This window comes from Botryllus schlosseri, chromosome 14, assembly GCF_051294905.1.
Source record: "Botryllus schlosseri isolate E-star chromosome 14, Bs_hap1, whole genome shotgun sequence".
Taxonomy (NCBI): domain Eukaryota; kingdom Metazoa; phylum Chordata; class Ascidiacea; order Stolidobranchia; family Styelidae; genus Botryllus; species Botryllus schlosseri.
In genome coordinates, this window is record NC_137249.1 from 1,379,397 (window position 1) to 2,395,385 (window position 1,015,989).

General features: G+C 39.3%; 43 protein-coding genes, 8 long non-coding RNA genes, 1 other non-coding gene and 1 pseudogene across 77 annotated transcripts; 30 read left to right on the forward strand and 23 right to left on the reverse strand.

Moving 5' to 3' along the window:
• Positions 1-351: 351 nt before the first annotated feature.
• On the reverse strand, positions 352-73,606 carry LOC145456101 (uncharacterized). 4 transcript variants are annotated; one of them, XM_080334144.1, is made up of 75 exons: positions 69,265-73,606; positions 63,174-63,341; positions 62,688-62,850; positions 59,834-59,966; positions 57,890-58,156; positions 56,924-56,997; positions 56,395-56,508; positions 55,489-55,651; positions 55,288-55,426; positions 54,797-54,951; positions 54,092-54,198; positions 53,597-53,789; positions 52,200-52,392; positions 51,482-51,655; positions 50,927-51,162; positions 49,698-49,736; positions 48,478-48,616; positions 47,604-47,711; positions 47,395-47,496; positions 46,400-46,575; positions 45,479-45,569; positions 44,899-45,058; positions 43,959-44,100; positions 43,654-43,739; positions 42,857-43,026; positions 41,842-41,981; positions 41,314-41,707; positions 40,349-40,483; positions 39,434-39,594; positions 38,366-38,582; positions 37,419-37,600; positions 36,557-36,719; positions 36,313-36,502; positions 35,623-35,771; positions 34,505-34,682; positions 33,829-34,021; positions 32,802-32,891; positions 31,945-32,123; positions 31,075-31,256; positions 30,041-30,168; positions 29,719-29,906; positions 27,515-27,671; positions 27,050-27,170; positions 26,664-26,821; positions 26,491-26,607; positions 25,562-25,692; positions 24,490-24,700; positions 23,729-23,873; positions 23,265-23,383; positions 23,093-23,122; positions 22,212-22,553; positions 21,109-21,213; positions 20,635-20,683; positions 19,349-19,535; positions 18,466-18,664; positions 15,987-16,202; positions 15,208-15,421; positions 14,294-14,386; positions 13,658-13,760; positions 13,005-13,152; positions 12,590-12,688; positions 11,679-11,920; positions 10,028-10,268; positions 9,430-9,525; positions 8,722-9,190; positions 8,290-8,420; positions 8,101-8,162; positions 7,662-7,800; positions 7,009-7,113; positions 5,951-6,411; positions 4,791-4,990; positions 3,986-4,134; positions 2,818-3,039; positions 1,259-1,413; positions 352-1,183 (listed from the first exon to the last, which is right to left on the reverse strand). In XM_080334144.1, the coding sequence occupies exons 1-74, from the start codon at positions 69,591-69,593 to the stop codon at positions 1,274-1,276; spliced, it is 12,291 nt and encodes a 4,096-aa protein (XP_080190270.1). In that variant the 5' UTR covers positions 69,594-73,606; the 3' UTR covers positions 352-1,183; positions 1,259-1,273. The 4 variants fall into 4 exon arrangements, with proteins under 4 accessions (XP_080190270.1, XP_080190269.1, XP_080190268.1 ...); XM_080334143.1 differs by having other exon boundaries at positions 352-1,189; positions 1,255-1,413; XM_080334142.1 differs by having other exon boundaries at positions 352-1,189; positions 69,265-73,605.
• Positions 64,552-67,814, forward strand: LOC145456102 (uncharacterized). Its single transcript, XM_080334146.1, has 3 exons — positions 64,552-65,376; positions 65,448-65,638; positions 66,286-67,814. Exons 1-3 carry the CDS (start codon positions 65,159-65,161, stop codon positions 66,606-66,608), a joined length of 732 nt encoding a protein of 243 aa, XP_080190272.1. The 5' UTR covers positions 64,552-65,158; the 3' UTR covers positions 66,609-67,814.
• A 20,025-nt stretch (positions 73,607-93,631) lies between the features above and the next one.
• LOC145455625 (inosine triphosphate pyrophosphatase-like) lies at positions 93,632-99,501 on the reverse strand. The gene is made up of 5 exons (XM_080333606.1): positions 99,215-99,501; positions 97,695-97,833; positions 96,362-96,512; positions 95,292-95,368; positions 93,632-94,224 (listed from the first exon to the last, which is right to left on the reverse strand). Exons 1-5 carry the CDS (start codon positions 99,327-99,329, stop codon positions 94,125-94,127), a joined length of 582 nt encoding a protein of 193 aa, XP_080189732.1. The 5' UTR covers positions 99,330-99,501; the 3' UTR covers positions 93,632-94,124.
• Positions 99,502-104,855: 5,354 nt separating this feature from the next.
• LOC145455627 (uncharacterized) lies at positions 104,856-108,635 on the forward strand. Its single transcript, XR_013920381.1, has 3 exons — positions 104,856-106,089; positions 107,386-107,571; positions 108,457-108,635. It is a non-coding gene; the product is annotated as an uncharacterized LOC145455627 (long non-coding RNA).
• Positions 108,636-115,883: 7,248 nt separating this feature from the next.
• On the reverse strand, positions 115,884-156,010 carry LOC145455544 (serine/threonine-protein kinase B-raf-like). 5 transcript variants are annotated; one of them, XM_080333524.1, is made up of 20 exons: positions 154,014-156,009; positions 153,209-153,310; positions 148,118-148,226; positions 146,979-147,065; positions 146,171-146,247; positions 144,359-144,471; positions 141,147-141,264; positions 139,606-139,763; positions 136,602-136,683; positions 134,736-134,816; positions 131,540-131,564; positions 130,733-130,966; positions 126,626-126,738; positions 125,122-125,321; positions 123,300-123,476; positions 121,824-121,870; positions 119,583-119,710; positions 118,542-118,664; positions 118,170-118,304; positions 115,884-117,025 (listed from the first exon to the last, which is right to left on the reverse strand). In XM_080333524.1, exons 1-20 carry the CDS (start codon positions 154,107-154,109, stop codon positions 116,864-116,866), a joined length of 2,367 nt encoding a protein of 788 aa, XP_080189650.1. In that variant the 5' UTR covers positions 154,110-156,009; the 3' UTR covers positions 115,884-116,863. The 5 variants fall into 5 exon arrangements, with proteins under 5 accessions (XP_080189650.1, XP_080189652.1, XP_080189651.1 ...); XM_080333526.1 differs by lacking the exon at positions 130,733-130,966 and adding an exon at positions 128,144-128,164 and having other exon boundaries at positions 154,014-156,007; XM_080333525.1 differs by lacking the exon at positions 134,736-134,816 and having other exon boundaries at positions 154,014-156,010.
• LOC145455553 (uncharacterized) lies at positions 138,218-139,763 on the forward strand. The gene is made up of 2 exons (XR_013920363.1): positions 138,218-138,916; positions 139,051-139,763. It is a non-coding gene; the product is annotated as an uncharacterized LOC145455553 (long non-coding RNA).
• Positions 149,068-231,842, forward strand: LOC145455547 (sterile alpha motif domain-containing protein 3-like). Of its 2 annotated transcripts, none has more exons than XM_080333532.1 (14): positions 149,068-149,081; positions 223,130-223,369; positions 223,424-223,477; positions 224,027-224,104; positions 225,000-225,113; positions 225,768-225,839; positions 225,896-226,049; positions 226,676-226,772; positions 228,074-228,244; positions 228,684-228,890; positions 229,156-229,297; positions 230,191-230,264; positions 230,685-230,978; positions 231,033-231,842. In XM_080333532.1, the coding sequence occupies exons 2-13, from the start codon at positions 223,141-223,143 to the stop codon at positions 230,940-230,942; spliced, it is 1,650 nt and encodes a 549-aa protein (XP_080189658.1). In that variant the 5' UTR covers positions 149,068-149,081; positions 223,130-223,140; the 3' UTR covers positions 230,943-230,978; positions 231,033-231,842. The 2 variants fall into 2 exon arrangements, with proteins under 2 accessions (XP_080189658.1, XP_080189659.1); XM_080333533.1 differs by having other exon boundaries at positions 225,771-225,839.
• LOC145455549 (DNA repair protein complementing XP-A cells homolog) lies at positions 157,093-160,664 on the forward strand. Its single transcript, XM_080333535.1, has 3 exons — positions 157,093-157,521; positions 158,461-158,546; positions 158,634-160,664. Exons 1-3 carry the CDS (start codon positions 157,377-157,379, stop codon positions 159,201-159,203), a joined length of 801 nt encoding a protein of 266 aa, XP_080189661.1. The 5' UTR covers positions 157,093-157,376; the 3' UTR covers positions 159,204-160,664.
• On the forward strand, positions 160,690-216,635 carry LOC145455545 (sodium/mannose cotransporter SLC5A10-like). Of its 4 annotated transcripts, XR_013920362.1 has the most exons (17): positions 160,690-160,825; positions 160,891-160,962; positions 161,712-161,816; positions 162,725-162,784; positions 162,969-163,073; positions 163,282-163,387; positions 164,127-164,207; positions 164,946-165,154; positions 165,525-165,660; positions 166,474-166,581; positions 167,500-167,650; positions 168,700-168,868; positions 169,655-169,870; positions 170,122-170,284; positions 170,428-170,565; positions 170,968-172,159; positions 216,167-216,635. XR_013920362.1 is itself a non-coding variant. In XM_080333530.1 (16 exons), the coding sequence occupies exons 1-16, from the start codon at positions 160,691-160,693 to the stop codon at positions 171,162-171,164; spliced, it is 2,124 nt and encodes a 707-aa protein (XP_080189656.1). In that variant the 5' UTR covers position 160,690; the 3' UTR covers positions 171,165-172,376. The 4 variants fall into 4 exon arrangements, 3 of the variants coding, with proteins under 3 accessions (XP_080189656.1, XP_080189655.1, XP_080189657.1); XM_080333530.1 differs by lacking the exon at positions 216,167-216,635 and having other exon boundaries at positions 162,725-162,788; positions 163,000-163,073; positions 170,968-172,376; XM_080333529.1 differs by lacking the exon at positions 216,167-216,635 and having other exon boundaries at positions 170,968-172,376.
• On the forward strand, positions 173,757-177,396 carry LOC145455551 (uncharacterized). Its single transcript, XM_080333537.1, has 2 exons — positions 173,757-174,275; positions 174,939-177,396. Exons 1-2 carry the CDS (start codon positions 174,228-174,230, stop codon positions 175,314-175,316), a joined length of 426 nt encoding a protein of 141 aa, XP_080189663.1. The 5' UTR covers positions 173,757-174,227; the 3' UTR covers positions 175,317-177,396.
• On the reverse strand, positions 183,108-194,297 carry LOC145455548 (uncharacterized). The gene is made up of 4 exons (XM_080333534.1): positions 193,909-194,297; positions 188,001-188,158; positions 185,567-185,795; positions 183,108-183,849 (listed from the first exon to the last, which is right to left on the reverse strand). The coding sequence occupies exons 1-4, from the start codon at positions 194,233-194,235 to the stop codon at positions 183,400-183,402; spliced, it is 1,164 nt and encodes a 387-aa protein (XP_080189660.1). The 5' UTR covers positions 194,236-194,297; the 3' UTR covers positions 183,108-183,399.
• LOC145455541 (heat shock 70 kDa protein 12A-like) lies at positions 206,062-234,618 on the forward strand. Its single transcript, XM_080333522.1, has 17 exons — positions 206,062-206,113; positions 207,013-207,218; positions 207,301-207,452; positions 207,881-208,057; positions 208,695-208,991; positions 210,853-210,991; positions 211,122-211,190; positions 211,715-211,835; positions 211,955-212,071; positions 212,309-212,413; positions 212,573-212,689; positions 213,575-213,811; positions 215,140-215,268; positions 216,772-216,948; positions 217,590-217,881; positions 232,237-232,373; positions 232,982-234,618. Exons 2-17 carry the CDS (start codon positions 207,091-207,093, stop codon positions 233,258-233,260), a joined length of 2,673 nt encoding a protein of 890 aa, XP_080189648.1. The 5' UTR covers positions 206,062-206,113; positions 207,013-207,090; the 3' UTR covers positions 233,261-234,618.
• A 2,210-nt stretch (positions 234,619-236,828) lies between these two features.
• Positions 236,829-242,543, forward strand: LOC145455550 (uncharacterized). The gene is made up of 4 exons (XM_080333536.1): positions 236,829-238,489; positions 239,504-239,595; positions 240,748-240,873; positions 241,782-242,543. Exons 1-4 carry the CDS (start codon positions 238,235-238,237, stop codon positions 242,095-242,097), a joined length of 789 nt encoding a protein of 262 aa, XP_080189662.1. The 5' UTR covers positions 236,829-238,234; the 3' UTR covers positions 242,098-242,543.
• Positions 242,544-249,596: 7,053 nt separating this feature from the next.
• On the reverse strand, positions 249,597-334,260 carry LOC145455540 (voltage-dependent calcium channel subunit alpha-2/delta-3-like). Of its 2 annotated transcripts, XM_080333520.1 has the most exons (28): positions 334,034-334,251; positions 330,161-330,239; positions 329,957-330,091; positions 328,973-329,099; positions 327,643-327,759; positions 326,772-326,970; positions 318,161-318,311; positions 272,072-272,146; positions 270,476-270,565; positions 269,436-269,552; positions 266,383-266,511; positions 264,998-265,093; positions 264,047-264,180; positions 262,934-263,062; positions 261,784-261,901; positions 261,208-261,384; positions 259,851-260,073; positions 258,326-258,413; positions 258,107-258,217; positions 256,991-257,151; positions 256,362-256,438; positions 255,662-255,742; positions 255,355-255,519; positions 254,588-254,640; positions 254,070-254,177; positions 252,877-252,966; positions 251,659-252,085; positions 249,597-251,376 (listed from the first exon to the last, which is right to left on the reverse strand). In XM_080333520.1, exons 1-27 carry the CDS (start codon positions 334,117-334,119, stop codon positions 251,926-251,928), a joined length of 3,276 nt encoding a protein of 1,091 aa, XP_080189646.1. In that variant the 5' UTR covers positions 334,120-334,251; the 3' UTR covers positions 249,597-251,376; positions 251,659-251,925. The 2 variants fall into 2 exon arrangements, with proteins under 2 accessions (XP_080189646.1, XP_080189647.1); XM_080333521.1 differs by lacking the exons at positions 249,597-251,376; positions 251,659-252,085; positions 252,877-252,966 and having other exon boundaries at positions 255,355-255,427; positions 255,492-255,519; positions 334,034-334,260.
• On the reverse strand, positions 261,959-262,048 carry Trnai-uau (transfer RNA isoleucine (anticodon UAU)). Its single transcript is given in 2 exon segments — positions 261,959-261,994; positions 262,011-262,048. It is a non-coding gene; the product is annotated as a tRNA-Ile (tRNA).
• On the forward strand, positions 301,819-313,033 carry LOC145455543 (uncharacterized). Its single transcript, XM_080333523.1, has 5 exons — positions 301,819-304,703; positions 307,557-308,295; positions 309,140-309,282; positions 309,824-309,942; positions 310,798-313,033. The coding sequence occupies exons 1-5, from the start codon at positions 303,950-303,952 to the stop codon at positions 311,425-311,427; spliced, it is 2,385 nt and encodes a 794-aa protein (XP_080189649.1). The 5' UTR covers positions 301,819-303,949; the 3' UTR covers positions 311,428-313,033.
• LOC145456300 (uncharacterized) lies at positions 319,732-325,726 on the forward strand. Of its 2 annotated transcripts, none has more exons than XR_013920564.1 (7): positions 319,732-320,232; positions 321,362-321,748; positions 322,098-322,290; positions 322,676-322,794; positions 323,351-323,544; positions 324,114-324,212; positions 324,567-325,726. It is a non-coding gene; the product is annotated as an uncharacterized LOC145456300 (long non-coding RNA). The 2 variants fall into 2 exon arrangements; XR_013920565.1 differs by having other exon boundaries at positions 321,693-321,748.
• Positions 334,261-341,963: 7,703 nt separating the features above from the next.
• LOC145456279 (major facilitator superfamily domain-containing protein 8-like) lies at positions 341,964-344,401 on the forward strand. The gene is made up of 2 exons (XM_080334359.1): positions 341,964-342,405; positions 342,556-344,401. Exon 2 carries the CDS (start codon positions 342,580-342,582, stop codon positions 343,969-343,971), a length of 1,392 nt encoding a protein of 463 aa, XP_080190485.1. The 5' UTR covers positions 341,964-342,405; positions 342,556-342,579; the 3' UTR covers positions 343,972-344,401.
• Positions 344,402-349,643: 5,242 nt separating this feature from the next.
• LOC145456405 (plexin-B2-like) lies at positions 349,644-391,730 on the forward strand. 2 transcript variants are annotated; one of them, XM_080334520.1, is made up of 44 exons: positions 349,644-350,048; positions 350,153-350,357; positions 352,138-352,352; positions 352,465-352,696; positions 355,875-356,076; positions 356,882-357,036; positions 357,803-357,904; positions 358,034-358,204; positions 359,142-359,267; positions 360,469-360,569; positions 362,728-362,851; positions 363,332-363,485; positions 364,154-364,247; positions 367,620-367,749; positions 368,115-368,278; positions 368,660-368,717; positions 368,903-368,986; positions 369,189-369,347; positions 369,878-370,029; positions 370,672-370,776; positions 371,335-371,472; positions 371,645-371,780; positions 372,435-372,544; positions 373,648-373,737; positions 374,271-374,361; positions 374,743-374,955; positions 375,887-376,016; positions 377,918-378,119; positions 378,572-378,767; positions 379,096-379,286; positions 380,094-380,165; positions 380,957-381,023; positions 382,016-382,162; positions 383,526-383,555; positions 384,694-384,774; positions 384,904-384,982; positions 385,298-385,452; positions 385,519-385,611; positions 386,638-386,742; positions 386,896-387,053; positions 388,913-389,060; positions 389,657-389,797; positions 389,859-389,933; positions 390,441-391,730. In XM_080334520.1, exons 1-44 carry the CDS (start codon positions 349,876-349,878, stop codon positions 390,540-390,542), a joined length of 5,856 nt encoding a protein of 1,951 aa, XP_080190646.1. In that variant the 5' UTR covers positions 349,644-349,875; the 3' UTR covers positions 390,543-391,730. The 2 variants fall into 2 exon arrangements, with proteins under 2 accessions (XP_080190646.1, XP_080190647.1); XM_080334521.1 differs by lacking the exon at positions 383,526-383,555.
• A 2,195-nt stretch (positions 391,731-393,925) lies between these two features.
• Positions 393,926-401,384, reverse strand: LOC145456406 (exodeoxyribonuclease-like). Its single transcript, XM_080334522.1, has 7 exons — positions 401,176-401,384; positions 401,065-401,115; positions 400,969-401,001; positions 400,454-400,636; positions 398,017-398,167; positions 396,936-397,097; positions 393,926-394,409 (listed from the first exon to the last, which is right to left on the reverse strand). The coding sequence occupies exons 1-7, from the start codon at positions 401,182-401,184 to the stop codon at positions 394,054-394,056; spliced, it is 945 nt and encodes a 314-aa protein (XP_080190648.1). The 5' UTR covers positions 401,185-401,384; the 3' UTR covers positions 393,926-394,053.
• A 585-nt stretch (positions 401,385-401,969) lies between these two features.
• LOC145455727 (mediator of RNA polymerase II transcription subunit 23-like) lies at positions 401,970-406,851 on the forward strand. The gene has a single exon (XM_080333706.1). It carries the CDS (start codon positions 402,177-402,179, stop codon positions 406,329-406,331), a length of 4,155 nt encoding a protein of 1,384 aa, XP_080189832.1. The 5' UTR covers positions 401,970-402,176; the 3' UTR covers positions 406,332-406,851.
• A 39-nt stretch (positions 406,852-406,890) lies between these two features.
• On the forward strand, positions 406,891-476,572 carry LOC145455724 (intermembrane lipid transfer protein VPS13D-like). Of its 2 annotated transcripts, none has more exons than XM_080333699.1 (88): positions 406,891-407,031; positions 407,711-407,840; positions 408,209-408,313; positions 409,550-409,676; positions 409,849-409,962; positions 410,422-410,547; positions 411,487-411,667; positions 412,036-412,165; positions 412,571-412,739; positions 413,241-413,440; positions 413,656-413,789; positions 414,342-414,549; positions 416,176-416,309; positions 416,780-416,838; positions 417,169-417,346; positions 417,440-417,582; positions 417,798-417,933; positions 418,060-418,212; positions 418,601-418,716; positions 419,103-419,297; positions 420,155-420,370; positions 420,551-420,669; positions 421,212-421,345; positions 421,686-421,768; positions 422,360-423,242; positions 424,018-424,160; positions 424,321-424,426; positions 426,235-426,373; positions 426,571-426,753; positions 427,742-427,882; positions 427,946-428,057; positions 428,949-429,090; positions 429,693-429,781; positions 429,853-429,966; positions 430,540-430,673; positions 430,736-430,950; positions 431,687-431,808; positions 432,366-432,494; positions 432,619-432,743; positions 432,798-432,943; positions 433,363-433,489; positions 433,921-434,062; positions 434,373-434,526; positions 434,783-434,886; positions 435,036-435,157; positions 436,007-436,097; positions 436,158-436,355; positions 436,979-437,097; positions 437,284-437,413; positions 438,186-438,298; positions 439,368-439,563; positions 441,053-441,262; positions 441,970-442,112; positions 442,882-443,015; positions 443,822-444,006; positions 451,764-452,002; positions 452,706-452,825; positions 453,240-453,487; positions 453,660-453,793; positions 454,711-454,823; positions 455,545-455,703; positions 456,056-456,212; positions 456,395-456,438; positions 456,591-456,792; positions 457,433-457,597; positions 458,548-458,671; positions 458,790-458,950; positions 459,819-459,926; positions 460,128-460,344; positions 460,820-460,981; positions 461,094-461,236; positions 461,349-461,454; positions 461,771-461,872; positions 462,449-462,650; positions 462,877-463,051; positions 463,450-463,613; positions 463,745-464,015; positions 464,595-464,734; positions 465,199-465,340; positions 465,402-465,539; positions 465,934-466,056; positions 466,205-466,381; positions 467,399-467,521; positions 468,039-468,177; positions 468,709-468,818; positions 469,256-469,390; positions 469,566-469,715; positions 475,627-476,572. In XM_080333699.1, the coding sequence occupies exons 1-88, from the start codon at positions 406,935-406,937 to the stop codon at positions 475,852-475,854; spliced, it is 13,599 nt and encodes a 4,532-aa protein (XP_080189825.1). In that variant the 5' UTR covers positions 406,891-406,934; the 3' UTR covers positions 475,855-476,572. The 2 variants fall into 2 exon arrangements, with proteins under 2 accessions (XP_080189825.1, XP_080189826.1); XM_080333700.1 differs by having other exon boundaries at positions 432,619-432,661; positions 432,824-432,943.
• Positions 476,573-477,723: 1,151 nt separating this feature from the next.
• LOC145455729 (ficolin-1-like) lies at positions 477,724-483,307 on the forward strand. The gene is made up of 6 exons (XM_080333709.1): positions 477,724-478,121; positions 478,175-478,233; positions 478,298-478,369; positions 478,534-478,630; positions 482,483-482,582; positions 482,693-483,307. Exons 1-6 carry the CDS (start codon positions 478,070-478,072, stop codon positions 483,006-483,008), a joined length of 696 nt encoding a protein of 231 aa, XP_080189835.1. The 5' UTR covers positions 477,724-478,069; the 3' UTR covers positions 483,009-483,307.
• A 1,855-nt stretch (positions 483,308-485,162) lies between these two features.
• LOC145455728 (fibrinogen-like protein A) lies at positions 485,163-574,375 on the forward strand. 2 transcript variants are annotated; one of them, XM_080333707.1, is made up of 6 exons: positions 485,163-487,908; positions 487,962-488,020; positions 488,083-488,151; positions 488,310-488,406; positions 488,906-489,005; positions 573,754-574,375. In XM_080333707.1, exons 1-6 carry the CDS (start codon positions 487,848-487,850, stop codon positions 574,073-574,075), a joined length of 708 nt encoding a protein of 235 aa, XP_080189833.1. In that variant the 5' UTR covers positions 485,163-487,847; the 3' UTR covers positions 574,076-574,375. The 2 variants fall into 2 exon arrangements, with proteins under 2 accessions (XP_080189833.1, XP_080189834.1); XM_080333708.1 differs by lacking the exon at positions 573,754-574,375 and adding an exon at positions 489,249-492,121.
• LOC145455725 (patatin-like phospholipase domain-containing protein 6) lies at positions 492,591-522,988 on the reverse strand. 4 transcript variants are annotated; one of them, XM_080333704.1, is made up of 35 exons: positions 522,823-522,988; positions 522,004-522,069; positions 519,008-519,095; positions 517,941-518,032; positions 517,422-517,549; positions 515,626-515,760; positions 514,628-514,796; positions 514,107-514,237; positions 513,982-514,048; positions 513,776-513,856; positions 513,192-513,343; positions 513,030-513,099; positions 512,820-512,890; positions 512,238-512,322; positions 512,061-512,162; positions 511,088-511,198; positions 510,346-510,471; positions 509,639-509,772; positions 509,447-509,578; positions 508,808-508,931; positions 508,652-508,750; positions 508,202-508,340; positions 507,368-507,563; positions 506,410-506,578; positions 505,451-505,633; positions 504,299-504,461; positions 503,749-503,978; positions 503,200-503,269; positions 500,683-500,799; positions 500,194-500,345; positions 499,182-499,318; positions 498,268-498,436; positions 498,119-498,200; positions 493,478-493,566; positions 492,591-493,060 (listed from the first exon to the last, which is right to left on the reverse strand). In XM_080333704.1, exons 2-35 carry the CDS (start codon positions 522,067-522,069, stop codon positions 492,896-492,898), a joined length of 4,224 nt encoding a protein of 1,407 aa, XP_080189830.1. In that variant the 5' UTR covers positions 522,823-522,988; the 3' UTR covers positions 492,591-492,895. The 4 variants fall into 4 exon arrangements, with proteins under 4 accessions (XP_080189830.1, XP_080189827.1, XP_080189829.1 ...); XM_080333701.1 differs by having other exon boundaries at positions 512,820-512,893; XM_080333703.1 differs by lacking the exon at positions 500,683-500,799 and adding an exon at positions 502,617-502,733 and having other exon boundaries at positions 512,820-512,893.
• On the reverse strand, positions 527,071-530,387 carry LOC145456568 (cytosolic acyl coenzyme A thioester hydrolase-like). The gene is made up of 2 exons (XM_080334706.1): positions 529,888-530,387; positions 527,071-528,912 (listed from the first exon to the last, which is right to left on the reverse strand). Exons 1-2 carry the CDS (start codon positions 530,030-530,032, stop codon positions 527,846-527,848), a joined length of 1,212 nt encoding a protein of 403 aa, XP_080190832.1. The 5' UTR covers positions 530,033-530,387; the 3' UTR covers positions 527,071-527,845.
• Positions 530,393-532,196, forward strand: LOC145456569 (uncharacterized). The gene is made up of 2 exons (XR_013920649.1): positions 530,393-530,827; positions 531,398-532,196. It is a non-coding gene; the product is annotated as an uncharacterized LOC145456569 (long non-coding RNA).
• Positions 531,736-538,745, reverse strand: LOC145456567 (CAAX prenyl protease 1 homolog). The gene is made up of 2 exons (XM_080334705.1): positions 538,609-538,745; positions 531,736-533,769 (listed from the first exon to the last, which is right to left on the reverse strand). The coding sequence occupies exon 2, from the start codon at positions 533,725-533,727 to the stop codon at positions 532,348-532,350; it is 1,380 nt and encodes a 459-aa protein (XP_080190831.1). The 5' UTR covers positions 533,728-533,769; positions 538,609-538,745; the 3' UTR covers positions 531,736-532,347.
• On the forward strand, positions 538,945-542,764 carry LOC145456565 (serine/threonine-protein kinase Nek11-like). Its single transcript, XM_080334703.1, has one exon. The coding sequence runs from the start codon at positions 539,395-539,397 to the stop codon at positions 541,198-541,200; it is 1,806 nt and encodes a 601-aa protein (XP_080190829.1). The 5' UTR covers positions 538,945-539,394; the 3' UTR covers positions 541,201-542,764.
• On the forward strand, positions 542,853-558,330 carry LOC145456566 (TBC1 domain family member whacked-like). The gene is made up of 10 exons (XM_080334704.1): positions 542,853-542,994; positions 544,445-544,644; positions 546,034-546,133; positions 546,710-546,817; positions 548,887-549,108; positions 549,837-549,902; positions 551,677-551,866; positions 554,812-554,966; positions 555,214-555,408; positions 556,111-558,330. Exons 1-10 carry the CDS (start codon positions 542,959-542,961, stop codon positions 556,510-556,512), a joined length of 1,674 nt encoding a protein of 557 aa, XP_080190830.1. The 5' UTR covers positions 542,853-542,958; the 3' UTR covers positions 556,513-558,330.
• On the forward strand, positions 569,288-571,057 carry LOC145456342 (ficolin-1-like). Of its 2 annotated transcripts, none has more exons than XM_080334412.1 (5): positions 569,288-569,399; positions 569,458-569,519; positions 569,582-569,650; positions 570,044-570,140; positions 570,893-571,057. In XM_080334412.1, the coding sequence occupies exons 1-5, from the start codon at positions 569,336-569,338 to the stop codon at positions 571,039-571,041; spliced, it is 441 nt and encodes a 146-aa protein (XP_080190538.1). In that variant the 5' UTR covers positions 569,288-569,335; the 3' UTR covers positions 571,042-571,057. The 2 variants fall into 2 exon arrangements, with proteins under 2 accessions (XP_080190538.1, XP_080190539.1); XM_080334413.1 differs by having other exon boundaries at positions 569,323-569,399; positions 569,461-569,519.
• Positions 574,376-577,354: 2,979 nt separating the features above from the next.
• On the reverse strand, positions 577,355-607,238 carry LOC145455939 (phosphatidylinositol 4,5-bisphosphate 3-kinase catalytic subunit beta isoform-like). The gene is made up of 24 exons (XM_080333971.1): positions 606,586-607,238; positions 605,327-605,458; positions 602,391-602,510; positions 601,232-601,408; positions 599,898-600,035; positions 598,639-598,764; positions 597,818-597,899; positions 597,385-597,551; positions 597,226-597,321; positions 594,339-594,491; positions 593,157-593,296; positions 592,390-592,483; positions 591,642-591,763; positions 590,419-590,562; positions 587,241-587,379; positions 587,036-587,181; positions 586,456-586,565; positions 585,288-585,418; positions 584,166-584,287; positions 583,987-584,104; positions 582,771-582,926; positions 582,605-582,706; positions 581,676-581,836; positions 577,355-579,163 (listed from the first exon to the last, which is right to left on the reverse strand). The coding sequence occupies exons 1-23, from the start codon at positions 606,781-606,783 to the stop codon at positions 581,681-581,683; spliced, it is 3,069 nt and encodes a 1,022-aa protein (XP_080190097.1). The 5' UTR covers positions 606,784-607,238; the 3' UTR covers positions 577,355-579,163; positions 581,676-581,680.
• Positions 578,408-664,445, forward strand: LOC145456158 (uncharacterized). Its single transcript, XR_013920512.1, has 2 exons — positions 578,408-578,531; positions 664,063-664,445. It is a non-coding gene; the product is annotated as an uncharacterized LOC145456158 (long non-coding RNA).
• Positions 632,880-634,029, reverse strand: LOC145455940 (mitogen-activated protein kinase 14 pseudogene; annotated as a pseudogene).
• LOC145456156 (phosphatidylinositol 4,5-bisphosphate 3-kinase catalytic subunit beta isoform-like) lies at positions 664,416-697,360 on the reverse strand. 2 transcript variants are annotated; one of them, XM_080334218.1, is made up of 26 exons: positions 697,125-697,360; positions 694,733-694,896; positions 693,493-693,624; positions 690,819-690,924; positions 689,917-690,128; positions 686,340-686,516; positions 685,250-685,387; positions 684,034-684,159; positions 683,213-683,294; positions 682,763-682,929; positions 682,604-682,699; positions 681,332-681,484; positions 679,313-679,452; positions 678,548-678,641; positions 677,799-677,920; positions 676,450-676,593; positions 673,262-673,400; positions 673,057-673,202; positions 672,477-672,586; positions 671,286-671,416; positions 670,134-670,255; positions 669,955-670,072; positions 668,766-668,921; positions 668,600-668,701; positions 667,656-667,816; positions 664,416-664,685 (listed from the first exon to the last, which is right to left on the reverse strand). In XM_080334218.1, the coding sequence occupies exons 2-25, from the start codon at positions 694,883-694,885 to the stop codon at positions 667,661-667,663; spliced, it is 3,222 nt and encodes a 1,073-aa protein (XP_080190344.1). In that variant the 5' UTR covers positions 694,886-694,896; positions 697,125-697,360; the 3' UTR covers positions 664,416-664,685; positions 667,656-667,660. The 2 variants fall into 2 exon arrangements, with proteins under 2 accessions (XP_080190344.1, XP_080190343.1); XM_080334217.1 differs by having other exon boundaries at positions 697,120-697,360.
• LOC145456159 (uncharacterized) lies at positions 668,380-713,388 on the forward strand. Its single transcript, XR_013920513.1, has 2 exons — positions 668,380-668,452; positions 711,512-713,388. It is a non-coding gene; the product is annotated as an uncharacterized LOC145456159 (long non-coding RNA).
• LOC145456157 (ER degradation-enhancing alpha-mannosidase-like protein 1) lies at positions 700,002-713,388 on the forward strand. Its single transcript, XM_080334219.1, has 13 exons — positions 700,002-700,396; positions 700,872-700,924; positions 701,280-701,456; positions 703,334-703,505; positions 703,845-704,028; positions 704,966-705,057; positions 705,115-705,197; positions 705,935-706,055; positions 706,957-707,127; positions 707,395-707,565; positions 708,763-708,927; positions 709,481-709,614; positions 710,562-713,388. Exons 1-12 carry the CDS (start codon positions 700,142-700,144, stop codon positions 709,565-709,567), a joined length of 1,731 nt encoding a protein of 576 aa, XP_080190345.1. The 5' UTR covers positions 700,002-700,141; the 3' UTR covers positions 709,568-709,614; positions 710,562-713,388.
• Positions 713,389-714,271: 883 nt separating this feature from the next.
• Positions 714,272-732,269, reverse strand: LOC145455304 (transmembrane protein 164-like). The gene is made up of 5 exons (XM_080333260.1): positions 731,874-732,269; positions 724,054-724,189; positions 720,392-720,450; positions 718,139-718,385; positions 714,272-716,101 (listed from the first exon to the last, which is right to left on the reverse strand). Exons 1-5 carry the CDS (start codon positions 732,182-732,184, stop codon positions 715,769-715,771), a joined length of 1,086 nt encoding a protein of 361 aa, XP_080189386.1. The 5' UTR covers positions 732,185-732,269; the 3' UTR covers positions 714,272-715,768.
• A 5,053-nt stretch (positions 732,270-737,322) lies between these two features.
• LOC145455679 (uronyl 2-sulfotransferase-like) lies at positions 737,323-739,820 on the reverse strand. The gene has a single exon (XM_080333654.1). The coding sequence runs from the start codon at positions 739,816-739,818 to the stop codon at positions 738,778-738,780; it is 1,041 nt and encodes a 346-aa protein (XP_080189780.1). The 5' UTR covers positions 739,819-739,820; the 3' UTR covers positions 737,323-738,777.
• A 1,283-nt stretch (positions 739,821-741,103) lies between these two features.
• On the reverse strand, positions 741,104-741,817 carry LOC145455962 (uronyl 2-sulfotransferase-like). The gene has a single exon (XM_080333993.1). The coding sequence runs from the start codon at positions 741,815-741,817 to the stop codon at positions 741,104-741,106; it is 714 nt and encodes a 237-aa protein (XP_080190119.1).
• Positions 741,818-748,133: 6,316 nt separating this feature from the next.
• LOC145456114 (UDP-glucose:glycoprotein glucosyltransferase 1-like) lies at positions 748,134-777,919 on the forward strand. 2 transcript variants are annotated; one of them, XM_080334168.1, is made up of 32 exons: positions 748,134-748,396; positions 750,724-750,952; positions 751,856-752,003; positions 752,714-752,881; positions 753,000-753,065; positions 753,974-754,161; positions 755,881-755,966; positions 756,623-756,683; positions 757,104-757,195; positions 759,634-759,784; positions 760,710-760,920; positions 761,684-761,814; positions 761,937-762,043; positions 763,307-763,439; positions 764,062-764,248; positions 764,850-764,934; positions 765,003-765,114; positions 765,845-765,976; positions 766,548-766,751; positions 767,558-767,699; positions 768,172-768,374; positions 769,326-769,445; positions 769,502-769,730; positions 770,236-770,404; positions 770,922-771,006; positions 771,505-771,602; positions 772,696-772,891; positions 773,316-773,425; positions 775,597-775,972; positions 776,703-776,792; positions 777,324-777,465; positions 777,522-777,919. In XM_080334168.1, the coding sequence occupies exons 1-32, from the start codon at positions 748,269-748,271 to the stop codon at positions 777,542-777,544; spliced, it is 4,602 nt and encodes a 1,533-aa protein (XP_080190294.1). In that variant the 5' UTR covers positions 748,134-748,268; the 3' UTR covers positions 777,545-777,919. The 2 variants fall into 2 exon arrangements, with proteins under 2 accessions (XP_080190294.1, XP_080190293.1); XM_080334167.1 differs by having other exon boundaries at positions 777,324-777,919.
• On the forward strand, positions 774,035-774,304 carry LOC145456118 (uncharacterized). Its single transcript, XR_013920503.1, has 2 exons — positions 774,035-774,092; positions 774,146-774,304. It is a non-coding gene; the product is annotated as an uncharacterized LOC145456118 (long non-coding RNA).
• Positions 777,920-777,998: 79 nt separating the features above from the next.
• Positions 777,999-782,734, reverse strand: LOC145456115 (ER membrane protein complex subunit 1-like). The gene is made up of 2 exons (XM_080334169.1): positions 779,981-782,734; positions 777,999-779,102 (listed from the first exon to the last, which is right to left on the reverse strand). Exons 1-2 carry the CDS (start codon positions 782,664-782,666, stop codon positions 778,882-778,884), a joined length of 2,907 nt encoding a protein of 968 aa, XP_080190295.1. The 5' UTR covers positions 782,667-782,734; the 3' UTR covers positions 777,999-778,881.
• Positions 782,735-784,738: 2,004 nt separating this feature from the next.
• Positions 784,739-789,417, forward strand: LOC145456117 (uncharacterized). Its single transcript, XM_080334171.1, has one exon. The coding sequence runs from the start codon at positions 784,974-784,976 to the stop codon at positions 786,702-786,704; it is 1,731 nt and encodes a 576-aa protein (XP_080190297.1). The 5' UTR covers positions 784,739-784,973; the 3' UTR covers positions 786,705-789,417.
• A 299-nt stretch (positions 789,418-789,716) lies between these two features.
• Positions 789,717-797,018, reverse strand: LOC145456113 (mitogen-activated protein kinase kinase kinase 4-like). Its single transcript, XM_080334166.1, has 2 exons — positions 792,206-797,018; positions 789,717-791,345 (listed from the first exon to the last, which is right to left on the reverse strand). The coding sequence occupies exons 1-2, from the start codon at positions 797,015-797,017 to the stop codon at positions 791,154-791,156; spliced, it is 5,004 nt and encodes a 1,667-aa protein (XP_080190292.1). The 5' UTR covers position 797,018; the 3' UTR covers positions 789,717-791,153.
• A 93-nt stretch (positions 797,019-797,111) lies between these two features.
• Positions 797,112-801,654, reverse strand: LOC145456116 (putative RNA-binding protein 19). Its single transcript, XM_080334170.1, has one exon. The coding sequence runs from the start codon at positions 800,554-800,556 to the stop codon at positions 798,271-798,273; it is 2,286 nt and encodes a 761-aa protein (XP_080190296.1). The 5' UTR covers positions 800,557-801,654; the 3' UTR covers positions 797,112-798,270.
• Positions 801,655-809,208: 7,554 nt separating this feature from the next.
• Positions 809,209-814,266, reverse strand: LOC145456138 (uncharacterized). Of its 2 annotated transcripts, XM_080334201.1 has the most exons (7): positions 814,161-814,266; positions 813,645-813,871; positions 812,434-812,557; positions 811,834-811,996; positions 810,539-810,644; positions 810,354-810,474; positions 809,209-809,833 (listed from the first exon to the last, which is right to left on the reverse strand). In XM_080334201.1, the coding sequence occupies exons 2-7, from the start codon at positions 813,849-813,851 to the stop codon at positions 809,532-809,534; spliced, it is 1,023 nt and encodes a 340-aa protein (XP_080190327.1). In that variant the 5' UTR covers positions 813,852-813,871; positions 814,161-814,266; the 3' UTR covers positions 809,209-809,531. The 2 variants fall into 2 exon arrangements, with proteins under 2 accessions (XP_080190327.1, XP_080190328.1); XM_080334202.1 differs by lacking the exons at positions 813,645-813,871; positions 814,161-814,266 and adding an exon at positions 812,910-813,523.
• An 8,337-nt stretch (positions 814,267-822,603) lies between these two features.
• On the reverse strand, positions 822,604-844,070 carry LOC145455047 (hephaestin-like protein). Its single transcript, XM_080333003.1, is given in 22 exon segments — positions 822,604-822,851; positions 823,393-823,528; positions 823,669-823,848; positions 825,572-825,698; positions 825,945-826,070; positions 827,193-827,320; positions 827,388-827,565; positions 828,122-828,260; positions 829,578-829,713; positions 830,726-830,887; positions 831,063-831,193; positions 831,281-831,360; positions 832,195-832,390; positions 832,927-833,098; positions 834,932-835,058; positions 836,171-836,368; positions 836,788-836,894; positions 840,684-840,799; positions 841,259-841,449; positions 842,596-842,666; positions 842,669-842,742; positions 843,683-844,070. Coding segments are annotated over 22 exon segments (3,108 nt in total). The 5' UTR covers positions 843,853-844,070; the 3' UTR covers positions 822,604-822,688.
• A 1,015-nt stretch (positions 844,071-845,085) lies between these two features.
• LOC145455048 (32 kDa beta-galactoside-binding lectin-like) lies at positions 845,086-869,436 on the forward strand. Its single transcript, XM_080333004.1, has 8 exons — positions 845,086-845,230; positions 846,116-846,204; positions 847,245-847,446; positions 849,418-849,546; positions 850,260-850,289; positions 851,077-851,162; positions 851,999-852,170; positions 869,155-869,436. Exons 1-8 carry the CDS (start codon positions 845,204-845,206, stop codon positions 869,296-869,298), a joined length of 879 nt encoding a protein of 292 aa, XP_080189130.1. The 5' UTR covers positions 845,086-845,203; the 3' UTR covers positions 869,299-869,436.
• On the reverse strand, positions 860,293-861,182 carry LOC145455019 (uncharacterized). The gene is made up of 2 exons (XR_013920263.1): positions 860,601-861,182; positions 860,293-860,505 (listed from the first exon to the last, which is right to left on the reverse strand). It is a non-coding gene; the product is annotated as an uncharacterized LOC145455019 (long non-coding RNA).
• Positions 869,437-890,642: 21,206 nt separating the features above from the next.
• LOC145456165 (ephrin type-A receptor 4-A-like) lies at positions 890,643-919,643 on the forward strand. Its single transcript, XM_080334227.1, has 20 exons — positions 890,643-892,872; positions 892,934-893,004; positions 899,475-899,635; positions 899,843-899,963; positions 900,315-900,425; positions 900,958-901,132; positions 902,202-902,306; positions 910,675-910,830; positions 911,016-911,124; positions 911,189-911,333; positions 912,213-912,294; positions 912,838-913,058; positions 913,614-913,914; positions 913,974-914,111; positions 914,835-915,127; positions 915,250-915,477; positions 916,163-916,312; positions 917,170-917,357; positions 917,845-917,997; positions 918,402-919,643. Exons 1-20 carry the CDS (start codon positions 892,800-892,802, stop codon positions 918,517-918,519), a joined length of 3,099 nt encoding a protein of 1,032 aa, XP_080190353.1. The 5' UTR covers positions 890,643-892,799; the 3' UTR covers positions 918,520-919,643.
• A 1,775-nt stretch (positions 919,644-921,418) lies between these two features.
• On the reverse strand, positions 921,419-981,659 carry LOC145455963 (ephrin type-B receptor 3-like; the record flags this gene model as incomplete). Its single annotated transcript, XM_080333994.1, has 20 exons — positions 921,419-922,253; positions 922,603-922,956; positions 923,214-923,395; positions 923,617-923,766; positions 923,983-924,192; positions 924,733-924,980; positions 925,784-925,968; positions 926,634-926,827; positions 927,556-927,812; positions 930,674-930,767; positions 930,825-930,969; positions 931,856-931,964; positions 935,493-935,648; positions 947,224-947,338; positions 949,571-949,729; positions 950,943-951,053; positions 951,826-951,949; positions 954,762-954,919; positions 957,936-958,000; positions 981,527-981,659. Coding segments are annotated over 20 exons (3,366 nt in total), but the record flags the coding sequence as incomplete, so codon positions are not given.
• Positions 981,660-988,715: 7,056 nt separating this feature from the next.
• On the forward strand, positions 988,716-1,007,207 carry LOC145455276 (uncharacterized). 3 transcript variants are annotated; one of them, XM_080333224.1, is made up of 2 exons: positions 988,716-989,029; positions 990,636-991,878. In XM_080333224.1, the coding sequence occupies exons 1-2, from the start codon at positions 989,007-989,009 to the stop codon at positions 991,564-991,566; spliced, it is 954 nt and encodes a 317-aa protein (XP_080189350.1). In that variant the 5' UTR covers positions 988,716-989,006; the 3' UTR covers positions 991,567-991,878. The 3 variants fall into 3 exon arrangements, with proteins under 3 accessions (XP_080189350.1, XP_080189349.1, XP_080189348.1); XM_080333223.1 differs by lacking the exon at positions 990,636-991,878 and adding an exon at positions 1,004,877-1,007,207 and having other exon boundaries at positions 988,856-989,029; XM_080333222.1 differs by lacking the exons at positions 988,716-989,029; positions 990,636-991,878 and adding exons at positions 1,002,323-1,002,916; positions 1,004,877-1,007,207.
• The last annotated feature ends 8,782 nt before the right edge of the window (positions 1,007,208-1,015,989 follow it).

The following is a 1,015,989-nucleotide window of genomic DNA, read 5'->3' on the forward strand; positions in this document are numbered from 1 at the left end:
GAAGATTCATCCTTATAACGTCCTGCAGGAGGTTATTAGACAGCTGTATAGCGAAATTGGTAAGAAAAAAAGCATATTAACTGAAAGGGTCAATTTGACCCCACCTCACCATTCGTGTAATGGTTCCTCACCTTAGTGGTGTAAGGTTAAGCCTACCCAGCTTAGTATTGCTATAAGCCTGGATGAAGGCCCTACTGACAGACATAATGCCTGCTTCTGTCGCTGTCGACTGTATAAACTACATGCTGAAATCACTAAACATGCACATCGAAATGATCTTTCAACAGTGCAGAATAATGTTCACTGATTAACCTATGATAACACACGACTGATTTCGGCTCTGACAATGAGTAATATCGAAATCATTATTTTTGAATCAACGAAATGAAAGTAGGCTACTAAAGCATAATGAAAGCAATGACCTAGTAAATTACATCTGGTCGATTACAAAGTACATCATTCAGTTAGATGATATATTGCAAAGGTTAAAAAAGTGAGGAACATACACTACAGAGATAGGATTACTTCAAATACTAACAGCATACCACATAAAAACGAAATGTGAATTTGTAGGGTGGTTCAACCATGCTCCAGTTGATATGGAGAGATCACTTCAATTCGCATTGATATTATCATATATAGTTGAATATCTGTTGTGTATTTATCCCAAAATAAACAGCACACATTCATGCATTCGAAACAAATCTGTAGCATGTAAGGAGGTGCATTATTCTAAAATGATGAAACATTTTAATTATAATGCTAAAATTAATCAAATGATCGTTAGAACTGTGAGCTAATATAGACAAAATTATACTTGGAATGTTACATCTATATGCATTGGATCTACCGTAGATATGGTTTCACACATCATAAAAATCAGGAACATGATAGTCAAAGCAAGGACAGCTTCCATTTGAGACTGCTCAAGGTGCAATAAGCAGCCTATATCAATCTTTGCTAGTCACTTTTGGCACAAAATCGGACATACCTTATAGAACAAACGATTATTGGACATACCCACAATCAAACACCCGACATACAGGAAAATACGAAACTTCAAAAAATATGCATAATCAAGGAAATATTGCTTTGTGTTGGTGAGCTACTGTCAAACTGTATTTTGCGATACTTCTCCAGTGAGCTTCGGCAGTAATACCGGTACTGAATTTCATTGATGGAACTGAGCCTGTGGAAATAATTTTGTGTTTCACAACAAACATAACACACTGATTTGTCAATATTGAGACATACCAACCCAGTGTCGTCTTGCTCAAGAATCGTCGATGCTATATTTTATTTTGAACTTTCTAAACCAGACAAAGTCATTACTCTTCATGAACATAGTTGCGCTTTTTGCTTCAAACTTTACGCGGAATGAGGCTTTTTCACCGTGATAAACATCGAGCAAATCTGAAAATAAATGGGATCGAATCATTATTGGAACAATCATATACTGATTTTCAATCTTCCATTATGGTTTCAAATAAGCAAAAATTCAGAAAAAAATTGATTTAGAATATGATTCACCAACCATAAACAGCAATTCAGTTACTGGTAAATACATCGTTTGGCCAGAATGGTGGTTACAAAAGTTTGTGCAATTCATAGTATACATTAATCAGAAGTAGTCAGTAACAAAGTACTTCTACTTGTTCCAAGTACTCAAGTAGATTTTACCTACTTGTCATAATACTCGTGTGTTTACTCATGTTTTCTCCCCACTTCTGCTAAACCTTTTTCAGGATAAACTACTTACTTTTCAGACTATGGACTTTTTGAAGTAGACAATAGATTTGAGCAATGCTTGAGCAGGGCTGTAATGACTCGAGCCGCGACTTTTTGGTGACTCGACTCGAGTCATATTTTCAAATGCGTAAAATGACTTGGCTTGACTTGTGTTCGAGTCATTTTGCATGACTCGAACCAAGTCATATGATTCGAGACTAGGACGGCCAAGACAGACATATCAACGTAATTGCGAAGAATAGTAAAGTCACCACATGATTGGTATTTCGTCCATCAGTCCTGATACTTGAAAATAGGGAAGAAACTGTTAAGACTGAAGAAAATTACGATATTCTGAATGTGAGCCATTCTATATCACTCGAGCAGAGTTAAAAAAAGTTGGTCAAACCGGACTGAACTGAAAACTGAACAGTGAACATAATGACTTGGACTCGAGTCAAAACACTATCACCCGGACTCGACCCTCTGCTAGCTGACTTAGACTTGACTCGGTGGTGAGTTGAAAATGACTCGAGTTAACTCGAGTCAAAACTATAAAAGTGAGATCGACTTGTGACTCGGAACCTTGTGACTTGGTTACAACCCTGGGCTTGAGTCACTTCCATGACCGAGTCTGTTTATCGAGTATAATTTCGAAAATTACAATAATTTTTAGTGTATTTTGTCATTCTGCATTCATCATGAAGCTGTACCCTGCAATTTCGATCAACTGGGAAAAAACGCGAGCCATCGACCAGATCTACATGAAGTACTTTTGATAAGTTGAAATCTACTTGGGAAGAAATTTATGGTGGTAATTTACTTCTACTTGAGTAGCAATGCTGACTACCCTGTTGACCCCCTCTGAAATTCATTGTGAATAGATACATTCATATTGCTATGAACCCATATATTTACGACAGACACTCGTCAGGGGTAATCGTCAGCAACAAGTAGACAATCGGAAAGAACATTGGATATCAACAATCGTATCACCAAATATGACGTTACAGGCATGGAAATTGAAATACCATAATCAAGGCGAACAGACGGCTTAAACTCCATGTACTATACATAATAATTACTTACTCTCAGCCGATTTCTCTATCCCAGCTCCAGATAACAAAAACAGTGAGTCTGTGATGTCGGTCCGGAAATCTACGAATTCAAAAGTGATTTCTGACGGGCCGTCCTCTTTGTCAGAAACAAATTGCCATTCACAATCCCCGTTACCACCGTCGTGAAAGGGGTAGTTTTTACTCGTGATATAGCCACTGGAAGGGCCGGAGATGTAGGATGGCCCACCGCAACCTGGAATAGGAATCATAAGTTGTCAAACACGTAAGGCTTTATTTGAATATATATATGATTAGGGCTGGGCACAATGAGTATTAATTATAATGATCGCAGTCGATCAGTGAGAGTTTTTTTTACTACTGATATGATACGCTCCTTGCCACTAACAGTTAATTTATCAACTAAAATTATGCTCTACATCAGTGGTTCTCAAACTGAGGGACATGAAAGCAGATGAGAGGGCGCGAAGCCGCCTAAGAGAAATTATGTTTCATGAACTCGGAACGAGTTTAATTTTGGCTGAAACTTCCAAGTTTCAACAATGGCAATAATCCTCATTCTATTTCGTTAAATGTAATAATTGCATCCTACCATCAACACACTGACGCTAGATTTTGACTGATACCGAACCTTACACTAATCAGAAGATGTCCCTGAAAGAATTGTAACTGGTAAACGCGTGTAACTGCCGTTGGTTTTTGATTTAGGTTATGGTCAGGTACATTTGAGGGTTAGGCACCAAAATCGCTAAGATATCTATTGCACATGATAATGTTTAAGAAATTATTAAACTCTGCTCCTCGCGAATTTAATTAGCCAAAATTGTTGCTCTGTGTTCGTCCGAATTCCGTATTTGAGAGGTGTATCGACACTCGACAGCCATAACACCTTCCATGCCACCAAACAATGCATTGGGATTGCTAACATTCTAGCTGCTCTCTTATATATGTTTTGATATGAAGATAGGGGGTTGCGCTAAATTTGTCCCTATCATCAACGGGAGCGTGTCGAAAAAGTCTGAGAACCACGGGTTTACATACTATTTTTCACCTTGGAAGCCATTAACTGTCGATTAGTCGTATCACAGTATATGGAACATGTAGTACAATGGTATGTAAGTTAGTGGAAATGACATATATGTGAAGTGGTAATCAAGAAAGCAGACATATGGTATATTCACCTGATAAGCAGTTCATCTCGTCTGATCTGTCATCACAGTTCCAAAAACCATCGCACACATGATGCGGCGAGACGCAGCTACCATCTCCACACCTATGTCGATTTTCACATAAGCCTACAGGCTCGGTTTGATGATTCACTTCAAGGTATCTGCAGATAGTAAGCTAGTGATAATGACATGTGTATAATACATGAAAGCAATGATAGATTAGTTCGATGAGTCGTGAGTCCAGCTTATTACGTTGACTGCTCAGTTTCAAGTTGAAGTCTTGTTAAAACCACTTTTTAGACTCTGTTAGGTGATATCGAATGGTTCGCACTTAAAATGTACTAATTTTCCTTACTTTTAACAGTTTCTGGTCGCATTTTCAAGTACCAGTACCAATAAGCGAAATACTAATAGTGTGGTTGCTTTACTGCTCTTTGAAATTACAATGAAATGTCGGTCTTGGTTGTCTAAGACTCGACTCATATGACTTGGTCCAAGTCGAGTCAATACACAGATCGACTCGAGTCGGTACAGTCATTTCCGTATTTTGTGAAAATGACTCGAGTCAAGTCGAGTCATCAGATAATCGCGACTCGAGTCATTACAACCCTGATGTGTATGTATATCATGAGTCGGTGTATATGCCGCAAAAACATCAAAAACAAAAATATTTAATGTCCTAGTCCAAAAAAAAAAAACTAAAAGATAGTATGTTATGTTAGTTTTGTGACAGTTCTTCAGCATGATATGAATGCTACCGGCCTCGATGGTAAACAGTGCTACAATTATTATTATTATTATTCGGACATATCCTTACCTGATTTCTGACAGGTACAGCTGTCCCAGAGGAGGAAGAATTCTGACGGTCAAGGTTCCTCCAGCTTTCGACGTGTAATGCAAATCCTTCATGCCGGGATTCAGGAATTCCCTCGTCCCGATTTCGCTGTCGACAATTTGGATTCTGTTTCCACCCTCTACTGAATTGAACTCCTTGACTTGCAACGAAACCGCTTCGTCCTAAACAAAGGAAAATCGTCATCAATATGCGACTGAAACCGATTTAGCACTTGAAAGCAGTCTTGTACAAGCATTTGCATCGATATTTGAATATACTGTTGAAGGTACAAAGCTTCAATATACACATATTATAATAAATATTAAATTCATATTAAAATAAAACCGAATATTTTCGGCCGAGACTCGTTAAGGGTAATCGTCAGCAGCTAGTAGAGATTTAAAGAGACTATTGGAGTTACAGAACTTCAGCATAGAATTGAATAATATGGTCATATTGAAGTAAACCTGAATATTTTCAGCTGACACTCGTCAGGGGTAATAATCAGCAACAAGTAGAGAATTGAAAAAAAAACATTGTATGATACAAAGGCTTAATTCAATAGCAAAATATTATTCAATAGTAGAGATTTATAGAGAACTTTGTAATTTGTATAGAAACAGTCACATCACGAAATATGACGTCAAGAGCATAGAAAATTGGCCCCCATTATTCGATTTTTTTAAGCAGGTGACATCACATTTGGTGATATGCCTGCTGAGTTGATATCCAAAGCTATGTTGATTTCTCTACTAGTTGCTGACGATTACCCCTGACGAGTGTCAGCCGTAAATATTGGGTTTATTTCAGCATGAATTTAATATTCAATTGGAAATCATATCAACATGTAATTAAATAGTATATTCATATTGAAATGAACCCGAATATTTTCGGCTGACACTCGTCAGGGGTAATCGTCAGCAACTAGTAGAGAATTGGAAAGAACATTGTTGATGTTGCTGACGATTACCCCTGACGAGTGTCAGCCGAAAATATTCGGGTTCATTTCAATATGAATATACTATTTAATTGTATATTGAAGTTCTGTACCTCCAAGAAGCTCTTCAAATATCAACATGTCATCCAAAACAGATAGATTCAAATATCGATCCATATAAACTATTTTGCAATTTTTTACTCACCTCCGGTGCTTTGATCGTCCAAATACACATTTTTCTTTTCGAACCTTCCGCCACGTTAACTCGAATCGTACCATGACCCGTTCCGCCCCTCCAAGACTTCTCATTATCTTCATCGTAGATGAGAGACTCTGCATCATCGCGATCCCTAGAATCCACGATGATGCTTTTCGGATTTCTATTCTCAATACTATCCATCCCTGCGACGTTATTCGACGCTAGGCTCGATAAATTATAAGCTTTCGCGATTCTCGAAGGTAAATCCACTCCGTATTCTTCTAAGACTTGGTAGTATTGATGGAACGGATCTTTTTCTGGTTCGTAGTCGCATCCAGACGCACAGTTGATTTCGTCGGCGTAATTTGACGGGCAGTCTATTATTCCGTCGCACTGCTTGTGTTTCGGAATGCACTTTTGCGTCAGGGAAGATGATTTGTCGTAGCATGGGAATTCGCCGGGGCAGTCTGAAACCCAACATCAATTCTATATTATCATGTCATACATAATACATGCAGATTTGGTTTAGACTATTTCTACGTCTGCTTGCCCGTTTTCAGACAAAACTAAGCCTAGAATACTACTAATCCCAACCAATTGCAACCAAATTTATAAATAATATCTGTAATCATTGAATGCAGGGTGCGATCAGACCAGTTGACCCTACCAAGAGTCATATTTTCATTTCATCCGCCAATGTTAATTTCTTCACGGTTGGACGAATCAATGAATATTCCTCTCTCCCTCTTATTTTTATGTGGTTATGGGCTACTCCTACCTCTATTTGATAGTTCTCTAGGCCAAACTAGGCTTGTATTACTTAATTTTGTACTTGGAATACTAATTTGTAAATTGCTACTTCTACTTAATGCAAGTGGATATTTAGGACGTTACTTGTACTTCTACTTGAGACCAACGAAGACTACTTTGACCATCTCTGATTATATATATTGTTATATCATATACTTAAAGAGATGTCTTAATGATTGGAAATGTGTACAGAATCCTTTTCATTTCGAAATAACTTGATAATGAGTTAGTGCAGATGTGTACTAACATCTTACCTTCGTTTAATGTGGTCTTCACCCAGCTTGCCACGTGTGATACGTCCATAAACAAATCAACACCAAGCGGCACTCCAATGACCAAACCGTGTGCTGAAACACCGCCTGAATTTGAAGATAGACATTAGTTTACCGGGACGGATATTTAAAGATGATGAAACTGCTTGGGAAAATTGTTTTCCAATATATTTTGATATTCATAACTTTGCTGCAACTTTGCTGCAGTGTCTTTTCATGGTATTGCAATCTTTAAAAGATTTGGAATGAAAATATATATCACGACAGATACAGGTCTTAAAAGATTTAGTAATGTAATAAAAGGCGAGATTTATTAAAATATGTCAGTTATTAATAGGAATTCATGGTATAACAGGGTGAGCATGGATCCAGATTTGAATCACGACATTAATCATGGATTTAGATTTAAAGATACTTTTGGGGTACAGAAATTCAGTGTACAATTGAATAATATATTCATACCAAAATAAACTCGAATATTTTCAGCTGAAACTAGTCGCTGACTAATACCCCTGACAAGTGACAATACCCCAAAATTATTCGGATTAATTTTATTATGATTATATTATTCATTTGGATTTGCTGTAGAAATTATTGAATACATGTTTGTTACCAGCAACTAAAAATACACATACCCAAAATGTCATTTTCAGCGGAGATCTGAAATAGGCGGCCCTGCTGTCGATTACGATAGAAATTCATCCAACTATACAATCCAGTCAAGTACCATTTTTCGTCCCAGCTTTTGCACATCACCACTGAGCCTCCGTCATACTAAAATATGAGAGGTAAAATGGGTTGACCTCGTTGGGCAGCAGTAATAATAGTCACTGAAAATATTTGCATGTATTATATTGTTTTAACGAATACGTAACCTATATTTCATAAAACTTATACTCTAATGTCAGGGATATCCCTGTCTAATGTGCAATCCATGTGTTCATGTGTGTAGCTATAATTTTAATTCTAGTATAATTCGGAATACACTGTGTAGCTATAATCTAATTATAATCTAATTTAGGAAGCTGAAAAGCTTCTAGTTGCTTGGCTCTGTTTATAAGCCCAAATACTAACCATGAAAGGTGAGTCCCGAACCCTCTGATATCCTCCGATTAGAAGTGGGTGCAAAGATGAATCTGAAACATAAGCAGAGAAGATTTAGAAACAGCATTACGATTGGTTATTTAACCATGACAGCTCCAATCAATTCATCACTTTACGTTTGCAGTAGGAAACCAGAAAAAATGAATTCGAGTCGCATACTTTCTCGGTATATTTCAAGGCACTCGCTTGGTTGCCCATATCTCTGCATCCCACATAAGAGTTGAGTGCTTGAGTGATCACCGTACACAAGGTGAATTGACCTTCTGGACAGCGTTAGGTCTTCAGGAAATCTGAAATTGGATAAGGGTGGTAGTTTGAATCAGATATACACTAGGGCTGTTCAAATATACATTTTCTTTCATACTGGTTACTTTATAAAATTGTTAGATTGCTTAAAAACAATGAATACCAAATTTGGCTTAATTCAAACCAGTAGAAGAATTGTTAAATTAATGTGAATAAATTTTACCGGCTACCCCACGGAATGGTTAGGCCGTTAAAAATTGATGCACAGCAAATTTGGCTCAAATCCAAAAATTTTGCATTTGAAATGTCGTTAATGAATAACTGGTTTGAAATTTGTACACTTACTGAGATTCAGAATTAGTGTGAAACGAATATCCAACAGCGTAACAAGTTGTCTTTTGCTTGAAATTCTCCTTAAAAGCTACACGTTCGGAAGCCGGCTTGAAAAAATTATTTTTAAAAGTCGATTTCGAGTGTGCAGTTTTGCCGGAATGGAGAGGATTAGCCAGACACGCCCGCGAAGAATCTTCCTGTTCATCCTCCTTAATTTCTCTGTCAATTTTCACCAAAGCGATATCGTAATTAGTCCGTGTGGTGTCACAGTTGACAGTGGCGTTATTGAATAGAAACGTTTCGTTCCATTTTGAGGAGTTGCAAAGTTCCAAGTCTTCCAAGACAGCGTAGCGCGGATGTGGAACAAGTTTTAAAACGTGGTAGATTTGCTTTGAAGATTTTGCGTTTTTCGGAGGCGTGATGACGTAGTATTCAAAAGCGGTCTTGGAGTGATCGACAAATTCCTCTTTGACGAATTCATCTGAAAATAATTGCTGTATTTTGAAGCTGAATTACTCACACGGCGTAGGCTACGTAGGTGTATGCTACACTGATTGGAGAACACTCAAGTTTTTAACAGATATGGAAAAACAATTGCGAAAAATCCCTTATAAGCATTGATGATTACTTTGTACTCCCAATATTTTGTTATTTGATTCTAATTTCAATCATTAGATAAAATATTGCATTGACTATAAACAACGAAAATAGAGGTCAAACCTTTATATAAGTCTCGGAGTTCATTGCGGTCAGGTATCTCCTCGGTGAAAGGGCTATCATATCGTAACGTGTTGCTGGGATTATCAGTTTCTTCCACTGTTGAAAATAATAAATAATAATATACTAGAAGAGCTTCTTGGAGGTACAGAACTTCAATACGGTATACAATTGAATAATATTGATATTGGAATAAACACAAAAATTTTTAACAGACACTTGTCAGAGCTAACCGTCAGCAACTGGTATAGTGAATTGAAAAGACCATTGTACATCAACAATCGTATCAATGATATTTCCTGATATGATTGTTGATATACAATGTGCTTTTGAATTCACTACTAGTTGCTGACGATTACCCCTGACAAGTGCCAACTGAAAATATTCAGGAAGTTGCAGGCACAGATATTAGTTTGAAAGCAATAAAATGTTATACTGAGAGCATGGAAGGATAGAAACAATTTCAAGTTATCCAATCACACTGTCTTCATTACAAAATATACAAATTCCAAGTTTTCTCTGTAATCATTGCATTAAGCAGATTTTTGAGTACTGCATCACATTCAAAACAGGAATACTCAAAATTTCAATCAGTAAGTACCTGTACTAGGTTCATTAAATACGACATCTCGAGGCGGATCCTTTTCGCGTAGGAACTCTCTCAGGTTCGTTTCGTCAAATTCCGGATCCAAGATACAATGCGAGGGAATTAGCAACCAGTTCTCGTAAATGAAGGTCGCCGAACACAGGAAGATATATTCCGTTTCGCCAGACGGGTCATGCCCAGGAGCATGGATGTACAGGCCAGCCATAAAAGGCATCGATTCAGGGGGTATGTTATGCTGAAATTGAAATATTGATATTTTTAACATCATACTGAATCTTTCAGGTAGCATAAAGTAAATGATACAAGTGATTACCAAAGGAATCAATAAAAACATTACTTACGAATTATTTCGTTTAAGAAGCTGTACCCAAATGTTAGTCCTACCTGATATTCTGCACACATTCACATTAAATAAACATCAGGTTCTAACTTGACACTACCTTGCCTCTAAAATTATAATTATATGGCGGCATACATATGAGTGTTATGCAAGAAATTTGAGATGATAAAAAAGGAAGCTGTTTTTTGCCATTCACTCGAAACGGAAGCTCGCAACATCTGTAATAGATGGATTGCAGGCAATTGGCATACATATAAAAAACTACGAGAAGCATTATTCATTATGGCATAATTTAATGTTCAGTTCATCTTCTTCTCCTATGATCCCACACCAATTATCATTTCACAATTCTTTACTCAACATTTGAATCTGTCGCCATAGCCATTATACACCATATTCGCGTGAGCTGTAGCTAGTATAAAAATCGTCGGGAGCGTTAGCCATAAAGTTTGGCAATAGTACAATGTGACATAAGGAGAGAGAGAGAGAGAGAGAGAGAGTCTTTATTTTTCGAGATAGACATGACAAGGCTGGGTGTTATATGTTCATTAAAATGTGTTTCTCAATTTTGGTGCCATATATGTAGCGATCATACGAATGGTGTCTTTGGAAGCGTTATACGTTATTATTACATTCGTCACCATCTATCTGGGTGGAAATGGATTTTCGGCACTCGTTCGTATCAAATCAATAACACGGATTTTTAAAGCTCGACCGCGTATTTCAAGAAATCATCATTGGTTTTTACCTTTAAATGCAGCTACAAAATTATCTTGGACATAATAAAAGTCTTCCCAATTTTAGCATACATAGTACAATGTTATTTTCAGGAAAGGTCATTTTGTTGCTTTTATCACTAGACTACAGTTAATATTTGCACAAGACAGATGACGGTTGCATGATAATTTAGCTAACTTTAAACTAAAACTTTAGGGGGTCCTCGGGGCACATGACAGTACATAGGGGGTCCGCGATAACAAAAAGGTTGAGAACCATTGTTCTAAAAAGTGAAATAGATGTAATGGTCAGTAATTGTGATTACTTTTCCATACAATCGCTATCGTAATAAGGTAATAACTACTTCAATATTTTACTGTAATCATAATCACCCCATATCTGCAATCCCCACGCTTTCTACTTCTATTTGAAGTAATTTTAGATGGCTTTAGGAATTTCCACGTACACATGTATTTGAGCAGCATGATATAGCAATACACGTGATGAGCTGACAATATTTACATATGCACCAATGAAAAAATTGAACCAGTACACAGCACAACATGACTAATATACATTCCCGCATACCATATCGGTTCTCTGCGTTATTTCTTCATCATCCGGCAGCACCGAATCGCATTTCGTGTGATCAAACTTTTCGTTCTTGAATTGGTGAGTATCAGATCCGCAAGACGACTCGTCGTGACCGCCAAAACAGTCGTACACCCCGTCGCATATGATATCTCTCAAGCTGGATATCTGTCTTGTCGGACTGCATTTGTGTAAGTTGTTGCAAATCAGGTACTCAGTCGTGTTGAAATTGAATTCCTCTGAAGCAATTGAGGAAAATGTGTTACAAAAAACTGTGAGCTAAGTACACTCCCTTAAAATCAGCAGTCCGATGCTGTCCAGAAGCAAGAGTTATATCAAGAAGACAAAATTTACATAGAACCAATGTTCCCTCTAATTTTTGACGAGTCTGCGCACACTCACCAACTCACTGCGCAGACCCTTGGACAACAGTGCGTAACGACTAAAAACAGGTCATAACTTCTGATTTTTTGTGCACAACTTAGATTTTCTGTGCGTAGAGACCGCGTCAGCACTGCGCATTTGCGCACATGCGCAGGTTAGAGGGAACATTGCATACAATTACAAGTTACAAATCTTTTATACGCTCTCAATTGAAGCATAATCAATACCCGAAAGACATCGGAGGTGGTAAATTAGTTATCGTTGGTACTCCAGTAGAAGTAGAGTAAATTCCTACTCAAGTACAAGAAGAAGTAGAAAAGTAAGTAGAAAATAAGTAACTATATTAGTTTAGAATCCGAAAAGCGTTTAGAAGAAGTAAAGTAGTCTATTAATAATTCATTAGTTTTATTACCAATAAAATAAAAATAGTGAGCGCCAAATGTATTATCCCTAGATTATAGTACCGTACACAAATGCAAGGGCAGCGAGTTTTAATAAGTGCAACAAAATCATATGTTCTTTACCTTGACAAAATCTCGATAGCGGAAAGATGCATCCTTCTTCGTCAGATCCGTCGCTGCAGTCATAATGACCGTCGCACAAAACCTCATCGGACACACACACTGGGAAAAAGAATAGGCAAAATGGAATAGTCTATATCCATTACAATTCTCTATTATTTACAGGCTATAGTTCTAAGAATTGTACCAACTACTGGATTTTCAAAATGCGCGACTAGAACTTGAACTACTCACTTTTCAAGACACGAAACTATAACTATAACTAGAGCTAACATCCTTTAAAAAACCCGCAACTTACTAACTAAAACACAATATACTAGATTAAATTCTGTAGTAATTTCTTAATTTTTATTTAATCAGAGTTATCGGCTTTCCCCATGAATATCACCCCAAAACCAAGCCCTGGTACAAGTCATACCTGGTAATTGCTTGTTGGTTTCCGGAATATTGCACTTGAAATAACCTTCCGGACATCTTTCATTCTCACAAGCTCCATGCGTAACCACAACATTGTCGATAGCGATATCCGATTGGTATTCCTCACCCCGAATTCCCTCAAATACAAGCTGAAACGCCATTAAGATATTGAGCGAAGTCGAGTGAAGAAATACTACAAATTGTACAATAGAAAAGGCACTTAGAGGTACAGATCTTCAATATACAATTGAATAGTATATTGATATTGAAACGAGCCCGAATATTTTCGGCTAACACTCGTCAGGGGTAATCGTCAGCAACTAGTAGAGAATGGGAGAGAACATTGAGATACGATTGTTGATATACAGTGTTCTTTCCAATTCTCTACAAGTTGCTGACGATTACCCCTGTCAGCCGAAAATATTCTGGTTCATTTCAATATGAATTTATTCAAGAGTATATTATTTACAAACGCAGATGTTGATTCAAAGTCTAGCCAAATACTACAGGAATACTACAAATCGTATAATATGAGATACTCTTGGAGGTACAATTGAATAATGTATTTGAATGCGAGCTGAAAATATTCAGACTTGGCATATTTCATAACGAATATATTTATCAATCGTAAAATTTAGATTTACAAATGCAGACCTGGAAATGATTATTGGGGGTGAAAGTAACGTTGGCTTCAAGCCACGGCTCATCGGACTGTTCTCCAGACCGGCTCCATAAAACGTATTGTTGCCAATCAGGCCTGTGAAAAGAGAAAATGCACTGATCTCATGTGGTAAGAATAAACAAAATCATTGATCACAACCTTGGAAAACAGTCATCTATTATAAAGTCCAACTGATTATAATATCGGTTCGTTGACAATATTGAGTCCATATCACAATTTGTAAGGAATGCCGTATCGGCCATTTCAGGTGAAAAATATCGTTAATTTTCGTGACGTCACAACATGGCAGTAAGAAGTCAGAGAAATATAATCTGCGACTGTCTGACTGGGAATATTGATCTATTTCACATATCTTACACGCGTCCAGATGTAAGCTTTCTAGTTTATTTCACATCCAAGCTCAGCAATGGCTGTAAAACTATTCAAATAATGATCTGATGTTTTTGAAATGCGTCTTTAGCTAAATGCCGTATCCTTTGAATAACGGCTGAATATATCAGGGTTAGCAGTGAAGGTGATCAATTGTATCGGTATCTGTTAAGCATCTAATCTTATGTGAAGAGATCAAGCAGTTTAAACCCAAATTGGAACACAAACGGATTAATTACCTTGTACTGATGTTTCCATATGCAATTTTCATTCTTGAAGGATCCAAGCCAGCTCCGAACTTAGACACGATCGGTCGCAGTTTTAAAACATTTCTGAAAATATCAAGGCCATGTGAATATAGCAACCAAGTTTGCTTGAGATTATTTGACAAAGTAATTCCTGTGATTCGAATGTGATATTATCAGGAAAGATGAGGTGTCAGGTAATCCTGAATCATGGGTAACGTCAGACTCTGGAGTACACCATAGACAAAATCAATTAAGTGAGTTATATTCAGAGGTGGGCAGTAGGGTTGTTCCAGAATAAAAAAAATAAATTCCCAGATTCCGGGGATTCACTGATTGTTAGGTTGCCTATGAAAACGCCGCACACCAATTTGACTCGATATCAACTGGTAGACGTGAACATACAGGAGTTTGAAAATTATTAATTTATTATAAAAAAAATTAAAATTTGTTGAAAAAAGTTATGTTCAGTTGTCTAAAAGAACGGTGCTTACCCATTTTTGCTCACTTGCAACCAGTAGAAGCGAAGTGATTGTAGTTGAAAATTTTGGATTCGAAAAATAGTCTGGACTGTGGGGTAATCCCAGAATTATGAATGAAAAACTCAAATAACTTCGCTTCTATGGGTTGGACTTGCGTCAAATTTGTTTTGCATCGTTTTTCTAAGCAACTCAACAATTTCATGTGGTTGAAAGTGAAATTTGAAAAACAAAATTTCAATTTTTTTTATAATAAATTCAAAATTTTCAAACTCATGTGCGTTCACTCCCACACATGGAATCGAGCAAAATTTGGCATGCAGCGTTATTTTAGGCAACCTAACAATTCAATCAGTGAATCCCCACAATCCAGTAAAAAACCTAATATACAGCACAACTTTAACACAGTCATATAGCCTAAAAACAAACCTTTCATCGACAAATTCTTCATCAGTATCTCCTGCAACCCCATCCTCAGACACCAAGACGTAAACAGCCAACGACCCGACCGATTGGCCTTTCATGCTATAAGCAAACGACAGGCAAATCTCTTCTCTCGGTTTCGAACGGAACACAGGACTCATCAATCTGGCTCGATCGCCCGGCATACGGGGCATGGAAGCTTCGATAAAGAGGTAATATCCTAAATATAGTAGAGATTATTGTTTCTAATACTATGCTTGATGATTGCATTCTCAAAGAAACAAAAGTTTTATATATTCTACGTAAAGCTACACATATATGTCATTGATTTGCTTCTTATGTAATGGAGAACATTTGGATCATTTCTGCATATTATTACTTTCTGAAAAAAATGATTTACTGATGCTTGCAGCTTCTCCATATTATAGCAGAATAAGAATCACTGAATTCACAAAAACTGTGAAATTGAATTAAGCTCCAAATTGCCAAAACCAAGCTTAACTTGATTTGCACTATCACTATGCAGGTCTCCTGTAGCATGTTCAGGAAAACCAGTATTAATTATAATTAGATTACCAAGTACATTTCGGTGTAATTTACAACTAGAATTATCTAGTTTTCCAAGTCTGGATACAAGTATAAATGATTTTAATATTATGTTTCTTTCATTTGTGAGATAAAATGATAATGAGAGCTAAAATAAAAATTTGTAAGCTGCAAAATATGCTATAAACCAACTTATTTTCCCATGAAAGACCGGAATTTTCCTGAAAGAGGGTACGAACCGTCTTTTGAGATAGACGCGTCGTGCGGCGGCCCCGTTTTTTCAGAAATAGTCGAAAACATATTTTTAGTCCAGATAAAATCCACGTCGTCAGATCTGTCATGACTGAATCCGCAAAGGTCCGCTTCCTCGTCGTCAAAGTCGCAGGAGAACATGGTCTTATCGCCGCCTCGTTTCACAATGTCTTCACCGATTGTCATGATGAGAGCTCTAAAACCTGATAAAAAAATTTAAAGCATACTAATCGGAAATTTGAAGAAACGACACTTTTCATTTGAATCATTCTTTAGACCAGTGGTTCTCAACCGCCGGACCGCGACGACATTCCTGCCGGTCCGCCATGTATATTAGAATTTTTACCGTAATTTCAAAATGAAATGTTGAAGGCGACAAACACAATAGAGAAACGAGCTGACTCATCGCTAAACAGCGCAGTTTTCGCGATAATTCGTTTTTGATTGATTCATTTTGTACAGGACCGTCACTGTGGCACCCCAGAATCATTTTGCAAATGAGCATAAATCAGAATGTATTTTTTTGAAACATTTTCCAACACTTTTCAATTTCTTTTCGCGCATTGCGCGATTCAATGTCACCGAATGCCTTGTTTATGGGTGCCCTTCTCCGCGAAATACGCAAGATATATAGAAATAGACATTGCGGCGTCAGTCATTACCGCGCCACGACGAACCAACTCATAATAAAGATTAGGCTAAGATGGGACTCTGAAAGTAGTGCCAAAAATTCGGCAGCGAGAAAACCGATTCAGTCATGAATGATCGAAACTTTTTGCTATTGTCGCGATTAAGCAACATAAACTCTTTGCTTGCACTGAGTAGAATCAATGTGCACACAAGTGCAGGTGAAAACATCCACCCAACAATCGGGTCCGGGAGCAAATCCCCCGGAAGTTTGGCTTATCGCCCTGTGGGAGCCCGAGACCAACGTTTTTTTTGGGGTGGGCTCACGAAGTAATTTTTCAGCCCGGATTTGCGTATGGCCGGTATAGCTGTTGTAAGGTGTTTTTCTGCTGCACGTATGGTATTCGTAGTTACAAGAGTAGCCTGCCTCTGGTGACAGTGGGCAATGAGCAAGGTAGCAAGACAAGGTGCTTGCTTCTACTCCAATTAAAATGCTTCTTCTCTTGGTATTGTCAATTACAAGAATATTATTCGCGTTGGGGTGGTCGGTTAAACCCACTGCGTTCGGCACGAAAGACTGTAAACGACACTCGGTGGTAGCACGTTTATCTTGACTAGACAATTTTACCCCGACTCAGCAGACTCACTGCCATAAAATCACACGGATGCCATCCAAAAGCGAATTAATAACGATCAAAACCCTCTAAATGTCACTCTCTAGCACCATATAGTTGAAAAAACGGTTGCATACTTTACATTTTGGCTTCATTTCAATTTTGAAAGTTCACCGGTCCGCCAGACATTTTTTGAAATTTTACCGGTCCGGGAGGTGAAAAAGGTTGAGAACCACTGCTTTAGACTATTGTCAGAATTTTCTAAGCGACACAAAATTTGATGTAAATCAAGCCAAAGACCGTGAAGATATAATGTAGTACAAATATTAAATATTAATTTCCAAGAATTCAAGATGTTTCGGAGTATAAACTTGGTACTTAGCATTACATTGGCAATGAAAATCGCTGTCACAAACAATCTCAACTTGTAACTATTGGTAATTTATCTGGTCAACTCTTGAAGGTAATCTGAAAGTACTCATCAACTACGCAAGTCAGGTATCAGATTAACTAAGCAATTGTGGCCCGCATTATTATTTTTATGCCGCACCAAGTGTTTGACACTTGAGTTATTTACATCTTTTCCGTTCAAAAGGGTAACCATTTAAACACAAAATAAGAATGTTACAAATGAGAAATCATAACATTCTGACAAGAAGCGAAGTTATTGCAATAGAAAAATTTGGATTTGAATAAAATGGTATTTACGGTGGCTAACTCATTAATTATTTATTATAAAATCATGGAATCGGACATTTGTCTACTGCAATAACTTCGCTTCTAGTGGTTGGAATTGAGCCTAATTTGCTGTGCATCATCTCTACTGATAGCCTAACAATTTTATGAGGTTGACAGAAACATTTTGTAAATTTTTGTTTTCGAATGATAAATTAAAAACTTTCTACTGCAAGAAAATCGCTTCTACTGGTTGGAATCGAGCCAAAGTTGGTGTGCAGCGTTGTTTTCACCAGCCTAACAATTTTATCAAGTTGCCAGTGAAATCTGAAGGAAAAGCTATTTTTTGAACAGCTCTAATGTATGGTATATCATGAGTCGGTGTATACGCCGCAAAAACATAACTGACCAAAAATATTCTACGCTCTATTCCTATTTCTTCCCTGAACCTATTACATGCAGTGTTACTGAGTCGATATGCGAATAATACACGAATAAAACGTTGAGGTAGGAAGGGAAATGGTTCGTCGTTTCAATTTGTAATACGTACCGTTGTGTTGAATCAATTTATCCGTAAGAAATCGAACCACCATGACGGACCCTTTGGAAACAACAGGTTCGGGAAGCTTATCTCCGCAAAACACTCCGATTGGTTCAGTACTGATTTCTTCATCGTACACCGACACGTTGTCGTAGCTGCATTCGTTTGCAATCATTTCTACCGACATACGAATGAAACTCAGCACAATCTGAAATTGGATAAGTCCATGTTCAATGTCAATGTTAAACTTGGCTTCGGGAAAACCAGAAATTAGATAAGAACCATTCAACAAATTAGATTAGAATTAGATTTCTTCGATTATTGTAATTAGGGCTGGGCAAAATCGAGTACCTGAGTGATTCGATTCTGAATCACGTAAAATGCTTCGAGTCGAGTCGAGTGTTCGAGTATCACTCATTATGACGCCACAACAGAATGTACTATGTCAAAGTTCAAATATGCCCCTTTTATGCCACCACGAAGAACATAATGCCTGTTATCCGTCACATTAACGATACTTCGGTATTTTTTCGTTCATACCGATTTCATTGCACTTCTTGACAATGTTGTGGGATGATCATGACTTCGGAAATGTGTTATTTCCAGTAACGTTCGTAGCTTTGTACTATGTCTCTTATGCTGCGACACGGCCAATCAAGGTTTCGAGACTTCAACACAGTGGAAAATAGTATCAAAACTATAATTCTCGTTAGCAAATTAACTTTCAGTTGCGAGGAGCGTATAATTTCAGTACTCGAAAAAATCGTCTTTTGCTACTCGACTCGAATCATCACAATTAATACTCGATTCAGATTCGAGTACTCGAATCATTGTGCCCAGCCCTAATTGTAATAAGACAACGAGTTAATTCAAGTCTGAGTATATTCAATACCTTCTGTGAGCTTGACGCTTTCAGCACATACATACAATCTTCATTTCCCTCATAACGCAGAGGATGATTCGGTGACTGAATGTAGAATTCGTCGTCTTCCGTTTTGCCCGTCGCGTTTTCGCAACTGCTTGTGATGCTGATCTCCATACCCCCGGAAACTTCTGCCCCTTCTAGGATGCGATGCGAGCTGGAATACATTTGATTGAATATCATTATTTTCATCCAGTGCGTATGCCTCATATTTACATCGCCTAGGCCCAGGTGGGAGTCAGTGAGTATTCTGACACGACGTTATGTAAAAAATTTCATAATTCTAAAAATATCACACACACACTTGGAATATTGGCGTGACCTCCTAAATACACACAGTCAATTCAGACAGAACCGCCTAATCATGGCGTTACCACAATATGCGAGCTCGTGGATAATTCTATGGTATTATCAAATCATTTTGTAAACATAATATAGTTAGGCAGGCAGGCACGGTTGTAACCAAGTCACAAGGCTCCGAGTCACAAGTGAATCTCACTTTTTTAGTTTTGACTCGAGTCAAGTCGAGTCATTTTCATTTCGCCACCGAGTCAAGTCCGAGTCCAAGTCAGTGAGCAGCGGGCCGAGTGTTATTGTGACTCGAGTCGGAGTCCAAGTCATTGTTTTGACTGCTCAATTTCCAGTTAAAGTCTCGTTAAACCCACTAAATATAACTGTGTTTGGTGATATCGAATGGTTCGCATTTATAATATACTAATTCCCATAACTTTTAGCGGTTTCTGGTCGCATTTTCAAGTACCAGTACCAATAGACAAAATACCAATAGTGTGGTTACTTTGCTGTTGTTCAAAATTACAATGAAATGTCGGTTTTGGCCGTTTGAGTATCGAGTTATATGACTTGGTTCGAGTCATGCGCAATGACTCGAGTCCAAGTCGAGTCAATACACAGATTGACTCGAGTCGACTCGAATCATTTCCGTATTTTGAGAAAATGACTCGAGTCAAGTCAAGTCATCCGAAAATCGTGACTCGAGTCATTACAACCCTGGAAACAGGTCATTATGAATGTCTGACTCACAAAGAAATGCGAGAGAAACTAACCACAAAACGAGGTTGCATTATCTGTAGGCCTATACCTGAAATACAGAATCACAATACCCACAATTCCTTTCCACACCATATCATACGATACCCAATTGGCATGATATAAATTTTCCAAATTTACAAATATAACTGTTTCATGGTACATAGCTTGAAGATTAGTTTCATCACAATGCACAAAATTATTCTTACTTTGATGTAGTCGTGGTCGATTTTGTTGGAATCGCGTCAAGGACTGGTTCTGAAGGGAAAATGTAATAGGTCTAATATTTGAACAGCTTCTTTGAGTTACAGATCTTCAATATACAATTTAGTAGTATATTGATATGGAAATAAACCTGAATATTTTCGGCTGACACTCATCAGGGGTAATCATCAGCAACTAGTAGAGAATTGGAAAGAACATTGTAGATCAACAATCGTATCACAAAATATGACGTCTGTGGATCGAAGAACTCGCAAACCTCATTAAATGACTTCCTGATTACGTAGCCAGCAAAGCCAACCCAATATATACATCGGTCAGCTACTTTGTTACTACAGGAATACTGTCAAGTCACACTATTATTTCATGGTGTAATATTATCGAAATCAAAACATCATATCAATATATCTACCTTCGTGATCACAAATTCGAATGTACCAAGCACAATTAATAACACTTACGAATATGTTCTGAATCATCTAATTTCAGTGTAGCATTGAAACCAACTGAAGCTCCATCGGTGTTGAAATAGATTAACAATTCATCAGGGACTGTGATTCTTCTCGCTGTAACAAAATTTAAAATGATTAATGATCGTAGACTTATGTTGCATTGGAAACACACTGCTCAAAACTAGAAAATATATCTGGTTGATACATTGATGGCTACTTCACACAGTTATTATAGCAATTCCAGACATAAAAGCGACACAATGTTGTCCCAAATTGCTTTCTATTATTCAAAATTCTTTACTGACCACATCTGCTGCTGAAGCAGTATATTATGTTAGCTAGGGCCGTACAAAAATAACTTTTCTTTTTATCAATTTTATTGGCTGTTTGGTTAAAATGTCAGGCTGCCTAAGAAAAAACGGTGAGTGCCAATTTCGCCTCAATTCTAACCTGTAGAAGCATTGCTATATAAGAAAAAGATTTTGATTAATTTATTCAATAAAAATCATTATAAAATTTTTAAAATTAAACTGGCTACCCCATGAAATTGTTAGGTTGTTTGCAAAATCGATGCACGACAAATTTGGTTCAATTTCAACCTGCAGACTCGAAGTTATGGATGTTCGAAATCTGGGATTTCCAAGCATAGAATTTACGGTGGGTAGATGTATGATGAATAATTAAAGAATTTGCCTCCGTAAATACTATTTTTTACAAGTCCAAAATTTTGTACTCGAATAACTTCACTTCTAACGGTGGGAATTCAGCCAAATTTGTTGTGTATCGTTTTTTCAGACAACTTAACAATTTCATGGGATAGCCAACAATGTTGGAAATTTTTTTATATTTATCTCTAATAAATAAATTCAAAACCTTTTTCTTATGTAGGAATACTTCTACAGATCGGAATTGAGCCAAAATCCGTGGGCAGCAATTTTTTATGCGATCTAACGATATTATCAAGTAGCCCGTAAAAATTCACAAAAAAAAGTTTTTTTGAACAGCCCCAATATATATACACATGTAAACATACACATAAACTACATATATACATGCATACATACGTAGACTTGGATGGAATATATTATTAGCATTAAGTTAACAATACTTACTTAAAATACTCCTTGGAGCCATGTCAATACGAATCATATCATCATCATTCCCCGCCATAAATGAATAAGCAATGATGCCATCGGTATAAGGACTTAATTCCACGTCCAAGGTGATGTTGTGTCCCACTTCTTGTGGTTTTATCGTCCAAAAGCATCTTCGAATGTCATATTCTATTCCCTCTTGCTTCTCGATGAAATAGGATATCCTCCTCTCCGTGGAATTCAGAGTGATGCTGAAATTGCAGTCCGCGTCTGGCTTGGCTTGGTCAAAAGAGGTGATGTAATCGTATTCGTATTCAAAATCAATGCCTGATCCGATATCCATATAAAAGTAACTTGGATCTGAAAAATATGGAAATTTACAGCAACAAATCGACTATGGGGATGGCGAGCATGAAAATAACACACAGTGATTAATAAAGTAGACGATTTTGGAGTTATTAATACAAATTTCTCTCGATTCCAGGCAATTATAAAGATCAAGACATTCTTCTTCTCGTGCACACATGCATTTATAATATTTCGGCACAGCTACATGATAGAATTTGTCACCATAAAAACTATTTTCTTCTGCATTAAACATGTTCTACTCTGTAAATTCACTTCTACAGGTTGGAATTGAGTCAAATTTGTTTTACAGCGTTTTTTTAGGCAACCTAACAAATTCATAAGGTCGTCAATGAAAGTTTACTACTTAACTACGATACTATAGTTGGTAATTTGGTAACTGCAGTAACTTGAACCTGCCTTGAAGATCGCTTTTTTAGCATTCACTGCACTAAAGAATCCCAGCATTATTCAAATTCGCTATTATCACCCAGTATTTAGATCATTTCCGACCGAAAAACGGTCACAATCATTGCAAAGCAATAAAAAGTTACCTGTGCCAACTGATCTCCGGTTTCTTGAAGCTGAAAAATATAAATACCAGGTATACAGACAGAATATCGAAAAACAAAATTTGGAGCCGTTTAATATCAATCAAGAGCATTGTAAGTGTTTCAATCAGATTTATGAATCAGTTAGAAATTAAAGAAAAAGAGATGTACTTACCACCAGCAATATTTGAATCAAATGATAAGTCCGATATCACAAACAAGTCTTCGTCTTCCAGCTGACCGCTTGTCACAGCAGGTGCCGCGCTGGAGCTTGTGGGCACATTGGCCTTAGAGCTACAACATAAATCAAAACCATTGTCTCGATTTACGGAAAAACCTGGAAAAAACCTCATCACTACTACCTCACAAGTATTGAGGGAAAATATTGCCATCGAAAATGCAACGTCTTATTTGATTGACTCTATGTTCACAAGCTACTGTTTTTGCATGGGCCTGGGAGGCTCGGCTTTTATGACTCTGTTATGAGCCTCCCATCTATACCTTACTTATCTGTATGTGATATTTCATGCGATTGCATCTTTGTTATGTATGAAAGTGATTTGCTCTCTTGACAAATAAAGATTCACCATCTACATACATCTCTAAGATAGATTTCAATGAATTTCAATACAAGCCTACCTTGTAGCAGGCTGACCACTAGTGGTAGTCAGCCATGGCAATACTGGAAACCCGGTCACAGTGACAGAGGGTTTTGTTGCGGGGATTGGTTCCGGTGTAGAAGTTGTGCTGTAGATCACATCAGTTGGTGGAGCCATTTTCGATCCTGAAGCAAACAAATTCAGTATTTTGATTTTCTTGTTGTAATATGGTAAATGGGTTAGCATTACAGAGATAATATTTTACATCTCGTACACCATTATGTTAGAGTTTATTTGTTAAATAAGAGAAAATAATACAGTGAAATCTTGCCCAGCAATGCTACCATTAGTTCATCAAGTCTGCTGACCACATTATACTGACATATTGGCCTACATGTTGTGAAAAGTTTTATGCAATAATATGCAGGGTTGTAACCAAGTAACAAAGCTCCGAGTCACAAGTCAATCGCACTTTTATAGTTTTGACTCGAGTCAAAACAGTGAAATGTTCGTCTTTGCGGTCCGAGTCTCGAGTCATATGACTTGGTTCGAGTCCAAGTCGAGTTAATACACGGATTGACTCGAGTCGAGTCAAGTCATTTCCGTAATTTGAGAAAATAACTCGAGTCAAGTCGAGCCATCATAAAATCATGACTCAAGTCGGACTCGAGTCATTACAACCCTGATAATATGCATATCAATGTATTCGAAAGCAATATGCATATTACATAACATAATTTGAAAAAAGAACTTTTTTTTCTTCACATTTTACTGGCCAGAACAGTTCTGGTTTAAACTCACCTTCTTTTGCCTGCAAATTAAGGTCAATCTCCACCCAAGTATTCCCAGTCCAAAACTCCCACGTTTTGAAGCAATGATCCGGGGTTTCGTGAACGCACGCCGTTCTCATCCCGACATTTGGATCCACGACGTGATTGGTCAAAGGTCTAATCGTCCAATATCCCATCCTTGGCACGTAAGACAGCTTATGAGTAACTTGCCGAGGTGGATGCTGAAAAAACATTTAATGAAGTATGCTGAGTAGAGCTACTAGGGTAACTATTCCTAATAAGGCTTGAATTAGTATTACAGCTGAATAGTTTTTCCGAATCAGACTAGAATTACAATATACCACTGACTAATCAGGGTTGTAATGACTCGAGTCACGATTTTCTGATGACTCGACGTGACTCTAGCCACTTTCTCAAAACACGGAAATGACTCGACTCGAGTCAATCTGTGCATTGACTCGACTTGGACTCGAGTCATTGCGCACGACTCGAACCAAGTCATTTGACTTGAAATTCAGATGGCCAAAACCGACATTTCATTGTAATTTCAAAGAATAGTAAAGTAACAGTCCTATTGGGATTTCGTCTATTGGTACTGGTACTTAAAAATGCGACCAGAAACGGCTAAAAGTGAGGAAAATTAGTATATTACATATGTGAACAATTCGATATCACCAAATAGAGTTATAAAAAGTGGGTTTAACAAGACTTTAACCGGAAACTGAGCAGTCAACATAATGACTTGGATTCGGACTCGAGTCATAATACCATGAATCAAACTCGACGTTCTGCTCGCTGACTTGGACTTGACTCGGTGGTGAATTGAAAATGACTCGACTTGACTCGAGTCAAAACTATAAAAGTGAGATTGACTTGTGACTCGGAGCCTTGGGACTTGGTTACAGCTACTCCAAGTCGTTTTGACACCTTCCTATATTTTCATTGTATCGCAGTTTCTTGGTGTTGTTAAATGATGATAATATCAATATACTGATACTGATACCCTGTGAATAATATATTCAATTCATATTCAAATGCGCAAGTTTGGAAGCATGAGATCGAGACATCAGAGTGACTCTTACTTGAAGATAATATGGCCAGCCTCCAGCTCCAACACCGGCATAGACAAACATGCCCAAGTAGCTGTAAGACAGAACTTGCAGATAACTACCGATTTGTCCTCTCACGCTTATCTGGATAGGGTGTCCGGCACCTGAAAAAATGATGGTTTATTAAGAATAATATAAAATTGTCACATTCCTTGACATAAGTATGTATATTAGGGATGCTTTTTTTCAAATTTTACTGGCTACTTGATAAATTGTTAGGCTACCTAAGAAAACGCTGCACACCAATTTTGGCTCAATTCCAACCAGTGGAAGCAAAGTTATTATAGTAGAAAATTTTGGATAAATATCTATTTTTTTCAAATTAACTGGCCACCCAATGAAATTATCGGGGTTAAAACAAATTTGTCTCAATTCCAACCAGTTAAAGCGAAATTAATGGAGTACAAAATTTTGGATTTGGAAAGAATAGTATTTATGGTGGCAAATTCTTTCATTATTTATTATCTACCCACCGTAAATACTATGATTTGAAACCATAAATTTTGAACTCATAATACTTCGCTTCTACGGGTTGGAATTGAGCCAGATTTGTTGAGCGTCGTTTTTTTTATCAAATAAATCCAAAATTCTCTACTATAATAACTTCACATCCACTGGTTGGAATTGCGGCGTTTTTTAGGTAACGTAACGATTTTATCAAGTAGCCAGTGAAATTTGAAGATAAGTCAATATTGAACTGGCAAATATACAATTGAATAAAATATTCATATTGAAATGACACCAATCTCGTCAGAGGTGATCGTAAACAACTAGTGACTCTGATAAGTGTTACCTAAACATATTCGGTTTATTTCAATATAAATATATTATATAATTGTATATTGAAATTCTGTAACTGCAAGAGTAGGGTGTATGTATGTAAAATGTAAATTTAGACAAACCTTCATATGGCGCAATGTTCCCAGATATTTCCCAGTTACCAACAAAGCCCTTTTCATTTGTAGTTTCATCCGACTTGAACACAATATACAACGCGCCGGTCCTGGCATTGATGGATTCTAGAAATATCAAAAAATTGAGAAAGAAATTCTTGGTAAAATATAAGGGAATTTACTTGGTTTACTAATTCCCGAATGTTCCCTCAAAATGGCATTGTCCCATCTCGTGTTACCGGTGAAAATTGTAATCTTATCGAAGTGATCTTCCGTTTCAAACTCCTCAAAACGCAAGTGAATAACTTGACCCAGGTTGGCGAGAATTACATATGTGCATCTGGCGAAATAGTAAGTATAGCAACTGTTTTGTGATACAGGTATTGAATAAAGATTTCTGTTGTACCTTCGCAACACACACAAAAAAACTTCTTTGAGTTGAATGTACATAATTATTAAAATTTATGAAAGCATTATACAGTATATGCAAACATGGTGAAGCTGTATTTGTAGTTGTTTCAAGGTTGAACAGTGATGTTTATTGTCTTGAAAACTAATTCACACTTACGATACATCATGACCGTATTGATTCGGCCATCCTGGACTTGCAAAGCTTCCCGATTTTGAGCCATAGTATCTCCCACCACAAGTCCCAACAACATTTTTACTTCGGTCTGGGACAGTATAGTCTGTAGAAGTGAATTGAAAACAGACACACTTAAATCACTTAATTTAACCATAATATCTTTTTCAGTTATACAGTTAAATCATTTTCTTCATTATTTCTCATATTTATTATCATAACAAAGTTAATTCGCTCAATTGATTCATTGCACTTTGAGATTGAAGGATTTCAATTTATCCATGGTATATATATTCAATATATTGATATTTTCCATTCCATGATATTTCAGTAGTGTATGGTGACATAAAAACTTATGCGTAACATTTCTATCATAATACTGACTACGCGGGATAAGAAATGTGGAAAAGGGATTTGATGAAAGGATAATTCTATGAAATTTTCTCTTACTAGATCCAGTGTGTTCATTGATCCATCCGATGTAGGACAAAATCCTTGAAAACACATCTGGTTTGTCCTTATTTGCGCAACCTATACTCCAACTTGTTACGCCCACAAGAAACCAAGTATCGTTAGATTTGCACATTAGTGGGCCACCGCTGTCACCCTGTACATTGTAAAAATAGAAATAACATTTAAATGTGCTAGCATAATCCTACAGATAATTATGCAGGCAGATATATTTCAGATATAAAATTCAATGTAATCGTTCATTTATTCATTCATTTATATATTTGAAGAGTTTCTTCGAGGTATAGAACTTCAATATATAATTGAATAGTATATTCATAACGAAATGAACCTGAATATTTTCGGCTGACACTCGTCAGGGGTAATCGACAGCTACTAGTAGAGAATCGGAAAAATCATATGTATATCAACAATCGTATCGCAAATATGTCGCCACCAGCATGAAATTTCGAATAAGAGAGCGTTCAATGCAGTGGCGTATCCAGGGGGGGGGGTTTAGGGGGTCGGAACCCCCCCCTTTTCAAAATCATAAAAATTGATGTCAAATATAGCCTCTAATATTTGCTAATTTATTAGTTTAACATATTCGTTTTTACGTATGAAAAGGCGAATATGGCGTCTTAATGTTATTTAAGGGGACTAACACCCCTACAAAATATTGGAATTATGCGCCGAATTAGTCGAAAGGATAAAATAGGTCATTATAATTCGCTAATTCCATACGAATTCTGCGCTTGTTCAGCTACATTTCAGCTGTGGCAATTGCCGACGTTCTCAACTTTCTTCCCTCGATTTCTCTCTCGCCTTGCTAAAACGAGAGACGCATTTTAGGAAAATCTAATCTAATTGGCCGACGCGATACGTAATTGGAAAGACGAAGTTGTCGGCAATCAACATCGCTCGCGAATTCGCTGCACCTGCTCGCCATGAAATCCTAATTAAGAATTGCACGCGGCGTGTTGATTGATCAGCGAGACGCAGACACGACGGCACCAGTACGACAATGCTGTTCTCAAATCCACATTGTATTCGCGATTATTGGCGAGAAATGGCCTAGGATTGACATTCACATTTCAAAATACAAGCCTAGCAATCCACGTTCTCGATTGTTAGGTGGCTTGCTGTCGTCCAAATACAGGCCTATGTTGTCGCTGAACGGGAGAATTGAGTAGGCCTAGTAGTAAAGTTAACCTAATTATATCGGCTGACAAGTTTCTCTGTCGATCAAGTTATTATCCCAGTGTGTACTCTGTATTAGTTGACTGACTTGCGTGCTTGCAATTAAGGTCTAATTATCTTCGCGCGTACTACACGCTCAGCCGTACGGCTAGTAAAGCCATCGAAAAGCACACATTCGTGTACGACGTACACTGTTCACACCACACCTCTCTGTGGCAATCGCCCTCGTTTATGCTACCGCCCTATTCCGCGCTTGTTCGTCCGCTGCGATACTACCGACCGTGCGCATAATATCGTCAAAACCCAACAAAATCGCGCATCTCTGACCGGAACTAGGCGCTTGAAGACGGGCGGCGTTTGCCGGCTCATGACTAAATGTGAGCATTTACGAATTTCTTTCAATCATACCGTAAAAGAAACGCAATTTTCAGGCAATGTCCGTATCGTATTCGTACATCTCCCACTCACCGCAAATCTGTTTATTATTAAACTATAATATATTAAATATTCCCCATGGTGTGGAGACGAGTGATCGTAATGATGACGTCACAATAGCCAATTTCGTAACGCAAAACCCCCCCCTTTTTCGCGCTCTGGATACGCGCCTGGTTCAATGTACTATTTTTAGAAGGTACACGAACTCCTGTAGGCGCAGACTTGGTATTTTGATAAAACTCGACTCCAAGGCCCCCAAATCAAAGTGTGAACGACCTATCTCGATAATTTGTCGCGCAAGCAGGATTATCCAAGAGTAATTTGCCAATAGCAATGGCATATATGTATGTTACCAATTCAAACTATCACAAGAATGCGACACTGCAAAACAAGTACTCACAATAAATGACCGAAGTCTATTAATGAAACATCCCTATTCCCTGGATCAATCAATAGATCAAATTGTCAAACGTGTACCGCACTAGTATGATATCTATATACTACCATCTATGCATGTAATATATATAATATCTATCCACTAGTATGCTAAGTTGCTATGCTATACTTACATGACAAATTCCGATCCCACCAGTATTAGGATAGCCAGCACAGACCATTCTATCGGTAATTGAATTTCGATAAGATCCAGTATCACATTCACTACTGGAAATAATCGGAGTCGCCGCTTCATTCAGAACGCCTTCTCCTGGTACTCCCTCCATTTCATAACCAAAACCAGCAATATGGCAATCCGTACCTGAAAAACAATACATAGAATGTATGAATATTGATTTTATGAATAATTGAATGAGGAAGTAAAGTGACAGAATAGAAGGCAAGCTGAATATGAAGCATGGACTATTCACTACTCCGTAAAAATGTGGAATTTACCTGGGGGAAATTCCTGGAGACCTTCAGGCACGCAGATTGGAGAAATGAAAGTGGAGAAGTGGGCTGGCGGTGTGATTTCAATCATTGCAATATCGTAATCGGGAATGTCTGCTCGTTTATTGTACATGCTGTAAATGAAGCATCCATTAGATATTTTCTTGTGATGTATAAACATTTGAGATGTAAAAGCAACTTCGAAGCGACTCATTTCTAGTTGGACCGTCGGTTTTGGTCTTCCATTTGAGTAGCACTGCCAACCATGATCTAAATCAGTGGCTCTCAAACGCCAGCTTTCATGCCAATGATATATAGATATACATAGATCGTTCATTAAATTCGTCTCACCAAGAAAACTTGAATATTTCAAATAATACGACCTGATGGTCATCAAGCCAATCCTTTCACCTAATAATTAACAACTTTATATCCGAATTGCAAAATGCAAAAAGTTGGACACCTCTCCATTAATTAGAGAAATGAAACACCAAATTTAAATTTATTTAAAAATTTGGAATATGTTTTTCAGCACCATGGTGTAATATAGACTTAATGGTCTATTAGGACGTTGTTTACGTTGCAATGCTGTAAGTATCACACCAAACTGTTTAAAAGTCATAGCATACAACTTGTTTAAGATAGTTTTATGTCAATGTTAAGAAGACTTTTTGAACATAATCTCTTGAATTTCAACAGTACAATTTAGAGACATTTAGTAGTATAATAGGTTTAAGAAACAGCAAAGTCACATTTTTTTCAAAAGAAACCGAACAATCACAATCAATTTAGTTGTTTTTAACATGACTTCACCTTGCAGATACTTCAATAGAACCACTCAGAACTTATGTAATATGAAAAAGGCAGCAGCTAATTTAAGATGAAGCTTCCAATGTTTGCTTTTGAGTTGTATACGTTTGTCGTAACTGCATTATCTGTTTGTTTTGATTTTTGATGGCTAACCGGTACCCAAGCTAACACGAAAACAACTGTTTTAAACTATATATGTTCAAACCCAACACAATCGAGAATATTCCTACTCGTGAACAAGCAGCCTTTTAATTGAATGTTTTGTCGTTTGCTTTTCCACTTCTCTCGTGGCCACAGCTCCAAGAAGAACCGTGAAATCAGACGGTCGATTGTCGTCGAAGCAATGAGCCGCCGTAATGATGTGTCGGTCCGAAATCAAAGTTCCACCGCAATTGTGCTTTACTCCTTTGAACTGTAAAGATACGTTATACAATTGAGTAATATATTCAAATTGAAATAAACTTGAATATTTTCGGCTGACACTCGTCAGGGGTAAGCGTCAGCTACTAGTGGAAAATAGGAAAGAACATTGTATATCGACAATCGTATCACCATATATGACATCACAGGCATGAAATTTTGAGTATACAAGGTTAACAGATGGTGAGTTTGTGCCAACAAAACTAGTGTGTATAATCTAAATCAGCACATTGAGCTTAAGCAATCTGTTCGCTTCGACAAGATAGCATAATGGTGGGGCATCTGGCTTTTGATCGATAGGTCGTTGGTTCAATACCCGTCGGGTCATACCAAAGACCTGATCAGTAAAAAATGGTATCTGTGGCTTCCCAACTTGGCGCTCAGCTCTGGGGTAGCATGGAGGGGTGGTGCAAGGCTTAGAAATCCTTAGAAGACTATATCTGCACCTTCCATGTCCAGCGGCATATGTGCAGCATGTACTCTTGGTATGCATATGCACAGATCGTGTATATGTATATCGTGAATTGGTGTATATGCCACAAAACAACAATAAAAAAATATATAATGTCATATTCCTATTCCTAGATAGGAAATCAAACATTAGGCATTGGAAAATGAATGATATCATTTTACATATATACAAAATTAACTTATGAAAACTATTCTTTGAGTATACTGACCATCATAGAAGCTATCCAAGGCCACATTCCTTTCTTTGACTTGCCGCCCCCTACAACTCTCAACATTGGCGAAAGCCCTCCATATTGAGATAGGAACGGGTTGGCATCCATGGAACGAACGCCGCATTGATAAGATACACAATTGGGAATCCACATTTCTCTTGATTTGCATTGTCTCTCTGCAAGCGAATCGTGAATTCAGAAGTGGTCAGTAGCAAAGTACTCCTATTTTTGTAAGTATTCACACACTACTTACTCAAGTATATATGATTTTAGGGTCAAAAGTAAGTGTAAGTGTAATGTCACAAAGACAAAATTCTTTCTATATTTCGAATTCGGTTAAACATATTTACTGGCGTTCACTCCTGATGAGAGCCAGTCGAAAAGCTTCAAATGGAATAAATTTGGCAATATGAACGTACTGTTTGCTGCAATATTGAAGTTCTGTACTTCCAAAAGCCTAAATGTCTGAATTCGTTTTGAATAGGTCATCGTCACGATTAATATTGAAACTGTCATGACAACCGAGAGAAACAGCTCCTTTTTCATTGATGAACATATTTGTTTTACCTAACACATCCTGCAATTTCATAAGTTCGATTACATAATAAAAATATGTGACGCCTGAACCAAATCTACTTTTGAAATTACTCACTTGAATACCTTTGAGACCTCTCACCTTTTACTTCTACTAAAAGCAATGTAGCATGTCTTATAGATCGCTTCTTCTAATTGCTATAGAATAAAATTTACGGTATGACTTCTATATCTACACGAGTAGCAATTCTGACTACTTAGACCATCTCTGAGCATGATGATAGTTTGTGCGGCACAAAAGCTATGAAGTCCCAAATTACCTGTAATTTTAGTTGGAATATTGCTTGCATTTGCCCCGACTGGCCCAAACGGCATCGTCGTTTGTATTAACGACTGGATTAAAGTTGTGCCTGAAAATAATAAGACAAGGTATCATAGATGAGTGGCACATCTTTGACTGCAGAAATGATCATTACTAGGGCTTGACACATTGATTCGAGTGTTCGAATCTGAATTGAGTATTAATTCTAATTATTGGAGTCGAGTGGCGAGAACTGTTTTTTCCATTAGTGAAATCATAAGATCCTTGCCTTAATCTCAGGGTTGTAACCAAGTCACAAGGCTCCGAGTCACAAGTCTATCCCACTTTTATAGTTTTGACTCGAGTCAAGTTGAGTCATTTTCAATTCACCCCCGAGTCAAGACCGAGTCAAATTCATCGAGCAGAGGTTCGAGTCCGAGTCATGGTCTTATGACTCGAGTCCGAGTTCAAGTCATTGTGATGACTGCTCAATTTCTAATTAATATCTAGTTAAACCCACTTTTATAACTCTGTTTGGTGATATCTAATGGGTTGCGTTTATAATATACTAATTTTCCTAACTTTTAACAGTTTCTGGTCGCTTTTTCAAGTACCAGTACCAATAGACGAAGTCCCAATATGGTGGTTACTTTACTATTATTCGAAATCAAATCAAATGTCCGTCCGAGTCTCGAGTCATGCGCAATGACTCAAGTTCCAGTCGAGTCAATACACAGATTGACTCGAGTCGAGTCGAGTCATTTCCGTATTTTGAGAAAATGACTCGGGTGAAGTCGAATCATCAGAAAATCGTGACTCCAGTCGAGTCATGACCCGAGTCATTACAACCCTGCTTACTCTTTAATGCGATGGAGAACTTGTATTATATTCTTTGTGGAGATATATATTTGAACTGTCCGTATCACTCATACTGTCGTGACACCATAATGAGCAATACTCCAATACTCAACTCATAGCCGAATACTAGATTCAGTATTAAATCACTCAGATGCCCAGCCTTAATCATTACTACAGGCTTCACATACCGGTAATTAGGGGATCTGCTACCAGTCGGTAAGGTGTCACTGAGTCGTATGACGGCGGCAATTCCGCTTTGATCAACGGCCTTTCTGCGTGTAAATCGTTGAATTGCTTGCAAAGTGCATCCGCGACACGCCCGTCAATGTCGTCGGCACATATCGGAGTGAAGGGTCCATCACGGTACTTCACTTCAGCAATCTGTTGATAGAAATGGTCATTTCTAAACGTATATATATCACATAATTGGTATGAGTGCCACAAAGAAAACAAAGTCAGATCTACGCCACATAATGATACTTTGGTATTTTATAGACCACATCTATGTCATTGCGATTAAAGATAATGTAGCAACTGATCACGGCTGCACAGATATGTCATTTCCACTAACATGCGTACCTTTGTACTTATTGTTACCAATAAAGTGATATGACATCCACGTTTGGAAAAAATATAGAAACTTGATTAATTCTTGTTTATAATATAACTTGTGATGGAAAAGAGGATATAATTCAGTATTCGAAAGATCACCTCTCACCAATTGTCTCAGATCACAACAATTGATACTCAGGTTGGATCCAAGTACCTACAAATTATACCCAGCCCTAATATAAGAGTGTAAAATATCCCTAGGCCAAGTTCTTGTATCTTAATGTTCTATAAAAAGAGACGAAGCGTTCATACTTTCAATCCGTCTTTCTCCACAATACGAGCGCAGTTTCTCTCATCCGATCCATCGGAACATCCGATAATTCCATCACAAAAGTAATTGGAGAACAAGCAGTGACGGTCTGGACAAACCAGCGAGCAATGGCCTTTCTCCACCATCTTGTAGGACATCTCAACTTGGCTCATAGCCAGGCTGAAGAACATGAGAGATAGAAAGGTGTTATTTTCAAGCACTGATTGGAGCAAACCTGTTACCGTATCATCAAATCAATAATTGAAACTTTTATATCTGGAGTAATAAGCAAATGGCTTGAATATAGCTGAACATTAATGCTAGAGCCATTGGAGGTATAAGACATCACAGTATGGTATTAGGGAGTCTGTGAACTATAATCTGATGTTATAGGACGAGGATATTGATGTTTCTTATAGCTTGCAGCCTTTATAGTTTATTTCATATCCAATCATAGCAATGGCTGTAAAGCAGTTCAAATAAATTCTCTGAAGTTTTGGAAATGCGCGAAGAAGGTGATAAGAGTTATCAGTTTAACTACTCAAAAATCCTATATCAGTCGTGTTCTAATTAATACCATACTGCATATGCGATGTATCTCAAAGTAATATTATATACTCAAAGTTATTGTGTGTTAAGATAATTTGCTCAGATTTCGCAAAATTAACACAGTTATGATGTAGAACACATTATCATGCATTTATATTTTCCAAATCAAACCAATCCTCAGGTCATAAAAGTGCATCTGGATACCATATTGATGTATAATTATTAAGCAGAGTCTAAATTATTTGGTCAAATGTACCTCACAAATCACTTTTTCTCATTGATAGCAGCATAATATATTCATATTCAAATGAACCTGAATATTTTTGGCTGACACTCGTCAGGGGCAATTGTCAGCAAGTATATCGATGACATTGTATCAGATATGATCATACAATGTTCTTTCCAATTCTCTACTAGTTGCTAACGATTACCCCTGACGAGTGTTCAAACGAAAACATTCAGGTTCATTTCAATATGAATATACTAATCAATTGTATATTTGAGTTCTGTACCTCAAAAAAGCTCTCTTTTGCTAGTGGCATATATAAAGAGGTAATAAATGAAACAACACCTTGAATATGTGATAACCACCGTGACATTATGGCTTTCGATGAGATAATCAACTTCTGTGCTGAAGTCATCAGTTGTGAAGACAAGTGAGCCGTTCGTAAAGGAAGCTGAATTTTCGAGTCTTCTGGCGAACCCTTCATAGACTGTCATCTGAATCAAACACATTTCTGCATCACAGTGCAAAAATACGGTGTGAAAAGCGGTTGACAATCAGACGTACAATAGCAGTCAGCGCTGCTACTAAGTAGGAGTGGTGGTGATAATGTAAATTTCAGTATTGTCGAATCATTGCACATTTTGATTTGAGTCAAGTCAAGTCAATCGATTTTTGAAGGTGCCTTGATTCAAGTCAAGTCATAATTCAAGTCAAGTTGTGTTTTCGAAGTAGAAGGTGTTGTATTTTGCTAGCTGTTTGAAATAATTTTGAATCGCAGAACGAAATTAGAAAAACCAGAAATTATATTAGAATTAGAATAAGAGCATGGAAACCTTTCAAAAATTTGATTACAATTCAAATTAAAGCATATAACCTTTCACAAATTAGATTCAAATTAGATTACCGACATTTCACTCTAGTTAGTTTAAATTGACAACAAGAATTATCTAATTGTCCAAGTATGTTACTGACCGCCTCTGTTCAAAATAGAATGATAATAATAGAGTGATTTTTCATAGCATGGTATGTACTTACAGTTATTGATGCAGTAGTTGGCAATCTCTTCATAGCTTGCACAGTTAAAAGAACGTGCTTTCCAGATTGCCCGTGAATACGGAAAGTGCACGTGTGCCGTTGAATTTTCTGCATCCTGTCGAACGTGTGGTTTGTATCGAAATAATCCGCCACATTCCCACAAGACGAAGGACATCCGATTTCATCAGACCTTGAAACAGAGAAGTATTCGAAAATGCATTGTCGTAACAATGCCATTACGTACCAGTCTCCACAATCATCTATTCCGTCACAAAGGAACTCCGGACGAACGCAATTCTCATTCTTGCATTTGACTTGGTTGTAACATTGATTGCCAACTATTTTGCTGCACTCCGCCGTGTCCAGTGATAACTCATTTACCCAAGTCGCATTCAAGCCATGGAATTCTGTGCATAGCAATACATGATACTGTTATTTTGACTGGGAATCTATCTATCTACAAACTACTTGATTTTAAAAATGTGTAACTAGAACTAGTACTAGGAGTAAACACTTTTAAAAACTTTCTACTAGAACTAGAACTAACCCCTTCATCCGCAACTAACTAACTAAAACGTAACTAACTAAATTCAATATTACAAATTTCTTAATTGTAAATGAGCTAAGCTAAGAGTAATTGGAGATCGGCAGTTCAAAAGCATGGGTTTCAAGTTTGAAATGAAAGGGGCTTCGACCCCAAAATATCACCCCCTGGCCGCCCTACTGTTAGTAGCGATGACTTTGAGCTAGCAATGGCTGAAAGAACATCCCGCAACGGAACACCGGTACCATGATTCACACCAAACTTCAGGAAATCAAATTTCTACTTGAATGCGCAACTAGAGCTAGAACTACTCACTTTTTAAGATCCGCAATTACAACTAGAACTAGAACTACTTGAAAAACAGTAGTTTCCGCCCGTCAACAAACTAAATTGGTATTTTGTACAAGTCTGATGCCGGTTGTTGATTTTACAGCAAAATGATCACACTATATACAATATTACTGATATAGGTAGATTTGTAAAACATTTGTGGACATGGAATCACTGAAATTTGTGTTATTGCTTTATATGTTAATAGTTAAAAATATCGCGATGCACTTACCAAGGTAGAAAGGTTGTCCCACTACGACGGGCAGAGTGTCATCAATTTGCGCGGCATATGTCAGCCAAGGCCTTATCTGAGAAGTTGACAGATGTGGCAACTGGTGTTTTGCGAGAGTGAGAATTCGCCTTCCTGCTTCATTCCTTACATCGACAGATAACTCGCCATAATCAGATCTTTGCCTGAAGATACCAAATTAACAGCTTCTTGGAGGTACAGAACTTCAAAATACAATTGAATAGTATATTCATATTGAAATGGATCCGAATATTTTCGGCTGACACTCGTCAGGGGTAATCGTCAGCCGAAAATATTCGGGTCCATTTCAATATGAATGAATATACTATTCAATTGTAGAAACCAAATGATAAGGAAAGCGAACTTAGTACCAATATTCGTGGTTGTAATCAAGTCACAAGGTTCCTAGTCACAAGTGAATCTTACTTTTAGAGTTCAGATTCGAGTCAATTCGAGTCTTTTTCAATTCACGAAGTCTTTTAGCAAAGGGTCGAGTCAAAGTCATAGTGCTGAGACTCGAGTCCGAGTTCAAGTCGTAGTGTTCACTGTTCATGATCGAGTTTAAGTCAGGTTCCACTCACTTTTTTTGAAACTCTTGTGTGATATTGAAGGCCTCTCATTCAAAATAAACATTTTTCTCACTCGTAAGATATTTATTTAAACAGATAAAAGACAGTCTCTGGGACTAATTTTCAAGTATCAGTCCTGATAGACGAGACTCACTACTTGGGTACAGATCGATTCAGTACGCAAATTGACCGAAGCCGAGTCAAATTAAAAAAAATTACTCCAGTCATTACAATCCTGCCTATATTCATTACAGAAAAACACAAGATGGAAATTCAGAATAGGTTTTTCGTATGTGACGATATTTTCATCCTGTTACTAATTATTATGAATCAAATCAATTTTAGTCATGACAAACTTACCTGTAATCTATTGTGAGACAAATAACAGGATAGAATTGGCTCAGTTTTGGCAGCAGCGGACTTTTCAACACTGGCTTGCTAGTGATATCCGTATCATTAACGAGAGTACGTTTCTGTCCGCTTATCACGCCGCTTGAATGTTTACGTTCCTTCACAATATCCGGAGAAAACATTCTCTTTTCATACAGTGTTTCGAATATGACTTGTTCCGCTGGATCTGGAACGAAAAATACTGAACTTTAACGATGATAATCCCATGTAGCGGATAGCAGATTTTTCGAGCCGGTATATTTGCAGGAAAGTATTCAAATGTGGAGGAGACGGGTATTCATTTTGGCACAAATATGCAATAGGGTCGTTCAAAACTAACCTTTTTCCTGAATTCCGAGGATTCACTGATTAAATTGTTACGTGGCGTAAAAAAACACAGGAAACCAAATTTGGATCGATTTCAACTGATAGATGAGAACACACAGCAGACTGAAAATTTGAGATTTATTTAAAAAAAAGATTTTAAATTTTACTCTCTATCGAGCCAAATTTGCTATGTAGCGTTTCTTAGGCAACCTAACAATTAGATCAGTGAATCCAAGAAATCCGAAAAAAAAAAGTTATTTTTGAACAACCCTAATATGCAAAGTTCAAAATGACAAGGGACCTGGGATAGTAGTTCAGGTTCAATTAACTTTAGGCAGTCATTTATGATAATAACATTGATCGGATCTATTCAAGTCTTTTAAATAATCTCGTTTAAACAACGAATTTATGAATTACCAGAAATAATCCTAATAATAAGTTGTGTTACATTTTAAAGACACATTGCTGATCTGACTTGGTTTTGTCTGCCCATGTCAAAGAGAATCCCAGGAATGGCGATAAACAACGTAAGATGTCAAAATACATCAGATATACCCAGCTTTATACTCCTGGTGACACCGGAAAGTAATTTTTCATATTTCCATGCAAAGTCCGAATCAGAATATTACAGGAAATTTGAATGTGTGGATGGTATGTAAGCAATAGGGAGAAATTTGCTCATTAAAATGTGCCATGGCTAAACAATCTTACTCTCAGTTATTGAAAACGAGCATTCTTCTTCCAACACAACGTCAAATGAGCATTTGTAATTTGTCTTTTGTCCACACGGTTCATACTGAATCTCCACATCGTCAACACCAATGCTGCCCTCGTAACCACCGCTTCGCGATGCAGTGAACACAATGTCATACCTGAAAATGATTACCATCTTTATGTAGGTGCACTTCATCAAAATCAACTCAACGACCCAATACATTACAAAAAATATTTTGTTAATGAAATGCAATTGGTAAAAGGTATCGCTAAAATAAAGTGTGTTGCCATGTTAGCAAGAGTCAAATCAGAAAATGAAGAAGAATCTTTGACTATATAGCAGTGATTATCAACACCAATCCGCATATCCGTGAAATAGATTATATATCGATTGCAAAATGCAAAAATTTGGATGCTTGTTTGTTAATTACAGAAATCAAACGTAAAATTTTGAATTGATGCCGAAATTTAGACGTATTTTTCTGCATCATACGGTAATTTAGAGTTCATGGTTCTGAATTTAGCGTACATCACAATGCTGCAAGTATTGTAAAATATGGTTTAAAAGTAGACTACAGGTCGTTTGAGATAGTTTCATGTTAAAATTGAGAATACGTTTTGGACAACATTTGTTACATTTTGACAGGACAATTTAGTAACAATCGGCAATATGACGGGGTTAGAAAAGTCGACGTTCTTTCAAAAGAAACTAAATATTCACAATCAAATTAGTGGTTTTTAACATGACTTCAACTGGCAGAATCTTCAATGTAACCACTTAAAATACGTGGAATATCAAAAACGCAGCCGCGAATTCAAAGTGAAGTTTCCAAAATTTGCTTATGTGTTGCATACATTAGTCGTAATTACATTTCGGGTCTATATGATGCAAAGGTAATTGCTCATGCTTACTTGGTAGCAGGAAATGGAATGTCCACTGAGGCGTCCTTCCACATTTCGCCTTGTGGACCATTTTTCACCCAAATTTCATAATCGTCGTTGATCGATATGTTGACCTTGCCCACGTCTGATCCGACCATAAAATATCTGAAAATAGGTCATTGCTTTGTTTAAAGCAAAACAGTGTTTTTCAAACTCGATAAAATCCATAACGCAGCATTCCAGATTTGTGTAATATCCGAAAATTATGAAGCAAAAAGCAGGTTCAATATTTGCCATAGATCAGTAAAAACTCAGATTTCAATGCTAAGTAATGAGAATGTCATATTTACGAGTAACATAAACCAAAATTTTCAGTTTACACAAAAATTACAACTCAAATGCATTTATGCTATCAAACATTCATAACCTGTGTTGTACAGTTCATTTAAAAAATCTCTTGGAGGTAAAGAACTTCTGTATAGAATTGAATGGTATATTTATATTGAAACAAACCTGAATATTTCTGACTGACACTCGTCAGGGGTAATTGTGAGCAACTAGTAGACAATTGAATTTAATGCTATTTTCAAGTCTCGATTATTCGAATATATTTCAATATGAATATACTATTCAACAGTATTTTATATTCATCCTGGAAAGTCATTGAAAGTCAATAACACCGTTTCAGTTTGAGAACATTAGACAAATCCTGCACATGCAGATGTATTTTTTCATTAAAAACTTGCAATGTATAAAAATTACCATTCCTAGTTTAGATAGGCCTACTTGAAGATCTTCTTGGAGGTACATAACCTCAATATACAATTGAATGGTATACTCATATTGAAATGAACCCGAATATTGTCGGCTGACACTCGTCAGCAACTAGTAGAGAATTGAGCATTGTATATAAACAATCGTATCATAAAATATGACGATATATTATTGATATATATTCAGACTACTTACAGTTAAGAAATGTGCACTGAACCCACCTGAATTTTAAACACCAAGATTTTGAAATCAAAGATAGCGGGGTAACTTTCTCGTGATCGAAAAGCTTTTGCGACGGCGCAAGCGTAAAAACTTTCGGGTCTAAAAACTCAAATTCTTCTTCAACAAAAAACTGTTCGTCTTTCGGAAGAAAAACCGGTATCTTGAACGTGTCGCTGTTGCGGTATTCGTTTTCGATAAAGTGAGAAAAGTCCAGGAGTATGTAACTGTTTGGAAGCTTTTTAAGCCATTGCAACGGATCGTTGTCTATGACGTATTGCGGGAAGTCAAAAGAGCAATCATAGGATGCCGCACCAAAGTACCGTGACCGATGGAATCCAAATGGCTCTTTATCTAAACTTTCACTCCATCTGCGACGTACAAATCCGATATTTCCTAAATAAAGAAAATTACTCGTTTTACCATATCATTTTATTGCTTGGATAGCGTGTGTAGATTGGATTGGACATGAGCATGCAAAAGACAAGCCCACAGCTATAAATTTTATCGCATTTTCTGATATGAAGTACCTTCACACTCTTTAAAGTTCCCGATATCTCTCGCATACTCGTCAGATCCGATGAATTCGCAATGGTCCTCCCCCTTGCCGGCTCCGTCCGCAATATTGCGGAATGGCCCACTCAAAGCTTCGCTCAAATATAGCTTGTACCTACGAGAGAACGTCAAAAGACTTCAATTATCATTTTTTAATTTGACAGTATGAAAATTTATTTAAAATATTATTAGTCAAAGGTAGATTCAAGCGTTATATAAAAAAAGTGACATTCTTGAAGGAAATACATGCAGATTCTGCCAAAGTATTTGAACAGAATATTGGAGGTACAGATCTTCAATGCACAATTGAATAATAGATATTGAAACACACTCGAATATTTCCGGGTGACACTCATCAGGGGTAACCGTCAGCAGTAGATTATTGGAATGTTATTTTAATATGAATACACTATACGGCTGTAGATTCTACTGGATAAATATTAGACTATGTCTCTTAAATGTTCATTGCATCACCTTTTTATGCAATTTTCTGTAAGTTTAATTCAGTATACAGCTGCTGCAGCCTGCATGCCTTTTATTCTTGGCCAGGGGTGCCCAAAGTGGGAGATATTGCCCATTGGCGGACCATTTTGAGAGATGGGAAGGGGGAGGCGAAAAAAGTGCAGAAGTAGAAGCAGTACAAAATGAAACTACTTGAATACTATGGAAAAGTAGAAGAACAACCTTCCTGATAATCTCTAGTCTTTAGGGGGGTGATAAATACATGTTGAGCTTGATAAGGGGGCGATGAGTCAAAAAAGTTTGGAAACCACTGTTCTAGGCAAAGGTGTGTGTATGATTGAATGTGTACTCCAATTCTTTAAGACTCCTTCCTATATTTTCATTGTATCGTGATCTTGAGATACATCGAAATGATGAAATTAGTAATAAACTGAGCTGCAGTGAACGATGTCATCTGCGCATAAACACGAATACAAGGTACAAAATAGTAACTCAACATATGATAACAGAAATGAAACTCAAACTTACCATGATCTGCTGCACAGCGTCACGCCAACGAAATTCACTCCGTTTTTACCATATTTCGTGTTTGAAATATCACGCACGAGTTTGGTGCCGTTGCAATCCGTACATCCCGGAAAGTCGTCGAATGGAAAATCGTAATAAAACCATTCCGGTCCGAGAACACTTGACAAATCCTGTGTACATAAATTTCTCTTTTCATCAAGAACTTAATGAATTGTATAATACATTCATTTTGAAATACACCCTAATATTTTTGGCTGACACTCGTCATTGGTAATCGTCAGCAACAAGTTGAAGATTGGAAAGAACTTGGCATATTAGGGAATTCCCAAAAAGGCACAGAAATGAAAGAAGGAACGGGATTTTCGTGATATGATTGTGGATATGCAAAGTTCTTTCTAATTCTCCAAGAAGCTCTTCAAAATAGTTGGCGTCAAAAATTTGTAATTTGATGACAATTATAATGGAATGGCCCAAAAGTACACCACTAGTGCATCAGGAGTCTGTAAATACTTCTTGTCACAGCCCTTGAAAATTGCGTTGAATTCTAATGATCCGAATATCTCGAGAACATGTCATTTTGAGAACAATTATAAGTTTTGTAATTTAATACGAACACTTGACTGATTAAAGTTGCATTACAGAGGCTTCCACAATGAAAAAGAATTTTCAATATCGCACAAATGGTTCCAATATTGACAGATGATGGTATGTTAATATACCTACCGGTACTAACATGAGCGAATTGAAGATATTATTCAATTTTAAACTTGCAGTGTACAAAGACTGCCCGTGCTAACCTGAGTTGTCGGTCTCTGTAAGACGGGCTCTTCAATTTTCGATCCTGGGAGTACAATGTTTCCAGATACCTTCTTCCAGTTCTCACCTACATACATCATAATATATAGTTACCAAGCAAAAAAGTATTGAATATGCACTGTTCTGGTAGCTCCTGTAGCTCTTCACATCTACTAGTTGGAATTGAGCCAAATTTGGTGTGGAACGGATTTTAAACCAACGAAAAGTTTTATCAAATAACTGCAAAAACTCGATTAAAAAATTCAAACAGCCCTTCTAACCAGGACCAATTCTGATTTTGACTTACCCAACTGATAACCGCACATCGCATCATCCAAGCTAGCAAAATCGCATTTTCGCGGGACTTCGCATAATCCAAACTCAATCGAGATATCATCAATGGCAATATCGCTTCTATAATCTGCACCTCGCACTCCGTCGATAGCCAGCTTGAAAGAGAAAATTGTATTTTGTATTTTGAGCAGACTTGGACAACTGGAAAATTTTCAGCTTTTCCATATCACATTAGAATTAGAACTACAGACTCTTTTTTCCATATTAGACTATGATTAGAATTAGAACTACACAGTTTTTTTCCAAATTAGATGAGAAAGAGAATTACTAAATTCAAAAATCTTCATAGAGGGAGAGAGAGAGAGAGAGAGCCTTCATTTTCATCCAACCGAAATACATAACAAGCAGGCAGCAATATGGGTGGTACAGAAAATACTCATGTGCAGTATTTGGTATCAGATAGGAATGATAGATACGACCTTGAAGGTCAACTAATCTGATGACACAAGTACACTTGTCTCTACAAAGACTGGTTGTAACAAATGTTAGCTTGAAAATCTAAAAATAGTACATTGAACGCTCTCGTATTCGACATTTCGTGCTGGTGACGTCATATTTTGTGTTACGATTGTTGATATACGCTGTTCTTTTGAATTCCCTACTAGTTGCTGACGATTACCCCTGACGAGGGTCAGCCAAAAATATTTGGGATCATTTCAATATGAATATACTATCTAATTGTATATTGAAGTTCTGTACCTCCAAGAAGCTGTTTAAAAAGGAAATAAAAAAATTAAAAGACGGTAGCAAATCAATGAAGTAATGTCTGGCCAGGTAGGGCAACATTGTTAGTATGACGTAAGAGGTAAGAATCATTTCACGAATTAGATTTGAATTGCATTACCGGCATTTCGCGCTAATTAGTCTGATCTTGGGTTTTGGTACAAGGTTACCTGATATAGAGAGTGCTCATCGACCGACACCTGCACTTTGTTCCAAATGGCGCCTTGGTCGCCAGACTTTGACCATAACATGGATTCAAGACCGCTATTGTGGTCGCGTTGCATCAAGTTGATTTGACCGGTGGTTTCTCCGTGCATGTAATAGTAGAAACTGAACACAAAGTGAGATACCTGATGTAGAATTACACTAGATTACCATCATTTTACATCAATACCAAACTATGTTGAACTTAGGCAGCTTGATAAATTGCCAGGAGCAATGAGTCCTTGGGTACAAGCCACAGGCTTATGTAATATTCTGAAAGCATGTTATGTAAAATGTCATCAGAAGTACTCAATACTTGAGTACAAGACACAGGTTTATAGAATATCGTGATAGCGTGGGCAAAGGGCATAAAGAACAAACTTAGGGTTGTTCCAAAGAACATTTTTTCAATTATTACTGGCTAATTGATAAAATAGTCGGGTTTTTTAAGAATCCCACTACACATACAACAGATCCCTTCTAGAGAATAGTAGTCTATATGAAAGAATTGTATATTCCGGATGATAATTTGTGATGGGTACTTACGTCACGCAGACAGGCTTATCGAGAAACACAGACACCAGCTTTGCCGTGTCTCCTTCGTTGTGCGGAGTTGCCTCGAGATACAGGTATGATCCTAAGAAGGAGAATATAAAATATTAAATGGATTTGTGGTGGATTATACTATTATTACAAATAAAAATTATTCTTCAAATCTTTGAACAGTTAACTCGTTTCTAATTTGAGACTAGAGTTTTGTAAACAGACAATGAATAGTTATGAAACCAATGTACTTATGAGAAACACATGCACACCAAGTCTTCACAAGAGGAATGACAATTCTATCAACTTGATTAGTTCTATCAACTACCAGCATGGTTAGAAGCATTTCTCAATGTCCCTACCCACAATTCTCTAAAAAATGATCTAGAAGTTCTCCAAGATAGTCGCTAAGTCAGCGACAAATTATTTCTACGTTTTCCGGGGTGTTAAACTAGGGTTATCATATTTTGAGATCTGAAAAGGGGGAAACTTTTCAAAAATTTGAAAAGCTATAATACCGGAGGACAAAACGGGTGATTTGTTTACTTTTTCGAGTAATAGTATTGGGTTGACTGTTTTTCTTTTGTTTTTCAGTCAACGCTGGAGTTCATTACGTCGGAGTCCAGTTTTTGCAATTATTTAAACATCTTTTTTAGAAAAAGAGGACAAATTCCGAAAGAAAGACATTTAGGGGTATGGTAACCCTAGTTAAATAGGTATTTTCTCTCTATATATCTCCATCCACTCAAAATAGCTGTGATCTGCTTGAAAAATTGCTACTTCTTTCATTGCCTTACTAGCCAGTGTAGCATCAGTAACTGCAAATACCATTTCTACCAAGTAACTTGGTCATTTCTAGTATTCATTCCCAAGTCATTCCCACAATATCTCGTAATTGTGAAAATAGTGATAAATCAAATTTACCGTTCACAGTAAGCTTGGTGTGGTCCATCAATGGTCCAGTATGATTAGACGGAGTTTTCCCGCTATGTATGATCCAGTCAAAATCGTCACGTTCCCTGTCCTGCTTCCAGAGACATAAATCTTTCGATTCAAAATTGCAAAATTCTTTCCGAGCTAAACATGTCTTTTCATCAGAACTGTAAAAATAAGTCAAAATTTTGTCAAAATTGTCGACGTTCTTTCTCCATTCTTGGCAAGCTACTTACTAAGGACAGACACTTTCTACCCGAGAATGTAGGAAAGTATCTTTCGTTGTAATACAACAATTATTTCTACCATAATGTGTGGTGTGACTACTGGATTTCGTCATATTTCGTTAAAATAAAGTTTTTCCATGTAAAAATTTGTCAGTTTTCAAGTGAACAAAGTTTTTTCAGGCCAAACTACTTCGTAAGGACAGACAGTTCCAACCAGAAATGAAGATAACTAGTATTCTAATATTATCTGGGAAAACATCTATTTACATACATGAGGTCAAAATTTTGTCAAAATAAGTTTTTTAAGGTTAAAATATGTCAAAATTTTGATTTTTTAGATCAAAATCTTTCTTTTATAGGTAAAAAAAATCGACATAGCGATCAGTAATAAATTGATTTTACATCATCCAAATAATCAAACAGATATGGCTCTTGCTTCAAGCTCAAAAGATTTTAAAACACACTATTATTACAACCCATCAAAATCTATCAATCAGTATGTAACTCATCGACAGATTGAACACCATCACTAAAAATAATTTTGAAATTACACATTTTCGCCGCCACCTTGAAATTTTGAAATCTTTGCTGTATCGTCTTAAGCTACCCAATTGAGATATTTACTAAATTATTAATCACATCGAGTGATATCGAAATAGTATTTTATCAGTCTTCCTACTTCGCATTGTAACAGAAATGGTTTAGTACTGCTAGGACTGATTCTTGAGTATAATATATTTTGATCTCAGTTTCACTTACCCATCAGCACAGTCCAATCTTCCATTACAGGTGCCTTGTAAGGGTATACATTTGCCTGTATCATGACATTTGAACTCTGAGGAGTTTTTTGAAGTGCACATACTGTATGAAAGAAAGATCCAATTCAGATGGTTGAGTTATCTTTTAAAGTATTTGATAAAGTAAAGATTATGCATAATTCCGGGCGAATTATATGGAAGATGACATACTTTGATTTTCCAATCTCTGCGCACATCGACATTTCCTCATCCTCTCCATCAGGACAATCGTGGTTGCCATCACACGCAAATCTCTTGTCAACACATTTCTTCTCGTTGCTGTGGAAGAAGATGAACAGACTGATGAAGGTACATAACTACAATTTACAGTTATATAGTATATTCATATTGAAATAAACCCAAATATTTTCAGTAGAGAATATGTAGTCAGTAGAGATTTGAAAAGAACATTGTATATAAACAATCGTTTACATAAAATATACAATGTTCTTTAGCATGACTATTTTCGGAATCGACAGCAACTAGCAGAGAATTGGAAAGAACATTGTATATAAACAATCGTTTACATAAAATATACAATGTTCATTCCAATTCTCTGCTAGTTGCTGCCGATTGCGAAAATAGTCATGCTTATTTCAATATGAGTATACTAGTCAATCATAGAAGATGAATGTATTCATTTTGTCAATTGTTTCACAAACTGATGCAATTTTTAAATGAGTCATTTGGGGCACAAAACTTCAAAATAAGGCGAAACAATAACTTCATAACTTGTACACAATGTGAACTTATTGTTTCTCCTAATTACCCAATAGGAATGCGAAATGACAATCTGTTTAAGCAATATGCGGGGATTAGAAAGGGCAGACCAATATGAAAATAGTAAGATGGTCAATTAAGGCTAAATGATGTTTGTTTGAAAAATATTAAGCATCTTGCATGACGGGACTGATCAGCAATTGAAGGATGTAACTTATTGTACTAGTGACAAATTCATCAAAGATTCAATATTAATTACAACCAGAACTATTACATAACGGATGAGAATTGACATTTATGGTGTATATGTAGTCAGATGTGGTACCTCTTATAACAGACTAATTCCCACGGTTCGCAATCACTGGAACAAACTGCCCTTTTCATTGTAACAGGGATGCACACACCATTGCACTTCACTGACCCATGGCATGGGAAGGACAGACGACTTGAGTCCCTCATCAAAGCTGTAAATAAAGAGATTTTGACGTGAATTAGATATGCATAACAATGACTCATTTACAACCAAACGTAACAATATATATTATACACAAATAATGTTTTGCAATGCTGTATTATACCCAAATACAAAGATATATCTAATATCTATATTAATCAGTTAATACATGATCAGATTATTCATCACACCATGCGACAAGCAATTTCCCCAATCTCAAACCAGACGGAGCATCAGTTGCCCTCACAATCTGTTAAAGAGATGGTTGCTTCTGTTAGCTACTGATATTTAATTACAAATTATCAAGTAATCAAGTAATCAAATTACCAGTAAAGTGTTTTAATGAAGATACAGGAGATTTAGGATGTTAATAACAAGCAACTACATTAAGTGTCAATAAAATCAGTTATATGCACCAATATTATGAGCTATGCAAACATGCAGGTATCAAGAATTCATGACAATCATAATTGATAGATTTAGCAACGCTTATTGAACGTAATAGAAATCCATTTTGAAAGCAAGAAGGGTGTTAAGGAACGGGAAAACCTTTGGAGATAAAATGTGCAAAAAATACATATTTGGTATTTTTCCAAGTCACGGTCTCAAGAGTCGACAGACTAGGACTACTTAAAGTTCGGCTTCCCATATTTTGAGATTCGTAAATGAGGACACTTTTCACAGGCTGCAAAAGTTACTGTAGCAGACGAGAAAACGGGTAATTTTCAAATTAATGCAGATGATGTCATTGGGTTGACTAAAAAATAAGAAGTCATTTTTCCAACTCGACTCTGAAATAACCGTTTATAGCTTATATTAGGCGAGTGGACTTGAAAAAAGGTAATTTTTCGAACTCGATTCCCGCAATACCGGTCGAATTTGACCCACACTTTGCGTAATTCGTGGTCTTTTTGGGTATTTCAAGGTAAAAAAACAGGACAATTTGACATTTGGACGAAGGGAGGACATTTTTCGAAAAAGGAGGACGTATGGTAGCCCTAGTTAAGTTTTAGAAGCAAACCACCGAATTAGATATCTTCGCGACATTTCAATGTCTCATACAATGTGGGATGTTAATCACAGCGACTTACACAATATCAGATCCAACGTAGTTATTCCCATACCATATCCTGAAATATATTTTCAAAACAATATGTCTTTGATAATTTAATTTAGACCAATGTTTCAATATTATTGAAGTCGGGCAGGGGAGTTGACATAGTTAAGTTCGTGTCTTGGCAGAGGCATGTTTCCAAGTGTTGGATGTTTATCTGGGTTTTGTCTCCAGTGCGTTGCTGTTCTTATGGCGCCTTTACAACAAAGCCCCGAAAGGGAACCGGTGACGGACGAATATAAGAAGACAAGGAATAGGACATAGTATATTTTTGTCCTTGATGTTTTTGCGGCATATACGCCGACTCATTATATACATACACAGACACAATATGTGCATATGCATGGTGTGCATGTCGCTGGGCAAGAAAGGTGCAGATATAGTCTTGTAAGGCTTTCCAATTCTTGCACCACCCCACCATGCTATATACCCCGGAAATGCTGATAGCCAAGCGGTGAAGCCATGGATACCAGTGCTACCAATCAGGTCTTTGGACTGAACTGACCAGGGATTGAACCCACGACCTACCAGTCAACAAGACGGACAATCCACCATTACACTATGTTGTTGTGGGTGAGGGAGGAAAGTATCAAAAAAGAATATGAAAATAAAACACTGCTACACCGGGCATTACATTCGGAGTAGGAATAAGGGTTGTAATGTCTCAAGTCAAGTCGCAATTTTTGGGTGACTCGACTTGACTGGAAACATTTTCTTAAGTATGGGAAATGACTCGACTTGACTTGAGTCAACTCAACGCATGTCTGTACCAAGTAATATGACTCGAGACATATCGGGCCAGAAAATGTCATTTATCTGATTGAATAAACCCGTTCAGAGAAAAGATGGGCAAAATAGTCAAGCACTCAAGGAGAGGTAGAAGTATCGGTGTATATTTCTACAAGTATAAGCACAAGTAGAAGCAGCGATTTCCGAGTAAGTAAAAAATAAGGATTGTAGGTCTAGTTTTGCTTAAAAAACTGTGCAGTAGAATTGGAAGTAATCCAAATTGATAATCACTTGAGGAAGTAGTTCAAGTAGGCAAAACCTGCTTGAGTACTCTGAAAAGTAGAAACACTCTGGTTTTATCTAAATTGAAAACTTGAGGCATATTATCACTCAATTTGCCAAATACATGATACGGGCATGATTGTGTAAATGGAAGCCTCATTTTAGAAAAATGTTTAATCTACACAAACAGCATACCCTTTTCCAAAGCTTCAGGATCAAAGGTTGTTATCGATGTGATTGCAGGTACCATTGCGTTTTCGTATAGCGTCTCTGGTTCCGTTAAATCTATTTCTTCTTTTGAACGTTTCGGGAGAGTCAAAAATGAAGTGGTTTCTTCATCAAACCATACTAACACAGGACCGGCAACCACCAACGCGTACATATTTTGGGATGGCACACTATACAGTACTTTGTGCTCATTTCCATTTATTCTGCAAGGAAAAGGGAGTTTTATTAATGTTCAAACTACAATACATCGTGATCAAGCTCTCCTTTGCTGGAGTGCTACTGGATTTTCAAAATGCGCAACTAGAACAAGAACTAGAACTAAAGACCCTTAAGATTCCGCAACTAAAACACAACTAAATAATAACTGATAATACGAATTCCTGAATAGCAAATAGAGCTAGAATTAGAACTAGAACTACAACTACAACTAGAAATACTCAAGAAAACAATAGTTAGTTGACAGATTACCAACTACATTGGTAGTATTTTCAAGTCTGGCTACGCTATCATTGAATTACTTACGTGAGTCTGTTCATGGCGCCAGATCGTCCATCAATCCAGAAGAGACTCTTTGTCTTTTCACAGACTGACAAGCTATACGGTTCTGATTCGTCTTGTCTGAAAACCACTATCCTCCCAGAACCATCGAGGTTACTGCGCTCTATTTGTCCTTGCAGATCACCCCAGAAAAGTAACCTTTTGCAATGAATAACTCTTACAACATTTTGAATGTGGTAATCACAATAAGTCCAATCCTTTTCGTCACACTGTCAAGTTGATTTGAATTGATCTCCCAACTTATACAAATAGTTAGCCAGTATAATATGCATTTTAATATTACATTCATACTAAGAATGTATGAAGATGGGAGATGGAGTGAAAACTTTTTAAATTGCGGTAACTTGCAATAAAATTAGGTCAAGTACCATCAATGTGATATATGTGTTAAAACATCATAACTGGTTGTCTTTTTATGCCAGATATTTTGAAATAAATCACTTGCTGACAGTTTTTCCTTGGAAAGTGTCAGCTCGTAAAGTATGGGGTTTTCATATATTCGCAGTATGAATGGATTATTATATTGCATAAAATATTGACCAACTATTTGCATAAGCTAGGAAAATAACTTAAACTATATCGAATATATAAAATGTATATCAAAGTTCTGTGCACTAAAATATCTCTTTAATACTTGATACATCGGTAAATAAGGTTCCTATATCATTTTAAGATCGTTTACCTATCAACAACGGCAACTGCCACTGAAACCGGGGTCTCCATGTCCCCAGTCACGAGATTTCTGTTGACAAGGTGATCTCTAAGCCCTGGTCGGTTAGCCATAGATACCACTCCAATTGATCTGCTTCCAATATCCGTCCAGTATATCGTTTCACCGTAGGGATCGATAGCTAATCCAACAGGCTGCAGTAGACCTGAATATGAACGAAAAGGATGCATCTAGCTGTTACATTCCCAAGTAAGGTAAACATATGAATTAGTATTTATGTGGGCTAAATGAAGGGATCCTCCGGATTTAGGTCAGTTTTGTATCATAATAGAAATATTTTAACATGAATATCACTATAAGAAGTAATTAGAATCTGAAATGTGCTTTACGTATATTTCAAATTTTGTTGAATGAATCTCAGCACATGTGGATGAAATCTGATTAGTGCGGTATTGCTCACATCAAAACATGTTTGACCGCAACATGATAGTTACTCATCACCACCCAAGGTAGGATGACTGCAAAACAGAAATTTTAGTTTCACTTGTAGGAAAATCCAGATTATGATGCATCAATGCATTTCTCATAATCAAAATGGTTACATATTTTCGAGTCCAGTGCAATGTTATTAGGTAAATAGAAGGATTTGGAGTGGCACCTGTACACCACACGTACGCATTAATTGTTGCAAATGGAACTAGTGAATAATCTACCCTATATATAATCAGTATTGCCTTATTATATTGTCGGGTCACATTTTCGCAAGAAATTGGTTTCTTGTTTTATTTATATGACGAAAAGAATGCAACATTTGACACAGAAAAATAAAAGCAAATGTCTCAAGGCCTTGATTAATAAAGTACATTCAAGAGCTTCTTGGAGGTACAGAATTTCAATATAAAAATATATAGTATATTCATTAAAATGAACCCGAATATTTCCGACTGACACTCGTCAGGGGTAATCTTCAACAACTAGTAGAGAATTGGAAAGAACATTTTATATCAACAATTGTATCACAAAATATGACGTCACCGGCATGAAATTTCGAATAATCGGGGTCGGAGAGAGCGCTTAAGCTCAATGTACTATTTTGAGATGGTACACAAACTCCTTCTGCAAGCACAGGCTTGGTTGGTGTATTTTGATAAAAGTCAATTCCAAGACACCTAAATGAGAGTGTAAGCGACCTCTCTCGACAACACGGAATCTGTAATCCCGATAGTTTTTCGCACAAACAAGAGTATCCAACAAATATTCTCCAATGGCAGAGTTTATGACCTTTGCCTGTTCTAAATCGAGCTTCAGAGGATGAGTCAAGGGTGAGCCCAAACGTCTCAAAGCCTTGATTAACAAAGTCCATTCAGTGCAAAACTGGAATCTTCTATATATCCAAGTAAAATACTAACCTGACACAAGCGTTATAGTTTCCTTCTGATTAGTTAAATCCGTCATCTTGATTTCCCTTGAATTTCTACTAATCCATATCACCAGCTTTTGCCATCCAAATGTTCCGCCACTGGAGAAAACGTTCCATTTCGGTTCGACCCATCGACTGTGGTAAAGGGAATTGACAACACCACCAGCAACTGGGAGCAATCTCTGAAAGTTGCAAGTTCAAATTAGCTTGAGTCAAGTTTAAAGTGACTTTAAAGAGCTATTTGAAGTAACTATTTCTATGTCTACGGACACTGCTAGTGTAATGGTGGAGCGTATGCATATGCACAGATCGTGTGCCTGATTTCCAAGACTACTCCAAGTTGTATCGACACCTTCCTATTGTATCGCAATTTGTGTGGTGTATTGAACTGATAAAAATTGTTAATAAACCGAACCGTATATCATGAGTCACTGTATATGCCGCAAAAACATCAAAAACAAAAGTACACTGCGTCTGTGATTACCTCAACTTTTTTCATTCCGTCCTCGTCTTTTGTAGCTAGTGCTGCGTAAATACCATCTCCTCCAGAGATGATTAAAAATGATTCATTGTAAAGATCAGATGGCGATTCTATAATAGATATAGTATTTGATAATACGATAATAATATTAATAGCGAGTCACAATATAGAGCAGGGCTACTTGAAAGGTCCAGTCACAAAAGTTAAAGATTTAATTACGTCCGTTATAACTCTCTGGAAATAATTTACAGTTATACAAATGTAATACGGTATAACGATATACAAAATCTGGAGAAGAGGTATTAGCGAAATTGCAAATGTATTTGTTGTTCTGTTAGTCACAGCTAGTGGGAGAATTGGCATCTTTTAGTTCTTGCTAGTTGCTTATAAAGTGTTGAGAGTTAATCAAAAGCAATGGAGAAGGTTTTTACTGGTCACACACATGCGAAATCTATTTATGATAAAGTTCAAGTTTGAAAACTTGGACTCACGGCTGTAAGGAGACTCAAACATACTGAGAATTTTTACGGCTAATTTGCGAATAGCAGGAATATTATTTGGGATTTGGTGTTGTCACATACCTAAGTAACTACTGAGACAGAAAAGGCATGGATTCAACTCTGAAAAGGTACACCTTGAGACCAGTTTCGCAGCCCTGACTTGGAGCACCATGCAGCAAAAATCAACACTAACACATAAGAAGCTTACTTGTGGAAAACTTTACGTTCCTTTCGCCTGGACTTGTGACATTCCTACTGACGGCCATTACTATCAGTTCATAATCAGTGTCTGGTCTCAAATCTCCCATCACAAACGAATAAAATGGCCGGATGGTTATTTCAGTGGGTCTAGTTGCGTCGACCCTGAAAGAGCAAAAAAATATATGACTTTTTTACTAATAGTAGATGGAGAGACACTGTTATGCACAGAACTTCAGCATAAAGTTGAATAATACATTCATATTGAAATGAACCCGAATATTTTCAGCTGACACTCGTCAGGGGTAATCGTCAGTGACTAGTAGTGAAATGAAAAGAAAATTGCATACCGGTATCGACAATCGATACAATATATTATTTAATCATATTAGATCATAAAAACACTTGCTCACAATCAAGGAAAGGCAGATGCTCCAAACAATTTGAGCTACCAAAAATGGTATGAGCAAACCTCGCACGATTCATGAATGAAATCAGTACCTGGTTACTTTTTTTCCATATGCAGATATCGCCAAAATTTTGAATCCGTCATAAATAGTTTTAGCTGGCATCTGCCAGCGAATCGCAACAGCGGTCCAGTTGGTGACAGCCACATCCACGCGAATTGGATCAACGGGTGCTGAACATTCGATTCTTATTTTGAAGATATGTACAGATATACAATATTGTGTTTGAACTTACGGACAACAACGGAGGTATTTCGAATTTCGCTGGAGAGCAGCTGCGGTCCTCTCGCCACAACCGATAATGTGTATTCTTGACCGGGGCTCACATTAGCAAGGTATTGCTCCGTTGAAAGTCTTGTCACTCTTATCAAGCGAGCTGTCTTTGGAACAGTGTTCATCTGCAGCATCAAAAATGTTTCGTTCATGAAAGCTTATATATTGTTGAGGTTGAATTCAGTCTCTATTGGAATTCTAGTTTCTTTTGTTTTTAGTCGAGTATTCGAGCATCACTTATTACGACGTCTTCACAGTATGAATGATGTCAAAATTTCAAATATGTACCGTTTATGCGACCACAATAATATAATACCAGTTTCACATCACAATAAACATTATTTGGTATTTTTTAGACCATACCTATTTGATAGCACTCTGTGACAATGCTGTAGGTCGGTCATGACTTAACAGATATGTCATTTTCATTTTCACTACAGTGGGTAACTTTGTACTACATTGTCGTATGTTCCGGTACGGCCTATCGAGATCTACAGCCTTCCTCATTGGACAATAGTGTGCGACAATGATGTATTTGTGTATATATATATCTGTCATATTTTGAGATACGATTGTTGATATACAATGTTCTTTCTAATTCTCTACTAGTTGCTGACGATTGTCCCTGGCGAGTGTCAGCCGACAATATTCGGGTTCATTTCAATATGAATATACTATTCAATCGAATCATTGTTCACAGCCTAAAGGTATAAGTTAGTCTCAGGTATTGGATACAAAATTTACTATACTACAGCAACACTTGAATTACATCGTTGTAGTGTAGGCAACTAAGCTAATGTAGAGACTACTTATCCAGGCAATATATGTAAAATAGCTTAAAAATTGAGCTGAATAGTAACCAGCTTACCATATAAAACTTGCTGTTTGAGCTTCGGTTCCATTCCACAAAGACAACGGCTCTATTTGAATCACAGTGTGTTGGCTTTAGACTCAAACCAACTTTTGATCCACGATGAATTTTCTGCAATCGATACGGTCATAAATAATATTGTAAGAAAATACTACAACGATGAATTGCCTTCGAACCTAACTTTGCCTATGGATACTGGACATGTCTTCACTTGCGTTCACTATAGTTTATAATACATTTGGTCATCTGATGTATTGGCAATGATTAATGAATTAATTTACAAGATCAGAAACCATCAGAAGGGCCTCATTTTCCTTCACTGAATTCCACATCCTAAACAAGATCTTAGTAATGATATATCTGGTCACAAAGACTGCAGAGTCACTGCAATTGAAGAAGTTAGTAGCATTATCGAATTAATCACACTGTGCCCGCACTGAAAATAAAACTCTGTAGAGCCAAGGAAGTGCCTTATTATCCCCAAATCGATATCATTTTACCTATATAATGTAGAACAATATTTTACCAGTAGCTGTTTTTGAAGGGAGCATGGTTCGACCAACTTCACCCGGGCTGACAGGTTGGATACTGGCTCAGGGCCTGTTAAAGAAAGGAAAGATTCTGTAACATGACTTCAAGAATGGTATAATCAAAGCATAGTCGACTATAATAAAAGAAGCACAATAGAATGTTGTCGGAAATCGCATAATGTCTGGTTTAGAATCATTTGTGATGCACAGGCATTCGAAATTGACGATATGAATTTACAAATGCGAAAATGACACACTACACCGATTCCACCAGTAGATAAAAATAAAAAAATTTGTATTAGGAAATCCGCAGAAATGTAGGATATAAATTTTCGAGAAACAACTTCAGCATTCAAAACCAGACAGAAGCCATGAACAAATGGATTCTATTGCCTATGCCGCAATATTGGTTGGTCGCGCTAGGGCTGTAGTTCTATATCGCATAGAAGCAGGGTTGTAACCAAGACGCAAGGGTTGCAAGTCAAAAGTCAATCTTACTTTTACGGTTTGACTCGAGTCAAGTTAAGTCAAGTTAAGTTAAGTCCAATGCAGAGGGTTGAGTGGAAATCATACTGTCGAGACTTGAGTTTGATAAGAAGTTATTGTGTTCCATGTTCAGTTTCAATTTCAAATCATGCTTAATCCACTTTTTACAACACTGCTTGGGTAATATCTCATGTCTCACATTCATAATATGCCTATTTTTCTCACTCTTACCAGTTTCAGGCCATATTTTGCAAGTACCTGTACCGGACAAAATACCAGTAATGCGGAAACTTTAATATCTTTTGTAGTCACAAGGAAATGCCTGTCTCAGATCATGTTACTTTGCGAGTCAACACACAAACTTACTGAAATCGAGTCGAGTCACCAAAAAATCATGACTGGAGTCATAAGAACCCTACATAAAACTCTACATTAAACTGTATGCCTGTATCATATAGTTACCGACTCTCACTTACTGGTGGCTGTAATAACAGTTACAGATCTTGCAGCATTGTTCTTTGTTGCTGGCACCATCGTCAGTTTGTATATTGTCGCAGGCCGTAAATTCGTTATCTTGATCATGGTTTGATTTTCTTCCTTTGCTATACTCTGAGAACCGTCTCGAGGAAGCCAGGTTACTCTGAACCTAGATGCCGCTGCTGCAGCCTCTCCTGTCCACTCCAGATGGATTTCACCGGGCGTCGTGTAGATTACATCAGGCCGCATCACGCGTGGAACCTGAGCTAAGAAGTGCAAGGAAATTATTTGTTAATTGAGCTGGTTTTTTACATAATTTGTAATAAAAAGGATTGTGGCTGCAGGCTACTACAGAAGTAACCTCGTAAATTTCTACTTCCTATATGTAGAAGTTGAGATTTATGAGTGTTCCAGGCATAATTTTGCCTAAAAAAACTGGCAGCTGTTAAGTAGAAGTAGAAGTCTAAAAACACAACTACTTGAGTAAGTAGTGCAAGCAGACAAGTACTTACTTCATTACTGACCGCTAGGGTGATTCAAAAACACCATTTTTCCGGATCTCGGGATTCATTGGTTACATTGTTAGGTTACCTAAAACATGCTGCACACCAAATTTGGCTCGGTTCCAACCCGTAGATGTGGCTGGACAGGAATTGAAAAATTTTGAATTTATTGAAAAAATAAAAGAATTTCTAATTTAACTGTCAACCCCATGAAATGGTGAAGTTGTCTAAAAGAACGATGCTTAACAAGTTTTGCTCCTTTCCAACTGATAGATGCGAAGTTATTGCAATTCAAAATTTTGGATTCGCAAAAATAGCCTGAACGGTAGGTGATCCCAGAATTATGAATGAAAAACTGAAACAATTTCGTTTCTACGGGTTGGAAAGAGTAGCAGAATTTGTTAAGCATCGTTCTTTTGGACAATTTAACAATTTCGTGGGGTTGACAATAATATTAGAATTTATTCTTTTATACTACATTCAAAATCTTCAAACAACTGTGCGCTCACATCTACAAGTTGGGATCGAGTCAAATCTGGTGTGCAGCGTTATTTTAGGCAACCTAACAATGTGATCCGTGAATCCCGGGAACCCGGGAAAAAAGTTATTTTTGAACAAACCTACTGACCACCTCTGGGTTAATGTGCAAACTTATCAATGTCATTTTTTTCATATAGCCTCTAATCGTGTGACCTAGGTACCAGAGTACAGAATGATTCAATTCTGAACAGAGTATTTGGCTTCAATTCGAATAGTCAAGTATCACATTATTCAAGTGTGTAGCTTTTATGCGATCACGAATAATATAATGTCTTTTCTACATCACGATAAAGATACAAGTTTTATTATTTCGAAGAGTAGGCCCACTCTACCGGTTGGTATTTTTTCGACCATACCTATTTGATTGCACTTTGTGACAACGCTGTGGTTTGTTCACGCCTTCACAAAAATGAAGCTGCCACGTATACGTACGTGCCGGCAAAGGGTATCGAAACTATGATTCTCGTTGATAATATAAGTCTGCGTGAAAAGGTTCGTCTAATTTCAGTACTTGAAATATCGTCAATCGCTACTAGAGTGTATTTCAGCCTGTGCAGCGGCCCAAAATATGGATCATCATCATCATCATTGGTTTATTAGCAATTTTTATCAGTTCAATACACCACAAAAATGCGATACAATGAAAATATAGGAAGTGTCGAGGCGACTTGGAGTAGGCTATGGAATTAGGCACCCACCTTGGCCTAGGCGACGTAAAGAGGAGGCATGCACAGTGCACACTGAATGAAAAGTAAATAAGATAGTATAGAAAAAAGCAAGCGACAAGAAATGGGGTGGTATGGCATGAAACGCGAGATCCATAAGTCAGATCGTGGTCTGGAGATCTTGACGATGGACAGTTGAGGATTGAGCAATGATGCCCTTTTACGAATGGCCTACCTGGCAATGTCTTTTTCTTGATGTTGTAGAGCCCAGAGTTGAATCCGTTCAGTAGTTCTTCGCACATCATCGACATGATTGCGTCGGTTGATTGTACCAAATCGGCAGCTGCTTTAACGTAAAGGCCGTGATTCTGCATGGAATATTCAACTGACGCGTTTATAAATAGCAGGGGCCATTTTATTGTAATGTTGGTCGCTGGCAAGTAGCATGTTGCCGATCTGAACTTTAATTATAATTACAGAAAAATCCCAACCCACATATAGCAATGTTATAAGATGTTCATTGGTCAATTATTCATGGTCAATTGGTCATGGTCACACAATTGAATCACAATTGAAACGCGAGGGCCAAAGGGTTACGCGCAGTTAAAGAAATGACGCAGCTGGAATTATATTGATATCATTATGCACCACAGCACCTCAATGTTGCTTCGTTTAAAAATCCACCCTGGACTCGATGAGAATGCCAAATTACGATCAAATTACGACTTGATTTTGAAGAGCTTAGCTCACCCTGATTACCGTCGATGTCCGCGTGCATTCAGCCTCGTGGATTTTGAACAAAACATTAATGTAATCATCACCGATAAGATAGCGTAATAGTGAGGCGTCCGGCTTCTTGATCGGCGGGTTCAATCCTCCGACGGGTCAGACCAAAGACCTGATTAGTAACCAGTGCCGTAACAGCACTTCGTCAGCCCCCCCCCAAAAAAAAACTTTGGTCGTGGGCCCCCCATAGGGTTATAGACCGAACTTCTGGGTGGCTTCGCCCCGCAGACCCCCCTCCGGCGATACCCTGTTTACCGCTATTTATCATATGCGTTGGGAGTTTGTTCAGTGAATCAGCTTTTGTCGCCTAAGCGCGCGAAGCGCGGGTAATTTCTAGAATTCATGACTGAATCGGTCAGTATGATCGAGAATTGCATATATATTGTTATCAATTTTTATCTTCTCTCCGCTCACGTAATCAGATTTGCCGGTAGACCTGAGTGAGGTGTGTTTGAAAAGGTAGGACCACTCAATAATAATTAAACATCTTCGCGCGTATACCCGTTGGCAGGAACGAAACAGCACCTCGTCAGGCCCCCAAAAACGTGGGTCTTGGGTTCCCATAGGGTGATGAAACGACCCCTCCATCACGTTGTTCGCGTTTGTCACGAAATCATCTGTACTGTATTGTGAGCCAGCGCGAAGCGCGAAAATTTTCGATAATTTATGATAAAATCGGTCAATCAGATCGGCGATTGCATATATATTATGCTATCCATTTATTGTCCTTTCTACTCACGTAATTAGATTTACCGCTAGAGCTGAGTGAAGTGTCTTGAAAACGGGAGGGCCCGTAAATAATAATTAAACATCTTCGAGCGGGCGGACCCGTTGATATGACTTCGTTACATGATGTTATTTCGTGACTTCCAGTCTGCTATATCAAAAAATATAGAATCGCCGAAACGTAGGCTTCTAAACTAAGAGACGCACACGATTTCAAATTGGTATTTCTTCACTGGCATAAAAATTTTCCCAGCGTGATGGTATTTGTCTTGTGAGGTTCAGATTGCAAAGACAGGAACATTCGGCGCCAGTCATTTAGGCGCCTATGGACGATTAAACCTACATGTATTTTGTATATATAACGAAGTCTTTGGTCAGCATAAGGGCATAGACCCTTTCGGCCAAGGTTTTCTCGCTGCCGATCGTTCTGGCACACTTCTTGGAGTCGCATGTTATACGACCTAAAGCTTGATTGTATGTCTTGGTGGGTCGTGGCGCGGTAATGGCCCAATACCCAATAATAAAGAGAAATGGCTACTTGAATTCACGCGCAGCGCGAAAAATTTTTGAAAAAATCGCATAAATTTTCAAAAAATACTCAATGATTTATGCTAATTCACGAAATAATTTTGGGCCCCTTTCGAGCTCGCCCCCCCCCCTTAATGGGGGGGGGGAAGGGGGGGTTTGGGTGCGGCAGTTAGGGTGCTGTTAGTAACACTGGTATCCATGACTTCCCCGGCTGACGCTCAGCATTATCGGGATAGCATGGAGGCGTGGTGCAACACTTAAAAGCCTTACAAGGCTATATCTGCGCCTTCCTTGTCCAATGTCCAGCGGCATATCACGTCATGCACTCCTGGCATTCATACGGGTATGCACAGATCGTGTGTAAGTATATCATGAGCAATGAGCATGAGTCGGTGTATACGCCGCAAAAACTTGCAAGAACAAAAATAAATAACGTTCTCTTCAAGTAGGTGTCCGATTTCAAAGACGTTATGACTATTTGACACCTTCCTTGTCTTTTTATAGTATCGCAATCTTGTGGTGTTACACCAAATTGTTAAAAATGAACTGAACTTAACTTTATCTACAGCTGTCCAATGTGATACATTAGAAAGGTATGCTATACCGTTACCAACAATAGAGACCGAGCTAGCGCAACGCGGGCTATCGCTCGAAGACGCCCACGACCGCCCACGCTGGAGGCGCTTAATAAGGGCCCAAAACTGATTATCTTGATGTTCATTTGTTTCCTGTTTTCTTTTGCCCTTTTATTTAATTGAAAGCCGATATATATATATACCGTTTCTAACTGCATCAGATTTGTACGTAATATCCTTATTATCAGCAATTCTTTTTATCGTATCTTCACGATGTACTAGGTACCGTACGAATCTTTGACTTCATATTTGCATCTTACCACTGATGCGAGTCGGTCGAGCACCATAAATGCCAAAATCAATCTACCAATATTGCATGTCGAAAAATCATACTTTAATTACAATCCAAATGTATAGCTACTATCATCAACAAGAACGTTTGCGGACGAATAAGGTATCAAAAATGCCACTTACAGTTCCTGCATGCCGAGCTATGTCGCTCACAAATGCTGGATTGGCTTTGTCATACCCAACTACAATGATAGTAGCAGCCTTTTCCCTCAACGAATCAATGTTCTGCTTGACGTGTGCCTCCTTGCCAGCCTCCGAGCCTCCGACGAAAAGCAGAACGAAATTTCTGGGGAAAGAATGATTCAGTATCAGTATCAGTATATTAATATTTTCATCAGATCAATACCACTAGATTGCGATACAATGAAAAGATATGAAGGTGTCGAAACGACTTGGAGTATAGTCTTTGAAATCAGACACCCATCTATAGGCCTAGGCAATGTAAAGAATAGCCATTAGCCAGGAACGATTGCACGAATGCAAGCGCACTGCACAGCACACCGCACAGTGTACACTGAATGAAAGCAATAGAAGATTGCAGTTGCAAAGTATTGCCGCTAGGCAGCAGTTTCTTCGTCGCGATAATAGTGAAATTATTATCGTCCTTACCGTTTGTTCTCCCTGAATTTGACCCGCTGCAGAGCTGTGCTGAGAGCCAAGGCAACGTTGCGTTTAGCTGGAGGACCGGACGGTGAAAAGGAATTGACCAGGTCCCGCAGTTCGCTGTGTCGCTTCCAACTGCTTTTGTACTTTACTTGATCAATTTTCATTCCATATCTGACCTCGGAGGAATAGTGGGGATGAATAACTACTAGCTAGAACAGCGGTTCTTAACCAGTGTGTCATTTGGAATGCTCAAGGCTGGCGAGGGAAAATGAGGTAGTCAGTCATACATATCGCATGATTACGGCAACAAAAGACAGCATGGTAACACAACCACACAAACTGTTGTTTAGTCACAATTGCCGGATTGAAAATATTAGGCTCTTACAGGTCTCCCCTGAGCCCTGACACAATTTTCTTGCGCTATAACCGAGGTTCATGCATATCAGGATTCGCGTGTCACAGTCATTGGCAAAGGCTACTTTCTGCACACTCGATTATAGTGTGGATCTCGCAAGCGGTACGTGCAGAGATATGCAGCTCTACGACTTTGTTTTGTAGACAAGGGCGAAAGAGTTCTGGTATAGTAGCATTTCTTCCGATTATAGTTCAACACCTATCATTATTGCTACTAGTAGGCCTACATTATCATTTCAAATTATAATTTTCGAACATGTTACACGTGTAACGCCCTGGCAAGCACATTGTTCGGTAATTTAATGCTTGATTAGTATCGGTAATTTTTCGCGCCCTGTGGTTAGAGATCGGGGGATTCTCGTCCAGAGTTGCTGATTGCTGTGTTGTTGATATATTTTGGTCTTGAGTAAACTTGATGAGTGGTAATTGCAATTGGAGGTGATTCCGAACGTATAGATAATATAGACGTTCCGGTCGAGTCGACAACGCTACATCAGCGACGCTACACATGTAGGCTACTTCAGGACATTATAGCATAAACCATAAATTATTACTTATTCGGCGATGTTTTATCCAGTGATGGGTTGCCGCGAACTAATAGTTCGGAATTATGTTTGCCTTGAATACGGGCTGTGAGGTCGAAAAGGCGCACTGACCACGGACAACGGCAATATTTGAGACTGAAAGGTATTTTAGCTGGTAATATTAAAGGGGCACTGCGCTCTAAAAATGGTGTGGTCTCAAACTGAAGGTAAAAACGAACAAAAACTTTTGGCCGCAGCCATTTCCTTCAGAACGCCACCGTAATGGAGCTGCAATTTATTGAAATTTCTACAAGACCAGCTTCCGCGGCTGCTTAACCCGTTACATGGCACGATATCTTCACCGTCGCACTTGCTCGACGCGATAAGGCAGTCACGCAGAGAACGAATTTTAGATAGTTGTCAGCCGATGTTATGAAGGAAATGTGTCTAAGGCCCGTATTCAAGAAACCTCACTCAGTGCTCAAACTCACTTTGCGTCAAAATTGCGTAACAATCGGTATTCAGAGAGAGCAACTCAAGAATGAGTTTGAGCACGGCTGGAGTCGGACTTCGCGGTCTGTCGAGCTCGACCTCGAGCTGTTTGGTATTCAGAGACGATGCGCGGCAGCTGGCGAGCTGAGAATTTGGCAGTCGAGTGCGCGTTTTCCGAGTCAGGCCGGGGGCAGTCTCAAGGCTTTACTCGAACACTTTGCACTGACTTTTCGACTTTTCTGGTAGTATGCTGCGGGATGATGGGCTGTGCACATAGATTAATCGTATTTATGATCTTAATGGTAAACTATACCGGTATAGAACATTGTAAAGTCCACAGAGTTCGATCATTTTCATGTAATATCTGGCTTTAATAAGCTGTATAATGGTGTACTGTATATCAATGAAATGCTAGTTGTGAAGTATGGCAGCGATGTGGTAGTATTCATACAAGCCTTGCTTTTTCGCAGTTTTCTCGATGTGTCTGCCACATGATAATGTTTAGGTAAAGCAAACTGTAATATTGGATTTCAACAAAAACATTTTTCCAGTTACAGTATGTCAAAATTGAGGTTTAGTTTGGCTGACAAGAGCCGTCTTATGACTCTTGTAAGCGCAAAGCTGGATATACTTGAGGATAAAAGAAATGATGGAAATTCTATCCAAAGGAAAAATGCTGCATGGGAAGATCTTGCCGTTCAATACAATTCCTTCCCGGATGCTCAAAAGGTATCATCCAAGCAGCTTAAAAAATGTTGGACAAACATGAAGGCGAGGTAAGATTTTTGATGAAATTCTAGGAATATGCCGAGGTCAGTTCTAATGCGTAGCATATGCATTTCAACAGATCGAAAGAAGATATTACAGAGGAACGTGCCCACCTGGCTGCAACTGGCGGAGGTCCTCCAACCAAGGCAGTACCAGAGATGTCACAGATAATCCATAGCATGATACCAGAACAATTCGAGCCACTCCAGAACGATTTTGATTCTGATAAAGTGATGTTTGTGGACCTTTCCGTTGCATCGACATCTTCAGGTACGGTATGCCATAATAATGGACACTTCATTGATAAAAGCACCATATCAAGCACTGATCCCCACAATTAGTAGTCAACGGTATTCGCTGTTGACATTTGAGCATATCATTGACTCTGGTTATGTAGGTTTTGCTGCGTGTTGGGTTACCGCTTAGCTGCGACTCCTCTACATACCAAATTTGTGCCATACCTTCAAAATCGCTCCGTATAATAACTGTAAAGCCATATATTCGCAAACCCGAAAGCTAACACTGACCAGAATTAGCAATGCGCATTGATTGATAGTCATGAGGACCATAGCCAGTCAATGGTGATCGGTAGGGCAAGTTTTTGCAACTTTTTTTACACCTTCTGGCAGCTTCCTACATACTCAGAAGTTATCTAGGATGCTGTTTTAAGCTGTTTGAAGGGAACTTATCGTGCAACTTTTCTCCATTTTTTTCATTCAACTTTTTGCAAATTTTTCGATTTTTCATGAAACTTTATTATATTATATTATATATTATATAATATATATTATATTATTATTATACAGATACATGACTAACATTCTGAGCAAAGCTTTATAAGCATATATAAGATATTTAGAATTTATACGCATTTGCTATGCAATGAGGGCATTCTATATCATATGTCCCTATTTCAGATGTAACTTTCACGACTCCGGCTTCAAGGCCGGTGGTGAAAGAAACTGAAAAAACTGGGATGCCAAGAAAGAAGCCAAAAAGAGCTGAAGTTAACAACTTCATATCGGATGCCATGTTCTTGGAGCATGAGCTGAAAGTGGAAAAGATTAAATTGGAAATTGACTGCTTGCAACAGCAAAGGCTCTTAGTAGAGAAGCAACGGTCCCTTGCTGATCTGCAGTCGTTACTTGTGACCAAGCAGCTGTTGATAGCAGATGCAAGGCAAAAGCTTGAAGGCTTGCCTTCTCCATACCCAGTAGAAACTGGTCTACCTACTTTATAAAAGCTTTCAATTTAGGATTCATTGCTTCTGCTTGCAGCACCGTGATGCAAATTTTTTGTGCTATTCCCATTTACCTGCGCATTATTGATGTTACTATGCTTGTACTTGCAGCAATTTGACATGAATGCTTTTCTTGTGCCATACCCATTTAACTGTGCATTATTGATAGTTAATATGCCTCTAATTGCAGCACCGTGACATCAATACGTTTCTTTTGCTATGCCCGTCTAACTGCATAAGCCTTGACTTGACACACCGCACCGTGATATTTATGCTTTTTTCGCTATGCCTATGTAACTGTGGATTATTGATAGTTACTATGCTTGTACTTGCAGCAATGTGACATGAATGCTTTCCTTGTGCCATACCTATTTAACTGTGGATTATTGATAGTCACTATGCTTGTACTTGCAGCAATGTGACATGAATGCTTTCCTTGTGCCATACCCATTTAACTGTGGATTATTGATAGTTACTATGCTTGTACTTGCAGCAATGTGACATGAATGCTTTCCTTGTGCCATACCTATTTAACTGTGGATTATTGATAGTTACTATGCTTGTACTTGCAGCAATGTGACATGAATGCTTTCCTTGTGCCATACCCATTTAACTGTGGATTATTGATAGTTACTATGCTTGTACTTGCAGCAATGTGACATGAATGCTTTCCTTGTGCCATACACATTTAACTGTGGAATATTGATAGTTACTATGCTTGTACTTGCAGCAATGTGACATGAATGCTTTTCTTGTGCCATACCATTTTAACCGTGCATGATTATTGATAGTTACTATGCTTGTACTTGCAGCAATGTGACATGAATGCTTTCCTTGTGCCATACACATTTAATTGTGGAATATTGAAAGTTACTATGCTTGTACTTGCAGCAATGTGACATGAATGCTTTTCTTGTGCCATACCATTTTAACCGTGCATGATTGATAGTTACTATGCCTCTAATTGCAGCACCGTGACATCAATACGTTTCTTTTGCTATGCCCGTTTAACTGCATAAGCTTTGACTTGCAACACCGCACCGTGATATTTATGCTTTTCTCGCTATGCCCATGTAACCGTGGATTATTGATAGTTACTGTTCCACTTCTTTTCTTTCTACACTGTACCATTTCGTTTGGTTCCATACAAGTGTTACCGCAGTTTCTTTATTTCTGATAAAAAAAATAAATTTCATTCGTAAAGTGGGTTTCTACGATCCGTCGTCTCCGAGCTAGGCCTCTCAGGGAGCCTTGTACATCTCTCGGTGCCTCTACAACTTCTTGTGGGATGACAGGGACATCAGTTTCATTGTTGATGATGCACCTAAATTTGAAGGGAGTTAAGCGCTTGATATTAAAAAAATCAAGAAATATATTACCTGTGCTTTCTGGCATAGTTGTATAACACTGCTGTTAACATCAATCACAGTCATGGATGTGTCGCCCGTAGACCCAGTGATAAGCAGGGGAACACGCTCTTCTACACTCCAAAAGTCCTCTCTATAGCTATTCTGGAGGATATTAGAACCTTGTTCAGCAGCTGTTTGTCGTAAAATCGTGTGGCCTCATTGGCTGCGACTTCAACTTGTGGGAATTTGATGTATGCTGAAGCTGAGCTTTTATGAGCTATGGCCATACTGTCCAGCTTCACCAATCCACCAACCAACGGTGAGCTGGGAGACATGTTCCAGTTCCCCAGCAGCAACTTGAAAGCTTCCTGTGGCGTAAAAGCGCAAAACAACAAGGAACTTCATCAACGGGGGCAGGGGCAGGCCTTTGTTGGATGGGCTGGTAATGTTATGTAGGATCTCCATAATCCACTAACACCGGCTTTCGTTAGCATATAGCGATCAGAACACAGTTCCTCAGTGATGTATTCCACGGGATTATCAAAATCTGTAAGGTACTTCCGTACTTAATGCAGCCTGTTTCCATTCACTTGCATGTAATATTCTAACATATCTATGTCAATAGCTATTTTATCTGAAAGGAATGAAACACGTACCGTATACCTATCTTTCGTAACAGTTCATACCAAGCGAGCGCACAGCGCACAGTTGCGCACGATGCCAGACGTGTCGAGTAAGACTCGAAACTGAGCAAAGCTGGAAAATGTCTTTGAATACCAAGGAGCTACTCCAATGGAGTTGAACTCCGCCTTTACTCCGTCGAGCAAGCCTTGAGTTTGAGTTCGAGGCGTCTCTTTGAATACGGGCCTAAGTTTCGTTCTCTGCGTGACTGCCTTATCGCGTCGAGCAAGTGCGACGATGAAGACATCGTGCCATGTAACGGGTTAAGCAGCCGCGGCAGCTGGTCTTGTAGAAATTTCAATAAATTGCAGCTCCATTACGGTGGCGTTCCGAAGGAAATGGCTGCGGCCAAAAATTTTTGTTCGTTTTTACCTTCAATTTGAGACCACATCATTTTTAGAGCGCAGTGCCCCTTTAAGCAATTTATATGCGCTCAACTGAACGGTAGAATGAGTACCGAAACCGAATTCCTGGCTTATTGAAAATTCTTATATCACAGATAGGGACTTTTTGTAGTGATTGCAGTGCAGTTGAACACAGAAATCGTCGAATGGAACGGAATATTTCAGCCCTGATGTTGCAACCGAAACGATCAACACTGTTCAGATAACGGTATCACAACTTACGTTATAAACGCAATTTTCGGCTGACTCCTGAGGATGTTAATTCTCCTCGTGATTTCGCTGAGAAGTCTCTGATTATATCTCAGATACTGCCTCTTCACGGCAGTGTCTATCAAGAACGTGATGTCATAGTTCCTCTTGTTTTGAAAACACGCATCGATTTTCCACCTCCTCGCAAAAAATTGTTTGTTATCGGATGATGTTTTCACGTTCGGGGATATTGATCCGCATATTGTTCGCGTTGACGTGAAAATAACAAGGAGCGATAATAATCCTTTTGCAGTCTTTGGAATGTGAAGATATTTTCCACATTTGGCACTATTATTAGCCATGTGGATTATAGTGGAATCTACTCAGCGAGAATCGTAATTATCTTAGGTGTTAGGTTACGTTGTAATAAAGGAGTCGATTAATGAACACATATACATCTGCAGGTAGCATTTTCCTGTCACCAGCTCTCAAATAGGAGGGTACTTTGATCGTTAAGGTCGTGACATGAACTTATTCAAAACGACGCATACATAATTGAAAGCATTCGGTAAAAGCAACCAAATGAATTGATAATAAGCACCTAACTGCAAGATTATAGGGCGCGCTACCTGGCATTGTGCAATTTCATAACTATATGCGATGTTTAGGACGGAATATCATAGTCAGACTTGGACAACGAGATAATTCTATTTGTATAATTAGACTAATTAAAGCGAAATGCCGGTAATCGAATTATAATCTCATTTTTGAATTGTTTCTACGCTCTAATTTCAATTCTAATCCAATTTCTGGTTTTCCTGAAACTGCTACTGGAGAACCGTATAGTGCGAAACGAGCCAAGCTCAGTGTACAGACATTTGGCATTCTCATGCTAATGACGATGAACTGTGATTTGATACGAACTGAACCTCATTCAATGTCCACGTTTTCGCGAATTCAGTAATTCTAATTCCAATCTAACTTGGAAAAACCTGCGTAGCTATAATTCGAATCTAATTTGGAAAAAAACTGTGTAGCTAAAATTCTATTCAAATTTGGAAAAAACTGCATGGCTGTAATTCGAATTCGAATCTAATTCAGAAAAGCTAAAAATTATCTGTCATTGTTGAGGTCACTTAAGTAGCAATTTCTATGATGTATATATAATGTTTGCAGCTGTCTCAAAAATGACAATATTATTACGGTGGCGATGTTTCGATGCAATTATTGTTTATGAAGCCCTCGCGAAATACTGAAATTTAAAGCACATATAGCTTTTACGGATGCGGAAGAGTTATGTAATTTTAAATCTCAATTATGTCGATCTTTACGATATTATCTTAACCGCATTTTAGTATCTTACTGGTTTCTTACTGATTATAACACGCCCATGCGTTAAATAGTAATCATTGTAAACGTAAATAAATATAGGTATATGAACAAGCCGAACGTGTCATCGAATGGTATCGTTTTCGAGGCTCCAATCGAAGAAACCTTCATTCCGATTTTAACAAGCCGGTACTGGCTCTGGTCAGGTGTAATTTTGTCCCTTCAAAGTTTGTGAAACCGCCGTTTGCGGTAACACAAAATTGAGGCTTAGTCATGCGAGAATTTATTCTGTGGTGAGCAAGGGCATAAGCTAAATATGACGCAGTAAGAAGAATATCGCGGTGCAACTAATATCAAAACGCTACGTTTCAAATTCTCTGTGATATAGACATGCAATCAGACTTGACCACTAGATAATTCTAGTTGGATAATTGAACTAACTATAGAGCGAAATACCGGTAATATAATTCTAATCTAATTTATGAAATCTTTGCACTAATTATAATCTAATTCGTGAAATATTTCTACGCTCTCATTTTAATTCTGATCTAATTTATGATTTTCATGTAAATGCTACGGAAGAACTGTAGAGTGCGAAACGAGTCAAGCTTGTTTGTTTGTTATCATCGTGCTAATAAGCATGAACTGTGATTTGATATTACCGGAACTTCATTCAATGTCCAATTGGTAAGTTTTCGCAAAATCAGTCATTCTAATTCTAACATAATTCAGAAAAACGGTGTAGCTATAATTCTAATTCTAATATAGTTCAGAGAAACTTTGTAGCCATAATTCTACTTTCAATCTAATTTGGAAAAAAACTTTGCAACTGTAATTCTAATTCTAATCTAATTTGGAAAAGTTAAAAAAAATTCTAGTTCTCTAAATCTGCCGACGATACCTTGTTCTCTGACTAAGACATCTCAGAAAAGGTGTAACTACTTTCTTTTAAAGCTGGGTATTGACTTGCTACTGGAATTGTCGATAAACCTTGATCGTGGCTTTCTAGTTTGATATATATATGTTGTCTCCGTTAGCTAATCCACGCGACTTTCTCATTAGCGTCAATCCCACATTACGCAGTTATAATCGTGTACGTATAATCGTATCACGATTGTCTCTATATGTAATATTATTGCTAATCCCCGCTATTTAGGATTTCAGGATTGTAACGGAAATATTGACGAATCGACCACTACAATCGAATTTGAAATTTTGGCGTGCGTAAAGAAGCCGATTAGTACGTTACACCTACACGTTTTCATAACCACGTTTCGAAATTTCGTGACGTGGACTTGGTCGAGAGTCTTTTCCCCGGTTTCGACCAGATCCCAGCCAAACATTCCGAAAAATTCCTGCAGTTTTAGCGGCACTGATTTGTATAGTATGATAGCATCTACCAGACTTGGACAACTGAATAATTCTGGTTATCTAATAAGACTATTAATAATCGAATTTAAATGAATTTCTGGTTTTTCTGAAAATGCTGGAGGAGGACTGCATGGTGCGAAACGAGTCAAGCTTGGTGTAGCGAACAGATATTTGCCATTTTCATGATAATGAGAATGATATCCGATTCGATATGAAGTGAACTCGAATTTTGTTGCATTTTTTTTAAATTCAGACTTTGATTTAATTTCCAAGTTCTTGCGGATTAATTTATTATAATTCCAATCTGTGCAATTGAATAATATATTCATATTGAAACGGACCCGGGTATTTTCGGCTGACACTCGCCAGGGGTAATCGTCAGTAACTGGTAGAGAATTGGTAAAATCATTGCATATCACATTGTATACAATGTTCTTACCAATTCTCAGCCGATAATATTCGGGTGCATTTTAATATCAATATATTATTCAACTGAATATTGAAGTTCTGTACCTCCACGAAGCTCTTCAAATTCTAATCTAACGTTGAAAAAGCTGTGTAGCTATAATTCTAATTCTAATTTTCATTCTAACCTAATTTCTGGTTTTCCTGAAAATGCTACAAGAGCACTGTATCGTGCGAAACAATCCAAGTTTGCTGTACAGTGTACAGACATTCGCGATTCTCGTGCTTATGAGAATGGGACTCTGATTTGATACGAACTCATGAATTTGATTCAATTTCAAAGTTTTCGCGAATTCACTAATTCTAATTCTAATCTAATTTGGAAATACCTGTGTAGCTATAATTCGTATTCTAATCCTAATCTAATTTGGAAATGCTAAACATTTTCTAGTTGTGCGACTTTGGCGTCGACCAACAATCTAACTTCCATCACACATCAAAATTCGGTATAGTCATTGTCGCTATCAGAAGAAAATTTCATGATGTAACTCAAACCGCCCAAAATTACGCATTACTCATTTAAATCGACGTGGTGATGCGAGTTCAATCCGTCAAGCATAATCGAAATAGTCTGGCGACAATCGCGCAAGGAAAATCATCGACCCTACTTTGAAGCTTTGCACTTTGAAACATCACGTCGTTCGGAATAAGCCAGCGGTCGGCGTCATGACTACCTTCAATTGTGTTAATGAGAAGTTTATAAATATATACGAAGTTTACATGCGAGTTCTTTAACCCCGCAGTATACCGCGACTTCGAACTTCAAGTTTTTCAAATCTAGAGATCATGACATCAATCTCAACATGTAGATTTACGAGCAAAACGTGTTGGACGCAGACGAGCAATCGTCGAAACAACAACCTTGCCAATTACGCTTCCGACTTTTCGACGCGTATATTTGTTTGTGACGTCAAATTCGTTGATTGATTAGAAAACTCTGATCGGCCGGACATTGACAGCACAATTGGACCAGAATTTTTTTAGCTTTCAGAAATTAGACTGGAATTAGAATTACAGCTACACATTTTGTTTTTAAATTACTGAATTCGCAAAAACTTCGAAATTAAATTCAACTCGTATCAAATCATTATTGATTATCATAAGCATGAGAATAACATTTGTCTGTACACCAAGCCAGGCTCGTTTCGCACTATACGGTTCTCATGCAGCATTTTCAAGAAAATCAGAAAATAGAGCATATAAACGTAGAGCGTATAGTTTCACTACTCGGCTTGAATCATTACAATTAACACTTAATCCGCGTTCCAGTAATCGAATCATTGCGCCCAGCCCTAATTCAAGTAATAATCTTTCCCACGACAGAAGCGCGATTCAACTGGCCGTCAAATTGTAAGTATAGACGTTGTCATACCTTTGAATGTCTGGCAAATTTGTTCGATGTCATATGCGCAAAACGCTTGACTTAATTTGCATATGAAATGCGGAAATGCGAGGTTTATACGGCCATTGAAAATGATGAATGAATATCCATTTCCTATCGCGAGTAGCTGAACTATTTCAGAACTCAGCTGTTCACAATACATCTGATCTATTGTACTATATCAGTGCTGACAATCACCGAATCACGGAATTACATCCATGATTCTGTTGAGTTTTAGTGTAATCGCGTGATTTTTCTTTAAACTCGTCAGGAAACTTAACAATCCACACTTTTTGTGATCTAAAAGTACCAATAAGTTCCGATCACTTTGAAATAAAATTATATTCGTGTTGCGTATGCAATGCATCAATGTTATTGATCATACCTTTCACACTGTGACCAAACACTTTAATTCTAGTTGTGTGACTAAACTAATGAAAACGGAAGTCCGGTTATCCAATTCTAATATAATTTGTGAAGTGTTTATATTCTCTCATTTTAATTCTAATGTAATTTCCAGTGTTGGGATGACTCGAGTCATGACTTTACTCGAGTCAAACTCGAGTAACCTTTTTCGTATGACTTGACTTGACTCGAGTCACTTTGCTAAAATGACTTGACTTGACTTGACTCGGCGCATCAGAAATGTGGATTGACTCGTGACTCGGAGCAAAATTCACGAGTCAATTTCAAGTCATCAAGTAATCGGTGTCGATAAAAATCACCGTGTCTTCCATATGCTGGGATTGTTCGCGAAACGCTGGTGTAGCCTTCGAGAGCGACCAATCATTCAATGATCGTGTGTTTCACTGAGCCTCCATTGTTCTCACAGCTTACAGCTTACGTTGTCGTAAACTAGTAGTGAAGTAATTTAATAGCATAATATTTATTTCTGTTTTCTGTTCTTATACCTTAGCCAAACCTCTTGTTTTATTGAAATTGAATTCGAATATCGTTCATATACTCCTCGAAGATTGGCGGAGGTTCGAATTGTATCATATCAATATGTATATGGGTAATGTATTGCATCTTAGCAATTCGTTTCTCTTGGCTGGTAACTATAAAATGAGGCTATGCAATTGACAGCTCTACGTATATGTGAGCGATACAGCGCCTAACTTGCGTGTATATTTAACTCTATATTCGTTCATCGGTTCAGAATCAATGACCACATCAATCTGTATATCAGACAGCTAGCATGACGTAATCATGCCTCATACTTCGAAAAGGCAACTCGACTGGAACTGTGACTTGACTCGTGACTTGACTTGACTTGACTCGACTTGGCTCGAGTCACCTTCGAAAATCGATTGACTTGACTTGACTCGAGTCAAAATATGCAATGACTCGAAATGACTCGTGACTCGAAGGTAGTGACTTGATCCCAACACTGGTTAATTTCTGGTTTTCCTGAAAATGCTACAGGAGAACTGTATCGTGCGAAACGAGCCAAGTTCGGCGTACAGACGTATGTCATATGCTTATGACATCGAACTCTGATTTGATATGAGCTGGACTTGATTTGACTTCCAGGTTTACGCGAATTAAGTAATTAAAAAAAAATTGTGTAGCAATAATTATAATTCTAATCTAATTTGGAAAAGCTGAAAAATAATTGTTCAACTCTCGTACATACACGACGGAAATGAATCTGGAACTGTACAAGTGATTTATAGCATTACGGTAGAGTGCTAAATAAACTTCAAATCTATTGAATATTTTCAAAGTATCCGCCACAGGTACTGAAAGTGAAAACCGTATTATATCGCTATGCAAAATCGATAATATACACATCAGCTATAGTAATCATCTTCATTATCTCTACACAATATTCTATAACAGCTCATTGTCGATGTAACCGCAAATCCCATTCATGTTGCTGACCCGACACATGGCTACAACGTCTATGCGTACCATCAACATTGAATTCCTTTCACTATAATTGCAACATGAATTTCACAGGTTGGATACCATTAGCCTACAAAGCTGAACGACAAGTTGCACCGCCATGGAAACTGACACCACAATGACAACTATGCCGACGTTATCTAAATCGTTTTGTCGCGACAAATTCCCAACATCAATGAGAAATTCCTGGAATCGGCTAAAACATTTCGAAGTGGGAGAGTTGTTCAAAAACAACCTTGAAAAATTTTGAATTTATTATAAAAAAAATTAAAATTTCCAAATCATATTTTACTGTCAACCCCGTGGAATTGTCGAATAGTCTAATAAAACGATACACAGCAATTCTGGCTCAATTCCAATCGGTTGAAGCGAAGATAGTGGAGTTGAAAATCATGGATTTGAGAAAATTATAGAATTTACTGTGGATAATCCTAGAACTAATAATGAAAAACACCGTAACTTCACTTGCACGGGCTGGAATTGCGTCAAATTTGTTTTGCATCGTTTTTTTTTTAGGCAACTTAACAATTTCATGGGTTAGCATTTGAAGAAAAAAATTTAATATTTTTTCATAATAAATTCAAAATTTTCTAACTGTAACAGCTTCACTTCTACTCGATGGAATTGAGCCAAATTTGGTGCGCAACGTTTTTGTCAGCCAACCTACCAATTTTAGCTAGTGGCCGCAGAAATATGAAAAATAAGTTACTTTTGAAAAACCCTAAAACACAGCCTAAAAAATTAACCCGTCTCAATTGTTCTAGAACTAGAATTATAGCTACACAATTTATTCCAGATTAGACTAGAATTAAATATAGCTACACAATTTATTCCAAATTAGACTAGAATTAGGATTATAGCTACATATACTTTTCCAAATTAGATTAGAATTGGAATTATAGCTACTCAATTTATTCCAATTAGACTCGAACTAGAATTATAATTACATATAGGCCTACTACCCATATTATAATGAACACAATACCTAGCGACGACTCGGGCCATATATTGCCACAATGCTGAAGTACATATTGACGTTTTAAACGTCGCCAAATGTATAATTCGAGGCAATCAAATGATATAATAATCCCATAAGATCAATATCTTCCGTCGCTTTGCCAACAATTTCAACGAGGACTTGCAAGGGAATATAAGCTTACGCCTTAACGGTCCAGGCCAGACCGGACAATGTATTCGGCGTCTGAGTATTGATACGCTGATATTGAGCAGTGTAAAGCGGGTTTCTGTACTTGCTACCGATATTACCCCTTTAACAAGTTATACTGCAGTAGCTAACACCCCAATCGCACGGATTTGGTTTTTCTGAAACAATAAACGGATGAAATCAAGATTGACCCCGTAATACACCTGCTACATTTTTTACATCAGAAAACGATATCAATTTCATTGATATCTTGAATAAGTATCATTCGCTGATTATCTACATGTAGTGTATTTCGCTCTTGATATTGTGTGATTGCGGGTCAAGCTCACAGCAAATGGTCCCTAAATATTCACAAACGGAAAGCTGGATATTTGGAGCAAACTTTTGTAACAATAAGGCAAGTAAAATTTTTGAGATTGTCAAGGTGCATGTTAGTTTAGTGTTGATTTTTTTATGCTGCCAACGCCATGCATAGAGTGGTCTGCAGTTGAAATGCAATAAATTTCAACCAAAGATGTTATAATAAAGCGAAAATTGTAATATATGAAAAAGGTTCACAGTGCAGAACCTATCAAGGTTCGTTTGTGAACGTGAACCTCTAAATCTTCAAAGTTCACGTACAGAACGCGAACGTGAACCTCACGTTCACACCATTCCTATAATTACTACATAGAAACACATTTCACAAATTATGTTACAATTACAATAACAACATGTCACAAATGAGACTATTATTAGATTACTGGCATTTCGCTCTAATTAGTCTAATTAGAATCTGGTTGTCCAAGTCTGCCTTCAGGTAGCCTATTTCTAGTCTGGATATCCCTGACCAAATATATTCCCAACTTGTTACTCGTGGATATCAATGGTGACTATCGGTAATATAGCTCGCAAGTTTAAAATAAGGCAAAGAAGCGATGTTATGAAAGAATTTCAATCCCAGTATCGCGTGGCGGGTTTATACTATAATCTCGTTTAGCGATTGTAGCTGTTTATTAGATGTTACAATAATTCCATGTAAGCCGATAAAGATAAGTTCCATATCCGCATGGTACGACGCTATCCCTCCGAAGTGACGGTAGGCCCATGAGAGGACCATATCTCACAATGTATACAAAAGGGGGCTTCAGTAATCCATAGCATATGGTGACACCACTCGCAATCAAAATTTTCTTGGCCGCCTTCCAGCAGAAATTATCATGTATGCGTTCAACTCGCACTCTATGATGCAATAGTCGTTGGCATCTGTGAACACTGAACAAACATGATATAACAAATCGTCTGCATCACATTATCAAATTTCTGGAACTGCATGGCAGACAACGCGGCTATATATTATGTTATAAAACTCGCTGCTTTGAACCCCAAGGCATGAGAATAAGATCAAATAGGATATAGCAACTTCAAAGAACATAGTTAACACCCGGAAGATCTAGCCTGCAATATATATAGTGTAACAGCTATCCCAGCAGGGTGCCAGTAATCTTCCCGCGCAGCACTGCGCCTAACCTCATTTCCCACGACCTTAATCTCGTATCGATAAAGTAGTCTGCGGAGCACGTGCTTTGAGAGATCGCCAGATCGCCATTGTAGCGCCGTAGCGGGCGTGCTCGCTCTTAAGTCACAGAGTCGTATACAGGCAATTAGATACATCTAACTTTGTTCTTTCTATATTCGTTAATATATTGCAGTATGATTTGAACCTGGTAAATCTACAAGTTTCTGACCACTAATTACTACTATTTGGCTGTTCTGTGCTAGTAAAGAAAGCTCCTTGGATCTGCGTGTGTGATCAGGATTGTAAGTGTACTCAGAGCGGTCATTAGTCAGTGACTAGTGCGTACAACAGGAACTGTAAGCAGTAGCGTCGACTCCAATCAAGCACTATACCAGCGTGTCTTGCAACAAGTCGTTGCAGCGACCACTACAGTCAGAAACTTGTAGATTTACCAGGTTCAAATCATACTTAATACAACCAAATACAATGATAAGTCACAGAGTCGTATACAGGCAATTAGATACATCTAACTTTGTTCTTTCTATATTCGTTAATATATTGCAGTATGATTTGAACCTGGTAAATCTACAAGTTTCTGACCACTAATTACTACTATTTGGCTGTTCTGTGCTAGTAAAGAAAGCTCCTTGGATCTGCGTGTGTGATCAGGATTGCAAGTGTACTCAGAGCGGTCATTAGTCAGTGACTAGTGCGTACAACAGGAACTGTAAGCAGTAGCGTCGACTCCAATCAAGCACTATACCAGCGTGTCTTGCAACAAGTCGTTGCAGCGACCGCTACATATAGCCTCGTGTTTCTCCCAACTTGTATATCTGCTGCTACCAAGCAGACTTGAACGAGCGAACTGTCGGTAATCTGATTCGAATCTAATTTATGAAATGCTTCTATTTCTCATTTCTAGTTGTCCTTACAATGATACAGGAGAGCTGTGATACCTGTGCAATTATATTTCTAATCTAATTTTTAACAGCTGAACATTTGATATTATAACGCAGCGATCTGGATATATGCGGAAAAATTTTGCTCGATATTCGGGGCGCTAAATCAGGTTTTACGCTCAAACAGACATTTCCGAAGAAATCAATGGATATCAGGATACAGAACGGTAAATCTCGATCGCAAAATATCAAGTAGTCAAAAAGAGAGTTGTCATCTATATATATATACATAAGTTTGAAAGGAGATCCTTATCTGCGGACGAATGTCTTACGGCAAAACGCCGCATGACTGTCTCGGCAACACGTTGACGTATCATCACTCACAACAGCAAACACACCAATAATGTCACCTATATAAAGAGTATAGATGGGTGAGGAAATAAAATCAGAGATACAGCAGCACTGGCAAATGTAGTTTCTCGTCATACAACAAAGAATGGTCACTGGTCAGCAACGGAGTATTCCTATTCGAGTTCCTCAACAGGGCTTACAGACTTGACAGACTTACTTGGACTAATCAGAGCGAAACTTAGATTAATTTGCGAAATCTTTATTGCTCTCATTCTCATTCTAAACTAATTTCTGGTATTAATGTAAATGCTACCGGAGAACTTGCGAAACGAGCAGAGTTTGCAGTACAGACATTTACCATTCTCGTGTTCATCAGAATGAACTGTGAATTGATACGTCCACGTTTACGCGAATTAAGTAATTCTAATTCTAGTCTAATTCAGAAAAAACTGTAGGTATAGTTGAAATTTTAATCTAGTTTGAAAATAACTGTGTAGTAGGTTTGTCAAAAATAACTTTTTCTTTCGGATTCCAGGGATTCACTGATTAAATTCAAGGGTTGTCTGAAAAAAGGCTGCGCGCCAAATTTGGCTCAATTACAACCAGCCGAGGCCGCGGCAGAGTCAATTGATATTTTTGAACTTAAATTGACTTTCAAATTTTACTGTCGACTACATGAAATTGTTAAGTTGTGTAATTTGGAAAAAACTTTGCAGCCGTCATTCTAATTCCAATCTAATTTGGAAAAGCTGAAAATTTTCTAGTTGTCCAAATCGGCCTACGTGCACTACTTTCACGAGTGGTTCTAATTCTAGGCTACTTCTACCTAACAGTTTTCAGTTTGTTTGGTAAAACTAGACCTGGAATACCTAATTTTTTATTTACCTACTTGCACGTGTAAGCTATCAGAAATACGTCAGTATTCCTGGTCGAGCAGTCGCAGTTATCAGCAGGGTTGTAATGACTCGAGTCGAAATTTTTTATTGAGTCAACTTGACTCGAGTCATTTTCTCAAAAATGGTAATTGTCTCGACTCGACTTGGGTCAATTTGTGTATTGACTCGATTTGTACTCGAGCCATTGCGCATGACTAGGACCAAGTCATATGACTAGACACTTTATATGACTTAGTCAAGTCTAGTATATGAGGACCTGTATTACAATTGAAAAAATAGACCCAGAAACTGTCTTTTATCCGTTTGAATGAACCAGGGTTGTGATCAAGTCACAAGGTTCCGAGTCACAAGACAATCTCACTTTTATAGTTTTGACTCGGGTCAAGTCAAGTCATGTTCAATTCACCACCGAGTCAAGTCAAAGTCAGTTAGTAGAGGGTCGAGTCCGAGTCATTATGTTCACTCTTCTGTTTTCAGTTCAATCTGGTCAAACCCACTTTTCTCAACTCTGCTCGAGTAATATAAAATGGCACGCATTCATAACATAGTTATTTTCCTCAATGTCACTCACTTCCAGGTCTTATTTTCCAAGTGTCAAGACTGATAAACGAAATCCCACTAATGTGGTGACTTTTCTATTCTTCGAAGCTACAATGAAATGTCTGTCCACGAATTTCACAGAAGTGAGTTAGTCCTAACTTGAACTCGATACTGAACAAAAATACTATGTCTCGGACTCGACCCGTTGCTCCTTGACTTGAACTCGGACTTGACTCGGTGGTGAATTGAAAATGACTTGACTCGACTCGAGTCAAAATCATGACATTCAAATTGACTCGGAACCTTGTGACTTGGTTACAACCCTGGTTATCAGACATCAGGGGTGGATTGCACAGATTCCGATCAATCCGTGATCGCCGATTAAACGTCGGTAATCGGCTGGCTTGCGTTGCACAGATGACGATCAGCCACTAATCGGCGACATGTTTTCCGCCGAGTGAGGTGTCTTGGAAAGTTAACCGGCTGTGTGCTTCGCGGTTGAGGCTGCGGTCGGGGCTGGCAAGACAGTAGTGCTTGGTACTGTGGTGGTTTATGGGGATGATGTCGCGTGCAGTTGTGGTGTCACCTGAAAACATTTTACTCTGGTACTACTACAACTGTTTGCGCGCATTATGTGCGTGGGCTTGCCTACCACAGCTGATGGTACCGGTATGATCCGCGATAAGATAACTCACAGTGGAATCCGCATATGTGCATTGTGCAACACAGCCCCGAGGTGACCTTGCTAACTGATAACATTATCCTCTATTAGGGCGATCGGCGAGTACTTTTCAATCAGCATCGGTGCAATCCACCCTTATAATTGCTTGGATGTAGCAAATTATATTTACACTTAAGTAAAGACGTTACGTCTCATTGTACTTTAGTACCATAAATGACTTCTTTAACCACATCTGCATTAAGTCGGCAGGCTACAGCTACGCACCTGACAATTTGTTTATCATTGAGGTTCTAAGTACTATTAGCAACGACTAAAATCTAAAAATATCGCCAGAAACCACGCCATCAAATCGTTTAGACAAAAACTTGTGGCAAGATCGTGCTTTGATGATGCGAGTATTCATTATCAGCATGGCTCTCTCTTCAGGTAATCTCGAGAACGGTCATCGGACATATCTTAATGGGCTTCGCCATTTTAGCATCGATGAATCGTATCATAGACCCCGATCGGAGAAAGTCAAACTTGGCCGCTAGCAAGCCAACGGAGCGCAAAGTATATTCGTCTCTTTTCCGATCTTGAACTAGGACTCTAGCTGTTGAATTATACTAATTAGAGCGAAATATTGGTAATCTAACTCTAATCTAATTTGTGAAATGTTTCTATGCTTTCATTTTAATTCTAATCTAATTTCTGCTTTTCCTGAAAATGCCACGCAGGTGCGGTCAACTTCTCCAGTCGGCGGGCCGGATATAGGAAAAGGAAGAACCTAGTGGGTCGGATTCCTAATCGATACAGTAATCGTGTATTGTCCACCTAAACAAGGAATAAATCGTATATAATTTTGAGTTGAAAGCATAGAGGCCAAAAACAGTATTTAATGAATTTATCAACGTAATATACTTCAAGAGCTGTTGAGAAGGCAATGAGATCTGCGGTCAACAAGATCTTAGAAATCTGACGTAGGCCGAGGTGGATGTTAGATTAAAAGGATCGCTACTGATGCGTGTCGTTAGACATCCTCCTATCTATTCATGACATCGCATTGTGTCTTATCGCATTGTACATTGTGTGTGACTTGTTCAGATGAAAAATATAACTCAACGATTTACGATTTACGTAGAAACCATTGGTAAAGACTGCACGTGAGCATCAGTTAGATTGGAGCTCAGCTTTGTCAGTTCATTTTCATGGCCGAAAATGTTTGCTCGCAAACGCATGTAGACTCGAAAGGAACAAGTAGTTTCATGGCCACCTTTCTCGGCTCGCGGGTCACGATATCATGTATGAATACTAGTCAGCCCTCACCATTTACCGGACCACGACCTGACATATCGATCCCGCCTTCCGTCACTTGCCACCTGATTTTATCGCTTGCCACTTTATATTATCTTCTTTAACTTTCATTCAGTGTGCAAGCCTCCTCTTTACATCGCCTAGGCCCAGGATGGGTGTCTGATCTTAAGACTATTCCTATTCGTTTCGGCATCTTCCTATCATTCATTGTATTGCCGTCTTGTGATGTTTTGACGTGATGAAATTTTATGAATAAACTTGAACTTGAACTGGAAATTCTCTGCGGGACGCTTAAAATCGCTTCGCGGGACTGCGGAAACGAGCCACGCTTGCTGTGCAGACATTTGCTATTCTCATGCTGATGATAATGCACTCTGATTTGTAATAAACTGATGAACTTCATTCAATGTCCAAGTTTTCGCGAATTCAGTAATTCTATGTCTAATCCTGAAAAGCTCAAACTTTTCTAGTGGTCCAAACTCCGAACCTGCTTGAAGCCCAATGCGTAAAATATAGGCGTCCGCAATGTGAAAGTTGCAATTTGATTTCGAAAACGTGCAATCCAACGCACCCGCGCACGTGCGTCACTGCTATAGCGATGCAAATTTTATGCGATGTGAAGTCACTAAGGCTGGGCAAAATCGACCTAACTGATTCAATTCCGAATCAACTATTAAGCTTCAGTCGAATATTTCAGTATCGCTCATTTACAACGCCACAACAGTATGAATGATGTGGAAAATTTCAGATATATTCCGTTTGTGCGACCACAAAGAATATAATGCCAGTTCTACGTCGCATTAATAATAATTTGGTATTATCCAACCATACCTGGCTACGTCAATGCACTTTGTGACAATGCTGTGGGTTGATCACGACTTCACAGATATGTCATTGCTTTGTACTACGTATGATGCGATACAACATATCGAGGTCTACGCAGCTTTCCACAGTGGAAAATATAGTATCGAAACTATAATTCTCGTTGATTAATTTAACTCTTAGCAGCAGCGCATCATTTCAGTACAACTCTCACAACACGACTCGGCTAATTAGAATTAATGCTCGATTTAAATCGGAGAACTCAAATCATTCTGCCAAGCCTACCAATCGCTGTACACTTGGAGGCAATAAAATTAAATAATTGCAGTTTTGAGTTGACCCGCGCCTTCCTCGCATCGTGCTCGTTGAAAACAGTAACGCAATAATCAGCAGTTTCAGTCACAGAACGCGCGAGTAATACCAAAATAAACAAACTACCGCATTCGTGAAAAGACATGACGAATATAGATCGTAAAATAAAAAATCGACAGCGCATGTAAATTTTCGAACTCGCATTTTTATGTAACAGGACACCTTCCTATAAAATAACTCATATCGATCAAATTTCGACATGGTATTGACTGCCATTGAAACTTGATTATCGCAATTCGAAAGTCAACAAGGGATTCATATATAATAGTTATACTTTCATGCTTTCATTTCAGCAAAACATCACAGTAGTAACCGATTGTGATCGACAATGGAGAACCTGACCTATAACAATAATCTTGCGACCTAACCTGTTACGTAGCCTACGTCAACGCATCTACATAATTCAGGAAATGACCGGATTCGATTTATTCTCCATTTATCGTTGATATCGCTACACCCCGCTCACATATTAGAAATTAGGACATCAAGATGTAGGATGAATGACAAATCAATCAGATTATTCCATGTAAGTGTATTCAGAAATATCACTATGATAAGGCCTCTATTCTGAACCCGACCCCCGTCCCACCCCTATTGTTGAACCTACCATGCGGAATTGGACAGCTGTATAAGATAATTCTAATTGTCTAATAAGTAGAGCGAGATTTTGCAACTTTTGCAACTCTTCTTTACAGCTTCCTAGATACTCAGAATCTACGTACTATGATGTTTTATGCTGTTTGGAGGGCTTTTATAGTGTAACTTGTTGCAACTTTTATCTATTTTTGATACCAATTTTTACTGCAACTTTTATCAAATATTGTGTAAAATCTAAAGCAGTGATTTAGAACATGCTATAAACTATTTCTAGTATGGTTCTGCTGTTCTCTTTGATTTGGATAACAAATAGCTGTCTGATGGGTTAGCTGCATCTCACTGTTATCTATGACACAATGGCTTTCAAGCCTTAAGTTCAATTATCCCTGCCAAGCACGACCGTGGCCGAACAATGTGTAAATAGATCGCTGTATTAATTCTGTCGTTTAAATTTGAGATAGTTTCCCATTTCACGAACGCCCAGGCGAGACCGCCGAAAATTACATTTTCACTGGGTCACCTTTTCAGGCGATTGTTAACGTCGCCAAGAGTGAGTTTTTCTGCAACGCCTTGAGTCAAGTTTGCAGACGTAAGGAGTGTCGGGTCTGACATTTGAGTTGTTTTCGGGGAGGGGGTCATCGCTATGCTGTTTGGGGCTTTTTTGGAGAAAATTATTCCCGCATTGTGTATTGCGGGAAAATGTAATTTTTGGCGGGCTCGCCAGAATGTCCGTGAAATGGAAAAGTAGGAAAGTTGAAAGCTCTAAGGAATTAGGTTGTACTACGGAACCTTTCGAGTGTCTCATACCCTACTAATTCAACATAAACTATACTGCAACTTTTGTTAAAATTGAGTACAACTTTCTCGCGATTTTAGTGCAACAAAAACTTCCCCTACTAATAAAAGTAATTTGAGAGAATCATCGGTAATCTTATTCTGATCTATTTTTTTGAAATGTTTCGACGCTCTCATTTTAATTCTGATACGATTTCTGGTTTTCCTGAATATGCAACAGGAGATCTGTATGGTGCGAAACAAGCCAAGCTCAGTATGAGAATGAACTATATGACTTGATATGTACTGAGCATGGTTTTTGTTCTTTTTCTTTCTTTTCGCGTATTCAGTAATTCTAATCTAAGCTGTGACAATGTGTAGCTATAATTCTAATTCTGATCTAATTCGTAAACCATGAAAATGTTGTAGCCGTCCAAATCTGCTACCACGCGCAGCTTACTTACGTAATGAAGACATAGCCACGAGTTTCTGAATGGGCGATTGAAATATGCAAGTCTTAACGACAAGCGGGATTGAAGTTTATGTGATAAAATTCCAATCGATAAAACTATCACTTGATTGATAGCTCAGTTTTTATGAAGACAACAAATTATCTTCATACTTCACAAACACTGTAGTCGCGCGCTGAAAACTTTCACAAAGTCATACTCAGCATATTTCTCCTGTGTAAAGCTGTAATGTGTTTACACTTACGATAGCCCGACTATTGTGTAGTCGAAAATACGACTTTTCTGACATTATACGCTCACGCATTCGATAATCTAGACTCGCGTTACTTGCGCGAATAAATCACCGCGAAACGATGTTTTGTATTGATGAGCACCGCGAAAATTACCGAAATATCAAGTCACGAATAATCGCAGCTCTAAACGATTGCGTTCGTCGTGCGGTGAGGTCGCGCTATCAAAATATTTACAAACAGGGTTCTTGAATAACTACATTTTAGATTACAGAAAAGATAGGTATCGTATAGCTGTTTGCGGAAAACCATGTTTGAGGAATGGGATACGTTTATGGTGGAAATTAAATACATATTTTGATATATTTGGTAAATACAAATATGTTTTCCTTTATAATCTCGAGATTTAACTGCTGCGGAACAAAAAAAAATTCTTCAGTATTTAAATATGGAGTAGTTCTCAACACATTTCAGTTGATATAATCCCCAATCAATCAAACATCCATCGAAATATTTGCATTAATATGCGATTCCAGACTCCGTAAATATTTTTCAACTCCCATTCGACATTCTATATTTTGCGCATTTATGAATTTGATCGCGTACCGTGTCTCGACCTCGCGCAAAACAACTCAGAAATCTGCACTTACTGTCGCACAAGTTATTGGCAACTTTCCAAAGCATATGCTTACTTGCATCACCTGCCATTGTTCGCCACGATGCATAAAACTATATCCCCAAGACGGCCCATACCTGCCAACTGTGCAACAAATGAACTCGCCATTTAGAAAGCTCCGTAAATTGAGCCTATAATATAGAATGACATCTAATAAAAACCGTTTTATTCAAATGCGTGTTTTCATGTCACTTTACGACATAAAGCAGCAAATTGGATATCATGAACGCTACTCGAAAATGACTATCGACCATATATAATAAACCATATCCTACATTATTTCAAGAAAGCAATATAAATCAGTAAGTTGAAAAATAACATATATATGGATACATGCGATAATCATCTAAAACTCATTTCAATACCGCTAATAGCAGACATTGAGGCTACAGAAAATCCCTCAATCGTGATCATTTCAAATACACGTATACGTAACGAGATTATAGCTGTACTGTTTCATATCTGGCCAGTGACCACATCACATACTGCATGACACTAATTCAACCCAATAATAGTTGTAATTCAACAAATCTAAGTGAAATGAAACTGCAAATTCTTGACAATATTGATTATAAATTACGGCCTATATCTCGGGCTAAATTGGCCTAACTGTAATCTTTGGAGAGTCGTTTAAAACGCCGATCATGAAGATGGAATAGGGTTATCAACTTGAAATGATTGAAAGCAGTGTGTGCAATTGTTTGTGATAGAAAATTCCAATGGTCATAATATTGAGTATCGATTTAGAACGCGATTTGTATTAACAGTGCATGTAGCTGTAAAAACTACGCATTAAGGAAAGTATCTATCCACAATGAAACAAGAGTGTCTCATTTGCCCAATGTTTTATTAGAATGTCTCTCTACGGATAATGCTACTAATGAAAGGGGCTTAACGAACTACTGCTTGACAAGTTTATTGTATCCGAATTGCCTCTGGCATACGGCTCAAATGAGCGATAATTGACGGTGAAGTGTAATTTCACCGGGTGAAGACCCTTTATCAAGTTTCTCAAACTGCCGCATTGCAGTTGTAAAAAGATCAACACCAAATAGTTGATACCTGCTACGGGTCTTGACAAGGGTATACAATCGACCGAGTGCATAAATCCGAATTGAGTATTAATGATAGTACTGAGATAATAGTTTCGATACTTTCACCTCTCCTCCACGTTAGTGGAAATGATATATTTGCAAAACAAAATTTGTATTACAAAGATATGCACGTTAGTGGAAACAGCATGTCCGTGAAGTATAGAATAGATCAACCCACATCATCGTCTCAAGCTCCAATGATATTGGTAAGGTCGAAGAAACAACAAATTCTCTTTATCGTGATGCCTTCTATAGCTGGAATTATTTTGTGGTTTCATAACTGTGAACTTTCCAAATCATCCATACTGTAATGAGCTCATAATGAGTGATGCTCGAGTTACAGTTTTTCTCAGCGGTGCAACTGTTGCAGTGCAACTAATCAATCACAAATCAGATTGTTGAGAGACCGGATTTAGGTGGCATTTTGCTGTGTAGACCAAAACCATAAATGAGCGCTATTAGCGCTAAGATAATGCCTTGATTAGCTAGGGAGTAACATCGCAATCTTAAAATGCTAAGTTTTAAGGCAAGAGTAGGCCTATATCTCTAAATGGTGCGCAATGAATAGGAGTTACTTCCGAGACGGGTCCGATCACAACGATGCTTTGCGAGTTCGCAAGGGCATTGGGATACTACGACATAGGAAAAGCAAAGGACATACTTTAGTTTTGTCCTTGATGTTTTTGCGGCATATACACCAACTCATGATACACATACACACGATCTGTACATATGCATATCATGAGTAGGGCTGGGCAAAATCGAGTACCTGAGTGATTCGATTCTGAATCACGCAATGTGCTTCGAGTCGAGTCGAGTAATAGAGTATCACTCGCTATGACGTCATAACAGAATGTAATATGACAAAGTTCAAATATATACCTTTTATGCGACCGCGAAGAATATAATGCCCGTTATCCATCACATTAAAGATACTTTAGTATTTTTCCGACCATACCGATTTCATTGTACTTGGTGACAATGTTGCGGGACGATCATGACTTCGGAAATGTGCTATTTCCAGTAACGTTCGTGGCTTTGTACGATATGTTTCGTATGCTACAATACGGCCAATCAAGGTTTCAAGGCTTCAACAGTGAAAATTAGTATCGAAACTATAATTCTCGTTGATAAATTAACTTTGGGTGGCGAAGAGCGCATAATTTCAGTACTCGAAAAATCGTATTTTACTACTCGACTCGAATCATCAAAATTATTACTCGATTCAGATTCGAGTACTCGAATCATTGTGCCCAGCCCTAATCATGAGTGCGTGTTGTGCATGTGCATGTGCATTAGGGTACGAGCTAAGTGGCGGGAATTCGGAACAATGTTGGTTTTCTAATGAACACTACACAGACGTCGTTCCACGTGCAATCGTCACGTTTTTAGTGTTATTGACATAAAATACAAATCGGAATAATCAATCGAACACCTACAGTTTCGTCAGCACAATTCCGTACCCGGCTTCATAAACGAACCATGCTGGCGTGGTGATAATCTCATTGCATCACAATCTTGTTGGGATATACTTGTGGTTAATATACTGAACTGAGGAGATACGTATTTTCTCACGCAAATTGGTGTGTACTGTTTGGCGAATTAAAACCCTTTTATGTTCGTGGACTCTTACAAGCAGACTCGAAAGACCATTAGCATTAGCGAAAAAACGTAGTTTGTATTTGTATTTGTTCTTTACCGGAACGTTCAATATCTATAAATCAACAGAACTAATTGTATATTGACACCGTACTTGTCACTCTCCTAAGAGCTTTCGATTCCTGACGGCAATACTTATAGAATAAAACGGCACGTAGGCTAAGTTCGACGGCATTAAACAAAGTCTATATTAGAGCCAATTACGCGATTGTACTTCCGACAGGACTCGTTACAACGGAATTTATCGAACCTTGCCAAAAGCAATCAACTCAATTCCGTAAACAAATATGAGCAAAGAATTTTCGCTTCTATTGATGATATAATCTAAGATCAAGTTGGTTCTCGCACCTGCCCAGTTAATGAGCTTCGTTTGTGCACAGCTAATTCGGCGAAAATCAAAAACTATCCAAACGATGGCAATTGAACTTTAATCATTGCGATCCAACAATGCGGTTCTCTCATCTGCACCAGAAGGATAGAAATGGAAGCACAATAATGAACCTGGATTCATCATATATAGGCCTATGCAGACTGATTGAGCCAAGAATGACAGCATCAAAGTTAAAAAAAAAATCCTTAACATAGGCAACTGAATTCCCAGTTATTGGAAACCATTCTTATCTTCTCCGATACCGCGGTATCCAAGATTCCAGTCCCGCATAACTTGCAGCTTTCGTCTGCAAAATAGGAAAATGAAATTGTGCCGCGAGGGGGCATTGTCGGTACCGCGTTGACGACTGGCGCGAAAATCGAGTGCCTTACACACTAGCAGCTAGCACACAGTAAAAAAGTAATATAATATGAAAATGACAGTCGATAGTCAGCTGTCTGTGAAAGCAATTAGTGAATATATATACAATACGCCTAATTCTTTCATTTGAGCTCGATAAGCAGCGATCTTGAATCTTTATGGCATTAGGTAACTACACGAAAATCGCCGTGCTACTTGATTGGTATTCTCCATCTGAAAACGACTATTTTGAAAGAGGTTCGAAGTTATAGCTGCGTAGGCAAGCAAAAATTTGCAAGCCGGCGTACGCACCATTTTCAATCGACGTGCCAAATCATCATTCGTGCAGACGCCAGCGCGATCGTTTTCAGCAGGTGTGAACGAGGTAATTATGTATTCAAATTTTCGCCCTTCGCCTTTCATTCACCGAACGCGTGGTGTCGTGTGTAGGATCTCATTAACGAAAGCAAGAATGCGACTGTTCGAAAGCTTGAGATAATCGAGACGACGATAATCGACTACTATATCCATTTGACAGCCCAGTCTCTAGCGGTAGTGATTGTAGCCTTTTATTCATGATGCGTCAAATTATGATTCTCAAGCCCTGGCGGTGACCGGACCTCGATCTGACATATCGACCTCGCCTACCGACGTATGTGATATACCAGTCCACCACCTGTCCTTGACTACTTTTCATCCGGTGCACATTGCGCTGCCTGTCATTTACATGCTCCAGGTCAGGGAGACTCGACTATTACAAATATAAGGTCCAGTTAAAAATGATTAAAATTAAATTTGCTTAGGTACATTATGATTGTCATGAAATAACGTACAGTCATACAAATGGAATATACCGTATAAAATATACAAGTCCCGGTGAAGAGAAATCTATTTATTGCTGTTAGTCACAGTTAGTGGGAGAATCGGCACTATTTATTTCGTGCTAAACGGTAGACAGCCGGAGATCATTAAGCCAGCTTATCCGGGCGAATGCTAATCGTGTGATTAAAACTGTTAATACTGTGGCGCATAAAGTTTGATGAGATTTCGCGCGAGGTCTGTCCCGAGTCCTCTGCCGTTACTTTTGCTCCAGCGAAGTATTTTGCCACGTTGAACGGTTTCTAATCAGATTCGTATTTTCCATGGAAGCTAACTTTATGATCTCCGCCCTGAATCTTGGTTCCAATGTGTTCAGAGAAAGTCGAAGGCGGTGAAGGTTTCCATTGGTCATACAGATGCGAAATCTACTCTTCACCATGTTCACGTTTGAAAAATCAGACAGGAACATGTCCTGGAAGAGTCATATTCAGTCCCTAGAAACTAAATTATCACCGAAGTGTGGCCTGTTCTACAGCCTTGGGCGCTTCATGCCAGCATGGGTTGTTCTGATACTCTTTAAATCCTTAATCCAATCGAAGTTACATTATGGCATCCTCTGTTGGGGGGCTGCCAGTAAAACTGCACTCAAGCCACTGCAGAAACTACAGCATAAAGTGGGAATAATGACCCGTCTCCAATCTTTGGTTTCCAGATCAGTGCTACGAACCATCTACTTCTCTCTTTTCCACTCTCATCTGCAATATGGAATCGTAGTATGGGGAAATGCATGCACAACATTTTTGTGCAGAATTCGAACCCTGCAAAACCGTGCGATACGGCTGATCTCATCTGTACCTTTACGTACCAATTTATCGCCTTACTACCGTATGCATCAAATTTTGCGAGTTGATGAACTATATCGCTTCGAAGTATCAAAAGTTGTTCACAAATATTTTTCCAATAGTCTGCCTACTGTGTTTGATGACTTTTTCATACCTCCTAAACATGTCCATTCCCATTACACGAGATCCTCGTCTAAAGGAAACATCTACTTACCCCCACCCAATAGCAACCTAACTAAGAGATCTATCGACTACTCGGGACCTATCATCTGGAATGCATTACCACCACATATCCGTGAATTGCCTTATAATAGATTCAAAAAAGCCCTATTTGATCACCTCTTGTCGTTACACTAACACTGTTGCCCTACCTCGCCCAGACATTGCTTCATTGATCATTTGCCACCATTGTTTAATTTTTTTTTCTATTTTCCTTTAACTAAACATTTCTTTACAGCCAGACTGTTCAGAGTCAAGTGTACCTGTTTGATGCTGGTGTGATCAGACTAGATGACCTTCACGGTCTTATCGATCATTCCTATCTAATACCGAATACTGTGCACGCATATTTTCTGTACCACCATCACTGCCGTTTGTTATGTATTTTGGTTCGATGAAATAAAGACTCTCTCCCTCCGAATCATAGCTAGGGCCCCAAAGGGTCCTGGCTGCCCATCCAATAAGTCGCTGCTGAAGAGATTCGGCGTCCTAAACATAGAAGATATGCGGAAACTAGAAATCGCCAAGTTTATGTATCAGTTTCACTGCGGTCGTTGCCCCGAATATTTCAATGACTTCTTTACCTCTGAATCAAAAGCGCACAAGTACAACACACGCGCGTCCACGTCGTCCAAATATCATATGATCGACCGAAAAGATCATCGCCCCATCGAATATGCCGGACCTGATGTGTGGAACAGTATCCCGCCGGCCATCCGACAGTCGACGAGCATGTCCACATTCAAGTCGAAATACAAGCAATTACTACTAAATAAATACAGTCCATCCTCAAGATTACCGGACCACGACTGACCTATCGATCTCGCTTCCCATGACATGCCGCCCTATTTCTTGTCGTATTCTTTTTCTATACTATCTTCTTTACTTTCATTTACTGTGCATGCCTCCTCTTTACATCGCCTAGGCCAAGGTGGGTGTCAGATTCCATAGACTACTCCTTGTCGCTTCGACATCTTCCTGTCTTTTCATTGTATCGCATTTTTGTGGTGTATTGAACTGATAAAATTGCTAATAAACCAATGATGATGATGATGAATAAAACGCTGCATTGTTTTTGAAAATCAACAATAACGGATAAGTTCTAAGTGATTACCGGGATAGGAGCGTCCGAATTCGATACTGAAAAAGTACGCCGGTGAAGTAGCCCTGCTCCACGCCCCGATGGGTGTCTGATTGAAAGACACCACGTCAAGTCGTTCCCGCGCCTTCTTTTCATTATATCGCGGATTTGTGTTTTGATTGCATTCGGATGACTGACTGAATGAACAAACGGCACGAGAACAAAACAAGACCAACGACCTTTCTCCGAATTATAAATGAATTATTAGGCAGTACAGCCGCGAGAAACACATATCTTGAACCGCAAATCCGGCATCTATTCACTAGCTGAGTTGGAAAACTAGAAAACTCTCAGCATTTCCAAACTGGATTAGAATTAGAATTCGCAAAAGAAATACAACAAAAATCAAGCAGCTTTCGCATCAGATCAGACTTCATTGTAATAAGCATTATAATTAGCATTTTCGTGCAAACCAGAAATTACATTAGAATTAAAATGAGAACATAGGAACATTTCACAAATTAGATTAGAATTGAATTGCTGGAATTTGGCAATAATATGACTACTAATCGTCCAATTTGTTCACTAGCAGATCTGAATTTGATAGCACTTCAATTTCAAATACGCATAAAAATAGAAGTTCGCCCGCCATTCCAAGTCTTTCACAAGCGGCCGAGTCCCGTTCGTAGTCCGAGAGAGCTCTTACAGACGAGGCGGTGGGCGTGATCTATCACGCGCCTGCGTCTTCATCGAAATGCGTAGCTAGGAGCTGAAGTGCACGTGCTCTATGTGAAATTGAGTTCTTTGTGTCTGGTGTCATCTCGGCAAACCTGCCAGAAACGAGAAGCGATCTGGTTCAGTTGCCGAAAACCAGGGTTGTATGTAACCGGGGCAGAAGTCGATTTTACTCCCGAAATTTTGACTCGAGTCAACTTCCGAGTCATAGTGGTCCCGAGTATTTAGATCTTTGTCAAATGGAAGTTGCACGATAAAGGGAATGTGGTCATCAAAAAGTAGACATCTTTGGTACTCAGGTAAATAATCCCGTTTGCGCAAAAAATTATCCAGACGATAGATTTGGAGTCATCAGAAGGGGGCGCTCACACTTTCATCAGTGTGCCTTGGAGTCGACCTTTATCAAAATACATCAGCCCAAGCTTTGTCCACAGATGGAGTTTGCGTACCATCGTAAATAGTACATTGAATGCTCTCGAATTTGAAATTTCATTCCATGATGGTCACGTCATATTTTGTGACAAGATTGTTGATATACAATGTTCTTTCCAATTCTCTACTAGTTGCAGACGATTACCCCTGACGAGTGTCAGCCAAAAATATTCGGGTTCATTTAAATATGACTATACTATTAACTTAGATGTAGAAGTAAAGTCATAAAATTCTTCCCAAGCACAGCTAGAGAATTTCCTAGTAAGCAGAAAGATAAATATTCAATGCGTAAAAACATAACCACTTGTTCCAGTAACTAGCAAGTACGTAAAAGCTTCCGAATACAGCAATAACACAGAAATACTTCTCAACCGACCACCTGTTAGTAAATATCAATTGAAGTGCTTCATTTATGTGCCTTGTAGTCGACTTTTATCAAAATTCACTAGTTTGTAGCAACAAGAGTTCATGTATGATCTAAAAATGGTACTTTAAGCTTATAAGATCTCTTCACCCCGACAATTTGAAATGTCATGCCATATTTTGCGATATGAATGTTGATATATGATGTTCTTTCCCATTCTCTACTAGTTTCCGACGATTACCCCTGACTAGTGTCAGCCGATAATATTCGGTTTCAATTCACCATGAATATACCATTCAATTGTATATTGAAGTTCTGTACAGTCCATGAATCTCTCCAATTCACAATAAAAATCTGTCAACATACGTTTCTTCGTGTCCGAGCGGCTGAAATACAGGATCCCATCCAAAATCTCGTTTCCCTCTTGGTTCAACTATGGTGCCCTAAAAGTAACGAGTGCATTAGAATTGTTAAAATTTTGATTTTTTCCGGATTCCGTGGATTCACCGATTAAATTGTTAGATTGCAAACGCACAGGAGTTTGAAAACTTTGAATTTAGCATAAAACAAAATTGAAAATTTATTTTCAAATTCTACTGTCTACCCCATGAAACTACCGAGTAGTCTGCAAAAACGATCCCGAACAAATTTGACTCAACCTTGTTGGGTTACATAATTCAAGCCGACACACCAAATTTGGCTCAATTCCCACCAGTGGCCGCATTGCTACAGGAGAAGAAAGTTTCTATTTATTAAATAAAAATAAATAACAAAAAATTTGAATATTTTCTGTTCACCCCATTAGAGTGTTAGGATGTCTATGGAAACGATGTTCACCAAATTTGGTTCAATTCCAAACAGTGGAAGCGGAGTTATTGCCGTCGAAAAATTTGGATTTGAATAAAATAGTATTTACGGTGAGCAACGCTATAATAAATAATTAAAGAATTGGTCACCGTAAATACTATTTTTCCATAATCCAAATTTTTCGACGGCAATAACTCCGCTGCCACTGGTCCAAATTGAACCAAATTTGGTGAACATCGTTTCTATAGACAACCTAACACTCTAATGGGGTGAACAGAAAATTTTCAAATTTTTTGTTATTTATTTTTATATAATAAATAGAAACTTTCTTCTCCTGTAGCAATGCGGCTACTGGTGGGAATTGAACCAAATTTGGTGTGTGGGCTTAAATTAGGTAACCTGACAATTTTATCAAGTAGCCAGTACGATTTGAGAAAAAATTCATTTTTGAAGAACCCTAGTGATGCGCCCACAGCAGTGTTAGACTTCACTTAGAGTCAAATACCCAATTCATAGTTGAATCAGTCAGGTAATCAATTCCCAGCTCTAATCCCTCTGCTTGCTTGCCGAGCAGTTTGAAGCTAGCTACTGTTCAACTTTCTGCCATTCCTACTGGTCGTGATACTTACTTCACAGTTCCCCGTGAATAGCATAACTGGATCCTCTGGATTTCCAGATGCGTTATAAGCGAATGTGCATCTAGCGTAGCCTGTCTTGTCATCCCACCCAGCAAGCATTTTATGCAGACCTTCGGGTTTGAGTTCTTGCAGAAACCATTTTCTGAAAAAAAAATTCCTGAATGCTTTATCACTGAAATCAATGCAGTTATTGGTACAGAATAAATCTACAAGTGGTCATTAACGACGTTTGGAGTAGTTTTGCCCACTTCCACCAAAATAGTTTTTAGCCCAAACTACATGTACCTGAGTAAAAATTTGCAACTCTACTTCTACTTGGTACATGCTGTGACTACCTTGACAACCTCTGCGAAAATCAAGCAGAATTAAATAATCAAGTTGGCTCTCTTTACAAGATAAGTTACTTCTGCAGTTTTTAAGCCTAGAACTGGCTGCCTGGCATAACATATGGCAAAATTAGCTATTTTATACCAAAGGGTATAGGAGCCCAAATTCATGTAGATGCTGGGTGCCATATTTTGAGATTCGAAAAAGAGGTCACTTTTTATAAATCACAGCATTTTTAATGTCGGACGAGAAAACAGGTAACGGATGTTGACTGAATATAGGTCATTTTTCCAACTCAACTCGAATTACCAAAAAGGTGAACATTTGGGCGTCTTCGGAGGACGTACGGTAATCCTATGATAGAAGTATTTTATTTCATATTCGGCGGCAGGGTTGTAATGACTCGACTTGTGCGTCACGATTTTCCAATGACTTCACTCGAGTCAATCTATGTATTGACACGATGGGAATCGAGCAAATGCGCATGACTCGAACCCATATGACTCGAGACTCAGATGGCCAAGACCGACATTTCATTGTAATTTCGAAGAATAGTATTAGTAACCACACTATCGGGATTTCGTCTATTGGCACTGGTACTTGAAAATGCGACCAGAAACTCCTAAAGGCGAGGAAAATTAGTACCGGTATATTACAAATCCGAATCATTCGATATCACCAGAGTTATAAAAAGTGGGTTTAACAAAACTTTAATTGGAAACTGAGCAGTCAGCACAATGACTTGGACTCGGACTCGAGTCATAATACCATGACTCGGACTCAACGTTCTGCTCGATGACTTGGACTTGACTCGGTACTGAATTGTAAATGACTCGAGTCAATACTATGAAAGTGGGATTGTCTTGTGACTTAAAGGCTTGTGACTCATTGCAACCCTGTTCGGTGCCACAAACCTGACCATTTTGTGAAATTCAATTTTTTTTACTCAGCCCTGAATTCAGACGTCTAAAAAGATTCGTATTACAAAATTACGTACATGTAAGGACCTGGAAGACCGTTCATCGCATTAAAACATAGACAGGTGTCCTCAACGATGACGGGACTTTTCAATCTCCTAGCCGCTTCTTTGCACTTTTCACGGGACACATCATCTGCTGTCCCTTGATACTCAGGCACTGGAAAATACAAATATGGAGGTGCAGAACTTAAATATAAAATTGAATGATACATTCATGTTGAATTAAACCCGGGAGACACTCGTTAGTGGTGATTGTCAGCAACTACTAGAGAATTGTTATCATGATTTGAAATGGAAATAAAAGAAAAGAATGGAAATAATTCATGATAAACATGAATCTGAGTGACTCAAATCAATTCATCACAATCGATAGGCATTTTATCAGCAATCCGCCAATATAGGTAGGTTCTACACCAATACCAATAAAACCATTACCGAAAATGCCAATACTGAGAATGGTCATTACCGAGAATGGCAAATGCCAAGAATCTAACATACGGTACTGGGACGGACGTTGTCCTGGTGTTTATACCGAAATACATTGTTCACGCCATTTTAATATTTGATCAATGGGGAGTCTTGCGAAACATTACTCAATTCCATGAAGCGAAAACCCGATAAGGCATTCGTGATACGTTGTGTGAAATAGAGATAAGAAATAAATCTTTCAATCTCTCGTAGCTATAACATATTATGCGTGCAATACAACGTATACACATTCAATTCGCTTCAATTCAATCATGATCGGAAAGATATTACGTCGTCGTACGTTGATTCAATAAATTTACAAGTAGTGGAGACAGAAACAAAAGAAGTTGTCCGTGTGATCGTCGAATACGCGTGTGCTATAGACAGGCTTCATGGTAAGTCAGCCAACGAGCCGTCCACAGGCGTGGACGCTGGTCCGTCGAAGAGAAGGTATACGCAACGAATGGTAAACGTAACCTTCTGGAGTCAGATTACACAAGTATAACATCATACAACATTCGCTCTGCATTAAATGGTTCATGGCCAATGGCCATTCTCGGTAATGGTTTTCTCAGTATTGACCGGACACCGCCAATATAGGCTATATATTATAACAATCACAGAAAACTTTTGAAAATCGCACTACTTCGTGACGACAGTAACGGTAATCATTCCTAACGGGTGTATCTATCTGGTCACCGAGTGAGATAGTGTAATGGTAATGGTGAGGCGTCCAGCTTCTTGATCGGCAGGTCAAGGGTCCGATCCCTAGCTGGCTTTTTGGTAAGAAATTACCCGAGAATGACAGAAATGTTTTAGGATACTTAGCTACTCTGCCATATGACTCTGAGTACGGTAATTTTTCAAATCACTCGTATTCAAGCTGTACTCAACAAAGTTTTGGTCTACTTTTGGATGAATCTACTTCTAAACATTCGAGTAAGATTAATGAAACTTCTACAAAACTCGATACTAACTGTCGTTTAGGCACAACTTCAGTATTTTCTGCCCGGGGGCTATAGACAGGGTTATAGCTTCGATACGAAGCTGGTTCAGAGTATATGACTTACGATCAACTGCTTTATGTACAAGCTGGATGCTTTTGTTGCCCTTCAACATCGCCGCAACCTCTTCAAGCTTTTTTTTATTTCCAGTCACAAACGTGATTGTTTTTTTACCGTTCATTATTGCCGTACCATAAAATCTAATGTTTTGATATTCGCGCCGATCTTAGATGTGAATTGAGTATCGTAGGGAGCACAGTTGGCGATCACGTGAAACATATACGGGGTTTCATCTTGCCAGGGATTAAAACACTAATCGTCAGATTAGGCCTATAAGTACAGATAACTACGGTAAACCGGTTTACCTTAGTTATCTATAATATTAGGTTGCCATACGTCCGGAATATCACCGTTCAAACTGCGTCCGGGAGGTAATTCTAAAATATGCATAAATGTCCGGATTTGAAGGCTTGAAATAGCATCTATTTTTCCGTAAATCAACAAAAACGATATTATTTTTGGGGAGATTTACACCACTTGAAATTTTTCTTCGCGCTGCGCGCGATTTAGGGTTACATTCGTTGATCCTGCAATGTGAACTACCGCCCTTACAAAACATACAATCATAAATAAACAATTTAACCATCATTTACTGAAATAAGTCTACTTGTAATCGCAATTATAGTAGAACGGTACATTCCCAGAGTCGGTTAAGGCAGTTTAGATGACTCCGAATCTGGGGGTATTCTGTCTTTCTTATGGGGTTCGCGAAGATGTTGAACGTAATCAGCGTCCAAAAAAGGCCATGACTAAGTCCGGGCAAAGGTGCCGACCGTTTTTCAGTAAATCATCAGCTTGTCCTTGATGTTTCTCGGCATATAAACCGACCCATGATACACATACACACGATCTGTGCATAATGTATAAATGCATATGCATGATATGAGTGCCTGATGTTGTAGGGAGGTTTGTCGGGTCCGGTAACCTGCGATTATCGAATGTGACTATGGAACGGAAACTCCCGTTTTCCAATTGTTAGGTCACGCTCGACCAATCGCAGCGCAACAATTTGCCGTAAGTTAGATGGCATATCGTACTTAAAGATCAGGGATAGATATCCCTGTTATAGATACTCGATTTTAATAACGAAATTACTACCCTAATCAGTTAGTGGTAATCTTGATACCTGCTACAGTGTTGAATGACATCATTAAGATATAACATAACATAACATCATAGCAATTTACAACGTTGTAAATTGCTATGATAACATCGTTGGGTTATATTTTTCATCTGAACAAGTCACACACAATATACAATGCGATTCGCAAAAACCGGTATCGGTCTATGTGGAGTTTGATTGTGTTGAAGACCGAGACGAGCGACTAGCTTTCGGCTTGTATATATTGATAATTGTTGTGATTCGTATACTCTTTTTTATTCAAGCCATCGTGCATCATGTAATTATTGCTTTTCTAATCATTATAGTTTCCAATTCCTCTGTTACTTAAATCGCTACTGTTACTGTCACTATTCTATTTGACGCCGAGATTCAAGTTAGTAAAAGCCAACGAAACAATAAGAGTCTTCTGTTTACTGGTACGACAATTTTACTAACTTAAATTATATCCCGCTGCTTGGAGAGAGAGAGAGAGAGTCTTTATTTTCATCCAACCAAATTACATGACACATGGCAGTGGTGGTGGTACAGAAAATATGCATGCGCAGTATTCGGTATTAGATAGGAATGATCGATAAGACCATGAAGGTCATCTAGTCTGATCACACCAGCATCAAACATCGCCTGTAGTAATGTCCGGAGAGAAGTATATTAAAGTTCCAACGTTGGACGTTCTACCAGACTCTGCATATATAGTGCAGTGGTCGGGAACCTATGGCTCGCGAGCCATATATGACTCTTTTGGGTATAAGATGTGGCTCTTTGAGAAATTTTTAATTTTGTACTAAATTTATCAATATTGCAGCAACTTGTTAATAAATTTTCATGGTGGCGAGAATAATTATTCTCGTGTCAGCACAAACTTATCTTTGAGATGTCAAGACAGTGAGGTATGCAGGGTTAGGGGCTCGCGCCGCCTTCTTTTCAAAATCTCACAATTTAAGTTGCTGTCGCACCGGCGACTAACACCACTCGCGAATTCGATCTACCAAACATCGCGCGCCTAGCAATCTTGGATTGCACGATACCTTGATTGTTGAAAGAGAGTAGCAGACATGGTGACACTTGTAGCACAATGAAGTTTTCAAATAAAAAATGTCTTCCTGATCTACACCGTGAAATAAAATGCCTTTGAAGTGGCATTCACAATTACAAATTCAAATTAAAAACAACGCTATACCTATCCTTTTTCTTGACTGGTTTGTTATTAACTTTTTAGCATCGCCATAAAAATGGAGGATAGTATACTTGATTTCGTCATTTCAAGTGTTTATATAATGAATTGTCATTTGTAAGTTACATGTTAACGTTACACCGAATATTTTAGGAGTCAATAAATACTTAGATTTAGGGAATCAGCGCGACAATTACGTTTGATTAATTTAAGTGATTATAAATTCTAAGGTATTTGCGTTGAGTTGGCTCGCCGGTGCCTCATCTGAGTCTCCAGTCCTTTCGCGCTTTATTTTCGAACAATAAATACGAAAATTCCGTGATTTTCGGAACAAAAATGTTCAGAATCTAGTCATTCATAAACATCGATAGAAGATACCATTGAATGGTTCACAATTTTCCTTCACTTATCCCTGAAGACATCTGAGGCACTGCCTCACTTGCCTCCCCTAACCCCACGCCCCTGACGTATCACACGGTGGGTATGATATGTACTGCTGTAGTGACGATGTTTGGCTCCACCTACGCATATGGGCAGAAAAATATGGCAAACACTACGAATCCCATATATTAGTGCTACCAATACGTCACGGATGTTTATTGTGACGTAACAGTTGATTGACATGTATGGCTCTTTGGTAGTTACAATTGAAAATATTGGGCCAATATGGCTCTTCGGGCGAAAAAGGTTCCCGACCACTGATATAGTGTAAAGATCTTCTCTCATTGGGAGCGGATGTTGAAGAGTTTAATCGAAGCTATATTGCTATAACTGCTCCTTCAACTGATGTAAACAAGCTCGCTACATTCAGCACCGTAACTGCCGCACCCCAAGCCCCCCAATTGGGGGGGGGCGAGCTCGAAGGGGGCCCAAAATTATTTCGTGAATTAGCATAAATCAAAGAGTATTTTTTGAAAATTTATGCATATTTTACAAATAGCCGTTTATCTTTATTATTGGGTATTGGGCCATTTCCGCGCCACGACCCACCAAGACATACAATCAAGTTTATGGCCATATAGCATGCGACTTCAAGAAGTGTGCCAGAACGATCGGCAGCGAGAAAACCTTGGCCGAAAAGGTCTATGCCCTTATGCTGACCGAAGACTTCGTTATATATACAAAATACATATAGGTTAAATTGTCCATAGGCGCCTAAATGACTGCCGCCGAATGTTCCTGCCTTTGCAATCTGAACCTCACAAGACAAATACCATCCCGCTGGGAAAAATTTTATGCCAGTGAAGAAATACCAATTTGAAATCGTGTGCGTCTCTTTCTCTTAGTTTAGAAGCCTACGTTTGAGCGATTCTATATTTTTTGATATAGCAGACTGGAAGTCACGAAATAACATCATGTAACGAAGTCATATCAACGGGTCTGGCCGCCCGAAGATGTTTAATTATTATTTACGGGCCCTCCCGTTTTCAAGACACTTCACTCAGCTCAGCTCTACCGGTGAATCTAATTACGTGAGTGGAGAGGACATAAATTGATAGCATAATATATATGCAATCGCCGATCTCATTGATCGATTTTATCATAAATTATCGAAAATTTTCGCGACTCGCGCTGGCTCACAATACAGTACAGATGATTTCGTGACAAACGCAAACAACGTGATGGAGGGGTCGTTTCATCACCCTATGGGAGCCCAAGACCCACGTTTTTGGGGGCCTGACGAGCTGCTGTTTCGTTCCTGCCAACGGGTATACGCGCGAAGATGTTTAATTATTATTGAGTGGTCCTACCTTTTCAACACACCTCACTCCCCAGCAAACACAAAACCGTAAAAGGATCATCCGGGATCATCTCGATTAGGTTCTGATTTTCTAAGTGTCGAGGGAATGTCTAAAATACGTAGTAGGATGGTCTTGTGGTTATATTCAATCAGAATAAATTCATACTCGGTGTTGTTCCATCTCATGCATTAGGCTTCGTTATATCCGGTAGTTAACCTAATAATGCAAATTTTCTATCTCTCGCGGGTACGACTAAAATACGTAGAAAGGATGACTTTGTCGGTACATTCAATCACGATGAATTCTATCCGGTTTTGTTCGATCTCATGCGGTAGCTTCGTTCTATCCATTAGAAAACAATGTTCTCCCTTCGTTTTATTGCGTGAGGATGTCACCGGTGTTGTATATTCGTGTTGTTGCTCTATGGTCGAATAGTTTTGTTTTCGTCTGATATATATGATCTTCATTATATATATATTCGCTATTTCGGTAATCTCGCATGTTCAACGAGTATGGTAATAGTTTTATTCAGAGAATAACTAAATAAGTGATATGTTGTACGTTTAGGAATATGATTATCGATGCGTGACTTCTAGAATATTTCGGCGATTCAAATTTTACGTCATCGCGCCATACAAAGATTTGAAGCGCAACAGGTCGCAGCCAGGCATAGTTCGCTCTTTCTGTGTGGTAAATGCCGTAGATATATAGGAATTGTGACTGACTGAGGTAGCGGGTTAAAGGTATATATGCAGTAGCATATAGCTTATGGGGTATTTCGAATTGCCTGTAGTATATGACGCCTAGAGCTGTTTGACTTTCTGCAAAACAGGTGTAGACAACTATAGAAAAGTTTCAGCTTTTCCAGGTTAGAATTAGAGCTAAACCGTTTTTCCGAATTAGATTACAATTATATTGCTGGCATTTCGCTCTAATTTAGTGAAATTAGACCACTAAAATTCGCTTCAAACATCTGAATTACCGGTACCTATACCTACGGTATATCATAATATTTATGCTTGAATTTTCTAGGTATATAAGTCATATAGATACATTCCTGTAGAACACTGATTCATGATTTTATAAAAGTTGGTGCAAGAATGGACATTTTCAACTTGATGTTGATTAATGGAGCAAAATTTGATATTTGAGTGCAATTATACCTCGAATTCAGTGACAAGATTATTAATCGTTGAAACCAAACGCAGCTTGATTATGTTGGCCCAGAGAATTTGGCTAGCCAGACCATATTGATGGAATATGGTCACAGTAAGATAATATTTTGAGCTATTTTACATGAACTTTCCAACATTTGATTTGATATGTCCACTAAAACAGTTGTTATTCTGCTTTCGAATAAGACCTTAATTGCTGGTTTCAATGGTAACTGTGTTTGTCGAAGGCTGCAAAGGTAATTTCTTTTCCTTGTTAGATGTTTATTTGTTTGTTTGTGGTGTTCATGGTGGTGGTTCGACTACACTGGTCATTTTACACCAGGCCGGTTCTTATTATTATTATTCCGTATCTGCCCGATTACCAGTGAAATCGGCACATAGTGAATTCGGCCGCACAAACTCGGCACTTGGTGAATTCGGCCGTGGTAGATCTCGTAGCAGTACCGGTCACCATGATTGGTTACTGGAATGTTTGCCGGTGAACTTGGCACTTTGAGTGGTTGTCAATGTTGTACGGCGGTCAGGGCATGCGTAGATCACACAGTCACGGCGTGATTAGATCACAGATTGCGTAATTGCGGGAAATAACGCGACGCTCTTCACTTGGTGAACTCGGCCCTTGGAGGAATTGGCACTAGAACACCTTCGCATTAGAAATGCATTTAGTATGAATGAACAGTATAAAAAAGGAAATTTAAACGTGTCGTGGCTCGTGGTAGATCTCGTAATCTTGGGATCCTTCAACCGTGTTATCGAGACACCCTAATCCCAGAGTGGAATCGTCTCTCCAAAGGCAAAAAATAATTTATTTTGACGTGATCATGCGAAACATTTGTTGATGAGGAACACTGGCTTGTCGTGATCGATAAACGAAGAAGCGCCGCTTGATGTTCCACAGTTTTGATCTCACATACAACGCCAAGATCCATCTTCTCAAAACTTACACGACACAGGCCCGTGACTCACGCCATCGATTCCAAGCAGACCGCGCGTGGTCGGTATATGAGCGCTGTGTTATTTCCCGTGGCTACGCAATCCGTGATCTAATCACGCCGTGACTGCGCGATCTACGAATGCCCTGACCTCCTTACAAGATTGACGAATCACTTGATAATACTATTATTAGTTTGATAATTCATATTAATAGCTGTAAATACACTTCATTTCAAAATTTCCCGAGAGCCGAATTCACCAAGTGCCGAGTTTGTGCGGCCGAATTCACCAAGTGCCGGGTGCATCGGCAACCATCTGCCCACTTACAGCACGGCCCACTCCTAGGCTTTTTAAGACATGGCTATGCGAATCAGATGGCGAGGAGGAGCCTAGATAAACGGCCAACACTTCGGTAGGAATTATGGAGTCGACGTGTCACGCTCGAACCCGCAATTCATTGGTGTTTAGCTATAATGGAACGTACCACTACGTTTCCTCGCCATACCTTGTAAAATGAGACCGTAGCATTTGGCATTTCGTGTGGCAATTGACTTTTGTGTGGAAAATTGTGTTCGTTTTAGAACTTATCCGAAACTTTTATTCCGCCATAGATTGTATATGATAAAACAATATCGGAATTGATCCTAGAAGAATTCCAAAGCAACTCACCACAAAGGAGGATTTAAAGAAGTTTGATGGAAAATTGAATGAAAGCAAAAGCCTTTGCAAGAGATGTGGTATGTTGAATCTGTTTTGGTATTTTTAAATAGGCCTACTTTGTTGTGCCGATAGCAGACAGTATATATAAACGTAAGATGTGGAAGCTATCAAGGTGTTTTTAGAAACTCAGTCAGTCAAAGTGGACGATCGTATTGCTTGGATTATATTTAGGCTTATTTTAGCATCTTTGAGATGCAACTCTAAACGTGGACGGTCATGAACAGTAGGGCTCTTCAAAAATGACTTTTTTTCTCAAATCGTACTGGCTACTTGATAAAATTGTTAGGTTACCTAATTTAAGCCTACAAACAAAATATGGTTCAAATCCAGCCAGTATCCGCTTTGCTACAAGAGTAGAAAGTTCCTATTTATTATATAAAAATGAATAATAAAAAATTTGAAGATTTTCTGTTAACCCCATGAAAGTGTTAGGCTGTCTATAGAAACGATGCTCACCAAATTTGGTTCAATTCCAACCAGTGGAAGCGGAGTTATTGCTGTCGAAAAATTTGGATTTTAATAAAATAGTACTTACGGTGAGCACAACTTTAATAAGTAAACAAAGAATCGGTCACCGTAAATACTATTTTATTCAAATCCAAATTTTTCGACGGCAATATCTCCGCTTCCACTGGTTGGAATTGAACCAAATTTGGTGAGCATCGTTTCTATAGACAGCCTAACACTTTCATGGGGTGAACAGAAAATTTTCAAATTTTTATTACCTATTTATTTTTATATAATAAATAGAAACTTCTCCTGTAGCAAAGCGGTTACTGGCTGGAATTGAACCAAATTTTGTGTTTAGGCTTAAATTAGGTAACCTAACAATATTATCAAGTAGCCAGAACGATTTGAGAAAAAAAGTCATATTTTAAGAGCCCTAATGTCCATGTGAGAGAAACGTTTTAGGGTAGGCCTACTCATATGTCTCGCAGCGTTCTCTACATAATTGTCAATTGCGATACAAACTGTTTGCTTGTATTGCTAAAGCCATCCAACTTCGAATTGTAAAATGTTGGGAGTCTTGATATCAAATTTTTGAAAGGTGCACTTTGAGAAGATTTCGGAATCTGTCAAATTATACAAAAATTTAGCAAATTCTTTGACATATTTCATCTATTTGGGACTCGATCAACGTAAAAGAATTGGTAATCATTTTATACAATGTATTGTATTTGTAGTTGAAGTATAGTAATAATTCTTATGGTTACCGCACTTGTAACGATTCACGGCCATAACTGGAATAATTAGAATGATGTAACTTTCAAATTGTCATGCATTTTGCAACAACATTGTTCTCAATTTTCAAGGTGCTGACCATTCGAGGAAGAATCACCCACCGGGAATTCACGATCCGTAAACGCGGCCGACTGTTTCTCTCCTCAAGCGGAAGCGACAGAGAAGAGGAACGAAGAGAAAAAAGGAGCAGAAATAGCAAGAGTGTGACAAGTCGCGTCCGTTGGCTTTAATGCGTATTTCCATCCGCGAAGTAGTAGGTGGGAAAACTAATGGGCGTTTGGTTAGGGCTTATATAAGGTTGACTCCAGCGCTGTATTTGCTAAATGTTGCTATGAAATAGGGGTGGTGTCATTTGGTATCAATATTGACTATTGAAAGACCATTTGTTAGTGGTCATGGATTTGTTCGGCCAGTATGCAGTAATTTCTGATGGTCACTTCCCGGGCTTCTGTTCTCTAACCCCTCATGATTGTTATTCTGCTTCTAGTAAGACTGTCGATTCTAATGTTTTATCGTATCATTTGTCGGAGGTTTCGCTCGCTTTATTTACAACGTTTTGCTCTCTGCTAGGTCAATTACTGGCTGAGTATCACTACAGCCTAAGAAACTGCACTAATTCTCATTTTAATGTCTTGCTGGTTATCTTGCTGTCAATTCTAATAATTTATTAATGTCTATACCAGTGCCGCCACTCGAATGTTTTGTTCTCTGTACACAATATTGTTAGGTCTTCAGCTTTCCAGGCAGAGTATCATTCCACTTTCTAGACTTGAGTATATATCTCTCCAACTAGCTGCCAAATAACTGATTCATTTGGATTGTTGAATTGATCATTTTGGACAGAATGTGAAGAAATTTTAGTCAAGAGTTCTTTTTGTGTTAGTGGCTGTTTTCAAAGAGTGCTGAAGTAGTCATCGTTGATCTTGATAATCAAGTAGAAGTGACGATTGAAGTCAGTTCTCTAGTCATATAATATTAAAAAATATAATAATAAAACTTGAGTGGAAATAGTTCAGAATCGAATCCATTTTAGTAAGTATGGGTGAAAAAAATGTAGGAGTCATTCGTTAGTCGCTACCTCTGCCATTTTCGCAGTACGAATGTCTTGGCTATTAATCATCATTTTCATTTTATTTCTGCAGGGTGTTGAAAAAAAAAGGCTGCATGCTGGTTATTTACCTGGCTCATCAGAAGATGAAACCTGATGATAAGGACTGTTTTCACTTTCTTTCTAAAGACATTTGTTCGTTTGTTCGTTTTATTTTTTACAACGGCATTATTGCCAATTCGTTTGAAATTAAATTATCACAAATGTGATTAATATGTAGTAAATAATGTGGTGTGTGTACGCAGCCGTGATCAGGTTAAGCCCATAGTGGTAGAAAACAGGTTATTATATCAGGATCTTCTTCTTTTAACGTAGGATCTACATTCTACTCACCATGTTTAAAGGCTGTAGCATCTGCATAATATTTACATTATTGAAGGACATGGAAAAGACGTTGAATTGAGTCGACACAAAATCCCCCTTTCTACGACCTGCCGAGATCTAATATCTACTATATCGGCTCGGCTTTTCTACATCTTTGGTCTGTACTGTGTTTGCTGGGTCAGCTCTACCGGCAAATCCGATTACCTGAGCAAAGAGAAGATAAAAAATGATAACAATACAATTCCCCATCACACTGATCACACTGGTCACATTGGTCACACTGGTCACGGCACCCCACTTAGCCTTAGATGATGAGCAAGAGAGGAGGTGAGTATCATCAACATCAGCGAACAGTGTGATATTCAATGAGGATGACTTGGAAATGTCGTTGACATATAAGGTGAAGAGGACCGGCCCAAGCACTGATAATATAAAAGGATAAGTAAAAAAAGGTGGCATATGTCGGGGAGGGCTCTTCAAAAATGACTTTTTTTCCCAAATCGTACTGGCTACTTGATAAAATTGTTAGGTTACCTAATTTAAGCCTATACACACAAAATTTGGTTCAATTCCAGCCAGTAACCACTTTGCTACAGGAGAAGAAAGTTTCTATTTATTATATAAAAATAAATGATGAAAAATTTGAAAATTTTCTGTTCACCCCATGAAAGTGTTAGGCTGTCTATAGAAACGATGCTCACCAAATTTGGTTCAATTCCAACCAGTGGAAGCGGAGTTATTGCCGTCGAAAAATTTGGATTTGAATAAAATAGTATTTACGGTGACCGATTCTTTGTTTATTTATTATAGTTCTGCTCAACATTTTTACAGCCTGACTGTATATAGAGTCAAGTGTACCTGTTTGATGCTGGTGTGATCAGACTAACTTAAGACCATATCAACTATACATTGCTCGATTCGACAGATCTCAGCCATATCCGGTTCTGTAGGTATGTCACCGATAACCTCACGTAACATGTCTCGTTTATCGGTAACTACTTGTTTAGCAATAGGTAATGGAGACGGATAATTTGCCGGAAGAATTCCCAGCTCCTTGCAAACATACCACGCAAGCATCGCTGCTTCGCAATCATTACAGATGAGAACTTCAAGAGTCACCTTTCTACCGCCGTATTCCATCTTCAAAACAGCATATCCTACGCATTTCATCGGTTGCAAATTTGCAGCGAGGACAGCGTCGCAAGGCGGCTTGGAATAATCAGCACGTTTCAATCCGATCGACATGATCCACTCTTCGCACGCGATTGAAATTCCCGCTCCACTGTCAGGCAACACGGCATGCCGTCCCAAATTACGATCTCGAACATCATACACAGTAATGAATACCGATGGTGGTGCTCTTCCAACGACACGCCCCGATAGATTGTAGCATGTTATCACCATATTCTTCGGCAAGTTTGTTGCTTGACACATTCGAGAGAAATGTCCACTCTTTCTACAAGAGAAGCATATTGCCTCTTCTGCGGGGCATCTAGCGGCTTCTGCATGAGGTAGCCCACAATTCCGACATGTGTTCGCCTCTTTGCTCGCTGGTTTCCTGCTCCTTATGACTTTGCTTACAGTATGCCCATTCCATTCTGAACTTGCAGTCGCCAAGGCTTGGTCACCTATGGATGCCGATTCCATACTCCGACATATGTCCACAGCTTCCTTCAAACTGGGAAAGGATTTGGTTTGCATCAGACGTTTCCTCACTTCTCCTGATATGACGCCTGAAATAATGCGTGTTGTCAAAGGCGTTTCAAAACAATGCTTGCAAAGTTCGGAATTATTGGCAATCTTCCTCAGATCCATATAAAATGAGTCAAAGCTTTCGCCAGCTCATTGTTTGCGTTCTTCAAACTCCACTCTATCAAGAGCAACATTCCGCTGATCTCTCAAGTATTTATAGATTCGTTCTAGAATATCTTTGACCGTTAGATCGGTTTGTTCGGAGTATTGTGGATAAATTACGTGGATAAGTGTGTCCAGTAATTTTGGGGAAAAGAATCCTTTAAGGTGGGATACTTGTTCGCCGTTCGGTAAACTCGTCAGTCTCATAACTGTTGCATAATCCGCCCATAATTGCTCCCATCCTCGAAAATCTTTTATGTCAATATCTGCCTCAAGTCTTGGTGGTTTATTCGGAGACACGTGACTGGATGTTTTCTCCAAACGTTCCGAGTTAAGCTTAAGTTGCCCCAAAAGAGATGCAATGACATCTTTGTGATCAGCTTCCATGCGCTGCAACACCTCTTTGTGGTGATCTTCCAATCTCTTCAACTCATCTTCCCTTTGTTTTTCGCGTTACTCTGATTCCCCAATCAAGTGTTCGAGCAGTTCCTCCACTTGTTTTCCTCTCGTAGCCATCTATGATAATTTGTGTGGCCTTTCTTTTAGATAGATCCTGCCTACAACGCCATGTAAGGTACTAACTTAAGACTTTTATTCATGCGAATAGAACAGAAGGTCCTGACGTGCAGGGCAACAGAAAACGAAGGACTATCGTCGTTTACTCGACGCAGTACAATTCAGTAATTGTAATCAAGTAATAATAATGTCCAATCACGATACACATCACAGACTAGTTGAGCTTCACGGTCGTATCGTTCATTCCTATCTGATACCGAATACTGTGCAGTGTGCAGTCTGTGCATGCATTATTTTCTGTATCGCCATCGTTGCGCCTGTTTTCATGTATTTTGGTTGGATAAGACTCTCTCCCTTTCTTCCTACATTGGCATTTTCGTATGTCTATTTTGTCCTTGTTTCTTGGTGTGACGAATATAAACCTATACCTTCTATCTATATTAGAGTTACCATATTTCAGCAACCCAAATTCCGGACACTCTTTAGCGCCCACTAGTGGATTTCAAACTGAGTTATGACGTCACACTAGCAAAGCTTTGCTCATAGACCAGAGGTGGTCACGGTCCGGTTCAGGAGTATGTGGCGGTGTGTTGTGTAACTGGGACCGAAAGCACATGTTTTTAGCCCCCTCCCGCCCAAATAAACAATGATTTTGAGCCTACACTATAGGGCAATCGATGCAACTTCTAGGCCGGGAGGGGGTGATTGCTATAAGAATCTGGTTTCTATATGTATCTAGTCGTTAAATTATTTGAACGAATTCTGTCAATAATATTGGTCGTTCCATATATTAATGTATAGATAAGCCTACTACCCGTTTGGAACCACTATCTTTGAACAAAGCATTTGAACGGCTTTAACGATCTCTAGGAATACACCGTTCTCCTACAATTGTGATTACAATTAGGCTTATTCCAGTAAATGAAGATTGTTTTTATTTATATTTTATGACAGTTTTTACGAGGTTGGTAGTCTCCATATTAAAATCAATAAATGTGATAGTAAATCGCGCGCAGCGCGAAGAAAAATATCATACATCAGCATATATATTCCCAAAAAATATTGTTTTTATGCTGATTTACGAAAAAAATTATGAGCCTACGTCAAAATTCCGGACATTTGGCATATTTTAGAAATTCCTCCCGGACGCTAGTTTGAACAGTGAAATTCCGGACATGTCCGGGAAATTCCGGACATATGGCAACCCTAATCTATATGCCGGCCATTGCCGGGCCTCAAGTGTGGAACAGTAGGCCTATCCCGCCGGCTATCCGACAGTAGAGCACGTACGTCGTACTTTGTACAATTGTACGTAACATAACATCGCACCTGAATGTACAATGCGATAACATGAACACTTGAACAGATAGGATATCGGGGGAAGAGAAGCCCAGATAAACCTCCGACGGAATCGAACCCGGTCCGTCTGCTGGGTAGGCGTTTACCGTAACCACTACACTACACTATCACGGTTACATCGCCCACTGAAAGAATACGGGGCCACGATCTAACATACCGACACACTCCACACTCATTTTCATCACTAGTCTTTTAATGTTATCATATAGTTCGATCGTTTCATCCAGTGCGAATGTCTCCTCTTTATATTGCTTAGGCCCTGGTGGGTGTCCGATTCCAAGGACTACTCCGAGTAGGGTTGCATTTAAAACAAACGGTGTTTTAAAACACTTTGTTTAAAACATGTTTTAAACTAAAGCCTTGATAAAAAAATTGTTTTTTTTTCAAGTTGTAAAGTTATGCCATGATTGTGTAAATACAATTACCATCCGATATAGCCGACGTATATTGGTTGGAACCCTCAAAATGGTTTCAACACTTTACGCGATTATGCGTTAATAACAAATATTTGGGATCGTAAAATTTCTATTTGATGTATCTTTATTTTCGGAAAATAGCGGCATTACTACACTTTCTTTTATGCTTCAACATGCATGTTCTGCATACAAACAACTGAAAGTAATTAAAATTCAAAGTATGATACTCGGAATTGAACGTGAAATACAAATACCACTTCTAAAAAGCGGAAAATATATTTCATGTCTTTTGTCCAGAAAGCTTCAAAAGTGATCTGCTAAAACAGGTGTAACGTTAAAAAAGCCGGATTTTCCGGATTAGCAAGACACGTCATGGGCTGCTAGATTACGATATGATATGCAATTGCTAGAATGCGAAACGGTATAGTTTCAAACGTTATGTTGGGCCAGCATATTTACTGTGATGAAATATTTGTTATGGGCGACAATGCTGTGTGAGCGGAACCAAGCAATCCGGTATCTATAAATAATGTTCACTGATACTTTCGTGAAACCATATTCGTCACTCCATAACTAGTGTGCGCAAGGCGCAACAAAATTTCCGGGCTTTACTTGACTATTTATGAATAATAAATGTTGGCACCCCGTGAAAACAGCCCCGAAATTCCTCAGGCTATCTTTCGTATTGGGGGATTAAACTACTTCTACTTGACAAACTGAAAATAGCGAAAAGTAAGTAAGTAGATCAGAAAATCTTACGAAGTAGAAGTAAAAGTAGAGAAAATCACATCTACTTGAGTAAGTACCAGAAGTAGAGGAAAACTACTTGAGTACTTCCAAAAAGTAGAAGTACTTCGTTACTGACCACCTCTGCTGAGTTCACATCTAATCATTAGCCTGCGCGCATTGCGGTCGCTGTCCCACAAACTTCTACGATTTCATCTCGAGCGGGATAGTGGTTATATGTTCGCATATTTTCCGTGGTGACCGGAGTCGCGATTATATTTATTCGTATCGCATATTTTCTTCTATGAATATTTGCGGAATAAAATACTACAAAAAAAAAAAATAGGGTTACCATATTTTGGAATCGGGAAAGGAGAACACTGTTTTAAAATTTTCAGACTTAAAACACTGGAGTGAAATCCGGAAAAATTGTAACTTTTCCACTACATTGTCGTTGGTTGACTAAAAAAAGGTCAACTTTCCGGCTCACACTTTACGTTGGTTGACTACAAAAAGGTCGTCGCGTTACGTTCGAATCACGAATTTCTATTTCGCGTCATTTATGCACATTTTCACTAGAATCTATCCACTCTTAGCTCTAACAGTTGTAAAGGAGGACGAATATCATATCTCTCTCTCAAAAGCGCAGTACTAGGCCTACAACACATCGCTCTATCAAATATGCCGGACGTCAAATGTGGAACAGCATCTTGCGGCTAACCAACATTCACCGAGCATGTCCAGATTGCCCAGGGCCCACATTCAAGTCGATTTAATAATAAGTCTTTACTGAACGAATACTAGTCAGCCCTGAAGATTAACCGACCTCAATCTGACGTATCGATCTCGCCTATCGACACACGCATCATTCATTTTCATCAACATTCGTTTCAAGTTATCGTTACTTCATTCCGTTCAGTCCACAATCTGTGCAAGTGCATGTCTTTATTTACATCGCCCCTGGTGGTTGCATGATTACGAATACTTCTCCAAGTCGTTTCGACACCTTCGCATCTTTGCTTTGAGCTGTATCGCAATATTGCGGAGTTTTGAAATGACAAACATAATAATAAGTTGATACTGATACACTAAAACCCAACAACTGGCACCCAAACCCGCTCGAGAACCGTGGCTCGGCCACAAAAGTGCTCAACACACGTAAAGCATAATAATCTATTTTTTTTTTCGCTTGCCTAATGATGCAACTGTAAAATCGAAAGTGCTCTCCACAATGAACAAGAAAGGGAAAGCATGCGATAAGACAGAAAGAACAATAGCCAATCAACGGAAAGCGGAAGACACGTAAAGAAAAAAGATTAATACTACAAAGTCTCATGTCGTCGGATAAATATAATCATCATGAAAACATGTACCACCCGTCGTCAGCTAAATCGTTATCAAATAATCGAAGATTTTAGCCTGTCGGTAGTAGAGATGAAATAGTTGAAATAGGCAGAGTCACGATAAGCTTTGGTGGGGCGTAAACTCCAAGATGCCATGATTACATTGCGCGAGTGGATAAGATCCGTGTGGGTCTGTAAAATATCTATCTCATGATTATATGACATTGAAACCCACACGGTGAGATCTATTCTCGGCAGAGGTCAATGGTAGGGCTCGAAACATTAGAATCAATACTCAATTCAGATGCGAGAACTCAGATTATTGTGCTCAGCCTTAGTCAATAGAAAATAATTTCATACAGGAGTACCCGGTTTGTCCTGGCTCACAACACGTCAGTATTGAGTTACAAGCTACCGGCGATGACTAGAAGGCCGATCATTCCGGAAAAGGCAAAAAAACATCCATCAGTACTACGTGCCGAGAGATTTAGATATGAATCCAATCAGCCTTTAAAAGCATGGTGTCGCGTCATCAGGAAAAGGCTCAGGAAACGTCGCAAGAAACGCCAACAAAGCGAATTAGCCATCGCAATAGAAACTTGAATCAGTTCAGAAAAATTATCCAAAAAACGATTCTGTTTCGCATACAACACATTTTCGACCTTGCATAGAACAACGCACCATGGATAGTATGGCGGGGTGGCGATTCGCATTGAAAACCGGGGGTGGCGACTCGTACTTTCAGACCCCCCTCGGGGCCGCGATTCGTAATGGGTTCTTATGGACGCGGTCGTGATTCGTACTTTTGGGTATAGGCTGGGGCGGCGACTCGTATTGAAAACTCGGGGTGACCATTCGCATGAATCTACGATTACTTTAAAATGTATCAAGCGGTGAGTCGCAGTAAATAAAAACTAGACCGGTATGTTTGAGGGCTGACATAAAAAGAACATCTTCTCGCGAATCCGAGTTAAGTGACAAAAAACCTCATTTGCTCATTTTACAGTAAAGTCGTTTTGGACTAAATTTTTGGTTAATAATGGTTTCCATGGCAATAAAAAAAAACGGGATTTAACTTTTATAATTATACGACACATGGACTCATGATTACGGCCGGGCAAAATGGAGGATCTGAGTGACTCGATTCTGACTCGAGCATTAGCCTTCAAGTCGAGGATCGCTCATTATCACATCACAACCGTACGAATAACGTGGAGAGTTAGACGTACTTTCAATGCGACCACATTATATTAAAGATATGCTAATTTTTTATGATCATACGAGGGTTGTAACCAAGTCACTAGGCTCCGAGTCACAAGTCAATCTCACTTTTATAGTTTTGAGTCATTTACAACTCACCACCGAGTCAAGTCCGAGTCCGAGTCAGCGAGCAGAGGGTCGAGTCCCGAGTTGACTGCTCGTTTTCCAGTTAAAGTCTTGTAAACCCACTTTTTAAAGCTTTGTTCGGTGATATCGAATGGTTCACATTTATAATATATTAATTTTCCTCGCTTTTAGCAGTTTCTGGTCACATTTTCAAGTACCAGTACCAACAGACGAAATCCAAATAGTGTGGTGACTTTATTTTTCTTCGAAATTACAATGAAATGTCGGTCTCGGCCGTCTGAGTCTCGAGTCACATGACTTGGTTCGATTGACTGAATCGAGTTAGTCATTTCCGTATTTTGAAAAAATGACTCGAGTCAAGTCGAGTCATCAGAAAATCGTGACTCGAGTCCTTACAACCCTGGATCACACCAATTTCATTGCAGTACTCAAATCATAATGCCCGGCCCTACTCATTATGCAAGCTTCAAAACCGGCAGAAAAGACCAAACGGCGTACGACACCATACCGTCGAACTTCATTATAGATCCGAGATATATAAAAAAATATAAACAATTCATGGGCTGACTAAAGTGTACGGTACGTGGGAAACGGGATTTTTAGGCGAAAGCGTGAAAAAGTCGTCCCCGGGACAGCCCGACCGATTCAAACTGGGCTCCGACTGGCTGCGACAGATCTTTGGTAGCGTGCGTTGCAGTGTCTCCAGCAGTCCCACAATCTAAATGAAACAGATCACGGTATCGTATTCATTCATTCACTATTTTCAGTAGTTCTAGTTTTAGTTGCAGATTTTCAAAATTGACAAGTTCAAGTTTTGCCTGCGTATTGGAAACGGATTTAGTTTTAGATTAACGTGAATCGTGACACCGATGTTTGGTCGTGTGATGTTCTTACATCCATTGTTAGCTCACAGCCACCACTACTAACATTGGCGTAGTTATAGGGTAGGTTTTTGGTGTCGAAACCCTCTCATTTAAAACTCATTATGACGACTCCTTATGAAATGCCGACTGTAGGCCTATCCTCAATATAGCTTATTTCCAGTTCAGAAATGCGTATTAGCAGTTACTGGTTAGTTGTGTTTTAGTAAGATATTTTCCGATTTTCAAGGGTCATTTGTCCTAGTTCTAATTGCGAGTTTTGAAAAGTGAGTTGTTCTGGTTCTAGTTGAAAGTTCTAGTTTCATTTGCGAGTTCTGAAAGTTCTAGTTCTAGTTGCGAGTTGAGAGTTTTGAAAAGTGAGTAGTTCTAGTTGCAAGTTTCGAAAAGTGAGTTGTTCTAGTTCCAGTCGAAAATTCTAGTTCTAGTTGAGAGTTTTTAAAATTGAGTAGTTCTAGTTCTAGTTGCGAGTTTTAGAAAGTGAGTGGTTCTAGTTCTAGTTATGAATTTCGAATGTCGTAGTTCTAGTTGAACAATTTTAAAAAGTGAGTAATTCTAGTTTTGAAAGCTCTAGTTCTAGTTGCAAGTTTTGAAAGTTCTAGTTCTAGTTGCGAGTTTTGGAAAGTGAGTGGTTCTAGTTCTAGTCGAAAGTTCTAGTTCTAGTTGAGAGTTTTTAAAAGTGAGTAATTCTAGTTTTGAAAGCTTTAGTTCTAGTAGCAAGTTTTGAAAGTTCTAGTTCTAGTTGCGAGTTTTGGAAAGTGAGTAGTTCTAGTTCTAGTCGAAAGTTCTAGTTCTAGTTGCAAGTTTTGTAAAGTGAGTGGTTCTAGTTCTAGTTGAGAGTTTTTAAAAGTGAGTCGTTCAAGTTCTAGTTGAGAGTTTTGAAAGTTCTAGTTCCAGTTGCGAGTTTTGAAAATCCAGAAGTTTGCACAAGTCAGGTGGACAGGGCCAAACCAATCCGACATTGATCTTGCCCGGGGCTCTTACCTGCTGGAACAGGGGCCTGTCTTCTTTACCCTTTTTGCAGCAATCGATAATGAGTTTCCGGAAAGCCTTTGGCGTGTCGGTCCTCAGGTAGGCCAGTTTCGGCGATAAGATGCCGCAGCCCACTTGAAAAAGGATCTGAAAAAAAGACAGACTATTGGGCATACGCTTGTGACCCCGGGTGGCAGACTTGGACACCGAAAAAACTGCCAACTTTAGAATTGAATTACAGCTACACATTTTTTTCCAAATTAGCATAGAATTAGAGCTATACAGTGTTCCCAAAGTAGATTCGAATTACTGAACTCGCGAAAACCTGGACATTAATTAATTCCAACCCTGCTTGTACAAAAGCCGTAGCCAAACAAAGCCTACCATGTCTCTGTTTCCAATATGCTGATACGGCAGCTTCCCGCTCGATAATTCAAATAATACGATTCCAAATGCATAGACATCCGACTTGAAAGAATATGGATTCCCGCCCTGCATTCTGATGATCTGAAATTATGCAAATGATTAATTTAAAATATAATATAATAAAGAATTTTCATACAGTTATAAATTTTCAAGTCGGCGAAGACATGTATGGCACAATACAGCAAATAATATTCAAGAAAACAGCACAAGACAATTCTTACACCAAAAATGCATTCACGACCCCTGAAAGAATCAAAATTTCATCGGTGAAACAGGTTGATTTGCACAGGCCTACGTGCAAAAGGTTATCTTTTAGGACACTTTTACTCAAATAATTTGAAGCAAAACTACATATTTTTCGTACTTTGGATTTGACAAAGTAGAAAGCAGTTTTGTGATAAGTAGACATCACTGTTACTGGCGTTCAAAATTTTGGATTTGGAATTATTATTATTATTCGAAATTTCGTGCCGGTGACGTTATTTTTTGCGATACGATTGTTGATGTACAATGTTCCTTTCAATTCTCTACTAGTCGATGACGTTTACCCCTGACGAGTGTCAGCCGAAAATATTCGGGTTCATTTCAGCATGACTATACTATTCAGTTGTATATTGAAGTTCTGTAGCTCCAAGAAGCTCTTCAAATACTAGTATTTACGGGGGGGTAGGTGCATAATAAATTTTGAAGAATTTCCAACTGTAAATACTATTTTTATCAAATCCAAGACTTTGAACACCAATAGCTCAGCTTCCACAGGTTGGAATTGAGTCAAATCTTGTGTGCGGCGTTTTTAGCCGGTAAAATTTGAAACAAAAGTTATTTTTGATTGACCCCTAATGTATGGCATTACAACTGCTCGATCAGCAAAGCACACTATCTTGACTCCCTCTGAATATAGCATTGTAAATTTGATCCCAATTCATTATTCAATGCAATTCCACACCACCTAGCCATAGACACGACATCGCAGAATAAAATGAACGCCGTGCGCCCTACCTCAGGCGCCATCCACAGTATGGAACCCGTCGGTTGCATGAGCTGTTCCGAGCCCGACCACCTCGATTTGACGGTGGCCAGACCAAAGTCACCAATCTTCACAGCAAAATCTTCCAATAAGAAAATGTCTTGAGGAGGTCCATGAAGGAAAACAGCGCCACGCTGTGAGTTAGCTTGCAAAAACGCATGGCGGAACCAATGCAGCAGTTAAATAATAATATGGCAGCATAGTGTCCTATATATGGTATCGACACAGGCAAATCTCACGCCTCAGTGAAATTGTATCACGTCACAATTTCCATTTAGCTACAGGCAATTTGACGGTCATTTTTGACCAGCTTGCCGAGCATTAAATTTGGTAAAACGGGTATCAATCGAAAGCTGACTCTACAGTCTGCACTGATGACGAAAATATAAATTTTATTCCGCTCGTGGCCCTGTAACTCCCACAATCAGCCTCGAATTTTTCATTGTTATGGAGATTGGCATTGAGACGCAACAATGCTGTCTGGCAAAACGAGAGATTGGCATTGGGACGCAACAATGCTGTCTGGCGAAACGAGAGAGTTTCACCAAATTTAATGCTCGGCAAGCCAGTCAAAAATGCCCGTCACATTGCCTGTAGCTAAATGGAAATTGTGACGTGATACAATTTCACTGAGGCGTGAGATTTGCCTGTGTCGACACCATATAGGACACTATGATGGCAGAGTTCGACAACTAGAATATTTTCAGTCTTTCTAAATAGGATTAGAATTAGAATTATAGATTTTATAGAGTTTTTTCCAAATTAGATATTTGAATTACTGAATTTGCGAAAAACTTCAAAATCGAAATAAACACAACAAAAATTAAGACAAGTTCATATCAAATCCGAGTTCATTGTCATAAACATGACAATGTCTGTGCACGAAGTTTGGTTCATTTCACACTACACAGTTCTCGCGTACGATTTTCAGAAAATCCGGAAATTGGATTTGAATGAATATTTGAGTATAGAAACATTTCACAAATTACATTACTGGCAGGGTTGTAATGACTCGATTTTCTGATGACTCGACTTGACTCGAGACATGTTTTCAAAATACAGGAATGACTCGACTCGAGTCACGATTTTCCGATGACTCGACTTGACTCGAGTCATGTTTTCAAAATACAGAAATGACTCGACTCGAGTCAATCTGCGTATTGACTCGACTTGGACTCGAGCCATTGCGCATGACTTGGACTCGAGCCATTGCGCATGACTCGAACCAAGTCATTGACTCGAGACTCAGACAGCCACGACCGACATTTCATTGTAATTCCGAAGCCAACACACTATTGGGATTTCGTCTGTTGGTACTGTGATGCCTGAATATGCGACCAGAAACTGCTAGAGTGAAGAAAATTAGCATATTATAAATGCGAAACATTCGATATCACCAAACAGAGTTATAAAAAGTGGGTTTTTCAAGACTTTAACTGGAAACTGAGCAGTCTATACACAATGACTTGGACTCGAGTCATAATTCCATGACTCGGACGCGACCCTCTGCTCGCTGACTTCAACTCGGACTTGACTCGGTGGTGAATTGAAATGACTCGACTTGACTCGAGGCAAATGTATCAAAGTGAGATAGACTTGTGACTCGGAGTCTTGTGACTTGGTTACAACCCTGATTACTGGCATTTCGTTCTAATTAGTCTAATTAGCAGGGTTGTAACCAAGTCGCAACCTTCCGAGTCACAAGTCAATCTCGCTTTTATAGTTTTGACTCGATCCAGGTCGAGTCATTTTTAATCCACTACTGAGTCAAGTCCGAGTCATTGTGTCCACTGTTCAGTTGTGGTTTTGATCCGGTTCAACCACTTTTTTTAACTTTGCTCGAGCGACATAAAATAGCTTGCGATCAAAAATCGTAATTTTCCCCTGTCCCAACAATTTCTGGCCCTATTTTCCAAGTATCAGGACTGATCGACGAAAAACAAATAATGCGGTGCCTTTACTATTCTTCGGAGTTACAATGAAATCTCTGTCTTGGCCGTCCTAGCCTCGAGTCATGCGACTTGGTTCGAGTCAGTACACAAATTGACTCGCGTCGAGTCATCTTAAGCATTTCAAAAAATGACTCGAGTCAAGTCGAGTCACCAAAATCGCGACTTGAGTCATTATAACTCCGATTAGCTCTAAAATACGATATCAAGACACATCAGAATCGCCATATTTCGTAGAATAGTAAAATCTTTTTCAAAGGATACTGTTCGACTTCATGTCTCGGTGGATGATGTTTTTCGCGTGCAAATAGCTGAGAAACAAAAATAACCAGAGGTTACCATCAATGCGTTTATGTCATCCTCTAACTAGGAAGGGAAAAACCAGTGCGGCATAGTGGAATGGGCACTTAGATTCGAATACTTGAATTTGAAACCAATATTAATTGTTATGATTTGAATTTGTGGTCACATGAAAGATACATAAGGTGCAGGAGGCCAAGATGAGACACTTTCCTGGTATTTCAACGCCACTCAAAGAGTAATGCCTTCTGAGGATTAATTTTGGTTCCAGTGGAAAGCCTGTGATCTGCACTATTTATAACCATGTCTTGAGTTATGTCTAACAGCATACCGGCCCTAAAGAATCCTTGCTCAAATACCGCAACTTACCCCCAGGTGAGGGTAAGATGAGACACGCCGTGTTCAAGATGAAACAACAAGCAATTTTTGGCTCATTAACACACCAATTCATCCCAAATGATGAATCAACTAGCGACATTGTGAATAAAATATAATAGTCATGAAATAATTCGCTTTTAAAAAGAATTTGTACATCACATACGAATTTGAATGGCGTCGAAAATCAATTATCCACGGGATCCAGCAACAATAAGAGTTTCGTTATTATTCTGTCTTGTAATGTCACATCTGGTAAACTACTAAATAAATAATCTATTACGTGCCTTGAACAGTAAATTCTGGATGTTACGAGCCTTTCAATGGAGAAGCCCTCCGATACCCATGTCTCATCTTACCTCCGCGCCTCAATTATTGTATAAACTTGAATAAAAAATTTTCTGCGTATTACTTTTTAGTGGTGAATGCACGATCAGACTGGTAACATTGCACTCTGCAACAGGGGTGTCAAACTCAAATTATGTCGCGGGCCGAATTCATTAGGGTCGGAGGAGGCTGGGATATTAGGGTTAGGGAAAAGGGGATGTTGGGGTTGGGGTAGGGGGAATATAAGGGTTGGATGTGGGTTAGGGTATCTCAAGATTAGGATTGGGGGATATTATGGTCAGGACAGGGTGGCATATTAGGGTTGGATATCGTGTCCCTCACCCCAACCCTAATCTTGGGATACCCTAACCCACATCCAACCCTAATATCCTTCATTCCTCTTCCCTAATACCCCCTCCCCCAACCATAATATTGGGATTCCCTGACCCTAACTTTGACGACTCTAACCCACATCGAAGCCTAGCATCTCCATTCCCCAACCTTAATATCCGTCTATTCGAATGCAAAAAAAATATTTTGATGTTTATAAAATTTTCTCGTGTCCATGGGGAAACATTTTCGGGTGTCATGGGGTGCACTGTTTCAATCTCGGGCGCATATCGAAGAAGCGCCAAAATTGTTCTATTAAAAATTTGCAAGTCTCGTCTTGGCCTCCTCTCCCCTGTTTGAACTCGAACTGGCAAAATGAGCGGCGATCGAGCAAGCGAATCTACGTACTCCATTCCTTGAGCAATCTGCCGCGCCGTCTCGACAAGTTGGACCATTTCGAATTTGGTTTCGATGACGTGCAGATGCCGGTAGAGACTGGAGCCCTCGCACCACTGCGTCACGATACACAACTGCTTCTTTATGGTGTAGCCCATAAATAGAAGGATATTGACGTGCCGCGTCTTCCTGTAAGAGCGAGCAAAATTAGCCGAGCCACAATGTCGAGTAAAAAATCCACAAATAGTCAGAGGCAGGGTTATCATGACTCGTTATTTCAAGACCGATAATTGAAAAATAGACCCAGAAACTGTCTTTTTTCTGTTTCAATGAACATGTGCAGAGTGAGAAAAATGAGTATTATTTATTATGAATCCGAGGCCTTTGATAACACCTGAACTAGACTCGAACTCGATACAAAATAGTAAACAGTAAAATTATTTTCTTTTCATAAATCCACAATTATCTTGACTCATAACAATGCTTTTACTGGTTGGAATTCAGCCAACTTTGCGAAGAATCAGTTAGTTAACGTCGACAATTCAAATCAAGTAGCCAGCAGCATTTAAAAAACAAAGTTCTTTTGAACAGCCCTGATGACCATTTTTCAAATTTTGAGCTGCATTTTTTGAGAATTTTTCTTAGGCCATATCCTGTCTATGTTTATCAAATTGTTTCAAAGAAAACCATGGCCAAGATAAGGGGTGGGCAAACTTTCGAGCTTGCGGGCCGCATTCAACATCTGAATCCATTCGCGTGCCGCACTATATAAAATTGGGATTATACACCAAAACGCAATATTGGTATTTGATTATTATAGTGATGACATGTAGATGCTTATTTAAAACAAATCAAACATTACTTTGATGATATCATACAAGCGTGAGAAAATGTGGCCCTGGTCGACCTCAATAACCAATTTGTCAAAACTATAGAGATGAAAGTCGCTTGTCCTGATTCTTAGAACAGGATTGAAATTTAAATTCTGCCAGCAGCAATCTGTTCGTAGATTTACCGATTCCACTTTCGGTACAGTTCCAGGACACACAATGCTGACAACATCATAATCCTGTTAGCTTCAAACACGTTTCTACTATGTGTAGATAGAATATAAATACCCTAATTATACGCATACAGAGAACGAATCTACGTAAGACACGCGCGAATCGTTTTTATAAGCACATCACTGAAATAATTAAAACTGGAGTGGCCAATCTGAAATCACACTCGTGATCCGAATTATGTCAATCTTGTTTATGATTTGTGATGTTTAGCAGATGAAACATTTTAAACTGCGTGTACCTTGAACATAAAAGAAACAGGAAGTATATACGGTACCCTAGAATTGTATGTATATCGCGCGCAGCGCGCAAAAAATTCAGTCGAGCTCAGCATCGCGCCCCTTTCAGATGCTTTCACGACCCCCATGGAGGGCGCACCCCTACGTTTGACATTCTGTCTTAGAATTATTATGGTGAAATATACTAAAAAAAGTTTAATCAAGTCCCTGCATTAATTTTTAATGAGTTTCTTTAGACTCTCGCGTGCCGCACAGAACGGTGTTGAGGGCCGCATGCGGCCCGTAGTTTGCCCACCCCTGGCCAAGATAATAAAAACTTCACACAAAGTTAACGTTCTAATAATATGTAATGAGCAAAATTGATAGAAGGTACTTTGATACCACAGCGATGATATAAAGTATGTTGAAATTCACATATAATTTATAAATGGAAATATGAAATAATACAAAAATAAAAATTTAAAAAATACAGGAAAAAGTATAAGAAAAATAACTACAAATAAATTAAAATATAAAAAAAACCATGATCCTTACTTTAAAACTGCGACCTCGTTCCTGAAGGCCTCCAGCTGCGATTGCGTCGGATTGGTGACGTTCAATTTTTTGACGGCCACAACCCCGTGCCACCGGCACCGAAACACCGTCCCGTACGAGCCAGACCCGATCTTGTCCCCCCACTCGATCTCTTCCTCTGGTACCTCCCAATCATCATTGGAGTCCCGCAATGGGTTGGGCTGCGGAAACCGATATTGGATCAAATTGGTACTCAAATCCAGGGTTGCAATGACTCGGATCATGAGTTTTTGGCGACTCGACGTAATTGAATTGAAAATGACTCGACTTGACTCGAGTCAAAACTATAGAATTCAAATTGACTTGCGACTTGGTTAATGATTACAACCCTGCTTTAATCTGAATCGAGTATTAATTCTAATGAGATGACGATTTATCAAGTACAAGTCGAGTCAATACATAAACTGCCCGAAGTCGAGAAGAGTCATTTTTCATGTTTCACAAAATGACTCGAGTCACGTCGAGTCACCAAAAATCGCGACTCGACTCATTACAACTCTGTGAAGCACAAGCAGTAGTAAAAATTCCAAGTAGCCTACCGTAATTTTCCAAGTATAGTACGCCCCCATGTATAATACGCACCCTTAAAATGGCATGCAAATTCTGGGTACCCATGTATAGTACGCACCCTGCATTCGCAGTACATGAATAGCTGTGTTTTAGTACACAATGGTGTTCTGTTTTGCGATGTCACTGTCGAACAATCATGACATAACCATCGCCAATCATTATGCAATTAACGGCATTGTCTCTAAACGATAGTAGAGAGCAGCCAAAGCCTGCGAGGCTGGCGACGCGATAGTTCGGGCCAGCGACACGACGTCTTGCGCACGAGTCCTATTACAGATGAGATTGCTAATCATTATACAAGTAACGGTATAGCCTCTGTACGAGAGTAGATAGCAGCCAAAGCCTGCGAGGCCGGCGACGCGACATCTTGCGCACGAGGTCAGATGCGATTGCTCAGGCCAACGGTTATGTCGTGCACACCACGCCTGTTGCAGGTGCGACTGATTACGCGAGCGATTATATTTTGCGCACATGGCCTGTCGATGAATCAGTGTGGATTGCCGATCAATGAATGACCTAATTTCAATCGGGTGCAAACGGCAAACCAACTCAGCAAGAGAATGCGTGCTCTGCAGACGACTCTCGTTAATTGGCGACACGCTTTTTGCTAATTGGTAGCGCGTTACACTGATAATACGAATTACTGGGCACGATGGCTGAAAGTGATGCGCGATTGGAAACAAACATGAAGAAAGGTGTGATTTCAAGTTTTTTATCGAGGGAGATTGTTTTCAAGCGTGTAGTTTCCATGTACAATACGCACCCGCGATTTTAGGGCAAAAAATCGTGAAAATTTTGCGGATTATACACGGAAAATTACTGTAATTGCATTTACCACCCATTTTCAACAACACTAGCTTGTACACATCTAATATGAAACGACGGAATAACCCACTGATGTGTTCGGGTTCCTTGGTCGTAGTTCCACTCCTGACGTGCTGTAAGTCCCAAGCGGACCCGCCGAGTGAGTCGTGTGTGATGGCGGAGTTATGGATATCGTTGACCTTCCTGCGATAAGAACGATCACAGTTTATAACATGCACGATACGCAACGCATCAATTTGTAGACCGATTTGTTGGCGCCGATTGAGCTACAGAAGTATAATCAAGGTAATTACAATACGAGCGAATCGGAAATTGACAATTGTACCGTGATGAGCCTATAAAATCAAGTTACCAAACGCAATTAAATGGGTAATGGAATTTAAAAAGCTGGGTTCTCAGGGGCCTAACAACAGACTCAGACGTCCAGATCATTCTAAATGCCGGTAATCTAATTCTAACTTGAATTCAAATGAAATTTTGGGTTTTCCTGAGATTACTACAGGAAAACTGTATACAGCGAAACGTGAACAGACATTTTCTATTCTCGTGCTTATGATAATGACCTCTATTCGAATTTGTAGAAAACAAATGCAATAATAAAATACGAAAAATTTCTAGTTGTCAACTCTATCTCAACACAACATAGGCAAATCATGGCTATCACCGCCGTGATATGTTACCCGAATGTGAGGTCGAGAGGGCCTCCCACATAGGCGTACATTAGGGCTGTTCAAAAAAAAGCTTCTTTCCCTGAATCTTGCCGGCTAGGTGATGAAATCGTCAAGCTGTCTTAAAAAACTACGCACAGGAAATTTGAATTTATTCCAACCAATAATCGCAGATTTCTTGCAGTTCGAAAATTTTCAATTTACTAAAAAATGCAAAATTTTTTTTCTTCAGATTTTTCTGTCAGCCCCATGAAATTGTTGCGCCGTCTTCAAAAACGATGCAAAGCAAATTTGACTCAATTCCAACCCGTAGAAGCAGAGTTATTTGAGCTTTTCGATGATAATTCTTGGAGTAACCACCGGTCAAGGATAATCCCAGAATTATCAAAGAAAAACTCTGCATCTACGGGTTGGAATTGAGTCAAATTTGTTTTGCATCGTTTTTGAAGACAACGCAACAATTTTATGGGATTGACAGAAAATTTTGAAATAAAATTTTCTGCATTTTTTAGTAAATTCAAAATTTTCAAACTGTAAGAAATCCGCGATTATTGGTTGGAATGAATTCAAATTTGATGTGCGTCGTTTTTAAAGGCGATCTAACGATTTAATCACCTAGCCGGCAAGATTCAGGAAAAAAAGTTTGTTTTGAACAGCCCCAGCGTACACTGAACCACCGTACACAGTCTCAGAACAGACATTTACCGCATTGCCAGTCTAACAACAAATACCACGGTAGGCCTCAAGATTCTTCACTGAACCCACAATCATTACAAGTTGGACGACCAATTACACCCATGCAGTGCAATTACAAGACAATCAAAGTGATACCGTCGAAAGTGCAGGCTCCCAATCTGTGCGATGTACCAGCTGTGTCACAAGTCACTACAGCAACACATCTACGACAAAGTCCTACTCACTAAACACCAACATACAGATAACTACGCACAATCAGAAGCCTCCAGTCAGAAAACGATGGGTGTAGAGTACAGATTATACACGAAGCGTTAGACTCCAAAGGCTGGTTAGTGATGACATGTCCAGGAGAGAATAGATATACAGTCGACCATACATGGCCAAAATTCATTGACTATCCAGTAGGGCTAGGGACTATGATGTGAGTATGCGATTCTGAATCGAGCATTAATACTAACGAGTCGCGAGCGATGATTCTTTCAAGCACTAAAATTATGCGCTCCATACCGCTAAGATTATCAACAAAAATTCCAGTGCCGATAGTATTTACCACGGTAGAAGCCTTTACACCTCGATTAATAGTATCACAGCATGTATCACAGTAGGGTTGCTATTGATTAAATTGTCGGGCTGTATAAAAAAAGCGATGCACTCCAAATTTGGCTCGATTTTAACTGGCAGATGTGACCGCACGGGAGTTTGAAAATTTTGAATTTATTATGAAAATTTTTTGAAAAAATTTCGAATTTTACGGTCAACCCCACGAAATTGTCGAGTTATCTACTAAAACGATGCAAAACAAATTTGACGGAATTCCAACCCATACGAGCGAAGTTATTTTAGTTCCCACCATCCAGGCTATTTTTACAAATCCAAAACTTTCAACTTCTACTGGTTCGAAGTTGGCAAAAATTGTTAAGCATCGTTCTTTTAGACAACTCAACAACTTCATGGGGTTCACAGTGAAATTTTTCAAATTTTTTTTTATGATAAATTCAAAATTTTCGAACTCCTGTGCGTTCACATCTACCAGTTGGGATTGAGCAATTTTTTAGGCGACCTAACAATGTAATCAGTGAATCCCCGGAATCTGAAAAAAAGTTTTTTTTTTTTAAATAACTCTATCCCACAGCATTGTCACAAAATGCAATGAAATGAGTATGATAAAAAAATACAATTTTTTTTTCAATGTGATGGAGAACAGGCATTCTTATGGGTCTTATCCTTTGTGGTGGTAAAAAAGGCACATACTTGAACATTCAATATCTCTCATACTGTTATGACGTCATCATGAGCGATACAGAAAGATTCAACTCTAAGACTAATACCTGATTCAGAATCGAACAACTCAAACACTCAAATTTGCACAGTCCTATTATCCAGCACAAGACTCCAACGCAATACACCGATCCTTGTGACATAACCCTGAACAGCGCCACAATGAGCAGCCGCTAATTGAAGCGACCTCATCACACCAGCCACAGACTGAGACGGAAACTAACGGATTTTGTGATGCGGCTCGCGTATTTCTCAAAAACACAGCCAGTCAAATCAGTGCTGCCCCAGTTCTGAGGTTGAATATGCAAAATACTTCAATTTCATACAGCTGGGGTTCCTATCCTGTTTTACACCATGGACCCGTTTGAAAATTTTGAAAAATCGATGACCCCATTCAAAAAAATAAATTTGATAAAAATTAAGAAACAATATTTTAAACAAAACTAGTTTCTACAGCAACCGGTAGTTATTAAATATCCAGTTAATGCGATGGTTGAGTTCATTTCTGCTGACAATAAATTGAAATGAACTGAACAGGAATTTTGTTGCATTTCTTAAGCTACTAATTCTGAAATAAATTTACTGCAATTTCAAAGATTTTGCAATTTCAGCAATTCAAATCAAAATTTGGAAATAAAACTGTACAGTTATCCGTTGTCATTCTAATTTTAACATGATTATAATTGCAGTCTAATTCCATTATAATGTAGCAAGGGCTGTAATGCATACCCTCAGAATTTTCCGATATTTACAAATATTGTTCTTCTTTTAATTCTAAAAAAATTGAAAAATTTCCAATGGTTCAAAAGATAATGCGAGTCAAAATTCTTTTGTAACTAGGTAGCGCTGCATGCAAAAATCTTCAAAATCAATAATTTTTGCTTTATCGATGGTGGAATGGTGGGGAGCCGATTAAAATGTCTAATTACACAGTTCTGGGGCCAAGGAATTGGAAAAAATCAACTTTTTGCTCGAAACTCGATGAAAAAAAGTGACCGATGAAAAAAAATTGGGGGGTGGGGGCAGACTTGAAAATCCATGCGGTGTTCCGTTTCCACAAAAAAACTATTGCAAAATATACTTTGAAGCAGTATGGTTATTAAAGAATTGGATTTTTGAAGTGAAATCTATTCCTTCATGAAATCTTCAAAATAAAAAATTGTCTTTGGAATAATTCATGGCTTATAATAGTATTTACGGTGAACAGCTGATTTCTGCTACTCACCGTAAATACTATTATTTTAAGCAAAAAATAATGTTAAAGACAATTTTTTAAATCTTGGACAATTCTGAGGGAGCGCATTACAAATGTCAAAAAATTTACCAAATTATAATGGAATGAGTCTGCAATCTAATTTTGACAGCAGATAATTTTCAGTTGCTCAACACTGGCCACAGCATTTTTGCTCAACTTGTGTTTTTTGAGAAAACCGCGTCACCAAAACCCATCGGTTTAGAATCGACCACTACGAATTACAGAATCTACTTTTTCTCTACAATCCTTGCATCCAAGACTCATTCTACGACGTTCTAACCTTCGTCCGAGTCGGACCGAGTCCGCTGGGATTGATTAACAGGAGCGGACTGCTTTCGGGGTCGATGGGTGGGGGTTGGGGTGGCGGAACCATTTTGATTATAGGACACCATCAGACGGTGCCCCGATTCGGAATAAATGGGCCTACGCCCAGATCTACTGGGCCTTGGCGAGGAGTGAGTCTTGTGCGGGTGGGAGTTGGAGCTGGTGGTACTTCCTTTGAGGGTGTCAGTATCTGCCCATAAGAAACGCTCTAGGTTAGAAAAGCACTATTTGAAGAGTCTCTTTGAGGTAAAGAACTTCAACTACATTTGAATAAGATATTCATATTGAAATCAAAACAAATATGATCGTCTGAACCCAGGAAAATCATCAGCGACTAGCAGAGAATTGGAAAGAAGATTGTCTATCCACATTAATCGACAATTATCAACATATTATTCGAATTTTCTGTGACGTCATATTTTGTTCCTTTGAATTCTCTACTAGCTGCTGATGATGATTACCCCCGACGAGTGTCAGCCGAAAATATTCCCGTATTTATCAAGAATGGACGGCTAGGTACACAAGTAGAGTGACATACAATGTCTCTACATCATGACCTTTGTTCATGTTACATTGTTACGTCTGCAAATGCAACAAGAAGTGAAAATTTGGGAACTTACATTAAAACATATATTTATATAAGGAAATGTTTTCATAAATGCTGCGTACAATGAATGCACAATTATAAGAGATAGGATTTGTTGCAATCCCTATAATAACAGTTTGATTATTTTTACACGATAAGTTCATACTGAACACTTACCCCCAATGCCACTGTCCGCGTAATCCTGAAACACGGAAAATTTTCATTAATTCCTACATAGCTGGAGTTATAAAATTAGAATAACAACATTAAGACGATGTACTACAGCAAATCGTATCAACCAGTAGGTTACAGAGAGATAACTGCAACCACCTGGGACCATGAGATAATACTGGTGAGGAATTTTATGGCATTTTCTATCGGCTGGTTTACGGCAGAATTTTGATGCCGTAACCTATATTGAGTAGGCATTTCGGGGGAATGGAAACCACTTGCACGCACAATAGGGCTGTTCAGAAACAATTTTTTGTGGCTACCTGATAAAATTGTTACGTTACGCTGAACATCGAATGTGGCCCAATTACACCCTATAGAAGCATTACTATTATTGGATAACGTTCCAGATTTATTAAATAAAAATATATTTCTTTTCAAATTTGAGTGGCTATCCCATAAAATTGTTAGGTTGTTTAAAAAACGACATAGCCTTTATCACAATTGACTCAATTCCAATCAATCAATTATAGCACTGCCTACCGTAAACACTATTATATCAAATCCAAAATTTTGAACTACAATATCTTTGCTTATACTGATTGGAATCTAGTCAAATTTGCAATGCATCGTATTTTTAGACAACTTAACAATTTAATTGGGTTGTTAGTAAAATTTGAAAAAAAAATATTCATAACTCTAATAGCTTCACTATTGGAATTAAGCCAAATTTAGTGTGTGGTTTAGCCGAGGTAGCAATTTTATCGAATACCCAGTAAAATTTGAAGAACAAAAGCTATTTCAAATGACACTAAGGCGCAGCTTGTAAAACCACACAAAGTTATTTCTCGGAAGCTCTGGCATTTACAGACTTACAGAGCTGGTGGCGAGGATATTCCAATGGGAGAAAACAAGAGGTGAGGTAACAATGAACTGTGCTGCTTATGAAAGACTTCCGGGAAATGAGTCAACACTGAATTACCGGGATTAAAACCCAATGCCATTGCTGCGTCATTTCATAGACATGACAACACCATCTCCTAGGTGCAAATGCGGTTATTCGCAACTGGAGTTCTCAGTAAATCATAGAACCACATAACAACAGCCAGCATAATACAACCTCCTATTGTCAAAACTCATGGTATGCATATGCATGCGTATGCATATCACGAGTCGGTGTATAGGTTATGTCGAAAAAACATCGAGGACAAAAATATACTACGTCCTATTCCTAAAATACCTACAACTACGCATTCAAAATCCTGCATCAAAGTACTGATTTCAGGAATGTAACGCCATTAGGGCTCTGCAAAAATACTTGTTTTATCAAATGTGACTGGCTATTTGACAAAACTGTTAGGCTACCGTACCTAAAAAAAAAAACGTACACCAATTTTTGGCTGAATTCCGAGAGAAAAAAGATTTGAATTCACTTGGTTAAAATAAATATTTAAATTTTATCAAATTTCACTGGCTACCCCATGAAATTGTTAGGTTGTCTGAAAAAACGATGGACAAATTAGGCTCAATTCCAACCCGTAGAAGTGAAGTTGACAACATAGGATTTAGTATTTACAATGGGTAGATCTGCCACCGTAAATTTTTTTTTTTCAAATGCATCAACTTCGCTTTCACGGGTTGGAATTGAGCCAAATTTGTTGTGCATCGATTTTTCATACAGTAGCCAGTAAAATTTGAATTTTCTTATTAATTATAATTTGTTATTAAATATGTCCAAAACGTTTTTCTTACATAGCAATGCTTCTATAAGTTGGAATTGGACCAAAATTGGTGTGCGGTGATTTTTTAGGTAACCTAACAATTTTATTATGTAGTCAGTACAATTTGAAAAAAAGATATTTTTGAACAGCGCTAGCTAGCATACAACTAATATTGCGGTGCCTCGAAATTCAGACTGAATGATCGCCCAGTGAATGGTCCCTCAATTAAAAGTTATTGCATGCAACACAAGCCAAGGTTCCCACTTACCACGAGTAGACATTGTGATCACGATGGTGTCAAGGCAATGAAACAGTCACAAACAAACTATCAACAGAGACAATTGTTTGATTTTGCACTAGGGAGTGTCGGGCGTGAAAATTAGCCCGAGTCTTTCCAAGTCCGTCTTAGTAGCATCAGATTATTCTCATTATGCGAGCTTATTACGCAGTGGACTTGCGGTTAAGGTTGATTCTTGCTACGGCCGTAGCACAGCATGCATATTTCTCGGCGGATTGCGGCCTGATATAGAGTGCTTCATTTCATGCAAGTTTACGTCACCAATAATTTGGGTAACACAACAAAATCTGCCTACTGGGGCTGGAAAAAATCAAGTACTTCAGTATCACTCGTTATGGCATCATAACAGTATAAATTACATGGAAAGTTCAAAATATGTATATTTTATACGATCACAAAGCAATTATTACCAGTTCTACACACGCATTACAGATGATCTCGTATTTTTTTTAACCGTACCTATTTCGATGCACTTTGGGACAATGCTGTTGCTTGACTGGGTTTTCACAGGTATGTCATTTCTACAAACGGCCACAGATTTGCACTACATGTTTCGTGAGCTGCAACAGCGTTGTAACGACTCGAGTCATGACTTGACTCAAGTCATTTTTTCCACTGCGAAAACTGACTCGACTCAAGTTTTGCATCGACTCAACTTGAACTCGAGTCATTGTGCATGACTCGAACCAAGTCATGTGACTCGAGACTAGGAAGGTCAAGGCAGGCACTTCATTGTAACTTCGAAGAATAGTAAAGTCACCATATTATTGGTACTACGCCTATCAGTCCCGATACTTGGAAAATAGGGTCAGAAACTGTCAAGACAGAGGAAAATGACGACATCATGAATGCCAACCACTCTATATCACTCGGGCAGAGTTGATAAAAGTGGCTTGAACCTGATTGAACTGACAACTGAACAGTAGGGCTGTTAAAATTATCCTTAATGTGATGCAGAACTGCTGTTACATTGTTTGTGGTCGCATAAAAGGTATATATTTCAACTTTCCACGTCATTCACACTGTTGCGACGCCAAAATGAGTGATGCTCAAATGCTCAACTTAGCATCGAATCACTCAGCGCCAGTAGCCACACATCTTCACCCATATAAAATACAATCCCAAGCGAATGCTGCAGTAACTCGGAACTAGCAATTGCTCGGCACCGATTGGAGTACCTTACCTGATTGGGAGTCGTCCTGTATATATTCAGGTGAGGCTGTGACGATGACCGTGCGCGGTTATATGATGCCGATGGTTCATCCTTGAAAAGTTCCAAATTACAGGCGTTGAATTAAGGCCTCGTTTTACAGACAGCGCAAAGGTTGCAGTTGTGCTGATATCAATGAAAACTAGCTCTGGTAATTGGGACGATTGGAAGAAGCTGAATAGTATTTGGCAATGTAACGGCAATGTTAATCAGGGCTTCTCAACTGCCGGAGCACGGTCCGTATATGCACAGACAGACTCTTAAGTATGTAATTATTTTGGATTGGTGACTGGCGATTGAACACCAGACACAACAACTAATTTTATAGGATATACGGGACAGATCAGTAACCAGGGTTGCAAATAAATGACTAAATATAGTTATACCGTATTACATATGTACTGTAAATTATTCTACGGGAGTTGTAATGGACATTTGAAGCAAGCTTTAAACTTTCGTAAGTGGACCTTTGCTGAAACTAATCGAGCAGTATGATGCAAAGGTTTAAGCATGATCTGTTTCCTCCTAGCTGTTTTACTAGCGGGGGGATGACATTTTCACATTATTATGTCACCCATTTGTTCACGAAGGAACACCAGCAACACATACAATCCCTTTACGCCGTCCGTAAAATTTTCCTGAGCAATTCGATTAAAACGCAATCGTGCAAAGAGCGGCAATCACATGAGTTGTGTTAGTAGGCAGGGCGCGTTTGGCACTTTGAATCAAACATGTCGCTAGTCTGCGAATAATCAGGCAGAAACGGAAAACATTGCATTTGCGAGAGCAGCCGTCAGTTGAAAAGCATGCTAGTGGAAAATACTAAAATCTTTCGGGAGCACAGGGCCGTCTCTTTCAAGGCGACACGGGAGTCTGTGTATTTAAAGTGACCCTTGCAGGCACAAAACTTTAATATGCAGTTGAAAAATATATTCATATGGATATAAACCTAAATATTTTTGGCTGACACTGGTAAGCGTTAATTGTCAGCAACTAGTAGAGAATTGGAAAAAACATTGTGTATCATCAATCGTACCAGCAAATATGACATTAACAGCTTGTAATCTCAAATAATCAAAGCGAACAGATATACGGTTACCATACATCCTCCTTTATAGGAGGATTTGTCCTCCGTTTTCAGGAAATCGAAAATATGCTCCGAGGATGCCCAAATGTCCCTTGTTTTGGCAATCTGTCCCCTAAAGGTTTGACGGCCAGGTGACTGGACAGGCAAAACCAAAAAAACGACATAAATGACACAAAATCTGGAATCTGGAAATTGGAGCGGGTCTTTCGAGAGCCGAGTTGGAAAAATTATCTATTTTTTTAGTCAACACAATAGCATTTCATTTAACGACCTTCAAATAACCCATGTTCTTTTTCAATATTATAAATTATGATTCGTAATAAGTGTCCTCTCAAAATATGGCAACTCTGACAGGTATCTCAAGCTCAATGCACTATATGTTCATTGAGATTCAGCTATCTCTTCGGCTCGATTATTCAAAAATTCCATGCCTGTGAAGCCATATTTAGTGATACGCTTGTTGATATACAATGTTCTTTCCAATTCTCTACTAGTTGCTGACAATTTCCCCTGACGAGTGTAAGCCGAAAATATTCAGGTTCCTTTCAATATCATTCAGTCTGTGTATGTAGGCAATCTTGCAGCTCACAGACACTACCAGACGAACATAGCTATACACAAACCAATCTACCAAACACTCATTAACACAAGCATATAACGAGACACCATTACGCCTTGTGCATCTCCACTTGACAAAGACCATGCCCACACACATTTACATGGCCTGACACGAAACAAAGCAGGATACTCACGAAAGGTATGGGCATCGGCATGGAGCCCTCCGTCGGTGTCTTGGGTGAGTCCGGTGATGGCGTGGGGGCCCTTATTTGCTCCCTGATAATCAAGCGTACAGGCTTTAAAAGTCCGTCTGGTATTGCATAGTCAGGGTTGCAATCAGGGGCGTAGACAGGGGGGTAGAATTGAAGAACGTTCTACCCCCTTCCAGGCTCGATTCTATCCCGAAAATCCCAAGTCAACGCTACTGTTGTAACAACATTTCTTCACGTTATCGCCTAATTTCAATTTGCTGCGCGCGACGCCGATTGCCGACGCTGATTACATGCCTTTTTCTCGAGGATCTCTCGTCTATGGAAGCGCGTCTATGCAAGCGTGAAAGGGGCATTGTGACATTTTTCTCTTGGCGAGGGTTAGCGATCAGCTTTATCCCTTTATTCTGAATGCAGTCGTCGAGCAATAATAACATTTGTCACGCGTTGTTTTCTCATCAACAGTTCATTGTAAACGATAACGAACATTAATAACATGAAAATAACAACTTATAACTGAATGAAATCATGTTTTAAAGCAATCGCATCCGATTCTTGCTTTGCCGAACTCAAGCCTGTTCCCCAAAACAGCGTGAAGACACAATACATTCGATTCGCATTTTATTTTTGACGCCATTGTTGTGCACTGTCTTGACCTCAATGACCATCTATACGTCATACCAGATTATGCCTTTCGTGATCGGTATCCCACCGGGACTCATTCAGCTTTCAATAGCCGCGCCGAAACTTATTTGAGATTCCCTCGCTTTGCGAATAAGTCATTATTCACATGCCGGTACAATTAGTATATGCGCCATGTTCGAAATGAATGGAATTAAAACGCCGAGAAGACGTTACTCTTACACGCGAATTGAATCATGTCAAAATTCATGAAGATACAACAGATTCTGCGCTGTATAGATTGTTCGTCATGAAATGTTGTTCTGGTATTGTATCAAGGTCGATTACTTATTTGAATACAAATAAGATCTCCTGCACTGTCACGGGATGAGCGCGTGCGCATCGTAACATGATCCCCGTGCAAGTTGTTGATTGCTAACACAGATCCCGTGCAAGCTGTTGATTGCTAACTCGCTTTCAGTAATTAGATCCGCCAATTAGTTACGCTTTCGAAAGCGTAGCGTACGGAATACAGAAGTCGCTATCGCTAAAGGTATGACGCCTAGAGGCTCATTCTGCCCCCTTTATTCAGTTCTACCCCCTTTTTATCTCGGCTGGCTACGCCCCTGGTTGCAATGTCTCGATTTGACTAGAGTCATTTTCTTATAAATACACTATGACTTGGACTCGAGTCTTAAACACTATGACTCAGACCTGACGCGGCGGTGAATTGAAAATGAGTTGACTTGATTCGAGTCAAACTATAACTTCACTTTCATATGACTTTTATAGTTCTTACTCGAGTCCAGTCGAGTCATTTTCAATTCAGCACCGAATCAAGTCCAGGTCAGGGAGCAAGGGGTCAAGTCCGACTCATAGTGTTTAAAGGGGCACTGCGCTCTAAAAACGATGTGGTCTCAAATTGAAGGTAAAAACGAACAAATAGTTTTGGCCGCGGCCATTTCCTTCAGAACGCCACCATAATGGAGCTGCAATTTATTGAAATTTCTACAAGACCAGCTGCCGCGGCTGCTTAACCCGTTACATGGCACGATATCTTCACCGGCGCACTTGCTCGACGCGATTAGGCAGTCAAGCGGAGAACGAATTTTAGATAGTTGTCAGCCGATGTTATGAAGGAAATGTGTCTGAGTTTCGTTCTCTGTGTGACTGCCTTATCGCGTCGAGCAAGTGCGACGGTGAAGACATCGTGCCATGTAACGGGTTAAGAGCCGCGGCAGCTGGTCTTGTAGAAATTTCGATAAATTGCAGCTCCATTACGGTGGCGTTCTGAAGGAAATGGCGGCGGCCAAAAATTTTTGTTCGTTTTTACCTTCAATTTGAGACCACATCATTTTTAGAGCGCAGTGCCCCTTTAAGACTCCGAGTCCAAGTCATAGTGTTAAGGCTAGAGTATGAGTCCGAGTCATAGTGTTAAGACTTGAGTTTGAGTCCAAGTCATAGTGTCAAGACTCGGGTCTGAGTCCAAGTCATAGCATTAATACTCGAGTCTGAGTCCAAGTCATAGTGTTACGGCTAGAGTCTGAGTCCAAGTCATAGTGTTAAGGCTAGAGTCTGAGTCCGAGTCATGATGTTAAGACTTGAGTTGAGTCCGAGTCATAATGTTAAGACTTGAGTTGAGTCCAAGTCATAGTTTCAAGACTCGAGTCTGAGCCTAAGTCATAGCAATAATACTCAAGTCTGAGTCCAGCTCATAGTGTTAAGGCTAGACTAAGACTAAGACTCGGGTCTAAGTCCAAGTCATAGTGTTAAGGCTAGAGTCTGAGCCTGAGTCATAATGTTAAGACTAGAGTTGAATCCAAGTCATAGTGTCAAGACTCGAGTCTGAGCCTAAATCATAGTGTCAAGACTCGAGTCTGAGTGCAAGCCATAGTGTTTACTGTTCAGTATCGAGTTCAAATCAGGTTCAACTTACTTCTGAGAAACTCTTGAGTGATATCGAAGGTCTCAGATTCATTTCTCATTTATCTCACTCTAAACATGTTTATTCAAACAGAAAAAAGACAGTTTCTGGGACTATCTTTCAATTGCCGGTGCTGATATGCGAGAATTGGATAAGTCGTGTGCAATGACTCGAGTACAAGTCGAGTCAACACACAAATTGACTCAAGTCGAGTCATTCTCCATTTTTAAGAAAATGACTCGAAGCGAGTCAAGTCCATGACAAATTGCGACTCAAGTCATTACAACAGAGGCTGATACCGATATTTCTTTCAAGTGTGATATAGACTCGATATTGACGACGCTGACTCTAGTTATTTCTATCAAGGTACTGGTGTCATCAATGACCGTACTTCGCTCGAAAAATTTCGAGTACCGTAATAATTAAAAACAAAATTTTCCGTACGTGATTTTCTGAATCTGGTCTTTCGTGATGCAAAACTCCGGAGCATTATGGATGCACCGCGTGTGGAACTTATTGCTGCACATCTTACATAACATCCCGTGAAAGAGAATTCCCCGGCAGTGGTCGCAGTATGTCAACGTGAAAAAGGTCTTTCTCGTCTGCAATATGCAATTTCCGACATTTCTTCGACTAAGAATGCGCAGATCAAAACAGATCGTTCAGAAATACCTTTTTTTCAAATTTTACAGGCTAGTTGATAAAATTGTTAGCTTGCCTAAAAACGCACACTGCATAAAATTTTTTTGCTGTAGCAGTGCATTCAATAGAGTGGGTACTTTGGGATTAATTGAATAAAAATCATAATATTAACTGCCTACCCCATGAAAATGTCGGGTTTTCTGAAAAATGATGCATAACAAATTTGTCTCAATCTGAGAATAAAATTTTCGATTTGACAACAGTGCTCAATGGCTCATGGTAGTAAATTTTAATATTATCAAACGCAGATTTACTTACCGGAAATGCCAATTTTTCAAATGCATAATTGATATTCATCGTTTTTAAACAGTCTAACAATTTCGTTTTGATTTTGAAAGTTTTTCTTAAAAATTTCAAAATATTCTTCCGACTATCCAGTAAAATTTGTTAAACAGCAATTTTTGAACAAGCCTACCATACATATCTGGTGAAACCATCATTTCCACAGGTAGGGTGGCTAAATTTTAAAAAATAAGTAAATTGATTGTAAATTGAAAGTTTCTGTACATTTTCAAGATAAACTCGTTACTTTTGCAGCTTATAAGCTCAAAAATAGCGTTCCAGTCCAAGCGGTTATCGAGATATGGCGGTAAAATTAGCTATTTTCGGCTCGTTTGATGGAATTGTACAGTAGGGTTGCTCAAGAATAATTTTCAAATTTTACTGGCTAGGCCTACTTGATAAAATTGTAAGGTTACCTAAAAAACGGTGCACGCCAAACTTGGCTCGATTCCTACCAGTGGAAGTTGACGCAGGGCCAATTGAAATTTTTTAATTTATAATAAAAAAATTGATTTTTTTTCATATCTTACTGTAAACCTCATGAGATTGTTGAGTTGTCTACAAAAACGAAGCAAAACAAATTTGACGAAATTCAAACCCGTAGAAGCGAAGTTTATTCGAGTTTTTCATTCATAATTCTCAGTTTTCCCACGTCAATGCTATTTATGCAAATCCAAAACTTTCAGCCGCAAAAAAATGACCTAAAAGTGTAATGTATCGTTCTTTTAGATAACTTGACCATTTTATGGGGTTGAAAGTGAAATTTAAAATTTTTATTTTTTATAAAAAATTCAAAAATTTCAACTGGCTTTGCAGTGCTTTTTTTTGGGCAACTTAACAATTCAATCAGTGAATTCCCGGAATCCGGAAAAAAAGCTATGTTTAAACAATCCTATTGCACAGCCACAAGAGGATGCCAGAATCCAAAATTGTCATAGTCGTTTGATATTGGGACCATTTTTCACCGCACCACTCTATTAAAAATGGAGCAAAGTACTCACAAAACTATGTTCAGCTTGCAGTAGTCGCGTTTTTTCTTTGAACGTTTTATTATCCGTCTTCAACTCAAGCTGCATCCCCGCAAACTTTGACGAGTCCATCTCCCAATCGATGGATTTACTAGGACAAAGAAAACATATTGATAACGTGATAAAAGAAGTGGAAGTTCAAATAATACTTTTATGTGACTAAAAAGAATATAAAGCCTGCTCTACATCACATTCAAGATAATTTGGTATTTTTATTGACCATGTTTACTTCATCGCGCTCCGTGACAATGCTATGGGTTGATCACGACTTCACAAATATAATTTTCATTGATAAATTTACTTCATGAGCCGACGATCGCATATTTGAAGCAGTGCTTTAAAAAATTCATCTCTCGCTACTCGACATCCAGATTTCAAAATTTCACCTCAGCCGTAGGCATTGCAATACAGTTTAAGACCCAAGTAAACTATAGTGCACAGCAAATTGCATGAAACTATAGCTAGGGCACGGTAATCCCGGTTAAGCTTCAAAATTAAAACTATATTGAATCTATATTCAAACTATATGAATAGTTAAACATTTCATATCTTAAAAACTATTGCGGTTTTGTTCCGTGGATGAATCATGGATGTATATCATTGAGTTATAAATGGTAGTATGGACTCAAGGCAGTACTAGTATATTGATATATATGGCGTGTTTGTTTAGTAAGGGAATGGTTAGAATTGATAACAGCTGTTTAAATGCAGGCATCCGAAATCAGGAAACCACATCCTCCCCTAAACTTCTACCATGAACTCACAAATACCACTTATATTTGGTATGTACAAAGAGTTGAAAAAAAGTTTAATATCAGGTATCATTGGGGATGCCAGGACACGTAGATATTGTGTGGATCTGTGCAGGCATACAAAACTTCGACAACATGAAGAACATCTCATTCACAAGCTTCTAGAAGTGCATCAAGGACAAGGTGAACAGAATTATCTGCTGAAATCAAGATAAAATTACAACAAAAACCAGGAGGGCTGTCCACTCGTTTCAAAACCAATGATGATAGATTGGGTGACATGAGCCAATTTACCAGGTATAGAACAAGATGAATTGAAGCGATGAAATTGACCAAGGTTTGCCAAGTGGAATCATCAATAATTGAACGTCATTGAAAGCGAATAAGGCACATTAGAAACAACTGATCGATGATGAGTATACTTCATTTAGCAGAGTCCATCAATTGACATTTCGAATAATGGCAAGAAAGACGGAATCGGTCTCATCTAAGCCCTGCATTGAAGCAACAGAATGCAGATATGTAAAATGTACAAACTAGACTGACTTTCGACTGACCAAGGGTTTTTGGAGTAGTTCTAGAACTAGTTCCGGATTTTGAAATGTGAGTCGGTCTAGTTGTAGTTGGCTAGTTGCAGATGTTGAAAATTGGGTAGCTCTAGTGCTAGTAGTGGATTTTGAAAACAGAAGTTCTAGTTATAGTGGCGGATAACAAAAGTGATTAGTTATTATACTAGTATCGGTCGCACATTTTGACAAGCGAGTAATTCTAGTTCTAGTTGCGCATTTTGAAAATTGAGTAGTTCTAGTTGCAGTTTTTGAAAACTGATTTTGAAAATTGAGTAGCTCTAGTTCTAGTCGCGGATTTCGAAAAGTCTGACATCGCTAACAAAATGACATTGCAAAAGAATGTCTTACTTTCCTACCATCAAAAATAACAGTAAAATCGTAAGATACATTAATTCACGAGATCACATTTAACGTCAAGCCAACACCGTTTTTGAGACATTTGTCTGATTTATATCAATTTCATCCGCAAAACAATCAATTCATGTCCGTGACATCATAGATCAACTACAACAGTATCTATCCACTTGAGAATTTATATAGGGCATGTTGACCAAGTCAAAAACACAAAAGATATTATACTAGGTCCTTTCGTTGTTTCATTGTTTGCCGCTCTAGCGTGCAAAGCAGACGATTCCAGCTAGAGCGTTACAGAATCTGTATTATACAATTATAGAAATCACAGTTGCGCGTATTATTATTCCTCCATTGCAATCTTCCGAAATGAAAGCATTAGAGGTTGCAATATGCAAATCATTCTCTCTAATGAGAGTCGTATTACCAGGGCCGGACACAATGGTGCGAGTATTCAAATCTGGATCTAGTATTAATTCTAATGATCGAGCCAAGTAACGAGAGATGCTTTTTTTCGAGCACCGAAATTATACCTTGTTTGCCACGAAAAGTTGATTTATTAACGAAAATTAAAATTTCGATGCTATTTTCCACTGCGGATAGCTGTAAATGTCAATAGCTCGTTCATATCGCAACATACGAAACATGTAGTGCAAAGCTATGCCTTTACTGGAAATGGCATATCTGTGAAGTCGTGATAAAACGCACAGCATTGTCACTAAGTGCAATTATAGATGAAATCGGCATTGCTCTAGACAATCGCAACGACGCAGCACAATGACCGTAACAATGGCCCTTGCGTGGTTGCGATTGTTCAGAACAATGCCGATTTACAGACTTTGAGGTGTATTTCAAGGGGGTTCCGTCGCCCTGATTAGATTTTAATGTATATTTTCGGAATCAGTGCGACAGTAGCTTTCAAATAAGATCAAGTTTATTGAATTTAAGCACGCGGGTCGTGAGCTATGGAATTAGCAATTGTGTTCCGTTCAGATTGCTGAGTAGTTATTTCCTCCGGGTGTCGCGTATCTATCCGTACGTTAGTTATCTATAGTGCAATCGAATAGGTATGGTCAAAAATACCAAATGTTTAATGTGATATACAACTGGTATACATTGTTGCCATATAGAAGGTACTTCTCGGTTTTGCGCAGGCCTACATGTTACAAGTAAATTATGCTAGAGGGCACACGAGTCAGTTTTAAAATCAAATATATCAAAAATATGCATTGACAAGTCCTTATACACATATATTTCACAAAAAAAATCACATTGATCAGAAATATCCATTGAATGAGTCCCTTATCGCCTACCTGAGGATGGAAAATTTCAATTTACTGGTTAGACAGCATAATCACTTCCCGTTAAAGACTAAGTTCCCATAGTACGGAATGGATTTCCATGTCAACGCAATTAGCCTTTACACACACCGCAAATATTTGCATAGCCTTGATATCACAATGGTCTTTTTCACAAGCGAGCCGCTCGCGTAACCAATTAATCTCATGCTTACTTTTCTGGAAAGGTATAGACGCTGCATTGGTGCGCTTTGTCTCTTAGATCCTTCAGTCTCGCCGATTTGGACAGCACTTGAGACTTGAGCGATTTACCGTGAACAGCCCCAATCTAAACCGAGAACATTCATTAGAATGATTACAGCGCTATTCAGAAATGTGTGCATTGGCCGCGGTCGGTCTTCATTGAAATATCGAAGACCAAAGTACGGCCTGAAAATGTGGAAAGGGTCCAGTGCTATCTTTGACGCGTGCGGGTTGATTTCAATGTACGAAATAGGGTGATTATTGTCACATGAGTGACAAATCAAGTAAATGCAGTTTCTAACGTATGCCATTGGAGTTAAACAATCTGGGAGTCTTAGTACTACGGCATATTCAGTGGGGTTGTTCAAAAATATCCATTTTCTTCATTTTGTTCTGCATCGTTTTTTCAAGACAACTTAACAATTTCATGGGTTAGACAGTAAAATATGAAGCAAATTTTTTTCAGTTATTTTTTACTAAATTTTAAATTCTTTAAATCTAATAGCTTCGCTTCTACGCATTGGAATTGCGCCAAATTTGATGTGGTCAACTGAGCAGAAGCAAATTTGAGTGTTAAAATTGTGATATTTGCAGCTGGACATTCAGAAATGCTTCTTTTTATAGTTTGAGAGACTGCCACACTTGAAGACTTCATTAAGCCCTGGTATCTGGAAACTACTTAATTATGAGCAGGCACGTCCTTCATAAAAATGAAGAGTGCTCATATGACTGAATTTGCCTTGCATTGCGTTTCGTCACTGCAGTTTCACGTTTTCAACGCGACAAAGAAACACGCGTTACTCACGTGCGGGAACTTGTTTTATTTATTTTTGTCACAGTCGCCGTTAGGGTTATTTGTAGACGCCATAATTAAAATCGTACGCTCCACCGCGTTCGGGTATTTCAAGAATCTCTCCAAACAACGAGTGCTTATATTATTACTTGTTGAAGAAAATTTCACATCTTGATGTCGTTCTCGTTACAGTTCTTAAATTTTATTGGCTCCCCATGAAATTATTAGGATGCCTGAATAAAAACGATGCACAATAAATTTGGCTCAATTCCAACCGGTAGAAGCGAAGTTATTGAAGCACAAAATTCGGATTTGGGGAAAAATAGTGTTTACGGTGGCAAATTCTTTCGTTTTAATCATAGATCTGCCCACCGTAAATACTATGATTTGAAAGTTTTAACATGAATAATTTCGCTTCTACTGGTTCGAATTGAGCCAAATTTGTTGCGCGCCGTTTATCCAGACAATCCAACAATTTCATGGGGAGCCAGCACAATTTGAAAACTTTATATAGTTAATTTTAATAAAGAAATCCAAAATTTTTTGGGGGCCTTGAAGCAACGTCTCCATCGGTTGATATTGAGACAAAATTGGTGTGTAACCCAACAATTTAATCAAGTAGCCAGTAATATTGTTAAAAAAATAGTTATTTTTGAACAGCCCTAGTGAACATATGTTCAGATACACAACAATGTGTTGATATCATATCAATAAACGCCTTTGCAAATTCGGAATAGCTGTCAGCCGTACCGCAAAACAAATTGACGTAGCTGGACAAATATACCACCGTACAATATTTCAACTTTACGATCAGTAGCAAAACAAGCGATTTTAAAACAACGTATCATTGCTTTACAGACTAAGAGGCTGCGGTATTGCTACCGTAATTATGTTTGTTACGGCCTGCAAGATACTACCCACCAAGTACACGTTGCCCTTTATGACCGAATAGTAAAAAGACATGACCGACAGAAAACACACAAACGCTTACTGTAGTTTTCCCGTTAGGGAGAAATATGTGAATAAGTCCCACAGTTCTGCTGCCATTGGGCTGTCCGCTTGATACCTCTGTAAAATTATACATATTGATACCGTAGCAACATGGTAACATAAAAAGTGCAGCAACACAAAATTTACAAAGAAACAAGAAAGGAATTGAAAATATATGATTTGATGAACACAAGTCTACCACTATCTGTTTTATGAGAGAGATTTGCATGAAGTATCACCACCAAATATGGGTGTGGTAGCTTACAAATACCCCTTTTTTTAAGACACCATTCTTTTTAACTCATCTTTTATCGGATCGATACAGTCAAATTGGTGTTTGGGTCTTTTGGGCGATTTGAAATAATACAGCTGGTAGTTCTAACCAATTTAATCGAAGAATTTCACACCATAAATACTATTTTGTTCAAATCCAAAATTTTGCACTCCTTCTGCCGGTTGAAATTGAGCCAGATTTGTCATGCAGTTAACTTCAGTTATACAACAATTTCAGAAAAAAAAATCTTTTCAAATAAATTCAATTTTTTTTAAACTGTAACAGCTGCGCTTCCACGGGTTGCGATTGAGCGAAATCCGGTGTAGCGTTTATTTTAGCTTACCTATCATTTTATCAACTAGCCAATAAAATGTGAAGACAAAAGATATTTTTGAACAACTCTAAAGAACAGAAATGATTATTCATAACTTCATCTGCATGTTATGCAGGAAATCGGAAATGATGAATGAATGAAAATGATCGGAGAAAAGGTCTAATTTGGAATGATAAAATCTCAAATTACAAATCAGCGCACCTGATCCAATGACAGATGGGAAGAATATCGAGTCCGGGACCGTGCTATGCAGCGGGTTAGTCTCACTGGCTGCTTGCCCACCGCCACCTGGCAGAAGAGAAAGAGAAGTCCACACCAGCCAATAATAAAAACTTGCTTAAAAACAATCGAGTTTGGAGAATCCCTATTTAATACCATAGAAAGAAAAGCTATTCACCACAATAATTCAGTTCTCGCAGTTGGCTGTACAGAAAAATGTTTTAGAAGCGATTTAGGCACTGTAAAAAATATCATATATTTTATAAAATAAATTGCTTTAAGGGAAGGTGACCAGAACCTAAATGAATCATATCAATTATAACCAGACTTCAACTACATAAGACTAACTCAAGCAAAATTCCGGCAATCAAATTCAATTCTAATGTGTGAAATACATTTATGCTCGAATTTTAATTCTAATCTAATATCAAGTGTTCCCGAAAATGTTACTAGAGAACGCTTGAAAAATTTTGAAAAAAAAAAACTATGTGGGTTACAATTCTAATTCCGATTCTAGTCTGATTTTGAAAAAAACTGTGCAGCTAATTTAAATTCTGATATGCAAAGAGCTGGTTCGTGGACAAAACTCGAAGATAGCTTTCAATACAACAGCCATTGCAGTAAAACATTTATCAAGACACGAATACCCAACTCTTGAAATGAGGCACCAGAAAACTCTTTTGAGTTTTAAATAAGTGTTCTACTGCAATATATGTTGTCTTGAACTCTGATATAATTTGGAAAAACTGAAAATTTTCTAGCCGTTCAACTAGAATTACAACGACAGGTAACAGGTAGCGTTATTGAAATATATGAGCGAAAAATTTCAACTGGATGAAATTTCATCTGTGCTTTTGTGCGTGAACGATTGCCAGAACTGGAGTCCTACATTTAAATAGCTTGTTGACATCTGCATAATTTAGCATCAACAGCAATTCCCTCTCCATCAAACAAAGGACAAATCAGTAATTAGGCCTATCCTTATTCTCATGGCCGAAGTCATCAAAACTCAAATAAGCATCACTGGGACATATCCCGCTACAGCGGCTTATATCGAATATAGATATCCAGAATTCTGCATCCCAAACCAACATTGAGTTAGTAAATTTAGCATCTCTCACCATTTCTTTCGTTAACCGGCTGAGTCTTGCTTATTTCTTCCAAAACATCCACGAGGTTGTGATGTCGTGTCTGCAAGTCCGCTAGTTTGTCGGTGAGATCCCGGTATTCCTGTGAATAAGAGTGTTACAACAATAACATAGGAATCAGAAATAAATTCCTCATTGAAAAAATATGGAAAATGTTGCTATAAATTCTCATATTGTAACATCAGGGGATAGATTATCAATAGTCTATAGAAGTTGTTTTAGGTCAATTACCAAGTATAATATTAATTCAATAACACTAGCCTTGCTAGCCAGCAGTCACAGCTAGAAATAGTAATATTTCCCATGGGAAATACTGATAGTTCTCTAAACCTACAGTAATATATTTGACATCACTTCATCCGATACCATTGTTCCTAGTTCCAAAATCATAATCAATTACACATTAGTCGTTTATTGAATGTCACTATATCGTACCGCATATATTTCCACCAAATACTGGAGAAATCGCACGAGGAGTTGCTCCCCGTGACATTCGCGTCAGGAAGTAGTAGCGAATTCAATCACCAATCTGGGACTAAAATATATCCAGTGGTTTCAATGAGCTGACGTCATAACTGCTATCATGCAGTGACTCCAAACGTGATTATGTCATTTATAGATCAAAACGAAGAAATTTTTTTCAGAATGCAGTACATTTCAAGAAAGCATATGGACTTTTAGGAGTTCATTCCACTACATAATATGTGCGTCATAAAATATATTTATTACCAACATTTTTCCTATTCATGCATTCTCACTGCTGGTAGGCTACTTGAAATTAGGCCTACCGTACTTCTAATTGAGTTTGCCACTCAAATAGCCAACGAATCATGTTAACTGTCACTTCAATAGGCTAATACTGGGATTGACCTGAAATTTCCGTATCTGTGATACAAACAGCAACAGTTCTATGAATTTCATGCGAGTCAGTAGCCTAGTCAGAAGGCCTTGATTCCAACAGTGCCTATACCACTTCACCGCTCCTTAAGCCGGTGTTTCTCAAAGGCCCATCAGCCAGACACATCAGAATTCTATATCTCAATCCCAAAATGCAAGAAATTTGATGCACGTCCATTAATTAGAGAAACAAAACATCAAGTTCTAAATTATTTAGAAGTGCGGAACGTATTTTTTGTGTGGTGTCGCGATGGAGAGTTCATGGTGCAAGTGTTATACTGTTTAATATTAGACTACAATTTGTCTTTGACAAGTCGTAAGTGAAAGCTACAGACCTTTAAACACACTTCGTCGAATTCCGCCAGTGCAATTAGGAGACATTTAGCATTATAAAACAGGCTATAGCAAATAACAAAGCCACATTTCTTATAAAGGATACCGAACAATCACCCAATCATAGTTTAGTTATTAACTAGACTTCCCGAAACTGCAGAAACTTCAATAGAACCATATACAAACATGTATGTAACGAGTGTCAGCCGAAAATATTCGGGTTCATTTCAATATGAATATACTATTTAATTGTATATTGAAGTTCTGTACCTCCAAGAAGCTCTTCAAACATGTAGTACCGTATCAAAAATGCATCATAATATGAGGTTTCCAGCATTACAACCAAGTTTCATCCATTTTTCGTAATATAATTGAGGTAAATTTTGGTTTTTGACAGTACACCGACCGACAACATTTGTTATGAAGTTTTACAGTGTTCAGCAAAACCGAATCGACTTGATTATCCAGGAACTATCATCTGAAACAGTATGCTGGCACCAGCTTGTTATTGAAGCCACAGTTTAATTGATTACACTACATGGGCATCAAGCCATCCCTCCTATTATGTTCCAGAGAAAGCTAAGTTCATAATATTGATAGCAGATTATAACCATCCAACATCAGTCAAAAGCTAATGCCTCTCAACATTGACCTGTCGGCAATGATCTTTGATTAAAATAGGCCTACGCAATAGTTTCCTGATCCTCATGACAGCCGTGAACGACAGTAACATCACACATTTACCTTAGAATAGCTAATATCTGTATTTTGTAGTATCCACCCGTCACCTTTTCTAAGGAATCTCAAAGAAGCAGGATTACCGTGGTTTATTTATACGTAAATGTGAACTTTGACTTTTTAAAGTGACTTACATTTCATCTTCTGTGATTGTGGTGACATTTTTATCTAACGATGTCCCATATGATATGTAAACAATGGATCATGCAATGACTGATAAAAGTCTAGATAATGTGAATAAATTAGTCTCGGTACGTCACAGATATAAAAAATGGAAAATATTGCAACAATACACCTGACCTAACACAACGTTCGATAACGGTATGACTTGAACCAAAATCTCGACCGCCTTATATTCATCATCATCATTACTACAATCAAAGCACAATCTCAAAGTCAAGAAGATATGGAACGATTACGATTGCAGCATTAATACTTTGATTTTGATTGTTTCCACTCAAAATATTGTTTCAGGTTGAATATGAAGTGAGATCAGTAGCAGTGTAAAAATATTACACCATCACAAGCAAAGTGCAACAATGTAACATGTAATGTAATGATAGACTATCTTATATAAAAATTACTATCCAGTTGTATGTTGAAATCATGTACCTCCGAGAAGCACTTCAAATTAATATTCGAACAGGAATATTTTCCGGTTCATTTCGATATGAATACACTATTCAATTGTGTATTCAATATTGTATTTCTGTACCTCCAAGAAGCTCTTCAAATTAATTTTTGGACAACAACAAAACTTGACATTTGAAAAGATCAGCCATCATTATTTGACTTCATATTACAATCACAATACAAATTATTCCAGATGAAATTGATGCTGAACTCTATTACCATTAGGGACTACGTTTGTCGCCATTAAGATTTTGTTTTAAGTTTGTATATTCTAGCTTTAGCATGACTACAATGACCAAGTTTGGTCAGAAAAAAAATGGATCAGACAATACTCTTCACAAGGCCAGCGAGCAATGTTAGCTGAAGTCTTACGCACACAGACACAATAGTAAACAAGGTTATCATTCATGTAATGACTCAAGCGTGAATCACGATATCATCAATTAAAGAATGTTCAAGTTATCTGGAATACGACACCAAAATATCATTTCCCCACATCCCCAGCTTAATAGTCACCAGTCAGCATGTTAGAATGATATATATATATTAATATAGATTGTGTTTGCACTGCTCTCAAACTCATTTACAGGTCGGCAATGATTTCATCAGTTTGTTTGTCTATGCATAAGAGCTTTTTTGACCAAAGCATTACAGCACAATTAGTGTATCAGTAAACCGAGCCTGCGCGACACCATCCAGAATAACATATGCTATTTTCCAATTAGTGAGGAAATCATGTCCATCAACAGATTTTGAGCTGGTCTAATGGAGATAGTTTTTGCACAATATTGACATAGTTGTTGAATTCCTTATCATGCTCAAGTACGAAAGCTCATTGTTGTTCAACGTGCATGCACAAAGAAATTCCAAGTCTATGGCCTACTTTAGTAGTCCAACATCACACAAAAGTTACTACAAAATGCAGTAGATTTGGAACGATGTCTAGTGGTTAGTAATCCACACTCCACACATATCAAGTGTCACGGAATCTTTTCACCAGCGCTTTGCATACTGTCACTACACTATGATGGTATATATAGCTATAAGCTATTAATAACTTTTGTCCGAAGACAATGTATCATTGGCGTCTACCTACAGCATGCAGAGAACCATCACACTTTCCAGACATGCAATGATAGCAAAATTGATGATTTAGTCTGCAATGTTAGCATACAAAACGTCGGGACTGCGAATAGGTTGTTTTCGCTTGGAAACTGTATATTTATACCTATCGCTTGAACATACATCAATAAGTTACCACAGAAAATAGGTAACATCATCTACAATCTATATTTATAACACTACATTCCATATGGAGTATGGATGCAACATAGCAGTACATACTATCAAATTTCTGCTCTTCTAAAGTGTGAATTAGTGTATAGGATTCAGAATGAAGTGAACTCCCATTGCATAGTATTAGTATTGCATAGTATTGCATAGTACTGCAATTTGTAGAGAACAGTAGTAAACTTCATATACAAGCAGATGTTGAATAGTTAGTTACGTAAGCCAAACTAAAGTAGAATCAATTACATGAGATAGATTTGAGTTTAACGTCATCCAAAACCAGTAACCTCCATACTGATAGTCAATATTCTGACCAGCTGCTCAATCAAATTAGGATTGCCTGCAAACCATTGCAGTGGGTACGTCCAAGAGTGAAACGTATATGACTTTGCCATTAGCCTACTTCCTGAAAATGCTTAGATGCGTCAGGCTATTTATGGTAGTAGTTAGCCCCTTTATAACCAGAGTAGAGTTTGGTTAAACTTAACCACATGTAGCAGCTCTTAATACTGTCTGGTCTGTAATACGCAGAAAGCTTAACCCGCAACATTTAAGAGCATTTTTTAATGATATTGGGTATCGCAGAGTAGCATTTTCATTGCCAACGGTGTGGTGAGATAAGTTTTGAAATCAATAGAATACAATCCAATATTGAAATAAACCCGAAAGTTTTAGGCTTTTAGTCCTCAACCAGTCTCTTAAATAGAGTAAAGCAAATATACAAGGAGTTTCAAATAGATAATAGTGCTAATAATGTTCATATGAATTACTTGAATACGCCATGAAGTGTTTTTTATCATCTATAGACATATTGCAACAGACAATCAGAAGCATAACCAGACAATCAACTCATCAAGACACTCAAGTTTTGCAGCGAGACAAAATACAAATTTCCGATATGAATAGTGTTTCACAGCAAAATAATTAATGTATATCAATTTCAGTTTCATTAAACATTATGATTCCAACAATTACTTGTATGGTATAGCCTATAGGGCTGTGCAGTGTGCAACCCCCCCGAGTCCACAATGGTAAATCGACAATTTTAATCATAATTCTCACGGCATATTATTCTGGCAAGACTTTATCGATGAATTACTTTTTCCTATCAAGTTTGATGCAAGTAGTTTCAATAATTTTCCTGCGAAAAAAAAAACACATGCAGATTCTTACTTGGAGGTAGATCATGGGCGGATTTGAGATTCCGCCAAATTTATCGTTGAGACGAATAATAGAATCTTTAGTCAGCCGAATAACTTCATTGAGGTTATCAAGCTGCAAAAAGTGACTCGTAAAATTTCTACAAATTCATAATAAACAAGATATTGTTTGATGATTATTGTGGGACTTAATTATTAGGGTATAACATGGGACATAATTTGTGGCAAATACAGAATCAAGTGGAAATGGAAATCATAACCAGTAATTTGATAGAAATAACAATTCAATAAAAAGTGGGACTTAATCATTTGGTATGGTTCTGCCGTATTGCAAGTTGAAGAGGTAATGGGCTTACTGAAATATGTAGGGGCATTGGGGCAATATTATTTCATTGGAAAATATTTTCACGTATGCGTCTCTCAAATGTCGAATTCTGAAACGATATAACTCTATCATAAAAAAGAAAATCAAAATTCCTAGAAATCAAAATTACAATTTTCAAGAAAAATCGTACTCGATTCAAATTAGATTAGAAAAATCCATCAAACCGCAATAGGCTATCATAGGATAGGACAGTATATTTTTGTCCTTGATGTTTTTGCGGTATATACACCAACTCATGATACACATACACACAATCTGTGCATATTCATACCACGAGTGCAGTCATTAAGGCTTATTAAGTCTTGCACCACCCATCCATGCTACCCCTGTAATGCTGAGCGCCAACCGGGGATCCACAGATACCAGACGCCATACATAAGAATAACCTTGAATACTTTCAAATCAATTCTTAGATCAAAATGTCAATACTCACATCTTCCTGGATTACACGGATATCTGTAGATTTCCTTCCCTGTTGGGGAAATGTTGGCTGTGTCAGGGCAGACATCCTTTTGAAAGAGCCAACCATGTACGAGGGTTAAGGCAAACCAAACGATTGTATGGAACTGCCAGCAGCCTATGCTATGAGCCTGTCATTTGTGCCTAAGATACAAATTGGTTAGATTGATAGCAGGAATTATCAGAGAGATGTGGCATAGGTTATTTCATTAGCCTATGGATTCATTCTAGAATACTTGGTACTTAGAATCATAAAGTACAGATTCCTAGTGCATCTTAGACAGGATGAACTTGAAAAGTCCTAGGCCTTTCAATGGATCCAGGTGGAATATCAGTCTATCAGTCGAGTAATGAAATTATGCGCTTTTTGCCACTAAGAGATAACTTATCAATCAAAATTATAGTCTCAATACTAATTTCCACAGTTGAAACCTTGGAACCTCGATTGGTTGTATCTCAGCATACGAAATATCTAGTACAAAGCTAAGGACATTGATGAAAAACATAGATCTTTGAAGTCCTGATCAAACGGCAGCATTGTCACAATCACATAGTGCAACAAAATATAATGCGCGTGGTCCAAGTAATGCCAAATTATCTTTAATGCAATGTAGAACTGAACTGGAATTATATTCTTTGTGTTAGCATAAATCAGGGGTACCATACGTCCTTTTTCAGGTTTTTGCAAACGTCCTACGAGGACGGCTAATTGTCTTTCTTTTCGGGATTTTGTCTACTTTTTCAAATTTTGTCCTCTTTTTTGAGAATTTTTGTTCAATAGGCTATAGGGCAAATTCGACTGAGATACAGTAAATCAGCTCTGAAGTAACGCTCCGGCAGCTATTTCGGGAGCTGAGCTGGAAAGTTGACCTTTTTTTTAGTTAACAGACCACGAAGTGTGGAAAATTGACCATTTTTTCAAGATTTCACTCAGGTATTATAAGTTTGCGAATTTTGAAAAAGTGTCTTACTTTCCCGATTCCAAAATATGGTAACCCTAGCATAAATGGAACAAAATTGAGCTTTCCCCATTTTTCGTACTATTGCGGTGTGTCTGTGTCATAATAAAGTATTAATGGTGATAGTCAAAACTTGCTTAAAATGTGCGAAATTTGCCTAGGTCATTCCATTATGTTCAATGGCGGATTTACAAATTAGGATCATTTTTATAGACTATCATACCAAGAAAAGCTCAATTACTATTCTCCTGTCCCTCCTCTGTGGCTGGTAGGCTACAAAAGGTTTCAATGCAATACCCCTATGCCCTATCGGCCCTATGGAATCTCGGTTAAATTTTTGAAGTAAATCCTGCGTGATGAGAGCTTTTCTGCAGTGCAGAGAATAATTAAAAAAAAAGTTCTGCGCGCCGTTGCCACCAATTCCACTCTGGATGCAATATCTTACATGTATATCGGTATATAGGCTCTGTTTTAACTGACTCTATGACTATATAATGATGTCCATTTTTCCAAGTTTACAACGATATACCAGTAGACTACTTCATAAGCTTATCTACATATATTATGAACTTTTCACGGCCTATGTTCATATGATGTTAAAAAACCTAAAATTTATAAGTTGCATAATTAGCTATCGTTGGAATTCCATCAACGAACCATTTTATGACTATACTGGAAAAGTTGTTCTCATGGGCTGCATACACCAACTGCTCACTGAGCGTGGGCATACCACTTTAGCTATTAATTCTGAAGTTTAATTGATCTGAAATTCTCAACCCCTTCGAGAATTCCTGTACGTCGTGAATTTGCGCGGTATAAGAGACGGCTGGCAATCGAAATCAATTTCAAATCAAGTTAACAAGTTTGAATCGACCTGATAGTTAAGCGTATTTTTTAAAATCTTTCATGCGTTCCTGTGAACATGTCACGCGAAAATTACGTACCTTTCATAACAAACTACTTAGTACTTATTCAATATCTGCATACCTCGCCTTCCCCAGCTGTACGCACTTACGTTCTGACAAGCCATATAAAACTCGAAGGACGAGCCGTCGGCTCTTTCACGCCCGGCTACAAAACTTTCCTTTCTGTGGCGTTGGTGCGGCTGCGATTCGCGTATCGAGAAATATTCGATAAATATTAATAGGATTTTTCAACAAGAGTAAATTTGTCCATCCGAAAGACTATTTCCACGCGGAGGTTATTCAAAGCTGCATGAATGTAGTCGATTTTCTGGCAACAAGTATAGTCATCACCAAGTCTCTCTATCTCTATCTCTCTCTGCACGAATTTCTATCGCCCCGTAGTGAATATTTTTCACACTTGTAGCACGGCACACTTCTAGGCTTTTGTAAGACACCGCTTATTCAGATGAGATGTCGAGGAGGAGCCTAGATAAACCTACAACACTTAGGTAGGAATTCTGGAGTCGACCTCGGTCGGACTCGAACCCACAACGCATTGGTGTCGTAGCTGTGGATTAATCCATCATCATCATCATCGGTTTATTAGCAATTTTATCAGTTCAATACACCACTACGCTATCTCTTCACCTACTCAACCCGAATGAATTGATATCTTTGTAAATTTTGGATACCTGGCTTATCGAACGCCTTGAAATCTTGTGTTGATTGATCAGTAGAGAGAAGCAGATATGGCACCTGTATGACAATGATTCTCAAATCCATATTGCCTTCGTCATTATTGACGAAAATTGGCTTTGAGATGACATTGATATTGTTAAAATACTTTTATTAATTACTATTTATTCCTTGCATATGTGGATGAATGGGCAAAATTAATAATATATCGATTCAGCAATCCGGCCCGCCGACTGGAGAAGTTGCCCGCCCCGGGCCTAGGCCAAGGTAGGTGTCTGATTCCAAAGACTACTTCAAGTCCTTTCGACACCTTCCTATCTTTTCATTGCATTGCAAGTTTGTGGTAAAAAATTGCTAATAAACCGAACCGAACTAAACTTCGATTCATCCGTATGTAAAGACAGTGGATTCGACGTATGCTGGATCGCCGGATGGCGCTATTAAATGAAAACACAACAATCATCGATCGTGTCAATCATGGATATTGTGCATTTGTGCTGGTGCAGCCTACATCTTAGATAACTAACCTATAATGCATCGGTGATTATTTAGATTATAAGGGGTAAACTCACGTTCAGACTTGCTCACTTGAGCAACTAAAATATTTTCAGAATTATAGCTACACAGTTTCTTTTCCATGTTAGATCATTCCTGAATTTGCAGAGTGACAGACAGACGCGGAGTGACGATGTACATGTCCCAGTGCATATATTTTACAGATTAGATTTACCGATAGGCAATAACGCCAATAACTATAATAATACCATAATACATATTATGTCAGATATCGCACAATCCACAACAGGCTCGGACACAAAAGCGAACACATTATCTGCATCCGTTAAAGCAAGGATCGAGAGGAATAGACAGAAAGCGCTACTTCTGAAACAGTCTCGGCTGGTGGAAAAGAATTCAAGTGAAAGTAATTATTATAGTCATAAACTTGTCTGTTATTATACCATAGACCAGAGGTGGCCGACGATATGGTCTTGAGTGGCCCACCCTGTAATATTTGAAACAAGTTGTCCATATCATTTTATGTGAACTTGTAAGCTCAACCTGCAATTTGATCAGGCCGATCGCGAAATTTGGGATATTGATGACTAATAAAATAGTTCTGACCCGACAATATATGCAAGCACAAACATTAGTAGAATCGGAGAAATTTGTGTTTTTCATTAATAAGTCTGGGATTACCGACCGTCCAGGCTATTTTTCAATTCCAAAATTTGCAACTGCAATATTTTCGGAATTCAGAATAAAAACTATTTTTGAATAAGTCTGATGCACCCTGATTTCTCATTACATAGGAATGACTCATTACGTTGACTCATTTCCAGCTAATCAGTCTCATATTAATTTTTCATTCATTTGCAATTTCATTTCTATACTCTATCACAGGCCTTTTATCAAGACGTAAACCCGTGCGAAAAGCATCGCTTTCCCAACATCGCCTATAACGTGATGTTTGGTCGGGTCAAAATTTGTCACTGTAAATACTATTATGTAAAAAGTCGCTGAAATTCCAATTTCGTATTGCAAGGTTTCTACTAGTCGCAACTGACCCAAATTTGGTGTGTAACATTTTTTAGTCAACCTGACACAATCCTATCTTTTGATTGAATCGCAATCTTGTGGTGTTTTGCAAGAAAAATTAGTAACGATGAACCGCAGTTATAACTGATATGAACATAATTACCATATGTTAACATTTTCATCCACTCGAGACGCACAAAATCTGCAATGCAGCACACAAGACAAAGTGCATCATAACGGATAGGAGGATGTTAAACAACCATGACAGGCCCACGTTTGGCTTACTTTTGGTGATTAATATTTGATTCCGACCCTACAATTTCAGAAAATGTAGCTGGGTATGCTCACAAACTGGTTGACAGCGGCGGAGGATTTTTCATTGAAGAAGATGGGAATGAGCCCCCAAAAAATGTGAGGAAAAATGCTTAAACAATGATAATACAGGCTACTTGGCAAATTGATTTTTACAATGTCACGATTTTGAACTGATTTATTTAGAAGCACAAAAAAGTGGAAGAACCATCTCCTGCAATACCGGGAGATGAGTTACTCTGCGTCGACTGTGGATCATGGTTTCGAGAATCATACCTCCTCAAAACCTTCGAATATTCGTGCTGCGATAAGTGCAAAAACATGGAGGAAAAACATAAACTAATCACGAAATCCGACGCGAAAGAGAAATATCAATTAACCGACGTTGATTTGGAGAAACGGGATCCGATATTGAAATACTTTTCGCGTAAAAATCCTCACAATCCGCGATGGGGCGAAATGAAATTGTACTTGCAACTTCAAGTTGAGAAGAAAGCTGTAGATATTTTTGGTTCGCTCGAAGAAATCGAGGCGAAGCGTGAAGCCAAAACTGTAAAAAAAGAAGTGACGAGAAGGAAAAAGTATCAAAAACAAATGAATCAGTTGAGGAAAGAGGTTCGCAGCAGTCTGTACACGAAACAAATTGGCGGACACGAGCACGAATTTGGACCGGAATCGTGCAAAGACGAAGAGGAAGACTTGTGGTCCAAAACGTGCAAGACGTGTGGACATGAAGTGGTGTACGAAAAAATGTGATGGGTTATTGTTAGGGCAAGTTTTTGTTGCAGTTGAATCCGTGGAAAGTTGCATTTATTTTCCACAAAAGTTGCATTTATTTTTTCACAAAAGTTGCACTAAAAGACCACATTTTGGTCGAAAAAAAAGGTCAACTTCCCAGTTCCACACCCAAGATACAGTTTTCCATCCACATTCTCCATCGGTTGACTAAAATAAAAAGGGTCAACTTTCCGGCTCAGCTCCCGAAATACCTGTTAACTTCAGTGCTGATTTCCGGTATTTCAGTCGAATTTGGCAGTGTATTTCACCAAAATTCTTAAAAAACGATGACATAATCATGCGATCTATTTACATATACTGCCAAATATTTCCAGTAAAAAGTTGATTGCATGAAAAATCGAAAAAACTTTCATGAAAAAGTTGCTAAAAGTTGCATGAAAAAAAATGGACAAAAGTTGCAAAAAGTTGTACATGCCTTCAAACAGCTTAAAACAGCATTCTACGCAACTTCTGAGTATTTAGGAAGCTGTAAAAAAAGTTGCAAAAACTTGCCCTAGTTATTGTGGATTGGGGTTGATCAAAATCGTGTACCTCTCATTATGACGTAATAACATTATGGAAGAAACGGAAAGTTCAAATATGTACCTTTTATGCGACCACAAAAGATACATTGCCAGGTTAACATCACTTTGGTGTTTTTTTGACCATACCTATTTCATTGCATGTGAGTAACTTTGTACATATTATGTCATGGTACAACAATCGAGGTTTCAAGGTTTCTACAATGGAAAATTTTATCTAAACTATATTTTTCGTGGATGAATCGACCCTTAGCGGCATGGACTGCATAATTTCAGTACTCAACTCTTATCATTAGAAATTTTACTCAAATTATTCACTCAAGCCCTATTGTTGATGAATTCTGATTTGTTCAAAGGTAGACATTTTCCCCCCTAATTGAAAGTCAGCTGCTATCAGATAATTGCAGAGTGCACATGTACACCCACCACTGCAGATATATTGCTGAGACATACTTATTCTCAATCATTGAAAATGCAATTGAGAACTAGCAATTCTACAGGAATCAATCAGCGCTACGGAAATAACACAGATCCCAGATCGAATTTGATCATTGTTCGTGTATCCCTCCTTAATATCTGTAAAACCATGGCATTACAGTTTTACGGAGATAGAATAGTGTGTTAATGCTTGCGTATTTTTTGTACCTTTGGATTACTGATGTTTCAATTGCCGCACCGCATTGGTGGTCAACAAAATATTGAGTAAAAATCTTGTACTAATAATAGATGAAATCACACATGCTCATGGATTGGCTGAATTAGCTTCCCAAACATTTACCAATGAGTTTCAGTTTCTGTGTAAAATGATCATCTGTGGAAGCCAGATACTGAGTTTGTGATGAGACCTAAATTTTCTATTTTCCAAATCATGACCTCACCCTATACTGTGTTTGACAGATGTATAGGACATAGACAGTTACAGATATGACCACCGTCGTGACCCCAACAACGTTTAATATTTCCGACATTGAAGATGCGTTTTACGGTGAAAAATTGGATGGACTCGACATAACCGTTATTGTCATATATTTCATCAGTGTTTTAGCTGTTGGAATATGGGTGAGTAGAACTATGTCCAATTTTCAACTCTCACATGTAAGGTTTCAATCAATCTTGTTTTGTAGTCTATGTATTCGACAAACCGGAGCACGATCGGTGGTTATTTTCTGGCTGGACGCTCGATATCATGGTGGCCAGTAAGTTAACTTTTAACTGTCGACTCTGCTTAATTCGGACACCGGACAGCCTGGAAAACCGCTTTATGAAGCAAAAATGCTCAGGAATGGAACAAAAGTGAAAATTACACGTAAAAAAGTCTGGTTAATACAGACACAGGCTCGCAGTTCCTATTTTTAAGTTAGGCCTATGGCCAGAGTTGTAACCAAGTCACAAGGTTCCGAGTCACAAGTCACTCTCACTTTGACAGTTTTGACTCTAATCGTTTTCAATCCACCATCGAGTCAAGTCCTTGTCCAAGTTATTGTGTTCACTGTTCAGTTTTGAGTTCAACCCACTTTTTTCAACTCTACTCAAATGATATAGAATGGTTCGCATTCATAATATCGTAATTTTCCTCAGTCTTCACAGTTTCTGGCCCTATTTTCCAAGAATCAGGACTGATAGACGAAATACCGATCATGTAGTGACTTTTACTATTCTTCAAATTTACAATGAAATGTCGGTCTTCGCCGTCCTAGTGTCGACTCATATGACTTGGTTTGAGTCGTGCACAATGACTCGAGTCGAGTCATTTTACTTATTTGAAAAAATGACTCGAGTCATTACACTTTACAACCCTGCTATTTGAACCCTATATGCGTGTGTTAACACTCTTACACAGTAACACGGTATACAGTATTTGGTGTCGAATGGCCGAATTAAGCAGAGTCGACTGTAGTTGGTAAATCGTTTTCCAGTTACAATCTACTACACTTTTGCTGTCCAGGTAGGGGCGTCACTTTTTTCCAGTAACGTCGGAAGTGGCCATTTTGTGGGCCTTGCCGGGTCTGGGGCTGCCAGTGGAATAGCAGTAGGATCGTATGAATGGAATGTAAGAAAGTAACTTTTTTCCATATTTTTTAAGTTTAGATCGATATAGCATGATTTGCTGACTTACTTCTTAAGAGAGGTGGTCACGGTCAGTATTCAAGTGCTTTTACTTTTGAAGTAGGTTTTTCTACTTGCAATAATGACTCAATAGGTTTTGATTTTTGGTTACCGTACTTCTACTTTCATATTTAGGCTACACTAGACATTAGGGTTGTTCAAAAATAACTTTTTCCTGGGATTCACTGATTCATTGGCTGCCTAAAAAAACACGCTGCTCACCAAATTGGGCGCGATTCCAACTGGTAGATGTGAACGCACAAAAGTTTGAAAATTTTGAATTTATTATGAAAAAAGAAAAAACATGAAGTTTCAAATTTTAATGTCGATCCCATGAAATTGTTAGGTTGTCTTGAAGAACGGTGCTTACCAATTTTTGCTCATTTCCAACCAGTAGAAGAGTGATTGCAGTTGAAAATTTGTGATTCGCAAAAATAACCTGAACTATAGGTAATCCCGGAATCATGACTGAAAAACTCAAATAACTTTGCTTCTACAGGCTGTAATTGAGCCAAATTTGGTGAACAGTGTTAACTTAGCCAACCTCATAACTTTATTAATAAATATCCAGTAAGATTTGCAGAAAAAAGTTATTTTTGAACAACCCTAATGAGCATGCAACTTTTGAGAATGTGGATTAAGGTTAGGTTGCATTTAGAGTTGGGTCTTGGGTAAAGTTTAGTTTTGGGGTTAGGGTTGGAGTCACGGTTTATTTAGGGATTTTAAAGTCACATACTCAATTGTTGCATGCGAAACTATCGCTTTTCATTGTGTCACAAGCTCAAATTGTGGGCAAGATGCAACTATTTTATTATTTACTTGATATCATATGCTTGTTGCGTATATTTTCAGGCGATGTTCATCGTTTTAGTACTGGCGTGGGTGTTTCTACCAGTTTACATTGCATCAGCTGTAAGTTCTATTATATTAGTTTTTTCTATAAATTGGATGAACGTAAACTCGCGACCAGATTTAGACTACTAGATAATTAGAATTACAATTATTGAATTCACAAAAACTAGGAAATTGAATTAAATTCCTGATTAGAAAGACAACTTAACATGGTAACTTCCTTACATTTATCACACATTTACAGGTAGTGACGATGCCAGAGTATTTGAGGAAACGCTTCGGCGGCCAGAGATTACGCATATGCATCGCGACCGTAACTCTGTTTTTGTACATTTTCACCAAAATTTCTGTAAGTACTTGCTTCATTAGCAAAATATTACTACTAATTTTCGCCTTAGGGCATTCATTGTATCTGTCATTAGATAACACTGGTAAGGCAAATTGGATATCACATTTTATTTTATGTGTAGCGTCTTGCTGCACGCTAACTAACATATGTAGCGATTGGATTATTTGGTCATCATTTTCATGGATAACGTAGTCCATTTCATCTTTAGGTTGACTTGTACGCGGGAGGCATCTTTATTCACGAAGCTCTGAAATGGGAGTTGTATCCTAGCGTTATATTGCTATTGGCGGTCACTGGCTTCTATACGATCGGAGGTAAAATTGGATGTGAAAATACGTTTGGGTGTATCTTATATGACACGAAATAGTTGATGGTCAGTAGTTCTGAATCAGGGGTCGCCAACTCAAAACAGGTCACACAGTTAGCAACCACGTTTTTAAAACTTTATGTCAGTATAACGCTCTGCTCTCTAACATGGGCGCATAGTTAGCACAAAAGAAATAATATATTATTAAAGAAACACAAATTCATTCTATTTTGAACTACGAGCTGTGCAGTGTCCACGATACCTGACAACACTTTGAATCGACATCGGAGTTAGCTAGCCACGGTTGGTGTTGGAAATATATCTCCCCGTTGAGCTTGATCTTGTGGGTAAGCCCCAAGTCGTTTTCTAAGCGTCTCGGTCTTGGTAATGTCTGGGCCATTGCGCGTCAAGGTAATATGCACAATAGCACATCCATATCAGCTAATTCTTCCCCCATGGAATGCTATTACCATCGCTGAAGCTGTATCAGCTAGTGAGGAATAGTGATGTTGGGCACAAGAGAATATCCTAATTTGAACATTAACAACATTATTTGTTATTGAATTCAATTTCAGCATTCCAAAGTGCTTTACCAAGCGTTCGTCTGAAATCTCAAATCAGGTCGCGAACCGCAAAATATGACTTTGTGGGCCGCTTGTTGGTGACCCCTGTTTTAAATATTTAATATTGTTGTTGTTGAAGACCAGGCCTCTTATTAGCATTCAAGGTCGTCGTCCTTATTATAGGTGGTCTGGCAGCTGTCATCTATACGGATACCCTACAAACCTTCATAATTGTGCTGGGCGCCTTCATTCTCATGGTAGTAGGTGAGAATTACGTTTTTCGCTCTACCTCGTAGTCAATTTTAGGTAGGGTTGTAACCAAGTCACAAGGTTCCGAGTCACAAGTCAACCTCTCTTTTATAGTTTTGAGTCGAGTCAAGTCGAGTCATTTTCAATTCACCACCGAGTCAAGTCCGAGTCCAAGTCGGGTAGTAACAGGGTCGAGTCCGAGTCATAGAGTTTTTACTCGAGTCCGTGTCCAAGTCATTATGCTCGCTGTTCAGTTTTCAGTTCAATCCAGTTCAATTTAACATTCATTTTACTATTCTCGAGTGATATAGAATGGCTCGCATTCATGATATCGTAATTTTCCTCAGTCCTAACAGTTTCTGGCCATATTTTCCAAGTATCAGGTCTGGTAGACGACATCCTGATAATGTGGTAACTATACTATTCTTTGAAAATACAATGAAATGTCGGTCTTGGCCTCCTAGTCTCAAGTCATATGACTTGGTTCGAGTCATGCGATACAAAAAGTCAATACAAAAAGTGACTCGAGTTGCGTCATTTTTTATCACCCAAAAAGAGCTGTAAAACCGTAAGTTGAACAGGAGTGAAATCAAAAATGAACATGAACTTGGACTCGGACTTGACTCGGTGGTGAATTGAAAATGACTCGGGTCAAATCTATAAAAGTAGAATTGACTTGTGACTTGGTTACAACCCTGCCCGCAGGCTGCTGTAATGCCATTGAAATCGGTGACATAAGCAATGTTTTGATAGGTTTTGTGAATATTGGCGGCTATCCGGGATTGGTTGTGAAATACATGAATGCGACTCCGACATACACTTTGATTGGTCAACCGCATTGTGGTGTTCCACGTGACGATTCATTTCATGTGTTTCGTGAGGTAAATGATGAAGATTTTCCGTGGACTGGAGTTGTGATCGGAATGCCATTGCTGTCGATATGGTACTGGTGCAGTGATCAGGTTGGTAAATTATATATTTAATATAATGCATTTATATTAAGAACTTCCTGGAGGTTCAGAACTTCAATATAAAATTGAGTAGTATATTCATATTCAAATGAATATTTTTGGCTGACACTATTCAGGGGTTATCGTCAGCAACTAGTAGTGAAATGGAAAGAACATTGTATATTGTCTATTATCGTTGATATACAATAATCTCTCCAATCCTCTACTAGTTGTTGACGATTACCGATGACGAGAGTCAGCTGAAAACATTCAGGTTCATTTCAATATGAATATACTACTCAATTGTATATTGAAGTTCTGTACCTCCAAGCCCTTTTAATAAATATTTATTGCATTTTTCTGTTATTAACATAATTGTCAGGTCATCGTCCAAAGAACTCTAGCCTCGAAGAATCTAACGCACGCCAAAGGCGGCGCAGTCCTGTGCAGTTATCTCAAGGTCCTACCGATGTTCATGATGGTCATGGTCGGGATGATGAGTCGGGCTAATTTCCCAGGTGAGAGTTGCAAATAAGATATGTTCTCTTTGGTTGGTGTTTGGGAGACCTATTCACTGAGTGTCAGTTGTTGGACAACAATTGAACATGTTGCATCTACGTAGTTAGTATACATAAGTATAGTTAGAGTATAGTAGTTTTCAAATGTTTTTGAAATTGCTACAATGGAGAATAAATTTACGGTACTACTTTTGTTTCTACTTGAGTAGCCAGTATAAACGCTGACTGCTTTGACCGCTTCTGTCAGGGTTGTAACCAAGTCACAAGGCTCTGAGTCACAAGTCAATCTCACTTTTATAGTCTTGACTGAGTCAAGTCGAGTCATTTTCAATTCACCACCGAGTCAAGTCCGAGTCCAAGTCATCGAGCAGAGCGTCGAGTCCGAGTCATGGTATCATGACTCGAGTCAGAGTCCAAGTCACTGTGTTGACTGCTCAGTTTCCAGTTGAACTATTGCTAAACCCACTTTTTATAACTCTGTTTGGTGATATCGAATGGTTCGCATTTATAATATACTCATTTTCCTCACTTTTAGCAGTTTCTGGTCTCATTTTCAAGTGCCAGTACCAATCGACGAAATCTCAACAGTGTGGTTGCTTTACTATTCTTCTAAATTACAATGAAATGTCGGTCTGGGCCGTCTGAGTCTCGAGTCTAAGTCGAGTCGCTGCATAGATTGCCTCGAGTCGAGTCACTTCCGCATTTTGAGAAAACGACTCGCGTCAAGTCGAGTCATCACAAAATTGTGACTTGAGTCATGACTCGACTCATTACAACCGTGGCTTCTGTCTGCAATCGTGACGATTGTTTCAGATCAAGTCGGATGCGTCGTGCCCGAAGTCTGTTCCAAGGTTTGCGGAAATCCTGCTTCCTGCTCAGACATCGCATATCCGAAGATGGTGATGGAGTATTTGCCTTCTGGTGAGTCATTGACTGCAGATTTGGACAACTAGTTGTCTAGTTAGACTTATTGGAGCGGAATTCCAGTAATATAGTTCTAATCTAATTTGTGAAATGCTTATATGCTCTCATTTTAATTCTAATCTAATTTCTGGATTTCCTGAAAATGCTACAGGAGTACCGTATAGTTATTTGCCATTCTCATGCTTAGGATAATGAACTATGATTTGATATGAACTTAACTTGATTTTTGTTGTGTTTCTTTCTAATTTGGAATTGAGTTCAATGCCAAGTTATTGCAGATTCAGTCGTTCTAATTGTAGTCTAATTTGTAAACGATGTGTAGTCTCATTCTAATTGTGATCTAATTTAGAAAAATGTGTAGCTATCATTCTGATTGTAGGCTAATCTAATTTGGAAAATATTTGTAGCTATCATTCTTTTTGTTATCTAATTTGAAAAAAAACTACCGTAGCTATTATTCTGATTCTTGTTTATTTAGAAAAAATCTGTGTAGCTATCTTTCAAATTGTAATCTAATTTGAAAAAAAGAACACCAAGTAGCTATCATTCTAATTCTAATGTAATTTGGAAAGAAAAAACTGTAGCTACCATTCTGATTGTAATCTAATTTGGAAAAAAACTGTTACTGTTGTTCTAATTCTAGTCTAATGTTACAAAAAGGGTATCTACCATTCCAATTGTAATCTAATTGAAAAAAAAAACTAGCTACCATTCTGATTGTAATCTAATGTAGAAAAAAACTGTAGTTATCATTCTAATTCTAGTGGAATTTGCAAAAAACTGTGTAGGCATATGCTAATTCTAATTTTAATATAATTCGGTAAAACTCGAAATTCCCTAGTTACCCAACTCCGATTGCTTGGACATTGAAGATTCTTTCTCTTGGTATCTATCGCTGATTTTTTTATTGGACAGGCGCGCGCGGGCTGATGATGTCCGTAGTACTGGCTGCTCTCATGAGCTCGCTGACATCGATATTCAATTCGAGCTCGACATTATTTACGATTGACTTGTGGAAAAAGGCCAGGCCGGAAGCTTCTGAAAGAGAACTAATGGTCGTCGGAAGGTGTGTGCCGTTTCTCAATCTTCATCATTCCTTTGGTAGTGGTAACAGATTTAACTGTAAAATATATGCGGGTTAGCAGAGAAAACTTGGTCCAATAGATAATTCTAGTTGTCTGATTAAAGCGAAATGCTGATAATCTAATTTGTGAAATGTTTCTATGCTTCAATTTCAATTCTAATCAAATTTCTGCATTTCCTGGAAATGCTACTGAAGAACTGTATCATGTGTAATGAGCCAAGCTTGCTGTACAGACGCTGGCTGTTCTCATGCTTATGAGACTGAACTCATATTTAATATGTAGTGAACTTGATTCAATTTCCATGTTTTCGCAAATTCAGTAATTCTAATTTATATCAATTTGGAGAAATTGTGTAGTTATGTAATTTGGAAAAGACTATGCGGCTATAATACTAATCTAATTTGGCATGAACTATGATTTGACGTGAACTGAAGTTGATGCAATTTCCATGTTTTCGCAAATTCAGTAATTCTAATTTATATCAATTTGGAGAAATTGTCTAGTTATGTAATTTGGAAAAGACTATGCGGCTATAATACTAATCTAATTTGGCATGAACTATGATTTGACGTGAACTGAAGTTGATGCAATTTCCAAGTTTTCGCAAATTCAGTAATTCTAATTCTTATCAATTTGGTAAAAATTATGTAGTTATGTAATTTGGAAAAACCTACTGGAGTACTCGTTGAGTAGAAGCTGAAGTGCTCCGTTACTGACCGCCTCTGCTGGTTAATTTACCGGTAAATGACGAGTGCCAAACAATGTTCCCTCTAATTTTTGACGATTCTGCGCACACTCACCAACTCACTGCACAGACCCTTGGACAACAGTGCGTAACGACTAAAAAAAGGTCATCACTTCGGATTTTTTGTGCACAACTTAGATTTTCTGTGTGCAGAGACCGTGTCAGCACTGCGCATTTGCGCACGTGCGCAGCTTAGAGGGAACATTGGTGCCAAAGTTACTCCCATTACACTATCACCTGAGGTCAATACCAAGAGTTTAAAATCAACATTTGCTATCAACACAGAATATTCATTGCCGGCCTCGTGGTTTTGAGCGTTTTGTGGATTCCGGTGATTCAGATTCAGGAGGGCGGCCAGCTTTTCACGTACATCCAGAAAATCAGCTCCTATTTTCAACCCCCGATCGCGGTGTGCTTTCTGCTGGCCATTTTCTGGAGAAGAACATCGGAACAGGTAACAGATGACTATCATCTATTAGTTTGAGTCGAATTTGAGTCATAACACGTTGTCACCGTGTACAGTTGGGATCTTCAAAAGTGACTGTTTTTTTCTCAAATCGTACTGGCTACTTGAGAAAATTGTTAGGTTGCCTAATTTAGCCTACACACCAAATTTGGTTCAATTCCAACCAGGGAAGCGGAGTTATTGCCATCGAAAAATTTGGATTTGAATAAAATAGTATTTACGGTGGGCACTTTAATAAATAATTAAAGAATTGGTCACCATAAATACCATTTTATTCAAATCCACTTCCACTAGTTGGAATTGAGTCAAATTTTTTTGCATTGTCTTTGAAGACAGCTCGACAATTTCATAGGGTTGACTGACAAATTTGAAATTATTTTCTCAATTTTCCCTAATAAATTGAAAATTGTAATTGGATCTGCGGACCTTATACTTGTTAGAATCGAACCAAATTTGGTGTGCAGCGTTTTTAGGGTAACCTGACAATTTAATCACTGAATGGCTGGAATTCAAGAAATTAAGTTATTTTTGAACAGCCCTACTGCGCACTGGTAACACGGTCTCTGCGAACTAAAAATCTGAGTTGCGCACAAAAAATCTGAAGTGATGACCTTTTTTTTAGTAGTTACGCACTGTAGTCTGAGCAAGGGTCTGCGCAGTGAGTTGATGAGTGTGCGCAGACTCGTCAACACTTTCAGGGAACATTGGACACAAGTCATTACAACCCTGCTCCCCTGTCTGCGTTTATGTCATTATCATTTATCTTCTGTGTAGGGTGCTTTCTGGGGTGTGGTTGTGGGAATGCTGATCGGCACAATCAAAATGATTTTGGATTTCACAAATCCACCTCCATCATGTGGCGAACAGGATCTGAGACCCGCCGTTATCAGGAATGTTCACTATCTGCACTTTGCTATCATTCTTGCACTTATCAGTGCTGTCGTGATGATCTGTGTCAGTCTATTATCGCCTGCACTGCCAGAATCAGAGGTATGTAATTTTAAGTAATAGTGGTTACTTGTCGTTTTTAAGAGACTCTTTGGGGTACAGAACTTCAACATATGATTGAATTATACATTCAATTGTCATTATGAATACATTATTCAACTGTAAACTTATTTTTAAACCAAATTATCCGCACAAAATACACTTCAACATGTGATGTGTAGCTATAATGCTAATTTTAATGTAGTTTGGAGGAGGTGAATGCTTTCTACTTGTCAATGTTTAATGTTTCACAGTACGGCGGCTTGACTTGGTGGACTAGGCATGACCCGTTAGCGCCGAGCAAAAAGACAGAGAAAACGTGTCTGGTTTCCAATGATGAGATCAGTATGCGGTATGATGATCTTGAGACGAATCAGGGCAGGTCTGAAGGTGAAAATGTGAACTATAATGACAATGGTGAGCACAAATATTATTCACTTATGATATACAATGTCCTTTCAAGAAGCTCCTTATGTACTCGATTTTACCCAGTATTGTTACGTACTATGTATTGTCCTTGATGTAATAACAAATTACCGAATCGAAATTCATTTTATCAGATCTCGGGCGGCCTGATGTAGTTCCTAGGTTTCATCTTCCTGTGGATACAATCAATTACAACAAATCACAGGACACTGTGGGGTTTAGCGAACCCAGGCCTTCCAATACTGGTACAAATACGGAAGCCGAACAAAATGGTATGACCATCTGAAGACATTTATGATATTGTGCGATAAAATTTACCGTGGTATATGATTAACCTTGAACTGGAGTTGGCTAATTAGAGCGAAATGACGGTAATCTAATTTGTAAAATTTTCTATGTTCTAATTTATTTCTAATATAAATTATGGTTTCCTGAATATTGTACAGGAAAACTGTATAGTGCGAAACAAGCCAAGCTTGGTGTACAGACATTTGCTTCTTGATTCTTGTTATATTTCTTTCTAATGTAATTCAATTTCCGTTTTTTTGTGTATTCTGTAATTCTAATTCCGCTGAAATGTGAATCTTGCTTTCATTACATTGTTGTCACACGCTGCAATGACTCTCGCAAACATTACGATACTAAGCACTGTTAATGTACACCGTGTTCTACAGAACAAATGCCTTTGTGGAGGAAAGTATTTGGTTTCATATGCGGGCTGGAATATTCGGGGAAGTCCCGGGTAGGTGAGCTTGATCAGCAAACATCGATACAGACTTTGGAGGAAGATCCGTTTTGGAGGAAGGTCGTCAATTGCAACATGGTTGTGTGTATTTCTTTTGCTCTTACTATGTATATCGTATTTAGGTGATGATTAAGGTGTTTACTATATGATATAGTATCTTACTATGATTTAGTCAAGTAGCTTTTTATTTACACATTTATGAACTGCTCATGATGCACTATTGTAGGGCCATATTTCCTCTTTTAAGAGGATTTGTCCGCTTTTTTCAAGAAATTTGAAATGTCCTCTGAGGACTCCCAAATACCCAATAACATTAGCCGTAAAAATTTCCAAATTACCCGTTTTCTCGTCCGTTATTGTAACTTTTGTAACATGAAAAAAGTCCCCTCATTTTCGGATCTCAAATATGGTGACCCAAACTAATGAACACTTCGCATAGCACTTGATAGGCTATTCATGTTATTTAGATCTTTAGATATTACCTCTAATGCATGCTCAACTGAGACTGGTTACCTAAATAAAGACTTCCTGTGGCCTATTTAAAATATCTATTGCTGACATCATGTGAGCCTCGCTCATATATAAGAAATGGGTCGATGAATCATTGAAATTTTATGGCTTGTAACAACACATCTTGCACAGAAAAGTGGAGTTGATATTTATGGATTAATATTTTCCTATTTGTGGATTTTCGCGTACTATGTATATTTTTAGTATTTCATTCAGCAGCCATGTGTGACTGCACAATTGTATATTGTGTGTGGTGTATCGGACATTGGTGTAGATTAGTATTTTCTTGATTTACCTATGTGATATTATTGCCTTCCCTTTGCCAAATTTGTGTTCTGTTATGCAAATCGTCATCACACATTGCGCATGCATTCGTTATCCGTCGACGTCACTGAATATTGCAATGAACTACATACTAAACTGAATACTGATGCACTTCCTACAGACGAGGTTACACATCACTATTTTTGTGATCATTTTTACCAATTCAAGACAGTACAAGAATCGCATGGAACAGAATCTCTATATCTTCGCCAAGAGCACAATCCTTTAATGAAATTCATTGTTTTTATGAGGAAAAAGTGACCAAGAATAATTATATCTTCACCCTAGTCTCGTAATCTTGCATTTCCCCTAACTACTATATGGTTTGTACCTATCATATTGTGTGGTCATATTTGTAAGAGAATGATCGATGATCATGTAGCTGATATATACAATATTGGTGACTTGTATTTTTTCATGTAGAAATAGTAGCGGCAGGAGAGTATTATGCATATGCATTATGCACCTCTCGCTAGGATCCATGCAATAAAACGAAATGCCTGATTTTGCATTACTTGTGGTGCGGTTGGTGCAGTGGTATTTGCATAGTTAAATTGAGAAAGAGAGCTCAAAACAGCTGTCGGAAAGGACTTCGGCCGGATTGGTATAAGTAAGGGTTACCAACCATACGTCCTCCTTTCGGAGGATTTCTAAATCTGAAAATTTTGAAAAAGTCTCAAAATATGATGAGCAATCAGGTTTATTAATATTTTCATCGTTTCAAAACATCGCAAGATTTCGATACAATGAAAAGATAGGAAGGTGTCGAAACAACTTGGAGTAGCCTTTAAGATCAGACACCCACCTTAGCCTAGAGGGCCTAGGCGAAGTAAATAAGACGCATGCGCACTGAATGAAAAGTAATGCAGAGAATATAAGACGCAAGCGACAAAATGAGGAGGCATGTGGGGGAGGGCGAGATCGATGTTAGGTCGTGCTCCGGTAATCCTGAAGACTGGCTAGTATTTATTTAGAAGAAATTGCTTGTATTTCGACTTGAATGCGTACATGCTCGACGACTGTCGGATAGCCGGCGAGATGCTGTTCCACAATTGGGGTCCGGCATACTTGATCGAGCAATGCGTTTTCTTGTATTCAGTCCTGATCATGTGGTAGTTGTTCTTCGTTGACGTGCGTGCTGTGCTGTAGGCTACTTGTGCGCTTTTGTCTCCGAGGTGAAGTAGTCGTTGAAATTTGAGTATAACTGGGTGGAACAAGACACATGCAGGGGTTGTATAAACGACTTTCAGGTTGATATTGTTCTTTCGAAGAGATTCAATTTATTTGGTAGATATTTTATTGCTGCATTTTAGCGAGGTGTAGGCACAGCAAAAGAGTCCATAGCTCATGGGCAGAGACGACCGTTGGCATGTTTGCCTAAATACGGTACGAGCTGAGGTAGCAGTAATAGGTAAATTCCCGGGTAGCATGACGGGGAATAGCAGTACTCGCTACCTGGGCTCAATTTCCATGCGGTGCATAATGCATATAAATGTGGCCTATGCGAAATATTCTCCGATGCTAACGCGGGAACTGCGAATGGAATAGGCTTATAGGAGAACTAAATGATTAGCAGCACTCAGAAGTGTTTTAGATACTGCAAAATGCACAACTTCCTGTAGCGCAGCGGCTCCCAAGGTATGGGTCGCGACGGTAATATATTCAATTGACCAAATGAATAAACCAATGCCGCCGTGATGGTATAACAGATTTAGCGATATAACTGATCAGCGACCAAGTTTACAGGCAGCTTTCATTTAGTATAATGCCCTATATAAATAGAGATGTTAGCTGCCTGCAATATGCAATGTATGATAAATACAGATATTATGTTATAGCACGCGATTCGGACAATTCACGAATGCGTAAAAGTGAAAACTTCTTTTAATTTCGTCAACAGTACTTGCATTTCCCGTGCATCACACAGTTCGTCACATCGATGATGCTTTCAGAATTTTTGACGTGCTGAGATTTTCTCACCGTTGGCGTATCTTCTAAATTTAGTACTGACGTTTGTAGAAAGAAAAAATGGAACGTCACGTGTCACGTGATCAATCGAAGTAAGACGAAAACAAAGACCGTTAGACGAGTTTGTCCTCCGCCATTTTAGCTTATATTTAGCTTTGTTCTTGTGTAGGCTGTTCATTCCGGTGACACCACCTTGCTGTGTAGTAGTCGTTTTGAGTTTAGGCATACCTTCATTTGTTCACTGATGTATCGATAAAGGTGTTTTATTTTTACGAAAGGATAAATACATACGCCAGTTTTTGTACTATCCTTGCTTGAAAGAAAAAGTCTCTAAGTGGAACGCGCTGCGTCTTCTTGGAAAAACAGAATCCAGATCAAAAGTATTTTATGAAGCTGACGCGTCGAAAATCTTCAACACACACTGCCCTGAATAAAGTGAGTCGACGGCGACTGTTTCTTGAAAATAATGGTAGAACGAATATTCATGATATGTATTTGGTAATTCGTAATTGTTGTTGTGTCTGCATTATTCCTCATAATACAGAAAAATCCTTCATTTCCTACCAGTATGACCTACTTTGCATGTGTTGTCGAGATTTTTTCTTGGATTATGCTTATCCCCTTGGATGGTATCGAAATTGAATGCTGATGCTCTAGCTACTATACTTGCTTTACATAGCTGATCTTGTTTCATTAGCTATCTCTGTGCCCTTGAAAATCGTTATGATTTACTACAGGCATTTATACATTGTGACTCCAGTGGTTATGTCATCTCACCACTGCATTATAGTAGCCGCATGCCGACTTGGACAACTAGCTAATTGTAGTTATATAATTAGAAAAAATGCCAGTAATTCTGATCGAATTTGTGGAATGTTTCTTTGCTCGCATTTTCATTAAACTGCTCTAATTTCTGATTTTCCTTAACATGCTGTACAGGAGAAAGAGCAACTGGAACTTGATTTCATTTCCAAATTTTTTCGAATTCAGTAGTTCTGATCTAATTTGAAAAACCGGAATGTCTAGTTGCCAACTCTGCACGCGTGTCGTTCATTCTTGATGAATTTGTGATCATAATTCATCCTCTTCATTTCTCAGATGAACTCACCAAGGAATAAAGATCGACGATCGTCGAGGGGTTATTTGAAAGCTGCAAATTCCGAGCCAACGGCAGCAGCTGGTTTCTCGCCCATGATTTTACCTCGAGGAACGGACATCACAAATTTCGTCATGTCTCCAAAAGACGATACAAGATATGTATCGTCCGACGACAACGCAGCAATCCAAGCATTCGCGGGGTCCAGTTTCGAATCTCCGCCAGCCGCAGATTGTCTTCCGAGACCCCCCACGCATTGGATCGACCGTGCAGGTACCGCGTGCTATAAGTTGCAATACACACCTCAAGAAAGCAAATATTCTCAAGATTTGCTAACGCGACATCTTAAAGCTTTGCTTAAAGTCCCAGCGCAAGCGTAGATGCAAACCTTGTACTCTTCGCGCTGCATCATTCCTCGATTTTGTACCAACGGACATCATTACTGTTGTAATATTTTCCCTTTCTATGAGTGATAGATTTTACATTGTAGTTTCAGTACACGTGCATTCCATGTCTATTTTTTTATAACATGACCTGTACGTCGTACCAAATGAACACCAACTGTAAGATCCTGTGTTCGTTTTCATGTTGTAGGCTACTATGTATGGTCTATTGCCTATTTGCCCGGCACACGCAGAATTTATCACAATATTATCGTTGAGGTGACTTCGCTGTGATAGTTTTAACTTTTATCATCGACTTTCTGCTGTGCCATGTTATTGTTCGCACAATATCAAACCTTCTTGTCATCTTAGCCATTTATGCCATTGGTATTATAAGTAGGCCCCATAACAGATAGGTAAACGTATTCCCTAAATTAGGGTTTCTGAGCATAGCTTTGTTACCACTACTAGATTTCCCATCTTGCATAGTTTGTTTAAAATGATCCTTGTATCACCCCAAGATTCCCAATGAAGGTTTGGTATTGTGCTATGTTAATGACCATTTGTATATTGAAATACGTTGCATTTTGCAATACTCCCTTTTCCCCAACATCAATGACTTGCATACATTACCCCAGCTTTGAAATCTCATAATTCACCAGCATTGCTAAGTTTAACCATATGAAAGTCTTTGAGTAAGACAGTTTGGTATTGTGCTATGTTAATGACCATTTGTATATTGAAATATGTTGCATTTTGCAATACTCCCTTTTCCCCAACATCAATGACTTGCATACATTACCCCAGCTTTGAAATCTCATAATTCACCAGCATTGCTAAGTTTAACCATATGAAAGTCTTTGAGTAAGACATTGGGTATTTGCGAAGCGTCCTAACACCTGACTGATGACTCGGACACTTTAAAAGCAGTTTTCTTTAGGAGTGGGAATCAGATGACCTTTGCACTCCTATAAAATTGAAAGATACATACAAACGAATCATCCCAAACAAATCAACCCAAAACCAGCTGGTAAATTAAAAAATCCACTGTAATCAAGTTGAATAGGACTTTTCACGCATAATTTCCTTAGGTTATCTAAAGCATGCCCATGTCCCATCACTCTCGACCAATGCTAATCCATTACGACCCCTAACGATGAGGTTTTCTCACTTGAAGTTTTACATATGATTTGCTTGTAATAGTATCGTCACAAATCATTTGAGCTCTGAGCTGTCAACAGCTCCGCCCTGAAAATTATCTCCGTTGTTTTAGTTTTCACAAATCTACGTTTTTGGATATTGTAGTCGATATGACAATGCTTCATTATAGCTGAAATTGCAGCTGTGAAACACCGCTAGTAGCCAACATCTGAGGAGTTTAGGATGGTGTCACCCATTCACCATCATGATAACATTTCATACATGGCTAAATGTATTGGTATTATTGCCACTCATTTCATTTAGGACACAAAATTTCTTTGCAAGATCAGTTCTGTGTTTTAATTTACCCCTTGTTCAAGCCAAATTTTGTTTTGTTAGGCTTCCCATGGGGGCTACTGTTACACATAGTGCTCCTGAAACAATGGTTTATGCAGCTTTTACTGTGAATGGTACACCTGTATTTTGTGACCCTAAATTTAACTTGATTTGTTTGCGTTAGAATGCTAAACCTTCGCCCTTTCTCCCTATCCGAAGAAGTGACTTGCATATATGTGTTTTCTTTTGAAATGACTTGCTAATAGAATAAGCCTAGTATTGATTTGTTTCATTTCACTGATGCTTCTGGCCATATTTTCGTATACCGTTGTTACATTCATTGCTTGTTTGGTATTATTCGTATCCCTTTTTTATATTGTGAAACTGCCACTATTTTACCTTAGTGGGGTCTGCTGTTCAGCAAGACTTCCACTATATTACCCTAGTGGCAGCGCTTTCATGTGCTATCCTATCCAGTACCAACCCACTGACCCACCCCTCGCGCCCTGGTATCTCTGTTCTTTCCTGTTATGAAATTACCCTCAAACTGTTCCCACACGCGCCCTTATCCCGATCCCCACCGGCTCTTCGAGCCACCCAATGACTGAGTTTTATGAGAGATGTGGCCACATTCTTGGCTACTGGATGGCGTTGGTTTGGTCCACGTACATCCAGTGTGGTGTGTGTTCATTGGTCTTGGCGAATGGGGTAGGATGCAATGCTGTGTGCCATGTTTCATAAGGAGCATGGCATGGTTCAATGATTTGATTACTTTGAACTGAAATGTGTAGACTTTACATTATGGGTTTGGGAAAGCTATATTCCGCTGTGGGAGACTGAACAATAACATGGATTAGTCATAGTCATATCACTGCCGACGGACTGGATAGCTATCAGTCGTGATCAACCAGGCCATATGTACCAAGTAATCTTGTGTGTTTTAGCACTAGGCGATATACTCTTTGTGGTCATGGTCATATAGGAAGTGTATATTAATGTTAATGTCATTTATACTGTTATGAAGTCGTATAATCACTAGGGACGTACCAAATCAAATCAAATTGTACTGCCTACTTACGTAATGTTACTCGATTAAATGCTGCAAACCAAATTTATATATTGAATTTCTTCCCACCTTATGCACTGCATGATTTTTCGGACAAGCTAACAAACAATTTCATGGGTAGCAAGCAGACATGGGGTAATCGCGATTAGTAATCGTAATCGATTACGACGATTACAGCATTTTCAAGTAATCGTAATCGCAATCGATTACATTCGAGAAAAATCCAAAGTAATCGTAATCGACTACTTCACATATCTAATCGATTTCTTTGAGAAAGAACGATTACTTTTTATCTGTACAATGAATATGACATAACCGAACATTCGTGAACAAGGAAGAGATACTATACCAGGTTATGGATAGCGCAAACAGTTGATTTTCAAACGCCACTGCTCATTATCACGTCAGAAGTATTAGCTTTGCTCGTCCTTGCGTAAGAAGTATCCACACGTAGTAAATATATATTCGATGTACATTGTTGTGTGATTGTTAGAAGAGTGTAAGCCATGCTGTATATTAGGTTATCAATACACCCCAGACGCTACTACCTCGCAGCAAGATAATAATCACCACTCTTCCTAGTTTCAAATAGTAACTTATGTATTGATGTTTGGTTATGTTTAGTTAAAGGCAGTTTGACCGTTGATGCTTGGCGAGCAGTAGGCCTATCTGTGTAGTATACGTATGTATTGTACGTACACCGGACAAAGATTTGAGATTTTGTACTCGTCAAATAAAACATTACGATGGTTAAAACTACCTGCCGCTGATATATCATAACCGAGCCGTTCTTTGCTGTTTCTCGTAACGGCAGCTTTCAGTAGCCTATCTGTATTAAGTGTAAGAATTTTAAGTTCATTTTATCTTATTCACATATGACTCTACTTGAAACGGGCACCAATCGTTATTTCACAATACTTCACTCGAAATTTATACCTGTCGCCATAGGCATCCGCTTATGCACCGTGTTAGCGTCGCTTGTAGGCACAATCAGGACCAAAACAGCAATTCGTCCCCCCCCCCCCTCCCAACGTTGGTATTGGTAGGGTTGTAACCAAGTCACAATGTTCCAAGTCACAAGTCAATCTCACTTTTATAGTTTTGACTCGAGTCAAGTCGAGTCATTTTCAATTCACCCCCGAGTCAATTCCGAGGCCAAGTCAGCTAGTATAGGGACGAGTCCGAGTCATAGTGTTTGACTCGAGTACGAGTCCAAGTCGTTATGTTCACAGATCAGTTTTCAAGAGCTTCTTGGAGGTACAGAACTTCAATATACAATTAAATAGTATATTCATATCAGTTTTCATATCAGTTTTCATATCAATCCGGTTCAACCAACTTCTTTCAACTCTGCTCGAGTGACATTGAATGGCTCGTATTCATAATAAAGTGATTTTCATCAGTTTTCACAGTTTACGGCCCTATTTCCAAGTATCAAGACTGATAGACGAAATACAAATAATGTGGTAACTTTACTATTCGAAGTTGCATGCAATGTCTGTCTTGACCGCTCTAGTCTCGAGTCATGCAAAATTACTCGAGTGCAAGTCGAGTCAATACAAAAATTTGGCATTTGCATTGTTGGGGCTCAGATTGGAAGGACCGGACTATCGTCACGCCCACAGAGCGCGGCTACTGACAATGGACACATACCCAAAGTTTTGGCACAAAGGTCATTCTTTGGTAGCACACTTTGTTGGAGTTGCATGTTGGCAGAAATTGCATACGTCTTTCGGTGTGTCGTGGCGGGGTAATGACCGCCCCTGAAATGCCTACTCATATAAATTATGCTTGCTTTTTTTCTTGAGAGGGAGAGGTATGCATTTCAAAATCAAGCTATTTAGAGACGTTAAATCCCGAAGCTCAAAGAAAATTTTCAAGTTAATTAACTCTCTTGAAAATACTCTATAATAATTTATGTTGATTTACGAAATACTTTTGAGCCCCCTTAGAGCTCGCTCCCAGTCCTATTGCGGAGTTTGGGGTGTGGCAGTTACGGACCTGGAAAGAATGCAAATCGTTGGGTGCGACGAATAGTCCTGCATAGAGTTGGGCAATGGGTACATTATGGCGTAACAAGCAAATGAAGTATGATTTATAAAGAAAGTTGTTATCTCATTAGACCTTTTCATCGCAAGCCTTATATTGTCTTCCAATATCTCTTCTGAAATTAGTTTTAAGAAGCAAAGCAAATGTAATCGTGAGTAATCGTGATTACTTTTGAAATGTAATCGTAATCGTAATCGACTACTTCCTGATTTTGCTGTAATCGTAATCGTAATCGCGGGATTCGCAGGTAATCGCAATCGATTACATTCGGGAAGTAATCACCCCATGTCTGGTAGCAAGTACAATGTGAAAAAAAAATCATGTTTATTTTTATCAAATAAATTGTAAACTTTTTTCTTATCGTAGTCCCGCAATGGGTTGGAAATTAGCCAAAATTGGTCTGCAGCTTCTTTTTTTTTTACGGAACCTACCTGTCTATCAAGTAGCCAGTACAATTTGAAAGAGTCATGTTTGAATAAACCAATCACTCGTTTACTTGCCTTCACCAGCCTAAATTACTACGCCTAGGTTCTTGCTGCTATTGAATATTTCCAAAGCAAGTGATGTTCGCTTAGGCATGTTCAGTAACTAAGCACTTCAGTGGTCATGTTAGTAGATTAGTTGCTACAGTATTGAGACCAATGTTCCCTCTAAGCTACGCAGTTCTGGCACGATCTCTGCGCACAGAAAATCCGAAATGATTTAGGCGGAACGCACTGTTTTCCACGAGTCCGCGCAGACTCGTCAAAAAATTAGAGGGAGCAGAGATATTGACACGTGTATCATATGTCCCGTTTGAAGTAGATTTCGCGAGTGCAATTGCGATGTATGCTAGTGATATTCAAACTTGTGTACCGCTAGTGCAAGAGCAATCAGAGTTTTATTGCCATGCGCATCAATATGCCTGAAGTCAGGGCCGTAACAGCACTTCGTCACGTCCCCCCCCCCCCCCCCCGAAACGTACTAAACTAAAAGATCATGCTATTTCAGATAGGTGTCTCTTCACTGGCATGTAGTTTTTCCCTGTGAGATGGTAGACTATTTCTCTTGCGAGGTTCAGCTAGCCTAAGACAGGAACATTAGGCGCCTATGGACAATGAAACCTATATGTAATGTATGTTGTATATAACGAAGTTTTCGGTCAGCATAAGTGCAGTCCTGTTCGGCCAAGGTTTTCTAGCAGCCGATCGTTCTTGGAGTCGCATGTTACATGGCCTAAAACTTGGTGCGTCGTGGCGCGCCAATGGCCACGCCGATATGCCCATATCTATAAATCTTGCGTATTTTTTCTTAGGGGAAGAGTACCCAATAATGAAGATATTTGGCAACGCGAAATGCGCGAAAAAAAATGGAAAAAGTTGCATAAATTTTCAAAAAAATACTCTATACTTTATGCTAATTCACGAAATAATTTTGGGCCCCCTTCGAGCTCGCACCCCCCAGTTAGGGGGTTTGTGGTGCGGCAGTTACGGCCCTGACTGAAGTTAGCAGCTGCATGCGACAGAAGCATATATGTTACATAGCCATCGCAGAACCACATTTTCAAAAAGCTGTGTTTATTTTTCTATTGAGCCACAATTCAAGAACGTTTGGGAACCGAGTGAAACTCGGTAATTTTGAGGGCGCCTAAGATATGAAACTTTTCATTTACTCGGAAATCGCCACTGTCTGAGTCCGTCTACTTGAGAGAGAGTTATTCTTTTTCGTCTGCGCCATAGAGTTGCTTTGACGATGGAGATGCGATACGGCCGTAAGGTCATTTTGTCTGCCCCCCCCCCGGTTTTTTCTTCTCCGTGGTTGCTAATGCTGAGCGCCAGACATGAGCATGGATTAGGATTTGAAAAAACAGGACTTGTGAAATTTTGTCGGATTTCGATTGGATTGGGATTAGAGATTTTTTCTGAACGGATTTGGATTGCATTCACCGATTTTCTTGGAGATTGATATGTCGGTCGTGTGACGAATGGCGACAAACTTTATTCACATCAGTTAATAATGTACTTATGGTTACTAAGTTATCTTGAATCAAGGGTATCGTTGGTTGTGAAAGAAAAATTTCTAATCCCTCCGTTGCATTTATTAGCATTTTTTCTGACTTTCCAGTTGGAATTGGATTAGGATTGGACATGGACTTGAATATGAAAAAGTTATGGATTAGGATTTGAATTTGAAGGTTTGGATTGGATTAGAGGACATAGAAATTCCAAATCCGCTCATCTCTGCTGAGCGCCCAGCGGGATAGCTGCTGCGGATACCAATCTTCGGTATGAACCAGTGTTGAGATGACTCGAATCACTTTGCTGAAATGACTTGACTCGCCGTACCAGAACTGTGGATTGACTTGGAGAAAAATTCGCAAGTCAATTTCAAGTAATCGGTGTCGATAAAAATCACTAACTTGTATATGTTCGGATTGCTCGCGAAACGCTGGTGTAACCCGTAAGAGTGCAATCATTCATAGATCGTGCATTTTACTGAGCCTTCATTGTTCTCTCACAAATAAATTGTCCGCAAACGAAGTGATCGAAGCTTACAGCTTAAGTTGTCGTAAACTAGTATAGTAAAGTAATTTAATTGCAGTTACGTATGTCTATTTCTGTTCCTGCCTTGACGAAACCTGTTGTTTTATTGAAAATAAATTCGAATATAGTTTGTATAGTCCTCCACCGCTGGCGCAGGCTCGAATTGTATCATATCAATTTGAAATGGGTAATTCGTTTCTCTATTTTGGCTGGTAACTGTAATATGAGGCTATGCAATTACTCACGTAGTTTAGCAGTTCTGCCATTAATCATGCCTCATACTTCGAAAAGGCAACTTGACTTTAATTTTGACTTGACTTGACTCGAGTCACCTTCAAAATCGAGTGACTTGACTTGACTCGAGTCATCTTCGAAAATCAATTGATTTGACTCGAGTCCAAATGTACACTGACTCGAAATGACTCGTGACTCGAAGGTAGTCACTTGATCCCAACACTGGTATGACCCTGCCCGGGAGCTTACCGATCGAGAAGCTGGACGCATCACCATCTCGCTTGACCAAAACCAAACACACACTTTGCTGCAATCTACAAATATATTAGGTCCTCTACATTCAGACATTGTAGCTTACTCTTCTATTGTGATAACTTGACTACCCAAAGGCTGCATCTAAGTTCGCTACCTTCATTGCTCAAGGAATCACACTGCCAGCGATTTTTTAAGTCAATATCATTAATCATCATTTATTTTTATTATATCACATATATAGCGAGCGAAATATGCGGAGTTTCGTGGTTGTATGCCTCCGTCGTCCAGATTGTAGTCTGTATGCATTTTGGGTACAGATTTTCGCAATTTCATCTTACAACATTGGGTGATAATAGCTATAAAACGCACTTCTAGAGTGTTTGATTGCACCCGTATTGGTCCAAGAATATAGACGAAACGCGGTCATTCGTCGGCGTTCCAACGGATATTGCGGTATTACCGATGGCTGAGCACTTCGTTATTGAGATGACGACTTGCGGGACTTACAATACACACAATTAACGCAGCTGTACCAAAGATGTATAGAGGACGACCGCAAACTTTGCAAATACTTCAACATCAGAATCGGGCAGCCCGCGCAGTACACGAACATAAAAATCGTAGAAGTCCGGGCCATAGTATGATAATTGACAACTCCGATGTCCCTGTAATACATGTCAAGCCCGCTCGAAATGATCGTCGGCAGTGTGGATATGACGAGTAGTAGTGTGAGTAAAATACTCATACATAACTTGGAACTGAACTTTCGTTTCAACACAGACGAGCCTCTGCGGGTGGTCATCTCTAATCGAACTTCTTCAGACTTATCGCCCGATTGCTCGCTTCGAGACGTTTTAACTTTCGGTGGGGCGTTCGACTTGTGATTTCTTAGAATTCCACGGACGAGCAGGTATCCCAGTCCGACTAACTGGAAAGTCATAGATTAGAGAAGGGTATATAGACTATCAAGATCAAGTGGGTGCTTATGGGATTGTATGGTTAATGGTTATGGCTCATGTCGTCTCACATGACTATTGTCCATTTTGAGAGAGACTTTAGTGTCAACTCACTATGAGTTAACTGCAATCACATGGACTAATTCTTATGGAGATCTCTCCTCTGGGTGTAGGAGGCAGGGTTGTAACTTGTAACCAGAGGTGGTCAAAGTAGTCAAGAAAGCTACTCAAGTAGAAGTAGAAAAGAAAAAATCTACTCAAGTACGAGCAGAAGTACTTCTTTCACAAGCCACCTAAAACTACTTGAAGTAGAAGTAGAATTGACTGACTTTAAATCTACTCAAGTAAGTAAGTAGTTTTGAAAACAGTCTTAATTCGTTCGCATTCACTGTCAAAAGATGCAAATTAAGCTATGCGGAGGGTACAGAGAGCTTGATTCGTATTGATGCATCCCAGAAGATATCAATTTTCGACAGAAAAAGCATTCTTTTGCATCATGGGATGCAAATTATAGTATTGATATGAAAATGCGATACTAACCCTTTGTTTGCTGGAAGACCCCGTTTTAGTGAATATCATGGCATGGCGCTCTACCCCATATTATAAGGCCCTAAGTTTAGGCGAAGAGCAGTACGGAGTTGTATCGGATACGGTTTCAACGCTTTGCGCGATTAGTATACGTTAATAAAAAATATTGTGGATCGTAAAATTCATATTTAGTGTAGCTTTATTTTCGGAAAATAGAGGCATTACTACTCTTGCTTTTATCCTTCAACATGTATGTTCTGTATACAAAAGAATTGAAAGTAGTTAGAGCTCAAAGTATGATACTCCGAGTATCAGACTCGGAATTGAAAGTGAAATACAAATACCACTTCTAAAAAGCAGAAAATATATTTCATGTTTTTTGTCCATAAATCTTCAAAGGTGATTTGCTAAAACAACTGTAACGTTCCAAAAACCGGATTTTCCAGATTAGCAGGACACATGGGCTGCTAGATAACGATTGGACAGGTAATTGCTAGATTGCGAAACGGTAGTTTCAAACATTATGATTGGCCATGATATGAGGGACAATGCGGTGTGAGCGGAACCATAAGTAATCCGGTACCTAAATTATATTGACCGATACTTTCGTGAAAACATATATGTTACTTCATAACTACTGTGCGCGAAGCGCAACAAAATTTCTGGGCTTTACTTTGTTTTTATGAATATTTAATGTTGGTACTCCGTGAAAACAGCCCCAAAATTCCTCAGGCTATCTTTCGTATTGGGGGATTAAACTACTTCTACTTGACAAACTTAAAATAGCGAAAAGTAAGTAAGTAGATCACAAGACATTACGAAGTAGAAGTAGCGAAAATCAGATCTGCTTGAGTAAGTACCAGAAGTAGAGGAAAACTACTTGAGTACTTCTAAAAAGTAGAAGTACTTCGTTACTGACCACCTCTGCTTGTAACCAAGTCAGACGGCTCCGAGTCACAATAATTACTATGATGACTTGGACTCGGACTCGAGTCTTAATGCTATGACTCGGACTCGACCCAGCATTGCTCCGTGACTTGAACTCTGACTTGACTCGGTGGTGGATTGAAAATGACTCGATATGATTTGAGTCAAAACTATAAAAGTCAAATTGACTCGGGACCGTGAGACTTGGTCACAACCCTGTGCTGTGATGCTCACCTGAAACAGCCACAGAAACACAATTATCATCAGGTAATCCATCTTCAGCGGCGCCCACATGTTGGAACAACGGTTTTCTTTCGGGCAATCCTCCGACTCAAAGTTGTTTGACGGACACGTACAATCTCGGGCGCAGTTCCACGCAAATGCCAGGGTTAACAACAGGCTGGGAACCAACCATGCAAAAAGTAGGAGAGTCCGTGCCTTTCGTACCATCCGTTCATTTCGACTGTAACGGTATGGAGATTTTATAATGTCAGATCACAGTCGGTTCTCTGTCTATTCAGCTTATTTACCACACTCCTAGCGATAAAGTGTGTATTCAGACTTGTGCGCCACACGTGCTATAATACTATACAACCAATGGGTTGTGGGTTCGAGTCCAACCGAAGTGGGCCCTGCTACAAGTCGGTAAATACCGGAGATGAGCATATGAGCACGGACTATGATTAGGATTTGGGAAAACCGGATTTGTGAAATTTTGACGGAGTTTTATTAGGATTGGATTAGGATTTGAGTTTTGTTTAAATGGATTAGGATTAGGATTGGATCTACCGATTTTCGGGAAGATGTCCTGTGGCGAACGGCGACAAAGTTCTACGTTAAGTTACTTCATACACTTTGGCACTCATTTAGTGTTTTATTTCCTTTTTCACTCCATGCTGGTGACGTCATGTTTTGTAAACGATTGTTGTTATACAATGTTCTTTCCAATTCTCTACTAGTTGCTGACGATTACCCCTGAAGAGTGTCAGCCGAAAATATTCGGGTTCATTTCAATATCAATATACTATGCAATTGTAAATGAAGTTCTGTACCTCCAAGAAGAATTATAGGCATGACATGCAGGGCCTAAAGCTACATTGCAGGATTTGAAGATTCGGATTTGAATCGGATTAGGGCATAGAAATTTCAAATCCGCTCATCTCTGGTAAATACGGAATCAAAAATAAAGAATATCCGCCTGGTTTATAAAGGACTATTGTGGTCGAAACACCATGAATATCAAACAAAACAAGCAAAAAACTATACACCCGTGCTACACGAAACCAGAACATACCTCGATTTACACCACGGTATAAGTCAAACACAAGACGTAGGATTTATAACCCTGTATAATTCTGAGTTAGGTTCTGTTTTCGTTTAACACCTTTACGGCGTTAATGCACATCCTATCGCTAAGAGTGCAGGTTATAAGTCAACGAAACGTATGGAATACAGCGGTGCGCGGACGTATTAAATAGTGGTTAGAGTATACTTGTACATACCAGTCTAGTCAGTTGATGGTCAAATAACTACTGTTTTCTGAGAAGTTCCAGTTCAGTTCTAGTAGTGGATTTCCAAAAGTGAGCATTTCTAGTAAAAGGAATTAATTGCCGAACAACTATAAAAAACACGTGCAGTCGTTTGGCGTGAATCGTGATACCAGCGTTCAGTTGTGTGAGGTTTTGGCAGCCATTTCCAGCTCAGAGTCGTCTACTAAGTGGCGTAGCCAGGGTGTTGGGGTCGAAACACTTCCCATTTCATGTTCAGTTCATGTGGAGGCCGATCAAACTCACGAAAAAAATCAAAACGAATGAGTTGTTTCGCAATTGAATCTATAGCTGTGTTATAGTTGGTCGCTAGTTCTAATTCTAGTTGAGATTTTTGAAAACTGAGCAGTTTTAGTTCTAGTTCTCTATTTGCGCATTTTGAAAATCCTATAGTTTGTAATGTAGGCTACATGTACACTGTACAGTACATGTACCAGTCTGATTCTGCTTATCATCTATTGATTCCACTTCATAATAGTTTGAATAATGCAATGAATTTTATGAATATCCTACACAAAGAAACGGGCGGAAATGAAATGAATAAGCGATCATGATAACATACCGATTTTAAAGGATTTGGCGGTGCGCGAATTTCCTGACTATTTTTAAATAAAACACAGTGACACCACATGTAGACACACTGCATAATACAATATTACAGTATATTGCGAATGTGATTTGATTATTGGGCTTCCGAATTCAACTTAAAGTTTGTAACAGTGTAACGATCTAATATAATAGTGAAGAAGGGATTTTTCGGTACATAGGAAATACAAAATAACATGAACATCGGTATCAAGATCACGCGTCGTCGCTGCTTAAGCCTTTCCGAAATTTCTCGCATTAAATTCTTTCTCTGCCTTGATCGCGTCGAGAACGTGCAACCGCGCCAGAAATTTCGTAATGGGTTGAGAGCGATGACGCGCAACCTCGATACCGCGGAGATACATATTTTGAAATGGTACGGTACACCCCGTGAAAATGTTTTCGCTGCAGTTCGAATGCGGTGACTTTCCGAGGAAAATTACTGATAGCATGTTCATGACAACTTCAATTTTCATTTGTGACAACATCATATTTAGAGTGCAGTGACCAATCAATAAACACCACATTCGACTCACTCTGATGTCTTTTCGTCTCCAGAATCACCTCCCCATTCCGTTCCCGACCGTCCGACGTAAAAGGCACCGTCCAAGGTGGTCCAAACCAACGAAGTGACGTTGGCGTTAATACCAAACATCAGCGCAATGGTGGCCGACTCTGAGATTACCCACAGCCACTGCATAAATACGACGAAAAAATTGGACAATGAAACCAACCTAGCATCCGTTGCGCGTTAAAATTGAATAACATGCGGGATTAATATTGAAAGAAACCAGAATATTTCAGGCTGACACTCATCAGGCGTAATATAATCAGTAATTGATAGAGAATTGATAAGGGAATTTTTATATCAACATTGATGTACGAAAAATTATCGAAACGACAGATTTCGCCTCGTCGTAAGAGGACGTTATTTCTTTCTTTTGCGTGCCGTGGAGTCGACTTTTATCCAAACTATTTATGCCAGTAGGGGTTCGTGTATAATGAGTATTGAGTAATGAACTTAAACCGTCTGATGGATTGTAATGTCGGTGAGGTCATATTTAGGGATACTATCGAATGTAAACATGGAATGGCAACGAGCGATTTGGAGCTTCGTTCCGCTTCTCTGAGGCTGGAATCAGAATTATTTTGCGGCAGCGACTGTAGGATTTCTGACAATCCAAAGGTTATCTTCCAGAGCACAGAATATACGGAATCTGGTCTTGATGGAAAGCTACTGTCGCACCGATTCCGAAAATATAAATTAAAATATGATCAGGCTCTGAACTACCCGGAATTACCCCTCCAAGTCCGAAATATTGTCCGAACAATCGGAGAGCTGCAATGGGCCGTTGTTATGGTCATTGTTTTGAGGTCATCCGATCGTCCTGAATAATGCAGATTTTAGATGTTGCGGGTGCATGATTTTTCGTCAAGGTCCGGAGCCTGACCATATTTTAATTTATATAATTAATTTATATATATTTATATAATTATGTAACCGCCCCCAGACCCCCCTTTCGCATCTACTGTTACCAATTTAATATAAGTGAGCCGTTTGGAACGGGATTATGCGATATGGGTATGGCACTACAGCGAGGCTTTGACACAGGCCGGAATGTTGAATTGCTCTAGCTCAGTGGTTCTTAACCTTGACTCCAGCGCCCCCATGGGGCGATTTGGATTTTGAAGGGGGCGGAAACGCTCAGGGGGCGCTGAAGCAACATGGCCTCGCAGTAGATGGTGTAGTACAGTAAAACATATCATTAACGAGTTTTCAGAGCAAATTAACATTCGACAAAACATGTCAAAACTCGAAATTTTTCTACGATGTTTGCTACATGTGTTTTCTAAAAAAGTACACATCATTTTTGACGATTTATACAAGTTTTTTACTTCGTTTTTGCGTTGCGTGCGAATTACAGTTGTCAAATTTTGATTCTTGTGTACCCTTCCCCCACGAACAATTACGTATTTTTATCGAAAATAGAAATAGGCATTTCGGCGTCGGCCATTACGCCACGATGCACGAAGATGAAGTTTCGGCCAATAGGGGATCCCGACAAGTGTGCCAAAACGTCGTCAGCGAGAAAACCTTAGCTGAAAAGGATTGCCCTCATGTTGACTGTAAATTTCGATGTAAATATGTATAATTGTCCATAGATGCTAAAATGGCTCGTGCCGAATTATGTCGTGACAATCCGAACCCCACAGGACAAATAACATCCATCAAAGAAAAATTATTTGCCAGCGAAGAAATACCAATTTTGAATCGAGTGCTTATTTTAGTTTAGTACGTTTATGCGATTTCAATATCCTTTGACTATATATAGCGGATAGGAGCTCACAAAATAGCAACATGCAACGAATTAATTGTACCAATGGGCCCGCCCAAATATGTTTAATTATTTACAGCGTGCCATACGATTTCCAAGACAACAGCTCATTCAGCGCTACCGGTAAATTTTATTACGTGGGCTGAAAGGATAAAAAATCATAGCGATATGTATACATATGCAATTGCCAATATTCTTGACCGATTCATTCATCCATTATAGAAAACTTTCGCGCCTAGGCGACCCGGCCACATAAACTTTGCTCAACATCGAAATCACGCGACGGGGGTCTTGGGGGCGAAGCCCTACAGAAGTTTGGTTTATCAACCAATGGCCCAAGACCAACGTTTTTAGGGGGCTGACGAAGTGCTGTCACGGCCCTCCCTCTTACCCGTTGTTTTAATTACAGTTCTTAAAAATGGGGTGGGGCGTTAGAGCACAGAAAGTCCTGAAAGAGGGCACTGGAGGAAAAAAGGTTAAGAACCACTGCTCTAGCTCCTGAGCCTTCTTTTATCATATGCACAGATCGTGTGTGCACTGTCCAAGTGTGTGTCTATTAGGGTTGCCATACGTCCGGAATTTGACTGTTGAAACTGCGTCCGGGAGGAATTTCTAAAATATGCATAAATGTCCGGAATTTTGAAGTAAGCTCATATTTTTTTCCTAAATCAAGATAAACAATAATATCTTGGGGCAGATTTATGCTACATAAAGTTTTTCGTCACATATATTGATCTTAACGTGGGGACTAACACCCTCGCAAAACTGCGATCAAAAATAGATAAAATGAACATTCAGTTACAGAAATGAGTCTAATTGTTATCGCAATTGCAAGACAGCGGTACCTTTATTGAGTCGGTTTAGGCCGTTTGGACATGACTTAACGATGCACAATTACACTCCTTGCATTTTCGAAGTCATCATTCTCCACCAGCTCTACCGCTAACTCTGATCATGTGGGCGGAGAGAGGATCAAATTATATAGTAATATATGGAAGAACCAATATTATTGACATAATTCATTCAAATCATTCAACGACCAGATGCATATAGTTAGCCCGATGCATCGATTACGATGGGCTCAAGATCAGTGTTTATTTGGGCGGTATGGGGCTTAAAATGTGGTTTCGGTCCTGGTTATAACCTACAACACACAACCACATATTCCTGAACCGGATCGTGACCACCTCTAGTCGATAGACAAAGCTTTGCTGGTGTGACGTCATATTGATCCACAATGTGCTCATACCTCATTTTGAAATCCGCTAGTGGGCGCTGAAGAGCGTCCGGAATTTGGATTACAAAAATATGGTATCCCTATCATGAGGCGATGCATATGCCGCAAAAACGTCAAGGACAAAAATATACTACGCCCTTTCCTTCCCTTACATCAGTAGAATTCAATGGTTTCTGTTGGGGAATAGACGCATACCTTCACAAAAGGTTTTATGTTCCAGTTATAGGCGATTGTCTTGTGTACTGGTGTGATTTTCCAACAGCAAGTCCTAGCTAAACGTCTGGCCAAATGTCATGGAGGGGAAATTTTAAAGGGTATATAAGAGATTTTGGTGGTGGGGAATGAAGACTCGCGGAATAAATCTGAAGTGGGGAATGAAGTCAAAAAGGTTGGGAACCACTGCCTTACATGATCATAATGATCATGATAATGATCATACAAGATTACGACAAAACAAATCGCGAGTTAAGGTGCCCTGTCACGACCTCACTGATAACTGTGATCGTGGAATTTCTTAGGAGTATTATGGTTTAGTCATACAGAAGAGATGATGCGGTTTTGTGTAGAATAACAGAAAACGGTTCGACTCCGCGATTTATCGAGCGCAATATGCAGTATTATGATGCGAATAATGTCAGCGGTACGCCATAATCAGCAAAATCCATGATTTGCTGTTTCCATTTGATATCGTCTTTGTTAGCAATGACATAGGGAACTCTTTTTTATGTCACAGCGTGATGAATTGGGTGACAGCAATGATATTCGTATGACGAGTCCAGTTAATGGCATTTCTGTTGGTTTGATAATTGCAAACTAGCGGCTTTCGATATGTTGAATGAACTGCACAACTCTTGTTCAACAAAGCTTTCTGTGAGTTCACTATAACTTATATGGCTTAAAAATATAATGTTCGGCTGGTTTTGTGGACCCATGCTTTATGCGAGCAAGAGACGGAAATGGAAATTGTAGTTACACGCATTGAGGATGGATGAGGCTTGAGGCACGCTGACATGACGAAGACATCTCCTAACGCTTCCTCGTAGATGAAAGTCAACATTTTAATTCGGCCAGTCCGGCCTGTACTGTGAACGGTATTCATGTGTTTATAAGCCTATCAGGTGGTGGGCAACCTGCGGCAATGGAAGGAAGTTTGTGCGGCCGTGGACACGTAATTCAATTAGTATGTGTTGGCGGCCGTCGACATGAAAATTGAATTTACGAATTGACTCCCGAATTTTTGAGAGATCAATTAATCTTCGAGAAATTTTATTGATCTGGGAATTTTCTTCGCGCTACGCGGGGTTCAATTAACCTCAATTTTTCGACTAAGCATGTTGTTTGTTTACTTACATGAACTTTTCACTTCAACTATTATGATTCGAGAGCGGGGAAGGGTATTCTTAGTAAAAATTGCTGATCCGGCTCCGGCCCAAAATGAGAACATCTGGCCGGATATCCAATCCGGCTCCGGTTCATGCTCCGCACTAGTACAGATACGAACAGCGGAGGGAAATGATGTACCCCATATATAAATACCAACTTGGAATCGTGTGCTCCCCAGGAAAGAAATCTGTTTCTGGTACGTTTGGGAGATTCCAATATCTTACCACTATACCGACAATCCTGATGGGAGGTCAAGAAATTACAGCATGCAACAAAGTGACTTATAACAATTGGCCCACCCGAATGGACATCATCATTTATAACTTGCCCTAAATTTTCGAAAACACTCCCTCCATCAACTCTACCGGTGAATCTGATCACATGGGCAGAAAGGATAAATATTTGATGTTAATATGTGAAAATACTAATATTAATGACGAAGTTAATGACTATAAATACTACCAGTCACTATATTCATTACATTACCATTAGCAATTTCGATGCGTATAGTGAAACGATATGAAAAAAGCAGATTAGTCCGGAGTTCAGCGGAAATGGACAATGGACATGGACAGTTTAACCTATTTGGTGTCCAATTGACTCAATGCGACTATGTCTAGAAATGTGGCCGTAGGCTACGTAAGTAATCGAAATACGGCCTTGAATAGCAAAAAGTTTTCCCGCCCTATTCCATTTCTAAATCGATAACGACAAAATTGTGTTTTGAATTTGGTTAACCGCATTTACAGACGTTCGTACGTGATAAACGACTGTCGAAAAGCTTCCCGAGAGAAATAAATTTTGCAGGGTGAAGATATTGTTTGTTGTGATACTGTAGTTTCGCACCTCCGCAAGCTTACAGGATCTGAAAATAGCTAGTTTACATTTTCAAAATGGCGCCACCTACATTACGACCGTATTGTAATGATTCGAGTCGTACAGAGTAGGAGTCTATTGTTTTTGAGTACTGACGTCCCTTTGCATCATATTTTTGAAAGGGAATTATGGTTACAATACTATTTTCCATACGTGGAAGCCTAGAAACCTCGGTTGGTCGTATCACAGCATTCAAAACATGCAGTAGCCTATGGAATGGCTAATGGGTAGGGTCGAAAAATATCAAATCATTTTTAATGTGATGTAGAACTGACATTTATTGTTCTGTGGACGCTTAAAAGGTACACATTTGAACTTTCCGCATCAGCTCATCCTCTTATGGCGTCATCATGGGTGATTCCCAAATACGCGACTCAATGCTCGAACTTTGTACCAGTACTGCAGCGTGAAATATGTTCTGCGCACTGTAGTCGGCACTCCGCGTAGCCTACATAGGCTGAAGCGAGAGCACCACAAGAGTCGTAGTGCGGATTCAATGAGTTCAAAAAGATACATTAAGATTCAGGACCATACAAAATTCTATTCGTTGTCACAAGAGATATAAATCCAAATCCATCACACATGATGATATCCACCCTGTGCAGCACGTACCTTTTCGGGTGTCATTCGATCGCCTTGTTGGCTTTGTGACTCTTGAAAGAGGTTGTCTATCGTGAGCCATATCGTCATGAAAATATACAGCGTGTTGACGAGCAGCGTGCTCATGATACACTCGGACGTGTACGTTTGCCTTCTGAGTTTCTTTCTGTCCTTGGCAGCCGTGATGAAGAGAGCCAAGTTCATAACCACCACAATCACCTTAAACGGTATAAAGATGATTGTGACAAGGGAGTTCTTCGCTACACACGAAAAATTCGCAGGGTGCTCTGTGGTCATGTTCACTGACACCGAGTCGAAGAAAACACCAGAAGATGTCATCACATTGAGCTTACATATATTAATATCTGTAAATTCCAAATACTTATTAGCTTACAATTAGGGCTGAGTACCTGAGTGAATCGATTGCGAATTGGGCGTTAAGCCAAGTGGTGTATCCGAGTATCACACATCATGATATCACAACAGTATGGATGATTTGGAAACTTCTATGTTCTTTATATACCGTATGTAGCATAGTTGCGACCACAAATAATATAATATACATATATAAGATTTATTATATATATTTTTTAAATGCGTAAAATGACTCCACTCGACTCAATTTGTGTATTGACTCGACTTGTACTCGAGTCATTGTGCATGACTCGAACCAAGTCATATGACTCATGACTAGGACGGCTAAAACAGACATTTCATTGTAACTTCGAATAGTAAAGTCACCACATGATTGGTATTTCGTCTATCAGTCCTGATACTCGGAAAATAGGTCCAGAAACTGTTAAGACTGAGGAAAATTACGATATTATGAATGCGAGCCATTCTATATCACTCGAGCAGAGATGAAAAAAGTGGATTGAACTCAAAACTGAACAGTCAACACAATGACTTGGACTTGGACTCGAATCATAACACTATGACTCGGACTCGACCTTCTATTCACTGACCTGGACTCGGACTTGACTCGGTGGTGATTTGAAGATGACTCGACTTGACTCGAGTCATAATTATAAAACTGATATTGACTTGTGGCTCGGAACCTTGTGACTTGGTTACAACCCTGCATCACATCAATGATTATTTGATTTATGCGACCATGCCTATTTTATTACATTTCGTGACATTTGGAGACAATGGTGTGGGTTGATGAAGACGTCACAAACGAGCAATTTCTATTAACGCGCGTGGTTTTACACTATTGTAGCCTATGTGTTTTGTACGCTGCGACACGACGAGTTGAAGTTTCAAGGCTTCCACATTGGAATATAGTATCGAAACTATAATTGTCGTAAAAATCATCAACTTAACACCAGGCCTGGACTACTGGAAAATTATAGTCGTCTAATTTAGGCCCACCATATTTTCAGAACCGCAAAAGAGTACACTTTTTATTGGGATCAAGTTCGGTGGTTACAGGCAAAAAAGTTACAATGACAGACATAAAAACAGGAAATTTAAACATATTATCCCGATCGCGGGAGAGTTGACCAGGTAGGCTGGTAACCACAAGTAGTTTCTTGGATTACTCACAGCGCATATGCAACCCCGGGCTACCGACAGATAGTGACTAAAAAACAAAGGGAGTATATAAATATGTCACCTTATATCGTCGTTACAGCCACTGTTTTAACGGATTATAACCATACTCAACCGACCAATCATCGTACTTTTACTAAAACGATTGTTTGCGCATAAAGGCGTTACTAGAATGGAACCCCTATATGATCCGTAATACAATGTAATCTACTATCATGTTCACAGGCTTGATAATAAAATATTCATATGAAAACACGGGCATGGATTTTGAGGTAACAATTTGAAATAGTTTGACAGGTCCGTCCCGCGAGCGATCCGAACGTCTGAATCCGCGACGCAAGTTGAGTTTGACACCCCTGGATTAGAGCGAAATTCTGGTGAGCTAATTCTAACTTAATTTGTGAAATGTTTCTATGCTCCAATTTTCATTCTAATATAATTTCTGGTTTGCTTGAAAATACTACAGGAGAACTGTATAGTGCGAAACGAGTCAAGACATTTACCATTCTCATGCTGCCGAGAGTGAACCTTGACTTGATATGAACTGAACTGATTTCTGATGTATTTCTTTCTAATTCGAAATTGAATTCTATTTCCAAGTTTTTGCGTGTTCATTAATTCTTATATAATTCGGAAAAACCTGTGTAGTTATGACTTCAATTTTAGTATATTATGCAAAAGCTGACAATTATCTAGTTTTCGAACTCTGATTGTCACGAGAGCAACTTGCATAACTATAAGCACCAGGCTGCATAGATATCTACATCTGTTGATCTTTCATTATTTTTCGCCAGGCCGAATTGAGTATACCAACGATACCAGTCTGACCAGGTATACAATTTCAAGTTTCTTACCACGCTACTATACTGTAGTCCACTAACGAGTCGCCCGCAATCGCTAATCAGACATCCCATGCCTTTAGTCAACATATAATGTCCCTAGGGTTTATGCATAACCTAAAAGTGACAATGGACGATGCGGTTTGAAGATGGGTCAATTCAAAAGCCTGCACCGTGTTATGCTCGATCTTCTGGAGAGCTTTAACTATCCAGACTTCCCTTGAAGTCATACATCAATTATATCGAGTAGATATGAATCACGAACAGGGAAGAAGGAAGAAACGGATAGATAAAACACCTACTTATATGCTTTTAACGGTTAAATCATTGTATTCACATAATATCGCATTTACATGTGCAGGACATCATGTATTGTACGTGTGATGTGACTAACCGCATGGAAAGCATATCTTCCTAACCCGGGGATTACCATCACGCCACCCGACGAATTGGAATTTCTGACGTTGAAATTTTACTAGGAATACCCCGCATCAGCATAGATTTCATATATGACCCATAGTCGTTGAACCTTGTGTGATCCTTGTACGTACTGACGAAAATAACTTCATGCAAACCGCTATTCGGTACCACCGCAGTGGATAACTTCTGGAGCTAATCTGAAGTCGGTGTGTGTGTCTATGATTAGATTTATTAAATTAATTAATTATGCCGGTAATCTAATTCGTGAAATGCTTCTACGCTGTAATTTTAATTCTAATCTAATTCTGTGTTTTCTGAAAATGCTACATGAGAGCTATAGCGCAAAACGCCAAGGTCGGTGCGTACAAACATTTGTCATTCTCCTGCTTACAAGAATGAACCGAAGCCTGATTTGATATGAACTGAAATAGATTTTCGTTGTATTTCTTTCTAATTCGGAGATTAACTCAATTTCCAAGCTTTGCGTATTCAGTATTAGCGTACTAATTGTAAAAATCTAATTTGGAAACAACTAAGTAGCTATAAAGCTGAAACTTTGCTAGTTGTGAAAGTCTGACTTGCAGGCGCCGAACCCGGTCATACACGACGGACTTCCGCGTTCTTTTAGTCCTCGGGAGTGCCGGAAGCTGCGTTTTAAATGATTGGTGGAGCGATTTATCTGGTAATCTTTCAGAGTACGCACAATTTTACAACGCATTCAAATTCGTCGCGTAGTTTAGTAACACTTTGGAACTATTGACACATACACTGCAAAAAATAAAGGATTTTGTCATTTTGGGGTGAAACTAGGGTGGATATATGCCACTTCATTTTCGTCGCTTGCCCTTTTTACGTTATCTATTTTACTTTTCATTCGATGGGCTTTGTGCAGGAGTCTTATTCACATGTTCTGGGCTGAGACATGTGTCTAATTTCAAACGATAAAAATACCAATAAATGACTGTCCGATCATAATAATCGGTAAACGTAGCTATACAGCGCAAAACACCGTTAAGATTAAAAAAAAAGAGTCTCAGTTACCGCGAAAGTCAACGCGATGCCGCATCATATCGCGTTGATGCACGACAGGAATTGCTGATTACGGAGCCGCGTTTATTAAAGTCCCGTGTACAGTGTACTGTACACTGATCGCTTTACGACGCGTCTAAAACGGGGATTTCCCCAATCATGTCGCTCTCTCGATTGCGCGCCGACTTTACTGCTCGTATAATACAATACATTGGGTTATACTTTTTATCTGAACAAGTTACACACAATGTACAAGGCGATAAGACACAATGTAATGTAACGAACAGATAGGAGGATGTCGAACGACACGCATCAGTAGCTATCCTTTACTCAAACATCCACCTCGGCCTAGAGTGCCCGATGTCACAGTTCTTTTTTCGATGTTGATCTTTTTGAAGCCGCGGCCCTTTCTACTAGTTCTTTCCATTCCTTGTGAGTGCTTTCTTTTTTCGGGTCTTTTTTCTGGGCTTTTTTGTCGCTGTCACTCAATCACATGATGAGATCCGACCTCATTGCTCAATAATAATGAGTGTACTGTATGTGCTTCGGTGCTTAACATTGAAAAATGTGACGCTGTCGTTCGACTTACAACGCATCTATCCTCATGAATTGGACGGCGATAGAGAGAGACCAAAAAGATCATCGCAGTATATAATACGCCAGACGTGGCGCGTGGAACAGTATCCCACCGGCTATCCGACAGTTGACAAGCATGTTCATTGTCCATTGTCCACATTCGGTTCGGTTTATTGGCAATTTTTATCAGTTCAATACACCGCAAAAATTGCGATACAATGAAAAGATAGGAAGGTGTCGAAAGGAATTGGAGTAGTTTGAAGTGATAAAAATTGCTAATAAACCGAACCGAAAAAAGAGTCTCCATGAACAAACCCCCAGAATGAAATTTCGGTGCCTATATGCGAGTGGCTTCGCAAATTGATAAGGGTTCAAATATGTATCTTTTCCGTGACAAAACATTACAATGCCTTTCTACATCACATTGCAGATGATTTGGGATTTTTTTCGACCATTACTATATTTCATTGCACTTTGTGACAACGCTGTGGGTTGATCACTTCACTGATATATCATTTCCACCAACGCGCGTAGCTCTGTACTACATGTTTCGTCCGGTGCGATACAATCGATCTAGGTTTTGAGACAGTAAGTATCGAAACTAGAATTCTCGTTGAATTAACTATTAATGGCAGGAAGCGTACAAATTCAGTTCTCGGAAAACCTCTTCTCTCGCTACTCGAGACATTACGCCCAGCCCTATTGACAAGTAAAGTATCAATCCGATCTTACTGCCGACAGACTTGGTGACGAAACATATTCAAATCAATAGAGGAAATACATCCATACACTTCAATGACATCAATCGGTCCTAAACTGTTTATTCTATTACAATAAATTAATATTATACATCAAGCGCCAAGTTCTGTAACATGGCGACCGATTAATACTGATACTACATCCTCGAATGACAGCTCTATACGTGAGCAACTTTGAGACAAATCAGAATACAACTTGGAGCCAGGAAATTTTACCAGTGAGAGGATTACCACTTTAGCAGTACGATGAATAGGCCTATAACTGTCATATGCCTATGTAAGTCCAATATATAACATGTATTAGTCTGGAGAAGTTATAACGTTGGTCTCATTCTAGACAGCGTACGCTAGAACTATCTTGTAGCAGCCAATCAACTCATGATACAAGCGGGAGACATAATAGCAACTGCCAGCACCGCGACAGGAAACTTTCTGCTATAATTGAGCTGACGCTGCTTCTTCATTATCTCATTGAAATGTAAGGAAGTACTGCTAGATGCAAATGAAATCCGCATATCGAGGCGGACAACGCCATGTTCTTTGCCAGGAAATTAAGAATTACACTTTGCCTGTGACAACGGGAACGCTTTCTTATGATACAATGCTACCCTATTACATTGTACAATCTACATTACTTGGTACTGAACAGCGTAATGCACACCACGGCAGACATTGTTTTGAGCTGGTGTCATATCAAGCGTGGAAATCAGTACACACCAAAGTCTATTGAAGTAACGCTATACACTGGCATTTTGAAATGATAAAACAGAAAATTGATAGTGACGATGATGAACTATAGGCCAGAATCTGGCGACCGCGGTCCGAATGCGGAGCTTTTCACTGTTCCAAACGGACGTTATCTGTCAGTATCATCCATTTTATTTGCAAATTCGCACTATGCTTGCGTATACTTACAGCTGCGAGTCAGCGTTTCAAACATGAACTTTATAAAGAATATATTTCTCATCTGTATGACCAATAAGAAGAAATAAAAAAGACAACTCTCCCACTAACTGTGACAAACATAGGATAATAAATATATTTGGCTAATTGCTTTTGCTAATACTGCATCACCGAATTTGGTATAATTGTACGACTGTAAATTATTTCATAAGATTCATAACGGGACTAAGCAAAATTTAAACTCATGGAACTGGAACTTTTCCGAAAACAGTCGCACAGCCTTGAACTATACAGACTGCAAACTCTCCAGCCGTTATGGTTATGGTCAGCTCCGTTATCAATGCCGAAATTTAAATAGCCATAATACTTCCACGCGATGCTGCAAGCTCGCTATAAAATCCACCAGATCTGAAATTGCCAGCGATCATGGCTGTTGTGAACGGGTGCCTTTATTTTGTACATGCAAGCTAATGAAAAGCTAATGAAGCTAATTAAACAAGGAAGCTAATGAAAAGCTAATTAAGATAATGAAAAAGTAAGCTAATGAAAAGTTAAGGAAGCTAATGAAAAAGTAAGCTACAAACCCGAATACGTATTGGTACCGCGATCAACATGAAGCACATATGCTGTCTACAAAAGGGCTGCATATCAATGACGAGGTCACACGATTTCGAAGCAAATAGAGATATAATCAAAGAAAGCCGATGGATTCGGGGTACAAACTATACTACGACGCCGCTATACTCTGTCTCGAACCGATAACTCGTTGAATGATCGATTTCAATAATCTGCCAAGTGGGGTTGCTGTGATGGAGCGATTTTACCAACGGCCAACATTCCTTGCAGCAGTGATTTCTCATCGTTTTTATTGCATACCATTTGAGCTGTTGTGCAGTGGCTGTTCGCGTGCTACGGATAAGTTATATCGAACTAGTAATTAAACTAAGAGGTAAAAATCGGCATCTAAAGAAAACAAGCATGCAGCTGCACAGCTAAAAGGATATCAGTCAATTATCTGAAGCGCCAAGTCGCTGACAGGAGCTCTGATGTCGGTTCTTCATATCGTATGGAATTTCAGAAATATAGGATGTTGGAGTATGCTTGTGCTCACACTTCACAGAGGTGGGGAGTAGGGCTGTTCAAAAATAACTTTTTTTTCCGGATTCCAGCCATTCAGTGATTAAATCGTCAGGTTACCTTAAAAAACGCTGCACACCAAATTTGGTTCAATTCTAACAAGTATAGGGCTCCGCGGATCCAATTAAAATTGTTAATTTATACAGGAAAATTGAAAAAACAAATTTTTCAAAATTTTTCTGTCAACCCCATGAAATTGTTGAGCTGTCTTCAGAGACGATGCAAATAAAATTTGACTCAATTCGGACTAGTAGAAGTGGAGTTATTGGAGTTTTTCGTTGATAATTCTCCAATTATCCTTGATTGGTGGATAATCCGAGAATTATCAACGTAAAACTCAAATAACTCCGGTTCTACTGGTTGGAATTGACTCAAATTTCATTTGCATGGTCTTTGAAGACATCTCAACATTTTCATGGGGTTGAGAGAAAAATTTGAATTTTTTTTTTTTTATTTTACGTAGTAAATTAAAAATTTTAATTGGCTCTGCGGACGCTTAGACATGTTCGAATTGAACCAAATTTGGTGTGCAGCCTTTGTTGTGGCAACCTGACAATTTAATCAGTGAATGGCTGGAATCAGGAAAAAAAAGTTATTTTTGAACAGCCCTAGTGGGGAGGTTCTTTTTGCACATGTTAAAGTTTCACATTGTGTTCAATGTCTATATGAACAGTATACTTTCGCTCGCCAATAGATCAATGGTTCTCAGCCTTTTCCATACCGCGTACCTATATGTTCTTTGATTTTGTTGCGTACCAAAAAATTAAAGAGAAACTAACAAATGTACATATGATTAGAGCCCGACCGATATTGGATTTTTGGGCCGATACCGATAAAACCGATATCTAACACCTTCACCGATAACACCGATATATTTAGCCGATCTTCAAATAAGGTGGAATCTATCTCAAAAGGCGCATTTTCAAAACTTAAGAGTTTAGAGTTTGTCATACTCGGACATGAAATAAATTAGAAAGGCTGCAGATGGACACCTTGGAAGTGAAATACTGCAATATTCCCAGTCTAGCGTTCAAGGATTATAGTATTCTTAATTCCTACCGAAGGCCTGACGGCCCCTCGTCGTCTCCCGGTCTATACCGCAATTTGTTTCGTATACTTCTTTATTTATTGATGTGACGAATAAAAGACTATCTATCTATCTATCTACCGCCATGTTGTGACGTCACGAAAATGGCCGATATTTTTTCAATTCCAATGGCCGATACCGATTATTCTTTCAAAGTGTGATATCGACTCGATATTATTGGCGAACCGATAATCGGTCGGGCTCTACATATGATTATTAACATGGGCTGATTTGCATATAAACCGGTCCGAAAATTTCGAAACAAATGCGACCCATATTATTAATAAATCACACTAACTAGACAAAATTAACATGATGGTTGTAATGGTTTCTTCTCCACAAAATGATCTAGGCGGGGTGCAACTGAGTCGAATGAAGCATTAAGTATTTAACTATGCATTCGATGAAGACATTTCTTTCATTAGAGAAAAATTAGGTAAAGTTTTGTGAAAACTGTGATTTTAGGCTCAAAGAAATGCTTTTACTCTTACTGCGTACTATCTGAAATTACTTCTTGTACCACAGGTTGAGAACCATTGCAATAAATCGATGCTTCCACACCATTTATGTTTTTTGAAGATTTCACTTCGATTGGAGTATAATTGAACAAATAACGCAATGCACTGCTACCATCGAATGAAAATTACTCAAGTGTTAGCTATAAAGCGGAGGCTTGCTTTTTATATGGCATTTATTGCAAATCTTTCTACGACTCACGTACTGTACGACTATAGTACTACGCGCAAGCGGAATCACTGATTTGCAGGAATTGTGCTAGCTATGTGACGTCATAGTTACTCCTTTCGTTCGGGTTTGACTCGAAGAGGATCGACGAATCCAGCTGACCCTTCAGATAAACTGCACTTTACTCCTCTTTCTGGAAAGCTGTGTTTAGCGATTCCATTCAGCATGAGTAATATGACTGTTTAACTGGTATGGCTTATCGGTCGCACTGACTCAGACATCGAAATTCGCTGAGATGCGGCGTATATGCCTGGACGATCGTTTCGACACAGTTTGAGATTTTTAGCAACAGAAACCAGTCGGATTTAACAAGCAACTGTGCTATTTTACTGTACACAACTAAAGTAATATATATATCCTCGGTGAATGGAGATACAATTACATGTCACACTCATGACCGAAAAGAGCTTGCTATAGACTGCGCACTGCGCATATTGACTCAGGTTTGTAACCTCAGCATAATAATGTCTGCCACAGTTGCAACTAGTACAGTGACATACTTGCAGATATCTCAGCACAGCATTCGCGAGATTCGGAGTCATAGATTTCGAAAGTATGTACGGCAGTATGGAACTATCAGTAACTGGCAAACTTCAAGATCAATGGTTAGTTGGGCTCATTGCTCGATATGGCGCGAAATAATAAAAAAATCAAAAGTTGCACACGATCTGAACACCGGGATGCTCCCAATCGCGAACTAACTGGACCGCTTACCCCTTCAAAACCTGAAAATTCAGCAGTACTTTACAATCATGATATATTTACCCCTGAATGGCGATGATAAGTCTGAATTTGGCTATACGTAAACATCGGCTAAATAGCAGCGAATAAGCACGAACACTCAAGTGTATCGAACTAGCCATACATCGCCCAAGATCCCTCGGACTAAGATACAATGCGATTGCGTAGTTTACATAGGAGCACACGGCGCAAAAGTGACAAAATGGCGCGAACGGGTAAAAGTTTGAGAACCACAGACGGATAAACTCTATAGAATCCGAAAGGAGTTGAGAGGACTTATAATATAAAGTTATGTTATATATAGTACAATAGTAGGGTAACCATATTTTGGAATCGGGAAAGAAGACACTTTTTTCAATCTATGAAAGTTAGTTTACCGAAATTGAAAACAGCTGATTTTGAAATATTTACTAGAAAATATTGTTGCGTTGACTATATATAAAAAGTCATCACTTTGACTCTTCACCCGGATTACCCACTTTTTACGATACTTCACTGGTGTTGACTAAAAAAACAGGGTAATGACTCTGTCTCGACTCCCCAATGAGCCACTCGAACGTCCGCATTACATATTTCGCATCATTTATGCCGATAATCGCATTGTGTCTTATCGCATTGTATATTGTGTGTGACTTGTTCAGATCAAAAATATAACCCAACCATGTTATGTTATGTTAATCCACCCTGTCCATTAGCCTATAGCTGTCGAAGTTGTAAAGGAGGACGAATTTCCAAAAAATGAGATTCAGGCGTCCTCGGAGGACATATGGTAACCGCATTTTATAGCCTATGCTACGTCACGACAGGTAGTACCTTGAAAGATTGACCTCCTGTATAATCAATTTATCGGCGAACACTTCAAGTACGTTCATTCCCCTATGAGGTTATCTATACCCCTGAAGAGTCATCCATGACGCGCAGTAAAATGGAATAGTGTGGAACAAGCATTCCATATCCCTGAGCGTCCCACAAAATCAGACAACTATCTCACCATCAGGACACCGCAGCTCAATCCACAAGCGCATCAAAGCTTATGTATTCCCTGTTGTGCAGATTCCAAATGTACCGTTGATCTAATGCATTTTCGTGGCATACAAAACAGTTTTCTAAATAAATTATTCACGAAATCTTGCGGCGTGAGCTACTGATGATACAAAAACCGATCAAATAGCCTTTCGCAGATCAGACACGAATTGATTTCAGATTTATTTCGTTATTGCGCCATTGGGATAACGGGTAAGAATAATATTATTGAATTGCTCAAGTGTGAAAATGTGAGGGATTTCTGCACATAGGCCCACTGCATAGAATGCCAATAAAACAGTTGAACAGTCTGAACAGGAGTGATCGTAGGCTATCTCCCCCATGTACCATTCACACAGATTTATCTATATGACACGCCAGTATTGCATTTCCGTAAACTTACAGCCATGTGTTGTCGTATCATTTCTCTTTCTTCATATTCGACAATATTTTCAACGCCGGTAGTCAGATCGCCTGATATACAGTTAGAATTGAAGTTATACAAATTAGTGATCAATTAACAGCATTAATTTAGTATATACTATATATATATATATATATAATATTCATACACCTTATCAACACATAAAGAATGCTCAGAATAGCCATTATCGTGGTTAGGCTATCCCTAAATACCTACAAACATGAGCGGCTTCAATTGGGACATTCGGATTTAGTATGTGGTCCCGTCCGCCTGAATAGCACACGAAATTTCCGAAGTAAACAAGGAAGGCAGTTATTTTTTGTCTGCACCATATGACGGTGCTTTGGTGACGGAGATGCGATGGTACACCATTCGGGTATCGAGTCAGCACCTCTATTTTATCTCACCATATAATATCCAAGCCGTGGATAACAGTTTTCTAAGTAGGTATTTGGCCTCACCTGGGGCTGTGCACAACGATTTGAGTCCTTGAATCCGGATCGAGTAGGCCTTCCAATCATCATGATTCTAGTCCAGCAGAGAGACGATTTTTCGAGTACCCAAATGATACGCATCTTGCCATAAAAAGGTATCAGTATCAGTATCAGTGTATTAAAAATCTCATCATTTCAAAACACTACAAGACTGCGGCACAATGAAAAGACCGGAAGGTGTCGAAACGACTTGGAGTAGTCTCTGTAATCAGACACCCATGTGGGCCTAGGCGATGTCAAGAGACATGCACATTGCACACTAAAAGAAAATAGAAGATAGCAAGCGAAACGGATACCACGTAAAGGTATAATTAGAGATACGCCGTGGTATCTCCATGCTTCATTCTGTATGTTGCGATTGACGCAACGCTCGTCAATTACGCTTAATTGTAACGATATTTCACTGCTCAGACACACGTACTTATAGTCCCAAGCTATTGTTTCAATATGCTTCGTCAAATTACGTTCCGATCGCGTTTCAGACAAAGGTGAGAAATCAAATACTCCTGTTGAAGGTGGTTGGATTTAGTAGTCAGTGGTATCCAGAAGTAATAGGCCGCTTTAGATTCGTACCATCAGCTTGCCGTAATTAGGTCAGTATGTAGTTTTCCATTTGAAAAAGGATCAACGACTATTTCCGCTATGGCAGACAGGTCTTAATAACTATGATAATGAAGCAGAGCAATTACGTCCAAGGACAGCTTTAGAATGGCTATTGTCGTAGCCAAATGGAAATTTCGGAGGGGAAAAAGAACTTACAGAGTGTGTAGGCCCCCACGGGTTATTTTGACCTAAAGCCGAAAATCTGTGTACTAGGGCGGAGGGCGCCTAACGACAAAGTTTATTGTTCATGAAAATAAACGTTTGTATATTATGATTTGCTGAGCATTCCTGAACAATTGAACATGTTTATGGACAGAAGATGCTGCGTGCAGCAAAACGAGCAAATAGTGAAGCAGCTACAGTGGGACTCGGACATAGTCTACCACATTTAACCGCCACAAAAGTCGTCTTGGCTAAATAAAAATAATTTGAAGAGCTTCTTGAAGGTACAGAAATTCAATATACTCTTTAATAGTATCCAAATTTAAATAAATCTTAATATTTTCGGCTGGCACTCGTCAGCAAATTCAATTCCCGTAGTTGCCGACGATTATCCCTGACGAGTGTCAGCCGAAAATATTTGGGTTTATTGCAATACGAATATATTACTCAGATAGAAATAAATTATTGTAGGGTCATTGGCGTCAATTCTAAAAGAATTAAAGAATATGTCTCCTAATCGTAGTGCTTATCCGCTGGGTGTCGAATATTATCTTACGAAGAAGAAAAAGCAAAATAGTTTGCTTCTATGAATGATGTTCTGGTAATTTGTTTAGCACCATAGGTACCTTTCACTTGTGATGGGAGATCGGGCAATAAAAAGATTGGTATTGAGAAAATTTAACGCGCTACAGTATAAGTAATGATCCGGCAATGGTCGTCGCCAACCCAACTCGCTCATGACTCAATCGCACTGCCTTCGAGGAATTCAAGTTCAGAGAAGTCGGAAACGATGTCCAATGAATCGCCGCATTTAACACGACGCACAGGGTAAGATACGCAATGGTATTTCTCTCCGCGCTTTAGAGATTAATTTGTGTATCGCTTTTTAACTGTAAAATCGATCTGGTAGCTCTCCTTCCGTCGCAATGGTATCAGCCCCCGCTCCTCCTGGTAGCACGACGAATTCTCGCGTTATCACAGTATCTACGCGCGGCAACTCTAGTGGGGGATCGCCGATGAATCCAGATAGTGAAGAGGAAGATAGCGAATTTGAAAGCGAAGGTATGGCGTTGATGATCGATTACTACTGCCGGGGGCCATACAATAACTTATCGCAGACCCCGCTACTGCATAATCAGAGCGTCGGTCGCATACTTGGATAACTAGATAGCCGGTAATATATTTCTAGTCTAATTTGCGAAGTGTTTTTATGCTATAATTCAAATTCTAATCAAATTTTTGGCTTTCCTGCAGATGTCAATGAGAATGAACTTTGATTTGACATGAACTGAACTTGAATTTTTGTTTTGTTTCTTTCTTATCCGGAATTTAATTCAATTTCCAGTTGTCGCGAATTCATCTAATTCTGAACTCATTTGAAAAATGAAAATATATCTAGCTATTATACTTCTAATCTAATTCGGAAAAACTCAAAAAAGTGATCTACTTCAAACTCTGCATAATGATTTGATTGATTTGAATCCTTTTAGACGACGAAGGCCTGTCGACTCTGTACGAAGAAGAAGAAAGTGAGCCTGTTTTAGACGACCTGTCCAGAAACTTCCAGTACTACAGCATCGACGACGTAAATCTAGATGACGTCACTCCGCAATACGACAAGATGTCCGCGAACCCAACCATATTGAGAGATGTAACTCCGACTCCGAGTAGGTTGCAACAGGACAAGTTATTTTTGAATATTTCCTTGTTTATATGATTTTAGAATGTATATTCCATTCCATTAGTTTCACACTTTTACATTTTACACCAAGTTGGTTTTGCTTAATAGCACCTCTTACTAATGTATAGTTATGATCATAAATTAATTCTACTTAACAGTTTTATGTATTTTAGGCAAAGCTATTCCTGCGAAATGCTTATTTTTTTACTTACTTTCAAATCGCCTCTAATGAGTAGGAACGACCGGCGTTATTTCTATTCTACTTGAGTACCGTGATGACTGGATGACTATACCTTGACCACATCTGGTTATAATGGCCAAAAATTATTCAAAATTTAGTAGTATACTATATCCATAACCAAAAAATTGAAAGCATTGAATAGATTTATGAAACTAACGTGTGTTATCATCAAGAAATATCGTCGCAATGGAATCAAAGTGGCTCATGGCTTACACATTTTGAGAGAATTTACTTTGTTAGAGTTTTGAAGATGTGGCCGAGAAAGGAAAAAGCAAAAGCTTGATTTTCTCCAAATATGAAAAGAGGACATAAGCTTCTTTGATTCCACCGTGACGATATATGCCACCTCATGCCGCAGAAATAATAGTATTTCCTGCGCAAGGTCCAAGAAATGTGACTCCAACACCGCATGCAAAAAAAGCACTGAAGTCAATATCACCGCAATCGATGCTATCCAGCGAAGGCGACAACAGAGTAAGCCACAGCCGACAAGATAGCGACGAACCTGTAGGCAACTTGGTGAGAAGGAAAGTCACGAGAGCAAAGAAGATGACGGACACTTCCAAGCATAATGTTCACGAGAGACTGCGAATTCCTACGCCTCATAAAAGATTGGACGCGGCGAGCCCGTTGCGCGATCTCGTAAGGGATGAGCTCGAGAAGAACAGCAATAAGCAAAGTACGATAACCTTATTTCTGTTGTTCTATTAAGAAATTGGCTAGCGCGGTTGTGACTGGGAAAATCGAGTATTCGAATGTCTGTCTTTATAACATCATAACAGTATATGAATAATGTGGGAAGTTCAACTATGTCCCTTATATGTCACCACAAAGAATACATTGCCAGTTCTACATCACATTATAGCTATTTTGGTTTGTTTTCGACCGTGTCTATATTTCATTGCACTTTGTGACAATTATGGGTTGATCACGACTTAAGTCACAGATATTTCATTTCCACCACCGCACGCAGCTTCACATATTTTGGATGCTGCGATAACACCAATAGAAGTTAACAGTATTCCACGGTGGAAAATAGTGTCGAAACTATTATTCTCGTTGATAAATTTACTCCTAGTGGCGAGGAGAGTATCATCTCAGTACTGGTACTCGAAATAATCATCTATCACTAGCCCATCCCAAATAAACAGTACGTAACACACCCCTTATTTGAATGATCATCACGTCTCGCGACCTCTGACCTCGACTTGACAACGACGTCAGTCATTCACCTGCTCAGTCAATCAGTTTCTGAGTATTACGACAAATTGAAACATTATTCAAAGCCGTCTTTCGGGATATAGAATAGCTTGAATAACACACCACAAAACAGATCTATTGTTACTGCGTAACAAAAGACGAGGCTGTAAACAATTCACAGCTGTCCTACACGCCGCGCTAAGGCACGGACTAGAAATGTGATCAGCGCCGCTAGCCTCTACGAGACCCGGCAATAAAGTGATGCGCGATCGTTCATATTGGACATGGATATAGTGAATCGAGATTGAAACACTTACTAGATATGTTTGTCGCATCCTCTCTTGGATCTGGAACACGGAAACAACTTCATGTATCAAAATAATAGTCATATACACGGAGCCTTCGCAATCACAATTTTAACCGAAAAGCTATTCTCAGCATGTAAATTTAATGATTTTAAGCAATATTTTGGTGACTCATTGTGTGGAAATCGGAAGCAGTGGTGGCCCGACGATTGGGGGGGGGGGCTGGGCGAGACTTCCGGGGGCCCCTATAAGTACGTAATAGCAGCCCCCAGACCCCCCTTTCGCCTACCAACTTAACAGGCATGCAGAGACTTCATTATTGTCGTGATATGGGACTTTAATAACAAATGGGGAGATTTGAAGATTGACTCATCTGAACGGAATCATCTTCTTGATTGGTGCCAGGATTTCTACGTCTATTCGCTACAACCCTTGAAAAAGGCGCTAAAACCAAAGAGGGCGGGTCCTTCGACCAGGGGGGGGCGGGCGACTGCCCACCTCGCCCACCCCAAAAGCCACCACTGATCAGAAGCATACAGGATTTCAACTTGTAATGACTCAAGTTGCGATTGTTTGGTGACTCGACTTGACTCGTGTGATTTTCTAAAATATGGAAAATGAATCGACTTATAAGGCAAGGCAATGACTTGCACCCATGCCATTCCGCATGCCTCCGACGGCCAAGGCAGACATTTCGTTGTCATGAGTCTGAATGCAATTCCGATCGATGGTAGGGATTTGCTTATGAATGAATGTGAAATAGAAGAGTCAAAATAAAGCAAAATACATTGGTTCGTAAGTTTTGGTCGAATTCAATGGACTGGACATGGTTAAGTTTTCGCTTTCTACCCGATGGCTCAAGTATAACTCTCATCAGCTCAACACGAATCAATCACTGCAAACTTGAATGATCGAGATTTATGATCGCACCATGTCCTTCACAAATACAGGCATTTATCCATTGGCCTACTCATGGCCTGCTTCGAAATATCGAATACCGGTACTCCGTCAAATAGTTTTCATATGCTTTTGCAGGCATTCACCACGTCCTACCGAAACATATACCGGAAGTACCTCGACTCGTAAGAAACGAATTAGAATTCGCTAACGATTTCAACGAAGTGGCAGAACGCGAAATGACCAGCGCCCGATCAGAAACCTCCCTGACATCTGGGTAAGATTGTTGCACCATAGAACACTATGGTAGCACAAAATAACACGTTCACCGGACCGTGAATCTAGTGTTTGGGATCCCGGTTTCGATTGTGACGTTGACTTAGTCCTGTTTCATTAATATTTTTCAGGATGTCGGGGTTATCCGCACGCCCACAACATTTCGTTGTCGTCGCAGTAGACTTTGGTACGACCTACAGGTAGGAATGATATAGTTCCATCCCAAATAGGTCTTTTGCTAGCCTTCACAGACTTGGACAACTAGAAAATTTTTAGCTTTTCTTGATTAGATTATAATTCGAATCATAGTTTCACACTGTTTTTCAAAATTAGATTAGAATTAGCATTACCGTACTAACAAAACATTGGAAATTGTACTAAATCCCGAATTAGTGAGAAATATGCCCCTAACACAAAAATAAGTTCAGTTCATATCAAATCGCAGTTCATTCTTATATGCACGAGAATGATAAATGTCTACACATCAACCTTGGCTCGTTTCGCATAGTATAGTTCTCCTGTAGCATATTCAGGAAAACCAGAAACATTTCACAAATTCGATTAGAATTAGATTGTATCGACATTTTGCTCTAATTAGCGCCATTGGTCAACAACGTAGCAGTTGATTATTTAACGTTGTCGACTGGCTATCCACCTGAAAGTAGGCCTGCGTTGATGAGCTATGGCTGCTATGCGATTCATCATATTCGGCTATACATTACAGCGGCTACGCATTTAGCTTCGTGGACAGGCCCGATTCAATCCATATGATGCGTAGATGGGCCGGGGGCGATCCGGGAATCAGCAATCAGAAAACACCAACGACATTACTGCTTAAACCCAATGTAAGGAATTTTTTTTATAAGCATCCGTGCCTTTAAACACGAATATACTGAAACTAGATATTGGAACGATGCTGGCGGGAGCATCAATTCATGTCAGAAATATAAAATTTTCTTTCCAGGGAACATTCCATTCATTCGGATTTGAAGCGCGAGATTTTTACCACGATCTAGAACCAGCTGAATCGAAAAAGTGGTATTATTTCGAAAGATTTAAAATGGCACTCCATGCCAACAAGGTAAGATCAGTCATCACTCATCATTCATCAACCGTTTCTACTGATTGCATTACACGCGCGTTTACGTGTTTAATATACAGGCTTATAGACAATATTTTTCATACACATCGATACTGTATGTACATTGTACAAGTAGGCCTACACATATCTAATTTTAGCTACGTGTTTTAGTTGTATTGTTTATATCATCCCTATTAGGGTTCGAACTATCACGCTGTATTCATAATTTATTTATAGAGTTTAAACAAAGATACTCAGCTTATCGCCACAAATCGTAAACCAATGCCTGCGATACAAGTATTTGCACACGCACTCAAGTTCTTCAAAAAGCATGCACTACAGGTTCGTATTCTATTTATATCCTGTATATTCAAAGGAGCTTTTTTGTTGTTGTTGAATCGCGCAGTAGGTGAGTAGCAAACGGATCAGATATAATCAAAGCATGTAATGTTTTTGCAAGATTATGCAACGTGCAACGTGCATCTATGTGTCTCATTACAGGAACTCTCAGATGAACTGGGAACGCATATGCGATCTAGCGACATCAGATGGGTCGTCACTGTACCTGCAATTTGGCGTCCACAAGCAAAACAATTCATGCGTGAAGCTGCTTACAAGGTATAAAACCATAACGTTATAGAACGCTATGATTAAGGTTGCCATAGTCTTCCTTTCGCAGGTAATCGAAAATGCCCTCCAAGGAGGCCCAAATGTCCTCCTTTCTAGCAATTCCTCCTCCCTTACCCGTTTTCTATAGTCCGATATTTCCACTTTTGTGATTTGTAAAGTCCTCTTTCCGTACCTCAAAATATGGTAATCCTAAGCTAACTATGATGCAGCTATAGATTACAATTCTCTACTTTATATATACATTTAAATCAATTTGTATATAATCGATATCTGATTATGAACAATTACGAAAAAAATTTTCTTCTACAAGCAGATTTTGAATAAAATAGAGTATTTCAAGAGTTTCTTACTGGTACAGAACTTCAGTTTTCAATTGTATATATATTGTTTATTAATCATTGTTTGAGCATCCAACCATCAACAAACTATCCATATCTTTTTTAATAATGATAACCAGATATCAGTTCGGTTTATTAATAATTTCACCATTTTAAAAAATCACAAGACTGGGATGAAATGATCAGCTAGAAGAAGGAGTCGAAACGACTTGGAATAGTCTTTCAGAACGCCTAAATAAGGGTCATGCACAATTGCATACTGAATTCAAAGTAGTGGAAGATACCTTCATGCAGAGTGTGAGACTGCATGCCTCAGTCTATATACCATAGCCTACAATATATGGTCTCGGTCCAGGTGCGGGCTCTGATTTCCAACACTACGGCAAGTCGTTTCGACACCGGTCTACGTTTTCATTGTATGACAATCTTGTGGTGTATTGATCGAATAAACATGACTAACATTAAATTCAACCCAACTAATTTTCGATATATAAATGTGTATATCTCTCTTACCACGTTACAACGACTTTTATAGGCGAAACTGGCAAGCGAAGACAACCCCAACCAGTTGGTGATTGCGCTAGAGCCCGAAGCTGCATCTATCTATTGTAGAAAATTACGTAACACACAATTGCAATCGTCGTCGCGCGACATGCCGACCGTACAAGAATCATTGAAGTCCGGCAATCAGTACATGGTGGTGGATTGCGGGGGAGGCACTGTCGACGTCACGGTGCACAGAGTCGTGGGAGACAGATCGTGGCATTTGCAGGTGAAATGTGATAGTGTTCGAATGAAACTTGGATTCCTGCTGGATAATTTTTAGTTAATTTTTGTTTTCTGGAAATTTGGAAATGACATTAGAACAAAGCTGTAATGACTCTAGTCCGACTCGAGTAGCGATTTTCTGATGACTCGACTTGACTCGAGTCATTATTTTCAAAATACGGAGATGACTCGACTCGACTCGACTCGAGTCAATTTGTGTATTGACTCGACTTGGACTCGAGTCATTGCGCATGACTCAAGACTCAGACGGCCAAGACCGACATTTCATTATAATTTCGGAGAATAGTAAAGTAACCACTCTATTGGGATTTCGTCTATTGGTACTGGTACTTGCAAATGCGACCAGAAACCGCTAAAAGTGAGGAAAATTAGTATATTATACATGTGAACCATTCGATATCACCAAACAAAGTTATAAAAAGTGGGTTTAATATGACTGTAACTGGAAACTGAGCAGTCAACACAATGACTTGGACTCGGACTCGAGTCATAATACCATGACTCGAACTCGACCCTCTGCTCGATGACTTGGACTCGGACTTGACTCGGTGGTGAACTGAAAATGGCTCGACTTGACTCGAGTCAAAACTATAAAAGTGAGATTGACTTGTGACTCGGAGCCTTGTGACTTGGTTACAACCCTGCATTCGAATTTAAATAAGAGCGTCGAAACAGATCACAAATTCGAAATTCGATAGAATTATACTATCTTAATTTTGCCGTAATTTACTCTAATTATACAACTATAAGATAATTCTATTTGATTAGATTATAATTTGGGCAAAATTACGGTAACCTAATTCAAATGGAATTTGTGAATTTTCCTGAAAATGCTACAGGAGAACTAAAAAGTGCGAAACAAGACAAGCTTGACTTAGTGTACAGACATTTGTCATTCTCATGATGTATATTTAATTATCACGGACAAAAAATTGCACGTGAAGACGACTTATTCTGCATATGACGCGAAAGTTGTCTAAAAAATGGTTAACTGGACGAAAACTACTCGAAAAAATGACGAAAATTTCTGTCGAGCTTGAATGGGTCGAAAAAGGTTGGGAATCACTGGTAAAGGCCGAACTTGATATTTCTTCCTAATTCTGAATTCAATTCGATTTCCAAGATTCTGCGATTGAGGTACTTCTAGTTCTAGTCTCTTTTGGAAAAATTGTGTTACTATAATTCTAATTCTAATTTAATTTGAAAAATTTGAAACTGTTCTATTGTTTTCCATCTCGAATTCGAATAGCGAATAAATAAATAAATACAAACATAATGCTTTGATATGCTTTGATACGATTTTGTCAACAGGAGGTCCGAGCTGCAAGCGGTGGGGCGATGGGCAGCGTTGCAGTCGATGCCGAATTCGAGAAACTTCTGCGCGATATTTTTAGCGACGAGTTTATGAACGATTTTCGGAAGCGAAGACCCGCCGGCGTCGTAAGTCGATCATTGCAAATGAATACCAGCCAGTCCTCACGATTACCGGACCACGATCTGATATACTAACCTCGTCTTTAACTACATTCGTATTTCATTTTCAGCGCTAGTCGTTTTAGTTTACTATCACTTATTCCTATTCATCCAATGTACACGAGGGCTGTTGAACAATAACTTTTTTTTCGTCAAATTATACTAGCTACTTGATAAAATTGCTAGGTTACCTAAGAAAAACGCTGCACACCAATTATGGCTCAATTCCAACCTATAGTGGCATTGCTATAAGAGTAAACGTTTTGGCTTTATCTAAAATAAATTTTTTCAAATTTTACTGGCTACCCCATGAAATCGTTAGGTTGTCTGGAAAAACGATGCACAACAAATTTGACTCAATTCGAACCATTAGAAACGAAGTTATTGGTGTTCAAAATTTGAGATTACAAATCATCGTATTTACGGTGGGCAGACAATGCCAAATATCTCGGAGTTTTACTGGACTCGAACATGTCCTGGAAGAGTCATATTCAGTCCCTAGAAACTAAATTATCACCGAAGTGCGGCCTGTTCTACAGCCTTGGGCGCTTCATGCCAGCACGGGTTCTTCTGATACTCTTTAAATCCTTAATCCAATCGAAGTTACATTATGGCATCCTCTGTTGGGGGGCTGCCAGTAAAACTGCACTCAAGCCACTGCAGAAACTACAGCATAAAGTACTCGGAATCATAGCTAGGGCTCCAAAGGGGCCTGGCTGCCCATCCAATAAGTCGCTGCTGAAGGGATTTGGCGTCCTAAATATAGAAGATATGCGGAAACTAGAAATCGCCAAGTTTATGTATCAGTTTCACTGCGGTCGTTGCCCCGAATATTTCAATGACTTCTTTACCTCTGAATCAAAAGCGCACAAGTACAACACACGCGCGTCCACGTCGTCCAAATATCATATGATCGACCGAAAAGATCATCGCTCCATCAAATATGCCGGACCTGATGTGTGGAACAGTATCCCGCCGGCCATCCGACAGTCGACGAGCATGTCCACATTCAAGTCGAAATACAAGCAATTACTACTAAATAAATACTAAATAAATAAATACAGTCCATCCTCAAGATTACCGGACCACGACTGACCTATCGATCTCGCTTCCCATGACATGCCGCCCTATTTCTTGTCGCATTCTTTTTCTATACTATCTTCTTTACTTTCATTCAGTGTGCATGCCTCCTCTTTACATCGCCTGGGCCAAGGTGGGTGTCAGATTCCATAGACTACTCCTTGTCGCTTCGTCATCTTCCTGTCTTTTCATTGTATCGCATTTTTTGTGGTGTATTGAACTGATAAAATTGCTAATAAACCAATGATGATGATGATGATGATGACCTAGAATTTGCCACCATAAATACTATTTTTTTCGAATCGAAAAATCTTCCTTTCCCGATTCCAAAATATGATAACCCTGCATTATATGCTTCAATGTCATGCACATGTTAATTTCTCTTCTCAGGTAGACTTATTCGTGGCATGGGAGTCGCGTAAAAGATCGGCCAGCCCATCCAAGAACTGTTCCTTAAACATCTCTCTACCGTTCTCTTTTATCGATCTCCTAAGAAAGACGAAAAATTCGACTGTGGAAGAAGCGGTTCGGAAATACGGCGATCCAAATGTAAAGTGGTCGTCCCAGGTATGAATGCTGGTAGATCATTGATTCCGTGCTTTTGGAATCATCATTGATGTCATGATGCTGAGATTGTCGACATGATAGCGTAATGGTGAAGCGCGTCCGGCTTCTTGATCGGTAGGGTTTGGATTTAATTCCCGGTCAGGTCAGACCAAAGACCTGATCAGTAACACTGGTATTCATGGCTTCCCCGATTGGCGCTCAGCATTTGCGTGATAACATGGAGGGTTGGTGCAAGAATTAGAAAGCATCATAAGGTTAGCCGTAACTATATCTTCCTTGACCAAATGGCCATTGGCATTTGTAGCAGTAGCATAGGCTACATCAGGCACTCGTGGTATGTATCTGCACGTATAATGTATATACCGCGAAAAACATCAAAGGGGAAACTATATAACGTCCTGTTCGATTACAAGACCACGATATGATATATCGATCTCGTCTTCCGACACATGCATGCCTATTTTTTGCATCGGACAGGCCCAGATAGGCGTCTGATTTACAAGACTAATCCAAGTCGTTTCGACACCTTCCTATCTTTTCGTTGTATCGCAATCTTGTGGTGTTTTTGAAAGAACATTTAAAACAAACTGAACTGCCCTATCGTCAAACCCCTTTAGAGAATACTTCTGATTTTGTTTCAGGGAATGCTTCGAATCACACCTTCACTTATGAGACGATTATTTAATCCAACGTTGGACGCGATTGTCGACCATGTGGACTCGCAGATCGATTCGAAAATATCGCATTTATTTCTGGTCGGGGGTTTTGCTGAATCGCCGCTTCTTCAACAAAAGTTACGCTCTACTGTCGGGGACCGAGTACGCGTTATTATTCCAAACGATGTCAGTTTGACGATTCTGAAAGGCGCTGTTTTATTTGGACTGGATCCTACAACAGTGCGTATGCGCACAAGTCAGATGACATACGGTGTTGGTGAGCAGAATCATTTTCAGTATTCCACATAACTAACTGTAGGCTTATATATCCGACTCATATTTGGCGACATGTAGCTGTCCAGTGTCCAGTTATGAGGTATAGCCTATATATCCACATAACTTCAAACGAAATCACAAAAATTCGCTTTACCTACGAAACTACAGTAAATAGTTTAAGCATAGTGTCCTATAGTTTAAGTGCATAAACAAAGCTGATGTGATGATTGAGAAGATAACCTAGCTAGATGGTTCGTTATTTATCTCCACTTCGCATATGTCAGGCGAGTCAGGCAGTGGAAAGCACGCAGCGTGTTTCCAATGAGTGCAGCGTAACGGGTCGATAATGTAGGTGGCATGGCGTCGACGCCCACCATCTGATTTATAATACTAATCGTTAAGTTATATTTTTCATTTGAAGGAGTCACACACAATGCACAATGCGATAAGACACAATGCGATGTCATGAACAGATGGGACGATGTCGAACGACACGCATCAGTAGCGATCCTTTTAATCTAACATCCACCTCGGCCTACAGTGCCCGATGTCACAGTTCTTTTCCATGTTGATCTTTTTTGAATCCGCGGCCCTTTCTACTACTTCTTTCCATTCCTTGTGAGCGCCTTCTTTCGTTGGGTCCTTTTCTGGGCTTTTTTGTCGCCGTAAGAACGGCAACGGCGGGGGACGAGTAGCCCAGATAAACCTCCGACGGGAATACAATCGGATCCGCCAAATTTGTAGGCGCTTATGGACGTTATCGTCAGCATTATGCTATGTCCCCCGCTAAAGAACACTCCAAAACGTTTCGGCTTTCGGCACCTTATCTTTTCATTGTATCGCAATCTTGTGGTGCATTGATTGGATAACAATATAATAATAAATCGAACTCAACGTTGTTATTATCACGTGACTATTTGCTCCGTTTCCCACATGGCGATAGCGGAGCTGCAATACCAAGGTTGACTAGTTCACTAGAAGTTGAGTGACTATGCTCAACAATGCAACACTGCACTCGAAGTGCGCTGCCGCATCAGTGTTTAGTTCTGTTGACAGGACACAGAAAGTTCTGATTTTTTGGTAGATGCGGGCGTATACGCACATGTTAATGTTATTTTTGCTCTTTGTGATTTGATGATATACTGAGGAAGGTTGGTTCGATTGGTTTGAAATAAGGACAGATTTGTTTGAAATGAGGAGAGTCTCATGTTTGAAATGAGGATAGTCATGTCAGAAATAAGGATAGTCATGTTTGAAATGAGGATAGTCGCTATATTCACTATAAAGTCAGTTACAGTACCAGGCACGACTTCCCAGTGGTAACCCAGTCCGAACACATCCCAGACATGATGTACGAACACGCCCCAGACACGATGTCCGATTGGCAGCACAGGCCGAACACACCCCAGACATGGTGTTCAAACACGCGCCAGACACGATGTACCAGTGTCAATACAGGCCCAACGCGCCCAAGACACCATGTATGAAGGGCAACACAGACCGAACACGCCCCAGACACCATGTCCGAGAGTCAACTCAGATCCGAAAACAACCCAGACACCATGCTTGAATGGCCGAACATGCCCCAGACACCATGTCCGAATGGCAACACAGGCCGAACACACCCCAGATATGATGTCCAAACACACCCCAGACACGATGTCCGAGTATCAACACAGGCCGAACACGCCCAAGACACCATGTCCGAATGGCAACACGGACCGAACACGCCCCAGACACGATGTCCGATTGGCAGCACAGGCCGAACACACCACAGACATGATGTCCAAATACGTCCCAGACACGAAGTCCGATTGGCAGCACAGGCAGAACACACCCCAGACATGATGTTCAAACACGCGCCAGACACGATGTACGAGTGTCGATACAGGCCTAACACGCCCAAGACACCATGTCTGAATGGCAACACAGACCGAACACGCCCCAGACACCATGTCTTAGTGTCAACTCAGATCCGAAAACCACCCAGACACCGTGTTTGAATGGCCGAACATGCCCCAGACACGATGTCCGATTGGCAGCACAGGCCGAACACACCCCAGACATGATGTCCAAACACGCCCCAGACACGATGTCCGAGTATCAACACAGGCCAAACACGCCCTAGACACCATGTCCGAATGACAATACAGACCGAACACGCCCCAGATACGATATCCGAGTGTCAACTCAGTCCGAACACAACCCGGACACCATGTTTGAATGGCCGAACACGCCCCAGACACGATGTCCGATTGGCAGCACAGGCCGAACACACCCCAGACATGATGTCCAAACACGCCCCAGACACGATGTCCGATTGGAAGCACAGGCCGAACACACCCCTGACATAATGTCCAAACACGCGAAAGCCACGATGTCCGAGTGTCAATACTGGCCTAACACGCCCAAGACACCATGTCCGAATGGCAACACAGGCCGAACACACCCCAGACATGATGTCCAAACACGCCCCAGACACGATGTCCGAGTATCAACACAGGCCTAACACGCCCAAGACACCATGTCTGAATGGCAACACAGACCGAGCACGCCCCAGACACAATGTCCGAGTGTCAACTCAGTCCGAACACAACCCAGATACCATGTTTGAATGGCCGAACACGCCCCAGACACGATGTCCGATAGGCAGCACAGGCCGAACACACCCCAGACATGATGTCCAAACATGCCTCAGACACGATGTCCGAGTATCAACACAGGCCGAACACGCCCAAGACACCATGTCCGAATGGCCACACAGACCGAACACGCCCCAGACACCATGTTTGAATGGCAATAGCACAGGCCGAACACGCCCGAGACATGATGTCCGAACTCGCCCCGACACGATGTCCGAGTGTCAACACAGGCCGACACGTCCCAGACAATATGTCTGAATGGCAGCACAGGCCGAACACAACGCAGACATGATGTCGGAACACGGCCCAGACACGATGTGCGATTGGCAACACAGTCCCAACACCCCCCAGACACGATGTTAATAAGGTTAGTCATGTTTGAAATAAGGTCAGTCTCGTGTTTGAAATAAGGATAGTCATGTTAGAAATAAGGATAGTCATGTTTGATATAAGGATAGTCATGTTTGAAATAAGGTTAGTCTCATGTTTGAAATGAGGATAGTCATGTTAGAAATGAGGATAGTCATGTTTGAAATAAGGATAGTTGCTATACATTCACTATGAGGTTAGTTGTAGTACCAGGCACGATTTCCCAGTCCGAACACATCCCAAATCCAGTCCGAACACATCCCAGACATGATGTCCAAACTCGCCGCAGACACAATGTCCGATGGTCAACTCAGTCCGAACACAACCCAGACACCATGTTTGAATGGCCGATCTCGACCCAGACATGATATCCGAACACGCGCCAGACACGACGACTGAGTATCAACACAGGCCGAACACGCCTAAGATAGCATGTCCGAATGACAACACAGACCGAACACGCCCCAGACACGATGTCTGATTGGCAAAACAGGCCGAACACACCCCGGACATGATGTCCGAACACGCTCCAAACACGATGTCCGAGTGTCAACACAGGCCTAGCACGCCCAAGACACCATGTCTGAATGGCAACACAGACCGAACACGCCCCAGACACGATGTGCGAGTGTCAACTCAGTCCGAACACAACTTAGACACCGTGTTTGAATGGCCAAACACGCCCCAGATACGATGTCCGATTGGCAGCACAGGCCGAACACACCCCAGACATGCTGTCCAAACACGCCTCAGACACGAAGTCCGAGTATCAACACAGGCCGAACACGCCCAAGACACCATGTCCGATAGGCAGCACAGGCCGAACACACCCTAGACATGATGTCCAAACACGCCTCAGACACGATGTCCGAGTATCAACACAGGCCGAACACGCCCAAGACACCATGTCCGAATGAATAATTGACCAGGATAATGGGAATTTTATCGAGCGATCATTCGGAACAATGCCGATTTTCAGATTTCAGACTTGGACGGCTATATTTCTGGGTGGTTCCGTTGACCTGCCAGCTTTAAAATTGTATTTCCGGAATAGCTTTCGATCAAGATCGGTATTGTTAAATTGGGGTTTCAAAGTTAATGTATGAGTTCGGCCAATACTAATGTCCCTTGCATTTATTGCGGGTCGCCTGTGTTTGCCGCTGGGCTCATTTGACAAGGACCGTATTTCAAACATGACCAACCTTGTTAACATCGTGTCTGGGGGGGGGTGTTGGGACTGTGTTGCCAATCGCACATCGTGACTGGGACGTGTTCGGTATGTGCTGCCATTCAGACATTATGTCTGGGGCGTGTCGGCCTGTGTTGACACTCGGACATCGTGTCTGCGGCGAGTTCGGACATCATGTCTGGGGCGTGTTCAGCCTGTGCTATTGCCATTCAAACATGGTGTCTGGGGCGTGTTCGGCCTGTGTTGCCAATCGGACATCGTGTCGGGGACGTGTTTGGACATCATGTCTGGGGTGTGTTCTGCCTGTGCTGCCAGTCGGACATCTTGTCTGGGGCATGTTTGGCCATTCAAACATGGTGTCTGGGTTATTTTCGGATCTGAGTTGACACTAGGACATCGTGTCTGGGGCCTGTTCGGTCTGTGTTGCCATTCTGACATGGTGTCTTGGGCGTGATGTTAGGCCTGTATTGACACTCGTACATCGTGTCTTGCACGTGTTTGAACATCATGTCTGGGGTGTGTTCGGCCTGTGCTGCTATTCGGACATCGTGTCTGGGGCGTGTTCGGACATCATGTCTGGGGTATGTTAGGACTGTGTTGACGCTAGGACATCGTGTCTGGGGCGTGTTCGGACATCATGTCTGGGATGTATTCGGACTGGGTTACCACTGGGAAGTCGTGCCTGGTACTGCAACTGACTTTATAGTGAATATAGCGACTATCCTTATTTCAAACATGACTATCCTTATTTCTGACATGACTATCCTCATTTCAAACATGAGACTCTCCTCATTTCAAACAAATCTGTCCTTATTTCAAACCAATCGAACCAACCCTGTAGGATATACTCGACATTCGACAATGTGATATACGGTAACGGTGCCTTGCACATTTTGATACGGTCGTTCTGCATTGGAAAGGCCAGTTTTGAAGTACAATTTTTCTAATCCCGTTCAGGATATGACACTAGAAAATTACCAAATTATAGAATCCATCAATTAATTAAGACTTCTGCATTTTGTGTCCATAGTCAGTGCGGTACTCTATAGCAGAGCAGTACATGAATATGCCGTCAAAAAAATATAAGTATCATGTAACTTTCGAGGAATCCAAAAAGTTGGTTAGCGTTACCAAGAAGGAAGAAGTGTTTGCGAAGATAGTGAACGCCTTCAAAATTCAGGACACAATGTTCATGCTTCAGTACTTTGACACGGAATTTCAGGATTGGGTTGACGTTGACAATATTGAAGACGTGCCAGAATCCTGCAAGCTACTCGTGAAAAAGATATGTGAGTTACAGAAGTTTTAGGCATTCGAGACCTAAGTTACCTTAACTATTCTAGGTCCGGGAGATGAAACATTTGCGGGAGCATCTATGAAAGTGTCAGAAAATGCGGGTAGCTATGCAATTGTTTTTATAGGATAACTTAGAGCTTTTTAGCTGCAATTCTTATTCGAATATAATTTGGAAAAGCTGGAAATTCTCTAGTTGTCCATGACTGGTCGCCTGTATGGAATCGGTATTCTGTGCTCATATTAGGCCTATGTTTTATTTTTTAATAAATTACTTGAACTTGGAAAATCATCGCTGCTCACCTGATATATCAGGCAAAAAGGCCAGCGATTCCAATCAAGACTGGTCGTCCGTTCAATCTCATCCTGTTTGTGGTATAATGATTACATTCATGAAATGATGCGGATAAATCGATGAACTAGGCTGCTTTCTACTTTACAATTTGTATGCAATATGTATTTCTTCATACATTGGTAGAAGAAGCAATTATCAGTAGTTCTAGTGATAGTCCCCCAAAATAATACACAGCCTAAAGTAGAAGCTGTGCACTGATTGGGATTTATGTTTTAGTCGAGCTTATCCAGATAATAGGCCTACCCTTCTATACCTGTAACGATCTTTTCATTAAGCTTTTATTTATTTATGTTTTTAGACGAATCTCAGGATTCTCAGCCCAAAGTGGCGAATTTAGTGTTCCTACCCATAGCAAACGAAAAAGAAAATGTCAATGGTAAGTATTGGTATTTTTATTAATCTTGCAGCATTGCATTGTTGTCCTGTCCAACCTCAATCACCAGTTATGAATTTGGCAAGAAAAGGCTGTTGATATTGATATTGGGCCGACATAATTGCCATTATTTACATGGTGTGGAATCAGGTTTTGAGATATTGTAATTTGCTTCCTTCTGTATACAAAACATAACATAACATGATAAACTGATTATTTCGATCAGTTTAGTAATTTGAAAGAGTGCATACGTCACAGCTATGTTACATCAATGTTGAGTGAGGTGTTTGTTATTGTAAAAGTCATGTTCTACTTCTGAATTGGGTGCTGAATGTGATGAGATAATTAATATTCAATTGAATATATATATTCAAATTGAATAAGCCCAAATATTTTGGGCTGACACTCGTCAGGGGTAATCGTCAGCAACTAGTAAATAGTATTACACCCTGCATTTTTAGAGATAGTAGGCCTAGCGACCTCTTTATGACACTGGAATAAACCTACCAGAAAACAGAAAATCTTGTGCAAATTCCAATAGCTTTTAGCATCTTTTTCTTTCTCTTTTTAGTACAGTGTTGACTTGAGCCCAAACGATATCGAATTTTTAATCCGATACTGATAAAACTGATAACTACCAGTCTACCACCTTCACTGATAATCTTCTGATTTCATTAGTCGATATTCGATAGATATGACATCTAGCTTAAGGCACCATTTTCAAAAAGAAATATATCAATATTCCTATACTACTAGCCTCCGATAATAGTTCTGAATCACGTCTGACTTCACGGGATTGTTAATACCGATAATTGTTTTAAAATGTGATATCGGCCAACTCATAATGATTGGTTGGTCTCCAGTATTGCCTGTAAAATAGTGCCGTTTTTCTGGCTAGACTCCTGTCCAATGGCAGAAGCGGTGACTCCAACCGGGTCGGACACTGGGTCACGACAGGATCCTGAAGCAAATGGATCTATGACAGAAGAATTTGGAATGGATGAAGAAGAAGGTATCGTGATATGATTGATTTAGCTGCGACATTGCAAAACGTGACTTCGAACTTCCCATGTTATCAGCATGTCACCCAGCATACGTATTGTAGGCAAATTTTATCAAAACTCTCAAACCAATTATCAGGGTTGTAACCAAGTCGCAAGGTTCCGAGTCACGAGACAATCTCACTTTTATAGTTTTTTCTTGAGTCTAGTCGAGTCAATTTCAATTCACCACCGAGTCAAGTCCGAGTCCAAGTCAGCTAGTAGAGGGTCGAGTCAAAGTCGTAGTGTTTTTTTACTGGAGTCCACGACATTATATTATATTCAGTTCAATCCGGTTCAAACCACATTTTTTCAACTCTGCTTGAGGTACGGTATATAAAATGGCTCACATTCGATATATAAATATTTTACCAAGTCTTAACAGTTTCTGGTACTATTTTCCAAGCCTCAGGACTGACAACGAAATCCAATAATGTGGTAACTTTACTATACTTTTAAGTTACAACGAAATGTCTGTCTTGGCCGTCCTGGTCTCGAGTCATACAACTTGGTTCGAGTCATGCAAAATGACTCGAATACAAGTCGAGTCAATACAAAAATGTCACAAATACTCGACGGGAAATTTTCAAGCTCTGTTGCACGAATCATTTATGTCATTGTTTCAGAAGACAATGCGCTGGATGTAACAATGTCGCCGTCATCATTACGAAACTCGCTCGCCCCAAGTGATTCAGACGGTAATTATTATCGACTTGCGATTTCGTTATGATGTTGAACGAAATTGTTTGCGCAGGAGAAAATTGTTGGCTGAGTTCTTACAAAACTCCCAATCTGCCTCGTCGAATTCTCTCAAGCATGAAGTTGATGAAGAAACACGAAGTTTTAGAGAGGTCTCAACGCAAAGCTATCGCTAATGCACTTATGGAAAGCGTCTTACAGCATACAAGGTAACTCGTGTGGTTGTGCATTGGGGTTGTTCAAAAATAACTTTTTTGGGGGATTCTGGGATTCAATGATTAAATTGTTGGGTTCCCTAAGAAAATGCTGACCATCTAATCGGCAGGGTTGTAACCAAGTCGCAAGGTTCCAAGTCACGGTCAATCTCGCTTTTATAGTTTTGACCCGAGTCGAGTCATTTTCAATTCACCACCTAGTCAAGCCCGAGTCCGAGTCAGTTACTAGAGGATCGACTCCAACTCATTATGTTTACTGTTCAGTTTTCACTTCAATATGGTTCAACTGACTTTTTTCAACTCTTCTCTAGTGATAGAATGGCTCACATTCATAACGTAATAATTTTCCTCAGTAGTAACGGTTTCTGGCGCCATTTTCAAAGTATGAGTATTGATGGACGAAGTGCCAATCATGTGGTGACTTTACTATTCTTCGAAGTTGCAATGAAATGTCTGTCTTGTCCGTCCTAGTCTTATGACTTGGTACGAATTATGCACGATATATCAGTTTTAAAAAGTAGATTGGGGCAGTACATCCCAGATATTTACTCGCATTTCGCTTCTAGGCAAGTTGCCATCCCATTGGCAAGTGTACAGCATATAATTTTTTTCTCGTACAGGTACCCGACGAGTCACCAGTATTCGGTAGTCTGCAGTAGGCTGGTTACAAAATATCCAACGTTGCGAGACAAGTACGCGACTAAAGGATGCTATCATGTAAGTGGTCATTTGATGCTGTATTACGCTTTGATGGCAAAATGCAGCAAACATTTTGTTTTTCAAAGATTGTTGTTGCATGCTCTATTACAGACTTGGACAAACAGATAATAAAGACTTGGTAGAGGATAATGTAATCTAATTGTAATGTTATGTGTGGAATGTTTATTCCAATTCTAATCTAATCTAAAATTTCTAGTTTTTCTGAAAACGCTACAGCAGAACTGTGTAGTGCGTAACGAGCCAAGCTCATCGCACAGACATTTGCAATTCTCGTGCTTATGAGGGTGAACCATGATCTGATATGAACCAAACTTGAATTTTTTGTTTCACATTATAATTCGGAATTTAATGCAATTTTAAAGTTTTTGCGAATTCGATAATTCTCATTGTAATCCAATTTCAACAAAACTGTATCCATGATTCTAAATTGAAAAAAAAAATTGCGTAGCTATAATTCTAATCCTAGATTAATTTGGTAAAAAATGTGTAGCTATAATTTTAATTCTAGTTGAATTTGGAAAAAACTTTGTAGCTATAATTTTAATTCTAGTTGAATTTGGAAAAAAATGTGTAGCTAACATGCTAATTCTAGTTGAATTCGAAAAAAAACTATGTTGTTATAAATTATAACGACACAGTGTTTTTTCCAAATTCAACTAGAATTAGCATTATAACTTATAATGCTAATTCTAGTTGAATTGGAACAACAACTGTGTAGCTAAAATGCTAATTCTAGGGGAATTTGGAAAAAAAATGTTTAGATATAATTCTAATTCTATAGTTTAATCTGGAAAAATGTGTAGGCCTAGCTATATTTCTAACTCTAGTTTTATTTGGAGAAACCTATGTATCTATCATTCTAAACTAGTCTAATTAGGTAAAAAAAACTTTAGCTATAAATCTAATTCTAGTTGAATTTGGAAAAAAATGTGTAAGCCTAGCTATCGTTCTAAATCTAGTCTAATTTGGTAGAAAACTGTTTAGCTATAATTCTAATTCTAGTTGAATTTGGAAAAAAGAAACTTTGTAGCTGTAATTCTGATTCTCTAGTTTCATTTGGAAAAATGCTTGAGCCTAACTATAATTCTAATTCTAGCTTTATTTGGAGAAACCTGTGGTAGCTATCATTCGAAATCTGGTTTAATTAGGTGAAAAAATGTGTAGCTATAAATCTAATTCTAGTTGAATTTTGAAAAGCTGTGTAGCTATAATTCCTAATCTAGTCTAGTTTGGCAAAAAGAACTGTATAGCTAATTGCGAATAGCCGATAATTTTCCAGTTTTCCAACTCTGGTTCAGAGATCGTGGCATCAGCAGCTGCGCAACAAACTGAAGCAGCACCGCAGATCGCATTTGGTCGACGAGCAGCAGAAAGCGATGCGACGGAAGTTTGGAGGCGCGAAGAAACGTCCCGCAAACACGACAAATGTGACGGCTACTCCGAAATGCAAACATCCCAGATGGAGTCATGTGAGTTTTTAATTTTCGCTGCAAGTCTGCCTGAGACATGATGTTGTGATGGTTAGAGCCCAAGGTTGTAACCAAGTCACAAGGTTCCGAGTCACAAGTCAAGTCCATGTCTTCGAGCAAAGGTTTGAGTCCAAGTCATTGTGTTGACTGTTCAGTATCTATTTAAAGTCTTGTTAAACCCACTTTTCACAGCTCGGCTTGGTGATATCGAATGCTTTTCGTTCATAATATACTCATTTTCCTTACTTTCAACGGTTTCGGGTCGCATTTTCAAGTACCAGTACTAATAGACGAAATACCGATAGTGTGGTAACAGTCGATACACAGGTTGACTCGAGTCGAGTCAGAATTATCTAGTTGTCCAAGTCTGATGATGTGGCAATGGGAATTGCTTGCATTTGTGTCATGAATATGATGCTACTCGTTTCTGCGGTTCCAGCCTTACGATGAGGAACTTCAAGACGCCGAGAAGATGCGGTTTTTCATAGGGGGCCTGTGCGCCGAAGTGAAGAGAGAAGCCCCTTCCGACAGATTCATTGGCGACATTATGAAAATGACTTTTGCCAACCGGAGAGCCGATATTGCGGCGGGTTTAACGACATGTCGAATCTTGACGGATTATCCTTGCTTGCTCGAAGCGAAATGGGTTAGTGTCAATAGTTTCTTTTTGTTGTTACCGTCGATGCTTAGTTAGTGTAGGCTTATCTCAACCGATTTATCTGTTCGCCAATAATATTAAGTCCATATCACACTTTAAAGAGCTTCTTGGAGGTACAGAACTTCAATATACAGTTGAATAGTATATTCATATGGTAATGAACCTGAATTTTCGGCTGACATTCGTCAGGTTTAATCGTCAGTATCGTTTATACTAAAATATTGCATTCCGTTAACTGTGAGCTGGGCTTCAGATGCTCGCGGAAATGAAGACTATCGTCAACTTTGATCTCTTGAAGAAAATGAACGAAATAAGCGAATGTAAAATTATGAAAATCAAAGCTCTCGTAATCAACAGATTTTCGCGGCTATCGAAGGCTACGAGGTGTTCGATGGGTAAGCACAAGTTATTTATTGAATTACTGGTGATGGGTAGTAGTACCGCGTTGTTGATATTTTCGCCATTCACAGGGACGGACGGTTTTATTAACAGTATTGAGATGATCTAACATTGCGTACATTCATAAAGCACCAGGTCATCTACCATTTCATTTGTCTGCTGAGGCGCCGTATTGTCTGCCCGCATCGCCGCGGATTCGGTTCTCATTAGGATTGGAAGATCGCTATTGTACACAACAGCTTGTGTGTGGTTTTTCAGCAACATTCATCCCCCATTCATTTCTATATATCCTGATGCTACGTTTTATATTTAAATGATAAAACCATGCGTTGTGAGGAATTAACCGCTTTTGCGAATCCGTTGGACGCCTTTCTGATCAAGGACAAAAATAAACTACGTCCTTTCTGATGAAAAGTGTCCGCCGATTTGGCAATAGCCTACGCAACGCAGCCAACAATGAAGCCATATGGCGCTGGAACATGATCTCATTCTTATAACATTGCCATATGTTACAGTTGAAATTTTGAATCCAGGCACCGAACATGCTCACAGCACAATTTCCATAATGTATTCTCGGCCTAACCGTAAAAAAGTATATGGGTAAGGCTCCGAGTCTGCCCACGGCTTGACTTGCTCTGAGGCCACATTTTGAGATCGACTCCAACCTCAGACCGTCATTGAATACCATAAATGTAAAACTCGAAAGAGTGCTAAATTCGTCTCCAGTCGAGCTCAAACTCGTTCTCTTGCTTCGCTTTCTGAATACCGATTCTTACGTAATGTTGACGCAAAATGTGTTTGTGCACTGATTAAGGTTTCTTGAATACAGGTCTAAGAGTTAGCTTTATTCACTGCCTCTGACCAATTCTCGGACATATTTTGTTTTTAGAGCTCGGGGACGCCTTCTTTGTTGCAGCCATGGCGGACCTCGTGAATGCGCGTAACGTTATACGGCGCGGAGATGTAAGATGATTTACCAGAACAATTTTTTATTTATACCCAATTTCCATTTACTGAAATTTCCTGATTCCCAAAATACAGTCTGCACTCACCCTTGTACAGTCCATGAACAATAGGGCTGTAGTCTGGGTTGTTTGATCGTCATTCTACAATACACACAAAGGGGAACTTATTGTGTCTGGACTATATGCAGTCAGTTAATCATACTGAGCCAGTCATTACTCGCAACGATTGCTCCAGTCCAACTCGCCGTCGAGTTGTATCAGTCTCTGTGAAGGACTGATTGTGTCAATAACAAGGACATAAGTTCGAAAATAACTTTTGTTTTCAAGTTTAACTGGCTACTTGATAAAATTTTTAGGTTACCTACTACTGGTTTATATTACGTTTAATAAGTTGGGGTGAAAATGGTTTTCTTTTAAGGAAAAACTGACTTTACCTTTTCCTACAATTGTGATCGACCGTTCGGAAAATATCCATGTAGCCGTTGATGGATCGAAAATCACAGGTGTCGACGACATGCGAACTGCGCTCGCGGTGCTGGTGTCGTGCTACTGGGTGCTTGGTCTGGAGTTTCCGAGCTCGCAAGAGAAATACTTGGCGTTCCTCGCCAAATACGTGTTGGAGATTCCGGGCTTGAAATTTCCGGACAGTTTGGTGCCGGTGCTGAATATGCTTTAGTTGCTGTTGGTTTGGAATTGGATGACATAGAAGTTGGTGAGTAATGGTCACAATCGCTATTTTTAAGTACATTCAGCACTGTTCTTCCAGATTATCAACACATCGCTCCAATTGACGGCTGCCGAAATCATATCTACGCATTGGTGCAGCAGGCTTTTTGTAGCTCGGCATTATGACACAGAGTTACCAGGGCTTTTACTGTGTCAGCCGGTGGTTCTCAACCTCTTTGACCTCTCGTCACCCTCTGAAACGGAAAAGTTGTTACCTGCACTCCAGAGCCTTGAGTGAAAGGTTTGGGAAGTTGATGACTAAAAAAAGGTCATCAACAACCTGGGTTCCCCGTGATCATGTCAATATTCATGGATTTTATGAATGGTTAGGGTCAGGGTATCAGAGGAGCATTCATTTTACCCTTACCCCAACCATAATCTTACAATACCTAGACCCGAACCTATCCCCCAACCCTAATTCTAAGATAATCCTAACCTTAACCCAAACCTTGATTTTTGGGCACCCCGATCCTAACCCTCAATCTTAATTATACGACATCCCAATCCAACCCTAACCTCAAACCCTAATTATACGATACCCCACCCGAGCATAATCGCTTCAGCCCCATTTGACAACGAAATAGGTCGTCACTTTCGACCATACCTAAATATCACGTCTTCATTGCCATAGAAGGATGGCATTCTTGTTACTTCGCTGATAAACTTTCTCAAACTGTTTTTTCATTGTATTTTTGTACACGCTTTAGCAACCGTCTTGCCGCTTTTAAAGCTTTTTACGACGATGGCTGGCGTTGGCGACGACCTGGCCCGTATTTGTGGCGTATTGCAGTACTTTTGTTACCGTTTCTGTTTTGCAAACAAGTTTTTCAATAAAATTCATACTTTTGCACGAGTTGAAGTATTTTGTTAGGTAGACTCAGCAGGACAGTAGTCGAATGTTTGACGATGAGCATGTTGGTTATTACAGTGGTACTTGATTGATAAACCCATACGGGGCCGTATAAAATTCCGTACTATACGCATCTTTCTCTATGGAATACTGGTGCATGAATTGAACTGTGTATCAGCGTCGTCACGCACAAAACAAACCTATTGCATTGGGTTAGGGTGTATAAAGTCAGATGCTCAACTGCAACTGTTCGTTGTGTCGGATGATGAAATCGTGGGCAACCATCAGTAGCCTACACGATGTGTAGGCCTTTCGTCGTTGTGTACGACTGTATGTTAGCGTACCTCGTTATCTACTCCGGGAAAACGTTCATAAGGCGATTTTCATTTCTCAGGCATATTAAATGCTTTTGACGAGACGAAGCATCCTCGTCGAAAACGCCTGGTTCGAGACGGTCACGTCTGGTGTACGGACGTTTTTGACGCTTACGTTGTGGCCGGCCGCACGGTTGGATTGGGTGATGTCGTCCAGGTGAGAAATAATTATTGTCAGTTGTATATGGGGTTACCATATTTTTGGGAATCTCAAAGCGGATACTGTTTCAAAATTTTCAGACTTTCAATATTGGAGTGAAATCCGGAAAATATGGTATATTCTTCCCGAGTTTGTGGTTGGTTGACAAAATAAAGGTCAACTTTCCGGCTCAACTCCAAAATAGTTCTTTCAGATTTTCCGTTGGTTGACTTAAAAAAGGTCATTTTCTGGCTCAAGTTCCCAAAAGACCGCCGAACCGTTACTTGAGCGTTGATTTCGTACATCTCAGTCCAATTTCCAGGTGCATTTAACCAAAATTTTTAAAAAAGAGGACATTTAGGAGTCCTCCGAGGACACTTTCAAAGAACAGACAAATCCTCTTAAAAGAGGACGTATGGTAACCCTAGTATATCAACAATCGTAGGCCTATCGCAACGTTATTTCCAACCAAAGTTGCTCACGATTAACCCTGATGACTTCATTCGAAGATATTCGGGTTTATTTCAATATGAATGCACTATTCAATTGTATATTGAAGTTTTGTATCTTAAAAAGCTCTTTAAAACTCGACCCCTCACGTTATCCTCGATTTTTTAACGTCTCAGAGGAGCTACGCTCCGGTACGCCGTGGCCAAAGCGCTGTCGTCATCAATCTTTATTCCTGCGAGAAGTCAAACGTGAAGTTTATAGACGAGGAAGGCGTGCAGAAATGCGCCACCCTACGAGTGAAATTGCCAGCGGCGCTGTCGCCGAACGCGACCGAAACCAGCAAACGCGAACTGCAGATTTCGATGATGTACGGAGACACGGAGATTAAAGTGCACTGCCTCGATGTTGTAACAGGGACGAAAGTCAACGCCACAATCGACTTCTTTTCGACGTGAAACAGTCGATTGGGCGAATTTTCAACGTCTCCGAAGGCACCTGGAGCAGTGGTTCTTCACCTTTCCTCATGGCGAACCCGCACTTTAACCAGCAAGCCTTCAGCTATTGCCTTAAGCTATTGCCTAGTCTTACGCATATAATACATTACTATATAGACTACTGGTACACCATAATGTTCACACGGAACAAAAAGATGATCAAGTCACGAGTAGGCTATTTACTGTGAATCAGAGTGTTTTCTGCTTTATGAGTCAGGTAAGCGCCTTGACCTCCAGTGAACGCCTGGCTTTAGAGTGAACCCCGGTTATTATCAACTGGCCTACACAGGAGCAGTGGATTGCTTGTAATTCAGTGCGTATAACAAGGAAAAATAGTTGGTTGATTCGTTTTCAAGCGCGCTATAATCGATCACGTGACATCATATTCGTACTTAGGTGTATTTTATAGACTAAACGTGAATCGTGACATGAGTAGAACACGGAGATTATAAGCCATGACAAGCCACCGTGAATCGCGGAAAGACCAATTCAATTTGCAATCAGCTATCACAACCTGACCATTTATAGGGCACACATTCGCTTGCTACACGATTGGGTTGCTATGATTTGTAGTAGCCTAACTCTCGGCGGAAATGTAGTATTATTTTATTTTGCTCGTCAAATATGCATTTATTCCGGAATTTTTTGAGATTATTAGTGTTGGATGGGCGTGCAGTAATATCATTTAGCACAGTGGTTCTCATCCGGGGGTCCGCGGACCCCTGCGTGTCTGCGAAGCATTTTCATGGGGTACGCGAAACCTCTAAATTTGCAGAATGACTGATAACTCGTTTGTAACTTTTTTGAATTGGGGAAATCACGAAGCAGTTTCGCTTCAAAACTGCTAGTGCTTCAGTAGGCCTAAGCACACCAACAGAATAACCGTATGAGATTAAAAATCCTAGTGTAAACTCATGTTAATTGCCAAATTCCCAATAGCCTACTGACACAAACATATTGCTGTGCGAAGATGTTTTCTTTTTGGACGTGTTAACTTCATTGAAAAAGGTGTCGTCGGAAGCGTCAGGCGTTATTACATACGCCGCCACCTACCTTTGTGGAAATAGATCTTCGGCACTCGTTCATATCAAATCGAACGCTTGAATTTTCAAGACGGAACCACGCACATATTTCAAGAAGTAATAAATTCAGCTGCAGAAGTCCCTTTGAAATAATATAAGTCTACATATATTTCTACATATGGTATGACATTCTTTTCAAGAACTGTCATTTCGTTGCTGTTTATCACTAGCCTTGAGTTGATATCTGTACAAGACAGATGACGGTTGCACGATAATTGAACTAAATTTGAACTAAAACGTGTGGGATCTGCGGGGGTCCGTCACGGACCAAAAGGGGTCCACGAAGACAAAAGGCTAAGAACCACTGATCTAGCAATAAAACAGCACCCCATCGATATACCAGAAAAAGGCAAAATGACTGACGAATGCAAGTTAGAGCATCATGAGCGAGAAAGATTTCGATCGAACACTGTTCTATCGGCCAATTACATAATAGTAACACCACCATTCCAGGTGGTTTCGACGGTCCGTGGTCTGATCATGCGACATTATAGCATGCGACACTTCGGCATACGACAATTGGGCATGCATCACATGAGCAAGTGGGTTAAATTTCGGGTTAGGGGTGGGTTACGGTTGAATTTAGGCTTGGGTTAGGGTAACGCTTGGAGTTAGGATATATCTAGCGGTTAATTTCAGGGTTATGTTTCGGGTCAGGGTTAGTTTTCGGGTTATAAAGTTACATGCTGAAGCGACGCATACTAAAGTGACCCATGCTCAACTGTCGTTTTCCATTTTGTCGCATGCTCAACCGGTTTCGACATCCTCCTATATGTTGATCAAATCGTATTGGTAGCCTACCGTATCGCGCGAACCGTATTGCACATTGTGTGTCTTCAGTGGATGCAAATAATATACAACCACAATCCGATTATGATTAGCCTATTAAACAGCGCGAACGTCAATCTACCATAAATGGTCCCATTCGAAAGCGAAAACATCACTGTTTTATCGTCGCAGAAATGTGGAAACTTGCATATGCTATAATAATATATAGGGCTTCAGCATCAGAGAAGATATAGTGATCCACACCGACCTTGAATAACTCAATGTTAGTAGAATATAATCGAGGGAGTTAGGCCACTCCAATAAAAGAGTACATAATTTATGTTATGCATTACATAATTATATAATTGATTTTTGATTTAGAAGTCATGGTACGATTCCAGATACTAGTATTAAAACCACGAAGTGGGCCAAAGGTGAAACTCGTGCATGCACCGGATGCTTGATGTTTGGCATATATCCAAATTTCATATTCTAAAATTAGGAAGCCACAGAACGAAACAAGGGATAATAGAACTTCTGTGCAACCCGTATACGTCCCTGAAAGAAACCGCAATGTGGTATTGTGACAACCGAGAGAATGTGCACTTAATGAATATATGCGAGCAGGAAGCATTTAGCGTTTTTATACAACTATACAGCGGCATAATCCGAATTCAGTAAGTCTGTCATCTATTCCGCCGGTATCATGCATGGTGGAAGGTTAAGGCGTGAATTGAGCCGTAGTTGTCCAATTTATGTTATTTTAATGGTAAAGAACGAGTAAAAAAGTAATTCTATACCATACTTGGGAATTTTCAACACATACATACAATACCATACTTGGACATTTCCATATTCCAAGCCGAAATTTCGTTTCATACCATACCATACCATGCCCTGGTTATAGCATGTCTTGAAAGAGTGATCGCACGGCTTTACTAAGTTGAAGATAGTGTAGAAAGATGTAGAAATAACGGTGTAATTGTGCGTATAGTGCGATAAACATCCGTAGTGTAGAGAGATCGCAACAATAATATGTTACCTAGGACTACGAATATTTAGCAAAGCAACTGTATGACAGCGAACTATGCAGCGCTTTCGCTCATAGTCACAAGACAAATAGTAATTGACGATACCGCTTCGATGTAAATACGTGACGAATGAAATTTGCGAATCACACGGATGCAGAAGATGACTTGCACGCGGGAGAAAATCAATATCATATCATGAAATGTTGTAATCGGAAACCGTATTACGAAACCAGTGAACAACTAGTAAAATTGGTACACGCCGTGTACTGTTTTGTTGTCGTTGTCATTGGGATTGGGAGATATTATAAAACTTTAGATTTTGTGAAAAGACCAGCAGAAGTCCCATAGATTTGCAGCGAATATTCATCACAACATTTTTATTTTGTGTGAAAATCAAGTTTTAATGATATTATTCATTTAATAGATGTGTAGTTATATGTGTAATGTAGCAGATTATTGTTTTTTTTTACTAAAAGCCAGGCTAGTAAAGGCTGTAAGGTAAGAACCCCTCGTTTAACCCATTCGTATACTGGGGCTTGCGACGCGCACTTTCGTTGTACCCTTGTGGAATTCACAGTTCGGAGCTACATGGCATCAATAAGGAACGTACAACATTGCGGAACTTCATATTTTCTGCCGACTTTCTTGGCTCGGCTCACCATTACTCTTGGTGTTTTCGAAACACTGCTGATCCAGCAGTGAAGTCAGCGATGTCCGACGCGTAGAAACGTGACAGAGTCGACAAAACGGCAACATTAGGGGACATGTGGTCCGGTAAACTTGAGGGCTGATTCATAGTATTTACTCAGTAGAAATTGCTTGTATTTCGACTTGAATGCGTACAAGTGGACTCGACATGCTCGACGACTGCCGTATAGCCAGCGAGATACTGTTTCACAATTCAGGTCCGGCGTATTTGATAGAGCGATGATTTTTCCTGTTGATCATATGATAGTTGAACGATGTGGGCGCGCGCGTGTCTAGGTTACTTATGCGCTTTTCATTCCGCGGAAAAGAAGTCATTGAGGTTTTTGGGGCAGTGGCCACAATGGAACTGATACAATTTCCAGTTTACGCACTTATCTTTTATGTTTAGGACACCGAATTTTTTTGGGCAGTGATTTGTTGGACTCACAAACTGACTCACTGAATATGATAAAAAAAGACATCATGTTGTAGTTTTTGCAGTGGCTTGAATGCACTAAAACTGGCAGCCCCCAGCGGAGGATGTCATATTGTAACTTCGATTGGACTACGGAACAGAAGGACCAAGCGCGGCTTATAGTCATGGTTTTGTTCAGCACTGTCAACCTGTCAAAATGCGAGTGTACATTTCGAAGTTTGCTGTTACAGTCAATTGGCAATCCTGACAGCTATAGCAATGACCAACATAGCTTCGTATATTTCTATCCTGTCCCGAAATACCGATGTCCATTCCTACACAGTAATCAGCTATTAACTAAAGGCTCTATCATGTTAAGATATCCCTCAGTATCGAACATGGTAATAATTTATGGAATTACCAATGTATTGGAAATCAGATATTCAAATATATTTTGCCCTATAACTTGTCAGTGGCTGAAGAATTGCAAATAAGCATCGCATTGTAGTATAGGGTCCACACAGAGCTATGACTAAACCACAAACTCGACCGATCACACTCAAACTTACTTGGATGTCATGTCACAGCCGTTTCCGTTCCCTGTTCATTGACGTAATGACCACTCCGTTTCTTCCCTGATCAATCACTGTTTTGTAGCTATTGGTGTTTACTATGCAGTTGTGAGTTAGCGGGATTGAATATTGTTGATATCAATGTCTGTTAGAAATGAAACCCAATATTGCAAGAGTGAAGCTCCTGCTACTAAACTGGCGGTACGAATGTGAGTAACTACATTCCGCTTTGTCTTTGCTTTACCAGATTTTGTATATATCGTGTTAGCCTACATATGTATGACTGTAAGTTATTTCATGAGAGTAATTTAGCACATTTTGAACTATTGTAGCCGGACCTTTGCTAAACATTGTTAAGCCGCCATCTGTACGGCTTCATAATGAAAGTTATATGCGCCGGATTTTCACATACCGGAACGAAAAGCATCGCCGAAGCCCTGCGCATTTTAGGATACTCGAAAGTCCATGACTTTCTGGAGCATTCCGCTATAGACGGGACTTACTGGACGAGAATATTTGACGGTAGAGGGAGTATAGACGATTTCAGGGAGATGTACAAAGACGTGGATGCCGTGGCGGACGTGCCGGCGAGCATTTTCTGGGAAGAAATACTCGAAGCCTTTCCCGACTCAAAAGTAGGTGAAATTCAAACACGCCTGCTTGGAATCTGTTGAGTCTCATGATTGGAAAGTCACGTCGAAGGCGTTACATATAGCACGAAGCTGCATTGCACTCGGGCGACAGGTGCACTCTGTACCATATATTTAAATATGTCATGTGTTGTGGTCCTAAAAAGTCGGACAAGAAAATTTTAACTTTTCCAAATTACATTTGAATTAGTATTACAGCGACACATTTTTTTTCCGAATTAGAATATCATTAACACTACTGAATTCGTGAAAGTTGGAAATTATATTTAATTCCGAAATGGAAACAAATACAACCAAAATCAAGTTCGGTTCACATCAGATCAGAGATATAATCATAATCACTAGTATGGCAAATGTCTCTATCCACCATGCTTGGCTCTTTTCTCACTATAAAGTTATCCTGTATCATCTCAAGGAAAACTGGAAATTTGGTAAGAATTCAAATGAGAAAACACTTCCCAAATTAAATTATAATTAGATTACCGGCATTTCCTCTAATTAGTCTAGTTAGAAAAACTAGAAGTATCTTGTTTGCTTCACGCACTATGTAATGGTGCATGCGGATGAGTCCGTGGGATTAGATGGTTTCTCCACTGTCAACAAAAATCCTGTATTTTGCAGATTTCCGCTGTAGCGTAGGGTGAAAATCAGTAAACGGCACTCTCTGATAACAAATGCTCCTTTTACGCCCATTCCAAGGTGTGAAAATGCTTCAATACAACAATTGCTATTAAAATACAGCCCGGTTAAGATATTTATGTTTTATTGTAGCCTAGCGCCAACCCAATGGCGCGTGTACGTAAATATATCCCACTGGCATATATACGTCCATAAGGATTGGCGTATTTAAATTGTTTTCACCCATTGGAATGAGCATGAAAGCATTCCTCGGCACCTGGAACTGTCGACAGCCTGGTTTGCAACACACGCATATATGATATACGTATGGTTAACACGCCTATCTTCCGCCCAATGTATTTACAGTACATCACATTTCAGGTTATACTGACAATGCGTGACAGCGAGGAAGTCTGGTTCAAAAGCTTCGCGGCATATATCACGCACATTAGACGGACTTTGTTTTGGGAAAGGTAACCTGGAATTGCGTCCACTGTACGTACAAGTGTACATATAGGGCTGTTCAAAAATAACTTTTTCTTCTGGATTCCAGCAATTCAGGCATTAAATTGTCAGGTTACCCTAAAAAACGCTGCGCACCAAATTTGGTTCAATTCTATCAAGTATAAGGATCCGCAGATAACGTAGATAATCCGCGGATCCATGGATAATCGGAGGATTATCATCGAAAAACTAAAATAACGCCGCTTCTTCTAGTTGGAATTGAGTCAACTTTGTTTTGCATGGTCTCTGAAGACAGCTCAACAATTTCATGGGGCTGACGGAAAAATCTGAATTTTTTTTAATTTTCCATTATAAATTAAAAATTTTAATTGGATCTGCGGATCCTTATACTTGATAGAATTGAACCAATGCCTGAATGGCTGGAATCCAGAAGAAAAAGGTATTTTTGAGCAGCCCTAGTGTACATCATATAGTTATATATCTGCAGCATGCTATCGCTATTAGTTTATGTTTACGTGGAATACAATGATTATAATTGTTCATGTTGACTTATTGGCGCTGCTCTATAAATCACTACTACTTTAATTGTCGCAATCTATGAATTACTCGGGAGACGCTGCATTGATGGCGTATAGAAGATTGTCTGTTTGTTTGTTTGTTTGCTTTATTGACACAGCAGCAGTGACGCTTCTCGTCTATTAAGGTCATGTGCGCCACGACAGTATCATGTGTAATATTCATTGTCTTTGATTTTCTTCGTCTTCAGGGCGACTTTTCACACTCGCACTCTTTCGCCATCGGTCTCCCTCGTTTTTCATGCACCCTTCGTCTCTACTGTCGATTTTTTGGCTCGTTCCATCTTCACTCTGGGCTTTTCATACATCGCAATCGCAGCGAGGTTAGCGATGAGGAGCCCAGATAAATCTCCGATACATAGATGTTAGACAGAACTGGGGGTCGAAGATTGTTTAATCAAAGACGTTAGTACAAGTACAGTGGTAGGCCTACTTAGCCGGGGCTCCCTAGGCCAGTCTCACTATTTCCCTGGAGAGACACACACCCAACTAATACATGGTTTGCGATGATGCGGACGTCTTGGCATTTAAGCTCTTTAAAACTGCAGTTTGTTTTTCATACATTTATTCATCATTGTGTCCCAGGTACATGAGCATCGGTTTCTTTCTGTTTCGACTATTTATGCCGAGCTACCACAGTTACTTTTACAACGTGTGCACTGCGGGGTACGGTTATCTCTTGGGAAATCCGAACAACGAGCTGCTATTAAGGTGAATGTTTTCTTCATTTTACATGTAGCGTTTAATAGCAGATCAAAACTAATTAATAGTATAAAAATGTCACTATTGTAATTTCGAAGTCAAACCCATTGCATTATGGAACATAAAACTTACGGTTACCATATTTTGAAATCCGAGAAAGAGGACACTTCTGAAAAGGAACATTAACAGACATTACAACGGGATGTTTTAAGAAAAGTGGTGATCGTTCATAGCTTGACTAAGCAAAAGGTTAATTTTCCGAGTCTTCACCTAAAAACCGGTATCCGTTCAATTTTCGTCCAATTTAGGCTGGGTTGAGCTTTTCTTGGACAAACCGTCGCATAAATTACGTTACAACCCGTTTTTCACGTGTATTTTTGTGCAAGATGACCATTTTTGGCTGTCTCTATGTACTCGTCTAACAATCGTAATAAAAGAGGACAAACTGCGAAAAAAGAAGACACTTTGGCGTCCGAGGATGACATTTCGGTTTTCTTGAAAAAAGAGGACATATACCGTATCCATAATACAATTTCGCGAGTTTCGCCTTGCAGAAACTTCAATAGAACAACATAAAACTATCTAATATCAAAAATACAGCATTTAAAGCAGTTTCCAATATTACATTTAAGTTGTATACATTTGTCGTAAGTATAATAAGAGTTAATTTTGATTTTTGAAGGTTCACCGGTCGGCAACATTTGCTTTGAAGTTTGCGCCGTCATGAAGGTTGAGAACCATACCGGCATAGAATGCTTCCGTTTTTATTTGCTGTGAAATCTCTACTTCTAGTTGCGCGTATGTAGAAATTTACGCTGCTTTTTTTGTTTCTTGTACCGGACATGACTAGTTATACCACCTCTGTTTTTAATTTGAATGTGCAATGAATAATACCCTGTCTCAATGCCACTGTACAGAAACTACTACAGGCGGCACAACAGAAACGTCCTGCGCGGTTGTCCGCCTCGCCAGCTGCTCATATTCAACGTCAAGGAAGGCTGGGAGCCGCTTTGCAAATTCCTGGGCAAGGACGTGCCGGAAAACGCGCCCTTCCCGACCAAGAACAAAAAGGACGATTCTTTCGTCGTGAATTTCTTTAGAGGCCAGTGCGAGAACGACGGCGGGATGCGAGAGAAAATGAAGAAAGAACTGTATAACAGAGTGACGATTGCTTTCTCTATTTTCGTTATCCCGATATTTGTGATTATTTCAATGACACTGGGGCTGTTGTGATGTCAGCGGATATTTCTGTATTTTGAGCGATATCTCATCGGCTTGTTCACGATTTATTAGGCTCGCCTTCAAACTAGAGCTGGGCAAAATCCAATACCTGAGTGATTCGGTTCTGAAACGAGTACTAGAGGCTTCTATAGTGTCCGAGTAAAAGTCAATACGACTTCATAACACTATAGAAGATGTGCAAGGTTCAAATATGTACCTTTTACGAGACCATAAAGAATATAACGCCGGTTCTACACCACTTGAAGATCATCTGGTATATTGTCGACCATGCTTATTTCATTGCACTTTGTGACAGCGCTGTGGGTCGATGATGACTTCACAGGAATGTGATTGCCACTAACGTGCCTAGCTTCGTACTATGTTTCGTATGCTGTGATACAACCAATCGTACTCGAATCATTGTGGCGTACTTAGAACACGAATACCTCCCAAGGCTGTGTCGGTGGTAACATGATGAAATTTGAATCGATTTATGTAGCACAAACCCAAAGAATATTTTTCTTCTTTAAGACTACAAAACTCGCATTCGTCAAGTTTGTAAATTGTACAGCGGAGGTTACGTTAGAGCTGGTCACTGGTCAGTAAGGAGATATTTCCTACTTTTTCAGATTGCTCAAGTTGTTACGTTTTAGATTATACTTTCACACCTATAGGCCAGGGATATATAGAACTCCGGGATGGCTGACTGCGTCAATTGCGTCATCGAGGTATTACCTAAGTAGGTCCGGATTCGCGCATTCAGTTTTGATGCACGTTCTGGTCAGCCGCTTCTTCTGTGTGTAATTTCAAGTCTTTGAGAGCCGTAGAGGCATATAATATCCATGTTTATGTTCTTTTATAAAGCTAGAGGTTAACCAGGTTATGAGATGTTCAGGTAGTCTGCAACTTTGCGGTATTGGCCCTATCCCTTCAGCAGCAATTTACCGGTATACCGCATACCGGTACGGTCATTTGCTCGCCTTCGGAATATCACTGCTTCTGTAGTATGTTATGTAACATGTTTCGTTGCGTTGATAATCGTGAGAAGATAAGAGAATGTAGAAGAATTTCCAACGTTAACATTGATATCAGCAGTAGGATTTTGACAGGGATATCTAGAAACTAGATCTAGATATCCCTGGATTTTGATTACGCCTTGCGGTATGTTCTTCATTACTTACGTTATGCGATATAATGTATGTCACCATCCAAGGCTTTACATTGTGCAAGTACAAGTGTACATTTACACTGTGCCGTGTCGACTATGAAGGCGACCGTTAGGAGTGACTTTGTCTGTTAAGATCTCGTGCTATAGATTAATATGTGAAGATGCAGGTTGTGCTGGTATTGCAGGCTTATTATTCCAGATCATTGCTGAATTATTCCTAGTAAGAATTGGAGCCACTGAGTAGACTACGGGCGGTATGCAAGATTCGAGAGGCATTTCAATTAAGGATAACCGAACATTTGAATCTGATACAAACACAACATGTCAAGGTCGTTGCAGTTGTAAGAGTCCATAACAACTGTTATAACAACTGTTGAATCCAATCTCTTGTTACAGATACTATTCATCAGTTACATGTCCGATAAAACAAGGCAGGCATATGTTTGTTAATGAACGGCACCTTAATGCTACAATACTGGAATTATACTTCAACAGAAGTGCACTGTTGTGAACTGCCAATGGCTGACTCCCAGAATATGGCCACAACATTTGTTGACCATTTGCTCTTAGTGAAGCCTTGAAGATGCCCACTCCCATACAATCGTCAGGACAGGATACGACCCTGAGATATGGCCTGTCTTTACCATATAAACACTTATAGCCTATAGGCTATAGGCCTATACGATGAAGGAAGAGAAATCTCTGAAGATTGCTTTCAATTTGCAAGGTTTCGTCAAATAGTCGCAACGAAGTATGGACCTCTCCTCAGTCGGCCTAAGGTAAGTTTGGCTGATTCTAGTGATACAGTATTAAATGAGGGATTTACATTAATCCTGATGTGGTTGAAGTTGTCAGCATTGCTACTCAAGTAACAGTCGTATTCCCAGGGCGTACTGGTATTTAAACTTCCTCAAGTAGCAGTAGAGAGTGAAATGCCTGCAAGGTACTTAAGTTTGGAGATGGCTACTTCAAAATTACAAGATGTATCTTCGAAAATAGGCAACACCTACTTGAGTACTTCAATGAAGTAGAAGTTCTTCACTACTGACCACCTCTGCATACATGTTATATTCTTAAGGTTAATTTGTGTCTCTAAATACATCAATTGTTCTTTTTTGTTGCAGATTCCAGAAAAAAAAACGCGATGTTTCAGCATTTGCATCACGTCAACAGTGGATATCCTGATATATTATACTGGGCACATCCCATTGAAATCTTGGCAAAGTTGGCAACAATCTGAATATTTTGATCTCGTGCCTCCTCACCGAGATGTTTTTTTAACATGGAATCATCTATCGCTCTTATCGGAAAATCTGCAAGACAATTATACTGAATATTTCCTAACTGAATATGGCTTGAAATGCTTCAGAAGGCCCATTCGTGATGTACCGTTAGGCCAATGGTGGTAATTTCTTCACTGTGGTCTTGAAACTATTTCTAGGTGAACAAAATACCAACTGAATTCAGCAACTGGTTGTACTGAATGCTTCTCAAATTGATAATATAATATGTACCAAACTTCTACCCCCCCCCCCCCCCCCGAGGCTACATTTGAACCTGAAGAGAAGTATCAATGGTGTGTGGAATTCTTGATGAACTTTCATATAGTGACGTAGAAGATGACAAAGCTGCTATCACAATTTCGAGTCCTTACAGGCCGTGCTATCTTTTCGTTATTGGAAATGCTCCATGGTAGGGTTGTGTTTAAAACAAGCGGTGTTTTAAAACATGCTTTAAACAGTGTTTTAAACAAACGCCTTTTGAAAAAAAAATTTTTAAGTTGCCAAATTATGCCATAATTGTGTTAATACTTTCCAAAAAATATGTTGTATGAGCCTACCACCCGATATAGCCGACTTATCGATATGGGATGGTTGGAACCCTCAAGATAGTAGGTTCAAAAGCAATGGTACAGATATTTCGTCAAAGGAGCTATATTTACACTATATTTTCAATTGTCAATGTCAATCCAATATGACGCCACAATTGCATATTCTTGACGTCATGGCTTAAAAAAACAATAAAAGTATGTTTTATACAAGGGCCTTGTTTTAAATATGTTTGTTTAAAATGCAACCCTACCACATGGTAATTGTGGATTAACGCGAATTGAAACGGTTGATTTAATCAATCCTATTACCCCCCCCCCCCCTTCCCAGCTGCACGGTTTCCGACAATGGCTTGTAAATAGGTAGATGACGCTGATTTTATTTGTTATTCACTCTGTTATTTATGGCCTGATGCAGATTATATGATGTGTAGAAATTAAACACACTCGTGATTTAATGAAGTTCAGAGTTGTCATACTTTACTTGGTTGGCTATACAGCAGTGCCATACTTTACTTGGTTGGCTATACAGCAGTAAGGTTGAGATATGGGAAGAACGTCTAGCTTACTCACTACCTATTCTGCAAAAGGTTGAGGATCATTATTCTAGAAACAGCTGTATCGCTAGCTTGCAGAACAGTGGATATTTCGAGGTAACATTTTGGACCTACTTAGGCAAAGGCCAAAAAGAAGTCAGCCATCCCGGAGTTCTATATATCCCTGCTATAGGCCTACTTGGAAATCGTTGTTTCTACTTCAGTAGCAACGCAAACTACTTTAACCCCCTCTGATAAATGCAGAGGTAGTCAGCAACGAAGTAATTCTATTTTTTCCAAGCACTTATGTAGATTTTGTTAGGGTCACCGTACGTCCTCGTTTACGAGGATTTGTCCTCCTTTTTCAAGAAATGTACTCCCTTCGTCCAAATGTACTCCTTTTTGGCAATTGGTCCGCCTTTTTAGCCTAAACTACCAAAATAGACCACGAACTACGCGGAATGTGGGCCGAATTGACGAGAGACGGGTATTTCGGGAGTCGCGTCGGAAAACGACCTTTGTGTTAGTCCAACCAATGACATTACTTGTATAAATTAGAAAATCACCTGTTTTCTCGTCCGCTACAGTCACTTTTGTAGCCTGTTAAAAGAGTGGTCCTTTAAGGATCTCAAAGTATGGTAACCCAACCCAAATTTTGTACACTTGCCTTACTTCTTGAAGTGGTTATAATTTTAGACTATTTCTACTTCTAGTTTTCGGCAAAATTAATCCCAGAATAGAGTTACCATATTTTCAGATCTGAAAAGAGGACACTTTTTGTTCAAGTTTCGAAAACAGGCATAAATACGGGGAATTTATAAAGATAATTGTAATTCTAGGTGAGATGACCTCTTTTTTATCCAACCCTCGCGGCAGCGCCTGAAAAACCCGGTTTTCGCGTGTAGTTTGTGTCGGGTTGACCTTTTTTAGTCTTCGCTTTCTAATGGCAAAGCAAAAAAGAGGACATTTCACCTTTATAGAAAAAGAGGAAAAATCCTCTTAAAAGATGACATATTGCACCTCTACCTTAGAATATTTACTTTTTTACTTACTTGAATATCCCAACTGCCATGCTAGAGCACCGACGACGAGTGGTAGAGCCACCTCTGGTTATAGGTAGGCAAGTGGAGGATGATATTTCACATAACTTCGAATGTTTTCAGCGTTACATTTCACGTGATCGATGTTACGTCATACCTCATTTTGCATATCGATGGGGATTTTCGAAACGTGCAATATTATACATGAACGATACTGCTGATCATTTGTACCAATATACGAAACCGCCTTTCTACACCTGTGTATAAGCACGAGTGTTAGGCTAGAGCAGGAGTGGCCAACCTGCGGCCGGCCGTAGATGGAAATTTGTGCTGCCGTGGACACATAATTCAATTAGTATGTGTTGGCGGCCGTCGACATGCAATTTAAATTTACGAATTGACTTCCGATTTCTTGAGAGATTTTATCTGATCTTGAAATTTTCTTCGCGAGGCGCGCGATTCATTTTCGGATTTAGTATGAAGTAGCGCCCTTTCCAGTCTGCGCCCACGGTACAGATCCGCCCCATATTGAAATACAAACTAGCAATCGTGTTCTCCTCACTAAACCGACAATCCTGATGGGAGGTCAAGAAATAACGGCATGCAACAACAAAGTGACTAATAACAATTGGCCCACCGATGACGCATCATCATTTATAACTTGCCCTAAATTGTAGAAAAGACCCTTCCATCAACTTTACCAGTGAAGCTGATCACATGGCCTAAGAAAGGATAAATGTTTGATAGTAATATATGAAACTAGTAATAATAATGACGAAATTCATTGGTGAAACTGAAAAACTTTTCACGCTTTACGCGACTATGGGCAGTCCTGTAGCATGACCAGTGACCACACAGTCACATCTCGCGACTTTGGTGCGTATAGTAGTCCTATATGATTGAATAGCTTAGTCCGGAGTTCACCGGAAATGGCTGCATACACTTTAACGTGGCTATTTGGCGTACAGCTAGTTCACTACGACTATGCCCCGGAATGCGGCCGTAGGCTACATCAGTAGTCGAAACGCGGCCGTGAATAGCAAAAAGGTTGGCCACCCCTGCGCTAGAGGTTTGAAATCGAAACCGTGACATTCTGAAATGCCAATTCTGGCTTCAACATTTATATGCTCAGCTCATGCTCATTCGTAATCCAAGCAATTTTCTTGAGGTGAATCCCCGCATTTCTGAACTGAAATTAGATGTTTAGTTCGATGTATAGCCTATTCAGGTATGGATTTTTGTTGTTATGACTCAAAGAAAATTTAGGGTTCCGCAAAGGCTTGCAGATTAGCGTAAGGTTGAGAACCACTGATTTAGGCCTTTCTTAGTGAAGGTAGGCTATAGTTCGTTAACAAGTAACAATTGTGTTGGATATCCTGTATTGATTTACTTATGTGGCATTTTGTACACGCCCACTTGCTTCGTCATTAATTATTACACGACAAAAGTGTCGCATAGTGCCGAGCGCGACCATACAACTGGCAATTGGCCAATGGCCATAGCCTACTTGACGTGATGGATAGGCGTGTTTGCCGGAAAAGGTAGGGATGCGTGTGATCCGCATGGCAGTTTAGTAACAGTGCACAAACTGCATTGTACACAGGGTTGCACTTGAACAAATGGGATTTTAAGACACTTTGCTTTAAACATGTTGTAAAAACGCCATTAAAAAGACAAAATTGCTTTTCTCTTTTCTTCAAAGGTTGTATGATTATGCCATAAATGTGTAAATACTTTAAAAAACATGTACACGAGTCTGTCGTCGAGCTACACCCGAGAGTCATAGTATAAGATATGAAGAGGTTGGAACCAACAGCTATAGCACGTATAGATATATATCGATGGTGCGGAGTGGATGTTCTGAATTCAGACCTGGACAACTAGAAAATTTTCAGCGTTTACAAATTAGATTAGAATTAGAGCTACACAGTTTTTTACAAATTAGATTAGAATTAGAATTAGAGCTTCACAGCTCTTTTGAAATTAGATTAGAATTAGAGCTCCACAGCTTTTTCCAAATTAGATTATAATTAGAATTAGAGCTACAGTTTTTTTGAATTAGATTAGAACTAGAATTACTGAATTCGCAAAAACTTGGAAATTGAATGAAATTATGATTGATAAATAAATACAGCAAAAATCAAGTTCGTTGCAAATCACAGTGCATTCACGTAACCAAGAGAATGGTGAGCGTCTGTGCTTCAAGCTTGGCTCGTTTCGCACGATGACTAACACCCGGCTCGCGAGGTCACATTTTGCAGCGATCTGATTTGTGATTGCGGCAGAATGCAAAATTAAGTATTTTACACATGCTGAAGCAATCATCCTTTTTTCTGGTGTAGTTGAGGGCATGAAAGTCAACAAGCCTGTGCTAACTATCTATTTTTCTTTGTTGTCGTTCTGTTTGTGATCGAAACTTATAGCATGTTGTTCGCAGACTACAAGCTAATATGCCAGCATGGCTATTATTCGTCACAATAACTACTATGACTGTACGGTGTAAGCAATGCAATGGCAGCTCGGCACTGGATTTCCATGCGTGAGGGATATTCTCGCTACAAAATGCCCAGGAAAAAGAGGCATTTTCAGGAAAACTGTAAATCAGATTAAAATTAAAATTAGAGCATAGGAACATTTTACAAATTAGACTAGAATTAGAGCTAGAGCATAAGTATATTTCACAAATTAGATTAGAATTAGAGCATACAAACATTTCACAAATTAGAGTAGAATTAGATTACTGGCATTTCGCTCTAATTTAGTGAAATTAAACAACTAGAATTAACTAGTTGTCCAAGCCTGGTTCTGATGATGACCGCCGACAGTAAGAATGCTTCATAACGATGGCGTTATGGTTAAAGATATTTTTGTTACGTTTATGACAGGGGTCTGAAGCCTTTTTCGTTAAGGAGCCATGTTTACCCTGTATTTCCAAATGCCAATCCACTATATATATAATAGCGTGGAGTGGAAATAACTTTTATTTTCAAATCGAAAAGAGGGGTTTTTTAAATCTCGACAAATGACCTAAAAATTCAATAAAAATTTCCAGCCGGCAACCCCTCAATTTCTGAGCGCGAGGGGTAAAATTGCCCATCTCGACAACCACTGTTCCTACAGTCATGATATAGCTCAAAAACTGCCAAAACATCATGTTTCTATCCGTCTTAAGAAAGTTTTCTCTATTGTGCACACAAAACGAGTCACAGTCAAAAACACTAAAATTTTGAAGTGGGTAAACGGCGGGAGTAACTTAGTTACATGTTAGCGTGATTTACACAAGAACAGCTAAATAAATAAATCTCATTATGTAAACGCTCACTGGTAAGAGCTGTTACTACATCTATTTTTAGAACAGGATCGCGGACGACTCATCTGGTTCTAGCGGGCTACCTGGGGCCCGAGGGCACCGCATTGGTGACCCCTGATCTAGCATATGGCCGTGGACGGAGACACTGAGTGGTCGTCGGACCCCTTGAGTGGGATGTCTTTGCGAAAATTATGGTTATAAAATTGCGCAACTGCACCACACTTTAGAAGGGGGGGGGGGGGGGGAATATTTATTTGTCAAACGTGCAAATCAATAAAACACATGTTTAAAATCGCAATTGGGCGACATATGAAACATAGAGAAGCAAGGTATACACGGCGGCTCGGTATAACAGTCATTAATGCCGGCACACCCAAGCCAGTGTCGTTACCTTCAAAATTTTAGGTTAAAAACAAAACACAATTGCTGAGAAAATAAAAAAATTGAGTAGTATATTCATTTATTAAAATAAACGTCAATATTTTCGGATGATGATACTCGTCGGGGGCAATCGTCAACAACTAGAAGAGACTATAGGGAGTTGAAAAGAACATTGTAGATCATCAATCGTAACACCAAAATAAATGAATTACAATACTATAGCTGCGAGTTTGTTTACCTAGAGTTCCTTGCACAAACACACCCAAACATTGTCCAAAACTGACGGAGTGTGAATCGAGTCTGTTTTTCTTATTTTATGGTAGGCTATCATGAAAATATTTCGTTTGGTGTTGTCCGGCGAGAATTTTGAAATGCAAGTGTTTAAAAAGCACTAATACAGACAATGAAGGTACAGTTCTGTCACGGTTCGCCCTGCATTAAAAAATAACAAAGAGAAAATATTTTGGAAATCACCAAGTTTTTATTATAATGGTCGCAAATAGACCTGTCACTGGTACTGTATATAATAATGGATAGTTAAATCACTACTGCTTTAAGGACAAGGTACCGTAACTGAATTACGGACGGGCAGCGAAACCCGTTTGAGGATTTGATTTGCATAATTGAATGACTAAATGTTAGGATTAGCCAAATACGTCTCGTGAGCAAGAAAACATGCATGTAACCCATCTATAAATAACCCACGCGCAATCGCGCATCTTCGCGTTTACCATCTTGGTAACTGGCCGATTGATTTTCTCGGCGGGAGCTGCGGCATCATCGGCGTTGCTATGGCGCGTCGTCGATTTGGCTCGAATTTCTCACATTTCCAGCAGCCCTATTACAGACTCGCTCTCCATGACTACCAACGTCGTTATGATGGATAATAATACACGAGCTGTGACTCGCAGAGGCCACGAGCCTAACGAAAATAACCGAAATACAGTTATTCCGTGTATAAGCCGCGTTGTGTCGTGGATTGAAAAACTTGAACTGCATTCTCGCGAGGTTCGGTTGTCTCTTTTCGTCTGAAACACATTGCGTTATTGATATTCTGCGCAAACCATAGAGCACGTTAACTGAATTGCTAGGGGCGGGCAGTACTATGAGAAAGCAACAAAAATTTGACGAATTTCGACGGTACAATTAAGCGACATTTGACAGTAATCCATCAAATAGTGAAGTCGCATTTTTTCCAAAAGAAACCAGACAGTCAAATTCGAGACGGCGGTTTCGACAGGACTTGCCTCGCACACAATTCAAAAACAAAACCAGTTGACAAATAACGATAATGGCACTCAGAAGCAAACCTTCTCCCTATGATGCGAGTCGCATCCGTCCGCTTTTCTGCCGGATTTGTGTTCTCTCATTTTCCTGCAAATCTCTTCCCTTCTATGTGAGCTTCAGTTAAGGAATTATAGGTGACGGAGATAATTCAATTTTCATTGCATCACTAACAACGAGGGTGTCATAGTTCATATACTTTCCTCGGATGACAAACTTGATCACAGCATTGAGCACTATGATAACATATAGATATCTAAGAAGGAATGTTGGAAACTCAAAAAATAATGATTTCAGTTGAGTTTCATATAGACACAAAGGATATATTTGAGTTCCTCTCTGTCCATCATGTAAGGTTGCGTCGGGTACGAACAATAACAATCCATGGTCTCGCAGTTTTGCGTCGTCACAAAAAACAGGTTGCTCGCCTGAACCTGTTTTATCGATATGAACCTAAACGTGAAAGAAATCATCGACAACTGTAAATGATGGCAGTCTCACAAATCAAGCCAATATGGAATGAAAGTGCAGTGGAAGGGAAATATCTACAGATTTCCACCATATCGTAGGGTGAAAATCAGGCGATCACACCCATCCTATCGGGTGAAAATGAGTCATATACACATACCCTTATGGAGATACACCCCATGGGTGCAATGGCGTCTGTTTACGTTATCAGTAAGTAACTGATGACCAAGTCAGTCAAAAGACGATACCAAACTTCATATGTTTTCATTGCAACGTCATATAATTTGATTACACCGATAAGAGGTAGTCAGTGACGAAGTACTTCTACTTTTCCTGCTTGCACTACTTGTGTGCATATGATCTTACACTAATTCTACATCCACGTAACAGTGTCCAGATTTTTTGGCTAAACCAGGCCTAAAATACTTTTTTATTTACCCTGAAATCGCCAATTCTACATCTATAGGTAACAGTTTTCAATTTTTTGACGAAGCCAAGTCTAAAATACTTGTCATAAATCTTAAAATGACTATTTCTACATCTATGTAACGGTTTTCAATTTTTGGGCAAAATGAAGCCTTATGCTTTTATATTTATCATGAAATCGCCATTTCTACTTCTACGTAACAGTTTTCAATTATTTTGGCAAAGCAAAGCCTAAAATAAAATGTATAAGTTCATTAAGTTGGACTTGATATCAATTTGTTATGTCGAGCCATTAGAGCAGATTCCTCTTCGGCCTGACATGAAAAGTGTGTGCAGAAAGAACAGGTCACCTTGTGCAGTTTTTGCCAATATCCACCCGCTGAAAGTCTGCCAGGTTTTCGGTGTTGACGGAGAGAACTTTGTACTTGGCGTCGCATACGCTGAACATAGATTTATAACTCGTGACATTCTTGACACCAATACTCAGTAATGTCGTAATGGTTGATCTAGAATTGTTGGGACGAAAATTCATGACATGATAATATCACAGGGAATGTATACAGTCGACATCGGTTATATCAGACACTTTGCTTTCGATATTTTTTCCGGATTAGGTGGGAAATAGATTGTTCGTTACATGATCATTGATCAATGATCATGCATAAAGACAGACAAAGCATTGAAAATAGTGTTATGTTGCGTATTTAATGAATTGCTATACTGCAGCAATTGGCACTTATCTCATAAAACGCACATTAGTTATACATTCACGTTATGGATTTTTGGCTGACACTCGCAAGGGGTAATCGTCAGCAACTAGCAGATAATTGGAAAGAACATTGTATATCAACAATCGCATCACAAAATATGACGTCACCGGCATGAAATTTCGAATAATCTGGACGAAGAGAGCGCTTAAGCTCAATGTAATACCATAAATTCTGCTATTGACAAACATTTGTTGGGTAATCCTGTTTACGCAAAAATATCGGGACGCCAGATTTCATGTTGTCGTGAGAGGCCGTTGACACTGTCATTTGGGCGCTTCGGAGTCGACTTTTATCATAATACGCCAAGAAGTCTGTGCCATCAGAAAGAGTACGTGTACCATCTAAAAATAGCACATTGAGCTTGAGCGCTCTCTTCGCCCTGAAGTATCATGCCGTTGGTGTCATATTTGTGTCGAGCTTGATGATGGGCGATGAGTCGAAAAAGGTTGGGAAACACTGATCTAACACAAATATAAAAGATTCGTCTGGGGATTACACGTATCCTCGCTACGGTAGAAAACTGTCACGTGGCTATTTGTAATCCCGATATCGTCGTTGTGGCATCATGGTAGCTAATGCCGATTTTACACATTTTGAGAAAATTTACTTTGTGTAAAGTTTTCATTTACTTCCGATTAACTTTGAAACCATGTGATAAACACGAGCATGGCCACGATATGGCCGAAAAAAAAGGAAAATTATACAGGAACTGGATTTTCTATTAATTTGAAAAATGGACACAAGCTACTGGCCGCCGACATGAAAATACGTACTCATAATGGATCGTAAATCCATTCTCTCGAGCTTTAAAAGTGGCCTGCGTCGTCGTGAGCGATGTGATGTGCGTCCAGATACTGACGATCGATAGCCTGCTCAGCAGTCTACGATACAATCAAAGTTCAAGTTCGTTGTCGCTACGAAAATATCCATCAGACATATATTAAAGATTCCACGCCTATTCATTTGCGAGTTCTGGATGATATCAATTAGTATTAAAGAATCATTATAATCGGAACATTACATAGTACTGGTGTAGCCAAATTTGTCAATGGTGCCACTCATGAGCAAGATTAGTTAGTGTAAAGTTCTACCAAGTATACAGTTAGTAGTAGATATTTATAGAATCTTGCGCCGAATGACCAGCAGTGCTTACAAATAAGTACAGCTTCGTAATTATGTGCAGTGTGATTTGACTTGTTGTGCACATGTCGTCTTCGCTGATGATATGCTAAAGATCTATCTATGGCGTCAATATATAAGCTACTACATCGAGCATATGGAGAACACTTACGAAGCGAACTCCATCGTCCAGAATGTCAGATATCCAATCGCGGATCTGAATGGCTGAAAATAAATAGCCTGCATTTACCAGCATCGTATAATAATAATCTGCAAAAGGCTCGACATTTTCGCCTGCCAGGTTATTATGCTATGCTGAATTTATTAATCCCAACCGATTACAACCGAACATGTAAATAATATCTGTTATTGTTGAATGCTGAATGTCATCAGACCGGTTGATCCTACCCAGAGCCATGTCGATCACGCCCTGTCCTACACACCGTTAAGTTTCCAGTTAATATTTAATCCGCAAATGTTATTTTCTTTACGGTTGGACAAATAAACAAATATTTTTTATCTCTATCTCTCAATTCATAACTGGGATACAAACGCACACGCATTTCGCCCACTGCACCCATAATGACGCATGCAACCGCAGTTGTTACGGGTAACCCTATGAAAGCGCTACAGAGGTTTATCCAAATTACAGAATGCTAACCAACCCAAGAATTCAAAACCGGAAGTAGTCATCGTTGGTACTGAAATTTATGTACTGTCGGTAATTGCTACTCAGGTACAAGCAAAGGCTGTAATGACTTGAGTCCGACTCCAGTCCGACTATTTTGCAACAGGCCCCATGCCCCATACTAAAATCCCATGAATGATAAAGCAGTGAAATAAAGCATAGTAGACTAATCTGAGAGTTTGGGAGTTGTATTTAGGAAGGCATATAGCGCGCGATAAATTTCTCTCTCATTGTACCAGTTGCTGACTTACGTTTGGTAGATTTGACAAAGCGCCGTTGTGGTCTTCGCCGCCTTTTCCGTACCGCGCCACCTGACACACAGAGCTGCGATCGTAAAGATTCACGACCGTAAAATAACCGGCGTCCAACAACACTCTTGTCAACTGACCGTCCACCTCGGCTATCGACTTTCCGGCCTGAAAATAACGCACGAAACTGTCTTAAAGCGGTGTTTCTAATTCGGAATTTACATCAATTTCCAAGTTTTTGGGAATTAAGTAACTCTAATCCTCGGTCATAATATCTGTAGCTATAATTCATCAACTATATCAAACTTACATCGTACTTCCATGAATCTGTGTTGGACAGCAATAATATTCCGTTGTCGTCAATCAGGTAGCATAGATACGCGTTTGGATTCTATAATGTATGAAAAAGTAAAGCTTATTTATTCTCAACCTTGGAATAAATTGTTAAACCACAATGAACGATCCAACGCCTAGAAAGTTCGTTCGCCTTTACGATATTATATGACAAATATTGTGTCTCTCGGTAAAATCGATTGGTATATCGTCTATCGCTTCTGGTACTGGAAAAATAGGACCAACACTGTGTAAATTAAGGAAAAGAACTATATTATGAATGCGAGATGTTTAATATCACCCAAACAGAGTTATAAAAAAGCGAAAATGAATAGTGGACACAAAGATTTGGACTCGGACTCGAGTTACAACACTATGACTCGGACTTTTGAACCCTGATCTGGAGTTGACTCAGTGATGAATTGAAAATGACTCGAGTCAAAACGATTAAAGTAGAATTCACTTGTGACTCGGGTCCTTGTGACTTGCTTACAACCCAGCATATTATGTTTAACTTCCACCGCGTGGGTGCCACACTCATGGGCTATATGTAAAAGTTGTTCTGCACAGCATGTTATCGAATACTTGTGTGCCAAGATAAACTATACAGGGCGCCCTATAGAAGTCGGTGCACTATTTTCTCTCCTCAACCAACAATGTATAAGTCATTTTCTCACCCGCGAACAGGTTGAGGAATTCGCGTCGTTCCAGAACTTGTCTGTGAAGTTCTCTGCGCTAATCACCATGCCAGAAACTACAGAAATATGAATAGCCAATTAACTAATAACTATACGTCAGTTATATACTGCTACGCTCATCCTATACAACCATGCCTGCTCAAAAGAGCTGTTCAAAAACCAACTTTGGCTCAATTCCAACCTCTAGCTATATGCTATACAAGAAAAATGTTTTGGATTTATTTAATAAAAATCAATATAAAAAAAATTTCATGGCTACCCTATGAAATTGGTAGGGTTGCCTGAAAAACCCAAATGTACAGCAAATTTGTCTCAATTCCAACCAGTACAAGCGAAGTTTTTAGAGTACAGAATTTCGGATTTATATTTTACTGGGCATGTCTTCTTCTCCTGTCAAATCCAAATACTGTGGTGTAGATCAACCATTTTGATATTTTGTTTACCGCATATGCTACACCTAGCATTTGAGAAAATTTTATAGTCATGGGGGTAGACTTTCACAAGCTAGCGCTGTTGAGATGCTAGTCCCTTAACAAAATAATTTTACAGTGGAGTTGTCAGTTTACAAGAATAATTAGCATACATTGACAAACCAGGATAAATCTTACCAGCGTACACAAGTCCATTGCGTCTCAAAGCTTTCGACACTAAAATGTCAGTTCTGTTGATGCCGGTCTTTATAAGCGTGTACAGGCACGGTGTGCTGGCCGCATTTGGCTTGTAGGCCACAGTGCGCCGATAAAAGGACGGATAGCTTTGGCGACCGAATCTGTGGGGGTTTTGTATAGGGATTACCAGATTTTGGGATTCGAAATAGAGGACACCTTTTTACTAAGAGTTACAAAAGATATAATAGCGGATGGAAAAACGGGTAATTGGGCACAGCAGGAAATATTTTTACTTCGTTTTAACCCAAGGTGAATCAATATTAGTGGAACAATGACGATCCCTGCAGTAACAAACGAGAATGAACTCATACGAGGCAGTGCCGGCTTCATAGTTGCTTTTAATTGGGTGCAATTGCGTGAATCATGTAGAACAGATTTTTACAGAAAAAAGTTTAGCAGAAAGAGTGAAATTGCTCACTAAAGTAAACGGAGAAAGAAGCGAGGACACTTCCATGACAGTTAGTTGCCGTGGTGGAGATATCAAAAACTACTATTTGAATTCTATATTCGTGTGTTATACAGTAATACAGTGTACCTGTAGAGTATTTAGTTTGGTAATGGTTTGGTGTCGAAGATACTATGCAATACAACTAACCTGAAGGTATGACTAATATGTGTTTCATTCGACGTGCGCCGATTACAGCTGTATATCGCGGTTGCGATTAATTTATGGCGCAACGTTTCTCCGCTTAATTCGGCTAAAAGTGAGCCGAAATTGTCCGAATTAAGGGGAATCGACTGTATATATACAATTTTCAAAAATCAATGACCTTTTGAAATCTTTTGAAAAAATTGGGAAACGTTATTTCAAGTAAATAGCAGGTTTATACAATACCGGAAAGTCATTACCGTTGACAAAAAAAAACATAATATGTTGCCTTGCTCACTTCTTTGGTATATACATATATCAAGCCAAGCTAGAATAATCGCGTTTTAATTACTTGGAAGTTGCTACTTCGGCTTAAACTGTATTCTACTTCTATTTCTACTTGAGTACCAACGCTAACTACTTTGACCGCGTGTGCGTAGAACACATTCATTTTACACTTTACAAACCCGGTAAGTACGTTGAGAATATTTTGCTTGTATTCTGCACGATATACCGATTGCCAACGCCGTCTCTGTACTCCGCTGCTTGAGATTGAAAATACAACCACCACCCCGTACCTGGTGAAATAGATGGTACTTGCGTCAGCTACGCGAGAACGAAGACCTCTTGCGCGAATTTGCAAAAGCGTACACGCAAATAAAGCGACACATAATTTCCACACTCACTCTCCGCTTGGATAGTCATTCCAGTAGACTTCTAACGCAGATGTAATGAAGACGTCCACAAGCACGAGATTAACCATTTCCAAATCACCTGTCACACGAAGGTAGCAGGTAAGGGGAGCTTTAATCGAGTTTGAATTCAGCTATTTGATATGTTAATAAGATTATATAACACCAGAGTAAACCGTGACGATATTTGCTTAGGTAGTAGCGGACTCGGGCGGTTAGATAATTCTAGTAACCCAATTAGACTAATTAGAACGAAATGCCGGTAGTCTAAATCTAATCTAGTTCGTCAAATGTTTCTCATTTGAATTCTAATTGTAATTCTGATTTTCATCAAAATGCTATAGGAGAACTAAAAAACAACTTTTTTCAAATTTTACTGGCTACTGGATAAAATTGTTAGGTTGCCTAAAAAACGGTGCACACCGACCGAAAAAAAGTTATTTTTGAACAACCTTACTGTATATCCTACAGTGCGAAACGAGTCGAGATTGGCGTACAGACATTTGCCAGTCTCCAACTTATGAGAATCAACTGAACTTTGTTTTTGTTGCATTACTAATTCGGAATTGGTTTCAATTTCCGAGTTTTTGCAAATGGTGTGATTCTAGTTCTAATGTATTTTGAAGAAAATATGTAGCTATAACTCTAATTATTATCTAATTTAAAAAAGACACAATTGTAGCTGTAATTCTAATTCAAATTAAATGTATGTACTGACGTTTGTCATTATCATACTTATACGAATGAACTGTGAATCGATATGAAGTGAACTTGTTTTTTGTTGTATTTCTTTCTAATCTGGAATGCAGTACAATTTCCAAGTTTTGCGAATTCTGTAATTCTAATTCTAATATTATTTTGAAAAAGTTGTGCAGCTATAATTATAATCCTGATCAAATTTTGAAGAAGAAAAAAACTGTGTGAGCCGACATTTGCCATTCTCATGCTTATGAGAACTCTCAAATGATTTTATATGAAGTGAACTTGATTTTTGTTGTATTTCTTACAATTCGGAATTAAATTTCCGAATTTTTGCGGATTCCGTAATATTAATTATAATATAGTTTTAAAAAGCTGAAAATTTACTTGTTGTCCAACTGTGTATACCAGTCCCAGCAGATTACTATTGCTATTTGCTAGGTGCTATTGGTCGGAGGTCATTTTCATCAGAAATCAAGGCGATAACAGTGGTGCTATAACTATATTATGAACTCATTATTCGTATAATTCATGGTTGCGTATAGAACTCTTAATACAAGTGGTATAATCCACAGCTGCAACACCAATGGGTTGTGGATTTGACTCCAGAATTCCTTCTTGAGTGTTGGAGGTTTATCTAGGCTCCTCCTCGCCATAACATCCGTGTAAGCGGTGTCTTAAAAAGCCTATAGAAGTGGGCGTGCTACAAGTCGGCAGCTACGGAATCAAAAATATTAGGAATATATGCCTGGCGTGACTGAGCTGACCATTGTAGTCAAAAAACACGATGAATACCACAAACAAAAACAACGAGACTTACATTCGATAGATATATTTGATTTCTGTTGCTGGAAAAGATAAGTCTTTATCAGCTCAAGTTGAGACATGCTCTTCCCAGATTTGGCCACAGATTCGTTACGCGGATAGCAGTATCTCCACGTGTCAGGCAGCCATATGGTTTGGTTGGCAAGGATCCCGCAAGCTAAATCCTCCCGGCTGACATCCTCAATCGCTGGATATTTGTATGGTAAACTCCAGTCGACCTTGACATAATAAGTGTTTTGATACCAATATCATTGCAAGGAAGGGTTGGGCACAATGATTCGATTATCTAGTATCAATTGTAATCATTCAAGTCGGGAGAGTCGAGTACTGAAATTGATTACTATATTCATATTGAAATGAACCCGTATATTTTATACTGACACCCGTCAGGGGTAACTGTCAGCAAATATTATGAAATTGAAAAAAAAAAAAAAAAAAAAAAGAACATTGTACGTCTACGATCGTATCTTGCCGGTAACGTCATATTTTGTGCTACGATTGTTGATATGCAATGTTCTTTCCAATACTCCACTAGCTGCTGCCGGTTATACCTGACGAATGTCGGCTGAAAATATTCGGGTTTATTTCAATATGAATATACTATTCTAGAGTATATTGAAGCTCTGTACCTCCAAAAAGACTTGGACAACTAATTAATTTTCAACTTTTTCTCAATTAAATTAGAATCAGCATTACAACTATACGAGAGCATAGAAAGATTTCACAAATTAAATTATAATTACATTACCGGAATTTCTCTCCAATTAGTCTATAGATGACTAGAATTAAATGAGCGTATAGAAGGATTTCACAAATTAGATTGGAATTAGATTACCGGCATTTATCTCAAATTTGTCCAATTACATAATTCTATTTGCCTAACCAGACTAATTAGAGATAAATTCCGGTAATGTAATTCTAATCCAATTTGTGAAATCGTTCTACACGCTCATTTTAATTCTAGTCATCTATAGACTAATTGCAGAGAAATTCCGGCAATGTATTCATAATTTAATTTGAGAAATCTTTCTATGCTCTCGATTTAATAGTAATTTTGGGTTTTCCTGTATCTGCTACAGCGTGAAACGAGCCAAGCTTTGTGTATACAGACATTTGCTATTCACATTCTTATGAAATGAACCTTGATGAACTTAATTTTATTGGATTTACTTCTCATTTTTGATTTAATTCATTTTCCAAGTTTCTGAGAATTCAATAATTCTAATAATATTCGAATTTATAAAAAAAAACTGTAGCCATGATTCTAATTCTACTATAACTCGACAAAAGCGGAATATTTTCCTAATCGCCATACTCTGTATACTTAGGTACCCGGTTTTTCCCCTCCCTACCCGCGTGCAATTCTTCTCCACGGACAGGCGGCTCGATTTTCTGATCTTGTAACTCTTCGACAGTTCGAGCTTCTGTTTTCCGTACAAATCTGGCAAGAACGCCCCCACGTGAAACGGAAATTTTTCTTGGTCAACAGAGCTGAAGTAATATCTTCCCCGCACCAAGATGAAGCGTTTCTGCGAATGAACCAGCATCATATATATTTTGAAGAGCTTCTTGGAGGTATAGAATTTCAATATACGATTGAATAGAACCCGAATATTTTCGGATGGCACGCGTCAGGGTTAATCGTCGACAATAAGTAGAGAATTGGACAGAACATCGTATTGTCTATTGATTGTAAAATAGGTCAAGAAACTGTGTAAAGCGAGGAAATTACTATATTACGAGTGCAAGGAATTCAATTTCATTCAGAGTTGCAAAAAAAGCGAGTTGAACAGTATTGAACACGAAAATGACTCGGACTTGACCCGGAGGTGAATTGAACTCGAGTAAAAGCTATAAAAGTAGAACATGACCTGTGACACGTAACCTTGTGACTTGGTTACAACGCTGCTCTACCTGCATATACTCACCCAGCTGTCCAAAGGTATTATGGCCTTTCGATATTCCGTTCTTCCAATAGTGTTAGCCAAGATTGATGTTCTTATAGTTTCATTGACGGCCGCGCCTTCCAGTGCATCTATGTCAATGCTGCAAACAAAAATGCGTTGGTGTTCCATAATAGAATTTGTAACGAAAAGGATGACATGCTCCAGGCGAGGCTCGAACTCGCAACCTCCGCATCACCCCGTATCTGACGTATAAGTACGGCGCGCTAACCGATTGCGCCACTGGAGCAAGGGTAACTGCACGGATATTGCGGCCTGTATATCAATTGTGACAATTGGACTGCTCAGGGGTGCCGCTAGAAAATGTGGTCAACAAGGTCGACGCATAACAAAGTTTAAGGAATCCAAATTATGAGTGTGGCATAGGCTATAATCGGTGGTTGTTTTATATCTACCCGCTCAAGTCACACAATATACTATGCGTTTCAATAAAGAGATAGGAGGATGTCGAAACGACCGTGTAAGGTTTCTCAATCTGGCATCCCCTTCAGCCTAATGCCAGTGTTTGACTTTTTTTTTCTTCTTTTTATTAGGATATCCTATCTCTTTTCATTCTCTTCCTTGGATTGGTCCTTGGTTGGATATTTATCTGGACTTTCTGTTGTAAAGAAGCTGTGAGCACATCGACTTAGGAATCTCAGTTACACCTCTGACGCTACGGAACTTGCTACCAACAAGAATTAAACCTGGACCGCCCCCATCAATGGTGGTGGTAAGCTAACTCGCAATTAGGACGGTCATCACTCGGGCAATTGGGCCATGATGTTGAGGTTTGGCTGAATGTGTTAACCTTTTTTCTGGGCACCACCATCAGATCTGAGAACTGAACGCTGAATAGTGACATGACACTTTCTTATAATCTGCTCCTTGCAGAATCTTCGACATCTATGTTTATTTTACATCAGACCGATAATACTTATTATGATTTTTGAGATGCCAACTAACAATTGCATCAAATAGCCGCAAAAATGTGAAAAATTTTTTTGAACAATGGAGCTAATGGACATAAGCTACCTTGATTCCATCGAGACAACATATTGTTAAGTTTCTGCGTGCAGGTCATATTATGGGTATTATCTTGAATAAAACAAGTCAGACTTGAAGATTTATTCACCTGTTGTAGTTTGGCTTGATGCTCAAAGTCCCAGAATGATACATCTTCGTGAAAAACGTCTCCAATTTCGGATGCGCCACCACGTACCCGTTGTTTGTCACGACGAAGGCGTATCCGTTCACGCCAGTCCTGAAATGATTCAAGATTATGATGGGTTATATGAGTGTGATTTCGATCAATCAATCAGGTTTATTAATATTTTCACCGTTTCAAAACATCACAAGACTGCGATACAATGAAAAGATAGGAAGGTGTCGAAACAACTTGGAGTAGCTATTAAGATCAGACATCCACCCTTGCCTAGGCGAAGTAAATAAGAGGCATGCACACTGAATGAAAAGTAATGCAGAGAATATAAGACGCAAGCGACAAAATGAGGTGGCATGTGGCGGAGGGCGAGGTCGATGTTAGGTCGTGGTCCGGTAATCCTGAAGACTGGCTAGTATTCGATACTTTTGTGTGATAGCAATACATTATATTACGCTTGCAGATTGGAACACCATAGAAATCTCCTATAATTGAATGGTATATATTCACATTGAAATGAACCTGAATATTTTCGGCTGACGCTGACACTCGTCAGAGGAAATCTCCAGCAACTAGTAGAGAATTGGAAAGGAGATTGTATATCAACAATCGCATCACATAATATGACGTCACAGGCATGAAATTTCGAATAATTGGGGTGAAGAGAGAGAGCTTAAAACTTGATACACTATTTTTATGGTACATGAATTTGGGGCAGCCAAGGCACCCAAATAAAAGTTTGAACGACCTCTCCCGACAACACGAAATCTGTCGTCTCGATAATTTTCGTGTAACATCTAAAAATAGTACATTAAGCTTGAGCTGTCTCTTCGATTATTCGAAATTTCATGCCGGTGACGTGGTATTTTGTGATACGATTGTTGACATACAATGTTCTTTCCAATTCTCTACTATAGTTGCTGATGATTACCCCTGACGATATCATCCGAAAATATTCGGGTTTATTTCAATATGAATTTACTATTCAATTGAATATTGAAGTTCTGTACCTCCAAGAAGCTCTTCAAATATGACAAAACTACAAAATCTGCATACGCGCAACATAAAACAAAAAAATATGCTCACCTGTGAATAGGCATTACATTTAACATATGATCTATCGGCACGTCTGTCGCTGCCACTCCGCCCAATGTTTTGCCGCTACCGGATGAGCGCCGGACGTAAGCCGGAGCTGACACAGTTGAAACCAATCCGAATCCCTAAACACAAATATAAGATGTTGCTCTATTACGAAGAAGACATCGTAGTATCGACAGTAGCGGATATAGTAACCGGATACGGGTAAATCATACTTGGCGTCCACAGCAGGCTACCAGAAAGAGCCAGAGTTTACGACTAGAAAATTTTAAGGTTTTCCAAATTAGAATTAGAATTACTGAACTCGCAAAAACGACAAAAGAAAATGAATTAGAAAAAAAAAGAAGTTCACTTCGTAATTTATATCAAATCAGATTTCATTCTCATGTCCGTGCACCAAGCTTAGCTCGTTTCGCACTATACAGTTGTCTTTTAGCATTTCCAAGAAAACCAGATATTAGATTAGAATTAAAATTCTGCCCATAACACAATTTAATCACACAAGATTGGAGTTTTCACAATGCTTCTATCGTGATTGTTGGTTGATGTTGTGTCGAGTCCAAATCGGGGAAGTAGCCTTTTACTCCATTTGAAATGAGAATAAATCAATTTTATAGCTTTATGGTCAAAATAGAAACAAAATATCCTTGTATTTGGGAGTTACAAAATGAAATTGTTACTACATTTCTTTATCATACTTTTATGAATGATTCAGTTTATCCTTGTGTCATACACTTTGCACTGACTAAATTTACAAGGTATGTACCAAATTTTCAGTTCATTTACAACGTACAATTCAACGAAACAAAACCCAATACAACTCCGTCTACCATTTCATCAGATTATTTTCTCTCATTTTTGGACATAAACTCCTGTTTGTTTGTCTGTCTGTCCGTCGCATCGAAACATTACAAGATTAGTAAACTGTGTCAGTCTTACGTAATCTAGATACGTCTGATCGTAATACGGTTTCGTCCACGCCGTATGGTGATCTTCTTGAATTGCTTGCGGTCGATTCATGACGGTCAAGTAACGCTGCGCGAATGAAGAAACCCATATTTAAGTTCATCACACACCAAATAAAGTATATATCAGGTATGTTCAAACTGCGGATCTTTAATAATTGCACATGCATTTCAGCATTTTTCTAGAGAAGTTCAACCTGATTATAAATTGATGCATTCTATCATGTACTAACAATAAGCGTATTGTTTCCGCGTTGTTTCTGTCCTTATGGTTTAGCTAACACATGTAAAATTTAGAGGAAGGTGGCACTACAGGGTTGAAACTTTGCAATTGAACTCTCGAATCATGTTCACATAAACGTTTTTACGGAGTAATAAGATTGCAGAGCTGAAATCTTCCTGACATGCTCATCAGCACTTGAAATAATTGCTTTGACGACACACGAACCTGATTCCAAACACCTTGCAGCACCGTATCACCACATAATAATTAACTTGATTCGATAGCCTACATTTCTTTATGACGGAATAAATTCGTATTTTTGAGTTTTTGTGTTGTATTGATAAGTGTTCAAAGGACGCCATCAACAAACACAGTCTGTGAACCGCTGGTATCGGTGTGGCTCATGTGTACCGGGAGATACGTGCAGGTACCAGAAAAGGCCTCTGCCTTAATTTCAACCAGACTTGTTCCAATTACTGGATTATGTGAATGGAAAATGTGAAACTAGAACTAGTTCTAGAAGTACTTTCTTTAAAAATCCGCAACTAACAAACTAAAACACAACGAACCATAGATTCAATTCCGAAGCAACTGATTCATCTTTATTATATCGGAATCGACGGGCTTTCCACGTGAACTAAACATGAAATGGGAGGGCTCTCGACCTCCAAAACGCAGCCCATGGCTATCCGCCACTGTTCGTAGCGATGAATCTGAGCTAGCAATGGCTGCAAGAAGATCACACAACAGAACACCGGAATCACAACATGTGTTTTCTTGTTGTTCGGCAACAGAATTTGTTTTAAATGCACAACTAGAACTAAAACTACATCTACTAAAATAGTTTGACCGTAAGCTTACTAGGTCAGTTTGTACAAGTCTGACTAAAACCCTACACTATGGTGCAAGTATGCAAATTATACGCTGTGGATGATACGCAATGTTAGAGGTCAAAAAATTGCAGCGCAGCAACTGTGCCCTCCTTAAATTGATTGCAAAAACTTTCTCATCCCTGCAAATGACATCAATGTAACTTAAAATACCGATGGCCCACAAGAATTTTGATCATCCTATATTGATTCACCCGTTCCCAACTAATATACAGTCGAAATGCCGTAAAATGATGAGAAATTTACCAAAACTTTTTCTTTGATGTCGTTTCTGCTGAGAACTTGCTGAAAAAAGCCGTCGTTGTTGCATGCGATGTCCCTTACACTCTCCATGTACGACGTGTCGGACCCGACCAGGTAAGAGAATACACGAATCTGGGAGTTTTGAAAATAGTTAATGCGAGCATTGGGATCAGACATGGGGTGATTACTTTATGAATGTAATCGATTGCGATTACGATTACTTCTGAATCACGCGATTACGATTACGATTAAGATTACAGCAAAATCAGGAAGTAGTCGATTACGATTACGATTACACTGGAAAAGTAATCACGATTACTCACGATTACATTTATTTTGCATCTTAGAACTAATCTTAGAAGATATTTCGGAATACAATATGAGGATTGAGATGAAAACGCATAGTGAGATAACAACTTTCTTCATAAATGATGTGTCGTATGCTTGTTACGTCATAATGTACACATTCCCCAACTTAATAGGGGACGATTTAACGCAACCAATGATTTGTATTCTTGTCAGGTCCGTAACTGCCGCACCGCAAACTCCCCAATAGGGTGGCGAGCGAGCTCGAAGGGAACTCAAAAGTATTTCGTAAACTGACATAAATTTTCGAGAGATTTAATAAACTTGAAAATTTTTTTCGAGCTTCGCGATTTCAAAGTCTCTAGATAGCTTGATTTTGAAATGCATAGCTCTCCCTCTCAAGAAAAAAAGCATGCACAATTTAGAGAAATAGGCATTTCGGTGCTGGTCAATTCCGCGCCACGACACACTAAATGACTTATGCAGTTTCGGCCAACATGCGACTCCACGAAGTGTGCTACTAAAGAAAGACCTTGACCGAAACTTAGGTTGACTAATAGTCTTGAATGTAAACATGGAATGGCAACGACCGATTTTGCAGCTTCGTTCTGCTTCGCTGAGGCTGTATTCATAACTGTTTTTGCGTAAGCGACTGTAGGATTTCCGGCAATCCAAAAGTTATCTTCCAGAGCGCAGAATTTACTGAATCTGGTCTTGATCGAAAGCTACTGTCGCTCCGGTTTCGAAAATATAAATTTAAATATCATCGGGCACTGAATCACAAAGAATCCGCCCTTCAAGTCTGAAATATCGGCATAGTCCAAACAATCGGAGAGCCGCAACAGGTCATTGTTTTACGATTATCCGATTGCTCTGAACAATGCACGTTTCAGATGTTGAGGGCGATTTTTCGTCAAAGTTTGGAGCCTGACCATATTTTAATTTATACTTTTGGAATCAGTGCAACAGTAGCTTTCGATCAAGACCAGATTCAGTAAATGCTGCGCTCTGGATGATAACTTTTGGATTGCCAGAAATCCTACAGTCACTTACGCAAAAACAATTATGAATACAGCTTCGGCGAAGCTGCAAAATCGGTCGTTGCCATTCCATGTTTACATTCTATATACTGATAGTCCTGTCCTGTCCTTTCAATCTGAGCCTACAATGCAAATGCCACCTAGGGCACCCACCGAAGACATGGGACATGACAATTTGTGTTTGCGTCTCACGAAACTTTTTTAGTCTGCTATACGTTTGGGCGACTACAATATCTCTTGATTATATAACAGACCGTAGGTCACGAATTAACAACATACAATAAAGTAATTATAATAGCATACCAGATGTTATAATTGTGAATTACGTGCCCCCAGCTCCACATGTAAATCTGACAATCGGGGGCTGAGAGAGGATTAAATATGTAGTAATATAATATAATGCGATTGCCAATATAATTGACGAAATTCAGTCTTCAACTTGAAAATTGGCTACCCCATGGGGGCCCAAGACCAACATTTAGAGTGGGGACGAATTGCTGTTTTGGTCCTGATTCTCGCCACAACCCACACTAACGTGGTATATAAGCGGATGGCTATGGCGGCAGGTCCAAATGTTGGGTAAAGAATTGCTGTGTAATAACGATTGGCCCCCGTTTCAAGTACAGAGCAGAGAAAGATAACATAAAATTCGGCCTTCAACTTGATACAGATGATGTAAGCTGCCGTTACGAGAGATGGCAAAGAACGGCTCGATTATGATATATATATCAGCGGCTGTTGATTGTTAATGCTTCGTTGTCGAGCCCGCAAAGCTGATGCTTCTCACGTAATAATTAGCAGTGGCGTTTGAAAATCAGCCGTTTGTGCTATCACTAACCTGGTATATATCTCTTCCTTGTTCACGAATGTTCAGTTTATGTCATAGTCCTTGTACAAATAAAAAGTAATCGCTCTTTCACAAAGAAATCGATTAAATATAGGAAGTAGTCGATTAGGATTACTTTGTAATTTTTCCAAATGTAATCGATTGCGATTACGAATACTTGAAAATGCTGTAATCGCCGTAATCGATTACGATTACTAATCGCGATTACCCCATGTCTGATTGGGATCAACGTGATCAATACGTTCCTTTACACACAACGCTGCAAGCACACACACACACACACACACACACACACACACACACACACACACACACACACACACACACACACACACACACACACTCACACACAAATACGTACACACAGTACACACATACATACATACACATATAATATAAAAACACAAATACAGACACACACACACACACACACACACACACACACACACACACACACAGACACACACACACATACATACACATATACATACACCGAGGCAAGCACACACACACCAACACACACACACAAATACACAAATACACGCACTGACACATACACACAAACACACACACACGCACACACACATATATACACACACTGACACATACGCACACACATATACGACCAAACACTTCAATCATAAAAGTGATGCAAACGTATGCCAATGGTATTTATATCATTGCGTAAGCCCACACAATATTTTATACTTTGCAAAATGCAAGGAGTTTTGCCCAAAACACTGTTCAAGAACAAGCGGGAGTAGTCTAAAAACGAAAGTATTTGAGCAAGTAGGTAAAAATGCATCAGTGCTCTGGCACATAGTCGCAAACGTACACAAGCTTTGCCTGTGTGCAACTCTAACCTGTCGATCTGTGAGATTGTTGTATCTGTCCATTAGATCTTGATAATCGTAAGTTGCGCCGTCTGTTATTATCACGACAGAAGAGTAACAGCCGCTGCCAGAGTTCGTAGAATGAAACTGAACAAAACCGACGGACGGAACATCCAATTGAATAGTATATTCATATCGAAATGTACCGAATATTTTCGGCTGACAATCGCCACAGGTAACTAATATGTGTATCGTGATTGGACATTATTATTACTTGATTACAATTACTGAATTGTGTGGTACTGCGTTGAGTAAACGACGATAGTCATTCGTTTTCTGTTGCCCTGCGCGCCAGGACCTTTTGTTATGTTCGCATGAATAAAGTCATTACAGTACATTACAGTCAGCAACTAGCACGTTGAACATCGAATTACCAAAACCGCGAAACCCTCAGCTGCTAGCTTGGCCCTACTATATCAGCAACACGTATTACAATGAAGAATGTTATTTAATCATTAGTTTTCAAACATTTATATCCTTTTACAGCACGGTTAGATGACCCGAAAATTCTCATATTGTCCTAATTAGATTAGAATTAGAATTATAGCAACACAGTTTCTTCCAAATCAGAATAGATTTGAAACTACTGAGTTCGCAAAATCGTGAAATTGACCCCAATTCCAAATTAGAAATACTACAAAAATCAAGTTCAATTCATATCCATTATCCAAACATAGTTTGTTCTCACAAGCGCCACCAGAAGGGCAAATATCTGTACACCAAACCTGGCTCGTTCCGCACGATACAGTTCTCTTGTGTCATTTTCAGGAAAACCAGAGATTAGATTAGAATTAATATGAAAGCATAGAAACTGTTAACAAGTTAATTTGGAATTTGATTGCCGGCATTTCGCAAAATTAGCCTAATTACACAACTAGAATTATCGATAGTTGGCCAAGTCTGCCTTACGGAGGCAGAAAAACGACGAGTGATTAAAAATACCAGGATACTAAGGATGCGTGTATTTTGCCAGCAACTTCCTAAGAATATACGGCATACGGCATACTTACTTTTAGCGTGAGATTAAATGCGGCTTCGAGGGCCGAGCTCAAATCAGCAACTGATTTCGGCTGGATATGCCTGAGAGACTCCATCAATTTCTGTTAATGGAAACATTTGGGTTACCAGATTTTGAGATCTGAAAAAAGGAAGACACTTTTTATAAATCACCAAAGACGAATAAACATTGATCATTACTGGTAATTCGGAAATTTTACTGCTACCATTGATGTGTTGACTAAAAATGAAAAGGTCATTTTTCCGATTCTACTCCCGAATGACCCGCCCCACGTATTATGAGTTAGGTAGTGTTGACCTTTTTTTTAATCAACCGTGCCGTCCGAATCCAGATTTCAAGTGTATTTTGGCATTTTTAGTTGTCTCTGTGTGATCGCCTGGTTCTCATAAAAGACGACAAATTGCGAAAAAGGAGGATATTTTTGATATCTTTAAAAAGGTGCACATACTATGGTAACCTTAGCAAACACGCAATTTAAAATGCCAGATCCGAAATCACGAATCTATGCTGGCATAGCTAGAAGAAGAGATGGTCAAAGTATTCATCGTTGATACTCGAGTAGATGTAGAAATTCTATTCAGTAGAAGTAGAAGTTGTAATTTGCAAGTAAGTAAAAACGTAGGAATTCTAGGCCTATAGCTTTGCATAAAAAAAAAACAGAAAATTCAAAAGTCTAAGTAGAAGGAGTCCAAAATCATAACTACTTGAGTAAGTATTGAAAATCCTACTTGAGTGTAGGCCTACTCTTGAAAAGTAGAAATACTCGGATACAGAGTCCCACAATCGATGTTACAACTGAAATACCTCCATTCACTTTAAATGCAGTGGTTTTCGAAAGAGGGTTCACACGGCGCCGATGGATTTACAAAATTAATGGCCAGTCCCAATTATAAGAACTTGTGCATTCTGCGACGAGAACAAGTTTTTTCGGATTTCGTGGATTCACTGATTAAATCGATAGGTTGCCTAAAAAAACGCTACACACCAAGTCTGGCTTGATTCCAACTGGTTGATGTGAAGCAACAAGAGTTCGTATATTTTAAATTTATTATAAATAACATTGACTTTTTTTCTTCAAATTATACTGTAAACGCCATGAAATTGTTAAGTCGTCAAGAGGAACGATGCATAACAATTTTTGCTCACTTCCGACCGGTAGAAGCAACGTTACTACAGTTGGGAATTTAGGATTTGCAAAAATAGCATTGCCGGTGGATAATCCCAGAATTATGATTGAAAAACTCAAATATCTTCACTTCTACCGGTTGGAATTGCTTCAAATTTGTTTTGCATCGTCAACAATTTCATGGGGCAGACAGTAAAATTTGAAGAAAAAAGTGGCCTATTAAATTCAAAATTTTTAAACTCCAAATTAGCCAAGCCAAATTAGGTGTGTAGCGTTTTTTAGGCAACCTACCAAAATATAATCAGTGAATCCCCGGAATCTGAAGAAAAAATAGTTATATTCGAACATCCCTACCGTCGCTGCTTTAATGACTTTTGAATTTATATTTTTCCATGGCGACCCCGAGACATATATCTCCATGAGTTGTGCGATGAGTGACATATCGACATAAAAATAACTCACCCCCTTGTTGCCACCATCCGCGCGCACCAAGGTACCGTCGAAACAGGGTTCCACGTATTCAACGACATCGCTGTACTGAAACAACAGGATTTTCGTTGTATAATAGAAAAATTTCAGTTGTTCCGAATTTGAGTAAAATGAGTTCATTTTTGCGAAAGTGGATTTGAATTAGTGAATTCGAAAAAACTTCGAAACTGAATTACATTCCGAATTAGAAAGAAAATACAACAAAAATCAAGTTCAATTCATATCAGGTTATTTTCATACGCAGAAATAGGACGTTGTATTGTTTTTCCTTGATTTTTTTGCGTCATACACCTCGTCTCATGATAGACATATGCACACGATCTGCATTTGCCGCTGGACAAGGAAGGTTCAGATATCGCAGCTTTTGAAGCCTTGCACACCCTCCATGCTGTCCCGATAATGCTGAGCACCAAGCGGAGAAGTCATGGATACCAGTGTTACTAACCATAGGTCTTTGGTCCGACCGGAACGGGGATCGAACCGACGACCCGCCGATCAAAAAGTCGGGCGCTTCGCCATCACGCTATCTAAGCATGATATCGGAAATCGTCTGTACAACGAGCTTGGCACGTTTTGCACTATAGGCTACAAGTTCTCCTGTAGCATTTTCTTGACCACCAAAAATTAACTTGGAATTAAAATGAGAGCATAGAAACATTTTAGAAATTAGATTAGAATTAGATTACCCGCAATTCTAGGGTTACCATATTTTCAGATTCGGCAAAAGAGGACACTTTTTTTACAAAAAAAACCTCAAAATTCGGACGAGAAAACGGGTAATTCGAAAATGTTTACTGGGAGTACTGTTGTGTTGACTAAAAAAGGTCATTTTCCCCGAAAGACCCGCTCTTGCCGTCGCTGCCGTCGAAAAACGTTTTTTTCGTGTATTTCAGTCGTTTTTGGTCGTGCCCGCACATTGCCCAATCTCCTAACTATCAAAGCTATAAAGGAGGACGAATTGCCAAAAAAAGAGGACATTTTCGATTCTAACATTATTACCTACTTATATAAGAACATGTTAATCCCTGCTTATATGTAGGGACGCCTTACCTTATGCATGTAGAATTGTACATTGTACGTACCGATAGCTCACACACACACACACACACACACACACACACACACACACACACACACACACATACACACAGGGCCGTAACAGCACTTCGTCAGGCCCCCCCCCAAAACGTTGGGGTGATAAACCTAACTTGGACCCCCCTCAGGCTCTACGCTGTTTACCACTACCTGACACCTACATTGGGTGTCCGTTTAGTGTGTCAGCTTTACTCGGCTGACCGCGCGAAGCGCGAATTAATATTGCTATTAATTTTTACCCTCTCTCTGCTCACGTAATCTGATTTACCGTTAGAGCTGAGTGAGGTGTGTTTGAAAAGGTAGGAACCCTCAATAATAGTTAAACATCTCCGGGTGTATACCCGTTGACAGGAACAAAACAGCACTTCGTCAGGCCCCAAAAAAACTTGAGTCATGGGATTCCATTAGGTGATAAACCGTCCCCCGTCATCACGTTGTTCACTTTTACCACGAAGTTATAGTGGTACCGTTTCGTGAGCCAGCGCCATGCGCGAAAATTTTCGATAATTCATGATAAATCGGTCAATAAGATCGGGAATTGCATATATATTGCTATAAATTTCTTGTCCTCTCTACTCATATTTACCGGTATAGCTTAGTGAGGTGTCTTCGAAACTGTAGAGCCCGTAAATAATAATTAAACATATTCGGGCGGGCGTACCCGTTGGTATGACTTGGTTACATGATGTTATTTCGTGACCTCCTGTCTGCTATATCAAAAAATATAGAATCGCCCAAACGTACTAAACTAAAAGTACACACGATTTCCAATTGGTATTTCTTCATTGCCATATAATTTTTCTGTGCGGGAAGTTATTTGTCTTCTAAGGTTCAGGTTGCCGAGACATTCGGCGCCAGTCATTCAGGCGCCTATGGACAATCAAACCTATGTGTAATTTGTATATATAACGAAGTTTTAGGTCAGTATAAGGGCAGTCCTTTCGGCAGAAGTTTTCTCGCTGCCGATCATTCTGGCACACTCCTTGGAGTCGCATATTGCATGGTCTAAGATTTTATACGTCTTGGTTCGTCGTGGCGCGGTAATGGCCAACGCTCATATGCCCATTTCTATAAATGTTGCGTATTTTTTCTTGGGGGAAAAGTACCCAAAATAAAGAAATTTGGCAACTTGAAATCGCGCCCTGCGCGAAAAATTTTTGAAAAAGTTGCACAAATTTTCAAAAAATACTCTATAATTTATTCTAATTCAGGAAATAATTTTGGGCCCCTTCGAGCTCGCCCCCCCCCAATTGGGGGTTTGGGGTGCGGCAGTTACGGCCCTGCATACCCACCACACAACATATCCTTACATAGGCGTACATACATATACATACACACATTTTGTGAAGTAGCATTTAGAACTTAGTGTGGTTGCGTATATAGTTACAATCAAGCTATATCCCATGTCAGTGAACATTACAAGTCGTGCTATGAATTGGCCTTGGGGATAGGCCTACAGTAGGTCATGATATCAGAAATGGTATGCTATCGGCATTGAATGAGCATTGAGCAATTGCGCATATTCGTGACAGTACACTGGGGCACTAGAATAAAGTATGCTAACTGTTACGAATATACAGATACTAAATTTAGCCTAACAGCATCACACAACGATTTTCGTGTTTACAGAACATTCCAAAATCTGTCATTGTACCGTTTATTGTCAGATTAACAAAGTTATTATACCCAAAGAATGTTGGCAGTCAGCAGTACCCATATGTTCACTCAACACGATTACGGAAACGAGAAATAAAGAAATATGTTTATAAAACAAGTAATGTTCGTTCAAACTTGCGATACCAGAGCGAAAAGAATTTATATTCGCTTATAATCGCTTTAAGCTGATAAAAAAATCTTAGTGGATTGACTATTTTATCATGATTAATCATGATACAGTTCATTTCTCGAAACTTTCAAGGATATATTTACTTCCCTCATTACGCCGTGCCAGGCCTACACGGGACGGCGTGCAAGCGACTTGTCATATAACTTAACAGCAGTTATTACTATAACTGTTTACATATTTTAGAAAACATGATTTAACCCGTCTAATGCATATTCCTGCTGACATCCTGCTGATTGGCTATAGGAAATTGTCAACACACTTTCTTAGATTCATATGATCAAATCTCGACTTCAATATGATTGCACTGCAGTGATTATGAAAATAGAATGCGTTTCTCATACCGGATTACGCAATTAGCACTTATCACTGTCAGATATCATGCTATTAATACATTACCGGAACAATTCATTTAGCTAATGCGCATAATAGATTGCTATAGGCTCGCGTATAGCCCCACGTTACAGCCATTATATTTTCCTGATTAGCACATTGACTGAATGCTAAAAGCAGACTTGGGCATTGTGCGTCCAGCAAAAAGTTCCCTGGAATTTAGACTTTGAAATATATTTATTAATGGTAATGCGTGGACAAAAACTATATATGCGGTGTAAACTGAATCGGAAATGCATTTACTCTGAAGTGTGGTTTATTTATGCACAGTAGGGTTGTTGAAAAATAACTTTTTGTTCCTGATTCCAGCCATTCACTGATTAAATTGTCAGGTTGCCACAACAAAGGCTGCACACCAAATTTGGTTCAATTCGAACATGTCTAAGCGTCCGCAGAGCCAATTAAAATTTTTAATTTACTACGTGAAATTAAAAAAAAAATCAAATTTTGCTCTCAACCCCATGAAAATGTTGAGATGTCTTCAAAGACCATGCAAATGAAATTTGAGTCAATTCCCACCAGTAGAAGCGGAGTTATTTGAGTTTTTCTTTGATAATTCTCGGATTATCCACCAATCAATGATAATTGGAGAATTATCAACGGAAAACTCCAATAACTCCACTTCTACTAGTCCGAATTGAGTCAAATTTTTTTGCATCGTCTCTGAAGACAGCTCAACAATTTCATTGGGTTGACAAAAACATTTGAAAATTTTTTTTTCAATTTTCCTGTATAAATTAAAAATTTTAATTGGATCCGCGGAGCCCTATATTTGTTAGAATTGAACCAAATTTGGTGTGCAGTGTTTTTTAAGGTAACCTGACAATTTAATCACTGAATGGCTGGAATCCGGAAAAAAAAAGTTATTTTTGAACAGCCCTTTGCACAGTGATTACGTAACCTACGTACGTCGTAGCCTGTGTGATCCAAATTCAAAGTAAAGCCAATATATAGCAAAGTATTCCGTAGCAATTAAAGTTCACATTCTAGTTGAAATCTCGTTTGTTAGCGGATGTGTGCTTTAAAATGTTACATCATACGTTTAGAAATCCTAATTTATACAATAATGCAATCAATGCACGTGATTAGCGGTCATCCTCACTCACCAGCGATGTTATATGTCAAGCAATTAATGATGCGGCTGTAGACCGATATTTCAACTTGATTTGGAGCACTACATATTTGTTTATTTATTATTTATAATATTATTATTATTATTTTTATAACAGTTGGCACCAATTGTATATTTTTCGTGTGTTGATTGATTTCGAGGATAAAGCATGCGAGTCATCAAAGCCGCCCGTAGTCGACATTGATAAACATAATTTGTATTAACTTAGAAGCGTGTAGCCTTCACCGCGTACTCGAATCAGTGTTGGGCAATTATAGAAAATTTTCAGCTTTTACAAATAAGATTAGTATTAGAATTATAGCTACACACGTTTTTCCAAATTATATTAAAATTACTGAATTCGCGAAAACTTGGAATTAGACTCAAGCTCAGTTCATATCAAACCAGAGGTTTCTTCTCATTATTTTAGTGGTTCTCAAACTTTTTTAGACGCGCCCGATTTATGAAAGCGAAAAATTTAGCGCTATACCCTACATTCGTATCAATAACGCAACCAGAATGCTAGCGATCCCAACGGATAGTTTGATGGCATGGAATGTTATGACTGTTGATGAGTGTATTCTCAAATAAAAATTAGGACTATATACAGAGAAGTTACTATGAAAAAAAGTAAATCTCAGTTGACCGCATACAAAACTTCAACATACAGTTGAATAGCATATTGAAATGAGCCCGAATATTTTCGGCTGGCACTCGTCAGGGTTAATCGCCAGCAACTAGTAGAGAATTGGAAAGAACATTGTATATCAACAATCGTACAGCCGAAGATATTCGGACTCATTTCAATATGGATATACTATTAAATTATGCATTATTATAAATGCGAGGAGATATTGTTAACGATATGCTCCATTTTGTTTAACGATTGCCATTACAGGTAAAAGGTCAGTCGTTTAAAATAGTACCTAGAATTTCCGTAGACGTGAGCATTGCCGTGCGATTTCTCAGATCGAGCCCAAGTCGCCGTTGACATTACACTATAGCGTGCGTAACGACTTTCACAAATACAATGCCGATTTCGCAGCGGAAATATTGAAAATTATACGCCTGTTCGCCGCGGGAACCGCATTATCGCGTCATACGCCACGAAAGACCGTCATTTCAAGCTGCATGGCGTGCATAAACTGTAAACAGAAAGTATTAACCAAGTTGTTAAATCATAAGCTCCGACCAATAGAACTATTGCAAGTGTTTACGATCCGTGCGAACGTCATTTCCTGCTGATGGAAAGCGTACGTCATATTTTTGTCTATGGATTGGCTTTGGTTGATTTCTTGGAGGTACAGAACCTCAATATACAGTTGAGGAATTTGTCATATTGAAATAAACCCAAATATTTTCGGCTGATACTGGTTAGGAGTAATCGTAAGCAACTAGTGGAGAATTGGAAAGAACGTTGTATATTAACAGTCGCATCAACAAATATGACCTGCATGAAAACTCGAATAATCAAGGCGAACAGACTTTTTACAGATTACAGAACACATTCTTTCGCATTAGTAATAAATCGAAGAGCTTCTTACCCCTGACGAATGCCATGTTAACATATTCGGGTATTATCCCACTGCATAACGAACGTCGAGTGTACGAATTCACGAACATCTGCTCTATGCTGTGGACACCACACGATCCCAATCAGCGAAAGCTTTATAGATACCGAAAAGATACCAGAGAACCTATTCAATGCGGGAAATTTAATGTGAATTTCACAGCAGGCGGCGTCTTCAAACAGAGAATCTACCACCGTGAAACGTCATCTTAATTATTGATATAGCATATTATGCTGAACAGAAATGGACGGTAAACTTCTTGAACGAATATCAAATGGCCTAACCTTCAGCAGAACCTGTCATTGAAAAACTCATACGACCGTCAAGTCATACTCATGTGGTGTATGTAATTCTGCATATGGTCATATGCTGACGATTACCCCTGACGGGTGCCAGCCGAAAATATCCGGATTAATTTCAATATCAATATATTATTACACTGTATATAGAAGTTCTGTACCTCCAAAAAGCTCTTCAAATTTATATATAAGCTTATCGCAAAATTTCTCGATTTTACGGTGCGGATATTACGGAACAGCGCCGAGATATTAGAGCTGAATCATGAACAGAGGTGGTCAAAGTAGTCAAGAAATCTACTCAAGTAGAAGTAGAAGTAGCGACGAAAAAATCTACTCAAGTACGAGTAGAAGTACTTCTTCCATAAGCAACCTAAAACTACTTGAAGTAGAAGTAGAATTGACTGACTTTAAAAGTACTCAAGTAAGTAAGTAGTTATGAAAACGATCCTAATTCGTTCACTTGGATTGTAAAAAGGTGCAAATTGAGCTATGCGATAGGTTACGACCTTGATTCATATTGATACATACCAGAAGGTATCCAATTTTCGATAGCATAAGTATTCGTCTACATCAGGCCTGGGCAAAGTGCGGCCCGCGGGCCAAATGCGGCCCGCGAAGCTATTCTGTGCGGCCCGCGAAAGGTTGTTAGAATTGAAAACATAAAACTTGATTTTCGAGTGACTGAAACCATAGGATGTATCAACCAAACAGGAAATTCGTGTACTTGGAAGTCTGTTCATTGATATACCACGATTACGGTGCCTACGTAACTCGCATGCCTAATCCAGATTCAAAACAAAGGGAATGTATCAAAGTATGAGTAGCAATTGAAGTCACAAGAAGTCACTCTTTCCATATAGTTTAGTTCGAACCTTCTTTGTTGCCGTTGTCACATTACACGGTCTGTGTTTCAAATTGTTACGTGATACGTTTCCAAATCCCTAGTTCGTAAAACAAATCAATCGGTAATTGCGATTACCATATCATATCTATCATAGGCGCCGAGTTACGGGGTGGCGCAGCCACCCCATGACACATTTATGGGGTGGCGGCCACCCCATACAATAAGATTAAACGCCCGCTGTCTGCGATTTCAAAGCATCAGCGCTGTCAATTAGCGAGTCCGTGATAGCGCGTAAATGCCAACTGTTTACCATTTAACCGATACGCGCGCGAATAATTGAATACGCAGCTTCGTTGGCGACGACGAACTAGTGCTTAAAACGCCCCGATAAATTGTACTCCGTGATTAGTAATCAGACAATCGAAGCAACCTCGTTTACGACGTCGATTCCGACACGCTTGCGCTGAGAAACAGCATCTTCTCTCTCGACCATACGAGAGCGAATTCACGTTCTCCTTCTCTTATTTGCCCCCATATTCGTTTAAAAAATAATTCTTGAGTTGGTTCCGTGACAGTCTCTTTAATTGGAGTCTCGGAGCGCGAAATAGGACAGTGTGTTTGAGTATTCATGCGAATTGAAAGTCATTCCTGCGCAAAGCGCGCATATTCATTACTCTGACAATGCTTTGCTAACTTTTATCGGGAAATGCAACATTGCAGCTCAAACGTCGTTATAATAAGCAAACAGTTCTCGCGATGTCAGACTTGGAACACCATTGTGCTCTACGCAAATTGAGGAATTACTGATAAGATGCGCGCTTTCTCGTTAGCTATCATCTGTAGGCTACTAATTCTTATCTGCTTTATACACTCGTATTCCCTCGATGTCAACTTGTCATTATTTGATTGTTATTAATACTGCACATTGTGCAGTGCACGGCGTTGAATTACGTTGTCAAAAATTGATGCAACACGAAATTCTCGGTGGCGCAAATTCCGAATTTATTTAATTAGTTTGAACTGGAACCTTCTATGTTCCAATAAACTTCATTGCTGGATGGACACTATCGAGCACAGCCATATCGCGGATCGAATTTCAAACCTTTGGGATATGTATTTCTATTGATAAGGTCACGGCATGCGCCCATATTGCTCTGTAATAACACGTGACGCACCATTTTAGGATCAAACTCGACTGCCGTAGGCCCCGGGCTGATAATAACCAGCACGTTGTCGGTATAAAACCCCAGGTCCGTAGCCAGGGAGTTTCTCATTTATAACTAGAAATCCCGTCCTTTTGAAATGCCAATTCACTAATTCGTATTATCGATGCTGCGTACTGCAAATTAGCGAGAAACATTTGTATGCGAAATTGGTCATCGATGTCTCATGTGCACTATCGTAGGAGGTTTGTTTTACCGCGTCCACATGCAGGCCTGCTACCGTCCGCAGAAACACTTTCGCCGAACAGTAACAATCTTTGAGTGTAATATTGTTTGTGTTTATGTATCTTTTTGATTAAAACTTATGCCCGCGTCTGAACAAATTGTGCTCGTTGCCATTGCCGAATCTGGGTATTTACGTATGACTAGCGCATCCTGTAATTGTAATTAGGCCTATTGCAGGTTTTCGGCATGCCTGCAATTTCGTTATCAGCGCAACTTTGCCGGTCGATTGTACAGTTCGATAAAATTGATCACTACTATGTATTTCGCACAGCGTACTGATGCTGATTTCAGCAAACCGGTCGATCCTTATTAGATGTACAAATTCGACCTCATCGTTAGAAACGTATATTTCATCGCACGCTCTGAGAAACACCATCTCCTATCGCAATTTGGCGACCATGTATACGTCCACCTTCTACAAATTAAATTGCAATATTTGCAACGATGAGGGCCACAAGCCGCGTTTCAAATATTTTGTGAACCATTTTTGTGATAAATATTCTCGGATCGCAAAGTTGAACAGTGTTTCATTGTGTGTGCCTGCTAGTTGGAATTTACTCCAGTGCCCATAATATTAATCCAATTATGCTTTGCGAACGTAAATCGGGAAATGCAGCAATGCAGTCAAAATCGATGTTTTAATCAGCAACCAATTGTCGCGATGGGAGCAACTCAATACCAACTAAAAACCCATTGTGTTGGCGGTAAGGGATAATTACTGATTGGCCGCTCGCGTTTGTAATCATAATTCTTGCCTGTCTTTCGTGTTCCTGAATTATCGCGCTGTCTTGCTCAGTCCAGCGACGAATGCCGACCACGCGGCAATCAATGACCTAATATCGCAATTATCTCGCGTCGCGTTGCATTGTGCGATGCGATATGCGTGCACAGACGAATCTCGCTTATTGGTCGCGACCCCGCGTAACACTGATACGACTCGTTGAATTGCAACTGAATATTAGCGTTAGAATGATCATTTCAAAAGGACGGGGTTTTGTATTTCAAAAGGAGGGAGTTTCGACACCCCCCTGGCTACGTGCCTGCCGCCACCCCATGCAAATATAAAAGTCGGCGCCTATGATATCTATCACCCATAATCAGGCCTGTTTATTTTTGGATTTCTCCAAAAATAACAAAAATAGCTTAGTTTTGGATGTTTTCAAATTTTATTTTTGGAGAATCTCCAAAAATAAGAAATGAAGGTGTTTTTAGCCCTCATACTACATAGAAAACTTCACCGAAAGTATGTTATTATCATGTATTCATGTTATTCAACACATCGACATCATCAGTGATCTTGATCTAACTTTCTAATACTTTCGTCACAAAGTCTTTGGCCTGGAGAATGCCCTCCAAATAAGTATCAGTGGGTGACGCCCGGTAGAGACCTTTCTCCCAGTTGATTTTCGAGAAATCAGCTTCGACCGTCGCAGTTGTGGGAAACATCGAGCCATGTGGGTCCAACGAACTGACGCTCGTCAATAATGCGCTTGAAAGTGACGTCCATTTTGTATCGGACAGACATGGATTGGAATCGGTCTTCGATATTCTGTATCTACTCAGGTGTCCACTTTTTCGACAACCCACCCCGGTGTTTGTCGATCAATTCACTGAGCTGCAAATGCTACATATATGTATCACTCTTGTTTATATTATTAGAATCTAAAAGAGCAAGAATTGTTTGTTCTGTCCTGCCGACGAGGTTGCACCACTTGGTGTGGTAGACAGGGCAGAACCCTTTAATTGTCGGCAACTTCAATTTTCTTTATGCCGTCAATGAGCCCTATGCTATAAGGCTCCTGGCTGCCTCGAACGTGGACTTCTTCTCTTCTTCGTCGATATTCTCGAGAAGGTCGAGGACTGCACAGTGCATACTCTGGTCCTCCACGAAATTGCGTGACTCGGTGAACTTGATAGCCCAGCCCCCTCTGACCAGAGGACCTTCCTTGCCGCGGGTGTCATTTTCCCAGTCCTCAGCTAGGCACCGAGCTCGAAGGCGTTCGGCCAGGCGATGGACCTCATCCTCATGCTCCACGATCAGATGGCCAAGTCCCTGAATCTTTGTGACCGTGGTGCTCACCTCTGTGGCCATGCGCTCGAGGACGATTAGTTGGATCCACTAATGCAGCGGAGGTGCACAGGCCGGACTTTGATCGTTTATAACCCCGAGGAGTTTGGCACGGTGTTTAGTCAACCAAGTGGTCATCTTCTTAATTGACAACCAACATGTGTCTACAAACTTGGGGCACATACTTTTATTTTCCTGAATCAAGTCCTGTTGTCGTTGGAGGTAGCCATTCAGTCCCATCATCGTGTGGACGAAGTTATTGTTGTAGAGGTGGCGGTATTCGGCCTGCGTTACAAGGTCCCACCCGCACCAAACTGGCACGATTTCATACCATGCCGCCTCTTCAACCCTTGTCGTGTCGCCTCTGATCCTTCCAGTGAGTGGAAGTACTTTTAGCGTTTCGGAGACCCCCTCCCGCACACACATGATGTTTTTGTGTGTGTTTGTGTGTTTCCTGGTTGTTTCAACAGTATTTACAGTGCTCAAACTCGTGCATTTCACTAAAAAAACTTGAAAATACATCATCCAAAAAAGCTTACTTTTGGATGTTTTCAAATCTTATTTTTGGAGAATCTCCAAAAATAAAACCCAATATCCAAAAATAAACAGGCCTGCCCATAATGGATTAACGGGCATGTCAAAAAGAAGAATGCCAAAAACTGACGTTCAAAGAAAGCATAGACTTGGCACTAAATATTTCTATATTGAATTCAGGGGTAAACCCGTCCTTTTAGTTTTTGCCGGCATGTCGCCGAGATTACGGATTTTAATTGATGTCGGTCTTATGACAAAAACACGACACACTCGGTCAAGGGAGGGCGACGTTCAGAAAAACTGCAAGCTTCACCCAACATTAAGGCTATTTAAGCTGCACACGGCTCGGAAGGCAGCGACCAAGAAAATAAGCTTTGTACTATTGCATATACATTTAAGTGAAGTGGTTCTCGAACTGTTGGTGGGATCGACAAAGCATCAGAAGGGGGCGGGAAGCCGAAGTTAAATGAAATAAATTTACCAGCAGCCTACAGTCATGGCTCTGCGTATCGTCCTACTTCGATATTTAAGAATTCACTCATCACCAGCCATAATCTCCCATGCCATCAAACTATCCGTAGGGATTGCTAGCATTCTGGTCACACTTTTTAATATTTTGTGATATCATGATAAGGGGCGCGTAAGTTTTCACTGTCATGAAGGGAGGCATGCCTAAAAAAGTTGGATAACCACTGTTTTAGAGTCTTGGAAGAAGTTGGATAGGGGTTTCAAGAGAGTTAAAAATGTATCATGTTTATCATTTATTTGGAATCATGACGGCAAATAGATGATTTTTAAATTAGCTGTCACTTTCTCATTACCTGACATGAGCACATTCACTGAGCAGCATTTATTACCAACGTCATTTAGAAATAAAATTAAAATACGCAGGAGAATATGGCTAAATTTTTTTATCCGGCCCGCCAACGTATTTTAAACTTCTCATTTGGCCCGCGGAGAAAAATAATTGCCCATCCCTGGTCTACATCATGGGATGAAAATGATACTATTGATATGGAAATGCGATGCTAAACCTCTGTTTTCACGAACAGCACGTTTTAGAAAATAGTATGGTATGCAGTGGCATAGCAGCCACTTGGCGGTTCTGGCTCTGCGCCAGGGGCGGCAGGCTCCAAGGGGGCGGCAAAATGAGGCTGCACAGTAAGAGATAAAGTGAGATATGGTATTCTTTCTCGCCTGAACCATCGGGATGATTTGACGACGGAGATGCGAGTCGTCAAGGCCGATTGTTCGGAGAGTTCGCAGAAAAAGGAGAATGCCTGGCGAACAATCAGAAGATGCTGGTCTCAGTGTTGTTGAAGAAGTTAGACGATGCATGTTTCAAGCTTTGGACAGATTTAAACTTGAAGCTGAAACTAGGTTTACCGGCATACACCACTTAAATGATATGTTTTGATTTTTGAATTCCCACGCGCTGCAGTACAGCGAAAGTCAGAATTTATTCACCAGTGCTTTTAGAAGCACTTATGATGACGAGGTGGACTTTTTGGAGTTACCTGCGAAAATTTTCATGCCTTATGCCTTCGAATTAGGGATCATATAAATCAGAAGATAGCTAGCTTTTCGTTCAAACCAATATGAGGCCTCTAGGACGAACACAAATTTAGATATGAACGTATGAAGTTGTTCAACTTGAGATTTTAAAAGGGTTAAGAGGCTGGTGCGGAGCAGCGAAACCACGTTTGCTCGTAGTGCAACAGCGTTTGATGTTTTACAGTGGTTCGGTAATGCAAAGCTACTTGATTCGACACCATATTTATGCTGGGCTCGTGTCTGAAACTTTATCTGACCATTGGTGTTTCAATTGCGAGCTGTGTGAGGAGCTTCTCAAGGCTCAAACTGATTAAGTCTTATTTACGTTCTACCACGAATGATGATCGTCTATCAGCTCTATCCATTCTGTCTATAGAAAGAGACTACGTTCAAAAACTTGCATTTGAGGATATTATCGCTGATTTTACTTTGAGGCGGCTATTGATTTTCTATTTGCACAATACATTGGTCTTTATTATTTTTGGCCTGATTAACGCTGAGACGGTGAGGCTGAGACGCGGCATATTATTTGTAATTATTTTTATTGACAAGATTGATTGAACATGAATCTATGTCGAAATTTGCTGCGGTCTACTTAGGGGGGCGGCATTTTAAGCGAGAGCCAGGGGCGGCAGCACATGCTGCTACGCCAGTGATGGTATGGCGCCATTCTTTATATTATAAGGCCCGTAGTTTAGTAGAAGAGCAATACGGAGAAGTTGTATAGGATACGGTGTAAACACTTTGCGCGTTAGTAAACGTAAATAAAAAATATGGTGGACCGCAATAATACCATATTGTGTAGCTTTATTTCCAGAAATTAAAGGCATCACTGCACTTGCTTTTATACTTCAACATGTATGTTATCCATACAATAGAACTGATAATAATTATAACTCAAAGTATATGATACTGGGAATTGGAAGTGAAATATAAATACTACTTCTAAAAGCAGAACAAATATGTATTTCATGTTTTTAGTCCAGAAAGTTTCAAAGGTGGTATGCTAAAACAGCTCTAAAACTAAAAAAAAAGCCAGAGTCCACTTTTCCAGATTTGGACACGCCATGGACATGCTAGATTACGATATGACAAGTAAATGCTAGATTGCGAAACATCAGTTTCAAACGTTATGATGATCCATATATACTGTGATGAATTATTTGATATGGACGAAGGGTGACAATGTGGTGTGAACGGAACCACGTCAACCCTCGACCTAATTTATATTCACCGATACTTTCGTGAAATCATACTGGGCACTCCGTATCCAGCACTGCGTGCGAAGCGCGACAAAAATTCTGGGCTTTACTAAACTTTTATGAAAATTAAATGTTGATACTCCGTGAAAACAGCCCCGAAATTCCTCAGGCTATCTTCCTGATTGGAAGATTGAACTACTTCTACTTGAAAAACTGAAAATAGCGAAAAGTAAGTAAGTAGATCACAAAATATTACGAAGTAGAAGTGGAAGTAGCGAAAATCAGATCTACTTGAGTAAGTACCAGAAGTAGAGGTAAACTACTTGAGTACTTCGAAAAAGTAGAAGTACTTCGTTACTGACCACCTCTGATCATGAATAAGGTATCTCTACAACATCCCTTTTCACGGAGAGATGTGAGTAAATTTGTACAGATCACTAGCACAGTTAACTAAGTGTTTGCGGTATGCGTGATTTCCAACGGTAGTTATCTCGGATTACTATCTCCATGAGTCACAATTTTATGGGTGTTTGACCAATTTACAACAAGACAGACGGCAACGTATAGCGTACAACTAGGTGACTTTATTGGAAGTTGATACAAGACAGTGCATGAGCTCAAAGCATAATCGCTTTAGCTGACAGAAGATAGTTCAAGACTCATGTACAGCTATTTCCGATTGATATTTATTTGAAGAGCTTTTTGGAGGTACAGAACTTCAATAAACAGTTAAAAAGCATATTCTTATTGAAATAGACCCGAATATTTTCCGCTGACACTCGTCAGGGGTAATCGTCAGCAACTAGCATTGAACCGGAAAGAACATTGTATATATCAACAATTGTACCACGAAATATGACGATTGTTGATATAATATGTTCTTTCGGGTTCATTTCGTTAATAATATACTTTTCAAAGATTTTTATTTGATAGAGCGGTAAAAACGAGTTAGAAGCAAATAGGGTGAGAGGTGACGTTAAATTTACTCTCCACCGTATTTGGAAGAGATGCATTAGTACTGTTTAATGCATTATTATGTAAAGAAAAACTCGCGAACAAGTGCTTAACATGTTGCGGTTAGATAACGCAACCTGATTAGATTAACAATCAGATCAGGGAGTAATTTGTCGCCTGGCGACATTCTTTCATACCTTTCGAAGTCATTCAGATGTCACAAATGTCGACTGCGCACAGTTATCAGAGGGTAAGCATTAAAAAGTGTGCTTAGGTTGATCTAGTTTTGATGATGGGTAGACATAACACAAACCATGTACCGATCGGAATAATGATTATTGCCCTTTTGTTGTGACATCGACAGGATATATTCTTAGAATCTTCAGATCAGACTTAGAAGACTAGATAATTAGAGTTGTCTCATTAGGATAATTAGAGCGAAATGCCGGTAATCTAATTTATTTGCTCTGTTTCTAATTCTAATCTAATTTGTGAACTGCTTCTATGCTTTCATTTTAATTCTAATCTAATTTCTGGTTTCCTGAAAATGCTACAGAACTGTATCGTGCGAAAGGAGCCAAGCTTGCTTTTGTAGTTGAGAAGACAATATTTTGCGACCTTCATATTTTCGATTACTGACATAATTTTGAGCACGATGTAACATATACATATTGTCATCCCAATTCACATGCTAATTTTGGCGAATAAAAATAGATGACGATAACAAATTTCAAAAAGATATCTGTCTGAACTTCTGTAGTCTATGTTCAATAACCTCGAAAGATGAAAGGATATGATGGAACTTGATTTCGTTGATATAGTTTACGTTTGCAACCAACCGAATCCAAGTAATTCAATGGTAAGTATTCCTGCTCTATTGGTAAACGTTTTAAACAGTAACCTCGCAATATGTATAGCTAGAGAGGTTATTGGAAAAAAATACGTAATGTCAATGTGAGGATCTTTGTATCATACCCACAGTAAAGCATAGAGGCAGTAAGAACGTGGTTTGGCAGAACATCGAAGCAGTGGAATACAACATGTCACGTTTTGATCGGAGTTTGCGTTGGCTTGGATTGCCCAAGCAGTCGCGGGTATTCATGATTTGTCTAGCAAGTTGTTGCTCAGTTATATGCATTGGAATTCGTAAACTAGAAAGTAGTTAGTTGTTGTTTGTGGTATTCATGGGGTTTGTCGACTACTATGGTCATTTACACCAGGCCAATTTTATTCCTTTTATTCCGTAGCTGCCGACTTAGCACGGCCCACGTCTAGGCTTTTTTAATGACAGCTCACACCGATGAGATGGCGAGGCGGAGCCTCAAACACTTGGGTAGGAATTCTGGAGTTGACTTCGGTCGGACTCGAACCTGTAACCCATTGGATTGGCGTTGCAGTTGTGGATTACACCACCACGTACATAGTTTTGAGTCGCTTTCACGAGTGAAATCGTCATAACGTAGCGAAATTGCCCTGGTATACTGGGAACCGTATATATTTTCGAAAAGTGAGCCAATTGCATTGTGAATACCCATTTTGTGGTAACCGCTACAATGCATCTTTCTTTCTTAGTGGTGACAATATAATATCATCCCTAATCAACTAGAAATATTCAGCTTTTCCAAACTGGATTAAATTTAGAACCATAGCTACACAATTTCTCTCAGATTAGACTAGAATTACAATTATAGTATGTAGCGACTCTCCAAGGCGCGTTCATCTACATTGGATGTTTGATTGGCTTGAATACCATTATCAATAAATATGTCCGTTGCCTTTTAACGTATTGTGTCGCTGTAGTATTGGGGGCAGTTTCTAAGATCGCTCTCAATAAACGCAGCTATCGCTTCAGGTACATAGTTTTTTCCAGATAAGATCATAGTTTGAATTACTAAATTCGCGTAAGTTGTACATCGAATGTAGTTCCGTTCATATCGAATCAGTGTTCATAATCATAAGCATCAGAATAGCAAATGCCTGCACAGCAAGCTTGTGGCTATAGATTGGCACTTGTAGCGTCTTTAGGAAAAGCCGAAATTAGATTAAAGTTATGTAATCGGAACACAGTAACATTTCATAAATTAGATCAGAATTAGAGCAGATACATTTCACGAATCAACTTAGGATCAGATCACCGTCTTTCCGCTCTGATTATTCTACTAATTAGGAAACTATAATTGTTACTGATGTCAAGTCTGGGCCAATGGCATCGGATTAAAATAACAATCTCTACCAGACAGTCGCGTTTCAGTCAGTTCACAAAACAGTTCATTGGAGTTCAAGATGACCTGTCCTCGCCTAATCCCGGTTACAGAAACCGAGGCACGGCGTATGACGTACCTGTGTTAACATAGCAGAGCAATCCTAACCGAACGTTGCGGGTCATTGAAACAGAATCTTTGAAATGTCAACAGCGTCTCGATATCGCTATGGCTCAATTCGATTAAAACATGGAATTAGCACGAATATTTATGTCGTGCGTGCGGTGACGTAGTTATCAGTTATCACCATGTAGAGTTGGGGAACTAGATAAGGAATTAGAATTATAGCTAAAAAGTGATATGATTAATAATACAAAATGTTCTTTCCAATTTTCTACTAGGTGCTGACGATGTCAGCCGAAAATATGAATATACTATTCAATCGTATGCTGAAGTTCTGTACCTCTAAGAAGCTCTTCAAATTTTGTAGCAATTAGAATTACTGGATTTGAAAAAACTAGGCAATCGAATCGAAATTCCAAATTAGAAAGGCATAGAACAAAAATCAAGTTTAGCTCATATCAAATTAGAGTGCGTTCTCGTAAGCACGAGAATGGCAATTATCTGTACATCGAGCACTACACGGTTTTCCTGTAGCATTTTCAGGAAAATCTGAAATTAGACTAGAAGTAAAATGAGAGCATGGAAATATATCCCACATTAAATTAGAATTAGATTACAGCATTTCGGCTTAATCAGTCTAATTAAGCAACTGCAATTATCTAGTTGTCCAAGTCTGCGTGTGATACCGTGATCGGTGATCCGCCTTTCGAAGGCTGGTGCATGGTTGGGGATTAGACAACGGCTTGTATTGAATGTCAATAACAACATGTCATCTTAAGCCAATCATGTGACATTTTCTCCAGCGACTACACTCCACACCACTTTTGAGAACACGCTGGTTCAACAGTCCTTCTTTTCGATTATGCCAGTAAAATATGGCAGACCTATAGACAGTCGTCGAGCATGTCCGCATTCAAGTCGAAATACAAGCAATTTCTTCTAAATCAATACTAGCCAGTCTTCAGGATTACCGGACCACGACCTTACATCAACCTCGCCCTCCGCCACATGCCACCTCATTTTGTCGCTTGCGTCTTATATTCTCTGCATTACTTTTCATTCAGTGTACATGCCTCTTATTTACTTCGCCTAGGCTAAGGTGGGTGTCTGATCTTAATGGCTACTCCAAGTTGTTTCGACACCTTCCTATCTTTTCATTGTATCGCAGTCTTGTGATGTTTTGAAACGATGAAAATATTAATAAATCTGATTGATTGATTGATATACAATAAGTCTCAGTTTATTAAGAATAGCATTATTTCAAAACTCCACAAGACTGCGATACAACGAAATGATATGAAGGTGTCGAAACAGCTTGGAGTAGTCTTTGAGATCAGACACCCACCCGGGCCTATGCGATATAAAGAGGAGGTATGCACATTGCACACCGAATAAAAAGTAAAAGGACAAGATACAAAATGAGGCGGCGTGTGACGGAAGGCGAGATCGATATGTCGTGGTCAGGTGTACTTGAAGGCTGACAATATACTAGTTTGTCAATCGCAATGAATTTGTGGCACTGGTAGAATAGTGTTATGCTGGATTAATGACGAATATTTGTATTCCAACGCATCATACGTGTGAAGATATCGCATTGGAAAAACCTTCGTTACGCACTAATCTTGCAAGCGTTACTTGGAATTAACACGTTCGGTTAGATTGAACAGCCAGTTCCCGTCTGTCACGTCATGTCTGTTATGTTATTGTATTACGAGGAACGGAACATTCAAAAACCCATATACGGAAAATTTTTGATGTACATGACAAATAATTTCGTGTGCCGTCATAAACATCGTGTTGCATAGCGCTCAGACGATGCCGTAACACTCGTAGTATATTCAGAAAATGTATTGCCAGCATATGCTGTGAAAATCTTGGCCGACTATGGAAGTATATATGGGCGGAACACTATCGGGTCGAGATGACATAGTTGGCGTAAGTCGAAACGTAAGTCGTGTTTCCATGATGGAAAGTAATGAGTTACGATAACTTCTAGTTATATCAACAGGGAAACTCACGCCATGCCCGCTTATGCGTTTTTCCCTACTAGGATTATCAAACGACAGCAGATAATTTATCAAGTCACCTAAATTAGGTGACCTAATGTATGTCGTAATGATTGTAATGATTTGAATCAAGCAGTAGAGTAAGGTATCTTATGTTTGATTCAAAGAGACTGTTCCAAGTCGTTTCGACTCTGTCCTACATTGTCAATGCATCGCAATCATGTGGTATTTTGATTCGATGAGAAAAATAATAATAAAAATGAATGAATCACTCACTCTTTAATCGCACGGAATAAGTATTTTTAAGTTACATCGATAGTCACGGGGAACATGCAACCTCTCAGGCACGGCACGGTCTGAATTACGAACATCGATAATATATGAAGTCGCTTCATCGTTACAGATTAGTGTTGGCTGTAGAACAGCGAGGGATAAACATTCTCCATTAGTAAAATATGTTCGAAGACACTCTTGGAGGTACAGAACTTCAATATACACAAAAACATTTTCATATTGAAATACACCTGAATATTTTTGGCTTACGCTCGTCAGGGGTAACCGGCAACAACTATGGTAGAGATTTCAAAAGAACGTTATGTGAAATTTCTACTGCTTGTTGATGATTACTTCTGACTTGCGTCAGCCGAAAATACTCGGGTTTATTTCTATACGAATATATCATTTAATCGAAAATATGTTTCTGTGTGTAGGACTGTAGGTGAATCGTTACTGAGCATGTGGAAATGCGGGAAATTGGTAGGAGTATCTTTGAACTCTTAGCGATACGACCTCCCGACAACTCAGTCTCGTGTTCCGACATAATGCAGCCAAAGCTACAGTGCAGCGATTCGCGGACGCGCTGATGTGCGGCCGCGTCGGGAATGAGTCAGAATATACCGAACTGTCACGTTGGAGTTTCTCATATCAAGGGAAAAGCAAATGGAAGATCACAGCGACACTTGAGGGAATTAAGCCGTGGTTTAAAGCCATGGGAAGGGGTTGATCATAAGAAACTAGGATACAAACCAGTGACTATAAAAGAATTATTGAAATCTGGGCACAGACAATTAGCGGTTGACATTGAGATTATCTTGCTCGCTCGGAACGGAACGATTAGTCAGTTACATTTTCAATTATGATGAGGTCAAGTCAGGTCACATTTACTTCCTAATATGACTAGAATTAGAATTATAGCTGAACAGTTCTTTCCAAATTAGACTAGAATTAGAATTATAGCTTCATATTTTTTTCAAATTAGATTAGAATTAAAATTATAGCTATAGTTTTTTTTCCAAATTTGATGAGGATTAGAATTACTGAATTCGCGAAAACTTTCAATTTGAATAAAGTTCAGTTCGTGTAAAATAAGAGTTCATTCTCGTAAGCAAGACAATGGCAATTGTCTGTACAGCAAGCTTCGCTCGTTTCGCACGATACAGTTGTGCTGTACCATTTTCATGAATACCAGAAATTCGATTAGAATTGTAATTAGAGCAAAGAATCATTTCAGAAATTCAATTAGAATTAAATTAACGGCATTTCGCTGCAATTGCAGTTTAATTATACAACTAGAATCATCCAGTTATCCAAGTCTGAGCCACACCATAATACTACTTTTCCAAAATAAACTCCTCTTTAGCACAGTAAACATTGAATCACAGAATGGAGCTCTATTTTCGTACCGTACGGTATGTATACTGTATACTTGTGCTGTATGTATAATTGCATATGCGCACAATTCTCCAACAGACAGTCTTGATTTGGGTTCTGCGGTCACGATCATAGTATTTTGATTCGCATTGATGCAGATACTGTACTACTATATATTACTGTATGTATGTATTGTATAATCATAATGTATATGCTTCGTCAACATTACCAGGAATACCAAAATGCCAAGCAAAAAGGAAGGTAGCAGATACGTGAAAACGCTCCGTTCGCTGGAAACCAACCTTTTGATAGGTCATAGTCTTCAAACCCCAAAGGTTTTCGAGAAAATGTCAAATTTAACAGAGCACCGTTGACAAATTCAACGATTTTTAATCTGTTTCAGGAAAATATCGGCCGTCAGTTCATTAGGAAATTCCGTTAAATATCGCACGCGAATTCCAGCTCATACGCTTTGCCGGGAATAGTCGTGATTGAGTTGCTTTTGCATCTAGATCGTTTCATTATATATTAGTGAAATTGTTAAAGACATGATTAATGTTACGAAGATTTAAATGGAGGTTGTAACACTGTTATACAAAGTTATCCAATGAGTCAAGCGACTGAGATAAGCGGTCGAATCGCAATAATTCGAAGTAATGTTTTGTTTGATTATATACAATACGATACGATGTATCTTCTGATGCTGGTTCTTGGCGACTTCGAATTGCATTTAGAATTCTTACTCCTTGTGAGTGTATCTAGGAAGCTGGCGAGTCCCACTTCACATTCACACAACAGATAACCTAATCGCGCAACGATTTCAGAGAAAAGTAGTGATTCTTCCGATACGAATGCGATAGCATCTGATATCGTTTGAACGCCGTTGCGTGATGGCTATTCATTTAACTGAGTTCGTAAGAAAATAGCAAGGTCAGCAGACGTAGGTAATATCCATTCACGGGGTAGGAAACGGTCGATATTCAGAACAAGTCAAATAGCCAGATACCAGGCAGAAGTAATAGTAATTGAAGTAATTCTTTGCATAAATGGCATGGTCGGTTTGTAATTTGTATAAACCCATTATCCAAATTGTAGGTCAGCGGTTCTTAACAGAAGTTCATACGAATTCCAGGGGTTCGATGGAGATCAAGACTCGTACAGCAGAGCTCTATGTTGTTTGCAGTCAATATTCCTCATAATCCTTTCAATGGTTTTGAATTTTAACACTGTTGTTGTCGTACAGTTCATTTTGTGCACCAGTATTATATAGTAGACCTAATGCATTATATGTAGGGTTGCATTTAAATCAAATGACGTTTTATGAAACTTTGTTTAAAAATGTAATTTTATTAAAAACAAAATCTGGGGTTCGACGAAGACTTGCTTATGAACTTTGTTCTATAATAATAATAATAATAATTGAATGACTGTCATTTGAATTTGGAAAAGTTGTTTGAATCTATTTCAGTACGTATTTCTAATCACGCAACCAGCAGTAGACGATGCACGTGACTAAAGTATTCAGAAATAACACGCGTGTATTGAACGCACGTGGCAAACGAACAGTTGAGATCACGGCAGGAGACAAGCTATTTTATTAATAGAGTAGTCCTATTCCGGAATTCGATGCGAGTTGCGATTACAATATTGTGTTTACAATAACATCACGTTTGTTAACGACATGATGATGCATTTTTGTGCAAATATATACCGGCATCGTTTAATTAATGGCACGCCGTCATCGTATACCTGAAGACATGCATTTGTGAGAAACATACCACGTGCATGAGACGACACAAGGTGTTATACCAGATTTACCCAGATTCACCCAGATTTAGGTGAATAAATTTCCCGATTATATGTCCCATTTTTCGGAACCGCAAATATGGGGCCGATTCGGGGCGTCCAGTGAGGTATATCTAATTATAACGGTCAAAATGCACGTGAAGACGGCCTATTCCGCATAAGGCGTGAAAAAAAGGTCAACCCAATTGAAATTTGACGGGGAAAACGGTTTTCTGGGCACCTAACACCTCGGAAAATGCCTCTTTTGGTAAATTCCCCAGCAGTCAGAGTTATGTGAATAAATTGAATAAATTACCCGTTTATATGTCCTCATTTTCGGATCCGTAAATGTGTGGGGGAGGGAGATTTATGTCGAGACTGATAAGGGGGCGATTAGTCGAACAACGTTGGGAACCACTGAGTTATACGGAAAATACACGGTACGACTATTGTGGCGCTTGCTTCACCAGTGTCGGATCAGCATAAGGTCACACGGCATCTTGTAGAAGTTCATGCGACTGTCATTGCTAATGACCCGCGATAATGAGTTTAATACATTTTCCGGGTCAAGTCTATGTCATACCTTGCGTTAGTTTATATCTCGCCTACAAGACAGTAATTATGCAATTTCCTGATTACATGCAAGGTATTGTGATTTTCTACTCAAATGGAGTTATGTGTGCCATGTAGGCCTACTACTGTATACAATACGTATGGGGATGGGGAAAATGCGTTCGATGGAATGTTCAGATATGAATCTTTCATGCAACCACAAATAATATAATGCCAGTTATACGTCCACATTTAAGATGATTTGGTATTTTACCGATCATGCCTATTTCATTGAATTTTTTGATAATGCTGCGGACCTGCGGTTGATCAAGACTTCAAAGATACGTCATTTCCACTATGACGTGTGTATCTTTGTACTAGATGTTTCGTATGCCGCGACTGGGATACGACCAATAAGAGGCTTATACAGCCTTCGAATTCTTAGTGGCAAGGAGTGTATAATTTCGGTACTCAATACTCTGCCCTGACAATATGCACGGGTGGCATTGCAAGTCTCAATAACTCTATATAATAAACACATTTTCGTTATTAATCATCACCCGAAGCACCATATAAATGTTACTTGTTGATGTTATCACGTCCTGGATTAGATGCGCATTCCAAGGAGTGGCTGTGGTGTCAGTGCAAGTATTAGAAAACGATTGATTCACTTTTTCAACAGTTTAAATGAAGGTAGGCCTATACAGACGTTACGTTTCAAGTAAGATTTGCATTAATTTGCAGACAGCAACAAACATGATATTTTCGAGGCAGATCTGGTGAATGTTTTACATCTCAGACTGTTTCTCATTATATACGGAAAGACTAGGCAATGGTGTTTGAAATTACGAATGAACAGTGAACACCCTTAAAAGGTAATGTCGACTGTACATATTGTGTGCCAAGATCGCAACGCAGAAAGGTACCGGTATGCATCGTCTTTTTCAATGAGATCTATTTTTTCCGCTGATAAGACACGGAATGCAAACCGCGATTCTAATTTGGCGCGACGGCGTAAATAAATCATTGGCGGATAACTGGATTTACACAACAAGTACGATGTGCCTGTGCATCTAATTCTAATACCACTGGCGTTTTGTGAAAGTTGCTTCCACATCCGATGAGAATAGAACTTGGATCAATCATTATTTGGACCGCCAAGTGGGATAGCGTTGAGATCAATTCAATAAATATACTACGTAATTGAAATAACAGGACGTAATCGTACAACCGACAGAAGCGGAATTATTGGAAGATAAAGTTTTGGGTTTGAAATAATAGTATTTACGGTGGCTGGTTAATTTTCCAAAATACAATATTTTGTAATCCAATATCTTCGCCTCTACTGGTTGGAATTGAGAGAAATTTGTTATGCATCCGTTTTAAGACAACTAAACAATTTCATGGCGATGCCAGTAAAATTTGAAAAAGTAAATAGTTTTATTTATCAACTCTAATAGCTTAGCTTCTACTCGTTAGAATTGAGCCAAATTTGGTGTGCAGCGTTTAGCCAGTAAAATTTCTTTTGAAAAATTTCAGTTTGAACAACAATGCCATTGATGAAATTCTGATCTAATTTGCATGTTTCTTTGCTCTAATCCTAATTCTAATCTAATTTGTGCAATGTTTCTATTCTCTAATTTTATATCTAATCTAATTTCTGGTCTTCATGAAAATGGTAGTGCGAAACGAGCCAAGCTTGCTGTACAGACATATGTTGTTCGCCTACTCATTACAATGGACTCTTGATTTGATATGAACTGAGCTTCATTCAACGACCACAAGTTTTTGCGAATTCAGTAATAATAATTGTAATCTAATTTGGAGAAAGCTGTACATATAATTATAATTCTAGTGTAATTTGGAAAAAGTGAACATTTTCTAGTTGTCCAAGTCTGCTCACAGACAGCGCCATACGTTTTATTTTTGCACAATGGGTACTGAGCAGAGTGATTTCGCAGAGAATGTTTTGTTTTTCAATGATAGATGAGCTTGCGAACGGAACAACGACACGCAACGTCTCTGATGGATGAAATGATTCCTTGAAAGCTAAATCGGTGACCGAGGGTCGCAGTACGCCTCCAATCATCGAGCCAATAAAGGTGCACTGCGAAAATCACAATAATCATATGGCATAAGGTCATAGGCATTTCAGGGTTTATTCATATCATCCGAAAGCAAAACCGCGTATGTTTAGATTGTTATGTTGTTATATGGTTCGCTGTGACATGAGCAAATATATAATATATACTAGCTTCATTCAGAAATCAGCAATACAGTCGCAGTTTCCTAGTACTGCCAGTTATATTTATTATGAATTATTGCCCAACAACCGATTTCCGACAGGGCTCTTATAGTTACTATAGTTATTTATGATGTTGTCAAGTCTATTACACATATCAAACGATATCTGGCGTCTGCCACGGTCAATATTTGTTGGCAAATATCATCAATGAGGTTTATAGCACGGGAAGACAAATAGCGAAGTTGAGGCACAGCTTTCGATTTGCCTGTTTTCCTCTTAGAATAGCATTGATGATAAAAATGTCGCCATCACAAACACGCAAGATATTAAGGCATGCAGTGCGTGACAAATTATCGAAACATATCTATCAGTATCAAGTCCCTAATCTATTATAAACTTTTCAATACAATTAGTTATTAACGAGTATTTTCTGACAATCTTGGAAATCATTTGGAATCTGAGGAGATTTATGGCCCGATCCTGAATTGATTTCTCAATAGGAATATCGTATCAAATACCTTCCAACACTATGGTAGAGTTGGAAAATTTTCAACGTTTCCACATTAGATTAGAAGTACAGTTATATTGGTATTAGCTAGTTTTTTTTCGAAATTCTGAATTCGCGAAAAACCTGAAGGTGGAATCAAGTTCAGTAGATATAAAATCGTAGGTGATTCTCAGAAGCATGAAAATGTCTATACAGCAAGCTTGACACGTTCCTACGTTCTAATTTCATTACGAATCTAATTTCTGGTTTTCTTGAAAATGCTACAGGAGAACTATATCACGAGAAACGAGCCAATACATTCCCCATTATCAAGCTTATGAGAGTGATCTCTAATTTGATAAGAACTGAATTTGATGCAATTTCCGAGTTATTGCCAATTCAGTAATTCTACTTCTAATCTAATATTGAAATATACAGTTTAGCTATAATTCTGAGTCTACGCTAATTTTGAAGAAACTGAGCAGACATAATTCCAATTCTAGTCTGATTTGAAGAAGAAAATGTATGGCTGTAATTTTAATACTAATCTAATTTCGAAAAGCTGCAAATTTTCTAGCTGTCCAAGTTTGTTTCAAGGGCCGTCAAAAACGGTTGTGTCTCCGTTACATCATTGAACTTGTCATGTAACTCGACACTGAAATAGTTGTCGCAGAACGGAAGTAAAAATTGATCGGGTATCAGTACTTCCGTCACTAACGCATTATGATCATGTACTTAATTCAAACCTATTTTCGAAGGTTCAAACGTCCGAATGAGCTAGATAACACGCGACGCAGTGTCACATGTCTATAATTACGGACATATTTAGACAGCTCGGGTATAATTCCGCTTGACACGATACTTGACACTTGTGATGATTGAAATGACCGACTCAGTTTATTACTTGGTGATGTGCAATAGCCGCGTTTATGAGGCCCGGTACTACAGGGAATCAGAGATGGGTACATAACTTATATTAGTCATGATTGGTACTCAAGTATATGTAACTGCCTGAATTTCTAAAAAGCAAATATTCTAGGGCTATAGTTTTGCCTAAAAAACTGAAAACGTTCAAGTAGAAGTGGAAGTATATAATTGGAAAGTATATTCATATAATATTGAAATGAATATACTTCTCAATTATATATTGAAGTTTAGTACCTCAAATAAGGTCTTCAGAAGCGCAAGTAATCTAAAATCATAATCACGTGCGTTAAGTAGCCTAGTGCAAGTATTTATTACAGACCACTTCTACTGGGAATCCATCCTCGAAAACGAAAACGGCCCCTTTGCTATACTATAACATGAAATCGAACAGATCTAAATCCATTTCTGTATGATTAAACCAACCAAATTTGTATTAAATCTCGATCCAAATGCAAAAAAATGGCAGTCAAATTTCGCGAGGATGTTCGGTAATTCACGGTGCTTACTGTAATGTTATATAGTTACGACCGAGCGATTGAGCCTCGCCAAAGAATTTCACAGATTTAGGATCGGAGAGTTCTTTGAGGTGCAGAACTTCAATATACAATTGAATAGTATTGAATAGTAATATTCGGGGTCATTTCAATATGAATATACTATTAAATTATGCATTATTATAAATGCGAGGAGATAACCATAAGCTGGAATGAGGAGCTGTTTTGACTCTTCGGTGATGTCACAGTCACATGTCTAGTTTTGTATTCTAAAACGGCATTTCTCTCAAAAACGCAACGGTTGGATTAGGCATCCCTCGCTTTCCAACGTTTCGGTTTGCGGAGAAAATGCCTCTGCGAAACTACGCTTAGAAACGTACGCAGAAATGAGCAATAAAGACATTGTGGAGAACAGATTACCCGGGCTTAGTCAAACAACTTGGTTAGTCCTCGAGATAGCTGACAAGATTACTCGTAGGTATTTGGCAGGTGAAGCACCAGACAATGTAACTTGAGGGCGTTTCTTTACGATCCTTCAAGTCGGAGTGTTTCTGGAGTTGATCTTGTAAGCGTTTGAGATTATGTTGTTGAAAGCTAGGTATTGCGATTAAGTCGCTTACGCGTTATTCAGAAATCAGCCAAATCCTTACCAGGTTTGCGAGCTACTGACGGGCCGTTTGCAGACGACTGTAGGCCAGTGTATATACTCCTGCACACTGTGGCGATATAGCGCAATGATATGATCCACGGCTGCAACATAAATGGGTTGCAGGTTCGAGTCCGACCGAGGTCGACTACAGAATTCCTACCCAAGTGCTGGAGGTTTATCTATGCTCCTCCTCGCCATCTCATCCGCGTAAGCGGTGTCTTACAAAAAAGCCTAGAAGTGGGCCGTGCTACACAAGTCGGCAGATACGGAATCAAAAATGCAGACCTGGTGTAACTGTAAATGACCATTGTAGTCGACAAACACCATGAATACCCCAAACAAACAAACCCTTGCGCACTGGAGATTTAGTACCACACTTATCTATACCTACAACTAGAGTGATAGGCGCGGTTTTTATAAAGACTTGAGCTCATCATCCGGTTGAATTGAATCGCAGAGGGTAAAGATATTTTAATAACAAAAATTGTTCCGGTAACAATTTGAGGACACGATAATTTGGCAATTGCGTCACAATCGCCGCATGTTGTGACCTTCCGGTCAGGGTTTGACAACTAGAAAAGTTTCAGCTATTCCAAATCACACTGGAATTAGAATTACTGAATTCGTAAAAACTTTGCAATTGAATGAAATGCCCAACTTGAAAGAAATACAACAAATATCAAGATCAGTTTATATCGAATCAGATTTCGTTCGCATAAGCACGAAAATGGCAAATGTCGATACACCAAGCTTGGCTCGTCTCGCACTACACAGTTCTGCTGTTGCATTTTCTAGAAAATTGGGAATTAGATTCGAATAAAATTAGAGCATTGAAACATTTCACGAATTATATTAGACTTGGATTTCCGGCATTTCGCTATAATTATAGGCAACTATAGTTTGTCCAAATCTTCTCACATGATGATGATCAACAATAACTGACATACGCACATTTTTTGTTGCGTTGCACATCAGACATATTGCGGACAAGGTACACGTCCCGGCCTCTTATGTTACCACGGATCCTAATAGCATCACTCATTCGTGTCAATATTCGCAGAACGTCCCCAAATTCTGATAAGTCGACCTCTGGAGATTATTGGCAATAAAACGGCGTAACCCCATGGGAAAGATTCGCGGCTACGAATATTGATTCCAATCTCCGAGCCGCCCGGACGAATATAAAATGTCGCTATACGTATATTCTGGATTAAGTTGAGGCAAATATCACGCATGTAGAGCTTCCGCAGGGTTTATCGAACTATCAGGAATTTCTTAGGATCGAATTACCCGATGTAGCTGCGTATCGCCTTTGATGATACGATCCTCATGAATTTGATCTGTGATTAAGTTTGCGACTCGATTCGTTGTTATGACTATGATATACTCTCTGAGCTCAGCTTTCTGATTGAACAGTATATCAGCTTTCTGATTGAACAGTACATATTGAGATAAACTCGAATATTTGCCATTCTCGTGCTTATAAGAGTTACGTCTGATTTGATATGAACTGAATTGGTTTTTGTTGTATTTCTTTCTATTTCGGAATTTAATTCAATTTCAGAAGTTTTACAAATTCAGTGATTATGATTCTAGTCTAATTGAGAAAGAAACTGTGTAGCTATAATTCTAATTTGGAAAAGCTGGAATTTTTCTAGCTGTCCAGTTCTGAATATACTATTTTCAACTCAATTCGATTTGCTACTAACAATTTCACCATTTCAATACGCCACAAGACTGCGATACAGTGATCACGATAAAATTTTCAGCTTTTCAGCGGATTCTAACTCTAATCCAATTTGGTATAAATTGTGAGGTATCATTCTAATTCTAATCTAATTTGGAACAGCTGAAAACGTTCTAGCTGTCCATCTACCTCTTAATCATCATGTTAAAAATATCAAAGGCGGTCCCGGCGCTTGTAATACATTGGAGCGAAATGGTACCAACTACCAAGCGTTTCTCGCTTTTGATCGGCGATCACATTTGTAGACGTGGTCATTGCCGTGATTTACAGAATGCTCGATTTCGGTTCCGTTTGGTTCGCGAGTATGTTGGCTGGAATATTTTTAGAAATAATTGCACGGTGATGTTTACAATCTAATGCACCTCTCCGCGCAATTAACGGTCGCCTTTTGCATGACTTTTAGTAGCCTACTTAGTTGAAAGCCCCGTGTACCAGTAACATATGTATTACTTGCAATCAATTAAATTACGCTTGTCGCCGTCATATAGCGCGCGGAGCGGTCAAATTCGAGAGATTTCGCTCATACGCGATATAAAATCGCGACGAACTTGAAGCGTGATTTAATAGCTTTCGTACAGTCGTGCACAGAATGAATCCGAGCGTTAGTAGGTCAGGATTACGGCAACACCAAGCGAGACATTTAGTTCTAGAACTTCTAATGAGGGACATGGTTCGGTGCGATATTTTCCCCAAAGTACGGACTGAATTTCGTTTATTTTTATCGTACATTTTTATACTTTTGGCTTCTTATTTGGAAATGTCGTATTATAATCATTTTATTATAATTATCAGTATTATAATGTAGTAGGGTTGCTACTGCAAGGAGTTGTACTTGCGGTAAATTTACTCTTATTTGAGAATGGAATCATACATTCATAATGAAATAAACCCGAATATTTTCGGCTGACAGCACTAGTAGAGAATTGGAAATAACATTGTATATTAACAATCGTATCACCAACTATTGGGGACGAAATACGAGTCGCAGAAATATTGTAACAGTAAATAGATTTGTTAGCACCACAGAAGCAATAGAAATGTTTTTCAGAATTATTAGTGTCATTATGAGAGGATAAATGTAGGCTAATATTGCAACAATATTAACATAGAAAAGTTCATTAGCTCGATAACGACGAGTCTTTGCATTCCAGAGCAGTGCAGGCTATAAAATGTATAAGACAAGTATTAGCTAAGCAGGGTTATTCAAATTATATTTCGAAAAAAATGATTGGTTCAATCATGTACCCACCATTTTTAGGTAATCCTTGCGGCTACAGATGTTAACAAGGCAAGAGGCATAATAGATCTATATCACGACAGTTGGCAAAACCTACTGCAGCTATCTGAGGTATTGCGCTCAATGCTTGCTTTTAATTAGTAGTGGGAGTGTGTGTTTGTTAGTAATACAGTTCTCAGGATTTGTGACTCTCAGTTATAATTCGGTGACTTATACAGGAGCACGGTACTTCTAATACTTTCAATCCACATTCTACTGTTTTATAGCCACTGGATCGGGCGTACATTCAGTTACAATGAACCATGCATATCAATACTATATTTTGTAATACCGCTTCAATACGGCACGATAAAATTTTGCGGTTCGAATTATGAGAAATCCTACCGTGCAACGTACGAATTCCCCGCCTTTAATATCGGATTCGATTTCAGGCGGCCAAGATTAAGCTTGCTCACATATCTGTAAATTCTATATATAGCCCGTGCGGGTTGTTAATTTCATAAGGTGTCGGATATATATATTTACTATCGCAGAGTTGAATCGAGTCACACGATCACTTAGTCGTCGCAGACTTCGGTTGAATCAGTGCGTTTAGCCCCACTTTGACCGTACGAGTTTCCGGGATACTGCGTCATATTCATTCCGACGGATTTTCTACAGCTGAGTTCAGGCATTATATACATAGCTTGGTTTTCGATGATTCTTTCCATGATCCACTCACCATATATTGACTATTGAGCGCATGACCATGATACATACGCTGTTCTTAATTAATAGGAAGCAGGCCTACGTTACGAAATAACAACATCGGGAAGGAAGATATCCGTACGACATGGCTGTCGAATTTCGAACCTGGGTGGTTTTGGTTATTATCGGAGCAGTAATCGCGTCGAAACCGAGTCAAAATGGGAAGAACACGGGAGATGACGAGCAATGCGTGAAAATTTCGGACTACACCAAGCCTAAAAACGGGAAGCCTTGTTCCAAAGATCTTAGCCCGTGCTACCAGTACCGGTGCGGTGCCGTGGCTCGACACTGCAGCGAATGCGAGGCTCACAAAGGCCCGTGTATTGATTTCGAATCGCCTGAAAACTCAGCCCGTCGAAGAAAAAGATCTGCTAACGACACTACAACGAATACAACCACACCTTCGGCCATGTCCTCTTTATTAGAATCATTACGCTCCAGAATACAAACGCTGATGAGTCAAGTTCAAGGCTCTGTACAAATACCGAAGGCTACTACCGCAGTGCCAGTCGAGCGTGTCGGAAACGCGATGGTGCATATCAGCGCTGGACTAAAAAAATGCGCCGGCTTTTTGACCACTGTTAACGGACCACAGGGCAAAATAACCGTAATTTTAACAGCTGCTCAATGCTTAATGAAGTTCGAGACGACGTGTAGGAGTCCGTTGGTAAGGTTCGGCAGCAAATTCGTGTCTGACCCCAACACGGAGAAGACTGTGGACGGGTACGCGACTTATCTGTACAACCATAGTTGGCCGTGCTTTGGCGATTACGATTCGGAAATCATGAGAGTGAGCAAGTCCTTCAGGGCGTACTCCGCGATTGTGACTTCTTACAAAGGTAAGCCGATGTCTTTATTATCGTCATTGCGCGTAGCATTATTGTGTTGGAGCGAACAAAACATTCATGTGTTCCTATTTGCCCATTCCAAACTTATCGAAAAAAGTCAAATGATTTTTGAGTTTAGGTTAGTAAAGTAATAAAAACACAATTGAATAATATTTTCATATCGAAATTACCCCGACTATATTCGGCTGACATTGGTCAGGGGTAATCGTCAGGAACAAGTATAGATTTCAAAAGAACTTTTCAGTTGAAATCTCTACTAGTTGTTGCTGACGATTACCCCTGACGAGTGTCACACGAAAATACTCGTGTTTATTTCAATATAAACACCTTATTCGATTGTATATGGAAGTACTGTACCTCGAACAGCCTCTTCAAATGTAAAATCATAGCTACAATTTCTCGCAATTAAACAATGCTCGATATAAAATATTTTGCAAGACCAGACAGCGTCTGCGGCTGTAAATCATTAAGAGGGGCGGGACGATTATATCACGAAAAATGTTTTCGTTCAACCATGTTCTGAATTATCCGTAAATTGCATTAATGGATGTCACTGGCCATTCAAAAAACGATGTATAAAATCAATCTTACAATGGATGAGGAAATTCTCGCACACCCCACACACCCAATTTGGCGCCTAATATTCAATTCCTATTGTGCCTGACATATGGCACGGCACAGAGGTTGCCATTCAGGATACACACAATACGTAATATTCGGGATGGCCTTCTCATGAATCACGGTCGTGAATATAGAGGCAGTTTACAGAAATCTTCTCGGCAATCAAAAGACGCAGCCGCGCAGATAGCATTAGCTATGGAATTTACTTAGCGATGTCAGTCCGCGCATCAGTTGCGGTGTTTACTAAACGTGATGTCCGACATGATTTTCTATGCCGGCTGACATCGAACGATATATTTAAGACGTTTTACGCTCACAGCAAACACTACTCAATCAAAATTACATTTAGTACGATTTTAACCTCTGATTTATGCTCTAAATTTACACGAGTCTGCAACCCTCGATACTTGCCAAGGAATGCTTGTTTACAAAGATGGGTTAGTAGAGTATCGACGCAGATACTAGAAAAATTTCCAACTTTCCAAACTAGAATAGAATTAGAATTATAGTTGCACATTCTTTTCTAAATTAGATTGGAGATTTGAAATCAGCAGTACTGAATTCCTAAAAACTCGGAAATTGTATTTTGAATCCGAATTAGGAAGAACAAATACAACAAAACTTAAGCTCAGCTCGTATCATATCATTCATTCGTTATATCGTGGTTGCCCATAAAAGTTTCGGGAAATATGCGCCAAGTCACCATCATTGTTGCGTTTCGGAATTAATCAATTAAATTTAAGAATTCAGACTCCCGTTGCTTGGGATATACCCACATGCCCCATGGGGGCGTTTCATATTACCCACAGCTCAAAACTGCTGAGAGGTTGCGTGGTAGCGAAAATCGCCAGCAACTCTTTCGAGCAACCCCGTAAACCGATCTGAACCGCCGATTCGCGGGGCCCGACAAACATATCCGCCTATACTCACCGAGCTCAATTCACGCAAAATGTACACAGCGTACCAGACGAATTACAAATCGCTCCATTAAGCTATATTTGCCAACGTTCTGGATTGCTCTATCGCCGGTGCAATCATGTTGACGGACGAATTCAAATATTTAGCAGACATGCGAACAAACTTCGATTGCTCTGAAACTGCGGTGGACAATGGAAAATACAGGTTAAATATGGCTTTTTTAACGAAACAGGCATCCATCCCCTGCCTTAAACAGGCAAAAATATCTTCAACCAGGACTACGTGGTTATGCAGCATTTTTACGGTCGGCGGGCGTCATCATCTTAAAATATCCATTCCGTATAACAATGATCTATATCTACATGTTATAACTGTTAAACCGAACGAATGACGATAAGTGACGATTACCTGATTATATCATACTGCAAATACCCGATTTTCGCACTAAAGTCGAAGAGTATCAGATGTTGTACACATTGAGGCAAAAAAGCCAGGAATTGTGATGCGTGATGAATCTTAATTATATTCGATAATGAAACAGAACGCCTTCCCGACAAGTTGAGCAACAGTTAATTGCATCATTTCTGCGAAAGAAACTGCAGCAATATTCAATTTACGTCACCGAAAACGCACGCAAACATTAACGCCGTAATCAAGGCCAGAAAATTAACGATTACCGATAACAAAATTATTGACATCATCACAACATGACTTGGTTATTAAGTCCTTGCGCCGCGGGTTACGAGACGCGCGAAATCAAAGTCTTTTCGGGTTGAGTTATCGCACGAAACTCGGAGCGAAATGGAATGGAACGTTCTGAGCAATCGTATTTTCACACAAATTCCTTATTCGGTTGTTGATATGTAATGTTCTTTCCAATTCTCTTCTAGAATTATAGCTACATATTTTTTTCAAATCAGAATAGAATTGGAATAACTGAATTCGCAAAAACTAGGACATTGAATCAAGTTCCGTTAATATGACATCATGGTTCATTCCCAATCTCATAAGCATGAGAATGGCAAATGTCTGTACAACAAGCTTAGCTCGTTTCTCACTACACAGTTCTCCTGTAGCATTTACAGAAAAACCAGAATTTATATTTTAATGAAAATTAGACCATAGAAACAGTTCACAAATTAGATTAGAATTAAAATAAGAGCAAACAAAGCTTTCACAAATTACATAAGCGACATTTCGCTCTAATGGGGAAAATCTGTCTGCCATAAACCCCACATACAACTACAACAACACTCATTACGTAGTTTCTTGCATAGATTATACATTGCAATGATTGTTTTCCAGGGGAAAGTATTCAAATCCCACTGTCGTCAAGACACGTAATCGTGCCCCGTGACTACATGCAATGCCAAGATTGCCGCCACGACTACGCCGCCATCCCGCTGGACAACCAACACGCCCGCGCCATACTAAACGGCCAACAAGCCTTCATTTTAACACCGGACAAGAAACCAATCGAGTGGTCACGCGGGGAAGTGACACAGCTTTTGGCGGTTACGAACGAATTCGGGCCAAATCGGCTTCGAAAAGCCACCGAATCGAAGCTCTGCACTGTCAGTTACACTACCCCCGACAAAATGTGCTTCAAGTTAACCATACCGCCTAATATAGATAACCCACCTCAGTTATTACCAGGAAGTCCGCTATTTATACCGTTTGACAACTTGAAAGGAGAAACTGAGTATCACTGCGTGGGCATATTCACGGGGGCGTACAATACCGTAGAAGAAAACCTATCTACAGACAATCTACTAGACGACGAGATAGCTGGACCTATTCCAGGCGAGAGCATATCGGTTAGAGTGAGATATTCAAAAAACGGTGCAGTCAGAGTGACGCAAAAGCTTGTAGGACTCTTGGAAAAGTTATCAGGAGATATCACGGTCAGAACTGCACCGGCGGGGAGCTCGGAAACGCAACCACAACCATTTCCGATTCGAAGGGAGTGTTTTCCAAGCGTGGGCGATCCGCACGACGCTGCGGAACAGCTCTGTTTATGCGCGCTGGGATGGAGCGACGAAAGGTAAGTCCTACCAGACTTGGACATCTATACAAAATCAGTAGCGAACCTTTACTCTAACATCCACCTCGGCCTAGAGTGCCCGATGTCACAGTACTTTTCGATGTTGATCTTTTTCGAAGCCGCGGTCCTTTCTACTAGTTCTTTCCATTCCTTGTGAGTGCTTTCTTTCGTCGGATCTTTTACTGGGCTTTTTTGTCGCCGTAAGAACGGCAACGCGGGGAAAGAGGAGCCCAGATAAACCTCCGACGGGAATAGAACCCGGTCCGTCGGATTGGTGGGCGCTTATCGTAACCACTACACTATCTCCCCCGCTCCATATCAAACCAGAGTTCATCCTCAAAAAAACGAGAATGGTAAATGTCTGTGCGCCGAGCTTGGCTTGTTTCGCACTATACAGTTCTAGTGTTGATTAGAATTAAGATTAGATCATTAAAACATTTCAGAGATTGGATTTAAATCAGATTACTGGCATTTGGGTCTAATTAGTCTAATTATACAACTAAGAATTTTCTGGTCGTTTCAACTCTAGCGATTAGATTAACTCGCAAAAGCGTTACTCGTGATCGTGAATTTCACGAATACTTTGTTAGTTCAATCGGATTTCACTAATGTTCTCGGAAAAGCCAAGAAATTCTGCGCGTTGCTTGTTGCTTCATTATACTATTTATTATTCATTACGATTTTTATGTCAGGGTACACGGTCACAATTAAATGATATGGCCAGTGTCACATGAATTACACGTTTTTTTTTGAAATTTCCAATTGGATTCCGCTAACTTTCTTGGAATAACCAGGAAATTTGCGTATCCCTTCATTGCTATTTACGCGCCGTATTCAATTTCAGGGATCACTGCAAGAAACCGGACGCGGCGCATACGCAGGCATGCTTGTGGCAAAATAAATCATTCAGTTGTGATGTATCAACGAACATATCAAGAGAGGAGCTTGAAGCTAACGATTTTAAATTTCAAACCACTGTGATACCTGGTGAGTGTGTGTACTGTGTATATACGCAATCTAGTGGTACCAAACCAGACTGCGATTAGGCTTTAGCTACATATAGCTGTATTGAACAGTGTCATGTATGCATCACTTGATGCCAGACTTGTACAAACTATACCAGAATTTCGAAACTAGCAACAAGAACCAACGACCTTTAAAAATCCGCAACTAACTTAACTATAGATTCGATTCCGAATCGGATCGGCTTTCAACGTGAACATCAGTACAACAAGATTAATGAACACTTCTTAGATAGACGGAACTTGCAGAATGCAGGATAAAGAGAACTAGACGCTAATTCGCAACTAGAACTAGAACTAGATATAAGTACGGGTGGCGGAATCATTTTTCATGCTGGAAGGAGCCAACTAATATAATTGCTAAGAATGGCCAATGATCATTTCTTTTCGTCATATACCAATTTACGTGAGTCAGGATTGGACATTTTACCCTTTAGTTAAAACCACATAACTGGTCGTGCTATTTCACCTATACGCCTCAATATCTCAATCTTGTTCCCGTTCAGGTACAACAAAGCACTTGTCTCTTCGTGGTCGACAGATTTCAGATACAACACGATTGGAAAACCTCTTGTATCATCTTGAGGATCTTGAGGAATTGTACTTGGACGACAACAACATCAAGGTACGGTTCTAACATCAGTTTGCCATGTTGTCCCGACTTGGGACCTTAGTATGTCCTTAGTATGTCCTTATTTCCGGCGATAAGACCCTGATTAGGACCAGGTGAATGTATTGACCTTTTTTAGTGATCATTTAGTTTACGGTTAGGCTACTTAAAAGTACCTGGCTGACCTTAGTTTTTGCCACATGTCAATGGAAACTCTATTATTATCACTGATGTTGATGAGTTTGTAAATATATTGGCTTAAATGCAGTCAGTAGTTAACTATACAACAACCAATTAACAAGTATATATAGGCCAATATCTTGTTGGACACTACAGGGATGTCCTTTGCTTCAAATTTTACTGTCTATAGCATAAAATTGTAAGGTTGGCTAAAATAAACCCTTCACGCCAAATTTGACTCAATTGAATGATAATTCCCCACCGTAAATACTATTATTTTCAAATCCGAAATTTTCTTCTTCAGTAACTTTCTTCTGCAGCTTGGAATCGAGCCAAATCTGTTGTGAATCGTTTATTTTTCAGACAACTTAAAAGTTTCACGAGATTGACAGTAAACTTTGAATTATTTAATTTTCTTATCAAATTTAAATTATTATAACACCAGTAGCTTCCGCTACAGGTTGGAATTGATCCAAATTTGGTGTGCAGTGCTTTAGTCAATCTAACAATCTTACAGAATAGCCAGTAAAATTTGAAGAAAAACGTTACTTTTGAACATCCCTATTGAGCACTTTTAAATTGTGATTTGAGTCCAATGTGCTAGCTACAGTGACTCGTGCATTTAATTAAAGCTGAACTTTCAACTGTCGTGAAATCTTCGTAAGGTTTTGATTTTAGACTTTATTACAGATCATCTCGGACACGCTTTTCGCAAGAAACCCGGACTTGAAAGTTTTATCGATGCAGAACAACGACATAGAAACCATCTCGGAAAACTCATTTCGACACAACCCAAAATTACAACACTTGAATCTGGCTCGCAATCGAATCAGATTCGTCCACGCCGACTCTATTCTTAGAGCATTGGATTTGAGATCTATCAGCTTCGAAAATAACAATCTAGGATACGTATCGCCAAATCTCTTCAGAAAGAACGCCCACCTGGAGAAAATATTTCTAGGACATAACTACATCACCTTTTTAGGTGGAAAAATACTTCACCACCAGCCTAAACTAAAAGAATTTCACGTTAACAATAATTTACTACAGAGAATCACAAACGGTTTATTGAATCACAACAGAGTATTGACTACAGTAGATTTCTCGCATAATAAGATATCTTTAATCACCAGAAGTACGTTTGACAACAACCCAGAATTGAGACACATAAATATCAATCACAACTTGATACCAGCTATACCGTACCGTATCTTTTGGAATCAAATGCATTTGATTTCGTTTAACGCTTCTGCAAACCCTCTGAAACGCCCTGATGAAACGGCACGATATTTTCGCACAATCGGGGTACCATTTACGTGAAGGTAGCTACTACCAATCCATGTCACGGCGACACTACGTGACTATAAAGCCGATGAAATCAAGTCGAACGTCCATACTATCACTAGGACTGATTTGTCAAGTTGCTGTGCCTTCGAGCTTGATGTACTTCGGCACTGTGTCCCTTCCATTGACGCCTGGGAGCAATCCCCGGGCGGTGACAACGTCTGAACTACATGCATAAATAGATATATCTAATATACCATTCTCATATGGCGCTCAATACATACTTTGGCAACTAGATAATTCGAGTTGTATAATTAGGGTAATTAGAGCCGGTAATCCGATTCGAACCAAATTTGTGAAATGTTTCAATGATCTCATTTTAATTCTAAACTATTTCCATGTTTTTCCTGATGACGCTACAGGAGAACTCTATGGCGCGAAACGAGCCAAGCTTCCTGTACAGACATTCGCTGTTCTCTTGTTTACGAGAGTGGAGGATTTAATACGAACTGAACTCGATTAAATTTCCAAGTTGTTGCGAATTCTGTAATTCTAATCTAATTCGGAAAAATAAAACTGTGTAGCTATAATTCCAATTCTAGTCTAATTTGGAAATGAACGTGCAGCCACAATTCGAATTATAATCTGATTTCGAAAAGCTGGAAGTTTTTAGTTTCCTAGCTATGAGTTGAGAATGAGCATTTGAACAATGATATGTATGGTGCAAAATCTGTAACGGTAATATATTCCAATCGCATTTCGATGGAAATCAAGTTTAAAAGGGTGAAGTTTTTACGTATATCGTAATTATTACGGACGATCGATCGATTGACTTGATATTGAAATTGTGATGTGTATGCAGCATCGAAGATTTTGCAGCTATACAGCTGAACATGGTTTCTCAGATAGATGATTTCATAAAGGCTGAAGACAGTGATACGAATCAATTGTAAAATCGAATGAGTGCGAACCGGCGATGATTACAATAGTCGAAATTTGAGAATTGACTCGTGCCGCCTAATGCAGTAAAATATAGGCTATATATTACGGTTGTTCAAAAATAACCACAATCCAATAGCTTCACTTCTACTAGCCTAACAATTTCATGAAATGGCCGCGAGAAAATTCAAAAAAATATTTATTTTTGAACAACCCTGCTATATATAGTCACTCGAGCGAACTGTTTCTTTCATCTTTCGTGTATTCTTCAGAAGCCGCAATTTGTGTGTATATATTTTTCTTCGTTCTATTATTCTCATACAAAACAATATTATAGCACCTCGATCGATATCATTAAAGAGTCCCCTCGTGGTATGATATAGATGACATTGCAGTTACACGTAGACGCCATGGCCAAACTCCAAATTATATTACTACATACTTCGGTTTACATATCGCATTTTCACGGCACGGTACAGAACTTCAATATACAATTGAATAATATATTCATATTGGAATCCGAATATTTTAGCTGACACTCGTCAGGGGTGATCTTCATCCACTAGTTGAGAATTGGAAAGAACATTGTACATCATTCATTCGCGTGGTTGCATAAAATTGTCCATTTTCTTCGTTGAAATATAGCTATATGTTGTGCTTTTCCTTGCGCTTTCGTTTACGGAATAAACGCTCAAAGTAACAGGCTTCTATCGACAGGGGAACATTTGAGGGCAACGGGTTATGTATAATTTAGAAGCATTTTAGCAGTTGCGCGACGGGGGAGCGATTTCAGCGTCGTAAATTATTGATCGACCGTACCGCGGCCCGTCACTTTTTAAGTGGCCAGACAAAACGAATATTGTGATAGGGCCGTAGTATTAATTCTAAAGATTCGAGTCGAATAGCGAGAGATGATTTTTGAGTACTGAAATTATGCGTTCCTTGCCACTATGAGTTAATTTATAAACGAAAATTATAGTTTAGATATTATTTTCCTCTGTGGAAGCCTTGAAACCTGTGTTGGACGTATCGTAGCATACGAAACATGCAGTACAGAGCTACGCCCGTTAATCAGAATGACGTTATTTTGAAGACGTGATCAACCCACGGCATTGTCACTAAGTACAATGAAATAGGCATGATCTAAAAAACGCCAAAGTATCTTTAATGTGATGCATAACTGGCATTATATTGTTGAACAATACCCGACTCACGTATTTCACCTAAATAGTTCCGTAATATAGGCCTGCCAGTACTCAATATCATCGATTGGGACGTGGATGGTAGATTAATGCGATCAAGAATATAATTCCACAATTAAGATAAGCAAAACCTCATTCATTTCACTTGTGACAATGCAGTGATGGGTGGACCCGGACGTGACAGATATGTAATTCAGTAATTGTACTAATGTCGCGGATGTTGCGATCAAACCATTCGAGGTTTCAAGGATACCAGGGTGGGAAAAAGTGCATGAACCCAAAATCTCGTTGATAATATAACTCTTAGTACAGAGGTGCGTATATTTTCAGTACTGGAAAAGAATCATCGCTTACTAAACATATTAATACTCGAATCGTTGTGAACTCAGAACAGCCCTAGTGTTAAAAGCATACCCTACCATGTTTTTTTGATCTTCACCGACACCTAGTGCCATGTTACGAGGTAACCAACCACACGGCGCAGTTGGGTCAATGGGTGCCACATCTTCCACGTTTTGACATTTGGTAACAGTTGGGTTGTGGTAGTATTGTAGGTCTGGTTTTGGGTAGTTACCGATGGACGGTCGAACGGCATTTGGAGAGATGGTTTCCGGCATGATATCAAATGATATATAGCCATGGCACGTAAACAAAACGCGTATAGTAGGGATGTTCAAAAATGACTTTTTGTTAAAATCTTACCGACTATTCAATAAAATCAATACACCACACCACACGATTGCGATATAATGAAAAGATAGGAGGGTGCCGAAACGACTAGGAGTAGTCTTTTAATCAGACACCCAACTTGGCCTACGACAGGCATAAGAGGCATGCACACTGGATAAAAGAAAGGATAGGATAACATAAAAGAAAGCGACAAAAATGAATGCCGCATGTGTCGGTAGGCGAGGTCGAAATGTCAGATTGCAGTCCGAAGAAAAAGAAATGGCTTGTATTTCGATTTGAATGTAGACATAGACAAGCTCGACGACTGCCGGATAGCCGGCGAGATGCTGTTCCACACTGCTCACAAAATTGTTAGCTTTGACTATAAACAAACGCTGCACACCAAATTTGCCTCAATTAGCGTATATAGCTTCCTGATTACTAACTAACGACAATTTGATACGAATTAGAAAATTACCGGTGATCCAGCTATGCCGTGGTATGAATAATGTACGCGATTGCGTATGACTGGCGAAGCGATCGTCGATGATGGATGAGGATGAGCATTTTGAAAAACATTACGCAACGTGGGCATGGGCATGTATGACGGGCGCATAGCATGGAAACTTACACATCAATATTGATAGCATGATCAGTGATCACCGATGCGCTCCTTACGACTTGTGGATGTCTTGGCGAACTCCGACCCTATTCATCAATAAATTTGCAGTCGACATATCGAGTACGCTCGATTCCCTTCGTTTATTATCATATCAATCGATTCAAAACACTGCTAGGTTGCGACACATTGATAAGGCGAGCCATTAGCCTGCGAATACTTGCGATATGCCACTGGCTTCGGCTAGTTTCCGAACTCAACACCAGGCTTGGACAACATCTATTTCTAGCAAAATGTTGGTAATATAAGTATAACCCAATTTGTAAAATGTTTCCTTGCTCTAATTCCAATCTAATTTGTGATTTGTGAAATGTGTCTATGCTTAAATTTTATTCCTTATCTCATTCCTGGTTTTCCTGAAAATGTTACGTGTATCTGTATCGTGCGAAACAAGCCGAGTTTGCTGTACAGACATTTGCCAATCTCATTCTTATGGGAATCAACTCTGATTTCATGAGAACTTAACTCCATTTAATTTCCAAGTTTTCGCGAATTCAGTAATTCTAATCCAATATTTGAAAAAAGAACTGTACCCATAATTCTAGTACTAGCCTAATTCGGAAAAGACTGTATAGTTATATTTCTAATTTTAATCTAATTTAGAAGAGCTGAAATTTTCTAGTTGTCCAAGTCTACTCAGCACTCATTATACCAGGTTAGCCAGACAGTAATCGCGTGTATAATGCATACATTGCATAGGTGTCTGAAACTAAATCCGGGCAACAGCAACAGCAAACGTCGGAACAGGTGTACCGAGTAAGGAAAATTGTTTCCTCCAAGCGGATCATCATCATTTCATTAAATTTTTTATCAAATCCATACACCACAAGGTTGCGATATAATGAAAAGATAGGAGGATGAAAATGAAATATTCATACTAGAAGTAATAGGAGACGAAAATGGCTTACCACACAACGTAAACCGTTAAAAGTATATAAAGTCTTACCCCACTAGAAGTGTACACTACTGTCTGATATGAAGTGCTAATGCCACCAGTATATAAACCAGTAGGATTACAGTGAAACAACCTTGTACAACAATCATTATACCGGAACATCCCAGAGCACCTATTGAACTTCACTTTAGCACAGCTTGAATCACGACAACAGGGTCTGCAGGCTACCGGTAAGTCCGCAAGGAACCGGCAACAACACAAGGGAATAGTATTGCATACAACAGTGGTTCCCAACCTTTCTCGACTCACCGCCCCTTATTAAGCTCGACACAAATTTTCGCCTCCATACTTACGGATCCAAAAAAAGGAAATATAAGCGGGACACTTATTCACTTAACTCTGATCGCTATAGTGAATTGACTAAAAGAGGGTCATTTTCCAGAGACCGCTATCCGCGTCTATTTTCCGCTGGGAAGACCGTTTCTAGTCAACTTTCACGTCATATGCAGAATAAGCCGTCTTCGCGTGCATTTTTGTGCCGTGTTGATTAATTATATTTTATTGGTATATTTCTAACATTCGCTCCCTTGTTTCTCAAAATCGCCCACGTTGGTAGCCCATGGCTTAAATGCAACGACTCATCTGTGTGGATGTGGACACTGCACTATCAATCGACTCTCGTGATGTGTATGTTTCATGGGGAACCATGCAGATATAGAATTGCTGTAGAACTGGGTGGAATAGTGTTATGGCGGAGGACCACGAGCTAAATAAAGCTTAACCTACAATATGTTTCATATAAATCATATAAAGTCACGCTGTCTACCGGCAGAACATCCACTTTCACTCACAAGCTCGGCCAAATTTGAGTGCGTTATTGAGAAAGAGACATACAGACTGTTTTAATTGAGTAAAATTACATTCAAAAATAATATACGATACGATCCTAAGGGATCATCTAGTCAGCTGCACCGATGGAGTGCAAAGGCGTGTTTTAAGTCGAGTTTCGTTGTCCAAGTCTGATGCATACTATAATGCTGATCTCAACATCATTCTGTATTAGTTGCTTACGATAACCCTGACGAGCGTAAGCCGAAAATATGCAAGTTCATTTGAATATCAATATACTATTCAATTCAATATATCCTTCTTTGAGCGCATCATTGTTGGAAATTTGTCGACGCGAACTTACAGACGCGCGACATGCAGAGACACACATTCGTCCTAACAATGAAGCAAGGTGTGATTAATTGGCTAATTGGTGAACAGTTTGCCTTCAGATTTGATTAGATTAGCAGTATAGTGTATATCTATCGATGTTGCTTTCTTGTTGTGTGTCACCCCAATACAGAGTTCGAGGTACATTGTACTGTACACTTTCAATACTCCATAATGTACCCAGCAGAATCACTACAGCATTTCCAAGCCATTCCGCAAAATGACTTATCGATTAACTAAATGTACGGAACAGGTTGAGTACAGAGGCGTGTACGATGTACGTACATTGTACATCGATTTTCGCGGCCGCACCTAAGCGACGTAGAGTACCATACGTTCTGTTCGTTGTAGAAATCACCAGCACCGAGCGCCATGGTGGAGATCGCTATTTTGTTCATAAGATATGTCTATATTAGGATTGTTCAAAATGAACTTTTTTCTCTATTTTTTGCGGTAATTACCTAAAATTGTTAGGTTGGCCAAAAAATGTTACACATCATAATGATTCAATCATCGTTTGAAAATTTTGAAGTTAATATTTAAGAAAATTCAAATTTTAGCGTCTACCGCTACCAAATGGAATTATCAAGTTGTCTAATAAAACGACAAACAGAAAATTTAGCTAAATTCCGGCTGGTAGAAGCGGGAGATGACAATATTAGATTAGAAAAAATATTATTTACTGTGGATAATCAAATAATAATAATTAAATTAATGAAAAACTCCAGCAACATTACTTCTACGAGCTGGAATTCAGTCAAATTTGTTTTCCGTTGTTCTTGTAGACAATTTAACAATTTCATGGGTTAGCCAGTGACATTTGAAGAAAAAAAATTAGGTTTCTTATAATAAATTCAAAATTTGTAATTGTTAAACTATACTTGATAATTCCACGGAATTTGGAGTGGAATTTATAGAATATATATATTTTCTTATAATAGTTTCAAAATTTTCACTTGTCCTAGCCGGAATTGAGTAAAATTTGGTGTACATTTACTCAGCCTACCAAACAATTTTAGCTAATAGCGACAAAAATCTGAAAAAGGTTATTTTTCAAAAACCCTAATCAAAAATGTAGACACCGCAAATCGAATCAGCGTATATTTCCTAATAGCGTATAACTTGTAACGGAAAACGAAGCCACGAATATCGTACATATATACTCACGGTTAATATATTAAAAAAGTCGTTGTCACCCAAGGTATCCACCAAGGCTTGCACTATGTGCGATGCCACCCACTTTTTCAAACCTTCCATACTCCCACTGGAGTCGACGAGGATGATCATATCTTTGGGAAAGGTCGCCGCTTTCGTGTACCTGTGGGACATTGAAAATCTCACTGCACGCTCTAATAGTATATATTATTGTCGTCAATAGCGATTAATGTATGTGTATTAATGCTTAGAATCTGAGAGACATTAATAATTCATCGAGTGAATTCCGGTATGCTGATATGAAAATAGGGGCTGCACACTGATTTAAGTACGTGTCGTATAAATAAATCGCTGCAGGCATCTTGAAATGTGAGTATTGTTGTTTGTGGTAAATACGGTGTTTGTCGACTACTATGGTCATTTACACCATGCTGATGTTTCTTTTTATTCAGTAGCTGCCGGATTGTAGCACAGCCCACGACTATAAGCTCTTATATGACACCGCTTACCCAGATGATATGGCGAGGAGCCTATAGATAAACCTCCAACACTTGGGTAGGAATTCTAGAGTCGAGCTCGGTGAGACTCGAACCCAAAACCCATTAGTGTTGCAGCTGTGGATTATACCACTACGCCATCTCGCCGCGAAATGTGAGTGTGATTCCATGTGATCGCGACATCACCATATTCGTCAATTGTCAATGTCAATAGTCAACATAGTTAAGATATCAAATTAAAATTCAGAATCAATGAGTCCTTAGTGATTGGATCAAATGGTCAGCTTTTTCACCTACATTAGAATTAACATGATAGCTACATAGTTTTGTTTCCATATTATATCAGTTTACAAAAACTAGGAATTTGAATTAATATTCCTAATTATAAAGAGAGACAAAAAACATCAAATCAGAGTTTAATTCCATAAGCACATTCAAGACAAAATACAAGCAATTTCTACTAAATAAATACTAGTCCGCTCTCAAAATGACCGGACCACGACCTGACCTATTGATCTCGCCTCCCGTGACATGCCACCCCATTTTTGTCGCTTGCTTTTTCTATACTATCTTCTTTTACTTCTCATTCAGTGTGCATATGCCTCCTCTTTACATCGCCTAGGCCAAGGTGGGTGTCTGATTCCAAAGATTACTCCAAGTCGTTTCGACACCTTCCTATCTTTTCATTGTATCTATCTTTTTTGTGGTGTATTGAACTGATAAAAATTGGTAATAACCCGAACCGAACCAAGCATGACAACGGGAAACGTCTGTACAGTAGGGCTCTTCAAAAATGACTTTTTTCTCAAATCGTACTGGCTACTTGATAAAATTGTTAGGTTACCTAATTTAAGCCAACACACCAAATTTGGTCCAATTCCAGCCAGTAACCGCTTTGCTACAGGAGAAGAAAGTTTCTATTTATTATATAAAAATAAATAACCAAAAATTATAAAATTTTCTGTTCACCCCATGAAAGTGTTAGGCTGTCTTTAGAAACGATGCTCACCAAATTTGGTTCAATTCAAACCAGTGGAAGCGGAGTTATTGCCGTCGAAAAATTTGGATTTGAATAAAATACACTCTAAATCCGCAAGGTCGTATTGAACACTTCATAACACTTTTTTCTGAGTACAGACACACTTTTTGGGCATATAAACGCATTGGGCCATTATCGTCGCAACGCTTCTGCGTATTTCTCCGTTTACATGTAACACTTCGCCAATGCGGCTTATTTTCAAGAAAATTTATACTTATTAATTTATCATCAATTTCGCATTCATAAACTATCGGTACGTTTGGAGATCACATATATCACTGTATATGTAAAATAATATTACTCAACTGACCCAACACTAAGTTTAAGGGTAATATTTTAATAAAATATACATATTTCCCTGTGACGCAGAGGGGTCACCACCTTCGTTACGGTAGAGCGCGCTCGATTTCAGTTTGGAATTTGAATTTGTGGTTCGTCAGGCTTCAGGAAGAGAGTAGGGTACACGAAAAGACTTGGCGGAATGGATATATTGAAGCAGTTTCTGCTACCTGATGGCGTAAAGGATCATAACATCCATGTACTGTAAGGTATGGAAATGCGGTAAATGTTATTGAATATATGTAATGTAAGAATAGTCATAAAATGAGCTCGTTTTGACATTGCAGTAAGGTCGGTTGTTTTAGATGTTTTAGTAGGCTACTGATATCCCTTATTCATATGAATGTTCTTTAGATGTTTTGTAGTATATGATTCGTCTGATCTTATTGCTGGATGATCGAGCTTCGAATCTGATAATATACCAGGCTGCGACCAGGTCCAGTACTACGGTACTGATGGGAAGCTGCTATCGAACTAACTTTTTTGACATATAGATAAAGGGATGTTCTCTCTATCCACACTGAAATATCCCTATGTAGGCGATATTGTGATCCATTGTGAACAAGTACTGCAATGAATGCCGGTATGACAGTCATGCAACGGTTTTGATTGTTTTTCAGCTGCAACACATTTTACACTGTACTGCTTATTCCAAAGGTAAGGTGTTAACTAAAGCGATTTTTTGACATGTCAAAATAGGTCAAAATTTTGTCAAAATTGTACCGTTAGGTCAAAAATTGCCTAAATTGTTTACAAAATCAAAAAAATTTTGGCAACTTGCATTTCGTTTGTATCATAGATGATTGCACTGTCGGTGAACTTTGTCATTTTACAATTTACATCTTGTAGCCTACTTTATAGTCCCACCGTTGTAGACGGACCATCGTCTGCTCATTGTGAATCATAAACTGTCAAATGAAACAAATGCTCAACGTAGCCCACTGCACTATCCTAACTGAAGCAAGACTGCGTGGGCATTGGTTCTTCTATTAGAAACCGTATGATGAAAAATTGCGATGTAGACAACTTTGTCATAATGAGAGAGAGAGAGAGAGTGCAGTGCACGCACAACTTCAGTGTTGCCGGCCAACAACTGCCGCTGGTTAACGTTCTTTCTTCATTCTTGCCAAGCTACTTAGTTAGGAGTTTTAGGACAGACACTTTCCACCCGAAAATGTAGGAAAGTATCTTTCGTTGTACTACAACAAAGTTTTAAATATTTCTACCATAATACGAGATGTAACTAATACTGGAATTCTTCACGGGTCCAGATTCCGATAAAATAAGGTTTTTTTCATGTAAAAATTTGTCAGTTTTCATGCTAAAAGATTTTTTCAGGTCAAACTACTTCGGAAGAACTGACAGCTCCAGCCAGAAATAAAGATAAGTACCGGTAGTACAATTCTAACATTATGTGAGAAACACCTAATTTAAGAACATGGAGTCAAAATTAAGTTTTTCATCGTCAAAATATGTGTGGATCTGGATTTTTTAGTCAAAATCTTCCCTTTTTACGTCCAAAAATCGCCCTAATAATAGTACAGCCAAACAAACAATCTTTTCAATAAACCATGGATCACAAAGGGTAGTATTTATTTTGCCCAATCCCCAAATTTGACTTTTCTGAGTTTATTATGATATGGTAACTGAACTAAACTCTATTTTGCAGGTAGTATGTATTGAAATTGGCACCTTTTTGAAATGCATTTGCTGTATGGAATACTGGTAAGCATCACCGTGTTTTGTAAGTGAACTGGTATATCCTTAGAGAATGAATTTGATTCTGCTGCATTCGGTTATCTTCGTGATAAAGGTTTTTATGAATGTTTGGTGATAAAATTTCACTAAAATTGTTAACAATCCAGGAAGTATACTATCTGTGCTAGAGTAAAATTGGTGGTAACGTCATGTGCAACTTTCCATTCCATTACTTAATTATTCTATGAAAGACACCCTTCTATCATGCACAACTTATTGCAGAAAACAACAACTGTATCCAGTATGACATCTGCGTGATTACTGAGTAGTTCATCTGTTTTACGAATTTTTGCAACAAATATTTTCTTTTCAATAGTCTTGGATTGATCCTCAAATTCGTCCAACTTATGTCGACTCTTTGAAAAGATCCCCCTGGGTCTATCGTGCCTACGCTATCAGACAATGTTGACAGTGACGTGAGGAGTCGTTCGTAACGGGTTTTGTGCCGGCACAGTCATCTTATGCGATACAGTTCTTTGTCTCAAGAACCCATGGATACATGTGAATATGTAAGCCTATTTATTCATTTTATATATCACCATTGATTATGTAATTTGCTGGTTTTTGCAGTCCTACTTTTCTCACGAACTATCTCGCAGAGTAGCTTACGGACTATTCGATATGAGCTGAAAAAGGCTTCACCTGTGTACACTATACAGTGTACACTCAACTGTGTACACTGAACACTGAACAGAGATTTAGTTGAACGTAATGAGCTCGTGTAACCTGTACTTTAACTATTGCTTACTGAACTATAATGGGCTAGGTCAGTTGTTCTCAACCTGGAGGGCTGAGCACCTCTCCTTGACTTCTGTAACCTACCTGTGTGAAATATTTATATTTACTTCTGCATAAAATTTACAATTTTCCTTTGGTATTTATTGTATTTTCCAGGAGCAGCATTTGGATTTGACCTGTAAAAAAAGAGCAGCCATGGCACGCCACGAATCAGGGACTCATCAAGCCTGGGTCACGGCTGATGTACAGAATATGAAAAATGCCCTAATGTGCAGGTAGTATGTACTGCGATTGGCACCTTTTTGAAATGCATTTGTTGTTTAAAATACTGGTAAGCATCGCAGTGTTTCGTAAGTAAACTGGTATATCCTTAGATAATGAATTCGATTCTGCTGCATTCGGTTATTTTTATGAATGTTTGCTGGTAAAATTTCACTAAAATGATTAACAATCCAGGAAAGTATGCTACTCGTGCTGGAGTAAAATTGGTGGTAAGGTTACATGCAACTTTTCATTACAATAATTAATTGTTCTATGAAAGACACCCTTTTGTCACATACAATTGTATCCAGTCTGATATCTGCGTGAATACTGAATGCTGGTGACGTCATATTTTGTGATACGATTGTTGATGTACAACGTTCTTTGAGTTCTCTACTAGTTGCTGACGATTACCCCTGACGAGTCTCAGCCGAAAATATTCGGGCTCATTTCTAAATGCATATACTATTCAATTTTATATTGAAGTTTTGTACCTCGAAGAAGCTGTTCGAATATTGAATAGTTCCCTTGTATTGCAAATTTTTAAAACAAGTATTTTATTTTCAACAGTCTTGGATTGATCCTCAAATTCATCCAACTGATGTCGACTCTTCGAAAAGACCCCCTGGTTCTACCGTGCCTGTGCTAACAGACAATGCTGATAGTGACGTGACGTGACGTCATCTGAACGGATTTTGTGCCGGTGCAGTCATCTTTTGCGATACATACTTTTCCCTCAAGAACCCATGGAAACATGTGATTATGTAAGTCTATTTATTCATTCCATATATCACCATTGATTATGTAATGTGCTGGTTTTTGCAGTCCTAATTTTCTCAAAAACTATCTATATATGTGATATGAGCTGAAGAAAGGCTTGATCTGTGTACATTGAACAGAGGTGTTGTTGAATGTAAAGAGCTGATGTAACTTGTATTTAAACTATTGCTTACTGAACTATACTTGGACTAGGTGAACATCAAATTGAGATCATTTCCCATGTCATGCTAATTCCAATTAATTTCGTTAATTAAATTTAATCAGGAAGGAAGGATTTTGAAAGATTGAGAACAGTTACAATTACTGCAATGAAGGAAAAGTATTCAACATCTTCGATAAGATGTCACAAAGTTTTTGTACTAAAGACAATCAATGTGTCCTTTGTCTGATATATTCTATCGTCTCAATTCAAAGCAGCTATAAAATCTTAGAATCAAAGTTATATGTAAAGCCTACCGTATGTCAATTATTATAATGGAAATCCGAACCCATAAGAATAACGATTCTACTATATTTATTGTCGGATCTTGTTTGCAATCAATTACATTTTCAGCAAAACGAGGTTGATGAAGTCAACTGTCTTCTTCTCCGAGCCAAATTGAGAGACAAACGAATATAATCCATGACCCAAGCTCATGTCTTATTGAAACAGGTACCGTAATCTTTCTGTTTTGTGGATCATACAAATTTACATAGACCTGCGACGTTCTGCTATAAATTTCATTCTGAGTTGCAGTTCTGCATTATCACTGTTGCCTGGGCGTCTGAATGTCAATGTAAATGTCAAAATGGCCGAATTGAAAAAAACGCTGACCTGATTCAAGATATTTTTATTAGTCGTTATGCTAATTTTAGTCCTTCTCAGTGATAGGATTTCACATGTATCCAAGCGTCTTTCCTGCGCTTGTGTAACCTGCATGTGTGAAATATTTATATTTATTTCTGCATAAAATTCAGAATTTTCATTGACATATTCAAAACTTTGGAATTTAATCACATTTTCAAGGAGCGCAACTTGGAGTCGACCAGCAGAAAAGAAGCAAACACCATGGCACGCCACGAATCAGAGATTGACTGGGCCTGGATAGCAGCTGATGGCAAGAATATAAAATTGCTTCAGTGAAAATGGAGTATTCAGAAACATTGTTGATGTTTTGAGCTGCTATGCATTGGATTGTCATACCCTGAAGGAGTGGTTCTCAAACAGGAGAAAGCATTTCAAGGGGTGTGAAGCCGCTGTCAACTAAAATCTTTTTCGCACATGGCAGCTTGTAGTTATTTCTCTGTGTATTGTCAGAATTTAATATTTGAATATTCTCTCATCAACAACCATTACCGTCACTGCCATCCAACTATCCGTTGGGATTTCTAGCGTTGTGGTTGCTTTTTTCAATTTTATGATACCACGATAAGGGGTGTGTGAAATTTTTTGCTATCATAAGGGGGCGTGTCCAAAAATGTTTGAGAACCACTGCCCTAATGACTTCCAGATTTGATATTTTGCAGCAGACCGGTAAATAACAACAAAATCTTTTCTGTAAATCTGCAAAATTTGTATGGACTGAAAGAAACGATTTCTTTGTTATTTAAACAAAAGGGATAGGCATTAGCCTGATATAAATACTTGTAATGCAAGCCCTAGAATATTTTTGATACCTGGTTAGCAGGCCCAATTTCATTAAGAGTCAGAAAATACTTATGGTTGATTATCGTGGTAGTGGTAGTGATACTGATACATACATTTTTTGTTTGTTTATAATAAAATTAGAAATTTACAAGCCATAATTTCATCAGATTTTAAAATAAGTTGTAATGAATTGTGTTGATCATGTTTTTCGCGGATGGACGTAACCAATGAATTTGATTCCATGCCCCTGTCACGAAAGTTTAAGATACTAAATGATATTTTGTTATCACTATCCCTATACATTCGTTTTCATGATTGAGCGAGTTGCATGTTATTTGTAGTGAGTTTGCTCCTAATCATTTGTGATGTTCGTGATTTCATGGACTATTCCGGAAACGGTTTCAACTGCTGATCTGAATTTATGAAACCCTGTCACAGCAGCTATTGGAAATTTCAATGTTTGCACGTATTTAATCACCCAGGTTGGGTATTATAAGCGTCATTTATTTATGAATCAATAAAATCTGATTTTATTTTGAGTCCTGCGTTCCGGTGACTAGTCAACCAGCCACTTTGAGAGTGAACACTTTTTAGGTAAACACTTTTAATTTAAACACTTTGCAACACTTCTAGGCGTTCAATTTTTGGATCACGTTTCGTGTTCAATTTTCTGGGTTGAGCAACACTTCAAAACTTAGAGTGTAGTATTTACTGTGACTGATTCTTTGTTTATTTATTATAGTTGTGCTCACCGTAAATATTATTTTGTTCAAATCCAAATTTTTCGACGGCAATAACTCCGCTTCCACTGGTTTGAATTGAACCAAATTTGGTGTGTAGGCTTAAATTAGGTAACCTAACAATTTTATCAAGTAGCCAGTACGATTTGAGAAAAAAATTCATTTTTGAAGAGCCCTACTGTACAGCAAGCTTGCCCCGTTTTGCACTATACAGTTCTCCTGTAGCATTTTCAGGGAACTCAGAAATTAGAATGAGAGCATAGAAACATTTCGCAAATTAAACTAGCATTAGAGTACCGACATTTTGCAATAATTAGACTTATTAAAAACTAGAATTACTTATTTGTCCGATTCTGATTCAGATACTGGTTTCATGAACAAGGAAACGATGATAAAGAGATGTTAGTACAGCGATCAGTATGCGTATCCCGAAATAGCGTTGGGAAATGCATCCTTCAACGCGATGCGGTTCATACATGCAGTAACGTATGCAATTCAATATAGGCCTACCATAAAAGGCCAAATGCTCTTAGCGAAAAAAAGTGTGTATTCACACTCCTAGACCACCCCAGATCTATGGGTGTGAATATACACCCATGCTACACCAAACCAGAACCTACCAGTCTTACACCATGAAGGTATAAGTCAAACACAATATTTTAATCCAAGTGATGCTTGCACGGAGTGACTAAGGAAGGTATACACGTGAAAAAAAGGTATACACGTGAGCCCGTAGGATTTATAAACTGGATATAATTCTGAGATGGTTTTATTTTCGTGTGAACACACACTTTTTCGTTACGAGTGGGGGGCGGTCTTTTGTTGTAGCCGCCAATACACTTACCAAGGCTTCATCCGACAATCATAGACATTAGGCCTGTCCGAGTCCGAGTACATTTTCCATTGAAAAGGAGGGTAGAATCGCAGCAATCCCGCTGTGGTTCCAAAATATTGCCATTTCAGAGAAGGATCATTCTCCAGATTCTTCTTGAACTTTTCGTCCAAAATTCTGGTCCAATTAGCATCTCGCAACACGTCAGATCCTGCAGCGGAACATGGCGTACAGGTCATGCGGTATAGATAGGGTATTCAGTTCGATAGATAGTACTACACCATGTATTGCACACATAAGAGTTATACAAATAGAAAATTTTCCGCTTTTCAAAATTACATTAGAATTAGAATTATAGCTTGACATTTTTAGACTAGAACTAGAATTATTGCTACACATTTTCCCGAACTTGTTTAAAATCAGAATTATAGCTTCAGTTATTTTTTCAAAATTAGGTTGGAATTAGAATCATATAGCTTCACAGTTGTTTTTCCAAATTAGATTAAATTTAGAATTATAGCTACACAGTTTTATTTCCAAATTAGACTAGAATTAGTATCAGGGCTACTCAGTTTTGTCTACATTAGATTAGAATTGGAATTAGAGCTACACGGTTTTTTCTAATTAGACTTGAATTATAATACAGCTACACAGTTTTGTTTCAAATTAGATAAAATTAGAAATATAGCTACACAGTTTTTTCCAAATTATATTAGAATTTAGAGTTATTGAATTCACAAAAACTTGGAATTGAATAATTGAAACGCATCACAAATTAGATTACATGCATTTCACTGTAATTAGTCTAATTATTCAAGCAGAAATATCTGGTTGTACAAGATGTGGACCCGATTTCTATCTGACAGTCCAGCAGTGAACTCACTTCGGCTGTAAACGTCAAACGGCACTTGAACCACAGACCGGCTGAAGTTGACTGGTCTGTTCAGAAATCTGTCGTCAGGAGTTAGCTGCAGACTTTTCCTCTGCGGTTCATACTGCTCTGTAAAGGAAACAGCGTCCGTAAGATCTCTGGGACATGATCGATATTACTAGTCAGTTGCTACTAATAGAATTTTGATCCGAGTGTGCAATGTCAGTAATGGACATTGGCCACCATACTGCACTTCGAAAAGAGTGTATTCACACCCGTGTATCACCCGCGGTACCCGAAACCAGAACCTGCCACTGACTTACATCACGGTATGTAAAGCAACGCCACATTTTAATCCAAATGATGCTCGTACGTATGCACGTATAGGGTATATAATTGCGATATAATTCCGAGTTAGGTTCTGTTGTAGGTTCCGTTGGCGTGTAACACCTTTTGGGTGTGAATACGCTGAGAGTATATACAATAGGGTTGTTCAAAAATAACCTATTTTCGGATTCCGGGGATTAAATTGTTAGTTTGCCTAAAAAAAAAGCTGTACACCAAAGTTGGTTCGATTCCAGCAGGAATAAGAGTTTGAAAATTTTGATTATGAGTAAAAATAAAAATTTTCAAACTTTACTGTCAATCTCATGAAACTGTTAAGTTGCCTCTCTAAAAGTACGGTGCTTACCAATCTTTCCTCATTTCCAACAGGTAGAAGCGAAGTGATCGCAGTTGAATATTTTGGATTCGCAAAAATAGCCCAGCATTATTAATGAAAGACTCGAATATCTTCGCTTCTACGGGTTGGAATTGCGTCAAATTTGTTTTGCATCGTTTTTGTTGACAATTCGACAATTTCATGGGTCCGACAGTAAAATATCGATTTTTTTCCAAATTTTTTCAAGACTTTCAAAATCCAACGCGTTCGCATCTATGCACCTGTTGGAATCGAGCAAAATTTGGTGAAACAGCGTTTTTTTAGGCGACCTAACAATTTAATCAGTGAATCCCCGGAATCCGGTAAAAAGATATTTTTGAACAACCCTAGTGTACAATTTATATTACCTGCGCTGTCGAGATGTTATCAGTAGAAAGGTTATGACCATACGCATGCGTTGCATGCTGCTATATTGCTTATTATATAGCAACACGATGCTACAATTCACAGTTAAGCACACATGTGCCAAGCTCAGGTCTTTTAACTGAGGCCTTTACAGAATCTCGACTTGTTACAGTCGTCATGGGACTTCCATATCGAATCGCATGTCTCGTTAAGGTTCCGTAATATTATTTTCATGACCTTGCTTAGAGAGCAAAAAGGCTTTTGGAATGCGATTACCGTCAATTTCATCTGGCTTTTTGTTCATATATTCCACGTTGTAGTAGGAGAATTCTGGGGCGTCAGCTGGTTGCACGGAACCCCAGTTGATAGTCTTACTGTGGGACTCCAGCGTGTCCACTAGCCTCTGGAAATAAGTGCATGCGGTTAAACCGAATCAGAATACAGGAATCAGCTATCATAATGCATACATTTTTAACCTTTTATAAGGAACCGAACCGCAAAATATGGTTGTTCAAAAATTACTTTTTTTCTGATTAGCTTGACTGTAAAAACGTTGCATACCAATTCCGACTAGTAGAGGTTAAAAGCTATAAGAGTTGGAATATAATGAATTTATTATAACAAAATGAGATTTTTTCAGATTTTAATTTCTGCCTCATGGGATTGTCTAGTTGTCTAACAAAACAATACACAGCAAATTTGGCTCAATTCCAACCGGTAGAAGTGAAGTTATTGCAGTTGAAAATATTGGATGTGGAAAAAAAAACAGTATTTACTGTGGGTAATCCAACAGTTTAATGAAAAATTATCATCGGTTCGCACTTCCACACTTCCAACGAAATATCGTTATCGGCCATAAGAGGTAAAATTATAGATAATTTTCGTGATGTCACGACATCGCAGTAGAGAGTCAGAAAATTATAATCTGCGAGTGCTACACTGGAAATATTGATATATTCCTTCTAGCCTACAGGTGACCAGATGCAGCCTTTCTTGTTTATTTCATGTCCAAGCGTAGCAATGGTAGTAAAGCTGCTTGAAGAAATGCTCCGAAGTTTCGGAAATGCGCCTTAGATGCCATCTCTTTTGAATATCGGCTGAATAAATCGGTTTTATCGGCATCGGTTGTAACATCCGATATAGGTCTGACTCTTATTACGAGAATCTCGAAGGGTTGACCTGCGCGGAACCCCTGAGACTGACTCTCCGATCCCACGTTGAGAATCACTGCTTTAATATCACTCGTCGTAAGTTTCTTACACGGACAGCGTTGTGTTTCTTCTTTAGCAGTTTTCTTAGATCGTTAGCCATCGCACTGATCAGTTCGGTGCCATTTGTTCGCTGGACCTGGATGATGTTTTTTCCTGACTTTGATTTCCTCGCCTTCTCGTACACCTGACGAAAAGCGATAGTATGTAGGTTGAAAATTGATTATTGCGCAGACGTAAATCAGACGTTATATACCCCATTCAGAACGGAATATCCTGTGTAGTGAACGAGATCGACATTCATGTTAATTCCGAAGGTGTCGCGTATTCTATTTCTGAAATATTAAATCCATTAGTTGTGAATCGCTATGAGAATGGAAGAAACCACGAATTTACAATCCAAACGCCTTGTCTATGCGTCAGCGGCTCGTACAGATTGGGTGTCGATGGCACTAATAAAGTATTCATCGTTGGCAGAGTTGGACGAGTTTTCCAAATTAGACAAAAATTAGCATTATAGCTACACAGTTATTTCCACATTAGATAACAGTTAGAATTACTGAATTCTCGAAAACTAGGACATTGGATCCAGTTCTGTTAATATCAAATCATTGTTCAGTTCAGTCTCATAAGCACGAGAATGGTAAGCTTGGCTCGTTTCGCGCCATGCAGTTATCATGCAGCATATACAGAAAACCAGAAACTAGATTATAACTAAAATGAGGGCATAGAAACATTTCACAAATTAGATAAGAAATATATTACCGGCATATCGCTTTAAAGTTTAAATAGTCTAATTACACAACTACAACTATCTAGTCGCAAGTCTGGATACAAGCATCGTGCTCAATAAAGAGGGCATACAATAGAAATATTATGTCGCATGCAGAGTGCGAAACGGTGTGGGAAAACGCAGAAATGGAAAGCGTTCGCCTTCATCAATATTTCACAGACATCGCTCCGGCATCGGCGTCTTTAAAGTGCCATAAAATTCCGCCCCTGGGAGAACATATGCTTACGGAAAGTGACCGCCTGAAACAATACTTCGCGTCAAAGATGTGCGCAAGCGATCAATCGTGAAACTGCGTTGACAGGATTGCGCTCACCTGTCCGGCAGTGGCTCGCTTGGAAACCGGTGGGACTGCACGCTTTATAGGATTGGGACAAGATTATGGTCTCGTTAAGTTCTTAACGTTTGACGTATACGTAAATTGGCTAAATTCCAACCCATAGAAACGAAGTTATTTATGTTCAAACTTTAGGATTTCAAATCATAGTATTTACAGTGGGTGGATCTATAATAAATAATGAAAGAATTTGCCACCGTAAGTATACTATACTTTTCAAATCCAAAATTTTGTACCCCAATAACTTCGCTTTTACCGGTTGGAATTGAGACAAATTTGTTGTGCACCGTGTTTTCAGACAACCTACCAATTTCATGGGGTAGCCAGGAAAATTTGATTTTTTTATTTTATTTATATTAAATAAATCAAAAATTTTCTACTATGATAACTTTGCTTCCACTGGTTGGAATTGAGCCAAAATTGGTATGCAGCGTTTTTTTTCGGTAACCTAATAATTTTATCAAGTAGCCAGTAAAATTTTAAAATATGTTATTTTTGAACATCCCTAATACTCATATATGGCATCGATTTTATGTTCCAGTGACGCAGTCGGAATGAAACAGGGGCAAAGGAAAGTTTATTTCGTAACACTAAACGAACATAAAATGTCCACCATTATGGAGATACCGAATAACTTCACAATACCACTATATATGTATGTGGTTATAACAATGACTCAATTGACGCAATGACATCGCCTCGCCGCCTCAATTCAGAAGCATCATAAAATTAATAAAATATCATAATCCGTCGAACATGGCTACGTCGCGAAACTTAAGTACATTTGGCAAGAGTTACACACGGGTATAAGTCGTTTCCGAAATAATATTGGCAGTTTTTAATCCATTTTAATATACTCAAATCTGACAGTTTTGAATCCATTATGATATACTGTATTCAAAAATCTGTAGCTCAGTCTTGTTTTAAGAAACGCTACTCGAGAAAATAACACGGCGTTGAGCGATATTACAACATACTTGAGTTCTCTAGAACTAAATTACATACATATATGGTATTTGTAATAATAGTAATGGTGAAATATATACTATATTTATCTACCGGGTATATCAGATATACATTGGGAGCTTTACAGATGTCGAAACCAAATTGTATTGCTATTCGATTGCCTTTGATGGTTGGACTGATTGTGGTGTCGCAGTATATCTGTCGTTCATGAAATCGATTCATTGCTTCTAGCTTTTGAACACGTAACTTTGCCACGCACTATGTCAAGTTTTATGATACCAACTAACTTATTCGCAGTTAATTCATTCTGATTACACTTTGGTTCACTGTGCATAATGAATAACGTATTTATATGTGGAAACGTATTGCTACTAGTCCGCATCGTCAACATGATTGGCTATGGAAATTGGAAGAGCTAATGCCATAATATCCCTCTCCGCACATAACGCTTGACCAGAAGGCAGAGGATACCAGAACTCGAAGCGAGTCTTTGATCAGGCCAGCCGGGGGTCGGATGCACAGATTATTACACTTTACCATTACACTCCATTCTCTCGCCATTGAACTTTTATCAGTAACCAACCACCAGTGTTGCCACTCTAGGTTCGTGGAAAAACACAAGATTGTGTCGTGAAAAAACACTAGATTGGCGAAAAAAACACTAGATTAGTAAATTGCAGGAAAAATTTGCCGTTGTCAAGTGATCCTGATGACCGAGGTACAGATCCATAGATAAGAAGTGTTCCACACGTGAATTCGATACATATGTGTGATATACTGCATGATTATTCAACGAAAATTGATGAAACGAATTCAACAGAGTAATAAAAAAATCAAATATTGCAGGGTTACCATATTTTGGAAATCTGAAAATAGGACATATTTTCAATATTTTAAAAGTTTTAAATCCGGGAGAAATCCTGAAGAAATGGTAAATTTTCCCTCTTCGTGGTCGGTTGACTAAAAAAGGTCAACTTTCCGGCTCAGCTTTCGAAATACCAGCTGGAGCGTTACTTCGATGCTGATTTACGGCATCTCTGTCGAATTTGGCCGTAAATTTGACCAAAATTCTCAAAAAAAGAGGACAAAATCTTTAAAAGGAGGACAAAAAAGTGTCCTCGAAGGACACTCTCAAAAAAGTCAAAAAAAGGTCATCCTCTTAAAAGAGAACGTATGGTACGTAACTCTAATATATTGTCGCTTTCGAATTGTACGGCATCATAAAAATTATCTTTCGATTGTACACCATCGATCACACATAAGTATCTTTTGTGTGGTATCTTGCTCAGTACCGCACATTTTCAACTAAACAATGGGGAGATGTCCATGTCCATGTGCAGCATACTTCATTTCCATGCATGCAGCGGAAAGTGGCAATGCCGAATGTCGAATTCACCGAGTCCATGGTACACACGCACATGGATCAATTTTTGCCAAAATTCGGTTGGATGGCATTGACTGACAACCTGCAGCTCATTTTGCGTCTTTCTCGAAGCAGCCCATTCTTCCGACAAATCATTTAGTTCATCAAATATAATATCACAAAGGGAAATTGCACAACTAGAGGAACGATTGATTTTATTTTTCGTCGTGTTGAGTGCAGAGTGAGTTCAAGAAGAAACAACAGAGCATTAGAGTATAGATGACTAACCTACGTATGTTAGTTATCTATAATTAGAGCGATATCGCTCTTCATTTTTTCCGGGACATTCGCTCATAAAGACGGATTCACAGCGCATCATGCTACGTAATAATTGCTTGTTACCGCACCACCAAACACAGCCAGAGACACCAAATCGCCTTATTAGCGATAAATTAAGCGTATAATTTAGTAGTCTAATGTTAGAATATTCCTTGTTCGCACAATTGCAGAAAACACTAGATTAGCAAAATTACGCGAAAAAAAAAACACTAGAACACTAGGACGACCGAAAAAACACTAGATCTAGTGTTAAAACACTGGGAGTGGCACCACTGCCAACCACTGTCGATTCATAATATTATGAAAGGGTAATAAGATTTGGCAGAACACTCACTTATCTCTGTTTGATGTGATTGCTTCACTCTCGTATGCATTCAGCAACACTATAATGATGCACAATAACAATGCAGATAACTCCATAATTCACGACACACGTCCAGATATAGTCACGCGGGATAATATTATGTCTTTGCGTCAAGCATTAGACCGAATTACTTCATAGAGACTGCAGAGAAAGCAAATTGAATCACGGTGATGGATTATATCCACATTTCACACACTGTTGTATACAATAAAGACGATATTACTACAGTTTTCCTGATCAAAGCAACCTAGCGACAAAATAGCCCACATTAGATTAGCACGAACTTGACAGCAACCAACAGACGTATTTACACTCCCATGTTACGATATCGTGATGCCATTAATGATGAATGTGTCGTGACCCGTGAGTACCCTTAACGTTTAACTGCTAATTGCTGAGTGTCCGAACCCCACAGCACGGAAGTCTTGATGGCTATTAAAGGCATTATACTTAACAAAATGTAATTTAGGCTGCTTGTACGACAGTAGTAACGAATCTTGACTTTTGCCAACGTATCGAGCCAAATCTACTTTCACGGCAAAAACAGATCACCACCTATAATGAACTCGTGTATGTAAGAAAACTAGAATCCACCAATGAAAATCGCGTTCACTAAGCAATACAAAAGCATACTACCTAGTCTATCATACAACTGTTCTTATATCGTGTTTAGGCCTGTTATTAGTAAGATAAATAGAATCAGAACTTCACAGCAATTCTATCAGCTCTGTTAACTAAAATATACTGTAGATGGCCAGCAGCAGCTACTAAATACACCGTTTGATAATGACTTTCTGTCGTTAACGGGAAATCGATTCTCGCACAGCACTGAAAGATTGTTGCGTAAGCTATCTGACAGTTTCTGGCAATTTCATTCAGTCGAGTGAGCAAAACCTGTTGACCGTGATTAAATTAATTATGATGAAATGCAAACTGCGTGTGGGATCGTTAGCGGCCTGAATAAAACTAAATGGACTTTCTATGTATAAATAGCAATTGTCCGGATGGTAACGATGCGTAAGTTCTATCTGCGAGTAGTTTAGTATGTTAGGCCTCATGCAGTCACTTGAGACCACGAATCGCGTCATATCTGGTCCGATATTTACTGCAACAGGGATGTAAGCTTGCTGTTCCTACATTGAAACAACACTACTGCGCACTGACCGCGTAATATTAGGATCACTGAATTCCGGGTAGGCTGGGTGTTGCATAGAAAATCACCATGATGAAAACCACGTCGCGTATTCCACGTACCCGCCAACCAACTGTCGAAATAATTAGTTCAATATTTCGTAAGCGATACACTACTAAATCCAAGGACGGAACGTCGTAATAAACCATGCACTCCTCGAAATATACCGGATCCTCTTGAGCCTTCGTGAACTAAGCGTGTATCATATGCATTGGTCAAGAAGGAATATATCTGATATACTACGTTGGTCAATGTTCAATTGTTCATACACGCTGTTTGCTATCGGCCATATAGTCCAAAAAATCAATTTATAATCGATTTGAAATTTGCACACTCGCTCTGGATAGCGACTGCTCGTGTCATCGCCAAATTTATGGTAGTAACTGAAGCTCGGTCTACGATGACGTGCACCTACGCAACATAGTGTTCTCCATTACCTTCAGCAACGCCATTTTCTTTCTCACTAATACATAAAGAAAGTCGCGAAATAAACTATTTTCAATTTTTATACCTTAATATGCCTAAGATTACATAAATCTATGGCCATATATCCAGTTAAATTATAGTTTTACTCTACTTCGACTTGCGGTGATTCGCACTGTAATAATGTCTAACTTGACTTTCCAAAACCAGCAGCTAATATACCTTTCCAAAAACACTACTCACTTTTATAGAGTTCCGTGTCCTAATACGCCCAACTGCTAAACCCCAGCTCAGTAAACCTCCCTTTAAATTCGACTTGACTGCGGGGCTGATGAGGAACAAGGCTGAATATCTCGCGCATGCCGCGCACGGAGCTCTTGTCGCGCAGAACGTACAGCAAGCCACCTAGCGAAAATGATAAAAACATGAATCGCGTGATTTTAACGCAAGACGATAAGCAGTCAGTGTGTAATTACACTAATTATAGCGACATGCCAGTAATCTAATTCTAATATAATGAGTGAAATCTTTCTATGCTCTAATTTTAGTTTTGTACTAACTCCTGGTTTCCTATAAATAATACGCGAGAACTTTAGTGGGTGTAGTGCGAAACGGGCTAAGCTTGCTGTACAGACATTTACTTTTCGAATGCTCATAAGAATGAACTATGATATTAACGGAACTTGATGCAATGTCCAAGCTTTCGCGGATTCAGTAATCCCAATTCTAATCTAATTTGAAAAAAAGTGTAGCTAATTCTAATTTGGAAATAATTGTGTAGGCTATAATTATAATTTTACTCAAGTTTGTGAAAAAAAAACTATGTAGCCCAAGTAGCTGTAATTCTAAACCTAATATAATTAGGAAAAGCATACTATTTGCTAGTTTGTCCCAAGTCTGGTCAATGCATTCAATAACTATGGGGAGATGTGGTACCGATGGATCACTGGGACCGAAAATACTTTGAAAATTCTCTATGATAATTCCATGCTTACACTCCGTGAACTTGTCTACAATTGCATGCTGGCAAAATCTTTCCTCACATACAAAAAAATTCGACGTGCGCGAGCTATGGGGTCTCTCACAGATGTTTTTTGTTTTGGGGGGTCTAAAGTAAATTTAGATCGACATATACAATTTTCTTTGTAACCTTCAACGCGAACAAACCAGCAATTATTTTTATTGTGAAGTGTAGGGTTTGTATCAGGCTATATATTGGCACCTATTATTTTATCAGTACTTTCCTTGAGTGGAATTTTTTTCGATTCATGTATAAAATTCGTAGGGTGGGGACCGATGATACAATAACCAAATCAAGCAAAATAATCAAGCATACTAATCATGAAACAAATGAAACATGCCTACGTACAGAAGATCTTTATGTAATAATTGCATATGATGTTTTATCGCTATAACGAGGTATTTGGAAGTCACACTGTCGATTTTCGGGCAATATTTTTGTACCCTAAAATTCATAAATCCGAGCCTAAATCGAAAATTGATTTTATGACAACATTTGAGTTAATATTTATTTTATGTTTTGATGGTTGCGACCAAACATTCTTCTTTGGCTTGCTGTAGCTTAGATTATAATACTGAGCAAGAAAAGTTGTCACATCTGAGTTTTTTAGGTTATATGTGTCATAGGTCCCCGGGTCGTGTGCCATTGGACCCACCGGGTGGGGACCGATGACACGTTCGAGCAACAAATTTTGAACGTCCATAAATATTTTTTGAAAAGACGGATATTCATGTATATGTGCGCGATAGGTAGAGCTTGTATCAAAGTGCTGAGCCAGCAAAAGATCTGCTGTTTTCGGGTGAACATTTTGGGGCCAGCGATCATTTTCCAATTTTTGATCCATCGGTACCACATCTCCCCATCTGAAACTCGTGATTACAATTGTTATTACCGTTACACGGAAAACTACTAACGTCGATTACAATTATGATGCTTTCGCGGGTCTTGATGATAACACAAAAGTTTGAAACGTGTTATGTCATTTTGGTTTTTACGTCCCAGAATCTCCATAGAGCCACTCAATTGCTGGCGGTCTGACGCCGCTGTCCCACAAATGTCAACGACTACCTCACCTCCGAATCAAAAGCGCATAAGTGCAACACACGCGCGTCCTCGACGAACAAATACAATGTGATCAGGACGGAATACAAGAAAACGCATCGCTCTATCATGGCCGGCCTCAAGTGTGGAACAGAGCATCTCGCCGGCTATCCGACACCGACAGTCGTCGAGCATTCCCCGTCCACATTCAAGTCGAAGTACTTGAATGTCAGTCCTGAAGATTACCGGACCTCGATCTGACATATCAACCTTGCCTATCGAATCGACACATGCGTCATTCATTTTCATCACTAGTCGTTTTACGTTACACCTTATATTTCTTTCCATCCAGTGTGCAACTGTACATGCCTTTTATTTGCATCGTCGAGGTATATAGACCCATGTGGGCGTCTGATTTCAAAGGCTACTACGAGTCCTTTCGACATCTAATATCTCTTCATTGTATCACAGTCTTGTGGTGTTTTGAAATAATAAAATTATCAATAAACAGATACTGATATACCTCAAATTTGCATTTTTCCTACAGCCAATGCGTTTTCCAATAGCGCGTTGCCAAAATTAGAATGAAATGGCCAAAAACGTATGTCTCATAAGTAGGGCGATTGTTTTGACATTTTCTGACCTACAAAAACTTAACTTTGACCAAATTTTGACCTCATGCATGCAAATTAGTTGTTTTACTACATAATGTTAGAATTGTGCTACTTATCTTCATTTGTGGTTGGAACTGTCTGTCCTTACGAAGTAGTTTGGCAGTCTCGCGTCAGTCAGGATATTATGGTACGTTGAGCACAGCACCATGTCAACCTATTTGTTTCATTTGACAGTTTATGATTCACAATGAGCAGACAATGGGCCGCCTACAACGGTAGGCCTATAAAGTAGGCCACAAGCTGTAAAATGTCAAATGGTAAGTTTACCGACAGTGCAAACATCTACGATACATCCGAAATGCAGATTGCTATTTTTTTTTACTTTGTAAACTATTTTGACAATATTTTGACATAACGCTACAATTTTGACAAAATTTTGACTTATTTTGATATGTCAAAAAAATCACCCTACTCATAAGTCATGACTTAATTGGAGCTCAACCTCAAACCTAGTCGGTCAAGTGGGACTTGTCGAGTTTGTATGTCTGTCATTGACCTAAATATGATGCTCAAATATTTTTTACTAATTGCGATGGTGTCGACATGACAAAGATTAGCTTTAGTGAAGTCACAGAGGCGCTTGGCCTTCGCCTTCGAGCCAGAGCTATCCGTCAATGATTGGCCGCTTCGAGATTTTGCGCCACATGCTGATCTTCTCTGTATCGTTCGAATATTAGCAGTGGTGGCTTTTGGGGTGGGCAAGGTGGGCGTTCGCCCAGGACCCCCGCTTTGGTTTAAGCGCTTTTTTCAAGGATTATCGCGAATAAACGTGGAGATCCGTGTACCAATCAAGAAGCTGATTCCGTACAGATGGGTCAATCATCAAATCTCTGCATTTATTAGAGAAGTCCCATATCCCGATAATCATCAATACTCTGCATGCGATAGAGGTACTTAGTTTTGATGTAGTCTATCCGAATTAGAGTGTGTGCTGATCCGTCAATGTATCGCAAACAGATTTTACTGAAAAGCCGGTATTGGTCTCCGTTTATTTTGAAGATATTCCTTACAGACATTTGGCACAGTAAGTCTTAATGTTAGTATCGAACACTGTACCTAGTTTTAAGTTTGTCACTGAACTATGTGGGTGGTAATTTCGTTTCCTATAGTCGAGTGAGAGCTGACTGTTCATTTATCGCTAACAGATTTTACGCGAAACCGGTATTGGTCTGTATTGATTTTAACGATGCTCCATACCTTGATCTGTCATTAGCATTTGCACGGTAATTCTTGATTTTAACATCGAACGCCGTGCCAAGACTCAAGGTTGACGCTCAATGATTAGGGCAGTAATTTCGAAATCCAGGTCGAATATAGTAGAGATGTGCCTAGCTAGCTAGCATTGCGGATTTCACGCAAAAGCTAACGTTAACTGATGTGATCCATACTGAGATATGTGCTGAGATGATGATATCATGAAACAGTTTACTAACATTCTCGGTTTGAATTAAAATATTTTATTTTATTTTATATTCTCCAATGTCAATCTCACCGTGAAATTGTGGCCTTCAAGTCACTTGCTTACAATATACCCTCCCCCTGTCAAGCACGATAGCTATAGTTTGTTTTCGATGACGGCTAACAGCTGATCACTTGATCAGCCTATGCCTAAGTATATTTTACGCAAAATTCGGTGTTGCTCCGTTCGGGGCGTATCGTAGGCCCTGGTGTAACATGTACCATGCCGAAATGGGCCATGTGTAGGGCGAATTTTTCACATGTCAAAAAAGTCAAAATTTTGTCAAAATTGTAGCGTTAGGTCAAAAAGAGTCAAAATTGTTTACAAAGTCAAAATTTTTTGCACCCCGCATTTCGTTTGTATCGTAGATTTTGCACTGTCGGTGAACTTATCATTTGTTATTTTACAGCTTGTAGCCTATACTTGATAGGCCTACCGTTGGAAACGGCCAGTTGTCTGCTCATTGTGAATCATAAACGGTCAAATAAAACGAATGGGTAGATATGGTGTTATGGTCAACGTACCGCAATATCCAAACTGAAGAAAGACTTCTTGGGCAATGCATCATTCTTATATTAAGAAGCGCATGATGAAAAATTGGGATGTGATGTAGGCAACATTGTCAGAATGAAGTAACGCGGTGTGTCACCAGCAGTATACGCAGAAGCACAATTTCAGTGTTGTCAGCCCACAACTGCTGCTGTTGAACGTTCTTTCTCCATTCTTGGCAAGCTACTTAGTAGGGACAGACACTTTTTACCCGAGAATGTGGGAAAGTATCTTTAGTTGTACTTCAACAAATTTCAATTATTTCTACCATAATATGTGACTATACTGGAATTCTTCATACGGTCAGATTTCGTTTAAATAAAGTTTGTTCATGTCAAAATTTGTCAGTTTTGAGTCAAACTACTTCGTAAGGACAGACAGCTCCAACCAGAAATGAAGATAAGTAGCACAATTCTTACATTATGTGGGAAAACGCCTAATTTGCATACGTTAGGTCAAAATTAAGTTCTTTAAAATAAAAAAATGTCAAAAGTTTGATTTTTTAGGTCAAAATCTTCCGTTTTTAGGTAAAAAAAATCGCCTTAGTCACGAGGCTACTTCTCGATGATGTCATGTAATAGTGTACTAAGTTTACGACTTTCATTCACGTATATATTCGGTAATATATTTTCCAATGTCGATTTCGCAGCAGACTTCTCGACAGTAAGCCGTTTGGACTGTGTCACACAGTCTCCAGTTTCAAGGCCAAAATCTCCTCTGTTGTTCCGAAACCGAAATTCCGAGGCTGCTTCCGTCTTAGTTCTTCAGAGATTATTCAAAATTAAGCGTTAGATTCAATATGACAGGCCCAATCTGTGAGATAGCAATGGCGTATGTGTCTGAACTAGTTGACCTTTCCGGTTAGGATCTCGAATTATAGTCATGTCTGCAGATCAGGTCAAGTGCGAACATGAATCGTGCTGAATTTCTGGTCCGTTTGCCGTTGATGCAGTACGGAGCAATACTTAGAGGTAAAGCTAAGGCTAGAAATTGTCAAATGATCTAATTACACGCGGGAGGAAAGCGCACTCTTAGCTCTTCGTAAACGTATTTCGATAAACATGAATAGCTGAGGTATAAGGATGCCTTGTTATACACTTTACACTGCTGATGCCAGAGGCAGTGTCTCTACTTGGAAGGAAATTGAGTATCGTGATATGAAGCATTGTGGTCTACTGCAAACGACATTACTCGGCTCGAGTTGACTGGTATATATTCCAACACATCTTTTTCCGAAGTAGTAACCACTGGGGAGCTTTCAAAATTCCTATAGTTGAAAAATCGCTTTCTATCAACTTTGCTGCAGCAACTAGCTTTTTAAATATCATATTGACCACCCCGATTTCATCCGCAGAATCCGAGCGTGGTTTCAGCACATTAAAACGCATCGAGGCTTTTCATCGGGATGTGTAAAGGTATATTCTCAACGCTGTCATTCTGGGTATTGCAGATTTCAATTAACTCGTCATCGAAAATTCTGCAACATTGAAATCACGCCGCGCGCGATAGGCTATTGATACAAACGATAAAATACGCAGGTATGAGCTGCTGTACTTAATATTTTCTTCCCAATACTTGCCTTGCCTAATGTCTATACGCCATATAAACCGCAAGCGTGTTGCAGCCGAGGAATGTATCGCTACGGCTACACTAACCGCTACATGCTGAGGGCTTAATTAATGCCGATAAAACACGCATGTCACGACTTTAATTGTGCCAATAATATACCTGAACAATAGACTGGATGTTTATTCATTCGATCAAACATATCCAGCTACAAGCGCGCGACCTGCGGCCGTACGTTCGAGGTGAATATTGTAACCGCTGCTGTTGCCAGCTAGCCAAACAATATTCAGTTCGAGTTAGCGTATAGTAGAGAGGGCAGCACAGACAATAGCAGCTAATATAACGCTTCTTTTCGAAGATATATAATATATAGATAGCTCATTGTCGGATCCGTCAAGCTGCAATGGAACATTGAAGGTTAGTTCGATAGCTGTGCAAATGCAGTGTGCATTATTCTTTCAAATTGATTCGCGACAAAAAGCTACCAATATTCATTGCAAGCTATACTCGGTCTTCGCTTAACCTTACACCTTACATTGATTACCGATATACTATTTCAAATTACAGGGCTAAAAGTCAACAGGGATTGTCATGACTCGCGTCCTTGCTGTGCTGAGAGACATTTGCACCGGGCTGTATTTCTTTCTGAGCGGAGTGGAATATGCGGTCATCATACCTACCCTCAACGGATTCCTGCATTATTTAGGAGCCGAGCAATATTACTTAGGACTAGTCGTGTCTGCTTTCAGTCTCTCTGGGCTGATATCTGCTCCGATATTCGGGCGAATTTCAGACAAAACAAAGACTTCTAAGACGTGCATCATCGTCGGGAATCTATTTGAAATCGGCGGTAACTTCATGTACTTTGCAAGTACCAACAAAAACATGGCACTGGCGGCGAGATTGATCGCTGGTATTGGTGCGGGAGCTGCCTCCTCTATATATGGAGTGATAACACTCACGACAACTGATGAAGAAAGAACAAGAGCATTTTCGAAGCTGTTTTTACTTCGAGAAGCCGGCCTTGTAATTGGTCCAGGATTTAATATATTCCTGAAATCTATTAGCTTTAATTTAGGCCCCTTCGAAGTGAATAGTTTCAATTCACCCGGGCTATTAATGACTGCAGTATGGATTTTTCACACTGTATTCACGGTGATACTTTACAAAGACCCTGCAATATCTTCCAACCCGCGTGAAGAAGATTTATCATCGTCTAATACTTACGCAAACATCAATTCTGCCGAAGCTACGCCGTACGTACGTAGCTTCAAAGAGGAATTTCTACGGGACGACGTGATCGTGTGCCTTACTGCAAACTTCCTAGGAGTATTTTCGCAAGCAGCAATGGAAACAGCGCTAACACCCATGACTAAAATATTTTTCGGTTGGGGAGGGGTACAAAATAGCTACCTGTTTGTCGGGGGTGGGGTGGTCGTGCTTGTGGGATTCGGGTCGCTCTCGTTTCTAAGTAAATGGGTCTCTGATCGAGCTATGCTATTGTATGGTGTGGTTGGACTCGTGGTCATTTATATACTGTATACTACGATGTTTGTCTATTTGAGACTCAGACCCGATCAGGTTGAAGCTTCATGGGTTTTCCCAGTTTTCATTGCGTCCGTGGCGTTGTTGACACTCGTTCTACCTTATGCTTGGGTTTCACAGGCTTCCTTGTTTTCCAAAATAACCAGCAAAGAAACCCAAGCTTTTAACCAAGGAATACGCATGGTCTCGTTAGGAATTGGCCAAATACTCGCTCCCATATGGGCCGCGTCCCTCGCATCACTTGATGGCCTCCCAATCATGGTTGGAGTGAATTTGGCGTTGAACGTTACCCTGTTACTCATGATAATATGTTCTTATGATAGATTACGAATCTCAAGTGATACCGCACAAAATGATGCGTCCATATCGAGATCAACTGCCAGTGATGACAGCATGTCAAGTATACGCGATGAATCAACGCCCTTGTTAGCAACTTGATGAGATGAGAAATGACATCAATGTCAATCTATCGCAGGTTTTATATTTGATTTTCTATCATTTCAAATTGTATGGGACGTTACCAAGGAATTTCAATCTATTTCTCAGCACGTATATATATGCAATTATTACTGTCCTACACGAATAACAATTATATGCCTATGTACCTAATCACGGAAGTCCTGTATCCTGTGATCTGATGTAAATCAGGCTAACGTAGAATTACCACAAATAGCCGCAGCTACGCTGTGGTCAAAGTTAGCAACCTTGTAGAGCAGGGGTGTCAAACATACGGCCCGACAGAGAATTTCATCCTGCCCACGAAGCAATCATGAGTAGATTGAAACATGCATATATTTTCCAGAACATTTCTAGCTAATGCTGAGATCTCATTTTAGGAAACACCTCCATTAAATAATCCCTCAAGACTGCAAATGTCGAGCATGTTCAATGAAATGAACCCGGATTTTATTGAAACTAACCCAAATATTTTCCGGCTGACACTCGTCACGGGTAATAGTCAGCAACTAATAGACACCTGGAAAGACCATTGCATATCTTCTGAAAGAACATTATATTCTGTGACAGATTGCTGCAGGGATATCTAAATATCCCTGTATTGTTCATATACAATTTTGCTTCCAATTCTCTACTAGCTGCTGACGATTACCCCTGACGAGTGTCAGCCGGGTCATACCAAAGACTCGAAAATTGGTATCCGCAGCTATCCTGCTAGGCGCTCAGCAATCACAGATAGCATGGAAGAGAAAAAAACGGGGGCGCAGACTAGATGACCTCACGGCCGTATCACAACTCCGTCGTCAAAGCATCTCGATGGTGCAGGCGAAAAAGAATATCATATCTCTCTCTACTATTCGGCTGTACAATGTAATAAACTAATATCTATATAAAATATTAAATAAGTATTTAAGTGAAAAGTAATGAAACGAGGTAACACGTTGGAATCTGTTATGGCTGGTCCAGTGGTCATGGTCAGGCCCGCGAGCCATTTGAAGGTCTGAATCCAGCCCGAGACTCATTTTGAGTTTGACACCGTCACACCGCTGTTGTAGAGCTTCATGGAGATACAGAACTTCAATATACAATTGAATGATATATTCATATTGAAATAAATCTGAATATTTTCGGCTGACACTCGTCAGGGGTGAGGGTAATCGTTAGCAACTAGTGGAGAATGAAAAAGAACATCGTATATCAACAATTGCATCGCCAAATTTGACGTCTTCGGCGTGAAATGTCGAATAATCGGGGCGACGGCATCGCCTGACCTCAACGTACTATTTTTAGGTAGTGCACGAACTTCTGTTGGTGTCGACTCCAAGGCACTCAAACGAATGCGCGAACGGCCTCTCCCGACGACGCGAAACGTGTCGTCTCGATAATATTCTCCCTCTAAACAGAAGTATCCAATGTATATTGAAGTTCTCTACCTCCAAGAAGCTCTTCAATTATCCAATACATGTTTGCCATTGGCAGAATTTATGGCCTTGTCGAATCAAATTTTGGCTCGAGAGCGCCATACAGCGCAAGTTATATCTTCGTATCTTACGCTGTGGTTTGAGCTAATAAAATATCGATTAATCTAACGAAATAATATAACACAAAATAGAGGTTTATTTCACTCGGCAGCCTTTATATTCTCTGCTTTACTTTTCATTCAGTGTGAACTGTGCAATGTGCATGTGCAATTGTGCAATGTGCATGCCTCTTCTCTACTCGTCTTCGCCTAGGCCTAGGTGGGTGACTGATTCCAAAGACTACTCCAAGTCGTTTCGACACCTTCCTATCTTTTCATTGTATGGCAGTTCTGGGGTGTTTTGAAATGATGAAAATAGTACTAAACTGATACTGATCTAATACATGATTATATTATTAACGTCAAGTGTACTGTAGATTTGACTTTATATAGCCACAACGTCAAATGCAGCTAAATGAACTTGAATATCTTGTTGACGTAAAACTGAGTTCACTTGATCTTGGTCATCTTATATGCATAATATGCATATACTTCAGTTGAGTCTGAAGGTGATATGATAGATTAGGAAATATTTGCGGTAGATTACTTCCTTAATGATCTGTGTTAATAGATCAGTGGTTTCGAGACTTCACGTCCCTATTGATCGTCGTTTCACAGAACAGACAGATGTAATGGAGGCGGATTAGAGGAAATGTATTTTTGTATGTACCACTGAGGTGCTTGCATGCTGGAGATACCAAGGAGCCGTCAGGTTATCGATTCAGCACCGCCATTTTCCCAATTAGCGCCATTCCGGAATGCTGACCGTCTATCCAGGAAGCCCCCAATACCAGTTATGCGATCAAATCTTCGGTAGACCAGGCCGGACCCGCTGACTTTGATCCAGTTAAAGACTTTTAAAATGTTTTGGGTCGTAGCCACTTCACGTTCATGTTCAGGCGTGCGGAGTGTTCTATTCACAATAAGTGAACTAAATAAAAACATACAGCCGAACAAAATGTACCACATACTTTCACTTCGGTGGCAACTGATATTTGTATCACCTTACAGATTACTGTTATATCGGTTGCTCGCTCGTACTTGCCATTAAAGGCAAATAAGCTATCATTTCCGCATTTGCAACCCGAGTTTCCGTTCCGTCTCGTGGAAATATACATCCCACTGACGTAACGTTATTAGAGTAACTTCAGAAGAATATTAATCCAAAAGATAGCAAAACGTTGAGGTAGTGCAAAGTGGTTGATTAAACTATTTACCTGTGTTGGTTCCTTCGGTTATAAAAGAGCAGTTTCTCACATGCCGCAGCATAATCTCCGTTAGTTGTCTCTCAAGCATAGCGACTTATTCTTCCTTGGGCGGCTCGATGTTGTTCGAGTTTGCGTGACCGAGTAGCGTAACCCGTGTTGTCGGCGGGAGCCTAGGCGTTCGCTATACATGTATATTATTTAACTTTTCGTGTCTTCAGGGTGGTGAGATTGAGTGCACGATATAGACAGTATGAGCCTTTTCCCGATTACCCCTCCGCTGTGTTTTTGACCAGGGATAGAGTTCTAAATATCTCTGGCTTTGACGCATAATGTGGTAGGCACCGTAGCCTACGAGGTAGGTTTCGCGTGAAGAGATCGCCGCTCATTATTATGGACTAGAATGCAGGCGAGTATAAGGCGTATTGCAGTTGCAGGCGAGTATTGCAGCTTACGAGATTCCAGACTGAAAACGGTGTTTGCTTTTGGCAATAAGTTGCGCGTGACAGAAGGGGTTCCTGCATTTTGCATATTAAAATTAGGGAAACATTCAAGTTGCGTGTGACGCTGTTACCAATTCCACTCTGGACGAGATTAATAAAATTTTTGGCAGGCCGCATTTTTCAGTTTATTTTGTATTACGATATGACAACTTAGAAACGGAACCCAAAGCATACCCGTGTTACACCTGCAGTAGAACAGCTCCCAGTCAGAACACTGAATATTCCAGGTTTGTCATCTATAGCCATTTTGACTGCGGCGACATTTACTGGAGATTATGCGCCACTCGCATTCCGGAAATGGCACCAAATAGCTTTGTCAATTGTCACCTGTCTTATACAAACTACCTCAATCTATATAATTAGTTGACGATCAATTAACTGCTGTTTTTTTGAATAGTTGAGTAGTTGCGCATTTTGAAAAAATCTAGCAGGTATAATATCTATATATCCCTGAAGCTGAAATCTAGTAGGATAGTGTGTACAAGTCTGTTTCTAACTGTCAGATCTGTACGAAGTTGCGTGTGTGTTGAATGGTATATTCAACATTTGAAATGAACCTGAATATTTTTGGCTGACACTTGTCAGGGCGGGGTAATCATCATCAACTAGTAGAGAATTGGAAAGAACATTGTATATCAACAATCATATCACAAAATATGACGTCACTGGCATGAAATTCCGAATAACCGGGGCGCAGAGAGCACTTGGGCATGTTTGGCCGTCACAGCTCGGTATAATCTGGCAACCTTGGATTATCTTTTTCCTACAGAAACGAATAGCCTCTAAGCTATCTTGTTTGCTGAACTCTGGCCTGTTTCTGCTCAGTTTTCTGCAGTTGATCTGGACTGAAACTGACTCTTTTTTGGGTTAATTTTAGGAAAATAATTCGCGGCCGTATGTGCTTTGAGGGAGGGCTTGAAGGTTTATTACTTGATTGGACAAAAAGGATGATAGTGTTCCATCCAGTCAATCTGAAGTTTTGAGGCTAACATCTCCTGTAGTAAGATGCTGCTGGCCTGAATGGCTTCGCTGCAATGTTTCTGTTATTTCAAGCCTGAGGTCTCTGCTATATGCATTTCTAATTATATAGTATATTCACATTGAAATGAACCCGAATATTTTCGGCTGACACTCGTCAGGGGTATGCTTATCTGTATATCGCATTGTACCCAATTTCATTCTTCCTATGTCTGTTATTGATTTGCATGGTTGACTAATATAGATTTTCTATTTCTGTGTTTGTATTTGCCCGAGACAATGCGACAGCAGGCCCCCCATTCTGATTAACACTGTTTCTCGCTAAATATTAACCTGTAAATTACCACGAGTGACTATATAGGATGATATAAGTTCAGTGACAGTTTCACTTCAAAATTGTAACCGGCAGGTGATAAATGCAATCAAACTGAAACAAGTAGTCTGCTGATATTGCATATATCTTGAGTATTATGTCCAAAAATCGTAGATCATTTAGAGTTTTCAATAAGAAAGAATATAACCACGTACTGATCCGCCACTTTTAGTAATGACTTGTAATTGTAACATGCTGCTTTATCTGGATTAAAATTTTTGAAGTCACGATGCTAAATCACTATCTTGCATGGGCTTAACATCTTGGTTTAAGCTCCTGAAGTCGAGTATGTCTCGCTTTCAACATCAGAAGTTCGATCAATCTCGTTCTTAAGTAGCTTTGCTTTCTAACGTGAATATTTTCCGATCGAGTCACATGTACCTGTACAACACAAAGATGATAGATATTATTATGTCATTATACATGAATCATTTTACTTTGCTGACAATGTGTTGACGCCTAGATTGATATTCCTATCTAAACGAGTTGTATCATTTTGACATTTGAATACGTGTTATACGTTTGGCACATAATGTAAAGGTCACAGTTGCGCTGATTATAAGTTATAGTATATTCCATATTACTTATTACGTTCATGCTTGTGATATGGAAACCATGAAGATGCTTTATTTGTGGAATATTTCTTCATTCGCTAATAAATTATTTCCATATTTGAGATCTTAGAAAGAGGACCCCTTTTTACAAGTGACATTAGACTGGGAGAAATTTTACGGGAGATGGTGATCGTTCGTGGGTTGACTAAATAAAAAGTTCATTTTCCCGAGCCAGTGCCTGCAAACCAGTTTCCAAGGCTAATTTACGTTATGTTAACCTTTTTTTCACCTTCGCATCAATCGTAGGCTGTATAGAGCTAGTTATCACGTGTCTTTTCTGCCGATATTACCATTTTTAGATGTTGTAAATGTGTCATCGACTAACACTAACGACAATAAAAGTGGACGATTTGCGAAAAAAGATAACATTTGGGCATCCTTGGTTTTTCTTCGAAAAAAAGGACATAATAATATGGTATCCCTATTAAACATAGCATGCATTAGATTAATTAAATGTTTCCAATTTATTACACATGATCGATATTTGTTTAATGAAACATCCGTAAAATGAAATATACCTGTACTGTTGAAGTATTTGCTTATTTTGTGAATAATAGTTCATTGTACTTTTATTAATTTCAATTACAAATGTTTTCAGCATCTTGAATAGCAGTTATTTGGTACAGATTGGCAGTAAATGTTTGAAAAAGGAAGAATCCAATAATTAGTTCTAGATAGTGGTGCGCCTTATACGATGGTCTGCTATGCCACATTGCTCCTGAGTCTTGTGGTTGGATTCAGTCATGGACTACAGGTGGCTTCAGATGGATACATTACTCACAAGTTTCAACTACAAAAAGAGCATCCTCCAATCCACATACTCCTTGATAATAACAGTGACACATTGTACATATCAGCCGTAAACAGGTGTGTGCATTATTACTAATCTATGATCATATTCTGTGCTAATAAAATTATTGATAGCACTGATACTGAAGCTAAAGCAAGCTCATTAATGTGACATATTTCAGACTATATCAACTGGATGCGAATCTCAATCCTATTTCTCTTATTGAAGTGAAGACTGGACCTGTTAACGATTCTGTTCGCTGTCTTCCATATGGTAGATGTCAGGATAAGCCAGACTCAGTGCTCAATCTCACAGACAATTATAACAAGCTGTTTCTGATGGACACGCAAAGTAATCGCATAATTGTCTGTGGTAGTGTGTACCAGGTTGGTTTGTAGTTTTTATCAACTTTTTAATGATGTCATATTAATCGAGGTAATTAAACATCAAGTTTCGGTGTTGAAAAAACTCTTTTATAGGCTACAATGATTGTTTCAAGTACCAGTGATTTGTACTGTATGTATAATTGCATGTACGGTAGTTTTGGATGTCATAACAAGGCTACTGACTTCTGTATATTCTTCCTGTGGGACTCACCATAGGGTAATTGTCAAAGCAAGACCCTGTAAAATGACATGGAATGACATTGCTAATGGCTACCTCCATGCGATAATTACTCTTAAAAGATGGTCTGGTGTCATGGTGTGTCGAAGAATATTTATGATAGTCATTCACATTTGTACTGAACAAATTAATTCTCTTATATTTTTTTAATGTTTTTTAATCGTTCAGCCTCAGTCTACTACGCTGACATTCCTTCCATTACTGTAATTACCAGTTTGTAAGTATGTGCAGTGTGCACAAGACTGTTCAAAAAAAACTTTTTCTTCTGAGTCTTGCTGGCTACGTGATTAAATCGTTAGGTTGCCTTAAAAAACGACGCACACCAAATTTGAATTCATTCCAACCAATAATCGCCGATTTCGTACAGTTTGAAAATTTTGAATTTACCCCAAAATGCCAAAAAAATTTTTTTTCAAATTTTTCTGTCAACCCCATGAAATTGTTGCGCTGTCTTAAAAATAGATGCAAAACAAATTTGACTCAATTGCAACCCATAGAAGCGGAGTTATTTGAGTTTTTCAATGATAATTATTCGATTATCCCCCGATCAAGGATAACCCCAGAATTATCAAAGAAAAAATCAAATAACCCCGCTATAACCCCGCTTCTACGGGTTGCAATTGAGTCAAATTTCTTTTAGGTAAATTCAGAATTTCCAATCTGAACGAAATCCGCAATTATTGGTTGGAATGAATTCAAATTTGGTGTGCGTCGTTTTTTAAGGCAACCTAACGATTTAATCACAGCAAGATTCAGGAAAAAAGTTAATTTTTAACAGCCTTATGCACATTGATCTGTTGGATCTCAACTGACGTATTTGGGAAGTTGTTTCAATTTACAATCTTAGTAGTAGTAGGATTATATTTTGATCTTAGATAATCACTCTTGACTGTTCTACAACATATTTTGTTGACTTGACATTGTATTACAGTAAGTCTCGTTGGTTCAGTTATAGGATTTATCATTTCGCCCCGTTAGTATTTGCTGAATAAGGCCCAAAGTGATTACCGCACTGTAATCACAGTCACATATCAATTTGAATATCTTTCACTTGAAAATTTAAAAAGTCTCATCTAAACCGGAAAATTTCTGTGAAATATTTTATGGCACATTGACTGGGATTTTCTGCAGTTGTGTCAGTTATAGACTTGTAAGGATTTAATGTATTTGATTATGAAATGGAAACTGCAGTAAAATGTGTTCTCGTAAAATTTGAAATTTCAACATAAATTTTGGAAAGTTCTACTTGGATATTGTCTGGTAGAAATTTCAATCGCAATGTGCATTTAAGCATTTTATCTAAATTTTGAAGGAGTGCTACTTATGATTTGAATGCTGCCAAAGTATATTACGCAGTGTTGGACACCTAGATAGTTCTAGGAAGTTCAGTAATTGTAATTCTAATCCAATTAGGAAAGAACTGTACAGTGTACACTGTACAGCTATATCTCTAATTCTAATCTAATTTGTAAATGCTAAAAATTTTGTGTCCAACTCTGACATCATGTGCAATATTTCCAATTTTGATTTGAATTTTCTCAGGGTATATGTGAAGCTCGAAGCATGTCCAACATCAGTGCTATCGTGGCCGAGAACCGTTGCAAATCCGAAGAAAAATGTGTCTACCGTGACTATGCTCCTGTGACTTGTCTTGATAAAAACTGCACTAGTGTTGGCGTGATAGCTGAGGGGCCGACAGTATACAACCCTGTGATGTATACCGCTACCAGCGCTTCTACCTTTGAGAATTATTATGCGTGAGTCTTGGAACTTGAATTGGTCGGCATAAATTGATTTTCAAGAGTGCCAGTAATGATTATAGCAGCCTCGGTATTTTGTATTGTCGGATGAAATCGCGTTTTTTCTCAGACCCCAAGGAAATGTGGTGACTGCAAGAAGCCTTCATATCAATGCCACCTATGAGAATTACATCTTCGGGTATGCAATTGATACTGCGATAGGTGACAAATCGGAGTTGTTGGAACCGTCTGAAAGGAAGATCAGTGAAGGCGGCATGTATAACATTCTGTACAATTACGCCTTCGCTACCGATGGCGTGGATGGATTTGTATATTTCATATTTCAACGAGAAGGCGAGCAGGTAAATGATGAAATTATTATGGTAATCATATGATACTGTAACTACATATGTAAGTTATTTATCTCCTGTTCTGTTCAATGTTGGGGAGAGGAGGCCAAGATGAGACACAGAGCAAGATGAGACATGCAATTTTTTCATAGAACAATTTTCTGATGGACAGATTCCTTCAACTATGTTGTTCCCATAATGTCAATCTATAGTCCTACCATATTAACAAGGCAAACAGATTTGAGGTTGGGTAGAAAAATGCCAAGAACTATATTTTCGTAGTCTGTGTCAGTTATGTGAATTCATGTTTGTAAGGTCATACCTATCATAGTACTTCATATTATAAAACAACATTACTGGAGCTGGTAGGGTGCAATATTAGCAGTGTAATCATGCACCTCTGAAAAGTAGTACACAGATAATTTTTTTATTGACGTTTATACAATAATTGAGGTGTGGGGGTAAGTTGAGACATGGTTATCAGAGGGCTTTTCCATTGAAAGCCTCGTAATAATAAAAATTTACTGTTGAAGGCACATATTAGATTATTTATCTAGTAGTGTACCAGATGTGATATTACAAGACAAAATAATAACAAAACTCTTATTGTTGCTGGATCCCGTGGATAATTGGTTTTCGATGGCATTTAAATTCGTATATGATGTACAAATTCTTTTTAAAAGTGAATTATTTCATGATTATTGTGTTTTATTCATCATGTTGTTAGATGATTCATAACTTGGGTTGAATTGGTGGTGTAATGAGCAAGAATTGCTTGGTGTCTCATCTTGAACACAGTGTGTCTCATCTTACCCTCACCTGGGGGTAAATTGAGACATTTGAGCAAGGATTTTTGAAGGCCAAGAAATCCAAAAGTACCGTAATTTTCCGAATATAGCACGCCCCCATGTATAATACGCAACCTTAAAATGGCATGCTAATTCTGGGAAAAAGCCTGTATCCAAATATAGTACGCACCCTGCATTCGCAGTACACGAATAGCTGTGTTTCAGCATATGATGGCGTTCTGTTTTGCGATGTCACTGTTCAACAATCATGACATATCCATCGCTATTCATTATGTAATTAACGGCATTGTCTCTAAAGTATAGTAGTTAGCAGCCAAGGCCAGCGACGCGATAGTTTAGGCCAGAGACACGACGACTTGCGCACGAGGCCTGCTACAGATGCGACTGCTAATCAATATACAATTAACGGCATTGTCTGTAAACGATAGTAGATAGCAGCCAAAGCCTGTGAGGCCGGCGACTTGATAGTTTAGGCCAGCGACACATCTTGCGCACGAGGCCTATTACAGATGCGATTGCTCAGGCCACGGTTATGTCGTGCGCAGCGCACCAGGCACCAGGTCTGTTGGAGATGCGACTGATTACGCAAGCGATTATATCTTGCGCACATGGCCTGTTGTATATGCGATTGTTAAGGCCTGTGTTGACGCGATGAATTAGCGAGGATTGCGCGCAGCAATGCTCGTACTCAATGACCTAATTGTGCTCGCGTACAAACGGCAAACTAACTTAGCAGGAGCCCGCATGCTGTGCTGCTCGTTAATTGGCAACGCGCTTCTCGTTAATTGGCAGCGTGTTACACTGATAATACGAATTACTGGGCGCGATCGCTGAAAGTGATGCGCGATTGGAAACAAACATGAAGAAAGGTGTGATTTCAAGCTTTTGTTGAGGGAGATTTTTGCAAGGCTTGTTGTTCTCATGTATAATACGCACCCCCCTATTTTAGGGCAAAAAAATCGGTAAAATTTTGCGCATTATACATGGAAAATTACGGTATGTTGTTCAATATAACTAAAGACATAGTCATGAATAGTACAGATTACAGGCTTTCCATCGGTACCAAAGTTAATCCTCAGAAGGCAATACTATTTGAGTGCCGTTGAAATATCAGAAAAGTGTCTCATCTTGGTCCCCTCTCCCCTAATTCTCCATTCAACCTCTTCCAAGTCACTGCACACAGCTCATGCCTGCTATTAAGATGTAAATGCATATGCTCGGCCGAAAGTATGAGTTAGTTCTAGGGATGGTGTGAATCCCTGAAAGGTTCTGGTTTTTGTGAATGTGGACATGAACCTATGAGCAATTTCATTGATGTTAATTATTGATTATTCCAATAAGCACAATTCGTTGACTACCCACACGTTGTGTATTCCGTACTATATATTCTCAAACGGAAAGCGCAATATTTCGATCAAGATTTTTTAACAACGCAAATTAAGGTGCAAGCCGAGGTACATGCTGAATTTCTTTTCATGCTGCCAGCGCCATGCAGATAATGGTCCGATGTTGAAATGCAAAGAATTTCAACCAAAGATGCTATAATGACATGAAAAAATTGTAATATGAAAAAGATTGACTGTGCGGAACTTACCAAGGTTTGTTTACGAACGGGAACCTCCAAATTTCTGAGGTTCGCAGGGGGTCACCAAGGTCCGCGTCACAAGTCAATCTCACTTGTTAGTTTTGACTCTAGTCAAGTCGAGTCATTTTCAATTTATCATCGAGTCGAGTCCAAGTCGGCGAGCAGAGGGTTGAGTCTGAGTGTCATAGTGTTTGACTCGAGTCAAGTCATGGTGTTGACTGTTCAGTTTTGAATTGAAGTCTTGTTAAACTCACTTTTTACAACACTGCTTGGTGTTGTCGAATGTTTCGCATTCATAATATACTAATTTTCCTCACTTTCAACAGTTTCCGCCCGTATTTTCAAGTAGGCCTGCCAGTAAACGAAATCCCAATAGTGTGTAAACATCAATACCGTACCGTATTCTTCCAAATTGCAATGGAATATCGGTCTTGGCAACCCGAGTCTTGAGTCATATGACTTCATCATGCACAATGAATCTAGTACAAGTCGAGTCAATACACTAGTTGACTCAAGTCGAGTCTAGTCATTTTCCGTATTTTGAGAAAATGGCTCGAGTCAAGTTGAATCACCAAATAATCGCGACTCCAGTCATTGCAACCCTGATTCACACCATCCCTAGTTAGTTCATCTAAATCTGCACACTTATGATAGGCTTGCCTATCTGTTATGAAATAGATGTTAATGGCAAGTGTTTGAGTGTAAGCATAAGTGGCTATGCGGAATTTTCTATTTGACACTGTGTCTAATTTTTATGAATATGCGTTTTGTTTTGTCATCACAATTTATCGTTCAGGCGACGTTAATATCCCGGCTGTGCAAGCAGGACGATTTTTTGAGATCGTACATCACTATTAAAATGACGTGCGACGGAAAGCGTGTTGAGGAAATGGGGCAAATCATAAATGCGTATTATCAAAAAAGTGCAGGATCACAAGACATGAATGTTAATGTTGATGGCGACGGCTTGCTGTATGTCACATTTAAAGACTATGCTGGTGAGGGTAGTTAGACTAGTTCTGCTTTTCGATTCTTTAAAACTTATCGATTGCCATTCTTGTACTAGGCTACTATCTGGAATTCTGAGGATTGGTTTTTGTCCCACTCAATGTTATTAATTTTAGTGATTGTTGAATAGTTGTAGGTGGTCAGTAGTCTTGTTTAAAAACGACTTTCTTTTTTTCTGAATTCCGGATATTCACTGATTAAATTGTTTGATTGCCTAAAAAAACACTGCAACCAGATTTGGCATGATCCCAACCGGTAGATGTGATGTGCAGGGGTTCCCAAATTTTCAAAAAAGTTGAACATTTTTGCTCACAACCCCATGAAATTGTTGAGTTGTCTGAAAGAACGATGCTTACCCATTTTCGCTCACTTCCAACCAGTAGAAGCGAAGTGATTGTAGTTGAATATCTTAAATTCGCAAAAAGAGCCTGGGTGAACGGTGGGTAATCCCGGGATTGTGAATGAAAAACTCCAATAACTTTGCTTCTATGGTTTGGAATCGCATCAAATTTATTTAATATCCTTTTCATAAACAACTCAACAATGTCATGTTGGTTCACATTTATCAGTTAAAATCGTGCCAAATTTGGTGTAGAGCGTTTTATTTAGGCTACCTCATATTTTAATCTGTGCATCCCCTGAATCCAGAGAACAATTTACAGCATTACTTCCACTTTTATCTGACCCATAACAATGAGTAGGCCTACCACGGAATACCTCTGCTAGCAGTATGATATTGAATCCCTGGTGTCGCTATCAACCTCGAAAAACGTATTTTTAACACTTGAAATGCAGGCAGCGGGTCATCGTTGTGCGTTTACACGTTGAGAGACATAAATCAAGCGTTCGATGACGCAGTGCTCGCTTGCTACAAGAACACCGGGAAAAACCGAGCGGGAGAGACAATCGTCGTGAGCAGAGAAGGACGTTGGAAATGCAATGACCCAAACGTAATTAAATATATTAAGGGTGTTCAAAAATAAATTCTTTTCTCAAATTTTACTGGCTACTTGATAAAACTCTGCTGCACACCAATTTTGGATCAATTCCAACCAGGGGAAGCGAAGTTATTATAGTATGAAATTTCAAATTCATTTAATATAAATAGAATAATTTTTTTTTAAATTTTACTGGCTACCCCACGAAATTTTTAGGTTTTTTGAAAAAAAAAATCGATGCACAGCAAATTCGGCTTGTAGTGTTGACTACTCCTGAAGGACCTGCTCGAACACCCACAATTACATATTTCGCATTATTTGTGCCGTTCTTTAGTTGTGCATGTCCATTAGCCTGGCTGTCAAAGCTATGAAGGAGTACGAATTCCCAAAACGGGGGACAAGTTTTTGGTTTAGGCACCCACTAGATTGTCGCATAATCCACATAAGAGTACCACGTTGAAAATTTTGTGTTTGTTGCGTAAAACGTGGATTTCTATATAAGGTATGGAAAAGCAATATCGCTAAATTCGTGAAAATGTGCATATTTTGGGTATATCTCGTAGAGCACAAACTTGATGTGATAGAAGAAAACCAGTGGCATTTTTGGAATCAGCGTATGAAAATTAGGCTAAATCAAGTGCAAAATCGAGGTCGACAAAATTTTCGTTCAAAATTGTGGCGCAGTGTTTTCGATTTCCTGAAAAGGAGGACAAATCCTCCTAAAGAAGGATATACGGTGACCCTGTATCACACCCATTGAATGTTTTCTCTTCTGCAGCTTAGCTATATGAGCATCGATCAGACTCTGGATGATCATGTGGGTTCCTACACACCCCCTACGTTGGCATTCTATCCTGGCTATAATAGAAAGAAACCCACCGTAAGTACGATTGGATTACTAATGATGAGAATAATAGTATGGAATCTCACGTTATATTCCTATTGAAATATAATGTATGTCAGAATAACGATGACAATAAATTAATAATAATAAACATTCTCTTTTTAGTACCGTTGCGGGGTAAATTATCTTCCGAGAGGGTTAGAGGTGTTCGTCCCGCTTAAGGCTGCCTGGTCGCACCACCAGGGAAATGTTGCGTTTTCTGGACTAACTGTGGATTTAGTTGACGCAAAGATTAATGTTGCATTCATCGGGACCGCTGGAGGGAACTTGATCGAGGTGAGATTCAGATCTGGACAACGAGATAATTTTGGTTGTCTAATTCCAGTTGTATAATTAGACTAACGATAGCGAAAAGCCAATAATCCAATTCTAATCTAATTTATGAAATGTCTCTTTGCTCCAATTCTAATTTAATTCGCGAAATGTTTCTGCTTTCAATTCAAATCTAATTTATCATTTTCCTGAAAACGCTCGAGGAGAACCGGACTTGTACAAACTATTGGCTTTCCAAAAAGCGCCACTAGAATTAGAACTACTCACTTTTCAAAATCTTCAACTAGAACTACTCACTTCAAAATCTTCAACTAGAACTAAAACTACTCACTTTTCAATATCCACAACTAGAACTAGAACTACTCACTTAAAAATCTTCAACTAGAACTACTCACTTCGAAATCTTCAACTAGAACTAGAACTACTTGCCTTTTAAAACCTGCAACTAGAACTACTCACTTTTCAAAATTTTGGAATTAGAACTGGAACTACTCGAAAAAAAATTTACTCAGTTGATCGTCAACTAATTGAATGAGTAGTTTGTAGTAGTCTTGAGGTAAACTGCATAGCGCGAAATGAGCGAAGCTTGCTGTACAGACTATTGTCGTCCACACGCTTATGATGACAATGAGCTCTGATTTGATATGAACTGAATTTGTTCCAAGTTTTCGCGAATTCAATAATTCTAATTCTGCTGTGATTTGGAAACAATTGTGTAGCTATAATTCTAATTCTAATCTGATGCGGAAAAGCTGAAATTTTTCTAGCTGTCCACGTTCTAGTTGCAGATTTTGAAAAGTCAGCAGTTTATACAAGTCTGGAATTATGCGCATATTGTATAATAATATGTATAATAATGCTTGAGCTTGAGATGCTCTAAAATGTAATTTGAAGCATTCGCCCAGCTGTAATAATGAATTCACGCGGATTTTATTTTCAGTTGGATGTTAACCATAAGAAAGTCTTCAACAACGTGAAAGTCGGATCTCCCATGATCGCGGAATTGGTTCTTGATAAACAGCCGACATCATCGATCCCGCATCTTTATGTTGCGACTGCAAAACAGGTATGTAAGGCCATAGTATTTCCTGCTCCGTTCCATTCATAAATATCGAAAATCTCAACGTATTTTCTCTTCAAAGGAACCTTGCTTTTATTATTCGCCCAATGCCTACTATCTATCATAGACTCTGCATCGTGGCGTACGGTTTATCATGCTTTTCGGCATATTACCTATCCACTGTTATTTTTTCTCGAAATTCTCCTTTTGCTCCAAAAAATTGTCAAGTTATCTAAGAAAATAACGATGCATCTCAAATTCGGGGTCAATTCCATTTGTTACAAGCGAAGTTATTGCAGTACAAAATTTTTGTGTACATTTGAAAAATAGTATCTACAGTAGGAAATTTTGTAATTGTTTAAATGCTTTTATCTCCAATTCCAAATTTTGAACACCAATAACTTGCTTCTACCAGCCAAATTTGCTATGCATCGTTTTTGAGATGTCTCAATAATTTGAAAACAAAGGATTATTATTTTTTAATGAATTTAATTTTTTTTTCAACTCCGATAGCTTCTCTTCTACAAGTTGGAATTGAGCTAATTCGGTGCACAGCGTTTTTTTAGCCAACCTAACAATTTTATCGGATAACCAGTAGAATATGCAGAAAAATTTATATTCGAACAACCCCATTGCCTATTTTTATGTGCTATTTCAATGGCTGTATTGAATAGTGAAATAGAAATATTACGGTATTGAAATTACTAGAATAGCATCATGCTGCTTGTACTAATTCAAACTCTTTTTCCCGAGTCTGGCGCTCAAGTCGAATGTCGTTGAGCAATCGGATTTTTATTATATCTGACAGATCACTGCAATCTCCGATTATTCGGTGCAACTATTACAACGTTCCCCATGCTCCAATATGCTACAATTTTTCCATAAAATGCTAGTCAACTAGAATCTCGTCACACATCTCTACCGTCAAGTTTTACTCAAATTCTAGCACATGTTCGGTAAACTTTGTGGTTTAGATTTCGATCCCTAATGGATTCCTGATGATACTTTCCGTAAAGAACTTGTGTTTGTTTTTCAATTGCAATGCCTCAGTATTATCTCAGCCGATTCAATTTTTTACAACTATGTTGCATAGGCCAACGATAACAGTTCTGGATGACAGTGCTAACGGATGATAGTGCTAAGGCTAAGGTGCTAACTATTTATCAATTCCATCGTGAAGTTACAATGCTTACATTATTCCGTTTAGATATTGCGCCTTAAGGTGTCCAAATGCTCCCGGCACAAAACATGCTCAGACTGTTTGGGAGCAAGAGATCCGTATTGCGGGTGGTGCATTCTTAGCAGCAGGTATGACTGTTTCAGTATAAGGTCAACTGCTCATTTTTTGGGATAAATTATAATACACTCTGTAGTCGCCACTATTTTTCATTTGCGTTGCTTTCATAAGCATAATGCTTCATTGCATTCATTTCATGCTATGGTCTATGATTAGTGCTGGGCAAAATCGAGTATCTGGGCGATTCGATTCTGAATCACGTATTATGCTTTGAGTCGAGTCGAGTATTCGAGTATCAATCATTATGACGTCACAACAGAATGTACTATGTCAAAGTTCAAATATATATCTTTTATGCCACCACAAAGAACATAATGCCTGTTATCCGTTACATTAGAGATACTTTGGTATTTTATCGACCATACCGATTTCATTGCACTTCTTGGCAATGTTATGGGATTATCATGACTTCGGAAATGTGTTAGTTCCAGTAACGTTCGCAGCTTTGTATTATGTCTCGGATGCTGCGACACAGCCAATCAAGGTTTCAAGGCCTCCTCAGTGGAAAAAAGTGTCAAAATTATAATTCTCGTTAGTAAATTAACTTTCAGTTGCGAGGAGCGTATAAATTCGGTACTCGAAAAAATCTTGTTTTACTGCTCGACTCGAATCATTAAAATTAATACTCGATTCAGATTCGAGCACTCGAATCATTGTGCCCAGCCCTATCTATGATTCTATTTTGCATTATAGTGTTTTTCCATTTCTCAGTTCTTCTCCAGTCAGCAGGCTTTGACAACTAGATAGTTGTAGTTGTGTAATTAAAGTGAAATGCTGGTAGTCTAATTTGTGAAATCTTTCTTTGCTTTAATACTAATTCTAATCTAGTTGTGAAATGTTTTTTTATGATGTCATTTTAATTGTAATCTAATTTCTGGTTCACCTGAAAATGCTACAGAAGAACTGTATAGTGCCGAACGAGCCAAGTTTGCTCTACAGATACTTGCTATTCTCGTGTTTATGACAATGAACTGTGATTCGATATTTACACGAATTCAGTAATTCTAAAAGCTAATTTGAAAAAAAACTGTAGCTCTAATTCTAATTCTAGTATTATTTGGAATGACTTATACAGCTGAAATTCTAATTTTAATATAATCTGGAAAATGTAGATAGCTACAATTCTAATCCTGATTCTAATTTAATTTGGAAAAGACAGCCGTATTTCTAATTATAATATAATTTGGAATGACCTGTGCAGCTATATTTCTAGTTCTAAGCCAATTTGGAAAAATGTTTAGCTACAATTCTAATCCTAATTCTAATCTAATTTGAAAAAAACTAGCTATAATTATAATTCCTGTCTAATTTGGAAATTGGAATGACCCGTGTATGTGCATCGGGGCTGTTGAAAAAAAAATTCCTTCCGATCTCACTGGCTACTTGATAAAATTATTATGTTGGTTAAAAAAACGCTGCACACCAACTTTGGCTCCATTCCAACCAGTAGAAGCGATATTCTTGCAGTAGAAAATTTTGAATTTCTCATTAAAAAATTGAAAATAAAATTTTAAAATTTTTCTGTGGACCCCATAAAATTGTTAGGTTGTCAGTAGAGATGATGCTCACCAAATTTGGCTCAATTCCAACCACTAGCAGCGAAGTTATTGCAGTAGAAAAATTTGGATTCGAATAAAATAGTATTTACGGTGACTAACTCTTTAGTTATTTATTATAAAATCATGGAATTAGAAATTTTTCTTCCCTGCTAGTGGTTGGAATTGAGCCTAATTTGGTGTGCATCATCTCTACTGACAGCCTAACAATTTTATGGGGTCGACAGAAAAATTTCGAATTTTATTTTCAATTTTTAAATGATAAATTCAAAACTTTCTACTGCAAGAATTTCGCTTCTACTGGTTGGAATGGAGCCAAAGTTGGTGTGCAGCGTTTTTTTAAACCAACCTAACAATTTTATCAAGTGGCCAGTAAAATATGAAGGAAAATTTTTTTTTGAAACAGCCCTGTGTGCAGCTATAATTCTAATTCTAATCTTATTTGGAAAGCTAAATATTTTCTAGTGATCCAAGTCATGCATGCGTCGACTTGATTTATAAAAATATCAACTTAATTTTTGTTCGTTCAGCAACGGCCTGTGCATTCTGACAGTGTCTGACACCGTCTCTATGTGGTTGGCCAGGTTGGGTATTGGTACCTTGTTTCTTTTAGTTGCATACCAAAAACGGAAGATTGCCCGCTGCAGAGCTGGCTCAAGCCTCTTTCCAATCAATGCGTTGAAGCTACTGTGCAGGAACCTTTGGAAAGAAACTTACAGGAGACTGTCATAATGCAGGTACCACAGGATTTTTTTACGCTGTATTTCTTTCCAGTTTGGAGTTTACTTCCATTTTCAACTTCTTGCAAATTTAGTACAATTCAAATTCAGATGTAATTTGGAAAAAAATCTGTGAAGCCATAATTCCAATCTATTTTGGAAAAGCTGAAAATTTTCCTAGTCTGCTCCGAAAAGAAGCTGCCATTCATTCCACTTGTAGGCTGGAGATAATGTATTGTGACATTTTTGCTTTACTATAGATTCGAGTTACGGGTACAGTGTTTGCTATTTGAAGTAATTATTGTAGATACTCCTGTTCAAATATATTGACGAAATAATAGTTTTCATTGTCAAATGCTGTGTGTCAAAAATCTTACTTGTTCACAGACTAAATCTTGCAATACTTCCTAACGATGTTCTTCATTCATTTAAAAGCAGTGTCATTATACTTATATTGCTTGAATTTTGTCAACTAAAATGCCTTATGTCTTAATTTAGGTGAAGCTGCTCCCCGCCCTAGCGGCTGGAGACAAGTACGAATGTGTATTTGACGGGACACCATCGCCAGTGATTGTGGACGGTTCGAACAGAGAGATGGTCAGCTGCAAAGCGCCTGATGGCGATCAATTGCCTTCCAATTTTCCAGGAGAAGGTACTGCATTAAAATTTTACAATCTTGTGGAATATAGATTTTCAAAAATAACTGTTTTTTCAAATTTTACTGGGTACTTGATTAAATTGTTAGGTTGCCTAAATAAATGCTGCACATCAATTTGGGCTCCCTTCCAACCTGTACAAGTGACATTATTCGAGTAAAAAATGATATTAAAAAAAAACATTTTCTAAAAATTCCACCGTCCAGCCCATGTGATTGTCACGTTGTCTAAATAAGTGAAGCATAAAAAATTTGGCTCAATTCCAACTCACAGAGTAAAAAATATACTATTTACGAGTCAATTTGTTATGCATCGTTTTTTAGAAAACATAACAATTTCACAGGGTTGGCAGAAAAATATGTAAAAAATTCTCATTTTTGAACGCATAGGCCTTTCCCAAGTTTTATACTCTTCTAACTGTTATTTGCAGCGTTACCTAAAAATTTTATCAACTAGCCAATAAAATTTAAAAAAAATATTATTGTGGAATCATAGCAGGAACCTAATATTGTATGAATCCTTTGGTTTATGATTGCTTTATGTTTGAAATAGTGCAACCATTCTTGTGGTAAAGCTTTTCGGAAGTTCGTTTCGAGACCCTAATCACTGTGTTTGCGATGGCGTCTGGATTCTTGTTTCAATTTTCCTTGCATTTTTAATGCAGATTATGTCAACGTGTCGTTGAGCATCCGCTACAACGGAAAGACCGAGATTGTATCCACGCTCGCCACGTTCTACCAGTGTTCGGCTCACGGAAGGTAAGCCTGTTATGAATTATGTATCTTGCTTTTCTCCAATGGTTGTCAGCTACGCTCGTTCGTAGTTTGTTTGGTCATAGACTTTGGTCCATCAATCATTGATAGAATTTTACTATGAGCGAGTTTTAATGTTTTTCAAGGTCTTACTTTACCTAGTCTATCTGATGTCTGTTTACCTGATTATATCATTTCAGTATTGATTTCCTTCATTGCTTAAAATTTCGATCAATTTACACTTGTACTTGACAGCACTACACTTGAATAACCTTATGCTTTAATGTAGGTAGCAACACGCTTTCATAAAACACTATAGATTATAATGTTGACCTACGGTACTTTGCTTTTTCAATCAGAAGTTAGATTTGCCATTTGTTTGATTTCACACCTGTCAAATTTTTGTTTTGATATCAAGATTTCCTGGTCGTGCCCCATATTTGCTTTTCGTTTACATGGTTAGTAAAGCTGATTTTTGTTGGATGTGTAATGTAATGTTATGATAGGTGTGCTTCCAGTGTGTGGAGTTGGAAGGCCGCTTGGCATCTAATGTATGACATCAATAGATTTAAATCAATATGGACTGGTAATATGAAATGTGTTTTTAGAGAAGTTCTATTCAAAGTTGTATCTGAATTGTGCTTCGTTGTGCGACAATTCATGACTATGGATGGGCACAATGCTTGAAGTACTCGAAAAAGTACTCAAATTCCAACCAGTCTACGCCGACAAAGAGTCAATTGAAAATTTTGAATTTATTAATTTATAAAAATTTACCTAAATTTATAAGAAAATGTAAATTTTCAAATGTTATTGTCAACCCCATGAAATTGTTGAACTGTCTGCAAAAACGTTGCAAAACAATTATGACGCAATTCCGACCCGTAGAAGCAAGTTATTTGAGTTTTTCATTCATAATTCTGGGATAATTTTCCACGGTCAATGCTATTTTTGCAATTCCGTAATTTTCAACCGCAATAACTTCGCTTCTGCCGGTTGTGTGTGAGCAAAACTTATGGGGTTGACAGTAAAATTTTTTAAACATTTTATATAATAAATTCATTAATTTCAATTGTCTCCGCGTCGGCTTCTACTGGTTGGAATTGAGTCCAAGCTGCTGTAGTTTTAGGAAACCTAACAATTTAATCAGTAAATCCCCGGAATCTGGAAAATAAGTTATTTTTGAACAGCCCGACTGCGCATGTTAGTGGGAATGACACAGTATTGTCACAAAGTGCAATAAAATAGGCATGTTGGAAAAAAACTGAATAACCTTTATTGTCATTTAGAACGGCATTATATTCTTTATGGTCGCATAAAGGGTGCATAGTGAACATACCATATTGTTCATACTGTCGGGATGAGTGATAATTAGGGCAAGTTCTTGCAACTATTTTATACAGCTTCCGACAGCTTCGTGGATACTCAGAATCTATGTACTATGATGTTTTAAGCTGTTTGGAGGGATTTTATATTGCAACTTTTTGCAACATATCTCTATTTTTCATACCAATTTTTACTGCAACTTTTGTCAAATATTGCGTAAAAATGTAAAGGAGGGATTTAAAAACATGCTAGAAACTATTTTTAGTATGGTTCTATTCTCTTTGATTTGCATTACAAAAAGCTTTATGATGGGTTAGCTGCATCTCACCGACTTGTTTTAGGGGGAGGGGGTTATCGCTATGCTGTTTGGCTTTTTTGGGGAAAGTTATTCCCGCATTGCGTAATTTTTTTGCTGTGCGCCGGGAAAAATATAATTTTTGGCGGTCTCGCCAGAATGTTTGTGAAATGGCAAAGCAGCAAAATTTGACAGCTCTACAGGTACTAGGTTATACAACGGAACCTTTTGAGTTTCACATACCGATACCCTACCAATTCAACAAAAATTATAAATGCAGCTTTTTACTGCAACTTTTGTCCAGATTAAGTGCAACTTTCTCGCGACTTTAGTGCAACAAAAACTTGCCCTAGTGATAATTATCATTATAATCGACTCGAATCCTAATACTCGAATCACTCAGGGCCTCAGTTTTGCCCTTTACTGTGAGCCAAGCAGCCAACACTCGATGTTTAAAACATTTACATGCGACATTTTGGCATGTATTTAATACGATATTCTACAATTTTGCATCGTAGCATGCATGATGGACCGAATTTTCAGTTTCTCCTGAGCGCGATATAGTTCAACGACTTTGCGTGTGTCTGAGATTTCTGTTTTTATGCCGACCGATAGTCTTATTAGGATTGATAGTGGCAAACTGTCATTTTCGCTGCCTTATTATGCGATTGAAGTCGCGGTATGTAGGCCTGCTTCCAAAGTAGCTGCTCCTTGGATAGTTTTTCCGCGTACTGGATCCCAATGTGGATACAAAACATGATAAAAAGGCCCAGATCCAATCCATCCAAGCCTTTTTAATCAATTTCCACTAACGTGTTTGAAACTACAACGACGTTTGGTAGATATTCCTTGGAGGTATTCTAAGAATGTGTGCATTTCCCGAAACACGCTCTGATGGTTGATAAAGCGGCTTGCTGGAATGTTATGATTTCGAACATAGCGGCTGATATTTTGGACTTCAGTCTGGAGTTACCAAACTGGTAATTAACTGTATTTCAGACCGTGCCTCTTATATTAATTCTTATGTGACCTATTATACAGAGGCTTTGTGTTGTTTTATGAGTAACATTCCGACACGGCCACTTGTTCACTTCTACAGACTATTTCTGTGATATATAAATATAATTCCTTATGCTTTTGGGTACAGTACAAATCATAACTCTGGCTCAAGAATCGAATTACAAGTAGCCTATGTATTATTGAATTTAGTAGCAATCCAATTTAGTCAGATGTCCACTTCTGCAAACTATTTCTGTGAATCTGGTTGAATATAATTTTGTGTGCAGTACAAATCATAAGTCTGATCCAAGAATTGAATTACGACTTTGTATTAATGAATTGCCTATCACAGCAAAATAGCCGGTTGTTCACTTCCGCAGATCATTTCTCTGAATAGAGTTGCTGCGTGACCTAAGAAATGAATTACTACCATGGGTTTTGATTAATATTAACAAATATTGACATGGTTCTCGTGAGATCAATTTTGAAACGATTTAGAGTAAGTTTTATTTGGGCTGTGTCTGTGTTCTGAAGCGTTTGATTATTCTATTAGATGAAATACTCTACGGTGGGACTTGAAAGGCTTGTTTTGTCAGCGATGTATTATAAATACAAACCATTGGCTCTAGTGTGGATTAGTGGTACATTTAGATGGTGGTTGAATAAACTCAGCATTCACCACTTGAATACTAAATTCACTGATTTCAAGCTTCCAATCTTTGCGTTTTTGCCAGATACTTACTCAGATTCACTTTCAGAACCATCAATACGTTGCAACCTTGTCAGAGCTGTTTGGTGAATCAATGGAGAAACAAATGCTCGTGGTGTATCGAGTCGAACAGATGCGTGTCAATCAATACCACCACCGAATGTTTGGATTCGGAAGAGGTAGGTTTTGTTGGTCTGCCGGGCCGTGTTCTACGATGTAGTTCTAAATGGTTCACATCCCTGTTTTTCAAAGGATGACAAATAATTTAATATAGAACCTGACTGATCCTGAATTTTTGAGCCAATTCCGATAAAACTGAAAACTAGAGCATAGAAAGATTTCACAAGTTTAATTAGAATTGCCGACATTTCGCGCTAATTAGTTTAATTGGACAACTAGTTGTCTAAGTCTGGTTGGAATTGAGCCAAATTTGGTGTGCAGTATTTTTTGCCAACCATAACAATTTTATCAAATGTCCAGTAAAATTTGAAGAAAAATATTTTTGAACAATACCATTGAACATGTTGTGACATTGAATTTTCAGCAATGTCCGATGATCACCTCCAGCAACCGTTCTCAAATCTTACCCATCGGGGTCGACAGAGAGATTGTGCTGAACGTAACGAATCTGCCGTCGGAGGCCGCGGACGAAATGACCTGTAAAGTCATGATTGAAAACGACAAGTCTTTTCGTGTCAAGGCTAAATTGTAAGCTACATTTGTCCTTGGACCTATTGAGTAATACAAAATATTGATACTTGTGTACTTGCACTGGTCTAAAACCAGAGTTGTAATGACTCGAGTCGCAATTTTTCTTTGACGCAACTCGACTTGAAATTATAAAACTCAAATTGATTTGTGACTCGGTTACCTTACAACCTTGTCAAAAACATCAAAAGCAGGATTTCCAACCTTTTTTCCACCGTGGGCCCCCTTTGAGAATTTTGAAAGTAGAAACATGATTTTAGTTATAAAACTGGCATTGATCAGGTTGGGAACCCCTGATCAAAAGCATCAAAATATTCGTATTCATTATATTTGTCCTACATTGTGTCCCACACAGATGCAATCTCACTTTTCCAATTTCAGGACTCCCGGATCCCGATCCCAGATCAGATGCGCGAGCCGTGTGTATGATTACAGTCAGGTGAATATCGCTTACCTCGAAGAGTCCCAATATTAAGGCTCAACTAACAAAAAGTCCTTGATATAACACTTTTATATATCATGTTGAATCATTTTTGAAGACCTTCTTTAAGCACAGAACTTCAATATACAATGGAATCATTATATTGAAAATATTATACTGTAATTTCTTGTGTGTTGCATTAGGCGAAGATTGAGGTTCCAGCCAACGTGTCGGTTTACTGGAAGCCGGACTTCACCATTGACGTGAAAGAATTCAACCCCATCGTCGTAAGTTTTTGGCTTCTTGTCACTTTTGCTATGTAACTCCAATCAAATTTTGACACTAGATAATTCTAATTAGAGCGAAATGCCGTTAATCTAAACTGTGTAGCTATCATTCTGTTTCCAATCTAATTTTGAAAAACTGGAAATTTTCTGGTTGTCAAGCTCTGCTTACTCTTGCTGAAATACGAATAACTTTGAATTTCAGTTCTACAATTGTACCGTCTCTCGCGATGACTGCAGCCTATGTGTGACGTCAAAATCGGAATATCGCTGCGGCTGGTGTGGGTCCAAATGCGTCATCGAGAGTATGTGCTCGAAGAACTGGGTTACTGATGATGCCAGCTGCCCGGGACCAGCTATCAAGGTACGGTGTTTTAGTCGGCGTATTTTCTATTATACAGATTAGAGTTCCCAACCTGGGCGGTCATGGGGTTGTTCAAAAATAAAATTTTTCTACATATTTTTCCAGATATTCCATAAAACTGTAAGGTTGGCTAAAAAAAACTCTTCATGCCAAATTTGGTTTAATTCCAACCTGTAGAAGCGAAGTTATTGACGTTCAACATTTAGGATTTGAAATCATAGTATTTACGGGGGGTAGATCTATAATTAATTTGCCACCATAATAGCTATCATTCTAATTTTCGTCGATTTTGGAAAAAAACTGTCCAGCTATAATTTTAATTCTACTTAAATTTGGAAAAAATCTTTGTAGCTGTAATTCTAATTGTAATCTAATTTGGAGAAGCTGATAATTTTCTAATTACCAAGTCTGGTCGGAGGTAATTGTCTGCCGGTAAACATTGGTTTTATTTCAATTATATTATCATACTGTATATTGAAGTTCTCCGAGGGTCGTTATCGAAGTAATGTTTGTTTTTCTCTTTTTTCAAGTCTTTCAATCCGAAAAGCGGGCCGGTCGGTGGCAACACCGTGGTCAATATTTCGGGCACAAACATGGGAGTACGCGTCGGAGACATTGAAAGTATCACGGTCGCCGGCATGACGTGTCGTGTTATTCCGGAATTGTACCAGATCTCTAACAAGTATGTGGCTTGCTGTTTTTGTTCCCGTTTCGTGGGCGTGTCATTTAGCACGGAATTGCACTACTAGATAATTCGGGTTGTATAATTGACAATTGGAGCAAAATTTCGATAATCGAATTTGCAAATTTTTTCTATGCTTTAATTTTAATTCTAATCTAATTTCTGGTTCTTACGAAAATGCTTGAGTAGTGTATAGTACGAAACGAGCCAAGCTAGGTGTACAGATATTTTCCATTTGCATGCTTAGTTGTATAGCTATAATAATTCTAATTCCTATCTAATTTGATAAAAACTGTACAAACATCTGCCATGCTCGTCAAAATGAGACTGAACTTTGGTTTGATATGAACTGAACTGATTCTTGTTGTATTTCTTATTCATAATTGTGTAGCCATAAGTCTAATCCTAATCTTATTTTAAAAAAATAACAGTGTAGCTATTATTCTTGTTGTAATCTAATTGGGAAAAAAACTGTGTTGCTATAATTCTGAATTCTAAATCTAAAAAAAATTGGAAAGTGAAAATGTTCTACATGCGATACATGCACCACGTGTTAGTAGGCCAACCGTCTTTGTAACCCAAAACGAGTTCCGCTTCCGTTTTCGGTAAGAAATAAAAATGTATGGCAATTTTTGTTTTTAGAGTCTCCTGCCGACTGGACTCATCGTCCAAATCGGCGATATCTGGAAAAATTCGGATTCGAGTCCGCTCCATCGAGGCCGCATCAGCAGAAGACTTTCAGTTCAAGTAAATGAACCCGAATATTTTCCGCTGACACTCGTCAGGGGTCAGGAGAATTGGAAAGAACATTGTGTATCATCAATCGTATCACAAAATATGACGTCGCCGGCATGAAATTTCGTGGCAAAGAGATCGCTCGAGCTCAATGTACTTCAGCCCCTGAAGCTCGATTTTCCACTTATACAAGCTGGAATTGAGTAACATTTGTTTTGCATTGTTACAATGTAACAATTTCATGGGTTAGCTAGTAAAATTTGAAAAAAAATTCTGTAAACTTTTTTATAATAACTTCAAAATTTTTAAACTCTAATAGCTTCACTTCTACATTGAGCCAAATTTGGTGTGCAAGGGTGTTGTTAAACTTTAGCTAATAGCCAAAAATTTGAAAAAAATGTTATCTTTGAACAACCATGTCGACTACCTTTGTTTACCAGTCCTTTCGCCCCTGTAATTTTATGAATTATTTCTTGTATTTATTTAGTTATTTGTCCTATTTTTTGGTATTATTATTGTTATTAAATTAATATAATATATTACCAAGTATTATTTATTGATAATGCACAGAGAACCAATCTTGGAAAAGCTTTCCACTCCAGAGGGCCCCAAATCCGGGGGGACGAAGGTGTTGATTAGCGGCAAACATCTTGACATTGGATCGGAGAGATCTGTGTTGTTTGGAGACTACGCTTGCAATCGTCCTGTGTAAGTATTTTTGAGCAATCGCAAATTATTTTAGAATTAGATTACCATCGTTTTGTTTTATTTAACCTAATTATACAATTAGTCTTATCTAGCTGTCCAAGTCTGCTCCGTGTAAGTCTGGTTGATATCAAATAATGTTCTATGTAATTATACTCCGTAACTGTGATTTTAGAGTGATTTCGGAAAATTCGTTGGAATGCATCACTTCAAACGCCAGCAGACCGATCCCGAATCTGGCCGTCACCGTACGTTTTGATGGAAAGTCTGTGCTGCTCCCTAACGCTTTCAGCTATCTCCGAGACCCAGAGGTAGGACCTCTCGTAGAATATTACGCCAACCTATTTTTTGCCAACAAAGTGTACCATCTAAAAATAGTGCATTGAGCGATAATTCGAAGTTTTATGCTGGTGACATCGTAATTTGTGATACCGGTACGATTGTTGATACAGTATACAATGTTCTTTCCAATTCTCTACTAGTTGCTGACGATTACCCCTGACGAGTGTCAGCCGAAAATATTCGGGTTTATTACAATATGAATATATCACTCAATTGATTGATTTACAATGTTGTTTCCAATTCTCTACTAGTTGCTGACGATTACCCCTGACGAGTGTCAGCCGAAAATATTCGGGTTTATTAAATATGAATATATTACTCAATTGATTGATTTACAATGTTGTTTTCAACTCTTGCTACTTGCTGACGACGACCCCTGACGAGTGTCAGCTGAATACACTCGATTGTATCATTGGTCACTATCCTGATGTTGCATCTGCAATTTGCCGGATTTAGAATAAATTAACTGATCGCTGGATATCGTCTGCATCGAATCAATATTTTTCTGTGTGAATTTTTTGTGATTGTAAATAGATCCGATCGCTCTGTCCGAAAATGTTTGAATTCAGCTTCACAGCCAAGAGCGCCGACACTCATAAATTGAAGTTTCCGTAATATTTCAGATCACGTCGTTCAGCACTGCAACTGGGACGCTTGCGACATTTCTCGCCGGTGGCAGAGATATTGAATTCTCCGGTGAACGTTTGCATATCGTCCAGAAAGCCAATTTAATGTGAGTCGTACTCTCACTGAATATGGTCTTTAAATAGATGGATCATAAGTTCATGCTTTTAGTGATTGCAAACCAGACTTATGAGAACCGGAAATAGAAATTAGGACGCGAGTTTTTACAATGGTTGCAACCAAGTCAAAAGGTTCCGAGTCACAGATTGATTTGACTTTTACAGTTTTGACTCGAGTCATTTTCAATTCACCACCAAGTCAAGTCTGAGTTCAAGTCAGGGTGTAGCGGGTTGAGTCCGTGTCATAGTTTTAGACTCAAGTCCAAGTCATAGTGTTTGCTGTTCAGTGTCAAGTTTAAGTCAGTTTCAACTTTGGGTGGTATCGAAGGTCTCTGATTGATAATACACTCAATTATCTCACTCTAAACATGTTTATTCAAACAGATAACTGAAGGTTTCATCGATCCCTATATCTAAAACTTGAATAAGTCATACAGAATGTCTCGAATCATATGATTTGGTCGAGCCATGCGTTGCGTAATGAATCGAGTACAAGTCGAGTCAAAACAAAATTTGACTCAAGTATAGTCGAGTCATTTTGAGTCAACAGAAAATTTTACCTTGTTGGTGACCACCTCTGGCTCCATCAGCCCATCATCTCTTACCCTGCTATAAAAGACATGCCTGTACTTGAGTAACGCAGTTATAGCGGCTTGCCTCAGATATTCAAGCACTGTGCTCGCTTGGAAGGATAAAATTTATCTGCCAAATAGTTTCACGTTACGCGCACTATCCAAACACCACCTACTTTTGAAGTTGTATTTGTAGAGACTTTTTTGGATTACAGAACTTGATGTACATTTTAGTAATATATTCATAACGTAAAGCGTTGCGTTTTAATATATTTCATGAATATATTATTAAAATGCACATTGAAATTATATTTCCCGTTTTAGGATGTCTCGAGCACAGCGCATAAGAGACTATTGTTTAGGTATACAATGTTCTTTCTATTTCGCTATTGGTTTGCTGACGATTTAACATGAACGAGTGTCAGCCGTAAATATTTGGATTTATTCCGATATGAATATACTATCCAATTGTATATTGTAGTTCTTGAAACATAAAGGATGATAAATTTCCAATTTTTCAGAGCCATCGTCAGGAAAGAGGTCGTCGGTAAGATTAACTCTCGTAAAAGACGTAGGCGTGGCGCCGAAAGAATTCTGAGATCTTGGAGAAGGCGAGACTCGTTTTAAGTGTTCTAGGGCTGTTCAAAAATAACTTTTTTGAAAAATTTTACCGGCTACTTGATAAAAATGTTGAGTTGCCTGGAACAAACGCTGCACGCCTATTCTGGCTCAATTTTAACCGGTGAAATCAGGAGTTCTTGTAGTAGGAAATTTTGGTTTTGAAAAAAATATGGTGGCAAATTCTTTTATTATAGGCTACCCTCTGTAATTATCATTTTTCAAATCCAAAATTTTTGACTGCAATCACTTCACTTCCAAGGGTCTGAATTGCGTCAAATTTTAGACGCATCGTTTTTCTACACAACTTGATAATAAATGGGGTAATTTTTTTTTTCAAGAGATCCCAGTCACAAGTCTAACAGCAATGCCGCTACAGGTTGAAATTAGCGAAAATAGGTGCGCAGCGTTTTTATTAGGCAAACTAAAAATTAGCCGGTAAAATTTGAAAAATCAAAAATTTTTGGAATGTTTATATGTTTTTGCTCTAGAATTATGGATATAACGTGCTAATTTTGTATCACAGATTGCGACGGTCTGCCAGCGACGATTTTGTGTCTTTTTCATCGCGTTGCCGTGTTGAGAACGGGACTCGTATGATTTGTCCCACCCCCCAGGTACTGCATTATAACAAAACAAGTTTTTTTATTGAGATTCTACTCTACGTGGAAATTAGGATTGTTGGACGCTTCCAGTAATATGAATTTGAAAATGTTGCGATTTGATAATCACACTTTGCTTAGGACTAATTCTGAACAGGTGAATGACAGTTACTGGGCCTATTTTTCAATTGTATGTCCTGATATATGAAACTTGATTAAGTCATGTAGAATGTGTCCGAGTCATATGACTTGGTTCGAGTCATGCACAATGGCTCGAGTACAAGTTGATTTGATACACAAATTGACTCGAGTAGAGTTATTTTACACATTACAACCCTGTTCGGCGGACCGGCTTCTGAAAACCGCCAAATACCTAAGATTTGTCTGTTTTTCTAGATTTCAGGAGCGCCCAGTAGCGATAACTCTACTAATTTGTTGGATACCGGGCTGGCTGAAGGAACGTTAAGAATCAGAATGGATAATGTAAATGAGCCACTGGTTGAAAACGGCGATGCAGTGAAATTAACGTACTACCCAAACCCGATTATCTACGATTTGAAGCCTAGACGTGGTTTGGAGATACGTGGCGGCTCTCTGCTGGAAGTTAACGTAAGAGCTTAACTTATTTTTTTCATTGCCCCAAGCAAGACCGTCAAAATTGAGCACTTGTGTGATTCGATTCTCGAGTACTCGGCGTATACGAAGTATTCGAATATCGCACATTGTGGCGTCATAACAGTATGAAAGATGTGAAATGTTCAAATTTTTGACCTTTTATGTGGCCGCACCGCACAAAGAATAGAACGCCAGTTGACGCATGACGTTAAAGATGTTTAGTGTTTTTTCGTCGCGCTCTGTAACAGGGTTGTAACCAAGTCACAAGTCAATCTCACCTTTATAGTTTTGACTCGAGTCAAGTCGAGTCATTTTCAATCCATCACCGAGTCAAGTACGAGTCCAAGTCAGTGAGTAGAGGGTCGAGTCATAGTGTTGTGACTCGGGTCCAAGTCCGTGGCAACTTTGCTATTATCGAAGCTACAATAAAATGTCTGTCTTGTCCGTCCTAGTCTCGAGTCATATGACTTGGTTCGAGTCATGCACAATTACTCGAGTCGAGTCACCTAAATATCGGGCTCTTTTCAATACGAATATACTATTGCAGCAAACAATACGCTCATATTGTTAAATTTATTCCACTGGAAGCTTTTTGACTGGCTCTCTTCAGCAGTGAACGCCAGTAAATGAGGTTAACCAAGTTCGAAATATAGGAAGAATTTTGTCGTTGTGACGTAATAATTACAAGTACACAAGTCGCGAACGGCAGTAAACAGCGCACGGTTACGGTACAGCACACACAAAATCAGCTGTAAAACAGCCGAATGACAAAACAGCACTAATGGAAGATTCCCAGCGTGTAGAGATGTTCCTTCTGGCGGCAGAGGATCGGCTTTTGCAGCTTTATAATATATAAACTATTCAATTGTATATTGAAGTTCTGTAATTCCGAGAAGCTATTCGAAATTGCTTTGTGTTTTTCAAGGCTTCTCATCTTAACCCTGATGCAGTCGACCCTTCTGAGATTATCGTTATGATTGGCGACTTGCCTTGTGATGTAGATTCGGTGAAAGGCAGCCGTACGATACGCTGCAAAGTTCCAGCCAAACCAGACGGTATGTACCTTGTTTTAATAAAACGATTTTGCTACCTAGGGTTGTGACCAAGTCGCAAGGCTCCGAGTCACAAGTCAATCTCACTTTTATAGTTTTGACTCGAGTCATTTTCAATTCACCACCGAGTCAAGTCCGAGTCCAAGTCAGCGAGCAGATGGTCGAGTCCGAGTCATGGTATTATGACTCGAGTCCGAGTACAAGTCATTGTGTTGACTGCTCAGTTTCCTGTTAAAGTCTTAAGCCCACTTTTTATAACTCTGTTTGGTGATATCGAATGGTTCGCATTTATAATATACTAATTTTCCTCACTTTTAACAGTTTCTGATCGCATTTTCAAGTACCAGTACCAGTAGACGAAATTCCATGAGTGTGGTTACTTTATTATTATTTGAAATTTCAATGAAATGTCGTTCTCGGCAGTCTGAGTCTCGAGTCATATGACTTGGTTTGAGTCATGCGCATTGGCGCGAGTCCGAGTCGAGTCAGTACACAGATTGATTCGAGTCAAGTCGAGTCATCAGAAAATCGTGACTTGGCTCAAGTCATGTCTCGAGTCATCACAACCCTGTCGCTACCGTAGATTCTGATGTTTGGCTATTAGGGTTGTTGAAAAATGATTTTTTTTTTCGGATTCCGGGGATTCACTGATAATATTGTTAGGTCGGCTAAAAAACGCTGCACACCAAATTCGGCTCCATTCCGACTGGCAGATGAAAATTGCAATCACACTGTAGTTTTTAAATTTTAAATTTATTGAAATTAATTTTTAAAAATGTTCAAATTTTACTGTCACCCACATGAAATTGTCGAGTTGTCAACAAAAGTGGTGCAAAACAAATTTGATGCTTCTCGGATGACCCACCGTCCAGTCTAGTATCGCGAATTCAATATTTTCGACTCGAATAACTTCGCTTCAACTGTGAGCAAAAATTGTTCGGCATTGTTTTTTTAGACACCCATTTCATGACGGTAAAATTTGAAGAAAAAAATGCATAATTCATAATTTAATAAATTATGTATATAAATTCAAAATCTTCAAACTCCATTGCGTTCACACCTACCATTTGGAATCGAGCCAAATTTGGTGTACAGCGTTTTTTTAGGCAACCCAACAATGTAATCAGTAGGGCAAGTTTTCGTTGCAGTCAAATCTGTGGAAAGTTGCACTTATTTTTAGCAAAAGTTGCAGTAAAAATTTGTTTTCAATTTTCACGAAAGCTGCACTAAATAATTATGTAGATGGACAACATTTTTGAAATTATTGGGGCGTGAGATACTCGGATTGTTCCGTATCCAAGGAATTGCAGCAAAACTCAATGTGGGCGACTTCAACAAAATCAGTAGCCTGAAAAAATTGACCCAGTGATAATATAATTTTCGGCGGTCTAGCGTGAATGGACGTCAAATCAGAAAAGACCTCCAATTTAAACGATAATGAAATCATCAAGCGATCTATTTCCAGTAAAAAGTTTGTTGCATAAAAAATCGAAAAATCTTGCAAAAAGTTGCATGAAAAATCGAAAAGAGCTGCAAAAAGTGGCATGGATTAATTGCAAAAAGTTGCAATAAAAGGTTTTTCCAGATAGCTTAAAACACCATACTACATTACTTCTGAGTATTTTCGAAGCTGCCGCAAGTTGTAAAAAAAAGTTGCAAAAGTTGCAAAAACTTGCTCTAGTCATTATTGAATCCTAGTAATCCGAAAAAAACGTTATTTTTGGACAACCCTGGCGTACAGACATCTAATTCGGGATTGAATTCAATTTTCAAGACTGTGCGATTTTCTGAAATTCAAATTCTTGTTTAGAAAAGCTGCACATTTTCTAGTCGTTTCGACCAGTCTTAATCATACACCTCAAGTAAATGGTGATATTTCGTCATTTTTTATCCCTTTTTCGCAGACAAACAAAATCAATTCGGGGTCACCGTTCAAATCGGGAATTTGACGCGAGAGGTCGGCGAGGTCCAGTACACCACTGACGGCAGCGGCATATCGGACCGGTTCAAGATTCCTATGATTGTGGGCGGCGTCGTGGTTCTCATCATCTTGGTCGTGCTGGGAGTGTTCTGTTTCAGAAAACAGAAACACTACATTGCCAACAAGTAAGTTTTTTTTTTCCTAATGGGTTGTAGCCAAGTCGCAATATTCCGAGTCGCAAGTCAATCTTACTTTTATGGTATTGACTCGAGTCATTTTCAATTCACCACTGACTCAAGTCCAAGTCATGGAGCAACGTTTCGAGTCCGAGTCATTATGTTCATTATACTGTGACAGTTTCGAGTTTAAGTCATGTTCAAACCTCTTTCTACAACTCTGCTTGGGTGATATCGAATTGCTAGCATTCCTAATGTACTAATTATCCTCACTCCTTACAGTTTCAGACCCTATTTTTCACATTAACTTAACAAAGTAATGTTACAATGAAAGTCGAGTCAATACACAAATTCTAGTATTTGCAACTAGAACTAGAACTACTCACTTTTCAAAGTCTGCAACTAGGACCAGAACTAGAATTACCAAATTGACGGTATTTGATGTACTATTTGTTCGGCAGGAAAGGTTATCAGATCGAGTTGGAAAATCTGGAAAAAACAGTGCAGGCTGATTTTCGGAAAGCTTTCGCGGAACTGAGCATCGACATGACGGACCTGGCCGATATCGGAGACGTGGGCCTGCCCGTTCTCACCTACCGTCAATACGCCTCGAACATGTTCTTCCCCAATTATCATCCTTGCATGAAAGAGCCAAATGTGAGTTGTATGGGGCTTGGGGCTTGGGATTAGGAATAAAATAGTATTTACGGTGACCAATTCTTTAATTATTTATTATAGGTGTGCCCACCGTAAATACTATTTTATTCAAATCCAAATTTTTCGACAGCAATAACTCCGCTTCAACTGGTTGAAATTGAACCAAATTTGGTGAACATCGTTTCTGTAGAAAACCAACACTTTCATGAGGTGAACGGAAAATTTTGAAATTCTGGTAACAATTTTACGAGGTTGCCAATAAAGCTTGAAAAAAATATTTCTATTTTTAATAAATAAATAGCTCAAAAGTATATTTCTTTCTCACCAGCCAAACGATAAACCGATTCTTGGCGTGCATCAAGGCTTCGTGCAATTCGACCTTTTGATATCGAACAAGCAATTCTTGATGGCCTTCATTCGTACGCTGGAACAGCAGAAAGGGTTCAGCAACAGAGACAAGGGAAACGTGGCGTCTCTTATTACGGTTGTGTTGCACAAGAAACTTGACTATTTTACCGAGTAAGTAGTATTTATGATATGTCTAGATCAGGAGTTATCAACCTGTTTTTACACAGTGGGGCTGTTAAAAATGCCTTTTTTTCAAATTTAATCGGCAACTTGATAAAAGTTGTAAGGCTGTCTGAAAAAAACACTGCATGTCAAGTTTGGCTTGATTCCAACTTGTAGAAGCGTTGCTATAACAAAACGAAAGTTTTGGATTTATTATATAAAAAATTAAATTCAAATTTTCTGTCTACCCCATGAAATTGTTAGGTTACATAGAAAACGATTTCGACTCAATTCCAACCAGTGGAAGTGAAGTTATTGCAGTTGGAAATTCTGGGTTTGAAAAAGCACCATTGACAGTGGGTAATCCCAGAATTATTGATATAAAATTCAAATAACTTCGCTTTTACGGATTGGAATATAGTCGGATTCGTTTTGTATCATTTTTGTAGAAAAAATTTGAATTTTTTTTTATAATAAATTAACGATTTTGAAACTCCAATAGCTTTATTTCGACTAATTGGAATTGAGTCAAATTTGGTGTGCAACCTAACAATTTTATGAAATAGCCGCGAATATTAGAAAAAAAAGTTATTTTTGAACAGCCCTGATATACAGGTGTGATTATGCGGGGCCATTTGCCACGCTCTCATGATAATTCCACCCGCAAAAGTGATGAAAATTGTCAGAAAACCAACGTCTTGTTTTTATAACAGTTATGTTGCTTACTAGATTATGATCTATTATCATAAATATTGATTAGTGTGTTAGAGTTCTATTGCGGTTTCGGGCGTTTGCTAACATTGTGTCGAATTTCAGGGTAATGAAATCTCTCATATCGGATCTGGTGGCGTCCTCGGTCGAAAGAAACCCCAAAGTTGTATTGAGAAGGTCGGTACATTTACATTTATTCTGGTGACGTTGGGTTCGTAGAAATGTGAAGTTCGTGTCGAAAAAAAATGAATTTTAAGTGGCACTTTTGAATTGTATTCGAGAAACAAACTTACTTTTATAGTTTTGACTCGAGTCGGATCGAGTCATTTTCAATTCACCACCACAACGAGTCAAGCCCGAGTCCAAGTCACTTTGCAAATTGTCGAGTCTGAGTCATAGTGTCGAGACTCGAGTCCGAGGCATAGTATCATTGTTCATTATTGGGTTTAATTCGGGTTGCAATCACTTTTTTGAAACTATTGAGTGATATCGAAGGCCCCGGATTCATAATATACTCAATTTTTCACTCTGAACAATTTTACTCAAACTGATGAAACACAGATTCTAGGCCTATATTTCAAGTATAGGTCCTGATATGAGACTTGAGTCAAGTTGTATAGAATGCGTCGAGTCATGCGCAATGACTCGAGTACAGGTCGAGTCCATGCACAAAGTAATTCGAGTCGAGTCATATTTCATTTTTAAGAAAATGACTCGAGTCATTTCGAGTCAGCAAAAAATTGCTCATGACTTGAGTCAGTACAACCCTGGTTCCAACGAAGCAGATTTCGATTCTGTATCGGAAAAAAACAGTTCCAATTTTCCTAATCATCGCTGTCCGAAAGCTATTTTCAATCTATACTCTGATTGTTCATCTCACCGATGTGTATCATTCCCTTCGAAACGACCGTTATGTGTGTCATCGCATGTTTCATTGTTTCGTTTGCATGACGTTATTCTCTTGTCAGGACGGAGTCCGTGGCCGAGCGTATGTTCAGCAACTGGCTGGCCATCTGTCTGTTTCAGTTTATAAAGGTACGTCTGTTGTTACTCTTTTTCCCATTTCATACTTTGTGTGTTGATAGACACCCCTGGCAACAGCGTTGTTCAAAAATAACTAATTTTTCGCGGATTCCTGATTACATTGTTTGGTTGCCGAAAAAAAAAACGCTGCACACCAAATTTTGAAAGTTTTGAATTTATTATAATGAAAAAATTATGCACAACAAACACTTGTAAAAGCCAAGTTATTCGAGTGGAATATTTTGGATTTGAAAAGAATAGTAATTACTGGGGCTGGTTTTTGCAGCTTGTGCAACCTTTTTTTTACGACTTCCGGCAACTTCCTAAATAGTCGGAAGTTATGTGGGATGGTGTTTTAATCTGTTTGGAGGAATCTTATATCGCTACTCTTTGCAACTTTTCTTCATTTTTTCATGCAACTTTTTGTAACCTTTTTCGGATTTTTCATGCAACGTTTTGCAGCTCTTCGATTTTTCATGCAACTTTTTCAAGTTTTTTTGATATTTATGCAACTTTTTTCAAGTTTTTTTGATTGTTTATTCAACCTGAAGTTGCTAACACTGAGTTTTGCTGCACTGTCTTGGATACGGAACGATTCGAGTATCTCATATTCCCTAATTATTTGAAGGAACTTGTTCATAAATGCAACTTTTGTGAATGATAAGTGGAACTTTCCACTGATTTGACTGCAACATAAACTTTCCCTGGTAATAACCTTTGAAAATTCTTTCATTATTAATTAGCCCCCGTAAATACTATTTTTTCAAATAAAAATATTCTGCTACAATAACTTCGTTTCAAGCAGTTGGAATTGAGCAAAATGATTTGTTATGCATCGTGTTTTTAGGACATCTCACAATTTTTAAAGTAGCCAGTTAGATTTGCCAAAAAGGGTATTAGTTCTGGATAAGGTCGCTATCATGATAATCTGACTTTTGACTTGATTGCCCTGTTGATATGTCTTAGATGTCTCTTGACGCCAAACGCTTTTATCTGTGTCATAGGAGACTGCCGGGAAGCCGTTGTTTCTACTGCAAAAAGCAATAAAGCATCAAGTCTCCAAAGGGCCGCTTGATGAAATCACGGGCAAGACGCGTTACACTCTCAGCGACGATAGCTTGCTGAAGGAAGACATCCCGTGTGAAATTTTGGTGAGAACCAAATGCAAAATTAGTATTAGGCTCATATTTTGGGTTTCTGCTTTATTACAGCAAGTTATAGGGATTTCATATCTTGAGAATGATGAAAAATACGTTGACGCCGCGATACAGTTAACATTGTCTGGTACAAGCGATATGATCATAGGATATTGAGAAGATTCAGTATTGAGCAATATCTATGTTAATAAATATTAAATGGTATAAGCCAGGGTTGTAACCAAGTCAAAAGGCTCCGAGTCACAAGTCAATCTCACTTTTATAGTTTTGACTCGAGTCAAGTCGAGTCATTTTCAATTCACCACCGAGTCAAGTCCAAGTCATCGAGCAGAGGTTCGAGTCCGAGTCATGGTGTTATGACTCGAGTCCGAGTCCAAGTCATTGTGTTGATTGCTCCGTTTCCAGTTAAGGTCTTGTTAAACCCACTTTTGTAACTCCGTTTGGTGGTGTCGAATGATTCGCATTTACATTATACTAATTTTCCTCACATTTAGCAGTTTCTGGTCGCGTTTTTAAGTACCAGTACCGGTAGACGAAATCCCAATAAGGTGGTTACTTCACTATTCTTCGAAATTGCAATGAAATGTCGATCTTTGCCGCCTGAGTCTCGAGTCATATGTCTTGGTTCGAGTCATGCGCAATGACTCGAGTCCAAGTCGAGTCAATACACAGATTGACTCGAGTCGAATCGAGTCATTTCCGTATTTTGAGAAAATGACTCGAGTCATCAGAAAATCGTGACTCGAGTCGGAGTCGAGTCATTACAACCCTGGTATATGCAGTATCGATGATAATAACGAAACAAACTAGGTAGCAGGGTTGTAACCAGGGTTGTAACCAAGTCAAAAGTCAATCTCACTTTTATAGTTTTGACTCGAGTCAAGTCGAGTCATTTTCAATTCTCCTCCGAGTCAAGTTATTGAGCAGGGTGTCGAGTCCGAGTCATTGTTTTCACTGTTCAGTTTTGAGTTCAACCCACCTTTTTCAACTCTGCTCGAGTGATATAGGATGGCTTGCATTCGTAAAATAGTAATTTTTATCGCTCACTCAATTTTTCAAGTACCAATAATGTAGTAACTCTGCTATTCTTTGAAGTTACAATGGTTGTCCTAGTCTCGAGTCGTGCGCAATGACTCGAAAACAAGTCGAGTCGATACACAAACGGACTCAAGTCGAGTCGTTTTTCAAATTCAAGATTTTCTAACTCTAACTGGTGTGCAACGATGTTTTTAGCCAACCCAACAATTTTAGGTAATAGCCGCCAAAATTTGGAACAAAAAGTTATTTTTGAACAAATCTAAATGCTGAATGTAGCAAAACGAGCCGTCGGACCGATATGTGAGTGTTTATTCAACAGAAATTGCAGATTATCGGCCTTAAAGAGAAGGTAAGTTTGGCTTTTCAGGTGTGAGGATCTGTGGTTGTCCAGACATGATTTCCTGCACTTTGAATTGGGAACACCCACTCTGAGTGTCAACCACGGTGGTGGATTATCGACTGTTTTGTGACTATCTTTATCACTGCGACATTGGAAATGGGTTTCGTGTAACTAGAGGCATTTGTGACTAAGTTATTACTTTGCTAATTTGAAAGTGTTGATTTTGTGAGTACATGGCTAATTGTAAGAAGGCGGTATTTAGGTTATAGCTCGGAATCATTTGTTTCTAATGGGTTGAGGGTAGAGAAGTGTCTGTGAATTTGGTGCGGTATGATGGCTCAAACATAATTTGGTCAATCAATACGTAGCCTTGAATCAGAATGGATTCACAGGTACTGGTCAGTCTGCGTGATCAGTAGGGTGATTTTTTTTACCTAAAAATGGAAGATTTTGACCTAAAAAATGAAAATTTTAACATTTTTTGACGGCAAAATACTTGATTTTGACAAAATCTTGCCCTCATGTATGTAAATTAGACGTTTTCGCACATAATGTTAGAATTGTACTACACATCTTCATTTCTGGTTGGAACTGCCTGTCCTTACGTAGTACTTTTTCCTGGAAAACTTTTTGACTTGAAACTGTCAAATTTTTACATGAAAAAACTTCTGGACCTATGAAGAATTCCAATAGCTACGTCACGCATTATGGTGGAAATAATTAGAATTTATTGTAGTACAACAAAAGATACTTTCCTACCTTCTCGGGTAGACAGTGTCTGTCCCTAATGTAAAAAAAAAATCGCCCTAGTTATCATTATATTATAAAAATAAACTCAGTTATTCGAATAACGAATGGTCTCATTAGAGCTTATTGATTAATATGAGAATGTATAAAAAACTTTCCGCAATCTACTTGAAATTACTGAAATAAACCTTGCGTATTTATCGCTTGCACATTTGTGATATCATGTCAGCTTGCATTGTTTTGTCATTCCATAAACACCATAAGTTCACTGCAAACATGTTTGTGTGTCTTGTGCACCACACTTCATTCTTTGTGGGACATATTTGTAGTGGCGTACCGGTGACGCAAGCCACAACATCTCCGATTTAAGCATGTGGCTGATTGTTTGATTTTTGTTAAGACTCTCTTTGTTTCGCAAAAAGAAACGAATCCCGAAGAGCCGATCATTGTCAAAGTGCTGTCTTGCGACACGATTTCTCAGGTACGAACGCTATTTTTAATTCTTCCGATATTGAGACTTTAAGTTTCGTTTGCCTTTTTGTTTTCAATATAGGCTACTGCAAAGTCTGAATTCAGGTTTAGTAACAAAATGCTAACAATTTTTTCGCAGGTCAAAGAAAAGATCATGGATGCCGTTTACAAAAAAGTGCCGTTCTCGCAGAGACCAAGGGCGGAACAATTAGATCTAGGTTTGTGTCAAATTTGTACGATTTCTTGAATTTTACTCGTCGATATGCCTTACCAGTAGCTCTGATGCGATTCAGGGTTGTGATGACTCGAGTCATGATTCGACTTGAGTTTGAATTTATTGGTGTCTCGACTTGACTTGAGTCGTGTTTTCAAATACTAAAAATGGCTCGACTTGACTTGACTTGAGTCAAAACTATAAAAGTCAGATTGACTTGTGACTCGGAACCTTGTGACTTGGTTACAACCCTGTCCAGATGTGATAAACTTACGTCACATTACGGCTGCGTTGTGTAATTTTTTGTAATTTGATTTAGAATGGAGGCACGGCCGTAGCGGCCACCTCATCTTGCCCGGTAACGATCACGTCAACGACCCCACGACGCGCTGGCGTAGAGTCATGACCATCAAAGATTACAAAGTGGAAAACAACGCAACCATGACGCTGGTGCAAAGGGAACAGAAAATCGACGTAAGGCTTTGCATGCTGTGGGCAAAGTCAACTTGACTACTGAATGACTTGTTTTGTGCTTTTTAGGATCTTAACGAAACTCATTTTACTAGCAACGGAGCGGACAGCAGCGTGGTTTCTCCCATGTTACCCGATGAAAACGCGAGGGTGTATCATTTGGTGAGCTTGCAATTTATGTGTACTGTACAGTAGGGGTGTTCTTCTCAAATGTTTTTCTCAAATTGTACTGGCTACTTGATAAAATTGGAGCCTGCACACCAAATTTGGTTCAATTCCAACCAGTAGCCGCATTGCTGCAGGAGAAGAAAGTTTATTTATTTATTATGTGAAAATGTTGAAAAAAGCTTCAAAATTTTCTGTTCACCCCATGAAATTGTTAGGTTGTCTATAGAAACGATGCTCACCAAATTTGGCTCAATTCCAACCTGCGGAAGCGGAGTTATTGCCGTCGAAAAATTTTGGATTTGAATAAAATAGTATTTACGGTGACCGATTCTTCAATTCTTTATTATAATTGTGCCCACCGTAAATACTATTTTATTCAAAACCAAATTTTTCGACATCAGTAACTCCGCTTCCGCAGGTTGGAATTGAGCCAAATTTTGTGTGCAGGCTTCAATTAGGTAACCTAACAATTTTATCAAGTAGCCGGTAGAATTTGAGAAAAAAGGCATTTTCGAACACCCCTACTGTACTGTGTACACAGTCAGGGTGTTTTGATTTATCGGCTACTCGATAAAAGTGTTATGTTGCCTAAAAAAAACATTGCTCACCAATTCTGGTTTAATCCCAACCTATGGCAGCGTTACTATATAAGAAAACAGTTTTGGATTTGTATAATAGAAATGAAGAATTATATTATTTTTCACATTTTACCGGCTACCCCATGAAATTGTTAGGCTGTCTGAAAAAAAACGATGCACAACAAATTCGACTCAATTCCAACTAGCAGAAGCAAGGTTATTGGTGTACAAAATTTAGAATTTGAAAAATATAGTTTTTATGTTGGTAATTTCTTCAATTTTTTATTATAGATCTACCTACCGTAAATAATATCATTTGAAATCTTTTACTGATGTAATTTAAAAAAATGTTGTTAGCGAGCGAAAGAAAATATTGTCAGCGAAACCGTGATATCCCAAGGCCTAATTGGTCACGTCGAAACGTTTCGTGTGATATTTTAAGGTGAAATACGCTGACGAAATCGAACAAAAACGCGAAAGTTCCATTCTTCGCGACAAACACAAACACATCCTCGATCTGTATCTGCTGCGGCTCATCAACATGAAGGTAGGCACTTTTTGTTGTTGAATAGCGTGTACTTCATTGCGGCATTCTTCAACGATGGCACTTTTAATTGATTTGTGATTTGTGATATTGTGGCATTCTGTGATTATGGCAATTTACAATGTTTAATGCCATGATGTGTAACTGATTTTGTAGGGTATCCTGCAAAATTACGTGGATGAGGTTTTCCGCTCCATCCTGAACACGGACACCATACCGCCTGCCGTCAAGCATTTTTTCGACTTTCTCGACGAGCTAGCCAAAAGCCACAGCATCGAAGACGAGGAAATTTTACATCTCTGGAAAACCAACAGGTGGCCCATTTTCTTTTTCTTTCGCAGTTGTTTCATCTGTTTACAACACACCATCTAAAAATAGTGCATTGAGCTTAAGCGATTTGTTCACACAATTGTTGATACACAGTGTTCTTTCCAATTTTTTACTCGTTGCTGACGATTACCCCTGATGAGTAGGGCAATTTTTTTTTTGACATGTCAAAAAAAGTCAAAATTAGGTCAAAATTGTAGCGTTAGGTCAAAATTTGTCAAAATTGTTTACAAAGTCAAACATTTTTTGACCTCTGCATTTCGTTTGTATCTAGATTTTGCGCTGTCGGTGAACTTATCATTTGATATTTTACAGCTTGTAGCCTACTTTATAGGCCTACCGTTGTAAACGGACCATCGTCTGCTCATTGTGAATCATAAATGGTCAAATGAAACAAATAGTGACATGGTTTTATGGTCAACGTACCGCAATATCCTAGCTGAAGCAGGACTGCTTGGACATTGCATGGTTCTTATATCAAGAAGCGCAAGCTGAAAAATTGTGATATACACAACATTGTCAGAATGAAGCGACACGTTTTGTCACCAGCAGTGTGCACACAACTTGAGTGTTGTCAGCCAACAAATGCTGCTGTTGAACGTTCTTTCTCCGTTCTTGGCAAGCTACGTAGTAAGGACTAGAGCCCGACCGATATTGGATTTTTGGGCCGATACCGATAAAACCGATATCTAACACTTTAACCGATAACACCGATATATTAGCCGATATTCAAATAAGGTGGAATCTACCTCAAAAGGCGCATTTTCAAAGTTTCAGAGCATTTATTTCAACAGCTTTACAGCCATTGTCATACCCGAACACGAAATAAAATAAAAAGAATGCATTGGACACTTTGAAAGTGTAAGTCATATGAAATACAGCAATATTCCCAGTCCAGCGGTCAAGCATTACAGTTTCTGAATTCCTACCCCATGTTGTGACGTCACGAATATTACCGAAATTTTTTCACGTCCAATTGCCGATACCGATAATTCTTTCAAAGTGTGATATCGACTCGATATTATCGGCGAACCGATAATCGGTCGGGCTCTAGTAAGGACAGACACTTTCTACCCGAGAATGTAGGAAAGGATCTTTCGTTGTAGTACAACAAATTTTAATTATTTCCACCAGAATACGTAATGTAACTACTGGAATTCTTCATAGGGCCAGATTTCGTTAAAATACTAGTTTTTCATGTAAAAATCTGTCAGTTTTTGAGCCAAAAACGTTTTTTAAGGCCAATCTACTTTGAAAGGACAGACAGTTCCAACCAGAAATGAAGATAAGTAGTACAATTTTAACATTATATGCGAAAACACCTAATTTGCATACGTGAGGTCAAAATTTGGTCAAATTTCTGTTTTTTTAGGTCAAAAAAGGTCAAAATTAAGATTTTTTAGGTCAAAATCTTCCGTTTTTTAGGTAAAAAAAAATTGCCCTACTGATGAGTGTCGGCCGAAAATATTCGGGTTCATTTCAATATGAATATACTATTCAATTCATAATGAATATACCAGAAACCGACGCAGAGCCAATTGAAATTTTTGTATTTATTATAAAGAATATAAAAAATTTAGTATTGCAAATCATAGTATTTACGATGAGTAGATATAGAATATACAATATGTGAAGAATTCGCAACCGCAAATACTATTTTACAAACTTTGCTACCACCGGTTGGAATTGCACCAAAATTGGTGTTCAGCATTTTTTTAAGTAACCTAATAATTTTATCAATCAGTCAGTAATTTTAGATGTATCGAATATTGACCAAATCTGGACTTTCGGCTGCTAAATTTCTGTCCCATAGTCAGTGCTTCAAGTGAATTTTTTTCATTCACAGCGTGCTCGGCCGATTTTGGGTGACAATACTAAAAAGCCCGGAATCTGTTTTCGATATCGATAAACCGGAAAGTGTCGCGTCGTCTATGGCGGTGATTTCGCAAACTTTCATCGACGCGTGCTCGGTGCAGGAGCATCAGCCGACTAAGGTAACTCGCAGTCAAACTTCATTTTTCCACATAATCTATGCCGGTATGTTTGTTTTAATAGCGTAATTTCCCAATAAACAATATTTTCCCCAATATTGAAGCTTGTATTTTCGGATATTTGGATATTTGGATTTTCCAATAAACGACATTCTTCCCCGTTATCGAAGCCTGCATTTTCATTTTGACAATTGAGAATTCTCAAATAATCAGTATTTTTCCCCTTTATTGACGCTGGTAGTTTTATTTCAATAATATAGTTGAGTTGGCATACGTCCTCTTTTTTGAGTAACCCCGGACAGATGACCCTTTTTTATTTAGTCAACCGAACACAAACTCCGGAAAAATGTACCATGTTTTCCGAATTTCACTCCAAATTTTGGAAAATAGTTCTCGTTTCAGATTCTCAAAGTATGGCAACCCTATAAAATTGTATTATTCAATGATCAACATTTTCCGCATTATTGAAGCTTGTGTTTTCGTTCTGATAATTTATGATGCCCCCCAAAACAACACCTTTCCCCATATTATCAAAGCTGGCGTGCAACCTTGTGACTCAGTTGCAACCCTGCGTTGAAGCTTGCATTTTCACATTCCAGGATTCCCCGATCAACAAGCAACTTTATGCAAAGGAGATTCCCACCTACAAGAATTTAGTTCAAAAATATTACTCAGACATCCGTCAGTTGCCAACTATCAGCGATCAGGACATGTCCGCACACATGACGGAGATATCGCGGGTAAATAGTAATGTGACATTTAATATGGAAGTTGATTTGAAGACGCGTAATTTTCTTTCAGTGTCACGATTTGGAATTTGATGTACACGCGGCCCACAATGAGCTGTGGGGTTATGTGAATAAGTATTACGAAGAGGTAAGTTCTTATTCTTATTGCTAGATTAACTTTTTGATGACTCGACTTGACTTGAGTCATTATTTCAACTGCAAAATGACTCGACTCGTCAATTTATGTATTGACTCGACTTGTAGTCGAGTCATTGTGCATGACTTGAACCAAGTCATATGACTCGAGACTAGGAAGGTCAAGTCAGACATTTCATTGTAGGGTAAAGTCATCAGATAATTGGTATTTCGTCTATCAGTCCTGATACTTGGACAATACGGCCAGAATCTGTTAAGACTGAGGAAAATTACTATAACATGAATGCAATCGTTTATATCACTAAAGCAGAGTTGTAAAAGTGGGTCGAACCGGATTGAACTAAAAACTGAACAGTCATTACAACCCTGGTAGATATTCTGGAACTAACTTTGTATTTCTGAGCTAACATGTGTGGCTGTCGCTAAAGTTGCGAAACAATTCAAAACAACCGATTCTTACAAATTTGACCGTCTCTGACGAGCGCAATCTCCATTGCAGATTCAAGAAACGCTCTCCATCGATTCCAGCGTCACGCAATTGGTTATTCAAAGACTACAGCAAGCCTACACTTTGATATACAGCTCCATCGACAATCCGTGACGCTAAGACAACCCTGGCGCGTCGTAAATATTAACTTCTAACAGGGCGCCGGTTTAATAACCACGGAACTGAACCGGGAACAGCCAAACACGCTGATACCTCTATCCTAGCTCAACTCAAAAGATTTTGTTGCCAGACACTCGGCCAGCTAAGAAAATCTGCTGAACCAGACAATCTTCCAACGAACGTACATTGGTCTGAAGGAACGATATTGTTGATGAAATTTAGTGTGGTTTGCTCTCGTGTGTGTGGATTTCTGTTTGACAATCATTTGTTTATCCTTGATAATGGCTAGAAATAATCACATCACGAGTCTTACATTGTTACACGGTGCTTATGAAATCAATAGTTACTATCGATGCTACCATCTGCTCAATTATTAAATCAGCGTTATGATATGAATCAAACCCATTTTTCTTAAGTATCATGTTGAGGTGGCTTCTTTGGTGCATGGTACTGTAATTGTCAAGCATTATTGATTTATTATTAAAAAAAACTGGGCAATGTAATCAGTGAATCCCCGGAATCAGTATAACCAAGTTGTTTTTGAACAACCCTACTGGACATGAAATAAAGTAGTAAGCTTGCATCTGGACAGTGGTAAGCTATGAGAAATGGATTAATATTCCCAGTCTAACATTGTTGCGGTGACACGAAAATTGCTGACATTTTTGTCTTGTAATGGCCGATATCTCTATCAGAGTGTGACGTAGATTCGATAATAATCGGGCTCTAGTTACGATTTGTATTCTTGTATGATTTACATGCACGTCCAAAGAATAATTTTACTTGTTGATATGTTACTGCTATATAACCAGAGGCACTTCACGCGTATCACTAGCCTGTGTTTGATCGTCAGTGTGACCCCCCCCCCCCGATTAACAACTCATTTTTGTACAATCCGCTATTTCTGTAACCCCCTCACTCCGCCGTCGTTAAAGTTCTTTTGCCATATCTGTAATTTTGATGCGATCTGGAGTTTTTTTTCTCATTTTCAGCAGTGAACGGTACGGTACGTGTTTTTTGCGGCGACTCCTGGCGCGTTGCAGACAATTGTTTTTCCTAAATCCCAAGGATGTTTTTTGTACTTGGTAGATTCGTATATTTTCTGCGCTTTTCCACAATTCCTTGTTGCTTTGAACTAATTTTCTCTCGACATTTATTTGACAAATAAAAGTAGATCCGGTACGCTGCTTCATTTTTTCATGATAGATTTGTAACTCGAGGGTCTTTTGAGCTTTTTTCTATAAAACTACTGTTGGTATAGCTCGAATTATAATGTAATATCTGGTACCAGTTGTAGGGACTTTTAAACAACGGTCATTGAGAATTAAGCTGTATTACATTTTTTGCAGTGAAAATTGCGTTAGATTGATAGCGGTTCTGGATTTTGCCCGCAGCCTCCATTATAACCAACGGTCAGAGGTGGTCAAAGTAGTCAAGAAAGCTACTCAGGTAGAAGTAGAAGTAGTGACGAAAAAAATCTAGTCAAGTAAGAGTAGAAGTACTTCCATAAACAACCTAAAACTACTTGAAGTAGAATTGACTGACTTTAAAAGTACTCAAGTAAGTAAGTAGTTGTGAAAACGATCTTAATTTGTTCACATGGATTGTATAAAGGTGCAAATTGAGCTATGCGAAAGGTGACGAGCTTGATTCATATTGATGCATACCAACAGGTGTCCAATTTTCGATAGCATAAGCATTCGTCCACATCATGGGATGAAAATGATAGTATTGACATGGAAATGCGATACTTATCCTGTTTTCTCGAACAGCACGTTTTAGAAAATAGCATGGTATGGCGCCTTCCCCATAATATAAGGCCTGTAGTTTAGTCGAAGAGCAATACGGAGAAGTTGTATAGGATACGGTGTAAACACTTTGCGCGATTGGTAAACGTTAATAAAAAATATTGTGGACCGTAAAAATGCCATATTGTGTAGCTTTATTTCCGGAAATTAAAGGCGTTACTACACTTGCTTTTATACTTCAACATGTATGTTATCAAAACAAAAGAACTGATATTGATTTTAACTCAAAGTATATGATACTGGGAATTGAAAATGAAACATAAATACTAGTTCTAAAAGTGGAACACGTTTTTCATGCTTTTAGTGCAGAAAGTTTCAAAGGTGGTATGCTGAAACAGCTCAATACTAACAAAAAATGTCAGAGTCCACTTTTCCAGGTTAGGACGCCCCATGGACATGCTAGATTACGATATGAAAAGTAAATGCTAGATTGCGAAACATCAGTTTCAAACGTTCTGAGCCATACATACTGCGATGAATTATTTCATATACGGGCGACAATGTGGTGTGAACTCAGGGATATCTAGTTCTAGATATCCCCTAGTTCTAGATATCCCTGTGTGAACGGAATCACGCCAACCCGCTACCTAAATTATATTCATCGACACTATCCTGAAATCATCCTGGTAACGCCGTATCCAATGCGCGCGACGGAAATTCTGGACTTTACTCAACTTTTATGGAAATTAAATGTTGATACTCCGTGAAAACAGCCCCGAAATTCCTCAGGCTATCTTTCTGATTGGAAGATTGAACTACTTCTACTTGACAAACTGAAAATAGCGATAAGTAGATCTCAAAATATTATGAAGTAGAAGTAGCAAAAATCAGATCTACTTGAGTAAGTACCAGAAGTAGAGGAAAACTACTTGAGTACTTTGAAAAAGTAGAAGTACTTCGTTACTGACCACCTCTGCCCATATCTACTTGGAAAGACCAAGCACCTCAACCGCAGACTATAAAATCAAACGGAAATACTCAACAATAAGAGTGAAATTTTAATAACAGTTTCAAACAATTTGACGTCACAGAAGTAGCCAAAAATTTTGATTGTCTATCACATAAACACGGAAAACAATGCTACGACATCAAAAATTGTGTAAAACGCAGAACCATTTTATGCGGAATCATTCCATAGTTGATGTGAACACATTCTAAAAGTCTTAGCTGTAAATCACATAAATATGGCAGCGAATGCTCAAAATACACATTTCGTTCGAGCAATCTGATGGGACATCATGCCCATAGCCAAGGTAATTCTAGAATTGCACCAAAAACGTGGTGTAAAACACCCTCTGAACAATTTGGGAAATCATTCCCGTAGTCAAAGTGAGCCCACTTCTCAAAAAAGTCTTCGCTGTAGAGTAATTCTGAAATCACGCCGATAGCCAATGTGACCACCCCTTTAAAAAGTCATCATGTTGTAGATCACAGAAATATGGCAAGATGCATCAAGAATGTGTGAATCCAAGCACCTCGTCTCTAGGCTGTAAATTTCAATCGAAATTTCAACAAGACATATCCTAACAATTTGGCCCTATGCCCATAGCCAATATGTGAACATGAACATGCTATCAAAAGTTTTCATTGTATATCACAGAAATATGGCAAGCGGTACTAAAACTGCAACGAACATGTGTAAAACGCAGTGCTACACAATACAGGTACACAAGGTTCCATAAATGTGATGTGACAAGTCACTCCAACGCGGCCAACAAAGTCACAGGACAGTGATCGCTACCCATGACATCCGCGTTGATCACAGAGTCGCAAAGATCCTTTTCCAGTCTCTGCGACATCACGAAATAATCCAATCTCCAGCCTACGTTCTTCGCTCTCGCCCCGCCCATGTAAGTCCAGAAAGAATACGCGCCTTCTCGGTCCGGATAGAGTTTCCGAAAAGTGTCGATCAAATCCTGCTTCAAAAGCGCTTTGAATTCGTCTCGTTCTTGCAGCGTGAATCCCGCCGTTTTTTTGTTTGTCTTGGGATTTTTCAAGTCTATTTCTTCGTGAGCGACGTTCAGATCGCCGCACAAAATCACAGGCTTTTTTTCTGAATGTAGAGAAAATGAAGAGTTATTCGAAGAGCTTATCGGAGGTACAAAACTTCAATATATATAATTTAATAAAAGTCTCATCCTGAAATGAACCCGAATATTTTCGGCTGACACTTGTCTGTCAGGGGTAACCATCGGCAACAAGTGGTAAATCGGAAACATTGCGTATCAAAAGAATCAGAGGTGATCAAGGTGGTCATCATTGGTTTTTTAGAAATGGAAGTAACGTGAGTTCCTACTCAATTACAAATACTGATTTTCGAAGCAGAAAAAGAGAGTACTCAAAACTGTAAAATAAAAGCAGCCTAAAATCATGGTAAGTAGAGTAAATAGTAAGTATTTTTGGTCTAGTTTTGGCAAAAAAACAAGTAGAAAACAACCATTAGATGAAGTCATGCTAGTAGGCAATTGGAAGTAGATGTAAATGTACTTCATTACAGACCACCTCTGGAGAAATTACATCTTGGTACGTAATATCGAATTATCAAATATTGAACTTGACACAGAGTATCAAGAAACATCTGGGTCATCGTTGACTATCTAAAAACTCTGATCAGTTAAAATGAGAAAATTCGTATAGGGGGGTGGGGGAGTTTGAGTATATTTTCAAGTTGGAGCAGCTGTCATATTCATAAACTGTCCAATAAAAAGGTTGTTGGTTGATACTTGTTACATTGTATGGTTGAATTTTTGATTGCAAATAGTTTGAGGATTCAATCAGCTAAGAGTAGAAAAATATCGCAATTTTTTTTTCGAAATTAGTATACTCAATTTACCCCAATTTTGTAGGAAAATTGAGTATACTGTCCAAATAGCACTAGAAGTAAGCCTTATCCCCATGCTATACCCAAATGAGTCATTGTATGGGAAAATTGAGTATATTAACAAGTTTTTAAAAAAGAAACTGGAACAAAATCTGCTACGGTTGGTTTAAGAGAAGCTTTTTCAGAACGAACCGCAGAACGAAATAATTCAATGGTGATGTTTTACCAACTGTTTGCATTTAAATCAAATATGAGAACCCCTCTTCTTCCTGGAATTGGTGCTCTGACTTTTCCAATTACTTCATTGAATGAAATGTTCTCCATATCAATGTTGCAGGGATAGGAAAATATACATCCTGTTGGTTGCCGGCTCTGTTCGTACCTAACAAAATTAATCTCCAGTGTTTCCACCCATCACATTTTCTACTTGACCCAGAAACTTTCTCTGTCCATATTGAATAACAAGCCAGTCTAACTCTTTGATCTCCTCTTTCCTAACCTTCTCTACTCCCACCAAGTCCTCTACTCCTCTCAAGTCTGTCTCGGAACTGCTTGTAGATTGTGTGGCTTCTTCCTCCTCGTCAACATGACTGGCCTCAACTTTATTGGTTTTTCCACCTCTGCGCTTAAGCTTTCTTACTGTCTCCTCCTCTTGAAGTCTGGCCATGCTCTCTTCCGATGTCAGCACCTCACCAGTTTTGGCCTGAACACGTCTCCGTTTCGCATTGTGATAAACTAAAGCAGTTCTTGTTACTTTTGAAATTGCTGGTGACACTACTCTCGTAATAGCCTGTGTCAAATTTTTCACCACATCGCTTCCTTCGACAATTTCGTGCTGAACACGATCAACTGCCTTGTTTTTTACTATGTCAGCATTGACTGGGTAAAGTCCACTTGCTTTAAACCCCCCCCCCCCCCCCACAGCCCAGTTAGATTGTAATTCAGTCATCAATTTTTTCAGTAGGGTCGGAAATATGGCTTTTGATACCGATTGCATTCGTGTTTCTCGGGCCCAGTTTTTCAGAATATTCTTCCAGGCTATTTTCAAAGGCCTGAAAACCCTGACGTCCATTGGCTGCAGAGCATGCGATGAATGAGGTGGAAGACAAAATAAGATTATGCCGTTATCTCGGCAAATTTCAGAGCATTTATATGTAATATGAGTTCGCTTTTTCTTATAATTCCTGGGCATATCTTTTGACTGTTTCAACAATTGTATTCTCTAATATTCAACAAAACCTGCATAACAAGATTCAATTGAGTATTTGCAACCCCTCTGATAATCGTGGGACAGAGAAATTCCGCATTCAATGGTATACTCAATTTACCCGCCACTTATGGCATACTATAACCAAAATACCCCAAAAAATTATTTTGTAAATTAAAACTTACTCACACCACCATTGACAATATCCATAGCTATACCCTGTAGCATGATCAACTATCACTACTTGAGTGGTATATCGTTTTGCAACAACCATTTTTATGTCACCTGTGAAGAACTTGAAAAACAGGGTTAAAAATGAAAAAATGCGTCACAAATTTTCAATTGCATGTGTAAGCTATAATTTTCCTGCAAGGAAATTGGTTATTAGTCTTATCTATAGCTTGCATAGTGAGCTACTGAATGAAGGCAGAACTGACAAATTTGAAGCAGAAATGTTGGACCAGCGGAAGTTTTAGTCAAATGTACTCAAATTTCCCCACCTACTCAAGTTCCCCCACCCCCCCCCCATACACCTCGAAAAGCTAGCATACCGTCAAGACTTTTCAAGTAAGCGCGGAAGTCTTCGTCCCACGTTTTACGGTATTCCAACCGCACGAGTCCGCGGCCAGAGTTTGGTACGTAGCAAGTGACCAGATAAAATTTATCGTACTCGGCAGTGATCGTTCGACCTTCGGCGCTGTGTTCTGGTTTCTCTGGAAAAATAAAGAACTGAATAGATTGTTTGTAAAGTTGTACAGTCTATAATATGACACGAGGTTCCTTCATAGTAGACTTTGACAAGTTGAAAATATTCAGCCTTTCCAAATTAGACTACATTTAGAATTAGCCTACTGAATTCGCAAAAACTTGGAAATTGAATGACATTACGAATTACAAAACAATACAACAAAAATCGAGTTCAGTTCGGAAAGGAGAGGACGTAGTTTATTTTTGTCCTTGATGTTTTTGCGGCATATACACCGACCCATGATACACATACACATGATCTGCGCATATGCATACCATGAGTGCATGATGTGCATATGCCGCTGGACAAGGAAGCGCAGATATAGCCTTTACGGCTTTCTAAGTCATGCACCACCCCTCCATGCTATCCCAGTAATGCATGAGCGCCAAGCAGGGAAGTCATGGATACCAGTGTTACTAATCAGGTCTTTGGTCTGACCCGGCCGGGGATCGAACCCACGACATACCGATCAAGAAGCCGGACGCTTCACCATTACGCTATCTCGTCGGTCGTATCAAATTAGAGCACATTCTCATAAGAATGGCAAATGTCTGTACACCAAGCTTTGGTTCGTCTCGCGCCATAAAGTTCTCCTGTGGCATTTTCAGGAAAACCAGGACTTAGATTACATTTCGCAAATTACATTGACGGCATTTCGCTCTAAAGATTCTAATTACTGTAGAAAACTAGACTATCTAGTTGCCCAAAGCTGCTTCATAGAGGCTGATTCACCATTGCCTCACCAACTGGCATAATTAATGGAGTGACATTTACAGCAGTAAGGTACCAAGCAAAAGTGACTACGGGATAGTGAAATGTCTGGTTTATTTCTACAAAAAAGTTCAGAGCATTGCCGCATGAATTCAAGCAGCCACAACACCTACCCGGAATGCCAAATTTCACACTTAGCGGCTCTGTTTTCGAGAGCAGACAAACACCGTTGTGTCCCGCTTTTTCTCCGGGATTCCAGTGAACGCTGTAATCGGTGCGGTCTTTGATCTCGACCGGTGCATTTTTTGCATCACACTTGATTTCCTGAGATCAGAGAGTCAGATTGAAAGTAAACTAGACGGTGCAATATTCCATTACAAATTGACATTTTCCGAAAAGTCGGATCACACATATACTCAGACTCAGTAGGGCGCGGGCGGTTCAACAATATTTTCTTTTTTTTTCAATTTTACAGGCTACTCGATATTTACGCCAATTTTGGCTCAATTCCAACCTATAGAAGCATTGCTACATAACAAAAAAGTTTTGGATTTGTCTAATAAAACTAAACAAATTTCAAATTTTTACAAGCTACCCTATAAGAAATCCTGGAGTTGTCTGAAAATACAATGCCCAACAAATTTGGCCAATCCCAACCAGTAGAAGCGAAGTTATCGGACCACAAAATTTCGGATTTGATAAAAATAGTATTTACAGTGGCAGATTTTTTACAATTTATTACAGATCTACCCACCGTAAATACTATAATTTGAACATCAATAATTTATCTTCTACTTTTGGAATCGAGCCATATCTGCTATCCATCGTTTTTTGCCAATGAAATTTGAAAAAAATTATATTCATTTTGAATAAATTCAAACCCTTTTTCTTTGATAGCAATGCTTCCATAGGTTGTACTGGAGACTAAATCGGTGTGCATCATTTAAATTAAACAAAAAGTTATTTTTGAACACTCCTATTGTTCAAAACTTAACTAGTAAAAGTTTATTAAGATGCACCATTGATATTGAGTAACTTGCAAAAAATTCAGGTTGTTTTACATACATAGATAGTATGTTGTAGTCGGCCCTGTGGATATAAAGCTGTATCAGCTGTACCAGCTGTATCAGCTGTATCACTCTGTGGATATAAAGCTGTATCAGCTGTATCACCCTGTGGATATAAAGCTGTATCAGCTGTATCACCCTGTGGATATAAAGCTGTATCAGCTGTATCACTCTGTGGTTATAAAGCTGCATCACCCTGTGGATATAAAGCTGTATCAGCTGTATCACAGCTGTATCTCGATCTTATAGGCCGATTTTATCATGAATTATTGAAAATTTTTGCGCTTCACGCTGGCTTACTAAACATTACAACAATGATTTCGTGGCCATAAAGCGAACAGCGTGATGCGGGACGTGTTATCACCGTATAAGAGCCCAAGATACCAGGTTTAAAAGGAGCCTGACGAAGTGCTGTTTCGTTCCTGCCAACGGGTATACACACCCGGAGATGTTCAATTAATTATTAATCTAGGGCTTCTACCTTTTCAAGCACACCTCACTTTGCTCTACCAGCAGCCGGTAGCCTAAATTAGATTACGTGAGCAGGGAGACGTTATAAAAATTGATAGCAATCTATATGCAATTCCCGATCATATATTGACCGACTCAATCATGAAATATAGAAATTTCTCTTTCTTTGCGCGTGTAGGCGAGTAGAGCTGACTCACTAAATGTGTGAGAGCCTACTAGACTATTTCGCGCATCCCAGACATAGTATAGACCTGATACTAATTGCAGAGTGATACCTGGGTGAATCTCGGTACGGCTTGTCTATAACAGTGGTTCACAACCTTTTTTTGACACGCCCCCCTTTTTGATAGTGAAAAATTTCGCGCCCCCCTTATCGTCATTCGCGCCCCCCTTATCGTCATATCACAAAATCCAACTTGGATGCTAGCAACCCCAACAGATTGTTTGGTGGTATAGTCGGTTATGAATGTTGATGAGAGAATAAAAAATATGAAATTGGGTCTATATAGAGAGAAACACGCCTGCATTGGAGGCAAATCGCGCTCCCCAGGTTGAGAACCCCTGGTCTATAATATGGGAGCAGCGATGATTCTCAAAGTTAAAAGTAATTTAAAAAATAATAATAAAAAATCAAGAATTGTTTGAACACAAGACACAGATTCCATACAGGTAGAGTGATACAGCTGATAGAGCCGTGTTACAGCTGATAGCTGATACAGCTTTATATCCACAGGGTGATACAGCTGATACAGCTTTATATCCACAGGGTGATACAGCTGATACAGCTTTATATCCACAGGGTGATACAGCTGATACAGCTTTATATCCACAGGGTGATACAGCTGATACAGCTTTATATCCACAGAGTGATACAGCTGATACAGCTGATACAGCTGGTACAGCTGATACAGCTTTATATCCACAGGGCCGTTGTAGTCCAGACTGGAATCACTGGTTGTGTATGGCAATAAGTTGCGCGTGACATAAGGGTTTCTTCCATAGAATAATTATGGAATTAAATGGAAAGTTGGGCGTGACATTTGCCACCAATTCCACTCTGGGTTGTAGTTACCTGTAAACAAATAATGTCGGCATCGGACTCGAACATCCATTCATGCCCAGACTTTTTGACGCAGGCGCGAAGTCCGGCCACATTCCAAGACACGATTTTCAAATTGAATTTTCTTCCGTCAGAGGTATATTCTTTCACGGGGTACGTTTTTACAACTTCAGCATTGGAATCGCCAGCTTCTTTCTGAATGGACAAAATTGTGTGTCTTCCTCACCCCAACAATTTATAGCAGAGATTTTTCAAATTCGAAGTATAGAATTCACGACCTTGGAAATATAATATAATTCTGAACAAGAAAAAAAAGACTTTAGTTCCTCAAGCTTGGCTTGTTCAGCACTACACAGTTGTCCTGTGGCATTTTGATGAGGAAAACCAGAAATTAGAGTCATTAGAATCAAAATGTGAGCATAGAAACATTTCACAAATTAGATTACAATTATATCACCAGCATTTCCCTCTAATTAGACCACTAAAATTATCTAGTTGTCAAAGATTTGTATGAGTTCAAGCATTACCAGTTCAGGATCTTTCTTGTTGTTAGCTTTTACCTTCGGAAACACATGAATCAAATGATTTTAAACAAGTTCAGACAATAAAAAATAACCAAATACCTTTTTCTTGCTGTTTTCATTGGAACCATCAGAGTTCCTCTTGCTTCCTTTCTGTGAATTAAAAACAATAATAAACTTTCACATATGAGAGCAGTTGTTCCCTTGACTAACTTTCGGCATTTTATGAGATGCAAACACCGGTCGGTGCCTTAGAAGAAATGAGCGGAATGAAATTATATTGCCATGGACTGATGTAATCGGAGATAGACAGTTGCTTTGCTACATAAGCTATTATATCTGGATCTGTGACATGAAAATAATACTGTAATCTCACGGTCTATTAGAGATATTGATCACGGATATGACAAACAAAGATTTCTAAAATTCCCATTACACGCATTACATTTCGTAACATTGCGGATCGATGAACGAAGAAACAGAGACAACAAAACCAAGTCCCAAGAGCATCGCGCTGGACTCAAGATGCAGCACGTGCTTTATTTTTATTTTTTATCTCAAGCCGGATTTTGCACGCATCATTAATCCTTGCAAAGGCTCAACGTAATGAAATGAAATGAATAATTCTAAATGTTGATATATTGGCGATAATCAGGTATAATATCGATCTTATACTATCGATGAATGTGATTTCGCTCACATAGTGTTGAACAGGAATAGCAGACTGAAAAATGCGATCAGTGAAGAGAATGAACTGTGAATGAACCCTTTGTGCAGCCCCTGCCTGAAACTTCAATGAATGTGGTGATATATGAGTTCAGTTTACATGTATATTGACTTTTGGATATAGATGGATTGATTAAAAAATGATTGTACAACATTACGATTAAATTTACTGCATTCTATCATATGACTGCATCTTTAGTAGCGGCGAAGCGGAGCCATAAAAACATCGAATACGACCATAGAAGTTCGTTTCGCTTGATATCATACTGTCACAAATCACAAGGTTTCGCTGAAATATAGGTACCGTATATGAAAGCAAGATTTTTCTAAAGCTTTATAAAAAATTATTGGTCTTGCTTTGGTTTGTTACAGAATTCGCTATCTTTTCCAAATTGATACGGTTTCAGTTAAAGAATTGATGTGGGCTTTATTTATAACATCCGTCTTCTGATCAGTTTGCCATCGTCAATATAATAGACTTGACAATTATGGAGGCCAAGCTGGAAAAAGTCTTCGATAACGTTCTTCATACTGACGCCATCGTAGAAGTATTTACCGGACTTATAAGTCTCGCGCCGGAAGACCACGAAAAGCGCATAAAAACGTCGCTATGCCATTTCCAAGACTTGATCAAAGACCTGCCCAGGAAAGATGATTACATTAAAGGTTACACCAGCACGCTGGTGTCGTATTATCACAAGCAGAAACACATACGTCGCATAAATTTTATGGCGGACGTGATCAGAGTATGCATAAAAGAGTCGATAATCCCGGCTAAACCAGCCCTTGAATGCTTACTCGGCAATGAACTGTTAAAACCCACGGAAAGACTTCATTGGTGTAAAACATTTGAAATCGTGAAATCATTCATTCATTTAAATGATTATAAAGGTTGCCGCGATATACTGCGTATGATTTTGAATAAAATCAAGCCTATCCCGACTTCATCATGGGTAAATCTTCAAGATCAAATGGATGCTGTTGTGGGGCTAGTTGAGTATATTTTGGATCCTGAAGCTTGTCTGCTACCTGGATATTTGGCTGTTAACGAAGTTCGACTTTATGTTGGAGATGATCAGTCTTTGGGGCATTGGAGTTTATCAAACAGAGTCGCGGAATTTGTGGATAGATTCCGTGCGATTGCATCTATGGTGTCGCTTACCGGACGAGGTGATCTTCTTCCTATTTTCAATCATTTCTCTCCACCCACTACAAGCACATGGAGAATAGACCCTGAGACTTTGAGATTTGCTGCAGTTGTGAAAATACAACTACCATACGATCGATCATTTTACCAAAGCCAAACTAAATTGTTGAGGTATATACTAGCGCAGCCATACTCACGAGACATGGTGTTTCACGTGTTAGGCATCTCAAAGCAGACAAAGCAACGTTGCAAACAGCTTGAATCTGAATTAGTGGAATTGATCATCAGCACCATGGAAAAATCCAATGAGCAAGATCATTTTGATGAAACAGACGACATTTACCCCATGAATAAACTACAATGGCAACACTTGGCAAGTCAAATGATCTATTTCATCGTGTTCGAATTTGTGTCGTTTCCCAAAATGGTAGAATCCCTCCATCAAAAACTAGCGCAAAGAAACATCACAAAAGGACGGGAGCATTTGCTGTGGGTTTTGTTACAGTACGTTTCCGGCAGCATAGGTAAGAACGCGATCGTCGACTTCCTGCCGACTGTGAAACTCGTGCATTTGTTATACCCTGAAAAACGTCCTTTGCCCCAACCTGACATCACAAAACCGCTGAGCATGCATCAGTATGCCGCGATCTGTATTTTGATGCATATGAACAAAAAGTTTCATAGCGAGCTTCAGCAAAAACAAGATCCCGCTGTAGTCGGAGCCAATGCATCCTTATCCAAAGGATACCAATATTGTCACTTCCCCATTCCTGTATCTTTACGGACGCATTATGAATACTTGCGTGCGTGCCTTGACCAACAAAACACAACACAAGATGGCTACGTCAGCTCTCTCATCTGTAACGCTTGCAGTACGACCACTGATATATTTAACGGTCCGTTGGTACAGTTTGTGAACAGTATTGATGGGGATGCTTCAGATACGATTGCGATGCCTGGCGAAAATTGTGTCGCGTATGGTAAAACCAGCCCGTTACCTATGACGCTGTTGGATTCTTTAACTGTACACACTAAAATGAGTATTGTTCAACATATCATGATTAAAATCTTGGAAACTGTGCATGTACAATCCAAAAGTCATCAAAACGTAATCGCGCCGTCTCCTGCTTTCGTGGAAACATACAGCCGATTGTTGGTGTATATGGAAGCCGAAACCCACGGTATCAAAGGTCTTTTGCTGCAAGTTTTTCCCAAAGTCCTCCAAAACAATTCTCTCGCCATTTTGAATATGCTGTTGGAACTGTTCAGTTATCGGCTACATCACATCCAGCCTCAGCAACGCATTCAACTGTTGAACAACCTTCATAAGTTAGCCTTGAATCCGAGCATGAATCATAATCAGCTGCAAGTTTGTCTTGAGAGTACGGCTTTGAGAATGATCATGGCTCTCTTAAACGCTGATGTTAAAGCGCAGCTGACTAGGATAATGGGCAGTAATGAACCGAGACAGATTATATCGAAAGATTCCGAAGAATTTAACAGAGTTTTGGTGTTGACCATCGCTCGTTCTCTCCGCATAACAGGCGTGATATCTGGGTCGTGGCGTACCGATATCTTGAAAGGTATCATGGAGGCTACGCCTCACACGTGGGCACAGCATACTTTGAAGTTTTTTCCAAAGAGTTTGCAAGAGTTTTACATGAGCGTCAACGTAAATGTTACTGACAAAGAAACTTTAAAAACCGAGGTTGAAAATGAGTATCGTAAATGGGTCAATGTTATCGGACATGAACCGTCAAGGCCTGTCGATAAAAGCATGGAACAGGACGCTATCAATCATTTCATTGCTGATACAACCCCTACGTATTTTCTTTGTTTAGTGTGGAAAGTCTTGGTGTCTGGACTTGAATTGGCACCTGTTTGTTACAAAATCGCGTGTGCTATAGGTCGACGTAAGTTATCGTCGCACGTTCGTATCTTCGCGACCTTCTTGGTCCACGAATTTTCGTTGGACGGAGGCAGCCACGCAAAAGAACTCATGCCGATTATTCTTGACATGATTTTAAAGTACAATTTGGTTTATGTGGACCAGCTGATATTGTGTCTGGCTTTGGGTTGTAATGAAGACGAGGAAGCACAAATCGCGTTGTTCATAATCCAGTACTTGCTTCTAAAACCCGACGGTTTTCGTGAGAGAATTGTGTATTTCGTGCAAGAGACTAAATCTGCCGATCACTGGAAAATGGACAACGGGCATTTGAAGCACATGAATTATCACAACAAGTATCCCGAGAAATTCTTTTTCGAAGGCGCCCGCGATATTTCAAACGAGACGGACGCCGATGAAACGCGCAGGTACCTGCCTGTGTACTTTGGAAATCTGCCGTTACGTTTACTGCCTGTGTTCGATATTGTCATACATCGTTCTGTGGAGTTGTTGCATTTGACGAGCACCAATACAAACTCTTTCAAAAATCTGCTGACCCATTTGGGACAACTTTACAAATTTCATCCTCAACCGATAACTTATGTGTTCAACACTCTGCATTATTATGAAAAGCAGTTGAGAGATTTGCACGATATCAAAAAAGCATTGGTCACTGCCATCGTTGGATCGTTGAATGAATCGAAACCGCTGAATTGGGCGTTATCTGGGCAATACCTTGACTACACACAGCGTCAGAATGTAGAATGGGAGCCTAGAAATGATTACTACTGCTATCTCGTGAGACGAGTTGTCGATACCATGTTGGACAAGCGTCCTGCTCCGTTTCCACCACACGATTGGAGATTTAACGAATTTCCTAACGCGTCTGCTTATGCTCTGAACGTTACATGCGTCGAATTAATGGCATTACCGGTGGCACCTGAAAATGTAGGGATGTCGTTAATGGATGTAGTGCTGAAAACGCAGTCGATAATCGACAGAAAAGAAATGATGTCTTGGATGAATGCGGTTGCATTGATTCTGACGACTCTACCTGAAGTGTACTGGAAATCCTTGCACGTGCAATTGATAAACGTGATGTCATCTCCTGCCTTGACATCATCACCGCAAGAAATGACATCGTACCCGTTTCATTTGATGAAATTTTCGGACCAGCATTACGCGTATTCAGACCAGCCGTGCACCAGGCTACTCGCATTGACGCACGCAATGTGGCATCAAATGGGGCTGGGGCATTTGTCGTCAGTGCCGCAGTTACTAAAAGAGCAGGTTAAACCTAAAGTAACCACTGAATTGCAGTTATTGTACTTCTGTCATTTGATCGCTCCTTTGTTGCCGAGATTTCAACAGGAACGCACACGATGTATGCTGGACGTGGTCTGCGTCATTTATGAGATGCTACAGCAAGTCAGCGGTAACTCGAAGGAAATTCGATTTAAGGACGAAATCGCAGATTTTCTGTATCATATCAAGTACATTCACGTGGGCGACGCCATAAAGGAACAGGTGGAAAAGATTATCGAGGGTCTGCAGCCGGCTTTGAGGAAGCGACTTCGATTCATTTACAGCACGACTGCAAAGACTTGACTTTGAATACCTTTTTTTGCCATTTTAATTCAAGAGTGTGATACAATGGAAATTGCTGCGTTAGTATTGAGATAGCAAGTTTGCAACATTGTCATTTACAATTCTTTATTTGTGTCACAATATGCTGTTGCATTGATGTTACGTCAGTATCGATTATTCCTGAATAATCGAGTAAATAGATTGGAATTGCTAGGCATGCCTCTGTCAAAGTTGCTTAGAAGCGTGATTAATAACATTTTGTCATTAATGTCCAGTAGGGTAATTTGTGCCATAGTGTCAGTGTGTATTTTTTATTTTTTTGGCACGTATTCTCTCTGCATTTGGGTGTAAAATACATGGTGCATCTTTGATTTTTGATTTTTTTAGCAGCGGACTTGGCTGATTTGTCAATCTGGCTTGAGACTTTTCAGATACGCCTTGAGACCGTCCCCAATTTCAAACCTCGTAAATTGTACAGATATTTGCTATGTTTTCAATCATGAGAATTTTTACTCGTACACTTTTCCTTACATTTCCAGAATTACTTCATAACCGTATTCACATAGTCAGCAATATGACATAAACCAACGATAGAAGCTTTTGAGTGGACATTGTGCCTGGAGAATGTTGGAGAAATTGGCAGCTCAGATTCTGAATCGCTACATCGGATGTTACGTCGAAAATTTGAACACGCAGAATTTGTCTATTGGACTTTTGCAAGGTGGGTTCGATCCTTGATTGTGAGGGAAGGTACCAGAGTTGCAGGCTGCAACTAGAAAAGTTCCGGATTTTTCAAATTAGATTCGAATTGGAATTATAGCTAAACAGTTTCTTGTCTTCCTAATTATATAAAAATTAGAATTGATGAATTCGCAAAAACTTGGGTATGACATTAAATTTCGAATTCCCAATGAATTAGATTAGAATTAGAATTAAAGCTATACATTTTTTTCTAAATTACAGTAAAATTATAATTACTGAATTCACAAAAACTTGGATATTGAATTAAATTTTGAATTCTCACCAAATTAGATTAGAACTAGAGCCACAAACAATTTTTCCAAATAATATTAGAATTGAAATTAATAAATTTGTGATTCTCGACAAATTAGATTCGAATTAGAATTAAAGCTACACAGTTTTTTTCCAAATTATATTGGATTTAGAATTGCTGATTTTGCAAAAACTCGGGAATTGAATCCCAAATTTAATATTAGAAAGACATGCAACAACAAATTAGAATTACTGAATTTGGGAAAACTTGGAAATTAAATCAGTTCACAACAAATTAGAGTTCAATCTCTTTAGCCTGAGGATTATGGGTAATGTCTGCACAGCATGTGTTATGTCATTCTACTGGTAAATTCTCACCCATTGTGAACCTGAATTCAAATATACAGGGGCAGTAGAGTTGGAAAATTTGCCGTTGCGAAAAAATGCGTTGGACGATTTGGACCTGCCCGGTATTGTCCTGAAATCTGGACACATTGGGAAGGTCATCCTCAGAATTAAGAGCTACAAGAGCATCAAGTATGTGACATTATGTATTTTTAGCTTCTTCATTCAAACGTGAGAGATGCGCCTATTTATCAATTATATATCGGTCCTGATGCATTAGAATTGATAACAAGTCGATTCAATCTACAAATTGACTCGAGTCGAGTCATTTTCAATTTTTAAGAAAATTAGTCGAGTCATTACAAGTATCGTAGTCATAACCATTTACTACACATCAAATGACTGCATCCTGCATTGGAAGTAGCACACTTACTGCAGTTAAAATGCTGACTTGCTGTTAAAACATTCTTAACTTTTCTGATTTCTCCGTATATACTGAGACTTGAGAGCGCGTTTTAATGACAAATGTAAGATTTATTAAAACAATATTGTCTTCCAAGGGAACCATGGATTGTGGAGATTCACGGGTTGCGATTTATTATCGGACCCGGAGAGACCAAGAAAACGGTCGACAAGGAGATGGAGATGAGGAAAAAAGAGGAAAAGTGAGTTTGCTTTGATTGAATATGCAAACAATGTGTATTGTTTCGATTGCTTGTGGATTCCACAAAATATTTAACTTCCATTATTTTCTCAAATTCTTTCCTTGATAGTGTAGGAGATTCACTTCTCCAGACAACTCTTCTGCAAGCCTTCACCCAGTTTCACCCACTGGATTTTCAAAATGTGGAACTAGAACTGGAACTACTCACCTAATCTAGATATAGAACTACTCATTTTTCAATACTACCAAACTAGAACTTGGAATACTCGCTTTACAAAACTCACAACTAGACTAAAACCACTTCCATTCAAAACTCACAACTACCCTAGAACTAGAACTACTCACTTTTTGAAACTCCCAGCTAGAACTGGAACTACTCCCTTTTCAAAACTCGCAACCAACACTAAAAATACTCAATTTCCAAAAGCCCCTGCTAGGACTGGAACTACTCGCATATGAAAACGCACAACTACAACTAGAACTACATATACTCACTTTCCAGAACTCCCAACTAGAACAGATCACTGAGCTAGAACTACCTTTGCTGGTGGATTCCAGAAAATATATAAATACGATATATTCGCGTCTCTTGATGTCACTGAAAATCGTGTCATCTGATCTGTCAAATTAAGGTCAAGGTTAAACTGTATTAAATGATGACTTGATGATAATGATTAATATTATTATATTTTTGATGATTATTATTATTAATTAATCATGAAACTAAATAATTTTTATTATAACGTAAGAGTTTACGCTCGTGTTTGTCCTCCTGACATTCTGAAGTAGAGGTTTTATTTTCATTTTATCTTAATTAATGTTGTTTTCAATTCGTTGTCAGACATCCTTGACATGTGTCAAGTCGAAAAGGAAAGAAAAGGACGTAGTTTATTTTGTCCTTGATGTTTTTGCGGCATATACACCGACTCATGATAGACATACACACGATCTGTGCATATGCATACAATGAGTGCATGATGTGCATATGCCGCCGGACAAGGAAGTTCAGATATAGCTTTTCCTCCTTCTAAGTCATGCACCCCCCGCCATGCTATCCCAGTAATGCGCCAAGCAGGGAAGCCATGAATACCAGTGTTACTAATCAGGTCTTTGGTCTGACACGGCCGGGGATCGAACCCACGACCTACCGATCAAGAAGCCGGACGCTCCGCCATTACGCTATCTTGTCGGATGATTCCTCGTTTCAATGATTTCAATTTACACTGTTTGTTAATAGGAAAAAGGCCGATCTTCAAGCTATGGAGACAAAATGGAGGTCAAAACACGGTCAGAGCACGTCGATGTATTCGTTCTTGTACGAAAGATCTTCAAGTATCATTGCTACAATTATGGAGAATTTGCAGGTATGAGTTGTGATGTACAGATTCTCCAAATATTGTAATTAAAATGACGTATTACTGATCGTCTTTAAACGAAATGGTTCAATTTTGACTTGAAATAATTATAATAAAATAGAGTATAATTATAATAAAATAATAATAATTGTATTGACTTCCTACTATCTTACAATTCCAGTTCGAAATACATGATGTTCACGTGCGGTATGAAGACAACGTCACGTCTCAGCAATCTTTTGCGTGCGGAGTTCTGATCAAGAATCTGACTTCAAAATCGACAGATGAAAAATGGGTATGTTCGTGGGATACTGGCGCAAATATACCTCTTGTGAATATAGTAATCTAAGAATTTTAAACTAATCCTTCGTCCGTGGACTATGTAACGTGTGCCTTATGCCAAAGTCATGTTAACCTGTTGCTAATGTATTATATTGATGTGCTACTGAGACGCAAGTATTTGAGGATAATCTCATTTGAATAGTTATAGCAATTATTCTCTACTGCTAGACGCTGCTAATTTACACAACTCTCCCCAAGTTTACGTTAATATGAATATAATATTCATTTATACTTGTCTCTCAATATGCATACGTCTTCCTGCATTGCTGCAAGGAATTTTTGCCTTGTTACAAAGCCTCATCTGCACGAGATTTTATTCCGTACATAATCTAGGCTATTTTCCAGGCAAAATCCATTTGTTTGTTTTTGATGCTAGCAGGTTGCAAGTAATTATTTAAAACATTTGTCGCAGATCCCTAATACTGACGAGCGTTCGTTGAGCGATATGATGTACAAACTATTGGCGTTGGATGATTTCTCCATCTACTGGGACCCGGACAGCAGGATGTACGGAAATCTGAAAAGAGAGGATTGGATTGTACGTTTCGTTTATATTATGCTTATGTGAACAATTTCTTGACTTGTTGCCATTGGGTATCTTAATTACTATTTTAAAATGATGACATATATTGCAAGCTGCAATGGTTGAGATGTATGTCGAACACTGACCGTTGAGAGAACAATGTTTTCAAGTAATTGTAATGAATATTTGCCAATGCTAATCACATGCAAAATAATTTATCAGGCCGTGTAAACATACCATTGTGTGATGTGTGCCGGTACTGATATACTAAGTATTTGTGCACTTCATGAGGTCATGGCTTAAGTCAATATTTGTGAAATTATTATGTAGATTATGTGGATTTGTCGAGAGATGTAGCAATGGGCGATGATCGATATGATCAATTATCCTTAAATATGATGAGTAGGTTTTTGTGCTGTCAACAATTTGTGGGTATGATTTGTTTTCAATTTTCAACATATGCTTAGCGGTTAGGATTGAAGAGTATATTGGTATCGGAATAAACCCAAATATTTTTGGGTGAAACTCGTCAGGGGTAATCGTCAGCAAATAGTAGATAATTGTATCACCAAATATGACTACACAGGCATAAAATTTCATATTATTCGGGGCAGAGAGGGCTTGAGCTCAATGTCTTATTTTTGGATTTTACACTAACTCCTATTGTTGGCACAAAACTAGGTTGCAGCTGTAAGAATACACATAGAATTTCAGAATATTATGTTCGAACAAGGACATAATTCCACATGATTGGGAAATTATTTTCTACGGACTATAAAGTCAGTTTTCGCTTAATTGTTCAGCAACGCTGATTTCAATACACAATACACAAATTGACTCGAGTAATTTTCCATTTTTTCAAAATTGACTCGAGTCAAGTCGAGTCAACCTAAAATTGCGACTCTATACTCGAGTCATGACTCGAGTCATTACAACCCTGACTTTTTTATTCAGCGCCAACTTCAACTGTGGGAGGAATCTCATTCCTCATCGACCGACATCGACAACAGCTTGCAGAAAAATCAACATTTCCTTTTGCAACCGGTATGCGGGGAGGCCAAACTCACCAAAAATTCATCCATACTGCCGCTACGTTCTCGCACCACTCCCAGGATTTTGCTGGACGTTTTGTTGGGTATGCAGAGACCAAACTTGGGCAACTGTATAATTCTAATTGCCTAATTAGTAGGGCAATGTTTTTTGACATGCCAAAACAAGGGAAAATTGTAGCGTTATATCTAAAATTGCCAAAATTGTCAGCCAACAACTGCTGCTGTTGAACATTCTCCATTCTTGGCAAGCCACTTGGTAAGGACAGACACTTTCTGCCGTAGAATGTAGGAAACTATCTGCTCATCCACTCATGGAGCTCATTCAATATCAAATCATAGTTCACAAATTAGATTCGAATTAGATTACCTGCACTTCACGTTGCTAGTCGACACCCTTTGCTCGGGTAAAAACGGGTTCTTGGAAATATATGAATGAATTTTTTTTTTACAGGAGAAATATCCTTGCATTGGAGCCACAGCCAATACAAGCAAGCCATCGTGCTTTTATCAGAAATGTCTCGGTCCGAAAAGAGGAAGAGATTTGAAGACGGCCGGCCCCAGCTGCCTGTCACCAAACAAAAGTATGGGCTGTATTAGTGATTTTAAGGGTTAGCTTATAATCAAGTCACAATGTTCCCGAGTCGCAAGTCAATATTACCCTTCATAGTTCTGACTCGAGTCAAGTCATTTTCAATTCACCATCTAGTCAAGACCGAGCATAGGATCAGGATTGCGTAAAATTTGTTCTGTATTGTTTTTGTAGACAACCCAACAATTTCAATGAGTTGGCAGTAAAATATGTAAATAAAATTTTAATCTTTTTCCAATTAATTAAAAAATTTCAAACTCCTGAAGCCTCCTGGTTGGAATCGGTCCAAATTTGGTGTGCAAAATTTTTATGAAATAGCTGCAAAAATTAGAAAAAAATTGAGTCGGTAAAACTCTTGTGATTTTTCAACTTTTAATCAAACATTTGCATATTTCAGCCGAGCACAGTGGTGGAAATGGGCTATCGGCAATCACGTGAAGCAGATCAGCAAACAGCGTAAAAGAACTACAAAAGAATTTTGTCTGGGTCGTGCTCGAACCAACGTGGAGTACGTCGCTATTTATGAGAGGGTCATACGTTCGAAAACGGAAGTGGAGAAAATATCGGTAAGTGCATCTTGTATTTGTTAGCGATACAAATTGAGAAACAACACAATACTGTGAGTCAGCATTGTTTGAAATGAACTTTTCTCAAATTTTACTGTTCAGTGTTCACCCCATGAACTTATTTGGTAGCCTAAAAAAATGCTGCACATCAATTAACGTTTCAACGAAAAAAATACATATTTCACTGTGAATTCATGAAATTGTTAGGTTGCCTTAAAAAAATGCTGCACATTATTTTAGCTCAGTTCGAAAGGGTGGACATGAAGGGCAGAAAATTTCGATTCAAGGAAAAACGTAAAATAAATTGACATTTCGCCTCAATTTGAACCCGTATCAGCGACGTTATTGGGAGCAGGGAATCGAGCCAAATTTGATGAGCAGCATTTTTAGGCAACCTAACAATTTTGACAATTGGCTATTAAATCTTTAAAAATAAAAAATCTTGGAACAACCGTATTATAGAGTGGCTATCAATTATTGTATTGCTCGTCATTTCTTCAGGCTTCTGAACTGTCGAAGCTGGAAGCGCGTCTGGAAGAGATCGAAAAAGACCTTATCGTTCCCGAGATTCAGATTTTGCGAGAGATTGTATTCGAACGTACAGAGCAAGCGCTCGCAAAGAAGCAGTCGAAAAAAGACAAGCCTCACGCCAAACCGCAGAGCAAAAGCTCCAACGCAAAGGGATGGGGAAGCTGGTTACGGTAGGGTATTGATTTGTTGACTTTGTTACAGTATGACTTAGCTCTAATTAGCAATTATAAAAGCAATATTGTTGTTGATGTTACTACTAATTTTGATAATAATAACTCACTTACTGGCAAGGGCCATATAATTTCAGTATTAGTAACATAGTCTCGGCTATAATTGTTGGAATTAATGCCCTGGCAATGATTGTGAATCTGCATTCCGCTTTTAGCTCCTGGGGAGGCTGGGGCTCTCATGAGGAGGGAAAAAGTCCAGAATTAGAAGGTATTTCGGAAGCCGAAACGACGGATACCGACGAAATCATGTCTGAGGAATCGCTGGAGGGATCTGTTTACAGAGACATGGGTATGAGTCTGGAATAGTAGCTGAATAATACGTCGATATTGAAATCAACCCGAATATGTTCGGCTGACACTCGTCAGGGGTAATCGTCAGCAACTAGTAGAGAATTGGAAAAGAACATTGTATATCAACAGTCCTATCACAAAATATAACATCGCTGGCATGAAAATTGGAATAATCGGGTGAAGAAGGAATTCCTGTACTATCTAAAGATAGTACATTTTGCTTAAGCTCTCTCTTTGCCCCGATTAGTCAAAATTTCGTGCAGGTGGTGTCATATTTTGTGATATATTTGGGTTCATTTCAATATAAAGATAGTATTCAATTGTATATTGAAGTTCTGTACCTCCAAGTCTCCTGTACAAGTACATTCATGCTTAATTCAAATACCCGAGTCATTCATATGTCCAAACTTGTTGAATATAGTTTTTTAAATGTCAAAACATGTCACACTTTTTGAATTTTTAGTCAATTTTTTTTTTGTATTTTAGGTTAGAAAATCTTCGTAATAGAGATCAAATTATTTTTTGGTCTGAATTTTACATTTCTCTGCAGACGAGGACGATCTTTACGAGATGTTCGGCGAGGAACTGTCGGTGCAAGACACGAACGACACTTTCATGAAACGAGACTCGGTGTTTATGAAAATAAATTTCAAACTGGACGCGGGCACACTCACTCTGCACGAGGAGAGTATGCCGGAATCAGCTTTTCTGGGAATTGAGTTTCGGGACGTCACCAGCAATGCAGAATGGAGACCAAGGTAACTATAGTAGCTAATATAAATTTCATTGTTATCAGTCGTGGACCGTGGTACCCGTGTCCAATATATGAGTACGACTCACTGATGTATATCATTTCATAACCCCAAGACTTACCCTAACCCAAACTCCAACCCAGAATATAACCAACATTGTCACATGCTGAAGTGATGTACTCTATTTTGTCGCATGCTTAGCTATATGTCCACTCGGGCTGTTAATTTTTTTCAAATTTTACTGGTTAGTTGATAAAATTGTTTGGTTGCCTAAAAATGCTGGACACCAATTTCAGCCCAATTCAAACCTATAGAAGCATTGCTATATAAGAAAATCAAATTTTAATTTTATTTGTTAAACATATAATAAAAATGCATATAATTTTTTTTTCGACTTTTACTGGCTACTAGGGATGGTGTGAACGTGAGGTTCACGTTCGCGTTCTGTGTGTGAACCTCGGAAATTTAGAGGTTCGCGTTCACAACAGAACCTTGGTAGGTTCTGCACTGTGAACCTTTTTCCTATATTACAATTTTCACGTCATTATAAAATCTTAGTTAGAAATTCATTGCTTTTCAATTGTGGGCCACTCTATGCAGGGGGCTCGTAAAATAAAAAAAAATCAACACTAAACGAGCATGCACCACGACAATCTCGAAAATTTTACTTGCTTTGTTAGAAAATTTTGCTCGAAATATCCAGCTTTCCGTTTGTGAATATTTAGTGACTCTCTGCTGTGAGTTTGACCCGCAATCACACAACATTACGAGCGAAATAAGTAGTCAGGGAATCATGCTTATTCAACCAATCAATAAGTTTTGATATCGTTTTCTGATGTAAATATTCGAGAAGGCGTACGGGGTCAATCTTGACTCAATATCTTAACGACACCATTAAAATCAAATCCGTGCGATTGAGGGGCTGGCTACTGCATGCTGTATAACTTCTTATGGGTTAATATCGGTAGTAAGTATAGAAATCCATTATACACTCTGCTCAATATCAATGTAGCAATACTCAGACGCCGAATACATTGTCCGGTCTGGCTCAGACCGTTAAGGGGTAAGCGTATATTTCCTGATAAGTCCTCGTCGAAATTGTTGGCAAAGCGACGGAAGATATTGATGTTATGGGAGTATTATATACTTTAATTGCCTCAGTTGATACATTTAGCGACGTTTGAAACGCATCAGCATTGTTGCATGTGACCCAAGTCTTCGCTAGGTATCGTGTACAACTGTACTTTTACATGAATATAGGCTATCACTTCATTGAAGATAGGGTTGGAATTAGCAACATGACGTCACATGACGTTCACGTTCGCGTTCACACAGAACCTTCCAAAAAGGTTCGTGTTCACACGAACCTGAACCTTTCAGAGGTTCACACCATCCCTACTGGCTACCCCATGAAATTGTTAGGTTGTCTAAGAAAACGCACAACAAATTTGGATCAATTGCAACCAGTGGAAGCGAAGTTACTGGAGCACAAAATTTTTGGTTTGAAAATTGTATTTACGGTGACATATTCTTTAATTCTTTATTATAGATCTAACAATTGTTAGTACTACGATTTGAAATCCTCAATTTTGTGTGGGCCATGTCCGTAGCATTCAGTCCATGTTTTTTCAGGTATTATTCAAGCTTGGTGAAGACCGACCTGGGCGGACTTTTTGTCAAAGACCTCAGCAACTGCAAATCTCAATTTTCCGAATTGATAAAACCGCACAAAACAGACGTCGAGCCGATTCCCACTTCTCCGAGAGGTGAATTTTGATTTTATATGTTGGAATATAATCTAACATAATTTTGAAGAGCTTCCAATATACAATTGAGTATTATGTTGATATTGAAATGAACCCGAATATTTTCGGCTGACACACGTCAGGGGTAATCGTCAGCATCTAGTAGAGAATTGGAAAGAACATTGTCTATCAACAATTGTATCACCAAATATGACATCTCATACACATACACAATATACTATTCAATTGTAATATTTTGATGATATTTAGTGTGTCCCGCTCTTGGAGTACATGATCGAAATGGCTCTATCGGTGAGGGTTGTTGCTATTTTCTCTTCATATCCTAGCTATTACAATGTCCCATGCTACTACCCTGCCTTGTTTGATATCTCCTGCTTAATTGGGAAGTAACGGTGTCTCTATCCTTATAAGTTGGTAGGATATACTGTTAATTATTTCTTCTCTTAATTTATTTCTTTTTATTGCGGCAGGATCTGAGAATGTGATGCAGTCGTCTCTGAAAGGGTTTTTCGGCCTCCTCTCAAATAAAGTGAGTGTAAATTTTACAATTACATGGTAGATGTGATTCCTTGCCATGAATTAGTATGATAATGTTGAACTTTAAAAATTACCTAGGTTTGGTACATACTAAATAGATCTGTTTTTATAAAGGATTCAATACAAAATGGTATATGCATAGATTTAAAATTATTTTTAGGTGTTCCAATATATTATGGTGACTATAGTTCAAAATTTTTTTTAAATTTCATTGGCTATTTGATAAATTATTTTCAAAATCCAAAATTTTCTAATGCAATAACTTCACTTCAAGCAGTTGGAATTGAACCAAGTTTTTGTAAAGTGACGAATTTCTTTCAAGGTATCAGACGAGTCGGTTGCTCCGACAAAGTATTCCGTGTTCAGCATGTTATATCAAAACCAGCCCAAAACCGAATCGAACCGTTTTGCAAATCGACTGGAGATTGTTTCTGCCCCGATTGTCATAACCTATCTTCCGAATTTGGTGGAAAGAGTGAAAAATTTCTTCAAGTCTGCGGGTCAGTAAAATTTTCAAGAAAATTTTATAGCGCATTTTTATTCAACGTTGCTACTCTAGAAGTAGAAGTATATATTTTTGTGTATGTGTTCAGATTCTGAGGACGAACAATCGTTTGAGATCGAAGAAGGGATTTCGGCGGCGGCAAAAGAAAAATATGAAACGTGGAAGAAAAAATCGCAGCTTGAGATCAAGAGGAGCGTTCGGCAGATGATGGGAGGGAAAAGTTTACAGCAAGTAATATTTTGCGATCATCACAGTAATCAAAATTACTCATAAAGTTTTTTTCTCAAAGATTCAAAATCTTCCCAATTCCGAAATTCGCCATGTATTTTTACTAGTGGTGGTAAAACATGAAATTTCCACCAAATTCCATTCCATCAATTTCTCTTTTTGACATATACATTTCATGTGTATTTACCGATTCCGACGTCACGGCACGTTTTCAACAGGTGTCTCAAGATCGCTGGGGTGTAACCTTGAATATATCCGCTCCCGAAATTATACTGCCGGAAGATATCGGCGATGCGAACAGCGACATTGTGATAGCGAATCTCGGCCATATGACCTTCAAAAACCATAACGAAGGTAGACTACTTTTTTTTTCTGTTATGCAATACAGATGCAATGTTGGAATAGATGCAATGTCTTTTACCAAAAACTCGTCACCTCAAAAACGCGAGAGCCACTAATTCAAAACTTCTTGTTAATCAGACGATCTGCTCTCAAAGCTAGGATGGGACGATAAGGGTACTGTGTCCCATGCGGATGACGAAGCCGAGGAGGAGGATGACTTTAGGACGCCTCCCGGATCACCTTCTCAGGAAATGAATCGTGCGGAAGACGAAAATTCTGTAGCAGAAGAAGGTAGGCAGACTAGGGCTGTTCAAAAATCACTTTCTTCAAATTTTACTGGATACCTGATGAAATTGTTAGGCTACGTAAATAAACGTTGCACACCAATTTTGGCTCAATTCCAACCTACAGAAGCATTAATTTATAAGAAAGAAGTTTTGGATTTATTTAATAAAAATCATTATAAGAATAGTTCAGCTTTTACTGGCTACCCTATGAAATTGTTACGTTGTTGGAATAAACGGTGCACAACAAATTTGGATCAGTTTCAACCAGTAGAAGCAAAGTTATTGGAGAACAAAATTTTGGATTTACAGTGGCAAATTCCTAATTATTATAGATCATCTACCCACCGTAAATACTATGATTTGAAATCCTAAAAGCCAATTCTGTGTTTTAGCGACAGAACCGGACGCCGACGATATATCCGATTCGCCAAGCCAGCAACGGCTCAACGAAAAGTTGATGTACGAGAAGATGTATGAACAATTTCAAATGAAATTCACAGATTTGCAGGTAAGGCATAAAATGTCAGCGATTACTGTTGGGGACCAATAAAACACAGGTCCTATTTATGTCCATCTGGAATCCGCGAAATCCTAAGATAGATATCACATGATTAAACAATCATCCACCCGCACTAAAATATTCCAGCGCTCATTAGATATGACCTCCATATCAAACCAATGCTGCACTCCCTATGAACTTATTTACAGTTATGTTTAACATGATCCTCAACTGCCTTCACGGCAAAAGTTTCTTCAATTTAGACTACAATCATAATTATAGCTACACAGTTTTTTCCAAATTAGATTAGTTACCCCAGTCTGCACTCAAATCATAATTATATTCATGTCATAGTTCATGGCAAATATATCACATAATTTCGTCCTTTCTATCAGGTGCTGGTGGCGAAGTCTGGTGAAAAATGGGAATCAACCAGAAGCCAGGGCAAAGGTCCGTACCATCTTATCGAACAGTTCAGCGTGGATCTAATTATGGAGAGAAGGGTGGTGCAGACGTACGATCCTAAATGTCCGGCCGTCAAGCTCAAGGGAAACTTGCCAAGATTAACCGTTCATCTTCACCAGGACAAAGTATGATTGAGCATAGTTGACTTGATATAGTGATAACAAATGCATTGTGGAGACCAGGGTTGTAAGTTGTAACCGAGTCGCAAGGTAATTTGACTTTTATAGTTTTGACTCGAGTCAAGTCGAGTCATTTTCAATTCACCACCGAGTCAAGTCCGAGTCCAGAAGCAACGGGACTAGTCCGAGTCATAGTGTTAAGACTCAACTCCGAGTCATAGCATTTTTCTTTGAATTTTACCGGCTATTCGATAATATTGTTAGGTTGGCTGGAAAAGCGACGCACACTGGATTTGGATTAATTCCAACGTGTAGAAAATTGGGCTACAACAATTTAAAAATTTTAAATTTAATAAAAAATACATTTTTCTGTTCAGATTTTATTGTCAATTCCGACCAGTAGTTGAGAAAAGTTATTGGAGCACAAAATTTTGGATTTGAAAAAAATAGTAATGGAATATTCTTTAATTATCGATTATTGTCACGGTTCCCCAGTAAATACTATTATTTCAAATCCAAAATGATGAATATTATTAACTTCGCTTCTACTGGCCGGAATTGAGCCAAATTTGTTTTTCATTGTTTTTCACAATTTCATGTGGTTGGCAGTGAAATTTGAAAAAATGCTTTCATTTTTTTTGAATAAATTTCAAATTTTCGAACTCCCGTAGTTTTGCTTCTACACGTTGGAATTAAGTCAAATGTGGTGTGCAGCGTTTTTTCAGCCATCCCTACAGTTGTTTCGAAGGGCCAGCTAAATTTTAAGAAATATGTTATTTTTCAACGACCCTGTTGCACGATGCTCATCTACTTTCGTTAAAATATTTTGTAAAATTCTAACTATAGAACAATTTTACTTCGAGGTTCGCTCGTTCTTTCGGTGCCTCGACAAAGTGTCGGATTCTGGCGAACATACGCCAGACCAAGAAAAGGACGTTTCTTCTCCGCGGCAAAAAGAAGACCAACCTTTTTTCAAGGGAAACTCGCCGCTTAGCAGAGAACTGCAAAGCGTGCAAAGTCAGCTACAAAGCGAACAGGCTTCTTCGAAACAGCTGTCTTGTCACTTTTCCATGAACGAGGTAAGAGTCACCCTGATCACTAGCGCGAATATTTTTCAGCCTGAAAAACAGCAAAATTTTAGCCTAAAAATTACGAAATATTAAAAAAAAATTGTTGATGAATTTTTTGACGTACAAAATACTTAATTTGTTGGAATATGCATTGTGTCATAAAAATGTCGCGTATCAATTATTCGACAGGTTTCTGTTCTGCTTGAAGACGGGAATTCGCTGCCCCTGGCCGTGCTCGATGTTAAGGGTATCCAGGCCGAATTTACAAAACGTTTGTACGATCATACGTCCAGATTCTCCATTCACAGGTAACAAATAACAATTGTTTTGTTTTGTATGTATGTTAGGGCTGCTCAAATATAACTTTTATTCAAATTTGACTGGCTACTTGATAAAATTATAAGGTTATCTAAAATAACACAGCAGCCAATTTTGGCTCAATTCCAATCAGTTGAAGCAAATTTATTATAGTAGAAATTGTAGGATTTATTTGATAAAAATACATATAGAAATTTTTCAAATTTCAATGGCTATCCCATGAAATTGTTAGATAATCTGAAAAAACGATACGCAACAAATTTTTTCTCAATTCCAACTAGTAGAGGCGAGGTCATTGGTGTACAAAAATTTGGATTTTGAAAAATTAGTATTCACGGGGTAAATTCTTTCATTATTGATTATATAGGTCTACCAACAGTAAATACTATGATTTGAAATCCTAAATTTGTTTTGCATCGTTTTTTCAGATAACCAATAACCAATTTCGTGGCGTAGTCTGTAAAAGTTGATAAAAATAGCGTCAACTTGTACCTTATAATTGTGTCATTTTTATAACTATTGTCATTCTCAGCTTGCTGCTTGTTGACACAAAACAACAACTTGGCTCTGATTATGAGCTTCTTCTGGCTTCTAACCACAATGTCAAGATGGATTTAGGTAGCGGTAACATGTTGGACTCTGGTACTACTTCGCCAATGTCTGATGGTGAGTAAATATTGATATATTTCTTCCATCGATCATTAGCTGTGAATACTCGTGATTTAATATGATTTAATTATGGCCAGTTGATTGTCTGAGTGCTCTTTTCTGGAACCGTAATTGTAAATCCATTTCGTTTTCCCTCGTTATTTGTCTACGCTAATAAAAGCCTTGAAAGTAAACAGGTCTAGACAAATCACAACATTTTAGTTGTTGTTGAAACACCGCTTTCGTTAATTATCTGATACAATTCGTTTTCGTGGTGAAATGACTTCACCAAGATTTCGAATCACGGGCCAGTCTTGTTTTTTCGACGTGATAGTATGCTTTTCACGTAAATTTTAAGGTGGATTGCCAGCTCCAAAGCAAACTGCCAACGCTCCAGCGACAAACAATATCTTGTCTTCTGCGGTCAAATCACTGAAAGAGGTAAGCAATCGTTTTATACGTAGAGTCAGGGTTGTACTGATTAGTCATGACTCGAGTCGGACTTGAGTCGCAATTTGGTGTTGACTCAAATTGACTCGGTGGTATTTTGAAACTGCCTCGACTTGACTCGAGTCAAAAAGATAGAAGTCAACCCTGCGTAGAGCATATTTCCCTGTTATGTTGTTACGTTTCATCAAGTAATTTGATGTTTGTAATTTGACTGTGTGAGTGGATGGTACATTTGAAGTTATATTTTTTCATGAATGATGATTCTCATAAGTAGGTTTGAGGATTTCCAAGCCGGTTTGCGATATGAAAATGATATTCTGAACTCAAAAGAACCTCTTTAGTGAGGTTTTGTATCACCCCAAACCATAACAGTTCCATAAACCCTGGTACGGTATTTATCTCCTAGGTTAGGTGAAATCACAGCACTTAAATTAGAAGGAAATCCCCCAATTTGTGTTGGTATTTTTCCAGCTCAATATGTACACAGATCCAAAGTATGAGTTACAGAGAAAAGTAGCTTATTGAACTTATTGAAACTTGGTCAATTCTGAACAAGCCCAACGTGTGTTTCTTTTTTTTCAGGCAACCACTTTTACCTATCCAAGCGAAGACGAGTCAGAGAACCCGGCTGCTTCCATCTCTTCCGTGTCTTCGCAAGTAGAAGAGAATTTAATCACGGCCGAATGGACCGTAAATCAAGCCGCGGCCAATCGTAGAAGCTCGTGGCCGAATACAGAACCCGATAAACCTTCGGTAGGCAATATCGCGAACGTGAAATTCAGTAGCATGGATTTAATACTAAACTTGAAGAGTTGGGTCGAACTGCTGCATTTTGTGCATCACTTGAAGCCTCAGAGTCGAGAAAACGGTGTAAAATCTGGAAAAAGAGACAGTTTTGATGATAATAGTCGTTCGAATGTATCGGAAAGTGTGTATTCTGCAAAAAAAATTGAAAATACTGACTCTACAGATGATAAAACCATGACAGACGACGCTGATACCGAAATTAACGTGATGTTTAGCGAGCTTAACGTGCTGCTAATGAGACATATTGAAACTCCGACAAAAACTATCGGCCGTAAAGTCACCACATTATCTATGCACGACACGCGTGTGCACGCGTTTTTCGGTGATAATATACAACACAAGGCTAAAGACACAAGACAGTTGCAGATATCTGTAAACGCCAATGGGTCTGTCGGCGGTTTGGCGTTACAAGACCTGACTAACGCTGTCCGAGACGACCGTGGTGTGCTACGCGGTATGCAGGTGCTATGTCTGGGACACTTTCCGGACCGTGGCGGGGCTGCGATTTCGGGCAGGATTTTCGATGACGAGACGGACCACGAGGCGTTTAAATTTTCGATGCAAAAAGGTACGAGAAAACGGGCGGAGACGGTCAAGCGGCAATGGGGCAAGGAGGAGAGTACCCAATTCTCGATGGATGAAGACAGTTATCGTGAAAGTATGTTATTATTTAATGTTTTATTAATGTCTTAGCAAGATGTTGTCATTGGTCAGTAGGGTTGTTCAGGAATAACTTTTTTCTGGATTCCGGGGATTCCCTGATTTAAATTGGTAGGATGCCTAAAAAACACTTGGTTTTAACTAGTAGATTAAAACTGGAGTTCGTAAATTTTTAATTTATCATGAAAAAAAAATGATTTCAAATTGTCAACCCCGTGAAATTGTTGTGTTATCTACAAAAACGATGCAATACAAATTTGATGCAATTCCAACCTGTAGAAGCGAAGTTATTAGTGTTTTTCATTCATAATTCCGGGATTACCCAATGTCCAGGTTATTTTTGCGAATTCAAAATTTTCAACTGCAATCACTTCGCTTCACTTTTATAGTTTTGACTCGAGTTCGAGTCATAGTAGTGATATTGAATGGCTTGCTTTCATAATCTCGTAATTTTCCCGGTCCTATTTTTGAAGTATTGGGACTGATAGATGAAATACCATAATGTTGTGACTTTACTATTTATTGAAGTTACAATGAAATGTCTGTATTGACCGTCCCAGTCTTGATTCATAATAACTCGAGTCGAGTCATTTTACACATTTGAAAACTCGAGTCAAGTCGAGTCACCAAAAAATCGTGAGTCGAGTCATGACTTGAGTTATTACAACCCTGAGGCTTAACATGTCAACGTACGTTTGTTAAGACTTCTGACAGTCAAAATGGCATAGTTCTTTGATATTCAAATAGTGAAACGATTTTCTTGAAATGTGCAGGTTCGCAAGAGGAAGTTATTTTAAATCTGCGTCTGGCGTCAGTTCTGTACATGCACACGCCACGGCTCATAGCGGAAGTTCTTGCGATATCAGACGAAGCTGGTGACATTGTCAACGCAAAATTGAACCCCGATTTGCAACAGGTAAGCAGACATGCTTTGGTGGCGATAGGATTGTTGAAGTACATTTTTCTTTTGAATTCTCTCCTAGTTGCTGATGAGTCTCTGCTAAAAATATGCGGTTTCACTTCAATATGACTATATTACTCAATTTCTTCATTGTAATCGTTTGTTTTGAACACAGGCTGTAAAAGACATGGCATACAGCATTGTAGACAAGAGCATGGCGGCGTTGGGTAACTACCAAACTACAGATGCAGTCGATGGGGACACTTCGTCCGAAAAAATGAGTGAGTCGCCGCTCTCCTTTATTAGAACACGCTCGGTGAAAAGCTCACCCTTAACTCACCCGCTCAAGATTGATGCGGAACAATCAAAGGCCATAAATTCTGCAATTGGCAAACACTTGTTGGATAATCCTGCCTGTGCGAAAAATTATCGAGACGACAGATTTCGCATACTGGGAAAGGGTCGCTCACACTTTCATTTGTGTGCCTTGGAGTCGACTTTTATCAAAATACACCAGCCAAGGCTGTGCCAACAAAAAGAGTTCGTGTATCATCTAAAAATAGTACATTGAACGCTCTCGTATTCGACATTTCATGCTGGTGACGTCATATTTTGTGTTACGATTGTTGATATACGCTGTTCTTTCAAATTCTCCACTAGTTGCTGACGATTACCCCTGACGAGTGTCAGCCGAAAATATTCGGGTTCATTTCAATATGAATATACTATTCTCCTATCTTTGAATGTAGCTTTTCTCCGAGTTATATATATATATATATTTTACAAAACAATACCATGTTAATTTAGTCACTAAAATCTTTTGAACTGACACTCAACAGTAGCAAACATCCAGTAATTCGGAGAATCATAGTCGAAATGCAGGTAATATTCCGTCCGTGTGATGTCATAATGATAAAAACAAATTGTAGGCCTATAATTCTGTAAATATCTAACCGAGGTCTAGTTTTCTATCCCAAATATCTGACCTGCGTTAGTTTTCTGACCTAAATATCTAACCTTGGTTTAGTTTTTTAACCTAAATATCTATCTTAGGTTAACTTTCTAACCTAAATAGATAACCTAGGTTTGTCTTTTTAACCTAAATATCTAACCTAGGTTTAGTTTTCTATCCCAGATATCTAACATATGTTAGTTTTCTAACCTAACTGTTTAGCCTAGGATTAGGTGTCTACCTCCAAATATCTAACATATGTTAGTTTTCTAACCTAAATATCTAACCTAGGTTTAGTTTTCTATCCGAAATATCTAACCTATGTGAGTTTTCTAACCTAACTGTTTAACCTAGGATTAGGTGTCTACCTCCAAATATCTAACCTATGTTAACTTTCTAACCTAAATATCTAACCTAGGTTTAGTTTTGTAATCCAAAGATCTTACCTATGTTAAATTTCCAACCTAAATATCTAACCTAGGTTTAGTTTTCTATCCCAGATATCTATCTAACCTATGTTAGTTTTCTAACCTAACTGTTTAACCTAGGATTAGGTGTCTACCTCCAAATATCTAACATATGTTAGTTTTCTAACCTAAATATCTAACCTAGGTTTAGTTTTCTATCCCAAATATCTAACCTATGTTAGTTTTCTAACCTAACTGTTTAACCTAGGATTAGGTGTCTACCTCCAAATATCTAACCTATGTTAACTTTCTAACCTAAATATCTAACCTAGGTTTAGTTTTGTAACCCAAAGATCTTACCTATGTTAACTTTCCAACCTAAATATCTAACCTAGGTTTAGGTTTCTATCTCAAATATCTAGCCTACGTTTGTTTTCTGGCCTAAATATCTATCCTAGGGTAACTTTCTGACCTGAATTATAACCTAGGTTTGGTCTTCTAACTCAAATATCTGTTCTGTCCATTTTCGAACGTAAATATCTAACCTAGGTTCAATTTTCTACCTTAATTATCCAACTTAGGTTAGCTATTATCGACCTAGACATCTAACCAAGGTTAGTTATCTACAGTGAAACCAATCTGTCCGTAAATTTGATCTCGATTTTAACGAATTATGTACCGATACCCCAAATGGCTCGTGTTACGATTTCATTATAAATTATAATTTCAGAAGAGTCCGGGGGTATATTCAAGCTCACCGTCGAAATGGAATCGCCCGTCATCGCGTTGCCAAAGTGTCACGGAAGCTTTGAGCTTCTCGTCGCCAACTTGGGAAAAATCACTGTGAAAAATGGCCACGCACTCAACAGGTAGGAATGTGTGATTTCCTCATGCTTGCACCAGACAGGATAGAATCTCTGTATCTATTTGAGAAATACATCAATCCCAGATATAGAGTTATTCGGTGAGAAAAATTATCATTGATGCCATAAATAATAAATGAAATATATATAAATTTTGAGGACATTTTTCCTTTAATGACCCAAGCGTGCTTTTCAAATGCCAGGATTAACGATCGGGAAGACGCGATGGACTTCTTGTGCATCGAGATCGTCGACATGAACGTCTGTAGCAAGCGACAAATCGAGGAGGAAATCAAGGTGAAAAAGTCGCGGCGGATATCAAAATCCAAGAATATCCGGAAGATGGCCAGCGGGCCTTCACTCAGAAAGTTGAAGGAATCTATGAGGCAAGTGTTTTTGTGAGATTTTAGGTACCTTTCCGAGTCGCGTTGTCTCATTGCCCTATTATTTTGATTTTTAGAAAGTAATTTCAAAAATGTCACTACTTGTTCAAAAATAACTTCCTTTTTTCAAATTTTGCCGGCGACTTGATAAACTTTTTAGATTGCCTAAAAATGCGCTGTACACCAATCTTGGCTCAATTTCAACCCGTAGAAGCGTAGTTGTTGATGTTCAAAATTTGGGATTTCAAATCATAGTATTTACGGTGGGTGGATATATAATAAATAATTTGCCACTGTAAATATTATTTTTTTGAAATCCAAAATTTTCAGTTGACCGCGACTTCGCCCCTCAGTTTCAGAGCCACTGGACTAGGGTTGTAATGATTCGACTCAAATCGAGTCAATTTGTGTTTTGACTCAACTTGACTCGAGTCATTGCGCATGACTCGACTCAAATCGAGTCAATTTGTGTTTTGACTCAACTTGACTCGAGTCATTGCGCATGACTCGGACCAAGTCATATGACTCGAGATTCGGACGGCCAAGACCGACGTTTCATTGTGATTTTAAAGTATAGTAAAATAACCACACAATTGGGATTTCATCTACTGGTACTGGTACTTGAAAATGCCATCAGAAACTGTTGAAATAGAGGATAATTAGTATATTATAAATGCGAACCATTCGATATCGCCAAATCGTGTTGTAAAAAGTGGGATTAACAAAACTGTAACTCGAAACTGAGCAGTCAACGTAATGACTCGGACTTGGACTCGAGTCACAATACCATGACTCGGACTCGACCCTCTGCTGGCTAACTTGGACTTGGACTTGACTCGGTGGTGAATTTAAAATGATTCGACTTGACTCGAGTCAAAACTATAAAAGTGTGATTGACTTGTGACTCAGTTACAACCCTGCATTTTAGCATGTCAAACTTCGGTGCCGTACCCAAATCTGACTCAAACCATAATATGTGATTTCCTTACAGTTCCAAGAAACAGTATTTTGAAGATAACAAGATCCTACACGACACCAGTATTCGTCTGACTGTGATCAAGGAACCCTTCGACCGGCACAACACTGTCAGAAATCCGCTCGACCAAAGGACCCCGGTCAAGAATTCGGACGGGTTGGTTGCAATGTTGATCGTGTGTTTTCAGCGAAGTTTTAATGGTGTGTGGTTTGTTTGCAGAAAACTGGACGACACTGTCGACGACGGGCCGATTAATGATAAGAAGATGTCTGTCGACGTGAAAATGACGCTCCCGTTGACGGTTGGCCTTTCAAAGGAAGCATATGAACAAGTACACTGAGACTTTAGCTACTAGATAATTCTAGTTGTATAATTAGTAGGGCGATTTTGACCTAAAACATTTTGACATTTTTTGACTTAAAGAAACTTGATTTTGACCAAATTTTGACCGCAGGTATGCAAATTAGGTTTTTTCGCACATACTGTTGAAATCGCACCACATATCTTCATTTCTGGTCGAAACTGTCTGTCCTTACGAAGTAGTTTGGCCTGAAAAAAAACATTTTTGACTTGAAAACTGACAAATTTTTACATGAAAAAACTATTTTAACGAAATCTGGCCTTATGAAGAATTCCAGTAGTTACAGCACGCATTATAATAGAACTAATTAAAATTTGTTGTAGTTCAACGAAAGATACGTTCCTACATTCTCGGGTAGAAAGTGTCTGTCCTTACTAAGTAGCTCGCCAAGAATGGTGAAAGAACGTTCATCAGCAGCAGTTGTTGGTGACAAACCGTGTTGTTACATTCTGACAATAATGTCTACATAACAATTTTTCATCATGCGCTTCTTGGTATGAGAACCAACGCCCACGCAGTCTTGCTTCAGTTAGGATATTGCGGTATGTTGACCATAACACCATGTCCACCTATTTGTTTCATTTGACCGTTTATGATTCACAATTTCACAATGAGCAGACAATGTACTGTCTCATACGGTAGGCCTATAAAGTTGGCTACGAGCTGTAAGATATCGAATGAGAAGTTCACCGACAGTGCAATATCTACGATACAAACGAAATGCAGGGGTCAAAAAAATTTTTACATTGTAAACATTTTTGACTTATTTTGACATGTCAAAAAAAATCGCCCAAATAATTAGACTAATTAGAGAGAAGTGCCGGTAATGCGAGAATGCTTGTATCATGGAAAATTTTGCAGCTGTTGAAAACGCTGGATCACATCAGTTTCGGGGGGAACATCGATTTTGACGACATACCGGAACTTGCGTTTGATTCGACCATGGACGATTCCGTAATGAGCCACGACACTTCCACAATACCGGCTTCCGACGTTGATAGCAGTGAGTACATGGTATCTTAATTTGTTGGTCAACTAGATAATTCTAGTTTCCTAATTAGATTAATTAAACTAATTCTAGTCTAGTTTGAGAGAATTTTATATGTTCAATTTATAATTCTGATTTAAATTCTGATTTTACTGAAAATGCTGCAGAATTTTTGCAGTATTTCTTTCTAATTCGAAATTGAGTTCCATTTCCAAGTTTTTGCAAATTCAGTAATTCTAATTACAATCTAAATTGAAAAAACATTGTAGCTATACTTCTCACTCTAATCCAATCTGTTTGATCCAACCGAATCCTATAGAAACACAACACCAACAACGCAACACAACACAACACCAAACATTATATCCGCATATGTAAATGTGCTTATGTGGAACTAGATGTGATTGTATGTAGATGCGCGCTGAGAACAATAATTTTGCTTCAGGTTCAAACAATTCTATATTCTCAAATATAGCCTTCCCATTCTCGAATTCCACCTGATGCTTACAGCCCGGCAATTACAGAACTAAGCTCATTCGTATATTCCGATTTATGATTCCTAAATTCGGCAGGGTAATTTCAAATGCAATATGTATCATGTCGTGATTTTCTTGCAGTCATTTCCCACCATTCTACCCCGGCGCGGGATTCTGGGACAAAGTTTTTCGAAGTACCAGGGCATGAGATTTCGTCCTCGAATGCCAAGGTAATCGCATGTTTGTGGCTTATTTTTGCCGTTCCTTTGGATCTGCTAGTTCGAAGGTGTCTGATTTTCAGGCTCGTAACGAAGGTCTGAATGTAACCACGAGGAAATACACTCCCATATCTGCCAACATCGTCATTCCGCAAATCGAAATTCAATTGACTCAGGATTTGAGCGAAGGCGAAAAGGTATGGCTGTTTTTGGTCGACGTTTGCGAGATGAAGCAATAATTTCTGGCTGTAAAAAATAACTTTTTCAAATTTCACTGGCTACTTGATAAAATTGTTAGGTTGACTAATATAACGCTGCATACGAATTTTGGTTCAATTATGACCTGCAGCAGCATTGCTATTTATAAGAGAAGAAAATTTCGGATCTATTATATAAAAAACTTTTCAAATTTTTATGTCTACCCCATGAAATTGTTGGGTTGTCTGGAAAAACGATGTATATAAAATTTGGCTCAATTCCAACCTGCGGAAGTGAAGTTATTGCAGTTGAAAACTTTGAATTTGAATAAAATTGTATTTACGGCGGCCTGTATTATAATAAATAATCAAGAACTGGCCACCGTAAATACTAATTTTTTCAAATCCAAAAATTTCTACTGCAACAACTCCGCTTCCACTGGTCGGAATGGAGCCAAAATTGGTGTGCGGCGTTTTTTCAACAATTTTATCAAGTAGCCAGTGAACTTTGAAAAAACAGGTTATTTTTGAACAGCCCTATGCGACATAGATATTATGTTATTCCATGTTTAGGGTGTTGTGAAGGTGACGCTCGAAGGATTTTCTGCCAAGTTTGAAAAGGAGAACCGCTCTTCCACTGCGTTGGATCTCACTCTCGGGTCTCTGTATATTGAAGACTTGTTTCAAGATGAAAATTCTCCGCACAGGTGTGTGGCCGGATTGTCGTAAAATTACTGTTTTCGAAAGCGTGACATTACATATGTTTTAGGTTTATCGTGTCTTCTATATCATCTGGCGCGCACGGTCAAAAGAATTTTGAAAAAATGGAGTATCTGTCGTCGTCGTGCCCGGTTTTTGTGATGGAATCACCCGAGGACTCTGTCACCATGTCCACATCACTGCCGGCCCACAATGCCCCGACTAGAAATGAATTTCTGACTGGGGAGAAGAAAAAAGTGGATTTCAGGCCGCAATTGGCATCAGGTAATGTGGAGTCTGAGACATGTACTGCATGACCAGAGTCAAGTCGAGTCATTTTCAATTCGGCACCGAGTCACAGTGTTGAGACTCGAGTCCGAGTCCAAGTCATTGTGTTCACTGTCGAGTTTTGAGTTCAAGTCAAGAACGCCACTCATTTATAATATGGAATTTTCATCACTCTTCTCAGATTTTAGCCCATTTTTCAACTACCAATACTGATAGATAAAATACCAATCATATGGTGATATTATCATCCTTCGAAGCCATAATGAAATGCTTGTCGTGGGCTGTCCGAGTCTCGAGTCATATGACTTGGACTTGGTACAAGTCGAGTCGATACTTAAATTGACTCGAGTCCTGTCATTTTCCATATATTGAAAAAAATGACTCGAGTCAAGTCGAGTCTCTAAAAATTCCCGACTTGAGTCACTGCAATCATGATTGCTTGAGTAAGTATTTTGACCAGGCAAAATCCGTCTTGAGTGCTTTGAAAAGGTAGAATTTCCTCATTATTGACAGTATTGATCACCATTATGACCATGGTCAAATATTCGGAATATTGTGACTCTTTAGCGATAAGATCTGGAGTGAATTCTACAACGAAATATACGATATAATATTTAATCAGTTTTCGAACAAGTTCTCTTATTCCCCCGAAAGCTAATTTTCTGAAATACACAAATAGTTTCTTTTATCCTATATTGCATGCCGAGTTGATGATCTGATTTTCGCATTTCAGGTGCTTTTGGAGTTTCAAGCTCCACTCACGGTCACCAAAATCAGAGAATTCACAAGTCGTCGCATACCTCTTCAGATAAGGCGTTCACACCGCCATCTTCTCCGTCATTTCTTCCGGATAACGTAAGACAAACTGAGACTGATTGATTCTGACAGGGAAAATTACTGATATTTAGACGTATTTCTAGTTGATGTGGTATGTTTCACAGTAATCAGATCAATCATTATATACTTTTGATATTGCAGCCGCTTCTTCAACAAAATCAGGAATTTGCTTGTAACTTTCTTAACGTTCGTTATTAAGACGGAAATGACTTTCTATTATAACTTTCCAGTATAAAGCGGTCGTCTAGATATCGCAAAATTAGCTGTTTCTGGCGCGTTTAGTGAAATTGCACGGCCACTAGAGAATGCAAGAACTCAAACTCACGATAGAAGTATTTCATTTGTTATTTACAGCCGTATATCACAGCCACTTTCGTAATTTTTAGTTTCTTTTTCACTGTACTCTACCAACACATTTAAGGTTATGCCATATGCGCCAGTGATTATTAATCTCGAACATTACGAGGGTTCCGTGTGTCATAGTATGAAACTGTCGTCATGTAACTAGTTTTGCGGTACTATCTACACTCCAAAATTCATTTCATAGCACACTATAAGAATATTTGTAATCTCAGGTTGCGGAATCCGAAACTTTGGTGCGTATCCGAGTGTTTCTGGTCGACGGCAACTCTGCCGCGTACACCGACATTTACGACAGAACTAACAGAAGAATCGACATTGATTTCAACTCTCTAGACTGCAAGGTGAGTCAATTTTTACAGATTTATTTTCATTATTGACAGTATACAATTTAATATTATATTATATATTTTGAAGTTCAGTACCTCAAAAAGTGTTTTTGTCATTGTAGTTTTTTAATATCATCAGATCAACCCAACGACGTGGGTTATACTCCTGGATTTCTTCGGCATCGGTACGGCCCCCAAGAAAGTTTACCAAGTCGACCCGCAGACAGAGAAGGAGTACAATCAAGAAAGACGCCTAGCCGTCAGGTATCATCAATTTTCATGAAAAATTATGGTATATTTATTTTAATTATTTTCCAGCTCTTACTACGAAAATCAGCCGGACGATTTCATCAATTCTGAAATCGATTTCAAAGTGCGAAGTTTCTCGTTGATATTCAACAAGGAAGAGTACGAATTTGTGAAGGCGAATATTTCGAATTTTGAAACCCACGTTCAAATCAGAGGTTAGTAACTGGAGTCAGTACACTGGGGTTGTGTAGAAAGAGAGTTTTCGCTGTGGACCCCATGAAATTTTTGCGTTGCAAGAATTATTGAGTCAAAAATTTTGGATTTGATGAAAAAAATTATTTTCAAATTTCTCTAAAGACCCCATGAAATTGTTAGGGTTGCTTAAAAACTCTCCGTATCCAATTTGACTGAATTCCGACCCGTAGAAGCGAAGTTATTAGAATCGAAAATGTTAAATTCACTATATTATAAAAAATTATTTCCAAATTTCATTAAAAAAAACATTAAATTGTGATATTGCTTGAGAAAACGCTGCAAATCATGGGTCACCAGTGAAATTTGTAGAAAAGTTCATTCTGAACAACCCTATACTATTCAATTTTGGTCAAACGCTATCCACGATGTTACTGTACAGACGGCGTGTTGGGAGTTTGCGGACAGCTCGGAAGCCTGTCTGTTTGTGACTTGAGTCCGAACGGATCGAGATATCGAGAGAGATTTGTGTTCAGCGGTGCCAAAGCGTTGGCTTTCGATATTAAAAAGTAAGTGATAGTGAAATTGAGTATTTACTATTTTCTTGACTGTTGGTCCAAAAGCATGATATTTTAAAAACATTACACCTTTCCCAGTATGCCAGATGTCGAAATACGAAATTTCAAGCCGGAGAGACTTCTTGATACGATTGTTGATATCCAATGTTCTTTCCAATTCTCTACTAGTCGCTGACGATTACCCCTGACGAGTGTCTGCCGAAAATATTTGGGTTCATTTCAATATGAATATACTATTCGATTGTATATTGAAGTTCTGTACCTCCAAGAAGCTCTTAGATATAAAATTGTAGTGGTTGAGAACCAGTGATGTAAGTCGTAAGAGAAGAACCAAGAGTAATGGTATATTGGTATATGTGTTATGATCCTGGCGCACAAATATGAATTTCCTTTCGCATTTGGTAATTACTGGTACATTCCAGGTATGATGAATACGACGAACACCTAACGAGAGAGTTCGATATTCGAGTGATACTGCAAATGTCCGCCTTCAACTATGTCCACACCCATCGATTTCATCAAGAACTTGTGGCGTATTTACTGCATTTTCAGCAATTGCAAGAGGTACGTTTGTGTGAATCTTAATAGAAAACAGATTGAACTGAAAACTGAACAGTGACCATAATGACTTGGACTCAGACTCGAGTCAAAACACGATGACTCAGATAAAAGTAAGATTGATTGTGACTCGGAATCTTGTGACTTGGTTACAACCCTGTTATTACGTAGGCAAAATTCTTTATATATTTCGAATTTGGTTTATTGCATTCACTGTATCACGATGGGAGTCAGCCGGAAAGCTTCGAACGCAATATGCAATACGAAGATCTTGTTTGCTGCGATAAAATCGTGATTGTAAATCGATGTTTGCCAGGTGCTTGGTAGGATGCGTGCGGCTTCAGTGGGCCAGACTGTGCAGAGTCAATCTAGGAGACAGTCCAGGATTTTACTGGATATCCAAGCTGAATCTCCGATCGTTCTTATCCCGGAAAGCAGCCATTCGGACAGGCTGATTGTAGTCGACTTGGGTAATAATGCGTGCAGTTTTACATAGGCCTGATTTGGAGTCGGATGGAATTTTCAGATTCTCCAAATTAAGATTAAAATCGAAATTAGAGGATAAAATCATTTCAAAAATGAGTTTAGAATTGGAATTAGAGAAAAGGAACATTTCGCAAATTACGTTAGAATTAGATTACTGTCATTTTGCTCTCTTTAATCAGCGAATCACAGGAATCCGGAAAATCGAGTTGTTTTTTAACAACCTTACCCTGAATCTTACAGGAAATTTGAAAGTAAAGAATTCGTTTATGTGGAACGGGGCAATGGGGACTCTGGCCATGGACGAAGATCATCAGTTATCGACGAAGATAAATCCAGACTTGCCGGTAAATACGGACCTGAAATTTGATGCGGCATTGAAAATTTGTAGGATTTTGTGCGATTTTTGAATGTTCAAAATAGTAATGGGAATTTATGGAAAATTTTTGTGCTGCCTCAAACGCTGAGATTTTGTAAAGTTTCACGATTTTAATAGCCGGATTCGCCTAAAAGAAGCGGGAAACGTCAATGTTTGCTGGACGTGCTTCACGCTGACCTAGATCAAATGGATCTGTACACGGCAGAACGGAAGGAAACCATGTTATCAGACACTTTCCAGTGAGTGTGAAATTTTTACTTTAAATTCGATACATATGCTTTATATAGCTTGAGTGATGTCGGATTATTGAGGCGAGTCCAATGAAAATAACTTATTTTTTCCGAATTCCTGGGATTCACTGATTGAATATTGTTGGGTTGTCTAAAAAAACGCTGCAGACCAAATTCGGCTAGATTCCAACTGGTAGATGTGAAGACATATGAGTTTGAATATTTGAAATTATTATAAAAAAGTTCAATTTCGACCCATAGAAGCGAAGTGATTGCAGTTGAAAATTTTGGATTTGTAATAATAGCCTTGGACGGTGGGTAATCCCAGAATTGTGAATGAAAAAATCAAATAACTTCGCTTCTATTGAGTGGAAATTAGTCAAATTTGTTTTACATCGTTTTGTGAACAACTCAACAATTTAATGGGGTTGGCAGTAAAATTTGAAAAAAATTTAAATTTTTTTTTATAATAACTTGAAAATTTGTCAACCCTTCTGCATTCACATCTACCATTTGGAATCGATCCACATTTGGTGTGCAGCGTGTTTTTTTTGGGGGGGGCGGCCCAAATTTACCAGTAACTCCCCGGAATCCGAAAAAAAAGTTATTTTTGCACAACCCGGTGAGCCACTATGTCAAATCTACTTATTTTAAATCACATCCTCAACTACTTTTCAAACGTTAATTTTCTACTTCCGCATGAAGTAGTTTTGTCGTGTCTTGTATATTGCTACTTCTACTTGACTAGCAGCGCTGAATACTTGAAACCGTCCGTGATATCGGATGAGAAATTGAACAAAATCTCATGTCGTCCGTGATATCGGATGAGAAATTGAACAAAATCTCATGTTTTCACAGGCACTCTGCGGGCAATATTGTGTTTTCTTCGTATTCAATTCGAAAAAACCCAAAACCATTATTAAAAGAGAAATGCAAATTGAGCTTGCAGGTATGATTCTATAATTTTTAACTTGTTATTAAAATTTTAATTCTTGACGTCTGCTTTTAGATCGAGCGTAATCTAGAGAAAGAAACCGCAGTCCGTATCGTACCTGATACCTCCGTCAGCGGAAATTTGTCGTCGGTGTATTGCACGTTGGACCTTCAACAGTATTGGCTGGTCAGGGGTATCCTGGATCATAATTTGGGGGAGCCTATCCCGGAATTTCCGCAGCCCACGGCGTTTATGCAGCCCGCTTCCATTCAAGTAAGAAGATATTATTGAGTTGGTCTATTGTGCAATTTAGGGTTGTTCAAAAATGTCGTTTTTCCCAGATTCCGAGGAATCATTGATTAAATGGTTTGGTTGCCTGAAAAGCGCTGCACACATACTTCAATTATTTATTTTTTTTAAATTTTGAAATTGTCGAGTGTTCTTAAAAATCGATGCAAAACAAATTTGACGCAATTCCAGCCCGTAGAGACGAAGTGATTTGGGTTTTGTATTCATAATTCTGGCATTACCCACTGTCCAGGCTATTTTCTCTGATCTAATATTTTCAACTGCAATAACTTCGCTTCTACCGATTCGAAGTGAGCAAGAAATTGTTAAGCATCGTTCTTTCAGACAAGTCAACAATTTCTTATGGTTGACAGTAAATTCTAATCATTTAAAAAAAATTTTTAATAAATTCAAAATTTTCAAACTCCTGTGCGTTCACATCTACTAGTTGGATTCGAGCTAAATTTGGTGTGCGGCGTTTTTTAGGCAACCTAACAATATAATCAGTGAATCCACGGAATCAGGAAAAAAGATGTAATGTAGCCTACATTAGACCCTATCTAGTTACTGTTGCTATTTTGAGATTGACACATCATTTTTCTGTTTAGACTGTGTTGTCTGGGGATGTCTATACCGGTATGAGCATAGACCTGCATCTTCTAAATGTCAGCGTCGAGCTGTTGCGTGCGCACGGTACATCTGGCTGCGAAGATGATTCTTTGGCTCGGTAAGATTTTGTTATGGGTTTGAGTGTTGAACATGATGGGCTTTACGAATTTAGTTATTTTGGCACTAAAGTAAAACTAGAAGTCATGTAGGAATTTCTGTTGCTGAATTGTTGGCGGTGTTGTTTGTCTTCAAACTATGGCCAGTTTTTCTTTCATTTCGTAATTCGGAAACCCATTTTACGCAGGCTTGACTACGTGAAATCGCGGCTGAGCTACCGATCGTTCTCCGATCAGACTAAAACGGTGAACTTGTCCTGCGAAACATTCGTTGCAAGCGACATGCGTTCAGAAAATAAAAGTGAAAGTAACGCGCAGGTAATTTTGGTGCGTTTCCCGGTATTCGCAAAGCCCTGAGTTTGAATGACATTCTTTGAATATCTTTCAGTTTCAATTTAGTAAGATTAGATGCAATGTCGAGTTCATTTGTTATTTTGCGTGTTCAACTTTCATTACAGTTCATGTTACTGATAGTTAAGCTTTAAACTCGAGTAAACTGTGCCACATCACAGCAGTTAGGCAAGATATTGCGAACTATGATATTGCAAACTATGATATTGCTATTGCTATTCATGCGAATATGTACAGTAGGGCTGTTCAATAAAATATGTTTTATTTCAAATATTACTGGCTACATTATAAAATTGTTAGGTTGCCTAAAAATGCTGCACGCCAATTTTGTCTCAATTCCAACCCACAGAAGGAAGCATTGCTATATAAGAAAAATTTTTGGATTAATCATTCAAAATGAATATGAAATTTTTCAAATTTTGTTGGCTACCCATTGAAATTGATAGGTTGTCTGAAAAAACGATGCACTGAAAATTTGGCTCAATTTCAACCAGTAAAAACGAAGTTATTAGGGTACAGAATTTTAGATTTGAAAAAGTAGTATTTACGGTGGCAAATTCTTTCATTATGTATTATAGATTTACCTACAGTAACTACTATGATTTGAAATCCTAAATTTTGAACATAAATAAGTTTGCTTCTACCTATTTGGCGACCCCTCGGACGAATCTGCTTTTCCAATCTTATTGTGACCTTGCATTTTTCTCTTATCCTGCTACCGATTTCTGCCTTATTTTAGGGAGCGAAGAGAAATGTATTCACCACCGTTCTGGGCCCGTTACACCTCTCAAAACCTGGATCATCGAAAAGTTTGGGAGAAGATTGCCGCTTACAATTTGAATTGCAGCTGAGGTGACGATTCCAATTTAATTTGTGATGTGTTGTATTTCCAACAAATTCGGAATCTAATTCAATATCTGAGTTTTCGAGAATTCAGTAATTTAAAGCTAAAAATTTACCAGTTTTCTGACTATACCTGTCATATATGCTTGAATCCATCATGGCATGTATGCGGGATTGCAGAGTTCTACAAATAGAAAATTTTCAGATGTTCCAAGTTAGATCAGAATTGGAACGATAGCTACACAGTTTTTCCAAATTCGATTCGAATTAAAATTATAGCTACACAGTTTTATTCCAAATTAGTTGAAAATTAGAATGATAGCGACCCAGTTTTTGCAAATTCTATCACAATTAAAATTATAGCTACTCCGTTTCAACCTACTTATTTTAGAATTAGAATTGTAGCTGCACATCTTTTTCCAAATAAGATTTGTGTAATAATTATAGCTACACAGTTTGATTCCAAATTAGTGTAAAATTAGAATGATAGCTAGTAGCTACACAGTTTTTCCATAATCTTTTAGAATAAAAATTATAGCTACAGTTTTTATCCAAATTAGATTTAGAATTAAAATTATAGCTACTCCTTTTTCACCTAGGTTAGAATTAGAGTTAGAATTACAGCTACACAGGTTTTTCTAGATTCTATTTGAATTAGAATTACTGAATTTGCTAAAACTTGGAAATTAAAGTAAGCTCTGTTAGCTGCACAGTTTTATTCCAAATTCAATCAGAAGGAAAGGTACACATCTTTTTCCGAATAAGATTAGAATTGTAGCTACACAGGTTTTCGAAATTAGATTTGAATTAGAATTACTGAATTCGCTAAAACTTGGAAATTGAATTAAGTTCAGTTCATATTAACTCGAAGTTGATGCTCATAAACACGAAAATGGCAAATGTCTGTACGGCAAGATTTTCTCGTTTTACACGATACAGTTCCCCTCTAGCGTTTTCCGGAAAACCACCAATCTCATTAGAATTAGATTGTCAGCATCTAGTTTTGCAAGCCTGCGGAATTGTGACGCAAATATGATGTGTAGACAGTTTTTACACACAACTATTTTTGCTTTTGCAGGGAGGGCCCGGATTTCTTCCACTTCACAGCTCTGCTGGTCGATATGCGCGTGTACATCATATCCGACTGGCTCCGAGACGTGCAAAAGTTCATTCTAGCCAACCCAGATCAACAGCGCTGCGACGGCCTGCGCTCAAAATCTGCCGATCTGCTCGAGAGGCACAAACAGTACGTTGTGGGCCAGGATATTCAAAAAGTATGTATCGTTTTTCTGTGTAGATTGGTGGTTCTCAGACTTTTTAGCTTGGCCGTCCGTAGAATTCCGAAGAAAAAAATTGTGTACCAGTGAACCTTCGAAAATCAAAATTCAATCAAAGTGTAATGGCGATAAATATCCCTAATTTCAATGTAACGAGAAATTTGGCGCTGCCTTGGTTCTATTGAAGTTTCATCAAGACGAAGTCCAGATAAAAAGTCAAAACTTTAGTTTAGTTGTTGGGTTTCCTGTGAAGAACTGTGACTTTGCTGTTTTCTAGCCTTTATTATACTATTTTCTTCATTTTTAAAATATTGTAAATTTAACAAATTTCGCTTAAAAGGTTTAGTTAGCTTCCATTGTTCAGCACATATAAACATATCTCAAACGAGATGCAGGCTACATTTAATCAATTTGTTACAAGATTTCCAAGTCGATCGTCCAAATTCTCGCATTTTTCGATTGAGACATAAAATTATAAAATATTTGGCAGACCACCACCTCATTGGTCTAAACCAGTGGTTCCCAACCGGGGGAGAATTCCCCCCTTGGGGGGAATTTTGAAATTTTTAGGGGGGAATCTGGCTCAATTTTTTTAGGGAAAATCTGGCTTTGGCATTGTATCGGAAGATACACTGGGTTGACAAGGTTTTCAGATTTTTACGGTATAAAACTGTTAAGTAGAAATTAGTTCTTTACAATTGTATGTTTCTTTGACGGATTTCAAGCTAGGTGTATGTTTAAATGCATTCCGTATATATTACACCTCCTGATAAAGTGAGGCTCACGAGACGATTTCGTTGGGTCCAGGACAGCCTCTCGACCAAATTTCTACTAAGCAGGAAAACGTCAACCCGAATTCAGCACAAGGCCGCTAGTGAAATTGTTTAACTTTTTAAGCCAACATATCAGCTAACGTGAAAAACAAACCGTACCAAATTCATCGATTCAACTCAAGTCCATAACAAGCGGACTTGGTGATTTATTTTTCGTCAGCGGCTACCCGACTGGACAAAAACAGGTTAAATTTGACTGTACTTTACCAAAGTTTAGTGCGGTCCGCATTCGCCATAGTTCCGACATATCTGAATATGTTAGGCCATTAATTGCTCATTCAACAAATAGTTGCGCGTTAAAAGCACATTTTTTTAGTCACTGGCAACTTTTTCATAGGGGGGAAATTTTGGCTCAAATATCGGCCAAGGGGGGCACGAGACGAAAAAGGTTGGGAACCACTGGTCTAAACTATCCCCGTTATAATCACAACAAATCCGCCGTATCTTGAATTGTAATTCACTCGCAGATGGTAATTATATAATCGTTTTGATTTTTTTATTTCTTTTAAAAGTTGTGTTTTTCTCCATTACTGTATGGCTATAGCTTTGTTCTACCTCCTGAAACGAATTGAGACATTGTTATGGTTATTTTTTATTATGTTATGTATAATTTATTTTTTGGTATTTTATTATTATTAATTTCCTTTTACAAGGACCCTGGCAGTGTTCGAGACGAACGGTTCAAGGTAAACGTGACAGGGACAGATTTTGTGCTGGTGGAAACCACTTCTGCCATTAACTCTGACGCTGTCATACTCCGAATGACGTCGGTACTACACTTCAATCCATCGCTGCCAAAACTAAAGCATAACGATAAAAATAACGATGGAAAAATACTCAGCTGCACGCTACAAAGTCTGGAAGTGAGTTGAGATTCTATTGTGTCGTAGATGGGCGGTCAATAAGGTTCTTTTTTCCGGATTCCAGGAATTCACTGATTGTATTGTTATGTTGTCCTAAAAAACGCTGCACACCAAATTTGGCTCGATTCCAACCGGTAGATGTGAACGCACTGGAGTTTAAAAATTTTAAATTTATTACCAAAAAATTTTGAAAAAGGATTTCAAATTTTACTGTCAACCCCGTGAAATTGTTGAGCTGTCTACAAAGACAATGCTAAACGAATTTGACGCAATTCCAGCCCATAGAAGCGAAGTTATTTGAGTTTTTCATGAATAATTCTGGGATTACGCACCGTCCAGGCTATTATTGCGAATCCAAAATTTCAACTGCAATACCTTCGCTTCTACCGGTTTAAAGTGAGCAAAAATTGGTAAGTATCGTTCTTTTAGACAGCGTATCAATTTCGTGGAGTTGACAGTAACATTTGGAAATTATTTTTTAAATTTTTCTATAATAAATTCAAAATATTCAAACTACTATATCTTGACATTTATTGGTTGGAATTTAGCCAATTTGGTGTGCTGCGCTTTTTAAGCAACTTTACAATGTAATCAGTGAATCCCTGGAATACGCAAGAAAAATTTCTTTTTGTACAATTTCTTTTTGTTCATGTATATATTGAATAAATATTGTTTGCTCTTCAACTATTGTGCATTTTTATTTCCAGGTATTTTCGTGCCAGCTTGATATTGAAAACGAGACCGAATTGTCGATCGTGGACCCGATCAGGGTCAACTTTGAAATTGTGCCCCTCGTCCAAAAAGACCTTACCGCGGACGAAGTCAGGTCACATCCATGGCTGTTGGACAAGTATGTTTCTGATGAACTTCGATCATTTTTCTTTACGGCTTGGAACTGTTTTCAGTGTAATTGAATTTGAGGCGATGATATTTTAGGATAGGAAATAGTCCTAATGTAATTTTAAGCCACGCTAAATGCTATTTAAAATTGATTCGCGTGCATTAAGGCTGTTCAAAAATAACTTTTTTTTTTCAAATTTCATTAGATACTGGATAAAATTGTTAGGTTACCTAAAAAAATGCGGCACACCAATTTTGGCTCAATTCCAACAGGTGGGTGTGAAGTTGATATAGTGTAAAGTTTTGGATTTATTCGATAAAAAAAATTCAAATATTGCTGGCTACCTGGTGAAATTGTTAGGTTGTCTGAAAAAAAGCGGTGCACAACAATTTTGGCTCAACTCCAACCTGTAGAAGCGAAGTTATTGATGTTCAAAATTTAGGATTTCAAATGATAGTATTCACGGTGGGTATATTTGTAATATATAATGAAAGAATTTGCCACCGTGAATTATTTTTTTCAAATCCAAAATTCCGACCCCATGGGTTGGAATTGAGTCAAAACTGGTGTTCAGCTGTGTTTTTTAGGTAATTTAACAATTTTATCAAGTAGCAGTAAAACTTGGAAAAAGAGTTATTTTTGAACAGTGCTAGCGTGCATATTGAAAATATGTTTCATAACGCTTCCGCAGAATCAATCCTATTCATTTTACCGCATTCACTGTTACCGCATTGTAAACCTTGGTCAACTGCTTCAATTCTGTACTATATTTTCTCAGGAACAAATTCGAAATTTCCGTCACCGAATTGAATACGCGCGTGTCCTACAACGATCTTCTTTTATTCCTCGCCATTACAAAGTCATTTTCGCGAGAAACGGTGAATGTCCCAGAGACAAAACCTCAGAAAAGAGGTTGGTCGATATATCGTAGGCTACTTGATATTATGAGCAAGGTTTTGTGGCGGACAGAAATTTTCACCAAATTTCAAGGCTCATCTGGATGTATGTGTCTGTAATGTACCAGCGATACGATTTTTAATGAAATCAGTGTTCTACGAGACTATATAATATTCGCCTCTTTCCGGACGGAAATGCATAATTTGGCTTGAACGTTAATGAATCCACTTTTACGAGCCTTAGGCTATGGCATGCCTGCAAAAATGGAAGATCGATTTTTGTTCTCAGAATTTTTACGTTGAAATGGGAGAGATTTTGCAATTCAAAAAACCTTTTTTCCGGATTCCGGGAATTGCCTAAAAAAACGCTCTACACCGAATTTGACTCGATCAATTTTTGTTCTCAGTATTTTTACATTAAAATTGGACAGGTTTTGCAATTCAAGAAACTTTTTTTCCGGATTCCGGGGATTCACTGATTGAATTGTTAGATTGCCTTGAAAAATACTGCGCAACAAATTTGACTCGACTCCAACCTGTAGAGTGGACAGTAAAATTTGAGAAAAAATGAATAAAATTTTTATAATAATTTTCAAGTTTTCATACTTGTGCGTTCACATGTACAGTTGGAATCGAGCCAAATTTGGTGTACAGCGTTTTTAGGCAACGTAATAATGTAATCAGTGAATCCCCGGAAACAGGAACAAAAAAAGTTTTTGAACAACCCTAATTTACACATTGTTTGTTGGGCTATGAAATTCTGTAGTTTTAAAAGCTTACTTATATTCTGTTTATATTCTGTTACGTTTCGAAATTTTCCAGAATTTGTGTCTGGCACACGGAGCATACTGCAATTTCCGCTCGAAGACATCAATAAACTGCGGGAGCTCGGCTTTTCGAAAAAGGACGTTTTAAAGGCACTGGCGGAGGAAGACGGGTCTGTCGATACCGCAGCCGAATGGCTGCTATCAAACGCAAGCGTTCAACCCATGTCAGAAGTACTCAAGGTAAATTGAAATCTTATTTGTGGCTCTGATTGACCTCTAAATACATCACAAAATATAATAGACGACAGTTGTTTTTTGTTTCTACGTATAGTTATAGTCAATTTTTGTATATGAATGCTAAAATGAGGGATGGTAGTTATTTCTAAAGTCGTCCAAGGCCACTTCTGAAAACGGGGAAGAGAATCCTTGCAGACTACCGTAAAATGGATGGTTGACCCGTCAGACGAGGATATATCTTGAGCTCTGCAGGTCATAGAACTTTATATATCGTCTCTGGGAAGAATAAACAATTTTACTGGCATCAAAATAACGGCTCATAGTCGAGCATAAATTGTCCAATATTACTCAGCGCATAATCCCTGCAAACTTGTGCATTAGGTGCTGGAATGCATGAAGGGCTATCACTTAACGACATAACAGTATGTAGTAGTAATGCTATGCATTTTCAGTTTATTTCGATGTATAGCACTCGCCAGTCTGCGTCTATCAATGCTAAAATAACCGATATAGAATCTATAGAAGTCTATGTGGATGCTTCTGAATAAGCTGGATGGTGAGATCCAGAGGTAGGCTAGCTACCTGTAAATTTCCGTTATAAGTAGTCTACTCGAGTGTTTTCATGTGGCTCCATACGTGCTTTGAAGTTTGAAATGCGGCTCCGACATCCAAAAAGGTTGGGAATCACTGCTATATAGATATACTGCTCACAACAAATGTACAGACATATTTCATTTATTATAATAGTATTTTCTGCCATCCTTCAACAGTTGATCAGCTCCGTGTACTGTACAAGTACAGTGTACATTGTTCACCCGGCTACCAGTCTAGACTTAGTTGCTGTGTGCATTGTCACATTTAGACTCGCCGTACTCTATTTTCGTCCGATTGTTATTTGTACAGCACTTTGGTATTGGAGTATTTTTTAATATCGTCCGTTAGAGCTGACCAAATATATCCTCGATACTAAACGAACAGCAGTCTTGCATAACTTTCACATTTAAGTGAAGCGTAGTCTCACTCGGAACCTTCACTTTCACATATCGGAATCCGTTTCAGCTACACGATTCAGCGGTGTATTTGTATTATAAAAATTTGAAGACACTCTCGGCGGTACAGAACTTCAATATACTATTGAATAGTATATTCATATTGAAATAAACACGAATATTTTTAGTTGACACTCGTCAGGGGCAATCGTCAGCAACTAGTAGAGAATTGGAAAGAACATTGTATATCAACAATCGTATCACAAAATATGACATCACCGTCATGGAATTTCGAACAATCAGGGTCGGGAAGAGATCGCTGTCAGTCGAGAATATTTGGGTTTATTTCAATATAACAATATTCAATTGTATGTAAAAATATAGAGCGCAAGTGTCATAAACCGTGGTGTTTTAGAAAAGCCTCCAGTTTTTTCGCCGCTACGATCAATAACAGCATCGTTATTTCGTATAATCTCGCCAAAATGGCTATAACTGTAAAACATTGATTACTGGCCTCGGAAGAAGTAAGAAAAGTGGCAATAAATGTGCGCGGAAGTGAAGAAAAAATTAAAATCAACAAAATCCATTTCGGTAAAACCCGAATATCGTTAATGATTCTGTCGAATAACATTATTAATAGTAGCATTCCGCCGGATAATAAAAATGGCGATGAATTTGTTACAGTTCTTGTGGTCTCGTCCGATTGAGGCACCATGGTAATTGTGTCTATGAATAAGTTCATCGCGCTGAGGCTCCAGAATGTGGCTTCGAACGAAGTTCCTTTTATGGCACTCATTTCGGTCGTGCATTGTCGTTTGTTGCTTGTAGCCAGGCCTTCAAAAGGCATGGTAGATCTTCTGTTGTGTAGCTCTTGTGGTATTGTCTGGGTGTTGGATATCTTGATTTTTTTCTGCTTTCAGTAGAATTCGACAGCGGTAAACAGCTGTTCAAATAATCCGTGTATGACTTCTTATCAATTTAATAGTAGTTTGAATATTTTAATGTAAATCTGAGAAACAAAATCTAGCCGTTAAATATCGAAATATATATTGGAAGCTTGTCCATTTGGCTTAACTTCTATTTTTAATTGTGATTTTATAACATTGCCTCGTAATAATATTTGCAGATTCTTTAAGGCACAGTACTTCAATATATAATTTAATAGCGTATTCATCCAGAAAACTTGGAATAAACCAGAAAATATCATCTTTTTGCCTTGATTATACAAATATTCATGCCTCTGACTTCACATTTGGTTGTGCGATTGTTGATATACAATGTTCTTCTAAATTCTTTGCTAGTTGCTGACGATTACCCCTAACGAGTGTCAGCCGACAATATTCATTTTTATTTCAATATCAATATACCACTCATGATAATAACACTAGAATATTGCTGTAAAGCTATTCTTCGGTTAATAATCGAAACTATTCATACCTTTCTTGGCAAAGACTTAGTTAAAACTGTTACCTGTATAATTTCTCCGTGTCTGGCACAATCTATTCACTGCCGTTATGCTTATGAACGAGAAAGCAATTTTACTTATGCTGAGATTGGTTTTTGGCAACCCTACCTGCCTTGAGCAAATAATAATCCCGCCTTCGACTAACGATTAATTTGACTTATTTTTTGGCTGTTATTATCGATTTACTGGCTTTGGCACGGATTTGTTTGGAACTGATTTTTGATTGGACCTGTGGTGTGATTTCTGCATTGTTGTGAATATTCTTATTACAATTATTGCTGCACACACTTCTTTCTTATTAGAATTGAATTGGAGTTGAAACTACAAACTACCTGTACAGACTTTTTCCCCAATCAGAATAGCCTACAATTTGAAATATAGCTACCGTACACATAATTTTCCAACAATAAATGATTGCATCCCGAGATTTTTACAATGTTGCTGAAATATTTTGACATAGCGATTCCGTAACCTTGCGGATAGCCGTCATTTTATGGCGTCGCTCTAAATCACTTTCTAAATAAACGTCAGTATGCTACAATTTATAGTGGATTCAAACGTTTGACCTCGGCAATAAAATTTAGCGCATGACATTTCAACTGATGCTCTCTCGACTGAGCGAAAGTAATCTCTCATATTACTTGGTTCCAAAGTAGACTCAATGTTAACAACGGATACAGATGTTACTTATTATTGGAAAGTCAATAAGATTTTTAGAAATAATAATACGTTCTTGCTCTCCAACTACTAAAAGTTTAATAGAATCAGTTTCAAAAAAATATCAGAATCTGCTCTAACAGTACTATTGTTGCATAGTGTATTGATATTGCAATGAACCCGGATATTTTCGGCAGACACTCGTCAGAAACTAGTTGAGAATTGGAAAGAAGATTACATATGTATGTATAACAATGTTCTTTCCAATTCTCTGCTAGATGCTGACGATTACCCCTGATGAGTGTCAGCCGAAAATATTTGTATTTGTTTCGATATGAATATACTAATCAATTGTATAATGAAGTTCTGCACCTCCAAGAAGCTCTTAAAATCATTCATATTATTCCATACCTGTGAAAATATCTTCAATACTGAATCGCAGTTTAGAATACGCCTGCCTTTTTGAAATCACAATCACAACAAACATATTAGCACTAATTGCTAATTAGCGGTGCTGATTTGAAACCTATTTAATGCACCTGACCTTTTTAATGTAAATGTGATAATTTTATTGCCTTCAAATATCAGTCCGCTACGTCAGTTGTTAACATGCAATATCTAACTTATTGCTTTCATGGTACAGTGCATGCGACCAACTGTAGAAATACTTTATGATCTCGTGTTACGGACGGATTATAATAAATTGAGACCAATCTATTGCCACACAATTGGTTCTAAACTTGGTTTTATCGCATCATACCATCAATGTGCATTGCACCAAATCTCCGCCGATACCCAACATTTGCTCAAATATATTTAAGAGTTCCTTCCTGCATCAGCTCAGCATCTACTTGATGCTTGAGCAATGAGCGCACACATTTGGTACCTTCATAATATTGCTGTGCCCTGCAAAAGCTTCACATTACAGGATATAGCTCCACGCTGAAACTGTGTGGCACTTCCTGAGATGCAATTGATAGTAGCTTGATATTTGATATTACCTCCATCAACCGGGCAGTTCAATCATAATGTGCAGCATGTCATTGTGCGATTTTATTCCGACCCTCGATTATTATGGATTAATCATTTATTATTGAACCTGCATTGGCCATCTCTAGTCCCAATTTCCGAGCTTTGTAAGTAGCGGCGAGACAGTAATAATTCTAGTTGTGTGATTAGACTAATTTAAACAGAATGCCGGTATTCATATTTAATTTGTGAAATGTTTCTTCACTCTAATTCTAATCTAGTGTCTGGTTTTCCTGAAAATGCTGCAGGAAAACTGTATAGTGCAAACCATGCCAAGTTTGCTATACATACATTTTCCATTCTCATGCTTATTAGAAGGAAATGTGACTTGGTATGAACTGTACTTGACTCAATTTTCAAGTTTTTGCAGATTCAGTAATTCTAACTTTAAACTAATCTGCAAAAAGCTACGTGTTGTGTATATACATATATATATTTCTACTTCTGATCTAATTTGGAAAAAAAACTGTGTAGCTATAATTCTAATCTAATTTGGAAAAGCCATTAGTAGCCCTAATATTTTTGGATAAGATGCTGTCTGATATTATTTTATCTGTAGTAGCTGCCAAAATATCATGATATGATTATTGATGTCCTATAATGTTCTTTCCAGTTCTTTATCAGTTGCTGCCTGACGGTTACCCCTGGCTAGTGTCAGCCGAAAATATTCAATATATTTCAATGTGAATATATTATTCAATTGTATGGTGAAGTAGGCTATTGTTCCTCCAATACTCTCTTCAAACGTGCATTTTAATTTCTAGCATTCGTGCCAAGCATATGTTATACTAAAGTGTTGCTAAGATCCTCTCTCTGCTAAATATGAGACCTTTCTCGGAGTTACTTCCTTTATAAAAGGGAAACAGCCATTTTTACCCAGTTTCAACTTTGCCCTGCTTCTTATATAATACAACACGACAAGCCTACGGTCACGCATTTTTACGCACCTTCGACGTGAAGTCACGTAACTTGAAATAGTTTCGGACACAAGGTATTTCTTCTGTGTTATCACACCCTCGGCGGCTTTTATTTTACTTGTGCAAACATTGTCACCTGTTCTGCTAAGTCTTGACCTCGCCTAGAAGCAACAGACGCGCCGCTTTTCTTGTGTGCTTTTCTGTTAGGACAACGTGACCTAAATTCGGCACATTGATTTAATTATTTTCTATTTTCCAGTGGGTATTAAGTGATGTGGCACATTCCTGGCTTATCATAACATTCACATTGTCTTTCTTCTAACAATAGACCCGTTTAACACAGAAATTACTTGACTTCAAGAATGGAAATATTGATATATTTTCATCTTGATCGCCATATGTTTGTTGAACATGATTCCTCTTTTTAGATCATTTCAAGGCACGAAACTTATTTCATTTTCACCGACATAATATTTGAATAGTATATTCATATTGAAATTAAACCAAACAGTTGTTGATATACAGACATGCAGTGTTCCTTCCAATATCTACTAGTTTTTGTCGATCATCCATGACCAGTGTTAGCCGAAAATAATCAGGTTTATTGCAATATGAATATACCCTTAAATTGTATTTTGAAGTTGTGTACCTTCAAGAATCTCTCCACATTATATGTCTCACCCTTAAATAACTGAGTAGGCTACTATTTATAAGCTAGTTCGGAGCTGCGACTGGTACAACTGAAAAAATTAACGTTTGCTAACAAAACTTAATTTCAAAACGTATTTTGAACACTCGTGCGACACATCTTGAAATCATTGTCCGTAACTCCCTGAATAACTATCTCTTTTTGATGATCTATTATGCTGGAAATAATCTTACAGTTATACACAGCCGTCATCCGTTTCCTGTCATATTTAATGCTTTATAAGGAAGTCGTGCAGAAAAGAATGCCGGGTCGATACCAAAGTCTCAATGGCGTACCGGAATTTTGCTAAATATATGAGCGGGGTGTCATTGCATGATTTAGCATCAACCGAGATGATATATGTCACGAATAATAACAAATATCAAGTAGCCTTACTAAATTCCTCGATTGGCTCCTTATTAGTTCAATGCAAGCTCAAATTAAAACTAATAAACACTTTGGGGATTATAAAATACTCTTGGAGGTACAGAAATTTAGTATGCATCTGAATAATATATTCATACTGAAATAAACACGATTATTTCTGGCTGACACTTATCAGGGGTGATCGTCAGCAACTATTAGAGAATAAAAAATTGTATATCACCAATCATGACGTCTGTGAGATTACATCAACACAAATAATTTAGTAGACTGTCTTGTAGACTTGGACTCAATACTTGATAGTAATATACTGAACCTGCACTAAATGTCTACACTCTACATGTCATACCATAGGTAAAATATTCTTGCAACGCAATGGATAAATCATTATAACTTGATGTTAAGTAACGATTGATATAATCCAACTCCAAATATTCTAATAAAATCACGCACACCATCACTTTTGGTGCAGCTCTGAAGCACGTCTCATGTGATTTAACCATTTTTCGCCTGCGTAACATCTAGTATTTGTTCAGTCACGCTCCAATATTTGCGTCTCGATACATTCCTCGTTGACAGCAATGCATTCAATACGGTCATATGTTACGATATCAATATGATATTGTGTGTCCTTTTTTCTCTGAAATTGCTGCGGCACATATGTTCTGTTTGAATGGACGTGAAAAGCATTCTTCATCCTTCGCTGACTTGTTAGTTCCGAGAAGGGTTTCACGCTTATTTACGGGTAAATACACCGAAACTTGAACACTCGTGAAGTTGACCTCACCCAAAAAATCATAATCTGAGATTTTGAATATTTTCAGCTACTCAATCAAGCAATCATATACCCATTGCTTTAAATTCGGTATGTTCCAATGAATTTTTTTATGGATTATTACATCAATTTTTTGATTTATGAGATGTATTCGGTAGTGGGGGTTGTGTCATCAATCATTGCTCTGTTTAAAAAAGACAGATGGTATGCATTGAGTTTTTTATTAGGACATTCTTATTAGCTTATTGTCTCTCCTATGGTACTGTATGTATGACGGATAATCTTTAAGTCATTGGTTCTGTTAGATAATGTTAATCTATGATTCAATAATATATTCATATTGATATAATCCCGACTATTTTGGTCGCACCTTATAACGGAATATATATTGTTAACGCCATGTTAACGCTCTGCGTTAAACATCTGGACCTCAACTGTACATGAAATTGCATTGTAAGCTACATTTGGCGTACTGCTGACTCAAACATTTCTTCTAAACGTAGAAAACATAATCGTTTATAATGCGATATTCTTCACAATTCTCTACTTGTTGCTGACGATCACCCCTGACAAGTGTCCGCCGAAAATATTCTGGTTTATGTCACTACGATTATACATATTCAATTTTATGTAAAATTTCAGTTCCTTCAAGTCTGAGATGAGAGTCTCTGAAGTATAAGGATTGCAAAATTTCCATTTTTTCAGAGCTATCGTGAAGATAGTCTGGTTTATTTCAGTGTGGATATGCTTCTCAATTAAGATAGGAAATATTGAATGGATCAACTGAAGATTCCATAGTAATCTGCACTGAGAATCATGACTTCATTTGATAAACCCAGATCAAATTATTTTTCAGGAGGAGGCGAAGCGGAATGATTTTGAAATGCCGCTGAGTATCGGGAAAGTATTTTTACAAGTAAACTCTACGTCCGTGTGTCTGATTGACGACTGCGCAGACAGCGACGTACCCCTGGCTGAATTTGCAATGAAAAGTATCAATTTGCAGCAGCATTTCTCCAAAAATGTAGAATTGAATGGAGACTCTTGTTACGGAGGAAAAGCCAGTTTTATTCTGTCTGGAGATTATTACAACAGGTTAGCCGAAATTAAGTTTGGTTCAATAGTGTGTGCTGTGCGTATGTAAAGCATTACAATTTCCGGAATTTCGATTGTAGGTTTGATATTATGGATCACTGACTTTGATCTAATTGCGTGCTAACGCGCAAAGCTGTGTTTCGTCACAGGTCGAATGGGGCGAAACAATATTTTCTTTTCATTGTTACCTTGGTCTGATACCTATGCTACTATGTTGCAACCTTGGTATGCTTGAATACTTCAGTGACTTATAGCCTGTGGTATTATTTTATGGATCTAGGTTGCAAATCTCAAGGTCAATCCTGTATATGTGTAATGGTATTTATATCGTCGCTGTATAATCAAAGTAGCTTAAGTCCGATTTTCAAATTTTCAGAAAATCAAAAACAAAAATTAGTAGATATTAAATGTGATCATATTGCTAAAGTTTTTTGAAATTTTTGATTTGTAATAGTACTGTAATAGTAATTAAATATTCGTGAGGATGCAAACCCGGCATTTTATAAACTGGCTAATTTGAGCGCCATTGAAGTCCAAATTGAAAACTCCAATTTTCCATCATGATTAATGAACTCTAATTGACAGAAAACGTATATTTTCACTATTGGACTGGAATCATATTGCAATGTTTGTGTGTGCTACTGAAATTGTCTGTTTTTATCTAAATTTTTGTAAATAATTGTTCGATGCCATCTTCTTGTAGGATGTTATCACTGTGGGAACCATATCTGGAACCGTGGCGGTGCTGTTTGCAATGGAAGTACGACAACCGTCTGATTTCATCTGCGGGGATATGGAACGTCAAACTAGAAGCCTCTGACAGGTAAGCCACAAAACTCCAAAATACCATTTCTTTTGAATCCAAAATTTTAATATCTGATAACTTAGCTACAGTAGGTTGGAGTTGAGCGGCATTTGTTTTGTTGCGTTTTTTATGCAACTCAACAATTTTATAGGGTGTCCGGTGAAATTTGGAAAAAAAAAGACTTTGTATTAAATCCAAAATTCTAGACTGTAATAACTTTGCTTCTACGGGTTGGAATTGAACCAAATTTGATGTGCAGCTTCATTTTATGCAACCAGACAATTCCATGGGGTATCCAGTGAAATTTGGGAGGAAAAAAATACTTTTTTCATCAAATCCAAAATTTTAAACTGTAATAACTTTGCTTCTACGGGTTGGAATTGGACCAAATTTGATGTGCAAACTATTTTTTGCAACCCTATCAATCTGTAGGTTGGACATCACCGTCACGTCGACTATGATGGAAACTATAAAGAAAACCAGAGAATCGTGGACCAGAGGTTACGAGGCGTTGACCAAATGCGACTCGGAGAACACCGCGTCTGTACGCGAGTCGCCAGCTAAAAGAAAACAGTTCATTCCGTACGTGCTGAGGAACTTGACGGGACTCCCTCTGCATTTTGTAACGCACGTGTCCGCGATACAGCAGAAACCGGCGACGCAGACGGGCGTTAAGGAAGGTATGTTGTTTTATTTGCGAGTTATGAAAAGTGAGTAGTTCTAGTTGTAGTTGTGAGTTTTGAAAAGAGAGTACAGTAGTTCTAATTCGGAAAATTGCGTAATTCTCGGTCTAGCTCTAGTTGCTAGTTTTGAAACTTTAGTAGTTCTGGTTTTAGCACTATGCTGCTTTAGGTCAAAGCGCCACCAAGCGGTTAAAGAGAGACAGCGACTGGATTATGGTCATGCCCGGAGATTCACATCCAATTCGGTTTGACAAGACTGAAAAACAACGACACAAAAGATCGAAAGAGACTATTCTTCATCAGGTATCATATTCATTGGAAAAATGTCTTTTATCTGTTTGTAGAAGCATGTTTAGAGTGAGAAAAGTGAGTATATTATTAATCCGAGGCCTTCAAAATCACCCAAGAATTTCACAGAAGTTAGTTGAAGCTGACTTGAACTAGATGCCAAACAGTAAACACCATGACTTTGAGTCACAATTATAAAAGTCAAATTGACTTGTGATATGGTTACAACCAGGGTTGCAATGACTCGAGTCACGATTTTCTGATGACTCGACTTGACTCGAGTCATTTTCTCAAAATACGGAAATGACTCGACTCGAGTTGGTCTGTGTATTGACTCGACTTGGACTCGAGCCATTGCGCACCAGGGTTGTAACCAAGTCACAAGGCTCCGAGTCACAAGTCAATCTCAGATTTATAGTTTTGACTCGAGTCAAGTCGAGTCATTTTCAGTTCACCACCGAGTCAAGTCCGAGTCCAAGTCATTGTTTTGACTGCTCAGATTCCAGTTAAAGTCGTGTTAAACCCACTTTTGTAACTATGTTTAGTGATATCAAATGGTTCTCATTATAAGATGCTCATTTTCTTCACTTTTAGCAGTTTCTGGTCGCATTTTCAGGTACGAGTAGCCTACCAATAGACGAAATACCAATAGGGTGGTAGGCTACCATTCTGTGAAATTACAATGAAATGTCGGTCTTGGCCGTCTGAGTCTTGAGTCATGCGCAATGAGTCGAGTCCAAGTCGAGTCAATGCACAGATTGACTCGAGTCGAGCCATTACCGTACCGAGTCACGTTGAGTCATCAGAAAATCATGACTCGACTCGAGTCGTGACTCGAGTCATTACAACCCAGCCATGACCACCTCTGCAAACGAAACAAGCTCTCCGTTTGTGTCAATTTTACGACAATCTTGGCTCGGTGATCATTTCAGATTGTCACAAAAGTGGCCGGGTGGGAAACGCTGTCCCCTGTCACCATCAGCAAGGTTGGCGTCTACTTTAGACATGCGAGGGAGGAAATTGTAAGCAGCTCGAATGTGTACAGGTACGGTGAAATTTTGTTATAGCCGTTCTGGGTATTTATGCCTGATATGGTAGTTTAGGGATTGGTCCTATTTTACTCATATTTTCTTTCCAAAATCCGGAGATTCACTGATTAAACGCAAGCATGCCTAAAAAAATGCTGCACACCAAATTTGGCTCGATTCCAACCGGTAGATGTGAACGCACATGAGTTTTTAAGTTATCAAACTTTACTATTAACCCCATGAAATTGTAAAGTTGCCTAGAATTAACGATGCAAAATAATTTTTGCTCACTTCCTACCGATAGAAGCGTGAATGAACCGATAGAAGTAGCCTGGATGGTCGCTAATCCCAGAATTATGAATGAAAAACTACACTAACTCGAAGTTGACTCAATTCCGTCCCGTAAAAGCGAGGTTATTGATGTTGAAAATTTAGGATTTCCAGTCATAGTATTTACGGCGGGCGAATCTATAATTACTAAAGGAAGAATTTGCCATAGATACTAGTTTTTTTCAAAGCCAAAATTTTGTATTCCGATAAATTCGCTTCTTGTTGGTTTGTGCCAAAATTGGTGTGCAGGGTATTTCAGTTAAGTAACCTAACAATTTGTTCAAGTAGCCAGTAAAATATGGAAAAAGAAAAGTTCTTTTGAAACAGCCCTACTAAAATCCAATATCAATAGCGGTAACAGTATTATTTGTGGGCATCGTTAATTTACGACTACCATTTCATTTTCAGTCAGAATCAGCCGGTCCGCGTTGTGTTTGCCGTTGCGTTAGAAGGTAGCGCTCAAAAAGTGATCACAGTCCGATCTGCTCTCGTGATTCGAAGCCGCGTCAAGATTCCGATACAAATCTACATGGTGAACAACCGCGACAAGCCAATACCGCTACCGATGTATGTGGTTACTGTGTGATGTCTATGTTAAAGTTACTATCCGTATTATCGAAATTCTTTCAATTTTTGCTCTAGTAAACTTGGACAAAATGAAAATTTGCAGCCTTTTTAAATAAGATTAGTATTAAAATTTTAGATACGCCGTTATTTGAAATTAGACTAGAAATATAATTATAGCTACACAGTTATTTACTAATTCGATTAGAACTAGAATTATAGCTACACAGGTATTTCCAAACTAGAATAGAACTGGAATCACTAAAATCGCGCAAACTTGGAAAAAAATCAACCTCAGTTCATATCAAATCCACAATTTTTTCTATTTTTCTCTGAAATCTCACCCCTCTTTCAGACTGGATCCTGGTGAGGTGCAGTATATTCCGATACAAGTGACGGGGTACGGGGTGAAGGTTCGACCCATGTTCAGCTCCAAGCATTTGTATCAGCCAAGCAAACAGACCGTTTACTGGTACAAAATCAACAAGGACGTGGAATCCGAATCAGACATGGTAAGTTTACTGATCCATTTTGAATAGTAAATCTGTCATCACAATGACTCGACTTGACTCGAGTCAAAAATACATAAGTAGAATCGAGTTGTGACTCAGTTACAGCCCTGTTATCACCAATTCAAAACTGCTTATTTTGGCTTTGTGTAAAAATGTAGTCAATCTTTCCACTTTTTTCACAGGTTGCTTGCTGTTCTGACTCGGATAAAAATGATGATCCGTTCAGGTATGCTTTTGTCAGATAATAACCAAAACTTTATTTTATTTGAGTGTCTTGTACTGCATATGAAGCGCGCCAATATTGATGGTGGAAAAAATCCAGCCGTATGAATGTACCAACATGGTGAAATAGCCTATATTATTTTCGCGTTTGTTCAGATTCGCGGTATGCGTCAAGAAGAAGAATTTCCCCTCGTTGGAAGAGGTTTTTGAGCTGATGGAGTCTGAGCAAACGCGCGACAGGGTTTCGGAAACGAAATACGGACAGTTTTCGCATTACATGCCGGGACACACGATCGTGATTTTGCCGCCTGTGGTGGTTTCCAACTTGCTGCCTTGCGATATGCAGTATTTTTTCAAGGTAAGTAAGGCCTCAAAAAAAATCAAGGACTATAATACAAACGTGCTATTCCACTGCTAAAAAATTAGGAATTTGCTTGTAACTTTTTTCTGTACATTTTTCAGACTAAAGTTCAATGGAAATGAGATAGACACATGTTGCTTTTGCATCTTTTAAGCCGAAAATGAGCTTCCTAGCATCAGCGGCAGGGATGCTCAAATATAAGTTTTTTCCAGATTCATGGAATACTGATTAAATTGTTAGGTTGTTTAAAATAAAATCTGCACACCAAATTTGGCTCGATGCCAACCGGTTGATGTGAACGCACAGGAGTTTGAAAACTTTGGATTTATAATGAAAAAATTATTTTTAAATCAAAATTTTGCTGTCAACTTCAGGAAATTCCTATGTTGTCTAAAATTTTGCTCTAGTTTAATTAAACTAGAATTATCTAGATTTATCAAATAAAATTATATTTTCGATACCATTTTCCTTTCTGAAATATACATGTCTGTGAAGTCGTGATCAACACGCGGCATTGTTAAAAAGTCGAATGAAAAATGCCATTAATCTATAATGTGATGTGTAGATCTGGCATCATATTCTCTGTGGCGTATGCGTTATATATTGCAAATTCTCATCCGCTTTTTATATGCTTCAGGACACAGCCGTCGGGGGTAAGCTCGGCCCCGGGCAAGACGCGACCTTGCACATCTTGAACCTGATCCCCGGATCGAACGAACAGCCGCTCATCTTTGGCTGTCATCTGGAGGGATTCAAGCAATGCAGGGATCTGGCCATACCGCACGTAGAGAGTAATGCTCAGGTCTGCATAATTTTTAATTTTTATCGCATTTTCGTTCTCCGTTAACCGTTCTGTATACTCTTGGAGGGTATGATAAAATCGATTAATTTCTGCGCGCCTTTTTTTGTCACCAATATTACTCGTTATTTCTTTAAAATTTCCAAGCGTTAGTCCTTGACTTATCCTTCAATATAGTTTGTATAGGTATGGATTTGTTTCAACTTTTTAACGTGTTTTCAAATCTGCAAAGCTGGGCTTGTCAAACCGGGGTCGACAGACTAGTTTTAGGGGTTCGTGGGTGGGAAATATCGAAATCACAGAACTAGATTGTCGTTTGGTAATGATGCCTAAGGAGGGCGGTAAAAGTGACTACCATTTTTCTTCAATCATCAGGTAGCTTTTTAGGCATGAAATAGCCTTAATTGAGATAAGTGATCACCTTTTTTTAGACATTATGTAGATTATCAGGTTTTTTGAGTAGTTATAGGCTTTGTTTTTAAAAGTGTTTAGTTCTAGTTGCGAGTTTTAAATAGTGAGTAATTCCAGTTCTAGGCCTAGTTGTGAGTTTTGAAAGTTGAGTAGTTCAAGTTCTACTTGCTAGTTTTGAAAAGTGATTATCTCTAGTTCTAGTTGAGGATTTTGAAAAGCGAGTAGTTCCAATTCTATGCCTAGTTGTGAGTTTTGAAAAGTGATTAGCTTTAGTTCTGGTTGCACAATTTGGAAATCCAGTAGTGTGGACAAGTCTGATCAAATAGCCGAAATAGAGATTTGCCTAAAGTGACAACATTTTTTTAATGATAAAGTAATATTCATACAAGTGGACGTAAAATAGGGTGTGGAAGCTAACATTTTTTTAGTAACGGGCTTCTGATATTTTTTTGGTAGGCTACACAAAAACCACCGAAACATCTCCAAGGGGTCCGATCTCAAAAAAATTTGCTTCAAGTAACGGCATATCGCGTTGATTTCAGATGCGTATGGTGATGGTGGACCATAAAGACCGAACGTTGATATTAAACGTGCGAGTATTTTGGAGGCTCGGTTGCTCGGTGAAAATTTCTATCATGGCCGGATACTGGATTGTGAATAAGACTGGTAATTCATAGATTCTATATATCAGCAGTTCTGAACATTTTCAAGCTGCGGACCAGTAAAATTTCACAGCAAAGCTGTAGTCCACAATGAACTTCCTAAATCTCTTTTGACGTTTTAGGTTTACCTATAATCGTGAAACAGGAAGGCACGTTAAAATCTTTTGCCGGACAATTCGAGGAACACGAAAGGGCAAGGAGTCTGATGCCCCTGCCGTTCTCGTATTCAGACCGAGATGGGGCTTACCTGTGCACAATGCGACTCGGCAGAGAATACTACCAGGTCAGTCCTGGCAATCGATACAAAAAGGGTTTGCCAGCTAATTCAGCATTTGACGACAGATTTGTACGGCTATAAAATTTTCTGTTTTTCCAAATTAGAATACTGTTGGATCGATAGCAAAGTAGGGTTGTTCAAAAATACCTTTTTTTACGGAATCCGTGGATTCACTCATTTATTTGCTATGCTTCCTAAAAACGCTGCAGACCAAATGTGGCTTGATTCCAACTGGTAGATGGGAATGCTCAAGAGTTTGAAAATATTGAATTTTTTTTTAAAGAAATTCACAAAGAAAACTTTTCAAATTTTGTTGTTAACCCCATGAAATGGTTAAGCTGTCTAAAAGAACGAGGTTGACCAATTTTTGCTCACTGCTAACCGGTAGAAGCGAAGTTATTGCAGTTGAAAATTTTGGACTCGCTAAAAATAGCCTGCACAGTGGTTAATCCCCGAATTATGGATGAAAAACTCAAATAACTTCGCTTCTACGGGTTGGAATTGCGTCGAATTTGTTATGCATCGTTTTTGTAGACAAATCGACAATTTCATGGTTTTGACATTGAAATTTGTAGAAAAAAAATTAATTAATTTTATAAAAAATACAATATTTTCAAACTCCTGTGCTTTCACATCGCGGCGAATTTAGTGTGTAGCGTTTTTTAAGCAACCTAACAATTTAATCAATGAATCCCCAAAAATCCGAAGACAAAAACTTATTTTGGAACAACCCTACTGCACAGTTTGCTCCAAATTAGCTTACAATCAGAACGACTGAATTCGCAAAAACTCTGATATTGAATTAAATTCTGTATTGAATAGAAATAGCGACCCTGAAAAATTGCCGTTATGTCAATATGCAATAAATTTTCAGGATATACCGGCTCAGGGCACTTCCAAGTATCCCCACCGTGGACACACAACTCCCTACTGCCAAAGTTTTTCCATCGACGGCGGGACTTGTACCAGACAGCTGAAAATGGTTTGTACTCTGTAAAATAAGTACTTTGTGATAGTTCTTTAAGCAAAACGCATTTTTTCTCAGCTTTTAGGTTTTCCCTAATATAGATATCAAAACATCTTCAACCTTATTTGGCTCGAATCATAGGAATCCATACTCAATTCAGGTTCGCGTATTCAAGTCATTTCGGCCAACCCTAATTTTCATTTGTGCTTTTTTCAGTTCAACCACGACCACTCCCCAAGCCGCGTTTACTACATCGGCGTGGGCGTCCAGCGGGGTTGGGGCCGTTACCTGCACACCCACATCGTGAATTTGGCGCCGCGTTTCCTGCTGGTCAACATGACCAAGGACAGGACGCTGAGCTTTGCCCAGAAACACGCGACATCGTACACCACGGACGGGGCAGGCTTGAACAAGCACTTGACCATAAGGGCCGGTAAGTTGGTACTTTTTCGGTCTGTTCTGCATTGGGAATGTCTATGGTGCAGGATTGGACAACTAGTTATTCCAGTTGTATAATTAGAGTAATTATTGCAAAATGCTGGCAACCCAATTGTAATCTAACTGCTGGTTTTCCTGAAAATGCTACAGGAGAACTGTATGGTACGATATGAACCGAGCTTGGTGTACAGACTTTTGTTATTCTTGTACTTATGAGAATGATTTGATATGAGCTTGACGTTGTTTTTGTTGTATTTCTTTCCAAAACGGAATTTAATTGAATTTTCAAGTTTTTTTTTTGCGAATACAGCTATTCTAATTTTAATCTAATTAGCAATAAAAATGTGTAGCTGTAATTCTAATTCTAATTTCATTTATTCTCGTGCTGTTGAGAATTTTGGTGTATTTCTTTCTAATCCGTGTCGAAAATCGCTTTTCTTGAAATTAACGTTTCATTGCAATCGCTCCAGGGTCGAGCGTAGTTTTTCATTGGCCGCGTGCCGATTTGGACTTGCTCCTGTGCACGAGACTTACGGATGAGAAAAATTGCCGTTGGTCGGGAGGATTTGTTATCGACCAAATCGACGCGTTTCATCTCCACCATCGAATATTCGGCAACGATATGATGTCTCGTAAGTATTTTTTTGCTTTGACCAGACAATTTAACCTCACACAACATAAAACCCTGAAAAAATTTTACGAACACGTTTTTATCACACAATCAGTTTTTTTCACCTCTTTCAGGCAACTACAGCGTTTTCTTGCGTGTTGAAATCACTCTGGTCGACGCCACGTATCGGGTGATGTTTTTCGACGGCGACGTCTCCTATTGCCCCTCCCCGTTACGCGTCGACAATATGTCATCGGCTCCGCTCGTGATCAGACAAGTAATTGTTTACACCACAGTTTATCCCACAATAATAATAATATTTGTCGGATCTCGAGTAATGAAGCATGATTCTAGCAATAGAGGTAACTCTGGATTGTTTGTTTTCACAGAATGGAACAGACAAAGGATTGCAAATATCGGTGCCGCCTGCGACGCAAGTTCCGTACGCATGCGACGAGCCCTGCTTGCCCGCGCATATACTCTGTCAAGTCCGAGGTATAATATACCTTCAGTTTTTGTAGTTGAGTCCAACTATCCAGCAGTAGCCGTATCCGATTTTACTTTGGTTGGCATTGAGTTTGAAATATTCGGCCATACCGCTAATTAGCTGGGATATTATTGAGACATTGGTAGTATATTGATACCGAAATAAACCTGAATGTGTTGGGCTGACACACAAATATATTTGATGATATCTATGTTGAACTATGTGCAATCTGCTATTAAATATATTGAATATATGTAGGATTCGATTTTAAATAGATTTTAGATTTGCGCGATATTCCTGGCAGTCCAACATTCAATCTTTCAGACACTGCTAGCTCTGTGGCGATGGACATGAACGAGATTGGACAGGAGAAGGTCTTGGAATATGAAGATTACATTTACATCGTGGTCGGGGTGTCTTCGTCAGGTATGTTTTATACCAGCACAGCAACAGCATGTAGTTGCAGACATTGTGATAAAGGGGACTAGCAACTGTGAAATTTTTTTTGGTGACTCGACTTAACTCGAGTCAATTTTTGTATTGACTCGACTTGTACTCGAGTCATTGTGCGTGACTCGAACGAAGTCATATGACTGGAGACTAGGACGACCAAGACAGACATTTCATTGTCACTCCGAACATTAGTAAAATCACTACATTATGGTATTTCGTCTATCAGTCCTGATACTTGGGAAATAGGGCCAGAAACTGTCCAGACTTGAGAAAATTATGATATCATGAATGCGAGCCATTCTATATCACTCGAGCAGAGTTGGAAAAGTAGGTTGAACCGTATTGAACTGAAAACCGAATAATGAACATAATGACTTGGACTCGGACTCGAGTCGACACACAATGACTCGGACTCGACCCTTTACTTGCTGACTTGCACTTGACTGGGTATTCAAAATCTTGTCCCATACTTGTAATGAAGTCGAAATTCATTTCGCTACGTCTACTTGAGTGCAGATACTTACCAGGCTGACCACCTCCGTTTTAAAGGGGCCACTTCTCCGGACGAGAGCCATCAGATGGTGCTGGCGGTCCGGGAACAGTCCCTGGGGCATTCCGTTGACGAATTCGCGTATGCGGTTACGTTGGAGAGGCGAGAGCCGGGCAAGCGTTCGCAGCTGTGGAAAATGACCCCGGAAGGCTATTTGAGACATGAGGGGTCCTCGCCGCCATCCACCAGACTGAGATATGCGTAAGTGAAAAATAATCTTGATAACGGATGGTAGATGGATGTTGCAAACTTTTCATCCACTCCACAGACGTACTTTATTGTGATAGTAATCAAGTAATCAATCATTTTTTCAGCAATATTGTTTCAAAGTTAATTATGGCCAAGGTATGGCCGAAAGAAAAATCAAGATTTCGTTAATTATCTCAAATGTGAAAAAATTGACGTAAGCTACTCCTCTGTTTATCAGTTCATCGACGGCCATTCAAGGTAACGTTCTGGACATTGCCGAAAAGCAATGGAGAGAAAGCAGCATGCCGCTGACCGTCTGTCCCGTGGATTCGAAGAGAAGATCTCAAACGTGGAAGTTTAACGCCGAGGGCAGGCTGTGTTGCGGGATAGGTGCCGACTCGTTGTGTGTGCAGGTGAAAATCTGACTTGATTCGTTGTAGCTTTGAGACACATATTTTGAGCCGTAAGATTTTAATTTCACAATTTGCGATATGGATTGAATTGTGCGTGATCGTGGGTCTAATTTTAATTCATGTCGTCATTGGCGTTCGACACAGTGTTTTAAATCGTTTTAAAACTTTTTTTTACTTTTTATAGTTACTTGTTTTGATTAGCTTGACTGACTGTAGCAAATACTTCAAATCACATATATATCACAAAAACGTAATACGTATTATATTTTATAAACAGTGTTTTCAAATATGGCATGGTCGGAATCGATGGCCTAATTGCCGTATCTCTGGTTACCATTTTACTGAATTATTTTCGCTAATTTTGTAAATGAACTCATGTCTGTCTGTCATTGATTAAGGCCTATCCGTCTAACAAAGTCGGGCTGGGACTCTACACGTCGGGCGGCGTGGTCACCCCGAATCAGCATTGCCGTCAAGAAAGCATGATCGGTGGGAGTGGAATTTTGTCGCTTAAAGTTGTGCGAGACGGCCCCACAAGAGTCATCAGAGTTATCGATATCAGGTATGCTTTACAGTACGGGATGTGATTCATTTTCCAAGTGTTTGCGAATTTAGTAATTCTAATTCCAATCTATTTTTTAAATGCTGCAAATTTTCTAGCGGTAATATTAACGAAGTAATAAATCTCTTCAGGCAAAAACGTGCCGGAATCGGTCGAGACACGGGTAGCTGGACGCTGATCACCAGACAGCCTTCGCATTCGGTGGACCCTGCGTCGTTCGATAGCAGAGACGCGACCAAGAGCAAGAGAATTCACCTGTCTGTGGATATGGCGAAAGGCGTCGGGGTATCGCTGATTAGTAACACCCCGGAAGAGTTGCTGTACCTGACGCTGTCTGGCGTCTCGATGAAATTGACTTTTGACGATACGCAAAGCTTCAAGCTGAGTATACAACAGATTCAGGTAAGTGATACTTAGTTTTACACTTTGAAATCTAAACAAGTAAATAGCAGTTAACTCGAATAGATTTTAAGGCAAATCCAAGTACTTTTTATGCTTTTCACTTTGCAAAGTAGAATGTATATTTGGGGCAGGTCTACTGTTTCCACTTCTTCTTGGACAGTTTTTTTTGGCAAAAAATGTACTTTTCACACTTTGGACGTGAAAAGTAGAATGTATATTTGGGGCAGGTCTGCTACTTCAACCTCTGCTGGAACAGTTGTTTAGGCGAAAAATGTACTTTTTGCACGTTGTAGTTTGAAAAGCAGAATGTATATTTGGGGGAGGTCTATTACTTCCATTTCTATTACTTCTGATTGAACAGTTTTTTTTTGGCAAAAAAACATACTTTTTACACTTTGGACTTTGAAAAATAGTAGGTTTTTATAAATTGAAGCAGTTTTGACAGGTTTTGGAAATTGCCACCCCTATGCATGTGGTGCCTTGACCTGGTGTTCTGAAACTGCTTACTCCAGTAATTTTCATACTTTTTATACTTGGCCATTAGACTCTAGTATTTACGTTGTTAATGTCTTGGCACAGATTGACAATCAATTGTTCGGAGGCCGCCCGCACGTTGTGTTGCATCCGACAAAATCCAGGACGCAGACAATGTCTTCGTCCATAGATCCTCATCCCGCTCTGGCTGTGGAAGCCGTGAAGCTGCCGTCAACTAATAAATCGTGAGTAGCAATTGTGATATTTTCTGTTGGTTTTCTGCCGGTTCAGAGCTCAAATTTTGCTGTCAGCCCCATGAAATTGTTGAAAAACGATGCAAAACAAATTTCACGTAATCCCAATCCGTAGAAGCGAAGTTATTCGGGTTTTTCATTCATAATTCTGGGATTACCCACAGTCAATGATATTTTTGCCAATCCAAAATTTTCAACTGCAATAACTCAGTTGGTAGTGATCAAAAATTGTTAAGCATTGTTTTTTTAGGCAACAACAATGTCGTGGGGCTGACAGTAAAATTTTAAATAAAATTTTAGATAATTTTCAAACTCCTGTGCGCGTTCACATCGACCAGTTGGAATCGGACCAAAATTTGGTGTGCAGCGTTTTTTTAGCGACCTTACAATTAATCAGTGAATCCTTATATGTTATGCACCACAAACCTGTAATTTTTAAAACTTTCTTTTGCCAGGTATGACATTTATCATTCGTTGTCGATCAGCCTTGGACGAATGTGCCTTAAAATCGAGGAGACTCTTCTGTTGAAGTTGATTCGTTTCTTCAAATCTGGCACGGCGGCAGACGCCGACGACTCCGTGCTTGACGAAACAAAGGTATCAGAGTCCAAATTTGTATTTTTGTATATCTATTCATACAATTGATGTTATCTGGCAGATGGATTTGATGCAGAACATGTCCGCTTTGGACATCAGGACGAGCAGACGGTATTATTTCGACAAGCTACGTTTTGATATACAATCGCCGTTGGTTTTGTCTGTCTATACTGCGTCGAATTTGGACCTGGACCTTAAGGTAACTAGCTCTTATTGTAATATCGTATTGAAATTGATACTCAAAACTATCTATATACTGGCTATCAGGGTTATAATGACTTGAGTCTTAAGACTTAACAATTGAAGAATACACCCAGAAACTGTATTTTATCTGTTTGAATAAACTTGTTTAGAGTCAGAAAAATGAGAAAATTGAGTATATTCTTAATCCAAGGCCTTCGGTATCACTCAAGAGTTTCACAGAGTCGAATTGAACTTGACTCGAACTCTATTACTTGGACTCGGACTCTAGTCTTAACACTATGACTCGGTGTTGAATTGAAAAATGACTCAACTTGACTCGAGTCAAAAATGTAAAATCCGTTTTGGCTTGTGACTCGGTTATAACCCCGTTTTATGCTCCGTTGCTGCAGGTCATCAAGCAAACGTCGTCGCTGGTCCTGATTCAATTCGAGCGCGCTCCGGTGATGATCGACGCCTACGAACGCCATCACGTTTTTGAGTCGTCCGCTTTCATTTTGGATGAAGCGAAAAATGTGAGCACAATTTATGTGTAAATTTGGATGCAGTGCCCCTTCTTATAAGACTCCATTACCAATTGTATCATCGGTAGTTTCAAAGTTTCACACATTATTTATTTCCAAATATTTTTCAACATCATTATGCACGCTATCTCCTGTTCAGCATCTGACCAATCAGCTGAAAAGTCAGGCGGCCAGGATTCTGGGATCTGTCGATTTTCTGGGTAACCCAATCGGGCTTCTGGTGGATCTCAAAGCAGGACTGGGTAGTTTCGTGCGACTTCAACCGGGCGGCACCATCAAACATATCACCCATGGGTTATCGAACTCGGCTGCTAAGGTATAGTATTTTTCGGTCTTGAAATTTGTGATATTCCGACTGATTTATGGATTGGTCATGAGATGAACACTGACTGTTTCCAGAGTTGCCGGTTTTGATTTTAGACTATTTCTACTTCTACTGAAATATTTTCTGAATTTTAGGCAAAATTGAACCTGGAATATTTACTTTTTTATGACATTACTTTTTAATTTGCGACATTACTTCTATTTCTACTTGAGCGCCAATGATGGTTGACCGCCTCTGGCTATTAACGGCAAAGACCGCAATACTGTCCAATAAGGTTGTTCAAAATTAAATATTTTCTTCAAATTTTACTGGCTCTTCTATAAAAATTGTTAGGTTGACTGAAAAAACACTACGCACCGCATTTGGTTCAATTCCAATCTATAGCGGAAGCTACTGGAGTTTCAAAATTTTTAATTTGTTGAAGAAATATTTTGAAAAGTTACCAAATTTTTCTAGCAACGACTTGAAATAGTTCCAGGGTTGTAACTAAGTCGCGAGTCAATCTCAGTTTTATAGTGTTGACTCGAGTCAAGCCGAGTCATTTTCAATTCACCATCGAGTCAAGTTCAGTCCAATTCAACTCAGTAGAAGCGAAGTTATCGGTCTTCGAAATTTTGGATGTGAAATCGTAGTATTTACAGTGGGTAGTTCTATAATAAATAATTAAAGAATTTGCCACCGCAAATGATATGTTTGAAATCCAAGATCTAGTGCTCCAATGACTTCGCTTCTACAGGTCGGAATTGAGCCAAATTTGTTACGAATCGTGTTTTCAGACAACTTATCAATTTCATGGGGTGAAAGGGAAATTTGGAAGGATAATTTTTAACTAATGTAGCTTCACTGCTACACATTGGATTTGTGCCAAATTTGGTGTCCGTCGTTTTTTTTTAGCACACCTAACAATTTGATCGAATACCCAGTGAAATTTGAACAAAAAAATGCTCTTTTTGAACAATGTTCAATGTCTGTGATAAATACATTTTCCATGTGTTATAATCGCAACAGGTTGCAGGCACCCTGTCCAATTTCTCTGGCGGAATCACAATGGACCAGGAACATGAAGATAGAAGACGGGCCATCAGATCGAATACTAACAAAGCCAGCGACCATGTAGTGGCCGGCCTGCAGGTAAAGATTTCGAATATCATCGGACAATATAACGTTTAAGTTTGTTTAATATAATGTTTGGTGTAAACTTTCATGTTAACACAGTCAGAGATCATGCTTGTTGTTGGCTTATTGGCCTCGGATTCTTGAAAAGTAATCGTCTCTTGCGTTTGTGACTTTCTGGATTTTGAAAACTTTTTAGCACGTGTAAGACTGCTTTTAATCAAATATGCCTTTTCTGTCTTCATCGTATATATATTGTATATCAAGCCTATTTTGAGCTTAAGCCGCCTGTTGATTATTCGAAATTTCATGCCAGTGACGTGATATTCGGTGATACGATTGTTGATGTACAATGTTCTTTCCATTCTCTACTAGTTGCTGACGATTACCGCTGACGAGTGTCAGCCGAAAATATCCAGGTTTATTTCAATATGGATATTCTATTTACTTGTATATTGAAGTTCTGTACCTCGTAATGTCTTTTTGCTGTCTGGACATCAGATATCGTGTCGAGAAAATATTTTCCGTTTTTTAGAGTCTGGGCACTGGTATCGTGGGGGGCCTGACCAGTCTCGTGACCCAGTCGGTGAAAGGTGCCACGGACGACGGAGCGAAAGGCTTTTTCCGCGGATTCGGGAGAGGGCTTGTCGGCACGGTCACAAAGCCAGTCACAGGTAACAATTTCATGAGGTTGAGAGTAAAATTTGAAAAAAAATTAATACTTTTTTTATGATAAATTCAAAAATTTAAATTGGCTCCATGGCCGCTTCTACCTATCGGAATTGAACCAAATTTGGGGTGCAGCGTTTTTCAGACAACCTAACAATTTAATCAGTGAATCCCCGAAATCATGAAAAAAAAAGTTATTTTTGAACTATGCACGTTAGTGGAAATGGCATGTCTGTGAAATCGTGACCAACCCACAGCATTATCACAAAGGGCAATGAAATAGTTATGGTGCAAAAATACTAACTTACCATTAGTGTGATGTAGAACTGGCGTTATATTCTTTGTGATCGCATAAAAGGTACATATTTTAACTTTCCACGTCATTCATACCACTGTGGCAATAATAATAAGTGGTGCTCGACTCGAATCCTAATACTCGAGTCAGAATCGAGTCACCCGGGTACTCCAGTCTGCCCAGCCCTACTCATGGGAAAATAGAAACAGTGTCGATACGACTACAATCTTCTTCACGACAGGCGTGCTGGATTTTGCTTCCGAGACCGCATCTTTCGTCCGAGAGTCCAGCGCTCCCTCAGACGCGCAGGTCGAAAAAGTGCGGCTGCCCAGAAGCTGTCACAGTTTTCAGGTATGATCATGAAAAAAATTTGAAGTGTCGTCAAAATTGTAGACTTAGTTTATTTTATATCATTCCAAAATAATTTAGTCGCCAAACAACTACATGAATCGTGATACGTGTGCTCCGTTGTGTGATGTTCCTGCAGCCATTGCTAACTCAGAGTCATCACTACAATTAGTGGTGTAGTCAGAGGATGGGTTTTAGGAGGTCGAATCCCTTTCCATTTGAAATGTTGGTTTTGTCTCCAATATATCCTGGCTCATTTTCAATTCAGTAAGTAGTATTATCAATTGTTTAGTTAGTTATGTTTTGGTTAGTTAGTTGTGGATTTGTAAAGGTCGTCATATCTAGTTCTAGTTTCAAATATTGAAAATCCAGTTAGGATTGTGAAACGGCTCTGATTTGGAGTTGTCCGAAGTTTACGATTTTTTTTTATTTTGTGACAGGGCTGTCTGGAATGTTTCTCCAGGAAGCGCTCCGAAGATCAACAGTTCCTTCATCAAATCAACTCGAACGATTACGAAGAATGGGTTTACTCGCGCATCGAGATCAACAGGAAACAGGAAATCAACAGCATGCTGGTGCGGAGCATTTTGATCACCCCCCTTGAGTTGTATGACTAGATATTTTCAGATTTTCCAGATTATTATTATTTCGCCGTAATTAGTTTAATTATCAATTAAATATATCTAGTTGTGCAAGCTCTTGCCTTTAGCTTGATATTCTCGGCGTTGACGCAGATTTGTTGACACGCAGTTTATCATCACCAACAAGCGAGTGTACTTGATGAAAAGCAATCTGCCCGATGAAGACAACATCACCTTGCAGGTCGATTACAGCAACTTGATAAAAGCCACCGTCTTAACGCAGCAGGGAGAATGGCTCTTCGAATTGACTTACAAAATGGTAAAACTTTTCGCTTATTCTCGTTTTCAGGCTTGTTCAACAGACTACTGGATTTACAAAATGCAATGTCAGAACTAGAATTAGAACTACTCATTTTTTCAAAACTTGCTACTAAAACTACAACTACTCATTTTTCAAAATTCGCTACTAGAACTAGAACTACTCATTTTTTCAAAACTTGCAACTAAAACTAGAACTACTCATTTTTTCAAAACTTGCTACTAAAACTAGAACTACTCATTTTTTCAAAACTTGCAACTAAAACTACAACTACTCATTTTTTCAAAACTTGCAACTAAAACTAGAACTACTCATTTTTTCAAAACTTGCTACTAAAACTAGAACTACTCATTTTTTCAAAACTTGCAACTAAAACTACAACTACTCATTTTTTCAAAACTTGCAACTAAAACTAGAACTACTCATTTTTTCAAAACTTGCTACTAAAACTACAACTACTCATTTTTCAAAATTCGCTACTAGAACTACGCAGTTTTCAAAGCTTGTAACTAAAACTAGAACTACTCACTTTGCAAAATTCGCAACTAGAACTAGAACTACTCATTTTTTCAAAACTTGCTACTAAAACTACAACTACTCATTTTTTCAAAACTTGCTACTAAAACTACAACTACTCATTTTTCAAAATTCGCTACTAGAACTACGCAGTTTTCAAAGCTTGTAACTAAAACTAGAACTACTCACTTTGCAAAATTCGCAACTAGAACTAGAACTACTCATTTTTTCAAAACTTGCTACTAAAACTACAACTACTCATTTTTTCAAAACTTGCTACTAAAACTAGAACTACTCACTTTGCAAAATTCGCAACTAAAACTACAACTACTCATTTTTCAAAATTCGCTACTAGAACTACGCAGTTTTCAAAGCTTGTAACTAAAACTAGAACTACTCACTTTGCAAAATTCGCAACTAGAACTAGAACTACTCATTTTTTCAAAACTTGCTACTAAAACTACAACTACTCATTTTTTCAAAACTTGCTACTAAAACTAGAACTACTCACTTTGCAAAATTCGCAACTAAAACTACAACTACTCATTTTTTCAAAACTTGCTACTAAAACTACAACTACTCATTTTTCAAAATTCGCTACTAGAACTACGCAGTTTTCAAAGCTTGTAACTAAAACTAGAACTACTCACTTTGCAAAATTCGCAACTAGAACTAGAACTACTCATTTTTTCAAAACTTGCTACTAAAACTACTACTACTCATTTTTTCAAAACTTGCTACTAAAACTACAACTACTCATTTTTTCAAAACTTGCAACTAAAACTAGAACTACTCATTTTTTCAAAACTTGCTACTAAAACTACAACTACTCATTTTTCAAAATTCGCTACTAGAACTACAACTACTCATTTTTTCAAAACTTGCTACTAAAACTACAACTACTCATTTTTCAAAATTCGCTACTAGAACTAGAACTACTCATTTTTTCAAAACTTGCTACTAAAACTACAACTACTCATTTTTTCAAAACTTGCTACTAAAACTACAACTACTCATTTTTCGAAATTCGCTACTAGAACTACGCAGTTTTCAAAGCTTGTAACTAAAACTAGAACTACTCACTTTGCAAAATTCGCAACTAGAACTAGAACTACTCATTTTTTCAAAACTTGCTACTAAAACTACAACTACTCATTTTTCAAAATTCGCTACTAGAACTACGCAGTTTTCAAAGCTTGTAACTAAAACTAGAACTACTCACTTTGCAAAATTCGCAACTAGAACTAGAACTACTCATTTTTTCAAAACTTGCTACTAAAACTACAACTACTCATTTTTTCAAAACTTGCTACTAAAACTACAACTACTCATTTTTTCAAAACTTGCAACTAAAACTAGAACTACTCATTTTTTCAAAACTTGCTACTAAAACTACAACTACTCATTTTTCAAAATTCGCTACTAGAACTAGAACTACTCATTTTTTCAAAACTTGCTACTAAAACTACAACTACTCATTTTTCAAAATTCGCTACTAGAACTACAACTACTCATTTTTTCAAAACTTGCTACTAAAACTACAACTACTCATTTTTCAAAATTCGCTACTAGAACTAGAACTACTCACTTTGCAAAATTCGCTACTAGAACTACAACTACTCATTTTTCAAAATTCGCTACTAGAACTAGAACTACTCATTTTTTCAAAACTTGCTACTAAAACTACAACTACTCATTTTTTCAAAACTTGCTACTAAAACTACAACTACTCATTTTTTGAAAACTTGCAACTAAAACTAGAACTACTCATTTTTTCAAAACTTGCAACTAAAAGTAGAACTACTCATTTTTTCAAAACTTGCTACTAAAACTACAACTACTCATTTTTCGAAATTCGCTACTAGAACTAGAACTACTCATTTTTTCAAAACTTGCTACTAAAACTACAACTACTCATTTTTTCAAAACTTGCTACTAAAACTACAACTACTCATTTTTCAAAATTCGCTACTAGAACTAGAACTACTCATTTTTTCAAAACTTGCTACTAAAACTACAACTACTCATTTTTTCAAAACTTGCTACTAAAACTACAACTACTCATTTTTTCAAAACTTGCAACTAAAACTAGAACTACTCATTTTTTCAAAACTTGCTACTAAAACTACAACTACTCATTTTTTCAAAACTTGCTACTAAAACTACAACTACTCATTTTTTCAAAACTTGCTACTAAAACTAGAACTACTCACTTTGCAAAATTCGCAACTAAAACTACAACTACTCATTTTTTCAAAACTTGCTACTAAAACTACAACTACTCATTTTTCAAAATTCGCTACTAGAACTACGCAGTTTTCAAAGCTTGTAACTAAAACTAGAACTACTCACTTTGCAAAATTCGCAACTAGAACTAGAACTACTCATTTTTTCAAAACTTGCTACTAAAACTACAACTACTCATTTTTTCAAAACTTGCTACTAAAACTACAACTACTCATTTTTTCAAAACTTGCAACTAAAACTAGAACTACTCATTTTTTCAAAACTTGCTACTAAAACTACAACTACTCATTTTTCAAAATTCGCTACTAGAACTAGAACTACTCATTTTTTCAAAACTTGCTACTAAAACTACAACTACTCATTTTTCAAAATTCGCTACTAGAACTACAACTACTCATTTTTTCAAAACTTGCTACTAAAACTACAACTACTCATTTTTCAAAATTCGCTACTAGAACTAGAACTACTCATTTTTTCAAAACTTGCTACTAAAACTACAACTACTCATTTTTTCAAAACTTGCTACTAAAACTACAACTACTCATTTTTTCAAAACTTGCAACTAAAACTAGAACTACTCATTTTTTCAAAACTTGCAACTAAAAGTAGAACTACTCATTTTTTCAAAACTTGCTACTAAAACTACAACTACTCATTTTTCGAAATTCGCTACTAGAACTAGAACTACTCATTTTTTCAAAACTTGCTACTAAAACTACAACTACTCATTTTTTCAAAACTTGCTACTAAAACTACAACTACTCATTTTTCAAAATTCGCTACTAGAACTAGAACTACTCATTTTTTCAAAACTTGCTACTAAAACTACAACTACTCATTTTTTCAAAACTTGCTACTAAAACTACAACTACTCATTTTTTCAAAACTTGCAACTAAAACTAGAACTACTCATTTTTTCAAAACTTGCTACTAAAACTACAACTACTCATTTTTTCAAAACTTGCTACTAAAACTACAACTACTCATTTTTTCAAAACTTGCAACTAAAACTAGAACTACTCATTTTTTCAAAACTTGCTACTAAAACTACAACTACTCATTTTTTCAAAACTTGCTACTAAAACTAGAACTACTCACTTTGCAAAATTCGCAACTAAAACTACAACTACTCATTTTTCAAAATTCGCTACTAGAACTACGCAGTTTTCAAAGCTTGTAACTAAAACTAGAACTACTCACTTTGCAAAATTCGCAACTAGAACTAGAACTACTCATTTTTTCAAAACTTGCTACTAAAACTACAACTACTCATTTTTTCAAAACTTGCTACTAAAACTAGAACTACTCACTTTGCAAAATTCGCAACTAAAACTACAACTACTCATTTTTTCAAAACTTGCTACTAAAACTACAACTACTCATTTTTCAAAATTCGCTACTAGAACTACGCAGTTTTCAAAGCTTGTAACTAAAACTAGAACTACTCACTTTGCAAAATTCGTAACTAGAACTAGAACTACTCATTTTTTCAAAACTTGCTACTAAAACTACAACTACTCATTTTTCAAAATTCGCTACTAGAACTACGCAGTTTTCAAAGCTTGTAACTAAAACTAGAACTACTCACTTTGCAAAATTCGCAACTAGAACTAGAACTACTCATTTTTTCAAAACTTGCTACTAAAACTACAACTACTCATTTTTTCAAAACTTGCTACTAAAACTACAACTACTCATTTTTTCAAAACTTGCAACTAAAACTAGAACTACTCATTTTTTCAAAACTTGCTACTAAAACTACAACTACTCATTTTTCAAAATTCGCTACTAGAACTAGAACTACTCATTTTTTCAAAACTTGCTACTAAAACTACAACTACTCATTTTTCAAAATTCGCTACTAGAACTACAACTACTCATTTTTTCAAAACTTGCTACTAAAACTACAACTACTCATTTTTTCAAAACTTGCTACTAAAACTACAACTACTCATTTTTTCAAAACTTGCAACTAAAACTAGAACTACTCATTTTTTCAAAACTTGCAACTAAAACTAGAACTACTCATTTTTTCAAAACTTGCTACTAAAACTACAACTACTCATTTTTCAAAATTCGCTACTAGAACTAGAACTACTCATTTTTTCAAAACTTGCTACTAAAACTACAACTACTCATTTTTTCAAAACTTGCTACTAAAACTACAACTACTCATTTTTTCAAAACTTGCAACTAAAACTAGAACTACTCATTTTTTCAAAACTTGCAACTAAAAGTAGAACTACTCATTTTTTCAAAACTTGCTACTAAAACTACAACTACTCATTTTTCGAAATTCGCTACTAGAACTAGAACTACTCATTTTTTCAAAACTTGCTACTAAAACTACAACTACTCATTTTTCAAAATTCGCTACTAGAACTAGAACTACTCATTTTTTCAAAACTTGCTACTAAAACTACAACTACTCATTTTTTCAAAACTTGCTACTAAAACTACAACTACTCATTTTTTCAAAACTTGCAACTAAAACTAGAACTACTCATTTTTTCAAAACTTGCTACTAAAACTACAACTACTCATTTTTTCAAAACTTGCTACTAAAACTACAACTACTCATTTTTCGAAATTCGCTACTAGAACTACGCAGTTTTCAAAGCTTGTAACTAAAACTAGAACTACTCACTTTGCAAAATTCGCAACTAGAACTAGAACTACTCATTTTTTCAAAACTTGCTACTAAAACTACAACTACTCATTTTTCAAAATTCGCTACTAGAACTACGCAGTTTTCAAAGCTTGTAACTAAAACTAGAACTACTCACTTTGCAAAATTCGCAACTAGAACTAGAACTACTCATTTTTTCAAAACTTGCTACTAAAACTACAACTACTCATTTTTCAAAATTCGCTACTAGAACTACGCAGTTTTCAAAGCTTGTAACTAAAACTAGAACTACTCACTTTGCAAAATTCGCAACTAGAACTAGAACTACTCATTTTTTCAAAACTTGCTACTAAAACTAGAACTACTCACTTATTCAAAACTCGCGACTAGAACTAGAACTAGAACTACTCGTTTTTCAAAATCATCAACGAGAACTAGCCTCACCAGCCTAGCCCTACTAATCACTTACTTCTGCGTATAACAAACCTATGACACCTCTGCGTGTAATTATTTCCACAGGACGGTCGTCACGCCGGCGGACTTGGTCTACGCTATTCGAGCTCGTCCTCCCATTCTCTGAGCTATCAAACTAAAAAGCCGAGGATCGTGTGCCACTCGGAAGACACGGCAAAAAGAATATGCGAACACGTCAATTACGTCAAGAAATTATACTCCGAACAATCAGAGACGTTGCCTCCTAACAGTGACGATACTGAGAGCGATCGTACTTTCGATTTAGAAGTATGACATGCGTTACATATCACTCCACTGTTTGTAGTTTTTCTAAGCGAATATCATTCATTATAACGTCACAATTCAGATGATGTGGAAAGATCACATGTGTACCTTTTATGGGATCGCAAAGAATACAATGCCAGTTCCGCATCGCATCGAAATATATTTAGTATTTTGCGTGCATATTTCATAGCCCTGTGTGAATGCGCTGTAGGTTGATCACGACTTCGCAAATATGTCATTTTTACAAACGTACTGCATGTTTCGTATGTTGCGGTGTGACCAATCGTGGTTTCAAGGCTCCTACATGAAAATAGTATCGAAACTATAATTTTCGTTAAGAAATAACTCTTATTGGCAAGAATAGTATAATTTCATTGCAAAAATCATCTCGTATTCCTGATTTCAGATTCGATATCGCAGTTTCTTTGTAACACACTCTCTCTCTGCTATTTATAGAGAGAGAGAGAGAGAGTTCTTTTTAGTCTGCTATTTATAGAGAGAGAGAGAGAGAGTTCTTTATAGTAAATAAATCGTCTGCGTATTACTGTTTAATTCCTTACCTAATTACTGCGGTTTCTTGGTTGATTGCGTGTCGTTGTCCCGATTTAATTATTAGCATGTATGTTTTACTGTGATGCGTAGAGTTAGTGTTGATAAGATGTTTGTTCCCGCGAGTTATGCAATACATCACAAATCAGAACAAGAAATAAATTATTGACAAACTTTCGGTGATGGCGTTCGTGTTGTGTCAGATTTTTGTAGAAATCACGCTGCTGTATGAGAATCAATCACAGGAATGGAAGGTGAGTCTCTGGTGCCATTTTGATTAGTGGTCGAGTATCGTTATCGTGTAGAGATCTCTTCCAGCGATGGAATGTGTGGACGTATGGTGTTTTGAGTAGGTAATTATTTTGGCACTAACTCGTTTGCGACTTATCGCGAATCGCCCAACCTTCAGAGCAAGGAATAGATCCTAAAGAAGAATCAAGATTGGGCACTTGGCTGTGTTGTATTTTTGCCGTTATGACATTCTGTCACTTTCATTTCCACAAACAATGGCGACCTCGAGGTTAAAACGCCTACCCCACCCGTGGGGTAAAACGCCCCACCCCTTGAATTCCAGTCGATATGGATTGAGTAGCCGTTTATGGGTTTATCAAGTATGCGTTCTCGGAGAACGCCACACCTATCAAAATAGCTATTCAGCTGCGGAATATAGGCTATCCCTACGACTTAACAGAATATATTTCAAGAACTTCCGACTTGTTTTTTGACTTTCATATTCAGTTGGCATTTCTGGATGAAATTTGTTTTCAAAAGATCCGCTACGCCATGATGGGGCGGAGAAGCATGTATAGGTCTGTATATTGATTAAATATTTATAGGTTACCGAGTGGCATGCACTAGCAACACGTCAAATTGGTGGACACTGGACATAGATGAGTGATGATTTTACATATGATAATTGATGCTCAGACTTTCGAGACGATCGTGGTAGAGTGGGGACGATATCTCGCGCGCAAATTCCGAAATTCAACCCATTTCGAATAGTTTGGTGGATATTACGACGTTTCCCGCTTGGGGTAGGCGCGCTGCCCCACTCTACCCTACGTAATCACATTAAAGAATATCGGCCTGGTGTAAAATGACCAATGTATAGTCAAAACACTATGAATATAAAACAAACAAACCAAAGGACCATTTAATGCAGTGAATTAATTATTGCAAATACATGGCAATAATGTTGTGCGGCCCGTCGCATCTGTCGTTGTTACAATGTCATCCGTTATGCATGGAAAGTTGAGAACCGCTGCCCTATCGATACGAATAGTTGTTGTCCGTTTTGTGATGGTCGTGGAAAATTCCACGTCAAAACCGTTCGGAAGCCAACGTTTCCTTGTTTGCGTCAAACCATCAGATCTGATGGTTCATCACGTGAGCTTCCTGATAATAGCGATTCTACGTATTTCATAAACGATAACGATGGTCTGACTTCCTCGAAATCACAGTCGGCGCTGAAGCAACACACCATATCGTTATTGCACACTTGCATACGTTTTGCAATTGATAGAAAGTTGATTGCGTATCTAAAAATGAAATTTCTAATAAATTGATGCACGCGGAACTATGATAGACATTTGGGTGTGTGGCTTAGTTGAAGTTATGGTCGCATTATATTGCGCACCGACCCATCCCATCTATCTTATAAAATTCAGTTCATAAAATGTCGCTCAAGGATTGGATGTTTTTGATCGCGGTCTGCTCGCGTTCATCAGGTACGAACCAATTCTGTTCCATTTCGAATCGGATTGAAATTTCTCTTTTTCAGCCCAATTTTGCTCGAGAAGTTACGTTGACGGCAAATGGATCTCAGAGGGGGATTGTGGGGTTGGTATGCAAGTAATTTTACGTCTCTGACAAACGTTCTATACTCTGTGTACATTTCATGTAGGGTGCGGACATGATATCGGAGATAATGAGGGATCTTGAAGGGCGATCAGAAGAAGAGAAGAAGAAATGGACTGTGAGTCGATTTTGAACTCTTTCAAAATTCCATCGTTTGTAACGCAACGAACAACCTCGGTGCAAGATAAGGTCGAGGCATGAAATTTTGTACCATCGAACCTCGAACACGAGGAATTCATGATATTTGTGAGATTTTGATTGCGTGCCGAATTCCTTGCATAGGTTTTCCAGCGAAGAAAACACGGAAACGTGGATTTCTACCGAGGTTGGGATGACTACGTGAAAGGATTCGGAAATCGTGATGGAGATTTTTGGTTCGGTAGGAAGGTTTCGAATTGTATGTGTAATGAAGCTGATTCTGTATTGAATAAATCTTTTCTGCGTCATCCAGAGCAGCAGTGCTATTCAACCTTTTTTGTCGTGGTTCTCACCCTTTTCACGTTAACACAAATCTCGTACACCCCTGACTGCATAATACACCGATTCCGTAGTTAGCCTAATCTAGGGGTGTTCATTACTGTTCAACCTTTTTGCTATTCACGGCGGTATTTTGATTACTTATAGGCCTACTTTGCGTACGGCTGCATTCCATGCAGCGGAGAGTCGTCATGGCCCATCTGGACGACAAATACTCATGTTAAATTGGCTACTAATATTAACTTCGTACCACGGAGAGCCCTTGTCCTGTTCTATGCCATCATCGATTTCTTGAGATCCTACCATGTGCATAAAATTTTTTAATTGTACTCGCAGTGCACCCCGCAGGCTTACTATATATGCACCAAAATCACGAGTATAAATGCCAGGAAAGGTTATCGGGATCCGTTTTCTGATCGCGCGGGGACGAGAAATACTTCAACCTGGTGAATTATTATTATTATTATTATTATAACGACAGTGGTGCTTTTAGCCTGCTTAGGGCTTTGTGCTCCACGACAAGATAATTCAACGGTTCAATGCATTTCTTCTGGTCTTTTTTTTCATTTTATTGCACTCTCTCAGTCTCTCAGGCACGCTTCATCATCTTATCGGTTCTGTTGCTGCCGAATTATAGCTCGGCTCACTGAAGTTTGGCTTTTTAGCACACTGCTATCGCAGTGAGGTCGGCGATGAGGAGCCCATATAACCTCCGAACCTGGTGAATGAATTGCGTCGACAATAATGGTCGTTTCATATGTTACTGTAGAACATTTCTCTATTCTCAACCCACGTGATCAGATTTACCAGGTAGAGTTGATGGACAAGGTGCCTTCGAAAATTTTTGGCACAAATTAATGATGATGCATCTTTCAGTTTTTATTAATCACTTTGTTACATGTTGTCGCATTGTTGTAAGTAGAATTGTAGGGTAGCAATCTCCCCTACAATTTTTCACGTGTCTGGGAAAACTCTTCAACTCACTGCGCGGTCCCTTAAACAAGAGTGCGTAACATAGGGTTGCCACGGCTGGACTCCCGATTTACACGCATTTTCCGGTAATATGAGGTGTTGACTGAAGAAAGATCATCACTTTGACTCGAATCCCGATTTCTCCGAATTTTGCGAAACTCTGACGTTCGCTGCGACGGTCTCGAGGTTTTTTTGGCATTTTAATACAATTTCTACGAAAATAGATTGTCGTCAATTTGCTCTTATGATCATCAGTGCCTTCTGCAAAATATATATACGGTGATAATTTTTGTCGAACCATCACAGGGACGCCCATATATATATATATATATATTGAAATCACCCAAACGCACCAAAAAAAACCCTTCATTCGTGAGACGCACACGATTCAAACTTCGTGTGCTTTATGGGGCGCATCATGTTCCTCTGCTGTTCGCATTTGTACGGTGAGGCTCAGATTGCAACGACATTATAATATTAAAACCGAAAAATCCAAGTCACCCTGAATCGCGCTAAGCGGGAAGAAAATTCTTAGGTTGAATTAAAATCTCTCAACGATTTGGGAACCAATTCGTAAATTCAAATTGCATATTGACGGCCGCCATCACACGTTAATTTGATTATGTGTAGGCAGCCCAATAATCATGGGTTTACGGCTGCATGTGGCCGTACGTCCGAAATAAGGATGAAGCTGCAAGCCTGCAACGTAAAGTAAACGCTAAATACTGATCAGGGCTCGAGGTTACCGGACCACCATATAACACAGTGGCTCTTAAACTTGACCCCCATGACTATACGCCTGCCACTGCACACTGCTTCACTATTTTTAAGCTTGTCGCATTACGAAATATTTCAAAATGTCTGAGCTATCGCGGCAGTTTGCTCGAGAATCATTATAGACAGATATCGCAAGCTGAACACATGTTAACTCCACTCTGTTCTACTCCACAAGGAACCAAGAAGCCAATTACCAATGGTTAAATGATGATAGGAGAAACTTTTTTTATGACATCACAAAAGGAATGTAATTTGCAAGCTGCACACAGCTGATATGAAAATTGTACGATATGGCACACCCGGTCAACCTGTTCTGAATCAGGTTGTGTATTTATTGTGATAGCTAATCATCGGTCCATTGTAATGAGGATCTCGTACACCCTTCTAGTGGTACACGCTTTAAAAATTATGGTACACCCTGGCTTAGGGCATGGGTGGGCGAACTGCGGCCCGCAACATAGTTTTTTGCTGCCCGCGAAAGGCTCGGCGCGATAGCTTGACCTCAAGGCCCACGCTTGTGAAAGGCTTAAACTGCTAAACATCACAGAAAGTCAAAACGGGAGTGAATTTCGGATCACGAGGGTAGTTTTACATTGGCCACTCCAGCAAATATTTTACTTGTAGTGCTGTACTCGAAAAAAACGATTCGCGCGTATATTAGGTAGAATCGTTCTCAATATGTGCAGAAGTATTTATATTTATAAAATCTATATATTTTAGTGGGGGCGTATTTGAAGCTAACATGGTTATGAAGCTGTCAGCATTGTGTGTCCTGGAGTTGATCAAAAAGTAGAATCAGCGAATATGAACAGATCACTGCTCGGTGCTCATGTTCACCGATTCAAATCTCTATCCCGTTCTAAGAATCGGGACAACCGATTTTCCTCCCTAGTTTTAAAAATTGGCTGAGGTTGACCAGCTTAAGAAATTTTGACCATGTTTCTGACTCGTGTAATAAACAAACATGTATAATATTTCCATATCCTCAATATATAATGAAATACCAATGTTGCGTTTTGGTTTATAATCCGAATTTTACATAGTTCGACCCGTGAATAGATTATGATGTTGAATGCGGCCCACGAGCTAAAAAGTTTGCCCACCACTGCCCATAGGGTTTACGATACACCCGGTTGAAGAGCTCTGATCTTCGGAATGTTACGCCCTACACCCATTTCTCAAAAAGCATATTACACACAATCCATCAAATGAGTAGGCCTATCCTATGTTTACAAATTCAATGCGAGCGTTGAAGTTCGTCAGCCAGTTGTGCGAAACGAGGCAGTATAGCTCTTCCCACAAGCGTATCAACATACTTCATATCATTTCTTTTTCATTCTATTACAACGAAATCCTTGATCACAAAGGTAAATCATTGACATGCGCACAAGAATGGAAATCGATTTTTGACTGAGATCTCGGCAGTCAGGAATGTTGAGAAGCTATTTCAGAACCTTTGAATTAAATCTCACCGTATAGTTCATTATGTTTCCTCACCAATCACGAAAGACAGAAGACGCAACTAGCAAGCTAATCACATGATAATTGTACCCTATAAGGAACCATAACCATCAGTTAACTCGTTAGGAGAAAATTCTTGCCCATCACAAATATAATGTAGGCTACATTGTACAAGTACTTACAGGTACAAGTAGCTATTTCCGAGACATGTCCAGTGTCCACATAATTCAAGTGGAAGTACTTTTAGATGCAGATGGAAAGGCGGCTACTTTTGAGATTGCGACTGATACAAAAGGGCAAATGGCACCGCAGTCGTAATGATCATTTTTCTCATCGGCAAAACCGATTTGAGTACTCCAAAAAAGTGATGATTACTGACCACCCGAGTCATCGGGCTATTGTACTGCGGTAACTGGTACGCCGCATCAATGCTGTACAGCCCCTATAATGATGGTACACGCTGGGGTGTAGGATAAATCAGGTTTAAAAGCGCTGGTTATAGCATTTTCAAAACCATCAATCGTTTCACAACGTTTGTCTCCAGGGCTCGAGGAATTGCATCTAATGACAAAGGACGGGGATATGGAATTGGAAATCAACATGATCACGAAAGATACAGGAACTCACTGGGTCGCTAAATACAGGCAAGCTCGATTCGTCCATTCATGCACAAATTATGAATTGATGGAATAAAAGCTGGTGAAAATAGGCATATTGACTCGTTGATGATGTTTGACGATTTTTCAACATCCAGCGACTTCCGCATCAGCCCCGGATCCGACTCCTACCGACTGCACGTATCTGAATACTCCGGGAATGCAACCTACGATTGTCTCACATATCACAACAATTTTCAATTCTCAACGAAAGACGCGGATCACGATGGTTCGTCGTCAGGGAATTGCGCTTCCGTCTTCGAAGGAGCCTGGTGGTATCGCAACTGCGCCAGGAGCAATCTGAATGGAAACTTCCACAGAGCAGGCGCGAAGGGATTTTGGTGGAATTTTGATGGGGTTTCCTCCCACCGCCGCCTGCGCTTCTCGGAAATGAAGATGCGTAAAAGATCGTGAAAAGCAGAAGTGACGTCACGGCCCCCAAGATCCTGACTTTCTTTAGTGCTCACTAACGGCTTTGAAAATGACATTGTGGGAACAGTTCTTTGTTATTCCCACTCGAAAAAACTTTTACTTTGACGATTCTTCATCTTTAATTCTTTCTGACTATTGTTTCAGTCTGGTTTCTTTCAATTTATATTATTATTATTCACCTATTATTAATTATCATTTATTATTATTCACCTATAAATATTTTCGTGTCATGTTCATTTTGACGTGAAAGACGCATTAAAATATGAAGAAAATCCAGAAGCTACTTGCGACCTTTCTACTTTTGGTATTTAACGAAAAATCTCAAAAAAGAGAACAAAATCTAAAAAAAGAGGACAAAATCTCAAAAAAGAGGACATTTGGGCGTCCTCCGAAGACACTTTCAAAAAAGTCAAAAAAGAGGACAAATCCTATTAAAAGAGGACATATGGCAACCCTATGCAATTCCCGATAAAATTGACCGATTCAATCTTGAATTATAGAAATTTTAGACAGAGCAGCACAACATATCTCGCTGATAAGTAGTGGGCAAAAGTTTAGCCCGATGGGGGTCTGGGGGCGAAGCCCCCATAAGTATGGTAATCACCCTTTGGGGGCCAAAGACCAATGTTTTTTGGGGCTGACGAAGTGCTCTCTCGGTCCTGACTATAGAGCCACATTTCTATTGTATTATCCACATTTTAATTTTACAGGACAGGATATATATCATCCTTGAATGATTCATACACAAGAGTATCCGTGGCTTGTCTATGTTATAAAAACTATAACATATGAAAAAAGGAAGAATATTTTGAAATGAATACTTCCATGATAATTGCACAGTGAATATTTCGAGATGTGCCACAATGAAACCATTCTACATGCCATCGTCAACAATATGTTTGCATATGTTTAATGGTTATATGAAATAATAATAATAATATTATAATAATTTATAGAGCGCCGAATATAACAAGATATCATTTTTTGTTTGTAATATTTTATTCGGCATGTTCAAAACATGAAGTATGCACACTGAATAAATATACTTGCGACTTCGGTCACCTTGCGAAAATTTAAAAACATAAACTCAGAACAAAACCCACCATTTACGGTGGTGGGGAAAAGATTTTATTTGACACTAGGCCGCTGTACATAAAAGGCAATAAAATATAAAAGTAAACGATATGTATAAAAGACGAAGTGCATAGCTGTAGGGTGGAATGAACACCAGAGGTGGTCAGTAACGAAGTACTTCTACTTTTTGGAAGTACTCAAGTAGTTTTCCTCTACTTCTGGTACTTACTCAAGTAGATCTGATTTTCTCTACTTCTACTTATACTTCGAAATATTTTATGATCTACTTACTTACTTTTCGCTATTTTCAGTTTGTCAAGTAGAAGTAGTTTAAGCCCCCAATGCGAAAGATAGCTTGGGGAATTTCGGGGCTGTTTTTACGGAGTACCAAAATTTAATTTTCATAAAAGTCAAGTAAAGCCCAGAAATTTTGTTGCGCTTCGCGCACAGTAGTTATGGAGTGACAAATATTTTTTCACGAAAGTATCAGTGAATATAATTTAGGTATCAGATTGCTTGGTTCCGCTCACACCGCATTGTCGCCCATATGAAATATTTCATCACAGTAAATATGGCCCACCATAACGTTTGAAACTACCGTTTCGCAATCTAGCAATTACCAATCATATCGTAATCTAGCAGCCCATTACGGGTCTTGCGGGGCCCCGGGTCTTGCTAATCTGGAAAGTCCAGCTTTTTCGAGCTACACTAAATATAACTTTTACGACCTACAATATTTGTTATTAACGTGTACTAATCGCGCAAAGTGATGAAGTCGTATCCGATGAAACTGCTATGTATTGCTCTTCGCCTAACCTTGGGGCCTTATAATTTGGGCAGGGCGCCATGCCATGATATTCTCTAAAACGGGGTCTTCCAGTAAACAAAGGATTAGTATCCCATTTTCATATCAATACTATAATTTGCATCCCATGATACGAAAAAATGCTTATGCTGTTGTAAATTGATACCTCCTGGGATGCATCAATACGAATCAAGCTCTCTGAACCTACCGCGTAGCTCAATTCGCAGCTTTTGACAGTATATGCTAACGAATTAAGACTGTTTTCAAAACTACTTACTTACGTGAGTAGATTTAAAGTCAGTCAATTCTACTTCTACTTCAAGTAGTTTTAGGTGGCTTATTGAAGAAGTACTTCTACTCGTACTTGAGTAGATTTTTTCGTGGCTACTTCTACTTCTACTTGAGTAGCTTTCTTGACTACTTTGACCACCTCTGATGAACACTACTCTACTAAGTAACGGTATAAATGAAGCGCAAACTTTATAGTGGACGTTCGAGCGGATCTTTCTGGAGTAGGAATGGGAAAATGACCTTTTTTTCGTCAACACAACAGGAATTTTAGAAGCCGTAGTTTTCTAGACCGGTCTCCTGACTTTTGTGTAAAAAGTGTTGGTTCGGTTTATTAGCAATTTTCATCATTTCAAAACACCACAATACTGCGATACAATGAAAAGAGGACGGAGTCGAAACGACTCGGACTAGTCTTAGCAATCAGACACCCGCCTGGCCTAGGCGATGTAAAGAGGAGGCATGCACAGTTGACACACTGAATGAAAAGTAAAAGAAGATAATTTAAAAAAGCAAGAGACAAAAATGAGGCGGCATGTCACGGAAGGCGAGATCGGTCAGGACGTAGTCCGATAATCCTGTACGGATCCCAAAATATGTCACACTAGCGTTATACAACGTGTGTTGAGTGGATGAAAATATAAAACCTTGCGACTGTTTGTTACTTTGTAATCTTCATTTGCGTCCTTTAGCAATCGTTTATAATCAAGCCTTCTCGAAAAGGATGCTTCAACTGCTATACAAAGCGTCGGAGAACCACCGATATTAGTTATTTAGGCCCTCGCAATGTAGGAAACATTCGAAAGTAATCGTCCATTGGCAAATTGATTGTAGATTAGCGTCAAGTGATTGCATTTTACAATAATTCGAATGAAATTTATAATCACTTGACGCGAATCTACTATCAATTCGCCGATGGGAGATTTCCTTCGAATGTTCTCTGCAATACAGAGGGCGTTTTATCTTGCAAGGAACGGACGATTGCGATAATTCCATAATCCATGTAGTTGTAGGCCTACTTGTACATAACAATGAGCGTTCAGTTGGTCACCGTTGCGAGGTTCAAAAGTATTTTTAATCCAATGTTTACGTATTGGGACAATGCTCTGGTCTACAGCATTCTCCGTTTGGCGAAAAGTCGCGTCAATTGGCTGTCACATACAGGATCATCGCAAAGATGGCGGCGCAACTGCAAGGAGAGTAGTCCTATATTGTCCTCTCTCCAGTCCAGATGATACCACCTGGGACCATAACAATATTCACTCAGGTTCATGAGTCACAGTTGCCGGTATGATGCACAAGCGTTGGATGCGAAAGATTAGTCTGTTGCGTGAAACCGAAGATTATGGTGACTCTGATGTAGCATAGCCTATGATTTCGAGATGATAGAGAACAACCACCTGACTATGAAGCGGATGAGCAATGGGCGTTCAATGCAGCAGAGCGTTGAGTCAGAACAATTGTCTGCGCAATAGGGTGTTCAAAAATAACTTTTTTTTTCAGATTCCAACCACTCACTGATTAAATTGTCTGGTTATACTCTTAAAAACGCTGCATACCAAATTTGGTTCAATTCTAACCATAATAAGCCGCCGCAGAGCCAATTAAAATTTTTGATTTCTTGTAAAAAATTTATATAAAACATTAAAAATCTTGCGTCAACCCCATGAAATTGTTGAGTTGTCTTCAAAAACGATGCAAAACAAATTCGACTAAATTCCAACCCGTAGAAGCAGAGTTATTGCAGTTAAAAGTTCTGGATTTGCAAAAATAGCATTGACGGCGGATAATCTCAGAATTATAAATGAAAAACTCAAATAACTCGGCTTCTACTGCTAATTGATATTCAATTATCACGCCATAGTGGATTCACATTGACAATTGAAAATATATAGGGTAAATAATATATCTCCTTTGACGAAATGTCTGTGCTATTGCTGTTGAACCTGTCATTTCGAGAGTTTCAACCATCCCATATCGACATACGTCGTAATCGGATGATAATTGTCCGTAGGCTCATATTACAAGTTTTTTCGAAAGTACAGTTATGGCATAATTTTTTTTTTAAAAGGCCATTGTTTAAAACACTGTTTAAAAAACATGTTTTCAACATATAGTGTTTTAAAACACCGTTTGTTTTAAATGCAACCATAGTAATAATGTTCTGCGGCCTGTCGCAAATGTCGTTGTAGCCATGTTATCCGTTAGATATAGCCTATGCTGGAAAGTTGAGAACCGCTGCAAATCAATACGAATAGTTGTTGCCCGTTTTGTGATGGTCGTGGAAAATTCCACGCCCAAACCGTACAGTTTGTTCGAAAGTCAAGTTTTCCTTGTTTGCGTCAAATCATCAGATCTGATGGTTCATCAGGTGAGCTTCCTGATAAAAGCGATTCTACGTATTTCAAAAACGATATCGATGGTCTGACTTCCTCGAAATCACAGTCGGCGCTGAAACAACGCATATCGTCATTGCACCGTTGCACACGTTTTGCAATTGATAGAAAGTTGATTGCGTATCTAAAAATGAAATCCTAATAAATTGTTGCACGCGGAACTATGATAGACATTTGGGTGTGTGGCATTAGTTGAAGTTGGTCGCACTATATTGCGCACCTACCCACCCCATCTATCTACAAAATTCAGTTCCGAAAATGTCACTCAAGTATTGGATTCTCATTATGTTCGTGATCGCGGTCTGTTCGCGTTCGTCAGGTACGAACAAATTGCGTTTCATTTCGAATCGGATTGGAATTTCTCTTTTTCAGCGCAATTTTGCTCGAGAAGTTACGTCGACGGCAAATGGATCTCAGAGGGGGATTGCGGGGTTGGTATGCAAGCAGTTTTACGTCTGCGACAAACGTTCTACTCTGTGTACATCTCATGTAGGGTGCGGAAATGATGTCGGAGATAATGAGGGATCTTCAACGCAGATCAGAAGAAGAGAAGAAATGGATTGTGAGTCGGTTTTGAAATCTTTCAAAATTCCACCGTTTGTAACGTAACGTACAAGTTCGGATAAGGCCGAGGCATGAAATTTTGAACCATCGAACCTCGAAGTCGAAGAATTCATGAGATTCGTGAGATTTTGATTGCTTATGCCGAATTCCTTGCAGATTTTCCAGCGAAGAATCAAGGGAAACGTGGATTTTTACCGAGGTTGGAATGATTACGAGAAAGGATTCGGGAATCGTGATGGAGATTTCTGGCTCGGTAGGAAGGTTTCTAATTTTAACCAAGTCCTTCAAGTGTAAGGATTTTGTCCGGGCTATTGTGTGAGTAATAAAGCTGATTCTGCATTGAATAATATTTGCTGCTTCATCTAGAGCAGCGCTCTTCAGCCTTTTTCGTCGTGGAACACTCTTTTCACTCAAAACTCGCACTCGTATAGGGTTGTTCAAAAATATCTTTTTTCGACGGATTCCAGTTATTCACTGATTTAATAGTCAGGTTGCCCTAAAATCGCTGCACAATGAATTTGTTGAGCTGTCTTCAAAGACGATGCAAGACAAATTCGACTAAATTCCTGCAGTTATTTGAGGTATTCGTTGATAATTCTCGGACAATCCACGACCATTTTCAACACAACTTACCTATATTAAAATCAAAAAGACCATAGTCACGAATTCGTTATACGTAGCGTGAAGAAAAATTTTGATTAATAAATCTGTCCAGATCATCATATCTTGTTGGTTTGCAAAATAATCTCCAGGGCTCGAGGAATTGCATGAAATGACAAATGATGGAAATATGGAATTGGAAATCAACATGATCACGAAAGATACAGGAATTCATTGGGTTGCAAAATACAGGTAAGCTTATGAATTATGAATCGGTGGGTTATAAGCCGATGAACAAAGCTAAACAAAGAGACACGAAACATATTCTTGTTATCATTTATACATAACTAAACCCTTAATCAATAGAATTATATACCTATCGTCTCGACCAACAAATTTCTTGTTACATAAAAACAGACGTTGGATAAAAGCAGCAAAGCACTCGACGGTGATATCCGACTCGGTGATCCCTCCCATCTTTATTCTCATTTCCAGCCACTTCCGTGTCGGACCCGCATCCGACAACTACAGACTGCACGTGTCTGGGCACTCCGGGAATGCAACCTACGATGGTCTCGCATACCACAACGGCCAACAATTCTCAACGAAAGACGCGGATCACGATGGGTCGTCGTGGACAAATTGCGCTTCTCTCTACGAAGGAGGCTGGTGGTTTGATTCCCTTTGTGGCAGTAATCTAAACGGGAACTTTAACAACACACAGGGGAGGGGAATCCAGTGGGAAGGCCTTCCCGCCCTCCTGCAATTCTCGGATATGAAGTTGCGGAAAAGATTGTGATCTTGACTTTTCTGGAGCTGTGACGTCACACTTTAAAAGGAACCTGTAACGTCACGCCGACATACGCCTGCGTCGCAGAATTAACCTTCCTGTTTAGCGTCATTTACGCCCATTTCACCAACCGTCCTCCTTTGCAGCTTCTAGAACTTCTAAGATGACGTATAGTGAAATGGGCGTAAATGACGCTAAACAGGAAATTCGTGGTTCGGACGCAAGTAGCTACTTTTTCGTGGTGAATTTACCATTTTTTCCCGATTCCAAAATATGATAACATAGTCAATATGACTTTCATTTTGATGATTCGACAAATGTCTAACTATATTGCCCTAACTATTCAGTATTCACCTATAAATATTTTCGTGCCATGTTATTTTGATGCATTGAAATCTGAAGAAAATCCAGAAGCTACTTATTGCGATCCCAGCACTTTTTACTTTGGAAATTTCTTCTACGTGTATTTGCGTATAACTTTATAATGTTACTTCTACTCCCACTTTCACCAACGACACCATACATTTCCTACTCCCACTCAGAGTTTGTCTGCTCACATACCTTGGCAGTCGCTACTTTAGCATTTTGAGAGGTGCTCATTAACGAAGCATTTTTCTTCTTTCCAGGAGTACACAAGTAGATTATGCGTACCTACACTAATTACACGAGTGGTTATGTTTTTGGTCTGCTTCTGCTTCAACTTCTAGGGGAGACCGGGGACAAATGTAACTAGGGGCAAATGTAACAATCGACCTCACCGCTAGTAGGATGGAGAAATCAGCTTGATATTTTAAGTGCGCATGCAGTAGTTATCTCTCCTATTATACCTGGAGTTACGTTGAGCTACGATGCGAAACCCCGGAATAATTTGCAAAAAACGAAATTTTTGACCCTCGAGTAAACTTTTTCTGGTCTGGAATAATTTGTCTCGACGAATAGTACCTCAAGTAGTTACAACGTAACATGTGTAGCTGGAACAATGTTACTATAGCCTACCGTGGTGATAGAAAGAATAGGACTTGCATCGCCGGGAAGGTACCATACTGAGACACTAATCATGGTCGAGCGTGTCAGGGGCAATCGTAACACTCTGTTACTTTTGCCCCGTTACAATATGTTATCAATTCTGAATGTCTTTGTTCATATGTTGGTATTACCATTCATCTACTGCAGAATAATCTTGCAACAGCCAGAAGTTCACCAGAACAGATACTGCCTTGCGATACCAATTCTAACATGATCATCTGTCGAAACGGCCATACAATAGTGGTGATGTGAATCTGACGGTTCGGTTATTTTCGTGATTCAACCACCCTTTCTCATGTTGATCGACTTTTGATGTGTCGAACTTCAATAGTCATGGCTTAATTCTCATCCTCTGACTTTGATCATGGCCCACTTACATTTTGATATTTGATGTGAACAATTTATGTTAATTTCCTACAGCACAGATAAATATCATTATAGCTTTGACGCCAGACAATGTTGCATCCTCGTTTTACTATACTATCATCGGCCCATTCAACCAAGATATGTTAGCCAAGTCGGTTTCGCACCTTCGCAGGTGACGGAATGACCAAGCCATTATGCCCGCTGAACAACAGAACCTTGGTAGAAGAGGCCGAATATGTGTAGGGATATGATGGAATGAATGTGTCTCTTGTACACTTTAAGCTTGAACAAGACACGAAGGGTAATATTGCATTCAGAGGCCATAAATGCGATGGGGCGTAGCCTGGAAGCGTTCAAACGTATCTTCCTTTAGTTTCATGCAATATTACAATTTGTGCTTCCGTTTTCGTTGTTCATTTAGTTTGTGTTTAGTTATAAATAACACTGTTACAATTGCCCCGCAAGGGTGGTACAATTGCCCCTGGGTACGGGGCGATTGTAACATTTGAGCAGCGATTTTTGCGACCCAAAATTTCCATGATTGATTGTTGTTTGAGTTCCAATTTAGTTTTCATATCAACTATCGAGTTGTTGGCTTCTTTATATAAAACTTTGGAAGTGAAATTTCCACGAGAAAAACACGTAATGTTGGAAAATACGAAAAGTGTTACAATTGTCCCCGGTCTCCCCTACTCTGCTTCCACTTGTACCGAAGAGCTTTACGAGCAAAAATATATATTGGTCTGGAAGACTTAATTACTATTTCACACATTTGAAATCGCTACTTCTACTTAGAATAAGTAGCCTACTATTTGTACTTCTATTTGATTATCAACATCCCTATACTTTTACCACCTCTGCATAACAACGGTTACCAATTACTTTTCCGAGCAGTCAAGGAGGTTTTGCCCGCTTTTACTACCTAATCGTGTGGTTACGTGTTTAGACTGCTTCCAATTATACTCAAGTATTTTACGCCAAATTGCTTACTTTTTTGGAAATCGTTTGGGCGACAGGCTGGACAGAAAGTCTTCCTATATCCCTGCCTGGGTTGCGAAGGAAACCGCTGCACATGCTTCATGCTTGCCGAGGGAAAACAAAGAAGCCCTGGTAAACACGACAAAGGAGCTTCTGAAAATAGAGCAAGGTTCCACCCTCGTTGAATTAAACTATACAGATAAACGAATACTATACTTCGTCTGTTCATATCGGGCCCCGGGCGTGCTTTTAAATGCTCTAGGGATTGGCTGAGTCAACCTATTGATATGCTTTGCCTTTATCAGATTCTTGCAGTCCATGAATTCCTACTTCAGTTCTGTCAAAGTCGTCAATGATGCCGCAGAAAGTGGTGTGAAGCTGAGCACAGACTATACAGTATGCGCATCCGCAGGTATACAGACATTAAGTTCTAATTGCTGCAGTACATCGGAATCGAATCAGGCCGTAGCCGATGGTTCCTATTATAACAACTTTGAATTGATGTCGAATACAACGTTAATTAGTGTCGAGTGATCCTCAGGTGGGATTCAAGCGCTAAATATTTCCAATAGTACAGTACCAATAACTCGAAAAGAGCGACTGGACTTCGACCTCGTACACATTGTATTTTGCTACTCCTTAAAATATGGGGCCATCACTAAATCAGAAGTGAACTCTTGTATACAATAAACACTTCTATATTTCTGAAGAAATTCGTGCGAATACAACAGCAACACCGTAAAATACAAACGTAAATTGTGTAATGTAACTATAGGCAATGAAGTGCAAATAACAATATGAACAGCTTTTGTTGCACGGCAGAAAAATTCAAAGTCAGAACTGCCACTCAGAAGTACAGATTCGCCAAAAACAAAATCAAGGCAATAACCGAACGACAGTGAAGATAATGATTTCAGTTTCCACAAAATTACAGAATAAAAGAGTCAGACACCGTGAAGCCTGGCCAACGCCGTTTCTGAACTCATGAATATTTGTACGACGAGCCGAGTATGTTTTGGGAAGAAAAAGCTCGCGAAAAAGCCGGTCTCTCGCGTTCGTCGCCTAACGTCGAGTCAGACGAGTCGGAGTCTTCAGAATGGAACGCGTTTTTCATTCGCAAATCCAAATCGGACGTAGCTCCGTCAGGCTGCAAGAAATTCATAAAATTTTCAATTAGAGAAAACCTCCAGACTCTTGTTGCAAATACATCTACTGGCATGACGCCATACGGGGGGGGGGGGGGTAACTGGTTATTTTTGAAAATTGCAACGATTTGTATGGTCATTAGTATTTTGCAATAGTCGCAAAGATACATGATGCAATTTAGATAGCACCCTTTAGATTACCTGCTAAAAGTAGGTGGACTTTCGACCAAGTCTACTTTTTCCAAACAACTTTGAGAGTTTATGACTGCCAACGCCCGTTATACCAAGTCACATCGCAAGTCATTTCGAATAAATTTTGACTCAAGTCAAGTCATTAAAAATCACGCCTGGAGTCAAAGCATTAACTGAGCCGTCACAACACTTAGTGTTAGTGCTTCTAATTTCGAATTGCAATTTACCTCCGACAGAATTTCAGTGCTCGTTCCTCCAGCGGTCATCGTTTCAGGCGAGGATTCGTAGCCCATTTCAAAGTCGATCTCCGACAGCTCTGAAACGAAACAGGGCAAGAAATTCAACAAGAAATCGGATGATACAGTCACAAATCACATATCCGCGAAATACTACATAGCAGGGGTGGGCTTCACGCGGCTCTGAGCCTTTAATTGTGGCTCTTTATTGATTGTACATGCGTTTCGCGATTTTGCTAGAGAGATAGACCCTGATTATGAAGCGATGCAATCTATCGCGTATTAACGATATGCGTATTGTTTTCCTGTTGTTTATTTCCTAATGGTTTACGTAGCACTTGTACAATTCAGGGAAAGGTGGCACTACAGGGTTAGAACTTTGCAATCGAACTCTCAAATCAAGTTCACACATACGTTTCACCCGCCACAATGGTGCATGGTTATCAATCAATCATAAATCATTGTGTGCAACGATGAACTTCATAATTAATCATGCCAACGCAGGTTGCCATTATTTCCAGGCTAACAATGGTGAATATGTCTATCCCATTTGCATTGTAAAAGCTAGCAATAACTGCACAGTTTGTCCAAGGAAATATCGTGGAGCGATAATTGCAAGAAAAGAAAGTATGAATAGCAATATAGAATGGGAGGAAGAGTTTGCATTCACTCAGTGATAATGGAGCCGCTGTGTCTTATCTGCCAAGATTTGCTCAATAATATTTACAAAGCTTGATACATCATTACGAAACCAAACACTAAAACTGTATTCGATAGTCTACATTTAATTGTGATTGTGACAGAATATATTGGTATTTTTGAATTTTTGTGTCGTGGCCCTTTTAAAACTACAATTTTCGACATGCGGCTAGCACAATAAGCAGTTCAGCCCATTCCCATTATATTATAGCCTTTTAAACTTCAATTAAAACTTTAATTAAAATCAATTTATTCATACATTTATCCAGGGCTGTAACCAAGTCACACGGTTCCGAGTCACAATTCAATCTCACTTTCGCAGTTTTAGCCCGAGACAAATCGAGTCATTTTCAATTCACCACCGAGTCAAGTTCGAGAACAAGCCAGTGAGTAGAGGGTCGAGTCCAAGTTATTCTGTCCACTATTCAGTTTTTAGTTCAATTCGGTTCAACCCACTTTTTTCAACTCTGCTCGAGTGATATAGAATGGCTCGCATTCATAATATCATAGTTTTCCTCAGTCTTAACAGTTTTTGGTCCTATTTTCCAAGTATCAGGACTTATAGATGAAATACCAATCATGTAATGACTTTACTATTCTTCGAAGTTATAGGGAAATGTCTGTCTTGGCAGTCTTAGTCTCGAGTTGTATGAACCAATGGCGATTCGCGAGCGATCTTATACTACTACATGTCAAAATGATGCTTCAAAAGATACAATTTTCGCACTTCAGCTGCAGACTCATTAACCCTCTCGCTACTGCAGCTTACAACCTCTACTAATCGCCTATCGCTACCCTGAATCGTGGCTTTCTGGCAGATATATTAACCTTATGTTATAAGGCAGTGGTTCCCAACCTTTTTCGACTCATCGCCCCCTTTTCAAACACCACACCGATAATCGCCCCCCAAATATTGGGAACCGAAAAATGGGCTTACAGACTGAAATCACCGGCGAGTTGACGAAGAAAATAGGTCAACTTTTCGGCTCGACCTCGAAATTACACTTTTCCAGCTAAATTTTGGTATTTTGGTGAGTTGACTAAATTTTGGTATTTTGGTGAGTTGACTAACAAAAAAGGTGATTTCTTCGACTTGATTCCAAAAGGACCGTAACAGCACTTCGGCACCCCCCCCCCAATACGTTGGTCTTGACCCCCTCCTCCATGGGGTGATAAAACCAGCTTCTGCACCCCTTAGACTCAACTCCCACGATACCTCTTTACCGCTACCTCTCAGCACAAATTGTTGGACTCTTTAGTTAGTGGCCCTAATTCGCGTGAAGCGCGAAAAATTTCTATCATTCATGATTGAATCGGTCAATATGATCGGGAATTGCATATATATTGCTGTCAATTTTTATCCTCCCTCTGCTCATATGTATTCAGATTAACCGGTAAGGCTGAGTGAGGTGTCTTGGAAAATGTAGGGCCCGTAAATAATAATTGAACATACTCAGGCGGACCCGTGGGTATAATGACTTTGTTACGTAATGACATTTCGTGGCCTGTCTGCTCTGTCAAAAGATATTCAAATCGTCCATACCTACTAAACTAAAAGACGCACACGATTTCAAATTGGTATTTCTGCACTGGCAATGAATTTTTCTCTGCGAGATGGAATTTTTTGTGGGGTTCTGATTGCTAGGACAGTAACATTTGGCGCCAGCCATTTAGGCGCCTATGGACAATTAAATAAATATGTACATCGTATATATATCGAAGTCGGTCAGCATAAAGGCAGTCCTTTTCCGCAAAGGTTTTCTCGTTCTGGCACACTTCTCGGTGTCGCATGTTACATTGCCTGAAATTTCATATGTCTTGGTGCGTCATGGTGTGATATTGGCTGACGCCGAGATGCCCATTTCTAAACTCATGCGTATTATTTCTTGGAGGAATGGTATCCCATAAGCAAGAAATATGAGACCACGAAATTTTTTTGAAAAAGTTGCCCAAATTTCCTTAATAATACTCTATAATTAATGTTAATTCACGAAAAAACTGTGGTCCCCCTTCGAGCTCTGGCCGCCGTCCCAATTGGGGGTTTGGGTGTGGCAGTTACGGTCATGGATGCCAATAGAGCCATTTCAACGTGCCGTCGCCCCCTATCGCCCCCTTCGTCCATTTTCGCCCCCTTGGCTATTTTCGCCCCCCTGGACCGACAAATCGCCCCCTGGGGGGCGATATCGCCCACGTTGGGAACCACTGTTATAAGGCATCACAAATTGTTCATATGTTTTCATCATCGTGTTGGTTATAATAAATTCCACCACGAGCATACATTCAGAGATCATTTTGCAATTTTTGATCCATCGTTACCACATCTCCCCTACGTAATCATAATAAAGAATATCGTCCTGGTGTAAAATGACCAATGTTGTCGCAACACTATGAATATAAAACAAACAAACCAAAGGACTGGTTAATGGAGTGAATTAATTATTGCATATACAATAGCCTAATGTTATGCATGGAAAGTTGAGAAAAGATGCCCTATTGATACGAATAGTTGTTGCCCGTTTTGCGATGGTCGTGGAAAATTCCATGACCCCAAAACCCTACAGTTTGTTCGAAAGTCAACGTTTCCTTGTTTGCGTCAAACCATCAGGTTTGATGGCCCACTATAGGTGAGCTTCCTGATAATAGCGATTCTACGTACTTCATAAACGATAGCGATAGCCTGCCTTCCTCGAAATCACGAAATCATAGTCGGCGCTGAAACAACACATCGTGTCGTCATTGCACAGTTGCACACGTTTTGCAATTGATTGAATGTTGATTGCGTATCTAAAAATGTGGCTTAGTTGAAGTTTGGTCGCATTATATTGCATACCTACCCACCCTATCTATCTATAAAACTCAGTTCCTTATCTGTCAGTCAGTAAAATCAGTTCCTCTGTGTCTTATCTGTCAAGATTTGCTCAATAATAATTACAAAGCTAGTAACTTGATACATCATCACGAAACCAAACACTAAAACTGTATTTGATAGTCTTCATTTAATTGTGATTGTGACAGAATACATTTGTATTTTTGAATTTTTGTGTCGTGGCTCTTTTAAAACTATAATTTTTGACATGCGGCTTGCACAATAAGCAGTTCAGCCCACTCCTATTACATTATAGCTTTTTTACCTTCACTTAAAACTTTAATAAAAATCAATTTATTTATACATTGATCCAGGGTTGTAACCAAGTCACATGGTTCCGAGTCACAAGTCAATCTCACTTTTTAAGTTCTAACTCGATTCAAGTCGAGTCATTTTGAATTCACCACCGAGTCAAGTTCGAGTACAGGGTCGAGTTCACTATTCAGTTTTTAGTTCGATCCGGTTCAACCCACTTTTTTCAACTCTGCTCGAGTGATATAGAATGGCTTGCATTCATAATACCATAATTTTCCTCAGTCCAAACAGTTTCTGGTCCTATTTTCCACAGGGTTGTAATCAAGTCACAAGGCTCCGAGTCACAAGTCTATCTCACTTTTATAGTTTCGACTCGAGTCAAGTCTAGTCATTTCAATTCACCACCGAGTCAAGTCCGAGTCCAAGTCAGCGAGCAGAAGGTCGAGTCCGAGTCATTGTATAGACCGCTCAGTTTCCAGTAAAAGTGTTGGTATATCCACTTTTTATAACTCTGTTTGGTGATATCGAATGTTTCGCCTTTATAATACACCAATTTTCCTCACTTTTAGCAGTTTCTGGTCGCATATTCAAGTACCAGTACCAACAGACGAAATCCCAATGGTGTGTTGGCTTCGGAATTACAATGAAATATCGGTCTTGGCCGTCTTAGTCTCGAGTCATATGACTTGGTTCGCGTTATGTACAATGACTCGAGTACAAGTCAAATAATTTTACAGATTTAAAAAAAAATAACTCGAGTCAAGTCGAGTCACCAAAACAGCTTTTTCTGGCGAATTTTTGAAATGGCGTACCTCTCGTTAGCAGGAAAACTTCTTCGGGATTCTTTTTCCGCAAAATTTCAGACAAATCCGTGAACGATAAATTGGCTTTCAGCTGAAGGTCCAATGAAAGGGAGGAGATTACCGGCGGCACACATCGAGGCATATTCCATAAAACTCACATTTCCTACGGAAAGTTTCTTGCGTATGGCAGTGAGTTCGTCTGTCTGCGCTGACATGCGTCTCTGCTCGGTGCCGACTTGGAAAAGGTTCTGCCAGAATTGCTTAGCCCACTCTTCCGTGCAAACGCTCTTGCCGAAATCGTAGCCGACGTCGAGAATTTCAGGCCATCTGCAACCACGGCAGGTCGATGGTCAGTGACAAAGTAATTCTAACTACTCATCAAAATATTATCTTGTTCTGCTTGATCAGTTTTAGGCAAATCCAAGGCTGTAATGACTTAAGTCACAATTTTTATTCGACTCAAATTGACTTGAGTAAATTTGAGTATTGACTCGACTTGAACTCGAGTCATTGCACATGATTCGATCAAGTCAAATGATTCTATATCACTTGTTCAAGTCTCATATATCAAGACCAATAATTAAGAAGTAGACCCAGAAACTGTCTTTTATCTGTTCCAATAAACATGTTTACAGTGAGAAAAATGTGTATATTATGAAGCCGAGGCCTTCGATATCACCCTAGAGTTTCATACAAGTGAGTTAAACCTGACTTAAGCTTGATACTGAGCAGTAAACACCATGACTCGGAATCGGGCTCGAGTCTTAACATGGACTTGACTTGGTAGTGAATTGAAAATGACTCGACTTGACTCGAGTTAAAACGATAAATGTCAAATTGACATGTGACTCGGAACCCTGTGACTTGGTTACAACCCTGGGCAAAACTACTTTGCGCATAATGGATTTTGAAAAGTAGAAAGCAGTTTTACGATACCTCTGCATCAATTTATGAGTGACGCAGTCGGAAGAACCGTGTGAAATAGCTCCTATATCACGATAATTAACTCTATTTTCAAAGAACAATTTTCTACGGCATATTATAAGCAATAAATCAATAACAATCATTTTACTTTCCAAAGTCCATGGTCCTGTACTGCATGATAGGCGGGCGCAGATACGTGCAGTAGTCGCTTGAAACGACAAGGTCCAGAAGGTAATGGCAGGAAATGTAGGAAAGTCTCGATTGAATTTCGTTCATGTCGGGCACCTGTGTGGAAAAAAGTTGATCCCGTCAAGAATAATCTATTGTGAAGATTTAATTTTATATATATCATCAATAGAGTATAGTGATAGGAGTACTTGTTTCTGAATTGTGTATTAGGCTTTGAGTCAAATATTATAGCCAGGGTTGTAATGACTCGAGTCGCAATTTTTTGGTGACTCGAATTGACTCGAGTCATTTTTACGAATGCGTAAAATGACTCGACCCGAGTCAATTTTTGTATTGACTCGACTTGCACTCAAACCAAGTCATACGACTCGAAACTGGGACGGCCATGACATACATTTCATTGTATCTTCGAAGAATGAGCAAGTCACAACATGATTGGTATTTCGTCTATCAGTCCTGATACTTGGAAAATGGGGCCGAAAACTGTTAGGACTGAGGAAAATTAATATATTACAAACTGCGAGATATTCTATATTACTCGATAGAGTTGAAAAATTGGGTTGAAGCGGATTGAACTCAAAACTGAGCAGTCAACACAATGACTTGGACTCGACTATATACTCCCTGACTTGGACTCGAACTTGAATCGGTGGTGAACTGAAAATGACTCGACTTGACTCGAGTCAAAACTATAAAAGTGAGATAAACTTGTGACTTGGTTACAACCCTGCTTTGTACTACATGTTTCGTATGCTGCGATACGACCAATCAAAGTTCTAAGCCTTTCACAGTTGAATATAGCATTGAATCTATAAATCTCGTTGATAAATGAACTCTTAGTGACAACAATTTCAGTACTCACACAACCCTACACAAATCATTGGAATTAATACTCGACTTATATAGTAGTTCTCAAATCATCGCACCCAGCCCTGTTGAGCAATCACTCAACAAATCGACATATTACATACCTTGATGTGGCCGGTCCATCTGCCAGTCCATCGTTTCCACAGCAGCCACCATCCAGACAACTGGTCACCGTAGTTTGTGAAATCAGATTCAGAAGCCGCGCCCACATCAACAGCAATCACACGACAGGCACCTCTAGACCTGGCCACGTCACCTGTACAGCACAGCACAGCACAGTTATCGATTGAACAGATACAACATTGGTTTGTATTCAATTTAATATCATCTTCAGAAAATTCCTAGTATATTTATGAAACTCCTCACTGGAGTAATTCTTGGGCCATTCGTTTTATAATTTCACTCAAAGCAGCTTTGACAAGTCTTTGAAGCCGCTACATTCACTTTTTTACATCATTGTATAATTCATATTTTGTAAACACGAAACTATCAGCTATATATAAATGATTTCAATTCTGCATAGATGTCTCGCTACTGCCTAAAACATACAATCCAAAGCAAGACAAATTGATTCACGGCTCATCTCATCCCACCTGGCAAATTATTAACATATCCTCCGTCCATCAGTAGATGGCCATCTTTAGGGTCACAAATTGGGGGGAGGTACCCAGACAAGGACATGCTTGAACGTACATACCGCCACAGAGAACCTACAAATATATCGAAAAAAAGTTAACCCTACCAAGTCCAGAATCATACCATTTCCACAGAGATATCAAATAATTTCTTTACAATGACAAAAATTGGTGTCAGCAAAGCTTTATCCTACTGAGATTTATGAATCATTTGGTAGCATGCTGCATGGAATTATTGGTATAAAAAGAAGATCATTACCTCAGCGCTACAAACACTGAAACACATTACAAGAAAGATGTTCAATGTACATGCACATTAGTTAGATATATTTCACCTGATGACACCTTTCTGTCCTTTTTACGAACTCTAGTAATGAAAATAAACGATAAAATCTAGTGATTTGGGTTCGCGAATGAACGAAACGTGTGGATATTGAAGACTGCATATCTGCATCAAAGAAACCAAGGCATTCAAAAATAATTGAACACTGATATTAATAGAATATTTATGAAACAATTAACAAGCTATAACTAAAAGAGAATTTCTACCATTGTGGAATATTGGTTGCAGCTCCCAGATCATAGGCCTAGTATATTGGACAGCATTTGAATTACACTCCATAATAGGTTATTGATCTCGGTTTTAAACAAGTAAGTTTCTGATTATGAGCTTACAAAGGAAATCTAACCTCTGTTTAAACCCAGCGTGCACAGCGCTGTTTGATTGCGATAATCTACAAACAGCAAGCAGCCATGCAATGAAAGAAAGTTCGCAGACACTATCCAGGCATATGCAAAAGGAATATCTTCTATCCCAGAACCACAATTATATATCACCATGACAAGTATGTGAAAACAGTAGAGCAAGAACTTGCTGTCAATGCAAAACATCACAGAAACAAAACTGTGGTCTGATAGAAATTTGGAACCTTAACATAATTTAATCATTCAATCAACCACAAGTGATTCAAGTGGTTTCAATTTTCAGTTTCACAGTAGATATGGGGATTTTCATACGAAAATAAAAAATAGCCTACAAACTAATCTACTATGTAGTTATTTTTACAGCAGCAACATTGATAGAAGTCCATTTTGAATCGGTGGCAAGAAACTGATTCTGTTATTTTTGAGTAAATAACACAATAACAGCCAATTTCACGCTCCTTGAAGTGGCACACTGCTGATCAAGATTAAGCAATTACCTGATTACTACATGCTTGCTCATAGATCATGGATATTTATGGGATCAACTTTCCAGTTTTACAGAGAGGTCAACCCAGGATCACGCGATTACACCCACTTGACAAAATTGACATTTACTGCACTGCTTGAAAAGCTATTATTAAAATCTTGAAAATACAAGAGTATAGTCCAAATAGCAATGTTACAAACGTCAGCATGCAAGAATTTTAGTCATTCCACAAAAAATGATCAGTGATTACCACGCTACGTCACCAGATTTTGGTACATTCAGTCTTAGTCTAATGTGATTAGCTGCAATACAAGCAGATGGAGCAGAACCAAAGACATTACATGCACAATGGCAAAAAGCAGGTTTGATGTGGTTTGATACTAAAGGTCTAATTACTACTGTAATTTCTAGGGCCTTTTTCATCATTTAAATCTGCATCTTACGGATAAATTTAGGAGAATAAAGCTTGTTAATAACATATTAAATTCGCGGATTGTATATACGTACTCCCTCATAGTATTGATATTTTATTTCAATATGGATATATTATTCAATGGTACATAAAAGATGATCTGGCAAGAAATAGAAAAACTAAAAACCAAGAGTATTGTTAAGGAAACCCTTTTCCCCTGATTGATATAGAGTAGCCGGAATCAATTTGTCTTGCTTTTTTTTTGTTCAAAATTGGCCTGAAATGCACCTGGCACATTGTTGACATAGCATCCGTCGATAAGATGGTGTCCATCTCTCGGGTCACACAAGGGCGGTAGATATGGCGTGAAGCTCATACTCGCCCTGACATATTTCCAAAGGTATCCTGCACATTACAAACGCAGCGTACAGCGCCTAGCGCATGTGACAAACGATAAGAAACATGCATGGAACACAAGGCAGAAAATAAGAATACGAAAAATGTGACTAAAAAGCAGATTGATAAATTTTCCAAAATTTCCACATCTCTTGTACTGTTATGATATCATAACAAGTGACACTGGAATACTTGATTCAAAATCGAATTAATCAGGTTTTTGGTCCAGCCCGAGTCGCGATGTGAAGTTATTGTCGCTACAATTGTGTTTTGTTTGCATGCGGACAGAATTACCAAAATCACAAATACATCAGTTGGATTTATTTCTTACAATTATTACCATGAATAAAACTCGGACTGTAAGCTCCTACTACTAAAGTGATTAGAGTTGTCATTTAGGAGAGAAATCAAAAAATTGCTGAAAAGTACGAAGAAATGTGCAACGCATGCAATACTCGTTCACTACGTCGCTTACCGTCTGTGTGAACTCTCATTCTGGAGCTGGTTATGTCGGTTGTGATTGCGTAATACGGAATCCACAAATCCTAAATGGAAGTTAACGTTGTAAACAGTAAATTGGCATATAATATTGTAGCTGATATATATAAAATAAAAATCTCGGGCCACTTTTCAAATTTCTTTGAGGTCGCGGGCCGCACGAATTCAATACCGAGATAAAATAGGCGACGCAGTCTAACATGGGTGACATGCATAGTTACCACAAAAAAATATTATTGTATTAAAAAATACAAATACAGCAAAAAATATCATGATTCCAGAGTCAGAACTACTCACTTTTCAAATCTTGCAACTAGAACTAGAACTACTTATTTTTCATGCTCTCAACTACAACTAGAACTAGAACTATTCACTTTTCAAAATTCGCAACTAGAACTAGAGCAGATAAATAAAGTAGTTGGTTGAACATCAACTAAAGTCTGCAGTAGAAACAAGTTTCAAATTGAGAAAAAAAACTGGTCGAAAGACAAAATCATGTCCAGAAACACTAAATTTATAAATTCACCTCAATTTGAACTTCTTGAAACACGGCGTGTATGCCCTTATTAAAAGAGGCTCCGCTAAACATCGACGTGATGGGGTACGTCAGATCAAACAGTTTCGGGGTGATCGCCCCGAGTTCGGACGAGATGTATGCCGCCTGGTTTCGGACGATGGTCAGATCCCGCGAGCTGGCCCAAGCCCCACCCACAAAAGCCCCGATGGATGTCCCACCAATCAAATCGATCGGAATGCCTTTAAAAAGGGTGTAATGCAAGAGTTACAGTATATTTAGAATCCCAACGATACCATACTTAGGTGCTATTAATGTAAAGTAGAAGTAAGTCAGTAAATTAATACTCGAATACAAGTTGTGTAGCAATCTCCAAAACAGTATTTTAAAATTAAAAAAAAAGTATATTATATTCAAAATTTTCGAACTCCTGTACGTTCACATCTACCAGTTGGAATCGAGCCAAATTTGGTGCGTAGTGTTTTTTTAGGCAACCTAACAATTTAATCATGAAATCCTTGGAATCCGGAAAAAAAGTTATTTTTGAACAACCCTATCGTACCTGCTTCTAGCAACGCTCTGATAACGCCAATTTGAGAGATCCCGCGTGCACCACCGCCACCTAGAACCAACGCAATCGATTTTCCTGTCAGAAACCTGGCGAGACGAGAAAAGTCGCTGAACGCGTCCACTTCGCGCCGGCTCAATTTTTCACGATATTCGTTCTGAAAAGAAATCGGTCTTTCATTTATTTATTTAGTATATATTTTTATTGATTCGAAATCGCACAAGATTGCAACACACTACAATTCCAAAACATAACGGAATAGTATGTTCATATTGAAATAATCCCGAATATTTTCGGCTGACATTCGTCAGGGGTAATCGTCAGCAATTTGTAGAGAATTGGAAAGAACATCATATATCAACAATCGTATCACAAAATATGATGTCACCGGCATGAAATTTTGCTTGTTTATTTGTTGTTTCCAATTCTCTACTAGTTAGCTCACGACTACCCCTGACGAGTGTAAGCCAAAAATATTCGAGATTATTTCAATATGAACATACTATTCAATTGAAAAATTGTGGTTGTCTAATTGTCGAACAGATTCGGAAGGACATTAATGGCGACACATAGTGGAATTTAGTAGCAGATTTACTATATTTTTGTTATTATAGAAGGTACAAATGACAAAATAACGCAAAACACAATTTACAAAAATTTGATGATTTATATAAACAGTTAATCACAAAATATGGTTCACAGGGCTGATACATTGACCAGATTATAATGCGTGACTGAATTTGCAGCAGTTTCCATAAAAGCTCTAGAAATCGGACAATTTCAGATGTCTTAATTAGAGTGAAATGCCGGTACGGTAGTCTAATTTGTGAAATTTTTTTATGCTCTAAATTTAATTTTAATCTAATTTCTGGTTTTCCTGGAAATGCAACAGAGCGAAACAAGCCAAGCTTACTGTACAAACATTTGTCATTCTTATGCTAATGAGAACTTGATTTTTGTTATATTTCTTTCTCATGCCGAATTTAATTAAATTTACAAGTTTCTGCGGATTCAGTAATTCTAATTCTAATCTAATTTGGAAAAAACTATAATTCTGATCTTATCGGGAAAAGCTCAAAATTTTCATATCATCTAATTTTGGAGTACAGAACCATTGGCGTGTGAACGCAATGGTTGAATTATTACCAGCTTGGATTTTCTGGTCCTCGCGAAAAGCCGTTTCGATCCCTTGATGTGCAAGTGTTCCGTGAGCCACCCTCTCATATTGAGCCATTCCACGGTTCTGGACGGCCGCAAAACCTCCGGCCTGTGCAGCAGGACCAGTACTTTCAGAGACCTGACCGAGATACTCTCCAATTCCTTTTCGAGCTGAGAGAAATGACACAATGTTGACAAATATTCTATGAAAAAGGTTGAGTCGAATCAATTCCAGTGATTCCAATTTTAAATTTCTATTATAACAAATTTGGGTCAATTCCAACCAGTATAAGCAAAGTTCTTGTATAAAATTTTGGATTCGAATAAAATATTATTTACGATGGCAATTTCTTTAATTACTTATTATAGATCCATCCACCATAAATACTATGATTTGAAATCCTGAATTTTGAACATCAATAACTTCTACTTCTATTGGTTGGAATTGAGCCAAATTTGTTGTGTATTGCTTTTCTTTCAGATAACCTAGCAATTTCACAGGGAAACCAATAAAATTTGAAAAATCTTCCGTATTAATTTACTCAACTTACTTATTTCTTATATAGCAATGCCTCTACAGGTTGGAATCGAGCCAAAATTTGTGTGCAGCGTTTTTCAGGCCCCCAGGGATGCCTAAAACAACGCTTCACATCAAATTTGGCTCGATTCCAACGAGTAGAAGTGATGTTATTGCAGTTGAAAAATTTGACTTCGAAAAAATAGTATTTACGGCGGCTAGTTTTAAAATTAAGAATCAAAGAATGTCCCGCCGTAAATACAATAATCGACTCCAAGAACTTTGCTTTTATGGGTTGGAATAGAGCCAAATTTGGTGCGCAACCAACCAATTTTATCAAGTAGCAAGTGGATTTTTGAAAAAAAGTTGTTTTTGAACAGCGCTATTGTACATTTGCAGGCAAGATTTTACCAATCAAACAGTTGTTTACCTCTCCAATTTCAGGCTCGCTGTCTCCGTTGCCCACAATAAGTATGGCGTCAGATTGCCGAATACACCTCTGCGTCCATGCGGTCATACGGTCGTCGGTTTGATAGAGTACAATACGATTTAAATCCTCTTGTTGATCCAGCCAACCCATCAGTCTGTACTCGTGAGAGCTTGAAAGTTTTCAGTATAAGAGCATGCTACTTAAGTTTCTGTTATGTTCTTGATCTTGTTTGAATAAATGCACGAACATAACAGTTTCCAATGTTAACGAACATTTATTTTTAGGCAAACCTAACAATTTAATCAGTGAATCCCTGGAATCCGGAAAAAAAGTTATTTTTGAACAGCCCCAATGGACAATGGTAAATTAGAGAAAGGTTAAAAAACACTATTTCCAAATTGAAGTGAAGGCAACATAGATTATATCAAGCATAAGCATTGATCATCATGTTGTTTGAATAGAAATCTGTTAATTTCTGCGTCTTGTCAGGTTTGTAGATAGTAGCGAATATCTCTCACCATACTAGGACTTTGATCCAGCGCGCTTAGAGGGTCAAAGGACATTTATGGTGAAACATAAGCGCCCCTTTTGTTGTTATCTTTGTTGTTATAGAAGGTAAAAATGACAAAACATCGCAAAAGACAACAATTTTCCGAAATTCCATGATCTACACAATAGGCTCAGACCATCAGATTCCCAAATCAGCAATTCTAATTCTAATCTAATTTCGAAAAAAAATGTGTAGCTATCATTCCGATTCTAATTTAAAAAAAAACTGTGTACAGTAGCTATAATTCTAATTCTAATATAATGTGGAAAAGCTGAAAATTTTAAAGTTGGCCAACTCTGCCAGAATGATATGATGTCACTTTGAATCTCAATACATGTCAAATCAACTTAACAAATTGCAGCTACATATCATAATTTGATTACGCATTAATCATCCCCTACCACTAACCTATCCATTGCACTTTGTCCAAGCCTTTTCTTTATGGTATCGCTGTTCAAATGTAGAACGCTGTCGCAGATGGCCGACAGAGCGTGTTCGAGTTCGATCGTAAATTTATCGATGGGAACGTAGCGATTTATTGGCAGTACCGCCACGGTCGATAAATTGGCCAAGTGATTCGAGACATCGCCGTATGCAATTTTTGCTGTAAAACAAAATTTCATTGATCGAAGTTTTTGCAATAATTGATCATTGCAGAAGATAGGGAGACAAGGGGCGGACCATATGACTAATACGACGGAAAAAATGGGGAAATAGTTCGAAATAACTAGGGCTTGGCACTAGGACTGTTCAAAAGTTAACATTTTTTTCAAATTTTACTGGCCCCTTGATAAAATTGTTAGGTTGCCTAAAATAACGATTCACAACAATTTTGGCCCAATTGCAACCTGTTATTCATATTCAAAATTTAGGATTTCCAATCATAGTATTTACGGTGGGTAGATCTACAATAAGTAATTAAAGAATTTGCCACCGTCAATACTATTTTTGTCAAATCAAAAATTTTGTACTCAAACAACATTTTTAGACATTGGGGGTTTCAGTAAAATTTGAAATATATTTTTTCAATAAGTTAATAAGTTTCGCTTCTACAGGTTGGAATTGAGCCAATTTGGTGTGTAGTTTTTTTAGCCAACCTAACAATTATATTGAATAGTACAATTTGGAGAAAATTTATTTCAGAACAACCCCAATCCAGAATATTGCCACAAATAGCACTGAAATAGGCGTCGTCAAAAATTACTGAAGAATCTTAAAGGTGATTTGAAAAGACGAACATACTTTCCTCGCCCATTTGCTGTTTATGAGTGAGAAGCTGTCCCGGGTGACTTTTGTCCGCGGCCCGGCTGGACAACATGTTGCCGACGAGCTTGTCGGACATCAAGGACACCAAGTGCGACACGACGCCTGGGTGGCGGCGCTGGAAAGGAAGAAATATATAGGTAATATATTCTCAATTGCAAAATGGAGGTTAAAGGTTTGCCCATGAATTAGAGAAATGAAACCGAAAATTTTGAACCGATTTAGAAATTAAGTTCATGTTGAGTAATATATTCATATTGAAATGAACCCGAATATTTACATCTGACACTCGACAGGGGTAAATGTCAGCTGAAAATATTAGGGTTTAATTCAATATGAATATACTATGCAATTGTATATTAAAGTTCTGTACCACAAAAAAGCTCTTCAAATATTATCAATATTATCAAAACAACTGTTTTACAATACCCTAATGTGTTTCAGCAATCCTTCCGGAATCTTTGCCAGTTCAGTATCACGCACAGCCAGCATAGCAGAAGACCTGTTCGTTCCCCGCAAAGCCTCCATCTGTATAACAGACTATTTTAGCGGCCATCACACGATAAATTGAATACCACAAACTACCATTCCGACTATTTCTCCTCGTCCGTATTCAGAAACGAGTTCCTTTCTGCCGTCGACGCGTTCGTACACAGACCGTAGCCTACCGTGCAGTACGATATACATACAGTCACTTGACGTGTCTTGTCTGTAGTGCAGGTGTGGGCGATTAGTTTTCTCAAAGGTCCAAACGTACACGATATTGTGTCAGACCAGGCCAGATGTGTAAAAAATATTCTACATTTCGGAATAACATATGTCCTCTTATTTGAAGAACTGTAAATTGTCACCCGAGGACGCCAAAATTTCCTCTTTTTTCGCAATTTGTCCTCTTTTCATATCTTTGAGAGTTGGCGGATTGCACAAAGACAGCTAGAAAATGTCATAACAAACGTGAAAACTGGACATTTAGTGAGAAATTTACAATGATTTTGGGAGTCGAGTCGGAAAAATGACCTTTTTTTCTTAGTCTACCCAATAACATTAGCCGTAAAAATCTCACTATCATCCGTTTTCTTGCCCGCTATTGTAAGTTCTCAAAATATGGGAACACTACTATATTACTATATTAATGAGTGTCGCCAAAAATATTCAGGTATATTTCATAATGAATATATTGTATTCGCTTCTCTAATAATGCAACATCAATTATTATCCACAAACCTATACAAGGCCTTGCCGGCTTCGACTTTGGTCCAGTCCAGGGCGAAATCGATCTGCCTCGTAAAAGGACTGGCCCTCTGCACCACAGTGTGAGCGGTGTTGAGCACCATATGTGGATAGTGACGCATCACGCTGTTAAATAATTAGAGCTTCAAAATGAATTGGCAAGGCAAAATATCCCATCGCACAAACCTGTAATAATCTTGCCGCCGAAGTTTGGCCAGCACCGAATGTTGAAGCGCGCACACAGAGAAAAATGAAGGTTCTCCGGTCAGCACCGCCAACTGACCGGTCAACATCCCCGGGCGGATGTGGAATAGAGTGACCTGAATTTATTTTTTTTCAAATGGATAGTTGATTTTTGCCAATTTTCGTGTGAATAAAAATAAATAGGGATGCTAAGAGACCAGACTTGTACGAACTACTGAATTTTCAAAAAGCGCAACTAAAGTAAAACTTGAGCTACGCAATTTTTAAAACTCGCAACTATAACAACAACTACTGAATTTTCAAAATCTGCAACTAGAACTAGAACTACTCACTTTTCAATAGCCGCAACTTGAACTAGCACTATGGCACTGAATTTTCGAAATCTTCAGCTAGAACTAGTACTACTGAATTTTCAAAATCTGCAACTAGAACTAAAACTACTTACTTTTCAATATCCGCAACTAAACCTAGAACTACTTAAAAAGGTTTTTCGAGTACTGAAATTATACGCTACTTGCCACTAAGACTATATTTATCAACGGAAATTATAGTTTCGATATTATTTTCCATTGTATAAGCCTTGAAACCTCAATTGGTTGTATCACATCATACCAAAATGTAGTACAAATATCATGTCTGTACCTATAAACATACATGTAAAATATGCAATAGATATTAGGTTATATTACGTCTTGCCATTCTTCCGTCAAATTAGGCAACTGCATGGCTTGGAAGATCTTCAGCGCGCCGTAGACCACAAAATACAAACACACGTCCTGGTCGCCTTCTTGAATGAGCTGGCAGCCTTGAGGAACCTGCAATGCGATAATTACTGTTGTCATAACGCAGGAAACTACTACAGATACTCCGCAGTATGGCTTTTCTCGATTTTTTTTCTTCAAATTTTACTGGCTGCTTGATAAAACTGTTTGGTTGCCTAAAAATACACTGCACACCAATTTTGGCTCAATTCTAACCTATAGAAGCATTTTTATATTAGAAAAATTTTGGGGATATATTTGATAAAATGAATATTTTTTTTCAAATTTTACAGGTTACCCCGGGAAATTGCTAGGTTTTCTGAAAAAAAACGGTGCACAAGTTTGGCTCAATTCCAACCCGTAATTTCGCGCAATATCAACTTGTATTTACATGTCCAGACACTCATGCTCCCCATAAATAATCATACTTCCATCCTTAAGCCATAAAAGATAAACTTACTTATTTACAAATACAATATCACGAACGGAGAAAACCAGTTGAAAATGAAGCCAATCAGCTTACGAACAACATAAAAATTTGATAAAATTGCTAACTAAATATCTAAACAGCCTAATATTTTAGAGCCAAGGAATATCTCATTACTGAAATCTCTGCTAATGCGAGTAGTATAAAAATAGCCAAATCAAGAAAAATGAGCAATATTCTCACACTGAGAAGCACCACTTTATCTTTTAATATATCTTTGTCATCGATACCAAACAATTGCAACATGTCTTGGAGCGCCAGGTCCAGGATTTCAGGTTCGTCCAACCGAACAATCTGTGAAACAAGGTCAAATAACTCAAATGTAATCATAATATCTATCAGGCCTAGTTATTAAGCTATGCAATGAGTAATGAGGAAGTGGCACCTTCCTTAAAGCCTTATTAGACTATTAGTCACTCTTTGAGTAACTTTGATCTGCTATAATAGGCCTACTACTTAAAACTAGGTAATAATATGAAAAAGTGTCAAAATTACTAGCATTACATCGTCGAGTATGTGTTAAACATAATATAAGCTGTATAAATTTGCCACAGTAAATATTTCATTGAATAATAATTTATATTCATATTGAAATAAATTATAGATGCAATGTTCTTTTTAATCCTCTACTAGTGGTTGAATATTACCCCTGACGGTTGTCAGCCGAAAATATTCAGGTTGATTTCAACGTGAATATAGTATTAAACTGTGTATTTCCTGTAAGAGTCTTGTCAGTGAATATTCAGTTCTAAAACAAGTGTGGAATTCGCGTGACAGAACCATTACATAGCTGTTTCATGACGAAGGCTTCATAAAAACCAATCAGAGGTCATGTGTGACTCCATGACTGCGAATTTAACCCAATACATCCCACACTCACATCAAGATGAGTCAAAAGACCATAATCAGACATAGCAGCGTGGGCGAAAAGTAACATTACAATCAGTAAATCACAATACTGCCTTCATGAAAATGAAAGGCTTGTCAGATAGGTATTGATTTCCGAGTACATAATGGGAGATTTGTAGAACAAAGAACGGGGAATGCAAATTCAAAGATAAGAAACGTATAACTCGGCTCAAAATCTCAGAAATGCAAATATGCTGACACAAGTTTCGCTGTGGGGAGTATGCCATTATAGAGGAAATATACTCACATATTGGCTGTCTCGTTCGCCGATGCTCTCCTGCGAAATATGGCGTCTCCTAGGAATGGATGTAGATGCGCTACGCGCTCTAGGAGATGACAGCAATTCAAGCTGAAAATGCCAGAATATTTGAAGTGAAAAAAAGTTATCAATATGCTAAAATTTTTCGACTGAGCCCTAACTTACCTCTTCTTCATTTTCATCTGCGGCGGCCTTCAATATTTTAATCAATTCTTCTTGTTTCTTTCGAGACGGGGGCAGACTGGCTTGCCTTGAAAAAATCAAAATACTGAATTGTATAATGTTTCAAAAATATATCGAGCTAGAAAGTTGGAAAACCGATATTCATCATGTTGCGAATTTTAATACTGAAGTATTATCAAGTGCAATATTCATGTACATAATTGAACCAATCAGTCTCTGATGATTATTATTTAAATCAAATATTCGGCTTTCAAAGAACATATTACTAACTCATTTATTGAAGCTCTACATTTTAATGACTGCGATCATTAAGTTCGCTTATCCACGAGAATGCTAATCGTCTGATTAAAACTGTTAATCGCGACGCATAAATTTGGATAATATTTTACGCGAGGATAATCTCGAGTCATCTGGTGAAACTTTTAATCCGTGATTAACAATTTTTAATCACACAATTAGCATTCTCCCGGATACGCTAGCTTTATGCTAGTTTTATGCTCTTCGCACTGAGTCTTTTCAAATATACACTTAGTCAGCGATTAATCGGTTTTTCATTACACGTACCGAGCGTTTTCGCCGTCTTTGTGTTTCATTGCAGTTTCGGAATCTTCAAATCGTATTTTTTTGAACTTTTCCTGCTACAACATATTTACAAATTGACTACCTCGCATAATATTGCAATCCGACAGCAACATTCAATAACAGTCGCAAGCTCAACCGCAAGCCAGTTGACCGATGGGAGTTAATATCAAATCAACAATACAAAAGTCTTACATCGACATCCGTAAGTATTGGACAAGTCTGCACTCTCGTCAAAAACTCCTTGACACCAGAACTTCTTTCCCTAAACAATAGAACATTACAATATTCTTAATCGGACAATCGAGCAGGATGTTATTAGTGGAAAACGCATATCAATCACAGAACAGCACTAACTGTAGAAATGCAGAATCCACCGTGTCTTCGCTGCCGAGATCTACCACCGATGGCCCCATATCTTGGGACGTGGAACTAACATCGACATTCAAGGACTCTTTGGACTGAAGCAACTTGCTCACGGACAGAATACGGCCGTCTCCACTTTTGCCCTAGAAATGGAAAATAAAAAATGTAACAGCATCCATGAATTCTAATTTTTTTACCACATTTAACTGATTACTTGATAAAATTGTTAGGTTGACTAAAATATGATGCATACCAAATTTGGCTCTATTCCAACCTGTAGAAGCATTGCTATAACAGAAGAGAGTTTTGGATTTAATAAATAAATAAAAAAATACCTATTTTTCAAATTTTACTGGGTAGCCTACCCTATGGAATTGTTACATTGTGAAGAAAAATGATGTATGTAAAATTTGGCTGCAGAAGCGAAGTTATTGCAGTAAAAAATTCGGGATTTAAAAGAATAGTATTTACGGTTTATAAAATTAGCCACCGTAAATACTATTTTTTCAAATCCACAATTTTCTACAAAAAAATTTGAAAAAAGTCATAGTTGAACAGCCCTATCGTATACTTACTGCTCTTAGCAATTCGTGAGACAATCCCAAGTAATTGTGAAGTGCCAGGAACGTCACGCGCTGCATTCTTGTCATTATTACCTGCAAAGCAAGCATTTTAAACAGATATAAACAATTAGAAACATCTTTAATATCAATCCTTAACCCTAACCTAACCGTAAATTCGACCCTAACACACATGCCCATGTGTATACCTGGACACTTACCTGGACCATTTGCACTAGCGCGTCTTGCCTGTTTTCAAAGGACTCGCTGAACGCCTGAACAGGTAACCTTGAAAAAAATCATCGGTTGGGAACAACGAAATCACTGGTCACACCAATTACGATACCTTATCACAGTGGAATCTTTGACGGCGCGGGCATAAACAGTTTTGTAAGGGGCCGCGTGGCCCGTCAGCACGTCGAGAATACTGAAAAGACTGTGAAGGCTTTCTCCGGCAGTGAACTCGCTTAGTTTGTACTGAAACACAAGGTATATATGACGTGATTATGGTTTGGAGATTCAAGTCATTTTGAAATTGTATTCCGAGTCTTGGCCTGATTCGGTTTTACCGCTTTAAAATTGTGGGATTATTCAGGACCAGGCAAAATGATACTCGAATCTGAATAATGCTTAACAGTGTAAATCCGCCATGTGTTGGCGTGACTCAAACCCGGTGACATCCAAGATATCCATCCAAAACATATATCAAAAATATGAGCCTGCATACACGCATGCCACTTCCTAATATGACACGGTCATAGGTTACAATCAAGCCTCTTGAATAAGCTAAGTTAGAAAAATGGCATACATAAGTTTTTAATCACATTTACGCTGAAATATATAAGTAAATATCAAGACCCAGTTTACCTCCCGTTCGTCCTCAGAAATGTAAAGGTTCACTTGTCCGTCTTGTATCACATACATGTACTCGTCAGGGTCGCCGATATGAAACAGATATTTATCTTTTTCAATTTTTAAAATCTCCATGTGACGACATAGCTGCAGAAAAATTCCTTTTTCAAAATGACCGAAAACCCTAAAGAAAGACAATAGCCGTTGTGAAACACTTTTCATTATTTTTCAAATATCATTAAAATTGATTGTCAATTAGTGTTACAAATAACCGTAATGTATATATCGTCGCGATGGAATCAAAGCAAAAGTAGCTTGTATCCATTTTTCATGTTATAATATCAATTTTTAAAACTTATAGAAAATCAAGTTTTTTGCAAAATTGTAATTTTTTCGGTCATGTTTACGTTTGTCACGTTGTTTCAAAGTTAATCATGACCCAGATATGGCTAAAAATAAATGAAAACTTTACATAGAGTTAATTTACTCAAAATGTGAAAATGGATAAGCTACCGTACATTGCGACGATATATTTTAACCTCAAACTGTGACATGCAATCTACATTTATGGCTACTTTTAACCATTACAATTATATATGAACAGGAATCACGCATAGAACAGCAAGCGACTGTTACCTGTGCGTAAGTAGATCGAATTATAAATTCATACAACCATCATATTACGTTATACAGAGTGACACTTCCACTATACGGAAGTAGGTTACAAGCGATATTATATTCCCAGTAAACATGATTACTCTCAAGGAATCACACCTGAAAAATATACAAAAGCAAGCAACTGCTACCTGTGCTTGATCGAATTATAAATTCATACAACAGCCAAAATGTTATATTGTAGTAACACTTACATTGCGGATGTTCGAATTATAAATTCACAGCCAAAATGTTATATTGTAGTAACACTTACATTGCTATGTCATTAACAAGCGATATTATATTCCCAATATAAAGCTGTGATCGAGCTAGACACAATCTACATGCACCACACTCACTTCACGCTCTGAAGCAGGTACATGACCTCTTCCGGTAAATTAGGTTTCTGGCCTTCCATTAAATCTGCTTCCAAGACCGAGGAAGGCATTTCCTTTTTGAGCAATTTCGGAGGCTCCTGTTTCACTTGAAACATCCTGTTAATGTGAAATTTCTTGTTAACCACAACGAGCGTGACTAGGTGTGCACATTGGCGGCTGTTACCAAAATTTACAAGCACTGAATTTAAATTCGCAGTTGATTTATGACACCAATTCATTCGGAATCGTAATTAGACTGTAAACATTCATAACGTATTAAATAAGACAACACAAGAACATAATAGCCTACTTGTTTACCAAAGAGTTTCTTGAAGATGCAGACCTTCAATATACAATTGAATCTTATATTTATGTTGAAATGAGCCCGAATATTTTGGGCTGACACTCGTCAGGGGTAATCGTCAGCAACTAGTAGAGAATCAGAAAGAACATTGTATATCAACAATCGTATCACGAAATATGATGTCACCGGCATGAAATTTCGAATAATCGGGGGCTAAGAGAGCGAATAAGCTCTCCTTTGCATTTCGCGAAATACTTCATAAATGTTGTAGTGAGAAGTCGTATGAAAAATAGAAAAAAGTTGCAATATAAAATCTCTGCAAACAGGTTAAAACATCATACTGCATAAATTTTAAGCATTTAGGACGCTGCCAGAAGCTGTAAAAAAAGTTGCAAAAACTTACCCTAATCATTATGGTACTGCCCTGTACCTACCGTGGGCCAGAAATGCATATCAAACGTAAAATACTGGGTAAAATCTTCAAATCACCCTACTTCCTCGCATAGGCCTAATACAGACATCAACTTCTCTCAAGACATAGCACACGTTCCATTTACAACCAATTTATAGCGTCCCACAATCCAAACTTTGATACATGAATACATAATGAGTCACTGCTGCAGTGTTTTGTACACAAAAATTACTCTGTACACTCACAAAACAATGTTGGAACGCAATTTCCAATCAATTAGAATTCCTCATTCATGGGGTCAAGTGAACTCAGTTTACCTTACAAAAGGTTTTGATAAGAAGAGAGGCAAAGAACTTCAATTGTACATGGAACTTAATCAGATAGCTACATCGCAACTACAAAGAAATACCCCTATCATCAAGAGCTAATCATACACGAATATCTAGTATTTAAGAGTGATGGAGAAAACACAAAAAGAAGCTACAATATTGTGTACATATGTGAGCTTAAATTTTCTTGGTACAAGCTGATAACACGCGAGATATATTTTTCAGCTTGACATCATCCAAAATGCGAATTCACAGTCTTTTTATAGGCATAGCCCGATTAAAATTATAACTTCTCCATAACACCACATATCTTATTTGAATTGAATAGTATATTCATATTGAAATAAACCCGAATATTTTCGGCTGACACTCGTGAGGGGTAATCGTCAGCAACTAGTAGAGAATTGGAAAGAACATTGTATATCAACAATCATATCACAAAATATGACGTCACCAGCATGAAATTTCAAATGAAAGAGCGTTCATTGATATTTTGTGATACTATTGTTGATATACAATGTTCTTTCCAATTCTCTATTAGTTGCTGATGATTACCCCTGACGAGTGTCAGCCGAAAATATTCGGGTTCATTTCAATATGAATATACTATTCAATTGTATATTGAAGTTCTGTACCTCTAAGAAGCTCTTCAAATATCTTATTTGTTCATCTGGTGAGATCGGAAAACCTCAACAAGTGTGCTGATGGCAATTTCCACAGAAGATGTACTAACCTTTTTGCCAAGATCAGCATTCTCTCTCTTTTGCGGAGTCTGCGGCCGGATCGACTGTATTCGGGAATCACCACGCCTTGTTTTATGGCCGAGGCCCTTTGCTGAAGCTGTGACGCCGCGTGCTTTCCCTGAATGTTATTTCAGATTGTAAAAATGGAAAAAAAAATTAACATATCACCGCAGATAATAATCAGAGGTGGACAAATTGTTGAGTTGACTACAAAAATGATGCAAAGCAAATTTTAAAAAATTCCGACACGTAGAAGCAAAGTTATTTGAGTTTTTCATTCATAATTCTGGGATTACCCAACCGCCACTTAAAAAAAGAAAATGTAGTTTTGCCAAAAAACTGTTTAAGTATAAATGGAAGTGATCAAAAACATAATCACTGGAGCCAGTCAACAAAACCTACTTGAATACGAAAATCACCATTATGATAAGTGAAAATTATGGTTATTGTGCAATTGTATAGCTTAGACACTACAATTAGGCTACAAAATGATTGCGAAACTGTCAAACCTTTCTCAAAACTTTTTGAGCGAAAAATCGAACTTTGTCTCTCTTTCGGAATCGCGGCTGATGATTTTGTTCCAATTCCGGGATCCTGATGGCTGTAAAAACAAACAAAAAATCTCTAGGATACACAATTACACATCTAACATCATGTTGTTGAATATCTTTGTTTTGGCATGCATGTCGAGATGTGACGGCGCTAAAAACCAATACGATTGATACGATTGTTGATATACAATTTTTGTCCTATTCTCTACTAGTTGCTGCTGATTGCTCCTGACGAGTGTCAGCCGAAAATTGTTCGGGCTTATTTCAGTATCAGTATATAATGCACAACCAGTGTGCTATAATGTGCTGTTGCCATTTTGAATGCTTGGAATTGCTTGGAATGGATATTTCAAGATTTGACCAAGCCTGTCCTTTGCTGTTACTGAGTATAGGAGTCTATCAGTCGCATTGCGAATTTCTGAGGAAACCTGAATGTCTCTGCCAGTTGTGCAGTGAAGATGGTATCACAATGTTACTTGAAGGCCTGATTTCGTTGTGATATTGCGCATCCACGATTTATATCAATTAAAAGTGAGAGCAAGAGCTTGATTATGTAGGACACGATGATTCAACGCCCACAATGTACTCGGCATAGTAATCGGGCAATATCTTGGTGAAATTTTAAGACACGCCATTGAAAATGCAGAGAAGCTCAAATTCCAGGCAATAACACCTTACAAAAATCAAATACAGTTCATACCAGGTCTAATTACATTCTCATGAGCATGATAATGGAAAATGTCAGGACATCTAACTTGCCTCGTTTCGCAGTTTTTCGGTGTTTTGAAATGATGAAAATATTAATAAACTGATACTGATACTATGGGCTACATTTATCGTGTAGCATTTCAGGAAAACCAGAAACTATATTCGACTGAAAATTAGAACATAGAAACATTTCAAAAATTAGATTAACGACATTTTGCTCTAATTTGTCTAACTAGGCAACTAGAATTATCTAACCGTCCTAGTCTGGGTCAAAGAAGATCAGGGTTCCTTCGTTCTGAGAAGACGCAACGGCTTACCTGCGTGTTTCATTCGAAAGAAGAGACGATGCAGTACCGTTAGAAAGACTACGATCGTCGTCGCGCTTGCGGTCAGCAAAACCCCGGTCTGAACATTAGCGACAAGTAAATGGAGAAACTGCGCAAGCTGGTAGGAAGCAAACACCAAAAATACGTTCCATACAAACAATAATTTACGAGACATTCCAATATATTTACTAGGTAGTAATGCTAAACAAAATTTGGAACATTGAACTCCAAGATCGCTTGATGATCGCAATTCGCAGGTATAAGTTACAGTGTATGTTTCCATTTCAGGATACCCCCTCGCTGTAAAGTAGGCTAGATTCCACAGATTACCTCTCACACAGTTGATATCTTTGGCAGAATACACACTGCGGTTATCCGCATAGATACAATCTATAGTGGCTGTCGAATCAAAGTAACGTACGTCCATTTTTCAAATTTTGAGATCCATCTTTCAAACTTATACAAAATCGAGTTTCTGTGAAAATTTTCATTTTTTTCGGCCATATTTATGTTTATCACATTGTTTCAAAGTTAAACATGGCCAAAATAGTGTGAAAGGAAATGAAAACTTAACATGAAGTTAAATTTCTCAAAATGTGTAAAATGGACATACCAGTAAGCTACTTTGATTCCACAGTGACTATATATCACACACGTGGGTTAAGTTATTAACACACAGAATAGAAGCAGAATAGTCCTACCGGTAAATTTATTTCCATAATTTACCACAATACCGCACTGTTAACATTATTCGCTACCCAATGATCACATTTAAGATTATTAAAGTTGGTATGATTAACCTTGCAAATTGATGGATATCATGCAGATTTTTGTTATAAGTAACCATAAATTCGAAGACAAATGAGTAACACGCACTCTACAAGATTAAACCTGATGGCAATGAAAAGCAATGGAATCAAAAAATTCAAGAAATGGACTTTGTAGCCTGGAAACATGTCATCGGAATTCTTTCCTTAACTTGTCAGAACACGTCATGCATCCTATGTTACGTACTGCGTGATAGAACGTGACGAGTTGAAAATGCCTTTGCATGCATTGATTATTTTTCCAATATATATCTGTGTTGGTCATATCTTAGAAATATGAATCTGCAAATAAATCCAGATTCTAATATCTATGAAATGATGAATAGCCTACATATTTTAAGAATTTAAAGATTGACAATTTCTCCTCTAGTACAAATGCCACTCTGAACCAGTTTCAAGTTTTTTATTATTTTCCATTACAAAATATGATATTTTAATCGCGAATTTCCGAAAGTACCCAGGTCACAATGGGCAAATTACTTGAAAAATCCATTACGACCTAGTCGAATATAGTCCAGCCCTCCATCAATAGACTGACAGTAAAAATATTAATACCTACCAGTACCAGAAGTAGACTGTCTTTCACAATGACTAAATGCATGCGCTTGGTAGTTTTATAGAAGAGTTTTGTTCAATAAATAGTGAAAAACCGAAAGATTATTTCCATACAAGTTACGCACAATCCACAACTCCCTAATCAAACAAAGCAAGTTGCTCCGCACCCACAATTAGTAAGAATAACATGAACTAGTTTCTTCCGACCACAAAATTTCAAGCGTCAAATCCTACAGATAAGCACTTTCACTCACTTTGATGTTATCCACGATTATTAACATGCATGCTAAATATTTGCTCAAAGACGATAAAAATCAGAGCTACAAATCAACCAGGTCTGGCGCCAAGGCCAAACCGCGTCAGTTTTAACCCATAAAATCTATTTCCATATCTCGCAATTGCTGTGACATCAACAATATAGTTTCGACAACCCTTGCCATGACACGAAACCAAAATTCGAAACGAGAATTTCTTTACAAGAATCAATATTTGATGACGATCAGCTGTTAAACAATGCAAATAAGACTCGACCATTTAAGATAAGGAGAGAGACACATTATTTAGGCTTCTCCTTATCTCAATACAGGAATATTTCATTGAACAGTAGGCCTATAATCATATTGAAAAGAATCCGAAAATTTTCGGCTGACACTCGTAAGGGGTAGGCTAATTGTCAGCGACTAGTAGAGAATTGGAAAGAAGATTGTACAACAACAATTGCATCACAAAATATGACCATGAACGATACAAAAATATTCGGGTTTATTTCAATGTCATTCTACTATCAATTGTATAGCCTATTGAAGTTCTATACCTCCAAGAAGATCTTTGAACCTTTAATTAAAAAAAAAAACATTCAACTTAACCCAGCTGGAATCTTGACTGCCAATATAAATTCTCTCTCTCACACTTTCAACATGACCGTGTAATCAGAAAATTGTGCACAAATAACAAGTACTACCTACAAGCTACCACGCACAAGTGTACCATAAATCATCAAACAAGCCATATAACATAACTAACATCTTAAGGTTATTTATCGAGTAAACACCACAAATAATTTTCCCTCTCGACTCACTTCCTGTGAGTTATATCATAGACACCTTGTCATAAATGTTCAACGTCCAACACTCAGTCATAATTGTGAGACATAACATATCAACTACATTATAAAATAATATATCACACCACAAGTGTGCAGTCAATATGGTAGTGAAATTTTCAAAAGCGGATTACCTATCAACCATTTTCATTTCATCAGACCCAAAAAATGCAGGCATATTTACAGAAATCGATACGAAGTAACTGAAATTCCAGGGAAATTGAAATGATCTTAAAACGTGTTTCTATAATTCTTGTAAACCTTCAAGTCAATACTGTAATGCAATTATACTAGCAATACTACAGCAGGCACCAACAGTCAATGTGCTATTACAACAATTTCTGGAAATATTTTTATTCGTATATGAAATGGAATGTTTAATTATGTCTATCTCAATCACATGCATCATAAGAAGGCAACCAAACCAATTTTTATACGCAGTGACTTTAGGAAACAACACAGAATGGAAAATAATCAAAATAAACAGGTAAAATATTACTTACATCATTCCAATGCAGTGTAGACAGTGAAAAAACAAGACTGTTCATTATTTCGGGGAAGAAAAACATCTGAAAGTGAATTATTTCATGTTATATAAGTTGGGTTCATGTCCTATGATACCTAAATAAGATACTGTTTATCACTGTACTTATCAATTACTGGCAGTTACTGGAAAGATTAACAATATGCAACAAGCTGGAGTTATAAAAGAGGCCAGTGATTAGCAAAAGTGCTAAAATATTTGCTGTGCTGATATATTCTAATATATTCAGTGTTAAACTCATATTATTATTTGTAGTTTCTTGAATACCAAATATAATTATCACACAAGTCTCATTAGAGCACTAGAGCAGTGGCAAACATCTTAGTAATCACTGACTTCGTGACTTGTGATCTCTATAAATTAAACAGCTCACTAGTAACAGTAACGGCTTTAACAGGATCTGCTATTCCAAGTTTTGTTATGGTATTTTTTTTCAAATAATTGTATAGCATCATAAATTATATCGAAATCAAAGAACAGAACATCCTTTCCAAGAACGAAACGGCCAAAAACATCGTTATTCAAGTTTACGATGTCTTTAATTCAACATTTCATCTCTACTAAGCTGGCACATCTAATTTGAATTGAACAGACTTAAGAACAGAGAGTGTCCGACAATATGGCTAGAGATGAAGATAATACGCATGATAGTTCATGTACTCCTCAAAACCAAACCATGATTCATTTCGAAACATCGAACTATTCCGATAATGGAAAGTGAACAGGATGCGGAATTTGGGCGAATGAACTGAAAAGTCGCATTCATTGTGATACTTACTACGTTCGTGTACAGCCTTTTAATGAAAACATCAAATTACAAATCTGTGTACTCCACACTGAAGAGAATTTGAAGACATCTCAAGTCCGCAAGATGTTTACGCCGGTATTCAAGTATAAATAGCTATAATTCAAGTTGACCTACAATTTTGATTGACAACTCAACATAAACAACTACGAAGGTGGAATTGCTTGTACACGTAAGAAGTACATCGACGATATCAGCATGTGAGCTACATTTGAGTGAGCTGTATCCGCGATAATCTGCTGAGTCAATAATTTGGCGTGGGCATTCTGGGCAACATCACCTGTTTCGATATTTTTACTAATGTCATGATCGATCCAAAACATCACAAGATTGCGATAAACGATCGATAGGATGGTGCCGTAGGTGAAATAGGAAGGTCTATCGATCTCGCTTCCCATGACAAGCCGCCCGATTTCTTGTAGTTTTTTTCTGTACTATCTTCTTTACTTTCATTCAGTGTGCATGCCTCCTCTTTACATCGCCTAGGCCAGTGGTTCCCAACCGGGGGGGAATTCCCCCCTTGGGGGGTAATTTTGAAATTTTTAGGGGGGAATCTGGCTTTGGCGTTGCATCGGAAGATACACAGGTTTCACAGTGTGTGACGAAATAGCGCAGTGTTAAACTCCACAATTGCAACACCAATGGGTTCTGGGTTCGAGTCCGACCGAGGTCGACTCCAGAATTCCTACCCAAAAAGTGTTGGGGGTTTATCTAGGCACCTCCTTGCCATCTCATCCGTGTAAGCGGTGTCTTATAAAAGCCTAGAAGTGGTCCATGCTATAAGTCGGCCGCTACGGAATATAAAAAAATGCAGGAAATTGGGCTGGTGTAAATGACCATAGTAGTCAACACACACCATGAACACCTCAAAACAAACCAACTGGGTTCACAAGATTTTTACATTTTTATGGTAGAACTGTTATGTTGAAACTAATTCTTTACAAGTGTATGTTTCTTTGGCGGATTTCCAGCTGGGTGTATGTTTAAATGCCTTCCGTAGATATATACACCCCCTGATATAATGAGGCTCGCGAGACGATTTCGTTGGGCCCGCGACAGCCTCCCGACCAAATTGCTACTAAGCAGGAAAAAGTCAAGCCAAATTCAGCACAAGGGCGCTGGTGAAATTGTTTACCTTTTTAAGTCAACGTATGAGCTAATGTGAAAAACATATCAAATTCATCGATTCGACTCAAGGCCATAGCAAGCGGACTTAGTGATTTATGTTTCGTCAGCTGCTACCCGACCAGTAAAATAACAGTTCAAGTTTAGCTGTACTTTTACCACAGTGTAGTGCAGTTCGCATTCGACGTAGTTCGGTCATATCTGAATATGATTGTCCAGTACATGCTCACATTGCTCAGTCAACAAGTGGCTGTGCGTTAAAAAGCACCTTTTTTATTCAGTCAGTCAGTCAGGTTTATTAATATTTTCATCGTTTCAAAACATCACAAGACTGCGATACAATGAAAAGATAGGAGGGTGTCGAAACAACTTGGAGTAGCCATTAAGATCAGACACCCACCTTAGCCTAGGCGAAGTAAATAAGAGGCATGCACACTGAATGAAAAGTAATGCAGAGAATATAAGATGCAGACAATAAATTCAGCTCAAATATCGGCCAAGGGGGCCACGAGACGAAAAAGGTTGGGAACCACTGGCGTAGGCCATAGACTCCATAGACTACTCCAAGTCGCTTCGACATCTTCCTGTCTTTTCATTGTATCGCATTTTTTGTGGTGTATTGAACTGATCAAATTGCTAATAAACCAATGATGATGATGAGGTTGGCCCAGATGGGTAATGTGATTTCAAAGACTACTCCCAAACGTTTCGTCACCTCCTATCATTTAATTGTATCGCAATCTTGTGGTGTTTTGAAATTATAAAATTATTACAAAACTGATACTGACTGACGTAAATACGTATATCATTTATCATTTAAATGGCATCAGTGAACTACATTTCGTCTGGGGGTTATATCTTATAATAGAATAGGGTTTTTAACCACATTTTGAGATCCGGAGAGGAGGACACTTTATAAAAACAACCAAGTTTAGGATTACCAATCTAGAAAAATTGCTGATTCTGAAATTTTGACAGTAAATCTTGTGTTGTCTCAAAAAAGGTAGTCTTTACGGCTTGACTTCCGAATGACCCACTTTTGCTCAGGTGTTGACTAAAAAAAAGGTTATTTTCCAGTGCTACTGCCGAGTGACCCGCTTGAACATCCGCATTGTACATTTCATGTCTTTTATGGCGATTTTAGTCGTGTCTATCCAAGTATCCATTAGCCTGGCTGTCAAAGCTATAAATAAGGACGAATTCCAAAGAATGAGGGCATTTAGGCGTCCTCGGGGAACATTTTCGATTTCCCGAAAAAAAAGAGGACATTTCGTAACCCTATATTAGAAGCTCCGAGAATATTGGACTCTTATCTGGGTCAAGCTTTGTCCGGACTTCGTAATGACCAATCTAATTTAGTTGGTAAAAGTAGCTCCTCGATATACACAGTTGCCGATTTGAATAAGCCAACGCAGTTTAGCACAGCGGCCAAGGTTCAACATCGAAAAAGAACAGTGACATCGTACACTTGGTAGAGGTGGATGCAAATTAACCGCAACTGGTCGTTCGATCGGCATATATCCTCCTATCTGTTCATCAATTCACATCGTATTGTCTCTTATCGCATTTGTACATTATTGTGTATGTCTTGATCATATGAAAATATATTCTATTGAATATTATTATTATTGATTGATTTCCCATCTTTACTCACTAGAAATAACATCATATATTTCTACTCAAGAGTAGCGATTTTCAGGACTACTTTAGGTGGAAGTAGAAACTAGAAACTTAAGGTCTGAAAAGTACTTAATTAAGTTGGTAGAAGTGTCGCGTAAACTACTTTTAGCAGTTTATCGAAGATGAATACTTCAGGAATCGCAAAGTGCATGACAGTATACAAATAAGTGCAATCTTACCCCATAAAAGCGATGCAAACTTATGACATAACTTGGTTACTTATTTCAAAACTGAGAAAAGTAATAATATGTAGCTTCGTGGCGACATGGGAAGAACGGCACAACGTTTACTTTTTCTTTTTTTCTAACTTATAATATTTTTTACAGCCAGACTGTATAGAGTCAAATGTACCTGTTCGATGCGGGTGTGATCAGACTAGTTGACCCTCAACGTCGTATCGATCATTCCTAGCTAATACCGAATACTGTGCATATATATTTTCTGTACCACTAACATTGCCGTCTGTTGTTATGTATTCTGGTTGGATGAAAATAAAGACTCTCTCCGTCTCTTTTTCTAGTAGTCCTACTCAACATATTTTAGGGTTACCATATGTCCTCTTTTTTCAATTGAAATTGTCCTTGGACGCCTAAATGTCCTCTTTTTGGGGAATTTGACCTCTTTCTCTAGAAAAACTTGTTACTTTTCGTTTCAAATTTTGTCAAGTAGAAAATAGTTCCTTTGTGGGTTTGCATCACTGTATGAGTGGAATTGTCATCATCATCATCATCATTGGTATATTAGCAATTTTTATCAGTTCAATACACCACAAAAATGCGATACAATGAAAAGACAGGAAGGTGTCGAAGCGACTTGGAGTAGTCTATGGAATCAGACATCTACCTTGACCTAGGCGATGTAAAGAGGAGGCATGTACATTGAACGAAAAGTAAATAAGATGGTATAGAAAAAAGAAAGCGACAAGAAATGGGGCGGCATGTCATGGAAAGCGAGATCGATAGGTCAGTCGTGGTCCGGTAATCTTGAGGATGGGTTAGTATTTATTTAGTGGTAATTCCTTGTATTTCGACTTGAATGTGAACATGCTCGTCGACTGGATACTGTTCCACACATCAGGTCCGGCATATTTGATAGAGCGATGATCTTTGGACGACGTGGACGCGCGTCATAAATACCAGACGATGTGCAATAGGACATTTTCAACTATTTCAGCAGGGATATAGAGTTCTATATATCGTGGAACTAAAATAAGATAGTGTTACTCAACTCTGCCTGGCCTCTAGCATGGACAACAAAAAACGGGGATGCAGACTTACGGTCGAACGGCAGCTCCGTCGTCAAAAGCATCTCGATGGTGCAGGCGAAAACGAATATTACCTTGTTCTCTCTCTACGCACAGACGTAGGCTACATTGTAATGCAACCTGCCAATTTCCTGATTTCATACACATGCCCAGCCCATAAGAATGAACTTTATTGAACATAAGTTAGTAATCACAAAAAATATCAATCTGTCATCATTGCAGGTTTACAGCCATCAACTTTTAGTAGCGCGTTTCTAAGAACTGTTCTCTGATCAATGTCGCATTAGAATTTTGAGGCTGGCAGAACATTTTTAAGGAACAGAACTGAACTGTCCTTTGTATCGTAATACAGAATGAGTTCATTCAAAATATCATGATCCAGCGACGACAAACGGTGAAATTAAGCAGCATTGACCTAAAAGATATATAGAATACACTGCATTTACGTGAGTGGAATATCACTCACAATTTACATGGAGATATACTGTGGCAGAGAATGAATTTGAAAAGTCTCTTAGAGGAACAACACTCCCATACACAATTGAACGATATAAACTACCGTTTCATTTCAATATGAATTATTACTCAATTGTATATAGAATGAATTACAAATGCCCACATACATACAGTAATTTGGATCTACAGCGATTCTGATCACAAATATATAACAATGTGACTGAACTGTATACATTTTGTCGCTGTGGAATCAAAGTAGTTTGGTTGTGTCCATTTTACACATTTCGAGAAAATTAACTTCAAATTATTATGCATAGAAAATCACGTTTTTGTGAAATTTTCATTTTTTTTTTGGCCCTAATTGGCTTTTGAAACAATATGATAAGCGTAAACAAATTTTTTATGAATTTGAAAATTTAATATCAAAATTTGAAAAATGGACATAAGCTACTTTGACTATATATAGAAACACTATATTTTATTTCTCATTACTTTCCTCAGCTGATATCTCATTTCCCCGGCTCTGAATCTATCCTGTTCCGCCTGCGTCTTTGTTATTAACGGGGTAATAGGGAGAGACTTGTAATTCTTATCTAAGGACACAAACGTGAAAAAAGCACTACACGCCCGAAACCACTGCACGTCGGGCTGTCCTTCTATAAGACGCACACGCTCCACATCTACAACCACTTCAATTTCGATGGATTTACGACTAGTGAAAATCGGACGCGATTTCAGATGCATGACGCAGCCTTTCGAAATGGGCTTGTGAAAATTTGTGGCGTCCATTGATGCCGTCACTACGTTTGTGCGGCAATGCCGTGCGGCACATATTCCAGCCGCCTCGTCCATCATTTTCATTGTAACTCCGCCCGCGACTTTGCCATGTACGCCGCAATCTCCAACGTTAACTAGATGTATCAAAGATGACTGCGCGTGCGCTACAGTACCAAGTTGAGCTTCACCAGGTTGTACATTCGGTAACGTGAAATCGGAATGTAAATCAACATCATTTACTGATGCTCTCTCATTTTTCTGCTTTTCGTAACGAAGAATACCAGCTTGTTTTGTAGCATCACTTTGATACTGTAATTCCGGTACGGACGTATGTACAGTGCCATCGTCAAGAATTGGGACGTACCACAATGTAGCCTTGTTTGTTAAACGTTTCTTGCCAGTGAGAACGTTCTCTCCCCATACAGTCATCTGTACTTCTAATGATCTTGGAGATGTAAATGTAATCTCGCCGTGAAGATGCGCAACTTCACCGACGAACATCGGTAAACAAAAATCAGTTCTCTCTACTCTCGCTAACACGCAAAGAACGTTTGGATCTGTAGGATCTTTGTTCGCGTTGCAGAATCTAGTAGACGCGATCATCCCGGCTTCTTCAATCATTTTTAAAATAGTGCCTCCGTGCACATTCCCAGCTATATTTGCGTCACCAGGTTGCATTACTCGGCATACAGTAACCGGTATTGGAATGTGCGGTATTCCTGGACTTCTTGAAGATGAGGCCATTGTACAGTGCGAGTAATCTGACAATAACAAAAAAAAGTTGATGTCACTGTTAATAACTTGATAATTTCAAATCACCACAAGACTGCGATACAATGAAAAGATAGGAAGGTGTCAAAACGACCCATGGAGAATTCAATGAAAGTGCGTATTTCTGGAGTCGTGTGGGAAAATGTCCTACTCGGAATAAATTTACCAATTTTTCAGGATTTTACTCTGGTACTGTAAGTCTTAAAATTTTGAAAAAGTGTCCTCTTTTCAGATTCTCAAAATATGGTAACCCTACACTATGTTGAACTTGAGCAAGCATGATATGTTTCTGATAAAGAAAGAAATTTCAGCTACATCACAGTCTTATCTGAATGTTAATTGTAACATAACTGTAAACTGGTGTACTTTGGATTCTTTTATGCAAAATTTGGAAAAAAAATAATAATGCGTACTATTAAAAATGTTACACAATTCAATGAATTCATGAGGCCATAAATATTCAAGTAGTTAGTAGGCTACCCATCCCGGCTGTTTGATAATGAAAGACAAACTTTCCCACATAACAGCTGTGTCTATAGATTAAGGGTGTGTATAAAAAAAATTCATTAGATTTTATTATATTGTACAAAACATCACAAAAACTTATGGAATCACAAAGCAAACACATGGAAGTTAATTTGAAACATGGCTTTTTCATATTATCACACAATTTCAGACAATGTAGCCATGTCGGCGTCGGCGACACAGCGTTGACACTGTCTCATCTCATTCGATCAAAGTATCATGTTTTTGATGCAGTTGATTGCATATGCCAGGAATTGGTAACCTCTGACATGCGTGATTTCTCAAATGAGTGAATGACTAGACACACGGTAGGCTATATCTCGCCCCTTTCAAAACAACAAGCACTTTAAAATATGAAACATTAATTGTGGCAAAGGCACCTCGATTATACCACCACATTCATAGCCACCGCCACCGATAAAACGTGAAAAGAGACTTACCTACAGTATAGAAACACTTCGCAGTCGCTCTTGCTGTTACCTCCTTAGCTGCAACCCTCCTGCTAATAACCAATTCAGCCTTACTACTAGCGATACATGCACGCAAAACGCTCCTGCCGCTGGCATAAACTCGAATCGCGTTCATGATCAGTGATCACGACTTGACGAATAGATTCATTCCACACTGTTTACAAACGTATGCTTCTAGAACGCGTGATCGCATCGACAATGTAAATAACGAATGTTACCGTGATCTGTCATGTTTCATTACCCAACGTAGTTCATTGAACTATGATATCATTATAACATGTGGCTGAGATGACAACATGAGTTGAAACGAGGCGAGATATGGATAGGCGTCTGCCTGCGCCTCCCAAAATTTTCGAAGCGTACGTTGTGATGCCCCAGATGAGAGCTTCGACTCAGAAATATTATCCTCATTATCTTTATTCCAATGCTAATCTAGTTTATTATTAGGTTCCGTTCCGAAAATCGTCTATTTGTGACGCCATATGTTTGCTCTATGTCACAATCGATCTGTTATGTATTATAAAAAAATCGATCGACCCCTAATTTTCGGTACAGTACAATGCGATCTGCGGGCTTATTATTGTTATCCGCTCAGTGCACATGTACAATGAAATTACCAATGAAGAACGGGCTTATATCCGACTACAACCTGCTCTCTGCATAAGCATTCTCTTTAAAAGGTGAAAACTTTCAAATACCTTGGGTGTCAATGTCAATATCGCCCCCGCGAATAGCATTGTATAAATACTAGTCGGCCCTCAATTCTACCGGACCACGGCCTGACATTGATCTCGCCTTCATCACATGTCATGTCATTTTGTCGCTTTGTATTTTCGTCTTATCTTGTTTTACCCTTCGTTCAGTGTGCAAGTGGACGCCTGATCGCGCTCTCTACATCGCCTATGCCCAGGTGGGTGTTTGATTTCAACGACTATTCTCTAAGTGGTTTCGACACCTAAATTGCTGTCTTTTCATTGTATCCCAGTCTTGTGGATATTTGAAATGATGGAATTATTATTAAACTAATACTGGTGTATATGATCTATTATCCTATCTTAATTCAAAGAACCGTCCTGGATGTCTACTACCGGCGTTCCACCATAATTATAGGTATGAGTTGAGTGCGTCTCTTAGCTTCCACGCTACCCCGGTTGTTCCGTGGAACACCAGTTAAACCACTGCTCTAGTACCAACCAGTGCTGGGATCAAGTCACTACCTTCGAGTCACAAGTCATTTTCGTCGCCTATCTTCGTTAACTCTTCAATCAGTGTGCTGTGCGTGCATGATTCCTTTTTACATTACCTAGGCTAGGTGAGTGTCCGATTTCGTAGACTAATCCCAAGTCGTTTCGACACCTTCCTATCGTTCATTGTATCGCAGTCTTGTGGTATATTGAATTATGATCAAATTGTTAAATTTCAAACATCAACTGGGCTCCGGTCGTGGCTTATTTTCTAAACGCGTTGCATTGCATTGCAGGCATTCTCAGATTCAGAGCAAGTTGAACAAGGTTATATTGACCTATAATGCCATGCGTTGACGAAACCAGAGCCCAACGGTATAGTTTTGCGGTATGTATATCGCACCTAGAACTTTACACTGTCTCGAACGTGGAGTTCATCCTGGATCCTGACGTTTCTCAACTTGGCCAAAAAATGCTGAATATGTGATAACATAGAACTCGGCAATTGAGTGGAGCTGTTCTCTAGTACTAACCGGCGATCATATTTAAGTGAGTGTGTGAATAATAGATTGAATGCTCTAACTGCGATCTCCTATTGTGTCTAGCAACGTTCTGCAATGACGGACGCAATGAACAAGGAATTATGAAATAAAATGGACAATGAACAGGAGACGGTTCACCTTGTTTGTACAAACACACATTCATCAACATATCAGTACAGTCTGCTGCTTTTTTAAACGTGATCAACAGATAAAATACCATTTCCGACATGATGGCTATTGGTCACTTATAAGCTGTTACATATTTCAAGGAGGAACTTAACCCTAACTTAACGCATAGAGCCATAGCAGTGAAAAAGTTGGCGCTTACAATCGTATATTTCACCAAAAATACTCCGGGACCAATAAAAAGCACGAAAGACGCTGCAAATATTTCGATAATCAACTATTCCATAACATGAAATAGCTACCGTACCTACACTCAATATATGAAAATCCCATGCTAAAAAAAGTTTCGGCTATCAGGGAGTCAAGTTACGAAGTTGCAATGATGGAAAATACAGACACGAATCACTGCTCGGTGCATTAGTAAACTTGAACTGGTGTTTTATACATGAAGTTTGGGGTGTTTCCGTTTACAGATAAAATTTCCTATCAGTCGTCTCAGGAGGTTCGGTTATACACTGGAAAATCCTAATGCATCAACGAAAGTATCATACAAAACCAGGGACAAACATCTACATCAGTCATTCTCTCTTCGCTTTAACGTCATCCATGCCTCTAAGTCTTTCTAGAAGTGGCGGGTGGGAGTAGTGCCTCGTCGAGTACAACCAATCAGCCACAGGAAAAGATAAGTTGTCTTTAAACAATTTTAGCAACGCAGTCTTCAAATACTGCTTTTTCCCGAGATTAACGGCAAATTCATCAGCTTGAAATTCGAACCGGCGACTGAGCACGTTCATCAGAAACGACATGACTTCGTTGAACGGAGAAAAAAGGAACGAGAAAACCACGTATAGTCTAATCAAAATGGGCTGGAAATTTGGAAATCCGAAACCAGAAAACAAAACGTGCATATTCATCAATTTGCCAAACATGAAAAACATGAAGAAAATATTAAACTGCATGATTACCAAGTTTTTAACCATGTGCGAATAATACCAATGCCCTAATTCGTGTCCAAGGACAGCAACAACTTCCTCGGTATTACAACCAATTTTTTTCTTAGACTCTCCAGTAGCATCACCATCTTCGGATTGTGAGATGTCTTCTTTTTTAAAATCTTCTTCCTTATCCTCACGCGTAACAGGAGAGTAGTCTTCCAGTAAGGTATCAAACAATACAATTCTTTTGTTTTTACGGAATCCGTACATATACGCGTTACTATGTGAAGATCGCTTTGAACCCTCCACAACATACAGCTTCTGCAGTGGATAATCCAAACTTTTAGCAAGGTTTTCGATCTTCTGTTTCAAATCGCCTTCCGGTAAAGGTGTGTATTTATCAAAAAGAGGGGCAATGTATTCCGGATATACATGGAGCAGAACCATGGAGATAATAAATACGATCAGCCAGGCATAGACAAAGAAATAGTCACCACCAACTTTTACAATGTATATGATTAACGCCATCAAAGGCATGGATATTGCTTCAGACACAGCAGTTTTTTTCATCATATCAGTCAAGAAAAATCCAAGAGTCATTTTGTTGAATCCGTGATTTTCTTCGATAACAAACGTGTAGTACAGTTTCCAGGGTAAGTCAGTAATGAGGCTAAAAATGTTTCCCAAAAAGGAAAACATCAGTGAGTGGACGATTTCATTTCCTGGATCACAGCCGAGTTTTCCCAATACCTTTCCTGATAGGTCCCACAGAAATGGAAGTCCACCAAGGCACAATATAAGGGTTAATTCTATTTGTGAATAAAGCCCGTTCCAGAATCCGTAGTTGCTTTTGTCGAGGGCATAAAGTCTGGATTTCTCGAAGGTTCCTGAATCTATGACAGACGTCAATTCTTTGGGTATGTCTTTCACGATTTTATAGATCTTATGTTGCCTGCTGGACAAATATGTCTCCCAAACATATATCAGCCATGCAAATGCCAAGACGGCAGAAAATACCTCCATATTTATCCAACTAATTATCCCTTCGTATTGCAATTTTATTCAGTATATTTGAGGAGGGTTGGTTCGATTATGTTCACAATAAGAGCAATTCTGTTCACAATAAGAGCAGTCTCATGTTCACAATAAGAGCAGTCATGTTCACAATAAGAACAGTCTCATGCTCACAATAAGAGCAGTCATGTTCACAATAGGAACAGTCTCAGGTTCACACTAAGAGCAGTCATGTTCACAATAAGAACAGTCTCATGTTCACAATAGTATTCACAATACACATACCAGACATGGTGTGTCCGAATAAGACACGATGTCCTAGAGTCAACGCTGTCCGAAACTCCGAACACACCCAGACATGATGACCAAAAACTGACAAATTATTACATGAAAAAAACTATATTTTAACGAAATCTGGCACGATGAGGAATTCCGGAGGTTACATCACGCATCATGGTAGAAATAATTCAAAATTTTCGTAGTGCAACGAAGTGTTGGGATCAAGTCACTACCTTCGAGTCACGAGTCATTTCGAGTTATTGCACATTTAGACTCATCGAGTCAAGTCAATCTATTTTCGAAGGTGACTTGACTCGAGTCAAGTCAAGGCACTCGATTTTCGAATTCAATTTCAATAAGATAAGAGGTTTGGTTAAGGTAAGAATAGAGAACAGAAATAGACATTTTGCTACTATAAATTACTTCACAATACTAGTTTACTACAGCGTAAGCTGCAAGCTTCGATCACTTCGTTTGCGGTCGATTTATTTGTGAGAGAACAATGGAGGCTCAGTAAAACGCACGCGATCATTGAATGATTGGTCGCTCTCACGGGTGACACCATCGTTTCGCGAACAATTCGACCATATGCAAGATACAGTGATTTTTATCGACATCGATTTATGACTTGAAATTTACTCGTGAATTTTGCTTCGAGTCACGAGTCAATCCACATTTCTGATACGCCGAGTCAAGTCAAGTCATACGAAAAAGGTGACTCGAGTCAACCTAACACTGGTGCAGCGAGGGATACGTTCCTACATCTCGGGTAGAAAATTCTGTCCTTACTATAAGTATAGCTTATGAAGAATGGAGACAGAACGTTCAACAGGAGCAGTTGTTGACGGAAGGCACTGAAGTTGTGCGTATACACTGCTGGTGACAAACTGTATTGCTTCGTTCTGGCAATTGAGTCTACATCACAATTTTTCCTCATGCGCTTCTTGATATGAGAACCACGCAATATACCGACGCAGTCTTGCTTAAGTTGGGATATTGCGGTACGTTGAGCATAACATCATGTCAACCAATTTTGTTGTTTATGACTTGCAGACAATATGGGCCGTCTACAACGGCAAGCCTATTAAGTAGGGTACAAGCTGTAAAATGTCAAATGATAAGTTCACAGACAGTACAAAATCTACGACAAACGAAATGCAGGTTGCAAAAATGAACAATTTTGACATTTTTTGACGTAACGCTACAAAAAAATCTAAACTACACTATACTATCTTATTTACTTCTCATTGAGTGTGCATGCCTCGTCTTTACATCGCCCAGGCCAAGGTGGGTGCCTGATTCCTTAGACTACTCCAAGTAGCTTCGACACCTACTTCCTATATCTTTTCATTGTATCGCATTTTGTGGTGTATCGAACTGATAGAAATTGCTAACAAACCAATGATGATGATCAGCAACTGTAAGGGTATGTTTTATTATTGGATAATTATTGATGCATATTGTATCACCTTGATATTGTTTCTCGTTGTCATTTTACGCAACATAAAGCCAAATTTCACACTACTTTGCGATTTAAAGGGGTTCTGGTGATCTGACATATTTATTTTTAAATATTCGGAATCGGTGCGACAATAGCGATCGATAAATTCCAGTCATTATAAATTCTCAGCAGATTATGATGAATTACGCAATGACAGGTGAGACTGGACCCGTCTGTGCCTCGTCTGTGCCTCCCTTCTCTATTAGCGCTTTAGTTCAGTGGTTCTTAACCGGATGTAATGACCCCCAAAGGGGTAATTTGCCAGTTTTTAGGGGGTAATTCAATATTGACGTTTTTTATATAGTTATAAAGGTGCACTGAAGTATTTTCAAAAGTAAATATGAATGTAGGCTAACATATATTTTTGCGAAATTGTATATATTTCGTTTCACTTAAAAACACACCATCCCTACTGTGATATCATGGTAACCATTAGTGATTATGAATAACAGAGCCGAATGTAGTTTTTAGTATAATGCTAGGCAAGTCCCATTTATTTTGCAGTAGTGCGGAATGCGGATCATATATTGCGTTGCGCATGCTAGCAAATTGAAAGACAACAAGGGGCGTCTAAGTTTGGATTTAGAGCTATAGTGCAGTGAAAATATCGTAAAAATATAGTTGTAAGTATTGAAACGTGTAGTGGTATAGTGCTAGTCTGTAAAATTAAGCCTGAAATCATCAAAATGCCGTGTGGGTTCGCGTTCAAAATGAATAACCAATCTTCGTCATGATGGCATAGAGCTTTGTAATTGAATTTCCTTCAACTTATTGCTGTGAACTGTGAAGTAAGAATTTCTGCAATCGTATCTATCAAAACGAAATAGGTTTTCGATTGATAATTCCATGAGATGCTGTCTATGTAAATCAACCCACCGCCACCATGCACTCAATAAATGAACAGAATAATTAAGTAGGGAGGATACGAACCCTTGAGAAGTTCTGGTTTATGTGAACGCGAGCTCGAAGAAACGGTGAATTCCTCGTCGGAGGTTTTCTGGGCTCCTCATCCCCCGACGACAAAAAAGACCAGAAACAGACAAGATGATGGTACTCGAAAGAAAAAATGCGAATGGAAAGAGCAAGAAGGATCGTCTCTAAAAGGACCACAAAATGAGGAAAAATGGGACATCGTGCATTTGGTCGAAGTGGAAGCCATATTAAAAGACCGCAACTAGTCGTTTCGACATCCTCCTGTCTGGTCATTACAACCAATTGTGTATTGTGTATTGCATTGTGTATTGTGTGGGTCTTGACAGGATGAAAATATAAACTGAAGATAACAATCTATCTATACTCTTAGTGATACTGTTAAATAGGGTACAAGTAGTCTGGGAAGCAACCTGCCCCTCAGTAACATGGCCAAATTAAAGTAAACTTTTAAAATTTCTGTTATAGAGTGAAACAGTTATTCCGAGTCATATGAATGAAAGAGGTCGGATTACAGAATTGCCGTAAATGAATAAATCCCAAGGGTTGCAGCAGGTAGAGATGATTGAAAATGAACAGTCGAAATTTCAGAAATTATATGCTGTGCATACTCGAGTCAACTTTTTGCGATGACTTGACTTAATTGACTGGAGTTACTTTGCAAAAATGACTTAACTTGACTCTGTGTCTCAAAATGTAAATTGACTCGTGACTCAAAGCTAATTTTTTTGAGTCAACTTCGAGTCATCAATCTATCGGTCTCGACTGGGTCGCTGTACCTGTACGTACTTTACGTACGTACATCGTGTTTGGGGGTGTTCGGGCATCGTGTCAGGAGTGTGTTCGGACTGCGTTGACACTCGTACATCGTGTCTGGGGGTGTTCGGACATCATGTCTGGGGTGTGTTCGGACTTTGTTGCCACTCGGACATCGTGTCCGGGGGATATGGTGGTGCTGCGACTGATGTCATTGTGAATACAACGACTGCTCTTATTGTGAACATGAGACTGCTCTTATTGTGAACATGACTGCTCTTATTGTGAACATGAGACTGCTCTTATTGTGAACATGACTGTTCTTATTGTGAACACGAGACTGTTCTTATTGTGAACATGACTGCTCTTATTGTGAACATGAGACTGTTCTTATTGTGAACATGACTGCTCTTATTGTGAACATGAGACTGTTCTTATTGTGAGCATGACTGCTCTTATTGTAAACATGAGACTGTTCTTATTGTGAACATGACTGCTCTTATTGTGAACATGAGACTGTTCTTATTGTGAACATGGCTGTTCTTATTGTATTATCATGTCTGGGGTATCTTCGGACTGCATTGACACTCTGAACATCATGTCTGGGGGTGTTTGGATATCATGACTGAGGTGCGTCCGCATTGCGTTGCCAATCGGAAATCGTGTTCGGACATCATGCCCCGGCCTGTGTTCAAATATCAAGTCTAGGGTGTGTTCATAAAATCATGTTTGGGGTGTCTTCGGACTGCGTTGACACTCGGACATCATATCTGGGGCGTGGCGAGCTCGGACATCGTGTCTGGAGGATGTCTGGGGAGTATTCGGTCATCAGGTCTGGGGTGTGTCTGGGAAGGGGCGTTCGGACATCGTGTCTGGGGTGTGTTCGGACTGCGTGTACACTCGGACATCGTGTCTGGGGGGGGTTCGGATATCGTGTCTGGGGTGTGTTCGGACTGCGTTGACACTCGGACATCATGTCTGGGGCGTGGTGAGTTCGGACACCGTGTATGGAGGATGTCTGGGGAGTGTTCGGACATCATGTCTGGGGTGTGTCTGGGGGGGGGGCGTTCGGAAATCGTGTCTGGGATGTGTTCGGACTGCGTTGACACTCGGACATCGTGTCTGGGGGTGTTCGGGCATCATGTCAGGAGTGTGTTCGAACTGCGTTGACACTCGGACATCGTGTCTGGGGGTGTTCGGACATCATGTCTGGGTTGTGTTCGGACTATGTTGACATTCGGACATCGTGTCCGGGGGATATGGTGGTGCTGCGACTGATGTTATTGTGAATACAACGACTGCTCTTATTGTGAACATGAGACTGCTCTTATTGTGAACATGACTGCTCTTATTGTGAACATGAGACTGCTCTTATTGTGAACAGAATTGCTCTTATTGTGAACATAATCGAACCAACCCTGTAGGTATATTTCACACGACTGCAACGCACAGCACACGTAGAGATAAGTGCAGTGTCACTGGTAAATACTAAACTGCGGACCAGGACGCAGAAGGCAAAATCAAGATGGCGAAACGAGTGGACCGCGGAACAGGTAAAATTTGTAAAACTAAACTTCCCATCATACCATACCACTGTATCAAAACCTTGTGGTGTTTTGAATTGATGAAACTTTTAATAAAATGATACTGATCAACAGGAGATCAAGTGGAGCTGGGGACCGGGCGGACTATCCTACCTACGCTGTAAATTGCTATGATCCTACAACCTACAATATGTATCCATGCTATCACAAAATCCAACCTTGAAAACGGCGGCTCAGGCGCAACTCTAATACTTATTCTATGCAAAAAAGACCTTCTGTCACGCGCAACTTATTGCCGCCGACAACAACCACTGCTTCCAGTCTGCCTGGCTGGCCCATGTAAATAAGACTCGGAATTATCCCCATGCCTGCCACAACTTATCGTTAACAACTTAACATTAAATCAAAATCTTGTCCCAACTCCTAATCACTGAACTGCGGTTCGCTACTTATTTACAGAACTATCCTAATCTTGCTGAAGGCCATGCACACTGCACAGGGTCGCTAAACGCCAGAGCCACGCTAACGCGACATTGGTTGGTTGTTGAATATCTGTGGGCGTTGATGCGCCTAACGGCAGTCGAGGTTGTTTTTGTTTACAAGCGCAAGGGTCACTTTAACCTGGCGTAGTCTTCCTATGCGTGTATTTGCAGTAAGTCAGAAAATATGCCATTACCGGCCAATTTACCAGAGAATCTCATGTCACCGCGCGAGCAAATTGTACATATGGAGCGATATGTGCAAGATCAGAAGCTGGGCGCTGGAAATTTCGGAACGGCGTACTTGGTAATAGATCGTAATTGCCCGAAAAATGAAGAAACAAAAAAAGTTCTGAAACGAATTCACGTAGGAAATATCGAACCTGGCGAAACAACTGATGCCAAAAAAGAGGCGAACTTACTCTCCCGGCTTAAGCACAAGTACGTAGTGCAATTTCACGACAGTTTTTTCGACGGCAGTTACTTTTGCATTGTGACGGAATATTGTGATGGTGGTGACATGGATATTAAATTAGGGGAATACAAAAAGAAGGGTGAATTTGTTCAAGAAAAACAAGTCATCGAATGGTTGCAACAGCTTCTAGAAGCTTTACGTTATCTTCACCGTCAACACATTCTTCACAGAGATTTGAAGGCAAAGAATATATTCCTCAAAGCGAATCAAGTAAAGCTTGGTGACTTTGGAATATCCAAGATTTTAATGGGGACTACAGACATGGCTAGTACATTCGTCGGGACACCGTATTATATGAGTCCCGAAGTGATAAAACATGATAAATACAATGACAAAAGTGATATTTGGTCTCTTGGTTGCATATTGTATGAAATCTGCACATTGAAGCATGCGTTTGACGGACAAAGTTTGATGGCTGTGATGTATAAAATTGTGACCGGCGATATACCGGAGTTACCTCAGATGTATTCCGCGAATTTGGGTAATATTATGAGTCAAATGTTGGCGAGAGAACAAGAAAAACGATCATCCTCGAAAGAACTTCTTCAACATGTAATTTTCAAGCCTGCGTCAGAAAAAGAAAAGTCTTCGGTAGCCGGGTTGACACCAAAACAACGTTTACGCTTGAAAAAACAAGAGGAAGCCGATGAAAGGTTTCGTAAACTGCAAGAACTTACGGAAAAAAAGCGCATGGAAAACGATATTCGCAGACGCGAGTCTGCTTCCAGAAATTTCCATCACACGTCGATCGAGAATTCACCGCCTCATGATACAAAACGACCTGACCATTTTAATCAAGTCCAACATGACAGCAGCATGCCACACAGACCCACTGTTGGTGACCATAACTCCATTGCTCGCAATGATAAACGTTCAAAGTACATGGTGCACGAAACCTCGCCTACTTCTCCGAGTTTAACATTAACCCCGAATGATGTAGTGTTCACTGATGTGCCTGCAGGTAACGCTACTTCTAGCGGCCATGTACCTTTTGATGCAGATGCAACATTGGACCTGGCACTATCATATTCTCAAGAAGGAATAATACCAGACGACGAATTTTTAGCCGAAACATACTACAGCCTTGGAAATGATTTTGAAGACATTGGATCGTCAGATCTTGATGATCTTGATTTGGAAGATGACACTATGCTGAGTGATTCCGAATACAAAGCCATGCTCAATCAGCTCCAACAGTTCGCAGTAGATGGTGATGAATCTACAATGCTGCCAAAAAAGGACTCTAAAATGCCTGGTAAACCTGCACAAAACTCTGCGATCACGAGTAACATTGTAACATCGCAAATAGCTAACATGAGAAAAAACTGTATAGACGCGATGGGAGAGGAAATATTCAACAAAGCTTATGCATATTTGCGAGGAATTTGGTCGAGTAAATTAGTGCCTACTGCTCCGGAATACGATTTAGTGGTGAAGAGGCTCAATGACATTGTGAAAGATGATAGAAAATGCTTTCTTTTAGAACAACTAGTGTATCTTGAAAATGAAACCACATAGTAGAATCCACCGTGTAATGCGCTTTTGAACGAGTTAGCTTGTCACACTATATCGCACATTGACTTGAACCATAACCGACACTGCATTTGGCTGGTATTTTTGTGCTTATCCACTGTGGATACTTTGTTTACGATGTGTTGCATGGATAAAACTTGAAACAGAAACTGATTGCCGATACATAGTGCTTGATATTGATGGTATGACTACTCTGTGAAGCAATTTGTTCAGTAGCTTAGAATTGATTGGTTTGAATAGTGTGAAGTTCTACATGTTAGCTATATTTTGATGATCGTGAGTAGACTAAATTTGTTGCATATTTATTGTATTCTCTCGGACCAATTTCTCATGATGCAATTTGGTGCTTCTAACCTATTTATTCAATTTTGATTTTGAAGGTAGGCTTTTGCTGAACGATACCTTATCAAATATTGAGGCGGGTACGGTAGTTATTATCTGTAATCCACCAGTTCTGTGATAGGCTAGTGAGACTAATGCACTCTGACATTAGGAGTTTCGGGTGATTTCAATGGGCTTGTAGGCTTATGTATCAGAGTTGGTCTGTAACATAGTAGCTTACTTCTATTTTTTTGTCTTCTACTTGAAGAAGTTTTAACATGCAATGCTAACTATTTTGATCACCTCTGCTATAAGGCCTATAGAGAACCTGACTGTGTGCAACATGGTTTTCAGGTAATCTCCAATATCACACTAATAGGAATGTAACTCTACCAATTATGCACTAGCCTATAGCCTAGTTCACTAGAGTTTTTCATGTGGTGCTACAGAGAAAAATGCGTTAATTTGTACAGAAACATATTCAGGAAGGTATTTTGTTGTTGGATTCAACTTGATGCTAATAGTACGCTTGTCTTGGATATGAATTCCAGGACAGCTCTAATTCTATGCATGTTTCCTTTAATTCTGGAGGATTATATCGTCAACAAATCCAATTTTATAGAAAGTAGGAGATAGCATCTTTCGACTGCTGTTCTGTTTGGCATGGTTTGTCTATCTATTGGTGATAATTGATACAGGCCTACCAACGCATGCCGATATTTCCTATAAAACATTTGCCTTAAAATGGTACGGTAACTGTATCGGTTGTTTATATTTCTAGACATGCAGCATGTCTCTAGCAATAATTTTGCCAGCTTTCCAACATGCATAGTAAATGTTCTTATGGAGTTTAATGATTTCCAGCATTTTTTGCACTCAAAATTCAATATTATGTCTATTCAATTACAGATACACATGCCTTACTGTTGATGATATTTCGTCTCAAAAAGTATTAATTTAACCTTGGTGCCTGACCATATCATTTTCTCATTGGTACCTTCAAGGGGGATTCCTATTCTATAAGTTGTGCCATGGCTCAATAGAATGATACATGTATGCTATCAGGGATCAAATATGGTACGTTTTCCATCTTTCATGCCTTTTACAATTTTTCTGTATTGTTTTGTAGACTTATCTGTTTTCTGTTATTGATTCATATATGTTTTCCCTGCCTTCGTTGAGTAGTAAGTTAGCACTAGATTGTTTTCTCTGAATGTTGTTTTATAGATATATTTTCAGATATATTTGTAGTGTAAACTTGTAGCAGTGTTGTGATAGTCACTATCAGTGTTCAAACTATTCAAGCCTGGGGAAATAGTTGTCTAATGGATATTTTCCGAGGGATACATTGCTGAATACATTTTGAAAGTATACCGGATTGTATTACCACACAATTATTTTGGAAAATACTCCAAGACAAAGATGGGATCAAAACGAGACGTGTCTCCTCCAGCACCGGTAAGTTATTTGACTCTAAGAGTATTACGGCTGGGCAGTGGGCATGGATTACGTAGAAAGCTCAAATATGTACATTTTATTTAACTACAAGTAATACATTGCCTGTTCCACACCACATTAAATATTGTTTCGTATTATTCGACAATTCTTATTTCATCTCACATTGCGACAATACTCTGGGCTGACAACGTCACAAATATGTCATTTTCACAAACGTGCCTAGCTTTGTACTACATGTTTCGTATTATTGCGTTAAGGCCAATCGAGGTTTCAAGGCCTCTACAGTGGAAATACTGCCGTAACTATACTTTTTTTATTGATGAATTAACTCTTAGTTAGGAGCACATAATCTTGATACTCAAAAAAAACATCTCACTGCTCTATGCGAACGATTAGAATTAATACTCGATTTAAATTTGAGCGTACTCGGATCACTGTGCCAAGCCCTAGCTGCAATATTCACTGCTAAAACAAATTTATAAGCCGTCGATTTATGCAGTCACACTTATCCCTATTCCCTTTTGAAGGACAATTCCTCTTACATAACTCTTGAGCCAGTCCAATTATGACAATAATCTGCCTGTTACTCCATCCAGATCATATTGTTTGAAAATCAATATCCTAATACTTCCACTCTCATATTCATCTCATCGCTACAATATTTTACATTGGGGATATACTCTTTCTGTATTTCCACTTAAACATATTTCAACAGTACTGGTGCCTTTACTTGTACTATTTTACTATGCAACACAATTATTGCATGTGCAGTTGGGCACTGTATGTACCATATCTGTATTTGTTCACTGTAACTCAGAGTCAGGACCACCCTCTCTGAACTGAACTCCTAAAAACAGGCTGAAGGGCTGCTATGAATTTTTCTACCGCACCGTCAGAAATTGAGTATCCTCTCTATAACTGCAACCATCTCCATCTTTACGACTTCTTTCCTTTTATCGGATTTGTGGCATTTTTGTTTGCGACTTGCAATGCTGTCTTTGTTTTGCTTCCATTTTATTTTTGACTAATTGGTTCCCAATTTGTGTCAGATCAGTAGAATAGAAGGCTATCAGATATTGTTGTATGTTGTCATGGCTGACTAATCAGACCAGTAAAGCGAAATGTCGGTACCTAATCTAGTTTATGAAGTGTTCTGATCTAATATCTAGTTTTCCTGAAAATGTTATAGTAACTGAACTTGATTTTTGTTGCATTTCTGTTTGTTTTGGAATTTAATTTGATTAGAAGTTTCTGTCCAAAATCAGTAAATCTGATCTGGTTTTTAAAAATTGTATAGCTATAATTCTAATTCTAATCAAATTTCAAAAAAGCTGAACATGTTTTAGCTGTCAAGCTCTACGTCATTGGGTGCTGTGCAGAGTTGAGCACAACTTATGCAGGCAGACTACCGTAAGATATGCCAATGTTTGTTGTACAATGTACATTCCAGCTTCGTTTCGGTGATCGTCCACACCGCGCTACATCCATATCCAGTTTGGCCTCGTCCAGTGTCGCGCCAACTAGCATCATGGGGGAGCTGACAGACGAATCGTTAAGCGAAGAAGATTTCGATGGAAATGAGGAAGCTGCCGACCGCAAGCAGGTCGACCGGTATGGATTTACCGGTGGGAATCAGTACACGGATGCTAGGTAAGTGTGATGTGCATTGTGCACTGAGTATGAGCAACTGAACATGAGCATGAGCATGATCATTAGGATTGTTCAGAAATAACTTTTTATTCAAATTTCACTGGCTATTCAATGAAATTGTTAGTTAGGTTGGCTAAAAAAGCGCTACATCCCAAATTTGGCACGATTACAACGCGTAGCAGCGAGGCTACAGGAGTTAGAAGTAGTGAATTCAATAGAAAATAATGAAATTCTTTTTTCAAATTTCACTTTCTTTAACCATGAAATTGTTAAGTTGTCTGAAATCACGACTTGTAACAAATTTGGCTCAATTCCAAACGGTAGAAGCAAAGTCATTGCAGCAGAACATTTTGGATTTGAAAAAAATAGTATTTACGGTGAAAAATTGTCTCAATATTTATTATATAACTACTCACCGTAAATACTGTGAACATTGACAACCTCACTTCTACTGATTGGAATGGAGTCAAATTTGGTATGCATCGTATTTGTAGACAGTCTAACAATTTCATGTGATTGTCGGAATAATTAGAAATTGAAATTTTTTTCATTTTTTTTATCATAACAAATTGAAGATGTTCTAACTCCCATAGCTTCGCTGCTACAGGTTGGAATTGAGCCAAATTTGGTGTGTTTTTTTAGCCAACCTAACAATTTTATCGAATAGCCAGTAAAATTTGAAGTTAAGTTATTTTTTAACAACCCTATGTTGATTTTTCAGCTGTGATTAAACTATTAACTGTACAGTATATCGAATTTTAATTTCCATACCGCTGATGCCGAATTCGGCAATAAGATTGTCGGCATAGGTCTTACAATGATCAGCTGACTAGATGACTTCATGGTTGCATTGCTGGCTACCATTTCGCCGGATTAGTCTCTCACATTTTGAAAATAAACTTCTGTCTGTCTGCCTGTTTTCAATTCTCTGCGAGTTGCTAATAATAATCATTGATGACAAGTGTCAGTGGAAAATATTTGAGTTTATGTCAGTATGAGAATATTATTCAATTGTATATCGAATTTTTGTAGGCCTACCTCCTCTTTTCTATACTGTAGGATTGTAGCTGCCAAACCGTCATTCTCGATGATTCTTATTGAAATGCTTCATTTTGTTAGCATGCTACTTTAATCTAACCCCAGCTTTCATTCCAAGAAGTCATGTAAGCACTCTATGCTCATATTTCAGTGGGCTGCGCAATATTGTATCTTGGTTCAAATTCCAACATCTCAATTGGATGCGAATTTTTTTCAAGTTTTCAAATTGTACAAATTCTATGAATAATGCTATAATGATAAGGTAGTGTTATTAACTTGAGAATACTTTATTTGATTGTGGAATATGTGGAATATAGTCAAGTCACGCATTATGGGGACATCTATTTTCAGCCATCTTGTGTTGTCTGTGGAAAAGTTGCGTTACCGAGAGCAGAAATGGCTTTCCATGCTGAATCATTGGGAGTCGTGGATGTCTGGAAGATTTTCCCAGGTATCTGTTATAATAGTATTCATATGAAAAAAAATGTGAAAATACAAGGGGTCAAAAACTGCAAAGTGGAGCAAACGCCCATCTCTGACTCCAAACAGACTTTTTGAAAAGAGGTTGCACTGTGCTCACAGAATGAATAAATATTTAAACAGATAAATTGACAGAAGCATATATGTATGTAATACTTGAACAGGTAGATGATGCATTACCCATAAACAGTTTGCAATTATACAATAGCCTACGTTTTATTCAAAAAGTTGACGATTGAAAAAATTGAAGTGCATTTCAGGCTAGTCCCATCAAGCAACTAGAAATATATTGAAATATATTGAAATATATTGGTAGTGGTGTATTTCATCAACACGACCCTGTCATGCCCATCAAGCAACATACAAAGCCATGCTTGTAGCGTGAATGGTTTAAGTCACGCATTCGCCTTGCTAACTTCCAATTTTTAGCGACTGTATTTTCTTTTAGTGGTCGAGAACACATATCCTTTGTGTATATTTCCCTTGGCATTGTACCGTCGGAGATTAGTCATGCCGGATTCTCTTTTAAAATGTTATTTCTTTAAAGGTAAAGAATAGGTGTCGAAAAGGTATCCCTCCTTCTTTGCGGGGTCGTGCTTGGCAGCTCTTATCCGGTGGCAAGACTCTATGTGATCAGAATCCTGGGAAGTATGAAGTAAGTCATATACTGGTTGGTCTATCACACGCATGGAAGATTGGTGGAATTTTTTTCATGTTTCTTGAATCTGTGGCCATTCAGAGATGTAAGCACAAAATTCTCCGGTGCAGTATCCAAATTGATCTTCATTTTAACCTAAATATATGGCAATACCATGCCTACTCTCACTCAAAATGTTATTAGGTCTAGACACAATAGAGTACCTGAGTGATTCAGTTCTGAATCCAGCATTAGGCTTGCAGTTGAGTATTTGATAATCACTCATTATGACGTGACAACAGTATGAATGATGAGTTCAAATGTGTGCCATTTATGCAAATCACAAAGGATATAACACCAGTTCTATGTCATGTTAAAGGTAGATTGGTATTTTGTCGAGCACATCTATTTCATTGCACTTTGTGACAATGCTGTGGGTTGATCGCAACAACACAGATATGTCATTTACACTAATGTCCGTAGCCTTGTAGGCTATGGTATAAAGTTTCAAATTGGAGCTGTATAAATTCATAATGCCAGTGGGGTTTACGGTTTATTGACTTTCATAATACTCGTCTAGGCCTACGTGCTTGATTTGTGACTTGACATCAAATTGAAGGGTATTGGAGGATAATTATATTTGATTAGGCAAGTTGTAAAATAAACACCGTTATGTGTGCCATGCTAATAATGTCACATAGCGTACTGGTCACTGAATTGGAACTATACATATACTAAAAAGATATCCATAATGTAGGTGGCCGTGTAGGCTACACGCTACAGCTGTAGAATCCGTTTGCAACTATAGTTTCGTAAGGCAAGCCATTTCTATTTCATGTGTTGTAAAGTTAACTTTGATTGAGCCATGCATGATTCACATCATAAATGACTAAACCACTCCTTACTGGATATCTTTAGACGACCACGGTTGCATTTTGATAGTGCAGCATACGGTTATTCATGGGCTGTTTCACAAACAAGTCGGCAGACGTCATTTGCGAATGAATGTGGGCTGATTTAGAGTGAATCAGCGAGTAAGCATTACTATATGCGACCGGGAAGGCGTCTCATGTGACATGCAAGCTCAAGAAATGATTGCGCCTGAAATAACATACAGACATCGTTTGTCATCTAGCTTGTAGATGTTGGAAAATTGTATGTGACGTAATATTTACCTGATGAGTCTTGTCAAGATGTGACATTGTGTTACCATATTTAGGGCTGGGTGAAATCAAATAGGTTACCTAGCGTAGTATGTAATTGTCACCACACAAAAATTACCAAAACAGGTAATTTACAATTGCACGGTCACCAGGAAAAAGATGTCCGGGCTCTGTCCGAGCAGACTTGAACAACTAGATAATTCTAGTTGGCAAATTACACTAATTAGAGTGGAATGCCAGTAATATAATTCTCATCTAATTTGTGAAATCAGGGTTGTAATGACTCGAGTCATGATTTTCTGATGACTCGACTCAAGTCATTTTCGCATGACTCGAACCAAGTCATATGACTCGAGACTCAGACAACCAAGACCGACATTTCGTTGTAATTTTGAAGAATAGTAAAGTTACCACACTATTGGTATATCGTCTCTTGGCACTGGTACCGGTACTTGGAAATGCGACCAGAAACTGCTAAAAGTGGGGAAAATGAGTTATAAAAAGTGGGTTAACAAGACTTGAACTGGAAACTGACCAGTCGACACAATGACTTGGACTGGGACTCAAGTCATAATACCATGACTGGGACTCGACCCTCTGATGGCTGACTTGGACTCGGACCTGACTCGGTGGTGAATTGAAAATGACTTGACTTGACTCGAGTCAAAAGTACAAAAGTGAGATTGACTTGTGACTCGGAGCCTTGTGACTCGATTACAACCCTGTGTGAAATGTTTTCATGCTCTAATTCCAATTCTAATCTAATTTGTGAAATGTTTGTATGCCCTCGTTTTACTTCTAAATTTAATTCAATTTTCAAGGTTTTGCGAATTCGGTTTTTATAATTATAATTCGGTTTTTATAATTATAATCCAACTCTGCATAACAACCCTTCCCATATTTACGGAAGAATCATCGTTTTAGGAATTTTTGAAGAAAGAAGCCGACCCGAATTGCGTCGAAGATATCGAGAAAGACCTGCATCGACAGTTTCCGTTCCACGAAATGTTTGTCCAAAAAGGTGGCACCGGTCAGCAAGACCTCCGGGACGTGCTGAGGGCTTATTCCGTGTATAACAGAGAGGACGGTTACTGCCAGGCGCAAGCGCCAATAGCAGCTGTTTTACTCATGCACATGCCGGCTGAAGTGAGTGCGTGTCGTTGCTATTTTGTCGTGACACGGCGTATACGGTTTCAGTTTCTTACTGATTCTATGTGTAATGTATCGTATAGCTAATTATTTTCAATACATGGTTATTATGTTTAATGTTGTTTCTAGAGACTCTCGGAGGCAGATTTAGACAACTAGATAATTCTAATTCTATTCTGATTTACAAAAACTGTGTAGCTTTAATTCTAATCTAATTTGGAAAAAGCTGTGTAGCTATAATTGTAGTTCTCGTCCAATTAAAAAAACGGCACCGTCATTTATAATCTAATTTAGAAAGGCGGGAAATTTTCTAGTCGTCCAAGTCTTCTCGGAGGTACAGAACTTGAATATACAATTTAATAATATATTCGTATTGAAATAAGCGAGGATACCAAAATCTGCCAATGTAGCTTGTGCCAACAAGAGTTTGTGTATGATCTAATAATAGTACATTGAGCTTAAGCCATCTGTTTCCTTGATTATTCGATTTATTAGTGCCAGTGACGTGATATTTGGTGATACGGTTGTTGATATACAATGTTCTTTCCAATTCTCTACTAGTTGCTGACGAGTGAAAATATTCGGGTTTATTTCAATATGAATATATCTTTATCCAATCGAATGCTGTTTGTATATTCCGAAAATGCCAGAATAACGCATATGACAAACAATATCTTATATATATCAGAGCACTTTATGACTTTGTCATTATGTCTCATTTTCAGCAAGCGTTCTGGTGTGTTGTGGCAATGTGTGAGCACTATCTGCAAGGATACTTCAGTCCTGGCCTGGTGAGTAGCAGTATTATGAATTCATAGTGACTTATTCGCTGTTGACATAATTTTTTGAATATCTACTGTTGAATCAAATGGTATGCAGACAAGGTTTATCATTAAATTCATATTTTAGGCGTAAATTGCATTATCTTTCTTGTACATTTGTATGTATTTTTGCAAGCACATGCAACTAGCGATGCTTATTCAGTATTCACTTTTGTGCTGTAAACTTTGTCTTTGTGGCAGACTATGATAACTAGATAATTTTAGCTGCTTAATTGGAGCAAATGCAGGTTATCTAATTTGGAAAACATTATGTTGCTATAATTCTGATCTAATTTGGAAAAAATGAAAATTTCTTTGTAGCCTGATGGCTTACCTATGGAATCATAGTAGTCCAGAGCATAGGCGCCGAACGCTAATTTTCCTTAGGCATGCGAGTTCGATGACGTCACAAAGGAATGACGTCATGATCCGACGGAATTGATAATTAGTGATAATATAGCATCAATTCATGAGGGTTAAGTGCCTGCATAAATGCCGATTATGCAATATCTTCGTGTTAAGCGCGTATTATAAGCTTGTCAACGAGTCCGGAAGCGCTGTCAATTAGCGAGTCCCTGATCGCTAACGAACAATTAAATACGCTGCTTATCAACGCGTATTACGTAACCTCGGCGACGATTTGCGCAAGGCAAAATGTCAGAGTTGTTATGGAATCTGTTCTATAATGGCACCGATTTCAGGTTGTTCAAGCCTTTCTCGTCTTTTACAACTCAAGCCTTGACAGTTGACACACATCTTCTGATGGTTATGTTTAGGTAATAGCGGAATTCACTTACGCATGCACGGCGCACTCACAATCGCACATGTCTGCGGACATTCGATGTCATTCAGGTCAGCGGTGTCGTTCTTTAATTACAATCGCTAACCAACAAACACCTAACGGCATTGTCACCAAGCCATCGAAAGATTGGAGCTAACGCATGCTAGGCTCGAGAGAAGGAAGCCAACGCATGCTCGGCTCTAGACGCGATAGTTGGCCAGCGATGATATCTTTCGTGCCAGGCCTGTTGCAGATGCGATTGTGTAGGCAAGCGATAATATCGTGTGCGCCAATGCAGATGCGATAGTGCAGGCAGCGATGGCACCGGGCCTACTGCTGATGTGATTGTTCATCATGCTCAAGCGAGTTTGTTTGTTTTGGGGTATTTATGGTGTTTGTCGACTACTATGGTCATTTACACCAGGCCGATATTCTTCTTATTTTCCGTAACTGCCGACTTATAGCACGGCCCACCTCTAGGCTTTTGTAAGACACCGCTGACGCGGATGAGGTGGCGAGGAGGAGCCTAGGGCTCAAGCGAGTGAAACCAGGCTTGTCGGAGACGCGATAAAGCAGGCAAGCGTCCCAAGCGATGATTGCCGAGCGCACGGCAATCAATGACACAATTTCGCGATCATCTCAGCGGGAGATCGCGTCGCGTTACATTGTGCACAGACAAATCTCGTTAATTGGCAACGCGCTTGTAGCTAATTGGCCGCGCGCAACGGGTTACCTCGCTCACATAAGCGGTAGCAGGTAATGTCGTAAACGGAAATACATTGCGATTCGTTCTAAATAACACAATCGGGGTTTATGCCGATTCATGCCAAACCGAATTCTAGGCATGCCGCATGCCTAAAAAAAGTGTCTAGGCATGCCTGGCATGCCTTGCATGCCCAGGTTCGGCGCCTATGGTCCAGAGTGGATCTCTAGATAATTAGCTATGCATTGATTTTCTTGTAGGAGACTATACAAATTGATGGATATGTCATGCAAAGCTTACTTCGTAAAGTATCGTCGGTTGCTCACAAACACCTTGAGAAGAATCAAGTCACGCCTGTGCTGTACATGACGGAATGGTTTATGTGCGTCTTCTCGAGGACTCTACCTTGGACATCCGTGCTCAGGCTGTGGGATATGTTCTTTTGTGAAGGTAAGTCAGTTGTCTTGTTGATCAATAAAATGAATCTGTAAAATGATGATGTTTTTCATGAGTGAGAACTTCTCCAAATGTCCTGTTAAAGCAGTGCTTCCGTGTGATAGCAATTTTATAATTATATATACAAAGAATTTGGAATACAGACAATCTTGCATCCGGTGATTGGTCGAAAAAAGGCGTTACTCAATTTTTGGTATTTCTGTATAATTTTTGACTACCGGCATGAAAATCCGGCCTAGACTTGATCTCATAATGTCGAATATGCAAGCTCAACTTTTGATGTTCAAAACTTAGTATTTGGAATCAGTATTTACAGTAGGTAGAATGAATAATAACGAATTGAAGAATTTGCCAGGCCGTGAATACTGTTTCTTTTTTCAAATCCAAAATTTTGTAGGCCTACTGTAACCTCACTTCTACTGGTTGGAATTGCGCCTCATTTTGTGTGCAGCATTTTAGCCAACTTAACAATTTTATGAAATAGCTAGTAAAATTTGACGAAAAAAGTTGATTATGAACAATCCCGATAGGCATATACATATTATCTATTTAAATAATTTGATTTTTGATTCCTTTATTCACGGGGCTCACAATAAAACTTTTGTTATAAGTGGTTTGCGTACTTAAAAATGTCGGGAAGCGCTGGGTTAAATCATGTTTAAAATATTTGACAAGCACAATATTTTCAGAAGCGATTCAGTAAATGCATAGTTCAGTCTTTTGACAGTTACAATTTGGATATTGATTTAAAAGTCTTCGTTTTCTATTGAAATACTAAGATGCTTTGGCATTGTGGAGATTTCTCTGTAGCCGCAATCTGGTTCTATGCTAATGAAAAGTGGTCAGTAAGTGGTTTACTTCACGTTTGAAGCACTATTGAAGTACGGTGTATTTGCTGACCGAACCTCGGGCATGTTCTGACTATTCGACACATCTATTAGTTTAGAAACTCCTGTACTAAAAATGGGATGTAAATATATATATTACCTTTACTATGTCATGACTTTCTCTTTGGTGTTGGTTTTCATGAAATGCTATATAATACCTTTAAATTTCTCTGGATTTGAATGGACTAAAGTCACAGGCATGACAACAGCTTCAGATTGAAATTAAAGTCACTCTTGACACTTTAAAACCAAACTTAGATACCATAAATCGCCGAGGACCTTGTTTAATGCGAACAAGATGGCTGTACGATGACAATTTTATATTTAAATTCAATTTGTCTTCCATGCAATATGTCTATGAAGCTGTTTAGTATAAATAATGCACGATGCTGTCTCGAATACAGTAGTCAGATTCAATCTACACATGTGTAGGTTTTGAACTGATGTAAATACTTGTGTCTATGAAAGTTAGCTATTTGTGTGTCCATCACTGGTCTAGTATCAAAACTGATTTTAATGATCCTACGTACACATTTAGAAAGATTGCCTCAAACGGAAAGTAAGGAGCTTGTTGCAAGAGATCGGTAAATTTTATGCTTTCCCTGAAATGCTTTTAAAATTGGCGTGCTGTGATTGCTGTGAAATTGATAGCTCTACAACATGATATTAGATACCCAGTTGCGAATCAAAATAATGGTATCATAGGTGATTTTCAAGAAGTAATGTCTAAACGCTTGGCATGTTATTAATCATTAACTTCTCGTATGATCTTAGATATTTCGAATTGGCAATATTACAGAGATTAGGTCAAAGAGAGCCAAAAGGAAATTAGCAGTAAAACCAACTTTATCTGATACCTCAATCACTCCCTACATCAGATGTAAAATAGTTTGCCCATTTGTGGAGGCCTATTTTAAGCACATGACCATCAAGTTATAATGAAATTTGCACTTTCGGCGCGTGAATTAAACCATAAATGATGCTGTCGCTCGTCAATTCCAAGTAGCCGCTGACATTCCAGTGACATTTCAAAGATAGTTTTGCGGTGCTTAGCAATTTCGCCGGGATATATCGGATGTTTATAACACTAGACAGGCATAATTTGAATACATGTACCTATACAAGTGACATTTGGTATTATAATATTATTTCTGTCCTATGGATGTAACACAACATCGTTTATCCTACTGTTAGGATGGTGATTCTTTTCACACCCTATTTTATGATTCAAAACTACGTCAATATATTATCACACTTGTTTGCACGGAATTTTATATTTCTGAAAGGCTGGCGATCAATCTCGTATTCACAATACAGTTTAATCAGGCTCACGTGGTCATAAAATCTTGACTTGTCCACTTGAGCTATCCAAAAAGCATCTAACAACTACACTACCGGAGTATTGTTTCGCAAAATTATTATTCAGAATTTAAACATAGGCGTGTAATGTATTCTAAAGTATACTTTTGCAAAATACTTGACCAAAATAAACTTTTACTGTATTTGCCTTTTTAGTCACTTTTTCTGATCAGACTTGTACTAACTACTCAATTTTCACAATGAGCAACTAGAACCAGAACTAACGTAACTAAAACACAACTAACTAATAACTGATAATGCAAATTTCTGAATTGCAAATGAGCTTGAGCTGAGAAATGCATTTCAAAAAAACTGGGTTTTGAGTTTGAAATTTGCGGGGTTTCGACCCCAAAACTGCCCCCTGGCCATGTCACTGTTAGTAGCGATGACTCTGAGGTAGCAATGGCTGCAATAACATCACACAAAAAACCACCGGTTTCATGATTAACGCCAAACGACGACACAAATATTTAGATGCTCTACAATTATTTTTCTAAAATCCGCAACTAGAACTAGAACTACGGTACTCGCTTTTCAAAACTCACTAGAACTAGTCTGTTTTTAAAATCCACTACTAGAACTAGAACTAGCATTAATCTCTTTTCGAAATCCGCAACTAGAACTAACTTGCTTCTAATAGTTGGTATCGCAGAATTTAATACATTCATTGCATCGCCGTATTTTGTGTGACAGGAATTAAAGTTGTGTTTCGCTGCGCCTTGGTTTTGTTGAGAAACACGATCGGTACGTCGGAAAAAGTGAAGAAAACTGCGGGACTTTACGAGACCATGGAAGCGCTGCGCAAGCTCGATCCCGATATATTACGGGAAGAGAGGCTGATTTTCGAAGTAGGCTTTATGCAGGCTTGTAATAATTCGAGTGATGGAACGGGGTGTGTAATTTCAGTACTCGACTCGAGTCACTTGAATTCATACTCCATTCAGATTGGAGTACTCCAATCATTTTGCCCAAAACCAATTAATACTTCGCGTATCTTGTTGACTTGAATTTCACAATTCACAATTCAATTTATTGTGCTTTTTCAATAATAATAATTTTTTGATGTCTATCTGTTATTACCATGATCGTTGTCAGATTATCAACCTCAAAATCAGCGAACGAGACCTCGAGCACGAACACAAACTGCAGCAGATCAAATGGAAAAAAGACAAAAGCGCCGGGCCGCCGATCAAGACGTCCGGCAAAGAAGCAAAGCGTGTGTACAGGTACACGCCGACTTTCCACTCCACATCCAGTTCGTCCAAGAAAAACAAACTTAAGTCCAAGCAGGTAGATGTGTAATTGTTTTCTGCATGTTTGCATGTCATCAATTGATTTGATTTTCACAGCAACAAAAAAACTAATTTTGATGTTACAGGTAAACGGCAACACCAGACTCGTTAGAACTACCATTCTAGTTAAGTTGAGAATCAACTAAACACAGTTTGTTATGTACTTCTAGTTCTAGTTGTGAATTTTGAAAAGTGAGTAGTTCTAATTCAATTGTTCTAGTTGCGGATTTTGAAAAGTGAGTAGTTTTAGTTCGAGTCGCGAGCCTTAAACGTTCCGCGCCACTATTACAATTTTCCAGACCATAGCTACATTCTAACACTCTAGTTATCTAATTAATCTAATTAGGAGCGAAATTCCGCTAATCTAAATCTAATTTAACTGATGAAATGTTTCTTTGCTCTAATCCTAATTCAAATCTAATTTGTGAAATGTTTTTATGCTCTAATTCTAATCTAAAACTGTATAGTGCGTAACGAGCCACATTGCTGTGCAGACATTTACCAGTCTCATGTTTATGAGAGTCCTTATTTGATATGAAATGAACTTGATTCAATTCATTAATATTAATTTTAATCTCATTTGGAAAAAAATGTGTTGCTATTATTCTAATTCTAGTGTAATTTGGAAAAAATGTATCGCTATCATTTTGATCCTAGTCAACTGCCTCTGAGAAGCTCTTCAAATTTTTTTTCTTTCCAGAAAATCAGTGCAATAAGCGACAACTCCGTCGCGATCCTCATTTCGACCCCGGAAGGCAAAATAATACCGCGAAAGAAAGGGAAAAAGAAGAAACGCTACCAGGAGGACGCCGTGCAAAACGCGGCCATGAAACACACCGGTAACAAGCCGGCGGCGGGCCGGATCAACGGTACTCCGCAGAACTTTGAAAACGAAGTCAAGCTGTCGGATCTCAAGTTAGGCCGAGACTCGGACGCAGATAAAAACAATGACGTTAGTACGAATCGTGAAAATACGTTACCTTCGAACACGGCTAGGTCTAACTCTCCACAACAGGACAAATCATCTGCAAATAATGACCAATCTAGCAATGCTTTTTCGTCGGAACATATAAACCAAAGAGATGAGCTGACAGTGTTTTGAATATCTAGTATTAGTAATTATGGTTGGGCTAAATGGAGTATTAGTAATGCGATTCTGAATCGAATATCGGCATCGAATATTCGAGTATCGTGCATTATGGCCTCATAACAGTATGAAAGATGTGGAAAGTTCCAATATGTACCTTTTATGTAGGGTTGTAACCAAGTCGCAAGGTTCCGAGTCACAAGTCAATTTGACTTTTATAGTTTTGACTCGAGTCATTTTCAATTCACCACCGAGTCAAGTCCGAGTCCAAGTCACGGAGCGACAGGTCCAGTTGAATCATGGTGTTAATACTCAAGTCCAAGTCATAGTGTTTACCGTTCAGTATTGAGTTCAAGTCGGGTTCAACCAGCGTTGTAATGACTCGACTCGAGTCACAATTTTCTGAGGAATCGACTCGAGTCAATCTGTGTATTGACTCGACTTGTACTGGAGTCATTGCGCTTGTCTCGGACCAAGTCATATGACTCAAGACTCAGACGACCAAGACCGACATTTTATTGTAATTTCGATGAATAGTAAAGTAACCGCACTGTTGGTATTTCGTCTATTGGTACTGGTACTCGAAAATGCGACCAGAAACTGTTAAAAGTAAGGAAAATTGGCATATTATAAATGCGAACCATCGGATATCACCAAACAGAGTAGTAAAAAGTGGGTTTAACAAGACTTTAACTTCTGAATAGTCAACACAATGGCTTAGACTCGGGTCATAATATCATGACTGTCTGCTCGCTGACTTGGACTCGGACTTGACTCGGTGGCGAATTGAAAATGACTCGACTTGACTCGAGTCAAAACTATGAAAGTGAGATTGACTTGTGACTCGGAGCCTTGTGACTTGGTTACAACCCTGGATGCAACCAATTACGATACCAAGGCTTTCACAGCTGAAAATGCTCTCGAATCTGTAATTTCCGTAGATAAATGAACTTAGTAGCGAGGAGCGTATAACTTCACTACCTGATAACATCATCTTTTACTACTCGGCTTTAATCATAAGAGTTAATACTCGATTCAAATTCAAGTACTTGAATCTTTAAGCCCATCCTTATTCATAATATAATCTTTCATATGTCTTGATTATGTTTAGCTGCTGCGTTGACGCTTTTCGTTCAAACCGTATGTTCCATTTTGCGATTCCCGTGTCCATCCATGGAATAGTTGTGTTCTTTCGCTAATATTTATGTTGAAATATCATACCACGTTTGCAGTAGTCGTACTTGATTTACGTTATTTTGGCTAGTAAATCCGAAATTTATTTGTAAATCAGTCAGTGGAATCCTCATATTTTCTGGGATTTTGAAGGAAAAGGCAGGCCTATTTGGATTTTTCCTATTGTGAATAATGTATTCATGTTGAAATAAACCTGCCTATTTTCGGCTGACACTCGTCACAGCCAATTGTCAGCAATTATTAGCAGAGAACATCGTATATTGACGAGATTTTCGGGTATATTTCAATATGAATATATTACTCAATTGTATGCTGAAGTTTTGTATTTCCAAGATATTCCTCGCTAGGCCTATCTTGCCAGGTAAATAACTTCGTTTTCATAACCATTACAGTGAAATTGAAAGAATTAACCTTGAATATTATGTGATTAGATTTTGGTTATCTTGTTGGCTAATTCACGAATTGTTATGTCTGCAGTCGTTTGAAATATTATATATCCGTTCAATCCACGTTTATCGACAATCTGTGATTTTTCGATTTGTATCATTCTATTTATGCGCTGTACATAGCTGCTGGTATGGAAATGCTTGTGCGCCGGTGACTTTTTCTTCAACATGACTGTGTCGGTCAGTAAGGCAAGGTGTTGCCGTCGGAGATGTTGTTCTAATTTGGCGCCTCCCGTCAGAGCTGGGCTAGTAGAATATTTTCGGCATTTTTGAATTAGAATAAAGTTAGAATTAATGAATTTGCAAAAAACTTGGAAATTGAATTCAATTTCGAATGAGACATACAACAAAAACAAGTACCGTAAATGTCAAGGCAGGGCTGATTCTCATAAACACGAGAATGGAAAATGTCTGTACACCAAGCTTTGGCTCTTTTCAACGATACAGTTCTCCTGTAGCATTGTCAGGAAGACCAGGAATTAGATTACAATTAAAACGATAGCATAGAAACATTTCACAAATTAGATTAGAATCAGATTTCACCATAATTAACCTAAGAAGTGGGGTCATATGTCCTCCGTAGGGTTTGTCCTCGACGTTGCTCGTTATTACGTCAGAAGTTTAAACTTTGCTCGTCTTTGCGTAAGAAGTATCCACTCAAGTAAATAGATATTCGATGTACGTTGAAGTGTGATTGTAAGAACGCCTGCCATGCTGTATATGTCAGGTTTTCAATACGCTCCAGACGATAGGCTAGACTAGCCCTACCTCGCAGCACGATAGTAATCGCCACTCTGCCTAGTTTCCAATAGTAGCTTATGTATTGATAGATCATAGATGTCTGGTTATGATTAGTTAAACGCAGCTCGACCGTTGTTCCTTGGTGAGCAGTAGACCTATGTACGTACGTATGTACTGTACATGTAGGCTACACCGGGCAAAGATTTGAAATTTTGTACTCGTCAAATCGTAGAAACATTACGATTTCCACAGTGAATAATTACAATCAACAGATTCTGATATATATCATAACCGAGCCGTTGTTTGCCGTTTCTCGCAACGGCAGCTTGGAGTCTGTATGAAGTGGAAGGCAGAATTTTTTGCTCACCTTTTTTTCCCCCGTATGACTCTGAAACGGGTGCCAATCGTTAATTCGCAATTTACTCAAAATTTGAACCTGCCGCCATTGCCGTCCGATTATACACCATGTTAGCTTGGGTTGTAGCTAGAATCAGGTCTAAAACAGCAACCCCCCCCCCCCCACACACACACACACGTTGGTCTTGGGACCCATGGAGTGGTCTATTTTCATGTTGATGACTGAATTTCGTCAGAATATTGATAATTGCATTATATCACTATTCATTTCTAATCCTCTCTGAACCCCCCGATGGTCATATTTACCGGTAGGGCGGCTAGGCGCACGTAATTCGTTTTTATAACATCTGGTATGTTGTTATAATTACTTTATTATATGTTAATAATTCGTGAACTCCCGTCTGTTATATCATTAAAATATGTTGTGGTCAACCAAACGCAGCAGACTAAGACTTTCGTGAGACTCCCTCGCAAATTGTCGTGTTTTCATTCCTCTGTGGGTTCCCCGATAGCATTTGTATTGTGGGGCTCATATTGGAAGGACAGGACTATTTGCTACGCCCATCCAGCGCGGATATTGACAATGGCCACATACCCAAAGTTTCGGCCTAGGTCTTCCTTTGGTAGCACACTTCGTGAAGTAGCATGTTGGCCGAAACATGCATATTGCATATGTCTTTTGGTGTGTCGTGGCGCGGTAATGACCGGCACCGAAATACCTATTCCTATAAATTAGGCATGCTTGTATTCTTGAGGGAGAGACGTATGCATTACAGAATCAAGTTATCTAGAGGCATATTAAATCAGGAAGCTCGAAGAAAATTTTCAAGTTAATCAAATATCGTGAAAATATTTTATAGTTTATGTTGATCTACGAAATACTTTTGAGCCCTCTTCGGGCTCGCTCCCCACCCTATTGGGGAGTTTGGGTGCGGCAGTTACGGACCTGGCAAAAATGCAAATCGGTGGGTGGGATAAATCGTCCCCTATAAAGTGGGACATTGGATATATTATGACGTAACAAGCGAATGACGTATTATCTGTTAACAAGTTGTTATCTCATTACGCCTTTTCATCGCAATCCCGATATTGTCTTCCAATATATCTTGGAAGATTAGTTCTAAGAAGCAAACTAAATGTAATCGCGAGTAATCGTGATTACTTTTCCAATGTAATCGTAATCGACTACTTCCTGATTTTCCTGTAATCGTAATCGCGTGATTCAGCAGTAAACGTAATCGCAATCGATTACATTCATGAAGTAATCACCCCATGTCTGCTCGGAGGACGCCAAATTGCCCACTTGTAGAAAAAGTGTTAAAATACTTGCAAAAATTGGACTATGGCGTACTGAAAGGCGCGATTAGCTAATATAAAAGAAACGAAAAATACGCTTTGACGGGTATTTATGTTGCGACATCAAAAAATTACCCTTTTTTAATCTACCCATGGAAGAAGCGGTTATTTCGGTAGTCGAGTCGGAGAGATCACCTTTTTTAATCAAACCAATACTATTACTACTCGAAAAACTTTCCAAATCACCCGTTCTCTGCTCCAGTATTATAGCCGTTCAACGCAGTCGAACGCTTTTTTTAGATCGAAAAAAAAAACGCTACATCCCATATTTCGCTTCTATGAGATATCATAATAGGCCTACTGTTCAGCCACTGTAAAGGGGACATGTGATGCATGTTTGCTGTTTGTTTCGGAAGCCAAATTGTTGAGGGGAAATGATAGACATTTTGGCGAGGAATGAGGCTAGACGGGAGAGGAGCAACTTTTCGAAAACAACCCCGATGCGTGGGAGAACGGATATCGGACGGCAGTTGGTGACATTAGTTTTATCTTCAGCTTTGTGTACAGGGACTACTCCGGGGCTTTTTTTAGATAGCTTGGGTATAGACACCATTTTCTATCATGAAGTTGAAAAAATGGGCGATATACTGCTTGGATAATAAGCAACGTCGATCAGTATTAGTTTATTAATATATTTCCATCATTTCAAAACTACGATACAATAAAAAGATAGGAAGGTGTCGACACGACTTTGAGTAGTCTTTGAAATAAGGCACCCTTTCAGACTTTCCTGCTCATGGGAGCACGGGAGTTAGCCAAAACTTTTAGAGAGAGATAGCGTGTGGTGAGCGTCGGCGCCATCCAAGAGGCGGCCCGGGTCCGATTCCCGCCGTCGGAGGTTATTCTAGGCTCCGCGTCGCCCTTCTTACGACGATAAAAAAGACCAGAAAAAAGACAGGATAAAGTAAGAAAAAGAGCACGAAATACCTTTTAAAAAAAGGACCGACGAAGAAAAAGGAACATCGAAGAAGACTGTGACATTGGGCACTTGGTCGAGGTGGATGCACCCCAACTGGTTGGTCGTTCGTTCATCTCCTATCTGTTCATTACATCGCATTGTGTGTCTTGTATGTCGCATTGTATATTGCGTGTGTGTCTGGGGCAGATGAAAATATAATCTGACGTTTGATTGATTTCTATTCATAGAAATCGACAGTGTCATGTTGGCTAAACTCGTAAATATCCTGAACAATTGACCCCAACACCAGGGATATCTAGACTACGGGATTGATAACTAGTCACGTGACCGCGTACTCAATTGACGGAATGAGGGCATTCTTGTCAAACAGGAGTTGAGGTGAAGGAATATCGTTGCGCTCGCAGTTAAAATTGTGTGCGTTGTTATTTGTCAATTCAGGGATATATACTGTTCGCCAGGCATCTACTAGATAAGTTAGGGACGATCGTACATCGTAAGTTAGCTGGCAAACTGTCTTATAAATCTCGTGCGAAAGGTCGATGACGATCGCGTTTGAGCAGTACCGGTACTAATTCTAATTGTAATTGCGGGTTTTCGTTCATCGCTAACTGCGTCGTTACTATTGATGCACGGGATGGACTGACCGTAGATCTTACTGAAGTGAACTGAGGATAAGTTTTGATAGTTTAAACGTCGGAGCGGTACCAGTATTGGATACTCAGCTCGTTAAGTTTGTCACGCGCGAGAAGTACCGGTAAGAACTAGTCGAGTCGTTCTGTAGTAGTGACTGGCGGATTTGTACTCGTGTTTTTTTTTGTCTTGACGTATAGCCACTGGTGCTACACAGTATATAGTTAGACAGACAGACAGACCTATAGGTTGGGCGAGAGGGTGACTGAGCAGCGTGCAAAGCTTTGGCCCTATAGGCTTACCGGCCTGTAGGCTTGCAGGCATGTAGGCTTACATGCCTATAAGCAATAGGCATAATACAGGTCTATAGGCTTACAGGCTCATATGCTTACACGCCTACATCATCTAATTTCCATTTTATCACCATAAATTGCTGGAACTAATTATATTAGACTTGAATTTATCTGACGCTGACACTACAATTGACGAATGGGATATACCTGCTGTGTGCCAAATTGCCGTACTGGATACAAACCCAGAAAAAGTTCTACAGTAGAGGAATGCTCAGTTTTACATGAACGCATGTTTGTTTTTCCACAAGAGCAACATTTACGACAGAAATGGATTAGAGCGATTCCACGCAAAAATTGAATAGTAACAATATACACCAGGGTGTGTGCGAAGCATTTCTCTCCTGGTGACTTCATGGTAGACACCTGTGATACAAAAAGCACCCGCCGAAACAAGCACGAATTTCAGAAATTATCAAGATCACGTTTGAAACCGGGTGTTGTTCCTCATATTTTCCCGAATCTGTCGGAGTATTTGAGTGTACCGAGCCCTAAATCTAGGAATACGAAATCAACAAGTGCTTCTTCTGCAAGACGTGAAATGCAAAATTCTCTAATTGAGGGCTGTAACAAGCAAATTTTTCTGCTTGAAAATATTGAAACATTAGCTTCTCTGAAGGAGAAGATTAAGAGCGAGACACTACCATCTGGATATAGTTCTGTGTGCACCGATGATTCGCTGCAATTTCACTGGATAGAGACATCAGAAAATATGATCAATCCACCGGAACTTGCCATATCCGTTCTCATAAAGCAGAATTTGGAAGTCTTTGCTTTTGTTAATTCCAAACCAGTTCCCAGATCGATGTATGAGAACGTGCTTCCAACCGGATTTGTACAAAGCACCAGCCAGGTAGCCAATGTGCTTGCTGTATGCAGGAAACTGTATAGTGGCAGTAATGACTCGAGCAGCATTAGTCTTGCTGTGTCTATCCTGGAAGATTATCTCGTCGCTACGACAGAGTCCACAGCTCTACAGGATGGCTGCATGACACCTTTGTTATGATTTATTGTGGAACAGTTGAAATTGATTCAAATTCAGTGAAAGCACTGTGATTGGGCTTAAGGCATATGGGCAGCCCCTGCATGAAGGAGCCTCTTGCAAATTCTCTGGATTTTTACAAACAGCATGTTATCTGGAATTCATTGAAAATATATGGAACATCATGTCCGTGAAAAGTCCTCATAAAGCTACTAGGAAGAGAAATCCATTCCACATGCCTTTACAAGAAATTGAAGGTTGTGCCCACCCAGGGGAAGCATACCTGAACAAAGCCATAACTATATTCGTGGAGTGGCAAAGATCTGACAGAGCTGGGCTCACTAACGAGACCTTTATGGCTTGTATTCAAACCATGACCTCAGTCCTTTCACTGTCAAAATACCTTCAACGGCAACATGGCGTGAAGTATTTTCTCACCGGAAAAGTCATGTCAGATCCCATTGAGGCTAGATTTGGCATGTACCGGCAAGCTAATGGGGCAAACTTTTTCATGTCCGTGAAGCAGTTACTGCTTGCGGAAAAGAAGTTCCGCTGCTTGAGCTTACTTCAGCAGCATGGTTTGAAGAGTCTTCTTAATTTGAATGAACAAGACCCACCTTTGACCGCGACTGTGTTACAACCTGCAGAAGATTTCAAATGGTTGGTGAGCTTTCTTTTGCCTATCTCTGCACCGCTGAATTTTATCACAACTGAAGAGGCCGGTGTTATATATTTTGTCAGTGGATACATTGGCCGATCAATTTCTGTGCGACGAAAGTGCATGGATTGCAAAAAATTGCTGATAACCGACCTTGATGTTCCGGATTTGGATTTCTGCTTCCCAGAAGAATACAAAAGAATATTCAAAATGGCTGATCGAGGTGGACTTGCTGAGCCTACCGAGTTATGCTTTGCAATAACGGCGCTTGCTGTCAAATATTTCACCATCATAAGTGATTCCATGGACATGAAGCAAAAATTGTTTTGTTGTCAAAACCAAAGATTTGTTTTCACGGAGGCAACTCACGAGGTGGTTCATTTGTCAAGCCTAATGCGCCCACTTTTGAATAACTGCTGTCAATCTGGTCATGAAAACTTCAACTCCATCGTCCAGACAGCTTTCAATTGTTTGCGAAGAATGAACTTAAGCGATTCAACAGCAAACCATCTCTTGTTGAGCCGCCAGCAAAAAAACTACGTAAAATTAGGAAGCTTACGTCAAAGGCTTCCAAGGATTGACACAATTAAAATTGGTGGTATTGCATGTCCTGTAACGGTTTATCTTGTGTTTATAATCAATTAATTGCATGCCATTTCACGAATATTATAATAAAGAAAAGTATTTGTGACGTCATAGTCACTCTGACGTCATGGTCACTATGACGCCATGGCCACTATGATGTCATCAGCAATTTGTTATCTAACTTGAAGGAGTAATAGTGGGCAACAAGGGTCCGTAGGTGCAGACAGCATTCCTCACAGATAATTGGACTTTTGCCCTCATCACGTAATGGGCAAAAAAGAGTTATCAATCCCTAGTCTAGACATCCCTGCCCAACACAATCAGAGTATACTCTATCAGGGTATACACAATCATGCTCGCCCAATGTAATGTGGATTATGTGTGAATGTAAATGTGATGTGAATTATTTACTACCACGTCGGACAAATATAGGGTCCCCCCTATGCCACAAAACTAAAATCTGTATCCGGGGCCTACGATATTCTATTCGTATCGTTCTATCTATCGTATCGTTCTATTCATATTCGAATATCGTAGGCCCCGCTGTATCAGTATCAGTTTCATAAATTTTCATCACGTCAAAATCGCAAAACTGCGATATATTGAAAAGATATTAAGGTGTCGAAACGACTTTGAAGTAGTCTTTGAAACCGGACACCCATCTGGGCGTAAGCGATGTAAAGAAGGGGCATGCACAGTGCACACTGAATGAAAAATAAAGCAGATAATATAAAAGGCAATAAGCGACAAAATGAGGGGACATGTGGCGGAAGGTGAGATAGGTCGTGGTCCGATCATCTTGAGGGCTGACTATATGGTATTCATTTAGAACAGAGGTCTCAAACTCAAATTTGCTCGCTGGCCAATTTCCTACTTCTAGATGGCGCCGCGGGCCGCAGCACCAATACTAGCGGAATTCAATGTATATATTTGACGGGACCTTACAGACTGACGTTCCACATGCATCGGAAAATGTGATTTACTACTGTGAATTCACGCCTGGCACGAAAAAATAACATTTTTATATATTTAAATACAATTGATACTGTACCTGGCATAGTTTGTCAAAATAATTAGTTGTAGACACCATGCGACAGTACAAATGCATCAGGACACCGTAAAAGCTGTCGCGTTATAATTTTGCAGCTCGCGGACATTTGACGTGCCGTCATTATAGGTAAAAATTTAAAATCATACAAAGATTGATCTGATATCAGATCATTGAAGCAGTACAGCCTATAATCCGGGTCTCGGGTATACTCCTGATAACTAGGCTACATTGATCATGTCATTACCAAAGTCAAATCAAATCAGCAGTAGATTTACCTTCGAATATTTGACAGATCAATAACAGTTTGGATATAATGATTATGATTACTGTGCCATGGCAATAGAATTGTCCAATCGCCGAATCCATTTGTGTTACAGCTGTGAAGAGTATAGGCTACGACTACTTTATACTAGCCACATTAAATTGGCGATAATAGCATGGATAAAGATACCCAAGATGACACAGTATGTAACCAATTATACGTCAAGATGGCAACATAATGCCAATGGTTGCCATATCGACCTGCTTAGATACCTAAATAAGCCGCGAAACGCAAGCTACGACCTTTTGATATTTTAATATTTTCCATACCAGTTTGATAGTTAGTTGCGTCCGTGGTTGTACCAAGTCACGGCGCCCCGCGTCACAAAAGTCCTTCTCTGATTGTATCTTTTGACGCGACTCAACTAGACTCATTTTCATGTTATCCCCCATTGAGTTCGAGTAATTCTACAAAAGGTCGCGCCCAAGTCCAAATCACAATTTTCAGTACAAATCTTCAACGGGTCATGTTTAACCATCATAAACTATAGATAACTAAAGTAAACCGGTTTACCTTAGTTATCTATACATAAACAAGTAATGTCACGTATAATAGGTAATCTTCCACTGAGTCGTAACTTTCGAAAGTGATGTAATACTGAACTTTGATGAGTAGTTTCTGGTTTCTGGAGTAGTTTTAGACCGAATTCTATAAGTTCTCAAATTTAAAAAATGGTAGTTAAATATGGTCGAATATACTTCAAAATCCTAAATGCCGTCGCGAGCCGCGTGTTTGAGACCTCTGATTTAGAAGAAGTTGCTTATATTTCGACTTGAATGTGGACACTGGACATATGCTCGACGACTGTCGGATATCAGAGGCGAGATTGTTCCACAAGTGAGGTCCGGCATACTCGATAGAACAAAGCGTTTTCTTGAATTCCGTCCCGATCATATGATAGTTAGTTCTTCGAGGACGCGCGTGTGATTATAGTCGTTGAAATTTGAGGGACAGTGACCGCAATGTAACTGATACTCACGAGTTCGCGGACGCATCGAGCAAGGTACTGGTAGCCTATATATAGGATGCTTTCCATCTCAAATTCCCTTTCAGCGGCATTTCGTGTCACGATTATATAAGCGGATATGACTGCAAACTTGGTCACGCAGAGCGATCTGTTTTGTTAATGTGAGGCACGTTTTTCCTGTTTTGAGATGAATGACACGACACTTGCGTATTATGAACTAGAAACATGATAAGTTGCATTCGAGAGAGTCGATTAATAGATAGCTGATAAGAAGGTACGGATTTTCTCGTTCAATTTAACAATTTTAGAAATTAATGCAGATTTAGCCACATTTTTAGCGATTTTGTTTCAAGATTTAGCGACATCTAGGGTTTTTCAACACCAGTTTTAACGATTTTGGTTCATTTGGTGACGGCCGTGTGGTTGCGGTCGACAATATTACTATACTTGCTACCACTTGTGATGCGAGTAAGATCGTTATAGGTCATGTGTATAGTTGAACGGTGAGTTGCCTTGTTGGACTGAACATATTCTCCATATATGAGCAAAGGCCGTTACGCACTGCTTTCAAACCAGATATATCCACTTTCGCTTCAACCAGGGTGGTAACCAAGTCACAAGTCAATCTCACTTTTATAGTTTTGACTCGAGTCAAGTCGAGTCATTTTCAATTCACCACTGAGTCAAGTCCGAGTCCAAGTCATCGAGCAGAGGCTCGAGTCCGAGTCATGGTATTATGACTCGAGTCCGAGTCCAAGTCATTGTGTTGACTGCTCAGTTTCCAGCAGTTAAAGTCTCTTGTTAAACCCACTTTTATAACTCTGTTTGGTGATATCAAATGGTTCGCATAGGCTACTAATTTTCCTCACTTTTAGCGGTTGCTGGTCGCATTTTCAAGTAGTAGTACCAATAGACGAAATGCCAATAGTGTGGTTATTAGGGATGGTGTGAACGTGAGGTTCACGTTCGCGTTCTGTGTGTGAACCTCGGAAATTTAGAGGTTCGTGTTCACAACAGAACCTTGGTAGGTTCTGCACTGTGAACCTTTTGATGAATTGTAATTTTCACTCCATTATAAGATCTTTGGTTCACATTTATTGCATTTCAACTGCGGGACACTCCATGCATGGTGCTGGCAGCATAAAAAATCAACGCTTAACGAGCATGCACCATGCACCTTGACAACCTTAAAAGTTTTAGTTGCTTTGTTGCAAAAATTTTCTCGGAATAACCAGTTTCCGTTTGTGAATATTTAGTGACTATCTGCTGTGAGCTTGACCCGCAATCACACAACATCACCAGCGATATACGTAGTCAGCGAATGATGCTTATTCAACCAATCAATGACATTGATACCGTCTTCTGATGTAAAAAATCGAACGGGCCTACGGGGTCAATCTTGACTTCATATCTTTACTGTATCATTAAAACCAAATCCGTGCGATTAAGGTGTTTGCTACTGCTGCATGACTTGTTGTTGTTTGTGGTATCGGTAGCGAGTATTGAAACCCGTTGTACACTCTGCTCAATATCAATGTAGCAATACTCAGACTCCGAACACATTGTCCGGTCTGGCTAAGACCGTTACGGCGTAAGCTTATATTCCTTGGTAAGTCCTCGTCGAAATTGTTGGCAAAGCGACGGAATGTACTGATTTTACGCAATTATTATATCCTTTGATTACCGCTGTTGATACATTAAGCGACGTTTAAAACGCCGATATGTACTTCAGCATGTGGCATTATGTGGACCGAGTCTTCGCTAGGTATCGTGTACATTAATATAGGCTATCACTTCATTGGAAGATGGGGTTGGAATTAACAATATGACGTCGTGTGACGTCACGAGGTTCACGTTCGTGTTCACACAGAACCTTTCAAAAAGGTTCGCGTTCACACGAACCTGAACCTTTCAGAGGTTCACACCATCCCTAGTGGTTATGTTATTATTCTTCGAAATTGCAATGAAATGTCGGTATTGGCCGTCTGAGTCTCGAGTCATATGACTTGGTTCGAGTCATGGGCAGTGACTCGAGTCCAAGTCGAGTCAACAGACAGATTGACTCGAGTCGAGTCGAGTCATTTCCGTATTTTGAGAAAATGACTATAGTCAAGTCGAGTCATCAGAAAATCGTGACCCGAGTCATTACAACCCGGCTCAGTTGAAGTTGGTCGCATTATGTTCTGCATCTATATTCATCTGCGCCTCACCCTCTTATTAAGTTCAATATATGATGTTCGGAAGCATATTTTAAGTAGGCCTATCATATCTCTTCTGACAATGTCGCTCGGAGTTTGGATTCTTTTGTTGTTCGGATTCGTGATGTTCTACCTGGATTCGGCAGGTATATGAATAAATCGTGTTGTAATTTGAAACGAATCGTAGGCCAGTGTTCTCTTTAGCAGCCAAATTTTGTATGAGAAGATACGTCAACGGTAAATGGGTCACTACTGGAGATTGTGGGGTTGGTACGCAAGTAGTTTGACGTCACAGTACTGGAAGTTCTATTCTCTGAACGTTTTTTAGGGTACGAAAAGGGCGTCGGAGATGCAGAAAGAACTTGAGCTCAAAGCAAAAGATGAGAATAAATGGACTGTGAGTAGCATTTGAAACCTTTCGAAGATCACGCAAAGACGGGCAAAATTTGAAAATATGGTCGAGTCCCAATAAAATTTGGATCCATAACACCTCAGAGAAAAATATTCATGAGAATTCTGAAACTTTGATTTTTTCTGAATTCCGTTGCAGGTTTTTGTTTGTTTTGAGCTGTTTCAACTACATTGGTCATTTTACACCAAGCCGATATGCTTTATTTGTGATTCCCTATTTACCGCTTATAGCACGCTCTACTAGTAGCCTTTTTATAAAACACCGCTTATGCAAATCACGTGGCGAGGAAGAGCTTAGATGAAACTCCAATACAAATTCTGGAGTATATAGACCTCGGTCGGACTTATTACACCACTACGCTATCTCGCCACGTTGCAGGTATTCCAGCGAAGAATAAACGGAGACGTGGATTTCAATCGCAATTGGACTGAATATGTGAAAGGATTTGGAAATCCTGAAGGAGATTACTGGCTCGGTAGGAAAGTTTTGAATTTAATTTTGTTGTTTGAAGTTGCGGAATATATTTCGATATCATCAGAGGTGTTTCCTTCCAGGAAAACTACAAATGACCGCGAGTGCTATGTGTTAATTTAATAGTAGCCGAAATATACATACTCACACGCTCGACGCGGCCGAATAGCTTGAAGAATAAATGTATTCCGCATCATGGCGATGAATTTCACGTAGCAAAACTTGACAACTTCAATTGGATACAGATAGAAATCGTTCTAAAAGACATATATACCATACGTTGCTATAGTCTTGATTAGCGGAAGATGATTGATTCAAAATTGCATGATGGGTAGGCTATTACTGCCCACAAGACGCTATACCTTCCCGCCAATGGATTTGGGCGAATTAGGGTGCTGACCAGTTTTTTTTTTAGAAATCAGAACGTCAAATTGAGAGGTGGGTCGCGGAACATTTTCAAATCGCAATTTGGGGTCGCGGGCATAAAATGGTGGGAATCCGTATAACTCTAAAATCTCGCCAGCTCCGCTCCGTGTAATTGTCGTGATGATATGCGTATTGCTTTTCATTTCCCTTTTTACCTTAGATTATCTTTCAAGTAAATAGTAGGGTACGGGAGTTCATCACAACAACTCTAAACAAAAAAGTCGAAGAGCACCATTGTATAGTGGCGGACGGTTTACGCATTTTCACCGGGCAAAGTATAGTTTCATTCAAAACCAACGCATTCTATCACTTCAGAACGTTTATTTCCAGGGCTTGAGGAATTGCATGAAAGAACAAAGGAGGGAAATATGGAAATGGAAATCCACATAATCGAGAGAGAGACAGGAATTCACTGGATGGTTAAATACAGGCAAGCATTAATTCGACATAACAATTCATACACAAATTTGGTAATGTGAAGAACATATGATCATATTTTAGGGTTACCATTTGTCCTCTTTTCTGACTTTTTTGAAAGAGTCCTCGGAGGACGCCCAAATGTCTTATGCATTAATATTTTTTTTGTCAACCTATCAAAAAACTCTTAGAAAACCGGTAATTCGGGCTTTGCGCCGGAAAGATGACCTTTTTTCAGTCAACCGACTACAATGTCGAGGGAAATTTACCATTTTTCCTGATTTCACACCCGTATTGTAACGCTGTAAATTTTGAAAAAGTGTCCTGTTTTCAGAATTCCAGAATATGGTAACCCTACATGGTTGGAGGAATAAAACAACGAATAAAACTTAAAAAATGCCCACATCAGGCTTACAGAACACGGCATCATTGTTTCTCACTTTTTAATCAATTAACATTTAGACTGGAGTATTCGTGTCAACGTAACAAACCTTCAAACGACATGACAACGTGATCTCGTATCTGAGTATTATATGTTACGTCATCTCAGGTCACCGAATCACATTTGGATTTGAATCCCATTATTATAGATTCAATAGCATTGGAGGCCTCGAAATCACGATTAGTCATATCGCAGTATACGAAACATCAATCAATGAGTTTATTAATATTGTCATCGTTGCAAAACACCATAAAACTGCGATAAAATGAAAATATAGGAAGGTGTCGAAACAACTTGGAGTAGCCTAGTCTTTAAGATCAGACACCCACCTTGGCCTAGGCGAAGTAAAGAAGAGGCATGTACACTGAATGAAAAGTAATGCAGAGAATATAAGACGAAAGCGACAAAATAAGGTGGCATGTAGCGGAAGGCGAGGTCGATGTTAGATCGTTGTCCAATAATCCTGAAGGCTGGCTAGGTTAGTATTCATTTCGAAGAAATTGCTTGTATTTCGACTTGAATGCGGACGTGCTCGACGACTGTCGGATAGCCGGCGAGATGCTGTTCTACAATTGGTACTTGATAGAGCAACGCGTTTTCTTGTATTCCGTCCAGCGTAGTTGTCCTTCGCTGACGCGCGTGTGCTGTACTTGTGCACTTTTGACTCCGAGGTGAAGTATATAGTCGTTGAAATTTGAGGGACATTGACCGCAATGGAACTGATACATAAACTTGGCAATTTCTAGCTTCCTCATATCTTCTATGTTTAGAACACCAAATCTTTTGAGTAGCGATTTATCAGTTGCACATCCAGGCCCCCGGGGGCTTTGGCAATGATACGGATGATCCGATGTTGAAGTTTTTGCAAGGGGGCCAATCGTTTTCTTGCAGGCAGCACCCCAACAAAGAATTCCGTATTGTAAATTTGATAGGAATAGAGTGTTGAAGAGTATCAACAGAACCCTAACTGGCAGAATGTGGCTAGCGCTGCGAAACGGCCGGACCATATATACCTTCGATGGTTATGGTTTATGAGTGAAGATATGCGACTCTTCCAAGACATGTCCGAATCCAGTAAAACACCAAGGTATTTGGCATTTTTAGCGTTGGAAATTGGTTGGCCAGCGATGTCAACGGTTAGGTTATCGCTGGAGTTCACGACCAGTATAATTGGGATTTCGCAGCGTTAACCCGAAGGCTATTATGGGACGTCCACTCATGCACTTTCGGCATTTGATCACGGGTGACGGCATTCAAGCTTGCGGTAGTAGGTGCGTGAGATAGGAGGTGAGTATCGTCAGCGTTGTATTCAATGACGAGGTTTCAACGATATCATTGACATATAAAGTAAAAAGGACCGGTCCAAGAACTGAGCCTTGCGGAACACCACAGGTAACAAGGTGGGGAGGACATGGTGTTGGATATCGAAACCATTGCATATCTCCCAGTCAGGTGGCTTTTCATGAGCTCTATAGTTGTTGACCCTAGAACCTGTATCACGCCAATTTCGACTTTTCGAGAGAAGAATACTGTGATTGACTATAGAATATAGATATAGGTCGGTAGTTGGTGACATTAGTTCTGTCTCCGACTTTGTAAACCAGGACAACTCTGGCAGATTTCAGATAATTTGGGTAAACACCATTTTCCATCACGAAATTGAAAAAAATATGGGCAATGAGATGACCGGCTAATCAGTTTTAAAAACCAAGCCGGAATCAGATCGCCATATCCAACGGCCTTGTTAGATTTAAGTTCATTAATGGCAAGTATAGGCCTACCACTTCCGTGGAAGTTGCAGGCTAAAGCATGACAGATTGGGATACTGATTTAACATCTGGCCTGGACGACGCAGATTTCGAAATAGACGAAGCGATGTTAGGCCCTGGCCTACATTGCAAAAATATTCATTGAAGTAATTTGAGATGGCCGCAGGAACTGTCAGATTGTCCCCGGTAGTCGAGTTCGTGATTTGCAAGACAGGCGTGGGGCCTGTTAGTACAAAGCTACAACGCACATTAGTGGAAATGAAATTCCTGTGAAGTCGCATCGTGATCAAACCGCAGCATTGTTGTCACAAAGTGCAATGAAATAGGTATGGCCGAAATAGTGACAAATTTATCTTTGTCCTGTATAACTGGCATTACATTATTTGTGGCAGCATAAAAGTTACATATTGGGACTATCCATATATCTTTCATACTGTTGTGATTTCAAAATCAATGATACCCGAACACTCGGTTCAGATTCGAATCACTCAGGTATAGCCTACTCGATAATGCCCAGTCCTAAGTCATAACATTATCATGACAATTGTTACATGCTATTTCAGCAATTTCCAAATCGGACCCAGTTCCGAAAAGTACATACTGAATGGATCTGGATACTCCGGGAATACAAGCTACGATTTTTTCATGCCTCATAAAAATCGAAAATTCTCGACGAAAGACGCCGATAACGATATTTTTGAAAATTTGAATTGCGTTTCTGACTGGGGAGGAGGCTGGTGGCATGGCTATGGGCACAGCTGCGGCGACAGTGATCTGAATGGAAATTTCGAGAGCAGTGACATAAATGGATTTTGGTGGTGGAAGCCCTCCAGAGGTATATACTACCTGAGCTACTCGGAGATGAAGATTCGCAGAAGGTCCTGAAATACAGGATACCAGAAACATCCAGAGAAATAATCGACTATTGTAGTAGACCCGACCATAGACTTATGAACTTAACTAATGAATTTTCAAAATGCGCATATAAAACGAGAACTAGGGAGACCGGGGACAATTGCAACACTTTTTGTATTCTCCAACATGGAAATTTCACTTCCAAAGTTTTATATAGAGAAGCCAACAACTCGATAGTTGATATGAAACTAAAATTAAACTCAATCAACAATCAATCATGGAAATTTTGGATCGCGAAAATCCCCGCTCAAATGTACCCATCAGGAACAATTGTACCACCCTTGCAGGACAATTATAACAGTGCTATTTATAACTAAAAACAAACGAAATGAACAACGAAAACAGAAGCACAAATTGTACTATTTCATTAAACTAAAAAAAGAGACGTTTGAACGCTTCGAGGCTACGCCCCATCGCATTTATGGCATCTGAATACAGTATCACCCTTCGTGTCTTGTTCAAGCTTAAAGTGTGCAAGAAACACATTCATTCCATCATCTCCCTGTGCATGTATGCAGTGTAGGCCTACATATTCGGCCTCTTCTACCAAGGTTCTGCTCTTCAGCCTGCATAATGGGTTGGTCATTTGATCACCTGCGAAGGTGCGAAACCGACCTGGCTAACATATCTTGGTTGCATGGGCCGATGTTAGTGTTGCAAAATGAGAACACAGCATTGTGTGGCGTCAAAGCTATATAATGACATTCCTGTTCTGTACAAAATTAAAATAAATTGTTCACACCAAACGACAAAATGTAAGTGGGCCATGATTTAAGTCAGGGGATGAGGATTCAATCACGGGCATTGGGCACGTTCAAGTGACCATTGAAGGTCGACGCACCAAAAGTCGACCAGCATCAGAAAGGGTGGTTGAATCACGGAAATTACCGAATCGTAAGATTCACATCAGGACTTTTGTATGGCCGTTCCGACAGATGATCATGTTAGAATTGGTATCGCAAGGTAGTATCTGTTCTGGTGAACTTCTGGCTGTTGCAAGATTATTCTGCAGAAGATAAATGGTTATACCAACATATGAACAAAGAAATTCAGCATTGAAAACATATAGTAACGGGGCAAAAGTATCAGAGTGTTACAATTGCCCCTGACACGCTCGACCTTGATTGGTGTCTCAGTATGGTACCTTCCCGGCGATGCTAGTGCTAGTTTTTCTATCATCACGGTAGACTATATGGTAACATTGTTCCTGCTACATATATTACGTTGTATAGCCACTTGAGGTACTATTCGTCTAAACAAATTATTACAGACCAGAAAATATTTACTGAAGGGTCCAAAATTTCGTTTTTTTTTAAAATTATTCCGGGGCTTCGCGTCGCAGCCCAACGCAACTTCAGGTACAATAGAAGAGATAACTACCGCATGCGGACTTAAAATATCAAGGCGATTTCTCCACCCTATTACCGGCGGTGAGGTCGATTGTTACATTTGTCCCCGGTCTCCCCTACTCCATTTTTCAAACTAGTCAGCCCTCATGATTACCGGACCACGACCTGACATGTCGAACTCGCCTACCGAAACATGCGCAGCAATCATTTTGTCGCTTACTTTTACGTTACTTTCTTTTATCCAGTGTGCATGCCTCTTATTCCCGTGCTGTAGGCAAAGGTGGGTGTCCGATTAAAATACTACTCCAAGCCGTTATGGCATCCTCCTATCTTTTCATTATAACGCAATATTGTGGTGCATTGATTTGATAAAAATATGGATAACATGACGATCACTAATGACTATAACTACAACAAGAACTATAATCACTTTCCTAAACTCGCATCTAGATTCGAGAACTACTCATTTTCCAAAACTCGCAACTAAAACTACAATGAGAATTAGGGCCTACTATAGAACTATACTCACTTTTCAAGATACGCAACTAGCCCCACATTTCAACCGCAACTAGAACTAGAACCACTAAAAATAGTAGCCAGTTCTTAGTTGACCATCACCTAACTAGATTGGTAGCTTGTAGAAGTCTGCAGTGGGCTACAGTGGGGAACGTTCATTATCTGAAACCCCCATGCCGTTTTTTAGCCAGAGACATATTATGGGGTTGAATGATGAGTCATCTATGTTATATTCAGTGCCATTCTTTTATGGTTTTCAAGCTTCTGAAGCGAACGGGTGTTCAGTTCAAATAGTGCGATACAAACGACACCAAGCTGCAAAACATGTCCGGCGTTGATTTCTTTCGTCATTTGGATTTTTCTGATGAGCAACAAACATAGAATAGGCTACCGATCGGGGTGTAAAAATATAAAGGAAATTTTTTCTTTCTTCTTCCAAATATAATGTGACATGTTATTGAATGTGTACCGTATTTCATAAGTACGATCAGACGCTGTCATGCGTACTTGAACGTACAGTCTCCATGCGGTAATGACGCAACACAAAACGGTTGCACAGAGTGAGCAAGCCTTGATTTCGTAATATAATAGTAGGCTGTCACATGGAGATTAATATCACGTGTAGGCTATATATCGCGTCATATCATGGCTGTTTCATAGCGTAAGATTATTATATTCTGCCGCATATTGCTCGTCTGTGAGTAGCCTATGTATCTCTGGACTGAAGATATCTTCCGATATCCAGCAGGTTTAATCCCGTCCGGGGCAGACCAAAAGACTTGACCAGTAAAACTGGCATCTATGTCTATACTAGGGTTACCATACGTCCTCCTTTTTTAGGATGCCTAAATGTATCCTTTTTGGCAATTCGTCCTACCTTTTTTTAGTCAACCACAAATTTCCAGTAAATATATCAAAATCAGCTTTTCAGTTTAGGTGCACGAACTCTTATAATTTTGAAACAATGTCCTCCTTTCCCGATTAACCCAAATATCTCCACATTTGACCACCAGCACGAACGGGATGGCGTGGCGATGCAAGACTTCGAAAGCCTTACAAGGCCATATCTGCACCCTCCTTGGCATATGCACTTGCACATTAAACATGTTAAGAATGAATTTATTATATGAATCCGAAGACTTCGTTCTCACTGAAGAGTATAAAAAACAGAGTTGAACAAGTCAAAACTATGCAAGTTAAATTGACTTGCGACTCAGAATCTAGTGACTAAGTTACAACCTTCAATTCGACCCATGGCTAAACCTAACCCAAATGAGCACAGTCTGGCAACTCTTCTAGCTACTTGTCCATTATGTCCAAATTTCCATCAACACACCGCAAATTCGTTGATCTTCTGCAGCAAATCCCAAACCAGACACAAAAGTCGACGAAAATCAATTAATTTACTGGTTAAATATGAAATAGCCGTCAACATAACGATTCTAAACAGTGGTAAGAACGACTATTCCCGGCTACAATTGGCTGATTTGGTAAGCAAGGAAAGAAACTCATAAAACTTGCGTCTCGATTATTAGAAATACTGAAAACATAAACGGTGTTCGTGTAAAACAATTCTCGTCTTTACAACTCGGGGGGGGGGTTGATTCTGAAGGGCGCACGGATAAAGTTACATAGCGTAACGGTCACAATGATCATCAAGTACGGGAACTCCGGTCCATAGAAGCGCTGGCATTCAAACTAATAATAAGTGACAATGCCAGTTCTTCACAGGTATTTGCAGAGGTGGTCATTAAAAGTAAAAGCAGCAATTTCTAATATTTTCCAAAGCTAATTTAAGTAAAATTAGTAAACGAAATGTCAAAAAATTACTCATGCGAGTACTTTGAAAGTATTTATGTTTAGGATGTCACATAAATTTCTGCTCCATTACAGGTAAAAGTAGCAATTTCCAAGATTTTCCAAAGCTAATTCATGTAAAATTGGAAAATGAAAGGCCCAAAAATTACTCAAGTAATTAGTTTTAGTTGAGGTGACACGTAAATCTCTACTCCATTACGAGTACAAACTACCATATCCAAGATATCCCTAAACTACTTCAAGCAATAGCAGACAATGAAAGGTTTGAAAAGTATTCAAACAAGTAGTTTTGAAAGTAAATTGGTCGGGGTGTCCCATAAAATTAGCAGTACTTCGAAAATACTACAAATACGGCAATTTCTGAAAATATATTCTGCTACCACGACACAAGCGATGTTTCACCCGAGTATCATAATTTTACTCAAAAAAGCGAAACAAACTCACCCAAAACTACTTTCGGCATTACATAAGAAAAGTAAGTGAATTTGCGAAGTGAAAGTGGTCTGAGATCATGACAGAATGTACTCGAGTGCTCTGAAAAAGTGCGGCTAATTCGTCGCTGACCACCTCTGAGTATTAGGGTGTTCAGTAGGGTTGTTCAAAAATATCTTTCTCTTCAAATTTGACTGCCTATTCGATAAAATTGTCTCAAAATAGCAAATTTTGCTCAATTCCAAATTTGAAATTTTCTATCTCGAATAACTTCGCTTCTACAGGTCGGAATTAGCCAAATTTAGTGTGAAGTGTTTTTTTACTCAATCTACCAACAATTTTATCAAAAAACCAGCAAAATTCGAGGAAAAAAAGTTATTTTTGAACACCCCTAGTGTTTAGTGCTGATGTCGTGTGTTTAACGTGAGTATGTTTACAACAACGAAGCGGATACATGTGATTATGAAAACATCAAAATAACATTTGCAGAATGTCTTACTAATTATGATTCCAGCCGATGTAAATATATTGCAGACACAGAGATATTGCAGGTAGGAACCACATTTCCTTAAAAAGAATCCTCGACCCAAAACGAATCGGCAAGGATTCAACATGAAAAATCTCCGTTTTCACTGTCAGTCTGAATGTGTCTGTGATAGAGCCCGACACGGTATTATCGGCCGGGCTCTAGTCTGTGACCTCACAGTGCCTCCGAATTTCGAATGAGACACGCTACAATGTGCTTGAAGCGAATTAATAAAATAAATGCTCGGCGCCTTTAGCAAGGTTATATGATTATCACGACGATTAAAACAATTCAAAATTGCATAATGTTGTCACTTCTGGTATAATCCAAGTAAAGAACCTATTTATTGCAGTCTGCGTAAAAAATCTGTGGAGCCCTGCCGAGTGGCCGAAGACTTTTGGCCGCGCGGATTGAAATCTGAAACAAGAAAAGTGAATACTTTTCCCATTGAAATGAACCAGAAGATTTGAACAGCTAGATTAATTAGAGAAAAATGCCGGTAGTCGAACTATAATTTAATCTGCGAAATGTTTCTCAGCTCTCATCTCAATTCTGATCTTATTTCTGGTTTTCCTGAAAATGCTACAGGATAACTGTATAGTAAGAAACAAGCCAAGCTTGCTGTACAGACAATTGTCAATCTCATGATCCTGAGGATGATTGGAAAGGAACTGAACTTTTGTCGTATTTCTTTGGAACGTTGAGTTCAATTTCCAAGTTTTTGCGAATTCACTGATTCTAAAGCTAATCCGAAATGATAGCTACTCAGTTTTATCCAAGTTGGATTTAGAATTACTGAATTCGCAAGGACCGGGAATTCGAATTAACCAGGGCTGTAACCAAGTCACAAGTCAATCTCACTTTTGTAGTTTTGACTCGAGTTATGGTATTATGACTCGAGTCCGAGTCTAAGTCATTGCGTTGACTGCCCGGTTCCCAGTTTAAAGTCTTGTTTAATCTGCTCTTTATAACTCTGTTCGGTTATATCGAACGGTTCGCATTCATAATAAACTAATTTTCCTCAATTTTAACAGTTTCTGATCGCATTTGCAAGTACCGCTACCAATAGACGAAATCCCAATAGCGTGGTAACTTTACTATTTTTCAAAATTACAATGAAATGTCGGTCTTGGCCACCTGAGTCTCGAGTCATATGCCTTGGTCCGAGTCATGCGCGATGACTCGAGTCCACGTCGAGTCAATACGCAGATTGTCTCGAGTCGAGTCATTTCCGTATTTCGAGAAAATGTGTCAAGTCAAGTCGAGTCATCAGAAAATCGCGACTCGAATCGGACTCGAGTCGAGTCATGACTCGATTCATTACAACCCTGGAATTAACTCCAAATTGAAAAGAAATACGACAAACATCAGGCTCAGCTGTTTGGAGGGATTTTATAGTGCAACTTTTGGCAGCTTTTCTCTATTTTTTATACCAAATTTTACTGCAGCTTTGATCAAATATTGCGTAAAAATATAAAGGAGTGATTTAAAAACATGCTATAAACTATTCCTAGTATGTTTCTGTTCTCATTCATTCGCAGAACAAAGAGCTATATGATGGGTTAGCTGCATCTCACTGTTATCTATGACACAATGGCTTGCAAGCAAAGAAGTCCAACTACCCCTGCCAAGCACGACCGTGTCCGAACAATATGTAAATGATCGTTGTATTAATTCTGTCGTTTAAATTTGAGATAGTTTCCCATTTCACAAACGCCAAAGTCACCAAGAGTGAGTGTTTAGGGCGTGTTATTTGACTTGTTTTAGGGGGAGGGGTTATCGCTATGCTGTTTGACTTTTGGGGAAAAATTATTCCCGCATTTGCTGCGTAACGGCAAAAATATAACTTTGAATGTCCGTGAAATGGCAAAGTAACAAATTTCACAGCTCTGCAAGAACTAGGTCATACAACGGAACCTTTCGAGTATCTCATACCCTACCGATTCAACAAAAATTATAAATACAACTTTTTACTGCAACTTTTGTCAAAATTAGGTGCAACTTTCCCGCGATTTGAGAACAACAAAAACTAACAACACTAATTAGATAACATGAATAATCTAGTCTGCAAACAGGCAATTACACAAGCGACGGATGTTATCATTAGGGCAAGTTGTTGCACTAAAATCGCGAGAAAGTCGCATTTAATTTTAACAGAAGTTGCATTTATAATTGTAACCTAGTTCTGGCAGAGCCGTCCAATTTGTTACTTTATTCCCATTCAACGCACGGTCTGACGAAACCCCCCAAAATTACATTATTTCCGTGACATAGCAAGAAAATTACGCAATGCGGGAATAATTCCCTCCAAAAGCCTAACAGCATAGCGATAACCGCTCCCCCTAAAACAAGTCGTATAACACACCCCAAACCCCCTAGGTCTGCAAACTTGACCCAAGGCATGACAGGATAACTCACACCCGGTGACTTTAACAAAAGCAATGGCCTGAGAAAGGTGACTCAGTGAAAATGTAATTTTTGACGATCTCGCCAGTGCGCTCGTGAAATGGAAAACTATTTCAAATTTAAACGACGGAATTAATAAATCGAACTATTCAGATTTTGTTCGGGCACGGTCGTGCTTGGCAGGGGTAGCTGAACTTCTTGCTTGCAAGACATTGTGTCATAACAGCGAGATGCAGCTAACCCATCATATAGCTTTGTTTTGCGAATCAAAGAGAATCGAACCATACTAGAAATACTTTATGGCATGTTTTCAAATCACTCCTTTACATTTCAACGCAACATTTGATAAAACTTGCAGTAAAAATTGGCATGGAAAATGAAGAAAAGTTGCACTATAAAATCCCTACAAACAGCTTAAACATCATAGTACATAGATTCTGAGTATCTAGGAAGCTGTCGGAAGCTGTAAAAAAAAGTTGCTAAAATTTGCCCTAGTTATCATCATAGAAAAACTATGGCCAACCTGTCTCATCCGTCGGCTACATTGACGTTGTGGAAAAACCAGTTGATCGAGGTCGCCCACGAGTCTTTCAGAGCCTTGTCGAATTTATTTCGAAAACGCTTTTCGGCCACGACTTCGGTCTCGCTGAGAGCCAGAGAGTAGTGGAGATATTTCAGGTCGTCCTGGAAACACCCCGATATCACGATATCGCTAATTTTCAACAGCCAAACTAGAAAACGCAGTCAGATGATGTGGGACTACCGTCAAAAATTTTCGCCAAGCACACGCAGAAGTAGCAAACAAAAACAACCTTTTTTTCCCCCGGATTCCGGAGATTCACGATTAAATTGTTAAGCTGCCTAAAAAAAGCCGCTGCAAACCAAATTTGGATCGATTCCAACTGGTAGATGTGAACGCGCAGGTGTTTGAAAATTTTCAATCATTATAAAAACAATTTTAAAAACTGTTTCAAACTTCACTGTTAACCCCGTGAAATTGTTACGTTGTTCAAAAGAACGATGCTCACCGATTATTGTTCACTTCCAGCGCAGTTGAAAATTTTGGATTCGCAAAAATAGCCTCGACAACGAATAATCCCAGAATATTGAACGAAAAACTGTAATAACTTCTATTCTACGGGTCGGAATGGCATCAAATTAGTCTTACGTCGTGTTCGTAGACAACTCAACAATTTCATGGGGTAGATGGTGAAATCTTAAATTTTTTTGAATAATAAATTCAAAATTTTAAAAATTCTGTGCGTTCACACCTACCAGTTGAAATCGAGCCAAATCTGGTGTGCAGTGTTTGTTTGAGGCAACCTAACAATTTGAACAACCCTAAGGCAGGGCTTGGTTTGCCAGGAAACTGAAATCTCTTCAAGTGTGTAAGCAGTCAAAAAACATAACCACTCACGTAAGTAGCGCATGTAGGCAAAACCAAGTGCTTACCTCTGACGTAAGCTCGGGCAGTCCCGACGACAACATGAGAGAGAAAAGCGCGATAAAGAGATTGCCGCGACTGCGCAGCAGTTTGAACGCGCTGTCGCAAAGCTGAAGAAGAATATTTGGTTAGATTCCGAAAAATATGATCATTTTCGGCCAAAAATTTTCGCACCTTTCGAAACTTCAAGAATTCCTCTTTCGTGTCGGTTTTTCCTTTGTTGATGACGTGGATGAAGTCGTGCGCCAGTACGAAGGGCACGCGCTCCCTCTTGATGCCTAGCTTGGTCTTGAAATTGCCGAGGATGTGTCCGAAATCGATGTGGAAAAGCTGTTGAATGAAACCAATTCAATTTCCAAGTTTTTGCGAATTCTAATTCTGAACTAATTTGGAAAATGGGTAGCAACCATTCTAATTGGAATATAATTTGGGAAATCTGGCAATTTTCTACTAGCCTATTTTCTTCAAATCCAACATTTCGTACTACAATAACTTCACCGGTACTGGTTGGAATTGAGCCAAATTTGTAACCCATGTTTTTTTTTAGACAAGTTGGCAATTTTATGGGTTGCCAGTAAAGTTTGAAAAAAAAATTCAATTTTTCCATAAATTTAGAACCAACTTTGAAAGTTTCGCTTCTACACGTTTTACGTTAATCAAATTTGGTATGCACCGTATTTTTAGCCAACCTTACAATATTATCGAACAGCCGGTCGAATTTGAAGAAAATGAGTTTGGAACAACCCTACTGTAAAGTTATGCCTAATTTCTGCAAATAAGCTCGAGCCGATCCAAAGTCCGACTCGAGTCACGATTATCTGACGACTCGACTTGACTCGAGTCATTTTCTCAAAATACGGAAATGACTTGACTCAAATCGAGTCAATCTGTGTATTGACGTGACTTGGACTCGAGTCATTGTGCACGACTCGAACCAAGTCATATGACTCGAGACTCAGACGGCCAAGACCGACATTTCATTGTAATTTCAAACAATAGTAAAGTAACCACACCATTGGGATTTCGTCTATTGGTACTGACTGGTACTTGAAAATGCGACCAGAAACTGCTAAAAGCGAAGAAAATTAGTATATTATAAATGCGAACCATTCGATATCACCAAACAGAGTTATAAAAAGTGGATTTAACAAGACTCTAACAGGAAACTGATCAGTCAATATAATGACTTGGACTCGAGTCATAATACCATGACTCGGACTCGACCCTCTGTTGCTGACTTGGACTCGGACTTGACTCGGTGGTGAATTGAAAATGACTCGACTTGAATCGAGTCAAAACTATAAAAGTGAGATTGATTTGTGACTTGGTTACAACCCTGAATCGATCTGTATGTCTGCCACGCTCCAACTACGATTCCCCAGAAAGTTACCTGGCCACGTTCTGTCACCATGACGTTGTCGGAATGTCTGTCTCCTACGCCCAGCACATAGGTCGCCACGCAATAACCGGCGCACGAATACGTAAAGTTTTGAATTGCCGTTTCCAACCTGAAACAAGCCCCCGGTTAGGTGACACCGAATTCCAGCCCAAGTTTAATACGAATCTCACGCTTCAGGCGTCTCGTTTTTAGACTTGATCCAGTCGAACAAGGACTCGTGCCTGAACGCTGCTCGGAATTTCCCGGCTTTTTCCCTTTGGATGTTGGCGATCGTGTTGGCTTGCGTCACGACCTGAACGGAGGCAGAATAAACATCTCCCGCAGGGACACAACTTCAATATACTATTAAATAGCATATTGAAATTGAAATAAACCCGAATATTTTCGGCTGACACTCGTCAGGGGTAATCGTCAGCAACTAGTAGAGAATTGGAAAGAACATTGTATATCAACAATCGTACCACCAATCCGTGGTGACTAATTTCAGATTAGCAAGACATAGCATCGCGTCGAACAATAAACTACTGCCGACTAGGGCAAGTTTTTGCAGCTTTTGCAACTTTTTTTTACAGCTTCCGGCAGCTTCCCAAATACTCGGAAGTGATGTAGAATGTTGTTTTAAGCTGTTTGAGGGAATCTTATAGTGCAACTTTTTCGATTTTTCATGAAAGTTCATTCGATTTTTCATGCAACCAACTTACTGGTTATATTTGGTAGTATATTTAAATAGATCGGTCACTGTTTTTTCGAGAATTTTGGTGAAATACACGGCCAAATTCGACTGAAATACCGTAAATCAGCACTGCAGTAACGCTCCAACGGGTATTTCGGGAGCTGAGCCGGAAAGTTGACCTTTTTTTAGTCAACAAATGGAGAATGCGGATGGAAAACTGTATTCAGGAGTGGAACTAGGAAGTTGAACTTTTTTTATTATTTTAGTCAACTGACCAAAATGTTAACTGTTAATGTGACTTTTGTGAAAAAATAAATGCAACTTTCCACGGATTTAACTGCAACAAAAACTTGCCCTACAGATGACGATGCGAAGGGGTGCAATTTTTGATAAAATATTAAATTCTCGTGATACGGGAGGCATTTGGTTTGCTTGCCCTCACAATTTCACACATGAAGGCGACGCAAACCAATCCAAAAACGACTTTTTACACCAGAAAATCAAAATTTTATTAAGAAATTTGCTTTAAAATGCGTTAATCTCAGTGGAAATACTGTAAAATCTGCTTCAGTACTCTGAAAAATTACTCCGTTACAGACCCCCACTGTCGGTGACTCACTTCAATCATTCCTTGTTTATCCCCCGTGGACAAACACCCGTACGGTATCATCCTCAAATCCAACCCTTCCGATTTCCAGAGAGAATCCATGATGGAAATAATCTGAAGCGTCAGCATGTCTTGCCGCAGGTCTGAAAATTTGAAACCCCATTCAGATATTCAGTCAGTGGTTATCAACCGGGGGTTCGCGAAGCAATTTCAGGGGGTCCGCGAAACCTCCAAATTAGCAAAATGTGTGATAAAGGTAGCGATTTTTACCTAAAAACCTTAAAAAATTTTACCTTAAAAAACATAATTTTGACCAAATTTTGACTTAACGTACGCAAATTAGGTGTTTCCCACATAATGCTTGGATTGACTCGAAAACTGACGAATTATTTACTTGAAAAAACTTTAGTTTAAAGAAATCTGGCCCTAGAAAGAATTCCAGTAGTTATTACAACACAAATAATGGCAGAAATAATATTTGTTGTAGTACAACGAGAGATGCTTTCCTACATTCTCGGGTAGAAATTGTCCGTCATATTGCTAAGTAGCTTGCCAAGAATCCAAAGAAGGATCAACAGCCGCAGTTGTTGGCTGACAACACTGAAGTTGTCCGTACACTGCTTGGGACAGACCGTGTTGCTTCATTCTGACAATAATGAAAGTTTTCATCACGCGCTTCTTCATATAAGAACCATGCAATGCCCACGCAGTCTTGCTTCAGTTAGGATATTGCGGTACGTTGAGCATAACACCATGTTAATAGCCAAATTGCCAATAGCCTGCTGATAAAAACAGACCCCTGTTTAGAGATGTTTTGTTGGGGTTTTGGAATAAATGCGCTTGCAGAAAAATCTGTTCTCTCCTGTGATATGCATAGCAGCTATTCCAGAATGAGCTCAAGATGAGCTACTAGATTGAAATGACTAAACTGGACGTTATGTTGCTGCCATATATATTGTGATCAAACGCAAAGGTGTCGTCGGAAGCGCTAATAATGATAATAACGAATTATCCTTAATGTGCTGTAAAACTGCCATTATATTCTTTTTTGGGCCGCATAAAAGGTACACATCTCAACTTCTCACATCTTTCACACTGTTATAATGAGTGATAAACGACTCAGACCAATTGCTCAGCTTTCCGAGTTTGCCCAGATCTACAAATTAGAATGAAATCTTACCATCTCCATTCTTGTATATGACGCTGACTTTTTTGGTGTCCAAATTGGAATTCTTGAAAACCAGCCACAAAGGACGCATCTTGCTCCTCATCACTTTGCATTTGTCCGTTCTGAGAATGGAGACAAACAATACACAATTGAACAATACGTTCATATTGAAGTAAACCCGAATATTTTTGCCACAGGCAATCGTCATCAATTAGTAGAGATTTCAAAAGTGCTTTGCCGGTAGAAAATCCCAGCATCATGAATGAAAACTTAAATAACTTCGCCTCTAACGGTCGGAATTGCATCAAATTTGTTTTGCATCCTTTTGGTAGACAGCTAGACAATTTCATGGGGTTGACAGTAAAATTTGAAAAAAAAATTTCATGCTTCATAATAAATTCATAAATTTCAATTGCCAGTCGATACTGGTTGGAATCGGGCCAAATTTCCTGTGTAGCGTTTTTCTATGCAACCTAACAATTTAATCAGTGAATCCCCGGGATCCGGAAAAAAAAGTTATTCTTACACAACCGTAATGCACACATTTGAGTTTTCTCTAGATGCAAGTTCGAATTTTCATTGAAAAACTCACAATGCTTTCTCAAGAATGATCCCGGGATTTAACGGACATTCAATGTCGCTCAGAGCATTGGAATACGACTCCTGTTTCATGCACGACAGCAACGCGTTTTTTCCGTATTTATTCACTTCGTTTTGTTTGATTTGCGGAGACTTCACCTGAAAACATCAACAAGATTTATTGCCGTACGTGCCGGAGACTAAAACGTTGTACTCACCAATTCGTTGAGAGACTTCATTTTGAGCAGGGCGTTGTGCTGAGCATGGAGACAATCGATATGAGAGATGTTCCCGAACAAGTACGCTTCCAATATGAGCGTAAAACGACCGCTAACAAACGGGTTCGATAATTCGGATCTGGAGAAAAGTGTACGTCATAGTTGAACGAATAGAAAATTTTCAGCCTTTCCAAAGAATTACAATTATAGCTCATACATTTGTCCAAACTGGATTACAATAAGAATTACCGAATTTGCAAAAAATTACAAACTTAGTTGAAATAGATCCCAAATTAGGAAGAAATATAACAGAATCAATTTCAGTTGATATCAAATCAGAGTTCTCCTGTAACGTTTTCAGGAAACCAGAAATTAAATTAGATTTAAATTAAGAGTATAGAAACATTTTGCAAGTTAGATTACCGACATTTTGCTCCAATTAGTCCGATTAAACAACTAGAACAGGGGTCACCAACCTTTTGGCAACCAAGAGCTACTTTTGGGTACTGATTGAAGCGACGGGCTACCATTTATTCCCGCCGTTTACCCTTGCCAGACACAATTTCTGCTTTGATATTCTTAGCATTGGGAAGGTATCGCATAGCGGTAAGACTTCTAATAGATTCTTTTAAATCAAAACGTCTCATTTCAACCAGTTAGCCTCTAAGACTTTTAGGAAATTGCGAATTACTTCGCACCGTGTTTGTATAAATTATATAACAACTGTAAGCACGTCACACGTTAGACTAGATATCGTGTTATATGTTTCTAAACCAGTCAGTGGGAGGCATTGCATGCCGTCAACTAGTGCACTGTACTCTGGTATGTAACTTACACTGCAACTCTGAGTGAGTGTTCCAGATGTGCATTAGTGAGGCGTGTTCTGAGTTTGTTTTTTGATGACGGCCTTGTCCGCAAAGGCTGATTCACAACGATAAGTTGAACCAAACACGCTTGCAGCCTTCATAGCTGCTGTGCATTCACCAATGTACTTTTCCGTGTCAACAATGCACCAAAAGTTTGCTGCAGCTTTGTGGGCTTTGAGGCGGAGGTGATTTTGCAGTGGTACAATTTCTATCTCTAACTGTTTGGCATCCAGACATGACAGATTTCATTATACCTGACAGCAGCATCGATTACAGAAAGTTAGAAACATGGTGCTACAAATTGCGTCGAGTGTGAGAGAGACAAGCTGTGTCAAAATATGCAATACGCAATGGGCATACTGCATCTGCCAGTACGCCACCGCTATTTGCTACCGGATAGTAACGTTGTTTACTACTTTGGCATTGTCCGGGACTGTGAGCTACCATAAAGGAACCCCCACCACTTCATGAAGACCGTGGATGGCATGCCGCCATATCGCCTGTATGGGCACTGGGCAGTACGCCGTAGGCCTATTCTATGTCTTCGATATCTTGTTATTCTACTACATGTTGGTATATTACTAATTGTAATTGGGGATATTTGATATCATCATTTTAAGTGTTTATATATATGTATTGTCATTTCTAAGTCACATGTTATAGTGTGATTTAAACAAAAATAGCTAATTAAATCACTCAATTTATATAATTGAAAGCTCACTGGTGATAATCTGACGAATATTGGCAAATATTGCTATTCAATCTATTTTTAGAACAGGCTCGCAGGCCACTCATCTGGTGCCATCGGGCACCAGGTTGGTGACCCCTGAACTAGAATTACCCAGTGGTCCAAGGCTGGCTGCATCTGGACACCGCACCTCACCAGGCGCGTAGCCAGCCGAAAAATAAGGGATGGGTTTGAAATAAAAGAGGGGGGGGGGGTTCGATTTTCTTCGAATTCAGTAACGTAGCATCGATTCATTAGGGTTAAGTATATGCGATGTGTAAATAACGATTATACAACATCCCCGTGTTCGCGATTATAGGCGTATAATAAGCTTGTCGACGAGTCCGGAAGTGCCGTTAACTAGCGACTCCCAGATCTGTCGTGAAAAATGAAATACGCACGCGTCGAACATTTAAATTTGCGCGCTTATCAAAGCGTCCAACAATTAAATACGCCCGCACATCTATGCGTCTTACGTAGCCTCGGCGACGATTCGCGCAAGTAAAAATGTACGAGTTTTTATCCGTGCTATAATGACGCCGATTTCAGGTGGTTCAAACCTTACCTCTTCAGCCTACTGGACTATAACTGAAGACTAATGGAAATCAATTACGCATGTACATACGCACGCGTCGAACATGATTACGGACATTCGGTGTCATTCAGTTACGAGATGTCACTCTTTAATCACAATCGCTAATCATCATATACTTAATAGCATTTTATCCAAGCCATCGAGAAATAGGAGCCAAACCATGGTAGGCCCAAGTCGCGGTAGTTAGGCTAGCGATATCTTTAGTACTAGGCCTATTGCAGATGCGATTGTGTAGGCCAGCGAAGATATCGTGCACACCAAGCCAATGCAGATGTGATTGTGAAGGCCAGTGACGATATCGTGCGCACAGGGCCTATTGCAGACGTGATTATTGAAGCTAGCGGAATAAGGCTTGTTGGAGACGCGGTAAATCAGGCTAGTAATGATTGCCGAACGCGCGACAATGAATGACCTGATTTCGCAATCATCTCAGCGGTAGATCATGTCGCGTTACATTGTGCAGTGCGCACGGACGAATCTCGCTAATTAGCAACACGCCTTTCGTTAATTGGCCGCGCCTTTCGTTAATCGGCCCCGCGCAATACTGATAATACGACTTATTGAATTGCAACCGAGTATTAGCGTCAGAGCGGTCATTCAAATAAGGCGAGGTTTCGCGTAAAGGAGGGGGTTTCTCGTTTCTAAAGGAGTGGGTTTCGACCCCCCGAAAACCCCCCATGGCTACGCGCCTGCACCTCACGATTTTTTGCTGACTCGAGTCATTGTACATGACTCGAGACTAGGACGGCCAAGACAGACATTTCATTGTAACTTCGCAGAAAAGTAAAGTTACCACATGATTGGTACTTCGTCTATTAGTAAGGATACTTGGAAAATAGCGTCAGAAACTATATAAGTGACATTGTCTTGTGACTTGGTTACAACCCTGCGTCACGGAGATCATCGATATTAGTTAACCTTTAATGGACGCTACCGAAATTACCTTCAAAGTGTAATATTGACTCGATAACCGGAATAGGTCTGACTCACTTCAAATGCCAGAAGAGATAATGTCCAATTTTTCTGTTGTCCCACGCTCTCTCCAGCAGAAAAGTCACCAGAGGGTTGTCAATGTACGGTTCGTATTTGATGACCTGCACCAGTTGCAGAAGATATTGCTGCAGTTGGTCGGCTCTGTGAAGAAACGAGGGTCAAAATAGTTTGAGAGGGCAGGCGCAGAACTTCAATAAACAATTGAATAGTATATCATCGGGGTCGTAATGACTTTGAGTCATGACTCGACTCACGATTTTTCGGTGACTTGGCTCGACTCATCCTGTAAAATATATAAATAATGACTCGACTTGTACTCGAGTCAATACCAGGGTTGTAATATTTCGAGTCATGACTCGACTTGAGTCCGGCTCGAGTCACGATTTTCTGATGACTCGCCTTGACTCAAATCATATTTTCAAAATATTGAAATGACTCGACTCGAGTCACAATTTTCTGACGACTCGAGTCATATTTTCAAAATGCTGAAATTACTCGACTCAAGTCACGATTTTCTGATGACTCGAGTCATATTTTCAAAATGCTGAAATGACTCGACTCGAGTCACGATTTCCTGACGACTCGACTCGAGTCATATTTTCAAAATGCTGAACTGACCGACTCGAGTCAATCTGTGTATTGACTCAACTTGGACTCGACTCATTGCGCATGACTCGAACCAAGTCGTATGACTCGAGACTCAGACGGCTAAAACCGGCATTTCATTGTAATTTTGAAGAATAGTAAAGTAACCTCCCTATTGGGATTTCGTGTATTGGTACTGGTACTTGAAAATGCGACCAGAAACTGCTAAAAGTGAGGAAAATTAGTTATATTATAATTGCGAATCATTCGATATCACCAAACAGAGTTATAAAAAGTGGGTTTAACGAGACTTTAAACGGAAACTGAGCAGTCAACACAATGACTTGGACTCGGACTCGAGTCATAATACCATGACTCGGACTCGACCATCTGCTCGATGACTTGGACTCGACTCGGTATGAATTGAAAATGACTCGACTGAACTAGAGTCAAAACTATAAAAGTGAGATTGACTCGTGACTTGATTACAACCCCGATTTTCATATTGAAATAAACCCGAATATTTTCGGCTGACAATTGTCAGGGGCAATCGTCAGCACCTAGTATACATTTCAAAAGGACTTGGTATATCGACAATTGTATTTCCAAATCTATGTCTCATTATTAGATCTTACTTGACGCTGCGTAAACAATTCACCGCAAATTTTCTGACTTGTGGGTCTGCGTAATGGCAATCTAACAGCATGAGCGCGTAGTCAGGTTCGATATGAGGCCACGAAGACAATAAACTTTGCATCTGAAACAAAAAATGCTCATTGTCATCATCAGATTATTAGTACTCTGATTAATAATCTAATTCTTTCAAAAACGCAACAAGATTTCGTGACAATGTGAAGACGGCAATGGCGATAACTGAATTTTTTTTTTCACATTACATCAGAAATAGACGTACTCAACTCGTAAAAACTTGGAAATTGAAGTGAGCCTCAGCCATTAACTGCATGAAAAATTGTTTGAAATTCAGTGCTGGACGACCAGAAAATATTCAGCCCTGAACCAAATTAGATTAAAATTCGAATAACAGCTGCATAGTTTTTTCCAAATTACATAAGAATTATAATGATAGAGAGTTCAGGGACACAGTTCGTTACTAATTAAATCAAAATCAGAATTATAGCTACACAGTCTGTTCGGAAATCAAGATAGAGTTAGAATTATATCCAGCTATTTTTCGAAATTAGACGACAATTAAAATGATAGCTACACAGTTTTTTTCAACATTAGATTAGGAACAACTGAGTTTGCAAAGACTTGAAAAGTTAATTAAATTAAAAAAAAACATTTGACTAATTAGTTTAGAATTAGACCACCGTAATTTCGCACGAATAAGTCTACTCAGACTCGAACTATATCCGTACATACCTGCACTACGTGGGTGCGAGAGCTCCAATTCACAGACGACAAAAGCCTGCTGAGCCTTTCCGGGTAATGGTCCCTGCATTCCATTCGAAGTTTCCTGTAATAACCCCACGTGGCGTCACAGTATCTCTACTCAATTACGAGCGGGGCGTGGCAATTTCAAAGACATGTCAAAGGAGAAGAACTAGGGAAGGAAAATCTGAGAAGTAGGGTTGTTCGAAAATAATTTTTTTTCGGGGATTCACTGATTACATTGTTAGGCTGCCTAAAAACGCTGTACACCAAATTTGGCTCGATTTCAACAGGTAGATATGAACGCACAGGGCTGAGAAAATTTCTGGAAGCTAGCAAAAAATGTTAGGCATTGTTCTTTTAGACTACTTCACAATTTCACGGGGTTGACGGTAAGATTTGAAAAATTTCAATTTTTGGATAATAAATCCAAGAATTTAATTGGATTTACCAGACGTAATCAAGCCGAACTTGGTGTGCAACGCTTTTTAAGGCAACCTAACAATGAAATCAGTGAATCCGGGGAAAAAAGTTAGTTTTGAACAACCCTAGACGCGCGTCACACGGTTCCCGTGACAATTTCACTCATAAAATCAACGCAAACTGATCCCCAAACTACTTTCTACTTTTTAAAATCCAGATTGTAAAGAATTGGGAGAACACGCAAAAATCAAAAGTACTTTTTTACTGACAACTTCTGAACGACGAACAGGCTTTAACAAGACTTCCGTTCTCAAGAGAGGAAGAATAATTCTCACCAAAGAAGAGCCTTTTCCTCCTCATCTTGGTCCACGGAGGGATTCTCCAAATACTGGTGCAGCTGTTGGATGTGGGACTTTGGCGCGCTTTGAAGAATTTCGTAATTGGAAAGGAGGATCCGGGCCGCTTCCGCCATCACCTGCACGGAAAAAATTCGTGAGCATAGAAGATCTCGCCGTTTCGAATTCTGTGTTGGGCATCGAAAAAAGATCTTCAGCGGAGGTCCAAATTAGATAAGAACTACTTACTAACTACGAAGTAGGTTAAAATCATAATTTTAACGGTCAGTTTTTTCCAAATCAGATCAGAATTAGCATTATAGTTACACAAATTTTTTCGAACTTAGATGAAGAATTATAGTTACACAGTGCTTAAAAATTAGTTTACAATTGGAATTATATTTTTTTTCCAAGTTAGATTAGAATGATAGCTACACTGTTTTTCCAAATTAGATTGTAATTAGAACTACAGCTTCAGTGGTTTCCAAATTAGATTACAGTTACGTTTTTTTTTCCAAATTGGTTAAAAATGACAATGAACGCTACGCATTTTTTTCAAATTAGATTAAAATTACAATAATAGCAACAGTTTGCTTCCAAATTAGATTAGTGTTAGAATTATATCCAGTTATTTCAGCAAATTAGATTACAATTAGAATGACAGCTAAGCAATTTTTTCCAAATTAGATTCCGATTAGATCAATAGCTACACAGCTTTTTCCAACTTAGACTAGAATTAGAATTATATCCACGGTTATTTCTCTAAATTAGATTACAATCAGAACGTTAGCCACGCAATTTTTCCAAATTAGATTCCGATTAGATCAATAGCTACACAGCTTTTTCCAACTTAGACTAGAATTAGAATTATATCCACGGTTATTTCTCCAAATTAGATCACAATCAGAACGTTAGCCACGCAATTTTTACAAATTAGATCAAAATTTGAATTATAACTACACAGTTTTTTTTCCAAATTAGATTAGAAAGGACTGAATTAGCAAAAACTTGAAAATCGATTCGAATTCCAAATTAGAAATAATCACATAAAAAATCTCAGAACTAATATGAGAGCATAGAACCATTTCACAAATTAGATTGGAATTATGTTACCGGGATTTCGCTCCAATTAGTCTAATTAGCCAACTAGAATTATCTTGTCCAGTCTGTTCACAAACCTACCTCCTCGTAGGAAGGATACTCCAGCGGTCCGGAGTGGTCCAGAGATATCTCAATGAACGGGCCATCATCCTCGGTCCTGCAGACGCCGACGCCACGCAAGTTCAAAGAATCTTTCTCCATATTATCCGGCCATTGCCAGCAAGTCATCTTGTGCTGAAAACGTAATTCTTGATAATGGTTGTTGCATGGGATGGGTGGGTGGCAGGGTTGCAATGACTCGAGTCATGATTCATGACCTGACTCGAGTTTGACTCAAGTCGCAATTTTGCTATGACTTAATTTGACTCGAGTCATTTTCATTAATTTGGAAAATGACTCGACTTGTACTAGAGGTTGTTGCGCATGACTCGAGTCTGACTTGAGTCGCGATTTTTATCGACTCGATTTGACTCGAGTCATTTTCACAAATACGGATGACGTGGCGAGATAGCGCAGTGGTATAATCCGCGGCTGCAACACCAATGGGTGCGGGTTCGAGTCCGACCGAGGTCGACTTCCGAATTCCGATACCGAAGTGTTGGAGGTTTACCTAGGCTCCTCCTCGCCACCTCATCCGCGTCAGCGGTGTCTTACAAAAGCCTAGAGGTGGGCCGTGCTATAAGTCGGCAGTTACGGAAAATAAGAAGAATATCGGCCTGGTGTAAATGACCATAGTAGTCGACAAACACCATGAATACCCCAAAACAAACTAACAAACGGATGACGTGTAAAGGTTGTTGCGCATGACTCGAGTCTGACTTGAGTCGCGATTTTTATCGACTCGATTTGACTCGAGTCATTTTCACAAATACGGATGACGTGTAGAGGTTGTTGAGCATGACTCGAGTCTGACTCCAGGCATGACTTTTATCGACTCGATTTGACTAGAGTAATTTTCATAAACACGGAAAATGACTCGACTGTGACTCCAGACATGACTTTTATCGACTCGATTTGACTCGAGTCATTTTCATAAACACGGAAAATGACTCACTTATACTCGAGGTTGTTGCGCATGACTCGAGTCTGACATGAGTCGCGATTTTTTTCGACTCGATTTGACTTGAGTCACTTTTATAAATATCGAAAATGACTCGACTTGTACTCGAGGTTATTGTACATGACTCAAGTCTGACTTGAGACACGATACTGAGAACAAATTGGGTCATTAGTAGAGCCCGAGTGATATTGGATTTCTGAGCCGATACCGATAAGACCGATATCCAGTACCTCCACCGATAACCCCGATATATTCAGCCGATATTCAAAAGATATGGAATCTAGCTCAAGGCCCATATTTAACACCTCAGAGCATTTATTTCAACAACTTTACAGCCATTGATATGCTTGAACATGAAATAAATGATCAAGGAACTATAAAAATATATCAAAAGCACCAATCCAGCAGTTGCAGATTACAGTTCACGAAGCACAATTTCTCGGCCCTTTCTCCAAGGAGTGAACTTGTGTGGTCTTCCATAGATGATGTATATAGTACTTAACACAGTGAGCAGTCTTTCACTTGGTAGCATAGTTAGTGGCACAGCAGGAAATCTTTCTTCATTTCGGTTCCACCGCTCCCTTGCAGGGGATCTTTTCTTCAATGGTTTAACCAAATATTGATATTGATATTCTTCTGACAATGCACCTGGAGCCTTCAGCACATCATTAACAAATAGCTGATGAGAATGTGCAAAACAACTCAAATTGTCCACGTCTGCAACTGCTCCACCCATCCCCCATGGGCCTTTAACCAGCATTTCAACAATCAATTGATCAATATTTTACACTCTTTTGTCAGAATTGGCCAATGTCATCATGGAATCAAAAATTTTCGTACCAATTACTGGCTTTATTCCACGTTTGCTTAATTTTCTTGCCCTCTATGCTCGCATATTTCCTATCATGGTGGCTCCGCAGCCGCAGGCCTCAGTCATACATTACTGGTATAATTAGCTCTGTTGGTACCGAACCGGGAAATGTTTCGACGCGACGCTTTTCTCTATCATTACGAGGGTCAGTCCAGCATGATTGAAGTTCTCATTTCTCTTACTGATTGAAATCTTCTGCAGACAACTATTCATCCAGCTGCTCTCTGTCTTTGGTGATCGATTACTGCAGGGGGATTCCCACGAAGTCAGTGGGGCATAACGGTGGTTAGTTATCTATTAATTAGTTATTATTTATTAGTTAGTTATTATCTATTAGTTAGTTAGTTATTAATATTCAGATAGACACCCCTACTTCTGCGTCTAGATCGCAGCGTTCCAGGAAACTGCTGAATTTAATCACGGAAAACTTCGGGACTCTGGCGTTCTGCCGACGTTGGGTGGACCGCTTGGGCGAGGCTCGATATCTCATGCCGTTGAAGAATCTGTGCGAAGTGGGGCTGGTGGAACCGTACCCGCCATTGTGCGATATCAGAGGCTGTTACACGGCGCAATACGAACATACAATATTACTGCGTCCGACCTGCAAAGAAGTCGTCAGCCGTGGCGAAGATTACTGAGCATGAGAGCCCGACCGATTTTTATCAGTTTGCCGATAATATCATGTCGATGTCACAGTTTAAATGGAATATCAGTTTATTTATTAGTTAGTTATTATCTATTAGTTAGTTAGTTATTAATATTCAGATAGACACGCCTACTGCCCTGTATGCAGTATGCACTATATGCAGCTTGGCCAATTATTTTTATAATTGACCGTCCTCACGTCTTTCACCGACGTCTCTTGACTCCCTGCCACCATGTTGTGACGTCACGAAAATGGCCGATATTTTTTTACCTTCAATGGCCGATACCGATATTTCTCTCCGAGCGTGATATCGACTCGATATTATCGGCGAGCCGATAATCGGTCGGGCTCTACTCATTAGTATACTATGAAGGTAGAAACGCGATTTTACCTTTCCATTTTTCAAGACACCCAAGTAGTCGAAAACGTTCATATTCACCCAGAACAGCGGCGTCGCGGCGGAATATTGCGCTGCCATACTCACGAGCTGGCAAATGAAATATTATAAAAAAATAAAAAACATTCACGAGCGATTTCAGTCCAAACCCACTTTTTTGTCGTTCTTTTTCGTTCTGCTCTGTTTATCGTTCTGTTTGGGCTGTTTCCTGATGTCCTTTTTGTCAATCGAGCAGATCGCGATGCAGAGTCTCGCGTTTCGCGGGAGGTTCTGTATTGTGATGTCAAAAGGCAGGACTTCGTTCCACTGTTGCTCGGCGCCTGTCGCATGACAATCTCAAATCAGTTTTGCGAAAACCTTGACTCATTTGGTTCATTTGGTTTACGCAGTCGGAGGCTGTCATTGTTAGTGCTGGAGCAGCAGAAACATCGTCAGACTTGTGCAAACTAACAATATAGTTAAATGACAGTCAACAAACTAACGGTTTTCCGAGAAGTTCTAGTTGTATAACAACAGCCCGCAAATCAGATTCAATCACTTTTTAGGCAAAGCTGCTTACTGCGAAAAAAAAAATCGAAGGACTCACCTCCGCCATCTTGTGGGCTGCTTGTATAACACGCGTTGCACAGACTTTCCATCCCATGAACGAGACCGATATGTACGACGAGCTGCACGACACAGAAATATTATTTTACAATTTTTAATTTATCACAGTTGTTCTTAACCTTAAACAAAGCGGGGAGCCCTTACGCCAATCTGTAATGTTCACTCGACACGCTACGGCTACCGTTAGCCTGATTACAAATGAGTTTATTAATAATGAAGATACGGAATCGGCATAGAAGGACATCGTCTGGATTTCGAACCACTTCACGCTGCACAGTTCACACTAGGGCTGTTCAAAACCTTTTTTTTCAAATTTTATTGGCAACTTCCTACTTGATAAAATTTCCTAAAAAAATGCTGCAAGTCGAATTTCCCTACATTTTAACCTATGTAAGAAAAAAGTTTACGATTTATTTAATTTAAAATATATAAAAATATTGTCAAATTTTACTGGCTACCTCGTCAAATTGTTAGGTTGTCCGAAAAAAACGATTCACACCAAAATTAGCTCAATTCCAACCAGTAGAAGCGAAGTTATCCAGTAGGCTACATAATTTCGGACTCGGAAAAAATAATATTAAGGTGGCAAATTCTTCAATTATTTATCATAGATCTACCCACTATGATTGATGATTGGAAATCCTAAATTTTGAACATTTCCTATATAGCAATGCTTCTATAGGTTGGAACTGAGCAAAAATTGGTGTGCAACGTTATTTAGGCAATAATTTTATCAAGCAGCCACTAAAATTTGAAATAAAAAAATTCTAACAGCCCTACTGCACACGGCGTGCACGTTACCTTCTTTTTGTCCAAATTCAAATTTATGTTGCCCGTTCTCACAACAGTGACGTTGAAAGTGCTATCGCTGGTCCACACCGACTTTGTGTTGTGTCTCTTCCCCACTACAGGAGGTATGTCATCCAGCTGAGGAGGAGATAATCAGATAGAGATGTTAGAAGACAGTCTTGGAGATACCGTACTCCAATACACAATTGTATCGTATATTCATACTGAAATATACCAGTATATTCCCAATTCGCACTCCATCCGATTTGGGACAACCCTCAGCAACTAGCAGAGAATTGGCAAGAACATGGGACTCGAGTCATTTTTTCAAATACGTAAAATGACTCGACTCAATTTGTGTAATGACTCGACCTGTACTCAGTCATTGTGCATGACTCGAACCAAATCATATGACTCGAGACTAGGACGGCCAAGACAGACATTTCATTGTAACTTCGAAGAATAGTAAAGTCACTACATGATTGGTATTTCGTCTATCAGTCCTCATACTTGTAAAATATGGCCAGAAACTGTTGGGACTGAGGAAAATTACGATATTATGAATACGAGTCATTCTATATCACTCGAGGATAGCTGAAAAATGTGGGTTGCATCGGAATGAACTCAAAACTGAACAGTGAACATGATGAGACACAACCCCATGCCTCGGACTCGACCTTCTACTAACTGACTCGGACTTGACTCGGTGATGAATTGAAAATGACTCGACTTGGACTCGAGTAAAAACTGTAAAAGTGAAATTGACTTGTGACTCGGAACCTTGCGACTTAGTTACAACCCTGCATAGAAAGAATATTTTGTGATACGATTGTTGATAGTCCATGTTTTCTCCTATTCTCTACTAGTTGCTGACGATTACCCCTGACGTGTTTCAGGGTTCATTTCAGTATGAATATATTATTTATTCTATATATCGTCGCTGAGGAATCAAAATAGCTCATGTCCGTTTTATACATTTTGAGACAATTCACTCCATCTAGTGTTTGTAGTGTATAGTGTTTAGTGTTTGGTGTTTAGTGTAAAGTGTTTATTTTCTCTCGGCCATGATCAACTGTGCAGTAATGTGATAAACATAAACACGGCCAATTATGTCCGAAAAAAATGAAAATTCAAGAAAAAACACGATTTTCTATCACTTTAAAGAATGGATCTCAAAATTTGAATAATGGACAACGGAAATAATCTGCCGTGATTCCACCGTGATGATATATATATATACATAAAAAAATAGTACACTACAAATTCCTTACCTTGACGGTTTCAAATCCATAAGTAGAATGAGAGAGAAGAGGCCTGACCGGTTTGACGTGGAGCAATTGCAGCTGAGCCGTTTCTGGGTACGAATTGTCATTGCCGTGGACTTTCCTTATCAGGTATTTGCGTAAAGCCTGCGGGTTGATAACATTGCAGTGAACACGAATGTGGATTTTTTTTTCAAATCCGGATTCATGGGTTCACTGATTAAATTGTTGGGTTACCTTAAAAAACGCTCTACACCAAATTTGGCTCGATTCCGACTGGTAGATGTGAAGGTATAGGAGTTTGAAAATTTTGAATTTATTAATGATTATTTTTTCCAAATTTCAAATCTTACTGTAAACTACATGAAATCGTGAAGTTGTCTAAAAGAATGATGCATAACTATTTTTGCTCACTTTCAACCAATAGAAGCAAAGTCATTGCAGTTGAAAATTTTGGATTCGTGAAAATAGCCTGGACACTGAATAGTGGGTAATCCCAGAATAATGAATGAAAAACTCAAGTAACTTTGCTCCTATGGTTGGAATTACGTCAAAATTCTGTCATCCCCCAACCCTAATGTGCGTGCCCCGACTCAAAACACAAGAAATTTTGGTGTGGGGTTCACGGGAAACATTTGTTGGTTTTATGGGAAACACTGGTTTGATATGGGGCGTATATTAGCGCTGTTCGAAAAAATAACTTCAGCTTCAGATTTCACTGTCTATGTGATAAAATTGTTGGGTTGGTGAAAACAACGCTGCACGCCAACTTTACCTCGATTCATACCGGTAAAAGCGATTTTCTTGCAGTAGAAAGTTTTGAATTTATCATTAAAAAAAATTAAAAATTCCAAAATTTTTCTGTCAACCCCATAAAATTGTTAGGCTGTCAGTAGAGATGATGCACACCGAATTTAGCTCAATTCCAACCACTAGATGCGAGGTTGTTGCATTAGAAAAATTTGGATTTGAATTAAATAATATTTATTATAAAATGATGGAATTGAAATTTTTTCTACTGCAATAACTTAACTTCTGGTGGATGGAATTGAGCCAAATTTGGTGTGCATCATCTCTACTGACAGCCTAACAATTTTATGGGGTTGACAGAATAATTTTGAATTTTTTTTTCCAATGATAAATTTTTAACTTTCTACTGCAAGAAAACCGCTTCTACTGGTTGGAATTGAGCCAAATTTGGTGTGCAGCGTTGTTTCAACCACCCTAACAATTTTATCACATAGCCAGTGAAATCTGAATAAATAATTTTTTGTAACAGCCCTAGCGTCTATCTTGAATACCCGGAAAAAGCAGAAGATCACTAAAAAAATAAAGTCTGTCACCTTGTAGTCGCAAAGTTCGTAATCGCCGACGATATACTCGGAGAGAGACCCTTTCAAGACGTAGTCTTCTGGATTGTTGGTGGGCAACGGAATGCCTTTGTCGTGACACATGCGTACGGCTTCGCGAATCAGGTCGTCCGAATGCCACTTGGGATTCACCTTGATCAGATCCAAACCCTGAAACACAAATCCAAGGAAACTGAACATTAGGGGTGTTCAAAAATTACTTTTTTTTTCTCAAATTGTTCTGGCTACTTGATAAAATAGTTAGGTTACCTAATTTATGCCAACACACCAAATTTCGTTCAATTCCAGGAAGTAGCCGCATTGCCACAGGAGAAGAAAGTTTCTATTTATTACAAAAAAATAAATAAACAAAATTCCAAAATTTTCAGTTCACCCCGTGAAAGTGTTGGGTGGTCTATAGAAACGATGTTCAACAAATTTGGCTCTGCCAATTTGGCTCTGCCAGGTATAAACTAGAGTGTCAACCGCCATGCCACTGTTAGTTAGGGCTGGGCAAAATCGAGTACCTGCAGGGTTGTAATGACTCAAATATTGACTCGACTCGATTTTTTGGTGACTCGATTAGACTTGAGTCATTTTTTTAAATGCGTAAAATGATTCGAGTCGAGTCAAATTTTGTACTGACTCGACTTGTACTCGAGTCATTCTGCACGACTCGAACCAAGTCATATGACTCGAGATTAACACGGCCAAGAGAGACATTTCATTGTAACTTTGAAGAACAGTAAAGTCACCACACGATTGGTATTTCGTCTATCAGTCCTGTTACTTGGAAAATAGGGCCAGAAACTGTCACGACTGAGGAAAATTACGATATTATGAACGCGAGCCATTCTATTTCACTCGAGTTGGAAAAAGTAATGACTTGGACTTGAGTCAAAACACGATGACTGGGACTCGAGCCTCTACTAGCTGACTTGGACTCGGACTCGACTCAGAGGTGAATTGAAAATGACTCGACTTGACTCGAGTCAAAACTATAAAAGTGAGAATGACTTGTGACTCGGAACCTTGTGACTTGGTTATAACCCTAACTTCAGTTTTCAGTAGCCTACTCTTAAAACTCATCTCTGACTATTCGATTCGAATTGTTAGAATTAATAGTCGCTTCAAATTCGAGTACTCAATCATTGTGCCCACGCCTACTTTTAATCCCGGCGAGATTCTTGATCTCCTGCGTGATCTTCTTCTGCTGGATGTCCCCTTGACGTTTCACCAGTTTCAGCATCGGGATCTCTTGTCTCAAGTCGATCTGTGCCGATAACGTCAAAATCAGACTGAATCTCCTCCATATTACTCGTCTGGACGTGCGTTTACAAGGCAAAGGGCACCAGAATATTGACATTACCGACCGCATTTAGTTAAGGAAAGTCACCTTTGTTTAAAGAAAACGTATCAATTTATGCTTTGACATTAAAATCGGTGGATTTTGTCAGGAAGAAATAATAACATTGTACTCGTACAAGCAGGTTTACAATTCCACGTAACATCGTTTTTCAAAGGCTGACGTCTTTTTTCAACGTTATAAATATCGAGGCATTTTTTTGAAATGAGATGACTAAGTACTAACTAGGACTGTTCAAAAAAACTTTTCCTTCAGATGTCACTGGCTACTTGATAAAATTGTCAGGTTGGTTAAAAAAAACGCTGCACATCAACTTTGGCTCCATTTCAACCAGTAGAAGCAAGATTCGTTTTGAATTTATCATTAAAAACAAAACAATAAAATTTCAAAATTTTTCTGCTGACCCCATAAATTTGTTAGGCTGTCAGTAGAGATGATGCGTACCAAATTTGACTCAATTCCGACCACTAGAAGCGAAGATATTGCAGTAGAAAAATTTCTAATTCCATGATTTTATAATAAATATTTAAAGAGTTAGTCACCGTAAATACTATTTTATTCAAATCCAAATTTTTCTACTGCAATAATTTCGCTTCTAGTGGTTGGAATGGAGCCAAATTTGGTGCGCATCATCTCTGCACGAATCTCGCTTTTACTGGTTGGGATGGAGCCAAAGTTGGTGTGCAGCGTTTTTTTAAACCAACCTAACAATTTTATCAAGTAGCCAGTGAAATCTGAAGGAAGAGTGTTTTTTGAACAGCCCTAATGACTAGTTCTAATTCTAATTAGGCATTTTGAAAAGCGAGCAGATCTAATTCTAGTTGCGCATTGAAAAAAAAACTAGTTGTCGAACAGCTAGAAAGTTACATATGTCGTCCTTTGGTGCGAATCGTGATACCGATGTTCTATCGCGTGATGCTGCTAGCTCTAATAGTGGCGTAGCCCAGGGTAGGTGGGTTCTGGGTTCGAAAGCCCTCCCATTTAAAACTTGTACTGCTGTTCATGTGAAAATACCATCTGATATAAATTAATGAGTTGCTTCTGAATGCAAGTTAGTTGTGTTTTAGTGAGTTAATGGCAGATTTTAGAGGGCGTTAGTTCTAGTTCTAGGTGAGAGTCTTGAAAACTGATTACTGCATTTGTTTAGTTATAGTATTAGTTCTAGTTACGCATTTAGAAAATCCAGCGATTCCCACAAGTCTGGCCACAAAATATAAGCTATTCTTGTCCACAAGGCGACCACTGATCTAGAAGATGATGTAATCCAACATGGTAACAGAAAATGACCATGACTCACAACTGGAATATATGCGACAACAATTCCGTCACATTTGGAAAACTGACAAACAACCGGGAATTTCCAAAGGTGTGTGTGATTAAAATTTTCAAAACAGTCACGGTCACCTACCACGGTTGGTAACTATAGGAAAAACCTGTGCGCTGATCAATCGGTCTCCTACAAACTTACAGTTTAAGCCAACCTTTAAAGCAAAGCGCTATATAGTTCAAAACTTACATCGAAACAGATCGTGACGATGTTGAAAACAATGGCCGAGAATGCATCATTATGACAAACACCGAATCATCACTCCGGTCACAACATACTTATTGGCGTCTTGATTACTTCCAGTGTGTGAAGTGTGAAGTGTGAAAGCTACTGTTTAACTGGTTTCCACAATTTGATCTAACAAAAGATACAGGCAACCCATCATTTCAAGTTGACTTTTACAAGCAACGGGATTTCCAGAATGTGCAGCTAGAACTAGAACTACTTGCTTTTTAAGGCAAGCAATTAGAACTAGAACTACCGTTGGCTACTCGCTTTTCAAAATTCCAACTAGAACTAGAACTATTCACTTTTTAAAACTCTCAACTAGAACTAGAACTACTCGCTTTTTAAAACTCTCAACTAGAACTAGAACTACTCGCTTTTTAAAACTCTCAACTAGAACTAGAACTATTCATCTGAAAACTCGCAACTAGAACTACTCACTTTTCGAAAATCCCAACTAGAACTAAAACTACTCGCTTTTTAAGAATCTAAGCTAGAACTAGAAATACTCGGTTTTCAAAACTCTCAACTAGAACTACAACTGTCCACCTCAAAAATTGAAACTAGAGCTAGAACCGCTAGATTTGCAAAACTCATGTCTAGAACTAGAACTACTCGCTTTGCGAAAGTAGCAACTAGAACCAGAAATATCAACCTACAAAAATCCGCAACTAGGTACCGTAATTAAATGACAAGTATCCACGTTCAAATCCGGAGAAAATAATACCAATTATCCAATCAAAAATTAGCGAATAAATATTGGAAATAAAATCGACCGGGTTTCAAGTTTGAGATGGGAGGGGTTTTGACCCCCAACACCAACCCCCTGGCTGCGCCCCTATTAGTAGCGATGACTCTGAGCTAGCGATGGCGGCAAGAACATCACACAACAGAACACCGGTATCACGATTCACAACAAATGTACGATTGTACGTAACTGATTTTTTAATGCGCGATTAAACTAGAACTACCATCTTTTCAAAATCCGTGACTACAACTATAACTACCAGTACTCAAAAATGGTATTTAGCTGACTGTCAAGTGACGAAATTGGTGTTTTATACAAATCCGATTTCGAGCATTTGTATCAATGACTAAGAGTGGACTCTGTGAGAACTGAAGTAAAACGGCATTGTGACGTTACTTGAAAGAATCAAATTCGATCGCCCACCTCTGACAAGCGCCTGGATTCGGTCACTATCTCTTCGGTAGTGCCCAGACAAGTCACATACATGAAGACATACATCTCCGAATTTTTCAGCTCCCCGAATAGAGGGTATCGACACGCTTCGTCCCAGAGTGACTGAGAAAAAAGTAATTTAAAACCAGGAAAATTCATAGTTTTTTCAAATTAGATTAGAATTAGAACAATAGCCTAATATTTTTCCAAAATTAAATTAGAAGTAGGCCTATAGGGTCACGTATTTTGGAAATCGACTCAAATTCATAATTTGAAAGACGACAAGAATCAAGTTCCCGTCAAATCTGAGCTTCTCCTATAGCATTTTCAGGATAACCAGAAATTACACTAGAAGTAAAATGAGAGTGAAACAATCATTTCGCAAATTTGATCAAAATTAGATTGCTAGCATTTCGCAGTAAGTAGTCTTATCCAGGGGTTCCCAACCTTTATTGACCCTTTTGAAAACTTTAATAACTTATCACTTTCGAACCTTCAAAACAAAAAAACAAAAAACAAAAAACAAAAAAAAATCAAAAAAACGTTTTAATTACAAAATCGGTTTACACAATTATAGCGGAGTGGACAGAGAGATGATAGATTTTAACAATGCAACTTTTGCAACTTTTTTTTTACAGCTTCCGGCAGCTTCCTAAATACTCGGAAGTAATGTAGAATGCTGTTTTAAGCTGTTTGAAGGAATCTTATTTGATTTTTCATGAAAGTTTTTTCGATTTTTCATGCAACCAACTTTTTACTGGAAATATTCGGCAGTATATGTAAATAGATCGATTGATTATGTCACTGTTATTTGAGAATTTTGGTAAAATACACGGCCAAATTAGACTGAAATACCGTAAATCAGCACTGAAGTAACGATCTAACAGGTATATATTTCGGGAGATGAGCCGGAGAGATGACCTGTTTTTTTAGTCAACCAATGGAGAATGTGGATGGAAAACTGTATTTCGGGAGTGGAACTGGTGGGAAGTTGGCCTCTTTTTTTAGTCAGCCGACCAAAATGTGGTCTTTTAGTGCAACTTTTGTGAAAAATAAATGCAACTTTCGACGGATTTAACTGCGGCAAAAACTTGTCCTACTTATGACCCATAGGTTGTGAAACCCTGGCCTCATCAGACAACGAGAATTATCTAGATTTTCAAGTCCGAGTAGAGATGTTGACACGATCAAAATAACGTTTACATTCAAATATCCAGAATCCAAGTCTAGCCACATCTAAAATGCCTCACCGTTTTGATATATTCAATTGTGGAGTTTCTCTCCACATCCATTGGAATAAAAATTCCAGTGGGCAAAAGGAAATCCACCAGCACTGTACTCGTGGAGTGGTGGCCCCACTCGTCGTAAATATCCTCCTCATCTTCATCATGCATTGCAAACATCGTCAAATATTCTATTAGAATAAAATTAATGAATAATATAATCATATTAACACAAACATAAATATTTTCGGCTGACACTCGTCAGGGGTAATCGTCAGCAAACTGGTACAGAATTGGAAAGAACATTGTATATCAACAATCGTTACGTCAAATATGACGTCAAGGCATGAAAATTCGAATAAAATAAGCTAGTTATAAAGACAATCATTTTACTTATCTCAACAGCCCAAAATAGAAAGAAATTCTGCAATATATCCTTAACCCAAAAATAGCGCTGGAAAAATCGAGTACCGGTACCAGTACCAGGCTCCAAGTCGAGTATCAAGAATTATGACGTCATAGCAATGTTAATGATGCGGAAAGTTCAAATAGGTACCTCTTATGCGACCACAAAGGATATAATGTCAGTTCCACAACACATTACAGACAATGCAATATTTTTAAACCATGCCTATTTCATTGTACTTTGTGACAATAATGAGGTCTGATCATGACTTCATAGAAATGTTATTTGGACTATGTGCGAAGCTTCGTACCATACATATTTTGTAGGCCTACTCTATGATCATACGACTAATAAACGTTTCAAAGCTACTACAGTAGAAAAAAAATGTATCAAAACTATAATTCTTGTATAATATAAAGTCTCTTAAGTGTGAATATCAGTGTTGTGATGAGTAGAGTCACAGCTTGACTAGAGTTAATTTGCAAATAATGACTGGACTCAGTGTTTTAGAAATGCAGATTGACTCGTGACTTGAAGCAAAATTTACAAGTCGAATCAAGTGATAAGTGTCACTTAAATCGCTGTATCTTCCACGAGTCCGGATTGTTGCAGTTTTCCTCGTATTAAACTAGTGTCAAAGTAATCTAATATCATAATGTAGGCTACTTCTCTTCTGTAAACGGCACCCAGTGCTCATAATTACCAACCCTCTTGTATGATTTAAATCGAACGAATATCGTTAATAGGTTTGTATTACTTGTCAACAATTGGAGCGGGCTAAAATTGTATACCACGGATGTGGAATGCATTGAATCATACCAATTTCTTTTAAATTTTCAAGGGTTCGTATTCTATCTACCATTACTTTCGTAATTTAGCAGTTCCACGTATCCGTGAGCGATACAGCGCCCTTTTGTGCGTATATTCAATTTCATATTCGTCCCTTGATTCAGAATAAATAGGGACTTAATCTGTATTCAAAACAGCCAGTAAAATCCATAGACTGTGAAGGAAGCTTCAACTTGAATTGACTAGTGACTCGACTTTACTCGCGTCACCTTCGAAAATCGATTGACTTATTTGACTCGAGTCGAAATGTGAAATGACTCGAGATGACTTGTGACTCGAAGGGGGTGACTTGATCCCGGCACTGGTAAAGAGGCGTATAACTTCAGTAGTAAAAAATTCAAATCTCTCTAATGAACTCAAACCATTACACAAATACAATTAATACTCGATTTGGATTTGTGTACATGAGCCCTGCCGTAATCATGAGGCCACCCCCCCTCTGGGCAACCCTGGTAGGCTAGGCCTATAGTGCTACTCTTATCCGTACTGGTGTGAACAATTGATACCGGACTTCAATCGCAAAAAATTTCACCATGATTGCGGTTATTGTTCTGAGCAATGCCAATTTTTAGGCGATGTTTCAGGAGTTGCAGCACTGTGAACAGACAGGTATTTCAATTTTCTGATTTAGTACAACATATGGCTCTTAATGAATATGCTTTTTCGGCTATAAATGGAATTTCACCTACAAGTTAAAATTCAAGCATTTTTTGCAGTCGATATTTGGCATAATTAAGCCACAGCCTCTGGCTGTTACAGAAGTCAGAAAGCAATGCTATCTGTATCCTAAAATAGATATAAATCCCTCAATTACGAATACACTGATTATTACTACGGTATTGCACTAATATATATACGTTTAATTTCAAACCAATTTATAGCTAAAAATTTTATCATTTCAATACACCACAACACTGCGATACAATGAAAGATATGAAGGTGTCGAAATGACTTTAAGTAGTCTTCGAAATCGGACACCCACCATGCCTACGCGATATGAAAAGGAGGCATGCGCACTGAATGAAAAGTAAAAGATGATATAAAAGGACAGGTGACAAAAAAGGTGCTGTGTCGGAAGGCGAGATTGATAGGTCAAGTCGTGGTCCGATAAACTAGAGGGCCAACTAGTTTTTGTGCTTGTTGAAATATCCGTAATCTCCGGTACAATTGCTATTAATTTCTATATTCTGGCAATTGTTATGAACTTGTGCTTAAACGCTCAATGACTCACAAGACCTAACTGTCTTGCGTCTAAGGTCGAACTCTGAACAGCAACGTATCTATCTAATTTACCACCACAAATTATTTCAGTCAATATTGTCACTGCAAGATATGGCCGTGGCCGAAAGAAGATGATGCTTTACAATTACTTAATTATTTCAAAATGGGTAAAACGGATGTAAACTACTCTGATTTCGCTGCGACGATATAGTATCCAGTAAACAAATATAATTGCCTGACCTCACTTGACTTCCCGGGGCTCAGCAACACTCGACACCGCGACACTCCAAAACAGCTCCGCGAATTCGGATAACAGTGTTTACTTGCAAGTAATGTCCAAGTTCGTTTTCAATAACAACACAGTCATCACCGTAAGTCCATAACCAAATCCTTTTGCTGTATCTGCAGATTACTTGCTCAAGATGTCGTTGTAGACGAGCGCGAGATTTGGTAAACAAGCTACTTCCTTGTAGGTTTTATGCTTGAACAAACGTGACGTCATCCTGCCAGACGTCGCGGGTCCGGAGGGAGGAAGTTGCGGATCCGTTCGACCGTAAAAATATCAGTTCGGTTCAATTTAATGACAATTTTATCGTTTAAAAACAACGCGAGTTTGCGATTTAAATGGAAAGATAGGTAGTGGTCAGGGTACTAACCAAGTCAGTCGTCAACATTACGGGACCACGATCTGACATATCGATGTCGCCTTCTTTCACTTGCCACCTTATTTTGTTGGTTATTTGTCCCTTTATGTTAACTTCTTTGTCATTCTATGTCATCGTCTTTTTTTCTTTTTCATTCAGCGCGCATGCCTCCTCTTTACATCGCCGAGACCTGGGCAGGTATATCCAGAACTCATAGAACAACCTGGCCAGGTGGGTCAGGGATTTCAAAGACTACTTCAAGTCGTTCCGACACCTTCCTATCTTTTCGTTGTATCGCAGACTTTGTGGTGTTTTTGAAATTTCCAATTCAATTCAATTTGTTGTTAACAATTATTATCAACAATACACCACAAGACTGCGATACAATGAAAAGATAGGAAAGGTGTCGGAACGACTTGAAGTAGTCTTTGAAATCAGACACCGGCCTAGCTAGACGATGTAAAAAGGAGGCACGCACAGCGAATGAATATGCTCACACACACACACACACACATACACACACACACACACACACACACACACATACACATACATTCACACACAGTGCACAGCACATATACACAGACGCACACACGATCGGGTCCGTCTATTTTGTGCATGTCGGCTATGTCGGCTATGTCGACTATGTCGGCTATGTCGGCTATGTCGCAGCTATGTAGCAGCTATGTCGACTATGTCACAGATATGTCGGAGCTATTTGGACTTTGTTGCAGCTATAGGTCGACTATGTGACAGATGTTGCTGATATATGTCGAGTATGTCGGCTATGTCGCAGCTATGTCGCGGCTATGTCGGCTATGTCGGTTATGCATCAGCTATCTCGGCTATGTCGCTTACGTACGGAGTTATTTAAGATTTTCCTGGATCCTTGATCGGTGGATAATCCGAGAATATCAACGAAAAACTCGAATAACTCCGCTTCTACTCGTTGGGATTGATTCAAATTTATTTTGCATCGTCTTTGATGACATTTCAACAATTTCATGGGGTTGACAGAAAAATTTGATTTTTTTTTAATTTTCGCCAATAAATTAAAATTTTTAATCGGATCTGCGGAGTCTTATAATTGTTAAAATTGAACCAAATTTGGTGTGCAGCGTTTTTTAGGGTAACATCTCAATTTAATCAATGAATGGCTGGAATCCGAAAAAATTATTTTTGAACAGACCTAATGTAGATACATACACGAACTTATACCGTAGTAGAATATACTTTATATTCAAATACTTATAACTGACCACCAGGAAAGCTAGACAACACGGGAACCCAAACTTTTTCCGTCTATTGTATTTGCATTACAAATAGTATGACATTGCAACGTATAAAGACAACTAGCATCTGCTTCTGGATCAGACTTCGGCATTTAATACTTTGCCTGAAACATATGTATAAGCCAATGTCAAAATTTAAATTATTGCAAAATCCACTTCTGCATGTCCGGAGTTGATTACGTAGTCGACATAACCGCAACATAGCTGCGACATAGCCGACATAGTTGACATATATCTGCGACTTCTGTCACACAGTCGACTTATAGCTGCGACAAAGTCCAAATAGCTCCGACATATCTATGACATAGTCGACATAGCCGACATAGCTGCGACAGCCGACATAACCGCTACATAGCTGCGACATAGCCGCTACATAGCTGCGACATAGCCGCTACTAAGTTCGTGTATGTATCTACATTAGGTCTGTTCAAAAATAATTTTTTCGGATTCCAGCCATTCATTGATTAAATTAAGATGTTACCCTAAAAAACGCTGCACACCAAATTTGGTTCAATTCTAACAATTATAAGACTCCGCAGATCCGATTAAAAATTTTAATTTATTGGCGAAAATTTAAAAAAAAAATCGCCAACCCCATGAAATTGTTGAAATGTCATCAAAGACGATGCAAAATAAATTTGAATCAATCCCAACTAGTAGAAGCGGAGTTATTCGAGTTTTTCGTTGATAGTCTTGGATTATCCACCGATCAAGGATCAAGGAAAATCTCAAATAACTCCGTACGTAAGCGACATAGCCGAGATAGCTGATGCATAACCGACATAGCCGCGACATAGCCGCGACATAGCTGCGACATAGCCGACATAGCCGCGACATAGCCGACATACTCGACATATATCAGCAACATCTGTCACATAGTCGACCTATAGCTGCAACAAAGTCCAAATAGCTCCAACATATCTGTGACATATAGTCGACATAGCCGCTACATAGCTGCGACATAGCCGACATAGCCGACATAGTCGACATAGCCGACATAGCCGACATGCACAAAATAGACGGACCCTAAATATACTGCTACATGGATGTTGTATTGAAAGAAAAAACATTTTCGCGACTCATGTTGATTCGCTGCAATCAGCAACCGCTGCAGAAAATGGTTTAGTTTATTCTGTACTGATTACAGAATAGTTCTGTCCGTCTGATTTTTCAGTAATTTCGTTGTACCGACGTTCATGTGGAAGGCTGGAACGCCGAATTCGAATAAAATAAAAATGAATGAGTTGATTGAGAATTAAATTTCGTTAGTTGTGTTTTAGATAATTAGTTGCCGATATTTAAATTTCGTTAGTTCTAGTTATAGTTATAGTTGCGAGTTTTGAAAATTGAGTAGTTCTAGTTCTAGTTCTAGTTGCGCTTTTTGAAAATTCAGTAGTTTGTACCAAAGAATGTACAAGTCTGATGATATCACGAATATTTAATAGTGACGTCACAGTTGATTGACATTGACAATTGAAAATGTAGAGTGAATATGGCTCCTTCGACGAAAAGGCCTTCCATTCACTGTCATAAACAGACCAGAAATATCTTTAACCAGGACTACACTCGTTATGCAGCAATTTTACGGTCGGCGGTCATTATCATCAGAACACCCATATCGTCTTAATGATCTATATCTACGTGACAAAACTGTTGGACCGACGACGATTTCGAGTTTCCAGCCACCGCATATCGTATAAGTCGACTATTTTTGGTACAAATCGTCCGTAGGCTCATACATGTTTTTCGGACGTATTTACACAATTATGGCTTAATTAGACATCGTTTGAAGAAGAAAAAAAAATGCTTTTTGAAAGGCATTTGTTTAATACATGTTTTGAACATAATGTTTTAAAACACCCTAACCCTAACTGTCACCCTACGTATGCTGCGTTGCGTACAACTAGGGATGGTGTGAACGTGAGGTTCACGTTCGCGTTCTGTGTGTGAACCTCGGAAATTTTGAGGTTCGCGTTCACAACAGAACCTTGGTAGGTTCTGCACTGTGAACCTTTTTGATAAATTGTAATTTGCACTTCATTATAAGATCTTTGGTTCAAATTTATTGCATTTCAACTCCGGGTCACTTTATGCATGGCGCTGGCAGCATAAAAAATCAACACTAAACGAGCATGCACCTTGACAACCTTAAAAGTTTTACTTGCTTTTTTGTTACAAAAAATTTCTCGAAATATCCAGCTTTCCGTTTGTGAATATTTAGTGACTCTCTGCTATGAGCTTGAGCCGCAATCATACAACATCACGAGCGATATACGTAGTCAGCGAATGATGCTTATTCAACCAATCAATGACATTGATATCGTTTTCCTATGTAAAAAATCGAGCGGGCGTACGGGGTCAATCTTGACTTCATATCTTTACTGTATCATTAAAACCAAATCCGTGCGATTAAGGTGCTGGCTACTGCTATATAACTTGTTGTTTATGGTATCGGTAGCGAGTATAGAAACCCGTTTTACACTCTGCTCAATATCAATGTAGCAATACTCAGACTCCGGACGCATTGTCCGGTCTGTCAAAGACCGTTAAGGCGTAAGCTCATATTCCCTGGTAAGTCCTCGTCGAAATTGTTGGCAAAGCGTCGGAACGTATTGATTTTATGAGATTATTATATCCTTTGATAACCGCGGTTGATACATTTAGCGGCGTTTAAAACGCCAATATGTACTTCAGCAATGTGACATTATGTGGCCCGAGTCTTCGCTAGGTATCGTGTACATTAGTATAGGCTATCACTTCATTGAAAGATAGGGTTGGAATTAGTAACATGACGTCACGAGGTTCACGTTCGTGTTCACACAGAACCTTTCAAAAAGGTTCGCTTTCACACGAACCCGAACCTTTCAGAGGTTCACACCATCCCTACGTACAACCGTTGTCTATGCGTTCTCCATGTCATATACCCGTAAAACGAAGCATACTAATATTAAAATTGCAATGTTTTGATGTGTCAAGATTGGGTCGCGAGATACCACTAAAACTACGATTTGGGTCGCGGTCTAAAAAAGTTTAAGAACACTGCCATAATGTAACAAAAATGACCATAGCTCACAATTGGAATATATGCAAGATGCAATAACAATTCCAACACATTTGGAAAAGTGACAAGCAGCAGGGAATTTCCAAAGGTGTGATCAGGAGTTTCAAAATAGTCACTATGCTGCCATAAACTACAGAAATGTGTGGCGAGATTGCGTAGCGGTATAAACCACAGATGCAACACCAATGGGTTGTGGGTTCGAGTCCGACTTCAGAATTCCGACTTAAGTGTTGGAGGTTTATCCAGGCTCCTCCTCGACATCTCATCCGTTTAACCGGTGTCTTATAAAGAGTCCAGAAGTGGGCCGTACTACAAGTCGGCAGCTACGGAATGAAAATGAAGAATATCGGCCTGCATGGTGTAAATATGACCACAGTAGGTGACAAACACCCAGAGGTGGTCAGTAACGAAGTACTTCTACTTTTTCAAAGTACTCAAGTAGTTTTCCTCTACTTCTGCTACTTACTCGAGTAGATCTGATTTTTGCTACTTCCACTTCTACTTCATAATATTTTGTGATCTACTTACTTGCTTTTCGCTATTTTCAGTTTGTCAAGTAGAAGTAGTTCAATCTTCCAATCAGGAAGATAGCCTGAGGAATTTCGGGGCTGTTTTCACGGGGTATCAACATTTAATTTTCATAAAAGTTGAGTTAAGCCGAGAATTTTCGTCGCGCTTCGCGCGCAGTGGATACGGCGTTGCCAGCATGATTTCACGAAAGTATCGATGAATATAATTTAGGTAGCGGGTTGGCGTAGTTTCGTTCACACAGATAGATCTAGATATCCCTGAGTTCACACCACATTGTCGCCCTTCACCCATATGAAATAATTCATCGCAGTATATATGGCTCATCATAACTGATGTTTCGCAATCTAGCATTTACTTGTCATATCGTAATCTAGCATGTCCATGGCGTGTCCTAACCTAGAAAAGTGGACTCTGACATTTTTTGTTAGTTTTAGAGCTGTTTCAGCATATCACTTTTGAAACTTTCTGGACTAAAGGCATGAAAAACGTGTTCCACTTTTAGATGTAGTATTTATGATTCATTTTCAATTCCCAGTCCTATATACTTTGAGTTATAATTGATATCAGTTCTTTTGTCTGGATAACATACATGTTGAAGTATAAAAGCAAGTGTAGTAATACCTTTAATTTCCGGAAATAAAGCTACAAAATATGCCATTTTTACGGTCCACCACATTTTTTATTAACGTTTACTAATCGCGCAAAGTATCCTATACGACTTCTCCGTATTGCTCTTCAACTAAACTACGAACCTTATGTTATGGGCGATGGCGCCATACCATGCTATTTCTAAAACGTGCTGTTCGAGAAAACAGGAGAAGTATCGCATTTCCATATCAATCCTATCATTTTCATCCCATGATGTGGACGAATGCTTATGCTATCGAAAATTGGATACCTGCTGGTATGCATCAATATGAATCAAGCTCGCATAGCTCAATTTGCACCTTTATACAATCCATGTGAACGAATTAGGATCGTTTTCACAACTACTTATACTTACTTGAGTACTTTTAAAGTCAGTCAATTCTACTTCTAACTAAAGTAGTTTTAGGTTGCTTATGGAAGAAGTACTTCTACTCGTACTTGAGTAGATTTTTGGTCGCTACTTCTACTTCTACTTGAGTAGTTTTATTGACTACTTTGACCACCTCTGCAAGTTTCTATGTGTCGAAGGTTTATCTGGGCTCAGGGTTGTAGCCAAGTCACAAGGATCCGAGTCACAAGTCAATCTCACTTTAATAGTTTTGACTCGAGTCAAGTCGAGTCATTTCAATTCATGACCGAGTCAAGTCCAAGTCCAAGTCAGCGAGCAGAGTGCTGAGTCCGAGTCATGGAATTATGACTCGAGTCCGAGTCCAAGTCATTGTGTTTACGGCTCAGTTTCCAGTTGAAGTCTTGGTAAACCCGCTTTTTATAACTCTGTTTGGTGATATCGAATGGTTCGCATTTGTAATATACCAATTTTCCTCACTTTTAGCAGTTTATGGTCGCATTTTCAAATACCAGTACCAACAGACGAAATCCCAATGCTGTGTTGGCTTCGGAATTACAATGAAATGTCGGTCCTGGACGTCTGAGGCTCGAGTCAATGACTTGGTTTGAGTCATGCGCAATGACTCGAGTCCAAGTCGAGTCAATACATAGATTGACTCGAATCGAGTCGAGTCATTTCCGAATTTTGAATAAATGACTCGAGTCAAGTCGAGTCATAAGAAAATCGTGACTCGAGTCGGACTCGAGTCGAATCATGACTCGAGTCATTACAACCCTGTCTGGGCTCCTCATCGCCGACCCCCGTGTTAACGTAGCGTCTTGAATAGCCTAGCTAGAAGAAGAGCGAGCCGAGCTCCAAAGTCGGCAGCAGAGTCCTGAAAGGGGACGCACGTAAGCGACAGAGAATGCAAAGTGGGAGTGCGCGTGCAAGCGAAAGTCGTCCTTATTACCCAAAGCAAACACACTGATCTTTAAGAAATGCACTGTCGTGGCGCACAAATCCTACACAGGCGATTATCGCTTGACTGTCATTTAAGTGTAATAGTAATAATAACAATACTAACAATACAAACAATCCTGATGGGAGAAATAACAACATGCAACAAAGTGATTAATAAAAACCGGAAGATGCATCATCATTAATTTTGCGCCCAAAATTTTCGAAGACACCATCCATCAGCTCTACGGGTTAACCTGATCACGGGAGCTGAGAATGAATAAATTTTTGACAGTTATGTGTGAAACTACCAACATTTTCGACGAAATCCATTCAAGGGGGTAAATTTTCGCGCCCCGCGCGACTACACACGTAATTCTATAATCTTTTCTTGACATTTCTACTCGCTATTTTGGTACATATATTATATATTGTAAGATTGCTGGGATGTTTTGCTTCTACAATAAGAAAATTTACGCAAGGCATATATCAAGAAATAAGTGACTCAGGCAAGGGCTCTCCGCGATGTTAAGTTCCCAGTAGCAAATTTCATATGAGTATTTGTCGTCCATGGTGACTCCCCGCTGGAATGCGGACGGATTGTATATGTAGTCTAGACTTAGGACACTTTTTCAGAAATTTGCAACTTGCAGAACCGGAGTAGAATTCTCAAAAACCGGTGAATTTTTTCCACTTTGTGATCGGTTGACTAAAAAAAAAAATTTTAAAAAAGAGGTCATCTTTTCCGCTCAGAGCTCAAAATACCGTTTTTCTCTCCACATTGCCAGGTGGATGACTAAAAAAAAGGTCATATTTTCGCTCAGAGCTAAATTCACCGTTTTTCACTCCGAAATACCCGCCGGAGCTTCACTTCTTTGCTAATTTGCGGCATATCACTCGCAATTTGCTCTAAATCTGACCTAAATTTTCAAAAATGAGGACAAAATCTCAAAAAAGAGGAAAAAGGGCGTCCTCCGAGGACACTTTCAAAAAAGTCAAAAAAGAGGACAAATACTCTTAAAAGAGGACGTATGGTAAGCCTAATGTAGTCGAAATGCGACTTTGAGAAAATGTTAAAAGGGTGTACCACGACGAAAAAGGTTAAAGAGCACTGGCATATGTGGTGTAACGATAGCGTACCATCGTTGTTTAGAAGTACCAAGCCATGCGTGTGATCCTGATGTAAGCCATGCTCTGGGTCTGCTGTGTTTCTTATTTAATTGGCATATTTAGTAATTGTTTACCTTTCTACAGGGATAATTAGTAATTAAGATCAATGATGTTAGTGTAGGATTGTTGTCGGAATAAATTGGTAAGATTTGCATTGTTAGATAAGACGCAGTAGGCTAGTATTGATTCTGTTTTTGTGTAACTTTTAGTTCACCGTATCACTTCCGTATTTCCACTGCAATATGAAGATTCATGCGCCTTGGCTTTAGTCAATCTTCAGTGAAGGATATACATTACAAGTGTGGATTTGGTTGTGGTACGCGTTGACTACCGGGAGCCTTTCTACGTAATTCGAGTTTGATCCGTAATATACGGTGTTCAGTATAGGGTATAACGGGGTAAAAGGCCAATGGAGGCATTTTCCCCACCCCATGCCGCGAAACGTCAAATTGATGGGCATGGATGAATGATATAATTGCACATATGATTGATACTTGGACTTTCCTGACGATCGTGGTAGAGTGGGGACGATATCTCACGCGCAAATTCCGAAATTCAATCCGTTTCGACTAATTTGGTGGTCGGGGGATATTACGTTTCCCGCTTAGGGTAGGCGTGTTGCCCCACTCTACCCTATATCATCAGTGCTCCCCAGACATCAGCACCGCCTTTCTAAGCGATTCACCTATCACCAGTATGAATAGCGAATCATAATAAAATGTTTCCGCCCGTTAATATTATTCCAAGCAAAAACACAACTGGGCAAAGTCGAGTACCCGAAGCACCAGTATTTCAATTAACACGGCCACGTCACGGACGAAACAACATTCAACAACCACCTTCAAGTTCAATCTCGCAACTAAATGGGCACAATGCCATAAGCGAATTTTAACAAAGCGACGCTGAACAAGTGAACATGCATCACGTCGCAGTAAATATGCGGAGTACAACTTGCGAGTCGACACTCGACATAAAACAACTGAAATACGATAGGCCAATTACTATAAACGCTGCGTTGTTGCAAATTCTCAAAAACAATTGCTTTCATGAATCAGACGATGAATCCGCTGTTCATTGAAATTGTACAACGTCTGTATGCAGGTGAAAAATACCACTACCATGATCGCAATTTCCGATAGTCTTTTTCGGTCCAAGGCTACAAATGAATGAGTGGAGTGGATAATGTAGTAGGAACTATTGGACGACAGGCCTATCCGTTCCCTATCCGCACTGTCAGCATCCCTGCCTCGTGATCCAACGCAAACCCACGACCGGAAAGTAGCTCAAATGAATGTTGAATAGAAATGTATTGGGCGTGATCAAAACATTCCTACCCAACAGCCACCGGTGGCTGTAACAACCAGAATTTAGTAAATATATAATACAAGGAAAATATCTAAGCAAATGATAATCACAATGCAAAGCGCTCGCTGACTGCTGGCGACCGTGACCGTCCCAGCTGGACGATCAAATTTCGCCATAAAATTATATACTCTGCCCAGTGATATTTTATGAAATACAGATTCATTGGGCATTCAGATACAAAAATTACGGATTTCTACCTCAACAACGTTGTCAAGTGCTAAAAACATTGACCGGTACAGAAGCAGGACGCTCATTATGGATATGGACATGTTCATTGTTGAATTCTACTATTTTCGCAATTCAATAAAAACCATAAACACGTGTGCGGCTAGTATCTAGCTCAGTGGTTCTCAACCGGGGACCGAGAAGCATTCTCAGGAGGCCCGCGAAACCTCTAAAGTGAATAATAGATGATACCCTAATTTGTATTTTTAAGAGGAAGATCACGAGGCTACATCATTAAACCAAGTTTATAAGTCATAAATTATCATAAAAGCGCTTCATTATTGGTAAAATTCCATGACTCACATCAACAGAATGGCTGTCTGAGATGAAATGTTCTACTGTGCAAACTCATTTTAATTGCTGAATTGCCAATAGCCGGTTCAAGTGAAGTAAGCGCCGTAAATAGAGACGGCGCCAGTGTGGAACACTGAATTGTGGGTGTGCGATAGGAGTGTAAATGTTTCACTTTAATAAGATGTGTGCTGTGCATGAACATTGAAATGAAGGTTTTTAAATTCACTAGATCTCATATGGAGCAAGTAAATTATCCGCCCTGCCTAACCATAGCACGGAAACAGATAGGAGAGAACCGTCTAGCGACGCGCTGTTGAAAAAAATGGTGTTTCCCCACAGGAAACAGCAGATACCCGAAAAGCGAAAACCTGCACATGCCCTACCATTTAGCTTACGTAGGCGTTCATGGAAGGACATACAACATATTGCGATCAATTCAAGCGGGAGCGTTGCCCAACGTAGGTGATTACGTACGGTTTCTAAGGGAGCACGGACTATTGGTGCGAAAAATGAAGTGTAAAAAAATGCCTTAGAAACGACTACTAGAGACGTTCGAAATTAACCTAAAAACCAAGCCCTATACGCAACCATTGCGCGTAAATCATCGACGCACAATATCAATGCAACGCCGCGTAGATGTGATGGAAATAAAACGGACTGGTAGTGTTTAGACTGCCAGACAAGCCGGGACAACTAAATTAATAAGGCTATAGCTGATAGGGAATTAGGACAAACGTAATAATTCGGCATCCCTGTCTAGCTAAACTTAACGGAAAAAGAATTTGAGTCAGAATGCAGTGTAACTGGAGAATAGCTCTGAAGTAGAAGCTGTATTCTTGTATTTCATTTATTATATACACGGATTTATTATACCAATACACAAAATTTATGTTAAGTTCCAGAAAGTAAAGGACATTGTATTGTGATTGAATCGCTAAGTGTGACCCTGAAATAACATCTCGGGGACTACGGATAGTTCAATTACTCGAATGCAAGCTGCTCAATTTCCACCTTATATACAAAAATAAATTTTCGAATAAGTATAGAACATGTTTTGTCTTCAGTGAAAGTCTGTTTTACATTTATTGTCTGTTACACAAAGTGTTTATATTAAATCGCAAGGTACAAATACAATTGGGTACGCTCATTGTAGTGAATGATTTGTTTTAACGCCACAATCATTTACGAGACTATAGTGTGGTCCAATTGCGATCGCTCGTCAACCCGAATAATCGTCATAAGAAGGAGACGATAGTAGCAAAAAGCGGATAACATTCCTAGACCCCCTGCCCCGTGAAAAATCACCCTATTTTCATTATGAAAAGTTTTGTTAATCTATTAATAGTATTTGAGTCTCCAATTTACTTATATTTTTTTTTTCTCCTTTTTTAGTCCTCGCTACAGTCGGTTCCGCGAGATATTAGTGATATAACTATGAGACATCAAAGTGTTTTAAATTGCTGCTTATATATTATGTGTATATATATTATAAATTTTTGGAAATGGCGATCGTGACGGACGCACAATACATCAAGAATTTCATAAGGATATGAAATTTACTATTATTGACCATATCTAAATCGCAAATGTAAATATATGTAGAAGACATTCTCCCATCCCTACCTCTCGGCACCCCTCTCACTCGATGGATACCAATGGCACCGCTTGGCACTTACCAAATGGTAAGAGGTGTTTTCTTTTTGAGTGTCTGATGGTTTATATTAATGGGGAAAATTAATTGGCTAAGGTGCTCACGTGATGGAGTAATGTAAATAAATGATGAGCACGTCTCTCGGCACTTCCTATCCAGTATAACACTTTGGTTAACTATGGGAAGACCTCGACTCCCATTTGACACGTTGTAAGTGTGCTGGAAGGAATGTGACCGTTAACAACCCCTGTAAAAAAAAAAGGGGGGAGGCTAGGGTGGAGAGGTATATTAAATTGTGTATATACGCGCATTGCATCATAGTATAATACCCACTAAGAAAAAACCAAAAAAATGAAAACCCATTGCGAACAAAATTATAAAATCAATGGATACCAAAACATGTACATAATATATAAAAAATTACGAAAGCGAAAATCAAAGATAAAAGTCATACGGAGTATAAAATCATTTTCACAAAAAAAATTATAAAACAATGAAAAATGCCTTTGTGGGGGGCAATAGGTTCCAAGGCTTTTACTAGGTTATTTCATTTTTAACGCTATCAGTGGCTTTTAATTTATTCAGTGTGTGTTGCGATTAACGGTAAGCTGCCGGAAACTGTCACCGCACATGATACATGTAGCCGGTTAACCACAAGAGTGCTGCTATATGAGTTATACAACGCAAAAACTCAACTCGTGTTACATATAACACGAGGAAGTAGTTTGGATGGACACGCGTCATGTGTCGTGTGTACCATGAGGAAGTAGTTGGATTGGACCTGGGTTTAGACCCTAATGAGAATGCTTGACAAACCGAAAGATGTCAAAATTCCCGGCTATGCGAATTTGATATAGAACAAAATTCTTTGTAGGAAGGGGGGAGAGAATTACTGTTACCATTGACAATTGGAAATATCTCATTCGGACTATGCATAATTTCGTCGACAAATAGCCTCTGTTAGTTCATTGATGAAGTGATTACTTTAGCATGATTCATGGTGGGATGATGACACGTGTAATGATATTGCATTCAGAATTAGGAAAGTATTATGAATGAGAACTTAAGTTACAATGAGAATGCAACGGTCATACTATACACAAAACTAGATGTATGGTTTGAGCATTATGGAGAAGATCTATGGTGCGGGTAATGCTACGCCAGATCTGTTGTGGTGTGATCGGTACCTCGGTGGTAGACCCTGGAGAAGACCGACATATGTTCCAAAACGTTTAGGGTTACTAAAATTGCTAGATCGGTACCTCGGTGGTAGACCCTGGAGAAGACCGACAAATTTTCCAAAATGTTTAGGGCAATATCCATAATGGATATACATCGATACCTTGGTCTTTACCTTGGAGAAGATCGACTGAGATTCCAAAATGTTTAGGGCACTACCACAGCGATTCACAACGTAGCTACGTTGTGAATTGCTATGGAACTACATAGGTTGAATAAAAATGAATATTATAACCGGAATTATTAGGCCTATAACATTAGGAATAACTCAAGTCAGTACTGCTAATATAAAGACCTCAGAAAAGTAACCCGTGGTTGAACTTGTCCACACATTCGTTTTTCGAAACCGATGTGTCGATGATTGAGTATGACATTAGAATAAGACCCGCCTTGTTTGCACATTCGTTTCACGAAATGGATGTGTCTGACAAGTGCACTTATGGCACCATGATCAGTACGTGCATGCGAATTATTGTATTGTGGCAACATTACGATAGTAAATAACGCAATATTCTGATATGTGTCTATTTAAATGTCCTACCTGTGCGCATCGAGTGTATCCAAAACTTGTATGACAAGAAGAGCGTCTGGAAAACGTGCCGAGAATTTAATGACCTGCTCTCAATAAGACCATAATAAGACTGGGTGAAGTGATGAAATGGCATGAGAATATCGATATGAACTGGACATTTTGTTGGCATTAATGAACGACTTGGTGGTACCAACTCTAAAATTACTATTCGACAGTCCCGAAAAACTGCTCCCTTCGATAGAACCTAGGGCCTAATGAAGTGAAATGAAAGAGATAAGATGAAATCCGGCACTATCAATCACTGCTCAGCAAGGCAAATGCACCAAAGGTTGGAATGTGCCAAATAATGCCCGCAAAAATTCGCGTTGAAGACAGCGGAGAAAAGAGACGATCAAGACGGCTGCAAAATCAAGAAGAGATACGCAGAAGAATCGTTTCATCAACAAGGGAGTTGAAGAAATCGGGTTCGAAATAGATGCACGAGACGAAGTACCCAAGCGTACGGTTGCCAAATATGTTCCGAACATACGATGATGGCGGTCGGAGAGGATGCGTTTGATGAACATCGACATGAATCAATCTGCGGCATGATGACGAGACGCGTGAGTCATAACAGGACATTGGTATTTTCACGTGATGGTTACTTTGATGTATTATTGTATAGTGACGCCATTTTGTTCAAGCACCGCCTTTACTGTATCTTTGATCAATACCATCAGGTTGCTTTAAAATGGCGCTAACATTTTATGTCGTAGATATGTGTATGGGTTAGTGAACATTTATTGTGTGAATAATTGGTTGTTACTACAGTAACATAATAGCGAGTACTACGCCTGTAGGCTTTAATTAGGCGTTATACACCGACCACGCCCTATATTAGTGTCGGGACCCTTCACCCTAGCGGGATAGAAGCTTAGGATTAGAAATGGTTAGGGTATTCTTCAGAAACCCGTAAAAGGGACCCTGGGTATCTAACAGTGTTCGAATAAGCAACACCTTGTTAAGGGTAGTGTCAACAAGTGCACTTTAATTGGCATATGGCCATGTTAATCGGGTCGACGATGCGACGTCCTTAATGTTAGAACCTCCCGGAGTTATGCGTTATAACTAGCTACGCACCCTTAGACTAAGCTAGGAACCTCTACCTTATTGGAGCATGTGTAGAGTTAAAGATTCGTGGTAAATCAAATCTATTGTTTGTGAGACACGGTACATACGAATGAATAAAAAGCTTATACACACCGATACTAAAGGAACCCAGAGATATAACAAAAAACATTAGTTCGTGCATGACTATTGTGATTGAATGGTGTACAATGTAGCGATATGTCATAAATGAACTTTACGGCAGGACAGGCCGTCACATGCATTATATGTGTAAACTAACCTTGGAGCTGCTTTACGGCAGGACAGGCCGTCACATGCATTATATGTGTAAACAAACCTATGAGCTATTTTACGGCAGGAAAGGCCGTCACATTAATTATGTGTTAACAAACCCTGAAAGATACCACTTCGGCAGGAAAGGCCGTCGCATAGTTTATATGCGAAAACAAACCTTGGAGTATTTAAAATACATTTGATCGTGTATGATGGTGAATAGGTTAAACCTTGACTCGTGTTATAATTGAGGTACTTTTGAGTGTGCCAATTGTGTTTATAGACGCAAGTAGTGTACGTACTATTCTGACCGAGTGTTATATCTAGTGTTGACCTATTTCTATCTGCACGATTAATTGATTGGAGTATTTGGTTGTATTAAGCCTTAATTACACGTTATATAAGGCTAGTTTAGAACTCTGGACCTAAGGGTCATTGTCTGATGCTGAAAGATACCACTACTGCAACTACTGCTACTTCAATCAACATCCACGGACGTCTTCTGGACACTACAGTGCAATAAAAGGTCAATTCTTCGCCGTGAAGTGATCCGAACCAAGTGTAGACGACTCGCATACCATTCGTTATGGAGCTGCACTATAAAGACACAAATGGAGGCACCACTGGGATACTTCCGGTGTAAAAACATTGACCTTTTAATGTACTCAAGGACGACCCTCGTGAGAATTGTGCTCCTTGTGACGGTAGTCATTTCTGTTATATCTCTGCTTATAATATTAGCATCGATCTACGCACACCTCGCGCCGGTATTCTATCCTACGAAGACTCCTGAAGGTCTCTCTGACGACGTCACTACAACGACCGAACTACTACATGTTCCACATAACGGATTTGCTGAGGTAATCACCAACAGAACAGACCCGGTTATCTTCGGAAGACATTCCGTACCCACGACGCAAGGACGAGTGATCGGGGACAACACAACCACGTCCGTGAGTAATTTACCTCAGAACGGTACTTACCCTGACCAGTAAAAGGCACGGAACTAATATACAGACAATCAAAATTTACATAAATTATGCGAAGAATGCTAAAATTTTTTAGGAAGAAGAAAAAGAAGCTGTCAGAGGCGGCTGACGAGCTCGAGCAGGGTATCAAGCTGCTGAAAGCAGCGCAAAAACGCCATGAAGACGTCAGACAACATGAAAGACAGCTGGAAAAAGACGTGGCTGATCAAACAAAGGTACTAAAAGAAGTCAAATCAACTCTGCCCGAGACAATGAAGGGGCTTGGAAAGGCCAAGAAAGAAATCAGGCGAGCTCAAGCCGACCTCAAAGCAGTATGCGATGCCACTTCGAAGGTTAGCGGGAAAGTCTCTACCGAGGTACTAAATGAAATTCTTGCTTCAGAGTTCGACCTCGGAAAGTCACATGCGCAAGCTGTAAGGGAAAGAAATCCAACTCCTGTTTTGACTGTACTACCAAACTCACCAGCTTACGATCCTCCAGCGTACGATCCTCCTGCTGAACATTCATTACAAGACGTAACGCAAATACCTACAATGACAGTCACGAAAGGCTTAGATTGCCATACGGTAAAGGCTGTATACCCTACGATACCTAATTCAGGACCGACTGCGTTGTTAGGCTCCCGTAAGGGAACGACACCGTGTTTCCATGTGGACGACGGTGCGCGTGCCAAGCAGAAAAAAGGGGGTCCCGGCGAAATACCGAACCCTGTCAGGGTTGAGGGAGACGAATCCCGTGCCGAATCAGATCCTGAAAAGGGCCCTCTGGACAAGTATAGAGGCTATCGGGCACGGCAAAACCGCCAGAACCGTCGTAGGGCAGTGGTAGACTCTCGGAGGAGAGCAAAAAGTGCGGATGGCGAATCTAGACGTGTGACATTTCTGGAACAGGAGGACCAGCGAAACGAGGAGGACAATTCAGAGAGTGACGACTTCGATTCTCGAATGCGACGTCTGGCTAAAGAGATAAGAAATTACCAAACGTCACTCCAAGACAGCTACGGCCATGATGATTTTACTTACGAATATTCTGATGGGGGCCAATCTAACAGCCCCGGGTACCCTAATATGCCTCGTTTTACTTCTACTCCAAAAGATAATGGTGTAAGGTCTGGGCAACAACGGCCACGACAACAAGCTAGTGTCACAGCCCCGATGATCACCATACCCGTTAAACCCCAATCGGAAAAAGAGATGCTTCAGCTTATGATGGATCCTGGAGACATGCCACTTCTGAAATGGATGGCAAATTCGATGAGACGAATACGTCACGGCCCAGGAAACACGGATGCTGATGTTATTTTGGCAAACGCCATGCAGAAGAAGTTAAGGGATGCTGGCCGCCACAAGCAGGCAACCCAACTGGGGAATTTCTTCAACACAACTTCGGGGGAAACAGAGTGGGCTTCGGTGATGAGATCCCTTTCTTTATCTAACCCCCAGGGCCTGGTAAATGATGAAAAGATCATTGGGGATTTCCGTAGAAATTACCGCTGGGAGGACGAACCCCTACCGCTGCTAAATAGCGCCTTGAAACAATTAGAAATAAACATGGAATGTGACATTAAGGATAACCAGGATGGACTGCGACTTTTCCGAAATCTACGACAACGATTACCAGAGGCACTCAGACTAATGCTACGAGGCTGGGAAGAAAAAAAGACTTGGCGGGAAGTTGCGGAGGAACTACAGCTTGTGTGGAACTCTGAATTTCTGGACCAACAGGAGACGCGCTCCAAGAATCAGGGAACTGGTCAAATACGTGAAACGAAGCCTTCCCTACCGCCGGTACATATATATTATGTTCAGCCTGCAGGACCCATGATGCACAGTTACCCTACTCACGGGAGTGAAGATGGACGACTGAACACCCCTCCCCCACCGACTATAACACCACCTCTGATGGTGCAACCATCCTCACCTAAACCACCTCTACACATGATCGGAGGGACACCACCCGGACGGTCTGGGGAAATGTGGCCACGGCAGCTCGTCGGTGTCGGGCAAGCTTCACAGCCACGACGTAACCCTCATCGCGGCGCCAAGACCAACCGTTTTTTTACCAACGTTATGGGTGGCGATTGGTTCGGCAGACATGGTCCGACTCCCAGGGCTAAACCTGCTCGACCACAAAACGTGCGCAACGCATCGAATGGACTCAACGTTACACCAACGCGAAACTCCAGATCTTCTCAACCTAGTCAGGGACCAAGTACTTGGAACCGGACACCTCTACTGACGAAGACGCAGGACTCTGGGATCGGCGGGGGTGGCCAGGAAATCACACCATCAAGCAGTCAGGAAGCCCTCCGCATCGCGGAGAGCCAAGGGGAGGGATATAATTTTCTTGGGAACCCAAACATCTTCGCCCCTCTAGGCTTATATCTGGACCCTCCTCAGGGGCAGTCCTTATCCGTATGTTTTTGCTGTAAGGCCCCGGGACACCAATCCCGAAATTGCGTGGCAAAATTCATACTTCGGCTAAATGAGGAGGTGCTTGCCAAGAATGATACCTTGGGATGGGTAGTTCGCAAGCGAGTACAACCAATACCTACTCGCGTTAAGGAGTCCGCCGAACGTGATTGGGGGCCTTTCCTTGCGAGGAATAACATACTGACGGTCCCGGACCTCGACCGATACCTTGCCACCCAAGGCTCTCCCTCTCTGACACAGAGAACTGCCTTGTGCGAAGCCTATTATGACACTAGGCCAAAAAATAGAGATAGAACCTGGCATGATAAGGATCAATGGGGTCCTCAGGGACCATCTGCACAGCCAAATCAAAGCAATAGCCTAGTGGCCTGGACGGAACCGCTATTTCGACGCCCGCCACGTCACTATGACGCCTCACACTGGACGGATGAGGAACTTGAACAAGGGTTGAGACTCTCAAAAAACGACTGGGGGTGCTGATTGATCCGGTAAATCAGCTCCCAGAAAATTTATTACCCCAACCCGCAAAGATTGTCCATAATGCTTCTCTACCCCTTAATACACCGGATAACCCTCTACAGCCAGACTTCACGGAGTTATTCGGCGGTCGGCTTTTGTACTTGACTGATTCAACAACCGGTACGACATTTTTGGCCGACACGGGAAGCCTACCTAATCTAATTATGAAAAATATCGTAAAAACCATGTATCCAAAGAGCTGGGAGGAACGGCAACCCTTGGATATGAAGTTACGTGGTATAGGGGGCTCCTCCCTGGTTGACTCTTTGGTTGTAATTGATTTTGACGAACTACCGGTTCCATTTGCGACCGGGAAAGGAGTCCCTCTCAATGTTATTGGCTTAAAATGGATTGATCAAGTCCAACAATTACCAAGCATAGCTACGGAATTGAAAACCCCGTCTAACGCAAATGGAGAGTTGTCCGTAGTAACACTACATGATGAGAACCCGTGCGATCAATGGAAGGGGACCGAAGTCGGAAGCAGTATTAGCTACACTGCAACCGACGATGGGTTGATGGATGCTGCAAACCAAGATAGCGTGAAGCGGAAAATTACCGCTGGCGCGAGTACCAAGATGGAAATCGCCACTGGTGCGAACGACGAGTTGAAAATCACAACTAACGTCACCCAGAACCTATGGAAAACTGTTGGTGTCGAGACAGGAATGCCTACTGACACCTTTAATGAAGACGTCGAGCGCGGAATGCCCGCTGGCGTAGATAAGGACCTGCACGAGAAAACTGGTCCCAAAAACTCTCGCGGATGCACTTGTCCGGATAAATGTAAAAATCCGGCCCATAGATGCATGGCGACCACTACAGCTGACGTCGAGCGTGGAATGCCCGCTGGCGTAAATAAAGACCTGCACGAGAAAACTGGTCCCAAAAGCTCTCTCGGATGCACTTGTCCGAAGAACTGCAGAACTTCGGCCCATAGATGCATGGCGACAGCTACAGCTGACGTCGAGCGTGGAATGCCCGCTGGCGTAAATAAGGACCTGCACGAGAAAACTGGTCCTAAATGCTCTCGTGGATGCACTTGTCCGAATAACTGTAATGATTCGGCCCATAGATGCATGACGACAGCCACAGTTATGAGTACTTTCCCAGAAGGTTCAAACAAAGCAGCTATTGCCGGTCAACCGGATACACGCCCAGTCATGTCCGACAAGGAGTCTGGGGATTTTAAGATTCACGTCACCCCAGAAATAGGGTCCCCGGCGGAAAAGGAGTCCATCGGCGTGACGGCGGGCGCGGGCACGCGCCGAGATCAGAGGCCTACATCGAAGGACCTCGCCCTCTCTCCACCAACACCAAAACCTCGATCATCACGAGGCTCACACCAGCCCATGGCTGGACCAGGTACTGCGTATGTTTTGCATAAAGACACTAACTCAAGCGTCATGACGGAACTTGAAGATGTTTGTGTACAATATGTAGCGCTGGCCAAACTCCCGTACAAACCTCCTGACCTGACGACTCCAGAAAATACCATTATTTCTGATGAAGTCTGGAAAGCCTTCTACGCGCCGTTTGCGTCCGAACTCGAGGACCTGCGTGGCCACCTCGGCTCCTCACACGCCATGGCATACAGATGCGGCATCGAACTTAAGGACCCTTCGACCAAACCATTTGTATCTGGACCTTGTAATTTGAAGGGGGAGGGCCAGACGAAGGCATTGAAAGAAGCCCAAGGAAGAGAAGTACTCTCCCTCTTAGATTTGAAGAAAGAAAAGTGGAAGAGACTACACCGGTTACTGTTGTTAAACCTGTGGACATGCTTTGTAAAACTCAAACTGACGAAAACCTTTAAACGATTGAGATCGATGGTTAAAAAAAGAGGACAAAATGAAAATGTCAAACCAACTGATGCGACTCATGGGAAGCAACAGTTGCAAACTCGTCGCGCGCGAAACCAAACCGACGGAATGACGAAAATCATGGGTGAAACGCCTACAGAAACGCGAGTGTATCCGGTTACCACTACGGAGGCTCTGCAGAACTTCACGGACGACGGCGGGATCGGCATCGGAACGTACTACCGAACTATGGACGACGGCCATAAGGTAGGTACCGAAACGTCCATTTTGTATTCATCAGGAGACGACAAGGACGACGTATTCATGAGTAGTGTCGAGCTGATGACCATTACCTTGACGTCAACGACGGTTGACGCATTGCCACTGTCTGGGCAGAAAAATCCAGGGGTGGGAACATCCGTACCTGAATATCCCCGACTATCAAGAACCACCGTAGAGAAGATAGCCACAGAATTCGTTGACTACAACTATACTCAAAAGCTGCACGACTGGTAATGATGGAAGGTGAATATAAGGTAAGAGGATTGTCCTTGATCGATAGGATGATTATGGAAGGTGCGAAACTGGTACATACCCTAGAAAACGTGACTGAAGTAGTGGCGGTAATAGGGTTGATTGCCCCGTTGATTGTAACTTGGGTAAGTTATATAAAGTGTCGTCGACGTAGTACCTTAAGTCGCATGAGGAACACGAGGAGACGAAACGGAGCAGAGCAATGGATGGCGATAAGAGTAATACGAAACGCAACGGAGAATGACAGAATTTGAAGGTTAGAGATTGGGGTCCTGAAAATTAGTTGTAAATACAGGATATACCTATTTTGTATAGGGAAGTAGTGAAGTGTGATGCTGTAATATTGGTAAATCGTTGAGTGACTTTGTGATATGTATAAGGCGCACAAAAATAATCCCGACGAACCAGTGTTTGTAATAGGTATCAAGTGAAGTATTTTACGTAATGGGCGTAGATGGGAAAAACTCAAACCTCGTAACTAGAAATACGCTGAGTCAGCACTTTTTTTATTGGAAAATCGAGGGAATACAAAGGGCCCATACCTGTTGAGATTATAAGGCAAGAAAAGTGTACATTATGGAGATGTGAGAATTTCTCTATAATGGGAGTAGACGGAAAAAACTCAAACCTCGTAACTAGAAATACGCTGAGTCAGCACTTTTTCAATGACATTCGAGAGAGTGAAAAAAGAAAAAGGCATCTGAAGAAAAGGCCGTACATAGGGGATCATTAATGCACATGGGGATTCATTGTTTTACTCGTGTTCCCTGTGTACGGGAAATGACGGCGTATAGTTCATGTGATCCCAATAGCCTACTGATACAAACATATGTTTTGTTGGAGATAGTCGATAAAACAAAAGAAGTTGGAGAAGCAAGGTTAATCACCGTGACTTCGAATTAATCGCAAAATTCCATTTTCTCCTGCGATATACATACCCAATATTCCATAATAACTTTAAGATGAACTGCTATAGATAGGAATGACCATGCTGTATGCTATATGTTCATTAAAATATCTGTTTCTCATACACAAAGGTGTCGTGCGAAGCGGTTCGCATTATTATTGCATTCGCCACCACCTACCTTTGGGGAAATGGATTTTTGGCCCTATCAAATCGAAGGCGCGGATTTTCAAGACATGACCACGTATTTGAAAAAATGCAGTTGCAGAATTCGCTTTGAAATAGTAAAAGTTTACCCAATTATTGTGGCGTGACGGCCAACAGGGGTCAGCGAAGACAAAAAAGTTGAGAACCACTGATTTAGCCAAAGTGCAGGCCAAGGTTGGTGTCTGATTAAAAGACTACTCCAAGTCTTTTTGGCACCCTCTTACCTGTTCATTATATCGCGATCTTGTGATGTATTGATTCGATAAAAATTTTAATAAAATGATGATGATCCATTGAGCTCTGAGTGCCTACATTAGATATTGGGAAATAGGAGAGCAGGATAAGCAACTACATTAAAATCAATATATTCATAAAAAGATAACGTTCATAAAGCATACCATCATTGAAATTATCAAGACACGACTGGTGCTCAGGCTCAGTCTGAAGAAGGCAACCTGGATGAAATCCGTCCGATACTGGGTGGTTACTCAAGTAAACCCAGAGTCTGATTGGAAGAAAGCAAAGACATTCTGGACGGGGGGACTAAGTGTCATCACTCGAAGTGAATAATAATCAAGGGAATGGAGCCGACTTAAGCCGGCGACTTGTAACAGGGTGATTCCGATCGCAGGACACACAGGACAGGACCATGTTTGACGTATTCTACAGAAAATTGAACAAAACTAAAGCAGGCGCATTACAATGTACATTTCTTACAAAATCACCGAATTTTATGCGATGAATCAGTCACCAGTGATGACGCCGTTCGCAGACAGTCGGCGGTTGAGATGGAATACTAAATGACATTGATGTAGGTTACCAGAAGTGATTTGTTCCGATTCCGAGTTCAGATTTTCCAGTCAAAATTAGTAGCGCACCTGTCGACTAATCCTACAGTACCGTGCGAGGAGAGATAGCTACAGTAATTTCCCGAAACCTTTTTCGCATCTACTTACAGAAGACAAGCATAGGCCCGCCAATCTCAATAAAAGTGGCAAAAGACTGTCTATATAACCACCTGAGCCGGGGCTAACTTGATATTCGGCTTTGAAAGTTTGTTGACACAACGGACAGAGGAAATTTAGCGATTCAAATAGGTCGCCGTTCTCTGGATTTCGCGACGCAAAATTCGGCACCCTCGTCACTGTAAATATAGAAGCCCGGTTTGGCGTCCCGTTGAGTTTCTAGTAATCTCCGCCTCCATAACCGAGTATCAGATCAGGGGAAAAAACGAAAGAAGTGACTTCGTCGTGCGTCAGCGCTTTCCACTGCTCGATTGTCATTTCGGCGTCTTCGAAAGACTGATCTATCGGTTTCGAAACAGGCTCGTCGTCCGGATTGTGAAACTTCTCTAAGTACGGGTGCTGCAGAGCTTGCTCGGCCGTGAGCCTTTCGCCCGTGTCCAAAACTAGCATCTTCTCCAGGAGCTGCACAGCCTTCGGATTGGCGCCGACAAAGACATTAACGAAATCTCGGCGTGGAACTTTCGGCCGGGATTGAATGAATGAAGCCGAATCTGAGTTGATTTTATCTAGAAGGTCGTCACTCGGAGTGCCGCAAAGATTCATAATCCGCTTCAACTGATCGAATTGGTATTTGCCTGGAAACAGCGTCTTGCCAGTCAGCAGTTCCGCCATGATACAGCCCACGGACCAAATGTCGACGGTTTGATTGCAATGCATCCAGTTGAACATGATTTCCGGTGCCCGGTACCAGTGCGTGGTCATTTGATCTTCGGTCTGTTTGGCCAATCCGAAATCTAGAATCTTCAATTCGCAGTCATCATTTACGGCGATGTTGCTGGGTTTTAAGTCACGGTGTATCACGTCAGCCGAGTGGATGTACTTGAGCCCTCGCAGCATCTGGTAGACTAAGAACTGCACGTGTTCGTCGGTCAATTTCTGGGACTTGATAATTTGATTCAAGTCGGCTCCCATGAGATGAGTGACAAAGTACAGGTCTTCAAGGTCTGCCACCGACGACGCCGGCGTAAACACATCCAACAGACCGATGACGTTTTCGTGGTGCATGTGCTTCAACATTCGAAGCTCGCGGTACGTTCTTTTCGCGTGGGTTACAGATTGAAACGGTCTCGCCAGCTTTTTAACGGTCATCTTCAGCTTTAGCTCAGTGTTCATAGACGAGCATACGAATCCATACTCACCGCTACCGATCGGTACGAGATCGATATATTTTGTGGGGACCTCCCAATCTGTCCTGTGTTGTTCTGTTCTGTAAAATCCGTCGCGAAGAGGCCGCTCCCTCGAAGACATCTGAACATTAAAGGCCATCATAGAACACTAGCTGAGTTACCTTAACAAAAATAAATACAGCTCAAGCGACCGAATGCCAGTACACCTACTACAATGTAAGCATTCAAAACGATCACATGTCCATCAACAATGTAACCAACGAATCTGGATGCACAACAAATTCACTTAGAATGTGTGCAGAGAGCTGCGACACAAGAATATTTCATACATTAATTGCTCAAAAGGAAAAACAAATGGGATGAAAGGGGTGAATTGTGTTAAACAAGTTATCCTATTCTGTTAGTAGCTAAGCCCGCCATGACAAACTCAGTTTAGGTTTCGAGTCGGATTCAGATCTTCTCATCCAGAAGGCTACATCCGGCCCAGACCAGTACATTAATAGCAAAATGGTGACTTCTAATCTTAGGCCTACATTTTCAGTGCAATGTATATTTGGTAGGACTAAGGTTGGGAGGGGTGGATTGGTTTCGTTTTTTTGGCGAAACATTTTCCTGCCTATGTCACCTTAAATTTGAATTCGAAAAAGGAGATTTATAACCACCGATGGCATGCATTTCTGCTGAGTACGGATTAGGCTATATTCTTGTTGGTTTTGTAGTCATGGTGTTGTAACTGGTTTCCCTACATATGAGCAGGCGAAACAATGGAAAATGACAGTTGAGCATGGGACACTTTAGTATGTGTCACTTCAGCATGTTACTTTATCACCCCAAAACTAACCCTAACCCGAAACATAACCCTACAATTACCCACTATATGCATCCTAACCCCAAGCCTTATCCTAACCCAACCCTAAATCCATCCCTAACCTGTAATTTAACCTACATGCTCATGTGTCGCATGCCCAATTGCCGCATGCCAAAGTACCGCATGCTATAATGCAGCATGCTATAATGTCGCATGCTCAATGCTCATATGTTCACGGACAGTTTCAACTACCGTGGTCATTTTCCACAAGGCCGATACTCGTAATGAATCGTTATTATGATTCCTGATCAACTGACATGTAACACACTTCACAAGACACAACTTACGCAGATCAGAAGGGGGAGGGGCCTAGAATGTTCTCCAACACTAAGGTCCTCACGAGTCGAGTCGGACTCAAATTTTCAGTTCTTTGTTTCAACTATGGAGAGTACTGTATCACTACACCATATTCACTGCGAGAAATCGAAGAAATTTCTATTGCGTTGAGTTTGATTATCTCCCATTAAACCCAGAAGGAACTGTCACGGTACAAACAAGCTGAGGTTGTCTTTAATTTTGCGAGCAGGATTTTCGTTGTTTCGGCAACTTATTCTACTTCGAATGCATATTGAAATAAAACCAAATTAAAACGCAATTCAAGTTTCCCATCCCATTTCGTGGGCGTGGACAGGTCTGAAAATGCACAAAAAAGTGTGAGACAATAAATTTTATCAAAACGGGGTAACTTTGGACGGTGAAAAATGTGATATTTAGAGCTCTGGAAAGTGGCTGCTTCATCTGTGTCAAAGTGTATTGTCAACTATATTCGTTATGACCGGCCTGATGGCTTCTTAAAATGGAAGGAGACGGTTAATAAATTAGGAGTTTGCCAAAATATGAAAAAATGGGTAGGCAATGAGCCGGGAGATTGTAATCGGCTGTAAGCTACTTAAAAAACTTATCACATACTCCTAAAGATGCGCCTGCTGAATATGGGATATCGTAAATTTCGACAAATATATCCATCAGAGGATATAGGAAAGGGAAAGTGTATCTTTTTATTATTATAATCTTTATTCACAGTAAAACTGGTCAATACACACATAATCCGGGGAGCAACCTGCACCCAAAGGAAAATGGCGAGATTAGAGTAAATTTCTTAAAATTTCAGTAATGCAGTCAAATTGTTATTCCTATGCAATACATGGAGTCTAAGTCAGATTACAGAATTGCAGTAGATGAAGAATTGGCAAGGGTAGTGGCGCTTATCTCCCTTAAGGGACTGGTGCACCACGGTCTGAAGTTACCTCCTGGTATAAGTATACCCTTGCAATGTAATTCAATCTTTTTAACAACAGTAATATATTTGGAATCGGCAATAAATCATAGTAATATGCTTAATGCTTGCTTTCGATTTCTGACACTGCCAGTGGGATACAATAGCCTTCATAAACTACCTATTTTTTGGGGGGGTAGGGGGGGATTAGGTAAAAATCAGGCAATAGGCCAGTACTATGTGGATATAAAGCTGTATCAGCTGTATCACCCTGTTGATATAAAGCTGTATCAGCTTTATTACCCTGTGGATACAAAGCTGTATCAGCTGTATCACCCTGTGGATATAAAGCTGTATCAGCTGGCACAGCTGGCACACTAAACAGTACAACAATAATTTCATGGCAAAAGCGAACAACGTGATGGAGGACGGTTTATCACCCTATAGGAGCCCAAGACTCAGTTTTTTTTTGGGAGCCTGACGAAGTGCTGTTCGTTCCTGCCAACGGGTATACACCCGGAGATGTTTAATTAATTATTGTTCGAGGGGTCCTACCTTTTCAAACACACCTCACTTAGCTCTACCGGTCGGTAGCCTAAATCAGATTACGTGAGCAGAGAGAGGAAAAAAATTGATAGCAATCTATATGCAATTCCCGATCAGATATTGACCGACTCATTCATGATATATAGAATTTTCTCTTGCTTCGCGCGTTTAGGCGAGAAGATCTGACTGACTGAATGGACAGTTGGACACCCAATGTAGATGATATGTAGCGATAAACAGCGTATAGCCTGAGGGGGTCGGTTTATCACCCTGTAGGCCCAAGACCAAGGTTTCTTGTAGGGGGGCTGACGAAGTACTGTTACGGCCCTGGCTATAATGCGTCCTGCCAAATGTCATGACCGATCTCGGTATGGAACATCGTCAAAATCAATCGATACCAATACCGGCTTTTGAGTAAAATCTGTTTGCGATACATGACGGATCAGCACACACTCAACTTCGGAAACGGAATTACTACCCTAAACTTCAAGAAGAAACCCTGAATGTGTGTGTGTGTGTGTGTTAAATACCACCATCACGACATGACATACCAAGTTTCAAGAATTATCATGGTCGGGAATGTGGATCGCTTGGCTTGTATTTTGAAATGTGATGTGAATGTCAATTGCAGGCCATTTCTCGCCGATAATAGTGAAGAAAAATGTGGATTTGAGAACAGCATTGTCGTACTGGTGCCGCCATGTCTGCGTCTTGCTGATCAATCAACACGTCCGCAATCCGTAATTAGGATGTCAAGGCGAACAGATGCAGCGAATTCGCGGGTGATGTTGATTGCCAACAACTTCGTCTTTGCAATTACATATCCCGTTGACCAATTAGATTAGATTTTCCTAAAATGCGTCTCTCGTTTTTGCAAGACGAGAGAGTAATTGAGGGAAGAAAGTTGAGAACGTCAGAAACTGCCACAGCTGAAATGTAGCTGAACAAGCACAGAATGCCTACTTTTTAGCGAAATTTAATGACTTTTATTTTATCCTTTCGTCTAGTTCCAATATTTTGTAGGGGTCTTAGACTCCCTAAATAACATTATTGCGCCATATTCGCCCTACGGAAAAACGACTATTTTGAACTGATACATTAGCAAATATTAGTGTCTATATTTGACATAAATTTTGAGGATTTTGAAAAAGGGCGGGGGGGGGGTTCCGACCCCCTAAACCACAACAACAAAGCAGCAGTCATAATAATATAATGTAGAAAGTAAATGGAAATAGAGGTTGGAAATAAAAAGTTTCGCACAAACAAACCTTAAAATTCCTTCCAGGATCCCTTCTTATGTTCTGTATCCAATCTTTCCTTAACTTCTTGTCATTCGGAATTCGATGAAAGTTTATGTCAAGCATTGTTCTAGAGTCACCATTATATATAGGGACGCAGCAAGGAACTACACGAACATCAATACACCTCTTCTTTTTCTGGCCTTAATATTTTTTCGTTTTTCTGAAACTCTATTTTTCAATATTATGTCTTCTATCCATTACGTACGCCATCATTAACTGCTTTTCATTTCTTACGCCATTATTGACCTTGGTGCAAAGGACCACGGACTGACTGATTGAATGACCAACCGGTGATAAGCTGGGGTTGCCATATTTTTTTGGTTCAAATTCCAGACACTATCTGGCGTCTACTAGCTGATTTTACAATGAGGTATCAACACATTGTCCGTAAATATGACGTCACACTAGCAAAGCTTCGCCTATCGACTGTATATAGTAGGGCTGGGCAAAAATCGAGTACCTGAGTGATTCGACTCTGAATCACGTATTATGCTTCGAGTCGAGTCGAGTATTCGAGTATCACACATTATGACGTCATAACAGAATGTAATATGTCAAAGTTCAAACATGTACCTTTTATGCCACAGCAAAGAATACAATGCCTGTTATGTACCACATTAAAGATGCTTTGATATTTTTTAGACCATACCGATTTCATTGCACTTCGTGACAAGGTTATGGGATGATTATGACTTCGAAAATGTGTTATTTCACGTAAGCTTTGTAGCTTTGTACTATGTTTCGTATGCTTCAATGCAGCCAATCAGTGTTTTAAGCCTTCCACATTGGAAACTAGCATCAAAACTATAATTCTCGTTGATAAATTAACTTTCAGTGGCGAGGAGCTTGTAATTTCAGTACTCGAAAATATCGTCTTTTACTACTCGACTCGAATCATTAAAATTAATGCTCGATTCAGATTCGAGTACTCGAATCATTGTGCCCAGCCCTAGTCGAGTCGAGTATTCGAGTATCACTCATTATGACGTCACAACTGAATGTACTATGTCAAAGTTCAAATTTTATGCCAACACGAAGAACATAATGCATGTTATCCGTCACATTAATGATACCTCGGTATTTTTTCATCCATACCGAGTACATTACATTACATTACATCATAATATCATGATATAATACTTATCCCAATATATAACATATCCGAAGCAGAGGGCCCGCCGTTATATTTTAGGTATCCTAATTGTCGATTGAAACTGACCGAAAATCGAATTGGACAAAAAGTCGTATTTGACGCAAAATCATGCATTTTGATCCTCAAAAAGTACGCAATTTCTCAACTTGTTGATATTATCGTTAATACTATGATGTAATAATTATCTAGATATATAACATATCCGAAGCAGAGGGCACGCCGTTACATCTTGGGTGTCCTAATTGTCGATTGAAACTGACCGAAAATCGAATTTGACGAAAAGTCCTATTTGACGCAAAATCGTGCATTTTGATCCTCAAAAAGTACGCAATTTCTCAACTTTTTGATATTAGGCTTTTTGACAATGTTATGGGAGGATCATGACTTCGGAAATGTGTTATTTCCAGTAACGTGCGTAGCTTTGTACTGTCTCGTATGCTGCGGCAACGCCAATCAAGGTTTTAAGGCTTCCTCAGTGGAAAATAGTATCAAACCAATAATTCTCGTTAGCAGCTTAACTTTCAGTTGCGAGGAGCGTATAATTTCAGTACTCGAAAAAATTGTCTTTTACTACTCGACTCGCATCATTAAAATTAATACTCGATTCAGATTCGAGTACTCGAATCATTGTGCCCAGCCCTAGTATATAGGAGGGAGTGCAGTGGAACATAGGTTCTGAAATGAGCCATCTCTAATGTGAGCTCTGGTGATTGCTTGGGTCTGCAACACATTTCTTCAAGGTCAGTCGTCGTCTGGCGGTCCGTCGGTCATGTGTTTGACAGCCCTGCTATAATGTTAGCCGTGTTAGGTAGGGCTACCCTATTTGGGAAATGCGAAAAGAGATCACTTTTTCAAAATTTTCAGGCTTGCAATACCGGAGGCTAATCCTGAAAAAGTGGTAAATTATTCCATATAAATTAAACTGATAAACGTCCAACAACTTAGCGATCCCCGGAATAAAGGCAAACGACTCCCAGGTTTAGAAACACTGTTTTTTAGAAAAGCTTCCAAACGTCCTTAACCAATTCTATGAATATACCATATTTTATCATTGCGACTTAATTCAGTAAATGATGGTTATTTTCATTTATTTTCGATTGCATTCTTTGCAAGGGTGGTGCATGGTTCCCATATTAATAGCAATAAACGTTTCACTAAATCGCGCGCAGCGCGGAGATAAATAGCAAATAGCATAACTCTGCTTAAAATAACATATTGTTTATGGTGATTTACGAAAAAAATTTGAGCCTACTTCAAGCCTTTAAATTTCCAGACATTAGTGACTACAGTGAAATTACGGACATGTCCGGGAAATTCCGCACGTATGGTAACCCCCTATGATAAGCGCCAAAATTTTCTTTTAATAAACAACAACAAGAGCCTACGCCCCTAAAGTGATGAACTTAAGAACAAGGAAATGAACTCACCAGATGCAACAATGGAGTCGCCCATGCGCAGCGAAGGGAATCGTCTATCCCATAAGACAGGGGTTCTTAAAGTATGGGTCGCAGCCCAAATATGGGCTGCGAAGGGTAAATTTTGGATCATGACGGCATCAAAGATATCTTTCAACATGTATGTGCAAGTAGCTATCACATACCACAATTTAAGTATGGTATGGAACGATTTGGGCAGGTGTGGAAATTTCCCAGCCCATTCAATGCCTTGATGGCTGTGAGAACTACGAAGTAATTTATCAGTAAATTCTCTTTGCAAGTTGTGATGGCTTTTAGAGATCATGCTGTCTTGCGGGATTTTAATCTCTGCTTCAAACGATCGTGGATTATCCGCAGTGTTGCGACCTAGGTCTTCGACACCACGTTCTGGTTGCGAGAAACGATATCCCGTCTAGGCCTAATTGACGGGCATATTCTCCAAATTTTATCAGCAGAATATTTCCGTTCCTAGTAATAATGAATCTTGACAAAGATGAAAACCGCACAGTCCGGATTCAGTGATAACCTCGTGATATTTCACCGAGACGTGAATTGTTCCAATTCTCAAGCTTGCATAACCTACCGGGCCATGCCCGAATCTCCGATTTTGACAGAGAAGTATAAATCAATCATCTTAGAAAACTGCACAAGGCGATTTCATTCCAAGATATATTCCAATTGGAAATTTCTTACCGGATCATCAATTCATTTTGTAAAGTTTCCGAGCATGAAATGATTACAATGTAGTGTAGGTAGAACAATTTTGCGTTTGAAATGAAGTTCAATATCTCCGATCAATCGTATTGGATACACAATTAAATCAAATAGAGATACTCTCACTGCAGTCGGATTGACTTTTTTGTCGTTGCCCTTCCCCACTCATATTTGATAGAACATATTTTCAGTGCCGTGACAAGGTTTCGAGACGTGGAGACTGGAGATAATAGAATGAGACTGTTCTTATCAAAACTCAAACCCAATATGACGAGGATGATGTTGATACTAATACACCAGCGTGATCCGTGTCTCATTATTAACTTTAATAAATGCAGAACATTTTTCGTACAGTAGCTTTACAATAAGATCCACTTTTTTTAATTTGAGGTTAGTTATATATATATGAACAGTGAACAGTGACCACATTGTCCGTAAATATGACGTCACACTATCAAAGCTTCGCCTATCGTCTGTATAGTGTATACAGGAGTAGAGTGGCATAGAATCTGAATTAGGCCAGCTCCGGTGAATACTTAGGTCTGCCACAGATTTCTTCAGGGACCAAAAATCTTCTGGCGGTCTTGACAGCCCTGCTATACTGTTATCCGTGTTAGGTCGGTGCGGTTATCTGGTTGTGTGTTGTAACCAGGTCCAAAACACACTTTTTTTGAAGCACCCGTCCGCCCAAAAAAGCACTGATCTCAGGCTCACCATACAAAGTAATCGATGCAACTTCTCGGGGGCTTACTAAATGCATCTCAATTTCAAGTTTATTCATAAAATTTCATCATTTCAAAACACCACAAGAATGCGATACAATGAAAGATAGCAAGATGCCGAAACGACTTGAGGTAGTCTTTGAGATCAGACACCCACCTAGGCCTAGGCGATGTAAAGAAGGGACATGCACTATTACGGCACTTCAAGATCAAACTGGAATTACGTAGAAAGGCTCCCGGTAGTCAACGCGTACCACAACCAAATCTACACTTGTATATCCTTCAATATATTCGATGACTGAAGCCAAGGCGCATGAATCTTCTTATTACAGTGGAAATACGGAAGTGATACGGTGAACTGTTACACAAAAACAGAATCAATACTACCCTACTGCGTCCTAGCTAACAATGCAAATCTTACCAATTTATTCCAGCAACAATCCTACACTAACATCATTGGTCCTAATTACTAGTTATGCCTGTAGAAAAGTAAACAATTACTAAATATGCCAATTAAATAGAGGAGGGTTGGTGTGATTGCATGCAAAATAAGGTCAGTCACCATAATGTTAGGGTCCGGGGTTAGCGTTTTTAGGGTAGGGGTGAGGGTCATCAGGGCTGGGATTGCCGTATTTTGGGGGATGTTATGCCCCTAGCTCCAAACCCTAATGTCCCCACCCCACTCTAATTACCCGAACCCTAATGAACCGCACCTCAATCCTAAGAAACCCCCTAAACCCCAAGGAACCATACCCAAATTCACGAACCCTTACCTTTAAGGAACTCCTCCCGGGACCCTAACCCCCAACCTTAAGGACCTTAATCACTAACATGATTGTGAGTTTGTGACTCCTTATTCTGCGTGTAGCAATTGACCTTATTTTGCATGTAACAATTGATCTTATTTTGCATGTGACTGTCCTTACTGTGCACACTGCTCAAGTGGCCACTGGCTATATTGAAACATATTTAGATTTAGGATCTAGATAACGAATTTCGATGTTGATATGAAAAATGTAAATTGACAGTAGGACTACTATAGCGAAAATAAGTTAAATTTGAAATCGAAAAAAGTTGGATTTGAAATCTGGATTTGAAGTGCAGATCATGTAGGAATAGGAACTACATGTGTTGAAACATATTCGGATTTAAGATCTAGATCTATAGTTGGATATGAAATCTTAATGTTGACATGAAAAAGTTAAATTTCGATTTGAAGTAGCTAGTAAACATATTTTAAATCTGATTCCATAAAAAAACTTGATTTGAAATTTGGCTTAAGGCGCGGACTATTCCAACCCTAATCACCCTAACCCCAACCCTAAAGGACCCTCGCCAATACCCTAAACACGTTAACCACCAACCCTAACATCATGGTGACTGACCTTATTTTGCATGTCGCGACTGACCTTATTTTGCATGTGACTGACCTTATTTTGCATGTAATCATACCAACTCTGTAGATCAAATAAGAAACACAGCAGATCAAGAGCATGGCTTACATCAGGATCACACCATAGTGTCCTATGGTTCTATACCAATACCGAGAAAACCATTACCGAGAATGGACTATCCACGTAATATCGCCATAAGCGCGAAGAATTTTTATGTTGCAAGAAATTCCACATATATTACATAGCCTACATATTAAAAGATCTCTTTGGTGTCGTCGCGACCCAAAATTACACCCTTCTCGACCCGTATTTGGGTCGCAACCTATACTTTAAGAAACCCTTGTCTTATGGGATAGACCAGTGCTCTTCAACCTTTTTCGACGTGATACACCCTTTTAACGTTTGCTCAAAACTCGTACACCCCTATTCATTAGGGGTCTTCAAAAATGATTTTTTTCTCAAATCGTACTGGCTACTTGATAAAATTGTTAGGTTACCTAACTTAAGCCTACACACCAAATTTGGTTCAATTCCAACCAGTAGTCGCATTGCTACGGGAGAAGAAAGTTTCTATTTATTATATAAAAATAAATAACGAAAAATTTCAAATTTTTCTGTTCACCCCATGAAAGTATTAGGTTGTCTATAAAAACGATGTTCTTCAAATTTGGTTCAATTCCAACCAGTAGAAGCGGAGTTATTGCTGTCAAAAAATTTGGATTTGAATAAAATAGTATTTGGTCACACAGTCAATTCGCAGCTAGTTAGGCCGCCCGCCACGCAAATTGGAATTTATTTCGTGTCAGCCCAAAAACACCATGACATTACGAACGATAATCAACCTAAATGTAACAGTATTGGGGGAGAGTAGGTAAAGCTACTGCTGCAGAAGCGGTAATTCAGATCAGCGATGATAGCAGGCGCACCAGCCTACTGCGTATCAGGCCTGCCCCACACCACACACATTCGATAGTAGCACATGGTCTGCAAGAGATGTCAGTAACCTCAGATCGTATGCCGCTATACACACTGACACAGTCTATTGTCGCTAATTTGCATCAATAATAACAAAATACTAAATTGCAAATGGATGGCGAAATATTGGACATAAAATCGGCATTTTAAAACGAAAGGGTTTCGATTTCAACATCGAAGCTGTTTCGACCCTGGCTGGCTACGTCACTTCATTCAAGTGCATCCCGGTTGAAGAGCACTGGGATAGACGATTCCCTTCGCTGCGCATGGGCGGTTCCATTGTTGTATGTGGTGAGTTCGTAACCTTGTTCATGAGTTCATCACTGTAGGGGCGTAGCTTGTTGTTGTTGTTGTTGTTGTTTATTATAAGAAATATTTGGCGCTGATCATAGGGTTGTCATACGTCCGGAATTTCCCGGACATGTTTGGAATTTCACTGTAAAAAACGCAATTCAAAAATAGGGACCAGGATGTGTGTCCAACAAATCACTGCTCAAAAGATTTTACCAAATTTAATGCTCGGCAAGCCGGTCAAAAATGACCATCAAATTGCCTGTAGCCAAATGGATATTGTGACGTGATACAATTTCACTGAGGCGTGAGATTTGCCTGTGTCGACACCATATAGGACACGGTGTCCGGTCAATACCGAGAAAACCATTACCGAGAATGCCATTACCGAGAATGGACACCACCGAGAATGGTCATTACCGAGAATGGACACCACAGAGAATGGACATTACCGAGAATGCAATATATGCAATGCAGGCATGTTATGCATATGAACAGGTCGTGTGTGTGCATCACGGCGTTGCCACATTCGGTATCGATGCTCAGGTATAAATTTCTCGACAACATCAGTCCCAGGAAGCTATATTCTTGACATTGGCCATTCTCGGTAATGTCCATTCTCGGTGGTGTCCATTCTCGGTAATGACCATTCTCGGTAATTTCCATTCTCGGTAATGTCCATTCTCGGTAATGGCATTCTCGGTAATGTCCATTCTCGGTAATGGTTTTCTCGGTATTGGTATAGAACCTTCTTAAAGTATAGGTTGCGACCCAAATACGCAACCTATACTTTAAGAAGGTTCTATACCAATACCGAGAAAACCATTACCGAGAATGGACATTACCGAGAATGCCATTACCGAGAATGGACATTACCGAGAATGGAAATTACCGAGAATGGTCATTACCGAGAATGGACACCACCGAGAATGGACATTACCGAGAATGGCCAATGTCAAGAATATAGCTTCCTGGGACTGATGTTGTCGAGAAATTTATACCTGAGCATCGATACCGAATGTGGCAACGCCGTGATGCACACACACGACCTGTTCATATGCATAACATGCCTGCATTGCATATATTGCATTCTCGGTAATGTCCATTCTCTGTGGTGTCCATTCTCGGTAATGACCATTCTCGGTGGTGTCCATTCTCGGTAATGGCATTCTCGGTAATGGTTTTCTCGGTATTGACCGGACACCGAAAATTCAGTAGTTCTAGTTCTAGTTTTAGTTGCGCATTTCAAAAAAATATTAGTTGCCGAACAACTAGAAAACACTCGTTTTTTTTTCTCTTTCGGCCTTCCGCCATAATTTATTGCTTTAAAATTTCAATACAAATGAATTCAATATATATATAGTATTGCAAAAATCGAATTTTTTCATATTTCAGGATTCGTCATCTCTGCACGTCGTCGTCCGGTCCGGGCACGCGCTCGCTTCGTCATCCGTTGTCGAATCGGGATCACTTGTTACGAGCAAGGGCTCTTCACGCGGCTCGTCGTCGTTTGCAATTTCGTCGTGTTTCGAGCTCGGGCTCGGTTCGTCATTTTCCCTTCTTTCGACAGGTTCGTCTGTTTCGATCGGCTTCAGGTGATCATCTGGTCGGTCGCTCGTCAGTGGTGGTAAGAGGTGCATTTTGATGAATTCCATTCTTTTTCATCATATATTTTGCGATGTTCTCTTTCCATTTCTTGATGATTATTCCTTCTTTTGGATTTTGGTGCACGTTTTCCAGTCTTTTATACGTTTTTGTTAGTATTTTTGCTACTGTACTTTCCTTCCAAATCTTCTCCTGTTTTAGCATCGAGTTTTCAATGTCTAAGCTTCTTTTAGTTTTTAATATCCTCTTTTTGTAAACTGCTGTTAGCGTCGTCACCATGTCGACTCGATCGCCCTCATTGTATAGAATTGTTTCATTCCCAATCTTATCTATACCTATCACCTTTTCGGCCTTCGATAGCACGTCTCTTGTCGTTGAGCAATATAGGAAGACATGTTCGATGGTGTCAGTCTTACCACAGAATTTACAGCGGTAAATTTCCATTCTACCATTCCTCACCCTCAACATTCCTCTTCTGTATTTCAGGTCCCCAAATATATATCCGTTGTTTGCAAGTCTGAAATTTGTTTCTCTTTCTTTGTTCGTTAAGTATGTTTTATCATTGCTTTTTATTTTGTTTACTTTTAGCCAACTGTTTGTTCCTGTATATTCGTTTTCTTTTTCGTGCTGTTTAGTTAGGTTCAAGTAGAGTGACTTGAAAGTCGTTTCGCTCCATTCATCTCTATTCCACCCCAGCTTTTTATTCTCGTTGATGATATCAAGCCAATGCTTGTCGGGTTTGTATTTATGAGGTATTTCATTTGTGTAAAGTTCCGAATTTATGCTCTTGATTTTAGAGCCGAATTGATACATGAGGTATCGATGCCAAAATTCTGATGGCTTATAAATCTTTGTTAATTCTTTTAGAATTATTAGCTTACTTGCAAGTATTCTTGTTCGAGGATAGGGTATTGCTATTCCACCCTCGTTTTTCCTTTTAATCAGTGTTTTCCTCGCGATTGTCTCAATTTTCTCAGGAAAATATAGAAATTCAAAAAAATCTCTTTCTATCTTCTTAATCAGCTCTTCTTTGGGCGGGTATACACGGGCGGTGTGCAATAACAGTGATGCCGCCAAGCTATTTATAATCGTCATCTTCCCCACCCAAGTGAGTCTGCGGCATTTGCACATGTTCAAAACTTTTCTGACCTTGTCTCTAATTTTATCCCACATCTCTTGTTCCTTATTTTTCCCAATTAGATGTCCCAGTATCTTAATTTGGTTTCTACTAAATTCTTTGAATACTGAGTTTTCAATTATGTTTCTTGCTCTCGGTGTTACTGGGAGCAGTTGTGTTTTGCTTTTATTAATTTTTTGCCCGGTTGCTTCTTGGAAGTCATTGCATTTTTTGAATATTCTTCTGATCGATTCGGTATTTGTTACCAAAGCAGTGAGGTCATCGGCATATTGTTGAATTTTCAACGTATGATTTCCCAGTCTTATGCCTCTGATCCCATCATCTTTCATTATGCATTTGGCCAGGGGGTCTGCCACAATTGCGTAAAGAGCCATGCTCATTGGGCATCCCTGCCTGATACCTCTCTCCAGTTTTATCTCTTCTGATATTTTTCCGTTTATGACAACACTACTCGTGGCAGATTCGTAAGTCTTGCTAATGTATCCGCAAATGTTTTTGCCTAGGTTCAGGCGATCCATCAATTTCATCATAAAATCATGATTGACCAAATCGAACGCCTTCTCTTGGTCAAGGCTCATCACTATAAGGGGTAAGCCTTTCTCCGTCGCGTATTCTACGCTTGTTTTTATATTTAGCGCCGCGTCGAAGATATTCCTGGTTTTGACATTGCATTTCTGCGTGTTCAATATTATACTCGGTAGTACGTTGGTGAGTCTCGTGTTTATTATTTTTTGACAGAATTTTATAATCGGTGTTTAACAACGTAATGGGCCTATAATTTTTCAGGTCCTTGGCATCTCCTTTCTTATATATCAACTTCACTAGGCCTTTATTCCAAGACTCGCAAGTTGATTTGAAGAGGAAAGCGTTGTTCAGAACTTCTTTTAATTCAGATTTAATGCTCCACCAGAACGTTTTATAAAATTCTGCGGAAAGGCCATCGGATCCCGGTGATTTGCCATTTTCCATATTGCTTATGGCGGCTTTAATTTCCTTTTCATCAATTGGCTCATTTAATATCCTTTTCTGTTCATCTGATATTTGGTTATTTTCCATTTCGTTGACGAATCGTTTTTGCATTGTCGAATTAGTTATTGCTTTTGTTCCCCACAAACTTTTATAAAATTCTGTTACTTCTTCGGTAATCTCATTTTCTGAGCTTACTATCTCTCCACTGCCGTGTGTCCTGCCCTGCGCGATGAGAACTCTCCTCGCGTGACAAGTGAGGTTACTTAGGGTTACTAATGTGATCATAACAAAGGATCAAATGCTCATTGTTGGATCATAGTTAATACATTGATTATGCCGAGTTCACTGATAACTCAAATTTACAACAATCGACAGTGCGCAGCGCACGCGATCTCCCGCTGAGGTTGTTTACTAATTGGAATTTGAACTAGTGATCCCTGCTGTGCGCTGGCGAGTATAATCTCGGAACTAAGCTGTCGCGTCTGTTAAACGGTCACAATCACAATCGAGATTTGATTCGTGATGATGATGCTGACCACGCCACCCTCAGGCACAAAAAGAAGACGATCTGGATTCGCCCAAGGTATCTTTACAAAGGGAATTGCAGACATTGCCTGGCTCGTCTCCTCCTGGCTCTCCAACGCACAAGAAACCGAGACTCTCACTCTTCGACTTTCTACCTCCAAGTCAGTGTCGTCCGCTTCAAGTTAAATCCGGCCCGTCTGAGGAGAAAAAGTATGCCAAGGAACAGCGACTACCCCTGGGTCAGAATGTGCTAAACTGTTGGCGGAATATGACCGACTTTCCAGAATTACGGAACTTGGCGAAAGATTTTCTTGAGATGACTGCGACATCTGCGCCCAGTGAAAGGGCTTTCTCGCATGCTGGGATTTTGTATTCCCCAAAAAGGGCAAAATTCAACGAAAAAACATTTATTTATTAAACTCGAAGACTTTTCGGGTGCCTCTTTTCAAGAGTTATCGGCACACATTGATATAATGCGAATTTCATGGTCTGTGATTTTGATTGTTGCGTCATACTTTGCCTTTTTGGTTTTGCTTTTAAATCTGTTTAAATCCCTTCAGTGTGCCGATAACTCTTGAAAAGAGGCACCCGAAAAGTCTTCGAGTTTAATAAATATACTGCTACATGGATGTTGTATTGAAAGAAAAAACATTTTCGCGACTCATGTTGATTCGCTGCAATCAGCAACCGCTGCAGAAAATGGTTTAGTTTATTCTGTACTGATTACAGAATAGTTCTGTCCGTCTGATTTTTCAGTAATTTCGTTGTACCGACGTTCATGTGGAAGGCTGGAACGCCGAATTCGAATAAAATAAAAATGAATGAGTTGATTGAGAATTAAATTTCGTTAGTTGTGTTTTAGATAATTAGTTGCCGATATTTAAATTTCGTTAGTTCTAGTTATAGTTATAGTTGCGAGTTTTGAAAATTGAGTAGTTCTAGTTCTAGTTGCGGAATTTGGAAATTGGGTAGTTCTAGTTATAGTTATAGTTGCGAGTCTTAAAAATTGATTAGTTCTATTTCTAGTTCTAGTTGCGCTTTTTGAAAATTCAGTAGTTTGTACCAAAGAATGTACAAGTCTGATGATATCACGAATATTTAATAGTGACGTCACAGTTGATTGACATTGACAATTGAAAATGTAGAGTGAATATGGCTCCTTCGACGAAAAGGCCTTCCATTCACTGTCATAAACAGACCAGAAATATCTTTAACCAGGACTACACTCGTTATGCAGCAATTTTACGGTCGGCGGTCATTATCATCAGAACACCCATATCGTCTTAATGATCTATATCTACGTGACAAAACTGTTGGACCGACGACGATTTCGAGTTTCCAGCCACCGCATATCGTATAAGTCGACTATTTTTGGTACAAATCGTCCGTAGGCTCATACATGTTTTTCGGACGTATTTACACAATTATGGCTTAATTAGACATCGTTTGAAGAAGAAAAAAAATGCTTTTTGAAAGGCATTTGTTTAATACATGTTTTGAACATAATGTTTTAAAACACCCTAACCCTAACTGTCACCCTACGTATGCTGCGTTGCGTACAACCGTTGTCTATGCGTTCTCCATGTCATATACCCGTAAAACGAAGCATACTAATATTAAAATTGCAATGTTTTGATGTGTCAAGATTGGGTCGCGAGATACCACTAAAACTACGATTTGGGTCGCGGTCTAAAAAAGTTTAAGAACACTGCCATAATGTAACAAAAATGACCATAGCTCACAATTGGAATATATGCAAGATGCAATAACAATTCCAACACATTTGGAAAAGTGACAAGCAGCAGGGAATTTCCAAAGGTGTGATCAGGAGTTTCAAAATAGTCACTATGCTGCCATAAACTACAGGAATGTGTGGCGAGATTGCGTAGCGGTATAAACCACAGATGCAACACCAATGGGTTGTGGGTTCGAGTCCGACTTCAGAATTCCGACTTAAGTGTTGGAGGTTTATCTAGGCTCCTCCTCGACATCTCATCCGTTTAACCGGTGTCTTATAAAGAGTCCAGAAGTGGGCCGTACTACAAGTCGGCAGCTACGGAATGAAAATGAAGAATATCGGCCTGCATGGTGTAAATATGACCACAGTAGGTGACAAACACCCAGAGGTGGTCAGTAACGAAGTACTTCTACTTTTTCAAAGTACTCAAGTAATTTTCCTCTACTTTTGCCACTTACTCGAGTAGATCTGATTTTTGCTACTTCCACTTCTACTTCATAATATTTTGTGATCTACTTACTTGCTTTTCGCTATTTTCAGTTTGTCAAGTAGAAGTAGTTCAATCTTCCAATCAGGAAGATAGCCTGAGGAATTTCGGGGCTGTTTTCACGGGGTATCAACATTTAATTTTCATAAAAGTTGAGTAAAGCCGAGAATTTTCGTCGCGCTTCGCGCGCAGTGGATACGGCGTTGCCAGCATGATTTCACGAAAGTATCGATGAATATAATTTAGGTAGCGGGTTGGCGTAGTTTCGTTCACACAGATAGATCTAGATATCCCTGAGTTCACACCACATTGTCGCCCTTCACCCATATGAAATAATTCATCGCAGTATATATGGCTCATCATAACTGATGTTTCGCAATCTATCATTTACTTGTCATATCGTAATCTAGCATGTCCATGGCGTGACCTAACCTGGAAAAGTGGACTCTGACATTTTTTGTTAGTTTTAGAGCTGTTTCAGCATATCACTTTTGAAACTTTCTGGACTAAAGGCATGAAAAACGTGTTCCACTTTTAGAAGTAGTATTTATGATTCATTTTCAATTCACAGTCCTATATAAATTGAGTTATAATTGATATCAGTTCTTTTGTCTGGATAACATACATGTTGAAGTATAAAAGCAAGTGTAGTAATACCTTTAATTTCCGGAAATAAAGCTACAAAATATGGCATTTTTACGGTCCACCACATTTTTTATTAACGTTTACTAATCGCGCAAAGTATCCTATACGACTTCTCCGTATTGCTCTTCAACTAAACTACGAACCTTATGTTATGGGCGATGGCGCCATACCATGCTATTTCTAAAACGTGCTGTTCGAGAAAACAGGAGAAGTATCGCATTTCCATATCAATCCTATCACTTTCATCCCATGATGTGGACGAATGCTTATGCTATCGAAAATTGGATACCTGCTGGTATGCATCAATATGAATCAAGCTCGCATAGCTCAATTTGCACCTTTATACAATCCATGTGAACGAATTAGGATCGTTTTCACAACTACTTACTTACTTGAGTACTTTTAAAGTCAGTCAATTCTACTTCTACCTAAAGTAGTTTTAGGTTGCTTATGGAAGAAGTACTTCTACTCGTACTTGAGTAGATTTTTTCGTCACTACTTCTACTTCTACTTGAGTAGCTCTCTTGACTACTTTGACCACCTCTGCAAACACCATGAATACAACAAACAACTACAGGAAAAACCTGCGAGCTGATTAATCAGTCACCTACAGATTTACTGCCAGCCTAATGAATAGCGCTATGTAGTTCAAAATTTACATCAAAACAGACCATGACAATGTTAAAAACATTGGCTGAGTCTGCATCATTCTGACAAACACTGAATTATCACTCCAGTCACAACATATTTTTTGGCGTCTTGCCTATACTTCCCAAATTGTCAAAGCAACTGTTTAACTATTAATGGTTCCACTATCTGATCCCATAAACGAAAACTGCAAACAATAATTTCGAGTCGGCTTTTACAAACAACCGGATTTTCAAAATGCGCAACTAGAACTACTCGCTTTTCAAAACTTCCAACTAGAACTAACCACTTTTCAAAACCCAGGACTAGAATTACGAGACGGACTTTCAGCATTCCCGTGGCCGGCCACGAATTTATTTGTGAATGGCAACAGCCAATCCGGGTTACAAACGGGTGATTAAATGTATGATTCTAACGCAAGCACGAAGCGTCGCACAGTCGACGTCGGAGCCGACAGCCCGTTATTATCACAACGGGAAAAGGAATTCGAAACATATATCCGACAATCGAAGGATGGACCGACAACCATAAGCACTCGCCGCAGCCCTCGCCGGAGACCAGCCGACGTGACAGTATCGATACAACGTGCGTAGCCACGTTGGATATTCCTGCCACAATCCTGCGCGAACGCGAGCCTGATACCTGTGCGAATCTGACCCGTCACGAATCACCATCGAAAATTCCGCATTTGCCACACCCAAAGAAAAAATCGAAACGCCCGAAAAGACCTGACTATGATATGAGATCAGGAATACGCCCCGCCACACATGAGTAAAGCTGACGTGCACCGCGAGACTGATGAAGCATATGTCGATTATGTTCAGTCGTACAGGGGAGATGTGGTACCGATTGATCAAAAATTGCAAAATGATCTCTGGCCCTCATATATTCAGCAGAGAATGGCAAATCTTTTGCTGTCTCAACACTTTGATACAAGCACTACCTATATCGCGGACATTAACATGGACATCCGCATTTTCAGGAAATATTTATAAACGTTAAAAATTTGTTGCTCGAACATATCATCGGTCCCCAGTGGGTCCAATGGCACACGACCATGGGACCTACGAGACATACGCTCAAAACTAAAATTTTTCAACTTGTTTTGTTGTTTACTATAATCTAAGCTACAAGGCAATGAAGAATGTTTCGTCGCCACCGTCAAGAATAAAATAGATTTTATCAACTCAAATGTTTGGATAAAATCACGTTTTGATTTCCGCCGAATCTCACAAAATTAATGCCACATACCGGCAAATCGATATTTTGACTTTCAAATACCTCGTAATAGCGATAAAACTCCAGCCTCTATATATGTAGGCGTGTTTCTGTTAAGTCATTATAGTTGGTTCAACTATTTTGCATGATTTGGCTATGGTACCATAAGGTCCCCCAGCCTATAAATATTGTAATTGAATTGAAAATAGCTCAATCGAAGATGGTATTGATTCCAAAAATATGTGCCCTGATTATTGCGGGTTTGTTAGTCTGGAAGGTGATATAGAAAAATGCATATGTCGATCCAAATTTATTTTACACCCCCTAAAACGTAAATCATCTGTCACAGACCCCATAACTCACGCAGGTGCGTGTGAGGAAAGGTTCTGCCAGCATGCCATTGTAGACAAAGTCGCGTACTGTAATCAGCGTGTACTCAATGGTGGTATTTATATAGCTCAGTGGTGTGGACACTCGGAAAATCACGTGACTGTCACGCCCGGATACCTTTGATCACTTGTTATTGTCGATCCGTCTGCAGATGTAATTAAAGGCAAAGCTGCTATTGGTCTTTGTTGATTTTGACTGTGTTCCATATCGACTTGGGTGAAAGAATTTAGTAGCCTATGGTATATTTGATGCTGTCATCTAGCACTGTAACAAGTTTCAAGGCTGTGACTCAATGATTAGCGTAGTAATTTTGCTGTCAAAGTAGAGAATCTGGTAGCTGAGCGCCCCCCGATATATTGCCGACTTTGATAACGGAAATACTATGCTAATCATTGAGTGACAATTCTGAAACTTACTGCCAAGCTTGATAACTCAACGAAGATATACCATACGGAATTTCGTCATCCATCTCGGTATGGAACACTTTCAAAATTCGCATATACCAATATCGAATTTCGCGAAAATTCCTTTTTGCGGTATAGGCTTGATACCAAATCAACGCACGCAGACCCTGGATACTCGACTTTGATAACGTACTTACTACTGTAATTATTGAGTCACAGCCTTGAAACTTGGTTCAGTGTTAGATTCCCTCATCAAGGTATATAATACGAAATTTTGTTATCCATCGCCGTATAAAATTCATTCAAATTGTACACATACCAATACTGGCTTTTGCAAAAAAATCTGCTGTGCGGTATAGGCTGAATGCCAGATCAGCGCGCACCCTGACATACTCGACTTTTGTAACGAAATTGCTACCGTAATCATAGCCTTGAAACTTGATACAGTGTTAGATGTCTCCATCAAGATCTATATTACGAAATTTTATTATCCATCGCGGAATAAACCACATTCAGAACCTACATATAACAATTCCGGCATTTGTGAAAAATCTGTCAAGCGGTAGGCTGGATTCCAGATCAGCGCTCAACCTGATATACTCGCATATGATATCGAAATTACTATCCTAGTCATCGACTTGAAATTAAAAATTGGTTCAGTGTAAGATGCAATCATCTGGCCTTGAACCTACCGCATAACAGATTTTTCGCGAAAGACAGTAGTAGTAATATGTGCAGGATTTGATTGTGTTCTATACGGCGATGGAAGGCAAAATTTCGTATTATATAACTTGATGACGGAATCTAACATTGTACGAAGTTTCAAGGCTGTGACTTTTTACAGTAGTAAGTACGTTATCAAAGTCGAGTATCCAGGATCTGCGTGCGCTGATTTGGCATCGAGCCTACCGCATAAGGAATTTTCGCAAAATTTGTTATTGGTATATGCAGTGACGTGCGGTGAGGCACGCTCACCCCCCCCCCCCCCACATACAAAATAACAACACGCACGTAAAGAGACTTGAAATGTGAATAACAACAGCAGCGGGTATAGAGAGCATTTTCTTTGCACACTGGTAGCCGTTGCAATTTCACATTCTATAATAGGCTTACCATACGTCCTCTTTTAAGAGGATTTGTCCTCTTTTTTGACTTTTTTGAAAGTCAAAAAAGGACGCCCTTTTGTCCTCTTTTTTGAGATTTTGTCCTCTTTTTTGAGATTTAGGGCAGATTTAGTGCAAATTGCGAGTGATATGCCGCATATTAGTACAGAAGTGAAGCTCCGACGGGTGAAAAACGGTGATTTTAGCTCTGAGCGAAAAGATGACCTTTTTTTTTCTTTTTTTTAGTCAACCGATCACAAAGTGGGAAAAATTAACCGGTTTTTGAGAATTTCACTCCGGTTCTGCAAGTTGCAAATTTCTGAAAAAGTGTCCTCTTTTTTGATTTCCAAAATATGGTAAGCCTATTCTATAATCCATCGCTATATTGTGCCAAATGGGCATGTTTAGACAAATAATAATCACTATCTTTTCAAGTAGGCCTTCCGGTATAATTTATTCGAAGAACATGGAAAAAGCATCAGTTACAAATTTTATTCAGTAAAAAAATACTAGATTTGCTGAATTTCGAAAGAAAATGCACTAGGCCGAGTCACAATACACTAGATCTAGTGTTTGGGAGTGGCACCACTACCACAAACAACAACGCAGTCTCTGTAAGTATGGCTATCACAATCACATACCACAATTAACGGTAAAAGGGATTGCAGTCGAACACAGCATCAAGGACACAAACAACGACAATGCAGCCTATGCAAAGCTATCATAGGCTTACCATACGTCCTCTTTTAAGAGGATTTGTCCTCTTTTTTGACTTTTTTGAAAGTGTCCTCGGAGGACGCCCTTTTGTCCTCTTTTTTGAGATTTTGTCCTCTTTTTTGAAAATTTAGGTCAGATTTAGAGCAAATTGCGAGTGATATGCCGCAAATTAGCACAGAAGTGAAGCTCCGGCGGGTATTTCGGAGTGGAAAACGGTGAATTTAGCTCTGAGCGAAAAGATGACCTTTTTTTTTAGTCATCTACCTGGCAAAATGTTGAGTGAAAAACGGTATTTTGAGCTCTGAGCGGAAGAGATGACCTTTTTTTTTTTTAGTCATCCACCTGACAATATGGAGTGAAAAACGGTATTTTGAGCTCTGAGCGGAAGAGATGACCTTTATTTCCCTTTTTTTTTTAGTCAACCGATCACAAAGTGGAAAAAATTCACCGGTTTTTGAGAATTCTACTCCGGTTTCGCAAGTTGCAAATTTCTGAAAAAGTGTCCTCTTTTTAGATTTCCAAAATATGCTAAGCTTAAGCTATCACATACCACAATTTAACGTAGCTATGGGTGCAAAATACATAACAGCTACATAATTAGTAAGGGAATGTATTGGCTTCGCATTACTTATTGGCCGTCGCTTCAATCTTATATAATTCCTACAAGACTGTTGGATTCCGAAATCGGTAGCGCGTTTCACTCGGTTTCGATTGTCCAATTGTTAGCGAATAGTGCATGAAGCAGTTTCGTGGTGCCTCACCTAGCCATCGTTTCTCTACGATGGCATTGTCTGTAATAAAGGCGAAGGTCACCTTCCTTGGCGATTTCTGGGGGTTCTGGTGCTCTGACACTATAATATTTAGATTTTCGGAATCAGTGTGACTGTAGCATTTCATTGATTCCAGTTATTAATAATTCCGAGCTATTTATGAGGAACTGCATTGTTGCAGGTGAGGCACGACCCGCCCGTGCCTCACCTGTACCTCACCTATCCTTTCGCGCTGTATTTTTGAATAATAATTATGCAAATTGATGATGTTTGGTGAAAAAAATGTTCCAATTTAGTTATTATGAACATCGATGTGTAACATCAATATAATCATCGACTCATGGAGGGGTTTCACAATTTTCACGTACACATCCAGACGACAGGTGAGGCACTGCCTCACCTGCCTCATTGGACCGCACGTCACTGGGTATATGTGAATTTTGAAAGTGTTCCATACCAACGTGGATGGCGAAATTAGGTATGGTTTATCTTGGTTGTGTTATCCAACTTTGCAGTAAGTTTCAGGAGTGTCACTCAATGATTAGTATGGTAAATCCGTTATCAAAGTCGACAATATATCGGTGCGCGCTCAGCTACCCGATACTCAACTTCGACAGCGAAATTACAACGCTAATTATTGAGTCACAGCCTTTAAACTTGGTTGAGTGCTAGATGACAGCATCAAAATATACCATACTGAATCCTGTCACCCAACTCGATATGGAACACAGTCAAAATCAACAAAGACCAATAGCGGCTTTGCCTTTAATTACAGCTGCAGACGGATCGACAATAACAAAGTGATCAAAGGTATCCGGGCGTGACAGTCACGTGATTTTTGCGAGTGTCCACACCACCTTTGAGTACACGCTGCTGTAATCATGGAATTATCACAGAGAATTTTTCAAGTATTTTCGGCCCCAGTGTCTCGTCGGCACCACATCTCCCACATCTCAATAAAATAGTATTTACGGTGACTAATTCTTCAATTATTTATTATAAGTGTGCCCACCTATCGATCTCGCTTCTCATGACATGCCGCCCTATTTCTTGTCGCTTTCTTTTTCTATACTATCTTCTTTACTTTCATTCAGTGTGCATGCCTCCTCTTTACATCGCCTAGGCCAAGGTGGGTGTCAGATTCCATAGACTACTCCTTGTCGCTTCGACATCTTCCTGTCTTTTCATTGTATCGCATTTTTTGTGGTGTATTGAACTGATAAAATTGCTAATAAACCAATGATGATGATGATGATGACCGTCAATACTATTTTATTCAAAACCAAATTTTTCGACGGCAATAACTCCGCTTTCACTGGTTGGAATTAAGCCAAATTTGGTGAACATCGTTTCTATAGACAACCTAACACTTTTATGGGGTGAACAAAAATGTTTGAGATTTTGGTTAATTTATTTTTATATAATAAATAGAAACTTCGTTCTCCTGTAGCAAGGTGGCTATTGGCTGGAATTGAACCAAATTTGGTGTGTAGGCTTAAATTAGGTAACCTAAAAATTTTATCAAGTAGCCCGGACAATTTGAGAAAAAAGTCATTTTTGAAGACTCCAACTGTGAATGAACAATATATCATACGAAGAACGTATGCGACAGCGAACCAGGACAGTCTCTCAATTGAGTACCCAGACAGCTTACAACCTAATATTGGATGGCTATCTTCTGAGTTGTACTTCACAGAGGCATTTACTCTAATTCACTGCACCGGACATGACATTTCGTTATGGCCGGCCACGAAACATCCTGGAAAACTCATATCTTTCAATACAATATCCATTGTAGAATAATATTTATTAACTCGAAGACTTTTCGGGTGCCTCTTTTCAAGAGTTATCGGCACACTAAAGGGATTTAAACAGATTTAAAAGCAAAACCAAAAAGGCAAAGTATGACGCAACAATCAAAATCACAAACCATGAAATTCGCATTGTACCAATGGCAAAAATAACAAACTATGAAGTATACGGACATACGGTACGGTTGCCAGTAAACTCGCCCCAAAGTAAATTCGGCCCAGGCAAATTCGGCCATTACATCAGTAAATTCGGCCCACCGAGAATATTGTATTAAAATGTATTACCAACCGTTAACATGAATTAATTACATAATTATACTATTATTAAGTGATTTGGATGTCAGGGTATGCGTAGATCGCGTAATCACGGGAGATAACGCGGATATTCACGGGGACCGAATTTACCGACGGCCGAATTCACCGGTCAATTCACTGGTTACTCGGTCAATTCTGCCCTCGGAGAATTTTTTATAAAAATGTATTACCAACTATTAATGTGAATTAATTTCATAATTATATTATTATCAAGTGATTTGGGGAACAGGGTACGCGTATGAATATATATATGTATATATATATGCCGATGTTTAGGGGGCCGAATTTACCGACAGCCGAATTCAATCGGTATATTCGGCCCTCGGAGAACATTGTGTGAAATTGTATTACGAACTAATAATGTGTATTATATTACATAATTATAATATTATCTAACCTGAACCCTAACACTAATCCTAACCCTAATTCTAACCTAACCCTAATCCTAACCTAACCCTAATCCTAACTTAGCCCTAATCCTAAACCTAATCCTAACCTAACCCTAATCCTAACCTAACCTAACCCTAATCCTAACCCTAACTTAACCCTAATCCTAACCCTAACGCTAATCCAAACCCTAAACCTACTAATAACTAATGACTGATAATGAGTATTATATTACATAATTATAATATTATCAAGTGATTTGGAGGTTAGGGGTTAGGTTTAGGGTTAGGATTAGCGTTAGGGTTAGGATTAGGGTTAGGTTAGGGTTAGGTTAGGATTAGGGTTAGGTTAGGATTAGAGTTAGGTTAGCATTAGGGTTAGGGTTCAGGTTAGGTAATGGTATTGTAACTGCTATTGTTACTCTGGCCCTGGCCGAATTTACCGAGGGCCGAATTTACCGAGGGCCGAATTCACCGACGGCCAAAGTGACCGAAGGCCGAATTCGACGGGCCGAATTTACTTTGGGGCGAGTTTACTGGCAACCTACGGTACTATAGTAGCAGCACAATTTGTAAATAAACAATTACACGCACGGAACAACACGCACTAATGAGAAATTTGTAGGTTATAGAGGAAATCTTTTTGTCTGCATAAAATAGGTTTGCTCAACTGAATCATAGTAGACTCCAACACTTTTAAATGAAACACAGACCTACCACGCGCAATGACAGTGAACATATTGTCATCATAGTGTAGGCTTACCATACATCCTCTTTTAAGAGGATTTGTCCTCTTTTTTGACTTTTTTGAAAGTGTCCTCGGAGGACGCCCTTTTGTCCTCTTTTTTGAGATTTTGTCCTCTTTTTCAGGATTTAGAGCAGATTTAGAGCAAATTGCGAGTGATATGCCATATATTAGCACAGACGTGAAGCTCCGACGGGTGAAAAACGGTGAATTTAGCTCTGAGCGAAAAGATGACCTTTTTTTTTTTTTCTTTCTTTAGTCATCCATCTGGCGATGTGGAGTAAAAAACGTTATTTTGAAATCTGAGCGGAAGAGATGACCTTTTTTTTTTTTTTTTTTTTAGTTAACGAGTCACAAAGTGGGAAAAATTAACCGGTTTTTGAGAATTCTACTCCGGTTTTGAAAGTTGGAAATTTATGAAAAAGTGTCCTCTTTTTAGATTTCCAAAATATGGTAAGCCTACTATAGTACCGTATGTCCGTATACTTCATAGTTTGTTATTGTTGCCATTGGTACAATGCGAATTTCATGGTTTGTGATTTTGATTGTTGCGTCATACTTTGCCTTTTTGGTTTTGCTTTTAAATCTGTTTAAATCCCTTTGATGTGTCGATAACTCTTGAAAAGAGGCACCCGAAAAGTCTTCGAGTTAATAAATATTATTCTACAATGGATATTGTATTGAAAGCTATATTCAAGTTCTGTACCACGAACCAGCTATTTAAAAACTCATATCATGGCTATTTCACAGCATAAGATCAGTACATCCTGTCGCATATTGCACGTCTGAATAAACTTCGTCTGTGAGCAATGAGCAATGAAGAGCTTCTTGGAGGTACAGAACTTCAATATACAATTAAATAGTATATTCATATTGAAATGAACCCGAATATTTTCGGCTGACACTCGTCAGGGGTAATCGTCAGCAACTAGTAGAGAATTGGAAAGAACATTGTATATCAACAATCGTATCACAAAATATGACGTCACCAGCATGAAATTTCGAATAAGAGAGCGTTCAATGTACTATTTTTAGGTGATACACGAACTCCTTTTGTTGACAGAGTTTTGGTTGGTGTATTTTGATAAAAGTTGATTCCAAGGCACACAAATGGAATTGTGAACGGCCTCGACCTACGATTCGAAATCGGTCGTCTCGATAATTATTCGCACAAATCGGATTATCCAACAGATGTTTGCCGATGGCAGAATTAATTGCCTTTGATCGATCAGCATCAATCTTAAGTGGATGAGTTAAGGGTGAGCTTTTCACATCGCGTGACGCACGTGTTCTGATAAATCTGGGGACATGTTGGTTTATGCGGTCGTCAAGACGTCAAGACGTCAAGACGTCTGCAGGACCGCATAAACCAACATGTCCCCAGATTTATCAGAACACGTGCGTCACGCGATGTGAAAAGCTCACCCTTAACTCATCCACTTAAGATTGATGCTGATCGATCAAAGGCAATTAATTCTGCCATCGGCAAACATCTGTTGGATAATCCGATTTGTGCGAATAATTATCGAGACGACCGATTTCGAATCGTAGGTCGAGGCCGTTCACAATTCCATTTGTGTGCCTTGGAATCAACTTTTATCAAAATACACCAACCAAAACTCTGTCAACAAAAGGAGTTCGTGTATCACCTAAAAATAGTACATTGAACGCTCTCTTATTCGAAATTTCATGCTGGTGACGTCATATTTTGTGATACGATTGTTGATATACAATGTTCTTTCCAATTCTCTACTAGTTGCTGACGATTACCCCTGACGAGTGTCAGCCGAAAATATTCGGGTTCATTTCAATATGAATATACTATTTAATTGTATAATGAGCAATGAGCATGCATCTCTGCACTGAAGGTATCTTCCGATACCCAGTAGGTCGTGCGTTCAATCCGGTCCGGGATTGGTAACCCTATCATTTGGACTAGAGCAGTGGTTCCCAACCTTTTTTGACCCATTGCCTCCTTTTCAAGGTCAACACCGATCATCGCCCCCCAAATTTTGTGTACCGAAAATTGGGCAAACAAACTGTAATCAACGGCGGGTTGACTAAAAAAAAAGGTCAAACTTTCGGCTCGATGGCTAATTTGACACAATTTTGTAACTAAAAAAAAAAAAAGTCAGCCGTTTTTGATGCGTCATCGCCCCCTTTGTCCATTTTAGCCCCCCTGTCGCCACCTTCGTCATTTTCGCCCCCCCTAAACCGCCCACGTTTGGAACCACTGGACTAGAGTCTCAAAACAATGACACGGACACGACCGTTTGTTCTTCGAATTGGACTTGACTCGAGCCAAAACTACTTAGGTAGAGTTCGGAGTGAGAACGCTATATTAAGAATCCGTGGCTTTCGATATCACTCAAGAGTTTCACAGAACTCGAGTCTTAGCATTATGACTAGGACTCAACCTGTTGGTGAATTGAAAAGGATTCGAGTTGACTCAAGTCAAAACTATGAAAGTTAAATGAACTTGCCAGTTGCCACTCGGAACCTTGTGACTTGGTTACAACCCTCAATTCAACCCATGGCTAACCCTAACCCAAATGAGCACAGTCTGGCAATTCTCTTAGCGACATCCAAATGTCCATCAACACACCGCATATTTCGTTTCTCTTCTGATCATCTGCAGCAAATCCCCAACCAGACACAAAAGTCGACGAAAATCAATTAATTTACTGGTTAAATATGAAATAGCCGTCAACATAACGATTCTAAACAGTGGTAAGAACGACTATTCCCGGCTACAATTGGCTGATTTGGTAAGCAAGGAAAGAAACTCATAAAACTTGCGTCTCGATTATTAGAAATACTGAAAACATAAACGGTGTTCGTGTAAAACAATTCTCGTCTTTACAACTCGGGGGGGTTGATTCTGCAGGGCGCACGGATAAAGTTACATAGCGTAACGGTCACAATGATCATCAAGTACGGGAACTCCGGTCCATAGAAGCGCTGGCATTCAACCTAATAATAAGTGACAATGCCAGTTCTTCACAGGTATTTGCAGAGGTGGTCATTAAAAGTAAAAGCAGCAATTTCTAATATTCTCCAAAGCTAATTTAAGTAAAATTAGTAAACGAAATATCAAAAAATTACTCAGGCGAGTACTTTGAAAGTATTTATGTTTAGGATGTCACATAAAGTTCTGCTCCATTACAACTAAAAGTAGCAATTTCCAAGATTTTAAAGCTAATTCATGTAAAATTGGAAAATGAAAGGCCCAAAAATTACTCAAGTAATTAGTTTTAGTTGAGGTGACACGTAAATCTCTACTCAATTACGAGTACAAACTACCATATCCAAGATATCCCTAAACTACTTCAAGTAATAGCAGACAGTGAAAGGTTTGAAAAGTATTCAAACAAGTAGTTTTGAAAGTAAATTGGTCGGGGTGTCGCATAAAATTAGCAGTACCTCGGAAATACTACAAATACGGCAATTTCTGATAATATATTCTGCTACCACGACACAAGGGCTGTTTCACCCGAGTATCATGATAATTTCACTCAAAAAAGCGAAACAAACTCACCCAAAACTACTTTCGGCATTACATAAGAAAAGTAAGTGAATTTGCGAAGTGAAAGTGGTCTGAGATCATGACAGAATGCACTCGAGTGCTTTGAAAAAGTGCGGCAAATTCGTCGCTGACCACCTCTGAGTATTAGGGCGTTCAGTAGGGTGGTTCAAAAATAGCTTTTTTCTTCAAATTTGACTGCCTATTCGATAAAATTGTTAAATTGTCTCAAAATAGCAAATTTTGCTAAATTCAAAATTTGGTTCAATTTTGAATTTAAAAAATAGTGTTTGCTGTGGGAGATTCTTTCATTATTAATCAAATCGACAAGTTCATGCGATTTGTTGAATAAATTAAAAATATTCTATCTCGAATAACTTCGCTTCCACAGGTCGGAATAAGCCAAATTTAGTGTGAAGTGTTTTTTTTTACTAAATCTACCAACAATTTTATCAAAAAACCAGCAAAATCTGAGGAAAAAAGCTTTTTCTGAACACCTCCAGTGTTCAGTGCTGATGTTTGGATCATGGTGTGTTTAACGTGAGTATGAGCGGATACATGTGATTATGAAAACATCAAAATAACATTTGCAGAATGTCTTACTAATTATGATTCCAGCCGACGTAAATATATTGCAGACACAGAGATATTGCAGGTAGGAACCACATTTCCTTAAAAAGAATCCTCGACCAAAAACGAATTGGTAAGGATTCAACATGAAAAATCTCCATTATCACTGTCAGTCTGAATGTGTCTGTGACAGAGCCCGGTATTATCGGCCGGGCTCTCGTCTGTGACCTCACAGTGCCTCCGAATTTCGAATGAGACACGCTACAATGTGCTTGAAGCGAATTAATAAAATAAATGCTCGGCGCCTTTAGCAAGGTTATATGATTATCACGACGATTAAAACAATTCAAAATTGCATAATGTTGTCACTTCTGGTATAATCCAAGTAAAGAACCTATTTATTGCAGTCTGCGTAAAAAATCTGTGGAGCCCTGCTGATTAGCCGAAGACGTTTGGCCGCGCGGATTGAGGTCTGAAACAAGAAAAGTGAAAATTTTGATTCTTTTCCCGTTGAAATGAGCCCGAAGATTTGTAGAATTTGTAGATTAATTGGAGAAAAATGCAGGTAATCGAACTATAATCTAATCTGCGAAATGTTTGTCAGCGCTCGTTTCAATTCTGATCTTATTTCTGGTTTTCCTGAAAATGCTACAGGATAACTGTATGGTGAGAAACAAGCCAAGTTTGCTGCACAGACAATTGTCCTTCTCATGATCCTGAGAACGATTTGAAAGGAACTGAACTTTTGTCGGATTTCTTTGGAACGTCGAATTCAATTCAAGTTTTCGCAAATTCACTGATTCTAAATATAATTTGGAATGATAGCTACTCAGTTTTATCCAAGTTGGATTTAGAATTACTGAATTTGCAAGGACCAGGAATTTGAATTAACAAGTGCTGTAACCCAGTCACAAGGCTCCGAGTCACAAGTCAATCTCACTTTTATAGTTTTGACTCGAGTCATGGTATTATGACTCAAGTCCGAGTCTAAGTCATTGCGTTGACTGCTCAGTTCCCAGTTTAAATTCTTGTTTAATCCGCTCTTTATAACTCTGTTCGGTGACATCAACCAGTTCGCATTCATAATAAACTAATTTTCCTAAATTTTAGCAGTTTCTGATCGCATTTTCAAGTACCGCTACCAATAGACGAAATCCCAATAGCGTGGTAACTTTACTATTTTTCAAAATTACAATGAAATGTCCGTATTGGACGCCTGAGTCTCGAGTCATATGACTTGGTCCGAGTCATGCGCGATGACTCGAGTCCACATCGAGTCAATACACAGATTGTCTCGAGTCGAGTAATTTCCGTATTTCGAGAAAATGCGTCAAGTCAAGTCGAGTCATCAGAAAATCGCGACTCGAATCGGACTCGAGTCGAGTCATGACTCGATTCATTACAACCCTGGAATTAACTCCAAATTGAAAAGAAATACAACAGACATCAGGCTCAGCTGTCTGGAGGGATTTTATGATGCAAATATTTGCAGCTTTTCTCTATTTTTTATACCAAATTTTACTGCAACTTTGATCAAATATTGCGTAAAAATATAAAGGAGTGATTTAAAAACATGCTATAAACTATTCCTAGTATGTTTCTATTCTCATTTATTCGCAGAACAAAGAGCTATATGATGGGTTAGCTGATTCTCAATGTTATCTATGACACAATGGCTTGCAAGCAAAGAAGTTCAACTACCCCTGCCAAGCACGACCGTGTCCGAACAATATGTAAATGATCGTTGTATTAATTCTGTCGTTTAAATTTGAGATGGTTTCCCGTTTAACAAACGCGCAGGCGAGGGCGCCGAAATTAACATTTTCACTGCGTCACCTTATTCAGGCTATTGATGCTGTTAAAGTCACCAAGAGTAAGTGTTTCTGCAACGCCTTGGGTCAAGTCTGCAGACCTAGGGGATCTAGGGTGTGTTATTTGACTTATTTTAGGGGGAGGGGGTTATTGCTATGCTGCTTGGCTTTTCGGGGGAAAATTATTCCCGCATCGAGTAATTTTCTTGCTGCGTAACGGCAAAAATATAACTTTGAATGTCCGTGAAATGGCAAAGTAACAAATTTCACAGCCTTGCAAGAACTAGGTCATACAACGGAACCTTTCGAGTATCTCATACCCTACCAATTCCACAAAAATTATAAATGCAACTTTTGTCAAAATTATGTGCAACTTTCCCGCGATTTTAGAGCAACAAAAACTAACAGCACTGCTTAGATAACATGAATAATCTAGTCTGCAAACAGGCAATTACACAAATGACAGATGTTATCATTAGGGCAAGTTTTTGTTGTACTATAATCGCGAGAAAGTTGCATTAAATTTTAACAAAATTTGCATTTATAATTGTTGTTGAATCAGTAGGGTAGGCTATGAGATGCTCGGAAGGTTCCGTTGTATAACCTAGTTCTTGCAGAGCCGTCAAATTTGTTACTTTATTGCCATTTAACGCACGGTCTGACGAAACCCATAAAAAATTACATTATTTTCGGCACATAGCAAGAAAATCACGCAATGCGGGAATAATTCCCTCCAAAAGCCTAACAGCATAGCGATAACCGCTCCCCCTAAAACAAGTCGTATAACACACCCCGAACCCCCTAGGTCTGCAAACTTGACCCAAGGCATGACAGGATAACTCACACCCGGTGACTTTAACAAAAGCAATGGCCTGAGACAGGTGACTCAGTGAAAATGTAATTTTTGACGATCTCGCCAGGGCGCTTGTGAAATGAAAACAATTTGAACAGCTTCTTTGAGGTACAGAACTTCAACATACAATTGTCTAGTATATTCATATTGAAATGAACCCGAATATCTTCGGCTGACACTCGTCAGGGGTAATCGTCAGCAACTAGTAGAGAATTGGAAAGAACAGCGTATATCAACAATCGTAACACAAAATATGACGTCACCAGCACGAAATGTCGAATACGAGAGCGTTCAATGTACTATTTTTAGATGATACACAAAACTCTTTTTGTTGACACAGCCTTGGCTGGTGTATTTTGAAAACTATTTCAAATTTAAAAGACGGAATTAATAAATCGAACTATTCAGATATTGTTTGGGCACGGTCGTGCTTGGCAGAGGTAGTTGAACTCCTTGCTTGCAATCCATTGTGTCATAACAGCGAGATGCAGCTAACCCCTCATATAGCTTTGTTTTGCAAATCGAAGAGAATCGAACCATACTAGAAATACTTTATGGCATGTTTTCAAATCACTCCTTTACATTTCAATGCAACATTTGATAAAAGTTGCAGTACAAATTGGCATGTAAAATGAAGAAAAGTTGCACTATAAAATCCCTCCAAACAGCTTAAACATCATAGTACATAGATTCTGAGTATCTAGGAAGCTGTCGGAAGCTGTAAAAAAAAGTTGCTAAAATTTGCCTTAGTTATCATCATAGAAAAACTATGGCTAACCTGTCTCATCCGTCGGCTACATTGACGTTGTGGAAAAACCAGTTGATCGAGGTCGCCCACGAGTCTTTCAGAGCCTTGTCGAATTTATTTCGAAAACGCTTTTCGGCCACGGCTTCGGCCTCGCTGAGAGCCAGAGAGTAGTGGAGATATTTCAGGTCGTCCTGGAAACACCCCGGTATCAAGATATCGCTAATTTTCAACAGCCAAACTAGAAAACGCAGTTAGAGTTTGCACCAAGAAGATGCGGGACTACCGTCAAAAATTTCCGCCAAGCACAGGCAGAAGTAGCAACCAAAAGCAACCATTTTTTTCCCCCGGATTCCGGGGATTCACGATTAAATTGTTAAGCTGCCTAAAAAAAAGCCGCTGCAAACCAAATTTGGATCGATTCCAACTGGTAGATGTGAACGCACAAGCGTTTGAAAATTTTCAATCATTATAAAAACAATTTTAAAAACTGTTTCAAACTTCACTGTTAACCCCGTGAAATTGTTATGTTGTTTAAAAGAACGATGCTCACCGATTATTGTTCACTTCCAGCGCAGTTGAAAATTTTGGATTCGCAAAAATAGCCGGGACAACGAATAATCCCAGAATATTGAACGAAAAACTGTAATAACTTCTATTCTACGGGTCGGAATTGCATCAAATTAGTCTTACGTCGTGTTCGTAGACAACTCAACAATTTCATGGGGTAGATGGTGAAATCTTAAATCTTTTTAAATAATAAATTCAAAATTTTAAAAATTCTGTGCGTTCACATCTACCAGTTGAAATCGAGCCAAATTTGGTGTGTAGTGTTTGTTTGAGGCAACCTATCAATTTGAACAACCCTAAAGCAGGGCATAGTTTGCCAGGAAACTGAAATCGCTTCAAGTGTATAAGCAGTCAAAAAACATAACCACTCACGTAAGTAGCGCATGTAGGCAAAACCAAGTGCTTACCTCTGACGTAAGCTCGGGCAGTCCCGACGACAACATGAGAGAGAAAAGCGCGATAAAGAGATTGCCGCGTCTGCGCAGCAGTTTGAACGCGCTGTCGCAAAGCTGAAGAAGAATATTCGGATAGATTCCGAAAAATATTTTCATTTTCGGCCAAAAATTTTTGCACCTTTCGAAACTTCAAGAATTCCTCTTTCGTGTCGGTTTTTCCTTTGTTGATGACGTGGATGAAGTCGTGCGCCAGCACGAAGGGCACGCGCTCCCTCTTGATGCCTAGCTTGGTCTTGAAATTGCCGAGGATGTGCCCGAAATCGATGTGGAAAAGCTGTTGAATGAAACCAATTCAATTTCCAAGTTTTTGCGAGTTCTAATTCTGAACTGATTTGGAAAATGGGTAGCAACCATTCTAATTGGAATATAATTTGGGAAATCTGGCAATTTTCTACTAGCCTATTTTCTTCAAATCCAACATTTCGTACTGCAATAACTTCACCGGTACTGGTTTGAATTGAGCCAAATTTGTTACCCGTCGTTTTTTTAGACAACTTATCAATTTTAGGGGTTGCCAGCCAGTAAAATTTGAAAAAATAAATTCATTTTTCCATAAATTTATAACTAACCCCAAAAGTTTTGCTTCTACACGTTTTACTTGAGCCAAATTTGGTGTGCGGCGTTTTTTTCAGCCAGCCTAACAATATTATCAAACGGCCGGTCAAATTTGAACAAGAAAATTAGTTTGGAACAACCATACTGTAAAGTTATGCCTAATTTTTGCAAATAAACTCGAGTCATTCCAGTGTTGTAATGACTCAAGTTATGATTTTCTGATGACTCGACTGACTCTTAAAATACGGAAATGATTCGACTCAACTCGAGTCAATCTGCGTATTGACTCGACTTGGACTGTGGGAGTCAATGTGCATGAGTCGAACCAAGTCATATGACTCGAGACTCAGACGGCCAAGACCGACATTTCATTGTCATTTCGAAGAATAGTAAAGTAACCACACTATGGGGATTTCGTCTATTGGTCCTGGTACTTGAAAATGCGAACAGAAACTGCTAAAGGTAAGGAAAATTAGTATATTATAAATGCGAACCATTTGATATCACCAAACTGAGTTATAAAAAGTGGATTTAACAAGACTCTAACAGGAAACTGATCAGTCAACATAATGACTTGGACTCGAGTCATAATACTATGACTTGGACTCGGACTTGACTCGGTGGTGAATTGAAAGTGACTCGACTTGACTCGAGTCAAAACTATAAAAGTAAGATTGACTTGTGACTTGATTACAACCCTGAGTCGATCTGTATGTCTGCCACGCTCCAACTACGATTCCCCAGAAAGTTACCTGGCCCCGTTCTGTCACCATGACGTTGTCAGAATGTCTGTCTCCTACGCCCAGCACATAGGTCGCCACGCAATAACCGGCGCACGAATACGTAAAGTTTTGAATTGCCGTTTCCAACCTGAAACAAGCCCCCGGTTAGGTGACACCGAATTCCAGCCCAAGTTTAATGCGAATCTCACGCTTCAGGCGTCTCGTTTTTAGACTTGATCCAGTCGAACAAGGACTCGTGCCTGAACGCTGCTCGGAATTTCCCGGCTTTTTCCCTTTGGATGTTGGCGATCGTGTTGGCTTGCGTCACGACCTGAACGGAGGCAGAATAAACATCTCCCGCAGGCACACAACTTCAATATACTATTAAATAGTATATCGATATTGAAATAAACCCGAATTTTTTAGCGTGACACTCGTCAGGGGTAATCGTCAGCAACTAGTAGAGAATTGGAAAGAACATTGTACATCAACAATCGTACCACCGATCCGTGGTGACTAATTTCAGATTAACAAGACATAGCATTGCGGCAAACAAACTACTGACGACTAGGGCAAGTTTTTGCAACTTTTGCAACTTTTTTTTACAGCTTCCGGCAGCTTCCCAAATACTCGGAAGTTATGTAGAATGTTGTTTTAAGGAATCTTATAGGGCAAATTTTTGCAACTTTTGTCCATTTTTTTTCATGCAACTTTTTGCATCATTTTCGATTTTTCATGAAAGTTTATTCGATTTTTCATGCAAACAACTCACTGGATATATTTGGTAGTATATTTAAATAGATCGGTCACTGTTTTTTTGAGAATTTTGGTGAAATACACGGCAAAATTCGACCGAAATACCGTAAATCAGCACTGAAGTAACGTAACGGGTATTTCTGGAGCTGAGTCGGAAAGTTGACCTGTTTTTTTCTAGTCAACCAATGGAGAATGTGGGTGGAAAACTGTATTTCGGGAGTGGAACCGGGAAGTTGAACTTTTTTTTATTCTAGTCAACCGACCAAAATGTGGTCTTAAATGCGACTTTTGCGAAAAATAAATGCAACTTTGCATGGATTTAGCTGCAACAAAAACTTGCCCTACAGATGACGATGCGAAGGGGTGCAATTTTTGATAAAATATTAAATTCTCGTGATACGGAAGGCATTTGGTTTGCTTGCCCTCACAATTTCACACATGAAGGCGACACAAACCAATCCAAAAACGACTTTTTACACCAGAAAATCAAAATTTTATTAAGAAATTTGCTTTAAAATGCGTTAATCTCAGTGGAAATACTGTAAAACCTGCTTCAGTACTCTGAAAAATTACTCCGTTACAGACCACCACTGTCGGTGACTTACTTCAATCATTCCTTGTTTATCCCCTGTGGACAAACACCCGTACGGTATCATCCTCAAATCCAACCCTTCCGATTTCCAGAGAGAATCCATGATGGAAATAATCTGAAGCGTCAGCATGTCTTGGCGCAGGTCTGAAAATTTGAAACCCCATTCAGATATTCAGTCAGTGGTTCTCAACCGGGGGTTCGCGAAGCAATTTCAGGGGGTCCGCGAAACCTCTAAATTAGCAAAATGTGTGATAAAGGTAGCGATTTTTACCTAAAAACCTTAAAAATCAACATTTTGACATTTTTACCTTGAAAAACATAATTTTGACCAAATTTTGACTTAACGTATGCAAATTAGGTGTTTCCCACATAATGCTTGGATTGACTCGAAAACTGACGAATTATTTACTTGAAAAAACTTTATTTTAAAGAAATCTGGCCCTAGAAAGAATTCCAGTAGTTATTACAACACAAATAATGGCAGAAATAATATTTGTTGTAGTACAACGAGAGATGCTTTCCTACATTCTCGGGTAGAAATTGTCCGTCATATTGCTAAGTAGCTTGCCAAGAATCCAAAGAAGGATCAACAGCCGCAGTTGTTGGCTGACAACACTGAAGTTGTCCGTACACTGCTTGGGACAGACCGTGTTGCTTCATTCTGACAATAATGTCCAAATCACAAGTTTTCATCACGCACTTCTTGATATAAGAACCATGCAATGCCCACGCAGTCTTGCTTCAGTTAGGATATTGCGGTACGTTGAGCATAACACCATGTTAATAGCCAAATTGCCAATAGCCTGCTGATAAAAACAGATCCCTGTTTAGAGATGTTTTGATGGGGTTTTGGAATAAATTCGCTTGCAGAAAAATCTGTTCTCTCCTGTGATATGCATAGCCGCTATTCCAGAATGAGCTCAAGATGAGCTACTAGATTGAAATGACTAAGCTGGACGTTATATTGCTGCCATATATATTGTGATCAAACGCAAAGGTGTCGTCGGAAGCGCTAATAATGATAATAACGAATTATCCTTAATGTGCTGTAAAACTGCCATTATATTCTTTTCTGGGCCGCATAAAAGGTACACATTTCAACTTCTCACGTCTTTCACACTGTTATAATGAGTGATAAACGACTCAGACCAATTGCTCAGCTTTTCGAGTTTGCCCAGATCTACAAAATAGAAAGAAATCCTACCATCTCCATTCTTGTATATGACGCTGACTTTGTTGGTGGCCAAATTGGAATTCTTGAAAACCAGCCACAAAGGACGCATCTTGCTCCTCATCACTTTGCATTTGTCCGTTCTGAGAATGGAGACAAACAATACACAATTGAATAATACATTCATATTGAAGTAAACCCGAATATTTTTGCCACAGGCAATCGTCATCAATTAGTAGAGATTTCAAAAGTGCTTTGCCGGTAGAAAATCCCAGCATCATGAATGAAAACTTAAATAACTTCGCCTCTAACGGTCGGAATTGCATCAAATTTGTTTTGCATCATTTTGGTAGACAGCTAGACAATTTCATGGGGTTGACAGTAAAATTTGAAAAAAAAAATTCATGCTTCATAATAAATTCATAAATTTCAATTGCCAGTCGATACTGGTTGGAATTGGGCCAAATTTCCTGTGTAGCGTTTTTCTATGCAACCTAACAATTTAATCAGTGAATCCCCAGGATCCGGAAAAAAAAGTTATTCTTATACAACCGTAATACACACATTTGAGTTTTCTCTAGATGCAAGTTCAAATTTTCATTGAAAAACTCACAATGCTTTCTCAAGAATGATCCCGGGATTTAACGGACATTCAATGTCGCTCAGAGCATTGGAATACGACTCCTGTTTCATGCACGACAGCAACGCGTTTTTTCCGTATTTATTCACTTCGTTTTGTTTGATTTGCGGAGATTTCACCTGAAAACATCAACAAGATTTATTGCCGTACGTGCCGGAGACTAAAACGTTGTACTCACCAATTCGTTGAGAGACTTCATTTTGAGCAGAGCGTTGTGCTGAGCGTGGAGACAATCGATATGAGAGATGTTTCCGAACAAGTACGCTTCCAATATGAGCGTAAAACGACCGCTAACAAACGGGTTCGATAATTCGGATCTGGAGAAAAGTGTACGTCATAGTTGAACGAATAGAAAATTTTCAGCCTTTGCAAAGAATTACAATTCTAGCTTATACATTTGTCCAAACTGGATTACAACAAGAATTACCAAATTTGCAAAAAATTACAAACTTCGTTGAAATAGATCCCAAATTAGGAAGAAATATAACAGAATCAATTTCAGTTGATATCAAATCAGAGTTCTCCTGTAACGTTTTCAGGAAACCAGAAATTAAATTAGATTTAAAATCAGAGCATAGAGACATTTTGCAAGTTAGATTACCGACATTTTGCTCCAATTAGTCCGATTAAACAACTAGAACAGGGGTCACCAACCTTTTGGCAACCAAGAGCTACTTTTGGGTACTGATTGAAGCGACGGGCTACCATTTATTCCCGCCGTTTACCCTTGCCAGACACAATTTCCGCTTTGATATTCTTGGCATTGGGAAGGTATCGCATAGCGGTAAGACTTCTAATAGATTCTTTTAAATCAAAACATCTCATTTCAACCAGTTAGCCTCTAAGACTTTTTAGGAAATTGCGAATTACTTCGCACCGTGTTTGTATAAATTATATAACAACTGTAAGCACGTCACACGTTAGACTAGATATCGTGTTATATGTTTCTAAACCAGTCAGTGGGAGGCCTGGCATTGCATGCCGTCAACTAGTGCACTGTACTCTGGTATGTAACTTACACTGCAACTCTGAGTGAGTGTTCCAGATGTGCATTAGTGAGGCGTGTTCTGAGTTTGTTTTTTGATGACGGCCTTGTCCGCAAAGGCTGATTCACAACGATAAGTTGAACCAAACACGCTTGCAGCCTTCATAGCTGCTGTGCATTCACCAATGTACTTTTCCGTGTCAACAAGGCACCAAAAGTTTGCTGCAGCTTTGTGGGCTTTGAGGTGGAGGTGATTTTGCAGTGGTACAATTTCTATCTCTAACTGTTTGGCATCCAGACATGACAGATTTCATTATACCTGACAGCAGCATCGATTACAGAAAGTTAGAAACATGGTGCTACAAATTGCGTCGAGTGTGAGAGAGACAAGCTGTGTCAAAATATGCAATACGCAATGGGCATACTGCATCTGCCAGTACGCCACCGCTATTTGCTACCGGATAGTAACGTTGTTTACTACTTTGGCATTGTCCGGGACTGTGAGCTACCATAAAGGAACCCCCACCACTTCATGAAGACCGTGGATGGCATGCCGCCATATCGCCTGTATGGGCACTGGGCAGTACGCCGTAGGCCTATTCTATGTCTTCGATATCTTGTTATTCTACTACATGTTGGTATATTACTAATTGTAATTGGGGATATTTGATATCATCATTTTAAGTGTTTATATATATGTATTGTCATTTCTAAGTCACATGTTCTAGTGTGATTTAAACAAAAATAGCTAATTAAATCACTCAATTTATATAATTGAAAGCTCACTGGTGATAATCTGACGAATATTGGCAAATATTGCTATTCAATCTATTTTTAGAACAGGCTCGCAGGCCACTCATCTGGTGCCATCGGGCACCAGGTTGGTGACCCCTGAACTAGAATTACCCAGTGGTCCAAGGCTGGCTGCATCTGGACACCGCACCTCACCAGGCGCGTAGCCAGCCGAAAAATAAGGGATGGGTTTGAAATAAAAGAGGGGGGGGTTCGATTTTCTTCGAATTCAGTAACGTAGCATCGAATCATTAGGGTCAAGTATATGCGATGCGTGAATAACGATTATACAACATCCCCGTGTTCGCGATTATAGGCGTATGATAAGCTTGTCGACGAGTCCGGAAGTGCCGTTAACTAGCGACTCCCAGATCTGTCGTGAAAAATGAAATACGCACGCGTCGAACATTTAAATTCGCGCGCTTATCAAAGCGTCCAACAATTAAACACGCCCGCACATCTATGCGTCTTACGTCTAACGTAGCCTCGGCGACGATTCGCGCAAGTAAAAATGTACGAGTTTTTATCCGTGCTATAATGACGCCGATTTCAGGTGGTTCAAATCTTACCTCTTCAGCCTACTGGACTATAACTGAAGACTAATGGAAATCAATTACGCATGTACGTACGCACGCGTCGAACATGATTACGGACATTCGGTGTCATTCAGTTACGAGATGTCACTCTTTAATCACAATCGCTAATCATCATATACTTAATAGCATTTTATCCAAGCCATCGAGAAATAGGAGCCAAACCATGGTAGGCCCAAGACGCGGTAGTTAGGCTAGCGATATCTTTAGTACTAGGCCTATTGCAGATGCGATTGTGTAGGCCAGCGAAGATATCGTGCACACCAAGCCAATGCAGATGTGATTGTGAAGGCCAGTGACGATATCGTGCGCACAGGGCCTATTGCAGACGTGATTATTGAAGCTAGCGGAATAAGGCTTGTTGGAGACGCGGTAAATCAGGCTAGTAATGATTGCCGAACGCGCGACAATGAATGACCTGATTTCGCAATCATCTCAGCGGTAGATCATGTCGCGTTACATTGTGCAGTGCGCACGGACGAATCTCGCTAATTAGCAACACGCCTTTCGTTAATTGGCCGCGCCTTTCGTTAATCGGCCCCGCGCAATACTGATAATACGACTTATTGAATTGCAACCGAGTATTAGCGTCAGAGCGGTCATTCAAATAGGGCGAGGTTTCGCGTAAAGGAGGGGGTTTCTCGTTTCTAAAGGAGTGGGTTTCGACCCCCCGAAAACCCCCCATGGCTACGCGCCTGCACCTCACGATTTTTTGCTGACTCGAGTCATTGTACATGACTCGATACTAGGACGGCCAAGACAGACATTTCATTGTAACTTCGCAGAAAAGTAAAGTTACCACATGATTGGTACTTCGTCTATTAGTAAGGATACTTGGAAAATAGCGTCAGAAACTAAATAAGTGACATTGTCTTGTGACTTGGTTACAACCCTGCGTCACGGAGATCATCGATATTAGTTAACCTTTAATGGACACTACCGAAATTACCTTCAAAGTGTAATATTGACTCGATAACCGGAATAGGTCTGACTCACTTCAAATGCCAGAAGAGATAATGTCCAATTTTTCTGTTGTCCCACGCTCTCTCCAGCAGATAAGTCACCAGAGGGTTGTCAATGTACGGTTCGTATTTGATGACCTGCACCAGTTGCAGAAGATATTGCTGCAGTTGGTCGGCTCTGTGAAGAAACGAGGGTCGAAATAGTTTGAGAGGGCAGGCGCAGAACTTCAATAAACAATTGAATAGTATATCATCGGGGTCGTAATGACTTTGAGTCATGACTCGACTCGCGATTTTACGGTGACTTGGCTCGACTCATCCTGTAAAATATATAAATAATGACTCGACTTGTACTCGAGTCAATACCAGGGTTGTAATATTTCGAGTCATGACTCGACTTGAGTCCGGCTCGTGTCACGATTTTCTGATGACTCGCCTTGACTCGAATCATATTTTCAAAATATTGAAATGACTCGACTCGAGTCACAATTTTCTGACGACTCGAGTCATATTTTCAAAATGCTGAAATTACTCGACTCGAGTCATGATTTTCTGATGACTCGAGTCATATTTTCAAAATGCTGAAATGACTCGACTCGAGTCACGATTTCCTGACGACTCGACTCGAGTCATATTTTCAAAATGCTGAACTGACCGACTCGAGTCAATCTGTGTATTGACTCAACTTGGACTCGACTCATTGCGCATGACTCAAACCAAGTCGTATGACTCGAGACTCAGACGGCTAAAACCGACATTTCATTGTAATTTTGAAGAATAGTAAAGTAACCTCCCTATTGGGATTTTGTGTATTGTACTGGTAGTTAAAAATGCGACCGGAAACTGCTAAAAGTGAGGAAAATTAGTATATTATAATCGCGAATCATTCGATATCACCAAACAGAGTTATAAAAAGTGGGTTTAACAAGACTTTAAACGGAAACTGAGCAGTCAAAACAATAACTTGGACTCTGACTCGACCCTCTAATCGCTGACTTGGACTCGTACTTGACTCGGTGGTGTATTGAAGATGACTCGACTCGACTTGACTTGAGTCAAAACTATAAAAGTGAGATTGACTTGTGACTTGATTATAACCTTGATCAATACACAAATTGACTCGAGTCAAGTCAATAAAAAATCGTGACTCGAACCGTTGAACCCTGACCTGGACTCGGACTTGGAGCTGAATTGAAAATGACTCAACTTGACTGGAGTTAAAACTATAAAAATTGAATAGTCTGATATTCGTATCGAAACGAACCCGAATATTTTCGGCTGACACTCGTCAGGGGCAATCGTCAGCACCTAGTATACATTTCAAAAGGACTTGGTATATCGACATTTGTATTTCCAAATCTATGTCTCATTATTAGATCTTACTTGACGCTGCGTAAACAATTCACTGCGAATTTTCTGACTTGCGGGTCTGCGTAATGGCAATCTAACAGCATGAGGGCGTAGTCTGGTTCGATATGAGGCCACGAAGATAATAAACTTTGCATCTGAAACAAAAAATGCTCATTGTCATCATCAGATTATTAGTAATCTGATTAATAATCTAATTCTTTCAAAAACGCAACAAGATTTCGTGACAATGTGAAGACGGCAATGGCGATAACTGAAATTTTTTTTCACATTACATCAGAAATAGACGTACTCAACTCGTAAAAACTTGGAAATTGAGCCTCAGCCATTAACTGCATGAAAAATTGTGATCATAAAATGTTTGAAATTCAGTGCTGGACAACCAGAAAATATTCAGCCCTGAACCAAATTAGATTAGAATTCGAATAACAGCTGCATAGTTTTTTCCAAATTACATGAGAATTATAATGATAGCGAGTTCAGCGACACAGTTGGTTACTAATTAAATCAAAATCAGAATTATAGCTACACAGTTTGTTTGGAAATTAAGTTAGAGTTAGAATTATATCCAGTTATTTTTCGAAATTAAACGACAATTAAGACGATAGCTACACAGTTGTTTTCAGCATTAGATTAGGAACAACTGAATTTGCAAAGACTTGAAAATTTAATTAAATAAAAAAAAAACATTTGACAAATTAATTTAGAATTAGACCACCGTAATTTCGCACGAATACTCAGACTAGAATTACATCAGTACATACCTGCACTACGTGGGTGCGAGAGCTCCAATTCACAGACGACAGAAGCCTGCTCAGCCTTTCTGGGTAATGGTCCCTGCATTCCATTCGAAGTTTCCTGTAATAACCCCACGTGGCGTCACAGTGTCTCTACTCAATTACGAGCGGGGCGTGGCAATTTCAAAGACATGTCAAAGGAGAAGAACTAGGGAAGGAAATTCTGAGAAGTAGGGTTGTTCGAAAATAATTTTTTTTCGGGGATTCACTGATTACATTGTTAGGCTGCCTAAAAACGCCGTACACCAAATTTGGCTCGATTTCAACAGGTGGATATGAACGCACAGGGCTGAGAAAATTTCTGGAAGCTAGCAAAAAATGTTAGGCATTGTTCTTTTAGACTACTTTACAATTTCACGGGGTTGACGGTGAGATTTGAAAAATTTCAATTTTTGGATAATAAATCCAAGAATTTAATCGGATTTACCAGACGTAATCAAGCCGAACTTGGTGTGCAACGCTTTTGAGGCAACCTAACAATGAAATCAGTGAATCCGGGGTAAAAAGTTAGTTTTGAACAACCCTAGACGCGCGTCACACGGTTCCCGTGACAATTTCACTCATAAAATCAATGCAAACTGATCCCCAAACTACTTTCTACTTTTTAAAATCCAGATTGTAAAGAATTGGGAGAACACGAAAAAATCAAAAGTACTTTTTACTGACAACTTCTGAACGACGAACAGGCTTTAACAAGACTTCCGTTCTCAAGAGAGGAAGAATAATTCTCACCAAAGAAGAGCCTTTTCCTCCTCATCCTGGTCCACGGAGGGATTCTCCAGATACTGGTGCAGCTGTTGGATGTGGGACTTTGGCGCGCTTTGAAGAATTTCGTAATTGGAAAGGAGGATCCGGGCCGCTTCCGCCATCACCTGCACGGAAAAGATTCGGGAGCATAGAAGATCTCGCCGTTTCGAATTCCGTGTTGTCGAGTTCCGTGCATCGAGAAGATTTTCAGCGTAGGTCCAAATTAGATTAGAACTACTAACTACGAAGTAGATTAAAATCAAAATTTTAACGGTCAATTTTTTCCAAATCAGATCAGAATTAGCATTATAGTTACTAGGGACGGTGTGAACGTGAGGTTCACGTTCGCGTTCTGGGTGTGAACCTCCGAAATTTAGAGGTTCACGTTCACAAACGAACCTTGGTAGGTTCTGCACTGTGAACCTTTTTCATATATTAAAATTTTCACTTCATTATACCATCTTTGGTTGAAATTTATTGCATTTCAACTGTGCATGGCGTTGGCAGCAATAAAAAACGAACACTACACGAGCATGCACCTTGGTAATCTGAGATGTTTTAGTTGCTTTGTTACAAAAGTTGGCTCGAAATATATACGGGATCAATCTCGATTTAATATGTTTATTGTATCATAAAACCCAAATCCATTCGATTGCGGTGTTGGCTACTGCTGTATAACTTGTTAATGGGGTATTACTGGTAGCGAGTATAGAAACCCGTTTTACACTCCGCTCAATATCAACGTCGCCGGGGCCGGCGATATTCGTATGCTCCGACTTAGCAGTACTCAGACGCCGAATACATTGTCCAGTCTGACCTATACACCGTTTGTGCATAAGCTTATATTCCCTTGCAAATCCTCGTCGGAATTGTTGGCAAAGCGACGGAAGAACTTGATTTTATGGGATTATTATATCATGTGATTGCCCAAGTTGATACATTTGACGACGTTTAAAACGTCAATATGTACTTCAGCATTGTGGCATTATGCGTTCTGGCGAGTCGTGGGTAGGTATAGTGACTATCACTTCACTGAAATGTAGGGTTAGAATTAGATATTTGACGTCACGTGACGTCATGAGGTTCACGTTCGCGTTCACACAGAACCTTTCAAAAAGGTTCGCGTTCACACGAACCTGAACCTTTCAGAGGTTCACACCATCCCTAATAGTTACACAAATTTTTTCGAAATTATTTTACAATTGGAATTAGACCTTTTTTTAAAGTTAGATTAGAATGATAGCTACACTGTTTTTCCAAATTAGATTAGAATTAGAAATACAGCTTCACAACGGTTTCCAAATTAGATTACACTTACAGTTATGTTTTTTTCCAAATTGGTTAAAAATTAGTATGAAGCTACGCATTTTTTTCCAAATTAGATTCCAATTAGAACGATAGCTACACAGCTTTTTCCAACTTAGACTAGAATTAGAATTATATCCACTGTTATTCCTCAAAATTAGATTCCAATTAGAACATTAGCTAAGCAGTTTTTCCAAATTAGATAGAAATTTGAATTATAGCTACACAGGTTGTTTATTTCAAATTAGGTTAGCATTAAAATTTTATCCGGTTATTTCTCAAAATTAGATTACAATTAGAATGATAGCTATGCAATTTTTTCCAAATTCAATGACAATTAGAATGATAGCTACGCAGTTTTTTACAAATTAGACTAGAATTAGAATTATATCCACGGTTATTTTTCCAAATTAGATCACAATCAGAACGTTAGCCACGCAATTTTTCCAAATTAGATCAAAATTTGAATTATAACTACACAGTTTTTTTTCCAAATTAGATTAGAAAGGACTGAATTAGCAAAAACTTGAAAATCGATTCGAATTCCAAATTAGAAATAATCACATAAAAATCTCAGAACTAATATGAGAGCATAGAACCATTTCACAAATTAGATTGGAATTATGTTACCGGGATTTCGCTCCAATTAGTCTAATTAGCCAACTAGAATTATCTTGTCCAGTCTGTTCACAAACCTACCTCCTCGTAGGAAGGATACTCCAGCGGTCCGGAGTGGTCCAGAGATATCTCAATGAACGGGCCATCATCCTCGGTCCTGCAGACGCCGACGCCACGCAAGTTCAAAGAGTCTTTCTCCATATTATCCGGCCATTGCCAGCAAGTCATCTTGTGCTGAAAACGTAATTCTTGATAATGGTTGTTGCATGGGATGGGTGGGTGGCAGGGTTGCAATGACTTGAGTCATGATTCATGACCTGACTCGAGTTTGACTCAAGTCGCAATTTTGCTATGACTTAATTTGACTAGAGTCATTTTCATTAATTTGGAAAATGACTCGACTTGTACTAGAGGTTGTTGCGCATGACTCGAGTCTGACTTGAGTCGCGTTTTCTATCGACTCGATTTGACTCGAGTCATTTTCACAAATACGGATGACGTGTAAAGGTTGTTGCGCATGACTCGAGTCTGACTTGAGTCGCGATTTTTATCGACTCGATTTGACTCGAGTCATTTTCACAAATACGGATGACGTGGCGAGATAGCGCAGTGGTATAATCCGCGGCTGCAACACCAATGGGTGCGGGTTCGAGTCCGACCGAGGTCGACTTCCGAATTCCGATACCGAAGTGTTGGAGGTTTACCTAGGCTCCTCCTCGCCACCGCATCCGCGTCAGCGGTGTCTTACAAAAGCCTAGAGGTGGGCCGTGCTATAAGTCGGCAGTTACGGAAAATAAGAAGAATATCGGCCTGGTGTAAATGACCATAGTAGTCGACAAACACCATGAATACCCCAAAACAAACAAACGGATGACGTGTAAAGGTTGTTGCGCATGACTCGAGTCTGACTTGAGTCGCGATTTTTATCGACTCGATTAGACTCGAGTCATTTTCACAAATACGGATGACGTGTAGAGGTTGTTGAGCATGACTCGAGTCTGACTCCAGGCATGACTTTTATCGACTCGATTTGACTCGAGTAATTTTCATAAACACGGAAAATGACTCGACTCTGACTCCAGACATGACTTTTATCGACTCGATTTGACTCGAGTCATTTTCATAAACACGGAAGATGACTCGACTTATACTCGAGGTTGTTGCGCATGACTCGAGTCTGACATGAGTCACGATTTTTTTCGACTCGATTTGACTTGAGTCACTTTTATAGATATCAAAAATGACTCGACTTGTACTCGAGGTTATTGTACATGACTCAAGTCTGACTTGAGACACGATACTGAGAACAAATTGGCTCATTAGTATACTATGAAGGTAGAAACGTGAATTTACCTTTCCATTTTTCAAGACACCCAAGTAGTCGAAAACGTTCATATTCACCCAGAACAGCGGCGTCGCGGCGGAATATTGCGCTGCCATACTCACGAGCTGGCAAATGAAATATTATAAAAAAATAAAAAACATTCACGAGCGATTTCAGTCCAAACCCACTTTTTTGTCGTTCTTTTTCGTTCTGCTCTGTTTATCGTTCTGTTTGGGCTGTTTCCTGATGTCCTTTTTGTCAATCGAGCAGATCGCGATGCAGAGTCTCGCGTTTCGCGGGAGGTTCTGTATTGTGATGTCAAAAGGCAGGACTTCGTTCCACTGTTGCTCGGCGCCTGTCGCATGACAATCTCAAATCAGTTTTGCGAAAACCTTGACTCATTTGGTTCATTTGGCTCATTTGGTTCATTTGGTTTGCGCAGTCGGAGGCTGTCATTGTTGGTGCTGGAGCAGCAGAAACATCGTCAGACTTGTGCAAACTAACAATATAGTTAAATGACAGTCAACAAACTAACGGTTTTCCGAGAAGTTCTCGTTGTATAACAACAGCCCGCAAATCAGATTCAATCACTTTTTAGGCAAAGCTGCTTACTGCGAGAAAAAAATCGAAAGACTCACCTCCGCCATCTTGTGGGCTGCTCGTATAACACGCGTTGCACAGACTTTCCATCCCATGAACGAGACCGATATGTACGACGAGCTGCACGACACAGAAATATTATTTTACAATTTTTAATTTATCACTTGTTCTCAACCTTGAACAAAGCGAGGAGCCCTTACGCCAATCTGTAATGTTCAGTCGACACGCTAACGGCTACCGTTAGCCTAATTACAAACGAGTTTATTAATAATGAAGATAGGGAATCGGCATTTCAGAAGGACATCGGCTGGATTTCGAACCACTACACACTGCACAGTTCACACTAGGGCTGTTCAAAACTTTTTTTCAAATTTTATTGGCAACTTCCTACTTGATAAAATTTCCCAAAAAAATGCTGCAAGTCGAATTTCCCTACATTTAACCTATGTAAGAAAAAGTTTACGATTTATTTAATTTAAAATACATAAAAATATTGTCAAATTTTACTGGCTACCTCATCAAATTGTTGGGTTGTCTGAAAAAAAAACGATTCACGCCAAAATTAGCTCAATTCCAACCAGTAGAAGCGAAGTTATCCAGTTGGCTACATAATTTCGGACTCGCAATAAATAATATTAGGGTGACAAATTCTTCAATTATTTATCATAGATCTACCCACTATGATTGATGATTGGAAATCCTAAATTTTGAACATTTCCTATATAGCGATGCTTCTATAGGTTGGAACTGAGCAAAAATTGGTGTGCAACGTTATTTAGGCAATAATTTTATCATGCAGCCACTAAAATCTGAAATAAAAAAATTCTAACAGCCCTACTGCACACGGCGTGCACGTTACCTTCTTTTTGTCCAAATTCAAATTTATGTTGCCCGTTCTCACAACAGTGACGTTGAAAGTGCTATCGCTGGTCCACACCGACTTTGTGTTGTGTCTCTTCCCCACTACGGGAGGTATGTCGTCAAGCTGAGGAAGAGATGATCAGATAGACATGTCAGAAGATAATCTTGGAGATACCGGACTCCAATATACAATTGTATCGTATATTCATACTGAAATAAACCAGTATATTTCGAATTCGCACTCCATCCAATTTGGGACAACCGTCTGCAGCTAGCAGAGAATTGGAAAGAACATAGGACTCGAGTCATTTTTTTCAAATACGTAAAATGACTCAATCTGTGTACTGACTCGACTTGTACTCGAGTCATTGCGCATGACTCGAACCAAGTCATATGACTCGAGACTATGACGGCCAAGACAGACATTACATTCTGACTTCGAAGAATAGTAAAGTCACCATATTATTGGTATTTAGTCTATCAGTCCTGATACTTGTAAAATACGGCCAGAAACTGTCAGGACTGAGGAAAATTACGATATTATGGATACAAGACATTCTCTATCACTCGGGCAGAGTTGAAAAATGTGGCTTGCATCGGATTGAACACAAAACTGAACAGTGAACATAACGAGACACAGCCCCATGCCTCGGACTAACTGACTTGGACTTCGACTTGACTCGGTGATGAATTAAAAATGACTCGACTTGGACTCGAGTCGAAACTATAAAAGTGAGATTGACTTCTGACTCGGAACCTTGCGACTTGGTTACAAGCCTACATGGAAAGAATATTTTGTGATACGATTGTTGATACACAATGTTTTTTCCTATTATCTACTAGTTGCAGACGATTACCCCTGACGAGTGAAAGGGTTCATTTCAGTATGAATATATTATTTATTCTATATATCGTCGCTGCGGAATCAAAATAGCTCATGTCCGTTTTATACATTTTGAGACAATTCACTCCATCTAGTGTTTGTAGTGTTTGGTGTTTGTAGTGTTTGGTGTTTAGTGTAAAGTGTTTATTTTCTCTCGTCCATACCTTGGCCATGATCGACTTTGCAGTACTGTGATTAACATAAATATGGCCAATTATGTCCGGAAAAATGAAAATTGAAGAAAAAACTTGATTTTCTCTCACTTTAAAGAATGCATCTAAAATTTGAATAATAGACAACATATAAAAATAGTACACTACAAATTCCTTACCTTGACGGTTTCAAATCCGTAAGTAGAATGAGAGAGAAGAGGCCTGACCGGTTTGACGTGGAGCAATTGCAACTGAGCCGTTTCTGGGTACGAATTGTCGTTGCCGTGGACTTTCCTTATCAGGTATTTGCGTAAAGCCTGCGGGCAGATAGCATTGCAGTGAATGCGAATGTGAATTATTTTTTTTAAAATTCCGGATTCATGGGATTCACTGATTAAATTGTTACGTTGCATTGAAAAACGCTCCAAACCAAATTTGGCTCGATTCCGACTGGTAGATGTGAAGGTATAGGAGTTTGAAATTTTTGAATTTATTAATGATTATTTTTTCCAAATTTCAAATCTTACTGTAAACTACATGAAATCGTGAAGTTGTCTAAAAGAATGATGTATAATTGTTCTTGGTCACTTGCAACCAATAAGCGAAGTCATTGCAGTTGAAAACTTTGGATTCGTAAAAATAGCCTGGACAAGCCTGGACACTGGATAGTAGGTAATCCCAGCCCAGAATTATGAATGAAAAACTCAAGTAACTTTGCTCCTATGGTTGGAATTACGTCAAAGTTCTGTCAGCCCCAACCCTAATGTGCGAACTAGTGCTGTTCAAAAATAACCCTTTTTCCTGAATCTTGCTAGCTACGTGATTAAATCATTAGTTTGCCTTAAAAAACGACGCACACCAAATTTGAATTCATTCCAACCAGTATTCGCGGGTTTCATACAGTTTGAAAATTTTGAATTTGCCCAAAAATGCAAAAAAAAAGTTTTTTTAAAATTTTTCTGCCAACCTCATGAAATTGTTGCGCTGTCTTCAAAAACTATGCAAAACAAATTTGACTCAATTCCATGCCGTCAAAGCGGAGTTATTTCAGTTTTTCTTTGATAATTCTGGGATTATCCTTGATTGGTGGATAATCCAAGAATTGGAATTGGAATTGAGCCAAATTTGGTGTACAGCGTTGTTTCAACCAATCTAACAATTTTATTACATAGCCAGTAAAATCTGAATAAATATTTTTTTAACAGCCCTAGCGTCTATCTTGAATACCCGGAAAAAGCAGAAGATCACTAAAAAAATAAAGTCTATCACCTTGTAGTCGCAAAGTTCGTAGTCGCCGACGATATACTCCGAGAGAGACCCTTTTAAGACGTAGTCTTCCGGGTTGTTGGTGGGCAGCGGAACGCCTTTGTCGTGACACATGCGTACGGCTTCGCGAATCAGGTCGTCCGAATGCCACTTGGGGTTCACCTTGATCAGATCCAAACCCTGAAACACAAATCCAAGAGAATTGAACATTAGGGGTGTTCAAAAATGACTTTTTCTCTCAAATCGTACTCGCTACTTGATAAAATTGTTAGGTTACCAAATTTAAGCCTACACACCATATTTGGTTCAATTCCAGCCAGTAGATGCATTGCTACAGGAGAAGAAAGTTTCTATTTATTATAAAAAAATAAATAAACAAAAATTCCAAAATTTTCAGTTTACCCCATGAAAGTGTTGGGTGGTCCATAGAAACGATGTTCAACAAATTTGGCTCAATTCCAACCAGTGGAAGCGGAGTTATTGCCGTCGAAAAATTTGGATTTGAATAAAATAGTATTGACAGCGACCAATTCTTCAATTATTTATTGTAGGTGTGGTGTGCCCACCGTAAATACTATTTAATTCAAATCCAAATTTTTTCGACGGAAATAACTCCGCTTCCACTGGTTGGAATTGAGCCAAATTTGGTGTTCAGCCCTAAATTAGGCTGATGACTGGACTTGACTCGAGTCATTAGGCATGACTTGACGCAATATATATGATTCGAGACTCGGACGGCCAAGACATTTCATTGCAATTTCGAAGAATAGTAAAGTAACCGCACTATTGGTACTGTTACTTGAAAATGTGATCAGAAACTGTTTAAAGCAGAGGTCTCAAACTCAAATGTGCTCGCGGGCCAGATTTTCAGTTTTGATGACGCCGCGGGCCGCAGCATTTATAGGGGTGTTTGGCGGGAATGAATTGTCCTATTGAAAGTAATCCAGCAGACTGACAGTAAACACACATCGTCAAAATGTGATTTACTCTTGTATCAGTTTAGGCCTGGCACGAAAAGAATCTTCACGTTCATAATAGAATTGTTATTGTACTTTATATATATTAATTATAAGATATAGACACCATATGGGCGGACAAATGTATGATGCAATCATAGACGCTATCGGGTAATAATTTTGCAGGTACTATGAATATTTTAAATTTAACAGATTGATAATAGAGGCTGATCTGATATTAAAACATTTTTAGGTTGAGCATGGTAATTCCGATCCAGGATTCGGGTATACTTCTGATAAGTAGGCTATTCTCAATGCCAAATATCAAATATAGGAGGAGTAAAAAAATATAACTATAATTTCAATATAATAATGAATGTGTCCAAGTGATTGAAATCTCGGAAAGCCGAACGGCCCATTGTTGTTACATCGTTGGAGCGTACCACTACGGTACTCGGTACCTTTAAGTGGCCCTAATAATAGGGACCAAAGATGTAACTAACAGATTGCCAATGGTTGCCATAACTCCTTGCTTGGTTAGCGAAATACCAAGCTGCTACCTTCTGATCTATTACTATTCCCCTGATACGCGATTAGTATGTTGCGTTCATGGTTCTAACAAATTAACGGCATTCCGAGTCAACTCGAGTCATGTTCATTTTGCCATCGAGTCATCCTGAGTCCGAGTAATTCTACGAAACGTCGCGTCCAAGTATAGATAACTAACCTATTAAGGTTAGTAATCTATAGTCCAAGTGCAACTCCCAAATTTCAGTCACGAATCGTCTCAGGGTCAGGTTTTGTCATCATGAATTGGAAATGTGGCGAAATAGTGAATCTTCCAGTGCATTGTAGCGTTTGCAATTGATGTGACACTGAAGTTTGATGAATAGTGTCAGATGTTTGGAGCAATTAAGAGGGAATTTTCACTTTATAGCCACAAAGGATATATGTTACACTTATATATTGTCAAATTATTAAAAATCTAAAATATCGTCGCGGGCCGCACAAAATACTCTGGCGGGCCGCATGCGGCCCGCGGGCCGCGTGTTTGAGACCTCTGGTTTAAAGTGAGGAAAATTACCATTCGATATCACCAAACAGGATTTTAAAAAGTGGGTTTAACAAGACTTTAACTGGAAACTGAGCAGTGGACACAATGACTTGGACTCGGACTTGAGTCACAACACCATGGCCCAGACTCGAGCGTCTGCTCGCTGACTTGGACTTGACTCGAAGGTGAATTGAAAATGACTCGAGTCAAAACTATAAAAGTGAGATTGACTTGTGGCTTGGTTACAATCTAACATAATTTGTGAAATGCCTCCAGATTCGAATTCTAATATAATTACTGGGTTTCCAGAGAATGCCACAGTGCAAATGAGCCAAGCAAGTACAGACAGTCAGACATTTGCGATTCTCGTTCTAATAAGAATGAACTCTTGTTCGATTTGAACCAAACTTGACTCAATTTCTCAAGTTCACGCGAATTTGGCAATTCTAATTCTAATCTAATTTGATAAAAACTGTGCAAAAGCGTTGCTCAAAAATAACTTCTTTTTCCGGATCCCGGAGATTGACTGATTGAATGCCTAAAAAAAACTATGAATACCAAATTTGGCTCAATTCTAGCAATTAGATGTCGACAAAAAGTTACCGTAATTTTCCAAGTATAGTACGCCCCCATGTATAATACGCACCCTTAAAATGGCATGCAAATTCAGGGAAAAAGCCTGTACCCAGGTATAGTACGCACCCTGCATTCGCAGTACACGAATAGCTGTGTTTTAGTACGCGATGTTGTTCTGTTTTGCGATGTCACTGTCGAACAATCATGACATAACCATCGCTAATCATTATGCAATTAACGGCAATGTCTCCAAACGATAGTAGAGAGCAGCCAAAGCCTGCGAGGCTGGCGACGCGATAGTTCGGGCCAGCGACATGACGTCTTGCGCATGAGGCCTATAACAGATGCGATTGCTAATCATTATACAAGTAACGGTAATGCCTCTATACGATAGTAGATAGCAGCCAAAGCCTGCGAGGCCGGCGATGCGACATCTTGCGCACGAGGTCAAATGCGATTGCTCAGGCCAACGGTTATGTCGTGCACACCACGCCTGTTGGAGGTGCAATGATTACACAAGCGATTACATTTTGCGCACATGGCCTGTCGATGAATTTGCGAAGATTGCAGCGCGTGGGTTCACCAATCAATGAATGACCTAATTTCGAGCGAACGGACAAACCAACTCAGCAGGAGATCGCGTGCTGTGCAGACGACTCTCGCTAATTGGCAACACGCTTTTTGCTAATTAGTAGCGCGTTACACTGATAATGATAATACGAATTACTGGGCACGATGGCTGAAAGTGATGCGCGATCGGAAACAAACATGAAGAAAGGTGTGATTTCAAGTTTTTTATCGAGGGAGATTTTTTTCAAGCATGTTGTTCCCATGTATAATACGCACCCCCCGATTTTGGGGCAAAAAATCGTGAAAATTTTGCGGATTATACATGGAAATTTACGGTAGCCTATATTGGAACAACCCTAGTATGGCTACATTATTCGATCATAATACTGGAGAGACGTTACGCAGATAATAAAATAAAGCTCACGTCGTATTGCTCGTAGTACACCTTCACCAGACCGAACTCTCTCAAAAAGTAGAACTGCTCGTTGAGCTCGGGCTCTATGGTGGGCGGGTAATGATGCTCGAGCAATTTTTTCCAATGCAGCTTCTCTCTGTCTCCGACGGCCTGCGCCGCGCGCTGTCGCATTTTGCGGCGGAAACTGCTTTTTTCCGGGTCCTTGTTGATCTCGTCGTCGTCTGGTGCACAAAAACGTTTGTTTTAGGTATAAACTAGAGTGTCAACCGCCAACTATTAGTTAGGGCTGGGCAAAATCGAGTACCTGCAGGGTTGTAATGACTCGACTCGATTTTTTGGTGACTCGATTAGACTTGAGTCATTTTTTTAAATGCGTAAAATGATTCGAGTCGAGTGAATTTTTGTACTGACTCGACTTGTACTCGAGTCATTCTGCACGACTCGAACCAAGTCATATGACTCGAGATTAACACGGCCAAGAGAGACATTTCATTGTAACTTTGAAGAACAGTAAAGTCACCACACGATTGGTATTTCGTCGATCAGTCCTGTTACTTGGAAAATAGGGCCAGAAACTGTCACGACTGAGGAAAATTACGATATTATGAACGCGAGCCATTCTATTTCACTCGAGCAGAGTTGAAAAAAGTAATGACTTGGACTTGAGTCAAAACACGATGACTGGGACTCGAGCCTCTACTAGCTGACTTGGACTCGGAGGTGAATTGAAAATGACTCGACTTGACTCGAGTCAAAACTATAAAAGTGAGAATGACTTGTGACTTGGTTATAACCCTAAATTCAGTTTTCAGTAGCCTACTCTTAAAACTCATCTCTGACTATTCGATTCGAATTGTTAGAATTAATAGTCGCTTCAAATTCGAGTACTCAATCATTGTGCCCACGCCTACTTTTAATCCCGGCGAGATTCTTGATCTCCTGCGTGATCTTCTTCTGTGCGATGTCCCCTTGACGTTTCACCAGTTTCAGCATCGGGATCTCTTGTCTCAAGTCGATCTGTGCCGATAACGTCAAAATCAGACTGAATCTCCTCCATATTACTCGTCTGGACGTGCGTTTACAAGGTAAAGGGCACCAGAATATTGACATTACCGACCGCATTTAGTTAAGGAAAGTCACCTTTGTTTAAAGAAAACGTATCAATTTATGCTTTGAGATTAAAATCGGTGGATTTTGTCAGGAAGAAATAATAACATTGTACTCGCACAAGCAGGTTTACAATTCCACGTAACATCGTTTTTCACAGGCTGACGTCTTTCTTCAACGTTATAAATATCGAGGCATTTTTTTGAAATGAGATGACTAAGTACTAACTAGGACTGTTCAAAAAAACTTTTCCTTTAGATGTCACTGGCTACTTGATAAAATTGTCAGGTTGGTTAAAAAAACGCTGCACATCAACTTTGGCTCCATTTCAACCAGTAGAAGCAAGATGCGTTTTGAATTTATCATTAAAAAACAAAACAATAAAATTTCAAAATTTTTCTGCTGACCCCATAAATTTGTTAGGCTGTCAGTAGCGATGATGCGTACCAAATTTGACTCAATTCCTACCACTAGAAGCGAAGATATTGCAGTAGAAAAATTTCTAATTCCATGATTTTATAATAAATATTTAAAGAGTTAGTCAGATAGTCACCGTAAATACTATTTTATTCAAATCCAAATTTTTCTACTGCAATAATTTCGCTTCTAGTGGTTGGAATTGAGCCAAATTTGGTGCGCATCATCTCTGCACGAATCTCGCTTTTACTGGTTGGGATGGAGCCAAAGTTGGTGTGCAGCGTTTTTTTTAAACCAACCTAACAATTTTATCAAGTAGCCAGTGAAATCTGAAGGAAGAGTTTTTTTTTAACAGCCCTAATGACTAGTTCTAATTCTAATTAGGCATTTTGAAAAGCGAGCAGATCTAATTCTAGTTGCGCATTGAAAAAAAAACTAGTTGCCGAACAGCTAGAAAGTTACATATGTCGTCCTTTGGTGCGAATCGTGATACCGATGTTCTATCGCGTGATGCTGCTAGCTCTAATAGTGGCGTAGCCCAGGGTGGGTGGGTTCTGGGTTCGAAACCCCTCCCATTTAAAACTTGTACTGCTGTTCATGTAAATACCATCTGATATAAATTAATGAGTTGCTTCTGAATGCAAGTTAGTTGCGTTTTAGTGAGTTAATTGCTGATTTAAGAGGGCGTTAGTTCTAGTTCTAGGTGAGAGTCATGAAAACTGATTACCGTATTTGTATAGTTCTAGTTACGCATTTTGAAAATCCAGCAATTGCTACATGCTACAAGTCTGGCCGCAAAATATAAGCTATTCTTGTCCACAACGCGACCACTGATCTAGAAGATGATGTAATCCAATACCTAACAAAAAATGACCATGACTCACAATCGGAATATATGCAACAACAATTCCGTCACATTTGGAATAGTGACAAGCAACCGGGAATTTCCAAAGGTGTGATTAGAATTTTCAAAACTGTCACGGTTACCACGGTTGGTAACTACAGGAAAAACCTGCGCGCTGATCAATCGGTCTTCTACAGACTTACGGTTTAAGCCAACCTTTAAAGCTAAGCGCTATATAGTTCAAAACTCACATCAAAACAGATCGTGACGAGGTTGAAAACAATGGCCGAGAATGCATCATTATGACAAACACTGAATCATCACTCCGGTCACAACATACTTATTGGCGTCTTGATTACTTCCAAAATTGTGAAAGCTACTGTTTAACTGGTTTCCACAATTTGATCTAACAAAAGATACAGGCAACCCATAATTTCAAGTTGACTTTTACAAGCAACTGGATTTCCAGAATGCACAGCTAGAACTAGAACTACTTGCTATTCAAGACAAGCAATTAGAACTAGAACTACCGTTGGCTACTCGCTTTTCAAAATTCTTAACTAGAACTAGAACCACCCACTTTTTAAAACTCGTAACTAGAACTACTCGCTTTTCGAAAATCCCAACTAGAACTAAAACTACTCTCTTTTAAAAAATCTCAACTAGAACTACAATTGTCCACCTCAAAAATTGAAACTAGAACTAGAACCGCTAGATTTGCAAAACTCATGTCTAGAACTAGAACTACTCGCTTTGCGAAAGTAGCAACTAGAACCAGTAATATCAACCTACAAAAAAAATCCGCAGCTAGGTACCGTAATTAAATGACAACTATCTACGTTCAAATCCGGAGAAATATTGGAAATAAAATCGACCAGGTTTCGACCTGGCTGCGCCCCTATTAGTAGCGATGACTCTGAGCTAGCAATGGCGGCAAGAACATCACACAACAGAACACCAGTATCACGATTCACAACAAATGTACGTAACTGATTTTTTACTGCGCAATTAAACTAGAACTACTACCTTTTCAAAATCCGCGACTACAACTATAACTACTCAAAAATGGTATTTATCTGACTGTCAAGTGACAAAATTGGTGTTTTATACAACTCCGATTTTGAGCCTTTGTACCAATGACTAAGAGTGGACTCTGTGAGAACTGAAGTAAAACGGCATTGTGACGTTACTTGAAAGAATCAAATTCGACCGCTCACCTCTGACAAGCGCCTGGATTCGGTCACTATCTCTTCGGTAGTGCCCAGACAAGTCACATACATGAAGACATACATCTCCGGATTTTTCAGCTCCCCGAATAGAGGGTATCGACACGCTTCGTCCCAGAGTGACTGAGAAAAAAGTAATTTAAAACCAGGAAAATTCATAGTTTTTTCAAATTAGATTAGAATTAGAACAATAGCCTAATATTTTTCCAAAATTAAATTAGAAGTAGGCCTATAGGGTCACGTATTTTGGAAATTGACTCAAATTCATAATTTGAAAGACGACAAGAATCAAGTTCCCGTCAAATCTGAGCTTCTCCTATAGCATTTTCAGGATAACCAGAAATTACACTAGAAGTAAAATGAGAGTGAAACAATCATTTCGCAAATTTGATCAAAATTAGATTGCTAGCATTTCGCAGTAAGTAGTCTTATCCAGGGGTTCCCAACCTTTATTGACCCTTTTAAAAACTTTAATAACTTATCACTTTCGAACCTTCAAAACATTTCAAAAAAAAATCAAAAAAACGTTTTAATTACAAAATCGGTTTACACAATTATAGCGGAGTGGACAGAGAGATGATAGATTTTAACAATGCAACTTTTGCAACTTTTTTTTTACAGCTTCCGGCAGCTTCCTAAATACTCGGAAGTAATGTAGAATGCTGTTTTAAGCTGTTTGAAGGAATCTTATTTGATTTTTCATGAAAGTTTTTTCGATTTTTCATGCAACCAACTTTTTACTGGAAATATTCGGCAGTATATGTAAATAGATCGATTGATTATGTCACTGTTATTTGAGAATTTTGGTAAAATACACGGCCAAATTAGACTGAAATACCTTAAATCAGCACTGAAGTAACGCTCCATCGGGTCTGTATTTCGGGAGCTGAGCCGGAGAGATGACCTGTTTTTTTAGTCAACCAATGGAGAATGTGGATGGAAAACTGTATTTCGGGAGTGGAACTGGGAAGTTGGCCTCTTTTTTTTAGTCAGCCGACCAAAATGTGGTCTTTTAGTGCAACTTTTGTGAAAAATAAATGCAACTTTCGACGGATTTAACTGCGGCAAAAACTTGTCCTACTTATGACCCATAGGTTGTGAAACCCTGGCCTCATCAGACAACGAGAATTATCTAGATTTCCAAGTCCGAGTAGAGATGTTGACACGATCAAAATAACGTTTACATTCAAATATCCAGAATCCAAGTCTAGCCACATCTAAAATGCCTCACCGTTTTGATATATTCAATTGTGGAGTTTCTCTCCACATCCATCGGAATAAAAATTCCAGTGGGCAAAAGGAAATCCACCAGCACTGTACTCGTGGAGTGGTGGCCCCACTCGTCGTAAATATCCTCCTCGTCTTCATCATGCATTGCAAACATCGTCAAATAATCTATTAGAATAAAATTAATGAATAATGTAATCATATTAACACAAACATAAATATAATGTCAGTTCCACAACACATTACAGACAATGCAATATTTTTAAACCATGCCTATTTCATTGTACTTTGTGACAATAATGAGGTCTGATCATGACTTCACAGAAATGTTATTTGGACTAATGTGCGAAGCTTCGTACCATACATATTTTGTAGGCCTACTCTATGATCATACGACTAATGAACGTTTCAAAGCTACTACAGTAGAAAAAAAATGTATCAAAACTATAATTCTTGTATAATATAACTCTGAGTGTGAATATCAGTGTTGTGATGAGTAGAGTCACAGCTTGACTAGAGTTAATTTGCAAATAATGACTGGACTCAGTGTTTTAGAAATGCAGATTGACTCGTGACTTGAAGCAAAATTTACAAGTCGAATCAAGTGATAAGTGTCACTTAAATCGCTGTATCTTCCACGAGTCCGGATTGTTGCAGTTTTCCTCGTAGTAAACTAGTGTCAAAGTAATCTAATATCATAATGTAGGCTACTTCTCTTCTGTAAACGGCACCCAGTGCTCATAATTACCAACCCTCTTGTATGATTTAAATCGAACGAATATCGTTTATAGGTTTGTATTACTTGTCAACAATTGGAGCGGGCTAAAATTGTATACCACGGATGTGGAGTGCATTGAATCATACCAATCTCTTTTAAATTTTCAAGGGTTCGTATTCTATCTACCATTACTTTCGTAATTTAGCAGTTTCACGTATCCGTGAGCGATACAGCGCCCTTTTGTGCGTATATTCGATTCCATATTCGTTCCTTGATTCAGAATAAATAGGGACTTAATCTGTATTCAAAACAACCAGTAAAATCCAATGACTGTGAAGGAAGCTTCAACTTGAATTGACTAGTGACTCGACTTGACTCGAGTCACCTCCAAAAATTGAGTGACCTGACTTTAATCGCGTCACCTTCGAAAATCGATTGACTTATTTGACTCGAGTCGAAATGTGAAATGACTCGAGATGACTTGTGACTCGAAGGGGGTGACTTGATCCCGGCACTGGTAAAGAGGCGTATAACTTCAGTAGTAAAAAATTCATATCTCTCTAATGAACTCAAACCATTACACAAATACAATTAATATTCGATTTGGATTTGTGTACATGAGCCCTGCCGTAATCATGAGGTCACCCCCCCCCCCTCTGGGCAACCCTGGTAGGCTAGGCCTATAGTGCTACTCTTATCCGTACTGGTGTAAACAATTGATACCGGACTTCAATCGCAAAAAATTTCACCATGATTGCGGTTATTGTTCTGAGCAATGCCAATTTTTAGGCGATGTTTCAGGAGTTGCAGCACTGTGAAGATATTTCAATTTTCTGATTTAGTGCAACATATGGCTCTTAATGAATATGCTTTTTCGGCTATAAATGGAATTTCATCTACAAGTTAAAATTCAAGCATTTTTTGCAGTCGATATTTGGCATAATTAAGCCACAGCCTCTGGCTGTTACAGAAGTCAGAAAGCAATGCTATCTGTATCCTAAAATAGATATAAATCCCTCAATTACGAATACACTGATTACAGGCATATTACTACGGTATTGCACTAATATATATACGTTCAATTTCAATCCAATTTATAGCTAAAAATTTTATCATTTCAATACACCACAAGACTGCGATACAATGAAAGATATGAAGGTGTCGAAATGACTTGAAGTAGTCTTCGAAATCGGACACCCACCATGCCTATGCGATATGAAAAGGAGGCATGCGCACTGAATGAAAAGTAAAAGATGATATAAAAGGACAGGTGACAAAAAAGGTGCTGTGTCGGAAGGCGAGATTGATAGGTCAAGTCGTGGTCCGATAAACTAGAGGGTCAACTAGTTTTTGTGCTTGTTGAAATATCCGTAATCTCCGGTACAATTGCTATTAATTTCTATATTCTGGCAATTGTTATGAACTTGTGCTCAAACGCTCAATGACTCACAAGACCTAACTGTCTTGCGTCTAAGGTCGAACTCTGAACAACAACGTATCTATTTAATTTACCACCACAAATTATTTCAGTCAATATTGTCACTGCAAGATATGGCCAAAGAAGATGATGCTTTACAATTACTCAATTATTTCAAAATGGGTAAAACGGATGTAAACTACTCTGATTTCGCTGCGACGATATAGTATCCAGTAAACAAATTTAATTGCCTGACCTCACTTGACTTCCCGAGGCTCAGCAACACTCGACACCGCGACACTCCAAAACAGCTCCGCGAATTCGGATAACAGTGTTTACTTGCAAGTAATGTCCAAGTTCGTTTTCAATAACAACACAGTCATCACCGTAAGTCCATAACCAAATCCTTTTGCTGTATCTGCAGATTACTTGCTCAAGATGTCGTTGTAGACGAGCGCGAGATTTGGTAAACAAGCTACTTCCTTGTAGGTTTTATGCTTGAACAAACGTGACGTCATCCTGCCAGACGTCGCGGGTCCGGAGGGAGGAAGTTGCGGATCCGTTCGACCGTGAAAATATCAGTTCGGTTCAATTTAATGACAATTTTATCGTTTGAAAACAACGCGAGTTTGCGATTTAAATGGAAAGATAGGTAGTGGTTAGGGTACTAACCAAGTCAGTCGTCAACATTACGGGACCACGATCTGACATATCGATGTCGCCTTTTTCACTTGCCACCTTATTTTGTTGGTTATTTGTCCCTTTATGTTAACTTCTTTGTCATTCTATGTCATCGTCTTTTTTCTTTTACATTCAGCGCGCATGCCTCCTCTTTACATCGCCGAGGCCTGCGCAGGTATATCCAGAACTCATAGAACAACCTGGCCAGGTGGGTCTGGGATTTCAAAGACTGCTCCACGTCGTTTCGACACCATCCTATCTTTTCGTTGTATCGCAAACTTTGTGGTGTTTTTGAAATTTCCAATTCAATTCAATTTATTGTTAACAATTATTATCAACAATACACCACAAGACTGCGATACAATGAAAAGATAGGAAAGGTGTCGGAACGACTTGAAGTAGTCTTTGAAATCAGACACCGGCCTAGCTAGACGATGTAAAAAGGAGGCATGCACAGCGAATGAATATGCACACACACACACACACACACATACACATACATTCACACACAGTGCACAGCACATACACAGACGCACACACGATCTGTGCATATATGGGTGCAAGATGTGCATATGCCGCTGGACAAGAAAAGTACGGATATAGCCGTGCAGGGCTTTCTAAGTCTTGCATCACCCCTCCATGCAATCCCGGAAATGCTGAGCGCCAAGTGGGATATATATATATATATACTAGTTTTTCTGCAGGTCTTTGGTCTGACTCGGTCAGGGATCGAATACACTACCAAGATGCCGGACGCTCCACCATTACGCTATCTTGTCGGTCAAGCGACAGAAAGAGCTGGCATGTGTCCGATGGCGAGATTGATAAATTATGTCAGGTCGTGGTCCGGTCAACTTGAGGGCTGACTAGTATTGATTCAGCAGAAATTGTTTGAATTTCGGCTTGAATGTGGACATTCTCGCGACGACTGTCGGATATATTCGTATCCTAGTTTGCTTACGATTAGCCCTGACGTGTCAACTGAAAATATTTGATATTTTTTCAATGTTTACAATTTTGAAATGGTATCTGTAGTTCAACTGGTGTTCCCTGCCTACTGTTTGATAAGACCATATAAATCATATAAGCATAGATCTCCCAAATTCTACGAATTTATTTTTATATCTTATCGTCGGTCGCCTGAATCAGAATCAAGAATTAAGTTCAATATATCAATATACCACAAGAATTGCAACGCAATGAACTCGATTTAAGAAAGTTTGAAACACCCAGCACGTCGGTTCGGTGGTATAAGATTACCGGACCACGACCTAGCATATCGATCTCGCTGTCCGCCGCATGCCGCCTTATTTTGTTGCTTATTGCTTTTATATTCTCTGCTTTATTACTTTTCATTCAGGGTGCATGACATGCCGCCCTATTTCTTGTCGCTTTCTTTTTCTATACTATCTTCTTTAATTTTATTCAGTGTGCAACTGTGCATGCATCCTCTTTACATCGCCTGGGCCAAGGTGAGTATCTGATTCCATAGACTACTCCAAGTCGCTTCGACATCTTCCTGTCTTTTCATTGTATCGCATTTGTGTGGTATTGAACTGATAAAAATTGCTAATAAATCGATGATGATCATGTTTCTTCTCTACTTCGCCTAGGCCAGTGATTCACAACCCGTTGTACGAGTACCACTAGTGGTACGCGAAGGTCTTCCAGGTGGTACGCAACCGAAAGGAAGGGCCTGCGTGGAAGAGATCATGCAAGTCGCAAAGCATTGGGATTCTCACCTAATCAAATTCCGTTTTAATATATTTGACCACAAGAATACCAAATGGATCCACTACAGAAATCATATACTACATGGGCAGTTTATCTTCTGTGTCGCTGCCTTCGGCAGCTCAATACCATGGCAACATTTTTGACCGCCTTCAACGCGTGTTACTTAAATAGATGGTACGCGCCTACGCGGGCACTGCATAAAACCTGGGATGGGAAAAATGGGAAAAGGTTGGGAAACACTGACCTAGGCCATGGTGGGTGTCTAATTTCAAAGACTTCTCCGAATCGTCTCGACAAGTACCTATCTTTTCATTGAATCGCAGTTTTGTGGTGATTTGAAATGATACTGTCGATACTGTTGATAGCAAATTTAAAAAATATATTACCGAGACATTTTCACTGAACGGAAGCATGCATTAATTAGGCATGAATCCTTTGCCTGTATACGCAGTGATAAAACTAGTAACTATCAGCAAGAATGTTATCTTGGAGATTGGCAATGGACATTGGAGAATCAGAAATCTTATATTGTATGTCTAAGGCTAAAGACGCGATCGATTCCAATCGTTTTTACTCATCTCTAAATATTCAATTCATTGAAATCGGGTTTCTGTATCGCAAAAATTATAAAAATGTAATATTTGATGAATGAGGATGATTGAGCCGATGCTCCCGTTGCTTCCATATCCATTCGGACACGAAAATTGTTTGTGCATCATTGCACCGAAACTTGTTGTTTTTCTACGTGTTGTTAGCAGGATCGACTTCGCAGGTGTACGACATAACCAATGTTAATAATATGATTTGAGAAAGCAAAAAGCAACCATTGTGGAGGAGCCTGGGGAGGAAGACCCGAATATTCGATGAGATATTGGATTGCAGCATTACACTGTTGCAACTCCTTACTAATAATCATATCGGCTGAGAACTACGGATATTTCGATAAATCTAATCGACATGCATTTAATAACGAAAGTGGTATGCACGAATTTTGGCGGGATTACTATGGAAATGAATATGGTCACTTCTCGAATGAAGAAAGGAAAAACCTCAGAGACAAAGCAAAAGAAATGTTTTATTTTGGGTATGACAGCTACATGAAATTTGCGTTCCCACAGGTGAGCTGTTATATAGAGTTTTAATAGCTTCTTTGAGGTACAGAACTTCAATATACAATTGAATAGTATATTCATATTGAAATGAACCCGAATATTTTCGGCTGACACTCGTCAGGGGTAATCGTCAGCAACTAGTAGAGAATTCGAAAGAACAGCGTATATCAACAATCGTAACACAAAATATGACGTCACCAGCACGAATACGAGAGCGTTCAATGTACTATTTTTAGATAGTGTGTCGAGTGTCAGCCGAAGAGTTTTAATACTTTTCAGTCATGATATATTCGTTTACTATTAGTCATTAGTCTAATCAAGTCCACTCAGTCATTGTGTCATTGTAGACCTACTCCTTTCGAGCTATATAGGCTATTGCGGATCATGCCTTTATGTGCAGTCAAGCAATAGTCTATATGTTGGTATTGTTATTATTATATCAACCCCGTAATGGAATGAGAATCACGCTTTCTTATTACAGGATGAACTTAACCCGATTGACTGCTCCGGCCGGGGTCCAGACATTGAAAATCCGTAAGTCCACAGGAAAATTATTGTTCAATATTGTGATTTGCTGAATAAATAGGTTACTAAATTGCATCTCTTTGCCTCAATCGCCTGCCCAGTGCCCAGCTGACTTTCAGACTTGTACAATGTATAACTTACCAATCTAGTTAGCTAATGGTCAACTAACTCTTTTTTTTTGAGTACTTCTAGTTGTAGTTGCAGATTTTGAAAATGAGTAGTTCTATAGTTCCAGCTGTGAGATTTGAAAATCCAGCAGTTGATACAAGTCTGTAACTAATTGCATCTGTTTGTCTGCCTGCCTTTGTCTGTGGCTGTGTGGAAAAGTCCGAAACCCTTTCACCTTTTCACCATTCCTTTGCAGGAGTAACATCAACATTAACGATGTTCTTGGAAATTTTTCGCTGACACTCGTCGACTCCTTGGATACTTTGGCTATTCTCGGAAATGCCACAGAATTTAAACGCGCGATTCAGCTTGTATTGGACACGGTCTCCTTCGATCGAAACTCGACGGTTCAAGTTTTTGAGACAAATATCAGGTGTGAAAACGTGGCAAGAGAATTTTCAGCTTTTTCCAAAATAAAATTATAATTATAACTACCGTACGCGTTTTTCCAAATTAGATTATAATTACACTGCTAAGCAGGGTTGTAATGACTCGACTCGGGTCCTACTTGAGTCATGATTTTCTGATGACTCGAGTCATTTTCTCAAACTACGGAAATGACTCGACTCGACTTGAGTCAGTCTGTGTAAAGACTCGACTTGGACTCGAGTCATTGCGTATGACTCGAACCAAGTCATGTGACTCGAGACTCAGCCAGCCAAGACCGACATTTCTTTGTAATTTTGAGGAATAGTAAAGTAACCACCCTATTGGGATTTCGTCTATTGGTACTGGTACTTGAAAATGCGGCAGAAGCTGCTAAAAGAACGGGAAATTACTATATTATAAATGTGAACCATTCGATGTCACTAAACAGAATTATAAAAAGCGGGTATAACAAGATTTTAACTGGAAACTGGGCAGTCAGCACAATGACTTGGACTCGGACTCGAGTCATAATACCATAACTCGGACTCGACCCGTTGCTCGATGACTTGGACTCGGACTTGACTCGGTGCTGAATTGAAAATGACTCGACTTGACTCGAGTCAAAACTATGAAATTGAGATTGACTTGTGACTCGGAGCCTTGCGGCTTGGTTACAACCCTGCTGCTCAGAGTTTTTTCCTGATTATATCAGAATTGGAATTATAGCTAGGCCTACATGTTTTTTGCAACTTACTTTAGGATTAATATTACCGAGCTCGCAAAATTTTTTGATTGAATTCTGAATTATAAAGAAATGCATGTACTTGGCTCGTTTCGCACTATGCAGTTTTCCTGTAGCAGTTTTAAGAAGACCAGGAATTATATTAGTACCGTATTAAAATTAGAGCATAGAAACATTTCACAAACTGGATTAGAATTGAATACTGACGTTTCGTTCTAATTAGGCTAATCGGACTGACGAGAATAACACAGGCCGACAAAACTTTTTTTCAAATTAGATTAGAATTAGAATGACTGAATTTTGAAAATTGAATTAAATTCGAGAAATGCAGCATAGATTAAGCTCAGTTCCTAGCAAATCAAAGTTCAATCTCATAATCACGAGAATGGCAGATGTCTGTATAGCAAGCTTGGCTAGTTTTGCACTATACAGTAGGGTTCTTCAAAAATGACTTTTTTTTCTCAAATCGTACTGGCTACTTGATATAATTGTTAGGTTACCTAATTCAAGCCTACACACCAAATTTGGTTCAATTCCAACCAGTAACCACATTGCTATTTTCTGTTGACCCCATGAAAGTGTCAGGTTGCCTATAGAAACGATGTTCACCAAATTTAATTCAATTTCAACCAGTAGTAGCGGAGTTATTGCCGCCGAAAAATTTGGATTATCAATAAAATAGTATTTACGGTGACCAATTATTTATTATAGTGGTGCTCACCGTAAATACTATTTTATTCAAATCCACATTTTTCGACGCCAATAACTCCGCTTCCACTGTTTGAAATTGAACCAAATTTGGTGAACATCGTTTCTATAGACAACCTGACACTTTCATGCGGTGAACAGGAAATTTTCAAATTTTTTGTTATTTATTTATATATAATAAATAGAAACTTTATTCTCCTCTAGCAATGCGGCTACTGGTTGGAAGTGAACCAAATTTTGTGTGAAGGCTTGAATTAGGTAACCTAACAATATTATCAAGTAGCCAGTGAGATTTGAGAAAAAAAGTCATCTTTGAAGAGCCCTACTATACAGTTCTCCTGAAGCATTCTCAGGAAAATCACCAATTAGATTAGATGGGAGGGCATAGAAAGAAAGTCTTTTTGTTACAACCCTCATTCCACTTTTTGCAGGGTCTTGGGATCGCTCCTATCTGCGCACTTGCTGATTGCTGACCCAAAGGAGCCATTCGGCGACCTACGACCTCAGAATTATGCCGATGAACTGTTATTTTTGGCGCATGATCTGGCGGTTCGGCTAATGACAGCTTTTGAAAACGCCCCGAACGGGCTGCCTCACCCGCGGGTAAAGTCCGATCCTGACTTGTGCCTGGATTTTCAAAATGTGGAACTAGAACTACTCACTTTGTAAAACTATCAACTAGAACTAAAACTACTCACATTTCAAAACTATCAACTTGAACTAAAACTACTCACATTTCAAAACTATCAACTAGATAAATTTGGTATGCAGCGTTTGTTTAGGCAACCTAACAATTTAATCAGTGAATCCCGCGATGACTAGAACTACAACTACGCAAAATATCAGTAGTTAGTTGACTGTAAACTAACTTGATTTGTTGTTTGTACAAGTGTGGTCCGGTTTTTGAAGCAAGATTCACAAACCAACAGCTATACTTTCCAGGTGAATCTCATCTACGGAGTCCCGAAAAACAGTGTTACCGGTACGGCAACTGCCGGAGCTGGAAGCCTGCTTCTTGAGTTTGGAATGTTGAGTCGACTGATCGGCGATCCAACTTTTGAAAGCGTTGCCAGACGGGCAGTTCGGGAAATATGGAAGAGACGGGACCAGGCTACCGGCTTGTTAGGTAATTTATGATCAGAGGTGGTCTGTAGGGTGTAGAAGTGAAGTTATTGTAGTAGCTTGGCTAATATTGATCGATTTTACTGCTTCAATACTGCCACTTCCGCAGGTTGGAATCGGGCCAAATTTATTATCATAGTTTTCTTGGGCAATTTACTTATTTAAAAGTTTTTTGATTTGTTTTTTAAAAATAAATTAAATAACTTCTAACTATCGTACTTGCTGTTCAAAAATAACTCTTTTCTTCAAATTTTACCGGCTATATGATAAAATTGTAACTAGAAGTGAATCTATTATAGTTAAAAAAAATTGAAGTTAATTTAAAAAAAAATTTCAAATTTTACTGTCCACCCCATGAAATTGTTGATATCTGTAAAAAAACGATGCATAACAAATCTGGCGTAATTCCAACCAGTAGAAGGGAAAATATCCGAGATGGAAACTTTGAATTTGAAAAAATAGTCACTACAGTGGGTAATTGTAGAATTACGAATTACTATTGAAAAACTGCAACAAGTTCAATTCTACGCGTTGGAATTGAGTTTAATAAGTTTTGCTTCGATTTTGTCGAAAATTTAAGAATATTATCAAATTACCATTAAAATTAGAGGAAAACATTTCATGATAAACTCTAATAGCTTCACTGCTACTAGTTGGAGTTGAGCCAAATTTTGTGTAAAACAATTTCATCAAATAAAATTCCAAAAAAAGGTTAAAAAAACCCTGCACATCAAATTTAGCTCGACTTCAATATGTAGGAGTGTAGCTATAATTTTTTATAAAAAAACTGGCTACCCCATGAAATTATTGGGTTTTCTAAAAATATGATGCATTTGAAATAAATGGTATTTACCGTGTAAAATACTACTTAGACCACTTATGTTGAGAGTATGACAATGTTTTTTGCCATATCACCGATTCTTCTCAAAATATTGATAAAGGCGACACCATTGACGTCAACACGGGCCAGTGGACGAGCCGGCTGAGTGGCATGGGTGCGGGCATAGACTCGTATTTCGAGTATTTGCTCAAGGTACGTCTTTATGTGACTTTAAAGCCATGAAGTAACGTGACTGCTTTTGGTACTCAGGCGCATGTCTTGTTCGGGGAGGACGCAGATCTTCAAATGTTCACGGAAGCTATGCAGAGTGTCAAGCATTTTTTAAGACGAGGGTAAATACCCTTTTCTTCAACTCCGCTTGCCTGGAGTGTTATAACTTTACTTACATAGAAATTACATTTCAATGTTTGAATGGTGTCTGGTTTTCAGGACGCTGTGTTATCGCGAGTTAGTGGCAAGTGATTACCTGGCCCGCATGTGATAATTTGACTCAATTCCAACCAGTCGAAGTGAAGTTATTGAAGTACAATATTCATCATTGGAAAAAATACGGTGGCAAATGCTTTATTATTTAGTATAGAACCACCCACCGCAAATACTATGATTTGGAATGCTAAATTTTGAACATCAATAACTTTGCTGCTGCAGGTTAGCATTGCGCCAAATTCAATGTGTATCATTTTTTCAGGCACGCCAACAATTTCATGGGGTAGCCAGTTGAATTTGAAAAAAATTGTATTATTACTTTTATTGAATAAAGCCAAAACTTTTTTCTTATATAGCAATACTTCTGCAGGTTGGAATTGATCCAAAATTGGCGTGCAGCGTTTTTTTAATGATGTCTAACAATGTTATGAAGTAGCCTGGTGTGTTGCAGTTTTTTGCATTACAAATTACACGGTCTTTTCAGTACGATTTTAATATTTCATTGTAAATATACCTGCACTTTATCATTTCCTAATATTCTATTTAGAACTATATAAACAGTTTAAACATTTACTTGACCAACCGCAATGTTTTCTGCTTTTCGTTTAGCCCCTTGGGCAATAATTGCCCACCCCTTTTCTAGAAGGGAGCACTGCAACAGCGGGTTGGGTGACCCCCCCATCTACGTCAATGTCGACATCACAAACGGATTCATGTTGAACACGTGGGTCGACTCCTTGCAGGCGTTTCTGCCAGGACTTCTGGTAAGTCGATTATAATAAATTTCAAATGCAATTTGCCAAAAAATAGACCTGATGTAGGAAAATGCATAACAGTTTTGGATTCGGCATCAAAAAGTACACTAGGAACTAGGGCTGTAACCAAGTCGCAATGTTCCAATCTCACTTTCATAGTTTTGACTCGAGTCGGGTCGAGTCATATTCAATTCACCATCAAGTCAAGTCCGAGTCTAAGTCCTCGGGTAGAGTGTCTGAGTACGAGTTATAGTGTTGTGGCACAAGTCCGAGGCCAAGTCATTGTGTTTAGTTTTGAGTTCAACCCACATTTTTCAACTCTGCTCAAGTAATATAGAATGGCTCGCATGCATATAATCGTAATTTTTGTCAGTCCCAACAGTTTATGGCCCTATTTTCCAAGTATCAGGACTGATAGACGAAATACCGATCATGCGGTCACTTTACTATTCTTCGAAGTTAATAAAATGACTGTCTTGACCGTCCTGGCCCTTCAATGCCTAAGTTTCTGCAAATTCGGTCATTCTAATTCTAATCTAATTGGAAAAAGAATGTGTAGTCATCATTCTAATTGTAATCTTATTAGGAAAAACCGATAACCGGGTAGCAATAAGTCTAATTCTAATCGAACTTTGAAAAAAACTTTGACTATCATTCTAATTCTAATCTAATTCGGAACGAAACTGTGTAGCTATCAGCTATCATTCCAATTATAATCTAATTTGGATAAACTCAGCTATAATTCTGATTTTAATCTAATTCGGAAAAAAACTGTGCAACTTTAATTCTAATTCCAAACTAATATGGAAAAAACTGTGTAGCTCTAAATCCAATTTATATCTGATTTGGAAATACTGAAAATTTTCTAGTCGACCGGCTGCGCCGTATATACTCATTTTTGGCCTGCCAGGTTTTGAACGGAGAGGTGGAGGAGGCCATATGCTGCCACGCGTTGCATTACGCCATTTGGAAAAGGTACGAGGCCCTGCCGGAACGCTTCAACTGGAAAATGAAACACCCCGACGTGTTCTTCTATCCGTTGCGACCCGAATTGGTGGAGAGCACGTATCTACTTTATCGCGTGAGTCAAATAATTTTGACATGAGTCAAGTCGAGTCACCGAAAATCGTGACTCGAGTCGTTACAACCCTGCAATCTTACTCATGAAACTGATGCAAACTTATACCAAAAGTACTTACAATTTTTCGAAAATTAATAGTCAGAAGTCAGCTCAATAGTTTTACTATGAACTGTTAAGATGGAAAGTAGTCTCCGAAAGTGTAGTGCTTGTCGCTGACTACCTCTGTTTACTAGCCGCCATGATTGGTGGTAAGAAACCGTTTTTCAGGCGACGAAAAATCCGTTTTACCTCCACGTGGGACGAGATATTCTTAACGCGATCAATCGTCACGCGAGAACGACCTGCGGGTACGCGTCTCTGCATAACGTCTTGGACAAATCGCAGGAAGATAGAATGGAATCGTTCTTTCTCAGCGAGACTTGCAAGTATCTATATTTGGTAAGTTAAATTTTTTTTGTGACTAGGGCTGCGAGCCAGGTCACAGCCACTAGTGGAGAATTGAAAACAACATTGTACATCAATGCGTATTCGGTGATGTTGATGCACAATATTTATTTCCATTCTCTCGAGTCACTACCTTTCAGTCGCGAGTTACCTCGAGTCATTGCACATTTTGACTCGAGTCAAGTCAAGTCACTCGATTCTTGAAGGTGACTCGAGTCAAGTTAAGTTTATTACTAGAAGTATGAGGAACAAGTGCGTCGTTGCATTTTGATAGCTGTTTGAAAGTCGCCATTTATTTTGAATCGAGGGGCTATAATAGAGTTCAATAAATATGCAAATAGGCATCGTATCGCTCATGCATTCGTAGAACTGCTAACTAGTGTTTCCAAACTGGGGGGGGGGGGGGGGCGTGAAAGCTAAGCTCCAGTCAAATTGCATTCAAATTCATAGTTATTGCTCTGTGTATGGTCCGAATTTTATATTTGAGAATGATCTCATCAACGGTATGGTATTCGAAAATGGCTTTTTTTCTCAAATTGTACTGGATACTTGATAAAATTGTTAGGTTACCTAATTGAAGCCTACACACCAACTTTGGTTCAATTCCAGCCAGTAGCCGCATGCTACAGGAGAAAGTTTCTATTTATTATACGAAAATAAATGAATAAAAAATTCAAAATTTTCTGTTCACCCCATGGAAGTGTTAGGCTGTCTACTGAAACGATGTTCACCAAATTTAGTTCAATTCCAACTGGTGGAAACGGAGTTATTGTCGTCGAAAAATTTGGATTTGAATAAAATAGTATTTACGGTGGGCACAACTATAATAAATAAAGAGTTGGCCACCGTAATTACTATTATATAGATAATCCAAATTTTTTGATGGCGATAATTCCGCTTCCACCAGTTGGAATTGAACTAAATTTGGTGAACATCGTTTTGTATGCTGTAAGACGGCCAATCAAGGTTTCAAGGCTGCGATATTAGAAAATAGTAGCAGATCTATAATTTATTATCAATAAATTAACTGTTGGTGCAATGGAACATATAATATCAGTAATTGAAAAAATCATCTACCACTATTCGAAATATTATAATTAATAGCCGATTCAGATTCGAGTACTCGAATCTTTTTTCCTGAGCCATAGTTATGTATCACCATAGTTTGAGGCTAACGATGCCTTTCCGCAGTTGTTCGATTTCGACAACCCGGTCAACAGCGAAGATCTGCAATGGATATTCACAACGGAAGGCCACCTCCTGAAAGTCGGGGAGATATCGCGAAGAAAATTGTGGGACTCGACTTGTTTCGACGCTGACCTTGGGTTGAATTACAATGTATCTGTCGTGAGAAATGTGAGATTTTACTTCTGTGATCTGTTCAAAAGAAACTTTTTTTCTTGATTTCTGGGATTCGCTGATGATTACATTGTTAGGCTGCCTAAAAAAACGCTGCACACCAAATTTGGCTCGATTCCAACTGGTAGTGTGAACGCACAGGAGTTTGAAAATTTATTATGAACAAATGAAAAAAAAAAATCCAAATTTGACTGTCAACCCCAGGAAATTGATGAGTGATCTACAAAAACGACGCAAAACAACTTTGACGCAATTCCGACCCGTAGAAGGGAAGTTATTTGAATTTTTGCGAATCCAAAATTTTCAACTGCAGTAACTTCGCTTCTATCGGTTGGAATTGAGCAAAAATTGTTGACCATTGCTCATTTAAACAACTTAACAATTTCATGGGATTGACAGCAAAATTTGAAAATTCTGTTTTAATATTTTATAATAAGTTCATAATTTTTCAGGCAACCTAACAATTTGATCAGGGAATCCGGCAAACCAAGTTCTTTTTGAAAAACCCTACTGACCACTCAGCTGTTTGAAACTGACTTTGTTTGACCAGTGCAGCCGAGTCGCGCTTGAACGAACCTTTGGCCTACCTCTTCGTCACAAATATTTGAATCAAGTTCGAGAGCTGGTCGGCGCGTGACAATACGCGGAGACAGACAGACAACGCAATATCGACGCTGATTATGTGTAAGTATTGTATTATTGTACTTGTGCAAAAATCGGGTAGGGTTTGTTCTCTTGGCCACACTTTTTTGTCCTCAAAATGATCTCTCACACAGAGTTGAACTTTCAGTTATTCCAAATTAGATTAGAATTAGAATTACAGATCAAAGTTTTCAAAATTTGATTACAATTAGAATCACAGCTACACAGCTTTCCAAATTAGACTAGTATTAGAACTATAACTACACATTTTTTCCAAAATCAGATCAGAAAAATTAGCCTATAGATCAAAGTTTTTCCAAAGATTAGAATTAGAATCACAGCTACACAGTTTCTCCAAATTGGATTAGAATTACAATTATAGCTACGCAATTTTTTCAAAATTGGATCAGAATTAGAATTATAGCTCGAAGTTTTTCAAAATTAGATTGCAATTAGAATCACAGCTACACAACTTTCCAATTTAGACTAGAATTATAAATATAACTACACATTTTTTCCAAAATTAGATTAGAATTCGCTTATAGCTCAAAGTTTTTCAAAATCAGATTACAATTAGAATCGCGGCTACACAGCTTTTCCAAATTGGATTGGAATTACGGTTTTAGCTACGTAATTTTATTCTAATTAGATAAGAATTAGAATATACAGCTACTCGGTTACTTTCCTAATTAATTTAGAAGTCGAATAGTTGCTACTCAGTTTTTTTCCAAATTAGACTGAATTCGTAATGCAATTCTGCGTTAAAAAGGAACACAACAAAATCAAGTTCAATTTATATCGAATCAGAGCTCAGTCTTCTCACATTTCGCTCTAATTAGTCTAATTCAATGGTTCTCGAACTGCGGGGCACGTGACTTGACTCGAGTCAAAACTATAAAAGTCAAATTGACTGGTGACTCGGAACCTTCAGACTTGGTTACAAACCTGTAAGAAATTCCCTGTTTCAATCATCTTGTTTCCTTTACAAGGTCGCTGTATCGCCCCGGAGATCTGGAACGCCCGATCACTCTGCAGCAGCATGAAACGGTTTCGATCGATTCGTCCTTGCAAAGTGTTATGGCGTACATGGGTTTCTTGTGTGCCCTGGTTCAATTTCTAGTGTTTCTGGTGCGTGATTTGATTTTTCGGAATTCGTGAAATTTAGGGTATCAAGTGATGAGATTGTTTATCGGTAGTCAAGCTGGGCGCAATAGTGTACTCGGGATCTGAGTCGAGTGTAAATTCTAATGAGTCTAATATTGAGCGATGATTGCTTCCAGTACTGAAATTATACACTCCACCCCACTAAGAGTTAATATGTCAACGAAAAATTACAGTACTGGTAGTATTTTTTCAACTTTGAAAGCCTTGGAACCCCGAGCGATGGTATCGCAACATACGAAACATCTAGTGCAAAACCACGCACTAGGGTTGTTCAAAAATAACTTATCTTTTGGAAATCCGGGATTCACTGATTAAATTGTTAGGTTAGCTCAAAAAATGCTGCACACCAAATATGGCTTGATTCCAACTGGTTGATTTAAACTCAATGAAGTTCGACAATTTTGAATTTTGGCAAATTTTACGGTGAACCCCATGAAATTGTTGAGTTTTCTAAATAAACGATGCTTGACAATTTTTGATCAATTCTAAGCGGTATAAGCGAAGTTGTTGCTGTTAAAAATTTTGTATTCGCAAAAATAGCCTGGACAGTGGTTGGTGGGTAATCCCAGAATTATGAATGAAAAACTCAAATAAATTTGCCTCTACGTGTTTCAATCGCCTCAAATTTGTTTTGCGTCGGTTTTGTAGACAACTGAATGATTTCGTGAGGTTGGCAATAAAATTTGAAAACAAAAATTTTATAATAAATTCAAAATTTTTAAACTCCTGCGCGTTCACATCTACCGGTTGAAATCGAGCCAACTATTTTGTGCAGCGTTGTTTTTAGGCAACCTAACAATTTGATCAGTGAATCCCTGGAATCCTGGAAAAAAGTTATTTGATATCTGAACTTTCCACATCTTTCGATACTCGAATTAATACTCTCATCCTCGACCCGAAGCGTAATACTCAATTCACAGTCCAATCACTCTGATACTCCATTTTCCCCAACCCTAACTGTTACCTTGACTTGGTGCCTATCTTCCATGTTTATGTTTGGACGCTCCTAAACTACTATTTCAATCCAATTTCATTCATATTATGTGCCGTTTGCAGAGAACGTTCGCTTATTTACAAGTATAACTCAACAATATGTTTTGATATCGAAAATATTTCACTCCGGAAATGTTACTTTCAATCCGTGCTACTTCATGGATATCGGGCGTCGCAGTTTCATTTACATTATTGTTCCAGTTGCGATATTGTGAAAAGTTATTTGTCTGTCTGTCTCCGTGCCGGATGGTACCTTTGTTTTCTCAAGTGACATAACTATATACACTGATGGGCTGGAATATATAAAGTCAACCATGTCACTAGCCACCATACACCTCCTAAATTCGAATGTTCTGCCATGCAGTCTTTGGCTTTCGACCAAAGATTTGCAAGTTCTAATTGTTAGTAACAACTAGAGCCTGATTTTTGACCCTTCAGTAAATCCTGATGTATTCAGCCTCTAGATAAAAAATCGGGCTCTAGGCTGTTGTAATATACATATCTGAACGTCTGCGATCTAAAGTCTATCCATTGTTTTAATGCCAAATATGAATATTTCATTGTTTCTTTACTCCTTCCTGCCTTATTTCATGCAAAGAACAACAGATGATATATCCAGAGTTTAAATTAATTATTATGTGTTGTTTCAACGCGTGTGCATTCTCTAACGATTTTGTGGCATCTTCTTTATGATTATGTGCAACTCTTCTTTCTGCGGTGGTCCGATGATGACTGCCTTCCAAAACTGAACATCCTGCTTAAGCGTGAAGTAGGGTTGCATTTAAACAGTGTTTTTTTTTAAATGCCATTTTATTGAAAACAATTTTTTTTTTCAAAAGTTGTATAATCATGCCATAATTGTGTAAATACTTTCGAAAAAACATGAAAAATGAGGCTACGGACGATTTGCACCCGATATAGTCGACGTATACAATATGGAATGGTTGGAACCCTTGTTTTATGATGATGACAGCCGACCGTAAAAATGCTACATAACGATGTGCTCCCGGTTAAAAATATTTTCAGTTTTTTACGACAGTGGTAGGGGGCTATATTTTCAATTGTGAATGCCAATCCACTGAAGATTCACGACATCAATAATCAAAAAACATGATTGTTTTCAATGCAACCCTACGTCATAAGCTGGTGTATCGCGAGAGGTTTACCTGATGCAATAAGTCTTACGCATCCTGGTGCCGAACAATAAATATATTTTGGTTGCGTATGAAATATGGTTGATGTATCGTTGGGAACAGGTTTAGGAGCAGGAATATATAGATTCTCAATGCAACCGGACTGTGTCCGTGATTTTGAATTTCCTTCGACCTTAATGTGCATCTAATCACACCAACCTCGTAGCATCAAGACTCGTTGAATGCGGTGGCAAGAAGTATATATTCAAGAAATGTAAAATGTATGAACATCATCAGATTACACAATGTGACATCGCATTGTCAAAATCACGGTACGTACTTACAAAGTTGATGGAAAAACAGGTATGGGAAGATACAGAAATGGTATGACCGCGACTGTCTGGGTTCGACATATTGCTGACACAACACGAGACTACACAATATCAAATCAGTGGCGAGCATATTGCACATACATTTCAAAAGCGACAATCATTACACAGAAATATATAATATTTCACAAAATCACCTGACAAAAAGTATGGTTTTGATAAACAATCCAAATTTGACAATAACATATTTTCTTTTATATTAGCACACCTCAGAATGCTGAATGTTTCAGGAATGCAAACATGGTATGCCACCCCCACATATGCAGAAGTGAAAAGATATCCATGTAAATATAAAACATAGAGTGCATTTCATTAACGATAAACTATGTTATCAAGCACAAACAGTTATTACATATGGTTTTCGATGGTTAATTCTAGGCTAACGATATAATCTTGGATTCTTGGCACATTCATTTAATATTCCAGCCTCGAAAGAAAAGGAGCATCTGGAATATCTCCATCAAATTCCCTCACGAATACCAGTACAGTAGGAACAGAAAACCTGCAAGTCAAGTAACAGTTTTGTTCCGGAATATATCCGTTTTTCATTTCTCAAGATCAAATTCACTGCCCTGTGCTCCGCTACAAGAGATATATTTCACAAAAATATTGGTAATGCGATAAGCTACTCCTTATCTTTGAGTTTATTTTCTTCCCTCCGCTACCAAGGCAGCGGTTAGACATTGCAAACCAAGTCCAACCATCACATTAACCGAACAATAAACAAAAAATTAACGTCACAGGCCTACTATCATGATCATTGTTTGCTGAATGCCTATCATTTTATCGTTCCAACTGCTTTCTTACTGTAAGCCATTTAAGTCAGACAACGTTTCTATATTTTTTCTGAAGGTTGAAAAAATAATTGATTATTTTAAATTTTCTAAAGGTGCCAGGCCGGGAAATAAATTGGAACCCCGCGCATTAGACGATAGAAACTTTTGAAGTGTCGGGTGTCTAGCAAATAGCAGTTCCTTGCGAGTACACCATACTTTGACTGAACGAGTGAAGCAGCCGGATAATTGGAAATCGAACATGATTTTGAATAAATAGATAATCCACTGAAACCATACACACAACACATCACAGATAGAACTGATTTATCGAAAAAAAAATGCTGCTAATTCTTGAGCGCTGATTACTATAGGTGTGAAGAGAAAGAATGGATTAATTGATACATTACGACTGGACGTACTCGAGTACTTAGTGATTCGATACTGAATTGAGTTGAGTAGCCACTCATCACCAGGGTTGTAATGACTTGTACTCGAGTCACAACACTACGACTAGGACTCGGCGGTAAATTGAAAATGACTCGACTTGACTCGAGTCAAAATTATAAGCGAGATTGACTCGTGACTCGGTACCTTGTGACCTGGTTACAACCTTGGTAAAATACTATCGAAATTGCCGTTGATAAATCAACTATCGGTGTAAAATTGAATAGTAGATTCATATTGAAATGTACCCGAATATTTTCGGCTGACACTCGTCAGGGGTAATCGTCAGCGACTAGCGGAGGATTGGAAAGAATATTGTTGTATATCAACAATCGTATAACAAAATATACCGGTGTAAAAGGTGGAATAATTTCAGACTCGAGTACGCCCAGCCCTAAATAAAACGGAAAAATAGAAATAAAAGACCATTATTAATAATATGTCACCCAAGTCGGCGAAGACAAGCAAAAAAATGAAACGATACCTTGGACAAGTTGTGACATAAATAACGCTTCGAGAAAATTCAGAACAGTGGATAGTAGGGTTGTTCGAAAAAAAGAGTTTTTTCCGACAAATTCAACTGGTCATTCCATAAAATTGCGCACCAAACTTGGCTCAAGTGTGCAGAAACGAAGTTATTGCAGTAAGAAAATATTCAATTTACCGAAAAAAACTTGAGTTTACTTCAAATTTTAGTTTTCGTGAATTTTTCAAGTTTGAAAAAAAAACGCGGCAGAAACTAGGTACCAATCCAACTAGCAGAAGTGAAATTATTGGAGCGCAAAATTTTTAATTTGAAAAAAAGAGTATTTACGGCGGCAAATTTCTTTTTTTTCCAGGTTTTGGCTTCGACAACTGTTTTCGGCCAATTTTGGGGCGCTGAATCCGAAAATGAACTTACATTTTCTCTATCACATCACGTTTTTGAGATATGAAATATCTCTGCTTTGTGAAAAATCAATCCACCCCCCCTCTGTTGTCAAGACAAAGAATTCTGATGCAATAAACACAGTTTTACCACAATAATCTAGCTTTAATTAGCAAACAAGCGTTCTGTATTGTATTCACACAAATTCGCGTTGTCTTTATGAAAATTTCATGCCTCGGAATGTTTTAGTCGACTTGACTATTCCATGGGGTTGACAGTGAAATTTGAAAAAAAAAAATATTTTTTAATAAACTGAACAGACACGCTTCTACAGGTTGGGATGGAGCCAAATTTGGTGCACAGCTAAAAATCGGATGACCAGTAGAATTTGACGAGAATATTTATTTTCGGACAACCCTAGTGTAAAGCTTACGACACTTTAGACTTGGTAACATATGATTTGCCAATGTCATTTTTGTCTATGCTCTGTTTTTCATCGGTAGCGCGAACACGCACGCAGGCCCTCGCGCTGGACAGCACCAGATGAATAGTCCATTGCCACGTCTTTACAGTGAGGGCTACGCAAAACGATTGCACGGCCGACAAAAATCGTATTAAAAATCTCGCGCCGAGAACGTACAGCTTCCCGTGCAGGAGAATGAGAAAGTGCTGATGCGTGCACGCCCATTTACGATAGTGTTCTCCCTTGAAGGGGTCGGAAATGGCGGGGCACAGCATGTTGTTGAGATTGACTGATGTCACCTGCAAATATAAAGCATAGAGTATTATTAGTCATCAGGGTTGTAATGACTCGCGTCATTTTGTCCAAGGCGTAAATGACTCGACTCGAGTCAACTTTGGAATTGACTCGACTGATATTAGAGTCATTGTGAATGACTCAAACCAAGTCATACGACTCGAGACTATGACGGCCAAGACCAACATTTCATTGTGACTCCGAAGAATAGTAAAGTGACCACATGATTGGTATTTCATTTATATCAGTTCTGATACTTGGAAAACAGGGCCAGAAACTGTTAAGACTGAGAAAAATTACGATATTATGAATGCGAGCCATTCTATATCACTCGAGCAGAGTTGAAAAATTGGGTTGAACTCGGACTCAAAACACAATGACTCTGACTCGACCCCCCTACGAGTTGACTTGGACTCGGTGGTGAATTGAAAATAACTCGACTTGACTCGAGTTTAAACTATAAAAGCGAGATTGACTTGTGACTCGGAACCCTGGGTTTCATCGCAAGGCAAAAGGATTTCATCCTCTAGTGATGTGCAAGAAAAATCTTTCAGCATGTGTATTTTTATGGGCTGGGCATAATAATTCCAGTGACACTGGAATCTGAATCGAGTATTTTGAAAGATAGGAGTTTAGTTGTGAGAAAAAAAATTCGAGTACCGTAAACCGGGGTAACTTAGGACTTAAGGGTAACTTTGGACACTAAGCAGTAAAAGATTTAAATGGTTATAGATGAAAAAGGGTTGCCGCTGGATGTCCAATTCTTTTTCATGAGGCAACAGTACTACAAGTAGTCTCTATAAAAGGTGGATTCATTTCACTACCAGATAAACTTGACCCAACGTCGATAAATTAATGGAGGGGGTCAATTTCGTCAAAATTGATGGCCAATAAACTTCTTACAGCCAAACATAGATAGCATGTGATTCACATATTCAAAACTTGGCAGCAGATACCTCTAAGTAGTCTTAATCCATGGCCAAAATCTCAGTGGGCTCACCCTTAGATCAATACAAGAAAATGTGATGTCCAAAGTTACCCCGTCAAATTTTATCAGAACGGGGCAACTTTGGACAGTGAAAAATGTGATATTTAGAGCTCTGGAAAGTGGCTGCTTCATCTGTGTCAAAGGGTATTGTCAACTATATTCCTTATGACCGGCCTGATGGCTTCTTAAAATGGAATGAGAAGGTTAATAAATTAAGAGTTTGTCAAAATATGAAAAAATGGGTAGGCAATGAGCTGAGAGATTGTAATCGGGTGTAAGCTACTTGAAAAACTTATCACATACTCCTAAAGATGCGCCTGCTGAATATGGGATATCGTAAATTACGACAAATATATCCATCAGAGGACATAGGAAAGGGAAAATATATCTTTTCTAGAACAGTAATATATTCGAAATCGGCAATAAATCGCACTAACATACTTAATGTTTGCTGTTGATTGCTGACACTGCCAGTGGGATACCCCATTGTCACCATACGTTATTATAAGTCCCAATTAGTGAAGGCATGAGGGAAAATTGAGTAAAGGGATGAATAAGGGGGCATTAGCCTTCATAAACTACCTATTTTTTTTTGGGGGGGGGGGGGGGGATTAGGTAAAAATCATGCAATAGGCCAGACATTTACTATTTTGTTTCAGTTTTGGTCACTGCTCTCATCAACTCTTACCAAATAAGCCTCATTTCAGACGTTTCATAAACAATAGAGGGTAAAGGCATACAAAAAACTACATTGTCCAAAGTTACCCCACATGCACGGGTAACTTTGGACACTGATAATTTACAAAAATAAGGTACTTATTTATGACCATGAAGATTTTGGATTAGTTAATTCTAATCTTTGCTCCATGACTCCAAAAAAACACAAAAATTGCCTCCCCTACACCCTAGCATTTCCAAGATACAAAGCGGAATTGTTGAGAATTGTCCAATGTTACCCCGGTTTACGGTACTGAAAATATATACTATGTACAGAAGAAAAAGGTAGGTAGTATTAACAACGACAGTGGATATTTCCAATATCTATTCTACTCACCAAACCGAGGCTTTGCAGCACAAGGAAATGATACATAGCACATACGCCGGTGCTAGTCACCGCCCACCAGACGCACCCGGTAGGATCGGGTGTATAGGATCCCCCGAGAGAGATGAGATAAACGGGCACGAGATAAAGCAGAATATGCTGGATCCAATAAATGGCTTGCTCGAACGGAAGGAATCTCGTGTTGACGACGTAGAAGATTAGAGCCAGCAAAGGGCCGTTCAGAAGATATAGGTGTATTCTGAACAGGGTGTTTTTTTTTCAAAATTTAAACCATCCGAGCAGGTGTTCCTGTGACTGCGGAACATTCCTAAGCACAAATATCTCCGATAATGACCGTGACCATTGTCTCCTAGGCTTCACCAAACAATCAGACAATCAACACGCACCATTGCGGAGCAATATATCTATCGTGTCCACATTACTTCGCTATACATTACTAATTACTAGGGCAAGTTTTTGTCGCAGTCAAATCCATGGAAAGTTGCTTCTATTTTTCACTAAAAGACCATATCTTGGTCGGTTGACAAAAAAAAAGGTCAACTTTCCGGCTCAGCTCCCGAAATACCCGTTAGAGCATTACTTCAGAGCTGTTTTACGGTATTTCAGTCGAATTTGGCCGTGTATTTCACCATAATTCTAAAAAAAACAGTGGCATAATCAAGCGATCTATTTACATGTACTGCCAAATATTTCCAGTATAAAGTTGGTTGCATGAAAAATCGAAAAAACTTGTTTCATGAAAAAAAATGGACAAAAGTTGCAAAAAGTTGCACTATAAGATTCCTTCAAACAGCTTAAAACATCATTCTACGTAACTTCCGAGTATTTAGGAAGCTGCCAGAAGCTGTAAAAAAGTTGCAAAAACTTGCCCTACGAATTACGCACGACTTTCATTTCATGATGACGACAATTCTACCTATTTTAGTCGCAGTATCTTTATCAGCATTCAACTGACAGCCAAAACCACGTTACGATGCAATACGTGACACCAGTTTTTCACCACATGATTAGCATTCTTCCGGAACCACTAACTTTACGATCTCCGCTTAAAATGCGTCTTGATTCAAATGCGAGATGTAAGAAATATCTTGTCCTTTAGATTTTCAAGAAGTTTTAGCGAATTTTTGCACATTATCGTGAGCAAAGTTACGAAAAATAGCTAATGATATATTTAGAGATTGCGCCTATTTGTGGAATCATTAGTCAAGCAAGTTTTTGTTGCAGTCAAATCCGTAGAAAGTTGCATTTATTTTTCACAAAAGTTGCACTAAAAGATAGCATTTATGGACAAGTTCCTTGAAATGATTAGGGTATGAGATACTCAAATCCATCCGTATCCAAGGCACTGTAGCAATAACTCAGTGTTGACGACTTTAACAAAATCAGTAGCCTGAAAAAATTGACCCAGTGAAAATATAATTTTCGGCGGTCTAGCCTGAATGTAAGTCAAATCAGAAAGGACCTCAATTTTAAACGACAGTGAAATAATGAAACAATCACTTTACATATAGTGCAAAATATTTTCAGTAAGTTGGCTGCATGAAAAATCGAAACAATTCGCAGAAAATTGCACGAAAAATCGAATAAAGTTGCAAAAAGTTGCATGAAAAAAATGGAGAAAAGTTGCAACATAAGACTCCTCCAAACAGCATACTACACCATACTACATAACTTCTGAGTATTTAGGAAGCAACCGGAAGCTGTAAAAAGAGTTGCAAATTTGGCAAAAAACTTGCCCTAATCATTAGTCTTGCGGCGCCCTTGAATAAAGTATGATATTTTGGTGACTCAACTGGACTCGAGTAATTTTTTCAAATGCGTAAAACGACTGGAGTCGAGTCAATTTTTGTATTTACTTGACTTGTACTCGAGTCATTGCGCACGAATCGAACCAAGTCATATGACAGGAGACTAGACAGATATTTCATTCTAATTCAAAGAATAGTAAAGTCACCACATGATTGGTATTTCGTCTATCAGTCATCATGCTTGGAAAATCGGACCAGAAACTGTTGGGACTGAAGAAAATTACGCTATTATGAATGACTCAGACTCGACCCTCTACTCACCAACTTGGACTCGGACTTGACTCGAGTCATAACTGTTCAAGTGAGATCGACTTGTGACCGGGAACCTTGTGACTTGGTTACAACCCTGCATGTTACTAACAATGAATCTATCGATGGAACACTTTTTCCGCTTTTTGGCAACAGTGTTTGTTACGATTTTGTCAAAATTTCTCACCTGAACACAGTGTTAACGGTTTTCGATTTTCGTCGATGGTCTGAGGCGAGCAGATAAATCTGAATACATAAACGGAAATTCCAGGTGCAAAATTTGACGATTATAATCCACCAACAAATTAGAATGGTTTCACCTTTACGGTGCAAACAGAAAATTCACCAAGATTTCAGTAACGATAAGAATCACCATGCTTTTAGCTAACTACTTAGGTGCTGCCTTGGAACCGGATATTCATTTTCTGTATCGGCCTCTACTTTTGATATCAAGATGTCTACATGTTGACAATCAACATGTTAACACGTCTGAGTTAAAGGAAATGAGTAATACCTTTTCCCAATATTGGCGTCTCCAGAAGCCTGGCGGAAGGACCTGCTCTGTTGATTTTAACGCTCTCATAAGTTGGTATGATTTTGCCCTACCAGTCAAAGCTTGTCTACAGTACACTGTTGAACACAGGGCTGTAATGGCTCGAGTCATTTTCTCAAGGGGACTAGCAAGCCAAAAAGTTGCAAAAAAAAATCGAAGTTTTTTCTGGTTAGAAATACTAACATTGTATCTCTGCTGTCACCTTGTGGCCATATTTCACTCAAACAATATCTAAAAACTGCAAAATTTCAATTTTATTTGCTTTGATAATGGGGGAGGGGTGTTTTTTTTCAAGTTCCCACTAAAATATCGCATGCTTCGTCGGATAACTCTATAAAATGCATGGTTCGACCGTTAAAAATATCTATATCTGTATTATCCCCGGGAACAAATTTGTTAGATTTGTTGTCAGTTGTCATTCAAGCATTCTGGAACCCATTCTTCTCATTACATCGGTAACACTTGTTCATTGATTTTAGACTTTCCAAATGTTTGTAAGTGTTTTTCTCAATTATAAAATTTTGTTACGTCACATCACGGTATACCAAAAATCTGTATGAAATATTTGTCCTAAATGATTCGCTCAAGGTATTTTGGAAATATGACATTCAGACCTGTGCTATGCTAAAAGTTTTCGGCATAGGTCTACCATGCTAGGAGATACAGAACTTCAAAGCAAACTTGCAGCAAATTTATGACAAAAATTTGAGCTTTTATTTCTGAAATTAAATTTCTCAGAAATGGCCAAATGGGTATCACATAATCCTTCAAATTTTAGCATAGCACACAGCACTGTCCTCTAGTAGGCCTACTTCCTAAAAAAGGCGTTGGATCAGAAAAAAGGGCTTCACAATTTCGAGATCTTGCATTCCCCGTGTCGGTGCATTTTCTGTCCTTCAAATCCACAATATGCAGAGTAGAACCAAATTGTTTGTTGTTTTTTTGTATGTAGCATAGCGACATTTAGCGACTGTGAACATTTCATGGTGATTGGGGTAGCCATCCGCAAGTTAGGTTTTTGCCTTGCTAGTCCCCTTTAAAATATGGAAACTGCCCCCACTCGAGTCCATTTGTGTACTGACTCAAACTTGTACTCCATTCATCGACTCGAGACTCCGATGGGCAGGACAGATATTACATTTCAACCCCGAAGAATATAAAGTTACCAAGTCATTCATATTTCCTCTATCAGTTTTGGTACTTGAAAAATCAGACTATAAAATGTTAGGCGTTAAAAAAATCAATATACTATGAATGTGAATGAAGCAAGGCACTCAGACACAGAATTATCTAACGCCAAATATGAACTGCCCATAATATTTTCCCTGATTTAGTCGCAGTGAATATAACAGTACAGGTCCCTTCAGAATACATGAGCGAGTTGAATTTTTTCAACATCTTTTACAACAGAAGGATCAAGGTGTCAAGTCCAAATTCTTATTAGGATTTACATTGTGTCATAATAAAAAGATGGGATTTACTAGTGTTTGCAGCTTCCGATTAAATTGGTGGGAAAAAAGGGCCAACGGGCCAACATTGCAACATGATATGGAGCCCTGAATCAAGTTGTCATCACTGACAGTTTCCGTTCGAAAAGTTACTCAACAACTAGGCCTACATATCATTGACAGTAAAGGCGCATATTCCTTCACAATAGCTTGGTCACAGTCATAATCCTGCAGTATTAACTGAGGAGTCAACTTCCTGCCTCTCCGGAAACAGGTAATTTTTAAGCCATTTTCCACTCCAAGGAAGGTTGGTTCCAGTTGATTACTAATAGTATCATTTATCGCATGAACATACAGGACAGTGAACAAATAACACACATATTTCTATGACAACCGGGAATTCAGGATAACTTTTTTGCAAGTTAATGGTGCTTAATGCGACACAAGATTGACGTCAAACAGTAACCATCTGCCAATAGCAGGGTTGTAACGACTACTGTCATGACCCGAGTCGAGTCGAAATTTTTCATTGACTCGACTCAATTTTTTATATGGAAAATTTGTGTATGGACTCGACTTGTATTCGAGTCATTGCACACGACTCAAGCCATTCTATAAGGGAATTTCTTGTATCAGGACGGATACTTGAAAAATAGGCCCAGAAACCCACTTTTAATCGTTTGAATCAACATGTAAAGATTAAGAAAAATGAGCATATTATTGGAACGTGCGGCCTTAGATATCACCCAAAAAAGGGGGTTGAACCTGATTTGAGCTTGATACTGAACAGCAATGCCTACTGAGCACGATGAATTTGTTGAATTTGAAGGATATGGACAATGAGCCATATGTTTGACACGCTTCCTTCCTATGAATAACCCTGCGATAGATAATTTCCAATCAGGAGTTGACCTTGTTGGTTAAAGTGGTTATTTTTTATACAAAATCAAAAGGGCCTACTGTGTGATAAAACGGCCACACAATAGTCTATTTTATAGAATAATCCATAGGCACCGAACCTGGGCATGCAAGGCATGCCAGGCACTCCTAGACACTTTTTTAGGCATGCGGCATGCCTAGAATTCGGTTTGGCATGAATCTGCATAAACCCCGATTGTGTTATTTTGAACGAATCGTAATGTATTTCCATTTACGACATTACCTGCTACCGCTTATGTGAGCGAGGTAACCCGTTGCGCGCGGCCAATTAGCTACAAGCTCGTTGCCAATTAACGAGATTTGTCTGTGCACAATGTAACGCGACGCGATCTCCCGCTGAGATGATCGCGAAATTGTGTCATTGATTGCCGTGGGCTCGGCAATCATCGCTTGGGACGCTTGCCTGCTTTATCGCGTCTCCGACAAGCCTAGTTTCACTCGCTTGAGCATGATGAACAATCACATCAGCAGTAGGCCCGGTGCCATCGCTGCCTGTACTATCGCATCTGCATTGGCGCACACGATATTATCGCTTGCCTACACAATCGCATCTGCAACAGGCCTGGTACGAAAGATATCATCGCTGGCCAACTATCGCGTCTAGAGCCGAGCATGCGTTGGCTCCCATCTCTCGAGCCTAGCATGCGTTAGCTCCAATCTTTCGATGGCTTGGTGACAATGCCGTTAGGTGTTTGTTAGGTGTTTGTTATTCAATAATCTTAAGATATTCTTGGTGGTACAGAACTTAAGATCTTATCTCGCCACACTTTGAAATCAGATATTTTTGCTCATTTTATCGCTGTTATGCTCAAACAGAAACCAAGACGTTATCAGTACACTTTAATAAACAGAAAGACAAGTCACGAAATTCTAAAACATGAAAACATATCAGGCGGCATTTCGACCCACCTGCATGAAATTCACCATATGACAGGGATTTAATAAATAGATGAGAGATTTTGTGGCAAATTTGTAGCCGATCTCGATGCCGAACACCAGACAAAGGAGAACGAGTAGAGCTCTCTTCAGCAAAGGCCACGAATCTCTGCAAAGTAACGGGGAAAACAGGGTTATTAAAGTAAAGTTGTATCGCGGTAGAAAACATACCAAGAACATAATGAGGAAATGCATTAAATTGGAAAATTAATCTACAAACTGTAGATACGATTCATTGTTAAAATTTTTCATTATTTAAAACGGCTTCAGTCTCACCCATTTATGATACATTTCTAATGCGACTGATATATGTGTCCTGCATAGCCGACACTACACATGAAACTCTAATGCTATGAGAAAGGAAATCGCGCGGCAGCACAAATTGGACACAATTTTTCCATGTAGCAATTTCAACGATCCCCATGCCAATCCCATAATTATAGTCTAATTACACACATACATTCAGGTGCGGTATCCTCCCTTGTCAAAATGAGGTGGGCTTACACAGTTTTAATTGTCTTTTCTAACATTCTAAAGCAGTCACCATACTTCAACGTGGCTTTATTAGTTGAATGCTCTCTCAACTGTATGACGAGATAAAACCTTTATCTAGCGTCTCGATCTTGAGTTTCGTAAACATTTCCTCACCACCAACACAACTAAAGGAAAATTCTAAATCAAAAGTTGGTCGCCGCATGCCTCATCTGTCTAGTTGGAAATCCATTGTGTATCCAAAGAGCATTGGACACGGAAGTTATTGTGTCAACATGGACATGCAGTAGGTCTCACCAACGTGTGATATGTTTCCATATAGTACTCATCCTTTCACGCTGGTGTGTCTTATTTCATTGGTATAGAATTGAACAATACATTCATTTCGAAGAGCTTCTCGGAGGTCCAGAACTTCAATATACAGTTGAACAGAATATTTATATTGAAATGAACCTAAATCTTTTGGTTGACAAGTGATGACAGCCTGCTGATGCGTGTTTCATGTGAAAGTTCAAGAGTTTACCGTTAATGAAAAGATGGTATGCTGGTGATAAAACCTAGGCCACTGATGAGATGAATATTGCTGATCAACTGCTAATGTCTGCAAGTCAAGAGAGCAAACTCAATGGGTACATTTCAGAAAAAATATTCCCTGATATATTGAATAGATTTAATTGAATCTTCAAAAAACGATTTAGATTTCGGACATCACATAATAACAGTGAGGTACGATAGAGGAATTCTAATGTAAAACTGATGATTCGATCGGCAAGGTGCAACGTCAGTTATAAATCGGGCTACTATTTTACATAGACAGCATAAACCAGTATAAGCCTAGCACCAAAACACAACACATATAATATTGACAGAGACGGCAAGTACAATATTGTCACAATCGCCAACTATTTGATCTGTCGAACAACACAGATATTTTGTGAGATGTCGTTATGTGCTGAACTGGGAATATTACAATGTGTGAAGCAGGAGTTCATGTTGTGCATACTCTCAACCCGCTATTATTGATTTATATTCAGTGGCAGCCATTCAAAACATACAGGATCCCGTCAGTAGGTCTACATACTGATTGCTACACAAAAACATCAAATAATTCCTAATACGTTTGATCTATCAAAACCAGTACTGGAAAACACATTGTCTTGACACCCGCACAAAAGGTCATTTCACGCTCAATTTGAAGTCTATCGACGGCAATTACCCTAACCCGACTAAGCTTAGAGATCAGAGCTCAAATTTGTACATAAACAATGGGTCTATTCAAAGTAGGACCTGAGATAACCCAAAATTGAAATTCAAGAATAGTCAGATACCTCATTGCGTGAGAGAATATCTTGTTGCTTTGAGAATGGTTCTTATTTACCCGATCGTAAATGATTACAATACCAAGCAATTCAAAAATTCTTGGGATAGAAATTTACCTGCTACTTTCAAACCCATTTAAATGATAGAAATCGACTAAACAATACACATTTACACATTACTGAAGAGCTCCTTGGAGGTACAAAAATTCAATACCTAGTACATTCATATTCATAATGAAATGACTGTGCACTGACTATGTCTATAGAAGAAGTTCATGTCCATCTAAAAATAGCACAAGCTCTTTCTTCGTCCCAAAATTTCATGCCGGTGATGTCATATTTTGTGATATGATTGTTGATATACAAAGTTCTTTCCAATTCTCTACTAGTTGATGACGATTAACCCTGACCTGCGTCCCCCAAAAATATTCGGATTCATTTCAATATTCTGATTCATTTCAATATAAATATACTTTTCCATTTTATATGTATATTAGGCATCTCTATCGAGAATAGTCAGACCTGTCATCTCAATTGCTTGGAAGTATTTATCCAAGATGAATCAACTATTTGGCACAGCTAGAATAAATTGACAAAGAAAATTATTGAGCTGATGAGAAATCTCATAAAAAGCACAAATTATGTGGCTCATAACATCTAATCATAAAACATGACTGCAGACACCTCAACCAAGTCGTCACGTCCCAGACGCTTCCGACCAAGACGTGGTAACAATATAGCCTATGGTGTCAAATCATATTGAAAATTTTAAACTGCAATAACATCCCTTTTGCCTGTTGGAAGTGAGCAAAATTTGTTAGGCATCGTTCTTTTAGACAACTCAACAATTTCATGGGGTTGACAGTAAAATTTTAAAAAATTCAAAAATTTATTTATAATCAATTTAAAATTTTCAAATTCCTGTGTGTTCACAGCTACCCGTTGAAATCAAGGATAATTACGTGTGCAGCGTATTTTAGCTTACCTAACAATTTAGTCGATGAATCCCCGGGATCCAGAAGAGAAAATTATTTTTGTTTGAACACAGCACTAGTTTCATTTTGTGAATCAATATTTTGATTAACTCTACCTTACTGTGAACAAACAGATATGCCTAATACTAAAGAGAAATACTGGTATAGAATAGTATCTCCGACTTGACAGATCGAAATGTTTGAGCAATCATAATGCAGGCTACATAGCACGCATGCAAATTGTATCGTTGCAATGCATTCACCATCACACAACTTCATACAAACATACAACGGCATACTTAATTTTGAGTAAAAGAAGCGATGTTGATATGGAACTATAGAAGAATTAGCGAGGCTTTTGACTTATTGAAATTCAGCCGTAAAAAAAGATTTTGAGGGATAAGAGGAACCATCAGTGCATTCACTAAGATCCCTCCAAAGTTCAAACACCATAATTTCATTGTTACATGGCTTGCAATTTTCAGCTATTTTACGGCTACTTGATCTGATTGCATTTTAAAGCAATTAAACACCATATTCATAATGTAAATATTTTCGGCCGACACTTGACAGGGGTAATCGTAAGCAATCAGTATAGAACTAAAAAGAACAATGTATCTCATCACCAAATAGCACAGGCCATATCATGAACATATCCTATTTGGTGATACGATTGTTGATATAGAATGTTCTTTTCAATTCTACTGGTTGCTGACGATTACCCCCAACCAGTGTCAGACAAAAATATTCAGGTTAATTTCAATGCGAACATATTATTCAATTGTATACTGTAGTTATATACCTTTTCAATCTCAACAAAAAAAAAGAAAATCATTTCAATCGACATCACATACACACTTCCTCTCTTATTAAATGGTTCAACATGTAATCTAAACCTAATCCATGCAAAATATAGACTTTAAGAGTGACTTGACATTTTGTTACCCATTATACATTGCCAACATTGGGGCTGTCCAAAAATAACTTCATTTTTCAAATTTTACCGGCTGCTTGATAAAATTGTTAATTTGCCTAAAAAAACAACGCACACCAATTTTGGCGCAATTCCAACTTATAGAATATAGAAACATTGCCATAAGAAAAAAGTTTTGGATTTATCCAATAAAAATCGATGCAAAAATTTTTCGAATTTTACGGGCTACCACATGAAATTGTTGGGCCGTCTAAAAATCAATGCAAAAAGATTTCGGTAATTCCAACAAGTAGAAGTGAAGTTATTGGAGTGCAAATTTTGGATTTGAAATGAATATAGTATTTACAGTGGCAAATGTATTGTAGATCAACCAAATACCATGATTTCAACCCTAAATTTCGAACATCAATAGATTCGCTTCTATTTACTTATGTATAATAAAGCCAAAACCTGATTCTTATATAGCAATGCTTAGGTTATTTTTGAATAGCCTTATTCCTACGTACATACATGCAGCACTTCACTCGGATATATATATATATATATATAGTTCATTTGTAATGTAAGCAAAAAACCAGCTTTTAATTAGATCAGTGGTTCCCAACCTTTTTCGACTCATCGCCCCCTTTTTAAGCTCAACACCGATCATCGCCCCCCAAATATTGGAAACCGGAAAATGGGCATACAAGCTGTAATCACCGGCGATTGGACTAAAAAAAGGTCTTTTCTCCGACTTGACTCCAGAAGGACCGTTACACCACTCGTAACAGCCCCCTCAAAACGTTGGTCTTGGGCCCCATATGGCGATAAACCATAACTTCTGGGGGGCTTCGCCCCTCGTATCCCCTCCCCGATTCCTCTTTACCGCTACTTCTCAGCAAAATTATTTGACTCTTTAGTTAGTCAGCCTAATCCACGTGAAGCGCGAGAAATTTCTATTATCCATGATTGAATCGGTCAATATGATCGGGAGTTGCATATATATTGCTGTCAATTTTTTTATCCTCAGTCCCCTCATATATTCAGATTTACCGATAGAGCTGAGTGAGGTGTCTTGGAAAATGTAGGGCCCGCAAATAAAAATTAAACAGATTCGGGCGGACCCGTGGGTATAATGACTTCGTTACGTGATGGCGTTTCGTGGCATGTCTGCTATATCAAAAGATATTCAAATCGCCTATACGTCGACGCACACACGATTTCAGATTGGTATTTCTGCGTTGGTAATCAATTTTTCTCTGCGGGATGGCATTTGTCTTGTGGGGTTTTGCTTGCCTGGAAAGGAACATTTGGCGCCAGCCATTTAGGCGCCTATGGACAATTAAACATGTATGTAGGCCTATATATATCGTATATATATTGAAGTCGGTCAGCATAAAGGCATTCCTTTTCCGCCAAGGTTTTCTCGTTCTGGCTCACTTCTCGGAGTCGCATGTTACAAGGCCTGAAATTTCATATGTCTTCCTGCATCATAGCGTGGTAATGGCTGACGCTGAGATGCCCATTTCTATAACTCCTGCGTATTATTACTTGGGGGAAGGGTATCCAATAAGCAAGAAATGTGCCGCCATTAAATCGCACGCAGCACGAGAATTTTTTGTAAATACTGCACAAATTTCTCAAAAAATACACTATCATTTATGTTAATTCAAGAAAAATTTTCGGTTCCCTTCGAGCTCAGGCCCCCATCCCAATTGGGGGTTTGGGGTGCGGCAGTTACTACGGTAAAGGACTCCAATATAACCGTTTTAACGCGTCATCGCCCCCCATCGCCCCCTTCGTCCGTTTTCGCCCCCCTATCGCCCCCTTCGCTATTTTCGCCCCCCTAGACCGCCAAATCGCCCCCTGGGGGGGCGATATCACCCACGTTGGGAACCACTGAATTAGATGATGTCAGGGTTGTAACCAAGTCACATGGCTCCGAGTCACAAGTCAATCGCACTTTCATAGTTTTGACTCGAGTCAAGTCGAGTCAAGTCATTTTCATTCACCACCGAGTCAAGTCCGAGTCCAAGTCGTCAAGCAGAGGGTCGAGTCCGAGTCATGCTATTATGACTCGAGTCCGAGTCCAAGTCATTATGTTGACTACTCACTATCCAGTTAAAGTCTTGTTAAACCCACTTTTTATAACTCAGTGGTGATATCGAATGATTCGCATGTATAATATACTAACTTTCATCACTTTTAGCAGTTTCTGGTCGTATTCTCAAGTACCAGTACCAAATAGACGAAATCCCAATAGTGTGGTTACTTTACTATTCTTCGAAACTACAATGAAATATCGGTTTTGGCCCTCCTAGTCTCGAGTCAATGACTTGGTTCGAGTCATGCGCAATGACTCGAGTCCAAGTCGAGTCAATACCCAGATAGACTCGAGTCGAGTCATTTCCTTATTTTGAGAAAATGACTCGAGTCAAGTCGAGTCATCAGAAAATGGTGACTCGAGTCGAACTCGAGTCATTACAACCCTGGATGCTGTACTATAGTTTTTCTAATATTCTATAGCACAGGGGTTCTCAACCTTTTTGTAGACATGCCCCCCTTTTTGATAGTGAAAAATCTCGCGCCCCCCTTATCGATACATCAAAAAATCCAACCGGGATGATAGCAGTCCCAACATATCGTTTGATGGCATGGAAGGTTATGACTGTTGATTAGAGAATTCAAAAATATGAAATTCGGTCTATATATAAAGAAATATGCAATTAAATAGTATATTCATATTGAAATGAACCCGAATATTTTCGGCTGACACTCGTCAGGGGTAATCGTCAGCAACTAGTAGAGAATTGGAAAGAACATTGTATATCAACAATCGTATCACAAAATATGACGTCACCAGCATGAAATTTCGAATGAGAGAACGTTCAATGTACTATTTTTAGGTGATACACGAACTCCTTTTGTTGACAGAGTTTTGGTTGGTGTATTTTGATAAAAGTTGATTCCAAGGCACACAAATGGAATTGTGAACGACCTCGACCTACGATTCGAAATCGGTCGTCTCGATAATTATTCGCACAAATCGGATTATCCAACAGATGTTTGCCGATGGCAGAATTAATGGCCTTTGATCGATCAGCATCAATCTTAAGTGGATGAGTTAAGGGTGAGCTTTTCACATCGCGTGACGCACGTGTTCTGATAAATCTGGGGACATGTTGGTTTATGCGGTCCTGCAGACGTCTTGACGTTCTTCCCACGTAGCCACAATCACAGTGGCACCTATATTCGTACACTACATTACTTTGTTGAAGTGCAGGAAGCACGTCTTTGCGTGTTGAAGGGAACAGTTGTGTTGTTGTAAAAATCACATTGGTTTTGACTGTATCGTAACATTTACCGACAGCAGAAATCAATTGTTTTTCAAAGCGGGTGGAAATGGGGCCAATCCAAGGTAGATGGATATAAACATCTTTTATTGTTCGTGCGGTGGGCTCTGCTCGTTTTTCTGCGTTGAATTGCGTTAATTTCCTCTTCATGCCGCGGCTGATGACGTGTTCAGGGTAACCGTTATCAAGTAAGATTTTTCGGATGTAGTCAAGTTCTAAACTCAGTTTGTTACCCGAACATATCATCAACGCTCTATGCACGAGTGTGCCTATGAGGTTAATTTTTCTGCGCCGAGGACTAAATGAATTCCAGCGGAGGTATTGGCCTGTGAATGTCGGTTTTCTGAAAACAGACGTTTCAAATTTGTTGGTATTGCGCTTTTCAACTAATACGTCCAGAAATGATAACGAGTTATTGCGTTCTTTTTCTATTGTGAATTGCAAGGCCGGGTGAAGCGAGTTTAAGCGAATGAGAAATTGGTCACACTCCGATTCATTCCTGAAAATTCTACTAGTTGCTGACGATTACCCCTGACGAGTGTCAGCCGAAAATATTCGGGTTCATTTCAATATGAATATACTATTTAATTGTATATTGAAGTTCTGTACCTCCAAGAAGCTCTTCAAAGAAATATGCGCGAAAATTTTTTTCAGTTGACTGCGTCTTCGCCCCCCAGGTTGAGAACCACTGCTATAGCATGTCTTCAATAGAATAGTTGAAAAGAGCAATAAATTCACTTACGCTGAACATGGTTGCTTGACACTTTGCGCAGAATTTCGATCTTTTCTATCCGAGGCCAATGACTCATTAATTGCACTACATTCCTCTTTGCACCCTTCAAAGGTTAAATGTCTTGCACCCCATAGGATTTCCAATCCAGAAATCACTATCATTACAGTCGATTCAACTAATCGAGTCAATACGGGAAGATAGCTTGCGCATTCTTCGCCACCGTTGCCGTCGAGATCAAAATCAACGCCGCCATAAAGCCAATCCACGTACCAGTGCTGCGTGGATGAATTCGTTCGCTGGACAAGCGATTGCATATCCATAAGAATATTAACTTTATATCTGTGTTAGAACATAATATGATGATGAGCAGCTTCAACTTCTACCGCACTAGACCTCTCTACAAATATAGCAGCACAACAACAACAGTAGCGTAGCAGGCCATCTCACAACCTGGATCTGCGGTACGTTGTTGAACATGAAGATTTCCAACCAGACATAACAATCAGAGATGAGCGGATTTGAAATTTCTATGTCCTAATCCAATCCAAATCCGAACCTTCAAATCCAAATCCAGATCCTAATCCATAACTTTTTCATATTCAAGTCCATGTCCATTGTCCAATCCTAATCCGATTCCAACTGGAAATTCAGAAAAAATACCAATTTATGCAATGGACGGATTCGAAAATTTTCTTTCACAACCAACGATTCACTTGATATAAGATAACTTAGTAACCATAAGTACATTTATAACTGATCTGAATAAAGTTTGTCGTCATTCGCCACACGACATTTCAATCTCCCAGAAAACAGGTAAATCCAATCCAAATCCTAATCCGTTCTGAAAAAATGTCTAATCCAAATCCGACAAAATTTCACAAATCCTGTTTTTTCAAAACCTAATCCTAATCCATGCTCATCTCTGATAACAACGTTACAGAACCGAACCGACTAACGTGATTGTTTTTGTGATGCACGCAGAACAAATGTATCACCACGTGATATCCTGCATTATTGGGATAATAGTTGGATGATATATATTTTCATAAGCTCCATACACACGCATTGCACAATAAGACACACAAAATAACATGCGATGTTATGAATAGGTAGGAGGATGCCAAACCAACCGGTTGCGTAGTGTCGCCATATTTTGAGACCCGGAAAAGAGGACACTTTTTACAAATCAAAATAATTTGAAGAGCTTCTTGGAGGTACAGAACTTCAATATACAATTGAATAGTATATTCATATTGAAATGAACCTGAATATTTTCGGCTGACACTCGTCAGGGGTAATCGTCAGCAACTAGTAGAGACTTGGAAAGAACATTGTATATCAACAATCGTATCACAAAATATGACGTCACCAGCACGAAATTTTGTGAATGAGAGAGCGTTCAATGTACTATTTTTAGGTGGTACACGAACTCCTTTTGTTGACAGAGTTTTGGTTGGTGTATTTTGATAAAAGTCGACTCCAAGGCACACAAATGGAATTGTGAACGGCCTCGCCCAACGATTCGAAATCGGTCGTCTCGATAATTATTCGCACAAATTGAAGATCAACATCGAAAAAGAACTGTGACATCGGGCACTCTAGGCCGAGGTGGATGTTTGAGTAAAGGATCGCTACTGATGCGTGTCGTTCGACGTCTTCCTATCTGTTCGTTACATTGCATTGTGTCTTATCGCATTGTACATTGTATGTGTAGCTTGTTCAGATGAAAATTATAACCCAATGTATTGTATTGTATTATCTAACAGATAATACAATGTGCATGCCTCCTCTTTACATCGCCTAGGCCAGTGGTTCCCAACCTTTTTCGACTCATCGCCCCCTTTTCAAACTCCAGACCGATCATCGCCCCCCAAATATTGGGAACCGAAAAATGGGCATACAGAATGAAATAACCGGCGAGTTGACTTAGAAAAAGGGTCAACTTTTCGGCTCGACCTCGGAATTACACTTTTCCAGCTAAATTTTGGTGAGTTGACTAACAAAAAAGGTGATTTCTCCGACTTGATTCCAAAAGGACCGTAACAGCACTTCGTCATCCCCCACCCCAATACGTTGGTCTTGACCCTCCTCCATAGGGCGATAAAGCAAACTTCTGCACCCCTCAGACCCAACTCCCCCGATACCTCTTTACCGCTACTTCTAAGCACAAATTTTGGACTCTTTAGTTAGTCTGCTTAATTCGCGCGAAGCGCGAAAAATTTCTATCATTCATGATTGAATCGGTCAATATGATCGGGAATTGCATATATATTGCTGTCAATTTTTTATCCTCTCTTTGCTCATGTATTCAGATTTACCGGTAAAGCTGAGTGAGGTGTCTTGGAAAATGTAGGGCCCGTGGGTATAATGACTTCGTTACGTATTAATGACATTTCGTGGCCTGTCTGCTATGTCAAAAGATATTCAAATCGCCCATACGTACTAAACTAAAAGACGCACACGATTTCAAATTGGTATTTCTGCACCGGCAATTAATTTTTTTCTGCGAGATGGCATTTTTTGTGGGGTTTTGATTGCCAGGACAGACACATTTGGCGCCAGCCGTTTAGGCGCCCATGGACAAATAAATCTATATATGTATATAGTATATATATCAAAGTCGGTCAGCATAAAGGCAGTCCTTTTCCGCCAAGGTTTTCTCATTCTGGCACACTTCTCAGAGTCGCATGTTACATGGCCTGAAACTTTATATGTCTTGGTGCGATAATGGCTGACGCCGAGATGCCCATTTCTATAACTCATGCGTATTATTTCTTGGAAGAAGGGTAACCAATAAGCAATAAATATGTGACGATGAAATGGCGCGCAGCGCGATTTTTTTTGGAAAAGTTGCCTTAATTTCCAAAATAATACTTTATAATTTAATTAATGTTAATTCGCGAAAAAACTGTGGGCCCCCATCCCAATTGAGGGTTTGGGTGTGGCAGTTATGGTCATGAGCGCCAATATAGCCATTTCAACGCGCAATCGCCCCCCTATCGCCCCCTTCGTCCATTTACGCCCCCCTATCGCCCCCTTGGCTATTTTCGCCCCCCTGGACCGACAAATCGCCCCCTGGGGGGCGATATCGCCCACGTTGGGAACCACTGGCCTAGGCCAAGGTGGGTGTCAGATTCCATAGACTACTCCTTGTCGCTTCGACATCTTCCTGTCTTTTCATTGTATCGCATTTTTGTGGTGTATTGAACTGATAAAATTGCTAATAAACCAATGATGATTGTTGATATACAATGTTCTTTCCAATTCTCTACTAGTTGCTGACGATTACCTCTGACGAGTGTCAGCCGAAAATATTCGGGTTCATTTCAGTATGAATATACTATTCAATTGTAAATCAAAATATCTATAATATCGGATGAGAAAACGGGTAATTTGAAAATCTGTACAGGAAATACTGTAGTGTTGACTAAAAATGTCATCCAATGCACTCCACTCCCGAAAGACCAGCTCGAACGTCCGATTTCCACATTTCGCTTCATTTATGGCGTTTTTTAGTTGTGCACAATATGATATCATTGCCTCTTATTTACTTAATAAACCAGATTGATTGATTACTTCGCCTAGGTTAAGGTGGGTCTGACGTTAAAGGCTACTCCAAGTTGTTTCGACACCTTCCTATCTTTTCATTATATCGCAGTCTTGTGCTGTTTTGAAACGATGAAAATATTAATAAACCTGATTGATTGACCATTGGTTGTGCCTGTACGTGTACAGTGTACAATCCCTGTCCGTGAAAACCACATCCATGAGCAGGACCGTATAACTGCCGCACCTCAGACCCCCCTCCAGTTGGGGTGGTGAGCTCGAAGGGGGCCCAAAATTATTTCGTGAATTAGCATAAATTATAGAGTCTTTTTTTGGAAATTTATGCATATTTTTTTTAAATGTATGATGGCGACCATGATTGTACCTTTCTTCGCTTTCTGCGTTAGTCTTCCATTCGGAATACTCCTTGATGAACATTGGTTGAAATTCACATACCTGGACCGATTGAAGAGGCATGCCTTGATTGCCTACGGAAAGTGTGATGAATTTGCGGATTGCTTCATATCTTAGAGGCTGTTTCTCATGCAGACTTGATGTTCAAGTTCGTGCATTGCATTAATATAACCACAGCAAGGCGTCAAAACGATATATGTAGCAGTCTTTCAGTCAGGAACTCACCTTGGCAGCTACTAAGGACGGGTATCATAAAGTTAGTTGATTCAGAAGATTAAGTGATGTTATCTCAATAGCATCATAATGCGAAAACGCGGTGGCTGTCAGTCAGTTTTCAATTTGTTGAATGAAACGGCAGGCTCCTGATAAACATACTGTGACTATAATAGGTAGAAATATTATCATCACGAAGCGATGGTCGTGCGTAATCAAAATGTACAATGTACATCGAAGAAACGGATTATAGGTCGATGGTCACGCCTAGCGTGAATATTTTCCGGAATTCATGATGGCATTCGGTCAATGATATTGCCAATTGCATCTACTACTATGAATTTTTGACGACAGCGATATTTGGAGACAGCCAGGTGCCTGCCGCATATAGTCCATAGTCCAGGGAAGATTCGGCATACATATACCGAAGGTTTCGATCCTTTTCGGCAGAGGTTTTCTCACTGTCGACCTTTTTGGCTGCACAATTCGCGGAGTCGCATGTTGACCAAAACTTTATATGTTTTGGTGTGTCGTGGCGCGGTAATGGCCGACATCGAAAGGCCTATTTCTATAAATTATGCGTATTATTCTATTTGGGATATGGGTATATCGCTATTAAAACCAATACATATTAATGTCAATTCGTGCCATGCGCGGAGAAAATTTGAAAGAAGTTCAATAACTCTCTAATCAAATACTCCATAATTTATGTTGATTCATGGGATAATTTTAGCATTCTTTAATATCGATGCACCGATTGGGGGATTGGGTGGGGCAGAAGGTCAAGTCAAGACGCATTTCTGAAGCGTCGACTCAAGTCAAGTCAAGTCATTTTTGCGAAGTGACTTGAGTCAAGTCAAATCATACGAAAAAGTTGACTCGAGTCAAGTCATGACTCGAGTCATCCCAACACTGCACGCTATCTCGCCACACGACGCCTACACGTGCGTCGCACTTCGCGATCGAGATTTCCAAGTCAAGAACTCGTTGAATATCGTGGGGCAGGGACCGCAATGGAATATCCAGAGCTTTTAAAATCCGAAAAATGCCTTCTCAATAAGTCATGTGATGAATGTGTAAAATGCTCATTTTAGCGTTGTCTAGCTGCAGATAACATTATTTGTGAATTATAGATTGTTTTACTTCTATTGTAATCCGGCCTCTGCTTATAGCAGTGCTTTTTAGCCTTTACTAACCTGGCGAGCCAACTCGCTAATCTCCAAGCCTGCGGCAAACCCCGAATTTTCACCAAATAGTCACAAAAACTCATATATAATACACTATATAGCATACCAGTGCATAAATGAACTGTGCATTAACAGCAGTGTTAAAAAAAATCATTAAATATGATTTCCATAAAAGTAATAATAGTATAATAAATATTTACTGCAACGCAGTGGGACGTCCGCTGTATGAGTCGGATATGTGTGTCATGACGGGACGGGTGAACCCTGGTTACGAACCTGTCACTTATAGACGCCTCAAGTGCATTATGGCATTGTCTACATCAAGTAGGGTCACCATACGTTCTCTTTTAAGAGGACGCCCTTTTGTCCTTTTTTTGAGATTTTGTCCTCTTTTTTGAAAATTTAGGTCATATTTAGAGCAAAATGCGAGTGATATGCCGTAAATTAGCACAGCAGTGACGCTCAAACGGATGATACTGAAATGTTTGAAGTATAGGGGCGGTAAATCTTCTGGTATCAATATTTCCAATTTATTCGTGGAAATTTCCTGAGACTGGATGACTCCCAGCAGCGATACCTAACGGCAGTGGTTCTTATAACTTTAAATTAACCTGGGAAACTCGTACGCTAATTTCGGGGGAACCCCGTTAACGCAATGAGTCACAAAAACAAATATTCCCCAAATTACACATCTAACTATACACATACAATCACATACAATCAATACTGTAAATATTGCATTGGTGTGCACAAAATGAACTAGGCAATAGGCATCAACGTAGTGTTTCAAAAGAACAAAAACCTATCAATATGATTTTCGCACATTACTACTTATTAGCTTCAGTCTCGTTTGCCAGACAGAATTGTTGCGTCACAATGTCAAAGCTCGATCACAATGCAAAATTGGAGTTTGCTTTTGGGGGATTCCAGGATCATGAGCAGAAAAAAAAAGGAAAAGTGGCGGAGATGGAAGCTCATCACCATAAAGTGCATTGGCGCAGATCTCTATGGTTTCTTCAAGAGGGACATTGGTAAAGAGGCTTGATATATCAAAGAAGCTGAGGTATACCTTGAAGGCATCGTGATCGATATTATTGATAATATTAGCAAACGTGAACGAGTCCCGAATGCAGTTGTATGCAGTTGAATAAAATTTATATTTTCGTAACCAGTACAACAGCAGCTTTTCATTGATACCCGTTTTATCGAATTTAGCGCTCGGCAAGCCGTTCAAAAATGGCCGTAAGGTCGCCTTTGACCAAGTAGAAAGTGTGACCTGGACCAATTTCACTGATCCGTGAGATTTGCTTGTGTCAACACCATATAGCCATAGGACACTATGGTGCCGCCATATAGTCACAATTCGACTTTTCTGATCGCGCGTAATTGCTTGTAACCAATGATGGCCAATACGATCGTATCATCGCGATCATATGTATGCGTTTAATGTTAGTTTTGACCTTCATCGGAATACCTGGGTCAGGAAACCTCAGTCAAGAACCACTGATTTTTATCATAATTAAACCCCGAATTTAGCCATTTTGTTCGATATGCTACCGGGTTATTCCGTATTCCTCAACCAACTTTAGATATACGGCTTTTGCCTCTTCGTAAACGAGATAATCGTCGAACAAAACGCTGTTCCGTAACTTCTCAATCGCATCCTCATTCAAAACTTCTTTAGTTTTAGTTTTAGTCTTCCTCGTTAAACTTCTCTTAAGGCTACTCCACACTTTCAATGCTCCTTTGAAAAATTTCGGAATGATCTTTTCCAGCAATCTCACAGTGTTCTCGAATTCTTCAGTCAGTCCGATAACTGAATAGTTTTCCCTGATATGTTGCTTCGCCAATGTAACTCGATCCTTTGAAGAAGTGACGTTACACACCGAATCGAAGCCGCAAAAATAATTCGTGTAGTAATGTGTCATGCTTGGACGGTAGCAAAACGCTTCTTCGTTGAGAACGCATGTGTTGATGTCGCTCAGATTTTTCGGGGGATTCCGCACTTTACCGGCGGCGTCTCCGAATTTCGCGTAGTTAAAATGAGACGCAAAGCGACTGATAGGGTCCCGTATCATGTTGATGTAGATAGGCGGTTTAAATCCGTATTTTTCGAAATCTAAATAATGTATATGGCGATTGTAGAACGTCGGCGGTTTGAATCGCGCGATTTTTTTCATCTCGGCGAGAGCCTGGTTATCGTTCGGATGTTCGTCCCAAAAGTTTTTAGACATCGAGTACCTGACTTTATTGATTCTAGCAACGGATCGACCCAAAACCAGCAGCGATCTGCTACCGCATTTCCCCAGTCGGTTGTAAAACACGTTCCTTGATTTCGCGTGCGGTAATCTTTCGACATTGCGCAATGACAGCACAGTAGGAGTATTCTCTGGTACGTCCGTCGCGATTACTTGATGACTCGATGGATAGCTGGATGAGATTGACACAGAAACGTTGCTGTAACTAGAGTGTTTTCTAGTTAATATAGTCAGCTGCGTTCGGGTGTTTTGATATATATCCGTTCGCGTGATGACGAGGTACACAGCGATTAAGAAGCCTACCAAACAAACACGTTTGATGCTTATGTATTGCATTAATTGAAGATGTAAATCACGGATGTCTAGATATCCCCGATGAAGATTATAAAAAATCTGAAAAAATGAATCGTCAGTGGTTTATTTTGCGAAACTTAAAACGAAGGTATAGGGACAGGTGTAGTCTAAGCAAGTTATACGTAAATAAATGGTAACAATTTCAAGGCGCGTATCTTCGATCTGGCAATAGTTTCATCAAGTCCAGGCATACGCAAACAAATATCTCTATCTTGAAAGTAGCAGTGGTATTGACTAGACTCTTGCAGAGACTATTGGAGGTAGAAAACTTCATTGTACAATTGAATAGTGTATAAAAATATTGATATAAATCCGAATATTTTCGGCCGACGCTCCTCGGGGGTAGGCCTACTCATCAGCAACTAATAGAAGAGAATTGAAAAGAACATTGTATGTAGTTGTAGGGTTGCATTAAAACAAATGGTTGTTTAAACATGTTTTAAACAGTGTTTTAAACAAAGCCCTTAAATTTTTTTTCAAGTTGTAAAAGTATCCCATATTTGTGTAAATACTTTCCAAAAAACATGTTGTATGAGCCTACGGACAAGAGCCTGCGGACAATTACCACCCGATATAGCTGATGTATACGATATGGGATGGTTGGAACCATCATAATAGTCGGTTCAACAGCCTACGTAGATATTTTGTCGAAGGAGCTATATTTACAGTATATTTTCAATTGTCAATGTTAATCCACTATGGCGTCACAATTGAATATTCGTGACGTCATGGCTTACAAAAACACACACAAAAAACAATAAAAACATGTTTTAAGCAAGGGCCTTGTTTTAAACATGATTGTTTTAAATTGAGTTTTGTTTTAAATGCAACCCTAATTGTATGCCAACAGCTTTTATCAAGTTACAAAAGTTACAATAACAGACGATAAAACGGGTGATTTGGAAATTTTTTACGGCGTACATTGCGATTGACTGAAAAAAAAAAGTGTCTTGATAAATTTCCTTCAGGCTTTCACGTGTATTATGACGTTTTTAATATTCTATGTAGAGTACAATCGCCTAACTCTCAAAGCTATAAAAGAGGACATCGGGGCGTTCTCGGAGCACATTTTACATTTCTTGAAAAATAGAGGACATGTATGGTATCCCCATGTATAGGCCTACTTGCATAGTTTTCTGTTGGTCGAGTTGACATTTTTGGTCATGCACCGTTGGTTCTTACGCGAAAATAATTGCACTCCATCGAGCGCCCCGCAATGCATACTTGGATGATAACTGCGCAGAACCACAACCATATCCTGTCATCATTATATTCCATATTCTTTCTTTAGCTGAAGATATTTCGCTCTAGCGTACTCATAAACTACATAATCATCAGCCAAAACTTCATAACGCAGTTTGCGGTACGCCTTGTCGTTCAGTACGTCTTTCCTTTTCGTTTTGGTACGCGAAACGAGTGATTTACCGAAACGCTTCCAAATCTCAGTAGAGCCCCTGAAATAAACCGGAATCATCTTCTCCAAAAGCGCCAGAGTATTCTCAAACTCTTCAGTCATGCCGATGACTAAGTAATCCTCTTTGATATGTTTTTTCGCTAATTCCAATCTCCCCGAAGCGTTGCTGCAGACGGGATCAAACCCGCAGAAATAATTGGTGAAGTAATATCTTGATTTTTCGCGGTGACAGTACGTCTCGTTGTTCAGCACGCAGGTGTTAATATCGCCCAAATTTTTCGGGCGATTTCTGACTCCCCCGAGCATGTCGCCGTATTTCGCGTAGTTATAATGCGACACGTATCGACTGATTGGGTCCCGTATCATGTTGATGTAAATCGGAGGCTTGAATCCGTGCTTGTTAAAATCCAGGTAGTGGATATGTCGGTTGTAAAACGTCGGCGGGGCGAGACTAGCTATTTTCATTAGTTCTTCCTTAGCCAAACTATCGCGAGGATGATCGTCCCAATAGTTAGGCGAGGATTTGATGCGGACATTGTTTCGTTTCATGACGTGCTGCGCCAACATGAGCAGAGAACGGCTCCCGCATTTTCCTATCCTGTTATAAAAGACGTTTCGTCTCCGCGCTCCTGGAAAACTGGTCGAGTTTATATACCGCGGCACTGCAAGCGTAGAACTTAGAGAAAAAACTTTGACTGTGCTTGTATGAGTTGTGATATTACTAAATAATGATGCCGATGACTCCGGCTGTGAGATATGTTTTGAGCTGTTAAAATACGTAGAGTCTGGTCGTGTGGAACTGTGGTCACTAGAATTCTGCGATTTTACAGAAAACGGATGGACGACGTGCCGTACGCTTTGATACATCCATACATAAGTCAGAAGTACCATCCCAAAAGTAACTGTAGCTATTTTACCTATCGTCATGTTACTGAGAGTAATGTAGCCTACCATCTGCGGAAAAGAAATTCCCTTGATCAGTGAAATGCATAAGAGGTGGTAAAAGTAATCATCGTCGGTACTCAACAGAAATGCAAGTAACGCTGTCAATTTCTACTCAGATAGAAGTATCGATTTACGGGTATGTAAATATCCCAGACCTAATTTTGCCTAAAAAACGTAAAACCGTGCGATTGGGGTGCTGGCTACTGCTGCATAACTTGTTAATGAAGGTGTTATCGGTAGCAAGCATAGAAACCCGTTTTACACTCTGCTCAATATCAACGTCACAATAAATACTCAGACGCCGAATACATTGTCCGGTCTGGCCTATACCGTTAGCTTGTAGCGTAGCGTAAGCTTGTATTCCCTTGCAAGTCCTCATCGAAACTGTTGGCAAAACGACGGAAGATATTGATTTTATGGGATTATTATATCATTTGATTGCCCCAGTTTATACGTTTGACGACGCTTAAAACGTCGACATATACTTTAGCATTGTGGCATTTTATGTGACACGAGTCGTGGCACTGGCTAGGTATCGTGTACATGGCTATGACTTCACTGAAAAGCAGGGTTACAATTAGCAATGAAGTTCACGTTCGCGTTCGCACAGAACCTTTGAAAAAGGTTCGCGTTCACATGAACCAAAAACGAATAGTTTTGTATTGTATGTTCATATCCGGTGCGACCTTAGAGGAATGCGAACCCGACAAACAACGAATAACAGGGTTGCCAACTGCGGGAAGGCTCTGAGAGCCAAATTTTCTCTAAAATAGTGACAAACTGATTGAAAAAGTGCCAAATTATCAAAGTGTTCTAAGTGATCATATATATAAAAAGAATTGAGCTCCAATTAAGCTTCAATTAGGCAACTTAAGGATGATCCTACATCTTGGCGGAATTCATTTTGCTCTGCATAGGGTTGTCAAGTCGATTATATATTATATTATATTATATCATATTATATTATATGCCTTAAAGATTCTAGTCATTGCCCGTGTTCACTGTTCATCAGTCCAAGAAAGGGATAGCATCTTTAATATCCTAACTGTTATAGCTGGCGTTACAAAGTGGGTTTTGCCATGGGCAGCATACAAAATGACCTGTAACCTAATATTTCGATGTACGGTAATACTGTATAACGATTATATTGGTACGTAAAGACGCCTATATGCCTACTGTATTCCATATTTGTCTAACATCAAATACTTCATCAGGTGCACGAGTAAAGAGCACTTGACAATGATCTAGTGAACTATTTTAACAGATTTTCATTGTGATAGTTGAAGAAAGTCGAAAGCACCAAAACAGTGCCAACGTGCCAAACTCAAATTTCCGGTGCCAACCAACTTAAAATGAGCCAAAATTCCGAAAATTGGCTCCTTAATGCGCCAATTGGCAACACTGACGACTGACGTAAATGATCACTGATCAGTGATCAGTCGAGAGTTTTGAAGCATCATTTTAAAGCGCCGCCTAATATAACGTAAGAATGGTGTCTATGGCGGTCACTATACGAAGATCAAAGGGTCCTGTTCATAAAAATCAACAGCACGAGACTATCTCATGCTAGTTGGCTTAGGCTACTACAAGTGACCCGATCCGGTAGTGCTATGTGTTCTTAATAGTATACAGTATAGTACAGTCTTGAATCTTGATAGACGGAGCGACTCATTACCGGACCGGACCACGACCTGACCAATCGATCTCGCCTTCCGTGACATCCCTCCCCCCATTTTTGTCGCTTGCTTCTTCATATATTCTTTTACTTTTCATCCAGTGTGCACGCCTCCTCTTTACATCGCCTAGGCCAAGATGGGTGTCGGATCCCAAAGACTACTCCAAGTCGTTTCGACACCTATCTTTTCAATGTATCGCAATTTTTTTGTGGTGTATTGAACTGATAAAATTGCTAGTAAACCGAACTGAACGAGTTCATAATTGCATAATTGCTATTGTTGCGAACATAGTCCCTAGCTCCCCCACATAGCATGACTAAAATATCTCTCGGTCGCGAAACATTTTCAAAGCGAAATACGGGGTCTTTCCGGAGTCGAGTTGGAAAAATGACCTTTTTTATTCAACACAATAGCATTTCACGTATAAATGCTCGAATTACCCTTTGTGATCGTCCGCTAGTATAACTTTTGTAACATATAAACGTGTCCCCCTTTCCGGATCTCAAATTATAGTAACCCTATGTCAGTGGCTCTCAACCGGGGGTCCGCGAAGCAATTTCAGGGGGTCTGCAAAACCTCCGAATTTGCAAAATGTGTGATAATTTAATTTCTATTTTTTTAAATAGAGAAATCACGAAGCAGTGTCACTTCATAATTACTAAAACTTGAGGACTGCCGTTAACAGAATGGCCGTCTGAGATGAAATATTCTACTGTGCAAACTCATTTTAATCGTCAATTTGCCAGCTTACTGATATTGCTGATGCAAGAGGTTTTGTTGAGGTTTTTAGGAATAAATTCGCTTGCAAAAACATCCATTTTCTCCTGTGATACTGATATTCCAGAATAACTTCAAGACGCTGCTATACATAGAAATGACTATAGTCTGGATGTTATATTGGTGACATCTAAGTTGTGATCAGACCGAAAGGGGTCGTCGGAAGCGTTACGCGATAGTATATATTTGCCACCATGTAGCCTATCTTTGTGGAAATTGAAGGATTTTCGGCACTCGCTCGCTTCAAATCGACGGCGCGGCAGTGTACTCTATGAAATACAGCCATATAATTGGCTTTGCAATAATATACGTCTTCTCAATTTCTACATAAATATATTATGATAATAATTTTCAGAAAGGTCAGTTTGTTGCTGTTTATCACTAGCCTAGTTCATGTTTGCACAATACAGATGCGGTTGCACGGTAATAGAGCTAAATTTGAACTAAAAATTTGGTACGTGACGGCCCAAAGGGTGTCCGCGAAGACAAAAAGTTTGAGAACTACTTCCCTACCTGAACAGACAATAGGCTTACCCAAGAAACGCTGCTGTAGGGGATGGCTATTTTAACGCATCTATTAATCCGCAACACGTTAGTTATTCGTAATAGAACTGTAAATTTTGTTGCAATGTCCCAACGGATAGACCAATAATCTGACCTCCAACTGTGAGCGAGGGTTCACTTCATATAGCTGACTTGAAATGCCTATTTGATGCTACAATCACGCGTAAACTCCAAACACTCTGAAAGGCTGGCCTTTTAACAATGTCAGTGTAATCGAAACGTATCGCCATATGCACTTTGGCCCAAAACGTAATATTTCACGAACAGATGCCCCTGCCTGTTCTCGATTCTACACCAAGTTCCTGCACGCTATCCAGCCGCTTTAACTAGCAAACTGGCCGATCTACAAACGAGTGAAGTGAAATGCCTCGGGGAAAGAAACGATTTATATAGCACTAGCGACTAGCACACAAACTCACTGTAAATTTAGTGATGGAAATGTTGTTAACATATGTATTCCATGTATTCTGTATGCTATCACATGTTTTGAACAAGTCGTCGAGTAGGGATATATATAAATATACTGATGATTCAGTTTTAGGTCTAGGCCCACTACACAGCGTCTGAAAGTTTTTCTAACGTAATTAGTACTATTTCAATTTATATGCATGTAGGGTAGGCCTATGGCGTACCCCTTACAAAGAATGTCAATACTGTAAAGTATATGCCAAGTTTTAGGATAACTATAGGTGTAATTGCCAAAATATGAACTTCAGAATTTCGGGCGCTTACGGGCTAATGGGGGATACCATCTTTGCGTTGAAATTTCCTAAAAGAACTATGGCTTAATATCTGACTTACATGAATATCGTAAATGTAGTCTTACTGGCCGGACCAAAGTGACCCAGGTCCGATGCAATGCAGAATCAGTCTGTCAGAAAATCCAAACACTTCACAGTGATCATCGGCAAATGAGCTAACACAGAGTATTGGAGATAGAATCGGGATTTCAAAAGGGCGGGGGTTTTGATTTCGAACCCCCAACCTCTCATACGTACACCGCTTTGCATACGATATGCCACGACGTCTCAAATAGTCTTAACTTGGCTAATTTCGCCCACTCATGCTTTGACGGTGAATATACTAGAGAATATTGTCAGGAAAAATAGCAACATATACAATGCACGTTCGTACATTATACGTAGGCCTACACTGTATGAAACAGTCGTACACTCACCAGAAGACAAAATTCTGCACGACCTCAACTCGGAGGCGTGCACTTCATCATCATGAAATTTTCAGGGCATTGACTGCATCATAACTGAGTTACACAAACTTGGCAATTTCTAGTTTCCCCAAATCTTGCGAGTTTAAGATCCGAATCTTTTGAGCAGCGTCTTCAGGACGCGCACAACCAGGCCCCCTTTGGGACCCCAGCCAATAGCCATGACACGGAGAACTTGATGTTCTAGTTTTTGCAGTGGATTGGGTGAGCACAGAGCACGTAGAAGTTTCAGTTAAGTTTATTAGGAATTTTCATCAATTCAAAACACCACGAGACTGCGACGCAATGAAAAGATAGGAAGGTGTCATAGCGACTTGGAGGCTTCTCAGGGGCCATATTGACTGAAAGTACTCATTTGGGGAGTCATAGGACGTTTCTATATAAAAACTGTAATTCGAATTTCGAAACTCTGCCGCAAAATAAATACAACCATAGCCTGGACGTAGCTTTCACCGGAGGTACGTAACCAGTGAAGCGTCCGATTTCCTATTCCAATCCTATTTCAGTGATGACGTCTCGTAGTCATATCATAAACGCTTTGCAGAATGCCGGTGCAAGCTTGCAAGGATATGGGCTTGCATATACTGGCTGCTTATTGCTGCGTATGCAATATAGGTCGCTGGATCTCGGTGGTTGAAGAGAATTTACGAATGACCTTCTTGAAATATAAATGGTCTGAATGCGAGAGAATTACGGCTGGCAACAAAACAATAGGTGATTATCATCAATTAAAACACCGCAAGATTCAGTTTGGTTTATTATTAAAATTTCATCCCGTCATTTCGAAACACCACAAGACTGCGATACGATGAAGAGATAGGAAGGTGTCGAAACTTGGAGTAGTCTTTGAAACCAGTGACCAGACACCCACCTGGGCGGGCTTGGCCTATAGGCGATGTAAAGAGATAGGCTACACAATCACAATATAGGAAGAAGTCGAAACGAGTTCAAGATGTCTATCAATCGTCAAACACCCATCTAGGCTTGGTGATAATAATAATAAAATAGTAAAGAATATGCTTGTATGCTGACTGAAATTCTGAATTACAGAAGTATGAGAAGAAATATATGACAGGACAGCCTATAAAACATGAAGGATTTTTTTAGCAAGAAGTAGGCCTATGGGCGAAGTCTGTGTCAAGACAACTAACCATCAGAGTCAGAATTGGAAAAATATAAATTTTCAGCTTTTTCCGTTTGCGTTACATTGATTATAATTATAGCTACACAGTTTGTTCCGAATTAGACTCTAATTACAATTATAGCCACGCAGCTTTTTCCAAATTTGATTAGAATTAGAATGATAGCTACACAGTTATTTTTCCAATTTAGATTTCAGGCTGAATTCGCGAAAAAGTGGGAGTTGAATTAAATCCGGTTCATACCAAATCGGAGTATAATTTGATAAATTACATTAGAATTGGTATATGAGCAAAGCAACATTTCTCTATGATTAGTCCAGTTAGACAACTAGAATTATCTATAGTTGTCCAAGTGTATACTGGTGTCAATGGTGTGGTGCGTAGGCCTACTCTAACATTGAGTAGGCTTTGTGGTGGCGATAATCGGTTGATCAGACAAAGAGAAAGAGAGAGAGAGAATTTATTTGGTTCCATGAACATTGAAATTACATAGATAGATACAAAGCAAAGTAGGCTACGGTATATATGATTCAATTCACAACCAGGCTGTGTCGGGAGATCATCAATACTTATTATTTTTTATTCAGATCTCTGTAAGCCTAGAGGTTCAGTTCAAATTTAGCTGAAGATCTTTTATATAGCACCAGCTCCTTTCCTTCTGGACTGTGTGATTGTCATACACTGACGAAATGGAAGTTTTCAAGTTTGTCCTGCTGCTGCTTGCGTTTGAAACAGGACAAGTATACGCAAAGTCGAAACCTGTCATCGCGAGCTTGGCTGCAAAATGGAAATTCACTCCTATTGCACTTGAAACAAGGTACGGTATCCAGAAATATTTTACGTTATTGACTGGGTTATGTTGTAGACCAGAATTGGAAAACTGGTGTCCTGCTGGCAAAATATGGCCCGCCAGGCTGCTTTATGTGGCCTATGACATTTAAAAGCAGGACACTTTTACAAATTGGAAAAGTTGAATCACCGGACTAGCCTATAGAAAATTGCTGATTCTTGTGTTGACTAAAAAAATATTCTTTTTTCCGACTTGACCCTGAATGACCGACTTTATAATAATACTATTGTGGTGTCCTGCCCCCCCCCGAATTCGCGTCATTTACAGGGTTGTAATCAAGTCGCAAGGTTCCGAGTCGCGAGTCCGTCTCTCTTTTATAGTTTTGACTTCGAGTCCAAGTCGGTGAGTAGAGGGTCGAGTCCGAGTCAAAGTATTGTGACTCGAGTCCAAGTCATTGTGTTCACTGTTCAGTTTCGAGTTCAATCCGGTTCAACCTACTTTTTTCAACTCGACTTGATTGATGATATTGTAATTTTTCTCAGTCCCAACAGTTTCTGGCCATATTTTCCAAGTATCAAGACTGATAGACGAAATACCAATGATGCGGTGACTTTTATTCTTCGAAAAAAATGAAATGTCTGTCTTGACCATCCTAGTTTCGAGTCATAGGACGCATTTGAAAAAATGACTTGAGTCAAGTCGAGTCACCAAAAAATCGTGACTCGATTCATGACAACCCTTGTCATTTATACCCACCCACGCACTGAATACGTTACTGACAACACGTCTTCTCCAGATGTTGGCAGCTAATTTATTTTTAGGATAAGAAACTAGAATTTGAACATTCCCAAAAAACTAGTAGTTAGTTGACCTGCAACTACCTAAATTTGTAGTTTTTCCGAGTCCGCCTTGATGGTGTGATCGTTGATTGATCAGAAGTGTGACATACAGTTAATTTTGCACAAAATCACCTCAGAGTGGGATAAGACATATTTATTGCTTTGTCAACCTGAACATGACCAGCCAATAACTGGATTATGTGAAAATAACAATAACAGACGTACACAGAGTTACCATGTAAGAAGTGCATAATGTCCTGCGAAAACGCCAGAATGTCCTCCTTTTTCGCAATTCATCCTCTTTCCAGCTTTAAGAATCAGGCGATCGCACAGAGACAACTGTCTCGTCGTGAAATCCAGATTTCGACGGCAAGTTTGACTAAAATAAATTGCAACTGCAACCAAATGTATCTGGAGACGGGTTGGGAGTCGGATCGGAAAAATTACTTATTTTTAGTCAACCCATCAATATTAGCCGTGAAATTTCCAGATTGCCCGTGTTACAAATACAAATGTGAAGTGATGACTTCGAGACAGCATTGTTTACATATTAACGATATGTAGGCCTATTATAGTATCCGACATCAGCTTGTTCGATATTGAGCTACGTGGCTGTTGCAGCGTATAAAATTTATGTTATGACTGCGCAATCAGAAGAAGCAATTCCCCAATGACTGCATTATCTGTGTCAATTGAGGAAGTACGTCTACTAGTATTAAATCTGACTTAACATTAAAGATTTGTTGTATCAATTTTAGATTGCATCAAGTTATGAAAATATACGGTGCTACATAAAACAATATTCTTGACTGGTTTTGCCTTGAACATAATTTTATGCGAATTTCAAATGCTCCTGATAAGAGCAGGTCGAAAAGAATAGAGTGGAATAAATATTATTATGTTATTATATTAATATTGTATTATTTATTATATTATATTATTGGCAAAATCAATATAAATTGTTGCAGTTATCTTTTCTTTATGCCCGATGTGTCTTCAATCTGCGTTCTGATCTTCACAATATTTTCTGACATTTGATATTCTTCAGAAATTTTAGAATTGTATTTCTCAAGCTATAAAAACATCCAATCCTGTTTATACGAGTTGAATCTCAAATTTTAGAAATAAAACAATATTTAAACACAATCCTAACACATGCTAGAACAGGGGTCTGTTTGCTAGGGTTCGGGACCAAAAAGTTTGAAGAAGCCGTCTACTAGGAATCTAGGATCACAATTGTCTGGTTATCATAATCGTTAGGGCGATTATTTTTTTACCTTAAAACAAAATTTTGTATTCATGTATTTAAATTAGCCGTTGTTGCACAAAATGTACCTACTTTTTTAGATTTCTAGTTGCCAAAATCTTTTGACTTTGTAAACAATTCGGACATTTTTTTGACCTGACTCTACAATTTTGACAAAATTTTGACTTTTTTTGCAATGTCAAACAATAATCGCTATCACACATTATTCAAATACCAACAAAGCTTATAATTTTTTATTCTCAAATTAGTGAATACGTCTCGGACGAAGGGGAATCTTACTTTTGGAAGTACGTCGGATGGATGCAGTCCGCTAATGTCGATTTTCAAAGCGATGTTACGCAGAGAAAATTGTACGAACTCGCCATAAACGGAGTAAAAGACGTTTTCGAAGTCGCGGAAGACTCGCCCATGATCAAACTCCTGAAATTTGGCCTCTCGCTACGACTCTATTCGCCCAAGATCGAAATGTTTCGTCAGGTATTGACTTTATTCATTACTTGAGATCTTTGAGGATCCTTGGCTCTAATTAGACTGATTGAGAGAAAAATGCCCGTAATTTAATTCTAATCTAATTTGTGAGACGTGTCGATGCTCTCATTTTAATTCTAATCTAATTTGCAACAAACTGTTGCTATAATTCTAATCTAATTCGGAGAAGCCTGAAATTTTCTAGTTGTCTAGTGAGTGAATTTGAAAAGAACGTGGCATCTCAACAGTAGGGTTGTTCAAAAAGATTTTTTTTCAAATTTTGCGGATATTTAATAGAATGTTAGGTTGGCACGAAATTGTTGAGTTGTCTACAAAAACGATGCAAAAGAAATTTGACGCAATTCCAACCCATAGAAGCGAAATTATCTGAGTTTTTCACTAGCAATTCTAGGATTACACACCAGCAATGCTAATTTTGCGAATCAAAAATTTGCAACTGCAATAACTTCGCTTATACCGGATGAAAGTGAGCAAAAATTGATACGAATCGTGATTTTAGACAACTTGACAATTTCGTGGGGTTGACAGTGAGATTTAAAAAAAAAAATTCACTTTTTATAGTAAATTCAAAATTTTCAAACTACCATAGTTTCACATCTACTAGTTTGGATTGACCCAAATTTCGTGTGCAACGTTGTTTTAACCCGCCTAACATTTTTATCGGAGCCGCTAAAATTTAAAAAACTATTTTTGAACAACCCTAATCGACGATCATATTTGGTGATACGATTGTTGATGTGAAAAATTTATTTCAATTCTCCAAGTTGCTGACGATTACCCCTGACGAGTGTCAGACGAAAATATTCCTGTTGATTTCAATATCAATATATTATAGCCTAGCGATATCGTATATTGAAGATCTGCGCCTAAACGTATCAGCTTATGTTGTAGCTTGCACTGGATGAACCAGCCCCTTCGTGTGACGCTTTCTATGTGGTACGTGGCCTGGTCACTTGCGAATGGAAAGATGTGAAAAATGCTCTGAAGGAGAAGGAAGGACAATCAGCCGAATTATACAAACACGACCACATCTATCCAGGTCAATATTTTGACTTTTACTGTCTTATGTTGATACTTTTCGTGCAACTGACAGGGGGAAGGTCTTGTCTACCTGTAATTGAACTTGGGTATCATACTATCATCAACAACTATGTTGATCACTATGGCAAGTTTTTACAACTTTATTTTACAGCTTCCGCCAGCTTCCTAGATACTCAGAATTTTTGTAGTGTGATGTTTTCAGCTGCTTGTAGGAATTTAATATTGCAACTTCTCTATTTTTCATGCAAATTTTTACAACTTTTATCAAATATTGCTGATCGCTATGCTGTTTGGCTTTTTGGGGTAAATTATTTCCGCTTTGCGTTATTTTCTCGTTGCGTACAGGCAAAAAATGTCATTTTTGTGAAATGGGAAAGTACCAAATTTGACAGCTCTGCAGGAGCTGACAGCGAAATGCTGTCACGTAGGTTTCAAACCTGAAGAACATAAAATTGTATGCATGATCATTGATCAATTGAATAGGAAAGAAAGAAACTGGACTAGCAGACTCACTGCAAATCTTAAAACTGTTAGGTTATACAACGGACCCTTTCGAATATCTCATAGCCTAATGATATAAACAAATATATCGATGCAACTTCTTACTGCAACAAATCGGCTGAACAAGATTGCTGTGAAAAATAATGCTGTCATGCAGTGTAATCGAAGTATGGTTCCAAGTCATTCCGTACTGTGCTTTGGCTTTAGGGTCACAAGCCAGCTCGAATGAAACTGTGATTCTTTACGCAAACTTCATGTCTCATTCGTTTGCGGACTTGCACTCAAGACTCGTGAAAATGTCGGAACGCAACGAAATTCAGTACGTGCTGCGACACTGGGTCAGGGCCAGGCCCGAAGGCTCTGTGAAACTGTCAGGTACAATATCGCGTTTTAGGTTGGAAATTTCTTGAAATTTTAATCGCTCAACTTCAACTGTATTGGCTAGGCTACTATTCAGATTTGCGTGAATGATTAGCGCTCTCTTAATTTTCAGGGTATGGCGTCGAGCTTGCTTTGAAAAAAACCGAATACAAGGCTGTTGATGACAGCGAAGTTAAAGGTTTGTTGATACACGACACGTTTTCAGATAATTCAATGTCATAGCTTTGTAGGCCTACAATGTGCATTGTGGTTGATGTGCGAAGACGTTTTAATGTGGGTATGCATTAGAAATGTATTTGAACTTGATAGAATCTTATTTTAACTGGTAGGGCTGTTCAAAAAACAACTTATTTTATCTAAATCTTGCTTTTTAGACAATTAAATCGCCAGGTTCTCTGAAAAAACGATTGCACCAAATTTGAATTCATTGTGACCCGTAATCGCGAAGCTGTTACGGTTTTAAATTTTGAGATGTATTACCGTATTGAACATTTTAATTTTTTTTTCAAATTTCATTGACTACCCCGTGAAATTGATTGACGTTGTCTACAAAAACGATGCGAAACAAATTTGGCTCTATTCCAAACGGTAGAAGCGGAGTTATTGCAGTTTTGGAAAAATAGCATTGATGGTGGGTGATCTTAGAATTACCAACGAAAAACTCAAATAACTTCGCTTGTACAGGTTAGAATTGAGTCAAAATTGGTTTTGCGTCGTTTTTGTAAACAACGTATCAATTTCATGGGGTGGCCAGTAAAATAAGTACGGTACAAAATTTAAAACTGTAATAGCTTCTCGATTACAGGTTGGATTCGACTCAAATTTGGTGTGCATCGTTTTTTTTTAGGCAAACTGACGATTTATTTGCCTAGCAAGCAATATTTGCAAAAAGAAGTTTTTTTGAACAACCCTCATATGCAGCTTTGTGATATGACCAATCAAGGTTTACAGCCCTTACTCAGTGGAAAATAATATCGAAACTACAATTCTTGTTGATAATATTTACTCCGAGTGGCAAGGAACGTTTCATTTAGCCTTACAAATAAGCTGGGTGCCAGTGTAGACATGAAATTTCGTTTTTTCAAGACGACGGAGGCAAAACGTTGAAAGACGAAGACCAGGACGAAGAAATTGAAGGCTTCGATTTCAGCACGTTGCGGAAACTGAATCCGGAAGTCTCCAAGCAGTTGACGGAGTTCAGAGATCATTTGCAGGAGAGCACCAACGAAATGCGGCCGATGAAAGCCTGGCAACTGCAGGACTTGAGCTATCAGGTCGGCTTGTGGAGTAGGGTTGTTTAAAAATAACTTTGTTCTTAAATTTTACTGTCAACCTGCAGAAGCAGAATTATTGATGTTCAAAATTTTGGATTTGAAATAATAGTATTTACGGTGAGTAGATATATAATTTAAGAATTTTCCGCTGTAAATAGTTTTATTTTTTAGAATCGAAAATTTTGTACTATAATAACTTCGCTTCTGCTGGTTGGAATTGAGCCACATTTTTTATGCATCGTTTTGTTTAGACAACTTAACAATTTCATTGGATTGACAGTAAAATTTGAAAAATTTCAAATTTTCTCTAGTATATTAACAATTTCATAATATTGATAGCTTCGCTTCACACGCTGGAATACAGTCAAATTTGGGGTGAATCGTTTTTTTTTAGAAAACCTAACAATTTCATGGGGTTGACAATAATTCAGTAGAAATGTAACGTATACTGGAACATCCATGTTGACTACTTTGCTCCAGGTTTGTAACCAAGTCACAAGGTTCCGAGTCGCGTGTCAATTTGGCTTCTATCGTTTTGACTCGAGTCGAGTCATTCAATTCACCGAGTCCAGTCCGAATCAGGGAGCAACTAGCCGAGTTTGAGTCACGGTGTTGAGACTCAAGTCCAAGTCCAAGTCGTAGTGTTTAGTGTTCAGCGTCCAGCTCAAGCCAGGTTCAACTCACTTCCCTAAAACTCCCTATCAAACGCGAAGCTTAAATCTTGTATCTTTGATAGATTTCCGATTCACTACATGGAATTTACCCTAAGATGTAGTAAATAAAACTTTTTAGATGATCACAAAGCACCCAACTACAAACAGTTATCCAAAAATTCCTATCTGCATATAGAAAACTTGGAACAAACATGAGCATAAAAGTTCACTTCCTGTTCAGTCATCTTGATAGATTTACCGATCATCTTGTTGATTAGCAAGGGGAGAGCTTCCCCCGAGACATCAAAACAACAAAAGAAAGATATTGGGGCAGATGAGGTGAACATGTTGTGGCAGACCATTGCTGGAACCTTTCGAGCAACTGCACTAAATTGATTACAGGGGAAAATCGTACAAAAAACAATTAAAATGAATAATATTCTATTCCAACAGATTAATTCAACTTTACAATAGGTGGTGGACGTGAAACTGATTGACTTAATGACACGTTATTTGAGTATCTAGGTGAATACTTGTATACATGACTGGAGTTTATTTATGTACATGATATCCGGGAAAGTGTATAAGTTATGATAAATCTAGTACCCCTAAATATAGTGCTGTTGCTGTATTTTGATTTAAATGAGTATCCTGTGTGTAAAAATAACGAATAGATTGAATTTCTAAACTTTATAGTAGCCTACATCTGTGCCGATTTTCCGTCTAGCCATTATAGCGAAAATGGGTGATATTGGTCAAAATAGCCCCATGGGTTATCTCCAAAACAAGAGCCAATTTGAAAAAACTAAGGTCATATTCGTAATCGGTGCTCTTCAGAACCCTCAAAATCACTCTTACTTTGTCTGCCTAAAGATATGTGTGGACCAGTGTTACCGGTCCTGATATACGAGACTTGAATAAGTCATATAGAATGTGTCGAGTCATTTTCCATTTTTAAGAAAATGACTCGTGTCAAGTCGAGTCATTGTAAAATTGCGACTAGAGTCTGACTCGATTACAGCCCTGACTGAAACATCTCGGCAATATGATTTCCATTTGCTTTTAGGCTGCAGCGCGCGTCCTGTCTTCTGCCCCCAACGAGCAGCTTCAAGCGTTGAAAGATATCAGTCAAAACTTTCCCTTGAGAGCCAGGTAGCTATATTAAAGGGGCACTGAACTCTGAATATGACGTGGTCTCAAATTGAAGGGCAAAACAAAAAAAAAAGTTTTTGGCCGCAGCCATTTACTTCAGAACGCCACCGTAATGGAGCTGCAATTTATTGAAATTTCGATAGCAACTTCACGCTCCAGCAGTCACGCAGAGATCGAACTTTATATCGTTGTCAGCCGATGTTATGATGGAAATCATGTCTAACAATGTTTTATACATAAGAATAGGACATGGTGTATATCTGTCCTAAAGAAATAGAACACACTAGGCCCGATTTTGACATAAATCTCCTGACTGGACATCTTCCGTCGAACGCGGTATCTAAACCACCATGGCGTGTACGACATATTTCCTTCATAAAATCGGCTGACAACTAGATAAAGTTCGATCTCTGTATGACTGCTGGAGCGTTGAAACCCCTGTGGAAATTTCAATAAATTGCAGCTCCATGACGGTGGCGTTCTGAAGTGAATGGCTGCGGCCAAAAACTTTTCTTTGTTTGTTTTGCCCTTCCATTTGAGATCACATCGTATCTAGAGTGCAGTGTCCCTTTAATTGCTAAGCTAAGCCGATATTCGTACTTGTGAAATGTCATCTTTACAGCGTGGAGGTTATGAATATGTCTCATGATTTTCAGATCACTATTAAAACAAAACGTACCGGACGATCTGAAAAGAGAGGTCAAGGCTAACCAGAAGGTATTGAATTTACTCCAATTTTCAGCATTTGATTCTTTGCAATATGCGGCTAAGAAGGCTTTACGTGGTTGCAAGGGTTGGGCCCAATGATTCGAATGCGCGATTCCGTGTTGAGTGTTAGTTAACTAAGAATTCTAGTTGATTAATGTGAGATGGTTACGTCTAGCAAAGGGCAATGAAATGGTGTGGTAAAAATACCAAATTATCAGTATGTGATGTAGAACTGGCTTTAAATTCTTTGCGGTACACATTCTAACTTTATGCATCATTCATGCTGTTGTCTTATGGTATCATAATGAGTGATTCTCAAATATTTGACTCGACTCACTAATACTCGACTAGGAATCGATTCTGGCAAAGACCTATTTGTTACATGTTGAGCAAGGAGATTATTTGACATGTTATTTTGTCTTTCTCTAGCATAGCTTTTCCAATGAAATTATGGGACAAGGTGGGAACACCTTTTTTATAAACGGCATCCCGGTTGATATGGAGACGAGCGATATATTCACGTGAGCCTCTGTTCGCTGCATGCGTCTAATTGTCTGTCTCTAATGATTTTGCAAATTTAACTTTTCCAAGTGGGATTGCGGAAGATATAATCTTTGGTTTGCTTCTGTTGATGCAGATGTTTTGTAATTTTAATTTCTCATGCACGACGTGTTGATGAATGCACGCTAGGGCTCTTCAAAAATGACTTTTTTTCTCAAATCGCACTGGCTACTTGATATAATTGTTAGGTTACCTAATTTAAGCCTAAACACCAAATTTGGTTCAATTCCAACCAGTAGCCGCATTGCTACAGGAGAAGAAAGTTTCGATTTATTATATAAAAATTAATACCGGTAACAAAAAATTTTCGGTTCACCCCATGAAAGTGTTAGGTTGTCTATAGAAACGATGTTCACCAAATTTGGTTCAATTCCAACCAATGGAAGCGGAGTTATCGCCGTCGAAAAATTTGGATTATGAATAAAATAGTATTTACGGTGACCAATAGTTTAATTATTTATTATAGTGGTGCCCACCGTAAATGCTATTTTATTCAAATCCAAATTTTTCGACGGCAATAACTCCGCTTGTACCGGTTGGAATTCAACCAAATTTGGTGAACATCGTTTGCACGCGGCAGACTTGGACAATTTGATAATTCTAGTTGTGTCTAATTAGACTAATTTGAGCGAAATGCCAGTAATCTAATTCTAATCCGATTTGTGAGTAGTTTCTAAGCTCTCGTCTTAATTCTAATGTAATTTCTGGTTTTCGTGAAAACGCTACAGGAGAATTTAATTCAATTTCCAAGTTTCTGTGAATTCAGTAATTCAGCAGTTTGAATCTAATTTGAAAATAACTGTCCAACTATAATTCTAATTAAGATTCAATTGGGAAAAGCAGCGCTATTCTGCCCTTGTCTTATTAGATGCCACGTAAACAGCGATTACTTTCAATATTTCGATTATTCAATTGTGTAATATATTTATATTGAAATAAGCCCGAATATTTTCGGCTGACACTCGTCAGCGATAATCGTCAGCAACTAGTAGAGATTTGAAAAGAACATTATATATCAACAATCGTATCACCAAATATGACTTCACCGGCATGAAAATTTGAGTAATTGGCTTTCTGTACTATTTTTTGGTTATACGGGTTGTGGGGGCCGTTCATTCTTTCATTTGTGTGCCTTGGAATCGTCTTTCATCAAAATATGGCAACCTAGTTTGTGCCAACAGGAATTTGTGTATAATCTAAAAAATAGTACAGGGAGCCATATGTTGATATACAATGTTCTTTACAATTCTCTACTAGTTGCTGATGATTACCCCTGACGAGTGTCAGCCAAAAATATTCGGGTTTATTTCAATATGAATATAATATTCAATTGTATATTGAAGTTATTTTCAATATTGAATAACTTGATAAGGCTCGACACGATTTTAGAAGTTTTGGATGCATCACGGTTATCGTTTGAGGCCTCCGAATGGAGCTTTTATGTCGATTAACGGAAGAGTCGTGACGACCAAACTGATTGATATTACTGAGTAAGGGGGTGATACATCACCGGTACAGGGTTACGGATTCTAGGGGTTTCGAGACACGGTTTCCATACAGCGGAGTAGATGTTGCATGGTGGTTTGTGCATGTGCATGTCTTGGTTTTGTTAGGAATTGGTTTTTGATCTTCTGTGAATGCTCAACCGGGTGACAATTGACTACTCCGTTTATTTGAGTGGCTAGGATTTCAAGTGCAGGTAGGTTTAAGCTCATGGACTTGTGATTCGAGTAAGCGTCAATCCCAGGGTTGTAATGACTCGAGTCATGACTCGCCTCGTTTTTCTCGAATGCGTAAAATGACTCAATAATCCAAGTCACAAGGTTCCGAGTCGCAAGTCAATCTCACTTTTATAGTTTTGACTCGAGTCAAGTCGAGTCATTTTCAATTCACCACCGAGTCAAGTCCAAGTCAGTGAGTAGAGGGTCGAGTCCGAGTCATAGTGTTTTGACTCGAGTCCAAGTCATTTTCACTGTTCAATCCGGTTCAACCTACTTTTTTCAACTCTGCTCGAGTAATATTGAATGGCTCGCATTCATAATATCGTGATTTTCCTCAGTCTTAACAGTTTCTGACCTTATTTTTCAAGTATCAGGTCTGATAGACGAAATACCAATCATGTGGTGACTTTACTGTTCTTCGAAGTTACAATGGAATGGCTGTCTTGGCCGCCCTAGTCTCGAGTCATATGACTTGGTTCGAGTCAAGTCGTTCTACTCATTTGAAAAAATGACTCGAGTCAAGTCGAGTCACCAAAAAATCGCGACTCCCGTCATTACGACACTGCGTCAGAGGTTCGACTTTCAGTAATTTGAGTAGGATTACTGTTGTTCCGTCACTCGGTTGATACGCGCCAGATATCCTCGTTCACGGGTTTCACGTTTGTTCATTTCTGCAGAATCTTCGACATCATCCGCTCGGAAAGTAAAATGATGAGCGGAATGTCCTTTCTTAACATCAATGACGAAGATATGAAACCGTTACTGCGTGTTAACGTCGGAGGCCAAACCGAGAAGCACTGTTTGGATATACGGGATCCGGCCGTCTTTGTGAGTGCTGCCTTGATGCGCACTAGATAATTCTAGCTGTCTCATTGGATTAGGTGAAGGGAAATGCCGGTTATCTTACTCTAATCTGGTTTGTGAAATGTTTTTAGGCTCTCATCTTAATTCTGATCTAACGTCTGGTTTTCCTGAAAATGCTGCAGTGAGAACTGTACAGTGCGAAACGAGCCAAGCTCGCTGTACCGACATTTGCCGTTCTCTTGGTTATGCGAGCCATAATTCTAATTAGAGTCAGGAATAAACTGTGTAGTAGTAGGGCTGTCCAAAAAAAAACTTTTCCTTCAGATTTCACCGGCTACTTAATAAAATTGTTAGGTTGTCAGGTAGAGATGATGCGCACCAAATTTGGCTCCGTTCCAACCACTAGAAGCGAAGTTGTTGCGGTCGAAAAATTTGGATTCGAATACAATAGTATTTACGGTGACTAACTCTTCAATTATTTATTATAAAATCATGGAATTAGAAATTTTGCTACTGCAAGAGCTTCTAGTGGTTGGAATGGAGCCAAATCTGGTGTGCATCATCTCCATCTCTACTGACAGCGTAACAATTTTACGGGGTTGACAGGATGAATTCAAAACTTTCTACTGCAAGAATCTCGCTTCCACTGGTTGGATTGAGCCGAAGTTCGTGAGCAGCGTTTTTCCAACCAACCTAACAATTTTATCAAGTAGCCAGTGACATCTGAAGGAAAAGTTTTTTTTTAACAGATCTGCTGTGTGCAGCTATATTTCTAAATCGAGTCAAATTTGGAATGAACTGTGCAGCTGTAATTCTAATTCTAATCTATTCGGAAAAGCTGGAAATTTTCTATTTGTCCAACGGAGTATGAAAGGTTTCATTATGATTCTCTGCTCATTAGTTTCCTTGCACAAAATTAAAACATTCCGTAATTGCGTTTTTATTTCAGTGGTTCAACGATCTCGAACGTGATGATAAATACGCCAGTTGGCCGAGTCACCTTCACGAGATGTTGCGGCCTGCGTTTCCCGGTAGCATACGTCGCTTGAGGAAGAACTGGTGCCATTTAGTGTTCGTGGTGGACCCCACGGAGTCTTCTCTCCGTGACCTGGTCGCCACGACGGAGGCTTTGTGGGCCAACGATATTCCTGTTAGGATTGGTGAGTTGGTTTTGCCGAAATTCTTCAAATTCATTTGCAATTTTGCGGCAGGATTTGTGTTTGACGTTAATTCCGGACAAACTGAACTTGTTGAAAATGAAATGCACGAGAATCGATGATTTTGTAGAAACACAATCATGGAGAGTAATTGGAAATCAATGCTTCAAAGTTTGCAGAATGTTTTCGATTCGATTTCCAATTTCTCTCTAGGGTTTCAGTTTGATGTTGACTTTTGCAGAAAATTAACTCGTCAAATATGAAATCCATAAAATTCGACAATTTTGTGTAAAATCATCAAAAATCGAACACAAATTCTGGTATTGTAAATCAACTTGTTTCGATTTAAATTTTAAATTTTCGATTTGGTTTCCAATTTATGTACAGTATTTGTGTTTGACGATAATTTTTGCACAAAATTGTAAATTTGATTTACAATTTTTATCCAGGACCATAATATTTGCAGGAAATTTTCGATTCGATTTCCTATTTTTTCCAGGATTTGCGTTTGACATTCGTTTTACTCGAAATTGTACAAAATTTTGAACGTTATTTCCAATTTCTATCCAGGACTCGTTTTCGCAATATTTTTTGCTCATAATTTTCAATTTGATTCCCTGTTTCCAGGATTCATGTTTGACGATAATATTTGCACAAAATTTTCGATTCCATTTTCAACGTTTTCAATTTCAAATTTTTTTTTTGACATCAAGTTTATGCTGGAAATTGTACGAAACTTTTGATGTTATTTCCAATTTTTCTGTAGGATTCGTATTTGACGTAAGCGACGAAAAGGAGGTGGATGGGCGTGACGATGTCGGTGTTGCGCTGGTGCGAGCTTACAACTTTGCCAAGGAGGAGCTGAAGCCGGGCCAAGCCTTGTCTTTTTTTGCAGGGGTGAGTCTTATAGCATTATCGTTTCATGCTCCCAAGGAGGAAATCATAAAACTAGCCGGTTAGCTGCATGAATGCCTTATTCTCGATGCAGCCATTTGTAACTCTCGAGGGTACGTCTTCAGATCTACAAAACACTCGGCAAGGATGAAAATCTCTCCGTGAGCCATATTATTAAGAGAATTGAAAAGAAATTTCCAGGCGAAGATATCGACGACATCATCGGAGTAAAGTGAGCTGATACTTTTTTAACCTTGTGACCTTGTGACTCGAACAACTAGGTAATTATGGATTTTTAGTTACACTAATTGAAACGAAATGACGGTAATCTAATTTATGAAATGTTTCTACACTCTTACCGTAATTTTCCATGTATAATGAGCAAAATTTTACCGATTTTTTGCCCTAAGATAGGGGGGTACGTATCATACATGGTACAACAAATCACCCTGGATAAAAAAAACTTGAAATCATACCTTTCTTCAGGTTTGTTTCCAATCCCGCATCACGTCCAGCCATCGTGCCCAGTAATTCGTGTTATAGAGTGTAGCGCATTGCCAATTAGCAAGAGTCGTCTGCACAGCACGCGATCTCCTACGAGTTAGTTTGCTGTTTGTACGCGAGCGAAATTAGGTCGTTCATTGCTGCAAGCGCGCACGGCAATCCTCGCTAATTCATCGCGTCAACGACAGGCCTTAACAAACAATCGCATACACAACACAAGAGGCCATGTGCGCAAGATATAACCACTTTGCGTAATCAGTCACATCTCCAACAGGCCTGGTGCGCACGGCATAACCGTTGGCCTGAGCAATCGCATCTGTAATAAGGCTCGTGCGCAAGATGTCGTGTCACTAGCCTGAACTATCTCGTCGCCGGCCTCGCAGGCTTTGGCTGCTATCTACTATCGTTTAGAGACAATGCCGGTAATTGTATAATGATTAGCGATAGTTATGTCATGATTGTTCGACAGTGACATCGCAAAACAAAGCGACATCGTGTACTAAAACACAACTATTCATGCACTGCGAATGCAGGGTGCGTACTATACATGGGTACAGGCTTTTTCCCAGAATTTACACGCTATTTTAAGGGTGCGTATTATACATGGGGGCGCACTTTATTCGGAAAATTACGGTTCTAATATTCTAATAATAATTCTAATATAATTTATAGTTTTTGTGAAAATTCTACAGAACAGTATAGTTCAACATGAGCCAATCTCGGTGTACATACATTTGCCATTCTCGAACTTATGAGGATCATCTGTGATTTGCTATAAACTGAACTTTAGTTTTGTTGTTTCATTTTTTTGTTTTTCGGAATTTAATTCAATTTCCAAGTTTTTCTGAATTCAATTATTCAAACTCTAATCTAATCCGGGGAAAAAGTGTAGCTATAATTCTAATTCTAATCTGCTTTGGAAAAGCTGAAAATTCTCTAGTCGACCAACTTTTTTGGTGAAAGGTCAGTAGTGTGACTTGTGCGCATTCAGGTCCGATTTTGACGAGGGCCGGAAGCTGGGGAGAGGTTTTGTCGAGAGCAGCGGCCTGCAGAAAAAAGTCAACGTTCTCGTTAACGGTGAGCTGCTCACGGATGAGGAGCTGGAAGAAGATTCGTTTGAAGACGTGAGCTACCTTGATTGGATTTTGCTAAACTTGTACTACTGGATTTTAAATATGCACTGGAACTAAAACTACTCAGTTTTCAAAACTCGCAACTAGAACTACAGGATTTTCAAAATGTGCAACTAGAACTAGAATTGCTCATTTTTCAAAATTTGGTACTGGAACTCGAACTAATCATTTTAATAAATTCTCAACTAGATCTAGAACTACTAATTTTTCGAAATTTGCAACTAGAACTAGAACTACTCACTTTTCAAAATCCACAGCTGGAACCAGAAATACTCATTTTTGAAAATTCAGAACTAAAAATATAACTAATAATTTTTCAAAATCCTTAACTAGAACTAGAACTACTCGCTTTTCAAAATCCACAGCTGGAACCAGAACTACTCATTTTTCAAAATTCACAACTAGAACTAATAATTTTTCAAAATCCCCAACTAGAACTAGGACCAGAACTACTCGCTTTTCAGAATCCACAACTAGAACTAGAATTAATCACTATTGAAAATCCGCAACCAGAACTAGTAAAAAAACCAGTTGTTTGTTGACCGTCAACTAACCATATTGCTAGTTCGTACAAGGGTGAGTTAAACGATTGAAATTTTCGTTTGCGTTTCAGTCCGTGATCGAGAAACTGTTTGAAATAACGAGACACTTCCAACGCGCCATCTACATGGGAGAGATTGACGGCTCGAAAAACGTGCTAGACTACTTCATGGACAGGCCTGAAGTCGTGCCGAGATTCAACAAGATCATCTTGGACGGAGAGGCGAAATTCATCAGCTTTCAGAGTCCACCGGGAGAGGGTGAGTGCATACTGCAGTGTGGGATTCACTGATTAAATCGCTAGGTTTCCAAAATAATGCCGCACACCAAATCTGACTTCATTCCAACTGGTAATATGAAAGCACAGTTCAAATGAAACTACACGAGTTTAAAAATTTTGAATTTATTTAAAAAAAAAATCGCCTAATTTTTCAAATTTTACGGTCAACCCCAATTTGGATTGGCAAAAATAGCCTGCGCGGTGGTTAATCCCAGGATTGTGAATGGAAAACTCAAGTAACTGCGCTTCTACGGGAATTGCGTCAAATTTGTTTTGCATCGTTTTTGTAGACAACTGAACATTGAACACTTTCATGGGGTTGACAGTAAAATTTGAAATTGAAAAAAATGACAATAAATTCTAAATTTTCAAACTCCCGTGCGTTCACATCTACCAGTCGGAATCAACCCAAATTTGGTGTGCGGCGTTTTTTAGGCAACCTATCAATTTAATCGACAAATCCCAGGAATCCCAAAAAAAAATTATTTTTGAAAAATCTTTGTGACCGCCCGTGTATTTATCATTTGCCAAAGCACCGTAGATGTTGCACTCGTTTTTCAATTCGACACTTTTCTCAACAGAAAGCGAATATTGGAACCCTAAAGAATTTGCGACATTCAGCCACGCGAAGCAGACCGCCACCGTCGCAAAGTTTATGGAAAAATCGTAAGTCGACAAGTTCTCCGCGCTCAAAATTCACGTTTCTTCATCGAAATGTATTTCTGCCTTTTTAGATATGTGTCTAAATCGGACACGGCAAATATTCGCCCTGTGACGATATGGGTCGCGACAGATGTAGAAACTTCATTCGGGAGACGGCTTGTTCAGAACGCTTTCAAGCATATTGTGAGTAGCTTACAAACGGGTTGCTTTAAAAATGGGAGGCGATCAGATTTGTACAAACTACTGGTTTTTAAAAATGTGTCGCCAGAGCTAGAATAAGAACTATTCACTTTTCGGAACTCGCAAATAGAACCAAAACGAAAAGTAACGACCAGGGTTGTAACCAAGATTCACACAAGATTCTGAGTCACAAGTCAATCTCACTTTTACAGTTTTGACTCGAGTCAAGTCGAGTCATTTTCAATTCACCACCGAGTCAAGTCCGAATCCAATGTCAGTGAGCAGAGGGTCGAGTCCGAGTCGTGGTATTATGACTCGAGTCCAAGTCATTGCGTTGACTGCTCGGTTTCCAGTTAAAGTCTTGTTAAACCCACTTTTTATAACTCCACTTTTTATAACTCTGTTTGGTGATATCGAATGGTTCGCATTTATAATATACTAATTTTCGTATTTTTTAGCAGTTTCTGGTCGCTTTTTCGAGTACCAGTACCAATAGACGAAATCAGTAGTGTGGTTACTTTACTATTCATCGAAATTACAATGAAATGTCGGTCTTGGCCGGCTGAGTGTCAAGTCATATGGCTATGTTCGAGTCATACGCAATGACTCGAGTCCAAGTCAAGTCGATACACAGATCGAGTCGAGTCATTTCCGTATTTTGAGAAAATCAAGCTTCCCCATTGAAAAAAATGCTTCGCAGTCGCAAACGTTACAATCCCAATAATCCACGCAGAAATCCAGCAGCAACTCCAGGGTGGGGGTTATACACAATCCTGTCGGCGCCGAGAGACTTTTCATCAAAGCCATCGAAGCCGTCACCTCAACTCAGACTAACAACGTGGCGCGGTCTTTCATTTTGAAAATTGTGAGTATCATTCTTGCCGTTGTTACTATTCTCTGCTCTCACGCTGCTGCCAATTCTAATTGTAATATTCAATGATGCTGTGTGTTGTTGCTTTTCGAAGACGCTATTTGAGGTACAGAACTTCAACATACAATTGAACAATATATTCATGTTGAAAAAAAAACTCAATATGTTCGGGTTACACTTAAAGAGATTTCAACAGAACTTTGCATATCAACAGTCGTATCAACAAATATGACGTCAGGGGCACACGTAAATTCTATGTATATTCAGTAAATTGAATTGAATCAGTCCATTCAATTCATTATATATCATATATATTCAATTGTATATTGAAGTTCAGTACCTCCAAGGGCCACTTCTAATACATTGAAGTCTCCGATATTTGCTTTCAAGTGCATACATTTGACGCAATTATGTTTTGGGTTAATTTTGATTTTTGAAGGTTTTGAAGGCTGTGCAATTTATTTGACTGGTCCGGAAGCTAAAACGGTTGAGAACCACTGATTACCGCCACAAATGTGTAGACTTTGAAATTGTCGTATCGTTCAAACCACCATTACGTTTGTAGACGAAGGAAGATAACGCGCTGGCTCTCTTGTCTGGCGAGAAAAAGATGTCTGATTTTTACGTGGGCGGAATGGACGAAGAGCGTTTTGAGAAGTTGTTCCACGGCTCGACAAACGTCCTTCTGCCTCATATCGATTCGCAGACCGAGTATCGAAACGTATTGGGTATACCGGCCGGTGGATCTGCGGTTGTCGCTAATGGGCGGGTGAGTGAGCTATAGTATAGTAGGTTTTTCCAGATTCCAAGGATTCACTGATTATATTGTGAGGTTGTCTTGAAAAACGCCACATACTATATCCGGCTCTACTCTAACTGGTAGATGTGAACGCACAGGAGTTTGAAGATTTTGAATTTATTATATATAATTTTTAGAAAATTTCAAATTCCACTGTCAAGCCCATGAAATTGTATAAAAACGATGCAAAACAAATTTGACGCAATTTCAATCCGTAGAAGCGAAGTTATTTGATGTTTTCATTCATAATTCAGGGATTACCCACCGTCCAGGCCGTTTTATGTGAATCCAAAATTTTCAAAAATGATCAATCATCGCTTATTTAGATAACTTGACAATTTCCTGGGGTTGACCGTAAAATTTGAAAACCTTTTAAATTTTTTTTAATAAATTCAAAATTTTCAAACTCCTGTGCTTTCACATCTGCCAGTTGGAATCAAGCCAAATTTTGTGTTCAATGTTTTTTAGGCAACCTAACAATGAATCCCCAGAATCCAGTGCACAAGTCGCAAGTACATTTTACTTCTGTAGTCTTCACTCGAGTAGAGTCGAGTCATTTCCAATTCCCTGAGGCTGAGTCCGAGTCGATAATGAACTATTTTTAGGCAAAATTACTGACATTTTATGCTTTGGATTTTGTAAGCAGTAATTCGAGGTTCAAGATCCAAAGTATTGAATTTAGTTGTCTGTCTTAAAAATGGTACATAAAAGTGAATGTAGTCTGAAAAAAAAAACACGAAATGCCTTCTCGACTCTGAGATAACTGTTTTCTGCAGGTGATCAGTCCGCTCGACTCGGAAAGCACGTTTTCCGTCGCAGATTTCAAACTTCTTGAGACAGTCGTGTATCAATCTGCGGCTCAAAAGATCAAAGACGTCCTAGAACAGCAGTATATGAAGTCTGACGATGCCGCCAAAGGTATGTCGCATTTCGAATGTCGTACAAACTATTCACTTTTCAACAATCGCAAATTGAACAAACACTAGAACTCACTTTTCTGGCAACTACAACTAGAACCATTCACTTTTCAAAACACGCAATAAGAAATACTCGCTTTTTATAACTTACAATTAGAACTAAAACTAGAACTACTCGCTTTTCAAAACTCACAACTGGAACTAAAACTAGAACTACTCGTATTTCAAAACTCGCAACTAGAACTAAAACTAGAAACACTTTTCAACATCCGCAACTAGAACTACTCAAAGGTGCATATATAAACTTTCCCAATCTTTCACACTGGTATTGCGTCATAATGAGTAATACTCGAATATTCGACTCGTCTCGAAGCCTAATAATTCAGAATCGAATTAGTCGTGACTCGATTTTGCACAGCCCTAGTTCCACACGAGGCAATACCTCTAATATTCCCATTGTGTATATCGTGCAGACAGTGACCTGATCTTAAAGCTGACCGCGTTGTTATCAATGCAAACCCGTTTGGATTCGCCGAGACAACAGCTGGAAGTTGTCGGCTCACAGCACAGCGCCATCAAGCTGGAATCCAGAGACGAAGACGTTCCTTCGTTTGAGATCCAGGCCGTGCTGGATCCGGCTTCGGAAGCGGCTCAAGAAATTGCTCCACTGCTATCTGTAAGGAGATTTTGTTGCAGGCGTAATTCAATTCAATTTCCCGTTTTTTGCGAAGTCAGTCATTCTAATTATATAATCTAATTTGTGAAATGTTTCTGTGCTATCATTTTGATTGTAATCTAATTTCTGGTTTTCTCCGAAAATGCTACAGGAGGAACTGTACAGTAGGGCTCTTCAAAAATGACTTTTTTTCTCAAATCGTACTGGCTACTTGATAAAATTGTTAGGTTACCTATTTTAAGCCTACACACCAAATTTGGTCCAATTGTAACTAGTAGCCGCATTGCTACCGGAGAAGAAAGTTTCTATTTATTATATAAAAATATATAGTAAAAACCTTGAAAATTTTCTGTTCACCCCATGAAAGTGTTAGGTTGTTTATAGAAACGATGTTCACCAAATTTGGTTCAATTTCAAACAGTGGAAGTGGAGTTATTGCCGTCGAAAAATGTGGATTCGAATAAAATAGTATTTACGGTGAGCACGACTATAATAAATAATTGAAGAATTGGTCACCGTTAATACTATTTTATTCATAAAAATCGGCGCGCTTCCAACCAGTAGAAACGAAGTTTTTGCGGTACAAAATTTTGGATCTGGAAAATATAGTATTCACGGTAGCAAATTCTTTCATTATTTGTTATATATCTACCCACCATAAATACTATGATTGGAAATCTTAAATTTTGAATATCAATAACTTTGCTTTTAGTCACGTTTCTTGTGCATTGTTTTTTCAGACAACCTAACAATTTCATGAAGTAGCCAGTGAAATTTTAATTTTAATATATAAATCCCAAATGTTCTACCACAAGAACTTCGATGAACTCTGATTTGAAATGAACTGATTTCTTTTGCGAATTCAGTGATTGTAATATTAATTTAATATGAAAAAAACTGTTGCTATAACTTTAATTCTATTGTAGTTTTGAAAAACTGAAACTGCTTTAGGTCTTGTACGACGTCATCAACACAAAAATCACAGTCTACATGAACTGCAAAGAAAAACTGTCGGACATGCCCATAAAGCGATTCTACCGATTCGTTTTGGATTCCGAACCCAAATTTAAGGTAAGAAGGTCGAGTTCGGTCCCAAAATATCCAAAAAACGAAATCTCGCGTCTCAGATATCCAATGCTCTATCTGACGGTCCCGTGGCCAAGTTTACGGACATGCCTTCGAAAGCTTTGCTGACGACCACCATATTCCCGCCCGAGGGCTGGATGGTGGCCGCCGCGCGGGCCGCGTACGATCTCGACAACATAAGACTGGAACAGGTTTCTTCGGCTTCCGTCACCGTGGAATATGAGCTGGAATACTTGTTGCTGGAAGGGCACGCAGTAGACACCACGACTGGTAATACAATTGATTTAATGCAGTAGGTGGTTCTGTTATTATTGAGGCGATTTTTTACCTAAAAACCAGGGTTGTAATGACTCGAGTCGCGATAATATGGTGACTCGGTTTGACTCGAGTCATTTTCTTGAAGATGACAAATGACTCGACTCGAGTCAATTTGTGTATTGACTCGACTTGTATTCGAGTCATCTCGCATGACTCGGACCAAGTCATATGACTCGAGACTGGATCTACCAAGACACACATTTCATTGTAATTTCGGAGAATAGTAAAGTTATCACGAGAGCAATTTTTTTGACCTAATAAACGAAAGATTTTTACCTAAAAAATCAAAATTGTGACATTTTTTGACCTTAAAAAACTTGATTCTGACCGAATTTTGACCTAACGTATGCAAATTAGGTTTTTTCGCACATGATGTTAGGATTGTACTACTTATCTTCATTTGTCGTTGGAACTGTCTGCCCTTACAGGGATTAAGATCCTTAACTTCATGTTTCAGGCTCCAGACCGGGCGGACTCCAATTCACCCTAGGCACGAAAACCAACCCGCTCAAGGTGGACACGATCGTGATGGCGAATCTGGGATATTTCCAGATGAAAGCCAACCCGGGCGCTTGGTTTCTCAATCTGAGAGAAGGGAAAAGCCGCGACATTTACGAGATCGCAGGGTGAGCATTATAGTTGTTAAAGACATCTTTAGGTTGGCTATAATAACGCTGCACAGCAAGTTTATCTCAATTCCGGCCTCTAGAGATGAAGAAAATATTGAATTTATTAAAAATTATAATTTTTTTTTCCAAATTTTACCAAATTTTACTGAATTGGAAAATCGTCTGAATAAGTATTTACGGCGGGAAATTCTTTTCCAACTCAATTTTCTTTCCATCAAAATTGCTCTAACACGCAACTCCTCTAGCGAGTCGTACAACTAGAAAATTTTAAGATTTTCCAAACTAAAATAGAAATTAGAATTGCTGAATTCGCAAAAACTCCGAATTAAAAGAATCACATCAGAAAATTCATATGAGATTACAATTAAAACAGGAGCATGGAAACATTTCACAAATTAGATTAGAGTTTGATTATTTGCATTTTGCCGTAATCAGTCTAGTTGGACAATTAGAATTATATATCTTTTATTGTGGCTGTGTTTACAATCGCTATTTAACACCGTGTTGTTTTCAGTCACGCTCGGACCGACTCTCCTCCCGACAGCAACAACATCACAATCCTGATGGACAGCTTCAAAAGCAGAGTTATCGTAGTCAAGGTGAATTATTGCGTTATCAGACGTGAAATTTTCCACAATGTCAAAACTTATCTTCCAAAACAACTAGTTTTGACTTGAAAAGTAGTGTAGCAGGAAACAGTTTCAGGACATCTTTTCATCATCTTTATGAGTGGTCAAAGATAGCTTTTCCGAATAAGATTAGAATTAATATTACAGCTACAAAGTTTTTTTTTCCAGTAGAATTGGAATTATAGCTACACATATTTTCCAAATTAGATTATTCTAAATTGCTGATTCCAAATTCCAGATTCCAAATTAGAAATGGGTTTAGAATTAAAATTATAGCGTAGAAATATTTCACGAATTAGATTATAAGAATTAGAATTAGTGAAAAGAAAGATTTGACGAATTAGGTTTCCAGCATTTTGCTCTAATTCGTCTAATTAGAAAACTGGAATTATTGAGTTCAAGTCTGTCTGCATTCGAGGTGACGTTCGCAGATTCTACCGCCGTTGAAATTTTTCTTTCGAAAAACAGGTTTCCAAGAAAGCCGACAAGATGGACGATGAACTTCTCGATGATGACGAGGAGGAGAAGAAAGAAGAGGAAGGAGGAATTTGGAATTCCATCACAAAGTATAGTTTTTCAGAAAAACTTGAATTTTTTCCGAATTTTCACTCGCAGTCGACAAAGGTGGTCCGATTTGCTGGTGGATGTAGTGACTTGAATAGTATATTCATATTGAAATGAACCCGACTATTTTTGGATGACACTCGTCAAGGTAGTTGTTGGCAAATATTTGGTGATGTGATTGTTGATGTATAAAGTGATTACCTCTGACGAGTCGGCCAAAAATATTTGGGTCTATTCCAATATCAATATATTGTTCAATTGCATATTGAAGTTCCGTGCCTCCCAAGAAGCTCTTTAAATGTAGTGATTTCGAATTGAGCAAAATAAAAGTCTTCTAGGCCTGTTTTTCTCCTAAAAAACTGTTAAATATTGCAGGAAAGCGAAACCTAGTTTAGTACTCTGAGGAAGTACGAAAGCTCTCTGTTACTAACCCGTTGGGCTGGGAACAATGATTCTAGTTGAACAATGTATGTTTTAGGCAGCCACAAAGAATGACCTATAGCAGGGGAGGGCAAGCTGCGACTCTTTCGCTTTTGCTGCGACTCTTCAATGATTCCACATGCGTTTCGCCATTTTGCAAGAGAGGTTTAATCTGGTTATTAATTGATGTAGTTTATCGGGTATTAACAATATTCGCATTGTTTCGCATTCAACCTTACAGCCTAGGTGGAGACCCACCATCTCACCACATAATAATCAACTTCATTCGATAGTCTACATTCCATTGTGATGTCATAAATCCATATTTTCAATTTTTGCGAGTGAAACAGGTCTGCCCGCCCCTGGCCTATAGTGCCAATACTACATCTCATTAAAGATGATTTGGTATTTTTCAACCTTACCTGTTTCAGTACACTTTCTGGCAATGCTGTTTGTTGATCGCGACTTCACAGTTATGTCATGACCTGCCGATGGAGGTTTACAGCTTTTCATAGTGGAAAATAGTATTGAAACTATAATTATTGTCGATAAATTACTTCTTAGTAGCAAGGAGCGTATAATTTCAGTGCTCGAAAGAATCATCTCTCACGAGTCGAATTATTAGAATTGATACTCGATTCAGATTTGAGTACTTCAATTATTGTGTAATCACAGCACTTTTTCTGGCGGAACCAGCGATGAAACGGCACCATCTAGTGGCGCAAAGAGCGACGTATTGAACATATTCTCGTTGGCGTCTGGGCATCTGTACGAGAGATTGATGCGTATCATGATGTTGAGCGTGATCAATAACACGGAGGCCAAAGTAAAGTTTTGGATTTTGAAGAATTACCTCTCTCCACATTTCAAGGTGAGCAGTACGTTAGCTTCTAGTGTTGTGTTGCACGAGTACAATTAGAAGTAATGCGTTACACTTCTACTTACTCACTCCTACGCTACTTTACAATGGAACAATACATTCATATTGAAATAATCGTGAGGGTAATCGTCAGCAACTAGTAGAGAATTGGAAAGAACATTGTATATCAATAATCATAGTTCTACTTGAGAGAGGCTGTTCACACTTTAGTTTGGTGGCCTTGGATTCGACTTTTATCAAAATACGCTAAGTCTGTGCCTACAGAAGGAGTCTGAAAATAGTACATGAGCTTAAGCGCTCTCTCCCGATTATTCGAAATTTTATGCTGGCGACATCATATTTTGTGATATGATTGTTGATGTACAATGTTCTTTCCGATTCCAATCAAAATTGAATTTTTGAATCTCTCTTCCAGAATATCATTCCTAAAATGGCTGAGAAATACGGTTTCGAATACGAGCTGGTCCAGTACAAGTGGCCGACGTGGCTCCATCAGCAGAAAGAAAAACAGAGGACCATGTGGGGGTGGGTGGCTGTTTTTTTGTAGATCCTGAACCGAAGTTCAAGAACAGGAACTAGATCGAGAGCGAAAGAAGAATTTTGAATTGACCTTTAGAGGTTGTCAGATTAGTCATCGTAGCTACTCGGGTAGAAATAGATGTAACGTTAATTTATCTGAAGTACAAGTAACCATATGGGTAACCCTAAAAGGAGGGAACGCGGAAACTGCGGAAAACGCGGAACTCGCGGAAACGGCCCCTAAAACGCGGAAACTGCGGAAAAAGCGGGAAACCTCGATTCCTAAAGCGCTGAAATAGAGGGAAACGCGGAACGCGGAACAGTCGGTCATTGACCTTTATATATCACACAGTAGGCACTAAAACGAGGAAACAGCGGAACGCGGGACAGTCGGTCATCGAGGTGGGATATTAGGGTTGGGGAGGTGGGATATTAGGGCTGGGGGAGGTGGGATATTAGGGTTGGGGGAGGTGGGATATTAGGGTTAGGGGAGGTGGGATATTAGGGTTAGGGGAGGTGGAATATTAGGGTTAGGGGTTAGGGTTAGGTTAGGGTTATGATTAGGGTTAGGGGAGGTGGGATATTAGGGTTAGGGGAGGTGGGATACTAGGGTTAGGGTTAGGGTTAGGGTTAGGTTAGGGTTATGATTAGGGTTAGGTTAGGGTTAGGGGAGGTGGGATATTAGGGTTAGGGGTTAGGTTAGGGTTATGATTAGGGTTAGGGGAGGTGGGATATTAGGGTTAGGGGACGTGAATATTAGGGTTGAGGGAGAGGGTGATGTTAGGGGAGGCGGGATATAGGGTTGGAGAGAGGGGGATGTTAGGGTTGGGGAGAGGGGTGATATTAGGGTTGGAGAAGAGGGTTAGGGACATGATATCCCACCTCCCCTAACCCTAACCTAACCCTAATCATAACCCTAACCTAACCTAACCCTAATATATCACCTCCCCTAACCCTAATATCCCACCTCCCTTAATCCTAACCCTAACCTAACCCTAACCCCTAACCCTAATATCCCACCTCCCCTAACCCTAATCATAACCCTAACCTAACCCTAATCCTAACCTAACCCTAACCCTCCTAACCCTAACATCCCCCTCTCCCCCAACCCTAATATCTCCCCTCTACTCAACCCTAATATCCCCCTCACGTAACCCTAATATACCCCCTCCGCCAACCCTAATCCGTCTCTCCCAAGGAAAAAACAATTTATTTTGACGTTTATAAATTTTTGTATTGTAAAACGAAGAAGCGCCATCAACAGTTCTCTGCCATTTATAAGTTCTACTTCGCCTCACTCTAACATTGGTGTCCCGCAGCTTCGTCGTTTTAGACTTTAGAGTTCCTCTATGAGATCCACAAATGTCAATGACCGACTGTCCCGCGTTCCGCCTTTTCCTCTGTTTCCTCGTTTTAGTGGCTACTTTGTGATCTATAGAGGTCAATGACCGACTGTTCCGCGTTCCGCGTTTTCCTCTTGTTTCAGCGCTTTAGGAATCGAGGTTTCCCGCTTTTTCCGCAGTTTCCGCGTTTTAGGGGCCGTTTCCGCGAGTTCCGCGTTTTCCGCAGTTTCCGCGTTCCCTCCTTTTAGGGTTACCCTAACCATATCCTAGTATTTCAAAAGTAAATATTACTACCTTAGTATTATCCTACCCAAGTCTTCACCAAGTTCATGAGTACTTGCCGTATTGCCAAATATGATGTAACAATAATAAAAATAAATATAATCAGGTGAATTTTTTCAAATTTTTGTGCCAGTGCCGTTATTTTTGGTGATACGACCGTTGATATACAAAGTTCTTACGAAATATTTACTGCTTCCAGACTATTACCCCTGACGACTGTCGGCCGAAAATATTGGGACATATTTCGGCATGAATATATTATTCTGGTATTTGTTGGAGTTTTGTATCTCCAACAGTCTCTTCAAACAATGTATTTATATTTGAAATGAACCGTGATATTTTGGCAGATATTTTGGGGTAATCGTCAGCAACTAATTGATAATTCAAACAAATTTTGTATATCAACAGTCTTGTCACCAAATATGACGTTGCAGGCATAAAAATTCCGAGTTTTATTTTATAAAATTTTTTTATATTTTTAAAATTTGTCTCAAATTTTTAATTCTATTTCTCATTCAATTTTTTTCATTTTTTAAATATATACTGTTCCAGATACAAAATCCTCTTCCTGGATGTACTTTTCCCTCTCGGTGTAGACAAGATCATATTCGTGGACGCGGACCAAATCGTGCGCGCCGATCTGCGCGAATTACGAGACCTCGACTTGGACGGCAACCCCTACGGCTACACGCCCTTCTGTAGCGACAGAACAGAAATGGACGGCTTCCGCTTTTGGAAATCGGGCTACTGGGCCCAGCATTTGGCCGGAAGGAAATATCATATCAGCGCTATTTATGTAGTTGATTTGAAAAAGTTCCGTATGATTGCGGCTGGAGATAGGCTGCGCGGACAGTATCAAGGGTTGAGTCAAGACCCCAACAGTCTGGCTAACTTGGATCAAGATCTACCCAACAATATGATACATCAGGTAAATGTTGACCGTGTGTTATGTTATCGCTCTAGCAGGGTACAAGTAACAAGGTTTCAAGCAGATTCGGAAATATTTTCAGCTTTTTGATATTGGATAAGAATTAAAATGGTAGCTACAGTTCTTCCAAATTGGATTAGAATAACCAAATTCGCAAAAACTTGAAAATTTAGTCAATTTCTGATTTACAAACACAACAAATATCAATTAAAATTATAGGTACAGTTCTTCCGAATTGGATTAGAATAACCAAATTTGCAAAAACTTGGAATTGAGTTGATTTCTGATTTAGAAACAACAAATATCAATTAAAATTATAGCTACAGTTCTTCCAAATTGGATTAGAATAACCAAATTCGCAAAAACTTGAAAATTTAGTTAATTTCTGATTTACAAACACAACAAATATCAATTAAAACTATAGCCACAGTTCTTCCGAATTGGATTAGAATAACCAAATTCGCAAAAACTTGGGAATCGGGTTAATTTCTGATTTAGAAACAACAAATATCAATTAAAATTATAGCTACAGTTCTTCCGAATTGGATTAGAATAACCAAATTCGCAAAAACTTGAAAATGGAGTCAATTTCTGATTTAGAAACACATATATCAATTAAAATTATAGCCACAGTTCTCCGGAATTGGATTAGAATTTGGTTATTCTAATCCGAGTGCTGAAATTGTTTCATCCCACCCCAGAATGTGGACAATGTTTACTGTACTTTCAGGTCGGCATCAAATCTCTCCCTCAAGAATGGCTGTGGTGCGAGACGTGGTGCAGCGACGCTTCCAAGCCAAAAGCAAAAACGATTGATTTGGTTAGTCCAGGATATGCATTTACGTGTGGAAAAACCTACACTGCGATATAATGCACTGAGAGATGACATTGCTTTGTCTGGTAGAGTCCTAGACGATGCATCCCTTTTTGATTTAAGAATGCAGCCTTGACAATTTTTCCAAATTGTATCTCCACGAACGAATGTATTTACACTCAGCTATTCAACGCAATAGTTTATCAGAAGCGCAGTAAAATTTGTAGATTTTGCTTACTTATGCGACTTCCTGAAGCGGTTTCTACCTATCTCTTGCTTACTTGAAAATCAAGTACCAACTTGCAATTATTGGTCATGTTTCAATGCATCTGCGCCGCATATATCGTTTGAAAGCAAAGACAGTGCAAGAAGATGTAGTGACTGACATATTGTTTCTGTTGCCAATGATCAGTAGTTTCATGAACCTCATTATAAGACACAAATAATGGGCAGTTTCAAATACAAAATACCAGATCTTCCGCAATTATGAAGTGCGGATTAATTGACGCATTTCCAATTCTTGTTTCAATTATACAGTGCAATAACCCGCTCACAAAGGAGCCAAAGTTACAGGCGGCCGTCAGAATCGTGCCAGAGTGGGTGAATTACGATAACGAAATTAAAGAATTTCAAAAGCAACTGGAAGGGAACGCCACCGTTTCAGAATCTGTGAAGAAAGGCAAGTGTTTCGTTATCAATCTTGAAGGCGTTTTTGAATTTGAAACCCTCTTCTAGGCTCGGGTCACACGGAATTGTGATCGCACGAATACGACCGATGCCGGGTGGAACCTAGAAAAATTTTGCACTTTGGAAGGCCCACTGAACTTGAAGTGCAATAGCCAACGACCAAACTAGCTTGACGTGTGCGCGAGATACAACTGCTATGCACGAGGTTTACTGCGATGCCAAATTTGGAAAGATGCAGCTCTATGGTTGAATTAATATGTTGTTTGGCGCAAGCTATTGTGTACCTGCTCTGGATTGGAATCAGATTTGTTCCGTATTTGTTTTAGTACTGCTTTATCTGTTTCTTAGTAATTATGCTCTCTTGGTGAATGAACTGATTCCAATTAGGTGTGGATATAGACAACTACTCCTAGTAGATATTTCTAAAATACAATATTGTTTGTATCTCGTTAATGCGCTCAAACTATCTGACTATGTGAATCAATAGCATTGGTTCTTAGTTAAATGTGTGATCAGCTTGCAACAAACGGAAGACAGCAGATTTTATTTCTTTGTAAAGATGATTATCATTCCGTTGACAATTGCACAGGCATGCGGGATACTGTAGTACAAAGTCACATGAAAAAACATTCATGTACAGTGTACACTGTCACTCAACAATTTTTAGCCTTTTACAAATCGATTAGAATCAGTGAATTCACCCTTTGATATGATATTGAATTATCAAACGGGACCACAAATCAGGTTTAGTTGATATCAAGAGTGTATTCTCACAAAGCGTGAGAAAGGCAAATAAAAAAGTCTGACACTATGTTTGTCTCGTTTTGCGCTAGACATTTCTCCTTGCAGGAGTTGCAGCATTTCCAGGAAAACCAGGAGTTGAATTAAAATTAAAGCATATAAATATTTCAAATTAGTTGTCCAGCATCTTGCTGTAAATAATCTGATCGAACAACCAGAATTATCTAGTTGACTGGGATAGTGCAAGTATTCTTGGTCGTACAGCCCCTAGTGAGCACCTTAGTGACAGTGAACATTACACACGAATATTTCAATTTCGTAAGCAGTCAGCACATACCAATTCAATATTGCGAGGTTAATGTCCTAGAATCAATGACAAGTTTGCAACACAAATTGCCTAGCAGTTGCAACATTAACTACATTTCAACATATAACATTACACTCAATGTCGGACTGAAAACAAACTTTTCATATAAATTAGTTTTAAATAATCTCACTATAGTACCATGGAGCAGAACCAAGATCCAAGTAATTCTCTCCTGTTGCATGTAAACTTGGTGACTAGTAACCACTGGTTTTCGCTACTTTCCAATCACATCATTCTCTCGAAGTAGACTTCACGTATAAAGTTTTTTCAACCGAACAACAACATGCTACAACAACTAGGTCATCTCCAAGATTTGTTTAATTTCTTGTTCTGAGCCAGTTTCTTCGTTATGACCATGGCTAGGAACATTCCGAATAGAACAGCGATGATGAGCAAATATTCGAAATCTTCCTTCAAGACATCGAACATGTTGCTGGGATGCGTGCGGGTGAAAAATAAATCGAGTCCGGTCACCAGCACTATGCTTGTCGATTCCAGAGCCGACGGGCAAGTGTAGATATCTGAAACGCGGTTAAAATATGAACATAACTTCAATATACAATTGAATAGTAGTCTATATTTATATTGAAATAAACAAATATTTTCGGCTGACACTTGTCACTAGTAGAGAATTGAGACGAACATTATCAAAGAATTGTATGACCAAATATCAAATCACAGGCATGGAAAAAGTGAAAGTGGTTTAAAATCATAATCCCTCAAGTATGCAATTTAAAATTGATTCGCCTATTCCAAAAAATTATACATATGCTACCTTGTTACTCACCACCTCTGTAAAAATGTGATCAAATCCAACATACCAAATAGCAGAGTTGTAATGACTCGAGTCGCGAATTTTTGGTGACTCGACGCGAGTTCTATTTTAAAAATGCGCAAAATGACTCGACTTGCATCAATGTGTGAATTGACTCGAGTCATAATGCATGACAAGACCGAGTCATATGACTCGCGACCAGGACGACAGAGACAGGCATTTCATTGGAACTTCTGAGAATATTAAAGTTACTTCACTGTTGGTATTTTGTGTATCAATACTGTACTGAAACTTGAAAAATAGGGCCAGAAATAGTTAGGAGTTCGAAAATTAGTATATTATGAATACGAGACATTCGATATAACCCAAGCGAGTTGAACGTGACTGGAATTCGAAACTGAATAGTGTAGAATATGACTCGAGTCTCAATACTATGACTCATTGATGAGTTGAAAATGACTCGAGTCAAAATTATAAGTGAGAATGACTTGTGTCAGCCCTTGTGACTTGATTATAACAATTATGAATATTGCTTACGTTATTATTTGGTAAGCAATATTACCCAACTACTATCATGACGTGAACGAAATTGAATTCAATTTATTCAAATCATAGTACACTTACTTGAAATCGCAGGAATAGTCTTGTTGTACGTAATGAGAGCCAGAGGCGTGATTTGTATCTCTGGTATGTACGGAATCAAACCCTCCTCACGGTCGGTAATCCTTGGCCTAATCGGTCTTCTTGGATCAAAAAATCTTCTTGGCATACCCACAACGCTACCTCGACCCAACGCCATCAAAATCTGTCGAGAAGTCAAACCTTTTTCTGTTCTTGACACACCCATTGCGGTTACAGTACCGTGGAGAATATACGCTTGTGAAATAACTTGCGGGACTCCAGGATAATCATCGTAAGATGAAAACTTAGTGCTGTTACGTTGTTCTTTCCCTTCGTAAAGCTCATATGAGGCTATTTCTGTTCGCCTGAGTTTCGTGTTCCAATAAGAATAAATAATCCAATTTTCAGAGTGAACAGCATGGACTGGTCCGGATGCTTTTTTATGCGTTGCGTAATAAACTATCTTTCCGCTAACACCGTCGATTAAGTACATCGTCAACGAGGACTGATCAGATTGAACTTTAGATCTAGTTATCATAAGAATCAGATTTGGGTTTAAATATTTGTAAATCACACTACGGTCCGCCAATGGTCTTCCGATGGAATCGATTTTTTCGGAAAAATCTTTACTTTTAATGTCTAAAATTTCTTGCCCGTCTGGTATGTTGAGGATGAATGTTTCAAGCATTTTTTGTTCTTTCTGCATCCAATATCCGTTGATCTTGCCGTTTTTGGTGTCTGCGTTGATTATATAAACGTAATCTCGCATTTCATTTAGTTTTTTGCGGATTTCTTGACTATCTGGTATCAAATGCACATTTAAGTCTGCGCTCAAGAGAATCAACGGCCTGATGTGTGTCGAATCGGTGAAAGGGAGTAAAGAAGCTTGGATAATACCTGTGAATTGTTTCCGTTCCGCAGTTATCTCTCCAGTAATAGGGTTAAATACGATAGCAAATGCAGACTGATTTTCATCAGTAGCTACAATCACGGCGGAACACGGGTTTGGAAAATGCGCGGTAGTACGTTGCACGTAAAGCTTCAATTTTGCATTCTCAATTTCAGGCAGATAAAAGCTCCAAATCACTTCTCCAGATAAGCTGTCCATTCCGAAAACTTTACCGCATTTTGTGACCAAAACCAGCATTTTATGTAACGAAAATGGGTCTCGCGTCAACGATTCGTCTTGCACGAGTGGGTCTTTCGTCTTCTTTTCGAATAATGTGCCTTCTTTGATGCCTTTCGTTAAATGACGGGCGAACGCCTTGATTTGCCCCGTTTGGACTTTGATTCTGTTCACAAACATTTGAATCACCGACAATTTTTCAACTTCCTCAAACTCGATTTCGATCCCGGCTTCCATGTCTGATAAAGGTAGATCTAAAATCTCAGCAGCTACAACATCAGACAAAGATTCGTCCCTGCGCCATGATAACCTCGTCGGTAACGAGACTACCATCATACAATCATCTTCCGTTACGGCCACAACGCGATAACCCATCGGCGACGTCTTTTTGAGGAACATATTTATGAATACTTTATTGACAGTTCCTACATTACTGGGAAGTTTGAAGTCAATTTTGAGGTTTTCGTTCCTCTCGCCTGATTTCACACTAAACGCGTTCACTTCTAAGTTTGAATCTGAAATTCTCGATATAAAATAATGTTTTTCATTCCCAACTTTCAATACAGACACTAAAGCATCAGTCGATCCAGAATTTGTGTTGATGACCTTAATCTCTTTTTTCTTCTCAATTCTAAAATGCGTAACATCCCCGTTTTGTGAAACTGAGAAAAAATCAGTTCCGATGCTTGATAACTCGCTATCTTCAAGTGTCTGTAATGATTTAACGCCCGAAGTGATTCCAAGGCTTGAGAAACTATGATGACTAGTTTGTGAGCCTTGAAATATATCAATGACGTACAAAATCTCCATGTCTTCACAGGCATAAACGAGACAATTTCCTTCAGTTACAACAACAGCATCAGTATTATCAAGCCATGATGTAGGTATAACATTTTCGTTCATCAGATTCAGCGATTTAGCATTGAAGAAGCGAACAGTTATTGATGAATCTTTTACTATATCTAGAACACATATCTGGCTGGACTCTGAGTTCACAAACAGTTTTCCAAGTCCTTGGATAGAGTTTGAATATTTCTGGTATAAAACTTTTGGTTTTGGTTTCGAACCAGACCGAGCAGGACCTGCGTTGACTGCATAAACACCATCCGATGTCGATACAACTATGATATCACTTTCAGCATAATCCAATTCTACAACAGTTGCAGCAATGAAATTAAATTCAATGTCCTCGCCTGCAAACGATCCAAAGCTAAAATCCCATTTCAAAATCCCTGTGACAGGATCCCAAATTCTCATAACGCCCGATTCAGAAATAGTTAATATATCACTACCGTATTTCATGAGTTTTACCAGTTTCTCGTCAGATACTTGCCTCCAATTTAGCTGACCATTTTTGGACGCTAAACTGGCGAGTACATGTCTTTCTGTGATGACAAATAAATTCTTGCTAATCGACATGGTGTTATCGTACACTACGTTCGTTGGTCTTCCGATATATTCTTTTTTCCAATCGTATTTGTTGATTTGGTCTTCATAGAGTGCAGACGTGGATTTGATGAAGGATATTATAGTAACAAAAATCGCCGCATATGACAAAGTCATATTTTAGCAGTTTTGATTCAATTATAAGTCTATACCAGTAGCCTGTATAGTAATTTCAGTGGTAATTAGTATTTGAGGTATCATGCAATGGTAGCCTATACAATAGGCTGGTCAGAACGCCCGGTAATTAAAAAGGAATTGCGAAAGATATATAGGGGAGAGGAGGCCAAGATGAGACACGGGGCAAGATGAGACATGCAATTTTTTCACAGAAAAATTTTCTGATGGACAGATTCCTTCAACTATGTTGTTCCCATAATGTCATTCCATAGTCCTACCATATTAACAAGACAAACAGATTTGAGGTTGGGCAGAAAAATGTCAAAAACTATATTTTCATAGTCGATGTCAGTTATGTGAATTCATGTTTGTAAGGGCATACCTATCATAGTACTTAATATTATAAAACAAGAATACTGGAGATGGTTGAGTGCAATATTAGCAGTGTAATCATGCACTTACCTCTGAAAAGTAACGGACAGAACTTTTTTTATTCAACTTTATATGTTAATTTAGGTGTGGGGGTAAGATGAGACAAAATCATGGGGGTAAGATGAGACATGGGTATTAGAGGGCTTTTCTATTGAAGGCCTCGGAAGATTAAAAATTTACTGTTGAAGGCACACAAAATGTATTATTTATCTAGTAGTTTACCAGATGTGACATTACAAGACAAAATAATAACAAAACTCTTATTGTTGCTGGATCTCATGGTTAATTGGTTTTCGATGTCATTTATATTTGTATATGATGTACTAATTCTTTTTAAAAATGAATTATTTCATGATTATTATATTTTATTCACGATGTTGCTAGTTGATTCATCATTTGGGATGAATTGGTGGTGTAATGAGCATGAATTACTTGGTGTCTCATCTTAAACACAGTGTGTCTCATCTTACCCTCACCTGGGGGTAAGTTGAGACATTTGAGCCAAGGATTTTTGAGGGCCAAGAAATCCATCAGTATGTTGTTCAATATAACTCAAGCCATCGTCATAGAAAGTACAGATCACAGGCTTTCCATTGGTACCAAAATAAATCCTCAGAAGGCATTACTCTTTGAGTGGCCTTGAATTATCAGAAAAGTGTCTCATCTTGGCCTCCTCTCCCCTAGGCCTACAGCACATACAAAGTAACCTCCGTATGAAGTATATGGTGCACTGTACAAGATCTAATGAGGACGGTTTCTCAAAATCGTGAAATTTGGCATTTAAATATCGATACTTTGGAATCAATATAGTCTATGTCCATTTTACACATTTCGAGAAAACCAACTTTTTGTAAATTTTCTTTCGGCCAAATCTTGATTCTAGGCCATGGATAACATTGAAACAATGTGTCAAACATACAAATGCCCAAGCTATGACGGAAAAAAATGAAAACTTTACTAAAACCTGAGTTTCTATTGAGTTTGAAAAGATTTAAAAATTCAAATTTGAAAATGGACATACGGTAACCTACTTTGATTTCACCGCAACGATATGCCTTGGCATAACTTGACGAGGTTATGCTCCATAGTCTCCTTACGTTGCAAATTACCGAGGATTTACACTGCTGAGTGCTGACCAAGGATGGATTCGGCATTGCCGCATTGGCAATGTCACATTGCAAACGACCGTTTTTGGTTTCATGGTCATTTGCAACGTAAGGACACCATCCCCATCGCACAGCCTCGCAGCGTACTAGTAGACATCAGAAATCTGTTGTATGTTCAAAAAGTCTTAGCCGAAATTCAATCAAATTTGAGATCGTCCTCCACATAAAAGTATACCGTATTGGGTATTGTACTAAATATGTTATATCAACCCCAACGCATCTATCAATTTGATACAGAAGCGTACACGACACACGTGATGCCGGAAAGTTAGTGGTATCTTTAGAGAAGACGCCGGTATTTCAAAATATGGCGTTTTATGGGCTTCGTTGAAAGTGGTGACCGAGAAAGCTACATCCTATATCTAGAATTTAATACAATATCAAAACTGTCCAGGATTTATAATATTTAGGATTGACGTTGCAATCATGGTTCGCCTCTGGTTCGGTATCAATATTTATTTCCGTTTATATGAGATTCACGCCATGATGACAGCAGTGTAAGAATTGCGATGGTAACGCGACGCTGAGCTTGTTCATTCATTTCGTATCAGAACTTCTCAACTGCTCGTTATTATTATCATATTACCGATGGATAACAATCGAATAATCGCATATACAATATATTAATGTGGAAATATATTCTGAAGTTGCATCGGCACATTCAACAGCAATCGGCAAGGTCACTGTATAATAGGCAAGAGCAGTGAAAATGACTTCTCGGGATTCACGCAAGACATATTCTTCCGATGAAGATGGATTTTTCGACACCAGATCCTCCACAAGATCTAAAACCAGAACCATTTCAAGGGAAAATCGATCTCCAGTATCCGACGAATATTCCGAAGATGGTGAAATTGATGCAAGCATCCATTCTGTAAGCAGTGTTGGTGGTCGATCTACGAGTATTAGAAATTCTGGCAGCAACGGATCATTGTCAACACGTACTAACAGTTCATTATCAACACTGACAGCAACAGCAGAGAATAGACAGCCTAACAGTGTCAAATCTCTCATAGAGTTACATTCAACCGTTCGAAAGCCGAATGATTTGTACGGATGTAGAAAAATTGTAACTCGTGGATCCAGAGATATCCCAAAATATCGTCCCACACCCGTAAAAAAGAGTCCGATTGTTCAGTTGATGTTATCTTCGAAACAACAGGAGATTAACGACCTTCTAAACCGATTATCGAACACAAATCAAAAAATATCGTCGGCAGAAAAAGAAAATAAATTACTCAGGAAATTGCAAAGACGTCAAGATAAAGCTTTAAAAAAATTCGAAGACACTAAGACGGAACTTCCCGGTTTTTTGTCCAAAAATTCGGAAGATCAACGGAAATTGAAACGCGAGTTACGCAAATCTCAAGAATCGAAACGATCTCTCGAAACGAAATTGAATCAAAATTTCGAGGAAATGCAGAAAATGGAAATGACTCTGTCGCGATTAAAAAAGTTAGTCTACGACAAAACTTTGGGGGAAAGATCCGAATTATCGAGACAGCTTGCCGATACGGAAAGCGACCTGGAAAAAGCAAAACAAAATATCAAAAATTTGAACGAAAAGATCGAATCAAAAGTGTCTAGCTACACGAAACAGTTGAAAACAGAAAAACAAAAGCATGGCGACACGTTGAAAAAATTAACAAAAGCGGAGACGCAGTATCTGGACACAAATTCCACTTTAAAAGAAAAGCAACGTGCAGTTCAAAAAGGCAATATATATTCGTTAAGAAACCGAGATATCACAGATAAGTCGCTAATGCCTTTGGTTTCTTCAACTGAAAAGCTACCACTGCCGGCGATTTCAAGTTCAAAATCACCAGTGCAGCCTAATGAAGGCCAAGATGATGAGAATATTGCCACTTTTAGAAATCGATCTAAAAAAAGCGTGTTTCTGACTGCCGATTTCGATTCCCCGAGCAATTCTTTTGTGACAGATTCCGCTAAGTCGCCAACCGAACAGCCAAAGGCTGAACGACAGATCGATGATGATTTTGTGAGGGACCTACAAAAAACAGAGGAAGAAATCAAGAAATTACAAGCCGCAGTACAACAAAAAGCTTTGATTCTCGCAAAATTACAGGATATTGAGCAGACAACTCCGTCAAATCAAGAAATATCTTCATCTAAAAACAATGTTGATCATCAAGCATCAATATCAACCCACCATAACACCAACAGTAATCTTGGACCTATATCTCAACAAAGTACATTAAATTCAAAACCAGACACCTTTGCATCCGGTGGTTATACTCCTAGCATTCACAAATCGTCTGTTTCTCAAAGAAGGTCGCCTATGTTGAGAAAGCAAGTGGCTGTTCCTCCGAAAGATGAGTTGGATATGGAAGAACCTCTATTTGACTTGTCGAGTGGAAAAGATAACAGAAAACCAGATCTTCTGACGCAGTTGTTTGGAAATGCAGATGCTAAAGTATGAGAAATTAAACTGGCATCACATGTGGCATAGTATACTTGAGAATAATCAGAAGTGGTTAAAGTAGTCAAGAAAGTTACTCAATTAGAAGTAGCAACACAAAAATCTACTCAAATACAAATAATAGTGTTTTTGAAAGTAACCTAAAACCACTTCAAGTAGAATTGACTGGCTTTAAAGTAAGTAGCTGTTAGGGTTACCATATTTTGATATCTGGAAAAGAGGACACTTTTTACAAATAATAAAAGCTGTCAAAGCTATAAAGCAGGACGAATTGTCAAAAAGGAGGACATTTTCGATTTCTTGGAAAAAGGAGGACAAATGAAAATGCAACTTTGTGCAAATGTAATTGTCGTTGGTACTTTGTAGAAACAGCTACTAAATTTCTCCGTCTCTCATTGGAAAAATATAATACTTTTACTTGACAAACTGTAAATAGCGAAAAGTAAGTAAGTAAATCATAAAATATTATGAAGTAGAAGAAAATTAGATTTACTTGCTACTATACTGCAAGTAGAAGAAAACTATAAAAAATTAGTACCTCCCCTGCTACTAACTAATATTGCTGCATTCTTCAATCCAGAATCTTAATTTTAAATTGCTTGCCAAAACAATAAGCATATAAGCTTATTTGAGTTTTTTTACCTGCTGGTCACATTACTGTGGTTCAAACGCCGACTATTGATTGGCATTAGTCATAAATTTTCATTTGTACTGCTCACTCATGCCTGCATGCCGTATGTATTTGCTTTTCGGGTTATGTGAAATCTGTGATATTGCTGTCGTCCAGAATTGTCGCGTGTAGGCCTACAATCAAAATTCATAGGCCTAACCTCTAGTAAGTTCTGCTCCTTATAATAAGATGTAGTTCATTCAGTAAGTCGCAATAGTAAATGTTGATATTAGTGGGTGCAATAGATATTTTCCACTTCCAGTGTCAATTATTGCCTGCTCATTTTATATTATCATGTTACTCTCAATCTACTTATGGTGATTGCAGTAAGGGTGAACAATTCGCAGCAATGTTTTTTTCACACTCCTGGAATCTTCATCAGAAATGGATATCTACATATTTGATTTTTAAGAGTGAAAGATATCCATCTGGTTTTTGTGTGAACTTTATATGTTACAAAATTATCTTTGCTCAGTGTATTTGAATATCAAGTAGTTACTGTAGCGGTACTTATAGTCAATTTTTTACGTTGTAAATGCTGTTGTAGTTACTTTATCGTCCTTACATGGTCATAATCATAGACATAGTCGTTCATCTTTGTGACTGTATATTATGTGTTACTATTAATCCCTTGCCTTTCATCTAAATCAGTGGTTCCCAACGTGGGCGATATCGCCGGCGTTTTGGCGATCTAGGGGGGCGATAGGGGGGCGAAAATGGACAAAGGGGGCGACGGGGGGCGAAAATAGCGAAGGGGGCGATAGGGGGGCGATGACGCGTCAAAACGGCTGACCTTTTTTTTTTTTTTTTTTTTAGTCATCCACCTAGCCATTCGGAGAGAAAAAACGTTATTTTCAGCTCTGAGCAGAGAAAGATGACCTTTTTTTTTTTTTTTTTAGTCAACCCGCCGGTGATTACAGCCTGTATGCCCAATTATCGGTGCACAAAATTTGGGGGGCGATGATCGGTGTAGACCTTGAAAAGGGGGCGATGGGTCGAAAAAGGTTGGGAACCACTGATCTAAATGTTGACTGCACGTGCACATAAATATTTCAAGAGCTTCTTGGAGGTACAGAATTTCAATATACAATTGAATAGTATATTCATTTTGAAATGAACAGGAATCATATCACAAAATATGACGTCGCCAGCATGAACTTAAAATTAATCTGCGCGAAGAGAGAGCTTAATGTACTTTTTTTTAATGGTACATTAGATACATATATGGTACTCCTACATAGATATAGTACAATAACTGTGACAGTGCTAGCCTTCGACTACATATTTCCTGTATACAACAGTTTTACTTGGTCTGTGTTCTTAACATGCCCCTACCGAGCGAGATAGTGTAATGGTTATGCGTCCGGCTTCTCGAGCGGTAGGTCGTGGGTTCGATCCCCGGCCGGGTCATACCAAAGACTCGAAAATTGGTATCTGCAGCTATCCTGCTAGGCGCTCAGCAATCACGGATAGCATGGAGGAGAAAAAAATATGGGGGCGCAGACTAGATGACCTCATGGGGCCGTATCGCAACTCCGTCGTCAAAGCATCTCGATGGTGCAGGCGAAAAAGAATATCATCTCTCTCTCTCTCCCTGAGGGTTCGCCTATTTTTGATGTTCATAAGTATGGTCCTACTGGATATGATTTCAGTATTCACACTGAAGACCTTACATAACGATTGGTTATCAACAAGCTAAGCAAAATTCGAAAGTCCAATGTTAATAAACTGCATCTTTGATGCTATTTTTTATGGATTCCATCACTTTGATGACGATGCTCTAAACCTCTATGACCACAGGGCTAAACCTATCTCTGGTTGGCCTATATATATCCACAAACCTTGGTTCATTTTACGTCATATTTTGTGATACGATTGTTGATATACAATGTTCTTTCCAATTCTTTACTAGTTGCTGACGATTACCCCTGACGAGTGTCAGCCGAAAATATTCGGGTTCATTTCAATATGAATATACTATTCAATTACCTAGAACAGTGTAATCAATCATCTATAGATGTAATAAATCATTTGTTGTATTTATGTCGCTGAACCTTCACATTGCGGTAGATGGGCAGTGATAGGGTCTGATCAATAGCATAGATAGCTTTTTGTAGTAGAGTACTGAGTATAAACTTTGGATGGAGCAGTACACAACCAGCTATGGCAGTTTGAAATTTTAACCATTATTACCAAATTTGGAGATTTAGATGGTTTGTCAGACCAACATGACAAAAACCAGACCAACATGACAAAAACTGGTAACAACAAAAATAAATCCATCCTGCCATAGAACGCAAGCATTCCATATTCTGTAGCACCCAAACAAAAATATGGAGGCATTGGTTTCATCACAAATGTATTATTGAGTAATTGGAATGCTATATAAAATACTCTATATACAGACAGTACCAAACAAAAAGCACGACTAAATAATAGCCTGATTCTATGTATAGTCCAGAACATTGTATTTAATTGACTTGGACACACTGACAAACCCATCATCTCAACACAAATGAAAAATGCAGTCAATGAAACTGAAGTAGCTGATGTCAATAGAATATAAATTGCAATCACTAATGTAAAAACTTATGTAAAAAAAACTACAGAATGATAGAAAACAGCAAAACACGGTTACTAAATTAAGACAATGGAATATTTCTTGGGATGTCCACGACCCGATGTTTAGTATTGCACACAAATGATTGTCAATATTCCGATCTAAGCTCCCATTCCGATGTTGAATGTGAAAAACGAATGGTCTCCCTTAGAGAGGATAACTAAAACTCAACCAGTGCATTACAACGCTAAGACAGCTCTGGGAGCTGTGTGGAGACGGCAGTGTTAGAACATCTTGTGCGACTTATAATTTTAACATGCAATTTGACTGCTAGAGTTATGGACTCTCTAACCCTGATTTTGACACAAGAGTTACGTTCTTGACTCGAGTTGCATTACAAAACGGTATTATACTCTATAATTTACAATGATTGAAAAATAATTTGCAACGTCACATGAGGTAAATTTCGAGTCATTGCTGTTGATGGCACATATAAAAAACGTGACACGCCATGTGACGCATTATATGAAAAGATGTAACGGAGTCATGGACATCACACAGAAAACTCTCAAGATTTGGAACGTTGAAAGTTGATTTGGATCGAAACATGCATGGAACACCGCGGAACAGACTAAAAAATAACAGTGGAACTAGACATGATTTATAGGGCCGAGCACAATGATCTGAGTACTCGAATCTGAATTGAGTATTAAATGTAAATAGTCGAGTAGTGATAGATGATTTTTGGAGTACCCAAATCAGATTATATTTTCATCAGAACAAGACACACACAATGTACAATGCGATGTAATGAACGACCGAACGACCAGTTGCGGGCGTCCACCTCCACCTGTGCCCGACGTCACAGTTCTCTTTTCGGTGTTAATCTCTATTCCGCTGCTCTCTTGCTCTTTTCATTCCTTGCGAGCGCGTTCTTTCATCGGGTCTTTTTTATCGCAGTAAGAACCAAATTATCTTTGAAGTGATGTAGAAATGACATTATATCCTTTGTGGTCACAAAAAAGGTGCATGTTTCAACTTTCTACGTCGTACTGCTCAATTTAGAATCGAATAACTCAAGTATTCGATTTTGCTCGACCCTAATCATGGTCCATGAACATGGAATTTCATATACAAAAGTACAGGGGAAGCATGAACAGTTAAAAACATAATTACAACGCTCGGGTTCATGCAAGCGAAAATGATTGGTTCATATCGACTACACAGCGTTGTCACTATCGAGAATCTTCACAAACGCGTGTCCCAGTAACTTTTCCGTCGTCCATCGTTTTGCGGCGTCGGGAATCGTACACATTCTGATGAAATCTTTGCCCTCTTCGCTCAGGCTATCGGGAATCGCCGGCGCTTCCCCACTCCCGACCTTGAACATGACTTGAACAATTTCAAGGCCCTGCACAAAAAGTGTGAAATTTTTGAGAACATTTCCGGTTACCTCGATACAGAGGCTATACGACCCAGTTTTCATGAGAATTTCAATCATGAAAACGATGAATACATATCTAAAAACATACCACTCGAGTAAGTGGTGCAAGCAGGGAAAACCTACTCGCGTACTAGGAAAAAGTACTTGGTGATGATTTTTTCGAGAACTGCCTTAATTTATCAACGAGCATTATTGTTTCGATTTCATTCGATACATATTTGAGCTTTCCACACTGATACGATGTCATGATAAGTGATAGTCGAATATGCGACTCAAAGCCTATACCAGGGTTGTAATGACTCGACTACGACTCGAATCACGAATTTTTGGCGACTCGAGACTAGGACTGATTAGACCGACATTTCATTGTAACTTCCAAGAATGGAAAAGTCACCACATGATTGGTATTTCGTCTATCAGTCCTGATACTTGGAAAATACGGCCAGAAACTTTTAGGATTGAGGAAAATTACGATATTATGAATGCGAGCCATTCTATATCACTCAGGGTGAGTTGAAAAACGTGGGTTGGACTCAAAACTGATCAGTGAACACAATGACTTGGACTCAAGTCACAGTACTATGACTCGGACTCGAATCTCTAGATCTCTACTCACTGACTTGGACTCGGACTTGAAAATGACTCGACTTTACTCGAGTCAAAACCATAAAAGTGAGATTGACTTGTGACTCGGAACCTTGTGACTCGGTTACAACCCTGGCCTATACTACACGATTCAGAATCGATACACTCAGGTACTCGATTTTGCCCTGCCGACCACCTCTACCTATGGTAGAAACGCTCAAGCCCCACAGCCTAAACCTTACCTGCCAAGGCTGTTTCCCGGTAGACATCTCAATCACGACGCAGCCCACGCTCCAAACATCAGACGCGCGTCCATACCCAATACTCTCCGACGCATTAACCACTTCCGGCGCCGCATACGGCAAAGTCGTGCCGATATGCGATACCATTTCGCCGGGCGTAGTTTTCGCCACGTTTTTCAACTTAACGGCACTCCCGAAATCTCCGAGTTTGATAGTCCCTGTCGACGACAAGAATATATTGCTCCCTTTAATATCCCGATGCACGATACCTCGCGAATGCAGTACATGAACCGCAGATAAAATCTGAGATGAGTATCTCCGCACCATGACTTCAGGCAAGCTAATTTTGCAGATATCTCCGAGAGTACCGTTGTCGCAATACTCCATGAAAATGTACATTTCGTCCCGATGAAGCTCGACACCGTAATAGTGTACTAAGTTAGGGTGGCGTATACCCTCAAAGTTTGTGTATTCGTTAATGGCAGCCCTGATTTTTTTGTGATCGTTAGGGTGAAATTTCACTTCTTTCATTGCTAATACAGTACCCGTATCGACATTAACGCAAGTGTACACTTGTCCAAAAGCGCCTTCACCCACTCTAGCACCTCTCTGCCAACGAAAATTCACAGTGCGCACTCCCAAATTGATGATAGGCAACTGCTGTTTTTTGTCAGACACTCTCCCTATTACACCTGCTTCGATTTTTTGTTTATCATTCACAATCTCCATGTCTTGAACCGCGTTTCGTATTCGATCTATTGGCAGATAGTAATCGTTTCTGGTGTCCATTCCATCTGTATCGTCAGGCAAAGACACAGGAGAATGCGGGCCTGTGTCGGTGGCATTAGGATTGCTCAAAGATCTCAACATTGGTTGGTTGTAATCAGGCAGATGTAGCGTTGTGAATGATTTCGAATGATGTTTTTCACAAGTTTTATCTGTGTTCTCTGGCGCATCCCCGATTAAATGATGGATGAAATTATCAATTTTTTCTTTTGTGTTGGTATAATCGTCTTCCTGCATTGAGTACCAGTAACTCATGTCGATTGAAACCAGAAAATTCAAACCTTGCGTAGCCCAGCGAGGGCGCTGCAGGCGTCCCTTGCTACGATGCTTTAAAACATAATCCATCCATTGCTTTGCGACTGCCATGTGCAGTTTTGTGATTTTGCTACGAAATTCGCCTGACATGATGCGTGTGGCTTCCTTCACGAAATCAAAACAGAAATTAAAACATGATTGCATCACTTCGTTAATTTCCGATTTAATCTGCCGGCGTGTGTCACCGTCAATTGAACTCGATCTTGACGAATGCTGCTGCGTTAACTTATCCATTTGCGATTCCAAATGTCCCAAAATAAAATCGATACACTCGATGAGTGACTGGCATAAATCCAAAATTCTCTCTCGCAAATCATTAAAGGCAGGTTTGACTCCACGTACGATAGGCATTTGCGCCACGGACACTTTCGTAATGCTTTGCAGCATGATGTTAAATTCTTTACGAACAACCCCCACATCGTCCGCAGAAGCGGATATAACTGTCAGGTCATGCACAATGTCGAAATGTTCACAAATCAGCTTCATGCTATCAATCACGTTTTTATTATCAGAGACGGTTATGGTTTTGCCGTACCACGTGCTGCACCTCTGCGGGTAAGCCTCGCCAAAATGTCCTAAAAGATTATTCTCAGACTGTGTCTTGTTATACTGCGTGAACGAGGTTTGGCTTGTGTTCTTTTTATTTTTTCCTTTACTTTTCCTGCGCGTTGACACCACGATTTCAGACTGTCTTCTAGCGCCGTGCGTTTCCAAAGGCTTTTTCACAAGGACTACGTTTGTCAACGCAACTCCTCCATCTTCATCTTCCAAATAAGCTTTTTTGATATGATCCAAAAGCGTAGTTTGAATCATCGACCATACGTTGTCCACATCTTCATCATAAATACCATTCAAGTCTGGAACGAACATCCAATATTTTGACAAATTCAAGTGGTTTTCGTCACGCGATTCCGCAGACTGATTCAAACTCATTTTCATACACAACTCAACCGTGTCAATTAAAATGTAACCTTCCGAATGCAGAGTGTCTATGATTTGACAATACTGACAGCAGTGCAGGTATGGCGTGTTTTGCGTGTCAGGTTCTGTGATTTGATACCCGATCGCTGGTTCTAACGTTTTCCTCAAACGTTTACCGAAATGCAGGATTTTAAGCCCACGTTCGCGAGTCTCGTTAAACAGATCGCGCACTGCGCGGCACACTTCAAACAAGTACCGTTTTTGGTGTCCCAACTGGCTTGTGGAACGGTGCCAGTGAAACGACGTGCTGCTGGAACTGGAAGCGGTTGATATCTGTCTGTCAAAATCGATAATCGGAGAATCGAGAGTAGAATCGGCAGATTGTGATGAATCGTGCCTCAACAAATGAGGGCTTTCCGATCTCTGATGTTGGTACCACAGCACTCCTGCCTTGCCTTTATAGCTGCTAGACTGTGAGCTGTAAATACTCGATGTTGCTGAATTGTAATCTTCAACTGGGCTGGTCGGATTTACAAAATCCTTCAATCCATTTGTGATGTCACTTAATGGTTGCACTAATTCTTTGATAGCAGTTTTCAAAAACTCGCTAGTCGAACTGACTATGTCAGCCGAAATCTTGATGAAACGTTTCGACGACAGTATCAAGGTATCAATCCCGATTTGACTCATAATCTGACAGCAAAATTTCCATTCTTTTTCCAAGATCTCATGAAAACCTCTAGGTACATGCGGTAAATCTTTTTGCATCCTGACCAGCCATGTGTCGACAAAGTCAAGATAAGTGGCGACCACGCAATGCAAGTCCGCTTCATAAGCTGAAAACGCCGACATCATATTGAAGTAGTGTTCCCCTTGAGCGACATCGTCGTAAAAAAAACGAGTTATACTCCTCGCCAACAAGGCGCACTCTAACATTTCCTTTGATTCGAGCACAAGCTGTTTTGCGGTGAGCAACTCCACACCAGAGTTGTTATCATTACAGAAGAACGGCATTGTTTGTTTCATTCTCAAATGCATGCATTGCCTCATCAACGCGAACAAAGCACTCGGAAAGGACAGGTAAATAGGCCGCAGGCAAGGTAAATCAAAAAGTGCTGAATTTGAATCGGGCACCCCGATCGCAGTAGAATTCTCCATGATCACATCCAACGCGTCTATTGAAAACACACAGTCCGATAATGTCAAAACTTTTTCGATTTCTTGCATCAAATATTGTAACTTGTGCATTTGATCTGTTCTGACGCTGTCTTTGAGACGATACAGGCAAATGTAACAGTGACTGGTTGCTTTGTCGTTTTGAGAATTTGCGCACTGTCCGCATGTACTTTCCTGCTGTAAATTTTGAGAAAACAGTGATTCATAGCAAGATTCAGACAATAAATTCATCTTCGCACGAAACAAACTCGCGAACAACCGTTTTATAAACGCCTGCAGTATGCCTTTAACCGGTTTTTGTTTCAAAGTTCTTTCAGTGTGAGCGTAGATATGATGGTCCACATCGATGTCGTTCATGTTCAGAAAAACATCAACGTTATCACCGTGGTTTATTCGTTCTGCTGTATCACCATCAGATTCCTCATTCTCGACTTCAGAAACGGAGTCAGACGCGGTCAGCAAACGAACAAAACTAGCAAACTTATACCTCAAGTCCGTGGTGACATTATACCAGCAACACAACGATTCAACCTTAGCTTTTAACGTACGGTCTTTGTATTGAGGGTGTTCCGCACCTAGCAATGACGAGGAAGGATACAAGTTCTCGATAACACACAACAATCGAAGCACTTCTCCTACAGTTTTCAATGCGTGCTTCTGCGATAACAGATACTCGTCTGACGGTAACATAATGAACAGGTTTGATTTTGCAGGTGACACCACTCTCTCTACACGCAGACTTGAATTCTCAGAGTGTTGCATGTGAATGTTATCGAAAGTCAACCCTTCAGAAATCTCAGTCGGTAAAAACTCGTCGCAAGGGCCTACTCGCAGCACACAATCAGTGTGCGCTTCCAATTTCTCAATCAGCGCGACGTACTTTGGATTAAAGCGAAATACATTCACAAACGACAAAATCTTCGTGACCAACGTCTGCCTCGCGTTGAATAAAATCAAGTCTTGTTCGTTGAGAGTGCGATCGCTGAACCAGGCTTGCAATTCAAGCCAAATCAATTCCGTACTGAGCAACTTATATTTCTGATGACGGGGGTCGACTTTACGGTCTTTTTCCGCTTGGTTTTGACGATTATTTCCCGCAGTTATAACCTGCTTCAGTCGATTCACGTATTGACTCCGTGCTTTGTCGGACAAGGATGGTTTTTGAAATTTTGGTTTCGATTTTCGTTTTTGTCGTTTCGGCCCCTTTTTATCAGCCTTATCAAGATCGCCTAGCAAGTCTTTTTCAGACAAGCAAGACGTCGATAAACACCGAAACGGCTTCGAGCTCCCAAAAAGAAGAACATTATTGCTACTTTTAGGCGGTTGACCACCAATCACCATATTTCCCACAAAAATATCATCCTCTTCCGCTTGAAGCAATCCGTTACGGTCCACGGTTTTCGCGTCGCGCTGGTTTAAACGCATTTCGGCACGTTTCTTCCTTACTGAATTACGGGGGCTACCCCCAGATTCTTTCGTGGACCCACCTGATCTACGACGCATGTCATACCCTCTCATATCGTCAGGGTCGAATTCCGAGTCCATGCCTTTTAGTCGGTACCTTGTTTGGCCTTTGGCAGAGTGTTCGGGCTTGGATTTTCCATTTGAAGCCATCGTGCGACTGTAACTGAGTTAATCACATGTTAAACACTTCCGAGTTCAACGTCAAGATATTTTGCTAATAAAACAACGTTGATTTCTCAGTCTATTTTTCTGAAAGTAGAATCGAGGCAGTGAATAAAACGAAAGTGTCATGATTAACCAAATACAGTTCCAGACATTTGAGCATGCGACACTTTAGCATGACTTTATAACCATGAAACTAACATTTTTCAAATTTTAAGATCAATTTTTCAGATTTTGAGATTATTGAGTTTTTGTAAAGTTTTCATTTTTTTGGCCTTATCTTGGCCATGGTCACATTGTTTGTGAGTTAACCACGGCCAAAATATAACCGAAAGACTATAAAAACTTTACAAAAACAAAATTTTTTCAAAATGTTTAAAATGGACGTAAGTTGCTTTGATTACACAGAGACGATATATCCTAACCCAAGTTAACTTTCAATCTAACCAAAACCAAACCAGATTCAACCCACATGCTCAAGCGCCGCATGCTCATATAGACCACCAAAACATCACACAAAGTAACTTGGAGATACAGACAAGAAAACAGAACTGCGCGAAAATATCGATACCAGCAAGTACTTCGATTTCTGAGTCAGATAGCTTCATATCAGCTAGCAGCAGCAGATTGCCGATATGGTAGACCTGTCACCCTGACCTAGTCACAAAATTATCACGGTATTTAAATTCTTAACACAAGCCTATTCTCAAATAAGGACTGCGCTCTAAATGTGATGTTAATTGAAGTTGAAGGAGTGAAAAATCCTCTAAGTAGACATTATCCTCAGAAAGCCACCGCATTCGAACTGCAATGAAAATAATTTTGATGATAGGTACCATTCCAATCGATCTGTCTCTGTGGTATCGAGGCCGCTCTTCGTCGCTTTTCTACCCTATGCAAAATTTCTGACACGCATTACACTGCACTGTTATGCAATCAGGCAGTCACGCAGATGAATGAATGAGTTCTGATTTGTTATGAACTGAATTCGGTTCCCGTTGTATTTTTTCTAATAGCGAATTGAATTGAATTCAGTAATTTTAATTTTTACCTAATCTGAGAAAGCTTAAAATTTTCTAGTTGATTCTGTTTGAGGTCAAGGGATGCTGCCACAGTGTTTTCCACAATTTGACACCACATCATATTTAGAGTGCAGCGCCCGTTCAACTACTTCCATACAAGATTCTATCCTCTCGTAATTGACATTTTTCAACGAGCAGGAAAATTATGTCAGTTAATTACTATTCTTCCTTTTGGGTCGACAAGCTCTGTTCAAAATCATCGCGAGTCTTCACTTTCTTGCTAGAGCCGTGAATGGATTCGCTTGCTTTTCTCCGCAAGGCTTCTATGTTTTGCTCCTCTGTATCGGCCCATTCCAGCACGAGTCTGCGTCCGTACAAGTGAGTGCTGTGACAGAGAGCTTCGAAAGCTTTTTCCGCATCTTGCTTCGATATGAAGTCCACAAACGCAAAACCTCTATGGGTGCCGGCAGTCCCGCCCGTTTGCAATTTTTTCGGTAATCTCACGGACTTGATTTCGCCGAAAGTGCTGAAAAGACTTCTGATTTCGCTTTGATTCGCCTGGAACGGTATATTCCTGACCAATATTTTTCCAGTCTCCGATTCCTTTTCCAATTGTTTCTTTCTCAAATTCACCGACGCGTTTTTGAGAGTACGCTTCGACATTTTCAACTCTAACGCATGTCCGTCGAGCATGGAGTTTTGAAGGATTTTAATGGCGTGTTCGGCGTCCTGTTTTTTGTAAAATTGCACAAACCCATATCCCATCGATAAAACCTCTTTTTTTGCACTCATTTTTTTACTTATCGTACAAGATGCGATTTCTCCGCAATTGCAGAAATGCTCCTTGAACGCTTCGTCAGTGGTGGCGAAATTTAAATTTTTCACAAATATGGTAGTACCATCTTCTTGACTGCTGGTCGATTTATCAGTTTCCACTGATTTCTTCTCTTTTTCACTCTTACATTCCTCGTGAGTTTTGCAAAAGATATCAGTCGGGGCCCATTCCAAATATAGAGGTTTAAAATGAAATTTACGATACGCTAGAGACACGAACGCTTTTCTTGCTTGAGTTGGCTCTAAAAACTCAATGACTGCAGTCACGCCGCTTGGAGCTAACAGAACACGCCCCAAATCACCGAAAGGTTCAAAAAGGTGACGTAATTCAGACGCAGTCGAACCGGTGGGTAGATTTTTAGCTAACATTACGGATTTGCTACGTTCGCTACCCGGTTGGCTGAAAGAGTCCAGGGATATTCCATTTTCGACCAGAAATTTGCGGGTTTCTTGCACGATCTGCGTCTCTCCGAGGGCTAAACGCACCGCAGCGCTACCCTTTTCTTCGGCGTTCAAAAAATCGTTTTTCGAAATATCAAATTTTTCAGCGATAGCACCAGCAACCGCATCCGTGCCTATGAATAACGTATTCCAATTGTACGAATGTTGACTTTTGGCTTTATTTTGCTTTTCTTTCTCCTGCTTAAACGAAGACGCGAATTTTCCAGCGTTCTCAGTCTCAGGTTTATTCTTAGCCGGCAGCACATGAATCATTCTACCTTGAAAAATAGTACCGTCAAGTTTACTGAACGCAAGCATTGCGTTTTCTGGTATCATATAAGTCACAAAAGCGATACCCATGTTTTTTCTAGTCACTGTGTCTATGGGAATGTGAACCTCTGATAACGGACCAAATGAACTGAACAGATTCTCCAAATCTTCCTCGGTACACACAAACGCGAGATTTCTGACAAAAAGTCTCCCAGATTCAACAATTTCGCTAACATCGACATTTTGTTTATCATCGATTATTTTTTCTTTCCAATTTCCACCGTGAGTAACGCCTTTACCGTTATCGGAACACTTGTGGGTTGTGACTTTAACAGTCTTGCTTTTGATACAATCTTTATCAAACTTTAAACACTTTGTTAATTCAGCTTGCGAGGATAACACAACGTAAGCCACGCTCTTTCCTGACGATTTTGATATCGTGACGGATTTGGGTACAATCGGAAATAAAAATTCTGTCACTTGTTTCTGTGTGAGTTTTTGTAGAGAAACAAGTAGTTTGACCGTGAACGAGTGATCAGAAGGACTCGATTTTGGGGCATCGCTAACATGATCGGATTTTTTCATTTGTAGAAATTCGAGATCGCTTTGATCTTTTGCGGTGGATTTTTCAATGGGTTTGGACTTTTCATGGGTTAACATCTTTTTTGGATCGTTATTCGAATCACTCTTTTTAATTTTTGCACTGTTGATAAATTGCTGTAAGTCGTTACAGCCTTCGACGACTATCTTCTGATTCAATAACATACTGTTATTCAGATATTTCTTGGCTGTAGACGCTTCTTGTTCACTTTTATATCCCACAAATCCGAATCTTCTAAATTTTCCATTCTTGGTGTACGATAATTTCAAGTCTGTAACGGTTCCGTGAGCTTGAAATATATCCCTGAGCTTCTTATCCGATATGCTCTGCGGCAGATTCTTCACTATTAGCCGAGACATTGCTCGATCAGATAGTTGTAAAACTGAACCGACAATATAATAGACAGATTTTATGCTTGGCGCTGTAAAAAGCAATGCTAGATGTGTGGATTTCGAATGAAATTTGGTTCAAGGAAAATAGGAAAGCAATCGGTTCACTTACTCACTCTGGAAAATATCACATAAAATTAAACTTTTTTAGTCAATATTTATTTTTCGCATATCATTTCTATTAATACCTTTAGGACTAACTAAATTAGAATTATTATTACGGTAGGCTACGAAATGCTCAGCAAAACTGCGGTATATTTTATTTGGTACAGCACTGTCTTGAGTAGAGAATAAGATCAAATACATACAGACACCTAGAGGCAGATATCGGCTTCGAGTGCAGCCCACATACACAATTGCTTAATAAAATTCGGTCAATGGCCTATAAGGGCTATAACTTTGATCAGTGTCGCTGTTGCCTGTCAGTAGTATAGTACCTATTAATTGAGAGAGCTTGTTTATTTTGTCAACTATGAAATACAGAAGGCAATTATAATAACCATGCACACCACGAGATGAGAAAGTTTTTCAATTACCAAACTGACATTAGAGAGCCTGGCCACAGGGAGATTTATGACTTAAGTCTTCAAGGCCGGTACATATTTGGATGTAATATTCAACTGCATCGCGTGCCACAACATGCTCGATGACAGGCCTAACCTTACATCACAGAATAGCGCTGACTCGATGCATTACGGTAAATCCCCTATTTTGCTTGATAATGATTGATTGAATAATTCAAATTTAAGGCAAGACATAAAAGCTCGGTAATGCACAAGAGTGTGTAATGTAAACCTGAGATCAACCAAATCCACAGACAACTCCTCCTCGGAATACCTATATATTATTCTTATAAAAATCGAACAATCAATCAATCGGTTTTAGTGCGAAACATCCAGATGGTGAGCTTGGTCAAGGGTTATATCACCGATGTCAATCAATAAATCGCATGTCCTATTACTGTTTTTTGTTCGCTGAAGACATACAGCACTATACAAGAAAATTTCTAATAAACAAAGACCACGCCATGTTGCACAGCACTATCAATAGTGTGTCTTTTCTGTAATCAACAGCAAAACGATGATCAGGTGAATCATCGCTGAGGTACATTGAAGCCACAAAATTATCCACGCATATAAATATTGAGGAGACCTTTGGCGATACCCAATTATGTCAGTGGTTCTCAACCGCCAGTCCTCGACGACTATTCTGCCGGTCCGCCAGATATTTTTTAATTTTATACTTCACTGGCAAAATACAATATGTTGAAGGCTTCTTAATTGATAAAAGAAGTAACACATCGCATTCAAAACTGATTAAAAACATCTCCAGTCTCGTAATTTACAGAAATGTGACGTAACACCAGACCTTGTAACATAATCGATTTGACTCCTAGTTTATAGTACCACTATAGAGTATGACATACTCATACTCCATAGTACCACTGAGCTATATAAACTAAACACGGGCTCCGGTGACAACATGCGACAGACAACTCCGAGGTGACTCGCTGAATCACGCAGTTCACATGATAATTCGTTGAAGCAGTTTGTGGATGGCCGCTGTCGCTGTTTCCAAGGGTTTTCGTGCGGCGCATTGTATTCGTACTACGCATTTCGTAGTACGTCTGGTGGTAGTGGCAAATGAGCAAAAGGTGTTTGTCCCGACTCCGAAACGCTTATTTTCTCGATATTATCGAGTATAAGAATAATATTTGAATTGGTGTATTCCAGGGGCTCCCAACCTATAGGGATCGCGACCCCTACGGGTCTGTTTGTCTATTCCATGGAGTCGCGGGGACAGAAAATAAATACCGATGACCATTACAAGAATGCCATTGAGCCGGGTGCTATCCATCGTACAAGGTATCAGATCAGTCGAACTATAACGTAAGATTGGTGTCTGCATGGCCACCTGTATGAAAATTAAATTATCCTGAGCATAGAAATTAATGGGATGGTAATTTTCCTTCCAGGAAAACTACAAGTGACCGGTAGCGATGCGTTAATCAACATAAAGTATAATATTTTGGTGCTAAATTATTCACTTTGAAATTTTAGTTTCGCTTCGCGCGCTTTAGTGTCACTATGCAATATGCATTTCTTGATTTTTATTGTGCGTTTACCCAGCCCGGAACAAAATACGCATAAATTTACAGAATTTAAAGAATCTTCCTATAGGCCTATTCCTGAGAACATCGCTTAAGGCCGTTGAAATACTTTAATCTAAGGACGCGTAAATAGAGGCTGCATTATCGGCATTTCCGCGCTGACCGTTTCCGCGCCAGACCATACCAAGACTGTTGGGCCAACACGCGAATTCACGAGAAGTGTGCTGACAAAAAGATCATTGGCGGCATGTTGGCCAGAAACGTCGATATTGATATATTCAGGCACCGAAATAGTCGTCACCGAATAGTCTTAATCTAAGATGCGCGCGGTACAAATGTGACCCGTAGAGGAAAATAATACTCCCGTGTTGAAATGCGAATCGAAAAATGTTTTTTCCTTTAGTTTAGTCGGGTACGTGTGAGCGATTCCAATATTATTCGAGTAGCCACAATCATTGCCTGGTTCACGAAATAACAACATCCTGCAACAAAGTAATTAGTAATTACTGTGATATTGACAAAATTTACTCACTAAAAAACTTCGCGCTTCACGCGACAAGAAAAGAACTGTAGGGCCTATGAGCAAGTGGTTTCTTCGAAAATTTATGGCACGTAATTCAAATTTTGAACATTGATCATACCATAAGAATATTGTCGCAGATTATTCACATCGGGCGAGCTCATTCTTATTAATTACTTCGTTGAAAACTCCTCAAACCCAACGGCCTCGGGCTATAGCCTACTGGTGGATCTATGATACTGTATTCTCATAATCAATCACTAAATCGCGCAAAGCGCGCGAAATTATTTTAGTTTGAATACATCTGCCCGAAAATATTCTACTATTTATAGATACCACGAATTTTCGAGAAAAAAATTGGGTATGGCATGGCGGCCATTCGCCTCTGACTACGCCAATGCGGTGAACATCAGTTGTATTGGAACGTCACTTTGTCTTGCTAATGTTGATGGTCGACACTCTTTGCGCTTAAATGCCTGTAGACGGCGACGCGGGCCGCATCATCACGTAAGATCACAAACTGTCGGCGGGTCGCACAAAATCCCGTCGCGGGCCGGATCCGGCCCGCGGGCCGTATTTTCCCGCCCCTGATTTGAAGCTTCGGACTTGGATTAAATTAGGATATAGAAATTTTAAATCCGCTCATCTCTGATTGCGGTCTCTTAATCTGGCATCTACCTCGTCCCAGTGCCCGATGTCACAGTTTTAACATGGAGTCAATCTTTCCATTTGATTCATTTTCGAGTACGTTCTTCGTCGGATCTTCCTCTTTTTGTCACCGTAAGAACGAAGAACGGCGACGAGCGAGCGGGAGTTGAACGGGGGCCGCCGGCGTAAGTGGCCGTAAGTGTTTCACTTGAAGTCGGCAGTAGGCCTAATTATCCGCGATTGAATTATCAATTTACGATCGAATCGGTCTATGTCAGTGGTTCCCAACCTGTGATACACGTACCCCTAGTGGTACGCGAAGGTCTTTCTGGTGGTACGCGGGTAGATTCTGTTTTTTCGACCGAATGGAGTTATTATATAGTGCAGGGTATTCGACGCTAGCTGCTCACGCTTTTAATTTTCCCTTCTACATGGGAGTGCGAGCAAGAATTTCCATCCCTGATGACCATCAAGTCGAAGAAACGAAACCGACTTGCTGTGCCCATGCATGACTTATGATGCGCTGTGAGCAAACGTATGCCACGCGTCGCTAGTGCAGGGGCGGCCAACCCGTGGCCTGCGAGAAGATTCTCGAAGTTAGTTTTGATATGAAATAGTAAATTACTCGGGTAATTTTCTGTGATCTTTCAAGGCCAACCAAAAACTTGATTAGTCTGACCCCGAAATTTGGGATGTTGATGACTTATACACCAGTTCCGGCGCATTGGCGTAGCCAGGGGCCAGCAACATTTTTCGTGGATCTCCTTATATGACCACAAAGTAGAATATTTCGTTGTAGATTTATTTGAGTTAATATTATTTTTAAGCACTTCGCGCGATTTAATGTCACTCAATTTGTTGCTTTTTGTAGCCCGTCCTGAATATAAAAATACTCCCAATCTACTTAATTGACTATATTGGCAATTATGAGAGAACGTGCCGTATAACATCGCATGTTCACCGAAATCGTCGATATTAATATGTCCGAATAATCCTGTGTTTGCCAAGTGAGCCCAGTGATGTACAGAGGTGACCCACACTATATGCAAGTGACGTTAGTATTGACCTAACTCATTCACTAACTTTGAGTGCACTATGCACACTGACTTTTCATGACATAATTGTTATCGATTTTGATGCGTAGTAATATAAATCTTGTTTTCATCATTACCTAATCCGGTTCGCTCCTATCGGTTGACTAGAAAAAGGTCATCAACATTCAAGTGGCCTGCGCAATAGTTCGCAAATCTCATGTGGCCCTTTGGTCTAAAAGTTTGGCCGTCCCTGGCTAGTGGAAAACAAATGCAGCCATCGCATTAAATAAATAGACTTTTGTTGTTCGTTGTTAATTCATTATGCTGTTCTTCTTGTGACTGGTGGTGAAAAAACAATTCCATGCATCCCATCAGCCCTGACTGATAATGCCTAGTTTAATAGAATTTGTTATTACATCTCGCTTAGGTCAAATACGTGCTTATGACGCAATAAATGGTGTAAACATTTTTTCCGCCTTCGGCGCACGTAGCTTGTAGGTGGTCCTACTCGAGCATTGCATAAAACCTCGAAATGGTACGTGGGTGGAAAAAGGTTGGGAACCACTGGTCTATATGATCGGGTATTCGATATATACTGCTATCAATTTTTAACCCCTCTCTTCTCACGTAATCAGATTTACCGGTAGAGCTGAGTGAGGTGTGTCGGAAAAGGTAATATCCCTAAATAATAATTAAACATCTTCGGGCGCACCCGTTGGTATTGTTTTTGTTTATAAGAAGAAAAATTTGGATCTTTTCACCTGTTGGTCTATTGCACGACGGTCAATAGTGGCGTAAGAAATGAAAAGCAGTCTACGATGGCGTACACCCGTTGGTATAATGACTTCGTTACATGATGCTATTTCGTGACCTCCTTTCCGCTATGTCAAAAGGTAGGCTATTTAAATCGCCCAAACGTATATACTAAACTAAATGACGTACACGATTCCAAATTGGTATTTCTTTACTGGCAAATAAAGTTCCCTGCGGGATGGCATTTGTTTTGTTGGGCTCAGATCGCCAGGACAGGAACATTAGGCGCCAGCCATTTAGACGTATTTTAATCCACGAAATAATTTGGGGCCCCCTTCGAGCTCGCCCCCCCCAATTGGGGGGTTTGTCAAGTGTCTAGCTCCACTGAACCTCTATCTATGACATGAGGCGGTTGTTGGGGCAGTCATCTTGGCTACGGGAGACTGATTAGAAAAAAACAAATAACAAAAAACCGAAGCTGCTCATTGCTGGAATAAAATTCGCATATGGTAGGGTTTCCATATTTTGGGAATCTGAAAAGATGACATTATAGAGATTAGGATTACCAGACTTAGATATACCATACCCGAGTCAAATACGGAAAATGGTAAATTTACTGTGGGTTTGTAGTTGGTTGACTCATGGCCATGGTTGGCTAAATATAAAAAAGGTCATTTTTCCGACTCGACTCCAGAAATGCATAATTTTTTCGAATTCTCCGTTGGTTGACTAAAAAAAAAACTTTTGGCCGAGGACATTTGGTCGTCCTCCGAGGACACTTTAAAAAATCTCAAAAAAGAAGACAGCAAATCCTCTTAAAAGAGGACGCATGGTAACCCTAGCATAGCCTATAGCCCATTTCGTTACCAAAATATTCCGTAAATGTGCCCATATTCTGCTCAACCCATGCTTGCAGTTGCTTGCTTTGTCTTCCTCGATGACAGACAACATTGCACTGTGATCTTGGTGCGGAGATGAGGAATTTCGTGTATAACATCATATTAGAATCAATATTATATTGAGCACTGTGTCGCGACAATTGTTGCTGTGATATATCAGACGCGTATTCGCGAATTCACAAATATCCCCGTGCGAGTCAGACGACGACAAATAGATAATTATCTTCGGATAATCCAGCATATTCTGTTCGTATAGTAACCCGGTCGTACCTGGCTGGCTTTATAGTCTAGTAAATCTTACCACGAACATTGTTTAGGCTTGTTCCTCGGTATATAGCCACAACAGTACAAGAGGCTTCCAGTATTACAGTATTGATTGCTAGATTCTTGTATCCGTGCATTATTGTTTGTGTCTATATGTAATATTCAATGTCAAACACTTGTCGATGGCAAAACGAAATAGGAAATGATCCGTGCCATGTCAAAATGACAGTTTTCACTTCAGATTCAACGGTCCACGCTTTTGTCATGACTTGAGCTTTATTCTTCTGTGCATAACTCGACTTTAATCTACAAATATCCCGAATACAACAGTACCAATATCGAATATAGATCTAGAAATCTTGTTGACTGATCGTAACATATTTTCACTGACTTGAAGGGATTACATCTGCCACGATATCAATAAACCATACACGTGAAACGGTTCAATGTTATTTTTTCGTTAACAGTCGCATATACCTGACGGTTCTATTCGACACATCCGCAGAGCTAGATAAATTCTTGGAATGGATTGTTGTTTTAGTAAATTGTCGGGCACCTGGATTGTCAATCAGCGTCGATGTAGTTGATGATGTTAGAGGATTTTGTCATGGAATAACATAATACCGTTAATATATCCGTTAGGTGTGTTACAAAATTATCAATGACGAACTAAAACTATTATATTAGTGCATCTTGGCTACTGAAGCTGTGCATTCGAGGGCTAAACATAATTTTGTACATTTATATTATACGCATTTGGAGCATATCGATATCACACGACGGAGCTGTACATTTTACAAACCTTGCACCGTTGATTGAGGTAGGCGATACCGTACGGAATAAAAGCAGTAGCACTATTTGATCGGTCGAATCCACACAATATTTTGGAGCCTACGATATGAAAGAAATATCTCTTCCTTCTTTTGTACAAGATTTCTAATTACGATTTCAAAGACATCTGGTACGGAGCGGTCACAGCGAAAAACTTGATATCTGGCGATTCTTGTTTTCTCGATGGCCCTCGAAATTCATAATCGGAACGGATCAAAACATCGTTAGTGTTTGTCCTGTAGCTAATAATCGGGCGGGATTTGAAAAGTTCCAACCGTCTTAAAGATGAGTTATTACAAGAACAATATTTGCTCATATGTTGGATTAGCACTTACAGAAGTGTCTTGTGAGTCAATAACAGTTTTTGTATTGTTTTTGATCATTGTTTTCAAATGGCCTGCGTTTCATTAGTGTGGAGAGGAGCCTTTATCACGGCCAGCTGCTTCATCAATACTTGAGTCCCAGGCGTTCCAAATTTCTACTCTGCGGGGTTTGTTTCGCATTGGTTGCCATGCGAGTGATGTCCACCGAAAACGTTTTGCGCTTGTTTTATTTACGCAATGTGTTTGAACGCGAATCACATATCTGCTGAAATAGTGCAATGATTCAAATCAAGGGTCCCCAACCTGGGGGCCATGACCTTCTATCAGCTGGGCCCTGAAAATATATTATGTGCAACTCTGCTCCACTATAACAAAAGAAATGAATTAAAATTTAATAAAAAGAATATTGCAGTTGTAAGCTGCTTCTTGATCTTGAGTTTACAATCTTTCCAAACCAGCAATTAAGACATTGCCAGAGCAAAAAACAAGTTTAGCAGTCATATTAACTGAATATGTAGGCTAGTAACTGATAAATATGCTCACGTGTATTGTGTGCTGTATTTATTTCATTTTATCATTCTAACCACCGGTTTCAACCAGTTTTTTAAAAATTAAAATAAATTTTCATAATTTGTTTAGAAGGTTAAAAAAATAGAAGAAATATATATTTTCCAACATTTTCAAAGAGGGCCACGGTGTATATAGGTTGCGAACCGCTGATTTAAATGAACGAGTTCTCTGCTGACCTTTCATCGAGGTTAAGTTACAGACATCGACGATTAACTATTACTGCTGCTCCACCACCCCAACTGACACGCCAAACATATAGGTTATTTCGACTTTGTAAGCGCCGGGCAAAGATTCCACTGCGACGTACGTTTCTAGGTTTTACATCCGATAATCTAATGCTAATCGACTTGTCGAAATCACGAATCTCTTATTAGTTTGCTTTGATTTGTGTATGTCGTTTTCAAATTTTGCATTGCCACCATTGTACCTTATACGCAAAAGTTTGTTGTTGCCATTGTTACAATGCGAATTTCATGGTCTGAAATTTTGATTGCCACGTCGTACTGTGCCACATTGGTTCTACTTTTGAGAATCCCTCTAGTCTAGTGTACCTACAATTCTTGAAAAGGGACATCCGAAAAGTATGTTCGAGTTATAATATGTGTACTATTGCAAAGGATGCTGTGAAGTGATCTTCAAATTCTGTACCGCGAACCAGCTATGCAAAAACTCTATGTCTAGAAGTGTTTTATTTCAAACATAACGTTGTAAAAATACATGGCGTATAACTACATGATTTATAGGCGATGAAAAATGCAGGCATTCAGTAGCTTATGCGTTGTGACAAATAGACAGCCAGAGCTTTGCGCAGTAAACTTCGTCCTCATATCTTGCTTGATTGTTGTAATAGTGAAAATACAGTGGCGATGTCGCGCGAAATATAATCTGAAAACTTCCCCTTCGCTCGTATGATACGAGTACCGACGTGCAAGTTCGATCTGGATGCTATACGCTGAATGTATATCTCAGAAAATAAGTAGACTGATTGCTCGATCATTCTGATGAAGCGCCTGGAGATGGAGGGGTCGCTCCGATTCGAGTCATCCAGTCCGATTTGAAGTTGGCCATGATGTTGTTCAAGCTGTTTTCCCTTTGCCTCGCGAGGCTCGGCCATAAATATGGATTCGGAGAGGGAGGCGCGGGAAGATACGGGTTGAAGGCGGACGTATTTTGTATCATCGATTTTAGCAGTTCGTTCACGTTGTATCCGTGTTGATTTCTATGCTGCAGTGAAGTGTCCAATGAAGACATCGCCACCATCGCTAGGTTTTGTCTACCTCTGTTGTCTGATGTACCTGTGAAAGTTGCAAAGATGTTTGAGTTCGAGCAAGTAGATTTAGTAGACTGTGGTCACTAGGCTGTATCCAATGAGGCAAATATGTAGCAAGATTGAATTTATGTGATGCTGAATCAATTATGTTCTCTGAGAAGTAAACGGTGGTATGAAAGTTGAGGTGGTGAATAACGAAGTACTATTTTTTTGAAGTATTCAAATAGACTTTTGCCTGCTTTCTCTGCTTCCTCAAGTGCTACTTCTGCTAATTCTACTTCGCTGTTCTAGTTTTATATATGTATAACCAAGTCTAGAATACTTAATGTTTTACTTACTTGGAAATCGCTATAAGTTCTATATTTATACTTGGATCGTTACTACTTCCAATTCAGTAACAGGGATGCCTACATTGAACATCTTTTTCCAAAAGCGAGTTTGATTTTGTTTTCCTCGTGAGTGCAGTTGGAATTCAGAAACGAGATAGTTCTTGTTGCTATGAAACTGCTGTAGTCCTATCATTAATAGATTTCACCCTAATTCACCTCTACAGTGGTGCCACGACCTTCCCGGCGGCATAAGCTGCCTGTGCGGATTCCAGGCCTCGATTGATGACGTTTCTTCTTTCTTGACTCTTGGGGATCTTTCTTCTCGTTCATTCAGTAACTGGGAAACGGGAATATGAACTAAACGCAACTGCGCTTTGTGAAGTCCGCGGCGAATTTCATACCTTTTCAATGGCAGCTGTCACATCGCCTTCTGCTTTGTGCAACGCTGAGAGCAACGCTCCTTCTTCCTTGTGTGGAAACAGTCTTTGTAGAAGGCAGGTCTGAGTCCTGTTGAGAAATTGGCGTCACTGAGTTAATGGAGTATTTGGTTGGTGAAGGAATAAGGGAACGCTTATCTTATCTTGCCTTCACGTATACATTTACGGGGTATTCCCAGAACCAGAGCTGGACAGCTAGACAATTTTGAGCTTTGCCAAATTATATTAGAACTAGAATTATAGCGAAACAGTTTTTCCGAATTAGATAAAAATTATAGTTGAACTGAATTCGATAAAACGTTTAATTGAATGGAAATGGAATTGGATTCCGAATTAAGAAGAAACACACCAAAAGCAATCTCAGTATATATTGAATCCGAGGTCATTCATATAAACACGAGAATGACAATTATCTTAGGGATACCATACGATTAGTCCTCTTTTTTGACTTTGTTAAAAATGTCCTAGGAGGGCGCGCAAATGTCCTCTTTTTTGAGGATTTTGGTTGAATATAGGGCGAAATTCAACTGAGATACAGTAAATCAGCACTGAAGTAACGCTCCGGTAGGTATTTCGAGATCTGAACCGGAAAATTGATCTTTTCCAACCGATCACGAAGTAGTAAAAATTTACCATTTTATCAGGATTTTCCTCCGGGTCTGGAAATTTTGAAAGAGTATCCTCTTTTCAGATTTTCAAAATGTGGCAACCCTAAATTATTAGTACACCTAGTTTGGCTCGTTTCGCACTATTATACAGTTCTCCTGTAGCATTTTCAGGAAAACCAGAGATTAAATGAGAATTAAAATGAGCGCAATATTATTATTAGTATGATAAAAAGTAGTTGTGGCGCTTATCTCCCGCAAGGGTCTGGTGCGCCACGTTGTGTAATTACCTTCTGGTATAAGTTACTTTGAAACTTAATTCATCTTCTGTTATATACCGATCAGAAATTAAGGGAGTCTACGAGATAATATCACGAATTCGGCCACAGTGGTTAATAGCTCGAGCTATGAGAGGATAGAAACATTTCACAAATTAGATGATAATAAGGTTCCGGTATTACGTTCTAATCAGTTTAATCACATAACTACAATCACATATTTGACCCATTCTGATTCCAGCAACCAGGCCGCACTAACTTAGTGGCCGCACTGACATAGTGGCCACCATGATAGGCTTTATTTTTGTTATGAGTTAAGAAGTCGGTGATTTTGCGTTACGTTGAAAATATGGATATACAACGGACGGTGGCTCACCTCTCTTTATTACCCTCATCGTATCGGTCGTCGTTCGAAGGGTTGGACTTATTCGCGGCGGAGTCCACACTCGGACTAATGGACGCTGCTTGATCGTTCGATTCACCTTCTTCAGATCCATCGGACGACGCGTTGTCAGTGTCCTTTCTTGGCTTTTTACCTCCTGCCAAGCAGAATCGACGGTTTTCTATGGCACTGACCAGAATATAACTCAATTTCAAAGTTGTTACAAATTCAGTTGTTCAGATTATAATCTACTTCGTAAATAACAGTGTGTATATAATTCTAATTATAATCTAATTTGGGGAAAACTGTGTAGCTATAATTCTAGTTTGAATTTAATTTGGGGAAGCAGAAGATTTTCTATAGTCGTTGTCTTATATTGTCGGCGGTATTTGATATGACTGCTCGTAATTACCGACTGCTTAATCGAGCCTTGGTCATTGCATTGCATGTTATTCGACTTCGATTGTCAATCTCGTGATATGCGTGATATGTGCGTTTCTACGGTGTAACTATAGAATGTAAAATGTAGAATGTTAACATTATATAGTGTAACCAAAACGCATTTCAGCCGCCGACCATGGGAGTTTAACTCACTTGGCTCGAAACCATCGCCGAGTCGTGACATGGCTGGTTGCTTGATGGCGTTCGCGCTTCCGTAAATAATGTGAAGTTCACGAGCTTCGTTCTCTTCCTGGGCCTGTTGCCTTCGCAAAGCGACCTGAAACGAATTCTATTATTTTCAACACATTCAAGTCTGGATATTTGTGGATCTAAAAAAATTGTAGGTTGATACCGCCATTTTGGATACATCCGCCGAGTCGAAGTTGTAGCGATTGATGAAATTGGCACGATATGTCTCCTATTCCACAGAAATGGAGCAAAATACGCGCTGGAGACATGCGTATCAGCCACTATCATTTTCATGTTTATATCATATAACATTGTATATTATCTTCGTATTGAAATAAACCCGGATATTTCGGCTTACACTCGCCGGGGGTATAATCGTCATCAACCAATACAGAATTGGAAAGAACATTAGTATTCAATTGTATATTGAAGTTCTGTACCTCCAAGAACCTCTTCATATCATATTCTGTAAACGAAAATCGCGTGTTTCGACGATTTCCGCCATAGCGTATGGTGCAAATCGGGTAAAACGGCACTTTCTGGAACAAAATTATTTAGCTTTCACAGCCATTCCAGTGGGTTAAAACGAGTCAAATACGTCCAGATATATCCCAGGGTGTAGCGGTTGCTATTTTCGCGTGTCACCCTAGGATGGCACAAAAACCTACCCCACTGGGATATATCTCCATAAGAATTGGCGCATTTTGATCGTTATCTCCCATTGAAACGGGCGTGAATGAAGCAAAATTTGGTACACCAGAAAATGCGGATTGCATAATTTGAACCGCATATACACTATGATGGAGATTAGTTAAAACACCAATTTTCCACCCTTGCGTTTACAGTTGCGCAATCAGACTGGTAAACAAATGAGTGATCACGCGGTAGGCCTATGTGACTTCCCGCAAAAGAAAATGCTAGTCGCTTATATTTAAATCAGACGGGCGGATATCAACAGTGATATTTTTGATCATGTTTGATACAAGCATAAATAAAGCTGCTGATCGGACACCCCACGATACCAATAAAGTTACCAAGGAGTGTATCTGATAGAAATACTACTAGAAGTCACTTCGACTCCTTCCTATCTTTTTACTGTATCACAATCTTGTAGCGTTTTCACTCGATGAAAATAGCAACAGTATATACGAATAAATAATAATGTCTCATCACACCTGCGCCGCCATGACTCTCTGTCTCTCGGCGATCAGCGTGCATTTCGGACACATGCAGTCCTTCCATCTGCAGTACCTTTTGTGGCCCTTCAACGCGCTCACAACTCCGTGATTCCGGCAACGCGCGCACTTTGGCGTGCGCGGAAATTTGTCGCTGCGGAGCATCAACGCCGCGTTGCTCATATGCTGCTGGAAACTCGCGTCCATTATTTAGCTAAGATGGCTTTCTGTGACATGAAAAGACAGATTTTAATTGGCTGCAGTTGAATTTGAAGTTATCTGCTGAAATTTGTGGCTATCTTAACCTCCTCTACTGCGATATAATATTAGATTCGCTCAGTCTGAAAATACATGGACCATCGAAAAATGATAAAACTTCATTATCCAGGTGAATAGTATATTCATATTGAAACAAACCCGGATATTTTACTAGTTGATGACAATTACCCTAGTCGAAAATATTCGGGCTTATTTCAATATGAATGCACTATTCAATTGGATAATGAAATTCTGTACCTCCGAGAGTTTCTTCTGATAATACTCCAGTTTACTAAATCTAAAACTCTCCGTCATCAACACGCGCACACGCAACTTGTCATTTGACCGGTACGCCCGCCCGCAAATGCTTGAAATACAAGATATAGTGTGGAATGTAAAAATAATGTTACAGGGGTTTAAGTTTGCGTTTTTCTCATATCGTTTTAGGAATAACGTATTCTTGACTGATATTTCATCAACTATATGATATGAGTCACAATAATGTCGAAGGGTTGCGTTTTTCTCCCGCTATCGAATTAAACGATCTCTCTAAGTTAAATATTCTTCTCTCATTTCGGGGCGATAATCTCATCACACTTTTGAAGCGGAACTAGTGAATGAAACCTGATGTTGCCGTAAAGTCTTTTATAATAGAGGGATTAACGGACGGTATGGCTAACAACGCTAATGAACGAGATTATACGAAAGTCGTGTTATTATCTACTTGCACTGCGGGAGAGCAATACCACGCTTTGTTCGACAACTGACATTGCACATCTTTGAGTAATGACTCGCGTGCAACTGTGCATCTGAGAATGTTCATTGACTGAATTTCGTGAATGCAATAAACAGAGTTGTAATTGTTGAACACTTCATTTCGAGTGATCATGTTTGTTAAGCAGCCTTGGCAACTTGTTAATTATAGTTGACTAATTTGACTAATTAAAGCGACTTGCCGATAATCGAATTTGAGAAATGTTTCTATGTGCTCATTTTAATTCTAATCTAATTTCTGGGTTTCCTGAAAATGCTATAGGATGACTGCATGTGGTGCGACACGAGCAAAGTTTGCTTTTGTAAAGATATTTGCCACTCCCATGCTTACGAGAATGAACAGGGGCAGAACTTGATTCGATGTCCAATTTTCGCGAAATGAGTAATGCTAATTTAATTTTAAAAAATGGTGGTGTTGCTATAATTCTCATTTTAAAAGCTAATAAAAAGGATGTAGATATAATTCTAATTCTAGTCTTATTTGAAAAAGCGAAGTCGTAAGCGAAGTCGATATGTGATCCGGTACAATAACAGCACGTTACTTATTCCGCACAAGGCCAAGTTACCACCGAATCTGGGAAATCATCCGTGAAAGCATTCAGATAATTCTAGTGCGAGTGTTAGTTGGAAAATATCCAAGTACTTGAACCACCTAAATACCATGGACATGACTTTATGTATGACTTTAAAATACCACTAAAATGATAGCAATCTGTATTGAATGACATTTGTCCTATTTAACATATCTAGTGTGCTATAAGGTTGCATTTAAAACATGTTTTTTTATTAGCCATGACGTCACGAATCTTTAATTGTTACGTCGCCAAGTAATGACGCTGACTGAGATAAAGGCTAAATATGGATCCTTTCTCGATAAAGGTTTCCAAGCCTTGTCTTAGAAGGATCCAAAATATATTTGGCTAGGTATACATCATGATGCAGCACTTTTACGGTCGTCGGTCATCATCATCCGAACATCCATTCCGGACCATGATCTACACATACGTGCTGTAACTGTTGAACCGACAACGATTTCGAGGGTTCCAAACATTCCATATAGTGTACGTCCACGATATCGGGTGCAAATCGTCCTTTAGGCCCCTACTACATGTTTTTTCGGAAGTTTTTACACAATTATTGAATAATAATACAACTTTTGAAAATATAACACATTTTTTTAAATGTCAATCTTTTAGAACAATGTTTAAAACATGTTTTAAACAAAGTGTTTTAAAACACCATATGTTTTAAATGCAACCCTAAGTATGTACGATGCAGCCTATACACATGATTTCCAAATCTTTTATTTGGGGGATCCTATATTTACTATCCCACAACCACAATATCAAAATTGCTACTTGTTAAAGTGTTGCAATTCAAAATTTCTTTTTACAGTCGGGTATATCACAAAACTCGAATTTTTCAGACGGATCTGCTACGAAAGTGATTCACAGTTGCCAGTAATGATAACCGTTTCGCTTATCTCATGAAATTCCGTTATACTGAATAATAGCGTTATATAGTAAAAGGCTTCGTGCGAACGAAAACTGAGCGAAACTGACGTAGCCTACTCGAAGCCCACAACTTAGCAGTCTGCTGGAACCAAAAAAGCAAACGGAAATATTCAGTGTTTCGGGGGCGCACGTTCCGCTACAAAACATTAAAACAAGTGCAATGTTTGTTAATGCTCTTCTGAAGACGTTTCGGGTGGAACGGTATTTTGTTTTGACTGCCGTTAATGTTGAAAAAGTCGACTCGCGTGTTGACACAACTAGTTGGGGTGCGGTTCTTGATGTTCACATGTGTATACTGTAGTCCTCGGACAGTAATAGGCGTCGAAATATTCTGTTCAGTTAACGCACGTTGATGTATGGCCCGATTGCATCAGATTGACAAACTACACTTGTAATTAAATGCTTGAAGACTTCGATATAAACTAACATATGCGATTCTCGATGTGACATTGGTAACGGGGACCCCTGAAGTTCGACAGAAGGCTTTTTGAAGAAAGCGTTGGTCTATGTGGGACTAATCCTTTCTATATCGCGACTGTAATGTAACGTAGCGACATACGGACGTAAATCACGGGAAGAAATATAAAGATTTCAAATGTTGCGCTCTTTGGTCAATATTTCAAGACCAGCATCTGTCAGGCGCCAAAGATCGCACTTAATAAATACAAAAACCCTTTTCGATAAGGTTTGCTTGCAGACGGTTACTTTGTCTAGCTTTTCACGGATCGTTTTCATTGTAAGACAAGATTTTATCCATCGGCGCCGCATTATCGAAATATATCTTTTCCGTACAGTTATTGTTTGACGCTTGATGGGATCTGCTGAGTATTTACGTAGCGGCCCACTCATTATCAAGCAAAGCCCATTACAGGACTATTATACGAGGGATTGAAATAAATATCCAGTGTTATACCCTTTCAGAATACATCAGACACACTTTTCAAGTGTAACATTTCATATTACGAAGTGCCCCAACGGCGGTTCTGTAGACAGATTGATAGTTTGTTCAACGTGATGTCCATTGGTGCGAGATTCGACGTATCTGATGTCGACCAACATTCATGAGCTCGTCAATTATCATGCAATGAAACTGACACAACACTAGGATTGCCACATTTTGGAATCGGGAGAGGACAATTTTAAAAAATCATGAAATCATGTACCTAAACTGAAAAGAGCTGGTTTTGATATATTTACCGGAAATTTGTTATGTTGACTAAAAATAAAAATAAAAAAAGATCATCATTTAAACTCGACTTCCGAATTACCTGCTTTTTGCGTTTCTTTTGTCTTTTGTGGTGTCAACATTACTTTTGTGGGTGCCGAACAACTAAGGAGTTCCTTCGGAATCGAATCTTATTTGTACTTTAGTTAGTTAATTGCGTAGAGATTTTAATGGTCGTTAGTTCTAGCTTTAGTTGTGTGTTTTGAAATGTGAGTAGTTCTAGTTATAGTTCTAGTTGCTCATTTTGAAAATCCAGTAGTTTGCACAAGCCAAGGTTCTTGCTCGTATGCTTCTAGCGCATTTAACCGCGCGATACGTCATTATAGTTACTTCCGCGCGAGATCACAACGTAAAATCTCTGTTGAAAGTCACGGAGGTTAATTTGAAGCCAATGATTTTTGACAAAATTTCTTGTTAAACGATTGTTGCTACAAGCGATCGTTGTTTGTAGAAGTGATGGAATTTGGTTGGATTTGCAGAAAATACAGAATTCTTCAAGAATTACTGAGTAACGGAAAGGGAAAATTGATAAAATATATCCCCTCCCTTCACGGCCATTGAATTTCAATAAATTAAAGGCATTCGTCTTGTTGACTCTGTCTTTAAGTGGGTATCGAAACGCATCGTGACTTGCTTGATCAATAAAGCTACAAGACATTCGTTACACAAACATCTCATTCAGACCGAGATTAATTTGCCAGAGATTTTATCTCTTCGACATTTTGATGGTCGTTTTACCAGATTTCGAATCAGGGTGGCATGGGATGGCTAAGTCAACTTATTATGTCACAAATGAAACTAAATTTAGACATGCTGGAGACTGCCAGCCTCGAGTTATTTTCCTTAAAAATGTCGCGTCGTTCGTCATATTATATTATTCTTTCGGTCGGTTGGTTCGAAACGTCACAAGACTACCATTCTATGAAAAGGTAGCGATGACGTAATTCTACACTTCCGCACAGTCCGTAGATACATTTATAAGGGCTGGGAAAAATCCAGTATATGCGACTAAACTCATTTCTTTTAAAGTATCAGCATCAGTTTATTAACAATTTCCTCATTTCAATACACCACAAGACTGCTATACAATGAAAAGTCAGGAAGGCGTCGATATGACTTGGAGTACATGGAGTAGTCTTAGAAAATCCAGCAGGGCCAAAGCGATTCGCTTCTGAGGGAAAACAGATAGGCATTAATACAAATATTGTATATGCATTCAAAGCAATGCAACAGAACAATCCTATAAAATGCGGTAATGAACGATGGAAGGATTTGCTTCTGCTCTGCGTCCCTGCTATTAGGCTAAAAGTGACGTTTTATCGCTTTATTTCTGCATATACGAATTCACTTCATCTTTCTCTCTCAGAGCAATCCGAGCTTGCAGACCAGGGCGGAGCAGTTGTAACGTTTTCAGTTGTTTTTAAAATAAGATCGTTGCAAATATGCAACCTAAAACGCACTATAATTGTCCATTATTGAGTTATTCCCGTTCTTTTTATCCTAGGAACTGACTGTGTATAGGCTATCGATGCGTTTTGCATGCTTATTTAAGGAATGTTCCAATGCAGATTACCAATAATAGATATGTGTGTGAACTAATTTATCCCTTTATCCAATTAACAAAGTGCTCGGTTTGATTTCGCCACGCGCTACAAGATTACAATCATTTGCTTGTTAGCAGAGCTGCGGGATTACTTCCGATCGAGTTAGTTTGGATTTGGGAATTACGTTGCTCTAATTGGGTATATTAGCTTTGCACATCTGGCCTTGAAAAAATGTTGTTCTTGAGAGCACGTTTCTATGTATAGCCTCAAACAAGACTCTGTGCAGTTTCAGTAACTTCAACGCTGCTCATTATGATAGTTGGAAAAGCTCAATTGACTCTGTTATCGTAACTGGCTAGCGTTAACACATAATAATTAGAGCATTCGAATTAGCTTTTAGACACTTTTTGCAATGTATGCAGGATTTGGGGACAAATGCAGTTGATGCTCTATTGTTGTTCGGTGTCTTAAAGGCAATGAGGCCTGTGACATAACATAGGATACGATAGACTGCATAGAAAATTAAAACATTCACGTAGAATAATAACACTGGTAACTACAAGCCCAAATTACTGTATTTACTTATGATTGAGGTTCATGTATAATAGGTAGATGATATCCATTAAAGTATTCAAGGAAGATAAATCTAATACCCCTAAAATTTAACGATGTTGCTAGTTGCTGTACTATAATTTAAAACTTTCTTTGGTGTTTACATATAGCCTATACATCGAGGATGTGATATAGCCTCGTATGGGTTATCTCCAAAGCCAGGGCCCATTTTGAAAAAAAAATACAATGTACGGAATATATATACAATATACGAAATTAGTTCGCTTCAGAACCTCCACAAAACCACTCTTACTTTGGCTGTCTAAAATACGGTGCGGACCAGTGTGATTTTTTGGCGCGTCTCAGTACAATACAATCCTCGCGCAGACGTTCGCAAATTATTCACGAGATTCCAGCTCGGACCAATATCTACACACCCAATTAAAAGACACCACCCAAAAGGCATTGTAGCAGGTGTCACAGGCGACATTTTTGTACTGTTATTTCAAGCAATGTATCGTGCACCTGCTACGTCACTCAGCGCGGTGTGTGTGGATCAGCGTGATTGATGTCTTTTTAAAAGATAACAATGCATTGTTTCCGATGAAACAGGATTTTACATATCGAGCGCGTGAAAAAAGTTAAAAAAAGCGATATTTATTCGAAAACTGTAGATATCATGTCATGCACTGAGCAGAGAACTTATTCATAGATGGTAAGTAATCAATACACTATGGTTCGATTTACGTTCGGGACGTAAACTAAACTTTTACAAGTTGCCAATATCGTTAGTTGACTGTTAACTAACTATACTTGTTTATAGTAAAGAATATCGGCCTGATGTAAATGTTTTTGTTATCTTTTTGTTTGTGTTTGTTCAGCCATGACGTCACGAATCATTAATTGTGACGTCACAGTGGATATACATTAACAATTGAAAATATAGGGTCGACGAAAAAGGCCTCCGACCATAGTGTCATAAACAGACCAAAATGTATTTAACCGGGACTACATTGTTACGCCGCATTTCTACTGTCGACGATCATCATCATTCCCCGTACCAATGATCTATATCTACATGCTGTTACTGTTGAACCGACGACGACTTAGAGGGTTCCAGTCACCCCTCATTGTATACGTCGAATATATATTGGGTGCAAGTAGTCCGTAGGCCCTTACTACATGTTTTTCGAAGGTATTTACACAATTATGGCATAATTACACAACGTTTGAAAAAAACACATTTTTTTTCAAAAGTCATTTAAAAAAAAATGCTGTTTAAAACATGTTTTAAATACCTAAGCATTTTAAAACAATATTTGTTTTAAATGCAACCATACTTGTAGCAGTGTAGCTATACGCCAAGGTGGGTGTTCGATTGGAAGACCATCCAGTCGTTTCGACTCTTTCCAATCATTTCATTAAATCGCAATCTTGTGATGTTTCAAAATGACGAAATTATCAATAATTTGGACTGAGCTAGCATATATTCATGCACCAAACAGTATACTGCTTGATAATTTATCAATAACTCTAAAGTCTTGGATATGGACAATGTAATAGTCACAATCTATGTCCCAACGACTACAGCCATGATGTACAACGTAAAATAATATGCGAAAATATAGTGATTACGTCTTACAGCCATCGAGATGGGAGCTCATGCAACATCTTATAGCTGCTGGATTGAAGGTGAAAGGTAAACATTGTTACCGCTTGATATGGAGTCGGGTGAGAGTCAACACGGTGGCCCGGATGGACACTTAAGCTTCAATATGGCGTAACTGTGTGAACAAAAGACTGTTGCTATACGCGGATAATGTGCGGCAGTTTCTCAATCCCTTATCTGTCTCCTTCACGTCAGTTACAAAGTAATAAATTTCATTCAGTTTTCGATAAACAGAAGTTGTTGTTTGGTCATTCAAAGTCACTCTTTGGCGACACCTACTGACTAAGCAAGTCCACCAACTCATCTATTCTCGTTTTCTTGAATATTTGGTCGAAATGAAATTCTGAACAATTGTAAAGTATATAAACAGTACGATGTAAGCGATGGAATATGACAGTCCTGTCCCTTGAACTATTATATGGGATTGGATGCTGCTTCAAGTGAACTCTGGTTACGAAACCATACAGGGGTGTAATGACTCAAGTCCGACTCGAGTCACGATTTTCTAGTGACTCGACTTGACTCGAGTCATTTTCTCAAAATACGGAAATGACTCGAATCAATCTGTTTATTGACTCGAATTGGACTCGCGTCATTTTGCATGACTCGAACCAAGTCATATGCCTCGAGACTCGGTCGGCCAAGACCAACATTTGATTGTAATTTCGAAGAAAAGTAACCACACTATTGGGACTTCGTCTTGGTACTGGTAGGCTACTTGAAAACGAGACCAGAAACTCCTAAAAGCGAGGAAAATTAGTATAGGCTTTTATAAATGAGAACCATTCGATATCACCAAAAAGAGTTATAAAAAGTGGGTTTAACAAGACTTTAACTGGAAACTGAACAGTCGACACAATGACTAGGACTCGGATTCGAGTCATAATACCATCACTCGGACTCGACCCTCTGCTCGCTAACTGGGACTCGGACTTGACTCGGTGGTGAATTGAAAATGACTCGAGTCAAAACTATAAAAGTTAGATTGACTTGCGACTCGGAGCCTTGTTACTTGGTTACAACCCTGAAACCAATTTCTCCTTATCTTAAACGGTACATGCAGGACCTAGGCTACTTGTAGAGACCTACATATGTACAAACTACTGGATTTTCTAAATCCGCATCTACAACTATAAGACTGCTTTACAAACCAGTAGTTAGTTGACCGTCAACTAACTATATTGCCAGTTTATACAAGTTTAACGCACAGTAATGATGCTGGTTCGGTTCTTTTATATGGGAAATGCATTGCTTCGCTAATAGGTATTTTCACCTGTCAAGACACAATGCAACAGACGAGAAGGTGTGGAATAGTCGACACACCAAAATCTGTCAATCCAATTGCTCATCATAGTAGCCACCAGTATAGAGCAAGGCACTCCAAACCACACAAAACAGTCTTTTGAAGAAATGACAAAAAGCGTACGAGCATAAATTCAGAATTTATTTCAGCCTAATCACGAAAGTAATTTATGACAAACAAGTGATCCCATTCACACAACATCGTTTCATTTCGGACGAACTGTGTAGACGGCGTTCATTCCCGCAGCCACGTGATCGTTTACGTGACAATGCACCAACCAATCCCCGACATCGTCAGTTTTCATGACTACAGTTCCCACTTTTCCAGGGAACAGATTGAAGACATCGCTGTGCGTCGTGTAGTCAGATCTGAAGTAATTGCAACGTACGAGGTAAGTTGAATGATACCAGTGGTGACCTCTGAGGAAGGCGAAGTAGTCGGTCGCATTGGGCCTCACTAGCGCAAGTAGATAATTATGTTTGTCTATAATTATATTAGGCTAATTAAGCTAAATTTCTGTAATCTAATTCTGATCTAAAATGCGAACTGTTTCTATGCTTTAATTTCAATTCCAATGTAATTTCTGGTTTTCTTGAAAATCCCACCTAGAACAGTAGCCTATAGCGCAAAGCGAGCCAAGCCTGGTGTACAGACATTTGACATTCTCGTGCATGCTTATGAAAATGAACTGAATTCGATGTTTGGGGTTTTTAACTCTAGTTCGGAATGTGATTCAATGTCCAATTTTTTGCGAATTCAGTATTTGTAGTTCTAATCTCATTTCGGTCCAACTCTGTCTCGGGGTCCTCGGTCGATTTATGGGATTTAGATACGCCTCACTTGTTAGGAAACTAAGTATTTTGCAGAAGACTCCACTGACGGAGCTTACTCACGGCGCATTCGACTTACGTGTAATTAAACGCGTGTCCGTGAAAGTGTACCGTGTGCAAATCGACTTCGTTTCCAAGGCCGATTAAATGCCACGCTGCCGAGTCACCTTCTCTCATTTCCAGCCCCTCTAGATTTCCAATGCGACCATTAATTGCTGCAGAATGAATGATAAGCATGTTAAACACCGCCTATCCCTATGTGACTGAACTGTGAAACAGATTTCATTCATTTTATTCGATTGTATGCCCATTCTATGAACGAACCACTCAATAAAATAATGACCCCCCCTATTACCATGCATCAAATTGCTTTCCAAGAACTCTTCATTGTCCTTATCAAATACGTCCGGATAAACCTCTGCAAATTCTTCGAGATTCCTGTCCAGGTAGCGACTCTTGCTTTCGTCGAAGACAAGAAATAGCAAGAAGAATTCCGCGTCAAACCCCCGAGTTAATCCGCTCTGTGTTAAGCCTCCTGAAAGAAAACGTCTGTAGCAACATTTTACGACTAGAAAATAGTCAGGTTTTCCATATTGGATTAGAATTAGATCACCGGTGTTTCGCTCTGATTAGTCTGATTCGGTGTTTCTGAACCTTTTTAGCGCTCGCATCACTTGAGCTGCAGGAAGTGTTTTTCTTACCCCCTTCCTGGATCGAAAGAGCACTTTACCAGGCTGACCCCCAAAGCTGGTCTGGAGCCCTCGTAAGGTTTTCAACACAACTTATTTGAAGTTCAGGGGCGGAAAATATTTCAGCGACTAGAGATATAAATATCGAAGGTTTAGCCCAACGTGCTGTGTTTTGGGATCCAAATGATCCGGCGCCGATCTCACTGGCAATGCAGATTACGTGGTCGTCAGTACACCGAAATGTCATAGGTCCTGGTGGTCTGGTGTACTGTGGTGGAATTTATGGCCGGAACCTGACAGTTCCTCAACGGAGGGTTTCACACTCCTGGAGTAAAGTACCCCCACGACCTCAAGCGAACATTTTCTCAATTCTGACAAAGGCTAGACTCATTTCTGCAACTGGTGATTTCTTTTTATTAGTCTACTATTCCTTTGTCGGAGGGGATGGTATCCAAATTGAAAGCAAAAATTCCCTGGAAACGAAATCGCGCGTATCGCGAAGAAAATCACTGATTTGAGGAAAGCAGCCCAATAACATTCGACTTATATTGATTTGCGAAATATTTTTCGTTCCTAAATAGCGTATAACTTCACAATGCATCTCGTACCTCATATACTTTAGTGCTTCGTACCGCCAATAAGGCGTTCACGGACCCTGGTTAAGAGTTAAGGTTAATTATACCACAGTGAGTTATCTAGGCGTCCAAGTATGGTCGCTAGGATTGAAGACGGTCCATCACACCATAGATAACGAACCTACGGGTGGATGTGCAACACTAGACTGCATGCTTGGTCGACCAGAGTTCACAAGCCTCGTAAACAATATGGCGATGTTGTAGTTCGCGACCCAGTGCGCGAAATTAATTAAAAGTGGTATTGAGCGAAAGCTACTGTCACGCTGACTGATTGCAAAGTCCAAAAATTAGCCGCAATACAATAACCATAACAATGAGCTATTGCCGCGCTCTGATTTTTACTGGCTAATTGATAAAATGGATAGGTTGCTTAATTGCACATCAAATTTAGTTCCCCTTCAACCCGTAGAAGCGCAGCTATTAGAGGATAGAAAATATTGAATTTATTTAAAAGCAATAAAAATGTTTACAAATTTTACTGGCTATACCCCATGAAATTGTTGGGTCGCCTAGAAACTATACGTACAAAATTTGGCTCAATTCCGATCCGTAGAAGCGAAAGTTTTGCAGTATAAAATTTTGTCACTGAAAAAAATAGTATTTACGGTGGGAAATTTTATCATTTATACAGGGTTGTAACCAAGTCACAAGGTTCCGATTCACAAGTCTAATTGGCTCGAGTCAATTCCAATTCGCCACCGAGTCAAGTTCGAGTCCAACTCAGGGAGCAACGGCTCGAATCCGAGTCAGATTGTGCCGGTAATATGACTTGGTCCAGTCATGCGCCATGACTCAGTACAAGTCGAGTCAACACACTAAATGATTCCAGTCAAGTCCAGTCAACGAAAGATTGCGACTCGAGTCCGACTCGAGTCGAGTCATGACTCGGTCATCACAAGTCTGCATTTAGCTACAGTGTAATGATCCGCCATACCTTTCCTACATATCCTAAGAGGTCCGACTAGTCCGCTGTAGGGATCCTTCTCCACGTCGACCCGCGACCCGTAGACTCCCACGTTGCAAGGGGGCTGATCCGGGCCCGGAATCATTGCCCTCGGGATCTGTGCAGATATTCACACATTGATACCCATTCATGTTGACGACTACCCTAAATAGTCGTAATTAGTCACAAGTCATGCACAAGCAACCATGCTCATTGCCCGTATACCACGTAGTTACTAACCGATAAAAACAGGTCGGGCTCTATGGTTAGGGCTCCTTATGATCACCATACTTTGGACAACCGTTTTTGAAAATGAACGCATGCACTTTTTATTCATCGCGAGATAATCAATCCGTATACATACCTCCCATATATATGTCATCCTAACCGGGATGTCGGATCCGTACAGGTAGGTGGCACGGAATTCCGTGACCTTCAGCCCTTCTGGATGGAGGTCAACGGGTATGTTGGTGAAGTTCGAGAAAACGACCTGAAGAGGAAACTTGAAATATTGCAAGTGACGGGAATGGACTTGTGTACTGGATCAATAACACAAGATAATGCGAATTACCGAATTGCAAATGAGCTAAGACATAGGCTATATATTGGAGACCGAATCGAAATTTCAAAAGGACACAACTATGTTAGTCGAATCGCTCCGCTATGTGAATTATTCATACGTGTATGCAGAATTGCAGATAGCTTTCTTCACTTTTGCGATTTATGCGAGTTATGGGGTCTGTAATAGAGATTTTAAGTTTTTTTTACGATTTTGTTTGTCGCCTGGAATCTATAAAGAAAACTTATGAAGGAAAGAGCAGGGTTTGCAATCATCATGCTACATAAGGGCTCGAAGGCCGGAGAAAATTCTGAATTTTTCGGTTCATCGGTCCAAAGTTGGACAACGAGAAATCTTCAACATTCCCAAGTCAGATTAGAACTATAGAATTACAGAATTCGTAAAAACTTGTAAATCGAATTATATGCCGCATTTGCAGTAGATACAACAAAAATCATGTTCAGTTCATATCAAACAAGAGTTCCTTCTCATAAGCACGAGAATGGCATATAGAATTAGATAAGTGGGATTTCGCTCTACCAGGTCTAATCCAGCTGTTCTCCGACTTTTTTAGACACGCCCCCCCCCCTTGATGATAGGGAAAAATTCCGCGCAAATATTAAGAGCAACAAAAACCAAAAACAGCAAGCAAAATCCCAATGCATAGTTTGATGGCATGGTTGGTTTTGTGTTGAGAGAATTCTCAAACATAAAGTTTGGACTACACACGGAGCAATAAGTATGTATAGATGATTGACAGACATGCCATTATAGCACCAGGTAACAGCTACACAAGTATACACCAGATAAATCTTAAGAGACCTCGTCTGGTCGGTGCAGGGCAATTATTACATTTATAATAGTAATATATTTAGGATATTTGCCGATGTTGAAACTTGGAAGTTTCGGCACAAATTAAATTCATTTCGAGTTCAAGAAACATAATTTCTGTCAGATGGCTTCGCACCCCCCTTTAGATGCTTTCACGTCCCAAGGGGGCGCCCCCCAATTTGAGAACCAATGGTCTAATGAGACAACTGATCGTCCCACTACCTTGATTATATCTCCTTCTTCCGCGCTAATAAGCGGACCCAATAATCCGAAATGTGCCGGTTTGGGTTTCCGGGCATTAAAAGTCGAGTCAGTGTATTCGTGATAGACAGCTTTCCAATACCGCGAACCTGCGTTGAGAGAACAGAAGTGAAGTTTGGCGCTAGACAGGGAACGATTGAAACAATATATGTTTACCGATGAACCTTCCTCTCTCTCGTTGGGTGAAAGCTGACAAATCGTGGTTCATAACGTCTTGTCCAGTTGGAGAATAATCCCATATTTCCTCCGAAACGCCAATGTAGTATGTGCGGGTTGCTATTGGTTCGATATATTCGACATTTTCCGGGGATTCGGCGTGAAAAATATTGAAGACCTAGAGAAATGATTTTGACACAAAGTTAAAGTTGCAGTTCGCCACAATATATAAATGAAGAGACTTTAGGAGGTACCGAATTTCAATATGCGAATATTTTCGTCATAAATACATTATCGATGCAACGAGGGGCCGTGTCACAAACAACAATTCACTACTCAAAATGTTTTGTGTTCTAAACATTGCATAATATAGTCATATTAAAATAAACCCGAATATACGAATATAGAATCATTTATTACGGCAGAATTCGTGACCGTTGCCTGTTCGTATTCTGAAGCCGGAACCAAATATGCGAGATACCTTTCAATTCTCTACTAGTTGCTGACGATTACCCCTTAAGAGTGTCAGCCGAAAAATACTCGGTTTTGTGCATCAATACGAACATATTATTCAATTGTACATTGGTAATATATATATATGCCGCAAATAGGACAGTTATTGGGCTGAGCAATAATATTTGGAATAATTAATCTCTTCCGACTCTTGAAAGCTGTAACGATACCGGAAATGTCGCTTTTTATGATATGCAGACTAGTGAATGGAGCAGCGTTACCGAGAAGTACGTGACCATTCCCCCGACCAAATGGTCAGCGACGTGGCAATATGCTAATGCCCTCATTGGATAAGTTGGAATGATCCGAGCAGACGCGGTGGTATGAGGAAACGCGGACAAAACGTTTGTGTATTCATTCCTGCAAAAGATATGCGTGATCACGCTTCACGAATCAGGTATGGTCTCACATAACGGTAAGCGCCACCAATCAGACTCGGACAACTAGATGATTCTCGCTGTATAATTATAGAGGAATTAGTGCAGGGCTGACCAACCTTTTCAGCCAAAGGGCCACATTCAATTGACGAACTATTGCGCGGGCCACTAGCCGCGCGAAGCGTGAAAATTTTTTGAAGTTCATAGGTCAATAATATTGTCACTTGACTATATTGCGGGCCTGTTGTATATCGCTCGGCTCAGTTTGCGAGGACTGGGCTATTCGGCGCATGGACATATCGATATCGAAAGCTGCGACCAACATGCGACAATTATTTCGTGCCTTGGTTTCATAGTCGACGGTCTCACTGCGAGCGGAAACGCAATGTCGCATATGTTGAACGACACTTTGTCTTGTAATCGCGCATATAGTTAGACTCAATCTGATACATTAGGTATTCTTCCATTTTCACAAAAGGGCAACAATATTAAAAACAAGAAATCGAGTGACATCATGTTGCACCAAGCTTGTAGAAAATTATTACCTTTGATAAATCTATCGCAAATTATTCTGCTTTATTGTAGTGTACGAAGATATTCCAATATGTGAATGGCTGATGGATCTGTCAATGCGTCGGAACTGATATTTTAGTAATCACCTCTCAAGTGTTGCGGCCAGACTAATCAAGTTTTTAGTTCGCCTTGCAAGTTCACAATCTGTGCAATCCATTTTTGATGATATTAGAAATTTCGGGTCACTCAAAACCTTCTCGCGGGCCACGGCTTGGCCGGCCCTGAATTAGTGCAAATGCCGGTAATCTAATTCTAATCTAATCTGTGAAATGTTTTAATTTTAGTCTAAAAGCTGGTTTTCCTGAAAATGCTACCGGAGAACTGCATCGTACGAAACGAGTCAATGCACATGCACATGCGCAGACATACATTTGCCATTCTCATGGTTGTGGGAATAAACTTTGATTTTTGTTCCATATTTCTATAATTTGGAATTGTATTCAATTACCAAGTTTTTGAGAATTCGACGCAAGCGACGCTCGGTGTACGGACATTTGCCATTTTCATGTAGATCAGAATCAACTCTGGTTGGATGCGCACCGACTTCGATTTTTGTTGTATTTCTTTCCGATTCGGGATTGAATTCATTATCGAAGTCTCAATTTTTCTAACTCTATACTAATTAAAAAAAACGGTGTAGTTCTAATCCTAATTCAATTAGCAAAAGCTGAAAAATTTCAAGTTTCCCAACTTTGCCTGCAATTGGTTCGAGAGACAGAAAACTTACCGGAATTTAAAAGCCAGGCCTTCGATGGTGAACGAGTGCATATCGACTTCGGCTCCGATAGCCATGATGTGAATGTCGGATTGTACGTTAGTAGGAGCCGACAATTGCAAATTACCGTACATCAGTCCGTTCATAGCTGCGAGAAGTTGGTCGTATACGCAGTGGTCAATCACGGGATTGTAATGACTCGAGTCCATGACTCGACTCGAGTCGCGGTGTTTTGGTGACTCGACTTGAATGGAGTCCTTTTCTTTAATTTTGGAATAAGACTCGACTTGAGTCAATTTGTGTATTGACTCGACTTGCACTCGTGTCATTGCGTATGACTCGACCAGGTGGTGTGACTCGAGAGGCCAAGACGGGCCTTTCATTTCAACTTAAACGAATAGTAAAGCTAACAAATTATTGATAATCCGGCCATCAGCGCCAGTACTTGCAATATAGGCCAAAATCTGTTAAGAGTGAGGAAAATGAGCATATTGCTAATACGGAGCATTCGATATCACTCAAGTAGAGTTGAATAGTATATCCATATTAGCCGTTCACACTTTCATTTGTGTGCCTTGGAGTCGACTTTTATCAAAATATACACGAGCCAAGGCTGTGTCAACAAAATGAGTTTGTGTACCATCTAAAATAGTACATTGAGCGCTCTCGAATTCGAAATTTCATGCTCGAGACGTCATATTTTGTGATACGATTGTTCATATAGGATGTTCTTTTCCATTCTCTACTAGTTGCTGACGATTACCCCTGACGAGTGTCAGCCGAAAATATTCGGGTTCATTTCAATATGAATATACTATTCAATTGTGTATTGCAGTTCTGTAGGCCTACATCCAAATAGCTCTTCAAGTACTGAACAGTGAACACAACGACTTGGACACAGACTCGACTCTCTAGGCCTACTCCTCGACTTGGGATCGGACTTGACTAGTTGGTGAATGCGAAATGAATCGAGTCTATAAACTCAGACAGTGAGATTGACTTGTGACTTGGTTACACAACCCTGGTCAATCGTTATTTAGCAAAGATATAGGTTTTCGTGAATCTGATTTAATGATCAGCTAATCCAGATAATGTATCTATCTACGGATTGAATACGGAGCAAAGTAATGAGCTCTCATCCTAAGACATTTCGAACTTACAATGCATCAAGTTTGATTCCGTGAAATCGTCATCCAAGTCATTTCCCGGTGCGAGTTCGGACATATTCTCCTCGAGATAATGGCTCGAGTTTTCGTCGAACACAGTCAGTAGTATGTACAGTGAGTGCAGATTAATACGATTCAAATATTCATTCAGATGTCCTGAAAAAACAAAATCGCACAGATTTCTTCAGCATCACATCTATAGGCCTATAACAGTCGGGACATTGTCTCATTTTGTGTGGTAGGCCTATGGTCATTAGGGGTATTAAATATTTAGGTCAAAGCCATATGCACCCGCTTACAGACGTGGTACACTTTATGATGTGGGGCATACCTCGTTTGCAAATCAAGATTGGCCCGACCAATCCCGAGTTGGTATCTTTAACAGGATCTACGCTGCTGGTATAAATGTAAACGATGCAATTGGAATCTTTCGATGTCGGAGCTACACTTTTGGGAACGCTCCTATACAGAATAAAATTCTCGTCAAGTCACATCCGAAATTGACTTGACCGAGGGTCGTTTGAGTGCAACATCAAAGACGATACCAACCATTCGTAGGTATGAACTTCCCCTGGCCCAACGGGGGATGTGTCGTGATAGAAAACCCCGTGCGGTTCGATGTTGTAGGTCTGTAAAACGTAATCTTTTCTTTATATGGAGAGTTGGACAGTAAGAGAGCTTTCAGCTTTCCAAATTAGATTCGAATTAGAATTACTGTATTCGCAAAAACTCGTAAATTGAGCTGAATTCCTGTTTACAACCAACACCAAGTTTTGTTCATATCAAATCAGAGTGCATTCTCAAACGCGTGAAAAGGGCAAATGTGCGTATATGTTAAAGACCTCCGTTACTACTATCATTAGTACGTTCGCCGAAGCGGCCGGGTAGCCTGGTACGAAAGAGACAGATACAGCATGAGACATCACTACTATAACTGTCACAGGGAGCAGTATAGAGCACGGCTACCACTCGGCACTCGCCTTATCTGGGCTCCTCATCGCCGATCCCACTGTACTAACAGTGTGTTTAAAAGCCCAGACACAGAGCAAGCCACGCTCTCATAAAGCTGGCAGCTGAGACCCGAAGACGGACGCATGCAAGAGAAACAGTGAAAGAGTGAATACGCTGATTGAAAGTCGTCCAACGAGGAAGATACATGACGTCGAAGATACTCACTATACGATGAATATGAACTGTAATATGAAACTGAACTGTACCTATATCTGTGTCGTGACGCACAAGGCCTAAACGGCGACAAGCGTCACTGTAATACCCGTGTAATAATAACAATAACAACTCGGCACTCGTACACCAAGCTTGGATTCGTACTACATTATACACCGGTAGGTTAGTAAAAAAAAAAACAGAAATTATACTCTCATTAGAAGGAGAGCTTTCAAACATTTCACAAATTAGATTATCAGATTGATATAGTCACTCATTTGAGATCGAAGTGCCGATACCTGGCCTCGCGCTCCATTTCGCAAAACCACCTCCACGGTATCTCCCACCTCCGCTTTGATCAGCGGTCCAAGAAGACCCCACGAGTGATGCTTTGGAAACCGACGTTCAAACCGATCGCTGTATTCGTGATAAATCGCCTTCTTATACGTTCCGCCAATACGGTTTTCGCCTCGAGCAAAAAATGTTGCAGAATTGCTGCGAATACAAGCTGAGTGTGGAGTTGAGCAAATGCTGATGATGATCTGTCGTGGATATTATCCTCGATGTTCATGAGATTTCTTTTGTACAATCGTTACATCGATCCGCACAGTCCAATCCGTGAAATGAAATCTCCTAATAATAGGCAACGTCCCAGCACGCTGATAACCGCCTATTGTGGTGCAGGCTTCAGCAGGTTATAGTTTCGGTTCAGTTCAGTTCATTGATGCAAAACACCACATGACTGCGACAAAGTTAAGTCATACAGGAAGAAGTCGTTTACTTATCGGAAGTCATCATATGGGGGAAATACTGATCGAAAAGCACTTCAAAACTTGATAGAGTTCGACAATTTATCATCAGCTCAACAATTGCTGTAGATATTGCATATATATGAGGAAATATAAGGTGAGGTATACATCGTGTAGTAAATATGGCAATGTTTGCAGGTGGACGGTCACTCATGATAACAGCTAGACGAGATATCATTAGAGTAAATGAACCCGTTTAGGGTTCCAACATCTTGCACGCACCTATCTGGATCCATTAGACTTTTCATAGTAGTGATATCGTATCCCGTCGGCCCGTAATTCCACATATCCTCGTCTATGCCGATGTAGTAAGTTCTGCGAAGGCCCGTCATTTCACTCAATATCTCTTGCTCTTCTCCGCACTTGCTGACATCGAAATTGGTGAGCATGCCAGCTGAAAGGTTATCTCGCACGTAGGATGAGGCTCACTCAACCCTTCTTACCTATCTACCTAATCTCATTACCTGAGTTACTCTACTCTACAGTTCAGGTGAGTTGGCACTTGGATGACAACAGCAATATGCAACCGCCTCTATGTTATACACAGGACCGCAACTGCCGGGGGGTGGGGGGGGGTGTAAGGGGGCCCAAAATTATTTTATGAATGAACATAAATTATAGAGTATTTTTTTGAAAATTTGTGCAACTTTTTCCAATTTTTTTCGCGCCATTTGGCGCGATTTAACATTTAAGGATTTGTAGAAATAAGGCATTTCGACGTCGGCCATTACCATACCAAATCATATGAAGTTTAGGCCAACATGGGACGCCGAGAAGTGTGCCAAAAACTTAAGCAGCGAGAAAACCTTGGCCGAAAAGGACTGCCCTTATGTTGACCGAAAACCTCGATATATTCATGTCTATGATTGTCTATTGGCGCCCAAATGACTGGTTTCGAATCTTCCTGTCCAGGCAATCTGAACCCCACATAGGACAAATGCCATCCTGCAGAGAAAAATTATTTGGCAGTGAAGACATACCAATTTGAAATCGTGTGCCTCTTTAGTACCCATGGGCGATTTCGATATCTTTTCACATAGCGGACAGGAGGTCATGAAAAAGCAACACGTGAACAAGTAATTGTGACAACAAGCCAGCTCGAATATGTTTAATTATTACTGCGGGCCTTAAATTTTCCAAGACAGCACCTCACTCAGCTCTGCCGTTAATCTGACGAGGTGGGCTGAGAGAGGATAGAAAAATTATAGCAATATATATGCAATTACCAATATGATTGACCGATTCAATCATGAACTGTGGAAAAATTTTGCCAGCCAAATACACTGATTGCTCGGTATAAGAAATCACCCTTATCCGTCAGGTTTATCACCCTATGGGGCCCAAAATCATGTTTTCTTTGAGGGGGGGGGGCTGACGAAGTGCTGTTTCGGCCCTGGTTATAAACAGTACAATATCACATGGATAGTTGGATAGATGGATATTCAAGGGCCGCATATAGGCTTACATATGGGTGGATTAGTTAAAATATGGCAAGATTGTGTGCGCGTTGGACCAGCGCTGTAACTAGGTCATAAGATTCCGAGTCACAAGTAAATCTGACTTTCATAGTTTTGACTAGAGTCAAGTCGATTCAGTTTCAATTTCAATTCACCACGAGTCAAGTTCGAGTCCAAGACAGGTTGCGAAGGATAAAATCCGACTAGTACTGTTGAGACTCGAGTCCAAGTCAACAGGTTTTGCTTACTTGCAATACTTCATTAAGTTGCTTTGATTTTAGACTATTTCTACGTCACAGTTTTCATTATTTTATTAGGCTTAGAATACATACATTTTTAGTTACGCGGGAATCACTACTCCTACTTGTATACTGAAGTGAGAATTTATGTTACTTCTACTTGAGCGCCAACAATGACTTTACTCTTAACATGTTTACTCAAACAGATAAAAAAAGCTTCTGGCCTGATTTAACTCGAGTCATATGACTTGTTCGAGTCGAGTACAAGTCGAGGCAATACACAAAGTGACTTAAGTCCAATCGAGTCATTTCCATATTTAAGCCAGTTTCTCGAGTCAAGTTAAGTCACCGACAAAATGCGACATAGGTCGAATCATTGCAACTTTGAAATGACAACGGTATCCTACCGCTACACTGTACTTCTATACACAGTACAATATGACACGCATATTCTAAGTTACCCATATAGACTTATATAGACGGGTGGCTAAGTTAAAATATGGTAAGTAGGTGTCCGTGTTGGGTCTATACCTGTGACGTGATCATTCACGGAACACGAAAGTTGAAATATCCCGGGGTTATCTGCCGTTAAAGTCGCGGTGGTGAAGACCGCCGGAAAAATGTTTATGGTATCTTGCCGATGTCCATGAGTGATGATCTTGAGAATGACAAGGAATACGACGTATTGGTAAAGGTTGATGCAGCAGAATCCAGGAACGCAGTAGTTGCGACCACTATCATTCTATTTATATTTAGAATCAGGTATGTATTATTTGAATGACAGCATCCGACCAACATAGACCTACAGTTTCTTAGGTTGCGCACAAGTCAAATCACTGCTTCGATAATAAGAAATTAACCAAAGTCATTCAAGCGCGAGTGACGTCATTTTACCCATTGTTCCCACCAGAGATGAGCAGTGGACTGGATCGGACAGGATTGTAAATTTTTTTCAGAATGTTGGATCCGTTTGGACTGGAACTTTTAGCATGTTAAGATGCGCAGTTGCGCACACGAAAGCATCGGCGGAGAAGTGAAGCCAACTTTCTGTCATGGCACTAAACACAGCGACAGCTTTTGGCAAACTTGATGAAAAACATGTTGGTTGATGTGGTGCTGCCATATACGTCTGGGTACACGCAGTACAAATGCTGTAAACTTCGTCATCATAATTAAACGTTGCATCAAAGCAGTGATATGAAGAATTTATATATCCCTGCATTAAATTAATTGTAGGAGTGTAGTAGCTCGGCTATATCTTGCGATTTGAGTGTCCGCCTAACGCCTGGTTCTATAGTCCTTGCTATTTCATGTAGCAAACTCTTGGCAAGTTTGTTGTGTTGTGACCCCACTGAAGTAGATTTAATTGTTCGCTATTTCTCCTGTAACCTATTGTGATGATTGAGGTATTCATATGCCTCTTGCTAGTTTCGATCTGCCGTCTTGTTGGTCAGACACGGAATGAAAATTACTGTACGGAGTACAATCCAATCATAGGCTACTGAAGAATTATACATATATTTTATATTTCAGGCCCCGGTTCCATTACACAAATTTCAATCATTCTTTGGAACTTGTTGGACTGTATAGAATATATAGATTCAACAAAACAATGGAACGGGATGGAGTTGGAATAGTATTTTTAGATCAGGGTGGACTAGGACTGAATTCGAAACTTTCAGAGCTGGACGTGAACTGGAAAATATCTCAGTCCACTTGTCAGTGATATATATACTATGTAGATGAGGATGCCCTCGAAAGTGTCCCTACCGTTTGCCCGTGGAAGTGCAAGGCATGCATGTCGACTTCGGTCCCCAGACCGAGAGCGTAAACCGCAACCTTCTCTCCCAAGCACACTCCCAGCCCTCCCAGATTGCCGAACATCCGTCCGTTTATACCGTGCATTTTGTTGCTCTCTTGGAAATCCTCAGCGCTCGTGTCCACGTCGTCAGGAATGTGACAATATTGCTGGCAAAAAGACAGATCATACACAAAATGGGAGCAAGATCAGCGTAGCGCGCTAATAAGTTGAGCTTTCATCTCGTTTCAAGAGTAATTTAACAAATCATTTGTAATTAAGCCTTCTCGGATAGGCTACTGTCATCGACTCATCGTTATATAAAAAGTTTGCGAGTCGCTAGGTTTAGGTTATTTACGATCAGTATCCGATGTCGCATAAGTAGGCCTGATTTTAAATTTAACCTTGCTACGTTCGTTCTTACGTCGTGTCCTACGCTTGTTCGGTTATATATTTGTGTAGCTCTGATTTGGAATGTGGATATTGTGTTGGGTGGCGTTTGTATTACAACGATTATCGTCAGTAGATAGACATCGTCATCAGACAGACTTCTCCCCTTACAATTCGGCAACAGAGGATTCAGACTCACATCGATGTTTTCTCTCAAATACCAGCTTTCGTTTTCGTCAAACACCGTCACAAAGATGTACCACTCTCTATCCACGTCACTGCGTTTGCCATTCGCATCCAGAACACCTAAAAAAAGCAACACGTCGCCTCAAACTCTAGACCGACGGCTCTCGACCCTTCGATTTTAGAGTCTAGATCAGGGGTGGGCAAACTTTTGAGCTCGCGGGCCGCATTCAAAATCTGAATTCATTCGCGGGCCGCACTACATAAAATTGGGATTATAGACCAAAACGCAATATTGATATATGATTATATAGTGAGGACATGGAGACAATATATGTGCTTATTTAAAACAAGCCAAACGTTGCTTTGATGATATCGTTCACGCGTCAGAAACATATAGTGGCAAGATTTCATAGGCAGGCGGACCTCAATAACCAATTTGTCAAAACTATAGAGATAAAAGGCGGTTGGCCCGATTCTTAGAATAGGATTGAAATATAAATCTGTGAGCAGTGATCTGTTCATAGGTTTACTAATTCCACTTTTGGCTCAGTTCCAGGACACACAATGCTGACAGCATCATAACCATGTTAGCTTCAAACACGCTTCTACTATGTGTAGATTAAATATAAATACCCCCATTCCACGCATACAGACAACGAATGTACCTAAGACACGCCCGAATCGGTTTTTTATAAGCACATCACTGAAATAATTAAAAATAAAGTGGGCAATCTGAAATCTCACTGGTGATCCAAATTATGTCAATCTCGTTGCAGCTATCCCGCTGTGATATCAAGTATTTACCTTAGATCAGTGGTTCTCAAACTTTTAAAACATGCCCCGCCCCTTATGATGGTCAGAGATTTCGCGCCCCCTTATCGTCATATCACAAAACGCAACCAGGATGCTAGCAAACCTAACGAGTAGTTTGATGGCGCGGGAGGTTACGACTGTGGATGAGAGATTTGTAAATATGTAATTCAGACTAAATACATAGCAATAACTATGAGTTGGATGAAAATCGCGCGGAGCGCGAAAACTTTTTTCAGTCGGGCTCAGCTTCGCGCCCTTCTCAGATGCTTTCACACCCCCAAGGGGGGCGCACCCACCAGTTTGAAAACCACTGTCTTAGAATTATCATGGTGAAATATAATAAGAGAAAGTTATCAAGTCCCTGCATTAATTCGATTTTTAGTACGCATTTTATCAAATTTTTAAAAAAGTTTCTTTAGACTCTCGCGGGCCGCACAAAACGGCGTGGCGGGCCGCATGCGGCCCGCGGGCCGTAGTTTGCCCACCCCTGGTCTAGATAGACCATAGACCTAAAAGGAATAGCTGCGAAACACGTGACTGCACGCTTCCGTCGCTTGGGCAAGTTGACATCACTAGAAAATTCTCGTAGTTTCGGAAACGCTTGTGGCAACATTTTAGTTTGCGTTCCGAGCGAAAAATCTTCTAAAAGTGGTCTTGGACGAAGGCAACTGTCGCACTGATGCCGTAAATATATATTACAATCTGGTCAGACACTGCAAGTGTTGCATCAAACAATCGGGGCGCCGTAATACAATAACCGTAACAATCACCGCTGATTGTTAGCAATAGTGCCTATCTCTGGATGTGTCTTGCCAACCGATCGCTCAGTCACGTGTTTCACAACTATTGGTAGGTTAGCTATATGGTCTAACCATAGTGTCCTACATGGTGTGGAGTGTGGACAGTGGACACAAGCAAATCTCACTGCTCAGTGAAATTGGTTTACGTCACACTTTCCATTTGGTTAAAGGCAATTTGACGGTAATTTTGGACCGGCTTGCCGAGCATCAAATATGATAAAACGGGTATCAATCGAAAGCTGCCGCTGTACTGATTACGAAAATATAAATTTTATTTCGCTCATGGTCCTGTAACGCCTACAATCATCCTCGATTTTTTTAATTGTTATGAAGAGTGGTAGAGTGACGCAACAATGCTGTCTGGCGAAACGAGAGCGTAGCTCAAGAGAAGATGAGTGGCTGCGCGGCGAGAGTGAGTGATCAGCTGGCGTCGCAGCAATGGGCAATGAGCTTGTGTTTCGAAGCGCAATCGCGTCGCAGAGAAGCGTTGCGCTGTTGATACTTTCTATGGGCGCTTCGGTAGAAGCAAGCACACAAATTACCAGCCTTTCCTCAACTTGTAAGGGTAGAACTGAGTCCACGGAGTGCATAAGGGCCCTACGAATTTTCGCGCATTGTCATTCGACTTACAGAGATCTTTCCGTTTAGGTAGCTCAGGGATATCCCTGAGGTAGCTGCATACATTGGATATGTCAGATTATTATGATATCGATTGTATTAGCCCGTTTGTTGTTCCGCGAATGCAGCAGGCGAAATTCTGATTAAAGGTTTACAGCAGGAGTGTCGAACTAAACTGGGGTCGCGGTCCGGATTAAATCCTTTATTAGATAGCTTGCGGGCTGGATTAGTCAAATGATTCCCAAACTTTACCACCAGATCCCTACCTTTATCATTCGCTGGAATGCTCTATTGCCAAGCCTAGGCCTATATAGCCCTTGTCAGGAATATAGGAGCTTCAACTTAACGGTGACGTTGGAATTCAGTTTATCATTTTTCAATCACCATTCGGATTTCTCTGAATGCCGGAGACCTTTCGCGTTAGAAGTAACACAGCGGTATCATTGCCGCAACACCAGCTGAGCACTCACTCTCGCCGCGCAGCCGCTCCTTTGCTCTGGAGCTACTCTTTCGTTTCGCCAGAAACCATTGTTGCGTCCCAATGTCAATCTCCATAGCAATAAAAAATTAGAGGCTGATTGTGGGGGTTCCAGGGCCATGAGCGGAATAAAATTTATATTTTTGTAATCATTGCTGCGTCAGCTTTCGATTGATATCCGTTTTACCAAATTAAATGTTCGGCAAGCCGGTCAAAAATTACCGTCAAATTGCGTGTAGCCAAATGGAAAGTGTGACGTATACCAATTTCCCTGAGCCGTGCGATTTGCTTGTGTCCACACCATATAGGACACTATGGTCTAACCCAGAGGTTCTCAAAGTGAGGGCATGAAAGCATCTGAATTGGGGTGCGAAGCTGCGGTCAACTGAAATTCATTGTTATTGGACTGCGTTACTGCGTATATACATATTCGAGAATTCTCTCACCAACAGTTATAACCTTCATGCCATCAAACTATCCGTTGATATTGCTAGCATTCTGGTTACGTTTTGTGCGATGACGATAAGGGGGGCGCGGAATTTTTCACTATCACAAAGGGGGACGTGTCTAAAAAAGTTTGAGAATCACTGGAACTCTAAGCTGAGCTGAGTCGAACCTCAATGACGCATGCAAACCTGCAAAGGTACGTTCAACTCGATTCACTTTATTGCTACAATTTTGATCATTTCAATACACCACAGGACTGCGATACAATGAAATATAGGAAGGAGTCGAAACGACCTGTAGTAGTCTTCGAAATCAGACACCCACCGGGCCTAGACTACGTAAAAAAGGAGGCATGCACACTGAATGAAAAGTATAAGAAGATAATATGAAAGGACTGGTGACAAAAAAGGTGGCATGTGTCGGAGGGCGAGATCGGTATGTCAGAGGATTAACTAGTATTGATTCAGTAGAAAATGTTTGTATTTCGACTTGAATGTTGACATGCTCGATGACTATCGGATAGCCGGCGAGATACTGTTCCACAAATCACGTCCGGAATATTTGACAGAGCGATGATAATTTTTGTCTACCATATGGTAGTTGGACGACGTGGACGCGTGTGTGTCGTACTTATGCACTTTCGATACTGAGGTAAAGAAGTTCTTGAAGCTATCGGGGCTTGTCCCGCTCACCATTATAGTATTGGACGATTTAGGAATCATTGATCATTGATCATCGCGTATTGAGGCCTACCTTTTCTACAAACAACGATCGGTCCAACCAGTCCAGCGTTAGTGTCCTTCGGAGCATTGACGTGGGAGTGGTAGGCCCAGCTAAGACAAGGCGGGTCGTCCGATGTCGGGCCAAACCTGCAGCATCAATTTTATTATATCGGTCTCACCGATGAAAACCAGAGTGGGAAAACTACAAAAATTTCATCTTTTCCAATTTAGATTAGAATTAGAATTACAGCTACAGCTACAAATTTTTTGTAACTTGGATTGGAATTAGAATTGGTGAATTCGAAAAAGATTGAAAGAAATTCTGAATTAGAAAGGTATTCGACAAAAATCGAGTTCCGTTCATATCAAATCAGCGATCATTCTGATAAGCATGAGAACGGCAGACGTCTCCAGTAGCTTTTGCAGGAAAATCAGAAATTACATTAGAATTAATACGAGGAAATAAAAACATTGAACCAATTAGATTAGAATTAGATTCACTCTAATTGGTCTAATTAGACATTTAGAATTATCTATTTGTCCAAGTTTGGTGGAAACCAGTACATTCGTATAGTCTCGCACAAATCGAATTTCGACTAAACTTACGATGGATTCACATCCCATACGTAGACATGTGTATCTTTTGGTGATATTTTGTCATCCAATTTCTCTCGGTCGGTCGTTCTGTCACGATATAAAGCTCCTTCGTGGCTTTTGTTATAGAAAACTCCGTGCGGGTGCATGCTGTATGGTTTAGTTGCGTTGTTCCACACGTGGACAATCATTCGATCTCCAACCTATAAGTTCAAAATATAGCTATGCATCGATCCAACAATAAAAATGATAGCGTATAGCAGCAGTGCGCCCGGCTTCTGGGAAGGTAGTTCGTGGATTTGAACCTAAGTCGGGTCACACCAAAGGCTTGCTCAGAAAACTAGTATACTTGGGCCCTCGTTATTCTCGTAGTGAGTTGAGATAACGATGTTGACTCAAAACCATGGTTGTAATGACTCGAGTCGCGATTCTTTGGTGACTCGATTTGACTCGAGTCATTTTCTTAAATATGGAAATTGACTAGACTCGACTTGAGCCAATTTTTGTATTGACTCGACTTCTACTCGAGTCATTTCCTGCGACTGGACCAAGTCATAGGATTCGAGATCGGACGGCCAAGTCAGCCATTTCGTTGTAACTTCGAAGAATGGTAAACTTCCACATTATTGGATTATCATCTAGCAAAGTGGTTCTCAAACTCTTTTAGACACATCCCCCTTTTTGATAGTGAAAATTGCGCGTCCCACTTATCATCATATCACAAAATGCAACCAGAATGCTAGTTATCCCAACGGATAGTTTGATGACAATGAAGGTTATGCATGCTGATGAGAGGATTCTCAAATATGAAATTTGGTCCATACACAAAGCAATAACTATGATTTCTATAGTTAAATCGCGTGGAGGGCGGAAAATATTTCAGTGACCGCAGCTTCGCGCCCCCCTTCAGATGCTTTCAGGCTTCCCTTCGTAAGAACCGGGTGAAATGGCCACTGTAACACGGTAACTAAATATATCTTCGAAGACCACACATAATTTTCCTGTCGCTTCCAAGTAGACAAGTAGTTACTTCTGATTAAATGCTTCCCAATACGCGACTCGTCGACCAAAGCTATTTACTCGAGCACTTTTGAATTTCCACTCCCTCTTGGAGTATTGAGCTGTCTTTGAAATTGCTATTTTAATTTAAAAAACTGATGTTTATACTGATCCAAAAGTGCGAAATTACTGACATGCCGAGCTGGCCCGTCCCGCTTTGGTCGTGCGGGCAAAGGCAAATATCATAACCCTATAGATATTACCTCAGACCTCTTTCCATTATCAATGGGAAGCGGGTTGTAGTATTTTAGTAATGAGTCAAATGGAAACGGCAAATCCTATTTCCAAACCTCAGCTTTCAAGGGTGGTCCTGAAATTCCAAGATCTTCTGAGCGGTGAGATTCGTGAGTGTATCTAGCATGTATCGTCGATAAACCGCTTTCTTGTACCTATGACCGATGGTAGTTGCTCCTCGTGATGTGAACACGGAGGCATCCCTGCATAAGTTGATTGATGCCAATCACGGTGGTAACCAAGTCATAAGGTTCCGAATCAGAAGTCAACCTTACTTCAATAGTTTTGACTGAGTCAAGTTGAGTCATTTTCAATACCCTAATGAGTCAAGTCCCAAGTCCGGTTACAAAGGGTTAACTTTTTTCAAATTTTTGCAGCTATTTGCTAAAATTGTTAAGTTGGCTGGCTAAAACACGTTCTACGCAAATTTTGGCTCAATACCGACAAGTCGAAGTGAAGCTATTAGAATGGCAAATTTTGAATTTAATTTATATATTTTACTGGCTAACCCTTGAAATTGTTAAGTTGTCTACAAAAACCATGCAAAATGAATTTGAATCAATTCCAGCCCGTATAGAAGTGTATTTATTCGAGTTTTTCATTAATAATAATTCTTGAATCACCCTCAGAATATACCATTTTTTTCAAATCCAAGATTAGTTGGAATTGAGCGAAATTTGCTGTGTGTCGTCTATTGGAGAACTTGGCAATTACATGGGGTAGACTGTAAAATTGAAAACAAGTTTAGTTTTTTTTATAATAAATTCAAACTTTTTCAACTCTAATAGCTTCACTTCTACTCTTTGGAATTGGGCCAAATTTGTTGTGCAACGTTATTTTAGCCAACCTCACAATTTTAGTTATTAGCCGGAAAAATTTCAAAAAGAATGTTATTTTATATGACCAAATGTGCAGCCTCGAGTTCAAGTCATGTTTAACTCATTTTCCACAGCTCTGATTGGGTGAAACGAATCACTCGCATTCATAATGTACTCATTTTTCGGACTCTCTATCAGTCAGTAAAGAAATATTTCTACTTGACGAAGTATACTCAAGTTTTGCTTACTTGTATACCTCCTGAAGCAGTTATGATTTGAGACTTTTTAAAATATTTATTGTAATATGAATATAACTTAATCATACTCATCTTCATCCAGAGGAATATCTTTCATCAAATTTTCTCCAGATGGCGCGTAATCCCATTCGATCTCTTTGATGGCGACATAATATTCTCTGATTCTTCCTTCGGCTTTCCCTACTCGGAGCAGCAGCAATGGTAGGAACCAAGTTACCACTATCCTATTCAAGATCATGGTTCGCTTCTGCTACGGCAAGGAATTAAATGATGGTACACCACAGCAATAATTACAGTAGATACACTTCCTTGTCTACCCGGAGTCTTTGACAATCTATAGCAGAACATCATATTCCCATAAATAGTTTGATTGACTGCTGCAGTATAGTAAACACGAGCAAGCCACGACACGACCAATAATGTTCGCTACGTCGATCATCATGCGCTGCACATTCAAAATCAAAGCTTATTACCGATTCAGTTTTTCCATGAGTCTACCAACTCAACCACAATCATCGCCATTTATTACAAGACGTGGAATCGCTGCCAAGATCACGTCCAGACGCTCTTTCCGAGTAGATTGTACAGTTTCGGTCTGGGATCATCGATGAAATCATATCCGAGTATAATTCCAAGTGTGGGCTCACGTCTACTTTCGTATGATCTACGGAGAAAGTACTTTTTCATGCCACTTGGTAGTCCAATTTAAGGGTGTAGTGTAGGCCCATATGTATTTTACATACTCTTAACGAAAAAAAGCGTACGCAGTTACGCCTAAAAGGTGTGCTACGAAAGCAGTACCTTCCTCAGAATTCAGGAAACCCGTTATTGGGGTGCTGATCGAATATTTCACCCAACTTGTTAGCGAGTGAACAGTATTTCCTTGTTTATGTGTATGCTTTTACGTAATGACGTAGTAAAGATATGCACGTAGGAACGAAGTACACTCTTTTCGATAGGTGTGTGCGGTCTGTGGTCCCAAGGTGTTATTGACCTTGGTTTCAGATCTTGCTTCATGTATATTTAGTTAATGTATATTATGTATGTATGTATTTAATAAATGTAAATGCACAGTGACGTAATTGTAACGTCATCGTATTGTCGGGGTTCGTACAGATCCAAACAAGCAGCTGCGTCTGACCTGCATCAATCTCACGAATGTTTTGGCGAGCGATCAGCCATCTTTTCTCCCGCGGGAATTTAGCAACGTTCATTAACTCGATTGTCATCGGCAAGTTGTTTTCGAAGAGGACAGTCCGTCGAGACGGTGCCAGCCGACAATATTCAGCTGTTGTTTCGAGGTTTACGTGATAAGACGACTTCTCTGTGCAAATCGAAACAAACCTGTATAGAACTTGTTCTCTGAGTCAATTTTTGACCACTCAATAATTCTAGTTGTGTAATTTGATTATTTAGAACGAAATGCCGCTGATCTAATTAGTGAAATATTTCTATGCTCTAATTTTAATTCTAATCTAATTTCACTGTTATTTTCGCGATGGTTGTCGCTGCCTGGCATGGAACTAATATTTTCTAGAACTTATGCAGTCTAAAATATCTTGATTCGGATCTTTCAAGAGTTGAATGCAATGGAGCGCTTGCCGCAACGAAATCCTGTAAGTTGATCGTGCATGGTATTTTTATGACTCATTTCTGCCTATATGTATTCAGGGCGGTCAGTAATGAAGCACCAGGGTTGTAACCAAGTCTTAAGGTTCCGAGTCACAAGTCAATTTGACTTTTATAGTTTTGACTAGAGTCAAGTCGAGTTCTTTTCAATTCACCACCGAGTCAAGTCCGAGTCCAAGTCAGGTGCAAAGGGTATGCGTTGAGCCTGGAGTCCGAGTCCAATTCGTTAAGTTTGCTGTTCAGATTTAAGTTCAGGTCACGTCAAACACACTTATTTACAACTGCGCTTTAGTGATATCGAATGTTACCCAAATTCCCCCACTTTTATCAGTTTTGACACTATATTTTACTAGTACCAGTACTGACAGACGAAATACGAATAACGAGATAACTTTACTATTCTGTGAAGCATGGCCTACTAAAGTAGGCCATGTGTGAAGTAATAATGAAATGTTTGTTTTGGCCGTCCAAGTCTCCAGTCATATGACTTGGTAGAGTCATGCGCAATGACTCGAGTACAAGTCGAGTCGATACATAAATTGATCCAAATCGAGTGATTTTCCATTTTCAAGAACAAACAATATTGTTTTTAAAAAAAGTTGTATATTTATGCCATATTTGTGTGAACATTTTCTAAAAAAACATGAAATATGAGCCGACGGGTGATTTGCGGCCAATAAGTCGACGTATACGATATGCAACCTTGAAACGACTGGCGTGCAGCATAACGCGTGAAGCGATAATATAGTTTGCGTTGAATTAACTGTGCTTAATGGCTGTAGCAGCGAAGTTTGTGACTATTTAATTTACATCGAAGCCATTAATCCATGCTGATCAAAATGAAGCTTTAGTCGACGAATTTCATATTTCAGCACGGGCATCCGTTTATGGCTACTCTCGACCCGCTAGACGTTGGAAAATGGATCTACGTGTGCGTGAAAGCGCACCAAAACGCAGACAAGTGAGTGATTCACTCGTTCCCTTTTGCTGCAACCAATATGCGGTTACTGCCAGAATTGGGGAGTAACGAAGTGCTTCTCTTTCCTTTGGCTATAGGCACTACTTACTCAAGTTGTTATGATGCCAGGCTGTGATAATTCTGCGCGATAGTTTTTGGGAAAAACTACATACTTTGTACAATTTCAATTTTGGAAGGTAGACATTAGTTTTTGGACTTTTCTGAGTGAAAATGTAATGAAAATAGCTCCTCTACCGCGGTAACCGAATCACACGGTTTGCCAATATTTCCACTTCTATACCTCTCAGTTTTCAGATTTTTCAGATTTCAAATCACTACTGGTAGACGATTAGAAATTAACGACATTACTTCTACTTCTACATTGAGCACCAGCGATCAGTACTTCGACCAAACAGTCAATTGTAATCTTCGCAAGACCTTGTTACATATATCGGTCAAAGGCATCATCATCACAGACTATACCAATCTATAGTCAGTTGACGGTCAACCTACTTAGCCCTTATTGTTTTTGAGGAGGTATAGTTCTAGTTCTAGTTGCTGATTTGGAAAAGTGAGAAGTTCTAGTTCTAGCTGTGTATAAAAATTAATCAGTTGCCGAAGAACTAGAAAACACGTATCGACGTTTGGCGTGAATCGTGATGCCGGTGTTCTGTTGCGTGGTGTTCTCGCAGCCATCGGTTACTCATGAGAGTCATCGCTACTAACATTGGTATAATCAAGGGTGGGTTTTGGAGGTCGGAGATCTTCCCATTTCATACCTGTACTGATTTTCATGCTGAAAGCGATGAAATTGTAATTAATGAGTTGCTTCGGGGTTAATTTGGTTGGTTGTGTTTTAGTTAAAGGGTTGCGGATTTTAAATCTCGTTAATTCTATCTCTTGTTCTAGTTGCGAGTTTTAAAAAGTTAGTAGCTCTATCTCTAGTTTTATTAGCGCATTTTGAAGATTTGTAGTGGTATGTACCAGTCTGGTGGCGTAGCGTAACGTAATTCAACTTTGAAATCGATTCAATGTCCATTCAGATTCACAATCGACTTGATGTGTGCACCAGACAGCGCCGCAGACATTGCACTGCACGTGGCCGTTCGATTCGGCGACCAGCAAGTCATCAGAAAGCATCTGAAGAAAGGCAAATGGCACCAGCCCGACACGGACGGTCCTTTCCCGTTCAGGCCGGGAGGAATATGCGGGATTTTGATCACTGTCAGAGAGAAAGGATATGATGTAAGGATTGCAGTGGGATGGGATGTTATTCCGTAATTGCTTTCTAGTATGAAACCCATAACGTGCGAGCATTCAAGTCTGATTTGTCTGTTTCGTGTCACGAAAGAGCAGAGATGGTCTGTAACGGAGTACTTCTAGTTTTTCGGAGTCTAGGTCTTGCCTATTGCAGTACTTACTGAAGTGGACATGTTTTTGACTATAATTACACTCCAAACTGAACTTTTAGAAAAACTACATTTTTTTACAATTGTAAAGTAAAAAGTAGTTTTGTGATAAGTTTTCAGCACTTTTATGAGTGAGAATGTCATAAGAACCGCGAACAATGGTCCCCCTTTCCGGGTATCTGAATATATTTCCCAATATTCAGGCCGTGTTATTTTGGGCATTTCCGGAGCCAGATGCCAAAACTGCCAAAAATAAAAATTTGAAAATGCCAAAAATAAGCAATTTTTGGCATATGCCAAAAATAACACGGCCTGCCAAATGGTGTATTTCGTTCATGGTGTTGTGTTAACAGGACCACGTCACAAGCGAGAAGAGCGTGTGTGAAAGGCAGGTTTCTTAATCTGGCCCAGCCCACCCATTAGGGGTGAAAGCATGGTGTCCTAAGTGGTGTGGGCACAGCGAGATTGAATGGCTGACTGCATTTGGTTTGCGTCATACTTTCCATTTGTCCAAAGGCAATTTTACGACCATTTTTGACCAGCTTGCTGAGCGCTAAATTTGATAAAACGGGAATCAATGAGATGCTGCGGCTGTACTGATTATTAAAATATAAGTTATATTCTGCTCATGGAACTGGAACCCCCAAAATCAACCACGATTTTTGCATTGTGATCGAGTTGAACATTGTGACACAACAAACTGTCTGACTCTTTCTGAGCTGCATAGTCTCGTTTTGCCAGACAGTCTTGTTGCGTCAATGTTCTTGAACAATCTAACCTTCCCAGGACTCTTCCATGCAAGTTGGTAATATTAAAGCCACCTGAAGAGACAAAAGTCCTCAGAAAATATCTCGGTAGACTGAAAGTGATGGGATAGTCGGGCTACTAAATAGAATGTGTTGAGAGACAACACAGGAAACTCCTGGAAAAGTATCGGGAAGAAAATTCTTTCCGCGATGAGATCGATGGCACAGGCGAAGTGATCTCTTTTCATGATGCATGGAAGCCGGTTTGGCCCTCCAAAGATTTTGGAGCTCTGAAAACCTTTTGTAGATGACTGGCAACATTCTTTCCCTCAACGGCTACTGTTGAAGCCGATATTTCCCAGATTCGCTGGGCGAGAAATGAATTTGGGAGAAACATAGTTGACCGGAGTTTGGAAGCAGTGTTACAGTGCAAACGATTTAAGTCTATTCAACAGCTGTAACAATCAGGTGTTGAGCGTGTTTGTTAGGCTTTTCTTTCTTTTTTTTGCTTATTGGCACCGATTCCGATGGATACTGCACATTTTGTGGTTTCGTTTCATATTATTAACCTATGAAATCGTTTGGTTTTTTCTTCTTATTGTTTGTTGGCACTGATTATACGTGGAGTCGTGGATACTGCACATTTTGTGGTTTCTATTGACAAACTGGCCCAAATAAAGCGTTTTTGTGACTAATTCGAGTCTGAAACTATCTATTTAGAGGACGATGCCAAAACTGCCAAAAATAAAAATCGAAAAATGCCAAAAATAAGTTATTTTTGGCAGTTTTGGCATATGCCAAAAATAATACGGCCTGCCAATATTCTATTTGTTTGTACTGTCATCTTGCCTTAGCAACGAAAAAACATCTGGAAATTTCGAAGATTTTTCCGACCAAATATATTTACTTCAATTTTTACTCCCATTTGTTGACATGTTATTGAAATTGCTACTTTCACGTCTAATTTAGTATAAATTTACGTTTTTACTTCCGCGTTTACTTGCGTGGCAACGCCGACTACATTGTCGACCTCTCCTAAGGGAAAGAATCTTCTTGTTCAGATTCAGTTGAATGGGGCCGCCGATCTGTCGACGTTCGAACATTGCTTGCCTTACGATTCCGTCACCAATCTCTGCGTGGGATTCGACTGTGACGTCATTCACGCCGTATCCGGAACAGAGGGAATGAAAGTGAGTCGTTTGCAACTTAATGCCGCATTCAAGTCAAAATACTCGACCTCGCTTTTCTACACATGCCACCTCATTGTTATCGGTTGTCATTGTTATGTCATCTTCTAACTTTTCATCAGAGGTGGTCAAAGTAGTCACCTTCGCTACTCAAGTAGAAGTAGAAGTAACGCCGAAATTTCTACTCAAGTAGAAGTAGAAGTGGTGGTTCACAAGTAAGTAAGTAAGTATAGGTATTTTACGCTTATTTGTGCCTACAAAACTGAAAACTGTCAAGAAGAAGTAGAAGTAGTCTAAAATCACAACTACTTAAAAAGTAGTGTGGGTACTTCAAGTACTTCAAAAAGTAGAAGTACTTCGTTACTGACCACCTCTGCTTTTCATTCAGCGTGCATGCCTGTTGTTAACATCATCTCGGCGTCCTGGTTGGTGTCTGATTCCAACGACAGCTCCAAGTCGTTCGACATCCTTCCTATCTTTTCATGATATCGTAATTTCGTAAAAGGAACAAATTCTTATCAATCAAACTGAACTAAACTGTCCTTGCGTAATCCTGGCGTGCGAGATCTCATCGAACTGTTGTCGGAGATAAAGACACAATATCCTCAGTATGTCAGATTGCTGTCTTACGTTTGTGCTTGCGTGTGCACAGAATACGCACTTTCTGCATCTCTCCGTATATACAAAGTGTTAATCTTTTACATTTCTCTCTGCAGCCAGTGCCTCATCACGCTCTCGATAAGCTGGTAAGGAACTTTGTATTTCCTGTAATTGAATGAAAGTTCGCGAGTAGCGATTCGTCCCAAAGCAATGTGAATCAGTGGTCTCCAGATAAGCCAGTAGTTGTCAGGGGACCACTTAGGGGTCCGCAAACTAGTTTTATGGGGTTCATGAAAGGACAACGTTGAAGTACATCATCAAGAAACTATGCAAAACCAGATTATTATATTAAGGCAATGACTTCTTGCGCAATACTTGATAAAAGTTGCAGTAAAAGCAGCATGAAAAAGTTTAAAAAATGGCAAAAAGTTGCAATATAAAATTCCTTCAAACAGCTTAAAACATCATACTACACAAATTTTGAGTACTGAGGAAGCTGCCGAAAGCTGTAAAAAAGTTTCAAAAGTTGTGAAAACTTTTCCCTAGTTATTAGTTAGCCTAAATAGAATTGAGCTGGATGTGATTTCCTTTTTTACTCACCAGGAAGTTTTTAAACATCAAATAGCCTATAGGTCAAGATTGGGCAACAGAGTGACGACCCTTTTAGTTATATTATAGTCATCGGCCTCTGAAATGTTGGGGATACATGCAAGAAATGAAGAGGTCCACGATCAAAAACGTTGAAGAACCTCTGAAATAATCCATATTCTTGACCACATACCTACTTGGAGTCACCAGTTATGAAGATGGTTGCCGTTCAATCGTGTTTAACTTCCTATAAATTCTTTTATAACACTCCTAGCTTTCTCTCTCTCTCCATATTCACTTGGTCTCTCTGTCCCAAACCAGCCTTTCCCCTGTTCATTCTTGCAGTCTCCCGGAAAATTCATCATCCCGTTCGATTACTTTTCCGGCCATTCCGTGGAAATCATCGGAACGCCGACGAAGGCGGACGGTCGGTGAGTTTGCTGCTGTTTTGCATGAGATTCGATCGGTATTCACGTTACTCGCATATCTTCACAGAGACATTTTGTATCTGGTTTTCACTTTAGTATATAGCAGAGTTGGACAAAAACAAATTCAGCTTTTCCAAATTAGATAACAACTAGAATTATAGCCACACAGTTCTTTGTCCGAATTAGACTAGATTTAGAATTATAGCTGCAGAGTTTTTCTCCAAATTTGGTTAGAATTCGAATTATAGCATCGCAGTTTTTTCTCAAATTACAATAGAATTAGAATTATTGGAAATTAAAGCAAGTACAGTTGATATGAAATCGGAGTTCATTCTTACAAGCATGAGAATAACAAACAAATGCACACTGAGCTTGAATCGTTTCACAGTATACAGTTCTCCTTTATCGTTTTCAGAAAAACCAGAAATTGGAATAGAACTAATATGAGATAATAGAAACATTTCACACATTAGGTTAGAATTATTATTAGTTCTAATTGATCTAATTAGACAACTAGAATAATCTAGTTTTCCAAATCTGACGCACACCGCATGCACTCGAAATTCAAGGCGTACAGTTAGACACCACATTCTAACATATTTAATGTGTTTATAATATCATGTGTACCAATGCATAATGTCGAGTCAAATGCTCAATTCTAGATGTTGATGTAGATACCGTATTGTGAATTGAGACACACAATATTGTCTAACACGTAAAATATGTTGAAATGTGGTGTATAACTGAACGCCTTGAATTTAGATTGTGATGTTGCGACAAATCCTGCTCTACTATATACTTTTGTCAGTCTTTCTTAAAAAGTGATGCGTTCATTTCAGATTCTGCTTCGATTTCATGAGAGAAGCAGGCGCCCAGCGCGTCTTTTTCAGAATGAATCCGAGACTTGACGAAGGGGTCGTCGCGAGAAATTCCGAGCTGGACGGCGAGTGGGGGGCGGAGGAAAAATCCCTCGTGGGGTCGTTTCCGTTCGCCAAAGGAGTCGAGTTTCGGGTGAGCCAACTGAGACTTCTATGGCGTTGTGTTTCATAAGGTTCGATTGCATACGCCTTATCTCTGGCCTCGCGCCAACACATGATACTCTGGTCAAGATCAATCTTGAGACTGTCCACATGTGATGCCTCATACACGATCCGCGCAGGAATTGGTAGTTAGTATCAGCCTTGGACAATTAGATAATTCTATGTGTCTATATATCAGTATAGACTAATTAGAGCGAAATTCTAATCTCTTGTGAAATGTTTCTGTGCAATCATTTTTATTCTAATCCGGTTTGCTGAAAATGCTGCAAAAGAACTGCATAGTTCGAAACGAGTCAAGTTCGGCGTATAGATATTCGCCATTCCCATGCTGATTGGAGTGAACTCTGATTTGATACGAAAATGACACAGGAGAACTGCATTCTGTATAGTGGGAAGCGAGCCAATCTTGATGTAGGCCTATACTGTATACAGACGTTTCCTGACATCATGGTTATGAAATTTGATACGAACTAAACTTGATTTTTGTTATATTTACTTCCAACTCGGATTTTAATTCGATTTTCAAAAGTCTTTACGAATTCAGTAATTCTAATTCTAATCCGATTCGTAGAAATACCATATAGCTATATTTCTAATTTTAATCTAATTTGAGAAAAATCTCTTGTTATCAAGACCTGAGTAGTATAAATAACAGATAGGGGCTATCTGGGTTTCTTCCGTCAGTAGTAGTATAGATCGCTCTGGGGGTGGCAGGGGTTCTTATGGCGGGGTCGCATGCTAACGCGAAAACCGGGGGTGGCATGCTAACGTTTTCGTCTTATGGCGGGGTGGCATGCTAACGTTTTCGTCTTATGGCGGGGGTGGCATGCTAACGTTTTCGTCTTATGGCGGGGTGGCATGCTAACGTTTTCGTCTTATGGCGGGGGTGGCATGCTAACGTTTTCGTCTTATGGCGGGGGTGGCATGCTAACGTTTTCGTCTTATGGCGGGGGTGACATGCTAACGTTTTCGTCTTATGGTGGGGGTGACATGCTAACGTTTTCGTCTTATGGTGGGGGTGACATGCTAACGTTTTCGTCTTATGGATGCGGTCGCATGATAACGCGAAACTCGTGGTGGCATGCTAATGTTTTTTGGTATACGTGCGGCGACATGCTAACGACGATAAATGTGTCTGTCATGTATTCTTACGGGATCTGTGGCGACTCGCCATGTGTTCTTATGGGCGCGGTCGTGATTCGTACTTTCAGGCATCTCTCGCGCGTTGTTGAATATGTATCAAGTAAATAGTCATGTGAATGAATCTTTGTTAATGTGTATATCGTAAATTATTATATATGATGTAGTTTAGTCGCGACAAATGACCGATCGTGTTCTAAGTCTTTCCTCGCTGTTGATTGCTAGCTGAATAATACTTCAGATCGGATTATTCGCACCTTCCGTACCACTGTTTCGCACCTACAGAATAGTCTGCTGTTCACAGTCACAACAAGAATCACAAGTATACACATTTACACATTCGTTTATTACTCTGAAATCAAACTCTTCACAAAAGCACGCACAATCGTATCATTCACTTTTTTATCATCACCAAAATTATCCAAGTATTCCTCGGTTGAAAACCCTTGAGCTCTTTTTATCAAGAATGCAATAGCATGATCTCCACACACATCTGAAGTTTTACTCTGTAACTGTTTCCCAGTCACAGAAAATTCATCCGGCTCCAGGAATTCGATTATCTGAGGTTTTAGTGGTCCGAAACCTAGCGAATCATGAAAATGAGTATCGTCATCTCTGTATATAGACACCCAGTGAGACCCAGGCAAATTCGACTCGTCGTAATTAATGATGATAGCGAATTTTCCGCTAATTGGTTTCTTCGGTAACTGGTCTAGTGGATAAGTTCCTAGATATAGACTTTGTGTGTCAGGGTGGTTATAGAGAATATCATTGATCTCAGACGTATTCATATTTCGACGACTTGTCTTTTTTGATTCAGCTGTAGAAGATGTTGAAACTCCTTCAAACATAACAAGGTTACGGAGGTTGGTAACGGCTTCGAGGTAGTCAAAACCAGATGCACAGTTCCTGTCTTATGAAGTTGATAACATCCCAAACTATTATCGGGCGTCAAATCAAACACAAAAAGAGTGTATCCGTTGACATAATCTTTGCGTGAAATATTTAAAGGTGCCTCAGATTCCCAGCGACCTGTCTGAGAGAATAGTGTCATATAACCTTCGAGTCCGCCGTGTTTATCAAAATCGAAATGAAATTCGCGTCCGTTAATTTGACGCCCATCCACACTTAACGAAAGATTTTGAACATCAAAGTGTTTAAAGTTGAATGGATTTTTGGTCCGAACACCGTTAAATGTCGTGGTCTCGACTAAACCAATTACGATCTTCTTTGGCATGGTGCCGCTAACTAACTCTCTATCAATTTTCGATAAACCCGCGGCGAATGTATGAGTCGACATTTGTAAGCGTATCCAGGGGTACTTGGCAGTATTCTTCTGTAATACAGACTTGTGTGCTAAGCTTACACTTTCAGCGATCTTCATCTGTTTGACATACACCTCCATTTCGAGTAAAACAATTTGTACATCTTCCGCATCACCGAGCAGACAGAAATTATCTTCGTTACGTGTAAATTTTAATTTCATGTCGACATTATCCAACATACATCTAGACTGTTCAAAAAGACCCATTCGAATTTTTCCGATCAACTCTAGCGGAGTGCTGTTTTTTGTAAGGTCTTTTCGTTTAACATATCCAGTATTCGCTGCACCAAGAACATCCATAGATCCAGCGACATCTTTATAAAAACCTTGTCCTTGCACAAAACTCTCCGAGGCCCCGTGAGTATCATTCAACAACCGAGAGATATAAGCTTTGTAGGCATGACAATTATCCGAATTTGTGATAACCTCATTTGAAATAGTTACATCGATTTGTTTGAAAAGAGAATCCAACATGTTATTGACCAGGCCCACTTGTGTATCGTTTGCTAAATCAGTTCCATCGCGTTTAGTGAGCTTCAAACGTAATCTCAAGAACGTGTTTTGTAGATCCATATATCGATCCGTCCTTGGTAATTGCACTTCCATGACATTACCTAAACTATGGGGTTTGACGACGACATATTGCGATTCCTCAATACTGGTTTGTGTGTGGGGTATACTAAATATGTTTAATCCCGAGTTATGACATTCTCTGGAACCCGCGTGCATCAACATAGTTCTTAGTCGAATATATCCTGTTGTTTACGACGACGTTTGGATGAAGTGTTCTTTGACTTTGTTTTTTTCCTTTTTATAGCTTTTGGGGTTAAAATTTTATCAATCACTCGACCGCCAGCTTGTTTACTTCTCTTGACAACACTAGACTTGATCGAGTTACCCCGTAATAGATCTCTCGCTATTTCACCTCCAGTCCGTAACAATTGACCACCAGCGTATTTCGCAATAGGTGTCACTAAACGACCGAGTGATTTAAACAAACTCCCGATACCGGAACCGGCTTGAACTCCACCACTAAAATATCCATAACCATCACCTGTCTGGTTATAATGACGATGGACAGAATGATGATCACACGTGAAAACAACTTTCATAATCGCTTCCTAATGCTAAATGTAGCTTGCAATGAACGACTTATTATATTTATAGGTTCCCCAAACTCATCCCTGAGGTAAAGACATACAGAATCTACAACATCTTTTGAAACAGAGAAATAATACGGATTTGTCGCTATCCAATTATGCGCGACATCACCAGGTGTCAGCGGTATAACTCGTAATAAACGCGCTAACGTATCTCCAAGTAAGTGAGGGTGAATAATATCACAATACACAAACAAATATTGACCAATCGCCGGTTCGGTTAAAGTGAAATCGAGCTCCATGAGGGCTAATTCACAATATCTCGTCGGGATGTTGTTGATGGTGAGTAGTCTGTGTTCAAAATCAGCACCAAGCATAGAGGTGGTTAACGTCACTATTTTCATCGTGCGTGGAGTGTCAATGTGGTCTCTATATCATGTACTAACTGACCGTATTGGTCCCGGATGGTGATTTTTATATCGCGGATGTGGTTAATCGACACTGCGAAATAAAACGGTTTTTCATATACAACTTCTTGTCTCATACACGTCTCGTTATTTACTTGGATCACACGAAGCAATTGACTCATGTAATCACCCACCGGATGATGTCGTAGTACGTTGATATACACAAAAAGATATCTGAGGTGGGGTTGAGTTGGTTTAGGTTTGATCGACGTGACATTACATACTGGCGTCGACACTTGATCAACTACACTGAAATAATTCGTGAATATATCCGTGGGGTGGAGTGTGATACGTTTCGGGTAACGAATTCGGAAAAGTTCATCGTTGATTCTTTCGGTGAAACAGTGTTTGTAACTGTCAGATAATATTCTTCGCGTCAACTCGAGGTTGTTTGCATAATTCCCAAGTGGTGTTAGGTACGCTTCTACTATTCGATCTTTCTCATTATGTAGCTCCCAGAGTGCTTGATCACGATTGATTATAATTCGATCAAGAGATTCACTGACAAAACTCATATCCATCAACGCAAGCTCATTACAAATAATTTCATTCGGTAACACCACCGAGAATTCACCTTGGGTGCCAGACAACGTGATGTAACTCATATTGAATCAACAGCTCTACGACGGAAGCGTAGGGTTACTGTCACTGGTGCTTTTCGAAATTTAATAGGGTTGCCAGCTGCATCACGTAGATAAATTCGTATCGTTCTGAAATTGTTTCTCGCTAAAGCAAAGAAGTATGGTTTTGGGAATATGGTGATTTGGTTTTCATTCGGTTTAGCGGTTACAGTAACCACCCGTAAAAGTTGTTGCAGCTTGTTACCATGTGGTCTTGGTTGTATCAGATCGCAATACACATAAACCTTATCAATCCGTTCCAACTTTATCGCGGGTGTAAATATAAATTCCGCCACTCCGCGGCGACGAGATACAACGCGTCTAAATGTTATTGTGTCCAACACAGAACCAAGCGGTATCAGTCCGTAAGGCTCGGGTGAATCATGCGTGGTACGGGGTATGTGTTTGACGCTAGAGTCTGCGGTATCGGTATTTATGGGTACACCTCGCTTGTGTCTTTTTTTACTCGTGACTAATCTTCTGAATGTGATTCTAAAGTCGCCGAATCCTTGTAAAATGAAAATGTCCCCCATGTAATATTTCTCGTACGATTCTAACATTTCACCGATGCTGTAATACGAACCTTCGGGAATATAATACCGTTCGGTGTATCCATTCGCATCGACAAATCCAAAACCGATACTTTTCGCTGTCACTTCAATTCGCGGTTGAAAATCATGGGGGAAGGTCAGCTCACATAATCCTAGCTCATGGCGATTCATTTCTAATTCTTTGTAAAGTTCCGTTTGAAAATCTGTGCTAGTATTCGGAAATTTATCCAAACTCGCATTCGAAGGTAGAGTCAACAACATTTTATTGTTTCTTTCAACATATACGGTGAGGCGATGGATTCGGTAATAAATAACCAAGTGAAGAAGACAGTAGCGTTAAATATATCTCACGATCCACCCCGACAGAAATTTGATATAATGAAAACACGATTACACACACTAACATACAAATCTGTACAATAAACACAATCTGGTTTTTCAGACTGTTCGAGACTTGACCCATGCGAGATGAGCCGGAATCAGAATCCATAGTTTGGTTGAACAACATTTTCAGCGTCTATTTATACAAATCCGAGACCCAGGAATTAAATGTAGATGGGTAACCCAACCATTTTACAAAATATTGCGTTTTCTTTCCTTTCCTGCGAGTAGACAGGATTTTCTCGATATTATAAATATTATTATTTTTAGTTATTGGTTGTAATTCTTCACGTTGGAATCTACCGTCTATAACTTCACCGTGGTAGTCTTTCAACTGATAAGTAGGAAGGTCACCTTTACGACATTGAGATACGAAAAAGATTTCTTCGGTCCAACTCGCCAAGGCACTTTTTACAAAATTACCACGTGATTTCGAAATCCTGACGGGTGTGCCGATAGTTAGTTTGGGTTTTTTAGGGGTCATGTCGCCGTATAACCTATGGAAAATTTGTTCTTGATTTGAATAATCAACATCCGCTGGAGGACACCCTATAGCAACGTGAAAAGTAGTGTTATACCCTCGACATATCTCGGACAGGACATTGACATAATTCAAAGTCTTATTATGCGTGAAATAACGGTATAACACTTGCTTCACAGTGCGAATAACACGCTCGCATATCGATGCTTTCAGTTCACTATTTGTATGAAAATGTCGCACATTGTTATCTTTTAAGAAAGTCTGAAACGCGTGATTAGTAAACTCAGAACCCTGATCACTTTGAATAACATGAGGTATACGATCCTTAAATATTTCCTTGAATCCACGAATAATACCTTGCGAGGTTTTGTTCTTGAGCGGATACAGATATAAAAATCGGCTGAAACAATCGATCGTCACCAACACATATTTAAAATTATCGTTTTCTTTTGAAAGATTTTGCATATGCATGAGATCGGTTTGATACTGAACACCAAGACCCGACGTAATCACTCTAGGTCTCTTAAATTTCTTTCGATAGGGAAAATGTTTTGTGTACGCGTCCTTGCTCGAAAGAAACTCCTTGACTTTGGCTCTATTCCGCCCTCTAGAGAATACGTATGCACCGCGATAACTACCGGGTAGCCCTGGCGTGAAATACTTAGTATGGCTCCCATCCGTATCGTCTCGGGGTCTTGGGTGTACGACCGCTTTTCGTCGGGGCATGCTGAGTCTTTACTTTGCTTCGTTGGCTACTCGGTGATGGTATAGGAATCCTTGATGGTTCACCCTTGATCAGGCGTCGCAGTGCGTCCAACTCACTAGCCGAAAATAGATTCCTTTGTTCTGATATATCGATTTTCATCGGTTGATTCAGTGTGTCGTGTTTTGTTTGATAACGATTTAGTGCGTCGTTATATAAGGCTAATTTTCGTTCTTGGGGTATGTTCATCTGTAATATGTCGCTCATACATTTGTCGATGTCCAAATTCAATTTCTGAACGTCAGCTCCGTTTACCGGATTCGGATTTATGAAGATTTTTTTAAAAGAAGTCATTTTTTGAAAAGATTACCGAGTAAACCAGTGACGACGGGTAGGATGCTCGATAATAGAGTCATAAACATACCCCCATGCTGGTTAACCATACGTTTCTTATGTCGAATGGGGATGTCTTTCCTGACAAGTCGACGTAAACTACATTTATGAGCTGACAGTCGCTTTCTTTTATACTTCGAAAGAGGGATGTTGCCGTTTAAAATGTTCTTTGTACAATCGCATATACACTCGATCAATTCTTTGCTGGCGCCCGATATAATTTGCTTGCGTATCTCGGGTTTACTTTTATGTAGGAACTCTAGTGTGGGTATATGCCGCCGTGTCCGAGCTGGTACCTTGGTCATTTTGAGTTTAAAGTCGGTTCTGCGCTTGGCTATTTATACCATCGGGCTATAAACCACCATGGCTTCACCAGGAAATATATTGGTCATAACGCGTCGATTTTCAGGTGCTTCTTGCGTGAGATCGATAAATAAATAACTATGAGGTTGTCTAGCAGCATCGCGATAAGCCTCTGTTAAAAATCTAGAGTTTGGGTACATTTGTCGACCAAGAAAACTGATCTGTTGTTGGTCGCGCGGATTCTTGAAAATCACCATATACGAACTCGAGAGACTCAAGTCACGTGCTCCTTTACCCTTGTGATACAGGTTCTGCGTGATATAACAAATTGACTTTGCCGAATGATGTGAAAATCTTGTAAAGTAGTCTGCAATTTTCGCTGTCTCAGTCATGAAATCATCCACTATAATCAAGGTGTCTTCAGAGCAAACCTTCAACTCTTCTAAAATATCTAGACCGGCGTGGAATTCTACATTATGCATCGTCTTGAAAACCTCCTGATAATTATTGTAACAATATACGACTCTGGATACACTTGGTTTAATCATGGATGTGGCATGCCTAATCAGCTTTGCAACAAAAGTAGTCTTCCCACTTCTTGAAGGACCACTCACAATACACGCGAATGGGTGGATCAATTCCATCATTTGTTGTTTATTGAAAACTCGATAAAGTGCATGTGTTTATATATCAACAAGGTTGGGAATATCCACTGTTGTAGTCATCTTGCTCCAGTTCGATTTAACAATTTTCCACGGGTTATGAAATCTTCATCTGATCCTCATCGTCAGAGGAAGTTGTAGTGTCACGAATGCTTCAGATCGTCAAGCAGCTGACCCCGATCTGAAAATATAAATCACATAAGAGGATTCATAACACGAGAGGATTCATAGAGCTTTAAAATCTAACAGTGTTACTATAACAACTATAGACCTCACCACGGAGCACAAGTTTTGTTGATCTGCTTTTCATCAATCGGGTATCATCGACGTTGCAAGTTGTTTGGCAGAACCAGGAATTATGAACTGTGGTAATTCCCGCTCCAAGGTAATCATCTCTACATGTAAACTGTGTAAATCTAATGACATGGCAGACTTTAGATAGGTAATAGTGTTATCCATCTGGAAAACAAATGGTACATGAACACACAATACAAATAAATCACACCAAACAAGCAAAATTTACAAATAAAATACAATAACACCACACACAAAATATTCACTACAATAACATTCAATGCCGTGATTAATTTTATCTTTGGTCACTGCGAAAGCGATTGAGACCGTGGAAAGATGCATCGGCGTCGTATCTCACTTCCATCAAACCAGGTTGATGAAGATAATGAGCATACGTATCTTTACAGCATTGTCTCGAGCGGTCGAAAGAAATCGGATCAGTCAAGAATTCGTCTCGATGCTCATCGCAAAAATAACGTGGAAACCAATTCTCGTAATCACAGTAAAATTCGTTCCTTTTCTCGGAAATGAGAATGTCATCGAGTGGGGCTGAATGCGCGATGAAAAACGAGTTGATATCCACCGAAAGGAGCATGAAGCTGTCGGCACGAAAATATTTGCATAAACAGTCATAAAAAAACGACAACATCCGTAACTTGACATTATTATACAACCAGAACGATACTTGAATGCAGTTATCTTGCTCGATCTTTTGAGGGTGCTTCGTTATTTCAAATAGATCTGTGTTTAATTGTTCACACTTGATGAAAAAGCGATCCTCCACATTTGCATCCAATTCACTTTTATCACAGAACGTGGTTTGTTTGAGTTTACGCGGATTCATTAACTCGCGATCATAACAAGAATTCGCAGCGAGTTTTTGCGTTAGCCCAATAATCGCCATGTTAGGATCGCGACCCCCAGCACGTCGACAGCCTGAGACATTTTTTGTAAAGGTAGCAAAACAGGTCTTTTTGGTGAATTCGACAGCCTCATGAATTTTTGATACCACCAACCCGTGATCTACATACCATTTGATCAAGTCGGAGGTTAGCAAGATTTTCTTACCGCAGTACGACGCAACCAACATGTCAGTGGGTTTACTGGGTGATTTCCGATCTACAGCAAGCTGATTCATGTCACTTTTCACGGTATCGCGAGACACTGTGGTATTTTTGAATATCGGGCGGAGTTGAGCGAATCGCTTTTTCGAATGTGGTCGAGTACAAATATCAACCAGCAAACAACCAAAGAAAGTACCATTCATCACCATCTCCATCAATTTCTGTGGGGTGACAAACTTGGCACGAGTCAGTTGTGGTTGAATGCCATCGAGATATCGCACAATATTAGGATTTCTCTTCTTCTCAATATTCCACTCACATTCCCATTTACATACAACCTGATAATTGAGACTTTCATAATAATCATGAATGTCTTTAGCTCGCTCTCGACGTACTTGGTCATCACATCCGAATCTGCAATTGTGGGCGTGAAAATCACATCTAAGGAACGACAAGATTACCCCTTGTCCGGCCGAATTACGATAAAACCCATCAGGTCGATAATTCCGCACACCCACACGAATTTCAGGTCCGTTAAAAGCGTGGTGAACATGCACCTTATGAATATGGGAATACCAATTCATCCACTGGGTTACAGTCTCTAAGCATTTCGGCGCGGTCTTGATAGGTTTGAATTTAGTACACTCGGCGTCGATTGGTTGCCAACGTATCGCAAATCCAGTTGGACTTGGTCGACTTAAAGCATACAGATAGAGTGAGTCGCTGGTCAAACTTGTTATATGTTGCGCAATCTGTGCATTTTCCTTATAGACATGTTCTTTGATTCGAGTTACACCCGGTTTTGGGTATCGATGGAAAATGATCGATGGTCCACCCACTAAATTATCTCTGAATAGCGAAACCAGATCTTTATGTTTGTCGTTGAACATTGTGAAATCACGCGGGATGCTATTAAAAAGATGTCTCGATACAACCCCGAGCAGACAGACCGCATCCTTGAATATATCAACATTGAATTGACTTTTGAAAGATTGAAACTGTTTTTCTAACCCCTCAATGAAGTAATGAGTATCGTTCGCGTTGCACCATCTGAGATAATCACGTAAAGTAATCATTTTGTTGTCGTTCCAAACCTTCAAACAGTTTTCATATTCAGCTGTGGATATATTACAACCTTTTAGCGGGTTGTAAAACTCGTCGTGGTTTGGTAGACTCGAGTTATTCAACTTTTCCAAACTAGTCAGAAACTGGTGTGGGAAGTGAGCTTTAGTGGTGCTACATTTGAAGGCTTCCAAATATGAATCATACGAGAACCCGGGTGTCAAGTAATTCACAATGTCCAAAAATTGAAGTCTGTTGGTCGTCATTGTGAGAAATTTGTTACCGCGTTTCAGTACACTAAGATTGTCGTCAACGAGAAAACCAAACAAGTACGCTTTGAGCCAGTTCAAGTCATATCGATCACCATTGAACGATAAAACAGGGATTTGACGCAAATAACTCATAAACTCCACTTGTAAACGTTCAAGGGGTATTGGATGTTTTGAAGGATCGAGCACTTTCATTTCGGTAATTTTTGATTTGAGCATGTCCAGGTAGGGTCGATATTCTGTGAGTGACAGTCTGAATGATTCACTTTGAATATCGTGAAAATGATCAATCATTTGTGCGCATAAATCGTTTGTATCACCACTCGAGACAATTACATGCGACTCCAAGTAACCTTCCACATTAGACGATATGCTAACAGAGATGGGAATGTTCTGGCGCTCTCGCAAAGTTTTTGAGGTATCATACACACTCTCTATACTGAACGCGATACGGTATTTGAAATAACGAAGTCGGTGAGGAACGAACACCCCTTCTAGATCAAGTTTTTCAAAGATGTTCAGAGGAGGTGTATACACGCCACCCGGGAACACTTCAACGGGACCCGTTACACATTTGTGTCTGGTCAAATCATATTGTTCATCAAATAATCGTTGGCAAACATCACATTTATAGGTCTCTATATATCGCCTCATATCAGAAATGAGACAGAAGTGTGCATGTTCTAAATGTAAATACACAGGTTTCGCTTCAAAGGTACTACGACGTAGTGCGACAGCTTTACCCTCGGTCTTGGTGTACACGAATATGGCTACATTAAACAAGACCTCGATATCATTCAACATGTCGAGAGTTACGCCAGCTCCCACACTGATCCCATAAACCGAAGTGAATTGTTGAGCCAAATCTTTGGTGTCTTTTCCAAGTGAGTGGGCGATGCAGCGAAAAGCACAGAGATTATCGTTGTACTTCGTGTTATTTTTTCGACGCGTAAATGTCGAGATACATCTTGATTGTGCGAGTCCTGGGGGTATTTTAATACCGACACAACCAATCAACACACCGTCGGTAGGATATACATAAAACTGCGGGTTGATCAGACATATCGATTGGGTATCTTGGAAAACATCCGATCGCTTACGATCGATGACTCGAATATTATACACACGGCTACTGTTCACTACATACGATTTCACCGCTTGCCAGTTCTGAGATGTAATTTGTTGGTGTTGGTTGTCAATCTCTGGTGGCTCATTCTCGTCCTCGTGATTTGCCCGTCGTCGACTCATCTGTAGAAGCGATAACACACTGTCAAATTCAGTACTTGGGGAACATTAAACTAGTCTTACTTACAATCTATTTTCTTTGTCGGCGTCTTCCTTGACTCTTTATGCTTAATAAAATCAGCGACATATTAAACTACGCTCGCTAACGTTGTGTTATAGCGGATAACTTACCAGTAGACTTGCGTGTTGTTATTAATCCTTGAGTTTGCTCTGTCTGTTCAACAACAAAAATCGTTACATCACACTCACTAGTTCTGAATAGTAATAACTCACCAATCCAATTCTTTGCTCAAATTTCGATGATTGTTTTGTCTGTAGTATAAACAAATATTAAATTATGTTCATAAATCAAAGTAGTCGTACCGAATAACTTACTCATTAAACCCTTGATCCCTGCGTCGATGTAATCTCTATATGTAAACTATTTAAATCTAGTGACATAACCGACTTGAGATATGAAATAATGTTATCCACCTGAAAATAAATGATACATTAACAAACAATACAAAAAAATTCATATTAAACAAACATAATGTACAAATAAACCCCAATAACACCACACACATTATATACAAGTAAATCTCAATAAAATTCAATGACAGGATTATTTTCTTTGGTCGCTATGAAAATGATTGAGATCATGAAAAGACACATCGGCGTCGTAGTTTTTTTTTTAACCGTATAAATGATGTGGCACATCTTGATTGTGCAAGTCCTGGCGGTATTTCGATATCAGCTCAACCAATCAACATGCCATCGGTAGGATATACATAAAACTGTACATTAGTCAGACAGACCGGCAGTGACTTTGTGTTTGGTCGAGAATTTCGTAATAAATCAAGCGCCGTTTCCAACCTTATAGATTCAACAAATTCATTGAATTTAGCTAGTGTTGAAATTGCCGCTGGTGTTTCTAATACACTATCAACATTCGCCGATGCGTGAAAATAGCGAAATCTTAGAGTCTCGACGTGGTACAAAATAAATGCATACGCGAAATTGATTTTGAAACGAGTCGACTCTGAGAAAAATATAGCTTGTATATCACGGAAAACATCCGCTAGCTCCCGACCGATGACTCGAATATTATACACATGACTAGTCCTGTTCATTACATATGATTTTATCGCTTGCCAGTTCTGGGATACAACTTCTTGGTATTGGTCGCCTGTCTCTGGTGGTGTGTCTTCTTCCTCGCGAACACGACTCCGTCTGCGTCGACTCACCGACTTCAGTGACACCTGGCGCGCTATATCTGCGTGGTTTGGTTGCATTTCGATCGTTGTCGTAAGGTCGCGTTCTGTGGATTCAACTCTTAAATCCGGTGTCATCAGATCACCAGGATTAATCACGTCAAAGATATCCGCATTCTCTTCAAATTGCGATTCGAATGCATTTGGTTCATAACCAAATTTATCAAGATTATCTATCTGAGCCTCGGCCATTGTACAATAATTAATCTAACTGCTCCAACCAACGTTTATGTCTGCGACAGCGAAGTATAACAATCTGATCGTGGTGTTGGCTATTTATAGATTTAATTCGATAGTAGCACGCGGTTGGATGGAAAATAATTCGGCGCGCAGGTCATTCGAAATATAGACCACACGCACACTGCGTAATCCTCAGAACCGATCGCGTTTCCGACTTTCAGAACCGGACGTATTTAGTGTGTCACACAGATCAAAACGCGGCCGCGGACATCTGTTTTTTCAAAATCGCACAGCGCACTGCGCTTTAGTGAATTTCCTGTTTAGCGAAACGGGCGATTTTATTGTGTCACACATGTCAAACGCACCCGCCAACATCTGTTTTTTCGAAATCTGAGCGGTGTATTTCACCATTTTAACACATTGTGGTGTCATTCTCATGGTTTACTTTTTCAGTTGATAGTTACTCGTTATGGCAACTAGCGCGATTATTGAGAATTACCTTCTCTGTTATCATAACTTGACAACCCCACATTGAGCGAAACGGAAAAATTCATCCACGGAGTACTAGATTTCTATGTACATGGACAAAACGTGAGTCGTGTTCGAAAGTGTGATTTTACCGCATTGGTTAACTCGATTCGATCATACGGCATCGACTGGAATGGGGTTTTTAGTGTCATAAGCATTGCGGCGATGAAAAGTGACATACGGACCCTAGCGGCGTACAGAGATTTAGCAACAGACATCTTGAATACTCACTACAGTACATTGATAAGTGACTGGGTAAGAAGAAAATTCATTCGTGTCGTTTGTCACTTGTGAACGGCATCCTTTCTTACAGAACTCCTGTAAAGTTTATTTCAATCCAAGTCTATTCACGCGGGTCATCAGGATTATACAAAGGTTGTTAACTCACTCAATACCACGTGCCTAATTCTATAAATATCGATGGGTTTGTTGATGACTCCCACTTTATCAAACGATATGGCATCGAACAGCGTCAACACTATGCAAGTCGGAGCAACTTCAAATTTTCACGTCGGCGTCAAATTCGTCTCATCACCCAAAAGAGGTGGTGTTAGCCAATATCTCAAAGGTATATTCATCGATGGTAATAACGAAGAGATATCTTTCACGTGTTTCAATCGTGATTTGTTCGGGAACATTGAGAAAGCATTCACCAAACGAAAAAAACTCATGGTCAAATCCGGTTGGGTTCAAATTGATAAATTTACTGGAAAACCCGCTGTATTACTTGGTCGGGCTTCGTCAGTAACTTTACATGGAAAATCGAGACATACGACTGAAGAATACCCATTATTGACCTGTGAATCGGTATACGGAAATAAAGATGAATACGTCTCGATCGCCGCTACTTGTGTTTCTCGAGAGGAGAAGATGGTCAATTCTGGTGCCAGAAAGGAGTTGAAATTATACAGTTTTACATTGAAGGATGATACTGGCGAGGTGGTGTTGGATCAATGGAACAAAGCCTCGCTCGTACCCGGGAAGAAATATCAACTCACTCGTGTTAAAAACTGTGTCGGCAGCTTGAAAATCGATCAGTTAACTAGACTTGTCGAATTGAAAGAATAGTTTGCATATTTGTATACCACAATACAATATTTCACGTAAAATGTATGACCTATGTGTTTCGACAACTGGGTTAGTGCGGTGTTGTTCTACTGATCGAGGTGTGAAAATTGTGCTATCGCGATGAAGTTGCGGTTGTGAACAGCAGACTATTCTGTAGGCGCGAAACAGCGAATAAGCCGAAAGTAATATTCAGCTAGCAATCAGTAGCGAAAGAGAACACGATCGGTCATTTGACACGACTAAACTACGACATCATATATCATAATTTACGATCAAACTATTTCACACTGACTGGTCTAGTGTAATAATCGATAGTAGCGGCTGGCCGGGAAATAATTCAGTGCGCAGGTCATTCGGAATATAGGTCGCACTGCTTAATCCTCACAACAAGCCACGTTTCCGTTTGTGCGGTTATTGTTGGTGACTCGTACATATTCAACACCGCGCGAGAGATGCCTGAAAGTACGAATCACGACCGCGCCCATAAGAACACATGGCGAGTCGCCACAGATCCCGTAAGAATACATGACAGACACATTTATCGTCGTTAGCATGTCGCCGCACGTATACCAAAAAACATTAGCATGCCACCACGAGTTTCGCGTTATCATGCGACCGCATCCATAAGACGAAAACGTTAGCATGTCACCCCCACCATAAGACGAAAACGTTAGCATGTCACCCCCACCATAAGACGAAAACGTTAGCATGTCACCCCCGCCATAAGACGAAAACGTTAGCATGCCACCCCCGCCATAAGACGAAAACGTTAGCATGCCACCCCCGCCATAAGACGAAAACGTTAGCATGCCACCCCGCCATAAGACGAAAACGTTAGCATGCCACCCCCGGTTTTCGCGTTAGCATGCGACCCCGCCATAAGAACCCCTGCCACCCCCAGAGCGATCTATACTACTACTTCCGTCGTGCAATCACGAGAATCTCTTCAGCCGGTGTGCGTGTCCCACCAAAAATTGATTAAAACAAACATGTTTAAAAAAAGGCCCTCGCATAAAACATGTTTTTAAGTCATGACGTCATATTTATTCAATTGTGACGTCATAGTGGTTGACATTGACAATTGATAGTATAGGGTAAATATAACTCCTTTGAGGAAATAGGCTTACCACCCCTGCCATATACGGACCAAATATATCTTTAACCTGGACTACATCGTCATGCAGCATTTTTACGGTCGGCGGTATGTATGTATGTATAAGGGGTTTTATGGTGCTCGACTACTAAGGTCTTGTACACCAGGCATGAGGGAGCTAATAGTTAAATCAGATACCTCTCTACACAATAGAACAAATTCTATGACCGGATTAACCATACGCGGATCAGTCAACAGACAGTCCAAGTTAAAGCTCACACTGCTACGTTCAGCTACATTTTTTAAATGTTGTCTCTGGTGATAGTATCGGCGGCCATCATCATCAGAATATTCATTCCGTACCAATGATCTATATCTACTTACTATAGCTGTTGAATCGACTATTTCGAGGTTTCCAACCATCCCATATCGTATACGTTGGCTATACCGGGTGGTAATCGACCATAGGCTCATACAATATGTTTTTTGGAAAGTATTTACACATTTATGATATAATTATACAACTTTTAAAAACTGTTTAAAAGAAAAAAGCCTTTGTTTAAAACACTGTTTAAAACATGTTTTAAACAAAATGTTTTAAACAGCTATTTGTTTAAAATGCAACTCTAGTCCCACCTGTTTAATATCGGCTGGTGCATTACTTGCGGACCCTAGCGGATATATGCTGCCAACATAACGCACCACCGGGGATCATTCTTCCCGAATTTCCATGACGGTTTTGCAAGTCGCTAAGGTGCTGCGTATCTCATTCAGGTGAGAATCACAGCCGAGGCTCAACGCTACCACGTAGAGATCAACGATTCGCTGAAAATCGATTTCAAGAAGCGACTTTACGATGCCAGCCACTGGCTGATCATCAGCGGTGACGTGGAGCTTCGCAAGATGACTTTCTACTGATTAGGCTACGCCGTTCGTTGCATTCAAAAGCACTCGAGTTAACACTTATGTAACTATCTTTTGTAGACACTGCTTATCATGATTATTCGGACACTGTGTGGGTATCTCACGCAAGACTATAAAGCTAATTTCGTCGCATTTGATATCTTTGTTACAAAGCCGAACAGACAGCGTAAACGTGACGCGTTGTTAGTTGTTGATCTTGCAACTAATATACGTCAGACCAGTGGTTTTCAACCGGGGGTCCGTGAAGCATTTTCAGGGGGTCTGCGAAGCCTCCAAATTTTCCAAAATGGTTGATAAACCTAATTTGTATTTTTTTAAATCAGAGAAATCACGAGGTATCAGTTTCGCTCCATAACTGCTAAAACTCGGGACAACCATCAACAGAATGGCCATCTGACATAAAATATTCTACTGTGCAAAACTCGTTTTAATTGCCAATAGCCTAAACATTTTGCGGTTTCGAGATGTTTATTAGGGGTTTTGGAAAAATTTGTTTGCAAAAATGCAATTTTTTTCCTTTGATATACATAACCGCTATTCCAGAATAACTTCAAGATGAACTGCTAGACGCCACGATGGACGTTTCTTAATTTTGGTGCCATATATGTTGCGACTTGCGATTATACCCGAAGGTGTTGTCGGAAGCGTTACGCATTATTATTACATCCGCCACCATCTTTGTGGAAATCGATTTTCGGCACTCGTTCATATCAAATTGACGGCGTGGATTTTTGAGACTCGACCGCATATTTCAAGAAATGCAGCTACAGAATTCGCATTAAAATAATGAAAGTTTTCGCAATACATGAATAGTATGATGTTAATTTCAAGAATAGTCATTTTATTGCTGTTTATCACTATACCTACAGTTACAATTTGCGCAAGACAGATGACGGTTGTACGATAATAATTGAGCTAAATTTGTAGTAAAAGTTGGGGGTCCATGGGGGTCCGTTACGGTGCAAAGGGGTTCGCGAAGACAAAAAAGTTGAGAACCATTGCGTTAGACAGTGCGATAAAAACAACACAAGATTGCAATATATTGAAAAGACAGGAGGGCGTCGAAAATACTTGGTGTCCCTACGAGTAGATGAGATCAGGCTACAACACTGTCTATAAAGTGGGCACTGGAAAATTCGTCAATCAGGGCATGTGCGACATTCAATCGCTGATGGAAAGATTCGGTGTTTCAGCTTTCAAATATTTATCGAGTTGTGTTTATGGTTAATAATCGAGGGGTCTACAAATTGCCAAGATTGTGTATCAGACCCGTTTTCATTTCAGTTTATTGTTAACAATTTTATCCGATCAATACACCACAAGATTGCGATATAATGAAAAGAAAGGAAGGCATCGATGCGACTTGGGATAGTCCTTGAAATCGGACATCCACTTGGGCCTAGGCGATGTAAAGAAAGAGAATATAAGAATGTAAGTAATAGAAAATAATTTTGCGTCCCCGCAAGATTCAACGACTTGTTTACTCCGGAATCCAAAGCGCATGTAGGCCTACAACACACGATCCCCTCCTCGCCAATTAACATATATGTTTCACACGAATTACAACATAACGTATCTATGTATCATGTACGACGGACCAGTATTTCGACGGCAATACGACATGAGAATGTACAGTGTAGAGTGTCTGTATACTGTTCAGTTGTCCACATTCAAGTCAAAATACAAACAGATTCAACTGAATAATATCAGTCAGCGCTCGAGATTACCGGACCACGATTTGAGATCTCATTTGACCAGGGATATCTAGAAGTTATAGATATCCCTGCAATTGACATACGATCTCGCCTTCCGTCACTTTCCAACTCATTGTATCCCTTTTTCTGTTATATCTACTATTATTTTTCATTCGGTGTGAATGCCTTTTATTTACATACATGCACTAGCCACTGGGTCAAAGTTGATGCATGAATGAAAGATTTCTACAAGCCGTTTCGACTCCTTCGTCCTTCCCATCTTTTCATTGTAGGCCTGCCGCATTCTTGTGGTGTTTTGGACCGATAAAATGATTACTAGACGAACGATGAGAAAGCAGGCGTGCGTAATAGCAGCTTGGTGTATGTGCGAGTTTTGAGGGCCTTGGGAATTCGTACGGTACAATACGGTGCTGTATAAATATCGTAGGCCTACCGCAATTTCGTGCCTTTGTCATACCTAATTGCAATCCATTCACATTTCGGCTGATCGAGCACACTATCCGCAGTGTGGTAGCATGGTGTCATAAATTTATTCGGAAAGATGTCACGGTATAAACCTCCTCAGTGCTCAAAACTCATACACAGTAAAGGGCTGGGTACAATGATTCGAGTATTCAAATCCGAATCGAGTATAGTGCGAGATGATTTTTTTGGAGTAGTGAAATACGCCGCAGTCCACTAAGAGTTGATTTATCATGGAGAATTTTAGTTTCCCATTGACCATCGTGAAACCTCGATTGGTCTTATCGCAGCATACAAAATTAGTAGCCTACTTCAAAGCTACGCGCGGTAGTGGGAATTACATTTCTGTGCCGTGGTGATCAATACAAGGCGTTATTACAAAATGCAATAAAAAATATCATAATTAACCTTCATGTGATGTAGAGCTGACATTATTTCCTTTGGATCGCATAAAATGAAGGCTGCATATTTTCATATACATTCACGCTAGACCACCGAAATTTATATTTCCACTGGGTCAATTTTATCAGGCTATTGATTTTGTTGAAGTCGCCAACATGGAGTTTTGCTACAGTGCCTAGGATACGGAATGATTCGATTGAATATACTATTCATTCAATTCGATATATTGAAGTTCTGTACCTCCAAGAAGCTCTTGGAACGATTCGAGTATCTCATACCCTAATAATTTCAAGAAACCTGTCCATAAAGGCAACTTTTTACTGCAACTTTTGTGAAAAATAAACGGAACTTTCCACGGATTTGACTTCAGCAAAAACTTCCCCTGCATGAGTGATATAATCGTTGGAATTACAAACATATTTCACGATGCAATGAGCCCAATTGATCTCGAACAAAAGTCAAAATCCCCGCGACACAATCATCGCTCAATTATGTGATCGCCGTTGTCAATACAACACAGTCGTACAGCTACCCATTCGTAATTCGCGATCTGTTCGACACTCACCGGTTGTTTACCGCGATTGCTGCGAAACATAATATCACAACACAAGTCCCGCCTCTATTGAGTTCGAATTACTGCTACTTAGCGACAATCTGCTATTTGGAAGAAAGCGCATCGTTCAATTAAGTCTTCCTCTCATCAGCGTAATATATCACTATAGCTGTTCAAAAGGGGACAATCCGTACTGATCCTGATAGTGTTTGGCGCGCCAATTATCTTCACAGCAGTGACGTCTCGTTGGCGCGAGATGAGAAAGTTGCTTGCACAAATCAATACAAAGAAAATCTCGATATGGCCTGAACCCACTATTCATATGCGTGAATACAATTTCAATTCTTGTCCACCTAAATCATTGGTTCTCAACGTTTACTATAACTTGGCCGTAGAGTAGTAGAGACATTGCATACTTTTATTAGCAAATCTCAGGTGGCTACTAACGAAATTGCAGTGGGCATATTGCATAATCGCGATTATTGTAAATATATTCAGCTTACGTGATACAGGAGATATTTTGCCCTACCGTTGCTATAATTTCATTCGTAAATGTGATCCCAAACCTACATTCTACGCTACAGAATCCTAATTCTTAAGAGTAAGGATTTTTTCCCGAAAAACTCAATTGGAAATAGTAAAAACACATAACCACATAATTTACTTGATTACTCCGAAAAGGTAGGCGGCTTCGTTACTGGTCACCTCTGGGAGATGGTCGATATTGTATCAACGCACAGGCGAAGTACATATACAGACAACATTAATATAGAATTGAATAACATATTCATATTGAAATAAACCCGAATATTTTCGGCTGACACTCGCCAGGGGTAATCGCCAGCCACCCGTAAAGAACATTGCATATCAAGAATAGCATTTAACCAATCACATTGGCTTGGATAACTTTAGTAGAGTTCTTTTCGATTGTCTACTGGTGTTGACGGTTACCCCTGATGAGTGCCAGTCGATCATATTCAGGTTTATTTCAATGTGAATATATTATTCATTTGTGTGCATTTTCCTGTTAACCGCCGACGGTTGTATGAACCTAAATACCCCAAAATCTGTACAGCGGGCGAACATCGCATTAGCGTCCGCCATTATCAGCGTCGATGCTTTTACACGCGTCAATCTATCATCCGAGTCAAGTTATCACGAACCGAAATCATTGATTCACAGAAGAATAAACAATCGAAACATATTCAACATGCCGGATGCTCGCTTCATCTGTTTTCATATTTCAGATTAAATCTATAAGTGAGTACAACATACTCGGTATCGTCAGCAGGTCATATCTTCACACAGAGTCTTACTTCATTGACTTTCAACATGTACTGTACAATGTACATAGTTTTTAATGGGCATAAACACTGGGTTATGCAGTTATGCTGTCCTTCAGAAGTCTAACATCAGATGAAGACTGTGCCTCGCCCCAATGATTTATTAGTTCTATAGATTGCATTCTCATACGAGAATGGCAAATGTCTGTGCATTAAGCTTGGCTCCTTCGCGTTATACAGTTCTCCAGTAGCATTTTCACTCGATAACAATTAAACAGAACATATAAACATTTCACATTCAAATTACACTTAGATTACCGACATTTGGCTTTAATTCGTTGTCCACGTCTGGTTAAATTCACGACGTTCCGTTGCAGATCTCATCTCACGTCGATTTGGTGCCGTTGTCTAGATTCGCATTTGCTACGTAACCAAGCGTGCTGAAAACGAATGAATCTCGAAAATCCATCGCAGATGCCCAACAGCTGTGCAGGTCGCGGGATTAATGAAGGCTCATTAATCAGGCCGGCATTCTTTCGTTGTTGTGTTTTCATGACGAAAATCCGTTTCGAACCATCGCGAAATGGCAAGAATATCCGTAGCGCAATTATGTTGCAGCATGGAGCATATATACCGTTTACAATCCAGATTCTTTGCAAGTCGTTCTTAACCGGGGTTCGCACGAGCCCCAGATATTCCCTGAGCCAAGGTCAAGACACGCACCCGTCACATACAGCTAGGGTTGCATTAAAAAATGGTGTTTTAAACAAAGGCCTTTTAAAAAAGTTGTAAAATTATTCTAAAAAACTTGTTGTATGAGCCTACGGACAATGACCACCCGATATAGCCGACTTACATCGATATAGGATGGTTGGAACCCTCAAAATAATTACGTCACAATTGAATATTCGTGACGTCATGGCTTAAAAAATAACTACAACAAAAACAGCAATCAAAAAGCATGTTTTAAACAAGGGCCTTTTGTTCGTTTGTTTTGTGGTATTCATGGCGTTTATCGACTATATTATGGTCATTGGTCATTTACACCAGACCAATTTTCTGCATTTTTATTCCGTAGCTGCCGACTTATGGTTCTAGGCTTTTTGTAAGACACCGCTTACGCGGATGAGGTGGCGAGGAAGAACCTAGATAAACCTCCTACACTTAGGTATAGGAATTCTGGAATCGACCTCGGTCGGACTCGAACCCGCAACACATTGGTGTTGCCGCCGCGGATTATACCACTGCGCTATCTCGCCACACAAACAAGGGCCTTGTTTTAAATAGATTTTTGTTTTAAATGCAACCCCACTAACAGCTACGGTTACATTTAATACGAATGGCCTTTCACAAAACTTTGTGTTTTATACATAGAAAACAGAGTTGTGTTTTTTTTCTTCAAAAGTTGTAAAATTATGCCATATAGTAAAAACATATGGTGTGAGCCTCCAGACGGTTTGTACCCATAATGGTTGGAACCCTCGGAGTCGTCGTCGGTTCAACAGCTATATAGCACCTATGGATATAGATCAGTGCATGGTTCTCAGCCTTTTTCACCTAGCGGACCCGTGAAACTTCAAAACAAATCCCGCGGACCGGTAAGCCTTCAAAAATTGAAATTGACCTTAAATTTAATCACGGCAAATGTATGCAACTCAAATGTAATATGTAAACTTCATTTAATGCTGATTTTTTGGTAGTACATATTTAGGCGTGATTCTGTTGAAGTTTACGCAAGTCGAAGCTCGCGTAGACCACTAACTTGATAGCGATTGTGTTCAGAATCCTTTGAAAGGAATGAGATGCAGCCAGTATCGCTTAATTGCAATGTCGAAATGTGACAACGTTTGTTTGAAAGTAATCCGTAGCTTTCACATAGAACTTGTCCGAAACGAGTAATAGGTTACTTTTAAACAGTGTCGTGCAACACTTGCACAATTGTCACACGCGACCAAAGTTGACTACTAAATCTCTATTACGACACAATGCAGAAATAGACGTTCCTAATTTCTCACTCGATTTATTGTTTGAAGTTTTATTTCTCCAATGAATGGACGATAAACCGTACGTCTTCCCGCGTTTTGGAATTGCGATACAAAATTCTAATAGATGTCGCGGACCGACAGGAAACTTGCCATTGAGCGTCACGTAACGGGTTTACATCATATAGCATAGGGTGCAAACCAGGCCATCTTCACCTTCTGGTAACAAATTTTACTTTCACACTTATTTACATTGCACCATTGTACATGTATTTCGGCTTGTATTTCGTGTTTATTGGATTTCCTCATCGATCTCGACCAACATCCATCGCTAGCCGCTGTTCGTGTTTGCAAACAAGTTGAAAAGGGCATCGTCCGTAAATCCGCCACGACTTTGCGACTGAAACTATGTTTCTATGTTTTGTATATGTTGCTGTATTATGGAAGGACAAGTGTGCAGAAATATTTTCGTTATGAAACGAACACGACGCTTTTGCCATGGGATAACGAAAAAAGATATTTCAGAAGCAAGCTATGTGTGATATCATAACGTGTTTGAAGTAGGAAGATATACCCATCCGAAATTTCCTGCACCCCACATACTTACATAGACTGAACAAGTAGATAATAACTTACAACTAACAACTAATAACTCACCACTAACTAACAACTAAATTAGATAATTCTATAGTTGTCTCATTAGACTAATTTAAGCGAAATGCCGGTAATCTAATTCTAATCTACTTTGTGGAATGTTTCTACACTCTCATTTCAAGTACAATTTAATCTTTAGTTTTTCAAGAAAAGCTACAGGAGAACTATATAGTCCAAAACGAATCGAGCTTGGTATGTGCATTTACCCCTCTCGTGCTTACAAGAAATGGTCTGATTTGATATGAATTGAGCTTGTTTTTTGTTGTTGTATCTCTTTCTAATTTGTAATATATAATTGAGTTATTAGATTCAGCCATTCTAAATTCAATCTAATTTGGAAAGAAATGTGCACTGGGCAGCTATAACTCTATTTCTAATCTTAATTTGGAAAAGCTGAAAATTTTCTTGTTTATTGACTCTGTTCTCATTTATACGCTGTAATCCGTCGAAATCCGCATTTGCTCTTCTAAATTCAAAAGCGACCACATCAGAAAACTCTATTTGCTCCCCAATCTATCATCGAATACAAATCAAAAACCAATAAATAGGCTTGAAACAATCGTGACATCATGTTTCAGGAAACCGATGGTAGCCCGTGCAGAGAGTATTCTGTCGCAAAATCAGTAGCTATCGTGTTTATTCGTTGACTATATAATACCTTAAGGAAAATGGGGTATTTATCTTTGCCCTGAATACTTTGACATTGCTATTGTACGGGCCAGATGGATTCGAATCCAGTCGGAAGCGAACAGAGGACGAATGTTTGATATCTAGTATCTGATCAAATAAGACAAACTGTAGTATACGATAATACTGTATGGGCGGCCATTTTATGAGTGAAACACTTACACGGGAACATCTGTTAAATCTCTTTTGTTGCATTGCTGCGCTACAGGCCCGCACCTTCATTTATATCGTGCTGCAATCTTGGACCTTTATGATAACCTTAACAGAGATCAGGGCTATATCAGTTGCATGAAAAAGTCGATGTTACATACAATTATCATTGATATGCATTATGCAATGTTCCTTTCAATTCTCTACTACAGTCGATGACGATTATACCCCTGACGAGTCTCAGCCTAAAATATTCGGGGTATTTCAATATGAATATCTTGTTCAACTATATTGAAGTTCTGTACCTTCAAGAATTTGATGAAGTTGAGTATGCTAGAGAATTGGAAAGAACATTGTATATCAACTAGGATTGCATTTAAAACAAGAAGCTATTTAAAACAAAAATTTTAAAACATGTTTTTTTTATAGTTTTTGCAGACATGAAGAAAAAGGTTTCCGAACCACCGACTACATCGTTATGCAGTATTTTTACGCTCGGCGGCCATCATCATCAGAACGCCCATTCCGTACCAATGATCTATATATCTACGTGCTAACTGTTGAGCCGACGACTATTTCCACACTGCTCCAACCACCCACATCGTATACCGTCGACTATATCAGGTGCAAATTATCCATAGGCTCATACAACATGCTTTTGCGAAAGTATTTATACAATTATGGCAGTAAAAAAACTGATTTAAAACACCATTTGTTTTAAATGCAACCTTGAATCACCAATCTTATCATCAAATAACATTATTTGAATATGTTATTCAATTGTATATTGAAGTTCTGTACCTCCAAGAAGCCCTTAAACAGATTATGTCTGCGCATTACGTAGATTTCACGAAGACCTTCAGCTGTGTAATAACAGAAATGATTAATCGTAGTCTTTTCATATATTCTTAGACGTCTCGCTAGCATTCGTTACAGGTAGAACAAAGTTTGCTGAATCCGCCCCAACCCGATAGCCAAACATAGAACACACCCACTCGATATCGACGAACGAAACTCATGTTTAGCAAACGTAAACAAAATTCAAGGTATACTATTAAACTCGAGGTCATATACCGTCCTGGAATATCGTCTGAAAGTTCTTGGTGTTGACACATTTTTCAGCTCGGCTGTGAATAATACTCGCGGGATATGTCCGCTGGAAGTGAAAGACTGCGGATCAATATTTGCGTCGCGCTTTCCAAAGCACGCAGCGGTAATTAAAATTTCCAGCTTGCGGATAGGTAAAATTTTGAAACAGATTCGGCGAACCAGTTAGTTTCAAAATTCAACATCAAATCACAATGCAGACTTTGACAACTAGATAATTTTAGTTGTCTATAATAGACTAATTAGAGTGAATCGATATGTATCTATGCTTTAATTTTAATTATTCTCTTATCTCTGGTTTTCCTAATAATGCTACGGGAGAACTGTATAGCACGAAACAAGCCAAGCCTGGTGTACGCACATAAGGGATGGTGTGAACGTGAGGTTCACGTTCGCGTTCTGTGTGTGAACCTCATAAATTTAAAGGTTCACGTTCACAAACAAAGCTTGGTAGGTTCTGCAATGTGAACCTTTTTCATAATAGTACAATTTTCACTTCATTATAACATCTTTGGTTGAAATTTATTGCATTTCAACTGCGAGCCACTGCATGCATGGCGAGTTAAACAAGCATGCACCTTGACAATCTCAAAAATTTTACTTGCTTTGTTACAAAAGTTTGCTCAAATATTTAGTGACTCTCTGCTGTGAGCTCGACCTCCAATCACACAACATCAAGAGCGAAATACTCTACCTGTAGGTAGTCAGCGAATGATGCTTATTCAACCAATCAATGAAATTGATATCGTTGTCCGATTTGAAAAATCTAGCAGGCGTACGGGTCAATCTTGCTTTCATATGTTTATTGTATCATAAAAACCAAGTCCGTGCGATTGGGGTGTTGGCTACTGCTGTATAACTTGTTAATGGGTAATATCGGTAGCAAGTACAGAAACCCGTTTTACATGCTGCTCAACATCAACGCAGCAATACGCAGACGCCGAATACATTGCCCGGTCTGGCCTAGACCGTTAAGGGTAAGCTTATATTCCCTTACTGCTCTGTCGAAATTGTTGGCAAAGCGACGCAATATATTGATTTTATGGGATTATGATATCATTTGATTGCCCCAGTTTATACATTTGGCGACGTTTAAAACGTCAATATGTACTTCAGCATAGTGGCATCATGTGGCCCAAGTCGTCGCTAGTTATCGTGTACGAAGGCTATGACTTCACTGAAATGCAGGGTTAGATTCTGCAATATGACGTGGCGTGACGTCATGAGGTTCACGTTCGCGTTCACACAGAACCTTTCAAAAATGTTCGCGTTCACACGAACCTGAACCTTTCAGAGGTTCGCACCATCCCTAGGACATGCATTCGCCACTCTCATGCTTTTGATGTGAACTTGATTCAATGTCCAAGGTTTCACGAATTCAGTAATTCATAAGTCCAATATGGTTTGGAAAAAAGTATGTAGCTATAATTCTAATTTTAATCTTAGTATAATTTGGAAAACATGTGAAGCTATACTTTTAATTCGTATCGAATTTCTAAAAGCTGAGAGTTTTCGAGTTGGCCATTTCTACGCCACGCCAGAAAGCGTTTTCAACTATGTTCTAAATTTCTGAATCAGTTAGAAGCCTTCAACTTTTTACATTTTGAAACTGAGAATAAAATTGGCATATATTTGCTTTCGCACGCCTCCCCGCACTGTCGGCGAAGCGTATGTTGAAATGTATGTCACGTAATAAAGATTGGCGCCATTGTAATACCTATTTCATTTCACATAATGGCGGTTCAGGAAACTGGTGTTGGTACAAGTTAGCCGATGGGTAAAGCTCTCGTTGACATTGACATCCTAAAATCAACAAGTCTGCACGCGCGTTTGTATTAGGAGTGTGGAATCATAATGAAGCTATACAAATGCAGACGCATAGAATGTAGGGATCGGACTTGTACAACTAGAAAATTTTCAGCTTTTCCAAATTAGATTAGAATTAGAATTAGAGTTACACAGGTTTTTCCAAATTAGATTAGAATTAGAATTAGAGCTACACAGCTTTTTCGAAATTGGATTAGAATTAGAATTAGAGCTTCACATATTTTTCCAAATTATATTAGTATTTGAATTAGAGCTAAACTGCTTTTTCCAAATTAGATTATAATTATAATTGGACATTAGAGGTACACAGCTTTTCCAAATTATATTATAATTATAATTGGACATTAGAGGTACACAGCTTTTCCAAATTATATTAGAATTAGAATCACTGAATTCGCAAGAACTTGGAAATTGATTGAAATTGTGAATGAGAAATAAATACAGCAAAAATTAAGTTCAGTTGATATCAAATCACAGTGCGTTCCCATAAGCATGAGAAGGATTATAACGTCTGTACACCGAGCTCGGCTCGTTTTGCACTCACCAGGCGTCACCAAGACGCGGGCCACATGCGGCCCGCGATCTGATTTGTTGTTTTGGAAGAACGCGGAGTAAAGCATTTCGAAATGCTGAAATTGATTTCAGTTTCAAATTATTGTCGTTATTTCAAAATAAGCTTTTCGCCCGTGCCCAACATCACTATTTTGCACCAGCTGAAACGGCTTTGACGTTGTGCTAACGTATGGCTATTATTCTTCACAATAACTACCGTGATTGTACGGTGTAACTAATGCGATAGCGGCTTGGCATTGGATTTTCTTGCGCGAGAGGGATATTCTTGTTAACTCGCTACAAAATGCCAATGACAAGGAGGAATTTCCAGGAAAACAATAAAGCAGATTGGAATTAGAATTAGACCATAGAAACCTTTCACAAATTAGATTAGAATTAGATTACTTGCATTTCGCTATAATTTAGTAAAATTATACAACTAGAATTATATAGTTGTTCAAGTCTGGTAGGGAAGTGCACAATGCTTCGAGTACACGATCTGAATCGAGTAATAATTCTAAGGATTTGAGTAGAGTAGTGACTGATTACTAGAGCAAGTTTTTGTTGCAGTCAAATCCGTCGAAAGTTGCATTTATTTTTCCCAAAAGTTGCAGTAAAAAGTTGCATTTATTTTTCACAAAAGTTGCAGTAAAAAGTTGCATTTACTTTTTCACAAAAGTTGCATTAAAAGACAACATTTTGGTCAGTTGACTTGAAAACAAAAAGGTCAACCTCCCAGTTCCACTCCCGAAATACAGTTTTCCATCCACATTCTCCATTGGTTGACTGAAAAAAAAGTCAACTTTCCGGCTCAGCTCCTGAAATACCCATTAGAGCGTTACTTCAGTGCTGATTTACGGTATTTCAGTCGAATTTGGCCGTGTATTTCACCAAAATTCTCAAAAAAACAGTGACCGATCTATTTAGATATACTACCAAATATTTCCAGTATATTGGTTGCATGAAAAATCGAATAAACTTTCATGAAAAATCGAAAAAGTTTCATGAAAAAAAATGGACAAAAGTTGCAAAAGTTGCAATATAAGATTCCTTCAAACAGCTTAAAACATCATTCTACATAACTTTCGAGTATTTAGGAAGCTGCCGGAAGCTGTTAAAAAAAGTTGCAAAAGTTGGAAAAACTTGCCCTACTGAATACTTTTGAAGTACTGAAATCTTACGTTTCTGGCCAATACGGATTAAATTATCAACGAAAATTATAGTTTTGATACTATTTACCACCATGGAAGGCTCTAAACCGGGATTGTTCGTCGCAGCATACGAAACATGTACCACAAAGCTACGCAGGGTAATGGAAATGGCATATCTGTAAAGCCGTGATCAATCGACAGAAAGACAGACATACAGACAGACAAAAAGTGCAATGAAATAGGTACCGTAGCAAAATATACCACATCAATTATGTGACATCATCTTTAATGTGATGTAGAACTAGCGTTATATTCTGTTGGAACTGTTGGAACTGTTCTGTTGCAACTTTAGTCTGCACGGTTTATTCGCGACATGCTTGTTTCTGACAGCATTGACTCCTCAACATCATATGAATATACTTGTATAATCCTGTGTAGAAAATATTTGGAATTGTGCTGACGAAGATAACCAGAAAATTCTATGTTGTAGCCAGCGGTAATTCCGTGACTCTAACATATGTCATTGCAGGGCATCGTAAACTTTTTGTATTCTTGCACCATTTCGAGCATTTTTACAGAGCTCACGTACCACCCTCGTCGTATCGACCGGAACAGAAGCTGATATCTCGAAAGTGTTGAGAGCCACTATTTTCGCATGATCACAAGTTAATATACTACCGAGATCAGTTTGGCACAAATTGTATGATGTGAAGGCAAGATTTGGTATGCTGATTTGGTAGGAATCTTTTGAAATCGTGCAAGGCTTGATTAATATCAATATACCTACAGCAAATCGCGCGAAACGCGGGAATTTTTTTTAGGGATTTGTAATATTTGATCATAGAAGTTCTTCCTGTTGTTATAAAATGACCTTTGCGAGCTTTCGAGAGTATTTGAATATCTCCTGGCTTGACTCGCGGTTGCGCGAAGATGACCATCGGTGCCCGTCTGATGAAATTCAACCACGGGCCATTGGAGCACACGAAGCGAGCAATCGAACATATTGTATTGTTCTGGCCATTAGTTCATTACTGCACCGACGATTTTCAGCAACTGGTACCATGAAACCCAACGTTGATTGTATACAAAACAAATTAGAAATCTTCTTTAAATTTTGTTTTCAATTCATAAATTTATAGGTTCGATGAAGTTAATCGCGTACCACTTAAGATGCTCCCGTTTGGGAACCACAGTTTGGGAACCACTGCTCCAAGACGTACACATACAGCTTACTATTCGAAGACCCTTGGTGGTACAGAAATTCAGTACACAATTGAATCATATATGAAATAGTATACTACATTGTACATTGTACATTCTCGCTATGACTATACTGTTTGAAAGGCATAAGACAGTAACTTCATTCATATTGAAGTGATAATTGTAATATTTGGCCTGTGCGTCAACCAGGGCTGTGAAGTCGGAGTCAGAGCGCCGCCATCATTTTGATTTTGGCGACTATGCGCTTCAACGGATGCTTTCGTGTGAAATAAAAGCCGCGATTTGCTACAAAGCACCTTAAAACAGCAACGGACCCGCGCTAAGCATGTTAGTTGTTCGACAAATCAACACAAACGCGCGATAAGAAACTAGATCAAGACCACAAAGATCGTAATCCACGTTGTCTCGCAGAAAATGTACATTGTATTTATTTTCAGAATCCTTGGAATCTGCGCACTCGTACGTGATAAGAGAAATATTTCACTCCTTTGCAGACTGTTGGCTTCGCGTAAACCGCAAAATCTTTATCGCCGGTATGAAATTAATTGCAACGCGTTGATTTTTTTGATCACGGGCGCATATTCCGCACAAGCTCACTGTTAATCGGTGGTTCTAACCTGGCGAACCCTTACGCTAATCTGCTATCATTCGGCGAGCCGCATAAACAAAGTCTGCCAGCACGTTACACATGTAATAAATTACTACACATAATACTGTTGTACAAAACGAACTGTGCATCAGCAACAGTGTTAAAAGAACAAACCCATTAAAACATGTTTTCAAACAAAGCAAAAAATTTATAACGAACATTTACTGCAAATAAGTGTGGCCTATGCCGTCAGTCGTATAAGTCGGGTGCGTGTCTTAACTTTTGGCGAACCTAGAGACTGGCTCAGCTAACCCCTGGGTTCGTTTGAGCACTGGTTAAGAAATCACCGACGCAGATGATGCGCTGTCGCAGTATTCCATTCACTAGTACCGCCTTTTGCATCGTATCGGGGTGTTACACGAAAACAGAACAATCCACTCACTCCAGGGGTAATTATGGCGTATTTTATTCGTTTTTACACATTGCAACGAGTGTGAAAGCAACGTTTTATACCAGGCAGTGCCGTTTACCTGATTTCCACCTTACAATAGAAGTGGTAATCAACGAAATACACGAATCCGTTTACAGCAGTGATGAGCGGAAATTGATTTTTTAGAATCCGAATCCCTCCGACAGCTGGAGTATCTGAGGAACTATCCGTCCGAATCCGAACAATCTGAACCAATAATCCACCCGAATCCGAATAATGCCGCCCAGAATCCGAAAAATCTTAATCAAATAACTTTTTCGAAGAATCCCAGAAGTACATCTCAGCATAGTATGGTCTTTACAAAGGCTAAGGTTAGGGTTAGCTGATTTATATTTGCTTGGACCTTTGGCAGAACAACTTTAGAGTGCTACCAGTCCTAGCAGACCGTGTTTACCGTACGTGTTTGGTTGTCGAGCGGACAATTTTTTCTTTCAACTTGAAATCAAAAGTCACGTTTGGTCAGAACTATCCAAGAATATCCGAAGCAGAAGTTACAACCATTCGTAAATATCCGAAACATAATCTGTAATAGAATCCAGCTGTCTCAAAATTGTGCAAAATCTGGTCCGAACGCTATCCGAGTCCGTCAGATCTACATCACTGGTTTACAGCGCAAGCTACAAATTATATTCAAGATTGAAAGCAGAATATTATTCTAATTCACTGCCAAAAATATCAAACCTCGTCGTTTCATGAAATTTGAAGGTGCTCACAATCAGCAGCACCTTATTCTGAGGTCTAGTGCGATTGATATCCGATTTAAAGCTTTAGGCGTGACAGACGCTCATACCAGACACATGCAGACGGTAGTTTTATGTTGTCCCGTCGAAATATATTATCATGTTCACTCAGACCAACTCAGAGAAAACAGAGCTGGTCTTTTGAAGGCTACGACTCTCAATCTCAAGACATTTCCTATGTTAGTCGCGAAGACGATTTGTGCGGTGCACCAGTGTAGTTTAATATTTGCGTCACGTATCTTATGTTTGATAGCCGCTATTTAGACTTGGTGACTCAATCTGAAATTGCAAGAGTAGCTGAGATCAATCGAATAATATCTTGATAATTTATAGACGCGCGACGGTAACATGACGGCAAACATGCCATCTCTGAATGGAGAGTTCGTTATTGAAACAGAGTTGATTACGGTATTAAATAGCTGCTGAATTTACGATTTACAGCTGCTTTACAACTCCCGTCTTATGGCTTTTATTGCTTCGCTTGTGTGTTCTCAATTCACCGCACGCACAGCCTAGCAATGTCATGTAGGCCGTATATGGAATCGCGAACCACATCTAATGCCTAATCTTAACGTGTATTGTGATTATTCGCGCGCATTGGTATGTGATTACGAAGGTACTGCGTGTGTTCACAGTATAAGTCAGATCAGATATAGGCGGTGAAAGATCTTCTATCAAACCTAGTGCAGGTATTACGAAAGAGTAGCCGCGCTTAATGTTTGTACAGGATTTGGGTCCTTTTATGATTGCAAATATACTCTCGCAACAGACGAAAGGCAAACAGCAGCTTACAGCCTCTTTTGATGCGATCTAAGCAACTGCCTCCGTCTCGGATTAGAGCCGCTTTCATAAAGATGAAGATGATTACGGAGAACGGCAGCAGATGAGTCGTATCCTACTTTATTGAATGCGCCGTGAACTGCTGGACTTGTTTGTAAATATGAGGCATATGTATAGGGAATTGGGCTAGTGCTATAGAGAGATTGCAGGGGAATGCTTCAGTTCAGTTCATCTCAGTTTGTGCATAATTTCATCGACTCAAAACGCCACAAGATGCGATTAATGCATAGATAGGAACGCGGCGAAAGGTGTAGGACTATGTACTTCAATCAGACAGCCACCTAAGGCCAGACTATGTAAATAAGAGATATGCAAATTGCACACTGAGCATGAAAAGGGCAAGGTCGGGGTCCGGTATTCTGCAGAGCTTACAAGCAGTTATTCAGTAGAAATTGCTTGTATTTCGACCTGAATGTGGATATGCTGTTCCACAGTCGTGTAAAAGCGATACGAGAGGTACAGAACTTCAGTATACAATTGAACAGTATATTCATATTGAAATAAGCCCGAATATATGTGGCTGACACCCGTCAGGGGTATTCGTCAGCAACTAGTTGAGAATTGAAAATAACATTGTTGTTACGTATCGCTGATTCTCTACCAGTTGCTGATGATTACCCTGTTTCTTATGATTACCCTGACCACTGACCAGTGTCCACCGATAATTCTAGTAGTTTAATGGACTAACGAGGGTGAAATACCGGTAATCAAATTATGATCTTGCTTGTGAAATGTTCCTATGCTCTAATTTCAATTCTAATCTAATTGAATATCTAATCTAAGAACTTTATGTTGCGAAACGAGCCAAGCTTGCTGTACAGCGTACATAGACCTTTGTCCTGTTTTTGCAAATTCTTTAATTCCAATTCTAATATAAGTTCGATAATTCTGTGTAACTATTGTTGATTGGGGTATTCATGGTGTTTGTCGACTACTATGCACCAGGCCAAGTGTCTTCATTTTTATTCCGGAGATACCGACTTGTACCACGGCCCACTTCTAGGCTTTTATAAGACGGTTCTATGCCAATACCGAGAAAACCATTACCGAGAATGGACATTACCGAGAATGGACATTACCGAGAATGGTCATTACCGAGAATGGACACCACCGAGAATGGCCAATGTCAAGAATATAGCTTACTGGGACTGACGTTGTCGAGAAATTTATACCTGAGCAGTGAGCATCGGTACCGAATGTGGCGACGCCGTGATGCACACACACGACCTGTGCATATGCATAACATGCCAGCATTGCATATATTGCATTCTCGGCAATGTCCATTCTCGGTGGTGTCCATTCTCGGTAATGGCATTCTCGGTAATGGTTTTCTAGGTATTGACCGGACACCTTATAAGACACCGCTTACACCGATGAGCTAGCGAGCCTAGATCTGTGTAGCTATAATTCTAATCTAAGTTAGAAAAAAACTGCGCAGCTCTAATTATTATGATTCTAGTCGTATTTGGAAATATATGTGTAGCTATAATTCTAACTCTAATGTAATTTGGAAAATTTTCTAGTTATCCAAAGTGTGATATGGGTAGGGACTTCGTTGCGTCGATGTCGTATTTTGCGTTACGTTAAGTTCAGTTGCGACTGAACGAGTCAATTCCCCCGTAAGGTGAGCGTGAAGGCAATCACGCGACATCGAAACCTGAAGAGATGATTGGTCGGCGCACCGCCTTTGATATTTTGATTCCTATGTCCTGCTGGTCACGCTCCGTTTCAACCAAATTCCTAATACGGGGTCGAAGCACGAATAGTTTACTCGCAAGCTATTGATTTGTCTGAACGCCTTAATACCATTCCCACGCGCTGGATTAGAGCAGAGATCTATACTGCGAGTCATCACGATATAGGTCGATGACCTTCAACATATGAGGACGGTGTGATTGGCAATAATAGCTTTGCTAATGTGGTCAGTTACTGTAACAATTCATTATCACAGCGTGATCGTCGGGTCATTACTACCCACGACTACGGCTAGGGTGTGGCGAGATCACGTAATTGTATAATCCACAGCTACAACACGAATGGGTTGCGGGTTCGAGTCCGACTGAGTTCGACTTCAGAATTCCTACCGAAGTGTTGGAGGTTTATCTAGGCTCCTTCTCGTCATATCAGCCGTGCAAACGGTGTGTTGTAAAAGCATAGAAGTGGGCCGTGCTACAAGTCGGGAGCCAATGGGCCTGGTATGAATGACCAATGACATTGGCCAACCATAGTAGTCGACAAACGCCATGAATAACACAAACAACAACCTTCAACATATGAGGATGGGGTGATTGGCAATAATAGCTTTGCTAATGTGGTCAGTTATACTGTAAAAGTGTAACAATTCATTATCACAGCGACAGCTTTGGATCACTACTACTCATAGCGCGATAGAAACGGCGATATCGATCAGTCGCTATTTGAACAGATTCTAATTAATCGAACCTTGTTATGATGCGTTATCGCGAACATGGAACATGACAATGTTTGATAAAGTTATCACGCTCGCAGTGTTAGAACAAAGTGCCAACACGCGGAGCAAACAAACTCGAATTTACGCAGGACCATTTTAGAAGGTACGCCTACGTCGACAGTGTAGCGAGCGTACGAACGGATCACCGTGACAAGGAGTGAATATTGTAAGGAAGGCAGGGGCGGTTAAAGTGGTCGGGGTTGCTACGCAAGTAGCAGTATAAAAGCAATTCAGTAAAGTATAAATAGAGATTTCTAAGACTTGTCAAATCTACTTGAGTGGAAACATAAAATAAATGTTATGAAAAGTATTCAATAGTTAGTTTTAAAGAGTTGAGTTGGTCGAGGGGCCGCATACTTTTAGCAGTTGATCTCAGGCGGCTAATTTCCAAAGTTCAGGATACATCTTTGCGACTAACGTGAAACGACTGATAAAACTATGAATTTATTTGAAAAAAATTGAAAAATATATTCCGAATTTTATTGTCAAACCCACGAAATTGTTAAGTTGTCTAAAAGAACCATATGCTTAACAATTTTTGCTCACTTCCGACTGACAGAAGCGAAGTGATTGCAGTTGAAAGTTTGGATTCGCAAGTTTGGGTCGTGGGTTATCCCAGAATTATGAATGAAAATCTCTGATAACTTCGCTTCTACGGTTTGGAATCGCGTCAAATCTGTATTTCATCGTTTTTGTAGAAAATTCAACAATTTAATGGGGCTGAAAGTAAAATTTTGAAATTTTATAAAAATATTGTTTATAATAAAGTTAAAAAATTCAAACTCCTGTGCGTTCACATCTATCAGTTTGAATGGAGCCGAATTTTGTGTGCAGCGTTTTTTTAGGCAACCTGACAATGTAATCAGTGAATCCCCGGTATCCTAAAAAAGTAATTTTTAACAACCCCAACTTAGATATATTCAGTTACCGTCCTACAAGGGATGGAGAGTTGGTAATTTTGTCATCCCAACCGTTGAGAGCACAGAATTTGCTGCTTTTCCTTGACGTAGGCTTTTAACATCACTCCGTATTGCCATACAATAGAAACCGGGATTGATTGGGATACAGTGTACACTCCTAATTCCCCACACACGCGCTTGGACTGCGGAAATGTATTGATTGAGAGCGTCAACGGGGGAATACGGACTTGTTCCGTCTGTGTGTTGGTCTGCCGTTGATTGATGAGAAATTGTGGTTTTGCATATGGTACGTTGGTGTTTAGATGTGAGGTTTGGGGTGCGAAGAAATGTAGAACTGCTATATTTCGGGGAACATTCATTGTAGAGAGAGACTCTTGGTATAGTGCACAACTGCAATATACAATTGAATAAGATATTCATATCGAAATAAACCCAAATATTTTCGTCCGACACTCGTCAGGGATAATTGTCAGCAACTATAGTATAGATTTCACAAGAACTTTGTATATCAACAATCGTGTCACCAAACATGACGTCACATACTTTGTGGTAGCATTACAACAACAAAAAACTGTGTTCGTAGCATCCCATCACCCATAAATTTGAGTCACATGGTAGAAGTCGGAAAACTTATTCATATATTTTGCAAAGGTATTAATTTGTTAGAAGGTGGAGGGCAAATGCCCACGTTGAATCATAGCAATTTATTGACGGTATTTTGACATATTTGCATGCTATAAAATCTTTATTGGCGATTTCTTAATTTCGAGCTCGAGGCAGCAATTGCGGGGTAGAATTAGTTAGAGAAAATCAATCACTCCAATAACTACAAGAGACAACGCTGTTGGAAGTGTATTAAAGGTCGTAACGGATCGTATTTATGTATCAGTCGTAATCGATGTCGCAACGAACCCAGATCTAGTTTATCATTATACTGAGTAGCTTCGATGATTTTATTAGCGATACAGCAATTAGAATAGATTCTACGAAGAGGATGCCGTCATTCTGGCATCAGTACCTGTACCAGTATCAGTTTATTATTATCATTTCAAAACACCACAAGACTGCGATACAATGCAAAGATAGGAAGGTGTCGAAACGACTTGGAGTTGTCTTTGGAATGAGACACCCACCTGGGCCTAGGCTAAATGTAAATAATAGGCATGCGCACTGGATGGAAAAAATAAGGGATAACATAATACAAGAAGTGATGAAATTATTGAAGTCCGGTTAAATTGAAGACGGACTAGTATTCAGACGATTCAGTATATCAATAATCGATACATCTATATCACAGTATTCAGTATCACAATTTGTCTGCTGTTTGGCATTGTTTTAAACTTGAATTTTGTAATCAATATTCATGTATGTATTGTATACTGTATAGGTTTAGACCCGGCTCTTGATTCAACAAACATGAAAAAGATGGAATAGGACGTTGCATATTTTTCCTTGATGTTTTTGCAACATATACACCGACTCATGAGTCATGATAAACATATACACGATCTGCGCATATGCATACAAGCAGTATACATTATGTGCATGTGCCGCTGGGCAAGGAAGGTACAGATATAGCCTTGGTAGTCTTTCCAAATCTTGCACCACCCCTCCATGCTATCTCGGTAATGCCCTGAGCGCCAATTGGGAAGGGATACCGGTGCTATTAGGTCTTCGGTCTGACCGGGCCGGGGATTTAACCCACCGCCTACCGACCAAGAAGCCGGACGTTCCATTACAGTATTACACTATCTTGTCTACGCTATCAAGTATACAATGGGCTGTATGGTAGCTTACTCATTATTTGACTGGTACTATTCCAGGTAAAATCAATTTCTTTTTGTATAACAGCATGCCAGTCTTGACTAAAGTGCTGCGCTGCTGTTATTGAAACACACACTGCAGTTATTTTGATGGCGTTCTCCGTCATTATCGCCAACTCCCAATATTGACACCGTTTCAACTCTGAGAGGTCAATCGCTTGTTCAAGGTGACAGATTAGCGCGGTCGTAAATCATTGGCAACTAACAATACGTGGGTGATAAAACCAGAATTACTTCCGAAATACCGGACTCGGGAATTTGCCAAATCTCTCGACAGTTCGCTAATTGACGGAATCCAACTGAACAGAAAAGTTTCAGTTCAGCCTCTGATGCATTTGCCAAAGAGAATGGTATAATATATCTCTGATGCGGCAAGTTGTAAATAAAGCACCCCAGATCAGACGTGTACAAACCTCTGAGCTGTATAAACACAATCTAGCAATATAGTTAGTTTACCGTAACCTAAATACTGTTTCAAGTATTTTTAGTTCTAGTTCTATCTTTAAAAGTGAGTAGTTGTAGTTCTAGTTCTAGTTCTAGTTTTTGTCGCCGAACAACCAGAAAAAGCGTGTCGTTGTTTGGCGCGAATCGTCATACCGGTATTCTGTTGTGTAATATTCTTACAGCCATTGCTAGCTCCCATCACTACCAACAGTGCCGTGGTAAGGGGCTAGTTTTTTGGTCTAAACCCCTCTCATTTCAATGCTCGAAACCCGAGGCCGATCCTATTTTGATTAAAAAATTCAATGAGTAGCTTCAGAATTGAATCTAGTTAATCTTGTAGTTGTAGTTCTATAGTTCTAGTTCTAGTTGCGAGATTTGTGAAGCTTGTAGTTATAGTTGCGCATTCTGAAAATCCAATCGTTTCTACAAGTCTGCTTCATAGATACATAACAAATGGCATGAAGAAAAAATGCCTCTGATCATAACAATGTGGCGAGAGAATACAAAGGTACCCAATAAGATGGGTCAAGGGCTTTATCAGGGATATTATAAAAGTGACACATCGATACCCGCCAGCATTGTCGAGGCGTCCCGAGCTCTGCGTCACTGCGCCTAAAGGATTGCGACGAGATTGAGCAAATAATGTCGACGAAAAAATGTTCTTGTAGACTCCCTGTGAATACAGTCGTGTATTTACTCGTGTGATGAGCGTACGAGAGTGCCGAGGTGGACGAGAGTGTAATTTTCACACGTTAGCACTGAGACGAGCGCTATTCATTACTGTAGTTTTCTGCACAAGATTTATTGCTCTCGGATGAATTTAGTTCTGTGAGATTGTATCTAAGCGTGTGTTTATGTGAGGCGAAGGTATTTGATTAGCTGGTTGCAGAGAGAACAGGCTGTCTGCCCATGTTCCATCAACTGTTGAACTAGGTTCCTGTCAGATATGTTGACGTATGCGTATGTTCCGATGGCCTTTACTGTTTTGGATTTTCTAGAGTATATATTGAGTAGGAATACACCATTCAATTCTCCACTTAAGTTCTGCACTTCCAGTATCTTCAAGGTAAGAATGGTATAAGATGACATCAGTATTTTCAGGAGAGCACATCGCACTCTGTGCCATGATTTCGCCACACCACGTAACTAACATACCGATTAGGTTTATCGCTGTCTAATCGACTGGTTTTCGCACGTATAGAACCACACAGAAGCGATCTGTACAGTTATCTTCAGTTTACGTGCGACACGTTTGTAGATGATTTGGGAGTTACACGATAAAACCTTGTCGCTAAGCTTAGCACGTTTTAATCTTCAGTTACCTAATTAGTTGTGTGAGTGAGTTCGTCTATGTTAAAGCTTCGATAGGTAAAGGTGCATGAGGAACTCCACACGGGAGGAATAGTATTATTGGATTATACGTCGGCGCCTATATGATGAATTTTGCCGGATTAGCTGTGCTATTTTGTGGCGTCTTTGCGATCGTACCGTCGGGCGCCGTTGAAGGTGAGTGGGTTTGTTTTGGTTCACTGAAATCCCAACAGCTGGTAAATCTTTCCCGTTTTAGTTGATTTGAAAGACACAAGACTCGCCACCACGGATTTGAACTGGGATGCTTACCCACCTGATGGGAGAGGAGTAAGTTTGATATCATTCGCGTATTACGGTTATATTTTCATGGACTACTTACTATATTGTTGCCCGTCGGTCAGTCTGACAATCTAAACTGGGAACACCATGATATCTACCTTACTTAAACTCAAAACTCCTGACACGCCAAGTGACTGATCTACTCCACATCGACATCAATATCATAATGTTTTTGAAAAAAGCACAGAAGTGTTTTAATTATCCAATATCATTTCCTTGGCAACTAACCAGTCCTTCACATCGCACACCTCCCCTCCGTGCAGCTGATTCCTAACGAAAATTACGATTAAAACAAACGCCCAGAGTTGATGAGATTCACACCTACCCTTCCTACATGATGCATACATGAAACCTGTTCCTAGTATGCATCCAGGTCATGTGCTATTAGGTTTAATGATAAGATCATTGATTAGCCCGTAAATATTGTTTGTTGGTACATTCACTTCTTGCATGACTAATTGAATAATATAGTTATATTCGTATATGTTATACAATTGTGTCCTGGAGTCGCTTTGTATGACTAAATATTGCGTCTAATTTGGGATCGTGGTTTCATGTTCCCTTGTAAGCTGTTTCAGAACAATCCGAAGTCGAGAATCATTACGTTTTTGATATTCACTGAACTAAAATACATCCGTCACTTGTGACATCAATCATTTTGTAGTAATAACATCCTGCCAAGATCTGATTAAAGCAAGTCTTAGGGCAGAAAAGAGAGAGCTGTAAAGTCCGATGAGACGTAATCACGATACGAAGTAACTAACGTTATTCGCAACATCAGCATATCATGATTGGAACGAGCGTGTCGTTTGATTGCCTTTGTCGATGCGCAGTAGAAACCGTTAATAACCATCGATCTTTCACTAAGCTTTCGTCCTATATCCTCATCAGAACGCGATTCAAAAAGGCCATTCCGGATTAGGGCATTTCTTGGCACATCTGATAAGGGGAAACACGCGTTAAAACATCGAGTTCGAAGACACTATAATTGAAATGGTTACCAGGGAATTCGGCATTTGACATTAAAAATATTATAACTATATTTATTATGGAAGCAATGTATCACTATTGCAATATATTCATATTTTTCCCAGTGACAGTCGGCTGTCACTCGCCCCTGACGAATGTCAGCCGAGAATATTTGGGTATATTTCAGTATGAATATATTATTCAATCGTGCACTGAAGTTCTGTACGTCCAAGAGTCACTTCAAATACGGCATCGATGTATTCCAAGATGAAATTTTCACTGAATTTGAATCGTGAAACACGGCAATTGGTCAATTCAGCATGTTTAATTCGGCATTTAGTATGTAAGTAATGATATATTCGGGTTTGGAATCAGGGTTCGGTAATCGGTAGGGTTACCATATGTCCTCTTAAGAGGATTTGTCCTCTTTTTTGGAATTTGTTCTCTTTTTCTAGAAAACGTGTTGAAATATTTGCAAAAATTGGACCCCGACGTACTGAAAGGCAGGGTTGGTTAAAAAAAAAACGAAAAATACGGCCCGACGGATATTTCGGGAGCGAGATCGAAAAATGACCGTTTTTTGTCAAGCCATGTGGCTTAGTAATAAACAGGTATTAAGAGAGTCGAGTCGGAAAAATGACCTTTTTTAGTCAACACAATACTATTTCCCGAATTCTTTTCCAAATCACCCGTTTTCTCCTCCGGTATGATAGCTTTTAAAATTTTTGAAAAGTGCCCTCTTCTTCGGATTTCAAAATATGGTAACCATAGGGTTAGGGTACGGTTAGGGTCACGAATATGGATTAGGGTAGGTTAAGATTGGGACTTGGGGCCGGCAAGAGCCAGATTCGCTGATAACCCTTGAAGTCGGCCCACATGTTTTGAACTTCAGCACTTCTCAAAAAACAACTTTAAACTTCGATTGTATGAATCAGTTTCGTTATTCAATTATTATAAGCAATAAGAAGCAATCAATATCGAATTACTGAATACTTAAAGTATTTGTTTGCTCGTTGCGAACGGCTGGTTGGTGACGTTTCACCCCAAGTTCAGTCGCGTCTTTGAATATTCACTAAAATTCGACTGACATCGCTGACAAAAATAACATATTTGATATAAATCAAACCAATGTGAGAAAAATAGAGGGACGGGCGAGTTCGATCGATGAATCAAATCCCGAGGTATACCTCCCGACCAAGCAGTGAGAGACGATGTTTTCGAGTACTTAAAGAGTTAATTCACCAATTAGAATTATAGTTTCGACACCATACCTTCCACAGTAGAAGGATGCGAATCTCGATTGGCCGTATCGCAGCATGCGAAACCTGTATTACAAAGCTACACACGTTGGTGAAAATTACGTTTCTGTGAAGTTGCGGTCAAAGCCGACAGCATTGTCACAAAGTGAAATGAAATAGGTCCGGTCAAAAATACCAATAGTTTTCAATGCGATGGAGAACTGTCACTGTAATGGCCATGGTCGTATAAAAGGTACTTATGTGAATACTCAACTGTAAGCCTACCGCTCGATTCAGAGCCGAATCAATCAGGTATACTCGATTTTTTCCCAGTCCGGTACGCTGTCGCTTGTTTTGAAAAGTGAGCTAATCCGTCCCAGATCCGCGCAAATGTGATATAACGATCTCTGACTGAGTTAATCGAATCTCTTGGGAGAGGAAATATTTCGAATTTTCTCGGCCGCCCGGAAAACGCCGCTGAGATTCATTGAACCTGCGCACGTGAATATTCAATTCAATTTGCGTAAGTGGATGATATCTGCGCGTGGGGTAATGTCCGCCCGCATCGGGTGGAGATGCACGAATCGTGGTTTATTGGGATCCAGATACAGTCCGGTTGAGTTAAATGGAATCCGGCTACAATGTGGCTCCCCGATCGTACAAATTGTACAATGTACAATTGTACATACCATATTATTACGTCACCAATTTTGGAACGAATATCTTGAAAGATATTCGACTTGGAGGTACAGAACTTCAATATACAATTGAATAGTATATTCATATTGAAATGAACCCGGACACTCGTCAGGGGTTGTTGGTGAAATGGGAGTTACGAAATAACTGGGTAAGCTCTGCCCCACTCCGTGGTTTACACAGTTCCGCATTCAGCGTTACCTAGGGTTACCATATTTTGACTTCCTCAGAAGAGGACACTTTTCAAAAATTCATGTGAATTAGCAGCTCCGGCAAGGGAGTTGTCAACATCTGTGTTTTAATGAAATAACATCTAATTTTCAACCACCAGCTCACTCGTTAAACGCGGAATCGATGTATAGGCGCACGTTGCCACGATAGTTCATATAGTTGCATCGCTTTTCAGCCGCTAACAACCATTCTCAAGCATAGAACGTACGTTCTTAAATTTCCCATGGGGGATTATATCACTAGAGCCACAGAATCCTATCCGCAGATACCTTGTCGTGGGTAATATCAGGGATGATATCTCGTGGTCGATGATCGCGCCTCATTTTCAAAGGGGGATGTTTCTACCTCGCTTTACGATGCAAATCTTATGAGCCGACATCTGGTGTTGTTAATACCTGCAGGTGAAATTCAGGTCGCATCGACCTTATCCGCTGTTGAGCGATATGGTTATGTCACAAATGGTATCTATCGAATCGAAGGTATTTATAGTCTGTAAAATTAGAATCTTTACTTATGAACAAAGGTCACTTACTTTTGGAGGTACAGAACCTCAATATCACAATTGATTAATATATTCATATTGAGATAAATTATTTGAATTATTGAAATATACCATTCTATTGTATATTGAAACGTCAGTAAAGGGTGGAATCATATATGAAACACGAGTTACATCATATTCACCCCATTTCCATCAGCAAGGCTCCGTGGGCGCCATTTTTCAGAACCTCAAGCCACAATCGATTCTGTTTGGATAGGTGCTATCGGAACGAGGTGTGAGCTAGTACGACATTCACCTCGTAACGTAAATAAACACTATTATCCCGCTCCACACAAAAGTTCCTTGTCGTGCAATAAGCGTGCGAGGGTCGCGAGCTATTCAAGCCAAATGACACGCGACCATATGCTGTCAATAGTTACTGGTGTATCACTTCATAGCACAGAATTATGAATGGATATAGGATTATGTTGTTCTGATGAATCTAATGTGATGCATTTTGTCGATCTAAAGGCGTTTTCTTCCCTATTGTTATTAAATTTGTCAGTCATCGATGTCTTTCAGTTGAAGTGCGGGGAATGATGGTATTGGTGTCAGAGTCACGAGCCAAGGTACAAACATCCAGCTTGTGTTGAAGTTGAGTTATGGCGAAAATTGCTAGTCCCTTTTAGACTTCTGTTGCTCCCGAATCCAATGCACGGATCAATGAAACTTTGCACTGAAATCTACATCGATAAATCCTAATTATTATTCTCCATTCCTTAACGACCAAGGTCACCTTATTGCATTGCACCATACGTACATCTTCGGAGTTGATGTCGGAAGTCGAACACAATATAACGGTCCGGCGTTTCGTATGTTTATGCACAAGCTCATAAATATTGTATGCTAATTCATAAGAAAGAGATGCCTTCACTCTGTTTATCTTTACACATTTACATCACAATCAATCTTCGTCAAAGTTGACAGGCGAATAAAATTCTTTATCGGGTCCCAACATATTGGGTTTCAGTCGGACATCATCGTCATATGTAGCGGGGCATTCTTGAACGTGCGCGTGTCACCCCTGGGGATATAAACGGTGTACTAAAGTACTATGGTACATAGATTCGAAACTTGTCGGATTCGAGGTATTCCCAAGGCGTGAAACGGACGGTTTTTCGAGTGAAGCGTATTGCAACTGCAATACTATAGTTTCTCCACTTTCAAACGTCAATCTTAACTGTATTCGCAATGCTATATAAACCAGACTTGGATAACAAAAAAATTTCCAGCTTTTATAAATTAGATTAGAATTTTATCCATACCGCTTTTTCCAAACTAATCTAAGAATCATGATTCTAGCTACGCATATTTTCCTAATTATATTAGAATTAGAATTATAGAGACACAGGTTTTTCCAAATAATATTACAATTAGAACTGCTGAGTTCGGAAAACTTGGAAAATTGAATGAAGTTCAGTTCATATCAAATCAGACCCCATTCTCACAATCACGAGATACACAAAAGTATGTGCAGCAAGCTTGGATAGTTTCGCACTGTATACATTTCTCCTGTTGCATTATCAGGAACCAGAAATTCAATTCGAATTAAAATTAGAGCGTAGGAACATTTCACAAATTAGATTAAAATCAGAGCAATGAAACATTTACCAAACTAGACTAGAATTAGAATATCAGCATTTTGGCCTAATTAGTGTAATTATAGACAACTAGAATTATCTAGTTGTCCAAGTCTGCAACTAATGAGGAAAATAAAACATTGAACAAAGGCTCCATATGGCCAATTATCCATGCTCCATATTATTGCTTATTCTAAAACTTCTCAGTGGAACTCGTATTACAACAGCAGTGATATCTTTTTCATGGCAGAGTATGGTATCTGGCTGAAAGCATTTCCAACACCATATTCGAGGGCGGTTTTTCATTACACCATATACGGTGGAACTCGTGAACCGCCTTATAAGGAGCCGGACACCACCATTTTGATTTACACTGCTGTCGTCATTATTTTATTGCCGAGGTGTTACGTATGATCCATTCCATGTATATTACTGCTACCTAGTCACTAGTCAGTATCACAATGCGAATTATCAATTCGCATTTTTGCATTTCCTTACATACGTCTCTGCCGTCCTAAGTCATCGATTCCTCTTATAATAAAAAATAATACTTCGGAACTGTCAAATATAAACTTATTACTATCAGCCGGTGCCAGTCGCGATAAGCCTTCTCTCAGCTAGTGTGAAAGCCGCTAAGTAATTCGAGAGTCGGCAATGATGATGGTCGCCAATTTCACGGGTGCTACCGCTTTGTGTTGTGTTATCCGCCCCGCCGAATGATTGAAGCTGATTGATACATCAAACCTCAATTTTGCACACCAGTAACGATGTTTATTTTCATAAACGACCTAGCAAATATTGTTAGGAATTACTGAGTTGGGGCTGGAATTCTTCAAAGTCTGTTTCTCTGATAAATGCGTCGCAATTTTACGCCTTTTGATCTTAAAACGGAGTAAAGAATTATTATTAGATCCCTACAATTGCATGCGCCAGCGGGGTATATTAATATATTGATTTCAAGAGCTTCTTCGATGTACAGAACTTCAATACCGGTATACAATTGAATACGCAGACCTAGTTTGTCTCAACAGAAGGCGTTCTTCGCCTTGATATACGAAATTGGTGATGTCGTATTTGGTGATACGATTGTTGATACACAGTGTTGTTTCCAATTCTCTACTATAGTTGCTGACGATTACCCCTGAAGAGTGTCTTATTTATTTTATTATGAATACACAATTCAGTTTTATATCAATTTTCCAGTGGACGGAAGCGAGCAACACCGACGAAAACGGGGAGCCGCTCCGCACGTTTCAAGTGTGCGGGATCAGGACGCCGGGACAGAATAACTGGTTCAGAACGGACTATATCGAATTGAAGGAAGGCGCGAAGAATGTGTTTGTCGAGGTTAAATTTACGATCAGGTAAGATTTCGTAGCGGTGTTTGCGATGGCATCGTAAATCGCTGTTTATCGTGACTTTAATGTGCCAGTTCCGAAATCCATTGCAATGACCAGGCCTGGGCATAATGATTCGAGTATACTCGAATCTGAATGAAGTATTAACCGTCATCATTTGACTCAAGTATCGAGATTTTTTCTAGTAAGTCACGGCTTGATCGTTCCGTTCAGATCATGCCACGACATCCCAAACGTCGCTTCTTGCAAGGAAACCTTCAACCTCTATTATCTGGAGGCCAATTCTCAGCATTCTGGGAGAGAAAAATTCATGAACGAGAGGGTTTATAAAAAGGTGACTATATTTTCCGATTCTATTCCGATTTGGGGTTTGATACTCAAATGGAAAGGTGATGACCCCCTATCAGTGTCAGGGTTATAAATATGAGTATATTGTTCAAATGTACTATTGAATAATATACTCATATTGAAATGAACCCAAATATTTATATATAGTGCATGTTATTTCTAATTCTCTACTAGGCGCTGACTATTACCCCTGACGAATGTCAGCCGAAAATATTCGGTTTCATTTCAATATGAATGTATTATTCAATCGTATATTGAAGTTCTGTACCTCCAAGAAGCTCTTCAAATGTATTAGAAAGTTGATTGGACAAATTCTTATTTGTGACATCATACGCAGGTGGACACGATCGCCACGGATGGGCGTTTTCCTGTCGAGTCGCACGCGACGAACATCGAAACGCGCGAAATTGGACCGATCGACGGGAAGGGAATATACGTAGCCTTTCAGGTTGGAGCTTTTTACCTCAATGCGACTTCTTATCTCCTGCCTATCATGAACAAAGAAATAGTATCCCCCGCGTAACGAATATGACCTGGAGCTCTCTCAATGTAACTAGATAATTATAGTTGTATAATTAGGCTAATAAGAAGGAAATTCCGGTAATCTAATTCTAATCTAACTTGTGAAATGTTTCTATGCTCTCAATTTAAGTCTAATCTAATTTACGCTTTTCTTGAAAATGCTACAGCAGAACTATACTTTGCGGGTACAGTGTGCGGGTACACGGCGAAACGAGCCAATCTTGACGTTCATACATCACAATGGATTTGGTATAAACTGAACTACAATTTGGTATTCGAATCAATTTCCAAGATTTTGCGAATTTAGTAAGTCTAATTCTAATCTAATCTGGAAATATTCTAGTTGTCAAACCGCTGATGGTATGCGGGCATTTTGTAATGCCGGTTTCAACTCCATCTTGGGCGGGCGGGTCAATGCATCATAGTGTTTCTAATTACTGATGCGATGTAATTTTCAGGATACCGGAGCCTGCATGTTGATTTATTATATCCGCGTTTACTACAAGAAGTGCGAAGACGTGATAACCAATTTGGCAAGCTTCGAGAGCACCGTTACCGGACCGAAAGTGACCTCGCTCGTGAAAGTAACCGGGAAATGCGTTCCCAATTCAATATGGACTCAAAATATGTTCGGTGAGATATCTTTCTACTGTTTTCCAGCCCTGCCCGATTCATTTTTACGAACCACGTGAAATTAGCATGTGATTGAGCTACCATGTTTATCTCACAGTATTGTAATCATGTGTCGTTTCCGCACAGCATTGGTAATATATCTTGAACCTTGAACGTAACAGCCCTCAATATCCTCTTTGCGCTGTATTCTGGCTGTTAATGATATCAATTGCGTGTCGATCTACGCCTATGCGGTGTAATAGACTGCTGTGGGAACCTTGTGCTGAATTTCCGGCACGCATGAGTCGCCGGGCTTGATTAGGAAATGTAATATCAAGCAAATAATAATACAATATCGCGTTATAACCTGAATCCGCTTTGTATATCACGAGCAATTTCATATGTAAATTTTTCACTAGATTTTTCATTAAATTTTTCACATTCACTAGGGCTATGCAAAATCGAGTGCCTGACTGTATCACTCAATATGACATTTTGAGAGTAATTAGTATATGAATGATGTGGAAAATTCAAATATGTACCTTTTATGCGACCATAAAGGATATGATGCCAAGACAGCATCACATTAAAGTGTATTGGGTATATTTCCGACCATGACTATTTCGTCGCACTTCGTGTCAATGTTGTGGGTTGATCGCGACTTCACAGAAATCTCATTTCCAGTGACGTGCGGGCTTTCTAATTCATGTTTCGATACGACCAATCGAGGTTTACAGCCAGAGTGAAAAATATTGTGATACAATAATTTTAGGTCTGATGATGTAGTACTCGGTTGCTGAGGCTGTATATTTCAGCACCCAGAACATTGTAACTACCTGAAATGCTCATTTACGAGACTTCACGCTTAGTACGTCCATCCTAAATTATTGCGCTCCAAATATTGAAGTGCTTCAAATAATTCAATCTGGCCAGCCTCTGAGGCTGGCCGAGAGAGAGAGAGGCCGAGTATGTGTCTCAAATCGTATTAGAACTTGTCCGACATTACTATCATTTACGGTGGCTGGCAGGATTAGTAATTCTGTTTTCAGTGTGGCTTCTTCCATAAAATTCTTGCCGAATTGATTTCCAGGCCCCACAATGCGTTGTAACGGGGAAGGCAAATGGAAAGTGCCGGACGGCGAATGTCAATGCCTGCCGGGATATGAGCCCAATGAAGCACGTACCGAGTGTTTGGGTGAGTAAACTAGACGTCTGTTGGACTAGAAAAGACGGATGTTCGATGTGAACTATGTTTACAGCGCCTAGTTAGCGTGCGGCAATTTTCGATCCATTAAATGGACAGTTATTTATGCATAAAGATGTTGAAGTGCCGGAGTATACTCACAGGTCTCAAATCTTAGCAATCTTAGCAAGTTACATGACTGTGTGTTCTGCAACCAAACTTATACCAATTACGATTGTAAATCACGGAGCAGCTAGTTGAACGTGCATGTGTAAATGTGTATTCATATCAAGTTTACGAGGTATAGCTGATGCGTAATTGATTGGCTATACCTTCCTTTGGAGATGAAATTTTACTGCCTCAAGTGCGAGTCGGGGTGCTGTAGGAAAAATCTGCATGCAGGGTAAAAAATGAACTGGTTTTCGTCTCGTTGCAGAGCACATAGCCATAAATTATGTAGAAACCTCGGATAAAACGAAGTGACGGATGGATATTTCCGGTGTGCGACTGTTTATACGCGAAACGCGACTCTAAAATCAATCGGAAGTGAGATTTGCTTCAACCTGTTTTCAAGGGCTGAAATACTGATTTGCTATTCTTACATTACGTCCACATTAAAAAATTCCTTTCAGCGTATCGACTGTAACCCCGCATATGGCATAGTTGGACAACTGGGATATTTTCAGCAGTTCTTAATTAGATTAGAATTAGAATTACTGAATTTTCGATAACTTGGAAATTGAATCAAATTCCTAGTCAGAAGGAAATACGATAAAAAGTTAAAGGGAGAATATTGGAATTAGATCACTAGGATTTCTCTCATATTATTATAATTACACAACTAGGATAATATAGTTATTCAATTCCTACTCCACTATTATACATATAATCATCGGAGGCCGTTTCACGTTGTATGCTATTTTATCGGCATTGGGATTGCAAAGTTTGAGTTTTAGAACAAAAACCGTGGCGTCCATTTCATCCTAGTCGCGTTGCATAGTGTCATCAAATATTGATGGCGCGCTGGAGACGATCTGTACTTTTGGGATAAGCCGGCGGGATTAGGCGAAAAACACGCTTTAAGTCCAAACGCGTGTAGATGTACTGATATTCGCTACACGTGTCGCAAAGTATAATTGGTCACATGTATGCAAATGTGGTCCACCCATTGTAGCATCCAGTGATATGCAGTAAACGAAAATAGTATTCACGGATTCCAATTCAATCTCTGTTGGACAACTGTAGTAATTTTTTTCAAAATTAGATTGGAATTAGAATAATAGCTACACAGGTTTTGCCAAATTAGGCTATAATTAAAATTATAGCTACATAGTATAGTATGTTTCCAAATTAGAATTAGTATTATTAGTATTAATAGAATTATAGATGCATAGTTTTTCCAAAGTAGATTACAATTAAAATTTGCGGAAACTGAAAACATCACGCTCTCACGCTCTGCTGTGAAAAGTAAAGGAAACAATAATTTAGTATAGAATTAAAATTAAAGAATAGAAAGATTTCACAAATTTGAGTAGAATTAGATTACTTGTATTTCGCTCTGATTTAGTGAAACTAGGCAACTAGAATTATCTAGTTGAAAGTTGACCAAGTCTACGTGAATGTGCTGTTAACCTGAATTGCACCCTATGCTATGGTGGAAATCTAGTAAATATACATAATTTCAACCCATGGATTTACATTTCAGGCGGTCGTGACTATTTTAAGCCTGTCTTATGCAGATACAATACATCGCATTGCTGTGATACTACAGAGCAAGTAACAATATGTGTTGTAGTTTCATAGACATACACTGATAAACTGTCTTAATGTCGACACTGCACACATTCGTATTTTACCAACGGTGTCTCTATCCGTGTGGGTTTTAAGTGTATAATTAGGCCCTTTCACGTCGCTTCTACATGACACGCGATACCGGTCGCATTTGTTCCGCGTGTTGGGATCGAGTTTTGTCGAGGTAATGTTTCGCAGATCCTTTCAAAGCCTCGTCTTCGTGACCCTTCTGCTTTTTGAACGCCTCGCTTTATTCAGTCCCACGAAAACTGAACGTCTTCGATAATATAGGCAATTCTAGTTGACCAATTAGACTAATTAGAGTGAATTGCCAGTAATCTAATTCTAATATAATTTCTGGTTTTCCTGAAAATGCTACAGCAGAACTGTATAGTGCGAAACGAGCCAAGTATAGTGTAACCGAAATTTGCCATTCTCGTGCCTATGTGAATGAACTCTGGCTTGATATAAACTTGGGGGTACCGGTCCGGTACCACAGGAGGCAATGTCCTCTTCAAAAGTAAATGGTCCTACGGGACGCCCAAAGGTCCTCTTTTCCCCCACATCTGAACAATCAGTTTAAACAATCTTTTTAAAACTAAGTTTTTGTTTTTGTGTCTGATGTAATTTTTTCCTGTAACTACCAATGAAATGTCAAACTTTTAACTGACAATACTACTACTATCGTTTTACTTGCCGAAAAATGTACTGTTTTTGCGTACTGAAAAGTAGGTATACCTATATAAACTGAACTTATTCTATGTTGTGTATCTTTCAAATTTGGATTAAACACAATTTGCAGTAGCATTTATTACAAACTTTCCGTTTTGTTGAAATCATGTTCTAATGGTTCTCATTTTTAGCACTGTTGTTGATGCGCACTGCACAGTTGTTGATGCACTGTTGTGGAATCGCCGGTACTCCACAGTAATGTAATAGATGTGTAATGTCGTAGACATTAGGCGAAAATGTAGGGTTTGCTAAGCCTTGCTGATTAAGGTGGGGGTTCGACAAGTCAGTAACGTTAAGAACCACTTCCCTACAGGCATGTATGCTAAATTGCAAATGCTGCATGGTCAATATATTCTCATGTTTCTCACATCGGACGTACTAACGGAAACCCCGCCTTCGCATGTTCGGCTCTTTTTGAAGTAGCGAAAGGACCAGAGAACATTCCTGCCTCGTTAAGAAGGCTGCTCCCTTTTGTAATACACGTCACTGACATCCTTGCAGTATAAATCAAAATGTGATTCAGCTGTTCGGGACAAAAGAAGATGGCGGCGCATTCGAAAAGTGAGATTGAATGGTGCTGTATTGTTACGGCACAATCGAAGCACGCTGACATTGTGTGTACCCAAAATATCGTTACTGACACCCGATCCAGGGTTTTGTCCGTGTCGCGGTCGCTTCTGTCCAATTACGTTCTCACAAGATCCGTTAAATACCAAACATCTCGCTATAGTCTGTGACAATCAGCCATAATTAGAAATCGAAGCGCGCTTATCATCGGTTAGAAAACAATGATATGCCAGACTTGGACAACTATAGAGAATTCTAGTTGTATAATTAGACTAATTAGATCGAAATGGCGGTGATTTAATTCTAATGCTTCTATGCTCTCGTTGTAATTCTAATCTAATTTCTCTTTCTTCTAAGTTTTCACGAATTCAGTAATTCTAATTTTAATCCAATTTGGAAAAAAAACTTAGTAGATATAATTCTAGTCTAATTCGGAAAAATCGTGTTACTTTAATTCTAATTTTAGTCTAATTTGGAATAGGCTAAACCGGTGAAATTCCAATTCTAATATAATTCGAAAAAGCTGGAAATTTTGCCGTAGCGAAAACGTCAACACGAGAATAAACTCTAATATATGATATGTACTGGATTTTTTTTGTTATATTTCTTTGTAACTCGGAATTTCATTCAATTTTCACCTCTTTGCGAATTCAGTAATTGCGATAAAATGCGTAGCTATCATTCCAATTCTAATCTAGTTTGGAAAAGCTGGCAATTCTCTAGTTTTCCAACTCTCGCTCGGTGCTGTGTTATCAGAACAAGGGTAGGACACAACTATCGAGCACTCAAATCCAATTGTAATGATTTGAGTCGTGTTGCGAATGTAGATTTTTTTAAGGGTAACGACAATATATAGATTCTATCTAATCGTACAACCGAGCCACCACAGTTCAGGTATAGTCCAAGGGTGCAGACACCCAATCGACATTTATTGCTCGTTTTTCTTCGAAATCAAACATCAAACAAACGTGTGGCTCAGCGCACCTCGACAGCAGCATAATGCGATCTTGCTAACATAACAAGATCGCATTAACGAGCCATAAACGGCTCCTGTTGGCAATACATGCCTTTAGTGTCAAGTACAAATGCCATGTATTTTGAATTGACAACGAGACTAATGCTACAAATATTGGCTCTCAAAGGCGAACGTTGTTGTTTCAACAGGGAAAACAAACGGGATCGATTCGCTATTGAATTGATTTTCTATAAGCCGCTGCTATGCGCGAACCTTTTACGGTTTGGCTGATGGCGGACATTTTTTTTATCTTTTGTTCCGGCAGAGGCTGCGGCGCTTGAGCCATTTTAGTATCGCAGCATACGCAAAATGTAATACAATGCTATACGTACGTTAGTGGAAATGAAATATATGTGAACTGTGAAGTCGTGGTCAAACCACAGCGTTGTCACACAGTTCAATGAAATAGGCATGGTCGAAATAATACCAAATTATGTCTATTGTGATGTAGAACTGGTATTGTATTATTTGTGATCGGATAAAAGGTACATATTTGGACTTTTCACATCTTTCATACTGTTATGACGTGATACTCTGATATTCGATTTTGTCACTGATGATTTCATTTTACGCGGATTCGATGCATTCGCCTTTGCTATGTCGCGTAATTCTCTAGTGGATATTTCGTGAATGGCATAAAAGCGCCCGCTTTATAATCCAGGCTCCAACAGAGGCGGCATTATGGGGCTCAGACGTCGAGAAATTTCGGTCCCTTTGTGTGAATCATGACAGTTGCCAGTTATTTGGGGCTGACAATAACGAATGATGTGTCATAAAAACAGCGTAATTGAATTTTTGTTGTCCTCAAGCTCGTTTTATACCAGTACGCTTTCGATATTATAGGTTTGAGCAAATTATTGCAAACTATTCCTTGATCTAAACAAAAACAGGCCGAATTCCAGCGCATATTTACTGATGTAAGATATGACGCAATTGGATTGGGCTGAAAACACGTTTGTGGCTTTGATTGTGAACTTTCTACCCTTTATTAGCTTGAAAAAAGTCAGAATTGCAATATTCGATTCTATAGTTTGTTTTCCGTGCGGTTAAACCGCGTTACTCAAATCTCGCGCTAATGATTCAGACGCGATTTCAAAGCCGCGACGTCTTCGTAATGGATCGAGATACACTTGATCTATTTTCGAGCCGATGTATTAAAATAGTGATAGTGGGTTCGCGAGGGGATAATGAAACGCGCGGGTCATCATTTTATTAAATATTCCCGATATCAAAGGACGAAACTCTAATGATATGACGAGGAACTGTAATACGAACTTGTCGGAATCTTTGAAAGGGTGTTGATGTCAAATCCGACCTCATCCGAAGCCATATCGCTTGTTTTCCGGTGTTTCAATGCTCCGAATGACATAAATTGTCAGTGTTATACACCCAGAAGGGTGCCCGACTCGCTGTATGGTTGCTTGCAATCTTAGAGACCAGGAATTCGACCACATAACTTTAGTGATGTTTTCAAACGATGTTTGGTATTTCGAAACCCATCGCACAAGGTCTAAATCAACAGGAAATTTCATGTAAAACTACCTTGAAACTACAATCATATCTGCATTGCTTCAGTGTCGGCGGATGGAGAAATTCATATTGAATTCTTTCCAATTCTCTGTTCGTTGCTGCCGATTACCGCTGACTAGTGTCAGCCGAATATATTCGGGAGTATTTCAGTATGAATATATTATTCGACACATATTTAGCCGTAGCTCATTTCCGCATGATCACTCTGTCTGTTGAATTATGCCGTGACCAACACCATCCAAATCTTATTAAGCAGATAATGCGTTAAAATGGGTCGCATCGGCTGGGCGGCGAAAATCTCGGTTAATTTTAGAAAATCTTGTTATCTATGAATATTCTGTTGGTGACGCGATTTCTGTAACCCTCACGGCAACCCGAAACGTCTCCCTTTGTCTGGTGGAAATTGACTGATTGTTCGCTATATCGCAAAATGAACTTTTTAACAGGATTGCCCGAAAGGTCAATTAGTTATGGCTCACGCTTCTAATTTGTAAAGTGCTCTTTGTGGATTGCTTGATGCCGGCATACTTAGGTGTGAGTAAAATTTGTAATATTTGTTCGAAAGTGCAATTTCTGCTAACATAAGACCAATTATGTCATATCTATAACGTAACCACGGGGATATTATGTTGAATTCGCAATGTTATTCATGATTCGGCCCTTTTACGTCAATAGTTGCAACGCCAAACACGTCCGGACACGGATATCATTGATTCTGACTCGAGAGTGTCGCGCGTCTGTTAGTCATTGGAAACGGCTTGTTTACGAGCTGGATTTTGTTAGTAAATATTGTACAGGAATTGGCGAGTTATGTCGAGGGGATATCAAGTGTGTCTACTTGTGACGTCGTTTATGTAATACACGTCTGACGTCATCTTAAATTTGTAATACCAGGTCTAGCAAGGGATGTCCCACTTAATATCTGTACAAAACTTTAGATTGTGAAAGATGTAATTGAAGGCTATGAGTGGTAACAATATTAATGGATACAAGCTCGCTACTATTAGCATTAGGCGGTGTAGCAGCTTCTTTAATATATTAAAGTGAGACTGGTGCATTAATGCACTTTAGCGGCATTGATGTTGACGCGCATACGCGAACTTCCTTGGTTCTTATCAGCAGTCTTTTAATGGTCAGTATTATTTAGTTGAATACGGTTAAAAATTATTCACTCACTCTAAAAAGATTTATTAATATAAACGAAATCAAACCAAAACTTCCAGGAACTCAGTTGCGTCAATTCAAAGTATCAGCAACCTGAGAAACATACGCACTGCACATGGAAAACCTTGTATAACCTAACCATGTATCGTACAACGCGGACTTCGACAACTAGATAATTCGTGCTGACTAATCGGACTAATGAGAGGGAAATGCCGGTAATATAATTCTAATCTAATTTTTGAAATGTTTCTATGCTCCCATTCTAATTCGATTCTAATTACTGGCAATCCTGATAATGTTACAGGATAACTTTATAAGTGCGAAACGAACCAAGCTTGGCGTGCAGACTTTTTGCCATTCTCGTGCTATGAGTATGAACGATTTGATATGAAATGAACTTGATTTTTCTTGTGTTTCTCTCTAATCTGGAATTTGGTTCAGTTTCCAAGTTTATGCGAATTCAGTGGTTCTAATTCTAATCTAATTTTTGACAAAACTTTGTAGCTATGATACCAATTCGAATTTGACTTTGACAAGACGAAAATTTTCTAGTTTTCCAACACCGATGCATTCGCCCACGATTGTTGGTGTGGCTATTTGTATTGTGAAACATGCCTAAGTGTTTGGAAGTAACGGGTGGCTTCCTACCGACCCTAATTTCTCCCAAATCCCGCTCTATTGTCATCAGTATGTTTCACGAATTCGTAAACGCCTTGCTCGAGAACGCTTCAGATGTCTTATCAAAGGCCAATGATTTGCACAGCGTTTCGAGTGGCTACGTAGCGGGCGGACAGCCGACCGCTCTAAACGATTAAGTGTATTGTAAAGAGTCGATACCGGGCGATACGTCATCCTCGTCAACCGCAGCTGAATAATGATTGAGGAATAAATTGCGAATTCCGACTTTTCGACTAGTGCGTGGTTATAGTCTCCCGCACATAGTTTTTGTATTGCTAACAATTTGATTGTCCAATATAAATCAGTTAAGGCCTTCGTTGGCTATCGGCTTCTCTCAACAACTCGTGATAAGGCCGCCTCCTCAAACTCTTTAGTCGTCCGCCTAACAGCCCAAAGCAGCGGTTCAGACAGATTTTTTTACGCCGTGTCCCCTTTGAAAACTTTGAAAAATCAATGCCACATATTTTTTCAGCCTTATTAAATAAAGTATTACGTGACTTTATTTCTTTTTTATGCGTACTGTGCTTTTAATGAGAACTGTTGAACATGAAGAACACTGTGGCCTGTATAACCATGTGTCTGGTAGAATTGTAGATATGTGAAGCGAGCTTTAGATAACTTTCGTCCGGGTGCCATCTTTTAGCAGGGGAAGCATTGAGCAAATTTTGAAATATTTATATCAATGTATCTAAAAGTAAGACAAAGAAAGTAAAGTATTGATAAGACAATATATATTCTTACTGCACTAATATATTCATTAAATTGTTTACATTTGGTGCAATGAAGTAGACTGGTTAAAAATGAATTGTTTCGAATTATTTCCTGGTACAGGTTGGGAACTCTGACCTGATCTTTATGTTCCGAGCATAGTGCCTCAACATTATGTTCTACATATGTTCACAGAATGTTCCGCGGGGCAGTACAAAGCACATATCGGTAACGGACGATGCCAAACGTGTCCCGATAACAGCCTGTCGATCAGGCGAGCTTCAGTGAAGTGCATATGCAGCGCTGGATACTACAAGTCGCTAAAGGACGGCGTCGACAGCCCTTGCACAAGTGCGTAGTACAGCATTATACAGAGCATAATTAATCATGTCCACGTTGACTTGGACAACTTGGTAATTAGAGTCAAATGTCGATAATGTACTTCTAATTTAACTTGCCCTCGAATCTAATTCCAATCCGATTTTGAAAATCTGAAAATCTTCTAGTTGTTTAAATTTTGCTGTGTTTCATCGTAGAATCACCAACCGAGCCGCTAAATATTCAATTCTCCGTGAACAAGACCTCAGTCGACATCAAATGGTCACCGCCATCTTACACGGGCGGCAGAAAAGATATCACGTACAGGTTTGATCCTATCTCGATCTCAACAAACTGCTTCGTAAATAACGCCCTAAAAATGTATCCGCAGCATCACTTGCATGCGTTGCGACTCGTCCTATTCCTTGTGCTCGGAATGCGGGGACAATGTCGACTACGAACCGCGGGAAAGATATCTGTCTTCGCCCAGAGTTCACGTCACGGAGTTATCTCCGCACACCAACTATCGCTTCAGGGTGAGTGATGCTTTTGTTAATCCTTGCAAGTTTATACGATTGTTAAAAACGTCTAAACCAGACTTGGCCGACTCGATAATCCTAGTTGTATGATTAAACTGATTAGTGCGAAATGCTGGTAATCTAATTCGTGTAATAGAGCTAGATAGTGTAATGGGGATGCGTCCGGCTTCTTGATCGGTAGGACGTGGGCTCAATCCCCGGCCGGGTCAGATCAAAGACTCGAAAACTGGTATCCGCAGGTATCTTGCTAGGCGCACAGCATCCAAGGATAGCATGGAGGAGAAAAATTGGTGGTGCATACTAGATGACCTTGCTTAAAGGTCGTATCACATCTCAATCGTCGATAGTGCAGGCGAAAATATATCTGATCTCTCTCTCTCTCTCTCTCTCTCGTGGTGTTTCTTTGCTCTATTCTAATTTCTGGTATTCCTGAAGATGCTATTGCGTAACCGTTTAGTTCCAATCGAGCTAAGTTTGTTGTGCAGTACAGTCATTTGCCATTCTCATGCTTATGATAATGGACTCTGATTTGATTTGATACTAACTGGACTTCATTCAATTTCTAAGCGTACGCAAACTCAGTAATTCTAATTATTTAATTTGGAAAATAACCAAGTAGCTGTGATTGTAATTCTAATCTAATTCGGTAAAAAACTCGTCGACAGTGCGTCCGATTTCTTGTCTTTTGTAATTGAGATATAAGATCGTACTGTATTTGGTGACACGGGCCGGCAGTTGAGAATCCATGGTCCAACTTAAGGCATTCAATGCTTTTAATATATTACTATCACGATCAGCCAGAGCTGTGTCCTGATACGAGTGCTGGCAGTAGCTATTCGTGTTCTGAACTGAAAGGGATGATTTGCATTGCGACAGATATTCTCGTACAACGGAGTCACGAAACTCAGCGGCAAAGAACCGAGGTTCTCCGAAGTCATGCTGAAAACGAGTGAAGCGCGTAAGTTGCGATATTTTTCTACATCCATCAATGAAGGTGTCCATTAATATCGTTACTAGTACTGTAAAAATAAGCAGTGCCGCTGATCACCCATAAGGGACCGGTGCGCCAAAGTCTGTAATTACCTTCTGTCATAAGTTACTTATGAACAGAATTTAGCTTGGACTGTACGGGGGTAGAGGTGTACAGTAACGAAGTACGTTTCAAAGTACTCAGGCGGTCTAATGGTTATGTTTTAAACTACTTTCACTTCGACTTCACGCTTTTTAGGTAAAACTGCTTATTTTACAATTTGGATTTCGAAATGTAGAAAATATTTTGAGGTAAGGTTTCATTGACTTTAGGAGTGAAATTGTCATCGGAAACGCGTGAAATAGCCCCTGTATCGTGGGAACTGAATATATTTTCGGAGATTACAGCTATTTGGCGTTAGTCGGGAAGATACATCTTGCAGTTTTAAAATTAGCCATTTCCTGTTTACTGCTAAATATATACGTAGAATATCTCGCTTATGTGACTGACTCTGTACGCGTCTATGTCTAGCGCCATCTTCCGTCGGATCGGTCCGCGTGATAGAAGAAGGAAGATCTGAAGTTCTTCTCAACTGGGACTCTCCGAGAAGGCCGAACGGGATCATTCTGGATTACGAAATTGAGTACTCTAGCGGTGGCCTGGACGGCAACGTGATCAGAAGACAGAATCGCACTAAAAGTCAAACGTTCAGGATCAGGCATTTGCCGAAAGCGACCTCTTTCATTGTGCAGGTAACTTGCTACAATATATACAATGGAATAATATATTCAAATTCATATTGTAACATACCCGAATATTTTCGGCTGACACTCGTCAATAGGCCCGGGCACAATGGTTCGAGTCGTGTAATGGGAGATGATTTTTCTGAATACTGATATTATACCGCTCCTTAACACCTGAGATTAATTTATCCACGAGAATTATAGTTTATAGTATATTTCCATCGTAGAACCCTTGAAACCTCAATTGGTCGCATCGTAGCATACGAAATATGCAGTACAAAGATACGAACGTTAATGGAAATGACTTATTCGTGAAGTCCTAATCAAGCCACACCATTGTCACGAGCACCCCGCCAATAACCCCAATCTATTCAGCCGATACACGAAAGATATGGCATCTAGCTTAAGCCGCATTTAGAAAACTTCAGAGCATTTTCTTTCTATGACATTATTGTTGCTATTGGTTTGTTATAAATGAACAGCAGGTGTCTCTCGCTATAGAATATTCCTAGTTTCCTACATCTTTTGGCGACAAAAACTAACCATCCTAATCGTTTTACTCAGGTACGCGCGAGAAATGCTGCCGGATTCGGCTTGTTCAGCAGTCCTGTCGCATTCGCCACTGCCGGTGGTCACCACGGAAGCAGAAATGACAGAAATTCAGACGCTGCCGGAGTCTCGCAACCCACTCCGACAGCTCCGGCAAAACACAAGTCAGACAACGCCCAGCTCGTGGCCGGAATCGCCGTGGCCAGCGTCTTGATCATAGTGTTAGTCGGGGCTTTGTTGATCGTGTCGAGAATCAGGAAAAGGCGAAGGATCCCAAAGTCGCCCATAGAGGTCTATCCCTTCTTTGATAACGCAGGTAACTTCAGTTGCGTGTACCGTATCATGGAATGTCGATGGTGAACTTATCGTTTTCAGTTGATCTCATACACGCGCAACGTACGTTACGCACCTACATCGATCCGAGCACCTACGCCGATCCATACAAAGCTGTTCACGAATTCGCAAAAGAAATCGACTCCTTTAATGTCAAAAAAGAGGAATTACTCGGATCTGGTAAGTTTCAAGCGATGCTCGACTGTTATTGGGATATTTTGAATATTAACAGTAATTTTTTTACTGTTTGTGTCCACTGTCCATTCGGCGATATTTTACTAGAGATTTAGCACCCATCCCATAGTCTTCCACTAGTCAGTAAATCTGTTGTCAGAATTGGACAGCTTACAAACATTTTCAGCTTTGCCAAATTAGAATAAAATTAGTATTACCGAATTCGTATAAACTTGGAAATTGAATTAAATTCAGAAGTAAACTAAATAACACAACAATCAAGTTCACTTCACATTACAGCTCATAAGCATGATGTCACCTGTACACATTATACAGTTCTCCTGTAGCATTTTTTTTAAATAAACCAAAAATTAGATTAAAATTAAAACGAAAGTATAAAAACGATTCATAAATTAGATTAGAATTACATAATCGACATTTCGCTTAATTTTTTTAACTAGACAACTAGAATTATTTAGTACAATTCTTCCTGCTGCAGATGCCAAGTTTCCTTTTGGATTAAGGTCGATGCCGAAGCCACAATATTTGAGAGTGTAATTGAATGTCCTCTTTGCTGTTCTTGCTGTGGTATTCGTGATGTTTTTTTTTAATACAATTGCCATCTGCACCAGACCTCTGTTCTTATTATAATTCCGTATCTGCCGACTTGTAGCACGGCCCACTTCTAGGCCTTTTAAGACACCGCTTACGCGGATCTTCTGCATCTAGGCGAATTTGGCGACGTGTACAAGGGCATACTCAGGCCTGTCACTCCCATAAGCGACGACGGCACGCTGCGAACCACCGCTACCCTGCGCGTCAGTAACTACATCGTGGCGATCAAGACCTTGAAGACGGGCTACACGGAGAAGCAAAAACAGGATTTCCTGACAGAGGCTTCCATCATGGGACAGTTCGATCATCCCAACGTCATCAGGCTGGAGGGCGTGGTCACGAAATCGACCCCTTTGATGATAGTCACGGAATATATGGAGAACGGATCGCTGGATTCCTTTTTGGAGGTAATCATGATCGTATGTTGTTTGATTATTGTAGCTATAATTCCAATTCTGATCTAATTCGAAAAAACTGAAAATTTTGCGTTGTACAGCTTGGCGGTAACTGAACTGCTTTTGCGTTACAGGACCGCCACCTTCGCGGCCTGGAGCTCGAATCCTACAGGCTGATCAACATGCTGCGAGACATAGCCGGCGGAATGCTGTACCTCTCCGACATGGGATACGTTCACCGGGACCTGGCCGCTAGAAACATCCTGGTCAACGACGAGATGGTGTGCAAGGTGTCGGATTTCGGACTCAGCAGAATATTGGAAAATATGCAAGACGAAGGCACAGCTATTTACACTACTAAGGTACGAAGGTGACTGCAGATGTGGTCGAAGTAGTTAAGAGCTGCTACACCCAATATGTAGAAGTAACACCGGGCATTTTCTACTCTATTAGAAGCAGAAGTTGCAATTCCCAAAGGCATCACAATTGCACTACAAACAGAAAGGTCTTGAAATTAATCTACCAAGTAATATTAAAAAGTAAATTTTAGTCGAGCGGTCGCATGCTTTCAGCGTTCGAGCACTAGGGTTATTCAAAAATAACTTTTGTTTTTCGAAATCCTGGGTTTCACTGATTTGGCTCAATTCCAACCAGTAGAAGCGAAGTTATTACAGTTGAAGGTTTTTGATTGGCAAAAATAGCATTGGCGGTGGGGAATCTCAGAAGTATTAATAATACTCAAATAACTTCGCTTCTACTGGTTGGAATTGCGTCAAATTTCTTTTGCATAGTTTTCGTAGACAACTCAACAATTTCATAATGTCGACAGTGAAATTTGAAAAAAAATAGTCCCCTAGTTCAATAACATCGAAAATTTCAATTGACTCTGCGGCGGCTTTTGCTGGTTGGAATTGAGTCAAATTTAGCGTGCAGCGTATTTAATCAGTAAATCCCCGGAATCCGTATCTTCGCCGCGAACGCAGAATGACTAATCACACTAAAAATAGGTGCGATTTGTTGTACTGACCACCTCTTGATTTTTTGCAGGGAGGAATGATCCCGGTCAGGTGGACGTCGCCGGAAGCCATCACGGTGCGAACGTTTACGTCATCGAGTGACGTGTGGAGCTTCGGCGTGGTCATGTGGGAGGTGCTGACGCACGGCGAAAGGCCGTATTGGGAAATGTCGAACGCTGACGTAAGCTCGAATTCATCAAACATTCGTTTTGTGCTCGATTTCAAATTGAGTATTTGGTTTTGTAAATCATGTACACAACAAAAGGATAACTTAATTTTTTCAAATTTTTGTGGCTATTAGCTAAAATGGTTAGGTTGGCTAAAAAGACGTTACACACGATGTTTTGCTCAATTCCAACGAGTAGAAATGAAGCTATAACAGGTGGAAAATTTTGAATTTATTATAAAAATATTTTTTTTTCAAATTATACTGCCGCCCCGTGTAATTGTCAAGTAGTCTAATAAATCGATACACAGCCAATTTGGCTCAATTTCAACTGGTAGGAGCGAAGTTGCAATTGAAAATGTTGGATTTGAAAGATTAGTATTTACAGTCGGTAATCCAAGAATTATGAGGAAAACTCTGATAACTTCACTTCTACGAGCTGGAATTGAGTCAAATGTGTTTTGCATAGTTTTTGTAGACGACAACAATTTAATAGGCTAGCCAGTAACATTAAAAAAGAAAAGACATTAATTATTTTATAACAAATTCAAATATTTTCAGACTATAATAGCTTCACTTCTACTTGTTGGAATTGAGCCAAATTTGGTGCGAAACATCTTCTTAGCCAACCTAACAATTTTAGCTAATAGCCGCAAAAAAATCCGTAAAAGAATTTATTTTTGAGAACAACCCTACTACTATATGCTAACTATATGCATTTATGTCTAGGTGTTACACTCAATTATATGATTAAGTTGAAAATAATCGAAACCTTGCGTTTGACACTACAATACTACATGCAACTCATTTTGAGTTCGTACCGGCGTGACCTCAGTCGTGGGTTACGATATGAGCCTCCGATTTATTTACAGGTGGTTCACTGCGTGCAGTGCGGATATCGTCTTCCACCACCGACTTTCTGTCCGCGTGTCCTTCATAACTTGATGCTCAACTGTTGGAACGTGGACAGAACGCGGCGGCCCACGTTTAAGCAGATCGTTTCTCAGCTCGATTCCATCTTGCTCTCCCCCCAGAGACTGAACGACACGATCAACAACGTGTGAGTGTCGCGATTATACTTACGGCATACTTGGACAAATGAATAATTCTAGTTACCTAATTAAATTAATTAGGGCGCAATTCCAATCTAATTTGTGTTATGTTTTTATCCTCTAATTCTAATCTAATATAATCTAATTTCTGTATCGGACGAAACGAGCCAAACTTGCTGTACAGACATTTGCCATTCTCGTGCTTATGTAAATGATCTCCGAGTTGATATGAACCAGACTGATTTTTGTTGTATTTTCTACTAAATAGGACTTTAATTCAATTTCCCGGTTTTTCCGAAACAAGAAATTCCAATTCTTTTATTATTTGGAAATAAAAACTGTAGCTATAATTCTAATCTAATTTGGAAAAAAATGTGTATTTTTAATTCTAATTCTAATCTAATTTGGAAAATCTGACAATTTATCTAGATGTCCAACTAGACTTACGGACTAGTTGTTCGCTATCTTTTTGATAATGTTTTCCTTCATTTTCAGCCCGGTGCACGAGCAGCCAGAATGCGTTCCAGAATCTCTGGACCTTTCCTCCCTGGGTCAGTGGCTGGAAGACATGAACATGACGCAATATAAAGAGGTCATGATGAGGTTCGGTTGCGTCACGGCGGAGCAGATAACAAGATTATCCCCTGGGTAAGGACTCGTTTTATGATGTTGAAAAATCACGCGCCATTACCACTCCACGATAACCAAGATTTGTGAAGTTTAGGCCAACATGTGGCTTCGCGAAGTGTGTCATCAAATAAAACCTTGGCCGAAAATGGCCACTGCATGTTGGCAGGAACCACAATATATAGATTGTCCATAGGTGCGGAATAGTCCCGCGACTGCTATCTGAAGTCACTATACCTCCCTCAGCTCTATCAATAAATGTAATCACGCGGATTGAGAGAACATGAATAGCAATATATAGGCCTACTCAATTACCACTATTATATTTGAATTGTCAGACGTGAAACGTTAGCAGATTGACTTCTCTGATTTCTTGGGGCAGCGTCCCATCGATATATTTCAACTGATTTCTCTTTTCCTCACAGTCAACTCGAAGAGATGGGGATCACGGACGTCTCCATCCAGCAGATACTGCTCAACGGAGCTGAACGACTCGGAAATATGCTCCGAGAAATCGGCAGCGCCAGCGGGATCACTGTGTGAAGACATCGTGCCGGCTTCTACGGGAGCTTGTGAAAGAAGCAAAAGAGCGATGACTAACGGCGACTGTTCCAACTACACGCGTGAAAGAAACACTGTACAATCCGAATCTACGCAAAATCTATCGAAAACGTTCTACGATACCACGCCTGTGACTGGTTCTGTGGAATCGAATTTTAAATTCGGTTACTCTTCTGGAGAATCCGTGGAAACCTCACAAAGTTGGAACGGACTAACAAGCGAACAAGAAAGGACACGGACAAGATCGCCAGCAATTATCCGCTTTGTCGTGGCTCGACTTTTATACTATTTTTTCACATTTTCGTTCTATTTACCAGCACTGTGAAATTGATTGTAGAATAATCATGGTTGTGTTTTTCTGTTCCGAAATATCGCGATTTTATCGATTTCCCCCGCCACCGCTATCAATCGCAATGATATTTAAGGGGTATCGCCGAATATCGCTTGTACTACGACCTGTTCACGTTCGACACTGTTGTGTGTTGTTGCTCACTGGTTCTTGAATTTGCAGATGTTATGTTTATTCCAGGAAGGTATACCGACCTTGATAATGAGCTTGGATTCATAATTCTTGTCACCACAAGGGGCATGAAATTAATATGGAATTTCCAACGTAACGGCAATGAAATAATGAAGAAACTACTAATGAAGCTACTGTAAAATGATTCCTTTGCTGTCAGACATCATTTGCGACAAGAGATATTTTAGTAATTTGTGATTCCTATTTATATGCGAAGTAGTCTGCAAGTCTTTCTACTGCAAGTATCACGACGATCAATTTTGGTTTTCGTCGCTACATAATTTGCGGTTGCAGTTTTTCGCGCTTTTTGTGAAGCCACATGTCATTGCTGAATCGTTGGCTATTTGCATGTCTCACATGCTCAGAAGTAGCTTTCGTATGATCATCACGTTTTCCTGATCAACATTTTAATTTGTTTGGATGTTCTCGATGGTTGCGTTGTTAGAATTTTATCGCATTCTTCACTTCTCGATGTCTAGACCGCTTTTTGTTCATTTTCCTACATTTTCCTTCAATTTTTTGTTACTTTCAAAGTATTTCCGTTTTCCAATTTAAGAATTTGTATTGAATAGAATGAACGCCAGCAGAGTGGTGTCGTTTTCAAGGTCGTCACTCATCAGATAGATCTTCAGGATCACCCGATGCTAGGGCATGAGCTGTTTAGCACAGGCAGTATCGATCGCGACTCTTGAATCTCTACAGGCCTGATTTAGATGGCCAATAGGGCCAGAGCTATCGGGTTTGATCCGGCGTCCACGTTGAGATAAATTTGCGAGTACGGCGGTAAGGTTCGCGTTCACACGAACCTAAACCTTCCAGAGGTTCACATCATCCCTAGTTCTGACCCTTTTTAGTAATTAGCACGTTAAATTGAGAGGTGCGTCGCGGAACATTTTCAAATCATTGCGGACTCTTTTAACTGCTGCACTGATCCAATTTGGTCCGCGGACCCCATTCTGGTAGCCACTGATCCAACGTTCTCTAGTCACAATCCTATATACCAGGGGTGGGCAAAAGGGGCTCGCGATCAGCATGCGGCTCTTTCGGCCTGTGTTTATGGCTCTGTAATGATTGTACTGTATACAGTGCATGCGTTTCGTAATTTAGCAGAGAGATTTAACCTGATCATAAATTAATGAATTTCATCGCGCATTAAAACAATGCGTATTGCTTTCGTGTTGCTTCTTTTCTTATGGTTTACGCAAGACTTGTAAAATTTAGGGGAGATGACACTACAGCAGGGTTAAAAATTTGCAATTGAACTCTCGAATCAATCAATGATAAATCATTGTGCTCAACAATGGATTTGATAATTATTACGCGAGCGCAGGTCACAATCATTTGCGGGCTAGCAATGGTGAATACGTCTCTTCCATTTGTATTGTAAATGCTCGCAGTAACTGCACACTGCAGTGCACAGTTTGGCCAAGAAAATGTCGTAGAGATTACCGAGCTGAAACGTTCCTTAAATTCTCATCAGCACTTGAAGGAACTGCTTCGCACTGCATAGACGTCATATCAGCCTGATTTCAAACACCTTGGAGCCCCGGCAGAAACGAACCGTATCACCCCATGATAATAAACTTCATTCGATAGCCTACATTTCATTGTGACGTCATAACTTCGTATTTTGAATTCTTGTTTGGCTCTTTTAAAGTTAAGACTATTGATATGCGATTCGCGCATGGAAGGTCTGCCCAGTGCCCACCCCTACTATACACTATATATTATAATTAATTACAAAGCCTCCCTGCCACAAATTCACTCCTTCTTATTCTCAGTGGAGAAGCGCAAAGTCAGATATCATGCAAGGGACACTGTCACCGTGAAGCGCATCATTTATTAAATACAAATAGAAGGAGAAGGAAAGAAGTTTAAATAAATAATGAAAACGTCTCCAATACTACGTGAAAGTTTCAAACCCACATCTCAGCAAACCGAAGGTTTGATACGACACAGGATCTGGTTACTAATCACAAAATGTTGAATAAGAAGAACGAGGTGCACTGAACAGCTTTCGTAGACTTCAAAAGCACAATGCGTATGTTGCTTAGCAACGCGCATGAGTTATAAAATCACAACACAACGAACCGCATTGCATCGCATATACTCGCCGCACTTTGCGATCAGAGCGAAAACGAGAAACGACAAAAGAACGTTCTATATAAAGGCAAAATTTACAAAAAATGGAAATATCGTAATATACTCGAATAAAATGAGACTTCAAACCAGTTTTGTCCGGAACGCAACGCACTTAATTGCAACTTAATTGCAATCTTTTCGTCCGACAATTCTTTGGAAAGCAGAATTGCCCACTATAGATTCAGATTAGATCAATGGTTCCCAAAGTGGGCGATAGCGGAGGGGGGAATACCAAAGAGCGACTGGGGGCGTAAATGCGGGAACGTCTAGTGAGATATATTGAATTGACTCGGCCAAAAAATGCCCATACAGACGGCTTATTCTGTATAGGACGCGAAAGTTGACTATAAAAACAGATCAACTCAGCGGAAACTACGCGGAAAAAGGACCCTTTTTTCAGCCCAAGTCACCAGCGATCAGAATTTGGTGAATAAATTTCCCGCTTGTATGTCCTCTTTTCCGCATCCGTAAAAATTGGGGGGGGGGGACTTGTGTCGAGCTTGATAAGGGGGGATGAGTTGCAAAAGGTTGGGAACCACTGGATTAGATTACTACAATCATTGCGCCCAACCCTATTAACGAAGTGATGAGATTTTATCACAATATCACGCGACTCTTTGTAAGCAACTGATCGCACTTAGCGTCGTTAGTCCCAGCGAGGGTTCAATCCGTATTTGCAATCCGCCTCTGTCGTTAGCTAGACATGACGGCTTTTCAAGCCATTTGTCATCTCCGCCGGTACTCTATCCGCCACTAGGGCCTTCTCGCGTGCTCAAGCGAGCATGAACGTTCACTAGGGCCTGCTCTCGTGCTCAGTGGAGCATAGAAGCCCGCGCTTCAAACCGGAATCCCGTTCGGTATGCGGCCGCTTCGACAAGACTCCTCGTACTTTGGCGGGGATTCTGCTTCGTAATTCTTCGCTCTGTGATGGTAATAGTTCTTGCTCGACCGTCGCCCGTACACGTTGAGGCTGCTGGAGTCTCGGATAGAGCTGGTGCTGGCTAAGAGTCGCTCCTGATGTTGTGGTGATGTAATTCCCATGCGAGATAAGTCGCTGTAATTAGCAAGTGATGATGAGCTTGCGCGGTTATTGCTGAGTTATGTAACCATTCAACTTGGATAGCCAGACTAATTAGAAATAAATGCCGTTAATTTCATTACAAACTAATTTGCGAAATGTTTCCATCGTCTCATTCTAATTCAATACATTTTTTTTGATTTTCATGAAAATAATACGAAGAAACGAAGTCAGGGTGGGTTGTCAGCCATCGTGCTTATGAGAATGACCTCTGATTTGATGTGGAGTGAACTTGATTTTTGTTGCATTCCTTTATAGTTTTTGCGAATTCAGTATTTCTAATTCCAATCTACTTTGGAAAAGCTGAAAATCCGGTATTATTCACCTCGCGTTCAACTGAAGAACCTGCTCCAGCGCAGTACACCCGTTCCTCGTGAACGTATCTTTGTATTGTCCGAGACATAGCTCGTCAAGCCACGAGCCTAACGAGGCGGGGCTGCCGCTCACAGGCTGCGCGGCCATCTGAACCTCATCACCCCGCCTATAAATCACAGTAGAGTGTCCGCCCGAAGACCTGCGCATGAGAGGCCGCTCTTCTTCACAGTCTAGTTCATCAGCCGATGCTGTCGCGTGACCTGACGAGCCGGTGTTGCAGGAATCGTTGGTGGTCGCTGTCGTGCCGTCACTGCATTCGCCGGGGGCGTGGCCCGGAGACGGAGATTTTGGCTTTCGGACAGTGCTGAAAGAAGATACGGTTTTGATGCGAAGGCAATGGAGAGTTGCGAGGGATCAAAGGTGGTCACTGGTCACTTCTATTACGTACTTTACAAAGTAGATAGTGGTTTTTGGATATGTTGGATATATATAACCCATGCCGTTGACAGAACATTACCACGTCCACTCATGGCAGAGTATATGCATATAACTGATAACATTATCGCGAATTCTTTGGGAAGATAATCACTAAAAATACGCCAGCCTCTACGAGCAACTTACGTCGAGTCTATTTTCAGAATGGTCGGTTCTTTCAACATCTTATCGAGGGTGGCCACGATTTGCGGGAACTTGGGCCGCTGGTTTCTGTCTTTTTTCCAGCAGTCCAGCATCAGCTGGTGCTGGATGTGCGGACAGTCCATCGGAGCTGGGAGTCGATATCCGGATCCGACCGCTTGGATCACCTGTAGAAAGAAGCGAACGCGGCTTCAAAGCTTGAATTGTGTGAAGAGGAAGACAGTGTTGAAATGATAATTCTGGTCGATAAAATAGTTCTTTGTCACAAGTTTCATAACTTAAAAAATCAGACTTACACAACTCGACTCGAATCATTACAAACGATACTAATTATACAGCGTTAGCGACAAACGTATGTATATCTGCAATTCTGCATCTTAATACTCACGTCTTGGTTGGACATTCCCCAGTAGGGTCTTTCCCCGTATGACATCACTTCCCACATCACAATGCCGTAGCTCCACACGTCGCTAGACGACGTAAACTTACGGAACGTGATCGCTTCTGGAGCGGTCCAACGAATTGGGATCTTCCCTCCCTGAATATAGAGTACTATTGTCTTGAGTATTGGACATTGAAAAAATACGCCGGACTATACAGTTCTTCTGTAGCATTTTCAGGAAAACCACACAATGGAGGCGAATTAAATGAGAGCATAGAAATATTTCACAAATTACATCAGACTTAGATTACTGGAATTTCGATCTAATTCGTCTAATTAAAAGACTAAAATTATCTAGTTGTCATCTCTTACCCGTGTAGTGTACGAGGCATCGGCGTCATCTTCCAGCACGCGACTGAGTCCGAAATCCGAGACTTTGCAAACGAGCTGGCTGTCGACAAGCACGTTTCTCGCCGCCAAGTCTCGATGAACGTATCCCATGTCGCTCAGATATCTCATGCCTTCGGCGATGTGACGTAAAATGCCGACCAGCTGCAGAACCGTCATTTCACCGTCGTGGTTCTAAAGGAATTGAATACCATGTTAAAGTACCTGTACATTGACAGAGAGAGAGAGAGAGAGAGAGAGAGAAACATCAGAGTTGTAATGACCTGAGTCGCAGTTTTTCGTTGACTCGACTTTACTCAAGCCAATTTTTTAAAATTGCAAAATGTCTCGACTCGACTTGCGTATGACTCGGCCAAGTCAAATGACTCGAGACATTCACATGACTTGATTAACGTCTCGCGTATCAGGACCGATACTTATAGGTGCAGAAACCCTATTTTATCTGTTTGAATAAACATGTTAAGAGTGAGAAAAATGAGTATATTATGATGGCGAGGCCTTCGATATCACCCAAGAGTTTCACAGAAGTGAGTTCAAGTCAAGTTGAACTGAACAGTAAACACTGTGACTTGACTCGGTGATTAGTCAAATTGACTTGTGACTTAGAACCTTGTGACTTGGTTACGACCCTGGTTATTCCATACACTGACGCCAGCATGCGCGATTCACAGACATACACATCTCGTTTCCGAATAAAAACGGAATGATATTTACTCTGAGGAAAGCGTCCAACGATCCGTTTTCCATAAACTCCGTCACAATCATCAGCGGCCTCGTCTTCGTGACTACACCTTCCAGCCTGATAACGTTCGGATGATCGAACTGTCCCATGATAGACGCTTCTCCCAGAAAGTCTAATTTTTGTTGCGTCGTGTAGCCGGACTTCAAGGTCTTGATAGCGACGCATTGCTCTGGCTTGTTGCCTTGTCGCATTCTGCCTTTGCACACGTCCCCGAATTCTCCTGCAAATGGGGGGAATAACGGTGAAAATCAGCTCTTTGTATTGCGTTTTTGATTCAGTGGTGGTCAGTAATCAAGAACGTCTAGTTTTTTTCTGAGTATTCGGGTAGCTTTTGCCCTCTTGTACTACGTACTCCAGCGGCTATGATTCCAAGCTACTACGACTACAACTATACAGTTTTCAGGCAAAACTACTAAGATTCAACGCTTTGGATTTTGAAAAGTGACCATTGGTTTTGGAACAAGTTTGGATTTGGCCGCCAACACTGGCGTGCAGTTAAACACCATATTTCAACATATTTTTGTGTTCGCCAATATTGTATTGACCAATGCATAATGTGGTGTGTAGCTCTAAATTTGAGACGTTTAGATAGATACCACATTGTGTATTGATGCACACGATATTGGTTAACACATAAAATGTTATAATGAGTTATCTATTTACAGCAGTGGTTCCCAGCCTGGGGGCGCGCCCCCTGGGGGGGGGGGCGTGAAAACATCTGAAGGCGGCGCAAAGAAGCGGTCAACTGAAAATATACCTCCAATATACCTTCAATTCACGCGTGTTTCTCTATATATATAGACCGAATTCATATTTTTTTTAATTCTCTCATCAACAGTCATAACCTCACATGCCATCAAACAATCTGTTCAGGTTGCTAGCATACCGGTTAGATTTTGTGATATGACGATAAGGGGGGCGCGAACATTTTCACCATCGTAAAGGGGGCGTGTCTGAAAAAAGGTTGGGAACCACTGGTTTACAGGCTTTGAATTTAAAGTGAGTCGATATTACAACACTAACCTCCGCCGATGACTTGTTCAATTTTGATGGTGGCAGCGTCTATCTCTTTGGTGAAGTCCCGAACGGCTCGGTGCGGGTCCTCGTATGTGGTGGGATCGATGTAGGTTTTGTGGCCGGGAATCTCTTTAGAAAACATGGGCTGCTTTTCTAGGTCATGTTTTCTGCCTTTGCCGAAGTGCTTGCGTCTGAAAGTTTGGACAGAAATATTCAATGCTGGTTCGTACAGCTATAAGGAAAATGCAGCTTTTCTGAATTAGGTTAGAATTATAATTATTGCTATACAGCATTTTACATGTTCGATTAGATTCAGAATGACTGAATTCGCAAAAACTTGGACATTGAATTTAATTCCAAATTGTAAGGAAATACAGCAAATTAGAGTTCATTTCACATCAAATCAAATCAGAGAAACAGCAGAATACATCAGAGGTGAACAAGTAGAATAGTTTCATCTTTTCCAAATTAGATTGGAACTAGCATTATAGCTGCACATTTTTGTACACACTATAGATTAGAATAGCTGAAATTGCAAAAGAACTTGGAAATTAAGTTATGGTTAGGAAAGAAATAAAGCAAAAATCAAGTTCAGTTCATAGCAGAGTTGATTCTCGTATGCATGACGAAAGTCTGTGTACCAAGCTTGGTTCGTTTCGCACTATACATTTCTCCTATTTCATGGAAACCAAATATTAGATTAGTATCAAAATGAGAGCATAGAAACACTCTACAAATTAGATTATAATTAGATTATTAGCATTTCGTTCAAATAAGTCTAATTGGCTCACTAGAATTAGCTAGTTGCCCAAGTCTGCTCCATACTACCTAAGTGCAGCATTGGCAAAAAACTCACCTTGACCAGAAGAGGATAATGGCGATTGCAATGATCAGTATGAGAAGACCGCATCCAACAGCCACTACAAGCTGCAGAGTTCTGTTGCCCTCGCCTGCGTTTTTACCGCTAGGCACCGTTGAGACCCCGCCGCTGGTTTCCGATTTGATAGGAACGCTGTACTTGCCATAGCCAGCAGAAGTACGAGCTCGAACCTGATGAAGGGATCGACAGGTGTCTGTTTTACTGAGTAGACGTATAATAATAGACAAGCATCATAAAAATACCTTAGACATACATAATATGCATAGGTGTCTGTTTGGTTTGTTCAAAAATAACTTTTTTTTCAGATTCCGGGGATTCACTGATTAAATTGTTAGATTGTTTAAAAAACGCTGCACACTAAAATTAGCTCGATTCCAACTGGTAAATGTGAAGGCACAAGAGTTTGAAAATTTTGAAATTATTATAAAATTATTGCAAAATTTTACTGTTGACCCCATGAAATTGTTAACTTGTTCACAAAAAACGATGCAAAACAAATTGGAAGCGTGGAAGCGAAGTTATTTGAGTTTATCATTAATAATGCTGGGATTACCCACCGTCCAAGTTTTTTGCGAAGCCAAAATTTTCAACTGCAATAACTTCGCTTCCAACGGTTGAAAGTGGGCAAGTATTGTTAAGCATCGTTCTTTTAGGCAACTTAACAATTTCATGGGGTTGACAGTAAACTTTGAAAAGAAAACTAAATTTTTTATAATAAATTCAAAAATTTCAAATTCCTATGTCTTTACATTTACCAGTTGTAATTGGGTGTGCATCGTTTTTGTTTTTTTAGGTAACAGGTAACTTAACAATTTAATCAGTGAAATTTACTTTATTTCCTAATTCTACTTGATTAGCAACGCTGACTATATATTGGCTACCTATGCCACACACTCACCATGAAAATATACGCGGTGCCTGGCAGCAGCCCGTCGATTTTCATATGCATTTCAGTCGTGGTGTTGGTCCTAGACTCCGTCGACCCGGACCCTGTCGGGTAAACCGCGGGAGTCGGGTTGCCGCTGAACTTTTGCACCTTGACTTCGTACTCCACGATTTCACCGTTCGCGTCCTCGGGACGGTCCCAGATCACGAAAACCGAAGTGGGCGTGGCCCGGTTTGGGTCGATGCGCACCCCCACAACGCGAGAAGGTGCTGAGAATAGATGGATCCGGGTTAGAGCCAAATTTGGACAAATATATGGTTCTGGAGCGAAATGCTAGTAATCTAAATCGAATCGAATTTGTGAAAGGTTTATATGCTCTAATTTTAATTCCAATCTATAATTTCTGGTTTTCCTGAAAAGGCTATAGGAGAATTGTACAGTGCGAAACGAGCCAAGTTTGCTGTACAGTACGGCTGTTCAAAAACAACCTTTTTTCCTGAATCTTGTTGGCTACGTGATTAAATTGTAAGGTTGCCTTAAAAAATGACGCACACCAAATTTGAATTCATTCCAACCAATATTTGCGGTTTACGTAGAGTTTGAAAATTTTGAATTTGCCCAAAAAAATCAAAAAAAGTTTTTTCCAAATTTTTCTCCTAACCCCGTGAAATTGTTGGGCTGTCTTCAAAAACTATGTAAAACAAATTTGACTCAATTCCAAGCTGTAGAAGCGGAGTTATTCCAGTTTTTCGATGATAATTCTTGGATTATTCACCGATCAAGGATAATCCCAGAATTATCGAATAAAAACTGAAATAACTCCGCTTCTACGGCTTGGAATTGAGTTAAATTTGTGTTGCATAGTTTTTGAAGACAGCCCAACAATTTCATCGGGTTGGCAGAAAAATTTGGACAAAATTTTTTTTTTATTTTTCTGGGCAAATTCAAAATTTTCAAACTCTACGAAAACCGCGAATATTGGTTGGAATGAATTCAAATTTGGTGTGCGTCATTTTTTAAGGCAACCTAACAATTTAATCACGTAGCCAACAAGATTAAGGAAAAAAGGTTATTTTTGAACAGCCCTACTGTACAGGCATTGGCCATTCTTGTGCTTATCAGAGTGAACTCAGAATTGATATGAATTGAACTTGATATTTTTTGCAATTCTTTTTGTGAATTCAGTAATTCTATTACTAATTTAATTTGGAATAATCAAGTTTTAATTTAGTTTAATCTAATTATAAGTCTAATTGGAGATGCTCATGTTGAAGTAGAAATGACGCGCTTTAAGTTTCTAATTTATTGTAAGTAGAAGTACCCATTTCCGTGATACTTCAAAACTATACTTCAAGTGGATAGAAAATGAAGACTTGAAATTAGTTTCACGGAGTAAATACTTCTAGCGGATGTGGCTACTTTAAATACTATAACATATAGCTTCGCCATTAATGTAGAATTAAAAATAACACTACAAATTGATGGAATCTTGAAAATTTCATTCAGTTACCGTCATACAGGGGATATTTCGTGAATCAAGGAGTGTCAGCCGAAAATATTCGGGTTTATTTCAATGTCAATACAGTATTAAATTGTTATGAATTTCTGTACGCCTCCAAAAAGCTCTTCAAAGTCAAAAAAGTAAATAGTTTTGATAAAATATCTTGAGTCAATAATGCATAAATTCTAAGTAGGCTACTTAGTTACTGACCACCACTGAATTTGCTTTCGCATTACCGGAAACGAGGGAGATACAACGATCCGAGTTCGCAGCCTAATCCAGGCCCACATCTGCCTTAACCTCAAGCTTATCCCCCAGCCAGAGCAGCCGATTTACCTTTCGGATTACCGTCACGCTGGATTTACACAGACCTTCTCAAAATACGTGTCGACGCTGTTTACCAAGCTTGACCATTAGACCTGACCAATTACGGACGCGTTCGAGCGCACGCGGACAAATGCGAGGACTTTGTTATCTGCGATTAGCCAATGAACCGTAGTCTCTGTACGGTTGGTAATGTGGGGATGCCAAAACGCGACTTGAAATGAATTTGAGCGATCACTAACAAGAACGTATATACCGCTCACTGGCTTTGAAGAATTCATGAAATTTCTTATGATGGAAGTCTCAGCAACACGATACGCGCAGGTAACTAATGACCTCGTTAGGTAAACCGCCGTCTCGCTTTCAAACAAATTAATCCCAGCCGAGATAAGAGGAAGAAATAGTTCCATTTCCCGGTAAACAGCTGTCAATGTGCATGCATCCTCTTTACGTCGCCTAGGCCCGGGTGGGTGTCTGACTTCAAGGACTACTCCAAGTCGTTTCGACACCTTCCTATCTTTTCATTGTATCGTAATCTTTCGGTATATTGATGTGATTAAATTGTTTTCAAACTGAATTGAGGTGTAAAGCTTCAGAAAGCAGAATCGTGGAAATTGAATTGAAAGACAATTTTCAAAATTTTTAATTTCTCGAAAGAAATATGATTTTTTTTTCACATGATGCCCGTTGTCGGTACATAAAAAACATTTCATCTTGTTCTTTAGAATGATTTCAACCCCTAAAAAGCATTGAGGAAAAAAATTAGTGAAAAAAAATCAATGTGAAATTTTGCCAAAAATTTGGCTAAAAAATCCAAAAGTCAATGCAAACCGGAAAAAAAACCTTCGGCATTTATCGCAGAATTTACAGAAGCACCTTGAGTCCAAATTGCAAAAAGATTGCCATATTCGTCTTGAGGTTATGGGCGTTTCAATGATTTTCGAGTTTTTGGTGTATACTGTAGTTTCTCTTTTAATCTAATTTGTGAAATCTTTCTATGCTATAATTTTAGTTCCAATATAATTTCTGTTTTTCCTGAAATTACTACAGGAGAACTGTATAGTGCGAAACGAGGCACGCTCAGTGTACAAACATTTGCCATTCATATGCTTATGAGGATGAACTCTAATTTGATATGAACTGGACTTGATTTTTGCTGTATTTCTCTCAAATACGTAATTTGATCCAATTTCTATGTATTTGAGTATTCAGTAATTCTAATTCAAATCTCATTAGGGAAAAATTGCATAGCAATCATTTTAATTCCATTTTAATTTGGAAAAGCTAAAAATTTTCTAGTTATACCTGCTTGGCTTGTCTCTACTCTGGTGATCACGTAATTGTCATCAGCCGCCCCGTTCTGCAGCGCCTTTACGCTGACGCCATTCTCAGCGTACACCTGGAACATTCGTACGTTATCAAACTGTATCAGAGCTGTGATTCTATTCCCGCTCACCTTAAAAGCGTAGTAAGAATAAGCGTGTAGTCTCTTGGTCACAGCTGTGGTTGATGAGATGTAGCGCTGAGAAGGTTGGATATCGACAGAATGGGAGCATGGGTGACACTGCTCGTAGCCTGCTTGGCATTTCTCGCACGTTACCCTGTGAAACAGAGGAGGTTGAATTTCTATAAAGAGGGAAAACAAGGAGTTGACTGGTACGTATGAGTGCCTTAGGAAGGCTACTTGATCCTCCATGTTTGCTTATGCGCATTGTAGGCCTACAATGATAAGCAGGCTATAGTTTTTGGGCCTGATCTTGTACGATGATGTCGCAAATGTGTGGAAATTCTTATGCTCTTTTAAACAAGGTTTTTGAAGCATGTACATTGTAAATGATGCAAAACGAATTTCGCCGGACTCTCCGTTGGACATTATTTAAACGTTTGTCTTTACGAAACATTTCCCAATATCTGACGAGGTATAAAACACCAATATACAATTGAATAACATATTCCTGTTTATTTCAATATGGATATAATATTCAACCTCCAAGAATAGATTTACTCGTGGCTCAATTATGGCAGTGAAATGGTGTTTGAAAGTATATATTATATATAGTATGCTATGTTTTGTCTTTCACTTGCGTACACATTATGCATCGTTATGAACTGTAGTTCCAGATATCCCTGCTATACCCTGGGATATATATCTCCATATTGATTGGGGTACTGTATTTGACTCGATTTCAGTCCACGAAGCGGCTGTAAAATCAACATTTGGTACCAGAAAGTACCGATGGCTTGATGTGTTGGCGTGACCGTCCTCCCATGTAGTTATATACAATATATAGCATGACGAAAGACGAACTCGATATCCTGGCTAGTGGCTACTGATGCTTCGAAAGAGAGATTTCATCGGGAGTATCATTTCAAAAGCGATCATACCGCCTACGCCATAATACTTAATCGAACCAGTAGCTTCAGGCGTAATCTTTGACTCATCCGATAAGTTCATCCGGAGTCAAATGTCTCAAGCTGACTTCTCACCTGAAAGTCGTGTCTGTCCGTCCGCCGCTGTCGGAAGGCACTTCCCAACGAAGAGTTACTTGAGTGTTGTTCACAGTCGGTTTTAGATTCCGGGGTTTGGACGGAGGCTCTGAAAAACGAAGGGTATCTCTCGATTAGCTGATTGAAATATCTCGCCGACAAACTCCGTCACTAATAGGGATGGTCAAAATTGTGTACCTGAGTATTTTTCCCTAACGTGCGTATAGCTTTGTACTATATGTTTTGTGTGCTGAGATACGACCGCCACAGTGGAAAATAGAACGGAAACTATAATATTCGTTGATAAATTAACTGTTATTAGCATTAGTATAATTTCAGCACTCAAAACATCATCTCTCCCTAATCGACTCAAACCATTAGAATTAATACTCGATTCCTAATCGAGTACACTAGACGTAGTGCCAAGATTTATCTTAACGTAAAATAAGGACAACAGGCTGCCTCCGTTTATGACGACATACCGATCCTATCGCGGCCTGTATACCGTCAATAATGTCTCTTGCATGAAAATTCTATGGCGTGGCAGCCATGTCTACCATGTTGCGTAAACGGATAAACATTCTCGCGGACGGACCTAACGATGCGGTTTCTCGGCTAATCGATAATGTGCAACCTCAACCGCGCGGATATGATTCAAAAACATTGTGTTTTAGAGATGAGGACGCGATTGTACTCGTAGCAAGATATCATGGCGATTAAATCGCCATCACCGCGAATCAATCAAATGCATATCGCCGATGAGTCGATCGCCCGGCGCTCATTTGTGGCGGAAACCACTTTCCTATTTGGATATAAAGAGCTTCTTAGAGGTTCAGAACTTCAACGCAATTGAATAATATATTCATATTGAAATAATCCGAATATTTTCGGCTGAAACTCGTCAGGGGTAATCGTCAGATACGATATTCTTGGCTTATTTTATTGCTAATCTCGGAGGGGTTGAATTTCTGTTGAGTACGCCCAATTCTATATAGTCACGGACGGAGTTACGATTGAATTAAAACGTAGACAACACGAGGTGTAGCATTCTGGTGTGGCCAGAACACCTATCACGCCAATCTGAGTTATCCATAGCCCCGAAAACGAATCAACCCCTATATACTCAATTCCCACGCGTTTTAACCTAAATATAGGTCCACAACGTCGTTAAAATTTCATTTGCAAACCAACTATACGATATGAGATGACTTGCGAATCTTGTCGCCTGTCCTTAAGAAAACAGTCGAATCGATTTCACATTCCGAGCTATCTCTCCAAACACTGTAGGATGGTTATTACAGGAAATTATGAACGTCTGTCAATCCGCATTTCTGGAACGTTTGATGCAGAGAAGTCGATTTTCGCGAGTCATTAAAAACAGATTCGGACAAAAATGTGATCTTGTAGGATGAGACGAAGCGAGAGGATGCCTAGATGTGGTCCAAGTAATCAGTATTGTTACTCAATAGACTTTTGGGGATACATAACTTTAATATACAATTGAATAATATATTGATGTTGCTACACAGGGTGGATTGCACTGATGCCGATGGAAAATTAATCGCCGATCGCCCTAATCGGGGATACTTTAATCGGCGCGCAAGGTCACTCGGCGGATAACATTTGGCCGATTAAAATTCGCCGAAGTAGAAGTAGCGGGAAATTAGATTTACTTGAGCAGGCACTACAGGCAGAAAAAAACTACTTGAGTACTCAGAAAAGTAGATGTACTTCGTTACTGGCAGCCGCTAAGCACATGAGTTCGAAAACGAGAAGATCGTGATATGCGCAACGGCGAGCTAAACCCGCAATTTATGAACCAACACTAATGCCGATTTTACACAGCCCGTAGTAGCTCTCACTAAAAGTATGCTTCCAGAATGCTATGCCGGTTGTTGTGACAACATTCCGCGTGACGTCACAGCCTACCAAGTGCAGGGTGTGAAATACGCGCGTGAGTTGATACTTTGGGCGTAATTGGATTAAAGGCTGGGATTACAAGTTGGGCACGTTGACCAAAACATGATCGGGCGGCCCGGAATAAAGAGCGCGACCCCGTTCGGAAACCATGGAGTCGCCCGCATATCAGAGATGGACAACTAATTCCAACCCCGGCGTAGCGATACATTTTTCCCATTTCAAGGAAGGCGGTTTCCTCTCGCACACCCCATTATCCGATCGAGTCTTAAATAAAAAGTTCTGCGGACACGATGACTTTGAATTAGCGGGCTTTCTAAGGTTCACGGCCTGACACGGATACAGAATACTTAACTATGCCCGTCACGATTCCTGTATTACCCTTCGACTAAATTGGTAATTGGACTCGCATTGCGGGATGGTGCTGACGCATCCGAACTTGGATATCGCATGAGTGAAAATGAGACAAAACAACGCAGTGTTATATCCCGAATCGCTTTTTGCGTCGCGGTTTTGCAAAAGTATCGCGCCGAACATAAATGCTTCCCTCGAGAACGTAAACAATTTTTGGAGACACATATATGGATGAGATGATGTTTCAATCCCATTGGAAGTCACTTGAAACGTAAAGGTTACTCAATCTGCTCCGGGCTCTCAAAATATTGTTTCCTCTTAGATGACTTAGACACGCTGACAAGTCTACTGACCCCGAAATATAATTGGACTGGTATTTGACAGCAGCTACTGCTATACGAGAACCTACTCATTTTACTTGATACTGACTCAGTATCGTTTTACCATTGGCAAGTTCGCCGAATAAAATATCCAAGTCGACTAAAATCTACGGTTCCCACAAATATGCGTATCGTTAAGCAATTAGCACAATCTTAGTTCGCGGCCTCTATTTAAAGGTTGCATGGGTTTAGGCATCAATAGGATGAGATTGGCGTTAAGAAAAATGCCTGAATGTTTTAGTTTAAACCCAGCTATATGTAAGTTATGCAAGATCGTGGCCCTGGTATTCAACGGGTCATTTGGAGATTTGACTACAATATTGCATTTCTATAGCACCGCTTCCACGACTAACATCATGCTAAAGTCAACGACTTCCGAGTGGCAATCTTCCTGCTCATTTCGCTTGTGGCATCGTTATTTGACAGGGCGCGGCCTCGGCACCAAAAACAATCGTTTTAGGTCAAAATCTCGAGTTCGTTTTTAACTTTAGGGGTCGGATTGTCAAAATCGGGATTCCCTTTTCAAACAAATATGTTGCGTCATTGTCGACTACTGTACTCCTGCAAGCAGACTTGTACAAACTATATTGGATTTTCAAAATGCGAATCTTAGAGGAATAGAGCTAGAATTTCTCACTGTCTAAAACCACAACTAGAACTAGATCTACTCGCTTTCCAAAATCTGCAACTAGAACTAGAACTACTTACTTTTCCAAATGCGCAACTAGAACTTAGAAATAGAACCACACACTTTTCAAAACACGCAGCCAGAACTACAACTAGAATTGCTCACTTTTCAAAATTCACACGACAGAGCTGACCGTCAATAGCAGTTTGTATATTGTACAGGTCTGTCTAATGATGGAAAAACTGCACGAGCCTGAGCATGAGCAATGAGCATACACTCGGTGCAGAGGCAATAGAAACTAGCCTTTGTTGTACAGTTGAACGTTTATAAAGAAATGACAGTGGTCACAAAGTCTTACTGGTGCATTCCTTGGTGGGATCGTCGCTATCTGCGCGGTAATATCCTTTAGAGCAGCCACAGACTGTTGACCCCGTGCTCACAGAGCTGCTGTAGGCCGGACATCTTTCGCAGCGCTGATTTCCGACATCGTTCTTGTACTCTTTAGGCGAGCAAGCTGTTTAAAAAGACGTGGAATGTGTGAGACTTCTAGATAATTACAGTTGTCTTATTGGTTTAATTCAGTGGTTCCCAACCTTTGTTCACCCACGTACCATTTCGAGGTTTCATGCAGTGCTCGCGCACCACCTACGTAAGTTACGCGGCGCTGAAGGCGGTCTAAAAATGTTTCCGTCATTTATGACGTCATACTAACGTATTTGACCTATGCGAGGCGTAATAGCAAATACTATTAAACTAGGCATTTTCAGCCAGGGTTGATGGGATGCATGGAATTGTTTTTTCACCACCAGTCACAAGGAGATAACAACATATTGAAATAACAGCAAACAACACACGTCAATTTTTTTAATGCGATGGCTGCATTTGATTATTTTCCACTAGCTCAGCGGTTCTCAAACTTTTTAGACACGCCCCTCCCCCCCGTTAATCATAGCGAAAAATTTCGCGCCCCCCTATTGTCACATCAGAAAACGCAACCAGAATGCTAGCAATTCCAACGAATAATTTGATGACATGGAAGGTTATGACAGTTGATAGGAGAATTCTCAAATATGCAATTAGGACTATACACGGAACATAAACAATGAATTGGAGGTAAATCGCGCGAAGCGCGAAAAAAAATTTCAGTTGGCCGCATCTTCGCGCCCCCTTCAGATGCTTTCACGCCCCCCAGTTTGAGAACACTGCACTAGCTGGTCGATGCGTGGCATATGTTTGCTCACAGCGCACCGAAAATCATGCAAGGGCGCAAGTCGGTTTCGTTTCTTCGACTTGATAGTAATCACTCATCAGAGATTAAAATCCTTGCTCGCACTCCCACGTAAAAAGGAAACTTAGCAGTTGGGGAATAGTGTGGAAAGCTAGAGTTGAGTGCGAGGAAGCCATGCTAAGCCTGATGTTCATTGGAGAACAATCTTTGTGTTCAGCCCCACCTTAACTAATAACTCCCTTCGGTCGAAAAAAACAGAATCCACTCGCGTACCACAGGTTGGGAACCACTGGTCTAATTGGAGCGGAATGCAGGTAATCTAATTCTGCTTAATTTGTGAAATGTTTCAATGCTCTCATTTTAAATCTAATTTAACTTCTGGATTCCCTGGAAATGATACAGGGGAACTGTACTGTACAGTGCAAGACGAGCCAAGCTCGGTGTACTGACAATTTCCATTCTCATACTTAAGAGAATAAAGTCTGATTCGATATGCACCGATCTTGATTTTTGTTGTATTTCTTTCTAACTGGAATTGAATTCGGTTCTCAAGTTTTTGCGAATTCAGTAATTGGAATTCTAATCTAGTAAGAAAACTGTGTAGCTATAATTCCGACTCTAATCCGATTTTGAGAATCTGGAAATATTCTATTTGTCCAGTTCTGGAATCGGTATATTAGGTCTAGTTCACCGCGCGATGCGGTTAAAAGGCAATTCACAACGTATGAAAACAAAGCCTCCCGCGTAACGAGAATGTAATGGAGCAAACGAGGCGCGCGTGTCTCGTGTTTCACAAAACCCGAAGCGTGACGATGTCATGATGAGGAAATTGTCGCGTAGAGATGTCGACTTCAAATAGATCTAGCCGGATTCGGCACTCGAATATCCGTCGTATTTCGGGATCGGAACGGAAACAGGTGGAAGGTATTGGATGGCTCTTGCTCATAGGCGTTTCCGTCCCGAGATAAGAAGACTTCCAAGTATTTTAATGTTATTTACAGAAACTAACGTGACGGAAATAACCGTATAGTAACTACAGTAGCGGACGGAACCCTCTCATCAATCGAGATCATTTCGCCATTGCGTACGAAAATCGATAATTAAATCACTGGTGTAACGTTGGTACTGGCATGGTATCTTCATCATAGTGAACAGCGGTGAAGAACAGAGGTTGTTACATTCCATGTCTTTGAAGAGAAACGAGAAACGAGTCATGCTGACTTGTATAGTTGTGACTCCAGTCAAGTCCAGTTATTTTCAATTCTCTACCGAGTCGAAAGGATGGGAACAGAGGGTCGAGTCCGATTCAATGTGTTCACTGTTCAGCTTCGAGTTCAAGTCATGTTCAGCCTAATTTTAAAACTTGCGTGTTATCGAATGCCTCACATTCATGCTACACTCATGTTCCCCATTCTTAACAGTTTCCGTCGCTTTTTTTTCAAGTACCAGAACAGACGAAATACCAATAATAATGTTATAACTTGACTATTGTTCGAAGTGACAATGAAATTCCTGTCTTGACCGTTCGAGTCCCGGGTCATATGACTTCGTCGAGTCATGAGTAAGGACTCGAGCTTAAGTTGAAGTCGAGTTAAGACACAAATTTAATCAAGTCGAGTCACCTTCCGTATTTTAAGAAAGTGACTCGAGTAACGATATCCAACACGCAATAGCTGTTTCAGAAATAGCAAGCCCGCGGCGTGAAAATCTTCCGAGCGTTGAGGACCGGGTTCTGAGTGCATGTTGCCAGTAAATACTGACCTTGCCCAGTAAGCGTGCATTGCGAAAAGATGATTTTAGATCCATATACATTTGCAAGACATTCGGCGAATGTCACCAATCTACCACGGTACAGTAAATACCCTATCGAGCACGTAGACAAGGAATTTAGGCCTGAACGGTTTCCTAACAGCCAAACTAGGGAGTGTTGGGACCTATGCCGTGTTTGAGGCTAATGAGCTTCACACCCACAACAAGAGGGATTACGTGCCTTGCCGTTATCAGGCATTATATCTTAATTATCATCACTCTAAAACCTTCCTATTATCAAGGCAAACACGAAAGTAGGCTAATACACGCGCCGTTAAGAACGGGGTCGTAATTACCTGTAATCTATGTCTCCCCATATTAGTCGCATCGTGTTACATACGTTATCAACATATTTCGGTACAAGCTCTCATTGTGATAACGGAAACTTACGTCGACCTGACAATGTAAAGCGTTTTCGCACGACGCAGACTTGTACAAATTACCATTCTAGTTACTTGACTGGATTTTTGAGTAGTTCTAGTTCCAGTTCTAGTTGCTCATTTTAAAAAGAATTTAGTTGCAGAAGAACTAGAAAACACATTTCGTATGTTTGGCGTGAATCATGATACCGGTGTTCCGTTGTGTGATGTTCTTGCAGCCATTGCTAGCTCACAGTCATCACTAGGGCAAGTTTTTGCAACTTTTGCAACATTTTTTATAGCTTCCTAGATACTCAGAATCTATGTACTATGATGTTTCAAGCTGTTTGGAGGGATTTTGTCGAGCAACTTTTTATGGCAACTTTTATTAAATATTCCGTAAAAAGGCAGAGGAGGGATTTAAAAACATGCTATAAACTATTTATAGTATGCTTCTATTCTCTTTGATTTGCATAACAAAGAGCTATTTGATGAGTTAGCTGCATCTCACTGTTATCTATGTCACAATGGCCTGCAAGGAAGAAGTCCAACTACCCCTGACAAGCACGACCGTGCCCGAAAAAGATATGAATAGATCGCTTGATTAATTCTGTCGTTTAAATTTGAAATAGTTTTCCATTTCACAAGTGCCCAATCGACTCCGCCGAAAATTACATTGTCACTGAGTCCCCTTTTTCAGGCGATTGATTTTGTTAAAGTCGCCGAGAGTGACTTTTTCTGTAATGCCTTAGGTCAAATTTGCAGACCTAAGGAGTTTGGGGTGTGTTATTTGACTTGTTCTAGGAAGAGGGGGTTATCGCTATGATGTTTGGCTTGGGGGGGGGGGAATTATCCCCGAGTCATTTTCTTCGGTGTGCCAGAAAAAATGTCTATTTTGCCGGTTTCGCCAGTCCGTGCGTTAAATGGCAAAACAACAAATTTGACAGCTCTGCAGGGACTAGGTTATACAACGGTACCTTTCGCGTATCTCATACAGTAATAATTCAACAACAATTATAAATGCAACATTTTACTGCAACTTTTGTTAAAATTAAATGCAACTTACTCGAGATTTTAGTGCAACAAAAACTTGCCCTAGTCACCACTACTAAGAGTGACGTAGACAGGGGTGGGTTTTTGGGGTCGAGACTCCTCCCATTTCGAACTCGAAACCTCGGTCCCTCTGAAATACTGATTTTATCTCCAATAGTTCTTAGTACGAATTAGGGAATTATAAAATGAGCTATCAGTTATTGGTGAGTTGTGCGTTAGTTAGTTGGTTAGTTGCGTATTTTTAAAGGTCGTCAGCTCTAATTCTAGTTCTAGTTGGTAATTTTGAAAATCTAGTCTGGCACGATATGCTATTCAAGCAACGAAAATAGCCCCCCATTGGATATATGATGAGTGTCGCCGGACACCAAACCCCCAGAACCGACATTGTTGAAACCAAATGAAGCCTGAACCCGAGTTACGTCGACACGGCCGATACCAATCGGCAATCGTGCAAACGAGCAATTTCCGGATAGGAAATTCGAAGCAGACTGCGCTACACAATCCGCTCAATAATTCAAGTCCAGCTAAGACCAGGCGCCAGTAATCATAGGTTTGAAATTGAAATAGTGGGAATGGGGAAATTTCATTCTCGTGTAATGAAAATATGTATTGGAACGAAAGATACGATCCGTCCGTGTTTCAAAGCTGAGCACAATGATTTGAGCACTCAAATCTGAACCTAGTATTAATTCTGATGATTTTAGTCGAGTAGTGAGAAATGATTATTCCGTACTGAAATCGTGCTCTCCTCGCCAAAAAATCGTGACTCGAGTTATTACAACCCTGTGATCAACCCATAACATTGTTACCTGTCCTTAAAACATAATAATGAGTGATACGCCCTAGATGCTTGATATGTTACAGATTATTGCAAAATGACAATCAAATCAACACATCGATGATGCCAATCTCGATTCTGACACTCAAGTGGTTATATAATCAAACAACTCTGCTTTTCGAACGAAATATAATTCCTAACGTGGACATTGGGCGTACTATTGCAACTGTATTCGCAGACTCAGCTTGGGCGGGATCTTATTAGCGCGTGGTGTTGTTTTAACGGATTACACATAGCAGTTACCGGCCAAAATACATTGAGAAAAACCTTTGCTGGGTGACCTGGTTTCTACAAAGAGCGTAAATTTAATATCCGATCTAACACAACACCAGCCGCCTTCAAAGAACTGTGTCTTGGTTTAAATCAGCGTAGATTTGCTTAGGGATAAGACTCCATAAGAACAATCGAACGGACAATCAATTCGGACCCTTCGAAAATTTTGGATAGGCCTTATAGGCTATTACAAAATATATAAAAATTCAAATTTCGCCGAATTTCACTAAAATTGTTAGGTTCTCTGACAAAGACGATGCATACAAAATTTGTCTAAATTTCAGCACACTGCAGCGAAGGTATAGAGTAGAACTTTTTGGATTTATTACAAATTATAAAAATATTAAATTTCACTGGCTACCCCAGAAAATTGTTAGGTTCCTTACAAAAACGATGCATAAGAATTTCGCTCAATTCCGACCAGTTGAATGGCCGAAGAAAATTTTGGATTTCAAAATATAGTATTTACGGATGGACATTGTATCGTTTAGCTATGAAGAAATCAGTACGTGTGAACAAGAAGTAATGCTTATCTATAAGTCGTGACCTTTATAATTTCCAAAAGTCAACATTGTCTAAGTCTATCCACAATCAGCATTCTTAACGCGTTGTATAGTTCAGATTAATCGAAAACATAGAAGTCACCCCGATTCGACCCCAAAGCAATATGTTTGACATTGTCAGAGGGTGCTGTGATGAACATGAAACTCCTCGCCCGCTAAATGCCACGAGCAAACACATGGTGTAGTGACAAACATTGCCAGCCCGATTACGCTGTTAATTATAATCACAACATACAATAGCAGTGTGTGTATAGTGTGTGAGGGAGCCGACTTCGGTCATTCCTACAAATATAACCAGACGGGATGAATATTACGATTCCGAGAATTATATTATGTGATTCTGAAGACGAAACAGTTTTGGATTGGTACAAATATACGAATGAATATATTGATTGACCTGTCGTTTGATAGCTACTAGGAGAAATAGTTTTTATGTAAATGTCACAAGAACATGCACTCTTATCAAGAGACTGTGTATTCACACCAGTGTACCACCCTTTATATACGGGTGTGGATATACAGTTATACACCCGTGATATACCAAACCAGAACCTCGGACTTACACCACGGTGCAGATCAAACACAACATTTTCATCCAAATGATGCTTGCACGTAGGGATGTGAGAAGATATATGCACGTTGGCACTTAGGATTTTTAACCGCGATGTAATTTTGAGATAGGTTCTGTATTCATGTACTCATATTGAAATGAACCGGAATATTTTCGACTGACACTCGCCAGGGGTTATTCGTCAGCAACTAGCAGAGAATTGGAAAGAACATTGTATATCAACAATCGTATCACAAAATATAACAATGCCTCAGATCTGGAGATCAAATGTTCGTTGGTCTTTCCACAAATATGGAATTCCTCTCCGCGTTTCACACGATGCCCTGCTCTTGCCGGCGTAAAGGGAGCGACATTCTTGTGCGGATGTTATCGACGGAACATTGAAACCTAATCAAGCGCAAAATCCCAGCAACAGGCCATCAAAATTTTGCACGAAATCGTAAAAGATCTGCGATTGATGTCAAAAAACGTGAACCGTTTATGCGGCTGTAAACCGACGATTAACCTTCGCGTATGTAACTTATACCGAGCAGGTATGAACAAAGCTTTGCTTATGTTATTGAAGAATAAGGCATTATTTTCGTGTTACCATGATCACCTAATGTTGCAACAAAACCATTTATTTTACTCCGTATATACCAATTTCTAATTGTCTACTATAGTTGCTGACGACTACATCCGACGATTGTCAGCCGTAAACATTCGGAATAATTTCAATATCCATATATTATTCAATTTTATATGGAAGTTTTGTACTTCCAGGAAGCTCTATAACGTATATGCATTGCAATTATGCATGGCAGGGCTGAAACCAAACCTACACCTGCCATATTATCATGTGAGATAATTTGTACGACGATAATTCGTACGACGCCAAGCGTACATCTCTAATTTAAACTACTATTCCGGTAGGCCTACCATATATGTACTACATTTTAGGAGGATTTGTCCTCGTTTCTCAAGAAATGTGAATGGTTCCCAGAGAACGCTAAAATGCCCAAATGTTCTCTTTTTTGCGTTTCGAGTTCGTCGCTTATACTTCTAACAAGACTTTTAGGCAGGGCGTATTTATTTCCAAAAAATGCTGTAGCGAACCTATTAGTTGGATAAGTTTCGCGCGTCTTGACGTTGTATATAATTTAAATGATATTGCGTGTAAGCAACTTCACGGCCTCCTTACAAATGATCACGCCTAACTGGCAAATGTTAAGGGAACCGCAAGGCATTCATGGGTTGAATCTATAAAATAATTTGTTGTGCTTGTATTGTATCTATTTTTGTAACTTTTTCCTGCAATTACCAAGGAAATGTATAACATCATCAAACTTAAACGTAACAATTCGATAATAATGTTACTTGCCGGCAAAAAAGTCCTCTTTTTGGGTTATGGAAATGTAATAGGCCTATATTCCGGCAATATCTTACACAGTGTCCCTGCAATTTCTACATGGCGCGTAACTCAACATTGCATTAGGTTTTGAGAAGAATGAAACGCGTCAAGGGTATAACAGAGATTTCCTTTCCTAGCTACAAGCTTAGAGCGCGCTGGGGTTTCAAGCCTTCCAAGCAGTTTCCACTGATGTCACTGCACGCTAACACAAATACCATAGAAACATGCCCATATTAGGTTGCATACATATGCCGATACATCACAGACACCAGGAGCCTTCAGTACACGGAATAAAACTCCGCAGCATAACACTTTTACGCAGGTCTTATCGTGCATTTTGAGACTGTTTGTTCAGGGGTTATAGCAACGCCAACTTGATGTTACCCTCGCTCCTTTATCAAAGTTAAGGAACTTTGTTGAACCTGTATAAACAAGAAACCCGCCGCAAGACCGCCACTGATAATGCGATCACCAGCGAGAAAGAAAGCTTTCTATGACTGAAGTATAGGTCCAGAAGTGGTGGGCTTTATATGCCTATATGACTGTCGGCTAGGGCATACGAAACATGTATAGTACAAAGCTACTCGCGTTAGTGGAAATGACATCTCTGTAGAGTGTGGACTGTGGAGTTGTGATCACCACACAGCATTGTAACAAAGTACACGGAAATAGGCACGGTCGGAAAATATCAAACTATCTTTAATGTGATGTAGATATGGCATTATATTCTTTGTGGAAGCGTAAAAGGTTCATATTTTAACCTTCCATACATTTCATGCTGTGATGATGTCATAACGAGTGATTAACGAATCGAATCGATTCTGAGGGGAGGCACGAGCTTCGTGGTTTTGACATAGCATTGAGTCCTCTATTTCACAAATATCTCTATGTTCCGCCACTCAAAGCAAGATAAACCAGCATCAATTTACGCGTGCATTCGAGCTCCCATACAAACACGAAAACCACTCTCTGCTAAACATACGTTCCGTCAACTTGAACAACCCAGACTGCAGCGCGTAGCAGACAAAGCCTTACACGCTTGATTTGCTTATAGATGTTTTTTCAGTACTGTGAAATCATGGAAGGCGATTTCGGAAAGAATTTTGGACAACCGCAAAATCGCCATCAGCTGCGGTTCCGTCAATATCATTTTCGTGACGATTGTTTACTATTTGACCTTCCTTAATCCTTGGTATGCAGCCTTGTTGACTGGGAAGACTAATTATGTTTTGAGTCGAAAGGCTAACAGGGAAGTTCATCCGCATTGACACGAATGGTGGTCATGCGGTCGAAGGTTGCGGGCAGTCAATCGAATGATGGAAGCCACAACTTTCGAATGGTAGAAAGTGAGGGGCGATTGCGCTATCACATGTGTCGATAGGGTTAGAGGTCGGTCGGTCGGCCACTCACTCTACTGTAGTGCACACTGCACAAGTGCACACTGCACAGTCTCTACTTTACTGTAATTATTTCGGTTCGCGGAAACTGCATGTACAATTGTACAATTTGGAAGTTCTTCGACGTTTTTCTGTGGCGGAGCGTGCCTGGAAATCAAGCAGCCAGTTTTTCTCCACAGCTCTAGCCTCATGTAAATATGTTACAAGAACACAACAATGATTACGCGATATCGCACGCGCGCGCGCGCTTATCAATGTATTCGACACGAGCAAACAATACTTCAAAAATGATAATTGTTTCCACGCAAAGACACGGTTGTATAGCGTCAAGAGGTCTGCCGAACCACTACAGCTGACAAACAAAGCTGAAAATGGCGACATAACCAGCAACCACCCATACAATGAATGTACACACCAGCTGTTTCCAATTCAAGCCTGCTACCACGCGCAAAGCGATGTGTTTTGGGGTACAGCAGGTGGGGTTGGGCACGATAATTCGAGTATTAATTCTAATGATACGAGTCGAGTAGTGATAGATGATTTTTTCCAGTACTAAAATTATACGCTCATTGCCAATAATAATTAATAGCAGTAGTAATGTATCAACGAGAATTATTGTTTCGACACCATATTTTCCACTGTAAACCTCGATTGGCCGTATCGCAGCATACGAAACACTTAAAACAAAGCCACGCACGTTAGATGATCAATCGGGTACTCGATATTGTCCACCAGCCCTAACGGCCTACTGTAAACTGTAGCCTTCAAGCATTCGACAAATAAGTCGCCGTTTTACAGCGGATTCAGAAAAAAAAAACTAGGTCTGCATTCTTCACCGCCAGATACGTCTTTATCAGCTATCTACACTCATCCGCATTCGGTTATTTACGTCTGCGCCGAGACAGACTATCTATCATAAGAGGGAATTTGAAGGCGAGGTATGTTCAGTTCATGATGAAGCGGCACATACAGCAAGTGAATTTTCGCCAGACGCAATCAAGTCTACCTGATGAGTTTCACGACCAAAGTTACGACAAACCAATCTTATGATTATGTACGAAGTCATCATCAAAATACAAAAGTTTTTGAACAATAACTTACCATAATTGATCAATATATTCGTATCGGAATAAACCCGGATGCTTTCTGCTGAGGCTCGCCAGGGGTAATCGTCAGCAACTATGTAGGCCTAGTGGCGAATATTTCAAAAGAACTTTGTATATCAACAGTCGCATTACCGATAATCTAAAAATAGTGCACTGAGCCATCTGTTCGCCTCGATTATCCGAATTTTACGGTGATACGACTGTTGAATGTTGAATAGAATGTTCTTTTGAAACCCCTAATGAGTGTCAGCCGAAAATATTCGGGTTTATTTCGAGATAAATATTCAATATTCTATTGAAAACTGAAGTGTTCTACCTCCAAGAGTCCGTTCAAAGACTTGACTTAAATAATAAATCCTGATATTAGACAGAACACATTCTATTCTGGGAGGGTGAGTCTTAAAAAGGCCAATATGACTAACTTTTCTGAAGGCGTGTAACAATCCTTCATCCTCGGAATGTCAAACACAAATCATCGATAAAACCGATAACAGAAATGAGGTAAAACAACAGAAGTGGTTAATTTCGCGAAGACATTTCGGCGAATATTCCATAAAAATTGCGCGTTTATCGCGCGGCCAGTGGTTCTGGGGGCGGCAATTAACCCGAGCAATGGCACGGAACGCAAATACAGGAGGCCATTCATCAACGTCTCGGGCGAGCCGGGATTGCAGGGCAAAGCAGAAGGCTTGTTGATAGCAAAGATAGGGGGATGAGACGTTATCTCGGAACTAGAAGCGCAAACGATATGCCGGGAATGTACGAAAATCGTGATGGATGAGCCGATGACGTTCAAATGTAGAGGAATCACAACAACTCATGTCTATAGGGTTGGGTCCATTCGATCGAGGGCTCTAATCTTAATCAAGTGTTAATTTTATTGATTGCAGTCGATTTGTGGGGGATGAGTTTTCCCGACACTGAAATTACACTCTTCTTACCACCAAGAGTTTATTTAACAACAAGAATTACAGTTTCGTTACTATTTTCGATTATGGGAGAATCTAAGCCTAGATTGGTTGTATCGCAGCATACGAAACATGTAGTACAAAGTTTGGAAAAGACACGAAGTCGCGGTCGAGCTGCAGCATTTTCACAAAGTGCGCTGACATAGGTACGATCGAAATGATTGCAATGAATCTTTATGTGATGTAGTTTAGGCGTTATTCCTCGTGATCCCATAAAAGGTACTTATTTCAACATACCGCATCATCCATATACTGCTGTAAATCATACTCTAATGCTCATGCTCAACTTTTGATGCCTAACACTCGATTCAGAATAGAATAACTCAGGTACTCGATTTTCCCAACCCTGGGCGACTATAGCCGCAACAGCGTTTGTTGCTTCATTTCGCGAGTAAAACCAAACACGAGAGATGATAATGAATGCGGTGCGGGTATCATGTAAAAAGGCATCGTTATCTCTGCAGTATCAACTCCGAAAGTGCTGTACAATCGAAATTCCCTCAAATAACAACGGTAATGTCATGTAACACCTACCTCGACATGAAGTCATGTCCAGACTTGGTTCGAATCCGGGCGAACACATGCAGGCTCCGGTCGGGACTTTCCAGCTTCCCTCGCCGTTGCAATATAACTTGGGCCTTCGCTGTTCCTGTAGAAAAGCATACAAGTTATTAGTGAGTCATGATGTATGCCATTTCAAGTATGGCTATTGGCTAGTCTGAGGGCAGATTGCGGCATTTTTGCGCTGTTTCACTTGCATTATTTGTAACATTGCTAATCACAGTGTTGCTGTAGCTTTTTCTAATAAAATTGTCTTCTGTGAACAGAATTGGGGTCATTTCTAAATTCATTTCTAAAATGGCAACAACTCTTGATTCCAGGCAATTTTAATGATCATTACGCATTACTGCTCGTTCGCACGTACAGAGCAGCAATTTTCGGCATAGCTAAGTGATAGAATTTACCACCGTAAATACTATTCATTTAAAATCCAAATTTTTCGTCTTCAATAACTTCACTTCTTCAGGTTGTAATTCAGAAAAACTTGTTATGCATCGTTTTTTTTAGATAAGCAAACAATTTCATGGGCTCGTTGGTGAATTTTTTTAATAACTCTTAATTTTTCAACTCTTATAACTTCGCTTTTACGGGTTGGAATGGAGTCAAATTTGAAATGAAAAGTTATTTTTGAACAACCCTACTACACATACATCAATCCCATTTAAAAAATCGCTGCGGTATGTTTACATCGTAGACCTGTGTAACATTCTCACATTGTGAGAAGTCATGAACTTGTTTTAAAGCGAGCATAATCACGTCAATTGGTACTTGTTATAGCGTTCGTCTATTTGCAGTCGGGCCACGGCAACATAATTGTCACCCTTCTACGGAATCTCAAGACGCTACTGTTCAACTTGAGTGCGAACTTCCGTCAGCATTGAATTTTTCAAGCCCGCGGCTGTCGACATCACACAAAAGACACTCAGGTGGATATATTGTGGTCGAAACATTCCTGTATCCATTCGCCAAAGTCGCGACTTTGCTGACTTGAGTAATAATGTTCGGAGCTAATTATCGATTTGGTAGCAGTAACATTATGATCATGACACTTACCATTTCAAGAGACTCGCGGAGACATAGAACTATATCGGTAGACAATTGAATAATATATTCATAATAATCATTTCAATGTGAATCGTTTACTTCACATTTCATATGCGAATTATATCAACATCGTTCCGATGCTATCTCACTGAAGTAGATAATATCCAGTACTCAACTTCCTAATTATTTTAATTATTTAACCATGCCGCTGTCACATATCCATCTGACGACCAAAATGCGTTAAAGAAGCAATAATCTTCCTTCAGGCGAGCCTAAAATACGATATTTTTGGTGTAGTGACAAAATGTTCCGTTGTAAGATTGAAATTTCAGATTGTCTTCGTATCTAATCGTTGGAATTGTGCCAAACTTGGCGTGCAGCGTTTTCTATGCAGCCTAACAATTATTCGGGTACTAGACTAGCCGATGAAGTTGGAAAAATATGTTATTTTTAAACAACCCTAACCTACATGGCGCATGTGTAGTGGAGCTACGTCATCAATAAATCCGGCCAGCGGAGGTGGCGTATTACAAAACGAATTCGTTCGAAATTGACTGCTATAGTCCGATTTGGCGTCCGGGAATGGCACGTAGCCCGCGGGCCTCGCGAGGATATCAATTACCAAATGTCATCGTATTTTTTTGTTATAATGTGTACCTTGCCACCTGCGTTGGAGCCTCACAATTGTGGTTATCGCCAGAAATGTGGCAATAATCGAGGAAGATACAGTTGTGAACTATACGTCACCAGGATGATACAAAAACTAGGATGTTATTAGTTTTCGAAAGTAACATAGTTGCGATCAAACTTGAACTACTCGATAATTCTAGGCTAATTAGACCAATTACAGCAACATGCCGATAATCTAATTCTAATCTAATTTGTTGAATGCTCGCATTTTAGTTTTAATTAAATTTCTGGTTGTCCTATAAAGGCTACAGGAGAACTGTCTAGTGCGAAACGAGCCAATCTTGGTGTACACACATTTGCCATTCTCGCGCTTATCACAATGAACTGGGATTTGAAATGAAGTGAAATTGATTGGGAATGGGAATTCAAATCAATTCCCAAGATTTTGCGATTTCAACCATTCTGATTTTAATGTTATTTGGAAAAAACTGCGAAGCTATAATTCTAATTCTAATCTATTTCGGTTCTAATCAAGCTCTGCCTGATGCATCTATTTAAAATTCGCCATGTATTCATTACATGGTTACATCCTTTCCAAACTATCCCAATTCTTTCGACTGCAATGAAATCACAACGTGGGACTTACCGATACTGCGTTTGCCACGCACGTTCCTTCAGCAGCAACCAGCGACGTCATCTCTTCACCGGCTGTAGTCCTCGGAAACGAAGCGAGGCTTTTCGTGTAGGGAGGGCAGTATTTGTAATAGATCCGAATATGCATTATAGCCATACAAGCTCCCGTGTCCTACGAAAAGATTGAGCTCGTAAGTATGATGTATGACATGTCAAAAAAGTCAAGAAATCAAGGTCAAGAAATTGTCAAAATTGTTTACCAGGTCAAAATTTTTTGCAACCTGCATTTCGTTTGTATCGTAGATGTTTGCACTGTCGGTGAACTTATCATTTGATATTTTACATCTTGCTGCCTACTTTATAGGCCTACCGTTGTAGACGGCCCATTGTCTGCTCATTGTGAATCATAAACGGACAAATGAAACAAATAGGTTGACATGGTGTACCTCAACGTACCGCAATATCCTAACTGAGGCAAGACTGCGTAGGCATTGGTTCTTATATCCAGAAGCGCATGATGAAAAATTGCGATGTAGGCAACATTGTCAGAATGAAGCAGCACTGTGTGTCACCAGCAGTGTACGCACAACTTCAGTGTTGCCAGCCGACAACTGTTGCTGTTGAACGTTCTTCCTCCATTCGTGGCAAGCTACTTAGTAAGGACAGACACTTTCTACCAGAGAATGTGGGAAAGTATCTTTCGTTGTAATGCAACAAATTTTAATTATATATACCGTAATGCGTGATGTAACTATTGGAATTCTTCAAAGGTCCAGATTTCGTTGAATCGAGTATTAATTGTAATGATTCGAGTCGAGTAGTAAAAGACGATTTTTTCGAGTATTGAAATTTTACGCTCCTCGGCACTGGAAGTTAATTTTTCAACGAGAATAATAGTTTCGACAGTAATTTTACTATTGAAGCCTTGAAACCTTGATTGGCCGTATCGTAGCATACGAAACATAGAGTACAAAGCTACGAACGTTGCTGGAACTAGCACATTTTCGAAGTCATAATCGTCCCACAACGTTGTCACCAAGTCCAATAAAATCGGTATGGTCGAAAAAATACCGAAGTATCTTTAATATGATGGATAACAGGCATTTTATTCTTTGTGGTGGCATAAATGGTACATATTTGAACTTTAACATATCACGTTCCGCTATGACGTCATAATTAGTGATACTCGATTACTCGACTCGACTCGAAGCATATTACGTGATTCAGCATCGAATCACTCAGGTGCTCGATTTTGCCCAGCCCTACTCGTAGGAAGGCAGAGAGTATACGGGTTCATATCCTCTGCGATAATTACCACAGCTGAGTGTTGCCGCGATGCTTATCGCCAATAAATCCAAGTCAGAGACGGAGCGCATGAAAATTACCTGGATTGCGAGGTAGATTCCCTTCTTTTTTATGGGTCCTATGTCTCTTGTTTCGAAATTGGTGTCTTTCGATCCAGGCAGGAAACGCTTGTCGGCTGCTATGGTGTCGATCTGATAAAAGTTGCAAAGATTAAAGTCCGTTTCCAGCTCGCAGGAGTTCTATCGTAGACAGAAGTTGTCAAGGCCGATGAAACGGTTGCCTGACATTTCAGCATGCGACACTTGAGGTTATGAATATATGATATCAGAACTAACCCTTACCCTAATACCCTATCACTAACCTTGCCGAAATCGAACCCTAACTTAAACCCTCATGCTCAAGTGTCGCATGCTGATATTTCCACTGTCCACGGGCTCTATCAAATACTACAGGGATCATTCTAGTTCTGTAACTAGACTAATTTGACCGAAATGTCGGTAAGCTAATTCTAATCTACTTTATGGAATGTTTTTATGGTCTCATTAGAATTGGAATATAGAAACTAGATTTATTCTAATCTAATTTGTAGTTTTCCTGAAAATGCTATATAGGAGAACTGTACAGTGCGAAACGAGCCGAACTTGGTGTATAGACATTTGTTAACTGTGCTTATAAAAATGAACTTGATCCGTGTTGTATTTCTTCCTGATTCAAAATTAAATTCAATTTTCATTCAGTGTTATTTTAATTCTAATCTCATTTGACAAAGCTCACAATTTTCTAGCAATATAACTCTGACGGAGACTAATGATAAGATAAAAATATTACTTCTAGGGCGCGTTGCGAGACCGCGGCGTCTTCAACCCAAAGAGCGAGACCGCGTAATATCATAGCACCCGGCCGTGAAGGTTGTTAGCAACATCAGTACTATACAAATCGAAATCAAAAGCAACAGCAACTCACTTTTACGTATGCTCCCTCCGTCCACGGCGGAAATGTAGAAGTGGCACTGTCTTCGTCCGATTCGTAATAATACATGTTGAACGTTTCTTTGCAAGTCTTCACGTTGGCTACATCCTCGCAGGCCCTGCAATTAGAAGCCACTGCGTGAAAAGACTCTTGGATGTACATTATTTCAATATACATTTGAATACCATCTAAAAATAGTACATTAAGCTTAAGCTCTATCTCCGTCCCGATTATTCGAGATTCCATACCGCTGTCGTCATGTTTTATGATACGATTGCGGATATACAATGTTCTTCCCAATTCTCTACTAGTCGCTGACGATTACCCCTGACGAATGTCAACAGAAAATATTCGGGTTCATTTCAATAGTAATATATTATTCAATCGTATATTGAGGTTCTGTATATAATTTGGAAGTAGTCTAAAAGAATATCCGTTAGAGCAACTAGTACAAATAAGCAAGGCCCACTTGAGTACTCCGAAAAAGTACAAGTACTTCGTTACTAATCACCTCAGCTGATAATTTCCCGACCCTAATGAGCAAAAGTGTCTTACTACAAAACCGTCAAGTGAAAGTAGTCTAACAGCATATCCACTTGAGAGCAAGTATACGGCCAATGACAAAAGCCCCCTTCAATATTCCTGAAAAGTACAGGCAAATAGTTACTGACCACTTCTACTGAGCATTTCCCATACACTAGCATATTGTCCCTTCAAGGTTCGGGTCAGTGAACGACACTAAAATCTCACACGGGCGGTGTGGTGTTGATCTAAAGGCGGGGTCGTCAGAGGTGTAGAAAACCTACGCATAATTCGTTTCAAGACACAACACAAATACCACTTGACCTTCGTCAGAAGTCGATTTCAGCAAGGGGCGGTATCTTTAACGAACTGTCGAAAAGGATTTATTATCGATAACTCATTCGCTTGTTTCTCGCTAAACCGCGACACAGCAACCGCGCTTTATGACAACCTATTTTGCGAATTATACTTTGCCTGCACCCGTTTCAACCGAGCATATCTCTGGTCCTCTCGAAATCATGCATTGACACTGTTAATTCGGATCATCTATTTTATAAACATAATCGAAAATATATCCTAGATATGTATTGATTCCGTGTCGCGTGTGTAGTCAGTGTGGTATGTGTATATGTACTCATAGTACTGTAACGATTATCTCAAGTCAGTTTAGAGATGTCTTTTATGTTGCATAGTGACTGATATATCGTGTATCAGTTGTATAAATCTTGTGTTGTGTTCAAATTGACCAACTGTGCAAACGAATCTATCGGTCTCTCTAATTTGGGACCTAATTGTCTAAATATGGCAACGTTGTGAGCATGTCGTCAATGCTAAGCTAGCGAGAGCTATTGAGCGCCACCAGAAGTTATAGAATCAAAATATACCGCGAAACAACAACTAATGTCGGGTAACAATGAGAACTACCGACACGCATGCGTGGTCAGAAACTGTTGTCACTAACAACACACTGCCTTCCACTCCGCTACATTCAAGGTGGCAGATAACCCTAGTTGACCCTATCCATTTACAAGCCTATACAAGATGCAGTTAACTTAACTAACGTATGACTCGGAACAGCAATTAAGGTCCGGCATTCAAGTGCATGGATTGTAGTCGCTATTAACGGGATGAATAAAACAATGAAGCTCTTGTGGCAACCTGCAATATGTACCTTTCTGTGGTACCCGATGGCACCACAGAAAATTGACAGTGACGATAGTTAAGTTAGTCACAAAGTATAGTGAAATAGACACGGTAGAAAAATGACAAATAATCTTTAAAGTGGTGTAGAACTGGTTTCTTTCCGGTCACATAAAAGGTACATATTTGAATATTATACTATGAGTTATGCTGGAATATTCGACTCGACTCGATTTTGCCTGGCCCCACTGGCGTGTACATTTGTCGAATTTGGCTTTATTATTGTTTTACTCCGCGATACAGGGTGTGTTTATCTTGGAAAGTTTCCAATTAGAGTGTTTATTCACCAGAAAACGGCAACAGACGCTCTGAGATTATGGAGGGTCTCGAGTCTGAAGACATCAATCATTCTTGGACCTTATCTGGCTTGTGATGTAACTGAACACGGCGGGAAAATCGAACGAGAACTTGCTGACCCCAACGATTGTCAAGATCTTGATGGATGAGTATTTTAGAAGGCGGATTCGATTTGCGGACGACATCAGATACACTGTTGCATGGACGGGGTTGATCATTTAATATTGAATCGAATTGGGCTTTATTGAAAATGAACAGTCGCACGGTAGCAGGAGTGGCTAGGAGGCAGTAACAACATCATTTCAACAAATCCTGAACTTATAGTCAACCCTGTTACTCAGGTATGACGTCGAAGCAACGCCTTGAATTTCTAATTATTACATGAAGAAATAGCGAGAAAGACATGTCAAAGCTACTGCAAGTGTAAGTAGTAAAATGAAAGGTCCGAGAAGTACTCAAGTAATAGTTTCAAAACGTATATGTATCAGTTAATCGATGGTGGGCTATACTTTCTAAATTCATATTCGTGACGTAAAATAGCTAATGACAAAAATGAGAAGAATCTTCGACGATATCTTCAGTTATCCTAATAAAGACTCAAAGAGGATTATTTTCCATCATCTCTTATGACAGTTTTACTCGTAAAAAGGATGTCTAGATTTCAAAACGTTCACAAAGTCTAAAAAAAGTAGTATTTTTGCCCAAAAACTGAGCAGAAATGCAATTAGACTAAAACATTACGACTTGAGTAAGTATAGTGATTAGTGAAGGTAGGTTAACACTCAGTACTCAGATAATGACCACCCCTGTTTGCGAGACATATGACTTGTGCTCTAACTTTAATCACTGCTTTACCTCACAAGCGTGTTATTCCAAAGAACTAACTTGGAATAGTGTCGAAAATGACTCACCTTATGCTAAACTCGATCTCGATATAGATTCTTTTCGCGTCTTCGACTTCGATAAAATGCGTCCGCAACCAATTGTTCTGGTTTTGCTCCCGAATTTCGCAAACGCGGACGATCCGTCTCTCGTTTCCGTTTCTGTCGTGCGCGGAATGCTCGATCCACTGTCAAAGAAATGGGATTATATCAGGACTAATTCGGGATATAATCGGCACAGACTCGGTACATAATCGGCACAGACTCGGGACGTGTTCGGGATTCAAGGGTATAGACAAGAATTAAATCCTAGTTTAGGCAAGGTGGCCGAATAACACGCTTCAACCAAAGGATATCAGAAAATAATACAAGACTTTAAGGAGAAAAATTTGGGGTTAGATTCAGATCATAAAATTATAACTGTGTAGTGTGTGTGTGTAGTTTACGTTTTCGCCTCCTTGATATTTGGCTTTTTCCGTATTATTTTTAAAGTTTGTTTGCTTCTTTCTTTGCTTATTTACTTGTTCTTCCCTAAGACTGACAAAACTGTACACATCAAATCTCTATAACTATATCTATATCATCTATTGCATATGATGAGCCTCGTGGAGGTACAGAACTTCAATTTACAACTAAATGATATATTCATATTGGAATGTAACCAGCTAACTTAACCTAACAGACATATCTTTTCCAACATTTCACTGAAAGGTTTCTCTTATATTTTGGAATTGAACTACTGTCAGTCTGTCTGTCCACATGTTATATGATACGCGCTTAAATCTTCTATTCAAGAACCCTAACATTGGGGATCATTTATTAGGCTGCTCGACTGGCTACCATATTGCGATTGACGGATCGCATTCTTGTGTTCAAGTTCATCAGATCAAGTGTTGAAAGACACCCAAACACGCGATCAGGGGCATGCCAACTCGTGATAGACAATGTTTCCCGTGATATTTTGCGGGGGTCTATATTCGCATCTCGCAGTAGCTATGAGAAAGCGCTGCCGATGGAAACACTGTTCGGGCATTGATGGGCATTCGTGATGTGGGAAATTGCGCGACTTTTCCTCGCATCTTGTTTCTCGCCGTCATCACATCGTTACTATCCAACGGGCCGCTTCATTTGCGCATCACTAAGGAGTGCGGTAACGATCTGAAGGTGGTCTGCTGGATATTTATAGTTTGATATCGTGCGCGATGAAGATAATGAAGATTGCTTGCAAGATATGACGTCACACATTTTCGCAATATAGACTGTAGAGAACAGACTAGCAATCCATTATAAACGATCATCGTGGATATCGTAATATATATAGAAGTGGTTCGTAGTCCAGACGATTTCATCCGGCCCACGAAGTAATTCTGAGTGGATTGAAAAATTGTTATATTTTCCGTCACATTAAAACAAATATTGAGATGGCATTTCATCCATTAAATATTCCATCGATACAACAAATGTCTAGCATGTTCATAGGCCATATTAGAACCACCCGGTTTCTCTCTGGTCACCATAACGGACAATTCGGTAATATTGACGCCCCATTTCGAGAAGGCAAAAAATGCACGCCGAGCTCAGAATTTTATGAAAAAATGGACCAATAAATAGCTATTCAAGGAAGCGAAAGCGCCAATGCGGAGCCGTTATATGCAGATTACATGGAATATATATTAATTACACAAATATATATTTTAGTCGCGCTGCTGTGTCACTTTCGACCCGATAGGTCCCCGGACACCCGACTCGTGATTTAATAGTAATAAACCAAATTCTGGCGTCTGCGTTTACAGTAAAATTGTATTCCTCACATCGCATAAGCAGGGCTAACGCCAAATTACGTCTAAAGCAAAGTGAGCATATAGAAATATGCCAGCTTATATCGTCATTAGCTCCACTGTTTTATCGGCTTTAAACAGTATCCAACTGGTCAATCATCGTATTTCTGCCAATTCCATTATTCGCCAATAGAGGTGTTGCGACTTGCCAGAATCCACGTATTATTGCTCTATGTTTGATAACAAAGTATTGAAGTGAAAAGCAAGTGCACGAGGTAACATTTTAGAATCAGTTGACTGGTCCGTCCAGCGAGCGATCTGAAGGCTTGAATCCGGCCCGCGACGCAATTTGAGTTTGACACCCCTCCACTAACGACTTTGAATACCAACATATCCACATCGATGTAAATACGGGTTACGTTTATTGCGCTCGCTTTGCATTTAATATCAGGTGCGCGTCGAGGTCACGGTCAAACTTTCGTGAGTAATCAAATGCCTTGGCGGGGAAAATACTTCATTAAACGCTATTTGGGAGAGCTGTATTTCCGAACGACTGCCCACGAAAATGATGGGTGTTCGAAAATTTTAGGCCACAACAAAAACTACAAGGTCCATAAATTTGGTTCAAGGTTTACGTCTGGAAGGATGAAAGAAGCGATGACGCATTCCTCACGTCAATGCAAAGAGATCTATACAGAAATGACTGAAATCATACGAATTTCGAGCATAGTTTTCGGAGCTACAAACATGCTCACACGATATTCAAGGATTATCAACAATATCCAGACTATATTTCAGCCCCTATTGTGTGTATCAGGCACTGCTGGGTCATAGGTGCCCGCTTTCATCTCGGCATGAATGTTAATTGGACGTAACGAGTTCATGTTCACGTTTATAGGTAAGCCGAAAATAATCATTTGGGTTACATTCAGATATCTACATCGGGCTAAAGTGTTTGATATTGCCAAAGTTGAAGCGGAAAAATTCATAAGTCTCTAATTTCAAATTTACAATTGAATAATATATTCATATTGAAATAAACCCGAATATTTTCGGCTGACACTCGTCAGGGGTAATAGTCAGCAACTAGTAGAGAATTGGAAAGAACATTATCATCAATTCTCTACTAGATGCTGACGATTAACCCTGACGAGTGCCAGTCTAAAATATTCGAGTTTATTTCAATACGAATATATTATTCGTTTCAATCGTTGGTATATTGAAGTTCAGTACGTCGGAGAAGGTCTTCAGGTTTCAGATTTATATATCTGTTTGAATTTGTATTCATAGAATTAGGCGTGTATTATCATGACTAAAAATCCTATATATAGTTGTAATATCTTATAAATCCAACGTGTTTAAAAACAATCTATTCGTCACAACATAGCATGCAGTAATGGGTATGCTTCAGCAAATTGGTACGTACATTTGAGCCTTGTGCGATGGTCCATCCTAAATCTGATGTTGCAGTCCTGGTATCCACCAACACAGCTGAAATACAAATATTTACAGTTAAGACAAGCTTAATAAATCAAACAACAACAAAATTATAACACTGGGTAACGTAGTGCAAGGTGATAATTATTTCTGAGAATATGGCAATAGCCCGGGGCTGTTTGCGTGATATCGACTGTTATGTCTGATGTCGAACGAAGCATAACATCGGTTATGATGACACAACATTTACACGCCTTTTATTACCTGTCCATATCCGACCGCATAGCTCAAAAGTCATGACTCACATCCCCAATTTCACCAACGTACAAGCCATTGATATTTACTGAAATTGGTGGAAGTAGATCTCATTCTTAAAATCTGTTTCGCACCAAATATACGCGCGAAGCGGAATAACAGAACATGCCAGCGCCATGAGTTCTGCCATTCGCAAGCATTTGTTGGATAATTGTGTTTGTGTGAAAAATTATCGTGACGACAAATTTCGCGTCGTCGGGAGAGGCTGTTTACACCTTTATTTGTGCGCCTTGGAGTACCTAGGATTTCGTGTATACCATCTAAAAATAGTACATTGAGCGATCTCTTCGCTCTGATTATTTGAAATTGCGTGTCGGTGACGTCATATTTGGTGATACGATTGTTGATATACGAAGTTCTTTCTAATTCTCTATTAGTTGCTGACGATTAACCCTGACGGGTATGTGGCGAGATAGCGTAGTGGTATAATCTGCACCTGCAACCCAATGGGTTGCGGGTTCGAAACCGACCGAGGTCGACTCCAGAACCGTTAAACTGTTTTTCTTTTTCTATATTGAAGTTGGTTGGTGCGAGACAATTTTTACGATTTGAACAAAATAATTATAATTTTCTTATTTTGTACCAAAATGTTCATTAATTCCTGCTACAGGCAAAAAAATTTTCAAGTCATAACGCTACTGGACATTGGTCATTTTTTTGCCCAACATAGAGTACGAGTACTTATTTGAGTACAACAATTTTGTCATCATATGAGGCACATGACTAAACGTATCGCGTTTCTCAAAGAGAAGCGGCTACGATTTTCACAACAAAGAGCTGGGCAACGAGATACATTTTCCGCTAAAGGGATACCTTTAAAAATTCATGGTATAGCTAACTAAATTTATCCGCAGGCATGAAGCGAAATATCCGAAGCAGGAAACCCCAAATAAAGAAAAGGAAAAAATCATCCGCCGTTTAATGAGCGGAAAATTCCAGCGCGAAGACGTGTTTTCAACAAAGAGAGCTACTTGACATTGGACGACCCGCACAGGGGCGCAAGTTTTCTCCAAAACTTGACCGACAGAAAGCGAACATTTGAGGGAAACTATATGGGACCAGAATCAGAGCTCGCGTGGATATAACCAAGACACGACAATAAAAATACCAAAAATTGTACAATGAATACATAATATTACATGGAATATAAATTAGGCAACGTTTGCAGGACCGCTTATAACAGCCGAAAATATTCGGATTCATTTCAAAATGAGTATATTATTCAATTGTATGTTGAAGTTCTAAACCTCCAAGAAACTCTTAAAATGAATGAATGTAAACAAACGGGGGATCTGATCGTCTTGAATAAGTGTTACGATGGGAAATCCACAATTTCTGTTGTAGAGATAAAAAACGCTTATTCGAAATACATCAATCTTTAAGGAAATGACTCCAAATCTATTTTGATTCCGTCCGTCCTCTGTCATTACGATTATTATTCCAATTGTTACCTTCGATATTTCATAAAAAGACACGATTACCCGTCTCGGAAGAGATGTCTGGAGCAGAAATTGCTTTAATGACAACCGAGGAATTCGATTTTCTTCAGCAAACGAGGGAAATTAACAAGAAAAATGACGATTCGGACCGCATTCGTCAGGGCTAATTCCACACTAGCTAATTCCAAATAGCCTCAAGGAAATAACACCGTCTGTGCAATTTCGTTTCTCCGAACGCTGGCACGCACAAGGGTGCAATTTGATGCTTTTGACAATGTGTCGGGGAAAGTTAAATTTGCAATTAGGCTGCCACAAGTGAACAGGCACAATCGGGTACGATGATTTGTAATCTCGAGTCAAGTTTGAAAACACACAGTTCCAGGCTGTAATTATAATAATCATCCTCAAATCAGTAAGAAGCATTTCATTCACACACACAATCACCGACGGTACTGCTGTACAATGGGTACGTGGGTGTGCGCTGTTGCAACTTCTGTTGCTTGGTTTATTGAGTAACACGGTGTCTGTATACTTGGGTACCACAATTTACGGTCTGAAGCACTGTATTTCGAAAGAGTGGATGGATATCTATAAATTTGTGTACAAAATTCGCCTCGTGTTTTGACATTACGACATCACTTTGTCGACCTTCGAAGATAGTGCGCCAAGCTATAATGGGTCACCGTCACCGTGTATAGCGTTTGCGACCCGACATTTACCGCAAATCACGTGCGTATGAAATACCAAGAAGCACTAAATATGTAATTTCATATCGTGCGTTCGGGAGAAGATCGCTTCTCAGAATAAGACTGAAAATCAACACCGACGGGTTGAGATGGAGATTTTGGTTCGCAATTACGTATACGGGTAAGCGTGGATCTTGGCTATGCAAGTCACAGAGTTGATTCGTGTAAAAATATCAGGTCTAACCTGATGCAGCAGAACAATAATCATTAGGGTTTTGCGCGAAGTCATAGGCCTGTGTGAGTTATGTTATAATCGTTGTAAACCGTGCCCGTAGATAGCTTTGGACGGACTGCGCTTGTGTCACGGACAACACACACTGACAATATATCCAAATTTCAATAAACAATAATTATTCCATCACCTCCTCTCCTTTACCAAACCCCATACCCCCTTATTCCATCCCAAATTTAGATGGTTTGTATTATGATGAATTAAATTACTATATTCATCCCAACCAAATTTCTAAATAACATTTGTTATTTTTGAACGCAAAGTACGGTCAGACCAGTTTACCCTACCCATAGCCATATCGATCACAATCTTTCCTACATCATTAAGTTTATTCCGGTAATATTTTCACACGCTAATGTAATCTTTTTTTGAAGACTGAATTACTGACCATTTGATTGATTGATAAAGTCAGTTTTTTCTAATAGTATGGTTTTGATATAGTCTACGTTCAGCATCGAACAATCCCATACAGCATATCTAATTTTGAAATTCCGAAAATAACCCAGACAACGCAGAGGTTATTGCTTCTGCGTGGGTTGAAATTGGAATATTTGCCTGACAGGCCGTAATTCTTTCAACGCTGGTATTGCTTCCTTTCGATAGCGAAATTATCTCCATTCACACGTCGCGATGTTTAATATAGTTTTGAGGATTTACGAGCCGTACACACGATTTCAATTGGGTCGAATCAATAATATCTCTCCGACAGAAGTGCTCTCGAAGAACTAGTTCAGCCTTAACAAACATAGCGTCGTTGCTAGCGAGGAGATATTTCTAGCTCCTTGGTACACTTTTATATAGCCTCGATAGTGTTGTCACCTGCGTAACAAAAACTAACAAATTTTACGAAGTTAGAAAGCCCTTGATACGATCTTGTCGGCTGGTTGATAACTTTACGTTTCATATTGGAATAAACCGAAATACTTTCAGACTGACACTCATCAGGGGTAATCGTCAGCAAAAATTGGAAAGAACACCGCATATAAACCCCTCACGAGTGTCAGCCGAAAATACCGGGTTTATTTGACTATGAATGTATTATTCAATTGTATATTGAAGTCCTGTACCTCCAAGAAGCTCTCCAAAGCCCAAATCGCAACTAAGGGCGTCGCGAATGATGGCAATATTGAGATTGAAGTCTTGACTTCTGAATTTATCCACATTTTAAGCGATTCAAACACCTGTGACATCATTGTCGCCATATCCTGACCGAAAGTCGGGATAAAAATGAGTAAATACGTATAGAAACAAATAAAAATGAAGCATATCCGTATCATTGTTAGAGTAAACTACTTGAATCCCACTCGCCCCAATAAAAAATAACTCGGTTTGATGACCCTCCGGCTATAAGTGGGTTTGCGAAAGTACTTGAGCGCTGTTAACAATGTTGCCTTTCCAAAGTCAGCGCTTGCGCTGAGATCAAATCAAATGAAACCGATTCGGAATATTTTTGTTGGCGATTCGAATAATGAATGAAGCGGGGCCATACGGAACTTGTATGGTAGTCCCCGAGTGAACATGACAAAGCTATTTTCGTGGTGTACGATGCCACATTATCGCGAATAAAGATAATCATGATTAAGAAAATAATAGTTAGTGATTCACATCTTAGTTTTACGAAGGAATCAGGCATTACATTCCAATAATTCATTCAAGAAGAACCAACAGTATGTGTGGACGTAAAGTCGCGACTATATCAAGACATTATAACGTTACAATGGTGTGGGAGTGGTCTCGCAAGGCACAGACATACGAAATGCCTCGAGTTTAGATAGAAAAACCTGCCGAAATGAGGTTCTCACCAAACCAAGCCTCTAAAAGCTTACAATCTCGCACCCATACTTTCCCGCCTCTACGAAACCAATCAGGCAGCGCACAATCACGATATCATCAGACAGAAATACATACTACTCCCGTTATCAGATAAAAGTGGGTCACAGCACACACAGTCATAGCTACCCCGAACAAATTTAGCACAAAATCAGCGTTATACCGTGATGGATGGAGACAGCGGCCAATGAGATCGATTGTCCTTCAGTTATAAGAAAACATAAACAAAGCGGTCCACTGGATTTCCACCATAGCGTGGGGTTAAGCGCGAGATATACGCAGTTTGAGAGTAGGTCGCAACGTGTGGCTGCTGTCACTGCTCGCTGCTCTAATAACGCCACTAACTGGGATTGCTGCCGCATATAGGTGCAGACAACCGCATTTACGGAGAAATAAAGAATCGCGCCAAGCTATCACTATAGTGTAGTGGTTCTCAGCCAGTGGTACGCGTACTACTATTGATACACGAAGTCGTTTCAGGGGGTACGCTGTAAATCCATTTCTTTTTAAGTAAAATTACAGGTTTCACAAATCGTTAAAGTATTTTTTCTGATGTAAGAACCAAGAAACGTCTTCGTCGAATGCATTAGGCAAATAAGTTAAGCGTTATGTGACTCAATCGCACCCCGCCTGGATCAGCTTGTGGAGAACAAACAATTGCAGCCATCGTACTAAATTTTGCCTTGTTAGAGTGTGTTATTCATAATCAGGGGAGGATTAGGTCGTGGGCCGCATTTGTTTCGAAATTTCCGGGCCGGCTTATTTGCTAATCCGCCCAAATGAATCATCCGGTATATATTTGGAGTAAAGTTGGGTGTTTCGTTAATCTGTCGGTAAGCAACAAAATCGTAGAACCTCGATGTGGTACGCGGCAAGAAAAGGGTTATAAGACCCTCAGAATATCAGTTTTCCACTCTACATAGATTAACCCCACTATGGTGGAAATCTAATAAATAGAACTGTTTTCCACTCATGGATTTGTATACTGCATACACTGCGAAAAGAGTGTATTCACATTCACACCCAAAGGGAAGAAAAGAGTCGTTACACGAAAATATGACATATCCAGAATTGTATCACGGTCATAAATCCTTCCAATATACGCTCCTATATGCGAGCATAAGTTGGATTAATGTTGTACTCGCTATATACCACGGTATAAGTGTGAGGTAGGCTCAGGGTTTCGTGTGCCACAGGAGCTGTATTGTATATTCATACCCGTATATTATAGGGGTGGTTGCACAATCTTTTCGCTTAGAATGTTCTGTATATACATTTTTTTCGACATTCACCATATGTACTTCTATGCCACATCCACCTATGTCTATGATGACTTGACGCCAAAAATATTTTGGCGCGCAAACGTCATCCGGTTCGTATAAAGAAACGACATCTATATTACCGCAAGCTGATATACTTTAGAAATCCATAACATTTTGATATGTAAACCGCATTTTCTCTGGGAGCGAGTCTCACGAGGGCCCGTATCGCTCTCGACTGTAAAGTCAGACCCCACTCAACGCCTTCTGCTTCCACTACACTACAATTAGTCACAGCACTCCAATGATATGGAGTGCTTTTCATCATACCGTCAGCGCAGCCGCGCACATTACGTATACGGTCGCTTTTCGGCAAAAATTGGCGCGGAAATGGTTATCATTAAAGTTGGCCATAATGATTCCAGTACTCAAACCGAATCTAGCATTTATTGTCATGATTCGTGTTGATTTGTGTGAGAAGATTTTTCAGGTGTTGCAATCATACGCTCCATGCCACTGTGAGGTAATTTATCAACGAGAATTATAGTTTCTATACTATTTTAACAGCTAGGAAGTCCTAATATCTTGATTGCCCGTATCTCAGCATGCAAAACATGTAGTAGGATATAAAGCGACGCACGCTACTGGAAATGGTATGTCTGTGAAGACTTCATCAGCCCACAGCATTGTCACAAAGTGCAATGAAATAGGTGGTCGGAAAAATGCAGAATTTTCTTTAATGTGATGCAGAACTGGCGCTTTTTTCTTTGTGATCGTGTAAAAGGTACACGTTTGAACTTTACACCTGATTCACACTTTGAAGACATCATACTCGAATACTTGACTCGATTCGAGCCTAATGATTGATTCAGAATCGAATGACTCCCAGCACTAGTTATCACATTGATTCGTTTAGGGCTTCTGGCGTGTCAGTCGGAGAAAAGCGTTTCTCATGCTCGGCTGCAGAGTGCATGAGCGTATCCCACGACCTCAAGATTAACTTTTTCCCTAGTTACTTCAACTTGAGCGAGTTTTGTCGTCCAATTTTAGCGTCTCAAGATCGGTGTCACAGTGAGAGGCCGTTTTGGAATTCGATCAAATAATTATGAAACGCAGCGTGTCGCTTCGATGAGAGAGTATACCGCAATATAACGACAGAAATTTCGTAACTGATCAACGTCTCTGAAGTGTGTCTCGGCAAAATCGAGTGTCTTGGTGATTCGAGCCGAGTCGACTTCGATATTACAAGCTATTAAGCCCTGCTTATTATGTACATTAGGTTCGTTCAAAAATAACTTTTTTCTTCAAATTTTACCAGAAATTCTATAAAATTGTTATGTTGACTGAAGAAAAACGCTGCACGCTTAATTTCACTCAATTCCAACCAGTAGAAGCGAAGCTATTAAAGTTAGAAAATTTTAAATTTAATAATAATACTATCAACCCCATAGAATTGTTCAGTCCGTGGTTTTGAACAACCCTAATGTACATCTCCAGGCACTATCATAGTCCTATGGGACTCGTATTTTTTAAGATCGAGTACGATGCAATTTATGTCGACTGTGGAGGGTGATTTTGTGTATCCTACATTCTCAACAAGCCTTGATACGTGACCATGACAAACGCGTCAAAGCGTCCTCTATAGACACACACCTGATTCACCCATCTCAAATAGTTTCTTCATTCAATATCCGGCGGAGCCTACTAGAATAAATATGCCTTTCTTTATTTGATTAATCCTCATTCCGAATTCGTACCGTTACTTGTGACTTATCGCATAGCGCCCTTGTTATTTCTTACAGAGTCGCGCGGCTATGTACAATATATTTTTCATAATTGAGAGGCGTATTACCGGCGAGAGGTAACCGCGTGGAGTTAGGCCGTAGCGGCGAACTGTTTGCTTATTATGATGGATGCCGGGTCGGCGCGTTTTAAGATGGTTTCGCGATAGAAGACGTATTCTATTTTAACGTATTTGTCAGTATTCTGATGTATCCACGCGAAAACCCACCCCAGATTAGTCATAAATATCAATTTACTTTGCACGTGACACAGGTGTTTCGGACGTGTAATTTTGGAACGAGATGTCGGCCGTCGTACGGACTCGCGCTCGCATTGCGTTCGGGCGTATGAGACATAATAATTATGAAATTTTATGCTTTAATTACATTTCTAATCTAATTACTGATTTTCTTGAAAATGCTACAGGGGAACTGTATCACGGGAAACGAGACAGACTTGGTGGACATTGACCATTGCCATTGTCATGCCTATGAGAATGAATTGAACTTGAATTTTGGTGTGTTTCTTTATAATTCGGGATTTAATGCAATTTCCAAGTTTTTGCGAACTCAAAAATTCTAATTCTAATATAGTTTGGAAAAAATAACTCTGTACGTATAGCTATCATTCTAATTTGGAATAGTTGAACATCTTATATTTGTCCAAGTCCAACTCTTCACTCATTATGTGACAGCTTAACGGACGGTTAACTTTTTTAGCATCACGATGTCACATGCCGATTTGTCCAGTGCCTCGCAGTGATTCTCGCAAAAGAAATGACCATTATTGTTTTGCCAATAATGGTAAAATCTGAAACAGTAAGTCGGGAATGAAAGAAGCAGCGATCGATAATCTGAACTCTTTCGAGTAAAATAATCAATGACATATCAAAAATAAATTATTTATCTTCACCCCAAAACTCGCCCATGCGAATTTGTTTGTTTTGCTTGCTCCTTTTATTGCGCGATCGTGTTTCGGTGTCAGGTTCGGCATTAGGAATGCAAAATAATCGCAATTTAAGGTGCACGCTCTCGCCCGACTGTCTGTCTTCTGTAATGTATATCTTTACCGCGAAAGGTATTTGGGGTATACGGGCCTAGCGCAATCGATTAATAGTATATTAAGTTCTTCAATCTATTTGAGTAATCCATTTCAAAAAGTGTGTCATTCCAATTATATTTAATTAAGCATCTGATAAGAAAACATATTTGGAAACAGTGCTACTGTGTGTCAACGTAGCAAAAATTACCGTTTGATCACAATGCAGTGAATTGCGTAACGCTACAGTACCAAACAATGTATGTAATAGCTTCTTGGAGGTACGTAACCTCAATATACAATTGAATAGTATCCATATGGAAATGAACCCGAATATTTTTGGCTGACAGGCTGTAACTCGTCGGGGGTAATCGTCAGAAACTGGTAAAAGAGGAAAGAACATTGTATATCAACACGGGTTTATTTCAATGCGAATATATTATTCAAATATTTTTGTAATGTTACGTAATGTTACAACATTAATAAAATCGATATGTGTCTGTAATTGGGGTTGCATTTAAAACAGAAATCGATAATACAAACATGTTAATAACATCTTTTTATTAGCCATGACGTCACGGATATTTAAATGTGACGTCATCGTGAATGACACTGACAATTGAAAATATAGTGTGAATACGGTTTCTTTGTCGACAAAGGCTTCCGATCCCCGTCTTAAACGGAGCAAAAAATATCTTTGAGCAGTAATACAGTGTGATGCAGCATTTTTACGGCCGGTGATCATCATCATCCGAACATCCATTTCGTACCAATGTTCGTTATCTACGTCCTACATCGGCTGAACCGACGACGATATCGAGGGTTCCAACCATTCCATAAACGTAAGTCGACTATATCGGGTGCAAATCGTCCGTAGGCTCATAGTACGTGTTTTTTTTTTATTGTTTTAAAACACCAGGTTTTTTACGTGCAACCTTATTTGTAATGGTGTATCTAATAAATTGGTACTGCCATATACATAAATACTTATTTTGCAATGACTATTTTGATGACAGGATTCGAGATACTGACACGAAATCTTTCAAAAACTAGACGTTGTCAAAGTAGTCTGTAACGAAGTACTTCAAGTTGAGTTTGGTTACTCTCACAATGACCATGACCATATATCGCAAAATGTTACAGGGATCAGAAGAATGTATTAGGATCGCATATACAACACAGGGAACCACAAGCTTCGAGTGTCGTGGTTTTGAGCCGATCACGAGTGCTAGGGCACAGTAAGCTTGAGTATAGTCAATGTTGTCAATGTCAATTTGATTTCACACGCGAAGAGTGTTCGCACTTCGGTTGAAGAACAAGACTTGGGCGCAGTTATTTGTTTACAGTTCTTCACACAACCCTCGACTAGGGAGGTCGATTGATTGGCCAAATGTTCATACGAGCTGCTAAGATAGTGTTACATGCGTCAAGCAAACCCTTCCTTGTGAGTTGCACAACTAACATATTTCAGCTTCTGTAACTTAGATTAAAATAAAAGGGTTCTTTTTCATATTACATTAGAATTAGAGCGATCGAATTTTTGAGACCTTGAAATTGAATTCAATTCCGAATTTGAAATATATACCGCAACAATCGAGTGCAGTTCATATCATATCATTCTCACAAGAAGCCGGATGTCAAAGGTCTGCACAGCAAGCTTGACTCGTTTCGCACTATACAGATCTCCAGTAGCATTTTCATGAGAACCAAAAATTAGACGAGAATTAAAATTAAAGCATAACAACATAGAACAAATTAGATTAGAATTACATTACCGGCATTTGCTACAACTTAGTCTAATTACTAGGGTTGTGGTGGGTTACCATATTTTGGTATCGGAAAAAGAGGACACTTTTTTCAAATAATAACAGTTAGTTTACCGTAATTGAAAACAGCTGATTTTGAAATATTCACTGAAAAAAGGTCATCACTTTGACTGGGCTCCCGGATTGCCCACTATTTATCGATACTTGTCTGGTGTTGACTGAAAAAAACTCCATATTTTTACTCCCGCGTCACCCGTGGTCTATCTTTTAGGCCAAAATTAACGTCTTCCGTGGTCATTTTGGACATTTTAGGCTAAAAAGGATGACATTTTGGCGAAGGAAGGACATTTCTTCAAAACGGAGGACAAATCCGCCTAAAGAAGGACGTACGGTAGCCCTACTAAGTACTAACTACACAACTGCTGTCACAATTACAAGACTGCATACATAATTAGGAATATCTCGATTATTCTGCCACGGAAAAGACAAGGCGACGGCTTGTTATAACGCAAAACAAACACGCCTATTACATCACATAGATTCTACTGAGATACTATAGAAGTTAAATTCTAATAATACATCTATTGACTGCGCATGATTCGTTATAATCCTGATGACAAAACGCCTTTTAGCAGTTCTGCTTGTAGCGTATCGCTGCGAAATGTTTATCGGCGTCAATCTAGCATGATTCCACCCGGATCAAATCTGATTACATGAGCCTTAAAGCTCGAAAATCTCAAATCTTAGGACTACATTTCCGCTGACTGCACACAGTTGTTACCAATAAACAGTTGACAGAAAATCTGTTGCTTCGTGAGAAAGGTCCAGCCGGGGCCTACGATACTTTCGTACCTACTTAGTATCGTAGGCCCCGGTCCAACGGTGAAGCGCGGTAGGTCATGTCTTCGTAATGTGAGTACACTACTCAAGCGTATTAGAAGATTCTGTACTCTTTGCGATGTACAATGCGAGGTAAGTCATCCCATGTATTAATTGCATGGTATTTTATTGAGACAAGACATATCGTGTCCACGCCAGTCCAAAACTAACTGCAATTGGCCGTGCGAGTCATACGTATCGCTGATGGATGCTGTCTATCTCACAAGCTGAGTTGATGCGAGGCACTTTGAGCTAGTCATTGGGGAATTCGTTGCAGTTCTTAACGTGAACTGCAGCGCATTAATGATACATGAAAATACATGGTAGTCTGATGATATGATACAGAAATTCACTCAATCTGCTATTATCTACTAAAACACTTCCGTTACCCCGTTTCTGGAAATGATCAGAGCTAAAGATAGACTTGCATAATGTATTCATATTGAAATAAGCCCGACTATTTTCGACTGGAACTCGTCAGGAGTAATCGTCAACAGATGGGCAACTAGATAATTCTAGTTGTCTAAATAGACTAATTAGAGCAAAATGCCGGTAATCTAATTCTAATAAAATTTGAGAAATGTTTCTATAGTGACTAATTTTAATTCTAATCTAATTTCCGGTTTTCCTGTAGATGCTATACGGGAGAACTGTATAGTTTGAAACGAGCCAAGCTTGCTGTACACAGACATTTGCTACGTTTTGATATTAACGTAACTTGATTCGATGACTAAGTTACAGAACTTCAACAATTGGATAATATAGTCGGGTTTGTTTCAACATGAATATAGGCAACAGCTATATACTGGGGTTTTGTACGTCCAAGACTTTCTGAAATATGAACAGTAGCGAGCATTCGCATTTCAAAGGTTTCTTCAAGACGAAAAAAACACGGGCCTATAGGAAGGGAAGACACAAATATAGGAAATGGTTTATCAGAGAAACCATAAGCTAGCCACTGATGACGCGATCTAGCGTAGCCGCGTGACCATACAAATCACAGTAATCAACGCGATGCTACTTCCCGTTCTCACGGCGTATCGGCATCATCATCTCCGACTAATTTGAAACAGATTATCTGCGCCGCACTGAAATAGCAACTAGGGCCGATGCTGTATGAGTTCATGAGCGACTTGAACGTGAGCACCAAGCAGCGAACATCAAATCAATCAGTTTTGAGATATTTTGAACTTGCTTGAACGTCTGCGACGGAGGCAGATGATATCAAGGCTATTCGAAAACCATATCTTCGAAACTATGGCATAAAGCACTGATATTGATACATTCAGAACCCCGAACCATACGCATCAAAGCTCCGACACCAAAAAGCCGCATGGCATCCGGTTTTGCGCGGAAAGAGCGCGCCAATTACGGGTAAATATTGTAATTTCCGATGGGCCGCAGCGGTAAATTAGTACGCTGCGAGATTCGGGCGAATCGCTACTAATTGATTATACATTCGTTGGTGTAATTGTCGGTGTCACTGACGTATGATTTGTGCGAGTCCCACGCCTTTTTCGAGCTAATTAGAACAATGAAAGGCAACGGGTAAACGGCCGTTTACACCGCGCTGCATATTTGCGTGTTGTCATCTTGTCAATCGTCTTGGACCTCACCCACAAAGAAATTATGGTGATTACGATATCCTGAACACAGTAAGAATGATGTTACATCGTCCTGCGACTGCTAGACTAGGAATATTGACATATTTCTTATAACTTGCAGGTGTCCAGATCTATAGCATTTCTAATTGCTAGTATTACACGCCCAAGCATGCCAATGGACATAAAGCTGCTCAAATAAATGCTCTAAAGTTTTGGAAATGCGCCTTAATATAGATCACATGTATTTTGAATATGGGCGCAATGTATCAGGGCTGAAAAGAGATCGTTTGTTTCGGTATTGGCTCAAATATCCGATATCGGTCTGGCTCTAATATACACCCATGTGCATTGTGCAATAATGATACAGCCTGCCCAAAACTTGTTTGAGGAAGTGTTTATAGCCCGATTATTGGCGCTAACGATAGGAAACTTCGTATCTAAAAGCGTATTTTGACGCGTTACCAACATATCACATCGTAATGCAAGTCAAAATTGCGCCTATCGCCCATTGCCTGCGCGCTTTCAGTATCTAGCTATAAGTTAAACAAAGATAAGTAAAAATAGTAGCCCGACTAGTTGTAAGATATTTTTGTAACAAACATCAGAAGTAAGTTCTCTTATAAGCAATCATAATAGTAAATCCGTCCCATACTACTGGACAAATGTTCCAATTCATGTATAACATCCAACGACACCAAAAGTAGTAATGTTAGTATAGTTTTAATAATGAAGGCTGTGTGGCTTGAACAGGTGTCAACGAATATCTTCGAGTGACACAGGTTAAGCAAATATACCTCATTCGGCTGCTAGCAATAAGAGTTGAGTATGAAACATCAGTGATTTTGTGTACCAGGTGGCAAACGACCATGACACAAACTCCACCGAACAAATATATGCGTCTGAACACTCATCGTCATTAGGGCTGCGCGCAATGATTCGATCACTCCAATCCGAATCGAGTACTGATACTAATACTACTACTTCTACTAAGTCTAACAGTCAATTCATAATCGAATCGTTATATTCCATGATTCAACGAGGAAGCGAACTTTAATTTCCCACAACATTTATTTGTAAGCTGGGGCTCAGCAAACCCGCTTATTTCACGCCCGTTTAGTCATAAACGATGACCAATCCCGAAGTCGACCCCCTTGATTTCGCAGATCGTGACCGAAAACTATTTTCAAATGACGCGGCGACAGAAATTCGTGACGCAAAACACAGGCTGCGCCGAGATTGAGAAATACCCGCTTCGGAGAACGAGTCGGGTTATGCAGAGGCTGTAAAAGCAGTCTGCTTTGTAAAGGTGCCAAAATCTTCTTGAGTTCCGGAGAAGCAGAAGTAAAACTTAAACTTCGTTACCGGCCACCTCTCGGTATACGACCTGTAAGCTTCTCGTATAGGATTCAAACCGTCTTGAGATGCATACAAATTGAAATATTTCCGCATTGAAATAAACCCGAATGTCTCCGGTTTACGCTTGTCTGGGATGATCGCCAGTCAACTATAACAGAGCATTGAAAAGAGCATTGTATATCAACAATCGCATCACCAAATACGTATGTTGATAGACAATGCTATTTCGTATGCCGTATTAGTTGCTGACGATTATAGTACCTCCGATAAGTATCAGCCAAAAATTATCGGGTTTATTTCAATATGAATATATTATTCAATTGTATATTGTTCCATCTCGAAGAGCCTATCCATTGTTAGGTATCAGCTGTGTCCGCCTGAAATATCCTTCGGACCCCGCCTGACCGCTGATTTATCAAACTAGATCATTCAGTCCCACTGACCGTAACCGATGTCATTCCTTTGCACTTTCCATTGTCTACTAAATTTTTAGTTTTATCAGACAAAGTGTAACGATTCTGCTTCGCAGAGATAAGCACTGGATTAAGGGGTGTTATTCTTGGTTATACAGCCTTTCCGTGATCCCCCCAACGGTTTACATATAAAATCCATCATAGACGTATCCTCCTTATGACACAGTTAATCCTTCACAGGTGATATCACCCATAATTCCATAGTTTAGTTACCTTGTCAGCCATAATTCTATATCAGCAAGTTCTCTTCAGAGCTCATCGCATGAGTCTATCAATAAAGCAAGTCTTTTTATCGCTAACGTATGAGTCAGTGTCTTCTGAGGGAGATTAAACATGGGCGCCGGCAGGTATGCACGGAGAAGCGCGTTGGAAATTTAGAGTTTTGGTGATTCCGTGGAATACCGAATCTCTTGATTTTGCTGCTAATTTGTCTTATTTTGCGCGATATTCTTACTGTGGAATTCGGTTGCGCCAGAAACAGATAGGTATTTATCATCTCCCAGCAAAAGAATATTGTCAACCAACGCCTGACCATCTGGTCAATCTTAGTCATTTTTGACCACTCCTATTAGGCTGCATGGCACTTTGTGCTATATGTTCTATATTATATAATGCGAACCATCGATGTTTACAGCCGCTCATTGATGGAAAATAGTGTAGAAACTATAATTCTATTGATAAATTAACTCTTAGCGACAAGTAACGTATAATTTCATTACTCGAAAAGTAATCTCTCTAGCTACTCGACACTAATCACAATTACTCGGTTCAAATTCGAGTACCCGGATCATTGTGCCAAGCAATAGCACAAACTCGTACAGCACCTGCTAAACCCGGTACGAAGTTCTGGTTTTGTATCAAGTTCGGTATTCATTTGCGATGCGCTGTTTATTCTTGCTATACAGCAAGCTAGTGTATATGATACAATTGTTGACATACTATGTTCTTTGCAATTATTTACTAGTTGCTGACGATTACCCCTGCCCAGTGTCAGCCGAAAATTCTCGGGTTTATTCCAATATGAATGTATATCATTCAATTGCATGCTGAAATCTAACGGCGATGTGCGACCTCATAGCAGCTCACATTTGTCTTCGACGTCTGTGGCCACTCGGATTACAAAACAAGCGATGAGTAACTCGACCGAAATCGCAGAGTTAACGACCCAGCTCTTTTAGATCCTTACTATTTTGAAACGGGACTCGCTTCGTTTACCTTTTGAGCCTCTGCAAGAGGACGAATCAACTACTGTAAGCCGTGAGTGGAAAAGGTGCATTTTCAAATTTCTATACCATAATAGGGTGGGGTTTGCTTTAGTGTACGTTCAGTAAACCGCACTTTCAGGCATACTTGGACAACTTGATAATTCTATTTGTACTTCTAATTTAATAAGTGAAATGTTCCTATGTTCTCATTTTCATTCTAATCTAATTTCTGATTTTCCTGGAAATGCAACAGGAGACCTGTACAGTAGGGCTCTTCAAAAATGACTCTTTTTCTCAAATCGTACTGGCTACTTGATAGAATTGTTAGGTTACCTAATTTTAGCCTACACACAAAATTTGGTTCAATTCCCGCCATTAGCCGCTTTGCTGCAGGAGAAGTTTCTATTTGCTATATAAAAATAAATAATAAAAAATTTGAAAATTTTCAGTTCACCCCATGAAAGTGTTAGTCTGTCTATAGAAACGATGCTCACCAAATTTGGTTCAATTCCAACCCGTGGAAGCGGAGTTATTGCCGTCGAAAAATTTGGATTTGAATAAAATAGTATTTACGGTGACCGATTCTGTGTTTATTTATTATAGTGGTGCTCACCGTAAATACTATTTTATTCAAATCCAAATTTTTCGACGGCAACAACTCCGCTTCCACTGGTTGAAATTGAACCAAAATTTTGGGATATCTAAGCGTGGTACAAGAAGGCAGAACCCACTACACCCCTGTCCTTTATCTCCATAGGAATTGATGTAGTTCACTCATTTTCGCCCATTGCAAGGGCGTGGAATCACCATTTCGTATCTGAAAGTGTAGTTTACCTGGATTACGTACTACCGTATGGTAAAAATAGCCAAAACACACTGTATTCGTTTCACAGTGTGTATGATGTTATTTCGAGCGCCTTTTCTAAAAACCAGGTCACCTTGGTTAGCAATCGCGATCATGATCTGGGTGTGAAATTGCGGTCTGACCAAATGTTGACGGAAAAATAAATTTGATAGCGGTGATCGCAAACGACACGCCGGCCACAAATTCTTGACTAAAGCCGATGGTAAATGTGACGTACACAATGGTGACGCAACCGCAAACTGCTTCGGACCAGAGTTGGTCAACTTCAAAACATTCCGATTTTCCAAATTAAATTACAGTTATAATACTACATTTTTTTTTCGAATTATAACGACTGAATTCACAGAATCAGGTTCAGTTCATATCAAATCAAAGTTAATAATTCTCATAACCATAAGAATGGCAATTGTCTGTACACGAAACTTGGCTCGTTTCGCACTATACAGTTCTGCTGTAGCATTTTCAGGGGCACCAGACATTAGATTAGAACTAAAATTAGAGCATAGAAACATTTCACAGATTAGAGATTAGTATTAAATTATCTAGTTGTACGAGTCAGCCCCGGACCACTTTATTTTCCAATGGTCATCGCCAAGGTATCGCGTTCATGCTTCGGAAATAGGTGATTGAAAGGAAATGTCATCGATCTGTCGCGGTCAAACTTCCGTTCGATATCACAGCCTCACAAACATCGAAAAAATGCAAACCGCGACCATTCATTTCTGGCGCTTTCTCCCCGGGAGGAAGCATGCACGGCTAGTCAAAGACGGAATGTTTCGCGTCCTTTACCTTTCGGGGTAAAGTGATCCTTCGGTTGTTTACGACGAATTCTGATGAAATTGACCAAATCGTTTGGACACAGAGGCACCCGAAAAACTGATTGATTTGTAACTAAAGATACTGTTGGAGGTACAAAACTAAATTTACAATTTAATACTATATTGATATCGAAATAAACCCGAACATTTCAGGCTGACACTCGTAGGGGTAATCGTTAGTAATTTGTAGAGATTTCAGTAGAGCTTTGTGTACTTATCTATGTTGAATGTTGATATACAAAGTTCTCCGAAATCTCTTCTACTGCCAGTGTAAAATATTCGGATTTATTATAATACGAACGTATTATTCAACAATTTGTAACTGGAGGAATAAATTATTGTGAGACAACAGACAAGTATTGAACCCATACGTGATCGCTGGTCAGTACTGAGCCGGTGTGTTCGTTATAACCACCATTTTCGGTTGTAATCGTTGTAAACCAAGGACGACTCTACGTCTCTGCATCTGTGGCATTCCAACATACACCTTCAATACCCCAGAAACAAATGTGAATTACCTGCGCAATCAGTTTTCAAACACATCGAAGTAATTTCCTCGTCATGTCTGAAAATATCACGCTTTGGCAACATCCAAACAAAAACAATTATCGCTTATCCATTTGTTGGACAAAATATTGAACTTCGTTTTTGGCCAAGTTATTTTATTTTATTTATTTGCGCCGAGTCGGGATGCCTAGCACACGATTGTTACTCATCGCTGAATCATGTCCGCAGGTACAGTCATTGTCTGAAAGCTTAAGTTCCGCTTGATGGACATCGCAGAAAGGTATCAAAGCCTGCGTATGCCATGGTCTGCTGATCAAAAAGAAATGCGTGTCTCTAGTGGGAATATTACATGCATGCAGAATACGTCTGAGCATAAATTTCAACAGAATCCCAAGACCTCTTTTCTTCCAAATGGAATCTTTATGAATAGATGTCCAGTATTGATTTGGTTCGCCTAAAGCAGGGAGACTCAACTGGCAGACCGCGGTCCGAATGCCGACCATTTCATCGTTGCATCCGGACCTCATCTGTCTCGCTAGCTGCGAATAGTTTTTGAGCAGAACCAAATCGATTACCGTAGACTTGCAAAAACAAAGTGAAGTGTTTTTATTCTTTTTGTTCCGCACTTCTGGCAGCGTTTTCAAACATGAACTTTAAACAGGATAGATTTCGCAACAGTATGGCCACTGGCCAGTGAAAACCTTCACCAATGCCTTCGACTCGATCTCGTCACTTTAAAACCCAAAAATCGAGAATTAGCAAGACCTAAAAATGCCCTGTCTCCCACTAGCCCGATGCTTTTTGTAATACCGCTTTACCGAATTTGGTATATAGGTAGAACGAATATTTGTATGACAGTATTTGAAGAGATTCTTGGAGGTACAGAACTTCAATATACAATCCAATTGTATGACAATAATTTTTTTCATGAGAGTGATTACAGACTGAAGCCTTGCTAAACAGAGGTTGTGTATCCCTGGCCTGAAGTCTTGGGTAATATATTAAATTAATATTTTTGCTTGGATGCTTATCCATAACCCAAATCCAACTGCTGTCCTAGTTGATGACACAGGAGTTTTATACACACCACAAATAGAACTCGTCGATGTCTAGTTGGATTTCCCAAACCAAACAAACAATCCATCACATTAGACAGCTTCAGCCGGTGTGCACTGTGCAGTGTGCAGGGTGTCATCATAGGCTTAGCCCATCGCTATATACATAGATATCGGTGCGATGCGATCGTTTGTTAGCGTGGCAGCGATGTGGCGCCAAGCGCTAGCAATATATAGTCATTAATCGCCATGACGCATAAGTTAATAAAGAATTCACTGAATATTTCTCATATGAAGAATATCGACGGATTTGTTATGAGCCAAAGTTTATTGACGCGTGAGCGAATATTTCGTGACTTGTGAGCTACTGTTGAGTCAGACTCGCTTCGTCTCAGACGAGAGGCAATTACGAAGTTACAGCTCTTTGCGTAAAGTTCTAATCAAGGCAAATATGGATCTATTTCGTTCTAGACCAGTGGCTCTTAATCGCCTGTTCCTGTTAAGGTTCCAAAGTTTTCAAGTTTGCAAATCTATTACATAATTTCATATCTAAATTGCAAAATGCATGAAATTAGATGGGCCTACTTGTCCATTAATGGAAAATAGGTCTACTCTGGACTTATCGTACGTCCCAATGCTGCAATGCACCAAACTGTTTAAATATATAGCCTAAAACTTTTCCAAGGCCAGTGAAAGCTAAGAAATGTCTATTGGTTGTATTTCGACACTACAATTTAGCAACATTTTGAATCTAATAGAGGCATGCAGACACCAACAGCAAAGTCACAAAATACAAACAAACTTAAAAAATCAAGTTGCTGGTTTCAACGCATTAACTTCAATAGAGCCACGAAAAAGAAGTGGAATATCAAAATCGTAATAGCAAGTTTCTCATTACATTGAACTTTTAATGCTAGCATTTGAGTTGCAAGCATTTGTCCTAATTATATTTGAAGAGCTTCTTGGAGGCAATGGATGCTAATTATATTTATGGTTAATTTGATATTTGAAGGTTCACCAGTTTTGCAAAGATTATTTAGAAATATGACCGTTCCTAAGCTGGAAAGGTTGAAAACCACTGCTCTGAACAATGACTTTGAAGGCTCAGACACTTGAGATAGCGCAAAATGTTGAGGCGGACAGATATTTAATCACCATGCTCAAGTTCGAACGAGATTGCCCTCTGTGAGAATTTGCGGATCAAAATGTAACACGCGGGCGCGACGCAACGCCAAAGCTGACTTGATCTTTGCATTCCGCGAATCTCTCGAGCCGTAAAAGGCCAAAGAGCCTTGGGAACAGTTTGATAAACAAGCGAAGCTCGGCGTACAATTTCAAAACAGTACAATTACACGCTCCGATGCAGCCGTTCTTTCGTCATAATTGCACATGCACGCTGGCGAGACAGCCATATGTTTCTCATTGAGAATTTTTTACATAGACAACTACTTCAAGAGATTCTTGGAAGTACAGTACCGGTACTTCAGTGTGCAATTGAATAATATTTTCGTATTAAAATATAACCAATGAATATATTATGCCTTTAGATAGCTACATCCGCCAAACTGACGAATAACTTGTTTTGACGCTTCTTAGGTACTATACCTGGAAAATTATCACTCATTTTGAGACATGTTATTTTATTGTCGAACGAAAATGTGCGGCAGTGTTAAAATTGAGAGATAGTGTCACAAAATGAAGTAAAATACTCCGTAATAGACCAAGAATCTGGAAATAAGAGAACTCCTACGACTATGCAGCTGCACCATCTCTATGACGAAGTCAGAGTTCAATCTCATAAGCATGAGAAATAAGAGAACGACAAATGTATGCTCACCAGGCATGGCTCGTTTCGCACGATACAGTTCTCCCGTAGCAATTTCAGTAACACCAGAACCAGAAATTATATTAAAATTGATATTTTAGCGTAGAAACATTTTACAATTTAGATTAGAATTAAATTATCGGCAGTTCGCTCTCTAATTCGATAAGTAGAACTATCTAGTTGTCCATCTCTGATTACGGTTACTGTAGCGGGTGTGGTGTATAGCGGATAACGTGTAGGTGTAATAGTATCAATTCAAATGCATCTCAGCAACATCATCATTCACGTTTGCAGTCGGCCAACATCCCACTTGAAAGACGGTATACCGGCGATCGTGCATTCGATATTATACCGTCTGAGATGCCTTTGAGTTTTTTTAATACCATTATACCGCCGTAAAGATAGACGGATATGTTATTCCGCGAACAATAATGGATGTATGCGCACCTTTTGTGTCTGATTTATTGAACTATCTGCGTTGCGTGGCTCTGAATAAACAGTTATGACATTAGAATCGTCGAGACGTTGGCCACTCCGGCACGAGCGATCGCTTTGCGTCACGACCATGCACTCATTAGATCGAAATGAATTTTATTGATATAATATGGTACGCAATTATCAAGCTCTGTATACCTCACAAATATCTGTGACATTGAGGTCAGCTATTTACCGCCGTGTGTTCTACAGGATTTAGCGTCAACTCGGTACAAAGTTGAATCAGGTAAACATCCGTAAACCTCAGATTTCGCGCTAATTTTCCGCTTCAAATGAACACGAAGACTGAATATTACGTGCCGTTTCGCGCGACGAAGGCGAAATAATTCAGGTTGACGATTTATGATAACACACGATCGCCAATCACCAATTCACTAACATGTTAATCTTGCTACTACGATGGAATTGACACATCTAACAGCTATAATACACGATGAGTGTATGGCAGCATTAACTCTACGATGACTTCTATTAGAGGTGCGACTTTTCACGCAGACATGCCACTGCCGCTACAGCGCATCTTGCGTCTATCATGACAATAATCGTAAGTTGACTCTTGAATCGTAATTCACGACCCGCTCAAACGGTTGAATTTTATTGATCAATTGCTGATAGCCATTAGGCATAACAGAACGGCACAGGAGTTATCGAATACTCCAACGAACAATGTCTCTCCACGAGGTCTCACTATTACGTAGCGACTACACCCACATTCAGACGCATTTTTAAACACTCAGTTTGTGCAGCTAGAAAATGTTCAGCTTTTCCAAATTAGATTAGAATTAGAACTATCGCTAAGCAGTTTTGTTTCGAATTAGATACGAAATAGAAATACTGAATTTGCCAAAACTTTTAAAGTTCCGCATTAGTAAAAAATACAACAAAAATCATCTTAAGTTAATATCGAATGACAGTTCCTTCTCATGAGTATGAGTATGTCAAATGTCTGTACACCGAGCTTGGTTCGTTTGACACCATGCAATTCTTCTGTATTACTTTCAGAAGAAGCAAAAATTAAATAATATAATATAATAAAATACAATTAAAATTAGAACATGGAAACATTTCACAAATTAAATTAGAATTCGATTTCGCTCTAATACTGTAATCAAACAGATGGAATTATCTAGTTGTCCAAGTCTGTCAGTAAGATACCCTCCCAAACTGGCTCGCAGAAATCCACCACTGAAAGTTTTCCTGGACAGTGTGACATGGACACTCTGGCAGCAATGATTTATGGCGTTTGATAGCAAGGTCGCATAAAATCGCATAATCCCAGTGAAGCAAAAACAAATGTTTCCAAACATAATCTTTATCTCACGAAGAAACACGCGCGATCGGACTTTTCGACGCCAGACTCGTCACACGATTATCTCGCCGAGTCAAATTTAAGAAAACCCATCGCCGTACGACGCAGAACTTGTTTACAAATAATCGCCGCTACAGGCATGACCTGTCGCATAAACACCGCGAGCATACACATCCGCATTCTCAAAGCGCGCGCGTATTTTAGTGGGCATAGATTTGAGTAACTGTACCTCAGAAGTAATGCCGCTCGCTACAACAGTAATGACCATATCTGCAAGCATTGCACTGTAGCATGAATCCATATCCTATCCTATCATATCCTCCAGTCAAGTAATAATGATTTGACCTTAACAACTTGGTAATCTGAGAGAAAGAACTAAGAAAGAACTAAGAAGCAGTCGTTAGTTTACTTGGTCAGTAGTCAGTTTAGTTGTTGTTATATTTAGTATTATTGGTGTTTCGATATCAATGGTCAATGATCATGTTACACCAGGCCGATATTCCTTAGAATTTTTCCTGAGATACTGACTTTTGTAAAAGAGCAGAAGCCTAGATAAACTCCAACACTTATGTCAGTTTAGTTAACTACAAGTCAATGTTCGGACTTCCAAGTACCGAAGACAACCTGTCTGTAGTTCATGTTGCCTGGTTAAACTGTCTTGTTTATACTATGCAGCTATATTTATGGTTGACAATTAAACATTGCCATGACACTTATTGAGTATCGGCACCTGAATGTCAAATGCAAATAAACCCCTACGAATCATGAGTAATATATCTTACCTTCGTACGCATCGGTGAAGTGTACGGTATGCAGCAGAAATATTGGGAGTATCCGAATCACAAGCACACTGAAAATCCAATTTTTGTAAGTAAATCCCTTTATTATATATTCTCCGCAAGAGACACGTTGAAACGATCATATAATTTTAGCGCTGTTTGATCTGTTTATTTTCTAGTCATCTAAAATGGAGAAACATTTAAGTTTAACACTGAGTAGCTGAAATTCATACCACGAATCAAGTAGGCCTGTCTCTCTCTTCCCCCCCCCCTCTCTCTCTCCTTCTCTCTCTATCTCCCTCTCTCTATATATATATATCTCCCCCTCTCTCTCTCTCTCTCTCTCTCCCTCTCTCTCTCTCTCTCCCCTCTCTCTCTCTCTCTCTCTCTCTCTCTTCTCTCTCTCTCTCTCTCTCTCTCTCTCTCTCTCTCTCTCTCTCTCTCTCTCTCTCTCTCACACACACACACACACTCTTCAAGATCAAACTAAATTTGAGCCCCACATACAACTGTGTAGATACGAGATGGCAATCGTCCAAAAGCGGGTCATTCCGAGTCAGCTCATGCTCGCGAATCACTATTTGCGTGCCACGGTAGCCGACTTCTTATCCTTTGCAGATTATCTAATGTAAATAACGAAATGAGTCAATGGAGGACAATATTTCAACAACAATTTCGGTGTTGCCGAGCTACACCATATCCGCCATATCTCGGACTGACACGTGAATTACAAGGGACTATGAAAAGTTGGTTGACATACTCGTGACTCTCCGAGTTGAACTAAAATCTTATCCAGTATAAGAAAGCCATAATAGCGAAGACATATATAGCATAAGTTAATTTGAAGGCTTGCTATCAAGGCTAGATGTATTGTGCCTATTTAGCTTTTCGCAAAATTCCTTAGCATAAAGCTGATCCCGGGTTTCCTGCTAAAATTCAACAACATACCATATGAGAAAGGTGAACTGTGGCGAAGACAGCAAGCCGGCAGTCAACCCTCAACTTGAAATTGTTCAGTTGCTCACTCTCTACGGCGGTATTCGACACCGATTACCCTGCATGCCTTTCTCTCAAGACGAAATCGCTTAGATTTTGTTACCAACTGTCAATCAGACTGTCGTTGAGCATATCCATTGTCCATTGTCCACATACAAGCAGTTTCTACTGAGTGCATACTACATAGTCTGCGCCCGAGATTACCGGACCAGGGACCATGATCTTACATGACTATTTCGCCTACCGACACATGCCAACTCCATTTCATCCCTTGCCCTTTTTTATGTTATCATATCTTCTATTAGCCTCTATATATTTACATGTTCTGGGGCAAGGTGGGTGTCTGATTGAAAGACTAATATAAGTCGTTTCGGCACCTTCCTATCTTTTCATTGTATCGCAATTACGTGGTGTTTTGAATTGATGGAATTATTAATACGCTGAACTGACCTGTTCAGTGAACTTAATTGTAACGACACCCTCTGAGAATGATCATTGCATCTGCTGATTATCTGAATGAACTGCGTAAAAATCTTCGATAATCAAATTTTTATCATCCACCAGTATGACTTACACTCACTCGGTTCACGTATTCCTCTGGTATCTCGATTTTCTTCGTTGATTTGGAGCTCGTTAAAACTCACTGAATGACGACATCATGATCACTCAAGACCTCAGGAGCCATTGTAACATGACGCGTTCTAATTAAAGCGAATTATGAACAATAACGAAGTTTCTCGCAACCCTCAAAACTCCATGACGATGCAATAATTGATTGCGTTTGGAAGAGTATGATATTTTCTGCCCTTCTGACGAACTAGCGCAGCTTTCCTGAAAACTGCTTACACTGCACTACATTATACTAGACTACACTACATTTACTTCATTTCTACTGGTAAAGAACGTGACAACTCCAGGATGAGTGAATTTATCAGATCATATCGACGATCTTTCCTACTCTCGATACGCGCACGCTTTCTATGCCGACTGGTGCGTTGTCGGAATGCGGCAAGTGCGACAACCATACACCGACGTACGCCTACGACGGACACATCGATATCGCCTTAGTATCGTATTCGTACACTTCAAAATAATAGCAGTTGATCAATTGAATAATACGATCATATTGTAATAAACCATAATATTTTCGGCTGATAGTCCTCAGGGGTAATCTCCAGCAAGTAGCAGAGAATTGAGTCGCTGACGATTACCCCTGACGAGTGGCAGCCGAAAATAGTCGGGTATATTTTAATACGAGTATACACAATTTCAATTCAATACTATTGTGTACCTCTAAGAGTCCATACAGTTGATGAACCTCAAAGGTATCCTTCCGATACAGCATCTTCGTAACACATTCGGCAAGCTTCACGAGAAAATTTGAAACACTAGGAATGTCATTTTCTATACAAATCGCACGAATTCCTGCTTGCTTTTACCAGGACTATAACCATAAAACCTTTCTCTACGTATCCAACGCTCAGTTTCTGGATGCACAGTTATCGTTACATAGAATTCGCGTACAACTCAAGTTAGTATAACCTCTTTCCGTATTGTACAAACAGAAGAAGTCGATGACCCGTCAAGCCAGAAACGCGTAGCCGCTAAATAGATGTAGATTTTTACTCCTTCAACCTCGCTAATAATTCACGCCACTGACCCGATAAAAATAGCGAGAGAAATATTTGGGAACAAAAAAAGCGGATTCGCGAAAAAGAGAGGAAACAAAACTCACGCTTCGGCGAGCGTTAGATAGCGCACATGACTGGCACAAATTATTTTGAAAATCTTTAGTTAACCGACTGCACAGATTTCTGTAAAATTTCAGGTGGCAGACACTGATCAATGTCTCAAAACAATTTTATTTGAGAACGAAAGCATTGGAATAGATGGGCAAATGGTCGCCTATTTACACGATCAATTGCTGCAGCCTAATGTGAGACATATTTAGACGCCACCAAGATCGTCCAGGCAAGACCGTGAAGCATTTGACTTCGATTTTGATCAAAGAGAAAATTCTCTACTAGCTGCTGACAATTACCTCTGACGAGTTTCAGTCGAAAATATACGGGTTCATTTCAATATGTATGTAATATTTAATTGTATAATGAAGTTATCTACCACCAAGACGCTCTTCAAATAATAATAAAAAATGTATTTCGTTACTAACTGCACAATGCACATGCGTCAATAATGATACTGCGAACTTCATGCATAAGTTTGGCTCGTTAAAACTCTCTCATCCCACGCAATTTCAAACCTCCAGTAGGCTACACGACGAGTCGTGAGCAAGACAACCCCCTACTCGAAACAATAAAGAAATTATGACGATATAGTAATGAAACCACTCCACTATGACGGTCCCTACAATGACTGAAGGAAGCTGAGAACGATTCGAGTCCATTCGTTTACTCTTCAATCGCGAATTTCGCTGAAAACTACGAGCTAATTGTTGTAAAAATCCCGCTGGAAGTTGTAACATCATTACCCGTGATAAATCCATTGTTCGCCCCCAACTAAAAGTCAGTTCCGGTAATTGCTTGTTTAGAGCAGAACTCCTAACTTCATCTTAGTTCAACTTTCGACCCGTCGTATTATGAGACAGATCACGGCAATCAGTGATGCCATGGTTGTTAAAGGAGTTATTGGAAAATTAACTGAAGGCTACCGGATTACACAAAGGTTGCAACACTGTTACCCAATCAGAGCCATATCATGAGGTATATGTCGGACATGCAGATTGCTCAGAATGCTCACGGATCAGACATGTAGGATTGTAGGTCTACTAACTACTGGATTTTCAAAATGCTCAACTAGAACTAGAACTATAATGACCGTTGAAAACGCAACTAACTAACTAAAACACAACCAACAAATAGTTGATACTATCAAGCGCAACTAGAACTAGAACTAATCAAAAACCAGTAGGTAGTTCACCGCCATTACACTTGATTGGCAGTTTGTACAAGTCTTAACACTATACTTTCCAATCGCCACCGGATGAGTTACGTCGGCCATGCAGATTGCTCCCTGATAGCTCAGAGAAAAAGTAGGATCGTTGTAATTCGGTGTGATTTGTTGATCAAACAGAAAACATCAATTCAAAACAATCGTTGATAAAGGACTTTGTTTCGGATACATGCTCGAGAAAGACTGGTAACTTGTTTCTTTTGTCGCGCGCCTGTTTGAATTCAATTAACTGAATCGCGAATGTAACTTTATCGGGTTATCATCGCATTCGGGACTAGATTGACAAGTCTGAGATTATGTCATTGCGAGAATGTGAAATGAGTAGGCGGAGTCAAGAATCAACTGATATGCATTCACGGGATGGAACGGAACAATTGTACTACGCTATTCGGATGTCACGTGATTTCTTTTCAACCTTCCAATCGGATTTTCGGCCCAGTCTACAAGAGAGACTATATGGTTTGAGTCTATAGGCTGTAGCATGTTTCGAAGTGTTTGGATTTATCTGGACTCATCCTCCCTATGGTCGCTGATCCTAACGCGTCCCAGAGAAAGACACGATAAAGTACGGATACAGTGAAGAGAATGCAACGAGCAAGGGATGTGTCAAAAAATGACAGCCTAAAGTGTTACGCTCTATGTCTTGGTGTATGCAGTATGGACAGTAAACATATACGACGAACTTCCAATCCGAATCCAATGTATTTCATTTTCAACGACGAAATCACTGACACATACGACCACTATACGATCAGTTGCTGTTCACATAACAATCAATCAATCAATCAATCAATCAGGTTTACTAATATTTTCATCGTTTCAAAACATCACAAGACTGCGATACAATGAAAAGATAGGAAGGTGTCGAAACAACTTGGAGCAGCCTAGCCTTTAAGATCAGACACCCACCTTAGCAGATATACAATGTACACGAGTCAGGAGATCACGGAACCCACGGTATAAATAAGAAAGTAAGACACACTATGAAATAATACTTAGCACCAATTACTAATTCCACACAATCGCAGCGTCAAAACATGCCAACGCATTGAATGCACAAATGTGACATGAATACATTGAACATCAAGATCAAACACTGTTTATTACATCGCATTGTCTCTGGTGTGTAATGTGTATTTAGCGGATCAAAATAATAGAACCGCTAATTATGATGTCTTAATAACTCACACCTCTACCTAGTGTTACATTTAAAACAAATGGTGGCTTAAAACAATTTCTTCAAAACATATTTTAAAAGTGTTTTAAATATCATGCAATAATTGTGTCAATACTTTCTAAAAACATGTTGTATGAGACTACGGACAATTACCACCCGATATAGCCGATGCATACGATATGGCATGGTTGGAACCCTCAAAATAGTCCGCTCAACACCTATAGTACGTATATATTTCGTCTAAGGAGCTATATTTACCCCATATTATTAATTGTCAATGTCAATCCTATATGACGTCACAATTGAATATCCGTGACGTCATGGATTTAAAAAATGTTTGAAACAAGGGCCTTGCTTTAATCATGTTTGTTTTAGATTGATTTTTGTTTTAAATGCAACCCAACCTCTACCTCGCATCAACAGAATTCATGTCTTAAATTGGATTGAAATCGCAACCTATGCGTGGAGCAGAATATACGGGTTTGAAAAAATGATACCGCTGAGTTGTTTCAGGTAGGCCGCAGATAACTGTTGACGTTGAGAGTTGATACGATCACTGTGACAGACGGACAGAAGAATGTATTGGCGGCCCTAGCACAGAAACTGGCTTCGTGATCTCATGAACTATACTGGCGAAAAACGCACCGGCACTATACGAACATCTCAAGTTATTTCAATGAATATTTCAGTAAGGTATCTATAGGCCCTGATATCATATCTTCAGTTTCGAAAGTTATCCCGGTCGGGTCCGCCGTTAAATCGATTTCACAATCTATCATTCTCGAATCCGCCAGTCACGCTGAAGTAGAGATAGCCAGTGACGAACAGTAGGTTCAATAAGGCATTCGGTTACGATCTTATTCCACACCCGGTTTCTAAATAGGATCAGTTTGCACCATGGTTGAAACTTTTATTTACTCGAGTCAGACTCCAATCACAATTTTATCGCGATTCGACTCGACTCGACTTGTAATCAAGTCATTGCACCTGACTCGAGCAAGTCACGTGGATTGGGACATTTTTATATGGCTTGATTTAAGTATCGAATGTGACATTTTGATAGGATTTCATGGTCTCATTGCATCATGGAAATTCAAGTTTCCTTGGGATACTAAGGCAGTAAGGAACAGGCTGAGATCATAGTGTCCTATATGGTGTGGACACAAGCATATCTAAGTTCAGTGAGATTGGGGAACGTCACACTTTCCGTTTGGCTAAAGGAGAGAGAGAGAGAGAGAGAGAGATTTATTTCGTCAACCGATGACGCCAAAATAAATAGAACTCATATAAATATGCAATATTTAACAAACATGAAACAGTGGTTTATCGGTATTGACTGGTACCGGCGATATGATCATGACGATCTTCGTGTCAGCCGGAACCAGGGTATATGGTTATTGGTTATTTAAATGAGATAACCTCATAACGTGATAACGACATAGGGTAAGCTAATACGGAATTTATCTAACAAAAGGCAACAAGAGCAATAACAAAGAATATATGAAAACACATAACAGTTACACACAGTCACAATTAATGTGCAAAAAAAAGAACACGTAGGCAATTTGACGGTAATTTTTGACCGACTTTCCGAGCATTAAATTTGATAAAACAGGTGTCAATCGAAAGCTACCGCTGTATTGATTGCGAAAATATAAATTTTATTCTTCTCGTGGCCCTGGAACCCCTCCCCCCAATCAGCCCGGAATGTTGCATTGTAACGGAGTTTGGTATTGTGATGCAGAAATGAGTACACGCTGATTGTGCCATAGCAGTGCAATTGCGACGCAAGTGGCGTCGCCGGAGTTACAAATGTGATGCGGTTTGTTAAAATTTCATTATGATTCTACCGAACGTGACTAATGTGTCCAGTCTGTTGAGATTATTATCTCTGAAGGTCGGGGGTGTCAAAGATACTGCCCGCGGACCAGATCCACGTCGACTGGTCATTCTTGTTGTCATGTCATCTCTAACCAGCTTCAATTACTCTTTATAGAAATTAATCAGTCAATTATACAAAGTCTAGTTTGATTTTAAGATACGTAACTCTGACGTCGATTCCTCCTTAATATCCGGCTGCGTAGAGAATATGCGGTCCATTGCTACCACGCGAAATGGCCGAAACCTAGATCCTACTGATATTCTCGATGCGTGTGATATTGCGCACAGTAGTTGCGCATATTAAGTTTTCCATCACTCCAGGTTCCAACCGTAGGATTCTCTGTCGGGTCGTCTTCAGTCTTCACTTCACCCACGTGTAGAGGATAACCTGAAGTGAAATTGTTGCTGGAAAAGACAACGTGACGTCTGTAACTAGCCCTGTAGCGCTGTTCGTCAATTATGAAGCAACAAGACATATTCAGGTAATGCAGCATTGTTTTAGATATACATTTTACCTGCGCGGCAATCCAATGGCAATTATAAACATCCTAAATTTTGACATGTTTATGGCGAACACTGATTGATGATGGTCATGTTGTTGTGTAAAATAAATTTTTTTATCATATGTTGAGCAACAGTTCTGTCTTGAGTGGAATATGGCTTGGGGTGTGTATGCAGACCTTGATGTTCTAACCCTAGCGTAAGCCGTTATGGTTTTATCAATGTACGTAATGTTGAGTGCACGTTACGATACCAATGATATAGCACTCATCTGCAATGACACATTTACCATCGGTGACTTGTATATTGGCTTGTTTAGCCCGGTCAGGTCTCCTGGTATTTCCTAACATAACCCAAGCCACTTTTCCTAGAGGAATATTGAATGATGGGGGAGGGATTCGTACTATCTGAGATTTCGGGTACTATGTGTGCGAATTTTCTGAACCTGCCTAATCATTGAGACAACATATTTATAGTTTCAATTAGTAGCACCGCTAGTGCTAGTGGATTTTGACCATGTATATAACCTTGGTACAGTAGCCTAGATACACTGTTCGATAAATAGGCTAAGGAAAGTCGCTATTTCCTCTGAAGTTGAGACCTTTAATACTATGTACTTTGTGTTGGAAGAGTCACATACATTCTTTTTAATAGTGATTCCGTATTGTTACTTTAATCTTGAAATAACTATACAAAAAAGCTTGATCGATTAGGTGGAACTGTATATTAATTTTGCAATTGAAAAATATATTCATATTGGAATGAAAAGGAATATATTATTAATGAAACAAGCCTGAGTTTTCTTCGGCTGACACTCGTCAGGTGTAATCGCCAGAAACTAGTAGAGAACCGAAAAAAGATTCTACATCAGACAATCCTAATTTTTTTCTATTCTCCACTAATCGGCAGTCGCTGACGATTGCCCCTGTCGAGTGACAGCCGAAAAAACTCGGGCTTGTTTCATTAGGAATATAATTATTCGATAGACTAGTAAAATTTATGCATAGTTCTCCAACCACATTACATTACCTTCTGAATAGGATTTTCAGATTGAAACGAACCTGAATATTTTCTAACCAATACAAGTCGCGGTAATTGTCAAAACTAGTAGATAATTGGAAAGACCAATGTATATCAACAATCTTATCACAAAATCACTGGCATGAAATTTGCATAATCGAGGCGAACAGATATCTTGAGCTCAACGTACTATTTTTTGAAGGTACACAAACTCCTTCTCTTTGCACTAACTAGGTTGGCAATCTTGGCATATTCTGATAAGTGCGATCGCTCACTACAGGCGACGCGAAATCTGTTTGTCTGGATCATTTTTTCTCACAATTAGACTTATCCATCAAATTTTGCCACGGGCAGAACTCGAAGCCTTTTTCTCTCCAGATACAAGCTTCAGGGGGATGAATCATTTTATCACAATTGTTGATCCTACAATGTTCTTTCCAATTCCCATCTAGTTGCTGACGAGTATTGGCCGTAAATATTCGAGTTCATTTCAACATGACTGTACTAATCAATTGTATTATGAAGTTCGGTACCTCCAAGAGTCTGTAGAAGTTTGAGTTTTAACAGGTTCATCGACTCCACATCGGATTTGCGTCGCGAGAATACAAAGAGCTTGAAATCTTCAGAATCGCTGCCATCTCCAGAGGGTGCCGACGATTTCCCACAATATGACAGGGCCGAGCTAACGTGCAGAAAAGCAAAAAGTGAGAGTACTCCCAAGTCATCGGAACATGCCAAAGAAAAAGCCTACAAATGCGGAAAGCGCTTTTCCAGATACCTCCAGTTCAGGATTCATTCAAAGCGGCATGAATGTGAGGTTTGTGGAAAAAGATTTCGCGACGTCACGCAACATTCCGTGCATTTTAAAATTCACACAGGTGTGAAAGAGTTTAAGTGCAACATTTGCGGCCAAGAATGTCTACTTCGATGCAATTTTCTCAAACATATGGCCATTCACAAAGTTACAAGCGATCACGAATGTGAGATTTGTGGTAGATCGTTCAAACTGAAAGATTGTTTGACTGGTCATATGAAAGTTCACAAGGCCAGTAGGGATTATGTTTGCGAGATATGCGGGAAGACTTTTGCGCATAGGCATCTGGTACTCGGTCACATGAAATCTCACCTGGGCATGCAGCAGTACCAGTGTCATCTTTGCGGCAAATCTTTTTCACTGAGTTGCAACCTGGCGCGTCATAAACGCATCCACACCGGCGTAAAGAAATCCCGCTGTGAAATTTGCGGGAAGGAATTATCCTCGAGAAGCGACATGATGCGGCACACGAATATACATACATCGTTGAAAAAGTATACATGCACCGTCTGCGGGAGAGAATTTGGGGAAAAAGGCAATTTGAAGCGGCACGCACTGTCGAAGCATACTGACAGTACGAAATGCTCTTGCGATATTTGCGGCAAAATTCTTTCAGATAAGGAGGGTCTACTCTGCCACATGGCGACTCACATGAATCAACTCAGGAAAGAATTGGACAAGTAGAAGATTTTCAACTTTCTATATTAGATTAGAATCATGATTACTTCGGGCAAATTTTTGTTGCACTAGAATCGTGAGGAAACGCGCTTTACCAAAGTTGCATTCATGCATAAGTATTTTGAAATTATTGGGGTACGAGATACTCGAAAGGTTCTGTTGTATAACCCAACAGCTGCCATACTGCACTATTAATGCGCCCCTTAAAACTGGCTCTAATAATCACAGAATTCGCAAACACTTGTCAATAGAAATAAATTTCAAATTTGTAAGAAAGGCAGCAAGAGTCAAGTTCATATCAAGTCATATCAGGCAACTGTCGGTTACCATCATTTCGCACTTATCTAGTCTTCATTAGACGACCACAATAGCTCAGTTGTCTTGGTCTGTCTGTGATATCTCTACTAACTGTTATTTCAATGCCTCGCACATTCTTTCACATATTGCGCAGAGATTTACAGTTCCAGTTACTTTTGACGTGATAGGGGGCGGCTTTTGACAATGTTCTAATCTTAGTATTGTTCAGTTCAGGTTATTAACAATTCTATCAGATCACCATCGCAAGATTGTGATTCACACATCTTTACCATCAATGTCGCGAAGAGTTTTTTTGTTCTTTCTCTTTTCATAATAAGATGATTACTGATTTTACAGTGCTAGCATTGGCGTTTTAAATTGTGTGAAAGAAGTTCAACTTGTTGCTGATCGATGAATAATGGAAGGTCTTCAGTGCGACACATTTTATGTAGTTTTGTACTACTACTTTTGAAGGCGTGATCAGTTACGTTTTGAATTTAGCCTCCCGTGTACCATGTTCCTTGAAATTGTCTGTAGCAGACTGTTATGTCGCTCAACTATCCTATTCTGGAGCTAGCAAAATTTTGAACATTCAAAGCATGATTTTATTATGATGGCATCTATCCTGTAGATACAGTTATAAAATGACATAATTTCCTTCGTGAATTTATTTTGAAAATTTACTTTATACCCAAATGAAGATTTATGTGCAAATTAGATTTGCAGCAATTCAACTTCTAATATCAGATAGGCTATTTACTGTTGCTTTGCTTGTACTTGTCTCAAGCGAGTCAATCATGGATGTCGCTTCTTTTGCTTGTACTTGTCTCAAGTGAGTCAATCATGGATGACGCTTCTTTACAAGTTATTTGTTGTGTGGATGAACTGTTTTCAAGAAAATATGCGCTGAAAATTGTGTTGCACCACGCCGCAGGTGCACTCAGATAGGGAGAAAGATATGAGACTGGTGATACGTTTTCTATGATCCTTATTTCTAGGTTCATAGTTTCTGAGATTGAAGGGCGTGTCAGTGTTTTGCGTGGCTGAAAATCGCGGTGCGCCTCTACAATCTCGAGTAGTGTTGTGCTCCATTGCACGTAATGCCGATAATCTGGCTCTAACCTAATATATGAAATGTGTCTATATGCTCTAATTTTAATTCTAATCAAATTTCTGGGTTTCATGAACTTGAACATGCTACCGCTATTCTCATGCACGAGAATAAACACTGATCTGATATGGACTGAAGTTGATTTTTGCTGTATTTCTTTGACCTGGAATGCAATTCAATTTCCAGGTTTTTGTGAATTCAGTGATTCAAATCTTATCTTCAATGCCACAGTGATCAGAAAGTATATTGTAGAAACGAACGCAGGACTATTGTTGATCCGCCTTTTAGTGATCATTCCACGTTTGCAACAAAGCGAAGTGATATCACGATCGTTCTGCGACGCAACGAACGCAAATAACCTAAAAATGATGAAACGGCTATCTAAAGTATTGCTGGCGCGCTGGGCATAAGGATGTTGTTTTCACACCAAGCTGGATGTGCTTGTACATCAACGTTGACCAATTCGTGGGAGATGATTGTGCGGTTCAGAAATGAGGCAACATGATTTTATCGATTCAAAGCACCGCATGAAGTGCGATTAATTGGAAAAAGAAGGGGTATTAGGCGAAGTCCATCATAATCAAACTAACAATTTTGGTGCAAATTCTTCATTATACTCATACACGAATGTCGAATAGTGATTTACGAGAATAAGACGGAAAAGACGTTTTTCCTAGTGGCGGTTATATGGGCCTCCCACCATGAGAGAAAACGTGATATTTTATATTAAAGCAGTACGAAACAATGGTTGCTGTTAGGTTTGACCAATGGGGGGCAACGAATTGTGAAAACTTTGTATGGCAAAAAAGGATTGTGAGGCATTAAAGCGTAGGCCACACGTACAATATTCGCTAGCGACGCCACTCGCGACAATCTCACTTTTTTACTAAGACGAGTGTTACGTCATCATGGAGTGGGAAAAGGTTAACTGAATACAGTACGTCTTTCTTAGAGCTAGAAACTGCAGATAACTAGCCCAGAGATGCCACTCCTGGGTTTTTCCACCCAGATCTGGGTTTTTCGAGCATCACCTGGGTTTCTGGGTTTTTGTGCTTGAAATCTGGGTTTTTTCAACATCATGTTTGTCAGGTCAATTTTACGGCGCAAAATTGAATATTAGCTTAGTAAGATCTCATAATATCGACGGATTCTACTGTGATTGAGTCTAAAGAGACCCATTTACTATTAAAATGAGAGGTCTTGGCGTGATGAGAGAGCTTAATTGAATACTGACTACTAGGTCGCAGAAAGTCATTTTCACAAGGCAACTCTGGAGCATTTGTTTTGCAATTCAAAACGATTTAGGACTTGAATGCTAGCGCTGCAACAAATTCGTTGCGTGTCAGTAAATAGCAGTGGCGGCTCGTCCTATAGGGCAACTGGGGCATTGCCCCACCTAAAATTCTGTTCAATAACAGTTCTTTACCATTTATAGACGCACAGCAATCTATATATACCGAAATCACAGCAAAAATCGTATTCTTCTTGTCCTTTCGCTTGTAAATGCCCATATATATAGCGAAGTCTCTGCGAAAATCGAATTCTCTTCGTGTTTTCGCTTTGCAAATGCCTAGCCGGGGCATGCCCCGGTAGCGCTCATAACAAGCTTTCACTGTCTATTCTCTCAAAGCTGCGCACAATAAAGAAACAGTGATTTACTCTCTCCTATTCATAAAATGACCGAGCAACCGGGGCAACATAGCCTGCTCGCCCTTAAGGTGTGATGTAACAATCGTATCTACATCTGAACTCGGTTACCGTCATATGCGTTTGGTCGACCTTTGCTGGTATAGGTCGATTTTGATGGTGTTTCACACCATGATAATTCTTGAAACTTGGTATGTCATGTCGTGATGGTGGTATTTAACATTGTCCCAAGTTTCAGGGTTTCTACTTAAAGTTTAGGGTAGTAATTCCGTTTCCGAAGTTGAGTGTGTGCTGATTCGTCATGTGTCGCAAACAGATTTTACTCAAAGGCCGGTATTGGTATCCATTGATTTTGACGATGTTCCATACCGAGATCGGTCATGACATTTGGTACGGTAAGTCTTAATGTTAGTATTCAACGCGGTACCAAGTTTCAAGTTTGTCACTGTACTGTGTTAGTGGTAATTTCGTTTCCTAAATCGAGTGAGAGCTGACTCGTCATTTATCGCAAACATATTTTACGCAAAGCCGGTATTGGTCTCCATTGATTTTAACGATGCTCCTTACCTAGATCCGTCATGAGCTTTTGCATGGTATGTCTTGATTTTAGTATCGAACGCTGTGCCAAGTCTCACGGTTGACACTCAATGATTAGGGCAGCAATTTCGTTATCAAGGTCGAGTATGTTAAAGATGTGCGCTGATCTGACACTTAGCCTACCTAACGCATTGCGGATTTCACGCAAAAGTCGGCGTATCTGTGTTAACGCTAACTGTGTTCCATACTGAGATAAGTGATGAGATGATGATATCATGAAACAGTTTACTAACATCCTCGGTTTGCATTCAAATATTTACTTTTATTTTATATTCTCCAATGTCAATTTTGACCGTGAAATTGTGGCCTTCAGGCCATTTGCTTACAATTACAACCCCTGTCAAGCGCGATAGCTGTTTCGTTTTCGATGGCGGCTAACAGCTGATCGCTTGATCAATGATCAGCCTATTCCTCAGTAAATTTTACGCAAAATTCGGTGTTGGTCTGTTTGTATTAATTTTGACAGTGTACCATACCGAAAACGGTCATGAGGCTACTTCTCGTTGATTTCATGTAACAGTGTACCAAGTTTTCGGCTTTCATCCACGTATTTATTCGGTAATATATTTTCCAAAGGCGATTTTGCAGCAGACATATAGACCGTAAGCCGTATGTGTCGTGTGACAGTCTCCAGCACCAAGGCCAAAACATCTCCTATGCTGTATCGGGACCGAATTTCCGAGGCTGCTATCCGTAGTTCTTCAGAATTATGTTTTGGATTCAATATGACATTGTCCAATCTATGAGATAACAATTGCGTATGTGTCCGAACTCGTTGACCTTTCCAGCTAGGCTTACGCAATCTCTCGAGTTATAGTCATTTCCATTTCTGCAGATAATTAGTCAAGTCAGGTTTAGTGCGAACATGAGCCGTGTGAAATCTTTGTTCCGTACGCCGTTTACGCAGTTACCACACTTCAAGTCACAGCTCACCGGCAGACCTCTCGCGGCACATACGTTAAATCACTGTTGTCGGGAAGTTCGTGTTACCGTAGTTCGTACCACTAAGTTACTTGTTTACGTTGGAAAACTCCATTGTGACGTCATCTTGATAAAAAGTCGCTTGCAGCCCTTGCCCCACCACCCGATATTGTCACGAGCCGCCACTGGTAAATAGTATGTATTACTGCTGTAAAGTATGCAATTAATGCACATGGAAAGACCAAATGTTGATCTAACTAATTTACCATGTTGATATTAGAGTATATTCACTTTCAACAGGGACACTCAAAGAGACAGTTTGGCCACCCGGGCAAGTTATTCAGAGGGAGAGGGGTTTGTCAAATTCAAATGTACCCTTAATTTCATGATCTGGCAGTTTCTTTTTCGACTAAACATCCCAGATAAAAGTGCTTGTCCCAGGTTTAATGAATCGAAAGCTATTTTTAATATATCTGGTCAGCTCACAGTCACTGGAACTACCCTATAATCATCCTCATCATAGATGGGAATTAGCATTGTGACAAACATTACGAATATATAATAAACTACGTATTGACCACCCCTCCATACCGAATGCCCGTAGCAATGTGTCGAGAGGAAAGCATCATATTTCGAGGGATTTGCTCGTTTAACTGAGCAAAATGTATATTACGAAAATGAACAGTTGGGATTTCAATATCAAGGGCTAAAACTTCTTCTATGTCCGTATAACTGTCATTGATGACTCTCAGTCACTGTTTTGCAGCTATATCATATAAATTTGAGTGAAATATAGGATCTGGGTTTTTTCAACGTCCAAATCTGGGTTTTTCCAAAATATCTCAGTGGCATCTCTGAACTAGCCTACGGTAGGTGAGTTATCTATAGAGAAACTGCGCCGGTACGGTACGGCTTTGTAGGGCACAACAGCTGCTTCATGAATGAAGTAGTAATCATGCACGATGATCAAATCGGAAAATGGGCGTAATAAAATATCCAGTAGTAGCCATGATCCCTTCATATCAAGCATGGGTTGGGTATCAGTGATAGTTTTCCTCAAGTTTTGTAATCTCCTCGTCCATCATTTCTCGGCCCCTGTCGTTATCGTTTTACATTTCCTTGTGTTCTAATCTAAACATTTCAATCATTGTGGTTGCAAGAGCCAACATTTGCACCTATATTTGAATATCATAAGATTCATTTTTCTTATTAGAAATGCCATGCAGGACCATAAGCTGCAATGTATCACCTACTATGCTAGGTCCGTACACAGCGGATGTCTCAGAACTAGGTAGGCCAACTGATCCTTATTTGACAATAATTTTTATCGGCTGTGACGTAATACTGTCACAAAAGATTCACTCACTTACAGTCTCAGTGAAACGCATCGGTAGCGACTTCACTAGTCACTTCGCTAGTGACCTCGCTAGCGACCTAGCTAGCGAAGGAGTGGAGCGAAGAAAGAAACGAAGTTCGCCCTGGAAGTCGCTAGCGAATTTCGGTACCGTGTGACCTACCCTTTAGCCAATAGGAAAACGAAGCGCGAAATAGTCGCGATACGAAAAAGACTGTGATATCTCTCTAGAACAGGGGTGTCAAACTCAACTTGGGTCGCGGGCCGGATTAAAAAATTTCGAACGCTCGCGGGCCGAACCAGTGAAAAACGATTCCAAAATGTTACCTTCAAAACCACGCCGTTGTTTTTCAAGGCTATAGGCCTATATAATAGTCCAACAGTATACAATATACAGTAGGCTACATTAAAGATCATGCCGCTATATGCTAATAACGCCCTTATTCGCAAACAACGGCGGGCGGGCGGCTCTGGGGCCATGGGTCAGAATAAGGTATGCAACGCTGCGACCAAATATATTTAAATTAGGCCTATATTCTTCATGTAACTCTTATATGATTCATCTACCGTACATCCAACGGTTTCTCATATATTTTTCGTTTCTGCAAATACAGTTTTTTGTTTTATTTTTTCAATAAAATTCTGAACTCAGTGTGCCCGTTTTGCCTTACCGGGATGTCAATCTCACCTAATGGTAACTGAAGTGAATACTCAACAATGCCGTCGGGTGGTTATAAGGTGACCTCTGAACATGTTCGACATTGGCTGTGTTGAGGGAGAATTTGCGTCTAAGTATTTCTTACTTAAAATCCCAACTTTTGTTAGAAATGTGCTTGATAAAACAAACATTGCATTTCCTCAGAATTGCGTCGCGGGCCGGATTAAATCGCCGTATGTTTGACGCCCCTGCTCTAGAATTTAGTTTACGTAAGGGTTTGAAGCTTGAGCCAATAAGAAAACGGATTGCGAAAAAGGGATTGTGAAACTTGCGCAATACACAAAAGGATTAATATAGATGTAAGTAGTTACACGTACACATCAGAGATGAGCGGATTGGGAATTTCTATGTCCTAATCCAATCCAAATCCGAACCTGCAAATCCAAATCCTAATCCATCATCATCATCATCATTGGTTTATTAGCAATTTTATCAGTTCAATACACCACAAAAATGCGATACAATGAAAAGACAGGAAGATGTCGAAGCGACAAGGAGTAGTCTATGGAATCTGACACCCACCTTGGCCTAGGCGATGTAAAGAGGAGGCATGCACACTGAATGAAAGTAAAGAAGATAGTATAGAAGAAAAATGCGACAAGAAATAGGGCGGCATGTCATGGGAAGCGAGATCGATAGGTCAGTCGTGGTCCGGTAATCTTGAGGATGGACTGTATTTATTTAGTAGTAATTGCTTGTATTTCGACTTGAATGTGGACATGCTCGTCGACTGTCGGATGGCCGGCGGGATACTGTTCCACACATCTGGTCCGGCATATTTGATGGAGCGATGATCTTTTCGGTCGATCATATGATATTTGGACGACGTGGACACGTCCAATCCTAATCCGATTCTAACTGGAAATTTAGAAAAAATACTAATTTATGCAAGGGATGAATGGGAAAATTTTCGCTTTCACAACCAACGATTCCCTTGATTCAAGATAACTTAGTAACCATAAGTACATTAATAACTGATCTGAATAAAGTTTGTTGCCATTCGCCACACGACATATCGATCTCCCAGAAAATAGGTAAGTCCAATCCAAATCCTAATCCGTTCAGAAAAAAAACTTTAATCCTAATCCAATCCAAATCCGCCAAAATTTCACAAATCCTGTTTTTTAAAATCCTAATCCTAATCCATGCTCATCTCTGGTACACATATATGACACAATGTATGTTGGTCACATGTTGTACGCCGTTGTATATTACCCGTTTCATCAAATTTAATGCTCGGCAAGCCAGTCAAAAATTACCGTCAAATTGCCTTTGGCCAAATGGAAAGCGTAACGTATACCAATTTCACTGAGCCGTGATATTTGCTTGTGTCCAGAGTTGGATCAATTGTATTTGTAATTGTAATTGAATGTAATTAATTACATTTTTCAATGTAATTGTAATTTAATTGTAATTGAAGTATTTTTATTTTGTGTAATTGTAATTGTAATTGTAATTTGACAAAAATTTTGCTCAATGACAATTTCAATTACATTAAATTGCTATTGAGACCTGACAAGCACAACATAAAACATTTGACTTATAATGCATTCTCTTTAAATGTCGACAAGGAATTTGGTGGATCCATTCGCGGAAGCCCTTGACTGCGCCCTTGCGGGCGAAGTTTTTTTTTACCGCTATGCTGGCCTCGGCTAGCTGCCATTGTATACAATTTTTAGATTACTAACCAACGGATGGATTCGCAACACGAGACTCACGATTGAATACGCCGAGAAGCGAACTGCTGAGCCAGCTAAAAGCAGCAGAATTGATAGTCCCATAGCTGGCGATCCAAGCGTCGAAATTTGATATGTATGGTCCTAATCGAAAGCTAGTGTCGCACTCAGGGTTGTAATGACTCGAGTCATGACTCGACTCGAGTCCGACTGGAGTCACGTTTTTCAGATGACTCGACTTGACTCGAGTAATTTTCTCAAATTACGGAAATGACTCGACTCGACTCGAGTCAATTTGTGTATTGACTCGACTTGGACTCGAGTCATTGCGCATGACTCGAACCAAGTCATATGACTCTAGACTCAGACGGCCAAGAACGACCTTTCATTGTAATTTCGAGGAATACTAAAGTATTCACACTATTTGGATTTCGTTTATTGGTACTGGTACTTGAAAATGCGCCCAGAAACTTTTAAAAATGACGGAAATTAGTATATTATAAATGCGAACCATTCGATATCACCAAACAGAGTTACAAAAAGTAGATTTAGCAAGCCTTTAACTCGAAACTGGGCAGTCAACACAATGACTTTGACTCGACTCGAGTCATAATACCATGACTCGGACTCGACCCTCTGCTCGGTGACTTGGACTCGGACTTGACTCGGTGGTGAATTGAAAATGACTCGACTTGACTCGAGTCAAAACTATAAAACTGAGATTGACTTGTGACTCGGAGCATTATGACTTGGTTACAACCCTGGTCGCACTGATTCCGCAATAAAAGTATATTTCCAGGCAATGGTACCATCCCAAAATAGTCGTGAAAGTCTGGGAATCGGCATTGTTCTGAACAATCGCTGGGCGTAATTGGTAATTGTTGTGGTCATGCTGCTGCAGCGCTCTCACTTTTCAGAACAGTCGGCCTTTAACGGCTATTTTATGGCAGATACATTGCCCTGACGAGATTTTATTTTGTATTTTCGGAATTAGTACATCAATAGCTTACGATAAAGACCAGATGCATCAAATTTGGACGCATGGATCGCCAGCTCTAGGACTACAAAGTTTGCTGCTTTTAGCCGGCTCTGCAGTACGTTTGTCGGTGCATTCATCCGTGACTCACATCTTGCGCATCTATCCGTGGGTTGGCAATCTACAATACGATTTCAGATCACGATGCTGCATCGTTACTTCGTCTGGCTAACTAACCAGACCACTGGATATTATATAACGTCTAATCTGACAAAGCACGGTTTTGTTTTTACTCCTCATCCTAATTCCTACGTCCCTCGATAAAAATAATATTATTTCTTTCATTATATACTATATACGCAAATCCAACGCGTGCATATATTATAATACTTTTTCAACGACATACTGCACCCTATCCTTAATCCTAACCCATAGGAAATTAGGTAAATACCATTTTACATTTCCAATTACATGAGCCATAATTACCGAGCATACAAAACACGCTTATATTACGTCTTACGTCACAATGACATCTTACATAGCATACTATGTACGCACGTCGCACATAAACGCATTTATTACTACACAATCTGAACTAGACTTGAATTGTTGTTAAATACGACGCTACGGTTGTCAAGGTGCACGGTTGAATTTATGATTATTCAATTACATGTTCAACAGCAGCAATTGTAATTGTAATTGTAATGTAATTGAAGCATGCAAGGAGTAATTGTAATTGTAATTTGATATTTTTAGCATGGAGTAATTGTAATTGTAATGTAATTGAAACATGCATGAAAGTAATTGTAATTGTAATTGTAATTGAACCGAAATAATGTAATTGATCGAACTCTGCTTGTGTCCACACCATATAGGACACTATGCTATGATTGTACTATAGAGACTGTAGTCCTACAGCAGGGGTGACCAACGCGGTGCCCGCGGGCCCCAGGTAGCCCGCGAAGACCAGATGAGTAGCCCGCAAGCCTGTTATAAAAATAGATCGAATAGCAGCATTTACGAATATTCGTCAGATTATTTCCAGTGCGCTTTTAAATATATAGATTGATTGATTTTGCTATTCTTGTTTATACCACATTAAAAGGTATCTTACAAATGGCAATTAACACTTGAAATAATGATCAGATATCCTCAATTACAATTAGTAATATACCAACAACCCTGAAATTATGAAATTATTAGCAATAAATTGAATTAGGGTTCATTTCTAACCAGCTTCTGTTGCTTTTCTGGAAATTAATCAGTCAAATATTCAAAGTCTAGTTTGATTTTAAGATGCATAACTGCGACATCGATTTGTCTTCCATATTCGCCTGTAAAGAGAAAATACGGTCCATTGCTACCACGCGACATGACTGAAACTAGGATCCTAATGATATGCTCGACGCGTGTGATATTGGGCACAGTAGTTACGCATATCAAGTTTTCGATCGCTCCAATCCAAGTGGCATAGCTAATTAGCAGAGATGAGCGGATTTGAAATTTCTATGTCCTAATCCAATCCAAATCCGAACCTTCAAATCCAAATCCTAATCCATAACTTTTTCATATTCAAGTCCATGTCCAATCCTAATCCTATTCTAACTGGAAATTCAGAAAAAAATACTAATTCCTGCAATGGAGGGATTCGAAAATTTTCTTTCACAACCAACGATTCACTTGATTAAGATAACTTAGTAACCATAAGTACATTAATAACTGATCTGAATAAAGTTTGTCGCCATTCGCCACACGACATTTCAATATCCCAGAAAATAGGCAAATCCAATCCAAATCCGTCCCAAAAAAATGTCTAATCCAAATCCGACAAAATTTCACAAATCCTGTTTTTTCAAAACCTAATCCTAATCCATGCTCATCTCTGCTAATTAGCCATTAGCTTGAAGCTTTCTGTGACGGCTCCTCTTCAGTATTCACCGACTTCGCCAACATGTAGAGGACGAACTGAACTGAAATTGTTGCTGAAAAAGACACCGTGACGTCTGTAACTAGCGCTGTAGCGCCTTGAGTCAACCATGAAGAGACAAGACATATTCAGGTAATGCGACATTGTTTTAGCGGTACATTTTACCTGTGCTGCAATCCAATTATAAACGTCCCTAATTTTGACATGTTTATGGCGAACCCTGATTGGTGATAGTCATGTTGTTGTGGAAAATGAAGTGGGCTACACTAGACCCGTTCTGTTTATCATGTGTTACTGTCGTAAGTGGAATATGGCTTTGGGTGTGTATGCAGACCTTGATTTTCTAACCCTGGCATAAGCCGTTATGGTTTTATCAATGTACGTAATGTTGAGTGCACATTACGATACCAATGATATAGCGCTCATCTGCAATGACACATTTACCATCTGTGACTTGTATATTGGCTTGTTTAGCCCAGACAGGTCTCATGGTATTTCCAAACATAACCCTTAGGCCTTAGCCACTGTTCCTAGAGAAATATTCAATGATCGGTGAGGGATTCGTGCTATCTGAGATTTCAGGTACTATGTGTGCGGATTTTCTGAACCTGTCTGATCATTGAGACAACTTAAGTATAGTTTTAGTTAGTACAGCACTAATAGCACTGCTAGTGGATGTTGACAATGTATCTTACCTCGGTACTGTTCAATATATCAGGAATGTCGTTATTTCCACTGAATGTGAGACCTTTAACATGTACTTTCTGTTAGAAGCTAGGTACATGCATTCTTTCGAGTAGTGATTCAAGATTGTTACTGTACTTTAATCTTATAAAAACTATAGGCAAAAGAATGGTTTTTGCCAGTATAATGGAATGTGTAGAACCGTGTATAAAATTTACAATTGAATAATATATTCAAGTGGAATGAACCCGAATATTTTCTGGCCGACACAAGTCAGAGGTAATTGTTAGCAACTAGTTGAGACTTGAAAAGACCCAATGTATAACAACAATTGTATCACCTAATATGACATTACCGGCATGACATTTCGAATAATCGAGGCAAACAGATAGCTTAAGCTCGATGTACTATTTAGAATTTCGATGATACTCAAACTCCTTTTCTTTGCGCTAACTAGTGGCGTATTCTGATAAGTGTGGACTAGGGCTGTTCAAAAATAACTTTTTTTTCCTGATTCCAGCCATTCACTGATTAAATTGTCAGGTTGCCACAACAAAGGCTGCACACCAAATTTGGTTCAATTCTAACAAGTATAGGGCTCCGCGGATCCAATTAAAATTTTTAATTTATACAGGAAAATTGAAAAATAAATTTTTTCAAATTTTTTTCTCAACCCCATGGAAATGTTGAGATGTCTTCAAAGACCATGCAAATGAAATTTGAGTCAATTCCAACCAGTAGAAACGGAGTTATTCGAGTTTTTCGTTGATAATTCTCGGATTAACCCCCAATCAAGGATAATTGGAGAATTATCAACGAAAAACTCCAATAACTCCACTTCTACCAGTCCGAATTGAGTCAAATTTTTTTTGCATCGTCTCTGAAGACAGCTCAACAATTTCATGGGGTTGACAGAAAAATTTAAAAAAATTTATTTTTCAATTTTCCCGTATAAATTAAAAATTTTAATTGGATCCGCGGAGCCCCATACTTGTTAGAATTGAACGAAATTTGGTGTGCAGCCTTTGTTGTGGCAACCTGACAATTTAATCAGTGAATGGCTGGAATCAGGAAAAAAAAGTTATTTTTGAACAGCCCTAGTGTGGACGTCCTCTCCAGACTACTCGACATCTGTTGTCTCGATAATTTTTTCTCGCAATTAGAATTATCCATCAAATGTTAGCCAATGGCAGAACCTCCGTCTTTCCTGATTCAAGCTTCTGGAGAAGAATCATGGAATCGATCTGGTGACACAATTGTTAACATACAATGTCTTTTCCAGTTCCCATCTAGTTTCTGACGAGCGTCAGCCGTAAATATTCGAGTTTATTCCAATATGACTGTACTATTCAATTGCATTATGAAGTTCTGAACCTCCAAAAGTGTCTAAATGTATAAATTTTAACAGGCACATCGACTCCACGTCGAATTTGAGTCCCGAGAAGCCAAAGAGCTTGAAATGTGTCGAATTGCTACCATCTCCAGACGGCGCCGACGATTTCCCACAATACGACACAGCCGAGCTGAGATGCAGGAAATCAAAAAGTCCGAATACTCCTGCCAAGTCGTCTAAACGTGCAGAAAACAAAGACTACAAATGCGTGGAATGCGGAAGACACTTTTCCATATATCGGCAGATGAGGGCTCATCTAATACAACATGAAGCGTACCGAAAACACGAATGCGAGGTTTGCGGAAAAAGATTTACCAGCGTCGCAATTCTTTCCGATCATTTCAAAATTCACGCCGGTGTGAAAGAGTTTAAATGCGACATTTGCGGCCAAGAATGTTTACTTAGGGGCAATTTTATTAAACATATGACCATTCACAAAGTTACAAGCGATCACGAATGTGAGGTTTGCGGGAGATCGTTCAAACTGAAAGACTGTTTGACTGTTCATATGAAAGTTCACCTGGCCGGTAGGGATTTTGTTTGTGAGGTATGCGGGAAAACCTTTGCGCATAGGCATCTGGTACTATATCACATGAAATCTCACCTGGGCGTGCAGCAGTACAAATGTCATCTTTGCGGCAAATCATTTTCACTGAGTTGCAACTTAGCGCGTCATAAACGCATCCACACCGGCGGAAAGAAATCCCGCTGCGAAATTTGCGGGAAGGAATTATCCTCACGAAGCGACATGATGCGGCACACGAATATTCATACATCGATGAAAAAGTACACTTGCAACGTTTGCGGGAGAGAATTTGGAGAAAAAGGCAACTTGAAGCGGCACACACTTACGACGCATACCGACAGCACGAAATGCTCTTGTGATATTTGCGGCAAACTTGTGTCATGTAAGGAGGGGCTACTCGGCCACATGGCAACTCACATAAATCGGCTCAGGAAAGAAGTGGACAATTAGAAAATTTTCAACTTTTCCATATTAGATTAGAATCATCATTACTACCGGCAAGCTTTTGTTGCACTGCAATTGTGAGAAAAGTGCACTTGACAAAAGTTGTGGTGCACTTGACAAAAGTTGCATTCATGCACGATTGGTTTATAATTATTAGGGTAGGAGATACTCGGAATGTTCCGTTGTACAACCCAACAGCTCCCATACTGTGAGCTCTACAATGCAACCCTAAAAACTTGCCCTGATAATTACAGATTTCGCATGAAACTTTGAAATTAATTAAATTTCAAATTTGTAAGAAACGCAGCAAGAACCAAGTTCATATCAGGCGAATGTCTGCACACTGAGCTTGGCTCGCTCGTTTCGCTCTTCGCAGTTGGTCTGTAGCATTTTCATGTGAACCAGAAATTGGGTAGTATAGAAACATTTCTTAAGTTAGTGCGAATACTATCTATTCTCATTATTTAACTAAAATATCTAGTTGTCTTGGTCTGCCTGTGACATCTCTACTGAACTGTTATGTCAATGACACGCTCATTTTTCTACCTGTTGTGCAAATTGGTATCTGCTTGAAATTTTCATCTGGTGCTGTTCAATCAACCATATATGTATTATAAGTCTAGCCATTTCTTCATAGTGATTATAAGCATTACAACTGAGGTGATACAATCATCCATCAAAGATTTACGGTTCCAGTTACGTTTGACGTCAGAGGGGGCGGCTTTTGACAATGTTCTGATCTTAGTATTGTTCAGTTCAGCTTATTAAGAATTCTATCAGATCACCATCACAACACCGCAAGATTTAGATTCACAAATCTTTACCATCAATGTCGCAAATTGTTTTTTTTTCTTCTTTCTCTTTTCATCATGAAAAAGATTACTGATTTTAAGGTGCTATCATTAGCGTTTTAAATTATGTTGCTGATCGATGAATAATGGAAGGTCTTCAGTGCGACATATTTTATGTAGTTTTGTAAAGGCGTGACCACTGACCAGTTACGTTTTGAATTTAGCCTCCATGTACCATTTACCATGTAATTGTATGTAGCAGACCATTCTGGCGCTCAACTATCCTTTTCTGGAGCTAGCAAAATTTTGAAGATTCGAAGCATGATTATGTTATGATTTTTATTCCGCAGATACAGTTATAAAATGGTATAATTTCCTCTGTGAATTTTTTTGAGAAAGTAATTTTTACCCAAATGGAGATTTATGTGCAAATTAGATTTGCAGCGATTCAACTTCTAATATCAGATAAGCTATTTACTGTTGCTTTGCTTTTACTTGTCTCGAGTGAGTCAATCATGGATGACGCTTCTTTACAAGTCATTTGTTGTGTGGATGAACCGTTTTCAAGAAAATATGCGCTGAAAATTGTGTTGGATCACGTCACAGGTGCAGTCTGATAAGGAGAAAGATAGGAGACTGACGATACATTTTTATGATCCTTGTATCTAGGTGCATGGTTTCTGAGGTTGAAGGACACGTCAGTGTCTAATTGCCTTTGCTCTGTTGCCTAGGACAGGGGTGGCAGACAGAGTGCATTTATTCACTACATTATCGAAAGCCAGGATGATTCCATTCAGTATCAGTTTAATGAAAAATTCATAACAACGCAGGACTGTAATACAATGAAAAGATAGGAAGGTGTCGAGCCGTTGTCTTTGAAATCAGACACCCGCCTGGGCAATGGAAGTAGCCTATATATGGTATAGCATAAACGGCTAGTGATGGAAATGAATGACGCATACGTCGATAGGCGAGGTTGCTATGTCAGATCGAGGGCTGGTACGTTGGTATAGTGCCCCATTGGAGACCATGCTCCAATTCCTGTTGTGGACGCTAGCCAACTGACTTTAATTACCACACTAGTTCTCATCTGTTGAAGTTCTATGCTCATTTTCATTCACGAAACGAGTCGAGACCTGTTCCCGAGTCCAGCACGCTAACCTCGCTTAGACTGTTGATCTATGTGCTTGAATACCTGATCGGGTGACGCGACACCGCTTACGATTTGGCGCCTAGGGATTAGTGGTGTTGATAATTTCCAGCTGGCCTCACGTCACAAAACACCGAATGTGTGTAATTGGTTTAAGCATATCTGTACAATTTCCAATCCATTAGTCTGATCTCGTCGTGCAGCGTAGAAATGGAAAGTCAGAGTACATGCATGAAGTGATGAAAGGGCTATGTTTTGCGCGGCTGAAACTCGCAGTGCGCGTCTAGTCTACAATCTACAGTGGTGTCGTGCTACATTGAATGTAATGCCGGTAATCTGGGTCCAATCTAATTTGCGAAATAGGTCTATGCTCTAATTTTAATTCTAATCTAAGTTCTGGGTTTCCTGAACATATCAACTTGAACATGCTACTGGAGAATTATAAAGTGCGAAATGGGCTAATATCGGTGTACACTTGTAGGTACAGCAGTGTTGGGATCAAGTCACTACCTTCGAGTCACGAGTCATCTCGAGTCATTGCACATTTTGACTCGAGTCAAGTCAAGTCAATCGATTTTCAAAAGTGACTCGAGTCAAGTCAAGTCAATCGTTTTTTGGAGGTGACTCGAGTCAAGTCGAGTCAAGTCAAGTCAAGTCACGAGTCAAATCACGAGTCAAGTCAAATTGAAATTTTGAAGTATGAGTGATGATGCAAAAAGTCATTATATTTTGCTTACTAGATTAAGGACAGATGAATTGGCCATTTATCTTGAATCAAATAACGAATATAAAGATAAATATACATGCAAAACGGTGTTGCAGCACTCACGCAAACGTAGAACTGCTAATAAAATATGCGAATAATTTCATAGTTACATCTACAGTCTGATTTTATCGGCCAATATTGAGTATCGAATACGAATCCTCGAGAAGTTGAAGAAATTGATGTGGTACAATACACTGCCCAAATACACATCCGTGAGAATATAAACGCGTAAACTATATTCGTTCGTTATATATCAAACAAGATGATTGGTAAAGGTGAGCACATCCGCAATGTAAGCTCTGAGCCGTCTTAGAAACAAGGATACACGTTGCTATTAGATCAATCCAGGGCCGGCCAACCCGTGGCCCGCGAGAAGGTTTTGAGTGGCCCGCGAGGTAATTTCCGAAATTGGTAATGTTATAAAAATGAATTGCACAGATTGTGAACTTGCAATGCCAACCAAAAATTTGATTAGTCTGGAAGCAACACTTGAGATGTTATGACTAAAATATCAGTTACGACGCATTGGCATTTCCATGAGCCAGTCACACTTTGGTAGATCTTCGTATACTACAATAAAGCAGAATAATTTGCGATAAATTTATCAAAAGTAAATATTTTCTACACGCTTCGCGCAACATGTTGTCACTCGATTTCTTGCTTTTAATATTGTTACCCCTTTGTGAAGATGAAAGAACGCTTAATGTATCAGATTGAGTCTAACTTTATTCTCGATTACGAGACAAAGTGTCATGCGACCTAGCGTTTGCGCTCGCAGAAAGACCGTCGACTATGAAACCTAGGCACAAAACGATTGACGCATGTTGGTCGAAGCTTTCGAAATTGATATGTTCAGGCGCTGAATAGTCTAGTCCTGGCAAACTGAGCCCAGCGATATACTGCAGGCCTGCAATATAGTCAAGTGCCTATTATTGAGCTATGAATGTCGAAAAAATTTCGCGCTTCGCGCGGCTAGTGGCCCGCGCAATATTTCGTCGATCGAATGTGGCCCTTTGGCTGAAAAGGTTGACCAGCGCTGGATTAATCTATTGCTACTACGATAACGAAAGCTGTGATTGTATCGTTAGCGGTCAAATTATTTGTGATGTGACAATGGAGAATCAGTGAAACGTACAATCAGCGAATGTCTGGTTGCTTTCACAAGTGGCACCGGCGTATCGTGAACATACAAAACATAAACAAGATATGGTTATTTAATCGACACAGTTTACTTAATGACTTGAAATTGACTCGTGAATTTTGCTCCGAGTCACGAGTCAATCCACATTTCTGAAGCGCCGAGTCAAGTCAAGTCAAGTCATTTTTGCAAAGTGACTCGAGTCAAGTCAAGTCACACGAAAAAGGTGACTCGAGTCATCCCAACACTGAGGTACAGACATTCGCTATCCTCATGCATGGGAATAAACTGTGATTTGATATGACCCGAACTTGATTTTTGCTGTATTTCTTTGATCTGGAAATCTGGAATGCAATCCAATTTCCAGGATTTTGCGGATTCAGTGATTCTAATCTAAATTTGCAAAAGCGGGAAAATTTCTAGTTGTCCCACTGAGGTTTGGGGAATCATCTGGTGGAAATTAGTTGAAAGAATGTAGTAATATCGTCCAATACATCAGTGATCAGAAAGTATATTGTAGAAACGAACGCAGGACTATTGTTGATCCGTCTTTTAGTGACAATGATATCACGAACGCTCTGCGACGAAGCGAACGCAAATAACCTTAAAATGATGAAACAGGGCTATGTAAAGTACTGCTGGGCACAAAGATGTTGTTTTCACCAGAGGTGGTCACTGGTCAGTAACGAAGTACTTCTACTTTTAGCAAGTACTCAATTAGTTTCCTCTACTTCTGGTAGGCTACTTACTCAGGTAGGTCTGATTTTCTCTATTTCTACTTCGTAATAGTATGTGATCTATTTACTTACTTTTCGCTATTTTCACTTTGTCAAGTAGAAGTAGTTTAATCCGCCAATACGAAAGATAGCCTGAGGAATTTCGGGGCTGTTTTCACGGAGTACCAACATTTAATATTCATAAAAGTCAAATAAAGCCCAGAAATTTTGTTGCGCTTCGCGCACAGTAGTTATATGGAGTGACAAATATGTTTTCGCGAAAGTATCAGTGAATATAATTTAGGTACCGGATTGCTAGGTTCCGCTCACACCGCATTGTCGCCCATATCAAATATTTCATCACAGTAAATATGGCCCACCATAACGTTTGAAACTACCGTTTCGCAATCTAGCAATTACCTATCATATCGTAATCTATCAGCCCATGACGTGTCTCACTAATCTGGAAAATCCGGCTTTTTTGAACGTTTACACTTATATTAGCAGATCACCTTTGAAGCTTTGTGGACAAAAGACATGAAACATATTTTTCGTATTTATGTTTCACTTTCAATTCCGAGTATCATACTTTTAGTTATAATTCTAATTACTTTCAGTTCTTTTGTGTGCAGAACATACATGTTGAAGCATAAAAGAAAGTGTAGTAATGCCTCTATTTTCCGAAAATAAAGCTACATCAAATATGAATTTTACGATCCATAATATTTGTTATTAACGTATACTACTCGCGCAAAGTGTTGAAACTGCATCCGATACAACTTCTCCGTATTGCTCTTGGCCTAAATTTGGGGCCTTATAATATGGTGTAGGGCGCCTTGCCAAGATATATTCTCTAAAACGGGATCTTCTAGTAAACAAAAGGTTAGTATCGCATTTTCATATCAATACTATAATTTGCATCTCATGATGCGAAAGAAATGCTTATTCTGTCGAAAATCCCGAGCGAGATAGCGTAATGGTTGTGCGTCCGGCTTCTCGATCGGTAGGTCGTGCGTTCGATCCCCGGCCGGGTCAGACCAAAGACTCGAAAACTGGTATCCGCGGCTATCCTGCTAGGCGCTCAGCAATCACTGATAGCATGGAAGAGAAAAAAAACCGGGGGTGCAGACTAGATGACCTTACTATAAAGGCCGCCTCGCATCTCCGTCGTCAAAGCATCTCGATGGTGCAGGCGAAAAAGAATACCACATCTCTGTCGAAAATTTATACCCCCTGGGATGCATCAAACGAATCAAGCTCTCCGTAGGCTATATCCGCATAGCTCAATTTGCAGATTTTGACTGCCCACGCGAACGAATTAATACTGATTTTAAAACTACTTACCGGTACTTACTTCAGTAGATTTTAAATCAGTCAATTCTACTTCTACTTCAAGTAGCTTAATGTTGCTTATGGAAGAAGTACTTCTACTCGTACTTGAGTCGATTTTTTTCGTCGCTACTTTTACTTCTACTTGAGTCGAATTCTTGACTACTTTGACCACCTATGGTTTTCACACCAAGCTGGATGTGTAACAACGTTGACCCATTCGTGTGAGATGATTGTGCGGTTCAGAAATGAGGCATTATGATTTTATTATAAATTTGATCGATTCAAAGCACCACATGAATTGCGATACATTGAAAAAAGAAGGGGTAGGCTACTAGACGAAGTCCATTATAATTAAACTGCCCACATTTGCCTACATCAGAGGTCTCAAACACGCGTTCCGCATGCCGCTCGCGAGATCATTTGGCGCGGCCTGCCACAGCATTTTGGAATTTCAGGTATTCGACAATATATTCAAGTGCCATATATCTTTTTTAGATTCAAGAAGTTCACTCTAAAGCTACACGGTAGAAGATCAGCCTCTACGTCAAATTTCTAGTTCACGATGGTAATAAATGACCCGTTGGTGATTCGTGACTGAAAATTGTGATTTGGTTTAGTGCGACCTTTCGTAAAATTACCCGATTTCGGATTGACTTGGGGCATTAAATAAAAATGACTCGAGTTGAGTCGGTTCAAACGTTAATATCAAAGAAGGACTTGTGACTCGGAACGGTGATTTGTGAGAGAGAATAGTAATAGATCAAAAGGTCGCAGCTTGCGTTGCGTAGGGTATATAGCTATCTAACTAAGTCCGTATGGCAATCATTGGCATTATGGCCCCCGTGACGTGTAGTTGGTTACATCATGGGTGTTGTTTGTTCCCTTTATCCATGTTATTATCGGTGGCGAGTATCAAGGTAGTGGTACGCTCCACAGCGGTATCACCAATGGATTCTTCGGCGATTGGACATTTCTATTCCAGGGGTTCTTAACCAGGGGTCCGATGACCCCTCCGGGGTACGAGATGCATTGTGGAATTAGGCCTATATGCTGTGAAATATTTTTTGGGCCAATTTATTCAACTGAAAAATATTCTTATGTGAATGGGCTTTCTGATTTTAGTATAGGTAGAGGTACCATCAGAAATTGCTTAGGAAATGGACGGGGGTAGCCTACGAGAAATCTTATTGAAAGCACAAAGGGTACGATCGCTAAAAAGGTTATGAAACAATGCTATTACTATGGCACAATAATGATTATATTTAAGATTTTATTGATCTATCCCAGTTAATCATCGAAGGCAAATCTAACGCTGATATAATTTGACTTTGGCAACGACAGTAAAAATAGCCTATACTTATCACGACTGTGTCAGAAACTCGGATTAGGATACACCCAGGAATATCTAGATATCTAGATCTATTCTAGATATCCCTGGATACACCGCTCAAAGGCTCTGATATCAGATTAATCTTCAGTAAATTTTAAAATTTTCTACATAAAATTGTGGCAATTCAAAGGTCCACTAGCTGCAATATTATAACCCGAAAGCTTTTACGATGTCACGACGCATCCTCTCGCATGTCTATAACTTATTATTTTAACAAATTATGCCCGGCACAAAAACAATTTTATTCAAATATCGTATTTGAAAATGTGATCCTTTCGTGCCAAACGTGAATAGTAGGCTACAATAGTAAATTACATTTTCACGCTGCTTGTGGAATGCCCATCTGCAAGGTCCCGTCAAAAAAGGTCTAGGCTACTTGGAAATTTTACATTGAATACCCCTTTTATATATGCTGCGGCCCGCCGCGTCATCAGAAACTAGGAAATTGGCCTGCGAGCACATTTGAGTTTGAGACCTCTGGTCTACATAGGCCTACTACAAACACAGTATTGCAATTGAAGAACGTGTTAGTGCAAGTACGCCTACTTCACTATACTCAGACACGAATTGTATTTTACGAGAATAAGACGGAAAAAACGTTCTTCCTAGTAGCAGTTGTATGAGTCTTCCACCATGGGAGAAACGTGATATTTTATACTAAAGCAGTACGAAACAACGGTTGTAAAGATTGACCAATGGGGGACAACGAATCGTGAAAACGTCGCATGACGAAATAAGGGACTTGTGAAGCATTAGCCAATAGGAAAACGGAGCGCGAAATAGTCCCAACACGAAAAAGCAGGGATATCTAGATATCCCCGGAAAAAGGCAGTGATATCTATCTAGAACTTTAGTTTGACGTAACAAAGGTTGTGAAGTTTATCCAATAGCGAAATAGCGCGATACGAAAAGGGCAGTGATATCTATCCAGAACTTTAGTTTACGTAACAAAGGTCGTGAAGCTTGATCCAATAGGAAAACGCGCGAAAAATACGAAAAGGGGATTGTGACACTTGCACAAAAAGATTGTAGCCTTGAATATAGTGACCTATATATAAGGTTGCATGTAAACCAAACGGTATTTTAAAACACTTTAAAACATGTTTTAAACAGTGTTTTATAAAAAGGTCTTTTAAAAAAATTGTGTTTTTTTCAAGTTGTAAATTTATGCCATAATTGTGTAAATACTACACAAAAAACATGTTGTATGAGCCTACGGACAATTACCATCCGATGTATAGCCGACATTATGATGACGTTATTACCATCGATATGGGATGGTTGGAACACTCAAAATAATCGGCCCAACAACAATAGTACATATATTTCGTCAAAGGAGCTATTTTTACCCTATTTTTTCAATTGTCAATGTTAATCGACTATGACGTCACAATTGAATATTCGTGACGTCATGGCTTTAAAAAAGCATAAAAAACATGTTCTAAATTAGGGCCTTGTTTTAAACATGTTTGTTTTGAATTGATTTTTGTTTTAAATGCAACCCTACCTATATATAATACAATGTATGTTGGTCACATGTTGTACGTTTTTAAAATATTTTGGGATAATAATCCTGAGTAGGTTATCATAAAGACTTCTAGTAGTCAGCGTTGGCACGCAGGTAAAAGCAACGCCGTAAATTTATACTCAATTACAAGTAGAAGGAGCGACGATTTCGAGTTTTCCAACTATTCCATATCGTATACGTCGACTATATCGGGTGTAAATCTTCCGTCTAGGCTCATACTACATACATACACAACACATACACAATTATGGCACAGGCTACTTTGCTTTAAATGCAATCCTGGGAGACATGCAGTCTGTTGCTGGTTAACTAGAATGTCCATGTGAATGCGATGTCATAGATTTAATCAGCAAATCGAGAGATAAAAACATTCCAGGTTATTATTAGCTCGTGCGTAGACTCCTTTGATGGCATTAGTATAGTCATCTGCAGCTTACGCCATAATTTCCCCTAAGGATGATTGACATAAGGCGTCAAGTAGGCGGGTACTGCAGATACAATATCTTGACACTTATGATATAACGCATAGCTACCATTGTCATTGTCATGTAGCGAGTCATTACCTCTGTGTCATGTGTTCCGCAATACCTACGGCATTCCATCTAATAAATTCCGCAGAAATATATCATCTCCAGTCCCCGAGATTGCAAACAGAGAATGAATATGAGGTGGACAGGCAGCATAGAACACAGGCTGAAGCTTAAAGGAGTCAGAATAGGCCTGCAGATTGATTTGAATATAGTTGATATTTAAGTGAGCATGATGAAATAGATGCTAGAGATTCGAAGGTCCCGTAATCATATACTTCGAGGCTTTCCTAGGCTCCTCAGTCCTCATATAGCTATATGATCTGCGTATGCGGTGTCTTAAAGCCTAGAAGTTGGCTGTTCTGCAAGTCGGCAGATACGGAATCATAAGAAAGAAATTGCCAACATGGTGTAAATGGCCATTGTAGTCGAAAAACACCATGAATATCACAAACAACAACAACCCTTTAGTCATGTGATAATCGGTTACCCGACATTTGGAGCATCGTAACTTTAACCCACGTGTTTCACTCTCAAGCTCATTATGTTCAATGTTCAATGTTCATTGTTCACGGATCGTACTAATTACTGACGAATAGTGATCTTTTCAGTGATTTAGTCCATCATCAGATTATAGTTCGATAGCGATATTGAGAAGTGGCATTTAACACTGGCAGATCGATGGTTCATTGACAGTAGAGGTCGACCGATATTGATTTTCACAGGCCGATACCGATATATCGGCTCACTCACAAGGCCGATACCGATATCATAGGGCGATATCAATATGGAAGGAGCAGAGAACAATTTCACCAAAAAT

Bases quoted from the DNA above. Each gene is read 5' to 3' on its own strand.
- LOC145455939 (XM_080333971.1), bottom strand. From the start codon at position 606,783: ATGATTATATTATTCATTAATTTTATTCTAATAGAATATTTGACGATG. The intron at 602,511-605,326 runs GTGGGCGATCGA...TTATCGGCACAG, and splicing joins AATCCAGGCGCTTGTCAGAG to ATCGACTTGAGACAAGAGAT. The intron at 597,900-598,638 runs GTAACGTGCACG...TGTGTCGTGCAG, and splicing joins TGAATTTGGACAAAAAGAAG to CTCGTCGTACATATCGGTCT.
- LOC145455276 (XM_080333223.1), top strand. From the start codon at position 989,007: ATGAAGCAACAAGACATATTCAG. The intron at 989,030-1,004,876 runs GTAATGCAGCAT...AAATTTTAACAG, and splicing joins AAGCAACAAGACATATTCAG to GCACATCGACTCCACGTCGA.
- LOC145456156 (XM_080334218.1), bottom strand. From the start codon at position 694,885: ATGTTTGCAATGCATGATGAAGACGAGGAGGATATTTACGACGAGTGG. The intron at 693,625-694,732 runs GTGAGGCATTTT...CTTTTTTCTCAG, and splicing joins CAATTGAATATATCAAAACG to TCACTCTGGGACGAAGCGTG. The intron at 670,256-671,285 runs GTAAGTCACCGA...GCCTCCGTTCAG, and splicing joins ATAAACAAGGAATGATTGAA to GTCGTGACGCAAGCCAACAC.
- LOC145456567 (XM_080334705.1), bottom strand. From the start codon at position 533,727: ATGGAGGTATTTTCTGCCGTCTTGGCATTTGCATGGCTGATATATGTT.
- LOC145455725 (XM_080333701.1), bottom strand. From the start codon at position 522,069: ATGTTTTTCTTCCCCGAAATAATGAACAGTCTTGTTTTTTCACTGTCT. The intron at 500,346-500,682 runs GTGGGATGAGAT...TGTGCTGTACAG, and splicing joins ATATGTTAATAATTTGCCAG to GTGACGTGGCCAGGTCTAGA. The intron at 499,319-500,193 runs GTATGTAATATG...TTTTCCACACAG, and splicing joins GATGGACCGGCCACATCAAG to GTGCCCGACATGAACGAAAT.
- LOC145456101 (XM_080334144.1), bottom strand. From the start codon at position 69,593: ATGGCTAATAATAGTGCCAAATGTGGAAAATATCTTCACATTCCAAAG. The intron at 62,851-63,173 runs GTAAGGACGATA...TTCTTTCCCCAG, and splicing joins AAATTCAGGGAGAACAAACG to AAATTTCGTTCTGCTTTTCG. The intron at 18,665-19,348 runs GTATTGAATATA...ATCCAATTTCAG, and splicing joins AAGCGTCAAGCTCACAGAAG to ATTGTGCTGAGTTTCATTCG.
- LOC145455727 (XM_080333706.1), top strand. From the start codon at position 402,177: ATGGAGGCCAAGCTGGAAAAAGTCTTCGATAACGTTCTTCATACTGAC.
- LOC145456405 (XM_080334520.1), top strand. From the start codon at position 349,876: ATGGTCTGCTATGCCACATTGCTCCTGAGTCTTGTGGTTGGATTCAGT. The intron at 356,077-356,881 runs GTGAGGGTAGTT...CTTGAAATGCAG, and splicing joins CACATTTAAAGACTATGCTG to GCAGCGGGTCATCGTTGTGC. The intron at 357,905-358,033 runs GTAAGTACGATT...TTCTCTTTTTAG, and splicing joins ATAATAGAAAGAAACCCACC to TACCGTTGCGGGGTAAATTA.
- LOC145455551 (XM_080333537.1), top strand. From the start codon at position 174,228: ATGAAGCTGACGCGTCGAAAATCTTCAACACACACTGCCCTGAATAAA. The intron at 174,276-174,938 runs GTGAGTCGACGG...TTCATTTCTCAG, and splicing joins CACACACTGCCCTGAATAAA to ATGAACTCACCAAGGAATAA.
- LOC145455548 (XM_080333534.1), bottom strand. From the start codon at position 194,235: ATGACATCTTCTGGTGTTTTCTTCGACTCGGTGTCAGTGAACATGACC. The intron at 188,159-193,908 runs GTACGTGCTGCA...GTATTTATGCAG, and splicing joins ATCGAATGACACCCGAAAAG to TGGCTGTGGGTAATCTCAGA. The intron at 185,796-188,000 runs GTGAGTCGAATG...ATACCGTTACAG, and splicing joins GGAGACGAAAAGACATCAGA to TCGAAATGAACGGATGGTAC.
- LOC145456568 (XM_080334706.1), bottom strand. From the start codon at position 530,032: ATGAACGCGATTCGAGTTTATGCCAGCGGCAGGAGCGTTTTGCGTGCA. The intron at 528,913-529,887 runs GTAAGTCTCTTT...TGTTATTGTCAG, and splicing joins GAAGTGTTTCTATACTGTAG to ATTACTCGCACTGTACAATG.
- LOC145456406 (XM_080334522.1), bottom strand. The intron at 400,637-400,968 runs GTAATGCTTGAA...TTGTCCATTCAG, and splicing joins ACAAGAAAGATCCTGAACTG to AAAGAAGCTGGCGATTCCAA. The intron at 398,168-400,453 runs GTAACTACAACC...CTCTGATCTCAG, and splicing joins CCGACATTATTTGTTTACAG to GAAATCAAGTGTGATGCAAA.
- LOC145456565 (XM_080334703.1), top strand. From the start codon at position 539,395: ATGCCATTACCGGCCAATTTACCAGAGAATCTCATGTCACCGCGCGAG.
- LOC145455545 (XM_080333529.1), top strand. From the start codon at position 160,691: ATGACCACCGTCGTGACCCCAACAACGTTTAATATTTCCGACATTGAA. The intron at 161,817-162,724 runs GTAAGAAAGTAA...GTATATTTTCAG, and splicing joins TAGGATCGTATGAATGGAAT to GCGATGTTCATCGTTTTAGT. The intron at 168,869-169,654 runs GTAACAGATGAC...TCTTCTGTGTAG, and splicing joins GGAGAAGAACATCGGAACAG to GGTGCTTTCTGGGGTGTGGT.
- LOC145455549 (XM_080333535.1), top strand. From the start codon at position 157,377: ATGTCAGATATCGCACAATCCACAACAGGCTCGGACACAAAAGCGAAC. The intron at 157,522-158,460 runs GTAATTATTATA...CTACAATTTCAG, and splicing joins GGAAAAGAATTCAAGTGAAA to AAAATGTAGCTGGGTATGCT. The intron at 158,547-158,633 runs GTGAGGAAAAAT...TGATTTATTTAG, and splicing joins GGAATGAGCCCCCAAAAAAT to AAGCACAAAAAAGTGGAAGA.
- LOC145455540 (XM_080333520.1), bottom strand. From the start codon at position 334,119: ATGGAGTTATCTGCATTGTTATTGTGCATCATTATAGTGTTGCTGAAT. The intron at 272,147-318,160 runs GTGAGTATATAT...CTGTTGTTTCAG, and splicing joins ACTTTTTTAATATATTAACC to TACAGCGATGTCGTTGAATA. The intron at 263,063-264,046 runs GTGAGCATATTT...GAATCATTTCAG, and splicing joins AATGTAATGCCTATTCACAG to GACTGGCGTGAACGGATACG.
- LOC145455541 (XM_080333522.1), top strand. From the start codon at position 207,091: ATGATCCGGCAATGGTCGTCGCCAACCCAACTCGCTCATGACTCAATC. The intron at 212,072-212,308 runs GTAAGATCAGTC...ATTTATTTATAG, and splicing joins TGGCACTCCATGCCAACAAG to AGTTTAAACAAAGATACTCA. The intron at 212,414-212,572 runs GTTCGTATTCTA...GTCTCATTACAG, and splicing joins TCAAAAAGCATGCACTACAG to GAACTCTCAGATGAACTGGG.
- LOC145455625 (XM_080333606.1), bottom strand. From the start codon at position 99,329: ATGAACGGTAAAAAAACAATCACGTTTGTGACTGGAAATAAAAAAAAG. The intron at 97,834-99,214 runs GTAAGTCATATA...TGTATTTTCCAG, and splicing joins TGTACATAAAGCAGTTGATC to TGCCTGAGTATCAAGGGACA. The intron at 95,369-96,361 runs GTAAGTATCACG...CGTTACTTTTAG, and splicing joins TATTCACGGGGAACTGTGAA to GGCACCATAGTTGAACCAAG.
- LOC145456279 (XM_080334359.1), top strand. From the start codon at position 342,580: ATGACTCGCGTCCTTGCTGTGCTGAGAGACATTTGCACCGGGCTGTAT.
- LOC145455550 (XM_080333536.1), top strand. From the start codon at position 238,235: ATGAAAGTTATATGCGCCGGATTTTCACATACCGGAACGAAAAGCATC. The intron at 239,596-240,747 runs GTAACCTGGAAT...ATTGTGTCCCAG, and splicing joins CGGACTTTGTTTTGGGAAAG to GTACATGAGCATCGGTTTCT. The intron at 240,874-241,781 runs GTGAATGTTTTC...GCCACTGTACAG, and splicing joins AACAACGAGCTGCTATTAAG to AAACTACTACAGGCGGCACA.
- LOC145456342 (XM_080334412.1), top strand. From the start codon at position 569,336: ATGTCGCTCGGAGTTTGGATTCTTTTGTTGTTCGGATTCGTGATGTTC. The intron at 569,400-569,457 runs GTATATGAATAA...TGTTCTCTTTAG, and splicing joins GTTCTACCTGGATTCGGCAG to CAGCCAAATTTTGTATGAGA. The intron at 569,651-570,043 runs GTGAGTAGCATT...GCCACGTTGCAG, and splicing joins AAGATGAGAATAAATGGACT to GTATTCCAGCGAAGAATAAA.
- LOC145456114 (XM_080334167.1), top strand. From the start codon at position 748,269: ATGGAAGTTTTCAAGTTTGTCCTGCTGCTGCTTGCGTTTGAAACAGGA. The intron at 753,066-753,973 runs GTTTGTTGATAC...CGTTTTTTCAAG, and splicing joins TGATGACAGCGAAGTTAAAG to ACGACGGAGGCAAAACGTTG. The intron at 765,115-765,844 runs GTGAGTAGCTTA...TAATCCACGCAG, and splicing joins AGAACGCTTTCAAGCATATT to AAATCCAGCAGCAACTCCAG.
- LOC145456138 (XM_080334201.1), bottom strand. From the start codon at position 813,851: ATGGACGCGAGTTTCCAGCAGCATATGAGCAACGCGGCGTTGATGCTC. The intron at 810,645-811,833 runs GTGAGCCACCGT...ATTTCTCAACAG, and splicing joins GATGAGGGTAATAAAGAGAG to GACTCAGACCTGCCTTCTAC. The intron at 810,475-810,538 runs GTATGAAATTCG...CCCGTTTCCCAG, and splicing joins TGACAGCTGCCATTGAAAAG to TTACTGAATGAACGAGAAGA.
- LOC145455304 (XM_080333260.1), bottom strand. From the start codon at position 732,184: ATGGATATGCAATCGCTTGTCCAGCGAACGAATTCATCCACGCAGCAC. The intron at 720,451-724,053 runs GTGGGTCGAAAT...TTATGTATTCAG, and splicing joins ATATGGTGAATTTCATGCAG to ATTTATCTGCTCGCCTCAGA. The intron at 718,386-720,391 runs GTGAGAAATTTT...CACCCTGTTCAG, and splicing joins ACCGTTAACACTGTGTTCAG to AATACACCTATATCTTCTGA.
- LOC145456113 (XM_080334166.1), bottom strand. From the start codon at position 797,017: ATGGCTTCAAATGGAAAATCCAAGCCCGAACACTCTGCCAAAGGCCAA. The intron at 791,346-792,205 runs GTAAGGTTTAGG...CTTTTTGTGCAG, and splicing joins CCGGGAAACAGCCTTGGCAG to GGCCTTGAAATTGTTCAAGT.
- LOC145455048 (XM_080333004.1), top strand. From the start codon at position 845,204: ATGGAGCGCTTGCCGCAACGAAATCCT. The intron at 845,231-846,115 runs GTAAGTTGATCG...TTCATATTTCAG, and splicing joins GCTTGCCGCAACGAAATCCT to CACGGGCATCCGTTTATGGC. The intron at 851,163-851,998 runs GTGAGTTTGCTG...CGTTCATTTCAG, and splicing joins CCGACGAAGGCGGACGGTCG to ATTCTGCTTCGATTTCATGA.
- LOC145456102 (XM_080334146.1), top strand. From the start codon at position 65,159: ATGTCAAAATTGAGGTTTAGTTTGGCTGACAAGAGCCGTCTTATGACT. The intron at 65,377-65,447 runs GTAAGATTTTTG...GCATTTCAACAG, and splicing joins TGGACAAACATGAAGGCGAG to ATCGAAAGAAGATATTACAG. The intron at 65,639-66,285 runs GTACGGTATGCC...TCCCTATTTCAG, and splicing joins CGTTGCATCGACATCTTCAG to ATGTAACTTTCACGACTCCG.
- LOC145455544 (XM_080333524.1), bottom strand. From the start codon at position 154,109: ATGGTTGGCTCTTTCAAAAGGATGTCTGCCCTGACACAGCCAACATTT. The intron at 144,472-146,170 runs GTAAGCGTTTGT...TTCTCGGTTTAG, and splicing joins TCCCTAACGGGAAAACTACA to ATTGGGGCTGTTCACGGTAA. The intron at 117,026-118,169 runs GTAAGAGCCCCG...TGTTTCATTTAG, and splicing joins ACAGGCCCCTGTTCCAGCAG to ATTGTGGGACTGCTGGAGAC.
- LOC145455962 (XM_080333993.1), bottom strand. From the start codon at position 741,817: ATGTTGGCGCAGCACGTCATGAAACGAAACAATGTCCGCATCAAATCC.
- LOC145456115 (XM_080334169.1), bottom strand. From the start codon at position 782,666: ATGACTTTGTCATATGCGGCGATTTTTGTTACTATAATATCCTTCATC. The intron at 779,103-779,980 runs GTAAGTGTACTA...ACCGCGTTTCAG, and splicing joins GACTATTCCTGCGATTTCAA to ATATCTACACTTGCCCGTCG.
- LOC145455679 (XM_080333654.1), bottom strand. From the start codon at position 739,818: ATGCAATACATAAGCATCAAACGTGTTTGTTTGGTAGGCTTCTTAATC.
- LOC145455543 (XM_080333523.1), top strand. From the start codon at position 303,950: ATGGCTGTCGAATTTCGAACCTGGGTGGTTTTGGTTATTATCGGAGCA. The intron at 304,704-307,556 runs GTAAGCCGATGT...ATTGTTTTCCAG, and splicing joins GATTGTGACTTCTTACAAAG to GGGAAAGTATTCAAATCCCA. The intron at 308,296-309,139 runs GTAAGTCCTACC...ATTCAATTTCAG, and splicing joins CTGGGATGGAGCGACGAAAG to GGATCACTGCAAGAAACCGG.
- LOC145456566 (XM_080334704.1), top strand. From the start codon at position 542,959: ATGGGATCAAAACGAGACGTGTCTCCTCCAGCACCG. The intron at 544,645-546,033 runs GTAAGTGTGATG...ATCTATTTTCAG, and splicing joins AATCAGTACACGGATGCTAG to CCATCTTGTGTTGTCTGTGG. The intron at 546,818-548,886 runs GTAAGTCATATA...TCATCGTTTTAG, and splicing joins AGAATCCTGGGAAGTATGAA to GAATTTTTGAAGAAAGAAGC.
- LOC145455724 (XM_080333699.1), top strand. From the start codon at position 406,935: ATGTTGGAGAAATTGGCAGCTCAGATTCTGAATCGCTACATCGGATGT. The intron at 419,298-420,154 runs GTATGATTGAGC...TTTTACTTCGAG, and splicing joins TTCATCTTCACCAGGACAAA to GTTCGCTCGTTCTTTCGGTG. The intron at 464,016-464,594 runs GTAAGTGATACT...GTCTTGGCACAG, and splicing joins TGAGTATACAACAGATTCAG to ATTGACAATCAATTGTTCGG.
- LOC145456117 (XM_080334171.1), top strand. From the start codon at position 784,974: ATGACTTCTCGGGATTCACGCAAGACATATTCTTCCGATGAAGATGGA.
- LOC145456157 (XM_080334219.1), top strand. From the start codon at position 700,142: ATGAGATATTGGATTGCAGCATTACACTGTTGCAACTCCTTACTAATA. The intron at 707,566-708,762 runs GTAAGTTAAATT...GCCTTTCCGCAG, and splicing joins CTTGCAAGTATCTATATTTG to TTGTTCGATTTCGACAACCC. The intron at 708,928-709,480 runs GTGAGATTTTAC...TTGTTTGACCAG, and splicing joins ATGTATCTGTCGTGAGAAAT to TGCAGCCGAGTCGCGCTTGA.
- LOC145456165 (XM_080334227.1), top strand. From the start codon at position 892,800: ATGATGAATTTTGCCGGATTAGCTGTGCTATTTTGTGGCGTCTTTGCG. The intron at 910,831-911,015 runs GTGCGTAGTACA...GTTTCATCGTAG, and splicing joins CGTCGACAGCCCTTGCACAA to AATCACCAACCGAGCCGCTA. The intron at 915,128-915,249 runs GTAATCATGATC...TTTGCGTTACAG, and splicing joins CGCTGGATTCCTTTTTGGAG to GACCGCCACCTTCGCGGCCT.
- LOC145455729 (XM_080333709.1), top strand. From the start codon at position 478,070: ATGTCGCTCAAGGATTGGATGTTTTTGATCGCGGTCTGCTCGCGTTCA. The intron at 478,370-478,533 runs GTGAGTCGATTT...TTCCTTGCATAG, and splicing joins AAGAGAAGAAGAAATGGACT to GTTTTCCAGCGAAGAAAACA. The intron at 482,583-482,692 runs GCAAGCTCGATT...TTCAACATCCAG, and splicing joins CACTGGGTCGCTAAATACAG to CGACTTCCGCATCAGCCCCG.
- LOC145455728 (XM_080333707.1), top strand. From the start codon at position 487,848: ATGTCACTCAAGTATTGGATTCTCATTATGTTCGTGATCGCGGTCTGT. The intron at 488,407-488,905 runs GTAGGAAGGTTT...AATAATCTCCAG, and splicing joins TGATGGAGATTTCTGGCTCG to GGCTCGAGGAATTGCATGAA. The intron at 489,006-573,753 runs GTAAGCTTATGA...ATGCTATTTCAG, and splicing joins CATTGGGTTGCAAAATACAG to CAATTTCCAAATCGGACCCA.
- LOC145456116 (XM_080334170.1), bottom strand. From the start codon at position 800,556: ATGTCTCGGCTAATAGTGAAGAATCTGCCGCAGAGCATATCGGATAAG.
- LOC145455547 (XM_080333532.1), top strand. From the start codon at position 223,141: ATGAATATGCCGTCAAAAAAATATAAGTATCATGTAACTTTCGAGGAA. The intron at 223,478-224,026 runs GTAGCTATGCAA...TTATGTTTTTAG, and splicing joins GAAAGTGTCAGAAAATGCGG to ACGAATCTCAGGATTCTCAG. The intron at 226,050-226,675 runs GTAACTCGTGTG...TTTCTCGTACAG, and splicing joins AGCGTCTTACAGCATACAAG to GTACCCGACGAGTCACCAGT.